Consider the following 1,092,663-nt stretch of genomic DNA (forward strand, 5'->3'; position numbering starts at 1 on the left):
CCATGCCACATGTGGAATTTTTCGCTTCCTTTTGCTGAGCTGCATGAGGTTCCTAACAGCTCATTTCTCCAGCCTCCCTCTGATGAGCAGCTCTGCCCTCCAGTGCATCATCCACCACCCAGCCCCAGTTTAGCATCAGCCGCAAGCTTCCTGACAGTGCATTCCATCCATGCACTCCATCCCACTGTTCAAGTCATTAGAGAGTATTTGCCCCAGCACTGGCCCCTGGGGGTGGCACTGGCAATCAGCTGCCACTTGGACTTTGCACTATTTTTGATCAGAACCTTTTGAGCCTCACATTGCAGCTAATATTACATCCAAATTGAAGTTCCAACTGTCCAAGCCATATCCCACCAGTTTCGCCACAGAAGCCAAGTGATTTACAAAAGCCAAAGTCAGTAACATTCACTTTTCTCCCCTTGTGCACAAAGCCAGGCATCTTGGCAGAGAAGACGATCAGGCTGGTCAGGCATGATTTGCCCTTGGTAACTCCATGCTAGCTGCTAACAACCTTTGAAAGGGAGAACTCAGATGCTTTCAGTCCTTTAGAAAAAGTTGACGCCTACTCCTTTCCCAAAGAAGATCTTTTGAAAGCTAACAATTCGCCACTTTGTCAGATTACTTGACACAGATGACCAGAAAGGATGAAACAGAAATAGAACCATGTATCATAGGTTTATTAGGGAAGAAAGTTATACTTCAAGACCATATATTTGGCACTGTACAGAAGCAAAAGTATGTGAGAACAATTAAAATGTTAAAACCCAAATCACCATGAAAAATTAAAATGCTCTTTAAATCACTTTAGTTCCTTTTTTGTCCCCATACAATTTACAGTAACTACAGGAAGCAACCGAAAAGGTATTAGACCTACACTACGTGTAAGCTGGGATGAGAGTGAGAGATGGAGCAGAGACTGTATCCATCGCTCAGGTATACTGCTACTCTCCCAGGCTGTCAGAATGGGGGAGTCTTAATGGGGGAATCTTAAGCAAAAGCTGTTAAGATGTTACCATGAAAAAGTAAGACCATGAGTTACGGAGTAAACTGTTAAATGCTAGATCTTTCAGAAGGACTACTAAAATTCTATGTTATTGCAAGCTTCCAAATGCCTGCTTAAAAATTATCATTATACCTTTCATCCATGTCAGCTTTTGCTTTCTGTTCTGGATCAGATTTCTGTAGTATTTTAAAGGAAGTATATCCCAATTTGTCCCCAGGACGGATCTAAGTCAAATGAGTTTCCTCCTAGCTGACTCTTGTATAGGTAGCTTCGGCTTTTTGGTAGGCAAATAAGTTAAAAGCAGTTTCTAATTTGCAAGTTACTTATCCCATGCCTCCGCACAGTGAAGGAAAGATACCGACAAGGAATAAATAACATACCAAATAAGATGAAAACTTTCAAATAGTAAAGGATAGAAAGTTTAAGTGATGCTGATAAACTGCTGAATACGTGTTTCTGCTGGGCTATACAGTGCCACTCTAACATGGACAGAAGAGTAGATTCCCATTGAACATCTAGTCCAAAGGCTGCCAAGGAAGCAGGATGCAGGTCTTTGATCAATAATTAAAATGTTAGGTCAACAGTACTCACAAGAAGAATACAGCTCTTTCCTTGGTTATTGTATTGTGCAGAGCAATTTCCCGAAGAATTAACAGCACCTTTTACATAAAAATTCCAAACATATTTATCTAGTGAACAAGAAAAAATCTCAGCATCTCTAAGCAGTACTTCTGAGATGTACAGTACTGTATTTATATAGATATACATATACCTCATAGTGAATTTACACTGGGACCTGGTGATTAGTCTAGCAGTGGGTGAACCCACAGGATAACTCTTCAGGAGAATACATTGCCTTCGGTGGGTGGCCAGTTACATGGCACAATTGCATAGGGGAGCCCTGGCAGGCAGCAAAGGACAGTGTAATATCCCATTAAGCAAGCACAGCATGCTTAGGTCATTCCTGCAAGATATAAGAAACTTCCAGATTTTCAAGGATAATACAGTTCTAGTTTTCACAAGTCTCACACATTGCAACCACCTGTCTGTGCCATAAAGACCCAGAGGAGGAAGGCAGGACACCAAACTTGTGTCCCTGCTTCCAAGCAGAAATTAAGCAGCACCACAGATTTAGGCTGGTAAAGGGGTGACCGTGTTTGGCTTCAAGAGGGTATCTTGAGTAGCTGGTCTTCATCATTTGCACCATTTCTCTTGGCGTTTTTTCTTTTCTGAATCAGTTGCTCACAGTTCTCTGGTAGAAATCATTGGAAAAGCATGGTCTGCCTAAGATAGGGAAGCAGACTGCTACCATTTCCCTGGGATGGGCACGCCACACTCATACCAGCCCACATAGTAGTAAGGTGTTGTGTGCCCAATGCGTCCAAATGATACGGGCTCCTGGCGGTACTGGCGGTAATATCCTGTGGTGGGGAAAAATGACCATTTGCATTACAAAACAAAGACACAGTAATTTAACAAAAGTAACAAACACAGAAAGAGTCAATCCCACAGCTCCCACAGCCCAGATGAAAACTTAGAAGCTGTCTGGTATGGAGTTCTGTCAAAAGGGTATTTGCTAGCCCTTGGTATTTGGCCTAGATCTTTCTTGAATGGTTTAACTCTGGTCCTTTCTATTTCTTGTATTATTTTGATTGTTTTTACTGTTCAAAATCTCTTGAACTATTGTGCAATGCTGTGGTCTGCCAAAGAGTTTCTGCATTTCACTCCAAAAGGTGAGTATATTTCAGTTGTGTTTATGAAGTTTGTAAGTCATTTTAAGTATATGAAGGACTAAGGGTCAAAAATACCATTAAATCGTATTATCTCATAGGGTTCAAGAGACTCTCAACAAACATCAGCTTTTCACAAAGCACAAAGGTGTCATTTCATGCAGTAAATATGGAGTTAAGCCCTTTCTCCCCCTTTCTCTTCATTAGCAGGAAGAATGTGAATGCTTAAAGCATTAGGAGAGGTGCAGCATTCTTTTCCGCATAGCTCGTGCACTGGAACATCTGAAACACTCATGTCTTGTGCCAACAGTATAATTTCTGTGTGCTCTCTATCTCTGTCTCCCAAACCTAGTAATACACATCTGGATTTATCATCCCTCTTTTGAACTGAGAAATGAAATGCAATACTTCCCAGTGATATAAAAATATCAGTGACTATTTCAGTTTCTTCCTGGTAACGCCACCATGAAAAGGCTATCAACAAAGAATTTACCATGGAAACCATTAAAGCCAACTGAATAAGTTAAATCAACAGATTTATTGAAAAGATTGACTGACTTTCAGGACTGGGTTTATTTTGTGAAGCAAGCTATCACCCTCTTGGCTGGGTGACCTAAACAGCTTACTCAGAGAAACTCCTTCAAGGTGAGAATTTTCACTTGCAAGGAGACACCTACCAGGTGAATACAAAAGTACTGCAGCCCAACCTTAAGTCAGTAGACATACTCCTATGTATTTTGCATTGAATTAACTGGTCAGAAAGCATTTGCAAAAGCCATATTAGTGAAGATGTATCTGGCACTTTGTGGCATGTGGAAGAGTTTTTGCAATGAGGCTTGCGTTGTAATTAGGGAAAGGATTCTCAGATCTATACAATTCTTTTCTTCCTAGTTCTGCATTTTGTTCCTGTAAATTATTTGCATTGTATGTCCTTCTCTTTCTGTCTCCCCCTCTCAACACTCACAAGTTGTTCCTTCTGAGACTCTCATAACCTGTTCTGCTGGGCCTGAGTACAACATTACCTCGCCATCTACTGTATCAGCTGGACTTGCTCAAAGAGCTGCCAGTAGCAATGGACAAAGAGTCCCTATGTGCTCTGCTCCCTACCCTTTAATCCTATGATGGGATGACAGGCCCCTGGCCAGCATCCCACTCCCCCATTGCCATACCTCGGATAGTGGGCAGGGCTTCAACATATGACTGAGGTCCTGTTCTTCCATCCAGGTGTGAATCCACAAACTGACAGTGGTCCTCGCCTCTTCCCCAGCTATCCCCAATGCTGTAGAAAGTGTCTGAAGGGTGACAGATAAATTATTTGACATAGCATTACTTTTGTTTGGGATGTTCCTTTCCACCAGGAAATTAGATATGGGAGAAAACAGAAGTACTACAGTGACAAACACAGTATTACAAATGAACAAGCAGCAGCTGGAAATAGGAAGAATACTACTTACACAGTATGGAAGTAGAAATTAGGGAAAAGAGAAATGAGTACAGCTCAGTAAGAAATAGTCTCCACATTGCAAATTCATGCACACTGCACCACAGGTGATGGAAGGAATTTGAAATGTATCAGTCATTTCAATACATCATGAGAAAATCAAAACCCCTCTATATATCAATACCGTTAGTTTGAGGGCAGTCTCAAATGGAAACTAAAAACTGTGGAGCTCTTTCTCTAACAGACAGGATGGGTCCTGACACCCGGTTTGTTTTACTGCGTATTCAAAAACTGTCTTTAAACTATACCAATGCACTGCAATGAGAGTATTAGTAATTAGCATAATCTGAAAAGCCATTGAGATATTCCCCCTACCCCAGATCAACAATATGAAAGTCTCCTTCATTGTCTCTCAGCACCTACACCTGTACAAGAGCTACTGCTAACTCTTGAAAGTACTGCTCACCCAGCCACTCAGTCTTTCCTTCACTGTTCTCCAGTCTGCTCTGGGATCCTTAGGGTTTATTGTTCTGTCTGCATTCAGCTGCGACTCACCCACCTGTGGAGCAAGAGTGGGACTTCCCAGGGAGATGTGTGGGGAGCAGCACTTTGTTTTCACAGTACAAAGAACACTGCTTTCTCAGGATACAAACACACGCAGGCTTCTCAAGGAAAACTTCTGAGGTCTGCTTGAAAGGTAATGCTCAGGGCATGAGGACAACACAAAAGCAGGGCAGCTCAGCTATCCCATCAGACCTTTTCAAGGGAAGGACTACCAGATAGCCATCACATAATTCTTTCACAGATGAGGTGAAGAAAGCAAGAAGATGGAAATGACAAGTAATCATATATCACAAAATACATCTTTGTGCCTACCTTTCAGGTCATCACTGAGGTAAATCTTGTACCTTAAGGAGTTGCAAAGAACCACCCCGACAAACTTGCGGTACCAGGTTCGTTTCACATACTGCTTGCCACTGCAGTCTGAATAAGTGGGGTCGTATTTAAAAGTGAATGGGATCCAGATAGGCTCACCACCTTGGAGAAAAAGAATAAAAATTCAACATTAAGGACAGACTTTAGAATTTTGGTTTGAGTCTTGCTGAGATTAACATCTGATAATATGTTTTATAAGACATGCTGCAGCAGATTAATGCACGGCTCTTCTATATCCAGAAATACTACTTTGAGAATAAGAACCATTAAGAAAAAAAATAAAAAGCAAGGGACTGAATTAAATCCCTTGTAGGCAGAAGACAATAATAAAACCATTAAAAAAAAATATGATTTATGTAGTAAGCCACGGTTTTAAGAAAACAGTCTCACTGGTTTTACTAAAACATCTTCTCTACCTAGTGATACTCAGTTTCTTAAGGAGGCTGATCCTAGGTCTGACAGTGACACTAAGTAAAGTCACTTGCGTTATAACACTAAGTACAAAACTTAACCCTTTTGCTAAAGAACAGATGTTATGAATTCTGTAGTGACTAACAGCCTGTGATGTGAAGTTCCTTTTTGCCATTTGGTTAAAAAGATCAAATCAGAAATGTACTTTTCTGTTTTGTTTTCCCACATTACATCAAAACAGATGAGTTTCCAATAACAGAGAAGTGAGAACTTTCCTAGGGAACTCTATCTAGAGCACTGCTGCAGAGGAGACTGCTTAATTGTATTGCAAAAGACAATATATTCCTATTGGCTTACCTAAATGTTTGCTTTATACTAACCAAGACAATGTAATTTCTTTTGAAATTGCTGTTGTAGTAATGTATATAGAATTACACAAACAGGTTCCAATGTGATAATTGGTATTTTTCTCTCCAGCCGCAGCACGAAGCCCTGTTTTTACTGTGCTATTTTGAGGTGGTTTACAAATGAGATTGAAAGTTTATTCTATTAGTCATTTCTTCCTCCCTCTCACTAGGCACATGGACTGAATCCTGCAAGAAACTGAATGTGAGAAGCTATCGATCAGCAGTCCTTGAAACTCAGCACCAGGGAATCAGCTCTTCCGATTAGGGTCTGAACTGGCTTATTGCAAATTTGGAAATGCAAGGCAAGTTCAGCAGGTTCGTGGCATATCATTCATGTCAGTAACACATCCTTGAATTTCTTAGTATTTATAAGGGCATGATGATCAGTACAGACGAGCATAACAGTTCAATAGGAAAAGCTGATCCCACTGTCCAAGCTATGCTCAAGCAACTGAGGGACACAGATACAAAAGCAATATAGTTTAGTGCTTATAACTAAGCAATTAAAGCTGTTGTACCAGGCAAAAGATGGGCCATAACCAAGTGCTTATTCTAACATATCTTTAAGAGATTTCTTTTCAAAGACCAGAATAAGGGGTTTGAAAATGGAAAATGTTTTTTGAATTAGCACAATGAATTACTATCCGTCCCTGCTTAAAACTGTAACTCAAGCTGTGGGTTAATGCGATTCTAACACCTGCATTGTAACTGATTTGCACAGGTTTTACACACTTCATGAAGAACCAGCAGGAGGAGACTTACCAGGTGGTCTGACGATGAGGAGGGGATTGTCTAGAACAATGAAACAAATAAAAAAAAAAAATCAGTATTTTGCTCCAAATGTTATTTTATAATGAAACATTCAGTGTCACTCAAGAGAACAGAGTAAGTTGCAGAGTAACTGCTTTTAGCTACATGATGCGTATGCGACTTGCATGTCTCTGCAACGTGCAAAGCTAAAGAGTGTTTGTTATTCCACCGTTCTTCTCAGTTGATGAAACTTGCCACAGGATAGTCTATTTATTCTAATATGGTAAAAACTCTACTGAGATTAATACAAACGTTTAAAGCCACCTTTGAAACACGTTTCCTCTTCTCAGAAGGTCCTCAGAGCAGGAGGACAGTTTCACCGTACACTTCTGAATAGTCTAAGTTATACCTGCAGGCCTACCTTCCAAAGGGAAACAGAACCTACCTCTTGTATGGAAATCTTGGTCTCAGACCATCATATTTAGCACAGTTATTTAGGGCTATTCATAAATATATGGAATTTATCATTTGAACTCTTTTTGTCATAGTGGCAGGATTTTTGCAGGGGCCCCCTGAACAGTGCAAGGAACACTGTCCACTACTTCAGGAGTTTCTGCGTGCTTGATATAAACCCTTTTTTAAATGAAGAAGGGTGGAATAGGTGTGGAGTAAGGACAACAAAACAGCATGATCTAATGCATTAGCTTGTCATTATTCATTACACTGCAGTTTCTGTCATGACTTTAGCCCTTATTGTACACAAAATACCTGAACAAAAAGCATGGTGCTTGTCTACTGATGGGGAAGAAAAATTCCAGGAAGTTTTTAGTTTGTTGAAAGAGAACAACAGTTTTCTGTTCTCTTCAGTATCTTACTCAACACAGGGATAAGATTGAGCATTTTTAAACACCTGCTTGATCCTATGATGGCATTCTTTATTGAATATACCCATCACCTCAAACCTTTTGGTTGCACCAGAAGAGCACTCAGAACTAGCAATTTCTATCTCTTCTGACCAAGTCCATCACTGTAACTGTATTATCTGGCTTTAAATTTAACAAATGCTTTGTACTTGTGCCAGCTGGAAAGCCACCTTTGGCCACACGACAAAAGAAAGGTCAGTGCTGCAAATAAAACTTTAAATTTGGTGGATTTAACCTATTAAATAAAGCTAAAAAGCTAGCTGATTATGGATGGGAAATCTAGGTATTCAGGCCTATATACTGGCACACAGCTAATCGGCAAAACTCGCTGCAAGGTATAGCACAGAATCATTAACGTTGAAATAGACCTTTAGATCAAGTCCAAGTGTTAACCTAGCACTGTCAAGTCCATCACTAAACCATGTCCCTAAGTATCACATACGCAGGTGACTCCACCACTTCCCTGAGCTGCCTGTTCCAATGCTTGACAACCCTTTTGGTGAAGAAATTGTTCATAATATGCAATCTAAACCTCCCCTTCTGCAACATGAGGCCATTTCTTCTCATCCTATCACTTGTTACTTGGAAGAAGAGAGCAATCCCAACTTCACTACAACCGCTTTCAGATAGCTGTAGAGTCCCCCCTGAGCCTCCTTTTCTGCAGGCTGAACAACCCCAGTTCCCTCAGCCATTCCTCACAGGTCTTGTTCTCCAGACCCTTCACCACCTTCATTGCTCTTCTTTGGATATGCTCCAGCACCTCAATGTCCCTCTTGCAGTGAGGAGCCCAGAACTGAACACAGTATTTCAGATTCAGCCTCACCAGTGCTGAGTACAGGAGAGCAATCACTTCCCTAGTCCTGCTGGCCACGCAATTTCTGATACAAGCCAGGATGGTTCTTGGCCACCTGGGCACTCTGCTGGATTGTATTGGTCCAATGTTAAATGTTATGCTCGGATTTATACCTGAGCTTCTTACTCCTTAAAAAAATCTAAGTATGTTATGGAGGACCATTTACTTATCCGCATTTTTGTTTCTGTGAAGGCTTACTTCCATGGGTCTTAATGGAGCTTCTGAAGCAAGCACTACAGGGTAGAGTCAAATGGGAAAAGGCACAGACTGCAAAAGACCCATGTCATCAAAAGGACAAAATTTGAAAGAGACAACAGACCTTTCACTCAAATAAAGACTGAAAAATTTGCCCTTTATTATTCAGTGGAGTCATTGGCCTCTGGCTTAATGGAAGGAGAAGAAATGGGTAAAAATAGTTCATTTAACATACTATTTTTAGAAAGGGGTGTTGCTCTTGAATGGACTATTAGCCCTGTGAAAGAGCAGTATGCCTTGTCCAAAAAAAGAACAGAGAACTTTGCCCATCTGATGGAACAACTGTTTCCTATATTTCATCCAGAGACAACTGCTTCCAACTGTTCAGCTGTTCACAATTAGGAAGCTAATATACTAAATGTTTGGTCAATCTATCAAAGACATTAAACTTCCCATTGCTTTTGTATTGTAGAACATTAGTAGTCTTTTGTATTTTAAATTCAACTTCCTGTTTCCCTGAAGCTCGCTTTAATGTCATAACTTCATAGTGGCATTTGGAGTGCGCATTATTTCCCTAGCTTCACTGAAAACAAATAATTTACCTTTTAAAAAATAAATCTCAAAGCAGTGAGTTCAGAATCATCACCATTGTTACTGTGCTGGTTTCAGCCACTGCTCTGCCACAGCTGTTAACAGGAATTCAGTTTTGAGATGAAAATAAAAAGCAAAGCATACCAGATTCTGTGATAAATGAGACCGAAGAGCTAACAGGTCCATAACCAAAGGGATTCTTTGCTTGGACTTTAAAATAATACCTGAAACAAAAAGAGAGGGAAAATAAGCTTAAAACATCAATTTGACTGCAATGGCTAAACTATAAATAATACTAAAACAGGATGAGAATTAAACCAGCAGAATTCTCCTGAGTTCAGGTGCTCTTTGCATTAAATGAAGCTGGATACTGAGCCAGGGTACAAGCTGGCTGCTAAAGACAAATTCCTCCTTTTTTGCAGTTGCTCTCATGCGTGTTTTTGGATCATTTATTTATATCATCCCCCTTCCCAAAACCACACACAGTTACATCCACTTTATACTTAGCAACAGACTAAAATTAAAGATAGCAGGGCAATTGAATTCTTGGTCTCAGGAAGAGTTTTAAACCAGATTAACTCCTATGAAAGCAGTGGTGTAAACTGCAGACTAAGACTGGGTGAGGTTTACATGAGATCAGAAGCTCAGCTTTTGACCTTTCTGTAAAAACTCCAGCAGCATTAAGATCACAGTACTTGAGTAATATGAGAAAGCTTCACATATTGCCTTATTGATTCCCCCAAAGTATTTAAATCATATGCTTAACTTGAAGCACATGACTCACCACTAGAACTCCATTCTTTGCCCAATAGAAGCAAAATTATCCTTGCCCTTAGAGATGAATATGTGTAAGCACATTTTTAGTTCATTTCCAAATACAATGATTATTACTTGATGCCTACCCTGACATTTTTTCCCCCAGATTAATGTTTTCTTCTTTTATCTTTGTATCCAGTCCAGCAGAAACCAATTAGAATGGAAGACTACTGTAAAAATTTCCAGCACAGCATTTTTAAAGTGTCCTAGTCTAGGTTTTCCTTTCTTGTTTACTCAATTTCACTCTTGTAAAGAAATTAATAAAAAAAACCCAAAACATTACTGTGCCTCTGTAATATGCACATAGGATTTGTATCCAGAAGCATCTCCAAAAGGTCCACACATGACCTGAGAAACAGGGCAAGTGCTTATTCACAGGAAGGTTCACCACCAAGCACAATCCATCTCCCGCAGCCATGGTCCACCCAAGTAGCAGGCCTGATCCTTCTCAGCTGGTGAAAGTGAGCCTGCCCCATTGAAAACATGAGGCTACTCTTGGTGGTAGAGCTCTCTCCATCCTGCACAGAAACCTCCCAGTGACATTCTTCTTGCATGGCCCGTGTTGGGCTGACAGTGTGGTTCATAGCAAAGGCGATCTGATGTCCCTGGAAGCTATTGCCATCTGATGCAGTTTATTCACCAAGCGTGGTCAACCATCTACATTAAAAGCTTCATTCCCTGTTCTTCCCTTCTGTCCACAAGAGATGACAGCATCCCTTGCAACATAAGAGTGTAACATGGTTTAATACCATGCTCTACGGCATACCAGGCAGTGGGGAAATTCAACACAGTCCTGTCCGAAGAACTTTGATGTGTTTAGTGTGCCATTCGATTTTTACCATGTGTGCTTTGCTATACCATCAGATGTATCTGTTCCTCAAAGACAGCCACACAGCAGGGCCTGGAAGTGGCTCCTGAAAGCATCCTCTCTGGCCTAAGCACCAGCTAAGCACATACAAAACTATTCCAAATTATAAACCAGAGGGGACCCAGTTGAACCAGCCCTTTGGCAAAGGTATCATTTTCCATTAAAAAGGAATGCCATTTTACGTGCAAAGTGAACTGCTTCACCTCAGAATCAAACTGCTCTCTATGAAAAGGCTGAAAAGATGTGCAAACAACATCCACTTCTTCAGCAGAAAGGTGACAGTTCTGTGAACACCATGTTTTGCTGTGAAGCAAGTCAGTCACTTCCAGGGTTTGTACCAGGGCATCTTTTTGTTCACTCCATAAAAATTACAGGTGGGTCTTCTAGGCGAGGTCAGTGTGGAAGCTACAGGAATGGAATATTCTGGATTTCATCTGTGGCACGAGCTTTAACTTTTATCTGGGCCAGACCCTCTGTGGGACATGTTCCCACCCCTGCACAGGGGATGTGCTCCCTGTCCCTGATGCGTCCCACAGCTGATACCAGAAACCAGCTCCACTCCTGCTTTCTGCAGCCAGTTCTGCCTCTAATTAATGACTATACGATGTTCACAAACAACTCACAGCTTTCCTTAAAAGACACATATACTGTAGCCAAAAGAAACCACATTAAATAGTGAAATTTAGCAAGGCTGTGCATTTTCCTCATGCCTAGCACAATCCTCTTGCTGGCAGAGATGCTTGCCTGTGGTTTTAACTATTGACCTTGATTTCTTAACTGCAGCTTCCGAGTGTTTAGCATGGCTGGAGAAAGAGGAGAGGGGAGTCAAAAAGCCTCCTGTGTGCTGCTGTACTTTTGGCCACCCAAGCAGAGCATGGCAGCCTGAGCACTGCTTTAGTGTCCTGAGCTGCCAATGCTGTCATGGGCCAGCTGCACCCGTCCACACCTCCTTCACCCACTCATACCTTCTCCACCTGGATTGGGGCATGGGCTGGTGGCACAAGCCTGACCACAGGGATGGGACACAGGGCAGCGATTCCTTACACTGGTTCCCAAAATGGCTGCCAAACTATGACAACTTACCCCAGTGCTTGGTGTAACTACTTCAGAAGAAGAGAAGTAAATGTTTTCCAGCCCTCATCTTTTCTGTAATGCGTCAATGCATGAAACATCTGTATGGATACCTGACTTCTACTACTTCCAAAGAGTTATAATTGGCTACCACCTTTATAATACAGTGGCACCTTCTGAGCAACCCTTTCAATGCACTTAATGTGTGTGTATTAATGCTAGCTTCAAAACATTCCCATGAGATACATAAGCACAATGATCCACATCTGAAATAGGAGAGAACAGCCCAAGAACCTCATGCACCTATTTAAGCGGGGAATAACACACAGTTTTGTATCTAACACATAGTACAGGAACCGATTACCTATGGGATCACCAAAACTGTGTAGTCAGGTGCCCTGCTACATACATAGAAGCCTGTCACATGATAGTTCAAGTTGCCTGTCTGACTGTTTGGAAAAAGCAGCAATGAAATTATGAGCACATTTTTCTTCGTTAAATTGGAAAATTGGTTCCCAAGCCTTTATGTACACAAGAAGACTCTAGTCGTGCCAGGAAGAGAGCCAGGTCTCATGCCTTGCTGACCTGTGACTTAAACATAGACAATGCTATGATTGCTGTACTAAGAATGTCAATAAAATAATGCAGTCAGGATATATTTCTTTCTCAGACATGACAAATAAAAAAGAAATTGCCAAAGCCTTTCTAGGTCCAGGCATCTGACATTGTCATTAGTCAGAATCCTTCAGCTGATGAATTCGCCAGGAAGTCTCAGATCAGTATAACTCAACTGTTCTTCATCACGTAAATGTATGAAACAAAATGTTTAATATATCAGTTGATTGCACTTTGATTTCACTTTACTTAGCAGGATTTCAATGGATTGTTACCAATAGGCACAGAAGAGTCACAACTGTAACAAGAAAAGAACCTTTTCCTTCTAAGAATAAACCCCCTTTGAGATTTTATTTATGACTTCTACTGACATGTCAAGAAAAGACAGAGTAAACTGCTAATGGGGCAACGAATATGTAATGTTTTCATTCATTTAGACTATATGACTAATTGTATCACCGTACCTGTCACTTGGAGCAAAATGATTTTATGATTTAATTCAAGGTGTCTCCATTCTGCTGGAATTGAATAGCTGCCGCTTGCAGCCACAAAGTGAGATAATCACTCAGCAGGCTAATTAGGGAAGCAGCTGGTTTTCAGAAAATTAGTTACCTGTAAAATCCCTTTTTCCATCCTCCCCGAAGGCATGCCTGCACCGATCCCCAGCCCCATGCCCTGCCCAATGGCAGGCTGAGATGGTGGGATGCCAACCAGGCATGGGATGCACAGCAGCACAGTCCACTGTGGCAGGAGCCATAGCAAAGCAACCACATGCCAGCCACAAGGATGGTGGGATGGCTGCTGTGGGACCTCCATCAGCACTGGGCAAGAGCCAAAGTGCATGCACAGAGGGGAAAAGCAGAGCACGTGGCTGCTCCTCACAGAGGGGAACCAGAATGCTTGACCTGGTGTCTGGGAGGGAGAGACACGCACTGTCTGTGAAGGGGAGGGGATGAGCTGATGTGACAGCACCCACAGACCCACTGCCTGGCGGGATTGGTGGCTTAGAAGGAAAAGAGGCTGGGAGAGGGTCAGGAAAGAAAGGCAGATTTCCTTCCACGAGCACATGGAGAGGGCAGCAGGGGCTGTATCCCTTCTTCTACAACTGCACTATCCCTCCAGAAGAAAACATGTAAATCAGATGCCTGCAGGATGACAGGCTAGTGCAAAGTGCCTCCATCCATCAGAAATGGCCTAGCACTACATCCGTCATCAATATTCACAAAAAACATTGTAATAAGACACTAGAGCAGAGCTGGAACAGGAGCTTCCTTCACAGCTGGTGTGATGCAGGTCTACTGCTTGTGTAGGACAAGGGTTTCATTGATATCTCACCTCTTCTGAGCTGCTCTGGTGAGACACAGCAGCCAGCTGGGGCTCGTGCTGCTTGTTGCACATGCTGCAGCTTTGCTTTAATGGAGATACAGAAAGGAAACAGAAATTTTTGGTGTATCTGGCCGCCAGAGCCATAAGATCCAGGCTCTGTTTGCAGTTGTGAGCCCCGAGTAAATGTTCAAGAGCTTCCTATGAAATGCTCTGTAAAACACTGGAATCGGTAGCAGCAGACACTGTGGGATCAAACTGTACCTGGAGGGAAGAAAACCCAAATGGACAGGGAAGAAGATTTGATGACACATGGAGATACGGTAGTAAAGCAATTGCTAGGGGAAATCCCATGGGCAAGGCTGCTTGAAGGAAAAGGGGCCCAAGATAGTTGGTTAACATTCAAGGACTGCTTTTTCCGTGCTCAAGATCGGAGCATCCCGACACGTAGGAAGTCAAGGAAGAGGGCCAAGAGACCTGTGTGGCTAAATAGGGAATTGCTGGGTATGCTCAAGTGGAAGAGGAGAGTTTACAGGTCATGGAAGGAGGGGCTGGCCACCTGGGAGGAATATAAGGCTGCTGCTAGGGGATGTAGGAAGGCAGCTAGGAGGACTAAGGCTTCCTTAGAATTAAACCTGGCAAGAAGGGTCAAGGACAGCAAAAAGAGCTTTTTCAAGTACATGGCAGACAAAACTAACACCAGAGGCAATGTAGGCCCACTGATGAACGGGATGGGTGCCCTGGTGACAGAAGATGCAGAGATGGCAGAGCTACTGAATGCCTTCTTTGTCTCTGTCTACCCTGCTGCAGGCAGTCCTGAAGAGCCCTATACCCCTGAGACCTTAGATGAAGTCAGGTCAACGGAGCGACTTGCCTTAGTCGATGAGGAATGGGTTAGAGATCAGTTGAGCAATCTGGACGTCCATAAATCCATGGGTCCAGATGGGATGCACCCGCGGGTGCTGAGGGAACTGGCGGAAGTCATTGCTAGACCACTCTCCATCATCTTTACCAAGTCCTGGGAAACGGGAGAGGTGCCTGAGGACTGGAGGAAGGCAAATGTCACTCCGGTCTTCAAAAAGGGCAAGAAGGAGGACCCGGGTAACTATAGACCGGTCAGCCTCACCTCCATCCCTGGGAAAGTGATGGAACACCTTGTCCTTGGTGCCATCTTAAAGCATATCAAGGATAAGAGGGTTATGAGGGGCAGTCAACATGGCTTCACCAAGGGGAAATCATGTTTGACCAATCTCTTAGCCTTTTATGAGGAAATAACACGGTGGATGGATGATGGCAGAGCGGTGGATGTGGTCTACCTTGACTTCAGCAAAGCCTTTGACACAGTCTCCCACAGCATCCTCACGGCTAAATTGAGGAAGTGTGGACTGGATGATCAGGTAGTGAGGTGGACTGCGAACTGGCTGAAGGAGAGAAGCCAGAGAGTTGTAGTCTATGGGGCTGAGTCTAGTTGGAGGCCTGTAACTAGTGGAGTGCCTCAAGGGTCAGTACTGGGACCGGTATTATTTAATATATTCATCAATGATTTAGATGAGGGAATTGAGTGTACTATCAGCAAGTTTGCTGATGACACTAAGCTGGGAGGAGTGGCTGACACGCCAGAAGGCTGTGCTGCCATCCAGCGAGACCTGGACAGGCTGGAGAGTTGGGCAGGGAATAACGGGATGAAATATAACAAGGGAAAGTGTAGAGTGCTGCATCTGGGCAGGAACAACCCCAGGTTCCAGTATAGGTTGGGGAACGACCTGCTAGAGAGCAGTGTAGGGGAGAGGGACCTGGGGGTCCTAGTGGACGACAGGATGACCATGAGCCAACACTGTGCCCTTGTGGCTAAGAAGGCCAATGGCATCCTGGGATGTATTAGAAGGGCGGTGGTTAGTAGGTCGAGAGAGGTCCTCCTTCCCCTCTACTCTGCCCTGGTGAGACCCCATCTGGAATATTGTGTCCAGTTCTGGGCCCCTCAGTTCAAGAAGGACAGGGAGCTGCTGGAGAGAGTCCAGCACAGGGCAACCAAGATGATTAAGGGAGTGGAGCATCTCCCTTATGAGGAAAGACTGAGGGAGCTGGGTCTTTATAGTTTAGAGAAGAGGAGACTGAGGGGTGACCTTATTAGTGTCTATAAATATATAAAGGGGGAGTGTCACGAGGATGGAGCCAGGCTCTACTCAGTGGCAAACAATGACAGGACAAGGGGTAATGGGTGCAAACTGGAACACAAGAGGTTCCACTTAAACTTGAGAAGAAACTTCTTCTCAGTGAGGGTGACAGAACACTGGAACAGGCTGCCCAGGGAGGTTGTGGAGTCTCCTTCCCTGGAGACATTCAAAGCCCGCCTGGACACATTCCTGTGTAACGTTATCTAGGTGTTCCTGCTCCGGCAGGGGCATTGGACTAGATGATCTTTTGAGGTCCCTTCCAATCTCCAGCATACTGTGATACTGTGAAAGGGCAGTAGTTTAAATCACAAGACTATCTAGCCACTCCCATCAGGCACTGACTTTGGTTTCCTGCAAAGAGGCAGCAAAAAGCCTAACTATGCTCAAGAAGGGACTGAAATATTTATGACAAGGATTATAGTGTTTGTGACTACAGGAGACTGGATTTAGTGGTTGAGCGGATGCTGCCCAGCCCTTTGCATCAGTCTTCTGGACAGCTGAGAATTAATGTTAGGGAACAGGCTTTGTCAAGACTGCTGGTATTAAGATTTAGTAAGTTTTAAAGTAATGTCAGTGTTTACATTCACATGTCAGAGGGAAACAGCTCCTGTGCCCACTGAAGCTGACCAGAGTTTTGCTAATGGAAAAACTTCCACTTCTCAAATGGAGGTTAGATCAAGCCTCAGAAGACAGCTTACGACAAGGGTTAAACATAGACTTTCTTTGTAAAACCTAAACCAGGTTTACATTGTGTAAAACCAGGCAAATATTTTCCAGGGTATTTTGTCAGCTTCAAATCTTCTCTGGGACTGACTTCTGCCAAGATGTCAACCTGTTACTGATATGCTGCCCACACAGCTAGGTTGCACCACTGGGTACCACTCATGGTACACCCAGCAGTCCATAGCATCTGCATACAGCAAATCCAACTTAATTGGAGATTTCTCATAAAATTTATTAACAATGCAAACACAATTTTTAGACTAACTTCAAATTTCACACCATATTTTCTTAGTTAGCAGGGGGTCTTTTCCCAGTGGTTTCGGAGTTATTTTTAAGACAAAAAATATGCAATCAATTCAGTCTGTTGATTTGGAGACTGTAAATGAGGTTGGCTGATACACACAACTTTTCTGTTGCAAAGAATTCTCCTTCTTCACCACAGACCCCACATGAAGCCTTTACTGCCTCCACAGAGTGTACAAGAGGCCAATGGATCATACCACTCTTCAGTAAGATGCTGGGAAAATAATATGCTTCAAACAAACAGCACTTGCTTGAACCTCCCTACTTTGCTTTGAAACAGAGCCTTAATATTAACATAAGTTACCAGCTTCATGAAGATACATGAATCTATAACCTTGCTGTTTGAACTCCACTCAAAACCAGCCAAACTGTGACCTTCTGAAGCCTAGCATTAACATACATCTCAGTGGATATATCACAGGTTGGCAGCTCAATTGCCACAAATTCCCATGAACTGAGCATGGCTAGGACAGCGGCTGCAGGGTTCCTGGGGGTTTTCACTGCAACAGCTCTTTCTGGTGACTTGGAGCCCTTGAGATGTTGGACATGAGAAGCCAAGAGCTATCAATGGCCTTCAAAACTGCCCTTGGGGCAGCAGGAGAAGGAGACTTGATTGAAAGCCAGTGAAGGGGTGAGGTGCTGCAGTGAAGGTAGAAATGGCACAGAAGCAAGATAGAGAGTACCACAGCTGGGGGAAGCTGGGGCATACAGGCAATGACTCCTTGGCCTGTGTCGGAGACAGGGTGAGAGTGGAGGGCTGAAAACTAAACTGGGATGTACAGGAGTCTGGGATGTATTTCAGGCTCATAATTAGAGAGAAAAGTATGAGAGACACCAAGCATCTGTCAAAAGATGACATTTTAATGTAGTCCCTTTGTGGCCATTTACTTCCCACCCAGTCGTCATGAATTACTTCAGTATCATGTCAAGCATGCATTCTTGTTCTGCCATTTCAGTGAGACTTTTTACAAGATAAAAACCTAAAGCTCCTGCCCAACTGACTTCGGAGCAACTGCCATGGCCTCGTTCCATATCACCAAACCTTCTCTTCCAGAACAACTCATGTGAACAGACAGCAGAGAAAGGCACCTCTCCCCACCAGCCCTTAGGTATCAAATCTTGGCCACATCAGTGGGTGGGAATGGCCACATCACATCTTGCCAGAGTTATACTTTAGTATTCTCTCCCCAGCAAAATCAGATCAGTTATGAGTAACAGTAGAAAATGCATTCTTAATCAGATTTTCTCTGTTACTGATATGCGGTTTTATATGCACATATGCATGTACACACAGTCATCTGCTCCAGGCTTACTATGGTAAAGATATCATGTTAAGTAGCTGTGCAGTTTGTAAAATGATTTGCTGTCAAACAGAATGAGTAAAATGAGATATAAACATTTATACTAAGGCCAAGAAAAACAATTGACAGTACTCAGAATTTGTTTTACTTCTCTAACACAACTGAAAAAGAGTGGATCAAATCCTTACCGTGTGTTGGGCTTCAGGTTCTCAATTGGCAAATGAGTAGACCCTGCAGTCCTGGTTGACCACTTATTCTTTAAAAAGTCATCATAAGATGCACTGTAAACCAGATAACCTGTAAATGGGAAAGACAAATAGTTGTGAGGATTCTAAACAGATTTTAAATAAATTATATCCTTAGATGCCATGGTAGATTTTATGGGTTACAAGGAGAAGCATCTTTGACTATGAAAGTGATTTAATGCCTAGCTCTTCTGGAAAATCCCAGGTTACAAGAATTTCTTGTAGTTAGCTAATAATGATGGAGCATTACATCAGAGAATGGTACATCAGAGCTGCATATTCTGACTTAAAACACAGTGAAGACAAAAAGATGTCAGAAGCAACACATTCACCACTTTAAGTGATACATTGTCTGTGCATAAACTAATATAGTTAGAAACACTAAGGGGATTTTGAGGGAAAAAACCACCATGTTATACAGACTGCACTTAGTAAGGTACTGGATCAACAGCCTTGAAGAAGGAAAAGCTGCGGGGCAGACACCACGTAGCCTGTTCAAGTGCCACTTTCTCCTTTCCCGATCATTCAGAAGTTCCCACCCCTTGGCCATGGCTGTCAGCTGCAGAGCTTGGAGAGGCTCCTTAAAAGCTGGATATTAGCCCCAAAGCAGTGCCTTTTCCAGTGCTTACTTCAGACCTTTTGGGTCTGCTGACAAACAGGGGTTGATTAATTTCTGAAGTATTTTGGTTATTTACTCTAGTGTTTTTCCAGCAATGTTTGAGATTAATTCTTGAAGTCGGCTGGGCTTCGTTCTGGCTCTCAAAAGGTCTAAAGACATTAAAGGACATTTAATTGAATACATTTGTTTAACACATTTCCCATCCCTGAATCTTGCTTGTCAGAGTACTTGAGCAAAATTTCTGTAAAGGAATTAAAAAGTAAAGCATAGCCTGGGCCTCAGACACCACTGGAGATAATTGACTCTGATACACTCTTTCCCTACAAAATAAGCATGCTAGAAGACCACCAAGCAAGCCAGAAGCCCCTCTACAGGCAGACCGTTCCTGCAGCCACACTTATAGCCAGGCAGGATCCAGACCAGCTCCAGCCACGCAGTTACCTTTGCTTGGAGTGGAGTGAAGCCAAATGTGAAGGATGCTCCAAAGGCAGGCTTGGGAGCTACCTGAAGTGGAGCTGAGGGCACTGCCTAGGGGCAGAAGTGCTCAGGTGAGCAAAGCGCTATCACAGATACCATCCAGGCAAGAAGCAGTGACTTCAGAACCACTGGCACAAAATCAGTGCCAAAATCAAAGACTGAGGGATGACAAGAGTGACCTTTCTCACTTCTCAGAAAGTAGCTCATCTCCCTCAGAAAGCTGTAGAACAGCAAGAACTTCATGAGCCGTTGGCTCAGTTCAAGGTAAAAATGGTCATTTAAGAAAACCTTCCCCACTACCCCATCAGGAGAGTAACCCTCAGGAGAGTACCTGTTACCATGTCTCCTTGAGCAGGTTTGGCCCAGTCCACAATGACAAAGGAATGACAGCCTTCAACTGCCACAACAGTGATGTTGTGAGGGGCTTTCAGGGGACGCAGATCTTTCTCTCTGAGGTCATTAGGGATGATTTCATCGAGGCTCTCCACTTGGAAGTGCTCCAAGGCTTCTGTCAAGGAGCAGGGAGCTGCTGGGTCTTTATTGAGATAGGTCACATAAGGAGCTGGAAGACACATGAAAGGGTGGGTTTAGTTGGCAGCTTGTAGGTACCACAGGCTGGCAACTTCCTGAAAAGAAGAGAGTTAAGTTTTGTGGTGCATTTTAAAATTTCTCACCTTCCAGATGTTCACTACTGCCAATAAAGTACGGCTAGTGTTCAGTTTGATTGATGAGCAAGGGGAATGTTAATATTCAGGTCTACCTCAGACTCACAACCATACCCAATTAGGCAAAGACAGAAGGATCATCTTTGCTGTGAGAGGCAGAAGAGAGCGGTCTGACTGCAGGACCCTCCTCATGCTACTGCCAGCTGATCTGGAAGCAGGGGTGAAAATGTCACCCAAACTCTGCCTTTCCACTTGTGGGAACAGATCCCTGCCAGGACTTAAGATCACCCGAGACTTTACGTGTCTGAGTGGTTGGTTTTTACATAAACATCCTGAAGCTGGAGTGAAGCAGCAGAGGGAACAAGAAGATTAATTCCAAGGTAAAGTCCAACCAGGTCAAACAAAGGGATTATTGCTGGGTACTAAGGGACCAGGAGTCATGAATTCTTACCTTCAGGCATGTGATGCCTACCTGTACCTTCTATTTTTAAAAATAGAAGCTTTATGCTGACTGGAATTGCACTTCAGTTCAGGAAAAGATTAAACCATCTTTTTTAAGTCACTTAAAAGTCACTGTAACATTCAAAGTAAAGACTATAAAACTTGCTTTGGAAATGTTTATTCAGTGGCAATAATACAATTCATTGAAACGGTAATATTATTTCCCTAGTGCCTTGAAATGTTCATAAACCAACATTTCTTGGTTTATCTTATTGCATTTCATGCCCTAAAGGGATTTTTTCCAGATCTTGCAATGAAGTTAATTTTAGCCTCTCCAGCTAAATGAATCAAGAAGCACTGTCAGCAAGAGAGCCGAATAGAAACATCATGAAATTGTTTGGACAGGGAAAACTGAAGATGCACTGGAAAAAATCTCAGCATATATAAAAACAAACCTTTTACTCCAGTAGTAGAGCTCCACTTTAAGCCACACGAAGCTTGGGGATATTGGAAAGGAAGGCAAGACATCAGTCAAAGCTGACTCTCCATGCCCTGAACTCCCTGCTAAAATGCCAGGTGAACCAGCAGCTGACCTGACCTTAGCTCAGATGCCAGAGGTTTGTAAAGGGCTGCAGGGGGGTCACCAGTTTGGGATGGAGGCTGGAATACAGTGCCCTACCACCTCCAAATCCCTCTGGTCTGGCTCTCAGATGCTCCCCTGAAAAAGAAGCAGAAGAGCTCTGAAGTCAGAGCTGGAATACACTTAACAGCTCACAGAGATAGCAGCCAGCATCACGGCTCCTATCAATGTATTGAGGGTTCCTTCACCAAGTTCCTTCTATACAGCAAAGATACGAACAGCAAAGTCAAATTTATCTCTATTTGTTTTACTTTTTGGGAAGTTTATAACCAAAATACCATTCATTCTTTGACTTTGAAGCACACCTCTGACATACACGCTTATGCAAGGCTGGTGAGATCACTGGGGTTGCATGGGTCAGTGAAAAGAACTTGGCTCCCCAGAGAAAGACACACCTACATGGAGACTTTCATTGATTGAACGACTGGTGTGAACCTAAAATAATGCAGCTGAGCTGAACTGAGCACCAGAGTCAACACTTGCTCTCTTATTGAACACAATGCAGAATACAAAGCAGAACAGTTATGCTGAAAGAATACAAAGAGGCTTGCACTGTTTCAACAAAAGTAGTGTGGGTCCACACTTAGACAAGCAAGCATCAAAGCTAGGAACAAAGTACTACTGTTTGAGCTTCCTAGTTGGCAGTCCTTACATGGACCACACACTAGTCTGTTGGATGCATCTGTGCAACAGCCTCAGCTTAAGGGCTGACCTTGCTAGAAAAAGAATTCTTTGCAGCACAAGCAGTAAGTGATGTAAACCACAGGACAACCTTACCAGTGAACCGTTTCTTCCCAGCGATATCATATGCTGACACAGGGCTGGTGCCAACAACACTCGTCTCTGGATAGACAACTTCCAGTTCTGTTGTTGTAGAAGCAGTGGTGGTGGTGGCAGTGGTGGTGGTTGGTGGCAAAGTACTCTCAAAAAACTCGTAGTCTTCAGAGGAAACACGAGATGAAAATGTTAGCTTGCTTCATGTTATTATGGCTTAACCACGAGAAGGGAAACATTCCTGTCACCCGCCACAGTCCCAGAGCAGTGCCACACACCCTGCCCTAGCTGCCATATGCTTCTTATGGGCCTCTAAGGCAGGGTTGCTTGCGCCTCAGACTTGCAAGTGTTTCTACCAAACTGATGACAGTGAGCCTTTGCCCTGGGATACCAGTGCTGTTGCTGACTTAGACCTCACTCACACAAGTAAAAAGGATAACAATAAATGAATGCATTCATATGCTTCATATGCTATTTCCCCCCACAATCTTCAAGAAAAGACAACACAGTGATTGAATCCCTCGCCACAGCCCTCAGATGCAGATGGAATGAGATAAGGGAGTGAAAAAATAGCTTTTTGAGAAATATCTGTTATTATTCTAAAATGCTAGAGCTGGTTCAAAAGGACTTTCATGTCCAGAAACAGTTGCCTTTGGACCCTTGCTCTTCACATGTGATGTAGGGCTCTGGAAAAGTTTCCCAGCTCACCACTGCCTGCTTAAGCTCCCATTCACCAACCCGCCCCCTCAAATCTAATTCCAAAAAAAGGAATTCGGGGAAAAAGCCCACCCCAAACATGCCACTTGCAACAGACTTTTACAGTTAAGTAGTACCATCATCATATATCACATATGCCTCTGGAGTTGCTGTCACTTCTGAATCCAGTCCTGAGAAGGTATCTATGGGAAGAGAAAGAAATAAAATTCCATGAGGATTCAATGGTCTCGTCCCCAGCCTCCTAGTAAAATACTTCTGGAATGAAGTTTAAAATAAAAATTTTTAGGCAGTTGATTTGTAAAGAAACAAGACAGCTGCCTAGTTTCCAGATAACACAGTGACAGCCCGCTCTGTGTATTGAGAGTAATAGCTGAGCAGCTAACTGCAGCAGCTGGGAGTTTTGCTGAGGGAAAACAGGTTCAGGGTTTGATTTTAAATTGCTACTTAAAATCAAAAGTAATGCACCCTCCAGGAGCAATGCCCTGGGCCCCAGATGCTCTGGAGCAAAGACAGGCTGCCAGCAACTGTGTATAATGCTCAGGTCAGGGTTTGACAATGTTTTATAGTCTCTGGAGCAGCAAATGTGAGAAACTTACATGCAAATAAACCAACCAATAAATTAAACTGAAAACTTGCATTTAAATACTTTTTTGGGGGAATAAAAATCAAACAACCGCTGAGCCATGACATTTAGAGACTGGCTAGCAAGTAATGCAGCCCAAACGGAATGGATTTGTAGAACGAAGTAACTGATGCTGGACTTTCCACAGTTGTATTTTGGACTAGCTTTAGTCTGATCCTGTGGGACTGAATGCCCATTACAGGTGGGGGCACAGATGTGTCATTCTGAAGTACTGTTTCTGCTTTAGTTTCTTCCAACAGGAATTCAGGTTGTGCACATCGAGATTGCTCTACGATGCATATGAAAGCATAGCAAGAGGAGGTTAATGTGAGGTGCACACCCCAAACATTCTCCCAATCCACCCCACAAAACAATGCAAATGCACCCACAGACTTCCCAGTTGCCTATCCCTACATCTTATCTCAATACCTCTGCAGGTCATGTATCCATCATCAGATACATGAACCATCATGCACCTGATCCTGTGAATCCTGGAGGCCTCACTGCATGCTCTGAGAAATTCATTTCTCTGCATGTTATGCAGGGGAGCCAAAGAGTACACAAACCTCAGATTCGCTATGAAATGCATGGCTAAGATTGCATATTAGCCATGAAATGCAAACAAAGCAAAAGCATTGTCATGGAGCCCACTGCAGGTACCATGAGAAGTCTTCAATGAAATGCTGGGACTAGGGAATGGCCAAAGTATGAACAAAGACAAAAGAAAGACAGCTTTGACCTCAGGATACTACACAGGAACTGGTAATGTTATTTTTACTAAGCCAGTACTACAAACAATGTAAAATTTCAATTGCCAGTGTCAGTCAAATAGTTCACAAATACAATTTCAACAATACATCTTCATTTTTCAGGTTGTTTTTTTTATTTAGAACCAACAGTTATTGTACAAAACTAATTTTTTGTTACTACAGTAAGTTTCTTTTAAATACACAGTAGCGATTTCAATGACAAAATAAGCTTTGAGAATACAGAAAAAGTTTAATTCTTGTCAAAATTTCATATAGAAAATCTGACATTTTGTCATGTTAGACTTCTGCAGCCACTTTTCAGAAGAAGATCCACTTGGAAGCCACTTGACTTCTCTGAGGGTAGTCAGTGTAGTCAGCAGTGAGCAAAGTAGATCCTTTGCTGAATTCTGCAGATCTTCTCATCACAGTTGGCCATCATTAACCAATGTCTATAATGTATGCACTTACCTTTGACTATATCCAAGTAAACAAGAAGTTTAGATGTGCAGAAGTGTGAAGTTCTTCATGGGCAGATTTCAACTCATTCACACCTATTAGCTGGTCAGCCTTTGTTGATGATCCAGCAAAACTAAATACTATTTTCTGGTTTTGTAGGTGTTCAGTCTCTTCTACTTTACTGTCTGTGCTTCTTTGGCATGAGCTGTGGCACGGCAATGATAAGGGTACTTCTCAAAAGACTCTTTCTCACATTATAATCTTCTGTACACACACACACCTTTTGCTGCAACTCTTCAGTGAACCTGCTTGTACCAGATGAGGCTAGGTCTTGCTATGACCACTTGCCACAAGCTTTTGGCATCTGTAAGTACAATGGACTGTGTAACCATCACTTGATTTTATTACACATCACGTGGTTGTCTCCACTTTTCATTCCTTGTGAGTTCATGTAAAAATTCAGCTGATTTCACTGACAAATCAAACTTGTGTGGCCAGTCTCCTTCCTGAAAGTTAAAGATTGCAGAATCTGCTGAAATGTTGACAATAAATTCTGCTGGGTCAAGCAAAAATCCTGCCAGAGAGTAAGCAAATTTGCCAAAGCTTTAGAATGTTTGGCGATGAATTTTGGCACTTGTGGCCTCTGGATGTTTGTGAGTAAAGCACTTACAAAAGACTATCAAGCTTTGGCAGAAAAAGGATTTCATCAAATGATCTGGAGTATTTTCCAGACTCAGATTAAAGGCAAAGACAACATAAAAATACGATTTGGAAATGGTCAAGGGAAAACTGCATGATATATTTTGATAGTTCACGTAGTAGTTGTTTATCCCTCTTGAAATAGTGCACTTGATAAACAAAACTAGCCATCATTGAAGAAATACCACAAAGATGCTTTCTTTTCAAGCGAGCTCCTCTGTGAAAGGTTGGTTTTGCTGCATTTGTCAAATGTTTTTTTCATCAGGATGAAAAAAAAGGAGAAAATCATCAGAGAAACTTTTGTAATTGCCACGTAGGGACTAACACGGTTTGAGCTGTATAGCAGGTAATCCAGCCCTATCTTGTCCTTCCAGTCTTCCGCTGTGATGTGCTTGCAGATTAACTGTCAAAATGGCAGCAGAGGTTTTAGGAGTGTCTTAAAGGCCATTCTCACTGAACATGCAGCCTGTGTAAAAAAACAGTTCTCATTCAAGCCCATCTGGTAGAAGGGAAAAAAAAAAAACAACAAGCAGAATATTTTGAAATGTTCACAAAATCACATGAAAAGTCCCCACCCCACAACTCTGCTAAAAATAATACTGCACAGCTTTTTGTTCCTCATCTTCTGGAGTGTATAATCAGATTAATGCCAGCCATATTACATGAACTCTTACTGTTCTTACAATATGTATTCTCAGAAGAGTTCCTTCAGCTATCAAATAGCACAGGACAAAGAGAGGAAACATTGTGGGGTTTAAGCAATATTTAAGGTAAGCAAAAGGAGCTAGTGGGAGTGGGAAGGACTCTAAATCTAATAAAAAACATGGTCCCTTTTAGGCAACTTTGAAAATACCAGGGTGACTCTGTATGATAATATTTGTAAAGCTTTTGTAAATACAATTAAGAACAACGAAAGCTCCAAAGGCAAACACAAAAATCTTGAAAGAAATATTTAACAATGATGGCAATTTTTACATATATACATATGTTTCTTTGTGTGTCTACACATCCATGCACATGCACATACACAAACGCACTCCCATAAATGCACACTGTCAAACATCGTTAGATAAGTGACTAATTGTTAGATAAATATGAACACTACAAAACATTGTGATTCCATTTTGCAAGGCACTAACATCCCTGAGTCATTACTTACCTAGGGTAGCTGGTAAGGGAATTTTCAGTCTTCTGTTTCTGAGATCCCTTTCAAAGAAACCATCTTCAGACTCAGTGTGAGTTGCTGAAGCCACATTTTTCCATATCTCTGCACTCTTCAAAGTGATAGGTCAGCTCCCTAAGCCATGGTTACACAACCTGCTTGTAAATCTACTTTAGCATCAGCGATACAGGTGTACGGGGAAAGGTAAAGGGATTTCATGAACCATTAAAACTGGCTACTGCAGTTGGCAGATTTCTGACTACCAAGCTGTTGTTTAAGTTACTACCATGCTGCTGCTGCCCATTTGTAGACTGAGTTGGGTATTACCTACAAATGGAAAGGATAAGAACAACTATGGTGCTGCCTGATCTGGATTTGCAAAATAAGCAGCTAACTGATTTGCAGTGCAACATTCAGGTTATGAAAAGGTAAAACGTGATGGAGCAGGCTCAATGCCCAAAGACCAGTGCATTTGTATTTGCTTACTTTGGATTTCAGTTTGGCACCACATCCTAAGCTTGTCTAGCTGCAACAGAGAAATAATGACATGCACCCACACTGTTCTGTATTTTCAGATGAGAAAGAGAGTACAACTCTCTGCCTTATCTATGTATAGCCAGGGTTGTCCTTCCCCAGCTTCATCCATGATGAGCTACATTCCTGCTAGACAATCTGCATCTGCAAGGGCTGGCACGAGAACAAGAATCTCAGTTTGCAAAAGCTGGTTTCACCATGGCTCAAGCGAGAGACCCTTCAGAATTTATTGTGAGAAATGAACACAAAATAGAGAAACCATATAGTGTCTTCAGGTCCTTCCCCGGCCTGAAATGGAGTGAAGACGCCCTTACATGTGAGTGCTTTGACCACAAGACTACTGCCTATAGTTCTGCTCATGTGCATGAATGTATGTGACAAGACTGGATCCAACCCAAGACCCAAGTCTTGCTGAAATCGAAGTATTTCCACAGAAAACTTCAGCTTTGGGGAAAGTTAACATTTCCCAGTGAAAAACCATTTGATGCCCAAACCCCTCATCAGCTGCTCTAATCTCAGCTCCTACCTTATCACAAGGTCCGAAGTCTTCAGAGGCAGATACTTTCCTGCTTTACATTTGTGTAACTGTACTGTACAAACAACACAACCAAAGAAGTTCAAACAGCACAAAGGAACATTACCTTCTGCATTGCAGTCTGGCAGGCCATCAAACCCCAACAGCAAGTTGCCCTCATCATCATACTGTCCATAGGTGCCTGGAGGACATGTTGGGAGTGGTTTCTCAGTGGGTGGTTCAGTGGTGGTTGGTTCGGGAGTTGTGGTGGTAGTTGTAGCAACAGTTGTTGTAGTGGTTGTAGTAGTTGTTGTGGTAGTTGTTGGGGGTGTTGTTGTAGTAGTAGTGGAGGGAGTGGTTGTTTTCTTAATCATTTCAAGACCAATCAAAGGTTTCCCTCCAAGGCTTATTATTGGTTTATCTTGTGCACTCGCTACAGGTTTACTAAATCTGCTGTGTCCAAACAAAGGTAACCCATCTGGACTCACCACTGGGGCACCCTTTTCATCTAGGAGAGAAGAACAAAACCAAAAATCTCACCATTAACCCATTTCAGGATTATAGCATGGCATTTATCAACAGCAGATACCACAAGAGCACTGAGAGTGTGATTTACAGGCTCTTGTAACTTAGTTGACAAAGAAGGTTGTTATCTGGGACAGAGCCATGGCTGAGGAAGTTGGAACGTCAGATAAACCACAGTGGTATTTACTTTAATTAGCTCTTTGAGAAACACTTCTTGGGAAAACTGCAGGGAGGTTTCACTTCAGTATCACATGCAGACAGTGCCTGCATTTAATCTCAGTCTTGTAACTGTTGATGAAAGGTATGATGAATCCATATCCTGCTCCCTGGTGTCAAACATGTGCAAGGGAAAACTGGGATGAGCTGATGAGATGCTGTCACTCCAGGTAAACTTCTGTGTCGGATTCTGTGTACTACAAATATTCAGGGCAACCAGTTTAATAGCAGGCACTGAATTTGCATTCAAGAGATCAATGCAGGTGTACTGATATGCAAACAGCAGTGTTTTTCACAGATCACACACAGGGTTTTTTTACTATTTGTGGTCAGTTTCAGAAGAAAAAATGAAATCATCACATACTGCTACAGTGCTACCTGTGGGGAATTATTTCTATACATACAAAGCATCAATACTTATTCTGTCTCAGTTCTGCAGTCCTTTCTAATGCTGATGAAAGTGAGGATGATTTGGGTGATTCTTAGTGAGGTACTAAGTCTGGAGTCCCACAGGATGCTCCAAAGCCTCCCCAGGTCCTACAATGTGCTGACTGCCTGATGGAAATCTGAGCTACAAGCAACTCCAAATGGCTTGCATGGATCCTGGGGAGGCTTGAAGCATTCAACAGCTCAAAGACTTGTACTATGTATAAAAAAGTGTAGATTTTTTTTGCTGTAAGAAGGAAGCTGTCACTTACCAACAATTGTACGTCCATCTCCTCCTAATTTCACTCGGAGAGGGTTGCCTTGGGAATCCTGGAGGTATTTTCCTTCAACATTTAACACAAGCCCTCGGTCAAGATCTACAATCTAAAAGCAACAGATGGACTCAAGTTTAGCTAACACAAGAGGAGGTGAAATGAGCTTTCAAAGCAACAGAAATCCTGGGGAAATTCAGGTGCTAAGTGCAATGATCAGGAATAGCTGCAACACTTTTAAAAGTGAGTCATTAATTGTATAGTAATCACTGAAAAAACACTGCTGAAGAAAGCAGATCCCCAGGAGCTGGGCTCCAGAGTTGCACAACCATGATTATACTGCCTACTGTAGCTCTCACGTGCAAAGGAGCAACTCCCTTGATTTTCTTGGGCTGTGCAACTCCCAAGGTAGATTACTTCAACACTGATTTGAGTATGACCCTGAGTCCTTTTGAAGATGGAATTTTAAGGAATTCCATTTTAAAAGAAAAAGAAAAATTAAACTAGTTAATTTAGATTGAAATGGCACTGAGAACAAAGTAGCTAAGATTTTAATTGGGATAGGAGACTGAGGAAAAGTTTCTGTCTCATGAAACAAATCTGTCTGAGAGTTTGGATTGAATTCAAGAGGTAACTGCAGTTAAAACCCAGAGCTCATTTCTATTTCAGCACAAAATAGCTGAACTGTATGCTGGTTTTACCTGAGGCAACAGACTCTGAGCCACAGAACACACAAATGAAAACGGTGTTAAGTGCTGGGAGGAAACTGGGAAGAGGACGTGAGCAGCAGTTCCAGGCTGGCAAGACAGACTTACATTTGGTGCTGGGGAAATGACTGTAGCAGACGGACAGCACATCATGAGATCAGTCTCTGAAGCTGTCCAGGCCCTAGATGTTGACACAGATCTTGCTTTACAAAGTGTTTGTCCTGCTTGCAGCAATGCCTTTGTCTCATGGGGCAGAGAGAGAAGCCACACGGCCTCCCAAGGACCTTTCTAACCCACTTTCTGGAATCTACTGAAAGGGCTTTGGGCTTGCTTTTCAAAATGCCTCCTTGGAATGTGACATATCTGATGCACCTTTTTATGTTCCTCTAATGCAAACAGTAAGTTTGAAGTGGCCATAAAATGACTGTTGTTATGTGTGAGTAGCTCTACTGACACCAGTTCCTTCCCCCAGCTGGCTGGTCATAAAGTCCCTAGAAAGGATTTTAAATGACAAGGTCTAGGCATGTAGGCACCTAGTGGGGCTTTCCTAGGTGCGTTCTGAAAATACCACTGGGAACATGTCTGTACAAATGGCAAAATGCGTAAAGATACGTACATATGTGCATTTTAAAGCACTGTGATACTTATGGAGTAACTTTGTATTTTGGTACTCTTGCTCACAAGCTTCTCCCTGGAGTGTGAGTCTGGGAAAAGCAGTGCTGAATACGTCTTTCCCAGCAGCTCTTCCAGGCAGTCCCCATTCACACCGTATGGCAGACAAGCTCAGAGACACTGGAGAGTACAAGTCCAACTGACTGAGGGAAAAATGTTTCACTGAATTTATGGGAGTAATGCTATAGTTGAAAATTCAAGCCACTGGGTTTTAAATCACACATGTAAAATATTCAAAAAATGGAAATGGAGAATTTGTCATTAGATTTCAATTGAACAGTAGAAACTAGATCACTAAGAATAACCTCACTTTACAGCTTCACTGACTGAGGGCATTCACTGTTCTCTCTTTTCTTAGTAAAAATGGAGTACAATAAAAGGCCAAAGCATCTTGAATTTGGAGAGAAGGTCACCCTACCCACTTTGTTCCTTGAGGGCCATTGATTACTCTCTGTCCACTTGGTTTTCCGTTATTACCAGGTACTATTTTTACATTTCCATTTTTTGTTGTAAGATTAGGTCTGCCATTGTAACCTGAAATAGAAAAGAAAACACCCTATTGTGAAGGAATCTGTGCAACCTACAAACCACATTTTAAAATGCAAAGAAATGCATTTTCTGACTGATCAGGACATATACGAGAGCAGAAAGAGCCATCACCACACTTGGCAAAACTGGTGTTTCCTTTCTGCTTTGAGCAACTGCTGTGACCCTGTTAGATCCCATCTTAAAGATTTGCAAGCTGATGGACCTCAACACAACATTGAATCTGACTAAAGTATAGCAAATGCAATAGTCCAGCTGCATGATTCTCACTCTGTAACAGTGAGGACACATTGAAAAAAACACAAATATCTACACATAGCATAGAAGGTATTTACTACAGCTTACTCAACACTAAGATGGATGTCCATGCATTGCAGGAAGAGAGAATATTTCTGCCTAGCAATATGACTGAGACTGTCTGTGATTCTCCACAGGTGACAGGGGGAACACTTGATGTGTAATGGACTCTCCATTCCACTACCCAGGTCAGAAGATATTCTGACAGAAAGTAAACCTCTAACATTTGGTGCAAACCCCAGACATAAAAGTCCTGACTGTCACACAAGCTGGCTTCAACAGGAACGTGCAACCCTGAGCTGTCACTTAGAAAAAAATAGTAGAGTGGCTTAAAACTTGATTATGGAAAACAGAATATCAGGACATCATAAGGAAACCCCTTACTGCCTACGTATGGGCAAGGTAGCACTATATAACCTACAAAAGCCTTTTAGTAATCCATACGATGAAAAGCAATATACCTGAGAGGATGTCATATTCTGAGTACAAATGTGCTTTCAGGCAGCATTCAGTGAAGTCATTGCTCAATAAGGAACAGAAGCCTCTTTCCAATTTAGTACCTAACTCTGTGGATCATGGGATCCTGTGCAGATCAGAACACAGGACCAAAGGTCGGGGGGAACTACATTACACCAATTAGGCAATGTCCTCAAGAACTGGGCTCCCTGAGAACCACCAAAATAAAAAGTAATACATTACACTAAATAATTGAACCTGCATTTTAACAGAGGACTTCTTATCTAACTGCTGATCTTCGGTGAAACACCATTCAATGATACCACTACAACAAAGACATGATACCTTGTCTATAAGGAGGTCTAACAAATTGCCGTTGGGAAGGATTCCATAGCCTGGAGTTCAGTAGTCGCTGGCGAGGGGACAAAGTGGAAGAAACTGTGGGAGAAACATTGTGTGTGGCAGTAGATGCAGAAGAACTTGGCCAGACAAAGCTTGGTTTAGATGGGGTATGCTTGTTAGAGGACTGAGCAATCCGTGATGCGATGGCAGAGCTTCCTGGTGATTCAGGAAAAGACATTTTTAATGTTGGAGTTTTTTCCTTCTCTTCCTCTTCAGAGCTTACTTTGTGAGGCAGAAGAGTGTCCATAGCTTTCCTCTGATTGCTGGTAGTGTCTTCATACATGTTTTTGTTACCTCTAGAAATAGAAGGGGACAATCTTGCTGCCAAAGATGTGGGTTTCTCTTCCACCTCTTTCTGATCATATTCATTGTAATAATCATCCTCTTCATTAGAAACTGACTGATGAGATTTAGATGAAGAGGAGGAAGGAGCTTTTCGAGGAAGTTCAGCTTTGGACATTTTTGAGGGCAACAAGCCATACTTTTTCTCTGTTTGGGACACTGTTCTTGTAGCAACCCTTGAGCGAGTAGGTAATGAAGGATGAGCTTGTTTCGAAGATGTGGATGACAATCTTGGGTTATACTGTTTGTCTTTTGCTGTATCACTGGCAGAACTGGAGTGTGGCTGAGTGAGTTTTGGTTTATAGGAAGGTACCTGAGAACCTGGCTGCTGTTGCTTTGACAGAGATGAACTTGAGCTTCCCTGAGAGAAAGACGCAGGTAATCTTCTAGAAGAGGACACCTCTTTAGGAAACACAGAGCGGCTGCTTGCTCTGTCACTGACTTCTGTTACATCCTCATCATCATCTTCCTGCAATTCTTCATTACTCTGGGATGAGGCATGAGATGGGAGGCGCCGGCCCCTTGAATGCAGTAAGGAAGGACTGGTTTGTGCCCTCTGTGGAGGCTCTGAGTGGGAGGTCTTCTCCAATGGAAGATGAGAGGAGAACGCCTTTTTAGGCAAAGATATACTTGGTTTTGATTGAGCAAGCATTTCTTTTACTTCTCGACTGTCCTCTTCAGGCTTATGCTTAGAAAAAGAAGACTGCAAAGGAGAATGCTTTTCTGGAGCAGCTGCTCGACTTTGTTGTTCTTCTGAGTCAGAGTGGGGTGACTTTTCACCATGTGTCTCTCTGAGGTGAGAACCAGAATCGACTTGAGGATTTCTTCTCTTGGAATAGATTCCTGAAGAAGACTGCCTGGAGGAGGGTAGAGAACGAGATAAGGGGCTTGCTTCTTGTGAGTTCTCCCTATAATTCTTATCTTTTCCATTGGATTTGGCACTAGTAGAGGAGCGAGACTGAGGTGAATTTTGACCAGAAACAGCAGACTTCAGCTGGACTGCTGCTGCAGCTAATTTAGAATCCTTCCACGTGTGAGAACTGTAACCTGAGGGAAGCCTTGTTTGCTGTGATCTAGAACTGGGCTGTACTGCTCTGTCCGCTGTTTCTTCACTGTCAAACTCATTATGGCTATCACGACCATGGGAATCTGCTGATTTGGAAGACGGCTGAAGTGAATGACCTAGAGAGCCAGCCCTGCTGGGATGGCTTGGGACAACCTCATGAGAGATAGCAGATTGCTGATTTGATGGCAAAGCCATGCGACTAGGCTCTGAAATTTTAGAAGACACTTTCGCCAGCATGGGGTCTGGCTTTCCTTCCACATTATCTGCAAGATCATTATTTTTGGCTGGCAGAAGTTGGGAAGAGGTTTCAGAAGGCACATTGGTATTGCTTTGCCTCAGTTTCTTTGTTTCATTATCTGTGTATTTAGGAACAGATGAGGCAGAAGATTGTGCTATTGATGGTAACAGTGCTGGTGACTCATGTTTGTCTGTACTTGTCTGCCGTGACACCTCTGATGTGTGGGTTTGAACAGAGGTCCTCCCTGAGGCAAGGACAGGGTGGACTGGCCGACCAGGGGATAAGGGTCTAACATTTCTCCTCTGATCCTGGGCTTTTGGTGGTGTCGTCGAAGCTTCTTGGGAGGAATCTCGACCATCTGTCACCTCAGTTGACTGGAGATCAGGTTCCAGCTCTTCTGTCTTTCTGGAAGGTAACTGAGATTTACTCAGGACCCCTCGAGTCAAGATTTTATTCTTATATTCAGAAAGAAGACTCTTCTTATCACTAACATTAGGTGAACGAACAGAAGATTGCTTAGAGGAAAGCGATGGCTGGACTTTTGAAGAAACAGACAAAGTCTGAGAAGGAGATGAGCCAGCATTCCTCGTTTTTTTAGCCTCTGAATTGTTTGGAATATTTGTTTGTTGCTTAGCAACAGAATCTTCATGAGCAGCTGGGGAAAATAAAAGGAGTATTTATTCACAATAGAAGCAGCACAAAAAAACTGATCAAGAGAGAAACCAGGTAGCAAGAACAACTTAAGAGAACATGAGACAGCAGCTATTTCTGCATTAACCAGTCTGTGAAGTCTGGCTGAGAAAGTTTTGGTTTGTAGGAAGGTATCTATGTGGAATTATTGCAGCTTGAGTAAAAATATAGCAAATAAAATCAAGTGTCTAAAAACAGGGACTGCAAACAGCAGTGGAACTAAATCTTCAGCAGAGCTTAGTCATGTTGGTGGCAGGGTGCCGCATTACCCCATCTGAAGCTGAGGACCACATTTTTTGTTAACTCAGCAAATCTTCTGTCCCAAAAAAGCATCTTTTTGGCAAGAAGCAAAGACAAGGAGTGGTATCTAAGTAAGCCGCTAAGAGTGACTTTCAGGAGTGGGAGTTGTCAGGAATAGTACAAAGACCCAAAGCATTGTATTCATTGACCTTTGGATAACAAGAGCGCACAGAGTTTTCAAGCAGGAACTAGCGCATGGCATGCATTTATTTAAGACGTTAAAATGGTATAAAATGTCCTTTTACATGCTGCAGAGTGACAAATGTTTACCTAGAAGCACCTATTTGGACAATATAGTGATGAAAAGAGCTAACAGAAACAGTATTAAGGAAGTAGAATCATGTAGGTTAGATGAAGTGCAGAAGAAGCTAAGTCAGCAATAATTAACACAACTGGGACCAAGGCAAGAATGAGTGGACTACACAGTTGGTCCATGGCTTGGTGCTCACCTGCTGGGATGGCGACACTGAAGGCTTTAGACTGAGGACCTGGTCCCCTCCTATTTGCTGCACGGATTTTGAATATATAGCGTTCCCCGGCCTGCAGACCATCTATTATGGCTGATGTTGTAGCTCCAGAGTAGGTGATGGACTTTGCTCCAAATGGCTTGAGAGCCGGGGCGTATGAAAGAATGTATTCTGAAATGATTTGGCAGACGGTTGGAAGTAGGAAACTGAAAACAGTCCTGTTTCCAGCGGACAGACTGTATGGGTAGGATGAATTAGAACGTGCATTACTAAAATTAATACACTAGCAATGCACGTTGAGTCAACAGCTGGAGTACAAAGACATGAGAGAGAGAGACACATATATATGGAGGTAAGTTAAACTTTTGTTCAGCTTAACAGACAAAACCAAATCACATCAATGACCTAATGACCTAGAAGGAATACGTTAGCTATACCTTTGTAAAAATACGTAAGAAACAATGCCCATCACAGTGAAGTGTCACCAAGAGGAATCAGACAGCAGCTGTACACTCTTCTAGAGAAGGTAGGGGGACATAAGGAAGTTACAGCACCAACTGCTGTGTGTTTTGGTGAGCTGCATCAGGAGGCTTTTTTTGTTTCTGGACATCAACCAATAAATGGAAAAAATGAGCCATCTGGAAAAAAAAGTAACTGCCCTAAATCAGAAACACCAGAAGGAACCTACAAAGAAAAAATGCACTGGAGGAAGAAGACATGTATGAAGATTGCCAGGAAAATATGCACTGTGGAAATCTAGTCTAAAAGACTGCAAATGTTAGGTAGTGTGGATTGCTGCAATCAGAATACCCTGAAGAACCATGAGCAGATTTTGGACTTTCCAATAGGAATTTTGTACTTACTGACTAGCTACCAAAATATCTGCAATCAACAACACATGATCCAGAAAATATTATTTCAAAACATGACTTGCTCACAATGGTGGACAACACACAATTTGCGTTGCTCACTGTAGCTATGAACACGGGAAATAAGAACGCTAAAAATTTTCTGTCCCACCGAAATTATTTGGAAGAAGAAATATATGGTGTATTTATATAATTATCATTCAAGACATCAGTATTAAAATCAGGTGACATTATTCATTACTATTAATTACTTTCTTATTCTACATTTACAACACACCTTGACACAGCTATAATTGCATTGTACTTTAAGACCCTGGTCATGCAAAAACAGCTCTGCCAGTCCATTGTGGTGAAACTCCACCAGCTCCAAAGGCCATGTACTCATTCCTCCGCAGTTCTAGAGCTGGAGAGGCATCCCCATGAAAACACAAAAAATTTACTTTAAGTTTGGAAACAATATTACTGCAGTCAAATATAAGTGTTTCCAGCTGAGCCATTGCTTAGAGCAGTTTTACCTGTAATCCACAGGCCAGCAGGCAAAATTCATGCCTGTATGATGGATGTTCTTATTCAGAAAAGATACTTTTACTAGTAAATAACTGCACTGCATATTGCCATATGGTACCAATAGCACTCCTGTCCAACAAAATCTAAATCTGACACATTGTGCTTCACTATAGCCTGGACCAAACACCACTGCAGAGACAGCAAAGCAAGCTTTTGCTGCCACTGAAGAAACTCACCCTGCTCTCAATTTTCAGTTCTGTGCTATCTGTGCCCTGTATTAACTTTCTGTATTGAGAGAAATTTCACCCCTATCGAAATAACTGCAGGCATGAAGAGGAGTCTTCCAATTACACCCTCAAGAAGAGCAGGTAAGATCTCAACCATGTGCAGGCTTCCTTTTCTTTTCTATCCTCCGTAAGAGGCACGGGTATAGGATAAAAATAGGGGTTTGGAAAAAAATTCCAAAGGCTGCCAGTTTTCTCTTTCTATGCAAAGAAACAAAGTAACATCTGAAGAGTCACAGATGGGAAAACTCTAGAACATAAAAAAAACCTTTAAAACCAGGGAACTTACTTTTTTCTGAAAATAAGCCCATATTCATTGTATTCAGAAATACATCATGCATAGGTTATCAAAATCCAGGAAAAAAAGTCCTCAACATTTTATACGCAAACACATTTAATGCTTAGTTGGAAAAAAAAAATCAATGTATTTGAATGCTTTTGATCATTTTATTTTGTTTTAAGATACACAGGAGTTGCTTTAATTGCAGAGGCACTTTTGTAACTTCAGGTAACTCCCAAATGGCTACTGGAGGATATATTCTCCCAGTAATATGTGGTACAAATATATAAAAGGACAGGGTTAAAAAACAAAAGGACCAAAAGACAAAAATTCCTGATTACTGTGCACCACCAAAACAATGAAATCACTGAGTTAGCACACTATGAAGTGCTAATTCAGTGATTTCATTTAGCCAGTATAAATATCACTTTCGTCATTTATTTAGTTTAAAAACAAGACTTCTCCTGTAAGACTTTGTACTCAAGAAAAGCAATGATATACTAGACATGTAAATGTGTTTAGCCCTTGAATATCAGGTATCTTTCAAATGATTGCTTTGGATGAACCATCTGAGGATCAGCAGACAAAAAATGGACAAAGGGCCACAGACTGCTCAAAATTAGGAGCAGATCTGAAATTTCAGATAATGTCCTTGCATGACCCTACTTTAAAAAATAATAACGCTTGGACAGAATTGCAGCTCCACTGAAGCAATTGGCAAAACTCCTACTGACTTCAAAGAGGAAGGAATTCCACCGCTGCCCTGAAGAACACATAAAGTAGGTCTAGTATGCAGGCACGGTGCACTTCCCCCCAGGCCAAAGATTTTTTAAATCCTGGGATGCTATAGTGCTGATAAGGTACCTCCAGAATCTTGCGTAACTTGAGAACACAATCCCATCAACCACTGGAGAATGGGAGCAGCTGAAAAATCAGCCTGGTCATTTTCAGGGGGAAAAAGAAAAAAAAACACCCAGAAGTTTTGTTTTGTTTTGTTTTTAAATTCTATGCAAGGAAACAACCACTGGCAAATTAGCTTTATGACCGTGTACAATAATGCTACAGTATGCAAGGCCTATATGCGGCATCTGTTGAAATCACTATTTGCACTTACTTCTTAAGCTGAAGTTTTCCTTCCATGACAAACTAGAAATAAAACACAACATAAACCCACTCACTTTCTTAGCAACTACCCAGCTTTTCCTTCTTCACCTAACTGTTACAAATCCTTTGGGAAACCTCCTTCTTGAGCTCCATTTTGACCTGCTTATTAATGGAAGAAGAGGTAAACATGCACACGTGACACCCCAGAAAGATCTGTGACGCCCCAGACACAGGGTGATGATGGCTTCCCAGTAACGGTCTGTAGATGTTGGGCTGGAAACAAGGAAATCTCGGTTGACTATAAGCCACTGAGTAGTGAAAAACTCCTGGCACAGTCAGTGGTTCCATCTCACTGCGAAGTGGCAGTCTGGCTTTGAGAAGACCAGCTCCTTGAGGGGGTTAAAAAATGACAGCGATGACTTACCTTTGACTTTTCCTTCACTCTCTGGGAGAGCATCCCAGGATGCTGCTACAGATGTTGGTTTCCCCTTTAGTGGCCAAACATCTAAATTTTCAGGTGCACTGGAAGGAGCTGTGAAACAGCCGTATGCAGAAGAGGCAAGTAAGAAAAGTTGACCCACACAGGACACACCTTTTCTCATAGCAGAAATTCCTATACAGCCATTTCAGAGATAAACGTGAAAAGCACACATGGCCCAGGTCCACACATGCCTCTATTACACCTCTCTACCAGGCTCCTGTAGTGAAATTGTATTCCATGCTTTTAGTTACAGGCTGTCTCCACAAGACTGCTACCGTAGCTTATCTGGAATGATGTTGTAAGTAGGTTGCCGTGGACCACGTCCCTGTACCAAAAGGGCCCCACAGCTTCTTCATGGTAGAGGCAGGATTTAAATCTTCTGCCCACAGACAGGAACAGCAACAGGGCTGCTCCTCCCCAGAGGAAAGGGCACACACAGCTGCAGGGGTCCAAGGTGCTGACCCTTCCACCAGAAATACCCAAACCATCTACCTCTGTTCTCGCTGTGCCACTGTGCTCTCCAGGGCACTGCTGCAGGGATGCGGGCAGCAGCAAGGCTTTTCCCATGTTCTCTGCTACCCCAGACAACCACTGATTCTGCCTTTCCCTCAAGGCAGCCCTATTTCACTGCTCAAACCCTAAAACTTGTGTTACCTCAAGGACATTCTGAACACACACCTGCCTCTGGGGTCCGTTGGTAAACAGATACGCTCCATTTGCCTTCCTTTTCTCCCTCTAAGATTTGGACTGCAAACTCGTACATGGTGTCTGGCAGCAGATGCTCCACCAGCGCCCGACGGTTGGACACCTGCTTGTAATCCCACCTTGCTGATTCCCCCTTTTCCCGATAGCGAACGTTGTATTGCCTGGCATCAGAAACACAAGAAAATAAAAATTCACACACTGAAACCTAGTGTTAGCAGAACCTGAGAGGGATGGGGCTGCTTTACCCTTAGCTAGCCTGCTAGGGCTTACTGGGGAGCTACCAAACTGCAAACAACAAAGTACCGCTTCCACCAAGAGCCAGCGTCTTTTAAACAAACATTTTTGTGCCTTCCTGTACTGGGGTCTGATTGCTTTCATCCCAAGGGACAAACTGCTCTTTCCAGCCTCTTACTCATAGAGGGGGGAAGCTGCAGGGCTTTCCAAGCCAAGCCAGGCATTGTCTGGGAGGCAAGGAGGGTACATCACCTCACATCCACCCTCATCAGGTTTCTAACAGCTTCTCTGAAGCACCCCCTACCAGACACTGTCATAGGTACAGATATGCAAATTCCTATGTCCTGAGCTAAATCATTCCCACAACCAACTGCAATTAAATAAATGCAATAGCAATCAGTAGTGTGTTCACCTTCAGCGGTTCACCTTTAGTATGCATTCAGAAAAGAAAACATGGGACTAACTACCTATTTGCTGCAACCTTCTGTTTTTCATACAGTGGGTCTGTCCAAGCAACGAGCACAGACTGAGAGGACATAACTCGAACAGTTATGTCTTGTGCCACCTCCACCTCTTCCTCCTCTGAAATGGCAAAACAAAATAGCACATCAATAAGAACTTTGGAGTTCTCATAAAAACAGTAACAGTCTTTAAATGGCATGACAATACGCACCCAGCACAGATGAATAACAAATACAGATGCAGTGGAAAATCAAGTACATTGATTACCAATGGTACCCCATGCTGTCATCGTTTCATCTGTTTGCTTACAAGACCAGAGTGCTAATATACTCTACAGTCCTTCAACATTCTATCAGTCCCCAGACTGTTACTTATAGCAAGTGTTATAGCATACTGACATTACTCATCTCTGGCATGCTCACTGCTAATGCTGCCTGGAGAGTAGAATTTTTGCCTTATGAAAATGTTAGAGATTTAAGAAATTGGTTTCATTTTGAAGGTCAATAAAACCAGGGACTGTGAAAAATACAAGGGAAAATTCTTGCATTTTTTACATTTTTGAGTGCTTCGAACAGGTTGCTCAGATTCAACAGCTTTGTATTTTTTTATGGTAGATAAGGCAAAAATTAAAAAAGAAAAAAAAAAAGCAGCTCCCTGGAGTGGGCTGTTCTGACACATCAGTCTCTTTCTCAAATAGTCACAAAATTTTAAAATTCAGTGAAACTGCTTTGGGGGTTTGTTTGAGGATTTTAATTTTGCTGAGGCTCCTTTTTCTATCTGTCCATCACTTTGTCTAGCCTACTCCACCTAATGCCCTATGAAAGGTTTATTACTCTTCCTATTAGCAACTATCCCAAGAATCCCAGAGGCACGGAATGCACAAGGCACAGCTTTCCAGCCAAATTTTTATAGAAGATGGAAAAATATTGATGTCTCAGGAAAGGACAGGAGCTGGTAAGCTCTGGAGTATGATTTCATTCTCTAGGGAGCTCACTCATGTATGACTGAAGTTCAGGGAAAGACTGCCCTTCTCTTAAGAGAGTGGCATGGTATCCCAGCATTGCCCACACAGAAGGCAGGCAGTAGGGAAGCAAATTTCACTTCTTCCAATCAGGTTTTTAATGCAGAGGGTTCTCAGATAAGTCCAGATTTTCCAAGACAAACAGCTACAACACAAAAGTGGCTGGAAAGCGGCTTAGGGACCTATTCACAAAGGTTTTGAGCCTTCTCATGCAGTTATTGCAGTGCATAACATTTGCCAATAGCTAGATAGGACCAGCTAAAACAAACAAACAAACAAACAAACAAAACCCCAACAACAGAAACCCCAACCAACTATGTTGCAGAATTGTATCATTTTATTAACCCTGCTTGAACTGGAGAAACAGTTGAAGACATCCAACAAGCTTTTTCACGCACAGAGAACTTAGCAGCTCCAGCACCGATAGACTTGCAGTCCAAAAATTAAAAGGCTACCTCATTGTGATCAAATGTCTCCATGAACTGGCAGCAGATGTGAAAGAATCATACCTGTGACTTTTCTTTTAGTTAAAGATGACCTATAGACAGGTTGGCTCCGTCCTTGGGAGCTCCTTGATGGCAGCGAAACCACATGAACTGACTCAGAGGCTGTACATGCAGGGAGAAAACAGAGGTATTCCTGTAAGTCTTTTCAGGCAGAACTCTGTTTTATTCTTTTCTGAGATACAATAGGAGAAGCTTACTCAAAAGTTAATTTATTTAGAGCCACATTTACGTCAGAGGGTTCAATATGCGTGCAATAAGAACAGTAAAGTTGGTATTTTAGAAGCAGGAAAGCAAATTATTAACATGAAAAGACCAATACAAAAGTCCTGTATTCTAGGACTGAGTTTTTCTCCTGATAATTTGATTATTTAAACATCATTTCTCCTCCCTCTTCAAAAAAGTATAGCATAAACATAATGAAAACAAGAAATAGATGCTCCAAACCACGTTACAAACCATTTCTCATCAAGATTAACTTTGTTACTGAGCTCCCATCAAGCCCACAACAAGGTTTTTATTGACTTCTGTACTGCCTGAGCAGGCTCTCAGCCTGCAGAGCAGTGGTACGTGCTGGGCATCAAACAGGAGAGCATCTTCCATTGGTATGTGTCTCAACCCTGGCACCTTGGCACAGACGCCAGAGTGCCCCCTCCACAAGTGGTGCACAGAAAGATGTAAAGGTGAATACTAGAGAAGAGATGAGAAGTGAAAAGGGAGAACAGATAGAGGTTACTGAGGAATTCTCTCTCTTTGGAAAAATGGAGATAAAGACATACATTTAATACAAAACCCACAAAGCAGAAGAGGAAATAGACATTCACAGTGCAAAGCCAGGAATTCTGGCAGCCACGTATGATTTTGGATCCATCCCTCATTTTGTAACCCAAGACCAGATTAGCTGCAGGAGAGGCTTCCAGCCTAGAGGAGAGATGTTGAAAGAAAGAAGCAAACACACGCAAACAGCACAGGATCAAAGCAAGACTCGTGAACGCAGACCTAGCGCCTGCTGGGGCAAGAGATGCTCAGGCAGCAGGACAGAGACAGGTCAGTCACAACACAGGCAAGGGACACATACAACACAAAAGAAAATGCTCAGCCTCTGTAGAAACAGAACAGTTGCAAACCCCATTGATACTGTTAAATGGGAAATCCTTTAAACTGAGGGCAGATGATCTAGGGCATGATCACTGCACAGCAGGGCAAGGAGAACAGAAGAGGTCAGCCTGACTGTCTGAGGAGCCCTTAGTGACCAGGACCTCATGAAGCATCTGGAAAGAACATGGACAAACAAGTGTAACACTCTAGTACTGAGCCCATGAAACAGTTTTAATGGTAAGTGTGGGTAAATTTAATAAGTGTTATTTTTTTTTCTCCACTGGCCTGAAATAACATACGGACACAGAGCATAAGCGGAAGACAAGAAACAATGGATTTCAGAGTAGTCCCACCACATGCAAGGAGAATATGAGCTATAGCTCTTTTCCCCAGCCCTTCCCTCTGCTGTTAATGGGAGTAACTTGCTCTTTAACACAGCATCAAGTTCTGCATCACTTTCTACACTGCTCATTGCATTTTTCTGTTAGGAACATGTTAAAAGAATGCAATTAATAGTGAGCGTTTTCATTTATAGGAGGAAGTTGTCTGATGGCTACAACAACACGTGCTCTGTGATCACCTAGCAGCCACAGGGGCTAACGGAAGTGTGCTAGCTCAGCTAGATATGCTACCAGGGAAATCAGTCACCTAGTTTTCGTGCTTCCTGGTTTTGTCGCTCTTGCAACAGTGGAGCATAGCTCATCCTTCGGCTGCTCTCTCCATACCCACGGAGGTAACCTTGGGATCTGCTGCGTGGACTCCTCAAGCCTGCTCCACCATAAGGTGGCTTCCACCGAAAAGGTAACTTGCCATCTGGAGACTGGGCACGCATTCTCAGAGGTCTGTTTGGCATGTCCTTCTCTTCAAAAAATAAGCAAACACACACAAACAAAATCTGTCACTGTTATTATGGAGCACATGACATGTATGGCAGCTAACATATGTCTGTTGCAAGTGCAACTATTAAATTACATCAGAACAAAAGGCGTAATTTTATAGATTTTTAGTTTTGCTATAAAACCCAGCTGGAATAACAACAAGTTTTCCAAGTGGGATGTGCAATACTAATTGCATCTTTTCCCAGGCTCTTCAGACAGACTGGTGCAAGACACTGAAAGTGAAAACATACCGTAATACAAGGACTCCTGCCAGAAAATGGGGATGTCTTGTAGCTTTCCTGTTTAACCTTCCCCTTACCCTAGTTCAGGACATCAGCACATTATTTTTTTTTTTTGTCAAGCACTAAAGTTCAGCATAAAATGAAGCACAGGACCTTTTAAACATTTAGAAAACAATCCACATTAAAAGCAGGTTCTCTTCTCCTAAACCCATCACTAATGGCTTTCTGATAGCCTCTTATTTAACAGCCTGCTCTGCACATGCTTCAACTCTTGACTTCCCAAACTCCCATTATATGATACCCTGAGCATCCAGTACTGTAACAGGTACCTTATGCAAATTGTTTATTTTTATATCTGCTGGCAAGTTGGCAGCATCCTTTTACAAAGTGATTCTGATGTAAGGATTACTCGAGCAACCAGTTTGGCTGCTCTGAATAGCATCTTCAGTTTTTGTTATTCTCCACTGCATATGACCTGCACCATTCTACAGCACAGGCTGCAAGCAGAACAGGCTGGCACCAGCAGCCAGGACTGAGATCTCCCACACTTGTAGGGAGGTTTTGCCTCATCATCTACATTTCACACTCGAAGCAGGTGTCTCTCAGCCTTTTGTAGCAATGCCATTCCATCAAGCTCAAGGTTGTGTGAGCTGCCAGCTCAGAGGTTGCACTGTTTTCAAATGCTCTCGCTGGCTAAACCAGTCACTGCAATCACATCAATGTCAAAAGAACAAGAGACTGGAAAGCAATAGCTGCCAGAGACCTGGACAGACATTGAAAGACAATGCACCGAAGTATTCCCAAGCAATAGGTGAGAACCTCTTTCCAGCACCAGTTCAAGAGCTCATATTTATTCATGACAGTACTTAAACATGTTGTTTTAAGTATGTATTGATGTCTGCATGTCCCTATCCACACCAAAAGCAAGTCCTTTTCCAATATTAAAATTAAAATTAAAATTGCCTCACTTAAATATCCATTAAGTATACAAGGACACCAATCTCAGCAACCGTGGTGCAGAGGCCTGTAAATAAAACCTCATCCTCCCAGAGGGAGAAAAGATGCGTTCAGATTATATCTGGGAATTTGCACTCCTTGTGATGCAGGAAGTGGTAATAGATTTACCAATAGAAGGACCAAGGGCAAACAGAAACCCCAATATCTCTACCTGGTTATGCCATGGTATATATACCATGGTGTAACACATCCTCATGTCACAGGATGGATACATTGCACTGCTGCCCATACCCAGCATCAATACCACAGCTCCATCCTGACCAGCTGAATCCAACCCAGATAAATGGGCATCCAGAAATGGCCAAGGACAGCAGTCACCTCATCTAAAGAGATACCTTCGGTTAAAATCAAATCCTTTTCTATGTTCCAAAGAATGAGAAAGAGTCACTCCCTTGTGCTCTCTTCAGTGCAGAAATCCAACATTACCTACAGCTGCAGGAATTTGTTTATAGTATCTTGGCCCCCAAAATGCAGGGCTCATTAAAGCCTCAGTATTGACTTTTTCCAGTTGAAACATCCACTACTATTGCCAAAGTTTCTGTGCGTGTCAGGACTGTGGGATAACATTTTACAAATGAGGTAAGTCCAGATCATGAGGTCGAAGCTGATGGTAAAACATCCTCTAAACAACCACATAAAGAGGCAGCCTGTACTTTTCAAATCACACAGATTCTTCAGAGAGCTTCATCAATTATCTAGCAAAGGAAAGCATGAAATAGCTCCACAAGAAAAGGCAAGTACTGACCCTAGTAACCAATCTATAACTGAGGGTAAAAATATCTCGAGCAACTCAAAACTATTAAAATAGAAGAGAAAAAATAAGTAGTTGAAATATGAGGTCAATTTAGCACCACAAATCTAGGTATAAAATGCTTGGTTTTGCCTTTCCTAGTCAGCAAAAACTTTTCTACATTTTCCTTCTATATGCCATTGCTTCAGGACTGGAAAACTGGACCTATAAAATGGGTTCTGCTGTGGAGAGGACACGTTTCGGACAGTCAGTAGACAACATCCATACAGTCTATAAACATCCACCAACCCCTCTTTTCACTTCAGCTAGAAGCTTGGGAGGCTAAGCACAGTGACCCAACCACAGGCACAGTAACAGCTTGAAGAGAGAAGTTGTAGCTGCTTAGAGAAAACAAAATCACCACAAAGTGATCAACTGCCTTCATTAGAAAAGGCCAAAAGTGCCAGCTGGCAAATGAAATCATGTCATGAGCAACTTGACCAAAAATCATCACAGTCTACACTGCAATAGGAAACTGGTGGGATTCGTTACTTATTTTGTTGCTTGGGTTTGTTTTAGGGGAGGGGTGTCTGTGTTTTGTTTTTTATTATTACTTTTAATTTAAAAAATGAAGTTCTAAGTGTCGAATGAGACTGACTGGCTCTGTACCCTGGGTTTTAGACTACTGCTGCTTTACCAGACTAAACAGATTAAATAAAATGCAAAGATTGAATAAAGCGTGCCAAACTGCTCAGTTCATTCACCCTCCACAAAGAGTAGATCCCCTTCTTAGGAAGTCCTTAACTGCTCCCTGAGCACAATCAATTGTCCTCTGAGATAATAACCTCACACCACTGCCAACCTGCAATACAGTTTCAGAGCTGAGCCATTCAGTTTGCAAACACCCTGCAGCGTCCCTCCCAAAACCCACCACCATGACTAGAAAAGCATCTCAGCCAGAGGTGGCTCTTAGATCTCTGAGCTATTTCTTTGAGATATAACACTTGTTTATACCATGCACTCTCATACGTGTCCAAGCCCTATCACCATGAGGATCTCAGCTGTTCTTGTAGCAAAAAATGACAGTGAATAAGTAGACAAACAAAAAAAAAAAGCACTGTATTTTGATTCTTCAGCTGGCAACTCTAAAATTCATTCAATCTGTGAGGTAAGACCCTTTGTAAAACATCCACACTCCTAAAACCTACTGCGTCAGCCTCTCCTAAATGCAACTGCTTGAGTGGTGACACTTAAGTTCATAGCACATGTGGCAAACACATTTAAGGGCACCTTTACAACTGCCCTCTTGGTAGGCAACTTGTGAAACCAAGATAGGCATCTGCCCAAGGGTGCAGAAAGACTGAGGAACGCCAGCCCGGCCAGAGGCACCAGAGAAGTGGGGGGAGAAAACCCACACTCAGATTCGTGTACTGGCTGTATCACAGCCAGCCCTTCATCAGGAAAAAGAGTTTATTGTGCTCAAAAATGCTTTACAACATGATCACCCATCCCTTCTTCATGCCTGCAATGGGTGTTGTTTTCTACATACTGCCCTACCAACTTCCAGCAGGTAAATCACTTTGTGTGTTGGCTTTAAGGGCTGGGACAATTCTGATACGCCACTTTGGTTTTTTCACCTGATTTGAAATAGATTTCAAAACAGAGTGTACTTGAAAAAGGAGAAAGCAGAGCTTTGCTAGTAAAGCCACACGTCTAAAGCTCTACAGTCCTTTGTGCAACTCAAGGCTTTCAATCTGGTTGTTATTTATGAACAGGAAAAGAAAAATGGCATTTTACCATAACTGAGAGGCACAAGGGACAGAGAACATCTCACCTTTCTCATCCAGCAACCCACACAGGAGCTGCTGCTTTGGTCCTTGCCTTCACATACTGTCCCTGCTACCTATCTCCATTCAGCTATCCCAAAGCCACATCAGCAAAAAAAGTAACAAAGAGAACAGACAAAATACCACAGGAAGATACTTGTTTTCCACCCAAAAATTAACACTCCATGTCACTTTGGCAAAGTATTACTGGTATTTTTTTCCTTTAAGTTGGCGGTTTGATCCAAGTTCCGCTGAGAAAGTGAGAGCAATTCCACCAGCTTCAATGAGGGCTGGATCAGGGCCATCCCCAGAAGAGTTCACTCTACAAAGATATTTCCTGCAGTTGGCAAGCCAGCTCAGACATCAGACACAGTGCTGATGTGGCCTTCTGAACCAAGATGTGCTGATTGCTCTAACTCCAGAAGGCTCAGTGAGTTACTTCAGACCAGCCATGACACAGAGCATAGCACTAGGTCTAGTGAGGATCTTTGTAGCGTTGGCAGCAGTTAACGTGTAAAAGCATGAGCATACGATCGGAGCAAGTAGGACTGAAATGGGAGAACAAATCCAGACTCAGGCTTACTGGGCTGGTAGGTTCCCTAGCACTTTAAAAAGCTCCATCAACCTTGTCCCTGTGTGGGTTGATCAACTTTTTTAATGCCACTCAGTGTCAGATGTCCTCCTGGGAATAAGCCAATCAGTTTAAGCAGTGGAGACAACTGACACATAAATCCTTTGTTTCTCTCAGAAAAAAAGATAAAGAATAATCGCTCAGCACATTTCCACAGACTTCTGCTTGGCGCAGAAAGTGGGGACTGGAACACTTTAGTTCCTGCAAAGCACAATGGAAAGTGTCCCATAATTCACCCAGCTCTGGCCAGGAGTTTTGGGCAGAGGACCAGTATCCAACTGTAATGTCTGATTTAAGCAAAGCAATTCATTATACATCTGTAGAAGAGTTACCTGGCATCCAGAGGACATTCTTTAAATTGACAGCATCGACAGAACCTTCCAGTGCTCTCTTTGAAGAGCCTTCTGAATGCTAAGCACAGTAGGACTAGGGCATTTTCCAAACTCAACAACATATTTCTACATGATTAATATATATATTATGACTTGAGAACAACCAACAGTGAAGTACTGAAGGCTTCACATTCTCCCACTGACATCCACACACAGGTTTCCTTCTACATCAGAACCCTTTAAAGGGAGTCCACTGAGCCTCCTCAATCACACCAGCTTCCTCTGGACACTTCTCATTCAGGTTTCTCCAGTGATCAAAGCACCGTGGTGATAAAAACCCCCAGCAACCCCAAAGCAGCTGCGAGAGCACACTGCAGCTGTGGCCCTAGTCTGCAACTGTTCATACGGGGTGCTGTCCATCCACTGACTTGGAGGAAAGGTGGTACTGAAAAGGCATCACCTTTGGGGGCTTCTTGGAAAGAGCAGAGCAGGCAAAACCAGCTGGCAAAGGTGCAGGGCTGCCCTGTTCATGGCCAGGCTCTCCGCAGGGCTGAGCTGGGAGATTAGGAAGCACTTCTGCTATAGGAGGGCAGAGGGCAAAGGGGCCACAACCAGTTTATGTCAAAATGCTTTCCACTGCACATCTCCTTTTCACACCTCAATGCTCATTACCTCCATTCATACCATGTATGGTAGGGTAATCAAATTCCAATTCGAAACTAGTCTGTGTCCTCCTCTGCAAGTTTCACATCTCCACTGTCAAACACATGCCCTAAAACAAGAGGTTTTCCTAACGGCTCAACATTGGAGGATAAGGCAGAAGACCTGCAACGGGTACGGCTCTGTGGGATGCCAAGCATCTGTAGAGGCAACAGCTTCATCCCACCTTTCCTGACACATCCAACATGAAAGATTGCCACAAAGCTAATAGACCTACAATTTTGGCTGCCCCAGCCTGCTGTTTGTCCCCAAAACAAAGGCTGTCAGGGGTGTGGGGCTACTGGAAGTGTCCCTTGGAACCCAAGCAGGATTTTGGCTGCACAACCTGTAATAAGCGGCAACACCCTCATTCTCCTCTAACAACTTGGCAGTTTTGCCTGCGACAACAGCAGAAGGAGGCAAAGATAACACAAAGCTTGCACTAAGATGGATATTATTCCTCTTGTAAAATATACTGACTCCCACATGAAGAGCTACCACTTCTGAGCCATAATCTCTACACGTGTTTCTACGAGAAAGAATTGACCCCAGTACAAATGCACATGGTAAAGTCCACCATGGCAGTAGGAAAGAATTACATCACCTGTCAGCACTGCTTTTTATCTGAAAATTTCTGATGGTTTCATGGAAACATGACTCAGACTGACTTAATCTCAGTGGTTTTCTCATACTCTGTGAAGTTGCCACCAAGGGAAATCTTTCTTTAGAGATTTCCACATGAAGGAACATATGCAGAGCTTTCTACAGGTTGAAGCTGGTACTTCTCCACCTGCAGCTGATGCCCACACAGATATGGCTATCCAAGAAGGGTGACCCAGCTGTGCAGGATCACAAGCCCACGGAAGCCCTTCTCTCCAGCACAGACACCAGCATGGAGCTTGCACAATGACACTCTGCCCAGCCTGGACATGGGACTGCATTGCAGCCTACCCACATTTATTCTTTTCACCCATAAAGATGGCTTGCAGGTGAGCCAGCCTATTCCCCTCTAGGTGGGCCTCAAAAGATGCCCACAGGAGAGATAGTAAAAAAAGGAGTTATGTTTCTAGGCTGTCATGCATCCCCTATACCGCTGCTCCCTCACTCATAACCCAGCAGCCTGAACTAGCTTTGAAGTGGGTTGGCAGGGAAAACAAGTCAGAGGCAGAGCATGTGTTCCTGTGAGCCAACCTATGTCCTGCTTCCTGCAGGTATGGCCACAGATCTACAGGAAGGAAAACACACCTACTAAAACTGTACTGCTCATTAGGGAGCTAACTAAACCGTGGCAGCGTCTGTATGCTGCACACCTGGATTACTTCTTATGAACCTAAATTTTCACTCCATTGCTCTGCTTTCATGTTAGTGCAATCTCACTGAAATCAGTGGCACATTACAGAGACAGTCAAGTGAAGAATGAGGCCCTGCTTATTCAAAGGCTGAAGAAAACATTGGGCATAATTATCCTGATGGGAGATATGGACTAGGCTTATGGAAAGTCACAGCAGGCAGCACAGTTCTCTTTCTGCACCAGCTTTTACTCCAACCATATCAAGCAGTGGTTACTCACATCCATAAAGCATAAAGCTTTATATGCTTAGTTCATATTGTTTACTTTTTATCTGAATTGTATTTTTAATGAAATACTCCTATTCAAATATCTGATTTCTGTCCAAACCTCACTGAGCTCTGGGCTGCTGGGATGTTTTATGGCAGATCCTCAAAGCTAACCTCCTCTGTATTAGTTAGGGGTGTCAGGCTGTGGAGGGGAACCAAAAGTTCTCAGCCACTTTCACCCTCACGCCCCTACTCCACAGAGCCTCTGATAATCCTATTCACCTTGGGCACGTTAACACCCACCAAACGGAGTACATCAGTCATTTGTGGAAACAGTGATGAGTGTTAGCCAAGCCACAACTAGCCAGAAACTCATTCCTTCAACTGTTCTTTAGACACCTGAGATTTTGAAAATCCCAGAAAACTGTGATTTTTACACACATACACTAAAACAGGGTCAGTGAGACATTTCTGAAGCAAGGATTAGCTCTGGATCCACAGTGTGGGAAATCTGGATGCTGTGGCTCTGCTACTGGCTCATTCCTTTATGCATCCTTGAGAAGGATTCACCAAATCATCCTTCTTAAGGGCTCTGGATTACTTGTATGGGGTGAGGGTGGTTTACACCTCTCTCCAAAACCACCTCAATATATCTAAACTGGCTCCCTTGCCCTGTACAGTAACACAGATTTTTTAATCTATCAGAGATTCACATGTTTACGTAAAGTCTTTCCATTCCATCCCTAGTTGAAGTGCACGTTCAACTTTCCACTAGAAACTGCCAAAAATGCCTCAGACTCACAAAGTCAGAGAGTAGGAATTCAAGTTTCATCATGTGTGAAGGAAAGAAAAAAGTTTAAACTCTCAATTTTTATTTCACTTTGCAAACCTTTCATAAATCAGAAACATTTGAGAGTTTCTCAAGGTACAGTTTTGCTAGGAACAAAACACTCTTTTGGTCTTTGCTCTTTCATTAGCAGCTCTCAGAGATTAAGTTTCTTCACAGGAACTGGAAAAAGTACATCCTAAAACAACAGTCTTTGCTTCTTCCTCTTCATGCAAAATGCAAATAAAACCCTACCTATAAAACTGTTCACAATTCATGTCTTGAAATAACACCAGCCTTGATCCTTCTAAATAATTTTATGCCACATTATTTATGGTAAAGGATCTTTCAAAAAGTACACAGAATCACAAAATCATAGAATAGTTTGGGTTGGAAAGGACCATGAGATCATCTAGCTCCAACCATTCTGTACCCTAAAAAAAAGGGAAGCTGGTCCATACACTCCCAAGTCTCCCAAAGTGCAAAGCTCACAGATACTAGACAAAACACATGCCAAGGAAATGGTCACAGTAATAGTAATCACTATTCTTAGGAGCTCTGTACTAGTTTGGGCTCAGGTAAGAAGTGAATAGGCACAGATCTCCATTACTGACAGATCACTTTCTTATTTCACATTCAAAAAGCAAACCTCTGCAGTCATATTCAAAACAATGTCTTCAAGGAAAGCCCTGGGCTGTATTACACACTACATTAGTCCTATGATAGCTGAGCAAACATGACTGAGGCAAATGGCAGCAGCCACTTGCAGTCACATCAGTTTGCACATTGTGATCTGTCAAGTGCTAGCTGAGATGGTCAGCAAAATTTTTACCTAACTAATACCCCTGAAAAGCAGCTCAATATATTGAAAGGATGCACTCACAGCTGTACAAGTTTGTAAAAGCGAATCCATGTCATCTTCCTTGCTTTAGCCCAGGGATATCTAGGACTAGAAATACAAGTATCTACAAAACAACTGATGGCTTTGCCTCCAATGTTGAGGTAAAAAACTTGCAGCTTCTCCCCACACAGCACAGAGCATCCCTGACCAGTGGGATATATGGCAAGAGGAATCTCTGGGGAAGAAAATCAACACTTCAACTCAAAAAAGTCTCTGCAAAAATCAGGAGATCAAGTCTCCGGAAGAACCATGTTAGACTTCCAGAGCCCTTAATATGCCATAACTAGCAGTCTGCCAGAGCCATACATTACCAATGTGGATGGACTTCTACTTTGTGTTATTCACATATTGTTGTTTGAACACCCAAAGTGGGAGATTGGAAGAAGTGGTGGAGTGGAAGATTGTACTGACATGGTACACTGTCTGACTGCTGCTAGGTGACTCTCTGACAAGGAATGAAGTTTTCAAATACCAAAACACCCATATGGCACTGCCCACTTTGTGAGCTCTGAACCAATTTTGCAAAGTCCCTATATGAGCTCCTGCTGAAAACCAACCCTTATTCTATGACTTCTACAATCACAGAGCTTCCACTGCATGGCGTGCAAGGAGATGCTTCTTAACAGAGTTATGTGCAGCCTGGATCTGAATGTTCTGCGTGGCCAACACTGAGTAACCAGCCCTGCAGTGACAGCAGAAGCAAAACCCCAGCTCAGATCCATCAAACCAAGGCTAGGAAGGCAAAGAAATTTGCACTGCTTTACAAGTAGCTTAAGCAACTCACTAACGTCTTCTGGGGTGACCATCTGCTACCATTCAGTAGCACAAACATTTTGTTAAAGCAGCAAAGCTTCCTGAAACACAGTGATTTCCTTCCATACAAAGGGGCCCCAAATTACTGAAAAGCTGCTACAGAAGTTTAAAAGTTTTAGTATTTGCCTTGTCGGTTTCTACAGGGACTGCTTGTAACTGTAACAAAAGTGGGTTTTTTAAAATATATATATATTTATACACTACAAACAGCTTCAAATATATATTCGTAAGAGGCCCTTCTTGCTGAAAAAGCCAAATGGCTCCTTTTTCATTGCCAACAATCTTGCAAGCCCTATAGCTAACTTTATGGAGGCTCTTATGTTTGGATACATAGGGTCTGCTTCTGCCACCCTTACTGCAACTATTAGCTGCTTGTTCTGCAAGGCTCTGGTCTTAAGAAAAAACTTGCTTCTCCCCAAAGAAAGCAATAGGTAGAATGCTAGGAACACATTCTACCTAATTAACCTCCTCTATCTCCAGGCACACCACCTTCTTTCAGGAACATCCATACTGACTCATCAGCTACTCTGATGCATAACCCCACCAAGACCCTGAGGTCCATCAGTTATCTCATCTGTCCCTTCATCTCTCCACTGGGCTGCCATCCTTCCTCTCAATCTGCTGGTGCTAGGAAAAAAAAAAACAAAACACATTTATCTTGTATTTCCCTCTTCTTCCCTTCAGCTAACACATACATGGGTGGCTCCTCCCCTCCATTCCCAATGGGGAGTGTGGAAACCATCCTCTCCTAGACATGCTCCCACTGCACCACTGTGCAGGCACAGCCATGCCCACACCAGCCTTCTTGTAACAGTTCCAAGAACACATGGGACAGCTCACTTGTCACCACCACAGGGAAAGACTTGAGCCAATACAAAGCCATTTCTCTTTTAACTAAAATGGCAGTCTGAAATCTATTTCCACCCCTCCAAGGTATCAGTCATTCCCATTCCCATGTCACACCATCAGCTGCAGGTTTCCAGCCTGACCTGCACAGTGTGGTACCAAACATGACCAGAACCCCACAGTGTCTCATACCACGCATCATCTCTCCCCGATGGTAACGTAAACAGCTGGTTTTGTAGAGGAAAGTGAGCGTGTTTGCAGAGGTGTCTGGCCCTCAGCAATCAGCACTTCCAGCGGCATGGCACATCCTGCTCCAGGCCTCAGCTGCTGGAAGGGCATCTGAGGATCCCCTATGGTCTGAGACATCTGGTGGCAATAAACAGGTATTACCTGGCACTCAGAAGCCCTGACCCTGACTGGGAACGGCTTTCATGAAGACAGACGCTGGGCCCACTGAGGAGTCAGTGCCCTTAAACATGCACTCACGCTCTCAGAGAACCAGCTTGACTTACAGTCGCCATTTAGAATGAAGAACAGGAACTCAGCCCCCTAGCAGAGCAATCATCACATTGCATACACACCCAACAAGAATTTGGCTTGCTAGTATTGCTGTTTACGGTTTAGACTTCCTAGGTTTTCAGTACCTTTGCTGTGCCATCACAGAAGAGCTCATTTTTCTGTTGGCTTTGCTTCTTTAGGAATATAGCCATTTCTTCTGTGCCTGCTAGCATCATACACTCCAAGGGACAAATGCCATTCAGAGCCTTCTTGGTGGGAAAATTTTCAGGTCTTTAATGCCACGCATTCCAAGTGCAGCTCTAACTTGGAATAAATGATACCCTACATTTTCAGGCTCTCCAAGCCTGGGCTCACAGTCTCTTTCACCAGAGAAACATGACCTGATCACCAAGCTGAACTGACCCTCAAGCACTTCTCTGTGGTGCAGCTGGATTAACATCTCCAGATTGGACAGGCAGACACCAAGCTACATCAGTCTGCAGATTTGATCCAGCAAAATAACATGCACGTACTTTCTTCAGCTGTGTCCACTGATTTCACACAGCAGGTAAGTATGTGTGTAAGCCTATCACAAATCACAGCCCAACACATAGTAGACAAGAGGGAGTCTACAGCAAGACAATATCAGAACCTGTGTCCTGAGTTGTAGAGGGGATCTTACGGAGACGCACCCCTCTCCACCCCAGGGACAGTCAGCTCATTGCCTGGAAGGGATGCTACGTGGGATGACAGTACCTCTCACTGAGGTTTGATAAAACCCTGTGGAAACACTACTGAGCATCTCACAGAAGTTTTCAGTCATTACTTCTGGTTTGGAAAGTTTTGAGCAGAAGGGAACAGAGGCTGAGGCTGGGCAGCTCTCTGGAACCACAGCATGGAAAAAGCATTCAGAGAGTTTTTCAAACAGGGCCAGTGGAGCCCAGGAAAGGAGAGACGTCACTTTGAAAGTCTGACTGAGACCTATGAATGAAACCAGGTCCTGTGATACCCACGTCACCCCCGCAGTAACAAGTCCTCAGACACTTACCAAATATGTATATTAAAAATACATGCAACCTGAAAGCAGGCTTAAGTCTCAGTCCAGCCAGATGGACCCTTTCCATCACAGCCATTCGCTCTTAAATTGTTTATAATACATTTACTTTGGGAGACCAGAAACATCAAACCATCAGCATGCCTAGGAGGGAAGCCAACATGAAGCCCAGCTGACAGTAAGGCTGCAAACACATAACCCAGAGCACCCGCTCCTGCAAAGCGGAGCAAGCTTTCTGCCATGTGACTGGATCACCATCAGCTTCACAAGGCTACAGCCTCTCCGTGCATGAGCTGCAGGGACATCTGCAAAGCATCTGACACTAAAGAACACACAGTTATGTTACCAAACCAGGCATGGCTTCAAAAGCTGACAAAAGGGAAAGACATTCAGACTATGCAAAAGTGCAGCACAATTGCTCATGGAGGGCCAGATTCTGATGCTGATAGGTATTTCAGCAGGACTGCCACATGAAGCAAGACTCTACCCAGCTAGAATAACAGCATCTAAATCCAGCTCTCCATCTATCTGCCCACAGCCTGCGGAGCTGGCCAGCGACCTTAGCAGCACAGGTAAAACTAAACACTAGCTTCCCAAGGCTGAGAACACGAGGCCTGGTTACTTCCCAGGCTGCCAGAGGGGTGACAGGGGTAGGCACAGGGTTCTGCTCCCATGCTTCCCTCCTTTGGCAGCAGGAGCATGCAGGAGCTCTGAGAGGGCTGACCAGGAAGGTAGCGGGGCTTGGTCTGGGCACTGGGCATCACAAGCTGCCAGCCACAGCAGCATGATTCACCAGTCACATCTGCCACTTTCTATTGTGGGAGTTTTAGGCCAAACTCAGTAGTTGTTCCCTGTTACCAGCTAAACCCTTTCCCACTCCCTACATCCTTCCAACAATGATACTCTGAAAGGAGGGATAAAGCACTTCATTACAGAACACCAAAACAAATTACGTTAACTATTCAATTTCTCTTATTTCAGTTGTATTTTTAGAGACAGGGAAAAGATAACATTCTGCCTCCAGCAGTTCTACACTTTTCCCCAAAAAACAGTTTCAGCCAATATATTGCAGCCAACTACACAGTAAACATGATGACAAATAATCACTTGAAAAGTTGCCTCTTATTTTACAGCAGATGTATACATTAAGAATAACAGAGTCCTCCAGTGGAAAAATAATCAGTTTAACACCAGAAGAATACAAACAGAAAGGTTCACTGGAACTGGGACCATTGCAAGATGACCAAGAGGACTTGATGACTGTGTAATAGCAAAATAGCTGTACTGGAACAATGAAATATGAACACAGTTCGCAGTCCTCAAAGGGTAATTTGCTCTATTTCATGAAGAGCTGATTTGATGATCAAGTTACCCACTGAAGAGGGGTGATTTAAAACACACCCTTCTCCAGACCACTTTTTAATAATGTACATAGTGAAATTTGGATGTACCTTCCAGGTCTTCTTCCAGGGCAAGGAGAAGCACGGACTGCCTTCCTTACTACAGGATTTCAGTATTTCATCTGATGTAACTAACAATTTCTCTTTGTTTAGGAAAAGCTCTCTGTTTAGAGCACACAATTGCTACATGACTTGGTTCTTTTTTCCACCCTTCCTTGCTTCTCTACCCCTTGGGGCTACCTGCTTTAAATACAGATCAACTCTGACAAATGCAAGCACCTACACTGCAATGGAGCCACATATGCAGATGGATTTCAGAGACACTGAAGTGTGGTTAGCTCTTACCATAGCATGGGAGTCTGACACAGCCAGGGTATGCATCTCAAAATGCTCCTGCACCCCATGGCACATATGTAATTTATGAAGAGCTAACAGCGGGTCAGAGGTCAGCACAGGTCTTGCAAGTGACCAGAGGCACAAGAGCTGTGAGCACAACCTCCCATCTCCCCAGGCAAGCCAAGACTGAGCAATGAAGGAGTCATCATGTAAACACTGTTTGATGTTGCTCATGTTAACTCTGCTACCAGTATAGTACTTAAGCACTCAACCATGTGGTCTGCTATAGAAAAAGCTCCTTTTCATTACAAGCTTAAAGAGGAACCAGGGAAACCTGACACTTTTCAGGTGCCTGTAGATCCCCAAAGGAAATTAATACAACTATGGAGGTGCTGCAGGCAAATGCTGCTGATGCCTGCAATTAAGAATGAATGTGAGATCTGGGATCAGAGCATAAGAAGTCCATCTGGCCAGGTACAGTCAGTACAAAATCCCCTTGCTCATCTAAGTGCTTCTTTGGTAAGAGGCAATGGAGATGCAGACTAAACCATGCTTTCTCTCCAAATCCCTAGACATCCAGGGTGTGGAGGAAAGCTCAGAAACGTGTGTCACGAGACTCAGAGCACAGACAGCAAAGCAAAAGATCTCAGCAGTTCTTGTTTTGTAAATCTTGTGCTTTTTAAGCCACTGTCTTGATCTTGGAAGTGCTTATTTTGGCACTGCAGTTTGTGAACATTCAACACTACGTTTTGTAGCCAAGAGTGCAGCAGAATAAGCGGCAGCATAGCAAACACATATAAGAAAATGTAAACATGATTTCAAAGGCTTTAAAATGGGTCATGCAGAGCAGAGGATCTTCTAGACAACTTTGCTCTTCTTCGAGAGACCCATCACTCTTCTATTGCCCTGAAAATGTAAGCCACACCACTCCTCAGCTGCTATGGTGTCAGTGCAAACACAGCCAAAACGCAAGTTCACAGCCAGAGGGAAAGGATCTTTCCAGGTTCAAGATCTGCTGCTGCCCTCTGGATTTCACTGCCTCACCACCCAGCGGTTCATCTCCCTGTGCCCGAGGGATCAGTGCACTGCAAGAAGGGCTGCCAGTGCCCTCTCAGGGCTGCACAAGAACACAGTACACCTCAGCCTGGGGGACAAAAATGGTAGCAGGGAGCTTCCAGGCAGAAAGGCACATCAATGCCTATGCCACTCCCTCTGGAGAAGTGAGCACATCATCTGCATAGTGCGTTATCAGCCTGGGGGAGGCTCAGCTAAACATCTGCCCTCCCTCTTCCTCCCAGCAGAAATCACACACACAAGTGGGTAATGTTCCCATGATACATGCATGCACCTAGATATGGGTGATTCGCTTGGGTAGATGAGCGGAGAGTTAAGGAATACTGATTTATGAAGATAGGTAACTCAAGCTAAACAAGATAAGCAGATCCTGACATTGCAAAACTAGAAACAAATGAAAAAAAAAAACTCAACCCAAAACCACAGGTGCTGGTTTAGCTGCAGGTTTTTGAGTATTTGGGATCACGTTAAGGCCACTAAACATGGGCTCACCCTAAAGGTCTTTGGTCAGAAAAAGGTCCAAGTCCTGGTTGTACCTCAGCTGGCAGCAGTGTAAATTTAAGAGAGCCAATGGCTGATGCCAGCAGATTCCAGTGCCATCTTAGGCACAAACCTGAGCTCTTCCCCAGTGATGGAGAGAGACGGGTGACACAGCTGCCAGCTGGAGAAACCGTGGGTCCTAGACGTGCACCAGAAACTAAACCTGGTGAAAACACTTCTTTGCTGTATTGATCTGGAGACAATAGGCCACCTGCAGACAGACACACACAACTTGGAGCAGACATGAAGTCTGACCCCAGCCATCCTTGAGACTCAGAAGCCACATTTACCATTTTAGTGTCCTGCATTGAGAAACAGCAATGTCACTTCAGCACTGAATGTGTCTGAGGAGGAAGCTGTATTTTTGGGGCACTGGATCAATACACACAAGATCCCATTCCCTCTGCAAGCAGAGAGAAAGAATGTGTTTGTTTTGCTGCATGATTTACTCACCCTCATACCCTCCCATCTTCCTTCTGTATAGATCAGCTTCTGAAAGCATCTCCTTAACCACTTGTCCAGCTAGCCTCAGTCCATGTGCTGTCTGAAGAGCTGGAATTACAGACTTGGACTGCACAAGGTCTTTCATACCTCTGACACACCCAAAGGCTGGTACAGAGCTACAGTTAATACCATTACAGCATTGTCCTAAATAACTGAGAAGATACATTCCTTAGAGCTAAATGAAGTGGAAAATTCCCTTGGAGACCCTTCTGCTTTCTCTGTTTATGTCACACAGTCTAGGCAAGGAGCGAAAATGAGAGTTGGTCAGAAAGGCTCTTGCTATGGGCACAGCCTCATCTTAACGTTCCTCTAAAACTTCTCCCACTGGCCACAGGTGGTGCTCGAACATTGTTTGTCTAAAAGCAGCCAAGGAGGATTCCTACAGGGCTGCTTTCTGTCCTCAGTATCCATCCTCCCATGCACAGGATCTGGCAGCAAGCAACAAAATCTCTCTTGGCAATACACAAATGGGATCTGCCCCTTAAGCTGGCTCTGGCACAACGCCCCTCCCTGACACTTCCTTGGCCCAAGAGACTGCCCACACAATCCCGGGCACAGGCTCCACTCTGACTTTCCCTTTTGATAAGCAGAAGCACTGTCAATGACAGCACCAGCCCAATGCCAGACCCTCCCCTCATTGGGGGGAAATCTTTTCTTTTCACGGAAAAAAAGTGAAGGGTTCTTTCACTTCCTTTGTCAGAGCCCTTCCGCTGAGCCAAGGCAGTCTCCCTGTCTCCCAGACGTAGCACTTGGGCAAAGGCTCCAAAGTGCAGAGTGGGTTTGGAACAGGTCACCTAGACAGAGCGTGTGCTGGAAAGGCGAGGAAAGGAGGACAGGAAGGGACCATTTCAAACAGAGCTAGAAGATGAGAAAGCAAAGGCACTCAGCAAAAGCTTTTACCCCCTGAGAAAGGACTTCAGCACCCGCCAGCCCTCCTGCCTGAGACTGCACTTGTTCAGAGCCCAGCCTGGGTTAATGGCTTATAAAGTACTCTCTAGACTGGAGAAAGAAAGTGATGATGGCTCAGCATGGCCAGCACACCCCCAGGGACAAGAAGCACACGTGCAGCCCACCCCTATCCCTGCACAGCCGCTCTGGGGTTAACCACGCAGTGCTCCCACTGCAGCAGGTTTTGGTGTGCTCCAGAGGTTTGTAGCTGGGAAGCACGCAGAGCTCTCGTGCAGCGCTATGCCAAGACATTTGGGTTTGTTCAGAAATTGGCTTGGGTTTACAGCACACTGGAGCAGGACGGCAAGCTAAAAAAGACTGTACGGATGTTACATCCAAAATTTTCAGTGAAGTTTCAGACACCCCTACAATCACTTTAGACATTGCACAGCCAGAGGAGCAAGAGCCTGCCTGCACTCAACAGCTAACACTTTTCCTCAGAGGCTATGACATTTCCCATGGATGTTACCCATGCTGACAGCACACAAGCTCCCCTGCTCCTTTCCCTTCTTTTCCTCTCACTTGCCAGCAGGCAGCCCCATAGACAGCACATCCCATTCCTCCTCCATTTCCCATCACCACAGAGCAGCACTACTACAAATCCACTTCCAGAAGACCACCAGGTTTAACCTGTACGGGCACAGCACGTCACAGAAAAAGACAGCGGTGGGTACATGGGCACATGCCAGCAAAGCTGCTCTGCACTCAGCCTCTGTAAACACACTGCTGCTACTCCACGACAGAGTCACAGCAGAGAGGGCAGGGTGCACACCGTCTTCAAACCAGACTCAAAGATCTTTCTGCTCTGTTTAGCTGCACTCTAGAACTCCCCAGGAGCTACAGGTGACATTAGGTCCCAGGCTCTCCTGCCTAAGCCCAGGGCTGCCAGGAGGTGAGATACTACCAGGCTTGGCTGGCTCCTCTGCAGACTGCAGCTCCGTGCTGGAGATGGGACAGCCAGAGCCCCGGAGCAGGTGTACCCACCTGTCCGGCCACTGTAACCCCAGTAGTTAAAATCAGGGGCTGAAACGCGTCCGTATGTCCCGCTATACCCTGCCTCTAGCTGCCTCTGGGTCTAAAACCTTGTGGGCACAAGCTGAGGCAGCTTCGTGGCTCAGCGTTGCCTGCAGTTCGAACAGTGCCGCGAGGGCTGCCGTTAGAGCGCACGCGGGAAAGGACGGTAAGATCTGCCACCTCCAGAGCAGGTTAAACAGGAGGCTGAGAGTCCCCGGGATCCTGACGGCAGCGCTGCCTCGCCCAGGCTGCTCCAGAGTCCGATCCACAGGGCTCCGGCGGCGGCAATGGAGAGAAGTGGGCTGTTCGGCGCTGGGGCTGCCCTCGCCAGCGGGGCTGTTCGGCAGAGCCCAGGCGCTCCGAAGGGACCCGCACCCGGTGCCAGCGGGAATAAGGCATCCGGGGACTAAAGGCAAGAGGACGGCAGCTTTCCGTTGCCCTCAGCTCAGGTCTGGCCGGGAGCGTCCCTGCAGGCTGCAGCCCCGCTCCCCGGAGCTGCCCCAAGAGCAGGCGAGCAGCAGCGGGCTGGCCGGAGGGTCCCGGTCTCCGAGAGCCGCGGGGAGTCCTCGGGGTTTGCCCAGCTTTGCAGACCCCCACTGTCACAGCTCGGGTCTCCCCCCCCGGCTACGGGAGGGCAGCGCTGCCGGCACCGACGGAGGGACGGCACAGCCGCGGGGCAGCGGCAGGTGCTTTGCCCGCCTCGAGCAGGGGTCTCTCCGCCCCGCGATGCCGCCGCGGCGCCTGTCCCCAGGCCAGGCGAGGGCAGCGAGCGGGGCTGCCCCGAAGCACCCGTTCACCCTTCGCTGCGGCGCTCCGACGAGCCCCAGCCGCGCTGCACCTCTCCCCGCGGCGGCCGGCGGCGACACGCGTGGGGCGGCCGAAGCTCACCCCCGGTGCCTACCTGGGGCGGCGGCTGGCAGGAGCGCGGCCAGCAGCAGCAGCAGGGCGGCCCAGGGCCGCGGCGCGGCTCGGAGTGCGGCGGGCTCCGCCATGGGGCCGGGGACGCGGGCGGCGGGAGCGGCGGGGCGCGGAGCTGCCGCCCGCCCGGCGTCCGTCTCCGCGGGGCTGCCCCGCTGCTTCCTGCGCGCCCCGCCGTCTCCTCCTCCCGGGCTGCCAGGACACTGCCGGGGGGCGGCCCCGCGGAGGCAAGCGCCGGCCCTCCGCCCCCCGCGGCCCCGCCGACCCGGCCCCGTTTGTCGGCCCCAGCAGCATCCTTTGCCGCTCACCTGGCTCCGTCAGAAAACTTGTCCACGGGTTGATCCCGAGCCCTGAGCCTGCCCCCCGGCAACCAGCGGAGACTCAGCTCGTCCACTCGTGTTACCCACGCACCATGCTACACTTTGTCTCTTTCCCGGTGTCACTGTGGCTTCGCAGCTGGCGTTCAGGCCTGGCTGAGCACAGCATATGAACGACTGGACAGAGCTTTCTACACAGGGTTGTCATTCCTTCATACCTTTTGTTCTTGCTGAACTTTCACCCCACTTCTGAACAGAGCTTTTGCTTCAGTTGTCTTGCACTGGGGAGATGCACTGTCAGATCTACATGGTGCTTCTAAGTCAGGCATTACAGTTCTTGCCTGCCATGGAGGTAGAGGTAAGATACAAGAGTTTCTTGGAACAGGAGCATGCTTGATTAGGGTTCCTGGGGTTAGGAACCTTAAGCCATGGAACAGGCTTTCCAGGGAAGTGATGGAATGACTGTCCCTGGAAGTGTTCAAAAACACTAGAGGAAGTCTTTAGTGACATGCTTTAGTGTGGTCTTGGCAGTCCTGGGGTAATAGTTGGACTTGATGATCTTAAAGGTCTTTTCCAACCTTGCTGATTCTATGATTCTGCAGGCACTGGGAACACTACATTTTCTGAAAATAAAACAAACCAAAACAAACAAAACCCCCAAACAAACAGACCAAGCAAGTAAAAGCATGATTCAAAGGTAAATAACAAGGCCAGGCTTTGCTCAGGATTGTGGCAGGTGCCAGCTCCAAACCAGCTTCTGCCCAGACACCCATCCTAGCATGCTGCTGCACAGCGCCATTGCTGAGTACATGGTGGACCAGCACAGAGTTGGCACTGAAATCTCAGGCTACACCTCTGCCGTCAAACATACCTGCTCCCATTCAAGCAGCCATTTGCAAGGCGGGCACTGTAGACCAGAACTGAGGTAGGGAGACAAATTATGTGGTAGCATAGGCACGCCATGATAGCAAAGGGAGCTGGTCCCAGCCTGTAGCTGTGGGGGTCTCCAGAAGACTGTTTATCATCAATCCTGGAATATTTCCTTCTAGAACCTGGGAGAGGCTCTTAAAAACAAAGCAGCATACCAAAGAGAGGGAATCTCTAAAGACAAGGCCTGCAGACAGCTTGAAATCAGGCACACATGTAATAACACACATTCAATATATTGCTGCCTCTTAGTTCCTCATTGAATCAAGCAACATCGGTAACTTCCTTCTCTTCACTTTTCACTATTCCCATCACTGTTCTGAATGCTGCCTCTGTTGCTTGAACATTATTGCTTTGCTATCCCCTTTTGACTTCAGTTCTCTCCTTCTTGAGGGGCCTCGTCCAGAATGTGGCTGCAGTGCAATAGCAGCAGTCACGCACAGAGGTATCAAATTTAGCCTTCTACATTAAATGACACCTGTGCCCTGAGTGCACCTTTGAAATGCCTTTTCTGGTTTATGAATCAAGGGCTCACTTGAACACTGATGAGTTAATGACATACACAGTTCTCATGTGGGGCATCAGCTGTTCTGAAAAATTCATTGCAGCAGGTCCTCAGCTGGCACAATCTAGCAGAGCTCCTTGCCTCATCTTTTCATCTTCCTTTGAGCTCTGCTAATTGCATCGGCTAATGAAACAGCTTTTTTTTTCCCAGTAAACAAACTTACTCATTCTTTATATTTGTTGCTAATGCAAAAGAAAGACAGCTTCAGTCTCTGGGGTAGAAATGGTAATCCCACCGGTTTGTATGGGCAGGTTTACAAATAGAAGAGACAGACACACAGAGACGTGCAAGAGAAGAATTTTAGTGAGCCAAATTGACCAGATATTTATAGGGAACCTCAGGGGTTATGTACAGAGAGCTTCTGTCCTCTGCAATCTGGAGTACTGGTGACAGCTCACTCAGACATAAGCAAACAGGATTCAGCCGCAGCATCAGTACAGGTATGGATGTGGCAGCATGTGCTGCAGGCATGGTTCAGCACCATGTGGTAAAGCCACACCTGCTGTGCTGTGTCTAAGCAAGTTAGCTTCCACACAAGCTGCAATTGCTGTTTTGGATACAAGTGAAAACACAGCAGCCTTTCACTATGCTCCATTGACATTTGCTTTGTTTATGCATGAGAAAGTAGGAATGCTGCGTTAAACGCTGCTAAAGGAGTTTCTGGCCACTTACTCTAATGGAGATCATCGCTCAGCACAACTTTGTTCTAATGATTTGAGACCCAACATTTTGCATTTGTTTAACATTAAACCTGCATAAAGTTCAAGGATCACTTAGATGTGTAAGCCTGAGTAGGTATTTTACTTCAAGATTAACTGAAATAGTTTAAAGCATGCTAATCATATAATGTTTTTGAGTTGAAGAGTACAGTTCTGTTGAAGGCCACTAACAGAGAGAAAAGAGGCTAAAAGAGAGCCAGGAAATACCTTCCAACCATGTAAAACTACTGCAAGCACCTGGTAACTACCTCTTTTCCTTGCAGGTTGTCCTGTTTTAGCATGGGCATATGCACAGGTTGGTAGAAGCACAGACAGCTGTGTCACATAAAACAAATGATTGGTTTATACTGTAGAATAAATGCTTATTTATTCTACAGTGTAGAATATACTTATTACTGGCAAACCACCAGTAGCCGATAATTTATTATTTGCTGAAATTGGCTTCTTCTTCTGCAATCACTTGCTTGCAAACAGTTTCTTTAATGTATCTGTTAATTACTTCCATTTATGTGCTTTGGTAACTCCAACTGAAATTAAAAGAAAGATTTCCATTGTTTTAATAATAAAAATGGTTCAGGCCCATGTTCTTGAAGGTATTTGGGGTATTTTCTCAATGCAGCTTCTAGGTACAGGGTCAAAAATAAAACTGTCAGAAGAAACTGAAAAGTTTAAGTTAAATGAAATTACCAGACAAATGTCAACGCAGTCTGAATTCTTGTGTGCCCATCTGGTAGACTCATTCAAAGAAAAGCTAAACAAGAGGAGATTATGTCATTAAAGAATGCCTGCACACAAACAAGGAGCAACTAAGTTTTTTTCAGGCAGCTGTAGAGCTGGCATGCCTTGCTTGAGTCATTTATGTCTGAATCCATATCTTTTCCATGCCATTCTCCTATAGAAATGCCAATGTTTTCACTTCAGTTGGACTCGATGGTCTTTTCCAAACTAAATGATTCTATGACTTTTAGGGGCAAAATGCCCAGCACTAATTCTGTTGGGCCCCATTTTAGCAGCTCTTCCTTCCCACAGAGGTGGTTTGGTTTCCAGCCCTGTGTTCCCAAATGCCACTTTCTCTTCCAAGCAGACACCGTTCTGCCTGCATGTGCCATGCAAACACACCTTGGTCCAGACAGCAAGCCCCATGAAAATGGCTGTTGAGACAGCTGCTCACGGAACCCAGCCAGCAGGGCTTTGGTGAAGGCTGAGCCGAGCACAGAAAGCAGAGCAGCACAAGCAGAGCAATTGGGAAGCACTGTGGCTTCATTCAGGCCAATGGCTTTATGGCAAGAGTGTTCTCGGAGCTGGGGATTTGTGGGGCTGCAGCCTTAGGAAGGCAGAGCACCCAGCCTGCTGCCCTCAGAAGTTAGTTGTATTGGTGTACTTATTCTAAGATTCTTTGATTTGGTCATTTTTCTTGCTTTTTCTATCAGCCTGCCTCAGGAGGAGTGTGTCATTTATTGCTATGATGGTAGCACCCACCTCCAAATCCTGATGCTCCATCTTCTGTTTCCAGTGCTCTGTGTATATAGATACCAGTTATGTGACACAATGAGAGTCTGTGTAGTGAGCTGACCTTGGCTGGATGCTAGGTGCCCACCAAAGCTGCTCTATCACTGCCTCCTCAGCTGGACAGGGGAGAGAAAATGGAACAAAAAGATCATGGGTCGAGATAAGGACAGGGAGAGATCATTCACCAGTTACCATCATGGGCAAAACAGACTTGACTTGGGGAAATCAGTTTAATATATTACCAATCAAATCAGAGTAAGACGATGAGAAGTGAAAACAAACCTTACAAACACCTTCTCCCCACCCCTCCCTTCTTCCTGGGCTCAACTTCACTCCCGATTTTCTTTACCTCCTCCCCCAAAACAGCACAGGGTGATGACGAATGGGATTAAGGACAATTCGTCACATGCTGTTTGCCACTCCTTCCTCCTCAGTAGGAGGCCTCCTCGCACTCTTTCCCTGCTCCAGCGTGGGGTCCTTCCAATGGACCACAGTCCTCCACAGACTTCTCCAATGCGAGTCCTTTTGACCGGTGCTGTCCTTCAGTAACAGACTGCTCCAGCATGGGTCCCTTCCAGGGGGTGCAGTCCTTCAGTAACAGGTTGCTCCAGTGTGGGTCTCCTAAGGGTCACAAGCACTGCCACAAACCTGCTCCGGCTCTCCCCATTGAGCCACAGGTCCTGCCAGGAGCCTGCTCCAGAGTGGGCATCCCCCTGCTTCAGTGTGAGGGTTCTCCATGGGCCACAGGTGGACATCTGCTCTATCATGATCTGCACCACAGGCTGTATGTAGGGCAACCTCTGCTGCAGCACCTGACACACCTCCACCCCTCCTCCTGCACTGTCCCTGGTGCCTGCAGAGCTGTTTCTCTCACATATTCTCACCCCTCTCTCTGGATGCTGTTCTGTGATGTGTCTTTCCCCTGCCTTCTTAAATACATTATCCCAGAGCCCAGTTTGATCTTGCCCAGTGGCAGGTCCAAGACAGCAGTGGGAAAAGCCTCCGGTGGAGACAGAGGTTTGGGCTGTGCACAAAAGCCTGACCTTTGCCACTTTGTCAGAATAAATGGATTTTCATCACAGCTCCAAGGGGTAGAGGGCATCTGAGTTGCATGGATGGGCCCTGCAGCACAGGCTGGCTAAGCAGTGGAGAATTTAGGACTTCTAGACCTCTATTTTCACTCTACTTGCATTAACTCCTGCAGTAGGAGATAGCCCCCCTGCCAGAAATTAGGAGTTTTGAGGATGCAGGCTGGGCTACCCTTACTCGCTTTTTCTCCTTGCCTGGTGACAGCATGGCCAACAGCTCAGAGCTGCCATTGCAGGGAAGCTCCCATACTGCTGGCCCAGGGATGGTGGCTGAGATGGGGATGGGAATGGAGATGGGAATGGGGATGGGAACAGGGATGGGGACAGGGAGCTCTGGTTCTGCAAGGTAAGGGCTCTCACCAGGCTTGGCACTTGCAGGGGTTGTGAGAGGATCAGGAATGATTTCTGAAGATGAGAGCCTCAGAGAACTCATCTCCCAACTCTAACAAATATCTTCTGGACCCATATAGACTCCACTGAGTTAGAGATCTGTCCAAGCTCATTTCCCTAACGCTCCTTCTGGTCCCCCACCAGGGAGCAAGAGACAGCTTATTCCCAACAGGCACTTCCAAGAACTTCATGCTCCTGGAAGCTCAGGAGTGAGAAAGGAACTCTATTTTTTTTACACCAGTAGAGCATATTCCTTCACTGAGGTCCTTCTGTTAAAGAGCAGGCTATTGTTATGTCTCTGTTTGGCAAGGAAAAAAGCAAGATTGATCAATGGCTTGGGGTTGCTTTTTCCTTAATGACTGCAACTGCTTCCTCTCACAATGTTTTTTTTTTGGGATATTGTTTACTCCAGCTTCAGCCCTACTAAGGACACTTGGAATTCAAATAAACTGGATTGCATTGCATTTTCTGGCAGACATCCAGTGCAATGAATTTCAAACTAGTGTTTGATTTTGTCAGCAACCAAGCAGAGAGGCATCTCACTAGTCAAGACTAATTCTTCCAGTTGCTACACAGCACGACCCCATGAATTTGCTGCCAGTCATATCACTGAGGTCATGTTATCCTACAGTAACAGTACCCCAAAAACATGGTAAAGTGCAGATGGTGATCTGCAGAGTTGGGAGACTTTGAACCTGTGGTATTAAATGCCTGGAATTAACTGTGGGTGTATCTGCTGGCATTTGGAAGAAAGACAAAAGATTTTCAACCTTTAGGGTGATTCACAAAGATTTCAAATATTTGCAGTTGTTTGTGGTTGCAGATCTTAAACAGATAACTGAAAAAGTGTTGACCAGACATGACTTTTCGTTTATTAGATAGACAAGAAGAACAAATGAACTTCTCTGAGGTCAAGAGATCTTCCCAGAACTGTGATTCCCACTCCCCCTCCCTCTCCTCCCCAAAAGTGATGTTATATATATTTTCAAGTCAAGGTTTCCCAAAGAGCTTTCCAAAATGCTACATGATGAGCATAAAGACAAAGTATAACTCAGACCTATTAAACATTCTGACCCATGCACAGCACAGGCTATGTAAAGCTAGAGTTAAAGGGGGATCCTGGCCAAGGCCTCCTCCCTCTATCTTATTTCGCATACAGGAATTAACCAGAGCCCCCCTGGCTCCTCACATGCTCCAAGCAAGCCTCCTGCAGCACTGAGACATTTGTTCTTCCCCTTCCTCTTCAGAAAGAGCCTCCTGCCAAGCAGCCCGATTGCCTAAATCTTCATGTCAGCCTGGCGACTGGAAACAATACTGCTGTTGCACAAGCTGACCCCCAAAACATTGGAGAGTTGTGCCTGATTTCCTCGTGAATGGTCTTCCTGTCACCAGGGCTGTGAGGAAGGCCAGATTCCCACCCCAAGCCCTGGCTGCCACCCTACAAGAGCCAGGTATTTCTGCTACAGTGCTCGGCTGCAGGCACTGCTGTATTTGCCAGCCAGGAGGAGGTTTCCCTGAATGTGCAGCTACATCTCCATTGGACCCATCTCCATTGGGCTCAGTAGGGTGGCCCCAAAGTGGCACAGCATTGCCCGCCTTATCTCACAGGGGGCAGCTCGGAGGGCAGCATGCTCCCCAGGCACAGCTGGGGCTGCCGATGGGGCTGGAAGAGACAATCATAGAATCTTAGGATGGTTAAGGTGGGAAAGGACCTTAAGATCAAGTTCCAACCCCCTGCCATGAGCAGAGACACCTCACACTAGACCAGGTTGCTCTTGGACAAGATGCTACTGACACTCTCTAGCTCTGCCTGCAACCCAGGAACAAGGAGGATGCTTCACTGGACATTAGATCACTTCACTGTGAGGGATACAGCACTGCTGCCTCAGGACAAAGATTTTTCCAATGTATAATGGCTCTGCATACTTGAAGAACCAGTCTGGAAACACAGCAGATGGCAACCCTGGCAAAGCTCTTCTCTGGTGTTTGTGCCATTCAGGGTGGTTTACCTTTATTTATCTTTCAGTTTTGCATTGATGAAGTTCTTCCTCTGTTGCAGGGACAAGGTACCTTCCTTTGAGACACCTGTTCTGTGATTGTGGATAATGGACTGTGAGGATCCAGGTGCCAAAGGGAGATGGGAGCTCAGCCTGGCAGAGGAAGAACTAGCGATGGTTTGAGCATGATGTGGCTGCAGGAGGCACCTCTGAGTCTCATGGACCTGCATTTGCCTCTCATTCTGTTAGGAACTGAAAGCAGCCTGGAGTCCAAGTAGCATTTTCTAAAGGTCATCTCCAGCTGCAACCTCCTCCCTGTCCTCTCCAGCACTGTTGCTTTGTCTTCCTTCAGTTTTCCTTTGCCTACTCATATCTCCTCCCTTTTTATCTTTCATCCCTCATCCTCAGATAGCATCTTATCATTTCTTGCTCCTATGGTTCTCTTACTCCTTCCTTTTCTCTCTCACACCTTCCTTAGCAACTAGGCCCAGCCCTCTGTTCCAGGGAGAGGATGTGGAGGGAAGCTACTGGGCTTTTCCTCTCATTATTACTAATTCTAGCACTTCCCTGCTCTTACTTGCCCTTTTCCCATCATCACCACTTTGTCCAACTCTTCTTCCTGCCCCATGCTGATATTGCTGTCCCATGGTAACTCTGGGATAACCTGCCCTGGACTTTAACTTTCCCTGACATCATTACCTCCCAATCACACCCCCACCAACTCACCTCCGCAGTGGCGTCCATTTGATTACCTGGCATCTTTCCTCTTTTCCCTTGATTTGTCCTGCAGTTGTGGTCTATGTTTCATACTCACTGAAATGGATCTCACCTTTGATATGAACTGCTCCTTTGTTGGTCTGCTTGACTGTGATGTTGACAGCTGCTTTAGCACTGCTCTGTGTCTGCCAAGTCAATACCAGCTTCCTCTGTCTCCCTTTTTCCTGGATAACATCTTTCACTTGCTCCTTCCACTGGATATGACTGCTTCTGTGTCTCAGTTTTCTTGATCTTCCTCAGCCTCTCTAAAATCTTGTCATTTCTTGCATCATTTCACAGCAGTCATCCTTTACGGTTTTGCCTGCTCTTGCACTCAGTCCCTTCAAAGCATTACTCTGATTTTCTTAACTCCCTATTTTTGCCCTCTTGCTTCCTAGGACCTACTGGCTCCACCTCACCAAAGGCTTCTCTTCTCGCCTTTCAGACCTTCCCTAGGTGAAGCTTCTATCATTCTTCAGCATTTGACAGTGCCTTATTTTCTCCCCTACAGACTTTCTGCATGTGAGAAATTGCTGTAAAGGGCTGTTATCTGCTCAAGCCTCATCTTTTTAACAAGGCACTCTGCTCTCTTGTTTCTGACCCTGTGTAATCAGAATGTCTCCTGCTCCTTCTATCCTTCCTTCCTCTAGCCCCAGCTTGGAAAAGGGAGTTGTATCATACTGGGACAGTAAGAAAAACTCACTGGAATTTATTAAAATTGTGAAGTGAAGGTGGCTTAATATCATCAACTGAGTCATTTTTACTTTGAATGAGAACACCCAACTAGGTAGATGAAGATGAGGTTTAATTAATTCCCTTCACGTTTATACATCTATGTAATCTAGGTTGCTTCCACCTTTGAAAAGCCCTCACAGAATCACAGAATGATAAAATGTTTTGGGTTGGAAAGGACCTTAAGATCATCTAGTTCCAACCCCTGCCATGGGCAGGGACATCTCACACTAGACCTGTGACAGACAGGGCTCTGTCCAACCTGGCCTTCCCCACATCTCAGTCATTTCTCAGCAGTCTCCAATGCAACAGATTCCAGCTGTTGTATGTCTTCCCTTTTCCTGCTTGTAGGTACTTCTTGGCAGGGTTCATCTCTTTTCTCCTGCTGTATAACACCCAGAATAACAAGACCTCAAACCTCCACTGGGCTCTGGCAGCACCAGAATTGACAGCCTCAGAGTCACGGTTGTGTGGTTGGCACTGCCACATCCAAACTGTACTGCGAGGGGAACTGGCATCAGTTTTCTGGCAGGAGAAATGGCTGCCTGAAGGGAAACTGCTGCTGAAAGTAGGATGCAGAACTCAGTATTTCCTCATACTTGGGATACTTGGCACAGTGGTTATGAAAATAAAGGACAACCAACTCTTTTCTAGAGAAGTGGGTACAAAGATAATTTTGATGCAAATTCTTTTCAGAAACTGATTTTCCCCATGGGAATGCTGGCATTTAAAAGCATTTTAAGAGCTAAGAAAAATGCTTAATTTTCTCTCTGCTGCCAGACAGGAACACTGTATTTCAGCTTTGTCTCAAGAACTTCCTGAGCAAATGGGTTTGCCATGTTAACCTCACTCTTAGTTGTGGTTAACTTCTGCTAAGTGCCAATATTGCTATGAGTCTATTGATTGCTTTTCAGGATGCAGAAGAGAGGAATATTTTGAATGCACAGTGGGACTTATCTTCACTGTTAATAAACCACACATTTACTGAAATAGAGATAAGACTATTGTTTTGAAATAAAATAGGCAGAAAACGATTTCTCATTTCTTTTTCAGGACACTGAATTCTGATTCAATAGGTAAAATTTTTGGCTACCCATTTTGGGTTTTGCTATACTGAGCAAATGGGTTTGTACCAGTCATCAAAAGCTGGATCTTCACTAACCAATAGCGCCCGCATCTAGATGGCTAACCAAAGGAATCTGTTACATTCAACACCAAAGTGACTTCCAATGGGTCCACTACTGCTAAACATTTTCCAAAGTGTCTCTAAATTGAGGTGGTGGGACAAAAGAGGACAAACAGACAAACAGGAGCTAGGAAAACTGCCCACTAGAACTGACCCAAGTCTCTAAAAGGGCAGTCTAACATAAAGGCATCATCTTCTCTAGTTCCATGAATCCCTCAGCTAGTCAGAGGAGTACTGTAGGAATCACTATACATATTCTTATCCTCTTCCCTAGATGTCAGCTTTGGACATTGCCAAAGCAGGACACAGATCTAGGTGAAACTTTGGTGTGACCCATAAAAGACATTTCTGTGATGCAAAGTTACCACCACAGGGCAGCTGCTCTGGTCACCCAGTTTCAGTAGAAGGTTCACACATGGGGAAGGTGTCAACACCTCATTTCCTCTGCAACCCCCAGGAACAGGATCTACATTAATTTGCTCCAAAGATATCTGAACCCAAACTTCTATCCTGTAAAAGAGGACCATGAGCAAGGGGTGTTCTGAGTCAAACACTCCCTGCATCGTGAAGGAAGGCAATTTATCTTTCCTCCCAAACTACAGTTAAGGAAAGCTGAGGGAGATGCTGGTTTTAGTCAAGTACTGTTCAGTAAGAAGTCTTAGTCCTGAGCACATCCATAAGGCAGCTAGACACAGCTAGCCAGCTTAGGTATCTACCTAAACACTGGAGTGGACTTAAGCAACACTGTGTATCTAAGCAGAAAGCCATGAGAAAGCTTCCTTTTGTGCAGCCCATTGCTGTGCAGCATTTTAGTAACACTGCAGACAACATCATCCATTCCTGTTGCTCTGTGATGGCCTCACAGAGAATTGATTCAGGATCAATATCTGAGACACTTGTCCTGAGGTACTGTGGAATTTGTGTCAATGCTACCCAAAAGGCTTCCTTCTACTGCAGCATAATGATTGTGGGTGACAATTTAACACCTCATAAAATGGTTAGGGTTGGAAAGGACATTAAGATCATCAAGTTCCACTCCCCCTGCACTCTCCACTACAAGGCAGCAGTGGTTTGGGTGCCAGAGAAAGCCTTTCTAAGAGCTTGCATGACCCCAAGATTACCAAGAGGTGCACAGAACCCAGCATTATGATCCAGCATGCAGGAATCAGGCTGAACATCTGCTAGTGCGCAGGTACGCTAAGACTGTGCTCCGTGCCTGCTGGGACTGGGGCAGAAACATGAGAAAAATGCTCCCCTCTATCCTATTCCTTAGCTTCCCAGTAATCCTGAAGAAAGCAACATCTCCAGGGACACAATTATTCTTGCTCTTGATACAAGGGTTGTCTCAGGTGATGATATTTTGGCTTAATTAGATTGTGCAGGGCCCAGACAAGCTGGGACCATTAAGACTCCAGAGATTGAGGTTTTATGGCCTGGGGAGCTGTCATGCTGATCCAGACGGATTTCCTCTGCAAAACACGGCGGGGGGGGGGGAAGACATTTCATTCAAGCCCTGAAATCCAAAGGATTTAGTGAAAATTCTGCCAATTCTAGCTCACCCACAAGACATTAAGCTCCACCTTCTGGTGAATGGCTAAACTGCAGGAAGAGATAACGCTCTCGGTTAAAAAACGGTGAAAAGTATTCAAGACAACAGAATTCGAGTAGAAAAGTACCTTAACTACACTTCAAATATCTCATGAAAATGCACTGATCAAAGTGTCAACAGGACACTTTTAAAAGGCATCGTAGTGTTTTATATCAAGTGGTTTTATCATCATAGACTCAGAAAATCAGTTGGGTCGGAAGGGACCTTAAAACTCATCTAGTTCCAACCCCTCTGCTATGGGCAAGGACACCTTCCACCAGACCAGAATGCTTCAAGCCCCGACCAACCTGGCCTTGAACACTGCCAAGGATGTGGCAGCCACAGCTTCTCATGTCAATCTGTTCCAGTGTCTCACCACTCTCATAGTGAAGAATTTTTTCCTAATGTCTAATTTAAATCTACCTTCTGTCAGCTTAAAATCACCCCACTTGTCCTACCACCACATGCCCATCTAAAAAGTCCCACTTCAGATTTCTTGTAGGTCCCTTTAGGCACTGGAAAGCTGCTGCAAGGTCTCCCTGGAGCCTTCTCCAACCTGAGAACTCCCAACTCTCTCAGCCTGCTTTCATAGGAGAGGTGCTCCAGCACTCTTGTCATCTCTGTGCTGGGGGCTCCACAGCTGGACAGACACAGTACTCCAGTGGAGTCTCATCAGAGCAGAGTGAGAGAATCACCTCTGTCGACCTGCTGGACACACTTCTTTTGATGCAGCCCAGCATACAGTTGGCTCTCTGGGATGCAGTCACACATTGCTAGCTCCTGTTGAGCTTCTCATCAACCAGCACCTCCAAGTCTTTCCTCTTAGAGCTATTGATGTTGGATTCCATTTTATTCTCTTGATATAAACTGTAATAACATTCTCCTCTTGGTATAAACCGTGTAAAATTAACTTTATGTTTCAACCATCCCTAATCAGAACTATTTGGAATACCCTTCTGCAACAAAACCTTTCACTGTTTTGTTTTTTCATCTCATTAAAGAGAACAAAAGCACACATTGAAATGCTAAAGTTTCTCTGAGGACAGGGGATGCTCGCCAGGGAACACCCCAGAGACTTGAAGTTTTGTGTTGCTTATGGCCAACCACTTCCCTTTTCTGCACACTGCAGCAAGTGCAGAGACCATCAAATGTGGGGGTCCCCCGCTTGCCGGCAATGTCTGTGTCACCAACTTCCTCCCTTAGGTGCTGCTCTGCAAAGACATAGTGCTCCCTCTCCTCATCCTCAGCATAAATGAAAACCCATGCTGAAGTAAAAGAATTCCTTTCAGCTGATCAGCTTCAGTCATTTCCTCATCAACACCTTTTGACTCCCAGAAATACGCGATCTTTCCCATGCTGCATCCCACCTACCAGCAGTACATGGGGAAGGAGGTGACTCTCTAAAACTGTGCCTCCCTCGCTGGAGAAGCTGGAAGATGTGGGCAAATGAGTCAGGGTGCTGCAAGGAGCTGAAGGATGCTCCTGTGGTCCAGGAAAAGACACAGCCCCATGGGACTGGTTTACATCCAAGCAGATGCTGCATAGAATCATGGAATCAGTTAGGCTGGAAAAGACCTTTAAGATCATTAAGTTCAACCCTTCCCCCAGGAAATGCATCTGCAGCATGATGCTACAGATACCAAGCCTCATATGGAGTATAAATTGTGCTCCTGGGGGCCTGACTACAGGATTTGGGATGCTCTCCAGGGGCACCACAAGGACAAAAAGCAATCACAGCTATACACTGTTCATCCAGCCAAGTCCCCCAGAAGCAGCCAGCCCTCTGCATCCTAGCATGGTCACCTACAGCTGGCAAAGCGCCTGGCCTTCCTCCCCTCAAAGCCACGTTCCCCACCAGAGAGGCAGCTGCCAGCTACCTGCTGCAGCAGGAGAGGTATGTTCCGGTGGGATACAATGCATCAGCAGGTGACTACCGACTGCAGTGTATTGTGCCAGTAGCCAACCTTGCCATGATGGCATGTGGGTTTAACACCACCTGGAATGGGAAAGACTCCAGCACCATGGAAAAGCTGCTTGGAGTTACTGTTCCCCATCTGGACTGCTTTTATAAACCCCACGTATGGCATTTTGCTGTTTACTCTAGCCACAGTGAGTGTGGGGGAGAATTCAGTCTGGAAGTACTCCAGTCCAGATTTGTATCTCAAAATGTGTATATATAGAACTAATTTGGAGCCGCAGTCTTCCCCAGATTATTCCACTGGACAGCTGACACAAGCCAGTTGCTCACTGACAACCTAAACCAGAGCAATTATTCATAAGCTCATGGGCTTTACCAAAGTAAGATTACTCTTCTCCTCAAGCATCACTGGAGAAGGAAACTGAGGTATCAGCACCAGGAAGAATTGTTGCATGGCTGGTAAGTTAAGCAATAGCAAAATACTGCTGTTGCTGTGGGTGGTATGTCACAGAGTGACTGCTTAGAGTGGAAAGCAGAGACAGAACACTGAGTGAGGAGGCAGATACAGTGGTCTACACTGAGACTACACCAAGGCCAACATTCAAGCTCAGTGCTGACCCCTCACTCTGAGCTCTGCAGTGTCCAGTGATGCAAGGGAAGTGCCTCCGAGCAAAGAGGCAGAAGACCTTGATTTTGACACTAAAGCAGGGACTTGCAACAGGTACTAGCTACAGAGCAGCAGATGCATCCCCACAGTTAATTTACCGCAAGTAACTTGCTCTCAAGTCCTTGTCTTCAGTTTATTTATTGCAGGAAAAGAGCATCTGCAGAGAGTGATAGTCAGGAACAGGCATTTTACATTTATTTTCTTTGTGTAGAAAAGGCCTGAAGTTGTCTGCTCAGCTTTGCCAAGAAAAATGCTCTGTTCCTGGCTCATGACGTTAGCTTTTCTGGTAGCGTCCTTTGGAGGAGTGGTGGGAAGAAGATAAGCTTTCTGCAAAAGGATTACAGCTAACTGCCATAAGGGCAGCAAAAGGACTGAAATCTCTTTCTCTAAGAATTCTTAAACACTGTAATCCCTCAACCCTACAGCCCTTCACCTCCTAATTTCCTAGTAAACATACATCATGTCCAAACATCATGCCTTAACACAGTCCTCATACATTGCTGACTCCAGTTCAATTTCCTTCTGTTGGTGCTGGCAGTGTCACTGGTGAGGTGCATGCGTTCAGGGAGCGATGCTTCAATTTGTTTTCAGAGTTTTAAGTTTGGCTTTTCTTTGTCTCATCTGCACCATGCTTCATATTCTGAAGGAAACAGCAGCTCAGAGTGATACCTTTGGCACGATGAGGCCTATGTTCTGGAGTTATCAATCACAAGATCTTAGCTCCAGCTAAGATGGCAAAAGCTAGATAAAACCCAGGTCTGCATGACTAACAGACTGAATTTCCATGTGCCCTGTTTGGGTTGGTAAATCCTAGCCTGCAAGTGAGCAAAGCCTTGTAGGGCCAGCCTGTGGCCCTGTACTGCCCCTAGTCTTGACCTTCCACTAAGACAGTCATCCTATGCAGCTGCTGAGTTCCCACAGGCCTAGTTGCTTTCTTGATGAGCATATGCATCATCTCTTTCCCTTAAAGCCTCATCATAAACAAACAGGCAAAATACTGGGAATAAAATCACAAAACAGAGCATTGGGAAAGATGTCTGCCAAAGCGCTCACTCCAGCTTCCCAGGGTCATCCCAGGACAGCTGCAGTTAGCTCTGCAGTGCAACAAGTTAAAATTGCTCACAGATTTGTCTTGTAAATAGCTGCTTCAGAATCAGTATCTTAGAAGGAAAACATTTTAACAAGCAATGAAAAAGCAGCATATAGCTCCTTAAACAACATTTGGATGAAGGCCTGTTGCAGCTCCCTGGCAAAGTCCCAAAGCTCTGGTGTGGGTGCAAGCCATTTTCCCAGCCTCTGTCTGGATGGGTCTGTACACTCTCAGGGCAGCCCATGGAGCACCTGCTCAATCAAGTCTGACCCAGTGATATCTTGCAAAGTTCAGCCGCATGCTTTGAAAGGTGCCTCAAAGGTGCAGTTGAGTAGCTGTAGGTGAGTCTTGTTACAAGCATCTCTTAAACCAATATGAACAGTGGTCTAATAATGCCAAAGACACCCTTGGCCTTTTAATATATGAAGTACTGAATCCGCACACAATGTCACTCAAGATGTCCAAGTGGGAAGTGATTTATAACAGTAGTACCCCATCAGCAGTAATCACAAAACACAAGCATTTATTATTCTCTATTCATCAGCATCGTATATTTGTTTTTTTCAATATTTATACCAAACAGGACATACAATACAAATGCTCCAGAGTTCAGACAGTCCTGCATCAGCCTGGTTATTCTCAGTCTGCCCACAGCAGTTCACTATGCAGTTGTGCCAGTGCCATGTGTGGTCAAGCTAAAAATGTGATGAGAGAAATCAGATATAAAATGTAACCTCAGGGCTTGGTAGGATGGTTACAAACTCTAACTTTGCAAGTTTAATCTTAACAATCTTTCAGCAATGTGATTTATTACACTGCAGCCCCACAAGCACCATTATCAGCGTTACCCAAGAGGCATCAGACTATGAAGAACTTCTAAGCCAGCTGTGCCAGAGAAGAAAACATGGGTTTAATTATGCCCTGCATGAACCTAACTAAATGCTGTTGTAACTGACCTGTTCAAAAATTCTGATTCCACCTCAAAATGCACTTTTTTTTCCAACTGTGCTAGGGCTCCCATACTGCTCTATTCACCCACGGTGCATAAAAGCTATAATGCATGTCTTGAACCTTACATCGGAAAAAGTAAGTATTTCTGACTATTGGCAAGTTTTAGCAACTTTTAGAAGTATCCGCCTATTTTTTTTTCAGAGCAAAGTTGTACAACTGAATGCAATTCTATCAATGATCTGTGTCTCCAGCTGAACAGCAGCTGCATTTGCTGCCCTCTGGTGTAGCACAAGAAGAAAAAATATACTTAGAATGAAAAGTAACTAGAACATAGACAGCAAGCTGCGGAGATTTCTTAATATATAAAGCAAACCTCACACTTATGCTACCTGTTGTAAAAAGAGAACCACATTAAGAAGAGAATGGTAGCAAACATAATTAAAAATAGAGGTGGCAGTGCACTTCTCCAGTAATATTTTCTGGCTTAAGCACAGCCCACTTATAAGTAAAATAAACCATCTTAGCATGAAGCTTTGCATGTTGTTTTTTTTTCTGAAAGAGTCAAGCTTGGTTCTCCCTCTCTTCAATCATGTATAATTAAGGCACCAGAAGCAAATCTTTTTCCTTCCACCTGCCATCCACTTACTTCTCATTGCATTCATAAATCCCAGACAACCTAGCATTGGTTCAGTATCCTATTTTTAGCTAACAGTCATTAAATACTATATATAATATCCATTAGAATTTAATTAAAAATGCATGTATGTTCTACTCTCCAGAGAATTTACAAAGACATGTTAACTACCAGAACACAAGCAGGTGAAATTCATTCCCTCTTACCAAAGTCAATGCACATCACATTGTAAATAGCTTGTATTTCTCATACTTCACACTATGTGAAATTAAGCTACAGAAACTCAGGAAAATGAGCCAGAGATCACAGTGGGATAGTCCAATTAAAGCCATACTGCTTGGATGTGAAAGAACATCATGCAGATATACAGCAAATTTTTAAACAAGCAGTACCCTTCATCTTTTAATTGGGATGGAGGTAAAAAACAGATGTATTCCAGTAGCACAGGCAACCCTATTCTTACGATGCTTTACTCTTGCCCAATACCCAGAAGAGCTCACTGCCTTCGTTGGTTTTAAACATGCTTTGGGATTTAGGAAAAATACCATAGCCCAGAAACACACTCTTCAGTGTCTCCCATTTGTCTTCAAGTTTATCTTGAACTCTCAGGAATTCTAACTTTGCTTTGGTTTTCTACATTTCTTAAGGAAGTGTTTGCAATGTCTCGTAAATATTACTTAGTACAGGCACTCCTAAAAACCTTTTTCAACCACACTAAAACAGAGGCATATGCTTAACTGGGATCCAAGTGAGTACACGTGACAGAACCAGCAAGTTTGCTCAGCATGTAACTGACCCATCTCTGAATGCTGTTTGCACTATATAACAGCCTGCAAGGGGACATTGATCTTTCCTTTTGTGTCATACATTTGTTGCTCACATTTTAAAATGTATTGAGAACACACATTGATAGAGCTAACCGTAGCAGTTTAGTCTCAAAGAAATCTTGCTTGAAATGTTTTGAAGTTCTAACTTACACAGGAGTAGATTAAGTGGCAGTTTCTCCATGTTAAGAGATTCAAGACTCGCCTTCACAGAACTTTGCAAACTCAGTTTCCACCCTGTTACAGAAGCATCTGTACCCTCGCCCCAGCTCTTCCAGTTCCCGAATTCCTGCGCTGAGGCTCAAGCTCCTTTGTCACCAGTGAACCAACCCTGACATTGCTGTCCATTCCACACACCAACTGCCTGTTGGCTGCCAGCAGACCAGACACCTTACAGAGCTGCTTTTGGGCAAGGAAATAGAGTAACTGATGTTTCTGGTCTTTTTCGATGACAGAATAGCTATGGTATGTGTAAGGCAAGAGAACCTGGACCAGCAGCTTACTCCGTGGGATGCCCCCATGACACCCTTTTTCACTGAGCATGTTGCTTTTTCCTATCAGAGAAAAGGCAAGTTTCTAAGATTTGATCCTGGAGCAGACTTCTACTAACAGTAATAGGAAACTTGTTTGATTTACATACAAATTTACTCATTTTTTGCAAGGCTGCATTGCACACCTACTAGTAAGTGCCTGAACTCAAGTTAGTGAAAAACTTTCAGCCACATTCCTGAGTATGTGAGGAACAGATAACCTTCAAATCACCTGTGACAGCTTGCATGAGAAGTGAAAACCAAACAAGTCACCCTCATTTACTGAAAATTGCAGTAGTTCCCGATAAAACTTGCAGGTAACATTTATTTAGGACCACTTCACCACCACCTCCCCCCATCTTAATATGTGCAACAAAACTGGAAAAATGCCATCTCTGAATTCTTCAGAATATAAATGTACTGACTTTAACGTGGCACCAGGCGCTTGTGCACTTTTTATTACTTTATCATATTATTACGAGTACCTTAGTAAGACTCAGGTGTTTTGAGATGAGGAAAAAAAAAAAACCACTAAAAAAAAAATCATTGGTAAGCTTGCATTCAGTCTTAATAGGATCAGAAAACACTGAACACTCCTCTCAATGTTAGAAAAAGAATCCACACCAAAACCACAGCCACTCCAAGCTACAATGATCCATGTCTGAAATCAGAGCGCCTAGTTTCTCCAAGCAACAGATCTCTTACTTTTTACTCTTCCCAATCATTAGAACTGAGATTTTGAAGTGAACAAAAGGCCTATTTTAAGTGACAAAAGTCAACATAGTTCAGTTTGTAGTCTAAGATTCCTTCACCTTAAAGCATTTTACTTTGAAGTAGCAGTGCACAACCATTTTACTGTTAAGTAGCAGTGAGTAATGTTTGTTCCTGTTCCATATTAATAGTGCCTAGCCCCACATTAATACACTTGTTTAGAGTAATGAAAAAAAAACAAACCCACTACATGATTACAAAACACTAGTAAAAAAAAAGTAGCTAAGTTGGATCAGAGAGAATCAAAGTTTGGAAAACACAAGTACAGGAAAGAGGAAGATGAGGCAAGAAAAACGTATTTAAATAAAAGCAATTTTGGGGTTTTGAAGCACTAGAGTGACTTGTGCTGTACCACAAATCACCACACACAACAAACACTAACAACACAAACTCTTCCCTCGTCAGCAGGGATCCTCAAAACACAGCTCCGGCAACCAAGCACCAGCCATGCCCGCTGGGAAAATGCTACCCGTTATCTGAGCTTCGCACCTCGGATAGTTGTATAAACGCTTAATGACGCTTAACCAGCACTCCTTTCAGAACAAGTACCTCTTATTAGCAGATTATCAAACAAAACATTAGAAATGCCCAGTAAGATTTATTATTTTCCATTCTTAAAAGATCCGAACAATAGTACATGTAAGAGCTGAAACTGTCCAGAAGCCGGCGTTTTGCGAGGCCTCTCCCGTCAGAGTCCTCTGAGACCACACCAACTGGAGCAGAGGGACCACGAGGCCTGAGGGCCACAGTCGCCAGAGCTCCCTCTGCTCCCTGGTGCGGCTCCTTGGTCCTTCCCGCGCGCGTAACGGCAGCCTCGCGTTGCAGGGCTCGGTCTCAGAGGCGGGCAGGCGAGCTCAGCGGAGCCCCGATGCCGCCGCTCGCTCCGGCCCACCCGCCCCTAAGGCACAGCGCCCAGGGGCTGGAGCCGGGAGGCGGCCGGGGGCGGGCTAAGACTCGTCGGGTTTGTCGGCGGGCGGCCCGCAGGGCTGCAGCATCTTCTCCATGAGGTTGAAGCGGACGCGCGCCTTGCTCTCGTTCTCGGCGATGGCGAAGTAGTTGAGCAGGTCGAAGTGTCCCATGTAGGAGCAGTACGAGTCCCTGTGCTGGTTTACCAGCCACTCCCACTTGGTGGTGTCGGCGTGGCCTGTCCCGATGTACTTGGACTGCAGGTGCTCCAGCTGGCTGTGGATAGTGTACCGGTCCGTCATGGCGGCGGCCACACAGGCGCTGAAGAGAGGCGCGGCGCGAAATGGCGAGCGGAAGTGGCGCCCAGGGACCTTTTCCGGCCGGCGAGCAGCAGCTGTTTTCCGGACATGGCGCCCCGCAGAGCATGACGGGAGTTGTAGTCTTCCCGCCACTCTCCCGTCCCGGGGAGGACCCTGGCGCGTTTTAAAGCTTATGCAATAAAATCATTTACTGTTAGTTTCATTATATGACTAGACTAACTCAGTAGTAAGACGAATGACAGTTGTAATCCCAGGTCAGCATCTGTGACACATAGTTATTTTAAAGCATGTACTTGACGATTAGCGTCTAGTTCAGGATCTTGTATTCTCAGGACAGGTACAAGGCTCAGTTAAGCATCAGGCTCAAACCTCAAGTTAAAGCCTCAGGTTAATTTGTAAAGCGAAGATATCACAAACTCACAGAATGGTTGGGGTTGGAAGAGACCTCTGGAGATCATCTAGGCCAACTCCCCTGCCAAATCAGGGCAATATGGATTTGGTATGGTAGGTACTGCTTAATTCCTCTGAGAATCAAAGGGGCGTGCGCTGTCAAATCTGGCTACAGAACACCTAGGTAACGGGTCATGGGGAGCAACATCAGAGAGTCTCCAGAAAACAGGAAAGCAAAACCCCAAGGCTCACACTTCAGGGCACAGCTCACCCCAGCTCCTGACACCGCCTCTGCACACACTGCATCTCAGTTTGACTCATAAACAAAGGGAAGCAGAAAGTCTGGCCCTAAAGAAAGAAAAACCAGGAAAACAGCCAGGAGTGCCAAGAGCTCCCAACACTCATCTTTGTCACTCCTTTGCTTGGTTGGAGGGCAATGCAGCACTTTCTATGGTAGCTCTTGTACAAAAAGAGCATGTAGAGAAAGGCCAAAGAGGTGCTCAGCATTTTGTAGTTTGGTAAGGTTACTTCTGTTGAATGTAGCTGAGGAAAGTACTGTAGTTCCCATCCCTGTTCCTTTGTGGTGCAGAGCTCTTAGTTACTTTCCCCCAGGCAGGCTTTGCAACTGAGCAGGGTCAAGGGATTTAAGCCACAACTAAGTATTTCTGTTAAAAAAGATTTTTTTGGTCAAGGCAGTTAGTATTTTACGTGAATGTTAAACACATAAGCAGATATGAACCCCACAGAAATTATAAATTGCATTGCCTATCTTCTTTGGTGAAAGTGGAGCTTGAAATAAACTTTTTCATCCATCAAATAAATAGTTTTTCTTCTCCAGCTCTATTCCAGAGCTTACATAATGTTAAGTTTAAAATGCATGAAATGATTCATGCTTGCATATAGTAATGTTTTTAATCACTTCTTTTAAAATAGGAAAGAAATGTTGCAGAAATTTTCCAACAGGACACTGAGCTGTTTCTTCCTGTCCTTGTAAACACCCTGTAGTCAAAAGAAACCCACATGAATTTTCTGTGAAAACCCAGATGATTCTAAGCCCCTTGTTTAAAAGTGTCTTATAAAACGAAGGCCACAGAAAACAAAGTCAAAACAATGTCCTGAATTGTCCTCACCCATTACTGCAAAGAATTAGATGAAGACTATGATTTATTATTATTGTTATTATTATGTTTAAGAGGATCTGTTGAGTCATTGCTATCAAGGCTTACTCAGCAGGAAGCAGTTTACACAGCTGGATACAGCAATTGCATTCTGTGGTTGCTTCCAGAGAGACCAAGAGAGAAAAAACAAACAAACAAACAAATGCACGCAACTCCTCAGGAGTTCCTATATATGCTGGTGTATAGAAAGACAAAAAGAAAAAAGGCATAATCTGAACATGGGAAGGGTTTAATTTGTTTTTTAAATGATGGTTTGAAGGATGATGACTTTTGACAGATGTTCAGAGGGTACCAGACAAACTGACCAAAAATAGGAAGAAAAAACAAGTAGTAAAATTACCAGCCAACAGGCAACTAACAAATACTTGCAAGTAATTACCTAACTTCAAGTTTCACTTGAAAAATACAATAGTTTCAGCTACTAGCTCTGAAGAATTATATTCAATTATGTTCACTTTATCTTCATTTCTCCTTTCACACAAAAGCAAATTTATTTTTGGTCTTTGTTTTGCTTGTTAGATAGTGCAAAATGGATGCCTGCACTTGGGCACTTGCATTTCAAGTTCAGGATTATTAAGTGACTGGGGAGAGGCAGAGTGTAAGTAAGTATGCATTATGCACAGATGTTGGCATATATATAGAGAATTATCAGTTAGTCGTAATATGCTTGTGCAGTTAGGATTCCTGAATAATTTAGCATTTAAGGATATTTCAAAACCTTTGTACTGAGTACCATTAAATATAATTATCAGAATACTTTATATTTGTCTCTGAAGTAATGTTGATAATTACTGTCTGGAACAACCGACGCTTACTTATGGAAATCACATAAATTCATTGATTTAAGTGCTGAATTAATACATTTGAAGAGTAAAGCCGCACGTACCACTTCAAGCCAAGTTTTAAATAGTCCAGACTCCGGGAGCGTGTCCTGAATCGCAGTGGCCACTGGATGTCAGTGTTGGACCTGCGTAAAATCTTCCCTAAAACGGGAGCAGTAGGCTTCCGTAAAACGGGAGTAGTTGATGGCTTCCCCAAAGTGTAGAGAAAGAGGGTAGAGGCGGCCGCTGGACCAACAAAGGCAGAGTTACAGTGGCTGCCCACGGCAAGATATAACAGAGTTTGTAAATTTCCTGCTGACCCTCCGGGTGAAAGAGTGAAGACATAAATACCCCACAGTCAAGGGGATGCAAAGATTTTAATAGATAAATCCAACACACACCCAAAGAGATGATAGCAGAGTTTTTTTGTTGTTTGGGTTTGGTTTTCAGGGGTTCTTTTAGAAATTCCTCTATTCTTCACTATACTGATTTTTCCCACCAATACAATAGCAGAGCGCAAATAAAACCCTTGCGAAAAACTTGTTTCGTAAGCAGGTCTTTCTCCACCTGGTTTTACATAAGCTACTCTAGTTCATTTTCCTTGCAGTCAGAACTGTGATTCTGCTCCAGTATAAGAACGTGCCTTTGCATTGCAACCACCTGCAGCCTTTGGGGCTGCTTCTGAGATAGAGCAAAAACATTCCCAGCAAGCATGGTTTTAAACTCTCTTCCACTACTAGAAACTAGGTTTTGCTGTTGCTTTGTTTTTATAATGTGTAAATACTCAAACATCTGAAAGCATCTTTTAGGGTTGTGTGGCTAATTCTTTGCCAAAGCTATCAGATAAGAACATGGAATAAAAAAAAAGGAAAAGAAACAATACTGTCTATCATACCATTGAAAGTATACACTTCAAGCTGTTTTCATTACTGTTCCTATCAGCAAAGGGAATCATATTATTTTATGTAAGACTGCAACTAGATATATTCACTGCTGAAAAATTATCTTGGGCTGAGGTTCAAGGCAGGAATCAATTTAGTATGGGACAGTGCCACGCTTAGGCTTAGGTGTGTTATGGTGTGTCACAACTTAGGACAGGGGGCTGTTGCAATAAGTGATTTGCAGCTCATGGGAAATAAAATGTTTATTTTTAATGTCAGTTTCAGTGGTTTTAGGATATTTTTGTTTCGGTTTTATTGCATGGTATGACACCAGGGTTATACACTAAGCTTTATTGAAACTCCCTAAAGTACTTCTAAAATAACATATCCTGTAGTACACCATTGTTGCATGATGGCAGAGTGAAAACATAAAGGTCCTGATAAGGTTAACTGACCGTGTGTTAGACCCTTCTCTATGAAACTGATTAGATCTGTGACCTAATGGTCCCCTGCCTAGGAATGCCTCTTGTAGCCCAAAGCTTCAGTCTAGTAGATTCACACTCCATCACTTGCTTGTGAATATTACCATGACACACTACTTCTTCTGTATACATTTGAGTAACAGTTATGTACCTTAGGTGTGCACCACAATTTAATCAGCTTAATTTACACGTCATTGACAATCTCCTAGTGTGGTGTAAGAGCACCTTAAAAGTAGAGCCACAGTAGGGGTCACTAGCACAGTGCATACAGATAAGATTCCAAATAATGTGATGATCTGAGAAATGTGGTGCAGAGGGAGAAAATGGAGCACCTTTACCAAGAGCACAGTGGAGGTCCGGGAAAGGCAGGTCTCACTTGCTGTTTAGAGGGCTATTCCTAAGCCATCACTTCAAAAATAAAAACCCCTCCACTAATGGGATTAGTTACTGTTTCAGGCTAAAAATGGAGCTAATAATAGTCTGCCAAGTGAATTAAAATTGCTTGTGTCTACACACATATTTTTGCAATGGGGAGAGTTTGTTCTTTTTATGTATTTTGAAATAAAATGAAGTCATAATAGTAAACACCACAAAACTAGGAAAGACTACAGGACTATCCAAGACGCAGCTGTATTCTACCCACACTTTTCTTTGGGTGTCTTTCCTTTATTCACCCCAGATAAACTGTCACAGATAATAGAGCTATTAATTGTGTTCAACAAGGTATACAAAAGTAGCAGTGAAGAACGATACATCTTTGAGTAGGCCTCAGAGAAGATATCAGAAACGTACATGAGCTTAAATAGAAGAAATTGATTTCACCACTGAGTAGCTCAGTATATCGTATCACTTGTCTTCTTTCTGTGTGCAGGAAAGGGTAAGAACAGAGGAGGTGACTTTCCTTTTTTTTTAAGTGTGACTCTTGTAGCTCCTTAATGCAGCTGTTTCTTTTTTTATCTGCCACATAAATATCATGTTTTAAAAATACTGATTTCTTCAGAACAGTACTCAGAAATGTTCTGTACAAGGAAGCCTATTTGCAACCAGCCTTTCCCCTACAGCTTTCTCCCTACACACAAGTGCACGAGTATTCATCATTTCATCTCCTGCTCTGCAGTAAGCGTGGAGGACATCATCCTTGTCTCAACAAAAATCTATTGTCTGTATTCTGCACAAGGGCAAAGTTCATCTGTTAATGCAAAAGTGAAAAATAAAAGCAGGAGAAGCATGAAGCCACTGGTATCAGGGGATCATCAACCCGTCTATTTGGTGCATGTTGTACTAATTCATGTTATGAAATTTCAGGCTGTGGGTTGCTCATGGGGCAGAGGAGAGAAGGGGAAGCAACAGATATTTAGGAAATTAGCATAACTGCAAAAAAGAAGAATAAAACTGTTCCTTCCATGCATCTCTAGGAAAAGGAAGACCAATAGCTGTCAGTTAACTGCTTCTTTCTCAACTTGCATTACAAACTTCCTCATTTGAAATAAGAAATGTACATAAGCCTTTTGCATTTACTGTAAAAGCAAAGCTTTCAATAATAGGGCTATGCAATGTATCTCACTTTCACCTTTATCAAAGTATTGTTGTTTATTACACTTGAGGCAGAGAGAACATAATTTTTCACAACACCAAGCACCATAGAGGATTTCGTATGTTCAAGGCACAGCTGTTGATAACTTATGATATATCTCTTCTTGATTGACAGTTTCATTCTTGGGAATATCTTGTTTGTTAAAAGCTGAAAAATGTTTAATTTAGCAGATCCTCAAAATAAAAAGTAAACCCAGAGTGTGGAGACTTGGCAAGGAATAAGTCACTGGAAGCAAGGTATTTATAGTCAGGATTGGGCAATGTTAGTAATATATGGTGATAGCCACCCCATCTATGCATTTTGGCATGGGATTTGAGAGCTTGAAAAATAATTGTTGATTTTGGAAAGCAAACATATGCAAGGAGTACAGCAGAAACATGTTATCTGGTTAGGTTGTAATATTTTTTCCCACCTCCTCAGCAACCTTCAAAGATTGAGAGGCATTGAACTGGACAAAATCCAAAAAACAGTTGGACAAAGTCAAGGCCGAGCACTCAGAAATCACCCAAAACTGGAAGCTTTTAAAATGGTGATTTTTTTTCCCTTTTTTTTTTTCCCTTTTGAGATTCTGTATTTCAGTTAGTTCATATTTGCTTTTCTCCATAAATGATTGAAAGTACTTTATGATGTTTGAAGGTACTTAGTTTTAGAAAACTAAAGCTGAAATGTTCACATGCTCAAATGGTTGCAGGGACAGAGGCTTTAAGAAAAGCATCAGTCATTGTGAAAACTGCTGGCACTGGGGTTGTGATCTAGAGCCCCAACAGGATGTGTGTAAATCATGTAGAAGATGGTTATGGATCTCTCAGAATAGCTGTTGTAAAGAACAGGCAATTCAGTATTCACATACAGCTGTGTACTGAAACCCATTTTTGACGTTTTGGAAAAGCCAAATAAAAACATTTGCAAACCATAACTCTCTGTTCCATTTTCCATATCTTTTTCAGCCTCGTATAACTTAACGATGAGCTCTTCTTGGTTAAGGCATTCTCTTACAGTTCTTGCACTGCAGTTCACACAGTGGGGCCTCATTCATGGCCTCACGGTAGGATTATTATAATATCAACTAAGGTGGGTGTTGGTGAGATTCACCCCTGGGCATGAGTGTAAAGATTTTGTATATGTATGTAAATATGAATGTAAATATGTAAATATGAAGGCAAAGGTTTTGAATATATATATATATATATATATATCCAGGACTAATGGTTGTATTTCTTACAGGTAGAGAGAGGGAAGTGCAATCTGCCCAGTGGGTTCTTCACTTTTATTGTGAATGCAGCCTAGACATTCTGTCAGTAGGTGTTAAGGGTTAGGTATTTCAAGTGCCAAGACTATTTGCAACAGTCATTCATACTTGGCACTTCAAGAGAATCAAGCCTGAAGGGTAAGGAAAGATTACAGTTGGTTCAAGATGTGCCAGCAAAATATGTCTGTTTCCAGAACAGGCTGGGGCAGAGATTCCCATGCCAATATGTGCATGAGTCTGTGACTGCTTGTAACTGGCATGGCACCTCCAACCTTGTCACATTCTAATAATGTGTAAGAAATTATTTGCAAGAGTAAAAAAAAAAAAAAAAAAAAAAATCAGAGACAATTAAAGAAATTAATTATGAACAACAACTGCAATTACAGCAAGTTGCTGGACGATTTTTATGAGCAAGGGATGAAGACACAACAGTAGTAACAGAAAATGCTATGGGAAAGAAAATAATCTCTTTTAGTTAAAGAACCATGAACACCAATCACTGTAATCCCATGACACCTCTTCTCTCCCCCATTTAATTAGTTCCTTTTGTAGTGATGACCTGAAGATTATTTTTCTTTAAAATGCATTTACTCTGTCTCATAGAGGTAGCTGCACACAGAATAAAGGCTACACAGTCTTTTCCATACCATGGCTGCCTGCTGAATTTATCACTGTGAAAAGGGCTGCTCTGACTGGCTCAGCGGCAGAACTGATTTGTCTTGTCAGAGAACAGACTTGTATAGATCCTGAGTCACAAACTTGCTTGCATAATTGGAAGGGTAAAACAAGCTTGTCAAGTGACTCAGTTTGCAATTTGATACTCATCTCATTCCCAAATGCATATGCACCTGTATTTTGGGATAGCAGGGATAGTTAATTACAGTTTGAATCATTTCAGTGGTACCTATGGAATGTCCCCTTCTGAAGCACTCTGGTGTTCAGTTCTGGCCGAGTGTTTCTTCCTTCACACAGTAGAAAAATAAATAAATAAAATTTGTGCTCTCCTTCAGTAGTAAAACCAGTCATCATTACTATCCTAAGAGACCCTCACATGGAGCTTAAGTCAAAAAAAACAGCACCTGTGCTTTTAGAATCAGAGAATCATAGAATCGTTGGGGTCAGAAAGGACCTTAAGATCATCTAGTTCCAACCCCTCCTCCCATGGGCAGGGACACCTTTTTTAAGACATTATTATTACCCTATTTAAAGAACTTCACAATAAACTAATTTCAATGGTAGGTTAGGGTCAGGAAAGAAGGTGGATCTTTTGTGTACGTGTAGAATTCCAGAACAGTGGCATAGAAATCATAATAGAACATTTTCATGCAGATGTAGGTGTGTTGGTTTGACTGATGTTTGTGGTAGGAAAAAAAAAATTGGCCTTTTAACTAGGAAGAGCTGATGCTCAAGAGGAAGTAGAAAAAACTTTGCATTGAGAGAGAGTAATTTGTCTGGTGCTTTATCAGCCAAAGAAACAGAAGAATGTAACTGTGATTTAAGAAAAAGGTGGCCATAAATCTAGAGGAAAAAAGTGTTAACGGCAGTCGTCTACTTTATGGATGTCACTGTTTCCTTTATAAACCATATTAGGAAGTGCAATAGTCTTTCTTCTGAGAACTGTATACCATCTTACAAGCACTAAGTCTTGATGGCCATACTAAGAAAGGAAAATACCAGCCTCATCCAACAGACGGGTACATTGGCACAGGCAGCAGTGAAATCCCCTGCCAGAACACTATTCTGAGCTGGTGGCAGAGCAGGCTCCTTTCTGGGGCTGCACTGTTCCTATTGCCCAGCTGGGCCTCCCCAGAGATTTTCCACTGACTTGGCTCAGCACATCATCTCTAGGTGAGACTTGTTTATGATCAGAATGGTTTGCTTTGGGTAAATTAGCCCTTTGGAAAATTTTGTTGTCAGCTAAGTTTCTGTTTCCTTCTACGTCACTGAGCAGAGTCTGAGCTGAGCCCACACTCATGCTGACACATTTCTTGCCCTTCTCACACAGTGCACAGTGGAGCTCCTCTGAGACCTGCATTTTTATTTGTATGCAGAAATAGTCATGTGTTTATCTCCAATGAGTTCTACCACTTTTATAGCAAATCTGGAAATTTTCACTTTTTTACCCAAATCAAAGTGAAACTGTTTGCCCAGGATGATCCAGAGCGGTGGGGTGGGGGACACATCTAAATACACTTTTCAACTGCTTCTACCAATATGCTCCATACAAACAACAGCTTGTACATTGGCTCTGACAGTATCTTTTCAGCTTGATTGGATGCTTGAATGCAACCTCCATCGCAGAAATCCCACAGCTATTGGTTATTAGGCAGCTGTCTCAAGACAAAGGTCACTTTCAACCTCTTTTTTACACTTTTCTTATGAAGGTTGTCAATGGTTTGTGGTAGAAACAAAATTTGGTCATAGACAGACCTTTGGTAGTCAGGTTTTTTCTAAGAAAGGCACTTTAATGAAGGTATGCTGATGCAAAGTATGTCTTACAGATGTGTGGTACTACTGGGTTTGGATTGCTACACTAGTATCTGGGTGTAAACCTTTACTTCTCCCAGGTTTGGGGCATCAGAGTTGGGATTCTGGGATCGGCTCATTGGGGAGCTTGGATAATCACAAGTCTGGTTGTGATTTGCAGTTGTATATGTATCTGAATTCCGGGCACTAGTGTGTGCTTGTCTCTAGGATCTGGGAAGCATTTCATCAAAAACACATGTTGTAACTGCCAAAGCCAGCAGCCAGAGCATTTGTATAATTAATCTCATTTTGCTTTCTCGTTCTTGCTTTAAGGGCATTGGCTAAAGGGCACACAGACACGTTCTGTTCACTCAGCTGGACACATGATCATTATGTTTTGACTCTCCTCTGTACCAGTACCGAAAGAGCCCACTGCCTGTCCTCCATCTCACGCTTCCTGCATTTTTAAATACTGGCCTGTCTCACTTGATGCCATGGTCAAACTTCTATTGACTTCACTCAATTTGGCAATTAAATTTAACTGGCATAGGAATTCTTATTAAGTAGCACACAATATTTTCTGTGCCAACTATATAGCATTCACACCTAAGAAATTATTTAAGGAAATGAAGTAGAAAGATGGCTGTCTAGAGGCATAAGCCTTAAGAGAAACAAAATATCTGTGAGAAAAAGGCAGAGACATGAAAAGGCATGCAATCCTTTCAGGAAAGGAGAGGACTAGCATTCAGGGGATTTGCATGCAACTTCTAGTTAGATCACGGCTTCCTGTACACCTGTAGGCATTTTGACCCTTGCTGTGATTTCTTTCCCATCTATAATACATGGATAACAATACATATAGCAGTATTTTTAAAGTAATTGCTCACAAATTGGTTTAGAGAGCCTGAAGTGGAACACAGTTTATAAATGCAATGCAATATTATCACTGTTGTCACATAAATTAAAAACCTAGCTTAGTCCATCAGCTTAATTTGTCACCAAAGCCATGAGTATGACAGGGTTTCTAACATTACTCGGATAATCATCTTGCAAGTGAAATGCTGCCGTTCAACAACTGCATGTCTATCTCCTTTCATCTCCAGGGAATAAAACTGAAAATTTCCATGTAGAAAGATTTGAAGGTTTGAAGGCTGATGGACATATTGTTGGGTGTGTAAGGGAATTTGGAGAGTGCTTGTTTGCATCTAATCAATCTGTCTTATGACTTGTAATATACTGCAAACATGTGTTAAACTGTCTGATAAAATTCTTTGACCAGCCTGGATCAGTTTGGCAATATACACTGTCAGGCCACAACCTGGTGCCAGGAGAGTGTGTTTTGTCTTGCACTGACAGCCAGAGAAGGTAATTTGCTCTACCCAGACACCTGAACAAAGAAAGCTACAAGAAAGTCAAACTGCAGATATGTATCATTAGAAACAACAAACTTTTGGAAGATAAATTCATTAGCTTGGTAGCCAAGATTAAAATGAAATGTAGGTGTGTTGCAGTAAGAATGTTGACTAATGAAGAGCTGGCTTTTCCGTAGCAGCTAACAAATCTATCTTAGACTCTGTTCATGCAGTAATGGGCACTAGATGGTGAGTCTGGCGGCTCTTGCACTGAGGTGGGATGTGGGATTTAGGGGCTGTCTATTTAGAGGTACTTTTTAACACCAAGATCTGGCCTCTCCACCTGTTGATTTTGGATTACATCAGAATCATAGATTGGAAGAGGCTGAAGGGAGTTGTTTTGTCTAACCTTTTGCTCAAAGCAGACTTCTGACCAGCTATGTCTGGGCTTTGTCCAGCCAGGTCTTGAGAATCTCCAAGAATAGAATAGACATTCCACAACTCCTTCCGGCAGTCTTCTGTTCCAATGCTTCATTGCCCTCATAGCGGTGAATTTTCCTTTATTTCCTACTGAGACCTCAATTTATGAGCACCATTTCTCATTCTCCTGCCATACACTTGGGTTGTATCACTCATCTCCTGCAGTCTGTTGTTAAGTCCCCTAAATCTTTTCTTCTCTGGGATAAACAAGCCCAGTTCCTTCAGCCTCTCCTCACAGGTCCTCACACACACTCCAACCCTCTGACCATCTTGGAGACTCTGTGCTTGACTACTCAAGTTCATCTACATCCTCCTTACACTGGGAATCCCCAAACTGTCAACTTTTTTTACAAAAGGAAAGGAAAAGGAGCACGAACTCTTCCTATACCTATAACTTACTTTCTGGGTCATGTAGCTCTACAGCAATAAGGAACGTTATTTATCTGCTTGCTCTTTCCCATGAGTGAAGAAGTGTAAGGCAGCAGAAAGAACATTAATAAGGTTTCCAAACCTCACATCCATTCATTCTCCCAACCCAAAGTAGTCCCACAAATTGGCTGTGATTTTGAATTGCAAGAATAATTATGATCTTCTGTGTGACCAATAAGGTGCTAAATCCTATGTGAAGAATCCAGTCAAAGGGAGACAGAGGAATACAGCCATATAGGTAATGGAATAACCTTAAGAAAAATGTATATTCCAAGGTGGCTGGAGATGGAGATGGTGGGAAACTGTTGTCTATAGGGTTTAAAGGATGGGACTGCACAGCATCAACTGAGCAGGTGACCTGACTGCCTTGAGGAATGAGGGGTGAGAAAGTCTCAGTAAAGAAGGGTTATCTTACATGTAATTAATTTAACTGTCACTGAAGCTGCAGATATGTCAAGATTTCAAACATCACTTGGAAAATTTTCTTGCCATGTCATATAATAGAAATACATTTCATCACAAATTGATGTGTCAATCTCGTGTCATCTTCAGGTAGTGAGCATATGAAATTTGATATGCAGGTATTTGGTGTTATTTGGAATGGAAATGAGGTATATATTCACTTCTCTAGATGCATCCTAAGTACTGATTATTGATGGACTTCAGACAAACTTACTGTTGAATATTTCAGGTGATTAATTTTATCTGTTGTTGAATTATTTTGTTAAGTTATACTTGATTTTAAACTCACACTAAGTTGGTATTTGCAGTGATTGTATATGCCGTAGAATTAATATTAAATGTGAAGAGTATTTTAAATGATTATTTATGTAAAGTCTTCTCTTGCATAATTCTATGCTAATTGGGTTTTCTTTTATTTATCATGTTGTAAAAATTTGTTCTGCAAGACGGAAACTGTATTTAATATCCTTCTTACCAATACAATTTAATATCCTTCTTACCAATGTGTAACACTGCCATTATCAGCTACCAGGTTTGCAGTAAAACCAACGGTTCAAAGCCATGTAGCTTAAGAGTGTGTAACACTGTTTTCTGCTCTTGTTTCCCATCCATGTATAATTTCTCTCAGGAGTCTTATCTGCTGATGTTGGCCAATAAGCATGGCTTATTTTGTTAGGCATGGTACAAATATGTATTTGATGATGTATCTTCCCAGAAACAGTTGTCTTTCAGTAAAAAGAGGTGTGAATTCACTTCTCAGGATTAAAAGCACAGCAACCTGATTTTCCTTTCAGTATTCTCAAAATATATTGATAATAGATTTTCCACAATCTCTCAAAATCTCACTCTGATATAGTAACTGCTTATTAGCTTAATAAGAAATACAAACTTCCAACATTTGACTTGCATTTCAGAGAACTGACTTACTCCATTTGAAGCTGTAGCCTTACACTTTAGTGCATTTTAACATTTTGTATTTTTATAAATATTGAAGTACATCTTAACATGTTTTAATACTAGTTGATTTTTAGAAGGCTTGGGAAGTCATCTAATCCATTATCCCCCTCAATTTAAAATCAGATGTACCTGAATTATTCCTAACAGATGCTTATCCATCTTAATATAGAGGCACAGCCAGAACAGGTTGCACTGCTGAAGCTAAAAGTACAAGGGAGAAATAAGAACTGAGTATGTATGCATATTGCAGTCTTTCTTATCTGCCATAGTAACACACAACCTGCACAAAGATGCTGCTTGTAAAGTACATGTGTGTTTATAAATATGTGTGTGTATATATAGCTCTATATAAAAATAAATAAGCCCCACATTTTTTAGACCAAATAATTCTCTAGTTTGATACACTGGCATAAGGGCTGTGTGCTCTGCTTTTGGTTTATCTATTGGAACTTCCCCATCAGTTTGCTCACTTGGCTATGAACTGAGTTAATGAAAAGGCCAGCATCTGATGCTTTCAAAGATCCAGAAGTTAAGGGATCTGTGTAACAGTGCCCATGTCCAGTTCCATCCTGATGAATGCACAGTCAATAAACTGGAAGTTAACAGTAGCTTCACATGAAAGTACGACTGTGCACCTCACCCAGGACTCAGCAGATTTGGTCAGGTTTGATCTTGGTCTAACCAACCACCAAAGCAGCTGCATCCCTCAAAAGCTGGTAGCTGTATGAAAATGGTGAAGTTATTAAGTTGCCCTTCTCCCTTACTCACTTGCATCTATAGATGCTTCATGTAACAGAGATACTCCCTGGCTGTGGTAGATGAGAGGAGACCCGTGGGCCCTTATGGCATTACTGTGTGGCAATTCAGTGCCCCCAGTACTTTCTACTTTTGCACTTCTTAACTATGAGTTTTGAAGCTGCCTGCCAGAATCCTGGGATACTTGGCATAGTCAACAGCAGGTTTTAAAGATAAAATATAAGCCTTCACTTTTCTCATATAAGTTTTGAAAGTTGTTTGACAAATACTCCTCTACTTTGACATATACCATTAATTTTTAGCTTTATTTCTAGCTAAAGTACTGCCCTTTAAAATGCAAACATTAATAATGACTTTGTTTCATTACATGGAAATCTGCCATGCTGTTAATGTGTCACTTGCCTATATACCATCTGCCTTGCCATTCACAGAGGACTTGAGGCAGCAATTGGTCATGCTGTGAAATGTATTGCTCCCTGGCTGTGTATTCCCAGCTTAATGACCCCAAATGATTCTTCCTTCACCTTCCTAACCAAAAAGCTCCTCTTTTTCTTCTTAGGTCTGTAACACATCACTCCCATGCTACCCTTGGGTAAGCCTACTACAAAGGATTTAGATCTAGCCACAAAGCCACCTGAAATGTTTCCACTTGTGCAGCATGCTTTCAGAGGAAGGTAGTCCCTGTGGTACAGAAAGATGCTGTGCAGCTTGTGCAGGATCCCCGCTCCTTTCTGGATGAATACTGTTATGCTGTTGAAAAGCACTGGCAGCATGAATAAGGTGATCCATCAACATGGCTGTGTAAAATTTATGTTCATGTGGTTCTAACATGGAGTTGTTCCATTTCATCAAAGCTCGGTGGGTTTTAGAAAGCAACACCTTTTCTCTGAATGGCTAATAATTTGAAAAGGATGCTCCAAAAAGATACGGAAATTTTCTCATTTTCCAGTAACTCTTTTTGTGAAGATCTGTTTATTCTTTACCATACCATTCTAAGCCTTCTAAGGCTTTCAATTGCCTGGATGTACTTACCCCCCAGGTAAGGTACTTCTTCCTTCACACCTGATGTACAGCCTGCCCATTTTCTGCTCAGAGAGTAGCAATTAGGCAAAAACAGGGCATGCAGTTTTTGGCAATATGTACCTGTTCCTAGAATCTGCTGTTACTAGGACTATACCCAAATCTGAGCACCTGCTATGTGTCTTCCTCGCCTGACTTTTTGATCCCTCTTGACTGTCATAAAGATGTCCTTGTCTCTGCTCTGCTGGGTTACAAAGTGCTCCCTATAGTGTAAAGGCTAACTGCTCTTAATTGATGGGCATGCAAATGTACAAAGAACTGCCTCACTCCTGTCTGGTAACAGGAGTTAGAATATACATCCTTACTAAGTATAGAAGTCGGTAATACTTTTCATTAGGCCAGCTGATGTGACAGGATCCTTGTCACGTTATGCATATGGGCTGTACTTTTGCATTCCCAAGCTGTGATAGCAGCAGAGAAATCCAGTGGCTCACTTGATAATCAACCAAGCCCTCATCTCCCAGTATTGTTCCACTGGCTCCAGCTAACTATGCTTGTTTACATCCATGGGAAGCCATGTGAAAATATTTTCAATTTGTTCATTTATCAGTTACTAGCTTAATAAAACATGCTGGCACCTGCTGCCATCCCCTGAGTCAACAGAAGTCCCAGGGCTATTTCCTGTACATCCAATCTGACATCTATTATGACTGTAACTAGATTTGCAGCTCTTTAAGAACTCATGAATGGGTAATGAACCTTCAAAGCTGCGTATGGATGCCAAGTTGTGGTTCACAAGGAATTCAGGGGCATTACACCCAGGGCTGGCTTCACATGCCTTTCAGGCATAATTGGAGAAGAATGTTAAATCCTTTCCCAAATAAGCAAGCTAAAGGACCCTAGCATGGCCATCCTCCAACTCCACAGCAATTACACCTGTACAGCTTTCAGCACTCCATCCTTTTCCAACAGCCTTCTTCCTTCCTAATGAGGAGGAGAACAGGAAAGCAAGAAGAGAAACATCTGTAAGGCTCAATATGTAGAGCTCTATGTTATCCCTTGTAAATCCACATAAGGATTCAGCAGGCTTCAGCAAAGAATTAAGGTAGATTTAGCTAGCTGTGGAGACACTTGGCTTCTGAATCCTTTTCAGCAGTCTGTTCCTCATGCAGCCAAGGAGGATCTTTTTATATCAGCAACATTTAGTGACGAAGCTGTTCTGTAATGTCAGTAGCTTTTGTCAAAGGCTAAGAGGAAATATGAAAACTCAGAGCAGGAGTGTTTGATAGACCTTATTCAAGGTAGAAGTACTGCATCTGGAGAATCAGTTTCCCTGGTAAATGAATATAGTGAAAGAATTTCCTAGCATCAGTCTCTCAGTGTGTCTCTCCACTCAACTTGGAAATCGGTAAATCATGTAATATCAGGGGCACGTGCTGACCCATGAGGTTAAAGAGAAAAAGTTATTTGTCCAGGACCAGGAAATGGTAATTTAACTGAATCAACAGGAGCTAGATTACATCAGACCTGATTCTAGCTTGAAAGAGGCTCGTTTGTACTGCATATCCAGAAAAGCATACGTGGATTTTCTGTGTCTGAGAAGTGTCTCTGTGACACAGAACTGAACTGGTAGCAATTTGCTCTATTCTTAGCTGAAAGTTTCACAGGTGTCAGTTATTACAGACTGACAAAACTATAATTCCATACTTGAAATTAGTACAGGTGTTATGGATGCAAACTGTTCTGTACAGATGGGTAAAATCAAGACAAACATAGGGGTATTTCTATGTAGTAGATTAGAATGTGGGATTAAAAGTGTAAGTGCACTGGCGAAACTGCTCTTCCCCAGAACTCCCAGATGCCCTGAGATGTTGGTAAGTGGTAGCAAAGAGAAATCTGCCTCTATGTAATTTCTAATTTCTTGGTTGTTGGAAGAACCTCAGTCAGGCTATTCTGTATGTCTCGAGCTTGTCAGAGGACATAAGTGACTCAGACCTTGTTAGAGGCAATTTATTTGTCACCTGGTTGGAATTAAGGCACAAACGAGGCCAGATGTTGAAATACTTTAATAAACTCAAGTGTTTATTCCTGGAGAAAATGAAGGAAAGAAGGAGAGAAAGAATGATAAAAGGAGTTGCAAGCAGATAGTCACCACCCATGGATCCAGCGACGTCCCATTGATCCTCTTCATCCATGGTACTGCCAGTGGTGGGAGCTCAGCTCTGACCTCTCTGCCCTGTCCTTTTATGCTCATGTTCTTTGGGGCATTATTGATAATTCACATACAAACCGTAGAGAGACGGTACTCTAATGATGATCGGTGTAGTTTAGTGAACATATGCACAGTTCCAAAGAAGGAGTCCCACGAGGGTCCTCCTTCTGGTCATTATCGCTCATGCACCTTTTGCACATACTCAGGCAGCTCAAGTTATGTAAGTCTGCTAAGTGTGTTTCACAGTCCTGTGGAAGCTTATCAGCCTCGAACAGGGAGGTCAGAATGGTCCTGCCTTCATGATATCGAAAGCTAACATCCTTGTTCTTTGCTCCGCTCACAGTTATTCTTGCAAAGCTTTCATGGTCAAACGCAAGCGGTGTTTGAGACAAGCTCAATTTCTTGTTCTGACTCTCACATCGTGATTATCCTGGTAAGCAACGTGGTTAGAAGCACCATTGCAGAGGGATGAGGGCTTTCCCTGGCATGAGCAGTGCCCCTGCTCTGTGGGTTTGCCTTGAAATACTACACATCCTCAAAGTATTTTAACATATTCAAGACTCCAAATTGTTTATATATTATTTTTCACTACACATTTATGAGTACTGAAAGTAATTATGCCTTTCCTTTTCCTAGAGATGAGGAAACTGGAAGTAAAATGTGGCTTATCGACAGCCATCACATCTAGGTCTGGATTAGAAGTCTTTAAGGTAAAAAAAAACCTCCGCTCTTCAGACAAGAAAGAAACTAAATGGGAGGTTTCCTGTCTCCAGATGTGTTGTCCATTATGTTACCCAAACTCCTTTAAAAAAAATTATTGGCATCTGTGATCCCTACACTAATGGATTCTGCCATTATCTATGTGAAGGGAGTATTTCCCTTCACTGGTAAATGACAATTTTCATTAAATGTCTCATTTATAATGAGAGATAGTACAAAGTGAAACAAAAAAATGACTTTGTTGCTGTTGTAGCTTTGTATGTAATGCTTCTCAGGAGTCAGGGGAGGATGAAACGACAAGGCTGAAAAATCTAAATCTCTTTTATGGGCAAATCACTTTTCTCTGTCTAAACATTTTCATTATCAATCTACACTGTTCATGTTATTTCAGAAGTGACTGAAATGAGCAGACTAATCCAAAACAAATGTCTTTTGTATGTATGGTGACACGAAAATCTTTTCATAGGACTAAAGTGGCTGTTTCTCATAACATTATGCAAATGGACACCCTTTGTAGGATCTGGTAACATAATATTCTCAAGCACTTCAGGGGTCTTGTTTGGCAAGTGTGAATTTTTTTAGCTACCCATTCATACAGCTTGATTAGCTGCCTGTCCCTGAAAGTTTTCAACCTTCTTTATCTAATCTAAGGTGACAATATTTATAGAAATATTGTAAAGTCTTCTCACTGTTTCATCTCTTAGGAGGTTTATAACTTAACAATATTGCTACCTTGCCTACTACTCAGCTGCTAAAGCTGAGAGTACTGGGCTTGTTCCAGGGACACCTTATTGTGGCCTTTCAGATCTTAAAAGAGGCCTATAAGAAAGATGGGGAGAGACTTTTTAGCAGGGCCTGTTGCAATACAACAAGGGGTGATGGTTTTAAACTAGAAGAGGGGAGATTCAGGCTGGACATAAGGAAGAAACTTTTTACAATGGGGGTGGTAAAATACTGGCACAGGTTACTCAGAGAGGTGGTGGATGCACCATCCCTGGAGACATTCAAGGCCAGGCTGGATGTGGTTCTGGGCAACCTGATCTAGTTGAAGATGTCCAGGCCCCTTGCAGGGGCGTTGGAGTAGATGAGCTTTGAAGGTCCCTTCCAACCCAAACTGCTCTATGATTCTATGAAACTGTACCTAAGGTCTCTCCTGAAGCGGAGAAGACTTGCTGCTCATCAATTTGGTCTTCTGTACCCTCCTCACAGATTATAGGGACAATACCAGATGTTCCTAGACAAGCACTTTGCTCTTTACTGGATCATCAGACATATTAATCGATGCACCCATAGTTCTGCCTGTGCTGCAACAACAGCAGGTTAATTTGTGGTTATTGTTCCATGCCATACAAAGCAGCCTACACCTTTGATTACCTGCGAAGTGACATTAACATGCAGCTTTATTTTCAGCTCCACTTGCATTACCACCACCAAAGGACCATTTTCTTTCTGTGCTTCACTGGCAAAGAGGAGGCCACCTGCAGATGCCACAGCTGGTCTCTCAAAGCAGCAGCTTGGAAGTGAAGACAAAACCCACTCATCATTCAATGTTTTCAGGTAGTTTTAAATTCAGCACCAGCATCAACGTGTAAGAGAAAAATCCCAGCAAAGACTCCACATGGAAGAACCCTGCAGTACAGTCTAGTATTTTTCAAGGAGAAAGAGCCACTCTCTAGGAATATTTGTAACTGATTGTTAACACAAGTGTTTACTTATTGCTTAAGTTTTTATTTTGTTTTGTTTGTGACGGGTGTTTTTTTTCCAGCAATGGTCAAAGCTGTCACCCAAATATGGGCTAAATTTGACCCCTACCCTGAAGTACTGTGCAAAGAGCACACCTTCTCTAGCCCACAGTGAACCGCAGCTATTTGTTTCAACTACGTTCCAAGAACGTCCTTTAACGTGCTATTTCACCACGCACGTCTGAAGCCAGCAGGACTGAACAGACGTTGCTTCATCAAACAGCGGGGGGGGGGGGGAGACCGGCCCGGCCCGGGGACCAGGACGACGGGAGGACGGGACGGGACAGGATATGCCCCTGCCCCGCTGAGGGCGGCGGCTGGCCCTTGTCCTCTCCTCTTGCACTCCCCCTCGGGTTTAGCTCCTTGCCCGCCCCGTGCCTCACTGCATCCCCAAACCGCCCCCTCACCCCCTGTCAGCCAGGCGGGGCAAGACAAAGCAGGGGAGTCCATGGGGACGGCGGCAAAGATACGGGGCAACCACGTCGCACTCACGCTTCCCAGCACAGACGGGGCGGACTTTCCCCCCCCACGCCCCGCTAGGAAGAGGTGTGAGCGGAGCGCCGCCCGACGAGAAGTGGGAGGAAGAGGAGGAGGAAGGGGCCACAGTACTGTGGCCTCCTCGACGGCAGGGGCGGGGCGCCCCTATGCAAATGACTCCTCCTCTCGCAGCCAATAGGAGGGCGAGCCGAGCGGTGGGGGCGGGATTTTGCCCGGGGACTAGCGCTTCCCTCGACGGCACGGGCGCTGCGCTGCAGCGAGTCTCAGGAGTAGAGCGGGGAGCCGGGACGGGGCGGGCAGGCTGTGCCGTACTGCACTGCCCGGGGTGAGTACCCGCGGGGCCGGGGAGGGCGAGACGGCGCTTTCCTCAGGGTCGTGCTGGGCTCCCCCAGCCCGGGCACGCCGGTGTTGTCTCCCGAGACGGGAGCCCTGCTGTGCTCCCGAGGGCCGCTCAACATAAGCTGGAGCTCGCGGGCGCCGACCCGCCCTCAGCTGCAGCGGGACGGAGGGAGGGCAGCTCTGGGCCGGGCTCTGGCAGCGGTGGGCAGCACATCCGTTCCCCTGCTGTCGGGGCGAGTCCCGGTGCGCGGCCAGTGCTCGGCAGCAGGTCCAGCGCAGCCGGGGAGGCGGGAGGAACCGCGGGGCTTTCGGAGAGCCTTGCACCTCGATTTTGAGTAAAAGAAACTGCCCCCTATGAGTCGAGAGATGACGTCTGAAGCCCGGCGGCAGGGGATGGGGCTCGGGCTTTTGGGTCCAGGGGAACCTTGTCTGCCGTCGGATAGCTCTGGTCCCTCAAAAGAGGCGAAAGGGGTGGCTGGAGTTTTGCAGGATGGGGGAAGACCAGAGGCACCTTCAAATATGAGTCTCCTCATCTAGTCCCAGTAGGTATCTGCATTTCTATCTGCCTCGTTTGTCTGGCTTAGCGAGTATTAACATTTCATTAATAGCACTCATATATGGTTATGAATAGCTCCAGAGCAGATTTTGAAGAAATTCGGGTTTATAAGCAAAATATAATAGCTTTTACCCCTTCTTGGGCATCATCATGGCCAGATCTGCGAGTGGGTGCAAAAGTAGCACTTCTTTGATTGCTTCCTATCAACTGATATTCATTTCCTTTCCTGCCAAGAAGAATTCGTACTTGTGTATGTCTGAGATAACTGTATGTAACTGTGTGATACCAGGAAAGGAAATGACTAGAAGAGTAACACTGGCCTAAAACGGACATTCACACTTCTTGTTCCTGTTCTTTAGATGGTATTTTAGGAACCATTTTTTTAAGCTGTCAGGTGTCAAAATGGCAATATATGACTTTGTAAGAGGAGAATGCAATTTGAAGGATGCTGCTTTCCTACCAGTGGTGTTACTTGCTATTTAAATGATTTTTTTTTATATATTGAAGTGGTGAGACTACAAGATGACCATAGCTTTTTGTTTTATTATTCAAAGGTTTAACAGACAAACAGACTAAAGATCATCCTTAAGAAAGGATGGTGTAGGTGCCCAACACATCTGATTGCCTTTTTCTCATCTTGTTTTTTTCATTGGCTGCCTCGTATGACCACTGCTCTGAAACTGCAATTGCACAGTAGGTCACATGGCAAATATATCTGGTGTTTTGGCTGAGACTAAAACTGCAAGTGAACCTTGTTCTCGTAAGAGATCTTCATGCAGCATGGTGCATAAAATCTCTTGAGAGATTAAAATAGGGATAATGTGATAACTATCATCTGGGCACTGCAGATAAACATGATGCTGTGGAACACACAACTGCATATTATATCACAGTCACGGAGATTTTGGGTGCTGTGGGTTAGGCTTCATGCTGATGCCTTCCATTATAACAGTAACCAAGGTCTGCTCCAAAAGGAAAAATGGTAGCTGTCGTGATGCAGACAATATTCATAGAGAGGGAAGAGAATCTGCTGGGTGAAAAGAGTCATCCACATTGCTCCCCAGCATAGGCAGTAGGCCTGTGCTCGCCTGTAATCACACGTACACTGTGCTGGACACAGTGAGACTGGGAGCAGATAGCTCAACATAGATCTTGTGTGCAACAAATGGATTACTTCATGTTTCTAGTGCCAACACAGAGAACAAACTGATCGTTTCTCTTTCTATAAAAGATAAATCTTTTATACGTTGGAGTGCTGTATCTCTCTCCCTGGTCTTCTGCATGAAATGAACATAATTCCTTCAACTTCCCTTCCTCCAGGGTTGTATTTTCTAAACCATTTGGAGACAATCCTCAGTATGCTCCACTTTCCCAGTGTGATAATGGGTATAGGATGCAGTATTCCAACTGAGGCCTTACCTATGCCAAGCACAGTAAAACCAGTCCTTCCCATGTCATCTCTCATGTAAGACCTGTTTCATTTTTTACAGTGGCATTATATTGTGAACTTGGTTTTTGGCTTGCAGTCAGCTATAACCCCACCAATGCTTTCCTGCTACCAGGAACTAGGTGTTCCCTACTACATAAATCTATGTGAATAATTTCTTCTAAATGAACTGTACCAGGCTCATCTCTATTGAATTTCCTTTTATTTTTTTTGTTGGTATTTTTCTTACTTGCCAATATAATTTATCCTCCCCTCTGACAGCAAATGCTTGCTTCTGCTCCCTTCCAGTCCAGTGTCACCTGGAGACTGTAAAGGCTTATGTTTGGTTCCACTCTCCAAGTTGCTAATGGAAATATGGATAACCTCTGAGTATGACAGAAACCCATCACAATGCTGTCATATGCAAAAGCAGTTCTGACAGTGAGAAGACAACTGCTGTATCAAGCATGAAGGTGCTGGAACAGATACATTTGCCATTATCTTTTACTTGTCCCCCCGATTTGCTTTGACTCTTTGGTCATCCCTGTAGTGCAGGGATGACAGTGCCTGGTTAGAAATTACTGAGGCAGTGTTAATTTGAGCAAATAAGCTCATCTCAGCACCAAATGCGGGGTTACCACTTGTTTGCAGTTTTGCAGAGAAGCCATTTCTGGTTGCACTTGCATTTTGGGCTGCCCCCAAAACTTGCTCTCCATATGGGCCATCTCCAGTGAGAAGCATCATACCCAAAGAGCAGCAGCACTGCTCCTGCCTAGGGCTGTCTCTTGGGAACCCCTTCTTGGGGAGTGGGGGAACTCTGTGTGAGGGGAGCAATGAGGTTCTGCAGTTTCTGCATCTGTTTTGATAGCTTCTGCTGACTGTGTTTGAGCATCTTAGTATATCTCATCTGGCCTGTCACACAAAGTGTTCAGCGCTTCTCATCTAGAGCGTATTTCTGTAGTTTATCAAGAGGGAAAGATGTCACATCTCTTAACTTCAGAAGGCTTATAAGAAAGCTTATCATGTGTGCAGCTTTTGCTTTATCTGCTATGACAGTTAACACGTTAATTGCAAAGATTATTCCTGGAAAACATTTACAGAAGCCCAGACAGTGCTGAACTCTGCAGCTTTTCCTGCTACACCTTCCTTCTGTGCCATATATGTGTTAGTGTCAAATCACTTATTTTTGAAAGCAAGAATAAATCTTGCTTGACCTTTGTTTATGCCCCGTCAGGAACACATTCTGAGTACCACTGGCTGGTGTGTCCCTAATCTAGATATTGTCTCAAATTGTCTGGTACCTTGAACAGGCCTGTAAACACCCATGAGCTGCAAAATATGTCAAGTAATTGCCATAAAGCCTGCCAGCGCCTGACATGTCTTGGGGCTGAGCTGTGGGTATGTATGTGTGGCTGTGGGGTTATTTCCTGACTGAAACTATTTTGGCCCAGTTACAGTTGTGTAGATTTTGCAGTAGGATCCAGAACTGAGCCTCATGTGTACTGGCCCACATGAACAAATACCAAAGAAACATCCTGTATTTAACATTAAAGGGATTTTTTTAAAGAGCATTTAATCTGAGATGTTAACACTGCATTACAAGCTTTAAATATCTGTGTATTTTAAAAAGTAATGCTGTTGTGCTGATTTAGAAATGTCTGTAGAACGTGTTGCTTCTGACTGATGATCACATGCAGCCTTATATTTCTACCTGGATGCCAGCATAATGTCTTAATCACTTATAAATACCACTGCGTGGTAGCAGTAGTAGTTACATAAATGTGGTATGTACGTAACTATTTTGCTGAGCCAATGTATTTCAGGGAAGCTGGGGTAATTAATTAGATAATGTATGTACTCACAGCACTGTAGTGACAGCACTGCCTGTGAGTGCATCGTGTGATTTTCTTGCACAGTGACTTGTAATGATCCCAAGCTGTAGTAATTGCCAAGAAATACATGTACGGCTGTCTCACTGTTTATGTGAGTGGCATGGCTCTCTCTTAACCATTTGCCAAGCCATGGAGATACAGTTTTTGCTCCCCTAGCCTCCAGGTCATTTTTACCTGAAGACCTTAGTGCTCCCTATGGCAGGAAGGATGGTCATGCTGTACTCAGCCTAAATCACATTGCATGTACTGGAAAACACTGAATGAAGAGTGATGCGGGACTGGTTTTCTCCCCTCTGAGTAAAATACAATCCTGTGCATGTTTGGATACTTTTTTGTAATGGTGTTCTGGTTTTTGGCAAGCTGTGCACATTAAAACTGATTGGAGTCAGCTCACAGGTCTCAAGGATTCCAGGGATTTGGCAGGTTTTCAATGTCTGCAGTTGCTAACTGTATATTATATATATAACATAACAGAATATATAACTATATATTCTGATTTTAGCATCCTTATGAAAAGGAAGTGGCTAAATTTGGGATGTGCATTAGGCTTTCCTGTCCTTAACTTCCATTTGTACACAGAAGTATGATGACTGCTGGAGAGAGTTCCCAGTTTTGGGAAGTGTTCAAAAAACGCAAGTGTTTTCAGTTGGCCATCTACTGAAGGTGGAGAAAGTTTTTTGTCTGTTGCCCTAGTACAGCCTAGTTTTGATACTGATGTCTGCAAAACCTGATGACCAGCCTATGGCAAGCACCAAGATGGTTAACCGCATTGAATGCATCTGGGAGTACAAGATGCACCCCAGATCCTTGAATTTGTAGTTATGCTATCATACAAAAATTGAGAGTTACTTTATGCGGAAGAGACTGAGTACTGGTAAAGAAACTGAGTGAAGTCAAAGAAGAACCTTCAAAGCTATCAATATTCAAGCAATTATTACATCATTACTTTAAGTTAGAGGCAACAAACTATCTGAATGCTATTTTTTTCCCTCTAGGCCTTTCCTAGCCTTTAAAGTAGGAAGGGAACCACTGGAGATGTGGAGATTCTGGCAACTGCAGAAATAGCCTGCAAAGAATAAATAACTTGTTCCGGAACAAACAGAGAAGTGGACACTTCATGTAAGGTTTTGGAAAAAGAAACCTGCCATAAGACATTTGCAACTGCATACATTTCTCACTAGGGTGACTGAAAGTATAGAGGAGGTATCCTGCTGTATGCAGTCTTTGACAACAACATGAAGTGGATAGTGTCTATTAGTCTTCAAATACAGCTTCTTGCTGTATTTCTGTAGCTTTGTAACTGGTGCCTTGTGTTAACTGATGTATTTTCAGTCCTGAATATATTTTCTCTATTTTTAAACATTGCCCAATCCAAGAAACTGCAGAGAAGGTAAGTTCCTTTCAGTGCAGCTACAGAAAGATTTTGAAATGCTGATCTCTGTCATAGTTCTTAATACTGGAGTTTATATACAGATATGATCTTAAAACAGCTCCAGAAGGGAATCTATCCTAATAATTAGATTATGATTTTGGGTGTTTCCTTAAGCTCCTATAGATGAAAAGAAAGAAAAAAGAAATTTGAGAAATTCAAGCCTGCTGTTCCACCAGTGATGGGCAAGATTGGGAAATCAGGGAATTTAGTCTGAAAAGATGACTAGAATTCTGCTGTGAGCCAATTAGAAGCTCATGTGGAAAGAGGAAAACCTATTGTAAACAACAGTCTGTTTTCCAAGTTAATTAATATTATTAAATCTATTACTGGACAACAGATAGCAGGCAAAATTATTAAATCTGGTCTAAGACCACTGTTTCCAAAACAGAAAGATACTAGAAAATTATGATTAAATCTGAGATTCCAACTCCTAAATGAACGGTTTCAGCTGCATTTAACACTTCTTTTATCTATATATGACTTGAATTTTTGCTGCCACAGCAGCACACTATTTCTTTGTAACAGAGTGTGTTCGACTTAGCTAGTCCATCTAAGTGGATTTCCATCAATACTGCATCTTCTACAGACAGTATGGGAAGTTACTGGAATGTGCTGATGCACACTTGGCAATGAAGTAATTCTGCTTAGGAGCTGGTTATTTCCCAGTTGTTCACCACTTGTTTCTTGGGTCACATCTATTGTGTGTTATCCAACCAAGAGCACATGTCATTCAGAGATAGGCTGAGCCATGTGGGTTTGTAGTGGAGCACAAAAGGACTTCTTCCTTCTGAGTGAGAGAATTGCTGAGATGATATATTATTTTTAACTGGCTTCTTTTGAAGTATCTGTTGTTCCTCAGATAGGCCACTTCAACTGAAGTGAAAGCTTCATCTTGTAAAGCCCTACTCAAAGATCAGAATGATTACTGACTAGACTTCTGTTAATCCACAAGCTGGTGTTAACTAGCAGCTGCCTTTTATGAGTGCAGTAAATAGAAAAGACATAAACTGTCTTCCTTCCCAGTGATGAAATTTGGATGATATACTGAAACTGCAGCTTTATTTCACTGTTTGTCCCCAAACTGAGGTGTGGATAAGATATACAAATGTCAAAGCTCAAATAAAGGTGTGCAACTCTTTTGTTTCTACAGAAATAACTTTTCATCTTTATGTTATTTCTATGTTGATAACATTAGCACAGCAGTGCAAGTATGCTCTGCAGGACTCCTATTGGTATGTGTGTTGGGCTAACAGAAAGGGGTTTTATGTGTATGCACAGGTACAGATTTTCAGAGCCAGATTTTCCTTTCCCATCTGAAATCCCATATCACAGAGAGTTGTATGGGCTGCAGTCTTACTGCAACAGGACAGCTCACTTCTTTCTCATGCATCGTGGGAGAGCTAGTCATTATGGTAATTAATATCAAGAAGTAGCATGCCAACATGAAGAGTACTGAACACATCCTCAGCTGACTGTATATACTTGGTGCGTGTCTGGTTTTAAAGTTGTAACCTCTACAGTCATTACCTAGCCTATATTTCCTGTGTGTGAGTGTGTATGGTTGGGTGTACACACCATGATGGACTGCAGAAGGAACCTGTTTTTTACAGGGATAGATTTAGCTAGCTCAAAAATACAAACATGGAAGGATATGTTCCAGTTTGAATATGCACAGTATTTTAGAAGAAAATCAAACTAGCAGCTAATCTATTAAAACACACACTCTGAGAATTAAGGTATTTATACTTTTGGGGCTGTTATTCCAGAATACAGAGCAGTTGGTGTTTTGATATTCTAATGTGTTAGCTGTATCTTAAATAAACCTGTGTTAAAGAAATAAGTGCTAAATATTTAGCACTCATGGTCAAATTCACCAACTTTTGATGTAAAGCTGAGTACAAGAACAATCTGAACTTGACTTTTGGATGTTGTACAATCCATCCCCCCTCAAAACACACACAGGTAGTTCAGGTTGGTGAGGGTCATGTCCAGTACAGTTTTGAGTATCTTCAAGGATGCAGATTCCAAAACTTCTCCTGGCACCTTTTCTAGTGTTTCTGAAAGTTTGGGATTTGGGTTGTTTTTTTTTTTTCCCTTTTTTCCCCTACTATGTAGCTGGCTTTTCCCGTGTTTTCACTTGGGTCTGTTGCCTCTTGTGCTGTCGCTGTACATCTCCATGAAGGGTCTTCCCTTGCATTGCACAATTGGTGCAACAAGATCTCCCTTAAGCTTCCTGTTTTCCAGGCTGAACGTTCCCAGCTGTCTCAGCCTCTCCTCGTACACCAAGTGCTTCAGCACCTCTGACCACCTTGGTGTCCTCCCCTGGGCTCACCCCAATGTGTCCATGTCTCTTGTGCTGGGGAGCCCCGGCACCCACACAGCACTCCAGATGTGTACTCTCAGGTGTCAGATGGAAGGGGTCACTTCCCTCCACCACTGTTGCTGCTCCAGCCCAGGATGCAGTTGGCCTCCATTGCCACAAGGGCGCATTGCTTACTCGATGTCCACCGGCACACCAACGTCCTTCTCTGCAGAGCTGCTTTCTAGCCTGGGAGCCCAACTTATACTGCTGTGCCAGGCCCTATATGAAAAGAGAGACTATTGCTCGTTTTAAAGAATTAGTGCTGAGATTATCCTTAACAACTACTAATGCACTATATATTAATACACTGCTGTTTTAATGGCAAGCAATGCTATCAACATGTAAGCAGATGTAAACTTCCCTGAGTAACAACAGGATCTGATAAAGGAGGTCAACCTTTCTAAATGCTGATCCGTTGAGCTGAAATTTTTCAGGTATTTGTTCCCCCCTCCTTTCTCATGCTTGTTTGTGCATTTTTTTCATCTCTTTAGTGTCAGTTTTGTCCCTGACACTATCAAAGGAATGCTTGGAAGTTACTGTCCTCTCTTGGGAAGCTCTGGTTCCCCTATGTTTGAAATGGGAATTTGAAGTGGGGAAAGACCTGTGGTGGCATTGCATTTGAGCCTACTGTTTTTCTTCTATAAAACTCCTAAAATTTTGCCAAATTATGAATTTCTCAAAGCAGGAGTTTGCAAGTGTCCCAAATAAATCTACTTGTTCCTTGAGCTAAAGGTGCTCAAGAAAGTTGAAATCTAAACATTTTCATGAACCTCACAGATTTTTTGGGGTAAATATTGCAAATGCTTACCCACAGAGTAATTGAGCATACTATGGCACAAAGCTGAATAGCTGTTGAATTGTGTCCTCTGCAATCTGTGGCGTTTGTGGCCTAATATGATGCTGAAGTACATGCAGAAAGTCTTTTTTTTTTTTTTGTCCTTCATCCTGTCCAGTAAATGTATGAAGATAAAGAAAAGCATCTTGAAAATGGGAAGGTGAAGTGGGAAGCTGGCTAGGTGGTGAACTTCAGAAACACAGAGAAAACAACAGGACTTGGGGAGAATAAAAGATGTCCAAAAGTCCCTGATTTTGCAGGACTCTGAAGTCAGGCTTGAAGAGGTGGCATCCTTTGGTTAGGAGCCATTACCCTGATGGGTACAGGTCCTCAGTGCAGAGTTAAAAACTCCTAATGTTGACTACCTTGAATGTAAGCTTTGGTATGTAGTTTCAAATAACGTAGTTTTTAGAGCTAAGCACGTAGAAACTGGGAAACTCCAGGTTAAAGATTCTCAGTGCAGCTATAATTTGATTCTTCTATTCACATTTAGAATTGGATTCTACTGGATCTGCTGGTCACGGAAGTTCTGGGTGATGCTGTACATATCATTGGAGACAAGCTTCTCACACGTGGCCTTGATCCATGTGCTCATTCACTGATGTCCAGCTTGTTACTTTACCATCTTACTCGGTCCCCAAGGCTTGCAGCAGTGACCAAAGTCAGAAGCAGCTGACTTCTGAACATACCAGGTATGAAAACCTGTGCTTCAGGTGTCTCAAGTGGGCATCATAACTCATCAAAAGTGATAATGTTGTCCTTAATCACTGTGGGCTGAAACCTGTGTCTGTGGATGGGGCTCTTAGGTCTGCCTCCCCCAGAAGACTGCTATGAGCTTATGGAGCTTTCCAGAGATTTCACAGGAGAAATCCCTGAGGAAATTTACAGTAGCAACATAGTAAGTGAGATTATCCCTTTATGTTGTGCAAGTTTTATTCAGCACACACAGACTGTAGGCAGAGACTTGATGGAAGTGAAAGGACATAGGACAGTGTTTAACTGCATGATCTTCCTGTGTGTAGGCAACACCATGATCTGAGGCCACACTTGGCAGCTCCTTACTTTTCTTTTAATGCTTGACTTTTTAACCTTTCATGTTGTATTAAAAAAAAGCATTATTTGTATCGAGATGCTACAGAATTAGTATACAGATGCACTACAGCATTAGTATCTTCTTGTTGTGAATTACCATGTATTTCCTTCTCCATTTCTTCCTATTTTTTTTAAATCCATCACCCTTGTATAGTTGTGGGTGAGAAAGGCAAGTTGCAATTTATACTTTTCAGGGTAGAGAGAAGGAAGGGTAGACCTATTCCTACAAAACCATGACTTTATTACATAGCAGCTTTTAGTGTGTTTTTCTGTTTGTGTTTTTCAAGCACAAAGAATAACATGTAATTATTGTTGAGCCAGCTGTCGGTCTGCTCTCTGTGGAAGGAAAGCTGATGAAATACAGTTTTTCTCAGGTTCGGGGAACGGCAAGCACAAAGGCAACATAGTCCTGCACACACATGAGTTAGTTTACACCGAATGGCACCTTGCTGCTGTGGACTGCCATTTTAAAGTCATAAAAAACATCGTGTGCTGTTAAACGTAGATGCTAAACACAAAAAGAATAAATTGCTGAACACAGCACATGACAGTTCAAGGATGAGGCTAGAAGTAGGATTGTCAGCTTTAGGGAAGCCAGTAAGAGTCATGAATGCAGTCAGATGAGCATTGTGAGTTGAATCTATGTGGCTTATATTTTAAATTCAATTACATTACATGGGCAGATTCCTGAATGAAGGCTGTTCTGTCAGGATATTAATGGACTTTATTGATTTACATTGCTTGTAAAAGAAATGGTTTAAGTTGAAATTCACTTGTTTGCTTCATTGTAAATGTGATCCTAATCTGGATGCTTCGCAAGACCAGCATATACACCACAATGAACTACATGAGCCCAGGGGGCTGTACCTGTGATGGAATCTTTCCAATATCCTCCCTAATGTCTTTAACACGTTGAACAGTCCCATGAAACTGATTATAAACTTGCAGTTTTAATTCACATTAGATCTAGGCCTATTCTCCTGAGCATGTAGATATGTGACTTTTCTTAACCTGGGAATAACTGCTGATTCGATGAAGGGATGTGTTGTTCATGGTGGTAGCATGTTTGTAAATGCTGTGAAGACACTTTAATTCCTGGGAAAACAAAAATGAATCCTGCAGACACAGAGATCTAGAGGTGTCCTGTTTGGTGCCGATTCTTAACATGGTTCTCTTTCTTACTAATTTAAATGAGTCATGGGAGATACAGATTTTGTGAAGGGAAGTTTACAGCTTAAACATACTTAAATGAGACTTATGCTTTGTTACCATGTAACTGATCTGTGCAGATTACTCATTCTGTGTTTTTTTTAATGAAATTTGTAGTTAAGTACATGTGAAGCAAACACATAGAAAACAGATCCTGATCTGGAACAATGGTGTTACTTTATTCCTCCAGTAGGATGTTTCCATCATACAAAAAATAAGGTTTGGGTGGATGGTTTTGCTTACAAAATGCTGCTAGCACTGTGTTGTTTTGTCTGACACTTGGTATGCCATGGTCAGTGGTTGCATCTGGAGGCCCTATATGTGTCTTTGCTTTATTTATTTATTTATTTATTTATTTATTTATTTATCCTACCTTGATACTTTCCACACCATTTCTCAAAACTTTTTTTCCTCAAATGCCATTTCTGGCTCTGAGAGGCTTCCCAGTCTTTCCTCAGGAAAAGCAAGCTTAGAATGACAGAGGACCTGTGACATTTGGGGCAGTTGATATAATGAAGGGTCAGGATCTAGACAAGAGTTCTCTAATGAACAGTGGTGGGAAGCATTCAGCTAATAATACATCTTCACATATTGATAGCTGCAGGCTTTCTATCATTTGTTCAAGAGTTTGTTTTTTTCTCCAAGTGAAAGACTAGCATTTGTGGTGGGGGAGAACTGTCTAATCGAACTTTTGGATTTGTCTTCAGGATTTTTTGTCTTATCTCTTGAACTTTTTTGGATTCTAAGTGTTGTAGTTCCTAGAAGAGGGTTCTAGCACCAGTGTTTTGTATCTGAGATCCATCAGTGTAAAACATACACTGAACAAATTAAAAATAGATATTTTGGGTTACCTTTGATGTAATTATGTTATCTGTGATCCTTACTGGTCCCTTCCAGCTCAAAGTATTCTATGATGTAGTTATTAGTTATGAACTTCTAATACTTGTAAATCAGTATTTTATTTACTTTAAACTTCTTTCCTTCTCTTCCTCTACTTACAGGCAGGATGAAGGACCGGCTAAACGAGCTGCATGAATTAGCCAGGTTACACAACCAACAGTTTACTGAAAGTGAGGATGATGAAAATTCACCCCACGATGTTCTGCTTTATGAGACTGATTATGCCTTGGAAATTCTCCATAACGACATACAGAACATCCGGACAGAAAATGACTATCTAAAAGAGGATGTGAAGCGGCTCAGAAAGCAAAACAACCGCTTTCTTACTTCCATGCGCCGTCTTAGTAGCATCAAACGAGATACTAATTGTATTGCCAGAGACATTAAGGCCCGTGGAGAAAGCATCCACAGGAAACTTCACATAATGAGAGATTTCTGTGAAGATGCAGTAACAAAATATGGGGCTATGTCTGTTATTGCCAGGGTAGCAAAGAACCACTACGTTGATCTCATGCACTCATTTCAGGGAGCCATGTTTGAATACAATGCAGCAGAGATGAACCAACGAGAGAACTGCAAGATTCGAATTCAGCGGCAGCTAGAGATAATGGGCAAAGATGTTTCTGGCAACCAGATTGAGGAGATGATTGAGCAAGGCAAGTGGGATGTTTTCTCTGAGAATCTCTTGTCAGAAGTTAAGGGGGCTCGCTCTGCCTTGAATGAGATTGAGACACGTCATAAGGAGCTTGTGAAGTTAGAAGGTCGCATCAAGGAAGTTCATGAGCTCTTTCTGCAGGTGGCCTTACTAGTGGAGGAACAGGCAGACACCTTTGACGTCATTGAGATAAATATGCAAAATGTTGAGGACTATGTAGGAGAAGCTAAAGAGCAAGTGAAAAAAGCTTTGGAATACAGAAGAAAACACCCCCTCAGAACAATCCTCTGCTGCTGCTTATCCTGCTGCAGAAGATGATTGTCCCACTGAAGCTATCACAGACTGACCTGAATATCTTCAAAATCAGGCATTCATTTCAGTGACTTTTTTCTAATGACAACCCCTGTTGAATTTGTTCATCGTCTTTTAACTAAATGTGCTGAAGGCTGTTCTATTTGAGGCCTCCTAGAAATGTTGATAAAACAATTTTTAATCTGTTTTTAATTGAAATGTACTCTGTTGCTGTAATTAGAGGTACAAGAAGATCTCTGCAGTGATACTTGCTTCAGATAGGCAGCAAAGAGGAATGAATGACGGGCTAATAACTCAGTCTAGGGAAGATGAGAAATTTCAAGAAGTAACTTTATTGTCTAAGTGACTCTGCAGGTGGTGCAGCCTTACCGCCTGGTGCAGCCTTACCGCCTGGGGAGACACAATACATGACAGAATCAGGTTTCAATTTTAACTAGTTTGGACCCTACTCAATGCAAATACTTGAAGAGATTTTCACTCTGGTGAAAGCCTGGTAGCAGGAGCAGGACACAGAACTAGTTTCTATTTCAACTTGACTTCCACCTGAATCTCAACAGAAGTAACTGCACCTTAAATGACAGTATGCACATTTTGCTGTTTGTGTGCAAGTGATTGCTTTTCTCAATTTTGAGTATCCACAACTTTGTCAAGGTGGCTAGAAGCACTGCAACATCAAGGCACCTCACCGACTTTTAACTTGAGCCACTGTCTGCACTCTCAATTTCAAAACTGCCATGCTTTTATGCTTCTAATACATTCTTCTGCCAATAAACACTTCAGCCAGAAGGGAGGCATGCAGTGGCCTTCTGCAGCAGCACACACAAGAAGAAAACTGTTGGGGAATCGAGAAGGCATTTTAGGGTTTCCTGTGCTGGCACATACACACAATTTTAGTGAAAGGATTATCCTGTCAATAGGCTTCTATTTTTTTAGTAAGAATTAAAATGGATTTTTTATGTCTATTTTTAATAATATGAAGGATTAAATTTATCAAAATGCAGTTTTACTGTACAAAACTATGGTTTTTCTCCCACTGTTAGGAAATCTCCACCTGGGAAGAAAGTAGACATATTTCTTCTGAACACCCGAAGAAGACAGAAAATAACATTTTAATGTCATTTCAGTGCTCTTTTCAAACTTGAAAGTAATCTTTCCTTTTGTGTAAAGGGAGTCTGGCCAAACTAGATTTAGAATATGAGGAGGTAACAGAAAAATTGCAGCTCCGGAAACCACTGAAAGTCGTCCGTGAAACATGCATTCATGAAGTCTGGTGAGTGATTATAGCTCCTACTTCTGGAGGTTTTCCAAGTATTATATTTCTAGGTGGCTTCCTGATACACTGTGATCTACTGCTGTCCTCTGAATTAATGCAGGACATTTTTTTTTCAGAAGTTACTGATTTTTTTTTAAACTGCTGATCCTATTTGTACCTATTTTAATAAATATATTTAAACATTTCAAATATTTTGTATTTGGGAGTTTTCCTCAGGAGATGTGCATAGCTATCTCTCTGCACCAATCACAATGAAACTTTTTTTCTTCTGATCTTTTGAACACTAATTTTATATGTGCAAAAACACCCAAGAGTTTTGTACTGTTTATATTGATATAACAGCAAAATAAATTCAACTTCCATGCTTTTGTATCCTAGTGGGAAATGTTTCTTAGCCAGATGGGCTTTTTTACACAAATAAAAGAGCTCTTCTCAGGCACTGAAAGTCTCTTTTGCTGAAGAACCTGTTTGTGATAACATGGAAGAGTTAGGAATGCCAATCTTCTAAACTAGAAAATATTTTGATAATTAGTGATGTCTTGATTATATCAGTATTATGCTTGCCTGAGGACCTCTCCAACAACCCCATGTTCAAACCTGAAGTGGGAGAAAGGAGGGTGTTGAGCTGGCACCATTACCAGTAGCTTTGGTGCTACTCAAGAAGACAAAGTCATTTACGCCATAGGTATTGCCATTCAATGGAAGTCAATGGAACAGTGCATCTGTAGAGAAACACCCTAAACCTCTGAGGGTCAGCGTGTGGGCATGAATCAATGAGGAATGAAATATATATTTCATTTTGTCTGCATAATCTAGCACTCAGCAATGCTTTTGATAGAAATGTGTACATATATTTTTTTGTTGGTTTCTTTTTTACACATATGTATGTCTACACATGGAATAAAAGATTTCATAAGAAAATCTGAAAGTGCAGAGCGTTTTACATTGAATAAGCATCTCTGAGCAGCTTCTTGCATTGTGGAAGTTTAGTTTCAAAGCTGCTAGACTGATCTCTGAGTTGATGAAAGGAGATTAAACAGTGCCTAAAAAAGCCCTCCTCGTATTTGTTGCCACAGTAAATCAAATGTGTTCCATATTGAGATAGACTTACTATAATTTTTCCTATAAAACCCATGAAAAAAATAGTTTCATTTGTTCTAAAATGATTCTCTACTGCAAGAAAAAATAAAATCTATTCTGGCAGTTCTGAGAGATCTTGATGATTTCATTAGTAGATATGCAATGCTTATACTTGAATCTTTAGTCTGATTTGAGGCGCAGGGAAATAAAGCAAAAGCATGAGGAAAATGTAATTGCAGACCTTCTCTCCAGCCTGTTGCTGCAAGGAAGAAACTGAGAATTATTGAAATACCAGCTTGAGACCCTTTAACTATTTTTAAGTCACACTGTGAATAGAGGCACTTAAAAAATTATTTCCAGTAACTGAAGGAATGGTTCTCTTCCTTGCAAACATGTGTTCATTGCTTAATACTATGTGGGGTTTTCTATCCCTCAGTTGTGTAAGAAATGAAATGTTGCCAGCCCATGAACTTGCCTAGTCACAGTTAAACAGGCTGTTGAAAAAAGCTGATCACACTATAGTTGCAAAGACTCATGCCACACAGGATGAGTGGAAGAAGATGATAAAAGTAGCTTGATGATATTTTAGCATACTAATAACAGAAACTGCAGAATGAACATCTTCATGCTTTCTGAGGAAAGCTGCCTTTTCGCTCTGAAAGTCAGAACAACTCCTGTGGAGATATATGTGGCATATTCCATGGTTTGTTTTTTAATTTTCCCTCATGTGGCTGACCCTATAGTTGGGTTTGAGGGGAAAACAGTTAAAATGTAAGGGTTCAGCTTTTAGGGTTGTTGTTAGTTTGGTTTTGTTTCCTACTGAAAGCAGTAGAAACTTCACAAACCTCCCTCACACCTTTCAAATTTCAGCCCTTCCTGAAGAGAAGGAAGGAGAGAAAGGAGAATTGGCAACCAGGCACACCTGGCTCCTTCTAAAAATATAAGAGAATTGCATAAGTATAAAAGAGGAAAAAAAAAAACCAACCTATTACAAAATATAATGTTTGATATATAATGGTGAACTTCCTGGATATGTGTATGAGTCTCCATTTCATCTTTTGTTTTGGCTTATTTGTTTTTTATTTTTGTTTGGTTTGGTTTGAGCTTTTTGTTGTTATTGAGTGTTTTGAATGGATTTAATTTTAGAGAAATGGCAGTGAAACAATTGCTACTTCAAAGCAAGGGACTCAGACTATGGACACATTCGCACACTGTAGCAGGCATCTCTCTGCATGTGTTTTGGGAGAAACTTCTTGAAGTAAAGCTATAGCTCTGTGATTAAGACATCTTCGTTCTGGAGGCTGAACTGAGTAGCTAAACTAAGCCTTTCTAATCTAACCCACATTAAGGATGTTTTGAATGCACAGCCCAAGTTGTATTTTGTAATTTCTTGAAAACAAAGCAGGTTCTCTAGATTTTTAAACCATGGGAGATATCTGGAATTTATCTGAAAAGGAGAGCTACATGTGGTTGTTTCCATCTCTAGGGAAGTATCACAGATACGATGAAGGCAGGAAACGGTGTCCTTTAACAGATACTGCATGTGGTGATTAATCTATTTCCGACACAATGTGATTTGCACATGGAGCCATGGTATTTGTTTCTCTAATATGTAAGAAGGTGATAGCAGGTCTATCTTCCATGTTTTTAGCATAGTGTCTTCATAATAGCTGAGCTGAAGCCAGTAACAGCTGGTGGAAGACTGCTCCACTGTTACACCTTAGCTTACAGCGCATACATTGTTAGGGCATAAAGTCTTGACAGGAAAAAGTAACATTTTCGTATGTTTCTGAGAAATAAAGAAGAATAGAGAATGAGATAACTGATGATATTTCTCTACTCAGTGCTCTGCTGCAAGGCACAACCCTACTGAACGGGGAGCAGTGCTAGTCATGCTATGATGCCCATTCTAAGCACATGATACAGCGGGGTAAGTTCCAAAAAGCTGTTCTTTCATTCATGGGCTCCAGCGAGTGAATAAAATTAAAGGAAAAGAAGGTGTGAGTTTCACATTTTTTCTTCATCTATGCAAAATGTTAACAATTCACTTTTATTGTATGTGAGAAGTATTTTCCTTCACTGGCATGCCTTGTGTACTGGGGGTCTCTGAGCAGTAATAGGCTGAAGAGGTTAGACACCACCTGCACCCGCAAATTCGCAACACAGATGGCTTACAAAGGGCCAACTACAACCAGGGTGTCCAACAGCAGAGCAGTGTTATGTGCTCCTGTTCTTACCAGGAAGCAGCTGCCCTCTGCGTGCCCCCTCCAGTTTGCCAGAGGCTGCCAGTCTAGCCTCCCCAGCCTGCGTTGTACTGGGTTTCTCATCCCTTGGGGGCAGGTTCAAAGGTGGCAAAGTTTAGCGGGATGCAGGATGACCATTTTCTCCTCTGGAAATTGGTCAGCAAAGATGGCAAGAGTGGGAGCCTGTGTGGTGACAAGGCCAGTGATGGTCCACTTTCTCATTTCCCATTCCCATTCCCCTCTTAACAGGGAGGAAGGGCAAGCTCTCAGTGCAGGCACTAAACCTGGGTATTGCAATAGGTGCTTTCACAGATGATGCATCTAGTGGTGATTGGCAAAAAAAAAATCTTTCCTCAGCAATATCTTTCCCTAATGACGCATACTTGATAGCTTCAGACCCTGTTGTTTCTGGTTTTCTTCTATGAGCAAGGGAAGAGCTACTGCAGGAAACAGCTGGGCATAAATAAGCTAAACGCCAATAACACCGCGTTTCCAGAGAGTACCTCTCAGTTGGTATTTCACCCGGCAGCATCGCCCGAGGGAAGGGGAAGCCGGCAGAAAAGTGCTGAGTTGTTTCACTTTTTGCTGCTTTGAGCTTTATAGGTGCGAATTCCCCCCAGCCCTCTCATTCCCCCGACCAACAGCGCCGGCACCGCGGCCCTCCCCGGCTCTCCCACCCTTCTCGTTTCAGCGCGCCCATGGGCCCGCACGGAGCGGCCCTGGGCCGGCACCCCCTATCCTCCGTCCGCACCCCAACGCCCCCCGCGCTCTCTTCTCAGTGCCGGGCCGCGCCAGCCCCGCGCACCTCCCCCGCCACCCCCCAACTCTTCCGCTCTGGCCCTCGGTCTCTCACGGGCCCCACGGCAGAGCAAGGCTCCCGGCCCTGCCCGCCCGCCCGCTGCCGGGAGGGGCTGCTCGCGCCCGTAGCCCTAAGCGCTCTGCGCCCTGCCGCGCAGGAAATCAAGGCGAGAGGACGCCGGTGGAGGGTCGCAGGGAGCAGCGGGTCGGGCGGGGACGGGAGGAAGCGCCACCTTGGATGTAGGAGCGGCTGGGAGCGGCTTCTGTATCTGCACCAGGATGGCCGAGTGGTTAAGGCGTTGGACTTAAGATCCAATGGACGTATGTCCGCGTGGGTTCGAACCCCACTCCTGGTAAAAGTCAAGTTTTTTTTTTTCCCGGAGCCCTCCTGCTTTGCCGAGAAGGACGCGGTGCTCAGGCTGAGGTGCGGCCGCCGGCAGCTGCCGACCGCGGCGGGAGGCAGAGGGGGAGCGGCGCTGAAGCGGGCGGCGGCCGGCACTCGGCCTGCGGAGCAGCCGCGCCGCTGGGCCGGCGAGGGTGGTGTGAGCCGGCTACGGCTGAAGCGGGCCTGCCTGCCCCGCTCGGCCGGCTGTGCTGGGCCTCTGGGCTTCGCGTTGAACACCGCAACCTTAGCTTAAAGTTGGTCGGTTTCACAACTTAATCTTGAGGCGTTTATATACTATATGTATCTATTATCTATATACGTGTGTATGTATATATATACGTTTTTTCGTGTCTCTGGCAGGCAGCTCGGGCCTGGCCCTCGGTGGCACCGTGGGTGTCACAGCCACGCTGTCACTGGCGGCGAGATAGGACTGAGGGTGGGGGGTGACGGGCCCAGGCCGCTGGGTCCCTACCGCGCAGTGGAGGCTCCCGTGCCGAAGGAACACGTCGGAGGCCGGTTCCCGGCGGCGGTGGGTGCCGCAGCTCCCCGCGGCGGGGCAGGGCGCTGCGCTTCGGTTTCCGTTTTGTGTAGTTCTCGGCAGCTCCCCACACGAGTGCCTCACAGCGGAGCTGCACCGACCGGCTCTCCGGGGGCCTGTGGCACGCTCGGTGGATGATGGCCCCCTGCCTTCGCCCACCCCAGGTGATCACTTGGTTGCTCTAAAGCGCAGTTTATATATTTTTGTTTAGCTTACTTCCGCACCCCCCCCCCCCCCCCCCCCCCCAATTCCAAGCACTTTGAATGTTTAGAAGGCTGTATGATAACCTGACATAGTGCTTTTGTAACAAGAAGTGAGGGTAAGTACGGCATGCCCCAAGGTATGGGATGAGGGTGTGAAGGATGTCTGCAGGTGTCGAACCTGCTGAGATATCCTCAGCCAACCCCAGCGTGTGGAGGGAATACAAACCCTGCTTCTGGGGTAAGGGTCCCTTAGTGCTGCCTCTGCACTATACTTTGCCAGGGGTTCAACTGGAAATTAAGCAGAGAGTGAGCAGGATTTCCAGACTTTGGTCCTAGGTTTGTTTTATTTAGGAGGATAGATGTAGCAGCTGCAGTAGGTGTTGCAATGTGTAATTTTCTATAGCATGCTTTTGTGGTTGGTTTGCATTTTTTGGCAGGGTATTATCCTTGTGTTCTAGTATATTGAAAATGCAGGAAGCACAAATCAAGTGCAAGCTGACACATTTTAAAATATTAGTGTTTGCCAGAGCATCATGGTCAAGTCCTAATACGGGTAAATAACAGTTATTCTTAGCCACCCAAAAGTTCCCCAAAATGAGCTGTATAATCATAAACTTTCAGTTCAAATGTATCATGTGATGATACAGGCTAATTAAAAGATAAACTCTCAAGAAAAAGATAACTTGGGGGCCTTCAATGCAATAGGAAATAGAAGGTGAAATGTTTTAGATGGGATATTTTATTTCATTTGGCATCACAAATGGGGAAATATAAATGCAGAAATACGATAATCAAGAGGGAGTTGTGGAGAGGAGTGTGGTCTGGTGGTGAATTTCTAGGTACATACGTTGTCTTTTTTGACTGTTCACACAGTTAAATTGTAAATGCAAAACTTAGTGAGCTTTCCAGAACTGTTCATTAAAAAACAGTATTGGCAAGTTCAAATGTTGTATTAAGTAAATATTTGTTCCTCTTCTTCATTAAGGTACAAATTAGTAAAAATGAGTGCATATTTGAAGGTATGTTTTACTTGTAATATTGTAATGGAAAGATGCTGCTCTTCAGAAACCCACATCTTTGAATACAAATTGTGTAGTCCTGCTTATGTGCTTATTTATGAGCATGTGTACATACAGTAAATGCTCATGTAGATTTTGTGGATGCAGTGCTGATCTTGATGAAAAGTTGGCCCCAGCTATGTCAGTTACAGAATGAATTAGTGGCTATTCAGCATTATATGAAAGAAAAAAGAAAACTAAAAATGACTGCAGTTTTTACAAGAGCATTAATCACTGACCAGACTGAAAAAAAAGGCAGTTTTTATGCTAAAGCAATATACAAAACTGGAGTTCTTGGTTAGAAATGCTTCTCTTACAGACAGAGGCCTTTCCTGACGAGATTTGTTTTGCAGAGAACTTCCCTCAGTCCTTTGGTGAAACTGTTCCCTGCTTTCTATAATGGCTTGGTAGAGCACATGCAGCTCTGGAATGGAACAGAAGGCTTTTGAAACTTTCCTGCTCTCAACAAATTTCCATAAAATCTACTGGCAACATGTCTCAACCCCTTCCTACACTTCTCCATAAAGGATAAGCTGCTGGGGTTCTTGGTTTCTATTTTAGGTGAAGTGGCAGGGTGGTGTAATGTGTTTCAGCCCCGGAGCTGACTGTGATTTTGATTTAAGATTTTTATTTTATCAAGCATGTATTTTTCTTTGTTTTTAATAGCTTCCTTGTTAAACCCTCATGAATTATTGGTGGTTGGCTTTGCAATTTGACATTCTTACATGGCACTTGTTACACTCTGGCCTTTAGTTCAAACAATATTGCTTTCCAGTGGACTCCGTTCTTGTTTTTCTACGAAGGTCATTATCTGTTGGATCTTTGCCTCAGTTGTTGAAGAAACTGGAAAAAGTATAGTGACTAGTGCTAGAAACTGTAATAAATAAAGGAGCTTCATAGGCACACAGTTGAATGCTACCCTGATGAATCAGGGGTGTTTCTTCTGCTACTGCAGATTTCCTGTCTCATGAGCAGCCAGTCAGTTCAAATAGATGATTCATAAGCAGTCAGTCATTTTTGTGTTCCTTATTTTGTGGTATCCATCTTGAGAACCTCAGTTTGATTTGAAGAAATACAGAGCTTTTGCAAATGTAGGTGAAATCTATGTACCACTCTTATTTTAAGCATTCTCTGAAAAAAAAAAATTGTATGTTTCTGAGCCGTCAGTGTCATTTGAGATACTTGTAATTAATATTTTCATACCTCAATTTCCAATTGTGTAAAATAGAGGTTAATAGAAATATAACATTGGCAAAGGGGACTGTTTGAGTGAATTCTTTCTTGTTTGTGAGGAATTCGGATAGGTACATACATACTCTGGTCATGTTAGACAAGCCCATGAGTAGAATATCAATGAATTTGGATTATAATGTGTAATAAATAAGCTACAGATGCAGGCTATGAACTGTGAAGGCAGTATCGAACAACCTGGTAGTCAGCAAGCACCATAGGATGTGTGCTGGACATGGTGGGAGTCTTACAGGAAGACAGCAAGCCTTAGTTTAAAGGGGATCTAATCAGTAAGAAGGCAACCTGTTCTTGAAATATTATTTAGGTGATGGTTTAGTATAGTTTAATACTTTTAAAAAACTTTCAGCAGCTTTTTTTTTTTTTTTTTCAGTTACATCTTAGTATGTGATGGAAGCATGTATTACTAGTATGCTTCCATCTATATACTACTATATAATTTGTTACTTCAGTTAAACCATCTTTACATCAATCTCAGTGACCAGTATCTCATATTGAGGGAAAAAGTGTAAAAAGGCTATGAAGTTCTTGTCTGTTATATAATACTGTATGCAGGGTGATCAGTAATCTCTCTGATTCTTACTGCAGACTAGTTTAAAGTCTGTAAAGTAAGACTTGTCTCTGATGTCAGTGGGAACGACTGCATGTAAAGTATTTGGTAATTCTTGAATTCTTCTCATTTTGGGCCTATGTGGCAAAAAAAAAAAGGGGTAGACAATATTTTCTGGATTCTTGTTATTGTCATGATGCTTGATCAAAGATTACCACTAAATAGTATAGACAGTTGTGTCACTGTTTGTACATGTGTCTTTATACAGATTCATTTTCAACAGCTGCTGGTCTGCTGACTGCACCTGATGTTACTTGCAAGTTCTTACAGTCATTTCTCAACAGACTTGATAGCCACAGCAACCAAGTGTCATTAGCAGTGTTAGCTAATTCTTCCTCTTTCTCCAGGGCATTCATTACAACACACATTCCCAAACAGATCCTTGCAACATTTTATTGCTTAATTCTTTTTCTTGGTTTTGATACAGAAAAATAAGAGATTTTCTGCTAGATTAGGTCAATCCAAGCAGCAAGCTCTGGGGAACTGTACTGTGGTAGTAGCTTGACCACCCTGACCATGGCGTTGATAGAACAGAATGAGGCTCTGCATATCACTTAACTGCAGCACAAAGCCCTGCAATTTACTTAAGGTGATGATGGAGGTAGGTTTACTCTTATGATAGACAGATGAGCCCTGCAAGTCTTGCCATGGTCACTTAAAGCATCATCACACCCAGCATTACCCTGAGGGTTGCTCTGTCAGAATTAGGGTGGTCTAACATAGCCATCAGAAGAGACCATGTGCCCATCCTTCAGCTGCCACAGTTAGTGTTTCACATTCAGCTCAAAGCCACCTTCAGCAGCAGAGAAAAGGGCAGTAGCTCTCCACTGGAGTAAAGGGCTGTGGGTGTGAGTTGCTTTTTTGCCAGTTCCCTCTCATCAGGAGTAATATGTGCAGGTGGTAACACTTTAAATCAGCACAGCATTACTACTGAAGGATGTTTCTGAAAGCGTTAAAAGACTGGTCTGTGCACTAGATCACCTCCAGTTTCGGGATATTTTCGCTTCTGATGGCTTTGCTCTGGTGGCAGTGGCCTCTGGAACAAGGACAGAGCAGGCAAGTCATAATTTACAGTACAGCAGCAAGGTCCATCAGAGTGCTCTCTAAAATGCCTTAAAATGAAGCAAGCATAATGCAGAACGTTGCAGCCAAGATCTCTGGGATCTTAGGGCCTGGGCTTGAAGCATACTAACATGCATTTTGGGGGGATTTTTTTGGTTGCATTGAATTTGTCTAAATTAATTGATTCTTTTTTCCTGCAAGGGAGGAGTTTTTGTCTGGAGACTGTAGAAAATGTGCACACTCTTCTGGAGATGGTCTTCCTGAATGTGCAATTACAAAAATGCCTTCCTTTACCTATTGATTTTAGGAGAAGAATGCACTTTCTGGTTTCCTTCCTTTTCCTTGATTGCTGCTTCTCCTTCACCATCTGCCCAACTGTCACCTTTCTGGATTGGAAGTGCTACAGGATCTTCCCTTCAGACCTCATCTGCTTCATTTTTAAGTATTTGCTGAAGTGGTTCAAGCAGTTCTTGGCAAGAGACTACTCCCCGACCGTGTGACTTGGTGGATTTGTGACACCTGTCTCTTGCTGTTTCATCATGTGTTGCAAACTTTGTCATATGAGAGTGGAATTGCTGGTAGGAAGTACGGGCTTCATTAATGAGTTCTGTTTCACAGCTAATCCATGTTTACTGATTGACGTGCATATGTATTTTAGTTTCACTTGTCCCATCTTATATCTCTGTTGCTATTTTGTGTCACACTCCTACCTTTTGCATTTTATGTACAGATCCAGTTGGACTAGGAGTTAGCTGTTGCTGAAAGAGGCAAACTGTCTTTCCCCTGCCCCAGCTGTATAGCACATTCTTACCACTTCCCTCTTGTATCACTCAGTTGTTTATTATCAAGTAATAAGTAACAAACAAACTAATTGATTTAATGTTATTGGATCTAAAATTAATCTCTGAATATTAATTATAAGAATCCATTATAATTCTCATTATAAGAACTTTTCTGTGAAGAAATGTGGAATTTGAGAAATTCTCTTCTGTGTTTTGGGCTTTCTAGCAGACAGAATACAGATTCACTAACTGGTTTTACACATCCTGGAGTGGCAGAGCCTGGAAGATACCCCTGGAGATCATCTAGTCCACCTTCCAGCTCAGAGAAGGGTCAGTTTGAGCAGTTGGGTTTTGAGTATCTCCCATGGATGAAGACTTCACAACCCCTCTGGGTAAGCTGTGCCAGTGTTTGACCACCCTCACAGTAAATATAGTTTCTCCTAATGTCTTAAAAAGAAGTGGTTTATTTCGCTTAAGGCATTTTTGTATGTTTAAGCTTAGCTCAGACTTACAGATCTGTCTGCCTGTAGATGGTAAATGATTGTATGTTTTCTCTGTGCTTAGGTTTTTTGTTCCTAAACATCCCAAGATAAAATGAAGGAACTACAAATGCCACAACACATATGAGGACACCTTCTGGATAAATGGGTTTGCTACTGTGTGCATTTCACTGAGAGCTCTATTGAGAGAACAAAACCCCTGCAAAGATCTAAGCAAGTGTTTCATTTTAGATAGTGAAAGCAATTCTCCAAAGTTTTGTTGTCCAGATAAAGACCAAGGAAGTGCAATATTTCAGTCATAAATATGTAAGGTTAGTTTCCTGTAAGAAATTAGTACCTGTGTCTTAGCTTATCAAAAGCCAGAATCCTGTTACGGCATTACTTATTGGAAGACCATTCCGTATCATAGAATCATAGAATGGTTTGTTTTGGAAAGGACCTTAAGATCATCTAGTTCCGACCCCCCACCCTGTGCAGAGACACCACAATTAAATTTCATGATCTACATATGAGACTGCTGTAATTTGATCTGAATTTTCCTTTAAAATGGTCTGGGAGCTATAGTGTTAAGAAATGACATCTGTCTTGTTGAGTTGAGGGAAGGTAATGCAACCAATAGCACTCAACTTTATCCCGTGCTGTTGTCTGGCAACCTGATAACTACAGATAAAAATTCTTATTCCTGTATTTACATAGGCATTTGTAGTCTCCTTCCTGAACAATCTTTGCTTACTGGCTGTGGCTAATTATTCCTTGTCCTAGATCCAGAGGCCACCTCTGAATGAGGAACTGGAAAGAGTCAAAACAGTTCAGAAATCCCATTTATGTAATGCTTTTCAAATCCTTGTTATGATATTCAGAAAATAAATAATTGATTTATTTAATTACTATGGCTTCTTCTCTTATCATAATGCTTTGGATTATTTTTTATCGCTTGCAGGATGATTTGCTGTGAGAATAGCTGATTTCTTGGCTAAATGTAATTTTAATTTGTATGTAGCTAGCTTAGTGGTTTTCACAATCTGTATTTTGATAGCACTGTGACAGTGCAGGTTATATTTATGCCAGTTAACAAATCATATAGTTTTCTGTGACTGAAAACAGACTGAGACATGCCCAACCTGTTGTACTGCATTCATTCAGGTGACCTGCCCTAAAAATTATTTGACACATCAGTAAAGAAGGAATACTGAAAGCAACTGGATCCAGTTTTTGTGAAGTCTCTGCCTGCCTAGCCCCTCTGAACGAAATATTTTTCTACAAAAAAGAACTATCAGGTAGGATAAGAATTGTGTGGTATGAACGCATGAATCAAATGTCTGTACAAGGAGAAAGCAGTTGATGGCTCCCAATAGTGGATACACAGGAACATCATGGATGAGATAAGGTTTCTGCTCAGTAGGAAATTGTTAGGGTGAGAGCTCAGCCATCAACACAAGAAAGAGGACTTATATGACAGAGAAGGTAGGGTTACTGTTATCTAGCTGAAATACTAACAAACTTGAGAGTGTTATGAAATAGAAGCTGAGATGGGATTGGGCATCTCAGAATTGTCATTAAAATGCTCTAAACCCAGAAGATGTTGTGGTTGGAGATTCTTTGCCCTGTTTCTCTTGCTTTTTGTAGTAAGCTGTCTCAAAGAAGGGTTTCATTAGAGTTTCAGCATGCTGCTGGCTTAGGTTGGGCCCTGCAGAGATTGTATTAGGAGATCTTAAGGTGCCTCAACCCCAGACAGGGGCCTTTATGGGTCCTTTAGAACCAGAGTTAGAGACAATGCCTCATATTCATCTGGAAGTCCTTAACAGACTTGTTTTCATAGGCAGGAATGTGCTTAGATCGTAATGTTAACTATGTCAGAACGTGGTTTTATTTTTTTTAACAAAAATTACTATACCAGGGTAATCTTAACCGTCAAACTGGGATGTGTATACTTTGCATTGTGCATTGTTTCCTTTTATGTACTGTTTGTCATTAACAGTCTTGGCATGACTGCTTCACAGGTAGTAAATATATTCTGGCATTATTAAAGCAGTTCCACTTCCTTTGCAGGCAAAGCCTCAGAGATGGTATCTCTGGAGAGGGACATTGGAACTGACGAAAAGTTGCCAACTGCTATTTAACTGTTAACCAGCATGCCAGGTACCATCTTTCTGAGTCACCATCCCTGACCACCTCTGCATTAAGATTTACACTGGCCTGCTCTGGTCCATAGGTCATTATTTTGGCAACTGTAAAAATTGAGTTATAAAAAATTACTGTGTTTTTTTTTCTCTTTTTTTAGTTCATTATATATGTTCAGCTAAAAATAAAAGGAATTGGAGAAAGCAGTTTAAAGACTTGTGTTTCTTCTATGTGAAAATCCATGTAACAATATAAATAATTCTTGACAAGGTAGCTAGCTGATTTCCCTTAGCAAGATATCCATATGGGATGCACTTCTGAGGATATACCAAATTAGCTCTGCTGCTGCAGCCAGTGTTCATGGATATAAATTCATGGATGCTGAACTTGTTGCTGCCACTATGTAAGCAGATTGTTTATCACAGAAGTTTTGGACAGGCACAGAAGCTTCTATAATTAAAGTTGTAGCATCTGCACAATAGTTATACACTTTAAATTGCTGTTCCTCAGCATCACCTCCCTCTATTGATCTTCAAACCCACAGAAAGTGAAATTTAAAATACAAGCAGTTCAGGAAAAAAAATCCATTAAGGCTTGTAAAGAGTACAGGATACTGCATGGTTTCCAGTGTAAGGGCAGGGCTACAATATTTTTTCCTATCTCACAGGAACATTCTAAGAGGCATCTTAATACTGTGTGATAGAAAGGGACATAAATCTTTATGGAAAAAATGAAATTATGCATTAGCAGTTAGCCTCTGCAGCAGAAAAGACATAGGTTGTAAAGTCTTTGAAAAGCCCTTCTCCCATGCCAGCAAGTCATTTAAATCATATTATAGTCTTCGGGGAATATTAGAGCTGCAAAAACTAGCCTGGCCATAACTAAAGGGATAAATTAAACACAGCTATTGACTGTTCAGAAAATAAAGGCCCAGTTTGCATTAACAAGGTTGAACTGGATGATTTTATTTCTTTTGGAAAAGCACTTGGATCCTTTTTTTTCTGTGTTTTACAGAAAAAAAAAAGAAGGATGTAATGTTTCAGGTGGCTGCTGCATTCTATGTTTGAGCCTTTACTTGAAGAAAAAAAGATTCAGGGATAACATTCTAGTACAAAGATTGGGGGTATACCTTGTTTATTTCCAGGACCAATATTATTAAATGGATTTGAAAGAGAACCATCCAAAGATTATTTTTACCAGTAACAGAAAAGCTTTCTTGAATGGAGTGCTTCACACTGAGCATAATCATACTGCCTAAACAGACCCTGTTTAATGAGATGACTGACCTTAAATCTAGACATAACAGAAACTTGGATTCTTCAGTTACTTTAATTTGATGACTTATTTATGATAAACTCCTTTAGGAGTGAAATACTTGAAAATGAGCCCAGGGAAGAGATTGCTCTGTACCCAGCCTCCCAGTCAGGGCTGGCTATGACAGCACTGCATTGGTGGGGAGGAAAATTTTTTGGATGTGCAAGGACAGTGAAATGGCACTGCTGCCAGCCTGGTGCAGAGCAACTGGGACCCCTTCCTGGGGCCACAGGGCATGTGGTGGCCTCACCATACTATGGGGGTCCTTGGAGTACCTGTGCAAGCTGCTGATCCTGGACTGGGTCCTTCAGTGGCATTGCAGTACTTTCCAGTTCCTCTTCTTGTACCATGCTGTGTACACCTAGCAAGTGCAGCAGGGAGTTTGGTTCCTTGGGCACAGTGAGGGGAAAAAAAAAGGCAGTCGCTGGGGGAAAACAGGTTGGTTGTGGCAAGGTGGTGTCACGCTACACAGGGGATAGGAGCACTGGAATGCCAACTGCTCTTTGGAGGCCTCATGGAAGTCTCCTCCTGCAGCAGAGCCCAGCCTGCCCAGATACAGTGGGTGGGTGGGCAAGTGGTGCTCAGCCACTGCCCTCCTGCACAAATGGAAATCAATGCAGGCTACTCAAGGGTAGGAAAGGTCAGGCTGTGAATGGGCAAACAAATCCATGTCCTGCACCGCTTCTGAGAGTGGATCCTTCTCTTCCTCATTGCTTGCTTTGCCTTTCAAAGGATTGATGTATACTTTCTGAATCCTTGTACTAAGCACCAGATACTGTCTGTAGGTGTGGAGAAAACTTTTGAAAAGATTGAAGTGGCTTACAGTCAGCAATGCTACCTTCTCCACAGGTACAACCAATTCCTGTATAAGAAGGGTGGCAGAGCTGAGCGAAGAGTGGAGCTGAGCTGCATGATAACTTATGAGTTACATTTCTTTATGGTTCAGTTACTGAATTGTGCCCCTGTTTCTCTGTTAGGAGGCAGAAGTCTATTTCTGTGAGTGATCTGCATCAGGAAACAAGTGCTATACTGTAGATACCATTCCTAGGGAGAGCTTTCCAGACAGACTTTCTAAGGAGAGGTATGATTAAAATGCTAATGTGCTTTATATCAGTTCCTCTCCTTTTGTATGATGCTGCTCATACCAAAGTCAGTGGGAGAATTCACCCATTTAAATGGTGCTTTCACTGACATGTCTGGCATTCATTTTTGTTTTGCTGACCTGCCTTCTGTTTTTTGCCCAGAGGCCACCCAGCTGCTGGTTGGTGGACATCCTTGGGTGCAGTAAGCAGACAGCACCCGAGTCTAAAGGAGCTTCTGACAGGCCAGCAGTTTCATGGTCAGTCTGGATGGCCCCATAAAGCTGGGATCAGGTCATGAGCAGAAAGCACTGTCAAGCTTCCAGTCTTACTGAACAGTTTATGTTTTGTAGTTACTTCACGGGAGAAAGGAGCAGAGTGTGGGAAGCTGGTACCGGCAACATCACCTATGATTTAGGGTTGTCAGGGGGGTCTGAAGGCTGTATGAAGACTATTGGCACAAAGTCTGGGAATTGTTCAGAGCTTCAGGCATGTCCCGCCTTATGCAGAGCTGGAGAGCAGCCCGAGGGCTGTGACAAACCAGTCAGACTCAACTAAAAGTAGAACTATTTATGGGTGGTTGTCTGTTTTCTCTTGTGACTCGTGGATGTTGTCTTTTGCTCACCAAGGCTCTGAGCCTTATCAGTTTGCACTTAAATATAGCTTTCCCAGGTTTTAAAATCTGCTGTTTTCACAGAGGAATGTCTGTTCCTGGCATGTAGCCCTCCTTCTCTTTTATTGTACTGAAAATCATTGCACTCACTGAGTGGTAGACGACCAGCAGTCCCCTCCTCTCTGCGTTCAGGTTGAGGGCATAGCGGTTCATTTGAGCCTACCTTTTCTGATGCCTTGTGCCTTCAGTTTCTTCATCACAGCCCTTGCCATGATCCTGAAATATCTTGCCAAGTAGAGAGCAATGGAGGAGGTTTGCCTTCCCTACAGTCTGAGGCAGGTGGTACTGGGAATTACAGAAGCAAGTGCATGTAGAAAGGGTAGTGTTGTGGCATGTGACGCCTACGTGTACCCAGTTCTCATATATCTTTCTGTCACGGACAATGCCTAAGTGCATGTGCCAAAGCTGTCAAGATCAAGTGCTGTTTTTGCATGTAATCTCTAACTTAGCCAAATACTGTGCTTGCAGGGAAATTTTATCAAGAAAAACCCAAAGGACTAGACTAAATAATATCCATAAGTGACATTTTAAATAGAGATGTACAGCATTTTGTTTAACTTCATAATTAGTTACTGATATAGGTACTATAAAACACAACTTTATTGCATTTTTTTTTAATAAGAACTTAATTTTCCACATCTGAAAAAACTTCATTCTGTACGATTCCACTTTCAAAGCAAGCCTTACACTCACATAATTCTTTGAATCATTCAAAACTGCAGTGCATTTATGTATTTGTTACTGCAAGTGTTCTGTGGCTAATGACTAATGGCTAATTCAGCTGTTGTCTCCTAAGTTCTATTACTGTCACTTCAGGTCAGAGAGATCAAAGGTCTGGTATTTTAAGGAATTTGGTGCTTCTAGATAAAAACATTCTGCATTCCATGCATGTTCAATCTCTAAAGATAAGTAGGGAGGAATATGGTAAGCCCCTGCTATCTCTGTGGAAAGGATAGTCAGAATGTAATTTGTATAATTACCTTGCATGGTCGTTTGCGTTCATCAGCATACCTTTATTTTTCTTTTTAATTGTTATAAAGCCTTACGTACTTATTTTTTGTACTGAGTATATGAGCATCTGATGCCTGCTGCTGTGAAAATTTTGTCACTGGAACAACTGTTTCTTGAGCACTTGAGTTCTTCAGGCAGAGTCCTATCAATGATTATAGCTTTGGGGGCTTTAAACTGAAGTTATTTTAACATACGGTAATGTTACTTGATAGTTTCCTCTGGGAATCCCACCCACTGTGTTAGCTGCAAACAGCTATACGAAGAATGCTGTTCTCATGGCTCAAACACTTGTAATGCTGTCCCACCCAAACTAACCTCAGCCTGAGAATGACTTCTAATCCATGAACGAAATAAGCAGTGGATTTTATGTTACTGTCCCTCTGATTTAAATCTACTTCTTCCAAACAAGTTAGTATTTAACTTTCTTTATTTTACTCTTAACAAAAATATAATCATATTGTTATAAAAAAGACAGGTGTTCAGTCTGTTACTGTACAAAAGAAACACATCACTAATTGCTCTGAATTCTGTTAGTGCAATCAGATGGAACATGGAGTGTTTAAGGATACATTTTTCCTAAGTGAAGGAGAAAACTGGCTCACATTAGGTGAAACATTAATGGCAATTTCACTAAAATGAAATCGTCTTGGTGCTGCAGCTCTTTCTAGCTGCACTCTAGTTTTAAAACTAGAAACCATCCTAGCAATTCATCCTAGCATGGTAGCAGGACTGTTTGTAAAAAGCATCAATTTCATCACGCATGTGCATGGATCGCAAAATTCCAGAAGTGTCCCAAGTTAACCCATCATGATAATGAAAGATTTTTAATTTTATGAGAATCTCTGGGTAATTTCCTCTGTAATGCTTCTCCCCTCATTTCCATACTGCTGCTGCTAGCGTTCTGTACCAGATGCTGTTCTGTGTGCATGAAAGCAACGGCCTCCTGATTGTTTTGTGACTGAAAACTTGTCTACCTTTCCTAAGTATACAGTTAGTCCAATAAAACCTATTTCACATTTCTTCAAATCTCACTCCTTTTCTATCACTAGGCCATCCCTCTGACATTACTATTACAGACACCTTTACATGCTCTGTGCCCCAGATGCTCCGTTTTTTACTTTTCTTGAATACAATGCTGTCCTTATGTGTGCCAGGTGTGGTTAATGAGGGTGTGTGACATGGATTCAGTGCTGTCTTATTCATTTGATATCTCTACCTCCTGGGGAATCTGTCAGCATTTATATTCCTGTGGAGAATCTGTAAAAGTGGGGTCAGATAATACTACTGTGGTGTGATGGTTTTGTTGTCTATACATACATAATCAGAGAGAGAGAGAGAAGGCCTGTTCCAGTTCAAAGAAATAATAGGTATCTGCCTTCTCTGTAGAATTAGAGAGAAACCTGTGCATGATAGGTAAGAAAAAGATGAGCTTGCTATCAGCTGCTAATATTGCCATTCCTCTCCCCTCACATACAGCAGCAACCAGATGGATGGAGGCAGTGGCCCTTCCCCTGTTTTCAAGGGAACTTTGCTCTGTCCTGGCAGTCTAGGTGTTTGACAGTTTTAGGTTGGTTCTGAAGCTGCAGGTGGGATTCTGCTGTTTAAATGTAGCCCTTTGGTGCCACCTGAGATGCCTTGGGTGCCTATAGGTGTCTCATCAGCCCCATATGTCACCACTTCTTGTGTGACTAAATAGGACAGGATACCAATGTGTATATTATTAAATCCTTTTCCTGTGTCTCAAAACAATGTGCAAAGAGAAGAGCAGTTTGAGGTCACCACCACTGGTTTTGTTGCCTGGATCCATTCAGCCATCTGCTTTTGGCTCTTCTTCTCATCATACTTGTGCTGTGGTACAGGTTTATGCTTGAATAGATATACTGGTGGCCAAAAGGGGCAATGCTTTGTCTGTTTTTGCCCTGGCATCCCACTGCTGCCCTTAGTGCTGAAGCAGTCTGCTTTGGAGTCAGCTCAACAGTGGTGCTGGAGCAACAGACCCAGTAGGAACACCGAAGAGAGCAAGGGATGTGTCTGGTCAGCTGGCAGCTACCCTGTGGCTCAGCCCTGTCACAGAACTGCCTGGTTGGGCACCCACTTGGCCCTGCAAGTTGTCTTGTCTTTGGCTGTACACATCCAAAGTAACACAGCTGTTCCAGAACAAAGTGGATCACAACTGCCACAAAAGTCAAATATTGTCTGAAGATAAATCATGCACAAAGGAGCTGGGGCTAAGAAGTTAAATTCCAGGAAAGATTAAATGAATCAGAAAGCAGGCCCTTTGGAGGATGCATTGCGACACACGTTCTTTGACAGAATTCTTGCCCTAGAGCCCCCTGGCAATCTGCAGACCTTCCCAGACTAAACCTAAGAGTTCCTGTATATAAACACGGGACAGGCTCTGAAGGAAATCTGGACCTCTGTGAAAAGCCTCTTTGTGCCAGTCTGCAAGGGCTAGACAATTCTTAGGCAGCAGAACTGTGGACAGGCACAACTCCTCCAGTGGTCTGGCTCTGATAGGACAGCAAGTGGCTGTCTCTGCTGGTGGTTCTGAGACCCCCACCCTGCAGCGGAGGGAGACTCACAGTTACTCGAGCGTCTGGCAAACATAAAGCCTTACGTAGCGCTTAGGGCTCACTCTCCCTGACCTCTTTCTGCCTCTCCTGGTGCAGGAAGGTGGATGGTTTCCAGCTGAAACAGTGAATGGAAAATTCCTGCTAAGGAAGAAAAAAGTAGAGGCTTGATTTTGGTAAAGACTGTAGTGATAGGCTGGGGCCAAAACTAGTATGGCCAGGGCATGGACTGGTGCTGTCCCACTGTACCTGGTGCATGTGAGGGATGCAGAGATGCTTCTGCTGCTGTCAGGCTGTGGGGGTGTGGAGCGAATCAAGGATCCTCACTGCTTTCTGTGGTTGTTGCCTTCTTACTGCACCAAGTGACGCTCAGGAAAAAGCAGAGCTCAGCACTGAAACCAAGCTGGGCACAGTTTGTGTTTGGAGAGGAGGTCCTTTAAGGAGAATGCAGAGAGCATCTGAATTACTTCACCACCCACAGAAATACTCTACAAATAAAGTTGTGTCATGCGGGAATGGTGTAATCTTGAATGTCTATCGGGGAAAGCACCCAAAAATTAGTGTTACATTAATTATTAATGACAGCTTTGGCTGAATTTGAAAGCATATCCTAAAGGTGAAAAGCAATCTTAGATTAGCAGTGTTTCTGGATCAGCCTTAGGACTTGTAGGCTTCTTCAGGCATTGTTGAGAAGGTTTTGTTTTCCTTTATATGTGGGTAACGCTTCTTTCCTGTTGCTAGTGTTACTCTGCCTCTGTTTATTGGTTGCTATTCCTAAAAACAAATACAGGCTTCGAAAGCCCTTTGGAAGATTTGTGGCATTTGACAATGTGACAAATGAGGCCAACAGATATTAGAAAGAGCTATTAAAGTGGTTTATTTCTGGTGTCCAAAGAAGCATCTACCCTCTTGTTCTAAGGCTTGGGACGTTCTGCCTGTTGTGTTTCTCCCTCTTGCCACAGACTTCATCTTCTGCAGGTACTAGTGGAAGGTTTCATAACATACTGTTTGTTTCAGTCCCTTGCTCTGAGATCTTGGTACAGCTTTGCACTTTGCATCTTTATAAATAAATCAGTTTTCACAAATGAATCAGCTATTGTTTGAGAGTATTTTAATGGCATCTAAGTTAAAAATCATGATCTTTAAATGTTTTGCTTGGGGTTTTTTGACCTGCTGTAGTTACAATTCATGTCCAAGGAGGTATAAAGACGAAATAGAACAAAAAGCCTCGCTGAGCTGCAGTTGTAACATGTATCCTCATTATTATTATTCATGACTCTTGATGTAACCACAGGATGGAGGAGTCACGTTCTTTGGCAGCTGAGGTCTCAGCACTGCTGAAGCACAAGACTGAAATGGCCCAAAGCTTTTACATGACAAGAAGTAACAAGTGGAGGTATGTAACGGAGCACAGGGAAGCAGCAAAACATTAGGATGTGAAGAGATGTGTATGTGCCCAGATCTTGCTGGTCATCTTAAAGCTATTCCCTGCAGATTTTTCACAACACTCCTGGAGGCAGAGTCATTTGCAGCACAACAACCTCTATATTTATCAGTGTGGTGGGCTGTGGACATCTCATAAGATACATCTCAGAGCCTCAGAGCCTGTAATGCTCTTGCCTATGATATTTTAATAGTTCTCTCTGTTTTGTTAAGAATGTACAATTGAGGCTTTTCTGGTCCTTTTTGGCAAAGAAGACCCCCTGGGCTCAATCCCATGCTGGGAGACATCCAAGGTTTTTCTTTACTCTCTTTTTTGGAGTGAGACCTCCAGGAGCAGTCATGCACCTCATTCCACACTTAAAATAGCAAACCCCTTTCTGTGGAAAAGTAAACTCTCCCAGTTCCTGAGGAAAATAATGCTACTGAGTAGTACCTTGTGGGCTTCAGTACCATGCATATGACAGGGAGTACATGCTTCAAAATACAAAAGTAAGAATTTAAGGATTGCATAAGAAAAAGCTAACAAACAAGACAGATTAAACACAAGTAAAAGCATTTCCCCCTGACCAGTTCCACCAGCTTGGCTGAAGTCAGGTTGAGTGGTAGGGTTGTCTATAGCAGGAGGGCAGAAGCCTTTACCCAGAGGTAAAGGATGTAAATGAGGTAAAAGGGTGCCTGGGATAGTGGGGTCCCTGGCTCGAATGTGTTTATTGAATACCACCCAGACAGTCCATGTAACATGTGCCAGGAAGTTTAAAACACACAAACACTTGAAACAAGCGCAGTGATAAAGGGAGGAGGGTGGAGAGTGAGCCTGCAGGGGTCTTTGCTGGGAACTGTGCTCTTGTGTTTGGTAACTTCCAAAGACATTTGCATCCCTAGCATGTCATTTATTTGCTGAAATCCATCCTCTACTGCACTCCCCTTCTTCACCTCCCTTGTCAGGACTGTTTCTAGTCTGATGCTGACAGAATGTTGCTAGCTGGTGATTGCTGCTTCAGGGCAAGGACATGATTTTATATTTCATAGTGAATGTTTTGCAGGATGTGCTAAAATTAAGTTTTGTTCCCAGCTAGCTTTCCAAATCATACAGTTTGGTTTGCTGTTGTCTTTTTATTCATGTTCACAGCATCATATTTCAGACTAGATTTAAACTCTGAGTTTGCCAGAGCTTGGATACATTTGTGTTTTAAATATACATTGGTCCCTTTAACAGTATTTACAGCATTTTTCAGATCATATTCACAGAGTTCTAAAACATACCTTCTGTCTTGGGCCAGGCACAAGCTGTACAATTGAGGGACTTTACTGCTCTGCATTTACATACTGTCGAGCCCAATGGCATTTGATCCTGACTGAGTGAGCCCTTTGGTACGTCTGTGCTATAAATAATACTGTCATCCTGTACCTGGTAAAGGTTTTCAAGATAAGCCTGTAAGTGCTTGAAGCAGAAGTGCTGGGATATTATGTTACACTTATGTTATAATGGCATAATATAGCTGATACTCTTAAGAAGATCCTTGTTCTCACATGGTTGGAAATTTCTCTGGAAATGCTAGCAAGGCTTTATTTTCTGAAACGCAAAGTCCATGTACGAGTTCTTTCCCAGCAAGGACAAACTCCAGCACTGCTCTCTTTTCAAATGCTTGGCCTCTGCGGGTCACCTCTGCTAGATACATCAGTGATTTACTAAGGGTTTTCGTTGCTCCCTCATTTTCTTCTGACAGTAACTCCAAAAAAAGGATTTTTTTTTAGAGTAGGAAAATTGTTTCAATCATCTTTTCATTCAGTTTTGTGGTCTCTTTCTTCATTTCGTGATTAAGGACTTGGCAGGGATGGACTTCTTTTTTGGTTTGGAAGATAGCTTTGGAACATCCCAAAATAAATGATGTCCAAAAGTTTCCTCTTTGTCTGCTGTGATTTCAAAGCAATTTTCATGGCTCAGTTCAGGACTGCCTAATAGAAGAAAATGGAGCAATAATTACTGCCTGCAGAGCTTCTCGCACAGCAGTTATTTAACTAGCTGCAAAATAATATGAGGAACTGGCGAATGTCTCTTAGAAAATTTCTCGTTCCCTGAAGAACTGTGTACTTTGAACCAAACTCTTTTCCTTACCTGGGCAGGTAATTCCTGTGGCAGTCAGGAGTCAGCCTGCTCCAGCATGCCTGGTGTGGGAGATGAGCAAGAACTGCAAAGGATGACCTTTGCAGTCCTGCCTATCATAGGTGTCAAGCTGATCTGTGTCAACACTGCCCAGTGTGCTGGGTGTTGTGTCTCCCCGTTGCTTCTGGAGATCTTGTCCATGTGCTCTTTTCAAACACTCCCAGTGACTAAAGCAAAGTATCAGAGTACTCATCCCACTGGGAAACCCACAGTGCCCACTAGGTTCAGGCCTCAGTCTTGGCCCTGACTGCACAAAGCAGACAGAGGGCTGCACACACAGGATAAATGTCTCAAGAGGCACCCCAGCACATCGCCTCCCCGCCAGTAGCACAGGGAGTAGGGTGGCTAGGCAAAGCAGCTGATCTCTGCCCCTGGGGCAGCCCCACTACTGCCTGCTCAAGGAGGAGCTCAGGAAGGGAATGAGGGGCTTCAGTCAAGATGATTTAAACCATTAGCTGACATAGCTTTAACTGTACCTTGTGATAACTGACTTCATCAGGCTGAATTTTCATAAAATGAGTGTGAAAATGTGGAGTGGCACAGAGTGAGATGCCCTAGGTGGCACAAATGGGCCACAGATGCCACAGCTTGCAGAGCATCTCCTTCAGCCACAGAAAACCAAACACTGCAAAATTAACTCATAACTAAAGTTTTTGGTGGGTATAAAACTTGGTAATTGATTCTGTATTCTAATAAGAGCTATTCATTTGCTCAGAATTAAAAATGTAGATACACATAAAGTTCATATCTAATGTTATCACTGTGACTTTTGTGTTAGTTAAAAGCCAATATCCTTGTCTTTTCTAGGAAATAAAACCCCACTTAGTAGTAATTAAAAGTTATTTAGGATTTCAGCACATAAAAAACTCCACATTTTGCAAAACAAGTGGCTAATGGTAATCTTGTAAGCCCAGCGTTGCTTTCAAGAGGGTCTAAGGTCATGCTCATGATGACAGGTATGGCAAAACCTGGTCAAGGCTTCTCCTGGCCATAGGCTGTCCATCTGTGATTGGAAGCTGAATATGTGAGGGTTTGCTCAGGGCAGAGAGTGTGCTGCTTCTGGATTGCAACTGTCTTGCAGCTGGAGAGATCAATGCCAAAGCATTTCAAGCCTGGCCTGTCTCAGCCTTGGTAACCACCCATGTCCACATGTGATCTGGGAAGGCAAAAAAACCCAGAAGCTGCCAAGTCTAGCCTATGGGGGAGTTTAATCAGAAGGAAAGTGTTTACTGGGTAGGAAAATGGGACACGTCATCCATAGCACAGGTTTCTGCTGGTGCTTTTGGTGTCCCAGGTGGTGCCATTATCATGTAAAGATGTTAATGAACGGTGTTTCCCAGCAGAGAGGGATTTTATTAACAATTGTGCAATCTTGTATGTAAAACCTTGAATTCTACTTCCGATTAGGGAATTTCTTAAGGGGTCAAGTACAAAGCATCCACATTGATCATTTAACAAGAAACGACAAAGAAACAGTGACGTGTACCTAATTGTTTGATCTAAAGTGAGGCAAATAAATGTCAAATACAATGATGGTTTATGAAAAATTGTGGTTTGTTTTTTTGTTTTTTTTTTTTTGTTTTGTTTTGTTTTGTTTTTTGTTTTTTTTTTTTTTTAATTTCTCATTTGGTTTGTATTCATTCCATATTGGGAGCATTCACAGAGTACTAAGGAGATACTTTTAATTGTAGTAAGACAAAGCTGCATCTCCCACTGCCTACCCTCAAAATGAAGACTTACAAAGAAACACCTTTTCAACTGGGAACTATTTTTATAGAGTAGTGAGTGCTCTCATTTTTCAAGTGTTTCCAAATTGTCTTTGTCTAACTACTGTATAATTTCACCCAATAAATAATGCCCATATGATGGAAGATGTTATTTTTTTCCCCTAATGTATAGAGTAAACCAAGTTACTAGACCCAAGCAAGTTACCCAACTTTATATGTTGTGTTAATACAGGAATCCTGCTCCCTATTCTAACCACTAACTGATAAACTTGCTGATAAAGTATACTTATTCTATAATTGTACAAGCATTAGGTATTTATGTGTCTAGCTACAAACCTATGCTGATGTATAACATATCAGCTTTTCAAATGAGAATGGAACAGCACTGAAAAAATATCCAGGAGTGAAAGAAAGAAACAGAAAGACTGAAATAAACAGAAACAGAAAACAAGTCGTACTGGGAGTGACTTTGACTAGCAACTTACGCCTGCCCTTGCAGAGGATTGCCTCGCAGTGTTGGCCAGAAGTCCATGTCTTCAGAGGTATTTCTGTTGTTGATGGTTTTCTTTTTTCCAGTCTTCTTTGCTGCAGTTAAGAGAGTTATGTTGAGAGGGTAAATTGATTAGTATAATTGCTCATTAATGCACTCTTATTTAATGTACTTTTAGAGGTTATATTCTTCAGAATGATGCTAAATTATGGTGGCTTCAATTAATGTAACTGCAGCCAAAGGGATGTCAGCATTTCTATTAATACAGTTCAATTTTCTGGGGTTTTATAATGAAGCTATAAAAAACCACTGAAACTTAAGATACACAGTTTTCATGTATTTTATGCACACAATATTCCCTTGATTTTGATCTAATCAATAGGTATATCGAATCTAATGAGACAAAAATAGAGTGGAAGAAATCTACTGAAGATACAGATGTCCCTGTGTGTGGCAGAGCAGTTGGAACTAGATGATCTTAAGGTCTTTTACAACTCTTAACTATGACTCTGTGATCCTATCCCAATTTGTAGAAATGGAGGTACACTAAGGGGAATACACTGCTTTCTCTTTAGGTTAAACAGAAAGAGAAGGACAGAGAATGATAACACAGGGGCAGTCAAGTGGACCTGTGGCAGTGCAGGAGATGGGCATTTTGCTTGGAGAGTATCTTGCACCCCAGGTCGCGTGTTTATCATGATTGCTCCAGTCTGCCCCTCTTGTTTCCTGCACCTGGTGGCCCTTAATTCTGTGTGGCAAAACAGCCTTGGATTTCTTAAGATGTGTTACAGTCCCTGCTACAACAGGGCTTTAATTCTTGGGGGAGCTTGGAAGGAGCATGCACACAAAGGCAGCTGAGCTTGGAATAAAAATAAGCAATCTAACATTAAAATCACATCCCAACCTAAGTAGCTTGAGGGTAGAAAATGCTATGTGTCTGTGTGTGTCCCCCCACCCCGCCCTTTAAAAATTGTGCTAGGTCTGATTTTAAATACTTTTGTATAATGTAATTAGTTAACAACAAAGATAACTCCAAAGCACTTAGATTTCAGAAAAAGAAAGGAAAATGAACAAGCTAAATATGTCTGCCTAGTGAACTGAAGTCTTTCAAAGGTACTGCCAAAGAAGTTGTAGATAAACCCGACCCAAGTTTTTAGAGAAATGTAGTCATTTTCCTCACAAGAGGAACATACAGAGAGAAAATACTTATTTAATATGTCTTTTCATATATTTTCTCCTCAGATTAGAGATAACGAAAATAGTAAAGGGCTTGCAGGGACTGGTTAGTACAGTACATCAGCACCAAAGCACCAAGGAGCTGCTACTTGAATTCAGATGCAATGTCTGCAGGAAAAACCTCACGTGTCTGCTGAGTAACAGCCTGCCCAACCTGTTAACTGTGAGTAACAACACGATGGGCTACGCGGAAAAGGGCAATAAAGATACTCTACTTATAAAGTATCCATTTGGTATTTCATGTCATCTTGAATATGGAATGGTTTCTGAAATTATGACAAAACACTGATGAATGGTCACATGCATTATTATAGCAGCCAATCTCCAGGTAATGAGATACATGAAACTCCTAGTTATATCGTAATCCTACCAACTATGAATGCATTCTAAAACCAGAAATGCTAAGAACAAAGAAAAGACAAGGAGACAAGGTAAGGTGAGCTCACAGCCTCACAACAGCATTGCTTTCATGTACTAAGGAATAAAGTATTTATCTACTAAGGTCAAAGCTCGAGGGCTCTACATCTACTCAGTCCCTTTCTTCACTGCTTCTTTTTCTGTATTCCCCTTGTCCTTCCTTTCTTAATGTTACCTAAGGGGTTCATGGACTTCTCCTTTCCTTTCCTAATTTATTCTGCATTACACAAAGGTAAAGTGTGCACCACATTCCACATGACATTAATGGTCTGCAGCAATCAAGATATTCGTAGATGAATGTAGGTTTTAGAAGTACAACCAGGTGGGGACTTTGTTGTTTGACTTTAAAATTGCGTTAGTCATTATTTTCTCATTCTGTCAACCACTGGGGTACAAAATTAGAGAGACCTAAAGCATACACGTGCACAGAATATTGAAGAGTAGGATGGGTTTTTCCCCTGATGGACTTGTGCCTAAAGACTCAGATATAAAAATTACAGCTCTTACATTGAGAAGCCTAGAGTCTAAATAACTAGCTTGGAAAACTCAGGCTTTGATCAGTAGCTGAGAGAGGATGGCTCTGTAGAGGGGCATGTTTGAAACATACCAGGAAAAGAATTCTTCTGCTTCCCTGAGGTAGTATGCAGTCTTGTTATTCTATCAACCTTCTGCTGGCGCTCCACAGTTCAAAGAAGATAATGATGCTACTTCTGTCTAAAACAGGGGAAAAAAAAAAGAAAAAAGAGGAAAAAAGGAGAAAAAAAAAAGAGAAAAAAGGAAATGCTATCAGGTTAAACTGAAATGTGTTTCTTTTTGAGAAATAATTCGTAGGTGCTTTCAGAGCAAGATTATAAAATCAAGACCTTGGGATTACACAGGAAGATTTGAAACGGGATATATCAGCTCTCTGCTCCTGCTTATCAGCTTGGCTGCAGCTTTTAGCGATCAAAGTTATTGCTACCCAATAGCGGTCTTGTGTAACCTCTGTAATGACTAATCCTCTCAGTACAGCTTACAGAAGAAAGGGCTTTCTTTTCCACTTAGCATTTCCTTGCATCAGGCAAGGCAGTGTGGTGATTTGGGATCCCTGGCCCCCCCCATTGCTGCGAGATACCCAACAGTGAGAAATGATTTTTGTCTGAACTGACTCCTGAGCAGCATGGGGTTACATGGGTCAGCACATCTCTTGCCCTGTGTCATGGAAGACCTGTATGAAAAGCAGCTAGGTTACATCTGGAACCTGGGCTTCCTGCATTAGGATGTTTTTTTGCTGACTGGACATTGGAAATCCAGCATGCAGAGGGGACACGTGGGCAGAGAAGCATGTTCATCCAAAGAGCAGCAAGGCAGAAGGTGATGAACAAGCAGTGCTCCTCTAACCACAAACGCTGTTTCATAGTACAGGTGTCATCATAATGTAAACAAGAGGCATAAACACAGACTGTATCTTTCCAACACTACCAGCCTACCACTCAGCACTGCCTTATGCTAATGGGTATTGATACTGGTGGTTTCATAGAATGGTTTGGATTGGAAGGAACCTTCAAAGGCCATCTAGTCCACCCCCTCTGCAATGAGCAGGGACATCTGCAACTAAATCAGGTTGCTCCAAGCCCCAGCCCCATCCAACCTGACCTTGAGCTTTCCAGGGATGGGACATCTCTCTGGGCAACTTGTGCCAGTGTTTCAGCACTATCGTGGCAAAAAATGTCTTTCTTGTACCTAGCCTGAATCTACCCTCCTTTAGCGTAAAACCATGAGCCCTTGTCCTATCCCTACACGCCCTATTCAGAACTCTGTCTCCATTTTTCTTGTAAGCCCCCTTTAGGTACCAGAAGGCTGCTATAAGGTTTCCTGGAGCTTTCTTCTTCAGGCTGAACAAGCCCAACTCTCTCAGCCTGTCCTCATGGCAGAGGTTTGATGGTGTTTGTCATCCATGATCTGTGATTCCCAACAGATTCGTATCTTCAGCCACCACAATACTTCGCTTGATTTATTATTATCTCTTTACAAGTAAGAACCATTAAAACATCATGCAGGGGTTTGAATTAAGCAGATCAAGGATGAATTAACTAATTTGCACTGGATCACCCAGGAATCCTATTGAATGATCAGAACTTGGTACTTTCATCTTCAGGGCTTCTCTGAGGTGCAAAAATGTACTGCACTCTCTGTGAGGCCTTCCATCCCGGGGTGCAGAACCTGTTACACAAGTACTGCACAGATTAAAGTTGAGGAAAAAATGTTAAATGCAGTTAGAATAATAACAATTTACAGATAGCTTGTGTTTGTTTTTTGTTTTTTCCTGAGAAATCTTTTTTTCCTTGGGGGAAATAGTGAAGTATGGGTAAATAGAAAAGTTAGCTTGGTCTAAAATACACACAATTGTTGTTATTGCTGTTTGTAGTATCTTGTAAACTCACGAGCTGTATACTAGTAAGAAAAAGTACTTCTGAAAACAAATCTTCCTCCTTTTGTTGCTGCCAGATTCTGTTTTTCTGGAGATACAAAATAAGTATGTTGCCAAGCCTGGGCTCCCTTCTTTCTACTAGCTAATAAATTCTGAACCTTCTTTTCTGCAGGCTGCTGGCCAGTATCTGGTTTTGTTATTAAGGCAGTGAGGCACTCAATGCTGGCAGTGCACCTAACTTTGGAAGCATTTTGGGCCAGACTGCTGAGGCCTGGCAGGTAACACTGAGGAATTAACTGGGCTGCAGTGTCTGATAGCCCAGAAACTTCGAACTGATACCACCACGATGAATACAGGCCACGTGCTCAGCAGCCTTAGAGTGCAGGTGAGTACAGACTACTTGCCTGGACAAACAGGAGTATGTTCATTCCCAGATTGCAAATGCAGCAATAAATTAATTAGTGTGAGCTAAATATTTTACTAACATGTGTGCCTGTTCATACACAGAGACTAACGAGACACCCAGCACAGCACACTTTTACTGACCTGTGCTGTTCTACCCTTTCCCACATGGAAGTTGCATCAATGACCCCCTGGGGTGGGGCTAGGATACCGGGCCAAAGTAGGAGAGTTTTAGGAGAGCTATTTCCTGCTGTTAATCATAGAATAGTTTGGGTTGGAAGGGACCTTAAAGACCATCCAGTTCCAACCAGCCTGCCATGGCAGGGACAGCTTCCACTAGACCAGGTTGCCATCCAACCTGGCCTTGAACACTTTCAGCGATGGCTCATTCACAGCTTCTCTCTCCAGCCTGTGCCAGTGCCTCACCGCTATGAATGTCCTGAGCGCCCCCCACACCTTGCCACGCTCTCCCTTGCTGTGCCACTTCGGCCTTAATGGGAAGCGACGGGGAGACCGCGCCCTTACCCACTGCGCGCTTCGTTTCGAATCGCTGCGCGACCGCGCTTATGTGCGGGAGGAAAAGGAAGGAGAGGAGACTCGGGAGCGCACAGGTGAGGGCGGGAGGGCCCGAGGGGCGGAGCACAGCGGGTCGGAGCACAGGGGAGCGGAGCACAAGTGAGCGGAGCTCAGCCACACTCACGGCACCGGGCGGCCCCACCGCCCTCCCAGACGCGGCCCCGCCTTGCTCCGCCCCGTCCCGCCCGTTCCCGTCCGGAGCCTCCCCCCCCTCGGCGAAGGGGCCGCGCGGAGCTGGCCCGGCTGACAAAGGGGGTGCCTGGGCCGAGGGCGGGGCCGGGCCGGGCTGGGAGGGGCGGGGAACGGGCAGGAGGAGGAGGAGGAGGAGGGAGAGGACGGGCAGCGGCTCGCACGGAAAGTTGTGGGTCCGCCAGCGCAGCACGGCGGGAGCTGCTGGGGACGGGCCGTGGGGAAGCGGGGCCGCCGCCTCCCGCCGCCGTGTCCGAGGGGTGAGTGGCGGCGGTGCTGCGTTGCTGCCGGCTGTGCCCCGCGCCCCTGGGAGCGGGGAGGGGCGTGGGGGGGAAAGTTTGTTCCCCAACTCCGGGGCGGTAAAGGGGGGCTGGGGCGCAACGCCCGCGCTGGGCGCACCTGCGGGAGGGGCGGGGGTGCCGGGGCGGGACCGGGCGCTGCGGGGAGCTGGGGTGAGGGGCGGCCCCGCCGCGGGACGTGCACCCCACGGGTTCGGAGGTGCCGGCACGCCTGGGTCAAAATCCCCGCCGGGGGAGCGGGGACCGCTGCTCTGCCGGGGGCCGGGGAGCTGCGGGGCCCTGAGAGGGGCCCGTCCCTCGGGCTCGCCTCCCCCCGCCCCGCACGGGGCTTCGTGGCTTCTCCCGAACGTGTCTCTGGCGCCCCAGGCCGGCCGGAGGGGCACGGTGGCCCCTTGTCCCCCAGCAGTAGCGGGGATCCCCGGCTTTGCCACCCCGCTCAAGTGTGGATGTCGCGCTTGGTGCCAGCTGGGTGGTGAGGGTGTCACCTCCCGGGCTGTGTCCTGCTCCTCTGGGTTGTGCGGGTGGGGACGGGGTGCCACATCACCCAGGGGTGGCCGAGGCTTCACCTTTATGGCTAGGGAACAAAGTGGCCGCAGCACCTCTCTGTGCCTTCTTACTCTTGAAGTCCCACACGGCATCCCCTCGGCAGGGGCATGCACAGGAAGCAGCCGCTTGGCCACTAGGCAGTTGTCCAGCTGGTCCGTGGCTGTGCTTTCCACGTGGGGTCATACCTGGTGTAGCCCATGGAGTTACGGTGTCTCTCTGCTCCCTGTCCTGCGCTGTAGGTGCTGAGCTGAGGCCCTCCATGGGAACCCTCTCCCGACGGACTTAGGCTGTGTCTGTGGCATACCCCAGCCCACAAGCATGGCCCGTGTCTCCGACCAGGAGGAAGGACCTAATGGGGGACATAATGAGTTCAGCGATATCATTAAGTCACGATCAGGTAAGCTGTGGAGAAAAACGTTGTTTCCCCCTTTTCTCCTCTATGCATAGCTTCTTCCGTCAGCTTGCATTTTTAAACACCATGCTTCTCCAACTGTTTTTCTGTCTGTATATTGGTAGTAGAGCGAGTGACTGAGGCTGTTTGTGCAGCTGTCCTACAATTAAGTAATAGTAATTGTAGATCTCTCTTTTCTTTTTTGGACAGTGTTAGTCAAGTCTGTTTATTTGGGATCCACCTCCTGCATTATAATTACCTCACTTTTGTAAATAACCACGCGCTTAAAGTGCTCTTATGCAACCTAAAGTTGGCAGCTTTTGTGTTTATTCTGAAGCGCTGAAAATGGCAACTGTGGCTGCAATACTGTACCTCCTAAAAGTGCATATTGCGGTAGTACTCGTACTCGTGCAGTAAATTAACGTGCTTCCTCCTTAATATAAAACAGTTGTCTAAAGCTACTCACTCAGGCATTTCCTCTAGCAAAATGTTCATGTAACGGAGCTGAAGGTTATTGGAAAAACATGGGGGGTGTTTTTGGTTGTAAGTTTGAGTGTTCAGAGGCTCAGACGGATGCTGAAGAGGTACCTCTCGGGTGTAAAGGTACCCTCGTTTTAGCATTTCGGAGGGCAGAAGTGAGTTGTTTAAACCCTGGTTGAAATTTGTGCTGCATTGAGAAACTGGATGCTTGCTTCTTTAGCCTCAAAGGCTCTTTTTTTTTCTGTCTTCAATGCAAAGTGCTCCTGCTGTCAGAAGGTTTTCCTTCAATACTGGAAGCCTGTGGTTTTTTTGAATGTTCCATACATTAAGAACTGTAGCTTTTCAGTTGGTGGTGATCTGATATGTCATATTAAGTGGGATGTGGGTTTGAATCTGGATCCCACTGGTGTATGAGTAGTTTGTTTCTTAGACCTCCTCTTTTTGAGGCAGTCTTCTCAACTTCTGGAAGTGCAGTTTATGAAACAGAAATTCTTGTGGTTTTCCATCTTGAATTCTGTAGTGCTGGTTGACATTTTCTGCTGTTATTTTGAAACCTTTGGACATAACTTTACTTAATTGTAAGTGTATAGTCAGCACCTCTGAGGGCTTCAAGTTTTGGGGTGGCTTCCAGACAGTTTGTATGCATATACGTACCCAAGTCCTACAGTTTTATAGGATGTCTGAGAACACATGGCTGTATTTGAGGTTTTCCTTGGATGAACAAATTGTACAGTAAGTTCTGTTGTTTTGGTTAGGGCAGACAATTGTAAATCTTCTGTTACAACCCCTTTAACTTTCTTCTTCTCTGTTAATGAGAAAATGATGTATGTTCTAATACTCCCAAGGCTAAAAGACTTGCACATTGAATTAAAAATGTCGTGTGAAGATTGATCTTAAATAATTCATCTCTTCTAAATAATACTCTGGTTTGGATCTGGATGTTCCATTTTCTATGAGCAAACCTGTGGGAGGGATTTCCTAATGAAAGGGCTCAAGTTTCCTGAAGTATAGATGGCAGCAAATTAAAGGGTAGTTTGGAAAAATATTACAAGCTAGTCTTCCATTTTTCCTAGATACCTGGAAAAAAGAATGATGATTTTGATAGAAAAGAAAACTGAGTTTAGTGTGGGTTTTTTTTTTTTCTTGGGAAGACTTTTCCAGCATGGGATGTTCTTACAGTGTGCCTGGAGTACAGTAGAAGTGTGATGACCTTATAACAGACTCATACTTGGGGTAGCTAGGGGTCTGTTTGGGTTTTGAGGCTCCAGATAGCAGAACCAGGCTAGGTTTAGGATCTCCACTTCCTTTCTTTTGTCATTGAAAATTTGCTATTGTTCTGTTTCTCACCACTCTATGCATTTAGCACCTGCGATTTGGGAATTCTCTAACACTTTGATTAAAGAGAGCATGCAAATGTGCATTTAATATTCTCATTCTTAACTAAGATACAAACCCCGCTTCTAGTGATTTAATATGTCATAATATTACTGCGTGTCATAATGATTTTCAGTGTGTATTATTCCTTAGCATTTTTAAATAAGTACACTGAAATAGAGTTGACTCTATTGTTGTAAATGAAAAAAGAGAGAGACGTATAGTGTCCTCTGTAAAGATCACTTTCCCTCTCGCCTCTCTGTGCTCTCCTGGGCAATTGTCTGTGTCCTTTTCAACATGTTCTTCATCTTTTTGGAACAGATCACAGAGCTGTCAGGATATTGTGGCTATTTAAAAACATTCATCTTCTGAAAGTGATGGCTAAGAAACACGACTGAATCTTGTATTTTGTTTTAACTTGGAAGGAAATTCTCTTTTGGAGGTCAGGCCTTAAGGAAGAGCGCGCTAGGAAAAATGTATCCAAATATTTGGATACAAATGTAAACTTTAGTCACTAGAAGCCTGTGAAACTGAGTATGTTATCTTTTTTGTGGTTATTGCTGCTTTAGTTATCTTGCTTTGGAAAATTGGAAAGCACCTAAAAAGCCATAAAAGTGACACTGTTAATACAGTGATTAGTTATTGAAAACTTGAGCTTTGATCTAAAGTTACTCTTACAAGACTGGAATAAAACATATGAAGTTTCGCGTCTGCTCAGGGTAGTGTGGTGCCCATCTATGCCTGGTTTTATGAGCAGAACAAGCTATGTAACTTACTCGTAATGACCTGTAATTGGGAAGCTACCCGCACACCATGTGAAGGATGTAGGAGAGCTGCCAAAAATCATATATTTTTCATAGAGCAATCAAAATCAGTTAACAGTGCCTTGGGTTTCTATTTGTTGCTTGTACGGTAAAACCCCACCAAACCCCAAATGTGTGTGTGTGTCACAGGATTTCACAGATGGGGGGGAAGTAATTTTGCAAGTTTTCAATTCATCCTTTGGGGAGTTCAGACTGAGAGGATGAAAGGTAAAACACTTTGAACAGAGATCCCTGTGTATTATTGATTATGTTGGAAATACCTTTACCTTGAGCAGTCAGCAAGAAAACTTTCTGTGAATGTGCCATATGTTGTAGCTGTTCTAAGTGATAAATGCTTGATTTTTCCAAAGCTAGAGAGTCGTGTGTGTGTGTCCAGTAATATCAGGTTTGTGACTTGTGGTACTGAAAAAAGAAAGACTTATTTCTGTTTTCCAATTAGCATTTCCTATTTTCCTACTTTGGATGTGGCTCTTCTTTGATTAGACAGTTTGCTAGCACTGATCTACACATAGCTACAAGTTATTTTTGAAGATGCATATTCTGCACTTAGAATAGAATATGATGGTGACCCAAGCTGCCTTTAAAATAACTTTTGGCCTTGGTAATTATAAGGGAGACTGCCTTATGTTCACAGAAGAGCTAAGTGCCTCCCTTCTTCCTGCAGCAGTGGTGGATGCTGATGGCTCCGAGTGTGTGATGTTTAAGGGGTAGGATTACTTGTTCCTGACCAGTTATGTTGGGATTATATATTTATAATTAGCATTTATTTAGCATTATTAGCCTATGTGTCTGTATGATTACTTGCTATGGAAAAGTGGTTTTCACTTTTTTACTTCCCTAAGTATGAAGTAATGTATATGGAGCTGATTTATATCTTTGAAAAGCATCTTGTGCAGATAGGTGAGTTTTTCTTGTTGCAATAGCTTTCAGGAAGGAATGCAGTAGGATGATTGCCTTACAGTGGTGAAAACAGTGCTGTCATCACTGGGCTTGAAGAACAGATGAGTCTTTGCTATGATTAATTATGGAAAAAAAGACAAACTCACTTAAAATCTGTCATGTTAGCTTGGAATGGTAATATATAATTAAACAGTAAGATGTGACAGGAAAAACATTTCTGGAAGATTACTCTACGCCTCTGGTGCATTTTAAGATATGAGTTCCTGTCTAAATTGAGGGGAACTTAATTCTGCTCATCTACCTTTCATTTTTAATTACATTAACTATATTTGACTGAAAGACTGCTTTGAAAAATTGCAACTTATTTTTGGAGTTCTTGGGCAAGGTTCGTTCTTAGAACCTCTACTGTTGTCTCTCTCTCTCTCTCTGTTTGTCCCTATGAAGCACTGCTTGCTTAGCTAGCAGCCCACTTGCTTCAGGATCTCCCTGCCACGCAGTGCCCCACGTGCCTCTGAAACCAGTTCCTATGGTTGTGCTTCTTGCTGATGGGTCCCTACAGGCTGAACGTGCTGTTTCTCATTTGTCCCTTTGGCTCCACCAGTGTGAAATGATGGCTGGAAGTCCTTATAGTTGCAGGCAGATCCTTAGGATTCCATCAAGCAGGTGCAGAGTTGGCATAGCCAGTTTTGCATTGCGTGAACTCTTCAGGTATTTATGTGCAGGCAAGGTATGAAAAACAAGTGACAAATTTGCTGCTCCTTATTTCTAGCCACTAAAATGTCAGTTTTTCAAAACTGAGCCTTTAGGTTGCTGTAGTCTGGCTTCTTTCCATCATTTGTATCGCCTCCTTTTCTTGGGCTGTCTGCTAGGGACAGAACGGATGCTGCAATGAAGACAGTTCTAGGGTATTGCCTAGCATTTATGAAATGGCAGATATATAAGTACCAGGCTGGTTTCTTCTAGCCTCTTGATTGGTAGGTGAAGAAATAACATATGCTGCTCCGTGTGTTTGAAGCACGACTTTGCCTGGGAATAGAAATTCATGCTCCTCAGGGAGGAAAAGAAGGGGGGGGGGGGGGGAAGCCAAACCATAAAAGCAGCCCATTGAATTGCGTGTGCTCTGCCAGGAAATGAGGGTATAACCCTGGGCAAGAGCTGCTGTGTGAGGCACTGCATGTAGCGTCTTAAGTATTTCTAAAGAGGTCTGAAAGCGGGGCTGGGGAGAGGCAGCTGCTGGTGGTGTGGGACTCTCCATGGATGAGGATCCCATGGAGAAGAGGTGCCTAGGTGAGGGGCAGATCAGTAGCAATGGGAAGTTTCTGGCTTCACCTCCCCCAGCGTTCTTTAAAGCTCGTCTCCTTCTCTCAGCCCTTAGGTCTGGGGGAAGAAGGCAGACTCTCATACATTATAGTGAAAATATTTGCACATGCAAAGAAATTCTCCAATTTCACAGCATTGGGCAGCTTAGCAGAGAATTAGCTATGCTGTTGTAACACCTCTCAGTAACTGCTCCTAATCTTGCTCCATGTCTTGACTATTCCTCCTAGCAGCATCACTTGTCCATGGTGTGTGCTCTTGTGAGCAGGGAAGAGTAGTGCAGTGTTGTTATTAAAATCTTTCAAATGTGAGTGAAGTGGGGCGATGTGCTGGGTGTGGAAGGGCAAGGGGGAAGAGCACGTGGGCTTGTGATGAACTTGTGTTGCTTCAGGCCAGTATAGCTGCTCCACTGCCAGGTAGCTGCAATGGACTGCTGTGCTTAGAGCCTGCATGATCTGCTTTCCCTATGTTGTACAGTATCCCTCCTTCAAAGGAAAATGCGCAATTAGAAGAGTGCAGCTGTTCCCACCCATCCTGGGAGCTGAGATGCTCCTAGCGTGAAGCTGGAGTGAGCCGAGTTTATTTGGATGCCTTAATAACAGTCTGAAGAATGAATAACAGGGTTTAAACATTGTGAGGTGGGAGGGAGGAGTTGCATTGTCTGACTTTTTATTGTGCTGGTGAAAGAATAAGTTTTAGGGCTTCATACTTTGTCAGAAGTCTGTTTCATGTCTTCCTCCCCCCTGCCCCCCCCCCAGTGTGTTTCTGAAATGGAATGGGGAAGCAAGCTGGGCTGTAATTTCAGAAAGTGGCAGTATATCCTCAGAAGAAAGCTGGGAGTTTTAAAGGTAGCAACAAAAATAACAGGCTAAGAAAATAGAAGAGCCCTCTGGCATCTGTAGGTTTCATAGAAGACAGTGATACAGCTCCTGCAAGCCGTAGTTTTGGGAATGAGACAAGAAACTACTGACTTGAAAATACACACAGCTGCAAAGTCAGGGAAACATCTGCCATCTAGGAGGAGTCATCGGAAACTGCCATTTATTTATTTATTAGGATATTATGTCTTTGACCCTCTTATTTGAAAGGACATCCATACCACCTGATACTGCCTGTGGAGAGAGTAAAAAGAAACTTAACTTTGATTATGATGCAAGTTGGGCTTAGCCCTAAGTGGAGCAGACAATCCAAAACAAACCTGAACCAAAATACAAACACTTGTAGTTAAAAGTTTTGTAGTTGCTTATCTGTGGGTCCAGTGGGCTGGGGCTGGTACAGAGTCACTGGCTATGACTCCAGGTGCACATCCAAGCAGCCAGGAGGCTCTGACATGACTGTGAATGGTGCCTATGCAGGCTGGGCTGAGCACTGGTTGTCAGTGGGGAGGCTGCTGGAACGTGGTTGGCTGTAACAGGGAGGATGTGGGTAGTCACAATTCCTTCTGCCTGTGTGTGTTATGGGCTGCATCTTTCCTCTGACTCTCTGGCTAGCTCTGGAGGTAAGCCTCAGCAATTGACAACAAGCCTCGGTTATCAATGGGGACCCATCTACAACCATGGCAGTGACCTTCTTCTAAAGGTTTCTTATATGCAGAAACATGTTCACTCTAATAATTTGCATTTTTAGATGTTCATTCATCTGCTGAGTACACAGGACAGATGCATTAAACATGTTGAGATGCTGGAGGGGAATAACTTGAGCATTGCCTAGCTTCATTGGGAGCTCTCTTGTAATGAGGCAGTTCCTGTGCTAGAGAAGCATTCCCTAGCCTTTTTCAGATGTGGGTTCTCCTGATGGGTGAAGAGCAGCATGTTTCAGTCAAAGACCAACTTCTGTCTCAGAAACACTGCTTACATGCTGGTAGGAAAAGATATACAGATAAGATACGTATCCTGAAGGTTATTTTGCTAATCAATATAGGGAATATGCAACAATACTTTTAAGCATAAATTATTGGTAATGAAGGTCTTTTCAACACCTTTTCCCCTCACCTTGTGGAAACCCAGGAGGACCCACCATCCAAAACCTCCTTGGAGACATTGCAGAGGAATTAGAAAACATAGAAGGACACTCGCTGGTTTACGTATTTAGCTGTGGAGAAACATGCACTTAAGCTGTGAAAGACCATGCTTTGATGGATCTATGTAACTCATTCCACAAATAACTTCAGTTAGTTCCTTTGTACTCCGCTTTTACTGCCTAGCATCAAATGTGGTTTTTTCTCCCCTCTTAATTTAGGTCATGGCAGAGGACCAAAGGTGGAATATGCTCCTAAAATGTTATGTTACAAATTATTGATTATAGAAGAGTGGTGTGGTGGAGATGTTCTGAAATGTTTTTCTAGGTTTTATTGTTGTTGTTAATTTACCACGCTGTCCTGGATGAGCAAAGAAGAGTAGTCTGTGCCTAAATAACAAATGGAGATTTATTTGAACATTATATGGGAGCTTGCTGGGAATAGTGAAGCCTTTTGGTTTCTATGCTCTTTTAATAGCTGTATTATAAAACGCGATTGTATTAAGAGAAGAGAATAAATAAAGTAGTATTTCAATGCCAACAGACCTTTCTAGGTTTTCACTTCTGTTAGAACTTAATAGTGCTGACCAGCTACAGTCAGCATAAATCATTCCCAGAGAGAGTTCATTGCTTTCTTTCTGGTTTCTACAGATACATCTTGTTCTTGGATGAAGCTTATCCTGGAAATTCATGGGAACACATTGCGTTAACGCTTGCCTCTTTCTTGAGAAAAGACTTTGTGGAAGTTGAAAGTCTGGTGGTGTCCTTCTTGTTATAGTTTTGCTCTCTCTGGGATAGTGGTGCATAATCTCCGAATGCTTTTTCTCTATGCTCAGGAATTTTTCTCTTGGACTTTGCTGTAGTGCCCAATTTAGAGCTTGCTGGTGTGGTTTACTGAGCTTTTTCTTTCTTTTGTTTTTTTTAATTAAATCAATTTTAATCTAGTTTAATACACTTCATTTAGAATACAGTTTATTAAATTTAATCTGAGAGTTATTAATGGTCACAGTAGATGTGAAGTATTCACTCTGGTATTTCTGCTAAAAACGTGTTTAAACACTTTATCATCTGTGCAGAGGAATGGTCTGGTGGAGTGTCAGACTCATCAGTGCTTGGGTACTCAGGGGCGGGGATGCTGTTTCTCCCTCTTGTACTGAGGATGGGAGCAAGTGCTGCAGGCTCCTGCATGTCCCTAGCAGGCTGTGGACCACAAACCCAGTGGCATCCTTGGGACTCTGTGCTACTGCCTCTTATTGTTTCCTAGGTGCTCCAGGAGAACACAAAAGGCTTGTTTCTCCCCCACCCCCAACTTCAGCATTATTCATTATTGTTTGAATTCAGGACAAAAGGGCACTTAAAAAAGTCACCCAACCCACTGTTCTTGTTTCGCTGGACATTTGAGAATTTATTAAAGCCTTGAAACATACTTTTGGAAGATTATGTTGCTATCTTGATAGCATAAGTAAAACATTGACCATTGTATTAATTTGGAAGTGACTATGTGCACAACTAGCATGTCAGAAGACAGAAGAAGGGGGAAGGAAGAGTTCAAATAGGAATGTGCCTATTGTCACAAATGTCATACCACCTTGTGTATTTTTGAAGGCTATTGAAACCCGATTCAAGTTCATTATTTGCCCTCTGAATGCTAACAGATTCCTTCTTGTTTACAGGAAAAGCAGCATTAAAGGAAAGGAGATTGAAAACTGTCTCTATTACCCTTAACTTTAGTGAGGTGCTTTACAAAGTCTGCAGATGCTGGGCTCTTCATCTGATGTTCTGCACTGCTGCTTCACCAGATTCCTCTTTCCCTCTTTCTTTTGCACCTGCTGAAGAGCAATAAATGAAAAAGATTGAGTGGAGTTGCAGTTTTAGCAAATACACCCCAGCTCTTGCCAAAAGCTTCTTGCTTCCATCTAGCAAGATGCCTGGGTGCATCATACCATTGCTGAAAAAACTTTTTATTTCTATTTATGGGTATAGGGAAATAGATGGCATCAGTCTGAGGCATGTTTCCATGTAGGTGCTTTTCTTTTCCCTTTCTGATCCAAAGAAAACTAGGATCAGTTGAGACTTAGAGAGCTGTTGAGACACAGGGGTGGAGTGGCTGCCACATCAGCCACAGTGGTGTCTGCTACTTCTGAGTCCTCCAGCAGAGCCTCTCTGTGAATGACACCTCTTCAGAGTTCATAAAAATGCCTTTTTATGCCAAAAGGATTAACGCACTGTCTGCATCTTTCTTACGCATCCATGTGTGCATGGCAGGAGCGAGCACGAGAACCTGCTAGGAGGTCTCAGGAATGACTTCGGGGGTCTTTATGTAGACCCGCCTCCAGAGAAGCAAGGCATAAACCTAAGAAAACCCCCTAATTTTAGATTCATTTATTTGCTTTTTTTTATGAAGCAGCTCTTTAGAAAGGTTTACATCTAGGCTATAATGAAGTAAGTGGTTCCTAAAACTTTACGAAACTTGAGGTTAATTAATTCCATGTAATTTGTATTTTGTTGTTCATGTTTGTTTCAAGAGAGGAAATAATTTCTGTACTAGGTCATGAAGGCTGTTCGCCTTTCCAGATCTTTCCAATCTAAGAATTTCCCGACTTCTCTGAGGCCTTCTCCTCTACCTGCAATCTGCTGGAGCAGGTTTTCCATCACTGTATGGTAATAACCTCCTCTTCTCAGCAGGCAGTGTTAAATATTTCACCATTCAGGAAGGATAGTAGCCGTTTTGCTTACATAGTGACTAATGGTATTGGGTGTGTTCCTTCCCATGAAGAAAATGCAGAGAGAAAAAAGCAATCTCCCCTCTTCCCCCCAAAAAAAAACCCCAACCAAACCAAACAATATAAAAACAACAAACCAAACCCCTCCAAACAAACAAGCAGTCTTCCTAATTGAAAATCCTCAGAGCCTCTCTGGTTTAAAAGATCAGTTAATCTTGAGCAGGGCACACATGTGATTCAGTGTGATAAAGCTCTTTGTGTGTCATAGGGTACCGTATCTATAAAGAAAGGAAGTTGCATTCATTCAAACAGTTTTGCTTCCTTACATAAGAGAATGCAATGGGAGGAAAGAATAGTAGCTGGTCTCATGAAATGGGTTGCTTTTGGGGGGTGATTACCCCTTGATGGCTAGTTTGGGAGTCTTATTCCCTTTTGGAGAAATAGTAAAGTTAAAGTCAGGTGTACAGTAGGGAAGGTGAGATCCTATGGTCTGGCCTGACTGAGGCATCAAGTGGGCAGAGTCTCGGTGGTAACAAGTACCTTTGTGTGTCAGGCACTATAATGAAGCAGCCCCCAGAACAGAAGGACCAAATCGGAAGAGCATGTACTGGAAAGAAGAAAAATCTCTACTCATCCATCTCCTGCTAGCACTAATGCTGGTCTGCTGTCAGTTGTGAGATTGGGATATTTATAGCTCTCAATTTGAGCCTCATGTTATAAACGTACAATATGATAGCCTGCTCTCTGCCTGAGTGTATAAACTTGCCTTGATGCATGCACCTGGTTGGGCTGGCAGAAATTGGGATTGCAAGAAGATGCTTTGGAGTAACTGGAGTTAAAATGTGGGATCTTGACTGAGATGAGATATAGTCTGTTTTACACAGGAAAGGTGTTGTGGTACACACAAACCAGAGATTCCTGTAAAACATGATGACAATATAGAATGGCCGCCCACTAATTTACAGCCAGGGCGACTTTGCGATTGTGTATGGCATTGATTTTATTATCATTTGTCTTGTTTCCGGGGATGACTTGTGACTGAATAAATAATATTTAAAAATAGACGTCCTGTTCAATTCCAAATATGATGATAATGCTTTCTGAACATGTTATGCAGTTAAAAATAATCAACCAAAATAAACTAAAAAGCCCCAAACCTTGCTTTCTGAAGAAACATACTTCCACTCTTCCCAGCAGTTGCTCTTTTTATCTTTCTTTGTGTGTGTATGTATGCACACACTCTTACTCAGCTGAAGTTCTTACTTGATCTTCTTCAGCTTCATGGTTTTTCTTCCAGTTGGAGGAAAACTGCAGTGACTCCCTCAGTGTGCACCCCACAGCGTACTGGGGGAAGAGCAGAAGAGCTAGAGAGGCTTTTTTCCTTCCTTGTGTCATCACAGTATGAGGGAAGGATAGAAAGACAAATGTGACAGTGCTGGGACATGTCCTAGCCTGCGGTAGGGCTGTGTGCTGACACCGGGATACCCCTATGCTCCTGTTTTTCAGGCAGCATCTCTCCTATGGTGTGAACAGAGGGCAGTTTGAGACAGTCTAAAGATCTAGTGAAACAGGTGGAAAATATCTTAATGCTTTTTTTCCTGTTGAACTCTGTCACCTCCCTGACCTAGCAGGCATTTGCAGGGAGGGAAAAAACCATTCCTTGAGGATTTAGCTGCTGGTCTAGATCATCTTCACAGAGGATAACTCCAGTGAAGACAAGGTTGTTTGTGGATACTTACGGGAATATTTGTACAGAGAAGACAGTGAAAGGTAAGCTGAAGGTAGTAACTACTGATGAGAAACTCTGGGGCTTGATGTACCAAAGCAGTTGGAAGAGAGCTTAGCTGTCTACGAAGGGACTAGACACTGTAAGGCATCTTTCTCAAAAGCTTAATTGAACAGCTACAGTTTGTTGCTGAAGTCACTGAGCACTTTGCCCAGTGGGTGCTGGTGCAGAAGGTCTGTAAGGTCTTGCAGTACCTAAGGGGTGCCTACAAGAAACCTGGAGAGGGACATTTTACAAGGGCATTTAGTGACAGGGCAAGGAGCAATAGCTTTAATCTGAAAGAGGGTAGATTTAGATTAGATATTAGGAAAAAACTCCCCACTACTAGAGTGATGAGACATTAGAGCAGGATGCCAAGCGACGCTGTGGCTGCCCCATCCCTGGCAGTGCTCAAGGCCAGGCTGGATGGAGCTTTGAGCAACCTGGTCTAGTGGAAGGTGTCCCTGCCCATGGCAGGGGTTTGGAAATGGGTGATCTTTAAGGTCCCTTCCAACCCAAACCATTCTATGAAACGCTGCATGGCTGGAGGGAGCTGTGAGGGCTCTCTGCCAGCTGAAGCCTGTGCAGCACTTTGCTTCCGTGCTGTGCCTGGGGCCTCAGCTGTCCAGCACAGTGAGAAGTGTTCAATGGTCACTCTTTCCAAAACACAGTCATGGCGAAGGGGGTGAAGTTCGGGGTGGTGCCCATCTTTCCTGTAATTGTGCCTTAATTAGAGCCTTCGTGCCTTGTTGCTCTTGAAATGCCAGTTCAAATTTTCAAAGGTTTCAAACCACTGACCATTACCCCAAGCACCAGGCCACAGTGAAAGGTGAGATGTGGCCCATTCCTGACATATTGCACCAAGAGAACATGTGCCAGGAAGAGTGTGAGGGACCAGAGAGAACTGAAGGCGTATCTTAGTAAGTCAGACAAACCTCAACGTGTTCTGAGGCAGAGCATTTGTTCCGTATTTCTGCACTAGAGATGTACTGCTTGATGGCCATGTCTGAGGATGAAGGCCAAAAAACAAAGTTCAGCTTGTCCATCTGCTGCAGCTGACACTGGGGCATCAGTACCAAATCTTGGTGCTGAAAGATGCTGGTCAAAGCCAGAGAGCAGGCTTGTAGTGAGCCTTGATGTTTTTTTCCAGGAGAAAGACATTGAAGGTCATTAATCAAGAGCTAGTGAAAAGGACTATTGCTCTCCTTTTCCTCCCAAAAATAGAATGACCAAACCGAACCCTTCTGTTGCTGGTATGGGCAGCCATCCAGCCACCACCCCTGTTTGTGGTTCCAAGAATGTAGAGTTACCATGATAAACAGCTTTTGTATTGCAAGAGGGACTGGCCTGTGCACTGAGACATTTCTGATAAATGTTTCCCACTGCAGGAGAAAGAGGGATTTAATTGCTGTAGTCATTTACCTGAGATAAGATAATGATCCTGAAATTTATGTTGGTGTCAGAGTCCAAATAAATGAGATGCTTAAAAAGAAGGGGAGCTTAGGGCTGTGTATAGAGGGGAATTATGTCACCACATAGATAATAATGGATCCTTGAGTCCATGTTTGCATGGAGGAAATAAGGGGATATGTTTGGAGAGCTGTTTCCTCCATTTGTCTGGTACTATCAGTGTGTGCTGGTGGTGCTTTGGCATCTGGCACTGAGGTGGCAAGTGCGCTTGTAGGCTCATTACAGGATTATCCTGGTCAAACGCCTCCTCATTTTCTGATCTCTGCTTTACATTCATTCACATGGTATAGTCAATCATGTGAAATGAATGATGCAGCATGTGGCGGTTGGCGTGGTTAATGTCTGTTTCTTGGTGACTTCCTGGGTGAGGTTGCTGTTATTTGGGGCTCTTAAATTCCCGCATGAATCACATGCAGTGTGCTCCTAAATTTCCACATGAATCGTGTGCGATGGGCCTTATGTCAGTAAGTTCAGCTGAGGAAGGTACCTACCCTGCAGAGGAATGTGTGGTACTTCTGCTCCAGGGCACTTTCACATTGCAGTAGCTCCTGCTTCTTGCAGCTACCTTAATGTTGCTTTTGAAACTGTCTCTCACTGGTTCATTTGATGCTACGCCTAAATTAGGGGTTACTGGGTTAGGTCAGGGATCACTCTAGCATTTAATGCCCATTTCTAAGGCAGAAATTTCTTCAACAGGAACAGGAGAAGAGGAATTAGTGCATATAACCTGGTGGATTCTACAGTTTGTGGCTTTATAAATAGAGAACATAATCTAATGCTAATGTATTTGTGGTGTTCTGGGCAAAATACTGCATGTGAGGTAGTGGTTTCTTTGTCCGTTGCCTGGGTAGACTGCCTTTAGCACTGAGAGAATTGGCGTGAAAGCAGTGAATTGACTCGGAAACCCTGACCTGCTGTTGCTTTTACTCTCCGTTTCTTTCCAGTATGATGTTGAAGAGGTCTTGTGCTGTTGTATTCATCCATATATGATTTAGTGGCCCTAGTTTAAGTGATTTAAGTTTAGTTTTGGGTTAAGTCTGTGGCTGACAGTGAAATCCTTTCTAAACTAGTCCAAATCTGTCAACAGCTTTTGGAGAAAATAGGATCCACCATGAACCTTGTTGCTGGCGCTGGCTAAGAAGAAGTAATTCATGTTGGAAATCATACTTGTGTGAAGATTTTGGGTTTAGTTTGATTTGGGAAGAAAAAAATAAAAGCTTGGAATTTGCTGCCAATTGTTGCCTTGGAAGTCCTGATGTGTCCTTTCCTCCACAGCATGGCCCTGTTTCTGTTGGGTGGGAGAGCTGGGGTGAAGTAGGAACCATTAGCCAGGTAGTGAAAATGGACTATGTCTATATAATGTTTAGATAACTTGACTGAGAGAAATGAAGACTGCTTAGAAAGGCTTCAGTTATTTTATTTTTTTTTTTATTTTTTATTTTTCATGCTAGTTCTTGCCAACTTTTGTAATAAACTCTTGTTTTGGCCCTGCAGCCTCTGGCTTTAACTTACACTTGTGTCCCCATATAATAAAAATACATGAAAATCTAATGTTCAGTTGCTGCCTAGGAGAAGGAAGGGGTTAAAGAACACAAGTTCTTCTGATATACTTCGCTGTTGAAAGATGTTAAAGTAACATAGTGTTCACCTGAAATAGAAGTTTGTTGCCTAGAACTAGTGCAGCCTGATTCTGACAGTATTCTACACAATTCATGCGGGTATGGGAAGGAGGAGAGAAATTGTGAAACGAATTGTAGCTCTTTTTCTCTTACAGTTTGAAAAGTCTGTCTTCTGATGGATTTGGGTCCTTATATGCACTAAACTGACATGCTTTTTCCCTTTATACCAAAATGCACACAATTGTTTTCTTCCTCCTAGAGATTTGAGGACAGAAGGGAGAAAAAGGGGTTTTGTTCCTTACAAGATATTATGTCTGCCTGGCATTCTCATTTGCAATAAGGCTCCTTTCATACTATTCCAGCACTTGAAAAGGACCTTAACTTGCTATCCTGTTAAGAACCTCTTGTGCTGCCAGAAAAATGTAAAGAGGCTGTAGACATTTGGTGCTCAACTCTCATTTGCAGTACAATGAAGAAAAGGAAATAATACATTCTTGGCTCTCCCAAATTTAGCAGAGCCGAAAGGTTATCAGCTGACACAGTAGATGAATTGTAATTATGATAACTAATGTTACTGGAAGTCTTTAAAAAGCAATTGAATTAATTATGTTTGATCTTGGTGAGAATCTGTGGTTGTTGGGGTGGATTCTGATCTGGATCTGCTCTCTGCAATGCCATGTGGTGTAAGTGGGGGAAAAAAAATAATGTGTGCCAATTGTGTGGGACTTGTCATTTTATCTGCTTTGTGTCTGTATTGTGGAGTACTTAATAGAGGTTATTATTTTTTTCCCCTTTCTTTTTATTCCTCTCTGTTTTGGATGAGTAAATTGAACTCTGCTACAGTTTGGAATCTGCAAGTGATTACAAAAGCTTTGTTTGAAAGTCTGGCAAATTGCAAAATCTAGTTTCAGTGTGAATTGGCATATAACATAGTTTGCCCTTTCTGCGTACGGTGGTTATAGTTAAGAGTTATAAAACCTATTTCACAGACTTTTATTTCTACATATGAGTATTCAGTTAATGCACAATACAGGAATGAGGTAAAAATTTCTGGTGAAATTACTGTTTTTAAACTAAGGCATCCTTTGACTATCTTCATCAACGGGGACAAGTGAAAGTTTTTATTGTATACAGATTCCCTTCCTTAACAATCTTTAGATGTGTTTTTTTTTCTAGCCCCTTCTACAGGACCTGGGATGATGAGAGTAGAGCTGAGGAGTGGTGGGTCAGACAGGTCATGTCTTCCAGAGTCATTTGTCTTATTACAAATGATTATCTGCCGTTTGTTTAAATATTGGTAGCATAGACATATAACCTGCTGTTCTACCATTCCAGTGCAAAAATAGTGCAACCAGGTTTAATTATACCTCAGTACTAAAGGGTGGTGTATTAATAAAAGGTGAGTGGATTTTTCTTAGCAAAAAACTTATCAAGAGCTAATCCAATGATTATAATTTGTCTTTTTCATGATAAGCGGAACTAGTTAAACAAGTCCTCTCAGCTTTCTTAAAGTCCTGTTTCAAATTTCCTTCTGTAGAATAAACAACTAAATTGAATATAAATAACCACATATTTAATTTTGGAAAAGGTTATTTTTTAAAAAGTTTCTTTTTCAAGTAAGAAAAAATATATATATCTGCAAGAGACTGCTTTTAAAATGGCATTCTCAAGGAAAATATATTTAACTTAAAACTGTTGAAACAGTGGTGCAGAAATATCTCCTTGTCCTTTGGTTCTTTGGTTTTTAATCTCTAAAATAAGATGATTTGCCTCTTGACAAAAATTCTGAACAAAACAGCATCAGATCTTACATATTTTTACTTCATGCTTACCCCTGTGCTCCAGACTCTGTGTTTAGTGTAAAGCAAGCCTTTCCGTTCCCAAACTTATTTTAGCTTTGAGCTGATGTGTGTATAGTGCTTGACCTGGAAGATGTGGATGGCTATCTTTAGTCTTGTTTAGCTTCCCTGCTTACCTGGGAGATCACCTCATAAGCTTTTGTGATGGTCTTTTGGTGTTTTGTTAGTATTTGACGGATTCTTGAAGTACAGGTGGTTGCCTTTCCATCTGTCTCTGTTCACATAGAAACTCATTGTGACTTGATTTTTTCAGGTCTGTCTTCAGATTGATGGGTAAAAAATGTGGAACCAGGAGGCCAGTGGAGCTTTATGCTCCATCTACAGAGAAAATTTTACTCCAGGCAGCTAAATAACATGGCATAAAAGTGTCCTCAGGAGACCAACATCATGTTCTTGTCTTGGGATTTTTTTTCTTGTTTTAGTGGAACTTTGTTAAATTCTTGGGAAAATTTGTAGAACCTGACCTCTCATTTCCAGAGGGCAGAGCATTAGTGCGGTGAGCTAAGCATAGATGTGGCTGTGTAGCTGCAAAAGAGTGTTCCCTTGTTACTCAGGAATATCTTTGAATATTTATATGGTGAATTAGCACCATAGTGTAGACAAAGTGTGGCAGAAAACCTTTTGGGATCTTGCAAGCTGCTCCATGCAAAGTTAGCGGTTTCTTTCCAAAAGCACATTTTAAAACGAAAAAAGGCACATATATAATGTGCTGAATAAGGATGTTGAGAGTTGAACCAGGCAATGTGTGATTCTGCAGAGGCATCTTGTGTATGGATTGTCGTTTATTCAATCAGACCTTTATTTTAAAAACTGCTTATACAAGGGAAAAGCTTTGTACCTACTCCAATAGATGTTTGTATTTCACTGAAATTGAACTAGTTGTGTTTTGTAGACCTCATCAAGGGTTTTTCATAAATTGCAAGTTGACCTCAGCTTTGATAAATCTCTTAGTCTGTGCTGAGTTATTGTCATTAATACGCTGTAGAAAGAAAGGTTCTTGCTTTTCATTTGAGTCAAATTCTTCATTTTGTGGAGATTTGAAGACTGCTCACTTTCTTTCCTTATTTTTTCTAAGCTGGCTTTCCTCTTAGAATGGCTTTTTTTCTCCTGTAGCAACCTGACTGGGTTGAGAGGGGGCCTGCATTGGGGATGAGAAATAATTTCGTTTGAATAACAAAGTTTGACAAATCTGAAGGAGCGATGGAGATTGTAAAAGTCAGAATAACAGTGCTGGCTGTTATAAATTACTTGATTTACAGTGGCCATGGTGTTGCCAGGTAGAATTCTTCAATTAGGTAAGGGCAGAGTAATTCCAGTTTAACACCCACCTCTGCTCCTCCATGTGTGGATCACACCTGACCCACAGCTCCAGTTCAACCACCGCAGGATGCATGGCAGGGCACTCATGGGCACAGCAATGGAAGGGCTCAGTGAAATGGAACCACTCAGTGAAATGGAAGCTGAGCTACTTAAGGTTGAGGGAGAAATTATTGGTGTGCATCTTTTCAGGTGGGAAGGTAGGGCTAAGCTTAACCATCTGTAGGCAATTGAAATTCATACAGAATATCAGGATATTATACCCTCCACCAGTCATTTCTTCATTAACCAGAGCTGTGCAAATATAACACAGTCTGTTAAAATTTAATCCCAAGAAATGACTTGTAAGTTTTCCAGCCCACAAGGATCTGTATTGATGCATAAAAATGGGGAGTAGGTGGAAATGCTTGAAATGCCTTAGAAGCTTCTTTCAACTTAATATAAAAGCACAATAGCTGGGGAAAAAGAAAAAGGCAGTTTCTTCGCATAACATACGAGGAGTTTAGTAAGCAGTTGTGTCCAGCAGGTATTGGGTGATGGATTTGCTGACAGAAGCTGTGTCTTGTGTGTTTAAAATACCTGCTAATGAATTTATTATTTAAGAATCATGTTGATTTGTTTGGTATTAAAATCTAATCCAGGTACTGAATTTTAGTATGGCTCTTCCTTCTCTTTACCCCCTTGAGTGTGGTGTTCTTCCATCTGCCTATCCCTGCCCTCCTTGTTATTTCTTTTAGCTATTTCTGCTGAGAGATGATAAGAATAAAGAAGCAGCTGTAACTTTCCATGTGTTTAGTTTTCCTGATCTTGGTTCCCGATTGGTGGAATTTCTTGAACCACTGAATCGCTTTAAAAACCTCCTTATTTCAGTTGGGTGCAATCTGTCAGTAGGGCTGACTGCTTCCAGTGGTTCATCTCTCCTATTACCAGTCTTAGTGCTGTGTCTTGGGTTTCCTTAGTGAATGACTCTCTATGTTTCAAAGGTTTAATGTTTTTCTTGACTATGTTTTTCAACCTATGCAGCCTAACATCAGAGCTGCCTTACCAAATGGATCCTTTTGCCCTCTTAAGGGAAGATGTTGCTTAGGATGCGCATACAGCTGATACTTGAAGTGCTGAAGACCTCTTTATGCTATAATTATAATTTTGTGTCACCGTATCACAGTGGTAGCCATAGATTTTTAAGGAATTGTTTTCTCTGCAGATGAGGCCTGTTTATACTGCAGCATAGTGGGTTTTTTTTCCTTCTTAATCAGGAGGGAAAACTGTAAAATCGGTGTTTTCTTTGCCTCTCGTCTGCACTACTGATTGTCACAGACCTTGGGCTTGACACAGATGCATGTAACATTCAGGTTATCCATAACTCTGATTAGTGCCTTTGTTGGGAAATATCAAGAACATCCAGGAAGATGAGCCTTGATCTTTAGTGCTACAGCTTAGTTGTCTTCAAGAAAACAAACAAATCATAAGACACACAAAAAGCTTACCCTCACTTCCTGCTCCTTTCTGTTTTTTTTTTCAGTGCAGATGTGGACTAATGCTTTCAAAATTGAAAGATGGTAGAGTTTTCAAAGATTAGTATGTTCCTGTAAGTTGGTTTTTGTTTTTTTGCTGTTGTTAAAACTAGTAACTGGGTAAGTAGGTGTCACCTGTGACTAACTTCGGGAGAATGGCAACACAGTTTTTGTTCAGTGGCAGAAATGTCTCAAGTAAAATGCTGAGAACTTACACATGTTAGTCTGGGATAAGCAAGGGGATGGGTTTATAACCCGCTGAAGTTATTGTAAGGGTTGGGTACTGGAGATGAAAGAGCTCCAGGGAAGGAAAGCTTGTTCCTGAAAAAGAACCCAAACCAAACCAAGCTTAATGAGTTTCAGCCCCCAGGGAATGACATATTTTAAAAAATGCTCCTGTTCTTACCCCTCCCCCCACGTAAAATGAATGGTAAAGTAAATAGAAATGTAATTACACACCTGTAACTTGGATATTTCTTCCTGATGTACAGAAGCACAGCCACTAAATAAGGTGGTAGATTTTAACTGATGGGAGAAGATGCTTTTTTTTGTCATCATTGTTGTGTATGCTTAAATATAAGAGGGACAGGCATATGTATATGTAGATGTATATGCCTGTGCACACATTTATGTACATAGACCTGTTTATATTTTCCCTTCTGGGACTTCCATTTGGAAATGGTGAAATTCCTGAGAAATTATGCAGCCCTTTCAAGTTGAGAATAATTATACAGCGGTGTGCAGATCTAAGATTCTTAACGTCTGTCTTTAACAAGGCATTTCCAGTTGGTTGCTTGGGAGGATGGTAAATCCTCAGTTCATACTAAAGAATGTGTCTGTGCTGCTTCAGCCATGTGGTGGGGTGGAAGTTCTTGCATCCTGTCCTGGCCCACCCCCATGTATTCACCTCCCCAGCTTTACCTTCAGACTTGAATGGTACTTCTCTAGGTTGTGATGGGAATATTTTCCCCAGAATGAAAGAATGCCATGTGGAGAATATGTATTCTTGCTCATTCACTTGTTTTTAAAAAGCAATGCCATAACTTAGCTGAAGGTAAATCATAGAATCATAGAGTAGTTAGGGTTGGAAAGGACCTTAAGATCATCTAATTCCAACCCCCCTGCCATGGGCAGGGACACCTCACACTAAACTATGTCACCCAAAGCTCTGTCCAACCTGGCCTTGAACACCGCCAGGGATGGAGCATTCACAACTTCCTTATTATTGTTAATTTCCTTATTCACAAATAATCTGAGTTAGTCAGAAAAAGGCTCATAAGAGGGGAGAGAGATTCAGAACAGAACTGTCAAACAGAGGACACATTTTTGTTGCTTTGTGTGCTCAGAGACTTCATGTAGTAGGTACAGACAAGAAAGAGTGCATCTCAGGCAAACAGCTGAGGGAATGCTGATATCCAGCCTCTGTGAGATAGTATTTATTGCTGCTTCTTTCCTGCTTCCCCTACACTCCCAACCCACCCCCTTTCCTGGCCAGCTCTGACAACTCAAATGAAAAACAATCTCAAAACAATTCTCATTACTATTTATGGATATTGAGTTCCGCTACTCTGCATGGTTGGTAAGGTTAATTCTCAAGGTTTTCTCATGGGTACCTTGATTATCTGACATCTGCCAGTTTCTTTTGTATATATGCATTGTCTGGACATTGGCATCTGCACACTGAAGAGGCAGGTGTATTCACTGCTTCCTTCTGACTCTGCTGGAGAAAAGCTGGTAATCGTTTTTCTACTTGATCCAAGATACACTACATCTCTTCTGGTGGTCAGGGTCTGAATATGGAAATTTCTAGCTGCATTTTCCTGTGCTTCTGTATGTTCCTGTCTCCTTCCTTGTGTTACTCTTGTATGCGAGTGTGAAAGTTGTGTTTGAGCTGCTCGATTGAATGAACAGAAATAGTGGTGATTTCATGAACTTGGTGGAAAATCTTAGTTTCACTCTCAGCAAGAGGTCCCCACCCAGCCGGAGAGGCTTGCACAGTTCTGTGCTAGTGGCTGCACTGGGCTTGCTCCTGTGAGCTTGGCTTTGTTCAAGTCAAAATTTAACTCGGCCTGTAAGCATTATGTATATGGTTTCCTTATGGTTTCTGTTTGTACTGAGTTGTAAGTTCACCACCATGTGCCCAGCTTTTTAGACAAGAGATAATTTCTTTATGATTCTTTTTTTTCTTCCATTTCCTGCATGCATTGTTCATAAATCCTAGTCAAAGTTCTGGCAACGACTTGTTAATGCAAACATGAGACACACACAGTTCTAATTTGCCTGGCTTCCACTTTCATAATGCATTTCATATATAAACACAAGGGATGTATATGTCCAGTGATCCATCCCTGCCCCTCCTTTGTCTATCATTTGCTGCTGTTGGCACAGTTCCAGGGCCAGAAAGCGAAGAGAGATGGATACAGAGAGCTGAACTCTGCAGTGCTTAGCTGGATGGTACTTGGGTATTATAGTGATGCTGTCAAGAAGACCTTTTGATGAAGGGGATCTTGGCAGTGCATGTTTTCTAACCTGGGTTATGTTAAAACCTGGCTTATTCCAAAATAATTTTGGAGAACTTCAGGCTGACAGTGCTGAAACATTTCTGGTGCATTTCTTTGAAGCTGTTGTGGATGTGATCGCTATTTTGTACTTGCAATGTTTACTGGGCCTTTCTAACATTATCCTGATGTGTGTGGTAGGTTTTTTTCCCTTCTTTTTCTAGGATGATACAGTGCTGCTAAGAGTGGAATTTAGTATCTGCTCAATTTTTTACAGATTGTGAAGAAAGCCTGTCACAGCTGGCTGTGATTATAGACTACTGCCAGCATGCTGGAATGGGAACTTCTAGGGTAGAGCAAGTTGAAGCAAATGAAATGGAAACTTCCTTATTTTTATAGTGGCATTAGCCATGGAGCTTAATTATAAAGTTTGACCTTTTTACCTTCAGAAAAAAGCCTGAAGCTGTGAAACATCTGGTTCCCGCAGGAGCCTGTGTAATTTCTGTAGTCAGTGGGCTGGATTGGAAGTGCTCGCCTTCTTCCCCATTGCCACCTCCCAGGTCCTGCATGGTTTTGGGATTGCTGCTTGAACCTTCTGCTCCCCAGCAGCAGAAGAACCTGACCATGCCTTGTATCCTCCCAGTTCATAACAAATCTTTGGCTCTTCTGTAACACGATGTGGGGTTTAGGGGAGGGGAAGACATACACATAAGCTCTGTGATCTGCTTGCTGTGTCTAATCCATCCTTGGGCTTTGATGGATGGGTGGGTCAAAGGATTGGTCATGGTGGATGCTGTGGCTCAGAAGCGAGACAGGAAGCATTCCCTGTCATCGCTGCATGGCTTCCCAGCAGACTTCCTGGTTGGAGCAGTGGCTTTAGTTTGGAAATAGGCTGTTGTTGAGACTGGTTTTCTGAAGGAGTGGAACGAATGTCAAACCAGCTACACCATTAGAGTGCCCTCAGTGGCTTTGGTTGGAACTAGCTGTTGAGAGCATGGGGAATTGAATGAATGGTCATGAAAGTAACTGAAAGGAGCTCCTGCTTTTCCTGTAGTAGTCATGAAGTTCTTGCTGTCTACAGCTGGGCACATATCCCTGTCCTCTTCCATCTCTACAAAATTCTGAAATCCAGAGTTTGAAATGTGCTGGAGCAATTCCACCCAATCTCAGGGGAGGCAGGGAGAGCTGGGGCAGGCCCTGGACAATTCTGTAGGCTTGTTTTGCCAGCCAGAAACCTCGTGTTGCGGGTGACTATGAGTCATGGTCTAGCTGGCTGCTAGAAATGCATTGCAGCGACATGTAGAAGTTAGATTTGCTGTGGCAATGTTGTTGCCCCTCATATTTGTCTGTACCTGCTTTTGTGTGCTGGTGGGAGGAGTTCAGTGGTCTCACCTGGTGCTGCTTGTAAGAGACAAAATGGGGCATGCAGTGGTTATTTTCAGTATTGGTAGGGATTTATAGTCACTTCACTAGGGCTGTACTGGGATGCATTGTACTGGCCTGCCTGATTGAGTTTAACCTCCCTGGTGGAGGTTCAAACAACTGATTAACAGCTGTATAGCTCATGGGTAGAACAAGGCAAGGAAGATGAGGCTAATTATGGTGGAATAGGAGGTACAAGATCACAAGTGTGGCAGCACCTGGCGATTGTGTGGGAGTGAGAAGACGGAATGAACTGTCTTGTGATTTGCTTTGAGAGCTGATTATTTTTTTTTTCTTAACAATATTGAGGTTTTTGTTGTTTGCAGGAGGAGTAATTGAGTATATGGAGGCAAGTGGGGAGACAAAACAGGTGGTGGAAAACAGCAGGGCTGGGGGCAGTTCATTGTATCTAAAGAATTTAGGGTCAAAATAGACTTCTAAAAACTGCTAGGTAAAATAGCTTCTTGACTCTTTGTGGTTATTTGGCTGCGTTTACACTAGAGCTACTTTTCAATGATCCAGGGCCTCACATACACTCAGTAGCACAAGTTTTACCAAAGGCAGATAATTGTAGGTTTTTATGTTATTAAGCACTATTGCAAACAGTTTAATTGCATCTGTATGAAGTTCTGTTTTTGAACCTTGCCACCCTTCTTCTAAACTGCCCCACTTATCTTGCAGTCTAACTTCTAAAGGTCTTTATCATGGGGATCCCCTTTATTTAGTTTTTTTCTTCTAACATGTTTATGATAATATGGGATGGGGGTTTGACTTTTTGGGTGTGGGTGACCTGAAGTACTTGTGTGATTAGAAAGTGATTTTTTTTTTTTTTTTTTTTTTTTTTGAGACAAACTTTGTTGTAGGGAGTGCAGTGTGTCAGAGCTCAAAGTTATTTTAAAAACAAACAAACAAAAGCATCTACAAGCAGATTAAAGAAAACAAACCAAAAGGATTAATTCTATGATCATGGTACCAAGTAAAAAGAATAAAATAGCAGCAATGAAGTTTTTTAATGCTTCATCCATAGAACTGTCTTAAACTAGCACAGTTACAGTGAGTGAATTATGCATAAATAATGGAAAAGTTTATATGACAGTATAGCTGTCTCTGGATATGAAATTAATGAAGATAGCCTGATGTCTGGTTGAATACAGGTATTATAGAGAACTGCCGAAATGTTGTGCAAGCTGAAGGCAGAGTAACAAAGAGCCTGAAGGGCTGCACACACGTGTGTGTTTTGAGTGAATTACAATTGCCATGCAACAATTAGCATGTTTTGTTGTTGTTCTCCTCCTCCTGTATTTGTATTGGATTTCTACCAACCTATATTTCTAAACAAGCTTAATGCAACTTGCCTCAGCATTAGCTTTGTGAAGTTAAAGGGGCTTTGCCTGTGTGTGCTGACAGGCCTTCAGAGAGAAACAAGGTGCTGCTTTTCAGCAAGCACCCTGTTGCAGCTCAGGAACAAGAAGTTAAGCTAGTAAGAAAATCATCCTATGAGAAAACCCACTCAGGGCTTGATAGCAATAGCAAGAGCCAGTAGGGTGGTAGAAAGGACAAGGCAAAGTAAGGAACAAACCGGCAAACACGGAGTGCCATTCAGAGCATCACGTGCTAGGAAGATTGGGAGGTTATAAAAGCCCATCTGCTGAATGGCACGAGGGTCCTGAACACACAGATGATGTGTGGTGTTTCAGAATCTCAGTATCCGGCGTAAAAACTTTTCTTCAAAGTTACTTATTACATACTCATGTACTCCTAATCATGAGTGTACTCACTATGTACATACATTTAGAATACATGAAAGCAGTTGAACAGTGGAGGGATAAGACACTGAAACTCAAAGGGAACAAAGCAAATTCTTGAAGGCTTCAGCTTCAAAATGTTTTTGTAAAAGTAATGAAATTTTATCGAGCCTGTTGTCAGGTTGTTGCAGTAAATGTCAGGTGAGGGAGGGATGAATAGTAGAAAAGCTGCTGTTCAGACTGTGGATGAGACACTGCAGCTGCTCACACTTCAGGTTTAAGGTGTGATGCTTCAGTAAGGTGACCAATAACATCGTGTGTGCATCTGTTTTTAAACCTCAAATTGCTTAAAATAAGCTAGTAAATGTGTGTATTGTTGACATCAAATCTTTATGTGTGGATGCTGTGCTGCATGTGTTGCATCACAGTAATCGTGAAGTGGGAATTGTGTTTCAGGGCTTCATTTTTCTGGCTTGGGAATGTGTGTGGTGCCAGTCAGTCTTGCACAGAAGGAAAGACTTCTTGGAACTTACTGTACCTGTGGCTTTAAGCTTTAAGTTCAACTAACACTTGGTTACATTGCTGACAAAAGCCATCCTGGTGGTGGTAGCAGTAGCAGAGTTCCACATTTTACCATAGTATTTTGAGAAGTACAGATAGAGTTTTTGGGATGGATATTACGAGATTGCAGGTTAACTTCTGCACAGTGCATGCTGGCTTTGCTTAGAAGGTTTCTGGGAATTTTATTATGATATCTTAGTGGGTGGTGGCATTTGAAGAGTAAAAGAATGCAATCCTTCTGTCCAGTGGAGCTTTGGTAATTACTCCTCCGCACACTTCGACAGCTGAGCCCAGTGTTTTCCATTTGACCTGGCAGAAGCCTGCAAAGTGTATGCACAGAAAGCTTGCTAAAAACTTCTTGAAAACAAGTGAGGGTGTAAACATACAACCTTTTGCTGACTTGCAAAACTGAATCAGTTATTGCTCTTCAGCTGCTTGCTACTGCCTAGTCCTATTTACACCATGTCTCCACTGATGGTGCACACTGGTGGTTTGTGCGTGGAGCTGAGAGGGATGTCTGATAACCAACCTACTACTTAATCTCTTCTGCTGATGTGTGCACTGGGCTGGTCCCCAGCCTCTGCTTGTGATGGTGTGCTTTATTTGGGAGAGCATGTGCACCTCTCTTTTCAGTGTGCTGGTTCTCTGCTTATGAGTCTGTGTGTAGGGTTACTTTTAGAGAGGCTTGTTGCTTTTTTCTGTTTGTGTGTTCGGTTGTGTGGGTCTTTTCTGCCTCTGTGTAATGGTTCAGTTGGGCTGTGTGCTTTGTTTCTTCTACACTCTTCTCCTTCCCTAGTCTCTTGATAAACAGAAATGCTGTGCTAAACAGAAGAACCCTCCCTCTGAGGGCTTTAACTCTGCTTCTGTGGCCCTGATGCTGTTTGTTGGTTTGTTCTTTGTTCTTACCTGATTCCCCTTGCTAGTTGGCAGTACAGCATGGTGGCTCTGTGTTGCCATAGCTGCTGCGTGATGGCCTCTGTAAACTGACCTCAGGCTAGTTTAATAATCAGTTAATTTGCAGGTTCCAGTGGATTCAATATTTAACAAAGGACATGGTTTTACCTCACTCTTTTTCTTGCCGTGCTAATTGGTGAGGGAAGGGAGAAAGAAGGCCAATAATTTTTAACAGTAGTTTTAATGAGGCACTTCTAGTATCTGACAACTGAGATGCAATGATTTTATATATATATATATACAGTCTTTGTAGAGTATTATGCCAACCAAAGCATCTGATGTTGGATTATCTGTTGAAATACACTCTCTGCTCTTGTTGTAGTCTTGGCAACCTTAAACAAACACGCAATGATTTGCAGTTTGTAGCTGTTAAAAGGAAATCTGTGGCTGAAGGTTGTGAATTGGTGTGTAAGCTTTTAGCAGTGAGTGCAATTTAACTGTTGGGACAAATTAACAAGAGGTATAGTAAATCTGCTGTTAGCTGGAGGCTTTAAAGAGGATTGAGGTGGAGCATGTGTTTTTTTGTGTGGGTTTTTGGGTGTTTTTTTCCTGTTTGGTAAAGGGATCTTCCATGAAAATAAATCCTCATACCGTGGCAGCAGAATAGATAATTGCAAGATAGGTTTTCTGTAGCTTGAAAAATCGTGAAGTGTCGCTCTGGCATTGTGCAGAAGGAACAGTGTGGCACCCACCATCATCAGCCAGACAGTGCGTGGTCCCCAGGGGCCATGATGCAGCTCTGGACCATTGGCTGGGTGCTTGCACACAACTCTGTGCTGTGTCACTGTGCTGGGTCCCCTACACTCAGTTCAGGCTTCCCGTGCTGAGTGAGCAGGCAGGTTTTGGTATGCATTTTTATTTCCTTCTTTTCTTTTGACTCTAACTGCAGTGCTATTTCAAAAAGAGGGATGCTTGCCTTGGGTCCTTGGCAGGAGACAAATCTATCCTCTGAGGAGTGGAGAGTTTACCTGGAAATGTAATTGTGTTGGAAGTGTAACTGTCCTCTCTCTGCAATTGCTCTGTTTATTATTAGACTAACTCCAGTCAACACAAGTGAGTTGAAGTTCTCATGTGTTTGTCAAAGTGTGCTAATGGACAAGAAGCTATTTGCAGGAAGGCTGTCCTGAGCTGCCTATGGTCAGCTATATAACTATAGGGAGCATCTATTCTTCCCCCTCACCCCTTTCCTCCCTTAGTTTTAGGGTGCCTCTGACAGTTTCTTGCTGACTTTAAGCTTTCCGGACTAGGAAAGGACACTCTGTATAGCTTAGGGACCTCTCTACAATACTGTTGCTATTTGAGGATGGAATGGAGACATTTGGTGCTCCTAATCCAGGCTTTCTGAAGGCGTCTTTTCCAGGTGTACAAAGCTCCCCATCCCCAGCATGGGGACTGTAGGAACAGTTCCTGCAGAAGACAGAGCAGCTCTGCACAATGCTGTCCCTCTCTTTTGCCTTTTGTGGCTTTTTGGTTTTGGAAAAGGATGAATAAAATACATTGCTGCAAATGGGAAGAGAAGCAGACTGTCTGGGTGGGAGACGTTTAATGCTAATTTTTGAAATTACTGGTAATAAATATGTGTACTTGTAACAGTTTGGTGGCAGTACGCAAATAAATAGTTTGCTCTAAATGGTACAGGGGAAGAGTTAATGTCTTAGTGGGTGCTATCTGATCACCCATGCATCATCTCAGGGCATTAAAAAAGAAAAGCAAACTCCTAGATGTTTGAAGCTGCAGTTGGTGGAGGCACTCTGCTGACCACTGATGCCTCAGTCATTGGTCTGACTGTGCCACTGTAGAAATACACTGTAATAAATTTATCTGTGGTTATCTCCCCTCCTTCTCCTCAGCGGTTTAGGTTTCAGGATGAAGGCTGGGTTTGCAGCCTTAGCTGTTAGAGGCACCCTCAGCAAAGGCCTGAAGGCTTTGCCAAGCACAGGGCTGTGTGCTTGCTGCAGAGTTGCTCTTCAGGCTTCCTCATGTGCTGTCCTTCCCCTCTGTCCAGCCCTGCTGGGTCAGGAGGATTCGCTGCTCCTGTCAGCTTAGTAAGGACTGTTGGTGTTCAGAGTGTGTATATAGCATGTGTGTATGTATATATATATATGTATATTTGTATAGGGAGGGGACAGGAACGTTGCATACAAAGCTGGTAGTCCCTCCTACATATTCTGGTACCTGAAGCTGGAAGGTGATTAGTACTTTGCTGCTGTAGCTAGTGAACAGGAAGAGGCTCCTTCCACAGAGGAGCTGTCTCCTGTGGGGCTTTAGGTGTTTGGTATATGGACTTACAGGCTTTGGAGTACTCTGAGTTGCTCTTCTCCTGCTGACAGGATTGTTCTTACCTTTATCAGTGTGTACCCTGGCCAGGGTTTGTTAGCAGAAGTAGGTTTAACTAGCACAAGCCAGAAAGGATACCTATGGAAGCGTGCTCAAAATGCAGTCAACCTACATGACTGCAGTTAAGAATGAAATCTTGTAGGTTTCCCATTTTTCCTGCCTACATCTTCTAGTATGAAAAGAAGGCATCAGAAGATGCCTTCTAAGGAAAAATCCCTATGCAGTTTAGAAGGAAGCTTTGAGAGGTTTCTGTTCTTGGAGGCACAAATATACATTTGCGAAATGTGTGACAGGAAAAGGTACAAATAAATTGTTTTATTCATATGCTTGCCTGTGCCATTTGTTCCCGAGTTTTGGATTGCATCCTGGCACATGGAAGGCATGGGAGCAAGATGTGTTTTGGAGGTGGTGCCTTTCCCTGCAGCAGTTTCTGATGCTGCAGAATGTGCTGAGGGCAGAGTCTGTCCTGAGAGGAGTTGTTCACGAGTAGCTCTCACAGCCATTTGGCTGCTGGGCTAAGCCCAGGCCATTGCAGCAGGGCAATGCCTACTGCCAGGGCAAGTGGTATGGACAACCAGGATGGCTGATTGGAGAGGTGGGGGCACAGAAATGATGGTCGCTTTCTTGTTCTGGGATTGCACATTGCCACTTGGGCTTCAGCACAGGGCTGTCGCTGAAACGCATGTTATTTCCCAGCATACAAGTACACAAATGCTGAGCTGTGCATCTGCCATGATTGGGATTTGTTTTATAAACGTGCCCATGAATGGGCAAGAACCTTGTTTCAGAAGGTGTGCTCAGTATCTTAAACAAGAAGCAAAATGCAGAAGGCTCCTGCGGACCTGCTGCCACTTCCGTGGGCTGCTGGAAAGAGGTGGCTCAAGATGCTTTGTGAAAGAGGGGGGGTGCTGGCTGTGTGTCATGGTTGGGTTTCACAGATTTAACTATAATGTAAGCAATGCTTTTGGAAGAATGTGCTCCACAGGTTTTCTCAGTATTTAGATTTAAAGTATTCCCTTCAGTATCTATGTACCCCCTTCCCCAAGACAGAAGAGGAACTTCAAAAAAGGCTAACTAAAATCGTGGAGATTCTTGAAAGCTGACACAGTTTGTCATTGCAATTGCTGGTGTTATTTCTTTTGCAGGATGAGTCTCTTTTGCAGGATGAGTCAGTGGGTTATTTGCAGCAGCCACAGACATGCTGTTTTACGAGAACTGTGTGTGTGAAGTGCAGTGTGGCTGACAAGCTGCATGCTGGAAGAGTTTGGTGTTGGAGCTGCCTGTGTGAGCACTGAGAGAGTATCTGTAAGTTATCTGTACTGCCATGATCCAGCAGCTGCTGTACTCAGTTATGTTCCTTTTCCACAGTAGCAAGGTCAGTTACTGTACTGCTAATTCCCTTTTCAGGAGAAAGCATTATTGCTGACAGGAACCTGCTGTGTGAAAGGAGGTTTCAATAGAAGTGCTAAAAACTTTGTTATCCATCTGAAGTTGCTGTGGCTGTGAGTTTCCTGGAAGTGGGGGATAAACAGATGACTAGTTTCCATCAAAATGCATCAGGCACTTGAAACATTACTTTATGTTTGAGTTCCTGTCCTTGCCTTTTCAGCATCCTTTTCCTTAGCATTATTCTCTAAGCTCTCTTGTTTGCTTGCTTAAGCAAGCATTGTGTGATCTGCTAATTCAAAACCTGTTAGGCCAGCAAAAAAAAAAAAAAAAAGAAAAAAAATCTTGTCATGTTGTTTCGGTGAAATAAAACATCCTGAACAAAATTATGGGGTGTTAATGTCCCACAGCATGAGAAGTGCTTAACTAGAAGCTCATTATAGCAGTGTTACAAAGTGTAGGGCTAGAGAGGTAGTGCAGGAACCCTACAGAAGAGTGTGCTCCTCTAGGAAGAAGGCAGCTTTTGGCTTATGCCTGATGGAGGAGAATGGTGAAGGAAGAACTCTTGTGTGTCCTTATTCTGCTCCCATGAGAAATCTTCTAAGATGGGGTTTTTCCTCCTCCATGAAACAAGCTTTTCTCTGCAGGCTTGTCTGGAAGAGTGGAAGCTCAGAGCAGGGTTAACCAGGGCTTGCTTGGAACAAAGCTAGAAGGAGAGAGGCTGTGAAAAAGGAGCCAGTTTCCTCTTCTCAGAGTCAAGGCATTCAAGGCTCTTGGAAGGCTCCCAGAAGGTAAAGAAGAAATGGAAGCCAATTTCATTCTGGACTGCCTTGCATACAGGGAATTTTTATAATTAAAGGATGTTGCCCTCTGCTCCCATTGTTGTTTGCCTCTGTGAACTTTTAATTTACTTTGAACCCAGTACTGACTTCATATGTGCTGGGGCTGTGATAGAGAAGTGATCTTCAGTAATTATGAGCTCACCTTCAAATGAAAGGATATAGTTCTCTGTTTTTTTTTTTTTTTTTAATTGTTGTTGTTGTTTACTCCTCCCTCTTTTTTCCTTCCCTTTTCCCCTGCCCAACTCTACACTTACTAACTTTCCCACTCCTTGCTGCATGGACTGAGCTGTTGATGGGCAGTTTTTCACGTGTGAAGTATGGCGTTCAGACCTTCTCTTCTACAAGTATTGCGTTGCCATCTAAGCTCCAGTCCTGAAAACTGTGAAAGTAAGCTTGTCATTTGTTGAGCTTAGCCTTGCTCTCCTCAATGCTTTGTAATACACAGACAAGCATAACTCCATGTGATTTCTACTTACTAGACTTCTACTTAGGCTTCACTCTACTTCTGTCTTCCCACTGTAGTTTCAGCTGGTCTGTTTGGCTGGTCTTTTTTATCTTACATGATGATAAGAAGACTAGGCAGTCAGCCAGCTGCTGTTGAACTATAATAGAGCCAGTGGTATGTGCAAAATTTGATTACTGCTGTCAACACCAGAATGAATAAAAGAGAGCACGTACTCCAGCCGGAGAGCTGCTAAATAAATGACCTATTGAATTTGGTAGTAGTAGGGAGAAGACCATGTTCTGCTAATGAATGAAGTGGTTTATGGGTATAGGGTTATAGGGTGTGCTAGTGAGTTTGTTTAAAAAAAAAAAAAAATAAATCCCAAAACAACAAACCAAAAACCAACAAAATATCAAAAAAAAAAAAATCTTTTGCCTTCTTGGAAGATCACTTTCCCCAAAAGCTTCCATTTCTGTCTTATCAGCTCTTGTGGTTAATGCATGGATTTCACAGCCAGTACTTCAGATTTTGGCAGAGGCCATAGCTTCACTTTTAAAAATTCAGCTTAAAAAATATTCCTGCCATCCTAAAGCTAACTTTTTTCTGATAGCATTAGTTTCATGTCTGAACCTAAGAGTTTTATCTCTATTTAGGCAAGAGATGCATTATGCTTAAATTAAAAACAAATAAATCCCCCCTTTATTAGGTTAATATTCTCATTGTATATTTTTATGTTGGGTTTTCAAAGTAAAACTTGGTGTTAGGTAGAAAAGGTTTCTGTAATGTATGGGATAAAGTTGGTGGTGGCAGGAAGATCTTGGGAGCTGAGCTTCTCTGGAAGCTCTCTGGTGTTTCCAGCTCTCTGAGTGGTTTCCCTCAGCCCCTCCAATATCTTCATGTTGAAGTTCAAGAGACTGATGGAGGCTCAGAGATCAGTCTTTCTCTGACTTCTCTCACTGACTGCACACACTTTCTTCGTTTAAGGCCAGGCTGGACGGGGCTTTGAGCAACCTGGTCTAGTGGAAGGTGTCCCTTCCCATGGTAGGAGGGTTGGAACTGTATGAGCTTTAAGTTCCTTTCCAACCCAAACCATTCTATGACTGAGGAGTGGGAAACCCAGAAACGTTGCAACAAACTAGCTAAATCCTGGAACTTGTACGTATCCTTCAGTCTTGGCAAGTGTCTGATGGAGAGCATCTTAATTCGTTTGTGTATGGCCTTGGAGTGGCAGAGACCAAAGTGAGATGAGGTTTGAGACCAAAGCGAGATGAAGTTTTAGACCAACAGGAGGGTGCTTTTATGGAATGCAGGCAAGTCTTATCAAGACCTGAAAAGAGGGAGTTTAGGTGTTGGGTAAGACTTCTGAGGTATGTGCATGGCTGCCCTCTAATTGTCTTTGTATGCTTGGTAGAGTTGAAGCATCTCTTTGTTTTGTGCTCTTAAAGTGCTTGGCACAGTAAGGTTTATATTTGTATTTGCTATGGCAAAATGCATCCTTGTAGCTTGTATCTAAAAATAAGAATCCTAGCTTTAAAACTTTATTACCTTTCTATGTTGATCTTTTTTTGTGTGGTCTACAGAAATATTTAGATACAAATGTCTTTTAGCCTACTGAATGTATGGTTGTCTTTATTCACAGAAACAAACCTCCTTTTGTGCATGTCTTTCAAGCTTTAACTTTGAGGAATTCTTAAAACTGCAAAAAAGCCCCACCATCCACAACCCACAAAACAAAGCAGGACCAACTCCTGTTCTCAGTAAAATATAAAGAAAAATCTTCTATTGATTTCCATACCACCCTCTCCCCCTCTGCTCCCCTCAGTGTCTGTCTGGTATGTGACACAGTAAACTGTCCCAATTGAATATTCATGAAGAATTGAGAGCTGTATTTTGAACAGTTGTCTGATAGCATAATACAACGAGACAGACAAATAGCATCTGCTTTTGACTAGTTCTCCTGTGTACAGCTCCTCTCTGGTCATAGTGCCTGTGCTTCTGTGTTACAGTTAATCTCCTCTTGCATTCCTTTTTTCTGACTATTGGAATTCTATGCAGTTCAATATCCTAAAGCATGTAATATGGAATCACATCTTTCATAACTACAGAATTCAGAATCCTCTCAGTTTGATTATAAAGTTAGCAATAGGATGTCGAAGGTCCATGGATTGGTTTCGCCTTCTGTATTGGTGGTAAACATAGTGTAAAGGCCCACTTGTAAAATAACTCTATCATAGCTTTGGATTATTAATCTTCTGCTTTACTGGGTCACGGTCTGTCTTGTTTGGAATTGCTGGACAATGGAAATGGCATGCCTAATTGGAGTTTGTAATTTTTGATGTGGAGGTCGATTTGTAGAATTTCCTTTTTATCCTGAAATCGTGTGGTAAAGTTTTCTTGCGCTGTTCTGAAAGGCCATTAAAAGATATTAGATGCTCACCTTGCAGAATTGTTCTGTTTTCACTTTCTGTCGAATGTGTGGAAAAAGTGTTATGGTAACACTGCAAGCTTTTTGCAAAGTAAATGCTAAAACCATCTAGGATTTTTGAAAATAGTATTGTATTTGAACAGAAGAGGAAAGTTTCCACCTTCTTTCCTATTTTCGGTGTGTAGAATTTAATTTGTCAGTGCTTTCAAAGCGGGGGGGATCTTCCGTTTTCGCAAGGAGTAGCACAGCAGCATATTCATCTGCTCTTAAAGAGAAAAAACCTCCAACCCTCAGTTAGCTTGAAGTCTCTTACCTGTTTATGTGCAGCCTTTTAAAAAGTGTGTGTTTCCTGAATGGTTTTGTTAGTCACTGTGTGGCTGAATGTGTCGAACCCTCTGAGGAAAACCAGTGCTTTCCTCCCCCTGCTGAATCCCGGCATGCAGTTCTTGCACTGGTACTAGCGTGTACTTCCTCTGCATCTTCGCTTTCCTGTTTTTCAAAGAGTGAGCTTGATCATGAGTGTTCAAACAGCCAAGAAAGTTGTGTGGAAAAAGTACAAGGTTGCTGCGCCTCAGGATCCCAACAGACAGACCTGTTGCCCTCCTCTGGGTGAGTACATGCTTACCTATGACTTCAAGGCTGTGGTGGATGAAAGGGTCAGCATGTGGGTCTCTGTTTATCTTTACACCTGATGCAAGCTGCTGCTCTTTAACTTTGTTCAAGTTTGCTGGCTAACAGGGGCACGTTGTGGAAGGCATGGCAGGACAGAGTGCAGGGAAAGGCTGTTTTTTGTGGTGCTGCCCATTGCAAGTGCTGTACGAGCCCTGGCTGTGGCACACCTGCAGCCAAAAGATCCTCCTGGTAAAGCTTGTGTCGTGGACTTCCCTTTGACCTGTAACATGCTAACTTTTTCAAGGCGTAAGTTTTATTGCTGTTCTGTCTGATTGAAAGTCTTAATGTCCACAATTTTCTTAAACCGTGCGTTAAGTTACAGTGATTTCAGTATTTAGTTGTGTCTCAATTCTATACAGTTCTGCTTATTGTGTCTTTTGGGACTTCTGAATGTGCAGCTCCTTCACCCCTCAGACTTCTTGTATTTTTCACACTTTGGTGATACCTCCATGGAGCAACATTTCCTGTGATATGTATGTTTTGGAGGAGAAGAAATTAGCAGTGTTTCTCCTTCCTTTTCATTCTGGCATCCTTTCCTACCCATCCCAATTGAAATTTCATGGATTGCCTATTCTGCTGTTTTGTGACCAGGGCCAAATAATATAGATTTGCATGGAAAAGGCAATTTGAGGATTCCTAGTACCTGTGAACATACTGTTTAGACACAGTAATTGGCAGATGGAGGCTGATTATTTTGTGAGTTGGTATCAGAAATTCAGAGATGGAGAACCTGCTGATCAATGGAGAATTTGATCCATTTGACCTGACTTTGGATGTGGAGATTTTTTGGTACAAATCTGGAGTCTGAACATGGGATTTTAGAGAAAGAAACAAAAATCTTAAGATGTAGCGGTGCAATGGCTAACTTTAGAATAAAACGATGGGCTGGGACTCTGAGCTCATGTATGTTTCCTTCTAGAACAATGAGTTGGATTTGGATATACGCCAGTCTAGTTGAAAGCAGAAACTTTCCCTTTATGTTCCAGTCCAAACTCTGTTAAAACTGACAAAATTGTCAAGAAAGCTCAGCTATGTGAGTGGAGTTGGGTTTGACTGACTCTGGAGAGGTCACTAAATCACAGGTTGCAGGCATTTGGTGTTCATCAAAATCTGCCTGTATTCGACCTGCTAATGAGGTACAGCTGCAGTTGATCCCTCCTGGAAAATTAGGAGGAAATCAGTTTGTTTTTTACCCTGGGCCATTGTTCAGGACAAATGTTTTTTCTGGCTCTGTGTATATTGTTGTGGGCTTTTAGGACAATTTCCCAGAATTTTTTTCCCTTTCTTCTTTCATCACTGTATTTTTAGAAAAGCATAATCTCTGGGCGAGTATTATAACCAGTCATGTAATCAACTGCTGTTGCAAAGGTTCTGAAACGTTCATCTATGGGATAATGGTGTGTGTATTGAGTTTTCCTGTCTGTCTTTCAGGTGTTTTTAATGTGTAAGTGCCAGTGTGTGTACACACGTAGTAGTTGGTGAAGTTTGTGTTTTTATGGATGGTTTCTGTGACTGGGGCTAGGCTAAGGCGTAAATCTAATTGAGTAGAAGCTGCTCAGGTGATTTACATGATTGAGCAGGGTGCGCTTCATGGTAGGTACTTAAGGGCTGTTTAACTCCCTATGAACTGAGAGCTCTCTGTTTTTGAAGGCATGCATATCATGGCTGGTATACTGGAATTACAGTTTATCAAGCAGCAGGATTTCCCCAGGAAATTCCTTGCATTATAATTGTAATCTTAACTCTTTTGTAGAGTATAAGACTTGTTTTGCTTTTCAGGAGTGTGATGGTCTCTGATTCGTTGCCATCTGCTCACTTTTTTGTTTTTAATACAACGTGTTTGGAAGCTGTGAGGGGCTTGTGGCTCTGGACACTTGTTAGAAGGTCTTGTGTTGGAAATTCAGATAGGAGAGCCAAAAATCAGGAAAAAAGTAGAAGGTAAGAGTAATGGAAGAGAAAACAAGACAAAGAAAAACCGAAGGTAAAATAAATTAAATCTGGGGAAGCGGGGAAGCCTTTCTATGAGAGGAAAGACTTTACAGTGATGTAATACTTAGAAATATTCAAGCAGGAAAAAATGTGTGGAAAAGTTGGGAGGGTGTGTGTGTCTGTAATGATTTCTTCTTCACGTCCTTTGCTTTCAGGCAAATCTGGAATGTAAATAACTGGGAGATTTTTGAGAAGTTTAGGAAGCACCTTGTGAGCAGCGCTCTGGCTACAAGGTTTAGGAGTGGTTATTGACCTGTAAATGCTGCAGAGTCAGCAGAGATGTGTCTTTGGTTTTACTGAGTGGCTCCTTGTGAGAATTGGTGGGGGCTGGAGGAAGGGAGGCTGAAGCTCATATCTGATAAAGTGTGTGAGTGTAAATGCATCGGTTTAGGTGAAACAAAAATGGATAAGACTCTTCTGTCTTCTGAAGTCTAAACATGAGCATGTTTAGTCAGAGATTGGTTTATGGCCTAGAAGATACTAAATAATAATTTAGCTTGTCTAGTGGGATGTCCTTCTTTATAAAAATCTAATCTTTCCTAATAACCTGTTAAGGTCTCAAGGTGGTGCTGGGTGCTGGGAGTGTGGTGGCACTGCTATGAAGGCATAGTGCCTAAGTGAACTAGAGTTTGCTCTTTATCAGGGAGGGGGAGAAAAGGGATCTTGTACTTTTTTCACCTATTTAAACACAATGGGTTCTCTTTTTCATAGTTGTTCCGTAATTGATATTCTTCCAGGAAAATTTCTGAAACTCTCCCATGAAAACGGTTGAGCTTTTTTTTTTTTTTTTGTATTTATACATATTCTACTGATGTAACAGTATTTGATGTGATTTTTATTTATTTTTTTCCCTGCTTCTATTGCCTCATTACCCAGATGGATGTCACCCTGTCATTTGAGGGGAGGCTACTTACCCTATATTAAGCAGGCAGAAAAATTCTTCTGAAAGGGTTTTTCTTGTAGTACTGTTTCTAAAAAAATGTCAACTTGAAGTCAATAAAGCACTTTGTGGTAATTAAGCAATCTATGTTAGCATCTTAGTAACATGCCACTAGGTATTATTTTGTTCTGCTTTCATACAGTTGTTAGCTGAAGCAAAAGAGATAATAATCATTATAGTGTGTGAGCTAATTGTGCAGCCCCCACCCAGTGATTAAAATAAGTGTTGTTTTTTTTTTTTATAGCACTAGGATATAATGGTAATGACATGATGGAGGCATTTTGCAAACTGATAGTTGAAGAGCACGTATTTCAAAGCTCCTTGTTTAACTTCTGTTACTATTTGAGGCTCCCTTCTTGTCTCCCTTTTGGAAATCCCAGGAGCACCAGCCTGCAACTGAAAAGCTTCCTTTCAGGTGGGAAGGAATCTGTTCATGTTTCCACAAGATACATGCACTGATAGCAGCTTGAAATTATTTAATCATGAGACAACAAGCTGTTACAATAGTAAAAAATAATATTTAATGTATTGTTCATGTAACTGTAAGCTCTGCGTTGGTTAGTTTGCTTAGCAGAGATGTGCTGGACCTGAAATCTGTTTGGTTTGAAACAGCGCTGGCTTTTAAACATGTGAAAATGGTGTATTTCCTTTTTGGCAGCAGGTGATGAAGCATGTGTTCTGGAATACAGCATAGTGGATGAAATGCATAAGAACAAATTATGAAGTAATTGCATGGTATTACATAGTTGTCTTTTGTGTCTTCACATGAATTGACTTTCAGGTTCTGAAGGACTTCTTTTAAGCTCTTCATATGTATATTGAACTATTAAATAGACATGCATACTGAGAAAGTGGAAAATATTTCTCTGCGCCTTTTGTAAACTGTCAGGGAGTTTTTTGCTATGGATGCAGACTGTGCCCCTCTACGTTGTGTTGGATGGAGTGGTGCCCATGGCTCAATTCAGCCGTATGGACAAACCATGTTCCCTCTGGCTGGTGAATAATCTGCTGCTAGTTCACTTTTATGTTTTCACTGAAATGTTCTGACCCTTAACTGGAGGGCTCCATATGCTTCCTGCCTTCGTCCCTGATGAATAGGGCAGGAATTGGCAGCAGTATGGCCTGTTATGTGACCTAATTTGTGTGGCGTCTGGGTGGAGTGGGCTCTAATCTTCACTAAGCGGATGGCTGAGAAAGTGAATTGCAGTAATTCCCCAGCTGATCCTCCAGCTGGTAAAAAGCGTGCTTGTGCTGGAGGGGAAGGACATGCCTTGTACTCTTGACACTTGTTACGTGCCGTGATGAATTTCTACGTAAGCGTTCAGAAAAGCAGCAAACAGTTCAAGGGTTCTCACAAAAATTCGGAAATGTGGTGGCTGACTTCATGACAGTGGACAGCTTTCCCCTGATGTCTGCCTGGTTCAAACCTGGCACACAGCACTGTGCTCTGACAGCTTTCTGTAATATTTCACAGATAAAAGAGCATTTAGTATCGCTTGTGCAGATGGAAGCAGGACGGTTGTACCTGTCTTGCTAAATTTCAGTACAAAGTGGATTTTGTACTACAATTGTGAAAGATCTCCTCTTATAGAAGCAAAATATTGTTCAGGCTTGCTTAACTGTTCTGGCTCTGATTAATTTGAAATTAGGGCCTGAGATATACTAACTTGTAGTATGTAGATATGATGCTCAGTTGTATGCCTGGGATATAAGGAGGGCATCCCAGATACTGGAACTGCAGCCGTGTCAAAGATCATGTATTTCCCACTGTTCTGGTAAACTGGCTAAAAGGAATGCATCAAGTTTTTTTAGCAATAAGGCTAACTTCTTAAAGAAATAGCCTGTAATGACCAGGCAGGTCCTGTCTCTGCTTGTCCCCTCTTGTGCTGATAACTGGTTCTAGCCCAGTGCTTTTGCGTGGTTGCCCCTCAGCTGCCCTCTGACACCAAGGCTTCAGGACTGCCTGCCTTGGGTTGAAAGAGAGCATCCTGCTGGGCTTCCTGAGCTGGTGGAGTGGAGCCTTTAATATCACTTTTTCTCTCAGCTATACTTTCCTACTGCTAGAACTGTATAGCTCAGTCATTTTAAGCTTCACATTATTTTAAAAGGTTCTTAGTGGTTTAATACCTTGTAATGCGAAATATTTTTAAAGCAATTCATAAAACACTCTGCACAGACCACTGAAATTAACTTCTACTCCCAGCTGAACTATAACAAAATCAATATTTAGTTGGCTTGTTTGACCTAAGTCTTTTTATATACAAGAAAAACATTTATTTCCACTGCTGCTTTTAAGGTAGCAAAGAGATAGTAAAGTCGATACTTTCTGAAAGTAGAAAAATAGTTCTGCTCTAAAACTACTTTCTCTCTCATATGTACAGTTAACTGTCAGATTTGTTAGGCACACCCCTTTGTAAAAAGTTATTTGCTGTTTCTCCACTTCCTGTGCATAAAACTAACATTATGAGCTCTTTAGTTGCTTAAATAAATATAAAATTTGATGTGAATATTTGAAAATTAACCTGTATAAATAGCATCTATTTTCTTTTACCTGATTTTCCTAGAGTGTAGGTCTTGCATTATACTTTTTGACTGAATAATTTGTTAATAATGCTTGTTGCAGTTTTCAATGAATAAATTTTAAGCTTCAGCTTGCTGATGTCAGTTTGAGATTGAAGGTTATACACTGAGATTCTTAGCACTGTGTACAAGAAAGGCACAAAGTGCTGTCTCACCATCATTCCTGTATCTCATGCCATGAAATCTCATGTGAGCATGGCTTATCTAATCTATAAGCAGTAGCTTAAAAGAAAGGTTCAGAGTGGGTTACACAGATAACTTCCTTGTGGGGACATGCCTCAACCTTTTATTTATGATCTTTGCATGTAGATTCTGTCACAGTGATCAAGCTTATTTCTTAATTTAAGAAAAATGAGAGAAACTGTCATCGATGAACTTCAGTATCAAATGATGACTTAATGCTAGTGTACTTTGCCATAGTAAGCAAGCAGTAAATGTGCTGGGCAGTTAAATGGAAGGAAGTATTTTACCCTTTTTGTTTTTGAGCTCTGGACAGAATTGATTATTCAAAAGTTAATGTTAGCATCAAGAGTTGCAAGGATTAAACTGATTACAGTATACCTCTTGTACTTTTAGTTAATTCTGGTGTAGTTTCATTCCTGTCTTTAATACAGTCAAGTGGTGTATTCTTGAAAAGAATCAAACAGCCTATGATTCCCTCTTCAGTGCACAGAGCCAGCCTTCCATTGGAGATTCTTTCAGTTTTGGGTAATTTATCTATTGGTAATTGAGGAAAAAAGTACTTGTTTTAACCATTTAATTGATTTTTGCAATTGAAAGAGAAACCAAGATATTGCTGACAATGCAAGATACATAATCCTTCCAAGAGATACGTTTTGGCACCAGATTAATATCAAAACCCAGTGCTATTTACATTCACTGTTAGACTCAAATGATTGAGTGATAGGGTGCAATACTATATTACACTTTTCTTCTATGTAGAGCATTTATTTTATTGTTCTTTTTTTTAATGTATTTCATGGTTTCTTTGGATTTTTTGTGTGTGTTTTTTTTGTTTGTTTTGTGTTTTTTTTTTTAAATAGCAATAAAGATAGCTTCAAGGGTTTGTCCTCAGGAGCTGAGCTGGAATTATTTTGTGGCCAGGTATATTAATTTACTATCTTGTCTGACATTCTTCCCTGAGCTAAGGGGAAAGATTTTTCTGTGTAAATTGCAGCAAGTTGTGCCTTATCATATTTGGTATTGTCTTTATTGATTCTGCAAAACATGTTTGCCTTTCAACCCCTGAGATGGGTTGACTTCGGTTTCTGCCAGATGCCCACTCAGTTCCTCCCTCACCCCTACCTCAGTTGGATGGGGTGAGGAAATAAGATGGTAAAGCTCATGGGTCGAGATGATGACAAGGGTATTGCCTGCCAGTTTCAGTCATGGGCAAAGCAGACTTGTTGGGGAGAAAATTAATTTAGTTTATTGACAATTAAAATAGAATAAGATGGTGAGAAACCAAGGCAGAAACTACAGTGCCTTCTTCCCTACATCTTCCTGTTTTCCCAGGCTCAACTTCACTCCTTCATTCCCAAATCCTTGCCCTCCTCCCCCCATGGGAATGAAGAAGTCTGCTTATTTAAATTATATCTTCAAATAGATTTTTAAAAATTATTATTATCTGTGAGAAAAGCTGGCTTTTCTTGGCAGACATGTGCAGTCAGTGCTCAGCAAGAGCATGAGCTTAAAAACCTGTGGTCTAAAAGTTTCCAGATAGTAAAAATGGACTCTTGGTCTGAAACAAACTTAAGTATATCTGAAAATAGGTCAAAATATGATTTAGCAAATATGTTAAAACTTGTTGGGAGCAAGGTTTGGCTGATAGTGTTTTCTTGTACCTTCCTTTATGACGCCTGACTTTACAACCAACATAAACGAAACCCGCTGAGGCAAGTAGACTTGCATTAAATATTTGCAGCATCTTGAAACAGACTTGATCAGTTGCTAAACAAGTGCAGTATTCTGCTGTGCTGTGTATAAATGCTACTCTTGTTTTTAATGGTATCAGCTGAAGTAGTTTGCAGGAGCAGAAAGACTAGCTCACAGGCAGCTAAGCAGAAGTAGTGGATGTTTTCTAGACCCTTTTGATCAAGGCCTGCTATGGTGTTTCTTATTCCTGTGTGCTGCCCCATCTTGTGCCTTCTCTACAGCAGTCACGAAACTGCATGCCTTGAAACTGTCACTTCCCAGTGACAAATTGAAGGTTCTAATAGTGTTGTGCTAGTGAATATCCTTAAACATTATACACAGCAGAGTCATCTCAGGTAAATAATTAGCTATTGTTTTTGACAGTGTTAAGGTGGTCTTTATCTGTAAGATAGGAGACTGTTTCCCTAGCCTAAAAATATTCACTCTAGCCATTTGGGGAAAAAAGCCTAAACAAACCCACCAAAACCAAACAACAGAGCCAAACATACCTGAGCGTATAAACAAAATTATCAGTGTCTGGAGGAATTAAGAAAAGTAAGTATTTTTCATCAAGTTCAGTAGTTGAGCAGGGAGTCCTGCCACAGCTCCCAGTTCAATTCAACATCAGGTGTGGCTATGATTAGATCTATAACCACCTTACTTTTCATATAGTCCATGGGAGCAGAGCAAAACTGATGCTAGTGTTGGCAGAAGTTCCTGTAAAATGGCTCAGACAGCCTGCAAAGCAGTAAGTATTGTGGGAAACACTTTACTGACTCTTCAGGACTTTTGAGGCAACTACAGCATCCGATTGGCTTGTCTTCCTATTGACTGCTTTGCAGTGGAAGAGTGCACTCTCATGTCTTAATAAGCCATGGAAGGTTTTTTTCCTTGCTTCTCTGTCTTTGTATATTCATTTTCCTGTTGTGTTCTCATGCCAGCATAACTGATTTATTGAGCCCTTGCCTTTTCAACAAACAAACCAAATGTGCAGTTGAGGAAGAGTTAAAACAAAGTTCTGAAATGATAACTTAGGTTGTCCAAGAAGTATTTTTTTATCTGGGGAAGCTCCCTGGTATAGCTAAGTGATGTGGTGTGTGTTTTTAACTTTGAACAAGTATGATCTGACTAATAGTGTAGCGGTTTCGTGAGTGACCTTCATTTGCCTACCTTTCTGTTATGCTTAAACATTTCTTTGAAGTTCATTGATAAATATCTTCCATTTATCAGGCTCTTGTTTCATCCACTCTTTCCTGATGTCACTATAGTATGACGCTTCTGTATTTTTTGTCCTAAATCTAATATTTTTGTGTCTTCACTGCTATCTGCTTTCTGTCATCATCTTTCTCCCTCCCCTTTCTGCTGTCCTGTGGTTTGGAAATTGACATGATCCAGGTGATGAATGTGTGTCATAAGGTTGGAGGTGTTACAATATATACAAACATCCATGTTTCACCCTTGCTTAATCTTTTGCAGTTCTTCCTCTCCCAAGAATGAGTGTCCTCACATACTGCCTTCTTGTATGGCTTTTCCCATTCTGCTAAAGGTAGAGAATAAAGGTAGAAATTCATTCTTTCCTGGAACGTCTCCAATTTATTTTTTTTCCACAATGTTCATATTTGGGGGTAACAGGTAATAAAGCTTGGCAGCTGGAGTTCTGGGTCATCTTCTGATGCTCCCTTACTGAGCCCAAATTCTGCATGTGAAAGGTGAGAAGGCTGGTAGTCACCCTTTGTTGCTATTCCTTTTTGCAGCCATGCAAAGACTTAACAAATAATAGTGAAGCATTGTGACATGAATAGAAACAGTGGAACAATGTGACTTTGATTATAGACAAGACTAAAGCTTCTGAGCTTTTATTTGTTTAGGTTTTGGGAAGTTGTTGGGTTTTTTGATTGTATACTTATCTCTGCAGGACTGGAGATATGTCTCTTGTATGTAGAAGGTTGTAATTAAATACACAAAATTCAAACTAGCATACTAGGTTGCTAAATCAGCTCTTAGTCATGCTAATTCTTTTGACAGCAAAAATCTTCATGTATATCTTGTTTTTCTAGCCTCCTTAGAAGTCCTCTCTCTGACATTCTGGTGATTCTTCCTTTACACTCTTCACTCAGTTTTCACTTGTCATCTATAAAATTTCAGTTTTGTTTCTGAATAGACAGAAGTCTGTGAAAGTCTTGTGAAGCCAGTCATGACAGTTCATAGCTGGACTAAAAAAGTGCTGTTGGATAAAGCCAGAAAACTGCACTCTGGTCCATCCTGCCTTTTTAGCACTTCCAGAGCCTTTGTTAGCTGGGCTGTGAAACTTTGAGGATGTTAGCAATATTTAATAGAATAACTGCATAAAAAAGGGAAGACTGTAGCTTCTGGCTGCTTGAGTTACCCTTCAAATGTGAATTTTCATTTCCAAGCCTATTGGACACTGGTAATGTTTCTTGTGCTGTTTGAGCAAGTAGCAGGTAGATAAGTGACTGACATTCCACATGCATTTGGTTCTGCTACACCAGCTTGCAGATGTGCATGCAATTGCAGGAATTCTTTCTTTACCACTTTGATGTGGTAGGCTTCATGAATACTTGGGTTTTGCAAACAATCGTACTTCTTCCACAAGTTGGTCATATGAGTCAACAGTGGACAATCTGAAATATGAACAGTGCATTGCAGCTTGCTCAGTGGTGTGCATGAATTCATATGCCCTTCCATACACCCTTACTACTGCTTCACATCTCCTTGCTCTTTTGCAGCTTAACAGGTTTTATTTCCTTTTTTAAACTGTTGCTTTGCTTGTGTGTTCTGGTTAACAAAATATCCTAACTTTTAAAGAGTAGCCTTAAAGTAGCAGTAGTGTGGACAGTCAGAAGTGGAAGGTGACATCAAATTAAATAGGAATAGATATTAAGATCTAGTCCATATGATAGTAATTAAACTTACATCATTGTGTTGTGGATGAAAATGTTTGTGATGTTTCTTAAAAAAAGTGTTTTTGTGATTTACTTTAGGGATTGTTGTCCAAAGAAACAGGTGTAGAAAAAATCTTGGAATAGCTGTTTAATATTAATCTGTTTAAGGTTTTCAACTTTATTCGTATTACAATGGTTTAAGAGGATATGTTAAAGCAGGCAGCTTAAACAACCTATGTAGGTGGGAAATGGAATCTGACTAAATTGCAGGCATGAGAACATTAACTGTCAAAAGTATTTGACGGTTACAAAGCAGCTAGACACTAGCTGACTCTTTGAACATCTTGTCATACCCTTCTCTCTTCTTCTCTTTGAAGGCAAAAGTACTAACTATCCCCAGCCAGTTGAATTGCCTGATCTTTGCCCAATGTATACATCTGTGTATTGCTGCAAATTCGCTGATGTGAACTTGAGTTAGGAGTAAGAAAAAAATGCCTGCCAATGAACTAAAGAAGTCACAGAGTATTGCACATTCATTGTGCTGCCCTCCTGAGTGTAGATGGGGGGAGAAGCCTTGATGAGAAGCTAATTCAGGGCTCATATATACTTAGTCAAGGTTCTTGGACCTCTTGCCATAGTAAGACCAAGCATATTTTCTTGCTGTCAGTTTTGCCTTGTGATGCAGATAAGACGGGCAGAAGTAATTAAGTTACTTGCGATAGTTAAGAATGCAGAATGTTGAAAGGAAACTTTTTTTTCCTGCATTTGTAGAAAAGGATCTAAAATTGAGTTAAAAGTACTTTCTAGATGTATTCCCCACTTTCTCCCCCGCACCTAGTTTGTAATATACAAAACTAAAGCTTCAAAGGCCAGTCATGTGAAGACTATAATGTCTTTAGTAGATTACCTGTGAATTCTATTTCGTAGTTATTTCACCCTGTTCATACCACTTATGCTTTCTGTGATCGTAATGTTGTTTTAATGTTGCAGAAATAATAACCTTCCTTTTATTGCTTCCGTTAAGGTGTTATTTCTATTTGCATAACCTGAAGAGTGTTAAATGCATTGTTGGGTTTTGTGTTTGGTCTTTTTTTTTTCTCTTTACTGCTGAGCTTTGTAGTTTGCCATAAGTGCATCATTTTATTGAGACTGAAATTTGAAATTCTTGTAAATGTGTATGAAGTTAATTTGTTGTAGTAGCTTTCATTTGGAGAGGTGCAAATGCATGGTAAATAGAAAGCAAGTTTCTCTTAACTCCATTAGGGAACCACATAAAAGAGTTTTGCTTTTCTCTGATAAAGAGCCAGTCTCTTTGCATGCTTCTGGGATTGCATCCCTGCTTTATCCCTATGTCATTTCTTATTTGACCCTTCACCTCTTAGCAATTACACATTATTCCAGACCCCTCACAACCTGCTCAAATGTGTTGGAGCAATTGGGCTTTGATTCACCAGAGCTTGGCTGGTTAACTTGGGAGTATTTACATGGACAGGTCTAAAGAAACAAGTGTGTGGTTGATTCTTGAGAGAACTGGGAATGTACAGCTAAAGTGCTAACAGCCAGCCTCAGACTGGGATGTTGTACTGAACCCTGCCTTTGTATTTGAGCAGCTCTTGTTCTATCTGTGCTCATATATAATGTACTTTTTCTTGGGGGGAGATTGGGAAACACTTGTTCAGTGCTAGTTGTTTATAGTAAGAAACATTATTTGATGCTACTTGCAAATCATTTTTCTTTCGGGGTGGGGTGAAGGTGGGGGTGTGAAACCCTTGGAAAGAAATCCCACTTGCATTTTGTAACCCAGCAATGGTGATCTTGTCCTGGCTTTTTCTGGGGTGGGGGTAAAGTGCTGATCTTACTTTTAATCCAATATGACACTGGAAATGCATAAATATTTTTATTGATCAAAGGATCTAAGACCGTATCCTCTCAGTTTCAAGACAAACCTTTGAATTGAGTAAATGATAATTTTACATTACATCAAAAGTTTGTGTCTGCTGCAGAGATTGTACTTTGTATTTTGCTTTTGCTCTGCTTTATAGCCTCCCTTTTTACTAGTAGAAAGAGTTGATCTCTAAGTTGATGTACTTATGCTTTCTTCCTCCAAATAAGTGAATTAAGCCAATAAAATCCCTTCTTTGGCACAGCTTTGGCTATGCCTGGGAGGTTTTGTTAGTGATGCTCATGTTCCTTTTTCATATACCAAGCCAATGTAGTTGTGTCAGCAAAACTCAATAATGTATGTCTGTGTTTAGATGCTGACTTATGCCCCTTGGTGGTAAAAGCCTTTTCTTCAGACTTAACCCCAGTGATTTTTTTCCTCTGTTGCTAGCTCATTTTCATTTTAGAGGTCATCCAAAGACAAAACAGCCTTACATATGGGGGAAATTCCTAAGCATTTGAATTTAAAAAATTGCTGTCTAGTTAAGTGAAAGTTGCAACACAGGTCTGGTTTTAAAAGGTCTGGAACACTGGTACCAGTCTAGTCTGTTAGTAATAATCTGTGTTGGCTGTTTCCACATTAAATATCTGATGAACTTGTTTATGCCACTTGCATCTCTTCAACCTGGGTGCCTTGAGTCACTGTTCCTGTTCAATTTAGCAGTGTTTGCTCAGGGGAGTGGATTTCTGTATGGAGGGCTGTGCTGGGTTTAGCCTGGCATGGTACAGCTAGATACCATGTGTTTATACTTATTCCATAAGCACATCTTCAGTGGTGCTTCCTCTAATATACCTTATTTTACAGCGGTTTGCAGTTCAGGGGTTTCTTCAGCCAAAAATTGTATCCATCTTTTTATGGACTCTTAATTCTGTAAGCTTATCTCTGCTTTTTTAGCCTGTTTATACTAGTGCTTTCTTTTGTCTTGCTTTCACTGTGGCTATCATCATTAATTTAGCTGCTCATGCTAGTAATATTCAGGCTGCAAACTCCGCCCTCACTGAGGCATAGACGCCACCTGCTCTGCTGCAGGGACATTAACCTTCTGCAGAGGGCAAAACAGAAAGTCCAGGACTTGAAGCTCTTGAGCTGCTTCAGCTGGGCAGCAGCTCACTGGGCAAGGGCTGTGAATCCTGAGCTTGTGTGGTGCCTGACTCCTTAGCACCGGGAAGGCATGCAAGAACCCATTCCAAAAATGCACTCAGGACAGGATTACACCTGTGAATACAACTGATCTACTGTAGTTGTTGCTGGAGGCAGCAGTAATAATCTAACTTGTCATTAGGTGATCTTTCTTTTTGCATAGCCAGTTTCTAGGAAGGTAAAGGTGGTGTGCCTGTTCTGAATTTTACATGCCCCCACAAAACCATTTGATGCATTAAAGTGACGGTAATCAAACCCCACATTTGCACAGGGTCCATCACAGTCCTCCTTAAAGTTGGCCACTAAATAATAAAAGCACAAGAATTGAGATATGCGCATGTAATTCTTTTGCCTAAACAACGGGCTGCTGAAATCCCTTGGCTCAAGTTCTGCTGAAGGCCTGTCAGACTCTGAACTTTGGTTGCTCTCCTTTTGACTGCCCTGTTGCTGTATCTTCTCCAGTTTTGGTCACACTGTTTAAAGTGCCATGTCCCGAAGGAACTTTCTCTACCGAAGTGGGAAGTCTTCTTTGGGCTCACACTGATGGTGAGCAGTGACTTGCTTGATTGCATAAATACATATTTTAATGCATTCTAGATATTTGTTCTGCAATTGCCAAACAGAATTAGTGTACTTCTGTACAGTTAACAGCAGTTAATCAGGGAGGGGGGTCAATTTTGGGCCTAATTAATTACTAAGCCAGGGAAAGAAACCTGAGTTTAATTAGGATATAGGATTAGCAGTGCCTTGACCTACTGCTGTTCTGATTAAATGGCAAAAGAAAAGCCTTATGTTTGCCAGGACCCTCAAGGAGGGGCTATTCATAATACTTTACTCCAATTTCTCTTTTATTCTTTCCTCATTAAGGAGTCTTGCTAAATACATGAATTTGTTAATATACTCTTATGCATGTTTCTTATTGTCTCTAGAGAAAGAATAGTAGTTTCCTCAGAGTGCTCAAATCTTTGCTTAGCATCATGTCATTCTGCACAAAGGTTCTCCCTTCACCAGTGGTGCCATATTTCTTTTCTTTGGCCAGCAAACAAAAGTGACTTGGAAATGAAATATTCAGTATATCTCAGGAAATGGACTTGCCTTTTGCTAAATTTTCCTCACTAGGGTTTGGTGACAGTACAAAACTCTTAACATTCTTTGGGTAAGTTGTATGAAGCCAAGAGCAGGTGAACACAGAGTGATTGTTTCTGTAGTGAACTTGCCAGAGTATTTTAGGCATAAAAATGAGAGTACTGCGTGAAGCTAAGAGCAGGTTAGCTTACAGTGATAATTTCTTGATAGTGAACTTGCTGGAGTATTTTAGGGATAGAAATGAGGGTATTTGCTTTGCGCTATCAGATATTTTGGATTTAAATTCTTCAGTCATCCTGTTCGTTCTTTTTGCTTGCTTCTCCTTTATGTTTAGAGCACCACTAGACCACACGAATTTTAGGTACTTCCTTTAAACCTTCTGCATTTCAGGTTTCATCTTAGTAATTACAAAGGTTAATAGGCTGAGGTAAATAATTTACAGGCATCAGTGTGACTGATCCTGGAGAAAGGAATGGTATAGCTGTATAGCTACCGAAGCTCAGGCTTGGCCTGCCTGGAAACAAAATAAACAATTTATGATTTTTTTTAAACTTTATTTGCCTGTTTGATTTCTGTAAAGACTGGGCTCAACTTTGTTTCTAATCGGTATGCAACAGTTTGAGTTAGGGAATGCTTTGTATTTTGGGTTGCCCTTCCCCCCCTCCCCCCGCCCCCCCAATATGAGCAGGGCCCTGGGCTGGACAAATGGGCTCTATAGGTGCTTTCTGACCTTTGCCATGCTGTACTTTCTGTGAAAACATTTTAATGCAAACTTTTACTAAACTTTCTGGGAGCAGTGCAAGGAGCGGCGGATTCATATGGGTGGTGAAGGTTGCTTAAGACTTATGAAATGGCTTGAGGCTAAAGGACTTTTCTTGGTAGTGCAGTGATTATAAGTTACAAAGTTGCAACAAACATCTAAACTTTGCACATTCATGTGTTTGCGTTTTTTTTTCCGGGAGGGTCTGAAAGTGTTGTTACAAGTGACAGAGGGCATTATGACTGTTTAAAATCACTACTGTTCTCTTTTCCTAATTTCTGAGTTAATTGGCACTGGAAGGTGTATATTATCTTTTTATTACTTCCATGGATGAAATGCAATTACCTGTCTGCTGTATGTTTAGGTCTTAATACTGTATTTCTAAATACCATCAGAGATTTGAGGCAGTCAAACCCAGAAAACTAATACCTTGACTTTGCATAACTCAGCTGCCAAAGTTGCTATGTTATGAATGTCTTCTATACTGGACTGCTAGGAAAGACTTAAATTCCATGGGGTTATAAATTGCATTTGTTTTTAAATAACTCTAGTCTGCATACTGCTGTCACTGAAATAGCACCTATATGGTGTGTATAGGGAGGTACACAGTTAATGTGCTTGCAGAAGCATTTGAATGTAACTATGTAATCTTTTAAATATATTACCAGTGGACACTTTTTTTGGAAATCTGTTGATTAATCTGTTCTCATGAGGGAAGTAGGATAGTCTGATTATAGTTGTCTCTCAGTCTCCAGTACCCTCCTCCTCCGCCCTCCAAACTGGTCCAATTTGGATTAACTAGTGGGATATTTAATCAAATTTTCATGTCATACAGCTAATTAAATAACTGCAGGTTGTGTGAAAATCAGTGGCTGGAAGAAGGAGAGGTCCTGAATGCAGTGTCTCCACTAAAGGAGAAATGAGAATACAAAAAATGTAAAGATGTCTTCCTGCTGCCTGATAGATGTCCAGTCAGCATCTGCAAGTGGGGTACGACTACCTATGGCCTGTACCTTGTGTGCTGGAATGGAATGGGAGCTTGCAGTGAGAGGCCAAAGAAGTCATGGGGTACTGGTGGGGTGTATACTAATATGGGAAGCCAAGTATTATTAGTCTACTTATTACTAAACTGGAGCATGTAGTAATGTGTAGGAGCCAGGTATTATTAGTTTACATCTCAGGAACTGGTTTCTATTTGTGAAAAACTGCTCACCTGCAGAGGTTTTGAGCAGGAATGACAATGGGCTGTGGTGGAAGGTGATTTGAGCTGAGGTGGGAGAGAAGGATGGAGAAGCCTGGGAAACAAATGGGCCTCTCTAAAGGGGTGGATCAGGAAGAGTTTTAATATTTGGGAGTAAAAAGACAAAGAATAGGGGATGAGGATGATTTGGGGTTGCAGCCTTTGGGTTTTTGGAAAAGTAAGATAAGAAAGCCTCTGGCTGAACAGAGATGGGATAAAGATTCTGGAATATGAGGGGACAGAAGTTAATTGTTGTGAATAAGAACTTTGCAGAGCGCTACTGTCTTTACCTTCCTGTCACAGAGAACAAAATAACTTTACATCTTTTGTACTGTGAACATTGTTTCCTGAAGATGTTGAAACAAGGTTGTTTGTGATGTCTGCCTGACTTGAAACTCTGCCATAACTGAGATAACTTGCACTTGCATATATATAGAGGTTGTGGTTTGGCTTTCTTCTCTGTCCAAGTGATATTGCTTATTTGGGCCTGAGCATGGTCTCTGACATCTGTTGTGTCTCTCCTTCCTTCTGGTATGCAGATGGGCTTTTTGTGAGGACAACTCCTGTGTTATGCAGGAGATTATGCTAGATGATCACAATGATCCCTCTGACCTTGTATCCCATGGATCAGCTCCACAAATGCAAGTGAGCCTAATAATAGTTCCAATTTGGACAAAGTAAAAAGAGCAGATGGCTGACAGCAACTTGTAGAAAGCAATTCTGTTTTCTTTGTAACCATTTAAAAATTCAAAGACAAACTCTGTTCATTAAAAAAAAAAAGCTGTAGTAAGTCTAGTTTGTGATTCTTACCTTTTACTTGTGTCTGTAAAGGTACTCGAAATGTCTTCCCTTGTGTGCTCAGAAACATCTTAATCACCAGATTTTTGGCAGGTGTTATCTGCTTTTCTCTTCACTTTACATGTATCAGTCTTGTTGGTTGGAACCTCAGGGAGATGGCAAGGGCATCTTCTTCCTCTCCCTGTGGGTGAAATTTGCTCTTTGATATTTATGGAGGACATATTATCTAATCCACTCTCTCTCATCATAGAGGTATTTCTGATCTCTGGTCATCGGCTTGCAAAGCTGCTGAAGAGGACTAAAGTTGCTCGGGGAGGGGAATACCAATCCATCCCACTCCTACCAGTTTGGTGCCAGAGCCAGCAAGAGATGCCCAGAGCCTGGAGAGGGATCACAGCTCAGCAGGAGAGCACCTGAAGAGCAGCACAAAGGAATTCCTGCCTCTCTGGCCAGTCAGTTGGGTTCACTGGGGGCCCAACTGAAATGCCCCTGTGCAAACGCATGTAGTATGGGGAATAAACAAGAGGAGGCAGAGACATGCATACACCTGCAGGGTTATGATCTTATTGGAATCATGAGAAATGATGGGATGGCTCTTATGACTGGAGTGTTGTAATGGAGGGATACAGGCTTTTGAGGAAGGACAGATGGGTAAGACGAAGAGGGGGTGTCACCCTCTATGTCAGTGACCAGCTGGAGTGCATGGAGCTCTGCCTGGGGATGGATGACAAGCTGACCAAGAGTTTATGGGTCAGGATTAAAGGGAAGGCAGGGACAGGTGATGTTACAGAGGGAGCCTGCTATATGCTGCCTGACCAGGAGGACTGAGGGGATGAGGTCTTTTATAGGAGCAGCCTCACATTCTCAAGCTCTGGTCCTCATTCTGTGATTCTGTATCTTAAAGTTTTAGGGTTTTTCCTGCAGTGCACTTGTTGATAGCTGTAACCCTTTGCTCTAAAGGTTTTGGCAGAATTTTCTTGCAGCCTTAGACCTTGATGTGTGATTACTGGCAGGTTGCAAAAATACGTACACAAATATATTTGTATGACACACTATGGCTTCCCAGGGCTGTCTTGCAGTGGGAGCTGATGCTGCTTGGTTTGACCAAATATTAAATAGCCATTGCAGGCTGTTGGAGTGAAATGTGATTTTGCCAGGCTGTGGAGACCCCTTGGAACAGCCCTGTATGGGTGTTGGGACACTGCCTCCAATTCCTGGTTTTGTATTGCTGTCCTGTGAAAACAGCAGGGTTGCTGGCTGACCAGTGTGGCTTGTCAGGCCTGTTGCATGGTGCTGCACCATTATTTCTGTCTCCCCACAGCTTGCTATTCTCTCTAGCTTCCTTTTAAGCATCATTCCAATGTGCTGAGACTGGCAGTGTGGCATGTTAGATTGCTTTTGCTGGGAGGTATGGAAACAGCTATGTTAATATTGCTTCAGCTGCGAGGTTGCCATCTTCCAAGTTATCAGTTGCCGGGTGATTTGTTTTGTTTTTTTTTGTTGTGAAATAAATGCAATTGAGCTTAGGCTCACAGCACCGTTCAGTGAGAACCAGGGGTGTTCCTCATTACTCACCTGTGGTGTCTTGTTTTTGATGGTGTCTGCTGTTGGGAAACACCAGGGAGTTGAGGTGCAGGGATTGTTTTTTTTTTTGTTGTTGTTTTGGTTTTCTTGCAGTGCTGTATTTCATAGTCTAGTCTATATAAAGAATTTACAATGTGGGCAACTGCATTTTGTGTGGCAGTTGCTGTAGGCAGGCGTCATTACTTTTTGTTAGAAACACTGTTAATATAACTGTGGTTCTGCACAGCTGCTGAGGTTTGGAGAGGGAGAAGGAATGAAGGAAAAGTTTGTGCTCACCACTGATTATGAAATTGAAACTGCAGTGTAAAGGTGAAAGCTTACAAGAGAATTACTTGTTGCTGAAGCCATTTGTTCTGCCATGGCATTGCAAGAGAAGAGGAGACCTGCAGAGCAATCTTAACTTTTACTTTGTGTTTCTTTAAAAAAAAAAGCCCGAACAGTCTCCTCCCTAAAAAAAGCACAACCCGAAACTTCAGGGATGCTGGTAAAGATTGCTCTGTATTAAGGAAGTCAGGGTCCTGTAGTTCTGATGAGCATGAGAGCATCTTCTATGAGCATGGTGGTCATGAACTCCAATGCTTTGTGACTTTCTTAGCTTTTTGCTTCTTGCTAGTGTGGGTAAAATCTATGCTGGTTTCCACCTTCAAATTTTAGATGCTTTATTTTGTGTCTCTCTGTGAATTAATCCGAGTGAATTTGACAGAAAGATACTTGCTTTCTAAATGCTTTTTCTATCCAGAAAATCCTACACCCAAGACTACAAAACTTTCCCCTCTCTTTTTTTAATGTTGTCAGGCTTTCAGACGTGCTAGTCCTGGGCGGGGCAATATCTACAAGAAGATACTCCTGCTTGCCTAAAGGCTTAGGCAAAGGGTCGATTCTAACTTTGTTACATTCCAGGTGTCTTAATTGAAACCCACAGGCTAATTCCTTCTTTTATTTCTGAATTCTTTTGCTGAGAACTTAAGTAATGAGGCAGGGAAGGCAAATCTAAGTCTTAAAATGTGAGATGACCTTTGGTAACTTGTGCTGGAATGGTTGGGAAATTTCTGTACTTTGTTTGCGAATCTACTCTGTATGCTTCTCCAGGGCATCTTCATTACAGTGCTGCTCTGCCAGTTGCTTTGGGTGTGATAACTTCTGTCTTTCAAAAACTAAATAATACAGTTCTGTCATGGAAGCATGTAATGTGTTTTGAGGAAGTAAGAAAGCTGACTCTCAGTATGAAGCAGAGGTTGAGTAAAGGACAAACTGCAGTCCAGTGAGGCTTTTGTTTTTACCCCTCTTTTTAGATCTTTTAGATGCCTTTTTGCCCCTAAGAGTGATATTCACAAGGTAATAGGTTGGACTTGAACTGAGGTTTCAAGGTGTCCCAATAAAATTAAGGGGCAGTATTGAGGGTGGAAGAGGTACATAGGCTATAAATACGACTGTTGGGAGTGACTGAATGCCAGGACACAAGCTGAGCATCTGATCACAAGAGCTGGTAGTTTTGAGGATACTCCAGTTGCATGGACGTACATCATGTTGTATAACAGAGACAGGCTTCAGTAAACAAGCATCCGGGATAGGAAACTTTTCTTCCCTCTGTTGTCATCACAAGAGTTTAAGTTTGCATGTGTGTGTGTTTAGGTTTCTTTTTATTTCCTCTTAAAGGAACAAACTGTTCTGACATTTACAAGTCCATTAAGTGACTGGAGGGCAGGCAGAGCCATGCTGACAAGAGGAAACAGTCAGTAGGTGATGAAGTGGAATCTAGCCCTGAGTCAGTCCTTGGCTTGTATTGTTAGGCTGCGGCACTGTGAAAGGAAACACAAAGGGTTTAGCAACTTGGTGAATTTGTTTCTCACTGGGCTGTGACTTGCTGACATTTTTAATGTCTTGTGTGAGAATTTGACTGGCTGGAGTACCGTGTGCGTTGCTGAATGGTAATATTGTTTTTTTGGCCAAATGTGGCTAATTTTATTATCCAAATTATAATGTCAGCCCCTGGAGTTAGCTTTACAGACTCAGAAAGCTAAAGAAAATTAATCTGAGGGATGAAATTACTTGTCACTGTTTTGCTAACAAAGCACCAGCGCTTCAGTTACAAATTTCTTACCAGCGATTTATAGCAGAAAGCTTGACACAACCCTAGCTCTTTAGTGGCCAGTTAAAAAATACTAGTTTTGGAGGCTTTTATAAAGCAAACATGAACGCAGAGCCTGACTGGGCAAGTGTCATCTATGGGTTTTATAACTGAGCAGGATGTTTTTGGAAGTTTGGAGTTGTGGGAGTTCAGATTCCTGGCTTATCTGAAGTAGAAAGGATGCTCCGATACTGAAGAGATAGTAGGGGGTATATACATGTTACTATTCTTTCTTTCACAGTTAAAAACTAGGCTGTTCATGTTTATTGAAGTCATGTGTGTTTTGGTTTCTTAGTTGGTTGATTTTTGTGGGTTTCTTTTTTTGTTTGTTTGGGGTTTTTTCTTTGTTTTTTTTTTTTTCCCTTCTCCCTAGGAAACCCTCTTTTTGCAAAGAGGGAAAAGAGGCTGTAGTTTTAGTAAATGTAACATATGCTACTGCAGCACACATCAGAGGACTACTTACACAAACTGGACCTGGGGTGTTGGGGGAGCAGCTGTAGGAGCAAGGTCCCCTGGTGGTGTCCTGGCAGGCTGAAGCTGGTGTAGTGCTGAGAAGAGCTGTCACCTCCTGCTGTGTGCGTGCCTATGAAGAGGTTGAGCGCCCCAAGAGTGGGGTGTCTAGAACTCCTAGTACATAAAAGTTTTAAATACATTCCCTTTTCATAACTGTTGTTATCCTTTTACAAAGTCAGTACAGTTATTTTTGCTCTTTTTTTGTGCTTTGCCTTTATCATCTTAAGGAGTAAGCACATTAAAATAACACAAGACCTCAGACTTTGGGGCTATTGATTCTACCAGAAGCCTAAGGAAGGAAAAGGTAGAATGAGCCTTAGGAAAGCATCCTGGTATGCAGTTATGTACCAGTATGGGAGCGCTGGCAGAAAAGGGATAGAGGTTAGGGAATGGTATTTAGAGAGAGAGAGAGAAGGATGTTTTAAATTTCAGTACATTCAATACAAAGAGTATTTGCAATTAATGTAAGACATTATTGAGAGCTGGGCAGAGTACGGGATTGACTTTTGTACAAAGCTAGCTTCTTTTGTCCAGCAGTGGCAGTTAATCATCAGTCTGTTTAGTCTGTTCCTGGCTCCTAAAAAAAACAAAACAAAACCCATCATAAAAAACCCACAAACAGAAACAGGAGGTGAACAAGGTGTAAATATAATCAGTGTATTTGGAATTCGTATCTTGACTGCGTCAGTCTCCTGTGAGAATGGGTACTTGGTACCTGTTACCTGCTGGTACATTCTATCTGTCTTTGGAAAGGCACTCTTATTTCACTGAGGGAGTTGAGCAGGGTTAATGAGATCTTTTAGGTAACTGTATTCTCCAAGAACAGCACCTTGAATGTTAATGAGATGTTTTAAGCATGGCTTGCTGTGCATGCACTGTAGGTATCTTGGAGCTCTTTCAGAAAATTCTTTTTCTCCGTTGGGCTATCTTTGACTTCTGGGTGAGCTGGAAGTGCAACTGAGGAGTACGCTATTTTGGATCAGATCTAGATGGTGAACAGGAGAGGTACAGAAGAGTGAAACGATGACTGCTGGCTGCCACATTGCAGCAAATGTTCACTCTTCGGCATGCCCTAAACAAATTTTTCAGCCATAGCTTAAAAGGAGCCCAGAACCGAGGTTTCACTTTAAATTGATATGAACATTTTCATAGAGCTTATTCTTGCAACTGTTGTGATGTCTCATTTACCAGTGTGACTTCTTTTGTCTGGACTGAGCCATTGCTGCTATCCCTTTTTCATGTCCGTTGGGTAAAAAAAACTAGTCATTTGTTCCACTGCCCTAGTAGCCTGAATATAACAGATTTATAGCTAGATGTATTGGACATGAATTGTGTCAGTTTCAGATGCATGTTGGGCCAGAAACAGGAAATTTTGAGCTCATCTGCCTAAAGAATCTTTTGGTAGTATTCTGTGACTTTATTTATTTATTTATTTTTAAAATAAACGGGTTTTTAGGTACCCGATGGGAAGCCTGTGAATTTAACGCATAGGTGTCCTGCCCAGAATGTGCTGTAAGGCTGATTCTAATGCAAAGGTGTTGCTGTGGTCGCTAGCAAAGTTGAAACATTTGGTGACTCTGCAAGTACCGAAGTCTTGCAGAGGTTTGAGCGGCTTGACAGATTAGGCAAAGACTTCTCCCACTCAGTCAGGATAGTGTTTAATAAGACCTATTTTGAGCAATCTAGGATTAAGAAGAATGCATTTTCACTCATTGTTTTCTTCTTATTTTCTCTCTTCAGATGAACACAATGATGTACAGAAAAAGACCTTTACAAAATGGATAAATGCTCGGTTTTCCAAGGTAATGTTGGGTTGAAAGTATGGCTTTATTTTGATGGTTTAGAACGACATTAGTTAAATGTACTTTTACTCCTGTAGGATACTCCTAATAAAATATGTGATAAAACCAGATAAAATACTGTAATGTTTTTCCCTCTCTGTTTCCCTGTGCACATAAACGTTTGATACTATGTGTCTCATTTAAGAAAAAGTGAAAGATTCTATTTATTCATATATTAAAATAGTTATTTGCATAATGGTGTCTGTTCGTGTTTGGTCCTCTTTATATATTTTATTTCTACATGCAGTTTTCTGAGGGATATTACAGGAAATTTTGAACCTCTGTTGCTGTATTTACTCTGTGCTGCTGAGTCAGCTTTACTCATTCAAAATACTCTGCAAACCTCCAGTTGAAGCCACCTGGTTTTGCTACTTGAGTCTTGGCTGTGAAATTTTGTATAATTACTTTCCCATTTTGAATTTTCCTTGGTGCTCATGCTTTAAAACGTTTCCTGTTTTAATTCTCTTTACTGACTGGAAGCTTATTGAGGATCTTGTTTTGGAATAAGAAAGGAAGCGGTGGTTGCTTTGGGATGCTGTTTAAAGCCTGGGTTTTATGCTGTTCTGCTGATAGTGAAAAATGACACTTAGCCCAGGAGCATGATGGTTGTTTGAGGTTTCCTTACTTTATAGTTTGAATGCGTGAAGGAACCTGGGCTATTACCAAAGTAAACTCGTAATTGTTTTCTAGCCAGCATGGTGCTGCAAGTGGATAGCTATAGTTTGCACCCCGTTAATGAAACGAGGCATGTATGTGACATCCTGAAAGTAGGTGTAAGTATAGAAGCAAAAGAATGTGTATGTGTAGTGTTTGGTTTGTTTATCTTCTTAAGTGCAGCAATGACAGTGCTATAGCAATGAAAGGCTGCCTCTGGAGCGCTGCTCTTCTGAAGTTCTTGGTCAGCAATGTAAGAAATTTTTGCCTTCTTTCCCTTCCTGTGCAACAGGACACCGGGCAATGCAAGGCTTGTGGCCTTTGTTGATTCACTTTGGCTTAGGTTTGTCTTGATTGAAAGCTGATATCCTGCACTCTTCATCCCATGCGTTCTTGGCTAGTTTGCTCTTCAGGGAGGAGTGTGTATGGATAACTGGCTGCTCTACACTTTGCTTTTGGCAAGAGGAAAGACAGTCCTGCGGGAGGAGGGTTAGACAGGGTGGGATCTTGAAAGCGGTTGAAATGTGGTGAGAAAAGAAGGACTGTTTGTAGAGACCCTGGTGTAAAGATGGCATAAACATGGAAATGACAGTGATACTGCTGATGTGCTGTGTGACTTGTTTGTATGTGTTATGGACATCATGTTGAAATAGGTAAAACTGCTTTCAGTCTTTACGCTTGTACACTCATATTTTATAAAGTGGCATTTCCTTTTATACCATGTATTCGAACAAATCTTGCTTAGCTCCTGGATTTCCCTGCCATAGGGTATGGTCAGATACTCATTTGGTTTGAAGTAACTCTGTAACTTCATGGCCCATTAAACCACCTAAAGTTATGAAAGCCATGCTAATGATTAAAGAGACTTGTATAAAAGGACATACTCTGGACTACTGCACATCCAATTCAAACTTGAGCATTGCTACTTTGCTATGACAAGACTGTGATTTATGAAGACTGGCATGTTCAGATTGCAAGGAAATTGCTGGTGTTAAATAGAAATCACCTCATGTAAGAAAGTCTGTTTTCAGCTGTGCCATGAAAATATAGAGAGACTGATTTCAGTCTTATTGAAGTTTTTGCATTTATCAGGTCATTTGGGTTGTTTAAAATTCCTGTTCTATAAACTAGATTGATTCAGCTGTTTAGTGGGATAGAGAGATTTTTAGAAGCTGGGTAAGTGTAATCTGACTTACCACTTTCTTTTCTGCAGTGCAACTGAGGAATTTTGTATGGAATTGCAATGTTCACTGAAAAAACTTTGCTTGTCCTTCCACAATAATTATATTGTCATTGCCCTTCATTTAAACACACAAAAAAATAAGCAGCAAAGCCTCTATAAGGTAGCTTGGCATACAAAAATCCAAAAATTGTAATTGCATAATGTACTGAAATTTGCTGAACTTGTTTTAAATCAATTAAATAGGGCTTTAAAAGGATCTAAAGGAGAGCAATGTCTTTTCTCATCAGAGAATAGGAAGATGAGTGAAACACAGTACATATTTCAAGTATGCTGTGAGGTATCTCCTTCGGGCACTATTATCTCTATTCAGTATACTATTCAGAGAGATGTTTTTGTTTTAGTTCACAGTACAGTAACTTGTGTTTGTGTTCTTCATTTGAACTATGCTAGAACAAAACACATCTTATTTACATGTATTTTTTTAAATGAAGACCTGAACACATTTGAAGTGGATTGAGTGTTAAGGTCAATAAATGTACTCAGCCAAGCATCAGTGCTTGCTGTACAAATCTTTCACTTAGTAGAGCCATATGCAATACAATTCTACAAGCCTATGATGGTTGTGTAGTAAGGATATTTTGTTAAAATTAAAGAAAATGAAAACAATTAGATAAATAGTCTGTTGTACCAAGCTTTAAGCAACAGGGAAGTTTGCGTTCAAATCAGTATTAATTCAGAGAATCACAGCGTATCTTTATATTAAACCATGTGATGTTTTTCCTTACTGTGTTTTCTGTTGCTCTGACCAGTCTGATTGTGAGATTCAGCTGTTTTCCTGTTGTACAGCTACGAATTAAGGCATCTAGTTGTACGGATGTATGCTCTTCAAAATCTACAGAATTGTGTTTTCCATCCTTTTTTCTATCCCTTTCTCCCTTTTTCTATCCCTTTCTGCCTTTCTGTTTTCGTTCACTTATGCTTGGCAGTTCATAAGTATTAATTGATCTATTTTAGAACACCTTTCTGCAATGTAAGAGTACTCTTTTCACAGTGTACAGCTGTTGCAAATAAAGGTAAATAACACAAGTAGCTACTAATTTTAAGCGCCCAATCTGAGATTTAGGTTAGATTATCCAGAGGATTTGATATTTCTGTAATATCCTCATATAAACTAGAGCTCTTGTGATTCTTATGACAGAGCTCAGAGGGTTCATCTCTTCCGCAGACTCAAGCAAACCATCTAAACCATCTAGTTGGTTTTCAGATGGAGCTTGATCAATGTAGAGAAGGGACTTCAAGGAGATGCCCGAGTCAGCAAGGCCTGGTCTTAATGATATAAGAATGTCTCTTAATCTGGCACACAGTGATTACCTGTAAAATTGAGCTTTAAATGGTTCTGATTAGTTACAGGGGAACTCTTGGCTAAAGATAAAATTTGAATTCAGGTCCGCAGTATAACTTACTGCTCCATTAACCATATGTTATTTGCTACACATAAGTAAAAGGGGGGGGAACAAAGATTATGCAATTGACCCTAGTTTTGATGTTTCTAAATGTCTAAATAGTTTTAATCTGTACCTATTTTCATGGCATGTCAGCAGGCCTGGGAATTTTAGATCCATCATACAGACCTTTGGACGCTTCCATGGATAATTATGTAGCACAGTAGCTGGATATTTTCACTCGCAACTCTAGAAGGCTTCTACACTTGATAGGCATGTTGAGGGAGTCAGGAGAGTTGTGTCCCACTTTATACTCTGCAAGTACAGTATTTTCTGCCCTGTTTACTTTCTTTGCTCCTACTTTCTAACCCACTTCTCCTCCTTGCCCCCCTTACTATTACACCCTGTCATGGCAGAAAGCTTGCCTGCCCAGCAAATCCCAGCAAATCTGGAGTTTTGCTCAGCCTGCCTATCTCATTCCCACTTCTGTCTTTGCCACTTAGTTGCTTACCCAGCAAGACACAGTTTTTCTTGTTAAAGTATTAGACCTGCTCTGTCTGTCCTTCCTTTTCCCCTTATCCCACTCTAAATTTCCTCACCTTTCCAGCTCTTACAGCATTTGATGCTTGTGTGGTCAGATTTGATGCTTGTGTGGTCATGGTCAGTCCTATTTTTACATCTCTTTGTCTAATCAGTCCTAGCTTTGACCTCTCTTCACCTTCTTGCAGGAGTAAGTCTTTGCTGCCTTTCATGTTCCCATTTTCCAAGGTGGTACTTTTCCAAGCTTGCTTTCAGATTGGTTACTCTCTTCCGCTATTCCTGAACTTGGCAGGTAGGACCCAGAGTCAGGTCTAATGACTGACTAATAAGAAAGATGATACCCTAACTTTTAATTTAGACTCATGGAATCAGATCTGTCAGAGTCTGTCAGAGCTTAGGGCTGTCACTCTAGAGGAAGTTCACAGATCCAGTATGGGCAAATTGAAGCTCTTCCCTTTCCCCAGAGAATCGTGTCTTCATTATGATATGGAAGATTTTCCACAGGGATGACAGAAATCTTTTGTTGCTGTGAAGGTTGTGCTCTGTAGAAAGAATATAAAAGCCTGGAGATGTTTGCAGTATTCAGTGAAAATGACACTGGATTTCACCGCCCCTCCTAGTCATAAGTCTTGGGTATGGATGGATATTGAACAGAGCCAGCTGGGACATTGTTCCAAGGTGTCAGAAACTGCGTTCAGAGTCCTTTGATGCCTGAGAGCTCTGCTTCCCTTCCTTTTTTTGTCATGTACTGCCACCTCTTTGCAATCCAAGCTCTGAATTTCATTTCTTTTATCTGCATTTACAGCATTCTTGTTGCATGTATTTCTGTGATACTGATCTTCTAGGTCCTGTGCTTGTGCCCTGATGTCTGCATTGATCAGAAGCTGCAGCAGTGGCAGGACTTTGAGATACGACCTGCCAACATGGGTGAGGCCAGATCTCTCATTTTTACAGTGTCTTGAGCTCTCTCCTGCTCTACCATGTTCCAAAATGCATTTCAGTTAAAGAGCAAAGAGGCTGAGGTGCAGCTTGGGAGCAGACTGCATCCTGCAGGGCTGAGCTCCAGGTTAGCCTGCAAGAAGGCAAATGCTCAATGCTGGAGCTGCTGTGTGTTTCCTCTCCTGGGTCTCTTGGGCCCCCTCCCCTGGAAGGACACCACATAAAGATGAGAAAAGACAGGCAGTAGGCAAACTAGTGAGCTGTACTTGGATTACGATGTGGTGGCTTTTTATGCATTTTAAAATTGAAACAGCCTTTCTCTCATTATAGAAGGCATTAATTAATTTGCTAACTGCAAAGTCTTATCTAACTTTCTGAGTGGTGTGCTATAGAGATCTTTTCCAGCATTTTTCTTCGTTAATTTTCTCCTTTCCTCTAAGGGTTGTTTTACCATAACAGTAAGTGTCAGACCCAAAACTTCTGAAGGCAATTTGTTGCTCCAATGCTGTCTCTTAGCAAACATGATAAATCTTTTTAAAGACAAAAGCATACCCATTCAAGATAAGTAATTTCACATGACCTGAGATACCTGAGGCCGAAGACATTTCAGAAGGGATTTTTCTGGGGAAGGAGAATTATGGAGTTCAATGTGTTAGTCATGGAAGAAGAGAGATCAAAAAGATTGAGTAGGCAATTTTCTCTGTTGAAGAAGACACCTAAGATGGTCTGTAGTCCTTTTTCTAGTTCATTTTTTTTTTTTTTTTGGTGCAAGCAAGGAAATACTTGACTGCTGGTAAAATATTTTCCAGTCTAATTACTCCTGCTGTTTTCCACTGCTGAATTAAACTTTTAAAACATAACTTCACTCAGAGATAGTCAGAGCTTATAAAAAATTTGGCCTTAACCTGAGAAGCAACCTGGGTGAACAAGAATTAGTGTTTGTATGAACCGGCCTTGAAAAAGTCAGTTTTTGGTTGTCTTTTTATTTTTTTTAACTGGATTACTCAGTCCCCTCTTCTGAGAAGAGGTCAAATAGCGTGTGAATTAACCAAGATGCAGGAAAATAAATCTTTTCTTCTCTAATAGGTTATGAGAGATAGTAAGGATGACTAATTTCTAGCATAAAAGCAATAGCAGTTCACAGTCTCTCCCAGATTTAGCAACAACATAGGAATTGCCAGTTTCCTGCCCTCCTTTCAGCTGTTCTAAGAACAAGGTGTGGGCAGCATCTCCCTTGCTGGACTTCAAAGCTTGCTATGGTATTATAGGCTGTAATTATTGCTGATTTTGGTTAATGCTCTCAGCACTGGAACAGAGCTTGACTCTGGTTCACTGTCTCAGTTATCATCCCAGTTGTTGGAGTATTTGTGTTTGTGACCTCTCCAGGCACTAGAGCTGACCCTTGTAGAGGCACTGAAGCAAACCTGTCCCTTTACTTGTTAATCACTAAGGAGAACAATACTCAACCTGGTCAGCAGGATTATTGTTTTTTTTAAGGAACCAAGTTACAATCTGTTTAGCTGTCTTAAAAAATAAAAAAAAAAGGGGGGGGGGGGGGCAGTGGGGTGTGTGAAGGAAGGAGAAAAGACCTTCCAGTTTTAGAGAGAAATCGCTAATAGTGATAAGAAGTATGGTCCCAACTTCCTCTGATGGTAATGATATATAATGAGGTTTAATTGCAAGCTGAGGTTAGTACCGTTACATTAAACATAATAATATAAACTTAATGTAAATACATTAATTGATACACTGGGGAGAATAAAAAGGACCCACAAAGTTACTGATGCCTTGTGTTTGTTTTGTTGCCTTGCTACGTCTGATACTTGCTTTTATCTGTTTTCCCTCCTCCCCATCATGTTGTCAGTCAAGTATTTTAGGTATTTTGTGGATTGAGCTATCTTTAGCTTTTCAGCTTTGCTGCTTCTTAACCTCACGTCTGTCATCTAGTAGAATCAAACTTCCCAGCATATCTCTGTGATGAGTCTGCCTGCCTCTCCCCCCTCCCCACCCCAGTCTGGAGTTTTAAATAACTATTTACTTGTTGTAATTATTTTTAAGCAGTAGTAGTGATATATCGTCTATAAGGTGTTTGCCTCTTGTGATTGTAACATCCTATTTTTTACTTGGTATTTGAATTCCTAGTCTAGGTACTAATGTCATGTATAGATGCCGCAACTATGTGGGTATATTCAGCATAGAGTAGAGCATACTCAACTAAAATACCATATGTCACAGTATAGCTAGTATTTACGTGCACTGTACTGTAACTGCTGCATGTAAGTGGAAGCAGAATGGAAAAAAAGCATCACATTTGAATAAAAATACTTATGTAAACAATGACTATGGTCTTAGATTAGAAATTGGCAGGATTATTTGTTGACATAGTTGTTTGCTTTTTGCAATGACCTTGTTGCTTTTGGAATTGTTTCCTATATTGAGTTTCCATATACTGGCCTCATGATGTAGCAGCACTTGACATGCTTCTTAGTCTGTATTGGTCATAATAAAATGTAGTTCTTGCTCCTTGTGTTGTTTGTAATCGAGTTTAAAAGTAGGTTGTTACCTACTGGGAACAGTTTAAAAGTAGGTTGTTACCTACTGTTCCCTGGGAATGAATTTGAACACTACAAATGGTTCATGTTCTAGTTTAGGCACTCAACCTGTTCAGTACTTACCGTTTCTCAAGAAGAAGGGGAGAGAGGTCTTTGCAGCTCTATTACTATTTTGAACTATTTATTGAGCATCTTATTGGACATTAAAAATAGCAATATGTAGGTTAAAAATAATTAAAAAAAGACAACTCTGACTTTCATATAAGATCGGAACAATCTGGTAGAAAATCAAAATGTACTGCTTCTCATATCATTTTGGGGTGTTTTCGTGTTTCTGATGTGGCAGATGATCTAAATGGCAACTAGGGCTTTTCCCAGTACTGCTCTAAGCAGCCACAATTCTTCTGCATTCCCCTGGTGGCTGGTGAAGGTCATATGTATGCTTTTACAATACGTGTTACTTCCCTGGTGATAGCCAGCATGCATTACTGTGAAACTGAGAGGACCTTTCATCCTGTTTTTAATGTCGTCACTAGGAGGTCTGAATCAGTATCACTGAGAAGGATGTGAAATAGAGGTGGATTATCTCATACTCTCAGATATCTTTGGCATTCATTTGTTGGAAAAGAGTCTAATAATGTATCTTCAATAACTATAGATTTACAGAACAGGTAACTATGATGACATAAGACAAAACTGCGTGTTTCTAGTTCAACAACAAGATAGACATTAAAACTTCGGTAATGGTTAACTTTGCATATAATTTCATGTTCAAAACCAATATATAAAGAACATAAATGGCTGTAATAAAGTAATAAATAATAGCTTGTGGTTTAAAAAAAAGGAAGCTCTGTGTAACTGAAAATTTGAGACTCCTGTTAATTCTCTGCAACTCGGTCTAATTAGATACAGTTCCCCATTAGCAATAAAAGAGAATTAAGAATGTTCTATTATAAAATATATTTAGGAAGATTGTTGCTTTGCAGCTATATGCGGTTAAAGTAGAGCAAACTGTAAATGTCAATGTCTGGTCTTTCTACTGTCAGTAGCATTGGATGACTCTTAAAAAATCTGAAAAATCTGGTCCGGATTTTGTTTATATCCTCCTCCATTTCCTGGGAATGCTTCCTGGCAGAGAGAAGGAATGATTTCTGCACAGTCATATTGGCTGGCCTTGATGACCCTTCTTTGCAAGTAATCCTAGATGCACACAAGGAAGTGTGAGTCACCCTCTTAAACCTGATCCAGGTAGAGGGGTTGAAAGATGGCAAACAGGCTGCTGCAAAGAGGAGATCACTGCATGTGGGCTGTCCTTCCAAAAGGTGATGGTGTCTCACTGGAATATGCAGAGCCAATGCCCGTAATGACTAGTCTTGCCACATACAAGACCTTGTGGTCACTGCTCAAAGATCATTCAGACACCATTGCTGCTTGCTGCTGCCCCATGAGAGATGAATCAACAGAAAAAGTGTTTTCTGCTGTGGATAACTAGCTAAAGTTCTTCTTTGTCTCTGCCCTCCACTACTCATGTTAGCACAAAGGCTGGCACCAAAGTGTTTGTTGGAATAAATGTAACGTGGTGGATTGGACCTGGTTCTGATCCTTGAGCATGAACCCTGTGGTAGATGATAAATATGTCACCACACAAAATATATAGGCATACAAGCAGGCCTAGACCCAACTACTGTCTCCAGCTTCTCTTTCTCTTGCTCTGCTTTCTTTTTCTTATTCTCTTTCTCTTTCCCTTATGCCAGCCCCTGTTGAAGTGAATAGTCTCCTTTACTGCTGTCAGTGCCTGTTTACAGCACTGGGAAACCCACATGGCCTCTTTCTAAGCCTGTTGCTGTTTTATCTGTCTTATCAACCCCCTGTCTCTACTACGGCAACGTGTGCAGCTCTGCTGGCAAAGCCTCTCTGGCAGGCTGTGAGGGGAAAGGTTTCAGCCAGTGTTGGGCTTTTTTTTCTGTCACAGCAAACATAAGCAAAGCTGAGGAAAAACTACCTTCTGTTAACTGATAAAAGTGAGGGGGATGTGGATGTTTTACACCCTGAACTGGCACAGTTCTCCTGTTATGCAGTGTCCTTTATCCTATTATTGTAGTATAAACTGGACCCTATTTTGTCTTTGAGGAAGGACCCATTATATGCCTCCTGTTTGTACAGTACTTAGCACAACTTTGGCTGCTCCTTAAGCACTTAGCAAAGCAACCGTGACTAGCCATTTGCCCTTGCTGAAGGGCTCAGTATGCTTTGTCACTCAATCTTCTGAGGCAGATACTTAGATTTCTTGAGCCATTATGCTCAGTGATGGACTGATGCTCCTTATGGGATGCTGGTGGGGGGCTGAACTGCTTTGTACTTGTGTAGTCTTTAAGTATGCGGAAAGTGAGTAAAATACTGTTAGTTCTGAAAAGGCGAAATTTAGCTTGGCTTAACATACTGTATACCAGGCTGGACTTCACAGAGAGGGGGAGAGAAAAGCATACTTTTTATATACTGCAGATACATGCATATATTTGTATGTGTGTGTATCTGTGGGTACAGACTTTTTTTCAGGTCAGATTGCTTTCTGGACCTTAGGAGTGAGCAGTATGGGTGTGGGCAGGGGTGGCAGGGGAACCAATCTACAGAGCCCCATGCCTTAACCTGTAGGGTGGGAGAGGACTTATGTCCTGCCCCAGAGCCCTAGCCTGTGCTGCAGCATGCCAGCCTGCCCCAGCACAGAGTTGGTCCCAGGGCCTCCTACTCCACCCCAGTGCAGCTCAGTGATGTGCTGCCTCCAGAGGTGCCCTGTGATGAAAGCTGGGGCAGTGGACTCACTGGAGCATGGTTTGGATTAGGCTTCCTGACTTAGAAGCACAGGTCCAGCTCTGTTGGCCACGTGTTGTGTTCCCAGATTGCCTCTGCCACAGCAACCTTCCTGATAGCCTCAGTGGTGGGTCCTACATGCAAAGAGGTGGGGCTTCACATCTGTTTTTTCACAAAGAGATGGAGGTGATGCCAGCAGCCTGGCCTGCCTCTGGGCTGGCAGTGTCTGGTGCAGGAGGGCATGTGTAGCTCTCCTGCCAGCATGGCCAAAGAGCTTTTCCTTGTCTTCTCTTGGGAAAAGGATGTATGGGACCATCCCTTGGGCTGCCATTTTAAAAAATTATTTTCCAACTCCTTTCTAAGCTGTTTAAACTCTAAGAGTCACGTAGCTGCCAGAGGCTGGGATACATAGCTGTTCTGCCTGGAAAATGAAAGTAGAAGACTTCCACAAGCCCAGCAGGTTGCTAACTGCATCCCAGGAAAGCCTCGTGGCATCCAGCCGCACTGGCGGCTAGAGGAGAGAGCAGTTACGTTCCTGATTGGAGACTGTGTGGCTCAGATAGCAGATCATGTGTAGAAATGAATGTCCAGGTGTGAGGAAAATGTATGGGTGGGAGGAAGCAGTGTGAGCAGAGGAGGGTGCAGCACGTGCCCAGCTTCCTCTCCCATTGCATCAACACCACTGAGGGCTGGCTCTGTGCCCTGATGGGACAGCTGGGGCTGCCTGGGTGGCCGCTGCCACCCACTGCCTCCATGTCCCCAGGTGAGCGTGGGAAGCTGGCGGCACAGGTTTCCAGCCTTCCTGACAGATTATGCTGCAGTGGAGGTGGTGAAGGGCTTGGAAGGGTGGGTGCTGCAGCCCTTTCGTAGCCTGCTTCAGACACCCTGTAAAAGTGCTTCCCATGAACTGAATTCCTTTCCATACAGAGCATTTTGCTAGACTTCACTAAATACAGAGGCTTTGTATATTGCTGTGTCTCTGTTTTGAGGACAACAGATACTTTAATAAACCAGGAAGGAGTATCTTAGATTGCAGAAATAATTTAATAGTCATTAGCTGACTGTTTAAACTGACAGCAAGATGTGGTGCTCTGATCTGTGAAGTGGAAAAACCATTCTCCTGAGAAAGCAAATCTGAATTATTTCTACTGTCACAGCAGGGTGCATTGCAGTGGGCTGAGACGTACAATGACCTGTTGGAGTGGGTGAAAGCAGGAAGTCATTTGGTTTGTTTTCGTGTGTATGAAGTGAAGGGGTGGGAAACGAAGAAGGGCTGTATACTCAACACTCTTGTTGCACTGTATTAAATGAGGCATCTTTCTGCTTTGTCAGCAGATCCAAGTTTAAAAATAAAAAACATCTGGACCTAAGGCAATAAATTTATTGAGGATATGTATCTATAACATTCTCAGTTTTGGTGTTATTGGTTATACATGTGCGTTGTTTTAATTCTATAATTCTATAATTATAAAGGCTTTACTGCTCTTCTCTGGACACATGAACAATTTCCTCATGCCCATGCCAACTAACTTCTAGTATCTTCCATGTGGTGATGCAAATCAAACTTGAATCAAATATTGCTATCATCTGGAGTAGTTGCACTATGGCTGATCTCCTCCTGTTATACACCATAAACTGTACATAAGGCTACCTTGCATCTACTCTTAGGTATTCCAGTTCTCCTGCTCAAGCGTGATTTAAAGGTTTGGTTATGTTGCTGTGCAGTAAAGCATCTGATTCATCTGTGAAAAGCGCATGCACTAGGAGGAAAGCCTTGTCCCTTGCTTTTCTAGAAAGGGTATAGCTGAGCTTAGGAAGTGGCAATATGTAATGGCAGAATGTTGTCAAACATTGATATTTAATGAATGCTCCTATTTGGTATTGGTCTGACAGCTACATAGCTTTATGCAGCCCTTACCTAAGTATGTGTCAACATATGTATATACACATTTTTAAGCATGACTTGTAAAAGTAATTGGAAAATAAATTTGTTAGAAAAATTATTTTCAAAACTAATGTAATATCAGACACTGGGTCTAGCATCTGTGTATTTTAAGTGACCTTAGTTATACAATTATTCTTAATGCTGTTTAGTTGGTTGCTACTATGAGTTACATTTAGGCATGTTTCTGTGCAGGACATTATGGCTCTATAGCTATTTAGCTCTGGTTTCTTGTGATTAGTTTTAGTAGTTTCAAATCCATTTGAAGTGTGCATTTAAGAAAAACTTACGAATTTTGGGAAAAAAAACAGACTTGTCAAAAAATGGTGCTCAGTGGGCAATTCAGCGCTCTTTCTGATTTGTTAGCCAGCACTTGGCAATTACTATCAGCTGTCAGGGCAGGCGGAGATGAGTGAAGGTAGGAGAGTATGTCAGCTAAATCATGTCATGTGAGATGGGCTTTTGACAGCCTTCTTTCTGAAGAGCAATGTTATAAAGCCAAGGTGGTAAAAAAAGGCAGTATTGAAGTTTTAGGTGCTACTTAGAAAATATTTTTCTTCTCAAATTGGCACTTCAAAAGGACACTGAAAGCAGTAACTTAATTGATCTGGCAGCCAGCAGATGAATATTACAAAGCATATGCACTTACTTAGCTGCTGGCTGCCTGTGTATTCTCCCTCTGCACTATATAACACTTTTCCTTGTTAACTTTGTTATGGTCCGAGAAGACAAATAGACTAAAAGGGAGGATGGAAAAGGTTAATATGATTCTGCTGTCATCTACCACCATTCTTGTACAAGGATTCTCTACCCTGTAAGAAAATTAATGTTAGAAATATGACTTAGAGTAGCTCTGAGTTTCACATCTTTCTTCTTTGTCCAAGGTAGAGAAAATGATTAATTTGTTTCAATGTATATTACGCCTTTTGATCTACTCTTCTGTGAGAAGAAGTAGCAGCTCCCTACACAGAGGTCAATACCAAGTCCTTTTTAGTTTTGTGGGTTTGTGTGGGTTTTTTTTTTTTTTTGTTTTTATCTGAGAGAATTTGTCCAAGTAGTTTCTTCCTTTAGGTGCAGCAAGACTAATTCATTCTTTCTAAGTGACTCCTCAAACTTGCTGAGTTTTTGCTTTGCCATCTTCGCAAAGCAAATGTTAATGCTTCGACCCTAACTTGAGCCAGGATGTGCTGATTTGATTTTGCAGTACCAGGATTCTGATGCACAGAACCGTAGAGATGGGGAGGTAAAAAAAAGACTGAAGAAGGGAAGGGTGCATTTCTGATCAGTATCACAGTCCCCTAGCTTTCATTTACTGCATTCAGTGCCAAATAAGAGTGATTTGATAGACAAAAAGTACCTTTTTCAGGGAGATTCTGCTTAAACACTGGTTTATTACTGCTTTTGTTTCTTCTGCAGAGTGGGAAGCCCCCAGTTAAGGACATGTTCACAGATCTGAAAGATGGAAGGAAGCTTTTGGACCTTTTGGAGGGTCTGACGGGGAAACCTCTGGTAAGAGAAATACGTATAAGTTATATTTCCATTTACTGGAAGAAAAACCCAAACCAAACAACAAAAAACTCCAATGAATAAACAAAACACATACCACAAACTGTGGCATGTAATTTCTTAAATTTATTTATTTAAGAACCTATTTTTCTTGTAGTGTGTACTTGCTCTCTACAGTTCTAGTGAAATTCCCATGAACTCCACTCATGGGATATAGGGTCAGGCTGAAGTTAGCTGTATAACCCTCTCTTGAGGGATAAAGTACTGTTTAGCAATAGATGCAAAACCAGTGATGTTATTCACATAGTATATATTTTTAATAGAGATCTTTTAAAAGTCTGCTTCTAAATGATCTGGCAGAGTAGCATTTATCTGGATATGTGTGGACTTTTTCTCATGAGCTCATGAAAGATCCCTCAAAGAAAAAAGAAAGTAAAAAAGACAGCAGCTAACAGGCGATGCAAAGATTTGTGTCCCTGTTGAAAAATCCTTTGTGATCTACAGGTAACAAAGGGCTGAAAACTACTCAAATCTTGCTTGGGGAAATGTGTGTGTGAAAACTCTTCCCTTGCTCACATTGATGCCTCTTCAGATATGAGGCATGGTGAAACCTGTGCAATCACTTGGGTTAAACTCTTGATTTCATTATTAGAATAAATCTCAAATTCATTTATTTACCTTTCGGAGGACCTTCAGCCATTTAAAATTTAACCTTGCAAGCTTACTTTGTTTTTTCAAACAGGTGCATTTCACTAGTACTAATGATTTGTGGTCTGATTTGAAGCATACTGAAGGCAACAGGATTTTTTTGGTTTCTCATTTTGATGATTACCATGGTCCAAGTTCAGCTCTGTGCTCTTGCATGGTCATTTTCTGCCACAGGAGTTAAATTGAGGTGATTAAAAGCAAATGGAGTGGCAGGTATTGTCAGGAGTTGCAGTGTGGTTTGTTTTTTTTTTTCCTGGTAATAAAAGGAAGGGAAAGTCAGGAAGCGTAACTCCTTCTCAGTATGCAAAGATTTAGCTGGCTTTTGGTGCCAGAAAAACAAATTGCTGCTTGTTCCCTCTTGGGAGCCAAAAAATTTCAACTACTCTGGCAAGCGTTCAAACCCCGCAGATTTTCCCCAGGAACTCCCACTTTGCTGTTGTGTTGCCAGTTGATAATTCTGCAGATGCTGGGAATAAAAATTCTGGATGGACTTATTGAAAATGAATATAAACACATTTTGAATCCAAGGCTTGTCCTGTGCCTTGAATTTATGAATAGTGTTCTGACCGTTTTTAATTTCTATACTTTTGTGGATGATCTTGTTAGGATTTTTGTTCCTACCTAAAGAAAATACAAATAAAACTCTTGAGGAAAATCAAGACAAATTTCCTGTTTGGTCTGTCGTTTTCTTTGGCCTGTCAAGTTAATTCAGATATTAACAGATTGTAATTTTTATTTTCAGCCTAAAGAACGAGGTTCCACACGAGTACATGCCTTAAATAACGTCAACCGAGTACTGCAAGTCTTGCATCAGAACAATGTGAGCATTTTTTCCCACAACTTTATTGTTAGACCCTTTAATTTATTCCTGCGTGTAAAATTCAGAATTAAGAGAATAAAGATTTTTGGTAGCTAAAATGAGAATTCAGTGAGGTGGGTAAACTGGTTTTGGTTTTCTTCATTCGATGTAGAATTTGGATGTCTGACAGTTTTGTGAAATCTTGAAATGCTAACTTACTAATGGTATTAACTAAACTGTATTTTGTTGAGATATGACTGGAAGCTCTGCTAGGCATGAACCTAGCAGGACAAAAAACTGATTTCAAGTGATGATGTATAACTTGTGCAAAAGCGTGTGAGGGTCTGACAGGTTCTGTGTCCTGCACTCAGAATCCAGGAGGATCTTTCCATTGAAATCTGCCAGCTTTGTGTCAAATCCGTGTTTCTAATTTGGAGTTTTGGAACCTGATCAGAAGAACAAACAAGCAAGCAAACCGCAATCCTTGAAAAACAAAAAGTGTTCTACTTCTTGCAGATGTTTTTGCTGCCTGGAAGCCAGTAGTGCTGTAGTAAAGTGATTCTGTTTTTCCCCTGAAAAACAGCTCCTGATAAGCGTGTTCTCTCTAGGTAGAATTTTTATTTGCAAATGTCAGGGCACTAAAGTAACTTAGTAAGAACATTCTGTCAGTAAAATACATCAAATGCAAAAAGGGATTGACATGTGTGTGTAAATTTCTGATTGAAGAGTGATATGAGCACGCTGTATAATACTGCAATTTCCCCTCCTTGTTGGTGGACTAGTGTGATAATTCTAGAAAGCAGCAAAAGTTAGTGGTGGGTTGTTTGGTTTTTTTCTTCTTTGAGGCACTGTAAATGTTGACTAACTTTTTTCTAAGGATAAATAATGAGTCTTTCCAGCTTGCAATTGACTGATTTTATGAAAATAATAAATGAAATAAAATCAAGTTACAGTTATTAATTAGTTTATCCTTAAGCTGGCAGGATCTGGGTTTCTAGATGTAAACAGATGGTGTTAGCTGAAGGTTGCTAAGGTCACGTATGTGATTTATACCTCCTGCTTAACTTCATTAGAAAGTGTGTGTGTGTTAATATGAAGGGAAAAGGCATCCGCTGAAAAGTAGTTATATTCTGTTGCCTGAGCGTTTGTGGGCTATACAATATTAATAATTTGTGAAACAATTTATTAAAAGTATTTAAATATGTATCACAAGGATCAGACAAGCCTAGGGTGTAGATGTTCAAGTGATTCTGTGAACCTCATCCATCAGATGAGCAGAATGGTTCTAAGTAATTTGGCATTTTGCTACCCATTCTTAGGAGTGTTTTTCTTCTATTACAGATGAAAAAAGCTTTTGTGATGGAATTATTTGATTTTTGTGCCCTTGACCTTTAATTGTGGTCTTGCTTTCTGCTCCTTGTGTTCTAGAGTGCTTTCCAGTGTGTTTAATGATCTGCAATGGTGATTCTTTTGTCCTGTTTTTGCCAGTTTACCTTACAGTTTTCTTAGAATACGTGTCCAGTACTTGCAAAGAGTATTGCTGTAAGATTGGGAGGGGACAATCCACAAATCCACAAGCTTCAGTAGTATGTCAAAGTATAATTTGTGGTTCTATGTTAATTTTGCAACACAGTTTTAATTTGATTCTCCTAACCAAGAGACCTATAAGGAGCTGAAATAGTCAAGATGGTATCTGAGAAGGAATTGAGGTTACAAGCACATTTTGCAGAACTTAAGCTGCTTGTTTGTGTGTGATAAGAGGAAAAAACATGCATGGAATACCGTTATACCTGTATGTGTCAGCAATATCCTCTAGAGCAAAATGAAATTTTATTCTTGTGTATTCCATCATTGTAGGCTACATTCACTGAAAGCCAGAATGTGGGCTCTCTCTGTGACTGGTCCTGTGACTGTCTCTATTGTTTAATTGCTTGCCACCTCCTTGGTGCAGGTTTTGTCCCTATGACTAGTTCTCATCCCAAGTGATGTACAGATACAGTTCTTGGTGTAAGCTGAGAGGTGTTCCTGGTAGGCACTGTGGATAACAGTTTTGAAACGGATGAGAAAGGAAGAAAAAAGCTTTCCTATCAAAGTGAAATGCATGTGTTCTTTGCCTCTGGGACTGGAGATGCTCCTGGCTCCAGTCTGTTTACAAGAACGAAGCCTGACCATCTGCCTTGTGTGGGAGTGTGTCACAGCATCTGCTATACATGTAGATACCTCCCTGGGTGTATATACGTCTTCTGTTGTAGGCAGCTGTCCCTAGCTGGGTTTGCAGGGGCATGGAGGTAACTAGTGCAGTGTGCTGCTGTTGACTCTTCCAAAAGGTGCTTTAGAGTTAGTGCTGTTTTTTCTGTGTTGGCTGAATGGAAACCTGATGCCCCAATTCAGTTTAGACTCTAAAGTAGCACTAAGTGAATAGTGTGGTAGTGTTTCTAAGCTTTGCTTCTGGGAGCCGAGTACCCGATGCAGGAGCAGGTAGCCTCTTCTCTCACTTACTAAAGTAATTTCCTTGTATCTCTGTGTTTATATGTTTTTAATGATCAATTAGATCATCACCAAGTCTGTGTGGGTTCCTATGCCAATAGGAAGCTTGAAAATTTATTTTTTCCCTTGAGCTTTTGATCTCCTTGCATAAACTTGTCCCATTTGGATGCTGGTTCATGCAAAGGAAAAGCCCATTCTTAACTGCAGAGTTTTCATGGTTCTATAATATCTCTGAGTGTGTCTAGGAGCAGGACTGCTTAACTGTTTTTGGTTTTGGTTTTGTTTTTTCTTTAACATCAGATCCTTTGTGTTTGCATTTCTGCTGATCGTTTTTGAATGCTGGTATGCATCTGTATATTAGAAGAGAGGATAAAACTCTTCCAATGAAGTATCTTCTTTGGTGTTATCTTGTCATGTTGTTTAAGTGGTTCTTATGACAAATTCAAATAGATAGTACTTTTGTCCTTTTCAGTTCCCTCTTTCAAACTACTTCTTATTTAAGAGCACTTGATAATGCGTGGCAGGACAGCCAGGAATATCGGATGGGGTTGTGACTTGAATCTGTGATAACAGTGTTTAATATAGAGTTGATCTGACCTCTCCAGGTGGAGTTGGTGAATATAGGAGGAACTGACATCGTTGATGGAAATCACAAGCTGACACTGGGGCTGCTCTGGAGCATTATCTTGCACTGGCAGGTGAGAGGCTGCTGGGAGATCTCTTCCTTTCCAGGAATCATGCACTTTGATCTGCTGGGATTCTAACGAACCTTCCTAGGGTTCTGATGGCAGAAAATACTGCTTCTATTTTAGGCTGGTAAATAAAGGCAGGCCAGTGTTTGGTTTCTGATCTCTGTCTATTGGCTGCCTCTTGTGATACGTATTCTCGTGTGTGCTCAGTTGTACTCAGCCTCTCAATTTAGTTCCTGCTGGTGTTTAATTACAGAGAGGGTTTTCAGGCTGAAGCATTGTATTTATATTCCTTCCTCAAGGCTTTTATGTGCTTCTGTTAACCAGTGTTTTATTATCTAGGTAGCTGTGTTGGACTTGCATCTTACATGCTGCTTTATAGGTTTGTTATTCAGTCTTAGAGGTTGAATTTTGATCATGGTTTATCCAGGTACCTGGGATGATCATTGAATTGACTTGAAGGGGATTTGGCAGATGCTTATGAATAGTACCCAAACAGCAAAGTACTTTTGTTAGCTGAGCAGATAGTCTCATCTTACAGAAAACCTCTGCAAATTGTATTTTTGGGGGTTGCTTGCTGATGGAACTGCAGCACGAGACTGAGAAATACTATACGTCAAGCTTAGTGTAGGCAGCACAGGGGAGGATTATAACCTAAGAGTAATGTGTCATTATTGCATGAAGCATTGCTGGTTCTTGTAATCGGTAGAGGGCACAGATGGTGTGGAGACTCCTATTCCTAGATTTCATGTGAGGAGTTAGATTCATAGCTTTTCATAGGAACGATGGTTTCATGATTTGTGAATAGCTTGGTTAAAAGGTTTTGTAAGCAGGGAAGTGGAGAACATGGCTGTAAGGTGTAGTTGCTGCTTTCTTGCAGGTGAAGGATGTCATGAAGAACATCATGTCAGATTTGCAGCAGACCAACAGCGAGAAGATCCTGCTGAGCTGGGTTCGGCAGTCCACGAGACCTTACAGTCAGGTCAATGTTCTGAACTTCACAACAAGCTGGGCAGATGGACTTGCCTTTAATGCTGTCATCCACAGACACAAGTAAGTAGCAAACATTTTATCTTAGACCTAGAAAAGTAAGCAGCTTTTTCCCCATGTCTTCATGCTTGAGCATTCGACAGCTTCTATTTCAGTGTTTGCTTCACTGATTCATTGTTTGTTTTGTTTTTTGTTTTTTGTTTTTTTGTGGTAATAATAACAGTAGACAGATATTACCAGAGCCTTGCAAAGACTGGAGGCAAGGCAGCAGTATAACTCTCTCAGTTCCTCTACATGCATGCACATTTGCTAATTGAGGTGGATTTACATCCCACTTCGTATGCATTACACAGTGAATGTGCTGAACGGGCCTCTGCAGGGGGGGTTGACCACCTTCTTCCCCTGTACTTCCTTCCTCCTGCTCTCTCTCCTCTGCAAAAGGGAACATTTCTTCAGGCAGAGTTTGCCATATCATTTTAGTAGGAAGATACAGAAGCTTCAAAAGGAAGGAATAAGTCATCCTCTGTAGCTTTTCTTAGTTTTTGAATATACCTGGCTTGAAAGACAATATATGCAGATCTTTCAGGAGAACTGTTGAGCAAAAGAATCAAGAGGTAGTACAATACTTTGGGTAGCTGTAGAGTATTCATTAGTTTGTTCATTACACTTTATAAGGAATATTGTTAAAGCTTCTATGCATAGATCTTTTGTGTTCTTTCTGATTTTTGGAGAACTCTTCAGTAGTTTAAAGAAATCATCCTTACAGATCCCTATGAAACTTTCATGCCATATTCTTGCTTTCTTTTTTCAAAGCTTTTCTTTGAGATCTACCTCTGAGCAATCCATTCTCACCCAGCTTACCTGAGATGAACTCAGCTTATTGCTTTGCATGGGATGACTGTTCTAAATCATAAATAACCATTTTAACATGGTAATGGTATGGTAATTTCTAGAATTTATCCAGACCTCCTGGCCACCAGGTATCTGGCATGGCAGATGCTTAATACCCAGAATTTTTATACCCAGCAGATACAAAGTGTTGGCAAAAGCATGTGCTGGTTTTGAGCCTAATGTTCTCTGCTCTCAAGTGACCATCTGGCCTGCGCTGGCTGAAACAATAGTTTCTGTCACAGGCTCGCAGGCTTCAGGATGTGTTTGCCTTGACATACCTGTGTCCCTTGCAGACCAGTGCTGGCTTATGTTTAGTTTTCATGGAAGCATAGGTTGTGCCTGCACCATGCTGAGGCCTCCTTGAAAGTTTGGAAGGACTGCTCTGCAAAGGCAGAGCAATACTAGCAGAAACTCAGTGGAGTTTCAGAAGTATTAACAAGTTCCTTCTCTGGATGATGTGGGCTCTACTGATGGCTTTCATACCTGCATAATTGCTTGTGGATGCATAGCTCTGCTGCTGAACATGTGAAGCTTTGTGATGGAGACAGTGCCAGCTTTAGCAGAAGCAGAGAGAGGTAGCAAAATTGCTTTCAAGTTGTTTGTTATCCTTAATGTGTTGTGACTATATTCTTGGGCTTTGTGGGATCTGAAGTCTGTGAGCTCTGCCCCTTTTTCAGAGCACTGTTAAGTAGCAAAAGCCTCTGCTGAAAACTGTAGCTTGAGTAACTGTGCTTTCCTCTGGCTTCCCAAAATTTTTTGGTTACCTGGCTCTGCTGATCTCTGAGCCTTTTATTCCCTCTTCCTGGAGGCCTGGCAGCTGCATATCAGAATTCAGCTTTTCTGTCCCAGGGCACCAGCCCTTTAGCCAGGAAGGCACCAGTTCCCCTGCAGTTCTGAGAAATCTTGAGCTGGGTTTAAATTTAGGTCAGCTTTGACAGAGAAGCTTTAAACGGCACTTGCAAAGAGCAAGGGGATTGGGGCAGGCTGCAGAAGGACAACAAAGCTGTTTAGCTTGCCCAGACAGTAGTGTTTCCCTGCCTAAGGGCATTTTCAGTATTGCTTCTTTTTTAATTTAGCTTAATGTGACACTTTATATAGGAGAATTTTTGTGGATCCCATTAAGAGGTTTAGTAGTTTGCTTTCTTCCTTATGTATCTGTCAACAATTGTTAGCCGTGTTACCTCTTGGCGATAATATCTAGTAACTTAGAAACACTTGCTGTACTTCATAAAATTATATGAGGTAACAGGGCATTTAACATTTTACTGTGCTGGTAATATTAGCTTAGGTCCTCTTTGAATTGAATGCTGCTCTATGATATGATTTTCTTGCTCATAGGTAAATAACTTGATTGTATTTCATTAAAATTTGTGTTTCTATGTCAATGTGCAGGTAGCACATGTACAATACACTTACTACAATGTGCTTCTCTTTTCCATGTTCACCCTACCTTCTGCTGGCTTTTTGCTTCTCAGACCTTGCCAGCTTATGGCTTTGCTGTTTCACAAAGCATAGTGATTTGACAGATGTTAAAGCGATACTCTCAGGTCAACTTACAACTGAATTAAGTATTAAAAGAATTAAAGGCAAGCCTATCTCTTCCTCCCCAAGTTCTGCAAAATACAGAATTGATAGCACTGTTTTAATGAGAAGCCACTATTACAGAGGAAAGGAAATATTTTAATTGCATCTGTGCTGCTGTAGTACTGGGCTGATTGTGCCCTTTTGGTGTAGGTACCATTAGGAGGGAGCTCTGTTTGGTGGCCCTGTTTCCTGCTTCATGCTCTGCTCTTTGCCCCTGAGACCTGCCAGAACAATTGGGCACATAGCTGGACTGGAGATTCGGTTTGGGTAATGCTGCTGTGAGATGAAGGCTGCTGGCATTATAAATCGATCAGCTCCTCAGCCTGGTTTGCATTATGACTCTCATAAGCACTTGTAATGGGGTGTTTTTTAATGAGGGGAAAAAGGCCATGGGAAGGGTGAGTGAGCATGAGTGGAGACTGCTGCTGCTCCTAGCTGTGATGGTCTGGGGTGGTCACTGAGCTACATCACAAGTTTGGAATGAGACTCTCCAGGAGCAGTGACTCTTGATTATCCAGCAGAGCCTGATGCAGAAAGCATATACTAACAGTAATGCTGGGAAAGAAACAGTTGAAAAAAAAATGGTTCTGGAATAAATCTTAAGCAGAGTTTGGTAATTTTCTAGTTAGTAATATTTAATGTCCTGTTGCAGTTGATGAGTGTATTTATAGAATACATGGAATGAAAGGTTGATGTTGTGGTGGACATGCAGTCAGTTAATTGATTTCTGCTTAACAGTTTGTCACCAATAAAAAGAAAGCACATATTTGTGTTTATGCATTTGTGTGTGTGCACTTCTGTTTATTTTTTTATATGTATGTTTATCATTAAATTACTTGGTCAGCTACCTTCATATCCATAACTTCATATTCTGCATGGTATGGAATTTTTTTCTTCAGATAGAATTTACTATTTTCTTTCCTGCTTGCTTTTTTCTTTTAGACCTGAGCTTTTCAGCTGGGATAAAGTTACAAAGATGTCCCCAGTTGAGAGACTGGAACATGCTTTCAGCATAGCCAAGAACCACTTAGGAATTGAGAAACTATTGGATCCTGAAGGTGGGATATGGTTATTTTACTTAACTAGAAGGTTTTTCTTTCCCTTGAAAGAAATTTCTTGTATTGACATTTACTATGAATACAAATTCTAACAGTTTTGTGCAGTGATATTTTCTTTCAAGTCCTTAAACTGCGGTTTAAAAGAGTGTAATTTGTAGGGTAAGGGTATGTCTGTGTGTGTATGCTTCAGCCTCTTGAATGTGGGGGTTCAGATTGACTTACCATTCAGAGACAGTATACAGAAGGTGAAGGTGGTGCCCTGGCTTTGTTTTATTTTAAATAAGAGTTCTATTGTGCAAGGGTCTCTGCTTCTTGAGAGGAAGTAGAACATTAGAATGGAATATCTTAAGAGCTCATGATCTTTTGTTCTTTATATATACATGAATAGCAGTAGCTGCTAGAGCTATAAGTACTTAGAGGATAGGAATGCTTATCAGGAAACTTTTATGGCTCCTCTTTAAACTCTTTCATACCGACTTCATCATGTCAAACATGGCCTTTAAGTTAAAGCTGACTAAAGGCTACTTAAGACAAGAGCCTGTGATTTACACTACATGTAAAATCTTGCTATTCTAAGTAACAGTTTAGAAAAGTAGCATTTTCATTTATCTCTCCCCAATTGTATCTTTTTGATGCAGATGTTGCTGTACAACTTCCAGACAAAAAGTCTATTATTATGTACTTAACCTCTTTGTTTGAGGTCCTTCCTAAGCAAGTCACTATGGAAGACATCCGGGAGGTGGAGACTCTTCCAAGGAGATATAAGCAGGAATGTGAGGATGGAGAGTTCAACATGCAACGGGTGTGTTTGTCATCAAAGTTTGTCTGACTTTTCCTGAGTTGTAATTTTAGCTGCTGTTCAGGCTTTGTCTGGAGAAGGCAGGATCACAGTTGAGAAAATATGAAAAATCATAGCATCTTTGTGATTTAACTTCAGTTGTTCTTCCTTTTTCTTCTTTTCTGAATCATTTACAAAATCCTGTGTGTTGAGGTATGAAGTTGTGTTTTTGTTATGCTTTTTCATCTGCTTCTCTTTCTTATTTCTCTTAGCAAGGTGGGGAAGGTGGCCCAAGTAACTGATTTTGCCACAGGACTTGTGGTGGTAGTGGTAGTTATGGGTTTTTGGGTGTGGGATCCATTCATTAGTGGTGACTGTGGCCCTTCTCATTAAAATGTATCCATTTAACATTATGTGAAGGATTAAAAGGGATCTTATGTTCTGTTTTTAGTATGATTTGGGAAGGCATCTTCTATGCACTTCTGAGACATCACTCTTCTGTTGCTGTCTAGGCTGTAGCACTTGAAGAGGAGCAGGGCAGTTCTAGAGCAGAGACTCCCAGCACAGTGACAGAGGTGGATATGGACCTGGATAGTTACCAAGTTGCTCTGGAAGAAGTTCTTACATGGTTACTGTCAGCTGAGGATGCATTTCGGGAACAGGAGGAAATATCTGGTGATGTTGAGGAAGTCAAAGAGCAATTTTCCACTCATGAAGTAAGCTTCTCATGAAAATTCATTGGGTTTTGGATGTGTGCTGTTTCTTCCATCTTTTTCTAAATTAAATGCACCTCTAACTGAATGTGGTGTGGGTTTTCTTGTTCAGGTGTGTTTTGGTGTTGTTTTTCATTGTGGGTTTCTTCTTTTTTTTGGGAGGGGGAGGCTTGAGGATTTTGTTGTTTACAAATAATAGCTTCTTGAAAGTGTAGTAGAAGATTTATTTCCTAAAAAGGTTTTAAGATAACTTACAGTGAAACATGCTTTAAAACTTCAGTGTATTTATCAGCTTTCAGTGGCTGGCTCACTGGTGTCTATAATAGAGAGACAGTCTGATCCAGTCTGATTCATGCTTCCCTGCTGCCAACTACTAAAAAGCCTGGTCAGCCTTATGTTAAATGAGGGCAGTGTTGAAAATGATAATCACATCAATTTAATTCAGTGGTCTCCCTGTCCATTTAGGATAGTTTATTTCAGAAATATACGCTGTTGCTTCCAAATTATTCTGGTTTCCAAATTATTTTGTTTTGATTTTGTTCCAAGTCTGAACAAATGTTCTAATGGTGCTAAAAGTTTGAAGTGTCATGTTAGATGCTTTAGTTTTATCCTGTGTCAGCTTACTGTGTACAGTTGAATTTAACATCTGAATGCTAATCAATATAAGGATTTTAATTTTTATGGTTTTTTTTTGTTGTTTTTTTTTTTGCCTTGTGCTACAGTTTTAAATAAATGATCCAAAGGAAGAGGTGTTCTGGGTTTATAGTAAATATGTGAATCTTTAATGTTGTTAACTCATAGGGATAGCTATGCTTTCCTATGATATATTTCAGGTCTTGTTTTATGTTCTGTTGGCCATATGTAAGTTTGTTTTATTTTCTTGGTGCATTTCTTCAGAGGCTCTCTTCTTACAAATGGCTTTTTCTCCAAGGTAGTCAGCTTTTTTGCTTCAATTATCTCTATTTTAGTGACTCCAGAACTTTTGTAGCTCATTGAGAATCTTCTGTCATAGAGAGGAAGAGGTCTGCCATGCTTATGTATTTGATGATGCCAGCTCATTCTGTAGCACTATTTCAAATGTGACAATTTATTAGGACATTTAGAAATTCATAAACTCCCTTAGAAGCTCATACATCTTGGTGACATGTCTGGTCGTACCATTTCCAGGGTTTTATGATGGAACTTACTGCACACCAGAGCAGCGTGGGCAATGTTCTGCAGGCTGGAAACCAACTGGTGGCCCAGGGAAATCTGTCGCCCGAAGAGGAGTTTGAGATCCAGGAGCAAATGCTGCTGCTGAACTCCCGCTGGGAGGAGCTCAGGGTGGAGAGCATGGACAGGCAATCCCGGTGAGTCATGCCCGTAACCTTACCTGGAGCTGCAGGACCAGCCTCTGGTTTGTGACATGAAATCCACATTTTTCATTCTTCCCAAGGTGAAATAAAAGAAATTATTTTAACTGGGTTTTTATACTTATATAAAAGTATTTTGTGACTGTTATGTAAATATGCCAGACTATATGTCTGGTATCTATATATAGTAGTTACGTAAACATGTGTTTAATATTGTTTCAGTAGTTTAAGTTCCTCAGTAAAGCATAGAGGAGACATGGATAGCTATGTGTGTTTTACACAATCAAAAAGCACTTAGAAGAATTTTTACAGCCTGTGGTTTATGAAGCGATGAGCTGCATGTCAAGGAAGAAACTGCATTTTGTTGCAACCCTCAGCACAGGCTCTTCTGTTGCAATGAGGAATCCCTGATATAAATGGCATAGTTCACTAGCTTTTTGTTGAGAAAGGATACTTAGCTGTGTTCCTTAGCTTAATGGGGAGCATTTTATTGGATGATAGCTAACTGGTTTATGAATGGCCTTGTGCCTTTCCTATAGGAGCTAGAACTTGGTCTTTTCCCTTGGGAAAACTATTTCTGAAGTAACTCTGCCTATGCTTCCCCCTGCAGCCTGCATGACATGCTGATGGAACTCCAGAAGCAGCAGTTGCAGCAGTTGTCTGACTGGCTGACAGTGACAGAAGAACGCATTCAGAAGATGGAAACTCAGCTCTTAACAGAAGATTTGGAATCACTTCAGAAACAGCTGGAAGAACATAAAGTAAACCTTTTTGCCTGTTAAGTAATACATAGGGGAGAAGTATTTGAAAGATGTACAGTGGTGGGTTCCTTAGCTGATAAACTTGATTGTGTCAGTAGTGATATCTGGCTGTGAGGCTGCATTTGATGTTTGGAGAAGGATGATGATGGAGTAGAAAGTAATTGGAAGTTTCTGGAAGTGCTTTCTTAATACTTGAGCACAGATGACTATAGCAAAAACTGTTATCTTCCTACTTCTTGTAGGAAGCAAAATCCATAAAGCAAACCGTTGCTCTCACTTTGAGCAGGAAGCGAGGCCTCTCCAGGTAAATTGTTGGCATGAGGGACAGTATAAAATATACTGTGGACAAACTTGCCTTTAATGACCAGCAAGCATTGCTAAAGCATGCTGAAGACTTGCACATTAAAATAATACAGGAGTTAAAACTATCAGGAAGGACCTCCCAGGTCTGATTCCAGTCCCTGCTTTTACAGGGATTGCATCCTCAGGTGATCCATAGACTGCTCTCTGATGTGGCACAAAGTTTTTGAAGTGGTTTGTCTCTTAATTGAGTTTCCAAATGGGTGTTCAGCCTTTCTGGCCTGCAGTGGTGTGTTTTGTTTTTTTTTTTTTTTTTTTTTTTTTTTTTAAGGAGAAAGATGGCCTTTTGAGACTTGTCATGGTTGAAGCTTTGGTTTTTGTAATCACTGCTGAGGTTTGACCTTCTTCCCAGCATGGGACATATCTCACAGGGCACTAACTGTGGAGTATTTTTAGTCTGTATAATTTCCTGTGCTGCATTTGCATTCTTTCCTCTGTCTTCAAAGTCTGGGGAGTTTGAGGTGTGTTGTTCATGGAATAACTTAGGATATTCTGGGATGAAAAGTGATATTTACAGTACTGTAAAAGTATATTGATCTTGCAGAGATATTTCGGATGTTGGCTTTAACCATGGAATCTGTTCTTCTAGAAGTTGTATGAATACTTAAATCTACAAGTGATTTAAAACTCATTAGAACTGCATGCTTTCTGCAGTTCTCAGTCATTCTTTTTGAACATCATGATCGATTACAGCACTGTTGGTACTTTGAGAATTAGATTGTCAACTATTAAAAGACAAATGTTCTTAGTGATTTTTCCTTGTTTGACATGCCTTATGGTATTTGCTTATTAAGAATAATAGAATAATTATTCTATATAATTATTATGTTTTTTTACATTAGAATAATGTTTCTTTTTATAGAAACACTTAAGCTCTCTTACCTATAATAATAGATGTATAGAAAGTCAATGCAGTTGTCATATGATTCTTCTAGTCAAGTATGGTGCATGCAGCTTAAAGCACTCCTTTGTGTTTTCCGGCATTTTAACAGGATTGTTTTGAGTGCGCTTCTAGCAGTCTTTTGCTTACATTTATTTAAACTGTGAAGTGATTCCCAGTGGTAAAATCTGCTTAACTGTTGAATCTCAAGTACTTTGCTACAGCAGTTGCTTTAGTCACTGTGGCCAAAACAGCAGACTGGCAAATGTAATCAAAGTTGGTAATCTCTGATTTGTTCTTCTAGAGCCTGCAGAGTGACCTAGAGACAGAACAGGTGAAGGTAAACTCCCTAACGCACATGGTTGTCATTGTCGATGAAAGCAGTGGAGAAAGTGCAACAGCTGTTCTGGAGGAACAATTGCAGGTAAAATGTTGGAGCTCTCTTTTTTAAAATCTACTAGCAGGCACTTAAAACTTTTGCATGTGACTGTATTCAAAGGTTTTCTATTCAAAGGCTGTTTATTCTAGAAAAGTAATTTAATATTTTTTAAAGTGATCTTAACCTAAATAATTTTTAAATTTGCTTATGGTAGAACTCGCAGAAGTGCTGTGGTGACTTTCAGCTTAATTACTGATGAGTCACACTGTTTGTGTTCCCACTGACCTGGGTGGTTGTATAGTGGATCCTTTCAGCAGTTTCATAAAAATGGGAAAATGCACAGTACAACTCTTTAATTTTCAGGAGGAAGTTAAAATCTGTTGGGGAAATATATTTAAAGGCATGAGCACAATTTAGCTAGGGAGTGCCATTTGAAGTATTTTTCTGTTTTGGTCAGAAGTTAGACTGTAACCTGAAGTATAGGGAGTGTGAAACAGTATTTGTTGAAACAAAATTCATGCTACTTTGCTGGCTCCTTTTGAAGTCAATCATATAGCTCACTGACTTCAGCAAGAGCAGAGAGAAGACCAAAGTTGAATGCCCTTGGAAGTTTTAATGTCCGGCTTTGTGCAATACAACGATGGTGATTACTGGCAAGGAGGTGGTTATAATGTAGAAAGAGGTTATTGTGAAGTAGAAATTATGCTTTTGAATATCTTGGGTTTGGGTTTTCTTGTGAGACTTATGAGTGTTTGAGTTTCTTGCTTTTGTAGAGGCTTGGTGAACGGTGGACAGCAGTATGTCGTTGGACTGAAGAACGACGGGTCAAGTTGCAAGAAATTCAGCTTTTGTGGCAGGAGCTGCTGGAAGAGCAGGTTAGGAGCATTTTAGTTACCCAGAGCGACTCATCGATTTGTGGAGGGCAAAACCAACCAACCAAAAAAAAACAGAAGCCCCTTTAGTAGGCTTTAACAGCTCTCAGAACAAACCCTTGAAAAATTAGGTTTTTGTGTCAGTGTTTGGGCTCCCAGTGTTTCTTGAGGAGTAGAGTAGCTGTGCAGTGCAAGAGGAGTATTTTCTGAAGTTTAAGTTTGAAAGTTCAGAGCTCCTTATAAAATAATTGCCAAGGAAGCTTGCAAGATGGACAAGAAGTGGGATTATCCATGACAGCGAAAAGACAGTGAATCACTAAGTGTTTGGTGGTTTGGTAATTACAGAAATTTTCCTAATTAAGGTATATATGCTTCCAGTGTGGATACATGTACACAATTGTGCAATCAATTAATAAATAGATGCTGTTTTCCAATTCAGTAACATAAAACACTTGGTCAATATAGTGAAACATGGAGCTCATCTACTCTTGCTGAGTTTAGACAAACAGTTGAATTCTGAAGAAGGCAGCATTGTGAGTTTTCTGCCTTGGTATCACACATTTTACATGTATATATTAAATATATACTGCTCAAACACTAACTGTTGGCATAAAAAAATACGGTAACGAAACTGCATGCATTAGGTTTGCATGCCTAGTATGAGAGCTTGTTTTGTGTCTCAGCTTAAAATATTTGATGGCTTCTCCTTTGAAGGTTTTACTTAAATAGTTTTATTTTCTTAAATGATGGGATTTATCACTGTAAGCTGTTTAAACTCTTCAGTATACACAGATCGTTTAGAAATTTGAAAGAAGTAGAACAATGCTGATACAGCTGTTGCTGTCAGTTGCAGCCTGGTTTCCTTGACAAGGTTGTTTTGTCTGCATTTTTGGGGTTGCATGTTTCTGCCTGACCCCTTCCATATCTATTTGCAGTATATTGATAAGCTGAATTTGCAGCTGATGTGACCTTGTTTTTGATATGGATCTGAGATTCAGATTCTTGTTTTTATAATGCCAAGTAATTATTTATATGTATTTCTTTAAAATACTGTATTGGCATATGTGTACATACATACAGAAAATTGTGTGCTAACATTTTCTGGCAACTGTCGGGCAAGATAAGTCTCTGAGTTGAGAAATAAGTATTCCTGAAAAATCTTTGCTCCATATGTCAAGATACAGACAGTTCCTCTCAGTTTGTGCTCTCAGTTTGTGCTCTCAGTTTTGATGACCCTATGTGAACACGCTTCTGTCCACTCTGAATATTACACTGCAGTAAAGAGTCTCATCTGCTGTTGGAGCTGCTTTGTGTTCATCTTTTTTTAATTTGGATGTAATTACTATAGAAGTGAAAAAAAATTAATCTGTGTTTAATGTAGAATCTCAGATAACAAGTAATGAGGAAATAGTTTATTTTAGGTGGCTTAGATCAGCCTATGTTTGCATTTGTTCTTCAGCTATGAACAGTGCATTTATTGCTAACAGGTATGAATTACAGTTCTTTGTCCTTGAGAATTATCAAATGAGCTACAAAAATTGCAATTTGAAGCTAATGTAAACCTTTAATACAAACACTTTAACACAAAAGTAGCTAAAACATTTAGGTACTATCATTTTCCATTTTGTCCAACCAGATGGAGAGATGAGCAGCAGTGACGCATAGGCCTTTTTGTGGCTGCCTAGAAAATTTTTGGAAACCACATTGCCAAGTCAACACAATTCTCACTGCTCGGGAAACAAATTCCTCAGTCAGTACCAGATATTTCTTAGCACTGTGATAATTATGTTTTAGTTTTCTAGGGAGAGTTATCTTTGACTGCTGATTTAGCAGAAATGAATTGAATACATTGAAGGGTTTTAAGCTCCTCTTATGCATAAATATGTTGGCTGGAATACCAGCGTGATTTTTGCGGGGAGTATGTGATGTTACAGTTTTGTTTCTCACAGCCTTAGGGCATTTCCACCACCATTATATTTGCTGTCTGTACATTTTGCATATTGGTTTACATTGGCAGTGTAAACTGCCTTAACCCTTTGGCCCAAAAGTTGCTGTAGTCAGTTCTGGGATGATGCCAAAAATGCACAGCTAGACTGAGAAGCCTAGTGGGTGTTGTAGTATGTTGATCAGAGAACAAATAGGTCTGCCTTCCTGTATCATTTTATTTTCTTAAAGGCAGAGGCATACTAGTGTGCCAGTGGCTGTGCAACTGAGTGGGATAGAGGGCTGAATGTTCTACTCTGTGGAGGTGGCTGTGAAGCAGCAGCAGTATGTTGCAACATAATGTAAAATGCATAAAATCCCTCTTGATACCTGATGCCAGTTATTGCTGGAGTTCCCATAGTAGTGCTGTGTGACTGAAGAGAAGTGAGACCCAGGACGGCTTTCCGAGAAAAAAAGTGGAAAAACTTCAAGACCCCTGAGTTTGTGCCAGGCAGAGCAAACCACTCCAGCTAAAGGATAGTATTTGCTGAAGTTATTTTGCAATTGGATGTAGGTACAGTAAGCTACAGTCATTACATCAGTAAACAGTACAAATTTAGACTAATTAATATCTGAGTCTTTGACTGATGGCCCAGACTAAGAGCTCTGAGTTATCAGTGGTGTAGCTTCTGTGAGAAAATGTTTGTAATCACAGAGGAAGAAGGGTGAAGAACAGAAGAAATTGTATATACTATTTTGATATATTTAACTGTAATATAAGTCCTACATCAGCTTTATGTTGGATATGTGGTTACTATAAATAACTTTGCGTGCGTGTGTGTACTCTGATATATTGAGAAATGGTTTTGTTGAAATACTTTTGCTGGAAAGTATTATTTAGTACTCTGATCTGATATTTCCCCCCCTCTACTCCCTTTAGTGTACTATTTTTGTGAATGCCAAGTGAAATGTAAAGACTGCAGAACTGTGCTTTGCATGCAGAGATCTTAAAGAAGGAGTTATCAATAATGGTTTGACAAACTTGGTGTTTTCTTGTGCCATTTTTCTTATGATCTGCAGTGCTTACTGAAAGCTTGGTTAACTGAGAAAGAAGAGGCTTTGAGTAAGGTCCAGACAAGCAACTTTAAAGATCAAACAGACCTGAGTGTGAATGTTCGAAAACTAGCGGTGAGTATCGCTGTCCTGCTTTATCCTGTCAGATCTCATAGACTAAATGAATGGCAAATTACCGGTTTGACCCCAGCAGGAGCTGTGAATGCATAACACTTTGGAAGTCAGGCCAGTGTTCTCTCCTTGCCAGATTCTTTCACTTTAATTTAAAAAAAAATAATGTGTACAGCTTACTCCATGGTTATTCCATGTTGCTGTGCCAAAGTTTGGAACAGCTATCTGCGATTTTTGACAGGGTTTTTTTGGGGCTTTGTTTGTTTGTTGTTTGTGTTTGGTTTTGTTGTTTTTTTTGGTTTTGTTTTGATTTTTTTTTTTTTTTAATAGTGTTCCTTGTAACACAGGTAATAATTTGTGACTTAAGAGCTGTAGCTGCTGATTGCTACAGGAGCTGTTTCAGCAATGTGCTCTTTTTGAGAGTGTCTGTTACTGTTTTGTTACACAAGGGAACTGTTTTGAAACCTATGATGAATCTGACTAGGGTAGTATATTCCCCTGCCCCCACCATGGAATTAAAAGCTAAGAGGCAGCATAATACTTGATGTCATCTTTTAATGTTTTCTTTTAATTTCAGATTTTGAAAGAGGATATGGGTATGAAACGGCAAACACTAGACCAGCTGAATGAACTAGGTCAGGATGTGGCCCAAATCCTTGGGAATGGCCAAGCATCAAGTAAAATTGACCAGGATCAAGAAGAACTAACTCAGAGGTGGGACAGTTTGGTTCAGAAGCTAGAGGATTACTCTAACCAGGTACCTGACAAGGCTTTATTACTTTTTAGTTTAGATACCTGTGTGTATGCAAATCTCATTGATACTGTCAGAAAAGTTATCCAGGCAAGTTCTTTGCACCAGGCTAGAGAAGTAGGTGACTGCTCTTCCACATGGGGCTGACTTTATTTGCTGATAAAGCTCTCTGCGTTTTTTGGTCTTCGAAACCCCAAGTTGTTAACCTGACTAGTACTATTACTCCTTTCTCACACAGATTAAGCTTCATTTTTCTGATGAATAAAGCAGGCTTGCCATGTATTATCAATCAATACAAATGCCTTTAAACATTGTAAGAGTGCTGGGACTGGATTAAATCTGATACTAAAAGAAAGCAAAGACAAAACCCAAACCCCAGAATAGATAAATAAATGGGAGTCATACAAGCATTTATGCTCTGTGAGTATGATTTCTCATCTGTTGAAAATAGAGTAGTTGTTTGTTTGATGTGTAATGATGATAGCCAAGCTGGATTGTTAAATGTTTATTTTAGTATTTTGAGTGCTTGGTAATGTTTTTGTTTAGGCAGAACTCCCATTGGCTTCTGTGAGAATTTTAACAGTTTTATGACTCATATGTCCCCTTTTTTTTTGATATTAAAATGTTAATGTGGTGAAGACTGTGGAACTGATTCATGATCCACTTAGGGTAGAGTGAATGGCTGAGAAGAGATCCATTTCAGCCACATGGCTTTAATTTGTTCTTGTGTTTGAGTCAAAACACTGGAGAGTGCCAAATCCTGTCTTCATCCTTTCACTCCCCCTAAATATCAAACACATACTTAGAATTTACAGGTTGGTTGCCCTGGGACTTACTTTATAACCCATTAAAGAGGTTTTCTATTGACCTGAGTGACTTTTTAGGTTAAATCCACTGTGTATCAGCTCTTTCTGGGATTTAGGCTTGGTTTCATGGGGTAAGAGTATAAAATACAGAATTGTATATATATAGTATAAAATATATGTATTATGTATGTATATGAGTTAAAAATATAGACTAGATCTCAAAGGATCTCGGTTCTGTGAACCAAGCAATTATGAAAGAAAACAGATATAATGCTTATTTTGTTGATGTTAGTTCACTTGGACTAGCATGAAATTCTAGTGAGCTGAGAACTTTGATGCTTGGCTCCCATCCATAAGAGGTGTGAATAATGAACTTTTTCTCTGAAATGTGTCTATGATGAAGGTACCTCATGACAGCTAGGTGTGGTCATTTGTAGGAGTGAATGAATGGGCTTTTATGATTGAGGAATAAAAGGAACTAAGCAGTTTGTGTTTAAAAATGGCGTTGAATTCTTTTGCTGAATTATTTTGTATAGGTAACTCAAGCTGTAGGAAGCATAGGGATGTCACAAGTTTCACAGAAGACTGCAGTGGAAACACCATTGAAGGAACAGGTAGTGGTTAAACAGTCCAGACAGGAGTTGCCCCCACCACCACCCCCAAAGAAAAGGCAAATCCCAGGGGACAGCGAAGCAAAGAAAAAGTAAGTATATGTCACTGACATTTTCCCTTGCTCACTAGATACCACATGGACTCACAACTTTTGTTCTTAGCTTTTTACACAAGTAAGGAATACTTAAGTTGCCATTGTGAGTTTGGGCTTGGGGAACAGGAAGGGAATGTTACATACAGTCTTGTTTTTAGAGCAGCAGAAAGCCTGCAGCTTACATTAATTTCAAAGGGAAATGGGTGTTCTGTTTCTCAAAAAATACAAGTCTTCAATCCTTTGTACTTCAGCTCCTTTGCTGAAAGACAGAATTAATTATATTTACTTTCTTTTGGAAAAAAGTCTTCTCATCTTTAGTTAAAAAGTGTTGTGAAAGTGCCAAGTATTTTGATTGATCTACTATTTCTTTCGATTCTCCATGAAATATATGGAGAAATAGGAGAAACGGCACAAAAAAAAAAAGCTTAGAAACCTATTCCATCTCCTTCATATTTAGTACCAACATTAATATTACAGTGGTGTTTCCTTTCGCAAGTATACCTAGAGTGGCTGACTGACTTGCATGTATAGAATCAAAGAATGGTATGGGTTGGAAGGGACCTTAAAGATTATTTAGCTCCCTGCCACAGACAGGGTCACCTTCCACTAGACCAATTGGTGGGGGGTGGTGTGTGCACATGGGTGTCCCAGGGCAGTAAAGCAGTTCAGCAACACATCTATCCATTCTCCCTGCGTGTCTTGCGAGTTGTAGAAATTATTTTAGACTTGGAAAGCAAAAGTGATTTGATCTGTTATCAGAGTTTTCCTACAGTTCATACTGCATTAAGGACGGGGTCAGTTAAAATAGGCTAAATTTGCTGATACTTTTGCCTGATCCCAGTTGCTTATGCTAAAACCAGCAAATGTCCAGGAATTAGAATTTTACAGGTTTTCCCATGAAAGCTTGGAGTTACCCTCAGCTGCTTCTGCATTTGTTGTTGGGTTGTTACTCAGTGTTAGGATTTACACTGATTAAGTAGTATGATTGTATTGTGGCCTGACGTGTGGTCTGTATAGAATATCTGACCTTCTCTAAAGTTATGTACAATATTGGTTAATTTGGGAGTTGGGGCTTTTCAGTTGTGGTTTTTTTTTTTTTTTTTTTGGTTTGCTTGTCTGTTTTTATTTTTTGATGGTGGCAAGTTGTAGCTTAGTGGTTTTAGGTGTATGTTAATATAGACACAGTCACCGTAGCCCAAAATACTAAGCTATAAGCTAATCTTTTAGTCACCTAAGCATTCCAAAAGGTTTATCTACTGTCACTGCCATGAATGCATAAGATGCTAGCTTTTTCTTCAAACTAAAGTGTTGCAGACTTTTACAAGATCTTGAATGGTTGTCTTGTCCCTGAGGTTTAGTTTATTACTTTAAAAATGCTCAGTATTGAGAGATCTCTTTTGTGACTTATGAAAGAAACAGTAACAGTTTGCATGAAGATATGTATAAAAAAGTTAAGAAATAAATTGCGCCATGCATTCTCAATTTGTTCCTAAAGGTTAATACTATGGACTTAATTATTACTATGGCAGGTTTTGGAAAGTGTGTCTCTGTCCTACTGCCTGGAGTAGCAGCAATATGAGAAACGTAAATCTTGTGTGCAGCCATACTGTTTTGGAATTGAGTAACATGCTGAACTTCCACACTGTCTGAAAAATCATAAGTCCTACTGAATAGGGAAAAATGACCAAAAAAAAAAAATTGTCTGACCTTTTAAACCAGGTTTGATGCTGAAAGTGCTGAGCTCTTGAACTGGATTTCAAAATCAAAATCTGCCATTCAGGACACAGACATCAAAGAGTACAAGAAGATGAGAGAAACTTCAAACATGAAAGAAAAGCTGAAGGTAAAACGGGGAGATACTGTTCCAGTGAATAGTATATTTTGTCTCTAAGCTGGCTGTCAGCTGGAGGTGTGGGCTGATCCACATGCTTTGTGGGGATTAAGTCCGTTAGTTAAATAGAACTGGGCATATACAGAAATCTGAGTAGCTGGACACAAATTTTTTTGCTGGTGTTGAGTCCACAGGGAATTTAAAAACATCTTACAGAATTCTCCTTTGGAGTTCTAATAAATGTCTGTTTTCAGGATTAGTATCTTCTTTTTCACTAAGCAGCAATGTTTTGGTTTCATGTATCACAGTTGGAGATGGGCTTGATTGACACCATTTCTGTAATTTTGGCAGAGATGGGCCAGTAGGTTGCTCAGAGATCCCTTGAATCATGCTGTGACACTGTACACACTGTGCAGGTCCAAAGGGGTGCATTGTTATAATATTTGGTCATGTTGTTTGCCTGATTAAGTTTTGAGAAAACCTGAGAGTTACGACTCATGTATGATATTACTGACCTGCAAGACAGAAGATACAATTTTACAGTATTCCATGAGATCCATGAAACAGTTATTTCATCTTTTATTCCTTCTTTCTCAGGAATATATTCTTGCCTTTTTTTTTGTTCCATGAGTATGTTTTGCCAATGAGGGCTGAGCAGGCTTTGCTAAATAAAGCCTTAGTGGAGCTTTAGCTGGACCTGAAACTGTTCTTGAAATCAAAGACAATACACAAAAATATCTATAAGGAGACTCCTTCTCAGTGGTGTAGTACAAAATGGTGCCAGTAGGAATGTTTGAAATGGCAGTGCTGGTGGAAATACAAACCCAAACAACCCTTCCAATAGTCTGTTTATAGATCTTTCTGAATGTTTGTAGCCCTTTAAAATAGGCTCCAAAATGAGCACCAGGTTCCCATGAACAGCACTGCTTTTAAATGGTTGGGTTCTAAGTGGGTAGGACAATGTTTGTTCTTCCCAGCTATGCAAATAAATGTATGCTGCTTCTGAATTTGCCATAATAAGTCTAAAGCAGCATAACAACCTGGGACATCAGTTTTGAAAACATTTTAGTTTGGAGATACTTTTGTAATCACAGAGGATATTGAAGTTGTGGCCTTGTGGACAAGGAACTTGTGTTTCCGCTGTGGGTGTATTATACCCATTGGCTCACACGGGAACATTCACCAATACTTATGACTTAAGGGAGGAACTTCTTCCTCTAAAAATCTTGGTAATCGCATAGAATTTCCCTCACCATTTCCTTATGAAGGAGAGTGAAGCACTATGAGTGGATTACTAGTGTGCTATATAGTTCTTGTTATTTGGTCTTGCAGAGAACAGGTGGTTGTTCCTTTCTCCTGGAAATCTCAGCAGAGGCAGCAGAAGTGAAGGGTCTATTTAAAAAGGTCTTTTTTCCACTGGTTCACATTAAATAATTGCAATTTTTGGTCACAAGTGACTTGTTTCAGCCGGTGTTCCAGTTCTGATTTCACACAGCAGGATTGTCCACCATTTTATTCCTGCTGGTGCTGTACTAGTTTCTTGCTTTCCTGGTACTTGAGAGAGCTAACTCTTTTTACATTTATTTTCTGAGCAAACAGAGCTGAGATGCATCTTAGAAGGTGTGTATCTGAGAAAACTGGAATGCATTTTGGGTAGTAGTGGGAAAACATGTTACTGGGGTGGGTTGATATGTGTCAAAAAAAAATACCATTTCGATACTCTTTCGGGGTTCATTTTGTAGGTGATTGAAAAAGAAAGAGTTGAAAAAAGCCAGAAGTTAGATGAACTGAACCGAAACGGACATATTCTTTTGGATCAAATGGGAAGGGGTAAGCAACTTGAAGGTTTTTCTGTTTTGTGATTTTAATCAGATGGGTTTCTGGGAAATAATACTGAAATATGCTATCTCCAGTTAAGCATCGCAAAACATTCCTTTCCTCTCCCTTCATTTTCTCTCCTTCAGAGACGCTGGTTATTGTTACTGTTGCTAGTTATTGATGTGTGTTTTGTTTTTACTTAGGCTTATAGAAAAACAATTTTCTTTGTTTAATGTGTGTGTGTTCATTGCAGTCTTTTAAGGGATATTTCTATTGAAATAGAAATAATTTCTTAAAATGGCAGTAACATGGTTTTTAGGGGGAGGAGCTGGTTTAATTGTAATTGTGTGGAGATTTTAGGTGTAAAATTTTAAAATATAACTGCCCTGAAGTGGAAATTTTGAACCCAAATTTAGCTTTAGTGTATATCTTTTTATTTGTAGCTTGCTTTATTTTTGTAACAACTGTCAGTATGTTTTGATGATAATAGTCACAATTTATGGCTCAAAGGCAAGAGAGAAGCCTTTGAGCCATAAGAAAATGGTTGATTGCCAATTAAAACACTTATCCCTGGAAACATATGATTAACATCAGTGAAAGTTGAATATTTAGATCTTGCCAAAATCTCGCTTCATAATGTGACAAAACTTCATCAGTGAAATGCGACTTTCTCCATAAAAGAGCTGTTCATATCATCCAGAGACAGTGTTTTAGATCTGCTATGTACTTGGCTTCTGGTGAAATTACTACGACTTGGTAGCATTCAGACAAGTGAGAAGTTGGTATCACTGCCCTGCATATTGACCAGCATGCCTTTTGGAAAACACTGATTTCCACTGGATTTCCCAATTGTCATGTTTTTTTCCAGCCAGTCCTTTTGCCTGGATGCCCTGATCTGCTAAGCATCTCCAATCCTCCTCTCCTTGCCTAATGCAGCTGAAGCTTTTTACAGTGTGTGCTGTTGCCTTGAAGCTGGTGGCTGGAAGCCACTGAGTTAACGTGGAGATTGGGTTATAAAAATTAGTAGCTGTTCCTTGTCTTCAACCCTGGACAGAAGTCTTCCCTCCCCTGTCTCTCTTTTATAAACCTGTTCAGCTGTAATAGGTCATGTCTATGAAACCAGTATCTGTCGATCATAATGAGAAATACATAGTTCAAAAACTGCTTTGTATCAGCGAAAATATAACATACAGAAATTGCTTCCTAATTATCTACCATTGTAAAGGTTGGGATCTATAAAAAATAACCTGCAGCCCCTGGCTTTGTTCAGGTCAGCTAGTATGTTTTGTCCAGCTCAGAATGACAGCCCTTTTCTCCAAATCCAGGCCAAACTATGCCTGTGTGGAATAATGCACAGCGCTGGCAACCATGTCTGTCTTGGAGCGTGTACAAGGCCATGCCATAGTGGCAGTGGCCTATCGTTGCATGCATGCTCCTCATATGCAGCTGGTTGCAGCTGCTGTGCTTCTGTATTATAGTTGTGCCAAGTGTATGGCTAGTGTTAAGCACAGTGAGGATCTATGGAACAGAGCCTTCAAGCGCCCTTGTTCCAGCTTTTGCTGGCTGGCTGCCTTGACCAGAGCATTGGGCTCCACTTATGCTAAAGGAGTGCAGCAAAAATCCCTCCATGTGACTCTCCAATCTAAATGACAGAACTCTTAAGTTCAAATGACCTAAATATGCCTTATATAAAGTAGGTAGTACCTTGAAAGAGAATCTGCATGAGAAACTTGCAATGGCAGGAATGTACATAGCAATGAAATTTCTTCATGTGTAACAGAATTGTCAGTTACTTCTGGCACTTGAGGAAATAAACGGAGGAGGAATGGCTGGGAGGTCTGTTTAATTCTGCCACTGCATCCTCAAGTAATGCATTGATTTGTCAAAAAGATGGTGTAGCAAGTGCTCCATGTACTCACTGTGAGTGAGAAATAACCTCTTGTTTTCTTGTGTTGCTTTTTTGCTGTTCATATTAGTCACGTCTGCATTTCTTCCTCTGACTCCCAGGCTGACAGGATTTCCATCTACCTTTTCAATGAATTTATTGCTCCCTTCCATCTTACTGCTTCCCTTTTTCTTTGTGGAGTCTAGAATCATTTCAACAAAAAATTAATTCACTGGAAGCTTCCTTAAAGCTTATTTTACATAATTCTACATTATCAGCATTTAGACAAAAATCATGATGGTCATTGTTATAAATTCAAAAGTTATCAAAGGGAAAGAATGGAAGTGGAATATTGTGCTCTATTTTCCTATTAATGTGGAAATAGAAAGTGAAAACACTGTTAATAATAAATACAGTTTTATGGATAGTGTACTTGGAATCAAAGCATTTTGCATGTTAATATAAGTGTGAACCTGTATTTGAAGAGAGGAAAGGTTAAACGCCTGTTAATCAAAATGCGTTGCAGTTAATATAACAATAACTTGTATAATCTTTTTAGAAGGTCTTTCTACAGTGGATATAAAAACTGTGATGGAGAAAACATTGTCAGGCTGGAAAGCTGTGGTTCAACATTTGGAAGAAGTGGATAGAAAGATAAAGTACCAGGAAGATATAAATGCGTACTTTAAGGAAATGAGTGATCTTGAAAAAACTGTAATTGAGAAGGATGGCTTGCTTAAAAGTTATGCTTCTCCTGCGTCCCAGCCCTCAGCAGTCCTGAAAGACTTATGTCAGGTAAGTCTGGCAAAACTTGTTTGTTTTGGTTAGAAGCTGTTAGGAGCACAGAATGCCCCAGAGGACCTTAGCCTAGTCAGTAAGGTAACTAAAAATATGAGACCTCTAGGGCACCAGATTTGAGTGGAAGAGATTTTGGACCCTGTGTCACAGGAGTACTTTAATGTTCTTGCCCTAGTAGTGTGGAGGAGCTGTGCTGCAGTAGCTTAATAAAATCTTTGTGTTATCAAGGGAAGTGAGATATGATTTTGTTTTTAATCTTTCACAGCGAGACTTGACTCATCTTGCAAGCCTGGGTCCACGGTTGGAACACCTGAAAGCCACCTGCAAGACACTCACCTCTCAGCCCATGCCTCCAAAGTTCATTCAGGAGAGCTTGAATAGCTTTCTTGAACACTTCAAGTTGACTCGTCAGAAACTAGAGGAACGTCACCAGCAGCTGAAGAAAGGTAAAACGAATATATATATGTGTGTGTGTGTGTGCGTGTGCGTGTGTATACATACATATGTATATTTTGAGCTGATGGAAGCTCACTGAATTCTAGTAGTTTTACTACTGATTCTGGGAGGCTTTGTGTTAGGCTGACAAAATCTTTTTGCTCCCTAGAAGGATATTTGTGTGACCTCCTCTGTGCATGCTACAAAATGTACTGTTCCATGGTATTAGAAGTGATTATGCAAGGATGCAACATTCCTGAATCTACATTTAAGGAACTGACAAAACATATTTAATGTGGATAATTTATTCTGAAAAGCTGTATATCTCTGGCACTTACAGAAATAAATAATAATACTAGAAATAAAAAAATGGAAGATTAGAAAACCTTGTAAAATTGAAGTGCGCATGTGAAATTTATTCTTTTTCATAGATGCTTTGAGCACATTAGTCATACATAATTCCTTTTGGAAATTTCATCTTTGAAGTGATTTGGAATCTGGCTTGCTTTTCAGGCACTTTTTGCTTGGTTTTTTATTGTGTTAAAAATTTCATTATGAGCATTCAAACCAGTCATGCTGGCTTCTAAAGGATTTTAAATGTAGTGCACAAAATATGTAGCTCTCTTAATATTTTATAGCTGAATAGCAAGACCACAGATCTATAAGGATATTTTTTCCTTAGTTCTCATTTTGTTTCTGAGGAATTGAAGGAAGTGTTTTGCTAACAGCCCCAAATGGAAGAGCATTAATACTTTATTCTGTGTTTAATAAAAATAGGCTCAATTACTAAGTTGTTAGGCCATCTATATAATGTGTTGCATCAGGCCTGCATACTTTGATTATATCCATACAGAAAATTGTATGAATAAGGTATCTGTCTGCCATGCTGAAATTATAGGGTATGCTTTCATGCTTACTGTGAGGAATGATTATTTTATGACTGTCCTGAGTTCACATACTTTTGAATAATTTTATTGCTATTGTCTGTTCTGGTAATGATTGCATGATGTGACAAAATACTCATTTTTTTCATGCCATACATCACTTGAGGCATTACTAGCATGTTTGAACTAGTCATAAAAACACCTTGCATAGTGTTATATGTCAAATTTGTATTTGCGTGGGTTTTTTGAATGATCATTTCTCTGCAGATTGGGTATTGATAAAGAACAGAGGGAAATTTCATTTCAGGGTCTAAGCTGTTTATTTACAACACAGCTTGAATTAAAAGAGCTTCCAGAGCCACATAATTGGGAGAAACAATTGGTGGTGTCACTTGAGCATTTGTGAACCTGGCAGGCTTTGACTGACAGAAGTCTGTTCCTTTTCATGGCTCTTCTATGAGCCTCTGAAAATGCCCTCATGGAGTGCCCATCTCTACCGGCAGCTTTATGGGAATTGTGACTTTTTTTTGGTAAATGGGATGCTTTTTAAACTATTTTCTTCCCCTTTGGGGTTTGCTGTAGGTTAGTGACAGTGCACCTATTTGCTTTCTTTTTTTTTCCCCTTTAATCATGGCTTTTTAAGAAGAGAAGGCTAGATAACTCTGATTCTCTTTAGAAATGCTGACTTATTCCTTAGTTATACATGGTATGACAGTCCTGACAGTAAGCTGTTGAAAAGCTACCTGGTGAGTCACAACAAAGCTTAGACTAATTTTTACTTGCGGCAGTAATGAAATTGCTTAGGAATCCAAGACAGGATAATGTGCATAGCACAGTATGGGTCTTACAGCCCAAATCCTGTTTGCTAAAGTCTTCGTTCTGAAATGCCAGTGAGGTGCTGCCTCCTGCCTGGGATTCCACAGAGGGGTGGCTCAAGCAAATCTGAGATGAGAGTCAAAGATTGCAAGTAGAATATATGCCATTCAAAGTTGAATTCTCTTTTCAGTCTTTCCAAATAATGTATTTGTTCTGGCAACAGGCTGAAAGCTGCTATTTTAATGGTTTTGTGCACATGTGTATATATAAAAAAGCCCAAATAAACACAACCCCAATCCCTACTGCCACAATAATACATATTTTATGTGTTTATATATGTATATATAAATACTAGCTTTTACACTTACTGTATGTAGTGTATATTTTTAACTTCATAAGTAATATATGGCTATTATATAAGCTATACTTTATATTCAATAGATATAGTAGATATCTGTATGTGATTGCATATAAATGGTAGATAAGTCTAAAACCTCTTTAAAATGAGAAATACTAAATTGTGGGTATTTAGGCATGCAAAAGTCTGAATACTGTTGATTCCACCTACTCCAAGAGATTTAGGTGCTCAGGTGTTAGATAAAACCTAAAGATGGGATTGAGTTTGGATCTTTTTTTGGGGGGGTGTGGGGGCTGTCATTGGAAGTTTATTATTCTATTGTTTCTATTACATACATTTAATATTCTTTAAAGTAGAAACATTGCCACAGCAGAAGAGTTTTAGCCCTTGGAAGGTCTCATCAGGATTCAGTCAATGCTTCACATGATTCCTTTTCTCTAAATTATTCTGATAACTTTGATTATGTCCACATCTCTTGTAATTTGGGTCTCATGTCTATTTCCCAACCTTGTATTTTGTTCTGTTACTCTTTTTAATGACACCAGAGACAGAAAGTCAGCCGAGCCAGGACTACGTGGACTCTCTGCAGCGGCTGAAGGACACACTGAGAGAGCTGGAGTGCCAGCAGCAGTCCATCACCAGTGGGCTGAGCGAACCCAGTAAGGTTGAGAAGGCCCTGCAGCAGGCAAAGGTAACTCTTACCTTTGCACTGAAGTGAGGAAGTTGCTTATTTTAGCTACTGTCATCCTCCTTTCTCCTGCCTTGTTTTCCGTGCTGCAATAACTAAAATGTTACTTAGGGGGAGGTTCATTAGCGAATGCTGTGTGGAAGTGGGATCTCTGGGGTTGCTTGCTGAAAGCTGGCGTACAACGGGCTGCTGGGGGACATGTCCAGATTCTCCAAGCCTGCAGACATCACAGCTTCCCTTGCTGCCTGTGTTAGGAGATGAAACCAAGAGAAATGGGTTGACTCAGCTGGGGGAAGAGGGGACTGAGGGATCTTCTCTGGAGTGTTGCATCACCATGGACCATCTTGGTAGTCTTCCCAGTCTCTCTCCAGCGTGCTTAAGTCTCCCTTGTGCTGAGCTGCCCCAGAATGGATGTCAGGACACTGGGCGAATCCTCTTAGGAGCTTGGTTGGATCAGGGTGGTGACCCGATCCAAGGTTTGCTCCTTTGACACTGAGTGTGGTTGTGAGGAAAGCTGGGAGCTGGCTGCCCTCTTCTTTGGGAGCTGCCTTTCAGCTCTCTCTGCTTGAGCTGCATCGCAGCCACCTGGTTAACAAATCATCTGTTTCATCCTCCTTGGCTGTTATGGAAGAGTAATTGTATTTCTCTGATCTCTAGCTTGCCTTTCAAAGGGAAACAGTACTTTCAAGCCATACGGGTAATTGATGCACAAATACTGTCCAGCAGGGAAAGTATTTTGTTTCTGGATATAAGCCTATAAAGTAGGGGGAAAACATATGGGTAACAGTTGCTTTGTAAAATATCATTTACAAAGTGATATGATAAAGTGAAGGCTGGAGTGCGGGAAGAGAATCCTATGGCAGTGGTATTTTTGTTTTTTCCCTTTAAAAAACAAAAACGAGACAAATATTTTTGCATGTGGAATCATGCTTAATTCAGAGACACGTGTTTTTCTCTATGTGGCATAAGGCAGTTGCAGGTGACTCTGAAGCAGCTCTTGAACTCCAGTTGCTGGGTAATAAGCAGCCATGCCTGTCTTCATATGCTTCTCCATTCAGTAGAGTGATCAAATACGTATTTTTAAAAGCCCAGTAAACAGTGGAGTTAATACTTTGGGTTTTTTGAAGCAGCAGATTTAAAAAAAAACAAAACACAAAAACAAAACAAAACAAAAACCCACATTTCTGAATTCTTTTTCTCTTTTAACATTGCTTCTGTATTGTTTAAAGTTGGCAGAGATTTTTCTGGTCCATATGCTGGTTGAATTGCAATGGTGTTTAGTCTTTGGAGGCTTGTTGTTTCCTGCTTCTGCCCAAATCCCCTCTCCTCTGTTTCTTTAGAGACTAATTGACCTGAAAGTACATGCTATGCCAGTGTGGAAGCTTTAAAGAGTGTGATGGGAAATGGGAGCAAACCATGAAGGATGACCTGCTTGTGGACCTAGGATTGCCCAGCTTGTTCTGCACTGTTGCAGGCACTGCTTGGTCATAAACTTGGTCATAAACCCAAGCCAGGGATTGACTCTGTGGCCCAGTGCACAGAAAACACTTGCTTTGTGGCTATACGTCCCTCAGTCTCATTGATACCTCACTATCTTTTTAGAGGAAATGATACATCTTATCCTGTTTATTTCCTGTAAATACAAAAGAAAATTGAGAATACAAACCTATCAAAAGATGACTCTTCCTCGGTATAATACAGTAAAATATATGTGCATGTCCTACATGTGCACATTAAATATATGTACCAGCAAAGTTAAATTAATGAAATTAGTAATGGTTTCATGTGTTCATTCAAAGTATCTCTCTTTAAATTTAAAGCAGGACTTAAATGACCAGTTTAATGAAGTGGCAGCATATTTCATGTCTTGGCTTATACCTTCAGCTGCTATTTTTTCCTTAATATTAAGAAATTAGGTATTTCTACTCAAGTGACTCTTCATACCAGCAATACCCTAGTGAATATATTCCAATTGTATTCTCCCTGTATTCCAGTTGGAAGAGTAACTTTCAAAACTCATGTATCCGGAGCTTTTAATGCAACTAGATGTTACAATAATTTTACTTTACAAAATTCAAAGGACACGCTAAATCTGCTTGTGCGAGTGTTAATGTTTGTTTTCTTTTGTTATAAATATATATATATATATCTGTGGAGGGAATAAAAAAAAATCCAACCCAAACCAACCTGATCACCTGAGGTCCTGTTGTGTCTACACTGCAGTTTCTTTAATTGACCGAAGTGTAGTGTAGCCATTGCTTTGTTAACTTGAGTGCTATTACCCCACAGCCCAGGAAAGGTGCCTGGGTGTGTTTAGCTATTTGTTCAGGCTTTAGAGACCATTCTGTAATCTGTGCTACTGCACCATTAGAGCAGCTGAAGGTTTTGCTGCTTAAAAACTTTTTTGGACATCTCTGCTGCAATAACTGCAGTAACTGGAATATCACTTTTCACTGAATCTGTTCTCTGCACAGCAAAGCCTTTGATATACTTGCACTTGTATGTGTGCGCCTCTTGTATGACTAATACTGGAATCAGACATACTGTTTTTTTTATTTTTTGTTATAGGTGTTTTGTGAGACACTGGAAGCTCAGAAGCCCAGGATAGATAAACTTGCTGAAGAAACAAAGGCTTTGGAGAAACATGCTTCTTTGGAGATAAAAAAGGTCTACACGCAGGAATTCAAGTATGTGCAGGGACACTGGGACAAGTTAAAGCTCAAGATTTCCAAAGATGTTAAACTGCTGGAGGAAATTACATCCAAGTTGAGAATATTTGAGGTAAAATTAAAGGATTTACTTCTTTTGTTAGATAATTCAGTTGGTTTATAGCTTTTTGTGTTCCTGCAGGAGTCCCTATGATACTGATTGAGAAGCGAGATGTTCGTGGGCCACTATAGTGGCAGAGGCCAAAAGCCTGTATAGTGTATTTGTAGCAGGGTAGCAGAGGTCTTTTAACATGCCTAAGATATTAGTTTATGTTCTAATAGAATTACTTTTCACTTACAACTAGGATTACTTGTCTTTCAATATCAGAAGCAAAGGTTACACTGAAGTCAAGGATAAGTGAGCTGTGCTGTTGAAAGTTTGATCCTACCAGTAGCTGTGTGCTGTCTAATGTGGTTGGTGTCAGACGCCCAGGGCCTTTGACGTCTAAACTTGAAATTCTGTACCTGCTACAAAAAACCTGCTCCTTCAAGTGGGATTTCTGTCAACAGTAATAAAAAAATAGTACAGCCTGTTCAAGAAGGAACTAAAGAAAATGCTTATATAGTATAGTGAGCTTTCCAGTTCCAGCAGGCGGCCTCTGAAGTGTCACGAAGGAAGGTTAAAGAATTAAGATTAATCAACACTCTTACATGTTTTTAGATACATAGACACACGCGCGTGAAATCCTGTGTAACAAAAAATCCCAGCGTTTTAAAAATGAAGGGATTAAAAGCAAGGGTATTTAGATGTTTAATGCATTGATAAAGAGGGGAGAGAAAAGTTCTTAAGTAACTTAACTGACATTGACTCAGTACTTCCTGGTTAGATGGTTTCTTTGTTTCCTATTTTCATCTTCTTCTTGTATTTTAAGCTTCAAAAAGCAAGAAGGTGCTTTTAGAGATTCTCCATCTCTTGGGGTGAAGACACGCATGCATTAGCTTACAGAAATCTGTATTTTTCACATGAATTAAGCATCCTAATGTGTGGAATTATTTACATTCTTTTCCATTTAACAGAGTATATATCACACAATGTGTAAAAAAAAAAAAAAACAAAAAAACAACAAACAAAAAACCCCAAAACAACAGAAACAAAACCCCAAAAAGGCAATTTGCTGCATGCACCTGGTTTAGAACATTGGTGCCATGCTGACATACTACCACTTTTTCCCAAAGGTTTATGTCAGTCTTGCTCTTCCTTCTGAAGCAAAAAGCTGTTTCTATCGGATATTGGATTCAAACTTGAAACTAAGTGTTGTTTTTTTTGTTTGTTTTTAATTTATCTTAAGCCAGACAGAATTTTTAATGACTAGGCAAGAATAGATAAATGTCTTTAAGCTGAAATTTACATTAGGAAGGCCAGGTAATTGACATGCCTGATTTTGTAGTGAAAACTGGACAAGCCATTGCTGATGATAGTTCAGAAGCAGTAAAGGCCTTGTCTTGTCTTTTAAATACAAAACAAAACCCAACCAACCATAACAAGCACCCCCCCCAATCAAACAAAACCCAAAGCAAAACAAACAAGCCCCTCCCTGCCCCCTCTCCCCCCCCCCCCCCCCAACTAACCAAACCTTACATCTGGAAGAAGTCATCCTAAGGTAACAGATTGTAAGGTAATTTGTTTACTAAAGTAAACAAATGATGGTGAAAAGCAGGGTGCGCACCCAAGTTTTACTTTGGGGAAAAAAGGCTGGGAGGAAAAACTTGCTCCTGCTCAAGAAATGTTTTTCATTAATTATTTGTTTCAGGATTTGAGCTGCTCCTAGCAGTGTCTGTGTGAGATGTGTGTATGAATCGCATAGGTATGGTAGTCCAGTCTAGGCTGGTGAACTTGTAAATGGAAGCTGCAAGCCAAGCTATGAAGAGGGGGAAGAATTTTATGTAGGTTTTAAGAGGAAAAAGTGTGTGTTTCTTTAGTTAGGCTGTCTTATGTGAAGCATAATATGTGAAGCTGTCCACGCTCCTCCTTAAAAAAACATGTTCAGTAATATGTGTACTTGTGCACCTGCATTTGAAAGAGTCTCTGCTTTTAGTTTGGTTTCTTCAAACTTACCCTTCCATAGCTACTTGCAGCAGCCTGTGGGATGATGTGGAACTTTGGAGGAGCCGATGCTGCTGTTCAGCAGGAGCTGACTGCCCAAAGTGAGCTGGCTTGTATAGGACCCTAGAAGAAGTTAGCTTCTAAGGCTTAGTTAAGCCCCTGGTGATGAGTTTCCGGAAACCACTTCCTCATTAATTTTCTTCCTGACTTGACCTAAATATACAATAACCCACTGTGTCTCATTCTCTTCCCTTCCCTCTCTTTTTGGTTGCACTTAGTTATTTAGCATGACAGAATAAATATTCTGCATGTAAGCCTGCCTCAGAGTCCTTTGTGCAACAACTTTTGATCAATCTTGTTGTTCCAATGATTACAGCTTTTCAGTTGGCTTGGTTGTCTGTAGCTATATTGAGGAAGACCTAGTTATATCATTGGTTTCAGCAGCACTTTTTTCTCCCTTTATTTCTTGTAAGTGCAGAATTCTTTCTGCACTTGAATCAAGTTCAGTTGAGTGGTCTGTACATGCACCTACTTTCCTAAATCACATCTTTAACTGAGTGAAGAATGGCTCCTGAAAACAGGAGTTCTCTGTCATGTTTAGCTTGAGAGTGGTGTATGCAGTGTGCAGTATTAGCATGGTAGGTTTTTATTTAGTAATCAATTATACAGTTTTTCCAGCCAAAGGTGAAGTGCCCTGTTCTCTACAGCTGTCCAAAGCGATGTTGTATATGAAGCACTCACTGATGAGAGATGGGGATTTTTATGCCCGTGTGAAAAGCTGTTTGAGAGCAGAGCATTGAAGCCTCATTCTATTGTATAGATCTGAGGATGGAATGTTGTCCTGAGATGTTAAAAACTTTCCTGTTACCTTAAAAAACAAGTAGAGAAGCTGAAAAAGAAATTAAAGCAGAAGAAACAATAGAAGTAATTATTAAATAATTGAAAATGGAATAAATATGTAGTGGTGCTATCTGTAGAAATACGGGGGTATTTTCTTATGAACTGAATTTTTAAGTGCACAGTTCCTGTATTTTCTAAATGTTTCATAAAGCTGTCAGTGATGGGCAGTCATGTATTTATGTTCCCTGATTTTTCCTTTTGAAGGAGTGGTGCTAATCTATACAGAGATTTTTTGCAGTCTAGCACTGTATGACTAAAAAGGAGAATGTAGAACAAGTTGAATAAAAGTGTTGTGGACAGTCCGGGGCAGATCAGGATGGAACTTGCACTGCAAGAAACACTGATGCAGGAGACTGTGTATATGGTCCTGGTGCAGACACTGAATAGGTCAGTATTGGAGATGTAATACCATAGACACAAGATTAGTTTGGAGAATGTCTGGGCAGTATCTCCTTGATTATGAGAGGAGGTGAATCATTTGGGTATTAAAGGGTGGAAAAAAATTAAAAGTACGGGAGAAAAGGGAAAAAAAAAAAATAATTGGATGGCAACCCTTGGAAAATGTAGTCATGTGCAACCACACACAAGTGTTGGTTTACTTTTAATGTTTCCTTTTTTCCTAATTCACCTTTAAAAGCTGGCATTTCCCAAAATAGCATTCCCTGCATTTAGGTTTTTGAAAAGAAAGTGAGTGTAAGTATTCTAATTTTAACGGTGAGCAGACAGGTGAACAGTGCTTAAAATGTCCTCGTTAGCCTGATGAGCAAGCCTCTGGCAGATCTGCCTGTGGGTCCTGCAGCTCAGGTGGCCCTTCTGTAATTTGTGATGTGACAGAGGCTCCCCCAAGCTGACAACACATGCATTAGTGACACGATCTGTGTTTTACTGTGAGACTGTCTGTAATACTCGTGTGATGGGGAAAATAGACAAGGCTTATTTTATCAGTTTTGTGTCTAATATTTTCTACAAGAAAATTTCTGTATTTCTTATTCTGTGTTATTATGCCTCTAATACTGTGTGGCTTGCTATGTCTTTGATTATGTATTACCTTCAGTTCCTTTAAATCTATTGCATAGCTGTACATCATGTGGTTTTTCTAGGTGTGAACAAGTTAAATTTCAACACGTTTGATTTTTGTTCTCGCCTAGAATAAATTACAGAAACTGATACATTTTTTTTAGTTCATGTCTAAAATTTGTGAGCTCTTGTACACCAACAACCTACACTGGGTATTTGACCATTGGGAATTATTTACCTGTGCAGTGGAGGAGCCTTTTACTTCACTCAACTTTTATGGTCTTGGCTTGTGGTTCAGCAAGTCGTTTGAATGTGTGCCTAACTTTGTGAGTAATCCCATTCAGTTCACTCCAGCTACTTAGGTAAGTAGCTTACTGTAAGCAAGCTAAATTAGTTATATACTAAAATGCCCTTTCAAATGGCAACCTCTATAAATATGTATTATTTTACATTAAGCCATGGTTCACTGTTAAGCCTCCTGGGGTCTGTTTTTTTGGAAAACTATTTTCAGGCTAATCAGCTGCAGGAAATTCCCCCAGATGGAAAAGGAATGAAGAAAATGTCATGACTTTGACCTCTCATGGTAACATTGGGCTAAAAATAAACATGATCTTAGTCTAATGGGGTTTCATTAGTGCAGAAATTTTATTGAAAAGCGGTGTGTAGTGTATTGATCTTGAAAGAACTGTTATTGCAAGGTTTTTAAGGAAACTGTGTGCTTTAATCCTCGGTGACATGCAGAGTAGAAGGTTAAGCTGATGAACTTTAACTCAGCTTTTCAATAACACTGTTCTGTGATGACAGTTGTGTCAGAATAAAAAGGTGCTATCTCTTAAACCTAACCAAACAGTCCAAAAATGTTGATTAAAAAAACCTTCTAGCTATGTTATTAGAAAATGACAGTCACATAACTCAGTTGAACCAGGACAAAGAAAAACTTTCTCCCTGCTCAAAGTTTGTGCTTGTTTTGTTTGTAAGGGTGGTTGACGACATCCATAATTCTGTGGGAAGGAGATGTTGACCCTCCTGTCTCCCTCCCCACCCACCTCATTGCAGGATAAAAGGCGATTGTCAGTTCTTAGGTCAGATAACTTTGAAATTGTGTATGTGCTTCCTTTTTTCCCCTGTGCATTGCCCTGGTGAGTACTGGAGCTAGTACTGGCCTCAAACAGCTAGATTTTTATTTTTTTTTTAAATGGTTAGTGTAATCATCTGTAGTATTTTATGCCTGTGTTTCTCTGTAAGGGAATGGCTTTCCCAGCATAGCTTCAACCTGTCAAGTATGTTCAGCACTACCCCCTCCTCTTCTCCCCACATGTATGTGTATATATATATATATATACATAGGGCCCTGTCTTTTGCTTGGAGTGCAGTGTCTCTCCTGGGCAAGTGTGGTGGAAGCAGTCATAGATGGTTTCTGTTGTTAGAAAAAATGCTATTCCCAGCCTTCAGCCAGGTCCTTCATGTGAAGAGTAACTTCTTGGAGCCATGCTTACTTTCTTGCTTGATTCTGTGTTTCTCTGTTGTAGATAGCCTGCAGCAGTGCTGTGTCAATTAAACAGTGCTGTGGCATGGATATGAGAATATCACAATTGTGAATTTAATGTTCATATAAATTTGAGAACAGAAACTGGGAAGAAAAAAACAAAACCAAAAATTAAACCAAAGGTGGTCTGATTCAAAACCAAGGCAATGCTAGAAGCTTGTAAAATAATCTTTTGACATGGCTAGAAGTTGAAATGCAACAGCCATACATTCCTCATCATGGTATTGTATCAACTCTTCATTACTATTTTTGATTCAGGCTGATTCAAAAATCATTCAGAAGTGGATGGATGGTGTGAAAGACTTTTTAATGACAGAAAAGGCTGTACAAGGAAATACTGAAGGACTCCAAAGGCAACTTGACCAGTGCACGGTGAGTTTTGCTCTCTTAAGAAATCTTTTGAAATAAATAATGACTTTCTTCTTTATTATTTTGCTTGCTTTGTCCATGGCATATTCCACAAAGCCTCCCAGAAAAATTGTCTTATCTTTCCTCAGGGTACATTTTAATTGGTTCTTTGTGCGTAGCCATAACACTTTTTAGTTTTCAAAGGTCTTTACCATGTTTACAAATACTCATCTACAAGTTGACATTATTTCCCTAGAAAATATTTATATATTTTTCGCAATTTTACAATAAGAGAATTGAATCTGTGAGTGCTAAGTGCTTTCTGCATTAAACTCCCAAAGGCAGTAAAAATAAGCAAATAACTGTGATGAAGCTCCTAGGGTTTAGGGATTGTGTGTGCCTTATAAGTAAGGTTCCTTCCTAGCTAGTGGCGCATGATGATCACAAATATGCAGAATTTCATCTTATAATAAGTAATTACGGTGCACCTTCAAATGTTTCTTTCTGGGAGAAGAATGCAAGTGAAGTATGTCCAAAACATGAGGGTATTTAGTGCACGTAATCTTCAAACTTGCATTGTTCTGGTGTTGACACTTGGCATGTGAGAATGTTTGTGCTGTGTATATATTTTGTTTTTTAGTTATGTAGTTCTGATGTTTTGGGCCACTCAAAGATTGTTTTAAACAATCTGGTTTTGAACACAGCATTAGTCTGTTTTTATACTAAGGTTTCTCTGGAATAATTAAGAATTGCAGAACTATTGATACTGTATAAATGTATGTGATTTCTTCCTAAGAAGGACATTTATTTTCTCTGTGTGCTCAGATGTTTGTCAATGAAATGGATACGATTGAACCATCTCTGAAAGAGATGAAAGAAGTAGAGTCTGCTTTAAGAGCCCATCCTATTGCAAGTGTAAATACTTGGGTAAAGTCTAGGCTAGTGGACTGCCAGACTCAATGGGAGAAACTGAGCAAACAGGTGAGTTCTCCATATAATGCTAGTGCTCTTGCTTGTTACTGATATTGGTAGGATGGTGAGGAGGTGAAGCGATGAAACAGTGGGATGAGTACATTTTGGTGGAAAGAAAGAGGGGCCTGAAGGGTGTGTTAGTGATCTGTGTAAAGATCTACCTAACTGTGTGATACTTAGAGGGAAGGAAAACTTCTGATCCCGACTTTTTCCAGGGATTTTTACCAGCTTACATGCAATGAGGAAAAGGAAGTAATTTTCCTCCTTCCGTCAGCCCTAGATTTTGTTGGTATGCTAAAAAAGGGAGCATGAGTTTGTGTATGTAATAGTAAAAGACTTTATTAATTAAAAATCCCTGAAAAGGTTTTGGTAGTTAAATCTTTTAACAAAGACTCGTGTTTTTTCAGCTATACAAGGATATTTAAGTAACAGAGCTGCTGTTTCTTTCTGCACCTTGGATTCTAGATCGTTAGTCAGAAAAATTGCCTGTCTGAAAGTCAGGAAAAAGCTGTAAATCTGAAGAAGGATTTGGCAGAGATGCAAGAATGGATGACCCAAGCTGAAGAAGAATATTTGGAGAAAGATTTTGAATACAAGTCTCCTGAAGAGCTAGAGAATGCTGTGGAGGAAATGAAGGTCAGGAATAACAGGCCATTGTAGAGACCTGATTAAAGAGAAGCAAAACTTTAATGGCTCTGGGGGTTGACCTCTGTGGAATTATTATCCATGTGGAAAGGTGCTCAGGCCATGACAGGAGTAGTGGTATTTTTCAGCTTTGTGGAATTTCAAACTGTAAAAGCAGATGTTCTATTTGGCTGTGAGGGGTAGGGGTTTCATAATGAATAGCAGCTGGCCCAGCTGTTGAGCCAGGCTTACTATGTTTAGCACATGAAACAGTAGGAATATGGAAACTTATTGCCAGAGATGGAATTTGAAAAAGAAAGAAAAAGTGGTATTATATTATACCTGTATAAATTAGTGCTTGTGAAAACATTCTTCTGCTTCTAGCTGTTGTTGGGCTTCAGTTTCTTGTGCCCTAGATACAGCAACTCCACATTTAGAAAAGCAGTTTAGAAAAGTTCTTTTGTAACATCATCTTTTACTCCTCATCTGTTGCAAACAGTGATGCTTGTCTCTGCTTCTCTAATTTTGGGACTGGTGGCCAAAGAAACTGTTTCATTGTAAATTGTCAGTTGAACAAGTGAGGGTCGGAACAGCAGGTGACAAGGTGCATGGGAAGCTGCAGATCCAACCTTGCATGCGGGCAGACCAGGGCATGGGTTGCTTGTGATTGCCCCAGGAGATGTCAGTCCTGGTCAGTCACTTCCTGATTCCCTAAGCAGCCTTTTTTCCAACCAGATTTGCTTATCCCACTTGCCCTTCGTCATCATGCTTGTAGTAAGCATGGGTAAAGCTCTTCCTAAATCTTTTCTCGCGAAGCCAAGCCATCAATCCAGATAGTTTTCGTGGATGTATGTATAAAGTAAACAAAAATGCTCTCTGCTTCTAAATCTGAGAGTTCAGGCATATCTTCACAAATGTTTTAACTTGTATGCCCATTATTTAAATGAGTATCCACTACGCTATTACTTGGTGGAGCATAAAATGAAGATTTTTGTTTTTTTTTTCTCCCTTACAAGTACTTTGGCAAATCTGTTTGAAGTTTTGAATTGTTCTTTTTTGAGGAGGCTTTCTGGAGCAGTCTTTAACAAGTGTTTTAATATATCTATGTCCTTTGAAGCCATTTGAGAGCACATAGTCTGACGGCCTGCTGGACACAAGCCAAGAAAAGAGAGAGCCCTCTTTCTGCTAGCAGATCTGAGAGACTTTGAGCATATTTACCTGTGTCAAATCCAGATTATATTCTATACTTTTAAATTTGGCAGATATGTCAGCGGGCCAGTAAACTGTACTGTAACACTTGCATATCCTCTTTCATTTGCAGTAAGGATATTATGCTGGGAGTAGTCTCAGGAGTGGGAAATAACATTCTTTGTATATTTGACCGGGAGCATTTTTGCATAAGGCTTTGAAAAACTTCTGGCCTTGCCTAATTCTGCTTTCATTTGAACAGAGTGGAACTCATGCTGACATCTGAAAGAGTAGACTTAAAATGAGGCTAGATGTTTTTTGATAATCCTGTCATAAAATAATATGTTCCTCAGATTTTTTCATTCTTTGCCTTCCCATTAACTGGCTTTTTTTTTTTTTCTTTCCCCGATTGCCTTACATTTAGAAGACATCTTGAACAACATGTGCAGCAATGATGCTGTCATGTACTAAATTCTACCATAAAGTGTCTGATATATCAGACCTACTTCAGCTGCATGAAACTGTCCTTGAAACCTGAAAAGAAAGAGATATGGGACAGTCTCTTTCTCTGGAGACTTTTAGTTGTCTTGACAGAGACAGGCTTGGACTTTTCTCTGATCTGTCTTCCAGCTATCCTGCTTCAGGAATTCTGGTTAGGGCAAAATTCAACAACTGATAATGAGATTTCTCCAGGCCTGTGTGTTGGGAGTTATATTGTGCTTATCCTTTATATTTGTTACCAAGCAACTGTCAGTGCATTTGGGGTGAAGGAATTCTTCTAGCTGTCCTTTTTGCATGTTCCTCTAGCTCATCCAACAGCTATGGGAAAGGTCCCAACTTTGTAGTTGCATGTGTCCTAGTAATTACATGATCTTTCCTGGATAACTCTAGGAGGTAATTACTGAGCTCTGAGATTCATGACTACCTTTTTGTCTCCGATATGCTTGTTCTTAGCAAACCAATTTTTTTCCTTGTTTTTTTTTTTTTTTTAACCCTTGGGTTTTTTTCTTTTTCATATCTGTATGCTAGTGTATAAATAGCACTGAACTTCATCTTTTTTGAGTCATGGATATTTAATGAAAAAAAAATAAGTAGTAAATGTGACTATGTTTAATGCAATAGGATTTTTCAATGCTTGCTAACATAAGCTAAATTCCATGCAAGTTTGTGGCATATGTTGTTGTGCTGAGACTCAAGAATACTTTGGCATCAACACTTCCAAGGCTAAACTGCTGGTCTTTGATTTGAGTAGTGAATAACTGACCATATGGCACTTGAGTGCTAATTGTGTAATACATTTCTTTGGGCAGAGGGCGAAGGAGGATGTGCTGCAGAAGGAGGTGCGGGTGAAGATTCTCAAAGACAACATCAAGATGCTGGCTGCCAAAGTGCCGTCTAGTGGTCAGGACCTGGCAACTGAGCTGAATGTTGTGCTGGAGAACTACCAGTTACTGTGCAACCGGATCCGGGGAAAATGCCACACGTTGGAGGTAAGAATGGTAGCTCTCAACTTAGTAAAGTGGAAGCAGGTGGCACAAGAAGAATGAAGAAGGACACTGAAAACGTTGAATTTTATCATTGAATCCAGTGGCTTCAGCATAAACACATTTTGCTATGGCTCCTTTCCAAGATTACTTTCCCTTGAGGTGACGTCCAGAGGAATCCATGAGATATCATCTAGCTTTGCTTTTATAATCTATACTGTAGTCAACACATGCAAACAAGTAACCTTATCCCTCAGCTCTGTTATCAATCTGTGTGTCTTCCAAAATGACGAAAACAAACTTATAAAAAAACTTCTGAGGTTAAAACTTGAAATATAATAAGAGCATGTTGATTATAGATTGGGGTAGGTTGTGTATGTCCTGTCTTTCAAGAGGAGTGGATGCATTTTTTTACATTCTTAAATCATTATGAAAATCTGATTGTTAGTAATAAATTCAGTGTGAATTTGGAGACTTCTGTGTGTATTTTTCTTGTTTCTTTTTATTTTGCTGTTATAGTTGAAGGTTTTTCTGTCGAGAGCTTAGTGACCCATGGCATGTTTTTGAACATTTTCTCTTTGCCTATTTCACGCAAATGTCTCAGAAACGTAATTTCTTTAAGTTATTCATAGGGTGCATGAGCTATCCTGGCATTCTAAACTAATCTGTGTGTTTTTTCTGTTGCTGCTAGGAGGTGTGGTCCTGTTGGATTGAGCTGCTGCAGTACCTTGATTTAGAAACAGTTTGGCTAAACAATCTGGAAGAAAGGGTGCAAATGACAGAAAGTCTGCCTGATAAGTTGGATGCTGTCAATGATGCTCTTGAGGTATTGTAGTCATTCCGTTGGATCAGTGACTGTTCAGATAGCTTTGGTTAAAAAAAACCTCAGAAATTCTATATTTCAATGGAATACTGAAATATGTGGAAAGTGGTGAAATCACCATCCATGGAAGTGTTCAGAGGCTGTGTAGACGAAGCCCTCGGTGGCATAGTTTAGAGGTGGACTTGGTAGTCCTGAGGTAATGGTTGGACTTGATGATCTTGAAGGTCTTTTCCAACCTAGTTGATCCTGTATGTTGAATATTCTGATTCTTCAGGTTAAATGAACATATTACTCTGAATCTGGAATGTGTATTTGTAAGATCCTCTATCAAAAGCTGAGTTTTGCTGTTCTTGATTCTGCCGTAGTTAGTACCATGATAAAACTGTATGCTCTTTCCTGTCCTGTGTAAATTGATTAATTCGTTCCAGCACTGTAGTATAAAATGATGTGAATAGGCGAGAAGTGCTGTGAAGTTTAATTATCTAAAGGAAAATGTCCACTGTAGTTGCCTTGTGCCATCAGGGATTAAACCGTAACTAATTCATGCTTTTAGAGAACTCTCAAGACATTTGAAGTGTAAAACTTCAATGTATGCAGCCAGATTTCCTCCTCTGAAAATGCAGTAATACTCAGTGTCTTGACCTTTAAAATTTTTTCTGCTAATTAGTCTCTGGAATCGGTCCTGCGTCATCCAGCTGATAATCGAACCCAGATTCGGGAGCTTGGGCAGACACTGATTGATGGAGGGATTCTTGATGATATCATCAGTGAAAAATTGGAGGCTTTCAATGCCCGCTATGAGGAATTGAGTCACTTGGTAAGAATCTGGGGGCAGGGTTTGAAGTAGTCTGGGTTTTTCAGCTCAGTGGTCTGAAATGATTCCTATCAGTTATCTGAATTCATAGACTCAGGACTGCAATACCAGAAAAGAGGAAAAACCTTCAGTGTTGTCAGCTGTTTCCAATTGGAAGTAATGCCCTAATAGCAAGATGCTTTCTCCACCCTCCCTCTCCCTAACTTGAGTCAGGTTTTGTTTTGCATACTTTCACACCCTTGCACTGTGAGGAACCCCTGGTATTTCTCAAAGTAATTTTGACAAAAAGGAAATTCCAGTCTCAAGGGGGACAGCTCAGAAACTGAGGTTAATATTCCCTTCCTACTGCCATAAATACTGATGAGCTGCTCACTAACTGTAAAAATAAGAAACATAAGTGATATTTTCACCCTTTAAAATAGCTAGGAAGTTGTCATGGTTTAAACCCAGTCGGGCAACTTGTTCACTCACTCCCAGTGAGTGGTGCCGGGCTGACAACAATCAAGGCACCCCCCTCTCCCTCCCCGGGGCTCTCCCCTTCCCTGCTCCCGGAGGAACGGGGAGGAGGATCGAAAGAGTGCAACTCCTACGGGTTGAGACAAGAACAGTCCAGCAACCAATGTACAACACAAATCACCACTGCTACTATCAACTACAACAGTGATAAGGGAAAATAACAAGGGAAGAGAATACAATACCACCGGCCAAGAAATGAGTCCCACCCAGAAGCCCGACCAAGCACCGACCCATACCACCTCCAACCCTGCAGTCTCCCAGCCCTTCCGGCTAACTCCCAGTTACATCCTGGGCATGACGTGCTGTGGCATGGAATACCTCTTTGGTCAGTTTGGGTCAGGTGTCCTGTCTCTGCTTCCTCCTGGCTTCCCCTCCTCCCTGGCAGAGCATGAGGCTCACAAAGTCCTTGGCCAAACCAAAACATCATTGTTATCAGCTCTGTTCCCAGGCCGAAAGTCAAAACACAGCACTGCACCAGCTACCAAGAAGGAGAAACATGACGGCTACTGATGAACCCAGGACAGAAGTAGTTGCACTGAAATAAGGAACAGAAGGAAAACATTCTTTTCATTGCCTGTCCATTGTGTTATCCCCTTTTTGTACTTACCTATCCTGTATACCTAGCAGCGGAACTCTGCTATGCCACTGTTTTTCAGTCACTAGTATGAATCACTGCAGGCTTCAAAAATTGTTGCCTTATAAGGCTTGCTTTTGCTTTTTTTTTTTCTTTTTAGGCAGTCCTCCTGCCATAGGATTTTTTGGGTTTCCCCTCCCTTGGCTAGCTAAGGTTTAATATAATTCCTGTTGAATTACTGCTCCATTTTGTCCTGCCTTTCTGTCTCACGCAGGCGGTGAGCCGGCAGATCGCCTTGGAACAGCAGCTTCAGACCATGAGGGAAACAGACCACATATTGCAGGTCCTGCAGGAAAACTTAGCAGAGCTGGATAGTCAACTTACATCTTACCTGACTGACAGGGTAGATGCTTTTCAGATGCCCCAGGAGGCCCAGGTATTGCAGCATAGCTTTTCACTACAAAAAATTCTGGAATATCTCATAACAGTGCTCAGCCTAGACGTGGTAGTTCATAAAGACTTCATTTTAGTCCAGTGCTGATGCACTAGGTGATATCTTTTGTAATCTGGATTGGTTTCCTGTTTTAAGAAGGTTGTATTGAATAACATTGAAGTCTTAACAGCTTTCAGTTTAGCAAGCTGTCACCAAACCCAGAGTATTTAAAATCTGGTAGTGTTTAAATTTTACAGAGTGGATTTACTTCTGGTGGATGATAGGTGGTAAGCAAGTTCCTCTTCCCTTCCCTGCAAGCAACTTGTAACATTTTTTTTCCTGTTTCTATGATATGGCAGAAAATTCAAGCTGAGATTGCAGCTCATGAATCCACCTTAGAAGAGCTCAAGAAAAGTGCTCGCACTTTCCCTCCTGCTTCTCCTGAATGCAGGTCTCCCCGTGGTGGAACTCAGCTGGATGCTCTGCAGGTAAAAATGAGAGTCGCACTAAGAATTCAAATGTGAAAAGCTTCTGCTTTTCAATTATACACTGCTGTTGTCAGCCTATAAATTGCTCGGTGCAGTCAAGCGAACCTCAGAAATAAATAGTATATGCTTTTACGTGTTTTCATTAGGAAACAAGCAGTACTGGATGAATTGAGTAAGGAAGTTTAAGTTTCATAAGTATCATGGGATAAAAGCTGCAAGTCAGAAAGTTTATCTATTTTAGTAGAATGGATATTTTGAAAGTGTATGATGCAGAATCATAGCTCTCTTGTAGCTCAGGTGGAGAGTAGGAATAGGTGATAAAATTTGGCTTGGCAAATAGTGTTGCCATGTATACTTAGTTCTGGTGGCATGAGAGGTGAGTTAGAATCTGGGGGGGGAGATGCTTAAAATGTTATTTTTTGAAGTGCAATGTTAATTTAAGACATTCTGTTAACATAATATTCATTAAAACAGAGAAAACTCCGAGAAGTATCTACAAAGTATCAGCTTTTCCAGAAACCAGCCAATTTTGAGCAGCGCATGTTGGATTGCAAGCGGGTGTTGGATGGTGTAAAAGCAGAACTTCATGTCTTGGATGTGAAAGATACTGACCCAGATGTAATCCAGGCACATCTGGACAGGTGCATGGTAAGTATGCAGTGCTTGAGAGTGTTTCTTTCTTGTGTGAATCTTCTTGCCTAAACTCTTTCCTGAGGAAATTTTGCTCAGAGCCCTGATAGAACTGTTACAACTCTTTGCAAAACACCAACAAAACAATTGGTTAACTAAAACCCTCTAATTCTCCTGTGTGAGAAGGTGGACATAGGAGAAGTGGATTGTAGATCACAGATATAGTGGAACAGCTGAGGTTTTAGAAACTTCCTTCCCTGGTTCATTCTTATGTTATGGAGAAGTATCACTCCAGGGGCAAGTCAGCTTGGGTTTCAGTATCCAAACAAAACAAGTACTATGCATAATATCAAGGAGCGATCACAATGTTAGCCTTGCTACATGTGGTGATGTTACGGAATGCTAAATTATTGGAATAATTCTTTTTCTTGGTTGGTGAAAATTAAAATCAGAATAAAATGCAGAACATCGGGAGTTTGAAATCTGAGCAGACGTTGCTCTTAATCCATAGCTTGGAGTTTAAATGCAGTCAGGGTCAGGTCCCCAAATGAAGCAAAGTCTGATAATCTGCACTACAAATTGATCACTAACATACATATTTGTGTTTTTAGAAACTCTATAAGACCCTCAGTGAGGTGAAGTTGGAGGTTGAAACTGTCATCAAGACAGGAAGGCAAATTGTACAGAAACAACAGACAGATAATCCCAAAGGGATGGATGAACAGCTGACAGCATTGAAATTTCTTTATAATGACTTGGGGGCACAGGTAAGAAAAACATATGTATGTATGAACATTTGTCTGCATATAAATTCCCTTCTTTATTGTTTTAATCTCAGATGCTGTTATAAATTTGATTATGAAGCTGATTCTGTATAGGCTAGTGGCTATAATCAAGAGCAATCAGTTGGGAGATTAAAGATTACATTTAACAGTCCTTTAGTTGTGCAAGGCCCCTCTCCTCCCAGGGTGTTCCTGAAAGGAAGGTAGCCTCAAAGAAAGAAAGGGTCACAGAGGTTTCATCATTCGAGCAAAACTGGTCTGATAGTCATTGAAGTCTTTGAGCATTGTTGCACCTTCTCTGTGAAATAGCTTGCAAGATAATTTGCTATCAGATTGTCATATGAGAAGTTTGAGTTGATGTAAATGGTCAGCGTGAATTGTTTTAGGACAAGTCATGATGGTTTGTAATTGTAATCCATCTAAAGGGTTGCCCGGAGGGGTCGTGGAGTTTACTTCTCAGCAAATACTCAATATCCACCTGGACAGGATACTGTACAACCTGCTCTAGGTGAATCTGCTTTGGCCAGGGGGCTTGGTTTAGATAACCTCAAGAGGTTGCTTCCAACCCCAACCATTCTGTGATTCTGGTTGCCCTTGGTATGAAAACAGAAAATGCAGGCAAATGTGTATTTCCCATGAACTGCATTAAATATGATTTGAACAATTTTCTTAGTAATGTATAGTTATTTATCAAAGCATTTAAAAATGTTTAAACCCTTAGGGAATGGGGGGAAATGGGGGAGGAAATATGATTCTTTTTGTACCTAAATTAAGACAGAAGTCCAAGCAGACTTGTGCCTCTTCAGTGCTCTGTGAATGAAGCTGTGGATAAGTGGCCAGATCACATTGTTGGAGTATCTTGAAATGGGCCCTAGGAAATTTTATTGTTGTAAAGTGGAGGATGCTCACAAAGGTGTGGATTCTAGTGGAACCTGTACATCTATAACGCAGAAAGCATGTAGACAAGAAATTGGGAAATGATAGAAGGGCAGAGTTATTTGCAAACTGATGTTATGATTTAGTTTGTGAGCTGAGACAGAGGGCATTTTTTTGAAATGTCAGTTGATTCTGACTGCTATGGTTGGATTTATTCTCAGGTCAGTGTTAGTTTTCCCAGACTAATTGTGTAGCCAGTATGAAATCGAATTGATTATACTGCAGGAAACATCAAATTTTATATTCACTTTACTGAGATGCTTTCATGGGCAGACTAGATTTTCAGTGACATTTTCTTTGCAGCTTTCTCCTAGCAGGTCTATCAAAATAATAAAAGGAGCTGAATTTTACCTGTGTGACTGACTGGATTCTATTTCCCCTAGAGTTTCAGTTAAACGATCATAATAAACAAAGTTTAAACATCAATTTGGTTATTACTAACTATAAATAAGTTGGTATGCAGGTTTCTTTGTTTCCTTTAAGTGTATCTTAATTTAAAATTATTCTAGTTTTATATATTCTGCTTTATTCTGCTCTGTATGGTAAGATGTAGATATCTATAAATGATTCTGCTTTTCAGTGTGCTTCCCTAATGCAAAATAGTGTTACGATACAATGATTTTATATATTTGGGAGGATATTTCAGTTAGCTGGCACTTTTGGTTTTATTATCTTCTAAAATCTAGTTTTGTTTTCTTTTTTTCTCTCTCCTTTTTTTTTTTTTCCTAGGTGACAGAAGGAAAACAAGACCTTGAAAGAGCATCCCAGCTGGCACGCAAAATGAAGAAAGAGGCTGCCTCTTTGTCAGAGTGGCTAGCGACCACTGAGGCTGAGCTGGTGCAGAAGTCCACTTCAGAGAGCTTACTTTCTGATCTGGACTCAGAAATTGCCTGGGCCAAAGTAAGCAAGCACAGTCTAAATGTGTATAGAATAGATTTTTAACATTATGTCAATACTATGTAGAACAGTACGTGGTATTTAACATAGGCTGTTAATTTAAATCCCTGTAACTTGTTTCTAAACCTCTTATATCATGAAATTTTAGAAGATCTGGTAGATGATTTTTCAGTACCATATTGAGGCTAATCTGTTTCATTCTGACATCTTGCCTCAAACTGTCTGTGAAATATTAAAGATACTACTACATATTTGGCATGTATTTACATATATGTGGTGTATCACAACACAGACTCAAGTTGATGAGGAGACTCAAATCCAACTTTATTACAATCAACCCCTTTTTATTCCCTTGTTCGGTACTTTCCCAGCCTGCACAAACATGCCACGCTGACCCATGTAAAACTCCCCAGGTAAATAGTCCAGTCACAGTGCTGAGTACGCGTTGTCTACACACAACAGTTTCACACCCCCGCTCCCTCCATCTCAGACCCTCTCACAACCCCCACATTGTCTGGCTCCAACCGAGTCTCTCGCCACAACAATGTCCTGGCCCATCCTTCCAAGGCTTGTTTTTCGACCTTCCCTGTCCTTCAACGTTCCAACTTATCGCACCAGAGCATCAAGGCCTCAGAGCACATTCCCAAACTGTTTTTCATGCAAATCTTTATCGCCTTCACTCCCCACACATATATATTTGGTAGGTATTTAAGCAACTTACTATATCTCCAGCACAGTTCGTAAGTATAATAGCTATAAGCAAATATAATTTTGGGCAGGGTCAAATATTTTACGAGTAGAGGAAACTAATCAGTGGCAATTTAAATGAAAAATTGAGTGTGTAACTTTTCATTGAAACAGCTTTGTCGTCATAATTGTGACTTTGCCAAACAAAAAGCTCCTGTAATTCCTTATTTTCTTTCATCTATATATTGGAACTATTGATGGAAGCAGGTGAATATGTTATAATTATTCTGAAGCAAAGTATTTATTTTCTCACACTATATAAACTTGTGTATGTAGTAGGTTGAGATAGCAACACATCTCAGTTGATGTGGTTCGGTAATACTGGTCTTTACAGTCATTCTTTTCTATCACTTTTTACTTTTGGAGTAGGTCTGTGTACAATCTTGAAAGCTTACCAAATTACAAAATGATCTAATTATAACTTGTTCTCATCATTTCACTTGGGATTAACAATTATTTTCATTGTACTCCTGCTGTGGCAGTATTCCTGAGATTTCTTTCCAAACAAGTGTGTAAATACTTACTGAAATACACTTACTGTACATTTGGGGCAGTGGAAATAGTTCATGAGCTCTTATGCTGTGACACCAGAAACCCTTTATGTTGCATGTGAGGTTGTTCTTCCTGTCTTAAGGTTTTCTAGGGGCAATTTTAAGATGTAGTAACTTGGGTATTTGTTTTTGTTTTGAAGATAAGAAGTTACAATAATATAATAAATTATTTACTTCACAGCTAATAGGATGCTCAAGGAGCTCCAGATGCCAGTTGTGATTAACTACATTCTTCCCCACACTTTACAGTCTTTGATGCTTTCTAAATAGCCAGATATTATCAATAATAATATTATTGATCTTTTATGGCAGGAGGTTTCCACATTGAATTTTCCACATTGAAATCACATACTGATATTCAATAGATGACACAGTTGATTTGTATGTCTGTACACATTTTTTCAAAGAAGATTTTTAAATTTTTTTTAGATTAAAACTATTTAGAAGCAGAGATGATTTTGAAAAATTATTAGAGCTAAAGTTACCTATATTTACATGTCTTCATGTAGGTATGTAACAGTAGGGCTTCTGTAATACGTAGCAAGTGAATGGAACATCTGCACTAATGAGGGGTAGTGGTGGTTCACAAGAACATTCAGCCTTGGCCTACCACTTTTCTCATTATTGACAACTGTAAAAGTACTTGAATAGAAAAAGACAGCGATAAAACTGAAGTGTCTCTTGAAAATTGCATTCTCTGGTGCTTGACGGTGCAAAAAAGAACCTTTAAAAATTGGATCAGTGATATGATGCATTAGCTTTACCTACATACTGAAAAGGAACTGAAAAGATATTGTAAAGTAATGAAACAGAAAGATCTCAAGCTAAGTTATTCAGAACACTTGCATGCGTTGTGCATGATCACTCAAAAAGAGATCAGTAAATACATAGAGTGAGTATAAACGGAAGGTGATACTACTTGGTTTGATTTTTTTTTTTTTTTTTTTTCCTCAGGTGGAGAACACCTATGATAGTAATTGTTTCCTATGGAAGTAAAAAATCTGTCTCCCTTGCTCTTGTGATTTGCAGTAGTATGCAGTGTTAATGGCTCCTCTTGTTTCAGAATGTGCTGAGGGAGCTGGAGAGGAGGAAAGCTGATTTGAAGAGCATCACAGAAAGCTGCACTGCACTCCAGGCTCTGGTGGAAGGGAGTGAGACTTCTCTGGAGGAGAAGCTGTGTGTCCTTAATGCGGGCTGGAGCAGAGTTCGAACCTGGACTGAGGACTGGTGTGACACCTTGTTGGTATGTTGCAAGTGGGAGAGAGATCCAGGGTGGCCCTCCGTGCATACCCTTGGAGCAATTGCAGTTCTTACTTGTCTCACTTAGCTGTGATGTGAAACTTCCATGGTCCCCCACGGACATAAAAGAATGTAGAATGAGTATCTGGTTACTCTGTAGATGGGAGATATGAGTTGAGGTTATAGACAATGAGGAAGGTGGGAAACTGTTTTGCAAGTGTTAGATGTGCCTATAGGCATTGGTGCCATATGCTTGGTAGTAGTAGGTATTGTTGAGATGAAAATGCAGAATCTGGATGTCAGAGTGGTGAAACTAAGTAAATATTCCGGGCAGACAGTTGGTTTGACCTGCTGGGAATAACCCGTTTAGTTGTAGAGAGTAAAACTAGCTTTAACTTTTTTATTTTTCTTTTGCCTTTTTCCTGGCTTCAGTGCTAGGATTCTTTTTCTGGGTTCTTACTCTCCCTTCACTTTGTGATGTAATTCCTCTTTTCTATAGAATTACTAAGCCTATGGCTAGTAAACACTTTTCACACATCTGTTTTTATTTTTCTTTCCTTTCTTCCTGCCTTTTATGTGCCGTACATTAATTTTTTAATCTTTTGTCCTTACTTATAAATTTAGCTTCTTGTACCTCTTTCCTGCTAATGTTTCATCACGTTCTCTTTTGCTACACGAATAATGCTAGCCTTTTGTGTCCACTTGTCATTTAGCTCTTAATACAATTCTTGCTACCCTAATGCATAGAGGTAACTTTTGAAATTATCCTGAAAGGTGGCCTCTATCATCACATACAGACTCAGCAGGTTGTGGGGCATACAAGCATTCATGAAACTGCTAGTGGGTTTATTCATGAACTTGTAGTAGCTGATTCTGCCAGATTAAAATGGTGGGGAAAAAAGCCACCAGCTTGTAAAGTGTCATTTGTTTCGTAACAGTTTAATTAGAGCCCAGCTTCTTTTTATGTAAGTTTCTATAAGCTCATGAATTTGTTAATGTAACTAGAAAACAAAAGGAACTAGCCCCAGAGGACTGGTTTCTGTGAGACTGCTCTTTATTCAGCCTGAAAGAAACCTCTGTGCTCCCTCCAGCATGAACAGAGTGTTTTTGTGCCCATAGATTTCCTTGAGACCCAGGTGATGGCTGTTTAATGGACAATTGGTAACTCACTAGTGGTGCTCAGCAAAGCACTTGGGACCCTCTGTCAGCCTATTGCTCTTTCAGACAGCCCATAACAGCAAGTGTTTAAAAGTATGCCAATCAGAGTTGAAGCTAACGGCATCTGTTTGGCTGAGTAAATGGAAGACTAAGTGTATTGTACAGTCTAAAGCTGCAAGTTTTGCAAATGGACATGAAATAGTCTACAGCTGGTGCTAGTACCACGCTGATGTTTTCAGATAGATAACGTATTTCTGTTTCACTCAGATAGTTATGACAGTCCACATTCAGAAGCCCCTGAAATGGGCTGAAATAGTGGAAACTTTGGTGTTATACCTAGATGACGAGCTCTCTGCATCCTATCCAGTCCTGCTGCAGGTCTGTTTCATAATGCAGTCATGTCCACATTAATAGTCAGGTCGTTTACCCTTATTTGTAAATGCTCTAAGGATGATCCACAACTAAAAACATTCTGACTTATGCTCATGTCTGGTGAGGAATGTCCTTGTGCTGACTTTTTAGGTTAAATTGTTCTTTCCCTAGGTGAAAATTTAAGTTTCTTGTTGTTGTTATAGAGAGCAATTATAGGGCTGCGTTCTCTTTCCTCCTCTCCTCTAGTTTTGTTACTCTAAGAGATCAAAGCTTAGCAGCCCTTTCTGGGATAAGAATCTCTGCTTAAGCAGGATGGTACTTCTCTGAATCTGACAGTGTTGTTTTGTCACTAAGAATAATGTGTTATTTCTGTCTCTGGCACCTAATGTTATAATTTCTGACTGCATATGAAAGCAGACCTAATTAACTTGTCTACAGTGTGGTGATTTTTCTTAAGAGGAAGAAATATTTTAATGTAATCAGTAACATATCAAAACTAGACTGTTATAACTTGTTGGATTTGGTGTAACCTCTTTTCAATTAAAAAAATAAATGCAACAGCAACTGCGTGTAACACACAGTGTCATATCTACTAGTGATAGCTGAAAAAATGGTGGGTGTTTTGCTCGGCTGAGATGTGGTCTGGCTGTAATGTTGTAGTATGTTGTCTGTCTTTAGTTGGACAAACCACCTCAGCTATGTCCGTTTGCCTTTTTGTGAGTTGGGAACAATATCATCAAAGGATCTAGAAAGAAAATTGAATTCTTGTAGATACTTATTGAAGGTGAAAGGTACAGTCTAATTTCTGGTGTTCCTTTCCAAGGTGTATGCATAACTCTTTATTCCATTGATCTCCTTTTTACTTATAGTGGTGGTTTTGGCAGGGTGTGTTGTTGGGACTTTTTGTGGATATGTCAATTTTTATTTTTATTTTTAGAGTTTCTCGCACTGATGTATTTTTAAAATCTTTTTTCCAGAATCATCAGAGCCAGCTGGAAATATTTGATGAAAATGTTGCCCACATAAGTACCTGGTTGTATCAGGCTGAAGCCTTGCTAGATGAAATTGAGAAAAAGTCAGCAAGCAAAAAGGAGGAAACTGTGAAGGTAGGAAATGCTGCTGTCAAGTAACCACTTCTGGGTTCTAAGTGACATCAAGTCAGGTTTGTTGCCACATTTTATATATATATTTTTTCCTTTCCTAGGGTAATCATTTGCATTTTCTTTCAATTCTTAGCGCTTAACATCTGAATTGGATGATGTTAGCCTTCGAGTGGATAATGTGCGTGATCAGGCTATCATCCTGATGAACGGTAGGGGCGTGTCATGCCGTGAACTGGTTGAACCCAAACTGGCAGAACTGAACCGGAACTTTGAGAAGGTCTCTCAGCACATCAAAAGTGCCAAGGTGAGGATGAGCAAGCCCCAAATCATGCTGGCATGTGTGCGTGTGTGTGTGTCTATGCCAAAATGATGGCAAATAGCTTTAGGGGTTAGATCTTTGTGTTAGAACAGCACTTCACTGCTTTTAATTCTCTTCTAAGTGTAGATATTTATATGCAAAAATTGACAGACTGATTTTAGACCGACTGCTATTTTTTTTTTTTTTTTTTTTAATCTGAGTAGTGGGATAACTTGAGTTGCAAGGGAAAATGTACTAATAACTGTGTTATAAAGATTCAGGAAAATATATATATTGCAGTACATATCTATATGAACTACAAAACAACACCATAAACTAATGTGATTGGAGGTTTTTTGCCTGCTTTCAGACCAAAATGCTGAGATTGAAGTTTGAAGGTAGAAGCTTAGTAATACCTGTCAACGCTGTGTCCAAACTCTCTCAGTGTTAGATCAAAAACTTGCAGGTTTTTTTTTAATGCTGATATCTGATGGTCCTACAAACTGTTATGCCTGTTCATGAAGAATTGGTTCAAATCATTAAACTGTGTGACAGCTCAGACAAAATTTCCAGCTTGAACAAAGTTTTATTTTCCTTTGCAGATGCTTGTTGGACAAGAACGACATCCTGTCACGTCAGAACCCCGCGAGGTCAGAGCAGCTTTTCCAGACCTAGAAAAATTTGAGGGTGACATCCAGAACATGTTAAAAGTTGTGGACAAGCATCTGGAGTTGAGTGGGGAAGATGAAAAGGTTTGTGAGCTAACTCCCTTTCTATTTTGTCCATGTGTTACATTCCTCAAGACTGAGGGGGAACTCTAAGAAAATCTTTATAAGACAGGAGTAGAAAAAAGAAAAGAATTACTAGGTTGTTGGAAACACTGCACAATCCTCCCATAGTTTTTCCATAGCTGCTGCCTCTTGGTTGGTGCACTGAGAGTAACTTCAGTCTGCATTTTCATTATTTTTTTTTTTTATAATTCAGGTGGTAAACTTGGATTATCATTTATCTTCTCTCTTCTACTCAAAGTTGGTTTTTTTTATAAGGAATCCTTCCAGTAAAAATAATAGTCTGCAAACTTTTTTTTCTTCCTTATTTCTTAATGTCTGACTGTCTGAACTTATGTTGATTACTTAATGCTGCTAAGACTCTTACTATGTATTTGGCCTCTATTTTGGGCCTCTATTGTGCTAAATAGATTTTTTTTTTTCCCCTTTAAATTTATACTGGAATGTCATTAATCACTGTTCATAGGACAGGTCAGCGGATGCTTGTGAGATGAGGTACAAGAACGTTGTAGTGTGTCTTATAGGAAGTCCAAATAAAAGCTTGGAACAAAATTGGACTTTTTTTTTGACTTTTTCTAGATTCTTATCTAGTCTCTGCTATTCACCAGTGTAAAATTGTTTTACATTTGTTCCTATCTGGTTGCCTATGGCTCATATCATGATATCCTTGTTGCCTACAAAATTGGGTGAAGTCCTGCCAGGACACTCTAGCTGCCTTCCTTTTAAGCACATGAAATACTATGAGCTGAAAAGCTCAATGTAAGTCTATGGAAAATGGCATGTGTACTACAGAAAGCAATTTTTAAAAGGTCTGTATGGAAGGACCTATTTTTATGGAACATATGCTTCGCTTTGTGTTGTTTTTATATTATGTTTTTCCCTTTCTTGCTTTTCTGCTCTGAGCTTGTTTGTTATTGTCAAGGAACATTTAGAAAAATGGAGCTGAAGTCACAGTACCCTGTTGCTGTGGCTGCCTACTGCTGGCTCATTGACTGAGCTTCAGGCAGGGCATCTCTTTATGAAGTTTATGGATTGACCAGGTTGGATTTTAGGATTCGGTAGTTGTGGTGGAGAATCTCTGCCTGAATTTGGCTCATGTTTGGATAATAAACAGTAGTTTGGTACCATTGCTGTTAATATCTGAGCAGGTAATAAATTCATTTTGGAAACCATAGCTGAGCTTTCTGTAGATAATGTAGAATTGTATCCTTTAGTTGGATCAAGAAAGAGCTCAGGTTGAAGAAGTTTTACAGAGAGGAGGGCAGTTGTTACAGCAGCCTATGGAGGACCATAAGAGAGAGAAGATCCGCATACAGCTGTTGCTTCTGCAGAAAAAGTACAAGAGTTTGCAGGTATGATTATGATAGTAATTATAACTAAAGCTGTTTTATGCATTTTGTCCCTTTGTCATCGCACTTGCAATCTGGTGATGGCTTTTTTAGTGTATAAGATTCTCTGGGAAAGAGCTAAATGTGCGTACACATAGTGTGACTCTCTGAATCTTTGCAATTCCAGAGTATGAATTTTGTCATTCCGAAGTTTTATGGGAGTGGTTTTGATTTTTAAAGTCCTTTTCACAGCTTCTCAGAGGGCCACTCTATATGTATTTACCTAGATGGGTACAGACATTTGGACATTTGCTTTACTTGCTGTGTAAAGAGTGACTACATAGACATGTACACAAATATATTTATTGAGTTCTCAGCTGAAGAGGTTTCTGTGATGAATGAGTCTGCTTCTGAACTCCTCTTACTTCCTATAGGAGAGGGTATTACCAGCAATTGTGGACTCTAGAATGTTGTGGTGCTTTCATACACATGCCATATCAAAAATGTTTCTGTGTAGAACAGTGGGGATCTGTATTCTTATACTGCTCTTAGCTCACCTGTTTGAATCATGGTCAGGTGAGGTGTAGCTCTGAAGGCAGGGTAGGACCCTCAGGCTGCCTTTGATTACATGTCTGTGCAGATAAATAGGGTATAGCTATTAAAAAAAAAAAGCTGCTATTGCATATTTTGTGATTTGCTTCTTCAGATGGATTCCTCAAGTGTTTTTGTTTGTTTTTTTTTTTGAATAAATAAGATCTATTCTGTTCACTACTTCCTTCTTGCACTATATTTTCCTAATGCACTGGACTGCAGGAGTGCAGACCATTTCAACGGAGGCAGGTGGTGGAACTCTCTCCAGTGTTTTCCCAGTATAAGAAAGAGCATGACAGTCTAATGAAGTGGCTGGATGAGGCTGAGTACCGTCTGCCTGGGCTGCAAGGTGCAGAAGATGAACAAAAACTACAGGTAAATGAAACTTTTTTAGGAGCAAATAGTGAAAGCTGTGTATGAGCTGTAGAGATCCATACATTAGGGTTTTACGGCTGTTTGATATGTACTTGGAGACAAGTGTTTTCAAACTGTCAGCATTCATTTTTCAGTAGGAAATTATCTGTGTATACTAGTTTGGGATTTCTCCATAGTCATTATAGGTCCAGAATGTCCCAACCATCGGGCCCAAGTTTTAGAGTGTAATCTGGGCAGTGTGGTTGACTCAGGACACTTTCTCTTGTTAGTGTTGCTCATGGGGATTATGCTTAGCTCTTTCTGATACCCTGGCTCAAACAGGGTATCAAATGGAATCACCAACCTGATTCAGTGTCTGGTTGGTGCAGGTATGAAAAAAGCCTTGTTTGAAGCTCAAACTCAGTGCCTCTGCGTCCTGTGGCCTGGATTTTTTAACTTCTCTGATGCTGCCTTTCATGGCCTTGGGTGCTTAGAGAGTGATAACTACCCTCATGATTGATACTACTGTATACAATGAAGATTAATAAAAATGACGAAGGTTGAAGTATTTCTAATAATGTGTGTGTGCAGTTCTTGACAGTTTTACAACTGATTTAATAGGATGTCAGGGTCTGATAAATTTTACTGCCTAGAAAGCTGTATATCTTTATGTCTTAATTGTTGAGACTGCAGATACTTTCAGTGTTTCTTGTGGGGTTTCTTGTTGGTGTTTTTTGTTTTGGTTTTGGTTTGGTTTCTCTTTGGTGGTATGGTGGTTGGTTGTAAGGCTTTTTGGTGGTGTTTATTATTTTGTTGTTTGGGGGGGTTATTTGGTTTTTTTGTAGTTTTTTTTCCTCCTTCCTTCAAAACACTTTGGCTGCATGATAATTACATTAATATTTTAGGCAGTAACAGTGAGGAACCTTGTGAAGCAGTAAGTAATTTCTTGGACAAGCTTGGGGGCTAGGCAATCTGTCAAGTACTTCTCAGCTTCTGGGTATGAAGCTTCATAATTAAAACTAATCAATCTCTTTGACTGCTCTGTAACTTTTTAACCCCACACCAATTAACTTGGAGGCAGGGGTAAAGTGCTCTAGTTCCCTGTAAGACTCACACCACAAAATCATAATGTGGTGCTCTTCATTAATAGCTGTAGTGCTATGTGGCTTCAGGTGCCTATGACAGCTGTAAAGCTACAGCTTTCCTTGGTCATGCAGTATTAGCTATGAGAGCAAACCTTTTCAATCTGCTTCTTTAAAGAGAGGCTTTTTCAAATATAAGTCTCCCATGCAGAGCTGGGCAGCAAAGATAGACCCAACATATGTTTAGCTGTCCGACATATGACTGCTCTGTTGGGTCTCCAGCAGTTGCTCCTGGTGTATTGTGGAACTTGCACATGAGCTTCTTGGGACCTGACTGATGCCAGGGAATTTGTTTGAATGAAATGGGGATCCATACCCATTTAAAGTAAACCAACATGATTTACTGTTTCTGTTTGACCATCAGCTGCTTTGAATGAATCAACTATTGTATTGAAAAGAGTGCACCTGAATGGTTTCTTTGCTGATGGGAGCAGCAAAGTTGTCCCACACACGGATCTTCCTTGTTGCTATTGGTCTCACTGCATTTTGACTGGTCTTCTCTAACGAAGATCCTTTGCCTCCTATAAATCCTTTTCTTTAGGCATATACTGCAGCTAATCCCTGGCACTGCTGGTTCCATTCCTGGATTACTGCGTTTTTGCTATCTGGGTGCTGAATGCAGAATATCATGTAAATATAGATTGCCATGGCAATTGCAATAAACTATTGGTGGAGGAACGTTACCTTTGCTCAGAATTAGTTAGGCTGTGTAAAAATACCCTTACAGTTCCAGATGTGGTTTATAAGTATGGCTGAGTGAGCTAGAATTTCAGAAGGGACCACAGCAATTTTCATTACTGCTGTGAAGCTTGGAAACTGCTGCTTTTGCTTCATGTGCCTGTACCTCCAGCTTTCTGCTATTTGAGTGGTAAGCTGGCCTGTCTCAAGTGGCCTTATTTTACTTCAATGGCTTGTTCTTTCACCTGGTTTACTAATTGATCTTGAAGACCAAAAATGGGACCATACCATTTCTAAAGGAGAAATAAATGGAGAAATATTTCCAAATACCATTGTTGTGTTAGATGAACACAGTTGCTCCAGAAATTTCTTGGAGCCACCAGACTTGAATTATCCTCAGCATCAAGGGGATCCCTAATGCTAAAATTCTGCAACAGAAACTTCCCCTCCCCAATTTTTATCACCTATGTGCACTCCCGCAGTTTGATGTACTGAAGGTGCAGTGAGCAGAGGAGGAAAAGCCAGTGTTTGAAATGAACAAACAGGAAAGGGGGGGGTGTGGGGTGTGGAATATATCAGCTGCCAAGCTGGGGAGTAGACCTCAGCTATGGTTTTAAGTAATATGTTGTTTATGTTTTTGTAAACAAGTGTGGAGGAGAGGATGGTGCTTGAAGGTCATATATATCTATATATTGATTCGCTGGAAGTAGCTGGATTGTACATATTCCTCATTCTGTATGCTTCTAGGGATTATGGAGTTAAGTGTCTCTGACATATTTGTAACCCTTCTGCATAGCAGGTACTTCTTGAATAAACTTTGTTTTGCCACAAATCCTAAATTAGAAAAGCCTGCAGTGGAAGTTTGAATCTCCTTAAGTTGTCTTCTTCTCTAACCTCGCTTTAGTATTGATTTAAGTTGCTCTATTCTGATTTGGCTCTGAATGAGGGAATGGAAAAATTAAACGTTAAATTGCAGAGGTAATTAGTTGACTACAGTTCCTGAGAGATTTTCCCAGGTTTTAGAAAATTGTTTTGAAGCAATAATAACTTTGCAGATGGCGAGTTTGCTGTTGCAGGCACAGTGCAATTTTTCCTATAAACTGAAACACAGACACCATCTTGAAGGCTTTTAAAGTATAATTCCTGTAATAAAGAAAACATGTTTGCTTGCCTACCGGGAAAGGTTCTGGATTACTTAAATATGAACTGTAGGTTACATTGCCCACAAATATGTTGCTTACTGACTGCATTAATTAACCCAGAAGAAGAAATAAAATTGATACGAGACATTTAGCTTTGGAAAACATTTTTCTAGAAAGCTGGCTGTGCAGTATTTTGAGTGTGAGAGAGAAGTGGCAGGGAATGGTTGAAAGGTGAGAATTTGTAATCAAAAGGGTGATGGCTTCACTTTGCAGACGAAGATTTGGGAAGGGCTTTACCCACACTTAGTACAAGCGTGCTTGATGACTAAAAAGGGCAATGTGGGATAGGCAAATCTGGCTGCAAAAAAGCACAGTGAAAGGTCTCCTTGGGTGGTATTCCAGTGCACCTTGTCACCTGCCGTTTCGTCCCTCGCCTGTCGCTACCGGGCTTTGCAAGTGTGGGTAAACCCTTCGGGCCCACGCAGTGGGTTTTTTAGGTGAGGCGCAGGGTGCGTGTAACTGGCCCTACCCTTTACACCTGAGGTTTATCTGCCAGGGCCTAGCGAGCTTGGACGGTGACAGCAAAGTCCTCAGGTCGTAGGTTTGATTAGAGTATCCTTCTCTTAGATGGATGGCCTTACAGGGCTATACGAGCTCCATCTGCCCGGGTTTGAAGTTAGAGTTGTCCTTCTCCTAGGATGGTTGCTTGAAGGCTAGTGAGCCCATCCTGCCCATGGACACACTTTGTCTGACCCTTCAGTTGAGACCTGTCTGGCAGGGGAGACCCTACCGGAGGCATATGCCACCACCAGCATAGCTCCCAGCCTCACAAGGGCCCGTAAGGTCTTTCCCCATGACAAGGGGGTGTCCGTGAAAGAGAATCAAAAGGATATTTATTTGCAAAGATAACTAATGTGTGGTGATCTGAGATTAGACTGGATAAACACTTTTGGTTAACATGTTTATGTAGTTAAACATGCAAGGTAAATTATTTAATTTTATGTCAATTTCTCAGGCAATGTTTTCCAAAATCCATTTGGAAGTAAGTCAGAGCATCTCCTTGAGTTGAATTTTTGGTAGATTTTGTGTAAAAGAGGAAAGGGGAAGAAAATCTGAAACCGAATTCTGAATTGCAGGTTAAACTGGATGCTAAGTATAGGAGGAAACAAATTTTTATTTGATCACTGAATTACAATTATTTTTAGGAGCTCTTGTCAAGCGGCCTTGTTTATAGAATGTACACTTGTAACTGAGTAGTCCTCTTTTTCTCCCAGTCCTTCATTTTTCCTAGTATTTAAAGAGAGATCAAATTTAATCAATGTTTTCTGTCACCACTGAAACTAAAGTAGAAAAGGGCAATTGAGTCATCCAGTCAGATCTCCTCCTAAATAACCTTTGATTAGCTTTTTATTTGTGAGTACTTAAGAAAAGAGTTGGCTTGCCTCGTGTTTCTTTGATTGCCAAATCCCCCAACAAATGAAACCCTAGAAACCAGGTGCTGTGAGATTGAGGTGTTTGATTTGTGTGAGATAGTTTTGTCAAACTTCTGCTACTCCGTTTTCTTAGTAATTATGCTTCATTTTAGAAGCTGCCAGTCTGTAATGCAAGGTAGAGAACACCTGAACAATTAAAACTTGGCTGTAATAAAGCACTAATGTGTTTGTAACACATATGTTCACCTTTAAGAAAGAGGGTTGTAAAAGGAGGAAACATTATCTCAGTGATTGGAGGCAGCTGGAAGAGATTAGTGGTGGGGTGTGCTCTGCAGGAACATAACCAGGAATTCACTGATTTGCAGAAGAGCAGCAATGTGGCCAGGGATGTTGCTATTGGGGAACCAGAATGTTTTTGTGTATGTCAGCATTGGCAAGAAGTGGAGAACAAGTTTGCTGCATGCCAACAGATGCTGTTTTCAGTCTTGTGCAAGTTTTTTCTAATAAGAGATAAAGCAGTGTGTGTGAAGTCAAAAGATAATAAAATGCAGTGACCTATTTGTTTGGGTGAAATCTACACTCTGGACTGTTACCTGTGTGAGAATGAGACTTGTGAGATGATGGAGAGTTGGAGGAAACACCTTGTGAAGATGTGGGCTGCTGTGCTGTAGCAGGCACCCTGGTGTTTGTTCAAACCCTGGCTTGTTCGACGTTTCTGGGGAAAAGATACTTTGAGTTGCACAAGCTTTGTCTGATTCTTTTGGAGCTGGGACCTCTCCTTCCGCAGGAAATTTTACCACTGTCTAAGGCCTGGGTTTTGCTCCAAATTTCAGTGATGGAAGCTAACAAAATATATGCAGAGCCTCAAGAAAATGTGTTCGAGAAGCAACAGGGACCAAGATGCTGGATTTGTAGCTAAAGCATATGGAATAGTTTATGGTTTTTACTGTGGTCTGTGCATGCTGTACTGTTACTGAATCAAAAGCAAGGCTGAGTATTTTATGATGCTAGTCTGTAATACTTGTTTTCAGTAAACTAACACTTATGTGCCTGTACATCATATTGCTTTGGTACGCAGTAGTGACTGAAAGCATGCTATGTCTGGTGGTAAAGGTCTTGTGGAAGTACAACTGTGTCCCCAGTTTCAATGCAGGGCTGACTATCTACTTTAAAAAACCCAAAGCATAAACCCCCAAAACCAAACAAAAAGGAAATAAAATTCTTGAGAGCATTCAGTGCATGAGAAAAAATCCTGAATGCTTAAAAAGTGAACATACCTTCAGTACTGCAGTCTTTTTCCTTCTGCATATGCATATGCTGCATATGATAGATTCCAGTTAATTTGAGTGACATATTTGAAATGATCAGAAACACGTGGAGGAGGAGGATACAGACAGGTGTTTTGCAAACAACTTGGTTAGTGGGGCTTGATATTTTACTGATTGTCAGCTGTGCTAGTAATTTCCATGTGTGCACCCATCCCAGACTAATTGCAAAGTAAAATTCACTGGCTGAAATAGCTGTGAGCATAAATTTATACTCTTAAGTGTATTCTCAGCTGTTAGCAACTCACACAGTTGAGTGCCTCTGTTACTGTCTTGCTTGACACAAATTCATTGAGTACAGGATGGTGGCTTAGAAGTTGCTTGGATTTTTCAGTATTTGCAGGTAGGTTTATTATTCCATTGCTGATTTTAAAGAACTGGGCTGTTTTCAGAGGCGGTAACAGAATTCTGTTGGACAAGAAAACTTTACAGCAGAAAGTTATTTTCAGTCTTTGGGCTATCCGCTTCACCTGCCTCTGCTACCTTTGCCAGGCATGGCAGAGTATAGCTTCTTGCAGCTGGCTTCCTAATGCTTCAGATCCAGGCCGTCATTTATGATCCAAGAAAAAGCTCAATTAAATTACTGTTCTTGCTTTCTTATCTGCTAACACGGCACTTGGCTACATAGCTTGGACTTACAGCCAGAGCAGGTAACAGTTGCCAAGTTCTTGAGGAGTTTGTGTCTGTTATTGCTGCAAAAAGCATATTGTGGTACTGGTGGAACACTAATTTGTTTAAAAACTGATTGGGAAATGTGGTTGGAGGTAGTTACTGAAAAGAATGAAGAGAGGGGGAAAAGTGTGTTTCAGTAAATTGGTAAATTCTGGGAGTCCTTGATGATAAAGGAAGTAGACAGTAGGTTGTAATTACAACTAGATACAGGCTTGATTAAGAAGTGTAATTTCTGGAAACAGCAAGGATCAAGGTGAGAGAAACAGCAGTGCCCTTACCACTCCCCAGAGTCTTAATAAAGAATAATACAGAATCATTGTGAAGCATGGTATCTACTGCTTTCTAACTTTTTAAAATAAATATAGAAACAGTTCTCTGCAGACTTGCAGCTTTCTGAATTTATGTAATTTGCTAGAAATGCCTGTTTTGTCTTTAAATGTAAAAAGTGCTTACTCTGAATGTAGTCTACTGATTTAGGATTTTTTCACAAAACTGCTTGTTCTTAGAAATGTAAAATGAACTTTTGTGTTTTTAGGTAATTCCTCTCCAGCAGAGATCAAAAGGCCCCTTTGCTACAGGGGTTAGGAGCTTGCCTTTTTCGGCTGAATACTTGGTTGAAATCAACAAAGTCTTGCTGGCCATGGCTGATAGTGAACTACTGCTGAATGCACCAGAGCTAAATACTGGCATCTATGAGGACTTTTCAACTCAGGAAGATGCACTGAAGGTACTCCATTCCTTATGCATTATGTTCAGAGGGGGAGAAGGCAGTAGTAGAAGAAAGACCACCTTAGTGACTGTGTTAGCTGTATTTGTGGTTTTGCTCAGTATATGCTGGATCAATACACACTGGAAATTAAATAACAAAGAGTTTTGTGGCTAATTTTTCCTTTTATGCGGAATCTGGATACAAAGCAGAATGGTGTAGGAGCTGGGGGGGTGGGGTGGGAAGGGTTGGGAGAGGAGGTTTTAACTTCTTTTGTTGGAGAAAATGTGGTTTTCATCATGCAGTCTACATGTAGATGAATGTAGAGAAACATTTAAGCTAATCTCCTTATGTTCCTGCTTGGTCTCCTTAATATAGCTGCTGTTCTCTGTGTCATATGAAAACAGTTGCTCACATGGGAAGAGTGAGAAAAGGAGGTTCTTGACTTTTGTATGAGGCCACAGGATAATGGTACCAGTTGTCATTACCAAAGCATAAATTTGTGCTCAGTTTTTAGCTCCCACTTCTCATTGTCACCCAGTGGATTTATCTGTGTGATTAATGATGAGGAAGTAGTTAAGGATTTGCCCTTTTTCAAAAAGGAATGAAGGAATTGTGTTTGAAAATACTGAATCCTGCTATCAAAAGTGAGTTAAGTATGTAGAAGCCTATGTTGTGATTAATTTTGATCACACAAAAGAGCATGATACGGAGATTCCTACAGAAAACACCCACTGGAATTGGGAATTGCGCATGGTATGGTGCAGTTTATATGTATCAGCATGGGTTAGGAAACAAAGTGGAGTCCAGACCTGCGGCAGTCCAGCTTTGCCTCTGAGCAGAAGCTACATAAGCAGTTTCTGCAGCTGATATACAGGTCCTTTAAAAGCTTTTAAGAATTTCAGTCCACTTTTCCAACCTGCTTTTCTTTATGCTGAGTATATGCTTTTTCATTCTTTCATTTCTTTTTTTTTTATTTGGTGCTAGTTTCTAGTCTGATCTTGAAATTTTTGTATGTTCTAAGCGTGTTTTCAGAAGAAGCCAATGGCAGAGCATTGTATTTTTAGAAGTGTTACTGTTTTAAATTCAAAATGATAAGTAAATTCCACTGTTTACATGGACTCTGTCCTCCAAATACCAAGGCACTCTTACAACAGCATCTGGTTGAAAGGTGTTTTCACATCATAGTTCAATGATGTTTGAGGTAGATTGATTTAACTTTGTCATTTAAATCTAAAACTTTCATGTAGCTAATGCTTTTGCAGTTCCGTGCATGTGGGAGATTATATGAAGTGTAATAATAGTCGGGTTTTGTCTCATTTTTTTACATGAGTAAAAAATATGTACAGTGTCTTCATGACCCAGGGGAAGATTTGTTTGATAATGAAGACACTGCAGTTTTGAGAAGTATGGTCTGCTCCTTTGCCTCAGGAACAGATTTGGTATATAAAATACTTCATACTCATCATAAAAGACCTGAGAAGGACGTATTCTTAAAGGTGTGATGGACTATTCAGTTCAGTTGCCAAAACTGATTTAATCTGTAAACTGCTGGTGGTCATGATCTTATTGTAGATGCTGATTTTTGGAACCGTATTTTGGAAGTATTACTTTAAGTTTTTTGTCTCCTGCTGGTATTGACTCTCCTGATGGCTTGTGATTACTGTGCTTGCAGAACGTAAAAGATATTTTGGATAAGCTTGGGGATCAAATTGCAGTCATACATGAGAAGCAGCCTGATGTTATATTAGAAGCATCTGGACCTGAGGCGATACAAATAGGAGATGCGCTAACCCAGCTGAATGCAGAATGGGACAGAATTAATAGAATGTATAATGATCGTAAGTGGTAAGTCAAAGATGCTTGGTTCCTGTGACCATGTGGTAAATATTTTATTACTTGAATATATTTTTACATTTTAAATTTTTACACTTTACAGCTATTTACATTTTACAAATATAATCTAATGATGAAGATAGAACTTGAGAGTAATCAGCTTTAATATGTTAGTGTGACACAATAATTGACAGAATTAGTGAATGTTGAAACGGTTAACGTGCAAATTGTAGTTTGAGTATTTTTGTGCTTTATAAAATAGAATATTTTGTTGATAAGACATAAAATTTATTTTGTAAAGGTATTGCAAAGCAAAGTTCTAGATGAAAAACGTTAAGACATCTTTTACCAAAGAATTAAAGAATGCTTTTGAAGGAAGGAAAGAATTTAAAAGGATGGGGAATTTTAAAGTACAGCATGTATGATAGTTGCCTATAATCTTTGTTGTAAGTAATTGAAGATGAGCGATGACCAGATTAGAACACTGTGGTTGAGAGAACAAGACAATATTGAAGTCAATGCTTAAGAAAAGTTTATTTCCTATTTCCTTTCCACAAATATCAAACAGCTGTAATTTCATTTGTGCCAGAAAGGGGAGAGGGGAAAAGTTAAACTAGGCTTTGATTTCTCCCCACCCCTTACAGAAGATATTCTAAACTGAAAATGCCTTCTTATTTGAAACAACTTTAAATGTTTAAAACGAAACTCAATACCACTTAGTCAGAGTTGGAACAAAGCGTGACAGAAAGGCATTTTAAGTTGGAATTCTAAAAATATGAAAGTGTGTGTTCAGAAAGCTACCACTAACCTGAAGGTACTGCTGCTATGCAAAAAAAAAACCAAAACTTTTAATGACTGAAAATGATTTTATGAAACTTAAAATTAAATTCAAAGGCTCATACTGTAGTTAATTCACTTCTATAGTATTTGCTTTTTAATAGTGATACAAGGTAATAGTTAATGAATAAATTCTGTAGAGCATGAAGTAATGTCTAGCCATGTGCACTTGCTTTGTAGCACTGGAAGTCTGATGTCAAACATCAGTAGTGTATTTTGAAGAGACCGTTTTTAGGGAGAGTGTGTATTACACAAGCTGATGTTTTCAACTCAGAGCACTAGTGTACGTATAGGAATATAAAAGTCAGTTGGTGGTAGTGTGTAAGCAGAGACTTCTAGAAATTTTGGGCCGCTGTATCAGTGTCGCATCAAGGTTTAAATTCAGCAGGCAGTGTTGTTTCACTTTCTGTTTTATTTTTTTAAATTTGAAAACCAACAGTGGTGCCAGGTAGGTAGCACTTCCTGTGCTCTTGCTGGCTGCCTGTGGTCACCTTCTGTTTTGGACACAGTTGCTGCAGAATCTGATGCCCATCTGTATTTATACGCCTGCAGCTATTTTGTATGATGCATGCTAAGCTTTAAATATGCCTTTTTTCCCTCCTGTAACTTAATTGAAAAGCTTTAACTAATATTCTCCTTTTGTAAGTATGAGTTTAATTTCATTTACAACTTAAATTTGATTTCATTAAGTAGCCAGGGTTAACCAGAAGCTTCCCATTGGAAAAGAGAAGTGTATCAAAGAGTAAGTTCAATGTTTATGATTAGTTGGCAAAATGCAAGAGATTACCTCTTCAGTTGGTTCACTGAATATAAATTAATTTTCAACTTCATAAAGCCTGTAAAGCAGTGCATCATAATGAGAATAATATTGGGTGTGATTTTCCTACAAAAGGGAATATTAGACTAGCAATTTCAGCTAAATAGTATGTAGCTTCCTAAATATATAAAGTGCTGCAATTTTAACTTTAATAGAAGGCTGTACTTTGATTAATGAAGACACCATTAGTATCAATATTTTGACATTAGTATTTTTATACCCTTTCTGTTACTAAGAAGAATTTTTAACCAAGTTTTTTCTTGCTCTTCCTGGTGTTGCAGTAAGTATAAACAAGAAGGCTAGAAGACTCTATCTTCTTAATCTTTGGCTGTTTTTTCTGTTTCTGGAGTGGGCAGAGATTTTGACAGAATTAGGAAAAACGTCTTAAGTCTGTGGCATAAAAAGGATTTAGTTTTCAGAGGTAGTAATGATTTTGTGATTGGGTGCCAGCTAAATAGCTAAACCTTTAGTAAAAGCTCTGATGTAGCTAAGCGCATATTGAATTAAAATCTATTTAGCTAAACTTTTAATTGTTCAACTAAATGCAGTTTACTTCAGTTTAACTTGATCATATGTGTAAAGTGAAATGCATGGGTGTGTATGTGTATGTATGGGCTTAATACTCTGTTGAGATGTTTGTAACAATGCTGCTCCTGCCATGGCCTTTGCCCCAGTGCTGAATGTTAAATGACACAGTGTCAGAATAGCATAAAGTAGCTTGTTTTCTCTTCATTGATTGCTAACTATGTGCTAGCATTATAAAGCAAATAGGGCTGGTTTGTTTGGTAACATAGTAGAACTCTCATTTTAGTTAAAAGCAGCCTTCTGACTAAAAATTCAGGGTGTTCCATGCTAGAAGTTGTTGCCCTTCATGTTAAACTACACATTAATTTGGGGTCATAAAGATGATCATAATAATGAAATGCCTGGTAAATTATTGTGTGATTAAATTGTGTAAGACCTACTTATGTGGGCCCACTGGTAATACAGTCAGTTCAATATAATCAAAATCACCTTCACTTATTACATTCCAGGCACCAGTACCCCATGGTTTATGAATAATAATTAAAAAAAACCCCATAGCAGTTAATTGTATTTCATGTTCCACACTGATATCTGAGCCATTTTATGGTAAAGCAAAAAAAAAAAAAAGGGTTCTACAGGGCAATTTGGTTCAGCTAATCAATCTTTTTATTTTAAGTGACAGAAACAAAAGTTTGCTTAGGACTGCCATTTTTTCCTTCAGCTGGAAGTTAAAGGCAATCTGTGCTGTGGGCTGCCATTATGTCAGGAAGCCTTCGATACTGGCAGTTAGTTAACCAGCCTCTCTGCTTCACGAGGCAGGCTTCTACTCACCAGAGTAGGAGTTGTAGCCTTTTCACCAAAATGGTTTGGGTAATCTTTGAATACTTTGTTTTAAACAGTCGTTTTGATAGAGCAACAGAGGCATGGAGGCAGTTTCACTGTGATCTCAATGACCTCTCCCACTGGATAACAGAAGCTGAAGTGTTACTAGCTGATGCCCGAGGTCCGGATGGCAGCCTAGAGCTGCAGAGAGCTGGGCTGCACCAACAGGTATGTGTGATTTGTTCAGAAAATGAGTAAGCTGGAAAAAGTCTGGATTTTTGTCTAAAATTCTAGTTTTCTATATAGGTTTGAAATGAGGCTGTGCATTTGCACTTTGAAAAGTGGTAGCTCTTGAAATTTCTTTTTGAATTTCTGTTTAAAATGGTTCTTGGGGAAGAGCTCAACTCCTGCTTATGGGGTTTTATGATGATTCTTAGTATGGATGGTTTTGAGATAATTTGATATTTCAAACGTTGGCATAATTTTGGATGTTTCATAAGTTTTGTGTCAGCTTTAAAAATATATTAAACAGTTAAATATATTATTTTGCTTATTTTCTACTCATAATTTAAAAATTGGAAACCAGCAATGGTCAATTATAACTTAGCAAGTTATTTGCTTAAACTGACTTTGCAAGATCCTGACTTGCTTAAGCAATTTGGAAAGAGAAGATTACTAAAAGCAGAATTTTCTGTTTAGCTAGACTACTTTACTTCCTTCTAAATAATAATGAGAAAACATTACTTTAAGGATCATATTTTTTTTCCCTTTGAGAAATAAATGGCTATCCAAGAGTTAGGCGTGTGCTGCAAAAGAAATGTAATGTTCTATCTAACATAAGGTTTGTATCTTCTTGTTGCTTGGAGGTCTGGGGTTTTTTTAGGCCATTTCCCTTATTGCTGATCTAGTTGCAAAGAAGTTTTTACTAACAATATAAGGTTTTTGTAGTGGTTGTGGATATTTGAAGGTTTTATTCTGACATCTTCTGACTTGCTTCTAGTTTTGTGGATTTTCTGTGATGTGTGGGACTGTGGCAGCATAGCCATAGTTATCCTAGCAGAAATACTGGTAAGGTGTAGATAGTCAGGGGCATAGGTTATGAGAAGAACTTTAAAAAGAGTCATACCATCCATTTGCACTACCAGAAAGTGTTGTGCTTTAAGGGGAAAGGAATCAAACATGAGTGTGGATTCTAGCACTGATGATTTGAATGAATTCTTATGATCCCAAGTAGCATCCAGCAGCCTATTCTGTGTCATTATCTTTCTGTGGCACATTAGAAAATTGAACTAGATTCAACAACAGAATCTTAATAACTTAAATCAACAGCATCCAATTTTAAGTAAGATGTCTTTAAGTGCCTGTTTTAGTAAAATAATACGCACCCAGGATTCATCCTGCGTATTATGAGCCACAGATCAAAGTCACTTTAGGTCAGGAAAAAAAATTCTATGTGGCTTTTATGTTTCTGATAGGAACTTGAAGACGGAGTCAGCAGCCATCAGACCAGTGTTTCAGCATTGAACAGAACTGGGGAAGGGATCATACAGAAACTGTCTGCTACAGATGGGACCTTCCTACAGGAGAAGCTGGCAGGACTGAATAGACGCTGGAAAGCAATCACCATGGAGGTCATGGATAGACAACAGAGGTAAGAAATTAATTGGAAATTTGGATGTCTGACCAGATCCAATGAGGAGAATCTCATTTAGAAGACTGTGGGAGACAGAGTGCATTTATTGTGTGCCATCATTAATCTGAATTGAGAGCTATGTTTTGAACTGTCTTCTAGACCTGATTTCTCATAAATGCACCTGCAGCTGACTGCTTAGTGAGACTGTTTTTAATGCAACCCACCAAATGACAACCACAAAACTTGTTTTCCTACAATTTTTCTTTGTTTTTAAAATCATTTTATTGCTAAACCAGATTTTTAAAGGAAGAAATGCTCAGCTTTCTCTGGCTGAAGCTGAACTGTAAGTATATTACCTTGATGTCTGTTTTTGCATTGTCAGAGGTACACAAATTGAAACACTTGTGCTGTTCTTGGATTTCCACAATACTAAAAATTAAGACCTTTGTGTCTGTGTTTGCAATGATTTAATCCATCTGATTTTCTAAACAACATGAAAATACATTTTGATGTAGCCTTAAATTTAGTTCAGAAGATCAAAGAACAAGGTTCTCTGAGATAAACTTTCAATATATCCAATTTTTAGCATATCTGGGAGTATAAGATCCCCCTCTCTGTTCTTACCACTAAAAAATATAATAAGGATAAATCTCTGGAACTAATAGGGGCTTTTGGAGACTTATTTATATAATTATACATTTTTAACATCTCCTGATACATTTAGAAGTGCAATAAGATTTTTCTTAATTGCTTAGTTTGAGAAGTTCCATTAAAGATTTGTGTGGTTTTATGGAATTTTTTCCTTTGAGGGTTTGGGGGTGTTTCTAATACTTTCACTAACAGTGGTCTTATAGTGGTGCTCTGGGTTAAACCATGAAAAGTGGCTTACAGTGATTAGGCCTGAAGGTGGCGTCATTACTCTCACATTTAATGTTTTCTGCAGTCTTTTAAAAGTCTATTTTGTGATTTTTTTTTTTTTTTTTTTTTGGACCTTAAATTTGTCTATTTTTAAGGTTGTAGTATTAATTTGCAAGTGTGTTGCATTTTAATGATGACTATAGAATCCTTTTGTCTACCAAAATGAATTCTTTAAAAGGCTCCAATCACTGAAAACACAACTGCTGCATCAGAAGTAATGTAGGACTGGTGTGCTGTATTCACTGCAGAAACACATGTGGGCTTTTTGCTCTCCTTTTTAAGGCTAAAAGGAGAGAATCAGCAGCTGACAGAGTACAGAAAGAAGCTTGATGAGCTGCGTTGCTGGTTGGAAAATGTAGAAAATGTGCTGGACACAAGATCTATGTTCGACCATGAAGAAAACTTGCAAGAATTACAGGCAAGACTGATTAGTGTGTGTATGTGTATACACGTGTATGTGTATACACATGTATGTCTTGTGCAAAGCATCAGAATGTGGTTATTGGGAGGGGAATTTTCACATCATAAATTGCCAAAAAAATATAAATATTATGGTTGTAGAAGACAGTTTTGTGAGAGAACTCACACAGGCAAGTGGCATTTCAAAATGAAGTTGGGTTGAGTTGATAAGTATGTTATCTAGGCAGAAGCTGGTAGCTATTAATCAGAAAGTGAAAAATACATGTACTACTAATAAAATTTAGTAAGATGAATCGCACTGAAGATTATGTCCCCAGGTCAACTTTATAGTTGTCAAGACTTTAGCCAAAAGCTGATGTGCTTACTTAGCATTTTAAGCTTCATTGTCCCATTTACTGGGCTACTTTAATCCTTTGTTACATGTCTAAGATTTTGTTTAACCTGCTTTATAAACATAGGGGGTATGGTCATTTCAGGGGAGTTGGGTGCATATATACATGTGTATTTTCCCATTTAATTTTGTGTCTAGCTTTGACAACAAAATATCTTTGGCTTGTAGAATGTGTGAAAGACAATGTTTCTGGAATCCTAAAAAAAATGGAAGGAATAATCAATCCATTTTTTTTGTAAATTGAGTAAGTAAATTAAAACCAAAGAACCAAAAAACAAGCAAAAAAAACCCAAACCAACAAATCAGCTGGAAAGGCTTGAACATCCAACAGCTCTGGAATCTTCCAACTTCAACAGCTTTATAGAGTTGTTGAAGTTGTGTGTACCTAAACAAATTGGTGTCAGTTGAGCATTTACTGCCTGTGATAAAAGTTTAATTTTTCTTGTCATATGCCTTAATATAGATGTCTGAAGTGAAAGGTAAAACTGGAGTAAAGGGGGGAGAAGCAGAATTTGCTAGAGAAACACTGGCAGGGAATTAGGTACCCTTTTGGCCCTGCAAAAGCATGAACATCTGTGCAATTTTGGCTATGTACATTAAGGAAAAGTAAGTTTGAAATAGAACAGGTACTGAGTGAGATTGCTGGGATGTTCAGAAGGGTGAAGAATTCATCTGCAAAGAAACTCAGCTTACTTTTTTTCTAGTCGAAGAACAGTGAGAAGGGGTATGATGATGTGAATAAGAAAGTGTAGGGAAGGTGTGCTATTATTAAAGGGTGGTGTTAGGGAAGTAGGAATACAGATGTTAACTGATCAGTTAGCAATAAATAGTCTGGGAATGAGAAGGAGATTTCTAAGTAGTTTCTGGAGCAGTCTCCTATTAAAAAGGATGTAACATGTTGGTTGGATGGGGCTTTGAGCAACCTGGTATAGTGGAAGGTGTCCATGTCCATGGCAGGGGATTGGAACCTAGGTGATCCTTAAGGTCCTTTCCAACTCAAGCCATTCAGTGATTCTTCGTTTTGAAAAGTCCTTTTAAAGGTAGACCTTTGAAAATTTAGTAAAGGCACTATTTGGTAAAGTGCTTATTGTAGCAAGCTCCTTTGTTCATTGATCTGTTTTCCAGGCTTCTGTTCCTGTCACTTTCCTATGCACACCTCCACAGTACTTGTGTAACAGATATTAGTGAAAACAGTGGGGTGGATAAACATGATGTATAGGTGCTATTGTAAATATTTTAATTCTAGGGGTTTAAAAACAAAATCTGTGATTCCTACTCCACAGTGCATGTGGTCTGTGGGCAAATAATACTGCAGTTGATTTAAAGTCAGTGAGAATGCAAGCATAAGCTTTTATTTTTCTTATGCAGGGCCTTACCTGCACTTTCATGTTCAAAGAGAAAGAAGGCAGTGGGACATTGATCAAAATGAAGTTGTAAAATTATGTTTAGTTCTTAAATACCTTTAGAGTATATTTCCTTAAGAAGAATCTTGTAGTGATCTACCATGTATTTGTATAATGCATGTCAGAAGTAGGCCCTTAGTCATTAATTTCTTTTAAAAACGAATGAAGGCAGCAGTTATGATGGACAATGTGTTGCCTTTTTTGGATGTGTATGGTACGTCCAGAATTGATCAAACAGAAGCATCTTGTGAGATAAGAATCAGTGTGCATGATGTGAAGCTATATAGGTACCTTGGCTATTTGCAGTTTCGTGGATTTTTCCAGTTAGCAATAAATGTTGATGTTTGAAGAAATGTTTTAGTAATTTCTAGATAGAGCACAGAAACTGAAATAGAAGCTTTTCTGGTACGTATTTCCAGGGAGATTTCTAAATGTTTGGAGGTAAAGTAAAACTCCTCCCTACTTAAGCATATACACATTTTGCTTCAGTCTAAAACTCTTCTACCCTTTTCAGGTCTTAAGTGAAGAAATGGAAGTACAGGGAGAGAAACTGGAATGGCTGAATAGAACTGAACCTGAAGTACTTTTGGATAAAGAGGTTGATCTTCAGGAAAAAGACAAACTTTCCAATTGCCTGCAGTCCCTCAATGTGAGGTGGAATAAGGTGTGCATTTCTTCAACACTGAGTATCTGAAGTTAAAAATACCATAGTGTACTTGGAATGGTTGTTATCCTTTACATGTATCTGTGGCATGTATATAAAATGTCTTGGAAGCCGTGAAGGCACAGTCAGGAAAGGTACCCCAATCTATGTCTACGTGAAACACTGGTGGACATTTTTCCATCAGAATGAGTAAGTTTAACTACGTTAGGGTCTTTTGTTTGTTTTTGTTTGTATTGGTTTTCTTTTAAACAGCTGGTTCAAAAATATTTCAGGTGAAGCAAACAGTAATGTCTTCATTTGAAACTGAGAATCGCAGTAAATCTGAGCTGTATAGGAAAGCTGTGTGGTTCGGTTGATACGCTGGAGGGAAGGAATGCCATCCAGAGGGACCTTGACACGCTTGTGAGGTGGGCTGATGCCAACCTTATGAAGTTTAACCATAACAAGTGCAAGGTCCTGCACCTGGGTTGGAGCAATCCCAGGCACAGCTACAGGTTGGGCAGAGAAGAGATTCAGAGCAGCCCTGTGGAGAAGGACTTGGGGGTGTTGGTCGATGAGAAAATGAACATGAGCCAGCAGTGTGCACTCGCAGCCCAGAAAGCCAACCGTATCCTGGGCTGCATCAAAAGGAGCGTGACCAGCAGGTCGAAGGAGGTGATCCTGCCGCTCTACTCTGTTCTCGTGAGACCTCACCTGGAGTATTGTGTGCGGTTCTGGTGTCCTCAACATAAAAAGGACATGGAACTGTTGGAACAAGTCCAGAGAAGAGCCACGAGGATGATCAGGGGCCTGGAGCACCTCCCGTATGAAGACAGGCTGAGGAAGTTGGGGCTGTTGAGCCTGGAGAAGAGAAGGCTGCGTGGAGGCCTCATAGCAGCCTTCCAGTATCTGAAGGGGCCCTATAGGGATGCTGGGGAGGGACTCTTCATTAGAGACTGTAGTGACAGGACAAGGGGTAACGAGTTAAAACTTAAACAGGGGAAGTTTAGGTTGGATATAAGGAAGAAGTTCTTTCCTGTTAGGGTGGTGAGGCACTGGAATGGGTTGCCCAGGGAGGTTGTGAATGCTCCATCCCTGGTGGTGTTCAAGACCAGGTTGGACGAGGCCTTGGGTGACATGGTTTAGTGTGAGGTGTCCCTGCCCATGGCAGCAAGGTTGGAACTGGATGATCTTAAGGTCCTTTCCAACCCTAACTATTCTATGATTCTATGATTTGCAGCAGTTAAGAGGAAAACAAATGGAGATGTGTTAAATCTTGGATAAAAAAATCTTATCAATTGTGTCTAGGATTCTTCTTCAGTATAACTGCTGTAAAATAGAAGCTTTAGTATTCAATCTCATTGGCAAGTGTACGAAAACTCCTCACTGTTTGGAGTTAAACCAGATGCTTTTTATCCAGTAGAGCCTGGAGATTTAAGTGAAAACTGAACAGCATTATTGGGATTGTATTATGGATCAGAGTGGTAGCAATTTGTTGGGGAAAGGATTTTTTGTTTGCTCAGGGAAAAAAAAAGATCTGTTTTAACTTACTCAGCCATGAAAATAGGGATTCCCCCCCTTTGTTTATCACATTTCCATCAATGCCTTTTAAAACCTTTTAAAAAGCAAATTAGGAAAATTTGTCTTTATTACAAGAGTTTAGTATATTTTCTTTTAAAATTAATTATGTGTTTATCTACTTTCCTGTCACTGATCACAAATCATGCTTTGTGTCATGTCTCCTTCAAAATGTACTCAAATAATGAGACACAGCTTTGAAGCTTAGGCAGTAAAAAACATGTAAACCTGTCTACAACTGTTCATTTATTTCTCTCCATGATTTAGGTAAGATACTGGAATGTACTAAAATAACAGTTTTGAGTACCTCTTGGCATCTTTATTGTTTTTAAATGATACCTTAAAAGAAGTCTTTGATATATATCTTGGCATTGTAGCTAGCATGGTGTAGAATATTTTGTCTTCTAGAAAGTGATGGCATTTTGCTTTTACTATAGCTTGTCTTACTGTTTTTTATTCCTCTCTGCTTGACTGCAGGTGTTCAGAGAAGTGCCTGCCAGAGTGAGAGAATTGGAGGCATTTGTTGGGCAGTCTTGTCTTGTTACACAGACAAAGCCTTCTGGTGAGTGACCAGTTCTGTTGTGTTTAAATGCACTGAGTTTAATCCCATTTGCGGTCAAAAGTAATCCAAAAAGGAAAACCTTCCTCATGAACTTAGACAAGCAGAAATAGGAAATGGTGTCCATCGCTGTACTTGGGCTACCTTCACATTACTGTGGGAGAAAGAAGGAAACATTTGGTTAGGGAAAAAGTTGCCCTACAGGTCAGGACTGGGAGAGTCCTTTGGGATTCTGTAAGAGTCTTGAAATGGGGGGATTTTTTATAAAGCTCAGGCCTCCTCCTCTGGAACCCAGTGTACCAGCAGCAGATTAAAACCCAAAATAGCTATGTTTGTGACAGCCTGCAGATTTGTGCCTTGTCATGCCGTTCAGTAATTAAGATCCACGAGAAGCTTTCCCTAACAAATTATTTGTAAAGTATCTCCAACATGCAGATTCTCTGCAGTCCTATAAATAAAGGCCATTCTGCATCTTTCAGCTCAGCAGGGACTCAGATTGGTCTTTCTCATCTGCTGGATACTTATCTTCCAGATTCTTGTAGGGGAAGCTGTCTAAATATGACACATTCTTGTATCAGACACTGACACTGGCTGTCTTTTCAAGTTGTTGGAGGTGGATCAGCAGAGTGTGAACAAAATGCCCAAGTCTCTTTTTTAGAAAACTAGATAAAAAAAGGCAGCCTTTGCCTGAAAGGTTTTGCATCTTGAACTTCAGTATATTAACTTTTTTTTTTTTCAATTCAGCAGCGGTAAACTATTTAAAGGCGGAAAGCCAAATTTTGTTGAAGCGTTTCAAAACCTTGATTCAGCTTGTTTTCCTTTCAAACAGGGTGTTTAAGTAAAGCTTCTGTATTCATTGGTTGAGACAAGTATCTGATATTCATGCTTCATCTTGATTTAACTTAGTATTTTCTCAGAACTGGAACACAACCAACCACAGCTTCTGAAGTGAATCCTACTGTTCAGCTGATTCTTCAGTTTTTTGCAGTGTCAGGTTAAAAAAAGGATGGGGCTGAAGTAGCAGGCATCTGTCCCTTCTTAGGACAGTTGAGTATTGCCAAGTCCATGAAGGATTCTATTGCAGTAGCTTGACTTGTGCTATTCTGAGCTTACTTGTGACTTCTGAGCCAAGAGTGGGGGAAAACCTTTCTGCTGTTTAATACAAAAGTGAGTGAGACAATTATAGACATTTATCTTAAATTAAAGGATTGGAATTTTATGCCTGATAAGGGTCAGTTCCCTTTTGTGTTAAAGAATGTTTAGCTTCACTCCATTAGATTTAATATCATTTTGCCTTTGCAAGCTTTCTTATTTGTTTTTTAGTTAGCCTGAATCATTTGGGTCTATTGGCATACAATGAAATAATTCATAGCCTTAAAAAAAAAAAACCCACAAAAGGAATTCCTGGTTACCTTCTGGTGTTTAAAATGCCTCTAATACAAATGTTGCTGAGCTTTCTCTGTAGATGCTTTTGTATATTTAAAGGAATCACAAAAAAACCTGTAATGCCCACAGTTGCACACGTGGCCATGACTTTTTTTTTCAACAAAAACCCCAAACTCTGTTCCAGATATCCAAAAGGTGGTGCTAGTATCTTCTTCATTGGAAATTCCTGTTCAGGCTCAGCAGGCTTTGGAACTTTCTGCACCTGCTGATCTGGATAAAACTACAACTGAACTGGCTGACTGGTTGGTATTGATTGACCAGATGCTCAAGTCAAATATAGTCACCGTGGGAAATACTGAAGAGATCAATCGGACTATTGCACGAATGAAAGTATGTGTTTTTGTGAAGGCTAGTGGATTGGAAAATTGGCTCATACTTTACTAGCTTGTACATTCAGTAAACAGCTTGCATGCGTTTAAAGGAAAAAGAAACTGCAGTAAATGTGTAACTTGAAAATTACACTTTAAATGCCCCTCTTCTCTCTACTATTTCCTGTTAATTCCTGTGTTCCTGTGTGAGTTAAGAATTGCCCTTTTTTTTTGTTTTGCACATAGAAACCTCCTGAAAATGACATCTTTTGTGGAATGTATACATAGCTCATGCTGAATCCTTTGGGCAACTTCATATTTGCTTGGAGGGTGACCTTTATGATCTGCTCTTTAGTGGTTTCTGATTAGTTTTGTTGTAGTGGTGTTAGACTGAACTGATTTCCAGGGACATACTAAAATGATTAACAGTTGTACCGTGAATGCTTATGATGTAAATATTTATTTCTGTTGATAGCTCATACTATGCTGAGCCATGGGCAGTATTTGAGATATATGCTGTAGGTTCATTTTATTTGACTTGATATCAATTAACGTGTGACTCTAGAGTAAAAGCTGCAGGCTAAACAAATGCTAAACTGTTTCTGTAGGTGTCTAACATAATCTGGAATTTGAAAGAATAATTTGATGTACAGTAGCTTTGGAAACACTTTCGTCTAACTGCATTGTATTTGTAATGTGGTCTTCTGGTACACTGCTGTAGTGAAATAACTATGTTTTTTATATAATATATAGTCTGAGTGTTCCTTTCTGTTTTTTTCCTCCTCCATCTCTCTCTCCCTTTACACCTTGCCCTCCCCCCAGTATATAAATGATCAGAGCTTGATAAGAGAAAAACAAGTTATAGGAGAGTTAAAAATAGATATTGGAAAATATTGTGCAATGACTGTGGTAACTGTGTGGTTTGTACAGGTTAACCTTCACCTCTGGATTTTCAGTAACTATAATTCAGAATAGTTTTGCTTTTTAAAGCAGTGGTATAATAACTTGACAGTTTAAGGGTTAAAATAATGATGGCAACAGCCATCTACTTGTAGTCACACATACGTGTTTTGTTTTATCTACAAATAATACAGATGATGTTAACTAAATTCTGCTTTCTGTACTTAAATCGTATCCTAATTCTCAACAGATAACAAAGGCAGATTTGGACCAGCGGCACCCTCAGCTGGATTCTGTTTTCACACTGGCTCAGAATTTGAAAAATAAAACATCCAGTTCAGACATTAGGACAGTGATCACAGAAAAATGTAAGTTTCTCTATTCAGTGTTTGCAAATACAACGTTTCCATGGCAATAAAATAATCTTCATATCTTCTTGTTAAACTCTTGATTTTGAGCCTAGCTGAAGTTGCCTTCCTTGAACAAACTGGAAACTTACGAGATAAATAGCTTTTACTCTGACGGTCTAATGAGCCACTTGTTTTCTTGACTGGCCTTTTTTTTCCGAGTACAAAGGTAAATATTTTTGCTGGGATTTCAAAATATCTTACGAAGAATTTGAGTTATTTGACAGACACAGACCCAGGAATAAGGATTTCTTTTATTTATTAATAAAAGGAACTAATTGTGCATCTTTATTTTTGTTGAGCTATGAGGCACTGGACAGTTAGTGAAAAGTACGACTATCAATTTAAGACTATAACTGTGCATGTACTTTCAAAATTGTTCACTGATAGAGCTTTTAAGTCACTGATCTGTATCTGAAAATTGAGCTTCCAGTTTAAAGGTCCGCAGCCCCTTTGAATTTTACTTTTTTTTTACTGGTACTTATGGAAACAAAACATACAACTGTAATGACTGGCAAATAAAGGAAAATTTGTTATTTGGACTCTTAAGCTTTGCTGGTTGCTACAGTTAGAAAATACATGCAGTAGAAAATACAGTATCACAGAATCACAGAATAGTTGGGTTGGAAGAGACCTTCAGCAGTCATATAGTCAACCATTCTGCAGTGAGCAGGGGCATCTTCAACTGTATGACATTGCCCAGAACCACATCCAGCCTGACTGTGAATGTCTCCAGGGATGTGGCATCTATCACCTCTCTGGGCAGCCTGTTCCAGTGTTTTACTACCTTAAGTGTAAAAAATTGCTTCTCTATATGCCAGTATTTCTCTGTGCCAATTACTGCATGGACAATGTGAATTAAAAACATAGTCTCATCAGGGATTCTTTCCAGTCTTTCTGCCTATCATACCAGACTGGTGCCTGTGCTAGTTTTGGCTGGGATAGAGTTAATTTTCTTACTAGTAACTGGTCCAGTGCTGGGTTTTGACCCTGACAACTTTCAGTAGGAGCCTACCTGTTGAACCCACTGAATGCTGACTATACCAAGAGTTTCACTGTTTTTCCATCCTGTTTTGGTGGGGACTAAAGAGAGGGGAAATCTGTCAACAGAGCAGAGAGTAAAGTTAACCTGGCCATTATTTGGGAAAAATGTATCAAGGAATATTCTTTCTGTAATAATACTATAAAAACATCAAATATCCATTTCAACCAAGTTGCTGTTATAGGCAGCTGTTTCTCAGGGATATTTTTTCTTCGCAGCTTTGTGGGGAGAGTCTACACACTGAAGAGCTTTTTCTCTGCTCATTAGCCAGCACACAGGGTTATAGTCTTTTTTTACTCCTGCTGGTTTTGCTTTTGCTATTTTGGGGAAACCACTGATCTCTCCCAACAGCTGCTGGTTTCCTTTGAACATACTTTTTTTTTTATGCAATACAGTAACAACCTTCAACTTTATTTTATTTATTATATTTTTTATGAAAACCAGATTATTATTTGTTGTTGGGTTACTGAAGCTTTTTTCTAAGTTTTCATTCAGGATGACCCATGTCACACCTGAAAATGAATCCAGAAGTTGCCTAAGGGTTGAAATTGAGGAATTTGTATTGCACAGATTACTGAATTTGTTCTCCAATAATAGTTATTCTGACAACTGGGCTTTACTGCCGCAGTCTTTGAGAGCCTTGTGAAACTAAGCAGGATATTTTAAAATGTGTTAAAGTTAAGAGATCTTTCCAAGCAGGTCAAGCATAATGGCTTCATATAATTATAAAAGGTTAAAATCATGGAAGATTGAAGTGACTTGAGTATCAAGTGTATTAGTTTTCTAATAAAATTGTGTACTCACTTGTAAGATAAATATATTGGATGTAGTGTTTTTTTTGCTTGGTTTTTTACATTCACTTTTTTACTTTTTAGCTCTTGTCATATAATGTGTTTCTAATAACTGTCATGACAGGTAATAGGGAAACCTGTTTCCACCTCTGTAGACCTTCAAGTAATATACTTTTTTCCTAGGTCTGTAAATATTAAGAAAAAGGTATGATGCTACTCACTTCTCTCTGAAGGCAGACTTACTGCTTTCCCTGATACACTGTTTTTGTCCTAGGCTCTTGTAAGGTTTTTTCACCCTTTGTTTATTGACTGATAAACAGGCTTTAACCTTTATCTATTGTAACTACTGAGAGAGGAATGGGATACTTGAAGGAAATGGGGTTATCAATAACTTCTCTCTTCCGTTGTGTAATAGAAACCTGTGGTGGAATGGAAGTGCTGAAGTAGGTTACTAGGAGTCTTTCTATTTTGGCTAAAATAGTAGTATGGGTGTCACTAGACTGCCTTCAACACACAGTGGTCTGGAAAACTTAGTTCACTTTGTAAAAGCTATCCAGATCTAGACAGTATTTATTTCTTTGTATTGGTTTAAGTTGCATATGCATAAAGATGACTTGCTGGTATGGCCGTCACCCTAAAATTGTGCTCCTTGAAGCCCTGCTGCTGGCGTATCTCTGTAGTGCAGCCATGGCAGATTTGCCTCTCACATATGTGTGCATCAAAAGTAAAATAACACCTTTTAACTATTCCAGAAAGAACTACTTGTTACCTGTATGCTGACCTGCTTAAGTAGCCAAGCACCCAATTTGCTTGGGTGAAATATGTAAACTTCATGGGAAACTAAAATACTGAATATGCAAACTACTGTGTGTGATAATGAATTACATTATTGGCTCCTATCCTGAGAATTAAGTGGTAGTTATGGCTACTTGTTTGTTTGCCTTAGTTTTTTCATATTCTCTATTGTCCTCCACAGTGGAGAAGGTGAAGAACCAGTGGGACAATACCCAGCATGGCGTGGAGGTGCGACAGCAACAGCTCAAGTACATGCTGACAGACAGCATGCAGTGGGATGAGCAGAGGCAAGAAATGGAGTACCTCATGGAACAGTGTGAGATCCGTCTGCGTATGCTCATGCAGGCCCCAAAGGAGATGCTTGCCAAACAGATTTCAGACAACAAAGTAAGATCATCTACACTTCTCTTTTTCCCTCATACTAGACTCCTTGGTCTGTGTAATTCTACTGATTTGGCAATTTTGTCTCTTTTGGAGATGATATATTCTAAATTGTCTCTTATTTTAACATGTCATACTTCCTTAGAATAGCCTTCTGGGAGGGAAGCAAGTGTCATGTGCATGTGTGCCTTTTTGTAAGTGTAGCTGAAATAAGTGTAGTGTAGCATCAAATACGTGATACTATACAAAAGCTTGAACCTCAGAACAATAAAAGTTTAATCATCCAGTTCCAGAATGTAATATGTATTGCTTCATAAAAACCTATTAACAATAGCTTAGTAAATCCTGGAATGAATGGGCCAAGGCATTTAAAATTATTCTGAATTTCACTTCTGATGGATGCCAGGTCTATTCAACACTTATTTTTTTTACTCAATCCCATGCAATCTTTGATGCTTTTCATATCACAGTAAACCTGCTGTGATAAATCAATAAGTCTGATGTTCTTTGTCCTGGTGGCTGCCAGAAAAAGGGCAGGCTGTAGGTGGCACAGGATGAGAACTAAAGAGACAAATCAGTAAGTTAGGACTCTTACAACTGCAGTATTAGAACCAGGCTATAATGGTTTTAAAAAGTGTTTGTGTATACACGCACACACACACATATGTATATTAATGAAGAGATAACACGGGGGGCAGCTGGGTATGGAAAGAAGCAGAGAGTAACAACAGTAAAGTTGAGTGTTTTTTATTGTGTTTCTTTGCGTGTGTAGAAGTCTGAAAATGGACTATTAGGTCTGCCTTGCTTTCTTAAGTGAAAACAGGCCTATGCCTGAACATGGAGTAAGGAGATCAGAAGATACAACTGGACATACATATACACAAATACATTTTTGCATTTAGAAATAATCTTGTGTTCCTAATTCTGTAAAGTCAAAGCACATTATGAATATCCTGCCACAGTAAGCAAACACATCTAATATATTTTCTTCATTTGAAAACAAAGAACCCCACAAAACAATGACATTAAAATCTCATGCTGTGCACTTCATTTATGCCAGTCTTAGCTGCCGCTTTTATAATTATTATCATAATTTAAACTTATGCATGCTACTAAAAATATGGAAGTGTTTTTATTTTTGTTGCCAGTGAAACACAGAAGAGGACTCTCCTAGCCTTTGGCAGTTCTGGCAAACGTATTTTTTCCTCACCTATTTGTGTTTTGATTGGTTTATTGTCAGGATGCTTAGTATCTGTAGATTTTTTTTTTTTAAGATTTTTCTTGTAAATGAGAATATGCACGTTTTCTTGTTTAAAAAAAGAAAATGCAAACAAAACCAGAGGCAAAAAGAAGGGCTTTATAATATGATAAAATGCATGAAAAATAATAGTCTGATTTTTATTTTATTCTGTCTCATTCTGGAACTGCTTTTTAGCTTTTAGTACAGGATTTGCATAGAGGTGACATCACAGTAGCTGCATTCAATGATCTTTCAAATAAACTTCTCCGAGAATATCGTGATGATGACACAAGGAGGGTGAAGGAAACCACTGACCAAATGAACACTTGTTGGGTCAATCTGAACCAAAGGTAATTACAAGATTTCACTCTATATGTAAGCTGTTCCCATCTTAAACTTGTATCCTATTATAAATACGCGTGTGTATTGCAGTCTCTGTCTGCTTTACTGCTGCATTTAGAGCTATTGTGGATAATTAGTCAATTACAGTGAAGCTGTTTTGCGTTTTGATGATTGAAATTTCCACGGTTCACCATGAAAGGCTTCTGGTATGACTTTGCTTTCATGTGGTGTGTTTTTTTTTTTTTTTTTTTCTTAAGGGAAAAAAAGGAAGTACTTCTCATGTTTGGTCTTGGGTTTGCTCATGGCTATTATTCTCTAGTGTCTTCGAAGAGTTTCTCTCCTGTTTCTTGATGTTGGTATGCTTTATGTATTTTAGTTTGTTGCTGTGCTTTCTTTTCAATAAGGCTGTAAGTATTCAGCTTGGTCTTCCAACACATTAGTTCATTGTGGCCTTTCACCTGATGGGAACACTTCCTTGAATGGGCCTGCACTTCGGGTTCCCGAGTATGATCGTCCTAGCTCTCCCATCTAGAAAATAGTTGAGCTATAGGAACTGAGACTAGTTGAAACTTAATGCTTTCTGTTCATCCTCTTAGGACATACTTGCAAATATGTCTTGATTAAAACATGGTATTTCCTTACGCATATCAATTTTTTTCTCTGCAAGGTAACCTAATCTCTTCAGAAATTTTTTTATCATATTTGACAGACAATTAACATTTAGAATAGTGTCTGACTCAGTGCCTGCAGCTTAAAAGACGATATGCTTTGTCGTTAGAGGGACAGAAAAGAAAATTGATCCTGTGCGTATGGGAGTGGGGGAGATGCACACATACACAGACTTTGGCTGTCATATATGTGCAAGTGAAAACTGTTTCTGTAATGAGATGGCAGTTAAGGGAATAAAAATCCTAGGTAATAAAGCCTCCAAAGTTGATGTTGTATCCAGGTGAATGAGAGGAGGAGAACTGCCTAGAATCACAGAATCACAGAATGGTTAGGGTTGGAAGGGACCTTAAAAGTTCATATAGTTCTAACCCCCCTCCAGTGGGCAGGAACACCTTCCACTAGATCAGGTTGCTCCAAGCCACATCCACCCTAGCCTTGAACACTTCCAGGGGTGGGGCAGCCACAACTTCTCTGGGCAATCTTCAATGTTTCACCACCTTCATGAGAAAGAATTTTTTTTCTTATATCTAATCTAAATTTACCCTCTGCCATCTTAAAGCCATTCACCCTTGTCCTATCAATACATGCCCTTGTAAAAAGTCTCTGGATTTCTTGTGGGCCCCATTTAGGTACTAAGAGGCTTCTGTAAGGTCTTCCTGGAGTCTTGTCTTCTCCAGGCTTAAGCCTGGAGGTGATTCTCCCCCTCTACTCTGCTTTTGTGAGACCACGCCTGGAGTACTTTGTCCAGCTCTGGGACCCCCAACACAAGAGGGACGTGGGCCTGTTGGAGTGAGTCCATAGAATTCTATGATTCCATGACCTGTAAAGTTGAACCAGCTTATTTTAAAACTATTGCATTAATAGACTGAAGTTCCCCAGCCTGACACTGTGTTAAGTTGGATACTTTGCTTGGTGGCTGTTTATGCTCTGTTTTAATGTTTCACGGTGAAACTGTAGTAATTCTGTGTGTTTTTTCTGCCTCAGTAATGGATTATAGTTGCTGTTTGTACTGTCACAGACGTTATTTTCTGACTTTCTTTTGATCACTTGTATGCATTTCAGATTTTTAGTTTAAAATGCAAAATTAGTCGTGTGGAACAGAAACCTGAAATGGAGCCACTAAAACATAAAGAGTAGAGTTGGAATGTTCTTTTTCTTGGACATGTCTTTGCTAAGAGCATCTGCTTAGATGTTCTCCACTATCACTGTGCTAAGTGTAATTAGCTGCATTTGTCAAAGATTTTTCAGGTTCTCTTTACATTAAATTTTTACATCATGGAATTACCCTCTATTTTTTTAAGCTGTTCTAATTTTATTAGAAATCTTTGAAAACTTGAGCCATCTTCATAAGCGTGCGGTAGTTGTTTAGCACAGAATTCTCCATCATTTTCTGTTTTAGATTTGTAGCCTTCACTGGAAGGAAAAGAAAGTATTTGAGTCTGCTTTGTAAAAGTTTACCTCGCTACTGCTATACTTAGCACCCATATAGTCTTAGAACATTACTTGTACGTCTGTTTATTTATGCTGCTGGACTGTGTGTTTAGTGAAAGGAATGTTTTTTCAGCTTTAAGTCAAATACTGTGATACAGTAGGAATGTAATAGGATTTCATTCTTTAATTTAAACCAAGCAGAAAGTCTGAGAAAAGTTTAGGCTGAAGACGACATTCTTCAATGAATGTTATTAGCTACAAAGTACAAGTTGTCTCAATCCCTATCTAAAGTACATCAGTAGTTAAACTTGAATATCTGGGTCACTTCCAGTGTTTCATCCTTTGGGGCTTTTCTTTTTCTATGACGGTTGCTTTTATTACCAGTCTGTTCTTCCTGTTGTCATTCCTATTCTTCCACCTTTGGCCTTAACCCCCTACTAGGGAAGAAAATCCCTGCAGAGGGAGAAGGGTTTGAAGTTATTGCTCATAACTGCTCTTACTTTACTTTTTTTTCCTGCAGTTCCTTGATGTGCTCTGATTTTTGAGCTGGTGCTTGTTATCTTTTCTGGACAGTATCTATCAACGCATTTGTAATCCCTAGCATGCTATTTATTACTTTTTTCTCAGGAGTGGATGAAGCATTCCAGAGCTTCAAGTGAGAAGCAAGAATGAAGGCTTCTTGCCCCGCTAGTCATTTACCAGCAGCTAAAACTTGGGCAAGCATGAAGTCAGGAATGATTCATGCAGTCTTATTTTGGATAAAAAAAATATTAACAAGTGACATAATACCTAAGCCCCTAAAGCAGGGGTTGCAACACTGTCTTTTTGCAAGTAGTCTCTAGAAAATTCAGTCGGTTATGCTAATACTTAGGAATGTAAGCATGGCAGAATTGGGGGAAAATAGCTTTTCCATATATCTGTCTTTTCTGATGTTCTAGTAAACCAGAATACCTGCTTTGAAGCATCATCCTTTATGGTACTGAACACCTGTAGCTTCTTTTCTAAAAAGAATATTTTAACTACTTTTGAAATGTGTGATTCTAAACACAGTGATTCCCTAATACTGTTGAGTAGTACTGTTGGCTCAGCCTGGCTAGGAGGAAAGTAGGAGGCAAAGGATGCACGAGCTTGATGGGCCTCTCTAGAGTAACATGTTCAATTTATGGGAAAATATCAAATGCTGAATATTTTGGCCTTGCCGTACTTGAAATTAAATGTTTACCTTGAATTCTTACAATATTATTAGTGCTTGATATTAAATTAAATTAGCTACTTATTTTGCAGCAGGATTCTAGATAGTAGCCTGTTAGGGATTCCTGTACAGTGAGCTGGTGTGGGACAGTTTGTTCCTTCTGATTTTGGGAAAAGGGATACTGCAGAATAACAGCCTCAAATGGATGAAATTTAGCTTGTCATGCTTTAATTAACATTGTTAATCAGAGCTTTTAAAACTGCTGACTAAAACGATTTCCCATCTGAGTTTCATTTCAATGACAAGGAAAGTCCTGTTACGCAGTAGAATGTGATCTGGTTGTTTTTCTAGGAACTCTTTTGAAGTTGCTTACCAGCAATATAATCCAAAGGCTTTAAATGCGTTCTTTACATCCTAAAAAATCCTCTTACGAGCAACAACTTTTGTGTTTGTACCAACCAGATATCTTTTGGATTGATTGAAAATGGGAACTATATTCTGCCAGTCTTTTTTTTTTTTTTTTGATTTAAGTATGCTGAGCATTTCTTGACTGTTACGAAGGCAGTGTATTATTCTGCTTGTTTGAGTGATAGTGTCAGAAGTCTTGCCCTTTAGCAGAGAGAAAGAGGTATTTGACTTTTCATCCTTCATCACTTTAACTCCTACAGATTTAGTGCAGTGTTTCTGCTCATTGTAGAAAAGGAAGCAAATATCCTCCAGACCCCCAGTGTTTTTACTCTGTATGTTTTTTGTTGATGAGGAAGTGCAAGCTTTTCACACATGGGAAGAACACTTCCACCATTTGGTTTAATGCAAGTTCATGATGGTAACACTTATAAAGGAGAAGCTAGATTTTTAATTAATAACTTAGTTTCTTCCACATCCCTTTTAAAAAAAGGGCCGTGATATACGTAACCAGTTCAGAACATTTGCCTGTAGCTATAATAACCAGAGAAAAAGTGATATAAATAATGAGGAAGCAAGTTGTGATAGATGTATAGTTTCTTAATAGAGGTAACTTTCAAATTTAGTTTTAGTAGTTCCATTGTGTTGTATGTAATGGAATATTCTGACACTTTCCATGTTTTCAGAGCTGTTGATAGGCAGAATTTCTTGGAGACTGAGCTGAAGACAATACAGGCCTCACACAAGGATCTGGAGAGCTTTCTCAAGTGGCTTCAAGAGGCAGAGACAACAGTTAATGTTCTGGCAGATGCATCCCAGCGTGAGAACATTGCTCAGGACAGTGCCTGTATAAGGGAACTCAGAAAGCAGATGCAGGTAAGAAGCTAAATAATACTGTTGTTATTCATGCTTTATTTCAATGGCAAATGTGATAAAGGAATGCTGTCTACTGGAGTGTGGAAACCTGCAGTGTATTGGAAGGTGTTAAAAAAAGCAGTATTTTAGAAGTCAGATTTGTGAAGAAAGCAGATTTTTCTTCCTGAGTTTTGAAATATGTATTTCATGGGTGTCTCTGGCAGTGAGGGCTCTTCAGTGTTCTTGGAGGATGACTCTATTCAGGAAGTGTATAGCTGATTCAATCAAGTCGTGTCGTATAATTGTCCAACCAAACAATTTAATCTACTTCCCTCCAAGTAAAGCTCTTCTGGGTTAAGCTGACTCCTGTCCCTGCCTGCTGCCTTTCTCCTGTTTTTCCAGCAATCCATGACATTGTCATGCTTGGATCATCTCTTCTCCCTCTCCTGCTGCCGAGCAGCTATCCAGTTGGCCTTCCTTCCTATACAGGCCGGGAAACCTAAGAAATAACTGAGAGACTAGCTTGTCACTATTTATAGTGTTATTTAATATATGGACACCCCAGCTTATTTAAAATACAGATGGGAGATCCTTTTTCCTCGTCTTAAGAAACACAGACTAGCTAAGTACTACATCATCTGGCTCTTCCTGTGTTTGCGTATCCCACACATCTCCTTTGTGGAGGTAGGAGGGAGGTTTCAGTCTGCATCAAGGATATATTATATTGGGAAAAGAGGAGGAAAGGGTGTGTGACCTGTCAGACATTTCTTAATGTTGTTGGGTCTGTAGCAGCAAAGGTTGAGCATCACTGGCTAAAAGGATTTTTTGTTTCTATAATATATGAATTTCCTTTGTCCTTTTTGCCTGATGTGAATGCTGTTCATGTCATCTTTCTCCTGCATGGTTTATTTTTTTTTTCCCCTTCAATTAGATTGCCTCATTTAGCACAGTTATTTTGATGTGCATAGAACTGGGCAGTCAGATAATTTATTAAATCCTGCATTCTGTGTTTGGAATAATGTTGTCTGTGGTCTAAGTTCATAGGGTTTGAACAGTTTATAATACAAAAAAGTGCTGCTTTCAGTAGTGCTGCTAATCTTAACATATCCACATTGAATTTAAATTAAACAAAGTTTAAAGTGTCTGATAACAAGCTGCTTAATATGTAATCATAAGAAAGAGAACAATATATTCTGGAAACTTCTATCTGTTGGGGATGACACGTCACTAATATTTATAGGATCCTGGTCAGTCAGGTAACTCATCTGTAGACATGTGGCTCTGCGAATTGCTGAGATTAGTCTGTAATGGCAACACCTATAAGTTAATATACTTTTTATTGGCAAGAAAAGCCAAACCACTACTGTGGTGGAGATAGAGGAGCTAAAACAGGGCCACAGGAAGCTAACAACATGTGCTGTGTTTAAACAGACATTTCTTCATTACCTTGCATTCTGTCTAGTCAGTCACACTAAGGTAAAGCTGTTTTCACAATTTGCTTGTTGGCTCTGTGTAGCTGTGAAGTACCTTGGTCATGCAACATTGTTTGTCCTCCTTCATTGTGCTTTTATCTGATTAAAATTGCTAGAGTTGTGCTGTGTGAGGTGAGAACTTACGGGAAAGACTGCCTGCTGTGTGGAGAAGGTCTATAACCAGCTCTTGAACATGCCCATTGCTTATAACTATTCAGAGGGCAGATGTAGATGCTTGGGCATAGCCTCCCCTTGTTCAGCATCCCATTACCTGATATCATCCATCTTTTTTTCCTGTGACTGTGTGTTTCTACATACTGTGCACATGAACCATAATCGCTTACCCATGACTTTATATAATATTGTGAGCTTTTTTCAACAACCAAAGAAAGCTCAGTAGAGCATGTCAAAAGCTGGCATAGCATAATGGCGTCCAAAATGAACTTTGTCCCATACAATTTTTCAATCTTTAAATATTTAAATATAACTAAAGATGTTCATATTGTGACACTGGCAAACACTCCAAACACTGGCAAACACTCAACATTTCTGTTTTCAAGTATTTGTTGAAATTAATTTCTGAAAACAAAGTGAATATCTAACATCTTGTGGTACCTTAAAAAAATCAGGCGCACTCCCTTGTAAGTTGTTAAGCTTAATATCTGATTAAACAAAGATTCTTCCCCTGTTCTCCCCCTGTTGAGTGGTATAAAGTAAGTGTTGGGGTTTTTTGTGCTTTGTTGGATATGTGAAGTGTTTTTTTTCCTAAATGGTTTTAAAAAGTTTCTAAGGCTTATGACTTTCTTTTGTTCTGTGTGAAGATGCCTGTGCATTGAGTAAAAATTTGCTATGAGTTTAAAGTGTGATAAATTGTAGGTGAAATGTGCTGAACGTAGATGAAACATGATAATTTTTTTGTTGTTGTTATATGTCATCCATTTTCAAAATAGAATTATCAGTTAAGCTGGCATCTTTGTGTGTGCATAGGAGGACTGTCCTCTGTTACGTTTTGGGGCTAACTTGTTTGGCTGAAGCTCAAGCCATTCTACGGTAGAACCAGTGATCTGGGCTTTGTCAAAGCCTTGTTTTGTCTTCTATTGTGACATCTGAGGATATCATCAGTACTAGGCAAATAATACAAAGCTTGAGTTGTGCTAACCTTTTCTTTTTTGAAAAGGAGGAAAATTCACAATTATATCATCAGGCTTTTTAATTCATTCTCTCAGTATCTAAATTTTGCAGAAGACTTTCCTTTTAGGTCAGTGCCAAAACCCTCCAGTCTGGAAGATGTTTAGCAGCCACCTGAAAGAGGTTAAAACCTAATGTGAAACAAAATGCAGAAAATGAGCAAGGAAATAGTAAGAAGTAGTGCTGGGCTGTTGTGTGTGAAGTCCTGTGACTACAGATATAAAGGTGTTCAAAATAATTTGAAAGTTTTGTTTTGTTGTGAATTAAAATCAACGTGACTAGTGGTGGGTTGTTAGTTTACCTCACTGCTTGAGTCAAACGTGTATCAGATGGGAACGGAAAAATCAGAATGGAAAGAAGGTGGCTGATATGTACTGTGGCTTGTCTTACACAGAAGGGCTTTGAGCTCTTGTAAAGTCTTTTCTGAATGGCTCAATGTTTTTGGACTTTCCTCAAAAGATGTTTGGTAACAGCATGCCAGGTAGTGATGGTAGGCTTGAGCTGGTAGGTTAAAGAAACAGTTGTAGTCTGATAGAAGAGTAGACATAAACGAGGAAAATTGGAATTATTTGAATGAGTGGTAGAGATGCGAAAAGAATGTGAGTCTGGTAAGATGGACAATACATGTGGTAAAATTTCTATATACGGAGTTCAGTGAAGGCTCTGTTTCCTCAAAATAATGTTGTTGATGCTGGACAGGTAAAGAACAAAACAGTGTGGGTGAGAGGGGTTTACCTGAGAACTGGTAGAAACATTGATTCAGTTCCAAAAATAAGGATGAAAAGGTTGTGTTAGCTGAAGTGGGTGGGAAGAGTTTTTAAATGTCCTGTATGAAGAATCTGTACCTGGCATTCATACCCTCAGATCGAACCAGTGTATAAAGCACTGACATCTCAGCTATGCATTATCTAGGATCATAAGAACTTGTGATGCTACCTGTAGTTGGTGCCTCCATACTGTGCTGATTTTGATGTGCTTGAAGCAAGTATGTACCTGTTCATGTGGCAATATACATGTTAAATAAAGATTACTTGTGATGGTGTCTACCACCTACTGTGTTGACAGTAGTCTCCCTGAACCTTTGCTACAGCTACCCCTCCGATATAGTTTGAATGTACATTCAAGATAGCACCTTTGGAAGAAACAAGACCTAGCTGTCTCTGGTTACACTGCAGTATTGCCACACCTAGGGGTATGTTGGCTGCATTGCATCAGGAGTGCCTCACTGGTAGCACAACACTGGCATGCTCTTCAATGTCCTACTGCCATCCTTGGATAGCTTAAATAAATATGCTTTGTCATGGGGAAAACACCAAAATGAAGTTAGCTCTTTGGATTCAAGGGTGGCTAGAAAAAGGGGTGATGATGCAATTATGCTTTTAATTTATCAAAACCCTGTTCTTTCTTGTCCTAATAAGTAATTCAGGAAAAGATTTTAATTGAAAACGGCTCCCATAAAGCATTCCTACTTTCTGACACAAGTGAGAATCCTTTGAGATGCCTTTGGCTAAATTAGCTTCAGGAGAGTTTTCATAACAGAGAGGTTTACCTCCTGCAGTTTTTTTCTTTTGTATTGGGTAATCTAGTTTTGAGAAGTGCCGGTGTGATTTATTAGCCTTTAACGTATGGCTGATATAATTAGGGCAGGTATCCCTCTGCTCCTCTCTCAAGATTTATAACATAGTCTGTTATTCACTCACTCTACAGCTCTGCCAGAGCTGCGTTCAGTCTGAGAACGAGAGCATCCTTTCCCAGAGCTTAGCCTGCTGATAGAAAGCAGCTACTAGGGGAGAGCAACTGTTGTGATACACTGGAGCCGTCTTCCTGAAGGAATTCCTTTTTTTTGTTCCTTCAGCTTTCAAGCTTAAATTAATAACCTTTTCTGGCTGTTTAGTGTATTCCTGAATGGTGGCAGAGGCTCAGCTGCTCAGCAACTTTGTTTACCCTCTGCATAAGCAGAGCTGAGCAGTGCTGGTTGCAATAATCTGTGAAGGCTGTTTATTTTTTTTATTATTTTTTTTTGCATTTGTTTTGTGGGGTTATTTTGGGAGAGAAACTTGTGCTGTATCAACCTCTTTTGCCTTTGAAACGTATAAAGCCTGTGGCTTGCAAAAGCAGTCCTGGAAGAGAGCATGCTCAGAAAGCTGGCAAATCATTGTCCAGTGACCGGGAGGAAATGATAGTTGCTCTTCATTTATAATGCAAATTCTGAGGTGTCTTCAGAAGTGTGGCAAACTTAAAATGATGGCTGTGGTGAGAACATCTCTGCAGAAAGTTGTGGTGTTGTTGCATCGTTTACAGAGGATGGCAGTTTCTTCTCCCCGTTACCAGAAGCTTTGTAAGGTAAGAAATGTAAGCCCTAAATCTTGAGTGTCTAATGCTAACTCTGTTGTCTTTCTGAGATAAAAAGAAAAGAAAGCAAGAATGGGAGGAGAGTCAAAAGTATTTAGGCTATGTAGTGTGTTTTTAAAGCCTTCCATACCCTCGTGTATGTTCTGTTAAAGAATGTATATATAAAAAACCCCTGTGCTTGTCAGTGATATTAAAAAACAAACCCACCAAAAAGTGATCTCTTGGCTCTCGTTTAAGTGTGTGTAAGGAAACTGTTCATGACCAGTGATCTTTTGTAAAAGTAGTACCACATTTCCTTTTGTAAAGGAGTTGGTTAATTCTTGGTAAATGCAGTCCTTTAACTCCTGCGTACCCATTATGTAAATAATTGCCTTCTTCCATGCCCAGTGTTTTTGCTTTTGAGCTTGATGAAACTTTTAATTAGGAATGAGTTCAGCACACTAACATGCAGCCATGGAATTTTGTCTTTGCCTGCCTATAATTATAGAGTCCTTTCAGAGTTAAAAAATAAGGAGAACTTGCATGAAAAGCATGTTGACATAGGCTACCACTCATATTGGCATTTTTACTGTTACCTGTTTTGGTGGCTGATAATTTCTGCTTCCACTGAGACTGTTTACTTCTGGTTTTGCACAGGTTTAATAGTTCCAAACTTTAATTCTATGGTAAGGATCTAAGCTACTTAGTAAAAAAATTTTTTTAAGTAGGTTGATTACTCACCATAAAAGAAAAAAAAAAAAAAAAATTCCAACTGGTCCGTAAAGCCCTGTGCCTGTGTGGAATGGTCAGACTGTGGTGTGTCACTGGACTTTGATATAAGGATCCTGCTTTGTAACTCTGGAAAAATTTAAAATTGGCGAGGTCTTTGGCTGTATACTGACATAACCTGATAGAAATTCTCTTTGGCTGCCTTTGAACGTGGTTTTGTTTTGTTTTTTCTTGCTGCTTGTTATATGTTAAAACTGTCTGTGTTTTTTGGTGAAACTATGCGTGAATTTTGCATGTGAGGTGTATGAATACCAAAGTGTATGACCACGTTCTTGTTCCAACAATAAAGCAAAGCTGTTGTACCTCATCGTACTTGCTTCAGTCTGAAATGTGTGTTTTCTATTATGAAAACCACAGAAATGACATTAAGTAAAGGAAATCCTACCTCTGTATTGGAGTTTGGGAGTAAGAAAAGGGCATAATGCAGTATCTGGTTCACAACAGTAAAGCTTATAGAAGTTCTGTCATATGGGGAAAATCACATTGTTTTCAAATGGATGTTTCAGTGTGCCTTTTGTTTACAAAGCTGTACTAAGAGGTGCATCTTCATTATGAAAAGTGAAAGATAGTTTATGTACAGACAAGCTATTTTAACAAGCATGCCTCAGTTATTCTTGTCTTTATCAATTCTGTCACTAAGCAGCCCTGTTTGCTGTTGTGAATAAGACAAGTCTTTTTTTCATTAGACATGTTTTGTAACTGTCTTCATGAGCACTAGGAAATTAAGTGCTTTAAAGCCTATTTAATCACGTTTTTGTGTATAATCTTGTTTGTAACTGTCAAACAAGAACTATTTAGTGACTCTTGCACTAATAGTTTGCTAATTAGACTAAGAATCTAGTCAATAGTTGGATATTTGTTTTGTTAAGTTTAAATCTACACAAGGGGTAGTAAAAAAGTCTTCTCAAAGGCTGTTACAAAATGTGTTTTCTGATTGGGAACCCATGCAGTGATAGCCTCAGGAATTTTTGTGTAGCTTAAAATTAGCTGTTGTATGTTTATCTTCGTTAAAAAGTCAAGCAGCTTAGTCTTTTCAGATGCCTGTGCTTAGTTTACTGAAAGTAGAATTGTTGGACTGCCTGTAGAGTTAAATCAGACACTGATCAAAAAGGAATGGTTTACAATCCCAGTGACTTCCAGCAGGTGTCAATGTAAGGCAGTGATATATGGGAGTCTGGTGATGGAAATGTTAGTACTTGAGGAAGTGATATGGAAATTCACTTCAGTCAGGAAAGATTCTTGTACTACTCTGTGTATTTCTGTCTTTGGAATTTAACAAGTTTGTGCATGTCTTGTGAACTCTGCCGATACACTAATATAGTTCAGTTCTGCTGAAAAGAAATATTTACTATGGAGTATATGAATTATTGCATTGTGTACAGGGTGGCTGTTTCATAAACTACCATCTAAATGTTTCATGTGAAGTGTCTTCTGGAGCTTAACAGGGTGTCAATGAAATAAACATTAAAAAAGTGCCAATGAAATATTTAAGACAAATTCTTGAAGTTAGTGTTTGTATAAAACTGCACTGTTTATAGAAGAATGAACAAGGCTTTATTATTGAACTGTACTGTAGAAAGTGAGTTCCTTTTATTAGCAGCTCTGTGTAATAGTAAGGCTCATCGTTTGTATTCTGCATTTTGCGAATTTCTTAAAAGAAGAAATAAAAATAAACACTTTGACATATTACAACATTGATGAAAACCAGGAAATCCAAGGTTTAGGATATTTCTTCTTTACTTCTTTTTCTTTTACTAATTTCTTTGTACCAAGGTGAGTCTTGCCACCTGTAACTTTTTACTCGTATTGATGGTTGATTCTCTTACACTGAAATTAGTAGCATACAAGGGTGAGATGCACACACTTAGCACTGTGTTGTCAGGACAATACGTAGTAAGTTTTGCCTTGTTGTGAGCAGGTTTATCTTGTAACCCTTACATAACATTTTGACACTCAAAGTGAATAACCAGAAAAAAGGTTTTGAAGGGGCTGTCATCTGCTCTGTGTTCTTGCTAAAATGGGATTGTTCCCTAAAGAGTGTCTTATATAAGGTATACCCAAGGATTCAGATAAAATTGTAAATTATCGGGAACAGTAGAAATCATGGTAAAGCTACACATTGATAGATCTATTCTGAGAGACCAGAAAGGCATCATTACTTATAAAAATAAGTATTATTATAAGTATTATTACTTATAAAAATAAGTAATGCAGTATTGCAGTGTGTGTTTGCAGCCTAGAAAGCCAAACACATGCTGGGCTGTATCAAAAGGGGCATGACCAGCAGGTTGAGGGAGGTGATTCTCCCCCTCTTCTCTGCTCTTGTGAGAGCCTGCTTACAGTACTGCTTTCAGCTCTTGGGCCCCCAACACAAGAGGGACGTGGACCTGTTGGAGTGAGTCCAGAGGAGGCCATGAAGATTGTCACGGGGCTGGAGCACCTCTCCAATGAAGACAGGCTGAGAGAGTTGGGTTTGTTCAGTCTGGAGAAGAGAAGGCTCTGGGGAGACCTTGTAGCAGTCTTCCAGCACCTTAAGGGAGACTGCAAGAAATCTGGAGAAAGACTTTTTACATGGGCTTGTATTGATAGGACAAGAGGGAATGGCTTTAAGGTGACAGTAGATTTAGGTTAGATATTAGGAAAAAGTCTTTCTTATGAAGCTGGTGAGATATTGAAACAGGTTGCTCAGAGAAATTGTGGCTGTCCTATCCTTGGAAAACTTAAAGGCCAAGTTGGATGGGCCTTTGAACAGTGTAGTCTAGTGGCAGGTGCCCCCACCCACGGGATGGGGGTTGCAACTAGATGCTCATTAAGGTTCATTCCAAACCAAGCCGTTCTGTGATTCTATGAAAATGAAGTAGAAAATTGTGAAGTTTTCTCTAACTTCCCCACCAGAAGTCTCTGCCAGACAGGTGAATTATTACCTTGAAGTATGTATCCTGCTTGTAGAACTTGCAGTGGTATTTTTGAATTGCTAACGTTAAGGGACTGAAGCATCATCCACTGGAGAACAGATTGACAATCACAGCTAGTAGCTGAGAGGGTGTATTCTCATTTCCCCTGTGATGACTTCTTGAGAATAACCCTCTTTAAATAATTCATAAGCCCCCTTTATATAAAATGTTTGAAACCTCAAATCTAATCCAACATGAGTCTTCACACTTGAAGCAATACATGGTAACTTAGGTGAGTTTCTGACTTCCTCAGCTGTGAAGGGAAGTGTGTCAGGAACATGTATCTTGTGGTTCTTGTTTATGAATATGTGGCTTAAAATGCAATTCTCTCATCATCTGATGTTTAATTTTTTTATGGCTAATGTTAAGTTTAGAAAACCACAGGAAGTTAAAAGCACAGGAATGCAGAGGTCAGCCAAAATCCTGTTTTGCTGTTATACTGTGATTGTGTTCCAGAGGACATTTACATTATGTTGAATTTTGAGAGTAACAGCAAAGGCTCTATTCCTATGAGATTTTGAAAAATATATGACATCATGGGTTGGGTCAAAAAAAGCATGAAAGGCTGTGCTGAGAAATGGGTTTCTCAATCCTGGTTCTAGTGAATACAGCAAAGAGCTTTTAAGTGTACGTGACTTCAGGTTGATTTAGAAAATAGATCATCGGCACTTGATCACATTCAGGTATGAAATAAAAGTAACTGAGTGTAGATGAAGAGAAGGCGTTACAGCAGCAGTGTAGTACATATGTACTGGACAGTAAAAGGGAGAACAAATGTTAATTTTGGAAGCTTGTCCTGAAGAAGGCTTCTGTATTAAGCTAGTTGTTGGCTGGAAAATGATGCAGCGCCTCTGTCGCCAAAAGTATTGCTAAATTATGCAGACAGTTTCTTTTTTTAGATGAGAAAGTCAAGTCCAGACTCCTCAATATTGTTCTAGTCATATAAGGGACATTCTAATCAGATCTAGATCTACCATAAAGCCTTATAGAAGGGAGAAGGCCAGAATTAAAGTGTACCTTGGATGTAATGAGTGATACCTACTGAAATACAATGAGACTAAAAGTGCACTGGTAAAGAAAAAAAGAGAAGGCTATTTTGAAACAGGAGATTTAGTAAATAACATCTAATGATCAGCGTCTTGTGACTTAAGGATTTACCTTTTTATCAAACAACTGAGAAGTGTAAATGGTAACCACCCCAACTCCTAACACCCACGCCTTGTTTATGTTGAAGATGACTGTAAAAAAAATGGCATCTGTTCTTATTTTATGACATAGTGTACATATAGAGGTGGAATGAAACATGTCTTGGATGTATGGTAAATAGAACAGCCTTAATGCATATCTAATGAAGACTTAGAGCTTAAAGTGCAATGCAATCACATGATGGTGACAAGAAAACCTTATCATTCAGAGAAACGTGAATTGGCTAAGAATGCACGTAAGTCAGTGAACACTTGAATGAGATGGACAGAATTTCTTTTGGAATATGCATTAAAAATTGTGAAGCTGAAATCTGGTGAGAGAACACTTGAAATGATAGGCATCTGGGAGTCTTGGGAGGTGGAAATTGATTTGTTACTGGCATTTATTATAGAATAATCACTGAATGGAAAAAGCTTTTAATGGCTTTAAAAGAGAGGTCGGTGAAGGCACAAAATAAATATCCAGTAAGTCAAAATACATGAAAACTAGAATATGGACAGCAAATGAAAATCAAGTTGAAAATGCAATAGACATAATGGAATATAATTTCCCATTGGTACCAAATTGCACCTTTGTATGCAATTTTATTAGTGACAGATGAGGACAATTGGGGGCTTTGGTGTATAGGCAAGATGTCAGTTGTTAAGTGCTAGCCATCAATGGGATATTGGAGGGATATTTTCATGTTTTGATAGACTAGAGAGAGATGATATTCTGAGAACCCTCATCTTCTTCCTGAGGAAAGGATAAGCTGTTTCATGAAGACAAGTGATTTCCACAGATGCAGAACCTGATTGTGATTTAAGGTGGAGCTGAGAAGAATGGGCTGAATTTCAAGGAGAAACTTGTAGATAGAGTATTGGGAAGACCTTCTGACAGCAAGATTTAGGAGATTACTAGGTCTTCCCTTGCCTCTCCCTCCCCAGAACCCATGTGTCCTCAGTCGTTAAAAAAAAATGTTTTGGTAAGTCCCCAGGCAACAGTTTAGTTTAGTAAGCTCTTCCCAAGCATAAAGGAACAAAGAGGTGATTTTAAAGAGCCAGCATGGATTGTAAGTAATGTACCCAATCTGATTACTTTCTGTGAGAAAGTTGTTGATGTTTCTTTGGGTGAAGGGAAAGCAGTAGCATTCCCTGTTTTTGATTTAGAAAGACATTTGACAGTCTCTGATAGTCAAATTGGGGATATACAGACAGGACAGATGAGCCAAAAGGTGGGAAGAAAAAAACTGGTTGGACCGTTCCTCAAGGCTTGGGGCTGAGACTGGTACTATTCAGTATTGTTGTGAATCCAAACAGTTGGACAGAATGCATCTTCATCAGGTTTGTAAATGATTATCAGACTTTGGAGGAACAGACAATATGTTTCCATTCACTGGGGTCTCATGTGGGAGGAATAGGCTGACAGGAACCCCATAAAGTTTCTGAAAAACCTAACCAACCAAACAGAAAAAACCAACCAAACCCCCTCTCCCTCAAAAAAATATCCTTGAAGTAAATTCTTGTACCTGTGAGGGAATAACCCAATGTATTGGTACTGGCTGTGCTAGGAGGATTGAAGCCATCAGATAGGGAGAAGTGATTATTCCTGTCTACTTAGCACTTGTGATGGTTGGTTTCAGGCTTCCCAGTTTGAGAGATACTGTGGGACTGGGGAGGGTTCAGTGCTCAGGGGCTGGATTGATGTAGGAGTGATGTAGGAGTAGAGGTGGAGGGAGCTGTCTTCATTTAATTTGGGGTGGAGAAGGCTCCAGAGGTTTCCAAATGCTGTCACTGTCTATGTGGGGGGTTGTTAGAACAGAATATGGCGATGCAGCCAGGCTTTTCTCAGAGGTGTCCTATGAAAGGAAAGAGGCAGCAGGAACAAACTGCAGCAGGGGAATTGAGTGTGAGGGCAACAATTCTGCACAGCATGCGTAGCTGAGCACTGGGAGTGGGTTGCCTAAAGAGGCTGTTGCCTGAAGAGGCTGTTGTATTTCCATCTCCAGATGGAAACTGTAGTGGGTAAGGTCTTTAGCAGCCAGACTTAGCTTTGAAACTGGCTTCTGAAATTGGCAGCAGATTTGACCTCCAGAGGTCTTCCAACTTGCGATTTTTCTATGATTCTCTGTGCTAGTGCCCCATTAGCTTATGAGTGGAGACTAAAATAGTCAAAACTATAGTGCAGCAGTTTTCAGCTGTGACTGTGTTGCCCACTTTTTATCAAAAGGAACTTAATGTTTTTACCCCACGTGGAAAATTGTTACTACTCTGCTGATTTTTGATCTAAATCTGGGCCTGCTATGTGTCTGCTGTGTAGCCGTAGCAAGTGTTCATTTCTGAATCCTTTTGCTGTGTTAAGTTCAATGGTAACAATGTGGTACAGTCAGGCATTTGTGTATATCTGGATTCTGTGGCTGTGATGAGAAGGCATTTAAATACAGCGTAAAACTTCCTATCATCTAACCTGCCCTCCCCTCCCCCACTTTTACATTTTCAGGAGATGTTTTCAGAACTCAAAAAGAACAGCATACCATTAGCCCCTTTCAGAGAAAGGTTGTGCACATCTTGAGAGATTAGACTGATGTAAATGTAACTGTTTTGCCATTTGTCTAGTTATGATCAGACCAAATGAAAATGTGTAATAAATGGGTATTTTATTGTAAATCTTTTTTTTTTTTTTTTAACAGAAAACTGTACTCCCTAGTGGTCTGTGTGTCTGTCAGACTTCTCTAGAAATAAAGTTGTTTCTCTAAGGTGAGAGAGGAAGGAGAAACAAAATGGGGGAGCGCATAAAGCTTTATAAATTGGGTATTTTTAACTGCTGCACCAGTCGTTCCTGTTTGCAAGCAGAATACAGCTCAACAGGGGAGAAGATGAGTTCTAGGATATAATTTTTTTTAATAGCGTTTCAGTAATATTTTGGAAGAGAGAAAAGGAGGAGAGAGGGGAAATGAGTGAAATATTTCAGACCATGCATATAATGGCAAGTCTGATTTTTGAGCTGAAAATATTTTACTATTGCAGCATGACTGAAAATGAGTATAAAATATGGGGTAGTTCTTTTAAAGCGTGATGTAGGTTTAATGGGAAAATTGACTTCCATGAACTTCATGTGTTTACAGGAGCTGGATCAATATTTGATATGAGACCATCTTACCGTAGTATTTTACCACAGTGCTTTTTGATTGCTGCCATTTTTCAGGGAGCAATTTTTTTTCTTCTTTCCCTTAGGGCTCAATTATTCTGCCTGAATTCCTGAAATCCTGAAGCAGTAGGTGCCAAAAAGAGCATAGTGCTTCACCAGTTCCCATCTAGAGAACTGAGCATCTGTCTTCTGCTTCATGCAGATCATTTGAATTGATTGCCAAGAAACACACACTTGCTATGTAGGTGAGAAAATCATGCTGTTTGAAGCTGTCCTGTTGCTGCTAGTCATTAGGGACTCTGAAAGAGTTCTACTCTCCCTTTTGCCTTCCCCTCTGTTTTTAATCAAGACAAACTGCTCATGTTCCAAAGTTATCCTACAAGCTTCCTATTTCATATGTCCTACTTGCAGACCTGAGTGGTGCTCTAGCTGCCCTGAGATGTTTTCATGCCGGAAACTCTTGATGAACTTTGCGACAGAGCATTTCATTTCAACGCAGGAGTAACTTACGTGGTCCTGTATAGCTGGGTAGTTGAATGTGGGTGGAAGATACCAGTAGCATTCCTGGTAATTTATGTCCTCTGTTGCACTACAGAAAGTAGTATTCCAGAGTCATAGTAGAGGTGTATTTACTGCTGATCTCTGGTATATGGTAAATATGGTAGGTGCTGCAAGTGAAGTAAGAAATCAAAATGCTGCTGATGCTGTAGGTACTCTTCAGTGGCTGATGAGCCCTGTATCTATGGGCCCTGTGTTGTGCTAACAGGGGAAGTGCTGGCTTCTCTGCACTGGTATTTCAAATTACTGACCTGAAGAGAGCATCCTTTCTGGGGAGAGGGAAGAGACTTTGGTTTACAATGGTCGCTCGTTTCTTGGCATTTCTGCTGATACTGCTGACCAGTTAGTGCTAATTGTGCTGGGTTTTGGGATGTGGTCCTAGAACAGTCATCTGAGGTTGCTGCTTTCTGTCACCTGCTGTCTCTGGATTCAGTTCGACTTGTGCTTTTTTCTTTCCTTCTTTTTCTTTTAAGGAAGAATGCATTATTAGCCCTGAATTTCTTTTGAATGTTCCATATAAAATACTGTAGCTCTCTTGGTTAATATTCTTGCTTATTGTTTGCTACAAAGAGAAGTACTCGTTTGCTAGAGCTTCCAGCACTGCAGACCAGTTGGAACAAATGCCTTCCTCCTCTCTGTTACTGAAAGCACATTTTAAACTTTGAAGTTTAAATGAAAGTTACCCACTTCTTGTTTGGGTTTCTCTGAGTTTAGGATGGAGGCATGAGAAAAGTTATAGATTACACAAAATCAAATCATCGTTGCCCCATGCCCTCCCATTTTTTTATTAGCAAGCACAACTTTTCTGTTTTGGAAGAGGGGAAAAATGGGGCCAGAAAGAAAAAGGCCTCTTGGTGGAATTTCACTTCTTTGTTACGTATTTGTATCAGGAGTCAACAGCTGTCCCTCAACTGTTTTCACTGAAATAGTGAAATATCTATTTGCAGGACATTACCTTTCATTTCATATAGCGCAGTAGTGCAGTGATAAATTAGCACTCTGCAAAGCAAAACCTGAATACACGTTTTGCAAGTGTTTCTGATGGTTGAGTGACTGAAAAGAGGGGCTAAGAGGAGGCATGTTCTTAGCAAAGAGCATTAAAAATGGCTTTGAATTATGATGTGAACAATTTTTTTAATTGGAAAAAACACAACAAATCAACTAATGGATTTTGTGATTGTGGAGAAATCTTCAGAAGTTGTCTTCAGTTTCTGAGGACTAGCAGGCTTTATCCTGTGTTCTTCTACACCTTAACAGGTGTAGAAAAACATCCTATTTAAACTAGTATTCAATAATGCACTTAAGTGGAAAAATCTAAAATACAGTCTAGCTGTCTATACTTCAGGAGTGCTTTTCATTTTCTAAAGCAGTCCCATAAATTGACGGGACCAAAGTTATTTTCAGCTATGGGTTAGGGTCGATTCAATAAAGGAAAAGGGTCAGAATAGCACTGCTAAAACTTGGAGCATGGTTTCATTTCTACATTCCTGGTAAGTGACTGCAGCAGGAGGGTATGTAGCCTGCTTGTTTAATACAACAGCTGTTTGAGCTTGTCTATGGCTGCTAACCTGTTCTGTGGCATGAAAGAAAACATCCATTTGGGAATGGGAGTAGTTGTTGCTACATGTGCTGATCCACAATAGTAGTTGTCAGTAATGCGTTTCAGTGGAATGATCTTGTAGTGTGGCTGAAGAACAAGTAATTTTCTCTGTGCATTTATAAAGAACCTCTCGTTTTAGGTTGACAGGCTTTCTGTTCATACTAGAAGAAATGTGCAAGAACAGTTGCATGGAGATTCTATACAAAGAGTAAATAACGGAAAAAGTGAAAACGAAATCATAGAATGGTTTGGATTGAATGGGACCTTAAAGATAATCTAGTTCCAACCCCCCTGCCGTGGGCAGAGACACCTTCCACTAGACCAGGTTGCTCAAAGCCCCATCCACTTAGGTTAATATGTGGTTGGTATCATAAAAGGCAGTTGAATTTAGGAATAAGCCGAGGTTATGCTACAGTCTTAACACAACTGTATGAAACACTAGGTTAAATATGTTAATCTTGAATAGTCAAGATTACTAATCAGAATTTGCAGAGGCAGTGAGGAAATACAGGCTTTAACATTATTGATGTCCAGTTCATTCTTGAGAAGGTGTATGTTCCCTGGAGGCTCAAGTTGGTTGTGCTGACGATTAATGAATATTATTCTAGAAAAAGAGAGGAACTATAGGCTGAGCAAAAATATTAACAGCTGCAAATCAAAAGAAATGAAGCCCTCTAACTGTTAATTTTCCATATTTAATAAACTTGGCTGTCAGCATGTTCACTGTAAGACTGGTGTGCCAGGTAAGAGCTGCTAGAAACTATGCCAGCCTATGTGCAAACAACCTACAGATGTTCTTTGAAGTGGCAGTTAAGGGCCAGTTTGAAAATAAAAGTGCTTAAATGTTACACAATATATAAGCTGCTAAAGGAGGAGAAACACAATCACAAAGAAGCTGGAAACAAACAAGCCACAGCCCAAAATAAAGCTACTGAAAAAGCAGGATTTCTACACAAATGATACATGCATCATGATATATGTATCACATATATGATCAAACTTTTTTTGAAACAAGGACAAAGGAAGACTACATATGTATAGAATACATCTCTCTTTTCTTGTATGAATTCAAGGGACAGGAAACTTAATTGGTAGTTGTTATATTGTGAATGGCAGATCTAGAATAGAATACAAGAGATTTTTAATCAGAAACTGGGATGGTATAAGAAGGCTCTAGATGATGTTTTTCAGGCTTCAGTCCAATTGCACAGGACATGTGAAAGGTGACTGTGATTTAAATCATCTTAGAAAGCCCACAGCATAAAACTAAGTATAGTCACTTGCCTTGCTTAGCATTGCTTAATTTGATTATAAAGTATGTTTAGATTTTATGACTGTTTTGGTACTGCCCCAGTGGCTTTGCAAGAGATAAGTCTTTGGCAATGACATTTGTGTAGTGACTTGGGGAAAAATAAAATGAAATTAAAGACACTTTAGAAAGAAAAACAGCTGGCTTAGTTTATAACGATAGCATGAATTTCATGGTCTTATTGTTTCACCTAATGGTGATTTCCTGGGATGGTTTTTGAAGTTAGAGACAACACACTGTTAGACTGAGTACTGGGAGTTGGTAATTTCTGTACTTGGAGTATTGAGGCGTTAGTCCATAAGGCAGCCTGGAATTTTCACAGACAAGGTGGCCAGAGTAAGTGAACCTATTGGAAAGAAAAAAACCCATATGAAAAAGCATGACTACGCACCAAGCTATAGAAAACACTCATCTGCCCAGTTGATGTAGCATTGCCTGTTTTGTTCCTGTGATACAACGTTTTAGCAGATGTTTTAAGGTGAAAAACGATAGTTTGCTCCTGAACAAAACTGTAGAGAATACAGTTGCTCTCTGCTGTAGAAATACATTAGTGTCACTGCAAGAGAAGAGTGAGAGATTGGGCTGGATGAAGCAACTGCTCTGGAGAATTTCTCAGTTCAGAGAACAAATGAGCTTTGATCCCTAATCAAACTTGACATTTGTGTTGATTTTTTTTTTTTTTTTTTTTTTAACCTTCCTCCCCCTTCCACAGGCGGCTAAAAGTTCCAGCAACAGAAAATGGGAGCTGCTTGTTTCTGATACAGCCCCTTTTCAGACTTTTTTCAGTTTCTGTGAGTTGACTCTTTCAAGCAGCAAGGCTGTCAGGTTTTGCACAAAGTACTAAGAGATAAAAGATGGTACACCTCCTTTTTGTTAGCTTTAATGCTATAAATCTATGCAGATACATAGGCCAGCACTGCCTGTGGCTTTTTATGTAAAAGAAAGCACTCTTTAATTTCTGTCAGTGGAAGAAAGCAGAACAAAAGGAAGCAAATAAAGTGCCGTTCCATTTGTTATTCTCTGGCTAATTTTATTCTTTATAATTTGATCACAGCCCTAGGAATTATGAATGCTGATTTCCCTTGTTACTGTAACTGCTTCCTGGCAACATCCTTTGTGTGACCATTTGAAATTAATTTTCATACGTGCTCCAAGGGAAAGTGGTGACTCCCTCTTCCCTTTTCTCACCTTTTCCTTCCCCTGTCACCTTTGTAATTGTTTGCCTGCTAAATGTGCCAGTTCCAGGTCTGCCAGCCCTTGCTTTTAGGCCTTGCGGTACTGGCTATTTTATTTATTTCTCAGTGTAGAAAGGAAGGAGGGTGACAAATCAAGCTCAGTGGCTGAAATGAAAGTCTTTCAGTGACCATCCATGGCATGATATTGGTGGCATATGAGAAAAAAACAAAAAGCGGAAGTGATGCTGGAGTGCTTCCAGGATGATCCTATTTTGGGGAGGAGCGTTGTTAACCTGTATGCAGCTCTCTTGCTCACTGCTGTTGAAATGATGAACAGTCTTCACATGGCAGCAGAGAGATGAGGTACTGGTAGATATAATTCCAGTGTACCTATCCATGCTTAAACTGGGATTTTTTTCCTGCAGGTTTATCCATGAGCTTTTTCCTAAGAGAGAATTAAAAAGATATTTTCCTGCTGCCTTCTGCAAGTGAAAATGTTGAACATGTATTCAAGGGCAAGCTGATTTTTCAAGTAAAAAACCTTAAATGTGTAATTCAAGGGCAAGCCAGTGTTCACACCTGTTGCTACAAAGCTCAAGTGCAGTTTTCACAGTGCCTGTCTGCCTTCTGGTGTGCTTGTCTGAACCAACATCTACTGGCTGCTTTAGTCTCTCGGGCCTCTAGCCAGAGAAAAGCTCAATGCATTCAATTAAAAATATGCCACACAACATGAGTAAGAGAAGTGATGCTACATGAGATGAAATCGCATCAGTCGAAATGAAATGCTGGACTCTTAAGCTGCATGTGATAACTGGTTGTAAGTGGGTTTTATATCAAATTTCTTCACGTAATTCAGAGGTTGGGCTTGTGGAGCTGGAATTATTTGCTATAAAGACAAAGCCCAAAATAAAAAATTGTTGTGGTAGTAGTCAGGCAGGTAGTCTGATATCTTTCTATAAAGACATCACTGTACCTAAATTAATGCTTCTGCCCTGATGAGTGGAGAAAGGAAAAAGTGAAGAACATTAGTAATTTCACATAACTTAGTGAAAATATTTGGTATCTTAAACTGGTATATTTAGTGTCAATGGTTATTGTTCCCTTCTCTCTCCCCCTGTTCGTTCCCCTTTTTCCATAGTCTTTGTTGTTCCCCAGATTTCCTTCTGGTTAGTCACCAGAGTTATTAATCTTCTTTCACGTGAAGAAAGTTACTTTGGAGTTTAAGATCAGCTTTCGAATGTTATCTGGCTAAGATTGTGTGATGCATTGGGAAGTTCTGTTCTGTAAGCTGTCACTGGCCCTCCTAAATGACAGGAATAGGCTTCATACTCTGAGGAAGAGTTTTCTAAATGTTCACTTACCGTCACTATTTGTGGTTGTTTCATCTATTAATTTCCCTCATTTAAAAGACCAAGTTGTCAGTGAATAAACCCTTAGAAATTCTTCTTCAGACTGATAAAATGCTTTTTGTCCCTTCTTCTAGCTCTGCACCATTCTTCATCCCCCATCTGAAAAAGAAACCAAAAATTCCATTCCCAACAGGAGCCAGTGATGCCTGTGTAGTAATACCAATGACTCCAATATCTGGGTCACTTGCCAGATCTTTGCTCCAGCTTTTTCTCTGCTGTATGGAAACCAAATGCTTCAAATCTGTCCTAGATTTTAAAGAAAACCTGTTGTGCCTACTAAGATGGATGTCTTAGTGGTAGTCTTATATGGCTATCAACTGTTACTATTTTCACTGTAATACCGTGGCTTGCAACCATTGAATGTCTACAAAAGGGTCACGTGACACTTAACAGTGAATGCATTGAAATGCCATCTACCAACTTCTCTGCAGCAGGCAGTGCTTGGGGTCCACTTTTTGATGGAGGAGGAAGCCCTCTTCTTCATCAGCACTTTGCCAGCTGATGCAGTGTGGGTGGAGATGTAACTGTAAACAAAGTAGAATGAAACATTCCATCACTCTATTTTGGAGAAACCTAATGATTTTTCTAATGAAGAAAGTACCATGGCATCAAAGTAGTTGTATCCTATATTTTCTCCACTGTTACATTTGCTTCTGTCATCTGGTTTCACTGACAATTATTTTGAAACTCTGAAGAGTGAATATCACAAAAGATTTTCATGTGGCACCACTGGTACACAAGGTTTTTTAGGGCTAGACTGTATATGAAGTATTAAATTCCACCATGCCTGTGTAATCGCAATGAAGCTGTGCATAGAAAGCAAAGCTGTTTCCTTATCCAGTCTTGTCTTCCATGATATTTTTATAGGTTTGTGAACGATGAAAGCTACATATTTCAGTCTGAGTGATAAAATGGATTTGATTTAAAATGAGAGACACAGTGCTGTGGAGGTATATGATATGACTGCACCCAAAAGGACCTTCAAAATTACAAATAGATTTTAGCAAGAAACCTTCCTGAGAACATCTGCTCCTGATGATAGGCAAATATGTGCTAAATTTCTACCGGAGTTCAGAAAAATATAGTAATATTATAAGTATAATATGTTGTGTACTTGTCATTCTGCGCAGCATTTCCATTTGACTTTTTAATGTGTCAAAGATATTTTTTGTTAAGATAGAACCCCCAATTTTCTGGCTTGCATATGGGAAGATAAATGAGCTATTTGGATATATATAGGTCATGTGATGTTATTAATAGCATTGGAGATGCACAAATTTAGGTTTCAAGTGAGTGACTCTAGAGGATATTTCCTCTGTATTTGGGGAACTCAGTTACACCTATGAGTTCACTAAAGAAAGATCAAGTAGACATTTGAGATGATGCTGTATCTTGATGTTTATCATACATAAAGAAATAATGTGAGTGGTTAGAGTGCAGATTTGAGAGCTCAAAGACACTATCGTGTCACCTAATCTTAGCCCAATGCTGAGATCGTCTATAGCTAGTCACTTCTAAGGTTATTTATTTGTCCCATCTGTTTTTAAAAACAGCTTTTACAGATTCTTTTACGACAAATTAATTCAGCTTTTTAAAGTATTTACTATTAAAGCATTTTGTTGTTGATATTTAATTCTGATGTGTAAGTGAAATTTTCTTCTTTGTAGTTGAGAGAAGTGTATTTTGGGTCCTTCTTCAAATCACCGCATACCTAAATTTAGAGTTGGAGAGTGCATTCCCATGTTAGTTGCTGCATCAGATATTGGAAGAGCATTGCAATTTCTCCTTTCTCATTGCTTTTTAGACAAATTATCATTTAGTCTGCTCTTCCCAGGGTGATTTGCTGTTCATTTAATTTTTTTCATGAAACTTCACACCAGTTTGTCCACTTGGAGCTTCACAGAATGAAAGGTGGTGGTGTTCTTCCACGTGCTTCTGATTAGCCTTGTTGGCTCACATTCAGTATGGGACCCAGTGGTGCAGCATCTAAATCTATCTTTGCAATGCCACCTTCCTGGTCATTACTTTTCAAATTGCATTTGTTGTCTTGGCTGGTGTTACTCAGTTATGGCACAGGCACGTTTGTCTTGGAGGTGTGCTTGCTTTCTTTTTTTTTTTCCTAGAATAATTTTCAAAATTGCCATATTTTTTTTTTCTAATGCTTAGCTTTTTCCCAGCATCTTTGTAGCTGCTCCCATCTAGTTATCTTTGTAAAGAGCATAAAAAAAAAAGTTGACTTTTTATTATTCTGTTGTTAATGAAAATATTCAGAAGTACTGGAGTCAAGACAAGTCCCTGTGCAATCTCTCTTTATATGAAACTTGATAATTAAATGTTTGCTACTAAATATCATTGCATCTAAATGCTACTAAATATGCTTGCATCTGGGACTGTCTTGTAAGGCTTTTGACCATTAGTGAAGTCAAGATAAATGACACTTACTACCACTCCCATATTCCAAGGCTTGTCATCCTGGCACTGAAGGAAATTAAGTTAGTCTCACAGTTTGATTCAGATCGATTGATGACAAATCATGTAGGCTGTTGGTAATTTTCTTGTTATGTTTAAGGTGTTTATGATGTGCTTACTACTTTTTTTCACAGGAATTGAATTAAAGATTATGGACAGCAAATTCCTCATCTGTTCCTTTGGCCCATAATTGAAAAAGAATTGTATTTTCAATTTTCTGCCATCTTCTTTCTATGCTCACAGATAAGTGCTAATAGCTCTTAGATGTTTACAGCCTATTATTTAAGTATCCTTTGGCAAATTTCAAAAGATCCACCCAAGTTGAAAAAGTCAAACCAACCTAATTACCGTTTGCCCTCTTCTTGCCAGTTGAAGGTCAGGTTTGTGCTACTTCATCTCTGTGGTTGACTAATTACCTGAACCACAATATTCCTTACTTGTGAGATTGGAAACAAAGGAATGTATTGACCAATCCTTCCTTCTCAGCACAATTTTTTAATAGCTTCCCTTTCCAGTCTTGTTACTGGTTTGAATGCAAAATTACTGTTTTCAAAAAGTAACTTCATAGCTAAAAACAGGAGTTAAAAATATTATTTACTGTTTTTGTCTCTCTGTAGAGGAAATTAACCATTTCCTTAGTGGGATGTTTCATTTAAAAAATGACCTGTTAGAGAGCAGTGTAGGGGAGAGGGACCTGGGGGTCCTAGTGGACGACTGGATGACCATGAGCCAACACTGTGCCCTTGTGGCCAAGAAGGCCAATGGCATCCTGGGGTGTATTAGAAGGGCGGTGGTTAGTAGGTCGAGAGAGGTCCTCCTTCCCCTCTACTCTGCCCTGGTGAGACCCCATCTGGAATATTGTGTCCAGTTCTGGGCCCCTCAGTTCAAGAAGGACAGGGAGCTGCTGGAGAGAGTCCAACACAGGGCAACAAAGATGATTAAGGGAGTGGAGCATCTCCCTTATGAGGAAAGACTGAGGGAGCTGGGTCTCTATAGTTTGGAGAAGAGGAGACTGAGGGGTGACCTTATAAGTGTCTATAAATATATAAAGGGGGAGTGTCACGAGGATGGAGCCAGGCTCTATTCAGTGGCAAACAATGATAGGACAGGGGGTAATGGGTACAAACTGGAACACAAGAGGTTCCACTTAAACTTGAGAAGAAACTTCTTCTCAGTGAGGGTGACGGAACACTGGAACAGGCTGCCCAGGGAGGTTGTGGAGTCTCCTTCCCTGGAGACATTCAAAACCCGCCTGGACACATTCCTGTGTAACATTATCTAGGTGTTCCTGCTCCGGCAGGGGGATTGGACTAGATGATCTTTCGAGGTCCCTTCCAATCTCTAGCATACTGTGATACTGTGTGCGTGTGTAACAGGTTTTGGTGACAAAAGCTCACCTTTGTGTTGCGAAGAAGATGCGTGTGCAGGTGGTGAAACAAACTTTGGCAGGACAGTATAGAACCAAGTCTAGAAATAACTTCTGACTACTTCTTCCTGATCTTGTAAAGTACTGTTGATTTAGAACTTGAATTTAGTTTTTTAAATGCATTACTCTTTTGTATGTACACTGTACCTAGAAGATGTGGGTGCTCTAGAACTGTCCTTGTCACCTTCCCCACACTGCTCTGATGTGTTGGGGTTTTTGCACATTTCTTTCTTTGGTTTTGTGGGTTTTTTTCTGAGACTGTAAAAAGTGAATGTTGTATTTTGCTGCTTGGTGCAATGCTTTTTCTTACAATCGAGACATTACGTCTACTAGGAAAAGACCTTGCTTGGTTTGTCATATTCAGATGGAGACCTCAGTACCATCAGTGAAGTTGTTCTGGTATGCTTTTCTATCACAGAGAGATGGTGGCTCAGCTGTATGACTGGGCTTAGCAAGTTTCTACTAATTCGGCCTACTGAATAGTAAGGATCTGCAGTACTTGCTGTATGACTGTAGTCTATTAGAAGTTTTATATTTAGAGGTCAGAAAACATCTGAGTAGCATTTTACTTCTAGGAAGGAACAGACATCTGGTTCTTTTTAAAGCATTTTTGTCTGCTTTTCTAGTTTTCTGTAAAAGGAAGAAGAATGGGAAATGAACTAGCATGGGGATAAAACTTGGAAGCAGTATTGTCCTCTCTTTGGGTAACTTAAATTATAACAATAAAGAGTGTTGCTTGGTTTAAATTTATATGTGTCATATATCTTCATTTTCTTTAGTGTATTTCTAACTCTGTAAACCTCCCAAATAACTTAATTTGATTTTGTTGCTAGGCAGTATGTGTCCCTGCTGCCCTATTCTAGCATACTCAGACTTTCCTTTATGCAGTGTATGCAATGCAATTAGTGTGTATTCTAGACACCTTTATCCATTTTTGAAGTATCCTCTTTAAAAAGAATGTTTATGATGTTGGAAAGCAGAGAACTATTTGGAAAAAAGTTCACCCCTATATCTTAGGTCAAGGATTTGGCAATGTCTTCATACTTAAAGGTAACTGTGGAAATGAATGATGTCTGGTAGCAATAACAGCTACCTATTGTTCTTCCAAGAAAGGTTGGTGATATAAGGGTGTGTGTAGATGTTTCTGAAATTGCAGTGTAATGTCCAGATGGCACGGAAATGTAGGCAGGGATAATGCCTCGATTCCATCCCCAATGGGAAAGATGGCATTTTCCGAACATTTTCAGCTAATTGGAAACAGAGCTCGTCATGGAACATATGTGTTCACAGTGAATGGCATGTGGAAAATCAGCATAAAGAAGAAAAAAAAAACCCAACAAAAACTCTGTTCTGATCACTTTAGGCATGGAAAATTTCAAGGAATTAAAAAGGATTGTGAAATTGTACATTTTACTTTTAAACACTGTGAAAGGCTTAGTAGTAAGTAGCAAATTGTTTAAGCAGATGAGAAATGTTTGAAGGCAGTGTATCTTCTTTTAGGTCTTTTTAAAGAAATTTAAAACAAAAAGTCCCATGGTATTTTCACAAACCAGGTTTTTCTGGAATACAAAATACAAATCTGAGAGGCACAACTATTTAAAAAATTATGAAAAAATAAACGCCCCCCCCCAAAAAAAAAAAAAACAACTTAGGCAAATGCTGCTTCAATACAGAAACCTGATAGTAATGAAAAAAAAAAAATAAGACCGGTTTAATGATCTCTTAAATCAGAAGTACGCTTTCAGATGTGCAGAGAACACCCTCTTCTTCTGGAGTAGGTAACCTACCTTTGATTTGTAACTTGTGAAGTATAATGGAAAATTTGTTTAAATTTAGTCCAGCATTGAAGCTAAGGGGGGATTACAGGAAAATATATTTATCAGAAATCAGAAACAGCAAAAAAGGAACAAAATATTTATTAACTTGTCTGTGCAAATGCACTATAAAAATGCCTTACTGTTATTGTTGGGTGCTTCCTGCTTTCATCTGTTTTCAGCTTCACAAGCTGGAGGACAATTTTTGGTGCATCTCAGAGGAGGGTAGTCTTTGGTTTTGTTTTCAACAAGTATCAGTTTTATAAAAAAACTATTAATAACTTCAAAAAGCTTATTCTGCTAAAATATGTTTGTTGCTAGTTACTGCTGCCTCTCATGCAGACACATATTGACAGTCTCTCTTACTCTCCCAGTTGTCTGTAGCCATGTTTTACTTTCTGCTTGGGCTGTGGCCTGCCTTGAGGTCCTCCTGGGTGTCAGGTTAACACAATTATTAGTCATCACAAGCTGATCATACCTTGTTGAAGTCTTGGGCATAAACCATCGAGTGATGCCAACAGCAAAAGCCTCTCAAAGCCTTTCCGTTGGCATTACTTACCAATGCCTGTCTGTGGTCTCCCTGTTGTTTTTGTTTTTTGTTACAGGGGGTGGATACTTAGTGTTTGGCTAGGTTTAAGTCAGTGTTTTTGTGCTTTTTATTTTCTGTGCTTTCCCTCTCACATCCTCGTGTCCATTTATAGCACATCTGTGTGTTTCTGTGTTCTCAATGGGTGAGGACATTTACCAGCTTTGAGACAAACACAATTTTCCAGCTTGAAGTGGTCATCATTTTCAGCCTTACTATTTTGCCTTGCTGAAACTGTCATCTTCTGTTGGTTTAAAATTGTGGTCTGTGATCTCATGATTAAAAAGCTCAGCATGTAGCACAAGCCAGTATGAAAAGCTTAAGAACTATTTAGCTCTCTTCTCAACTTAAGTTCCTTGGTTTATGCGCTCAGAGTTGATTTATTGTTTTGTTGGTTTTAAATAACAATATAATCAGTAATTATGCCTGAACTTGTTGAAAATAATGAAGATAATGAAGTCTTAAGCATGTGTAGTTTAATCTATGATTTAAACTATGATATAGTTTAAACTCTATGATAAATGCATGGGGTGTTTACCATACAGATAAATGTCAGTTATTTATGTTTGAGGTGTCACTGGAGGTCACTATTTAGCATCTGTTTAATAAAATTTACCTTTTTTTATAATCATTCTGTCTCCTTTGGGATAGGTATTTATATTTATCTGAGCAGCAGCCAGGGATCAGGTTAGGAAAGCTAAAGCCCTGATAGAATTAAATTTGTTCAGCAATGTCAGGGGCAACAAGGAAAGCTTCTACGTGTATGTTGTTGGTAGAAGGAAGACCAGAGAAAATGTGGGCCCTCTCTGGAAATAAATGTGAGACCTGGTTACCCCCGATATGGAGAAGGCTGAGGTACTGATTTTTTTAGCCTCAGTCTTCACTCGCAAGTGCTCCAGCTGCACTGCCCAAGCCACTGAAGCTGAAGACAGGGACTGCCTGTGAGGTTTGTGAGTCACCGGAACAGGTTGCCCAGAAAAGTTGTGGCTGCCCGATGCCTGGAAATGTTCAAGGCCAAGTTGGACGGGGCTTTGAGCAACCTGGTCTAGTGGGAGGTATCCCTGCCTGTGGCAGAGGGGTTGGAACTAGGTGAGCTTTAAAGGTCCCTTCTGACCCAAACCATGCCGTAATTGATTCTATGATTTTTATAGCTTCAATAAAGAATAAATTATTTAAATTAGTCAAAAGGTAGGGTTGAGTTATGTAAATATAAAGCTTTTCTAAAACAAATAAGTCGCTTAGAATCATTAATTTAAACTACCTTTGTCTACTTTTCCTCTCCTTCTGTAAATTTTATTTGTAATAAAGCAGGGCAGTTTGCTAAGATGGAATAGGCTAGCAATTGCCAAATGTCTGCCTGCACGTTATGGTTCTCCTTCCTACTGTACCATGAACCATTATGACTTAATATCCAAGTAGAGCTGTGATACTGCTCTTACCAAAACCATCTCCCAAAGTTATTGATATTTTTTCTTTTTAAAACTTTTCATATTTTAAATAAGAAAATAACTTTTCTCATTTAGAGCTATAGCTTTACAATTACTAAGTACACAGGATCTTGAAGGATATGAATTTCAAGTATGTGCACTTTCACAGTCTCAATTTTCTATCCCACTGCTCCTGGTTTATGTAGGTAGGTTTCTCCTTAAGACCTTTCTGGTAGGTATTCAGCAGCATCAGGCTTGTCAAAATGGGTAAAATCACTACTTGGGCTATTGTATAAGTTTCATATATTGTAGGTCACTTGCAAGAGAGCAGGAGTTAGGTGACCTACTAGTCCCAGTATAGCTGAGAGTAGAGTAACTTAAAAGACCTTAAGTCCAGGGTTTTCTAGGAATTTCGTCCCAGTTATAAAAGAGTAATAGTGACAGTTGTGTTGGATGAAAATAGATCTTCAACTGAAAGACTTTAGATAGAAATTATTTTCCCTAAAATTTCTGTAAAATTAAAGTTTAGACCCCCCTTTTCTTTTTTTTTTCTTTTTTTTTTATTAATGTGTAGGCACACAGCATGTGTCTTAATATACAAAGCTCAGTTTAGTAAAATACAGTAGTGAAGGACAAAGATGATGCAATGCCTAATTCTATTATAAAGGCTCTCTATTCTGCATTGTTCAGGGTGTAACTGTATGCAATGATTAAACAATTCTGAAATGTTATTAAACTCTGGTTTTGGTATTTAAATGCTCATAATTTTTTTCTGTATTCATGGCATGTATTCCTGGCAAAAGCCTCAGAAATCTTAACTAAAAAGGGGAAAAAAAAAAAAAAAGAGGAGAAAAAGGAAATATGGTATAAATACCAGTTTGTCTTGATCAGTGTTGTCTTTCGTCTCATGGCCTGCCTGCTTCTTCAGGGCATTCGAATGCAGGAAAATCTGTGGGTGAGGGACTGAAATGAGAAAGATGAGATGTGAAAGTGTATTCCACAGGAAGCTTGGGTGTGGACAGAGGCAAGTAAGCAGAAGGAGATAGACATTTATTAATGATGACTGGCTTAAAGCCTGGAAGTTGATTTGATTCAGAATCTCTTTAGATCATTTTAGGATCAGAACAGTCAAAGGGCTTTTGAAGGAAGTATTTCCTTCCTTGTTCATGGGCATTAAATGTGCAATGATTTTGTCTTGTATTTTAATTTAGTCCTAGATTAACTGTGTTATGCACTGAAGGGAGGAAATTTTTATTCTTCTCTCTGCTTGTTCTATATATCCTAATAATGTAGCATTTTTAATGTGTTTCTGTAGACCCAAGGTTGTGGTTCTGCCACTGTGTGACGAAGAAGAATGGGAGGAAATGTTTCCATTTGATAAGTAATGAAGAGACTAGCTCTTTCTCACCTCTGTGTTCTTTTATTTAGTTTGTAAAAGCAGAATGTGAAATTTGCAGCTATCATCTCTGTCTGGGAGAGACTGGGAAATAATTCTGTTCTTGCTTGTTATTGAATGATTTTAGTTTTTAATGAGTTATCCACAATAGTATCTTGTTATGTCTTTAATGACTACTGCTTACTTATGTTTGTCATAAGCTCTGAACCCCATCAGAATCTAAAATAAGCCATTATGAGACTCGAGGGAAAAAACTGTTGTAGGTGTTGTGACTGCCTGTCAAGCAGGGAAGTTAAGTAGTGTCAGCAGGTCCTGATCCCCAGAGCTGCTTGGAGCCACTCCTGCAGTGAGAAGGGAGTCAGGCACTTGTATCTATGATGTGCCTAGGCTTTGGGAAGACAGAGACATGGTAGCCTCTGTCATCCGTTGTATTCAAATGATATTTCTTATGATAAAAGCTAATTTGTTAATATAGCAACTTTTAAAAGCACGTTAATTTGCATGAAGGAAGGGGTTTCCTTGTGAAACACAGACCCCTCTACAGGAAATGAAGATGACTGTAAGACTTTAAATACATGATTTGTAGTATGCATATGTATTTGTTTAGGTAAATTCTTAGCCTTTATCGAAAGTGTGCTAGTGTCATTATGTGAGTGAGGAGACAGTTTCTGTCTAAATGTCTTTATTAAGTTAATGATATATTTGGAAATAGGAATAATTGATCTTTTTTCCTTGCCCTTCTGTTAAAATAAAATTTATAAACCATCCCAATATTAATTTGAATTAAAATATTTTCTCTCAGGGAGTGAATTGATTAAATGTCCTCTGTGTCAGTATGGTTAACTGAACACATTGAGAATCTGCCAGCTTCTAATTGAAACTTTACTGCTCCTTTGTTTTATCATAAGTTCAACCACTAAATAAATAATAAGATGTGATTTCTTTGCCTGTTTTTTAGGATGAGCAGCATGCAAGTTTTAAATATTAAGTTTAAAATTAGATTTGCATCAGGAAATAATATTCATATTTTTAATATGGAGCTGTTGTTCAGGAAATATTTTTGTTGCAGTGACCCAAGTAGAACAGTAGCTTGTCTGATTTGTCATCACTGTATTTTTCCAGACAGAAATGTCAGGTCATGATGATTACCTTCAGTTTGATTGAAAATTTGTAGTCTGCTGTCAGATAAGCAGTTGATCTTTGATACTTTTTTGCATAGTATTGTTGGAACTTGAAAACAACATGCAAACTTCAGGGCTGCCTGTTCTAAAACGGGTAAGCACAGAGTAATGAAAGGTGAGAGCGATATCTAGATGACACAATATGTATGCCACACTAGATTCAGCACTTGCATCTGTGAGGCAGTGTAGATAGTGGTGGTGTGGAACGTGTAATATCAGTTCACGTGTCCTGGTCTAGTCCAAGAATACCTTTAGGTCTTTCCATGTTTACAATTTTGTCTATTACTTGTCAGTGTTTAAAAGATAGAATAAAATGAAAATAAAAAAATACTGGCTCTCTCAGTGAGTTTGGTTTTGTTAGAGCCTCCATGCAGCTTTAGTGGTTTCTCTGTTTCTATAAGTTTTCAGTAGCAGAGATGTCTTAAAAATCCCGTTTGCTTTAGTGCAGTGGTATTATATTTTTAACAGGGATGTGTTGCCAAATCCATTTCTCCTATTCTCTACTGCCCAGTTGTTAAATAGCATCCATTGATCTGGGCTTGGATATCAGCTATTGTAACTGACAAATTGCTTCTACTAAGAGTTGTTGAAGGTAAAGGGCTTTTAGCATTCAGGTGGATTTTTCTGCATCTTTTATTAATGTATTAGAAGAACTTTTTCCTGAATTGTGTGGTTTTCCTCGTGACTAGTGTTAGCACCTCAATTTATTGAGTCCTTTTGTCATTATGTTTCTTTCTTGATTCTTTACTTGTCTGGGCCACTCCACAATGACTGCTGCTACTTAAGCTTGCTTTGGGGGATGAGACTGGTACAAGAGTCCTGTCTCTTTCATACCATCCCAGTGACCTAGATCGTGAAGTTATTGTGGGCACTCTCTTTCTTGCAATTTTGCCTTTCTTGTGGACTCAGTGCTGCCTGTCTGAGTTTCTTGCTGTGTCATTAAAGGTCAGCTGTATTCAAGGATTTTCAGCAGCCTCTTTATCTTCAGAACAGTTTAAATCACAATACTTAGAGTTTCTGCAGTAAATTCAAGTGCTACAGACATACTGTATGATGTTCTTCAGAGAGTTCTGATCTCTTCAGGTAGTAGAGATACGGAAGAAGCCACGACTCTCATCCACAAAATATGAACAGGCTTAAAAAAATAAAATGGCTGTTCTAAGTAATTATGTTTACCTAGATATAAAGCAGCTTTTAATTTAGAAGTGTTTGCGTGCATGTATTTATTTTAAGTGTAGGGGAATATTGACTTTGTATACAAGGCAGTCATTCTCACCTATGTCAGTCGCTTGTCTTGACAGCAACCTCTCTTTTTAATTTAACAAGACCTCGAGGGTTTGCTGTGTCTTAGGTAGCTGTTTGTCCTGATGTGTGCTCTGCAAAGGAGCTGTGCCTGGCCGGTAGCTGGTAATGCTCAAGAAGCCTCTAGTTAGCAGTGTGCTGCCTGGCAGTCAGTGAGTTCAAATGGATTCTTTCATTAAGTTTTGATGTTCCTGGGGGCACATTTTGTGCCACCACAGACCTATCTGTGGTATGACCTGAATCGGGATGTCTTCTGCACTGGTATTCCAGAGGTTGAGAGGTCAGTAACGGTGAGCTTCTTAATGACTGTTATCGATACAGTGTTTTTTTTCATCACAGTTATGTATTATTACAGAGTGCAATGTGCTTATTTTCTGGTAAATCTGTTCTTTTCAATCTTGGTGATGAGTTGAATTAGATATACAATTTGAATACAGTTCTGTATGTACAGTTTTATAAGATAGGGTGGTAAAATTAGGGTATTTGTTGGAACAAAGATAAGCAACAAGGGCAGAGGGAAGGATAGCTCAAGCACACCTGAAAACTGGAAAATTTTGTACTTGAGCTGTCCAGTTGCTTATTAAAATCTTTTTCTGCCTACTTAGTCTTTGATAGTTTGTCACTGCATAGCTTGGAAGTGTTCTGTACAAAAAGTGATAGAGCTTGAAGAAAAGGTGACTGGAGAAGGCTGTCTGAAGACTGCCCTTGAAGTCACCACTGTAGGAGGTAGAACAAACTGGCAGCAGCAGCTAAGCATGAGTTTGTGGGCTATCTGCTGCTTGTGGATTTCACTGATGACTACATTTTATTGAGATTTAGCAGAATCCCTTTCATTTGCTTTGGTTCCTTCCACACTCGACACCAGTGTGGGCTGAAACTTGCTCTCCTTTTTAAATCTGAACAAGACCTGAGTTAAAATAGAGAGGTTTGTCTTTTTTTTTTTTTTCAGAGTTTCAGTAAGGCTTTTGAAACACACAAAAATCTGCTGAGAAAGTTTATGATGTTGTATTTACAGACACTTGTGAATAATATGTGCATGGGGATGTGTTAATGTTGGGCAGCTGTACCAGAAGATCCTTGTGTATTTTGGCTTATACCACCATGCATCTGTGTAAAGTAGTACAGAGAGTTCATGGCTGCTGAAGGTCTAATGCTTAATCTGTTGAAAAAGCTAATCTCTCACAAAATTGAGTTTTAAAAATGCTCAATCTGTAACTGCTATAGTTTGGTACTTATTCTTTTCTGTGATCTGTGGGATAAGAATAAAACAATAGAAACCAATCTAGAAATACAGCAGGCATCCTAGGTACTGTTTTCCACCAAATCAACAGACCGTGATGTTTAGAACAAATTAATCTACTTTAATCCAGTGGCAGTTTTCTGTTGGCAGTAGATTAATGGTTTTAATTATCATTATGTAGCATTTATAGTGCATGATAAACATGGCACTTCACAGAAGTAGAAATTAAAACCTGAAGAATTTGCAGTTTTAAAGCAAATGATAAATGTAGTGAAAAGTGATGAGAGAGAATGGGTTTTTAACAAGCAGTGTATGATTCTTCACTAGGTTGCAAGTTCATTTTTTGCATTTTTTTATTTATTTTCTTAGACAACAAAAATAGGTGATGCTAGTAGTAGAAAGCCCATTTTAAGTAGGAAAGTTTAGTGCATTGGGAGAGAAACCTTATCCAGCTATCCATGCAGCAGGTAGGTGTAATGCATAAAGTGGAGATTGAAGAAAGTCTCCAAACAGTATGTGAAAGTGCTTTGAAAACAAAGTTCAGACAATTGATGGTCATGTTACTTTGAGCACAAAAAGAAAACTTTTCTTCCAGGATTAAACTGAGTTGAAATAGTATGTCCAGAAAGGAAGAGGTATTGCAGCTAAGACAAGAAAAGCATGATATAGGATTGTTTTCTAGCAGCTGATGAGGAATATATACTTCATAATATATGAGGAATGTTTGCTTCATGGATAGCCTCGACTGATAGAACAATACTGATTTAAAATGATATAGGCACAGATATAGGTACAGATAACTGAAAGGATGATGAGATCATTGTTTATGGAGTTGCTGGGTGGAAATAAGGTGATTGGTCTGCATAGTGTTATTGAAACAGCTTTTAGCCACAACTTTGACCTCTGTGGTAACTAAAACAATACAAAAGAAGTAATCATTTAAACTATACCACTTGTTAAGAGAATTAACATGGCTCATCAAATACTGTTCCTTATAGAATAATGGTTTTCAAGCCTTTTGTGCTTGAGAACAGAAATTCACCTGGTAGTAGTACCTGACTTTCTTAGTCCCCTTGTAAGTATCCTACATCTTGTCACCTCTTGTGGCACTGCTACTTTTCACTCATTTTTATGTGAAGAATAATTTCTCAGTAAATTACGGGCTATTATCTGTTGGCCAAATAGTTCCAAGTGCTGCATGAACAAAGGAATTATGCTCTGCTATGAATTCAATTTATTTCTGTCAAAGCCTCTAGAAGTAATTACTTCCAGCCCTGGTCAGCTAAATATCTAATTCAGAACTATTCTGGAAGTAAACAACTTGTTAAAATCTTAAAATTAAGGATAGTGTAATTGCCATAGAAGTAAAAATTGCTATAGAAGTAAACCCTTTGCCTTTAAACTATACCCATGAAGTGAATCAGTTAATGCCTTCATCTTTTTTGGTTGTTGTTGCTTCAACTCTTTCAATATTATCTCTGTTTTTGTTTCCCCTTTTTTCTTGTAATAAAGCACCATCTGTTCTGTTGGCAAAAAAAAAAAGAAAAAGAAAAAATAGAGGAGGATTGTATATTAACATCAATGAAGACATTTGGGATGTGGGCAGTTAAAAAGATAGCAAGAACTATTGTTAACGCAATTTTGTTCATTATTAACTCAGTACTTTTTCCCCATATAAAATGACTGGCATTCAAATGGCTAATTTTACAACTGGTGCAAAACCCACAGGAAAATTAATCTGTTGTATATAATTGCTGCATATGCAAAGAATAACTGTTCGGATGCATGTGGGCTTTTTCTGTAGGTGATTGTACATTAAAATTCAGCAACGTTAGTTTAATGAGTTTCATCTTCTGTACAAAGGACTTCATGGTCTACCTGCTCTATCATATGAGCAGCAGAATCCTTGAAAAGTTCCACTAAGGAAGGGAATGATACTGAAAACTGTGGAAGTTGGCTGAGGCAGAGGGCTGGAGCTGGTAGCCACTGGTCAGTGCCAGTGGGATGTGGTGGCCATCTGTATCAGCAATTCTGTTCAGATCAGAAATGGTTTCTTGAAAAATATCTGTCAAAGCAGGCTTATTCCTGTTTTTTGGTTAATATCCAAAAAGCATATTCACTGTACTCCAGTGGATTTGGAGTGCAGAAATGGGATACTGTTCTGAATGATGTGTGGATACAGACAGGCCTATATATTCAGAGAGGTAGGAGACAGCAGCCTTTCCCTTGTTGAAGTAGACAAATAGGGTAGATAATCCTTTAATGATTCTATGCAATGGAAGAATGTCGCTTTCCATAGTAGTACAGTGGCACAGATCTGTTTCCTGAGTTTTGAATGTGGGGTGTACTTCTTGATCACTTGGGGGAACTTCAGAAATGCAGATCATCTGAGAGCATGTGTCTATATACATATATATATATACACACACATATGTAATATACATATATATACACACACATATATATATACACAAATACTGATGCTCCCTGACCTGCCTTCTCTCCCTGTCTCGTGCCCCTTTATTCAAGCTTTGTGTTGGTCAAACAATATCATGGATAAGTTTTGTAGGGTAAGTCTGAGCATAAGCTTTGCTGCTTTTCATTTTGTGGTTGAAAGGAAGAAACTATAGATGTCAGAGGATTGACTCAATCTTTTTCTTACTGATTGTGAACTTTTTATTGCACAAAAATACAAGGAAAACTTTTAATATTGTTAAATATTTAAGTTGGAGTATGCTACAGTTAAGGTCACTTATGTAACCTTAATTTGTCTCTGTTGTGTGCATGCATTATGATTTAGTCCTTAATTAAATGTTTCTGCTGTCTTTCCACTCTTTCCTCTTGCTTCATTTAGCATGCAAAAGCCAGTACTTGCTTAATGAACACCTGCTCAGTGTTTTCTCTTCCTTGTTGTTCAACATGTGCCCCCATTCCTTTTTAGATCATGCTATTTGAACTGTTTCATGAGCAGTATTTGTTAGACAAGTTTTTTTACAATGCTACAGAACTTTCTGTGTGGCGCTATAGTATTCAAGTGTTTCATATATGCTAATGATTTTGGCTACTAGGCTGAGTAGTGTGGCTTTACCTCAATTTTGCATCTGGAAACAGAGAAGTAAAGTAGACAATAACAGAGAAGTAAAGCTATCCAATAGCTTCTGGATAGTTGTGTTCAGGATAGGTTTTCTTACTTATTTTTAAGTGCTTGCACTAAGTATTTTGCTTGTTCACAAAAAAACTTTCATTGACTTCATATGCAACTGCAAACTCTTAACAGTCTGCAGGCTGCTGCCTAGGGTCTGAAGTCTGGCATCCAAACATGAGGAACACAGTTTTGCTTCTTTTGCTTGGGGGGGGGGGGAGTAGGTGCAGGGAGGGATGGAAGAGAGAGGAAGGTGAAAAAATGATTTTGACAAATGTTCTACAGGATTTTCGTCACAGAGGTGAAACAAGGTGTAGATAAGGGATCTTAATAAGGGTCTAGCCCAGTAGTATTAGACTAACCCTCCTTTCTTGTGCTTACAAGAAAGTGACTGAAAGATGGGTGCCAGTACTGGTCTTTTGTTGTAGACTTTGCACAGCATTTCTTGTTTTCCTTTCTACAAATGTTGATCTTTTCAACCATAATCCTCCCAATCCCATTTTCTTCCTACTTCTGTCTTTTCTCCATGCTGGTTGGTTCCTATCCCAATCATCTTCCTTTGCATGTCCAAGACTTGCCACTGTGGATTCCTAATTAAATCTATTTCTCTTTCAGTCGTGCTTTTTTCCTCCCTCAGTTTCTCCTTACTTCTGGGTTTAAGGTCCTGTTTTCTCTTCAGGTTCCTTATTAGTTTTCCATTCTCCCAACCTGCTCTTTCTGGTTTTAATGTTGCAGTTGCTTCCACAAGTCCAGCCTTTCTTCTGAATGCTGCACCTCCCAACAGTTTGTTGCTCCCTTCTTTGCCAGCCACCAGTGTTCATTTTGACACTCTGGACTCTCACTGCAACTCTGTGTGGAAAGCTTATGACCAGACTTGAAATACATACAGAATGGAAATAAATCTGGGAGAATTTAGGCTGCCAAAGCTTTAGTTTCTCCTGGCCAGGGATCAAATTTATTAATTTATTTATATATACATTTATTTAAATCCTCAGTGGAATAGTCAAATTTTGGCTTATATTGTGATGGTGATTTAGTGGTGTCAGAATGGATAGAGGAGGCAACCCTTGCCTCTGAAGCATGCTGCTATAATTTCGGTACTGTTTTTAAAACAGGGCGAAAAGACTTTTCGTTCCTTTATTAGAAAGGAAAAAACAACTATAAAAGGGGGTAAATTTAGATTGATTAAAAGTTTGGTAAAATGATGAGCAAAAGCTAAGGGTTTATAGTAACTGCAGGACCACCACTCTTACATTAAAGTCTTGTTGGATAGCTCTTCAAATAGCATAACTGGATGCAAATCCAGAATCAGCTGTGCTTTGTCAGGCTTCTGGACCTGGGGGCTTTGTTCCAAAATTTATATGAGAAGAAAATATGTAATTTAAAGAAGAGAGAAGATATAGTTATTTCTGTTGTACATTATTTTTTTGCCCACTGCCATTTAAACCTGAAAAGCAGTTTCTCTGATCTGATTTGTTTTGAATGTGCGTACTTTGTCGTGAATATCAGAGCTGTTACAGCTCTATAAAATACTTTTGTTCTTTAAGATAAACTTTTCCAATGGTAGAATGTAATTTGGTGAACCATATTACTTCCCTGCTGTTTATTATTGCTTTCTACTACAACAGTTCATTTGGTCTGAACGTTAATGGACATTAGCTTTTATTTGCATGTAGCTGTGTGGTAAATGACTAAATTAAGCATTGGAAAGATGATCTATAGCATAAAGACAGTTATATATCAAATACTCCCCTATGAAAGCATTTTTCTGTGTTGCAGATTGTACCGTGCTATTTCTGCACATTTTTTAAATGCTTTTTAAATAGGCATTTTCTAGAAGGCGGATAAGAGAGTTCAAAGATGACGACATACTATAACGCTTCTGTTAAAATAACAAATACATTTATCACTATATAATGTGAAACGCTTGAGGGAACTGTCTGATTACCAATGTGGAATCTCAGTTTAAATAAAGCTTAAAGAAAATGATAGTTAAATTTTGTCCATCACAATTAGTCCCTTTTGTATGAGTAATATACTGATGCTCTTGTTACTATAGTTCTTTAATATTAATCTTGATTATTGAGTTTTACTTCTTATTTCTGTTGAAGTGTGAAGCCTTTCCATAGTCATATGCTTCTGATGCAAACAATTCTTGTCCTGGTCTTGCTAGATAAAACTGGCAGCAATTGTTCTTGGCATCTTTTTATAAAAGTAATTTCTGCACACCTGATAACATTTCTGCTGAATAATTACCCTACTCTGTAAAGAAAGTGTTCTCAATCTGTCCTTTGAAAGGAATGCCAGAGCAACCTGGGGAGGGGTTAATTTGTTTTTTGGTATCTCAAACCTGCTGTTTTCATTGTAAAGTGCACCTGAACCAAAGATCCTGTGATCTGGTTCTGCATAGCTCAAAACTGGAGATCAAAGAAAAAGTTTGCAAGAAGAAATGTGTTTACACTCTGACATTATAAAGCATCTTATTGTTTTATTACTTTGCTGTAAGGTTTTTGTTAAGTTTTATAAGGAAAAAAAATGGTGGAGGCTTTTTTTAACTCGAATAGTCATACAGACATTATTGGCCTTCTGTCAGCATAGCTGCTCTTCTTTCATCCACCTAAGTGCCATTTGCATAGTAATAATTCACTCTAGTGACCATTCGTACCCAGAAAAGGATAGTGACCAGTTGTAACCACTTCAACAAAGAAATGCAAGAGCAGACTAGGTGGGTTTGCCCCACTAGACTCTAGGTTTGTTTTTTTTTTTCTCCTGTAGCTGCTTATTTACCCCTCTTAGCATGTAGGAGACCCAGGCATAGACTTTTGAGGGAAATGGATACTGTGCTTGTGCACTTTTGAAGTAATAACAGACTTGGGGAAGTTGTTGGTTTTTTTTTTATCGTTAAGTAAATTGGGCAAAAATTAAGACCTCCAAACAAAACAACACAAAACCAAAAAGCCAATCTACTTTTAGTGTTTGAATTTTATTTTGGAGCAAGTAAATGCTATGTGTAGAGAATGACAGGTGTGCATGACCATGCATAGGTCATGTCACTGATGATAGTTAAAAGTTGCGATGCTTGTGATGCTTTACATTTGTGAAGTAGTTATACCCACAGACATTGTATGGTTAATGTGAACCAAAGAATAAGGCCATATATATATATATGTGAAAAACCTATGCATCTGTTTTAAAATTTTTTTTTTTTTTTTTTTGCTACACATGAGTATATGGGTGAGGTAGGTAAAACTTTGCATACATGCAACACTGCATTTGTTTCTCCATATGACTGAAGTGTGAGTGAAAATAAGTGTAAGTCATTAATGGGAATCAGTACCAGAGGTATGATCCTGGAACAGACTTGGGTACTTCTGACTGAGGACATCTGGGCAAGACTGCTAGTTCGGAAGGATTCAAGAATGCAGCTTGTTCTGCAGGCTTGGGAGCAGATTGCTATCTATGACACAGCTGTTTTACTGCTGCTGGTAGAGCTGTTCCAGAGCAAACAAGTTTAGATGGACAAGCAGAAGGGGATGGGTATATCTGCTATGTTGCAAATGCTTCTTCATTTGAAATTAATTCAGTCTGAGTTTTATTTTGTAGGTGCAGTGGTGGCCCATGGACTGGTTTTGTTTAATTTCAAGTGGTTCTTCTCTCCCCCAGAAAAGAATACCAAATTCTCCCCCAGAATTTGATATTGGCAAATAGAAATAATCCATTAAAAACTCTTCTTCATTCTGAGCAACCTTGAGGGGCAGTATCAAACTGCAATCTGAATAGAAGCAGTTTTATGAAGTAGGTACTACACGTTTTAATGGGTAGTAACCAGACTACTATAATGAGGTATTCTCATGCAAATTTTATAGCGCATTACTGAACTGGTGTTGGTGATGTACAGCATTTGTACATTAAATGGTCTGCATATCCAGCTATGGTGAAGTGGCAAATGTTATGATAGTTTTTAAGAAAACTCTTCCAGTGTTCTGGAAGTTAAACCAGAAAATCTGATTTTCATACCAACAATAGTGCTGAAACCCACAGAATGGGACAGAATTAATAGGTATTAAATAGCTATTATATATTAAAGAGTTGTAAGCTTTTGAAGAGATGCCATAAGACAAAAATCTATCATATAAAGAGTCAGAAGGCCACTGTACAGAGCAATTCAGTCAACATAGTATGATTATGTTACCAAAAACTGTTGATGGGTCCCTATATTAAAAAAATAACAAACCAAAACACAGGAGGGGAAGCCTCTGTGGTTGATGTTTTTATATTTGAAAAAAAAATACCCAAACCCAACAAGCAACCCCCTCGAGCTGTTATAGAGCATGAATGAATATTTTTTTGGATTGTATTTCTCAATAAGTGCTTATGCTTCAATCTATTAGTAAATGATTTGTGAAAAGAGAATGAATAGTGGGATGTTGAAGTCTACTGCAGGCACATATGTATTAAAGATACCAAAAATTAAACGGGCTGTGAAGAGCTGTAATGCTTTCTAAGGTGATTAAAATGGCATATGAAAGACTGTCAGAAGAAAGGTTTCTAATTATGTGTGAACAGTAATTGGTTCTTAATTGGTTATACTTGAAAAATAAGACCATCAGGGTAATTGTGAGTTTGAGTTTAGTGTTGATTTAGATACCGAGTTGTCTAAACAAAAACAACAAAAAAAGTGAACAGAATTTCAGGAATTAAAAGTAATTAATAGTTTCCAATAAAAGAAGAAAGAATAAAATGGAAAGCTCTATTTATGGTACTGTGTGCCCTTGGTAAATGTTATTACTGGATACTCTGTGATTCTTCTTTTTACCTTACACTCAGAAGCATAGCGTTCAACTACAAAAGATACTGAGAAAGGCAAGCAGAGCAATCAGATGTCCTGGATGGCATTTGGATGAGATGAAAGTAAATAAATTAAGATTCTCAATATGGGAAACCATGTGCCCTTCCTCATCTCATTGAAGTCTATAAACTCTTTGAATAGCAGGGAGAAGATGAAGAGGGAATGATTTGTTCCTGATGTCTCCTAAGGTTGGAATGAGGAGGTATCTAATGAGGCAGCAAGTTATTAAATAAAAGGAAGTACCTTGTCATATGGCATATAATTAAATTAGAACTCATTTCTGCAAGATGACAGAATGGCCAAATGTAAAAATGAACTTAGTGTTTGGACAAAATCATGGCAAAAGAAGCAGTCCATCAGGGTTATTAAACATAATGTTTGGGTAGTGTCTAATCCATAAAGCCTCCTGGCTCAGAATAGTTTGAGACAGAAAGACTGTATCAAAGGAAGGAATCCTGCTGTTGTATACTGTCCTGCACTCTTTAGCTTAACCTTTTATAGCTGCTCTGGAGTTACATTCCTAGCTGTGTGTCCTGTTTTTGGTCTTGAACCAGAAGGCAGAAGCATCCATTCATCCACCCTGCGTTTATTTAGAAGCGAGTGTAAAAAGCACATTCTTTCCCTGTAGAGAGACTGAACACCTATTTTTATGAGTATTTGTTCAACCTTTTCCGGTTTCCAATTGTTTAATTACTTTTAATTGATAGTATAGCACTCTTGTCAGAATGTCCTATTTCGATCCTCTCAAAATGCAAACTATGTTTTCTGCTCAAAACTACTTTCTGCTTTGAAATAATAATTGGTCAAATGGAAGTATTTTAAATTTCAGGGGGGTTTGCTATGTTTTAGGCTAGGAAACTATTTTTGTCCTCTGAAGTTAAAAAGGTCTTGACTGACATCTGTGAACTAACCACCTGAAAACCAGTTTGTAAGACAGAAGGGGGAGGAGAAAAAGGATTTGCATGGATCTAGAAATGTGTTTACAGGATAGATAAAATAAATACTTGCACAGGCACACACAAGTAAATAATGAATTATTGGCTTGCTAGAGCTGCCCCATTTGTTGCTCCTTACACACGGACTTACACTTTTAAATAAAGTTAAACAGAAGAGCTAGCAAAACTTGTTTGAACTTGGCCAGTTGTTGGGGGGTGTTGTTTGTATCTTTTTCTATCCCCTTCAGACAAGCAAAGAAATTCCTAAGCCCTCAATTGCTAAGTGGAAATCAGCCAAGTGTCTCTAGATCTCAGAGGCCTATTTGGCACAGGGGGGAGGGAGAACATGTGGATACGTGCATGCACAGATATTTTCAGTTAATCCCTTTGTAATTGGGTTACTGCTGAGCTCCGTACTGGTGGCACCACCATGAGTTTCAAGTCATTTGCACTTTTCCTATGGGAGCATGTTATCAGGGTCATAATCTCTTTTTTTTTTTTTTTTTTTAAAGTGCAAAGGAAGAAAAATTATAAAGGGAGCAAAGTGCATCCTATGAGCCCTTGAAACAGTAGGGTATTAAGCTTTTATGTTTGACTCATGGGTTTTAAATCTTTAGTAGTACTTGACATTTGCAACCCGATAAAATAACCTCTTTCCTTGAATTGCTGGAAATCAAAACTGAAATTGTGGTTGATAAAAGTGATATTAAGTTCTGAAAATGCCAGTGCTCTCTTAAGCATAATTTAGCCTTCTATGGATTGTATTCCCTATCTTCCATGTTTTCAGTGAGATATCCACTGACTCCTTTGAGAAGGGCAAAGCAATGATTACTGGTTTTGGAATTTTCTATCTTTTCTATTGTTTTCTTTGTCTCAGTAGTTCAGACTAAGGAACTCATTTTTAATGAACAAAAATTCTTCTGATAATCCTCCCATTACAGTTCAGTGCACAGAGAACACAGATTTTTTAACTCCTCATCATTCTAAATGACAGCAGTTTAGTATCTAGCTAAGTTACTACATAGGAAAGGAATAATACAAATTAAGTAGATAATCTAAATAGTAATTTTACCCTGGTAAATGCTAGCATGTAAATGAAAACAGTCTTTTTTTTTGTTGTTGTTGTTTTTGCTTTATGATGAAACACAGCAACGGTTTTGTCTCCTCAACTGTAGATTGAAGTCAGAGATTCTGCATCATAAAAGAAGTCTTATATTTTCTTTAAATACAAATATTTTGTTGAGACCTGTGAATATGAGCTACTAAGAAAGTAAAAAGTATACTGACATGTCCTGTGGAGTAGGGGATTTTTTCTGGCTTGCTCAAGTGGGTTCTTGATGAAATAGTATCACTTTTTTTTTACACAGTTTGCCGAGTTGTTTGTTCCTACCACTCCCATCAGAAGATTATGCTAGAATCTCTTTCCTCTGATGGTTAGAAACTTGAATGATCTATAAACCATGGTCTCTCCTTTGTAGTTATTGGGAAAGAGAGCAAGCACCAGAAGAGATTAGATCTTACTCAGTACTTAGGAGCCCAACTTAATTGTTCTGGGATGCCCTTTGAGTGATTGTTTAAGTTTCCACTGGCTAAATAAATAGGCTGTTGGTTTAGCTTGGTGGGGTTTTTTTTGGAAGGCAGTGGGGAGAATTACCAGAACAGAGTATTCAAACTTGTCTCTTTTCTTCCTTAAAGAGACATGGATTTTATAAGCTCCAAATATGTCTATTACAGAATTATGAGAAATGTGGTAAACAGAGTTTTTCTGGAGTACATACTGCCCTAGTCTAACTTCATACCAACTTCCACAGATGCCTCTACTGCAGCAGTTGCTTAATACTTGTGGAACACATAGTCCAGGAAAGATACCATTGGAGTCTTTAAGCACCTACAGCTCCAACATGCTGTTCATTTGCTGTGTTTAGCAAGAAGAATATTAATGTTTCAAGTGCAGGTACAGTGATAATAGTGCTTCTGTTTGGCAGAGAAATGAAGATTTGTCCTTCAAACTGTGCAAGGGAGTCACATTAGGCGCAACAAAAAAGGAGTTGAATGCTTAATTACTGCTGTAAGAAATTGCATATCTTGCACTAAAGACTCCCAAATTATTAAATCACTTTAGCTGACATTAATCATCTCTGCTAGACTGTGACAATCATTATAAATAGGCTCTTGGTCCCTCTAGGGGTTTTCTCTAATTTCACTGCTGACTATGTACAGGACCAGTGAGGAAAAGGCTATCAGCTTCAAGGCGAATAACAAAATCTTACGCATTGGCTTGAGTACTTTGCAGGTATTATACAGTTGGAGGGAATGTGTTTGAATTTTTGTCTCTCAATTTTTATTTTGCACAGTATTTTTAAATGTTTTTAGTTTCAAATCCTGACAGAAGGAAACTTGAGTATTCACAAGAAATTGAGTCACTCCAATGTCTCTTCATGTTGGTAACACTTTCATGTGATTTCAGTAAAGTCACCTCTGTTGAGATTGTTTAGGTGTCTTTAAAATGTGGGGTTTATAGAAAGTTTCCTCTAATGTAAGGCTGTTGTGAAAGTATATATATATATATATATAATATATATAATATATATATATATATATATATATAAGGATGCTCCAGCTGGGTGGCTTTGTTTAAAGAAAGCCTTGTGAGATCATTAGTTTCTCTTCCTATTTTCAGCTTTACTGCCTTCTATGTAACAGCCCACCATCTATCAAACCTGTTGCCCTATTTATGGAGACTTATTCTATAGAAGTACTTTGGCCACTGTCTTCTGGTTTACTTCCTTAGTATTGATTGGGTTCCTCCCTATTTAGATAGATCTTTGAAATATTTGATGTAGACTGAATTTCATTTATTACTAATAATGATTTTGCAAAATATTGGTCTGGATGATTGATCAGCTTTTTCTTCTAGTATGAAACCATAGACTGGGGAAAACCAGTTATTGACTGCAAAGGAGGGGGGGATGCCTGTCTTTGTCATAAATTACTGAAATAGCAAGCTAATGGTGAAAAATGAATACACAGTTGTTCTTTAAACAGGTATACTTTTACCAGTTAAAGAGGTTTTTGTCAGAATTACCATTTTTCTCTAGCAAACTATGGCCAAGCTTCCTAAGATTGCGGAAAGTGGACTTTGACTCAAAAGACTACTTCACTAAGGAGTGAATAACTACAAGTGCAGGTAATGCAGGTGAAGTTCTGTTAACTGTAGTTCTTTCCTGCAGTAGTTGCCCATTCAGCTGTCATCTGCAGAAGACAATGCTTGCATTTTTTGAAGCCATGACAGCTATTTGGATGTATTTCCACCAAAGAATTTCTTGGAGAATGAGCCCTCTCATCAGGGCTCTAATCAGGGAGTAGTTGGGCTCACTAGTAATGAGATGCCTGCTGGGGAGTAGGCTCCCTTTATATGTCCCTCGTAGGCCACATTACTTGGTCTCCTGTTGCATCTGAGAGGTTGGGGATTGAGGCCGAATGCTGTTAGTCACTGATATTCCACATCCAACCCTGCAAGGGCTGGAGAGAAAAGCAGCAGGCGTGGCATGTTTGCTCACAGAAAGATGCTTTGCTCTTTTGTTCTATGCTGAGCCTCTCCTGAGACATGGGCTGCTTTCTCAGAGTGATGTCCTCTTTTGGAGCCAGTGGTTTATGAATACAAGCCTGTGGCAGCAGGAACTAACCTGATCAGCAAGCCTTGATGAAAGAGAAGTGCTCACTGAGTAAAACCTTTTGAATAACCTGTAATACCCCAGTTTTTTACTTTTTCATAAAAATCACATTAATTTCCCAAGTAAAGCAAAGAAACCATTAGCTGCCTGTGAGCTGGTGTTGGTAAAAGAAGCATTTTAAGGAAATACTCACTCCTTAGTTACTTTGAATCATCTAAACTGAAATAATACTGAATAGGAAGTGCCAAGGATTTTAAAACATCAGCAATGGATTGGGATTTTTATTAAAATCTAAATCTTTTGCCAAATTGAATTTACTTTTATGTGATGATAAAGGCCAAATGAATCGCTGAGGGTTGCACTGTGCATAGTGGTTTCATTACAGAAACTCATGTAAATGTCTCAGTCTGTGGACAGTTTTTAATGCTGCTATAATCTAGAGGTCTGCCTCGTGTAATGAAACAGATGACTAATGGATGGAGTATTAATCAAAACTCTCCAAGGGCTAGTTTGGATCTTAGTCTTGTTTGTTTTGATTTTCATTAGGAAGCTGATTGTATGCATGTGTGTCAGCATTGTGAAACAATGTTGTAGATTTCATGTGGGGAAAACAGCAAATATATGTTTTCAGATGCAAGGACAAGAATTTCCCATGTTGTAGAATATCTTACATCTTCTGAAAACTGATTTTTGGGGGCAACATTGATCAGCCTAATTAAAGGAAATGAAACTCCTGACATGACAGTAGTGAGTTCATGTCTTTTTAACTAAGCTAGTTTTGATATTTGGTTTACAATTTTTCTTTGATGCCTGATGGAAATGAGAAAAAAATTACCGTGTCTGCTGGCTTACTGGACAATCTATTTATTAGTTCATTAGAGCAGGCTTACCATACTTTTTTTCTTGGAAACTCTTACTGCTCATATTTTCTTAATTAAAATGTCTTCATTTCTTTATCTGAAATGCAAACCTAATAACTGGCAAAGAACATTAAATTATTTAATTTTGCCCTCTGAAGTGTATATGCCTTTATATATTAACAGAAAGAAAATAAGCGATTGGTTGGAATGTCTTGTAATTAATTTAATCGATATTTTAATATCTGTAATATTCTTGCATTTACTGTAGTTTGTAGTGAGTAGAAATTATTGCGGGACTGCCTGAAAGGGTCAAGTAAACACAGATGGAAAGTAGGTGAAGCAAGCTGCCTTCTCTTTTACTTGTTTCCTGTCAGTGAACTGGCTGTGGCCTTGACTTAACAATGGTGGAAGCTGACAGTCTCCTTCATTGCCATTTTGAAAGGAGGGGATGGACTCACATTTTTTAGGAAGAAACTTTGAGCAGCCATCTTATCTTCCACATGCCCATACTTTTTGAGAGAATCAAACACTTGCTTGAATAGCAGTGAAATGCCAGAAATTATCTGTGAAAGGAAGGGAACCAAGAGACATAGTACATTGCTTAGCTAATTTATGTTGCCTTCAGTTGATTCCTCTTCTAGTCTTTGTGTATTCTTTATTTTATAATTTATTCAGGAACTCATTTATGGTACTATATTTGTGGTGCTGCATGTAAATTGCTTACTATATTTATACCTCAAAAGATTTTGATACGCTGAAGGCTTCCAGTTCTTAGGCTGATACAGAATCAGATCACAGTCATATTTTGGTTGTTTCTCAAAGAACCCATAAAGCTTTAATTTATATTATTTTTTTCTCAAACAGTATGAATTTCTTAGTTATATGCACGATATAGATATGTTAATTGCTGTTACTTTTCATTTCTACTAGCATTGTCTTACCAGCTAATTTTGAAAGGAACATAATGTAGAATTGTTGCTATTTATGTTCACTGGAACTATTAAGTGTCAAAATCCTAAGTCTACATACTGTAATGTTCTGCAGAAATGAGAAATTCCACTTAATTTAGAGTTGGTGAATTATTTTCTCCAAAATTAAACTGTAATTATGTTTTTGTATAGTGAACTGGTTTTCAGTTCATTGGTAATGCTAGATTGTCAAAAATACCAGTTGTTTGCAAAATGAATGGTAGAAGCGGGGAGGCAACTAATTTACAGTCAAGTAAGCTGTTACTCTGTATTTCTGCAAAGATGATTCTATATAGCTTGAAATTTTACATGTTGATACACAACCCACTGATTTCATAAAATGAACTATTTCTCTTCATGTCTTCATCATCAAAAGAATGAGACTCTTAGTGCAGATTTGCCAAGATTTTGGTAATGTTCTTTTTAATTGCATTATAGGATGCTGTTTTGCAAAAGATCATATCTTTCAAATGGCATTTTCCACAGCATTTCATTTGTTAATTGCTTCCATGGGCACCCTCATAATCTTTAAAGCAGTAAACATTTCTACAATAGTTCATATGAATGTTGAGGATGGCAGCAAATGTCAGCAAAACACTGCCCCCTTAATTTTTTTTATTGAAGTTATTTTCAATGTGTGGTATATTTACTGAGCATTGGTAAAAATCTTTGCATAAAATGCAGAATACAAAGTTACGTGGGAAAATTTCTCTCACTTTGAATCATTATAAACTGCAAGTTCGATGTGGAGCATAGGAAAAAAATCTGGACTGCTCAACGGTCTGAGCAGCGTAACCTAGCTTTGCAATTGGCCCTGCCTTGAGCCGCTGACCTGCAGGGCTCCCTTCCATCCTGGGTGGTTCTGCCATTCTATGAAAGCTGAAGTTATGTTTGCTTTTCCCAAGCACTGCAATTGCTGTCCTTATTGTAACTCTACTAATGAAATCACTGGATAAGACTGTATAAAACTCTATCAGCCTGATTAGTAAGTGAATTGTAATAGTCACCCAGCTGGGTTTTAGCATTGGTTGTAACTGCATTCTTCAGGAGAAATTTATGTGGAAGTTAGAAGTACCTTTTGTATTTTCTGGTTTAAATGAAACTTTAAGGGGAATGACCAACTCTATGTTTCTGGAAGAAAGCGACCTCCTCAGCTAACTTAAACTGGTACAGAAATGGTGAGGTAAGCTAGCTGAGGATGTGTTTCATGTCTTAAACAGAACTGGATTTGTTTTTACAGCAGGAAAGAGGAGGATTCTCCCTCTCAAAGGGCCAGTCTGGTGTTCTGGACCCAGTCCCACTCCAATCACAGCGCTGTTGCTGCTTGTAGCCAGGGTGTAGCTGAGCCCAGAAAGTGCTCTGTAAGCCGTACCTTATCTTCCTTCAGTGGGGAGTGCTGTCATTAGTGAAAGACCTGCTGCAGAGTGCAAAGCTGGCTGTCTTGTTTGACATAACTGTGGACCTTACTGCTGTGAGCTGTGGTTGTTTCCAGCCCAGGGTGATGGACAAATTGTGTTCATTCATACTAGAAAGGTCAGCTTTTGTGCTTTTGCCATTCCACCCACCATGCCTCACTCCTGTATCTTTGGATACTTGGTAGGTGGAGGTATCTTTGTTTGACATTTCAGAAATATTGATTGTTAATGCAAGTTCATTCATGAGGAATGAAAGCCCAAGCTTATCCTACTCTGTTCTTATGACTTACATCTGTGTACGATAGACTGCTCTAGATGTCTGCCCTCTGTCTCCTTCCACCTCCTTTGAAATATGATTTTCTGAAGTGCTGGTTGAAAAGATGCTTGTAGACAGATGTTAAGAGCAAGGAAAGGTTGGATCGCTTATTGAAAGCTGTTCTGAAATCCAGTCTCTCTTGTAGAATATTTTTCTGTCCAAAGGAGCATCAATTTTCTAGATCAATGCTGCCCAATGAGACCAAGAGGAAGCAGCATGAATTTTATGTCCTCCTGAGGGAGACAAGAGACATGTGAAACTATGTTTTCCTCCCTAACAGGATGGTTTGCTCCTTGTGAACCAATAACCCATCATGCTTCTGTAAAAAACCCTGTATGGTCTTTAGATATTTTTGTTTCTTGTGCAGTATATAATACAGAAACAAGCCTCACTTGAGAAGGATGGAATAAGTCTCTGTAGTACTGGAATTAGATGTAGGACTGTCCAGTGGGTTAAAACAACCTTTTCTCTAGGTGGCAACCAGCTCTTGGAAGATTTTGAAAGCTCTCAGGAAAACCTTGAATAAAAATATATAACTTATCCTAAAGTTTATACAATTTCTGTTTTAATAATTCACTATAATTCATATTATTTTCTGGAGTAAAGACTTAGGAAGTGCTTAATTAGATAGGTGTTGTTCATAGTTCAGGAAAAAGGAGCAGAATATTACCCGATGAGATGTATGTAAGGTGTTCTCTCTTGCAGGAGATGCATAGGTTCTCTTTAAGAATAAGAATAAAAGTGTAAAATATAATATTGTAATTATTGAAATTGTAGCTTCTGTTTATTCTATTTAAGGTCTTGCCACATCTCCGATGTAGTGAATGTGTTGTTTCTGCCTGTGCCCTGCTTGCGTGCAAAACTACCAGAAAAAAAACATCTTTCTGGCACTGATGGCATTAACGAAAGAGGAAACTAGGCGTACTGCCTGAGCCTCTAGTGTTGAACAAATGGGCCTAGAAGATGGAAAAACTTTCCCTCTGAGCTCTTGTACAGAGTTTTAGAACTCTGCTGGATTGCTGGACCCTACAATAGGGTGCATGAGTATGTGCAAGATGTTTACTGAGGGAAACAAACTGAGGAGGAGAGAGCCAGAACTAAACATTGAGAAGGAAGAAACCAACCAAGCAGTGGACAATACCGTGCTAAATAGCATTAATACTTTCCCATGAAATAGACAACCATTGAATAAGTACTGCCTTTATCAGGAAATATCAGATATACTATGTATTGATGACAGTGTTTCAAATTGCAAGCCTTGTATTGCATTTTGGGAATTCTATATATTAAGAATATTTCATAATCAAAACAGATGGCTGTAATAATATACTGGTGTTAACCAGGACACAGCCCCTCATTGGAATATAAGGTGATCTAAAATAGTAGGAATAATTTGTATTTAAAAAGAAAGTGGGAGGAGGAGCAGCAAAAATATGAATCTTATGCTTAATACCTAAAGCATTTCTTTTATAAATGGGAAAAAAAAAAATAGTCCTAATACTGTGTTCATTTAGCTGCACATTCACATCTGTGGAAGGTGAATTTTGGGGGTGGCACATTGTAAGTAGCTTATGAGCTTCACAAGATATGACCACATTTCAAACAATGCTTATTCTGTGGCATAATCTTCTAAAGCACAAAATATTTTTTTAGTCTATTTTCAGACTGTATGTTCTAAAAGATGTATTTTCTTTTTAATGTTATTCATAAACTCATACATGGAATTTCCACAGAGACGAGGAACAATTTTTTTCTATTCACTATTTTCAGATTTAAATTAAATGCATTAGGAACATTCAAAATATTCTTGGTTTTTTTCCTTCTCATCTGCACTGCTGACGTTGTTTTGTAAGTTCATGATCTTGCTCTTGTCTTTGCTGATCCCTGGTAGAACTGTCCGGGGCTGCCTTTGCAGATGCTCATTGCCTCCACTTTACATCTTGCATTAGCAGTAATGTTTTTTCTCTCTTTGTTGACAAAATAATTATAACTCCAAATGCATTCTCCTCAATTAGTGATATATAGAAATGCAAAATACTCAGTCTTAACAGTTTAGTTGAGCTTTGATGTAGGCAACATTTTTGCTATAGACATAACTCCATAGGGCCATCCAACTCCTCACAACTGTTAACTTTCCTGCTCTGCCAGCCTGTACTGAAGGCAGGTGGGCAGGAAAGGGTGTCTGGGGGAGGGGGGGTGTGAGGGATGCTCCTGGGCTGGCAGTGCCCAGTACCCTGGGATGAAAGTACCCAAGTGCTGGTGGGGCAAGGAAGGGGCCAAAAGAATATTGTTCTGGTTATATTAATTTAATCAAGATAAATAAAGAAGGAGGCTCTTTATTTATTTATTTTTTTAAGTTGCTGTAATTAACATACCTCCTCCCCCCAAAGACCCATAGCTGGCTTTGTGTGATTGTGCTTATTTCAGCAAGCAGTTAACGTGTGCAGGGTATAGAAATTACCTGATACCTGATTATGTCTTGTGGCAGTGAACTGCGTTTGTAGGTCTATTATAAATTCATGCATTTCTTACAAATGCTGATGTATGACCAGTTGATTTGGCAGCGGCTTATGGCATTGGTAAATCCACTGCTTCTAACCAGGCAATATAGCAAAATTTTCCAGTAATAACTGTAATAGAAACCGTACTAGAGCAAGAACGTATTTTTTCTTAGTGTTTTCAGTAATTTCTATAATTCATTTTTATAACCTCCCAATACACAATTACTTGGTTTATAACAGTTTACAGTGTAGGCCTGGTTTTTCTTTTTTTTCTTTAATCTTACCCAAGTAGAAAATAATAAAAACGAAACCTCCTCCACTGCTTATTGCCTTTTCTCTTTTGGATTTCTTCCTCTTTTCCCTTTGCTTTGACCACAAATCAGTATGCTAGCTGTTTCTACTGCTTCAATTGTTTTGATCATCTTTTGTATTATTTCCATTTTGCTCATCTCTGTCTTTTAATGATTACATTGTGCTGCAGGTACTTCAGAAAATAGCTTAACATGAGCTTAATAGTTCAGTATGTGACCAAGAAACTTTTCGCTATGTTTCTGTTACATGCAGAAGGTCATTGAGATTATCAGATGCCCTCTGTGGCCCTGTTTTGATGTCAGTAGTTTGGCTGTAGCATGTAGCTCACTAAATAATGAACCTAATTTTTCTAAACCAAAAACGTATGGATGACTGTTGAATTGGTTTTGAGTAATACATTACCATAAATAGACTTCTAAAAAATGTGCTTGTATATGTACAGAAAGGAATGCTTAAACAAGGTGATTAACACTGAAGAATCTCAACTGACACTATCGTTATCTCATTTAAAACTTGCATTCTAGGTTTGGTGTTTTTTAGTTTGAAAGAGCTTTACAAAATTAATCTCATCACAAGAATCTCCTTTGAATTGCTTTGAATTCAATTTATTTATGCCCTCGTCATGAGCATCAGTCATGTTAGGAGGCTCATCTGTAAAAGCAGACAACTATATTTTCTGTATTCCTTATTTAACTGGAGAACTTTGAAGCTGTTACTGTTGTTTTTCTCTGCAATCAGTTTCAAAGGAAAATCTTTTCTGAAGGGGATTTGCATCACAACATCATGCATCCTCTTCAGGACTGATGAGAGAACTCCCAGGGGTTCTCCCACTATTGTGAATGAATGTAGTACTGTAATAGCTTGCAGAATCTGGAGACAGATGGTGGGTTTTTTCTCTCTTCTGTGGAAAATATAGATCTAGGATTTATATTAAAAAAATAAATTGTTGGTAAGTAACTGGCTTGTGTTTGCCTGAAGGAGACCTTTAATTGGCCAGCTGAGAACTGTTAGGTAGAAATGTTTTCCTTGAATTAACTTACATTATCATCATTGGTATGTTCCCAAACCATAATCCCATGAGCGAGAAACAGATTCCTATGCCTAAGTCTTCTATATGTCTTAAATCTACCATAATCAAAAGAGTGAAAAAAATATTATTGCATTGTGATTGGAGGGGTAACCTGCCTTTCTAAAACTCCTTTGAAAAGTTGGCTACTTGATTACATGAGTAATTCCTTCTGCTTGATTCAGTGCTGCAGGATTTCTTTCCTTGATTTCCAGCTGGGGTCACTGGTTGATGGCTGGCTGATATCTTGAGCTTGTGACATTTTTTACTTTTCCTTCCATTGTAATTCTTCTTTAAATATCAGATTACACTTCTCTTTGTGGATAAATGGGACAATATTCTCCAGAGATAAATAATTCTCCTTGCTTTTAGTGATACTGGGCTCTTGGCTTGGATTCAGTTACATCTTTTCTAACTATTAATTGATCTCACTCCATCCCCATTGTGTCTTGCTTCCAGCAGCTCTAAGTGGTGAAGCTTTTAGCTGCTCTTTTAGCCCGCTCTTGCCAGATAGCATTGAAAGGAATCACCGTAGGTGTGTTCGATTGAGTCTTTCCAGTTTTGATCCAAACATGACTTACATCATTAGCTTCTAATGAGGCATTTGTATTCCAGCCTGTGGTCAGTAATGTTCCCCAAATTCTGCGGTGTCTCCTCCATGGTCATCAATCACTGTGGTTAAACAAGGAAAAGGACAGCCAAGAAAACTCTGCTCAGTGGATATTGCACAAAACTATCTTGGGGCAACTGAGACTTTAAAAAAATAAAGGCTTAACCAGAGGCTGGAAAGAGAGGCAGATGCTTCTCATTTTATTAGTAATTCAGAGCTTAAGTGAACTAATTTGTATGTGCCACTTAGTCATCTGTGTATCCTTCTGTCAATATCCTTTCAGTTGTCAGGAGATCATGCTTCTTGAACTTTCACTTGCTTAATCCTCAAATTTATCTCGGATTTGATGTGCTGCATGGCCTACAGTATCCTTGCCATGCTAAGACCAAAAATTTTGCCACAGGTGGAAGAAATTTGAAAATATTTTGAGACTTGTAAATGTTAAATAGCATGTTTGCCCTTGCCTCAAATATTTCCTATTTTTTTGCAGTTGTAATTTATTATGTTTTGGAGATTAATATTTTACAATTTTCACTTCCAAAAGTAAGACTGGTAAGTGAAAGACTGCATAAAATACTATGTCACCTTTCAAAAACAGAAAATGAAGCCACTTCTGAGATGTAAATTTGTAATATCAAGGGTCTGCATACAGAGCAGATCTCAAATGGAGCTCTTTACTTAAGTTTCTTTATCTTCTTCTCTTCAAAATACACTTTTTCTTGTTGTTTTTTCAGAGTTTTGAAAGCCCATGTGTTCAGCTCAGACTTCAAGTTGGGAAGTAAATATTTGAAAAGCAGGTCAAATACAGCATCTGGCAGGCTTCTTTTGTTCTGTTCCACATAATTTAAATAGACTAATACAGTTACTTAAATACAGTAAACAACTGTAATTTGAAAGATTTTTTTATTTTAATTAGGCTTAATGTTTCTCATGCTCTTCCAGTTATTCCTCACTGTAGAGAATTTCTACAGAGATTTCCAGTAAGATCTTCCCTCTTCCAGTATGTCTGGCAGCTTCTCTGTTCTCAGAGGGGGAGGCTAGCTGGATGCTGCTCAAAGTGATCACTACAAGAAAAGCTTTTTTTTCATCTCTCATAGGATTAACTCATCATCTGTGCTTTCTGATAGTATGCGTCAGCCTTCGTTCCTCCTCTCTGTTGTTAGACACAATGGGAATTGGTGGCTGCTTTAGCCGGGACATTTCTGTCTGATTAACTGAATATAATTGCATTGGGTATGTTTTGGCAATTTAAGTGTTGAAAGTCTTGAAGATCTCAGAAATGAGAAAATTTAAAATACGTTGTAAAGTATGGTTAAAACTTGATCCCAACCAGGTCTATTTGATCTAAATGCAGAGATGTGGGCACCTAAGAGAGTCTACTGCCATTAATAAAGAAGTATTGTTGGTGATGTAATATGTTTTCTATGTGTGCAGTGCTTATTTTGGTCTGTTTTTATCATTCTTAGTATATACTTTAAATTACATGGATTTTCAAGTAGATTTTTCTCTATAATTTTACCTGGGGAAAGATCAAACGGGGGGCTTCTGTAATAAAACAGCCTAAAGCTACAATCTACAGTGTTCCAGTATTTAGCATGTTACTGCCATCAGCCGAGGAGGTGCAGATACCCCTATGTGATTTACTAAAATTCTGTGTGTTACTGAAAATGGTCTCATTAACTGGTGCTATGGGAGGAGAGCTATGAGCACAGTGAAGCCGGCTGCAAGAAATTTAGAAAGCACAATTTGTACTCTTTCATTTCTTCCAGATGTTAAATAAAAGGTGTAAAGAAGAGGAGACTCCTTTGACTCCTTTCCTAGTTTAAACATATGAATCCCGACCCTTACTCATTTGAACTGTGATTTCAAGAGCAGCTCTGGAAGTTCCTGCTTCTGTATTGGTATAAGACCGTAACTCAAGTCAGTAATAATTATCTAAACAAGGACCATATGATGAAAATGGCATCAAGGCAGCGTAGCTTACGGGAAAAAAAAAAAGTTTGGCATCGTTAACTCAAATACAGTTTTTATGTTTTATATTGCAAAATTGTGCAGCCTTTTTAGATTAAGAATATCTATACTTTATGTGAATTTCTATATTTGACAGGGTTTATGAGGTTTATATGGGTTTTAAATTAAAATATCAAGCAAATTACAGCAAGAAAGACCTGTGTATTCAAAATACAGCTTTGCTGCAAGTGTAATTAATGTTCAATAGGACCAACATAGATCTATTATGACTATACTAAAATGTGCAAAAATGCAATAATGATTAAAATTTCTAAATAGTGGCAAATAATCTGAAGACATTCAGAGAGAGATACTTTAAAGTTCCTACAAGAAGTGTACATTTCAGTTATGGCTTATATCAGCTACTTATGCTACTCTGAGTCAGTATATGTGACTTTCCATTGATTGCTAGTGTGCGTTAAAGGATATTTTATTTCTTTTCACAGAAGTAGAGTACAGTTGTGGTACAGTTGATTGCAGACAGTTTCTGCATCATATATTCAATTATTCCATTTCAAATGCTAAAGAGGAAATTTTTCCAAAATGAGCAAAAGTTCTTGATCAGGACACAATAGTTTTAAAGGTTAGAAGTTCAGTTCTTAACTCCTGAAGCAAAATGTTTTTATCATTTTTCCCATCATCTGTCTGGAAAATTGCACTGTTTCCACTTGTAATTTTTAAGTAAGTTTAATTGAACAATGTGTAATAGGTTAATAATTTTAAAAATAGTTAAATTAAGCTTATTCTGGTTAGGCTGTTAATTATCAGCAGGATTAATTTCAGCTAAAATAAGGTACCTTTAAGCAGAGACATGAATTAAAAAAATGCAAACAGTAACAGCAAAGACTTAGGGGAGTGATTGAAAGGATTTTGCATAAACAAGGTGATAATTTTTTGGGGATTTAGCATCTAAACTGGATAAAGGACTTTGACAGAGTTATTCATTTAATCCTATTCAGAATCTATAGGTTGTTACAATGGATTGCAAATGTGAGTTTCTTATTTAAAAATAGCAATAATTACTTGATACCTTGCATATTCAAGAATATTGAATGGAAATGGATCCTCACAACTTGTGTTAGTCACATGTCAAATAATATTGTGGTTGGTTTCTGCCTTTGGTTCAGTACAGATATTTGCTAGGTTCATGTACTGTTTAATAAGAATTAGCTTTTTAATTTGAAACACTGAAAGTCAGTCAAGTTAGCCTACAGCCATGATGCCCAGAAGAGGCTTTCTAGTCACTTGTGTTACGGAGAATAGCATAGATGCTATGGATGCAAAGATTTTGTTTAGAGGTTAAAGGTTTGCCAGCTGAGCTTTATTGCTTTAATATCTAACTGTTGGTGGACCTGATCTGCTTTTCCAGTCCTTTTGTTGTGTACTCACCTTTGGTACCTTAAAAACACAGCTGTATTTTTCAGGGGATTCAATGTACCTACTTTTTAGTCATGAATTTACCTTATCTCAGTTCCTGTAATGCAGTGATAAATGAGAAGATTCTTGTTGCAGTTGTCCCGCAGCTTTTTCCACAGAGGATGCCTATTTTTATCAAAGCTGCCATACGGTGTACTGTGTTTTAAGTGAATCTGTTAAAGATGAAGAAGAGTTTAGGCTGATTTTTGCTGTTACTCAGCATGTTCATACCTTGATCTGCATGGGCTTTCATTTAGAAAGCAGCACCAATTTAGCATTTTCTGTTCACTTTTTAAGGATTTCTTTTGTGTGTGTGTGTGTGTCTTTGTTGTTCCCATGGATTTTTGCAGGTGGATATTTTGAGAGCCATTAACAAAATCCAAATAAAAAATAAAAAATCTAATTGGTGACCAGATGCTTATCTAGCCATCCAGAACATCAGCAGATGGTGACATGGGAAATATAGTGTTCATTGATTGAGGTTTATGTAGCAAGGGTGTGATGTTTGGATGTTTCATTTTCATTGTGGCAGGACAGCTGCGTATCAACATAACCACCTTTTCCATCCTAAAAAAAAAAAAAAGCAAGCAACAATCAAAAGGGCTGTGTGTGTTCAGTGAGTATTGACTTTAGCAAATTAACAGGAAAATGTCGTGCAATACTTGCAGAAGTATCAAAATGTAAATTAAATACAAGAGAATATTGCAGAAAAAAAAAATAATGTCAACAAACATTCCTGTTTTCCAAGGGTCAGGGTACTACAGGTATTTGCATTTCCTTGTTGTTGGTTTGTTGTTTTGTTGTTCAGGTTGTTTGTTTTTTTTCTGGAATTTCATTGCTGAAAGGTATAAATCTTATTAAATGACATTCCGGTTTGGTGGGTTTGCTGCTCTCTTTCTTTGGAGTCCTTTCTTTTTGATATTAGAAAAATCTTTTGGATGAATTTTACTTTCTTTTATAAGTCTACCATAACAGCAACCTCTTCAGACATACTGAAAATGTAGCAAATAAGCCCAAATTGGGTACCCGAGCCTTCCTGAACATCTTATTTCTTCATCTCCTTATTTAATAAAGGCAGCAATAGTAGTAATTCTTCCATTCATGAATGTCAAAGTACTTTGCATGTGGTAATGAATTGTAGTAGCCAAGTTGTCCTTGTTTGATATAGCTGAGTCTTGAGGATATGGTGTTGACCTGAGGTAACACGAGATCTCCCAGCAAAATGGTTTCAGGCACTGAAGAAGAAGCAGGTATCATTCTTACTTCTGTCTCCTCTCTCTTGTCTTTCTTTTCTGCATACCTTCACCTAGTGCCTTGTTTAAGTCTTTTCCAAATTGGTGTGGCTGTGTCTTGTTCGGATTTTTTGAAGAGCTGGTGATGTAAATTGTCAGATGAGCTTGTCTGGTGGACTTTTATCCTGGTATCCTCATGCTTACTGACCTTTAGGCTTCATTTTTAGTTATACACTAAAATGTTTCATAATTGCATGTTTTTCAGACATTATTGCTTTCTAGCACCAAAGCCGGTATAAACACTGTTTTTCTTTTCCTACTTGAGCATATCTGAGATCAGTACAATTTTTCTCTGCTTTTTTTTCTTTAATAGATATTGAGAGGCAACAGCTAAAATGGGTATAAAATCTTCTGAAATCACACAAAAAAAAGAAAATTAAGTGTGCTTCATAAAATATTCACGGTCCCCTTCCCACCCCTCTTTCATTCCTTGTAGCAGTTTCACCAACACTTATCTTAAATAAAACCAAATCCAAACTGATTTTAGACATGTGAGTAACTTGACTTGCCATACTCTTCAGTAGCAAAATTGTATACTTATTGAGGAGAAAAAAGTTTTTAAATTTCATTAAGATCACAAAAGCAGTTACCTAAAAAAAGGTTAAAAAAAAAACGGGTGTAGTGATTTTTATTCAGTGAATGTAGCACCTTTATGGGAGATTTTATATTTGCTAAGAATACTCTTCCTTAGATTCAGCTGTAGGAAATGCAGGTGTTAATTTTCAACTCTTTTTGCAGCAACTGTTTTCAGATCTATTTTATATAAGTTTAAAGACTAGTTTATCATTGTACAGAACTTGAGATACTGGTTTTGGTTGAAGAAGAGTTTGCTGGAAGTCTGAGGCGCTTGGAATAACAAAGGTAATTGCTGTAATCCCTGTATTTGGGTATGCTTTCCTGATGCTTGTTTGCATTGATAGGGTAACAGCCACATTTTGTGCAGGGCTGCTTTCTCAACTTCCAGAAGCTGGAAGAATTTCATAGCCAGGCAAGAGATTATCTGCATGTTCTGAAGCCAAAATAATTTGAGTGGTGGTGTGAGATTCTCTGACCAGACAAGATGTATTTAGTTGCTACAACCCTCAGGCATGGATGTTAGCTCAAGTTGAGTAACAAGTACTTTTGGTCTTGGCTGGTGCCTGTGGCATATCACTTAGGAGAAGGGTGTTTGCTGCCTTAGTCAATAAAGAAGACTACTGTTGGGCTACTGTAATATAAATGGAGTACTGGCAGTGCAAGCTGAAATAGAGATGACTGGTGGAAAGTCTTGTGCGTACGGGAAAAGAGGTTAAAGAAAACTCAGGCTAGTGTTACTAACAAAGGCTGCAAGATCACAGGCTAAACTCTCATTAGGGCTCAAGGAAGCCATGTGGAAGTTTAACTCGAGAGAAATTTGTCGGGAGCCACGCATCACTGGGTCCACTGCTCGCAGATCACCTTTGCTTCAAATGAGCTCATCTGCAGTTTAAATAAAACTTCATAAATTCCCTTTTTAGCAGAATTAAGAGCCCATTGACCCTGTCAGAGCATAAAATTTCAAACTTCCTTCTTAGACCACCAAACATTTTTTTCCTTTTCACTGAAAGATGACTGTGCGCTTTCAGGTGACATTGTAGAATAGAGCTTAATCAAGGAGAAGAACTGTCCGAGCTCAGCGTTCCTTTCTCCTTTCCCCTATGCTCAAGGTGATTTTAAATGCCTTTTGAGTACACTGTGTAATGGACAAGGCAGCAATTATTCCATGTCAAATTTATGGTTACTTGATTATTTACACCAGCTGAAAGAGGCCAAAAATCAATGGGAGCTCTTTTGTGCTAACACTGGAACTCCATTTTATCCTGTCAGAGACTTAATTTGCCTCAGCAACCGCTATTGTCAAAGTAGGGCAGAGCCACTTTCCCTGAATACCTTAGACCAAAATTGCTAAGGTTGGTCTCCTCTCTGCTGTCCTAGACAAACAGAAAACAGCCATATAGAGAAAATGAAATTTATAAATTTACTACTCATGAATGATGTCTGTTATTTGCTGGTTCTCTGTAAGATAGTTCCATCACCACCCTTGTGTATGGGTTTTAAAGTTGATTTCAGCAGGATCCTGTTGTAAGCTCAGAAATTCTTCATTCAGTTTTAAATTAACATATTCCTTAACCTGTGATGGCTGGAGCTACCCCAAGGTGCTCACTCCCCAGGAGAGCTATGAGAGTACTGGAGGAAAATGCACAACCAGTCATAGAGGAGAGATTTCTTTAGAAAGTGTTAGCTTGCAGTAATAACAGTGAAGGCTTCTTTGTTTTTAGAAGTGTCTGACACAATGGAAAGAAGCATTTGTCATTTACAGTGATTTTTTGGACCTATAGAATATCATTCTTTGGGCTTCATTTCCTTCCAGGCAGGCTTTCAATTGTGTTTGCTTTAGTTATATAAACACTAGGCTTTGCTGAGATGCGTATTGCATTTAAGATCCACAGTCTCAAGGGGAGTTGCAGATGGTCCAAGCTTGGTTTTTAACTAAACTGCTCCTTTACAAGTCTGTTTGCTCTTGCACGCCCTCTTTTTATGTATGCGTGAGAAGCACAGAGGGAAGAGAAACCACATATGCACAAAAAATATGTGGGTATTGTTTGTTCCTTGGTATTTATTGAGGAGTGTCAGAAAGCGGTCTGGAGTGCGTCTGGAATGACAACAGGTAGCACCTTTGGGAAATGCAAGCAACCTGAAGAACCTTATTCAAGGCTGGTATGTCTAAGTATCTTTTGCCTGCATTTTGAGGAAACAATAGCTAAGCATGAAAGGTTGTATTTTTTATCTTGCATTAGTAAGCATACAGTCAATTTTGGGGTTTTGCTGTTTTTCTTAACAGTACAGAACTGATGGACGGGGTAGAGCAGTTGACGTCATCTACCTGGACTTATGTAAAGCGTTTGACACTGTCCCACATGACATCCTTGTCTCTAAATTGGAGAGACATCAGTTTGATAGGTGGACCACTCGGTAGATAAAGAACTGGCTGGATGGCCGCACACAAAGAGTTGTGGTCAATGGCTCAGTGTCCAGCTGGAGACCAGTAACGAATGGTGTCCCTCAGGGATCAGTGTTGGGACTGGTCTTGTTCCACGTCTTTATCGCTGATATGGACAGTGGGATTGAGTGCGCCCTCAGCAAGTTTGCCGATGACACCAAGCTGTGTGGTTCGGTTGATATGCTGGAGGGAAGGAATGCCATCCAGAGGGACCTTGACACGCTTGTGAGGTGGGCTGATGCCAATGCTTATGAAGTTTAACCATGACAAGTGCAAGGTCCTACACCTGAGTCAGAACAATCCCAGGCACAGCTACAGGTTGGGCAGAGAAGAGATTCAGAGCAGCCCTGCAGAGAAGGACTTGGGGGTGCTGGTTGATGAGAAAATGAACATGAGCCAGCAGTGTGCACTCGCAGCCCAGAAAGCCAACCGTATCCTGGGCTGCATCAAAAGGAGCGTGACCAGCAGGTCGAAGGAGGTGATCCTGCCCCTCTACTCTGCTCTTATGAGACCTCACCTGGAGTATTGTGTGCAGTTCTGGTGTCCTCAACATAAAAAGGACATGGAACTGTTGGAACAAGTCCAGAGAAGAGCCACGAGGTTGATCAGGGGACTGGAGCACGTCTCGTATGAAGACAGGCTGAGAATGTTGGGGCTGTTGAGCCTGGAGAAGAGAAGGCTGCGTGGAGACCTCCTAGCAGCCTTCCAGTATCTGAAGGGGGCCTATAGGGATGCTGGGGAGGGACTCTTCATTAGAGACTGTAGTGACAGGACAAGGGGTAACGAGTTAAAACTTAAACAGGGGAAGTTTTGGTTGGATATAAGGAAGAAGTTCTTTCCTGTTAGGGTGGTGAGGCACTGGAATGGGTTGCCAAAAGAAGTTGTGAATGCTCCATCCCTGGCAGTGTTCAAGGCCAGGCTGGACAGAGCCTTGGGTGGCATGGTTTAGTGTGAGGTGTCCCTGCCCATGGCAGGGGGGTTGGAACTGGATGATCTTAAGGTCCTTTCCAACCCTAACTATTCTATGATTCTATGATAATACAGCTTAATATGTTGGACAGTCACTTCCATTAACAATATATTTTTATAGGTGATTGAAGGACAAACAAAATGCAATGAAGGGCTTTAGACAGAAATGCAGCTTGCGCATTTGTCTCATTCTTTCTGCCCTGAAATTTTTATAGCTTGACTTTACTAAATATAACAAAGACACAGAACTTTTCTTCAGCTGAATAGGCTTTGAGTTCTCTTCATTTTCTCCTGACTGGTGTTTCTTCATTTTGTGTCTTTTACAGTGAGTTACCTTTTGCCATAGTGAACCTTTTTCATGTTATCACTGAATAGCTGATTAGGCACAAACTTCTCAAGTGGAAACTCTAGTGCCAGAAGAGACCTGGACAATTAATTCAGTTCTTACCCTTCATCCAACTGTATGTCATAAGTGGGGGAAATGGGCAAGGGACCTCTGCCCTTCACAGCTGTTGGGATTAGCATATTTGAAATGTGTGTGCTTACCATGGGTGCTACATGCCATGCCTCACTGGTGCACTCATTCTTGCTCTTCTTTGTTGGTCTTCTGTAGAAAGTGCATTTCAATACTTACTTATTCCACACAGAGATGAAGGTGCAGTGGTTCTTCCACCACCACAACTTAACAGATCTTTTTCTGTTTTGTTCTTTCTGTGTGTGCTTTCTCTCCCCTTCCTTTCCTCACTGGCGCTTTAAACATGCATAAAGGGCAACAGGATTTGATCCTACATGGTTCAAACACTAGCCCTCGTGTATAATGGGCTTGTATATTTCTTCTTAAGCAGCATGACTGCCAAGTCTGTTTTGCCTTACTCATACCAAAATTTTTCAGTGCCAGCCAATTTCTCATGAAGACCCCAAAACCAAAACTACCTTCAGGAGTTTACTACCTGATCAAAAGCCAAAGTGGGTTGAATTGCAAATGGTATAAGGTGACCCAGTGTTCTTGTGTTCTTGTGAAGCTGACTCTAACCTTCATTCTGCCCTTTTACGTGCAAATTTTCAGCTTCCTTCCTCCAGCAGAAACTCAGAGGCATCTGAAAAGTGGGTGGAGTCCTTGACATTAAATGAGAGTCGAATGAGAATAAAAGCATACAATAATGCAGTAGAAATGGTCCTTCTGACCAATGTTAAACAATGAAAGCTCTGCCTGAATAAATTCGGAAACCCTATTTATTTCTTGTAAAGTAACTAGCAGTAAAATGGGGCTAGAAAAGCTTTAGGCATATTGTATTTAAATAAGCTTCTTGTTCAAGCCAGAGCTAAAGGTGCACTTACGGATAATGCTGCTTACATTTTATTTCAAGAGTAAATATTATATTATCATAATTTCAATTGTAAATGCTCTTTACTTCTGTCAACAGGCCACTGATAATATCTCTATGTGAGCCTCTTAGTTGGTAAAATGGCACAGCATGCAGAAAGATAATAAACCTTATGTGAGGAAATTTGATTCAGTGCTTAATAACTTTAGTCAGATGGGATGTTTCAAAAGAAAAGTGTGCTTGCACCAGTAGCCCTAAGAAACACAGCAGCAAGTTCTGAGTACCTCTGCATGAGCATGCTAAAATCCCTCAGCAGCCTTCCTTCCTTCTTGCATGAGTGTCTGTTCTCCTGAGCACCTTATTTTCTGGATTTGGCTTACCTCAGACTAAGGAGTGACAATGCAGCATTTGTTACATGCATTGATGTGTTGCACAGAGCTGGTGTGCGGCTGGCAGAAACCGCAGACACAGTCCATTTTGGCCTTTGCACTTTGCTTTGGTTTTGAGCATATACAAGAAGATGATTAAGGCTTTCCCATTCTCTGTGTTCCTTCTGTCTTCTGAATTAAACAGACTGGCAGCAGTTTTGAAGCTTTCTGAGGGTGTATCCTTTAAAACATTGATTACTACCAACAGCTTGATTTGGAGAACTGTCGTGGCTTAAAACCAGTCAGAGGGCTCGTTCGCTCACTCCCCCCCCCCTTCTTCTTTCCCTCTCCCTACGCCCGGAGGGATGGAGAGGAGAATCAAAAAGAATGCAACTCCCACAGGTTGACATAAGAACAGTTTAGTAACTAAGGTATAACACAGATCACTACTGCTACCACCAATGATAATAATGATAAAGGAAATAACAAGGGAAGAGAATACATCACCTCACTACCAGCCAACCAATAACTCACCCCCCAGCCTGACCAACCACCAACCGATACCTCCTCCAACCCTGCAGTCTCCCAGCCCTTCCGGCTAACTCCCAGTTACATCCTGGGCATGACGTGCTGTGGTATGGAATACCTCTTTGGTCAGTTTGGGTCAGGTGTCCTGTCTCTGCTTCCTCCTGGCTTCCCCTCCTCCCTGGCAGAGCATGAGGCTCACAAAGTCCTTGGCCAAACCAAAACATCATTGTTATGAGCTCTGTTCCCAGGCCGAAAGTCAAAACACTGCACTGCACCTGCTACTAAGAAGGAGAAAAATGACTGCTACTGCTGAACCCAGTACAAGAATATACTGAGAATATTCATTCTCGTTCTCAGTCATCCCAGAACAGGTTTGAGATTCCTGGAACAGAGCTAGTCATCATATCGTATCATAGAATACCAGGCTGGAAGGGGGGGACCTCAAGTGATCACCTGGTCCAACATTTCTTGGCAAAAGCACAGTCTAGACTGGGCCACATGGCCCAGCACCCTATTCAGCTAATCCTAGATGTGTCCAATGTTGCGGATTCCACCTCTTCCATGGGGAGGTTATTCCAGTGGCTGATTGTTCTCACTGTGGATTTTTTTTTTCCTCTAGTCTCTAATGGGATTCTCCCCAGGTGTAACTTGTACCCATTACCCCTTGTCTTTTCCATGGGACCCCTTGTAAAAAGGGAGTCTCCACTGTCTTTGTAGCCACCTTTTAAATACTGGAATATGATGATAAGGATTGCCCCGAGCCTTTTCTTTCTTAGGCTGCACAAATGAAGCTCTCTCAACCTTTCATCATATGCCAGGCTTCCCAATCCTTTCATCCTCTTTGTGGCCCTTCTCTGGACCCCTTCCAGCCTGTCCACATCTCTTTTGTATAGCAGGGACCAAAACTGAACACAGTTTTCCAGATGTGGCTTTCCAAGCACTAAGTGGGATAATGATGTTTTTACCTCTGCTGGTGATGCCCTTTGTTGATGCAACCTGGCATCCTGTTGGGTTTCTTTGCCACAGCAGCACAGTGTTCACTCTTATTGAGCTATTTGTAGAGTGGGAGGGCTGACTTCAGAAGTGACACAGATGCTAAAGGTGAATTCTACAGATGCCATAGACTTAATCTTTGACATCCATCTGCTTTTCTGGATTTTGTACTGAAAATGCAGAAAATGAGTCTGGTAAACTGACTGTGGTTATTGGAATAAGTTATCAAATAGAAAGCATGGTTACATACCAGGCATTAAAGCAGACTGGGCTTTTTTTGTCATGTTCATCTAACTGTGCTGAGCTCAGATTTATCTCATGAGAATAAGGGTGGAGTTTGTTCAAGCACCTTCCTGTCTCTCCTTCATATTCCACTGAAAAAAAATTAGGCAGCATACTGAAAGGAAAAAACAAATGAATAGAGGAAAAAAGCAACCAAAAAATCTTTTCTTATAATTTTACACTTAAATAAGCAAAAACAAATTTGCTACTAGAGCTCATATGTAGCAGCTTTAGAAGAAACTTGATAGGAACTGTATGGTGTGGTTTTGGAAGGTGCATCTAAACAGGTGCTTTTTGCTGAGACTTTACATTCATTTCTCACTCTGGTAAATGCTGGGAATTATTTTCGGAGGTTGGCTTATTGAACAATAAAAAAAAATAAAACAAAAAGAACAAAACAAAATGAACAAAACCAAGAGAAAATGAAAAAGGGTGGGAGTGGAGATTAAAACAACCTGTCTAAAGCAAAAATGATGGGTCAATCAGAGAATGCTTCTTGCTGTGGGAGATACTAGAAGAATAAGCAGCATGACAAAAATGTTGCTTTCAACTGTCCTGTTACTTAAGAGCATATGGTAGTCCCTTGGAAGCCCTTAGATAATGGTTATTGTAAGTTTTAATGTGGGGATAGGATATAAAATCCAGAGTAGAGTGGTGCTGTATGTTCTCTCTGATACTGTCTGAAAAGTGAAGTCTTTTATTTAATGTTCTTAAGTTTTAAGGCCTTTGGATGTGGCTTGTCTCTGCTAACTATAGGGCTTTATAACTGCCTTGGGACTGTATTTTCAATCAGAAACAGGCATTTTTAAAAGTGACCTGGGCAATTTGGACTTTAGCTTTATTCTTTAACCTGAAGTGTTGCATTACATTGTTTCATTTTTCCCTTACTGATTAAAGCAGGATTAATTAATTTCTGCTTATATGTGCATATAAAGTTCTAAATAGCAGAACTGTCACTCCTGCACGTGGAGATCTCTCTCATGTTCCCTCTGTGCTTTTGAGTTCTAAGCAACGAGCATCAGAATGACGTTTCCCATTTTCATGTCAGCTGCAAAATAGAATGTTTTCATCTCTTAACAGCATTAAGCATTTACGGTCCTTGATCAGAACTTACATTTTAGGGCTTTTTACATTAGCTGCAACACTTAGTAGTACTTACGTAACTTGACCTTAAAAAGTTTAAAAAAGAAAAAAAGAGAATTGTTCTTTTTATGTGTTCAGTAGAGAGAGAGGTAAAAATATTAGGTATGATATAAACCAGAGAAGGTAAATAAAAAAGAAAATCCAATTATTTTAAAAGTTCAGAAACAAAACCCAAGGAACCCTTAAAGCCTCTAACTTTCCTTCCACTTCTGATGCACAAAATAGTTGCTTTCGCTTGGTAGCTCTTGAAACACAAAAATTTAGTCACGTTTATTTGCATGTTAGTTACATTTTAAAAAATCTAAAAGTATGGCTTGCATTATCTGACAGCTTTAAAAGCTGTTTGTGCTGCCAAACTGATAGAATGCATTCACTTAATCATCAGTGGTTGTCACAAGTCAGCTCCTATAATGCATATTTGTGACTGCTTGAAAGCTAATAAACCTCTCCATTTCATGAATATTCTATACTAACACAGATTATTATTGGATTGTTTTCTGTTCCCTTACCTTTCTACCCTGCTTTTGGGATTCTGATGCTGAGGAAGATGAAGAGTAAAAAAGTGAAGAGAGAACAAATGAATCACAAAACGTCTTGCAGTTAAAATGTATAAATGTATTGAGTGTTATGAGCATGTTTAGACAATAAGATCACCATCACTTTCATGAGGTGATATGTATGAGCTTTTGTGACCAAAGATCCAAGTGTAAATTTCCTAGAAATAGCAAGATGGGAATTTCATGCACAGTTTCTTCAATTCTTGACAGTGAATTTGAAGTACTATAGTGATTTTGTGCATCGTGTCTCTCAAGGCAAATGTTGCTGCTGTGTGGACTGTATTTACAGTGTCAAATCTAACTTCAGCAGTGGTTTAGAAGGAGGACATGAGGCAGTTTTGTTGTTGCAAAAGAACTTTTTGCAGAACAAATCAAACAGTGTTCCCAAGGAGATGAAAATCTGTTTTCTGATTAATCACAGGTCTGCTGTGATTTCATTTTCTGGCCCCTGATGATTCTGGAGTTTTATGTCCTAATCACTTGGTGGCAACTTCATTAATGGAATTTAGCCTAACTATTTTATTTATCAGTGAAGCATTTACTAAATTTGGTAATAACCAGATGAGTTGCTTCCTGTTTACAGGGCTTAATCTTGAGAGAGGATTCTGAGGTAAATATGGTTGAGAGCATTCACCTAGCTGTATAATGGACACAAAGTAGATAAAAAAAGTAAACAGAGGCATAGATACAAGCTCAGAAACTAAATGAAACACAGTCAAGTTAGTTGGCTGAAAATGCTTGAAATATCAATTCTTTCGCCTTAGTTTTGTAACTGTATTTTTCTGTAATCCCTGATAGCTATGCAAACTTATTACTGTGTCCAAATTCTTTAAAGGATAGAGATGATGGGTGTCACCTGCCAGAGCAGTCACTGGGAGCTTACTCCAGGGAAAAGATTTGCCCAATATGCTAAATAGGATGAAGTTCAAAAAGGAGAAAAATAGCAGGTATTAGCATACTGGGCTCAATTATGCCTCTCCTGTAGCAGAACTGTTGTAGGTAGAGGGAAGTACTGTGCTGCGAGCGTGCGTGCCTGGAGGCAAATTTGAGCTTGGAAATCGTAACGCCTGCCAGGTACTGGGGGCCAGGCAGCTGAGCAGAGGAAAGGATTTGCTGTAACTTTTAAAAGACATGTTAAATCTCCTTCACTTGTCATATTCATGGGAGGAAGGTGGCTTCTTACCTTTTCATTCCCTATTTAGAAGTGCTTGCTTTGAACAGATGAAGACTCTCAACAACACCTACGGCACTATGCATGACCTGCTTGCAGGAGTTGTGGAAATTCAGTTCTCTGCACTCTTGTCCTTCTCCAGTCTTTGTGGTACCTTCTCTTCCATTCCTACATGCTTTACACAGCTAACTTGAAGCACCTCACATCAGAAGAGTCACAACTACACTTTAGATGGTTACTTCCTGAGACTTACAGTCATTTCTGTTCTCCCTTAAGGTGTACCTGGCAGCTTCAGCACTGCCATTACACACTGTAATTTATTCATTTAAATTACATAACCAATGAGTTGGATGACAGGATCATTGCACACTTAGGGAAAAGAATTAATACTCTTTCTGAGCTACAAAATTTAAACACTAGTCTTATGCCCAGTTTTTAGGATTTTATCCCATTGTTTGAAAAAGAATTTAGATTACGACAAGGTTGCCCTATGGTATTAGTCATTAAGGCTTTTAAAGTAATCCCTCCATGACATATTACTTTACTTTCTCCACTCATAGAAAAAAGTTCAGTTTGGTTGATGAGGCATTGTAGGTTGCTGCTTCCATGCAGCATCCACAGCATGAAAAAATTTAAATTAAATGTTAATGGAACGTCCCTGTAGTCCAGTGTCATTGATCTTTTTTAAGTGAACTTTGGAAACAAACAAACCCTCAATATTCTTGGTAAATTAGTATGGTATACATTGGTAGTTCTTGACAGATTAGGAGATTGAGCCCCTGTAGTTTGGTGGAATTATTTAGTAAATTTCCATTTGTTATATTCACAAGAGTCATTTTCTTATGGCTGTTCCACTGTGGCATGTTAAAAGTTGATATAAAAGCACAATTCTTTATAAAAGTCATGACGATTCTGACTGCATAGATGAAAAGTTATTTCAGGTAACACCGATTACACATTTTATACATCTTTTTAAATACAGATGATCATCTTGCTAATAGTTATGCTAGAAATTCAAAATGCATTTTTTTTTTATATCTCAAATATCTGAACAATATTCAAATATAGAATTTCAAGTTCATATCTGAAAACCTTACAGCTGAATCAAAATTTTATGACTCAGATTAGAGTTCGCATTGGATGGGGAGAGTCCAGTTCCTTGTGGAGTGAAGAAAAAAAAACCAAACCTCAACAACAAACCTAAAAACCCCAAACCAACTAGATATACGTAATGCTTCTCATTCCTGAAAGATAAGGTCACTTAGTTAACTGAAAAGATGAGGCAAGATAGAGCATAAAATAATACAAAGGCAGACTGAGACAAAAGGTTGTGCTTGAGTACTTGGAGTGTGGCAAAATAGTAAATTATGCAGTATAACTGTAATGGCACTGTGTCCTTGATAGGTGCTTGAATCTAATGCCATTGCTTAGAGGTAAAGTAGGAAGAGACTGTGATATGTTATTTGAATGAGATTTTTAATCCGCAGGTATTGAGTTAGTGCTATGGAATTTGAGATGCTCTGTGAATTATTTATGATAAACTCTGCAATTAAAATGATTTTCATGGTCTTTCCACTATTCAGGTTGAGTTTTTGTCTAAAAACTAGTAAATCAGTTTTTCATCGGTCGGTCAGGGTTTTTTTACACACCTTGCGAGAAATGTATCCTTTACCAAGTAATAAATATATACATAAACCCATCTTGTAGCAAATAACTTTAAAGATGTGTATTTAATTGACCCATGTATTGTGCATGGATTTAATGAGGCTTTTCTTGGACTAAGCTGTCAGGGAACTAGAAAACTGTTCTCATCACTGTCAAGAAAATCTTAAGGAAAACTCCATTTTCAGGCTGGGATGAAATATTCAAATTTCCGTGTTTTTAACTTGGAAAACTGCATGCTTACTCTGGGTGTGGGTTAACACACTATAATCTTTTCCTCAGGTGTGCTGCCTTGGCAGTCTGTCATGTTATATCTCCACTAAGACAGTCACCCTCTTTTCAGTTTCATCTTATTTAATAAAAGCACTAATAAGTACATCTAAGACAACTTGTTTGTTTAGTTTCTGTGCGAAGAGAGCAGAGTTAAAGATGCTATTTAAGACAAAAAGACCATGAAGTGCCTTGTGGCTTGCTGATTTCCAGTGTGATTATCTTCTACATGAAGAGTGAAAACCAGGAGGAAAGGCACCTGACAGTCTTGGAAGGTGGCTTCCCCAGCAAACTCTTTATAGACTGTTGATCAATAGGAACATTTTATTTAGCCACCAGTAATAACTAGGAAGTAACACCTGATGATGGAATACATGCTGGGCATGAAAGAGTTCATCCGTACTCCCTTCTGCCTCCATCATTCTGTCAGTTAAGGTCCGGATTAAAACTGTCATGTTCTGCTCAGTCCCACAAGTGTAATTTAAGTGTCAGTCTCTCATACAGTAAATTTCTTAATAGCTCCATGCCTGAAATGGGTGCAGTGATGGTGTTTCCCTGCATGCTTCCCTTTGACATCTAAGCTCTTCTAGATATACACCAACTATGAGGTGGTACTTTCAGTTTTTTGTGTTCTGAGTACATTTTAAATGTTCAGGTTTTAAGCTGGGTGTTTCTGGGAAGTTCAAAGAAATTAAACCACAACTTACATTGAGGTCAAAAACATTAAAAAATCATGGTTGATTCATAAAGCTGAAAGCCGTGTGTTGTGCAAAGAAGTTAAAAGCGAGATGGAGGACGGAAACCACCACAAACCACCCAGACCTTTACTGATCTTTCATGACAATGAAGCATTGCCTGTCACCAGGACTACATTATCTCATCTAGAGATCTAATAAATTTTGTTCTTGAGATTGAAAGTCTTGTCTCGTATCCCATTTTGTGAGGAAGGCTATAATCTCTCTGTGCTTACGCAATGCAGAACTCTGTTGCTGAATTGGCAGGCCACTGAATGTGATTGGTGAATCCATGCAAAAATACCTCCCCAAGGCAAACTGATACCCTCTAGTCTTAAAGACACACATGGAGAAAAAGTCAAACTGGTGCAGTGCTTTGATTTTAAGGTCTTGGAACTCTGCAAACCCTTTCATTTAATTCATAATCTGCATTGCAATCACCACTGTAATAGATACCTAATCAGTAATTTGGGCAATCATATTTACATGACTTTTCTATTATCTTGCTGCTTGTTTCTCTTTATTGAGCAAGCTTGATTTGTCCATCTGTTTTGATGAATTCTTGATCCTTGGGATACTCTGTTGCTTGATTGATTTGGCTTCTGGCAGAGGTTATCAGCAAGCCTATGCTGGAAGTCTTCTGCTTAGGGAAATTTAAGTGTTGGTTCAGTTGATAATGAGCCTCAGTATAGGACTGACCTCTCTGGAGCAATGTATTAACTCGGTATTTTAAATGCTGACCTGCTGTAGAAGGGAGAGGGCAGCTCTCCCTCCTGGTCTTGACACCAGCTATTTTGCAGGGCAGGAGAGAATACCATGGTGCTTATGAACAAGCAAGTTTTTGTATTCTTGCCTGAAGATGCATGTCTTGAGTGAAACCAGGATGTATTGATTTGCTGTAACCACCTATTGACCTCTGCGTCCTTTACATCTGAGTTGTACAAGGAAACACTATTCTTTTTATCTTTTTGTTGTTGTTACTGGTTGTTGTGAGTCACATAAGATATCTGTGTATAAACAACCTGGTTCATTCACTCTTAAGGTTGTTGCTGCTGTTTATTTTACCACTTTTCATCTAGACACCCCCACCCCCAACTTATTTTCTCTTTCTTTAATTTGTTTCTAAAGCCAAATTGTGCTTAGTATGACAGTTTTCTTGCATTTTTTTTGCACATCATCTCAAGCATGAAGCAAATTCTTTATGGCATCTTTGTACGCACTTAGTCTTGCTTTGAAGATCAAAGTCTGAAAGCCATTTATCATTTCTGAAATTGAACTTTAGAGGTGTGTATAAGATCATCTCCAAGTTGATCAGATATTTTTCTTTCCATAGGCAATGGGATAACTTTTTTTTGCTCTTTTTCCCTGGTTTTGGTTTCATTGATTCTTCTAGTTCACTTGTTTCCAGTAGCCTAACATTCAGTTACTTCTGAATTTATACTTGATAAAAAATACGGAGAGATATTGATTCTTTATAATACTAAGTTCTTAGATGTAGAATTTTGCTCTTAGTTTTATAATTCCTGTATTGTTTTGCGAATTGATGAGGCTCTTATTCCTGGATTGGCAGGGTGTGCAGTTTGGACCCCACACCTAAAACTAGTTGCTAGCAGATGTGATCACACTTGTGTGTCACAGGTTGCTGTGCTGGCCTTACTTTTTCCACCATTGATAAAAGTGTTCTTCTGTTCAAGTGGTCTTGTATTTTGCAGGCTGCTGTTAGTAACTTTGACAATGACTATGAAGTGCTGCTTGCTGGTTGTATTATTTTTATCCAGTTTCATGTTATTATTTAAGATGTTAGAAAATGCACCAAACCGCTCTAGTACCAAACTGTGACGAGAAGTTCCATTGCGCACAGACCTTCTGCAGCAGTACCTTGAATGTATTGGCAGTACATTGTTCTTCAGTGTCTTAAATTCCCATTTGTGGATCTTAGTATCTATAAGAGGATTTTGGAAAGAGGCTTTGTTAACAGCACTGTTGCTGTTCTGTTCCTTTTCAGGTGTAGATCGTGTGTTTGCATCAGGGCTCACATATTTGCATGAGGACTTAGGCTCTCAGAATGTGAATTTCTTTGGACTCTAGCATTCAAATATTTCATCTGTGTGTGAACTCTAGTTTTCACTATAACATTTTCATTGCCAACAATCGGTGTAGAGTCATCTTAATGGAAAATTATGATAAAGTTGATCAGGAAAACTTTAGTAGTAATAAGTAATGTAATGCTGTCATAAAATGTACATTGTATTTCTGGAGCTTATGATCCAACATTGTCATGTCTACAGAACGGTTGCCTTTGCAAAAACTATATTCAATATGTGTCAGTGTAGAGCTTATTTCAGTTACTTTATGTTTCATCTACAAATTCAGAATTTCTCAAATACTGAGGTGTGCTTTCACATGAAAGAGAGACTGAGAAAGTTGTTATTCAGTACAGTTTTCAAAGCTGTTTTACTGGAAGCATTGATCCAACATTGTGTATATACATTTGATTTCTTTTTATAGAATACTTCAAAATTGTATCAATCTACATCAGAGGGCATTTGCATCTAATAGTATTGAAAGACCTAGAATATGTGATTTTTGATGACAAAAGAAAATTGGGAAGCACTCTATCTAAGCATGAAGCCTGAGAATAAAAGCAAAATAAATGTTGTTCTGGAGTTACAAAGCCTCATTATAATCCAGCCTGATGCCCATTTTCATTTCATTTGCACTAGCACCTCTGATATGGATTTAAATGCCATTTTCTTGCTGTTTTGCAAGATTTTTTTTCCTGCAAGAGCAGCAGAAAGAAGCCTTAGTGTGTATGGGAATCAGGATCCAAACATTGTGTCTGTCTTGGAGGAGATTCTCAAATAGAGATTGTGGTTAAATCTCTTGCAGAATGATTTTACTTTTTCACTGCAGTGTGTTGTGCTTTTGTTTTCTTCTGCAAGTTGTTAATTAAAAAAAAAACAAACAGGTTTTGAATGCAGTTATAGATACTTTCTCATTAAAAATTGGGCTTTTTGTTCTGTAAGAAGTGGAATAATTTCAGTCAGACAGTTTGTGTTGACCTGTCAGTTGTGCACTAAAGCTGGTGAAGTTCTGCTACCTTTGTTTGGAAAGCTTTTCTCTGTTTTTTTTTCAAGCACTTCTGCAGTTTGTGTAATATGTCCATATAAAACATTCAAAGTACAAACAAAATAAGCAAAAATCCTGCTAATGCTAATATTTCTTTATTTTCTATTTTTTTTTCCCCTCCAGAGGTTAATTTAAAAATCCCAGCCCATGGTGGCTATATCAGCATAACCCACCAGCTGAGAATACTTTTAAAGACAATTTTGCCATTGGTGACTTTATTGATACTTCATATGACAGCTGGGTGAAAATAAACAGAAAGTAAAAGCAACATATGATACCCAACATGGTCATAGGAGAGCTGGCTGTAATGGGTTTTGCAAGTGACGGGTTGTTGGTTTGGTTTTAATTATGCATTTTCTGGCTTGCTGGCAACTCTTGCTGAAGCTGGTTTTGGCGGTTGAGTAGTGTGTGGTTGTAAGGAAAGCATTAGTAGCAGCTTAAATAGGCTTTCACATGCACACAGGGTTTCCAGTGGGAATGGTTTGCAATGGAGTGATTTCCTAGTAGCCACCCTTGGGGTGTCAGGTTTCCTACGGGCGAGCAAAGGCTCATGTGAAAACAATCAGCCTGCGCCAAGTCTGCCCTCGTGAGCAGCAGTGGGTGCATGTCGCCTTTGTGGAGCACCGGTTGCTTTTACAGCTCCAAAACCTGTTCAGTGACTAAACGGCTGCCTTCCCTTTCCGGGGGAAGGAAGAGGGGTGAATGTGGGTTCTTGGTCCGGGGTTTCTGCAGCCTTAGGGGTGATGGTGGTGGTTTTCCAGCAGGGAGGCCTCCAGGAAGGGGGAGTGTGCTTGGCTTCAGAGCAGCACCAGGGCTGCTGGAAGGGAGGATGCTGATTACAATAATAAACAAATGCTGGGGATAGATTACTGCACGGCTGTCAGAGCAGACAGCGCCAAAGGAGATCCCCAGCAAATGCTTTAGAGGTTGCAGCAGGACCCTTTGCTGGAGATTTTTTTGTGTCCTCCCTAAAGGAAGGAAGTGACTTTAGATTTTGTTTAATAGGCCTTGGCTGTTCTGTGGTGCAGCATCCTGTGGGTGAAGTGAAGCAGGCTGGAGATGGCTTGGTTACTGTCATAGCAACACCAGCCCAGCTGCAAGGGAGGCAGGGAAGGGAGAGGTGGGCTCCTGTCTGATCACACTGATGCGTTTCCTAGGCTGAAGTGTGCCTCATCCCATTTTGACTTCTCTGAAAAGCTGGCTTTTGGTGCTTTCTATAAACAGAAGTTTTGTTGGGGATTTTTCTTTTTTTCTTTTTTTTTTTTTTTTTTACTTTTTTATTATTATTTTTTATTTTTTAACTTGGAATGGAGCAACATGGAAGGACTTGCTCTTCCTCCCCACCATCTGCATCCATCATATACTGGCGGATTACAGCTTCTCTTGCTTGGGGTCGTTGAGATCAAACTTTGAGCCTAGGGCCTGCAAGAAACCATTGCCAAGGTGAGCTGGAGGCAGTCCTGGATGGGTGCGGAGACAACGAGGTCCCCGCAGTGCCATGGGGCCAGGTTAACTGCAAGGAGCATCACCCAGCATCAGCAGCTCTAGCCCAGGCACCCAGCCCATGGGAAGGAGTGGGGACAGTGAGGATGTGACAATGGTGCTGCGTGAACTGCCCCCAGGGAAACACAGCCCAGGAGAGGGGCACGTGCAAGAGCTCTTGAAGGGTTTTGTGACAGTATAGGTGGGAAAAAAAGAGGAACCTTTGGAAAGCTATAGACCTGTCTTGGAGTTGGAGTACGTACCAGGAAAATGTAGGCTTCGAGGGACGCTTAATGATGATTGGCCTGAACTTCAGCTTACGTGAGTTGCTGACAAAATTGGAAAAGGTATGATAAGCACAGTTTCATATACTCATGCCTTTGAAACTGGTTACGCTTTTGAAAACTGCAAAATAAAAAGGGTAGGTTGACGTTGAGATTTCTGTGTTGCTGTTAAGGTCCTCATGTGACCCCTGTTTGACTGTCTCTCAAATATGGAAGTCTAATGTTGCTTCTCTTCCCCATTTCAGGCCCTACAAGGTTACTTTTAGAGCATGTGCTCTGATTGTGGTCATGTTCTCTTTTATTTTTTACAGGAAATGAAAGGAAAGTTTGGACTTTGCCAAGTTAAGGGTGTTAGGGGACTTCCAGGATGTCTGTGACCTTACTTCACTGTTGACAGAAAGGAAGTGCTCCGCAGTTTTGTGTTAGATTCAGTTGAATGTCAGCTAAAATGTGAGAACTTCTTATGGCTTTTATAAGTAGAATTACTTCCAATGAACGCCCCACTTTTCCCAAAGTTTCATCTGTTGTTCTTCAAGCTAGTTACGCTTTCTCTTACCAGGACATTTGGTAGCAGTAATGTTGAGAGGCAGGAGGCTTGGCTTTGCAATGATTGCACTAATTAGTGAGACATAAGAATATTCAAAACCAGAACGTTTTCATCTGCTTGTCAGAAGTTCCAGTGAAACCTGGATCTGTATGTTTGTAACCAGCCTTAGCTTGGCTTTGCATACTGTTTTTTCTTTTTTTCTTTAACATTTCTCCATATAAGCTTCCTGTGCCCTGCAAGACCAGTCTGTGACAAAATATATAGTTGTTTATTTACACATTAATATAAAAAACATAAATACTCTGCTCACAAAGCAAGAGAGCAGATTGTAAAGCCTGATTCTATGCTATTCTTTCCTAAAGCTCTAAACTTAAGTATGTTCTTTTTTTTAAAAACATACAAATAAGCACTGGTGTCCAGAACAGTAATGTAATGGGTATTTACTGTCTCAGAAAATAAAATTAAGCTACTTTTTTTTTTTTTTGGATTTGTATAATTTTGGTTAATTTCAGAATCATCATTCTGGGTTGTCAGAAGACTGCTGTAAGCTGGTTTGGATTTGTTGGGGTTTTTTTTGAATTCTTGTATTTATACTTACCTATGATAGCAAACTGGAGTTAATGAGACAGATACTGTTCAGTATCCCACTAGCATGACTCTTCCAAAAGTAGCAGCAAAAGCAGTTACGACACGATTTCTTCACTGTGTCAATTACTTGCTCCTCTCTTGCTCCCAGTCTGACTGCTGGGCTTCACTGTTTGCTTGTAATTGCTGCTGGTGGCCTGTAAAGATTAGGACACATGCTGGACACTTTGAAATGCTTCATGACATGGTTAAGACAGAAGTTTTGAAACCAGTGTTTCTAATGTCTTTTGAACCATTCAGGCTTTGGCATTTGCAAATTCCAGCACTCCCCCTGTGATTTCGAATATTCCAGTGTCTTATTTTGTCTCAAAGGAATTGATCTTAGCAATTCTCACCAAACCAAAACTGACAGGTCTCTGAGCTCTGCTGTGTAGCTTGACGTTTACTGTGTCATTTTGTTACCTACTGTGCTGAAATTTGTAACGTGAAGTGGGTGCTTTGGTGCTGGAGAAGAAAGCTAACGTTTTAGTTGGTGAACTCTGACCAGAGATTCTAATCTGTGCTTATTTAGCAAGGTTGGGTTTTGTTTGGTTTTGGGGTTTGTTGTTTTGGTTCTGGTTTTGGTTTTTTCTTTGTAGGGTATGAGGGTGGTCGAGCAGGTTCCCCTCCTCCTCCCCTGCTTCCTCCCTCTTACTATTCCCTACACTCCCATCCTGTTCCTCCTTGAGGAGTTTGCTGCCAGGAGAAACAGTGTTGTGACTGATGCTGGCTTCCAAGCTACTTTCAACTTTCTGGATTTGTTAATATATGTTCTAAGGAGAGAATTACAAGTGCTGTTGCTGTGGTCGTAATGCAGAAGCCAGATGGCATTTGCAGAAACTTGCACGGCACTCCCTTCCTATGCAAGAGCAGAATTGCATTACACTGGTGTGGGCAGGGCCACTTTGGCTTTGTTCAGTTGCATTTCTGTGACTGCTGGAGTTAGTATTGACAGATTTATGATGCTCATCAGATGTTGAGTCAATGCTGTTCGATGGAGCCACAGGGGTTGTTGAAAGCAGGCTAGCATTCTCAGCCTTTCTAAGTGCGCCATCATTCTTGTGTTGAAAGGAATCCTTACCCACACACCATTTGTTGGCTGTTAAGGTGCTACCCATGAGGTTTAAGTGCACATCAAGACAGCTTTTTGGAAACTTGAAGTGTCAATGCAAAGCTTTTGGTAGTACAAGCATTTGAAAATTAGATTTGAGAAATACCCCAAAGTGCTTGTTCCCAAAAAAAAAGGTGGGTTTTTTTTTCTTCCTAGAATAAGAGAGCTTAAGTAAGTAATTAAATTTCTAATATATATAAAGCCAATTGCTGTTTTGAATTGCTTTGATCTTATGCTATAGTCTCAGTGGCTATAGTGATACCCAGTATGGTCTGTATATAATGCTTTAGAGAGGTTTTAAGTCTATCTTTATACACTCTCTGGACACTGATGGATTTATGATAATGGCAATTCTGCCCAAGGGTTTTGCATGAATGTGAATTCATTATAAACTGATTGCTTAACTGCAATTGCCACTGCAAGCCTCTGAAAGAGCATATTGGGATGAGCCTTTCTGAAGTTGTGACTGTCCTCTGACACTAGAAGAGAGACTGTCTGGATGAGATGGGTACCTGGATTCTTCAGAGACTTTTTTAAACTGTCTCTTTTTGCAACAAGATCCCTCTCTCCCAGCTACCCTCGTCGTTTGTAAAGAAGGGAGCAATAAAAGTCCCATTTCCCTTTCACAATGGCCACTTTCATATGCCTGTATCATGCCTTAATTTTTATTCCCTCCTTAAGAGTCATCAAAAAGTAAAAAGCTCAGAGTGAAGTGGGGACTAAAGGGAACATCTGACACAGCAGTGTTCCCAATGGCAGTTGGCAGCAAAAGGTAAAATGTATCTGGTTCAGTATAGACTAAACAATATGCTATTTAAAAAAAAAAAAATCCATTCCCTTGCTGCTTGCTGTGAAACCTCAAAGAATGATGTTCTGGCTGATGTCGATGGCAAACAGTTATGTTCTTTGGTTGGCACTGAGCTTTTCTGTTCCAGCTGTTTCAGCTGGAAGAGTTTTCTGCAGTTCCTTTGATGAGCAGTCATCACCTTTATTCCTGACCTCTAAAAGAGATGAGTGCAGCATTTCTGTAACTATGTCTTTGCTGGCTTGACCATTGTCAGTGAAGGCAGTGAGCAGTCATTTTTTGTGGGACTTGCAATTCCCTGCACCAAGTCTGCTGTCCAGTCAAAGGCATGATTTGTGTTGGGTGAAGTAATACAAAACTTTCTTGGCAAAATAGCCTGTGGGTAACCTTTCCTGGGGGAAATGCAGGTTTTCAAGCAATTTTTCATTCATGAGTAGTCAACCTCAACCCTACTCTTAATTCCTTTTAAGCTCCTCATGTGGCTCAAAAGCCACAGAAGTTTGCGTATTCTGTGGCTTGTACCTTGGGATTAAAATTACACAGCAGTCTGTGTGCCAACAAAAAACACTTCCAGTCCTGTAGCACAGCATCAGCACTGGACCTGTGGGTCCATTTCTTGCAAGCCATGTGTTGTTTGTGTGCCATAACTTGCCATCCCTGCTTTGTGGTTAAATGTTTATTTAAAAAAAACCTGTGAAATTCTGCTTCCTAAAACATATAAATAGTTAAAAATTGGGGTAGAATACTGAATTTGCCTGTATGTAGTGAGTAAAAAATACATTGGAGTAAAACATTGGTAAGTCCTGAATGTAACTGTTTTACAAACCCCATGAAGTTATATTTGGTATAGCATGCTGTTGACCTTTTTCATAAGAAACTAAGTTGAGTTTTGTGTCATACCATATATAGTAAAAACTTGATTGAGGGATCCTGACAATAGAATCTATAGTTACAGGAACATCTGCTTATTTACTTTACAGAATAAAATAACATCGCTGTTTTAGAGCTTTGTATCATAAAGCTCAGGTACTCGAGGGTTCTTAATGGTGAGAATGGAATGCAGTAACATTCTGCATGCTATAAAATGCATCATTTCTTCTACTTTAATTTTGGCGTGGAGATGGGGATTTTCATCCACCAGTTTTTACCTTCAGTGGAAGGATTCAGACCCTTTGAAGGGCCCTGTTTTGATGGCAGTGTATCAATATAAACAAATATAAATATATTTGTTTATATATATAACGAATATAAACAAATAAAATCTGAAAACAATTGCGTGGAAGTAAATATGCTAACAACTTAGGAGGTTGCAAAGTGAATTAGAGGCCCTCTGGAGCCTTCATTTGGAAAAAAAGGCACTAGAATGCCTGTAGTCATGGGAATGCTGTTGGTTTGGGGTTTTGTGGGGGTTTTTGTTTTATATGTTTGGGAAGGTGTGCTTTATTTATGTGGTTTTCTTTTGTTTTGGTTCTTGGGTTTTGGTTTTTTAATTTATTTTAAAAGGGGTTTCTTTTTGCCTTTATAAAGGATTAATAGTTTTCAAATGACAATTATTTTTGCCTTTGTAACTGTTCAAATATCCTGGCAGTCTGTAAGAAGGAAAAATAAACAAAAGAAGTTTGATGGCTTTTTGACCTTGGAATTGGAATCAGAATGCTTGGTTCTGTTCAAATCTTTGTCATATATTTTCTTTTACCCTGGGCAAGTCACTGTAGTTTGCCTTTGGGCTTATCCAGTAGCAACTCCGACTGCAGTCTGCTCCATCTTAGAGTCCTTTTCAGAATTGCTATCTATAGCGTTACTTAGTGTCACATACCATATTTATACATTCTTTAAAGACAATTGTCATTGTATGGTAATTTAATATTTTATTAAATTGGAATTAAAGCAAGATATAGGCTTCTTATTATAGAGACAAGCCTTAAAATCAGTCTGGCTTGGGTGAAGTAGATACGTACATGTCAGTCTAGTTATTTCTTCTCCCTTCTGTCTTTCAAAACTTTGAAACTTGCACATCAATTTATATGTAGGATGATTATTTTCCTCAAAGAAGTGCTTTCTTCTAATTTAGGATCGTAAGCCTGCAAGCACTTGGGCATGTAAACAAATCTGTTGACCTAATTCCAATATATTTTCAGTCCAGTTTAAAAGATATCTGCACATAAATATTTGCAAAACTAGCAAAATATGGCATCTATATAGTAATACCTCCAAAAATTAAGTTGATAAAGCTATGTAACTATAGTTCAAGAATTATGAATTTCTTCTGGTGAGAAGTCCTTCTCTGTTTCCCATGTATTTCCTTAGGTTTCTTTATAGTTTGGATCACACACACGCAGACACACACACACCTTTTTCCTTTGCTTTGTTTCCCATGCACAAGGAGAGCACTCTGGCCCAGTTCCCCTTTGCACTGGACTAAGAACGAGTGCATTTCATGGTGGTATCCACCCCTCTTAATGTGGTAAAAGCAACAGACTTCCCCCCTCCCCTGTCTTGTCCTGCATCCTTCTATGTGCTGCCCCTTTGATTCTGGATGTAGAAGTTTCATCTGATTATAAGGAAGTTTTATAATTGCTTTTTAAGTATTGAAAAATTAAAATTTGATTAACTCTAATGAGAGTTGATTCTAGTTGAGACCTGAGCAGGGACAGTCAACTTCTTTCATTCCTTTTCGCATCATAGAGGATAGTGGAGAAGAATACAGAGAATCAAAGACTGAGGAAAAGGCAGGAAACAAAAATAATAGATGATGGTGAACATGGATTTGGATGTGTACAGGATGGATAAAGTTCTTCTTCCCACTTTGAAAAAAGAAATTTTAAGGGAGGTTAACCACAACATATTTACAAATCTCCGAAGAATGGAAAGATTACGATAACACAGCAAGTAAAGGAGATGACTACCAGTTGCTACTTATTACAGCAGTCTTAGGACAAGATGGGAGCCCATCATCCTTGTTAGCCTTTCAACAAAGGACTATACCCCAAAAAAAATCTTTGAGATCTTTTATATCGCTGTTAGGAAATAACTAACTTAATGTGTCCATCTGTTGCCATTAACTGTCTTTCACATCCTGCATTCCTTCTGTACTTCTTTCATGTGCACATTGAGGTGGGACATGTTATTTGGATTTCTTTCCCTCTTTCTTTTGAGGACTGCGATGCACTTGCATTCATTAGCTTTAATATCAGTCTTGTTGGTTTATCCATCAGCTGACAGTGCTGTTTTTTTTTTTCCCTGGAAAATGGAAATCAGAAAAGAGAAGTTAATTAGCAAAGTTAATTCTTTGAACTGAGCTGTCACAACGTGGCCATCACAGATGGGACTCAAGAATGTGAACAGCAGATTTACTTTGCCTTAATCAATGTAACATGATGAGTGGCAAATGCAAGAATCAAACCAATTTGGAACGAAACATTTTTAAGTGCACATGCTTAAGTGTCCTCTCAAATGTAATCACAGGAAGTTTTGTGAAGGCTCTCAATAGCTTTAGAATGAATACTGTGAGTGTAGAATAGAAGATTAGAGATCAGTTTGTTTTTAACTAAGTTTTCTTTTGAAGCTTTTAAGAGGCTTAGAAATGTAATTGATATGACCAGGCTTTTGTAGCACAGATCAGTTTATGATTAAAATTGTAACTGCTATATGTGGTTGTATTTCCTGCTGTGTGGTTTGAGCTGGTTTTCACTGGGTCTGCTTGTGTGTTGGAGACGTAGGAGCTCCAAAAGTCTTCAGATAAGCATCTGATTTCTTGAACTGATGAAGATGCTGTCTTATTTGGGTTTGTTGATCATCAGACACTTACATTTCAATTTTTCATTTTAAACACTACTGTATCTGTTTCCAGAATTACTATTTTTATCAGGATGGTTTAAAGACAGTAGAAGTGTCTTTTTACCTCTTTTAAAGTAGTAGAACTCACGACAAAGAGTAGGTAGTTGTCCAAAGTCACCTAGTGGCTCAGCTGGAAAGCCAGAGCTTCACTGATGCTGCCTTCCCTCTCCCCACTCCCTCTTCCCTCTTCTGTCTCTCACTCACTCACTTTTCCAGCTGTATCATCACCTTTTTTTTTTCTTTCTTCCCTAACTAAAGAAAGCTTTCATGTTGTCTCAAATTCACAGCTACTTTCCCACTGTTTCCAGCTATTGTTTGTAGAATGTGAAACAGCCATTCTGAGATGCATGACTATGCACCTTGAGTATGGGAAGGTACAAGAGCCCTCTCCTTTCCTGCTCCTAGGAACAGATGGAGATTCCTGAGGAGTTGTCTGGAAGAATAAAAACCTTTCAGGGATTTCAGTTATAAAATTTCTTTTGCAAAATAAGTTTATTTACATCTGCATCAAGTTCCTGTCACAGTCTTCTTCGATTAATCCTATTAAGACAGGCACTACACCTCCTGACTCTCCACACATTTATATTGCTCTATTAGAGTATACATAGATGTATGGCTGCTAGAAAGCATTGGCGGTGATGCAGGAAGTTTTGTTTGCTCTTAAAGGTAATAATGTACTTGCTTAGATGAAGACACCATCTATAATGTGTCTCTTGAGGCACATGTTAGATCAGGAAATATGTTTAATTTCTAAGGAGAGATCAGTCAGCTGAATTGAAATCACAAGCACTTCTTTTTCTTTTCAGTATTTCATATGAAATTCAGATTATAATACATCCTGCTGGTTTATGTCTCTCAATGTATTACAGGCCATGGTGTGTACAGTATTTTAACTGCAAAAATGGGCTTGTGGCAGCTGTAATCATTTAGCTGCAGTTTAATGAAAGCTTTTTTAGTTAAAAGCTTTCATTGCATATGACCTTAAGCACTTCACAGAGTTTGAATTCCACTAGTCTGTGTAAAGTTTCTGGAATGTTTAATTTCAAACAGGAAAGAAACAACATAGCTAAGGCTGAATCTTTGCAGTTTCTGAGCAGGAAACCATCTCTAGTGCATTTGCAAATGCTGCACTGCGTGAAATGCGTGGGAGAACAGTAGACAAATAGTTACCTTCTGTGCTACAAATACTCGCAGAGAACTCAGTGTTTATAGTTCTAAGTTTCAGTTAAGGATTTCAAACTCTTTTTCTCATGCTAAGAAAGCTAGACCTTTTATAATGATGTTAATAGGGTTGCAGGTTTTTCCCTCTGCACCTCAGTCACCCAAGAAAGTCAGCCTATGTGCTCTGTACTAATGCTTAGGTCTGCTAATAAGAATAAGCTCTTCCCTCCTTTATTTAGAGAACTAAGGTGTTTGGACTTTTTTCTTTGGTATTTCAGGACATACAAGCTGAGATTGATGCCCACAATGACATCTTTAAAAGCATTGATGGAAACAGGCAGAAGATGGTGAAAGCCTTGGGAAACTCCGAAGAAGCTGCCCTGCTCCAGCACCGTCTTGATGACATGAACCAGCGCTGGAATGACCTGAAGGCAAAGTCAGCTAACATCAGGTAAGTAATGAAAATATCAAGACATGAATGGTGCACAGTTGCTGTCTTCTAAAAGGCTTGAGAAATATGACCATGGCATTGAAGTAAAATTTCTGTCTTCTTCTATAAAGGACCCCTGAGCACAGATATAAAAGGTTGGTGCACTTGCTCACCATGAAGGCTTAATTACTACTCTTCTCTCCAGAGATGTGCAGTTATAACTTACCAACCTGTACTAATTTTTCCAGAAAGTACGTTGAATCTTTCCTTATTGTAAGCAGCTAGCAGTATTGATGTAGTAGTTCTGTGAATCTACAATTACTGTGAGGAGAAATCAGGGATTTATTGTTGGTTTTGTTTCTACCACGGAAGTGAATAATTTGAGAGGACTTGCATCTTAAGTGTCTTGATCCATATTGATAGTAATTTTATTCTATTTTTTATTGCTGCTATTCAATTATGACGTGTTTTAAAATGCATATTTGTCAAGGAATTAATTTTATAATTTTTTGACTCTATTAGTGCCAAGCACACTGACTGTCCAAGTGCAGTCATTGTTAAAGTCTCTGCAATGTCATTTTGGAAGTAGATATTACCATATTCATTAATGTGAAAAAAATTCTACATTAAAATTAATTACATAGAAAAGAATTTCTGGAGCTTTGTTCTGCTGGCTTGTTGATTAAATGAAACCGTTCTTTTAATAGGACAGAACAGTGTTAAACATTCATATGAATCTTCCAAAGGGCAGAAAAATAAGTTGAGCTTGGAATGCAGGCACAAGAGTTTGAAAAAGTGAGAAAAGAGAAAAAATGTGACGCTTACTGTCTTCACTTATCCCATCACCAACCTGTGAAACAATGAAGTGAAACAGGTAAATCAGCTCCACAAGAGCCCACAGGCAAAGCTGGAATCTGAGGAACCAATGCGTGCAGAGACTGGCTGCACCACACAAGTAGTTAAACACAAGCAGTGTCAAACTTGGGCTGTTATGAACTCTACTCACAAAAAAATCATTGTGGAAGAAAGATGAAAACATGCTTATAAGATACTAGTTTAGCACATGTGGAGTTCTAGCAAAAACAGTTCAGTTGCTTGGCCTTTCCTGTGGCTGGTAATAATTTGGGAGAAATTGATGGCCAAAAAAAAAAGGCTTTTGAGCCATTTGTCCTGGCTAGCTGTGAGCTCAGAGGCAGTAATACAGACACAATGATTGTGCAGTGAGTACTCAGAAAAGTGGGAGTACTTGGTCTTCTGAGTACAGAGCCATCTTTTCCCTTCTGAATGGACATGACACATGCATCCTATTGGGCAGCATTAATGTTTGCAATGTTTGTGTTATTCTGCTGGTACCTGCAATGCTGCATAGCTACAAGTAGAAGATAGGCAAGGAAGAGAATACTGGAGCAAATATAAGACAAATAAATAAACCTTTCAAATCTCAGTTACCACTTAGAAGAGCATGGCATTTCTGAGTTCATATATTTTAGCCTCTACTTTGATTGGAGTTCACTTTTCTAACTCATTCAAGAATGCTGAGAGCCTTCACAGGGAAGTAACAAAGCACAGAACTGATAGGAAGTCAGTGTGTTGATCTAGCTGCTTGCCTTCAATTTTTGCATTCTTGGTGTACCTTTTTTCCAAAGATGAATTGGAAGGCAGAACTGTATCAATGAGTCTTGTGAGAACAGTATATAACTATGTTAGGTGCTAGGGATGGTGATTGAAAAACTTCGATTGTTTTGTTATGGGTTTTAGTCTGGGATAGTGCTTCTAAATGAAGGTTTCTCTAAGTTTTTTAAAACACTTTGTTATGTGTACATTCTCATTATGCTGATTTTTAATTGCTGAAAGTACTGCTCTCCTGTAGAGGTAGTAGTTCTTCTTCATCACTTCAGTCCTCCGAGTTGATGGTGCTAAAGTCATTGTATTGTCTTTACTTCCTTTCTACTGTAAATAAAGGGAGTTACAAACTGGAAAAGCAGCACTCTTGTGACATACTTTTAAATTCATGGAAACTACTTAAACCTGTAGTTGTAGAGACTGTAACACCACCTGAGAGCACTCCTTGAAATTACTTGTAGACTTATTCATGCAGCTTCGTTTTTCTGTCTTTATTGTCTTACTCCCAGGAAGAAAGCAAAGCTGCAAGAACCAAATGTTTAGGAGAGATTCTTTTCTCCTGGGGCAAGAGCTGTGAGGGTGTTAGTGTCTGGGGGAGGGTAGAGATAAAAGTATGGGAGAAACAGAGGATGATATATTTAGACCACCCACAAGTCTTTTTCATTCCATGTGTTCCCTTTTTGCTTAGCAGGAAAAATGTTACCTCCATAGAAGAAGCAAAAGCTGAGGAGGTCTCCAGCTGTGAAGAGAGCCTCTCAGGGTCAACAGAAGGGAAATTATGTCAGAGCTGCTGTTCTTCTGGGTGATTTTATTCAGCCTGGTTGGAGGGGGGTGCTCTCAGTCTGATCAGCTGGATTGGGAGCATCTGTGTTTTTCAGGCTCATGAAGGATTCCCTTAGGAGTTCTTTTGGATACCAGGTCATTGATGCTGTGTAATGGTGTTGCTCCAACCAGTGTCAAAGCCAGACAATCTTCTATAACTGACCTAAGATTCCTAAGCCACCACCTGACCTGGTGAATCCCTGGAGATTGCCAGTTCTTTTTCACGTGAGCATAAACACCTGATGCTTTGTTTTCAGGTTGTGTACCAATTCCAAAACAAAACCCAGAAATCCTGTCTTTGAAAGTACAGAAGCCCAAGAAACAGTTCACAACTTCAAAATGTTTTATTGGCTCTCTTTAGTAATGTCTATATGACAAATGCAAACTTGATACTAAAACTTCACACTGAAATACGACTGGGAGCATATCCTGGTTCCCTTGCAGCATTTGCTTTGAATGAGGTTTACTGAATGCATCTGTGTCCACTCCCCAGGAGAATTGAATGCTTGTGTCTACTCTTCAGCTGCTGCTGCTGCTGCATCTCACTCTTACTTTCAGTATTGCTTTTGATAAGATTAGAAGGGTAGCATTCAGGAAAAATCCAGGCTGATGTGATATGTTTTTCCTTCAACATCTTTCTGACCTTTCAAGAAAGGATAGTTCACTTTGTCTTCAGAGAATTTTCAAGTCCCTGTTAGTGTAGTCCATTTCCTGTCCACTCCTTACTGCTCTACCCCCACAAGTTTGGCTTGCACTGGACTTTGAAACCATGTGCTAGTAGTATTTTGCTACTGTCATTAATCTGATATGTACATGGGTACTCGTTAGTGGTAGATTACAGCATTTAATCTAGTATCATATGCTGCATCATTCACATAAATATCAAATGAGTGGTTTTTCGCTATTAAAATTATTGGACTGTATGTTTAATTAACAGTGAGACACTGTTAGATTGTCCTTTAACTAGTTGCAGGAGTTCCTTCTCCCTTAAAAAACTCCATTTTGTATACAAGAATTCTGCTAAATAATTAGAGCAGAAACTTGAAGCCTTAGAGCATGACAGTTTTTAGAGGTGAGATCTGTTGATACTTGCTAGATAAGGTAATAAATTGCGATTAACAGAGATTTCACTATCGAATGTACAGAAAGCTGTAGATCTGAATACTTCAGTTGTGGTTGCTTCTAGAAATTCATAAAGATGGCTTATTTTTAACAATCTGTGAGTCTAACAGCAAAACTGTAAATTCAAATACGGCCTTCCTTGGCTTGAATGAGAAAAGAAATGATTCTCTTCTGCCTCGTTAATAGGAGTAGAACTCTGTTTTCACTTCCAGAAAGGAGAGCTGTTTCTGAGTACCTAGCACCTGAGCATAACATATACGCAATGCTTTGGAGCTTGGTATTTCTGAAGGCATTTTTGACGGAATGTCAAGCTAGTTGTGAAAAGGAGAAGGTAAACATTGCACATGGACCACCCTGTGCTTTGGGAGCATGTCTCTGTGTGTGGCTGGGGGCTTCAGAGGCCAGCTATAGTGAATGCACCAGCTGTGCCCTCTCTTGCTGTGGAGTTAATACAGTCTATATGGGAAGTTGTTGATTGCCTTGAAAGTAGTTCTGGTTGGTGAGTATTAAAGAACTGAGGCCAGGAGAGCTGGGACAGTGCATGTCACTCAGGAGCTGCTGGTCTGCAAACCAAGGCCTGCCAGACACTCTTCCTCAGTATGCATATAACCGCAAATGCAATAGCTCACTTGTAATTCACTGCAGGGCAGGATGCTGGCTTGGATTCAGTGTTGAGAGAAAAGGTATCAGTGAAAGCAATAAGGGATGATAGAAACAGTGATGCATGAAACTGTAGGCAGTAAAACATTGCTTCTAGCAAGTACTTCATTTTTCTTTTTTTTCATGTCAAGTAGTTACCTGACTGCTTTCCTGAATGAAGTAGAATAGGTTCCTCTTCCTAATGGTAGTTAGTTTATCCTTTCCATAAATGTGATCCTATTTTTCTTTATATCTCCTCCCCCATGCCCCTTACTGACTGCTTTATTGGTTTGTCTGTCCTACTATCACTGGGAGATCCCAGCGTATCCAAACCTAAGCTTGCTTTGAAATTAACCTCTCAGCACATGGCCCCTTCAATCCAGCTGTTGTCATAGCAGTCCCAAACATACACTTTGAATGCCCCAATAATACAAGAGAAGCCAGATGATGTGAGTTACAGTGAATCAGAAGGATAAAAAAACATGCGAAAAGTAGGAAAGGGAAAAGGTAGGAAACAATAAAAAGTTCAGTTCACTCATCTGTCAGAAGCAGGGCAGGAAGGTAAAGAGCTGGTGTCCTACTACACTGAAAAGGATTTAGCTGTACTCCATCATACGTGTGGAGAAAGAAGTTGTTGTTTACTGGTATAAACTAAGAACATGCCACTCTCAGAGGATTCCATAATATAGAATGACTGCAGTAAAAGAGAGGTAGTCAGTCCCTGTCAAAGATTTCCCTGCAGCAGTGTTGGCACTGCAGGGAGAAGCAATTAAGTCAAGGTATATTTTTAAATTATGGAAGAAGGTGGTGTGGAATCCAGAGTTTTTGCCAGTTAAACAGAAAGGCAGATTCACTGTCTTAATTCTCTAGTAATTCGCTATCAACTAAAGATGATGTATTAAATAATTTCTGTCACTGATACGTTCAGCAACAGTTTACTGTTCATCACTGCTGGGAGAACTTACTGCTTTTGCTGCTGGAGAGTCAAGGTCCTGGCACAAAAGAGTTCAGTTTTGTGGTGCTTTAGCTCACAAAATGATGCTTGTACTTTGTGCACTGCAGTGGTGGAGTCACAACAAACCACGGCATTTCTTTATGTTGCCTAAATGTGTAATTTTCAAGGTTTTAGATAAGATATAGCATAAGGTATATATTTGTCTGTGTTCCCCCATTTTTCCTCTGCTTATTTGATTTGCTGTGCAAAATATTATGAAGTAGAGGGTTTTTTAAAGTGCAAAGTTGCTTTGCAGTTAAACACTCAAAACATTCATGTCTTAATAATGGAGTAATTTTACTTATTTATTGTATTGCTGTGCTGGTTTTGCCATTCAGAGCTTTAAAGATTCTCTTATGTTGTTTCACAGGGCTCACTTGGAGGCCAGTGCAGAAAAATGGAACAGATTGCTGACATCCCTGGAAGAGTTGATCAAATGGCTGAATGCAAAGGATGAAGAACTGAAAAAGCAAATGCCCATTGGAGGGGATGTTCCAACCTTACAGCAACAGTATGACCACTGCAAGGTAAGTTGCTTAAGTTTCATAAATAGGCTACTGTGAATAATAGAATGAAGCAAATTTGAGAACAGAAGAAATGATAAACACTTCCTAGTTACTAATTTCTAGAAAAAAACTCTAGGTCTCCACCCCTTTACTTCCCCACCTTGCCCACTAAAACACAACTGAGATATTCTATAAAATTTCATCTGTGAGTTTTCTGATACATATGTTCAGTCCAAATACACCATTTTCATTTTTTCTTTTTTTTTTTGATTCCTGATGTTTTGGGGTATTGTTAGTGAAGTTAAGGAAGGTTTATAAAAGTAAAAACTGAACAAGAACTGTGAAAGCAATGTTGGATGTAAGGTCAGTAAAATTATGGGCTTTCTACATGTTAATGTGTTGACCAATTGACCAGTAATAGTAACTCTCCCATACTCATGCAGATTTATACTGCGAAGATGGCTCAAAACTAGTTTTGAGAGCTAAAACTGACCTGTGCCTTGTATTGTTGTATCTATAACACACTGTTCCAGCTCTCTGATTTTGCTAGTTCTGTTCCAGTTTTGTGCATATGTGCATAGAAGGTATGAATGCCTAAGTATTTTTTGACAATGACAAAATCTGTGGCATCAACAACATATCTTCACTCATGTAGAATGTAGAGTCTCACCAACTATGATCAGTAATCATAAAAAAGTTAATCATAAAAGTTAGGACATATTTACCATTGGATAAATATGTTCTAGTATGGCTGGTTCCATCTTATCATTGTATTTTTTCTTCTGTACGGTGTGAACAAGGAAAGAGAACAAATGCAGCTTTTATATAGCTAATTTCATTACATCCCTTTCACCAACACAACAGTGATGTCTTTTCTGCTGTGGTGTTTAGTGAGGGCAAAAGCTGAGTTTAGGAAAACACTTAAGGGTACTGAAATACTCACTTAGAATACTGCGAGGAACTACAGGAAATGTAGCCTGACATGAACAACACTTTCGAGACTTAACTCCAAAACACAAGAGGTAAAGGAATTCCTTATACATTCCTCCTTAATTTAGTCTTTTAAAATAAAGTTATTAGCATAAACTAGGATCTTTGTTTCTTGAGAGTTCATCTCTTCCTGTTAAATCATCCACTTAAATCATCATGCTCTGTTTTCAGGCACATCTGCTGTGAATGTGTCGTAATGCTCAAATGATGGATTGTTAGTGCCAAAGAGCAATAAAAAGCTGAAACAGATCCAGATATGTTTTGAAGGAGGTCAGTGGGAAGTGATAGATCTCTACATGTCATTTTCTAAGGGCTTGCCTGTGTTTCATGCTAGATTACAGTATGTGCGTGATAATAACAAATAATAATGACAATGCCTCACATTTGACGATCTCAAAAAGATTTATAAAAATGCAGGTTTGTAACTTATTACAAAGTATAAAATTTTAGAAGCAATAATGCTGAATGGCTGATTTGTGAACTGCAGCAGAGTTGAAGGCACTTCTGGGTTGTTTAGTCCTTGCCCTTATATTTAAAGAATAACGCTATTTTAGACTCTACTAAGTGCATTCAGGAGCTTTTAGATAGTCGTCTTCTGTTTTCCAGAAAAGCAATATTCTTGCAGTGTCACTGTGAGTATTGGATATATTTGTCTGAGCCCAGTATTTAATAGTAGCTAAATCAATGGTCTGCAACAGGACAAAGTTAAAGCAATCCTGTGCATCACTTTGGGTATTTTGTGCACCTATGCAAGCAAGAGCACAATATTCAATTGTGGGTATTTCTTAGATGATGACTAGTTTATTTTCTAGCAGTTATTTTGGTCCGAACCAAAAGTAAGACAAATGGTAAGACTTTCCCATATACCACGTGATGATACTGTGTCATAACAAATGTGAATTATTAGCATGTTGCATTTCACATTGTGTTAAAGTGTTGAGTATTAGTCATCGCCAGAGGAGGAGAGCTGGACCACAGCTGTCTGTTGCTTTGATTCTCCACGGCAGCACTTCATTGCTGTTTTGATACGCGGATTGACTCCACAACTCATTAGAGTTGTAAAGTAGATATGCTTTATTCAGCGCTGAGGCGCATGGGGGTTTCTCCTCCAAAAGCATGCGCACCCTCCTTTGCCACTCAATTCATTTATATTACATATAATGATTACCTAAACATGAGATTGCTTCACGCCTAACACATAATGCAAAACCTATTCCCGTCTAGTATTATAATTAGCTTTCTGGCATTTGTCCCATTGGTGTGCCTGCACAGTGCCTCCTGATGGTGGTCGTTAGGGGGTCGGGAGGATGAAGGCCTGTAGTTCCTCTTCCTCACCATGAGTAAGCTCTTGCTTTCACGCAGACTCAATAGGGTTTCGGCTCCTGTCCAAACCTCAGGTTCAGTACAAGCTGGTTTTATGTATCTTAAAGCAGAAACTTGTCAAGTTTGTAAATTTTGTTACTCTGGCTATCTTTTGTTCCTTTTCTTTCTAAAGATACTATTTGAACAAGAATGTCTTAAATATTAAGCTATGAATCTTATCTACTACAATTCTGCCTAGCAGCTGTAACTCCTACAATTCTGCTTCACCATTCTAGCAGCTTTGACTCCTATGGTTCTGCTTCACCAAGCACAGCGACTGCTTAAGCAAGCAGGCACAATATTAACCCTTTATTTCCTGGTATCAGTTTCACTGCAGAGAAGCTGTGGATTCCCCATCCATGTGTTTAAGGCCAGGTTGGACAGCGCTTTGAACAACCTGGGCTAGTGGAAGGTGTCCCTGCCCATGGCAGAGGGGGTGGAACTGAATGTTCTTTAAGGTCCTTTCCAACCCAAACTGTTCTGTGATTCTTAGCAGGAGCTATTTATTCCTTGCTGAAGCTGCAGTTTACTAATAAACTGCATCAACCAAAAAGTTGTGTTTTATCAGGTAGAAAGTGAAAACTGGAGGGGGGGGGGGGGAATCCGTAAACAAAACCCCAAACCCATTGGAAGTTCTTCCTTCTTCTGCTTCCTCAGCATAGTGAAGTGATTGGTCAGTGTGGTTAGGATGTTGGATAAAGATGTGCCCTTGGTTGAGGAACACAAGTTTTATGTCTGTGATTTATTTATTTTTTTTAATTATTTTCAAAACCTTATGCCAAGTCTGCCTTTTCAGTAGATTCTTTATAAAATAAGTTTGTGATTCCACACTGTCAGTCACTCTCTGCCTTGTGGGGTATCATTGGCTAGTGTCACTTGCTTTGCATTTAATGTGCTCTTTTAAAATATCCTGTGTTAAGCTGAAAATTGTCAGTGCAGATCCAAGGTACAACGGTATCAGAGAAATACTGCAGAGAGATGACTTGATTTCTTACTCTCAGGGATGCTCCCTTTCTTTTACCTCTCATCACTGGCTGTCCTGGTACTTCTTTAAGTGTTCCTTTGGCCATGCTTCCTCAAATGTTAAACCTTCTAAGCATTTAAACTTATTTGTAAGATTTCCTTTTAATCAAGTGCTTTTCTTATGATCCCACATTGAACTTCTGCACCACCACATCAGCAGGCCTGCCTGAGCAAGGGCTCTGCTTCTCCAGGGTGCTTCTGTTCTCCTCTTTCCTTGAGTTTCACCACCAGGTGTTGCTTTGAATTTGTCCTCATGCAAATTGAGCAGTTCAGTGCCTCACTTCAACTTGTCTTCTCTGTGATCCTTTTGCTCTTATTTCAATTCAGTACCTCACTTCATCTCATCTGCTCTGTGATCCTTTTCCTCTTATTTCCAGCTTGCTTACCCGATCTTGTCTTTGCTGGTACTTCAAAATGTAAAGTGGTGAAATAGCAGCTCAGCTCTGTGAGATGTGCGCTCATGATAGTCTTATCTCCTGCCCTTTATTTTTCTGAGTCCCCAATCCTTCTTGCGTTAGCATTGGTTTTGCCTCTAACAATTCAACAATAATTCTTCTTATTAACCTACGTTTTCCCCACCTTTGGATACATGAAATAACTTGTTTATGTCAGCTTAATGATGCTAATCCTGTTGGTCTTCTCCTCTGTTAGTATCTCACCTGCTCAGTGCAGGCTTCAGCTGTGTTAGATAAGTACAGTATTATGTGACAATTTGGGTTAGCTCACATCGTTTATGTGCCACTGAGGTCTGTTTGGGCAGGAGGAAGTAAATGGTTTGCAGTTTGATTTTTAAACTTGTTTTAGCTTTAAGTACCAATCATTCTCTTACACTTTAAAAGCAAACATTACCCACAGCAGTGTTAGTCACCTGAATCATGGCTACAGATTTAACTTACGTTTCCCACATTAACAGAAATCTTTATGAATGTAGTAAATACTTCTAAATTTTGGACTGATTTTTGTGTTCTTCAGCCAAACTTCCATCAAGTGGTAGCAGTTCATAGTCTTATCACATCCTAATTGCTATGCACAGTCAAGAAATGAGCACATCCTCTCTGGTTGTTGAGTTGTACTCTGTGTCTTGTGGGGGAAGGGCAAGAGGAAGCTTAAGTAAGGAAGCATGATTTTCCTATTTTAATTATTCTCAAAATTTCTTTGCCTTTGAGAATGGGTTGTGGTGGCAGCTCAAGAACACTGAAAAGTTCATAAATGCTTCAGGATGCTGAGAGGAAGTTTAAAAGTACCCGAGTTAAAAAAACATTGGTATGAAATGTACCTATCACTTAAGGCTATGTTCACAATCCTGAAGTGTAGAAAACTTGTCTGCAAAGGTACTGACACGGGGAATACCTTACAGAGAAAAAATATGAAGGCAGCTGCATTTGCAGTTTTTCCGTAATCACAATTTCTCATCTTTGCCTCTTCTTACCAACTCAGGTTTTTCCTTTCATTCTGTTCTTTCCCAGTCTTCGTTATAAGTACTCATTTAGGATTTTAAAGTCTGTGATGCAAAATTTTATCAGCTGCATTAACCATGAAAAAGACCCCAAACAAACAAAAAACCAAACCCAAATGAAAAAAGAACTCCACCTCCCAAAAAAACAAACCCCTGAGAAAAACCCAGACCACTCATGAAAACCAACAGCAAAAACACATAGAAGACAACCTTTATGCAGATATTTTATTCTGCCAAAAAGGAAAAGCTATAAAAGTAACATGAAAAATCAGGGGGTTGGTTTTGTGTGTATAGAAATACCTAGAGTCACGCCTCTGCGCAAGAGGAGGAAATTCAAATGCTGACACATTGTTCTCCAGAGATGCACTGAGAGCTTTGTATCTCACTTCTGCTGGAAGAGTTCCTAACTGTAGCTTTTAGAAAGTGTGCTTTTACTAAAATACAAAGACTGCCTAAATTATATAAATCACTGTGGTTTAGCTTTCAGGGAGAGAACAGGACGTTTCAAATTAATCAGAAATGGGTACCTACTCACATAAATCCTGTTGGCATTTGTCTGCATAAATGAACAAATGTCTAGCTAATGCTAAATAATGCATGTATCTTGGATCACAGAGATGCTTAACTTAGCTTCTTTTGAGTTCGGAATGAATTGGCCAAGGACCTGTGAATTTTAGTGTTTTTTATATCTATGTGATTTTATATCTATAGTGATTTTATATCTATGGATAGTTCATTAATATTTGCAGATACTGTTCAGACTTCCAGGGGATGCTGTCTATGTATTTTGTATTTTAGGCTTGGTTTGTTAAAGTAATCAAATGCTGAAAGTCTCAAGTATTTATTTGTTTTACTTAGCTATTGTCACTTTATCAAAAGTGTTAGCATAGCCAACTGGAAATTGCTTTCTGCTTGTTGTTATCCCTTCAGGGTGCCTGCGATTCCATTGTTTTCTTTTCCAGCAGGAAAAGCCTGTGAGGAAAAAACATTTTTCTAGCCTTAACTTTCTCTGTACACTTTTGGTGTGCCTGCCTGACTTCAGGCAATGGGTTTATTCTTAAATTAATTCCTACTTAATTATTCTAGATTTGTTTTTCTTGGGTATTTTCTATATTCAAATCTGCTTCCATGTTAGGATTTATTAACTATTAGAATCACAATATGATTATTATAGTATCAGTGCTGCCCTAGTCTGTGTTCTTAATTACAGTCTAGAAAGGGCTTTATTAATTTCATCATCTCATAATTAATTTCTCATCGCATAAGACATGAAGCATGTGTAGAGATGGTCAACTGTTGCTGAAACATTAATTTTGACTGAGATGCGAACTGTGAGGGGGTGAGAACAGAAAATTAAAGAGTCTGCAGTTGGAAGCGGAGGAATAATATAGCCTTTTGCTTAGAGGAAGAGCTGCAACTTGATCTGATAGACAAGGGTGTTTGAAGCAGGAGCTTGAACGATCTGTACCACACTGCTGTGAAGTGCCTCTTCAAAGTAAGGATGTTTTCAAAGTCTGTATGCTCTGTCACGAGGGCGAATAGTCTCCCCACTAGTAAATCAGCATTACTGAACAGTTTGAGAGCTCCTTAAGTAAACTTGTAGTGGATAGGACTTTTTAAGCACTCCTGAAGTTTTAAGGGCTCTCCATATTTGAGAATCCTGAATGTTGATTATTGGTGAAAAAGAGAGATTGCACTGTACAAAAAAAAATTGTACTGTACAAGGACAGTACAATTCATTAAGCTTTAGCAGAGACTCTTTGAAGTGTATTTAGGAGAAAGACGTGGAAATCGTGGGTGGGAATATATTGTTACAGGAAAGGAGGAGTGCAGTTAATGCCTAAAGTTAAATGAGACTTCTCAAGGGGACCTGTCTGAGTTAAAGCGCTTGCTTGAGGATTTACTTAAACTGATTTGTGTTACGTCAATGATTCAGGTGTGTACGACGCTGCTCTCCTGGGCTATTTCTCCAAAAGAAAGATGTGTAAGCAAAAGCATGGTGCAAAGAATGAAGTGTTAAATTAGGATGTCAGTGCAGTGCATTTTTTGCTTTGACAAAAAATGTTGCTTTTGACTGTATTGCAGCTTATTCCCAGAAGAGTAGTTGTCTTATGGTAAGTCAGGAAAGTTGCAATAGATCAGTACTTAAAATAATAAATAATCTGAATAATGAAAGAACTCTGTCACTAAGCAGAATAAAGCAGGTTGTTTTACTGTTGAAAAAACAATTGATAAGCAGTTTTTAAGTACTGTATATATCTATTTCTGTGGATTGTCTTTTTAATACTGTAATTTTTATATAGGTATTTATCAGTATGTACATCGTATTTTGTCCATTTTTGAGGATCCAGTGTCTCGTTTGTTTTAGTCAAAGAGTCCTATATAAACTTTTAATACCTCACAGGATCTTTTTCAAACCTCTGAATAAAGCCTGTGTTTTTCTCAAAGGATAATCGTTATCCTCAAATATTTAAGAGAACGTTCTGACATTGCTGTGGAGGGAAATGTGTGTGACAGAAGTCAGGGTAATGCTGCAGAAACAGCACAGCTAACAGCATTTCTCTCTGTTCCTTAAAAATCTGCGATGAGTCTAGTGCCTTTTTCTCTGATATTGCTTGGCTCACAACCCAAAAGACCACTCAGCTTCCATCATTATTAGTGGTAGCCCACCTACTGCTAATGAAATCTCAGAATACCTTGAGGCACCAGGGTATACCAGACCATCTGTTTCTACTCGTCTGTCTCGAGCTGGATGACCATAACTGACTGTGGCCTGACCTTCAAGGGTGAGCCATGTGGATAGCCAGTGAAGGAGCTGGAGCATAAGCATATTGGTAGCCCATTTTTAATCTCTACCCATCAGACAGCTACTATATTCCCTTAACTATCTCTGCTGTTCATCTCTCTGTGTTCTTCTGACTCCCCTGTATCCTTATGAAGGTATAGTGACTAGAATCTGCAGTAGCAATAGTATGGATATATAGGATGAAGTTCCATCCATGTTTTATACTGTAGTAAAACAATAGCGTTGTGTCTTATACTTTCTGATGATGCTCAACATTTTATTGGCTTTTTTTGTTGTTGTTTTGTTCCGGCTGCATATTGAGCAAATTATTTCAGAGACCTGACAGTAAAACTCCCAAGGCTTTGTAACTGCCCAGGAAAGTGTTGAGGGTTTTCAGTCTTGTGTATGCTTTTTCAAGATCAGACGGTTTCAGTTGTACTAAAAAATGCTGGGTACCACCTGAAACCTAAGGACATCAACAGATATGCTCCCACACAGGGTCACAGAAATGGGTTGGTACAAGGAAATGAGATAGGGGATTTCTCTGAATGCAAATATTTTTTTGTTGAGGTATGTTTTTCCAAAGGCAGAGAGCTGGGAAGAAAAACCCAGTGGTGCAGCAGCAGTGAATCTGTTTTTCCAAACTGCAGAGGACCACCAGAGAGCCACGAGAATACAGTGGCTGTTGCCTTTCCCCCCTGCCCCCCCCCTTTTTTTTTTCTGTTTTCCCCCAGAAGCTTTTATAGCCTGTCTAAGGTAATGCTGTGAACTATTTGCCCTGCTCATACCTTTCTCATTCTGACACTAGCTGGAGATGCTTTCTGTATAATCACAGAATATTCTTGGGTGTCTGTGATTTCACTGTCATTTGTTTCAATAAATTGGACCAGTAAGAAGAAACATACTTCTATTTAGCAAAACTGCTTACTTGCCATTCAGGACATGGAATGGAGCTTGCAGGGAATACTTTGAATCTTTTAAAAAGCTCTTTACATAACTGACACATTTCCATATGTATTTTGTGCAAGTGTTAGAGGGTTTTATCCTCTTTCACTTTGTGTTCTCGAAGGGCAGAGTCCTCTCTGCATCGTTTTGAAGAAAATTAAATGGGAGCGTTATTTTATGATGTTCTTAAATATACAGTAAGAGAGAGGATGCTGCCACTTTAAAATCCTTCTAAAACTTTGTCAGCACTTGCAGATTGGACTGGTGAAGAGTTCATTTTCTGTTAAGGATATCTTCATCTAGATCCTGCTTCTTGCTGCTGCAAGCAGACTCTTTAGGGGAGGAGAATATTTATTCCAGTTAACCCCTCAACTATTGGATCCTCAATCCCTTGTTATTACAGCCAATAATCCACCCTAGGAACATTAGCAATAAATTGGAAGAATTGTGTTACCATGGCAGCTGCTCACTCCTGTTTTCATGCAGATTCTTCAGATTAAAGGCTAGGCTTTGACATGTATGTACAAACTAGGGGAGCGAATGGGATTGTGCTTCTTCTTGTAAGTTTTCCCATTTTTGTTCTGTTGCTTTCTTAGAATCAGAAGACATGAGAGTGGGGTTTTGTTTAATGGGCAAGGTAACCTTGCAGAGGTTGTTTTGGGTGTTTACTCTGAACCTCAGCTGTTAGGTGTTCCTTGCAAGTTTCCATACATCTCCATCTTCTCACCTGGGTTTCAGTGAGTTTTCCTCATCTGCAGTGGTTAGTCTGAGGGGCTGGAAAACTGCTGTGGAAATGTTACTAGAATTAGTTTTGTTTTCTGAAGTTCTGGTCTTCCACCTTTAGCAGCCAAATGATGTCAAAACCTAAAATGGTGCTTAAAAATTTGGAGCTTTCTTTTTAGGAAAACTGTTAGAGGTTATGTTTGTGTTAACACATGCTTCCTGCAAAGTAAGTGCAGTGCTGTGCTCCAGTAAGGCTTCATACTGGGTTTAGGGTTCCCACTCCTACACTTTGAAATTCTAGAGTGCCTTATGCACTTAGATATATCAAACCAGTTAGTTGTTCATGGGAAAAGACAACCAGGTTTTTAATTTCAGGCTGATTTGGAACTTGAATCTTCATTTTGTCAGGCCAGTAAAGATGACTCCTTTTCTCGTGTCACTTAAAGTATCATCAGTGATTTTCCGTATCAGAAGACTCAGAGTGCTCAATAATAAGGTACAGGCACAGTTCGTCTCTATAGTGCTGTACCTGATCAGCCTGCAGTATCTGAAGTTGTTCTTCACAGAGCTACTGAGATCACTTTGTTTTAATCAACGGTTTACTGATTCCTGTTGAGTACGATGTAATTAGATAGAAAGTATTTGCTTGTGCAAGGTGAATGTTTCTTGGGTTTGTTTGTTGAGTTGTTTGTTTGTTTTGTGTCTTGGTTTTGAAGCGTTTTTTTTTAGTGCAGTGTTGTGCTCGCCATCACCCATTTATTACTAACATGTTATTTTAAATGCATGACTGCTCATCTTATAACTTTCTCCCTTGGAATGTGTGAGGGCATTTAAAAGCATCCTGTACAAAACCAGAGTTTGCTTGAAGGTCCTTTCTATCGTGTTGTTTAACGATGACGTAACATTATGTCAGGGCTGGTAGTGAAGCAACTGTTTTCTGAAGTAATTACAACTGCTGTATATTAGCTGGCTGTGAAGTCTTATAACACACTCTGCCAGATAGAGAATACGTGTGCAGTAATTTCTGTGACATGAGCAGCCTCTTCTGGTTCTGCAGTGAATGAGGATCAGCCTTAACTGTTTTGTGATTGTCAGAGACAAGGTACTGTCGTTGACATGTGATTGTGCTAATGATAGACGGTTGTTGTTTGGGTACCCCTATACCCTGTTTCTCTGCAGGACACATTTCAGGGACATATAGGAAGCTGCATAGTTCTGTTGAACTCCTAACCTAACTCCAACAGCTTCATGGGGGCTGTTGCTTAAATGTACAGGCATGGCCTGCACCAAGAAAGAACAATTTAAAGATCTTCTCAAAGAAACTTAATAGCTGCTGATGCTAGTAATTTATTTTTCACCATAATTTTAATCTTTTAGAGCTTTCTTGTTGAATGTATAAATGAAGAGAAAAAAATATGCATGCCAATGTTTGATGGTATAACAGAATAAACCAGTATTTTCCAGTTAGTTTCATATCACTGTTGTTGCCAATTTTGTTTTTGCAAACAGGTATTTATAAGCTTTAGAAAGAGTAGTAAACTAAACCCGTAAATCATTAAGTATATATTCTGATACATTTATTTCACTTTCGTTTGAGTTTGGAGAGAGTTTTCTACGTTCCTTCTATATTACTGTGTATTTTCTAGTCATAAAGTCTTACTATAAGTAATACAATAGATTAAAAGAAAACCCAGAAAACTTCCTCTCCCTTGAAGCTGCTGCTTTGCAACTTTCATGCTTGAAGAATTTCTAAAATGTAAAGTAATATCTCTTGATTAACGAAAGGGCTATGCTTATGATTGTATAAACAGTCATTAAAAAATGCATACTGTTGTATGATTCACTTGGGTGTAAATTAAAATTTTCAGTACCAACAGAGACTTCAGTGATTGAATCAAATCATAACTTTTAACAGTATATTTTTTTATTAAGTCAGTGAAACAGGCCAGCAGGAATTTAGAATTAGCAGTAATAGAAGAGAGAATAGTAAATGAGATTTTTAAAGAAACAACTGAAACAAATGCATTTCCTTTTTTTTAAATTTAAATACTGCTTCAGGTCATGTACTAAAAATCACCATCCTTCTTGTTTTATAGTCTGTATTTATTCAGTGAATATTTATGTGAATATATTTTTATCATAAAATAAATGCGGGGGGTGGTAGGGTGTGTTTTTTACATAATTATTGATGATATCTGACAGTTGTGCCCTGTGCTTTCTCTACGCATGATTTTCTATCTAGATTTCTGAAGCAGAGAGACACTGTGCAAAATGCTTTGCGCTTACATCAGTGATGTGGTTAGTGTGTGCCATCATGCTGGGTGTGGACACTTTCAGGAGCCTTAGTGCCTGATACGGGAACAAGTCCCAAGCCTCTAACTAAAAAGTAGACTCCGATTAACCCTTTTCTTTTTTTTTCCCCATCTGCTGCAGTAGTGACTCAAAACCTCTAAACTGGGAGTAAAAACTATTACCGAACAGTTGTAACCTATGTATGTACCTGAGACATAGTATTTTCCACGGTTATTGCAATTTTTCTAGAGCTAGGTGATTTAGTAAACCTGGCAGCTTTTGGTATAAAATGAATAAAAATGAATGAAAAATGAATAAAAATGAGAACTTGGAATGATATGTATTTATTTTAGTTGCGAAGAGTTAGAAAGATTCTAGGCTTGATTCATTAAGACAGGCAGTAGTTGGCTTTTTTATATAGACCACTGCTGATCAGTTGATTTATTTTCCACAGCGCTTTTAACATATGTAGAAATCTACATATTTTTCTAAGTAAATACAGAGAGAAGGGAGATGTATATTCATCATAAGGATTGGAGAGTTCTGTTTCAGTGTTTCAAAATCTCAGTCTGTTATGCTTTTGATAGAGTATTTAGCGCCGAACTACTCATGATTTCAAGGTTGAGGAAAAAAGAAAAGTAGCTGTTACTTATCTAAAGTGCCGGGAGCTAATCTACTCCTGTGAAGCTGACAAAAAATACTATTTTAATTTTGTTTGTTTCATTTACATTATAAAGCCTGGTAATACTCTTCTGGACTCCTGGAAGAGAACAAAAGCTGAAGAAGGCTACTCTGTGGGCTACATAGGTTGCTAGAGGGAAAAGTGCAAAAACATGCAGGATTTGTTGGGGTGTTTTTTGTTTTTGTTTGCAATGTGCTTGGATTTGGTTTGTTTTCCAGTCTTATTTGAGTGGCATAAAATGGAATGTGTTGAAACTGTGCTTCTTGTTTGCAAATGTAAATCTGTATTTACAAATTATAAGAAAGGCTGGAATTAATAAAAAGTGAGGGAAGAGAGGGAAAATAAAAAAGCTAAGGATAATTGCATATCGTGATAAAATTGCCCATAAGGGCATCTGCTCTTGGAGTAATGGATATGTTCACAATACCCTTGCTAAGTGAGCTTAAGCTGGTGTCTGGGTCCAGGTTGGTTTAGTTGAGCAGTGTGCTTTTTCTTCTACTGGAATTCTAGATGGGAAGATACATAATCAAGATATTTGTGTATTTTGGCATGTGTTCCCGTAGCTTAATTTCTGGTGTCTTTCAGAGGTATGACAGCTGCCTGTTAGTTAGCACAGCTTAACCTATTACTTTTGTGGTGACAAGATGATCAGTGCTGGAAAACGCAAATACAAGCTGGCCATAAAGGTTCTTGTAGAGTTGAGCATACCAGTTTTCCATGCCAATGCGCTACACTGGGAAACTGAACTAAAAGATGAACTACTATTTGCAATAATAAATACCCAAGCCGAACGCACACTGCTTACTGAGGAAAAGTCCTCAACTCTGCCACATCTTTTCTTCTGTGAGCATTGGTAGAGGTGCCCAGTGATGTGTTGTGATGGTACTAGCCTTTCTTGGAGAAAGCACTCTGCTGAAAAGTTCCTTGAAAACTACCTCTAATAATCAATACTTAATTTTGTATTGTCATTCTGCAAAGATCAGTTCATTTGGCAGTGGTACTTGATGTCTGCATGCAGGCAGTATCAGAATGTACTATGTAGCATCTTTTCTAACATCAGCGATGTTCAAGCAATCATCACTTTTCCCTGTCATGTTGTATTTATGATGCTCAGAGGTGGTCCAGAGCTCAGATGCAGCAGACAAGGCTGAGCAGGGAGGAGGTGATGTTTACAGGCAGGGAGAAATTTACCAGAGTCTGAAGCTACAAGGCAGTCATGCTTGGTTGAAATTACTCATTTTCAATAGGTCAGCCTCATTTGGGATGATTTTCTGATGATCTTGTACTCTTCTGTATGAGCATGCTGATAATGCCTTCTGACATTTCTGGCTGCTAAGAGATTCTTATTTAGTGAGCGTGGTTGCTTAGCTGCAGTTACTGAAACCCTTTTTTCACCAGTGTCTTCCTGCTTATGCTTTGTATGGTGGTGGTGCAGCAGCACTGGAAGAAGAGAAAGTTATTTATCTTAATACTGATCCAAAGTTCTGGAGTAAACTTACTTGAAGTAGTGGCTGGTAGTAAACACAATATGTAAGTCAAACAAACAAAATCCCACTGTGTGTAAAAACAAAGATACTTTTCTCACTGCAGAGAAAACAAAAGAACAAACACAAGGCAGATGTGAATCACATTTCTTAATGCTATCCTGGAAAACATTTGGGCACTAAGATGATGTGTGTGGTCTAAGAAACGGTATAGATTCAGCAACTAAACTCACCCCATTTTGATTATGCTTGTAGATGAATATGAAGAGATTTCTAAGAAAGCAATGACTTATTTCCTGAGTTACAAGCACTGAAGCTAGAACGCTCCATGACTAAATACAATATAAATGCACTAAAGTGAAATTCCTTTACTGTTTTTAAAATCTGTATTTATGGTGTACACTTTTGATTGAAGGTTTCTAGGATAAGACACCAGAGTGTATGTGTCTTGCTGTACTGCATTTGCACATTTTCACTTTTGTTTTTTTAATGACTTTGGGTTGATATTTACATTTCTGGGAAATACTGTTATATGTATGTCAGAATATTCTTTGTTATTCCTACTAGCACCTAGCTCTTGGTTTTAAGACAATCCCTGTTTTGGTTCTCAGTGGTGTTGTTCAGACCTTCAGTGTTTTACTTATTTTCTATTTCTCACCATACTTTTACTAGATAACCTTGCTGTGGCAGTTTCTAAGTATTGAGGACTAAATATTAAAATTTGATTGTATGCATTTTTTTTCTTCTGAGAAATTGTTTATGGCTTCAAATTCTTAACTATTAAGGAAAAGAAATTGCTTAGTAGATGCTGGGTATATTACATGTAAAGTACTTGAATTCTTTGCCTGAAGAGCTTTAGAAAAAGTTTTTCATGCTGGAGAAACAAAGTAGAGTAAAGGAATTAAGTGAGTGAAAAGTAAGTTTGTCTTGTGATCTGGCTGATGTGTTCGCCTTCTGTGGGATGTATCTGTGGAACTGAGCTAACTTTTACTATGCTTCATGGAAGAATGCTTTTACATACTAGTCTCAGATAATGACATTTGCAGTAGAGTCCAGCGGGGCACTAAAAAAAGAAGAAAAAGAAAACCCCTACACATAACAAAACCAAAAATAAACAAACCAACCAAACAAAAATCCCACAAAAACAAAAAGCAAAATGAAGCACCCCTCCACCCAATTAACAATTTATCACTCTTACAGAATTACTTAAAACCATTGCCACTCAAAAAACCAAAACCAACCCCAAAACCCCAAACAGATAACAAAACAAACAAAATCCCCTGATTAGATCAAAATCAAATAGCAGACTCAGTTGGATAGCAGGAGGGCACAACCCTGCAAATGGATGACAATTCTTGAGCATGTTTTACATAGTGTTTTTAAAATACATGTATACTGAATGCCTTGCAATGTTTTAATCCTCATTTCTTTTTGGTAGAGTTGTAGGGTTGATTGAAAGCAGTCTTTTTTTTTTTTACTTATCTGCTTAGGTTTATTTACAGGTCCACCTGTGTTTTCTGTTCTGTTTTGGTTTGGTTTTTGGATCTCTTTGAGGGTATTTGGAGTTTTGTTTGTTGTTTTGGGTCAGGTTGTTTTAATTTTTTTTTATGAGATGCTGTTAGATCACTTATTTGAAAATGTAAAGACCTAGCAATGCTGTTGTGTTGGACAAGGTTTAATTAGTGGAGACAGAAGTGGAACTAAGAAAAAATAGACTGCCACATGTTGTAACATACAATACGTCACAACATGTTAGATGTTTCCTGCTTGACAAGGAAGCTAAAACTCCCAGCTGAAGTTCTGTTTGTTGTTTATTTTCAGTGTGATTCATGATAAAGTCAACTGCTACTTAAACAAATGCACACCACCACAAAGTGTTGTGATACCTGCTGCATTGCTGCTGTGCCATAGCGTATGTGAGATGTTACAGTTGGGTCTTGTTTTTTAATTTGCCCTTTTACTTTTCCTTCCCCCTGATGCCATTGCCTTGTACAGTCATGAGGCAGGTGTCAAGTTCAGCTTTTTCGTGTTCCTGTAACTTGTGATGGCAGCTAGAACCATCTGAAGGAGGTGATGAACCAGGGGTAGACAGTCTTGTTGCCCTTAAGGTATTCCTTCCTCCAAATACACTTGGAGAATTGTCTGGAGTAGAATATTTCCCGTCTCAAACACTGCTTCTTTTTTTGCAATGGTTTTACAATATCTTCTCCCTTCTGAGCAGCTGTTGGAAATACTAGCACACGATCCAGAGAGAGAAAATGTTGAAGAAGTGACCAAAAGCAGAGATCCAGTATAATCTGTTATAGTTACCAGTTATATGATATCAGCTTTATTTACAAAGACTGTCAGTTTAGAGAGTTTTGAAAACAAGAAGCCATAGCAGAAAAATGTAGAGCAAAAAGAGACGAGGTGGGGAGAAGTAGACATTGGTGATAGAAAATAACCAAGACATGGTGCGAATTCGACAGGGGGGAAGAATTCTGGGTTGAGGTCTGATAATTTTGAGCCCTTTTTCCCCCTACTTTGAGCATCATTTGGTTGACACAACTTCTGTGGCTGGTCCTGGTGACACAGGACCTTTGTTCTGAGCCTGTGTCGCTCTCCTCTGCTGCGTAAGGAGAATCCGTGAGTAGAGGACAGATTGCTGACTGTTCAGTGATTATTCAGATGTCTTTCTAGGCCATTTGCTTCTGAAGAAAAAACAAACTAAGAGTTGTAATTAGCTTTGACAGGATTCTGAAATGATTTTCAGCCCCCTCTCATGTCTGTGTACATGGATACATACACAACTGAGCTCAAAAACCAGAAGAGGAACACTGGAGGTAGTCTCAAATTGCAACTGGTCTCTAGCATTTTGCTGCTTTAGTATTCAGCCAGTCTCTGGTGCCTATGCTTCCTCCTGCGGGGGAGGAATATTCCTGCTCTTACACAACTATCAGACAGATGATACTCGTCTTTTTGCAGGGATCTCACTTTTCTGATTATTTATAATTCATAGGTGATGCCATGTAGTACAACCCATTTTGTTCAATGATAGCAATTTGTCAGTGAGGACCCTGAAGTACCCTTCACTAAGGAGGCTGACATTACAGGAATCCTCTCGCATATGAAAGATGTGGGCATGCTCACAAATGTCCATATTCATATACTGAACAAATATTCATAGTGCTACATACTGTAAAGTTGCTCTTGAGTGTCTTGAGTTTGAACTGCAATTACTGAAAATCTTTCTCAAGACCTCTGTAGTGATGTGGTAGGTACCAGTTTATAGTAAAGTAGCTTGTGAGACCAGACACTAGACTTGTCCCATTGATGGTTGTTGGAAGAAATGCAGAGGAAATTTTAATCACCCAAAATAAGCAAAAGGTGACCAGAGTTTAACTGCTCTTAATAACAATATAGTACCCAACTTGTTAATGATATTATCTCAGTTTGAAGCAAGAATCTTATGGCCTGTTAATGCTAATAGTTCATCAGTGCTTAGTAATAATAAAGGCTAAACAAATCCAAGTATGTCTGTTGCGGGCAAGCAAAGAAAGATGTGTTTTCTCTCTCTTATGCTAAACAGGGAGATGGTTACTATTGCATAGTGCAGGCAAATAGTGCAAGACACTGTGGATATATGTGGTTACTAATGCTTATAGAATATTTGAGTGCTCTTGCTAAATTACGTAATTATCCATTTAATATGCAGCAGCTGTTTTGTGTGTCTTTTGTCAGGCTGGAGGCATTGCATGTTAGGATGCACAGAAAAAATACTAGGGTTTTTTTGTTCTTTAACCCTCCCCCACCTTTTCTTGTGAGCATTTTCTGATATGAAAAGCAGAAGTTAGACTGGTAGCTACCCATAAAGAAGAGATGTGAATTTGACACTGACAGTGTTTGCAGTATAACCTCATTTGCTGAGGTTTATGTAACTGAGTAGTAAAACTTGACCAAAACTATACTGTTATATGCTATGTTCTGCACAGTTTCACAGTTTGAGGCTAATTAGAGTTAGCACTGAGGACACAAATTTCTTTTGCTTCTTCAAAGAAGGTAAAACTCTGATGAAGATTGTGGAAGAAATGTAACTTCTGTTCTGTAGACAGCTCTACAAAACACTTTCATATGAAACAGGAGGATGCATATTTTAATGATATATTACTTTGTCCTAAAGGTTGATTTTTAGAGACTATAATCTCTTTAAATGCCTTTGCAATAGACTCATTGCAGTACTTTATTTGGCATTGTGCAATAATGTTTTCCCATGGGGTTGTTTGTGGTTTTTTTTGCCAGACAGTTTGAATTGGCCTTGCATCTTTGATGATTTCTTAATGTCACTCTCCTTTGTATGGGCACCAGCTCTTGTACGTCTTGGTATAAAGGTACTGGTTTGTCCTTAGGTTTCATATAAGCTGTTGTCCTGTTTTTGACAAGAGACAGCAGCAGAAGTTGGGAGTACAGGCAAAAGAAAATGGCACAAGTAGAGAGGGTTACTTCTCTTCCCACCTTCTGTCAATCAGAGGTGTACATGAATGCCCACTATGCTTGTGTTGGATTGCAGGATCCTTAGAGATGCTGCCTTCAAGAATTTGAAGCTGGGTCTTCCCCAGGAAAGGTTCTGGAGTTGCAGAGATAGTGAATTTTATTCTTATTCCTTGTACTTACAGAACGGAGAATTGTCCTAAAAATTACTGACTGTTCATTTTCATGCTGATTCCACAGATACTATGAACTTGCTTTTATTTCCTCCTGTATAGTAAGATGCCTTCAGTTTGTATATGCTGCCAATATTAAACAAATTCTTTGTACCAATAGGAATGATATTTGGTTTTCACATGTTCCACATAGAATGGCAGAAGGTCTCTCATTATTCCTTTTGGCATATATATCTAAAGCATTGTGGTTGGTGAACCTTGGTTTTCCCTTAAGACAACATTTTAATTAAAAAAAAAAAAAATTGGTGCAGTTCACAGACACTACAAGGTTGTTTTTATAACTGAAAGAAAAACCTGAAAGTAATGAAAGACAACAAATTTTTCTGCTTTGAAGATGGAGTAATGAGGAAACTGTTGGGATGTCCTGCATATACCGTATTCCATTTGGTTGACTTTGGTTTATGTTTTGGAGTTGGGCTTTTTTAAGTATAGTCCAGAGTTTATAGATCATACGCTAATGTTAGAAGTCTGGTAGTTATTAGAAAGTTGAGCTTTTTAAAGCCATTGCATCTCATCAAGCGATTTTTAAATTGCTTTTGCCATCTAGTCACTTGTAATGAAGAGGCCTTATTATAGTCTCTATGTCCTGCTCAAGTGATTGAGACAGAAGAAGTGGTATAAATTGATTTTGCTCTAGATCTGGTTCTGTCCTTTCAAGTAACTGTAAAAATATATTAATTACAAAATAATTGTAAAGTGTTCACTACAGTGCAACCTGTCATCTTTCTAGTCTGCTGATATTAGTCAATGACAAAGGAATACCTGAAAGGAACGACTTTATTGGTTACACTGTTCATTTTTAAGTTTTTTTTTATTGTTATGGGAGTACATCTCATCAGTAGGATTTCTAAAACCAGTAATAAAATGAAGAAGATTGGAAGTTTCAAATTTCTGTCCAGTTCTACTTATCTATGGGTTGGTGCTTAGGTGTGCCTTTCCTGGAGAAGCACATCAGTACTGCATAACCTGATCTTTCATAAGTGATGTAGAGAACTTGCTGGCTGTCTGGCCTCAAATGTTTTTGCAGAGTGGTAACTCAAGGACTCAATGAAACCAGGTTTCATTGAGCATATTACTGTTCTGTGATGCATTGGGGCACAGTGACCTATTTTACAGATGTATGTATGTGTGTGTCTTACAAAAAAAAGCCCAAACCCTGTGGACTGCATAAACAATATGTAGATGACATTTTCTACTCCAGTTTGTTTTGAGCCTTGGGCTAGTGTTCAAGGATATTTCACTTTTGGACTGCTGTTATTTAGATCTGATCTAAAATGGAGTGTTTGATCATCTGTAACTGATAAACACAAGCATGTGTGTTAACATTGCAACTTGCTGGTTGATACCTTTAATATGAACTGTGTAATCATAGAATAGTTTCGGTTTGAAGGAACCTTCAAGATCATCTAGTTCTGACTTTCCTGCCACAGGCAGGTTCACTTTTCACTAGACCAGGTTGCGAAAAGCCCCGTCCAGCCTGGCCTTGAACATTTCCTGGGATGATGGAGCCACAGCTTCTCTGGGAAACCTGTTCCAGTGCCTCACCACCCTCAGAATAAAGTTTTTTTTCCTAATATCTAATCTAAATCTACCCTCTGTCAGCTTAAAGCCATTCCTCCTTGTCCTATCCTTACATGCCATTGCAAAAAGTCTCTCTCCAGCTTTCTTGCAGGCCCCCTTTAGGTGCTGGAAGGCTGCTATAAGGTCTTCCCAGAGCCTTCTCTTCTCCAGGCTGAGCAAGCCCAACTCTCACATAGTAATCTTCCTCTTCCAGAAAAATCCAAAGTAGAAGATGCATGTTCATTTCTCTTTCTGCCCTGCAAACCTAGTTATGACTTTCCTCAGAGTAGGATTTTTTTAAAAACAAAAAGTCTTATCTTTCAAAGTTGTTGATACAGGATGGCTGTTGTGTTTCCTTAGTAAAGGTTGGTGGGATTAATTTTCCGTCACCAAAAGCACATTGTAGTCCTTTGATGTAAAACTGAATGTGTATTTACAGGCAGTTTGGCACCTGCAAATTGTTTCCATTGCTAACAGGTTGATTACTGCTGTTGTGTAATAGTTTTTTTTCTATTATTTTTTATTCATTTGTGTGGTCTTATCCAAGCCATCAACTCTAATGATTATCGTGGCTTTTGTTAGCTGTTTTATTACAATGGATTTAGACCAAAATATGCTCAGTTAAGTTAGAAGCAGTCTGGATGAGCAAAAGAAGCATTGTATTCTAACAGATTTTGTTCTTTTTTTATATGATACTTCCCCCCCCCCCCCCCCCCCCCCCCAGTAAAAACCTAGAACACATAAACCAAAACAACCTACAGATTGGTGGCTCTTTAACAGTCCCGGTAAATACTGTCACTGATGAGAGAGAAAGTTTAGCCATAAACATAGAGCTCAGTCTTAATACAGCATAATGCAAAGCAAGAATTTAACATTGAAGAATGCTTTTCTTGAAGAAGGAAAAAAGGCCCAACAAAGCCAGTTCAGTGGACACCTGCTACATGTTTAATAAACCCATCACAACAGGGTTCCACTAACCTTTTTTGAGAAACCCAGAACGCTATAATTCTGCAGATTTCAGAAGTTCATTCGGTGGGGAATTTGTGTTAACACAGAGAGATCTCTGTCTTTTCAGATAACTTTTGTGTAACGAGCAGTAATAATATAGTCTTAGAAAATCTGTTTTGGAGTTAATGTCTTTGGCAACTGCTCAGGAATGCACTGTACGGGTTTGTTTTTTTTATGGTATGGGCTTGGTTGTGTTTTTTTCAATGTAGTTAGTTCCAAATCATATTAAATAAAAAAATAAAATAATAATAAAAAAATGCTATGAGCATTCCATGCTTTCCGGTGCCTAAGGCAACGCTCTGTTGAGCCTTCCAAACTTCTCAGGAAAGCCAAAGCTTGTTTGTCATTGACCTAGAAACACAAATACCAAAGTTGCATTCTGGTGGGCTAGGAAATATGAAATCCAATTACGTAAGATTGTTGAAAGACATTAATGAATTTCATTATGCCTGATTGTTTTGTAACCTTTGCTCAATTAAGTGGTATCTCCCTTCTTCTCTAGTTGGATTTAGATCCTGTAGTATCTCTAGGGAATGCAAGACTTAGAACAGTTCTTCCTTCAGAAAGTTTTTGGCAAATCATTAACTGTGTGAAAAACAATTTTCATTTTATGCTTTAGGAAAAACTGTAGCCTTGTACTCTTTAATTCAAGAATAACTTTCAATATCTTTTCTTATGAAATCTGTATGAAAATTAGGTTTACCTCTACAAGTACAATGTGGTATTCGATTCTTTTCTGGTGCACAAAGGAGTCCTTTCAAAGTCTGTGAAAGGTTATGGGGAGTGGAAACTTTCCAAACAGACTTCAAAATGTCTGTTTCTGGTTTTAAAATGTTGTTAGAAGAAAATGACCTTGCTGTTTTTGAGCTACTTTAACAAGTTCAGAAGGAAGTCAGTTAACCTTTCTTAAGGCGTCACTATATAAATTCGTAGACACAGTTTGAGATTGTCAGTTTATTAGCTTTTAAGGTGCTAGTAACAGTTCATATTTCATGTCGGTAAGTCTCATCAGTAGGTGCTAAACCATACTTTCCATCCTCTTTCTCTTTGGCTATACTACTGTGAAACACTTTGAGAATTAGATATAGATGCTTATTTCATGTAATTCATACCTGTTAATGCATATACAGAGGTGGGTGATAATTTGGTGAATACCCATGAGCACATGCACTCATCCATAGACCAGAGTGGGAAGGAACATTATCAAGGGACAAAGAGTCTCAGTGAAGAAATACCCCTATTTCTGGCCTGAGGCATCTCTTCTGATAAATCAAAGGGAAAGTCTTAAGAAGGCTAACATTTATTTGCCTCTGGTAAAAAATTCTCGATATACATAGTCTAATTCTCTCTTTTGCCCACATCTATGCTCTTATATTCCTTTCAGTTTAGTTTCCCTGTGCATGTAGGCAAAAAAGGAATTTACCTTGGAGGTGACTTCCAGGTCTACTCTCACGTTGAACCATCGTAGTTGCCGTCCTATTTGGACTGTCTGTATTGCCACTACAGCAACAGTGGTAAATGGTAAATTGAGAGACAACTTAGAAAAATGCAGCCTTTGCCACCCAGTTGTCTTCGGTCCTTTTTGAGAAGTCTTTTGCAAGTGATGTGGAATAAGCCTCCAAAACTTAAGCTTCTGTTGAGGTTCTTCTATTTGAACAAAAAAATAATCCTCCAGCTTTCAGGTCTGTATCTGTATGAACCTCACTTACGTGGACGCAGGGGCATATCTGAGCTCTCTCCATCCTTGGTGGAAAAGCATGGGAACTTCTAGGTGTCCATTTGAGGATGGTTAAGACCACTGGTTGCCAAAAGAAGTTGTGGCTACCCCATCCTAGGAAGTGTTCAAGCCAAGGTTGGATGGGGTTTTGAGCAACCTGATCTAGTGGAAGGTGTCCTTGCCCATGGCAAGGGGGATGGAACTAGATGATCCTTAAGGTCCCTTCCAACCCAAACCATTCTGTAGTTCTATGATGATTCTATGATATACTCAATATATATTTATTATGGATGCAAACAGCTTCCTCTTTTTTTCCACTCTGACTTTTGGCTTCCTTTCCTTATTCTGGTGTTGGTCACTGTTTGTCACCGATTACCAGAACATGTAGGATTGGGTCCCATGTGCTGCATGCATTTCTGTATCCCCAAGTATTAATGATTATATTAGGCACCATTTTTCTCCATTATTTCTCTTGCCACACAGATTAAGTATGAAGCAATAAAAGGTAAATGTGTAGTGAGGAAGCAGGACTGCTTGCACCAGGCCCAAACGGCACAGGGGCCTCAAGCGTCCACTGTAGCTCATGGGGGAGAAAAGGAGGCCGTTAACCCAGGAAGCTGGGAACTAGTAACAAAAGAAAACAACAAAAAAAGGGGGAAGAGGACAATTAAAAGCAAGGGGCTTCCTCCTAAATCTGTTGTCCTCACGCAGAACCACTTTGCAGTTCTGCAGGGGGCTAATGAGGAAACACACTCGCACCAGAAACAGCCGGCTGATGCACTGCTAAAGAAGATCTCTGCTGGTGCTGCCAAGAAAAAGTGGTGTGTCATAGTAGTAGGGGACTCTACTTTGAAAGGAACAGAGGCACCCATCTGTCGGCCTGACCCAGTCTCAAGGGAGGTGTGTTGCCTGCCAGGGGCATGGATCAGGGATGTTGCAGAGAGGCTGCCTGGTCTAGTAAGTTCCACTGACTATTACCCACTTTTAGTGACCCATTTGGATGCTAGTGATATAGATAGCAGTAGCCCGGAGAACATAAAGAAGAACTACAGACCCCTGGGAGAAGTGGTTAGGGGCTCCGGATCTCAGATAGTCTTTTCATCAATTCTCCAGGATAAAGGGGAGGACCTTAAAAAAGCTAGGAGGATTTGCCAGGTTAATAAATGGTTAAAAGGGTGGTGGCATAGTCAGGGGTTTGGGTATCTAGAACATTGGACTCAATTTAGTAGGCCAGGTCTACTGGGGGCTGGTGGAGCTGGTCGAAGGAAGAGTGGTTGTGGTAGGAGGCTTGCCAGGCTGGTCAAGAAAGCTTTAAACTAGATGTGTTGGGGAAGGGGGGCATCATTCCATCCCAACACACCCAGTCAGTTGCCAGCACCTATAATAAATGCCTGGAGCAATGTAGAGATATTTCAGCAGCTCCAGCCAATGAGCCGGCTTCATTTGGAGCTTGGCTCAGATGCCTCTATACAAACGCCCGTAGCATGGGGAACAAACAAGAGGAATTAGAGATGTGTGCACGTCTGCGGGGGTATGATATAATAGGTATCACAGAAACATGGTGGGATGGCTCCTATGACTGGAGTGCTGGAATGGAAGGTTACAGGCTTTTTAGAAAAGACAGGCCAGGCAGATGGGGAGGGGAAGTTGCCCTTTATGTGAGGGATAGGCTGGAGACTATGGAATTCTGTCTGGGGACAGGTGAGCAGTTAACGGAGAGTTTGTGAGTCAGGGTCAAAGGGATAACAGTGATGGGAGACATTACTTTGGTGATCTGTTACAGACCACCTGATCAAGAGGACTCTGTGGGTGAAGCTCTCTATAGACAGATAGGAACAGCCTCACGCTCACAGGCCCTTGTTGTCATGGGGGACTTCAACCACCCTGATGTCTGTTGGAGGGATGGTGCGGCCCAGCACAAGCAATCCAGGAGGTTCCTCGATTGTGTGGAAGACAACTTCCTTCTGCAAGTAATAGAGGAGCCGACAAGGAGAGGTGCCGTGCTTGACCTCGTGCTCACCAACAGGGAAGGCCTCGTTGGAAATATGACGCTCCAGGGCAGCCTTGGATGCAGCCATCATGAGATGGTCGAGTTCGAGATCCTCAGGACAGTAAGAAGAGCGTGCAGCAAGCTCACCGCCCTGGACTTCAGGAGAGCAGACTTTGACCTCTTCAGGAACCTGCTTAGTAAGGTTCCATGGGATGTAGCCCTAGAGGGCAGGGGGGCCCAAGACTGTTGGTTGATATTCAAGGATCACCTGCTGCAAGCTCAGGAGTTTGCATCCCAACTGGAAGGAAGTGCAGCAGGAGGGCCAGGAGACCTTCTTGGACGAATAAGGAGCTGCTGAGGAAAATTCAAAGGAAAAAGAGGCTTATAAAAGGTGGAAGCAAGGACAGGTGGCCTGGGCAGAATACAGGGACGTTGTCTGGGAAGCTAGGGACCAGGTTAGCAAAGCTAAGGCCCAGTTAGAATTAAACTTGGCTAGGGATGTTAAGGATAACAGGAGGGAATTCTATAGGTATGCAGTGAATAAAAGACAGACTAGGGACATTGTAGGCCCCCTCCAGAAGCTATCAGGAGAACTGGCTACCCTGGATTTGGAGAAGGCTGAGGTTCTGAATGACTTCTTTGCCTTACTCTTCACTGGCAAATGCTCTGACCACACCACCCAAGTCTTGGAAGGCAGACACAGGGACTGTGAGAATGAAGACCTTGGGCCTACTGTAGGAGAGGAGCTGGCTGGGGACCATCTTAAGAACTTGAACATGCACAAGTCCACAGGACCTGATGAAATCCATCCTTGGGTCCTGAAGGAGCTGGGAAATGAAGCTGCTCAGCCACTATTCATCATATTTGAGAAATCATGGCAGTCAGGTGAACTTCCCAGTGACTATAACCCCCATTTTCAAGAAGGGGAAAATGGATGACCCGGGGAATTACAGACCAGTCAGTCTCACCTCTGTGCCTGGCAAAATCTTGGAGCAGATTCTCCTGGAAGGCATGCTAAGGCACATGAAAAACAACAAGGTGCTTGGTGACAGCCAGCATGGCTTCACTAAGGGCAAATCCTGTCTGACCAATTTGGTGGCCTTCTATGATGGGGCTACGGAACTTATGGAGCAGTTGATGTCATCTACCTGGACTTGTGCAAAGCATTTGACACTGTCCCACACGACATCCTTGTCTCTAAATTGGAGAGACATCAATTTGATGGATGGACCACTCGGTGGATAAAGAACTGGCTGGATGGCCGCGTGCAAAGTGTTGTGATCAATGGCTCAGTGTCCGGCTGGAGACCAGTAACCAGTGGTGTCCCTCAAGGATCAGTGTTGAGACCGCTCTTGTTCAGTATCTTCGTCACTGACATGGACAGTGGGATGGAGTGCGCCCTCAGCAAGTTTGCTGATGACACCAAGCTGTGTGGTTCGGTTGATCCGCTGGAGGGAAGGAATGGCATCCAGAGCTACCTTGACACACTTGTGAGGTAGGCTGATGCCAACCTCATGAGGTTTAACCATGACAAGTGCAAGGTCCTACACCTGGGTCGGAGCAATCCCAGGCACAGCTACAGGTTGGGCAGAGAAGAGATTCAGAGCAGCCCTGTGGAGAAGGACTTGGGTGTGCTGGTCGATGAGAAACTCAACATGAGCCAGCTTCAGTGTGCACTCGCAGCCCAGAAAGCCAACCGTATCCTGGGCTGCATCAAAAGGAGCATGACCAACAGTCTGAACGAGGTGATCCTGCCCCTCTATTCTGCTCTCGTGAGACCTCACTTGGAGCATTGTGTGCAGTTCTGGTGTCCTCAACATAAAAAGGACATGGAACTGTTGGAACAAGTCCAGAGGAGGGCCACCAGGATGATCAGGGGCCTGGAGCTCCTCCCGTATGAAGACAGGCTGAGAATGTTGGGGCTGTTGGGGCTGTTGAGCCTGGAGAAGAGAAGGCTGCGTGGAGACCTCATAGCAGCCTTCCAGTATTTGAAGGGGGCCTACAGGGATGCTGGGGAGGGACTCTTCATTAGGGACTGTAGTGACAGGACAAGGGGTGATGGGTTAAAACTTAAACAGGGGAAGTTTAGGTTGGATATAAGGAGGAAATCCTTTCCTGTTAGGGTGGTGAGTCACTGGAATAGGTTGCCAAAAGAAGTTGTGAATGCTCCATCCTGGCAGTGTTCAAGGCCAGGTTGGACAGAGCCTTGGGTGACATGGTTTAGTGTGAGGTGTCCCTGCCCACGGCAAGGGGGTTGGAACTAGATGATCTTAAGGTCCCTTCCAACCCTAACTATTCTATGATTCTATGATCTCAAATTAAATATTTCTCTTTATTTGAAAATATTCTGTATCAGCTGGGATAGATACATTATAAAGCTGACTTTCATACAGAGTCCAGAGACCAGAATACTTACTTTTGAAATTTTATGTGTACATGTTATATTAAATAGTGTTTGTCATGAAGGAGCAGCTTTTAAACATGTTATACTTATTTTCTTTCTAGTTGATTCTTTAATGATGCAGGCAGCCGGTAGAGACTTTGTCACAACCTTGATCTCTAACCTTTATGAAAAACTCCCTCTTTCCTTTCTTCAAGTATTCTCAATCATCCAACTTATTCTCCCCATTCTATTATATGCAGCAGATGATTTTAAAAATTTCATTTGAGTGTATAAAAGTAACAGTTTTCCAAGCACCAGGTGCAGAATAAAAATGGCTATATAATTAAATGCTACAGGAGCTGCAGGTTGGCACATAAAGCTACTATGTGATAAACTGATAAGAGTTACAGTAATGTGCATCTTTACTTCCTTGAAAGACTGCATAATAAGAACTGATTTAAATATGTTCTGATTTTAAGAAATATCCCATGTGTCTTCTTTGAAATTAGCTTTGCCTTCATCTGTTGGAACTATTAAGCTGATCTGCTACTTGAATTATTCTATGCAAGCCTGTACAATTCAAAAGAGGAAAAAAAGGCTGTAGATCAACATTGCATAATTTTGGAAGCCCACTTACTATGCCTGAAAGTAATTTTAAGATGCAATTGAAGGAAACAGGTGCTTACAGGATACACTAAACAGTGTAAATAATTCATGAATACCAAAAGTTTCTCTAGCTTTCTAATTCTTTGGGAGTGAAAAAGGCTTTAGCTACAAAGCATTTCCAACACATTTTGGAAGGCCTTGGTTTAGGCAAATCCCTTGTCTATAAATTTAGATGCTAAGTTAAAAAATGTTAGCTTGTGAGAAGTTAGTTTTTATATTAAAAATCATAAGCATCTCCACTGACTAGAGGGCAAATGGTTTAGGTTAACTTTGTATAACAGAATAAATGGTATATAATTTCTGAAGTTATAATGGGAAAAATATATGTTTCACAGTTACTAAAAGAGGAACAAATAGACATGGAGTGTAAATAATTGCCTAATGGTTGTAAATCAGGGAGCTAACACTTTTTTGTTCTCTCCCTTGTGAGAAGGATTGTGTTAGTGGGGCCCTGGGTTACTCTGCCATAGTCAATTAACTTGAAGGATGTCCCTCATAACTGCAAAATGAATTCTGTGATGCTGTTCATAGTTGTTGCTTTGTGTGATGATGAATAAAACACTTCAAGTGTGTAGTTTTGTGAGCTTGTGTCCACCTACCAGTGGAAGAATTCTTTCAAGTCTCAGAGGAGGATTTTTTTAATTATTCTTGGCTAGTGTTATTTAAGGTCAGCTCTGAAAACTGTTTGTGTTGACACTGCATCAGCTCAACAGATTTTAGGTTTCCAGGTTTTTCCCTTCTTTTATAAGAATCAAGAATGTCTAAAATTAGTGTTGGCTTCTCCAGGAATCTAAAAATTTATGTCCTGGCTTATTTGCAGATGTACAGAACTGCTGGATGCGTAGATGTTGCATATGGTCGTCTGTCACTTACTGGATTACTGACGGAAGTGAAACTTGTATTTTAAACCATTACCTAATTTAGAATTGTAGTATAAATATGGTGGTATGAATTACTGCCAAGGTTACATACAACCCATTTTTGTATAACCAATATAGCTTTAAAATATCATTGTACTTTGATAAATATGAAGTAACATCATGTGGGAAAAAATAATTATGTATCTCTGTGCTCAGTGTTCACGTTTTCATTTCTCATCTGCATGCCCAGCAGGGCTCAAATAAATGCTAGCATTCATGAGTTTACCTTATTAATAGGCAGTTTCAGTGACATGTTTTGAGATGCCCCTCAAGTCTTTTGCCGTACCATCACTTATTATTTATTTAATCTATGCCAAAACTCTAGTATTAGCATTCTCCTAATTTTTTTCCCTGAAAAGTATAGCTAGCTACAGGGAAAGAGTTCTACAAATGTTTTAATGATTTTCATCCTTAATGACAAAAAAAGGTGTGCACCCATTCTGAGTATCATTGGGGAGGTATCTGGCAAAACTAAATAAAACACAAAAATGCGTGATTGCATTTTTTATTATATACAAGTCTGTGATGTGATAATCAAATTCAGTATTGCAGCTTTTATGTTCTTTGCTGGGTTTTTATGACTTTTAGTCTGTAGTGTTCTTGTAGATGTGATTTTTTGCCAATGAAATCTTTCTTCAGTTCACTCAATACATGATATTTGAGCTCAAGGTTAGATTTATAAGTAGGTTTCTTTTTTGCTCTGTTTCAGAGAGATTTGTCTGGAAGGACAGGAGTGTATTATTGATATATTTGGTTATTCTTACAGCATGAACTCTCATAGCTACTTTTGTTTACTGGCAGAAAGAGGCAGAAAAATATATTGAATTTTTCTAAGAAATAAAGAATAAAGTTATGCAAGTCTTAGTGGATGTTCCAGAAATTATTTTTGCCTCTGTGGCATAAGAAAAAATATATATAAAGCTTAATGTAGAAAGTCTATGGTATGCTCAAAATACTCTTATTTACTACTAAATCATTTCAGTATTATGATTTCATGTGCAAGACTTCTTTTGTTCTGAAAGGCTTCTTTTGTCAGGATACATTAATAAAGAATGCCATGGATGACTTAGAGTTGATGAGGGGCCAAAGTCTTAAAATCTTTGTTTGTCAGCCTCAATTTGATCAACTTCAGTGGCAGGGATATCGAGAATTAAATACAAGGTCTCTTAGGTCAAACTTGATAGAAGTTTTATTGAGGGTGATCTGGAGAAACTGATGAACACGCTATGGGAAGGTAGACAGGAGAGAGGAAAAAAGAAGTAATTCTACAAAGATTTCCTACTTCACACTGAAGTTATAAATCCCCTCTGTTTCTGACAGCATCTTTGAAATTCAAGATTTTGCTTGTATTTTAATGATATATCCAAACAGACTTTACTAACCAAAAGTCTTTAAAATGGGTAATTTTTGAGCCTTAATTGCACAGTAGTGACAGTGGCTTCCTGTCCTCCTCCTACCCTGAGATAGATTCATGTAGAGAGAATGTTTTCATGATTTGTAAATTATGAATGATTTTGAATAGTCTTAGTCTGACATGTACTTTGTGAAATTAAAATATTGATACATACTGTACTGATTTGAAGGGATTTTTCAGGACTGTTGCTTTTACAATACTTCAGTTTCTGTAAAAAAAAAAAAAAATTGTTTTTACAAAGCAAGGCTTGGTTTTAAATTGCATTTTTTGTTTATTAAACAAAGTATATACTGAATTCTGCATAGAATAGGGCTTAGGTGATTTATTTTTATTATTGATATATAAAAGCATGTAGAGAGAACACTGTTCTGAAAAGTGGGGGTTTTTGTATATAAACAATGGTTACTGAAGATATGACTTTATAATGCAAGTTCCTAAATATAATGGAGGCTAGTGTATTTTCAGTGAGTAGTGGTTTGGGGTTTTTATTTAATTTGGAGCAGAATTAAAGTGAGAAGGAATGGAAGGATTTGGGAAGATAAGGAGAATAAAGGAATAAACCAGGGGAGAAGGTGGGGGGGATAACATCTTGCCTCCTGCTAGGCTAAAGTCAAGAGATAGGTGGGTTTTGTGTTTGTGGCAGTAAGAGACATACTGGTGAGAGAGAGAAAGTAGCATTTGTGAGACATTCGTAGTAACTTTTCCCACAGTTTTCCGTAGTGGAAATCATTCATTTTGTTGTATCATGTTGTAAACACTGACTAGCTGCTTTTCTTAAGCTGGAATGGGGCCTGAGTAGGTTGTGTTAGCAAAATAAGCCTTGATGTTGTAATGAGATCCCAAAAAAATATTATTGGAAAAATTAAGCATATAATTTTAATAATATTTAAAGTACCTTCCTTTGTGTTTCTGTTGGTAGAAGGTAATACAAAGTGAAGATGCAAAACAGCTTCTTTCTAGGTGTGACAGTTTTAAACTTAAAAATAATGAACGGAAGAAAATGGCCTGTAGGAAACATTACAGCCTACTACCTATGAATGTTTGTTTTAAAAAAGGGTGGTTACACTTAACCCTTTAAGAAAAGTCATAATTGCTGTAGGAAAAAAAAACTGAAATTAATTTCAAAATTTCAAATACCATGAAAATATCTTAAAGAATATATATATATATATATATATATATAAATTTAAGTTATTTATATATATAAAAGGCTCAATTGTTTCTGCATAATAAGGCTCAAAATATTGTTGTCTTATTTGAAGGATTTATTTTTTTTTGCAACTTATCATCATAAAAGTTCTGGTTATGTGTCTTTAAGTTTTTAAAATATTAATAAATAGAAAACACAAATAAGAGGAAGTGTTTTCAAAGGAACGTAAAGTACTTTTGCAGTTATTTTTGGCAGTTGTAAAATTATCTTCTGTAGTTTCAGTAGATGCAATTTTATGTTATTCCAGCCACCAAGAAAGAAAAAAGTGTGTTGTCATAATCTAGGATATATTAGCAGTCCTGTTCATAGCAATAAACCCTTTAATTTTACTTTTTTTTTTTTAGAAGTTAAATGTAATAGTTTCTGTTATGTGTTTTTGAAACCTACCATCACCGTCTTTCTTATGATGGGTTCTTCAGGTCAATTCTGTAGAAATTACCCTTCTAGCCTTAATTAATTTGTTGCCATTTCTGTATTGTAAAATTTACATTTCATCTTGCATTCTAAATAACAGGTTGGTTATTACTCACTCACTGGACAGGTCTGGTCAGAGAGGTGAAAACAGAGAAAATGGTATAGTATCTGTTGTTTATAAGATCAAGTTACAAATGGCATACTTCTTTTCTTTCCCAAAAGGCACTGAGACGTGAACTGAAGGATAAAGAGCAAACCATTATCAATGCTGTGGACCAGGCACGAGTTTTCCTTGCTGATCAACCAATTGAGGGGCCTGAGGAACCAAGAAGGAGCTTGCATTCCAAAACGGGTCAGAAAATACTTACTTTTGGAAATGGTCAAAATGAGAGAAAAAAGGAATTACATGTTTCTAGTACATATCTGATATCCTGATTATTTCGTTAGACTTCAGAATGTTCCAAATCACATCTTGATTGCTTGTATTTCAATGATTTAGCCTCAGAACATATACTCTTTTACATGTACTCACATTTTAATGGAAGAAATAGAAAAATCTGAATTTCCTTTTCCAATTTTTGATTCAAAACACTAAAGTCATTAGTTCTGTCTTTTCCTTTTTCTTAACAGGATAACATATGCAGCTTGAGTGTAATCAGAATAGTAGTTGAAGGATGCACATACAAATACATAATTTTCCCCCACCCCATAACCAAAAAATAGAAAAATATACCAAATATCTGCGTAATTAACCCCTAGAATTATGTTTCTGATATTAGCTACAACATTATAAAATCTTACTTTCAATTACATAAGAATTGTTCTTGGTAAAGGTAGTAATCTATTTTTACAAAAATATCAGTTGCTGTAAGATGTGAATAATTTACTGTTCTCTATAATCTGCAGAATTACAGTATAGCTGCTTGTATCAGGAGTTAGGGCTTTTTTTTTCCCCATACATCTTTCTATACATCTCCATAGCAAACTTTTAAAGTTTCTTCAATGGAAACTACTGATCTTTCCTGCATCTGTACTTTCTATTACTTCCGTGCAAATGTGGTTTCATATTCCCTAATTCAGCTTTGTAGATAAAGTTTGAATAGCTGCTGATTAAAGCAAATGAATCATTTTCCCCTGTGATTAGTTCTTGTACCTTAGCTGCTATAACGTATCTTACTACTTCCTTTTTGAACTCCTGACTCCTGAAAAAATGATTTGTCTTTACTGTCAGACTTATTTGGTACATTGCATGTCTAATGTTTTGGTCTAAATCATAAGCAACCCTGCAGTTGAAAAATAAGCAATGCTTGGTTTATATTTTCTCATTTTTTCACACAAAAGTTTGAAGTCACAGATTCTCCTCTCAGAAGCCATAGAACAACCCAACACAAATTATGCCAATCCATAAAATGTTACCAGTGTAAAATCTTAATTTTATAGCTGGGGTTGATATAAGTGATTGAGTCAGTGCTGACTGAAAGAGCAAAAGCAAACTTCAGAAAATGAGCTGCGTCATAAATTCTTGTTTTGCAATCTATTGTAGTATTGTTATTATTAGTTATACAGATGGCAGTGATAACAAAACAGCAGGGAATTTGATGACCATGCTAAAGCGCATAACAATAATTGCCAGGCAGATGGTCTGTAAGTGATGTATGAGTATCTCTTGTCTAGTCATCATATTTGAAAAACGATCAAATATGTGCAGGCTGGGAAGTTTCATAGATATGTATTGAACTTATTTTCCTCTTCCTTGTTCACACTCGGTAGCTCTCCATAGACTCTTGTTTTGAGCACGTGGTGTGTGGGTTAGTATAGGCTACCAGCCAAACTCCCACCCATCCATCCCCTCGCTTCCTCAGTGGGGCAGAGGCAGAAGACAGGAAGAAAAGGACTGAGAAAGCCTCTGGGTCAAGATGGGAACAAATGTAGATCTATTACAAACTGCTGTTGTGGACCAAACAGATTTAGCTTGGGGAAAATAAACTATTTATTGACATTTAAAATAAATATTTAATTATAGGTTCAATGGTGAGAATCAAAAAGAAAACAGAAAAAACATAACTTTCCTCTCCTCTTTCCTAGGCTCAACTTGACTCCTTTATTCCTGTCTCCTTTTCTCCTTCCCTCCTTGTTATGAAGGCAGGTCTTGCTCAACCTTTTCAACAGGGCAGCAAGTGGTGTGGGAAGGCAGCCTAGCAGTTTCTCTCTGCTGCTGTCTTCTCACCTCTCTGGGCTCTCCCTGAGAAGTATCTGCCATGGAGCTGCTGCTCCTTCTCCTTGGACTTTGGTGTTCCCTCTGCTCTTTCTCCTTTTTGTTCCCTCCTCTTCTCTCTCTGGTGTTTTCTGCTGTATCCTAAATACTTTCCCTGAGGTGCCACCAGTGTGGCTGAGGGCCTCAGCTGTGCCTTGTCAGCTGGAGGTGGCCATCCCCAGCACCCCCATTACTGACAGCCCCAGCTGCTCCTCAGAGAGACCCTGCGCACAGCGCATACCAGTACAAAGCACTGTACGGTCATGATCTGAACATGGGTTTGTCTGCTTCTAACATACAAGTAACAAAACCTTTTTCTTTTAAGTCATAATCACATTAATTGGCAAATCACTGTTTCTTGAGGTTAGTTCTTACCCTGTGTAATGGCAGGGGTGTTTAGAGGAGAGGGTTTTCTAACCTGAAGAGGGTAAAGTTCTAAATGTTTTTTTTCTGTTTTCTTCAACCTATCTCTCGCCATCCACTAATTTATTTATTTTTAATTTACACCCCTTGCACTGTTGCAGGGACAAGGAACGACAGAGATTTAGGAGAAGACTGATTAGAATCAGTTTTGAACTTGACTCATCAAGACATATTCTAAGGACCTGTGCATACATACATTCATTGTTCCTTCCACAGAGAATATTAGTTATAGGATGCCTCATGGTAACCCATTATTGTCTATAATGTTCCTGCTAATTTCAAATATATCACAAGAATGTAAAATCAGGTTATGAACAAGCCTCTTGTTTTTTCTTCCCATCTTGGCTTTATGCCTTCTGTGTTGTCCTCCTACTGTACCCTGTAGTAACTGGCACAGTCAAACACAGTTCTTTAGCTTTCAGGAAATGTCCTTCTAAGTTAAGCTTATCTCCTGTCTGTCTTTTCTTCTGATTTTGTTTTGCCATGTTTCCATAGGAATAAAAGTGAAAAAGTGAGCTTCACACTCTTCTTGCCTGTGAGCTGCTTCAGTAGCTGATTGGAGCTGATTGATAAACCAGCAGGCCAGCTGCTGAATTTTATAGATGTTCAGAATAAGGAGATTGGAAATGCTTGCATTTTTAGCTTTCTTGTCACATGTCCATGATATAGGACAAAACTTAGATCTAAAAATTTAAATTAAAATTCTCTACGGAATAGTTATATTGGCTTCTTAGATCCTTATACTGTTGGTAAGGTTACAGGCCATGGGAAACAAAGGAAAGGAGAAATAATATTTTCTATCTCCAAGGTCCTACAGACTGATGATACAGCTTTGCTGAAATTCTGTCCTCAAAATTCTTAAAATTCCACTGCTGCAGTGAGGAAGTGGAGATAATTACTTTTAGAAGATAACTTAAACTAACATCCTGCATATTACCATAGGTCACCACACTGATTCTCACTGTAATAGTGACTGTTTCCAGTAGTCTACAGTATTGTCAAAGCCCTTCAGTAGCTTCTAGTTTTCTTACAGCAATCAGTTTCCTAGCTTTGAAACCTGCTGTTTGGTGGCAAAGGTTGTTGTCATAAACACATAATTTAAAATTAAGCATTTGCCATCTGTTATCTCCTCTTAATTGAAAGCGTGGGAAGCCCCATAAATAACATCTGAGTTATAGGAGAAATATATATTAGTAGATATCAGTGAATTACATGCATATACTTATTGTAAGCTTGTAGACAACATATTCACCTCTTTCAGACATAAATGAAAGTTGAACTTACTCGTTTCCCACCACTGAGCAAGTTCAGGTAAACCCCTCCATAATTTTTCCTCTTAGCAAGGAATATCCAACTGGAAATAGGCCATTTACTCTTTTCTAATATATATAGCAGTCAATAATTTTATTTTCAAACACTTGTCTCTGTCCATAAGCTATTGTGTAAAACTAGCTATTACACACACCTGGAATAGCTTTTTATTCTCTACTGCACAGCTGAGCTGAATTTTTAACAGCTGAGTATTGGAAACAGGATGGCCTGAGGCCATAGTGGTCAATTTTATTATTGTTTTGGTTTTGTTTGATTTCTTTTTTTTTTTTTAACTATGAGGACTTGAGGATATAAGTAGAGTTATATTAATTCCTGAACTGTATGCTCTGTTATGGTCCAGTTTTAGCTGAAATACTAGGATGCTTCCCAGGTAGAAGCCTTGTTCAGTTATGCTACTAGCAATGCGGATGACTGGTGGATGTCAAAAGTTAGGATGTTGCCTGAAAGAAAATTCCTTTCTTATACTCTAGAGCAAACATAGTTCTAAAACACTGTAAATGAGCCTCAAGAAAGCAAATCGGAAATTGCAGAATATTAAACAAAAAGTGTATAGAAGAGGAAACATGCTGAGGAAACTTGCTTAGGAAGTTAAAAAAAAATCAGAACATGGATGTTTCAAAGACCTGTTTTGTTGTTATAGGTTGCTATCAAGTCAAGGAGCCCTACCTCTTATACTGCCTGGCTATTTTCTGGTTTTATATTATTTTGGAATAAAATAGATGCCTTTGTTTTGTTCTGAAATGCTGTTAGGGGATGTATATCTGTCTCCAACAGCCTTGCTGAAGAGCTACCTGCCATATGTGCTGTGCCAGGAAAAAGTCTTTATTGATCTTTGGAAGAAATAAAAGGCTTGTCACAATCTGCAGTCACAGTGCTTTGGAAACATAGGATTAATTCCTTACTTGGCTAGAGTAACTGGGATACAGTGGGGATAGCCTTCTTTCCACTAGTATTCTCTCTTTAACAGAAATTGGAAGAAGACATAGTAGCTTGGTAATGCTATAACAGTACTGTTATATTTGTTTTTTTCTGGTTTTGTGGCAAGAGCAGAGTAAAACTGAGTTTAATGTTTCTGGAGTAATGTTGGTTGGGCTTCCACTATGCAAAAGTATTGTGAATTCATGTTGGATCACACCATTTATTACAAAATGGTGGGTTGATTTTAGTGAGAAATGTGTTTTGTGTTATATTGTTATAAATGTGTTATGTGTTTTGATTATATTGTCTAATTCCATTGACTATGTTGGATAAATGCACAGTTCTCAGGATTGCTGTAATTTTGGGGGGTTTTCTGGAGATAGATGCTATGGGACAACTTAATTATCTCTTTTAACTTGAAGCTATTTTCTCTTTGTTTCGGCCTTCTATGTCTTCCTCACCAGCATCCACTGGGAAATCAACAACCATTATTGAAGGATGTGTATGTTTGCTAGCATTTTTCTCATTTGTCTTTATCTGGAGGCCATACTCTGGGCCCTTTCCAGAAATATTCATCATACATGAGGTTAACAGCTTTCATTTTCTATGCTTTCACGATTCTGTCTTCTGAAGACTAAAGGTAATTTGTCTTTTATCCTGCAGCAACTTTCCTCATTCACTATTTATTTAATTATGTTTCTCTAGTTTGAAGAAGAATGTTCAGGTTTCATAGAAGAAAACGTGACTGGATAAAGGTGAAAATGACTGCGCTTTCTCTTTGTTTTAACTACATATGCAATAGATATTTGAATAGGAGAAAAAGGTGACATACTTTGTTATGCTTACATGGTTGGGTTCTTAGAATCTGACTAATTTCTACATTTCCACAAAAAAAGGTTGCTGCTAGTTCTTTAAGCTTCCTATTCCCATCTCATCACAACTAAGTTTTCTGTCCAGATTGTTAGAAATCCAGAGAATGCTTTTGCTGGAGTGATGATAAAGACTTCATTCAATGATAGTACTGCTTTTGGTTCTTCTGCTTAGGAGTTTGACAGGGTGCCATTGTGTCTGTTCAAATGCTCTGAAAGTTTTCATAATGGTTATAGTGTTGTGTCACCCATTGTTTTTTGCTGCAAAGCTTGACTGAACCACAGAAGATACAATGTTTGACATAATGGGAGAGGAAGTGGGCATGAAATCAGGTCCAGTTCTAGTATGTTTTATTGAGAATATAGCAGAAATGAAAGGAAATTAATGCAATTTTGTCAAGATGGAGAGAGATCACTAGTTGAAGTCCACATAATGAAGATCAAGCACAGTTGCTTAGAATCAAATCTGCTAGAGCCAGGAATAGTTTGAGATCTAAAATAATTTCTTAATGCAAGGAGAATTTTCTTTACTGATAACTTTCCTGGGTAAGTATTCTCCAAATATGTAAGCTTGTGCTGAAACTATATGCTGTGAAGTTCAGACTTGAAAGTTTCCCATCCGTGGCACTCTGTCTCTGATAGGGACACAGAAGAGCTTTTGGTGTTTTCATTATTTGTTTGTGAAAAAAGAAAAAAGCTTATTAAAATCAAGTTTTGCCCGTGACAGAGGCAGACTATGTTTTTCTGTTCTTTCTCCCTGACTGCAAGGTCAGATAATATCTTTCCTCTCTGGTAAATAGATGGTCCAATGAATACAGGCTTTTCTTACTTTCTGAGCAGCTGCTGAAGGGGAGATAATGTAATAAGTACCATTAAAAAAATAAAAAGAAAAAAGAAAAAGAAAAAAGAAAGAGGGCGGCATAAGAAAAGCTGATCTTTGGGAAGACTTTATATTAAGTGGGGACAAAAAAGCAACAACCACTGTGCAGCCTTTTTTCACACTGCCACTGTGTGTAATGACAGACTGGTGAAACAAGTTCCAAACTTATAGAAGAAAATTCTCACTGTGATTTTTGGAGGCTTACAATTCTGTGCTATAAAGCCAGTGTCTTGGAGAATGTGTTATCTGCTTGGAAAAAAAAGTAATGTGCTGCTTATTAATAAGTTGAGTTGTCGTGATGGAAAACATGAAGGTTATACAAGATGTATTTCCTTCTGAAATTAATAGATGCTGAATGGTATTAGAGCTCATAAAAGTGTGTGCTTAGCTCTTTTTCCCTAGTAAATGTCTTTTTAGGGCATGTTTACAAGCACTTACAAGGCTTTTATAAAATAAAACAGTCTCACAGTGAATTAATATTTTTCAAATAAAATATGTGCCACGTACCCTTTACAATGACACTGATTTGACAAATAGCTTGGGTTCCAGTTCTGTTGGGACACTTTTATCACCCCTGTCAATCTGGAATCTTTTCCTTTCCCGGAATATGTGGCCAGTTTGTCAGGAGTAAAGCTGACTTGTTTTAACTGTCCAGGCAAGTAAAGTCAGGCTGTTGTTCCCCTCTTCTATTTCCATTTATTACTACAGCCACATTTTTTCTTAGTGCTTCCACTGGGGCAAGCAGCACTCATTGAATCTCTTGTGTCAGTACCTTTATAGATAACCAAAAAGTTTTGCAAGATTTTCAGCTCTTACTGAAGCTTTCAGTATGTTGCTTTTCAAGTGACAAGGACGATCAAGCAACTGATCATTTTAAATAACCTGCTAATAGTCTAGTTTAGAACTGTTAAGCCCTTGTGGCTCTGGTAACAAATGATGTAAGCACATGATGTTGGATAAAAATGGTAGGTTGAAGCTTTGCATATATGTAACTTCTCCTTCAGTTTCTGGGTATAATGTCTCCTGTATTCACATGATTGAGATGCCAACAAAGGAAGCTTTCTCCCCGGGTCCGCAATTTTCTTTTGCCTTTCAATGAAGCTCAGTATTCTATTTCCTTTTGTAAAGGATTCCAGTGCTAGGTACTTCATTCATCCTCATTTAAAGTCCTGTAGTTTTTACACCTGAGGCCTGGTTGTCCTCAACCTATAGCTATATCATAGGATACCTCAACCTCAGTCTCCACCATTTGCTGCAGCTTGCCTTCATGCTGCGATTTAGTGATGTCTGGATTGCTCATGGTCCCTTTGAAGGGACTGTAGTAGATTCTCATTCATTCATTAGTGGTATATTATCAACAGTGTGTAATTCCAAAATTACTTCCAGTAGCAATTTCTTTGATGTCATTACATAAGCAATTTGTAGCTGTTGTTTTTTGTTTAAAACAACAGTTTTTATCTGAAAGGGGCTTTTGTTTAGAACTTAAGCATTATTTCTTTTCCTTTTTCTAAAATCTGTTGCAAAGCTTGGGCTAAAGATCATACCAGAACTGTGTTGTCCTATGATATAGTTTATTCTACTGTGAATTGCTGGAATTCCAGAGACAAAGTATAATTTATCACAGCATATCTTTGGTTTTCATCCCTATTTTGGTCTGTCAGTATTGCAAATTGTGGGTTACTGCCATGTCTCTATATCCCAGAGCTACATATATAATTTATGTCCCTTCACATGTAGTTAAGCATTGCAGGTTAGTTGTGAGGAGGCTGTTTTTTTTGTTTGGATATTTTTTTCCTCTCAGTGGCATCTGACTGTGTTGCTGAATACTCTTTTAGTATTTGTAGTCTAGCATGTATCAAGACTAATACAGGCCAACTTTTTTAAAAAAATACATAGATCTGGTGGGCAGAAACTGGTTTTGATCTGAACAACTCCCTGTTACTTTTACATCTGGATAAAATGTGCCTGCCCTTCTCAGCAGCAAATTGAGCATATTCTAATGGATTTTTTTGTGGTGTTTTTTTTTTGTATTTTTTTTTTTTTTAAGTCTTGCAGGGACTGGAGATTTAAATATAAGCAATTAACTGAAATAATCAGCATCATCTCCTGTGACTATGTCCTGAGGCTGTGTGTATGCCCACTTTGTCTTTGTTAATGGGATTTCCGTGGTTGCTGGGTTGCGTGGGATTTAGACACATAAGCCTGAAGTTTGTGAGAAAGGGTGCACTGTAAGCTTGGCTCTTTTTCACTCAAAAGGTTCACTAAACATTTTTACATTTGCTAAATCTATTTAAACCAGCCTTTTAGGACTTTGGTTTTAACATGAAAAAGTGGATGTAGAGCTGCAGAACCACTTACCACATAGTACTCAGTACACATAGGTTTTTGCTAGTGCAAGACATCCTGATGATAGGGTGAAAGGTGGTGGTAAGTGATCCAGAGCAAAGCACTTTTCTTCTTCTTTCTACATGAAATGGTGCCCAGATTCTCTATTGCAGTTTCCAGTAGGGAAGAGCGATCTTCCATTTCCTGCCCCTGTGCCTTCAGAAGTGACAAATCAGCAGTAAGCTGCCTTTGCTTTGTGGATATCATAATACATGGAAGGAGGAATAGTTTCCTGATTTCTGATCAAGCTTTATTTTGTCATTAGGAGTGATTAAAGTTTATTTCTGTTATGGCAAGGTACACTGTCTTCTACCTTGTACCTGCTGAAATAAATTATCAGTTAACACTGGACTTACTGTCTTGAGTATGTACCTCAGGAGCACTGTCTGAACACTGAATAGGCACAAATAGAGCAGAAATAAAGAGTGTAACTTTTCTTTCGCTCTACAGAGTTGACCCCTGAGGAGAAAGCTATGAGGATTGCCAAAGCTATGCGTAAGCAGTCATCGGAGGTAAAAGAGAAATGGGAGAACCTAAATGCCAGTGCCAGTATCTGGCAGAAACAAGTGGACAAAGCATTAGAAAAACTGAAAGACCTGCAGTGTGCCATGGATGACCTCGATGCTGACTTGAAGGAAGCTGAAAATGTGAGGAATGGCTGGAAACCTGTGGGAGACTTGCTCATAGATTCGTTACCAGATCACATTGAGAAAACTACAGTAAGTATGGAATTCCTGGAAAATATTTAGCCTGTGTGAGTCAGACCCCTACATTCAACTACCCCTAGTTATGTTACCTATATACACATTGTACACTTAAATTCTCATGTGCAGGTTATAGTGCTTAAGTTATTGCATAAGCACATGTGATCAGCAAGCTATAGAAGTGTACAGAATACAACATTCATCAAATGAAAAAGACTGTGTTCTAGGATTTAAATATTTTCTTTCTAGAAATACTATCTAATCCATAGTTAGGCTATGGGTGTGTTTGGATCTTTGCCCAAGCACTGGGTTATGATTTAGCTGAATCAGTTATCATTCTGACAGTTGACAGTAGGCTCCCCTGCTTTTTGTAGTGGTGAGCTGTCAGATCTGTTTGACCGTCATGTATAGCTTTCTTAGAAAACATTGGGAGCTTTTTCAGTCATCCAGAAGTATGCACATGGTTTTAATTTCTGTTCCTTATCTTTCACAGACTTCACACGTCTATTGTCTGTTTTAGCTTGTATGAGTGAAAATTTATATCTGCCTTTACTTGAATCTGGCTTCTCTTCAGGATTATTTCAAAGTGAAGAACACACATTACCATATTCTTGCAGGCATACCAGGTCTTGCAGTCAGGGTTTCAGGCCACCCATGCAGGGCTCAGCACCCCAAGGCATGGCTGCTCATGGTGGGTAGTAGTTGTCCCCTGCTTAGATGCATGGGTTGGGTAAGGACCCAGTAATGGAGAGTTCTCCGAAGGAGGAATACCTTCTGATAGCTAACATTGTCCAGGAGGGCTGACTGGAAACAGTCATAGTGCTTGGGGGAGTGCCTGAATATCAGGGATTCCATTAGAACATGTGGGTATGCATATATAAGTAGAGGAAATTGCTGTTTCAGGCAAATTTCCACCAATCTTCTGTTTCACAAATGCAACTTTTCACTTTTTAATCTCAAGAATGAATATAGCAAAACATTAGAGGACCCTGGGGTCATGTACTTGACTGTCTATGTCTTCAGCATGGGACACTGGAGTTAAAAGGATGAAGATCTGTGGGCTGCAGCCATTTTTCTGAGAATACTCTTTCTATGTATACACAGCCTGTGGACTTGTGAAATTAGCACACGTCTGTGTTATTTCATGTATATCAATATAAGCATCCTCATTCTCCAAATTTTGTTCTTACATTCAGGTTTAATGGGACCAAAATCTTTAAAACAGTCAGAGCTGACTTATATCCAGACTGCTGTTGATCTGAGAAGCGATACATCTGCTCCCCCTCTTTTATTTTAGTATAGATACTAAAGCAAGCAATAAGATGTTGGTGCTGAATTGTTCTTTGTTCTCATGTTAAGAAGTGGTTTGTCATATCTTGATGGTTTATTCTATAAAGAAGAGTAAAGTCTTTTAGATTTCATTGCTGCTCAAAAAACTGTAACATCTGCTGAAGTAGTAGGGCCCTGCTGGCTGTCCAGAAGCCAGATACTTCTGGAACAGAAGCTTCTACTTGCCAGTAGGTTCCTGGGCAGAGATTTTGAAGAGAGGTAAATAATTGAATTGTCCAAAGAAAATATTTTTCTAGTTGTTTTTGGCTTGTTTCATGATGTTTAATCAAGCCATTTATACGATTGAACAATTAACAGCTCACAGCAAGCAAGATGTTTGATGCATCTTCAACTGTAACTAAAATTTGCATCAATTTTATCTTAATACTATATTTAGTTCCATTAAATTCAATAAACCTTTTTCTTCTTTTTAATCATTGTAATAGTTTTACTGTACAGTTGTAACCAGGTAAAACATTGTACTCCTTTTCATTAGAAGATACATTCCGTCATGCTTTGCTAATTCAATAATAGCTTTTAAATTGATTTTTTGTCAGCTGCTTAATCCTGGAAAGCTAGTTACTGAATGTATTTTTTTCTTAAGAGCACTTTACACATTGTAGACTGCTAAAGCTCCTGAAAAAGCATTGTGTATTTCTTTTTGGAAAGAAAAGCTCTAAAACTGTATGGCATCACTAAAAACTTAGTTAAATTGTTTTGGGGCACAATTTGGATATGGGCATTTGAGTAAATGTCATACTCTTTTCTCTAAGGATGTATATGAAGGAGTGAAGGAGTTAATAAGAATACTGAAGTGACTGATCTTTCTTTGCCAGAGAACTGAGTTACATACAGTTGTTTAGCATAAGCTGCCATGTTGGGCAGGTCGGCACCCTGTTGAGTTTACCATGGCTTTTGTGCTGCTCAGGTGTCTGTTGTAAATAAATGAATGCTTCTTACCCTTTTAGGCTTTTAGAGAAGAAATTGCTCCCATCAACTTGAAAGTTAAGACAGTGAATGATTTGTCTAGTCAGCTGTCTCCACTTGACCTTTATCCATCGTTAAAGATGTCTCGTCAACTGGATGATCTTAATATGCGGTGGAAACTTTTACAGGTATTCTTCCTAATGTGTACAGTAGGTGTGGGGGAAGGGATGCTTCTCTTAAAAAAGATGCATTATTACCATTTGTCCTTTATTTCTATCTTTAAGGTGTTATTCTAGTAGTACCAAAGCAACACAGGGAGCTGTCTTTCGTTCTGTAGCTTGAAAAAAACTTTTCCTTTCTCAGCAGTTTACTCACTGTCCCACTAGTTTACTCAGGAGACCACATTAATCTCTGGAGACTAGGGGGAACTATTGCTGCATGGTATTTTGTATATCTTATAGCAGTATTTTTACTGCATAAATCATTGTCACTGAGAAATCATAGAATCATAGAATAGTTAGGGTTGGAAAGGACCTTAAGATCATCAAGTTCCAACCCCCCTGCCATGGGCAGGGACACGTCACACTAAACCATATCACCCAAGGCCTCATCCAGCCTGGTCTTGAACACTGCCAGGGATGGAGCATTCACAACCTCCCTGGGCAACCCATTCCAGTGCCTCACCACCCTCACAGGAAAGAATTTCCTCCTCACATCCAATCTAAACTTCCCCTGTTTAAGTTTTAACCCATTACCCCTTGTCCTATCACTGCAGTCCCTAATGAAGAGTCCCTCCCCAGCATCGCTATAGGCCCCCTTCAGATACTGGAAGGCTTCTATGAGGTCTCCACGCAGCCTTCTCTTCTCCAGGATGTTGTGTTTCCAGTGTGCGTGAAAGCTGTTTTATTTTGGTTTTAAGTTTCAGCAGGGAATGTCACTTAAAGTGACTTAAGTATTGGTAAAGCTGTAACAGGATGTAAACAATAGTACATTTAGCATTATAAAACAGAAGAGGATATGCTGTATGAAAGATTCATATTGCTTAGTTATGATTGTTGTGCTTAAATGGTTTGAGAAAGGTAAATCAGTATGCCTGATTACAGTTCAATCTCATGCACAGTTTCAGTGAATGATTTAATGGAGTTTCTTGCATCACTTAAAAATTCATTTATCAATTTTTGCACTTTGTTACTCTCTTTTTGGTAGGAAATACTTACAGTGAGTCAGTTGCTATTTATTTCTTTACCTGGCTTCTAAGTGATATTAAGTGTCTGAAAGAATTAGGGTAAGGATGGAGGATCTGTCACCTCTCTAGCTGAGGGAAGTGGGACAGAAATTTCAAAACCTGGGCATCAGTTTCTGAGCTGAATGAGTTGCTCCTGAGGGGCAAAATTGTTGTGTCAGATCAGACCTTCCCTTCCCTAATATGGTAATGGCTTTCTTTTTCTTCCGTTTTTTTTTACTTTTTTTTTTTTGTGTGTGTGTGTGTCCTCTCAAACTGAGTTAACGAAGCAGCCTAACTGCTGCTGGGTTTGCTAGTGCAGTTTCAATTAATAAACCAGGGGGGAACCATGTCAGCCAGTGAAGCAGTATCTTTCAAAATGGTTTCATGCTGGAAAGGCAGCTGTGAGATCAGTACAATCAAAGTAAGACCTGCTGACTATGGAAATTTGGAAAACAGAAGGCTTGGGAGGAGGTCAGAAACTTCAGCAGTCAGCTATAGTCATCGTGAACTTACTATTATTCATTATTGATCTGCAGTACTCTCACAGAACACTGCACAAATATGAACATGACAGTCATCAAGCCAATGAAAGAAAAAAAGTAGCCTTGAATAGATGGATGTCAAATAAGTGCTATGATGCACAGACTACCTAAATTTATATAAGTAAAAATTAATGTAAATAAGTGTTTTTATTATCATGGTTCTAGTGTTGCAAAGTAAATGCAGTGTGTGTTTGTGTTTATGTGTAGGTGTCTGTAGAGGATCGCCTTAAACAGTTACAGGAGGCACACCGAGATTTTGGGCCTGCATCACAGCACTTTCTTTCCAGTAAGTTCTTTGACTTAAGAGATGCATGTGAGATAGGATGGCTTTCTCAGACACCAACTGCTCTTTACTCCAGATTTCCCTATGGCTTGAGAAACAGGAAGTTCCTCTACCATGTTATCGTTTACTTCCCTGTTTTTCTAGGGGAGTTCATCTTCATAACCCCTCTGACATTCTCACTGGTGTGCTTCTCATTGTAATATCTTGCTGAGTTATTGTTGCACCTGTGGTTACTTTGTTCTTTGTCTTCTGTTTGCTGCAAGGTCTGACATTTAGCTGTTCCAGAATCTTTATGTGTTCATAACCACATCTTGTCAGCCCCTGCAACCTCTTTTCTTCAGTTTGCTTTTACTTCATGGAATTAGAGGCTTCATGACATACATTCCTGGAACCTCAAATAAAGCAGTTCAGAAAGCATGCCTGCATCAATTCCTCAAGCCCTGTCCTTTCATCATTTTTTAGTGAAAATTGTAAGCCTGCAATCTTCCATATACTAAGAAGGCAAAACCAGATGCTTTTGCTCCCTCATTCTCATTTGATTTGTTATAGATAAGATAGGTTGTGATATCAAGATCTGTGTTGGCTTTCTGATGTTCTAGCCTACCTGCCAGCTTCAGAGCTCATGGTACAAAAAATTTGCCCAGTGATGCCTCTGGTTTTAACTGGGGGCTTCAATAATAAAGATAAATTTATTGCAGGAATTGGGAAGTGAGCATAAAAGTGAGCAGATCTGTCCCAGAGAATCTCAAGTGCTGTATGTCACTGTATAGCTAAACAGCTAATGTAATTTAAAAAAATAAATAAATCTCAATTTATTCTGGAATTGCATGATAACCATGTTGTCTTCTTGAATTGACTAGATTTTCAGTAAACGAGATGGTAAACAGTAAACAACATGCAGTGTATTTAAACTATTAGAGCTCTTAACGCTAAATAATGATTCTCGGAGCCACTTTGTCTTCTTTTTTTTAATTGATAGGCCAAACAACTTTAAAAGTGTGTGGTATTTTTGGTTTTGTTTTTTTTTTTTAATTTCATTAGAAGTATTGCATAGTGTTGCCACCATGGTTTTGTAGCCCGTCCAGTCTTGAGCTTGTACCCTCAACAGTACACCTACATAATAATTTGTAAAAAGGATATAGATAGAGTGGTACCTTTGGCACTCTTGGAAAATGCCAAATTAATTGTTTAGGAGAGTAGTCAGTCTAGTCTGTGTATTAAAACAGACTAGGAAGTAACATAGGGAAAACACAGTTTCCCGTATTCTAGGTGGTTTGAGAAATTCTTGACTTCACTCCTGTGTCACTGTCTGTTCACTTCACCTGAACCAATGCAAATATTCAGGTGACTGGCCTCGGGGAAAGGCAACGAAAGAGTCTACATGAAAAACAAGGACGATTTCCAGGCAAGGTTGGCTGGTACTATTTGCCTTGACCTGGATCATTTCCTTGATTTAGCTTACAGCATGCCACAACAAATAATTGTATTCAAAAGACTGAGTAGTGAACTGGCTTTGTTGTTTGATAAGACATTCATAGAATTGCTTCCAAAGAGACTATACAGGGGCTTATCAGCATGCCTCAGCCTTGCTTAGGGCATCTTTTCCAGGCTTAAGGGGACATTTGGTTTATGTTACATACAAAAGTCAAGAATGGAAAGTTGAACAGAACAGGATGCTTGTTGGTAGGTACCGCAAAGAGCTATAGCCAAGTAAGTACTACACTGCTCAAAACCCAAATAATATGCAGTTACCCATTTAAATTTTTTGCTAAAAACAAATGACCTTTTCCCCCACACAACCTACAGCAAAAACTTCTTCAAAAAACCAAACGTGTTTTAAGAGCTTGAACTATACAGAGTTACAGAACTTAATACCTACAACTTTATGGAAAGTCTGTTAAGTGAAAGTCAGGCACAGTAGCTTCAAAGGAAAGTAATAAAAAAATCATTAAATCTGTAAAAATGAAGGTTTTATCCTGACAGGTTGAAATAGTGTGTGTTCTAAATGAAATTTTTCAAACCTTTTTAGCAGCCATAAATGACTTCTGTGAGGAACAAGTAAAGCAGTATTCTGAGTAAAATAATCTCAAACTCGTAAACCTGTGATTATGATATGTATGTTTTGTACAAATCTGTATCACCAAAGCTGCACTGACAGCAGCTATTTTAAATTTACCTCACCTACCTGTTACTCTTGCTCTAAATCCTAACAAGAGACTGTAGCTTGCCATCATTCCGTTTTCAGATGAATAGGCGCTAGTTGTCATTTAATCTGTGAACTTTTTCTACCTGTTTATCAGATTCATTATAAAGGACCTTATAATTTCTCCAGGTTCAGCCTTTCATGGGAAAGGCAATCTAAATGAGATCATCTAGCACCCTGATTCCAATCCCATTTATCTGAGCAGTGACTAATAACTGGTTTATTACTGCTTTTGGAGTTTTTTGAACACCAATTACGTGGATTCATCCAGACCATTGCTAAGCTTCAGAATATTTTTTAAGATTAGCAAACAATATGATACTGGCTTTTCCTAAAGTGCCCTGCGGTAGGATGCTGAGGTAAAATAGTAGGCCACTACAGTCTGTGATCCCTTTCTTATCTAAGCTATTTTTTCCCTTCCATCAGTTGTAGGCAAAATGCAATTGCTCTTTTTTTCAGTGCTTTTGAAATGAAAAGTGAGTTCCTTGCAAGTAAGTTAGTGATCAGTAAATTTTATGTATCCCTAATACAGGTAAAGATGAAGAATCCTTATTATCCGTGACTCTTTGCAAAGAGGTTGTTTTGCTGTCTCTTGCTTTTAGACACAATAGCTTGGGTTTTGTTTGTTTGTTGGTGGGGTTTTTTTTTTGTAATTCATTGTGTTTTTTCTAAAACCCATGATCCACTCATCTCTGTGGTGTTTTATGTATTTTTAAAAGATCCATGGTATGCTAACTCCACATGTTCTCTAATAAATAGGCCAGGTCTTCAAGGGGCCTGCTCAAAGCATCTGAGTGGTGTTCAGCCTTACTAATATCTGCAGGCCTGCTAGTGAATGCCAGAATCAGTAACTACTCTGTTCAGTTTTCATCAAGAAACTAATTTTAAATAAGAACGGGAATATCATTTTGTAGAGCTTCATGCATCAGAGAACTTGCAATGTTTTTAGAAAGGTTATTCCCAAATAGGCAGGGTATGACTTGGCCTGTAATAACTAACAGTTTAATTTATTATGTTGTTTCGCCCATATCTGTGTCAGTGTAAAATACTTATAGTTTGTTGTAGCATGTAAATTGTATGTAAGCAAATTATGGCCAAATTTTTCTTCTTAGTTAGCCGACTTATTAGTATAGTAGTACCAGTGCCACCATAGCTGCCAAATTGCAACACTGAAGAAACTTTACCAGGTAACTATCTACCTCTTTATTGCAAATAGTTTTTTCTTCTTTAAGTAGCAATATGGAATTTTCTCTGTTTTTCCTTGTAAATAATGTAGCTTGATTGGTTCCTGTAGTTTCCCAGTTATTCTTCCCAGTTAATCTGTATTTCAGCACATGAATGTTTCTTAAATTATAAGCCATGAAATTTTGTGTGGCCAAGGAAGAGGTGACAGCCATTAAACCCCTAAAGGGACAGCCAGCCGGGAGCAGGGTGAGACCTGCCTCTCTGCAGCAGTACCAGCCTATGGGGCATACAGAGCTTAGAAACCTTCACTGAAGCCTTGAGAGAGGTCTTAGGGAAGAGGAGAGAGTTATTTTCAAATGGATATTTTTTTTTTTTATTTTTCCTAAAGAGGGATGAACTCTAAATTGAGCCATGCTTGCAGAAAATTACATTAATTGAGAGTTTAATTACTTGAGATCCAGTGTAGGGCAAAGCTGTGTCTCACTTTATCAGCTCTTTAAGAAGCAGTGTTTAAGGAGTAGGCTTTTTGTCTTGGAAGTGTTGGCATGTGTGTATGCTTTAAATTCATCTCATTGTGATGATCAGTTATTCCTATCCATTCTTTCAATCTCTGCTTCTCCACTGAACCTAGTGAAGTGAGTTTCTTTTTAATAAAACCTTAATTTACCAGGCAGTAATCTGATAATTTCTGGTAGGACACATATGTGCCTTTGGTTCTTCAGTAAATAGCTACTTTTAAGTTATGCACCAGCGGTCCTGTCAGCCTGAACACTTTTCCCTTCTTCTCTCCTGGGATCTTTAAATAAGCAGAGTCATAGTGTCATGTATGACTTCATGCCTTTTGCAACTCAGTGTGCAGAAGGCTTCTTAATGTTATGGATGGTATTTGTGTATCAGACTAGCATAAATTCTGCAGATTACTACTGTTCAGCAAGGAGTCCAAGGATGGATTTTAATGCCTTTTTTTTTGGTGATACAGTGTTAATATTAATTTGAGTTGCAAATAGGAGCTAAGGTTGGTAACTAATGAAAATAAGGTTGATATTTCTCCTTCTTGTTCTGTTGCAGAGCATTAATTATAGTAGTGGAAGCATTTCTTTTCAAACTTTAAACTGATAATAACTGTATTGTGGTAGGAAAACCAGTGTCTCCATTTTCATCAGATGTATAGCTTGCTTGCTCAGAATATATTATCCTTCTTTGAAGTAGAATCACCACATTGGTTTTCCAGCTTGGCCTCAAATAGGCGTCTAGAATAATCTTGACAGATTGACATTGTTTTCTCCAGCTGATTTTCTAATTACTGAAAGTTGTCTGGGAAATTTTAGTTATTCCCATTTAAGTGTTTTAGTTGTAAAATAAAAACATAAAGATAAGTTTTTTTTATCTTTTTTTTTTTAAAAGGTGCCTTCTAATAATCACCTTCTCTTTGTTTCTTCAGCCTCAGTACAGTTTCCATGGCAGAGATCTGTTTCACATAACAAAGTGCCCTATTATATCAAGTAAGTTTGCCTTGATTCTTTTTTCCTTAAGCATAACAGAGGGTCTTATTACCACATCCTGGCAGAAAAACATCGGTACTGAGTAATAGCTACAAATGTTATCAAGAGTTTCTCTACATAATATTATGCTGCATATAACATACATTTGTTGTGTTTATTGCTTTGCAAATTGTGTAAGTTAGAAATATGTAAGTAGAAATCAATGATAAACCTTAACATAAAAGCCCACTAGGGTAGGAAACAGCAGAGATGCTACAGTGTTATACGGTATTGGTATTCAAGCTAGGCTTGTGCTTATGTGTGTGGCTCATCCAGAGTATAATAAACTGTAGAGTAAAGGCAAAAAAGCTGAATACATAATGTATTTAAAAATGCAACATTTATAACCTATAGCAGAACAGTGGTGACTAATATCTGTAGAGGCCATTCATCATTCTGTACAAAATTCCTTCAGAAATAAGATGCATTGATTGTCCTGTTATTTTACTTACCTTAGGGAAGTTTTTATAATGCTTAATATTAAGATAAATTTAACATTAATGTAAATATGGACAAAAATTGTACGAATACCTAGGTTATAATGCACAATGGTTGAGATATTCATTTTGAAAATGATAGGGAATGCTTAGTTGTGGAAGAGCGGAGATTTTGATGTGTTCTACTCTGAGCAGTCCTTGACTTGGGTATTCTGATTCCTTCAATATTTATTCATATACTGTTTGCCGCTACTTCAAAGGTCAAAGATTGCAGCTTTGAGAGAAGGATAGCTTTTTGCCGGAGAGGTAAATGAAATTTCAAGAAGGTACAGTGTATAGTAAGCCAGACCCAGAGTAGTTTATTTTAGGCTGAAGAAAATCTGTGTTAAAATATTTTTGGTTTGAATTTGTAAAAAAAGTAGGGTTTTTAAGTCAATAGGATGATTATGAGTTGGACCTGCAGCTATTTCATTCTTAAAGAACATTACTGAGGGCTTTTTGCTACTGCATATTGCTCCGTCATAAATCCAAGTGCCACATTTTGTGCTTCAAACAATTTATGAGTGCTTGTGATTTTTGAAGAGCAGGTAACAGCAAATCTATGTTGGTCAAATCTGTTGTTATCATTCCTGAGGTGTGGTGGTTGATTTTAAACTGTGATATGGAGATTATTTTTTTTTAAAGGGTCTGAGTAGTAACTAGAAAAAAAGAAAAACCTACTGTGAATATCCTTGGATTCTGTATAAAGGGATTTGTGCCTTTGCTGAGAAGTTTTGCAAGAAGCAACAGACAGCTGTGACACCCAGGAGGAGAGATTCCTCCCTTAGTCCCACATGGCAGAGGAGAGGGCAGAGATTGGATGTGGAGGCATGCTGACTGCCCAGACTCAGGCAGCAGCGCAGTGAAAATGATCACCCCTGTGATCAATAAAAATGATCACAGCAGTAATTCAAAGCAAGCACTGAAGTTTCAAAACTACAGAGAGCAAGAGGAAAACTATCCTGAAAAAGTTTGGGTTGTTTTGTTTGTTTTGTTGTTTTTTTGCTAGATTTTTGTTTGGTTGGTTGGTTTTGTGGTTTTTTTTTGGGGGGGGGGGTGTTTGGGGGGGGCTGTTTCAGGGTATTTTTTTGTGGGTATGTGCTTAGTGTGTTTTGAAGGGTGGCAACTCATGTTCCTGCTTTATTTCATCAGAGCCGGTAGCTGAATTTGGGGGTGTTCATCAGGTGTGACTTGGACTGTGGGGGGATCTTTGGAGCTCCGTGTCACATTCATAGTTAGAGGATAGAGATAGGGTGGATAGTCCTGCCACCACAACAGATGAAACAAGCTAAGGTTAAGGCCTCTGACCTGTGCTGAGCAAAGATTTTTAACTACCATATTTCATGTATTCCTTACTCCAACTCAGCCAGATTTCAGTTTTTTGAGAAATCTTTTTTTTATTATGATTAGTTCAGAAGAAAGTAGGTCTTTCCTGAGTGTGTGGTAGGTGCAATCCTGCATGCACACAACTTGATGTCAAAGTATCCGCTAATACAGTGGACTTGCTCTGATAGTAATGTGTTGGCTATCCTGGAGCTAGATTGGGGAATGAAGCCAGTCAGGGCTGAGAAACAAACCCTAACATCTCTCAGAAATTGTTAGAATGGTCTTGCACAGGAAGTTTGATAAAGGGACACAAGAGCAGCACAAGTCCTGTGAGAGTTGAGGTCCTTATAAAAACAGAAACCACTGGTTTATTTTGAGGAAGTGAAAAGAATTAACTACTGCATCTCAAAGCAGACTTTTCCAGTAATCTTTCCCTATTTTCAACATGATACATGGTGCTGATGCAATGTGTTGATTCTTGTGTCTTGAAAGAGAAGAATGATGTTACATGTAGCCAGTAGGATTTATTAATTTTAAGAAGCGTGAGGAGGAATACTGAATTTCAGTAACTTCACAGTCTGACAAGCAGGATGACCTTGGCAGTTTTATTCTCATTGCTTACTGATCTAACTTCGATGTTGGCAGCAGCAGCTAAATAAAACACAGAGCTGTGAAAAATAAAATGGAAAAGAACTGATTCTGAACTTCATTTGCTTTGGTATGATCAGGCTGGAGAGTACTCTTAGCTTTAAATATTCTTTTATTCCATTCCCAAATTTCAGATATAGTTTAAAGAAAAGAGAATAACAGTGCAACACAAAAAACTTAATTGAGTGTAGTGATTACATGAGCTTTTGTAATGCAATTCAAGAGAACAGTCATCAGGATTTAATGGTTTATTGATTTCTTAATATAGAAGTAAATTCTGGGATAGAGGAAAAAATAATTTTCTTTTTTGTTTAATTTTACTAACATCTTTGAATGAGATGCCTTTATAAAACGAGTGAAAGTTATGATGAGTCTCAGTAACTGTAATTCAAGAGTAATTATGTTTACTGTCTTTACAGCAAGACTTGTATGTGCAGGGAGAAGTTTGAAGGTACCAGTTGTTCATTTTATGGGAAAGGAGAGAAAAAAAGGCAGAACAAGGAGAGTAAAAGTATCATTCAGTGATTGGCGGCTGAAAAATGAGAGTTTTTTAAAATTAATTTTGAGAAGGAAATAAATGCTTATTGAATCAGGCTACTTTAATTCTGAATGAGAGCATACACTATTCTTAGACAACTATAAATTCCTACCCTTACTTCATTCTGATTGCTTTTTGTGAGTGTCCTTGAAGAAGAAATGTAAAATATTCAGAAAGTTACATAGCTGCAGATGATGATGTAGTTCTACCTCTGCTGAGTATTTAAAACAATAAATAAAATACTGCAGTCTTTACAGTTTTATTGCACACATAAAATGGAGTTTAAAAAAAAAAATTAGGGAACTGCAACTAGAAAGCAGGAGGGATTACTTTAGGAAGCAATGAATCTGTAAGGAGAATGTCAAAAAGATGCAAGATGGCTGCATTTTCAGATGAGCAACATTTGTCCTGTTTGTTTCCTGATGCCAGAGGTAACTTGCAGTGACACGCCTAGAGAGGAGTGTCTCAGAGAAAGAGGTCTTTGGCATGCCAGAACAACATGGTGGCTTTGTAGTCAGTTTGTTCTCCCCCCCCCGTTTAGTAGTGGTTGGCATGTCTGCCCTTTCTGGGGTTGTATTTAATCAGGTAACAGAAGTATGCGAAAGATTAACAAGCCAGTGTACAAACTGCTCTGCCCTGGAAGTTCAGACAGAGGCAGTCTGGGTTTGGGATATTTTGGAAAGAGTTGCTATTCTGCTTGGCTGGAAGAAGGATTTATAGCTCATTGAGACCAGGTTTGTCAAGGTGTGTGTGCCTGGGCTATGGCAGATCCTTGGTTGAACTGAACCTACACGCATGATTTAACCTGTCTCTTTTCACTTCTTGAATTGTCTTACTGCATAAACCAGATTTTCCAAACGGCTTTGCCTCCCTTGATGTGATTTTATTGAGCCGTTTTTGCTTCCTGTTTGGTTTTTGTTTGTTTTTTTTTTCTTATGACAATTGATAGGAGTTTTTGTATTTCTGTAGTCTCAGTCTTCTCTCTCACAGTACAATTCACTCAATGGCTACCTGAATCTCTAAGATCTCAATGTTGTTAAAAAGCAAAAAAAAAGCTTATTCTTCCATATTTTATAAAAGAGGATGGGACTGCTGAGTAGTATGGAGGGGAATACAGCACAGCAGGTGCAGTATTTGGTAATGCACTTTTATTAACAAAAGTGTGAAGTTTGGGTACAAGGTTTGGCAAACTTGCCTTTGAATACACATTTCATAGGTTGGCTTGCAAAGGTTTGAGATTTAATAAGAGTTGTCTGCTGCTCATTTATAGCTATTTAAATCACACAAGTAAGTCATGCTTGGGTTCTATAACAGAATTAAAAAAATAAAGCCTATATTACATAGCACTTCAATAAAAATATTCTGAAGAGAAATAGAATAATAAAGGAGACACTAGGTATGATCATTAAACATCTTTGAGGAAAACACAATGAACTGCAAACAATGTGCAGAAAATATAATTATCCTGGCATTTCTCACTGTTCTTTTAACTGTAATTTAAGTGTTCTTCAGCTGTGTAGCTTTCAGTGCTATAAATTATTACATATTTGTACTGTGCAGAAGAAACAAAAGGGTAATACAGAAAGGGTCACAGTGAGTTTAATCTCATGCAGGCATTATATAGGGAGAGCAATTTCTTCATCAAATTGATCAGTATCAAACTCCATAGTTACCCTGGTTACTTTTCTGCAGAGACTGGCATCACTGACATCTTAAAACTCCTATTTTATCCCCCTCCTATATCAGTATTTCCCTTAGAAGAGGAAAAGAAAAATAATTTGCAGAAAAAGGTGATAGAGGTTTCAGGTTTTGAGAGTTTCTTCAATTACTAGTTCCTATGCGGGTCTTTGTTTCCTATTAAAGAAATGCAATAGTACATTTTCTCTGGAGAGATTTCAAAATATCTGCATATAAATTGTTCCACCAACCTCTCCTATAGATTAGCCTTGTAATGCATTATGCCAACTCTTTTTCATTAAACAGTATTTTCTAATGGGCTTAAAAACAAAAGAAAAAATATATATCTAGATAAAGCACCATGCACATTTGTAAAGTGAAGATGTTATGCCATTTGAAATTTGGCAGGGGCAGCAAAGTCAGAGTTCTGAGTACTGTTGATTCATTACTGATCAGTAAAGGTCTTGATTTCAGGTAACATTTTGTGCAAATTGATTACAGGAACAGAAAGCAGCTTAACATGATGATGCCAGAGTATTGCTTCAGTGTCTGATCTTGTGGTGTTTGCCAGTGATTATCAATACAGCATTAGGCTTTGCCTGTGCTGGGAAATGATAAAACCCCCACCAATCTGTCTCTAGTATTCTTTCATGTAGACAAAAAGCTACAAAAGAAGGAATTGAATTTTATTCCCCCCCACCATAACTCCATGGGCAGCTTGCCAACACCAGGAGACACACTACTTCATTTCAACCGGACTGTTCTCTTGCTTCTAGAGATCAGAAGTGACAAGCTAGCTGTTTCTCAGCTCTGTATTTACAACCGGGAAGTGTTTTTAACATGGATTATCTTTGCCAATTATAATTAGAAAGCTGCCAGCAAACATAATGGATAAAACAGATTGCAAGGGTAAATGTTTGTCATTTAAGCTTTAGAGCACTTCATTAATATGTAGCTTTTGAAATTTGGTGTATTTTATGGTTATAATGTGTATTTTTAGTTACTGAGATGTACACAAATGCAGTTAGACTTTAAATTACACAGTTTCATCTTGTAATCTATTCATGGATGCATATTTTGCTATGTGGCTTATACTGCCATCAGTAAGTTTTGCGGAAGAGAGCTGGGACACTCTGAATAGCTCCCAACTTTTTATACTAGCCACTAAAAAACACTGAATGAATTCTCTTGTAGCTCAGTCAGTGAAACACTTTTAATTCTCCATTGACTGAACCAAGAGGGAAGATGTTATGTTTGCACCACTTGTGTTACTGCTCTGTAGACCTTCTCACTTCTGGCATAGCAGAAATCCCTTGTGCCACTCACTGGCCAGAATGAAATCATGTAACCTGGGCTCCTGTGGACTTTGAAAAGTTCTTTTTATCCAGTCCCATTTGCATGCAAGATGAATAATGAGCCCAACTGGTGTTTACTTTCACTCAGGGTAAATACCATTTCACTCTACAGGTAGTTCTTCTTGAAGTTAGTAGAGTATTTGCCAGAGAAGATGCTCCTTGGTGTGAGTGTAACTGTGACCTGGGACAGAACTACCCCAGTGATTGTAACAGAGAGGGAAGACTCAGTAGATTTGTCTGCTCCTGGCTAAATGCTTGTTTTGAGTCTTTCCTGAAGTTCAGTGAGATGACTAAAAATTATAAACTTATGTTTTTTCACCAGTTACCATGTCATCTTTTGTCTTTAGCATCATTCCAAATTTAGATTTCTGCTATTCCACTAGATTCTGCAGCTTTAGTTTTCTATCACTGGGAGTTACAGGTTGTGTTCTATAGAAAATGGGATTTCTTATCTTTCTTGGCAAATAACAGGGCTGAATTTTCTTAAGTTCCCTGTTGTGTCTCTGTGGTAAAAACAATCCATCCAATTCTACCTAATTACTTTCTGGGACTTATGGAAAATTATGGCCTCCTGAGGAATCAAGTTGGAGTTCTTTTCATGATGTGGTAAAATTATTTTGTTTGTAAATCTTCAGGAAATGACTGGAGCATTTCTGGGAATGGGTTGTGCACTAGTTGCTTACCATGGTTTAGCAACTCTGTTAACTTATCAGTTTCTGGTCCTTTGCTCTAACAATGACATCTTTCACACGTGCATGTAAAATACGTACAAAGTGTGTAATCTTCTTTGTCATTTTCCTTGGTTTTGTAGGTCTGATGTTATTTGTGTTTACTGAGCAAAGTATCAGAGGCTTCTCTGATGCATGAGCACATCCAAGTCTGCTTTTACACTCTAGGCAATCACTGACAGGCCATTGTAGCTACTGTGATGCATGTATTTCTGAGTAAGTTGTTATGTCATGAGCTTGCATAAAAGGAGCTGAGAGATTGCGGTCAGGAAGTTTTCTCCCAGTTCCATCAAGTCTGTCTCATCTGCTACAGACCACCCAGTACTGTAAAGTTTCTGAGCACATTTCTCAGTGCATCACCTGCTTGCATTAGTCTTGCATCTAACACAAAAGATACGGTAGCTACAGCGGAGAAAGGTAGATTTTATTTCAAAGAGCTGCTTTACAAACCAAATCACCAGAAAGCACTTTGTCTTGCATGCCTCCTGTTTGGACTGCCTAATAAAATGAGTTCTTTCTCTGACAGTTTTATTTGTAGCATAGGAAGGTTATCTGCGCACCCATTTTTTTCTTCCTGTGAAAATCAGTTTGTATCCACATAAAAGTCCCTGCATATTACAAAACTGTTATCAAACAAAACTTTGCATTAGGAAATGTCGCTGTTGAGACTGATTCCTCCCCTCTTCCCCAGTTTTCTACAGCTCTCTTTAAATTTTGTGTCACGTGTTTTTTTTTCTTCAGCTCTGTCCAGAGTAGTCTAGCTTGGGTGAATTTTGTCTTAAGTGAAGCCTATCCATGGAATATATTCAGTGGTGGTAGTAGCATTGCCCACAGCAATGGAGTTGCTGTCTCCTTTGACTTGAACAGGCTGTTGAGCTGGTGATTCAGTCACCCTGAGCCCATTCCTCTTCTCTGCTGGATCACTATACAGGGTTGCTTAGCTGTTATGGATGGTTCCTTGCTAGGTGTAGTCATTTAGCAGCTGTCAGGTAGTACTGACTTCTAGGTAATTACGGACAACCTTGGATGAATTCCACCGAATGATGTTCATTGGGCCTCCATTCTCACATAATTCATGTGGCATGCAAAAGAACTGAGTTACAAGTTTTCAAAACCCATTAGTCTATATGCAGTCTGACACAAATGTATTTCTCTTTCAAACAAACATAACAATATTTTCTGGTCATTATGAGGTATAAATTTCATGTTTTGTGTTTTTTCTGTAAAGAGAAAATTTAGCTCTTCATGTATTTACTACTTTAAATGGAGAAACATTATGATAATGTAGGATACAGACATTTTGGCTATCTCCACTTTTTCCTGTTTCATTTTAATCATGCACAAAATATAAATGACATCATTTTTGCACAGCATGTGGTCACAATTGAACTGGTTTTTAGTCTTTCGAATAAAGCTGCTACTGAAACTGGGCACTTAAAGCAGACAGTTTCAATAATGAAATTGTTGTTTCTTGAAAACCTGATTTGAGGAAATTAAGTTTGATTGGTAATGCCACCTCTTATTCATTACATATGGGTTTATAAATTACTTAGAATCTGGAATCTAAATTGTAATTAAATCTGCCCACATCCTAATTAAGGATTACAGACGCATACTGGAGTATGTCAGTATATTTCTGCGAGGGCATGGAGAGGGGAAAGCTAGAAATTATCTAGGTATTTAAACTTTTTTTTTTTTAATAAGAAAAGATTTCTGTACCTATCAAAACTTACAATTTATTGCAAGAAAAAATCATTTCCAATCAACTTCTACTATCACTCCGTTGTTGTTTGTGTAGAGAGGCATTTGCTGCTAACAAAACCGCACAAGTAGGAAATAGATTTCTTCATGGAAACATATTTTTTAATGTCAAAAAATAGTTAACTGAGGAATAAAGGCTGTGATTCAGCAAAGTCCTTACCATCATGGCTTATTTTGACATGATAGTTTCTAAGGCAGTGAACAGGATTTGACTCAGCTAAATTGCATATTGTTCACATGCAGTGTTTGCATTAATATTTCAGCATTTAAATGAGTTAAATGTATTTTTACATACACCTATATTTAAAGTTTCTGTCACAGTACTGCCACCTACCTTCACATAGAAGTTTGAAGGTGTTTTAGTTCAGTCTTTTCTTAGAAAATTCTATATTTTTCACTTATGATGTTCATAGTAAAATCACTGGTCTTGGTCTTTTTTTTTTTGGTTGGTTGGTTGGTTGGTTTGGGGTTTTGGGAGTATGGGTCTGTTGGGGGGTGCAGGGTTTTTGGTCAGGGAAGTTGAGATGAAGCAATTTCCTTAAAACAGGCTTTATTAAACTGATTGCATATTGGATCCATTTCAGTGGGCAATTGCAATGGGTTTTGTCAATAGAAATAAATTACAAATTGTCACCATGATAATGGCAGCATGCTTAACATGATGTTGCAGATATTTGGCAGCTTCAGGACTATTTTTGAGATCATTTAATAAATTGATCAGTACAACCCATTGTATTTTCTGTTCCTGTTTACTGAGGCTGTATTTGTTGGCTTTTCTAATATACTGTAGGTTTTTCATGGCAGATGTTTGAGAATGCTGGACAGTCAGTTGCCCTTACCTTGGCACGGCACCAAACCTAGATACATCCTTTTTTGTTATTGGCTTCATGATGATTGATTGGTGTGCCCCTTCCAGGAAAGTAATTGTCAAGCTTCTTGTTTTTCAAATTACTTTTCTGGACAAGGATAAACATAGTGCTGTTACAAAAGTGTCTTTCTAGAAACTGCAGAAACACTGCTTTAGATACTGATATGCTGAACTCTGGTATGCTTTAGCTTCGGAGTTCAGCATATCAGAGCCTTAGCCACCTCATTTAGAATTTGAAACATGAATGCAATTCATGTGATACTATCAAACTGAAACCAAATTAAACTTTAAGTTCAGGAAAAATGTGTTCTCTCTTCTCCCTACTTTCAGTTGTTTTAGAGAATAATCACAAAGAGGGGGAAAAAAAAAGATTTATACCTAAACTAAAAAAAGGTTATACCCAAAAGTTTATACCTATTTATACCTAAACTAAAAAATAAATACATATTTTGTCTATGAACTTCCATGAAAATCAGCTCACAAAGTTGTGATGGTGCCAGACATACAAATGAGACCCATTTCAGAGAGTTAAGCCTAATGTTGGGGAAAAGCTGACTGTGGAGACCAGACTTAAAGCTGGAAAGGTCACTCTAGTGCATGGAGTGTAAAATGAAGATCATATCCCCTGTTCAGAGACCTGTTGTATACACTTTCCACTAGTGAATATCAAAGAGTAATGTAAAGAAGGGCTCTCAGCACTTTGCTTGGAGCCTGCCTTCCCTTTGTAGTACATGTCCTGTCTCTGGCCCTTTTTTTTTTTTTTATGTACTACCTGGCATAAAAGGGTTCTTTCTTCACTGAGTTTTCGATTTAAAAAAAAATTAATTGGTGATGGTAAATTACGGTGCACTCACTGAGGTACAGCCATTTATATATTCCAACTGAAAATACAGTCCACTACATTTAACAGCAAAGTGCCATTAAAAGTTATTATTTGCAACCTATATGTGGAAAAACCTGCATACCTGTGTGTGTGGTGGGGAAATATGTGCATATTAACAATTTATAAATGGAAACAAAGGTGAAATACATGGTGTTCTCTGCTTACTACTGTTAGATTTGCTAACCTAGCATCATATATTTTTCATTATCAATTTTTAAAGGGAATGCTATTATCTTTTTATCATAACTTCCCTAATTAATTCTTTATAATTCAAATGTAAATACTTTGTGAGGCAAGATTGTGCAATCTTTTCAGCAATTAATATTGATAAATACAAGAAAATTGTGGCTTGTAGAAAGGGAGATTTCAGTAGACCTGACATAAGTTTTGACCCCTATGGCTGCATGCTTGAAACTGTGGTGAATTGAAACAGCACTGCTAAACAATGGGTTAAGTACTGCTGCCTATTCACTGTCTATTCTGTGAGTACTAGTGTAGAACACACCCCCTAAATGAAAATACCTATTCACTGGGGGTGTGAATGGTGATCAGGGTTTCCATTGAACTCAATCTTAAAGGTCCTTTCCAACATAAATGGCTCTATGATGTGTTACAGGTAAAGCTTAAAATCATTGTATGTGTTCTGATATATGTTCAGGTATGCAAAGAAATAAAACCTCAGTGCTTTTTATTTTTACCATGGTTTTACAAATACTTTCATTGTACTAAAGCACCAGGAAATTCTGCATTCTTACCATATTAGTGTGCCTCTTTGCTGCAAAGTCCGAGTTCAACTGATAAAGTCATACGTAGAATCAAAAGTAAATATTGTTAAATATGGGTGGGCTGTTGTCTGTCTAACTTTGTGGTTGAAAAATCAAGGAGCTAAGTGACTTGGATCATGCATTTTAATTAAAGAGCTGAGGGATTTCTTGCCACTTAAACAGGAAATCTGAATATCTTTGGGGTTTTGTTCTTTGGAAGTGTGTATGTGTGTTACCTGAAATTTTGATTACCTCATTCCTTTGTAGTCATGAGACACAGACAACCTGTTGGGATCATCCGAAAATGACTGATCTCTTCCAGTCCTTAGGTGAGTGAATTTCTCAAAATAAACCATTATGTGATGTTCACTCCATGAGTAGAAGCTGCTTTGATTGCTGACCATGTCCCAGTTGTGTGTTACAGAGCATTGCCTACCTTACAATGAGACACATTTTGCATGAAAACTCCTTCCTTGATCGTGCTATGTGTATTGCCTTTCAGTACTTTTAATTCTGAACAATATGCTCTGACTCTGTTGTTTAATGCAGTTATCTTGTTTATCTCTTTAAATCCACTAGGGATTATCCAATGATGCAGAGTGTCTGTGTGTTTAAAGCAGGCTGCCTTCTGCAGTGAACTGATTTTTGTAATAAAGCAGAACATCTATGCTTTCAGGAAAAGCTAGAACATATGATGGTACAACTAGTTCAATGTGCCCTGCTAACATCTACATTTATTGTGAAATATCCCTTTCTAAGGAACAAAAGGGTAAAATACTGTGAAGTGCAGAGAAATATTACAATACTCATCTGTTTTTAAAATAGAGCTTATGGTTATCTTAGTCCCTTTCAAAGCAGTGTTTACAAAGGCATGGCACAGAAATTGTGACTTAAATAAACATTTTTTGTCTCTGTTACTTTGACCTTAGCTGCCTTCTGTTTCTTACATATTATCTGATGGAGCTGTAAAATATTTGAGAAATGTACTGTATTTGAGCACTTGTCTGGAAAGTACTTAACACTGCTTAATATGTATTAAAACTTTATTGTATATGTACTACATGCACCAAGGTAATGTTAGGATTTCTGGTGTGCCCATCTCTGAAGGCTCTGGTCTCTCAGGGTCACGAGGCTTTTGCTGAAGTTGGAATGGACTGAGGCCTCGACTTCTCACTTTGTTTTACTTTTTCTATTAAGTCATTGCAGAGAAGAGAAGGGATATCACATTTCTTCCACAATGTGAAATTTGCATGTAAAGGAAGCCTCCAGGCTACTTTTAGGGCTGCTCATATTTCTGTTCTCCTGTTTCAGCTGACTTGAACAACGTACGCTTCTCTGCCTACCGTACAGCCATCAAAATCCGACGACTGCAGAAAGCACTGTGCTGTGAGTTTGGCCTTTGAGGCACATTATTTCTCTACAGTACTTGGGAAAGGGAGGGTAAACTTAAATCTAACAACATTCATGTTTAACAAGTGGCCAGATACATCCTTGACAAATTGTCAACCAAGAAAATTGCAGGAAGACTTGCCTATATATGTGTCATTATAACAGGAGCTTGTTGTCATCTGGCACAGTTTTAAGACCACCTTCAGAAATGCAATCAGTGCTGTTCCTTTTGTCATTGTTTGCATAGCTGATTATTTCTTGCCAGGGAACAGGTCAAATTCCCTTTGACTGTGATGATTCTCAACCTCATTCTGTCCCATGAATGACTTCTGAGGTAGCCAAAACACGGCATGTGCTAGCACCTCGTCCCTGAGGAAGGGGAGAATGGTTAAGCCCTGTTAAGAATTCTAGTTTTGGCTGTTACTTGGTGGTTTTGTTTTAAGATAGGAAAAGAGTCATTTTCTGTGCCCCTGTCATTCATTCTCTGGTCTGAATTACTAATCTACTACTGTAGTCTTCTGTTGTATTTCCTGTAATTTTAACTGTGGATGTTTTTTAAAGGTGTTTGGATGCAGAATGCTTCAGAAAGGCTTATGTGCTAAGGCAAAGAAAATGCCAAAACAAATCACTAGAAAATGAGGTCATTGTAAACTGTAAAATGTGACAAATTGCTGTCACAGCCTCAAGCGTGTGTATAACTGCAGAGGCCTTTTTGCTGAGAACTCTAAGGGCACAGCTGAAGCAGGATGCACGGTCCCACTTGCACATGATGGATTTCGACTTTGCAGTGAGGACTGGTGACACAATATTAGTGCTATACAAGCAGGTTCAGGGTTATATAATTTGAGAACTATACTTTGGAAAACTTTGCTGATGCCAGCTCTCCTTCCTAAGTCTTTGGTCTTGTTAAGTGTCAAAACCCCATGGTTCTGGGGAATTTACTCCCTCCCACCCTCCCTTAGAAGTGGGAAAGTAGTCAAGTTCTGTCTTGTTCTGTTTTTTCAAGGTAGATTCCTGCAGAGACTAATATGTGCATATGTACCTAAGTGTATTTATTTTTCAGGAAGCTGAGAAAGATTGCAGGCTGAAAAGAACAAATTCTTAGCTTCTCTCTTTCAGGTTATGTGGGACAGACATACACAGAGCACTTTCCCACTGTGCCAGAAGAAAAATGAAGCCAGAGAGAGTATCCTGTGTTGCAGTTGTACTGGGCAGCTATGTAACACCAGACGCTGACTGTTGTATTTTATTCTCATGCAGCATAGTTTAGCTTGTTTTCAAGAAATTGTATTGCCCCAGGTACTGAAGTATAGTACTAGAAGACAGAAAGGGAGCAAAATTTCCATGTGTATTCAGAATTCTGTCACTGAGCTCTGCTGGGTGATTTAAAATATATGAATGCTAATAGGATTATCAGCAAGGTTAAGGAATGACGATTAGTCACACACCAGACTAAAAGTGAGAGCTGTGTAAACTTTGCTTAGCCATGCAGTCTTTTAAAGGAGCTGCTATCATTCACAAGGTCTTGCTGATACAAAAGCTCCATAGCAATGCCTGACTATTTTCTGTAGAACTTCAATAACTTCAAAACAGCTGCATGTAACTATTTGCTCCTGAGTCAGTCACTCACATCTGTTTGAACCCTGCTGAATGACGTGGTTTCTGTTTACAGTTTTTCTTTAGAAAAGTCTCCTCGCTGCAGAAATGACCCTTCTGTGCATTTGGTGGTTAACAGCAGGACTGGGTGTTCAGCACATTCAAACAGATGCAAAATGGTACTGCAAAAGTGCACTAAAAGCTGTGTATAGTAGGCTTCATGCCAGCAAAAGCATGCAAGTCTCAGGTTATCTTTTCTCCATTTGCATAAACACAGTTTATTTAAAAACTTACAGAAATAATAGATTCACAAAAAAATATGTCATCTTGTGATATATAGGGTTGGTGGTTTTGTTTTGGTTTTAAATATGCCTGAGAGCCTTTTCTAGTGTATTATGTATTTTCCAGCCACTGCAGAAGGTAATGCTGCAGTGTACTGCCAAATACTTTGGCTACCTCAGGTCAAACTAATGGCAAGGTGTTTGCAGCAATTAGCATTATGCCTGTTTGGTAAATGTATATGACCGGCATTTGTTTGCAAGTACAAGAGATAGGCTTAAGGGAGGGAAGAAAAAAAAAGATAAACCAAATGTAAAACCCCTGCAAGTCTGATGCTGATGCTGTAAAGTTAGAGTAGCATGTACTGATGTCAGTGACGGAGAGGAAAGGCAAGGGCTGTAGGTTAGCATCTCTTATTTTAAAATGATATGAGGAAGGGTAGGCTGGGTAAAAGGGATTAGGAATCATAGAATCAGCTAAGTTAGAAAAAACCTTTTAAGATGATCAAGTCCAGCCATTACCCCAAGACTGCCAAGTTCACCACTAAACCATATAGAAGGGCCTCATCTACACAGTTTTTGAACACTTCCAGGGATGGTGACTCCACCACTTCCCTGGGCAGCCTGTTCCAATACCTGAGCACCCTTTTGGTGGAGACGTTTTTCCTAACATCCAATCTAAATCTCCCCTGTCGCAGCTTGAGAATGTTACCTCTTGTCCTATCATTTGTTATTTGGGAGAAGAGACCAGCCACCTCCTCTCGCCTTCCTCCCTTTAGGTAGTTATAGAGAGTGCTAAGGTCCTCTCTGAACCTTCTTTTGGCACATAATGTTATCTTTTGGTAGATGATCACTGAGTTCTTGAAAGATACGCTCATAGTGGTTAGTGTTGTCCTCCTCCTACTTTTTCTGATGAACTTCTTTTCCAGCCCAAGTTAGACTTACCTGATTTGCACAGGCTGCCTTTTTGGAGTCCTTATTTAACATCATTGGTGGAGAGCAATTTACAACACATCTGAGACTGTCATGTTTCATTTCCTTTGAGAGGTGACATTTATAGTAAATGTGTTGCTGACACTCCAGAAACAGCTCTGTATGAGCTTGGAATATACTTCAACTTCCTGTTGTATACACTGTAGCAAGGATGCAGCTTTGTTTTTTTCTTTCCCTAAAGTCCCCTCTCCTATTAAAAAAATCTCACAGAGATTTATACCACCCTTTGACTTACACTATTCTTTCTTTAACATCAAAATAAGTTTCCTCTTTTCTACTTTGTTTTGTAGAAGGAATTAGAAGAGCTCGTTGATAGCTTTTTATTTTCACTATGCAAAGCCCAGATTTTCACAATCATATTTGTGTGGTTTGGGAAGCAAAACCCTTTTCACCTGTAGGATACCCATAGCATGACCAACTGCTTATAGGAAGAATCCTGTAATAAAGGAGATCAAAATATTTTTCATGAAAGCATAGAATTAATGTTCTAGAAAACTACAACAAACAATTTCCCTGGGTCCTTCTGCTGGCTTTCCTTTAGGCCTTAGTTTAGCAACCACTGTTCAGTTAATCAGGCCTCAGAATATTCTGTCTGCACTTAAGAGAACATTTTTACTGAAGAGTGCTCTTTTTTGATTCAATCAAAAGCGATAGTCACTTAATGGGACTCGGCTTTGTGGTAAATGTGAAGAATCCTCTAAGCCCTGAAGTTAGGATCCTCTAATTGGAGATTAGTTCAGTGGCTTTTTAAATATTCTTCAGTCTGTGCAGTGTCATTATGGTGTTCTTGTTGATCCTGTTTTTTTAAATAGGTAGTACCAAAATGCTGTTGACATATCACAGAGAAGGGGTTTTCACTATTATGTTACTTAATGAAAGCTATATCTTAGCTAATTGTCTGCAGCATTGCTACAACATGCACATGAACAAGTATTGTGAAAGTTATGCTCAAGCATCTCTTATGCATCTTCTTTCTTTCTTTCTTTCTTTCTTTTTTTTTAATCCTCTTTTGTTAGTGGACCTATTGGACCTGAACACAACAAGTGACATTTTCAAACAGCACAAGTTGAGTCAAAATGACCAACTGATTGGTGTCCAGGATGTGATCAGCTGTCTCACAACCATCTACAGTGGACTTGAAGAGAAACACAGAGATATGGTGAATGTTCCTCTCTGTGTAGACATGTGTCTTAACTGGCTACTCAATGTATATGATAGGTAAGTAAGAAGTCTTTATGCACAGTGTGTATCCCAGGAATTTAATATAGTATTAACAAAGTATAATTGTGATTTTTGCATATGTGACATGACATATCAATAATGCTAGACTTATGGGACTGTTGTGTATTTTTCTGAGTTACTTTCTTGAGGAAGTGTCCATGATAATAGAAAAATGATACAGCCTTGAGAAGTTCTTTAATAAAAAATTACATCTTTTGATATTTTTGTCTTAGTAGTGAAAGTGCAGTTGCTTATAATGAGATGTTTCTTATGCTGTCCTGCTCAAATCTTTGAAGTATCATTACACTGCTTTTATACTACTACTATCCTCAGAGGATACAATAAAGTCCCCTCCAACAGCCCCTCATGATTTTGGCCAGTTCTTTCTGAGTCTCCAGACACTTCTTTCTTCTGCTGAATGTTAGACTCTCATCTCTCTGCACTATGTCAGCCTGCATGACCTAAAGTTAGTATGCTTTTATTTAGTTGTGATTTTGAGTCATGAGTCTGTTCCTCATTTTTCTTAGTGGTCTTCAGTGTTGTCCTTGCCCTTCCGTAGTAAAAACTGGGAAAAGACTTGGTTTCTATCAGCTTCTCCATTTCATATGATCTATTAAGTTACATTGCTTGAGCAGCAGCATTTCAGGACCCTTCTGCAGCAGATTGAAGACACAATAATGCAATACACAGGGTGGTTGCTTTAGTTTTGTCTAATTGGATAGATGCTTTAGTTTGGAGTTATACGCAGAATTACAAATCCAGATTTCTAAGCTGCATAAGGTTGTTTACCAAATTTCTTTTATTTCTCTCCATTTGAAGATGGAAAGGGCAAAATTATTTCTTGATTAATGATAGAAATTCTTATAACTGGCTTTGCAAGACAGCTGTTACTTGTTGGTGTACACAGTATCTTCACTATGTTCACTCACTTAACCAGTGCCAGATTCTAACAGTTCACAGCTTTTTGCATTCTCCCCCTTCACTTGCCCAGAGGACTACATTCCAGTACTCCTATACCTTATGGATATTTTATTTTATTGTTATTTTAAATATTGTGGTAGGGGAGAGTGAAGGGGGGAAGAAAGTACATACAAGAAGTTAATCACTGATGTGCTGACTGTGTATTATGCGTTGGCATTCAAGTATTGCTCTTTAATACCATGACATTTTTGTTAGTTGGACTCATCATTACTGCTGAAAAAAATTGACAGCCCATCATACAATGGCTGGGACTTCTTCCTGCAACTATTTTCATTTTGCAGAGCTGCCAATCAAGCAGTAGATCAAGTGGGTTGCTTGGCTTATGTTATTGTTTATTTTGAGTAAGAGGCTTAATAATGTCAGAGGGTTTTTTTGGTTTTTGGTTTTTTTTTGTAGTTACTGGTTTTGTTGTTGGGTTTTTGGGTTTGGGTGCTTTTATTTGGGTTTTTTTTTTGGTTGTGTTGGGGGGGGGTTTGCTTGTTTTGGTGGGGCTTTTGGTTCTGGGTTGTTTTGGGTTTTTTCTCGAGATGTTTACAAATCCATTATATTTTCTTCAGCTTACCTTTGTTTACTAACTTCAGGTAGAACTCAGTTGTTTAATCTGTTTATATTTATAATGCCCATAGTAAGCAACAAACCTTTCTTTCAATAATGTTTCCTGTTGCTCACAGTTCCCTTGATTATTGTGCTGAAAGCTTTAGTACAGATAATTCTTCAAGCTGATGAAAGACTTGAATATTTGGTCAAACTTCAAAAAATAGAAGATGAAGGTTTTCCGAGATAAAATTGTCTTTTTCAGTGTGTTTCCTTGCTCCCCTTTCAAATCTATTCCAGGAGAAAAAATAATGCTGAAAGAATAGGCACCAACTTTAAGCTGGCTTTTGTTTTGCCTTTTTTTTTCTAAATTGGCCTTTAGGAAAGAGCTAATTTGTATCTTGGCATTTCCGTTGTTTATTGCATTGGTGTCATACGTATACAATGTTTCAAATCATTAAACTGTCTACAAAAAGCATGTTGGTCGCATGCTATTAACCTGAAATTTAATTACCGATTAATCACAGATTGATGGCAAACTAAGTAGTTCTTCTGACTTACCTACAGATGTCTTTGGCCCTTTAAAAGAACCAGTTTATTTTTAGAAAAAGTCTGTTGTGTTCTGGTATTTTCTGACACATCGGGAATGATTCATTTGTCAAGCTGTGTAGAGGAGAGAAACATTACATTTATTCAGTGACTTTCACTTCTTCAAGGACTCAAAGGTTGTTCCAGGCAGCAATACCTGCCCTATAAACATTTTCAAAACTTAAAGTTCCTTGATTTGGTTAGAGATTTATTAAAAATAAATGCATTGCATTTTACAAAGAGAGCTGTGAAAGAAATTGCTCTATGAAATCATTTGGCCAGGCCTGTGTTTAAATCATCCAGCAGCAATAGCCAGTGGTTATTGTTCTGGACTATATGCTGTCAAATTTGCTACAATCTCCAAACATCATTTATATGATATGAACTGATAGCTTTCAATATTAATGGAATATCTTAACACCCTTGAAATAATTTGTTTCAGATATTTTAGTCTATCATACAGAATATAGATTACATGTGCTAATTGTCGATGATGACTCTATTTTAATCAGAATTACTCATGAAGAAACTTTCACATGCACTGTTCTTAACGTCTTGCGATGTTTGTCTGAATTCTTGTATTTCAACTTTTAAATTTTCTCATTTTTTTTTAAGTTAGGATACTTCTGATAATGCCTTATTTTAAACTGAATTTCTTTGGTACATTAGTCTAGGAAGGGTAGTTATGTTATGGCACTTATGCTAACATTTTCCATATGATCAAAGCTGTCTTTCATGATCATTCTCTATGGCCCAGTCTTTGCCTGAAGAATTACAACTTTGTTATTTCTTGTAGCACTGGAACACCTGGCACATTCTAGCACCCTGCTGAGTTAATATCCCAGGCCTTACCAGTGTGTTAATTTCAGCAAAATCAGAACTTCTGAGGAGGATGAGAGACCTGCTCAGTCAGCCTTAACTTTATGCCTTGGTTTTGATGGTAGCTGATGGAAGTTTTCTGTGTCCACTCAAATTACATTCCGTGTGTTGATGATAGGTGTCTTGACTCATAGAGGACTCTGCAGGAGCAGCTTAGCAGGCTGTGATAGTAGTAAGAAGCACTCTAGAAAGGACACGGCTGTAGAAAAGGAAAATTAGCTCCTTTGTCTGACTTCTCTGTGGTTGATCGTGTGGAGGCAGAGATCTAACAAACTGCCTTCTGTTGCTGGGTTGTGTAGATAATCGATAGATGCAGTCTGTGTTAGTCCTTAGTTGCAATGTCAATGTTGACTAGCCTTGAGAGCTCTTCTCAAGGGCTCATCTTTTTCCTCCTCCAGTTTTCGTTGCTAGTGCCTGATGCTTTTATGCTATTGCCCCACATCCCTGGGGAACAAAGGGTTCCTCTGAGTTTGATACTGCTTACCTTGTTTTCTGTTGATTTGTCAGTCATTCTTATTGTGTGTTCCTGTTTGCAGTCTCTTATACTTAATCTTGTCCTCTGTCTGGCAGCTTTTTCTTATCTGGTTAACTCCTGTGTGCAGCTGTGCCCATTACTGTATGCCCCTTTGGCATTCACATTGTTCACATACTTAGGTAAAATGCTTATATATTATATCTGGTTATGCCATTGTGACATTACAGAATACTTACATAACATTGTTGCTAAACAATAGTTTTGTATGTTTATATGCAACACTTTAATATTAATTATACCCTGATTAGTACATTTATAATTTGCAAGTGTCACAAGCCTCTGTTTTGACTATAGTGTAGACCATGTTTGCCTGTCAAGTAAGTTTTGGGTACTAAATCTGTTAGGATGTAAGAAAAAGGAATGAAGCTTGCATATGATGCTTGCATGATTTTGGAAAGCTTTTGGAAAGTTTGCTAAGGTAAGTTTCCTGAAAGACATACCTGCTGATAATTTAAACCCAGCCTAATGTCTGTCTTTGAATTTCTGAGGTGGTTTAGGATTTAGCACACTGTTCTGCAGTTGAGATGTTCCTGTAGCCAAGTAGTACTAAACTGTATTATATGAATCCCAAATGCTCCACACACCTGATGTAGAAAAGTTGGTATTGTAGTTGTTTCACTTGTTTGGAGTTCAGTTGTTATAGGATTAGTAAGGGAACTGATGGGGCATAGCTTGTGTCAGTTGTCACTGTTAACTATCATGTCTTCCTCTCCTCTTCTGCATCCTGTAGTTCCAGTATCTCCTGTAGTAAGATGTAGGTTAACAGTGGTCTTCCTTTCTTTTCTGATACTAGAGCCATTTCGAGCTTACCTTTTTTCCCCTCTTATTTACTTGTTGCTGTATAGTAGTGACAGTCATCAGTTTTTGTATAAAGTTGCTTTTTTTATTCTCTGCAGCTGTGTTGGATCTCTGAAACAGCTGAATGATTGCTCTCTGCTTGGATGGAGAGTTCAAGCTATGCACCAAAGTTGTATGTGCCCTCAACCCAGCCTCTACTCATGTAGCGTGGTACCCTCTTATGCCCTTGACCTTGATCTAGTTAGCTGATTCCCCACTACATTATTCCTCTGTATATTTTCAGTGCACTCTCCTACCATGCCTGGAAATGATGCATACCTTTTAACACTTATTTTGTCAGGTTTAGAAGTTAAATTACTTCTGGGTTCTGTGCTACCTCTTGACTGGCAGTGGGTGAAGGCATATAAGCCAGGGCCTCCCTGAAGCATATGCAAAGACAACAGAATCACCTAAAAAAGCGTGGATTTGTTTATTACCTCCTTCCCATCACCTCTCTTTGCTTTCTCCTTCCCTACTAGAACAATAAAATTACAGTTCATTTGAGGAAGGAGAAGAATGTCAGCATCGCACTGTATGGTTAATGAATCCTTAGACTTTGTATTGCCTGTGGAAAGAGGGCTCACATATATCCAGAGGGACAAATGGACTTTAGTAAACAAGAAAAGCACCTGTGACAAGCATCCATAATGGTTTTACCATATTTCATTTGGAGATAGATCAGAGGTCAATAATGTGCCATTTTGATGCTGCCTTTCACTATTGTATCAATGGAGAATGAACAGCTTTTAATAAAGGTATAATGGTTCACACTTCCCTTTATCAGGATCAGAGCAAAACATATCTGAGCTGCTTCAGGTGGTCTTATCAATTGACCTTTTAATGGCAAGCATGCTTGTATTGCTGTAGTGAATCTAAGTGGTGTGCTGGCACTTGATTCTAAATACTTGACTCATAATTTTTTTATTAATTGAAGAATTAAAAATTTTCCTGAACTTTCCAGCTATAAGGCTTTGATTTTTAAATGTTATCACACACAGCATAATTAGATGGTTGTGCTGCAGTCAGAGACACCCTGACAGACTAGAGAAAGAGCTCAACAGGAATCTCATGAAGTTCAATGGAGAGAAATACTAAGTCCTCTCCCTAAGGAGTAATTACCCCATACACCAGTGCAGGCTGGGGGATGACTGGCTGGAAAGCAGCTTTGCAGTAAAGTTGAACATGAGCCAGTAACATGTGCTTGTGGCAAAGTAGGCCAACAGTGTCCTCAGCTGCATTAGGAAAAGCCTTCCCAGCAGTTCAAGAGAGGCAGGTGATCCTCCCCCTCTACTCAGGACTGGTTAGACACATCTGGAGTGCTGGGTTCAGTTCTAGGCTCTCCAGCACAAAAGAGACATGGACAAACTGGAATGAGTCCAGTGAAGTACCACAAAGATGATTAAGGACTTGAAGTATTTTATGTATCAGGAGAGGCTGAGAACTGGGACTTTTCAACAAGGAGAAATAGGTGTTTCAGGGGGATCTCCTCAATGTGAATAAATACCTGATTGGAACAGTAAAGAAGGTGGAGCCAGGCTGTTCTCAGTGCTGCCCAGTGACAGGACAAGAGACAATGGACACAGACAAAAAATTCTTCTTAAACATATAAGAAAAAGTTGGGGTTTTTTTTATGTGAGAGTGATCAAAGTGTTCCACAGTTTGCCTGGAGAAGCTGTGCAGTCTCCATCCTTGAAGATATTCAAAACACATTTGAATATGATTGGGAAATAGCTCCTTTATCTGACTGAGCAGAGGCATTGATCTAGATGATCTCTGGAAGTCCTTCCCAACCTCAGTGGTTTTGTGGCTAAGATGGACAAATTTAAACCATTGAATTGGAAGTGTCAGTGCTACAGTTACAGGCTGTTGGGGAAGGAAATCTTGGTTTTGGTGTGCCATTTTTTACTGTGTATATAATTCTAGTGCTAATAATTATCTGTTTCCAAGAAAAAAGCTAGTGGGAAATATGTTGCTCTTTAGAAGAATGAAATATTGCAGGCTTTGTAATTCTTTTTATAATTTATTGAGAAAATTGATTTTGTGCAAAGGAAGTTTATGGCAGTCCCCATAGGAATCTGCTGAAATCCGGAGAAGTTTGAAGCTTCCATATATGTGCCCTGACCTGCACAGGGCACATATGTGGCCTGTTAGCTGCAAATTTTTTCTGAGCTTATGCTTTTAACAAACAAATGCTGTAGTCAGTCATGAGTTAAATCAAAGCTGAATTCAGCTTTGTTTTTCCATTGAATACAAAGTTAAAACACAGACAACCTTACACAGAACTTCATCAAGGCTGCAGAATGAGCCATTTACATGTTAAGGTGTGCCAGAATGATGTAGCATCAATGACTGAAAAAGGTAATTCAAAGCCAGGATTGAATGTGTGAAATAGGTGGCACTTTCATAACATTCTGGAAAATTGGGTCCACATTTTCAAGCTAGGCAGTAAAAGTAATGTGCATTTTTTATTAATTTGGCAATAATTTCTCTGTACCTCTCTTCCAGCTTGTGGAATGGAAAAGATAATGCTGTTTGTTCTCACTAGATTAAGTGATGATTGTGAAGAAAAATGCATTAATATCTGTAAGGTGCTTAGCTAATTTACTGGGAGCCCAGGAGTAAATGAATAATTTGTATTCAGCCCAACATTTGTGAAATAAATCAGACAGCAGACCATATGTTGAATAGATAGGACAGAAAGAGATATCTAATAACCACTCCAGAAGTAAAGGATATATCACTTTTGCATGACAGAAAAGAACAAAGTAATGTTTGTGGCGATACTTACTGGTGAAACATCCAAATAACTTTTAAATGCAGGGTCTGTGTGTAATATATACAGTTTAACTACTATTCTTATGATTTATTTTTTTTGGCCATGTCTCATCTAAAGACAAATTGCATCATGGTTTATGGTCTTTGAAAAAAGAAATTATCAGATCTCTTAAGAATGTGTTTCTGCACTCATATTTTGAACTTTAAAATTGTCCTTTTCCATGTGCCCTGGGTTTGTTGCTTCAATACTTTTTTGAACAGTGTTTGTATTGCAGGTTTAAAATCACTTATTTTTGTTACCACTTACTTGTTCCCAAGTAGCTTAAGGCTTGATGTGTAGTGGTTTGGTTTGGGTTTTCTGTTTGGGTTTTTTTTTGACATGTTGGACAAGATGAACCTGCAGTAACATTGTTTAAAAAGAGCAACAGCTCCACATTAATTACTGCATGTGGTTGGCTGTTTATGTCTTGGTATACATGTATAGTAAAGCGTTTTAAACATAAAAGGAAAAAATAAAGTGAAAACAATGAATTACTGTGATATGAATACATGGTTTTATTTTGCAGTCATGTTTCACACTGTGTAATAGGCTTTCCTGCTGTGTGCTTGTGTATATTTTCTCTGTATTCCACATTATTAAATCATATTGAGAGCTTTAGAGAGCTAAATGTCTGCCCTTTTGGAGTAGTACATACAGTTTTGATGTGTAAACCACTTAGAAGGCAAGCTGAGCTTTTTTAAGGGAAAAATTCTTAATGTGATTTGTAGTGTTAATTTGTTTTGAGATTTGAAGTGCATTTGAAATAGAACTCACCAATGCGTTTGCATTTTTTAATAACTTGAGTTGGAATGAAATAAAATTAAATTGTATTAAATTCTTATCTTTATTATTTCAGTGGCCGAACTGGAAAAATTCGAGTGCAGTCCCTGAAAATTGGCTTGATGTCTCTTTCTAAGGGCCTTCTGGAAGAGAAATACAGATGTAAGGAAGAATGTATTTTATAAAATGCTTACTTTATATAATTAAGTCATGCACTATGACAAAACACATTATAGCAAAATTCGTAGTAAAAAATTTCTCATGCCTGTAGCAAGGCAGTTTTCTTGTAAGTAAAATAGAGTTGTTGTTTTCATTATCATCAGTGAGAGAGAAAGTAGGATTTATATCCTGATTGGAAAGTATTGATGTCAATTATGCATTGTTTAATGCATGTTATTGCTCTCCCCAAAAGCAAGGAGAATGTAACCACGTGGAAGCTAGAGAAGTATTCTCTTTGACTGATTCTGTTGTCTTTTGTGCATATGTATGTTTTGTTGAGGGAAAAATCAAGCAAGTCAATGTTGATTGGAACAGGTGAACATGTCAGATAAGGCAAGGAAATACATCAAAATTCAGCAGTCATATTTTGTGATCTATGGGAATGATGATCTGAACTCTGAAAATAGTTTTCCCAGTATGCATGCTTTCTGCCAGAATTGCACCATGAAAGTTTGTATTATGTTGATTTAAGTAATTTTGGAAGCTTGAGAAATTCTGAGTAATATAAAAATATTTCAAAAAATAATTGCAGGAGCTGAAGAACATTCACATTGTGGCAAACACCGCTGGCAAAAACAGAACAAGAGATTAAACACTATGTAAAAGCATCCTAGATGGACAGTTACATATTATCCACATAATCTTAAAATTGCTATTCTTTGAAGTAGTTACTTGACACATTGCGTAAACACATATAAATTATATAGAGACTGTGTTTGCCCTGTACCATTGGAGCTCTGCAACAATTTCATCTTTCCTTAAAAGCATTTGTAGGTAATCTTGTAATCTTAGCTATGTACATTGAGCAGAAGTACAGGTATCATGCATAAAATCATGTTTTGGCCATCTGATTGGCATACTGAGCCTTTGGGGTTTTTGGTTTCTTTACATCATTTGATGTATCTGTGAATAAATCCATAATTAAAGGAGCTTGGCAGAAATACCTTTGTTTAGTAATGATAATTCAGGGGGTAATCTGCCTTTTGGTGTGAATTAAAAGGTTTTCATAAAATACAGAAATGAGGTTGTGGATTACAGAATGATAATGTGCAAAAAGATGGCTCAAAAAAATAAAACTGTGAATAAACTCAGTAAATTGCTATCAGTAATGAATTAATATACTTGCAGTCACTGAATATAGATACTGAAGCAGAACAAGGAGATCATGAGGTCAGATTCATTATGTTGTTGCTTTGTGTCTAGTCGTAAAATAAAAATGGTGGTTGCAGTTTTGTATAATCTGTGTTAACGCACAGTGGTCTTTTTCCTGAAGATTGCTGTAACAAGTCCTAAAAAATTGTACAGAAAAAGTCTCAGTCTTTTTTTACCAACTGATCATAACTTCAACCTGAAATATATCTGAAATTGAAAGGGTTCCTCGGCTTCTGAAAGCAGAGGATTAATAGTCAGATAAAGCATCCTTTATTTGTTATAACTTTTGACGAGTGGGCCAGGCTATGATCAGAAAGAAATTTTGCCAAAGGAGAAAGGAAGTAATGGTGTCATGTACTGGCTGGTGGCTTTGCAGTTAGCATTTCAGGGTCCTCTGGCACAGGATGTGTCACAGACTGATCTTTGGTGTGAGCTATGTTGCTTGTTTTGATTTTGTCACACCCTACTACTGATATACTGTTGAGAGAAACTTTCTCATATCATAGAATCAGCCAGGTTGGAAAAGACCTTTAAGATCAAGCCCATCCATTTTAGATCTAAAAGAGAAAACTCTTAACAGAAATGATAAGTGTTTTCAAAAAAAATAAGTCACTTGGAAGGAAGAACAATATCCCCAGATATGGGTGCTTAATACAAATTTTAGTCACTCAATTTTAGTGGTCTCAAATGTTCTGGGAAGGTAAAAGTTAATCATATCAGCAAGTGTTTCCATCAATAAAAAATGTGTGTGTGTGATTAGTCACAGCAGGTTTTATGCCTAATCATGCAAACAGTAGACAAATGATGTCTCAGAGTGTGAATTTCCTACGGGACAGCAGGAATTCTATTCTTCCCTCCCTTTTCTTCAGCTTTAGAGGCGGAGAGATCTCAGTGTGTAATAACTGGGAACAAGTTTGTGTGCATTTCACTCTTACCTGGACTCCTTTCAAATCCAGAAAGCCCAGACTGGCAGCAGAAACAGAAAACACACCTGGAGTTTTATTTAATGTATTTAATGTATAGATTTGTAAATTTTTGGGTCATATAATTTACTGCATTAAAAATGGATTTGGGGTGAAAGAGGGCTACTTCAAGTAGCCAAATCTCAGCTGTAAAGCAGTTCAGTTTCCAAGTGATGTAAAACATCCTTGGAATGTAATTTTTTTACTGTTATGTTTATGTTCCTAATTTTCAAACCACTTGGAACTAACACTGTGATAGTGGGAAAAAAAAAAAAAAAAAAGGAAAGAATGTGGATCCTTTTTTTTAACAATTCAACATAAAATGTGTGTGTGGACATTTCACTACTATCTTATTGCTATTTTTGAAGGAATCTAACAAACTTTTCAGCATTTTCAAGTATCCCCTTCTATACCAACCAGTCAGTACGTTTTTTAAAGCTTTTGCAATTGAAATCCCATTGGCTGTCATCCTCGAAATACAAGTGTGAAGCTGAATTTGATTTAAGATTAACTGATTATTTTTACTTTTTTCTTGCTTCTGTTTTTTTCCTATGGCTCAAAGCTGGATAATCTTTTCTTTTACTTCCCCAGTCATTCTTTTTGCCCTTTTGGTAGAGTCCCATATACAGTTTAACATTTATATTAACATATTTTATGTATAAGCTCATATATGTATGTACATATTAAACTCCATTTAAGAGTTTGTGACTTCTGATGTTGCTGGTGGGTGATGTATGAGGTCCCTTTTCCCACTGGCATGAGAATGTTTGGGTGCTCCCTGTCAGAGGTAAAATGAACTCTTCCTATATGTTTGCCACTTGAGAGCTGCTCTCACCATGCCTCCTTGGCCAAGGAATATCTTGTGGGGTAATTTAAGGAGGTAGGACAGAAGGCAAAAATATTTCAGCTTTCCATACCTTTAGCCTAGGAGCTTCTGCTCCTGTGTGTCACATCAAAGGCATTGAGTGTTACTGGAAAAGAGGATAGCATCCATGAACTCCTTTGCATTTGGACACTCACTAGTTATGGCACAGCTGCCAGTGTTAAATTTTGTTTGTTTTTTAAGTGGAGTGTTTTGGTGGAGTTTGAGCTCTTCAAAGGTATTTGATTTCCTACTTGGATCAGCCCTAGCTAATCACTTTCCCTATTTCCTCTCCTGCCACGTAATTTTTTCCTCCTTTTACTACTTCTCCAATCAACCCAAGTCTTAGGGCTTAGGAAATGATTTCATCTTCCTCGCAGCTAAAGCAGTTAATGAATTGTTTTTCTGTTAGCGCCTGTTTCTGCTGGAGACTGATGCAAACACAAAAAATGAAACGGGCTTTTATTTATTTTTTTTTTTCTATCAGGTTTTTCAAACTAACACTTAGAAACATGAAAACTATCCCAGCTGCAGCTAAAGAAGCTAGTCAGGACCTGGGTTTGCCAGATGAGCCTGCAACTATGCAGTACTTGTTCTGTCACTGTTGTTTTCTGTGGGGCTTTTTTCCTCACCACTGGGCGCTCAGATGCTGTAGCATTGTTTGACTAGTCAAGAAAAGGGCAAGAAAAATACAAGAACCTCTAAAACCTAATTCAGTCATCTGGATTTCTCTTTTGTGAAAATCCTGTCTTCTGCCTCAGACTCCTTTGTCAAGGTAAAAAGTATGACCAGACTTCCTGAAGCACGCTGGCAAAGCTTGACTATTGCTCCAAATGAAAGGCCAACCAATTTACACAGTATAATATGAGAGTTTCTCTTGAGTGTTTCTGAACAAAGCTTTGTTTTGCAATCAGAAGTGCAGTCAGACTGAATTTTCAACTTTCATTTATTTCTAATCTAGTAATGGTTATTATGGCAGGAAACAGTAGGGAAAAAGTAGGGGAATAGTATAATTTTCTTTTTTTTTCTTTTAAAATTACTTAGAGCTTTAATCCAAGCCAGCCAATGAATGCCATGTATACATGGAAATTAAATCGAGCTGGTGCCTCTTGTCGGTGTTGCAGATCTCTTCAAGGAGGTGGCAGGCCCCACAGAAATGTGTGACCAGAGGCAGCTAGGCCTGCTGCTTCACGATGCTATCCAGATCCCACGGCAGCTTGGGGAAGTGGCAGCCTTTGGTGGCAGCAACATTGAACCCAGCGTACGCAGCTGCTTCCAACAGGTAAGGTAACAAAGACCTTCATGTAAAAAAAAAACCCTCTCCCTGAAGTCTTAAGATTCATTTTCACATGCTGTTAAAATAAGAGATTAATTTAAAAATGTCCACTCAGATTTGAACAGGAATAAATATGCTCCTGTAACTAAGTGTAGGAAGTTATTGTGAAAATGCCGCTGTTAAAAGATGGTTTATGATTTAGGAGAGGATCAAACAAATTACATTTAGCAAAAACATATATAAATCCTTGTGGTTTGACAATATTGGCTGCTCTAAAAGCTGTTAAATTTTGTAGCAGCCAATTATCCTGCTTTGCATCGTTCAAAGCAACCTGATACTGTGAGAGCAACGTGCTTTTCCCTGCTGGAACAAGACATGATCTCAGCAGAACAAGAGGATGATGTTGATAGTAATTTTTGTCCTTGTGCATCAGAAAATTATTTAGCATTATTTTACTGACAAAAGAGCTTGTGGTTGCATGAAACTTCATGCATAGTCTTTTATATATTGTGAGCCTTTATGCAGCAAATCAGAACATGGAATAAAGCTTAGAGCCTGTTGTTCTGCTCCACACTACATGCAGGGGGTTAATTAGGCTGCAAGGAGTGTTTCTGTCTGTTTAAAGAAGATGAGAATTAAAAAGGGGATGTAATGAAACACAACCCAACTCAGACTTTGTCAGGGATACCTAAGGCTCCAGCTGTTTCATAGAGATAACTATACTGATTGTGTTATTTCTGTGAAAGTGGCCGATTTTGAGTATTGTCAGAAATTATGTATAAACTAAAAATTCACTATGGCATATATAAAACTACTGATTTTAATATTTCTGATTTTATTGAATCAAGCACTAAATGTTATAGTGAACTTTTAGAGCATTTTTCTTTTGGCATTCCTTCATAGACATTTTTACATTTTCAGTGCATTGAAAAAATCAGTTGTAGTAACTTTATTTTTTTTTCAGAAGTATTAGATTTACTTCTGGACTCTGAGATGACTAGAATTGGAAGAGCATTTGTCCAGATAATGAGTAATTTGGTAGATATTTGTGGAAGTTGGTTTCACCCATTAACCATGTAAAACTTCCCCTGAGGTTTTAACATTTCTGCTTCAGAGAATAAGGGATGGTTCTTGATGTATCTATCACTGGCCTCAAGTGGCTCAAGTCATAGTGAAATAAATTATTCATTTGCTAGTGGCAGGCTTTTTCTGTCACAGAGGAATGATCTTTATATCTCTCAAGGATCTGCCCCATCTCCCATGCTGTTCAATTATGGGTGAGGGGCACTGGAAAGGTAGTGTTTAATTACTTTAAGTGATATTATGATTATACTGATGATAAGGTTGCATCCCTCATGTCACATGAATAGCTCAAGTTCAGTCCCCGGTCATTAGAAGAGCATAGAGAAAGGCTGGAGCTGCATGACAGTTATCTCAGACTAGTGAAAATGGGTATTTTGCTGGTCGGGAAATCAGTGGGGGATTTGTGTTGGGTTGGGTTGTTTTCATGCCACTCCCTCTTACCAGCAAAATTTACTTGATCTAAGAACAGGTTAAAAAGCTTGATGTTGCTTCTTGTCACATGTTAACATTTGAGAATAACTTTCATTTTGTGTTCTAATACTTCCAGTGAGTTCAGAAAGATGATGTCTGTTCTTACTGCTGACATTATATCACAAATGCATTTGTGAATATAACACCTTTACACGTAGCCTCCTCTAGTGGTTGCAACTTACAGAGAATATGGAAGCATGTTTGCTTCTTAAAACAATCATGCTAATACTTTAACTGTGCCATATTCTTGCAGTGATTTCCTATAAGTGGCAGATTTCTTTCTCATTATTTATTTAGGTACCTGTTCATTTTGGGGGGGGGGTTTAATGTGCTGTCTTGAAAGAATACTGTGGGGTCAAACCACAATAAAAAAAACCTGAATGAGTCTCATGGCAATTAATAGACTTTACTGGCTTTTAGCAGTCTGGCATAGATTCTAACTCAAAAGACAACCTGTCTGAGCTGCAGAAAATCTTTCCCTTTCATACTCCCTTACTTCTTTCTCAATTCCTTTCCTTCAAAGATGGCTTTACTATGGACTTCATTACTCCTTTATTATGTGCTCCATCTTTGTTACCATCTGCTTACTCTGTCACAGCCATATCTGTTTAGTGCTCTATGCTCTTACTAACTTGTTTTCTTTATCTGAATTTTGATTGAGGCTTTTTTCTTGTATACTGGAGCTGTTTTTACATTAAGGTAGCATGGAAATGATTGACACAGGTGGTTTGATTTTGTTTGGGTTTTGTTCTTTTTTTTGGTTGAGTTTGAAGTGAAATCTGCTTGTATGTGTTCTTTGGTTTTGTTGTTGTTTTGCTTTCCTTAATTTGAATGTGGGGTTGTTGGTTTTGGTTTGTTTTTTTTCTCTCCACAGAACCACAATAAGCCAGAAATAACTGTAAAGCAATTTATAGATTGGATGCGTTTAGAGCCACAGTCTATGGTATGGCTACCAGTTCTACACCGTGTGGCAGCTGCAGAAACAGCAAAACACCAGGCCAAATGTAACATCTGTAAAGAGTGTCCAATTGTTGGCTTTAGGTAAGAGGAGAGGAATTGGGTGCAGAACTTCTCAGAAAATATCCACACTTTTAAGTCTTCAAACAATTACAATTCTTTCTGTTTGTTTTTCCACAATTTTCCTGCTTTAAGATGGGATCTGCCACCCATGGCGAGGCCACAGTTTGACATGATATATTCTGGCTCCTGCAGTACCACTGTTAGACACCCAATGGTCCTTTTACTGACCAGTATGCAGGGCAGGCTGTCATCAGGTGTTCTGGCATTAGTGGAACCAATAGATAGCAAATGAAGTATAAATGAACCCCATGTGTTCCATTAGTGCACAAGAATAAAAGGAGCTGATCAGTAAGAAAAGATGTGTCCTGTCTGCCTGCTCTTTTGCGTAAGGCTTGGGAAAATAACTCATACCAGGCAATATTAAACACCCTTTAACACCAGTCTTTCCTTGCTTAGCACAAACATTGATATGTTACTGTGATGAGACTTGCACAGTTCCTGTCTAAACAGTATCTAAAACATAATCAAACTTCCATCTGTTCAAAGGGAGCTGTGCATTCTAAAAAATAAACAACTGAAACTAGGGATATTCTCCATGTTCCTCTCCTAAACAGTATAATTTAAATATGAATTATCATCATCGGGCATGAGATAGTTGGTACCCTTAGTACTGTAACAACTAAAATGCATTTGTGGATTGATTACTCCAGTGTATAAATTAATTTTTTTTTTAAACGTCACTGGCTTTTTCCTCTGCTGTGGTCATGCATTTGAGTGCATTATTTAGGAATGATATAAAGCAGGCTTTCTTGTAAGTGATTGTAAAACCTTTAGATATCTAGGCAGATGAGGTAAGTTTTATTCCTCATGCTTTCTGTTTCTCCTTTTTCTGATGTTTTAACTGATAACAATATGAATTCTAAGGTCAGGTTCATGTCATCTAGCTTTAGGCATGCAGACATTAGTCTGATTGAGCTAGCAACCCTATTCTTTTTCTATAAATATAGATATGTCAGTACTTCCAAAATAATGTTCCAACTTTGTCACCTGTCTTAAGAGGAGATGAAATGCTAAATGCTCCTATTTTGCTTAATGCTTGAGGGAGCATAGGGTGACAAAGATCCAGCTCAGATATCTTTTAGATGCCTAAGTTGAATCTTGTATGTTCTGAAATATTCTGTGTGAAGAATGAGGACAAAGAGATAGACAAGAAGAGAATGAAAGTCAAAGGAATGGCTAATTTTAAACAATTTCTCCAACGTATTTAGAGATCTGCAACACCAGAAGCATCTAGCATCTTAGCAGAAGGTAGATGTGGCCATTTAATAGACAGGCTCTGAGTAAAGATTATAAACAGTTGCATCAGCATCCTTAAAAGTAAATCTTTACATTTATAGACACACATTCTCTTGCAAAACAAAACATAAAACTCATCTGGGGAAAAATGTGGATTGGTACTGAAACCCTGCTCTCAAGAAGCAATTTAATTTAAATTTTAACTTTTAGTAGCTATTCAGTTTGGTTTAGTTAGCTCATTTTAGTTTCATACAAATGATATAACCTCATCCACAGAACATCCATAACATAAAAAACAGTGGGTGGAATCTGGAATGGAATTGTTGCTTTAGTCAGCTTTTGTTTTTAAAAAAATCATGTTCCTGGTGGCTGTATTTAACACAGAGGAATACTGGATAAGTTTGTAACCTTGTTCATACATACGCATGCTCCTAAAAAAAACAAAGGAAATAAATGTAATTTTTAAAACTTATTTTTATGTTATTTTTATAATTCATGAATTCTCAAAGAGTTTTATTTTCTGAAATTTGTTTCAAATTTCTGAGCATCAAAATGATGTACAAACATTTAAGCTTACTGGTAAATGTAAAAACATATAAATCAGTCTGGTTTATGTATGTTGGTTTTTTTTTGATATACCATCTGAATACAAAAGAGAGGAAAAGAAAAACTAAGGCAATATAGTTTTGAGTGAGTCTGAACCTTAAAATTATAACTTCTCATGCTCCATCTATGAATCTGATGCCTGTAAGATTTTCTGCTGTAAAGCAATTTGGGCAATAGATGATTGACATTGGCTCTCTGTATGGCTATAGGAGGCAGGAATTTCTTTTAAATACCCAAAGAGGTGACCTGTTTAGTGTAGGAAGTTTGTGTGAATTGGATTAAGAGGGCTACAGGTTTCCTGTGTTCCACGCAGCTGCTGCAGTGGCACCACTGCCCCTGGGCCTGCAGCTGTGGTGAGTGTTGCCTGTGCCATGTCCTGGTCACACACACACACACACACACTTGAAGGTGCTTCCTAAACTAATCCCAACAAATTCACTGTGTCCTTGTGTCGCTGCTGCTGAAAAGCAGATGATACCTTTTCAGAGAACAATTTGCCTTCTTGAGGCTTAGTAACAAGTAAATATTAGAACTAAACTTAGGCAGCTCTAATCGCTTTGTTTAATGTCCCCATAGGTACCGGAGCTTAAAACATTTCAACTATGATGTCTGTCAGAGTTGTTTCTTTTCTGGCCGTACAGCAAAAGGACATAAATTGCATTACCCAATGGTGGAGTACTGTATACCAGTGAGTACAAATTTATTGACTGTTCCTAAGGGGTTGGTTTTGCATTATTTGAAGTCTCAATGCTGGTGTTTTTTTTCAGTCTTCTGTCACCTAGATGGTCTGCCAGGTTTTCTTTTTTTGTATGTTTAGTAGAGCCTGTCTTTCTGCCTTTCTCTTTGGAAGTTGTCAGGGACTTTGCTAGTGCTGCTGATTTTATGTGGGTGGTGTGTGGATTATGGGGGAATGGGTAGAAGTATCCACCTCTGAGAGAATTTGAAGTTTACATTTGTTTTGTAAAAGCAAAGCTGAATTATTAAATATAATTGAAGTACTTGTATACTTGTACATGCAAACACACTCTATCGGTGCGAACATGTCAGAGGAAAGGGACTCACTTTACTATTGCTATATCATAGTAAAGAATATTTAATATTCTACTAATGCACTTTAGTATTTTTTAAGGTGCGTGATCTTTGCTTTCAAGTTCAGCATTTGTTTGCCTCGTGGTTAGAAATATGTCATGTTTCATTCTGCTGAGTAATTACTGTTTAGTGGGATATCTAAAAATTGGTGTGTAGCTGGGGGAAAAAAAGGAAACAGAATTGACAGTTTCTAATCAAAAATGGTGTGGGAGGTTTGCTAACAAGAATCAATTTTACAACACAATATTTTCCTAATGAAATTTCAGACACGATTTGATACTGATCGCTTACTTGCCTCCTTAGCCAATGTAACCCAAACAATATGAGCATGTCCAAGACATATTTTTCTTAGATTCATTTTTTTTTTTCTCCCTGTAAAGTTCTCTCAAACCTCATCTTTAGTTTATGTCATGGTCATGGAGCAGAAATGATATTTTTTACTGCCTATAAGACACAGAAAATTCAGAAATGAAGGTGTAAGGTGTGTCAAGATAGATAACGCTGCCAGTCCACAGGATAAGATACCCTTCCTGTTGCATTAGTCAAATACAAAGATTCATCTGGTATGGAGTATGGTACTGTCCCTAGAAAAGGATAGCTTATTTCTGGTAACTCTAGGTTTTGTCTAGAAGTAGAAGATTTGATATCTGAGAGAAATTTTCAGTCCTTGTTAAACATGTTCACATCATGTAGCTGTGAGCCATTTCATTTACAATATTGTCATTCATACAGAAAAATATGTTCTGGAAATGGTTGGAATCCCCTCTGTCCCTGGGACTAGGAACAGCTTGTATTATAATGAAGATTTCCGTTACTGCTGCAAAAAGAATATAGTTTTAAAGCAATATTAAGTGCAAAATAAGGAGACATAAGGCAAAAGTCCCTTCTTTCCATGAAATATGGGAGGGATGAGGTGAATCCACTATGGAATATTAAAGGGAATAAGATAACATTCTTGATTAAAGTGAGTGAAGGCAAATATATAGGACGTAAAGGAAGGAAATTGAGGCTGTTTAAAGTAGAGCAGAATAAGAGATGGCATATAATTTAGGTGACACATAAAATTAGAGGTCCAGCACTGACCCCTATTAATTGGGAAGCTTAAGATGGGACTTTATGGGAATTTTTCTAGGGTCCTGCTGGAAATATGCTCTGCTAGCTCCTTATATGCCTGTTAAACTTCCATAATCAATACCTACATGCAGTCCATTTTAACAAATCTCATCTGAATTAGGTTTGGAATAAAGAATTTATTTCACAGAAAGAATCCATTGTTTTTTGTTATCACTATTTGTAATAATGTTCTACATTTGGTGTACTTATTTGTTGCTAAACCTCTCCACATACTGAACTCATTTAATGCAAGATTATGTTTAAGAATTTCAGTGAGTTACTAGAATAGCTTATGTTTAAATGGAGTAATGTTCCAAAAATAGCAAGAGAGCTGCATCTTTGGAGAAAAACCAAAATAAAATAAAAAGAAAGTACCAAAAGCCGATGAATTGTTCCTTAGAATCCATTATATTACAGTACAGACAGCCTGAATAGGAAGAATGCTCTCTTTTCAGCCAAATTAAAGGCTGTTGGTGTTAAAAATGTTACTTTTGTGGTTGATGTTGCAAAGCAGAGTACAAATACATGTACTTGTTTTTGTGGTTGATGTTGCAAAGCAGAGTACAAATACATGTACTTGTCAAACTGCATTGATAAAATCTGGTTTCTCTTTCTTATTGTTAAGATATATTAATGCATTAATAACAAGAATACTAGCAATAATTAGGGAAAGAAAAAGCATCCCTGGTTAATAAAGCTGTCATTTAGAACTGAAGCTTAGTCACAGATGGAGGGAAGTCATTTTAATTGTCTTCAGGTAAGCATTTCAGTCTTAGTGTATAAGGGAATTTCTCAGAAGGTCAGTTACATCTACTTAAATTTGAAAATTTATTTGGAGAAGCTCTAAGGAATCTGTTTTTAAAATTAAATTTGCAAGGGGACAATTCTGCATTTAAATGAGTTTAATGATAATTGCATCAGGTGAGAATTGCTTCATAATTTCAGAATAGGACTGTTTGCACCAGATATATGTGTAGTTATTGCATCCTAATCTGTAATGCCATTTAGTATTCATCCTAGCTTGCAGTTTAGTTTTCTTGATGCTGGTAATGCAGAAATTCAGTTATATATTTATTTTCTTTATCCCCATTCAGGATTTAGAGATGGGTGAGGTAATGAACTGAAAACATTACTCTCTCTAAGTAGTAGAAATGCAAAGTCATTGTAGTTATTTGTAGGGTTGGTTTTTTTTTCACCTTTAAATATGCTTTCTCTGAAAAGAAGGAGAAAAAGGATTTCTAATACATATTTTTCAAAAGATGTGTGTAAAATTTTTGTAAGATTTTCCTAGCATCTAATTCAGGAATACTGTGACGTAAGTACCTTTATGATTTATTTTTAGCTTTTTTGGAATGAAAATTCTCTCAGTTCTCTCAGTAGTCGTACTTGTGTTATATCAATGTGACTTTCTGTACCAATGGTCCTTTGAATTTCAGATGGAAATAGTTACTGCACCAGGTTTTTTCTCCAAACTGTTTCCACTTCACAACTCCTATATTCTACAGTAAAACTATAAATGTAGCTTTTCTGAGGTAATGTACAAATATCAAATCAGCAGTTCTGAAAATTTTATCATGGCGAGTATTCTTATTTCCTGACCTCAGTATAAGTATAATAAATTTTTGTAGTTATGTACCACTACACTCACCTGGCACAGCTCCTTATTTTGGGAGCTGTACTTTTGTAGCCTTTCTATACAAAATGATGGCAGCAAAAGTTAGCCCCTTCATCTTCCAGATGACCGGAATTTTATTTCCCTGAAAGAGCTCAGAATGTGAGAGGCAAAACATCAGAAATTATTGCTTGAATGATAGCTCACCCTAGACTGAAAATTTCTTTTCAGGCACAATAAAGCTTATCTGCAATAGTGCCTGTTAAGACTTCTCTTCTAGGTAAGTCATCTGAAAATTTAATTGCTACTGACATCCAGAGAAGACGAATACATTCCTGAACATTAAGTGGCCTCAGTATTTTATAGGAAACAAACTGACATAAGTAAGTCAGTAGTTTCATCTTGACGTGCTTATCAATGCATGTCGACCAAGCATGTCGCTTCACTGTTATCAAAATGAGATTGTTCTGTGGGGAAGATGAAAGAAAGTAGCAGAGATGGCTGAATCCCACTATTTTGCATGAGGAACATTGCTTCTAGCTGTGGAGTTCATAGATTACCCTTTTCCTTGAGAATAGCTGTGTTGTCAGAGTAGTCTTTGATATATAGCAGCTGGGCAACGTGCTTTCCTCCAAGTCTCATTCTTATGGTTGCTTGGATAGCTGGCTTATATGATCAGCTACCCTTTTGCAACTTTTTGTTAAATTCTGAGATAAATTAGTTACTCTTGGAATTACAGCTTGCTTTCATTGGAGAAAACTTAAAAATGGACACACAGTTTATAATCAATCTCTCCTCTTGGTGAGGAATTGCTGTGAAATGCCCCTATTTAAAAGTGGTCACAGAAGGATAATCTTCACAATGTTGTACAGGGCAAACATCACTGATGTGGCAGTGACAGCCATAAATACAGTTGTTACATCTTTTATAACCTAATTTTTGTGATATCCTCTCTCATGCATCTAATTGAGGGATGTTAGATGCTTTGTTGAATGGGAATGAATGTATGCCCTTAAACATGTATTGAAGTTATTGGTGAATTGCATTTTTAAGCATCAATTAAAAACAAAAAATAAGAGGAATGACATATATGTCTTTTTACATCTTACACTGGGGAGTTTGCCAATCTCCATGTGGTACCTAGCTGACAGCTGCTTTAAGAGGCAGCTATCATAGCTGTGCATACTGTAGCTCTTACCCAACATGCATCTAAGAATTTTGTTTTCCATCAAGAACAGTCAGTCTTATGGTTCAAATTATACCAAACGTTACAGATAAATAAAATGTCAGGAAATAAAAATATGGAGATATAAAAAAAGGTGCTGGTTTGTTTTTTAAACTGCAAACATTAAGATTTACCAATGAATTTGAAGAGTATCAAATTCAGATATCTATTATTAGAGCTTCTATTGAAGAATAAACTAAAGCCCTTTTAAATGGAATCTATGTAATTTCTAATTCTATACTCATGTATATTAGAACTGCTCTTTGTTTTTATGTTAGATGTGGCATAAGAAATGTAATTAGGAGAATGATGACTTAAATGGAAGAGTAGTCTCAAGTAGGTGCGGTGAAACAAATGGGAAATTGGTCTGTCATTATCACTTCTTATTTTTTATTTGAAAAAAGATTATAGTGAGAAATAAATACAAGTCAAGGTATGATAAATATTGTATATTCTTTATTCACATATGGTTTTATATTTATGTTTATTATAATTTTTATATTAAATATGAGTTAAATTAGAACTCTAGCTGGTTTATTACATTCTTGGTGGTGCTTTTTTCTAGCAAAGATTTGTTCTAAAATATTAAAAATGTATGCTGGTTTTTTTTAACTTACATATAATAACCATGCCTCAGCGTTTTGTTTTTCCCACTGCTTTCCATGTAAATCCCAGTTTCTTAAATTTGTAATGGTTTAGAAGGAATTTTATCTGGTTTTAAGTTGTGACTTACATCTCCATGTATGCCTGGCTGGTATAATGAAGAGTGCTAATGCCGATTTGTCAGTTGTTACAGATTTTTGCCTAAGACTTTCCACTACAGATGTTATTTTAGTTACTTATGTGTGCCAGCCATGGATCTTAGTTATTCCTTCCTGAACTTTGTCTTGCTCTAAGAGCTGACATTTTAAATCAAGTTTGAAAGCATGGTCTTTGGCTGAAATTTTCAGTGAAGGAGATGATATTTTCTCTTTGCTTTTCAAGTAATCATGTAGCATGGTGGTATTTGTGCTGTCGATTTGTGTGGAAATAGTAAAGATGTCATGGTATAAGGAAGTGTACAAGCTGCCTGTTGGTTTTAATTTAGTAGATGGTGCCTACACAATAGTGCCTGAATATTCATTTTTGAAAGTAAAATGTTGTAGTGCATCTCTCTTGGCATAATTTTGGATTTGATTATGTGGTGTGGTTATATGCAAAAAAAAATAGACTAAATACTTGCAGAAGCTGCATCTTAGTTGCATGTGAATTAAAATAGTTCCTCCAAATCTGCTGAAATATCACTGGTTAGTATTTATTGTTGTAAGCAAGTGCAAATTCATATTAGTTTTTCCAAAGAACTGGGTCAGGCTGTCGTACCAAATAACGAATACACCAGAGAAGAAGTTTGGCAGCTCGCTAGACATGTATTTCTATAACGCGTAGGTACTAAAACTTTCATTCCTTGGCCTTGGGACAGAGTTCCATCTGCTGAAGTTACTGTTGCGTGAGAACAAGCAGCCCTTTGGGCTGCCTCGTGTTCCTTGTTTGGATGATTCAGTGACTGGAGCAGATGCTTTCTGAGAATGATTTTGTGAGCCTTCCCTGAGTTCACCTGTATTAAAATTTGGGGGTTCAAATGCATCATAGTCCCAAATTTTCTTAGTGTGCTTTTACTTGTTAAAGCCTCATATAGGAAGTTCTTACCAACATCGGTTTGATTATCTGCTGTTTTTATTGCTCATCTGATCTGCATAACATAGTTTGTAACTGCATACATTATACATACATTAAAATATGTAGGTGGCATTTTTAAGTTTTGCCAATGAGAATATAATCAGAGAATAGTTTGTCTGCCCTGCTTCTAGACCTCTTAGTAGTATGTCATAGAAAAAAAATTACAAAAATGAGGTCTTTCACGCTGTTTTCCCTATGGATATCCATCCACTTTAGCATCCTTTTTGTTAACAGGCTTCTCCCAAAGCAGAGGGTAAAGAGAGACAATCTGTAGTTTGTTATGGGGTTTGGGCTGGAAATCTATAGAAGCCATTGCATATCTTCAGCCAAAGCAGGAGGTGAATAGCCACTTTACTGCAGTTGCAAGAAGAAACATTTAAGAGTAGCTGCTACATGTGATGGGGACCATTCTGTTTAAATACTCAGTACAGTCTGCAAGCGCATAAACTTTAAAGGCATGCTATATTCCTTCCTGCAGATCTCTTTATTGCCTTTTTCACCTTGTATTTTATGCCCGCATGTTTTGCTTGTATCCCTGCTTTTGTAGCAGAAGTTAACTGAATAGTATTACCAAAGCAATGCTGCCATTATTGTTGTGATTTTTTCAGTTAAATTAATTTTTAAAGCAGTTGCATTGATTTTAATTCTGTTCTAAAGAACAGAAGTTCATGGGTAGAGGGAAGGGATGGAGCTAAGTGCTCAGTTTTGCAAGCGGCTGTATCGTTGTGGATCTGTGAAAGAAGCTGTTGGGGTTTTGGTGTTTTGTTGGGGTTTTTTGGGCTTTTTTTTTTTGTTGTTGTTGTTGTTTGGTTGGTTTGGTTTGCTTTTTTGTTTTTTGTTTGGGGTTTCTTAGGGTGGTTGGTTTTGTTTTTTTAAACCAAGCCATTACTGTTAGCTGGGGTTTTTTTCAACAGAGCCATTAACAAGTTTTTCTGTGCGTGGGGTGAGTCACAAGCTTCATGTATATGAGTAATTTGTCAAGATTTCTTTCAGTGGTATAAGTGTACCACTGAAACTGGCTTTCAATGGCTAAGTGTATCCCCTTGTATCTGGCACTGACTTGTCTTTTTTCTGAAATATGATTTTTTCTGAAATACGATTTGTGTTGTGTAAGACTGGTTATAAATATTTAGCTTAAGACTTGAACCCGTTTCATTTTTTTCTCTTAATTTATTATCTAAGTAATTGGCAATTACAATGCATTTATTGGAATTTGAAGCCTCACTGTTTTCTGGTAGAAGAGGACTTGTAAATGCATTATTATTACTATTGTACCATATTTCAGGACACTACATGGCAGGGGGGTTGGAAGTAGTTGATCTTTAAGGTCCTTTTCAACCCAAACCATTCTGTGATTCTATGAATTTTAACATCATTAACATTTTGAAGTTTTTTATTGTATCCTTTTTCAGGACAGTAGCTCATTAGTATATCAATGCTATTTAGCAACGTTAATTTTAATTTCTTTTACCTTTTTAAGACAACATCCGGGGAAGATGTACGGGACTTCACAAAGGTGCTGAAGAATAAGTTCCGGTCAAAGAAGTATTTTGCAAAGCATCCCCGACTTGGCTACCTACCTGTGCAAACAGTATTGGAGGGTGACAACCTGGAAACGTAAGCTTGATTATAGAGTAATTGCTTCTGGGGTCACTGGCTTACTTCATTAAAAACAAAAAAATGAAACCCAAGAAATAATCAAGAGCAGTTGTAGAGCCTTGTGCTGTATTATTTTCTGCTAATTGCTTTGCATTATTTGCAGATCTTCCCTGTTTTTTAAAAAGTAAAATGTTTTATACTTTATTTTTTGTAATCATTTTATCATAAAGCCATGGACTTCGGCAGGTAGACTGGGCTGAATGGCTGGTTTACAGAGAATTTTTTGTGGAATCTGGGCTTTTGGAACTTCACTGCTTATTTGGTTATGTCAAAGTCCCTGGAGTTAGAAATCTCTGAGCTGATTAGGTTCTTACAGGCTTCAGAGGTATAAGTGGACTAATAAAAAGGAGCACTCTCAGCATCTCCACAGTATTATTTATGGTGCTGGCAGAATTACTCCACTTGATTAACTCATTTGGTAGTTGTCAGCAAAGGACACTCTTAAAAGAGCAAAATTAAGATGTGTTGACACGGTGCTAGAAGTAGTTTCATGGATTTGACTCTCCTTGACATCCTGGAGTCTGCAGTACTCTCATGTTCCCTGAATATACCACTGCTTAGCTAGCAACAGTCAATGTGAAGCTTCAAGATATATGCTCTGCTTGCATGCAAAAGCTCAGTGCCATTGTACACACTTTGTTCTCATGACTGGAGGACTGTGCATTTTATTTACAATTAGCAAACAAAACCTGTGCATTAGCAGTTTCAGAAACAGGAGGAAGTAATCTGAAAGCTGGCATTACTGGTGGCCTGGCTTCTAAGGGAGCAGCGCACATTCAAATGTTAAAATGTTACTCAGCAGGGCAGTCTTCGGCTGCCACCAACACAGGAAAGCAAAGCTGCTTTGTTGTGATGAAAGCTTGCAAATGACTCCAGAAATTGGAATGTCAAAAATGTAATCACAGGTCAGGATAAAACTCTTTTGGTCCAGTCATGTGGGAAATATACAGATAAATTGCCAGCATCATGCTGAGGAAACTGCTGATATTGGTTCTCTCCCCTGCGGGTGGCAAAACTCAGTAATACATTCCTTTAAATAAAAAATAAAGGAAATTAAAAAAATCCTAAATAGTCAAGTGTCAGAATGTAATATAATATGCATTTACCTCTGATTTTTTTTATGCAGAAGGAAAATAAGCACTGATAGCTTTGACTTACGGTGGGGGTTTTGTTGTTGTTCCTCACACACACACACAATGTTTTTATTTTTAAATATATTTTCTGATTAGTTTAAAATGAAAGCTCTGGTACTTGAGCAGAATTGAACTCATTATGTCTTAGGAACCAATAACACAAAATATTATTTTTATTTAACAAAACGAAGTATGCAAGTCAGTCTCCTGTCTCTCCATGATACATGACAGTATCTGTTGCTGTCTCTTTTGGAGGTCTGTTGTCATTGACAATCTAGGTCGTTTTCTGCTTAAAATATTTTATGTTTCTCCAGCTTTCTCTTGCTTAAATGGCACTAAAGTTTTGTTTCATAGTTGCTTTCTTTTTTTTTCTTTTCTTTTTTTGATCTTCCTTACAGTCCTATCACTCTCATCAGTATGTGGCCAGAGCAATATGAGTGAGTATGCAGAGCCTCTTTCTCTGAAAGCTTAATATACTGGTTGTTTTCTTTTAGCTGAGTTGCAACTAATCTGATGTGCATGAGCTATAGGGCATGGCTGACCCAAAACAATAACCCCCTCATCAGTATTGTGAATTAATTTATTTGTCATCAGTCTAACTTACTTTAAATATAATGTTGTTTATATCATGAATTGCTTCAGACATGTTCTTTTTATTTTTTTTTTTAACTAGTCCTTCTCAGTCTCCACAGCTGTTTCATGATGACACACACTCCAGGATAGAGCAGTATGCTACTAGGTAAGAGATGCAGTGTCTCACCAATAAATTGCATTTTGTGATTGATTCCTGCAGATTTTAATATACCCTACTAGTTGGACATTATTTATTAAAAGGATACAATTCTCTGTAATCAGAAGTAAAATGTTTTTGTATCATTAATTTCTGAATGAAGTCATAATAAATGTAAAATAGTTGCATTAAATCTGTTGTCTGTTATCCAGAATTGAAAATGTTGCAGAATTACGTAGGTGACTTGTAGGCATGTTACTCTGAACTAGATGTGTTTGAGATGCTTCAAAGCAGAGATGATCTAAATGGCCCTAGTCACTTAGAAGCTTGTCCTTACCTTCAGGGGAGGTGTTGGAGCACAACATCCCACCCCAGCCAAGGTAGGACCAGGTGATCAATGCAACTTCATCCTGTGTGTTGCTTTCATTTATCATCTTCCTTCAAACCTGAAGAATATTAACAAATGTACAGATGTGCACGTTTTCTCCATGCTAAAAGATGACACCAAAATTCCCAATTCTTTAGGGCCTTGCACACTGCTTTCAAAAAGAAGTTTAAAGATGCCTGTAACAATGCATAAGACACTTGCAAAAATACATGTGCATTTAAGATATCTTTATAGTAAAGGAAATAGCTCTGTTTGGTGCAGTTTAATATATGTGCACATCATTGAGTGTTACTAGATTTTTATGTATGTATCTTACTGTACGTAAGTACAGTAATCTCTCTTTCCTAGAGACCTGAAAAGACAGAAAAATTCTGCTGTGATTTTAAAGAGCTGTATGGCTTTATATATACAGTGTAATAATCTAGTCCTTTTAGATTAATTTCTTACAGAACAAGGAAGCATAGGCAATGACTCTCTGTAATTACACTGTTTTTTGTGTTGGTTTCCAGGACTTGTCTGTCCACAGTGTGATGTTATTTGCCAAGCATAATTTCAGATGTTGCATGTGCTATATTTAAAAAGTATTCATCCTTTTTTGTTAGTCCAGCTTTATAAAATTCAAAAAGAAAACCATCTGTGAAAACATCTCTTTAATTTTACCGTAACGGTTGTGGTGATGCTAATCATAATTATACTACAGCTAGAAAATATACTTGTTCTTTGTTGTTTGGCAAGTAGAATTAGTTAATCATAGTACAAGTTTCTCATAAAAGTCCTATGGATTATAGGTTTTTGTCACAAAATCTAGGAGTTTATTCTTATTCATATGTACCAAGACTGCCGTATCTGAGCTGTTTCTAAGCAGAACTGGTCTTCGCGCTGCCTCTGTTCAAACTGTGCAGCATGTTTGTTCCCTGAAAGTCACAGTCTTTCTCTTCCTTTCAGGCTTGCACAGATGGAAAGGACCAATGGCTCCTTCCTCATGGACAGTAGCTCCACCACAGGAAGCGTGTAAGTAACTCATTAAGGCTGCCAGGAGCTTTCATTATAGATGCATGGTACAAACTTCCTAAATTGTAACACAGCACCTCCTTAGTCCCAGTGACAATAGCTAATAAGTATGACCACAAGGATGCCTGCATAAATTTCATTATTCCAAGCACCAATTGTAGAAATAGGTGGTGTTCACTTGATGTTGTAAGGGAATTCTACATTTGTCAACCATTCTGCTTCAAAAGTGTGGCTATTACATGTGACAGGAAAAAAGTCACAGCTCTGTAAGTTCTAGTTGGTATTCCTTTTCTGCTTTTATTACAGCATAAAGAAAAAAATTCCTTTGTCAAAGTGGACAGTGGAGTGGGTCAAAAGGTTCTGCCCACTCCCATGACAATTTTCGCATTGAAAAATAAATCATCTACAATTTGAAGCTTCTGCAGAGCCTGAACAGTGCTGCTGTTACTTGTTTCTATTTCATTTTGCTGGCTGCTGATCATCTCTTTATACATGGGGATATAAACACAGTCCTACAATAATTTTATCAAGGCTATTTTTTTTTTTTATTACATGTCACTTTTATTCTAAAAACTTTCATTAAAATACATTGATGAATCTGGGAAGCACAGAATCCTTTGAATTACTGATGAATTAAATATGGGATTTTTTCCAGGGTAAAAATAAATGAATGTTTTAACTTCACTGTGTCATTGGTTTTATTAATAAAATCAGCGTAGTAGGACTCTGTTTCTTTTAATTTATTAGTGAATGTCATCATCCTTTTATAGAGGAAGCAGGAATTGTTCAGTTTTAGTTAGAAAATGCTTGTGTTCTCAATAATGTTTTCATTTACTTTTTAAAATCGAATAATGAAATTATTCTACCTATGAATGTACTAACAATTTGTGATTTAAAGTACTTTGCTTCTGAGAAGCACATGTGACCACCTTTAAATGTTTCTTCTTTCCTGCTTACTTAACTCTATTTACATAACTAATTAAGCTTTTTCCATGTGTAACTGGTTTTATGTGTTTCTGTCGTTGGTGCGCTCATCAGTGAAAGAAATGCAGCCAAAATATTCCCTTTTGAGTTCCCTTCCAAAAAATACCCGCTTGGGTTATGGGATGGTTTCATCCCATACTGTCATTTGGCAGAAAAGCTGAAAACTTCAAGGCAGCTAAGTGCCCATATGCTTGATTGAGCTGTTTATTTTGCAATTAATGAGTCTACTCATACACAAAGACCAAACAACCATCCATCCCAAAGGTAGAAGGGGGGTCTATATGCTTAATTTTTACAGGCAAATTAGCTTTTGATTTTAATGCAATTTCCCTGATCACCTCTAAAAAATGACCTTTTATTTAAGAAAAACAACAAACATGGAGAACTTGTATGCCAACATGCAAGAGGGTCCTCTGAATTTGGGTCTGTCCTCTTGTCAAAATGGGACTGTCACACGAAGTATGCAGACATTTAGAGGCCTAGGAGGACAAGAAAGTAACTGTACCCAATGACATCTTCCATTTTATTTCCAGATAATACTGCATTCTTTTACTAAGGTAAATACTGAAGTACTTCACAAATTCTTCCCTGGGAAGCCTGTGCCAGTGCTTGACAACCATTTTGGTGAAGAAATTTTTTCCAGGGGTCTACAGAGCTATGAAGTTTGGATCCCAGTTTGGATTATATGCCACCTACAGCTGAAACATTGGGAATTTAGGATTATAATTCAGCTCTAATCTTATTATTTAAATACATTTGAGCATGGTGTAATCATTCTATATAAACTGAATTTGAAGGAGGAATCTGAAATATGGATGCACATCTATTCAGCTCAGATTGAACTCAGAATTGGAGTTGTTCTGTAATCTTATTTTTATTGGTCCTCAAGATACCTTGAGTTTACTGTGAACCCAGAACAGAGGCATAGTTGCACAAATTGTTGCTTTGGTCTTGTTGGGTTCACAAGTTTGTCAACAGTATTTTTAACACTCTATACTCCAAAGAGTACATGTAAGAAGTCTTCTACATATGAACGACAATAAGAGAACTTCTGCTGGGAGTAAAATGTCATGAGGTTGAGGTTTTTTGCAAGAATATTTTGCAATGTGTCATTTGATTAAGAAAACATTCTTCAAGAAAATTTATTGGCTTTCAACTACCCTGTTGTCTTAAATGTCATTATGACTACTTCTGTCTCCCTAATTAAGCTTTTCTACCCCTAGCCTCCCCTAAAGGTATATGAATTCCGTTAAAAAACATATTTTCCTCAATTGGAAAAATAGCGAAGAAAAGTCATAGTCCAGCTTCTTCACAAACATTCTAATACTCTCATATGTGAGTTTTCTGGTTTAAATGCATTCAATGAAAATCTTTTTCCTTCATGTTGTCTTCTCCATACATTATGGAGTTCTAAATGTTTAGGCTAGATTGTTGTGATGAATTTTCCTTGGCTTTATTTCATGCAAAAACATTTGTTTCTTTAAAGCAGGCTGGCGTCCTCACAAGTGAAGATGAGCAGAAGTTAAAAATGAATTCTTTGAAGCAACGAATAGTGTTGCTGACAGAAAGCTCTGTCTCACAATTTCATTGAATCACAGAACTGTTTGGGTTGGAAGGGACATGAAAGATCATCTAGTTCCAGTCTCTTCCAGTATACTAGGTTGCTCAAAGCCCCATCCAGTTAGTTAGGAAAATAGGACAAGAATGTAGCTCTCCTATTCCTGTAATGTATGAAGTATCCCATCCAGCCCATACTGAAGTTAATTGCCCTCGCAGTAGTATAAATGCTTTCTTTATACCTCTGAATGTTTAAATAGCTGTTTTCTGATTAATGCCTTTACCACCAGTTATCTTCATGTCTACAACACTGTTGATGCCACTTTACACCCAACTAAAGGTAGAGCTAGAGCATACTTGAAATTTTCTTAGGGAGCTGTGCACTCAGCTGCAGGAGTAGAAACAAGCAGTGAAGGCCAGTGGTACTTTTAACTGGCATTGCCACATAGTGTGTCGTAAGTCAAATTGGAGCCCCAGTATGTAGTGTGTGAATTCTTCAGCATGATATAAGTGGTTAAAAGGCATCTTGTCACAATGGGAAATCAGTTCCACTTGATAAAATTAGGAAGGCAAGTAAGTTAAAGACAAAGCATTTTGGAGTACCTTCTGAGCCTTGTTCTCATAGCATGAGTACTATTTACACTTTTTACATAGCATTAATGCTATTTACATAGAATTAGTACTATTTACAGGCAAGGTATGCTTTATTTTGACTAGAAAACATGGAGCCACAGGAAAAAGGAAAATTATCAGTAATGGGGGTTCATAAATATCCCCATTTTACCATCTGAAATCTCATTTTGCAGTTTTCCTACTTTTTTGATCATTAGCAATCATAAAAATAATACACTGATAAAAATTGACTGTTGGGAAATCTGAAATTTTTCGTTCTACAGCATAGTCTTGATGCAAGGGAAATTATTTGTGTTGCAAGTAGAATTTTGCCTCTTGCTTCCTCCATGCATAATGCATGTTTTGGAACAAAACTCTTGAAAATATATATCCACAAAGAGAATAGGATATTACAAAGGCCATTTTCTCTGGATTTCCTAATTGGGCTGCTCTTTTCCTTTGAGGTGTATTACTTGTACGTCTGACCTGAGACATCATTTTCACTGCTTTCTACTGTGGTGAAATGCTGAAAAGGAACTGCAGTCTTTGCTATTGAATGATTTTATGTACTTCTAGTTTTTTTCTCAAAGAATGCAGGGTCTTCAGGATAATAACAACCATGAAAGGATGAGGAATTTGATTTGAAATTGTGCTTTTACTTTGGTTGCTGATTGCCATCTCTAACCAGTTCTGCTGAAGGGAGTCACGGATTCTCAAACTAAAAGTGTGTGCATGGCATAAAGCATGTCTCACTCCCTTATGTTGTAGGTCATTTTGAGGCCTTGGGATTCCCTTGTTACTAATGAATCTGTTAATTCAGTCATGAGTTTTGTTACTGCACGTTCAAAGTTCTGTTTTTTTGAACTAGTGATTTTGGAAGATAGACCAGAGATGGAACACATGGTTAACAATACACTTTTCCTTCAGAAGACTTAAGTTTTCAGGCATTTCTTTCAGCCCGTGAAAAAAAATCTGCTTTCAGCTTCCAGGTTTGATGCCTAAAAAAAGACTGGTCAATATTCAGTCTGTAACTTAAACTACTTGATCCCATGAACCTTCTTGACAACATCAACAGCCTTGCACAAAAGAAGGCTGTATGTGTAGTTACACTGTACCACAGAATTATTAAAACTGTGGTTTGAACCGAGGATGATAAAGCTGTATTCTCTTTGCAGTCTGCTTTAACACTTATTTCTGTGCACTTCTTGTTAGTAGCCCTACTGTGTACCACAGATTTTGAAGCCTCAAAAGGGGGTTAGTTACATCACTTTGGCAAAACATTAGTAAGGGGTGGTTTTTTTTTTTTTATCAAGATGGTTAAAGGGTGGAGAAGTACCATGAGGCTTTCATGATCACATTAGGACCTGATCCAAACTCCATTAACTGCACTAGCCTTTGTTTTAGTTTTAACTGGACTAATGAAAAATAACAGAGAGTGATGATGAGTTTCCCTGAGATCACTCAAGAAGTGGAGAAGAGCAAGCAATTAGAAGCTTTTTTCTGTAGGTTAGGTAAAAAAATCGAGCACTGTTCTCTTTCTTTTTCAGCTAACACTGTGAGATATTCCCTATATTTTTGAGGGACTTAAATGAAGATACAACCTTAATCACATTTTGATTATGTAGCTGTACTTAATGAAAAATTCATTACCCTTATTCATTTGAATAGGAAGATCCATATTGTCATTTCTTCTTATGAGTGTGTACTGACTACAGCCAAGACAGATAAGAAATAAGTGTACATTATTTCCTTTAAACTTTTGACTCATTTTTAAAAGCAGAATTCACTAATTAGCTTCCTTTTTCAATTTTACATGGAAACTTTTTTCAACCTAGTAGTTAATTACAGAAGACAGGATGAAAGAAAGTGATATGCAACCAGGGCTGTTCATACCTCTTTTTAACCTTTATATCATAAATTAACTAATGTGGAATAGAATGCCATGAACTCCTAAAGTGTATATAAATTTCACAGGCCATAATTTTTCTTTTGTTTGTTTGGTTTTGGTTTTCTAGGTATAATGTTACTTGATGCACATTTGTTTGATTGTAATAGCTTAGATTTTCAAATCTCGATGACAAGTCGGAAAATGGAAGACCACATCGTAGCTTTGGGTAGATAGTGAAAAGTTATCCTTGGGAAGAAATAGTTTAGTGTTGTTCTACCATACGATGACTTCATAAGGTATGCAGTCTCTCTTTTGTAGTCAAGCAGAGATTTAAGGGGTGTTTTCTTTTAGCATTCATACTGCTGCAGCAGTTTATCTCTTAAAAACACAAATAGTTGACATTGTTTAGACCCAGCCGGTAATTCAGCACTATGCAGCCATTTGCTCACCCTTCCCCTTCCCCATTCCAGGAGGGATGGGGAGGAGAATCAAAAGAATGTAAATCCCACAGGTTGGGATAAGAACAGTCCAATAACTGAAGTATAATACAAAGCTACTGATACTAAGAATAGTAATAAGGGAAATGACAAGGGGGAAAGAAAAAAAAAATAAACACAAGTGATGCACAATACAATTGCTCATGACCTGCTGACCGATAACCAGCCTGACCCAAGCAGCAATCGGTCCCTTTCAAGTAACTGCCCCCAGTTTATATACTGGGCATGACGTGCTGTGGTATGGAATACCTCTTTGGCTAGTTTGGGTCAGGTGTCCTGTCTCTGCTCCCTCCTGGCTTCCCGTGCCCCTCCTCACTGGCAGAGCATGAGACTGAAAAGTCCTTGATCAGGATAAGCAGTACTTAGCAACAACTAAAACATCGGTGTGTTATCAACATTGTTCTCGGACTACAGCCAAAAACATAGCACTGCACCAGCTAATAGGAAGGAGAAAAAATAACTGTTACAGCTGAAACCAGGACAATAGTATATATTTTTTATGCTCTTGATTTATCCTTCTTGAGCAAGTGAACTCTTTTTAGAACATGGTATTCTTCACTTCATATCCATCTGACTTTACTTAAGGACAGAATCTGGCAACTGGGAAAGAAAGGCAGACCTGTACAAAAGCAAACTCATTTGGGCATTATAGCATAATTGAAAGTGTCAGGACTTCTGTATCTCCTTACCAGAAGGTAATTTCTATGTGAGTCGGGAGGAGGACAGTGTTATAGTTTATTTCTATCCCTGCATCATTAAGGAGGAGGATAAACTACTCTTGAAGGGTTTCAGGGTATCACATATGTACATCAAAATGGGGAAAACCCCCTGGAAATATAATGCTAATTCAAAACCTATAGCATTATTTTTGCAGTATTGTCAGTCCTTTTGTGCAGTGCACAGTGTTAGCTAGATACTGGGTGAGTCATTATTTTATGACTTCTTGGAGAATTCCATGGGGAAATTTTTCTCTCTAATTTTATTAGGTAAATTGAATGCACCAAAATAATCTCCTAAAGACTTAAAAATGTCACCTATTTATGGTAAAAAAATTACAAACAAACAACAAACAAACAAAAAAAACCCTACCAGATAGCTTCTTTGGGTTTATCTATTTTTAAGGCATTTCAAATCAGTCATCTTTGGTTTATACTATCTCTGATTCTTGCTTTCACTATTTCTTTTCAAACCATTTGTTCTTTATGCATACATTAAAACAAACTGGTCTTTTACACTGCTGCAGATCAATCTTTTTCCTTTGTATTGTCTTAGATGTTAGTTGGGTTTTTCCCCAGTATATTTTTTAGGCTTATTTCCTGCTCTCTTTGTCCTTTTTTACAAGCAAACAAGCAGAACCCCTCAGCTTGACAAAGATGTTTGCTCACATAACAAATTGGTTTACTGCTCTGTCTTTATCTGTGTTGTTTTGTTGCTCTAGAGAGGATGAGCATGCCCTTATCCAGCAGTATTGTCAGACGCTGGGAGGAGAGTCGCCTGTGAGTCAGCCACAGAGTCCTGCTCAGATACTCAAGTCAGTGGAAAAGGAAGAGCGAGGAGAGCTAGAGCGCATCATTGCTGACCTTGAGGAAGAGCAAAGGTCTCATAATCATCCTACCTGATGTCTGAATTGTCACCTCCTTGTCTGAGCCATGCATGTACTGTGTATAGTTGTTGGAGATGAGAAGAGATGGACCTAGGAGTCATGATTTTAGCCAAATATATAAAATCAATCGAGGCATATGTCGTGCAGAGCCTAATTGTTACGCAGAAGAGGGTGGGTCTGTAATAAAATACCTTATTTACATCCCTATTTTCTTGGTTTATAATTTGGCGGTTTTACCCCCTAAACTACAAGTCAAGACATTGTTTTTGTGTGAGCTACTTGTGTTCTTAGATGGAGGTGATGATAATATCATTTGACCTAAGGAAGTTTTAGGAAGTTTTTTTTAATTTTAATTTGCTCAAGTGAGCATTCTCCTCTTTTCAATATATCAGGAGTCTACAGATAGAATATGAGCAACTAAAGGAGCAACATCTTCGTAGAGGAATAAACCCTCTTGCTTCACCTCCCGACTCCATTGTGTCACCTCATCATGCTGAAGATGCTGAGCTCATTGCTGAAGCTAAACTCCTAAGGCAACATAAAGGTCGCCTGGAAGCAAGGATGCAAATACTGGAAGATCACAATAAACAGTTGGAGTCTCAGCTTCACCGGCTACGGCAGCTACTTGAGCAGGTAGATGGACACTGGTGTTTTTCCCCTTTGCTGTTTCTGCACTATGGATTTCTTGGTGGAAACAAAACACTGGAATTTTACTGCAGATATTTTCACTACACTAGCTTGGTCTCTTGCAGTCAGTCATTTCTAGCATGAAGAGATATTTTTCCTATTCTCTAGTAGAAGCCATGGTGAAAGTCAAATAACACAAGAAGATTACAAGTGCTGGAGTGATTGTGGTAACTTACGAAACATTGAGCATAGCTCAGAATCACAGACCAGCCCAGGCTGGAAGGAACCTCAAAAGATCATCTGATCCAGCCTTATTTGGGAAAGGGAGCCTAAGTGAGGTTACCTAGCACTCTGTCCAATTGCATCTGGTAAAGCTCCAGTGAGCAGGACTCTACTATGTCATAGAATCATTGAATAGTTTGTGTTCAAAGGGACCTTCAGAGGTCATCTAGTCTACTGCTCCCTGCAATGAGCAGGGACATCTTCAACTAGATCAAGCTGCTCAGAACCACATCCAGCCTGGCCTTGAATGTCTCCAGAGATGGTGCATCTAAAAGGTCTGTGGGGAGGTTGTTCCAGTGGATATTGTTCTTACTATAACAATTATCCAAAATAATACTCTGCTTTAGAAAGGGAAAATATAACCACTGGAAGGGCTTTGTCTAGGCCAGGAAATGGAGAGGTTTTTAAAAGCTAACCTTCCTAGAGCACTCCTTTCTGAAATTATCTTGACTTTCCCTGTAACCATTGCTATGGTACCCTCAGTGTGATTTTATTATTACTATTGTTATTAACATCCCTATGAGAACACAGTTGTATCTTGGGTATGTTGCAGTAGGTTTTAATGAATTAAAAAGCAAGGGAAAGAAAATATATATACCTTATTCCAAGTAGTGGTGCCAGTTGCACCCTGTATATGAGTTCAGCTTTCCATCTTTCCTTAAATAATTTATCTGCTGTCATGATTAGTCACTGAAACCTTTCTTAGCATGCCAAAGACAGATGGCCAAAAATGCATCCAAAATGCAAAAGACCAATTTGTTTACATTAAAAATCCAGCTCCTCTTCAGTAGCATATTAAGAGCAATAAGCTACAGCAAAATGATCTGTGCACAAGATCTGCAGAAGACAAGAACCTTTTAGCAAATGTCAGTAACTAGAGATTTTAGGGATTTTTGTTGGGGGCAGAAATGTTGGTTGGTTTTGAAGCCAGAATAGGAACATCTAGATTATAAAAATAACAGCAGCAGCATCTACAAGGTGTTGCTAGCGATGTTAGTTTGTGGATCATGTGTGGAAGTTCAAATGATGAAGAGAAATTCATATGAATGTTTTGTCCTAACTAATCATTACATTTGGTTCAGAGTACAGGAAGTCAAATGATTTCTGCATTTCATGAGTCAGGCAGGCGGCTGTATGTTGTAGAGGATTTAACTAAGCCAAGAAGCAGACTACATAAACCAGGTATCAAAATGGCATAAGCTCTTGCTGTGTAGATCATACTGTCATTACAGTGATAAAGATTTTTGTTTGTTTCTTTGTTTTATGGGTTGACTGTCATTTTCCTAGGCAGTTTTGGCTTAATTGCATTAAGATGCATTTGTTCCAGTGGCTTCTCTACCCCTCTAGCAGATTTTTTTGTTATTGTTACTGTTGTTCCAGCATCTTTAATCAGTATTTGAGTAGTTTAAATATTTCACAGGTAAGATAAAAACTGATGTAACTGTTAACAATAATTCATGAAGTATCTTGAGAACTGTGACCAATTCTAAGTGTTTTAGAGAAGGGGTTAAAATCTGATTAAGAAACAGCTGTAGAATAGAAAAACAGAAGTTCTGCCATATCCCCAGTTGCTTTCAGCTTAGCACAAACATGTTCACACTTTAAAACTCTTTTTTTTTTTTTTTTTTTAATGTAGCTGTGGTTAGTGTTTTAATTTTGTAATCTTCTCAGTATCCTTGTAACACTCTTAGGACCTTTAGGGTAGTGTGTTGAAGTGGACAGGCAGAACGTCAGTAGTTTCTTCTTACCAGTTTTGCCTTTGGATTTTTCTGGACATTCTGCAGCTTTTGGTTTCTGATAGGGAAATGTAAATCAGAGTTGACTATTTTTGGTATTTCTGATCATTTACACCTTATTTATTGTATGCTATTGTTTATTTGCTTCCTGTCCAAAATCTCCTGCCCCTGTGGGAGTCATGCCATGCTTCTGATTGTTCCAAGTGCCATTTCCTAAGCTGTTCCTGTTTTTCTGTCTTTTAATGAGGTGGCTGGTACAAAGTCAAGTACATGAAAAGGTCTGCATTACCGCTTTTGTAATATATCTGTGAGTTTTCAATATGCCTTTTTGTATGCTTTTATTTAGCTATTCCCCTCAACAGGATTCAGAATTTCTAAGTAATTCAAATTTTTAGTATATGTTCTTTACAACTCCTTTATTTTGACATTAATACAATTTTGAAGCGGCACTGACTCCCATTACTGCCCCCTGAACTTTCTGAAAAAAATGACCATTTTTCAGCAGTTTGGTTTTCTGTCACCTCGACCATTACTGCCTATGGAAGTCTTTAATTCTTTCACTGCTTGGGGAAGGACTTTATCAGATGCCAGCTGAGGATCTAAGATATTTGCTTATTTTTCTTTTATTTGCTGTCCCAATTGTATTTTTTTTTTTTTTTGTTGATATAAGGAATACCTTTTCTCATGAATGAAATGGATAATTTACATTTAAGGTTCCTGTAAGTCCCAATGTCAAAACCTATAACAACTCTGTAATTCCTGTATTAATAATTACTAGTATTTAAGGACACAACTGTCTTACTGCTGCTTCTTTGCTATGACTGGCATTTCATGGCATCTCTGTGTCTCTCCTGTTAACAGTAAGTCTCTCCGTTTCTCCACTTAGCCTCCCAACTGGTTTTTGGGGTTAATAACTTGTCATTGAATCTAAAATACTGAGACTTTTTTCTGTAAAAGATGTGGAGTCTATCTGCACTCAGATACTTGGGTAGAAAATTAATGAAACTTAGAAACTTTTCTGCAGTCACTGTTTAATCTAGATGAGAGCATTCTATGACATTCTTTAGAGAGCACCTTTAGCAGAAATATGCATGCATCCTCACTGCACACTTCCCTACTTCAGGTCACAATTCTGAGGTTACCATACTATTTTTATTTCAGCGAGCCCAAAGGATTGGTAGCTGTCACACAATGTTGTCATTTTTGTCTACCTGATTGATTATAGCACCAAAGAGGAAGGTGAAAAAGAGCTGGCATGTGATAGCTTTGATGACAACATGTTAATGATACAGAGGAAAAAAAAAAAAGAGAATCCATTTTCAATTTTTATTCTTTCACCCTTTTAGATACTGCATGTACAAAGTAGAAGTAAGACCTATTATGAAGAGCATTTAAAGTCTGTTTGGATTTTTCTCTGCTGGTCTGAGCTACTGAATAGAGATTTCATATTGGATTTGATAATGAAGTTAATGGGAGCTAAAATCATCTGTCAGTGGCTACATGATCAAATTAAAGACAGAGTAAATAGGGACTGCAACTCTCTCTCCAACTGAAAACGGAGCAACTTTATAAGAGTAGAGGAGACTGTTTTGTAGCAGAGAGGATAAGTATGGAACAAGAAACTTGTGTAACGGATATAATAAGAGAATTTGGCAATTTTGAGGTTTTCTGTGATTTGGGAAGGGGGTGAGGGAAGGAGCACATCCATTTTTGGTTTGGTTTGATTTTTACCAAAAGCAACAGAAGTCAAGGGAAGAATGGGTATGTCTTATCTATTCATTAAGCCAGAAAACACTTCGGGCTTTTCTTTGAGAAAGACACCAGTAGGAGGCACGGTGAAATAAAGCATTGTAAGTCTAAACTGGTTAGAATAAATATCTCCTTTAAAAAGCTTTAAAAAAACTGCTGTAATGCAGAAAAAAATACCTCAATTTCAGAAGAACTTGCATATCACTTCATATTTTGGTTTTGCATAAAAGTTCAAAAACTCACAGAAACCAGACTTCTCCCTCATCCTTATAGAAGCATGCCCAGTATTCCTGCTTTTATTTATTCAGGAAGCAGCACCAGGCCTATAGTAAAATCTAGGGTGATTTTCTTATTATTTCTGGCTCATGGGTTATCTGATGGGTTGTCCTAATAAGAATAAATGAACTTCATGATGCCCGTAGGGACTTGATAATGAAAGTGTTCCGATTTTGAAGGGTTATTCAACTAGGGTCAAGTAGAACATGATTTTCTACGTTTTTTCCCTTGGGTTCTCTCCTAGTAAAACTGTTAAAGCATGTAAATACATGCAGCTATATCCTCAACAGTTTTACATTTAATGTTTTTCGGTATCTGATTATTATATTGAGGCATTTCTGCCACTAGCAGAACCCTTCCCTTTCTGCTCCAAACCCCACTCTTCATCTGCTTAACTGTATTTTTCTGTTTTTTGGAAGAAGCGGGTTTTGGTTTGCTTTCACTTTTCCTGTTACTGCAGTCACTGGAACTATGTCATGTAATATCAGTATATTAAAATTAAGTCATCAGACATTGTCCTCTTATTAGAAGGTGGTAAGGGGTTTGGGTTTGAGTGGGGTTTTTTTTGTTCGTTTGTGGTGTCTGGGATTTTTTTAATCAGACTGGAATATTTCATTCTGCCTGCTGCAGCAATATATGGTACATCGATATAAAATATTCCAAGTATGTTTTTTTGCTCTCAGTTTATCCGCTGTTAAGAGTCCTTGTGCTCTGCAAGGCTTTTTTGTCATTTACAATAGTACTCCTGAGTGGTACTAAATAACCTTCACTACTAACTCATCATTTAAGTTTGTAGCCATCTCCTTTCTATCCTGATTAATCTTGACTTTATAGTTCTTCACTATACTTGATCTAGCCTATGTGTTGCTGTGCTACGGTTTTGTATCAAGTCCAGCAATGGTCTTCCTTCCTCAGTCACCTGTGCACCATTTGTCCACAGTTACTGCTTGAAGAGGGACAGAGATCCAGTCCAGGTGCAAGTTTGCATTTTGGATTATTCAGATTCTCTCTATCCGTTTGTTGGGTGGGCAAGCAGCCACTCTGCTGCTGGAGTTAGCCTTGTTCTGTAATGAAGTAACTTAACTGTTAACCCTTGGAGAGTTTGCTTCATCTCTTTACCATTGTAGCTTTAACCTCTTCTTGAACAGAGATTCCTGGCAATACAGAATTCCCTGGGGTTAGTTACCCCAGGCTTGGCCTATTTAAAATCACCACACTTCTTTTACCTAGACTCTGCAGCAGGTTGAATTCTGATACTGAAGAGCAAATTGCTTAACTACTTGATAGGCATTCACTGTTCATAGGAGTGTCTTGACGGTAAAATCCTTGACTGGATTGAAAACATTTCCATTTTTATTTGTCTTCTGTGTGCAGAACAATATTCCTTGATTTATTCTTTTAGTCAAAACTGAAAGTTGGTGTTGTCATGCTCAAAGAGAGATGAGATTTGGAGGAGAAAAAAAAAATTGCTGAGGGCTCAAGGGAACATTTTCTTTTGTTTCTCACCACTGTGTATGGAAGAAAAAACATCTTCCATTGTTCAACAAGCTTCAGGTTTGTTGAAGGTTATTTTTTTTTTAAACTGGAAGTTGTCTCAAAAAATCAAATGTTGCACTTAAGGCTGTGAGCTGCAGAGGAGGAAACTTGTACTGCCATTCTGTATATTACCTCTTTCCATCGCGTCTCATAGCTGTTCTAGGTACTCATTCAGTCTGAGCTTCATAAAGATCTTAAAAGTCATGATTTTTTTTAATTATTATTATTTCTGTATCTGCTTTTTGACAAATTTACCTAATCTGCTCTTTAAGCTGCATGGAAATAATTTGATGATATGCAATTTAAAGGGAATGATAGGAGCAAGCATTTCAGCTGAGATTCTATAACTACCTCAGATGTAAATACTATTTCACATGTTTCTGTTGGTTCAGAACAGTCACTTCTGGAGTTCAAATACTGTATTACTACTCTCTTTCTCAAAGGATTCTTCACAAGAAAAAAGGAAAAGAGGAAAACAAATGCCTGAATAAGATCCCTTCGAATATTTATGAGTTGTTATTAGTGAAGAAGTGTCTTTCTTATTTTGTGTCCATATATGTATACTTACATGTAATCACAAGCATATACTTGGCTACAACTAAATGTAATATAGAAATTAGGTATTTGACTATTCAGGTGAATTTAAGAGTCCAAAAAGGCTTGCCTACAACACGCTTTTCAAAGTATTCCTGGAGATTACTTATTACACATTTTTCTTGCAAATTTGGTATCCACCATGCTTTTGAGAAACAGTGTCAGCAGGAGTTGATAGCTAGCTACCACTTTTTAGATTTAACAAAGTTCTCTTGAATCTTTTGTCTTCACTTAGCCTGATTGTGAAGCAGTTTTGTGGAACTGTTCACGATCGAACAGTTGCTTCTATGCATGATCAGTCATCCTAGCGAAGCTTCTTAGGGACCTTAGCTGAATGTCCTCTGTGTATGTGTATATGTACATATATATCCACATATATATATACACACACAACCCAAATAATACTATTGCATAGTCTTTCTGTGTAGCTGGACTGAGTACCTCAGCAGACTGCTTGTGTTGTACATAACATCATATTTCTATGGTGCATGCTTGCCACAGGCCGTTGCTTTTAGCAAGACCGTCAAGTGGAGTCTCATAAGAATTACACTTAAGTCTGAATTTTCTTTTAACAGGTTGTCAGGTTAGTTTTTCCCCCTTTAAGGGTTGTATAGACCTAAGCCAACTTTCACTAGTTTGAAGAACAAACAAGAAAAAATGAAAGGAGTGGGATGACTCATAGAAGACTGCAATTAAATCCTCTAGGTACAATTTATCTAAATTTGGATATTACTGTCTTTAATGTAGCCTGAGACTGATTCCCGGGTTAATGGCGCTTCCCCCTGTGCTTCGCCCCAGCACTCTGCCCTTGGCTACTCACTAGAGCAAGAGACAAGCTCACAGTTTCATCAGACAGGTGAGTGTTTTAATCAGCTCATGGGCTTCGTGGGTCTGTAAATGACTCCTGAATAGGTTTGCTGGCGTCTTTCTGAGAAGATTTGTAAGTAAAAAGGAACTGATCTTTATCATGATACTGTGAACAAGGCGAACTACAGTTGGAGCTGTTGCTTCCCCACACTTGTAAACAGCTGTGGTATCACAAGAATCCACATGACTGAAATATGTATTTATGTCAATAGACTCCTTGATCCCATACAGTTTGAGCAAGTGAATTTACTGGGCAAATCCATCCCTGCTGAAGGAGGAACCAGATTTCACTGGACTGAAACAGCCAACAGCTGTTTGTCCTACAGTGCATGCATGCATGCACCCAAGAAATCTGTCAGATACAGGAACAGCCAAAACATGTAATTAAAGCTTCCTGATGGCTGTTTTAAAAATTCCTATGTATCCTCAGCTTATCCTGCTATTTTGATGATCCTACCCCTCAAAGACTTCACATCTTTAGGAATTATGGAGTTAAGTGTACAGCCTCTGCACTTGAGGGGATTTCTTTCTTGAAAGATTATTTTAAATTCTCCAATATCAGAACTCATCAGTTCCACTGGGAATTAGAAAAATAACTAGAGAGCATTGAATGCTCAAAATGGGGGGGGGGGGGGGATTAAAAGATTTTTCTCAAATGACTTTAAATACAATTTCATCCTGTTTTGGTTTCAAGCCTTTGTATTATAGATTTAAAATCATTTTAATTATGTGAAATCCAGGAAATTATTCTCTTGCATACAGAAAATTGTCATTCAACATTGACATGTGTTTTTAATTTATCAGAAAAAACATGGAACTTCTTCAAGTGTGATTTAATGCTACGGTAATTTTATGAGAAATGCTGTCAAATGACACTGCCAGGAACAGAGCCAGCTCTATTCCCTAGCCATTCCCTTAGATAATTTTAAGCAGCATTTAAAAAAGTAAAAAGGGCAAGGAAGATTTTAACACTAATGAAATTGCATCAGCAATTTCATATAAAAGAGAAATGGTTTGGTTTGGGTTCCCCCCCCCCCCCCCCCCCAAAATAATGGTGTATATTAGCCTGAAAGTTACACAACAAATCATTGAAAAATGGAAAAGAATTTTAATTGAGCAGCTACTGAATATAATGCCCTTGTCTTGTAAACCTTTTATTTATTTTAATTTTTAATTCTTCTATACTGCTGCTTCTTGGCAATTTCTTCTAGTTAAATTTTGGGTGCAAGAGTTAAGCTGTAATAAAAGAGAAATGAGTTCTGGTGCAAATCAATAAAGTAACTTTCACCTCCTCTCCCAAGGCTGGCAATTATCAATGACAGTTCCTGCACATTAAGTTACAAAGGCTTCAGATAGTGGTTTCCCTTGAAATATAAAGGAGCATTTAACTGGAAAGTTGGATGAGAATGTGTTTCAGAAAGTTTTTGTCTTTTTTTTTAACTTTTCCTCTTTCTTCTCCTCTCCTTACTAAAATCATTGGTGTCTTTTGTTGTTATCTGCAGATGACTTGTTAGTTCCACCTCATGATACCAACACAGATCTAACAGATGTTATGGAGCAAATCAACAGCACATTTCCAGCTTGCTGCTGTAAGTGTAACAAAGTATGTCTTGTCTTGAATTGTATAGTATTGAATTTGAGGCAGTCTTTTGAAGAAAAAAGTCCTTCTTGTCATATTGAGTAGGAAAAAAATCTCTCTGGTGAGATTACTTCTCAGGATACTCAAGCTAAATAATTCACTTTTTTAAAGCTGCTCAATAGAGACTATTTATTTGTGAAGGTAAACAAACAAATGTTCTCAACATTTTAAGTAGAAGTAATTCACTATAAGAAAAGCTCCATATGGAATTTTCAGCTGTGCCCACATAAAGGAAAAAAGACTCTGAATTCCATTGGCTGCTGATACAAACTGTATGTGGAACCTAAATGAATGTAGATTCAGGATTTCTCTAATTAAACTTAACAGGAGGGACCATAGCCCAATCCTGGCTGTCTGAACTAATTACTGAAGTAGTTGTTAAACTAAGTGACCAGAGGAAACTGCTGTTAACACAGCACATAACACCTTTCTCTACTTAAATGCACTGAAAGTTGATATTTAGTGTCTATTAACGAGAGATCAAAAGGAAAACCAATTAGCATGTCAGCTGACATACATTTCCACTATTCCTATTCCTTCCAGAGTGTCACTGCACTTACAAGAGTGAGGCCTTACCTCTCTGATTCCAGCAGTATTTCATACAGATTGTTTGGTTTGGCAGGGAAAGTGAAGTGCCTACTTTCTTATTCATGTGTGGGGTTGTTGTGTTTTTTTTTCTAATACATACATGCATGTATATCTTCACTTTCAGCTCTTTTGCCTTAGAAAAACAGTAGTGAAAACTTACAGCTACCTGGTCTTTTGGCCCAAATCAATTTAGGGCAAATTGCCCTGTGTCAAGGCAAGTTTGATAATGATAGCTGTTCTCTGCAACCAGGAAACATAGAGGCAAAAAGAAAACCAAACCACCTAATAGCCATTCAACAGTACCCCAAATAATACTCGCAGGAGGAGACTGCGAGTGTGGCTCCACATCCTTTCATATTGTGAAGTGAATCTGAGCATTTAAGATTAAAAGAAGTCACAGTTCCAAATTTCAAGTATTTTTCCCTTTGTCATTGGCATACTGCTGCAGAAGTCAAACCAAACCAGTGTGCCCCAATTTGTGGGTACTACTTAGTTTGGTCTTCAGTCATTCTGTAACATATCTTATTTGGGAGATTTACTAGGATTATATCTTTTTAATCATGTAAGATTCATGTACTGTTTTAGAAGCCTGGAATTAGGATTAGTCTAGCCTTCCTAACAGAGTACATTAAACTATATGACTTTTGCTAGGGAAGACCATGACAGACCATCTAGTCCATCATCTTTTCGTGTAGACATTTGAGAGGGATCAGTCTTTCTGGACAAACATTTGACCTCTTATGTAAAGCTTCAATGATGCAGACTCCAAGGACTCCCTAGGCAATCTTTTTTAAGAGCATCACTGTATTCCTAACCTTAAAAAATAATATCCTTACCCTTTTTTAATTATATCCAACTTAAATTTCTTTAGAATAGCCTTCATGTTCAACATGTGGTATCCATTATTAATTTAATTTTTATTAAGCTATTTTTCACAAACCTTATCACTACATGTCTCTCCTAGATTGGCGCAGCTTTCATTAAGGAGTTACAAGCATCTGAAGTCTTGCATAGATTATTTTTATCACATCTTGACTGTGTAATAGAGCTAGTCCTCTTATTTGCTATATTTGTTTTTATGGGTTTCAGGTTATAATTTATCCTGAAATCAGTATTTCTGCTTACTACCAAATACTGTATGAGTAGTTGCTTCATAAGGGGTAAGGCCAGCGCTGCTTTTAATTGTAGTTTTGGGTTTGTTCTGGTTTTTATTCTCCAGATCCTTTGATTATGGATATAATGCCTCCTTTCATTTCTTATTTATGAGGTTGGTCCTCAGAACTATGCAGCTGTGCAACACTGTGCAGCAGTCTTGCCTGTGCATCTGACTGTGTTCCAGAATAGAGCCTTCTGAACAGATGATATGATAATATACCACTCATAGGTCTATATGGTTCCAAGTGGTGAAAAAGGAACAATTCATATCATCTATACATTCATAATGCTGCAAATTTGTTAAAAGTAAATTTGTGAAAAAAGTTACGTGTAGACTATTACAATACACTTCTAGTTAAGTATTTAATTTTTTGTATATGAGTCTATTTGTTCTTCTATAGTACATAGTCTTCTGATACTGGCTTTGTTTTTAAACTGACAAGATGCATAATAATGTAAACCTCTATTTATTTTTTTTCTATTTTCAGCAAGTTTCACTGGCAGACCACAGGTATGAGACCTCTTTACGTACTTACACAGTCATTGGAAGCAAAGTAAAGCAAGTGGAAAAGTTCCATTAAAGCAAAGTGGCTGGGGTTTTTTTCCATGTATTTTCCCCTAGAAGTCTTTGTGGAAGCTAGACCAATATACCAGGAAGGCTAAATTCTGGAATTTCCCAATTAACAGAAAGTTCATGCTAGCTCAGGCATTACCATTACTATGGCATACAGTTCTGGGATGCTGACCAGATGGAATCAACTTGATTCCATCAAGACCAATTACTTTCAAGCCAGAATCAGCTTGCAAGATCAAAGCTGGTTCTTGCAGATCCATGTCCTTGTGCTGTAGTGCCCATAGCTCCAGTTTTGGGAGCTATGGGCACCAACACATGAGGATCAAGAGTCACACAGCATCTCTAGGCATTACATGAAGTTGCCTTCTCCCAGTAGGAAACCACTTTGCAAATCTGAAGCAGAAATGTGGCTACTTTCACAAAAATGTGGAAAACAGTCTAGTATTTAGACACTTGTTCTTGAAAATCCTACTGATACGAATTATCAGTTAAATCAGATATAGGAAAAACACTGACTACAGGTTTAGGCTGATACTGAAGCCCACATATGACAAGTAAGGAATGACAGAATCTTGTGTCATTGCATAGTTCTTAGGAAGTTTCATTGTTAATTTTAAAGATTATCATAAATTGCAGTGTGAGACTTCAGAAAAAGTAAGTGGTGGGGAGTCAATTTAGTCTCCCAAATTGCTTCACCTTGTCCGTTAGTCCACAGTTTTCAAGGTCAAAAAACTGATATCTAAAAATCCAAAAATATTGCTTTTTAAATACTTTCTTGGATTGCAGTATCTGGGATAGTAGGATTGTCCTCCCAAACAGGAATTTCTAAGGAGAATGGGATGAATCACACCCTGCGCTCATGTCCGGGGTTCAGCAGTAGCAGTCATTTTTCTCCTCCTTGGTAGCTGGTGTAGTGCAGTGTTTTGACTTTCAGCTCGGGAACAGAGCTGATAACAAGGATGTTTTGGTTTGGCCAAGGACTTTGTGAGCCTCATGCTCTGCCAGGGAGGAGGGGGAGCCAGGAGGAAGCAGAGACAGGACACCTGACCCAAACTGACCAAAGAGGTATTCCATACCACAGCACGTCATGTCCAGGATGTAACTGGGAGTTAGCCGGAAGGGCTGGGAGACTTTCAGAGCTTGGTCGGGCTGGGGGGGCCATATCGGTCGGCTGGTGGTGAGATGATGTATTCTCTTCCCTTGTTATTTCCTTTATCATTATTATCATTGGTGGTAGCAGTAGTGATTATACCTTAGTTACTAAACTGTTCTTATCTCAACCCGTGGGAGTTACATTCTTTTCGATTCTCCTCTCCGCCCCTCCGGGAGCAGGGGGAGGGCAAGAAAGGGGGGGAAGTGAGCGAACGAAATTACCTGACTGGGTTTAAACCACGACAGCTCAGTTAACTCAGACTCTGTGTTTCAATCTGGATAAGTTATGAGAGTGAACTAACCTGTCATTTTTCAGAAAACCTTTCTCTAAGCAGGCACAGAGAGCGCTTTCTGTGTTATCAGTGAATAATTCTAACCTTCCTGAAAAGCATTTATTTTATTTTTTTATCCAAGATTATTCCCAAATGGTCTTACTGCAAATCTGCCCTTCCAGAACTATTAGAGAAGGTACATTTGTCTATTCAGGAACAGAATCCTGAAGCAGGAGACTGGAAATAAACTTCACATTTGAAGGGGCTGAGTCCAAATCCAGACTCGATATACTCTCCATTTTTACCACTTAGGTTTTAGATAGGATAGTTGCCTAAACTTTTTATTCTACTGGTGCAGGGCATGGGGAGTCTGTAAGTCTTATTTACTGCTCAGTAGACTGACATCCTCTGGGCCTTACTCAACAAGAATTTTAAACCCTGCAGTACAGTAAAATTAGGTTTCCCTTAACTACATGCCTCAGTGATTTCCTGTGTCCTGGGCCAGTACATCTTCACTTTTTAAATATGGGGTATTTACAAAAAGACATCAGTGTCCTTAACTGAACTGAGTACAGAGTAGTTGCAGCTTTCTGTTTGCGTTAATGTGGTACTGACATGGTTATTTCTCATTATGACAGGCAATGTGAAGTATTCATTTGGACATTGACCAGTGCTTCCTGATGTGCAGTAAAGCCCTTTTCTACAAACCATCAATTGCAAGTTCCACTTCATCAGAAGACTGCATGGGACCCCGGAACATGCTGTTTGCTCTGACTGTGTGTTCTACTTGAGATAGTAAAACACTGAATACCCAAAGACAAGGATGTTGTTTTTATAGTATCAGAAGTTTGGTTTTTTTCTTCCCTTTCTATGCAACTGTAAATTAATGAGCAGTGGAGTATTTGTCACTGATTTGTATAAATATACAGCCAGGGGAAAAGGGGCAGGGGCTTTATATATGTTCTTTTTGATAATCGTAAAGAGAACTGCGTAAGGAGTTTGGAGCAAAATGTTACATTTATACATTCCTTTCAGATCTTTGCTTTTACATTGTAAAAATACCCTTAGTTGTATTCTCACACATTTAATACTCTGTACTGATTATTTATATGCTAACCATCTGACCACACAGATTTCAGAATACCCTTCAATTGTTTTCAGGATGAAGTTCCCATAATCTGCATTATTGCTACTAGTTAACAAAAATTGCTGTTGGGCACAAGCTGCAGTATTTTAACTCCGTTAACCAAGGTAAACTCTCATTTCAAGTCATCATCCTCATGCACCACCAAAATGGTATTTTTAACTTTTAGTTTTTTCCAGCCAATACACTCCATTTGGAGGATTATTTTTTTAAGCCTTACTTTACTTTGAATCAGGAGATAGCTAAAAAGAGGACTTAGATGATAGCTTAAGTTGTTTGTACTAAGGTCTAAATTAGTAGTAATCTTTCCCAACTTTATTCAGAGACAAAGCTTTGCTGTTCCCTTCTGTGCCAAACTTGCTTCAAGTTTTGGAATTTACAGTCTGTGAAGTAAAGCTCATTTCTGTAAGATCCCCTTCTTGTGTCCGCCTCTTGGAGATGAAGAGACAATTAGAAAGCCCTTTCCAATACTATTAGTGATGGAGCATTTTCTTAATAACTGCAGTGCTCTTAAATATTACCGTTTGGCATTATAATCTTGCAACTAACTTTATCTTTGAAATAATTTTATTTATGTACTTTTAGTAGGGATAATTACAGGAAAATTATGTCACTGATCAGCTGATCTCTAGTTTTAAAATGATTAATAAGAGATTTTAATGCCTTCACAGAGTTTACGATGCTGCATGGACACTTGCTTTCATTTCAGAACATACCTTTAATTGGTAAAACTGCATGCAATATATTTCATGTATAGTGGAGAGAAACAAAACAGTGTTGTTCTTAGTTATTACTGAAGAAAAAAGAATAAATCTCAAGATGGTATTGGAATTCTCTACTGCTACCGAAAAATGTTTGAAACTATTAAGACAGCACATCAGGAATTTCTAGTGCTTTTGTGAAGTGGTGCCAACTAGACTGTCATGCACCCTCAGTATTTGCTCTTGGAGTGCTGCTGCTCAGGGACTAATTTGGGCACAGCATTGACTCCAGTGCCAGTTCTTTCTGAACCCTTTGGCAAATTGTTTAACCACTCTGCCTCTGTTTTCCCATCTGTAAAATGGGGATGATAGTACTTACCTCTCAAAGGTGTTGTAGGGCTTGCTTAGTTAGTGTCTGAAAAGCTCTATATAAATGCTAAGTATTACTTCTGAGTGAGTGCAGCAAAATTGTCAAGGTGGGAATAGAAGATGCTGGCTCCTACAAATGCTTCACCTATTTAAAAAAAAACCCAACAACAAAAAAACAAAACAAAACAAAGTAGTATAGTTATTTGAGAAGAAAACCCCCCCACATTTTACAGAAGAGGAAAGCCGTGACCACCTTTCTACCTCAGACCTATCTTCCTGAGTAGTATTGGAAATAGCTTTATATTCTGCTCTCTGCAAAGTACTTTGCTTTTCTCAAGCTACATCATTCTCTAGGCAAAGAATCCCTGAAAATACTCCCCTACACAAGTAAAAAAGGTCTCAATAGTGAATTTGGTCACTTTTATTTTTGTTCTGAATATGAGATTGTGTATAAAGTTGTTTTTCTGCCTGTGTTTGTATGCATCCTTTGTCCTCTGCTGCCAAGTAAATGCTGCTTCAAACACTACATTGTAACATTCTTCCTCTGAGACAATAATAAATAAAAGGAATATATTGCAGTAACATGAGAAACAGCATGAAGTTCATTCAATGTCTGTGGTCTTCAAGGATGGCACTTCTCCTTGCTAAATACTGAAAACTTCATTCTCGAAGGTAATTTTTAACAGTATTGTAATAGGGGTTGGAACTAGGTGATCTTAAGGTCCTTTCTAACCCTAACCATTCTTTGATTCTGTGATTACTATGTGCTAGCATTTTTGGAGCATGGTTTGCATTTATGTAAATGAGATTAATCAGTGTTTTCTCCCCACAAATCTGTGCATACTTTATCCAGTTTTTCCTCTTTAATGATTTAGCCTGGAATGCTTCTCTGTTGCATGACAGATATAAAATTTGATAACCGAGAAGCAGACTGCTTGTATTTTTAAAACATTATACATACATACTAGGTAACAGCAATAATGCATGAAGCTCTGACAAATATTAGAACTGTAAATTAGTCTTCAAGTTTTGATGACATTCAGTCAGTCAGTATGCTCAGCTGAAGCACAGCATTAGGTATTCAGTCAGGAAATCTGAACTTAACAGCCCTACCATGTACTGATTTTAGATACTTGCATTGAACTAAACTAATGCAAATTGCTTTAATGAGAGTGTGTTAGAACTACTGTCTCCACAATCCTAACGATTCTGGTGCCTCATTGTATTAGTTTATTCATTAAAATATTACTATTTTCAAACTCTAACAAATTGCAAAATATAAGTGTCAAAGTAATGACATTTTCCCTCAATTTATGAAAAGATGCTTAATAAGTTCAAGGGAAGAACTGGATTTTTTACATGGCATTTAAGTGATTCAGCAGTTAAGAAGGGATTTTATTATAGAAGCATCTATCTATTGAGTCAATTCTGTATTTTGAATGACAAATGTGTCAAAGAGAAGACAGCTAAATTAAAGAATTTATTAAAAAAAAATCTGTCATTTAAAAAAAGTAAACATTTTAATTATATGTTGTTTGTTAGAGTTGAAGGCAGCAGAAGAAAGGTATGGATCTTTGTGAACAGTTTACTGAAGTGCTCAAATCTGCAATATATACCCTTTGTATCCTGATCTCTGAGGTAACAGGTGCCAGAGTTCTGTAATGCTGTCACCTGTGAGGAAGGGACTCAGCTTAAAATCACACTTTAGTACTGTGCCATGAAGGTCCTGGCTCCCATTAGGGGAATAGAGATGCACTGCATTCCCACCAGCTTGCCCTGGCGCTTTTCTCAAGGGGGCTGGGAAGGGCAGCAGGAGGGCATTGCAGCCTCTGGTCCTGAACAAGCAATGGAATGGTATGCACTCCCTCACTTCTCTGCATGGCCTTCTGCTTTGAGCACTGACTAGCTTCATGCTGTTGTTTTATCAAGCAAAATAAAGCCAACATGATACTTTTCAGGAGAAGAATTAGGTTCTTGCTCCAAGCAGCTTTTAGTCCTAAATGCACACCTATCCATCTAACTGGGAGAGACACCCTCCTATGCAGCCCAGAATGGATGGGGAGGTTGATAGCATATTTGTTTACATTTTTATTACAAAACACCCTTGAGCTGAAACATTACTATCAGATCAGTTCATTTTCTCAGAGAAGATGCAAGATTGATGCATATAATTAAAATCAGAGTGCAGAAGTTTCTCTACTATCAGGGCTTCATCTTTAGAGGAATTTCCACTATGAAACGGTTCTTCTTGGGTGGTCATTCTTTTTTGGACCAAGACAAGGCTCTGCAGCTGTTCAAATGTCAATAAATTAGACAGGTAGATAGTTAAATTATGAGACAACCGGCCCCACTTGGTCAAGAGATACTGGACTCAGGCAAGAACTGTGGGCATGCACAGGGACATTCCTATCAATCACCTGGGTGTCCTGGATCAGGAGTTCTCTCCTCTATTCTGTTATTTCTACAGTTGAAAAATGAGAAGGAGAAAAAAGCTGAATTCAGCTAGTACAATTAATATTGCATTAACATAATGGCCAAGCTATGGATTTATGCAAATGACCAAAATACTCTTTTAAACATTAACAGTACAAATTGCCTTTTGGAGAGAGTTTGCTTATTACATCTAGTTTTTGTTCTCTGCTTTAGTACAGAGTTGCCCTAAGAAAACCCTTCCTAAAGGTAAACATTTGCAGCACTGCAAAATTGAGTAATAGATCGTGCCCTAGTCACACAAAAATGAAGATGTCGTGCCATATGGCTGAGAATTCTGTTCCCACAACAGCAGCAACAAAATCAGTCTTTACAAATCCAGGCAAGGTGTAAATTAATAACAGTGGGGTATGAAAAAAATAATAAACTTAGTAGGAAAGAAAAAAGTCATTTGAGCAGAAAGAGAACTGGTCCTTCTTACAAGCAAAAAAGCTCCCAGTAATTGTCAGCTACAAGCAATGTTCCTGTGCCCATCAAAGGTGAAATCTTCCTTGGCTCCTGCACCTTTGGGATCCTGTCTTTCGTCTTTAGTGCCTCTTAAATTTTCCATGCTGTGCCAGCAAAAACTACACTCTTTGCAACTTATATCTATGCATTAGAAATAACAGCTGCATGCAAGCACAGCAGCTGCCTTCAGATGAGGAAGGTGGTGTTCTCATCAACTGCTTTTTCAAGTACCTCTGCCTGAGACACCCAGGGAGGAGCTGCCAGAAGCGACACCACAACATAGACACAATCTGTCTTATCTCATTGTCATCCCTGAAACACAGTATTTATGGCTGAACTATTCCTGCTCCTGTTAGTCACACTCTTTATACATACAAATAGGCACTGAAAGCATTTAGGATTTTTCTGGCCTCTAATAACTAGTATTTACCTTGGAGAAATTATACTTCAGAAATACTTATTTCTCAGCTATAAAAGAAAAGCCTAGGATAACTAGCTCAAAGATGTATGTCCATGGCTTATAAATCTTATTCTAAGGTAACTAGCTCAAAGATAGATGTCCATGGCTTACAAATCTTATTTCTGGGGATAGAACCCTATGTTGGTATTAAACAAAGCAATGGAGAACGTACAAATGTTTACACTTTGGTATCATTTAGAAAGAGTGACCTGATTTAAAAAACAAAAAAACACCAAAAAAAGCCCCACCAAAAGATCCCCAACAGAACCAAAAAACGGAAAAACCAGCAGCGTTGCAGCAACACTTCATCTACACATGATGGAATTCTTTTTGCCCTCACAGTAACTGACACCTCTTTGAATATGATTTAAAGTCATTGGAAAATGAGCAGGTAAAGGATGGTCCCTTACCAACAATTTGTGTATCTTATAAGCTAGATTTAATGGAATTTGGAAAAAGGCCATATAAATGGAAAGACTGATCATTCACCAAAATTTTATATGGAAATAGGCTACCATTTGACCAAATACAGTAAGCTTTCTGAATCCCAGCCCAGATGAAGTGGAAGTCCAATGGACAGCTCATATGACTACAGTCCAAAACATTTGGTGTGTAACCCCATCCCTACAAAACCAGGAACCCTTTCTTATCGCACACCAGGCTTTGGCTTTCCTAACACTATCCCTGCAGAACTGGGCACTATCCTTATATTCCTCCCAGGCCCTGAACAGTCCAAATTCTGTTCTAAAGCCCCTGCTTTTTGCCTTGCTCCTTTCCTCTTCTGATCCTAAGCTCTATAATCTTATGGTCGCTGCAGCTATGGCAGCCCCCAGCCTTCACGCCCCTTACTAATTTCCTTCTTTATGAGTAGGAGGTCCAGCAGGGTCTCTCCTCTCACCAGCTCCTTAGTCATCTATGTCAGGAAATCATTATCAGTGCACATAAAGAAACTTTCCCTCAACAGCTAGCATAACTCTGAGCCAATGCACTATCTTGCATGACACCCTGAAAAGAAATCTTTTGCCAAGAGATGTACAACACATGAGCAGAGAAGCTCCTTTTAAGCACAGATGCTTTGATGGATTTTGTTCAATACCTCTGAAAGTATTTTGTTGGGCAATTGGGAGGAGTCTAATGAATGGCTGCAACACAGACAGGCACACAGGAAGAAAAACTGTCCAGCTGTATTTGTGTCTCTCCAGTCCCAGCAGCCCCTCTGGAATGGAAAGCATAGCTCTGACCTAGTTGCCTTCAGCAGGCTGTAATTACAGTGCCTATCAATTTTCTATAAAATACAGATGTGAAAAAATGGAAAACCTGAGTGGTTGAAGCATGAGCAGAATAGCAGTTTCTGTAGATGATGCTTGCAGGCTGAAAAGTAAATGTAGTTGAAATTGCATTAAAAAAATAAAATAAGGTAAAAGTTAAAGCAACATTTAACTTTATTATGAGATGAGCCAGCCTTTGTACATAAGATATACCATGGCATATCCATCTGCCTTTTGTTCTCCCCGAAATGTCTGCTCATCTGCTGAGGAAGGAAAATTAACAACAGCCTTAGTGAAAGAGAATTATTCTTGGTTTTGAACTCTCGTTTGGTTTCTTACAGTGCAGCTTGTGCTACGCAGTTGGTGGCGAGGGGCTGAGTCAGGTGTCCAAACTGGACACAGCACCCCAGCCCCAGTCTCCCCAGATAAAAGGGACTAGTCACTCCCTTCAATCAGTGGCATACAGTTCTACTAGGACATCCCCCTTTGCTGCCAGAGCACACTGCCTCAGGACAACGTATAAGGCTCCACAGAAAAAGCAGTAGGCAATACATGAGAGAACTGACTTCAAGGTTAACCCACTTAGTATAGACGTTGGTGGTGTTTGGCAAAGAAATCCTTCTGATAACTGTTTACATTCTTGTTATTGCAGACACTTTGGTTCTCTTTTCCTACAAATCACAGTACTTTTAACATTATTTAGAAAAGGTGATTAGGAGATACTACATCCTAAAATGCCACTCTCATCTCTCCTAGATTTGCTTTTGCAAGCACGGACTCAAATAGGTGGTTTTAGTTGGTTTCTTCCATTCACATGGAAGTGATCACCAGCATTTGAACATGAAAAAAAAAACCAAACCACACCTAGCTTTTTAATTGAAAAATCTGTAAGCTTGCCAATGTTGTTGTTCACTTTATTATTTATTATATCTCCCACATCCTAGAAATCATTATAAAGTGGACAAAACTGGTACACTTTCCATTTCTTTGTCCAAATCAATACTCCTGTTGCAGATTAAGTTTTACTGAATCTTTCTGTATTTTGTGTTTGATTATGAAACAGTTATCTATAGGAACATCTTGATTTAAGAAGCTAGCCTTTTTCTTAGCACTGGTTGCTGTGCTACTTGAAGTCCCTCTTCTCTGAGACATAGCCTTAGTTAGTACTGTTTAGAGCATTAGCAAAGCATCTAAGGTCTATTGTATATAGGATGAGTTATTTGACAACCTGGCAAGGCAGAAATCTAGCTGGACAACTTGGCAACAAAACTTACTTGTAAAGTGACCTAAAGTAAATTATCTTTGTTCTAATACTAAAAAACACACCCACAGATTGAGAAAACCCTTGCCCAGATGAAGACCCTTCCCCCATGCAAGTGTAGTAACAGAAAAGAATGACACTGCAGTTATCATAATTGTATGTAAATCACTAACCAATCATTGTAACTGGGAGTGTCCTATCTTGTCATTTTTGTGTATAAATGTAACTATGAAATCAGAATTGGGTATGCTTGATTTATGGGAATCCCACCTAGCATCCAGCTCTGCAATAAAGAAGTGCCTGCTTCTAAATGATACTTTGGTGTTAAGGAGCTTTATTCTGACTTTCAGTGACACTCCCATCAAAAGCTTCTTGAAAAGTTTGACTTAGAATAACAACCAAGTAGTACATTGACATTATTCACAACGAAGTTACATTTCTTTAAGGCTGATTACATACACTCTCAAATCAGATCTCTTCATGACATTGCTGGGTTAGGGCTCTTTGTGGATCAATAGAAACCAAACCAGGAAGGCATAATCCCACCTCTCAAAGATGTTTGAAAAATACATTATCATGCATACTGCAGCTTAAGCCTGTCAACTTTGTCTGCAGTCGCTGCATTTACTTGCTATGATGCTTTAACCCATTTGCAGAGGAAAGACAAGTCATAAATTAAGATTATAGCACATCTGTTTCTGCAGAGATTGGATAAAATATGGCAGTTTATTTAAAGCAGTAAACAGCTTAAATGGTGAGAACGATTTTTTCCTTAATATATTTTGCCTGAACAGCCGATATACACAGATGTGTAAGAAAATAAGGGCTTTTTTTTCCTAGTTTGTAATAGTAGTAGTTATGCCCCTCTCAAACAATATGTATCTAGAAAAGAATTAGATTAAATGGTGTGATTAAACCAAGATATTCCACACCCATCTACTCTTACCTGCTAGACTGGCAGAAGTGACAAGGCCACATCAGAAATACTAATACTAAGAAGCAGCATATCTAAAACTTCAGTCCTGTGGACTACTTTTCCAGTAAGTAGTGGCTCAAGAAACAATACGGATAATGATATGGCATTATTTCAGTTTTTATATGTCTGTATATATATATATATATATATACATACACACACACACACACACTGGAGACAACTATGTATAACAGGACTGGGTTATGCCAATGATATCTTAGCAAAAGTTTATCTACAATAAAATTTAAAATAAATACATAATTAAATAATAGGTCACAGCCGGCTCCTATGTGGCCTTGGCACCCCCATGGAGCTCACTCGCCATCATGGCCAGTCTCTGCTCACTGGAGAGGCGCTACCAGCCCCTTGAGGCTCCCACCCTGTCACAGACTGTGTCCTCCCCACCAAGGGGCAAGGCCGGGAAAGCGGACTTCCCAGTTTGGGCTCCCCCAGCCTCAATAGAGGCTCACTTAAAGTTCTTGTTCACCAACACTTAAAAAGGAAAGCTGTGTTTATCTGTGGGTATTAGCAGCATAAAGTAGGTAATTAAGTAATAATCACCTTAGAAATGTGCCCTTATCTTAGAGCAGGAGAAAGAACAGAGACTGAGGTTTGGGGAATTTTCTCCTTTAGCTCCAGGGAACCAAGCACTAAATAAACGTTCGTATCAAAGTCAGTAAATAATTTGGCCAATTACCTGTTCCCACATCCCTGCTAAAGTTTCTTGACTGAAGACTGCAAACATTTATGTTTAGCCTTCAGCTAAGTATTTAAAGTGCCATATAGGAACTTAACTGTGCATTAAAAATTTATCTGTGAGTTACTGCTTAGTGTCAATACAATCTGTATTCATGTGTGAGCAGGGACATGCAAGGAACACTATTTTTCTGTCATCACAAAACACCTTCTACACATATAAGCACAGGATCTGTCAGGGATTGAATTTCCTTTTTGGCTCCCAAAATCTCTTGATTTGACAAGGTTAGGTAGGCAAATTTGAAGTACATTAGTACAGCAAACCTGATATACTACTCTGTTTGGAATTAGAGCAAGGAGTTTCAACATGCAGTAAAGAAGTTGCTTTTGCTAAAAGTTTCTTTACTGCTGTCTTCCTCCTCTCCCAAGAAGCCCTAGAAGTGTTTTGGGAATAGGCAGGCGTTACTCTCCACCTCCTCAATCCAAAAATGTAGGAACTGCTGTCAGTCCTAGCACACACCTGTAATGACTCCATCCTTCCCCCGGTATTCCACCCATACTGTATTATACTTATCTTTGATAAAAGTCAAGGAATGGATCGGCAAACCCACTCTCTGGCTATGAAATCTTCATCAGGCTTAAGCATATATGCAACTAATGTAACTACAAAGGTCTCAGTGAAAGCCAAATTTTAAGCAAACTAGGTTGCCAGTGGGTAATTAAGGACATTCTGGGCCAGAATTTTTGCCTTTGTTGTTGGCAGCACACAAGAAAATAACATGGTCTCTAAATGGAATCTGATTAAAATAAAAACAAAAGTAAATCAAGCACTTCTATATGGCATCATAGGGTCAGCCTTTTCAGAGATGCTGTTTTTACAAAGACTGAAAAGCAGAGCCATGCTCTGGCTGTGGGTTCTAGCTATTCAGTTGCAGGAGTTAAGAACTTACGTGTGGTTGCCTAGGACTTCATCCGACAACATTAACATGTTCATAATAGGGGAAAACCAAAACAAAATGAATTCAAAAAACAGCCTAAACACCGTAATATTAATCCTGTTTCTGGTGAGCATTACCACCACCCCCCCTACCCCCCCCAGCTTTTCAGCTTTACCTTATCCTGCTTTTAGTGGAAACACTGTATATGGTGTCTGTTCATACATGTTCATGATTCCCTTCTGTTCATTGGCAGCGCATTCATACTTGTAACTCTTGGTGTTCTCCTCAAAATTAGTGGTACTTAAAAGCTTTTTTTCTTACAGTATTAATCTCAGAGGCTTTATATTTCAAGTTTTCCTCTTATGCTGCAAATATTGAAGGATGGATGCATGGCAGCAGTTATGAACTCCATCTATCTGCGAGATGTTTTTAGTCTTATCACAACGACATACTGCAGTCCAGAGTTAGCAATCTATATCAAAGCATTTACAGGACATTTCATGGGTAAACAATCACACTGCAAGCAATGAGTTGAGGTTTAACCAGGTAATTTGATGAAACTAATGACAAAAGTTTAAGACAGACTTGATTTAATGTGACTAGTTTTCTATTAGCTACACATCCCATTTTAACAAACTCCCTTATCCCATTAAATATTTATGTAGATAAATACAGCTACATTTAGATGACCAATCTTCATCAGAAACATGAACTTCCAGGATGCTCACCTAGCAGAAAGACCTGCTGGGAAGAAAGAAATCAGTTTGTTTCATTTAGAAAAACAAGACCTAAGGGAGTCCATGCATCTGGTGTGTAGACTGAAAAGTCCACAAAGAAATTAATCCCATTTCACCAAAGAGTCCACTACTATGCAAAACCCAGTCACTTCTTGTCTGCATTTATTTAATGCTTACACATGTTAGAAGATCTCTTCACTAATCTGTTTCATTTCAAGTTAATTACTCTCTAGTTTCCATCTCATGCATAGTCTACATCAGATGCTTGGGTTGCCATCCATTATGCTAGCTTTTATAATTGTGAACTACCAAGGAACAAAAAGATAATTATTGGACTGGAGCATCTCTTCTATGAGGAAAGGCTGAGTTCCAAGATCATTCAGCCTGGAGAAGAGGAGCTCAGTGTATATAAATACCTAAAGGGAGGGTGCCAGCTCTTTTCAGTGGTGCTCAGTGACAGCACAAGAGGCAACTGGCACAGACTGAAGCACAGGAGGCTCCCTATGAACATCAGGAAATGTTTTTATTTACTGTGAGGGTGGCCAAGCACTGTAACGGGCTGTCCAGAGAGGTTGTGGATTCTCCATCCTTAAAGATACTTAAAAGGCATCTGGGCACCCTCAAAGGCAGCTGGTTCTGGGTGTCCCTGCTTGAGCAGTGGGGGTTGAACAAGTTGACCTCCAGAGGTCCAACCTCCAACCACTCTGTCTTTGGAAGGATCTTACGATTAAAAAGCTTCCTATTTAGACTATCAGAAGTCTTTATGCTACAGTTAAAAATCTAATGAAGCACAAAATCACACTGTTCAATGAAATGCTTCCTGGAAACAACCAAAAGCAACCCTTTCTCCAGTTATTTGAATCATTGCATCAGCTTTCTAATGACTATCCTTCATTTTACCCATAATGCAGGAAACGCAGCATGTTTTCAGCCCTTGTCTTCCTTGCTCTTTACTCATGGAAGTTCTCTGCCTTCCTCTTCACCAGAGGGGAGGATTCTAAACATCAATACCTGGTGGAAGGGATGGTATAACCTAAGCGTGCTGGTTGCCCAAGTTACAAAATCGCTGGTATAGCTTTCATTCATCCAGTCATATTTGGTATGGAGTGCTTAACTCAGATTTATTTTTACCGTCCTGCTTGAGAGTTGCACCTCTAACCAACCAGAGGCATGCTGTGTCATGCACCTGTAATTTCACCAGTAATGGCAATGAGACAAAATATTCCAGCCACATCCCCTTCAACTGTTGTAGGTGCACTAAAGGCACAGCTGTATGTGAGCCCAGTCACTCCTCTGGAAATTATTCAGGAGTATGGAAGAGAGATGGCAACATAAAAAAGCTAAAATCCTTTCAGATTTTGATAAGAAAAGATATCTTTACAATCAGGATAATAAAATTACAAAACCAAAATAGACACTCCTACTACAAACTATACATTATCAATTTTGGGTCACAGTATTAAATTGATTGACATAAGATGTGCTAATATAGAGTAAAAGAAAGATTATTTTTCCATCTAGCACCTGCCTGAGGCAGTTGAGCTTCCAGAAAGCTAAATTATTATCAGGTGGACATCCCTAGGAGAGAGGAGATAAGGAAAAGCTAGGGGTTAGACAACTGATAAAGCCTTCAGCTGCTCTCAGGTCCAAAGCAGTATCAGGCAAAGGCCTGGGCAAGCCAACTGCATTGTACCATGCCCAGCTGCACAAAATTTACCAATTTGAGGGTATCTTTTTCACCTGGACCCGACAGCATCATACAACTTTTAGACTGAAAAATGTCCTTTGCAATTGACACCCTGGGTCTTACCAGAACTTAAATCCCTGTCTCCAACTTATGATCAAGACACAACATGAAATACCTCCATTGCAACAGTAAGGGGAAAATAACAGCAAGATCAACACAGAGCTGATATTTTCCAAAGGTAAATTATTCCATTTTAAGTCACAAGCACTCCTACAGTTCCTCCTACTCTCCTCTGTAGTTGCCCAACAGCAAGCCAAGCCTTGGAAGCCCACTCAGTAAAAAAATTGCTGAGAAAAGGTTCCTCAGATTGCACTTCTGCTTTGCTGTTGGGAAACTCAATACCAGTTTAGCGTCATACATTGCCAGATCTGCCAGTAGTGAGCTGCAGCTCTTGTTTAAATAAGAGAAAGATACTAAAGGTGTGAAGGAGTCAACAAAAGAGATAATTCCCCATTCACATCAGCACAAACAGAGCTTTCACTGAAGTATCTGTACTGCAAATACTCACATTTAAAACAGAAAAGAGCCAAACCCTAGAACTGTTTGGCTGTCAGGGGGAGGTTTAAAGAGGGATTAAACCCAATCTACAGTGTAAGATTCAGAGGCAGTCTTTTGTCTTTGACACTATCAAAAGTTCACAGCTATGAGTGCTCCCAGGTGACTTCAGTTTCAATAACATCAGACTCAGAGAAAGGAACCTGTTCTAACCAGCTCCTTACTTCAAACCAGAGGGTTGGATTTTTTTATTTTTTTTTAGAAAAATACAATACTCCTAAAGCACATGATTTGTTATTAAATCCCAGTCCATACCTATAAATCCAGCATGATTTCATCTTAGTACAGTCTATTTTATCTCTATTACTGTTAAAGCCTGAAAGGAATCAGCTTTTGCCCTGCAGCAGTAGATATTCTCTGGAAGCCCCAACTGTGTATCATCTACTTTTGTAACTTCATCCTATAAAAAACCAGGCAAGTACCAAATGCAGAGCCCTCTTTCATATTAGTAAACCTTACAAATCATTACTGCTGGCATCTGAAGCTACAAAGTACCAAACCCACAGTGACAAGCGACAAGAATTTACTGCAGCTACAACCAGTTATTTTCAGTTTAAACTCTACTGTGCCAGATAAGGGACATATCAGCAGATACCGCTTCCTCGTCTCTCTCCTGAAGATAAAGAGGAGAATTGCTGCCACACAGAAACAACCAATCTTCCAGTCCTGTGCACTCTCTTTCCAGACTGGCCTGTTTCCCCTCTGCCTTCCCCAGTCCCTGAGGCCCAAAGACCATCACCCTTCCCACCTCACAGGAAGACACTAGCCCATTTTACCATCAGCCCCATTCCTGCAGAGAGACTTGCACACAAACCTCAGAGTCATGAGGAAAGGGCAAATTGCTGCCTCATCAGACACTGATGGGGGCTGGCTGAGCCCTGGATGCTGAGAGTGCCCTGAGGTGAGGGCAGCTCTTCACAGGGCTTGTATGAACTAGGACAGCTTGCAGGACTGATCGTGTCACTACCAAACTTCTGTTTCTTGTGTGTTTCTGGCACAACATCCCTGTTTTCTGGGAGAAGTGAGAAGCTGGTGGCCAGACTGCGCAGCAAAGCTGGATCCCTGCAGTGACTGAAGCAGATTGGAGATGTATGATGCAGCCCTGTTTTGATGCCTGGGAAAACTTACCTCAGTTCAAAACTTACATTGGAGCATGCCTCAGAGAAAGCAAGCCTTCTGCTTTTCTCAGCAAACATCGGATGATTTTTCCACCATGCTGGCACTGCAATCTCCCTGGGCTGTGTCGAGGGCTCCCAGTCAGTGATGTCAGGTGGTCAGGCACAGTTCTGTGCTGTGTTTGATTATCTTGTATTTTACCTGTGATCTTTATTTCCCCAGGGATTGCTTAAATATCTTTCTGATGATGAGGGTGAAAGACAGCACTGAAGAGATTGTCCCTCATGGATTATAAATTTAATTTAGGAAGTCTAAATTCCACTGATCTAAATTGATTGAGTGCAGTCTAATCAAGTCAAAATTATTACCTTGGAGAAATGAATGATACATGTGTAACGTAAAAATACCATTTCACTTTTCAGTTGAAGTCTATAAATGCAAATTGTATATTTATGTTTCCGAAAAGATGAATAAAAATTAGGGATAATCTGAAACAGGTTCCAAGAAAATGTCGCACCTATCACCACGTAAATTATATATGACATACCTTGCAGGAAAATATTTGCACTATGGTATTTTTGCATCCACTTTTAAGAACTGTTTCATGTTTTTTTTCACTGCTCTTCAAGCAACAGCATCAGGCCAGCAAGGCCTCAAATGTGTCAAAAATGCTTCAAAAGTGTCCTAAGCATGGAAAAAACTGGTTTAATGAGTTGTTGTATATCTGGAATGAAGTGCTGGTTTCGTATTTTTAACAGTCCTGAGATGAGTTTGTTTGCTGCAATCTGGTTTAGGTTATGCAGAAGCTCAGGAGCCAGGAGTATGTACAATGAATCAGTTAAGGTCCACCAGACTCCATTGATCTGAATGATCACCAGACAGCTGAAGCTACAGCATGCTATTCAAGTCGCTCTAGAGCTGGAAGTATGTACTAGAGCTTAGAAAAAGCAACCTTTCTTTTTCCAAGGCAGTAGATAAATACTGGCACTGGAGATACCTTGCTATCTATAACCAGGTTTTTCATGCTAGACTAGCTGCTTTGTAGTATTAATGGATGGGAACATGCTTTGTATAATATTTGCTTCTGCAAAAGCAATAAAGCAAAGCTGAGAAAGGAGTACCACTCTGTAAGTAAAGGCTTTGAATTTTCTAGTAGTTCTTTTCTCCTTAAAATAAACCAACAATTCAAAATATATGGCTGGGATTATTTTTCTGCGTTAATGATAAGCTTTTGGAGGATAGGTATAGGTAAGGTTAGGTCAGCACCCTTGTTTTTAAAATCTGTTATTTAAGGATTTCTAACATAGGTGTAATAGACATTTGTGCTATATATGGAACTGTTGGAACAAGTCCAGAGGAAGGGCACAGGGGGGACTGGATCAGGGGACTGGAGCACCTCCTGTACAAAGAGAGTCTGAGAAAGTTGGGGCTGTTTAGACTGGAGAAGAGAAGGTTATGTGGAGGTCTCATAGCAGCCTTCCAGTATCTGAAGGAGGCCTATAAGGATGCTGAGGAGGGACTAGGGACTATTCATTAGGGGCTGTAGTGACAGGACAAGGGGTAACGAGTTAAACAGGGGAAGTTTAGATTGGATATAAGGCAGAAATTCTTTCCCGTTAGGGTGGTGAGGAGCGGGAATGGGTTGCCCAGGGAGGTTGTGAATGCTCCATCCCTGGCAGTGTTCAAGCCAGGTTGGATGAAGCCTTGGGTGGCATGCTTTAGTGTGAGGTGTCCCTGCCCATGGCAGGGGGGTTGGAACTAGATGATCTTGAGGTCCTTTCCAACCCTTTCATTCTATGATTCTATGATATTGTACTAGATACTGTGCTGAAATTTGGGTAGAACTGAGTTGGGAGATAATTTTTGAAGAGTTAAAAGAGAACAAATAAAAAGAACGACTTCGCTTTCAAGTTGTATTTGGTAGTAATCATTATCTTCTGCTCTCTTGGTTATTCAGTGTGTATGAGCAATATGTTCTTAGCTGTGTTTCATCTTAAACTCTTGAATCTGGGAACTTGTTGATACCTAAATTGTTCTGGTTATAAATTCTACATTTAGCAACTGGGTGGGACAAAGAATGTAAAAAATTTAAGTTTTGTAGCTAAAGTGAAAAATTCATGAGTGGTGGGTGTGGGTAGGTAATCTGCACAAAAGCAAAGAGCAAGGACACCACCTGTATGCTTGAAAGGAACTTATTTCTTCCTTGCTCAGAGCAAGGCTGTGTTTGGAGCTTCAGCATTCAGCACATCCATGGGGGCACACAGCCACAGTTCATATCACAAGGTCCATGTCCCCCACTCTGTACCCAGCTGACCATAACAGAGTCAGTCTAAGGAAAGCAGAGAGCCAGAGTTGAGACACAGGAACCTGGCATGGGAAATAAGCTTGGGCACATGCACTGACATCTCAGGAGTCAAAAGCAAATCCCAAAGAACCAAAGTGCGATAGAGGCTGCAGAAGGGACGACCTCAGAGACCTGCTGCCGTCAGATCTGCAGTGGAAATGTTACCAGAAACACCAGTACCCCACCATTAGGAGAGCAACAGTCTATTAGTTAGGTAGTCACATTATGATTAGATGATCTCAGAGGCCCCAGCAGCACTGCTCCTTGCTTTCACAGTGCCTGCTGTGCCCAGACAAGCATATTGCTTCTCTGTGAGACTCTGAGAGTGAAGTGGGAGGAAGGTCACCTCTTGTATTCCCTTAACTCAGCAGTGCAAAAATGCCAGAGAGCGGTGATTGGTAACACTGCCAGCAGAAGTTTCAATACTTTTCACACTGCATTTTTAATTTGGGGTTGGGTTTGGGTTTTTTTTTTCACTATTCTGAGTATAGCAAGAATCCCATGTGATATTTAAAAAATATTTTGAAGCTTGCAAGCCTTGCGCACCCCCCTTCAGCATTGCTGTGCCTTGCTAAGAGATATCAGAAAAATGACACACGTTCAAATTAAAGTAACAGGTAAAGTAATAGCTGCATGTTTCCTGGAATCCTCAAGTGCTTCTGTTGTACTGCTAATATTGCTTCCACCAGGAAGCCATATGTGATACTTTCTGATGCAAACCAAGCATTAGCTAGTCGTCCCTGGATTTTCATATGGTTTCATGATATGCATACATGCACATGTAAAAAAAATGGTTTGGAGCAGTTCTTGTTTTGACTGTCCTGTTAGTGCTAGCTCTACTTAGTAATACCAATAGAAGTCCAAGGGCCACTGATAATGCTTAAAATAAGAGTCCTGCTTGCTCAGCTACCGTCAGAGCTAAGCAAATATTCTGCTTGGAGAAGCTATGTCTCCATTTGGATCCCTGCTACCAAGATGTATAATACATACCCTGCTTACTCAAGATGCTTGCTGACCTGTTAATAAGCTATTGTAAATAGGATAAAAGTTTCGGTGTTTCTGCATTGAAACAACCAACACAGTAGTAGCATTTGGAATCAATGTTTGTCTGCAACGGCTACAGTTAGAAGCCTCATGTTACTCCTGGTTTTTTGCTTTATGGATACCACAGCTGGGTAGTAGAGAGTTTTCAGCTCTCCTTTTGGAAAACAATTTGCCATTCCTTAGGTGCACTTTGTTATGAAGCAGTACAAACATTTATGAGGTATCAGTAGTATCACTGCTGATCCTAACAGGATTGTTAGAGAGCTGCTGTGCATGCCAGTCACTTCCCTCTTCTAGATATTTTTATGCTGATGAGAGAGCGAAATGTAGTATAGATAAATGATGTCTCTCTTTGGCTGGCCCAACCAGTAACACTGTCTATACAGAAAGATTTGTGAGAAAATACCTTTAAATTCAGATATAGTTGAAGGTTATCTATCTTGATTGTCAGTTACTTAATTTATGGTTCTGCAGGAGTCACTGCTATGTTTAAGGGCAATAGCCATAGGAAGTGCGATGAATGAACAGAATGTGAGCTACAAAAATTAGTAATCTGCCCAAGCTGCTATTGTTGCTGTGTCAGGTGAACTGAAGTAGTGAAGAGTCTGAAGATCCTCACGTTTGATGCAAATTAACACTTGGGTATGGCAAGGCTCCAATTTCTAAGTTTTCTAAGACGGAGACTGCAAATTAGATTTACAGGCTAATATAACTATAAATGTCTCTTCTTCAAATAGTGCTCACTTAGAGATTATTTTGACTGAACATGATAGCTACAGATGACTTGTATAATTATTGTAAAAAATAAAAAAACCCACCTTAATTGTTCTCAAGAAGTCAAACTTGTGAAAAATATCCAACATAAGCTTCTTTTCAGACAAGTTTGTTACAATTAACATTATGTATTTAGAAAATACCTCCTCAAATTAGAATTGATTTAGCCTCTCAGTTCATCTGTAAAACTTTTTTCATGATAGCTTCTCTTCATATTTTAATTGATTGGTAATTGACTGCAAGCTGTAACTGAGATAACTGTGCAAAGTGATGAAATCAGGAGAATTAAAATTGTAGAGCAAACGTACTAAGTTTACTCAGTTTTGTATCTTGCTTTCTTGCTTTTTAGATTGACTCTGTCCTCTTCTCATGGAGTGTTTTAGGAGCAGACCTTTACAATGCAGAGGTGTGGGCTATGCTGAACTGTGTCCCCAGGAACGTTCCATAAGCCCTACTAGATGGATACAAGAAGCGTGGCTGAGTGACAGCTCACCCATCTGTGGTGCCACAGTTTATGCACAGCCTGTGGAGAGTCAGGGAGAGACATGTCTGCACCTTGTGCTGCTGGTGGCAGGAAGGCTGGAGCCCAGCGGGGCAGTGCGGCTTCCTGTGCCATGTCCGCTTTCTGTGGGACAGAACTGCTGAGGCAGTTGGCACTTTTCTCTTGTTCATGCAGGGGATTTGGGTTCTTTTGATTGCTTGGGTTTGTATTTATTTTGAGAAATGAATCATATTTAGGGAAGCTTTGATATGCCAGTTACTTTTCCTCTCCTGAACATGGAAAGGGAGCATCTCTCTAAGATATGACAAAAATACTTACTTGACAAAAAATAGGTTAAGTCAGAGATTTGGAATAGGCAGTTTACTGGGTAGCATAGTACTGTGTTCTGCAGTACCTTAATGAGAAACTCAAAGAAAGGCAGATAGGGTCGGTTTTCTCCTGTAATTTTTCTGTCTGTACAGCTTTGTATTAATTCTTGTAACAGTACCTCACTTTACTGGTTATTTCTGTACTTTCAGGATAATTGCACTTCTGACCGCAGTATAATCTTCCTTCATCAAACAGGTATGTCACATATGAAACTTAGTTGTTTTTAACTTTTATTCATTTGACATTACACGGGTCAGAGGTGTCTAGGAAGCAGGTCCTACCATTTCCTGTGTATGGGAACACTGTTGCTACCATGGCACCAGGGAAGAAGTTCAAGTTCAGGGTCTTGCACTGGCTCCATAGTCTTATAAAACCAGTCCCAGTTGCAAATCCCCTTCCCACATTTCTTATCTTTGTAAATGTGATTTAGGAAACAATGAGATTTAAGCTGTATTACTTCTCCAAAAGCAGAGAGTAAATAAGGGAGATTCCTTTCTACAAATGTGATCCATCATGAACTTGGGTTTGGATGTTCTAGCTTTTGCAGCTGCACGGAGCAGGCGATGGTGATGATTAAACACATAAATATCTTGCAGCAGGTTATGTTCTTTAGAACCTACATACCAAAACTTAGTCAGCTCTCTGTGTGCAATGCATGGGAAAAGGATGGAGTTCTGGCTCAGTGGGAGCTGGTTGCTTCTATTTGAAAGGCCCTGGTGGAGGAGAACTTCAGGGCCAGGCTGGCAGCTGGTGAGTGTTCTTGGTAAACCCCAGTGCTTGCCCCATGTGTAGAGCCCCAGTATGCCTCAGTATTTGTATGTCAATAGCAGTGAGACAAGGAGGGGGACTCAGGAGTCTTGTACACAGTACTCTGTGACTTACTGACCTATGTCTACGAGAAAAAAAATGCCCATCTATTCTGGGACTTTTTCAAAACTGAAATATAAAATTCTTTTGCTTTCCAACAGCACATTTAATGCAGTGAGGGAAGGAACTTCCTTTTATGTATTGAGGGTGTTAATGTAGGCAGCCATTTGAATGAGAAATAAACATCTTTTAATGCCAGCTGTGAGAAGTGCCAATCTCCACTGAGATGGGGGAACTCATGATTCTGTCAATCCTGTTTTGCAATGCAGACAGCTTCTTCCCACAACACTATCTCACTCACTGCCAGCACACAGGACATCTGAAATATTGCAGTCAAGTCCCACGAGTCAAAATATATCATTAATAATACAGAGCGTTCTTAGACGAGACCTAATCCACTGCAATGAAGGGAGGGAGTAAGATGTAGGAATGTAGATCTAAGGTGAACGAATATCCTTGGATCTTTACAACAACGATACTGTGATGTGTGTGTGTGTGTGTGTGTGTGTGTGTGTGTGTGTGTGTGTGTGTGTTAAAACTTGTGGTAATCGAAATAGGCACTACAAATATTTACAGTGCATTATTCATAATTGCATATCACTGCAGGCAGGCATCTTTTCGCATTGCTCTGTTAATGGACCTGATTTCCAGAAGGCTGCAATTTTGAATTGCTCTGAATTACCTGAAGTGATAGCTCTTTCCTTAGCTTATGAATTCATTCTCATCACCAACTCAGTTTAGGACCTCTAACTTATGATACACCTTGTTCTGCAATTCATTCTCCACTGTGATCATCTGTAAGCATACTTTGTAAGTGACTTGGAACCAGTATAATTTAGGGATGAATTTGGACCTCTTTAACATCTGTGGTAAAATAATAATTTTATTTTATTAAGTGGAGTGAGTTTTTTTTATTTGTATAACAGGTCTAGTCTTCAATGAGTACACTAAAATGTATTCCTGCATCCAGTACTATTACAACAGCTGATATCTCTACTGTAATTACCCAGAAAAACAAAGTTTTTGATCACCATCACCTGACTATCATTAGTGGCTCTGCCACATGCAGAGACTCACCAGAGATTTATCTTGATGTTTTCCAAATTGACTTCAATTTTCATATCCATAAATAACTGCAAGCAGAGACTTAATATGAAGGAGTTAGAGCACATTTTATTTGGTTCAATCTCTATTTGCTAGGCTTACAACTAAGATTTTATTGTTGGGAATATACATATGAGTTGTATAAAATGTGTTCAGCTAACAGTTGTTTGTTCCAGAAAGTTGGTGAAAAATTGGCACACTGCTTAAAAAAATTCCCCAAACCCTAGACCTGATTTTATTTCTTTTCTTACTCTGAAGATCTTTCTAAGCACTGGCAATAACTGCCATAGAATTAGAGGTTGCAGTAAAATAATTTTGTAGCTATCAAGTTTGCTTTATCTGCTCCATCTGTTCAGAAGGAGTTTTATTTGCCTTTCAAAATGTTTTATAACTTTTGGATTTAATTTTTTCTTGTACTATTTTGTATAGGAATTTCTAAACAATGCTAAACCACACTGAAATGCTTTCACAGCTGTATATCACGAGGCATATGTGGTGTGGCGCAACTTTTTTGAAGTGGCTCTTTGGGATGGACTGCCAGAAGGGAAAGTTGAACCCATGTTTATCAGAAGAGGTGATTAATCACTGAAATAAGCAACAACAGCAGATTCTCTGTTTTCTTAAGTCCTCAAATGAAAATTCATGATATACATGGAATTGGACTAGATGGTCTAATGGCCCTTCCTAATATTAATCTGAATAGCAGCCTCTGTGTGATGCCTCAGTCCTGTTTATCCTCTGTGGTACCCTTAAAGCAAAGTGCTTTTCGATCTCCAGTTGACTTTTGTTTCACTGAGAAGTTTTAGCAGCCAGCAAACCATGACTTACATGCTGAGAAAGCTACCGAAACAATCCAAGTGCAGACACATGAATTCTGTGTAACACTTGACTTTAAATTAAACACACAGCAGTGCTTGGAAAGCATAAGATTAAATCAGGCTCAGAGTGCACATAGAGAAATTTTAGGTGAGTTTAAAAAGTCATTTGAAGTAATGCTGTTAGAGATTGACCTAAATTGCCTCTAACAATTTACTGTTAATCTACTCTGTCCAGAAACAATTTCTGCAGCAAAAGGTTATGAAATGAAGAAGCTTTTTTGTTTTGTTTCTTTCCTGAAGGAAGCTTTTCTTCAGGACAGATGGAGACTTTTCTAGACCCCTCCACTTCTCAACATCTTTAATAATTCTGGAGTTTGCTTTTTGCTAATGGGACCTCTGGTGAGGCTGGTGTGATAGCAGTATGGAGCTGATGACTGTTAACCAGGAGATCATTAACACAGGGATTTGTGGTATCTCTAGTCGTTTAGCAGACTCCCTGCTGATTCTGGGCAAGTATCACCTCTCAGCTTCCTTCTTTGAAGGCTAGGGAAAATTCCTACACAGCTCTAACTGAACTTTCATTTTGCTCTGGTGTCTGGGGTGTTAGTATTTGATCATGGATTTGCTACCAATAAAGGCAGAGGAAAGTTGTTGATGCAGAAGTTGACAGCTGTTTACAGCAAATCCTAATGGGCTGTCCTAGATTAGAAGAAAGACTTGACACATTGATATTTAAATCTTTTCTCATGAATGTTTTATCACTAGCAGTAATAAGTCTTTGTACGTCAATAATTTTCTACTTGATCCCTCTGATTTTCTTCCAAATTAGCTCATATTCTCGCTTGCACTATCACCTAAATGCCAGATGCAGAAATCCACTAAGGCATATCTGTGCTGTCACACTACCAGCGTTTAAGGCACCCAGGTTTTGAAGCAAAACTCATGAATACATGGTAGGAGAATTGGCTCCACCAGAAATGGTAGGCATGCAGGGGAGTACTATGTGACAGCTGGTGGGGTGAGTATAGCGGATGCCCAAGCAAACCTACAGAGCAGACGTAGAAGAGGCACATGTGGCTGAAGCCTCACTGAGCTGCTTGACTCACAGACGAGTACTGACATGAGCCTGAGATCAGGAGCTCATATCTGTTTCATCTCAGAACCTGACATCCTCATCTTGGTTGTGGTCAATCACCTCATCCATTTTCTTGTGTTGCTGAGCTATGTGTTGGGATACAGTGATGGCCATCTGCTTCCGAAGGACGGGTGGGAGGAGCTGAGGTAACTCATAGCACTGGGCCAGGCAGTGGAGTGCCATTGCTATCCTCACACAGAGATGAATCAAGCCCATGTCCTGACACTCACCTGGAGGCACTCTCTGTACCATGCCTCATTGAGAGCTGACAGTTTATAGTGGAGGGCACTGGAAAGACAAAAGAGACTGTGCTTCTGCCACAGTGAAACTCCTGGTTGTCCACCATGCTCAAGGAAGTCACTGACAAAATGCAGTGTTTAGGGGAACTAGAGCACTACCTGCCTTAGGAGCACTTCTGAGGGTTTTTTTTTCTGGTTTTAAAATTGTGCTTCTTTGCCCCTAGCAGCACCACTTCCGTAGCAGAGGAGAGGAGCCTTTCTCCATGCAGTTACTGTGCTATTTTCCATGCCAGTGCATGCAGTTTAAGGTACCAGACTGAAGAAACTGAAGAACTGCGGCTGGGTCCCTCACCAAATGCAAAAGGCACAGTGTGTTGGAGAAGACCAAAGATTAAAGCACCTAAAGTTAGATTTTCTTTTTTTTCCTGGTGATTTCACTTCAGATTTTGCAGTTTAGCTCTTGAGTCTCTAGTTTAGGTGATCATCACATCTTTCATTTGCTAGGATACCTTTCGAATCCTCAAAACTAAGGATAGAAAGCCTTAGACCTCAAATGACAGAATTCAACTCTTACATTTTTTGCTATAAAAAAACATATTTTCAATTATTTTTAGACACTTCATATGGCCTGGTAGAGGATGGTAGGTGGAAGAAGTGGTTTCTGAATATTTAAAGTTCACTTAATTACTTGTGTGCACATAGTTGTGGATGTGGACGTTCAGCTGGTAAAACAAGAGGCGATAAATGAGGAAGTTTTTAGCGTGAAGACTGAAACTCATCATGGGACTTAGTATGTGAACTGAAGCAGCAGCAAATAGGTCAGCATACTTTCAGCAGTTTGGGCTTTGTGAGTCAACTTTAAAAGAAACTTTTCAAGCAAGTGGGTATTTGTAGCATATGGAACTTTAACTGTAAGCTCCTGGTGTCCCTGAGCATGTTAATTATTTATTTTTTTCAGTATCACAGTTTCTTCATCTCACACCCAGGTTCTCAAAACGAATCTTATTTTTCAGATAGCATCCGCTCTCAGGTAACTAAGCTGTCCTGTAGCTACAGGTCACCTTGTGGATTTGCTAGGGATGAATCAATTAATTGTATCTTTGAGGGGCGAAACTGGCATGGAAATGAGGTAAAAGTAGACAGCTGTATCACACTAGAGAAACTTGTTCTCTCTCCTCCTCTTCTCCTCTGGCAAAGCATGTATCAAACTGCCCACACATAAGCATACCTCTATGCCTTAGGCTGATATATAAATGAAAAATATGATAATAAAGTAGTAGGTTTCAGTAACTTCAATCTACTACAAAGGCTGAGAATGAAATCCATGAATTAGCCCCTTCATGCAGCCCTGCTCACATTGCCTCAGTTTGTGCATCATTGACCATGGCCAATTGTGGGACATGCAGCCTTGATGTTCTGCCCTGACTGGCCAGGCTACAGCTCACCTCTTTGGAGTGAGAGACCCCCTGTAGATCAGGCTTGCAAGACCTGAGCAGGAGTTTTCTTGCTGTTCTCTGCCTCCTGGCTGGTACAGCTACAGGTAAGAAAACACCCTTTATGCATGCAGGGCACCCAGCAACCAACCCAGCCTGCAGGAAGAAGCTGTTATTCAGAGTTATGAAAAAACAGAGGGAAAATCAGGAAGCATCTGGGGAGTCTGAAGGGAATTGGTGGCAGTTTTCTACCATAAAGACAGTGTGTGAGGATGGGAGAAATATAGTGTGAAGAAGTGGGTGAGTGAAGACTCAGGGATTGCCACTGCTACTTGCGTTCCACAAACCCTCTGTAAAAAGCAGTGTGTAATCATGTTCTTTTTGTTTATTATACAAAGGCTGCTAGAAAGCCCTAATTAGGATATTTTTCAATTCCTGGGGGCCTGATCATCATAACTGAGCTACAAGACTCTATGAAACTCAAACCCATTATTTACTGTACAAATAGATGTAAATACAGGTATGCATATTTTCTCACCAGTAGTCCTTGGTGCAATAATGACTCTGACCAGCTGTGTTACACAGCATTTCTTTAATATAACCTAATTTAATTAAAGTAATCTTGTATAATTACAGACACAAGTAAGAAGCATACACTTGTGATTTCACCTTCCCTTCTGGGTCCTACCGTTACATGAACTCTTCCCAGAGTCTCTTTTAATTCAAAATGACCTACTTATCCATAGACAGCTCTGGCTGAAATGACTTGGATAAAATGAAAGTGGATTATATTACTGACCTAAACCAATTTTTTATGAAGTTTGATGAACTTTAAAAAAGGAAATTTTATATGATTCTGTACATTAGGTCTTCTAGGAAATACTTAAATGTTAATGTATTACATTTTTGTTCTATTCTAGATAGAGATGGGATAAGAATACACAAAGAATCTTGATCATAAATCTGTCCATGTAATTTTTCCAGGCAAAAGTCATCAGGGATAATATTTGGACATACTATCTCCAAAGAAATATGGAAATAATTTATAGCTACTTTGAATCAAAAAATGGGATTGTTTGATTTCTGCAAGACTAATTCCAAGGGTTAGGACTGTATTTCCATACCTTTTATTCCTAAGTAATGTTTTTCCAATGGAAAACATTTTGTTAACATTTTCTGGTTAATGATCTATTGTGGGTGAAGCAATAGTCTCCATTTTAAAAAAAGAAGTTTATTTATGCGTCCCATTTCAGCTTTTTGTGACAAATACGTGTGATGCCTCAGGCTACCACTGTTTGTGTGACAAGATGCCTATGTTGCTGCACATGATTTCACTTTGGTGTTTCACAGAGCCCAGAGGCAGCATTGTTCATGGAAAAGAATAGTAAATAGAAAGGACCACTGAAAATAGTTTATCTGTTCTAATCTATTGGTGTGAAAGCATATGCAGCCTGGGCCTGATGCGACTTAGACAAGCCTTACTAACAGTGAGAGATGTGAAGTCACCCAGTAACGTGGATTTTTTTATGGTGCCCAGGACCACTTCCCTAGGCTCTTAAAAGGGAGGGAGATAGGAGGGAAGACATGAAATGTCAGAAGAGAGAGTATACAGTCAGTTGCTCTCGTGAACAAATATTGCTACAACAGTGTACTCTCCATCAGGAGCACAGTTTCCCATAATTTTGGCAAATGTGGATCTTGAACAGTAGCTAAATAAAGCTCAGGAACGACCTTTGTTTTAGTAAACGAGACCTTGTAATTTCCTTCAAGGTCAGGATCCATTGGCATGGTCATGTCGGTGGATGCAGTTTGTGCTCAGTCCACAGCTGGGGGTCTTTCCATTGCCTGTAGTAAGAATGGTTTAAGGCTTTAGTTCTGAAATCAGTTTGTCCAAATATGTAAAAATATTCTCCTATATGAAATATTCACCATTTCACCATAAAGACTGTGATTCTGCATGCTCTTCTGTTATTACAAAACACTTTTGTGGTACTGAGGAACCAATATTTACTAGGATGTGGAAAAAGCAGCTATGTAGATTTTTGTCTTTTTCAAGTTGAAAACTTGTTAATATACGTTACTGAACACGTACAATGAAATAATGAGCAACTCACTTGCAGAATGCCACAGTTCTCAGCTAGTTAATTTTAAAATTTTAATTAGATTTTCTCTGGCATTTTAATTGCTGAAGCCAAGGGCTTTCCATATTCCAAGAGAAAGATGCAATAAAAATCACGCTATTTACGCAACTTAGCTTCAGATTCTAAAAAGCACTGGAAGAACTTCTCCACTAGATTAGTTGATTTTGTTCGATATACAGGGTTCAGTCCCTCTACTCCATGTCTAGTATGGTAATGATTCCCTGCATTAACTGGGAATTAATACTGCCTCAAGGAATTCAGAGCAAGCATTGGACAGACCCATCCAAAGGATGAAATAATGATACTGTGAATTTTTTTTTTATGAATAAAAATCCCTTTGGTGCTGTTAGAAAGTTTTCTTTTGCAATAGCTGGAGTATCCTTATCTGTGAAAATCTCTAGATGGTTTAAAATATGTTTTTTCTACTGCAGTTCCCAGCACTTCTTTCTTGGTATACTGCCTGACCGTGTTTCATGGAAACTGGGAGTCCTTTGACATTAGAACCATATTAAAAACTGGGGTAATGACTCTTCCATCTGATCCAATCAGAGGCATAAAATATAATGGCTTATTTTGAAAAAGCAACAGTACCTGCCTTATAGCTCCCACAGAACTCTTTTAAAAATAAACCTTCCTCACTGTTGAGCTCAGAGAAGCCATTAACATCTTTCCAAAACTACACTTTAAAGATTACAAAAACCTTTGCAAAGCCTTCTATTCTCTCTCTCCCTTGCACATCCATTGGGATCTTAGCACAGCGTCCTCTTGGTGGGGCTCTGCCAGAGAGAATGGTAAATGCTGTCTCCCTTCACAGAAACCCAGGGTGCTCAAGCAGATCCTCCATGGCCGAGCAGTTCTGTGCTGCTTGCTATTTCATTCCAGGTCCTGTGCTTCATGCACGTTTGTCCATGCCCAGGTTCCACCCTAGTGCAAAGGAAGTACTTCTTCATCTGGGGAAATCTGGGTGAGGACCAGCACATAAGGCATGCTGAGGTCCACGCTGAATACAATGTATGGATGCAACTTTTGCCAGGTCTGACTGAGCCCTGCTGTTCCTAGTCCACCAAAGATGTCCAAGTAGTTCTCCTGTATCCCACAAACCTCTCCAGCTGCCAGTGTGCTTCACCCTTGGCCTAACACCATAGAAAACTGGTCATGTTGGACTTTGAAGAATGCGGTCTCTAGCAGGATGCTGTGAGGAGGTGCGATGTGTGCAGAGAGAGTTGATGGCACTGATTGGTATGCACAAGGCCAGTGCATTCTCCGCAGACTATGTTACATTGTCACTTTTTCAACCAAGTCCAGAAAGGATCAGCTACACAAGCGCAACCCTCTGTCCATGACTCAGGAATCCACCTTTAACAAATGTCTTGAGACGGGAAACCATGCTGGTCACAGCAAAGACAGAGGGGATAATGGAGATGCAGAATGTGTTAAGGGCTCCTCAGCTGGCTAATACAGTAAGCAGCCCTTAGCAGTGAGGAAACGTGGCACCCCAACGTGGAGAGAGATGTCAAAAACACCGCATGCTTTCCTGCCCTACCCCGCTGTCAGGAACTGAGAATTACGGGCTTTACACAGATTGCTGTCCCTTTCCTAGCTGCCTAAGACATTGCACTGAGGAGCAATGTCTTACTGACGTTTTCACAAAACAGTAAATTGGAGCCCAGCTAGGTTTTCTGAGAGTCTATCAAACATACTGTCCTCCACCAGGTAGTGTGTTCACACCTCCTAGTACACCAAACGTGCACATAACCTTAACCTCTCCACATGCTATCTCCTTGAATCAGTTGTCACTATCAACACTCACACAATGCAGCGGTGTTTACCAGGGACATGAACTTACCTGCATTCTGCCCTGCCTGACTTCTTGATCTTGCCGTGAGGCAAGTCTAGCTCTGCAGCAAGCACGGCTAGTACTCCGGCACTGGCATCAGAGCCTACATTGCACTGCTGACGCTCAAGTCAGCAGGACATTCTCCACCAATTTGCTGCTATTTCACAGAGATCCAGTAGAGAAACAGGGTCAGTCTGGAGCTGGCAGAGGAGGCAGGGGAGTTCTTCCACCCTCCTCTGCTTGCCTGTGATTGCTGGAACCCCAGCTCTTGCCATGCTGCTGTCAGACCTCGGCACAAAGCCAGGAGGTTATGTGTCAACCAAAAGATTGCTGGGAAATTGCTACGAGGTACAGGCCACTGGCCCCCTGGCTGCTGTGCAGGGGGGGGGGCAGAGCTGGGGAAGACCCCAAAGGAGGCTAGGCAGGGCCCATGGGGCTTCAGAGCCCTGACAAGCAGAATGAAATAAACTTATGGATAGGAAAAGACAAGCAAAATAATATAAATCATGCATCCTGATGACCTATTACACAATAGTATGCAGGATTATGCCTTTTTGTAGAAATGCTTTAAATCCTGTCTGGTTTGTCTTTTGCATATGAAATGTTGTAGGGTTCAGCTGTGATTCCATCTCCTGCCTTCTTCTTCACTTAAGAAGAAGAAAAAAGAATAATTCTTTTTCTGTATTCACGTTAACTCAGAGGAGATCGTAGTCTGTGTTAAAGTTCCCTCCTGAGTGTTTTCTATAATTATATATATCTATCTCCTTGCCTCTTTCCTCCCGTGCTTTTACCTGGTGTGAAATTTTTCTTTACCTTTCAAAACTATGCAATTTTGGATATTTTTCTTAAATTACAAAGCTTAAAATTGCCCAGAGACATCATCAGTCTAAGCCATGGTTATGCAATTGTTGCTAAGGATAATGAACTTGCTACTGCTCAGGATGGTCTTGAAATTTCTGTATTATCCAGGGTTTCTATATTACCTAGGATTTGCAAAAATCAAGATACACATCTCATGAGAATTTTTCTCACTGTGTTTTATAGCAGTTCTCCTATTTCCATGTGATATGAGGACAAGCTTGTCTGTTCTGGCTATATCAATTTTGTTTTCCAAACTCTTCCCAGAATTATGTATTTCTCAGATACATATCCCTGGATTCATTAGAGCTAGCATATTACTCCCAATCATTGAAGCAAAGATTGGCTTTCATATAGATTTATTTATGAACACCAGACTTCACCCCTATATTTACATTTGTGAACTAGAAGTGTTGGTTTCTGAAACAAATACAAGGACTAGAGAAATAAGAATCTAATATTGTGTATCTATTCATGAAAATGGTTCTGTTTTCAAGTGAAGATATGCTCTGCTGTGTTAATGGAGGTTGCATGAGCAGAAATTTAAACATAGAGCTCTTTCCTAAAACCTGGTAAATATTACCAAGAAGTGAATACGTAGTCAAGGTTGCTTAATGATTTCTTCCATGATGCATAAAATGTAGTCCACTCATAGAATCACAGAATCATAGAACAGTTAGGGTTGGAAAGGACCTTAAGATCACCTAGTTCCAACCCCCTTGCTCGTATTGCTGTGTACTAGGAAAACTTGAAAATCTGTTGAGGCTTTAACATCTATTCTACCTTGCCAGATTTCATAGATTTTCAGCGAAGACAAGTTACATGGCAGCTTAAAGCAGGCCATTTGGTAGACTTGTTTTCTAAGTATAGATGTTACCAGCTCAAAAGATATTTGTAGAGGGCATTTGCTTTGAAAGGGCTTATCTAGGCTATAAGTATATAAAATAATTCCAATAACTTCATTTTTAAAGCTACAAAGTACAGATGTTTCCCATGATTTAGAAACCCTTTTCTATCAGTCAGTGCTATCTTGCAAATTGTATGTATTTTCTAGGCCAAAGCAAATGACAAATAAATATTTATTTGTATTTTCAGCCTAGGAATACGGCCTATTTTGGAGGGTATATTCTGAGTAAGCAAAAGATATATTTTAAGATCCTTTACTAACCTTATCCAGAATTTAATATAGTATTTTGAAAAGACCTGTGTTATTATCAAGAGTCTCCAATGTGTCTTTTTGGTTAATTCTGGAAGAATGTCTTAAGAATACATACCAAACGTTAACTGAACTGTGTAGCATGGCTTTATATTACAAAATAAAAGAAACAGTTACACCATCAACTTCTTACTTTGTCATCTGTATCATATGCATTCTGTACTGCTCATTTAAAAATAAGAAATAACAGATGCAGATGAATCTTTGGTTTTGAACCTGACACCAGTTTGGTTTTCTGGCTTTTGAAGACATTTTTGTCGATTTTATCAAGAAGTGATTATCAGAGCCCTGAGCTCCTACTCACATGGAAAACTTGCTTTTCACTAACAATTATTTCTCTTTACTAAGACCACTAGGGACTCACTGTGAATAAATTTGGATCTGAGGCTACCAAAAAAAGGTGTCCATTCTCTTTTGTATTCAGTACTACGGTTCAACCATGCAAAAATTGTTGACGCGGGAGTCACGGACAACGCAGAGACGATCAATGTGATCAAGCGATTGCCAAATTTATTACAAAGCCTTAACTCCTTATATACTATTTCTTACATGCACTTACAGTGATTTGGCATATTATGATTGGATACATGTCTTGAAGACCCTTAGTGACTAACATATAATTGGTTAAGCACAGGTGTGAGAACCTGACCTCAAAAGCTTGCCAACAGTCCACAGTTCTCATTAACTCAGTGAATTCCAGCTGCTTCTTATCTTGCTTGCTTAAGCTTCCTTGCTGTATCTTTCAGGATTATTCAGAGTTTATGTACCAATTATGCATTCTCCCGTGAGAACACTGTCTCCACAAAAAATCTGCAAGGACATTGATAGCTTATGGCAGTGGTTAGTTCTCACTGCCATTCAGCTTTAACCTTGGGCAGACCTTGGAGTTATACTTTGGCAGGCTTAAGCCTGAATTCCAAGGCTTAAAAAAGAAAACCTGAGCTCTTAGAACTAGTGTCCTTCATCCTGATGTCTTCAGACAACTGAATTGCTCTTAAAGCCACCAAGGAAGAGGTTTTACCTGTAAGAGTAACAGCATTTTCTCATCAATCAACCCGTGAGAAACTCTGATGAGCTTGCTCTGGTGACTGATCTAAGGATAGCCCTGTAACTCAGCAGAAACTTGTCACTGCACAAGTCTCTTGACACTTGCTCTTGTATTTTACACCTGTACATTCCTCCAAACAAAGAGGAGGAGGAAATGCAGGTGGAATCACAAAGTATTTCATTGTCAAAGCTATCTTTCTTCTATGCTACTGTGGAAAGGGGAAAATGCATTTAACTTACTGTTTGGCTTGTTTATATATTAGCTGGGAACAGAAAGAATTCAAGAATGTAGGTTTTACAACAAGAAAATAATTCTAGTTAATGCTTTGAGACACTCAGTAACATGATATAAAGAGGACAAAGAATATCTCAGATAGTTTGGGAGTCCTGGTATGTTTCAACTCTAGGAACATATGCAAAATGTCAAAGAAAAAGAACATGTTTTGATTAAAAGGAAAGATACTAGGTTAAAGAGTGCTACCAGATGACCACCCCCTTTGGGAAAAATCTTACCTAGTTTATTTACGTTCAGAAATAAAATTGTATATAAATTCCTAGGGCATCTATAGATAGAAACCCTTGAAGAGTACTTGTCTTGAAGTAGTTGAACATTGCTAACAATATATAATCTTATTTTATATAAAAAATGTCTTCTATATAAGGTAAATTAAGTTGTGCTTTGTTTCAGAGCAGTAATATAATGTTAAATTCCCTAATTTCAGTTCAGTTTGTAGAGCAATTTTGAGGCATATGAAATAGAGCCATTTTAGAGGAAACTAACTGGAAGCTTCACTCCAGATATACGCCAAATGCACTCCAGCCTCAAAGGTGACAGAGTGGTCCAAAAAAGTCTTTGGTCCTTTGCTCAGCTCAATATAACAAAAATAAAAGATCCAAACTGTCTATAGGGTTGATGTAGAAGAATCTGCACTTTCTTATGTGTTAGTACCAATCAGTATTATTTCAATCTACTGATTCACTCTTCCAAAACCAAATTAACTGCTAATGAAATCATTGAATATTTGCATCTATTCCTAATCCATTGTATTCTTATACTCCATAAAATAAATCCATGTGCTGCTTATTTGGTGTCAACTGACTTTTGACTGTAAAAAGGCCCAACTTGGTCTTGCTTCTTACCTTCACAGCTTTCTAATCACATATGCATTAGCAAGTCTAAAACCCACTGGGTGTATAAATACTGCCTGCATTTCTTACTATCATTTTCCTAAGAACTTTTTGTATTATTTTATAAAATTACTCAGTGTTCTTAATGGTATTTTAACCATTTCTTAATACCATTGCAGTTTAAATGTCTTAATAATAATTCAGTAATTTATTTTATACCACTTCTTTATATTAGCTCTAATGTTACACAATATCATAGGCCAAGTTTAACAGGTCTAGAATTGAGAACTTAGATTCCTAAAGATGTCTATAAAACAGTCAATGATTACCAGACAAGAAAGCCTTTACTTTACGCACGTCTAGAGATGCTGTCTCTTATAATCTAATGCTTTAAACAGAGCTTGCTCTCAGATCTGACATTCTCCAAGACTTGCTTGCTTCTGTCCTTGACTGATATATTAGCTTGGAACAAGACATTAGGCTGCCATAATTCTCATGTTTCAAACTCAGGTTAACTGCTTCTGTGTTTTAACACAGGCCATAGGCAACCTGGGTTGTTTCTCAGATAGCTGGGTCATTAATTCTTTAAAATGTGATGTACATTTCATTTTTTGTATTAGCCTTAGTTGCTGTTTCCATCCTGCCTTCTCTTCGTTGCTGAGTCTTTTACCTGCTAATCTTCAAATTGTTGCTCAGGACTCATTTATTTCAGAAAGTGTTCCTCTGAAAAACGGTTCAAGAAATGCATGCAACAGAGAAATCTTTAGTGATATATAAGTGCGCTGCCCATTCTCCGCCTGATCAGTTTCTGTACCTACAATGTGGTCCACTGTCTTTTATTTCTGTTTATATTCAATTCAGGGACTTTTTTTTTTTCCCCTCCATATATTATTTATACACCCCAATCAATTTGAAAGCGTAGTTGTACTTCCATACACATATAAAAAATCATAATGGAAACACTTTATATGTCTTTTGTTTCTTTAGATTCAAATTACGATGTTGATGCCACAGTGCTTTGTTTCAACTAAATTTTTGTTTAGTTCCTAAAGCAATAAGAATGTTTTCTGGTCAAATAAATAAGTGACTGAACAGTGAAGAAATAAAAAAAAAATCTGTTTATTCACTTTACTTGCAGTATTTTTTCTGAACTTTTCTCATTATGAAATACCATCTTTTAAATTAGGTTAGTTTTCATCACTTCCCAGTTTGCTACATCTCTAGGCTAATATACTGCATGTCACAACTAGAAGCAGCAGATCATTGCAGAATAAAGTTTGTAGACTTTCCAATCTTTTATTTTCTCTGATGGATATAGAATTCTCTTATCCTCATTACCCGGATTAATATTGTAAGACATTTTTAATATGATCACCCTAAATAAATTGAAAAACCTGATTTCTGATTTTAAATTAATTGAACAGAGCAGATGATCCAGAAAGATTTGCTATCTGTACATTAATTTAATCTCTTTGTTTCTTCAAGTCCGATTTTGCAAACTAATGATTAATCTGCATGTCACTCATAGTCCTGTATGTATTTAGTGCCTGTTGAAAGCCAGTCTGGAAGCTCTGGAGAGAGAAATAATTATCATGAAAAGCATACTGAATGTTTTGGAGACTGTTAACCAGCCCCACAACAAAACCAACAGAAAAATGACTTAATTATTTTGGAGACTCACAGACTAGGCTAGTTAAGTCTGTTACATTTCTGCTGAGAATAGCTCTCAGTTACAAGGGCAGATTCTTGTTAATGCTGGGCAAGCATAAGAATTTTCATATGGCTAACTACTTTTCACAGAATACAAAACGTAATAGGCGTGTGTGCTCAGTGTCAATATATATGCTGGATCCATAAGCTTTGTCTGGGACAAAAGGTGACTACCTCAGCCTAGTTGGGTTTGTATTATCTTTGTCATTCAAGCAAAATTAATCTGGCTTCTTTGAGTTTACTCATCTAAAATGTGGCACTCAGAAATGCAGGGCATACTGAATTTCTAAATCGGTTCCTGATTAGTAAATTGGATGATCCTTGCAAATATGACCCTGTTTAGATCCTGCTTAGACAGGAAAATTAATTCAATTAATAGAATCCATTATGAAAACAATTTAGCTGAATTCCAAATGCTGACATCTTGCTGTTCTAGATGATTGACTAAGCTCCATTAATGCAGGTTTCTTACCTCACTTGTATTAATGTTGAGTAAGTTCCTTCAGTGGAGTTCCTCAGATGTAAAATCAAGTAACAACATGTCAGACCAAGACATGTTGCATAGTAATTCATCAGGAATTCCTGGTGTCTGTTGTCAAGCGTACAGTGCAAGCAATTTCCAAAACTTGATTTGCTAAACTGAAGTTAAAAATGTTTTCTTGCATTCTGTTTGTGCTTTATGGAAAGCATAATACTCTTTCTCTAGCTCCCACAGTAAGAGGACAGCATTACACTAGCAAAAACTGGGAGAACTGCAATATTCATTAAGATTCACAATGTATTTTTTGGAAGTGTAGCGTGAGTGGGTTTATTAAGGTTATTCCAAGAAAACGCATGCTTACTTCAGCAAAAATCAAGAGCAATAGTTATTGTGCTTGGTTAATTTAAAGAAAAGTTTGTAAAAATAAAGATTTGCCAGCAATTTGTTACCATTTTTGTGCTTGTACTTTATTTGTCTTGACAGAATATAACCAACAGATGTAAAATATACAACGATTGTGGAGAAAGTGCTACAGAACTTGGTTTTTGTTATGCTTTTTATAACCCAAATTATCTAATGGACAAATTTATCCACAAATATTTCACATGACATTTCGGGTATTGATCTATTGTTTAAACACAAATTCTTTAATACTTAACTCACCTTGACTCCTGTAACAAACTTAGGGCACAATAACTATGCATATCTTCTGAGAAAAATTTGTAACTTATATAAATCACTGCAATAGAGTCAAGAAGTCATGATAACCTAAATATCAGAGTTGTTTTTCTCTCAAGCAAGGATTCCCATTGCAGATATATTGCAAGTATTCCCGTTGCAGATATATTTATGAAAGGGCAGTTATATGCCTTCTCAAGTAGGTGTTCTTTTGCCTTACAAATTCTTGTAATAAGCTGCTAAATCTTCTGGTTTTTTTTTTCTTTTCCTAATTGATATTGACTTAATTTATTATTTTATGTAATACGAAAAAAGAGGGAAAAAAGCAGCACACAGATGGCTGAGCACACCTTTTCTCAGCGTGCATAGTAGCATACCTTGAGATACTTCTCAGTTCAAGCTTCAGACCATACTGTATGAGATAGTGATCTGAACTTGTGCAGCTGATCACCAGAAAGCTCCTTACTGACATTGCTGTTACCACACAGTGCTGGAAACATCTGTCTTCTGAATTACAGACTGGTATTATAACATACTCCCAGCAACTAACTGATGTAAAGTACCTCCATGCAGTGTTTCCATTCATTTAATATTTACTTGCTGCAGTGACACTTAGGAATTAAGATGAACTTTTGATTTAAACACTAGGGAGAAGGTGCATGACAGCAGCCATGAATTCTTCAGGAAATATACTGCTGGTATATAGAAGCATTAACAAGTTCTTTTTAAGATTAAAGAAGGGAAAGTCTTTTAAGTTATCCCTGGGTTGATAAGCTCCAACTCTATCTCCTCTCTTAGTGACACATTAGCAGAGGAGCTCTCATGGTTCCCTGGCCTCTTCTGTTTTAGAGATGTGACGGTTTTTTCTCCTTCATTTTGAAAATTTGCTTTCCAGTGAAGAAGAGCTGTGAGTGGCATGATCCAATCACAAGGCAGGCAAGTAGGGCCTGAAGGTTGCCCCTCTCAGTAACATTCTACAAACTTGCAAGCATCCACTTTTTCAGTGCTTCAGATCACCGGAGTGTCATTACCTACAAACACTATCTACAAAATGGGAAAATACAACACATTCTCCTCTGTACTTTTGCAAACAAATGACTTGAGTCTTGGGAGGAGTTAATGTCTGATCTTCTCCTGTGTGCAGTTTTCTTTTTCAGTCTTCAGATGGTCTCAATTCTCTTGCATTTTAGTCCTCAAAAATACATGATCTAAAAATAAAGCCAAACGAATAAGAGGTTTTAAAGCTCCACATATTAAGCATTTATGCATAACTAGTATCTGCTAATTAGGGACAGATTAATTCGGGTTTCTTGGAACTAAGTAGAAAGGCACTATCTGCAAAAATACAAGTAAGTGTCCTATTCCAATTTTTCTGAAGATTGTGGTGTTCTAATTTCAGCAAATCCAGTGAGGAGCCAGTGTCAGATTCCCACACTAAAAAAAAAAATCCCATTTTCATGTGATATGCAGCTCTGGAGCTTTTGGGACTCATTTCAATTTTGAATTAAAGATAAAGTATGCATTTGGCAAATGTTCCCTGATGCATTAAGCATAAAAAATGGAAGTATAGTAAACTTGAGGTCTCCTTAAATGCTTCCTGTAGAAATATATTCACTTCTGTGCATGAATACATATGAGTGTCTGTTTGGATATTACTGACAACATGGTGAGAGCAACTAAAGAGAAAATTGAACACAATGACTGATCAGTTCAAAGAGAGTATTTTCTGATGTCTTCATTTTTCATTAAATGGATAAACTTGAGACAGTCTTGCAAATGGGAGCTATATATTTCAGAGAAAATAGTGCAGCCAGTGCTGTGGAAGCAGTTCCCAGCAGCTTGTTCAGAATCATCTTCTGCTTTCTGCAAGGCCACCTCAGAATGGAACCAGTGTAAAAACAGCAAACAAAAGCCAATAGCCATGCATAATAATGACAGGAAACACTTTATTGAATAATTAGAAGATTAAAGCAAACTCATGGTGGTAACTTTCTACTTAAAATGCTGAAAAGCAACTCAAGACTTTATTCAAGGTTTAGGATCTTAACATAAGATTAATTTTAACCCTCAGACCACCACCTTCTTCTAGAGATTGGAGCCCTGTTAACCAGACCTGCAAGGAGTAAATTCCTTTCAGCATGAGGCTGAAGCAGGGTCAGGTCTTTAAAAAACGACAAAGACTGCTTTCTGCCTGGAGCTACTTTTTGGACCAACGGTTAGAGACAGCATGTTTTATTCAGATGTGTAACTCTTTGAATTTGTATGCCTGAAAAAACAGCATCAAAGGCACAATCCAATGCAATATTATTGATGCAAAACCCCAGCTGGAAGAAGCTGCTGGACTGCTATGAAACACATTCTGGTATTCATAAGTTTTGAATCCCTCTGCTTAGTTTTCTTCACTGCCTGTGTTTCTTAATTGTCAATATAGTCTACAAACACCCTGGGCTGGTCAGAGTGGTCTCAGTGTCTGCAGAGTGTTAGAAAGGTACAGCTTAGAGATGGTTATTTTTAAAACACAAAAGACATAAAAAAAAAAGATAACTTGAGAAATTGCTACAAAATGTAGTTAAAGCTTTATAAAGAGAGAAGTACATTCCACTGACCAGAGACTAAGCTTTACCAGCATAAATGCTGAAGCATTTGAAAACACTTCTGAAAGTGGAAGACCTGTGTTAACTTTGGGTGCTACTAATATTCATGTTGCAACGGAAATGTAGGTACGTACTGGAGCATATGCTGATGTGAATTCCTGCTCACATAGTTGAAACATTGATGGTGTTCTGTAGAAACAATAGTAAAAAAGCAGACTAAACAGCTTATTTAATGTAAGTAATGTCTGTGAGTTCATATACTCTTGTATAGAGTCTGTTAACATCTAAGCTGCTTTTAACACAAAGAATCACTAAAGAAAAGCAAATGGGAATGAAAGTTTCTAACACTATTCCCATAGAAAGACTTTGTGGGACACTGAGGGAGTAACTTCAGGTATTAAAGGTATAGGCTAAGTAGATTAAGTATTTAGTGCAAAATACTCTGATAACATATGCCTTTGATCTGCAGCAGTACCAAATGTGGCAGCTCCAACCAGAGCAGACACAGTGGAAAGCTTCGGATTCTCACATGAGAGATTAGAAACTGATTTATCAGTTATTTTTGATCAAAGAACTTAAGCAGCTGCTTAACTATACCTTGAATTACTCTAGTGAATTGAAGTCCTAAGTTCTGAGGACTGAAATAAACCTGGAGTTCATAGGGAATTCATAGGGAATGATGGGGTGCATGTGCAAACAATCTGTTCCCAAAGCCTGTTGGCACTGACCACATTTTTGCTTGGAACTGGCATCAAGAATTGTCAACTGTTCTGGGAGGTTGCCTAAGGAGGAGGAATTTAGGCATTTAAGTTTGGAAACTTTGGTTGAAGCTGCTGAAAAAAAATCTCATTGATTACAGTGATTTTTTTTTTCAGGCTTTTAGGAGCTACAGAGCTTTATACCTCTGCACAGGCCTGTTTGCAATCCATTTAAAGAATGGCTTTTTAATGGACTACAATGTCAGTGTTGCCTTTTCTTCATGGTGATTTTGCTCACCCATTCCACAACATAAATATCACATCTGTGTGTGAAAGTAGTTGCTAATAAACTGGTGCAATTCACAAAGCTAAGACTTTCCTAAAGTCTGTCTTTCTTTCACTCAATTTTTCACAGTCTCACCCTTTACTTCTTCATGCTGCCTTGTTAATGTGGCCTTTGTTGCTCAGTAAACTTGAAGACAAAAAGAGAAATAGCATCAAAAGCATCTATAATGCTGTGCATGTTAATAATGAGCTTTTTCAGGCACTTCAGGCACAGCAGTTTGATAGTCTTAATTGTTAATGGCTTAAAGGCAAATAAATCAGCTTACTGTCGAAAAAAAACCAAAACCAAAACCAAACCAAAAGCTACAGAAACATTCATTTTCCAGCTAAGTATACTTATGTTGTTTTACGTTAATCCTCTTGCCAAAGGCAGTATGCTTAAACATCAACAGGTATATGAAACACAGAGATTGTATTGCAGTCTGAGTAATCTGACATTGCAATATTTTCGCAATAGAATATTCAATTGCTCTTTACTTATGTTTGTTGACTTATGTTCTGATGTTTAATGTTGTTTGTACAGTCATATTCACTTTGCGAATTGCAGGGGTGGATAATGCTCAGGGATGCAGCTGTTGTCTATCATGACAGCATTTTTGCTCTAGTGTGAAAAATGACCATGGAAAATAGACAATGGATTGCAACTGGAGAAATATTCCTTAGTAGAACTGGACTTCTGTCTTTTTTTTTTTTTTTAATTTTTATTTTGATGGTGCTTTGAATTCACCTAAATTCAGGGAAATGCACATCTGACCTTATCTGCAGATTAGAGGTTTGAGACGTACAACAAAGTTAATGTAGCTAGTACATTCTACACCATAACAAGTGACTTATGCCTCTAGACATTATTCTTTTCTTGTCTTTGATTTCTTATCCTCTAACCATTTTATGCTGAGAGATACTGTATTATTGCCGTAAAATTTCCTATAATTGTATTACGCTGCAGAGGAAAAAAAATCAGTTAGTCACTCAACAATGACAGACATCTTTGCTGGAGAAAGAACATTTCTTTTCATATTTCTGCCATATTTTTATTATGGAGTTATTTGTATGCACAGACAGATAAAGCAGAGTTTATGAATGCAAATGCCATTTCCTCCTTTTGGTGAGGTAGACTTATAATTATCTGATATATATATGTTTATATTAGACCCATGAGTGCTATTAAGGTATATTTCCTGCATCATACAGTAGAAGCATGAACAAAGTGCTGTGAGTCATATTTGCAGTCCTGGATTCTTGATTTAGCCCTTGGTCAGCTGGAAGCACCCTGTGGTTGCTTTACATTACAGTTGATGCCAACTTCTTGCATTGGGCACTTAAGAGTGAATGTCCTACACACTCAATTTCACCTTCCTTTGGGTAATCCTGCTGCCTCAGGACCATGTGAACTATCAGCTTTTCCTGATAGTGAAGAGCTGTTACTGACTTTGTACACCTCTTACAAAATAGCCTTAATCATTTTTTTTAAAGTACTGCTAGCAGTTTCTGTTAGTGACACATAAAAGATCTTTTGACCACTACTTCACACATCTTCTACTAGCAACTTTCTTTAGAGCATACATTCTTTTTAAACTGAACTTCATTTACTTCTGTGGGTATTATACAGGATAATAGGAAATGACACTGGACATACTATTTTACAGATAATTTGAGGGAAATCATATTGAATTCTAGCAGTTATTTACAGACAGCCATGTAACACCAAATTTGGAAAGATGACTACTTCCGTATAGATTTATTTTTAGGGTGGCACTTTCAAGCATCATCACCCATTTCCTAGGAACAAACTCTTAATGCTGCCTCACAAGGTAATGATGTTTCTCTTCAGCTTTTCTTAGCAGTTTGTTTTCTTCTTATAAGTCAATTATTTAATGAGGAAGAGCATCAAGTCAGCAGGAAAAAGTTTAGATGAACCTGCTAAAATAAAAAATATGATTGGTGCTTTTTTATTGTTGTCATTGACTTAAGTTCCTTGGCCACCCCTAAGTGTTTGCTTTTCCCTCTCTCTACTTGCAAGCTTTCTACTGTGCAAGTGTAAAGTCCCACAGTAAGGCTGTTAAGAAAAAGCTGCATTGTAACATTACAGCCACTTGCTATGAGAATCAATATATTATATTTTACTTTGGATGAAGAAGGCTTGCAAGGCACCACTTTTGTCTGCTTGCCACCTGCAGTGCATTGGTTCCCAGGATCTATACATTGCTATGGGGTTGATAGCTGCTGAAGAAGGCACTGCCTGTGAGCAGTCTGCAGAGTGCACATTGGTCTCCACTCAAGTGGGAACTCAAGTGGGGTTTTGTGTCATTAGATTCTCCTTTGGGCTATAAAAACTCGAAATATGGCCAATAGTGAAACAGGGAACTCCTGTGTGTGGAACAATGCAGGATGAGAGTCTTTAGGAAGCCTCAACTTGCAGAATTGGATATCGAGAGCTATCTATTCAAGTACGAGTGATCACAAGTGATCTCAGAGCTGACCTTGAAAAACCTGTCAAGCAAGTGCTTATAAATGATAATATCAAACCTTAGGTGCACTATTTTTCCTTCTTAGAATAAGCCATGGCAATACCATATAATTATTTTCCCTAGAGAGTCCTGCTAATGTTATAATTGTTTTCTCCACTTGGGGTGCTTCTGAGTTGGCAGGGACCATGAAGATAATCTTCTGGGTTTTCATAGAATCATAGAACAGTTTGAGTTGGAAAGGACTTTAAAATTATCTAGTTCCAATCCCCTGCCATGGGCCAGGGACTCCTCACACTAAACCATGTCGCCCAAGGCCCTGTCCAACCTGGCCTTGAACACTGCTAGGGATGTGTCACAACTTCCTTGGGCAGCCTGTTCCAGTGCCTCACAGACCTCATGGTAAAGAACTTCTTCCTTATATACAGCCTGAACTTCCCCTGTTTTAGTTTAAACCCATTACCCCTTGTCCTACCACTACAGTCCTTGATGAAGATTCCCTCTCCAGTTTTGGACCCATTCATGTTGATTCCCACCAAATCCAAGCCTGCCATTTGAAAAATGGTGTCTGACCAATACAATGTTTACTTGATATTTTGTTTCTTACTCAGAGCTTGAATCCAACACAAATATTGACGCTCTGTGGGAGGGATTTCAGGTATCAGCTTTCATAACTGATGTTTTTTGGGGCCGTTAGTACTTATTTTCAGCTAGTTTTAAAAAGTATTATTTTCATAATAATATTAAGTGGCAGGTTTGTTCTTTAATTATTCCTTTTTTCTGCACTCCCCAGTTTTTTATGGTTACTGACAAGCGTATTGGGAAAAAAAAATGGTGTTTGCTTTAAGAAGCAGACATTCACCTAAGAAAATTAACTCAAAACCAGGAACTTTTAGAGCTCTTAATAGAAATTTTACTTTAAAATCTTCACATTCATTTTTAAGTCAGTCTTTTTAAACAAAATCCTTGGAACTTGAATGACCTTGCAGAACCTGAAACATTTTGATGGTAAAACTGTAAAGGTATTTTATTCAGAATAACTTGTTCTTGAAGTGAAGGTGAAAATTTCTCTCTTAACAGTACTATAGTCATCTTGCATAGGAAAATGCAAGCTTATGAAGACACAAACCAAGACAACATCTAGGAACTGAATTAGGCAAAATGCAAGAAGGTATGTCTTCCATTTAAGAGACATTTCTGAAAGAAGTTTTTACAGAGATTCCTTTTTCTTACTTTCTGAGGTGTGATGAAAGAACTCATTTTTTTATGATTGCCTTTCAGAAGGATAATTGTGAAGCTGCCATATCTCATGGCGTTAGAGATTTACTAGATTCTCATTCTCCATTGTCTTTCATATTTTTAAAGACATCCACACCTATAAATGGTACCAGGTTAGGAGGATTGCCTCTTTTATTTCTTGTGCATAAGGGTAAGCAGCTTCAGTGGGTGGAGATCTAAACCATATTAAAGCAAAAGCAGAAACATCACTTTGGCGAATAATGGTATACCTGATACTAAACTTGGAACAATTGTGTGATATTTAGTTCGAGTTAGCTCAGGATTTGACAGTCGTGGTTGGACACTTCCTGATTGCCTAAGCAGCCTTTTTTTCCAACCAGATTTGCATATCACACATGCCCTTGGTCAACGTGCTTGTAGAAAGGGTGGTTAAAGCCCTTCCCAAATCTTCACTTGCGAAGCCAAGCCATCAAATATATGGTTGTTACTATTATGTGAATATGAGAATATTATCCTTTCCCCTAATAAGACTTAATAATTGCTTTGTCATTCATATGATTCATACTAATATGAATAGTATGATAGCTGGAAATCACATAGGTGTGATATGTTACCTGAATTGAGAAAGATGATACCATGACTTGATTGATTATTGACACTACAGAACCAGAAATAAAGCTAAAGTATGATTTTCATAAAAAGAGGATGTGTTGCCTAGTGAGATTTTCTGACAATGATCTAACAAAAGTTAAAATTGATGATGCACCAGTAGGCAAAGTCAAGGGGGGGGGGGGGGATGACTTTTTTTGTGTGTCTGAACCAGTACTTCTTAAACTGTGACCTATTGCCTGTAACTGAGGGTGTCATAGCTCTTCAGCAGATGGGTCAAAATTATTCCAAGCAAAATAAGGAGCTACATTATACACAGTCTCCTGCTTTCTAAAACAATGGGAGGGGAGCAAGAGCAAACGGTTGTGAAAAGTTCACCAAATTCTTACAAGATTGTAACTGAAAACTGTTACAGTTCCCCCCCAGGACAATCTTTGGTATATCCTGAGAAGTTTTGGGAGTTCCTGGATAACTTATTAAAATGCAGGGGAGCCAGGCATTAAAAAGGCTGAAAAGGGCAGACTTAGAAAGTGATTTATGCTTTCATAGAATCATAGAAAAAGTAACTCCTCTTGCAGTTCTCTGCTAGAGAAACAGAGTGAGTGTAATTAGAGAGAATTACCATCCTAGTTTTTGTTATTTGTTCTGTTTGTTGTTGTTGTTGTTGCCCGTTGACCTTTCCTGATCTAGTTGTGTTGTAAAACTACTTCTGCACCCAGTCAAGATTCTGAATCTAGACCCCATGTCAGTAGTTTGCTTTCTGAGTCATCGAATTTCTTGAGGTAAACAGCACCCTTTTGTGACAGAGCACTGAATATAAATCACAGGAAACAACTCTTAGTAATATGGTTTACTGAGACCTTTGTTCCTTCACACCTCTCATTTAGTCACTTAAAGATGACATGATGTGGCACTTCATAACCTTTGTGCATTTATAGCTTTCCTCTTTCCCTTTGTGTCCCTGTGTATTAATTAAATGTGCATTACTAGAGACATTGGTTTACATGTTGCCATTGCAACCTACTCACTTGAATCAGCTCCAACCAGTAAAAAATAAGAAGCCGAAAACCTTTGTTTGAAGTCAAACTTGATTACTGCTTTTTATTGTCTATGAAACTAAAACTGAGCAGAAAAATTCCAAAGGGAAAATCAGAAAAAATGACACACTATAGATAGAGAATCAAGTCTCTGTTAGGGTAGGTAAAATCTGTTATCTTCTTCTGCATTCTAAGTGCTTAAAACCTTGTCCATCTTCCCAAATTGTTCCATCTGTTTTCAAAAAAGATAGTTCCCACTACTCCTTGTAAGCCTGACTTGCTTTATATATCAGACGAGTACTGTTATAATTACAAAATTCAAAGAATGATTTGGCATCATTCGCTAAAATGATCATTTACTTTTACTTGGGATATTCTGGAGGAGAAAGTAAAAATATTTTGCAGCAAAGCTGAAGGTTGCTACAAATATTTCCACTTTTTTCTAGTTTCAACTGGCAAATTACCTTTGTGAGAAATAGTTTCTTTTGTTTTGCTTGTTTCTTTTCAAAGATTTTTCGTGCACTTCTCATCTAATAGGTAGGATATACTGCTGGATTTGCTGCAATGAAACCAAAGACTTTTACGGGCTTTTTCATTGAAGAAAGGAAATAATCTGTTGGAAAAGAGACATCCTCTGGTTAAATACCTAAACATAATAAACAAAACCTTTTTAAGGTCCTCTAGTGGCTCCAGAAGCACAGAAGAGGTAATCATGAAACATTTGCTGTTTTGGGTTTTTTTGTTTGGAAAAAAAATCTCTCCAAAAAAAAAAAGTACTTATGTGCATTTGATTATCGGTAGAAGCCCATACATAAAATGACATGCTTGAAAATTGCAAGACTAGTCTTGATGACCAGATTACAATAAATTATTTAAATTCTAAAAAATAGCACAATGATAAAGAAAACAATTTTCATGTACTTTGTATATGAAAAAATATAGATTATGATGCTATGATAAATCATCCCAAGTTTTTATAAATAACAGTATCTTAAATGATGCATGCATCATCAACAGCAAATTAAATTATATTATCTTCTGACAACTGGGGGTGGAGGAATTCCATTTTTTCTGTTTGCAAATGGTTCATGCAACATTTTGCATTCTGCAAATGTTTTTATTTTTAGGTATCCATTGGGTAGTATGGGTAGGTTATTTTAGGTTGTTTAACTATTTAGTCGGCATTACTTATGATATGCACCTGGTTGTGAAAATAATGTTATGTATTTTCTCTCCCATAATTTGATTGCTGAAATGACAAGAATTTTATGTTTTCCTTTGTTGAAATTGGTTTGGATTTTTGAAAAATTTTAGTTCATTTTTTGAAAAAAAAATCATAGTCAGCCTGAAAGTGTATTAGTGAGAACCTAAGTCAGATTGCAGTGCAGAAATCTAGTGGAGGTTCTACTAAATGTAAATATGTTCAGTTAAGGAATAAAGAACAGATCTCTGATTGCCTTTGCTCTGTTGGAGTTCTGTATTATGTTATCAAGTTGCAATGTGACAACTAGCTGGGAAGAATTAGTAAAAAAATAGAAGAATTATGTAAATATATAGTAAACTGATTTAAAATGAGGTGCTCTTTTCACATGTTCACCTAGATAGCTAGAATATAAGGCAAATATTTCTGTGTCCATTTACTTAAGGATGCCAAATGAAATGTTCCATGTTACTGAATAACCTGCATTTTTTCCTTTAATCAGTCAAGTCAGTTTTAGGGGAAGAAATAGTTACAAGCTTAACCAGAAAACAGGCCAACTCTTCCTTTCCTTTGATTCTTTAAACTTTAGGAAGTGTTGTGTTTGCCTAAAACTTGACCATAATGCAACTTCTTAAATTAATGCTTAACTAATTGCTGCACCACTCATGGTATGTGAAGTGGTATGCTGACATCTATTATCATAAAAGTAATAGTGGAAACCACTGAAACACTGCCTTCATCTTGTCACAAACAGTTGATCATTACTAAGACCACATGTTAATTAACCACAGCCTTTATCTGAAATGTAAAAAGTTAAGTAACTGTAACCTTTTGTTAGTAAAGCCATATATGAACACCCAAATGTAAAAATAACTAAGGGAAGGCATTTGAAGTACATGCCATTAATTCCATTGGGACTTGTCACTCTTCATGTGAGGAAATACAGAGAAATTTTAGATATATTATGTGAATTATACTCATTTCAGGTTTGTTCCTTAATGTATTTGGTTCTATTGGTGGATTTCGGAAGATATGGCTGTACTTTACTTTTCATTTTTTCGGTTGGTTTGTACAAAAAGAACTTTTCTCAAATAACTTTGTTACTAGATGTATTTTCCCATCCCTGCATATGTGATGTGGAGGGAGAATAATTCAATGTTTTTGAAATGCAGCTGATATAAAAGTAATTTCATCCTGAGAGAATTACGAGAATTTTGAAGATAGTGAAAATGCTGAAGAAGGAAAGAAGGGTTTATAGGAAGAAGCTAAATAATTGCTAGCAATATTTTGTTTGCCGATGGTGGGGGAGAGACTAGCTGAGCAACTGACTTAGATCACTGTTATACTGTGATTATCTTATGTACTAGACATGCTTGTTATACCTTCATGTGGTATGCATTATGGTGCTCCATTTGTTAAATCCTTGATTGTGTGCTCCTGGAACTACTAGTCCAACATAAAACAGAACTGAGCAACAACATGTAAGTTCCAAAACATCCTAAATTGCAGTTTGAAGTGGATTGAGTAGAACAGCTTTGGCGACAGTAAGGGCAGAAGAGTCGTGTAGAGGGTTATGGTACTGTTCTCAGACAAAAGTCAGTGATGCTAAAGAACAGCAATGATGTGATAAGACATCAACCAAGCAGAAATCACATGCATAAGTTAAAGCATAGGACTGGTTTCTAATGTTTTGTCCGGTATGTACTGTTGTGGTATTCTAAGAGCAAATAAATAAGAACAGCTTCTAAAATATTTATGTAAAGAATGATAAAGGGCAAACAGGAAGGCTTACATTCTTATTGATCTATATTGCTCTAATCATGCATTTGATGTTATTTTACTTTCTTTACTTATGATATTCACACCAGCTTTAACATTCTTCTGCATTTCTTACTTCCTTTTTTAATTGTTTATTATCCATGACTGATAAACTGTCCCTCTTCTTCACCTCTGTTTCTATGGTTTTATGTTTCTTTGACTCTGCTGTTTTCTAGCTCTTTGTTTTCTAGCCTTTTTTGCTGAGGCTCTGTAGCTCTGTATCTTAAACAGCAGTGTATGACCCTACTGTGCTTCAAGTATGGGCTTAGTTCACTTCTGTTAATGAGATCAAGTACAAAAAAAATGTGCCTGTCTCTCCGGTCAATAAAATTGCAAATTATTGGGAGTGTTGAAAAAGACTAAACTTGTAGTAGGCCATGTATTGCTGAAGACTTAGGTTTGCATCCTGCTTAGTAAAATTCAAATTTCCAAACCCCTCATTTAACATGTCTGTGTTCTAAATGAAGCTCAAAAATTCACTTCTTCATCTGTCACTGATAATTAATGACAACTCTTTAGGAATTAATCAGTTGCCTCTCACCTCTCCTAGGTATACCCCACATAGCTTGAAAAGTGTAGCATAAACATCGGAGCTAGAATTAGTGACAGACAAGATGTCTGCACAGTGAGCATTGATGCAGAATCATTCATATTGCTCAAAACTTGTTTGTCTCCTAGCTATTCAAGCAACAAATTTTAGCCAGGAAAGGTGAGAACTCCACAAAGCAAAACCCCTGTAATATATTTGAAAGCCTGACATTTCAGCTGGACATTATTCAGCACTGAGACAGCAGGTCACATAGATCTTCCCTGTAAAAAGCTTCAGTGGCAGGCAGTGGATAAGAATTAATAGCTCTCAGGGTACTTTATTGAAGCCTCTGCTAACAACCGTCTTAGGAAAGAGGCTGATATATCTTAGCTCTGCCTTGTGAACAGGTAGTTGTTCTGAGCACATGCTCACAATGTGCACTAGAATGGATTACCAGCTCCCAGAAACTGCCCTCAGGCATTTGTGTTATCATTTATTGCTGGTTATAAGAGATTTTTGTGCATGTCATGGTTGATGTTAGCACTGAGAGAGTCAGCATCATTGCCTAAGGTATGTTTAGTCTCGTCCTCTGTGACCTTCACACTGTGAGCTCCATCCCCACTAATGTCAGCCTTTTTCAGGGGATTTATAATGTTCCTATTTGTCACTGAACATTTCCAGTCACTTAAGGGAAAGAGGTCAAAGAACAGAGTGAGTGAGGCTGTTACTTGGACACAAATGGCTGTTACTTGGACACAAATGGCTGTTGCTTGGACACTGACAGCTCTTCTAAGGACAGATTTTTTTTACTGCAGGAGAGTATAAACCCTGTGATTTTCACCTTTTCTGTTATTCAGGAAAAAAAAAGAAAAGCCCAACACTACTTCAGTTAAAGCTAGTCTGGGAGTCGTTCAAAGGCTAAGTTTGAGAGAACCCAGGCAGACAGTACCAGCATTTCTTTATATCTCCAGTATGGATATGTCAGCAGTGAAAAAGGACCACTTTTGAGGTTAACTGAAAAATAGTCCTGAAAGCGCCATCCAAGGTTCCTAACCATTTCCAGTTGCTGAGCTTTAATTGTGAAGAAACAGATGTTTCTCTGTAAAAGAAGAAAATAAAAAAAAACCTACTTCAGAAACTTTAACTTTGCATGGAAAATGTTATCAATATTGTAGCCAATTTCGGTTTAAAGCATAAGTTTTATTAAACTGAGTAAGCGATAGCAGATAAAACAGCGCTGGGTGCGCCGGGAAGTCCTCCGCCCCGCCCAAGACGCGCACGCGCGGTCCCTGAGAGGCGGTCCTTTATCTTTTTCGGTTCAAGGCCCCAGCCAATCCTGTCGCCCCTCCTCACTCGGACGTTGACATGGCTCTTCCCCATTGGTTCCCTTTGTTGCAGGGGGGTCTCATTACTGAGAAGTTTCGGGAAGTTTCGAGAAGCTGCCAGAGGCTTCGAGAAGCGTCCACTGCCACCCTCCAGCCTCCTCACCATCGCAGCTCCCTCCCTTCAAGCGTTGCAACAAGGCACCACTTCGAGCCACCCAGCCCCCTTTTCTCTCTCACAATCCTGTGCAACAATACAACTGACCTCCCCCCATTACTTACAGAGTACACAGTTACAGAGTCAAAAGGAGTATTGTTTCACATAAGGACAGCCACAGAGAGCCTCCCTTCCCCCAAACTTCTTGATGAACAAACCCCACACATTACAGAAAATACCAAGGAAATAAATTGTAAACCAAAGGACATAGTTTGGCACTAGTTGGAGACCTATTTAAAAGTGGTGGTACTGTAGTGGTGAAGGCCTTTCAGATCCTTTTGTTAGAAAGTTCCAGCACTAAGAATATACCCTTAAATAAATGCACACCGTAATTGTACTTGACAGCATTTACAGAGATGTGGATAAATATCCCATCTCACAATTAGGAAAAGGAAGATCTCCAGAGCAGTTTGGCAGTAGCTGCTTTGCTGCTACCTCAAAGTGATTTGGCAATGATACAGAGGGTTGACCATTGTACAAGGGGGTTGTACAGGGGGGTTGTACAAGGGGGTTAGAGGAATTTGTTTAAACAAAAGGACTATCTGTTGTAAATGCCTGCTAAGCAGAACAGAGACCTCCGGTCCTGTTAATAAGCAGACGCCTGAATCTACTGATAAAGGGGAGAAGCAGAGGATTCACGGCTGGGACACTGACCAAACTCTAAGGCCACACGTAAAGACTAAAAAAGGTGAAAAGTGCAAGAAGAGGAAGACTCATTTACTTCATCTTGAGACCCCTGCCCATGACCAGAGGGGGCACTGCGCAGGCGCAGAGGACCTTCTGGCTCATTATAATACGAAGCGGGGATAGGACATGAATATGTATAGGCGTATTGTGCAACCTTATGAATATGTATAACTTTAGAGGATAAATGTAGAGGGAAACAACACTGAGGTACGCATGACTTTGAGGAATTATCCCCGTGCGTCTCAGCGCTGAATGAAAAGCATACCTACTTTACAACTTTAACGAGTTGTGGAGTCAATCCGCGCATCAGCAATACCTCACAAAACAAACAGTGAATTTAGTATTTACATTTCATCCTTTCCTTCAGCACAGCCATTTCTGACATTTTTCAAGATACTATCATATTTTACTACCTCTTTTTTCTGAGGTTTTGTCTTTCCCATCATCTTTGTCTACTGCTAACTGACTGAACTGAATGATGGGCAACTTGAAGTAGAAAAATGTTAAGAAATCAGCAAGACTGATTCTTTCCTCATTGCCATGTTTTCCTGCTTTATTGTATGTTCTCGTGGTTATGGAGATCCTTCACTTAGGTATTTTATCTTCATCTTGAGCTTGAAGTAGCAAAAAATAGACATTTCCTTTTTTCTCATTCACAGGATTCTTGCTTAATTTTAGCTTTATCACTGAGCAAGTCAGGTATTTGTGGTGCTTGTGTTTTTAAAGTCCCTTAAATGATGCTCTTGTGCTTCTTGGTGTCTTTACATTCCTGACAGCAATTTTGCCTGCTGAAGGGCCTTTTAGGAAGCAATAATGATATTTCATATGTAGAGGTAGCAAGAAGCCACATACACAGATGCGTGTCAAGCAGCTGTGCAAATCTAAAAAGGGACAGCAAAACATAAACTTTTTGAGCCCTATTGATTTTCATTCTCTATTCACTGTTATTACTGTACTGTATTTCACTGTATTACTTCACTTCCTCTTGATGCTCCAAATGATTTAGTAGCTTTGTCTGTGATCTTCACTGGAATTTGATCTTTCATCTTACACCTTTTAGGCAATAGCTCATCAGCATGAAGGGTCAGGCAAGGTGAAAAGGATGCTTTTAATTAATTTATTTATTTATTTATTTTAAAGCACAAAGTTCCAAAGTATTTCTTACACCTTGGTATAGTGCTGAAGTAATTTGCTATAAATTGTATGTCCATAATGGCTGGAGATATTTGGTGCCATCCTGGACTGAGATCAAGTGACATTTTTTATGGCAGACTGCTCTGGTACCATTAACAAAGGAAATGCCTCATTACTGATTTAACTGTTCACTACTTGAACAGAAAGGGTCAATATGCTGTTCTGCAAGCCTGCAGAATAATTATGCAATTCTAAACTGCTTTTTACAGTTTCAGTATACAGCTGGAAGAGAGGAAGGCGACAGGAATCCAAGCTCACTCTTTCTTTCTCATTTTCTGCTGGAGTAAATGTCTTGAGAAAATATTCTGCATGCACATGACTGGCATAAATCTGAAAGAATTTTGCTAAAGAGACTGGATTATACAGTAAAGTAGCTGTTTCAGAAACCTCTCAGCTTTTATACTTAACATTGTAGGATAGTGCAGTATATAGCATAGTCACCTGTAATATATCCTATATAGTATAGAAGGATATAATGCAATATGGTACTTGTTAGCCTAGGATGTTACATACTTTATAATAGGAAATAGAAAAAAGCCCATATATGAGAGTAATTTATGTGCATCACATAACAATATAATGGCACAGTATTCATGCAGTATTGTCTGTGTTACTTCATGTAAATAAACATACATATTACCTTAGTTACTTCCACACCACAGACAACTTCAGCAACAAGCATTTTTTTAAGATCTAAATCCTTTGTGAGGATTTTAAAAATCAGTCTTTAGGAAGACACACTCTTTAGTTTGTCTTTATCTTCAAAACACATTGATCATCTGAGAGTTTCTATTCCAAGCAAGCAATCCAAGCAGGCAATGGTGTTAAACAGAAGCTTTCCTTCATGCTAACATTTAATTTCCTTCTCCTTAGCAAACCTCAGGCAAGGCAGTAGCTGGTCTCTCTTGTCACAGTACTCTTTGCCATGATGAAGTATAGTCATTCATATGAAACAATATAGTAATCAATCAGAAGTAAATTACACCCTTCAAAATTACCATCCCAAATCACAATACCTAAAACAATGTGATAATTGCTGTCATAGGAACATGGGAAAAAATAGAAAGCTAGTCATTAAACAAATAGGAGAATCATTAATAACAAGTGCCATGTGAAATAACAATTTTTTACTAATCACAATCCTAGAGCTGCAGTGCAAACTGCAGATTCTCTTTCATAAAGCAAGCTGGCTTCATACAGATAGAAAAAAAAACAAAAACATGCCAAAATATTTTGTCCATTAACAGGTTTCGCACTGTGTTTTGTACACTACACGTTTCCCATCACACTACACGCCCCAGTTAACAAACAAAGTTTGAATTTCTCCTTTGGCTTCTGGCCACAAGTAAACTATGGAACTCAAGTTACTGGGCTTTACAATACCCATCCTCTTACATCTCTGTTTGCTTATGGCTAGTTTTGTACTTGACCTCTTACCACCTCTTGTGACCTCCTTATTGCTTGTGTCACTTCTTGCTTTGTTTTACCCTGTAGAGTAAGTGCCTTCAAAGCTGATTCCCTTACCCTCGATGGAAATTTCTCCTTTTTTTGCAATAATGTAAACCCACATGTTCTTTTCCAAAGGCAGTAATCACCACATTATCTCTCTGTAGAAATCTTCTTTTTGTGCCCTGAGTTTTTCACTAAGTTGTTTGGGCTGGAGTATACATCTAAGCTTATATATATTTCCCTTGTGTAAATATTCCAGAAAGGACCAAAGAGCACCCATGAGAAAGTAAAACTGCAAGAATGTGTGGGACCTTGGTAGATGATGGCATATTTTCTTCTCTGAATGCTTGTCACTGTAATTAGTTGTTTCACTTAGCTTTTCATACGAACTTTTTTATTTTTAAATGGTATTTTTTCAATTTTATAATACAAATATTTTTGCAGCTTGATCATAGAGTCATAGAATGGTTTGGGTTATTATCTTAAAATGTGTAAAGAAGCAAAATGAACTATCTGCACTTTAATTTTCACCTGGGAGCAAACAGGAAAGCGGCGATCAATTTTACTCCCCTATTTGCCTCTCTACATCTCTTTGCATATTTCTGATAAGATTTGCTTCCTTGAAAAACAATATACTCGCAAACCAAGCAAAGATTTTCCTCCTTGCCTCTGCTCCAACACATACAAATCTTTCTTGCTGTGTTAGTGCTGCCCAGGCAGAAAACCCACTCAACAGCAGTAGGTCTGCTGGGCAAGTATGGTGTATCTCACTTAGCTACCTGTCCAGTTGGGCTGTTCAGTTAGTCTTTGGGAGTCTGTGGTGCCTCTCCTGGGAAGACCAGTGCCTCCTTCAGATTCCTGACCTGCTCTTGCTTGTACCTTTATCGAGAGGAAGATGGAGGCAGCCTTGCCTTTTTTTGATGCTTTTTCTCAGCTTTCCCAAGCAGGTGATGATCGCTAGCAAAACCTGTCTCAAGGAGGGCTGAGGCAGTTCAGTTCTCAAAAATTCTTTGGATACAAATACCCTTAGCTTGCTGGGAACTCATCCAGGTGAGCAGGGGTGGGCAGGTGAATGACTATGAGAAGGTTTATGACTTGCATGAATATTTCTGTTATTTTTACAAGTTAATTTATGACACTGTGCAGAATAAAACTACGACTGCGGTACCTACTTTTGAAAAGAAAATGCTTTCTTCCCAGTCTGCCTGAATTGCCTTTGCCAGGACAAATGGATATTTGTTCAAGTGCGCCAAAAAGTAACAACTCCTGTTGTTTTCCATTTATCTCTATCAAAGCAAACAAATAAAAAGGCAAGTAAAAACAGCACACAAAATGTTTATTAACCTGTTATACAAATGACCCACGCAAGTTATATACATCCGACTAATCTTTCACGCACTATAAACAAGCCTTCATGTGCTTCCACTTATTTCTATTTCTTCTTTTTTAATGGTGATTTCCGAAGTTAAAAACAAGCCTCAGAGCTACCTCTAATCTTTACAGCAATGGCTTTTAAAATATTCAAACTGAGTAATTTATTTTTAATGATCTGTAGCTCTGAAAAGTTCAGGCAATGTGCTTTATACTCTGTAGAAAAATTCTCCTTGGTCCTCAGGGCAAATTTGTATTTTTTCAGGCCAAGTCAATTTTGACAACCAAAATGTTTATTAAAAAGAGAGAGAGACAGAGCAAGGAACCTAGTGTTAAGAGCAGTGACTGAATAGGTCCCTGGTGGCATTTTAAACCAGAATACTATTGAGGCTGATTTTTAGTTGCTTTGAAACCCTTCTGATCATCTGTACCTGGAAAAGGTAGGTCAAAATTATTCTTAAACAAGAAATACCTTCATCATTTACACAAACTAGATCTTAGCGCACTGTGTTCACATATAAATGGTGTTTGAGAATTAGACCTCTAACACAGAGACCACTGACAAGTGCATGCTCAACAAGATGTAAGTAGCATCACCCAGAAAGGCATTTATTGATTATTGAGCTCACCGTATTGAAGCCAGTGGAGGCCTGTTTAGATTGTCCCCAAAATTTGCCCCAAACTCCCCTTCAGTTTTCCAGTTTATGTTGCTTCTATGTCATTTACTTTACCCACTGAGATAAATCATTCAGACTTAATACCTCTACCTACTTTCAGTTAAGTACAAGCACTGCCTTATACGCTTGTGGTTTCTTTACATGTGTTTCTGTGCTTGAACATCGTCCTGCTCTCCCTTAGGTGCTTGGTTACAGTTTTTGACCTCATCACGGTTACGGGAGCAGGGGCACTCTCTGGCTGCAGACTTGTACGCAGCACTGCTCTGTTCCTGTCTTCACAAAAAGTTTATCCTTGCAGATGTTAAAAATGTCCTTCATTACCTGCAGCGTAGTTTTATTAAGACTTTTACAATATTCTCAACATTAATTAGATAATCTGAGCTGAATGTGCGATGACAAGTCACATTTAATTTGGTACATCACTGATTCTATATCCTTCTTTTTCCTGCTGTCAGAGTTTGATATTAAAGCATCAAGCATGATCTTGCTCACTGCTGACTGAAACCTCAGAAGGGATTGCTAAACTCTCTGTCCTGTAGCAGATAAATTTAATTCCATGCAGTCATTTGTGGTGAGCTTTCCCTCTTTCTTTAGTCTAGAAGAGATTTTCAAAACAAAGAACCCGTGTTTCTGATCTTTTTGGAAAATAAGAGCTATTTTTTTTCATTTCAGGCTGAGAAGTGCCTTACTACTTGTGGCACAAGTAAAACTGGACTCAGGAAACTGTGTTCCTCTTTTTCCTTTACAGTAGGTTTCTATATCAGAGAAATGGCCAAGATGACTAAGCCTAGGTACCCAGATGACAGGATAGTATTATATGGGCAAATACAGCTTCTGACCATTCCAAAAAATCCAGACTTGTAGTGCAAGATTTCTGAAGGGTATATGCAGATTCTTCAAAACATAAAATTCTGGAAGCCTTCTCAGAAACGAGGCAAAAAATAAAGGGTTTTTTCTTCATTCTATCCCTCTCCTGCATCAGTTTCACTGTCTCTAGCAGTTTGGGTATGTACATCCTGTACACTATGAATAGAAATGCTGTGTTGTGAGATTGCATTTTGTTAAGTTGTAAGAAGTGAATCATGCCAATTTTTTATACAGAAAATAAAACAGGGCTTGGGACATTTAGATAAATTCAAATAGAATAAAGGAGTTACAGTATCTCACCACCTGTTTGGCTTTTCAAATTTTTTTCATTTCACGATTCACAGAGATAGTAATGGATACCATTCATCAACTGAATAAAGAATTAAGCCCCAGCAGCACAAAACATATATGCATAAATATTATGAAAAATAAGCTGATTATTTTAATGTTGAGATCACAGTAATAATAGATGTGAAAAACAAGTGGGAAGTGACTCAGGAAATCTCTATGCAAATTTTTTTGGGGATGACGTTAATATTTTCACTAAATGGATGGAAGAAAACTGCAGCAAGAATTCCAAACATAATTAAAATTGTCCAATAGTTTCAAGACAAAACATTTTTCTTCAGGAGGAAAAAGCTTTCTGTGAAAATATCTTTAATGAGAAGAGTGCTACTTTAAAAACTTAAATTTCTAAACACCAAATTTCTTTTTAATATTTTTTTCTCTGTTGAAGACAAGATTTTGCTTCCAGTACAACATCATGCATACAAAAAAAACCCCACTTAAAATTACTTTCAGTTTGTTATAGTTTATGACTCTTCTGAATTTTTTTTTTTACTAGAGCAGGTATATGATTGCCTTCCCCTCCCTTGCCACTTCTCTCCAAAGTGTCTAAACCATAATTTTAAATGTACTTGTTTACAGAGGCATACATTTTTTATCATAATAACAGTTTGCAGTTGTCAATGGCTGCTTTCTGGTGACAATTGCAAAATGCCGTAGAACACCTAATGTTCTTAAATTAACTAGTTAGAGATTTTAAGCTCACAAAAATCATTTATTTCTTGGCTGAAGTACATGGAGAATTTTTTTATTATTAGAATGAAAAACATGCAACTGTACTCTCTTGGATGTGAAAGAAGGTATTTATTTCCTCAGAGCAGAGGGAAACAACGAACATATCTGTATTTGTGTCATGTACACCTAAGGGGAATAAGGAAAATGAATAGTCCATCAGAACTGTCAAAACATGAATGACAATAGTTAAAATCAAGCACCAGCAACAGATGAATTTTACTAACAGTAAGACATAGACTGGGATAGTAAAAAGCATAATTATACACCGAGAGAGCTAGCAGAAATGGGCAGACATCCCTCTCCATTGTAAGAGACATGCTGACTCTTTCCTCCTTACAGCGTGTGTCTGTGTGTCCACTAATGGCATTCTTGGCTTTGGTTTCTGTCATTTTGCCCAGCAACAACATCAAACTTACTGGACTGTAATTTGGGGACACCTACAGGGCCCCTTTTTAAAGATTGGTGTCAGATTTGTCACGCTCCATTCTTCCAGCACCAAGGCTAGCTGAAGTGATACATCATACACAACAATTAGTTTAGCAACCATATATTCTAATTTCTTCAAACTTTCAGTAAAAGTCAGAAGTTAGCACAGATACAAACAATTTTCCCTGTATTGCTGTCACTTTATTTTTACTTTAATTTGTCTACAGGCTGGTTGTCTATCACCCCATCATCTTTTTGGTAGACCTCTGGCCACTGCCTTTAGTTTTCTTTTTTTCAACTTCGATAAGATTTTCTTCAGAATATTTCAGTCAGCTGAATCACAGGATGTATGAGTTACTTTCAGTTTTCCCTGTTTAGACATTGGGTTTTGTCTCTGATGTAGGAGAACAGGAGAAAAGAATCCTTTCTGTAGTGGTCTTTTTGACAGTTGGAATATGTTTCCTGTGGGTATTTTACCCATTTAACTACTCCTTTTTAATATCATCTTAACCAGCTTCCTCAGCTTTACCTACCTCCAGTTTCTGAAGTTAAGCACTTCCATGTTGGATATTTTTGGTGTAGGTGCTCTTGTTAGGACACTGAGCATGGATGGCCTATGGTCACTTTTGTGTCACTGCTAAAACGGGTTTTGGAAAGGATTGATCTACAACAGCAAGTCAGTACTTTTTGCAAAAAATTGTGATTCAGTTGGACTAACAAGGGCAGAGGACTAACAGCAGAATGATCTTCTCTGTGATAAAGGGGGCAATCAGAGCCTACAGTTATGTAAATATACTTTCAGATTGCTTTAATAGCGGAGGGAAAACATACTGCATGGCAGTAGCATAAATGGGATACTTGCTGATCATGTGCAGTGTTCCACAGTTGTATATGAAAAATGTGCTTTTTTTTGCAGATAGTTATCTGTTGCAGCATGCAGATGCTGTACATAGACATAAACTGCAGTTCCATTTTATGTCAGTATTTTAATGTTTAACCAAACATGGCAACAGAGTACATACTTTCTCATAATAATTAATAACTAATTACACAAATTTTAAAGATTATCATCCTGAACCCGGCATTGTTTTAAATGGGGTAATTGCTCCAAGAAATTACAAAATTTACCTCAAAATATTTACACAGTCAAAGAGGAGTCAAGTGGCAAAATATTATCAATGGATAAAAAATCATGATAATGAAAGTAACAGGAGCTTTAGGTGGCTGTTTCGGATGTCTACATGGCAGACACCTAAGATTGTGTGACATGAGGGCTTACTATAGCCAACCTGATCCAGCTGGCATCAAACAATGGTCCTGAGCAGTTATGAACACTTGTGTGCATGCCATTTTCAGGAAGTTAATGGTAAAGAAATTTTATGGGTTTAAACTTCACTTACAGCTGAAATTATTCCTCTCTGGGATTAAATCTGAGGACATACTAACACTCCATGTGATAGCAGTCTGTATATGAGTTTTTGAGTTATGTTAGAACAAATATAAAATTCCATTAATTTCAAAATTTGACATAAAGAGGTTTAATTTGACTGAGAAAAGACATAGAGAAAAGTATCTCTTCATGGAAGCTTTTGTTCCATAAAAATTACTTCAGATTGTATTTCCTAGGAGACAGTATGAAATTCACCTTATAAATTTATATATATAAATCAGTTATAAACATAAGTAATCCCTCATAGGAAAAACACAATGAGGAGGCATCCAGCCCTCTAAAGGGAATGAAGGCTTTGAGAACCCAGGCTAGACCTCTTCAGGCTCTTGCTCATATATTTTTTCATTACCATTTTTTTGAGATTTCACCCATTTTCTTTTTTTTTTTTTTTTTTTGCTGGACATTGGAAAGCAAAAATACAAGTGTTGTTCATGTGCCTCATGATATTTCTGTGGAAAGCTATACCATATTCCTGCTTCAGTTCTCTGACATATTTTCACCTGAACTGATGAGCTGGGCCTCTCTGCTCACCAGCTAAGAGTATATGTGTAAGACTATATGAAGATGAGTGAACCACCTCTCATTTATCTGTGTAAACAATAACATACTTGTGTTGCCACCAATTTGGTCTGGCTGAACAAATCAAGCAAGTACTTAAAAGCATTTGAAAAAGTAATCAATTTTTGTTCCTTCTAGTTATATTCTTTCTGCAAAGTTCTCTGGTTCTACTGACATGGGACAAAAATGAGTGAACATCAGGAGGGCTATTTTGATGTAAGAAGAACATGACAGAAATTATTAGGAAAAGTATTTTCATCAGTCTTCTAGGCCAGTTTTTCAGACCTAGAAGATTTAGAAAAGGGATACATTCAAACCTTGTAAGCTAAACCATTTTTTTAATTGAGATTTCCTAAGATGGTAGTATGACAATATTTCACATATACTGTGCTTAATTAAGAGTGATATTAACAACCACTTTTACTAAAATTGTTATAAAATGTGATTAAATAATCTTGAAGTCAGGTACTTACATTAGTTAAAATATGCAGAATACAAAGAATGGCAAATGTTATTTGCTAGACAGTATTAAAAGTATAGCTAAGTTTGTAAAAATGATCTCTGAGGGCTTGAGATGTATCTAACCTATTTATAACCCTTTCTTCTCCTTTTTAAAAGCAAATATTTACTGGAAAAATAGCATAATGTAATTCAGCCTGCTGTGGAGAGGTCACTTTCAGGGACTTTTGTCCCTGTTGGCAAGTGACTCAGATGATAAATTGCCAGTACAAATCATCAGACTGATGCCTGGCAAGAACTGGATCTGGCCTTGTTCAGTACTTTTCAATTAAAAGAATTATTATTATTTCTAATGGAAGAGTGTTGAAGAAGGAAGTAGGCAGAGGGCATGAGGAAAAGGGGAAAGTGCTCTAAAAGGCTCTTTTTCATCTCAGCCAAAACCAAGAGTCCTAACACTAATGAGGCTGGGAAAGGAAAGAAGAGAATGACCCTGCTCATTCATCAGCCTGATCCCTTTAACACAGGCTTCCAGGTAGCTTTCATACAGCATTTCCCAGATCTTTCTGCAATTGTTGTAACAATGGTAAGGATAGATTACACTGCCTCCTATTAGAGAATGGTGAGGGGCACAGCCTGAGATAACTTGAAAAAGGAATATTTTTAGTTCAAATAACTGAAGTTAATTCAAGCTAGTAAGTGTACGAACTTCTTGGGAAAGAGCCAAGTGTTTCCATCCAGCAAGATGGCATCCATACCAACAGAAATTGGAAACCCTCCAGAGCTACAGGGAAATCCCATGGTCTGTTAAAACAGAAATATTTTGTAAACATCTCTGCTTTGAGGAACTCTCGTGGTGCCACAGCCAAAGGTCTCTGCCAGCTTTTCTTGAAGGCTGGTTTGCTGGGTGGGCCTCCAAAGTCTATAGCCAGGCAGAAGCCGAAGGGGCCAGAACTCCATGCAGGAAAAATGAAAAAAAATAAAGAAAAATATAGGACACAACACAGACAATGGCGCTCCCTGTAGTGCTGTAAAACTTCACAGTCAGGTTGCACTTTTGAGAATATCATTTGCTTTTAAACGGAGAAAAATATGTGATTCCCCAAATCAGTATTCATTTAGACAGATTATAGCCCTTTCCTAGTAAATAGCAAGCAAGCTAAAAAGCTGCAGCTGGGAAAAAGAATTGCAAGAAAGGTCCTGACCCTTTGTCCTAATAACTAAAGAATATCCTAAACAGTTCACCAGTAAAAGGCAATGGTATTACCTAGGTTTTGTGAAAGTGAAGAAAGAATTAAACATCTAGGTGAAATAAGGAATCCAGGCAGCTCTCTTGAGGCAAGCAAAACAATAAATATTCAGGAAGGTTAAAGTTCCAGTGAAGTTCATATTTAATTTCACTGCTTCCTTGTTTATGGAGGCTATCTTACCTTCTGGAGTACATAACCCATTGACATACCAGGCCAAACCATTAACATGTGAAACTACAACAGCCTTCAGTCCCTCTCCATATAAAAATGAAACTAAAAAATGCAATTCTTTGGTAGTGATTCAGTCAGTTTCTCCAGGCACTGGGTGATTAAAAAAGCAGTGCTGGGTGGGATGGTTGTTTGGTTTTGCTGGTTTTTATCTTTGTTCAATTGGTGCTGTTGTGCACAGAGGTGAATGGAAAGAGCTATGATGAATGTTATCTGGTTGAGGGAATAAGCTAATTATGCTTTTGCTTTTTCTTACAGGGCTGAGGCAACTGATTTTCTCATGCCTTCATTCTTAGATGGTGTGGTTAGATTCAAATTTAGTTAGTATCATTAGTGTTACTTTTATTAACTTAGTTCAATGTATTAATTTATTCTATTAATTCAAGCTTATGCACAGGAAAATAGTATTTCTCTCTCACTTTGGTAACTATATTTCTTGATTTAATTTTTTTTTCTGGAAGATATCAGGACATCTTCTCGTTCAATTTCTAACTTCTTTTGTTCTGTCCATTTTTCAATATGACCTTCGAGCTCCATCAGTGTTTAAAAGGAGTGAGAAGACTGCCTCAAACGTGTCCATTAAGAAAGTCTTTCAGCTTTAATATGATTTATTTAAAATATATAATTAATCCTTATAGAGAACTTTCAGCCCTGATTTGTCACTGTTCTTTTTAAAATACCGTGAAGATTTATCTTACATCTTTTCAAAGTCAGAACTTACAAGATGTATGAAAGGTATTATTACATTTTGAAGTAAAAGATCCTATCCCCACTAAACTGGTATTTCATCCTACAATGAACTTAAGCTTTTGTCAAAAGCAGAATGTGAGATATTTGTAAATCGGAAGGATAAAACTAGTCTAAATGCTAAGGGGTAGCTGGGGAGAAGTAGGTAGGAGGGTGTCCTGGGTTCAGCAGTAGCAGTCGTTTTTCTCCTTCTCGGTAGCTGGTGCAGTGCTGTGTTTTGACTTTCAGCCTGGGAACAGAGCTGATAACAAGGATGTTTTGGTTTGGCCAAAGACTTTGTGAGCCTCATGCTCTGCCAGGGAGGAGGGGAAGCTGGGAGGAAGCAGAGACAGGACACCTGACCCAAACTGACCAAAGAAGTATTCCATACCACAGCACGTCATGCCCAGGATGTAACTGGGAGTTAGCCGGAAGGGCTGGGAGACTGCAGGGTTGGAGGAGGTATGGGTCGGTGCTTGGTTGGGCTGGGGGGGGTGAGTTATCGGTTGGCTGGTGCTGAGGTGTTGTATTCTCTTCCCTTGTTATTTCCTTTATCATTATTATCATTGGTGGTAGCAGTAGTGATTTGTGTTATACCTTAGTTACTAAACTGTTCTTATCTCAACCCATGGGAGTTGCATTCTTTTTGACTCTCCTCTCCGTCCCTCCGGGAGTAGGGGGAGGGCAAGAAGGGGGGAAAGTGAGTGAACGAGTTGTCTGGTTTGGTTTAAACCACGACAGAGGGGGAGACTGAAAGAAGAAATATCAGCTTCTTCAGGACAGATTGCTACTGCTAGCAAAGAGAATATGTATGGTAACAGAAAACATCTGAAAGTCCTTTAGGACATACCAGAGGACAGAGTGCTCTTACCAGGCCTGAGAAGTGTCTGGCTTGACCATGAACACTGCAACATGACCAAGTGCTCGCTGATGCTGAGTACAGATTCACAGCTACAGTCCTCTTTCAGGATCTTCAAAACTACAAAGTATTCACGTTCCCTCTTAAAGACTCTTGGTGGCAAATAATGTTATAACACTGCCTGGCAACTTCTATCACATTTCATTATTTAATATCCAAGTGAGGATCAGCAACTGAGACCACACACTAACATGAAGAAATGTTAAGTGCTCTGCAAAAACTAAGACCAAGCTTGCAAATTTAAAGGACACTTTCAATATTTTGGGGAGCTTAAAAGCCATCTGTCTGCATTTCAGTTCTCTTGCTATGGAATGGTGTGATTCATATTGCCTAGTTTCACAAGAAAAACTCATCCGTATTTACCAAGTACCTCAGATATTTTTATGACACCACTACCCTGTTACCATTAGCAAATACAGGTGGAAACCCCCCATGATTAAGTTTGCCAGCTCCTCTAATGTAGGTGCATGCAGAGAAAGATAACTTCTACGTTCTTCTAAGGTATGCTGTTAGCTCAAGAGACACAGGTCTGTGAGGCAGATCCAATGTGTCCAACCTTTCTGATGACACATGCAGGTGTCACTATGATGCCATGTGGTAACAGTTCTGCCTTTTTTCTCAGAGCTTTTTAATCTGGAAAATTATGCACAAGAAATGTATTGTTAAGGGAATTTCAGCACTCCAAAAAGGCATGTTTGCAAGCTAGGAATAACTGGAACTAAAGTTTCTAATATAATTAGAGAAAATAATTTGAAGCTCTGATTTAAATGGATTAATATTAAATATACTGAGAGTTAATTTCTTTATGGCTCCTTTACTTACCTGTAAAATTGATATGTTGCCTACTCTCACAAACACAATATTTATTGATGAACATTTGAAACAGCCTATCTAAACTGCAAGAGGCATCATAAAGAGATTAATAATTTTTCTAATCATTCTAGACTTAACTGATGTGTGGAGAATAAGACCAGAGTCCATACCACAAATAGCAATGTTATGTACTGATTGGATAACTCCTTGCTCACTGAATGAGACAAGAAACAATAAAATATGATAATTTAATTAAAGCTACATCACAGTGCAAATGCACAAGGGATGGAAAGTTCTTCACAGTCTAGCTTAACTTCTAAAGCTTCTTGTGTTTGATTTTGCAAGCTGAATATTCTTCTGTCTTAATGGGGATTTTTACTGTGCCTTTTTTTGTTCATGTCATTGCTATTTATTGTGCTTATCAGATTGCCCTGAATAGCAGTCCCTGTGGCTTGCAGCTCCAGGACTTTCGCAGCTAAAATGGTGAGTCCCAAGAAAGAACAGGTATGACACTGCCCACAGCATCCCAGCTCTTCACGGTGTCATGGGTTCAGCAGTAGCAGTCATTTTTCCCCTTCTTGGTAGCTGGTGCAGTGCAATGTTTTGACTTTCAGCTCGGGAACAGAGCTGATAACAAGCGATGTTTTGGTCTGGCCAAGGACTTTGTGAGCCTCATGCTCTGCCAGGGAGGAGGGGAAGCCAGGAGGAAGCAGAGACAGGACACCTGACCCAAACTGACCAAAGAGGTATTCCATACCACAGCACGTCATGCCCAGGAGTAACTGGGAGTTAGCCGGGGGGGCTGGGAGACTGCAGGGTTGGAGGAGGATCGGTCAGAGCTTGGTCGGGCTGGGGGGGGCGAGTTATCGGTCGGCTGGTGGTGAGATGATGTATTCTCTTCCCTTGTTATTTCCTTTATCATTATTATCATTGGTGGTAGCAGTAGTGATTTGTGTTATACCTTAGTTACTAAACTGTTCTTATCTCAACCTGTGGGAGTTGCATTCTTTTCGATTTTCCTCTCCGTCCCTCCGAGAGCAGGGGGAGGGCAAGAAAAGGGGGGGAAGTGAGCGAACGAATTACCTGACTGGGTTTAAACCACGACACACGGGCAGGAGCAAAGTAGTAAAGATTCCTGTAGATGATTCAAGAGAGTGAAATACAAGTTAGTCAGAGTAACTGTACTGAAAGAAAAAGCGCTGAAGCAACAGAATCAGGGCACTTTCAGTTGTGTGAGTCTGTCTTACTTGACAGTAGCTTTCTTTTTTAAAGAGGCTAAAAACACTAGCCAGTGATTATGCTCTCCAGTTCTATTTAGTCTTGACTATACTGGTGAATTGATGGGCATGATTACTCACAGTAAAAAAGCAAGCCACAGGAAATTACCTTCAAGGTCACAATAAATCCTGTGAAAATGAAAATCACTGCTTGTGATTGAATGGGATTTATCCACAGTAATTAATTCTTTTAAACACCTAAAGGTAGGAAAAAGACTGTTACTTTGAAACAGAAACTGAAACTTTTAAAATCCCAAAAAGTCTTGTAAAACCGTTATAGGAATTGAGGTAAGGTTACCTGTACTGATACTACAGGAAGATGATGTTCCCAAATATAAGGTATTTGAGGGGACAGAGAGCAAAGTACAAGAATGTCTAAATATGTGCATCTTAGAAAGCTTAGATCCCTGTGAGTAACACACTGCTCTCTACCTTGGCAACCCACCAAAAACAGAATTCAGTTGCAAGTTTTGATACTCCTTCCCCTCAGTGGGGCATGCTCCAGCAACCCATGGAATCAGACTAGACTACAAGAAAAGAAATGTAGCTTAGCATGACTGCAGAGGCTCCCCTAAGCTCCTAGCTACCACAGGGACTCAAGCTGAGCTCAAAAGAGACGGTTGTCGTTGAGAAACTTATTCATTTTAGCAATTGTGTCTAACTCAATACATATTGATTTCACCTCTTGTTTTCTGGTGAGTCTACCCACAGGTGCCTGTGTGTTTCTTGTCAGGGAGCTGAGGGACTGTTGTAGCAGGAAAGGATGTCTCATTTGGCCAGCTCTTGGTTATTGGAAACTGCCTTATCCCAAGGTGACAAGTTTTTTTCTTCATTCTGATTGTATTTGAAATTTAATCCCAGTTCATATTCTGCTTGTGGTTTATCACGTCAGAGCTGAGCGAGACTGAACAGCAATCCAAATTATTTTTTGTGCAATAATCATTCATAGACACAAACCTTCATTAAATTCCCCAAGCATAACAATTCTGACAGCAGTCCTATCAGACTTACACTGTTTCCTAGGTCTGGTAGGCAACTGATTATGTTATTTCTAACCTCTTTCTTTTTAGCCATTCCTGCTGGCAGGAATCATGTCTGTCTTACACTCATATCTCACTTTGTCATGCTGTTTATCCATATCAGTGTCCTGCAAAATTGAAGGTAGCTGAGATGTTTTTACAATATTTTATCTTTAGATTTTGGAAAACTCTACCTCAGCTGTAGCTGAAATTAATCCTCACAGGCCAGTCAAACTTCCTTGCTTTTGATTGATATGATGTGGGGAAAAAAAGTGTAATCATGAATATCAGTAGGTTGTGTGTTTTCTGGAATGTCTTCTTCCTTATACTTATTCTGCAGGAAGATCCAAGTACTGGCAAGTAACCCCTACAACAAGATTCCCCTCTAATGGAAAACTTTTGTATTTTTCATAATGTTTTTCTGGAAATATGATTGGTTTTCAGGTTTGGGTTGTTTTTTTTTTGTTGTTTGGGGTTTTTTGTTGGGTTTTTTGTTTTTTTTTTTAAAGTTTAAAATCTAATACACTTATAAAATGTTTGCATTATTATCCACCTAATCCAAGCTAAAGATACTCAAATATTAAACTTTCATGGAAAAGACATTATTGGTCTAACATCCTGATTTTTAAAACATTCCTTACAGTGGCAATTAGAACAGTGGATTTCAGTATTCTCAGTAATTAATCTTTAGTCTAAACTCCTTCTCTTGGAAGTCAATTGAATGTCTTGTCTCATCTCCCAAATGAGCAGAATTGTGTGAGAATATCCTAACATCTAACCCAGGATGCAAACTGCCGAGCATGCCAGGAGATGATGCACATGATACTGATGTATATGCAGTATGGACGACAGACACGGTTCACCTAGGAGCAGCCTTATTTTTCATGATGTTTTGAAACTGCATGGCTATACTTAAAAGTATTATGGGCATTCGCTTTCGTATAATGATGGTTAACAGACAAGGCATGCTCCACTATGCATAGATAAATTTAAGTTCTTAGGGCTAGTCATTATTTGCTCCGTTTAGTATACAACTCTTTTATTACAATTACTTCTTAATTTCAAATTAGGCCACAGCTATGACCCATGGGAAAACAACCCAATTTTTTCCTGTGTCTCATGTCATTGTATGAGAAGGAACAATGTGAAGCTATTTTTACAGAATGTTGCAAGGCATTGGAAGCCTTTCCACCCAGCAGGATATTCCTCTGCTCCTCTGCTCTACTCTTAAACCAACGAGCCACAAAATGGTGATCCCTGAGAAGTTTGAATTCAACAGTGTTTAAATATGAGAGCCTGCAGTCTGTCCATTAGAGATTTCAGAACTGGTTTTGAGTCTGTGTAGAAATTCATTCCACAATCTGTGGATGGGACGTTACAGGTTTTAGACATGCAATATCTTATTAAACTAGATTACTCTTTAGATCAGAAAGACCTCATTCTTATCTGCCTTTTTCCCTGCTTATTATCATTTCCCTGCTTATTATTCTTGCCTAATCTAAAGATATTTGTTCTCTTCAAATCCTGTCTCATCACTTTAAAAAGAGGCAGTACAAAATCATCATGTATTTGGAATAGTGCTTCTCATCTGCTTTTTGTCTGAAATCCAGTAGTGGTAAAATTTCTTTAGAGCCCTGAAGAGTGAAACAGAGTTCTTAGCAGAGTGAGTAGCTTATACTCCTATGTATCTCTCCTGGCTAACATATATCAGTGTGGAACAGAGGAGTTTGCTTATTTGGGCAGAATGAGAAGCCAGTTCTGAGGTCAGTTCCAAGAAGAGCCATTTTTGTTGATGTGAACACCCGGGCACTAGGAGCTGAATAGGAGAAATAGTTCAGTTCTTACCAGTTCTGTGGCAGCATTTTCCTCTTGCTTGGATAGCCCTGGTCCTTTGATTGAACTTTTCATGCTCAGGCTTCATTTATAGTTTCTGTCAAAATGTGGTTGCATGTAGTCACAACGGACATCAACTTTTCGTATAAATTATGCACATTTGATTGCCTCCCTGAGCTTTATTATAAGACTAACAAAATCACTCTAAACCCCCTTACAAATGCTATTTTCAGTGACTTGTACTTGGTTTTGCATAATCTTTAGGCACAGGTTTGCCCTTTAAAAGGCTTCTGCATATAAAAATTAAGGCCACTGAAAGAGCTTTCAATCAGAGGATATCTAGTTAGAAGGAATCCTATAAACTTGAGTAGTAATGAGTAAGCCAGACAACTAAGAGATTGCAGCTGTAATAGAGTGGGGTGGGGGAAAAAAAACAAACCCAAAACAAAACCAAGAAAAAGTCAATCTATAAATTCTAGGGGAAGATAATGCCCTTGATTTAAAGGTATTCCAACATTAATCACAAGAGGCATGATTGTCATTGGTAATGCAATATAAAACTTCTTTTCATATCCTTTCACTCACTGTGGAAGTGTGGCATGAAGCAGTCACTTTGGTTCCTTCATCAGAATTTTCAAGTGCCTGATTAAACTGAGGAGATATGGGACACTATCTTTTTTATCTACATTTGGTAGTCCTGGTGGTGCTGTGAGGGTCTGTAAGATGTCTTAGCAATTTCTTTCCAATTCTGTCTGCAAAAATTGTACTCTGCATTTCCAGCAAAGTAGTATGTATAATTTCAAGGATGGTGTGAATGTATTATCTACAGATTGCTTCCTGCATGCAGTAGGGAAAATTCATCATTCAAATACATAAGCAACAATTTTCAAACAGAGAAGGGTAAAGCAAGAAAATGTGAGAAGAAATAAATATTTTTCCTACTTACATACACAATGCAATGATTTTGCCACAAAAAAAAACACTTTCTTTGACACCAAATTTTGCCTTTCTGCCTTCATTATAGTATGAAAATGATTAAAAGCAAGATGAAATAGTTCAAAAAAGGTATATCCGGGAAAGAAATAATTCCCTGTCTCAAATATATTAAACAACATCTGAGAGACTGAACTAATTTTTGTATATGTACACGGACACAACCATGGTATATGGGAAATGTAAGCATATATTTTTCTTTATAGGAGACACTTTGGCACGAGTCATTAGGAGGAGTGATATTCTTATGCTACATCCACCTCCTGAGCCCATACTTAAGGAGGGATTTTGAAAAATCTGAGTTAGGAAATATGAAATAAAAATGAATGATAAGGACATGAAGTTAACTTAAACTAGAGCACTGGCTGAAAACGGCAAGCCTACTCTTTCCAGACCTGCAGTCTCTGTTGTGTCCCCCCTTGGTTATTCTCTTTCTTTTAGACCAGGGTGTTTTCAAACTGATTCACCACCTAGCTGTGCAAATACCCTGTAGATGAGAAGAGAAGGCAGCTGAGGGGAAGGGGGTGGCCTGAACAGTCAGTCTGGTTGCTTGTGCTGGCTTTGCACTCTCTAGGGGCTAAGGCAGGAGAGGGAAAGGGCTGGATATTTGAATTTGCTTAGATTATCAATAACGTGAAGTAATCTGATTAAGTATCACCAAGTGCCAAATGAGTATCAAAAGGTTATTCAGTGTCTTATGAAGAAACAGCATAGCTAAGAGCTGGTCCTTGGCTGCTGTTCAGAAATAAAGACAGGAAAAAATAATTTAATGGTGAAGATGCTTCAGAGTTATGAGAAAAAAACAATCAAGAAACTGCTGGATGGTCTCTTTTATGTTTTCAAATCAACAGTAATTGCTTTTCTGGTATACATATAATACACACTTAAAGACACAAAGTGCCAGGTTCAGTGAAGGGAGAAATGGGTGAAATGTAGTGGCCTGAGATATGTAAGAGGCAATATTAGATGATCTATGTAAGAGGCAATATTAGATGATCTAAGAACCCCTTCTGGCCTTAAGCTCAATGAAAAGTTATGCAGTTGTGTTTAAAAATATATTCAGAGTTGCAAAAATCTTTTACTTTCTTAGTTTATCAAGGCCTGAGCATTGGTGAAAAAATAAATTTATTCTTACTTAATTTTTTTTCCAAGCTTTTTCTGAGCAAAGCCAAAATGAATAGAATGTGAGTAGAGCTGCTGTAAAGATACTGTAGGTACTAGAGTAACTGTGGATGACGTGTTTCAGACTCTCATGAAGTGTGATTTTTTAGTGCTCAATGCTCTGGTGATAATTCCCTGGTCTTTTCTTCCTTGAATTCACCCTAATATTTAATATTTATTCAGTTATATCTTGGGCAGGTGAGTAGCAGCAGACTACATGAGCCCAGCCCTAAACTAGAAAGCATCTATTTGTGTAAAGGAGCAAATGCCTCCCCCAAAATGTCTTCACCCACTTGATTTTTGTTAATCGGTGTCGATATTGGTAATTTTGTGGGAAAAAATACATTATGACTTGTGTACTACTATTTCCTATAGCACAGCAAATTGTGGGTTGTACTCAGTGTCTGATGTTACAATCATTAAAACCATAGCCGGAAGGTCATTACAATTAGTTGAGGATTTAAGCTACTGCTTTTGCAGCACCATCTAATGCAGCAGGGATTGATTTACAGCTGTCAATATAATTCCATTAGATTTAAGGAATGCTGTAGAGAGAGCATATGTGTCTTGTAAAAGAAGCTCATAGAGCTCCCATGGGTCCCAAGAGCCTAGACTGAAAACCGCCAGTCTATGTGATAATGCAGCCAAGTCAATAAAACCATATTTGTTACAGTTTTCCTCTCTAAGATATTGGGTACCTAGGTATTTTATTATTTGGCATGTAGAAAGTCTTACTAATAAAAAGATTCTTTTAAAATCATTCAGAGTTTTATCTTCTCCTTAATAAAAATAAAGCACTAACAACTTGCCAGTGGCATGATAGAAATTTTATTAACTACCGCAGTAGCAGGAAAAATAATTGCACCAGATTTAAAGTGTGAGTATGTTACATGAATGTTATAGGCATTTTACAAAATAAACTGAACAAGTTTGAAAGGGCAGATTTTATAATCAGCTTTAAAAATCCCCCTGTACTTTTAGTGAAGGTCTGCTCTCTGAGCCTACAATAAGCTGGGGGAGAGCACTAAAGAGTGTATCAGTCAGCCCCTACTACTGACATCCATCCAAAAATATGTCTGTAGCTGCATCTGCCATTTGTCTGCAAACTGAATTTGAAGGTCTTTCTCTCCAACCTTATATCCTTCTTTTTATTTAAGTGGCTAGAGAGTTTTGCAAAAAGGAGCTGGGAACACACATTTTTCAAAATGGGCATACCTGTCTTTTCTGTTATTGAACATTCGTTCCTCAAATCTAAAAGGTTGCCCCTTTTATCACTCAAGTTTAATGGATTTTTGAGACCGGCTTAGGTGGCGTCAACATGTAACATAAATGAGAATCATTTGCCTACCTTTAGGATGCAAGGATTAATTTAGTGTAATTTCGAGGTCTAGTTGATCTCTAGTCAATGAAGACAGAGAAACAACTCCAAGAGTCCACACACAAACAATACGCAAGTAAATACTTGGAGATGCTTTTTAATTCACTCTTGTTTATGAAGACAGCCAGGCAACCTCGCCCAAATTTTATGTCTGAAATCACCCAAGGTGAACACCACTTAAAGAACCTCTTTGACACAGGAGACAGGAAATAGCACAAGGTACCCATCAGGACTCTGGGTTGCCCCCCAGATGATGCGTTGTAATAACCTCTTGGCTTTTTCACTGTCATCTGAAGTCCTAGCTCACAGAAAAGAAGGTGAATATAAACGCCCACTAAGACTACAGCGATGCGGCATTACTCATTCATTCATATACACTCTCTACCAGTTATGGGCTTGTAATGCTCACTGTGGTTGTACTTGATTTTCCAGGAAGAAGAAATATCTTTGCTATCTACATTCCATCCTCAATACTAGGCTGTTGTTAATGAAAACACTTTTGTTAATAGAAAATAAGACTAGATGAAATAAAATTATTTTTTAACTGAAACTGTATGTTAGAATTTCACAACTGTTTTTAATTTTTTAGTAATCGATTTTACCAATCATTATAATAAGGAGTGCAAGTATTTAAGCAGTCAGAAGCTGGCAGAGCACAGAGATGAGCCAAGTGGAGGGTCATACTACTGTGCATCAGAGGGTTTGCCCACAAACAGAGAATTGCTGCTGGGTAAATAAAGCTTTATTAACCCTTGCAGGAGTAGTACAAAATAAGCAAAGTCTTGGTTCAAAATAAATATGACCTCTAACTGCTTTCTGTGGGTTCTACTACTTCTTGTGCTCACTGCTGTGTTCATTCAAGGCAAAATGTGGTCTTTCTGATTTTTCTTTTTCTCAATTTTCAGCTGATAAGAATCCCTCTTTTTCTCTTTCGCTATGCTAGATAAACGTTTGGCAAGAAAAGTCCTGGAGTTTGGCATATGTAGTTAATGACATAAGAATATCCTAGCCTGAGAGGACTGGAACACAGCCAGTACAGAGTCTCTGGTACCTGTTCATTCAGAGAAGCCAAACTGTGTCTGTACTCCACTGCTATAGCAATGAAGGGAACCAAGAAGGACTGCTTAATGATACACAGCCAGTATGTGGACAGACAGATGTGCCCTTCAATTAGTGGTAGAAATACTTTAAATCAAAAGGTTTTAGTTCCCCTTCACTGATTTTGTAATCTCTCTGTGAAATCACTGGTCCCCCTAATTGGCTGATGAAATTATTAGTTGATTCTGACGTTCATTTGGACTTCTAATTAGAAACTTTGATCAGATGTCATGTTAAAACAGGTTTCTGTCTGAGAATTTTCAGGAGTCATTTTTTCCTGTGTGAACTTTTGGAGTGTTGTCTTCTCTGTTCTGGATGGATTCTCTAACTTTTTTTTTTACCTTTCTTATGAGCAATGAACTGTTGAAAGTTCGGATTTTCTTGAATACTGTTAAATATTATTTTATTTTTATTTGTGCTTAAAATATTCTAAATCAACACTTAAAACATATTCATCTTGTCCCAAAATAGGCAGAACAGCATTTTAAATTAACATTTAAATAACTTTCAAAAAGCTGAGATTAATCTGCTATAAAACTATAATTTCCATATTGAAAATAGCTTTAAAAACTATTCTTAAATTTTCCTCCTACTAACAATAATTTAAAAATAAATATGGCAATACAAAAGTTAATAACATCTTTCAGAAATATTCCTCAGAAAAACCCCACCTCCTGATGCAAAACTCTTTAAAGAAAGGTCATCTCCATTGGTATCTGGGAAATTTGTAATATATCTAGTATACTTTTGCACACAAGCACTGAAATTTACTTCACAAAACACGATTTATTGATGTAAATGAGCTGCATTTATTTTAGTTATGCATAAATGTATATGCTTCTGCCTGTGGGACAGTAGAAAAATGTCACCAGAAAAGTCATTTTTAGGTAGTTTATGTGAAGTTGCACGCACATGAATGGAAAGTGAAGTGTCTCTGAAATAATTCTTTTGCAAGCAATCTACTTCCCAACTGGGACCCAGGGAGAGCAATGCATTTTGATGTTTTACTGCTCATGGGAAAGTTGTTTCTCAGAAGGACTCTGAAGGCAATTCTGGTTCTCATGAACCATAGAGAGTGGTAATTTAATTGTATCACTAAAAATATAGGAGTCTAGGCTATTCAGAGCTTTGTAAACTTTGCATCTGGCTGAAGTTATACTCCTAAACTAATTTTATCACACAATATAACACTAGTTTTTTTTTAATAATGCAGCAGTGAAGAAAATTACTTCAGGTAGCCTGCCTAACACATTTGGTTAATGATCGTAACAGCAGGAAAAGATGCCTAATCTATATATTTCAGCACATTTTGCCAAGATATGTGGAGTAGGTAAATATACCTTGAGCAGTATGGACAATATTAGAAAAGGAAGCATATATGTGTAATTTTCTATATTTTACTGTTTGGGGTAGCTAAGAAAAATGTGATAATACAGGATGATCCTCTCATGGATACACAGTCTTTCGATAGCTACTGTTGTGATACCATTTCTTTGCAAAGCCATTTCACACATGGGAAAATCTCTCATGGAGATTGTTTTTGTCCCCTAGGAGACAGAACTCTATGATAGTGGGGTAGAAATAAAATCCTATATTTTTCACGGGCTTCTGCTCCTGCCTGATGTGTGTGTATGTGAGAAGGATAGAGAGAAAGAAATACTACTCGAAACAAAGCTTGAAGCTACCGTGGAAAGACTGAAAGATACTTTATGGTACTATTTTATTTGATTCCCTACCCTCTCTTTCTAGTTCTTTTTCACTCAGCTCTCCTCCACTTCTGCCCTGATCTGTCTTTTGTATTGTTTTTTTAGGGCATTGTTTGTATCTTGACTGTGGGCTTATGACCCATAAGTGGTATGAGCCATTGTCTGCTTTGTTTGCTTAGATTTTGTCTTTGTCTGCTCATGAAAGAGAGCCAGATCTCACTATTGTGGTGGTTTCCTCTGCACGGTGCTGCGGAATGGCTTGTCTGCTCTTTCTGAAGCTCTGGGATGAAGCACTATGAGACAGGAAGTTCTGAGCAGAATCTGAATCCGTAGCTGATCTATTCTTAGTTTTCAGCCCTGGTTATTTTGATACCTGGTACCAACAGAGCTGCTGAGCTGGGGCTTTGGGAGAGGGAAATATTTTGTTTGTTTGTTGTAATATTACTCTAGCCTGTCACCCAAGGTATTTTTCCAACTATTACTAATTTTTCCCCCAGATATCCAGGAGGTACTTGAAAAACTTCACACTGTAGACCTAGGCAATGTGCTCGAAAAAAGCTCAAGTTGTTTCTGCCTGTGTAAGAGCTTTGTAGATGGAATGCTTCTGCCGTTCTCTCAGGTTATACTTAATATGTGATTTCATCTTTTGCGTTTGTACATTTATATATCTTCACTAACTCTTTTTCTTTTCCTCCTCTGGCTCAGTCATGCAGTTCTCTGATCTGTAAGACTGATACCTAGATTCCTCCTACAATTTGTGTTCTTACTTCAGGTATCTGCAATCTCTAAATGACCTTTCTTCATTAGAGGGTGCTGCGTGTCCATACCTCTCTCTTTCACTTGAGCAGGTACGGTAAGCACACTTGATCTTTTTTCATTAATGTCTCTCTCTCAAGGAAGACTGTGAAGCAGTTCATCTTTCTTTATCAGTCCCTCTTCTCAGTTTCTAGCACCTGAATACTTCACTGGACTGCATTTTTTTCTTTTTAATTCATTCTGGGTACAGGTGTCATCTCCTGGGCACAGCTGGATTGAGTAACAACAACTGGAGATGTGACAGTTTCAAGCTGCTCAACCTAACCTTTTCTGAGGGTTTTTTCTCTCTTCCTGACTTGGAGTCACATTGTTGCAGCATGATAGATTTGGTAGTATCAACAGAGTTTTGGGTTGGGATTTTATTTTTTTTTAATAAATAAGTGTAGATAGGGACTGAGGAGAGAAAGCGGGAAAAGGAATAAAGCATATGGTTGACAAAACAGACTTTCCTAGCTTTTCAGATTGCTCTTTAATAGGCTGATCATAATTATTTGGTTTTTTTATGTCAGTATGTATCTGGACATTACCTGTGATTCATGGTCTTAACAAAGAGCGACAAGATAGTGCAGATGGATACTGTTTTCAATCCTTTCCTGTCATCTTTAGGCTCAGGAGTACAGCAGTTACCACAGATATGAAACTATCTATCTGACAAACCCAAAAGCATTAAAATTAAACTGGGCAATGGGTTAGGCCCATGAACAGGCTTTGGTATAAGATAACTTGTGTCATCTCTCACAGAAGGGATTGCAGGAGTTTCTCTCACACTGGACAAAGAGTTATAACTGAGGATTTCAGAAAGGTAAATATTTTTAAGCAATTTAAAATTTCAAGCAGAAAAGTAGGATTCCTAAGCCCATAATATTTTTTTGCCTGTTAATTTATAAACACAATCATAAGAGTTTACATTCTGAAATATTTTGTCTGCTTTACCGTATGTTGCTGGCTTACTTCCCTGTCCCTCAACAGAAATCACATTATGTAATTAAACAGAAAAAGCCTTCCCAAGAGGCTCTATGATGTGTCCTGGTACGCTTTAAGTTCTGAGCTACTTTTGAATGAGCAAAGATAGCTTTTCCATTTTCTCACTTCGGATGGGCAAAACCAAAAAGCTCCCCTTGTTTCTAGGTCTAAAACCACACAGGAAATACTACCTAAATGCTTGTTTGGTTTACAAAGGGTCTTGTTAATCTATGAAAATCATAGAATCATAGAATGGTTTGGGTTGAAAGGGACCTTAAAGATCATTTAATTCCACCCCCCTTTTCTCAAGGGCCTTCCACTAGACCAGGGTGCTCAAAACCCTGTCCAACCTAGCCTTGAGCATTGCCAGGGACGGGGTAACCACAGCTTCTCTAGGCAAGGTAGTCTACTACTTATTTTTTTGATGGCATTATAGGTGATATAAAAATAAATGCAACTTTTGGAAAAAAAGAAAAAAAGGAGAAAATATTCCAGTTAGAATTCCAAGCTTTCCCACATCTAGTAATTTAAAATATTCTAAGATCTGCTGTTTTATGGTATGGTAATAGAAGTTCAGCCTGAAAGCAGTTAGTGGAAATTCATGAAAAATTGCTATAGAATTATTGATGAAAACTTTTTTTGCAGTATTAGTCATATTCTGATTACATACAAGTGAAAAATACTGGAGTCCTGGAGCTGGGAGTGCAGCAGCAGCATTTTTTTACTAATGGTCCTTTCTAAAATAGAAAAAGTTGTCACTGTTTCACTGTTCTTTTCATTAGTCATCGCTACTTAGATAATATGTTTTTCCCATGTGCCCTTCTGATAATCTTTCTGGCAAGAAAGCAAGCTAATTATGGTGTCAAATCTGCAGCAGAGAAGAATTCTCTTTTTCTCTAAAAGGGTTTCTTTTCCCCACTATAGTTAGTAGACAGACAATAGATATTTAAATGAGACAAAAGACTTTTTTTTTGGTCATTAATCATAATTTCTCATGCATTCTAATAATTAGCTGTTTGGATTATGCTATCTTAATGTATTTAAATGAGGATTAAAATCATTACATTCTGCAAAACAAACAAAAACTGAAATGAACTAATAAAGTCACTGTTATAATAATCACTAGTTTTATATGTGTGTGTAATAAATTATAATAGATAAGGAAACAATACACCAGAAAATCAGATTAGGGTGACTACCAGAAAATAATGGATTAATCACTAGGCATTATAGGAGAAGTTGCTATTGCAGCTTCCTGTTATCATTCTTTGCATGGAGCAGTTTTTATAAATAAAAATCAGTGGGTTTTCTTCTCAGTCCAGTGAGACATTTAATTCATGTTAAAATACCTTTATTTTTTTTCAGTTTGTTTGTAATTTTGCTCTTTTACTCTGTATTTCTTGCAAACAGACATCCTTTTGCTCCTCCATGCCATCTTTTATTCCATGTAGAAGGTTGAACATCTTATGGACTTACAGTTAAGCAACTATATATATTTTGTCTGATATATATTTCTTTCTAAATATGTGTTTCCAGATAATACAGAATATTTAAAAAATCCCAGAGCTGGCATAAGTAGCACACAATTGATGTGAGGTTTTTGATAAGAGGTTTCTTTCTCAGCCTGAATAATCTAGTTTCCTAGGTCACTAACTTCTGATCCAGAAGTGCATGCAGGGACAGTATAATGATTACAAGAAAGGTTGGTTTCTGAAGTTGATATTTTACTCATACTAATTGGATGGGGATGTGGGTTTCTGGGTATTTGATGTTGTTTTTTGTTTAGTTTGGGTTTGGTTTTTTTTCTTTCAATAGCACTCTATAATTAAAATGTCCAGAGAATTTCCCCCTCCTCCACCCCAACACTGGATAGCTAGACTGGAGATGACATGGAATACATGTGTTTTACAGTGTATCTATTTTTCTCTTACTATGTTCCCTTTTTATTTATAGGATTATCAGAAAGTGTGTCTAGTTCTGCACAACTATTTCTAGTTTTTTCGCTTCTGGAGAAGAGCTAGTTCCTGATCTGAGTGTTTGCCTCTGAGGTGTTCATCAGTGGATGCTGCAAGATGACTGAAGTCATTCTAGAATTTGGAGCCCAGCAGCTGAGAAACAGATGAGCATAAATCACATGGTCACATATTGTATCAGCTTCTTTTCATTTACTGGGAATACCACTTTCATCCCCAATAAACAAGAGATTAATAAATGCAAAAAGAAGCACTCCACTGTTTTTCACATTTTTAGTATGAACTTGCCTAACCCATGTTTTGGTGTTTTGCTTGCTGTCGATATCTACCACATAAATTCACTGAGCTGCAGGTCTGTGGATATTAGAAGACTATCTACAGCCCATACCAATTTGATTAAGGAACTGAAATAACCCACTGTGTTCAGTGTACAAAGCTCATATTTCACACATTAAATATTCGAAGTGCTGCTAGCCTGAAATGTTCAAAACCTGGGATCTCAAAATATGTGAAGTTACTTCTAAATTGTCCAGTGTTCAGCTTTCTTTGCAGCCGAGAGGATGCTATCCTTAACCTCATGTTTTTAGTCACTTACCCAGATGTTATTTGATAATCATACAGGCACCTGCCCCTTTGTGATGATCTAGTGCTTGCAGGTCAGACACTTAGATTTCTACAGAAGAGTGCGGTACACAATAGCACTGTGTTGGGTGCTTCTCAGCAGAAACCTAGCTAGTGATATATTAAACATCTTACTGGTAAGAAAGGTTACATGCCAATGTATGTTTGAACTCCTCTTTCTGGCATTTAAGGACCTAAAAGAAGATGAAAGTCTGGTGCCATGCACCTCGTCATCATTGAAAAGACCACAACATTTTTATAGGGGGAAAGTATGTGGCAAGCTTTTTCTCAGCCCTGAAGGGGGCTACATAATTTTTATACTGAAGTTTGAGGCTTTAAGCATTCTAAATCAGAAGGAAAGCTTCCTTTGGCCATTGCAATGAAGTAATACATTAAGACATACAGGAAAATTATACAAAACTGCACAAAATATAAAAAAAAATGAAATACCAAGATAATGGCTGGGTCAATTATTCAGGATTTGGAAATTGGTATGATTCTGTATGAGCCCAAAGAGAAATGTTATTATACCTGCTGGAGTTCTGTCACATAAAGAAGAAGAAAGATCTTCCATGAAGGAGGCAACACATCCAGATACATCACAATGTCACTTTGTCTCACACTGTGCTGCCATAGCATGGTGTTAGAGTACATATGGTGTACAGTAACGGTACACTAAATGATACTGACATAACAGGCCAGACAGTACAGACGTACTTGTCTTTATCCCCATGTCTTTCACAGCATTCCAGGAATACCAATGTGCATGTTTCCATATAAGAATACGTCACTGATTCAATTAGAGTGATAAGTAGTGTGTCTGCATTAGGGCAGAGAAAGTACATAGCAACATTTCAAACAAAGTGCCCTTGAAGACTTTCATCACTCATAACCTACAGTTCCCATTGCCCTGCAAAAGGAGCTGTCTTTGTGTATGTCATTATTTGGGTAGGAAGGCCATGTTTTTTGTTAGTATGCTACTCAGGGCTCTCTTCAAGCAGTAAAACATTTTGATAATACAGAAGCTATTAGAATTTTTTTTCTTTTAGCTGATCACAATGAACAGGAGCAGCTTTCTCTGCCCCTGGGTTAGTAAGAGAGATAGAGAGATTAGCAAGAGTGGCTGACTGCAAAGTTAGTTTTAGGGATGAGCAATCAGGGCAATTGCTTGAGATCACAGGGCCTAGTGGGGATCCCTGCAATCATTATGTGGCTGTGCAAGTCACAGTAGAGTTGTACAGAAAAGGGGAAACTGGCTTGGCTGAATTTGACCTTATTCTACTAGAGGTTTAATGTTCCCCAGAAAGTTATTCACCTAATACCCATCACCCCCACATTCCCATTAATATCTTGGTGGGATGGTACTTCACGATTAAGAACCTGCTGTTGGCTGTTTGCTGTCAGTGGGGTCATCTCCACTTGTACAGAAAAGGAGCTTTAAATATTGTCTTGCTCAGAATGGTTCCATGAGATCCATTTTGCACAGCTGCAAGGAACAACAAAAGGTGGATGTCAAAGGAAAAAGAGTATGATTATGCTGCCGGGCTGTGTAAGCTCTCAACTACAGACTGGCAGCAAAATAAAGAAAAAGCTAATATAAATGCAGGGAATGTGTTATTCAGTACTTGATCATCAGCTGTAACAGAAGAGAAATTATGCTGCTTTCCAGGGCTCGGGCCCATCTTTTATGGTGATTGTATTAAAAGTCTGAGCATAAACACAAGCAGGCAGGCTCAGTAATTGGAAAAGACAGACCTACAATAGCTTCTCATATCACATCACACTTGCTTATAAAAGCAAAATATGGGCTCAGATCCACCTTGTAAACCTGCAGCATTCATGAAGGCAATGCAGCTGTGATTTTACCATAAAAATAGACCCTCTGTGTCATTAATACTCCTCCAGAATTCACAGTCCGTGCCATTCTTGGACTGTCCTCATCTGTGATATAAATGCTTTAGGTAAAGGCAGAATTTCTTTTTTCAGTCCCTCTAGACTGAACATTAAAGAAATCAAGAACAGTGAGATAATCCCATTATGATCAGATAAACAGAAAGCTTTATTCTTTTGAAGATCTTCTGATTAGCCTCTGAGTACAGACCACCAGTTTAAAGAGTCGCCCTCTTGGTAATTTATTGTTGGCTTTTATTGTAGCTAAGGAGTAGGTCATAGTCCAAATAATTGCAACTGCAACATGCAGAACTGCACTCACAAAGATGTGTTTGTTGCTGGCTCCAGGGCATATAGAGAATTTTTTTAAATTATTAACTTTATATAATAATCCCCTTTATCTCTAGACCTATAGCATTTATATTCAGCCCTCTACTGTCAACAATACAGTATATTCTCTGTTCTAAAGGCCTGGAGACTTGAAAGCATTTGTTACCTGATGTTGACATTTATGTAGTTTATAACAAAAAGTCAAATAAATGTGCGATTGCCTATTGTAGTTGCTCAACTATGCAGCAAATGAAATGATGTAACCATACTCTTTCTTTGACCCAGCTGAAAGGAATAACCTATAAAGCTGGATTTCATACTTACTTAAAATTCTTACACTGTACACAGAAAGTCTAAATCCACAATCTTGCCAATTCTTTGTTTTGGTAAATTCTGGGATGGGCAGCTTTTCACTAGAGAATTCTATTGCTGCTAACACTAATCAATGAAAATCTGGGCATTGACAGCCAGACACCCAGTGGGAACAAATCAGGGTCCCAGACAATAACAGGTGGTGGAAGATCAGAAGTACCATTTGTAATAGTAATGTCAAGTCAATGAAATGTGGACATTTTAACCTATAATTCTAAAGTTTTTCTTTGGGTTCACAGTCTATTATGTTTTCACCAGCATTTGCTTTTCCTCTGTCTCTATATTCCCTATTATCTGTTCCCTATGACAGGTGAGTTTTGACTAATGATGTATTGTTTGTATTGTTCTCCAGGGAAAGCTTTCTCAGCAACACTGCATTAATCAGGCCCTTAGCTGGTTGAATTTTGTCTCTGGCACTGAGGAGCTAGATCTTTTCATTCCCTTAAACAGCCTCAGTCATTTGGCTCAGCAAAGACCCTTTTGAGGCTTGCTTTCCATTCCTGCCTCTTTCAATCTGCCAGTAATCACCATGGAAACTTGATGGCACTGGGTTTCTCCAGTACAATTTTATTCGGCTAAGTGTGAGGAAATACCATGTGGCGCTTTTGACAGTGCCAGACCTGCTACCTTTAAATCTTTAGTGAATCAGCAGACTAATGTAGTGAAGCAAAGCAATTTGAGAGCAATGGGACCTATCTACAGTACAAAATGTCATCTTCTGGCAGGTGGGAATTTAACTTAATGGGGATGAACGGTTGTTGCTGTATTTCCTTTGTTGGTGTTTTTAAACAAGGGAAAAAAAGGTTTTAATGAAAGTTCTAATTCTCATTGATTAGTGCAGTGCTGAGAAATAAGTCTCAAACTTTCTTGCAGTGCGAGTCACTTTGTTGGAGAAATTGCTTTGCTGACCTTCATCTTTTCTCATTCGCAATATATGGGCTGCTTTTTAAGCTGTTCACATATGTGATGTCACCTCATTCTACCCTTTGGGACATCCCAAGGCAAAGTAGTAGCTGCCTACCTGGAAAAATAACAAATACAGGTATATATTTTGCATGTCTTTTATTAATATATAACATCCAAACTCAAGGTAAGTTAATATTGTCTGAAGAATAGTTTCTTCCTTGTCCTCTAGGAAACCATTTTTGAAATTACTGTCGTAAACAGAACTACTGTAGAAATGTCACTGCAGCAAAGGCCATGTCTCTAGACCATCCTCACAGTACTGCCTTAGTCTTTCTTTGTATAGGTAAATGCCCACCAGGGCTGGAAGAGTGACCTTGCTCAATTCCACAGGAACAATAAAGGTACCTGACAGGAAGGGTATGCTCATGCTGTAGTTTCCTAAACAGCCTCTCTCCTTCGCTTGTTGTGCTTTTGTTGTTGTGTTTCTTGTTCAACTTAATTTGATTAATCTTCTATCCTGGCTTCATATCCTTCAAATGGTGACTTCTTCACCTTATTTGCTTTCCTTTATGCACTCTTATATTTCTAACTGGTTACTTCTCTGCCTTACAAAGGCCTTTATAAAGTGGTATCATTTAACTCTATTTTACAATTCCTTCCTGTATTAGGTTATTTTTAGCCTTTCTGCAAGTCTCTGTAATACTTTTGGCTTTATATTTCTATTGTTTAAATCATAATACAAAATATGCGAATCTTTGCAAACCTTTAAATTTACTGTAGTACTACTTTTTGTTGATGTTTCATTACACTGCTAACACTGTTGGAAACAGGAGTGTTGTTGACACTTCCAAAGGCCATACTTTAAAGAGCATGAACTGTTTTTTCTCACAAATAAATCCAATTATATTAAATATTTCAGGAATTTTCGCTTTGCTTTCCAGTATTACTTAATCATCTCTATTTATAACAAGACACAGGTTGTTCATGACAATGCTCATAACACTATTTCAAACTAGAAAAAACAGCCCAATCTTTACAACCTTTTATTTCCAGCGCATTTAGTGTCACCTTTTACCAGGCTTCATTACCCTCATTCCTACCATGCAAGGACAGAAAGCAGAGTAAACCTTCAGAAATTAAATCTGTGCCCTTTTTCATCAATAGAAGTTTTTCTGTGACCTCTGTAAATCCAGTTTTCTACACCAGTGTATGATACGTTAGCAAGGCCTACTGTTCAGAGAACATTGAGCCTAAACTCTGCATTGCCTGATATAGTCGGGTATGTCATGTATACAGTGAAACAGAGGCAAAATAATAAAGCTTCAGGGTTTGCCTCTCTCAGTAAGAGACAGCAGAAAACCAGACCCATGTATTGTTATTCCCAAATCACCTTTATCTTGATTTTTACAAGGCCCAGTTCTAGATGAAAACATATAAAAATTTCTGTGTGACTTTGACCTAAAACCTACGCCAGTCAAGTATAATTTATGCAAAAGTTAAATGATGGTGGCTGTGATCAGTCAGTTAATGATCTCAGTGTTTTTACTTTTGGTGAAGCTTACAAGAATTACGGAATTGAAATATACGTATAGTAAAGCTCTATGCAGCATGAAATGCTTTGGTTGCTTGGCCTTTAGCAAATCTTTGGTGAGTCTTGCACTGCCTTAATCCTAATGAACAGGTTTTGTGACATTATAGAGTTATGTATTTCACATAGTGACATGTCCAAAATGAATAATATGGAATAATGCTGTCCACATATCCTTGTCACTAAATAATTTATAATGTACAGGCATTTCTGTATCATTAATATGTTATGTGTACCTAGACAGCCAGACACATATTGTAGTCCACAACTTTCAAACCTGTACAGGTATTTTACAGGATGCTGAACAGCCGCAAACAAATAAGCTTATATTATTGTCTTCCCAGTTTCTTTGGATTATGTCCTTTCTTTCAAAAGTTATGCAGGCTTTTCTGAATATAATGTTCATTGAAAATTGCCCTCTTGCATAATCTTTTTGAGCATCCAAGGAGTCACTCTGACAGTACTGGTAGAAATTTAGCAGGACTTCATTTCTACTACAGCATTTTGAGCTGAGTGGATGGATTATTTCATAGAATCACAGAATCATAGAACAGTTATGGTTGGAAAGGACCTTAAGATCATCTAGTTCCAACCCCTCTGCCATGGACAGTGACAGCTCACACTAAACCATGTCACCCAAGGCTTTGTCCAGCCTGGCCTTGAATACCTCCAGTGGTGAAGCATTCACAACTTCCTTGGGCGACCCATTCCAGTGCCTCACCACCCTTACAGTAAACAACTTCCTCCTCATATCCAATCTAAACTTCCCCTGTTTAAGTTTGAACCCATTACCTCTTGTCCTGCCACTACACTCTGTAATGAAGAGTCCCTTCCCAACATCCTTATAGGCCCCCTTCAGATACTGGAAGGCTGCTATGAGGTCTCCATGCAGCCTTCAGTTTTCAAAGACTTGCAGCAACAATATATGAATAAATTACTTACTTAGTTGATGGATTTGCTTTTATCAGCTCAATCAGTTAACAGTGACTCAGTATGGTTTTGACATTGACAGCAGAAATACGAAGTGGCCAAATTCTATGGCAGCTAATTTGATACTGCTTACAGCATCTTTCCATAAGGACTATTTATGTGAAGATGTTATGGTTTTCCAGCAGAACATTTATGAGAAATGCTAGAGGACACAGGAAAATCTATTCTAAAAAAAATAAAAGTTTCAGATTATGCATTTTCATGGCAATCTTCAGTAGAGGTTTAGATAAAGAACACACAGATTGCCTCTCCTCTTTTACTATTTTAAAAGAAGGTACATTATGGATTACGCAAACATGCATTTTTTTTTGAACCAGATATAAAATTAGGATTTCGATTTAATGTGGGAACAGAGAGCAATTTACTTAACTAGAGGTACTATGATGCAAACACACAGTTGAAAGGTCTTTTGCCTTAAGTAGCTGGTAGGAGCTGAATTTCAAAATATATATAGGTACCTAAAATATTACTTAAATAGTCACGAAAGATTTTCAAAGTATTTATGTACCTAAATCACATTGTATCCAACAAAGATTAGATGCCGAGGCATCTTTGAATATCCTTGCAAGATACCTAAATATCTAGCCACCTTTACATTTCCTTCCTAATATCCTAACTATATTTTGGAGAACTTCTACTGCACATTCATCAAACACAATCTGTGTTCTAGCACAGACATTCTGATCAAAGGGAGTAGATAGCTAACTGTTCAGAGCCTTCCTACTCTGAAACCCCATCTGTGGTTTGAAAACCTCAGAGAGCCAGTGCTATAGTGTAAGAAAACAAGGGTTCAGATTCACCAGGAACTTTTCCTGAAGCAAGAAAGTGTCTTTTTGTTTCCTTTCTATCCTAGCAAGGTGAGCAGCCACATTAGAGTTCTGCAAGTTTGCCTCTATGCTTTCCCTAACCCCATTTTGCCATAGCATCATACAGTTGAGTAGGATGGGCATTCTTTATGCTTAGAGTAAAAAAGAGTTTGGGTTTGGCTTTGGTTTTTTAGGTTGTTTTTTTTTTTTTTTCCAAGTAGACAGCCTTGGATATAGTCTCTAAGAATAGGATTAAAATTATCTGAATGCAGAACAAATTTATCTCACAGATTTCACTAAGCAACAGTCTTCATCCTTTTTGTACTCCTTTGACACTGAATGTTTTATCTTCCCTTTTTACATGATCTAGCCTGTTTTACATGAGCTTCTTTCAGAGGAGAGCACCTACCATGGTGAATCATGGACAGGGAAAAGACTGTGGATGTAGCTGTTCCTGACCCATCGATGCTTTCTCATTAATACCCAACTGGCAATACAAGGGTCTTCAAATGGTGACTCTGTTGAGGAGACAGATGGGTGGTGAATAACCTTGCAAGCTGAAAAGCCAGCAATTTCTCAATAGCTATCTATAGTTATAATGGGTACAGAAAGGGCAAAGGAGGTATTAATAGCCATTTAACAGTTTTCAGCTACAGTCCTTGGAGCTCAGTTGTCAGAAACCTCTGCAATTTACCATTAATCACTGTGTGATGCTTCCTGACAAAGATTAATAATCCTATATGAGCATACAGGATGGCAAAGACTATAGGAATAAGGAGACATTTTAAACCCATGTCTTCTCTGCCTTACATCTGAAGTAATTATTTATAGCTGTAAATAATTACTAAATTAGCAGTCAGTAAATATTTAATCAAGGGACAATGCAAGGACCCAGGCTTTCTTCCATTTATTTGGTTCTCTGAAAGCAATTCATGGGCAATGCTTATAAAAGACAGACATGCAAAGCTGCAGAAATCTTTTAAAATTCTCTTTCATCCTGCTTATGCAAGCAAAGGAGAGGCAAGACCCTGAAAACGTCAGTTTTCCAGGTAGCAAAGTGCTTCTTCTTTAGTCAGGAACTTGAAAGAGATTCTTGTTGAAATCGAAAGCTTCTTTCATTTTCACTTTCTCATCCTGACAGCTGAAATGAACAACGTCCATCTTCTTGGGTTAGTATCTTTTCCCTCTCCACTTTGCAGTGACGTGTTTTAGATTAGCCACTCTGATAACAGAAGTCCTGCTTTGCTCCAATGAACAGCTGATTTCCTGGCTTCATCTATCAACAATAAGTGGCTCAATTCCTAACTCATCCTTAGTGTTTTTATTAACACACTCTCTTAACAAATGTTGCCTGCCCCTCTCTGGTTTTGTTTTCATCCTTAGGTATTTTCTTTTACTTTATTTCACACCTGGTACTGAATGGCACTGGTTAACAGCTTAGCTTCTTTACTCTATAGTTCCTGTAGGTGGGACATCTGAAATACTGAAGGAATATATTAATCTTTCTTTTAAGGAGATAAAACCTGTGCCATCATGCTATCCATCTACATAACTTCTCTACCCAAACCCTTATAAATCCATTGGACAGTTGTATTCAAATCTGCGTTCCAGCTGTCTCAAAAGTAACTCTTACAAATATCATGTGCCCAGAGAAAGACAGAGAGAGAAGGATCTCAGTGTGCCTTCACAGTTAGGAGGTACCAGTGAAACCAAAGAGATGATGCAGCTGTAAGAAACCAGGCTTCACTGCTTCAGGTGCTGAGAGGACAATGTTTTAAATGTGTTGAGCTACTCTAAGTGATGTGGCAAGGTGGCTATGAATATTCTGTTTCCTTAACTCTTCTGTACGATGCAGAATCCATGTCAGTGTTTTACTAATGGGGCAAAAGGACTCAGAAAGGGGTGTGACACCTGTAACCAGCACCAACCCAAGTACTGCAAAGCTGAGTGGCACAGGCTCAGTCAGGAAGGAAGGTGAGGGAGTCTGGATGTCTGTACCTGCCAGGTCAGGGCATCACATGAAGAATCGTGAATCAGACAACAGTAAGACTTTCAGAATTTCTTTAAAGATTGGCCGTAGTATTTCTTTTACATAGTGACAGTAAAAAAAGCAAGATTTGGAAGGTTTAATTTAACTGAAAATGAGCCTGCAGGAAAGTAATAAAGAGAAGGAAGACAGACTGATGAGACTGCATCATTAGTAAGGCTGTTGCAGAGATGGAAAGCCCTTTGAGAGCTTTGTTCTGGATAATCATTGTTTTGTCTTTTTTTTGTTTTTCTTTTTTACTGGAGCTGGATGGGGATTTAAAGATTAGAGTGAAACTGCTGTTGCTTTTTCTTCTGAAGCAAAGCTTTGGTATAAAGACATTGGCTTTCTTCCTTTTGGAACAAAGAATGGATTGGGATTCCTCTTTGAACTGGCCTGCCTGGTTGCTCTCAGCCCCCTTGGAGGGGAATATCTGAAGCTATAGCTGATCTGCAACCCCCACTGAACACAGTGAGGGAAAAAGAAATAACCTTTTAAGGACTAGGTCAGTGAACCAAAGCTAATGTTTGATACAGGATCTCCTCTGCTAGAGATTGTACAAGCTAGAAGGAAGACAGAAATCTTGCTATCTTCTACTTTACAGAAAGGCAGCACAAGGAAGTGTGAATAGCAATAAAGCTTACGGATAAGGTGAAAAGAAGACAAGAACAATTTTATTAAGATTATTCTAACTCATCAAGTGGCCATGTGCAGAACTGAGAAATTTCAAATGAAATTATAATTTCTGGGGAGTCCCACCTTAAAGCAGTCATATGATTGTCCTGCTTGGGGGTTTGTTTGCATTTATGTTTCAGGTGTAAGGCCAATGACTAACTGGGGTATTGATTTATTGTCCTGCAAGTCAAGTTTTGTCACACGAGTAACACTCATGTGCAAGGAGTGAGTGAGATGCTTCCTACCTATAGTAAACGAAAAACCTAACATCCTTAAAAAGAAATATAATAACCAAGGTCCATATCTCATTTTACGTGCAAGCTTTTCTGTGGGTAAACTCCACTCTGCTCTGGAGTCTGTGAATGGTATGTACCCACTAGTGCAGCATCCTCCCTTTAATTCTTCTTGGTAGTATCAACTATGACTACTGATGCTGCCCAGTCTCAGTGGCCACCTCCTTCACATTGCCTGTTATTTAAAGTGCAAACAATGTCAGGAATGGTTCACGATCCTTTCTATTTGCTTTCATGGGCATCTCCAAAGAGCGGTTTTCTACTGAAATGACAGCTTCAGAATTTCTTGAAATATGCTGTTGTGCCCTTTGTGGCCTAAAAGATGTTGGTTTCTAATCTCTTCCATTTTTTAGGAAGATTCAGTTATTAGTTTCCCAAACAAATTATCTATCTGTTGAGGGTGGGCAATCCAAATGAGCTAAGATTTCTTAGCACTGATTCAGAAACTGGTATTTTCTGTCATATTTATTCCCCTGTAGTTCTCAATCACTCACTTTTGGGTCTTGGTTAAGTCATTCTGAGGGGGACAGTGAAGGAAGTCATGGAACAAATATTTTATCACAAGACCTTGCCAGCCAGACCAGTGTAGCTGAAGGTTTAGACATATAAGATAGTTAAAACTCTGTGAAATTAGGGCAGGTTGCAACTGAAAGTCACTGTTCATTTGTGGTATACAGCATGAAAATGTGAATACCAAGGAGTTGTGTTACTGAAGGAGGAAAGTTTAAAGCTGGCAGTGCTTTAGTACCCCTCTCTGAAATGAAGAAAACTCTCTTATCTGCATGTCTAATTCATTACTATTGGTAAATGCCTGAAAAAGAATATTAGAACTTTTACTGTGTTTACCATGACAGTCACTTTCTTACTAGTCATTCAAATGGCTCACACTCTACAGCAATTTCTCATGGACATGCATCAATGAATTGCATATATTTACATTCTGTATCCTGCTCTATATAAACTATGAAAGCAGATATGCTGTGGCAGCAGTGTTCTGATAAAGTATGCATGTTGCTTGAGTTGGTCCTGGAAATTCTTGATATGATTTATATTTCTCAAATTCTGTATGCCTAGGTTCCCAATGGCAACATATATACAGCATGCAAATTTCAACACCTATGCTCAATAAACAGGTTTATTAAAAATTACTTATCTCTGTTTAAATAGAATAGACATATGAATTTGCATGTTTTGATGTCTGAGCCTTGCTCATTCTATGAGTGGAATTTGTGAATTTAGTGTTCTTTGGCAGTCAAGGGTAAAATGCTTGTTGTCCCTTTGCTCTTTTTTACTAGTATAAATCACTGTTTCCGCATATAATGCTGGGTATATTTCTCAGAGGAAAAGATTGTAACCAGCTTTTTTTGCTGTTATCTTCTGCCTCTACTGATAAGGTTTCCCCTATCAGGATGGTTTGTCAGCAAATTAACAAAATAATTAGAGCTGAATATATAAAATTCTGATTTTTCTTAAGATTTATAGATTGCCTTGTTTATAAGGAGGAAAAATACAGCAAAAATAACTAACACTCTCATCACATGTGGAGATTCGCAGGTAGGGTTACAATTTTATATTTGACTTAAGAACAACAACGAGACACCCCTCCTTTTACAAAGCCTATCAAAAGTGTTAATCAGTATAGCCTTCTTGTGAGCTCCTTTTTTTTCTGAGAAAAATAGCCTTGTGATCTTTTGATTTGTGACATCTGGACTAATCTATGTGATTATGCATGCCAAAGTCGCTATACATCGCCTGTACAGATCACTAGTGCACACAACAGTTAAGCTTGCACATAACCTTTTAGATGTCCAGGTAATCTTATCCTAAGGAGTTTTGCATGTTTTGCTACAGATAACTTAGCTTTTTGAATTACATTTGGCTTATTTTTGCCATAAAAATTTGGGGAACTACTTTGAAAAGTAAAACAGCAACCTCAGCAGAGAACATGGTAAATGACATTCATTTAAAGATGTTTTGATGACACAGTTTACTATTCAGATGGAAAAAATAGAAATTGAGATAGTTGTTGAGTTGGAGTGAATGGGAAGACTTTACATTCATGAGGAGAGATGGCCTTATTCAGTCATTAAGGAGCACCAGGCTGTGCTTTGCAACTAACCCATGTTGTTGGATATTTATTGCCAAAAGTTCAGCTGATAATGAAGTTCCTTGGGCTTCCAATTAATCTCACATGTATTGATAGTTATGTTACTGATCACTTTGTGCTGAAAGAACAGCCCCAAATCAGGGTAGCAATTAAAAAAGAAGGAAGAGTTCTAAGTGTACCACTTAGTCTTCAAAGAAAAAACAGGTCACTGACTAATTCATATTTGGTGTATGTATTTGCATATCTGTGAAAATAGATACAGCACAGAAAAAAGCAGCACACTTGTCAGTTTTCCTGAATATCACACATACATCAGCCATGTCTCAAATCAGTCATTTCAATCAGTTTGAAAACCACCCTAAACAAAACATCTCTGAGAGAGCTGTAGAGATGCAAACTGAATTATATGATGATAAAATAATAATTATAAAGTAAAATTAAAATAATTCTTAATTTACTATATTAATGAAGAACACTGAAAGGAAAAGGTAAGTTCAGTGTTTTAATTACATTCTAATTTACATTTCCTGCTTTTAGGAAGAAGGTACAATATTTGATGCTTACTTATCAAAGGGATGTCTTTATTACAGAGACACAAAGTCTTACTCCAGTTTTGGGATTTGAACTTTAGATTTGAATTTATACATAGGGATCACATTGGAGAGTCCTATAGGAGAACAGGCTTCATAGAACTAGGAGTTAATGAAATTCCTTGCTGCTTATATTCAGTCCTAAATCTATCTGCAGAATTTGTTTGGTTCCTTCTGTTTGCACTCTGATACTCAGCAATGGCTTGACCATGATTAGTGTTGCATTTCTTGTATTATTGAAAACAGTAGTAAAATATTCATTAAAGGAATTAAAAAAAAAAAAGTTTTTCTATCTTAGTATTCAGTTATTGTTTTTTTTTCTTTAAAATAATCTTTCTGAATACATCTAGGATGTTAATTTTGGTTACCTGCATGAATTTCATTATTAGGTGTCAATATACATTACTAAATACTGTGGGAAATCAGTATGCTGTTACACCAAAGTACTTTAAATTTTACAATCCTGTAGTCGATTTCCCACTGACTCCAGCAGAAACTTTTTATCTTCAGCAAGTGCTAGAGATCACAAATGTCATTTGCAGTTCCTTTTTTTTTCTAGCTTTATAAGTGAGTTCCAGTTCATAGGGGAGCTTTAGAAGACATTTAAATGTTGTAGTTTACACTGTAAAATTTGCAAGGGCTACAGTGACTTCACTGATTAAAAAAGTGTGGGGGGCAGAAGGTTGAATTTCTAGTTTACGTCATGAATAAAGCACTAGGAGTATATTCTTACTATCATAATTCAATACTCTGAAGAGTAGTGGCAATTGCTTTTGAATCAAGTAATTTGAAAGACATTAAATGAAGATAAACTCATACACAAGTGCGTAAGATAAGAGGGCCATTACTGTATCAGACCAACCAAGACTTACTTTGGGAGGTATTTACAGGGGAGAGAAAGCTAACCCCTGCACAAATTGAACACCAGTTCCTGGGACTTACACAATTTCCCCAAATATTGAGCAAATACAGCTGGTAAATGCTGTCTCCCTCTGTCAGGGAATGCAAAGACAAAATATCACTTTGGCTACTCCAGATTTTCTACCATTTCTCCCTAATCCTTACACATAAAACGGCTTTACTTTCCCTATGCTTAAGCACACAAGGCAACAAGCTACAGCAAATACAGCTTTGCTAACTAAACCAGGAAGACAAAGTGGAACCTAGATTCTTCCAACTTCTCAAGTTAGCTGTAAAACAGAGGAAAACCCTTAGATAAAACACTTTGTGCTGTTCCAAATTATTTCCACACTGGTATAAGCTATAGAAGCAAAAAAAACCCAAACCTGACAATGATTTTCCTATTCTTAATTATTAACGTTATACACTCAAGGCTTTATATCAGTGTCTTTAGTATTTTGGTGATCCATGAGGTCAAATGGCTCTTCAATTGGTACTTTCAGCCGCTTCTAAATTCTGGGTTGCAAAGAAGTATCTCGAAGCCCATACATGGCAGCTGGGAATACCTCTGGTTTGTTTCTGCATTTCTTACAAAGGAGGAGGAGGAGAAAAACTAGGATCAGTGGTCTGCCAGCAGCCATCCAAAAGGGAATGTTGAGGATAAAAGGATAAGGAGTGTTGTCTACCACATCATGCCTTAAGGCACAAGAAGAAAAGGAGCAACATGCAAAAGGAATTGTTCAGGGAGACAAAGAAAGGAAAGCACGAGTTAGAAGGCAGAAGTAAAAGGGACAGGAAAGACAAACAGATTGGTAGAGAAAATGGGAAGGGAAGGGAAGGGATGGGGAAGGGAAGGACGCAGCTGTTTTGTAAAAAATAAACAGTCTTAAGGACAGCTGCAGAGGAAAACTTTTTTATTTTTTATTTTTTTTTCCTCCAAGTTATTGCTGGAGTTATTGTCATTGAACAAAAACCCCTATGACAATCCTAGGTAAACATGTGCAATGTGCTATGTAAAGTGCTTTGAACCTTTTATGCCTAGAATTCAGATGTTCAGATGGGGTATATTGGATATAATGCCTTTATTCAACAGCTAACATATCTTGTGAATATGGTATAATTTCAGTTTCTTGCTGTTAGCTCACAGTACTCCCTCTAAAAACTTGGCTTGAACACATTCTGCTATCACATCTTTTTGTGTTGCTACATCAGCACAGGCTTTGAATAGTTCTCTGCTTGGCATTCTCAGAAGTTTTCTCTTAATACATTTTATCGAGTACCTCTCCATCAAAATCAGACATAATTAGTTACTGGCATCGTTAGATTGGGTATAAAAATAAATCTGCCATTTTAAGCAATAGTTTGAATATATAATCTCCATATAGAATGCTCACTACAAAAAAAAAAAAAACAACATTCAGTGGAAGGTCTCTGCACATATGGTCCAAGCCGTAATTTAGGGCAAGTGACTTGTCCTTAGTAGGACCTACCAAGGGCAGCTTTTAAACAAAGGCAAAAAATCCCATTAATTCAGCAAATCTGTTTCTAACATTAAAGGCTGAGCCCTGAAGCAAGGGCAGGAATACAGTGTTAGCAAGTGTGGAGTAAAGTCTTCTCTCTCCATTCTAACTCTTTCTTCAGGTCTTTCCCCTGGTAATGTCTAGTCTGATGCAAATTGAGAAGTCTGTAAATGCTGAACTGCAAAGTTAGGAAAATCCACGAGGAACATAGGGATGATAAAGCAAACAGGATATTTTATTTTGTTGTTTAGTCATATAAGGAAAAAAATGTATAGCTTATAAATAGAATGTGAACAGTATCTGCTAAAATAAAGAACTTTAAGGCAAAATTCTGTTTCCATCTGCAACAATGTCTCTGTGAAAAATATTCTTCAGTATTTTAAATCTAACCGTCAAAGCCTTGCAATGTGTACCTATTCCAAACTGAAACAAGAATGGAGCTTCAGAATTTGAGTGGAATTTGTGGGTTGTTTGGAATGTGACTAAATGTTCAGAAGTTATTTACATTATTTATTTGGTGGAAAATGAGAGTAGCAAATTGAGAAGTAGCTCCTAAATTCAAATTTCACCTCTGTTAACTCCCACTCTTATCCTGTGTGATTCTCTTGCTTTTCACAAATACCAGTTCCCCTATAAAAAGGAAGAAATAAATGCTACATCACAAATGATAATCATTTGTATACCCATTATAGAAGTGTCATGACATGGAATTAATTTTCAATAAAGTTTGATTATTTTTTAAAAAAAACTTATTATTTCCTGCACCTTGCATACCAGATGTTGCCAAATAAGATGTCACCAAGTAAAACAGTAATCGGTATTTCTGCAAGAAAGACTTCTCAGTTTGTCTGTGCAAGAAATAAAAGCAATGTAGGTATCTTACATTCAACAAATAATTTATATGATTTTTCTCCTGAAAATGTTCCCTATTTTTTAATTTCTCAACATTTATGACATTATTTCATGTAGTTCATTTGTATTCTTAATTATAACTTATTCAAATATTAAAGGCCAAATTTCTGCATAGTTTAGGGCTAATATTCAATTAGCATACAGTAATTAATAGCAGCCTCTGTTACCTTGCTCTGGCATCAATGTTTTTACTTAGCTCATTTTATGTGAGATTTTCTAGCTAAGAATATGTGTGCACATTATTAATATGTGCAGATAGTATCTTTTGTACTGTAGCAATACATGCCAGGAAGTGCCTGTCAAAGAGAGCCAAAAGCTGCTTTTGGATACAAATCAGTATTTAAATATACAGCATATTAATAGCTACATCTGACAACAGTTCTTTTGGAATTAGTGTCACTGTCAGCTGGGTGAGAATGAAATATGAGTGAAGAGAGCAGTTCTGCTTCATCCAAACTTCAAACTGATAGTGTTCCAGCTGGATGAGAGGTATCATCAAAGTCAAACTTCATCCCTTTTTGGGAAGGCACCTTCCTTTGGACCTGACAGCTGACAATACCTCTGATGAAAGCCTAAACTATGCTGAGAGATGTCTGCACTTCACAAATGTGTTAGACTGCACAGATGGTTCAACTACCTGGAATAGCTTCAATTACAAAGAGATAGGGGAAGGACACAGAGCAGGCACAGTACGTCACGTTTTCCGTCTAGCTCAAGCGCAGAGTGTTGTGCTACAATGTCACAGGCAAAAGTGTGAGACCTTCATGTATGCTGCCTCTGGAAAGAAACATTAGTCCCACTGTGTGAGCAAGGTTTTCATTTCACAATGAAGTAACTCTTTACATGACCCACTGGTTGACTGAAATCAAAGTGGTTTTGAGGTGTGTTCAGATTCTACATTTTCATCCAGTGCCCAGGGATATTTGGTTACCTGTTAATTGTATTTCCTTGTTTACATTTTTTCCAATATAGAATGAAATGGAAAGACTGTGATTATGTGATTTCATGTATGGCTGGGTCATTTTCACAGAGTTCACTGAGGACTACCTGCTTTGTGATCATTAAAAAGACTGTTATAGTTTAAGTCCAGCTGACAACCCAGAACCATGCAGATGCTCACTCACTCCCCGCTGCTCTTGGTATTCAAGAGACTGTGCAGTACTTTCCTAAAGGAAATGGTGGACAATGGAGCAGCTTGGAAAAAGCTAAACTGATTAAAAACCCTGGAGACAAAAAAAAGACTCCAAAGAGGGTGTTCTGTAAGACCAACTTGAGGAATGCTTCTCTAAAGGTGTAAATGTAACAAGTTGTGAGGAGCCACCTGCTTCCTACACTTGCCAGTCTGTTGAGAGAAGAAGGTACCACCACAGCTTACCTGCTGAACTCTTCATCTCACCACAAAGGCTAGCTTGGGTTTTTTTTTTGTGAGTGGATCTTCTGCCTAGATTTTGTTCTTTTAAAAGAGTAATTGAGACTCAGGTCATATGTCACTTTTGCGCTGCGCTCTAAAATGCTAAAAGAGAGATACTTCTGTTTATTCATAAAAGGAGTAGTTGTATATATGGTCCACTATGGCAAATCTTTCAGAAAATGGTCTCATAAACAAACCTTGTGTTTCTTCTAGGTTTTGTGTGCAATAACACTGCCCGCAGTCTGACACTGGCAGAATGGTTGTTGTTCTTAAACTGTCTTATACTGACATTCATTTCAAGTGCTGAAGCATTATCTGTGAGACCGTACTTAGAGCATGATGTGTTTAGGAAAAGTTGTCAGGATCTTGTTCTGTTATAAGAGCTGTTATAAAGCAGACTTTTTCAGGCGACTTTTCTCCTATTAATATACTTAATCTGTCAGACCCATGGACTCTTGCCTATCCTATTTCTGAAAGTAGTACCTTGCTTGCTGAGTCAGGGAACGGAAAGAGGAGCTTTGCCTCCTGAGAAAATTAGCAGGCTCTGGCATAATCAACCAGCCATGGCAAAAGCTTCTTCCTTTTATTTTAAAGCTATGACATATTTTAAAGCAAACTTTGTGCATGTGTGTACCTATGGTCCTATGTTCCCTGTGCTTGTGCAGAATATTTGGTTGTGCATATAGGTAGTGCACCAATGACCAAATGATAGATGTATTCTAGGTGAAAATGTGTATGCTTGTAGATGTGCAAAGAAAATTGTTAAAACTGGATTTTTGTTCACTAGATGTCTAGAGAGTGATGTGGTGAGTAAAGTAAGTTCAGAAACGCAGGAACTAACTTGAATCACACAGCTGTATTTTGCAGACAGATAATACTAACTTCTTTTTATTTCCCATTTTCAGATTCCTGTTACCAGACAGACTGAAAAACGTCATGTCAAAACATGGTGTGAAAGGGCTGTTCTTGTGGTATTTCTAATCAGAAAGGCACAATACCAGAAATCTAAAAGTAAAGCTTATGTTAATGATATTGCCAGCTCTTATTTCAAAGATAGAGATGTTTGGATAAATTTCAAATAAATGTTTGTGGGTTTCAATTTTGTTTGAGTTATTAAGTCTAACAAGGTTCATGGATTGCTTTATATTCATTATCGTATTGTGTATATATATACATGTGTAGTATAGCCTTATCAGATATGAGGCATAATTGATATGAGGCCAGTACAGTTTATAGCAGCAAAGCTATTAGCTCCTAAATGGAAATTAATGGTATGATAACTTCCAAAATGGTTTGAATTTCATCTTCATCTTTTGTTTTCTTCTCTTTATTTGCAAATTAAGATAGAAAAAAAAAAGAAAGAGAGAAGAATGCAGATACCTAAATGATTAAGCTACATAGAAGAAGTTGCAGGCATGTGATAAAAGGAGGTAATCTGACATGTAGTCTTTTATACATGTAATTTTGTGTTGCAGATTTTTACTGTTCTAACAGATCCATGTCCTGGGTTCCGCAGTAGCAGTCATGTTTTTCCTTTGTGTTAACTGGTACAGTGCTGTGTTTTGACTTCCAGTTTGAGAACAGTGTTGGTGAAGCCGATGTTCTCGGTTGTTGCTAAGTGATGTTTACCCTGACCAAGGACTCTGTGAGGCTCATGCTCTGCCAGGGAGGAGGGGAGGCTGTGAGGAAGCAGAGACGGGGCGCCTGACCCGGGCTAGCCGGGGAGGTATTCCATACCACAGCACGTCATGCCCGGGGTGAGGGGTAACTGGGAGTGACCCGGAAGGACAGGGGTTTTCCGGGTGGAGCTCGTTTCTCTTGGCCGGTGGTATCGTATTCTCTTCCCTTGTTATTTTCCCTTATCATTGTTGTAGCTGATAGTAGCGGTGGTGATTTGTTGCTGGACTGTTTTTGTCTCAACCCGTAGGAGTTGCACTCTCTCGATCCTCCTCCCCGTTCCTCCGGGAGCGGGGAAGGGGAGAGCCCCGGTGCGGGGAGGCAGGGGGGGAGACGGACACGGACCTCGATTGTTGTCAGCTCGGCACCACTCACTGGGAGTGAGTGAACAAGCTACCTGACTGGGTTTAAACCACGACAGTTCTTTTTGGCGCCCAACGTGGGGCACGAAGGGTTGAGATAAGAACAGATCTGACTGGATTGATAGTCACTCGTCACAATGCTGATTTATTGGCTCTCAAGGTTGTTCCTCTTGATCTCACAGTTTCAGTATATGATATCTTACGTCCATCCGGTACTTGCTGTATTAGTGTTTTTCAAGTATGGGGCTTGGGCTAAGGTTTTTATCCCATTGTACTTTATGGTAATGACTTGTAATACAATAGAATCATTGATCATGAAATTGATCTGGCTTATGTTCCCAGTGTGGTCACCACCTTTATACTTTGGGAGGTATATGATGGAGGTGCTTAGCAATTACACATCTTTTTTCTCCTTCTCAGGTGCTCAACCTGGGAAGGAGACATCCTTTTACCCTCCTAGTCGTCCCCCCAGACCATTTACATTTGAGAGTTTTGAATTTTTTGAATGGCCTTTTAATGCTGTTGAGACTTGTTTGCTGATGGTGATGGGAATCACCATGCTAACACGCATACAGAGTGTGTTTTACCCACTACTGATTTCAAGAGTTAAGCAGATTCAGGTTTGGGTCTTGTCTGGGGTCAAACGACGATGTAGGAGGACCGAGAGATTTTCCCTGAGGCTGGACAGCCATGAGTGGCAGGGTGTGTGGGATAGTATGGGCAAGTATCTAGGTCAGTGGGCCCCTCCAGTACTTTGGAATTTCACTACTGAACAACTGCAAAATCCAGAAGAATTAGTAAAACACTTAAATGAGGTGTGTGGTCATTCTGGCCATACCAGAGATGGACAAATCATGGCAACGTGCTGGGGCTTGGCCTATGCTTACAGGGCCTTGTTCAACACTATCCAGCACCTTCAAAAGGAAAAGAATGTCGGCGGATCTGAGGGCAAAGCAACAGTCGCTACTCAAACTTTGGCTGCAATGAACAGCACAGCTGTCCCAGTGGCAAGTACAGCAGCTGCTCAAACTTCAACTGCAACAGACAGCGCGGTTACCCCAGCTCCAAGCACAGTAGCTACACCACCCCCAGTAACAAGTACAGTTGCTACTCAAACCACAGTGATAATCACTGCAGCCAAACCAGAGGACCAATTCGTACCAATATCAGTTGCCCCTGTACGCAAGAGAACAAGCAAAAAGGAGGCAAAAAGGGTGAAGCGAGATGAAGAACCAATGAATTCACCACCCGGTCCAGAATCTGATCAGGAGTCATCATCACATGACGAAGAAGAAGAAGAAGAGGTAACTTCTCGACCTCGGACCTCAACCGAGCTGCGGAATATGCGAAAAGATTTTACCCGTCAACCAGGGGAGCACATCATCACCTGGTTACTCCGATGCTGGGACAATGGGGCTGATGGTCACGAACTAGAAGGTACAGAAGCCAAGCAGCTGGGATCACTTGCTAGAGAAGGGGGAATTGACAAAGCAATTGCAAGAGAGAAAAAGTCCCTCAGCCTTTGGAGGAGGCTCTTGGCAGCTGTGAAAGAAAGGTTTCCGTACAAGGACGATGTTACGAGTCGTTCGGCCAAGTGGAATACTATAGACAAAGGCATCCAGTCTCTGAGGGAATCGGCCATCGTAGAGATGATCTATCACATCAAGCCGAATAACGGGGATACACCTATAGATCCAGATGAAGTTGAATGTACACGACCCATGTGGCGAAAACTTACACGGAATGCACCGTCATCATATGCCCATTCATTGGCAACAGTAACCTGGAATGACATAGTACCACTAACAGTGGATGAAATGGTTCATAAACTCCGAGAGTTCGAAGACAATCTCACCCCTTCCATCATCTCAGCTGTGAAAAAACTGTCCCAGGACATCGAACAATTGAAGGACAATCTATCTGATTTATCCGGCTCCTCACGTGTACCAACACACGTCTCAGCTATTAACAAAAGGCGTCCTATTGTTCAAGAGAGGAGATACAGGAGGTATACGCCACGGGGTACCCTATGGTTTTACCTGCTGGATCACGGAGAAGACATGACAAAGTGGGATGGAAAACCTACTTCAGCTTTGGAGGAACGGGTGAGTGAACTGAAGAGGGGAGCAAGGGCCAAGACTGATCGTCCCATGAGAGCTACGGCTTCAGTCTCTGGTGATCAGTTTCCCAGATGGAGTGGAAGAGCTGATTTTACTCCAGCTCCTGTGATAAAGAAGAATAATCCCTTTCAACACGACTTAAGTGTCCAATGCTGTGACGACTGTTAGAGGGGCCCTGCCTCCAGCCAGGTGGAGGTAGGGGACAATCGGATTTACTGGACTGTGTGGATCAGATGGCCTGGCACATCAGTCCCACAGAAGTATAAGGCTCTAGTAGATACCGGTGCACAGTGTACCCTGATGCCATCAAGCTGTCAAGGGGTGGAACCCATCTATATTTCTGGAGTAACAGGAGGATCCCAAGAGTTGACTGTGCTGGAGGCTGAAATCAGCCTGACTGGGAGGGAATGGCAAAAGCACCCTATTGTGACTGGTCCAGAGGCTCCATGCATTCTCGGCATAGACTACCTCAAGAGAGGGTACTTCAAAGACCCAAAAGGGTACCGGTGGGCTTTTGGTATTGCTGCTTTGGAGACTGAGGAAATTGAGCAGCTGTCCACCTTGCCTGGTCTCTCAGAAGATCCCTCTGCTGTGGGGTTGCTGAAAGTTGAAGAACAACAAGTGCCAATTGCGACCACAACAGTGCACCGGCGGCAATATCGCACCAACCGAGACTCCCTGATTCCCATCCATCAGCTGATCCGTAGACTGGAGAGTCAGGGGGTGATCAGCAGGACCCGCTCACCCTTCAATAGCCCCATATGGCCAGTGCGAAAGTCTAATGGAGAATGGAGACTAACAGTAGACTATCGTGGCCTGAATGAAGTCACACCACCATTGAGTGCTGCCGTACCGGACATGCTAGAACTTCAGTATGAACTAGAGTCAAAGGCAGCCAAGTGGTATGCCACGATTGATATTGCCAATGCATTTTTCTCAATCCCTTTGGCAGCAGAGTGCAGGCCACAGTTTGCTTTTACTTGGAGGGGTGTCCAGTTCACTTGGAACCGACTGCCCCAGGGGTGGAAACACAGCCCTACCATTTGCCATGGACTGATCCAGAATGCACTGGAACAGGGGCAAGCTCCAGAACACCTGCAATACATTGATGACATTATTGTGTGGGGCGATACAGCGGAAGAAGTCTTTGAGAAAGGGAGGAAAATAATCCAAATCCTGCTGAAAGCCGGTTTTGCCATAAAACGGAGTAAGGTCAAGGGACCTGCACAGGAGATTCAATTTTTGGGAATAAAATGGCAAGATGGACGTAGACAGATCCCCACAGATGTGATCAACAAGATAACAGCAATGTCTCCGCCAACTAATAAGAAAGAAACGCAAGCTTTCTTGGGTGCAGTGGGGTTCTGGAGAATGCACATCCCAAATTACAGTTCGATTGTAAGCCCTCTCTATCATGTGACCCGGAAGAAGAATGATTTTAAATGGGGCCCTGAGCAGCAACAAGCCTTTGAGCAAATTAAACGCGAGATAGTTCATGCAGTAGCCCTTGGACCAGTCCGGACCGGACCAGATGTAAAAAATGTACTGTACACTGCAGCTGGGGAGAACGGTCCTACCTGGAGCCTCTGGCAGAAAGCTCCAGGGGAGACTCGAGGTCGACCCCTCGGCTTTTGGAGTCGGGGATATAAAGGATCTGAGGCCAGCTATACCCCAACTGAGAAAGAAATACTGGCAGCCTATGAAGGGGTTCGAGCTGCTTCGGAAGTGATTGGCACTGAAGCACAGCTCCTTCTGGCACCCCGGCTGCCCGTGCTGGGCTGGATGTTCAAAGGCAGGGTCTCCTCTACACATCATGCAACCGATGCTACATGGAGTAAATGGGCTGCACTAATTACACAACGAACTCGAATAGGAAATCCCAGTCGTCCAGGCATTCTAGAAGTCATCATGGACTGGCCAGAGGGCAAAGATTTCGGAATGTCACCAGAGGAGGAGGTGATGCGCGCTGAAGAGGCCCCACCATATAATAAACTGTCAGAAAGTGAAAAGCAGTATGCCTTGTTTACTGATGGCTCTTGCCGTATTGTGGGAAAACATCGGAGATGGAAGGCAGCTGTATGGAGTCCTGGACGACAAGTTGCAGAAACTGCTGAAAGAGAGGGTGAATCGAGTCAGTTTGCCGAGGTGAAAGCCATCCAGCTGGCCCTGGACATTGCTGAACGAGAAAAGTGGCCAGTACTTTATCTCTATACTGACTCATGGATGGTGGCAAATGCCCTGTGGGGGTGGTTGAAGCAGTGGAAGCAGAGCAACTGGCAACGCAGAGGTAAACCCATCTGGGCTGCTGCACTGTGGAAAGATATTGCTGCCAGGGTGCAGAACCTGGTGGTGAAGGTACGTCATGTAGATGCCCATGTACCCAAGAGTCGGGCCACTGAGGAACACCAGAACAACCAACAAGTGGATAAAGCGGCTAAGATTGAAGTGGCTCAGATGGACTTAGATTGGCAACGTAAAGGTGAATTATTTTTGGCCCGGTGGGCCCATGACACTTCAGGCCATCAGGGCAGAGATGCAACATATAGATGGGCCCGTGACCGAGGGGTGGACTTAACAATGGACACTATTGCCCAGGTTATTCATGAGTGTGAAACATGTGCTGCAATTAAACAAGCCAAGCGGTTAAAGCCTCTTTGGTATGGAGGACGATGGTTGAAGTATAAATATGGGGAGGCCTGGCAGATTGACTATATCACACTGCCACCAACCCGCCAAGGCAAGCGCCATGTGCTTACCATGGTGGAAGCAACCACCGGGTGGCTGGAAACATACGCCGTGCCCCATGCCACTGCCCGGAACACCATCCTGGGCCTTGAGAAACAAATTTTGTGGCGACACGGCACCCCAGAGAGAATTGAGTCAGACAATGGGACTCATTTCCGGAATAACCTTATAGATATTTGGGCCAAAGAGCATGGCATTGAGTGGGTATATCACATCCCCTACCATGCACCAGCCTCTGGGAAAATCGAACGGTACAATGGGCTGTTAAAAACTACACTGAGAGCGATGGGTGGGGGAACTTTCAAGCATTGGGATACACACTTACCAAAGGCCACCTGGTTGGTCAACACCAGAGGATCTGCCAACAGGGCTGGCCCAGCCCAGTCAGAACTGTTACATATTGTAGAGGGGGACAAAGTTCCCGTGGTGCATATGAAGAATTTGCTGGGAAAGACAGTCTGGGTAATTCCTGCTTCAGGTAAAGGCAAACCCACTCGTGGGATTGCTTTTGCTCAGGGACCTGGATATACTTGGTGGGTAATGCGGGAAGATGGGGAAGTCCGATGTATACCTCAAGGGGATTTGATTTTAGGGGAAAACAGCCAGTGAACTCAATTGTATGCTGTTGCCTGCTGTGTAATGCTTTTATAGCCCATCAACTAGATGTCTCCAGGTCACCAGCGACTGGCCCTGACTTCCCTCCAGCCATCATCCCAACAGAGAATGAACTTTGAACATCATGGACCGAATGGACTCGGCAGCATTATAGGGATTGGTCCATGCACTAAGAAAATGATTTTTCCTCTTGGTCTGTATGTATATGGATGTATATATGTGGGAGAGCGATGGTGTATTGAAAAATGTGGGATCTGAGCACGACGTGAATGGTATGGAATAAGGGGTGGATAATGTCCTGGGTTCCGCAGTAGCAGTCATGTTTTTCCTTTGTGTTAACTGGTACAGTGCTGTGTTTTGACTTCCAGTTTGAGAACAGTGTTGGTGAAGCCGATGTTCTCGGTTGTTGCTAAGTGATGTTTACCCTGACCAAGGACTCTGTGAGGCTCATGCTCTGCCAGGGAGGAGGGGAGGCTGTGAGGAAGCAGAGACGGGGCGCCTGACCCGGGCTAGCCGGGGAGGTATTCCATACCACAGCACGTCATGCCCGGGGTGAGGGGTAACTGGGAGTGACCCGGAAGGACAGGGGTTTTTCCGGGTGGAGCTCGTTTCTCTTGGCCGGTGGTATCGTATTCTCTTCCCTTGTTATTTTCCCTTATCATTGTTGTAGCTGATAGTAGCGGTGGTGATTTGTTGCTGGACTGTTTTTGTCTCAACCCGTAGGAGTTGCACTCTCTCGATCCTCCTCCCCGTTCCTCCGGGAGCGGGGAAGGGGAGAGCCCCGGTGCGGGGAGGCGGGGGGGGAGACGGACACGGACCTCGATTGTTGTCAGCTCGGCACCACTCACTGGGAGTGAGTGAACAAGCTACCTGACTGGGTTTAAACCACGACAATCCACAACTGTTTTCAAAATAAGGTGTGAATCTTGGAAACTGCTGACTTGACTAATGTTTTTTTTCCAGTCCACTTAGATCTCTCTTTTAATTATCTGCACACAGTTTAGAAATTACTTCAAAGCTTTTCTAGATCTCATAATTCACATTTTCTATTGCTATTGAACATTTATGCAGCTAATTCTTGACTCTGAGGCTCTTTGGTTTCTTTTGACCTAGCTCTTTTTCCTCTGCTATTTCATGCACTTACAGGCTGTGATGCTCAAGGGCATAGCAAGGGGCTCTGAGTCTGTGACAGAGCCTAGAAGTGCCTCCTTGTGTAGAGTCTCACACCAGAGTCCTGTGCACTCATCCGTCTATACCATCACAGCTTTCTGAAAAGTTAGTTTCCTAGGAGCTTTCTCCTAAGTTTTAAAGAAACGAGACCCTGCTGAATATTGTGTTACTGTTTGGAATCTATTAGAAAGATATATATATAAAAATAAATCTAGAAAGATCTATTATTTATAGGCTTGGGGTATTTTTATAAAAACTTCAAAGATGTGCCCAAGATAATTATTTTTAAATGCAGTCAATAAAAACAGACCAGAACCAACAACCATCCCTGAAAATATGGCTAATTAAATAGATGACACTATACAGATGAAGAATGTGCTAAACACACTGAATAGCCAGCCCCTTTCAAGTCATGGATCTAACACTAAAAGCTTCATAAAATATTTATATATATACATATTTATATATGTACATATACATAAAAAGACAACAATGAAGATATTGACCATTAGCATGTAACCACAAGTCAGTTAGAAGAGACTATCTGCTAGTGCTCTGTTTTATAGCTTTGATTGGTTTTTGCTATCCTGTGATCCTTTGTCAACCTGACACTTTGTGAAACAATCCTTTGCACTAATTCTAAATTGATGTAAGATGTTATTAGCTCAGAACAGTGACATTTTTCTTGCATGGAAATGAGTACATGAGGACAGGAGCAAGGGCAGAGCTGTCCTGGGAAAGCCACTTAGAAGTGTTCTAGCATTATTTCTGCCCGTTTCCTCTTTAAGCAGTCATCATGGAATCAGCTGGATGGTGTTTGGGAAGAGAACTTAAATCTTTTATTTCACCTGGAATTTCTGAAGAAATATTAAATCTCATTTCAGAAGAGTTTAACATATTTAGGTTGCTTTTTGAATTTGCAAGGCTGTTTCTACTTGGAATTTAGCATCTCTTCCAAGCTAACATGTTGTTCAGTTTTCTGGCTGTGATGCTGTAAAAACATGCTTCCTCTTTTTCTAACTCTCTACAGAAATTTAACTCCGTAATACTAGCTGGGGATTTTATTTATTTCACCATGTCAAGAAACTTCTCCTTTTTCATCTATTAGACTATTCATTTTTAAGATGATTATTTTCCATTTGAATGATCTTGAAGCTCATCCATTTGGGAAAGGCCAGCACAAAACTGCAAGTTTAACTTAAACTTATTTTGAGAAAGTACATGGTACATTGACTTTGCACTGGCCTTTGGAAAATGGGTAAATTTTGCCTTCTGCTTCAACTACTGATTTATAAAACACATTTTCAAATGTTGTAAGGCAATCAAGCCTAAAAATGGATGTCTTATATTTTCTTTAAAACCCAGGTAGATCACTGAAGAATTACTAAATGATTCACCAGTGGGTTGTATTTTCTTTACATGGCAGTGAACAGGCATGTTTCAGCAATCACATACAGCTGCAGCCATCCCTACTCATAGGCACACACTTGGTGCTGAGGAGTTTGGAATGAACAGTTTCTACATCCTTTCCTTCCTCCTCCTGTCACTGTACTGCAGGATAGGGAGGACAGCTTTGCTCCCTTGGAGAACCTGAGGTGGAGATCAAGGTCAGCTTCTTCTCTCCTGGTTTCACCTTGTTCTGGATTGTCCTTTTTAAGGACATAGTCATGGATCCTTCTAATTTTCATTGATTACATTGAAGCAATGGAGCTCTAGAATAACTCTTTGACTTCCTAAGGTTGCTCTGGACTTAACAAACTGCATAACTGCTGTATCAGATTTGACATTAAAGTGAGAAATTACCTGCAACCTACTAACTATAGCTCACAAGGACCGCATTAAAAGTCATCTCCCTCTAGCTATGAAGATGGTCTCATCTTGAATATAGGGGAGGAAAAAAAGGAATAAACACTAAAAGGTTTGAAAAAGAAACATTCAGTGTGTTTAATCCTCTCAGAGCTCAGTCTGTAACACAGTGCACAGGGTCTTCTGTTCACAAATCCTGTTAGCAAACAGCAGGATTTACGTATGTAGTTCCCCAAGGCACTACTTTCGAAATTGTTCTCCTTATGAATTCACCCCAGAAAAATCAGTTTACAATTCATAAAACTTACTCTTGGAATAAAATCTTATGGGAACATCAGTAGTGCTTTACCACTTTAAGGTGTTTTTCAAATAGCTGTCTCAGAAGTGAGTTCTCCGGCTGCCAAGACTGTCACATCCTTTTTCTGAGTAAGCACTTTCCATTTCATTTCTCTGTGTTCACATGCTGGTTTGTGAAGCTAGTGTGTCCTGCTTCAGTCCCTTGAATAAAAGATTTTTTTGTTTGTTTACACAAATATTTGGTTTTTTCAAACTGTAAATCCAGTTCTCGGTTGTGTTTATGAGAACTGGTCAAAACCAAGCTTTACCAAACAAGTAAATCAATGAGCATAACAAGAATATTTTGGAAAACAGTGCTTATCTTCACTCATTAAGGGGAAAAAAGAAATTACTTTATGACATCACAAAGCTAAATTGCATTTTTAATTGCCAATAAATAAATGTTGATTTGGCATTTCTGATTTCTTCAGTAAGAGCCATTCCCTTTAAAAATTAAAATAATTTCAACAATGTAAACTATCTTTGCTTCTTTAAAATTTGTTTATAGACTGTTCTGCAGTAATTCTACAAGTCAGTGTTTTCCTGTCAACTTAAAATATGCAAACAACTTTGTTTCCTGACAAAGCCACCTTTTCATTTTATTTACTCATCTTCTTTACACACATCGCTGTTTAATTCATTCCAGCTCAACTCATTCTGAAGAAAGCACTGATGCCAAAAAATTGCATTAAAAAGTGCTGCCTCTTATAGGACATGAGTTTACACTAAGCCAAGAAGGCAGTATCTCTGAAGCTATAACTAGCACAGGAATAGTGGAATTATTTCCCCATACCATACTAATATTGTCCACTGTTGTCAACATTCTCCAACAGTTACTAATTATCAGAGAATACTTAAGTGGTGAAAGATGTGAAGGGCTGTTGTGTTAGCAGACCGGATATTTTAGCCTCAGGTCAGCTACTTATCTACTCTGCTACCTTTACTTTTGACTTAAAATTTGTCATGCTAACGCACCATTACTGACATCAGAAGTAGCAATATAACAGGAATAATTCATTCACATTATCCAGAACTTTCTGCCCCTAAACCAGGGGAATAGGTGACTACTCGAGCATTGAGTGTCCTGTGCTGAAACTGCTCACGGCCAGCTTCCTCCTCGTTGCAAGGACCTACTGTAATCTTGTCTACAAATCCAGACACCAAGCAAGAAAACTGAGTAACTTTGGTTACAGTGGTGACTTGATGTAGCTTTTGATGAATGGGAACAGATAAGGGATTGCACACAGGGCTTTAAGCCATGACTATGACTCAAACTTTGCAATGGACACCCACTTTTGTACTTGAATAGTCACAGAGTAAGGGGCATTTTAAGCAAATTAATGTTATACGCATTATAGTGTGTTTTTGGTGAAACAAACCCAAGGCATTTTTAGAAAAACAAGCTGAAGTAGCAAACTGAAGAGGAACCAACCCATAAATATAAATGTAATGCCAGAGGATCTCTACTCTTCCATATTTTTTTTGTTTGTTTTTTTGTGGTTTTTTTTTTATTCTTCTGCAAGCAACACTTCATGTGATCCACCACAGCACATCATAAATTTTCTTCAAGCTAATAATTAACTTACTTCTGGCTAATACAACTTGCAGAATGACAGCATGGAACTTCTAACGGTACCTTAGGAAGAAATAGTAATGACATGATGCTTCAGGCTGGGGATAAAGTTTATGAGCTTGTCTATCCCTTCAAATTAAATATATTAAAGCTTGCTTGTAGGGGAATAGATATGAATATTTAAACAAGTAAATGCATTACTGAATCTATTTAGAGACTTATTAAGAAAACCAGGACATATATCAGCTGTTCTACCACTGATCACAATCTCTGAGCTCACAGCTACCTGAGTCTGATTGATCATGAGCCCTTAAAAAAAACCACTATTTTAAGGCAGATGCAGAATATTTTTTTAATTATCAATAAAATATTTATCAGTTTTTGTTGGCTGGATTTACAGAGGCTTTTGTGGGGTAAGGAGAATTCCAATTAAGGCTGCATTGAAGGTGGCAGAATTTGAAAATCAGATTACTTGATTCATGTTGCAGCTGATGGTCTTGGATGACAAAAAAAGTTATTTTAAGATATTGAAATTTCCACTGTTCATTTTTTTCATGGAACAGGAAAAACTCACTCATGGGTGGCAGTTTCTCACAGAAAGTGTACATAATAACACTCCAAAGGAAGAACTTTAGAGTTACCATTTCCCTTCCAAGCACTGAAGCAACATTAGTCACCTTTCCACCTTGTTCGCATGGCTTCATATAAATCTGATTCCTTTTCTGTCTTCTTCTTCAGATCTCTTTCCTTCAAAAATCAGAAGTGTAGAGAAAGTCTGGTATGCCAAAAAAAACCAAACCACAACAAAAAAACAAAACATAAACTTTTTTAAAATATCCTCATATCTGCAGCCCTTCGCATTATCCTCCCATTCCCAGGCAATTAATTTCCAGCGTTGATTTTATTTTCCCTTCAGAAATGTATCGTGAACACAGATAATTTCTTTGAGTCTTCCTTTAAGTTCTCAAGAACAAATACCATCACGTTGTCCTATTTGAGGATGCTTGAGGATCCATTGAGGATTTGAGTTGGTTAATGGTCCCTTGAGAGGACTCTTGAACGACAGTCCATGCCTTCCATTTCCATCTCTAGCATCCTAGGTCTGGACCTTTATCTGTCCTCTAGAGAGACAGGAGAAGTATCTGTGCACTGAGCTGGGTGCACTGAAGCAGTATCCAGACTGCAAGTTTTTATTAACAGTGAGAAGACTGGAAACAAACCCCTGGACTCCTAGTGTAACTTTCCTTGCTAGTTGCTTGACCTGTTACCTTGGTGTGAATCTATGCCGCAGTATATCTGGAAACCTTTGTTTAAGAAAGAACATGGGTTGCACCTTAAAAAAAAGAACCTGTAGGTTTGTGACTCCCATTCAGTAGGCTCCTTAATGATTTGGTCTTAGTCTATGAGTTCATATAGTCCGTGACTTTGGGCTCCATTGGTCATAACAGTCTTTCAGACCAGGAAAGTTGGTGTGTGGTATTGATTATTACATGCTGAAGCCAGTTCTGATTCTATCACTTCTGTGCCTGTCCAGTTTCATCGAAGTTCATTCTTCATTGATCTGAATGATTTTTACTTTAATATCATTGATATGGTGATCAAAAGGGAGTTGGGTTCAGATCCCTAAATCCTGAAAATTTTACAACTTCATTATTAAAAGTATGCAGTCCTTTCTGTTATCTCTTTTTTGCTGGGCACACTGAAAAGACCTGGCTCTTTGAAAACCAGGTTCCTTATTATTGTCTCCATCTAAGCACTCTAAACACTATGTTGGAAAATTCAGGCTATGAATTCTCCATTGAAAAAGCTGTTGTAAAGAATGAAACCCTGTTTAGGGAAAATATTTTATACTTTTGCTCAGTATGTGTTGCTGTAATATAGTACCACCAAATTGCTTGGACCAGTTAGTAGCTGGCAGTGCAAAGCATATGTGTAATGTTTTCCAATGACTGGTCCTTGGCGAGCAGCAGGACAGTGGAGATATTGTTTGAGCCCAAGCATCTCCTGGCAAAATCGTAATATTTTTTATTAAAATTCTTTTTTTTACCTCCCTGCTTTGCAAAGATAATATCTTTCTTTTGCTGCAGCAAAGATAAGACTTAAAACTATATATCGAAGTAAGCCATCAAACAAAAGATAGGTCTTTTCTATCCTGGAAAAACCATGTCCTTGTCTTGCACTGGGGTGCTGGGTATTTGTAAAGTGTTACATATGAATGTTTCAGAGAAAGATGGGGTTGTAATGGGGTTGATGAACAGTGGGATGTAGGTGCACCTGAAGAAACGGAGCCAGATAATACAGAGATAAAGATGACGGAAGGAAAAGAAAGGAAGACAAAAGCTGGAATGAGCAAAAGATTAAACCAGTAGCAGATGACTGAGAAAAACAAAAGTATTTAAAACAGAATACAGTTCAACCTCTTAAATGTAAATTAAGAAATTCTGAACTGAAATGAAAAAATACAATGAGATCAAAAGAGCTGATAAGAAAATAATCCAGAAATGAAAAAAAAAGGGACTAGAAAAGTTGGAAATAAAAAAAAGAAAGAAAAAATATAGTTGAATGAAATACACATCATATTTCTTTATTTTACATTACTCTGCTATTGCTGCTAGAGAAGAAGGAAAGACAGCTATTTTATACAAGGATATCATGGCAATATGGTAGTCATCTCTTGACTGCTAAATGTGTTGAAATCTGTAGATTTGTGGAACTCTTTTGCTTGTTTTCTTTCATTGTGCTGCATGCTTAATATCATACCATTTCCCATCACATTGTGAACCAAGGGCCAAAAGGGGGGGGGGTGGGGGGTGTGTGTGTTTGTCTTTTTTTCTCTAATGAGCCATGGGCCCACTACAGCAGGTCTGACCCACCCATGTAATATTTCTAGTAGGAGAACATTACCCTCACTAAGATGAGTCACTCTGCTGTTTGCATTATTTCTTTCTTTTTTTTATATATTTATGCTGAATCTACACCCAAAGGAAAAGCTTACACTTCACTACCAATTACAATCTTGGAAAGACAGTAGAAATGATAAATTGCTGGTATTGAAGACACTCACGGGATTAACTGATACAATAAAATTAAAACTGGGGAAAAAAAACAAAAACAGAACAGATGTGGGGTGGGTGTTTTTTGTTTGTTTGTTTTGTGGTTTTTTGGTTGCTGTTTTGTGTTTTTTTTCCTCTAAGTGAGCATGTTGAAAAGAAACTGCAATGAAAACCAATGGAATCTAGCTCTACATCTGTGCCATTTAGAAACCTCAGCTGGCTACAGAATTTACATCCCTATTAAAATGTCAGTACTATGTAAGTAAAGGTACACAAAACCAAATTTACTATCACGCCTAATTCTCACAAGATTTTTTTACAGGCTTTGGTAAAGAGGAGAATTCTAAATATAATATATTCAGTAGCTGCTGTTTCATATGTGAAGATAATAAGACAAGGAATTTCAGGTTGCAGTTATTAAAAGTAATGACTAGAAGTAACAATAGTAAGAATGATGGCTTACTCCTAATAATTAGTGATATTACTGAAATAGTTTTGTGAGCTGATCTTCTTATTCTGTTCAGAGTATCCATTATTTACCAAAGTATTTATGTGGCTATCTTTTACGTAATGGTCAACCTCTGCAAACCTTGTATCTTCCTCACAAACTTAACCTCAGTCTTCTCTGACTTCAGCTCAGCAAATTGCTTCTCATCAGTTCAGTATTTTTTCCCAGAGCTTGCAGGGCAGTTGGCAGGTAGTGCTTTTAGTGGCTTTTGCATTTTACTCACAGCTGGGTGTTTTCTTCATGCTATCAGTACCACAGCAGATGCTTCCTCATCAGCTGGTTCAGTCCTTTCCGATGGGGATTTACCAGTGCAGTATGAAGGAACAGTGGAGCACTGAGAGACCCTACAGATGGGAGGCCTGATGGTGAAGGAGCAATAAACCCCAGTGTTTTACCTGGAAAACTAAGAAATGGACCTAACTGATGCTTAGCCATGCTTGTTCAGCTTGTGAACAGCTCAAAGAAGCTGCATAATTTTTGTGACAGGGGAAAAAAGGTACATTAGTCTATTTAGGTCAACAAGAGTTTTAAAAATACTGTGCTGTTTCAAAGGTGAAAAAAATGGGCATTTTAAGCCTAATGTAACAAGAATTCCTTCACATTAGGTATTTGTTCTCATTTTATACTGAGATTTATGATCTTAGACTTATGCTGTCATTGTATATAAAAAAGTAACTTACTGTTTTACTGGTTTCCAAATCGTAATGGTTATAATTATTCTTTATCTCTTTAAGGCTGGTTCTATTATCCCTGCAGACATTTGTCTTCCTTTTTTTCCCTGTCTTTTGTTTTGAAGTTACTTTTTATTCTTTCCTTTCTGAGAATGCAAGAAATCCTATATTCAGACAGCAGAAACTTAACTTCAAGTCAAGATGACATATAGAAATATAAAATGTGAGAAATGGACAGAACAATGGTAAACTGCCCTATAAATCTGTATAGAATATCTGTCATGGACCTGGAAAACCGCTGAAGTGTAAGAGATATATCTTGGCTTGTAACTTGATTAAAACAGTGATGGCAAAAATCTGTTCGCATAGCTGAACAATAAATTGCTTGATGTTGGTGGTGTGTGTTCATTGCACATTCAACCCCTCCACTGACATCGCTGCAAGTCCCTCACTATGAGGACTGCACATTAGATTTGTGGGCTGTGATGTCTTTGCTGTGAAGAAGAAGATGCCATATTCACCTGCACAATAATGATGACTTCTTTGGAAGCATGCACACACAAAACCAAGCCGCCCCTCTTCCTGAAGGGTAGCACTTTTGTCAACTTCTGTTTCCTCTGGTTCTTGGATCTTTCTTTCAATGCACTGGATATGCTGAAAGTATGCCTAATGAGCAGTGTGCTGCATTTAATTCCTGCTAATGCGTTACTGCCTGGAAGAGTAGAGACATTCTCTGACATCCATGATACTGTCACAGTGTACCATCCTTTTGGTTTAACTTTGAAAAATTTGCTTATATCCCTGTGCCTTCATTTCCCTTTCTGCAACATGAGTACAATAATACAGGCCATTTTTCAGATCAATGCCTGAAAAGTTTTATAAAAGAGCTTCTTTCTTTCCACAGTAAGAATCCCTTGCTGTAAAGGATAAACACCCTAAGTGCTTTAACATCCCCTGACTCTGACTGTCTTGAAGTTAGATGTGCCATTCAGTGAGAAGGGTTCAATTCTTTTAATTATTAACTGGAAACATTTGGGAAATAATTGCTGACTCTTGGCTTTAGTTTCCTTCTTTTACAGCCTAATGCTTCAATCTTAATCATGAAAAAGTCCTCCCTCAAACTTATCTGAACCAAAGTATCTAGTCTCAACCCCTTTGAAACAGTTGATTTGGCTTGGCACTCTGCTACTGTAGTTGTCTTAGCAGACAATAATTGCAAGCAAATCCTTTCTGGGACCATCTTACTTCCCCAAGTGAGGAAAACAGCCAAATCTGTATTACTGAAAGCAGAATGATACCCTTTAGAGATCACCAAACAATATCATCTTTCTGATGTTTAGCTCTTCTCTTTTTTGCGTAGGAAAGTAATAAAACTAGCAAAAGCATTCAAAGCCAGGAAAGGATTTTTCATGAGGGATTGCAGAGGTTTTTTGCTCCTCACATCTCTTGTTTTTGCATACTAATCTCCATGACAAACTGCTTGATTCTGCTCCCATTGATATCAGTGTCAAAACTCACAATTTTTTGCTGGAACATCATCAAACCCTATTTTTCTGATGGTTTGAAAGAAAATTCATATTTTCTCATTAGTTTCATGTCTAATTTCTTAGCCTCTGTCTAGAGGCATGGAGACTTCATGGGAGCTTAATTTATAAGATCCTGTTATTGTTGTGGCAACAACTTACAATGTCAAAGTTCCAAGGACTGTATTGTTAAAACTCACAAACAGCTCTCAGGATAGAAAAATACTGCTACTAAATGTTACTGAAGGCATATGACAGACCAGGAGGAATGGCATGAAGAAAGAACATATCTGAAACTCTGCCTTTACATGGTGTTGTGGAATGCCTCTTTGGCTAGTTTAGGTCAGATGTCCTGTCTCTGCTTCCTCCCGGCTTCCCCTCCTCCCTGGCAAAGCATGAGACTCACAGAGTCCTTGGTCAGACCAAACATTTGAGCAGCAACTAAAATCATCAGTGTTATCAGCGCTGTTCTCAGGCTGAAAGTCAAAAACACAGCACTGCACCAGCTACTAAGAAGGAGAAAAAACGACTGCTATTGCTGAACCCAGGACAGATGGATTTTCTATTCATTCCCTATCTGTTTGAGCAGCCTTTGGTCTGCAGAAATCATTAAATCATTGTGCTATGCCTAATAGTTCCTTTGGGAAAGTGTGCCAGAATATGGCGCAATTCAAATCTTTTTTTTTACTTAAATGTCAAATTACACCTCCTATTGTCACATTTTTATTCTTTTTTTGTCATTCATCATGGTTCTGCCAGGGAATCTACCTTCAACCTTAAGTACCATAAGGAACAGCTGTAATTGCTCCATAACAAAGCCACTAGCCCTTAATTCATATTTGCAAGGCAGTCAGTGTGCAGACAGATCCTGTACTCATCACTGTGCTGACCATACTTCAAGAATACCCACATAGCTAAAGAGAGTGACATAAATTCGCATATGCACTAGATGTAGATGTGTGAGTTACAGCAGCTTCATGTTTCTTCTGCAGAAATAGTTACACAGAAACATAGAAACAACACCTTTAATTTTGAAATCAGACTTCCAAACTAAATCCTTATTATGTTATGAGCCTTACTGGCTGTCCTGGGTTCAGCAGTAGCAGTCATTTTTCTCCTTCTTGGTAGCAGGTGCAGTGCTGTGTTTTGACTTTCAGCCTGGGAACAGAGCTGATAACAATGATGTTTTGGTTTGGCCAAGGGCTTTGTGAGCCTCATGCTCTGCCAGGGAGGAGGGGAAGCCAGGAGGAAGCAAAGACAGGACACTTGACCCAAGCTAGCCAAAGAGGTATTCCATACCACAGCACGTCATGCCCAGGATGTAACTGGGAGTGAGCCGGAAGGGCTGGTAGACTGTGGGGTTGGAGGAGGTATGGGTTGGTGCTTGGTCGGGCTGGGGGGGGGAGTTATCGGTTGGCTGGTGGTGAGGTGTTGTATTCTCTTCCCTTGTTATTTCCTTTATCATCATTATTATTGGTGGTAGCAGCAGTGATTTGTGTTATACCTTAGTTACTAAACTGTTCTTATCTCAACCTGTCGGAGTTGCTTTCTTTTGATTCTCCTCTCTGTTCCCCCGGGAGTAGGGGGAGGGCAAGAAGGGGGGGAGAGTGAGTGAATGAGTTGCCTGACTGGGTTTAAACTACCACACTGGCCTAACATGTGTAAATTCTATGTTCAATTTTTCCTATACAGAAAAATTCTTGTAAGGAGGTTAATGTAAGGAGAAGAGTTTTTTTCTTGCTAACACGCACTGGGAAAACTGACAATACGTGCCTTTATTTTACAGAAGAGCAATAAAAGCTGAACAGTGATCAGTCATTCTCTAAGCAGCACTTGAAGAAGAATGATTGCTAACTCCATATTTCAATGTTTTTATAGAATAAAAGTTGAAAAATTGATTGATCTACTCAGATTAATATGTTATACTCTATGTTAATTTAATTTAGAAATAGATTAAAAATACAGATAATCTTTACAAAGGTGTTCATGCAGAAAGTCAATGAGAAACATCTACACCAGAAAAAATTTTCTATGTAGATAACCCAATTGATACAGACAAGTGACCACAGAGTACCTGAATGGCTGCAGGAAGTTACCTCTGCAGTCACAAGCATGAACCCCTCTTTATCCTGAGCCTGCTGCAAGATGAAAAGCGTTATCTTAGCTCACGGTAAAGTTGGTGTAAGGTCATGCATTTTAACTGCAGTCAGGGGAGCAGGGAGATTGTGGGAGGCACACGGTGTCTGGTAATGTGATTAGACTGAAGATCAGCTCAGCCCTAGTAACAATTGCTAGAGATTGTCTGGCCATCACCCTGGCAGTGCTATTACATTTTCTGCATTTGCCTTCATTTTTCCTCTGATGTGAACGAGTCATAAAGGACTAACAGCTTTGAAGATGGCCTCTGAAATGAAGTAAATAATTTAAACTGGTTTCCTCTGTTTTTTTTCTGTAAAAAAGAAGTCTTTCTGGGGATTTTTTAAATTACCCCTTTCCTCCAATTATCTAGGACTCAGAGTTTACATAGCTGGTGCCTTAGATGAAGCTATCAGAAAAAACATGCTCCTAGCTATATGGGCAGAAATTTCCTACTGCTTTTTTTACTGACATGCGAAGACGACTTAAAGCATTTATTTAATGTTTCCGCCATGATGCAGAAAAAAAAGAAAAAAAAAAACCCAAACAACCAAAACCTCACTTTTTTTTTTTTTTTTTTTAGTTTCAAGATTAACTTTTTCACAACAGATTAAAAGAAATTCTCTCAGCTTTATAGTCTGATGAGAACTGTAGCAGACAGGCTGAAGCACTTAGCAAAACAAACAAAAACATAAAAGACTCTTATTTAGGAAGACATTTCAATTAATAGGAACAATTGCTAGCAGCTATTCTTTTATTTGCCTGGAGATGGTTTTCACCCTATCTGTCTGCAAAACTATTCTAATTCATGAATCTATCTTGTCTAAATGTTCTGAATTATGTGCCAAGGAGACTTGAGTTTCGTCGGCCCTAGTCTTGCTTCAGGGTTGACCATGCAAGAATTAGAATGTGATTCTGTAAAGAAAGAGGCTCATGTAAAATCAAAGGAGTCAAGGGAAAGAAGAAATGCATTGCCTTACTGAGGGGGTATTGACAAGGGTTAGATTTGAGTCTAAGGATGCCAGTTTCCTAAGGGTCTCAGTATATTCAGTACATAGAAATCGGCTACAATGGTAGATGATTTGAAGCAGTTAAATTATTCTTTTACATCTGCCCTCTTAAAGCATTTCCATCTATTGCGTTCATCCCACACTGCCTCATTGTGGCTTCCTTATTCCATGCCTGGGAATGACCTGCGATGCTTTTCAAGCCACAATGCTTCTACACAAAGAGGGCACAACCCTAACTATGCAGAGTTCAGTTGATGAAGAGAAATGGAATAGGTGGAGACACGTGAAGAAAAGTCCTTAGAGTAATTTTTGTACTGGCTAAGAAGCTGGGAGGGAAGGAAAAGGTGGGATTCTCTGTTGGCAGATCTTAATAGGCAAGGAATTGAAGAAAGACTTGGGGTCTGTTTACACTCTGCAGTCCAGTAATGTTGAAAGACATCCAAGTTAGTGATGGAGCTAAAAGCAGAGGAGTCAAAGAAGAGTGATGCTGTGCCCAGGCTGAATTCAACTGTTAAGAAAATAACTAGCCCCAGTGGACTGTGGGACTAATGCAGCTATGCTTCTGCCAGGCCAGAGCTGGTATGTCTGTGCAGCACTTCACTGAACATACTGTTATTAAACTCTAGGGGATCCTTAAATGTGGAGTTTGCTCAATGAACTGGAATAATTAGCAGAGCAGATAACAAGAAAATTAATCTCTTTTGCTCTACAAAACAGAATGTCTGGCTGATGCTGCAGTTAAGTCCACCTTAAACCTTTTCATATGTGCCCTACACTAGCCAGCCACCCAGCAGATCCCATTCCTCAGAGTGCTGTGTCTCCATACTGGTCCTTCTTCTGATGTGGCTCCCAAATTCATATTTTCTTCCTGCAAACTGACTAAATCCTTTGGGATCACTGTTACGGGTAGCCACCTAGTATCATTTAGGTGAGGTGAGCTGGAAATGGATGTTTTAAACCAGCCTAGTGCTTATGCTGCGAAGGAATTTTGTGAATAGCAGGATCAGCAAATGAAAGCCTTGAAACAGTAGGATGATGTTAAAAGACTACAGAACACTGAGTTATTCTGCTCATATTTTAGCTTGCTTTAAAGTTCACTGATATAATTATAGGCAAAGAGAAGATAAAGCATTTGTATTAGGATGTTAGGAGACATTGTTTGAAAAAAAAAAAAAAGGTAATCCTGCAATGAAGATTTACCTTAGAATTTGGGACAGACTCTGTGTGAATGCAGTTTGAATTTGCATTAGGGTTTATCTCTCCCTGCAGAACATGTCACCCTGGTAATTATTCTTTCCTCCAAAGCCCTATTAAATTAAAGAGTTTATGTGAATTGTCTACTATGTAATATAAAAAGTGCTTGAAATTGAAGAAAATTAGTTTCCAAATAGGAAAACTGAAAACTAACTGGATTATCAAAAGAGATGCTTTTTAATTAAAAGTACATTGCTTTCTGAAAAGATGAGTTCCTACACCTGTCACTGACATAAGAAACACAAAGAGTAATTATTGCTGAAAGAGTTGGAGTGTTGGCAATATAGTTTCCCACTCAAAAGGGAAGGGTCAAAGGGCTGCTTGACTTAGCAGGGAGGAAGGAAAAAGCTTTTACAAACTCCTTGGTATTTGTAACTCCTTCCTTTTGCTTTATTTTTCACTACAAGATTTCAGAAAGCAAGAAACACGTTCAGCTGTAACTCAGTACTGTGATTAACTTCTTTTTTTTTATGTGGATTGGCTAAGGAACCGTGGACATTTCGTGACCAACCCAGACATCTTAGCCTTAGGAGATGGCGGCTATGAAGAATATAGTTGAACAATGGACGCGTGAGCCATTCCAGCTGTGTGGTCTTAGCCAAACGCTGAGTTAAGTTGTAAGGCCTGAACTAAAGTTACCCAGGCTGCAAGGACTAGCCATAAGCTACTAAAGGACAGCTATGTGCAGTAGAACAAGGAACTTGGCGTTTGCTCAAGGTTAACAAGATGTAGAAGCGGGATGGGAAAACTGTAAGATGTGTGCAAAAAGTAACAAAGCTTTCAGCTAACCTATTATCTACTTTGAAAATGTGTGGACAGCACTTTTGAGCCAATCAGAATCTATATTGGTTACATCAGCTAGTCCTATAAACTATAAAAGCTGTTGATGTGTGGGAATAAATTTGGCAATCGCTTGATCACATTGATCATCTCTGCGTTGTCCGTGACTCCCGCATCAACATTTTTACAGTTTCCTGTCTTATAAAGAGATCATCTCTGGAGTGAACCATGTATTTGAGAAATGTGTTCTTGTTTTGGAGGACTCCCATGTCCAAGCATCTGAGGTATGTGTGATATTATCTCTCTGTGAGGACACAGTGGAAATGCGACAATCAGGGTTCAATGAACTGACACTTCTGTAAATTCAGTTGACAGGATCAACGTAGCACTTGATAGAAAAAAATTATGGAGGCACACTGGTCACACTGGTCATATAACTGTGGCATAAGTCAGTTTTGTGCATCTGCCACCTGTGCATCCCAGTTGTGAAATGGTTGAGTTCTAGCTTTAGAGGAGTTGCACTGCATTTTCCATAACACATTCCAGTTTCCTTATAATCCTAACCTGGTTTAGACTGTAGTGCTAACTGCAAGCTGAAAAGCAATTGTGCCATTCTGCCCACAGGGAAGGCTGAGACACTCTGATGCAAAAAAGTGCTCCCAAATTTTTAAACCACTTTGACTCAGGAGTCAAGTCCTCTGCCAATGTAAAGAAGGATTGCTGCACTTCTCTATCTGCAGCTATTGTTCTCCAAGCAAGCTTTGCTTTTTATGATAGCAATGGGAAGCTTTTGTTTTTTGAAAATAGGCTGATATTCTGTGTGAACTCTGAATTGTATTTCTAATGCACAGCATTGCTCACTTCCCAAATCACCTCTAGAGAATATAATTGGAGTCCTTTTTGCTGAAGCATTTGACTTGGCTATATTTTTTCTTGCTGTTCAGCTCAGTGATGTCACTGACCGTTCCACTTCTTCCTTTTTCTGGGTGAGCATCCCTATTGGGAAAGCAACCTGTACAGAATGTAGGAAGACAAGAACACTCAGAATTGAAATGAAGCCTTCATTTGATAATGTACACATCAAGTTAACATTAAAAGTATGTTCACATTTTATGAGATAGGTTTTACACGAGCAGAATGAATCAGATTTTTCAGAAGTAAGAAACATCTGGTGCTAGATGAAAGTGTTGAGGTTTTAAATTGTGCTAAACCGTGATGTCTGAATGCAATAAATAGTAGTTATCAGAAATGACCTGGAACCCGCTTAACTGTAAATTGGGATCCCAGTTCCTCATCCTAGTTATTTCTTCATCAGAATTATTCCTTAACTTTTATTAATTATATTCCATTATTCTCTAGAAAAATGTACTTCTTCCTCTGGTCCCCAAATACGGTCTATAACTCAACATATATATCAAATTCGTATCAATGTGTAGCAGACACTTCAACAGCAACAGGTTAGGTGTAATACCTGGATTACACAGATTAAGGATTATCTTCAATGGGGAATAAAAAATAATTAAAGTGGTATAAAAGAGAGAAGCACATACATGCTTGGCATACACTCAAGTGACATTCTTGTGTATTTTTAATTTGTAGAAAAATTGCAATAAAACTAGAAGCTCTGTTTCAGAAACTTAATAAGCCTCAGAATGTATCCCTTGCCCTGAATGCTGCTAAAGGGTAGGAAAACAATGAATTTTTCCATTCTGGTTTGCCTGCAATGACAAGAAACTGATAGAAACAGAAGTCATTTTATTTATAAATAATTGAGAGATCATTTCTTCAAGATTACTGTCTTGTCTCAACAACTACCTATACAGGTGAGACTATTAAAAAGGAAGTGGGATTTCAGTTTATGGGTTTTATTGTTGAAACAAGATTTGAAGTAGTATCTCATTTGAAGAAAAATGTAGCAACCTTACAAACAAAGCTGATCTGATGCCATTCTCATCTCTGGAAAACCATAGGTGTTATGTTCCTTATTTACCTGCTGCTAAATATTAGACTGAGATTATTGCAGGAAAAAAACACATGTGAATTGAGGTCAGAAATCTGTTGGAAAGGAGGTTTCCTTAGTTCTGCTGCTCATGAAAGAAATTGCAAGTTTATTTATTTGCTTTCCTCTGTAGTATCCAACTTTAATCTTAAAGTAGTCTTTCTCCAACATTGATATAAGTGCCAAGGCACCATTCCGAACTCTCATGGTTTCTTCATCTGTCCTACCTGGTGAATTAAATCAAGTTAGTAATCCTAGTATAGTCATAGCAATAAAAAATTAACCTCATTGGTAAGATTCAAGATTTAGAGTGCATTTAGATTCTTGTTCCTTCAGAGAATAAAGATTCAGCAGTGGAATATATGATTCATGTTCTTGACAGTGAACAAAACAGTTTCATCAGCATGCTGGAAGGTCAACTTGATGGTATGACCAGAAATCTTCATATACAGCTGGAACTAGCTTGGAACCAATAAGGAACTGTTTTTCACTTTGCTTTCCTGTAACAGGGAGCTGAGAATAAATATCAAAACAAAATCTTCCATATGGTCTCAGCAATGTCACATGTGTTACTGGTAGGAGAAATAAGAAAAACACTCTTTTGCTTCCTGCATATATTGCTTTGATACAGGACTGTAGATTCTCCAGGGTTTGCAGTACAGTTTCTTTCATTGATTGGAAGAAGTCAAAGAATTCAGAAGGTAGGTAGAGGAATGGGAAAAGTGATGCATTTTCTAAAATAAGATTCCTTGCCATGAATTCATTACTATATAAGAGATCCCTGCTGTTTCAAGAGTTGTTCTCCTTCAGGTTAGATGCGAAAATGAGAAGCTGCAGGTCAGCCCTTAAGATTAACTATTCTATTATGGTTGTGTTGTTATTATTTTAAACTATTAATGCTTCTAGCTCCTATCCTTTGATAACATTATTCAAAATTCCATAATGTGCAGACAAAATATTTAGCTCATCTTGATTACAGCAGCATTAGTTATTATCCATAATTTTTCAGGAATGATCAGTCAACATCCTTTTAATCACCTCTGTTCTCTGTTTATTCCTTCAACATAAGAAATTTTAACTATGCTTAATAGCATAGTTAAATAATAAGCAGAATTGTTTTAATAAGCAGAAGTGCTTATTCCTCTTGGTGATTATTCCTTTTTCAGTTTGGCACATATGGTATTTCACTTTTTTGATTAGCTTTGTTTACACTCCTGGGTTTCCTCCCTTTTTTGTATTATAAACAAGCTCTTCCCATTGGATTTGACTAAAACTTCTGGCTTCAGCAGAGAGGCACTTCCTGTCTCAAATGTACCTCAGGAAACACGTGGTGTGGATTTCCACTGTCTGCAGCTTACTACTTATCCTCTTCAGTGTAATGGCAGTAGACTATTTTGTAGCCAATGGTATTTTAGTCAAATTTTAATTTTACTTAACTGTTACAGAAGGTTTTGAGAATGATCTTCATGCAGGCATATTACTAAGAGGCAGGAAAATCAACCTCAAAGCTTCGGCTGCTTCTGTATCTTGATGTGGATCTGGTGCCTCACGCCTCTACATAAAAAAGCCATTATTCACTGGAGTTATTAAAAAATGCTTTTTTTCCAGAAGCACTTACAGCGTGTGTTCCATTGACCTTTAGTGTGCCACAAGCAAGACTAGCTCTCACTGTGCTGGCCTTCTGGCAAGTTTCCGGATCCCACAGTAAATTGGCAGGTACAATGGTCAGTTAGTACTTAGTGCCTAATTCACTTTAGAAATGCTGTCTTTGTGGTTCTGCCAGCTGGGTACAGCTTATTCAGAAGTTAGGTCAGCCTCAGTCTCTTATTCCTGAAACTCATAGCTTTAAAAATAATATTCTTTCACTTTAGAAACCCATTAATATTAAGTATTTTTGAGCACTAGGCTCTTCTTGGCATGGTATTAGATGGAGGTGGTGAAAGTATGCAGACTTCTTTGAGACAGCGCACTGTAGCTCAGTGAGAAACCATACGCTTGAGATAAGAATTTCTGGTTGAAATCCTGTGATCTGTATAGTGTGGGATGTCAGACTAGTTATTTACCAACATTGTTTAAAATTTTGGCTGTATGAACAGTGTAATATTTACTGACCCAAATTTCATCAGTAACAGTGATCTCAGTATACCTGGAGAAGGAGAGGCTGTGTTATTTTGTTGTAGTTGTTAAATTTACATGAAGCTTATGTAAAAGGAATAAAACATTCAATATATTGAAAATTATTCCAATTTTGATCCAGTTTTCAGGCAAGTGTTTGTGCTGTGTAAACAAAAGCTAATATTCACAGTGGAAGAAAGGACAAAAAATTGCATAGGAACAGTGTTTGCTATATGAATTTTAATGCTACTGTGATATAAAGCACCTCTTCACTTTATTCTTCTGTCTTGCGCTAGAGATGTCATGCACTATAAATCAGACTTACTGGCTCATAAATTAGCAGGTTTCCAAGCCTATACTGACAGGACAATTAAATGGCCCAGAGAAAACTGTTTGCAGCCCTACACCAGCAGAGAAGGAGAGGAACACAATTTATGATTCCTGGGAAGAACGTCTGGTTGACTCAAAGCACCTTCTATCAATACTAATAATTTATCTGTGTCCAGTGATGGTGACTATCACTGTTTGCTTTTAGAGATATGAATCTTGTTTAAGATACCCTGGATATGTGAAGTTAGTCACGTGGTAAGCTGAGAAAGAAACTGCTCTTTCTGAAGTGAGCCAGTGCTCGTGTTAGATTTCAGCTTAGTTACGTATGCCATATTTGTACTTTTTGGCTTTCCAATGATTATTAATAAGCAGAGTCACTGATGCAGGCTGTTTCCTTTACGCCTAATTTTCGCTTCCACCAAGCATCTTTTTCCAGGACTTTTCTTTTACTATTACTGCCCACATTTTGAAGAGTATTACAGTGACAAAAGCAGTCAAAGCCATGGGGAGAATTAAGAAGGTTACTTAAATAATGTTTGACTTACTGGGTTTCAGTAAAGATTCTGCTGAAATTCGTCTATGAATAAATACAGTACTAGCAAACGTGAGAGGCTTTAAAATGGATGTTATAAAGGATTTTCATGTAGCAATCCGATTGCTAACCTACCCACCCCATTTCTGTGGCACCCAAAATATGAATGGAGCCTTAACCATGCGTAGGAGACCTATGTTTATAAATGCCAAATAATGAGAACATTATGATTAAAGTGTAAATATTATAAAACAGCAACATAAAAGGATAGAAAGGGCAAAACGAGAGCCACACCACTACCTTATTGCTGACAGCTGCACTAAGCATCCATGCAATTGCTTGTAGGTGGATGCCTTTATTGAAATCTCTCTGTTTATATATTAATTATTTCTATAGAAAACACAGAATTATAACAGTGGATCTCTTAGTTACTGGATGAAAAGCAGGAGAAACACTGTGGCTGTGTTTATCAAACAGAATTTAAGTCAAATCATATGCAAGTGATCACCAATACAATAATGTTTCAAATGCCCAAGGTGCAGTTTTTTCAGAATCCCTACATAGCTATTCCCACTGAAAGTCAAAGATGTTCCGATTAATAGTTTCACATAACTGTTAACTATTTCAGTAGTTAAAATTTTGAGGCTCCTATTCAGAGCAAAGCTCCTGGTAATTGAATACTCACTGAAGTACATTGTCACCTATCACCTATGCTTGCCCTATGCTGTTTGGGTCTCCGCTGCCCCTGCTCTGGCCTGGAGCCAGTCACCTCTGGCTCAGGGCATACACTCTCTCTTCCCCCAGCGGGTCCCTGGCAAGAACATATTTGCCACCCAGTGCCACGGAGAGATGAGGGGAAAGGTCTGCTCAGGACAGAATGTCATTTTTGCCAGCCCTTCCCATCTCAGCAGAGTCCTGCCAGCTAAACTGCTGAAAATGGTCCGCTATCAGTGGAGTGATCCTAAAAGTAATTCCTGTCTGATTGAAATCACAGAGATGGGGATTTGAGTCCAATATCTGTTGTATTTTGTGAGAAGGAAAGGAAGATCTATGTCCCCAGCAACTTGAGCTGTGTCTGGAAAAGACATTGAAAAAAATGATAGATCTGTCACTTCATAAGTCAGACAAAGGATGAGGTATAATAAATACCTGTGCTCATCCTCCTTCACTGAAGCTGTTTTTCATTTTGATTAGTGATTTTAAAAGCTCATTTCTTACTTTTCTGTTTTACTTCTAGGAAGGTTTTTCCATTATACAGTCTCCATATACACATGAAAACAAAGATCACAATAAACCAATATATGCACTGAGACTAGAACTTTCTTTCTTCTCAAATTAAATAATAGTGGTGATATAAACAGGTGAAAGTATTTTACCAAGGTATTAACAGCCTCAGGATCCGTATTAATGACAGGCTTATTCAAGTATGAAATGCCTACTGGCTTTTCTCCAAGGTATTTAAACTAATCAGATGCTAAGAATAAGGGAATAGTTTTCCTTTCACTCTCACTTCAAGACTTTCAAATTTTCATTGACTTTGATGATACCTGCTTTACACCAGGACAAGTGAGAGAAGCATCAAGCCAAAGTCCACATGTAGCAGCAGGTCTGAAGGTTGAGCTGAAAATAGTATTATTGACTAACCCAATTTTAGAATGAAAGATAAGTCAACCTATAATACTGACAAAAAAAAAAATTGCATCCCAAGTATATGTGGTTTCACTTTATTTTCAGCACCCATGTAAAGTTATTTCCTTCAAACTGACATTTGGCAATTCTGCATGAATTAAACCAGGCAAAAAAGCAAACCAAAAAAACCACCACCAAGTCATAAAATTTATATGTCTTTTCTTTTTTTCTGAGCTTGCTAACACTGACTCATGTATTGCTCCAAAAGCTGATTGGTTTTGTGAGTTGTTTTAGCTCAGGGAGGGGAAATCTACCCAAGGACACATTTTATATTGTAGGCAAATTCAAAGACATAAGATGCCCACAGTTTTGAAAAGGAATGTGCTGCTCAAAAGGTGAAACAAAGAAGAAAAGGTAACTTGCTTGAGCAATGAAATTAAAAAAGAACAACTTGCCAGTTCTCTAAATCTAATCCAGAATTTTCAATGGAATAAAAATTTGTTTTGATATATACAGTTGCACTTATGGACATGGTCAAGTGCTGGACTTGATTGTCCAGCAGGTTAAAGGTAGGGACTTAAAGGTAGGACTCTAAATATAGGTTAAAAGTTGGACTCTAATCTTAAAGGTCTTTTCCAACCTAAATGATTTTATTATTCTGTGGATGATTGTGTCTCTGGACTTGCCAGAGATTGTTGTACTGAGACAAATAAACTGAGGACTTCTGGGCACACAATAAATGACCATGGAAAAATAAGAATGAAATTAGTATTGAAATTAAGTTGGTCATCTAGTTTAGCCCATTGCTCAAAATGCAGCAAAGTTCAAACTAAGACTAGGTTTTCTTTCACTGTTTCAAACAATCTGGCTCAGCATTTTGTGACAGGCTTTGTAATGTAGTTGCTGTTTGCCATTTTTCTCAAGTCATTCTGTAACACCCTAGCTTTATCTGTGTGGGAAAGGCATTGACCTGAAAGCAGTCTTAAACATGGAACATAGTGGTGTCCCTCTGTGCCTGAAGAAGAAAGGTGATTAGAGATGTCTTTTGACAGATCACAGATGTGAAACACTGCAGAAGGATTCTGGGTTTTGTGAAACTCAGGACTGAGCTGGGAACTGGTATTCTGTCACATCCCAACCAAGATAATACTCTGAGGATTAACAGTGCCCTCAGAAGCACCACACTGCAATTGCTGCCAAAATCTGTGAGACAAGTACAACATTACAAAAGAAGAAAGGGTTTTAACTGCTTTGACCTGCAAGAACTAAAAATGCACTGAAAGACTAAAAAGGATAAACAAGGAAGGGAGAAACTCAAAATGGTATTGCTGAACACTTGAACAGACTTGACAATAATGGGAAAACATTGGAAATTATTACTGCAAGTATACCAAACCTTTTAAGCTTTCACGTTCCCATTCCCTTGACATTTTCAATGACATTTCCTTGGCTAAAGCCTCAACTGTATTGTAAATACTCTGCAGTCACAGGTCATTTGAGCAATTCCAGTTTGGGCAGTGTTTGTGATTACTTTTAGAAGAGTGTATGGAATGAAATAATTTAAAATTGACTACATGAAGCATACTTTTGATAATCACATGTTCTCTGTACTCATGCTTGAATTTATCTTCCCAATTACAAACATTTCCAGATTGCTTCTGACTTGTCTATTAAAATATACTTGGTGCTAATCAAAACTGTGCATAACCTACTAATCATGCTGTCAGCTGCTACTAGCTCTGTGGGTATGGCAAGATTCAGGAGAAAAACCACTTGAATTATATGGTTATCTAACCTGGTATTTGCTGATGGGCTTATCATGTACGTTCCAAAAGGGCAGGGAAAAGGAATAAACTTAGGAGGCTTGGACAAATGTTACCAGGTGCTCTAAAACTGTGGTCAGCTTTCTGAATACTTGCACATGAGAAAGGGTAGGCAAATGCCCTCTCAAGACATGTTCCAGTGTGCTTTTCTAAGTAGGACCTAGGCGATTAATTTCAATTTACGCACAGTGAACAACTGAATGTAAATCAGAAAGCAGCAAATGCAGAACCATTTTGCAGTGTAATAAACCAAAAAATCCACAATTTTTGTTTCACTTGAAAACATTTCCTACCATTCTGAACTTGCTGTTTTGTCTTACTGAATTATTTCATTATTATTGATTTCCATGCCAGCAGCACTCACATGCTTAGAGAATTCTCAAGCAGTGTTTTACACATTCATGCACGCTCTCCAACACATAATCTTTCCTGAAATGTGCCAGTGGCAGTCAACAGGGCAAGAAATATTACTACTTTTATCTCTCATATTGGAAACCAAGACCTGGAGATATCAGGGCTCTTATTAGGAGTTCTGCAACTCATTATGCACAGGTAAATTGTTACAAGCATGCAGAAGTCTGTTTTCAGGGGGATTTGCACGAACATAGCACGGACTGCATGGAACAGGCTGCACGGCCAGATCCCAGTTCATCATTTAATGTCACTCAGAGACGGAGTTACGTGCACAAAGCATGTGTCCAGCAACACTAACTTATTAAAGTTACTGAGAAAGAAACAAGAGGTATTTTCAATGCTGGTTTATTTGTTTGCTTGTTTTTCATTCAGCAGCACATGGCTCACTAGTTATAATACTAAGCTTCTGGAATAATTGCATAGTGCCTGTTAAATACATGACAAACTGGGAAAGTGATACTTCCAAAAAGCAGTTATCAATTAGTAGGGAAACAGCAGGGTGAGGGCGTGTACTAATTTCTCAATAAATCCTGATGGCCAGGCACAGCTTATGTTGGAATCAAAGATCAAATACTTTATTCTTATATTAAACACCAACCACAGTGGAATCTCAGAACAGAAGATTTTATTCTTTAGATCTGTATTTGTAAAGGCTCCTAAACTGTTTTACAATTGCTGCTGAACATCAGTGCACTCAGATTGTTTTGCTGCTGCTCACAGAGTGAATGGGAAACACCTAGAGGTAAGAACCTGCTTCAAACCAATTTACTGTCTTATTAATGGGTAAGAAGGTAGAATGCTAGCAATGGTTAAAAGTCATAACTCTAGTTACTAGCTATAGCCACGTGAAATTAGTCTTTCTATTCTTGCCCCATCGTCAATGAAGAGGGAGACCTTTAGAATATCAGCTACCTTCTTTTGTTGCAGTGGAGTGATGCACTTCACTTGTAAGAGAGAAGTAGCAGTATGTTTATTGATATAAAACCATGACTTAGCAAAGTTTGATAGTAAATGTGACAGTGGTTTAACAAGGCTCAGTGGCAAGGTGCACTTGATTAGTTACTGCATAGAGGACAGGGTCAGACAAAACTGTTAGGGAGACCCTCCCATTGAGTCATGATGTTGCTGATTTGGGGCTTTCTAAACAAAGAATCATAGTCTAGATTTTTAAATGAGATGCTTATTCTATGCAGGGTGCTCAGTGGAAGTCTCCACAAATCAAGCACACTGATGACTCTAAGCTATTTATACATTTTGACAAAGAAATCAGTATCGATTGGTTGAGAATTATGCAAATTGTTCATTAACTAGTATGCCACCCCTTACTGGTTAGAGGTCCCTCTCATTTCTCATGCAAATCAGGCATGCAGGCTCAATCTTTCTCTTCCCTTGAGTCAGTGGGCTGTAAGTCATGATGCTCCTTCCAGAATTACCTTTTGTCTAATTACTGCCCATTTTCTTCTGGGTAGTCATCCAAGGGCTGGGGCCTGATGTTCCTTATTATCAGTCCTGACTCATTACTCAGAGAAGCTGGGTGTATGTTCTTTGCCTAGAGAAGTCTTTGAATGTTATGTCAGATATCTAGCAGAGCTATGATTGGATTAGCATTGTTTTGGGAGATGTTACAAGCACCAGTAAGGTTCAGAAAGGACCCCCTTGTGTTCTAAACTTCTTTTCAGAGGCAAGTTTAGGTGCAGCTGGATCCAAATTTAATCCTAAACTTGGTCAACGGTGTATGTCTACAGGATTATATGTGTACAATCAATAGTTTATCTCAGTTAGCTAAGATTTCAACATTTAGCATGTTATTAATCACAGATACTAATAGGAAACAAATCCATCAGATTTTTTTTTCACAGAAAAAGCTGAAAATTCAAGTCATTTTCCTGAACAAAAATCGGAGAAGACACCAAAAAAAAAAAAAAAGCAGAAGAGAGATACATAAAATCTTAATGTAGATGATGATGAGTAGAGGTAGAAAATATGCATATTCAGTTTCCAGGAGTGCCAGTGCCATACCCACAGCTGATCATGTTAAGACAGATACACTAAAAATGCTCTATGTGGTGCATATCGAATGCATGCTAATAATGCCGGTAGAAGAAATGCAGAGTCCATACAGCTCTGAAGCTCACTAGAAGTATGATACTTTACAAACCAATAAAAGTCATATTCTCTCTCTCCAGAATATGGATATATACCTCCGCAGGATGCATCTGTCTGTCTTAAATTAAGCCAAATCATGACACATGTGGGATTGTGAAGAAGTACTGGAATACACTATTATGAAAGGTACAGTTACACACGTATTAAGGATTAACTTTAATTCTACTATCTTTTACATATTAAATGTAAATATATGCAAACACAGAGGTATAAGTGACGTTTACCATTCTATAAAGCTGTTCTACAAATGGCTTTGTAGAATTACAGGATAGATTTTGAATGATACAAGAAGAGCCAAATAAGTGATGCATGTAGTGGCTTAAAATGAACTGAAAAAAACTGAGATATCTCCAAGTGATTGAGAAGCTAAAGATGTCATCTTCTGAGACACAGGATTTCACTGGAGGTATAAGACAGAATCAAATAAGAGAAGTCTTCATTTGTACTAAAGGAAATCTCATTAGGCTGTAATATAGTACAGGAAAAAAAGAAGAATAAAAATGGCAAATTAAGAGATTTACTTTAAAGCAGGGGGAATGGGCTAGTAAAAAACAAAAGAATCAAAGGAAAGAAAGGAGAATTTGGACAACATCATGCCTTTAAAACATGAGGAGGAAATATGTTTTTGAGGCACTGGAGCTGAAGGGTGAGAATGGAGATTCAACCTCAGAGCTTGGAAAGCAAGGACACTTTGGGGTTATTTTTTTTCCAGGCAGACAGCAACATTCAGTAGGTGAATTTGGGTTCTTCTGGATCCGTGTGCAACAGCAACTGGAAAGGCTGGCTGCAGGCAGCTGCAGTACCTGTGTTCACAGGAAAAGGCAGAGAGCATTGCAAAACTGCATGTGTATATTCCATGCATCATATCAGGGGAATCAGCATGCTTCATTTCAGAAGGTGATCTCAGTGGTGCTCTGTGAGCAAGAGACATTTCTTCCCCTCCCAGAGTTTTTGCATTCACTGCCTTCCTCTGGAAGCCCCCTTCATCCTCCCAAACTCATGTCATCAAAGCAGTTTTCAATACCGACCTCCCTTTCTCCCATCATACTCAGTGAAGACTCTTCTGTCCATTAGTAGCTGGGTTTAGCCCAGTTTTTTGTCTGCTTTTTACCTAGGGTTCCTGTGCCTTGTGATTTTCCCTGCTCCTGGCAGAATGCTTTTGCTGTCTCAAGGGTTTCATCTGCACTAAACCATTTCTCTGCTGCTTCACACTGTCTGCTGCTCTGTCCCTAGCTATTCTGCCTTTTAAGCTATTATTGGTCTGTCTGCTCCCGATTTGGATCAATACTCAAGTCCTTGAGCCTTTCACTCACACCGTATTTCTCTCTTTGAACCTCAGTCCTTTGTACCCTGTCTGATCCTGCCACTCTTCCAGCAGTGTTTGGAAATAATAAGTCCCTAACAGGGTTAACTGATTGCTTTTGTACAGATGGCTTGATCACACAAATTGCAAAACATAAAAGAGACAGTGCTTTTACCAGTGCTAGTAGGCAAACCCAAAGGCTGCACAAAGTCCCCCAAATCTTTAAGAAACTTTGTGACTTTCTAAAGAATCCAGTACCTCAGTTTCATTGGTATCTTCCCTGTGTAAGGTCCTCTTTCTGTGCTTACATTTTATTATAATATTACTGGTTGCAAAAAAGAATTGTTTTCTTGATAAGGGGGAGAAGATAGGAAAGCAGCTAGGCTGCTAACGTGGGATACGGGTAACTCTGTTCAAGTCTTTTCGAGGTAAAATTGTCCTCATGTTATTTTGTGTAGATAATGGTTTCTCTGTCCTTCCATGCAGTATGAAGGGATGGTCTTCTTTCCTCACCAAAGTTTTGTAAGGATGAATACACTGAAGGTTTTGAAGGACTCTGTCACTACATCAGTGTGGCACTATAAGTGCCTAAGAAACAAAGGCAATTTATTACTCTTATGCCAAATGCCTAACAGCTTTCTAGTAGCATTAAACATCCATGATTTCATCAGCTTTGTTTAACATATATTCTCTTTTCTTTCACACAATAATGGTATTTACATATTCCCCATGCACAATTAAAGAAATATGTTACAATATCTGATGAAATGGAAAAGGCCCAGGTTCCTGCCTCCCAAGATAGGTCATTAGGGTGACATAGATTTAATTTGGCTTTAAATAGGGCTGTGGATTCTATAGGAAAGAAGAACATTTTGTAAATATCATTCATATTCTTAATGAATATACATATCATAATTTTGAGTCTTCTGATTTTCTTTCCTTTCAAAAATGTAAAAAGTGTGAAATCCAGGAAAACATCTTGGGCAACACTCCAAGTCATTGCATGCTTTCTATGAACATTCATTTTTTTAAAAAGCTATTGGGACTTCATACAGGTAAAGGGGCTTCAGGGCACAGCTGATCACATCAGTGACCAACTGTGACCAACTGAGGCCACATGTTGGTGTCAACTTCTTTTGAATGTTCCTAAGAGGCTACTGGCCTTAGTCCAATACCTTAATTAAGAGACCTCTCATTTGGCTTCACAATATTATGAGGGATTAGTTATTCATACAGAGGTGCAGACCAAGTTAAGAACAAGCTGGGTTCTCTACGCTTCATTTCTGAAGGTCTAAAACCCAACAGAAATACTGTTTAAAGCCTTGCTTTAACCTGCAGAACTATGTATATTTTCCCCTTAAGGAAGAAATTAAAAGGCTTCAGCATTTTCCCAAATTAAGCTAATGAAAACTTTGATCATGATTTAATTCACTGTGGGAGACCACTATAATTTGATAGAGATTGATTGTTCAATCTCTGTCAGGCACTCATTTGATCTACAAAAGTTGTTAGATATTGCAAGTGGTCAGAACCACTAAAAATATGTTTTGCATATGATATCAAAAAAAAAAAGAACAAACCAACCCAGTGCACACCATCAAATGAAAAACCCTCTCATATCAGCTTTTCTCAGTGTAGGGGTGTTGATAAGTGCAGCTGAATTCCTTTAAAAAACTAAGAAAAATTAGAGAGGATAAAGTCTATATCTTCCCAGAAATGGTAGTTTGTGTTTGTGCCGTTTTTCCCTAATGGTCACACGGAAGGCTGGTAATAAACTACAGTTTCTTCATACAACTGTTCCACTTTCATCACACACACAGAGCTTTTTTTTTTTTTTTTCCAGAAGGACAGATGAAATAAAAAAGAATTGACTGGTCTTGGTAAAAATCGATCAATATAGCATGCTACAAGGACTTTGAAGTGCAATCAGCACAGAAAATATGTCTTACTTTGAATCTGCCAGCCTTGAGAATATCTCTTTAATTTTAAGCCACAGACATTTTAACACAATGGATAAAACCAGACATCTAAGTAACCTGAAAACTTAGCCTGGTAGAGAGCAACTCTAGGCCATTTATAATCACAAAAAAAGTAAAGCCAGCAATGACTTCCCCAAAGACTTTGTAGATACTGAAGTCTTGTACAATTTTGTGCATTTTGATCATCATGTTTCATAGTGTAAGTCATCTGTCAGCTTTTTAGGAAGCCCTCCCTACAGCCTGCTATCTGTCCCATGGCAGCAGAAGAGGCTGTGATGACGACAATGGGGAGATGCACCATTGGTCAGAGCTGCCCATGGGAAATGTTCTGGAACATCCACAGCATCCAAAGCTGGAACTTTTTGATTGGAGAGGTCATCCCTGGAGGTACAATTTACTATTTATAAATCTGTCAAAATCTCTTAATAAGAAGGTTTGAGTACATCATTTGGAAAGACTTTTATAAAGAAAGATGAGTCTTTATAACGGCTTAGCTCAAAGATGTCCAGTTCACACAGTGCTTTTGGTATCTGCAGTTTCACAATATAAATGCCATTGAAAATGAGGCAGGGACATTTTTCTGCCTTTCTCCCTTCCCTTTTATTTGACAAATAAGTCTAGGGACAGGAAGTTTATGCTGCAGGCTTTATGCTCTTTAAGTTCTGCTCAGTTCATGGTGATAGCTGCTACATTTGAACAACTGCCTGCTGATCTCCCATTTGCCCTTTGCTGCCTTTGATGGGTCTCAGTCTCCCAGCCATGGCAGCAGCTAGAAGGGGCCAGGATAAACACACAGAATGGGTTTGGCAAAACTTCTGGGGTAAACAGAAAATCTCCCTGGCTCCCACTGCTCAAACAACCTGTGCAGCTATTCCCACTCTCTCAGGCATCCTCCTTTACTCCCTGCTGCCTGTCAGCTATGCACACAAACCATAACATTCCTGCATACCTTGCTGTTATCACAAACCTATCAAGTTCAGACACCTCCCATGAACACCCTTCCTACACCTCCCAAACCAGACACTCTATCCCAGCAGCCCTAGGCACCCTCTCTGATGTACTCATAACTGGCAAAGTTAGTGTTTATCTGTGTCTTTCCCTAATGCTGTTTGTGGAAGGGTAGCTTAACCATAAGATGAAATTAATTGGCATGTAAAATTATTTGAAAAATGCAGATTAGTCCATTAAATCATTTAAAATGTCATGCACAGTGCAGCACAAAATTTGGCAGGGACAAGGGATGATTATCACAGGTAGGCAGGCCAACAGATGGCTTAGGAACACTGGCTCTAAGAAAAGGATGTTGTTCTTATCTCCTGGACTGTCTCTTTCCATGTTAATAAACAACTACTAGTTCAGAAATGGAAATGCCTATCAGTTCTTTTTGCTTCACTGCAGAGCGCATTAACAACACTGGCATTTGCATAACCACAACACTACCACATGCTTATCTCTGCAGGGTCATTTTAAACTTCAACGTCACTAAAGCCGGTAAAGGGAGGCTGACAAAGTGAGAGGTATTTTTAGTTGGAGAATAATGATGCCCATTTAGTTTCCACATATAAGCTCCTATGGAGTGTTTTCATAAATGTTAGGTTTAGCTAGGTGTCATGGTGAAAACTTTCTGTATAGGTGCAATTGCATAGTAGTTCAGGTGGACTGTGAGATGTGCCAGTATTTCACCACGCTTTTTGTTCATACTCTGCTATTCCTTGGTGATCTGATGCATCAAGAAACATTTTATTTGCATTGAATTTTGCAGTTCCTAAGGGGATGGACAGTGCCTGTGTAGGAATGTGCACAGTGCCTTGTTAGAGAGCTGTGCTATTCCTACAGTTCAGGAAAAGAAACCATGAGCTATAACCAGATGGGCTCAACGTCAGAAAAGAAATTGGGGCATCAAGCAGGTGGCAGATGGAAACTGTCTGTAAGAAAGTCCAGATGGTCAGAGCTGCAAAAACACTGTGCTGGAAAAGCTGGGCCTCCATTCCAGGACCCCTGGCATCTGTATTTCTTCCTATAGTCTGTCTGAATTCAGTCTGTGTTCAGGCTGATCGTCAAAGAATCATGAAGATCTTCAAAGGAGAATCATGGTTCCTCATGACTGCTTGAGGTGGTGACCTCAAAAATGGGAAAAAGTGAGAAAGCCTTCTCAGGAGGACAAGTAGGAAGGAAAGTTGCAGCGGTGTTTGCCATCACAACACACATCATGGTAGGAGTGCAGACAGGTGTCAGCCTCAGATTTGAAGGTGGATCAGACCACAGTCAGAGCAGACACTACATACAGAAACTTGCTGTAGACGTGCCTCATGCTGACAGATACTGTGGTTGCCCCTGAAGGAAAAACAGTGTTGCTTGGAGGCAGGAGGATAAGGTGGAGAGAGTCCAAAATGAGGGTTTTGTCTGAAAGAGGCAGTGTTTGCATTTCCTCTGATTAACAGAGCATGCATCTCACAAGCCGGTGTGACCATTACCACAACACTTGAGTTGACCTTCCCTGGAGTAGGTGCAATATGTGAAGTATCTTCAGCCATCCATACCCTCTAATATCTGTGGAGATACTCAAAACCTGAGTGGACATGGTCCTAGGAAACTTTCTGTCAGGGACCCTACTTGAGCTGGGAAATTGGACCAGGTGATACCTGGAGGGCCTTTCCAACCGCTACCTCTCTAATTCTTAGTTTTGAAGCAGAAATAAGGTACAGTGACAAAACACCATCTGCAACTGTTAAAAGGTTTGGAAAGTGCTTTGGAAAACAGAGTATTTCAAAGTGCCAGATGGTTAGCATGATGTTCTCACAGACTAGATTTATGGCATCATATATTTGAAATCAGACTTCTTTATGCCTGCCTAACTGAAAGTACCAGTTCTGACATCAAGTGCTCTACAAAAAGACAAATTACTTTTTATGCCACAGAGCACAAAGTCTTCAAGTTCATTTCTAAAACTGGAATCTTGGATCGAAGTGAATATAAACCTCATTATCTCATTTCTTTCTCAACCTGAACAGAACAATATTGTCTAACATGCTATCACTTGGAAAATTTGAGAAGTCAGGATTGCACTAAGTATCTCTTTAAACAAAAGTTGTCAAAAAAGTAGTGGACTATGGAGCTAATAGAAGAAATGTCCATATAAAATTAATGTTCAATAGTATTTATGCTTAGGATTTATTCTTTCATCATATAATGTGCCATTAATATTTCTCTTTCTCCTAACTTGTTGCGTGATATTTATCATGTAATGACTTCACTGAGGTGAAAGCAACCTCAGAGACCCTGTACATCTTTCAAGTCAGTTTGTGCATTGTTGTACTATTATTTTTTACTGGTCTAATTTAGAATTTTATCTAGCTTTATAGGCTTTCTGTAACTGCACCTAGTTTTAATTATCAGTACAAACAAAAGGTGATGTCAGAGTTCTGGGATTTATTTTTTTTCATTAATCCATTCATAACAAGTATGTAAGTGACACTACAGGAGGAAATGTCAATCTGATTGCTAACAGTTTCTAAGTTTTTTGCATGAAGTTAACCTTAGAAATCTTTGCACAACATATCAGCATGCTATAAACTATTTAATATTCTCTAGCTCTTTTTTAAAGTCTTCCTACAGACCCATCAGAGGACTGTTTTTCAGATTATCAGAATTTTCTCTCTCTGTGACAATTTCCATTCAAACCTCAAAAAAGTATAGATGAGAAGTAAATACAAATGAAAAAGACAAGAATCTGAGGTAGAGATCAAATCTCACAGCGTAACAGGTTTCTTTCTCACATGTGACAATTATCATGACTGCTTAACCCTGGGACACAATAAAGGCTTTTAAAGTATTTTTAAATTATTGATTGAAAGGCAGCAAGGAGAAATGAATGGTTGAATACAACTCCATACTGCAAAAGTAACAGTAATTTAAACTGCAATCCACAAATGAATGTTTAAAGAAGGTATTTTACTGAGCAAGGGCTTGCAAACCAAGAAGGCAACCCCCAACCTGCAAGTCATTGATTTTTATGTCACTTTAAACACTATTTGTACCCATTGCACAGAATGACATACATGATCACTGCTGTCAGGCAGTAATGAAGTTTCTGTTCAACACACTCCTTGACATGAGAAAGTCAATGGAACAGCATTTGTCACAGGAAAATGAGATGCTACTAAATCCTTTGAGGCAGCATTTGACTGCTTCCTTACCCAAAGAAAGTGAACAAAGGAACCTGGTCTAATGAAATTGGACAAGGGCTGGTGCTGGTAAGGACTAACGTATACACAGTTTTTAGAAACAGCACTTTCTACTCTGGGTATGACTGAAGTTAGTATTACTTTGGGATTAAGCTTGGCAAATGAAGATTTTTTGGTGGTCTGTTTATTTCTGAATTCTGAAACGCTTTTGATGACAATAAGAAGGCTTGTGCATATCTAGGATATTCAAATATATTCTCTTTCAAAAAGTGTTTTCCCTCATTACTCGATTCTCTGTTGTCCTTTTAAACAGTAGTGTTTGTGACCACTAAACAATATGTGCTGTTAATTCTTATTGTAGGATTGACGCTAACATATAATTAACACTAGGACTGTAACCTCAGACTTTATGTTCTCTTTTATCATCAATATCGATGCACTATCTATAACTGAGCTTAGGTCTATGAGTTACAGTTAAGAAATCCAAAGTCTAAACAATTCCTGGATTGTTCCCAGCCTACAGAGTAAGGAGGAGCACTTATTCCAATAAAGACTTTTATTGTATTTTCATTTTAGTGATCCTCTAGCTATGATAGGGTAAGGATTGTGATTGGAAGTATATTGGAAAAATCTAAATACACAAAAGGCTGTTTTATTTCATGATTTTTTGGAGTTTCCAGAGACACATAGAAAAATTCTCAGAGTTATTGCTACTGTCTCCTAGTAGAAGATTTTCACTCAAGGATACAACTTAGAGTTAGGATTGTTGTTACATTTAAGCAATTTAAAAATCTCATAAAGATCAAAAACTCAGGAAAAGATCAAATTGAGTTTGGGCATTATATTCTGGTTTACAATAGCCTTTGACGTGCTGAGAGTAGTAACATTAGTAAAAGGATGCAATTAAGGTCAGGGATTGTAAAACAGAAAACATCAACCACCCAATAAACTGAATGGCTCTGCACATTCTGAAAAGATAGAAAGAAAATACGTATAAGAGTAAAGCCAAGCCCTTAATCATACTCATTTACATGGAGTGACTGTAGTTTAACATAGAGTCAGGGTTCAGGCTTTGGATCATGTAACAAAAAACTGTACTTGTTGCTTGGTTAGTTAATGCCTTTGGCATTGGAAAGAAAGCTCATAAATGCCAGTAATTTTTTTATATTACCATATTATTTGATTTCTTGGGCATCTTGGCTAACTACTAAATAAAAGATGACAACAGAATGAACTCAGGCATTGGTCCCTGAATCATATCTATGGCTTATCAGCAGCTTTTTAACTCTTTCCTGGCCTGCTCCAAATAGCACTCTTCAAGAGAAATTTCATGTGTGATTTTAGAGATAGATTACTTGACATGCAGATCCCCAAAGGACCCTCTCCCTTCAAAACCATCTCAGCCTTTTCACCCACTCCTGCTTGCACTCTTGAGCCCACAACACATCTTGCATTGCTGATATAAAAGCGCCAGCTCTAAACATTTCCATTGCTAGCCTAAAGAGTAACAGTCCTTAAACAGAAGGCACGTAGCTACATGTACCTAATACTGATAAAATTTTGTTACTAAAATTAGGTCTGCTGCTTAAATCTCAACTGAGTCATTGGGAGCTTTGAACATTTTTAAGGAAGAATCTCATGGGGAAGACCCTGAAAAGTCTGTCAGATTAATATGATAGCAAAAGCTGTGTGAAAATATGATAACTCAAAGTAATTCAGTGGAAAGCATGCCCTTAGAACAAGGATGTGACTGCTTAAATTATTCTCTTGGTTTAAATGCCTACAGCACCTCAGAAATGCCCCAAAACTCAATTTCAACAAAATCCTTCCTTGCCCCAATAAGTTTATTTTGAGATGTCCTGAGGCAGCAAAGAAAGCTCTGCACTGAACGAAGATAAGGGGAAAAAGAATAAAACCTGGACTCATACCTCCAGTGCTTAATACAGATAGAAGACCTCGAGATTACCTAGAAAAAGGCTAACCCAAAATGTGACCTTCTTAAATGCCTTAAATACTTTCATCTGGGAAAAAAAAATATCCTGCATTTGCAATACTAAATTCATTAAAAAAAAAAAAACACCAGAAATTTAGGTGGATGCCTGAGGTATTTTTTAGTGTGTGTTCCCTTTTCCATTTTTCATAGGTGAATAGAGTATTGAAATCACAGTGGTACAGCTGCAGCAAAGCTACTCCAGTAGCACTAGCTAAAAAAACACCACCATTTATAGATGCATTGTACCTGTTATTGAAATCCCCCACATTTAAAGCAAAACTTAAGTATGTCAGAGTAACTGCTCCATGAAATCTGTCCTCAAATTCTGTCTCATCAGACTACAAATTGCCTTTATTTTGCTATACATGGAAATTCAGCAGAATTACAGTATCACAGTATCACAGTATGCTAGAGATTGGAAGGGACCTCGAAAGATCATCTAGTCCAATCCCCCTGCCGGAGCAGGAACACCTAGATAATATTACACAGGAATGTGTCCAGGCGGGTTTTGAATGTCTCCAGGGAAGGAGACTCCACAACCTCCCTGGGCAGCCTGTTCCAGTGTTCCGTCACCCTCACTGAGAAGAAGTTCCTTCTCAAGTTTAAGTGGAACCTCTTGTGTTCCAGTTTGCACCCATTACCCCTTGTCCTATCATTGTTTTCCACTGAGTAGAGCCTGGCTCCATCCCCGTGACACTCCCCCTTTATATATTTATAGACACGTATAAGGTCACCCCTCAGTCTCCTCTTCTCTAAACTATAGAGACCCAGCTCCCTCAGTCTTTCCTCAGAAGGGAGATGCTCCACTCCCTTAATCATCTTTGTTGCCCTGGGCTGGACTCTCTCCAGCAGCTCCCTGTCCTTCTTGAACTGAGGGGCCCAGAACTGGACACAATATTCCAGATGGGGTCTCACCAGGGCAGAGTAGAGGGGAAGGAGGACCTCTCTCGACCTACTAACCACCCCCCTTCTAATACACCCCAGGATGCCATTGGTCTTCTTAGCCACAAGGGCACAGTGTTGGCTCATGGTCATCCTGTCGTCCACTAGGACCCCCAGGTCCCTCTCCCCTACACTGCTCTCTAGCAGGTCGTTCCCCAACCTATACTGGAACCTGGGGTTGTTCCTGCCCAGATGCAAGACTCTACACTTTCCCTTGTTATATTTCATCAAGTTATTCCCTGCCCAACTCTCCAGCCTGTCCAGGTCTCGCTGGATGGCAGCACAGCCTTCTGGCGTGTCAGCCACTCCTCCCAGCTTAGTGTCATCAGCAAACTTGCTGATAGTACACTCAATTCCCTCATCTAAATCGTTGATGAATATATTAAATAATACCGGTCCCAGTACTGACCCTTGAGGCACTCCACTAGTTACAGGCCTCCAACTAGACTCAGCCCCATAGACTACAACTCTCTGGCTTCTCTCCTTCAGCCAGTTCGCAGTCCACCTCACTACCTGATCATCCAGTCCACACTTCCTCAATTTAGCTGTGAGGATGCTGTGGGAGACTGTGTCAAATGCTTTGCTGAAGTCAAGGTAGACCACATCCACTGCTCTGCCATCATCCATCCACCGTGTTATCTCCTCATAAAAGGCTAAGAGATTGGTCAAACATGATTTCCCCCTGGTGAAGCCATGTTGACTGCCCCTCATAACCCTCTTATCCTTGATATGCCTTAAGATGGCACCAAGGACAAGATGTTCCATCACTTTCCCAGGGATGGAGGTGAGGCTGACCGGTCTATAGTTACCCGGGTCCTCCTTCTTGCCCTTTTTGAAGACTGGAGTGACATTTGCCTTCCTCCAGTCCTCAGGCACCTCTCCTGTTTCCCAAGACTTGGTAAAGATGATGGCGAGTGGTCTAGCAATGACTTCCGCCAGTTCCCTCAGCACCCGTGGGTGCATCCCATCTGGACCCATGGATTTATGGATGTCCAGATTGCTCAACTGATCTCTAACCCATTCCTCATCGACTAAGGCAAGTCGCTCCGTCGACCTGACTTCATCTAAGGTCTCTGGGGTACAGGGCTCTTCAGGACTGCCTGCAGCAGAGTAGACAGAGACAAAGAAGGCATTCAGTAACTCTGCCATCTCTGTATCTTCTGTCACCAGGGCACCCATCCCGTTCATCAGTGGGCCTACATTGCCTCTGGTGTTAGTTTTGTCTGCCATGTACTTGAAAAAGCTCTTTTTGCTGTCCTTGACCCTTCTTGCCAGGTTTAATTCTAAGGATGCCTTAGTCCTCCTAGCTGCCTTCCTACATCCCCTAGCAGCAGCCTTATATTCCTCCCAAGTGGCCAGCCCCTCCTTCCATGACCTGTAAACTCTCCTCTTCCACTTGAGCATACCCAGCAATTCCCTATTTAGTCGCGCAGGTCTCTTGGCCCTCTTCCTTGACTTCCTACGTGTCGGGATGCTTCGATCTTGAGCACGGAAAAAGCAGTCCTTGAATATCAACCAACTATCTTGGGCCCCTTTTCCTTCAAGCAGCCTTGCCCATGGGATTTCCCCTAGCAATTGCTTGAAAAGGCCAAAGTTTGCCCTGCTAAAGTCCAGGGTTGCGATTCTACTTGGTATTCTACTAGTCCTACCACACAAGATCCTGAACTTCACCATCTCGTGGTCGCTGCAACCAAGGCAGCCCTCAACCCTTACTGCTTCGACCAGACCGTCCTTGTTAGTGAGGATGAGATCCAGCAGCGCTCCTCTCCTGGTCGGCGCATCCACCATTTGCAGGAGGAAGTTATCATCCACACACTGGAGGAATTAGTCTGTATGCTTGAAGAAAAAAGATTCAGAAATATTTGCCAGTCACCCATTTCAGCACTCCACTATCCTTTTTTATGTTGAAAACTTTATTTCTGAGCCACAAGTACAAGCTGTATATCCAGAACCATATATCAAGACAACGTACAGTGAGAGAAACCTCTAATTTTGCTATGCTGCCAAGCAGCATCTCTAACACAGTTTGGTGATAGCAGTAGTAGTTGCTCAGGAGGCTGATAAGGGGAATGTATTTTTCAGCCTTTTGGAAGGTAGTCTTGAGATGCTACATTTGCATAGTGATAGAAATTCTTTAATCATCGGATGACTGTAGGCTGTTGGTACCATATGTGACAAAGGTTGGTTTTAATAAGTTGCTGCTGCACTGAGTCCTCCACTATGGTTGCAGCAGAAATACTGACGGCCAAAGGATCATTGAGGATAAAATATCCATGTGCCTAGAATCCACACTGTAGATCTTCAGTATCAAAGCTGAGTTTTGATGGAGCAAAATAAAGGTTCTTCCATCATCAGGTTCTGCAGGACAGGGGCTCGCCAACTGAGCAGAGTATTATGATGGCATAAGGCATTAATTTTAGCTTTTTATGCATGGATTTCACAATACATTTTCAGGCATCCATGTTCACAAATATGAATAGTTACCCTAGTTCTGTGAATATGCTACCAGAGCTGTACCCTTTAAGCCTTCATTGCCCATATATATGGCTAGAAGGCTGCCTAGCTTTGTAGGTAAGCAGGACAGAAAAAAATCTGTGCATACATAGTCCATACTGAATAAGCACACTTTTGTGATTTAATAACAGGCTGAGCAGTCAGTTTTGTACTCATCTGAAACCTTCAGAAATGCTGAGCAAGATGTCTAGCTCTCTAGACTATTTTATGCTTTATGAAAACAGAAAAACACCCACCTGCTTGCAGCTGTCTGCATGTCAGTGTGGTAAGTTCACTTCTGTTGAGAATCAATAAAGTCTTCAGGCACCTAGCTCAGGACTTTTGAGATATACACTGAGAAGATTAAATAAGCAAAGCATATTTTTACTCCTTTTCTTCTAAACCGAGGAAATATTTTAAACTTTAATTACTGCAGCTTCACTACCACCCACATATGGGAGCTGTAGTCATCCAACAGAGGATTCTCTGGAGAACCATTTCCAATGCCTTTCTGGGCAACTCCCATTTCACTGTGTATTGCAGAGGAGGTATGTATTTGTGAGGTTTCCCCTCCATCTCTCTCTACTGTGCCGTTTACCTGGGGCAATAGCTGCCTGGCACAGGGAAGAACTCTGAGAAGTTTTACAGCAGTTCTGAAACTGCTGGTAAGTACTGTAAGGTCTCAGTGTTAACACATTTTCATATGCAGACCCAACAGAGTCTACTACACATATCCATATTTACCTACTTATCTACTTAGGGGTTTCTTTTCCTCAACTCTGCTTGCCCCTCCTTTTCCTCTTACGTTCTCTCCTGTTGCCTTTCTCTCCTTTTCTGTCTCATCTTCCCATCCTGTGAAGCACTTCCTTCTGCTCCGCTCACCACACTCTTCATCGTGAGTGACTGACTTCTGAAGTCATTGTTGCAAGCAACCCTAATTCATTCTGTGTTGACTGCACTGAGAATTAAGTCAGTTGTAAAACTCTGTGCATAATTTCCATCTTTGCTGTAATTAAATGTAATCTTAATGTAAATGTTATTCCCACTGTGTTACTTATTCATTTTCCTTCCATCTTAAACTATTATTTTAAGAGGCAGAATACATATAACTTCAATATAATTTATTCAAAAGCTAGCTGACCTATTCACTCATGAAACCCCTCAGTTTTCAGGCAAATTCATTATTTACAATGAAGCTGTCTCGCAAATATTTTTCTTAATAATGCTAGGTAGCCCTCTCAAAGCTATTTCAATTCTGTCTCTATTCTCACCCTTTTTAGTTCAACTTTCCACTTTACTTAGAAACTATTTTGTTTTGTTACTGTTACTTCCTAGTATGAAACAAAATAGTCACAGAAGAGACGCTGACCTTTTAAATATCAATCCTTGAACTACTTTTCTATAAACTAACCGTATTTTATCAAGATTTGGCCAATGCATTTGTTTCCCACTTTTCTTTTGATCATGTGGGAAGGGCAGAGAACAAATCCTGTGTTTCCTTCTTCATGTGAAACAACATAGCCATTAGGTTAGTGAGAAATCCTATCCTACAGGCTTCTTGCAGCTCCTGGCCCCGAAGTTCCAACATAGCCGCAAAAGTGATCCATCTTCAACCAGTTCAGCTAGCCTTGTTTTGACGAAAGCAGAGGTGGCCATGAGAATACCCAGGCAAACACAGGAAATGAAGTTCAGACTCTTGTTTCCCACAGAAATTAGTCCTGCTACATGCCAGTGGGTGATTTAAAGTGCCTGTTTCTTTTCTTTCCAACTGTGTTTTGTAAGACAGCCTTTGCTGCTTCTGGTTCCAGAGGGATTACAGTCCTATCAGTATGTTTCACATTCTGTGAAGGTACTTTGTGAGAACATTTTTCTCAGGAGGCTGAAAATGTCTTTTTATTTTTTCACTCCAGTCAGATGTAATTGGAACCTTATGGGATTGAAAGAGCTCATAATCAACATTGGTCTACAAGAGACTTAAAAACACATCATGATTAAGCTGAGTTTCAGGAATAATCTAGGATGTTTCAAAAATTATCCTTCAATGTTTACTTGCATACAGCAAAGATAAAAACAAGCCAACAGCAAATTTAAACCTCAGCTCTTCCCTAGTTATCAATCTGCCTTACCATTGTAGGGTACCTGTTTACCGGGAACAGCCTTCTTTTCTTGTTCAAGCTTTCTTCTCCTCACTACAACAGAACATTGAATATTATTCTGCAATGCCACGAGCGTTTACAGATATTTTTACAGTAGTTAAAACAAAGAAAAGAAAATCCTTCTGTGACCTGTACCTTAAATCAAGGAGAAGGCCCAGAAGTTTCCAACGTCTTCCTTTATTGGGGAAGAACAGTATTTTACTATATGGGACAATGAGGAATGATGCAAATAATCATATCTGTTTCAAATCAAAATGAAAATATTTCCACAATAACAGAGTAGGGAATAATTTGTAATTACAATAGTCATAAATATTATACACAAGTTTCCAGCAGTGCTGGAAAAACCAGCAGTGGATAAACCCAGTAGGCTGGGAATTTACTAGCACTATGGGAGACATGCGTTAAAACTTTCATGTACTGTTATGATATGCCATAATTACTTAGAGAAGAACACTATTTCTTTACAGACAATTACTCCCACTTCAAGTAGTCTTAGGCTATTGAAACTAGCAAGGAGAACTCTGTAGGTGCTGGGTGTAACCTGGTGCTGCACAGGTTTCATCACTAGCCCTGAGGAGCTCCATAACACAAATGACCTTATGGCCTTGTGTACTCACTACCCAAAGGAAACTGATGGTAGGGGCTTTGGTGAGCATCACTCACATGCACCAGTTTACAGCACGTGTTGGTGGTGTGCAAACGCCTGAACAGTCAGCTTTTTAAAATATTTGTGACAACAACGTTGAATTATCTGTATGTATTTTGTCCACTAATTGTCTCTAGAAGCTGTTTTCCATCCATGTGCCATTAATAAGCTATGTCTGGAAGTAAATTATTGGGTTTCATGCCATATAGTCATTCTAAGACATGCTCTGTTGACATACTGATGTTATTAATTTAGGCCTTAAGCTTAATTACATTACAGCCATGGGACAGTGGCTGAAGTAACTAGACACAGCTGTGGTCAAAATCTTGACTCAGCAATGTGAGGTTAATTAGGTAGGACTATAAAATTAATGAGTCTGATAAAGAAGTATTGTAATTTAAATGCATATTTTTTCTTTTAAGTGGCAGTTCAATGACTTTGGAAAGGAAAAGGCTCAAGAGAGCTACCCATTATACCAGCTGAATATCAGACAACCTAGATCCTGCCTCAAACTTGTTTGACCACAGAAGTCAAACACAAGCACGTAGTGTCAAATTTAACAATCAGTGAAACTGTTCCTGCAGAGCAGTGGGAATGCAGTGCCAAATACATGCTTGCTCTCACCCTCAGAAGACCAACATCTCCTACCACCAGCATGGGCTAGGACAGCTGCTACGTACAAGAGCACTTTCCAGACCAGTTTCTGTGAGACTTACTACAACATATGCAAAGAAAACAGTTAGATATATGTATGGTTACAGTACAGAGAGCTATTGCCTTACGAGTCTTGATTTTCCTGTGCTTATAAAGTATCTGGAAATACTCAGAGAAAAATTGTAAGAAGCAGTGCAAGATAATCCTTGTAAGCATTGACAGGCAGAAGAGGGGTAGCATTGCCATGATTTCTGCAGAACCCAATAGTGTCAGCTCATGTCAGAATATTCTGCTTACTCCCACTTAGTTCTTTGTTGTATTATAACATAACACATAATATTTCAGCTGTTTTCCCTCGGTGTACACCTAGACACATTTCAGAAAATTTAAATTCAATGCTTAGTTTCCTACCTCTTAAAGGAAAAATTGCTCTCTCTTTCAACACGTTTGCCAAACTTACCTCAGAAATTTGTCTAAGAAAGTCATCAAAGGGTAGAGCGGTGTCAGATTTGTCCATGCAGAAGGCACTGGATTCAAGGACACTTGTCTCCAATAAAATTATAATAAGAGTATGAAATAAATCACCTAATGGAACACCTGTTTTATACTGAGCTACAGGAGGCTAATTAGGGTGTTGGTAGCTAGAGATTATTTGGAACTTTATTTGTGCTAGTATTACCTACAGGAGAAAAACATCAGAAAAGGGAATAATTGAAACTTCTAACTCTTGTTGCAGTCATTCAGTAGTCTGCTGCCTACTTACCTGCAATGAGAAGTGTAATCCCTGGAAGACAGTATCTGATCACAGTTCACATGAATTACTGTATATTCACTGCATCTAGAATGAGAAGCAGAAGTAATATGATTACCCCAAAATATCCTGAAAGTGTAAAAGGATAATCACTAAGAGTAGTTTAAGTCTACTTCCCATGTGTTTTCACTTGCCATCCAAGATGATGCCGAGGCACTTTTTTCCGAGAAAAAAACATGGTTTCCCTGGAAGATCTATTTGAATTGGGCACCATTAGGGACCACTTCTTCCTCTACAGCTGACCAAAACCTGTCATTTCTCTGGACACACAGAGCATGAGCATACCCCCTCTCAAAGGATAGGAGCGTACACACAGAAGTTCATGAAAACATGCTATAACCTGAAAACTAGTATATTTTAGAGACTACTACAGAACATATGTGATAGACAAATGCATCCAAAATTGTCAAGTTTAACAAAAAGCAAACTAAAAAAACAGCAGGAAACAAACTGTGAAGGAAAGAGAGGCCCACCTTAACTTCTCTTTCTGAATCACAAACAGCTGAAGTTGTTTGTGATTGCAGAGAAGAGAACATATTTGTTTCTTTTCCTGCTACAATTAAAATTACCAAGTTGTAGATAAGGCAAAAGTACTACTACCCAAATGGAAACCAATACATTCTATCTTAATAGTCAGTCAGCCTGTGTGCTTAATATTTTTCCATAACAAGTACTGGTACTGACAATGGAAGAATATCATTGTAGGGGACCTAAAATTACTGTTTTTTCAACAGTTAGATGAATGCATTCTAGTCCAAAGAGAAAACTTCACTCTTCAGGATTAATCAATGATATCAGAGTAAAAACATGGTCTTTGGTAAAGAAAATAATACATAAATAAAAAAGCTTACACAGGCTGCTCACAGAAGAAGAATTAAGAGTCAGATGAAGAAAAAAATCACCATTAGTTTCTCCTTTAATCTGGCTGCAGAATTCTGACACAAAGTTCCTGAGAACTGACAAAAATATAGATCACAAAGGTAATGAAAATACCTTCCTTTCTTGTAACCTAAGCTCATTGAATCAGCTGAACAAAAGCCAACAAATAAACAAACCAACCCAAAAAACAACAAAAAAAAAATCAAAACAAAACAAAACAAAAAAAAACCACAAAAAGGAAATTACCACAAGCAAGCAAACAAAAAAAAAAAACAACCAAAAAAAAACCAAAAAAAAACCAAAAATACACTTAAATTAAGATCAATTCAGCCAGAAAGCAACAATTCTTTTTTTTTTGTTAGCAAAACACTTACGTATGGTACAGCTGAAATGACACACTCCCCTGGAAAATTTCAGGGTTGTAGTAAGTACATTTTCTGCCCCCAAAAACCCAAGGAAGTAGCAATGCTTGGGCTCTGGTCATAAAGCATATCAGATACCATTGTAACAATTTTATAGTACAGATGATTGAGTTACAGCCTCTAGGAATCTTCCTTTTTCAATTACTGGTATAGATATAACAAAAATGTCCAATGGTTGTTCACATATAAGCTCAGCGTTCTGGAAAGGCAGTCTACACTTACTACAAAGCTGACTTGCTGTGCTAGTATACTACAGTGGACTAATTCATATGGGTTAAGCACACCTCTGTTTCTCTTAGTAAACAGTCTCAGTGAACCACTAATTCCATATAATCCTTCTCATGACAAAAAAAAACATTAACTTGCTCAAAATTAAACTCCTTCTCTTTCAGAGACACAGACATATTTTTAAAATTCATGGGGATTTTTTCCTCAATTCCCTTTTAAATAATGAATGAGACTTGCTCTAGGGATTTTTCTGGAGTAACAGATACTGACATTCTAATACCCTGAACTTGTAAAATATAATACTCTAAGATTCAGCTGAGTCTTCACTGAGTTTCACCCCCTTCCTTTGAGATGGACACTGCTTGAATCACTTGACTTGTTCTTCCTGTTATACAGTGTTCATACTTTTCTAACACTTTATTCCTTTTAGAAATTGACTTCTTAATGTGTGTTTATATTAAAGACTCCTATCATGTCACTATAAAAGAACTATTTTTTGCCCCTCTCCAAAACTGGATTTCTCCAACTTATTGAAAATTTCTGGTGTTAATTTAATTAATATTGTTTCGGTGGAGACTAGACTTAGACATGTTAGATGTTATTTTATGGTAAGGCAATGTATACATTGGCAACATATACGCCGATGTTATACAATTGCAGTTTGGATGAAGTTTTATCTAGGTTTATGTTTTCCTCCATTGTATTTCGCAAAACTATTATCTAAGCTTTAAAATAAAAAAACATACATCTGTAAAAGAGAAAAAAAATAAAGTAATGATACCCTTTTAGAATACCTTTATTTTCTTCTTCTCCTCTGTATGTGTTGGTTTTAGTGTCAGGTTTCTTTTTTGTGCCTATCACACAAGAAGGAACAGCTCTGGGAACAGAGAAGTAATTCTGCAGTGCCTGAATGTGAAAACTTCCCTCCACATCTCATCTGACCTCTAGAAATAGCAGGCTATTTCTGTCAAAGATTACAGTTCAATTCAGCCTTTCTTAATCTTAGTGCACAGCAACCAGAGCACTGCAGGTCAAAGGGAAACTCCAGACATCCCATCATGTCTCCTAAATGGAAAAGATCAGACTGACTTGTGCAGTGGGACCCAAAAAAAAGGTGTGAAGGACAGAGAGAAAAAACAACAAAAGCTGGTGCCATTGCCCCACCCCTTTAAAGCTTCTCAAGATGTTCTGAAGAGGCAGCTAAGGGCTAGCTGGCAACCCAGCTGCTCCGTATTAAGTGGAGAATGAGAAAACAGAAGAGATACCAGATACATAAACAGTGCGTTTATATTTCTTGAGATGTAAACATCTTTATAAAGCTTGTTGTCCAAAAGTTGAAAACCTAGCAAAGGACAGTAATGAACATCTTCAACACCAAACCACTAAATTAAATATGACGTTAATGGGATCCATTTAAGGCATTTCAGCTCTGCTTTGATGGCCATTTTAATTACATTGCCACTGTGCTGAACTGCAAAGCTGCTGACAGCATCAGAAAACCAGGGGCTGCAATACAGAACCTCAGAAGATGTTGCTAGATCCCAGTTTACATGTATAATTAATGAGATATGTCTCTCTCTGGGCACCTCTTACAGGAGTGTAATTTGATTCAGGTGTCAGGCAAACACATGGGTACTCACTGGCAGTTCTGGCCTATAATCTGAGTACAAGGGCCTTTTCCTCTGATGGGCTCCAGCACTACGATGCTACGACTGATGTGACAGTCTCTCTATGATTACGGCCAATAGGTAACTGGCCTGTCGATTTAAAAGTCAGATGTTTGTTGCTGGATGTGTGGTGGGTAAGAAGGTTAGATCAATTTTAATGGCAAGAAGGGGAAGGGTTACAAATACCTCTCAAAAGCAATTAAAATTCCATCAGAGCTAAAGCCTTCCACAAGAAATAGTATCCCACGCAGTTTGTTTGATCTCATATGCAGGACGTCATTCCTTCTCTAGCTTTCTAGGAAACTACAGAAGTTAAATTCTAGCTTCCTTTAAACATGAAAGGAAAAAAGGAAGGAGAGTAAAACTTCTATGACTTCATTACATGGATTCTTTAATGGTTTCTAAATGACAGGGAAAGCAAAATGTAAATAGCTTAATACCTCAAAAGGGAAGCAGCACAATAACTTCATCATTTCAAGTATACGTCTAGTCACTAACCCTTAAGAAATATATGCACATATTGCAATTTACCATATAATATTTTACTGTCAAAAAAGTTTTGAAGTCAGTCTGGCTTTAAACAGAATTTGCTCCCCCTTCCTCTGTTACCCAGAAAGTTATGGTATTGGCAGTTCATAGGTGATAATTTTATGGTAAAGAAATAAGCATGGTTTAAGGAACAGCATCTTCCTCCACAGACACACAGAAAAGCAAAGATCAGCTGAGTGGTAAATGAGAAAGAGACTGAAAATAAAAATAATAATTTCAGAGAGTCACTTATACCCCTAGTGCTGTGCCTTGTACTGTCATTCAGAATCAGGAAAGGCTCAGTAGGAATTATGTACAAAGACTTTTGGAGACTAATGCTGGCCATGCAATGGAAATGTTCAAATAATATCTTGAATACTATTTAATTGGAAAGAATGATGGAAATACACACGGTCCTTAAATTCGAGCGAGATTCAAGTCCATTTCAAACGCAGTATAAACAGCAGCAACTTCAAACTTCCCTTCATTATTGTCTTATGGAAGATACTGGGCAAAACATCCAAAATAAGTAGCAACATAGAGAAGTTAGTCTGGAAAATGCCATTAAACTTGTCTCATAAACCAGAAACAAACAAAAGGGTCAGCAAACTGAAAAGCTGGAAATGAGAGACAATACAAAGAAGTTACCGACTCACTTTTAAATACAATGCTTAATTAAACTGTGCAACTCCTTGTCATAAGATAGAATCATAGAATAGTTAGAGTTGGAAAGGACCTTAAAATCATCTAGTTCAAGCCCCCCTGCCATGGGCAGGGGCACCTCACACTAAACCATATCACCCAAGGCTTCATCCAACCTGGTCTTGAACACCTCCAGGGATGAAGCATTCACAACCTCCCTGGGCAACCCATTCCAGTGCCCCACCACCCTTACAGTAAATAACTTCTTCCTTATATCCAACCTAACATCCCCTGTTTAAGTTTTAACCCGTTACCCCTTGTCCTATCACTACAGTCCCTAATGAAGAGTATCTCCCCCAACATCCCTATAGGCCCCCTTCAGATACTGGAAGGCTGCTATAAGGTCTCCACGCAGCCTTCTCTTCTCCAGGCTCAACAGCCCCAACTTTCTCAGCCTATCTTCATACGGGAGGTGCTCCAGTCCCCTGATCATCCTCGTGGCCCTTCTCTGGACTTGTTCCAACAGTTCCATGCCCTTTTTATGTTCAGGACACCAGAACTGCACACAATGCTCCAGGTGAGGTCTCACAAGAGCAGAGTAGAGGGGCAGGATCACCTCCTTCGACCTGCTGGTCACGCTCCTTTTGATGCAGCCCAGGATACGGTTGGCTTTCTGGGCTGCAAGCGCACGGAAAACCAACCATATACAAACAGCTATTCAGGATTTTGATGAAAGAATAAGGCTTTTGTCATTAACTAAGTCCCTTAAATCTCATGACATAAATCAGAGTATCATCCACATATAAGGAAAGAGTAAAAAGCAGAGTAGAGTGCCCAATATGTATGACTGAATGAGATCTGTGCAATTTACTGGCCTGAGTAGCTCATTATTGTTCCTTGCCCTTCAGTAAGGCCCACAGCCTGTAGCAGTCTCTTCTACAAACCTGCATTCAGTGGTGTTTTTATGTTGTTTAGTATTTAAATTCAGGCCTGGAGTGCATTTGTGAAACAAATGTCCCTATCATCTTCAGAACACCACCACACACCTACTTCTGTGACTAGTGACACAAAAACCCTATTTTCATGGGGTGCACTTGGCAACACTTTGCTGTGGCCACGAACTTTTCATCTCAGCTCCCCCTATCATATGAACAGACTTCAGATAACAGGAAAAGACATGATGACAGAGGCTCTTCAGAGCAGATGGCGATGGGGGCCAGTGAGAATAACTGCTTAGCATGCTACAGGCAGCAGGTTAAATGCATCCATATCGGGTTAAGAAAGGTAGCAATCTGTTGGATATATACTGGGACAGGAGCTCCAGCTTTTGCATATCTCACATCAAAGATCTTGTTTATAAAAGACAACACTGTCATCTCGCTAGCAACTTACCAAATACCACAAATCTGGTTATTTAGTCTATTGGCCCCTCTCAGCTACTCTTTTGTCTTCTCTTTCACTATTCATTACCTTTCTTCTTGTTCATTTGCATGTGCTTCTGCCAGAAGCCTCCCTGATTTCTGATTTTCTTGCCTCTTTTCCATTCACTGTGCTTCTGCAGAAGATGCAGAGATAAAGGAAAAGTGTGGTGTACACAGGTCACTACAACGTGAGCCTCAGAAAGAAAGGGAAGCAGTTGTTCACTTCAAGAAGGGAGCAGTAGTTATTGAGCTGTGATGAAAACTGAAGTAAGAGCTTGAATTGCCTTGTAATATTTAAGATTAAAGAATTTATGCACATCAATTGATATTTTCCTTAGATAAACCCCTAGATCCTTCACTTATATGGTTTTGCCTTACCTCTTCATCTTTCCAAATCCCTCCCATTTGAGTTCTCCTGTCTTCAGGTCTGTTGGATAAATAAAGCATCTAAATGAAGTGCATTATAAACCCAACCAAATATCACCTGAGTTACTGAAAGGAGTAAGATGTATACAAGCATCAGACTAGCAGCTCAAATTACCATTCAGTTAAAAGCTGTGTACATTATACCATTAATGTAATTTATTTGAACACTTAGATCCACATTTTTACCCACACCTCAGCCTGGAAGAGGGTTTGCTAAAAGAGATGAACTAGCATGGAAGCATATCACATAAATCCTTACATTATGGCAGTAAAATATTTTAGATTTGAAATAAACTGTCACCATCATTTAAAAAAAGGCAGAGCAAAATGCAGGTATCAGGCTGCCATACTTCAGATTTCTTCAGTACATAGCTTGGCTATTTAAACTAAAACTTTGCTATTACTTATTTTGCTGTCTTTGATTTAAATGACAGCCTTTGTGTGTCAAAGGTAACTTAGATCAGTGTTTTGGGAGAAGATTTTTGCTCTCCCTGCACCTCTTTTTTCCAAGAATGGTTTATTTCTGAATGCTGTCTTAGCTGGAGAAGCTGTGTAACTTGAATTAACTCTATCAGCAACTGAAGGGACAGGTGGCAATAAGGCAAGTGATGAGGCAAAGTGCACCTGACCAATGTTGAAGAAGGTCAGACAGTGTTAACCCCATTAAGCAAAATGACTGACATGCTGGGGAGCTGGAAAAGGAGTGTTAATCCCAAAGAAAAGAGTTTACCAACCCTATATGAGCACATTGTTAGAAAAGAGGGATAAGTGCACTTTTTGTGTCTGGAGGAGAATGGAGGCTGACAGCGTGAGTAACTGGAAGACTTTTAATGGCCTGCAGATACAAAGCAAGAATTTCAGAGGAAGCAGACTGTAAAACAGCACAGGTATGATCTGGGAGGCCCCACAAAAAGCTCAGCAATCAATCATCCCTGTCAGTGCCACTCATGTTTGTAGGCAGACTGGTAAAGAGAGCTGAAAATCCACCTATTTCAGAAGGTGACCTCCACCTCTCTGCTATCTTTCTTGGCAAATGCAAACGTGCTCTATACTCCAATAATGTTTCCTGAAGAAATACAACAGTAGGTGGCAGTAGTTCGTGGGGTTTAACACTGAGTTTAATCGGGTCAGTTTTGGAGCATTTGCAATAAATGTGGAAAAGTATCTACATTTGCCATCTAGCATAGGAACTAATCATGTAACTACAAATTTGTGCAAAAAGATCAATACCTGTTGATCAATATATACATATTCTATATACTTCAAGGTATGTATGTTGTAGTAAGCTGTTTTGTCACACTGACATAATTAAAGGAAGCTATGAAAGCCCTGAGCTATGAAATGTCTATTTTCTATAAATGCTGCAAGCCTTCTATAAAGGCTGCAAGCCTTTTTTCAAGAAAATCATAGACTTTCCAGTCAATTCTGGTGAATTATGAGTATTCCACATCTGGAAAATGCCCTTCAAGCTAAAATGTTATCCAGCAATTTTATCAAATCTGAATCTGTTTTCTTCTGGACAGTGTGTTCATATTGATAAATTTAATACCCAAGGTTGAAAGAAACAGAGAAATATAAACACAGATGTAAATAACTGTTTGTGTGGCCCCAGATACACATATTTTTTCAAGTAACAACACTGTCACATGAAGGTTAATAATAAACAAATGTATCTTTTTAATGTATGCTCAACACCAGTTCCAATGAAAGGTCATCTTTAGAAAGCTTAAAAAAAAAAAAAAAATCCATTAAGTTGGATAGCTTTCTCCTGCTTTTTTATCTCTTCTTTATGCCTTGCACTCCAGTAGGCTTCTCCTCATACTGAGGGCATCCTAGTTTGGAGTTTCTTTTCCCTCAGTTTGCTGTCTTGTACAAAACCAGTAAGAGATATGACAAATCAATATGTTGGGTTGATGGCAAGTCAGCAAACAACCAGTAAATCCCAGCTTTAGCAAGTGGGCAGCCCAGTGGAGCCCCAAGGGCTCCCGAAGCCCGCTTTCTTCACTGTTTGCATTTGCTTACAAAAGCACATGAACTGGAAAAACTGGACAGTGATTGTCATTACTCATGTAGTTAGTAGACAGAAGACAGTAAATTAAACAAAATGTGTAGCATATGATCCCTATTTCCTGCCTCAGGATAATGCTTATATTACAGAAGGTGTTTGTTGATAGGGTATATGTACACTGGGAGAAACTGTTCATTTTAGTAACATGTTTCGTTTGAGCATCTCAGAGAAGTTTACAGATATTGACTAAGTTTCATAATGCCCCTAAAGAATTTCTGATTTCTGTTCTTATATAGCGGATGAGTAGCCTGAAGGGCAGAGAGAAGTTTTGCCCAAGGTTATAAAATGAGACATTGACAGGATTAGAAATAGGTCCTAGGAATCATGGTATGAGTGTTGCTTAAATACAGTCTCTCAAGAGCAAAAGTGAATATACTGCAATCATGGTTTATATTTCCCAAAGCTTTCCTATATGAAATATGCTATAAGAACCAACAGAATGCAGAAGAAAATGTGCAGTATAATGCAGAGGCATTTTATGAGATTGTGAGAGGGTTTTCAGCCCAATTGGTTTTATTCTTTTAAATAAGAGCGAAAGATCAGAAAGAAAAAAGAAAAAAAGAATGAAAAACAATCAAACAGTTCCGTTCCAGCTAATAAATGACAATGAGAACTGGGAAAGGACATGTCACTTTCATCTGCCACAATTTTTCTTTTATTTGCCAAACATCATACCCAGGGAAAAGTGCATGATATGAGGATATCTATCTTCCTGATCATGATAGAATTACCTTAGGCAATTTCCAGCTAAACTGCTAGAGCTGGTTGAAATGTTTGAAATTGAAAATGTTTGCAGAATATTTTTATACCTGAATAGAGAATTAAAGTGGATGTACTGATTTTTCCTTATCCCTTATACCCTTTCCTCCTCCTGTCTCCGTTTTCTGCTTGCTAGCTGGATGAGAGAATACAAAAGGGATGAAGAAGGCCAGGAAAAAGAAAAAGAAGATGATTTGGATAAAAAAGAAGGGCACAGGACTTTGAACATTTTAACAAGCAGTCAGAAAAAAATAACTCCAGAAATGATATATTCCAGAAATGGATGTCTTAAAGTCATGTTTTCCAATTGCATTCATACCTAAACCTGGCAAAAAGTGTCAAGAATTACTTATTTATTGTGTCACTTGTGATAAAGCTGTGAGAACCACCAAGAGGACTAGAGATTGGAGCATGATGGAGAGTGGGGCAGCTGGGTTTGCTTAGCTTGGAAAAGAGAAGGTTAGGTGAGATCTAATTGCTATCTTCAGCTCCCTTAACAGGAGGATATGAACAATCAGGCTCTCCCAGGAAGTGAACACTGAAAAGACAAGAGGTGACAGTCACAAGTTGCAGGGAAATTTCAATTGGATGCAAGGGAAAAATTCACAGAGATGATGGTTCAATGTGTGAACAGATTGGCCAGAGTCTGAGTATCTCCATCCTTGGAGGTTTTCAAAGCTCCACTGGGAATGGCTCTGTGCAACCTGCTCTGACATTACATTTAACCCTACTCTGAGCAGGGGCTAGACAAGGTGACCTCCAAAGCATTTCTTCAGTGTAGATTCTGATATAATTATTCTGTAGGAATGTATCTGAGCATTATTCTGAACCTAAAAATAAGTAAAGGTAAATGCTCTTTTAAAATTCCCTATGTTTTCTGGTTATACTATGAATATAATTTCTGGCAAATATTACAGTAGTAAGAAACATTATTTTGTAAAGTCTTAGAAGGAGCAATGAAGGTTTTATAGCTTCTGCATAAATGCTAAGCCCCAGTGTTACTCACATGGCTTTCAAAACAGAGATTCGCAAAGCAAAAACATTGCCACTTTGACTACCATCACCTTTTATTTCTAATCAACATAAGAAGCTTATCAAAAGTAATCAGTAAAACAGGTAATAAATCTCCATGCAAAGTACAATGCAAACGGGTTAATTAGAAAAGGAAAAGGTGAACTTGCAAAGCTGTTCTTATGTAAATCCACTTTCCTGACTCTGTAAATGAGGGCTTCAGAAGCATCACCTGCAGTTTTGGTTATCAGCTAAACTGTATGCTGCTTTCAAATTACTGCAGAATCTGTAGTCAGAAAGGTTTGGACGCAGTGCTCAGCAAGGTTTTCTGAAGAGAGAACACTCTGGAACTGTGCAGGGTGGGAAGAAAATTGGAATTTGGATAACTGAGCAACCATCTGTCCCAGGCTGTTAAAAAACACACCCTAAGGGAATCCACCACAGCTTTTATCTGGATGTTACGCCATGTACTCATAGGGAAGAATTTATTCTATTCAAGGATCTTTATTGCCATTGCTAGTATCATTCTTCTAGCCAGGAGGTGGCAGGAGTAACACAGGGTAATTGGGATTAGTAGGAGACAGGGAGTAATTGGAATATGAAGGAACTCAGGAAAATATGACATGAGCTGCAGGTGGGTAATGAGAATGAGATAAGCCAAAATCTATGGCGGGGAACTCTGGCAGAATTACTACTTTATATTATTCCTAATATTAAAAAACTTCCAAAAGATAACTAGTATAGTACAAACTATCCTTCACTCATGTGACATGCTTCTACATTCTAAATGCATGAGAAAATAAGCCTTGGTAAGTAATTTTCTAACTCTTAACTGGAGAATTCAGACACTCCTTTCCTTCATTATACATTAAGTCCCTCTGTTGCACTAGCTAGGACATAAACAGAAATGTCAATCCTAGCTCAGTGATTTACGTAAAATGAAATATAGGGTGGAATTGGTTGGGACAGTTATCAGAAGAAACCCCAGAGACCTGTTCAGTCCCACAATAAAATTGGGTAGCCCTGAGTGTATACATAACCTTAAGTGACCTAGAGCCTGTGATGCTTCTCACTGACATTATCCTACATTGGACACTGGTTAATGGATTGGGAGCTCAAGTAGTGTTAACCTCTATCTTTCCAATTGCAGGGAATGATAAGGGAAGAAACATGAAGAGCCAGCTCAGAACCTGGTGTCACTAACAGAATTTGGGGGTTTTGATCATGTGACAATTTACACGACAGCAGGCCTGCTAGCAACAGACAGGGTGTACCTATCTCAAAGGGAAAAAAGGAACTTTGCATAGGAGTTAGCAAAGCTTGTTGAAAGAGCTTTAAACTAGATTTAAAGGAGGACGGGGTAAAACCAGGCTAGCCAGAGACAAACCTGGGGGCAGCATGGTAATATTAGAGGGATAGTCCAGTATTAGGGTTAGTTCTGTTTAATATCTTCATCAGTGTTCTGTATGAGGAGACTGGGTGTACCCTCAGTAAGTTCGCAGATCACAACACCAAGTCAGCTGGAAGTGTTGATCTCCTGTAAGACAAGAAGGCTCTGCAGAGGGATCTGGACAGGCTGGATGGATGGGCTGTGGCCAATGGTATGAGGTTCAACAAGGCAAAATGCCAGGTTCTGCACCTGGGTCACAACAACCCCATGCAGTGCTACAGGCTTGGAAAGCTGCTGAGTGGAAAAGGACCTGGGGGTGCTGATTGACAGAGCTGAACATGAGCCATCTTATGCCCAGGTGGCCAAAAAGGCCAACAGCCTCCTGGCTTGTATCAGAAATAGCACAGCCAACAGGGCCAGGACAGTGATCATCCCCTGTACTCAGCACTGATGGTGAGGCTGCACCTTGAATACTGTGTTCAGTTCTGGGCCCTTCACTGCAAGAAAGACATTGAGGTGCTGGACTGTATCCAGAGGAGGGCCATGAAGCTGATGAAGGGTCTCTTCTTATGAGAGGGCTCCTCTTATGAGGAATGGCTGAGGGAACTGGGGTTGTTTGGTCTGGAGACGAGAAGGCTCAGAGGGGTCCTTATCACTCTCTATAGCTACCTGAAAGGAGATTGTAGTGAGGTGGAGGTCAGTCTCTTCTCTCAAGTAACAAGTGTCAGGACAAGAGAAAATGGCCTCAAGTGTGCCAGGGGAGGTTTAGGTTGGATATTAGGGAAAATGTCTTCACTGAAAGGGTTATCAAGGAGTGGAAAAGGCTGCCCAGGGAAGTCATTGAGTCACCATCCCTAGAGGCATTTAGAAGATGCACAAATGTGGCACGTGGACACATGGTTTAGCTGTGCATTTGGCAGTGCTAGGTTAATGTTTGACTTGATGATCTTAAAGGTCTTTTCCAACCTAAACGATTCTATGAATTCATGATTCAAATCCATAAATGCAGATTAGCGATGTGAATTCATCGGTAACATTACTGCTGATTTATTGCTTCTTTATGAAAAGAAGGTCTGTAGCTAGATTTAGATGGCTTCTAGGAGCTCCTCCTTGTGCCCTCTGCATAAAGCAAGCAGGGTGAGAATTCATGGCATCTGTATCACCAAGTGAGAAAATACATAGGATTTTGCTTGGCTGATACATGTCACTTCTTAATCACCTACACAAAACCAGTTGTCTCCATTTCCACAGGAGACAAATAGGACTTTGCACTTGTCTTAAGCATCCTCAATCACAGCTCTGTTCAATTCAGTGCTTTACACTTTGCAGCCTTCACTTTTCACACCCCAGACTGTAAAGTGTTTCCTTCCTAAGGAGAAGCCAATGTTGACTCAGTAAGGGTGGACATAAAGAAAGATTTTGCAGAAAGTTTACAGCTTGCACTTTAGATAAGTTTTCTCACATAATTGAGACTGCCTTTTCTGTACTAAACACCTGCTCAATTTCCCATTATTCTGATTTTAAGTGATTTCAAAGCAAAAGTATCTTGGTAAGCCTGTGTACTCAATACACATTGCTACTACCTATGTTTAAAAAATTACAGCTGTCATTGGAAGTCCACCTCTCAATCAATGTTTGTCACTATAATGTGACAGAACAACTCTGCAGGCATTTATCATTCTAATTATTGATCAGCAGTACATTAATCTCTGTTCAGTCCTTTTGTACAAGGAAAAATAAGCATTATACAGTGTGCTTTCCCTTGGGAGATTTAATATTATTGTTGATGGCACATTATTAAAATATGTTAATGGATTTTTCTTTTTCATATAAGTCATGATTTTGAATACAGATTCCTCATTTATATAATACAAATATATATTATATATGTCTAAAATATTGAATATATAGTTTTTATATATAAATATATAATACATATATAATACGTATGTACATATATATTTATACAAAAATATACAAGTATTAATATATATGATATACATATGTGAAATACATATATAATACAGAAAACCTCATACAACAATGAGGTTCTCTGAAATTTCATGGAGTATCAGACAGTAAGTCTGCCAGTGAAGGCAAATCTCTCCTTGCAGGCAAACCTACATGAGATCTTTGCTGGGACTCCATTCCCCTCAAGCCCTCAGTCTCTGCAGGATAAAGACCTTCCAGATTAGTCTGTGCTTCTTTCTAGGTTGGGTGTGCTTAGGGAAGTAATACAGTGACTGTAATAGTCATAACAGAAATCTGCATTTGATTCTGCAGAGAGCATCCAGGAATGCCAAGGCAGTAAGAGTTTTGTTTCCTTAAGTCATCCCCTCCTCTAAGGGCCTTTCTATGGGATTTGCAGCACTTTCTTGGACTTTCATTTTAACAGCTATAAGTAAAATCTATTATGAAGGAAGCTCTGTTTTTTTTTTTTTTTTTTAATTGAGTAGTTCATATTTTAAATAGGTTCACCTTTTCATTAAGACTTTTTGATCTTTATGATGGAGGAGCTGGAGGAACTCTTGGGTTATTCCAGGGGGACTGAATCTGTTTGCTTGATTTGCTGTTTGGAGAGGAATCTTATATTCCAGTTTTAATATTCCAGGAAAGGTTTTGACTGTCTATCAAGGTATTCTCATCAGTCAAAAGGTTTCCTTTTCTCCTCCCTTTGAATTAACATCATAACTAATGACAGGTAGTGGCAAAGCTTTGAAGACAGAAGTCACTTCAATCCTTTATAGTTAGCAATACCTCTCTCTTGCCATGCTCATTCAGGCAGTTCAAAGAAACAGCACAAAAAAATGTTGACATCTAGGGTGTGTGATTCATTCTGCACTGTTCAGCTGTCAGGTTCAGATGTTTGCAGCTGTGACTTTCAAGACGCAAATTTGCTGCAAAGTCTTTACCAACGGAGCCAGAGAGGTGGAATGGCTGGGCAGGGAACACGGAGCAGAGGATCTGGAGAGGCAGGGGAAACCTAGCAAGAGACTGGTGGCTTTTAAATACCACAGCTGGTTGGGGGAAATAGCAGATAACAAATCACTTTCAGATAATTCAACTGTTCTCTCCAACCAGCTATTGCTGTAATTTTTTCATAGTTTGAAAGGGTTGAAAAATGTTCTTAAAACTTTGTATCTGCTAATGAACAATATAATGTACTTGTCTGAAGTTTGAAGAGTTGTGCCAGATAATCTCAATAGGATATGTTTATTAGGTTGTAATAAATATGAGCTATTGATACGAAGTATAACCAAACCAGAAAAAGCTGCATAAATTATACAAAAAGAAAGGAACCTCATCTAAGAAATTTGAAGAAATAGTTTAAATGACTTGATAAGAGAATGAAGACGTAGGTTATACCTGCATCCTCCTTTTCAAGGTCCCTGGTAGACAGAGGGCACTGGGCAAACCTTTGTGACTTGTTGTAGAAATAACCTGTCACGACACTCCCTGGAGCCCACCTTGCTATAAGAAGCTGTCAGCAAAGAGCAGTGACTGAGTAGGCAAGGCTGATTGATGCTTTGGCTGAGCAAAAGTGCTCTGGCACTAGCTTCCTCATAGTGCCAGTATTTCGCAATACCTTGGTCAACTTCTCCAAGAAGAGTTCTTATGTTTCTTGAATATGTAGCTGTTAACCTATAACAAAATGTATGCGTACACAAGCAAAATAAATTATTTCATCTTTCTTTTTCCCCTCATTTGTTTCTCCTTACTCTCTTACCAAAAATTTCCATTAAGCAAGTATTCATCATGTGGCAAGTGTTGGAAATCCCAAACACCGACACAACAGCAACCAGGTGAAATTAGATCAGGGCAGGCAAAAGAAATTATGAAAGTTTCAGACACTGAATGTTTATGGGGAAGCTGCAGAGACCTCAATACATTCAATCTGAAGAAAAGATGAAAGAGAAAACACAGAGTTTACAAACAAGTAAAAGACTGTTGGGAAAGGAAATCTATTAATCTGTCAAACCTGAAGCTGCAACTTACATCACTACAAAGAGAATGGATGTTAATATTTCCTCAGAAGAAAAAAATATTCAGGGAAATCATATTCAAAGCAAATCACTTGTGAGGAGCTGCTTCATGAACTTCTTTTAAAGTAGAAATAGGTTAAAATCTTCAGCGGACAGATGGAATATTTGTATCTCAGACTGGTGAGTACTGGTGACAACAGCAGGAGAGCATTAGCCTTTTCTGCAGTGGGAGCTGATGTCAATTTTTTAGAATAATTTTGAGCATTTCCGTGTAAAACATTTCCTTGATATTGATGGGACCCAGGACATTGCCAACACACCCTTGACTATGCTGCTCTTTTCCTGTGTGACACAGAAGCTTCTTATGGCTGAACTGAGGTTTATAGTGGAGTGCAAAAAGTACTGTCTGGCTCGGTTTCTGAGATGGGTATGGACTTAATACTCTGTAGACTTGTCTGGACCAAGCAGCTACCTGGTCCATGGTTGTTTGTAGTTGTGATGGACAGAAGTGGATAATTCTTGCTGTCTGAAATCTGCAGGAGAGAATCATGCATTGGTTTGTGAATGGAGCTTTCACCATTCTCTCCAAAGCTCCTAAATATAACACTGCTGTATATATCAACATACTATTGACTTTTAAAGACTTTTTAAATCTGGTCTCTCACCAGAGAGGAAATAAAGACAAAGAACTAATGCAATACATAACTCTAAAAGCTGTTGCAATGTTTTTTGATGAAGGCTGGAATTGAGATCTGTTGCACTCCCATGGATTAGCTCACAGGCCCACTGGGAAGTACAGAACTGGGAGCTGCGATTTGTGGCATATCTATGCTTGTCGCCCTCACAAGCAGTAGTAGGCTTTATTTCCAACTATGATACACTGTTTCAAACATATTCTCTCCCTTTTAATTTCACAACCCCTGCATGGTAGTTTTCCTCATAAAACTTTCTCCACTGGATTAACTCATCCTCTTTCTTCCCTCGCAGCATTCATTGTAGCAGGTTATTAAAATATGTAGTCTGCTGAAAAATTGGGTGTACAGCCAGAGCTGATCTGTGCTGCTCCTTTTAGTGCAACAATTCTTCAGTCCTGTTGACAGCATTTTATAGAAGACACAGTTGTGTCTTGGTTTGTTGTTTCCTTTTATCTAAAATAAGGGAGTGCAAGCTGAAATTATGCAATTGGTGTCCCTTCAAGAGAAGAAACTGCAAATAAGAGAGATGTTGTTGGGTGCGCAAATTCAAGAAATCGAACAAATTCACGATGAGCGCAAGAGGTTTGGGTCTCTAAGCAGAGCAAGCAGCTGCACAACTAGTCCTGGCTGAGGCTATACTGGAAAATTAGTGAGGCAAGACACTGACAACGCATATCCCATGCCACAGTACCAAAACTTGGCCTTGGGAATCTAAACACTGCCTCCCCCTTCTCCGACACGTGTACTTGTACAAACAGTTTATCCATGAAGATTACATACCTAAATGAGCCACTAAACTCTGGCATGGAACTCTGGGGTGAGTTTGGGATGAGTGAGTGAACCTGGGATGCACCCGTCTGGCCAGATATCTAGAAGGGGTGGGAAGAGGTGAGATATAACTACCCTGGTCTGACTGGTGAGGGGAAGAGAGAGAAGGGGAACTGTACAGCTGCATGGACAAGCATGCCCGTATAGTGTCTTTGGGATGCCATCCACAGCAACAAGCAGCCCAGGAAGGGAGGTGACTGCAGCCTTCTAAGCCCCACCTATACATATGGTGATAGATGGTTTCATGGTTTCGTTTCAAAAGCATTGGCTGAGTGGCAGGTGCACCAGCACCAGCAGCAGCCTCAGGACCTCGGCACAGATGTGGCAGGCAGGGGGCCATGTCTGTGGCCCACAGTCCTGGTTTTTGATGGCAGAGCTCTGCTCGATTGTATCCTGCATTGTTTTACCCCTAATGGGTTCTCACACGCAGAGAATGTGATAAAGGACAGAGATTTCCACCAGCACCAGGACCCTCTTGCTTATGGTATGCCAGCTTGAAGGTCTCAAATGAGCTGCCCTCTAAAGTAATATGTTTTGAAAAAGAGTCTTGAATATCTTCCACTTGGGATGATTTCCATTCTGGTTACACCTACAGTTATTTAGTGTGCAAAGATGCATGCCAGGGTGTGAGAAGACCCCAAGTGCAGGAGTTAGGGGGAGCAGAGAAGGGTTGGGGCAAGGAGGGCTGAAGCCAAGCGTAGAGAATTGGAAGGATGCACCATGCTGAGGACCTTGGCAAGAGCATAGATGAGGGATCACAGAGCTTGGTGTGGCAGGTCGTGGCATGAAAGGGAAAGGTGAGAGAGCAGGGGTATGAGGCTGGGAGCCATCTGTGCTCAGGGGTACCTGAAACATGGGGTTGGTGTTGTCCAGTCCTGGGTTCACCCAGGGTCCTGACTCTCCTGGCAATGCAGCCAGCAGCCTTGGGCAAGCTGCCTTCCTTTCTAGCACCACTGCTGGAAAGGAAAGGGGGAAAAGGCTTGAGGTACCAGCAGAAGGGCAAGAACCTTCATCTGAAATTTATTGTGCTGTCTTCAGAAAGCCGCTCCATTCCTTGGTTTGCTGATTTGCAGACCTGCAGTGATGCTGCTTACCTTCCTCACTGGAGCGCTGCAAAGCTCAATTCATTAGTATTTGTAGCCTATTTTAAAACCCTTAACTGAAATGTGCTAAAGAAGTGAAACACATTAGGTACAAAGCATGTGGATATTATTGATGTTCGTACAAAATATGCTTCAATAAAAACTTAATAACTTACCAAGAGGAAATAAACCCTTGTGTTACCTCAAATGCACTACACATGGCTAATTTACAATTCCTGGCATGTTTCTACAGAGGAGAGACAATCAGCACACATTATTTCAGAAAAGGGTTTTACAGATAAGCAAAATGAATATAATTAATAGTATTCTTAGCCAGCATAAATCAGCATCACTCCTGTAATTGCCCGGTCACTTTACACTACCTGCGTAGCTGGGCCAGTTTTGCTTGGTGTGACCAAAATTACCAAAATGAATAATTTTGCTAGAAACATTTGGCAGTGGGGCTTACAGAGGGAACTGCTGATGGACTGTGTTTCCCCAGATAAATTTTAATACTCAATTTCAGTCAGACAGATTATACCACCTTTGTAATCTTTTTCTGAATTAAAAGAAATTCTTTGAGAGAGCCCTTGGGAATTGAGGGCACAGTGGTATTGTGATCGTTTGGAAAACTGCCATAATTACTTTTTCTATAAAAAGAATATCCATATCACACATTGTGAAGGACAGAATTTTTAAAGAGATGACAAAACCCGATCTGAGTGGATTAAAGTTGAAGGGCAGATATTTGATGGAATATATAAAGTGGGTTTACTTTTGTTGCACTGCAATATACATTGTAGGCAGCCCATGTTTGTGCAGTGAGTTGAAAACTCTGGGTCCTGCTTGTAGAGGTAGTTCTCTGGTGTCTTTCTGCCTCTTAAGAGGCAGAAATGATGAAAATACTTTTTAGCATGCTGTTGCATGGTTAGAAGTCATAAATAATTGCAAGCATATTTTGTGAAGGATGTTCAACTAATCATCAGGAAGACATCCTGAAAGATTTTTTGCCAGTTTGAGCTTAAAAAAAAAAAAAAAAACGAAAAAAAGAAAAAAAGGGAATTGTACCAATTGCTGCTAAAGGTTTTATCTCTTCTGAGGAAATGCGGAAAATTAAAATTGTTATTTTCTAGGTTGTGGGTTTTTTCCCTATATTTTATGTTGTGGTCTTTATTTTACTTTATATTGTTTTAATTATCTGTAAACTACAATTGAAATAGTTAAGCAAAAACAGTTCAGAAAATTGTTCATCTCTCTGACAGAGACCCTCATACAGATTCGTAACTTTCTGTGCTCTATGCAACCCTCATGACCTGGCTGAAAGCTAAGCACATAGGTGTGCAAAGCTCAAGGGCTACCACCCTCCTTGACTTTCACTCACCACAGCAAGAATTCCTTCCTGTAACTATATAGGTCCTCTTTTGGGTAGCTGTTTTTCTATGTACACCCCCACCCCCAATTTCTCGTATCACATGAACTTGTTTCAGCTTCCTTGGTTTTTGGAGCTTGTTCAATAAGCACATCCTGGCATCTCCCATCCCAGCATCCTGCTCACCTCCCACTCTCAGCAGCTCATTCTCATCCCCAGACTACCCACTCCTTGCAGCAATTTGCACTCACACTGTGAATCAGAAAAAGAATGTGGCTGAGAGCAATTAATTTCTCAGGTTATTTTTCAGCCAGTTCAGTCCCGTAGCTAGTTCATTGAATGTTGGCACAAATGATTTGCCAACCCCAAAGGAAAGGTGACTGGGAAGGGACCCAGTGGCACAACCTCTGCATCAGCAGTACTGAGTATTCCACCTTAAGGTCACTTTCTGAAACCAGGGTACAAGTGTGATACCAGTATCATGCTATTTTTGTCCTGTCAGAGTGCCAGGTTTTTAAGAAGGAAGATGAGGTCTTATCCAAATGTGCATTGCTTGTACTCCTGTGATGCTGAATAGCTTGTCCTTGGTACATGCAATGGGCTGCAGGGAAAAGGGACCATCAACATACCCCCATGGTGGGGCTGTCCTACCCATTCCCAGCTTTCTATCAGATTATCAAACTGATATGCCAGCTGATATGACAGAGACTTCATTTTTAGTTAAATCACTAAACTGTGTATACTGTGTGCTTTAATTGAGTAAAGCTCAGAAATGGAAGGTCTGGGTTCCACTACTCAAGTGTCAAGACAAAAAAGTCCATGGAGATAACTTTGTCATGAACTCAGTGTTTAAGCTGAACTGCATCAGTGCTACGAGCCAAGAATATCCAAATGCTGCATACTCCTCCCCAATTTTTTTCTGATATCAGCTGAGCATTTCATGTTATTTTCAAAAAAACATATTTTTATCACCATAACTGATAAAATGCAGGAAAGCACAACAGAATCGTAAAATATCATCCTCTGAATGTCATGGTGCAAAAGGCAAATGAGCAGGATTCTATTTAAACTATGAAGTAATGTGCACACCTACAGTACAAATGTTCTTCATCAAGCATCATATCATCATAAAGTTGATGGCAGGCGGAATACATTGTATAACCTCTTGCAAGAAGTGAGATACAAATCCCAACACAAGGAAACAAAAGGATAAGAATTCTTTATTTTCATTGAAGGATAATTTTCTGCACTTTCCCAAATGGAAGAGGGGAGAGGAAGGTTCATTCAAAGGATAGAGAAACTTTGTAGAAAGTCAGCATAAACACCACCAAATTAAACAAGCAATTTAACTCAGTGTCCTAATGAATGAATAAATACAAATGCCAGCAGCAGATGCTGAAAAGCAGTAGCAAAGAGTTATGTGTCAAGTTGTGTCCATTACAAAATAATCAAGGAAAAATAATGAGGATATCTTTACTTTTCACATTGCTTTAATTTTATTCATTTTATTCATTCATAAAGTCATTTGTGTCAATTCATAGACAAGAAAGACCATGGATAATGTGACTGGTGACATTATTCAGCATCTTCCACGTAAAGGGGAGTTTTATTACTATTCTTCTTATTATGACTATTATTTACTATTGCTATAAACATTTACTATTGGCCACAGATGTGCCAGAAGAACAAGGGCAGCAATGGTGTGTGTGCATGTGTATCAATCATCCTAAAAATTAAATCGTTCTACATTTTAATCTTACTTGAGTCATTTAGTAAAACCAATAACTTCATGCATAGTAACTAAGCATGTAAAAAAGATATAAAAAAAGAATAATACTAAAAAAATAAACAAAAAAACAATTTTAAATGTGGTTATATATATTATAACATGGTTATAAGAGTGATCCAAGAGTGAGTAAATCAAAACAAAATCATGCAAGTTCATTGCAGTATGATGTTCCTCATGCCATTGGTCAGTAAGCTCAATATCTTGTTTAATGAACTTAGTCACAGCTACACTGGAGCCTTTTCCAAAGCAATTCTAAGTCCTTCTCAAAAAGTAACTGTGTCATGTATTTGCAGACTAAAATTCACCTGAGAACCTACCTTGAGAGGACACAGAATTGATTGCATCATCCATGTTTCATCCAGCTGTTTATCAACGCAGAGGGAGCAGGAAGGAGAAACTATGGTTTGCACCTGAAGGGACACTTCTTGTTAATTCCTGCTGATTTCATTCTGGTGGGGAGGAACATAAGCACCTTTCAGACAGTGTCCTAAACAGCGACACAAAAATGACAGTAAATATACTGGGCTACAGTCATTTTTTTCTCAATATCTAACATTTTTTCTCTATAAACCCCTCTCAAAATGGGCTTGCAGGTAGATGCCCAGGCATCTGCCAGGCACTCACTACAGGGGCCTCTGCTTCCCACTGTATCTCAGCAGAGACAGCATGTTGCTTTGTGGTGGAGATGACTTTTTCGGCAGTCTTGGCTCTAATCTGGGTTTAAGAAAGATCCTCTGCAGTCCACAAGACACCCCATCACTGGCTGGAAAAGGAGGTGTCCCAGAGGGAGGAGGCATTGCTGGCTAAATGTTCCCATTGCTACCTAAGCTACACGACAGGGATGGAAACAAGCCATCAGCTATGCTTCCCACAGGAGCTGTTCCCATGTAGGGACACGTTTTCAGCCACACCATGAGATGCACCCTCCAGGGGATACCTCTTCCATGTGCCCTGGTCCAGGCTTACACAGAAGTTTTGGTAGAAGCCACCGGTATCCTGATACACCTGATTCAGAGCTGCTGATATGCTGGGGACAGCTTTGGACAAGCTTGTTTACAAAATTGGATCTGAACACCCAAAGTCTAGTGGCAACGCATTTCAGGCTCCCCTGCTTGATATGCTATTCTAAGCCCAGATTTTCTGACTCCTAGTTCAGCCATCCTTTCTAATAAATTTTAAAACAACATTTTTATTGTTGTTATTTAGAAGGTTTCATTTGATCCTCACAATTCTCCCATAAGCTTTCACATCACTCAATATTAGAACTCTTTTTGGCAGGGAAATTGCAGTTGATGCCTTGTTTTGTTTTTCTTTTTGTAGAAACGAGCTCTGTTCTCTTTTATATCTATAAGGACATTCCACATATCAGTGGTGATACAGGCCTGAAGTCATGATCCAGCATAGGAAAATGGCTCTGTCCCTTCATAAAAGATGAGGCTTCGAGTTAAGGAACACCACCAAATCAAAGGTGCACCTTCTTTTGTGTGATTTTGCTGCAAAGAAATAATTTTTTCCCATTAAGAAAACAAATGATGAATGGTCAGGTTATTTTTATTCTAAATTCTATTTTATATGAGGTAGTCATCAGCAAATTGGGGATGCAAGAGCTTCAGTGTTTAAAGACAGAAGGAATCATTAGATCATCTAGTCAGGCTTCTGAAATATCATATGCCATTAAGTTTTATGCTAGTGCCTTATATTAAATCCAAAGGCTCTAGAAAAACTGAAGAATTTCAGGTGCTTACATCTTTTGAGGAGATTAAACTGTGTGGATAGTTTGAAAACATTGGGGAAGGGGGTGGTATTTATTTAAAACACGAGAAAAAAAGAGCACAGTGAAGTGCAACTATTAAAAGTAGAAGCTGGACTTTTATGCTATTTAACAAAACTCTGTCAAGGAAACAGGGACCACAGGAGACACAGTTATTGAAGGAAAAGCTCTTGACTGTCCTGGCAAAATGTATGTGAGGACATTTACAGGGACAGGAGAACACACACACCAAAAAATAAAATCAGTAGAACAGATAGAAATCAGTGTGACATTTCTATTAAAAAATTGATATTAATTTAAACCCTATTGCAGATGGTTTGGATAGGCTCCTTGTAGCACACAACAGGACAGACTGTAAATCCATTTAAGCCCATGGGAAATCAGTACTGCCTATGACATCCACTGAATTTCCACTGAACAGTGAAACAGACCCTCTTGACAGTACTTCCTCTGCAAGACTTGCTGTTTCTTGTGCACAGCCCCTGCTGGTGAGAAGACAATATCTATAATCTTCATTTTTTAAAATACTGGTGATCTCTTCATTTATGAACGCATGTCACATCCAACATCAAACATGACGAGTAAATCTGGACTTGAACAATACATGTGGCTAAGCATAGGTTCTGTAATGGGCTTGCAAAAATATGGGAGAGCTCTTCAGGGGAGGTGGTTCAGGGATAGCCTGATGTCTGAGTCTTGACCACATTGTGTTGTTCCCTTCTCCCTGGAACCCATAGTGAAGCATAGGGGTATTCCATTACTATTCTATTCCATTCAATTTATATCCATTCCATCCCATTCAATACAATCGCATGACAGATAAGACATCAGAAAGGCAAATGCTAGTCAGATGGATATGTGCAGACCTTCATTACAATAATCTCATAGTTAGGTAGCTGCATTCAAGAGAATTGCTCAAGGGAAGAACTGTGAAGAGCTACTTTGTCATCTCACTTCATCAAGGCCCATTTTCTTTGATTACAGCTGAAAGGACAGAGGAGCAAAGTTTATACATGACATATTGAACACCCTGAGTCTTTACTCAGGAGGAAAGTGGCTTTAACATCTTTTATCAATGACTCTGCAGAGATAAGACTTTGATTTGAACCTTTGGCCCATTGTCAGCATTGTGCATGTTAGAGAAAATTGCTCTGAGCAGCTGCACTGGTGCGCTGTAGTATCATGTGAATTCAGTCTCCAAGCTCCCTGAGCAATACAGTGCACCAAAACAAGGATGTGACTGGTATTTACTTCAGCCTGCAAATGAATAAAAGCAAAATGTCATCCAGTGCTTCAAAATGAAAACAAATAATTCCTTTGGGCCGACTGATCTAATTTTATCAGCACTGACTCAAGTGGCGGGCCAGGGTGAAAGTCTTCCGAAATTTCTGTGTTGGAGCAGAAGAGATTTGCCAGTCAACACAGAAATAAACTCTACCCAGCATTTATCTTCTCTAACAGATTATTAGACAGTGGAATCCATAGGTGAAATTTCATGGCTTATGGTATCCAGAAGGTCAGACTAAATGATAACAATGGTCTGTTCTGAAGCAAAAAAATAGCCATGGCTGTTAACAGAGATAGCATGCTATTTTAAAATTGATTGAAAAATGGTGAATTGAGCGAAGGAAGGAATATTGTAGTAAGAGTGGAACAGATAATTTAATCTTTGTTAGAATTTCTCTAGTCTTGCCAGATTTTGTCTCTGCTTTGCAAGAGAAGAAAACATCACAATCCTTTCCATTCTTCCACAAAAGTTCTGTTTCAACACAAAGCAAAAAAAGAGTGATCTCAGCTCTGCATAGCTGGAGCCAAGGGCTGGGGCTGCAGGTTGAAACTCATAAACCAGTAAAACATTTCAGTTGTAACATATACCAAAAAAATGGCAGAATTGAATAGGTATTTGCATTGCACAATCTCTTAAAATCTTGTTCTACTTTTTTCCAGAGCTTTGTTTAAATATGCATTTGATAAATTTTCATGAATCTTATTCATAATTTTTCTGCACTCAATGCAATCAAATATTCTGTTTCATTTATTATTTGATATTGTTTAGAAATATCTGCAATGGGTCATTTTTGGTATTTATGTGCATATATAATTCATTGCAGGCCACACTCAGTAATATATATGAATTCTGAGGATTATTTCCCTTTCCCATATGGGATCAGGGAGTGACTAAAGTCTTCATACCCTGCTAATGTGAAATAGAGTAAACACTTGCCTCTGTTGCACAGGCAGTGAAGAATCCCAATAGAGGAGTGCAGGGCCATTTCAGAGCTGTTCTTCCATATCCTCCCCCTGCCCACCAATGGTCCCATGCTGCAGATCTTGCTTTTCATGAAACTCTCTATCCAGACACCCTCAAACACAAGTGGGGAACCTCTTAGCCTGGAGCATTGGCTTAACAACAGAGCTGGTGTAAATTCTAGTTAGAGTTTCCATGTTGTTAGCAAGCTACCTAAAACTTGACAAACAGCCTTTTTTCTTGCTATATGAGCATAGCTTGGACTCACAAACTACCTCCTATTCCACAGATGAGGAGTGAAAAAATGGTTATTAAAATAACAAGTATAAAACAACAGTGTATTTTCACTCTGCGTAAAGTGAAACATTAAGAACATAAGACCAACTCTTTTCATTCCAGGCAACTGCACTAGAGAGTTCCAGTTTACAATGGCCCACAGCATCCCTGTCCCACATTTATCACCCTAGGCACCACGAAAAACCTAACCAAATGCTGGATTCCCCTAAGAACTGATCAGAAGCTACTAGAAGAGTGGGTCATAGGAAATCAAAACACCTTCCCCACTTTCATCTGCAAAAACAACCTATGCATCAAAGCACTCCTTCTCACCCCCTCCAGGTGACCAGCAGAAGCCTTGAAGCAGTAGAAAAGCAATGGCAGTTTTAACAGGACAGACACTCCCAGAGCAGGGTTTGATCCATCTAGATACTGAGAAGCTCAAAGCCAGTTCTGTGAGCGCAGCTCAGAAATCCTTGTGGTGAACTTAATGAAAGGGTTTTCTTGATGAAAATTGGCAGCTGGTGACAAGTTCAGTGATTTTGAAGGGACGTGTTGTGAAGGAGTATGCAAACAGTATTAGCAGGGGCTTATTCAGATTTTATGTTTTTCTCTGCCTGCACGGCAATCCTGACTAGGTAAAGATAATAATAGCTGTCTTTGAAGGTACACATCTCAGCTAGGAGATTTACATATTTGCAACTGCACAGACTAATTCCTTTTAAGAGGGTTAACTGTCAGTGGTTCAAAACCCGGAATAGATAGATATCTATTCACTCTCATGCCACTAAAATCCTTGTGAAAAATTGGTGACAGTTTCTTTTTTTTTTTAAAGGCAGTAAGATACAGCACTGATATCACAACCTTAGGCTCCCATTCATTTCAAAGCATCCGTCAGCTTCATAAACTCTAATAGAGACAAAAATATTTTAACACAATTCATTTCAGCTGAAGTGGAAAAGCAGCTAAAAAAGTGACAAATATTACACTCCCATAATTGGAAATTGAGCCATTTGTACAAACTGTGATGCTCTTGTTTCTCTCCTTGGCAATCAGAAGACAAAACACCAGCTATTTTCTCTAAAAAAGGAGTAACAGGCTAGATGTTAATTCTTGAACCCTGTGGCTCACCAGGGACTTCTGTACTGCAGATGACTCACACACAGACAACTTTTATCAGTGTAGACTCTAAGTTGTCTCTTAGCAGCATGTTGAACAAAATCACACCCTTACTCTTTTTTCCCTAAAGTTATTATGCATTTGCAGGGTCCTTGGAATAGCCTGGCTGCGCTCCAATGCTCTGGAGCTTCAAAACCCAGGCAGAGCTCCCAGACCGTTTCACTTCTATTGAACACAAAGCAAATGGGCTTGTTGCTCTTCTCTTCTAGTGCAAAATGAACAAGAAAGATCAGGTAGATTTGATTACACTGTGCCATGTTTGCCTGACGACCAGAATTCTCTCTGGTTTCCCAGTTCTGCATCTGGAGAAATAAAAAAAAAGTATACACCATTGCATTTAAAAACAAAGTAACGTGCTGTTTTGTTTATTCTTTTTTCTTTTTCTTTTTTCCTGTTAGTCATTTTACACTAATGATGTGTTTTCTAAAGGATATTACGGCAAGATGTGTGCTCTTGGGAAGAAGAAATCTCTATACAAAACATGCAACCACAGAATCTGTATGCTAAGCTGTAAGCAAGTTGGTTTACTGTTTTTTAGTTCTAGCTCTGCCTCTCACAAAAATCTTTATTTGCAGACAGCTTAGAAACAATTAGATCTGAGCATCAAAAAACAGAGTGAGATGAAACCCCATTAAAGCTGGTCACAAGTTGGGCCACAACCTCACCAGTTACATTTCAGAAGACTAAAATTTGTGCTAACAAGTTTCAGTTAGCACAAGTAAGGATGTTGTAAGAGTAAAATCAGTATCACATATGGGATTACTGCTATCACAGGCCCAGGGACCTCATCAGTATTCATGTGCAGCTGAAGTCAGATAGAGTTCTTGGCCTGTTTGAAGGACTCTTTAAAGTTTGGTTCATTTGGATGCTTCCAGTGGCAAGGTTTGCTCTCTCCTGTGGCACCAAAGTCTGCTCCTCAAAAGCAGGGAAGAATGTATGGGTCCAACCTTTTGAGTTTTTAACATTCTAAAGCTAAGGTTATAGCAGCAAGTACAGTGGGACCACAGTGGTGAAATATTTGACTTGGGGGCTTGCATTCCTATAATTATGTCCTCCTTCAGAGAAATTTGCTTGATTTCTAATATAAGACATGCACCATACAAATAAAAACATTGGTTCTGACTTTAGGGAGCAGCATTTCCAATCTTGTTTCTTTAGAAGCACCTCCAGTGCATGTGAAAGGTAGTGATTAACAGTCAGGTTTATGACAGACAGTGACATTACTATTGCCTGCCTGTGTCTCCCCAAAACCTGCAAATGGATTTGGGCTGAGGTCTGTTATTCCCATCCAGAGCACTCCGTATTTCTCTGAGTAAAGAGTGACAAGTTTCACACTGGTTTACCAGGTCTGCAAAGGAAACTAGGAAAACAGGTCCAATGCACCCTCTGTTAAATCTTCAAGCAAAACTGATTCTCTCAGTAGGAGGATAACAAAGCTCCAGATCACAGCATCAGAACAGCCTTTTGCAGAGCTTTTCCCTACTCCTTCTACCCTTTTAGGAAATAAAAAACCATCTGTATCAGCTTGGAAAATGGATGGACACTCATCAAGGGGAGGTCTGCTTTGAATGAAGTACAGGAAATAGAGTTATCTCAGGACTCATCTCAGTGACTTTAGATGACTACTTTTCTGGAGGTCAGTTGCTTGCCCTTGGCTCTGTTTTCACTCAGTGAGACTATCAGATGAGTTGCACTCCATTAAGAATGTCTATTTCTGTGGCTAGAATCAATTTGGTTCATCCTAAGATTGTTAAGAGCGGTGGGAGGGCCGGGTCTTAAACAGTGTTTGTCTCTGCATCAGCTACTCAGTGAGTACAGACAACTAGCCTATTTTATATGCTGTGTTTTGAACAGCTAAAATAAAATTAAGTGAATTCCACCAAATATTGTTCCTGTTTCATACTAACTGCTGCTGCCCTTGCCCAAGCACCAGCCTGGGACCTCACAGATTGTTGAGGTGATTAAAAATGTGTGTTCTGCTGGTTTTCTGTTAGGGTTATGCCTCCAGACCATTTGGTAGCTGTAAAAATCCTGCTTAGTTTCAAGCCTGTGCCCAGATTGGACTGATTTTGGTCATTTTAAAACATTTTCAGAACTTCCAAAAAAAACCTCCAATTACTGTGCTGCTGAGAAAGACTGAAAATCCAAAGTCCAGTGTTAGTGTCTTTTGCAGCTATGTAAGCCAGTGGACTGACACTGAGATCAGTTGAGGTTAGCAACCTAATTTTATCACAGCTTCAACCCTGTTTGCCACTCTTTCTCATAACGACCTCAGTATTTTTCCTTCGCCTGGTTATTTAGTATATCTTATATACTAGAAAGAGAGGGTATTCTGTACTGCCCATAAAAACCTGTTATGCCCTTCTGGTATATTTTACATGTGAACAATCCTGGGCACAGAAAAACTTTAGTTAGCTGCTTCTTCTCAGTTTAAACATCATGTCTCCAATTATCACAATGAGCAATCAAGCACTGATAGAAACTTTTCATTTTAATTACATTCAATAACTCCTCTAATTTCTGTGGTATTAATTTACTTGCAGGCATTATTGGAAACCACATTATTGGATTTAGTGTTGTGACAGAAGTATGACACGAATAAGCTCCACAGAACAGCAAGACAGCAGAAAACTAAAGAAAGACCTTTGTTCCTCTTTTCTGAGAAGTACAAGCCTTAGGCAATTTTGTGGTTGCCTCCTTCATCAATTTCACCTAACACCTTTGAACATGAAGCCTACATTCAGTTTGTGCTCATGAACAACAAGCATTACAACTTTCAGACTATAAGTGCCCTGGTCAAGGCAAAAAAAACCTAATGACCATTTCTACCATGTAAAAATATGCTTGCAGGGGAAGCACAGACAGACTCTCCTCACAAAGAAAACTTTACAAAGACAGAAATGAGCAAATAGTGTAGCAGGGACTTTTCAGGTAAAACTGAAAGGTGTTCATGTGGCCAGATTATTAAAATTGACATGTCATCAGTGAGACATGCCCTTCATCCAGATCCCCAAGTCAGGAAAACTCCTAAACTCACACCTGAGGTTCCGTATGTCCCTAAGAGCTGTGGATGACCGTGAGACTTGCTTTAGGTGCTTTTCTGACTAGGAATAGGCTTTCTTCCAGCCATGACATCAGAAAGTTTTTAAGATTTCCAGTGAGAATTGCTGAGAAATCACATGATAGATGAGGTCCTGTTTGCTAAGGCAGTTGCCATCTTTGGAAAAAGGTCTCGGAAGAACTCCGCTGTTGTGACAACAGCTGCCTGAACATTTACAGCAACGCGTGTGGTTGTATAGCGGGCAACAAGGAACAGTTGTGTGTTGAAATGGGCATCACATAAAAACAGTACAAGATTTGTGGTCCAGGGTGAAGTACGTGATACTGCATAAACAAATCCTGTGGGTAAGTTTATCCAAAAATTTCCTGATGTTTTGAATAAGGCTGTTCTTGTGCCAAAGGACCCCAACGGTGTTGCCAAACTAGCAATGCTAGTGATCTTTAGGTCGCAAGTGGGTTTAAGGATGTAAAGGAGAAATAAACAAAGACAAATTCTTGGGAGCAAAAGGAAATTTCAAAACAGCAACCATAATGTTTCCAAAACAGCTGTATTTTGACACCATTCTTCATGCCTGACTGCTTATTGTTAGTGACAGTGGACTCCCTATGTGACAGAGGCATGAACTGTTTAGGGCCAGAGCCTGCTACAGGGGAAAATAATTTTAGGGGTGTGTGAACGTCAGAATCCATTCCCTGAGCAAATGACCTTGTGTTAAAAGGCACAAATTGCCTTCTCTGAATACTCAATTGCATTTTGTCCTTCCTGAGAAAGTACTGTTCTCTTAAGTACGGTTTTTGAGGGGAATTAAAACAATCTATGTGAAGTAATCAAGGCCATGAAGAAGCTGCTGACCTTGGGAAAGGAAATGCCAGAGACAGGAAAACCTCAGGTTCACATCTACTTGGAGAGTCAGATAACAGCAGCTGAGTCATCAGTTGCAAGAACAAGTTTATCAATACTAAGATGTTTCACCAATTTATCTTCTCTGTGCTTTACTTAAGATCAGACAGCCTACAGAAACTTGGCAGAGACTAACAGGAAGAAAACAGACTATGTCACCGATAATCTCATTTACACACAGAGAACCTGAAGGGATCAGCCTCCCTCTTTCTACTCAAACTGAATAAACCATAAACAATGTCACCCACATTGGCTTTTAAACTGTTTTCAACCATTTGCCTTAAGCAGTAGTCACTTGATACTGAGCGACTACTAATTGTGAAAGCAGACATCAAGATCCCCAGTGCCTCACTTATTAAATGGATAACATTGATACTAGTGATGGAGAAGATCTCAGGGATGACACAGATCATTCATCTTCTCTGTGAAGATTGCCTCTGCATCCTAACCTTCTCTATGTTGGGGGAGTGCAAGCAGTAGCACACCTGGAGCTGTACTTGAAGACGAAAAAGCAGTATGAAATGATGACATGCTTTGGAATATTTGTGTGAAACACACTGTAGAAGTACAAGCAGTTACTTTTACTGTATATTTTGGCTTTTGATTCTAACACACACATGGGGTGTGTTCTCTGTTACATGCCGGCTTGCTTTTTTAAATGCAGGTATAGGACCTCCAGGTCCAGGCACATTTTCCTTCTTGTGTGAATAGTGGATCAGTGTTTAGTTTTGCACTTGACAGTTGTTTAACTCCTATGTCTTCCTCACTCATCAGAGTACCTGTGCTAATTAGGTATCACATGGCGAGCTGGTTATAAAACACTCATTGTCTCCTTCATGAATGTAACACTGTATGTGCTCCCATGGTGTATTCAGGGGCTTTGGTATTTCTGCACCTGTACATTAATGACACATTTTAAGTGACTTTTTCCTTCTGTTTTCTTCCATTAGTCATTTTACAATGCTTTGAAAAGAAAGGCTTTCAATGCACTCCCACGGGCACAGGGGGTGACAGGCACTAAATAATGGCATTGACAGCATTCAAACAGGTGTCACGCAGCAGTAACTGGAAACCCAAATGTCCATGGTGCGTCCCTTATCACAAGGTGTCACAATGGCTCTCCCCTGCTAAGCAGCTTCATTTAGTATGTCTCCTGCACATACTTATTTTTCTACATGGACTCATTATTTGAGATAATACTTGTTCCTTCTGTTGCAATAAAACTATGAGTCAAGACTTATTTGGGGATGTGAAACTGCCCCCCACAGAAATCAGAAGAAAGTTTCAAAATGAGCAGGCATGGGAACAGCACAATGGATCCGTAGACAGCTAACTCACAGGGACATTCTCCCAGAGTTTCTTATGTTGATGCAAAGTTTCCTTGCAAGATTTTTCTCCAATGAACATAAATGCTCATGTGGAAAAGACTGGATGAGGCATTAGTTTGAACACAAGTCCACACCACAACTGTCGCTCCTCTCGTTAGAGGTACTGTACTGCTTCTGTGACTGCAATAGGAAAGGGGAAGAACTATGAGAGTGTAGGTTCAGGCAAAGTTGATATCATATATATGAGTATTAAATTTACAGTGTTTATGCTGAAGCCAGGACACCAACAAAGTTAGGTACCAACTATGAAAACAATAAGTGGCACATTAAACCATCTTATAACCTAATGAAACGCTATCAGTTTGTGGTGAATCTGTGGACTGATATTTTTTTTGTTATAAGCCAACTGGAAAATGCTGATGAGAGAAGAGTCCTTTCTCTGTTGTTGCAATTATTTATAGTGTGTGTTTTAATTATTTTTTCCCTCCATTACTCCTGCCTTTTATTGCAGAACTGACTCATTTTCTCATTTAACAAAATCCAGCCTTCAAGCATCTCACTGGCCTCTAGAAAAGAATTAACCCATTTGAAGTCAGCACTAAGGGCTTCAAGCAGGTGTCCAGAAGCAGGTGTGAACAGCTCTCAGTAATTACTTTCAGATCTCAATTTGTCCTTCCATCTCTATTTGAAATCTAACCTTAAAAGAAGCAAATAGCAAGTACCCCATGTCATCTTCAAAGCATGTCAAACTCAAAGCAAGAACGGTTACCACACAGTAGCTCCTCCAACTTTTCCTGTCACTGCAAGACCTTGCAGATGATTCTGAGATGTAAGAAATTAGGAGCAGTGAAGGTTTTACCTGAGGTGTCAGAGTGCTCTTGAGAGAGGCTATGACAATGCAGGTCCATTTCAGAACTACAGCTGAGGAGTTTGTGTTTGGCCAGAATTTATGGACAAGGCAGCCAGCATTACCTGGCCACAGTGATATCCAGTGGAAAAAGACTTTAACACAAGCCATAATGAACCCATATTTCCTTTCTTTCTCTAATGGGAATATATTTCAAGTTACTGTAGTTTAACAGTAATAGGGTTACTTGACAGTTACTTCACAATAGACTCTAGTCTCAGACACATTTTCTTCCTTTGGCAAATACATTCTCAGAGCAAAAATTACAAGGCAAAAAAAAGAAATTACAGCTCTGAGCAATGTGATTACAGCAAAGATAAGCAGGAATTAGACCATACAAAGAATGTAATTTTAAGCTTTTACGATCACAGACTAGATGTTGTGAAATGCCTATGACAGATTATATTAACCACATCTTGGCTGCACACAAAGAACAGTGCTTTCTCATCCTCCTGGCCACAGTAGGGTTCTAATCTTTTTCCCACATTAAGATGGCATTTTTGAGGACACCTTGGCAACTGTAAAATGGTGTCTTGGTCTTGGATTTGAGTATTTGATACTTTTTTTAATTATATTTTTATTGAAGAAAATATCAAAAAAATCCCTTAGGCCTCAAAGTTAGAATGTTATTGAATTTCTACCATCCTGATCTGAAGTTTTTCAGCTTATTTGGCTTCTCCTACCTTAAAATGCATGAAGACTGTTTAAAAATCTAGCTTTTGCATAGGAAAATGAAACTGCCATCATAAGCCTAAAAATACTTGACCAGGCTTTCTAACTTCAGGGATTCTAATTTGTCACCTTAAAAAAAAAATCACAGAAACTCAGAATATTATACTAAAAGTGTTTCTCAAAATTCTTGAAGTTTCTTTGCATCTGTGTACAATCCCAAAAAGTATTCAACCAGAATTGTCATAAATCCAGATGCATTATAACCTTTCAAGTCATCTTTCTGTGACCTTTTTTTATAGTTAGGCTTTCTAAACACTGATTCAATCAATTAACTGAAAAGTATTTGCTGAACAAATCAATCATTTGCTGTTCTGTTTTAGCTTAAGTTGCTTACGCCTTCTCCAGTTCCAGAATCAAACACCCATGGGGAAGTTAAATGAAGCAAGGCACAAGCAATATATCTGATAGCATCATAGCAGCATAGAATGGTTTGGGTTAGAAGGGGCCTTGAAAATCATCTGGTTCCAACTCCTGTGAGACACATGCCCATGGCGAACCCCTGCCACTGATGAACAAGGTCAGGGTTCAGCCCAGGCTCTGCCTGGACTCATCCTCCCAGATGACCCTCTCTAAAGCTTTAATGTCTCTTTCTGACAGTAAGCAGCTTTATTTTTTACATGTAGGAAAAACGAGTGAGACAAGCAAAAGAAACCCTTGAAGCACAGTGGATAGCCAGACAGTTTTCAAAGTATGGCATACTCTGCTATGAAGCACAGAGATAGGTCTGTCAGGATTTGTCCATGTAAAAGGTCATTAACCAGCCCAGCCTGCATGTTGAAGCCTATGGCTGATAGCAGCACTGCCAGGCTTACAAAGTGAATTACGATGGTAGCTACAATAATAAACAGTGTGCATTTTCAGTGTCTAAGCACAGCACAACTGAGAGCATGTGTTTCTGTAATTGTAATGTGTTGCAAAAATTCACCGGCAGAAACCTATTGCAACTAGTGCAGCAAGGCAAAAAGGAGGGATGGTGCACCTAGGCCAGTGAGTCCTAATACAGACACATGAGCGTGAACAAGGACTGCTAGACCATGGTACTGCTGATGGGACCCCCTCCTCCTGGAGGGGGTGTTTGTTGTCTTTTTTTTTTTAACAGTTGGACACTTCATAGAATCATAGAATAGTTAGGGTTGGAAAGGACCTTAAGATCATCCAGTTCCAACTCCCCTGCCATGGGCAGGGACACCTTACACTAAACCATCTCACCCAAGGCTTTGTCCAGCCAGGTCTTGAATGCTGCCAGGCATGGAGCATTCACAACCTCCCTGGGCAACCTATTCCAGTCCCTCACCACCCTAACAGGAAAGAATTTCCTCCTTATATCCAATCTAAACTTCCCCTGTTTAAGTTTTAACCCATTACCCCTTGTCCTATCACTACAGTCCCTAATGAAGAGTCCCTCTCCAGCATCCCTGTAGGCCCCCTTCAGATACTGGAAGGCTGCTAGGAGGTCTCCACGCAGCCTTCTCTTCTCCAGGCTCAACAGCCCCAACTTTCTCAGCCTGTCTTCATACGGGAGGTGCTCCAGTCCCCTGATCATCCTCGTGGCCCTTCTCTGGACTTGTTCCAACAGTTCCATGTCCTTTTTATGTTGAGGACACCAGAACTGCACACAATACTCCAGGTGAGGTCTCACTAGAGCAGAGCAGAGGGGCAAATATCTTCCCAAAGAAAACCTTCTGCAGGTCTTTGAGAAAGCAATGTTTTAGTAATAGGAGCAGTCAAGTTGTACAATGTTTGGTGCTACAGAATTACATGTAGGTAAGGTCACTGGAAGTGGAACAGGAAGTGGTGCTTCAGCAGTCAAGGCCAGGTGCTTGGTGGGTTTAGGTTAAACTTTAATATAAGAGAAGAGGTTGCACTTTCAAATTGGTCTGCCTGGCTGTGACAGAGAGCTCTCATTCCATTCCAGAAAGAAATACTACAGGTACTTGTAGCGTTATAGGAAGACTGAATTTCCAAAATACTGGCTGAAGAACAAAAGCTATATATACCAGTAATGACAAGGTATTCACGGATATATTAACCAGCACATTTCTTCATCACAGTTACAGGCAGTCAATGAGGTGTTACACTGAGGGTTTTCAGCAAATGAAAAGGGCATTAAGAGAGAGATGGTTAATGGAACAGAATAATAGAAAGTAACTGCAGAATGATCACAAATTGATTCAACTTACATTTAAAATCAAAGAATAAATAGGAGTAGGTCTTTAGATAAGGATTTGGATTTCAGAAAAGCAAATTTAAACAAGCTAAGAAAGCTGATTAATGAAATCAGTTGGACTGAGGTGATACAGCAGCTTGACTGTGGAAGGAGAAAGGAATTTTCAACTGTTTGAAGAGCTAAAAGTAACAGCAGTATTTACCCTCAGCCAGAAGGAAAACTTATAGACATGGATTCAACACTTATGTAAATAATATCCTCTTTTAAAAGGATATTAAAAAACATATTACATACTTGAAAAAGGATATAAGCAAAAGATATAAAAAAATCTTGCAAGAACTAGAAAGTTAAAAGGACAGATGAGTAAGTAAAAAGCTAGATTTCACAGGTTAAGACATACAAGGTTAAAAAACCGGAACTGCCAATTGTTCTCAGCTAGATCCTGCAAGGATACAAAACCAAACAAGAAAATGCCCTTTGGAAATATACAGCAAAAGGAAACAAGGGAAAAAGTTTGCTTGCTAGTTCTGATGATTGGGTAGCCTGTAGATTACAGATCTTCTAGGTGTGATCCCAAAACTAAAGGAACAGTATACCCAGATTTTCAATAAGCATGAATGCACTGACAGTGAAGGCAATATATAGAATGGGAATGAGGATATGGAAATTAAAGCTAGTCCCTGAAGAAAAGAACAAAACTAAAGAAGGGTTCCAAATGAGTATGGGAAGGGAGTGGGAGTAATCTTCAGGCCAGAAATAAGGTTTGTCACATGATGTAGGTGCATTTGTGAGCTATTTTTAGGAAATCTCCCAAATCAAATGTGGTACTTTCTAAATGGATACTACTTATAAGGAGAAAGGAAGAGGGGCAGAGGATCGGAAAACTTCTCCAAATATGATCCAAACAAATATCATTATTTGACTATGGTAGTATGGCTTTACCTACTAAACTACCTCCTAAATACAAGTGTCTCCCACTGGTTTTCTTGCCACTCCTGGCTGTGCTGAATTCCAGCTAGTTCTGTGAAAAGCCCAGGAACAAGGAAAGCCCAGGAAGAAAAAGCATGTAACCATGTCATGTATGTACTTTCTGGTTGTATTTATACAGGACTTTTCACTGAAGTATTTTTCTGTTGCTTTTTATGTCACAGCTTCCTGAAAATATTACTGCTTTCAGAAAATAGAAGTGCCTGAACAAGAGTTACTCATTTGTCAAACCTGGCAAGAGACTTTCTGGCAATATGCCTGGATGGATGCCTGAGCATACTGCTTTGACCTTAGCTGATCCTGTTTTGAGCATAAGGGTTGGACTAGAGCCCTCCTGATGCCTCTTCCAATCTGAATTACCTGATGGCCCTGTGAGGCTAAGATACCTCAATACTGCCCAGTAGCATGAGCAGAAAGGCTGAGTTTTCACAGGAGGAGGGTGCCCTCTGCCCAAGCACACAAAGTGAGCCCTCTCTCAGGCACTCCTGTGGAATTTCTGTCCCACCTTTCCAGGGAAGGATGCCTACCAGCTTTTTAAGGGACTATTTCACAGCCCTGGGAGACCCAACTATAATGCTATCTGAAGGCTTTTAAGTTACACAGCGTGAGCAGCAAGAACCATGACATCAAGCAAAGCTGACCTCTGTCAGATGCCTGCTCTCTGAGTACAGCACAGTATCCAGCCTTCAGGCTATTCTAACTACCATGTAGTACCCTGGCTGGACAAAAAGTAGAGACGTGAAAGTAACTTGCACTCATTCTTCTCACTGCAGACATGTGCTTCCACCCATGGATGAGGGGATGAGGAACAGCACACTGCCTGTCTCCTTCCTGAAACCGCCCTTCTGTCCCTGCTTTAGCAAGCAAGACAATCAAATAGATAAATCAAACTCCAGACTACAGCCCTACTGGCCTCCAGGGATAATATACTACAACAGAATAAATCTGAAAGGACTGTTGCCAAAGTGTGGTTCCCTGCCCACTGCTTCTCCATGTTTGACGAGAGTGACCCACTGAGACGGTGAAAAGGGAAAACACCACTTGGGTCTGTGCAGCTCCCCTCCAGTGAGCGACCCTATGACTGAAGCATCCCCTAACAATCCACTGGTGTACACTGCCTAGACAGATGCTCAAAGAAGGCTGAAGAAATACTGCAATACACTCAAAAGGTTAACCCCCTCCCAACATATTCTGAAAGTGACAGTAAATTCTGCATACTGCCTGAGACAGCTTCAGTGCATATATTCAACAAGAGCTTTCTTGGCTGCATTTGCAAGAGTTGGTTGGTCTCCAAGACTTATTAAGTCCCAAGGCTGTGTTCAAAGAGTCAGGAACAAAACAAAGACCAAGACCTTTCTGATAAAGAAAAAGAAGGCCCTGACTGAGTGTGTGTTATGGGATCTGACCCCTGCCACAGCAAGTGTTTATTTCTCTCTTGAGGGTGGGCTAGAGCATGGGTAAGATTTGTTTTCCTGGAAAGGGTAATAGGCCTCTTAACTGAACAGGAAAAAAAGATTTAAAGCTATTTTTCCAATGAGATGCGGGTTACAGAGAAAAACTCCCTTACCAAAATTCTGATTTTGATTTACTATTTTTATTATTGGACAAAAATAGTAAATTCTATTATTCTCCTACCACTTGTCTGCATGGCTTCAGCATTAATTTCTATATCTTTTTCAGCTATTCAGTGCTTCATGAGTGCCGCTGTTAAGTACTTGATGACCCTACGGTCTCTGGATATACTGCCCAAACTATATATCCAATGGCCCACTGTTATAGCACAGCCAGAATTGCTCATTGCTCCAAAATGGTTCAGTTCATTTCAGGAACACCTTTATGACAAACATTTCTATTTCACCTATTAATAATGAAATAGCTCGAAGGTAAAAACCAAAACTCAAAATACTGGAAATTCCCTCGAGGTAAAAATTTCGTTTTCCCATAATCTCTACTTTTAATTGGATAAACAGAAAATGAAAATGAAAACACCTCTGCAAAGGCTTCTCACTTTGGCACAAAGGCAGTCTCATTATACCACAGAGCCACGGGGCTCACTAAAGTGGCTGAAAACATAGGTCAGACTGGATTAGCTGAAGTGGAGCCCAGCCAGAACACAAATGTTAAAACTAAGGTTGTAGGAAATGTCACTGGATCTTTAATTATTAAAGGTAGGCAGCATCTTGATCCCTTGTTGTTGAGAAAAGCAGATTATACATATGCATGCGGAGATGGGGGTTATACCTTTGTGCAAAGTCCAGTGGTACTCACAATAAATTTTAAAACATGGTAAGCTACTCATAATCATTCCCCTCCTAGAACCGCTGATTGTGTCAAGTTACCAGATTCAGAACAGACAGTTTTCAATTATATTCTAAATTCAATCCTTATTTCTTTTTAAAATTTACCAGCTTATTATAACATAAAAATACTCCCTTTAGGATTTGAGGGGTTTTTTTTCAGAATTAGAAACTGTCCTGGTTTAAACCCTAGCCAGACAGCTTGTTCAGTCACTCCCAGTGAGTGGTGCCAGGCTGGAAGCAATCAAGGCTCCCACCCCCTGGGGGCTCTCCCCTTCCCCACTCCTGGAGGGATGGGGAGGAGGATCGAAAGGGTGCAACTCCCACGGGTTGAGACAAGAACAGTCCAGCAACCAATGTACAACACAAATCACCACCGCTACCACCAACGACAACAATGATAAGAGAAAATAACAAGGGAAGAGAATACAATACCACTCGCTGGGAAACGAGTCTGACCCAGAAGACCCCGTGTCCTTCTGGGTAACTCCCAGTTATCCTCCCCAGGCATGACGTGCTGTGGTATGGAATACCTCTTTGGCTAGCTTGGGTCAGGTGTCCTGTCTCTGCTTCCTCCCAGCTTCCCCTCCTCCCTGGCAGAGCATGAGGCTCACAAAGTCCTTGGTCAGGGTAAACATCACTTAGCAACAACTGAAAACATTGGTGTTATCAGCACTGTTCCCAGGCTAAAAGTCAAAACACAGCACTGCACCAGCTACCAAGAAGGAGAAAAATTGACTGCTACTGCTAAACCCAGGACAGAAACACAAAAAATTATTTCATACTGCAGGAAGGCAAGCTTTCTGAGATGAGACTTGTTTACATAAACAGATTATTCAAATACAGTGGCAGTCTCTTTCAAATAACTGGAAGGTTACATTCAGGAAACAAAGTCCTAAGATTGCTAAACCTCCTCGGAGAAAAGAGTTATCACCACCTTCCTGAAACCCACTGCTCCTCCTCAACCTTTTCAAGAGTGTGCAGCTGAGGGGTGGAGGAAGGTGTGAGTGAAGAAGCAGGCATCTTGGACCATGTCCCCCAGGACATGGCATAGCATGGGATCATATGGGTTAGTAGAGGTACACAACATACAGGTGGGAGGAAAGTGGAATACAGTTAACTAAGACCTGCACTCTGCAATCAGTTGCTCTTTCCAAGTGATTTCCATTGCTGTTAAATGAGGGCAGGAGACATCGTGTCTATATGGGTATCTGTTAGCCTCATCTCCTCGGTGTGGAGACGACGCACAGAACACAGGGAAACTCAGTGCACTACTGGAGAAGCTTATGTGCTCCGAGGAGGTAGTTCAGACTTATATTCACAAGACCCTATTTGCATTTTCGTGTTCTTTGAAATCTTCTTTTAGGAAATCAATTTACCGTTGTCAGATGAGATATGTTGAGGTAAGCAGACTGCCATGGTCCTTCAAAAGAAGAAATTCACCTAGAGGGAGCTTTTGGCCCATTCTCATCTTTGCTGAACCATTTCACACTAGCACAGCCATTGGCTGTTTCTGGCCTTTTTTTTGTTGTCTTGCCTTGTTTGGTTGTCAGCTAGGAAATGGTAGAGAGTTAAACATCTGAAGCATTTTCTAGCGTGAAAGGACTCGGCAACAGTGGGAACATGTAATTGAAAGGGTGTCTCATTTCTGGTTTGCTTGTTTCTGAATTGCTTGTGATCACTTCTTAAAACAAACAAATTTATAACAAGACAAAACTGAAAATCTACCTCTGAGTGTCCTTGCTGATGGGAACTGGAGGATTCAAAGAAATTATCTGGACATTAAGCTTTTCCCTTTAATATTTCATCATATATTGCATATAATAAAGCAATGGTACCTTCTCCCCCTTCTTCCGTGGGAGCCACCAGTCCAAAACATTTCACTGAATCTAGAAAATGAGATAGCATGAATGAACCCTGTAACCAGGAAAAAGCTCAGATATTCAGGTAGAGGGTTCAGCAGTTTCACAGTTCCTCCTAGGAGCATCTCTGCTTTCCAACTTCAAACCTCCAAACTTTGAAACCTTCAAAACTGAACTGGTATTTCAGAGTAGAACAAAGAGTACATATTGGCCATGGGAGGAAAGCAAACTAGGTACAATGGTCAATATCTGCTACCTGGGGTCTACTTTATGGCTTTTCCATCAGACGGGTCAAATTGCTAGAACTAATAAACAGGTTTCTAACTTTTGGCTATATCTCTTCATTACTGCCTCTTAGGTTGGTATCATGCTGCTGCTGTACTGTTAGCTGGAATGGCAGAAACCTGTCCACCTCAGTCCATCTCAAGTAGTAGCAGAATCATTAGGTGAGTTACAAGTTTTACTTGCCGTCACACTGGAGACACAATGTTGGGATATAAGAAACTAAATGACTGGATATGGCATTCCATTTTACTCTGCGAATGTGAAGACTGGGTGGAACATTAAGGTAGGGTTGTTATAGCAACATGATAGTTATCTCAAAACAACTCTGATTTTTGCAGAGATTGCCTCAACAAGGCAAGTTTTGAGGGGTGAGGTAGCGTCTTTCAGTAAAATAACTTATGCAATGGGAAAGAGAAATCAAACAAGCTTTTGGACAAATCAGCCGTTCTTGAAGAACTGTTTATGTTCTTGAAAGTCTGCCTGCTTTATGCAGTTATTTCAGTTGCCCTCAAAAGAATTTGTTATCAAACTCTTCTCACCTGTATCTTCAGACTGACCTGGATACAATACTCCTTTGACAGACAGACTGCCACACTGAGATACACAACTGCTTTCAGAGGTACTGTGTAGTGGGAGACTACAGTGGGAGACCAGTTAGCTATGAAAAAGAGCAGCTGAACAGAACTGATAGAAAATAGTGTCTGTCTCACATTCATAGAGTCCAGCTCAATAGAAATACAATAACATTTTCACACTAGTTTCCATGACTAAATACATTCAGACAAAAAAAGAAAAAACAAAACCCAAACCAATCAACCAACCAAAACCCAAGCAAACAAACAAAAACCACAGCACCAAAACTACCCCAAAACCTGAAAATGACCAGCAAGCAAATTTATTTTTCCCTTTAGTTACTGTATTTATGAAGTGGTGCCAAAAAATCTTGTGGCAGGAGCTTTGTGTGGCCAGAAACTATGTGGACTGAAGGAAGGTATGAAAAAGAAGGTAAGATAGACAATGCAGGGAAGGAAAAGAAGCAATGTATCAAGGACCAAGGGTAAGATCACAAAACACAAAAAAGCTTAGAAAAAATTTAATGTCCAGCTGGTACAGTGTGAGGAAGTCAAGTCACTGCTGGACACAGGTAGAAAGTCAAGAATGTGAAACACAAAGAATGCCTGTTCCATGTGTAGTTCTGCCCCTCTGCAGGGCTGAGTGATATCACTGCTTTGATGATATCCAGCAGACCCGTTACGTACAAAAGCTGAATTTGCTCTGCACCATACTTGTGTATCCCTGTTCCCCACTGAGAAACCCTGAGTTCTTCAAGACCATATTTAAGTTTATAGCCCTTGTAGAACCTGGTTTAATTTATTTTTCACAGAGCTCTGAAGGAAATAGTAATTTTCTTGTTTTCACATTCCTACAACTTATGTATTTGTCATCCCCAATGCCAACAAAGAGCTCTTCTACTTTGTTGAGCAAGTACATCAGTGAACCCCGAGACCAGTTAAACTCTGAGAGAATACTGACCAGAGTCCAGAAACATCCAGTGCACAGGAAGAAAATCTCAGCAGCAGAACCTGGCCAGCAGGAAATTCCCCAGCTGGGCACAAACAATGAGATTCAGTTTTTGCACTGCAGACCTCTACAATGCACACATGCACTCACAAAGTGAGCCTCTAAGTGTCCACAGGCAGCATTATCCACATTTACAGTATCACAGTACCACAGTATGCTAGAGATTGGAAGGGACCTCGAAAGATCATCTAGTCCAATCCCCCTGCCGGAGCAGGAACACCTAGCAGGTCGTTCCCCAACCTATACTGGAACCTGGGGTTGTTCCTGCCCAGATGCAGGACTCTACACTTTCCCTTGTTATGTTTCATCCAGTTATTCCCTGCTCAACTCTCCAGCCTGTCCAGGTCTTGCTGGAAGGCAGCACAGCCTTCTGGCGTGTCAGCCACTCCTCCCAGAGGCAGAGGCATCCAGTAAAGCCTGAGGTAAGTGGTGACTTTGATTAAGAAGTAATTTAGCTTAGATTACAAAACTGCGGATATGAGAAACCTCTCAAAAAATCTCTGCATGGGGAAAAAAGTACAGGAGATGCTTTGTGAGGAACAAGAGTCTGAAGTTATCATTGTGGAGCTGGGGTTAACCTGGAAAGGCTATGTGACACTAGTGCTGAACTTGTATGGGACACCACAAGTAGGATTAAACAGACTTTGAGTTTTCAAATCTCTTCAGCATGTCAGCTCTCCTTACTCCACATTAGCAGAACAGATGTCTTGAGCTACATACCAGTCAGGCTGGGCATCTTTCAGTCTCTGCTATGAACAAAGGGATAATGGGCCTATTTTCTCTCAGCGCTTGTTCTGTTGTTTGAAAACTACAACATTTAAGGCAATGGCATGAAGTCTTATTTAGCAGCAAAACGGAAAAGGTACAAATTTCTCTCCATTGTGTCCTGAAAAGCTATTTTTAGTTTAAACAGAGGGGACAGTGCTTCAAGGGATGAAAGGTCAGTGAATCACTCGTGCTCTTCCCTGCTCTGCCAATGGTTTTCTGTGTGACATCAAAAGATGGTCCAAAGTTTTTTCCATCCTGCTGACCTGGGATACCCTGGAGCAGGTTGATCTGATTTTTTTCGTGGTCATCTTGTTTTTACCACCAAAATGTGACCCCTACTTTATATGTATGCACTGTTTATGCATGGGCTTCTTCAGCAGCCTTATTGGTATTCACTGTTGCTTTCTTTTATTCCACACTGGACTTGTGAAATTCAGAACATGAAGCATTTCTATAGGGTAACAGGACTTTAATAAATTATGGACTTCATAAAAGACATGCTTAACCATGCTGTCCAAAATATTTCTTTCATGTTTAAGTTGCATTTTTTTAAAAGACTTTGAAGTGATTTTGTATGAATCAGTCAGGGTGTTTCAGAATTATGAGAATAGCACATTTAAATAGTAAATAGTTGTGCCAGTTTATCTAGTAGGTACATTTGCAAATGAAGCTATTTTCCTCGTGGAATAAGAAGATTACCAATAATTTTTAGTATGAATTTCCTTTATCATTCTTCTTTTACTTCTAGACCTTGCTGTTGCTATCATCACCTTCCAAATACAGATAGATGCAGCAGTTAGCGTTACTGACTATATATTATACCTGGAAATAAGCAATTAACCAAGGCTGGTTTTGTTAATCAGAGATTTAAAAATTATGCGTTTTAAAGTGTGATGTTAGCCATCTAAGTGACCTTAGAAAAGCAAGATAGCAGTCCAATTCTGCGTTCCTGTAAATGGAATGCCATGAAATTCAAAGCTTATGTGAGAGCATCTAATATTACAAGGATGCCAAGTTCATCCACATCTCCCCTAAAGCAGTTTCCACCTAAAAAGCTGGCCTAGCATCCCCTTTTCTGAGAGTGGAAGTATAGCCAGATGATTTATTCCTGAAGCGAAAAATATTTCCATAGCTTTCCATATCAGGAGATATGACTATCTTGCTGCCAGCTCTGTGGGCAGTTTAATAACCCTGGTAATGATGTATTACTGCATGCCAGAGGCTGTTGTTGACTTTGGATGGCTCATCTTGGTCTGCAAAGGGAGCTCTCTTGCTTGGCATCCAGAAGAAAGATGATGACACAGTCTCCCACAGCATCCTCACGGCTAAATTGAGGCAGTGTGGACTGGATGATCAGGTAGTGAGGTGGACTGCGAACTGGCTGAAGGAGAGAAGCCAGAGAGTTGTAGTCTATGGGGCGGAGTCTAGTTGGAGGCCTGTAACTAGTGGAGTGCCTCAAGGGTCAGTACTGGGACCGGTATTATTCAATATATTCATCAACGATTTAGACGAGGGAATTGAGTGTACTATCAGCAAGTTTGCTGATGACACTAAGCTGGGAGGAGTGGCTGACACGCCAGAAGGCTGCGCTGCCATCCAGCGAGACCTGGACAGGCTGGAGAGTTGGGCAGGGAATAACTTGATGAAATATAACAAGGGGAAGTGTAGAGTCCTGCATCTGGGCAGGAACAACCCCAGGTTCCATTATAGGTTGGGGAACGACCTGTTAGAGAGCAGTGTAGGGGAGAGGGACCTGGGGGTCCTAGTGGACGACAGGATGACCATGAGCCAACACTGTGCCCTTGTGGCTAAGAAGGTCAATGGCATCCTGGTGTGTATTAGAAGGGGGGTGGTTAGTAGGTCGAGAGAGGTCCTCCTTCCCCTCTACTCTGCCCTGGTGAGACCCCATCTGGAATATTGTGTCCAGTTCTGGGCCCCTCAGTTCAAGAAGGACAGGGAGCTGCTGGAGAGAGTCCAGCGCAGGGCAACTAAGATGATTAAGGGAGTGGAGCATCTCCCTTATGAGGAAAGACTGAGGGAGCTGGGTCTCTATAGTTTGGAGAAGAGGAGACTGAGGGGTGACCTTATTAGTGTCTATAAATATATAAAGGGGGAGTGTCACGAGGATGGAGCCAGGCTCTACTCAGTGGCAAACAATGACAGGACAAGGGGTAATGGGTGCAAACTGGAACACAAGAGGTTCCACTTAAACTTGAGAAGAAACTTCTTCTCAGTGAGGGTGACGGAACACTGGAACAGGCTGCCCAGGGAGGTTGTGGAGTCTCCTTCCCTGGAGACATTCAAAACCCGCCTGGACACATTCCTGTGTAACATTATCTAGGTGTTCCTGCTCCGGCAGGGGGATTGGACTAGATGATCTTTCGAGGTCCCTTCCAATCTCTAGCATACTGTGATACTGTGATACTGTGATGAACTCAGGGAGAGGGTACCAAGGCTTTGGTCTGGCTATCCCAAGGCATCCCAAGGTAAAGGTATGTTAGGGGCCTGGAAATACCCAGGGATTCAGACTTAGGACCTGAGTAGTTTAATGATAAACTACTAAACACTACAAAGCTCTATAGCAACCCCGATTTATCTTAAGGTAGCCTCCCCTTCAGATAACAATAATTCAGATAACCTTTCTTCTCCTGCCCCTCTTCTCATTTCTTCTTGCCAATCACTTTCTTGGAAGCAGTACAGTCTTTTCCCTTATTTGAATGTTGAACTGTTTACCTACCTGCATCTGCTTTTTAAAAAGGAGAATCACTGTATTTGAACTGAGTGTAAATTCCTGGGCTTTGATTACATACAGCACTCTGGATTTTACATAGGCAGTAAAAATTAAAACAATAGGTCTTTGGAGTTGCAGGCATGGAAAGAAAAGGTTAAGATCCCTACCTGATCAGAGCTCTTAAAATGCAGCCAAAGAAAGTGTCTTATTGGGCTACCTGACTGACCTGAAAAACCACAACGCATTTTCACCTAGCACTGAGATATCTGAGAGACTGGCATGTTAGAAGGAGACAGTTTCCCATTCCTGCCTGAAAACATCAGAATAGATGGATATTCACTATAGAAGTTTGTATTGATCACCGTGGTCATTAATCATACTTGTTCATGAGTAATGTGTGTTCTGAATCATGAGACAGATATTTCCTATTAAATTGTAACTCAGTCATGCAAGTCTGGGGGGAAGCAAAACCCCCCTCATTGATTAAGGACATCGTGGCATACAGTTCTGCCATTATCTTGGCAGTGCCTTTTCACACCTCTCATCAGAAGTAGACGATATAATATAGGAATCAAATAGCTCTGGTAAATATTTAAAACTTTGGCTACAAACTAAGGGATATGGAGACTAAACTTTTGCTTTATTATTTTTAATGTAGCTATAAAAATAGTCCAACCAGTTTAGGTTGGACTAAAATGTAGTCATTGACCCTACCTCCAAACACGCCATAAAATGCAGAGTCCACTTAGTGCGCTGTCCGAACTCCAGCAGTGAAAGGTAAAAAATGTTTAGGGGAAATTTATTAAAAATAGTTAAATAAGGCATGAACCTTGCCCCTGTAGGTCTTCCAAGTTTTAATGCAGACTTTGCCTCCAGTCCTTCATGTAGGATACAGCCCCCTCACGTGAGACACCAAAGTTTTGCTGCTCTTAATGTGTCACATCCAAACAGTAGCACAACCCAGATTTGGAAGGCTCCTCTTTGCAACTCAGTGCTACTCATCATTCCCTTATTGTTTGCTCAGCTCAGCATACACAAACTACAAATAAATAATGAGACAAGAAGATGAATTCTGGAACCAAGAAATGCCTTATTTTTCAGAACTTGTGGATTTAATCCAACAGCAAGCTCTGAATCTTGATCACTGTGTTTTCTTGAAACAGTAAAGAACAGTTCTTCACTCCCTGCTTAGAATTATTGTCTGCAAATATGAGCCTGTGTGCAGGTCTTGTCGTCTGATTCATTTGTTTTAGAAGTCAGTATAATATGAATTGACTGCTATAAAATGCATATTTGCTTCACAGCCAAGCTGCAATATGAAATATATTTCCAACTTCTTTATTTGGTGGGTTTGTTTTTTTTTTCTGTTTATTAATGTATGAGGCCCAATACTAGTACTCTTACTGAAGTCAGTAGGATTTCCTTGGCTAAGGAGAGCTTTAATTTACATGAGATTATCAAACTGCAGCCTTTGTGGACAGCCTACATTTAGGAGGGAGGCTTTTGCAGCAGCCAGAGATTGAAGCAAGATGTGAAAGATGCTAGGAGACGATGATTCTGCTTAGCAGCAGAGCAACAGGAGGGGCAGAAAGCAAGGGGTGCTGAAGACTAGTATCCAGGTGTCTCCTGAGTGCCCCTCATCACTCAGACGTTACATGATTGCTAGCTGTTCTGGTCACTTTGACTTTAACTACATTTTGCTTCAGCACCCCAGTTGTAAATCGAGGGCGACAACAGCAGTCAATTTTACCCAGTTGTTATGACAATAAATATACGATGTATTCATATACTGAGGTGAGCAATACAAGAAGTCCATGAGGAAAATGATATTTCTGCATTTAGTCCAGCACTTACCCAGGTTGCAGGAAACAACAGAAGGAAAATATTGACTAAGAGATTTACTTTGGGAAACAGAGTTGGAGATTTCAAAAGTAAATCAGTCATAGCAGAAACAGACAAGATGGCAGCTTTACAAACACGCATTGCCTCATGGTGCCTTAATTATGGTGACATTGGTTTTTAATTTCATGTCATGTTTCATCTCTATATCTGTGGCTTCACAGAGATTTAGGAGTGTATTGTGTATATTTCAGGAAAACTGACCTTCAAAAGAGTCATCACACTACAGTTTTTGGCACATGTTCTAAAGTATCAGCCCAGGGCTATTGAGAGCTTAAGAACAAATTGTTGCTCTTTGCAGGGACTGGTGCCCAGGGCAGCAGAACAGCCCAGCTAATCATCAGGGCCAAGTGCACATTTAAATCATGCAGAAATTAGGATAGATGAGGGCAATAGGAACCTTCTAATGGCAAGATTGCTTTAGCAAGGAGAACTGATGCTGCTGACACTTGCTGGTTCTTGGGCTAGCAATGAGCTCTTGATGTGGTGGTGAACTAGCAAATGGTGAGAGGCAAACGGACTGCCAGTTTGTGGAAAGCAGAGCCATCATAGTTGTTGAGTGTAGTAATGCCAAAGAGATATTTGTTTCAAAACCTTTAACATGCACAAAAGCAGGAGGGAAAAAACAAAACCAAACCACCAAATCACCTACTGCTCAGTCCCTCTGAAATTAAAAGCCATCAGCAAGCTAACGATTTTTAAATCTATTGCACCAATGCCTTATTACCACATGTCTCAGAGCTACTGATATGAGTAACACCTCTAACTTCAAATATCAAACTACTTTCCTATTGGTTTCTGGGTGATGTCAATACCCACCATGGAGAAAGTGCCAGGTAACATAGATTAGCAAAGGTGTTGCTAAACCTCTAAGATCCTGAGGCTGAGACTTAGAGAAGAAAGAGAATGAGCACACATGAAAGTGAGAACACATAAAAAAGAGAAGTCTGCAGCTTTCATTTTTAGAGGTTACAAGTCTCATTTCTGGCCACAGCATTTATGTGTTCTTTCCTGGCACACCCAGGGGTAGCTCTGAGACACACAAAACACTCCTTATTGTAGGAGATGCCTTGCACACCACTGAAATTTGAAGAGCTCTGAATCTTTAAAAGCTATTTATGCAGAGTTTGTTCTTATGAGGAAAAGAATCCATCTCAGAAATCATCAGCAATCAGGAAGGATCTGTTTTTAAGACACGGAGGTCACCAAGGTCAGACTGACAGGCCTGTAGTTCCTCAGATTTTCCTTGTGGCCCTTCTGATGGGAGATGAGAGTAATTTGCTAAACTGCAGTCAATTGGAACCTCCTCAGCTAGCCAGGGCTGCTGGTAAATGACTGCAAGTGGCTTCAGTGGGCACTTTTGCCAGCTCCCTCAGAACACTTGGGTGGATCCCATCTGGCCCCATGAGAAATATTGCATCAAGTAAGGAATTACATCATCCGTTAGCAATATGTAAAAAATTGTAAGTAAATATATATAAAATATGGGTTCATATATTTACACGCATTTATATTTGACAAGGAAATTGTCATATATTTGGCACGGAAATTAAGATACTTTTTCTCCAACAAAAGAACCAAGCTCAAAACCTGCAGGAAGTTGATTTTGTGCAGAGCTTACATACTGTTAAATGCAATGTGAGAGTAGAAGAAGAGTAAAATTTCACAGGAGGGGTTCTAGCCAGGACCTTTATTATTTGTTTGCACTATAAATCCCCACATAAGTCTCTGAAGTTGGGGCATGCAAATGCTATAAACATTTTCTAGTTTTAAATGCCTTGCTGAATAAAAATATGAAAAGCAACAGACAATCAAGCTCAACCTGCAAATGTGTCCCGTAAAATTGTTGATAAAAGCCATTTCCTGACAAAGCAGAATTTAAATGTTTCTCCCTGGTTTAGGCAATACAGGGAGAATTCAACAGCAAATCTAAACTCCAGGGATTCACTTGGGGTCCTGATTTATTGCAACTGCAGGAAGAGAAAATCTTTGAATTGCAAATTGTGTTTTGGGAACTTTCAAGCATTGGGATACACACTTACCAAAGGCCACCTGGTTGGTCAACACCAGAGGATCTGCCAACAGGGCAGGCCCAGCCCAGTCAGAACTTTTACATATTGTAGAGGAGGACAAAGTGGTGCACTTTAAGAATTTGCTGGGGAAGACAGTCTGGGTTATTCCTGCTTCAGGTAAAGGCAAACCCACTCGTGGGATTGCTTTTGCTCAGGGACCTGGATATACTTGGTGGGTAATGCGGGAAGATGGGGCAGTCCGATGTATACCTCAAGGGGATTTGATTTTAGGGGAAAACAGCCAGTGAACTCAATTGTATGCTGTTGCTTGCTGTGTAATACTTTTATAGCCCATCAACTAGATGTCTTCAGGTCACCAGCGAGTAGCCCTAACTTCCCTCCAACCATCATCCCAACAGAGAACGAACTTTGACAGAACCAGACAAGTTCTGCGGCAAAGGAACAACCAGCATCAGCAGGCAACGATCCAACACTGCACACAGCCTCTCCTGCCCTGAAAGACTGTTACAAGGGATGGATCCTGACATCATGGACCGAATGGACTCGGCAGCATTATAGGGATTGGTCCGTGCTCTTTCTCTCTGCCTGTGTGTGTATGTGGATGTATATATTTGTAAGAGCGACAGTATATTGAAAGTGTGGGATCTGAGCATGACGTGAATGGTATGGAATATACTGTCCTGGGTTTCGCAGTAGCAGCCAATTTTTCTCCCTCTTAGTAGCTGGTGCAGTGCTGTGTTTTGACTTTCAGCCTGGGAACAGTGCTGATAACACCGATGTTTTTAGTTGTTGCTCAGTAATGTTTACTCTGACCAAGGACTTTGTGAGGCTCATGCTCTGCCAGAGGGGAGGGGAGGCCAGGAGGAAGCAGAGACAGGACACCTGACCCAAGCTAGCCAAAGAGGTATTCCATACCACAGCACATCATGCCTGGGGAGGTAACTGGAAATTACCTGGAAGGGCACTCTCTCTCTTCTGGGTCGGGCTCATTTGGGTGGGTGGTATCGTATTCTCTTCCCTTGTTATTTCCCTTATCATTCCCCTGCTATGACAGGGGTCACAGTTATCACCTTGTAGGGCAAGTACTGAGAGCCAGGGAGTTCAGACAATTAGTTTTCCTTCTCAGAGGTGCTCGCATCATCCCTTAGTGCACCCACAAAGTTAACTGACTGCAAGGATGCCCAACCTATTAAAACTCAAGTAGGTTTTAAAATCTCAGGTTCACTGTCATCCCCGCTCTTACATTTTATTTCTACCCCATTTTATTTTTCTCTATTTCTCTTTTGTTTTTCTTTTTCCAGTGTCAAACTTAACAAAGAAAGGTCAGTTACCCATCATACCTGATCAACGCAAGCGCTCACTGCGAGAGACTTTGCTGCAGCCTGACAGAGAAGGTGTAGTGAATGAAAAGCCTACTTTTTGAAAAAAGTTTCACTGAATTCAACATAAACAGAATAATTTAATTTTCCAAACAATTTTACTTTTTTAGTTTGTCTATTTAATGTTCAACAGCATTTTAAAAGGACTTTAACAGCAGAGGTGGGTGAGAGCTGGTTGGCATCCCTGCAGCAGAAATCCCAGCTAATGGAGTGTGATCTGAAACCACTTAATTTGTGTTCTATCTTTCTTTTTTTTATCTTTCCTTATTTTCTGGTGTAAAGAACATCATCTAATCTTTTTCCACTTCTTCTGAGATGTTTCTTTCTAAGTGTTTCCATCCACTCCAGCATTATGTACATACCTATGGCGATTTGTAATACCGTTTTACACTGTAGTTTCAGTTCAATGAAATGCTTAAGTGTTTAACTGCTTTCCCATACAGCAATACCTTAATATGCTAATAGTCAAGCACTTGTGTTAGAACTTCTTTTAGTGAACACTATAAATCAAACCAACCAACCCAGAAAAGTAATTTTTGCATATTTAGGCAATAAAGCACTTTTCATCATGCTATTAAATTACAGCTAAAAGCATTAATAAAGAATCATAATCAAATTACATTTTCTACAGTATTTCACTACACTGCTTCAACTTGACAAAAACATTTAATGTCATGAAAGATATTTTTGTATAACAGGAAAGTTATTTAATGTTAGCTTATTTTAGAAATAACGTACATTCATTCAAACAGAAACTGCATGATAGGTCTATATAAAGAGATTATTTTTCTTCCTCCCAGATTCTCCTTCTGCAAATAAATCTCTGTGCCAAGTACAGCTCAGACAAGTAGCCCTGATTTCAACTCATCTACTCACATGAGTAAAAATTACTTTCTTACATAGCAGCTACTGCACTGGGTCTTCAGGTATCAGGCTGTGAGAACTACACAGAAAATGGAAAAATTTACTGCTTTGCTTACACCACTGAGAATTTCATATATCTAATATATATTCCATATATATAATTTGAAAAATTATACATATATAAAGCTGCATATATAATTTGGAAGTTTGTAAACCAGTTTCATACATGTGTGGAAATACCTTACATACTGGATATGATATTATCAAGATATACAGATACTCCTCTCATACCAGGACTGATGGAGCTTCCAAAACCATCTGTCAGGAAACTCTGTGGCAGCTTCTTTTTAGTCAAGAAGACTTTGTTTAGTCCTGTTTAGGGATGAGGTAGAAATAACAATGACCACTTTCCTGACAGGCAATAGCTTCTTGTTAGCACAGCTGTCAGAAGATGTAGTTCAGCACATATAGTAATTTCAGGCATGAATATTATTTCCTCAATTGCCTGTAACAAGTCTGGTTTGTTTTAGTTTATTCTACCAGTCAGTGTGTTAGAAATACAGATTACATTTTTTCTGACAAAGTCTCACCTCTGTCATGCTGACACTTTTTTGAACACTCTTTTCAGGTTACTGCAGATCCCCTGAATTTTCTAGAAACTCTGAAGGTGATTACCTAAAAAGCCATTTCATAAAATCAAGTTTCGTATTTCTCTTCATTTCCATACACTATTTTGTTGTGTTTAGCTGTGTGAGTACAGGACCTACACCAGTAAAATATTACTATGCAAATAGTGACTGAAAAACATCTGGGCAACCTATCATTTTATTGAAGTCCTGAAACTAAACCTTCTACACAACAAAATGGTCTGGATTTCAAGAGAATAAATTAATGCATAATAAGATAAAGTTTTAGAAGCAGAGAAAAATAATTTTTTTCCTTTTTATTTTTTTTTCTGAAACTCAGCTGAAAAATAATATAATATCTGAACTGAAACCCTGTATATTTTCTTTCAGCATCGAACAAATGGTTTACAGCTATATGATATGGTAACATTTTCCCTTTTGCTTGAAAGAGATTAGCATGCAGCTTACAATAAGCAAGAAGGGTCAAAGTACATTTATTTTTTTTTTAGAAGTATCTCCTTTTCCACTGTAATATATGGAATAGCCTGACTTCTGAGAGGCCACCACATTGTTCGTCTCTGTCAATCATTCAATGGGAAACTGTTTCCCTGCAGGAATTTTATAATGATAAATTTCAACTCTGAAATTTCAAAATGCCCTAAAGTTTCAATTAAAATTTAGAAGACTGACAGTACCATCATTTTAGCTTGGAATGGCAAAAATCAGAAACTGTTTCTGAAGGGCATGATGTTTCTTCTATTCCAAAAGTCCAGTTATTCTCATTTTTATGGGGAGGACTTCAATTAAAACTCTGTCTTCTTTCCTAAAAAAAACCAAAACAAACCAGAAAACATTTAAGAGCACAGAGAAAATGCAGCTCTGACCCCTCTTGCTCAGTGATGAGATATACGGATTGTATTTTTCTAACATTCTCAATATGAATTAGCTGAAGCCAGTTAAAGATGGCGATCAGAGAAATACTGCTATCCACTTGGTTTTGGAAGAATTTAGGATGTGGAAATTAGAATTTAGCAGAAATTTAGAACAGCAACAAAAAAGGAAACCAGATACATTCCACAGTTCCATATCTCAAACCCACAAAGAAAGGCACCCGCAGGGATATCACCCTGGTTTTATTTTGTGGCCCTGAGCAGATCAATTGTTCTCTGTCTCTAGCACATTTCCTCCCTTTCTAAGTTGTCCCTTCTTTAGTCAATATCTCTTACCATGTGCCCATCAAATTGCATCTTCCACTTTCTTTGGCAACTTCTTTCACAGAACAAAAATAGCCCATAATTAAATACTAAACCAAACAGTGTTTCAAGCATGTTAGGCCACACAGGACATGAAATGACTCTTCTCTTATTGGAGGGATATGAAAGAAGTCAATAGTAAAATAGGTACCATGGATGAAGACACAGACTTGCAGTGCTCCCCTTATCCTGCTCTTGCTGTTCATCAGCACCCTGCCCATTTCTCTGCAGCCCTCGTGAGGGACATAAACCTAAAGGCTCTCTTGAGAGGTCCTACTAGCTCTGCTTCAAAAGCACTGCAGACGAGTTGGGCATTTTGGGTTCTTGCTTAATTTAGGAAACAAGTTTGATTTTTTTCTTACACTGACTTTTATTTGAAGGGTACAAAAGGGCATGCTCTCATTCATTCCTTTTTCCAAGCAGAGCAGCTGAATTCACTCGCAGTCCACTCGAAGCAAAAAGTCGGGTTCTTTTCATAGTTCATCTTGTTTTAAAGCCAATTGTTTGCTTCTGCCAACTCATAATTGCACAGAAAGGTTGATGTCTGTTAGTGTGAAAGGAAGTTTTCTATCATTATGTCTAATGGCTGCTCTGCTCTGTTGGTGATTATTCATTTACCTCTGATGTTTGTGGCTCTTGTTAAAAGGCTTGCAGCAGTTCAGTGTTATTTCCTACATATTTTTCACAGAATCATTTGTTTTCTGGTCCAGGGAAATGTCAACATCTTAATGCAATTTATTCCTCTGATTAATGAGAGAAGTAAGACCACCCATTTTTCTAGTTTATACTAATTTTATTCAATAACATACAGTTGTAGGTATTCAAGACTATCTCAATTGAGAACAAACCTTGAAATTTTAATCCCTGTATAAAAAAGAAAGTATTTTTACCTGATGAGTCTCACTCTTCCTACCACCAGCTGCAGGAAACAGAGATATTAAGGAAAAGAATTTTGCAATAATAGAGTGTGGCAAAGTGGTATTTTGTCTTTGTGTTTGCTGGGACCCATAAAAAGGCAGCTGGCATTTGTTTGCCATGAACAATAGTTCTGTCATTGGGGAATATAAATTATGACACCCTCTTTTTGAATCCCAAGACTGTGCCCAAAACACCATCATCTGCTTCAGAGACTAAAATTCACATTCCCTATGTTGAAAATAATCCATTTTGAAAGTACATTTAGTCAAATAGTCTTTTTCTATAAAGGCTGTAGAATTAAATGATTACTTGCTTATTGTGAAAAAGACCAAAATAAGGACATCAGTGAAGAGACATTTATAGAGGACACACTTGATCCAATCAGTAATGGTGAGTGAGACTGCATTTTAACCTGCATTCTGACACCCTAAATACTCGGTTGACAGTCCACAGCCATAAGACGTACCCATCCTCCCAGGGGACAGTTTTGGGTTTAGCAGACAGTTTTACACTTAAAAGGAAGTTAAGTTCTTTAAGCCTTAAGGATAAAGTTTTCTGCTTGAATTTTTAGCAGGAAGAACTTAACTGTCTCTTACTGAAAAAGTAATGATTCAATCCATCTTAATCAGAGTGCGTATCCTTCAGAGACTGAAGTTCTTGTGAAATCTCACCTGCAGCCCACTTCTAATGTCAGTTTGACAAAGTTCACTTGTTTAGTACCATCAAAAATGCAGACTCACTTTGTCATCATCTCTGTTATGCTTTCTCTGAAGGGCACAAAGTTACCAGTCCAGATCTCTTGTCTGGTTTAAATAGGTATCAAATGTATAACTCCTCATGGCAGTTATACTCATTATTTACTACTTCCTCTCTTGTATGGTCTGATATAGTACTCAGTCACTGTTGATCAGTGTATTTATACAGTCCTGCTATGTAATTTACATGGAGCTTGGCATCTTTGGCTCTGCTTTTACATGAGAGCAGAAAAGCCTGTCCAAGTTCAAATCCTACTGCAAATTTTTTTAAAAGACAGTTGTTGAAAGATAACTCAATTTTCAATGTTATTTTGTTCTGGCTAAGCAACTTCAGTTTTCTCCTCAAAGGAGTTATCTGATAATTAGTTCAGCTGTCCATTCTTATTACATGAAAAGTAATTAATCCTCCAAAAGCATTTCTTCACAACATTGAAGGATTTTATCAGATCCTCTCCATTATTATAGGGTGTTTTACTGGGAGTTTGGTGACTGGCACAAGACACCAGCATACCATGGACATGGTCACTATCAACTTATGATTTCAAATTGCTGCAACAGAGGCTTAGAGCTTGGCAGCTCAAAACCTGCTCTGAAAAACAGCCAGTTTGGTACAGCAAACGAAACGCCAGGAGCTGCAGTAGGGGAGAGTTAATAGATTTGCTTCTGGATGAAGAATATTATCATCCTGTAAAATGTGCTTCAGGACTGATTGTGTGGGTATGAACAAGAAGCTCAAAAAAAAAAATTTTGCCATGCATGTGAATAATCTGTCATTTACCTTCCCCCAGTTTTGCTGCTGTTAGTTGGCCTCATACAGGTTTTACTGGCATGCAAGGTAATGTTCTGATAAGTCTGAGTAAAATTTTTTAAAAGGCTGGATAATTTCATGCAATCATTAACCACCTCTTGCTGCTTGGCATGCTGAAATAATAAGGGTAATTGAATATCACACTTCTGGGTGTAAGCTAATTGCCTGAAGGGCTCTGGAAGATTTCTTCCCTCTACACCACATCGCATAATTGGATAGGTAATAGGCATTATGGGAGCCTTCCACCTTCCTCAAGAACGTCAGTGCAGAATGCAAAATGTCAAGTTAGATGAACAAATGAGTTAATCCAGTATGGCGAGCCCTCTGCTCCTATAGTGCTGTGGTGAGCAACCAGTTGGATTCCAGGATACGCATCTGCCATTGTGTCATGAGGTCCTGTGCAATTTTTAACCTGAAATACCAGCAAAAGTCCCAAACTTCTCAAAATGCTCATTTCTATAGCAACCTCCATATAAAGTATTGTTCAGTTGTGAATTAATATGCATTTATGCTTAAATGAGAACTAGGAGTGACTATTCCTGGTTTTACAAGCGCACCATTCCCTGAACCCCTTTAATCTTTGTGTGCTGCTGAATGTCAGGTAATGGAGAGGCACAGTGTGAGCTCAATTAGTTTAAACTCTTATCAGTGTAATTGGGCAGGATGAGCTGTATTAGCTTGCCAAATAGGACTCAACACTTTGAAGTTATTTACTCAATTTTATATTCTTCCAAATGCAATTAATTGCCTAACCATTAGCAACTAATATTAATTAATTAATGGGGTTCAAAACATAATTGTAGGTGATAGACATCGCCAAATGAGTCCTTAGAGATGCCTGGAAGGTAGGGAAAGGGACTGGTACTATGAATACCAAATCTCCTCAGCAGACTGATTCGCCTAAAAACCATGTCCAGGAACAATTAGAAAAATGGGCAGTGCTAAAGATGACTCTAGAGCACACACTGTCACACACATGGCCTCAGCATGGATGTGCAGGGTGTTATTAAGTTAGAATAGCCTTGGTGAAAAAAAGACTCTCAAGAAGCTACCTACAATGACCTTACTACTTTAATCTGACTTCTACAAATAGCACTTCACTGACTTCAACAAATTTCTGTCCTTCAAACCTTTTTTTTACTAGCTAAACATTCTTCTCTACAATTTCAGCTAATTGGGCTGAAATCTTTCCATGTAACAAGCCATTTACTCTGGGGATCGTTTGCCAAGAAGCTCGGCCCATGCTTGTGAGCACACCACTGCTCCATTTTCTTCGCTTCACTACTGAAATAGGCTCTACTTGAGAAAAGCAAGCACATTGAAGGTATGTTCTGGGCTGCTCTGCTTGCTGCCCTGTTTTCTTGCAGACAGCAATGCAGAAGCTACACAAAATTACATCACTCACTATCCACTTGCTGAATTAAAGTCACAGAATACTGTTGCTATTATGCCATTAGAAGTTCCGTCATTTACAGTAGGTGCAAACTACAACTACTTTGAATGCCTGTCGTTACCTCCAGTCCTGAACCACCTTACTAGCTAGAACAAGCTGTTATGATCCTGACCAATTTTCTTACATGTGCCCATCGTGCATTAGCAAGATACTGCTGTAATGGTCAAAATACTCAGGAGCAAGCATTCATTTGATATTCCTGACTTGGGCTACCTGGGAACACTGCATTTTGCTGGGATGAGTATGTGAGCTGGGCTCCATCAGTACCCGCTGATTTTCTGCAAGGACATGAGCACCTCTGAGACTCAGAAACCATACCCTGCCTAAGCAAATTTAGAGGCAACTAGAAATTAGTTGCCTCTAAAATTTTGAAAAACACTAGCTGTAAGTTGTGATAGGTAGACCGTATACCTTCCACATGATACCTGTAACACAAAAAAGCTTAAAATAGGTAAGGGATGAGATAAAGTGAGATCTAGTTTTGGAAAATTATATTAGTTGAGTATTCATTTTTAGCTACACTTTTAACTGAAGGTTAACTGCTGGATTCTGCTTTGCTGCTGTCCTTCCCTGTGAGACAGTGTTGTTATACACAATTAAACACATTTCCAATTTGTGCTTCTGAGACTGTGGCAGCTTTACTTCAATAGAGGGTGGACAGACCAGATGGATAGAAGGTGAATTGCTGTCAGTCCTTTGGGATTGAAGATTCCACAGAAATGCAAACAGAAACTACCCTTTATAAGGGAAAATAACGTCCTGACAGTCTGATGAAAGACTAACTCAGAAACCCCTCATCCTCCCAAAAATTAAGATCTGGGAAGACTGATATGGGAGCACTGTCAAGTACTTCATCTTTTCTATCTTTTTTTAGCTTGCCTCTCTTTTTTTTTTTTTTTCTCCCTTTTTAATGAGAAACTGCACCAATCTAATCTGAATGAGGAAAGTCACCTTTCCTGGTGCTCCGTTTCATTTTCCTCAAGCAATAGAAATGATAATGAAAACTCCATTTTAAAACATGAAAAGAGGAACACTCTCGTGAAGGCAGGAGAAAAATCTTCAACAGCCCTACAGCTGAAACTCTTTAAAACTGTCACATCCTGAAAAAATGAAGCCCTACGACACAGGCTGTTCAAACCCATATGTGGGTGCTGCATATTTTTTTTCTCAAAGACCAATAAAAAACTACAGTGACTTAAAAATTCAATAAATGTACAGCAAGGGAACACTTGAGAAGGGAAGGAGAGAGAGGAGATAGAGATGAAGTCAACTCAATTTGGAAGATGCTTTAAGAAAAGAATACAAAGACTGTTACAACAGTTCTGGGACTCCCAGTTCTGCACATTAGTCAGTAATAAAAGAAGGTGTTGATGTGTAGATCAACATTCAAACCCATAATGCGTTTGGCAAAGTGTTGCTATTAGCTTTATCCTTTATTTTTCACTTTTTACACTGTATCTATTTCACATGGATGTGTTCCTATTTCTTATAGGCCTGATGTTGCCCATCCAAAGCAGTACAAAGTCCAGTGAGAGCAATGAAAGTTTTAACCAAAACTACAAAGCAGGGTATCATTATGTTTCTATGTGTTAATCTTTACGATCCTGAGCAAAGCAACTACCTGTGGAAGGGCATTAATCCCAGCAGTAAGCAACTCTTCAACTCGCCAGTTCTAGAGAAGCCAGAAGCAATGAACTGCTTCCTGTCAGGTTTATAGATCTGTCCTTTGCGTACATATTACAGAGAAGATTCCCAGTCTGCCAGCTTGACATTCTCATGTGAATTGACTACGAAACGATACAGATAAAGGGCAGTATGCCCAGAAATGACCAGTTCAAGTGCAGAGAATATTGACTGAAACAGAATACTTCAGATTATGAGAGGCTTGCTCAGATTTTTTCACAAGCACCTGACACATACTCAGTGTTTGTATTCCCAACATCCCCACCAGCTTTACAGACATGCCATTCATTCCCAGCAGCAAGAGGAGTTCATTGCACTGGCTGCTCAGTAGACAGCTGAAAAAATTGCCCTCGCTTAAAATCAGAGAAAGAAATCTGGAATTCTACAGGTACTGTTTTTACCCAGCTTTGGAAATGTAAAAGGAAAAAAGGAAATTAATCCTGCATTGCTGAGGTCGATGACCTGAAATCTCCAGGCTAAAAGGATGAACAAGGATGGAGGAAACCTGCTCTCACACCCCGTGGTGCCCCAGGGACACGTAGCCCTGGCGCAGTCTGCTCTATCAAGTGAGATCAAGAAAAAGGCACTTTTAGGTTGGTCTTGCAGGAACTTGTTCTTTCCACAGTGAAGTGTTTTCCCTGAAAAATGTTACTGGAGCTCCCCGGGCTCTCTTGTCAAGGTCTCCCCATTCGGGAGCTGGCCAGAGTGAGCCTATGGTATTTAAAAATCATTTGGAGGTCTGAGATGAGGGGCCAGTGTTTGCTGTGAGGCTGCCCTCAGATCAGTTCCTCTGGTGCACCGGTGCTTCTCACCAGGAGGGAACTGCCCATCTGTGCATGACATAGCTCTCCCAGATTGCAATGAACTCCCACAGCAACCAAATAAACCGTCTCTCACCTTGACATCCACTCTCAGGTCATGATTTTGAATGGCCTCTTTTTCATATAAATACATTTCCTGAGGGACTTCAGCCTAGTTCAGAATTCCCCCACCACGGCACAAGCTGTTTGAGGATGGCTGATGAAGAGTGTGGGAATGGCTGCAAAGGCACATGCCCTTTCTCTTTCCTTTTCTTCTTTCCCTTGTGGCTGCCATTTTTAGAAAACCACAGGTGAACTGATGTTTTTGATGACTGCTCTGCAACTAAAGACACAGTTTTCTCAAATGATTTGTTCATTTGGGGAGAAGAACAAAAAAAAAAAATAGGAAAATCAAAATCTTTATGTTATGAACCTATAATCTTTCTGCATTTTCATAGAATCATAGAATTCTAGAATCATAGAATAGCTAGGGTTGGAAAGGACCTTCAGATCATCTAGTTCCAACCCCCCTGCCATGGGCAGGGACACCTCATGCTAAACCATGTCACCCAAGGCTTTGTCCAACCTGGCCTTGAACACCACCAGGGACAGAGCATTCACAACCTCCCTGGGCAACCCATTCCAGTGCCTCACCACCCTAACAGGAAAGAATTTCCTCCTTATATCCAATCTAAACTTCCCCTGTTTAAGTTTTAACCCATTACCCCTTGTCCTGTCACTACAGTCTCTAATGAAGAGTCCCTCTCCAGCATCCTTGCAGGCCCCCTTGCTGGCAGTATGTGAGTATCTTATGTGGGCTAAGAAGGAGAAGAAAGGAAACATTTCCCACTTGGTGAGATGGCACCCAACCTTCCCTCTTCTCCTTTTTTGGTTGTTTGTTTGTTGGTTTGTTTTTTTTTTCCTTTTCTCACTAATGTTTGAAATCTATTGAATAAAACAGGGATTCACCAAACACACTTTTTTTTTTCTCTCATGACAGAAGACAGCCTCAAAACAAGCTAGGATCCAAAAACTCCCTTAGGTTCTGGGGCGCCAGCAGTGCCAGCACAGAGCACTTCTACACCTTGTATACATCAGCCACAAGGGACAGGATTTACAACACTGCAGACACTTCAGAGACTTTAGGCTTCAGAGCAAAAATATCACTTACTGGCTGTGGGTATCTCAAATGATGTGAGCATATGCTACCACTTCTCCTGTTTCTTTTGAAATACCAGAAATTACTGTGATAGCTTTGGCATAATAGTCTACTCATAAGAATGCTTCCTTTGGAAATGAGCATAAAATCTGAACACTTGCTTTATCAATAAGCTCTAGGCTAGACTGCTGTATGGTGGGATCAAGTCACCCACTCCCCACCAGCCCCAGCATCATGCCTGAGTTGCATCAGTGTGCAGAACAGATTTGAGATTCCATTGGGCCAGAAAGAGATGTTGATGACAACAGAGATGTTGATGGTGAGATCTGGAGGCCAAGGGACTTATGGCTGACAAGGAACTTTGTGATGTCCTTCCTGCTCTCCAGGATGTTTCTGGTTTGTTAAAGCTCTTTAACATAAATTTCCTTCACATACAATACAGCTCAGCATCTAGGGCCACATCCTGGGAGACATGTTCTTGAAGCATTTTGGCAAAAGAGTGAATTAAGCCTATTTTAAGCCCTGGTTAATCACAATGAACACTTCAGCCATCACACCACTCCCCACCACGCTGAAAGACAAGTGTTCCAGGCAGGCAGAGGTGCTTATCTGAAGTTCTCCTGAGCTAGGGGGAGGAATCAGATTTCCCTGTGCCCTCTGATTTTCTATCAGGTATCTCCAGGTGGACTCAGCCAGCATGTAGGTGGCACATGGGGGCTGGGACACCCAGCAATATAGCCTCATCTAAAACTTACATGGTTTTATTCAGCTTTTAGCTGGCAATGCAAAAAAAAAAAAAGCTTATTAAGAAACTTCTGTCTGCCTGCTCTGTGGCCGGGGTCACATAACTTCTACAGGTCACCTACACGTAAATAAAGCTCTGGGGAAAGCGATGGAGACTGGAATAAGGCATTCAGGAGGCATTAATCAGAAACATGCTTGGGCACATACGTCAGGACTCTTATTCTTTTCAATTAACCTCCATAGGGCTTTTATCTATGCATATATGCATCAAGATTTTTATAAATAAAACAATTCTCCAGAATTACAGTAGTGCAAGCATCAGAGAAACTACAAAGCAATGCTAATGTAATGATTGCTTTCACTTTGTTGGTTAATCGCTCAGAAGCACCATTTGGTGCCTGCAGAATTTCGGCATCTTCAGACCTCTGCGTGACATCCAGATGAGTGCAGGTGCCCACTTCCTTCTTCATGCTGGTGGCCTCTGACCAGGGGCAGTGAACAAAGGGAAATCAAAGGTAAGCAAGAGTTAAAAGAATGAAAACTATGTGGGAATGGCATGCACACTTTATTTAATACTGTAATAAAGCAGAAGGTTTTTGAGTCAGCAGATAACAAACAGGGATAGAAGGAAAAATTTTGTCTCAAGGAACTCAGAGGTTTAGAAGTGAACTTTTAAAAGTCAACACCGAAACAAAGGCTCAGAGCAAGGTGTTCCACTTTAAAACAAACCAAAATGAGTTTAGCTACATAGCAACTGTGTTTGAGCCTTCACACTCAGCACAGCACTTGCAAATGAGCTTGGGTTTAGGTTTGGGCTGAGGTTTTGTTTTTTTCCAATTGGACTTCATCAAGTGCTTAATAATCTGTTCTGCGTGTGCTTAACAGAGCACATGCTTCTCTGATGGAGAAGGTGGAGAAGAGATTAATTACACGTTGACTCTTCCACTACAAAAACCAGGGGATGTTAGATGCACTGCAGAACAACCAAAATAACACACTAGGGCATGTAGCAGACCATCCAAGTCAGGATGCTGGGCTGGGTGAACCCTCAGTGCTCATGCAGGCTGCTCTGTAAGTGAACCACCCTGTGCAGCTATAGCCTGTGAGAGGAGAACATAATTAGGCTTGCTTTAAAAACACAGAAAACAAGATTAAGTCTCAGACTATGTTTCCAGGATACCCATGGACACAGCTCGTGGTTTGGTGCTGAACAAACAAGGTAGGCCTAGGGTTCAGCCCAGAAGTCAGAAAAGAAATCCCATTCCTACAGACCCCTGGAAGACACCAAGTATAAATCCAAGCAATCTCAAGCTGTTGGTAATCAGTGCTCACCAACTGTCCTTGTTTAGCCATCCACTGCCCTGCGGAAGCTCCACCATGAAACAGAGGTCTTTGGATTTCTGGCACTTTCCCTCCAGTACAGATAATTGAGATATAGAGCAAACTCAACACGGCCCACTTACTGTGTGCAGCACTTTGGAATGCCTCTCAGAAGCCACTAGGTTATAAAATGCCAACACACCTCTAGTAAAGAGGACTGCTTGTCTTAGCATTTGTGTTAATTGTTAAACCAGCATCAATATTTTATGAACAAACAGCAGAATAACCTTGAGCTTGATTCTGTCAGGGTCAGGTACCCACTTATGCCCCTACTTGCCTGCAGCTGGGGAATCTGCTCCTGTGCAGCCAAGGGACTCTGCTGGTGGCAGAACTGCTGTTAACACCAGCTGAAGGAATTGTATTGCCAGCCATACTGATTACTAATTGTAATCAGTGAACATCTTCAACACATCTGTGCCAGAACATAGGCATTGAAAGAACTAGATATAGAAAAATATAAAAATAAGCAGAGATCCATTCACAGGAAACTGCTGTAGCTCTGGTACCTAGTATGCCGCTCCAAAAGGCTCCTAGGCGCATATCAGAATTTGGTAGAATTTGTGTGCTGAAGAGACCAAAAGACCATTCACAACCACTGCAAGTTGCCAACTGCTCTTCAGGACCAGGTCTCTTCACTGAAGTAGAAGGAAACATAAGGGTTTCCTGAGTAGCAACCAGTGTGGGAAGAAACAGCACATTAGTTCAGATTACGTCTAGAAGGACTGATGGAAAAATAATGCTCAGCTGTAGTTTTCAGATTCTTCAGTGGGGAAATTTCTATCTATCTACTATGATTTCTGTACATCTCTTGGAGGCAATCCAGAGCCACACAGAATCATTATGTGGTTTTGTGCTTCAGGTTTAAAGAACTATGAAGGAACAGGTGTACAGAAGGGGCTGTAGCATTGAAGTGGGTACAGTCTTGATCTGGTATTTGTCAAGTCTGGAATGAGCAGTTACCAGGATAGGGTAAGGAAGCCCACAGAGAATAAAAGTCCCAGAAGTCAAAGAATTTTCCACAAAATATATGTAGCATTTGAGTCTGGTTCAAATAAGAGGAGAAGCAGAGGCAGAAAGCAAGTAGAAAAGTACAAGATTAAATACGTACAGACTAGATAAATCACACTAACGCGTAACACAACATAAATACTGCTGAAAATTGCAGGCTCTCCCCAAGGCACTGCAGAGCTCATTTCTGTTTCCAGCCATTTTGTATCTGACACATAGACATTCATTCTTTTAATATGCAGTCTTGATAACTCTGATCTTTGGTAGGCTTCCTCTTCATTTTATTTCTTTTCTAGGCAGGTGTGTGGCACATGAACACAGATGCTCAAACAACTCCACTGGTGTGCACGTGAGATACTGTATTTTTAATGTAATTCCAACATCTATTATCACCCACTCCCTTGAAAAATGTAGTGATTTCACTTTACCACCTTTCACAGCTTGTTTAAGTCACAGTCATGTAACAAGCAAGTGCCCTTATCCTTTTCTAATGGCCCAGAACTCTGTGGCATTTCCTGGGGACATTTTGGTTGCAGCAATGCACCAATTTAGAACTTGCCTCATCAAAAATCAAGGTGCAGAATGCAGCAAACCACTCAGGCACCAAGGGCAAAGTTTTCAACTTGATATCCCCAGGACTGTTCTTGACCTTAAATTTCCACAAGCAGTTAAGTGTTTTGTTAGATCAGTTTCTATCTAAGGAGGTGTCCCCTGAGCACAGCCTTTCAGAGAACAGGAAGAGAAGCAGCAGATCTGCCCAAACCCACTGCTAAAAAGAGGGAGAAAATGAACACTGATGTGTGTAAGCATGTCTTCTTTAAAAACTTTTTCCAAATCATTTTCTCTCCTGCCTTGTCAAATGAAAAGCAGATGATAATAGGATAAACATTCTGGTAACTTCTGCATTTCTCACCAATGTGTTTTTTTACAGGTGTGGGGGTTTTAACACAAATTTTAACATACTGAGCCCTGGATCTCCTCAGCAGCACAGACCCATAGCGGTTTCAGTAACAGTTTCAAACTAGCCATTTTTTATGTTTTTGGTGCTACCCAAGCATACATTTTAGTCTGGAATATAAAACAGTAGTTAAGTAAAAAGAAGGTAACTGCACATTCTAAGCTCAGTAATGCCAAATAAACCAGGATGATCATCATTAGAACCACAGAAATTACCCTCTCTCTATATAATTTATATCAACTTCTGATATGATTCTTTTTGGTGTTTTCCTCTTTAAATCATGGTGCCACTGAAAGACACCTTGAAATCACTGCTATTCAGGAAATCAAAGTAAAACCATGTTTACAGCTAAAATTAAGTTATTGATTTCAATTCCATAAGCAGAAATACACAAACGGCAGAGCTCAGCATTTTTGAAAGTGTACTCAAGTCATGTTCCCAGCAATCAAGAGAGACCTAATCAAATTTTTTCCTCTCAAAAATAATGATCTTGGCAGATTTTTAAAAATAGCTTGCCAGGCTTTGCTGTTCCTGTGGATATCATGTGCTTATGGTGATCCGAGGGTGCTGAGATGCATTTGTGTCTCACTGCTGCATTTCCCCAGCCCCTGTGCTTGTGTCTGCTAACTGCTGAATGAGGTATTTCCAAGTGCACTGAAATAAAAGCAGTGATGTGACTGCAGCAGTCACACTGGTGCCTCCAGGGAGCAAGCCCTGCTCACAGCTCACCTCTGAGCCTTTGCCCCACTTCCTGGCTATTATTTCCCAGATGCTCTTGGATCACAGAGCTCTGCCTGGACTGCCTCTCCTCCCTGTTCTCAGGCAGCATCACCAGCCCTCACTTTCTCCTTGGCTTTCCATGTGACATGAGACCACTGGAAGGAAGGCCACTTGGCCACTTGCTCTGCCTCATCTCAGCAGACTACTCCTTTTTGCAGTTCACTTGTTTTCCTACTCCTGCTTCTAAATCATTCTCTGGTGGTCCAGTACACCTAGTTATTGCTAGATGAAATGCTTTTATGAAATGCTTTTATTATTAAACACTTTTTAGTCCTTTGCCTGAAAATTACTGCCCAATAATGCAATTTTTTAACCATTTAGGAAGAGTAGAAGATGTAAAAAATTCAGAACAGCATTTTCTATTTTAGTTGCCCATAGCTGGGCATCTAAATTAAGTTATATTATTAAAAAAAAAAATCATTAAAAAAAACTCAAACCACACCACAAATGAGATTTTCAGTGGTGCTGAGAACACCTTATCATGATTGCTCTCTTTATTCTCTGCAGAGATCACTTGGATGGAAAGTGGCATATAAGGCACCAAGAAAAATACGGTAAGTCTGACTGAAGATGACAGCATCTGTTCATGCAACCTTATTCCAGTTGAGTAAGATATTTCAGTTGGGAAGAAGGCTGGATCAGAGTCCTGGTTCTTATTGTTAAGATGCTGTGTTGCCTGTGAGTGCCATCAAATTGTAATACTCACACACGTGCCAGGGAAGTATGTCGGGGCCATGGGCAAGGAGCTCCCAGTGAAATTTCAGCCAGTCATTTAGACTATGTTAACACGGAGTTGCAAAGTACTTGAAATGGCATCTCACCAAGTGCTCACACATGCCCACACAGCCTCTGTGGGTGGAGGCTCTGGAACACATCTCTATGTGAGGGATTCGACTGCCACACCACAGTGCACCATCAACCATTTTTATGCTCATGAAGCTTCAGCAGCTTGAGTATACCCCATGAGTTAGTTACCCAAGAGAGGGTAGCCAACTGGTCTATGTTCTTCAGAGCTTACCCTTCCACATTTCTTTCTTTATATAGCTAAATGTTGAAACTAAACAGTTTGGTGGTACCCTTTTAAATGGTTAATGAACTTTAAATAACAGCTATACTTTAACACATTGACTATGTTTTCAAGTGAATTGTGGTATTTGCTATCCCACCACAAAATATTTTTCCCTTTGACATTAGCTAGCTTTATACATTTTTTTTCTTTCTAAAATGCAATCTTTATATACATTCCTTAACCTCTGTGTTTATGTATCTTATTGAATTTCTGAAAATTGGATTCATTTTCATCATCTGATTTGTTGCAGTGACTTTGGGCTGGCTGCCCAGCTTTAACAAAGGCTGCTACCCTTGGATGATGGCCTGACTGTTAATTATTTCCCTGCTGAAACTGTATTACCACAAAATAAATTTTCTTATAATGACATTAAGTAAAGACCATAGAAACATGCCCAGCATTAGAAATCTTTTCTTGGCTGCTGTTTTATGCTTTTTCCTCACATCATCTAAATCAAGAATGAGATATCATTTGATGTTTTACCAGCTCATGAATAAAGAGGCCTTCTGTTTTTCTTGATGCAAATGTAACATCAGCATTGAAGTAATTATCAAATCACAGGCATTATCCTGCAATCTTTATAAATTCAATCTCCCAGATAAGACAACCTGTTTAAGCACAAAAAGGTTGAATTATACAGGGCTATGGTTCACAATGTCACCATCCTTGATTAACAGAGTGTAACAGATCTTGTTTCTTTATCCCCAGACAAGCCTTGCTATATAAAAAGTTTTAATAAAATACTTATTACTCAACTTTACAAATGTGACAATTGTTATCCACAAAAACATTTGTCAACCAGTCAAGACTGCAATGAAGGAACTTGAGGTGAAAGGGCAGTCCAAGAGGAGAATATGTCTAATTAAGAATAAACACCCTATAGGTTCACGGTTAGCAAAATTGAAGAGCTAACAACATGTATTTTGGGTTGCTTATACCACAATCATGCAATTATGCTAATATATGATAATGTCATTACACTTGAAAAAAATTGCTTTCCTCTGTTAATTTAGGAAGGTAAATAATGAAGTCATATTGCTTGGTCTTGCTGGTGGTGGTGTCATTGTGTTGCTGAGCAACAGAAAAAGGATTAATTCTGTTATATTTTCACCATTCCGAAGTCTGCTCCCTCAGAGCAGCCCCTTTCCCTTTAAGCTATATTCATGAGGAAAACAAACCACATTTTTTTCCAGCAGAGTATTTTTAAAGAAATACTGCAGAGCTGTTGATTTACCACTGAGAATGTTAGAGTTGGAGAGAGTCATCTATATTCTGTCCTTTGCTACATTAATCCAATTCCATTTTAGCTAAGGGCAGCCTGATGTTCATTATCCCTCAATGAGGTAGCGCTTGCTTGCCAAATATATGCTTTTGCGATAGTTATTATGCATCTAAATATTTCTTCATATGTTTCCTGTTGCACAGTCCCAGTGTATTTTTTTAAGATTTTTTTTTTTTTAACTTTTTCATTGGTTTGAAACCTCTCATGGCAATTTAAGGCTGAAGAATAAAAGAAGCAACAGGATAATACAGTTTTGGCAAGAGTTTTTGGCTACTTCAGATAATTATTTTTTTTTCTCAATTACAGACCAGTGAAGTCAGAGGGTTTTATAAATCAGAACTCAAAAAGAACATCATAGTAGGTAATAGAGTAATTCTGGCTTTTTGCATTCTTGTTTTAAATTGGGATTTTATTACCTGCTCCTGCACCAACCTCTCTCCTTTACCTTTGCCCAAAAAGGCTTGGCTGCCAGTCTCAAAATTTAATTCCACTCCAGATCAGAGACACTGTTTTGCACATGTTTTTATGCAGCACACACAACTCTGGTGTCAGACTTTCCAACTGCTCTGGAGTACAGCCTGGTACAAAACCTGCAATTCAGCCACATCCAGAGTTTCACTGTGCTTGGTGTGGTACAGAGAAAGAAGACCATAGACTCACAGCCTAAGCAGCTAGAGCAGATGAGTGCCAAAGGGACCAAAGCTGGAAGTGTGAAGTAAGTAAGGAGTAAAGGAGAAAGGAAGTTATTCAACTGTCATGACAGCCAGCCCAGTCAAAGGGAAAAATATTCACAAAACAGCACCACTCAAAACCCAACTCATCCCTCAAAGTCTGTGTTTGTTACAAAATCACTTGTAAGAGCTAGTATTGCTTAGCTCCCTGGGAAAGAATATATACTATTGTCTGGCCTAATAATGATATTGAGATACTCTAAGTACCCAGACTCATAAATGTTCCCAGCTTGTGCAGCAAATGCTACTTTCTTCTTTAATTTCAGAGAGATAAAAACCTGTCTGTAACAGGACAGAGAATACAGATGCACATACCAGCAGAAAACCATTTTTCCCAAGTGATGCTTTTCAGTGATGAGTTATCAAAATATTTCTACCTGGTTCCCATTATCATCTGTGTATTAGTTTGGCTTCTTGGGCCCACTTTAAGAAAACCTTTACTGTTTATCTGTTTCTAATTCTTTCTGTAAAGAGTTATTCTTCTCTAAATTTTGTAGCACTTTATGACTAAAGTAGCAAGGAAATATACAAGTATATAAACAACAGACTGTTTTCACCCTTTCATCCAAATCGCATCAAGAGACTAGTCTATGGGAAGAGCTAACAATCCAATCAGCATAAGAACATATTACAAATTGGAATTTTAATAGATAATCTCTAGATGCAGATTTATCATGTAATTATACAGTGGGAGAAATTGAATATTTTTATATGATTGCTTTTTCTGTTGCCATAGCCTCTTGAAATGATCTCTTTAGCATTTATATTCCTACTTGTATTCAACAGACAAGGCTTTGGATGAATGTTAGTCAACAGGGTCACCTCCAATGAGGAAGGCAGGAAGGTGGCCATCATGAAAATAAGTATGCTACAAATAGGCACAAAGGGGCTTCAAACCATGGTATCTCTTTGCATTCCTTGTTAACATGGTGTTGGCAAGTTGTTTTCATGCAGTTCACTAGCTAATGCAATCTGTATATGATATAGCCCCCAGCAGTTCAGCAATCAAGCAAAGTGAAATGACAATAAACAATGAATCAATAACACCCCACTGAAATGACAATAAATAACGAATTAACAACCTCTTGCTAGGGCTTCCTTGAATCTGTGGTTTCCATATTGTTTGAATTCCTGCTCTATAAATCACGCACCAATCTGCTTCCACTCCCAATAAAATCAGAATTAGGCAATAACTGAAACAGCACAGTTATACCTAGTCATATATTTACTTGTTTGTGCTAGGTTTTGAACTGTTCAGTCCCAACGGGCCTAAAAGAGAAATATAATTAGGTGTGAAACAAGAACCAAACCCACAAGTACTTGTCCCAGCATACATTACAAGCTGCATCTGAAGGAAAGGACTGTCTGTTGATGATGCTTGGAAACACATTTTAAGCTTAGGGTTTCAAATCCATATCAACAGAAATATAAACTTAAGCAAATTCTACTCTGTACTTCTCATGATATCCTCCTCCTCTCAGCACTTGATTTTGAGAAGCATGTGGTAGCAAAAGGTCACCATTTTTACCTTAAACTCAGTCAAAACAAGGTAACTCCTGCACAGTCATCTGTAGCTCTGCACATTCACACAAGAGCCCAACAGTCAGACAGCAGCACTGACACATTCTCTCTGCTCTCTGTATCAGGCTAGGAGAAGAAATCTCTTTCTTTTGCCTTTGTAGGTGCCACATCATCCACACATCTTTGCTGTGCTGTTTTCTGAGAGTCCCTCCACAACAGCCCATCAAAACTGGCACACCATAGCAGACAAGAAATGAGCTGTTAGCATTAAAGTGGCTGGTCCTACCTCTATACAGAAATATAGTCACAACCCTCTTTGCTACTCATGAAATTGGGAGACAAAGAGCTATGAAAAAATGGGCTCCTGAAATTGTCATAATGTATTTATTTAACAGAATGACTTTCATCCATTTTCTAAACAGGAAGTATCATTTCAAAAAAATCAGAAACAAAGTCATGATCAAAACCACACACATAGAATAACTTAAATAAATATTTTCTTTTTGAAGGTGATTGAAGTATAGGATAAATAAAATGTAGTATATTATTCTGGACATTCTCCATAAACAGTTCATATCTAATAGTTTCTCCATTAAGTATCCAGATAATCAATATATATCAGCTCAACTACTCTGGCACTGACTGGATCTTTAGAGGAATAAGTTGGGTGGAAAAAATGAGATTTCACTGAAGAATAAACCTATAGAAATTAGGTTTCTTAATGTTTCTACATTGCTAACCCTCTGTTCCCTAGGAAATGCTTTCTCTCCCTTCTCTTTGGACTTAACCTACAGCAAATTGGGTTTATCTGAGTAGGGATGGAAGGCACTGGTGCCACTGCTTAGTTTAACTAAGGGACTAAGCAGCACTGGAAAACATCAGGGATCTTCCAAAAGCTAACATTAGCCTACTGAGGCTAAGCTCCTAAGAAAACATCCTCAGTTGCTCTTTGCTCCTATAGGGAAAGGTATTCATTTAGTCACCCCACAGATAGTTTCAACTGTCTAAATCTGCATCTGAGAACATCTATACACTGCTTGCACAAGGAGAGACTTTTGCTATAGTGCATAAATTAATCTAGGCTAACAACACAGAGGCTATGGTGTCAATCATGTGCCAAAGCTTGTCACATAGTTCCTATAGTTCCTGTTTTAGCCCAGTGGTTACTGCTGAGATTGACTTAGCACATAGGAAACCCACTGTACAGCACTGCAAGGACCAGAGCAGCAAAATGTATCTTTAACATAGATATCTCAACAGCCTAGGATAATGTAATAAGTAGCAGTCTTTGCCTGCACCAGAGTGGACTGCAATAAACGGAGCTGATTCCTGTCTTCATGTCACATCCCAGCATAACCCCAATGGCATAAAAGAATATATCTATAACTCATAGTATTTAACATTATCTAGATAGGCAGGGAGCAAATTTTAATTCACTGCATTTGACATTAGCTTTTGGTTAAGAAACTGAGTTGAAAAATGAGTTTCCTTCTGGTCTATTTCATTAATACTACTTGTCTACAAAATCAACAGAAAACACTTCAATAGTTTACACTCCACCTAAAACAACTGAGCAGCTTTGACAATGATCAGATCCATCCTAATCTGAACCTTCATCTAGTCAAACTTTGTTTTTCTGAGAATGCCTTCTCTTTCTTGTCACTGAAATATTGCCAAGCCTAGCTATTTCATCTCACATCGTTTAGTGGATACCCTAAAACCTCAGCTCCTGTAGGCAAGCAGTTAAAGAAAATCTTAGTTTCCCTTTGCAGAGTTTCTAAGTCTCACACTTGCAGCAAAAGGCTTGAAAACATGAATTATATCAGCCTGAAGAAAGCAAATAAAAAACCCTCAAAGGCACTTATTTAACAAAATTCTCATGACTTTTATGACAAGTTTATAATTTGAAGAGGCAGGTATCTGACTCATGATTTCTAAGTCCTTGGGGTTCAAATGTAAGGATTCCTCCTCACCTTCCTTTTCCACTTCTGCTTTTCTACTCTTGTATTTTGCATGAGGAATGAAGATGCCCAAATTTCTGGTAGAAATCATCTTCAGCACTATTAAGAGCTTCCTCATCTATGTAGACAGCAGGTCTCCGGGAAGCCAAGAAGTACTGAACTTTTCGCAGGCTCCATCCCATCACGTACTTCAGCCAGCCACTGACAGCAGCTGTAGACCTGCCAACACCAGCATTGCAATGAACATAGACAGTGTGTCCATTCTCCAGTAGCCCGTGCAAGAGGCAGACAGCTTGTGGCAACATCAGTATTCTTCCTAAGGTTAAAAACAAGACATGTTGATTTGCATTTGAGGAAGTTAGGCTCACGGTTGAGATTATGCCTGAACAGCCTGATGAAGTGTGAATTGTAATGGCAAACCTGACATACTTAGGGGTTTGGGTTTGTTTTTTTTTCAAATGACCTTCTACCCTTAGTTTTTTCTTGCAACATAGACCACAAAAGATCTATAAAATGCCCCAAGTCTTCTCTAAATGCACATTCTGATTAACACTGGGAGGGTGGCATATTTGTTTTCACAGGAACTGAGACAAGGTAGCAAACTACACCAAACAGTGCATCTTACCTAGTGTTAAAGTTAGCAAGTCAAAGATGAAATGTTTGTTTTTTTTTTAATACCAGAGGTTTGTGAAGCTACCTATGTACTATTGCTTTTCAATACGTTGTAATAAAGGCCTTTATGTCAATAATAAGGGAGGGAGAGCAAAGAGTATTTTCCTATCAACCTAATACTGATACAATTAAATTGTGTGCTAAGCATATGGTTAAACACAACAGAATAGTTTTTCTCACTCTCAAAGGGATGAATATACCATATTTTCTGACGCCTTTTCTCCCTGTTACCCTGGGAACTGAAACATCAGAGCCTAACTTTTCCTCATGGCACAGATTAGCACTGACATTAAGCCCTTTCAAATGCCTGTTTTAAGGGCTCCTCTCTCCCCTGATGTCCTATTACTGATATGACAGCTCTATTTGTGGCAGCAGTATTTCACTCTGCTGAAAGCACTCTCTTCTGCTGGTAGGTCACTCATTTGACAACATGCACACTTTCTAACCTGCTGGTTGGAAACAAGATTTTGAACTGATCATTCCAATGGAGGAATTAAAAATAGTAATTTATGTTACAACATCAGGTGCTATGTTCTAAATTAATTACAAATAATTATATGAATGACTGTATGGAATCAGAAAAACTACTCTGGGGGAAAAGGGAATAGCAGAGACAAACACACAGCACTGTCTCTTCATTTTTAACTAGCAAGGATGGCAAGCTGTCCTGCTGTGCAAGCTTGCAGTCTTTCACATACAGAGCATACTTTCATTACACAGAATGAATTCAAGCTCAAACCAAAACCAGTCGAACAGTTATCGATGTCAGATGGCTTTAAACTCAAATACATATGCACTATCAGACACAGAGTACTTTAAATGGCCTCTCTGCCTAGAAGAAAATATAAATGATTTGTTAGAGACAATACATATTCTCCTATGTCACCTTCAGTGCTCATATCGGGGGTTGGCATCCACACATAGGCAAGACCTTCCTCTTTGTACAGTTTCATGAGGATTTCAGGGCTCATGGGTTCCGGGTAGCGGTTGCAGCCCCAGGAATTCTGAACAATGTCCCATTCGGTCTGGAAGTTCATCACAGCTGTAACACCCAGCTCATGCTTCAACTTGATGGTCACATGCTCCAGCTGCCGAGGGCAACTTCCCAGCCAGATGTTTGGCAGAATTCTAGCATTGAGAAAAAGTTGCAGTGGAATTGATTAAAATACCTGAACAAAGAAACTGCCAAGCATCACTCCGGCTCCAAATCTGCTTAGCATCATCACGTGAAAACTGCTAAGTGCAGCCTTTTCATGTCATGCAGTAAGCAGCTTCTTATTTCATTACAGTTGAGTTGGTAATGTTTGATGCTGGGGATCAAGTTCACAACCTACCACAAAGAGCCAGAGAGTCTGAGAAAAAATTCAGAACGTAATTAGTGCACAGGTCTCCAAGGCATCTGTCATTAAGCTTGCCACAGAAGCTTACTAACCTCACAGACTAGAATAAGAAAACTCTGAAAATTCAAGCAATTTGTGCCAAAAAAATAGACCTAAAAGATTCACATGATCCAGACCTGAATTATGTTATTAAACCAAACATACAGATCTAGTCTAGCTTTGTAGCTACCAAAACAGTGAGTAAAGCAGACAGAAAAAAAAAAAACAAAACAAACTGCCCCCCCCCCAAAAAACACCACAACACCAAAAAAAAAAACCAAACCAAACCAAAAAACCCACAACCTAAACTACCCTTCTGTGAGGAAACTCAAAAATGAGTAAGTAATTTTCTTTCTCTGGTCTTGTGAAGTCTAGCGGGAACAAAATGCAAAATGAGAATACATGCCTAGCTTTCCTCAAGGTCTGAAGAGCCAGAAATTCTGCAAAGGTCAAGAGGTATGTGTAGGATGGATTAACATCCATATTTCTGGTACTTATCTACATCAAACTTCAAGACTTCTATCATTTCCCATTGTTAATTATCATAAAACTATTGTATGTCTCAACTGGTTTTGACATAAATATAAACTGAATATTAAGAGGCCTGTTTTCAAACTAGGTTTTTCAATCCGCATCTTCACTAACCTCTCTGGTCACTGGGAATGCTTGAGCTAGTTATGCTAGATTTTGGGCATTTTTGAGATGCACCCTTCCTCTACCAGTATGTGGGGTTGTGCCTTGAATACGGCATATGCCATGGGGCTGGTATATAGCAAGTGGGCAGTGAAGCCCAGACTGAGGGCTGACGTGCTAAAAACCTGCCTTTTGACTTGTAAACTGAGAAAACCAACAACAATTTATTGTTACCATGGAATAAATATGGAACGCTTCTTTCTTAAAGGTGAACATACGTGTTACAAACACATTAGGGCTTTATTACAGCCAAGTTTTAATTGTCCAGCTGTTCTCTACCTCACATTGCAGACTGGCAGCTTCTAAAAAAAACAGAGTAGCAGAAGTTTGACAAAACTATCTCACACAAATCAAACACCTCAATCTCACAGCACCTGGTTTCTAGGATTTCATTTGTTGAGGGGTTTGGCAATCAAAGAAACACGAGGCAAGCCAACTCTTTTCTTAAGTACTCACAAATAAAAAGTTAATCCATGGTTATTTAGGAGGAGATCTGACTGGATGACTCAATTGCCCTTTTCTACTTTAGTTTCAGTGGTGACAGAAAACATTGATTAAATTTGATCTCTCTTTAAATACTAGGAAAAATGAAGGACTGGGAATAAAAAAGAGGACTACTCAGTTACAAGTGTACATTCTATAAACAAGGCCGCTTGACAAGAGCTCCTAAAAATAATTGTAATTCAGTGGTCAAATAAAAATTTGTTTCCTCCTATACTTAGCATCCAGTTTAACCTGCAATTCAGAATTCGGTTTCAGATTTTCTTCCCCTTTCCCCTTTTACAAAAAATCTACCAAAGATTCAACTTGTATGATTATTTTCCAGCTGTCACCACACTTCAATTATTTTTAATGATGTATTTATATATTGCACTTGGTTGTTTTCCCCCAGGACCCTACACAGCCTAGACTGAACAATTCACTGTGAATGCATCTGAAACAACAAATGCATTCCATTTAATCAGTGTATATGCAAATAGTCTTCCCATCTTTAATGAGAAAATGAATCTGAGGCACTTGGAAGATTAGTATCCCAATCCTTATTTTTTAATGGCACAGGAGGAAGAGGACAATTAACAGCAAGGGGCTTCCTCCAAAATCTGACATCCCCACCCAGAACCGCTTCACAGTTCTGCAGGGGGCTAACAAGAAAACGCACACCTTGCCAAATAAACAGCCGGCTGATGCACCGGTAAAGAATATCACTACTGGCGCCTCCAGGAAAAAGTGATGGGTCACAGTAGTTGGTGACTCTAAAAGGCACAGAGGCACCCATCTGTCGGCCTGACCCAGTCTTGAGGGAGGTGTGTTGCCTGACAGGGGCTTGGATCAGGGATGTTGCTGAGAGGCTGCCCCGTCTAGTGAGTCCTGCTGACTATTACTCACTTCTCATGATCCATGTGGGTGCTAGTGATACTGACAGCACTAGCCTGGGCATCATTAAGAAGGACTACAGAGCCCTGGGAGAGGTGGTTAGGGGCTGTGGGGCTCAGACAGTTTTTTCGTCAATTCTCCAGGTCAAAGTGGAGGACCTTAAAAAGGCTGGGAGGATTTGCCAGGTTAATAAACGGTTAGAAGAGTGGTAGCATAGTCAGGGGTTTGGTTATTTAGAACATGGGACTCGATTCGGGAGGCCAGGTCTGCTGGAGGCTGGTGGAGCTGGTGCGACGAAGGGGAACAGCTGCTTTGGTAGGAGGCTTGCCAGGCTGGTCAAGAAAGCTTTAAACTAGATGTGTTGGGGGAGGGGGGCATCACTCCATCCCAACACACCCAGTCAGTTGCCAGCACCTATAATAAATGCTTGGAGCAATCCAGAGCTACTCCAGCTGCTCCAGCCAATGAGTCAGGTTCATTTGGAGCTCAGCTCAGATGCCTCTATACAAACGCCCATAGCATGGGGAACAAACAAGAGGAATTAGAGATGTGTGCACGTCTACGGGGGTATGATATAATAGGCATCACAAAAACATGGTGGGATGGCTCCTATGACTGGAGTGTTGGAATGGAAGGTTACAGGCTCTTTAGGAAGGACAGGCCTGTCAGGCCGGGAGAGGGAGTTGCCCTTTGTGTTAGGGATAGGCTGGAGACTATGGAATTCTGTCTGGTGACAGGTGAGCAGTTAACGGAAGTTTGTGGGTCAGGGTTAAAGGGAGAACAGCAATGGGAGACATTACTTTGGTGATGTCTGCCTGATCAAGAGGACTCTGTGGATGAAGCTCTCTATAGACAGATAGGAACAGCCTCACGTTCACAGGTCCTTGTTCTCATGGGGGACTTCAACCACCCTGACATCTGCTGGAAGGAGGGTACAGCCCAGCACAAACAATCCCGGAGGTTCCTTGACTGTGTAGAAGACAATTTCCTCTTGCAAATAATAGAAGAGCTGACAAGGAGAGGTGTCAACGCTTGAACTCGTGATCACCAGCCCAGCAACTTTAGCTTTAGGGATCTAATTCACGGAAGGGTAACCTGCCCCAGGGAAGAAACCACATTACTGCATCGCGCAGTCAGCTCATCCTCAATGAAGTAGATGCCTGCACTGCTGCTTAAGCACCTCCTGTGTTACTTCTGTTGATAAAGGTTTAAGACAAATGAGCAGCAAATTCAAATTTCCTTAAAATGCTGGGCTGTAAGCTTGGAAGCTCAGGTACTGTTTCCAGACCTGTTCAATCATCAGTGTACTTGGAGCAGGTGTCTTACAATCTCTCCTAAAATCAGTCAACCCTTCTGAGGAGTCGCAGCTCTTACAGAAAAGGGCAGGATTCAAGCCTTTGGGGAACATATTTCATTAGAACACCTATCAGATACAATATTTCAGACATCCTTTTATCCCTATAGTTGCCAGCTTTAATCAAGAAAAAGGACTTTATCAAACTAAGGAAAAATACTCAGGTATTATATTAGCAACAAAATGATCTAGCAACTATGCCATTTGTTTATATCAGTAATATTTCTGACCAATGTCCAGCATATTATTTTAAATAAGAAGAGATGGACTGATTCATCCTTCAGTGCCAGGTCAAGATGCAGCCTGATGTTAAACCTTCCAACTCACTTTAGCTGTCTGCACCAGTCTTCCTTGGATCTCACTAAGCATCTGATGACACCAAGATGAGTGCTAATATATACATATAACAGAGCAATTCAGCTGAAACAACAGCCATGTCCTCCCTTAATGCTTTTATTTCCTAAAGGTGTAGCATGCAACCATAGCTGCATGTAACTTGCAAGAAAACTTCTGCATCCCCAGAAGAACAACATGTATAATTCAGTCCGTTGACCCCAGCATTTTGTGATGCTCATATGCATACAGAGTGTTTTTTTCCACTATGGCGTGTTATTACCTTGACACCACTACAAGCAAACAGCCCAAGGGGAATGTAGGCCTGAAGCAAAATGCAGAGACGGTTTTTGCAGCACTGTAACTATTGGGGACTGCTTTCAGTTACAGTGCATTCCTTTTCCCCTTCCTGATGGTACTAGAATAGAAACTGTTTCAGAATGTTTTTATAAGGTGGATTATTAATGGAAAATTATGATCTGTCTTAATCAAAAGCTTGCCTTGACACTTTCCACTTTTAACCAAATTTAAACTACTTCAAAGACCGAATGTTTGATGAGAAATAAAGGGAGGCAGACGGATGGCAGAAAAAATGCTCCTACCTCTCTTTCCCTCTCTCTCATTTGACACAAAAGAGATTCCCCAAAAGGACCTAATCAAAATGAGAATACAGGAAATCCTACCAGCTGTAGCTGAGATGCTCTTTTGTCTTTTCTCTACTCTGCCTTGTTACAAGACACATCACTTTAAATGCTAATACCACTGGATTATGATGACCCAGAACTACCATCCTGCATGTGCTCCTTCTTTTGCCACTGGCATCCTTTTAACAACGTATAGCAGCTTATTCTTAGGTACATGCATGCCTTCCCTGAAGAACCAAGTTAGACATTTCACTTCTGGGCCTTTCTTTTTCTTCTGAACCTGTGACAGTAAAAATACTAAGAGCACTTGCTAGAAATCAGATGAGAATCCTGTACTTGTGTCAGAGCAACCTAGAAACATTAGATTGCTATCTAATGTCCTGAAAAGCATCTACAAACAAATAAAGATTTTCAAACAACCAAATTCTGCTCTCCAGTGGAGGATTTGGAAACTTTCAAATATTGTTTGGTATGTAGAAAGCACACTGACAACTATCCTCACCTTCAGGAATATTTTCTTAAAGTCCAACATGAACAGTGCAGTCACAGGTCACACTGACATCTTCTTGTCTCCATAATGGACAAAAAGAACAGATTATTACTTTCTGCTATGCAAAATCCTTTTACCTATCTGAAAATTACTAAAACACACCCACACAGCCTTGTATTCTTCAAATGCACACACTTGTTTGTCATTATTTAAAGCACCTGATGATTTTTGTTTGCTTTTGGACTGTCCAGCTGGTCAACATCTTTCTTAAGATGTTATGACTAGTAGTGGAAGTCTCACCATTTCTAAGAACTGAAGATTAGTTACTTCCCGTGCCTCAAAGGCTGCATCCCTCTTTACAGTTCCCCGACTGTCCTTTTACAGCATGACACTGTTGGCCTACATTCAATATGGAATTTTGTTTTCAAGATCTCTCACAAGAGATGAGCCTACTCAAGGAGAGAGTAAAATCTGCCCAAAACAGAATTATTTAAGATTTTATTAGTTACTGCTGCCAGTGGTATCAAATAAAACTAAATGAATATGCAGCAGAGGAGCAAATGAGATTCACAGTTGATGAATGCATCTGAGTAATGCATCATGCATTATTGCATACTTGAAATAAATAATCTCAGCCACTCATACACATCACTGGATTTTAAGCTAACTACGATAGGTTAGAAAGGGAAAGAGTACATGCTTGCAGTGATGCTTGGTGAAAGTGTTGCCTTATAGAGAGGTCAAAGTGGTAATATCAGCCTGTACAAAGAAGTGAACTGAAAATAACAGAAAATTTGCAGTAACCTTTCTCATTCTATGCACTCAAACTTTGAACTTTCTATTACCTCTTTTATTGCATTAAAAAAAAGATACAGAAAAATTAAAACATTCAAAATACAGCAGATACCAGCTATTTCTTGAGAAAATACTTTTATATGAGGGCAGAGTGAGATGTTAGCTTTAAGAGGGAATTAGATGACTGCTTAAAGGTAAAATATATGGGAAGGGCAGATCACCTGACTTTATCTACATTAAAGAAGTAAAGAATCTCAACTTCCATATAGTTTCACCTATAAAGCAACTACCAACAGCTGAGAAAAATGGCAGGTTGGTTTTTTTTTTCCATTTTTTAATTCTTGCCATCTTCCTCCAAGGTACTGACAACATAGACAGATATTGGAACAGAGGTTTGGGCTTGCACAAGAATTCTGGCTTCACTACATTCTCTTTAAATAAGGGACAGAGCAATCTCTCAGCAAAATGTTCCTTACCAATGAAATAATAATGTGGAACTGAGGGGCTACAACACTGACATTTCACTGTACATTGCACAGCACACCTGGTTAAATGGCTGTGGTCTTAATCCTTTCTCCTGCTGACTTACTGATGAAGTCTCCTTGCAGAAGACAAGCTGATGGAGGCTTTGTGATGAAAGGCTTAAGTAGGATTGACTGAGCACAGTCTGATGCCCTCAATTGCCCAGCACGCAGAAAAGCACTACTGGCCAGAGTAGGAAACAAAGTTTGATGATACCACGGTCTAACTCACAGGACACCAAGATCTAATAGCCCAGGCTTAATACAATCACTTTTATCAATAATGATGGAATAAATGTCCATAACTGTAGCAGAAGTCATCAGAGGAAAGTGTTGATTAATGATAAAACCATATTACACTGAAACAGCCCAGCTGCAGACCTTGTAAAAACTACTTATGTTTTCGAACAAAAAAAAACACTTTTACCTCAATGGCAATGTAGAAGGAGCACACATTGTTGCTTACAAATTTGTTCTGCTTTACCACTGAAAGAGTGCAATTTATTGTGAAGTTAAAAATTCTACCTCAGGGGTTTAAATGAGGAAAATTAAACAGATTACAATGTAGTTCCAAGGTAGGATTTTTTCTTCTTATTTGGCACTCTGATGAAAAGTAATTACGCTCTGGCAAATTTTCTTTTTAGATGTAATTTGGACTACTTATCTAGCCTCTCACATGGGAGCAGACTTGGAAACTAAAAAGAAACACCTGCTTTTATCCCTTTAGAACAACACTTTGTCATCTTAGCTATATGCAGTTTCTCAAGCCCTTGAATTCTGAGAGTTATGCTTAATAGGATCTGATTTATTTCTCATTTTCAAGTTTATGCATGAATGTGGTATCAAACTACCTCATTTGGATACAAAGAGCAAATAAGCCATAAAGATTTGACCTCAAGCTGACAATGTCCTAAATAAAACCAGTTAAGAATAATATCAAACTGATAACTGAAATACAAGGTTACCCAGACATTCAGCTACAAAGCAGTGGTTCAGTGCCCTCAGGTTCTACTGTCTTAGGAGGAGATTTCCATAGCAACAGCTTGATGGCACAAAAGGGCGTTGTTGACCCCTCTTCCCCCACCGACCTGCATTTACAGCAGATGGTATAGAGCCCTCTTCAGGTTATGAGACAAGGAGGAACCATGCTAATGCCTAAGCACAGCACAGCTCTCCTACTCATTCATAACCTCCTGGTGGATTCTACTCGGGGGAGGCCTGTAGGCTATGTCTCCTTTATGGATGTCCTAGCTTTGAATGCCCCAAGGATACAGGGTAAGAAGGACACAAGCCACATAAAAGAAGTTTAGTCTAAATGGATCCCCAAAGTTTTTTGTTTATGGCCCCTTCTCCCCTTTCACAACCACCCCAAACATTCCTTTAGAGGAAGCATCACAGCTGTATTAGAAGAAACTCACAAAAACACTGTAAAAGGAGAGCTTGCAGAGACCAAGGGCATTTCTAACACCATATACCCAGCCACAGCAGGGAACGTATTTCATGAAAACACCTAGACAACTGGGAAGGAAACCAGATTCCACACTGCAAAAATGACAGTAATACTTGGACATAAAAGCAGTGTCACAATGTCCAAGAGTCACAAAATAATCCTTCTGTTGTATTCAGTACAGGTAGACCACCACCAAGGAGGATAAACACCTGGAGAGCCCAGCAGAGTTCCAGAGCAATCAGAAATCTAGAAGGCAAGTTTTCAGAGAAAAGATTTAGAGAACCAAGGGTTAAAATCATAATGAAAACACTGAGATGTTCCATCCTCAATCACCCTGTTATTCTGGGAGACAGGGTAGGAGTTTCCAAGCATTTAAGAGATGGCTATAAAGGGGCTGGATGCTAATTAATTCTCCAAGTCTGCTCTGGAAAGGACAAGAAGAAATTAAATTGTGCTAAGAAAACTTAAGACTAGGAAAGCTTTTTAATGGTAGGAATAGTGAGGTAAGTGAACGGAGAGTATCAGGGCTGTGTAGTCTCATCACTGAGATGCGATCATATTTAAGATCAGGCTGGATAAACCTGGAATGATTTAAATATAACTGAGACTAAGCTGGAGCAAGGAAATGGACTGGATGTTTCCTGAGGTCTCTCTGAGCCTATGATCTATGATACTATAATCATAAACTTTAATTTCCATCTTTGGGCTTACTATCTATATTAGTTTCTCAAGCTCCATCTTGAAATAATTTACCGTCCCTCTCTTCCCTGCCTTATTTGAAAGGTCATGACAGAATTCAGACATCATTCCTTTGATGTCAGAAACCTTGTTCTGATCTACATTACAAATTCATTCAGAAGCAATTAATAGCCATTTGATCTTAAAGCAGGGTCAATTTCAATAATTCTTCTTTGTCGTTTGCACTAATTTGTGAATGTCTTTTACAAATAGTAATATAGCCTTTCTCAGTCCTCAGGTAACTATGCTGTCTATCTATCTCAGACACCAGAAGTCAAGCAATGGTAGCCACAGAGTTCCTTACAAGCCAGTTTATTTTGCTTCAACTGTAGGGTCATAAAAGCTACATAGCCTGGTCAATTACTGCTAGATGAGATAAACCAGCCTGATACAGCTGATCTCTTCCATGCCAGGACTAGAACACATTCCAGATTTGTTCCCCCTTGGGGAATGGAAGTGCAAAAGGAATTGCAAACCAACTTTGTTCTTCAGACAAAAGATCAAATTTATCTAATTCTGTCTCTAGAATAAGCGTGTATGCTCCAATAGATTCAAAGGACTTGCTCTCATTAAGCTTGCAGTGCATTTGAATCTATATAGGGAAAAAAAAACATGCTATAAATTGTTCTCCCCTCTCATTCACCTCCTTACATTAAAAAGCTTAAAGCCAATTTTTTATAATCTATTTTATCTCTATTCTAGATATAATCTAAAATAACATGGTCTCAAGAGGATTTTAAGTATATGGCCAAAACTAAACTGTGGAAGATAAAATTTTAACCTCCCTGTATTCCAGGTGAAACATCTTACATCAGACTTCACTACATATTTCTACTGCAGAGATAAGAAACTAATTATTCACAAGCATACTAGTGCTTTGTAGGATATGGTGTCCAGATCTAGCCTTACAGGACTTAGTCAGACTTTATTTCCAAACATACACTTGAGGTTTCTACTGATCCCTAAGGAAAAGACTGAATACAGTAGAAAGCAGGATTTGCCTTTGTAGGGAATTACTCTTCTCGTACTTTCATTTGTATAAACATTATCTGAAGAAAATAATGTGCCAATCACAAAAATTCAGCCTGAGAATCAAGTTCCAAGGCTTGCACTGAACAAACTGGAAAGGACTCGTCCATCGGCTTGTGAGGATTAATACTTAAATGCTCCAATTACAGAATCCTGTCTCATGCAGCCATGGTTGCCAATGGTTACTTCCTACATAGGTCTCTGTTAGGTTGCCAACATTCCCATTTGTTTTGAATTAGAATACTTGGAAACACAAGAACAACAGGCTGCTAAACTAAGCCAGACCGTAATAAGCCATGAATTTCTTGGCATTAGGAATGAGAATTTCTAACATTAATGTAGCAAGGGGAATGATGCCACTGCTGGCATCCTAAAGTTAAAGCATCTTAACAAAATTAACTTAAAACTGTTACCCATTAACTTTAAGTTAGTGCCTGAGAAGTTTCAGGAATTGCTGGTAAAAATATCTTTTGTCTTCTTTCAGAGTTTGCTTATTAGCAGCTTAGGAACCTAGGCTGTGAAAACAATAAAAGATAAGACCACTTTTCAAAATGCAGCATTTCAGATCCAATGGAAATGCATTCCAGTGCTTCAGAAACAAGCACATATTCATGAAAATAGCATAACTGCAAAGCACAGTTTATAGCAAGGTGGCCTTCTGATCCAAATGGCAGCATACGCACATATGGACAAAATGCTGCAATCCTCTCAAGAGCTGCAACAGCCAGAGGAAGCAGCACATCCACCCCTTGTGGTACCATCCAAATACAACAGCCCTGATGGGCTCTGTATCTGTGTTCAATCCAGCTAGGCTATTTATCAGAATTTCTAAGCCCATGTAAGCTCATTTACATTAATTTTAATGAGGGACAGACACATTCCAGAGTACTACAGGCTGGGAACAACATCTTAGAAATACTGAGAAAAAAGGAATCAATACACACCACAGTCAGCTACATAAATATCTAAAATAATGTGCTCCCACAATAAAGTCAAATCAAAGGGACAACAGCTGCTTGGTGCTACCATAATAAAATTGTCAGGAAACTTCATTTTAGCTAGCATAACTGGTTACTAGATTATAAACATAAAATTAATAACCCTTGTGGATGACTTACCAGCCTCAAAGGTTGAAGCTGAGACTACAACAGAGCTACTGAGAGGCCCCAGAAGGACTTGTGTAAGACTTCTTAACACAAAACTGCAAAGTATAGTAGGATCTTTTGAAGAAGTCTTGGATGTTTAAGGGGAAAAAAAAAACAAAACAAAAAAAAAAGTTTGACATAAATCCCATGAATGAATAATGCTGTGGGTTTTATTGGAGGCCAAAGATTGACAAAAAGTACCAAGGGTTGTCTATATTTTTAAACAGCCATTTCTTAAGATTTCTTTCTTTTCCTAGCAATATCGTCCCACCTGATTGGGAATTGAAATTGCAGGCATCTGAACGAAGGTATTAAAGTGATCTACTGCCACTAAAGTTTATGTAAATGTGTTTACATTCTTGGCTGAAGCTTGCCTTTGTAAATTTGTAAATTGTTACTCAGACTGGATAGCCTTATTACCTAGAACTCAAATATATTTGAGAAGCTTTCTCCTGCTTCCATCTCACTAGATCAAAGCAACTTATTATTACAGGTTGCTGAGCAATTCAATCTTCTGTATTGAGAGCAGTAGCTAACACTGGGTTTATGAATGGCTTGCACACAGCCAACCCTTCAACCTGGCAGCTGGACTGCAGAAAGAAGGAATGCTAGAGAAATTAGGGAAACTGTATATCCTCCTTATCAGATCTTCATCCTGAGACAGTGGAGGCACTGGATGTAAGTGTCTGGAGGGTTTTGAAAAGGCAGTCCTGGAGAAGCTAGATAAACTAAACTAAAATCTCTAGAAGCCCACCAATACCCACATGCATATACTAGCTCCTAGCATCCAGACCCAGAACTGAAAGTCACAGCCATGGAGAATCTTGCTGCTAGTCCACAGCTGATGAATGGACTTTCCGCATGAATGCTACCATCCTGTTCCTGCTGCTTATCACTCACTTGAAGCTACAGGTAGGTAGGGAGAAGAGAAGGGGAAGGGAGAAGAGGAGGGAGGAAGGAAGCTTCTCCTTCATTACTGATTCTGCATTTTCTTGTCTATGTATTGAAACTGAATTTCATATTTCCTATTTTTCTATGTATTGAAACTGAATTTCATATTTCCTATTTTTCCTCTTCTTGCATGCTTAAAATCATCATTCTATTATTAGGTGTTTCACTTCAAAGAAAAAAGACATTCCATTTAAAATTACAAAACATGATCTATTAAACCAATAAAGGAAAATTTATATTTCTTATAACTGGGTAATGTCTATGACATTTGACTCAATTTTTATCATAGTTCACAAGAGGGCATACATTAAACTTCTGAACAATAGCAGGAATTATGTACCTGACTCCCTGAAATTAAATTTCCCAAAGTACAAGCAGTAAAGGAGGGGAAAAGAGATTTTCAGTTCAGCCTCTTAATATGTTCCCTGGGAAGACACAGTTCATTTCTTTGTGTTTTTGTTTTTTCCTGCAGAGAGAGAAATATATATGGGAAAATACAGCAGCAATTTGATAATCTCTATTTGCTCTTGGGAAATAAAATACTTATATCTCTTAGACAAACTTCAAAGAAACTAGAGCTACATTCATGTTTCCTTTCTAATAAATAATTTTTTATCCTTTAAATAGGATTCTGCATATTTTTATACAGAGGAGCTTTTTTAAAATGATCTTGTGAATATCTAAAGCATTTAAGCATAATAACTTGCATTTATATCTCTTAGCATTTATAAAAATTAGTGAAAATAGAGGTAGAATTCATAACTTAATAGCTTCAGCTTGCTACTGGTTTAACTGAGGTATCTTTTACACCTTCCCATTTCATTTGAGCTCAAAAACTACGCAGTTATTTATTTCTGATTTTTCTGAGTTGCAGGTCACCTCTTTCAGAAATAGCAAATACACTGAGCAAGCAGATACCAACCAGCTCGTGGTAATAAACTACCTGATGGTAATAAACTATCAGCTTTTGGGAACTGCAAACTCTTGTTTTGAGGATTTTTCTCCTGCAAAAGTCAGCTGCAGGCTTGCTGGGCTAACCAACAACCTAAAAACCATGGGAAGGGTAGACAGAGTGGGTCCACACTGGAAACACAAGTCCCTTGTTCAAAAGTTTCACCAGTTGTAAATTATGGAGTTCTTCTAGTAAGTTCTTCTGGTAACAACCAAATACCTGTATTCGCCCCCTCCTGGTAACCTGAATAGCAATATGGTTGAGTACACAATCTCTGTTTTCGAGAAAGAGATTCTGCTATCTTTAGATAAACTATATTAAGAAATGCCAGTGATTACAGAGCACCTAACGAATGAAAAAGCTAAGAGGAGGTAAGTATCTGCACCATAACTGAACATCATCTTTAGTGAAAGAGTAATGCTGCCCCTTCCCCACCGTCCCAGCTGTGAGCTAAATTGCCCAGGATTTCACAATCTCAGTCAATTTCATTCACAGTCAGGAACACCGGCAAATTGCTTTCCAGTGGAGACAGAACTTTACTTCCTCGCTGACAGCCTGAATGTTAAACAGTGAAGAGGCAGGAAAAAAGGCTGAAGACCTCCAGAAGAAATACAGACAAGGGCAGGGATGCACAACAAAACAGAAAGAGAAATTAGAAGCAACAACATTTTTTGCTCCCTAGAAGTGATACCCCACACAAAATTCATATTTACTAGACTATCAACATTTGTCTGTTATATCCCACAGAGAAAAACAGAACAAATAAGTGTGTTTACTCCTCAAGGTTTTTCCATAGAGTATTTCCAATCTTCATTCTAGCTTTTGCTCCCTGTGTCAACAGAACTGTAAGGTTTTTTTAGGAAGTAAGGAAATTTCATGCTGCGATACACCTATGAAAAGATCCGCTTTAAAGAGCAACCGTGTTTGCAAGTACTACCTATTATAGCCAGCTGATGGAAGACATTCATCTTCCCATCAGCAGCTAGTCTCTGCTTGCTGCTTTTTTATTAATACTCATTCCTAAATTATTATCCCTCTAAATTAAATAAATAACTCTTAATCAAATGCCCATTCCATATGTCACATATGAATGGCAGAATGTTAAAGAAAAATTCAGGAAAAAATTCAGATAAAACTCACAAGACTACCCAGACAGCATGTTAAGCTCCCCTTTAGCTTGTTGTGTCCTGTTGCCCACTCACTGTTTAGAAATTACTTGATTGAATTACTAGCTCTTTTGAGTTGAGCCCTCATTTCAGGTTTTCTTCTAAAGCACCTGGCAACCCACAAGCTCCTCACATGTGAATAAAAGCCAGTTGCTTCCATGAAGCAGCCAGTATTTCCAGCTTTCCCTCTGCCACCTCACAATGCTCAGTCCAACTCAGCTACCCACATTTTACCAGGTTTTCAAAAATTTTTTATATTTCCCAAATTCCCTGACCTGACTAGAAGCACATTGAGCCATGCTCAGTGTACTTCATATGTATAATTTATTTGGGTTCCAGAGGAATGACATGTCTAATAACTGCTGCCTCAGAGAGCTTTATGCCAATGTGGTGTTCCAAGAAGCAAGACTGCAGCTGTGGTCCCATTCCTCCTCCTGCTGCCACATACACTGTGACTGTCCAGCAGTGGCACTGCACACACCCCTTAAAGCCCAGCCCTGTGACTGACAAAACGACATTAACTTGTGAGACAGAAGTACATGAGGAGCTTTGTTGCTGCAAAAACTCTTCCCTCATGGGCATTACTGTTTAGGATTTATAGCAATACTCTCAGGAAATTACCGCACACTCATACCACTTCAGAGTTTAGGGATGCCAACTAACTCTTCCTTGGCTGAGCCACAGGGCAGCTTGAAGGTCCTTGACATTCCTTCTGAGTATGACTCAGAATTGATTAAGAAAGAAAAAATCTTCTTCAGATCTGTAATATCCAGAAGCTTTCCTTTATCTCTCTTTGCAAGGATAAGGAAAGGAAAGAATTTCACAACTCTGCTCTCCCTCATGAGAAGTGTAACAGTTAAGAAGGCAAACAACATAATGAAGGTGCTGTGGAAGCCACTTCTTTCTACTACACGGGAGGGCTAGGCATTCCTTTGGTGGATTTAGTAATTTCTTAACTGTGAAAATATTCTGTCCTTCATTACAAACACATTAGTTCTCATCAAAAGTGAAATCCACTGTGCTCTTACTGTGCAATCACGTATTATTCTAATTACTCTAATAATCTAATGCAATATAAAATACCCTATTAAAACATTTATAAAATGTTCTGTTACTTAGATTATATATATGAACTGTTCAAAGTTATTAATTCATCAATAATGACAGTATACATTGTAGCTTTATAGAAAGAAAACACCCAGAAAAGCTGATGAATGTTAATGATGCCTGCCATGTAAAAAAATCAGACATAAAAACATTAATAGCTCACAAGTTTGCTATTTTTCAGTCCCATTTGCAGCCAAAATCATTCCCTCCCACAATTTTATCACTGTTTCATAGATAATTTACCATTCATCAGCCATTACTTCAACAGTGTCATTCCAAAGTGTAGATGATATTTTGTGTCCCTCAGCCAATACAATACACAAAAAACCTGGCAGCATGCTGGCTAGCAGCCATTCATGAGATTTAAGAGACCAGTCACTGTAGGTAGAAGTAATACTCGGAGTTCAAACATTGAAGACAGTCATGCAAAAATCTTTAATCTAAAAGCTCTGATTCTTTTTCTTTTGGCAAAATTTACATCACTTTTTCTAATGCCAGATTTTGCTTATTACTATGGCACTCACAAGAAATGCAATTAGAAATGAGTAACTGACATTCAGGAGTTCCCGTTTCAAGTTCCTTTCAAGTGCTAGGTTGTAGGTCACAGTGAAGGAATGGGAGATGTGCTGAGAACAGCAATTTGCTAACACTTGGAAAACCAAAATTACTGAAAAGTGGGCTCCCATGATCCAGTTCACACACAGCATTACGCAGGCACCATAGTTTGCGACTGTACTGATGTACAGTCTAAAACTCTATTTCTGCTCACAGTTCACAGGACTGAGATTCGTATCTAACTCTTTGATAGCCTGGCTTAGGTTATCCCAGCCAGGTGCCATCCCGTTCATGCAATGTAACAACCCTTAGAAAGCAGAACCAGTTTTCAAGTTTTTAGCCACTGTCAGGGAGGGCACACAGCAGGGAGTTCATGAAAGAAGAAACTTTTTGTTTGGATGGTCAATAAATGTGGAAGAAAAAGGCATTTGTTACCCAATACAGAGATACACCCAAATTAAATAAACAAATAAGGACTTTAAAACCAGATGAAATGCTGAGCTTATAATTTGTCTTATCTCCTCCTATTTCCTCATGCTCTCTTAATTTTCTAGAACTTAAATAATAAAATTGCTTAAAAGTCACTTCTTACACTGTTAGAAAATCCATTTTCTTCACAGCAAAGACTAGTAAGAGCAGTTCACAGCTCCAGTTGAGGGAGATACAGGAAAAAACTGAAGATATACAAGTGACAAAAAATAGAATTAATCTTTGAACCATTCTATAAAAGATAAATCCCATTGTTAAATAAACAATGGCTCTAATTTAGTCAAGTTTAAGACTATAGCTCAGTATAAAAAAAATAATATTCAAATCAGTGGCCAATGTCCTCATTTATGAGATAAACATATCACAAAATGTGCCTTAAAATATTTTCATCATTTAAAGTATAAAATGGCCAGATAACTTCAGTTAGAACCCCAAGTACTCAAATGAAAAGGCAAACTCCTATTGATGTTACGTATTTTTAATCAGGATTATTTTACTGGAATACAATTGAAGACTTTTGTTCAGGAGCTCATTATTTCTTCTTTTTACTCTAATACCACAAGTATCTTTTAGGCACAGGGGACAGCTAGCTCTCAGCTTTTAATGTTAATTATGGTTAGACATCATCACCTTTTCACTTACTTCATAATGTAGGCATAAAATATCAGTTCAGCTTTCTACTACAGTAGCATAGTTCACTGCACTCTGGGTTCTTTTTGTGACAGATTCCCCTTTAAAGCTTTTTTTTTATAGTTCAGTAATAAAAAAAAATACTTCATAATTACACTTTGATGGGTATTTTATTTTGTGAATGAATTAAAACTTGTAAGTCAGAAGAGAAGTTAAAGACTAAAAATAAAAATACTTTTTCCAGTGACACAATTCAAAGGTAATTCTGAATTTAAACTGCATCAAGATGGACATTATTCATTAATACAGCTGAGAAATGAGATACAAGATCAAGATGAAGACACCAAGCCCTGGTAATCTACAAATGTGTGTCTTCAGCACAGCAATGCTCAATGCATTGCCTAAAAGTGGCTTCCCACTCACAACTGAGACATCCTATAGCATCTGGAACAGATTTGTTTTGGGGGATGGGGTTTACAGATACGGCCAACAAGCTATAAGAAACTATGTTCCTGTAGCACAGTAGCTGGAGGCCAGACAGGAAACTCTAGAGCATCTCAGATGACACTAGACAGCAACATTCAAGCAACCAGACAGGATGTTTAATGTCTCATTACAAACCAATTGAGATCTCATCAGCAGCATCAGTGGAGCTCGCCAGCAACTCAATTCTTCATTTCACTCTAAAGTAGACATCTAGCTATCAGTGAGCTGAATTGCTGTATATGGACATATGAATCTAGTGATGTTAATCTCAAGCTGAGTCCTACCACAGATGCCTTTAAGTATATCTTTATGTTCATCAATACCAGCAGTGTTCTAACATTCAAATAGCAATAACTGTGCCTCATATGACCCAAATAAGTTAATAGAAGTTACATTATTTCCCTTCTTCAGTGATTCTCATACAAAAACATACTCAACCAGCTGGGTTTTTTCCACCCCAATGAAAGATGTATGTCAATAAAGTAATTCACATAATTATTACTACAGGCAAAAGGAAACTCAAGAGTTTATCAGCAGAATGCTGGTTTAGTGCCTCCAGAAGGTAAACAAGAAACATCTCAACTTTGCCCTGGATCACTCCTCATTCACTCACCTATCTACATTAACATATTAATATAAATCAAAAGGACACCTTTTATGTGACTTTCCTGGTCATCCCCACTTAACATTTAACTTAGGTCATAACCTGCATTACTATGGCAGTGTGGAATAAAACCATCTTACCCCTAAGCTACAAAGCATTTGCAAAGACTACGTCATAAACTAAGTTTGATTTGTAAGCATCAAGAAACAAATAAACAAAAATAGTATTTCCAAGCACAAAGGTTTATTTTCCTTTATCTTTTGCTTTATTTTTTGTCTTAATGGAAAGGGACATAAACACTGATGAGAGCAACACGTTCATCCACTTCATGATTCCTTGGATTATATCCAGTTACAGGAACATTCCACTCATTCCATAAACACGAAATATTAATATTTAATACCGTTAATGACTTAAAGTGCAAAAAAGCTACTATAAAAAGTGTACCTCATAAAACTGTTGTCAGGACCCATGGCTACTCTCATACAGAGACTCCTCTGTTACATACTTTTACATTTAAAGCTGATTGTGTATTTTCCTCTGAAATGTTTAGCAGCTCTAATAATATTTCAGTTACAGATAGCTGTCACTGTTGTCTAACGAACAGACTGGGGAATTTACAGAATCTAGCTTAGCTGCATTTTACACACAAAAGATGTAAAAAATGTTTTTCTTCTTCAGATTTAGGAGACATGACCCACAAAAAGCATACACAATGAATGACAGTTATGAAGACAGTATATTTGAAACATGTATTATTAAAAATTAGACACCACAGATGGCATCACAGTGTATGTCCTAAAATGAAGAGGTGGTGGTCGTACAGCATATATGAATAAGTAGGCAAAAACTGTGCAAACTCACTAGTTAACAGGGGTGGACTTAGAAACCTAAAATTAGTCTGAAAATAGAAAACTGTAATAAGATGTCTTTTCCTCTCAGTGCTATTCATTCTCACAACACCTAATTCTGCCATCAAGCATCATTGTCTCCAAATATTATTTTGAGGTTTTGTATTTTCAGCTGTCACTCCCTCTCTTGCTCTCATGCAATACCTTTCTTCTGAGAACTGCAGAGTTTCTTTATATAAATAATAAGGCATATAACAGCTAGGAAGTTCCACCTTTCACAGATGGAACTGAAACAGAGCTAACATGCGTCAGAGTTACAAATTTTCTGAAGTTATCTTCTCCCAGAGAAGATTACAGTAAGTCTAATTTAATTTGGAAAATTACTGTGACCTAAGTGAACTCTCCTGTAATTTGGAGGCATCTTATTGCAGTAATATCTAACACAAAAGAGAAAGGGGCTGTTATTTTTTTTCTGAATTAGATTTCAGTGATATGTGTCATTATATGTCTGAAACAAGAGAACCTGGGAGGTTATCAGTCATGACTGTAGCTGCAGGCAAGCTCCATATCACATGTTAAAATAAACATTCATTCAAATCCTGCTATGCTTAAAAAAAGCACCATACACTCTCCAACCCAAACGACCAATGCAAAGCGAGTTCTCTAAATAGAAGTTTAAACACAAATTCACTGAATTTACTCACTGAATTCAATGAGTGAATACACCTATACTGAGCAAGAAAAATCTAATCCCTCAGAGCATTCCCATCATCCCCAGCATGATTCAAAATGACTTTTGGCAACAGCAGGGAGCAGGCTCTCCTCATCCTGCTGCAGCCCATTTCAAGTTGAAGCAGCAAGGTGGCTCTGTTTCTACAAAGCAACTGTTCCTAATTGTGAGCAGAGAGCCAACAAGTAAAATAAGTCCAAGGGCTCGTGTAGGCCATTTTCAGAGAGATAGAACTTTCCTCTCCAGCTAATTCGCACACGGCAATCCTATTAAGAGGAGCAACATAGGGAAGGGGCTCACTGCAAAAGTTTCTGTTGATAAATCATTTCTTTCCAGCTACCACCGTTCTGTAAAGATCCTACAGCCCGTGATAGGACTTGGAATTTGTGCCCATAAAGCTCCCCATGGTACTGCTGCCTCCATTACTGCATGGGAAAAAGTCACCTTAGCTGGATAACTATGATCTGATCATACTTTTAACCATAGAAGCAGAGGGACTGGCTCCTTGCTTCTGTTTGGGTTTTTTTTGGTAGGGCTTTTTGTTTGGGGTTTATTATTTTATTGCTGGTGATATTAATCTGCTTATTTTTCTTCTGAATCAATAAATCTATTACAAAATAAAGGCACTGTCATCATCTCACTGCAGCTGTTCTACCAAAAAAAAACCCAAAATCTTAATTAACCAGTAAATTTTTGGCCTGTTTATAACCAGCAGAAAGGCAAATCTGCCCCAAACTGTTAAAAAGTCATTTAAGGCTGCATATCTTCAAAGTATTAAAAATAATTATGCAGCAGGACTGTTATGGGATATGTTCACTTAATATAGCTCAAAGAACTGAGATAAGAATTACTGAAGATGTACAAAAAAGGTTGCCTTGCAATGAAGGTATGTGTGTGTGAGAGGGGAATGGAGGAGGGGATCCTCACCTGGAAAAGACCACACAACTCAGAAAATTTTCTTCAGATATTCTTTTGCAGAATCTGCAGCTTTTTACCTAATCTTGGAAACATATAGTCGTGCAGATAAGGCAGTATTAAATGGATCACTGCTGCCTCTGGAAAGAAAGATAAGCCAGCCTCTGGTGTTTTGATACTCCTTTTCTGACAGCTGTTCTTCTTTCTCTCAAACTTCCTCTGCCAAGCAAAGATTATTTGGGATTGACAAATCCGTGCTTGGGAATAAACAAGATCTTTTCTCTGATAAGGTGTTGGAAATGGATGCTTAAGATATAGATAACAGTATAGTCTGTCAGGTGTATTACATAGCTTGAAGGGGTCTCAGGGAAAAGGTACCAAGCCACATGAATACCTACATATGCCTAACAGTGTTCATGAATCCATACTATTCCAAAAGATAATAACAGCAGGAAATCTTTCCCTTATACACTGCAACTCTGACAGGCAACAGACAATTCTGCTTCCTACCCTGTGGGAGGGTACAGACCAAAGAGTAGAAAGAGAAGATGAGACAGTGAGGTTGGTGTAGCTGCAATGGCAATCTGGAGGCACTCACACAACACAATGCTAAGACCTAATGAAAGTAAGAGGTGGCTTGATTTCTTTAAAAAATGCCTTTGGGATCACTAACTGCTCTGTAACCACCACCAGCTGCACATGGTGTATCAGGGCTGTCAGCATTCACGAAACCATTATCAATCAACAAACTTGCTGCCACATCCATGACTGGAGATGTGGAAAAAGTTACAAATAGTCCCAACTTCTTCAGTGCCTCTTTGTTAAACACCAGCACTAAGTCTGCTGCTCTAAATACAGCATGTGCTTTATCTGCAGCCGTAAAGGGCAGGTGCCCTCTTCTCTTTAAACTTTACTGTCTCCTAATTCAGGCCAGGATGTTCCACTGGTGCTGCAGTGGACTCAAGTGAACAGCATGGAAGTACAAACATTTTAAGACTTGTTTACGTTTCAGTATTTTTTTAAATGCATGCACAGAATTAGGAATCATCTATAAGAGCAGTCACTGCTGCACATGAGCGATAATGTAAATGCTCTGAAGTTCTGGTGCAGAAATGTATTTTTTTTGTTTCCTAGGAGACGATCTTCAGCAAAATAACCCCAAACCAAACACACTACATACATGCATATTTACGTGTGTATGGACAAGCATTTGAAAATGACACGTTTTCAGAAATTTATCCATAAATTATAACTACTCATTTTCAGATATGATGTAATTTAACACATCTGTACAGGCTGCAGGCACCCTTGAACTCAGAATCTCTCTTTCTTATTGCCAAAAGATATATTTAATTGCAAAGAGGTGCTGAATCTTTGTTAAACTTTTGTGTTACATATATACTGCCATTCACTACTCCAAATTCACTTTATTGGTATTCTGTCTGAATGCTCGACACCAGCCAAGCCCAGCACTTTTTTTTTACCTGGAGTAATGAATAGCTTGATGTCCTGCAATATTAAAATAGAAGTCAGTTGTATGTTTCATCTCATCAGTATGTCCAGAGACTTCAATCCAGTGTGCTATCGGAAGGCAGTAAACTCCATCTACTATGTTGCTCTGGTTGTAAACACAACATCGATCATGATGGGGCCCATCACCTAAAACAGAAGAAAGGACAATTGCAGGCTGTGCATTTTCTGAAAGATTTGCAGGAGATGTGAACTGAGAAGTGGTGTTTGCTGCCTGTTCAAAGTGTATTTCTCATAACACATTATTAACATCTGAAACAGTGGAAACAGAAGCACTACCACAAAGCAAGTGTTCAGCGGTTTTCAAATTATTTCTAAAATCCCAAACATTAAAGCTGTATAAAATTCTCAAATAATCAACTGTGGCACTTAAAATGCCAATAATAATTAATTTCATTTAAGTTCCTCATTTGATGTCTGATAATACGTGAACTCGGTGTTTAATGCTTCTGCTGTCTGACCTCCATGGGGGGGGGTCCAGCTTGCTGTGGCACAGTCTAGCTCTGACACAGTACAGCAGTGTCACCTTGCCTCAGGCTTATTCCCAAGGAAATTGCCAAGCTACAAGAAAGACATCAGAGAAAGCAGGGAGTTTTTCTGTTCAAGATCAGAAAGGTAAAACCACAAACAAAGGCAGAACTGGTGACACTGGATTTGTTACCAGCTTAAGGCTTCAGGTTGAAAAACACCTCTCTGGAAAGGGATCAAATCTCAAAGAAAAGCAAGAAGGTGGCAGACAGCAACCCAGAAGTGATGAAGATCTGTTTCAGGGAACAGAGGAGACTGGTCCTCCTCCACCTCATCCATGGCTGCCTGGCAGCAAAGAATCTCGGGTGTCTTGTCTTGCACAGGACGTACACTGATGCCTAGTCTAGCAGTTCATTAAATCCTACCATCTGTTTGCTAACCAATAAACAGTTGCTTTGTACTCTTCGGATGCACATGTCCCACTTGGAGAGTTTGTTCATATACAGTAAAAGTTGCCCAAAGTGACCCAGAGAGAGATGGTCACATGTGCGAGTGATCACAATTACCTAAAAGAGTCTTGTCTAAAGAGTATTTTCTTAGTTTTCCACAACCTAATATCCATTACCCCTTCTTCTATTCTTACAGCAGTAGTGTGAGCTTTAGTACAGAAAACCAATTTCTAAAAACCATGACAGAATAAGCATCTTCAATTGAACTGGGCTATGTCAATAAAAAGGTTATCTAGCCTCCAAAAATTCAGCACATATATATTCTCCCCCTTCCCCCATTTTTACATGCTTATTGTAATACTAATTGCCATGTAGGATTTATTGTGCAGATTAGAAGTGACCTGGTCTATGGCTTTCTTTTAATGTAAGATTTACACTTATACATTATTAATGATGTCAGAACATTTCTGAGTAAAATTAAGCCCAAAGGAATAGCTTCAATTTCACACTGCAAGTGAATACATGACCAACTTCCAAGCACCACATTTAGGGAAATTTGCTAGAGCAAGTGTGTTTTGTGAGACGTATTAATGCAATGATTAGAGAATAAGCCTAATACTAAATACCGAAGCTCAACCTCCTTATTTCCAAACGATATGCAGAGTATTTTATCATAATTGTGAAATATTAGTTACCGAAAAGAAAAAAAAAATTTATCAGAAAACTATTTTCTTTGTATTGCTGAACCACTAGGCATCATATGCAATAGTAGGACACAGCTTTTCATAAATACGGTGAGCAAGATAAGTATATACCTCCTGAAGCTACAAATATCACCACTATATTTTTATCTCACATTTCTAATTGTTTGCACATTCTTAGCACTTCTAAATAGTATTTAAAGACAGCAGTTTACATTGATAAATACAACAGTGTAACAAAACCTATGGATGTTTATGACATTTGTCATAAATAATATTCGTCATATTCAAAATCTTAACAACCACAAATAAAACATCTTGCCTTCCCCATTTTACTCTCTCACAACTGTCTGTAGCAGCGCACATCACCATAGCCCTGCCTTGCCATCACACGGCTGTGTCTGACTCCGACCCTCACCTGCTGATGGGCAGATATCCCATCCCAGCCACAGCCCCATCCCCAGGCTCCAGGGAGGCGCCTGATGCCTGGGAGTGCCAGCCCCGTGGGGTGTCCTGCAGCCCCCATGTAGCTGCCAGCCCTCACTGCCCACTGGCAGTTTTGAACCATGTTCTTGGGATCTCTGCCTCTTTTGCTACTCCCAGCCCTATTTTATCTTGTATATGGGTGCCCTCGTACCCACTCTGGCTCCCGCAAGGACTGCTCCTTCCGTTGTTCACAGCTCTTCCTCCTCTCTCACAAGGGTTCCTATATAAATGTCGGCAATCACAACCTATGACCTCCTCCTCCTGCTTAATTCCTTCATTTCTCAAGGTACTAGTCAGTCCTACAAGACAACAAAGCCTCACTCTTTGTCTTCATGATCTCAATTGAACCAGTACATACTTCCTACTTTCCCATTTACAACTGCTGCTGCTTGAGGTGCTTGTACTTCTGTCATTTGGCAGTTTTACTCTCTGTCCTCCTTCTCCAGCTTTAATTCTTGGCTTTTAATTTTTTTTTTCCCCTTCCTTCTCTATCATCTGCCTTCTTAAATGGCAGAAAACTCCTGGCTTTGTAACCTATTCACCTTCACCACCATTCATTCCTTACCCAGCCTACACCACCACATAAAAGCAGGGCCAAGAGTAAATTACCAAGAGATATTTGTTTGACTTGTTCCCTCAAACAGGTTTTGTCAAATCTCATTCTGAAAAGCTTCCTTCTCTAATTGTCATTTATCATCGTTGATTACTCTGTAGCACTCAACCTCACCTTCCCACTGTGGCCTAAATTCAAATGGGAATCTCAAAAAGTTAGTTTCTGTTTTGCCTGTGATACTCAGGTAAACATTAACTACTTGCATTCCTAACATTTTTAATGAGAATTGCATAGCTTTTTATTACTCCTTATGTTATATACGATCTATGAATTAACAACCTTCTTACTGAAATAAACGTCTGTGCAACAGAATGTATATAAATATACATTCAATATACATATATATGTTGTGTATATATATTGTGTATATACATTTAATTGTTGAATATATATTTAATACAACCTTATAATTTCAGACAGGAAGGCGAGAGTGCTACCATCTGAAAGAAATACTAATTTAGAGAACAGTATGATCACACTGAACTGTGTTCAGGAAGCCGAATTCTCTATTCCCCTTGCAAGAGTTATGAAAGAAGGCAATTACCACAGATGATCAAGATTTCACTACCCAGGTATCATCCAAATGATACATAGGTGCTTCTCAACACAGCTTGTTTCACAAGACACATTTAACAAATAAGTTTCAAAACAAGGAGGAAATTGTTATATCAGTTCATATCAGGCTTCTGCTAGCACAGTTTGTCACAGGAAAACCATAATATTTTGGACTCCATAACACAATGCAAGAAAACAGTTTCATAAGTAGAGCCAGGTGACAAGTTTGGAGGAGTAATGTAGAACTTATCAATAATTTTGAGCTGCTACAAAGGAGCTAAAGATTGCATTCTTTTATCTTCCAGAACCATTTAATATAAAAGTCAGCCAACGAAACCAGCTTTCATTCAAGGTAACTGATCATAAACCATGTTTCAAATAGAAAACCATCAGCATCACTTACACGTTCTGTTATATATCTGCAGAATGTATACAGCTAGGAAAATGGGCACAGCCTGGCTGATGAGCAGAAATCTTCCCCTACCTTTTTCAAACGTTACTCTTGAGTTTCCTCTGTCTGAAGCAAGGCACATCAACCTCATGGTATGATGTACATCCAGGCAAGACATGCTTTAATCTCATCTTAGCCCCTTTAGCTCTGCTGATGGAGTAGACTCCTTACATCTCATCTGAAGTAAAGTTATGTGACTCTGCCAGACTTGGCTCAGAACAGCCAGCCCAAGACTTCTCACAAGCCCTGGAAGAGCTCCTGCCAAAAGCAAAATAGCTTTCAGAGGCAAGACAAAAATCTGGCACACAAAGTGAAACATTTACTCTCTCCTCCATCACCACAATAGGCCAAGCAAAAATCTTGCTGGATTTGGATCCCTGGAGCATGGGGACTTTCCCATGCCCAGGACAGCAAGCTTGAGGCAGTGACCAGCAGCACCACATCCAAAGACCACCACTTCGTTGCTCTCTCTCTAGTCCAGGGCTGTTGATGTGGTTGGTTCTTTTGGGAGGAAACGAGTGTGTGATGAAGGCAGTGGGACCAAGCTCAGCAGAATCTGACTCTTCTCAGTGCATCATAAATGTGTTGCTGCCCTTTCTTATTTCTTACCTTCCGCTTAGGCACCAGAGATAAAAGATAGCAGCCAGTGCAGACAGAAGTGACATGTGACTTCCTGTATGCAGAGTCCGGACATGCCTGCTCACACCTGAAGCCACTCATATCCACACCAATTCCCAACTCCACCTAATGTTTACATTTGTCCTACTCCAAAAATTCCCCTTATCTGCTTTATCTGGAAGGGCCCTGCACCTATGGATTTTCTAAGTGACTTTGCTAAGAAGTCAGACACAGAAGCCCTTCCTCACAGAAACCATGTTCATCTTTATTGCTCGCTTCTTAAATGTACAAGGTGTTTCCTAAAGTATGCTACCAAAACTGGAGGCCTAGCAGTGACGTTCAGTTTCTGCACCTGAAGCTTGGAAAGGGTCCCACCTACAAGCTGGGAAGGCTATCCTGACTGTGTCAGGAAACCACATTTGCCATGTGCCTCCACACCACTGTTTGGCATAGCGCAAACAGAGAAGGTGCAGGGTATAATTTGCTGCAATCCAACGTGCTTCCAGGACCACAAATGCACGTCACATCTTTAACCAACAACAAAGCATGCACCACTTGCAGTCCCAGGCACATTACACTCATGGAGAGATTGAATGGCTGGAGAAATTCGCATCCCTTTTACAAGTTGGGTGCTTTAGATTTCATTAGGAGGGCAACAGCTTGAAACAGAGAGTGCTGACTGTGAGGATGTACTGCAGAATCCCTGAGGGAGCTGCAAGGCAAATTCTCACCAAAACGAATCCTTTGATGCATGAATTGTTAATGTAAATATATCTGTCCCGTTACACTGAATAGTGACCCCAACCTTACCCAAACCTTTTACAAAGATTTCAAGATACTTTGAATAAACCCCCCACGATTCTACCAGTCTCCAGAGCAGGAAGTCATCACAACTCCCATTTAAACACTTTGCTCAGGCACAGCATCTGTGCACCTCCTCACCTGCATTTTGTGAGACAGCAAGATCTCCTGTCTGAGAAATCACATGCTGCTCACAGCACACACCGTAAGACCACTGGGTAGGCATCCAGGCACTTCTAATATGAAATAAACAAACTATTTGCATTATTAGTTTTGTTTTTTTTCAGTAGTCAAGAAAACATTGTGCAACCTCAAAGATTTGGAGGAATTTCAACAGCATTTCAACTTTCCTGTTTCCTAGTAAAGTAAAGAAAATCAAATCTGTTTTCCACCCACCTGTTCACCTTTGCAGAAATGAAAACAAGCACAAATGCCCTTTGAGAAAGGACAATACACAACAGGAAATACAAGTTTTTATAGCTCAAGACACTTCTCAATCAGTATTTTTAACTCTTCTTGGTTTTATTCGTATCATTCCAAGTAGCAAAACATTGGTTTAATTATTTTGGGGAAGCAAATGCACAATCATTTAAAAACATGTAAAATTCAAAGATAAAAAAGGGTACATTAAATATCTGAACAGTACTAATTCTCTTGCTGATTGATCATATCGACTTTCCTAATTAAAGAACAGAAGGAATTCATAAGAGTTTGTCAGAAGATACAGGTCCTAGTTTAGTCAATAGGGTATCACCTTTTTCCTTCAATAAGGTCCAGAATGATTTTATTTAAATTCTGTCTTTGTGACTCTCCACAGCAAAAATCCTTATCTAAAAGAGAAATATAAAAGTAAGTTTCTAGGCATTAAAATAGAAAGTTTCTCATTTCTTTTGCAACCCACTTGTTGCTGGAGTTCAAAGTAACCAAGCAGCCCCACTTACAGCTCAAGCTTCACAGAAGGGTCTTTCAAAACCTGCATGACTGCACTTACGGCTCCTGCTTTAATGCATATGAATAATGATCAAAGTGGCATAAGAAGGAAGCTGGCTGTACAAACAACCAAAAAAAGATTAAACTCAAAGATCTCCACATAACTGATACATGGCACTGGCAAAAGACAGGGACGAGAACAAAACAAAAGAAAAACATGAAGATACAGTAAGAAAGAAAAAGATGTCCAAAGACCAAGGACTAGAAGAAGATAAGCAGGGACCAAAAGAGGCTCTTCTGAAATTTGATCTAATCACACAGTAACAGAATGCAAAGAAAAACCTTCAGTTAATATTTTATTACAGCTCTACTGCAGGGATGAAAAAGTATAATCCAGCATTCTGCCAACAGCACAGACTCATCTTGACAGAGAAGCCAACTCCACACAGATTGCACAGAAGAGTCACAGTGGTGAAATTACCAGCTCAATCTTAAAAGATAATGAGCAAAATCTGGGTCAATGAAATTTCTCAGCACCACTGAGTGTGGTGAACAAAAAAAACCATGAATGAATGAAAAAATAACTAAGATTGCCTCTTTCACTGTGTCCTTCGCAGAGAGTGCACTAGTGCACTGCTCAGTCACAGCTTGCTCAGCCACTGGCTTGTTGCATACCTTGCTGGAAGTTTTAATATTTGTCTGTTTTCTACTGTGTGAGGGAAGGTATGTAGAAACTCCAGGGCACAGCAACGGTCACAAAGGTGATGTGTATCTTATCCCAGCCTTAGGCAGACCCTAAACCACAGGTGTACAACTTCCAAACCTCCAAACCCCAGCAAGGCCAGCATGTTTCACAGTTCACTGCTACCTTTGAAAAACCACGGGGCTACTTAAATAACCTTGTATATGCACATCAGCTTCAATGACAACTAAGAAACCCAAGCACCACGTACCCAGGCAATTTTCAGATCACCTATTTACATATCAGTAAGAGGAAAGATTTACTTGTCATTCATTTTGCAGCAGGCTTTATATGAGAAGTAAAATTTTTAAATATGCCTAAATATTATACATCATTTCATTTGCAATATTAAACAAGATTCTTTAACGAGGTAAACGAGCAGCTTGAGTTCATGCTTAAAAATTCCCCTGGAGGTGTTTAGTAACATCATAAGCACTATCAACACTCTGGGGACAAAGGAATGGGGAGGGCTTGAGGAACAGATTTAAAAAAAAAAAAAAAAAAAGTAATAGAACAACAGGAACTAAAGGAAACACAGGGAAAAAAATCTCAGAAATTAAGGATTTAAAAGATTAAGTATTTGCTAGCTTACGTATCTTTCATACCAACATTACAGTGAAGAATAGCCTCAAGTCCTGTTTTGGACACAACTCAGTTACCTGAACGTGCTACTGCATGGCATCTTATCAAACATTAATTGAGCTTCCTTCACAATACTCAAAATATTCAAATTTACTTAACCTTTACACCAGCTTCTGTCACTGAAGTCTCCCTGCTGCCTAACTGTCTTTATGAAATTCAGTCTCTGAGGTCTTGAAATAGGATCAGTCTCAATCCCACAAAGGCCAAATTGCTGCTGATTGTAAAAAAAAAAAAAAAAAAAAAAAAAAAATGAAGTAGGGGAGGCTGGATTCCCCTCACTGGAACTGAGTGAGGCCAGGCATTTTAGCAGCATGAGTCTGCCACAGGATCTTAGGCTGGAGTCCCACCTTCCCAAAGTCTCAGCAAAGCCCCTGAATAATTGCCCTTTGTTTTCACACCTCTGACAAATAGCGCCAAATAACACATCTGAATTCTGTATGTCATGTACTAACCCTTACTTGTATGCTTAATAAACGCATACTTACTTTGCTTTTTAATGCTACTTTTCCTGCTGTCAATAAACCATCTTCCCATTACATTCTGAAACAGTAAGTGAAATTACTGTATTACTTACATACCTAATATTGTTATAAGACAAAATTGTTAATTTGCAGCACCTAGTTCACTAACTCCTCTTTCATGACTGGTTTGATTTTCAGAAACGTTTCTTGCATTTGCCAGCCCAAAAGAGATCTCCAAAAACCAGAAGACTAGTTGCATCATATACTACATGTTTATTTTCTACCACACTTAAAGCAGACATTTGGTAGGGCTGATATATATAACCAAGGAAACAAGTTTTTTTGTTTGTACAAAAATCCAGGCTGCATTCAAGATTTTTAGTCTATTAGTCTTACTCCTAAGAGAATTCTTTTATGGATTTTCAAAAGTATGCCAGAATTATAACTAAATTGCTTACAAGAAAGCTCTCCTCAGTCCTTAATGCTGTTAATCAAGGCCTTTTTTCCATTTTTTTTTTTCTTCTTTTAAATCAGGGATGAGAAAATAAGAATTTCTCTCTCTAGGTCTGCTTAGACACAGGTGTTTCTGAGTGGGAGCTGCTACTGTACTAACACTTTTTAAGCAAATGCCCAACCTAATTATGTAGATTAAGGCAGAGAAAAGCAATTAAAAGGGAATTCAGCTCATGTAAAAATGTAAAAAAAAACCAACAAACAAACAAACCAACAAAAGAAAGAGATTCTTCTCAGAGAGATGGTGGAAAATAACAGTAAAGGAAATAGATGATAGAAGAATGTCTGATAGCAACAAAATGTTTACTGTAATACAGTCTTCCTAACTGCTTTGAAACAGTCTATGGCATTGTACTGTCTAGTATTGTTACTTTCTACCATACCAGAAAAGACCACTGAACTACAGGCAGGAAACAAGCTACATCAAAATAGTAACCATCGCAAAAGTCTTAACCAATGTACTATCCCAGTTACTTTACTTATCACTTCTTAGTGCTTCTTGTCCTTGAAAATAAATTCTCAACCCATACTGCATGCTGCTGTCATTTGGAAGTGAGGGCAGGGAGTGAAGTGGGGGATGGGAACAATGGTAAATAAATTAAGTCTTTGAATAAATAATACATATATTTTAACTTTACCGCTATAACCACAAGTGCTCTAATTAGGCTCTCACAGCAGTCAGAGCAGGCCCCCTATTATCTTTGTGGGTAGGAAACAACACACACCTACCAAATCCAGAGGAATGCATGGGTGTATCCTATTTTTATTCTTCTAATTTTGCAGTTTCAGAAGTAACTCTCTTACTTTGTTGATCTTCAGTAGTCTGCTCAGTATAGACTGGTTAATGCTGACACACAGAAACGAAGTAATGAAAAACTTGCTACCAATTAATTATACTATAATCCACGATAAGTACATGTCTTGAGGGGCTTGAAGGACAAAACACCAGGACCTATTGCACTTTGTAAACAGAAGTTTCCTCACTCACAAAGTGTTAAACATCTAGTACTGTCCACAAAGTAACAGCCTTACAGACAAGATGCATATTATGCATAGTTATTCAGCTATCAACACCCAGTTGAGCTTTATGTTCCTTCCTAGTCACTACTTACTTCAGAACAAGACTAGGCTGGGGAAAGCAATTTTTGATTATTTTCAAAAGCAGAGCAGATTACACTAGATACTGATGAAATGCCCAAGTAGCTGCAAAATCCTACGCACTCACTGGCTAAAGGCAGGTAAAACGGCGACACCCAGTGGGAACAACACTACATAAAATACCTGCATTAACAGAGGTATGAAGAAATGTTATCTGCTTCAGGTTCTTTTCTCCATTTTTTTTTTGTTTTTAATAAGAGAACTGCTACCTAATTTGAGTATCTGTACATTAGCTTTGAGAAAGAAAGAAAAAGAGATGTATCTCAGTTACAGAAAAATAATGTTGCATCCAACTGTACTTCTCCAGAACAGCCTTAAAGGGTTTTTACTTTCTGCTAATGGCTTAGCCACAGATAATTTTTTATTCTGCTACAATCTCACCATTCTATTAACTTCCCATACAGCTTTCAAAGAATTATACACATTTAGTTTCATATTGAGGCTAAGAAACAATATTGATCTCAGTTTCAACGCACTGCCACTTCAAAAATGAAATATTTTACTATCACAGATGTTTTCACCCAGCCAGTGCTCAACCCTTGAAAGCCATGCTCAAATTTTACTTCTGATATTTTCACTAATTGCAGTATCATTAAAAGCGCTGTTACTCCATAAATGTACAAGTCTTTTGAACTACCATCGTAAGTGTTTGTTGTCCAACAGACGGCTTAAAATGTAACTAATGAGCTCAGAGGAGCATGAACTGTAAATGTTGGAAAGCCAAGATACCTAGCTGTATCCTAGGTTACAGCTGCATAACCTAGCTGTTTCTAAACTGAACTGTGTTGTACTGTTTGTTTTGGGCCCCCAAGAACCCAGCAGCAGGTAAGTGTAAACAAAACACCTTCTTTTTTCTCCTTCCCCCACCCAAAACTAGAGATGGGTTTTTTGGAATGCATAAGGCTCTGCTCACCTGTACAAACTACTACAAGGTAGGTTGACCATGTTTTTCATCTTTATACAGCATCTGTCTAGCTTCAAGCAAGCACCAACTTCATCAAACTAGGTTATGCAAAACTGGATCAGTATTTTAGAATATCAGCTTGTATTTTATATATAATTTTACCCCTTCACAAAACATGAGGAGTCAACAGACTGTACTCCAGCATCTGAAAATACAGTTTGTGGCATACCCTTAGCAACTCTTCTGTTCTTTTATGGAACATGTATCTTGTGTAGTACCTGCAGTTTATTTAGACTGGACTAAAGGGGATTAAAGGCACTGACAAGCATTCAAACAAACTCACAAAAACAAATTTAAACATAAATTTCATCTTGTGTTTATTTTGTTTTGACAGTAAGAACAATATACCTTTACTTTCCATGCTGGAAGGGAGAAATAAACCCAGTTCTGAAGAATCTAGATCAAAAAAGTACACAGAAAAATACATGGGATGTAGTTGGAGGGGGAAAAAAAAAAAAAACAAAAACAAATGAAACAACACACACTAAAAAAAGGGTATATACATTCATTTATTTTTTCTAATGGGCAAACCTATTCCCAGATTCTGAAATTCAACATAACCTGTTTTTCCATAGATACGTAGCAGTTGAAAACCCTCCTGGGTAACAGGCCTTTCAACTTGACTCACAGAAGATAAGCAAAGTACCAAACCTGAAGAAACATTACTTAGCCCAGAATCCATACACAAATTGTGTGATTTGAGCCAGAAGAGCCCAATGGCTGTGACAGGCTCTGGACAAAGACTGGCACTGTCACCTGGGGCAGCAAAGTACGCAACTCTTCAGAAGGACAAGAGTTTTCTCTCCCGCCTCCTCCTCCTAGAGAGCTAGTTCCCTCCAGACACAAGCAACAAAGCCCTCCCACAGGCCAAGCCTCACCTGAAGGTTCCTACCAAACCACCTGACAGAACCCAAAAGCCACAGAACACTGACCCATGATTTTGATTCTTCTAGACCACAGAAACAAATACCTTCACTTCATCTTTCAGTTTCCCCACTGCACTTGAATGGCTGTAAGGACAAACTAAATTCATACGCAAAACACATGATGCAACACGTACTGTAGTATTATAAAAATCATATGCGTTAGTAGTGGAATTCTCACACCAGGCATACTAATAAAAAACTTGCGGAGTAATTTTCTTAAACATGGCACATTATTTCACATCCCATATAAGTAAACATCTGACATCCATAACTGGCCAGGAGTTTCTCTGGTTACAGATGAGTGCCTCAACTCCTAAACTCAGAGCAAGTATTGTTCTGCACTTTCCTCTACCCCTCACAACCATGTCTTCAAAACTGCAGATGTTCCATAACTGCTATATGTCTCCCAAAGCACATCTTAATTCTAAACACACAGGATACTAAAAAGTCAAAGCACAGCATTTGTGTATCATCAAAATGTTTTCTTATTTTAGAAAGGGCAACTGCCTTTGCAAACTGTGAGTTTTACAAGAAAGAACAGATGACAGCCAAAACTTTTACTGATCTACAGTTGAAAAAATAATTAAAAAAAATTATTAAAATAACATAAAAAAGGACTGCAAGATATTGTTTAATTATTTCACAGAAAAACCTTCTTATGCTCCCTTCATATAATACATGATGAACAAATTTCACTGTTTACATAAATTTAGTTCTTTCCTGTAAATAAGAACTTAGAAAACAATAGTTGACATGAATGACTAATTAAAAACCACCTCTGCATTTGAATGATACAGCCATTTGTGTTCCATCATTGTAGCTAAGTAAGCTCAAACTGTCAAGCATTCACCATGGCAAGAACAAAATTCCACACAGGTTAATCCTAAAGCTGCAGCAGTAGGACTACTGCCAAAACAGAATATGCTTATTATTCAGACTGCATTCACAAAATGCAGTCCCAGATATGGACAATACCTTGAGGTATCATTGCTTCCAAACTATACAGTAACCATCACCTTACAATTGCAGATTCCCTACAGACTGGAACACTCTATTATTAATTCTATATTCTCTGTGGTGAGGACCTCTTTTATATACCAGTATCATTGGCATGTTATGTACGACAGCACCTTCAAAACAGACCCAATTCTGTTTCCTTGGAAAGATGTAAAGATTTCTATTCCATAAATGCACTTTTCCTGCACTTCTGCAAAAGAAAAACATGGTTAAAGCAGTCAGAATACGCTATTTATTTTAGCTGCTAAATAAAACAGTTACTAATGCATGGTGTAAACAGTACTTCATGATGTAAACCTCTGTGAATGCACGATTAACACAACCTTTTATTAGTATAGACAAGAAAAAACAAATGGAACAGTTAAGACGACATGCATGTTTTAGTCTGTGTAACAGAATGGCACTTTAAAAGTGTGATATATATTCCTAAAAAACAGCTGAAGAGCAACTGCTCTACAATTTTTTATTCTGGTATATGGATTATAAGACTATTTTGTAAGTTAAAAAAAAACAGAAATTACCTAGTCATCTGCCTTCCTTTCACTGAGTTAGATTCATTCCTCAGTGACAAGAGGTATATTTAGCGCTTTATTTGCCTCAGAATTCAATTATATGCATGTTTTCTTTTATTTATCATAATAAATAAAATACACCATAAATAAATAAATAAATACACCAGAACAGCACATGGAAACTGACTAAAGCTAGTCAGTATTTGACAACACAGAACAGGAGAAAATCTCCGTGGAAGTACTACTGAAACAGGCTGGAACTTCACCTTTTTTTATTTTTTTTTTTATTAATGCCAATAGCAAAATTAACCAGCCTGAAAATGCCATCAGCACATTTCAGCTTACTGAAATAAAGTTACACCTTGATGCATAAAGTAGGCACTTCCAACACCTTTACTTGTGGGGAAAGAAAGAGGAAAAAGAACCAAAACTTCACCATGACAACGGGTGCCTAAAGTAACGAAAAGATAATGAAACCATTTCCAAGACCTTTAACTAACCTAGAACAGCAGCTGCCTTCCGCATTCACTCTCCCGCATTACATCGTTAAAAACGGTTTTATTAGCGACATGTCATGTCACGATAGGCTAGGAGGTTCTACCTGCAAGCACGCTTCAGGCCATCCGCCTCCGCCGACAGCCGGAGGCGCAGAGTACGGCCTGCTTGCCCGGGACACCGCTCCCGGGCCCTGGGCGATGCTCCGGGGCGCCGGACACGAGGCGGGGCACCTGGAGCCTACCGCCCAGACCCGCAGGGCAGCCCCTCCGGGCCCACCGCCGCCCGACGACGTGAGGGTAACGACCGCGCACCACCGCCTCAGCCCGCCGGCCCAAACCCCTCCCCTGGGCGGGACAAAGGCGGTGGCACCGCCCAGCCACCGGGACCCGCAAGCACTTCGTCGCGTCCGGAGCGCCCGTCTTTACCTTCCCAGATGAGGTCTCCGCCCTGCCGCCGCAGGAACTTGTACCAGAACGGGTCAGAAGCGTCCTGGTCGGGCAGCAGCACCTCTGCCAGCCACAGCGCGGGCTCCTGGCCGGCCAGCGGAGCCGTCGGCCGCGCCGGCTTCATGGGCACGGCGCGCTGCGGATCCCAGTGTCCCAGCTCCGGCCTGGAGCCGGCCACCAGGAGCACGCCTCCGCCCTCCGTCATCCGCGCCGGCAGCACCACACCAAAACGAAAGAGCATGGCGGGCAGCGGCCTCCGTCTGACCGGAGCCTCTTCCGTTGGGGCGCGCCGTCGCTAGGGGGTCGTGTCGGGCCCGCACTTCCGGCCGGAGCCGGGGCGCCGGTTGAGGGGGGGCGGAGGCTCGTGTCGTGTCGTGTTGTCCTTCAGGGATTTTCCTGTGTGCCCGCACGTAGCAGAGGGGACTTCCCTCCCAGAACACTTTTGGGAGTTAAACCGATGCCTACCCCGGATAGGGTCCTAAAGTTGGGGCTGGAGTGGGGGATTACCTTTGCGAGTACACACTGGGATTCCAGGTTGCAAGTGGCTGCACGTTGTGTATACGGGCGTTCGCATGTGTTAACCGCTTCGTTAAATGAAGCTACTGCAGTTACCCTGGGGAGCCCAGACTTAATTTAGCACAGCAAATGTCATTAAATAACCACCATATGTGCAGCGGTACAAACAAGGTTTAGCCTCAACGCTGAGGTATGCAGGATGTTTGTATCTTCTCGGCAGGCGGGGAAGCCAGTTGTGGTGAGATCGGAAACGTGAAATGTTGGGGAGGTTAGAAAGCTTTTTGAAAAACTCTTTAGCTCCCAAGTACTCCGTTTTGCCCTTCTGTCTGTAATTTGGTAGCTGCTACTTGTAGCAATATTAAGGGCTTGCAAAGAATGACTGAGGAAGAGGATGCAATCCAGCTATTGATAGGTCCATTGTTGTGTGAATACACCCATTTCACGGACGTCTTAAGGACAGAAACAGAGGAGTGGTAACTTCAGGTCAAGTTGTGTGAACAGGATGAAGGCCTTTCAATGAGTCAAAAGAAATCCTGCCTCAAATGAGGGCTGCTTGTTTCCTGCGTTCAGGGGTGATGACACACTGAAGTGCATGTACAGCCAAATTTATTTCTAAGAGTGCTTTAGCTCATTTTCAGTGATCCTCATTGAACTTGTGTGAGCAATACACCACTACTTGTTCAGACATCACCAAAGCTAAGGGAATTCTGGCTGTGCTCCATGCATTCCTGCTAGTACCAGCCCTCACTGTAGCACTGCTGTCTTTGTGGAACAGAACATTACATTTTTGTCTTCCCTTTTCCATAACCTGACAGTTGAGTTACAGATAACCTGTTTAGAATTGTCTTTCTACCCCTTTACCGTACACCTTAGTTTTAGTGTTACGGGCAATACAGAATGTAACTATGAACTATGGGGTTTTATCCCACAGTTAAAGCTTGCCAGTAGCAATAAAAGCACCCCAGCATATTGTGTCTAGATAAAACTATATGCTTCTGTTCATTCCAGTCACAGTCCCAGCTAAGAAGCTTTAGGATCCAATAATACATCTGATTGATAGCTTAGTTCCTAGCTGTTGGTAAGCCTCAATGTAAAATAAACCTAGCAACATATGTACCTTTAGACAAACGTTAACTTCTTTGTGCCCTTAAGTACCAAGTCCTCATCTTAGACCTGTAAGCTATGTGGAATAATATAAAAAATTGTTCTTTAGACTCTGATGTTCCAAATACTAGCTTTATAAATAATTCAGTCAATTTCTTTTCCAGGTTCTGCCTTAATCCATTTTGTGCCTGTCAATATTGGGTGCTCGGTTACAGTTAAAGATGACAGAAACTGACAAGCTTGACTTCCTGCTCTTTCCTCAAAATCCCTGGTTCAGATTAGGGTTAGCATCGGGAGATCAAACAAGAAAGGCTGAAAAATTGGATTTAATTCTGGATCCTGCAAAACTGGGATAAAAACTAGAACTAGAGATTAGTTTAGGACTCAGAATTCCCACGGCTGGGGGTAATGGGAATAGAAGAGCAATTTTTATTGATCAAATAATGGACCATGAGCTGTAGACAGGATAAAATGGATTAGCATTACATCTGAGACTGGTGAACTGGGATTGCCATAAGGTCTGGGCTAGTTTCCTCTGCCAAAATGACTCCTTATCCTAGTACTGCTCTTCCCCTGCAGTCCTCAACAAAATTCTAAAACTGTCGTGGTTTAAACCCAGTCAGGCAGCTCGTTCACTCACTCCTCCCCCCCTTCTTTCCCTCCCCCTACTCCCGGAGGAACAGAGAGGAGAATCAAAAGAATGCAACTCCCACGGGTTGAGATAAGAACAGTTTAGTAACTAAGGTATAACACAAATCACTACTGCTACCACCAATGATAATGACAGAGGAAATAACAAGGGAAGAGAATACAACACCTCATCACCAGCCAACCAATAACTCACCCCCCCCAGCCCGACCAAGCACCGACCAATACCTCCTCCAACCCTGCAGTCTCCCAGCCCTTCCGGCTCACTCCCAGTTACATCCTGGGCATGACGTGCTGTGGTATGGAATACCTCTTTGGCTAGCTTGGGTCAGGTGTCCTGTCTTTGCTTCCTCCCGGCTTCCCCTCCTCCCTGGCAGAGCATGAGGCTCACAAAGTCCTTGGCCAAACCAAAACATCATTGTTACCAGCTCTGTTCCCAGGCCAAAAGTCAAAACACAGCACCGCACCAGCTACCAAGGAGAAAAATGACTGCTACTGCTGAACCCGGGACAAAAACCTAAAAGCCTTCCCTAGAATCCAGTCATCTTTTACAGCCACAAAATTAAATACAACCATTTCCTTTTCTAAGTTTTTTCCTCTAAGTCCTGCTTACAACTTGGCAAGCCTTACAGGTCCCATCAAAAAGATCTAGCATAAAGGGGCCCAAACCCCAGTAGTCAAGCTGCTTTTTAACTGTTCAAGAAACTACTGTTAACAGTTCAAACTACTGTTAACTGTTCATTCCTGTGGGAAGAAACAAGTTACCATCTTGGTGGTAGGACTGAACTGTAATAACAAACATTGTGCCTTTGTATGCTTGACAGCTGTTTAGGGGCTAGCGGTGTACTTAACCTACAGCATCTTTGGAGTGGAAGCCTCAATTCACCGTAAATCTAAGTAAATGACTCACTGATGCTTATTAGCGCCAGATACATTTTAAAGCCTTCAATTTATTGGTCCTGGTACCTTACTGGCTATTTGTCAATGCTATGTTTCTAACTGACTATATAGGAGGAATTGTATGAAAAAAGATTATTTTTTCCATAGCATTAGCATCTCTGCGAGAATCAGTTGCTTTGTGGGATTTCTCCCGATTTGTACTGAGAGGTTTAGCCTTATGTAATTTCCAGATAATTAGCCTTTAAGTCTGGTTTATTATCCAAATTGTGTGCAGGCAGTGGAGATTTCACAGGAGTAATCACTGAGGCTGCGTACCAACTTAACATCTACAGTTACATCTTCACTTTCTGCTTAATTGCTGTAGATAACAGGGTTCTAAAGAAAACTTTGAATGTACAAAAATGGGAGCTGTGATTATATATGTGTACACATAAAACATGCTTAAAGGCATTTTCTAATACTGTGCACTACTGTAGAATCACAAATCTAACTTTCTGCCTAGGGCCCTACTGAAATGCTAATGGTGAGATCTGCATTCATACAAATCTCATTGCTGTGGATGATTGACCAGTCAGGAAAGATATGGTTATGGCTTTCATATGCTACAGAAGCCCCTGTAATACTGTCTCTTCCTGCCGTAAAATTGCTCTGGTATTTCTGTAAACTCAAGAGTCTTGAATTATTTGTTACATTCAGGAAACTTAGACAAAATATTGCTGGCTGAAATGGTAACAAAAATCCTAATTAAGAAGTTAAACAGTATGCAGGAGTCCGTAATTCAGCTTTCCAAGTGGAAAGTCACATTTTTCTTTATAATTTTGTTATTTAGAAAGTGCCTACTACGTACAGCAATAGCACACATAACAGCATGGATACAACTAAAATGACCAATGAACTTAATACTTCCATGCTGGGGTAGCCTATGTCTGTGGAGTACATGTTCTTTACTGATGACAAACCTTCTTACACCATGGGCCAGTTTGCTGCTTGGCACAGCTTTATCTGTTGTTGCTGTACAGTGATTTCAAATGATAATATTTCCAAGTAGGGAAATGTGTAGTGAAGACAGAGTTTGAAAAACAAAACCAAAACACAGACACTTGAAAGGATCGGGTTGGAGAAGGGAGGGAGGGAAGGTAGGGGAGTGCCCCTGATTGCCAGTTGTGGGTGATGTTTAGATTAGCTCTGCTCCTTCCTAGACTAGCCTTTCTTCCCTTTTTAGGTCATTTTCTTTCTTGTAAAGATACAGAGAAAGCGTTACTGCAATTTCCAAATTTTTGTGCTAATTATAGAAGAGAGAAAGGCGGCATACTGTACAGACTTGCTTTTAAAAAGGAAAAACATTTGTATCATGTGGTAAGCTGATTTAGGTGTATTAGTGATTTGGGCAAAATGTTCATTGCTGAAAAATTTACACAGCCTGTGTTTCTTCAGAGGCTGAACTAAATAAAAAAAACAGCTAGTCTAATGCAAATAATTTAGGACCACTGTTTTAAGTGAAAGTTATTATGATGATTAATAAATCTAAACTAATCAGTGATGTGTGGATCCAAACCTAATTCAAGTCTAACTGTCCTTGTGATAATTCAGAGAGGAGTATGAACTAATACTTTCACTGTTTGTTCTAATTGGACAGTACAGCAGCTAAGAGAAAGCTGAGATTTTATAGCCTGAAGACTAAGCAATTTAACAACCTGTTACCAGATAAGCACTGCTGTTCTTACTTTTTAGATTTCGGTGCTGTGTCAGAGCAGTGATAACTGCATGAACTGTTTTAGCTGCTTAGTGCCTGTAGCAGCCTTTTATGCAGACAAAGCTACAGAAGTTCTGACATGACTGACCATTTTAGGAATTGTGTTGGAAAATTATATTGTAACAACAGGTGGGACACTACAGGAGATTATTTTCACTTTTGCACAGGGTTCTGTATAGCCTGTTGCCTTAAAAATAAAAGAAGTTTGTTATTTTTAGAAGTAACTAGGCAGCATAAGCATGCAATAACATTACAGTAAACATTATGAGAACACATACAGGAATAACTGTTCTGGTAGGTTTCTTTTTCTCAAAACCTAATAAAAATATAAAGCTATTTCTCATCCTCCCCAGCCTGATGTTTTTGGGAGCTGGAGAAAGTCCCAACATACTGAAGCAGAGGGCCCTTTCAGTATGCTGTATCAGCCCCATCAATGCCCAGGTATCAACACCACACACAAGCCCAGCACACAGCTCCTTCCCTGCTTCAAAGTGACCTACACAGTTCTTAGATGGGTGCTCCAGGCCAGTCTCACATATCTGTGGAGTGCCTTCATGAGGGTAATATGTCCCCAGGCAAACTACAGTTCTGGCAATGTGGCTTTTCTGCCTGGCTCACAGGGACAGATTTACTCAAGAGGGCTTGCATAAACTCCTATAGAAGGATTCCGTGACTGCAGAGTGCCTTGTACTGTGCTGCTTGTGTGAAAAACAGTAACAGTAAATTGTTACAATGCCAACTCATTATAAGGCACATTGTTTGAAAACAGCTTTTTACCACCAATGACATACTAAGTTTCCTATTAAAATACCTGCTGGGGAGTGGAGGGGCAGAGGGAAGAAGTGTTTCAGCCCTTTCAAAACAAGACCTAGTGTAAAACCAAACACTTGGCTGTGTGGAATACTAAAAACTTACTCCATTAGTTTGTAGGATGCAGTCTGAGCCAAAATTGATGTGCAACGTGACAGATGAAGTTTTAAGTAGAAGAATGTACCTTTTTTGTGGAGACTTCCACTTTCAAAAAAAGATGCACTCAGACCCAAGCAACTGTGCCTCCAGTCTAGTGCACCATCTAATTGAGCACAGTTTCAGTGTTCTTTGGACCCCCCCAAATTCTTGGTTGATACGAAGTTCTAGTATGCTATACTCCCGTCACCACTTTAAGAAAAATATATTTAGTTTTTCATTATATAGACTTTTTCTTGCGTTTTATGTATGACCAACAATATTTAAGAAATAGTTTATTTCCGTGTATGAATATTTTGCTGTATCACTGTATCAGTCCAGTGCATTGCTGCTGCCCCCTCATCTTCTTGGTTTCATGTCTTTACCACTTTTTCAACTGTACCTTTCTTCTTTCAAGAGCTTTAGCAAGCTTCACTGAATTCACTTACCTGACACATATAATCCTTGCTGAGGAACAAACACTTATTTTCACCCAGCCACAAAGAAACCCCTGAAAACAGGGATTGCAGCCTAGAGCAAGCGTGTAAGCAGCCTGCAGCTTAGCAACCTTCCACAGGTCATGGCAACCGCTTGCAGCCAAGAGCCAAGATGTGTATGACATACTTTAGAGACTAGATCATAGACAGGGGACTCCGACTACTTAATTTGGTGTGTGTATGTTGCTGAGATCCATAGTGATCTGTTTCCACTGGAGCTCGAGTTCTCACACAGAGATGCCTTCCCATTAGCACAGCCCATCCCTCAAGGCAATGCCAACATGGAAGCCACAGCTGGCCCCAGAGTCACCAGCTGACCACTCTGCAGTTCTTTCTTCACCTGTTTTGAAGGAATAACAGAGTTTGGAGATCAGCCTAAAAATAGACCAGTCATGTTAACAAACAATATTACAATAGCCTTTGAAGTACAGTGGCACACACTGTAGAGTCAGAGTTATGCTTGTACTACACATGCATACTGCATTGTCCTGAACAGCTGTGAGCACTTCCATTTTCAAATGACATGATCTTTCTCAGTACTTTTCACTCCTTACTGCATGAAAATATACAAGCTGTTTGAAACTTCTTGTGTTTTTTCCCCCCAAAGTGCTTTCAACTTTACTGAAAGTTAGCACCTAGATCTAAACTGTCCTACTTATATATCTTCTTGGTTTACTTGTAGACATTAAGTCATCTGCACGCTTACACAGACACTGTTTTCTCAAGCTAAGATCATTATGGAAGGTTTACTGCTATATAAAACGTTGTCAACAGCCTTTCCTATTCTGAGATAAACCTAAATAGAAAAGTTTTTAGATTCATATATAAATAATAGGCACTAATGTGGCCAAAATTTTAATAGTTCTTGAGTGTGCCACTCATGACCTAAAATTCCAGGCAACTGGAATTATTTTCATAAATTATCAAAATTGGTATTTACTTGACAACAAATTCATGGTCTGGGCATCTTGCAGAATAAATCCTGATCTGATCTCTCACTTCTCAGCTTCCCACCCATAAAACAGAAAAATGGAGTGTTTAAAGATATATATGAATTGTTGGAACTAGTTTGCATGGAATTTGTTCAATGCAAATTTCAAGCCCTCTCTGACTTCCTGCCAGCCAGCCAACTATTCTTTGCAGCATGTAGCGGCTCTTTAATAAACACATGTAGCAGAATAGCATGTTCCAAATGCTCAAGAACTTAATCTTGTTTAATAAAGTTCTTTACACTGCATAAATTTATGAGTATTTTTAATTTATCACTGATTACAGCTATCCCAGTGGTTAAAATATTTTTAAGGTGGAAAAAAGAAAGGGAATAGAGCTATTAGATTGGAATGATGACCAGCCTGAATTGACAGGGGCAGCACAGTGAAGCGCTTCATAAGGGGCAGTTACTGGATTTCCTTTGTAAGTATCCACATTTCTAATGACTTAAACTGAAAGCAACAATTAAGTTCTCTATTTTCAGTTCTACTGTAGGTATGAATATGCAAATAAAGTAACTTCTTTTTACCTCTGTGATCACTGATACTGTAAATATTCACTAGCCTGACTGCATTAAGTGGCACACAAAATAAACTGTCCTTCAGCATTTCAAAAAGCTACCAGAGTGATAATCAATTGCTTCCACAATGGGAGCTTTTCAGAGTATCAGCCCAGACCTAGTGAATACTATTGCACAGTTCCTCCCCACCAGGAACAGTGCATTAAGTGAGCTACTGACCATGCCTTTCAAGTATAACAGACCAGTTAATTTACCTTTGTTTTCTGAATTACCTCTTTTTCAACTACACACCCATTTCTTCCAAGCTACATAAACTCTATCGACATGTAATAATAAACAAGCGAAAATAATTCACAGGGCTTTCTTCAACTGTATTTTGAAGTGATTATGCACACAAGAGACACGTTCACTATATGCATGTTCCCTTACCAACTACAGATACTAGTTTGTCTGTTCTACCATTCTACTGTGGGACAGAAGTAAACAGTCTGGCAAAGTTATCAACCTTGATCCCTCTAAAAAACCCCAAGCCTGCTGCCACATGCGACCTGTACAATCATCCATGGTACAGCACACTCAAGCCAAGCCTTGCAGGCAAGATAGCCATTGCTGACCTATCTATGTTCATACACAATCACCATCTGAAAGAGAACAGCTTCAGTGTTATTTTATTCTATAAAGATCATATGCCAAACAAGCATAAGAGTTACATCCTTTTAGACTTCATACTGCAAAAGCTGCACCCACCTGCCAAAGTAACTGAGCCAAGGTGTCACATTCTGTTGGAACAACTAAATTAGATTTATCTTCCAATGCTTTTTCTTTAAATAATTTTAAGAAGACAGCACAAACCAGTATTTATATCATTCTGGTCTCCCTCTCTTTGTGGGGAAAGTTAAACCAATCTCTCTTACCAAATGAGGATCTCCAACATTTTTGAACACTAAACTTCAGAAGGTAGGTGTTTCTTTCATCTTTAAAAAGCATAAAATTGAAACCACTGACTGTCAGTGCCTTCAATTACCAGAAAAAGGATTCAAAGTGACTCTACCTCTTGCAAAATCATTCAAATTTGGAAGCCTAAAGCTAAAACTTTAATTATTAGAGATAACAGATAAACCCTCTACTGATTTTATTAGCGTATACAGTATTAAGTCCCTCTGGAAATACACCTTTCATTTTCTAGCCTTTTAAGCTACCTATTTGGGTATTGGTGCAAGTTTTAACTTAAGGCTTTATGAAAATAAAACTAATTGCCCTTTATAAAGCTATTAAATAATGGTCTTTTACATAGGTAATTTAGGCTAATAAGACTGCAAAGTAGGACTCTCACTGTGAACAGCCAATGGCATATTATTTTAGAATGTTGCAAGGAATAGAAATTAAGAAAAAAGGAATACTGCAAAACTGTTCACTGCCCAGACTACGTATACTTCAAGAGAGGCTATCATTCCTCTGCTGCTCTCAGCCATGTGCTTTGTAAAGCTCTCTGAATTCCACTGAAGTTCACATACAATCAGTTTGAATTTTAAAGGTCTAATTAAACTTCAGCTGCTGATCTGGATATTATACCTTCTCTTTTTTCTCTTTTAACATTGCAATTCTTCTCTGCCTTTCACAAATGCTTGCAAATACAATTTTTTCTGTAGGAACATGTAATCAACCACAGATCTATAAAAAAGGTAAAGCTGCTGAACTGTTACTTGGCAGCTGACTAGAGTGATGGATGAATTGCACGTTATCACCTAGAAGGACTGATTTCAGACTTGGAGAACTAGTACTCTGTTCAAGAACCGAGACATATTTTTACAAGACTGAGACATTTTAAGGAGCAACCAGCATGACCTGGATTAGAACAATCTGAAAATCACATGAAAGTCAACTGAATCTAGTCATTTCCCCTCAAATACCTCTTATGTGTAAATTTAGTAATTGTTACCCACATGCCAGAACATGAGTATGTACAACACTTACTTCCCTGTAGCTAGCAAACTTCAGACAGTTCTCCTGAGACCAAAAATACTCAAAAAAAGCTGTAAAAGTTGTGTGTAGGTAACAAATCCAGCTGTCAGTTTTCACTGCAGTGCTCCTAAGTCATATAAACAAGTTGCTGGTAGTCTTTCCTAAGCAAACAAGTTCTAGTAAGGTTTCTGTCTATACCGCTAGAAAATGAGTGGGTTTGTATTGCCTTTATTACACTGTATTTATTAATACTTGTTTTGCTGTTGCACACCTTTGTTCAAACCCTATTACCTGCATAAATTCAAGGAAGTAGAAAGAAACATTAGATATATTGATCAAACTATGCTAGGAATTAACACTGCATGAATTTCACAGAATTACTGTAGTCAGATCTTTAGCATCTCACTTCATTTCAATGGGATTACATCTACATGGTCCATAGGGAGCAATAAATACATAGGTTTTTTTTCCTCATCCAGATTGCATTATGGATGAGTCTGTCAGAACATTCACTTGAAGACTAATAGGAACTTTAACGGTTGCTAATAGCTGTATCAAAGTGGTTTTGGGAAAAAAAAAAAAAAAACCAAAACGAAACAAAAAAAAAAAACCAAAACCAACATTAGTTCTATTATTAATCCCATTTACAGTGAGGTAAAAAAAAACAAAAACAAGACTAGCATTTAATGCCGCAGAGGGAAGCAAGTGGCAGCGAACCTGCTGAGAGTGCATTTGGCAATGATGGGATCACTGACAGTACAGGCCAGATTTTGGCTCCTAGGGTATCATGCGGCAATTCCCCAGTCAAATTACTTGAGTAGCATGTCATTAGCCAAGTTGTGGTGACTAGCCAGACAAATTCTCTCAATCTGCTCCAGGTATAATAATCTGCAAGGTATAACACATCTGCTAACACTACCATGGAGTCTCAGCTGATTAATGGCTAACTCATTATTAATGCAATAGCTTGCAACTATGTAGTCAGATGCCTCTAGAAGTTAACTCCCTTATCAAGCATGAGTCTCCAGATAATGATGTGCAGTTGCTAATGTTCTCCCTGCTTTCTTCAGTCTCTCCTCAATTTAGTTTCAGCTTGAGCACAACTCTAAACTTTTACCTCCATGGATACAAGTTGTTGCTTTAATCTGATATACTGCATCAAACTTTGAGGAAAAACATTCTCATACGATCTTCATGCAACAATCAAGGACTTAGCTCAAGATCCAAAGTAGCACAGCATGCTTCAGTTGACCACTTGTAAACTCTTCCTTGAGCTCTGTCAGGTCACCACAACTGCCAGGGAATATTCACACATTGTGTGCTGTTCTCAGGAACTAATTAACACTAAAGTTTTTCATCTAACTTCTGTCTTAGTAAGATTAGCGCAAAGTTCAAACAGAATGCTCCAAACACAAGCTGTAACCTAACTCTCTGACTACTCTAGCTACTTTAGTAGTGCTTCTCAAGCCCACTGTTGCTGAGAATGTACCTGCGGTTAGAGCAAAATTAAAGACCACTTAAAATTTATCTTGACTAATTGTCAAAGCATAAATTATGGAATAATCTCTGCCAAATTTGAAGATTTCTGACTGTTACTTCACCTGTGGATGTCCTGTCCACCCTCATTTAACACATCTGTGTATGGTAACTATTTCAGACAGGTTTCTCTGTGTTACTCTGGGACAGCAGTGGAATAATTTAACATCATTAATTCTATGGTGAGAGAAAGGTGAAAGCAAGAAAGAACTCAGAAGCAGCTCTCAGTGATTATGATATGAGAAACAGCAAATTACTATTGAATGTTCCTTTTCTGCATGATTTGGAGACTGGGTCTTCTACACATGAAATGCCCTGACCATTCAGCTGTTACTTTGAACATCTGTATCTTGCTTGCTTGCTTTCTAGGATTCATAAACCCTACCAAAATGTTTGTGTTTCATTCCAAAGCATAAGAAAAATACAGATGAAAACCTTTTATTTCCCTGCAAAACAGAATTACAGCTTTCCAGTTGCATGATGTTGCTCAATGACATTAAACCACACAACCCACTTTACTCTGTCATTAACACTGCAACCCTGATGACAAATCCAATTAAGGCTTCAACACATACTCTGGATCAAAACCCCAAGTCAAAACTGTTCAACCACTTAAGTAAGAGGAATCAAGAAATTTAGCTATTAGAAGCAATTTTTTTTGCTATTATTGCTAATTCATAATGTGAGTGCATGCATTCAATAATTTAAAACCAAGTAGTTTTTAGTCTGAGCTAGGACCTTCATAACATGGTCAGGTTCTACTCTCTCACATAGCAGGGGTGGTGCCCACCTACCATGCAGAGTCACAGGACCTCCTTATCTCGTAGATGGCGCAAATCAACATGGTAAGCCTTGTATCTCAGCCTCCCAAGCCCTTCAGTGTTCCTTCCATCTTCCAAGCCCCACTGGAAATGGCATAAACATGCATATGGACAATACATCTCAAGGAGTCTTCCAGTGACTACAGGATAGTCCTTTTTCCATACACATATGATTTTTCCTTTTGAGTGCAGATGACCACACCTGAGAAACAAGTCACCACAGTCTCACCAGTTTGTAGGGGAGCCTCTGCTCCAGTGCCTGGAGTACCTCATCCTCCTGCTTTTTCACTGACCTTGGTGTCTGCAGAGCTGCTGCTCTCATTTTTGGCACTCTTCTCTCACAGCTGCTGCACATTGTTATTCACTCACGCTTCCTTAAATACATTTTCAGAGGCATCGCCAGCTTCATTGATGGGCTTAGCTTCAGCCAGTGGTGGGTCCATTGCAGAGTCATCTAGAACCAACTGTTCAGCATGGGGCAGCCTCTAGTCTCTTCTCACAGAGGTTCCCACTCCTAACCTCCACCTCTCTTTGGAGAGCTTCCCATTCTCAGACCACAACCAATAAACAAGGATCACATGGACTGTATCATACCTAAGCACTGAAGAGAAACTTTTCAATTTAACCAAAGTAAACCAAGCTACTAATCTCCATTTAATAATTTTGGAGGAGAACAGGCATACTTAACTCTTTGAACATGAGCTCAGCTACCATGACTCACTCTCCAGAGGAGCTGAGCTTAGGGAGAAGTACCCACAGAACAACTCATGGATTAAATTGGGAAGCAGGACTTGAGAAGTTCTACAGATAAGGCAGGTTTTTTTTTGCCTCAGCCAGAATTAGAACCATTTTTTTTTTGCTTACAATCTGCCTCTTTATCACTTTGAAAAAAAGAGACTTCCTTCAGGTATCCTAATTAGATGATCAGAAACAGATTTCGTGATCCAGAGATCTGCCCCACCTTGGATAGAAAAGATAATGGTTTCAATACTGGTTAACATTAGCTTGTGATACTCATCTGGCACACATTCCAAATTACCTGAAACGTGAACCCTCAAGTATCCTACGTGAGGAGTTAATGTTATGGCACCATTAATTCCAGAACATCCTATTTATCTGCATATAAACAAAAAGCACATGCACAGTAAGGTACCACACAAAATTGGTCTTCCTTAGAAGTAAGCCACCTTGCTTACGCAACAAGGCATCCACTCATCGCTCACTCTTGAGATATGCAATGATGTGAAACTCCAGATGCTCATGAACAACTGCCACAATTCGTAACAGTCATATTTTACCTTAACCGAGGTTCAAAACCCTATAAGCAGCACGTTATTTCCGGTCTGCTGCAAAAGCCTCTGGAATTACATGTGGAACACAACTATATAATTACAATACTAAACAGTACACAATATTCAGATTACACAACATATAACAATCAAACATTAACATTTCTGAACAAAGTCCATCACACATTCCTGCCAGGTCGTCGACTGTTCATTTGCTAACAAGTCACATAAGCAGATTAGTTTTGTTCTGCAGCCAAGCCCTTTGCTGGGATCTTCACATGAAAATACTAACACAACCCAGCTTTTGTCTTGCTAGCGGAATTCTCTCTGTTTAAATCACAATAAGCTTGAAGACAGCTTTTTTGTTTACATGCTTGAAAACATATCTTAGGGGGGAAAAGTAAATCTTAGATTGTAAAATATGCCTTTATTTCTTATGTTCCGTTCTTATAAATTCTCAGTTTGATACTACATGATGACACTGTCAAGGAAATAATTTTGTACTGTCATTGCAACTTTTCCTATTTTTCTACAGTTCATTCATAGTATGATTCTAAATAAATACCAGCACAGTTTAGGATGAAACTAAGCACCAGAACATTTAAATATCCTCAAGGCAGATATCCCATTTTCTGATTGTACAAATCTAGCCTTATGTGAATGCATACTCACAAAATTCCAGCTTCCGCTCCCCCCCCAATATTTTGCTGTTAAAGTCATACATGCTCATTCTGTATGCATTTTTCTACTCCTGAGGCTATGTTTGTATACCTACTACTGCATGTGTTGCAGAATTTGTTTTGTCAAAATGGCAGAGGCATGGAGTTTTGCTGTCACATTTCATAGTGCATCTAATGATTATTAACAACATTTTTTTGACTGCCAGGCCATTAGCAAGCTGTACTGAATGCTATCAGTCTTCTTATTTTGCTCCTTGCATTCCCTAACGCATTTTTTGCTCCCTTTTTCAGGCAAATACTGATGGAAACCACACAGATGAATCTTCCATATCCGAAGGACCTTATTTTAATATTATCCTTAGCAAATATGGCCTCTGACACCAGCAGCATGTAGAAGCTACACCAAAAACACATCTCACATTCAGTAAAGAGGACTGCATTCTACTCAGTACTTGATTCAGGAATGCAGGCAGCACTTGGAGACAGTTGACAACTAACGCACCATCAGAGATAAGCAGCAGCATGCTAACTCTTGCTATCATGAAAAGGCTGATAAATTAGTAAAACACAGTTGCAGCATGCATAAGTCAAAATTCCAGCCCTCAGAAGCATCTCTACGCTAGGACTGGATGTCTTCATTATTTTAAGCCTACCTGTCCATTCACTTTTCCTCTCCAGTTTGGATTATTGCTGCAATATTCACCACATGCCATACAGTCACACTTTGAAAACTCCATTCTTCAAAATATCTCTGCCTTACATGCCGTAACTCTTTATAAACAGTATCCAAATGCCATTTTTCCCCTCAGTGCTGTAAATAAGCACTAGATTTTGCTCATCTGAAGATGACCACAGCCACCTGAAGAGATACTGACTGAAAGAATTTAAATCGCCTTTCTGATACTACAGCAAGTACTGAATTCTCCATTGAACTTAAATCTTATTGTTGGAAAGTAAAATCAGCAGGTAAAAGTCTACGAAGCTAGCTTTAGAAGCAGTTTTCTCACAAAACCAAGCTAAAGCACACATGCAGATCCTCTAGAACACTTTAACCATCAAGAAAGTTAAACTGAAACAAAAAATATTTCCTTGCAGAGCAAAATATCTGATCCACTTACGGAGAGAGAAAAATAAAATGCTAGCACGGCCAAATAAGTAAAATAGTCACAAGTTTCTGACAGCTGAAATAAAAACATGAGTCGTACCACAACACCGAGTTTAGATTAATTTATTATCAAATTTATGTTATTATAGGTCCATTTTTATTTGTAAAGACTATTAGCATACTCATACTAGCAACTGGCAGGGCAAAAGGCCAATTTCTGGGCAGTCTATTTTAATGAGATTTTGGTTTTGCCATTCCACAGTCAGTCTGAACTACAACTATTATCTTTTGCACCATTTTAAGCAACAACTTTCTATAGAAAACTTCACTCATGAGACAATGCACTGAAAATGTTCTTTGTGTAACAGTTCTCTGTCATATTGATCTGATACTCTAATTTATTATTCAGAAAAAAAACAATTAAAACAAGCCTACAAGGCACAATGAGTCTTCAGTGTTATACTTAAATCTTTAAATGTGGAAGGGAACCTATGCTGCATAATGCACCAAAAGCAGTAGAAATGGGCATACAGTATAAAAACAAATGACCGATCTTCATACTGAAGTGAACATATATTTATCACTTCCAAATTGTGCAATGTTTAAAGTATTTGAAAATAGATTTCTTTATGTAACTTAATTTTTTGAGTACTACATGAAATCCTAGAGGCAGACACTGAGCACCATGTTTGAATGATGCCGATGATAAGTTTTACAAGAAGTACAATCATACTAAAAGAGAAACTCCAAAAGTTTTATTAGGATTTCAACAGACATTGCAAAAAAAATATTGCATAATGATTGAAAACATAGTATTTTAAACAAAGTAGCAATGCGGTATCAAGTAAAAGAAAAACTGGAACAGCTGTCTATCTATATATGCTGTAAGGAAGATGTACCAGGAAGGGGATACAACATTTTTAAAATTGAAGGGCAAATGTGAACAAGCCACATTTTCATAGAATAATATATATCACAGATGTTTTACAAACTGCATAGCAGTGTAAAATGTTTTTATCCTAACCTACATTGTATTCCTGCATTTGGAGCAGTTTACAAGGCAGAGATTTTGTTTACAACATTGGTATTTTAATAGCTCTGGATTCTCATAAAAAATAAACTCACATAAAAGCCTGTATCTACATTTGAAAACAAAAGTGCATGTATTGAGAAATAGTGTTATTTCTTAAGAAGAACACCAAGTAGTTAAAAAAATCATTTTAATAGATCAACAACTGATGATACTTTAGATGTAGATCTGCACTGTGCTACAAGCAAGATTCTACCAACACCAGTTCCTCTAACTGAACACCCTCTTACCCTAAGCGACCTCAACACACGCCTGCATACCATACTTACCAGGGTTCTGGGTAGTTACAAAAAACGCCAAGTACCAAAACCAACACACTGCTGACTAAAAAAATACCAGTAACCCAAAACAGATGTTTTAAATTAGATTTAGCCATAAACACAAGCATAAACTCCTCAACATTCAGGATCCTTCCAGTCACACAACCACTTTTAAACACCAGAGAGCAGCAGCAAGGAGCCATTAGAGCTAAAAGAACAGAACTGATGTAAGTCTCCCTCCTGCCATGTATTGAAGAATTTGTGGGTAATAAGCATTTTACTAAGACAACAAGGGTGGGGGTAGGGTGCGTGTTTAAAATCCCTACCTAAAACACAGTTGATGTAGTCAGATTTATAAATGAATCTAAATTCTCCTTTCCATATAGCTGTGGTAACAGCTAAGAATTATTGCAAATATTGCTAACTTCTGTAGAAGGTTTACTCTCCTCTCTCCAAACAAAATAAACAAAGAGAAATTGTGGAAAAAGAACATGTAGTCTGAAGGTCCAGGCTGTTTGAGCTCTTCTAATTTCAACTCATGGCACTGAAGAAATAGATTTGATTTTTTTCTGGGCACCTGCAGCACTCTGGATAGAAAAAGGCAGTGAATGTTTAGCTGGACTAGAGCCAGAATGCGAAATGCACAGATACCAAAGTTGCAAACTGTAGCCAGAGTAGCCATAAACAAGTGTCCAGTACAGAAATTATGAGTAATAAATTTAGCCATTTTTGTAAACATCTCCTCCTTACTAATCTCTTATTTTGTCCTATAATGGAAATACAATCTGTATTTCTTTGTTCCATGCTCTGGTCTGTTTCTGTTTTAGCTTTGTGGCACAGTTGCTAAGTGCAACAGGCTACAGACACCAAAATTAATACAAGTTGGAAAGTCAGTTCAGGTTATTACAGATTTGCTATATCAGGCCATTTTTCATAGCATGTCTTCTCTGTTCGCAAACACTTTGTGAGATCTTTTATTACGGAAGACTGGAAGCAAATTGGAGTTGTTTGCTTAACAGATGTGGTTGAACATATATTTCTGATATGCCTTATGAAATTAACAAATGTCTCATCTTATGAAGATGATACATTTGCTATATATGCTAGTAATTTAAAATGCTCCTCAAAAAAGCAGCATTTTTATAGACAGATTAACAGAAAAGGAGACAATATATCTCACAACACCATAGAACAAGTAAAGCTGCTTCATTAGCTGCATTATAAATTCATAACTGTTCATCACATACTTTGAGTTTCTGAATCCTCAAGCAATTTAACCCTCAGCCAACTGCAGGACAAGGAAAAACATTTTAAATTGATATCATTGTAGGTGCGAGAGTAAAACTAGTATTCCATGTTTTTAGCTCTAAAAGTTTTGCTCCCAAAAGTGAAATAACTTGTTAATAGTTCAGAGAAGAAATAATTATTGTTGACATGTCAAAAGAAAGTTGTATGAAAAATTGAGCTGCTTTAAATCCGAGTTTGCTTAGATTGCTGCTAAAAAAAAAAGCAACAACAAAAACTTCAGAAAAAAGCTCATCCTAGATCACCTGTCAACTAGGAAGAGCACTAGAACACTGATGTAATGAGAAAAGATGTGCTTAAAAGCTATGTTTGAGATCTCTATTACAAAGTTTTGAATTCTTCCTTATCTTTCAAATATTTTGATTAGAATTTGTTATAAAAAAAAAACAGACCAAATACAGAAAGTACAATTCAGTGTTTCCTATCTAAATGTGCATACCATTTGGAGGCCATTTTTGAAATGTTATCAGTCAACAGCAACATGGGCACCAGTGAACCAGAAAACATCAGGATTTTGTTCTTAAATTATATAAGTTAGATAAAACTACCCTGTCCAGCAAGTTCCGAATTTTTCAAACATTAAGGCAACTTTCATTACTTTCCAGCTAAACAGTATTATAAAAAATAAATGTCACTTCAAACCTTATATACACAGTGACAGAGTAGATTTAGCTAGAAAGTATCTTTAGTACATTAATAAAGTGTCACGTAAGATTACCGAGGTTATATCAGGTGCTTGAGTGTATGTGCAATTGGAGTGGTGGCAATATTTAAAGTACTGGTTTCAAAACAGAGCGCAGTGAACGTCCTTCTTTAGTGAGTTCTCTTGTTACACACATACATGGCAGCGGAACAGCCTCCTCTCTTCTCTCTACAGCATTATAGCTACATTTCTTCAAGTGGTCAGCCATGCTTACGATGTCAGCAAACTTCCACTCATTCACAGTACAGAAGGCTGTACTGAAGCGCCAAACCTAGAAAATAAGTTGCACTTAGGCTCACAATGTTTTAAGGTACCTGAACTCAGAGCAGGATTTAAATCCTTATGCTGTAATGCTTTCAGGCAATGCTTTACATCTACTATAACTGATACTAAAAACCAACAAGACCAAAACATACAATGTTAAATTTTGTATTATCAGCCTCTGCCTGAGTCAGATTCCAAGTCAACTCTGAACACTGGCAAAAAAGGCAGTAATTTTTGCATCTACAAAGTAGATGCAATCAGAAGTTAAATGACTAAGTATTGCATGACCAGTCACAACAATCATTCTGAAATGATCAACTTCTGCAATTCTGAAGGATTGCTGCTGATAACTCCACAGGTCAGGGGAGATTGGGATGCTGAAAACTGTACTATACAAAGGTCACCCAAAGGTTTTAAAAATTATTTACATTCTTAAGGCACTCAATATCATGGCAATGGATAGGATCTCAACAGGACAGCAAAAATTAAAATTGCTGTAAACAGCATAAGGCAAAAAAAGCCAACTTTGTAAGCAACTTTTGCACTTTCATGGAATATTGATATTAAAGAGTAATCACCTAATACTTATAAATCTTGGGGAAAAGAAGTTCATTTATTTAAATCAAGTAAAAATTAGACCAGCAGTACTTCTACTTCATCAAGTGTGGAAAAGACTGGACAAACCTGCTATCAATTTTAACTATTTGTTGTTCTGTACAACAAGCTGTTTCTTGAAGGGATATTGCATAAAAAAAAACAGGAGTAACAACAGTGATCAAGGAAAATACTAAGGCAAAAAGCAGAGACACGACCAATTTAATACTTTTCCTTTCACCTTCAGAATTAAATAACTTACCTTTTCTTTTATCTGCCAGGAACTTCTATCTGCATACTTTCTCTTCTCCCATAGTAGTATCACCATTCCACGTGCTTGAAGCAAGCTTCCACACACATCTCTCATTAAACGTGACACTCTGGAAAGCTGACATAAACTAAAACCGTCTAGAAAACTAGCGATGTGCTGCAGAACCTCAAAAGGTAGACTACTCAGATGGTCATTGTGTAGTCCAATTAAGCAGCTTTTTGCTGGTTCTACTAATACTGTGGAAATACAAGGCTGAACTCCAAATGACCGTAAGTGGCGGTCATGAATAATTTTTGCCCCTTGTGTTGAAGGGCAAAACCTTCGTTGAGAGTATGTACACCCATAATATGCCAAAGGACACCTCTGCTCCATCCAGCCATTAAGGCCAGCATGAATGTCACCATGCACATTCTTAAAATGCGATGAAAATTCATTCCTCCTAAACAACTGTCCACAAACAAATGTAAACATTGAACGCTGTTTTGTTTGGTATCTAGCCACATATTCTAATACCAAATCCAGTCCAAGGGTCTGGAATGGACTTGGATTTGAGAGCTGTGGGTTGGCATGATCACATGCAGAAGCTGAAGCTATTTCCCCCACCATTGTATTAGTGGCCAGTATAGCAGATGGGAGAGAAAATGTTTGGGTCCCGAAGTCAATGCGATACACATCAACAGCACGACTTTCTGATATCCCTCTACCGCCGGGAGAATCTCCTAGGCAAAACAACAGAGCTGCAGTGATTAGATCAATCCCTTGAAGACCCATAGGATCTTCTGTTATCTCCAAATCTGATGTATCAACAGCTTTGTCTTCTTTTAATGTAGACCAATAGTTGTTAACAATGAAGTTGTAGGATCGACGTCGTAAAAGTGAAAATGCATCTACATTTCTCAATCTTTCTTGCTCCACTTGTCTCTCTAACATTTCTTCTTCATTAGCATTACGGGGAAGTAGTACATGATTAACACTGCCATTAACTAACTGATCAGCTGATACTACTTCTTTAAGTTGTGCTGTTACAGGGAGGGAGCTGCAAGACTGCAATGCTTCATCATCATGAGAAGTAGTACATTCACCATTTGCTACACTGGATGGTTTTGAATTAGATACACCAAGATCTTCATTCTGGTCCAACACCTTTGAACATTCATTTTCTACATGAAAGCCATTACACAAAACTGAGGAGTTATTGAGGTTTAGATTTAAGTCATGTTTTTGCACTACATCATAACAAATATCACTAGAACCATTTTGCTCCATTTGTGAGTTTTGACTCAGGCTGTCAAATTTTATCCCCCCAACTGCTCCTATGTTATCTTCATCTGTATATTCATGGTCAGACTTTTTATCCTTAATAATGCCATTAGAAGCTTTCTCTTTAATCTCAGTATCTTCTTTAATTTCCTGTGGTGAACTGCAGAGGCTTGAACTTAGCATATTAATGTCCCTTGTAGCAGTGTTCAGGATATCCAGAGCAGCAGCTAAACTCCTCGTTGTTTCTACAGTAGCTTGATAAAGAGCACCATAAGACTCTTCATCTACAGGCATTAAACCATTTGAATGCACTGTATCTGGGGCACTTGATTTGACAGAGGTTTGCTCTCTGGATTCTGGTATTTGATCACCTGCTTTTGACATCATAGTTGCTACTTTAAGTGATTCTAATAACATTCGCTGGTCTTGAAGGGCTAAAGCCATATCTAGTTGCTCCACTTCATCAACATCTTTACTCAGATTTTCGTAAGATTTTCGGTCTGCGTAACTGACTGGCCATCTATTCCACTCCATGGTACAACATACCACACTTGCAGGACAAACTTCTAGATGATCAGCAATTTTATTTCGGGCTACTATGAAGGGACATCCAAAGCCACTGTTCAAACAAGGCACTCTTTCAAGTGGACATAATATGCGATGTTCCTCAGCTTTACATGAGTGAAAAACTGCTCCACAAACCAATGGGCAGCCAATCAGATCACAGGAAATGCCAGGCTCTGGTCTGGTCATACAACGACGGCTGACACAGTTCACACAGTGTAAATGTTGCTGATGTTCTTCCATGACTGTAAATCCAATTCTGAGTAAAAAAGAAAGGAGACAAAAGTATAGAATGTAACTCAATATTATTAATATTTACTTTTATTTGCAGTTTTTCATCTTCTGCATGTACAGGAAGATATATATTAACACAATGTGAGCTGATCAGTAGCCATTTTAAGAAAATGTGACATTTTATCTCAAAGAAATGGTATTTAAATGTTCACCTGAAAATTAAAGATACACATTTATCAGAGTTCAAGACACAGACATACATTTATACACCAGGTATAATACATGCAAATCAGGCAAAACTGCTGTATACTCATCCCTCTGGAATAGCTCTTTTCCCCTTCCCATTACAAATGGAAGACTCAATGAAAACAAAATATTGTTTTTCTCCTACTACTTCTATGGCCTACTACCCAAAATCATAAACCATACAGCTCTACAGAGTAAGCAGAAAATTAAAGGAAGCCAGATTCATCCTCATCTCCAGTTTTCCAAATGAAACAGAGGCAACCTATTCCCTGGTCTGCTTGCTACCATCTAAACTTCTGATACCCTCTTCATGCAGTTCTGTGGAAAGCAATCTGCAGCCCTCAGAATGTTATCTCGGTTCCCTGTTGTGTCCCATCTTCCCCCATTCCATGCTTCTGACAACAGTCCTTTACTACAGCTCTTCATTCTTCTTCATCCATAGCCTATAACTCCTCCCTTATTTTTATAGTAGCTGCTGCCCAAGGGTAGCAATTATACTATGCATTAACTAAGTCCTCTTATTTCACTGAAATCTTTTACGTAAAACTTAATGCCCAACAAGGTCTTATCTATACCTCCAGTTCAACCCAAAAAAGGTGAATTTTTTAATGCATCCTACAGCTGTACTGATAATACCAGCAGTTTGGAGTGTAAGGGTATCTCAACAACTTTACAAGGTCAAAGAGCAATAAAAATCCAAACAAAACTCACTGCATAATATTAAAACATACTGACACAAACAAAATATTCAATTCTTTGTGGTGGAAGAAAAAGAAAAAAAAAGGGGGGAAGGGGAAGAGAGTAAACTTTGCATCTTTGTACCATGCTTGGAGGAGCTCTGGAATTGTTACCAGCTGGAGTGCAGGCTCACACAAGTAACCAACCTCTCCCCTATGCTCTAACAAACTCCTTCTCAGAATTGATAGCACTAGGGAGTGCAGTTCAGAAAAAATCAGAGAATGACTTACACAAAGCCAAATCTCAAAACACTGTGTCAAAAATATATTGCTCAATTCTATCTTTTCCTCACTCCCCACCCTCCAGTGATTTCCTTGAAAAATAAATGCTTACAGAAACTAAACTGTAAAAATAAAACTGCTTAATATTATTCCTTTTGCTCAAACTGAAGAGGAAACAAAACTGCTTTTTAGACACTCTAATTTAAAGCACTTAAATAGAAATTTATGTGACACTTCACTCACTCGTACTTTTTTAATGCTTTGAAATCCATACCAACTTTAAGTAGCATCATCCCCCTCATCCATCGTAATTTGGATAACTCAAATATTTTAGCCACCTACTCTCCTGAACACTTCTAACAAAGAAGCGTATGTGATACACTTAACAGGCAAAACACAGCTGAGTTTTCCCCACCACACCTTAATATTTATATACCAAGTAAGATTTGAATAAATTATCAAGTGCATCAGTTACTGAACCCAGTGACTGACTTGCTAAACATTTTATGAAATCCTTCTGGCACACAACCTGTTTTCAGCTTGCACATTAAGTCAGATAGCAACTATTGCAAAGAGCTGAAATATTTTCAGTGAAGAATTAAAATGAGAAAATTGACTTATCTGGAGATATTTTTTTTACTTCTTCCAGCAAAGCCCTCTCAACATAATTCCTGCCAAACACAGCAGCCTGTTGCTAGACCAAAGAAAATTTCGGACTTTTACACAAATACTGAAACCAAACTTTAGCTTTCCTAGTTTTCCACAAAATGGAAACAGTCCTGACAAAGACAATTGCTAGTTCATAATGAAAGAGCCCTCACAGAGCCTAGTCAGGTATCACTAAGGCTTAATTTAATCAGTTATCCATAAATATGTTCAATGGTTTCAGGGGTTTTTTTTGGTGGTTCAGTTTTGGGTTTGGGGTTTTTCTGGGGTGTTTTGTTTGGCTGGTTGGTGGTTTTTCTTACTTACCAAAAAGCTGCGTGCCCTGCTTACTTTTAAGATGGCCAGAAGTGAACCACTTCTGGAGCAGAAGGTAGGTGTGTTAGCTCACATACTGCTATGTTATGCTAGCACTGTTCTATTGCTTCTAGGCCAAATCTGGCCTGTATGCAGACAGCTCAGAATGCAGTCAACTGAGCTCATGTTTGCCTGCACCATTTGTGTAGACATACCCTAAATTAGTCAACCATCATTAAATACTACCTTTAAATAGACTATGTGAGCTTACACAGAAGAACATTCTATTAAGACAGTAAAACATCCTCCTCCCTACCACACTATCTTGGTCTTTACAAGTCAGATTGTGAAACCCGAGTTGCATGATGATACTGTCTTTTCTCAGGCTCCTGGACTCCTTTCAGATAAAAGCTAATATTCATCAAAACTTAATGACTTCATACAAGCAAATGAAATTTGGAAGACAAAGCCTGACCAAAACATCATCTATCACTAACAGACAGTACAAGAAAGCCAGAGCAGATACTAAAATACCATGTTTTACCAATACGTAGATGCTAATTTACTTCTATTAACAGATGTCTGTAATTGTTTTTATAAAGTTATGCCTGTGTTCCATTAAGTAGCTCAAGTAACCTATTCTTTCAGTTTCCAAAAATACAAATTTTATTGGTCACTAAGAAGTTTAATATTAGTTTGCCATTTCTCTTAAAATTCAAATTCTTTGACTCCTTAACTGAATATGTAATTGAAAATCTCTTTGGACAACAGTAGATCATCAACAGGACATTCAGTAAAATTACATGTCCTGCTTACTAGCCTTAACTTCACAGCACCTGCTGCAGAACTTCAATTTACTAAAAATGTCACATTTTATTTATAGATTAATACAAAGTCCTTTTATATGTATATTAAATGTCCTCTTCTTCATTTTTAATTTTAATACCTGAGCTTCAAGCTCAACAGCTGGTTTGGGCAGTCATGAGTTCCTGGACTGTTTAAACTAGTTAAGGCTTTTGATATAGCCCCATTATCAAATTGCAAATTAAGTCCAAAGGCTAAAAAAAAAAAAAAAACAACAAAAACACACCCTATTAAACTGATGAAATAGATGGATAAGATCTCAGGAATTAGCACATTCATTAATCTACAAATGGTTACCTCATTTGTAAGCTAACTTTGTGAACCATGGAACTTAGCACCTCTTGGATTCATTGATTAAAAGCATTTTCCCTTGAAGAACCATAATCAATATAATCACTCGTACTACACCCTCTTCCCAAACATTGCCTTGTAAAAGAAAAAACTGTTGGGTAAAGGGGAGACAAAAGAAAATTCTTGCTGAACGTAACAAAGTGCTTTGATTTCCTCCAATACAGAAAATTTAAAGAACTAGCAAAGAGTGTCATTACTGACCTGAAGAAAAACCCTGTCATTAAAATATGTACCAATAATGCGTGTTTATACCCCATTGTGTTCCTTGCCACAAATTGGTGAGAAGATAGTGTCAGATCAATGACTATAGCAAGAATGAACAGCTGTCCTTTTCTGATTGTGTAGTGTCAGCAACTAGCTTCAGTTCATATGAGATGCTTAAGTACATGCACTTGACTGTTACTAGCAGAGAGACCTAAAAATACATCCTGTTCCAGTGAGGCGACCACTGCTCCCAGAATTTGTGCAATCACTTGATGTTATTGTACATACTATACAGTCAGCTGACCAAAACAGCCAAAACATGCTTTGAAAATCTATCATAATTAAAAGGATTAAAATTCCAGCTGCTACAGCCACATGATTTTCAGTTGCTGTTGTAACACAAACATTAAAATAGCATAAGAAGGGTTTCAGTCACTACACAATATTTTAGAGCAGTGAGAGCTCTCGCTTTCTTCTATGCCACAAAGTATAAGGAGCTGCACTTAGTGTTATCAAACCCAAAGTCTGCTTACTTACTCTGCCCTATATGAATTCTCTGGTCCCAATAAGATATGCAATCACAGCAACTATTACTGCTCCTGGAACCCTCTATTACTCAGCTACCTGTTACTCATCAAACCTATGAAGCTCAAGTACCTTTGAGACTCTTCCTTCTCTCAAATTTGACTAAACAGGGCAACAGGTTCTTAAATTACATGTTCAAAGAAGTAGAAGAGACAGACACAAGCAGTACTACAGGTTTAAGCTCCCAAGAGCATCCAAATCCACCCACAAGCTGCCAAATATATGCAAAGCATTCTAAAAAAAAAAAATCCCTTTTGTTTTGGAGATTGTAGAAGAGTGCCAGATTTCTAAATCTTCTATTTTTACCCAAGTCTGGCTAAAAGAGTGGCTAACAAGTCTGGTAAGATGCAGAAACTTTCAGAGAGCAAATGGCCAAGTGAGAAAGCCATTTAAGTGATAGGTGGTTAAAAAAAAAAAAAAAAAAGAAAGGGGGTGTGGAAAAATAAGACAAGAGGTAAAGAGCAGTATAAATAAAAAAAATATTAAGCAGTATAAATAAAAAAATAATTTAAAAAAAAGTGCTTTAGAATACTCTGCCAAAATAGAATTGGCAGCACTAGTGATAATTATTGAACAAGCTATTTGATTTTTCTATATCCAAGCATGCATGCTTTTCTTGTCTTGTCATCCTTGTCCTGCAGAAAAAGTGTGACCATTTTTGTACCTAAAAAACAATACCTCAGTCTATTACTACAGTAGCACGGCTACATTAACTTTCTATTATTCAGGTTATGCTCCCTTTTTGGGTCCCTTTTTGGCACCAATATCCCTATGCTGGTGTTTGGGTTGACTGGTTTGAGGTGGTTTTGACTTCATTAGTTTCAAAATAACCAGTGAAAAAAACAAACTGGAGGTTCAGACACCACTTCAGCTAGCAAGTGTAACCACTACTAGCCATCCCTGCTTGACGATGCTCTAACTCTATTCCTCAAGACTCCACAAAATCTGAGGTTAAACAGCCCCATACTGAGGCTTCTCCAAAGCCAGTGAAGCTTTTTTATCCTCATATTAGGGAGCTTGGTACCTCAAATCCTGCTTAAATGTCTTTCCATAGCACTGGGAAGGCCAGAAACAGGGACATAAAGTGAAGTTAACCTAATGCTACACTAATACCAATGACTCTTTAAAATGGTGAATTCATAAGAACAGACAACATTACAAACTGCTAGTCATTAATGTGAAACAACATGAGTAAGAGGTCACTAAAAGTATATGCTTCAGTTGCACAGCTAATAGAGTAGTGCATGTGACCATATTTTAGTATTTTATATACTAGGCAATTGCTCTTTTTTTCTCCTCCGATTTGAAAAAAGTTTCTGACAGAAACTTTATGAAGCTTTATATTTTTAACGCTAATTTGCGTCACATAGTGGAATTCCTTCCAACACACACAAAATCTCAAACATATAGGATACAAATTACAGCCCCATAGTCCCAGGTTCATCAGGACAACCCTGAATTCTGTTACAACAAAGCAGATCAATGAAGTTAAAACTACATCCAGAATTTTTGGATACATGAGTTTTTACTGCGTTGTCAAACATAAATTCATCCACAACAAAGAGTGCCTCTGCCGTCCCAGTAACGACTGCACGTATTTGACATGCTAAAATGAGTATTTTTTTGTTAATCACATAACACAAGAAGGAGCTTCAATTACTAAAGCCCAAACTACCATACAAGTAGTATGCTACTACTACCATTATCATCATAAGTCTACAGCAATTTATACATATTACATGAGAGCAGCAGAAAAAGGTCAGGTCCAAAACATGGCTTCTCACTGCAAAAACTTCAGAGAGATACATACTTCTAGAAAGACTGTAGTTTTAACTGTGATCTAGCATTGAAAGAGTATATACTAGCTCCTTTATGAAGCGTAAATTATCCATCTACCTCAAAACCAAACCGACTTCTAATTACAGCAAAAATAGTGAGCATTAGAATTATAAGGAAGCAAAACTTTTTATGTCAATCTTATAAAGGAAAGGTTTTCCATGTCTACTCCTGCCCCAAGCACCTTATTACAGAAGCTGAAAGAAAACAAAAAAAACACCCAAAACCAAACAAAAAAAAAACCAAACAAACAAAAAAAAGAACTTCAGAAGGGGAAATAACCCAGAGCAATACACTGCTTTGACTCAAGTAGACACTCCATCAATGCTCCATGTATCTTTGTTCCATTTTAGAACAGAAGCTGTGATGGAATGACAGAAAGCTTTCTTCTCTTACTAAACTTTCTGAGTGTTAAAAATCAAAACCAAACCTACTAGGCTTTTCCCTAGAGTACTTTTGTGACAGATCTGCCATGCATTCTTGTCTCCTTGACACATTCCCCAAAGAAAACCGAAGGCTTCAGTGTGCCTTTGGTCACACTGACTGACACAGGACAACCACACTGGAACAGCTTCACATACTGCATGGCTCAGGCACAAAAGCACTCTACCTGTTGAGATGGTGACAAGGCAGAATCAGCTACAGAGCCAGTAGATTTCATGTGTAAAGCACTTCTGAACTTGACCTCAGTCCGACTCCTCAACTGCTGCAGGCTCTGCAAGAAAGGAGATCAGAAGTAAGGTTTCGTTTCAGGTTTACAGATTGCTTTCCCTATGGCCCAATCCTCTGAAAAGGTCATGTCCTTAAACTATCTGGAGCTACGAATGTTGAAATATTTTGTGGGTTTTATGGAAAAATAAACAAGTTTTAAACATCCTTTGCAAGCGAGACCCTAAATTCTGTCATTTTAGCTTATAGTTGTTAGTCACACTCAATGATTACCTATATATATTCAAGGCTACACAATAGATTATTAAAAGTTACTATTCTGACCTACTTCCCTTCATTCTTTGGTTTGGCCTACCAGGAACCACTTAAGAAAACACAAACCAAACCCAAACTTGAATTAAAGATTGCAACAGCTGGAGAAAAAAACAAAAACCAAAAACAAACACAAAAAAAAAATCCAAAAAACAAACAACAAACAATTTAAGTCTAGTTAACATTTGTTCAGCTTCAGTCTTCAGACAGAAGAACTTAATAAGTACTTGCTTAACAGTAAAAAGCTCTTTACTATAACAGGCTGCTTCTTCTATGTGTTCGTGCCCATGGATTATCACCAAAACTTAACAGAGATGAAACCAAGGTGATATACCCAAAGAACAATGCTATCCTTATTTCCAGATATTGTCTCACAAATCCTTCAGAAAGACAGAAAAGAAAATAAGTCACTTCTCAGAAACAGAAACAGAATTACTGGAAAAAAATAATGCATTCTGTAATACAAAAGGTAATTTTAGTCACCCAAAAGAAACCCAAAATAAATCCTTCTTCTTACATAATATTTTAATTCATACATGTTGCCACAGAATTCCTGACCTCTGTATATTTACAGAGAACAGGCCAAAAATCTTGTTAATACACTGCTTCAGGTCTTACTGCACAAGTTTAACCAGTTCCCACAGCAAAATTAGAAAACTTTAAAGTAAATGGAACACAAGCCCAACTTCTCTCCAAGATCCCAGACTGAAATGTAGATCTCGTGTACCCTGTACATATAAGGCTATATTTTCTATTAAAAATACACCCTTGATGGCCTGACCACTGTACAGCAAGAGCAGATAGTAGGCAAAATATTTAAGACACCCCACACACACATATACTGCACCAGATAATACTGAAGTAGAAAAGATGGAGTTTGTCCTAAAATATTTTGACAAGTTATAAGTGGAGCAGAAAGAATAGGAGAACAAGAACAGAGACAGTATTAACAACTTTAACCTATTCTATTTGCAGGCATTTCACTTTCTTCTCAAATATAAGATGTTTTTGCAGTACCTGTTTGGCTTTTTCCCCTTCCAAGCTGCTTGGCTTTAAAACCAAACAAAATAGAAAAAAAAAAAAAAAAAATCCTGTTAAAAAAGCAAACCTATTTTCTAAACAAAAACCTCACTTATCTCAAACATGATGATAGAAAGCTGGGAATACATCTCAATGAACATGTTATACCAGCTCTTTCAGTATGTTTTTAACTTGAATGAAGAACTAGAAAAAAAAATTTCTGCACTGCAAGTTTGTGTAGGATTTTAAGATGCACAATGAGTCATCAATTTCTGATCTCTAGTATCACTTAAGACTGCTTTTCCAAATGTCAACAGGCTTGATGCTATTACTTTTTCCCCCCGAAGACTCCAGCTAAACATTCCCATCCAAACACATTCCATAGTCAACGACAATAGTGACTCAGCTAAAAAAAGGTTTTGAAAGAGCAATTACAGCTACATCAATAAAGCACACTCCTAAAAAGATCCTGCTTGCAAAGAATCTGTCACTCCAACAGATTTCTGTCACATAGGACTTTTGTAAAACTACAGCTTCTAAACAGACATACAAAGCTTAAACTTCAACAAACTAAACACCAGCCACCTCTCAGCACCTATGTAACCAAGTCTGAACCAGTTATCACTATTCAACGACCTTCCTGAACCACCTATCTAAGCCAACTAGAACTTTACCTCACTGCACCTCTTGTTCTCATGCCCAAAGTTTAAACTTACCAGGGTTTCATCATGATTGCACATTAGAAGCTTAGATCAATCTTTGGCATTTGGTAAACAGCACAGTCTACCAAGATGCTCTACAGACTCTTCTACACAGATGTTCTACTACTTTCATGGTATTGTAGATTCAAGCAGCATTAGCAGATTGCAACATCTTTAAAACAAGACATTAAGCATCACCTCAGAAATGACTAAAACCAGCAGCTTGCAAAATCAGTCAGAACCTAGAGCTCCCCTGCAATTTTAATTCTCTTGGCCTCTTTTAGATCAGTCTGTATTACAAGATTTTTCAGTCTTTTTCCTTTATTCAATATTGAGACTAGATGGTGCCGAGATACAGAGAAAACCTATGTAGGTTTTCTCTGTAACTGTCAATAATGTAATGACTTGTTTATTTATGCTTGCTTTAGGAATGCTTACTCCTTATCCAATATAACCATCTTACCAACAAATACTTCAGTTAGCTTTATTCTTATCGTGCATAAGGGAACAGAAAGAGAATTGTCACCATTACAATAATCACTAGATAAATTATTCCCTCCTCCCATATCTATACCATCAGATCTCAGTGCCAGAGGCAAACAGCATTTGCCTCATTTGAGACAGATGTCACCAAAGAAATAGGGTCTATCAGTATGAAGGAAATTCTGTTATTTTTAGTTCAAGTGGACTGAATACAAAGCATAGGTTTGTCACAAAGCTGAAATCCACAACAGTTATGGGAGTGCACTTGGAGACTTAATAGGTGCATGCCTGCCTCCTTCACAAAGGTACTATAAGATACTCTTTAGAACTTAGGTCAAAAAACAATTGTCCAAAATTGTAGAGAAATCTTATCCAGAAAGTTTCCAACCAGATATTGCTAGTTTAACTAAGCACTTATTTTGTCCATTAGACTTCTAACATCAAAGTAGGAGGCAAGGGAAATATAATCTAAATTTGAGAAGTTAACTGAGTAAAAGGAGACTTTCGTGAAAAAGAAACAATATTTAAGCAGCAAAGTAAAATCCTGCTTTTGGATAGCCTACATCTGCTATACTGGGATTCTCCTGTTCTCTAATACCTTCTAACTTTGGAAAAGAATAAGACAAAGAGCACATAAAAGGTCTGAGCCTGCAACACAATCCAAATTCGCACTTTCAATTTGTTTCTTCTATGGAAGAAATGTGACCACTAAGGAGAAATTATCCACAAATATTTACACATATGTGGACTGGAAGACAGATTGAAGGTCCCAGCACATTTTTCAGTCTTCCAGGTATGTGACTTCCTTACCAACAAAATTCTTTTAATAATATTTTTGTACTTTAGCAAGAGGGCTGGAGAGAGAAATATCATAAATAAGCATAACAACCTTATCAGCAGGGATGCATGAACCTTAACCCTCCCACAACACAAGTTAAAGTGTATGGCATTAACAGCAGAAGGCAGTGGCTGCAAAATGATGCTGTTCCTACAGCAGCACAGGCCCAGTTTTGGATTAGTAGGTAACACACACTTATTTTGGCATTTTAACAACATAAGCAGCCAAAGGGAAAAAAGGATTATGAAAAGCTCCTCAGCCAAATCCGAGCAGAACTTTACAGAACAAAAGCAAGCCGTCTCTCCAGCCCACGGGTTTTCTCCCTGGAGAATTCGGAAGACCTGCTGGGAACAACAGTGGCGCTAGAACTTTTAGAAGTGAGGCCACACGACTGTTTAAACGTGCGTGCTGTTCAAAAAGCTGCTGTCATCTCCCTACACGCTTTTGTCTACCGACCCGTGGGATTACCGGACTACAGCTAGGCAACCTTCTTTTACCTTCATAAGGGAAAGAAAAAAAGGTTGCAAGGCACATCACTAACACCCATTAAAAACAGCACTCTCAGAAGACAAACCACCACCTCTTATGCGGTCTGACACAGCTACTCGAAATACAGGAACGACTACAGAAGGATTTCAGCAATATCTTTGGCTTATTTGCCCTCTTCCCCTTTCCTTCCATGAAGAACGAGACGCTGGACTGCAGTCTCTACACTACCAGGCAGACCTCGGCCCGACCCCTTCCAGCGTGCTACCGCGACACGCCGGGTAGCGCTGGCCGCACCGCGGGCTAAGAGGCAGCGACAGGCTCGCTCCGCCGCCGTCGTCCGGTCCCGGCGGCAGCGAGGCGCGGAGGGAATAAGCCCAGGGGCGGGGAAGAAGCCGGCCACCCTACATGGCACTTTACCACCGGCACACACCCAGCACCTAGGGCCGGGCAGGGCGAATGAGACGTGGGCGCAGCAGCCACATACCAAGCCCCCCATGGCCTTCTCCACCTCCCGGCAGGGACCTGTCAGGCCGGCGGGGGCCCTGACCGAGCCGGCGCTGGGCCCCGCTCGCCCCGCCAGGCCGCCATTTGTTTACCACCCGGCTGCCAAGCAGCCGGCGCCGGCCAGGAGCGGTACACAGCCCCGCCGGGGGGGCGCAGGCCCCGGCTCGCCCCGCGAGTCCCGGACAGCTGCGGCTCACCCGTCCCCGTCGCTGGGCAGACAGCAGGGCGCGGAAGGTCTGCAGAAGATTGGGCTGCGACTCACTCTTCCCCCTCCCGGCTCTCCGCCGCCGCACTCCTCTCGCCTCTCCCGACCCGGCCCTTGCCTCACCACCCAACGGCCGCGCCCCCAACGGCAGCGCGCGCGGGGCGGGGCAACCGGCTGAGGAAGCGCGCGGGACGCCCGCGCGGCCTTTCTTCCCTGGCGGGAGGGGCGGGGACGGGACGGAGTACCCGGATGTCGCGTGCCTGCCTGCTCTCCTCTTCTTCAAGTTCTCGCCTGTGCGCATGCGCGCTGGTGTCAGTGATCGGGGTGGGTTCGTGCGCGTCGTTTGGCTGCCGTTGGTGCGGGACGGGGGTGGTCGCAGGGAGGGCTGGGTCCCGGTGTGACCTGCCCAGGCGGTGCCATGTTAGCAGGGTTACCTGCTGTCTGCCGGGAGGGGGCTGCCTTGTGTGCGGGCAGCACCCTCGGCTCACCTAGGGCCCCATGGAGACTGCGGTGTTACTGTCAGTGTTTGCGAAACACTTCCCTTTATGCGTGTGGGTTATGGTGACCCTGCAGGCTTCTATGTAAATGAGCAAAATGTTGTTTTTTCAAAAAAAAAAAACTTGAACTTGCTCCCAAAGGTCAGAGGTGCAGGGTGTTGAGCCTGCCTTTGCAGGTTCCAATTTTCAGAGTGTGGAAGCCAGCTGGTTAGAAGGCTGTAGCTTGGCAGGGGTTACGCAGGGTGTTCCAGCTGTGAGGGTCTGTATTCCTGATAGGCATGACATGTTTTGCGGGGTACAGTGTGTTTTGTCATCATGCAAGTAAAGCAGAAGATACTAGTGTAAACTTCTCACCCTTTCTCTTCCCCCTGAAGTTAGAGACTGTGAAGATGAATTTGTTAATTCACAATAAATAGTATTCTTTAACTTCCTGTTGAAAATCTTGCTTGTCCGCACCAAGTTTCCAGAGACATTTCCTTGCCATCTGTGTAGATTCCTGTTTGAGAGAGATAATCTAGTTCCAACCCCCCTGCTATGGGCAGGGACACTTTCCACTAGACCAGGTTGCTCAAAGCTCCATCCAGCCTGGCCTTGAACAAAATAATCCCTAAATCTCTTAAGCCTTAACCCAGGTTTGGTGAGGAGCAAGTAAAATGTGCCTGTTGGAAGTTTGGATATTTAGCATCTTAGGAGAGTTACCTTTTCTTACTCTAAAAGTAAGAGCACATAAAAGGAAGCTGTAAGACATTATTTCCATGTTAGGTATGGAAAACAAAGCATAAGATTACCTTAATATGAGGCATCATTGCCAGCTCTTCCTATAATAAGCACTCCCAGGTTTGCCCCACCCTTATTCTACAGCCTTGATCTTCCATGATCCTGAGGACAGGCCCTTTTTTTTTTTTCCTTCATAGGTTTGATTACAGGATCAGGACATAATCATCTAGCCAAGTGAGCTCCAGAAGATGGTAGGGATTGGCTCTGTGACTCAGAGAAGCCAAGCAAAATAATTCCATCTGGTCAGTAGGCAATTACATAAATTGTTGGGCAGAATCCATGTAGAGAGTTGCTGGCTTTCGCAACTGCCTTTTATTGGAAATACCTTCTGTGGGACAGGTGAAATTTGCTGTGCTGCTTATTCTCACCACAGTGGAGTATACTCTCCAGCTGAGAGCAACCTGCTGTAAAGTATTAATTACAAAGGGTGTTGCAATGCTTTCATCTCTGACTCTGTGCAGGAACTGGGCCTCTATGACAGAAGTGGGGCTTTTTATTTTAATTGCTTCTTTTGACAGAGGAAAATTAGTTCCTGTGGCTTGGATTTCTTTTCTCTTAATTTAGCTGAGACTCCTCGGGTCACTCAGTCACTTAAGGAAGAATCTGCTGTTTCTCTAATGCTTTAATGCATACACTTGCTCATAGTCCCAAATTCCCCCTTCTACCTACCTGACAACCACTGTCATTCTGATGAACTGCTATTTAAGGTAATCAGGCAAGCCATAATCGTACAATTTGGCTTAGTACCGTTGATGTGCAAGCCAGAAGGTCTTTGAGGATTCAGTGGGTGAACAACTGGAGAGCCTATTTTCTACTGGCTTAAATCCAAAATGAATGAAACTTCATTCTGATTACTCATAAATGGAAAATAAATGTCTGTGTCTGGTCCAGTATTGTTTTGTACATGACACTATCACTGAACTCAACAGAAGAGTGAAGTGTAAATTGATTCTTGGCAATGTAATTCAGGTCTTTCCTCTCACCTGAAGCAAAGCCTGTATCAAATGCCAAGGCATTTGCTAAGGTGTGCAGACAAACTCCTGTAAGCTGGTACCTGTATGTGAAATAAACCACATTTGTTCGTAAGGTTGTAGAAGGTGCAATCTGTTTGCTATCACTTTCTAATAAATGTGAATTATTTAAGCACTTTCTAGTTTAAAATCCTCACAGTCGCAGTTCTTCACTGACAGGCATTTGTGTCTAGAAATTCATTCTGCATGGAGATATAGAGGAAAAAAATTGCAAATGTTTCCGAAATGCATTTGCAAGTAGATTTACTAATGTGTGTTTGTATTTAGCAGTGTGTAAAAATAAACAGCTGAGATCTGCCCACAAAGCCACATATGCAATTTGCATGGCACAGCTTTGAGAGCAGGTTGTTTTCACACAACAGAGACCTCAAGAGAAGTTTTTTTGCACTTCCTGGGTTTGTGTTTTCAACCAAGGGCCATTAAGAAATCTGATACTGAGTTTAATGCCTTTATGTTTATACCTTTCCAAGAAAAGCCTCTCTTCTCTAACAAGATACCTCTCCTGTCATTAAAAAGCCCATAAACAGCATAAAGTCTTGAAGTAGCATAGTAATCAGATTCTCTTTTGCAAAGTTTTTTATAGTAGTAACATTTGATCTTTTAGAACATCTGGAACACGGATTATAAAAGAAGCTGCTGAAGAAGCTCGTGAATTTTGGGGGTTGGCGGTGGTTTGTCATACTCCATCTTTCTTTAACATGAGAAGGTTTTTTTGGCAGGAAAATCAGCCTCAGCAGCAGGTCAGATGTCTCAATGTCAACATAATTGCCCACCTACCTAGTTATCAACATGAAGGCTGTGCTGGGAGGGTGCCACACACATTTTATGGAAATTCTTGGTGCTCTGACCCAGGTACTGGGCTATAAATACCTTCAAGTTAATACATGTTTAATCCTGACAAATTGGACTCCCTTGGTTTGGTATAGACTTATGAACTAGCAAGACTGAAAGGATCAATGCTTTCTCTGAGTAGAGAAAAATAATGTGCTATTGCATGGCAACTTGTCTGCAAGTCTCGTGAGAGGATGCATGAATGAATACATCAATATGTCATTACAATCTTTGAAATGTAATGCCGTTAATGGTTTAAATCAATGTCCTAGGATTTAAGCAGTCATTCAGCACTGACTTCACACAAAAACACTGTTTTCTTAAGACAAAAGTGAAAACTGCCAGGTGGTGGTTATGTTTGGAGCAGTTTTTCACAGGTGAAAAACCCACACCACAATATACCTGTAATAACTTACAGTGATATATTTCAGCTATTCTTAGTGAACCTCATTGATTGAAAGGAAACAAAATATTGAAACATTAGTTCTGTGGCATTCTCAACTATCTCAAAATGAAAACCGTAAACCTAATGGTTAAGTAGAGGTGGCGTCTTCTGATTTCTTGTGATAATCTAAACCAAAGACCGTGAGAAATTACAGAGAAATCTGCAGATGATGAGGCTATTTCTGAGTTGTGAAACTATGTCATAGCCAGCTGCACTGGTGTAGAAGTTTTGCTCCTCTTAGCTGAAATAAAAATTCTCTGAAGAGTCCCATTATGATTAAAACTGCTACCAGTTTTACTGCCCCAGGGACTAAGCTGTCAACTGGCAGAAGTCTGGTTTTATCTGGAAAGAAAACAATAGGCAGTGTTTGTTTAGAGAGGAGCCTCTTCCAATGAGATCTAAATGATAGTAAATTATCTTAGTATAGATCAGTTTTCTCCAATTCAAATGGATTTATAAAAAGACCATTTCTGAAGCAAAATGACAGTACAGAAACAATGCATACCACTTTATTTAACTTGGAGAAGGGTTACTGCACCTGAAACTCTGAGGAAACAGTTAATAATATAGGACAGAGTGTGAGTTGGTTCAAAAATTTTTTGTGTGTCACCACATTCTCTTTACTTTTCAATTTACTTTCGGTTGTCATTCAGGCAGGAGGAAAGAGTGGGATTGTTAAAAGGACAGTGGTGTTCTTGTAAACAAAAGATGCCCAGAATGCTTTTGTGCCATACACACATTCAGGATACAGTCACCTGGGATATGGCACTGCCTCTTCAGGTTGGGGTTGCCTCCAGTCCAAAGTCTCCAGTCTGAAGGGAAGACTTTCCACCATGTGGTGTTGTACCTTTCATTATGGATGGTAGCTAGGCTGGACACCACTTTAGGACTGAATTTGTCCTTAAGCTGCATAGGTTTTGTAACAGCATAATCAGAGGGAATGTGGTAGAGCTGTGTCTAAGTAGTGGAAAGAAGGAAGAGTTGGGCCCTCTGAGGCCACATTTGCAAGGAGCTGTGTCAGTTGTTGACATGAGAGCACCAATAAGCCTTCCCTGAGCTCATGTAAAGTTTGGCTTGGAAGCAGCAGTGCTTGGGAGGATCCTTGCATCTCCTGGGATTAATAGCACAAAATTGGGTTTTAGTGGAGATGAAGTTCTACATTAAACAAATAAAAATAACAAAGATGTAACTCCTTTATTGGATTTCTAACACTTTGGCACTAACAAGTTCCTTGTATAGCTACACTTAAGCAATTTTTATCTATTAATATTTGTATTTATTCCATATGTTTGGGTACATTCTTATTAGACAGCCTTGCTGTAGCACGTGACCTTTCTGTTTTCAGTGATTCCAAACTACATCATTTGTTTTAGAAATAAAGATGCTATTAAAGAGCTACAGTATTTTGAAAGTAAAATATCAGCTAGCAGGTGATTGATTCAGAAGACTTAGCAAAATTCAGTCAGCCACTGGTGCTTTTCATTTCTTTTAATTTTTCCCTTACAAAAATGAATTGGTGGTGTGATAAATGCCACTTCAGTGTTTTATCTGAGGGGGGAAAGGAGCTGAAGGTCAAGTGATACTACTACAGATGATTGAATTTAGGAGTGCCATGGAGGGCATCAAGGTGAAGCAAGGATCAAAATATCATTTGCACACAACTGACTGCTATGGAACCCCATAGCTTATTTCTAGCTTTGGCAGCATCATGATAGGGTAGAAGGAGAGTTGTGACTAACTGGAATGCAACTACAGTTGGTTGGTCCCCCAGTAAGCTGTCAACTCTATGTGCCTCAAAACTCCTAAGTTTAGTCATTATCACAGCTTACTGACAGGAAGGCATAATTGCTCCCAGTCATTAGGATGGATGAGGAAGCAGGGTATTTATCAGTCATACAGGAACATCTGGTTGGGTTCTGCACATACATGCTAATCCAAAAGAGTACTCTGGCAAGCAAATCAAGCTCATCATGATGTGTGTGCATGAGTACATTTAAGTTGTTTGGGTTACAGTAGACTTCAGTTTTAATCTCCTCAAACAGGGATAAGAATAAAATTTTAAAGCAGTGTCACATTTTTTACTTTAAAAACATGCTGGTGATTTGCACCAGGCTACAAAAAACTTTTTTGCTTTTAATGAACCGCTTTATGAATCACTGTCTTGGAGATGCTTCCCTGTTGTCCCTTAGCTTTCAGTTAATGGGACCGAAGAGACCATATGAGCAGGGAATGGAGACAAGTCTCTATATCTGCCATAGTAAGTACAATTCTGGTAAAAGAAATGGCAAATTATCAGGCCTGTATGTACTTCTCTGAAAAAAAAAATAAAAAAAAAATCAATTCATGCATAGAGCTGCTTGCTTAAAAACAAAAGCTTCCTGGAGGAAGGAACAGCTCTACCAACTCTGTGGGGCCCCACACATGAGCTTTCTTCTTTTAAGGGACAGCTCTGACACTTATATATGCAAACCAATACATCTTGTACCCCAGAGACACAAGACATAGCTTGTCCTGCAGCCAAAGCAGGAGCATCTGCTACCAGAGAACTTGTAGTGGAACATTTAACTTTTTTGTAGACAGGCTCGTTCAAAGTCATTTGAGGTCAATAGTGGCCTGAACCTGCAGGCAGAGACCTGGAGCTATAGGCACCCTGGGTCAGCTTGCACAAGCACAACTATACCAGAATTCGTTGTCTACTGCTACAAATCCATGTAATTCTAGCAAAAAGTGTTTTAAGCAGTTTTTCATTCAGAAAGAGGTGCTAGCGGTTTGTCTAAGAATTAATTTCTAATCACGTGCTTTTAGTCATACAAGGGATACACTCAGCAACAGAACAATGAAAGTAAGTTAATGGGGTTTAACCTTTAGCATTTTATTCTTACACCATGAGGTCTGTATTGATTCTCCCAACCATACTTACGTTTCAGAGCTGTTACCAGCAGTGCTGCTCATATCCAAAATGGGAAAAGTTACTTGTACATATTGGTGTGAAATGCTAGGATGATAAAAGACATACTGGAAGGTACTTTAAGAATTGAGCTCAGGCTTGAAACATACCTTTTGCTTTGTGAGCCTGAAAGTTTCTGTTTCTTGGTCCCTATCTTTTCTTGGTCCCTAGTATTTGTAGATATGACAAAAGGAAATACCCATATTTGCTTATTTAGGCTTATATTTCTGTCTGCTTTATATATTTTATATAATATCTTTTCATACAAAATTTCTATATATTATATAGAATTACATAGAATTTCTATATGCTATGTAGAATGATAATTCTTTGTCAGAGCTTTTTCTCGGAGCAAATTTCCACATCAGAAATTCTGAGTTATGGATTATGTTTTGGTGACTGGCAGCTGTAAGACAACTACTGTGGCTATTTCAAAGAATGGCTAGTACACTGTTGGTTCTTCAGGACAAAAATGACAGATGTAACATAAGCAGATAAATCAGAGGCAGTTTTGGCATAGCAGGGAAAGACACAGAGCTGTCAATGTAATCCTGAAGAGAACAATTCTACTTGGGAGAGGGTGTTACCAGGAGAGCAATATTACAATGAATTTAGAAGTTTATGTTTAAAGTGAAGTACAGTGACAGTGTATTTTTAAGCTATTTGTACAATCAGCCTTTAATGGTAATTTTCCTAGTTTCCACTCTTTCCAAGCAGGCTGATTTCACCAAGATTCTCTGCAAAGAGAAGACAGGACATTCCTTCAATTAAATGCTTCTCCCTCCAATTAGAGATCAAACCTGTCATCCTGCACACTCATTTTTCCAAGGACAAAGCCTTCCGTCCCTCCAAGCCTATATATATATATAGTGAACAAGTTCTTGCAGATGATGCTGGAAAACTCTAGTGAGCAGCAGTAGTGAATCTCTCAGCATCTTGGTTGGAATGGGGAAGGGCATTCTGAAAGTGCTCAGTCATTTGGGGGAAGATCTTGATATGCATGGCATTGTCTTGGTCCAGTTCTCCAAAAAGAGTGAATTTCAAAAAAAAAAAAAGACTGAGAATAAAAGAAAAACTTTCACCATCTATAATAAAACAGATTAGATTCAGAAATCCTACCCCTTTCACACCCTTACAACATACCCAGAACTGAACATCCAGGTCAGCTGCAGAGACAAAAATAAAACCTTGCTTCACTGATCAGGCTCTCAGCCCATAATTCCCTCCAGTCACAGCTGTGCAGAAAAGTTACTAGGGCTGTAGCTATCTCTTCTTCTTCATAAAAACATGTGCTGGAAGTTTGGGAATGCCCCGGTTAAAGATACTGTGCAATACCAAAGAAAGAGGTCTGAAGAATGAGTCAACAGGCAGGACTTCATTTGTAGCCATAAGATTCTCTTACAGCAGGCCCATTGCTTGCCTGGACGTGGAGGGCTGAATCCTCTTAAATTCAAGGACGTTAGGCTTTGTAAGTGCTAACAACAGGGTAAGGCTGAGGAAGGCCTCTGCCAAAATGTTAGTCTAAGAACTCAATATCACTGTTCCAAAATGTAAAAAATCTGTGTAGCAAAAATTTACTTTACTCCACAAGGAGAAAATGGAATCAACTACAGCAAATAGATGCTGACATTATTAGGCTGCACATTTTGAAGATCTAAGGTTGGCCATGATTTTTTTCAGGCTTTCTTATCCTCCCCCATCATTTTATTCATATGAATGAGTAAACACAACACATTTAGTGATAATACACACAAAAGGAGATTCAAATTCTTTTAAGACAACCACTTCTGGACAACCCTTTATCATATTAAGACCAACTCTCCATATGTGTCCTGAGGTGGCTTTTTTTCTCACATTAGCAATGGTTAGTATGGAATGTGCCCTCCTTATGGTTCCATAATTTTCTCCTTTTCCCCAGTTCTAGATGACGCTAAGTTAGGTCCTGTTAGGAAAAACAAATCTGGTGCAATGGTAAATGCTTTATTTATACCCTTCAAAAGTATTTTGTTAATATGATGACATTGGGTTACCAAGGTTTTGAATCACAAGATAAACTAAGCAGTGATTTAATAGGATCACATATTGCTAAAATTTTGGGGGTTTTGTCTTTTTAATGGAAGTCGGTGGTATTGTGTGGAACAACTTACAGAAGTCTGAAGCAATAATTGACATTTATATCCAGAAGCAGAAGCAAACCTTAGTATTGTTTTTGTCACACTTTGTTGAGTGCATTTGCAAATCTTGTGACTTTTAGACCTAGCATCTGGTTTTGAGTCCATTTCCAAAATGTCATATTGCCTTCTGCTTTGATTTCTTCCCTTGTTTAATGTCAGTGTGGTGGCATTTGAGAATGGAATGTCTTTAAAGAAACAAACTAGTTCATAAAACCTTGTTGTCATAAGGTAGCTGTCATTAATATCTTCTACCACCTGAAAACTATCAAGTAGATAATTGTATTTTGTGTCATGGTATCTCATAAACATTGAGAATATGATACAATATTTTCTCTTCTGATCTACAAAATATTTCCCCTCTGGGCTTTGAATAACAAATCTTCTTGCTAATATCATAATGATATAGTATTCCACAGCATGAAAGAATCTGTCCTGGATGGAATATTACAGTGTTCCTATTAGAAAACTCCTCTCCTATTTCAAGAGCCCATGATTCATTAGCTGAATGCTTGTAAATGTCACCTAGTTATAACTTCTCTAGGAACAAGTAACATTGTGTGCTTTCTGGTACCGCATTACATTGTCTTACCAGAGAGAGACAAAGTCTTTGTGATTTGTTTTCCTTTGGGACTACAAATGTGTATTTTATCCTGTAAGCTACCATCAGTACAGATCTTTTTTTTTCTACATACAACACTGGATAGGCTGCGCTAGAAATAATATAAAGAATCAGTCCAAATAATGCAGGCAAAACACAAATTGCTTTTGATGGGACTTTTGCCTCTTTAATCATGGTTAAATAGTTTGCTATCTAGCTGTGAGTGTAAGGCTGAAATAACAACTTTGCTGATTGCTCATTGGTTTTGTTTCTGCTGAGGATAGAAAAAGTGAAGGACTACAAAGAAAACGATTTCTCCCATTCTTATGTCTGCTCTTTCTTCTGTGAACATTAGAATAAAATGAAAAAACAAAAGTAGAAAATTCCTGAGGCAGGGTTAGAAAATCTTGTTCTAAGAACTTAGTGGCTTCTAAATATACACAAGCTCAGCCTCAAACAGAGGAAGATGTACCTTTGTAAGTCTGGCCTTTCAGGTGGAACATCCAAAAGGAATCAAGTACTAGTGTCTGCCTGTAGAAAGAATAGCCTAAGGTAAATTAAGTCATGGGGTGTCAGGATTTGAGGTGAGGGAATAGCTAGATAAAAGATGGCTAGGGAAGGTGGCCTCTGTAGTACAACATCCTTCTAATTGCACTGGTCATTGGCTGTTATAAAATGACTTGTCTCAGGTGTTTTACAGTATTTCTTGCATCTTCTCTTGCCTGTTGTTCGCATGGTGCTCAAAGATCCCTCCCAGACATTCAGCCCTTACTTGGGGCCAGGTGGCTGAGGGGCCTGCAGCAGGGGCTGGAGCTGGTTATCTCCCTGGGGTCATTCCTGAGGCTGCACTGCTGATACTGATATGTTTTAACACTAGGAGTGAGCAAAGACCTCAGAAGTGGTTTAACACTTGTTTAAAAAAGTGTTCAAGTGAAATGCTGAGTTAATTTTGTCTACAATCACTTTTTGTATGTGACTTGCTGCAAATATTTGACTGTACAAATATAAGGCACGTTTGACATCATTGCATGTCAATAGAGAAGAATCCAATATTGTAAGCTCTCAGCATCAATGGAAAAAAAGGGGGAGTTGTTATTGTTGAGACAATTTGATGGATGCAAAAGAAAGAGTATTTTATGGGAAAATATTGGCAAAATATTTTTTACATATTACTACTTGGCATATTATCAGAAGGTGGACTACTGACAACTCTGACTCATAATGGGAGATATAAACCCCCTCTGGCCTCATTGCAGAGTTCATGATATGCTCCGTATTTCCCCAAAACTGCAGCTTAGCCAGAAAATCTTACCTATAGAGGACAAGTGAATTACAAAGTAATCACACTGTAACTGCAGGAAACATGGTGCCATCCTGCGTCAAAATGGTTTAGATTTGAGTTTTCATGGGTTAGCATTTTTCATGAAATACGGAAAAATTAGTATACTTGGAGAGGGGCAGGGAAGAGTGACTGTTGCCTATTCTAAATAAATATGCCTCAGAGAACAAGTTTTTCACTATCTCAGATGTTCGGGTTCTCTTTTTATTTTTGAAGCCTTTACATGTTAGCTTTTCTGCACACTGTAAAATTTAAAATTGTCCCTTAAAGCTGTGATGATTTTATTGAAATTGAAGAATAAAATTGCAAGATAGGCCACCCTAAAATTACTGGCATGTATGTTTCCAGATTCATTCCAGAAAGTATTTGAGTGCTCCCACCAAAAATTACATGAAGGGTTACATGCCTGCAGCTGCAAGCCTTAAGGGAAAGAGCATACATTGTAAGAAAACCTGCTGGTGGCCACAGCTTCTGCTAACTTGCCTGTCTGGCTCATCAGTCAGTAACCTGCTTCTACACAGCAGTCTAAATTCAGTGTACCTTCTGCTATGTAAAATACTCGTTTCTCTTTGTAACCTCAGAGACCTCAACTGAGCTGGTAGAGATGAGGAATTGAAGAGGAAGATGTTATGAACAGCTGGGAGATAGTAATTCAGCAATATCTTAACCTGGATCAAGAACAGCTGATAGTTTGTCAGAGAGCAGCCCACGTCCCTCTCACTGCAGTCTGCAGCACCAGCTATTGCTCATCCCTGGCTTGTCATTCCATTCATTACCGGCAGATAAACACATTAGCTTGGCATTTCTGCTCCAATTATCATCAGTGAAAAGGTAATATATTTAAATTATTATCAATCTTCATTTTACTAATTCATGGAGATGAACTGCAAGCTCCTTGCAGATGTATGTGCTCTGTGCAGGTTTAACGGAGGTATCACGATGCAAATCTACATTTCTTAACGTGTTTAAAGTTTCTTTCCCACCTGCATTAGCTAGTGACTATTTTAATGCATTCTTAAATTCTGGAATAAAATTACATGGGAATGTATAACAATATGAAAATACGTATGTCTGCATGGTCAAACATTAGTTCAGCTAATGATCTTACAATGAATTTGGTCAATACATAGAATTTCTCCTCTATGGAACACTTCTACTTTGACTTTTCATTTTGTCATGAATTGGAAGGAAAAGTTAAATTTTCAAAGTTTCCCATGAAGTAAGAACTCAAAAAAACTGCAACCTTATTCATAACCTATGTCCAAATGAAGCACACAATTCTCATTCCTCTCTCTGGCTGCAGTTGCTGGTTTGATCCCCCACTTCTTAACTATGTTATCCCAGAGGTGCTACCACCATCGCCAATGGCTCGACCTTGGCCAGCAGCAGGTCTGTCTTGGAGCCAGCTGGCGTTGGCTATGTCAGACATAGGGGAAGCTTCTGGAAGATTCTCCCAGAAACCACCCCTGTGGCTCCCACACTACAAAACTTTGCCACAGAAACCCAATACAATCACATAACATACTAAATTGATTTTAACAAAAAAGTTGTCCTCCAGAGTTAAAAAAGGTGTAGTAGTCCATATATCCTCAGACTTCAGGTCTTTGTAGTAGCACCGTTGAGATGGAGAAATTCTCATTTTCTACATTCAGCGTAATTATTCTGTGAATGATTCAGATCAGTCACATAGTTAGAGTGAGACAGTCCATGAACTGAAAAGTCTTTCATTGCATACTTTACATCTGTCCATATTTTGGTGCTTTAATTTTTAATTTTTAGTTTCTCCCTTGTGTCTTTGAAGAGCCTTTTATTTTAAGAAACAAAATTACAGCTTTTAAAATCACACGAACCAGTGTATTTTCCAAACTATAGTGGTGCCAGCCACACTGTGCTTCTAATACCACTATTTGCTAGACGGTACATGAAACTGAGTTTGCTCCAGAGCCCAGTTCAGCAAAGACAGAAACTAAAACTCAAATCCTACTCCAGTCACCAGGACACATGCACATCAACTGCAGCGTGAGTTCAGTGCTCTGCTGAGTCAGGATCTGTGGTGGGAAAGGCTACGCTGAACTTTTCACAGAAACATGGAAGTTGGCCCAGACCTGCTCTCACTGTCACATCAAACATGGTACAGCCAGCATATCCTGCTGTCCCCATGTAACTGCTCTGTGCAGGTGCTGTAAGGTGCTTGGGTTTGGAGCTTCCAAAGCCCTTGGTCCATGCAAGCACGTGTCCTCTCAGCAGTGAAGGTTCAAGGGTAGGTCTGGCAGAGCCGACTGCCCCCAGTGTGTTTTGCATGGGCTGTACAACAGTTTTGTTCCTGATCAATGGCCATTTGTCCAACACATGACCTAAAAATTCCCTGCTCAAACCACAGGGCACTAGATCACCACAAAAAGGAGAAGTGGACTGTCCTAGGAGTCTGAGTCACTGTTCATGTCTGAAATGCCTAGCACTGGCCAGCTAGTGTCTGTGGCCCAGCAGCAGCCGGCATGTGTGTGCATTTCAATAGAAGCCATGCTGAGGGTGTGAGGGAGGCTTTTCGCTGTGGGGCTTGTCTGTCCTTCCCTAGGGACATTGTCTGACCAGCTGCTTGTAGGTGCTTGTCACAATCCTTGCAGCAAACTAAGGCAAAGCTCAAGAGCCTTCTGACTGCAAGACTTTGATCTACAGGACCCCAGTAAATGTGTTCCAAATCTGTAGGGCTGCATGGCCTGGAGAGAGGCCATAACTGAAGCTAAGACACTAAGCATCATACGTACATAAATCAAACATGAGATCTTACAGTTTGAAGCAGACCAAAGCAGATTCTGCTAGCCTCATTCTTTATTACAGGGGTCATGTGCAAAGGCACTCATTTTAGGTGAGGAACATCCCTAGAATTAATCTTGCTGGTTCTTTTAGTGGATCTTTAAACAGAACAGTTTATTAGCTCAGCCTAGGAGGAAAAATAAAATATCTGATGTCAATAACAATTCTGTTCTCTCCATCAGGCTGTTGTGCCATGTAGCTAATAGGGTGTTGATAAGCAAACATAATATTCATAAAATTTCTTGCAACTGTATTGGAGAATTTACAAAGACAGTATGTACATCATTGGAAGTCTGAAAGTTAGTAAAGAAATATTAGGAGGCAAAGAGATTTGTCAGCAGTGGCTGTTTGTTCAGACCTTCGTAATGGGAACATTTCTATCACTGTGCACTACACAGCTCCATTAAAAGCAATCATCATTAATAACAATGACATATATTTTGTTAGCACAGAAATGGAAAGAGAGAGCTCTCCTCCCTGAGCCAAGCACTGCAGCAGCTGCAGGCGCCTGCTCTGCTCATCAGGGCTCCCAGCCTTAGGGCACAGCATAGACATGGCTCTGCAAGCACAGCCTGGGTTTGGAGTGGGGTAGTTTGAGGGGGGTCTTAGGCACAGGCTCCAGGCTTGCTCTGGCTCTCACGCTAGTACACCTGAAGGGGCACTTCAGTATATTGCAGTGAGGCACTCAAAGACACAGGAGCCACAGGGAGTTAGTGTAGAGCACCAGACTGTAAGCCTGTCAGTACCTGGTGGCTTTTGGGCCTGCTGCCCACCCTCAGGCATCTTTGAGAGAGGTGTAGTTCGCAGGACAGTGAGGCTCCACACATGGCATGTGTAGGACAACACCCAGATGGAGAAGGAAAACCTTGTCAGTGCTGAGAGCGAGAAGGGCCATTTCTCTCCCTTCTATTTTCCCCCTTGGAAGTGGGCTGCTGACAGCCCCATTGGTACATTAGCCCACTGAAGATGCATCTTGCCAGCCTCATGCTGCCTCCCGTGTGGCAGTGGATCATGGTGGTGTGGGTGGTGAATGTGTGGAGGGGCTGGTGAAGTACCAAAAGGGATATGAGAGATTGCTGGGGTTATCACTGTGCAAATGTCTAGGGAAGGAATACTCCAGGCTTGTCCTGATGAGGTCCTGGGTAAGCACCAGCTTTCAACAGAAGCTGGGACCAGCTGGTCTCCAGGGTCCTTTCCAGCCCAAGGGCTCTGAGGAGGATTCGCTGAATGCTTAACAGAAGGTAGATGCTCCAGGAAACCTGAAAGGAAACAAAACTTTGTGCTTGACAGAGCCTAGTGCTATGGCAGCAGACTGGCAGCAGGTGACATGCAAACCCATAAGGAGCCAGGCTTTGTTAGTTCTCAAAGCGGATCACCTCAAGAGGAGAAAATGAACATTCATTGAAGTAATTTCAAACTAACAATTGGTGCCAGACATGATTAAACTCACACTATGTAAGGTAGTGGAGCCAAAAGTACACATCACTTCTTGCTGATAGTGTTCAAAACCTAAAACTCAGTCTCACATGCCTCTTCCTTCCACATGCAGAATGCACTGACTTCTAGGAATGTGTTCTTCCTCTTCTTTTCCTCAACACACATCTCTTTATCCTGATTTTTTTTTTTTCCACAATTCATTAATTCACATTACAAATTATAATCATGGCTATTAATCCAAGGAATGTAAGTGGAGAAAGCTGCTGTGCCTTGTTTGTTTTATTTTTGTTTTTTTACACCTTTGGTAAATCTTCTCAATTTGGCCTTTTTTTATACCTGTGAGATTCTTTCTTGAATGTATATGATGAAATTGCACATGTAACAAGTTTCTGTTCTTTTCTATACAAATATCTATTCCCATGGACTTCGAGCAACATCAGCTTTTTGCTTAGTGTCTGTCAGTCTTTTAAAGAAAATTTATAGTTTTGTAGAACAGGCATACTTGCTTTCACTGCATAATGCTTCTAATATCTTACTAATGATATTAGTTATTAAAACAGTGCATTAAGTTTACACTAACTCTTTATGGTCATAAAATTTTCTGGGCACTTCTGCAGTCCTCACAGATGTTCAAGTGAATAATAAGGGATTAGTAGCAGCAGCAGCAATAGAAGCCAGAGAAAATACAGAAACCTGTACTTCATCATCAAATACATATGCTATTCTGTAGTTTAAGCCACCTCAGCTGCAGCACCAGAAGACATAAACATGGCATGTAGGGGGAGGCCATTGCACATACTACTACTCTACTTCTGCAGTTTGTCAAATTGGTTTTAATGCTGAGCACGTAAACATTTCCTTTTTCTGTACTATGGCTTTCAGGGTAATTCAGGTGTAAATCAGAGATCTGGAATGAAATGATCATTTTTAGCAGCTTGTTAATGTGTTAGCATTAGCTCATTTTATAGCTAGATGGTCATTGCTTTATATACATGTATTCCAGGGTCTGAAATAGAACATTTGATTCCTAAAGAATAAAATAAATAAAGAGCTATTCATTCTAGCTGTGTACTACAGCAGAAAGAACATGGATTCAAAATCTTGAAATGGGGGCTTGGGTCTTTTCTTAGCATCAAACTTTCACCCATGACATGGAGAACTCTGGCTTGCAGAAGCACAGGATGCACACTTGATGGATAGGACCTGCATTGATGGAGAGCACTAAGTAGCAGGAGATTTATATCCCCATTTACCCAGAATTTCTTTGGTAGCTTAGAAGAGCTCCTGTTTAGGCTCTGTACACAGCTCTGGAGTAATGCAGGCAGAAGCACTGGGATTTTTTCTTGCGGAGTTTCACTGTTGAATTGTGAGGAGCAAATCTCTTGTGTTTAATCATCTTCCTGGATCCTCCGAGCTGGAAGGCAGCCATAATAAAATCCTCTGAGCTTGATTTAGAGAGCTCCAGTATAAACATTGCTCCTTTTTCACTGTTTGGTTTATGCTGCAAAGCTGTTTTCTTACTGTGCTGGTTTTGGCTGGGATAGAGTTAATTTTCTTCATAGTAGCCAGTATGGGGCTGTGCTTTGGATTTGTTCTGAAAACAATGTTGATGCTTTTACCTATCAAACTGTCTTTATCTCAACTCATGAGTTTTCTCACTTTTACACTTCTGATCCTCTCCCCAGTCTCACCAGTGGGGAGCAAGTGAGCGGCAGCTTAGGGCAGAGTTGCTGGCTGGGGCCAAACCATGACACTTAAATAACAGATGACATTTCCAGTAACTTCAGTGTTGTCAGCATATTTGGACAAATAAAGACTTTTTTATGAATCAGTTTCTAAACTTAAGAAAGAAAATGACCAAAAAAAAATTGTCTGGATAGAAATTAATTGGATTTTTATCTCTTATAAAACAAGTAGACAAACAAATAGGAATATTTTGAATCAATTTGAATGTTCAATTTTTCCCTCAGGTTAATTGCAAAATGAGAAATGTGATTTTAAAGCCAACTAACGTATTTATTTCTGATTACATTGAAATAGTTTTTTTTTTTACTTTTCCAACAAGAAACAAGTCATTAAAATGTCAAAGCAAAATATTTCCATATTTTCACAATTTTGTTCCCCTTAGTTTTGGTTGGAGCACATTGCAAAACTCAACCTGAAGTTGTGTATTTCTGCTCCCCTTCTTACCACACAAAATTTCATTTTTCAGTAGGATTCCCAGCTGCTGCTGGAGGGGACAGTGACAAAGGCCTGCTGGTTTCTCCTCAGCCCTTCAGAAACCAATACTGAATGACAAGAGTAACCTCTTATCATCAATTCTGGAAGGAGCCATCAGGGAAGGTCTTCCTTATCTGACTTCTCTGGGCCTCTGCTGATTTATGTCAGATGGGAAACAGGTCTTGCTGCATCATGACAAGCCCTTGTGATGATCAGACCACATTAAACTGCAGAGGTTTGCAGATGAGCTCAGGAAAGTGATGGGATGGATGCTGGTTTGCTATTTTTGTTCTGATGTTTTGCCATGTTGATAGCCTGGAGTCTCTTTGCATTAACATCACCGATTTCTATTTTAATTACTATTTAACAGGGGATGAGGAGGGATAAGAAATAATTAAAGATAAATGGTTTATAATTGGGGTTCTTTCCTTTGACATGCAGGTGTTGAGTGAGACATCTGAATTCAGATTAAAGCCTAGAGGGCCCACTGTACTGTGGGGGCACTTCCCCTGTGACATCCATGGTCTAGCATGATCTGTCAGTCCAGATTCAGTAAGTTTTACATTATTAAAGTGAGCCTGACTGCAGGAATATATAGTTTTCACTGAGATTAAATTAAATGAAACTGATTACAAGGATAAAACTCCACAGCTGAAGTAATAAAAATAACCCATTTGTTTAATTTGGATGAGAATTTACTAGAAAAGGTACTTGGAATCTCCACCTCAGTCAGATCCTTGGTACAGAGCAGGCTTTCACTGATTTCTTTATAAACATAAAAATTAAGCATTTGAGTTTATACAGCCTAGTCCAGGTTGATTCTTCATCATATTAAATCCTAATTCAGATGTAACAAAATCCTGTCTACTTAAAGATCAGTAAAGGATTGCTGCATTGAAATTTATGTGGAAACACAACTATTCTGAGGCTCAAACACAAAAAGTACAATGAAATATTTAGAGTTAATGAAAAAAAAACCTGAATGCCCGTTTTTCATAATTTCCTAATATTTTGGTTTTTTATATTTGTCCTGAATAGGGAATAGCATCTTCTCTATAAAAGTGGAAGATTTATGAAAATGCTAATTAAAGAAAAAAAAAACTAAAAAAAAAAATATATTTTGACATTTAAGAATTATTTTATTTTTATTCCCAGTTTAACATGGAATTGTGCTCCAGGAAGAACCTCAGGAATGTTCTTCTTTAGAGTCTTAATGCTTCCACTCTATTCTGTAAGCCATGTTTTCTTCCCTGTGGTATACTTCCTGCCACTCACTGCAGCTTTCCCATAAATCCTTTACGGTGAAGTAAAGGACATTTAGCAGTAAAAAGGCATTTAGCACTCTCAAAGGAAAATGGCTTGAGAAAAAACTTTTACAGAAACTGGATATGGTGTTTAAAGTGTATTTTTCCTAGAAATCCCAGGTCATCTATAGAAACAGGAATAGAGTAACAACTCTGCTCTCAACTTACAAGTTACTCTTTACAAACCCCTAATGTGTGATGCTATATATAGTAGGGAACAAGTCCAGGTCATATACAGGTTTTATTTTTAGGAAAAGACTTGTTTCCTTTGGATCATGTTTGGTTCAATCTCTGACCCAAAGTCCAAAGTCAGGACTTTCATGAAGCGTTTTGTATCAGTGAAAGGTATTTAAGATCTGTATGTGCATGGCTGACAGCACTAGTGTAACATGTACCCTTTGAAGGGAGCAGTCAGCATTTCATAGGGATGTTTCCTTGGGTCTGTTTTGCCAAACTCGTGGCAGTTTTTGTCTTTCATGGAAACAAATGCAATGGGGATGGACATCTCAGGGAACAAAGCTCAGTTTGGAAGCTTTCATCTCTGGTTGCTTGAGTAGGTAATTCAGACCATCTTAATGAAATCTTATCATGCTTTAACTTAATTGAGCAGTTCACTAACTCGGAGATCACTGGAACAATATGTCAGATAAACCAGTAATTACTGCCTCACACCTTGTCACACCCAGCTGGTTAATGGTCACTGAAATTAGGGACCAACCTAGTGCCTGTTCCACTGCTATCAACAGAAGTACAATAAACCTTTTCTACATGATGGCAAACAACTTCCATCACTGAAACAACTCTGTTACTGTATCTTTCTCCTTTAACATAGGCCAAATTTTAAGTTGTGAAATACTTGATGGCAGGTGTTGCAGCTTCAAATACTTTCTTTGGAAAATAATTTAAGCAACTTTTATGGCCTGATGTCTTCTTTTTCAGTAGCCAAGCCACCCACTGGCAAGTTCCTTAATGAATGTGTCCTGAGTTCAGCAGTAGCAGTCATTTTTCTCCTTCTTAGTAGCTGGTGCAGTGCTGTGTTTTTGACTTTCAGCCTGGGAACAGCGCTGATAACAATGATGTTTTTAGTTACTGCTCAAATGTTTAGGCTGGCCATAGGACTTTCTGAGTCTCATGCTCTGCCAGGGAGGAGGGGAAGCCAGGAGGAAGCAGAGACAGGACATCTGACTGGACACTGAGCTAGCCCGGCAGCGGTATCTTGCCACGGTGCAGCAGCCCAGATGGGTTTACCTCTGCAATGCCAGTCGGTAGAGCATGGGACTCTTAATCCCAGGGTCTTGGGTTCGTGCCCCATGTTTGGCACCAAAACAGAACTGTCGTGGTTTAAACTCAGCCATGCAGTTCGTTCACTCACTTTCCCCCCCTTCTTGCCCTCCCCCTGCTCCTGGAGGGATGGGGAGGAGAATCAAAAGAATGCAACTCCCACGGGTTGAGATAAGAACAGTTTAGTAACTAAGGTATAACACAGATCACTACTGCTACCACCAATGATAATAATGACAGAGGAAATAACAAGGGAAGAGAATGCAGCACCTCACCACCCGCCAACCGATAACTCCCCCCCCCCCAGCCCAACTGAGCACTGATGATACCTCCTCCAACCCCTCAGTCCCCCAGCCCTTTCAGGTAACTCCCAGTTACATCCTGGGCATGACGTGCTGTGGTATGGAATACCTCTTTGGTCAGTTTGGGTCAGATGTCCTGTCTCTGCTTTCTCCCAGCTTCCCCTCCTCCCTGGCAGAGCATGAGGCTCACAAAGTCCTTGGTCAGCCTGAATATTTGAGCAGTAACTAAAAACATCGGTGTTATCAGTGCTGTTCGAAAAGTCAAAACCACAGCGCTGCACCAGCTACTAAGAAGGAGAAAAATGACTGCTACTGATGAACCCAGGACAGAATGACATTACATTAAATAGTATCAGTGCAAACCTCTCCAATGCCAATTCCTTCTTGAGGAGTCTGAGTGAAGACTGAACAAGAAGCCAGGCCTTTACTCCAGTATTAGTAAAGCCGCAGGTTCCTCTCTTTGAGCTTACCAGTGGGCCTCACACCCACAGCACAGAGTTAAGGTTGAGACCAGCAGCTGACCAAGGAACAGCTCAGCTACCCTGTGGTCCTGCAATTCTAATGAGGGAACAAGTGCATCAACCCAAGAAACAGTTAAAGGATAAAAACCAAAAAAGAAAACTGTTAAATGTAACTCAAGGTGTTTATTTTCAGTTTTATCAGTGCTGCTAAATATAGATTCTGGGGATCTGGAAGTTGGCTTGTGGAGATACAGAATGTCTTGTGTGCAAGAGCTGGAGCACCTCTCCCCTCACATTTGTGCCTAGCACAGGGACACAGTGTCCCCAGAAAGGAGACAGGAATGGAAAGGAACATCCTTTGTTTTTCCCTTCAGATGCAGAACACTTTTGCTCAGCTCTTAGCAAACAGTGCAAGGAACAAATCCTTATGTGGAGTTCACGCTAGGGAAAGTGTAGTTTGTTTTTCAGGTTCTTCCTTGTAATGACCGTCTTGGTGCTGAAGGTAGTGTGCACCATTTGGCTATTTCAGTGCAAAGTCTGACTTGGGTATGTGCATACATACCAAAAGACCCCGGAAGCTTGTAAATACTGACATCTTTGGATGGGATAGGGAAGAGTGCAATGTTTAGCACAGACTGAGGTACTGAAGTGGCATTCCTACTCCTCAATATGAAATCCTAATTTTGATGAACCACCTAAAAATGCTGCTGGAACCAGAAGGCTATGGAGGTGCCTACTCTGACAGCACATGGTGCCTTGGAACCACCTCTCTGAAATACCCTCTTCCCATGCACAGGTCACCCTGTTTCACAAATGAACTGGCAGCAAGGAGCTCAATGCTGAGTACCAGGGGGAGTGATCTGAAAAACACCTCCTGAAGCACTGGAGTATTGGCATACAGACATTTTCAGAGAAGACTGGAGTACTCTTCTCCTGTGGGCAATGCAGGAAAAGCAGCCCCTAAGCTGAAAAACGATACAGTATAGGAAGGTCCTGCTGTGTCTTTCTCCTCCTTTAGTGTATATATGAAGTCTCTCTGAAGGAAATGTTGAATATTGGATTAGTAATAGACAGATTGATAACATTCAGCTTCACATCATTGCTGTTAACGGTACATCCAGTTGGTGATGTAGAAGAGGTGATCTCCAGCCATGGGAGATTTTTACCCGAATGCGACTTGTTAGCTGGGGCTCAGCTCCCAAGCAAGTGAAGCCATGCCTGCAGGGTTGCTGGAAACAGCACCAGCAAGTCCTACTGTCCTTTCACTGCTGGGTAAACCAGGGACAGAGCTCCAGCAACATCTCAGGTTCAAGGCTAATGATAAGATCCCAAGAAGGCAATCATGAGGAAGCATTTTAATTACACCAGCCAGGGTGAGGAAAACCTTTTGTTTTCTATACGACCTTTGAAATTGTTCATAAAACCTCTGGTATTTTGCAAAATGAAGGGCAGATCATTCTTGTGCTTTCAGGGTTTGCAAAGGGAGAGCCCCAGCACTCTGTTTACCACTGAGTCACCGGCTTAGCATCCACTTGACCAATCCATGTGAGCTGCTGCCAGTTAATTCCACCTCAGCAGCAGCAGTTCCCTCTCGCTGCCAGCTAACCTCTGGCACAGAGACCTGCGAACACTTTTGCCACATTGCAGACGGCAAGTTCCTGCTGGTTTATAACAAGTTCTTACTGTAACTGAAGTAACTCATGAAGGTTTTTATGTGCTAATATCTTCCAAGTTGTCATGGTGGCTGTTGATTTTAAATTTACATGCTGGAGTGGATTGTGAGTGGCCAGAGGTAGAAAAATAGGCTAAATCAGTTTCTGCTTTGGATGGACAATTTGCATTTAAAAAGGAGTCTAACTGAGGAGCAGAAGTGTAACCATACAGTGCATCTAGTTCAGAAAGTCTCCAAAATTTAGACTCAGGTACAAGGGAGGGGTATCTAAAAGAAACCTCTCCCTTGCTAAATAATCATCATCACCAGCCTTAATTTCTCGCTTATTGTGAGCTTGGAACAGAGGCTGAGGGCTTAATTATCAAACGATGCATGTCCTGGCTCACGGTAGACTTGAGGCTGGAACTCCCAAGGGATGCGAGACAGCTGCTCAGCACCCATTACAGTTTCACTGACACTAAAGGGAATTAGTGCAATTAGCAATTGCTAGTCACAGGAGATTCTCAAGCTGACAGTTTTATGCAGGAATCTGGGGAAGCTAATTTTAATCTTCCTGAATGCAGGTTTTCCTGCAGAAGAGAATACTGGGAGCAGATGCTGCACTAGAGCGCTCGGATATTTTTCTTGAAGAAACCTTATGCTTCCTAACCTGAAAGAGTTAGCAGGGGTCTGTTTTGTCTCTCATTTCTGTAAACATCCTAACATTAACAGCAACATCCCAAAGTTAAGTATTACTGTACCAAATCCAGATGTCCCAACTCATGAAAAACTTTATGAAGTCAACAGGAATTCTTCTGTGGATAAGGCAAGCTGTAGCTTTCTCTAGATGGATGTAACCAGAGCCAAAGTTTACTCTCAGTTGTACTGGCACGAGCACAGAAAAACTCCATTAAAGCTCCAGATTTACAGTGGACTGACTGACAGCAAAACGTGTCCCCGGATACTGAAACTTACCCAAAGGAACTGACTTGTTTAAACATCTCAGGAACGGCCAGTGGCTCACCTTAACTTTTGACCTTTCTGTCCAGCTGCAACTTCTGTTTAGCTTCTAGCTGTCAGATGTCCAGATTTTCTCTTTTTCCTTGCCATATGAGCACCTGACAACTTTTATTCTATTAACACACCATCTTCCTTATTCAGGATACCATGGATAGCTAAGCAAAGGGAGGGAGATAAGCAGTAATTTCTATGTGTGTGTATGTTAGGAAGAAAAAGGTGTCCCCCCCCAAGCATTATGCATGCATTCCTACATCTCTCATTGCAGTTCTACTTCACACCCCCTTGTTCTCCACCTTCCTAAATGAAGATGACAGCTCCTAGTCATCACCAGTGTGCACCCACGTTTCCTCAAGCCAGTAGGCTATGGAATTGGAACAGGGAGTAGGAATCCTGGCAGTAGGTTGTGGAATTGGAACAGGGAACATCCCTGCAGAGCAGGCAGGAGGGATCCACTGCCCAGGTTCTTCCCCAGCCTTCAGTCATATGCTTACAGGTAACGCATCCCCACCTGCCCCAAGTCTAGCCAGCATAGGGTCCCAAAGCCAGAGGGGTCTTCTGACTCATTCACCGCAAAACCTCACTATGAAACAGGTATTTTCAGGGAGACTCCACTGAAATCCTACCTTTCATTTCTCACCATTGTCCTGGGTTCAGCAGTAGCAGTCATGTTTCTCCTTCTTGGTAGCTGGTGCAGTGCTGTGTTTTGACTTCCAGCCTGTGATCAGTGCTGGTGATACCGATGTTTTCGGTTGTTGCTAAGTGATGTTTACCCTGACCGAGGACTTTGTGAGGCTCATGCTCTGCCAGGGAGGAGGGGAAGCCATGAGGAAGCAGAGACGGGGCGCCTGACCCAGGCTAGCCAGGGAGGTATTCCATACCACAGCACGTCATGGCCGGGGGGGGGGGTAACTGGGAGTTACCCGGAAGGACACGGGCTTCCGGGTGGGACTTGTTTCTTGGCCGGTGGTATTGTATTCTCTTCCCTTGCTATTTTCTCTTATCATTGTTGTCGGTGGTGGTAGCGGTGGTGATTTGTGTTGTACATTGGTTGCTGGACTGTTCTTGTCTCAACCCGTGGGAGTTGCACTCTTTCGATCCTCCTCCCCATCCCTCTGGGAGCGGAGAAGGGGAGAGCCCCGGGGTAGGGGGCGGCCTCGATTGCTCTCAGCCCGGCACCACTCACTGGGAGTGAGTGAACAAGCTGTCTGGCTGGGTTTAAACCACGACAGTTCTTTTGGCACCCAGCGTGGGGCCCAAGGGGTTGAGATAACGACAGATCTGACCGAATTAATGGTCATTTGTCACAATGCTGATTTACTGGCTCTCAAGGCTGTTCCTCTTGATCTCACAGTTTCAGTATATCGTATCTTACTTCCATCCGGTATTTGCTGTATTAGTGTTTTTCAAGTGTGGGGCTTGGGCTAAGGTTTTTGTCTCATTGTACTTTATGGTAATGACTTGTAATACAATAGAATCATTGATCATGAAACTGATCTGGCTTATGTTCCCAGTGTGGTCACCACCTTTATACTTTGGGAGGTATATGATGGAGGTGCTTAGCAATTACACATCTTTTTTCTCCTTCTCAGGTTCTCAACCTGTGAAGGAGACATCCTTTTACCCTCCCAGTCCTCCCCCAAGACCATTTACTTTTGAGAGTTTCGAAGTTTTTGAATGGCCTTTTAATGCTGTTGAGACTTGTTTGCTGATGGTGATGGGAATCACCATGCTAACACGCATACAGAGTGTGTTTTGCCCATGACTGATTTCAAGAGTTAAGCAGAGTCAGGTTTGGGTCTTGTCTGGGGTCAAACGATGATGTGGGAGGACCAAGAGATTTTCCCTGAGGCTGGACAATCATGAGTGGCAGGGTGTGTGGGATAGTATGGGCAAGTATCTAGGTCAGTGGGCCCCTCTAGTACTTTGGAATTTCACTACCGAACAACTGCAAAATCCAGAAGAATTAGTAAAACACTTAAATGAGGTGTGTGGTCATTCTGGCCATACCAGAGATGGACAAATCATGGCAACGTGCTGGGGCTTGGCCTATGCTTACAGGGCCTTGTTCAACACTATCCAGCACCTTCAAAAGGAAAAGAATGTCGGTGGATCTGAGGGCAAAGCAACAGTCAGCACAGCTACTCCAGCTCCAGGCACAGCAGCTTCACCACCCCCAGCGACAAGTACAGTCGCTACTCAAACTTTGGCCTCAATGAACAGAGCAGCTACCCCAGTGGCAAGTACAGCAGCTGCTCAAACTTCAACTGCAACAGACAGCACAGTTACCCCAGCTCCAAGCACAGCAGCTGCACCACCCCCAGCAACAAGTACAGTCGCTACTCAAACCACAGTGATAATCACTGCAGCCAAACCAGAGGACCACTTCGTACCAATATCGGTTGCCCCTGTACGCAAGAGAAAAAGCAAAAAAGAGGCAAGAAGGGTGAAGCAAGATGAAGAACCAATGAATTCACCACCCAGTCTAGCATCTGATCAGGAGTCATCATCACATGACGAAGAAGAAGAAGAAGAGGTAACTTCTCGACCTCGGACCTCAACCGAGCTGAGGAATATGCGAAAAGATTTTACCCGTCAACCAGGGGAGCACATCATCACCTGGTTACTCCGATGCTGGGACAATGGGGCTGATGGTCACGAACTAGAAGGTACAGAAGCCAAGCAGCTGGGATCACTTGCTAGAGAAGGGGGAATTGACAAAGCAATTGCAAGAGAGAAAAAGTCCCTCAGCCTTTGGTGGCGGCTCTTGGCAGCTGTGAGAGAAAGGTTTCCATACAAGGACGATGTTACGAGTCGTTCGGCCAAGTGGACTACTATAGACAAAGGCATCCAGTCTCTGAGGGAATCGGCCATCGTAGAGATGCTCTATCACATCAAGCCGAATAACGGGGATACACCTATAGATCCAGATGAAGTTGAATGTACATGACCCATGTGGCGAAAACTTACACGGAATGCACCGTCATCATATGCCCATTCATTGGCAACAGTAACCTGGAATGACATAGTACCACTAACAGTGGATGAAATGGTTCATAAACTCGAAGAGTTCAAAGACAATCTCACTCCTTCCATCATCTCAGCTGTGGAAAAACTGTCCCAGGACCTCAAACAATTGAGGGACGATCTATCTGATTTATCCAGCTCCTCACGTGTACCAACACACGTCTCAGCTATTAACAAAAGGCGTCCTATTGTTCAAGAGAGGAGATACAGGAGGTATATGCCACGGGGTACCCTATGGTTTTACCTGCGGGATCACGGAGAAGACATGACAAAGTGGGATGGAAAACCTACTTCAGCTTTGGAGGAACGGGTGAGTGAACTGAAGAGAGGAGCAAGGGCCAAGACTGGTCGTCCCATGAGAGCTACGGCTTCAGTCTCTGGTGAGCAGTTTCCCAGATGGAATGGAAGAGCTGATTTTACTCCAGCTCCTGTGATAACGAAGAATAATCCCTTTCACCACAACTTAAATGTCCAGCGCTGTGATGACCATTAGAGGGGCCCTGCCTCCAGCCAGGTGGAGGTAGGGGACAATCGGATTTACTGGACTGTGTGGATCAGATGGCCTGGCACATCAGTCCCACAGAAGTATAAGGCTCTAGTAGATACCGGTGCACAGTGTACCCTGATGCCATCAAGCTGTCAAGGGGTGGAACCCATCTATATTTCTGGAGTAACAGGAGGATCCCAAGAGTTGACTGTGCTGGAGGGTGAAATCAGCCTGACTGGGAGGGAATGGCAAAAGCACCCTATTGTGACTGGTCCAGAGGCTCCATGCATCCTCGGCATAGACTACCTCAAGGGAGGGTACTTCAAAGACCCAAAAGGGTACCGGTGGGCTTTTGGTATTGCTGCTTTGGAGACTGAGGAAATTGAGCAGCTGTCCACCTTGCCTGGTCTCTCAGAAGATCCCTCTGCTGTGGGGTTGCTGAAAGTCAAAGAACAACAAGTGCCAATTGCGACCACAACAGTGCACCGGCGGCAATATCACACCAACCGAGACTCCCTGATTCCCATCCATCAGCTGATCCGTAGACTGGAGAGTCAGGGGGTGATCAGCAGGACCCGCTCGCCCTTTAATAGCCCCATATGGCCAGTGCGAAAGTCTAATGGAGAATGGAGACTAACAGTAGACTATCGTGGCCTGAATGAAGTCACACCACCATTGAGTGCTGCCGTACCAAATATGCTAGAACTTCAGTATGAACTAGAGTCAAAGGCAGCCAATTGGTATGCCACGATTGATATTGCCAATGCATTTTTCTCAATTCCTTTGGCAGCAGAGTGCAGGCCACAGTTTGCTTTTACTTGGAGGGTCCGGGAGCGGAGAAGGGGAGACCCCGGGTGGGGGGGGGGGGGGTGTGTCCTCGATTGCTCTCAGCCCAGCACCACTCACTGGCAGTGAGTGAACAAGCTGTCTGGCTAGGGTTTAAACCACGACAACCATGTACATTACATTATTTAAAACCAAAGAGATATCTCTCTGGCAAGGCAGAAAACAATTAATACAAAAGAAGATACACACCCCCCAGTTCCTTTGTGCAAGTGCTGGTACAGGTGAAGCTGTAAGATAGTGTCATCAAAACACATCTTATAGAAGGTCTGTATGTCACTCGCACCAGCCATTTCCCTTTTGATTCAATGGGACCCCAGCATGGATTTTCTGTAAGATCATCCTTTAATAACTGGACCCCAAAGAGCCTTAGTGCCTTCCTCTAACATACTTAGCACTTTATTACTTGTTTATTCCAGAGTATAACACTTGATCAATGCCCACAGCATTTTTGATCTGTGTGCTGCCCTTCAATAGAAAAACTTCATCTCCAGCATAAATATTTCAGCAATCAGGTCGTAAAAAGCTCTGGTGCTTTAATAAATGTGTGTTTTCCAAGGTCACACTTTCTTCCACATTATTGCTAGAACTGGCACCTGTCGAGGAAGACTGACCTGCTGCACAGTGCAGGATGGCTGTTGGAAGCTGTCAGCTGAGGTGTTGGGGACATGGAAGACCATATTGCTCTGCCTGCACATGACACTTAGGAACAGGGAGCATTACAAGCACAACCCAGAGAGTCACAAGAGCCTTTGTGGAGTTGCATCAATGTACAATACCACAGTAAGAGCAGGAACAGGATCCTGTTGTGTGCCAGCAGGCACCATGCACAACAGCTTGTGCTGAATGGCTCCAACGCTTACCGTGCCAACAGCTCTGTGTGACACAGGCAGCCGGGTGCCAGCGTGCTGGAGCTAGCTGCCTGCAGGCTCAGGTGGCTTGCCCATGAGGCCAGGTCTCTCATCTCCAATCTGCTGGCATCTAGCTTTGGGCAAGCACCTCCACTGCCCTCACGGCCTTTGCAATTTCTGTGTGTTTCGGTTGCAGGTTCTCTCTCCCCCTGTGTAACTGGTCCACAGACCATTTAACTTGATAGAAAATCTCCCATTTGGGGTTTGGACTTTGGGTTATACCCCAAGCATTTGTATAGTGTCCAGAACAATAAAGACCTACTGGAGTGCTGACTTTAAGTTCAGGTACCTTATTTTCAATATAATTTCTCAGGTTTTGTCAGGAAGTTTGTTTTTTTGAAACACATCGTCTATGTTCATAATTTTTTCGGTTCTATCTAGGTATAACTAACTGAACACAATCTTAATTTTTTATTCATTTCTGACAGTGTTAAAAGGAATTAGTAACACATGAACTTCAATACAGCATTGGGCCAAAGAGGTCTCCTAATTATACCACACATTTAAAAATAGTTCTATGTATATTGGGATTGACCAGAACTGATTTACAGTTCTAGGAAGGAAAACATGATACAACTGATCCCAGACATGACTGTATTGAGGAGATGTCACAGGCACGGTCTCTATGGAGCAGAAGACTGCAGTGAAGAATTGCTGCGGAGAAGCGTTAGCTGTTCCCAGAAGGCAGCAGTTTTGGAGCTGGGTAAAACCAACCATACTGAAAAGAATAATTATGACTCCTGGGCTTCTAGACATATTGTAAGTGTAATTTTGAATAACAATAACTCACATGTGCAGAGCATTCCTACTAATTGGTACTATTTAACAGGTAACATCTATCAGACAATTCAGTTACACCCTAACGAACAGGAACATAAATTTTTAAGCACTGTCTCTTAGAGGAGGCACCAGCTTCTTTTCCACAAACCAGAAAGACTGAAAGAAAAGGATATTTAATGACTATTATAACAATCAGTATTATTTCAGTAGCAGGATAATAAAAGACAAAATATTGTGTTCACAGAGACTTTGAAATAGCTGTAAACCTTCACAGTGTGATTAGTGCCATCCATGGTAACTTTCAAATAAAAATACAGCTTTTCTACTTTCTAGATAAATTATCTCATTGAAATTACAATGTCTATATAATGTAAGGAAACAGAGCAGGTAAACATAATATTCTTTCTTGGCTTATTATCCATGAATTTCAGTTTTGGAACACAACTGAAAACTGCTCTTTTCCATCGGTTGCTTTCTAAGAGTCATTAACTTGCCACTGCCAAAGCTGATTGGTTTCACTATTCTGCTACTAGAACAATTCAATTATTCTGTTTCCACACTGAAATCTAGAATTAAAGAACATCAAATTGCTTGCAAATTCCTGACAAAGTATTTTTTAATGTGTAATTATATAAAAGAAAAAATTTTCTATCAAAACCCAATTTATAGACTTTATAGTAACATAAATAATAAACAAATATTTTAAAAATTAAAAATTTAAACATAATTCGAAGATCTTTCTCAGGAACAATTTTGAGGTGCTCCAGCCCTCTGATCATTTTCATGGCCCTCCTTTGGACTCACTCAAACAAATCCATGTCTTTCTTTTGTTGTGGGCCCCAGAGCTGAGTGCAGTACTGCAGGTGGGGGTCTCATGAGAGTGGAGTAGAGGGGGAGTATCACCTCCCTCAACCTGCTGGTCACGCTCCTTTTGATGCAGAAAATTAGTATAATTATTTGCCATTTTGTGAGCAAATGTCCTTTCTTGAGCAGGAAATGGCTTTTATATTAAGAAACAGATCAGAAACTCTGCAACCAAGATTTGCCATTCACAGGACTTGGGAAACCCCTTTTCCCAAAGCCTCCTTTGGGAAGATCAGCCCAAAATCCTCAGCCTCTCCTCAAAGGACATTCCTTCCACCAGCTTTGTTGCCCTCCTCTGGATGCATTCAAGGACCTTCACATCTTTCTTAAATTGTGAGGCCCAGAACTGCACACAGTTCTTGAGGGGAGGCTGCAGCAGCACTGAATGCCGCTGGATAATCCCTTCTTTTGACCGTCTGGTTCTGTTGTATTTGATGCACTCCAGGATGCCATTTGCCCTCCTGGCTGCCAGAGTACACTGCTGACTCACATTGTACCTGCTGTCAACTAGCACCCTGGTACTTGAAAGCTACAACTAACTGTCCCCTTTACATGGTGTACGACTGTAGATTATGTAGAGTATCTACTTGGAACTTCAGTACTACAGTGAGTCAATAATTACCTGTTCTTCCTTCCTTCCCTGAAGAAGAGAAGACAAAGGCTGTTTGCACTAGAACTCGTGATAGTAGTTCAGGTGCACTTTATGAATCCAAAATCTATCAACTTTACAATTAAAAACCTTTAAGCCCCACTGACTGCTCAGTAGATTACCAGGCCCCTTTTTTTTATGTCAGCTATACAATATAAAACCAGAAACATACAAGTTAACAGACTGAAATTAAACATCTGCTTCTACAGTGGTGAAGAATAATGGTAAATTAAGACATTATGGGTACAAAAGAAGAGTTTATACCAGACTAAAATTCTTTATCTCCAACACTTTTTCTGTGACAGTTTTACTGTAGCCATCTCATGGATTATGACTCTTCCTCTACTTCTACTAATCAAACACAAATGCTCTTTGTAACATTCTGAGTGAGCTGGGGAGAATGGGATGAGATGACAGAGAGACAGGGAGACACAAAGACACAGAGGGAGAAACAGGGATGTCTTGGACCTCCTTTTTTCCTCCATTATAAAATTCCTTTAACCTACATTTATAGTATATAGTCTTGTAAAGACCTTGTTTCAGGCAACCAAAAAAAGGAAGAAAAGCACAGGTACAGCGGCTTTGCAAATAGCCTTTCAGTCTACAGAAAAGATTATCGCACAGATTTTAAGCAGTAAGTCTTTAGATTAAGCTTCAGAAATGGGCTCTATTTATATCCAGGGAAAAAAGAAAAACCCAACCACACAACCAGATTTTCTTTTAGAGACTCATCTAATTACTTGCCTTGAGGGAGCAATAAATTTCAAGATTGATTCTTCTTGCACTGGTCACTGCAAGACTGATCAATACAGACTTTTTCCCTGCCAGTTTAACTGAGGCCCATTTGCTAATTACAATATTCTGGGACTCTTGGAAAACATAATGTAGTCATAGGGATTGTAGAATGGAATGGAAGAGGACAGTACTCTGTGTGAGCAAAGACTGTATAGTACAGAGTTGTTAACTGGACCTGAGCCACTAAGCCAGACAGAATCTTATAGGAGAAAATATGTCTGTGTGGTTTTAACCAGAAACAACTACGCATCTTTTCTTCTGTAGGATCCCACTTGCGTTTTTATTGAAGCACAGTTGCTTTTGAAGCAGAGGGTACTCTGCTGGCAGACAACTGGAATACATCTGCAGAAAAGTGGTTTGGAAGACCTCATAAAGAGCATCAACTCTTATGTCCATTACTCAACATGTGAAGTTAATATGTATGAGAGGCTGAGGTAAATATTCTTTTGTAGTATCTTACCTGCATGAACACTGTAGTGTTTTCCAGACTTTAGTATGCTAAACAGTTACCCAAAAGGTTAAGATTAAAACCTTTTCCTGGCATAGACTGGTGTACAGCAAGGAGGACCTTAACTTACAAACTCATATAAAGATTCACAGTGAAATTCACAGAGCTTAATTTAACACCTTCAGGGAATCCACTCCTCAGTTTCTAACACCTTCATGTTGTTAACACCTAAATAAGATGACAATTCAGTTCTACGAGGCACTAAACTTCTATATGCAGGAAGAAAAACCTGTCCTGAAATCCTCTCCAACTCCAGCCAAAAAACTCCCAACATTGTTTGTCATGGAACCAAAGGAGATGAAAGGTCAGCACTGAGGTCTTTGGAATCACTTGGAGCCTCATTTTTAAAGGGATTGCCTGGATAAACAATACTGTCAACTCAGATCGTGTTTACATGTTTTAGCAGGAGAACACATAAGAATCTGGTACATGACTATGGGTACTTTCACACGAACATTATGTAAACACTGCAGTCACTATTTACAGATTTTTGTGTGGAAAATGCCATTTCTATGAGTATATTGGAACTACTACAATAGGGCAAAGTTTTTTCTCAGCCAAGATATTGTTGTTTCAAAGATTATTCTCCTGCTAGAGAGCCAAATCACGGCAGCACCATGAAAACAGGCTTACTGTGCTTTGGTAAGAGAAAAGCACTGCAGATGTACACGCTGCACCCTTAGCAGGAAAAAAAAGGTTCATCTCACGTGGTGTCTTTTCTGAAAGAAAACCTTTGTCAAAGAAAATATGTTGCAAAGAATGGGAATAAGTGGTAAATTACAGTTTGGTTCCTTTTACAAAATAATTCTTTAGTCTCTGTACTTAGTATTATTTGAAACTTGAAGAATCCATTTTACTGCTGACACAGGCTATATACTCCCATGGTTCAACCTTCCAATTTCAAGAGGTGCTTTAACACAACTAGTGTACACGTTTAATGTTACGCTTTCAGAGATTTAGGTCCTGGTGCTCCAGGACAGTCAGGACGGTGCCTAGAACCAGCTCTTGGGCATCTCATGGTGTTACATGAGTGTAAAAAAATAAGTCAGGACTAAAGACTTATGCCCTGCTTGACAAGAAGCTATGCTTTTGACTAGGAATCAAAAAGCCACGTTTTTGTAAATAAACAATGAAGCCATCGTCCTTATATAAATAAACCAAAAATGCGGAGAGCTTGGGAAAGCTTTCATGCCAGTTATTTTTCCCTAAGCCTCTCACATTCACTGACAACTGTTATTCCCACATCTAGTTATTTAAAAAGGAGCTATGAATGCAAAAACTGTGTGCTTCCACAGTTTTTAAAATAGATATATAATTTCTCAGATGAACAGCAGCTCCTTGTTCAATAACATTATGTCGTTCAATATTAAAATTCTATGAGGAAACTGGAATGTTGCTGCCCTCAGAGTTCCTGGAGTGTCTGTACAGCATGATCTGCACTACACTGTGGAATGATTTAGGCTGGAAGGGATCCACGGAGGTCATCTGGTCCAACACATCACTGATAGCAGGGCCAACTTCGAAGCTGGATCAGGTTGCTCAGAGTCAGCCGAGTTCTCAATATGTTTGAGGATGAAGATGCCACAGTGTCTGTTGCAAATCATTTGAGAAATCTCATTTGAAAAAAGTCTGCTGTCTATTCTATTTCCCTTGCTCCAAACTGTAATCAGCAAAACATCACTAGTCTCAAAATGTTTTAAGACTAGAACATATTGCAAATACGGGAAAATAAAGATACGTTGTCTGTAAATTTATTTAAATAGTCTTTAGAGCAAACGATCTAATTAGTCCAGAAGTACAACAGCCTATAAAAGCCAAAACCCCACTTCTTGATGTAATATTATCCGTATAGATTCTATTCACATTTATTGTCAGCAGCAGAAAACTTGTCTGCCATATGGACAGGCTTAATACCCAAGTGGTGCAACTCAAATGTAATATGACTGAAAACAGATCTCAAGAAGCCCAATAACTGTACAGCACATCTATTTAGCAGGCATGATTAGAGTAAAAAAAAAAAAAATCTAAGATGAGGTATCTTAAAGGATTCATTTTAATTTCAACCTCAAGTAGGATTTCTAAAATACACAGAAATCATTGTTTGCTGAAACAGTAAACAGTGTAATTGGAGGCAAGTAGCCCATTGCTTATGCATATACATTTGCCCAGTCTCTAATCACAAAATTGTGTTTAACATCAACTACATAACTGAGCTTGCTTCTGTAATACCTTCAGAAATGATGTTATGTATATGTGTATCAATAACCTATGCCAAAAGGCTTAACATTTATCTTGCCTACTTTCAGCAGTCTAAAAGTTAGCCTAGATGTGTTTTCTAAACTGCCTACTGTCAACAGAGATGGGGTAGAATGGTCTTGCATATCTAAGGATGAAGTTTCACAAAAGTTTTATCTCTCTCCCTTGACTAGCTAACTTAGACTAGGTAACTAGTAATGAGACTGCCTGCCTTAATTTCATCTATTTGGGATATTTAGTTTTCTGCATCTTTAAGGGGGAGAACTAGCCAAAATTAGGGTGAGAAAATGTACCCAAGCACCAAATGGTTCCAAAGTGGTCAGCAGCTAAACAAATTATTTTTAAAAAGAATTCTGTAACAAATGCATTTGATTTCTCTTAACAAAGCACTAACTTAGCCATGGCTTCAAGAATAAGTGAAAAAACGCATAGTAAGTTCAACTATTTAACTGATTACCAGACCAACACACATACAAAAAGCATAATTTAATTATCATCATTTTGTAGTGAGTAAGCATTAACAATGAAATTTTTAACTATCACAAATGTTTATGAACATCTAGAAGACTAATACAAATATCCAAATTATTAGTAAAGATCAGTCATTTAAAGTGTTACAATAAGTCTTCAGTAACTCTGCATTAAATGGTAACAAGCCCTTTCTAGAAGAATATTAATTTACAGTCAGTCTTTCTAACAATTCTTTGTACAGTAAGAAAAAAATTAGATTTGTGTTTTTCGGCTTCCCTTTCCCACCCAACCATCCACACACAGTTCTGCTCTCAGACTGAGCTACTAGCCAATCAAAGCTGATGGCAAAAATCCTCTCAAACAAGCGCCCAAGATCTCAGTTTTAGCATCCAGCTCAATCGCTCTTTGGGAATAAAATCCATGTTTTCTGTATAATGTGCAAAGTGCAAGTTTTCTCCAGTGCTGTCAGAAGTGTGTGCAGCTAAGAACTTCACCACAGAATAGTAACAATTTGCCACAGTAACAACTGAGACTTTTCAATTTCCAATAGCTCTGTTAGGGACAAATGCTAGATGATGAGCATGGGAATGACAGATCAAGTGGATTATATAACCAGTCCTTATTAAGTCAGGTACTTCCTGATCTCATTAGGCCAAGCCAATGTTTTTACTCAAGTTCTTCAGTTTCCTCTGTAAAAAGGTCAGCCAAATCTGCCACTGTCAGAACTGAGGCTTCTGACTGTTTCATGGAGGAGCTCGTGTGGCTGTGGGAAAAAAATTGAATACAGACATTAGAGAAGGAATCTACTTAAGTAACAAGCTGTTTACGCTGAAGACAGACCACATGGTTTAGAGCCCCATAACTGTTCAACCTCGAAGCTCAGCAGGAAAACACACTTTCTATCAGGGAAAGCACATACACTGATCAGCTACTTCTCCTGCATGTTTTACGTAGGATACAAAGTCCATCTACTGTCCCTGGCAGTGGTCAACACCAAACACTGCAGAAGCAGCAAAACGTGGAATAATCTGCTTTGTGCTCTTAGCATTGAAGGGATTGGCTTCAGCTTCCAAGCATAAGGTTTGATCCTACTTTCAAAACACTAGCCATTATTGGATCACTCAACCATTGCATTTTTACTTTATCTGAAAAGCAGGGCTACTTTGCAGATACGGAAACTGATTAAATCATACTTTCAAAGCTAAAGCTGAAATCTTTCATAACTACAGCTAAAGATATGTGTAAGTTTTTAGTCTCATAACTTGTAACAGCCAAAACCGTGAAAAAATTACTAATTTTCTCAAAGTAAGGCCTCTTTCTAGACTTGTACAAGAGGTACAAACCTCTTGTACTTTCTGCATCAAGAATGTAAATACCACTTTTGTCCCACTCTCTGTCCATCATTGCTTAGAGTTTTCAAAAGATAACCAGTGAAAACCACGTTCTGTGCCTGCACACCAGGCTGACTCAGGTGCTAGCATCTGGACAACACTTGTACTCACTGCAAATCAACCAGTGTGACACACCACTGACAGACCAGGTTTGTAGAATTTAAAAATAATGAAAGAAAGGATTTGTGTCCTATATTAAAGCTTGTAACTTATGCTGTTACTCCAGTTGCAGGCTTAATGTTACTCGGTTAACTGCAGTGCTTTTATACTAATGGAGGTAGATAAACCGCAAAGATAAATCATAACATGCAATTTATTAATTAATTTGGCTTTTACAAAATAAAATATACAAAATGAAACCAAAATACTCTCCAGACAATTGAAATACCTTAAGCTTCAAGTTACTGGAACCAGGTTAGAAGATCAACCTTTCCAGTTATAAAACTGTTCAAAACATGGAAGGAGAAGTTTATATGCAAGATATGCATACCTGCCATAAAAGTGTGGCTGAAAACCATCTTTTCATTTTCAGTGCAATAATGATGTTTTAAAAAAAAAAAAAAAAAAAAAAAAATCAACACATACCTTCTATCTACAGTTTTCAGCATTGTCTGCATTCTCTCTTCTATTGTTGCTTTTATCAGGAACCGATGAACAATGGTAGATCTGAATGTGTTTAAAAAGAGAAAACAAGACCAGAAGTGAGCAGAAGTTATGCTGTTACTGTCAAAGTTTAAGACCACATTTTTGTCTCACAGCAACTACTGTAAGAGTGCTGAAAAAATGTCCCTGCATTTTAAGAAAGAAATTTTACAAGGTAATTAACAACTTCTACTGATATTTAAGGGTGCCTACTGACTCCCAGAGCACACACTTCCACAAGGCTGGATTGCACACTAAATGAATATAAGCTGTATTAACTAAAACGCAAAACCAGATGCTGGGCAAAGTTCTGCTTTCTGTGTCCCCACTATAAACAAACAGTCCTCAAGAGCTTAGCCTGTCTTTTAAAGAAATTACTTAGGCCCACTGGATGCAAACAATGTTTATGCTGCATTGTCACAAGTCAGTCCAAGAGACAGAGCTCAGTGTAATGGGTAATTAAAGCTCATTCCATAAAAAAAAAAAAAAAAGAGGTTTAACAATACTGTTCTTGAAAATGGCAAAATACTGTACTATTTTGTTTTAAAGTCAGTAATTGTAGTCAGTCAACATGAAATTGTAAACATGGTAAAACATAAAGCCCAGAATGTCAATAAATAAAAGCAAAAATAAGAACTCCATTATGAAATAAAATTTCAAAAAGAAAGCTGTAATAACAAAAGAAGTGTTAGGGACAAGGAAGTGAAATGGAAAAGAGTCAGCTCCAAAGATAAAAATGAAAAATCACTCCAGGCTCCCCAATATAAACATCTTTCAAGATATGAACTCTTGAAAGAGTTTGGATGGTTTTCAGATCTTAAATTGAAACTTTGGCAGGTTACATTACACAGAGGCATGCTGGGGTAATACTTTGTGACTCATAGCAAAGCTGTGCTCAAGAAAAGAGAAGTAAAGAAGAACTCAAGTGAACTGGTAATAGTTGCACCAGTGAAACTAAACAGAGTATATTCCCTCATGCTCACTGTACTTGGAAATAGCCCTTTGTCAAATAAGCCTAGCTGAAGTCTTACTCTTAGAGAACTACAGCACATATTCTTACTGGGTTTATTGCAAGGCTTTTGCCAGACCTTTATGTGCCAGCATCATGTAAAATTATAATGTAGGCTGTTGCAATCAATCTTTCCTATGCCCTCAAAGTTACCAACACCCAAATATCCACCTGTTCATAAACATTCTTTTACACACATGCTCATTCATGCCTTCTTGCTTTGCCTCCATTTCCAGAACACAAACCCCACTATTATTCTGGAATAAGAATATTCTAGAATTAATTCCAGTTGTTTTTCTTCTTCATGTACAGGTTTTTTTTTTTCATTATTTTTTCAAGTGATATGAAACCCAAGAAAAAAAACTTATATACCTTATCTGTTCAGGACAAACTTTCCAAAGCCTTTGTTAAGTGTTCAGAACAACCTATGTAAGATATGTAACTCATTAATGTTTTCAAGGAGATCTAGATGGAGTGAGGGCGTAACTGTGATTTAAAAACTAATCAGTTCTAGAGAGTGTGTGCTATAACTTTCTTTTCGTAAAAAACACAACAGCCATGCAAACAAAAAAAAACACCAAAAAACACAACCTCCCCAAAAATTTACACAGTTCCTAATCTGAAGATGGGAATGACCAGTTAGAAGGAGCCTCTCAAGGAAATGAGGAAGGGCCACGCCTGAACTTAGCCACATATGACATAAATAGGGAGTTACTCAGACCTGCAAAGCTATGGCATTTCTGGACATGCTTACAAGAAGAACTTCAAAGTTGAAAACTAAGGTATCAACAGCATACATAAAATAGGGCACAGCTGAACAAGGGTCTTCAGGATTTTGAACTCAAGAGCCCACACTGTTCCTAAATGTCTGAATGCAGTTTGCTTCTGCATGTCACACCCAATGGTACAAAAGAACTCCCCAAAAGACATACTGCATATTTTCAGCAAATATTTTAATCTTTCTCTCTCTTACACAATTCTCTTTAAGAAAAGGAATCCTATGAATACCCCAATTTCCACAATTGAGAAGTTCAGTGAACTAGATTTTTCTGATCCTGATATGCAGCTCTATTCTGGACCATATCTAAACCACTCAACACAATTTTAACTCTTACTTTGTTTGGCCAATACGATGTACTCTGCCAATAGCCTGTAGCTCATGTGCAGGATTCAGAATGGGTTCCACAAGCAGAACATGAGTTGCTTCAATGATGTTGAGTCCATTGGAACCAGTGTGAAGAGGCAGCAGCAAAATATTGATGTTTGGATCGTATTTAAATGCAGAGAGATTTTCCTAAAAGGCAAACATTGCAGCAGCATGACACAAGCTCCTCAATAAAGACTGGGGGGACATCTCTATTTTCAAGAGATGCTATCAGCTACTATAGGCCCCAGAGTGACAATTTTGCAGCCTGACTGATCCAAGACCTGTCACCCCAGAACAGATATCTGACAGCTATCAGGAAGGCAAGAACTTCTTGCAGCACTGATCAGGGTGTCTCATCCTTAACATCCATGCCAATGCTTCTTTCTCAAAAGTGAATGCACTGTTTATCTCCAAAGGCTTGTGATTGTGATTTTTAGAATTAATGAGTTAGAGATCGAAGCTTCTGCCAAACAAATCCGCTGCTTTTTCAATTTCTCAAATGAGGCAATAAAAGTAAAAGGATCAAATTGACTTTCATGAACTGTAATCTTCCCCACTGAGACTAATTTTCAGAAAAATATCCTTTATGTACCTGAAATTTACTAATTCCATTGATCTGAGAAAAAATCATGTTGTTGTCATACAAAGCTTTTGAAATTATGTCCAACACATCTTGCCACTGTAAAAACACAAAACACAAAAAAAACACAGTAAAAGGAACTCAACATTACAAACAACAATGACGTCTAAGAGATGCTAATTAACTTCACGAAGAAAGAGATAAAAAGGCCTTATCAAAATACTAGAATTTGCAATTAATAAAAAAAGGGACAGGTAGAGGGGGAGAAAAAGATTTGTGTGCCAGAAACTGAATCTTTCGTAAAACTAAATTAGAAATGTAATTAAAAAGATCAGTTTGAATATAAATCAGTAGCCATCACAAAAGCAGTTCTACAATGTATCAAAAATACCTGAACATTACATTTTAAAATACATAGAATTTCTAATGCTCCCTTACAAATCAAAGTGTTTGCCCTTTAAAGAAACAAGCTTTTACATCTGTTGACTACCATCATTGTTCATGTCCCAGCCACATGAATTGCCCTACAAATTCTCAAAACAAACAAGTGCCTGTACAGAGTGATTCAACATTTTGGTAGCTAAACTAATTCCTGAAAACACTATGACTGCTTTAAACTCACAGACACACACAGACAAGACAGAAAATGGTGATTAATACCGTTGAGAAAACTAAGGATTTAGCTCCTGGATCTTTAAATTGAATTCTTTTCAGTGTTCGGACCACAGCTTCCACTTTGGTGGAGTGACTTCCCTTTGAAAAGTTAAAGAAGAACATCAGTAAAGTAGGATATTAAACAACTCCTTCCACATTTATTACTTTAATAAATACTGTTATATTAGGACTTATATATATCTTACACAACTTTAAAATTAGCAAACTGGAGGAAGGGCAGGTTAAGTAGCACTGAATTGCTTTTATACCTTCCTTGTAACACAGTACTGTATGATTAGTGGTGTCTTACAGTGTGCACAGTACAGGGAAGAATGAAGCATCACACAGATACACCTGTCTAGTTCTGCATGAGGCAGAATGGATAGCCCAAGCAGTGCAGTTGAACCAAACACAACTGCAGTTGCCAGGTAGGCCTGCTGCACAATCTTTAAAGATTAACTTAGTGGCACAATCTTTAAAGAACCTACCATATGCATATTTATATTTCCATCCCTTCACACCTCTTGAAAGCTGGCAATGCAAAAACCCGACTGCTATTTCTGTTGCTTTTGCTTCGCATTTTGGCAACACCAAACTTATGCTCAGTACTATGAAGCTTGTTAATTATATTTAAAATGAAAAGAAATTGGTAAATACGATTAAATTAATTCTTGAAGGAGTGTGTGCTGCAATGAAAACATCTTCAGATTCTGCATTCAGAAGTATTTCAGTGTTTAATGAACCCAATATTACATTCTACTTCTTGTCCACTTTGATTTCTGTACTTCTCCCTTTACCCTTACATTGGCAAGAGGATTCTGAGAAACAGGTCTTTAGCACCTCCCTCTCTTTCCTTCAGTGCACACTTCGTATTACAGCAATTTTACTTGAGGTGTTTTGGGTTTTGTTTTGGTTTGGTGTTTTGTTTTGTTTTGTTTTTTTTTCCCAAGCCCTTATTTAATTCCTTACTAGTTCTTACATGCATAATAATTCCAAGCTGTGCTAGATTTAGCTGAACAGATAATTGTTTTATTTCTGTCTGCACCTGTCCTCTGACCATTGAATTAACTATGTTGGCTTGCCACAATGACAGATCAAATTTAGTGAAGTTATGCTGCTTGCAGAATTGGCGGGGAAGGATGTCAGCAGTCCAAGCACAAGCTGGGGAACAATGCTGGACTGCCTGGTCATTCATATGTTATGCAGCTAAATGAATGCTCCAGAAATGCATGTAAAAGACTTTCTGCAGCCTGTTTTACCAAAGGTTGCAATAAACTGTACCATGTTATTTCCCAGGGTTTCCACAGTGGTTCCAACTCTGTCATAGACATAGAAACAAAACCAGCTTTTTTCATTTTATCTCTGTTCCACCTAGAAGTTAACACTGTTTCAGAAAGTCAGACAATTAAAAATGCTTATGTCAGTAGGTGTTATAATCTGCAAGGATGAAAAACACATCTGCACCCCTATGGCAGCTGCCTGCCAATCATAACCATTTACACATTGAAGACTAACTTTTGGTATTTCCTATGCATTTCAGGGTCATTTATGTGCTTTTCTGATACCATTCATCTCTAATTCAGTGATGACAATTCTGGCTAATCTGCTCTAATTGTCGCACAATCATAGAATGGCTGGGTTGGAAGGAACCTTAAGGATCACCTAGTTCAAACCCTCCTGCCGTGGTCAGGACACCTTCCTTTTAGACCAGGCTGCTCAAAGCCCCATCCAGCTCTGTCTTTTCCTCAGAGACTCTTCTGGACCTTACCATAGGTCTTATTTTGCCCTGCTACAAGAGGTACTACAATTAGTTGTTGATTTTTCCATCCTTCAGACTTCCTATGACTCAGGTGTTACAAATGTGACTTTGAAGAAAAGAACAGCACTAAGATCAAAGTGGTTGCAGTCAGGCTGCTCTTTTTTTTTAAATAAGGTAACTAAGTGCGCAAAGTTCTCCATACCTTTGGTTCACAGCACACAAAAAAAATTCAATTTTATTCTCAATATTTAGGGAAAGATGAAACTTATAGAAGCACTTTTGCTATTATAAGGTCTTGGTTTTCAGTCTGTCTTAAAAAACAGTGTTACCCCATACACCTTGAATTTGTCATTTTGTTGAATATCCAGATATTTATAAACAGATTGGCTAGTCCTAGTTCATTCTGGAGCAGCACACATTTGAATCAGAATTACCCTCTAACAAACAATTTCTGTCCCAGATGACAGCCTGGCAATACCCATGGTAACACTGACCAGGCACTGGAAGCTTTTACAGAACCAAAACATGCAGGGATGCCAGTAATCTCTCTCTCAGTATGAAATGCTCCCATTTACAGAAGTCCTTCTGTATGCAAGGACTAACTTAACATGGCTAGTGCTGGTACAATAAAGAACAAGATGTATATGACCAAATAGAAGAAAAAAGAGAGGTACAATACTGAAAGAGAACAGAGGGACTGAGAAAGTTAAGATAAAAATACAAACACTGATTAAGTCACACAGTTTTCATGCTGCAAGATACTAATCTTAACCTCAGTATTCTATAGAAACCGTAAGAAGTTAGTTACTCTTTGTGAACTGTCCTTAAATGAATATGAGGCAGAAACTTTTAACAGTGCTTAATGTACATACAGAGAGGTTACAGTATGAATTTTTAATTTTTCATGAAATAAGAATCTGACATGCTCAAGATGACACAGGAATTCATGCAGAGTTCAGATTTTTGCTTTGCCCTAAGCTTTTGATTCAGAAATACATCAATAAAACACTACAACTCTTTATGCAGGACAGTAGGTGCCATGTTCCTTCTGTGTTTTATTCATGAATTTATTTTGTAATGTAATTTATGAAACATATTTGAAATGTCGTTAGAAACAGGGTGATATCTCTAAACCCTGAGAAAATAATCTGTTAAAAACACCTACGAAGCAAGGTCCCAGTAACTAGCACTTCAAAAACACAGCCTATTTACTCCCCCTGGTGCCAGATGCTGTCAACTACTTCAAATCTAACCATTTGAGTTAAAAAGCATCTACTCGTAAAATGGATTTCAGTTTTCAGAGAGGCTGACATAACTAGTGTGAACAGCTATGTGGTAGCATTGACCTCAGTACAGTTCTGTGATTCTGGGACATGCATTCTCTTCCTCCATTTCACCTTCAACCCAATGAAAACCCTGTGTTACCAAGAAAAGAAGATGAAACAGGACAATTAGGACTGATTCTGTATACATTTGTGTCTATAGGTTCATTACCTTTGTCATTAGGAAGGCACAACAGTTACAAATAAAGTTTCTCCCAAAGACCTGAACTTTAAAATATCTTTTATAGCACGGGGAAAGTCAAGCCACGGTATTTTGCAGAGTAGGCGACATATTTCATGTGTATGGCTATTTCAATAATACTCACAGAAAATTAATTACCTCTGAAACTCAGACTCTCTGTCAAGGCCTTTGCAATGATCTAATTGGTTTCTAAATTAAGGGAAAAATTTAAGATTGTTCAGTGAAAAGACCTGATCTCATCAGAAAGCCAGGGTGAAAGGAATAAACACAGAAAATCACTGTGGAAAATACAGCTACCAGTCCTCAACAGAGCTGTACATTGTCAGTAGAAAGCATTGAGAAAGAAATTGCCCAGGCAGGAACCTGTTTAAGACCAAAAGTCACTCTTTAGTCAACAACCATTTAGTCAATAGGTATCTGTATCCAGTAAATGAGGCTTTAATCAAATACTAACAGGTTTAAAATGCAGATAAGCAAGATGCACTACCAAAAAAACCCACCCTCATCACCTGCCAATAAACAGGATGTACTTCTACCCAGTGTCAAATGCTTAAAGAAAAAATTCATAATTAAAGCTCAGCAAAAGCTGTGTTGTCCCCCCCTCCCTCAACACAAAGACAGCATTACTTTAACAGGTGTGTAATTTTGTAATCCGTCCTTTTCTCAGGCACATTTAAAGAGCAGATATTAAAAGTTACCCTCTTTCACACCGTTTCCTTTCATATTTTGTTCCCAAAGATATTGAAAGTTATGAAAAAGGCAAGTTAAAAAAAAACCCTAAGCCTAAAACCAACCAAGCAAAAAAACTTGCTTAACAGGATAATGTGTATCCTTCCTTGGGGATGGATGCAAAAACACTGATTACACTATAAGAAAGGCCTATATACACTACGCATACATCTTTCAAAACAAAAAGAACTGTAAAGTGAACCTATTTTTTAAACTATACAGTGGATTTGTCTGCCTAAATGCAGTGTGCAACATGGATCACAAATACACACTGCTGAAAGCTTGGGCCACAAAGCTCAAACTAAAAAGTACCTTTACAGGAATATCATCTTCCTGATTTGCCGTTTCTGCAGTGAAGACATAGGATATTTCTTTATGAGATGTGGTCTGCCTGCAAATGGCACACTTAATTGAGCTCCGACGGGTGCCCACGCTGTATTGTTCTATGATGATAGCTGTACACTCATTACAAAAACAATGTCCACATGTCAGCACTGCCCACTGTGCAGGGAATGAAACAACACACAGTATCAGTTTTGGATCAATGAAAAAGAAAGCCAGTATACTAACATGTGATAAATCACATTTTCATCGAAACATTACTTTCACAAAACTCGACAGATAAAAATGGAAAGATTTTAGGATTTTTAGCACTCAAGCTGCTAAAAAGCCTGGATTTCAAAGTTTTCCAGCACAGAAAGATTCATGATCCATAGAAGTTCTGTGCATTTATTATTAATTTCTCGCATTTGCCCAGTTTTAAACTTGAGGAAAGTAATGACTCTTAATGTATAGATTAAGTACACATATTGAGTATTTACACAATTTTTAAAAGAATTACACAAATGTTTGTACTGGCCTTCTGCAAGAGTCTACACATTTATTCTAGATCAGCCTTTATTAAGAGTCCTCAAGAAAGTTCCTTTTTACCTATTGTTAAATTCTAGAATACATCTTTGGATTTAAGAAAAAATAAGATTTTCAACAGAGAGACTTAATGTTTTTTTTGACAAAATGCATTACAAACAAAAGATTGCATTGCAGAATCTGTTCTTCATTTGCAGGCCCAGAATATCTACATGTCAGCTGAGACCTTCCAACTGACTCAGACCTAGCTAAAGACGTTCTGAAAACAAAAGGCACTGACTAAAGTTTTTACCTGTTTTCCCAGTTGACGTGCACAGATTGGGCATGGTTCAGGGTTAACTCCTCCGGTAGTTTTATCCTGAGACTGTACATGGAAAATAAACTTTACATTTTGATATGTCAATAACTACAATTATTCTATATTTAAAATAGGCTTCTGAAAAATAAATACTGAAGTTCTTATGAGCAAATTAAAAAACATCATTAATTAACAAATAAAGTCTATCCTGAGGAGTTAAAAAAATATGTAATTAATGGTAAGTAAAAAAAAGCACTCCTCATACTGCAGTCCTTCAGATCATATCTGCATCTCTATAGAAGCTTTGAAAAATCCTGGTAATATACAACTTCAAACAAGAAACTCATCATTGCTGTAAAAACACTTAAGTATAATTAATCACGTTTACCTATGCCTAGCTAAGCATAACTGTACTTAAAACACTGTAATTAAAATAATGTGTCATACATACGGTTTTTGTGGTTTTGGTTGTTTTTTTTTTTACACTTACTTAACCTACAGACCTGCTTGTTCTTCTGTTTAAAGTAAGCTCTTTTTAAAATAGCAAGGGTACGCTGAGAGGTACATCATTTTATAAGGCTTCTACTAAGCATGGCCCAGTTAGTTTTAAACTAGTCTAAAACTAGTTCATAGTTTTATAACTATGTAATTAAGCAAATAGCCAAAATAAATAGTATAATAAATAACCTTGTAGCTACGCAGTAATGCAAAGAACAACACACTGAATTTCAACATGCAGTGAATCTTTACAGAAAAGATATTTTAAAATGTAAGCTTTAAATAAATAAAAAACCCCAACAAAACAACAATAAAAAAAACCAAACAATAAGTGTAGGTTTCTTGTACTAGGTAAATAAGAGTACATCGCATTGGTAAAGACCAAAGAACCGTAAACCTTACTTTCTCCAGATTAGTGAGATACAGAAGTTGTCCTAATTTCTTTTGAAGCTGTGATTTGGCAACTGCTTTGTCATTCAGAAGTTTCACTCGATTTTGCTCTACCTATGAAAAAGAGTATAAAACATGCATTAAAAGAAGAAAATATTAAGAAAAAAAAGTTTGACAATAAGGCTTAAATTATTTTTTGGCAAAATTCAATTGAATATTTTACTGGGGACAGACAGAAGAAGAGCTCATGCTGTAAATTTAAGATATGCTTCTCCCCAACCAAAATTATCTATTCCTTTCCTGTACCCAGTACAAACACAGCACTACGAAATGGGCTGAGACACAGGATGTACACAGACTTGTTCTTCATTGTTTTATTTGCATTATTAGTTCTTCCCAGAGACAAAACCAATTTAAAGTAACTTATTATTATGAAAGTTCCTTTCAAATTATGATTCTATGAAATTTCATTCAATTTATCATCTATCTTCTTACAGATAAACAGAATCTAGACTCTACTGCTGGTTCCAAAAACAATGTTTAAGAAATTATTCATTACTTTCTTCATACTTCTTAGAAGCTTTCACTTTTCATTTAACCTATAAAAACATAGAAACATCAAGCTGACTTCTTTTTAGATTAATTACAGTTGGCAGGGGTATAGCTATTAATATTGCAGAAGAGGCAAGTGCCTGAAGGATGAAGGCCAAAGTAGTAATAGGTGTTTCTTTTATTGTTGTAAATACATAAATCTTAGACTTTGTTAAACATTTGTTAAGAAAATTGATCGATTTTAAAAATTGCTTTAATACACAAATTAAACACCTATTTCCCTACAGAAATAAAGAAAAGAAGCTCTTCTATCTAACATTGAATCTCACTGAAAAAAGAAACCCACAAAATGTTTCTATCGAAAACATTTCTATTGGTGGAAAAAAAACAAAAATATTAGGAGGTTAAATCAACCCAGCATTTTCTCTATGTTCATGAACAGAAAATGTCTCAGAAGTGACTCAGAAATTCCAAAATACTTAAAAAAAAAAAAAATAAAAATCTGTCTTTTAGGCTTCCACTCTATTTTTTTTCCTTATGGAAAGTAGTAATACAGGTAAGAAAACAGGTCAACTTAATTTTCCACCAGCTTGGAAAACTGGCCAATTGTAAAGAAAAGTCCCTCAGCAATTCCCCTGCTGCTGGAAGGACAACAGTCTTACTTGTCACTCTTACAGTCAAAAGGCTGAGAAAGTTGCATCAAAGTAAGAGTTACAAGCTCAAAAATGCTCATATACTGAATGCAGAAATAGATAGGAACGCTCTACTCCACCAGTGGCTTTCTGAAATAAAACAAAGGCATATTGCAGACCTTACACATAGATCTAGATATAGATTTTATCTTTGTAGGATGTAGGTTCTTTCAGAAAAAAAGATTTCTTCCTGTCAAGTACTTTACCTCATGTGGTTCTATGATGTGGAGAACTGGTGGATTTGGTTTTGGCTCATCAGGATGACGCACCCTCAGCCGTTCTGTAGCCATTGCCAGTTCATCAATAGCAGAGACATGATCCCTAAGTACCATCCAATATTCATGAAGTAACTGTAAGAAAAGTCCAAACAAACAAGTAGCAGAACTGAGTTGAGCTCCCTTGTATGACTGCCACACAACATACATTGTGAAAATCTTTCTGGAATAAGGGATAATATTTCTTTACAGTAATTCATCCACAACAACAAATTAAGAAGGAAAACAGTGTAAGAGACCATATTGCCCGCTTTCTTTTCCAGCCTCTCTTTATGAATAACTATAAATAGCTATCTCTCATTTCTTCTACAACTATTACAGTAACTAATCCAACTAAAAGTTCAGAAAGAAAACGCCTTGCAAGACAAACACTGAATAACATAAGGAAAAAGACTAAGTACAAAGACTGTTTCCTAAGTATGTTTTAAAGAAATGCTAACAGTTTGAGTGGTCTTGTTAAAGGCACGGACAAGCACTAGGTGAGATAATACCAGATTCAATTCTACCAACACAATGCAAATTCTGTTTCTCTACAAAAGAAATGGCAATAACTGTCAGTATACACATAAGCCCACATTATTTTAAAATTGACAAATTATTGACAATAATTTTAGATTGACTGTAAAATATTTCTTTCCAAGCTTTCCACTATTTACATATTATTTAAAAAAAAACAAAAACAAAAAAACAAAAACAAAAAAAAACCCTCCTCAGTGATCTTACTGGAATTCTAAGACCTTTTGCAAATTGCAAAACTTACTAGTTTACTAGTTGTTGATTTCTGATTTTTCAGTTGTAGAGATATTTCGAAACAATCAGTTGCTGAGAGGTGTGCTGGTTGATTGTTTGGGTTTTTCTTTTAGCTCAGGAAAGACTACCAAAGCATTTGTTTTGAGCTAAGCCTAGATTACAAACATAAAATTAGTGTGTATTAAACCTGGCATACAGGGTAAGGACAGAAAATAAGCTGAAAGGAGCTTACTCCCCCAAGACTAAAGAAACTAAAGGAGAAAGTAAGCAAAAAATACTTTTGCTAAAAAAACCCAAAGAGAAAACAACCCAACACCCAAACAAAAACTAACAACAAAATCCCCAGCTTGTTTTAGATTTAAGGGTTATTTTACAGAGTGTCATCCCTGTAGATGTGAGAGTAGTATGGCCAATTGATTTAACATTTCTAAGTCACAACAGATGGAATTATTTTGGCACTATTTTCATTGTCATTGGCATATTAGTCCCAAATTTGTTTCCTAAAGTAAAAGGCCATGAAGAGACCATGCTCCCTTCTTGCAGCAGAAAATCCCCAACACATAGCAATGCCTCGGTAACTAGTTACTTTACAGTCTCCTCCTTTTGTGAGCTACTACAAGCCAAGGACATAAAATGATGAAGCATGAGAACAGCTAGGGTCAGTATTCTTCAGTGCACATTTTGGTACCATACGCAAGTGCCCTGACTTTGTGAGAGCAGCGCAACTTTATTAGGTGTCTAACGACTTTATCAAATACCTAAATGGTGACTGATATGTTACTTTGTTTAAAAACATTTTGCACTGTGTTACTCTGTAACGTAGTAACTTTTTTTAAGGCTGCTCCAGATTCCCCCTCCTAAGTAGTGCTACCAACATGAGGAAAGCAGGTGACCAGAAACAAGTTTTCTGGGGAAAAACAAAACAAAACAACACAACAAAACAAACCCAAACCAACCCACATAAACCCAACCCCCCTGACTAAATTCCCTTTAGGTAATCCAAGATACATAAAGGAAATCACTTGCTACAGTATCTTCTCTTCTCCTATCTTCTATAATAACAATGTAATAAATGTTTAGATTCTTGGATAGCATACTTCTGCAAGAAGTATCTTTGCTTTTTTAAAAGCTCTTAGAAAAAGCAAGTGACAATTTCCTAGAATCATAAACCAAAACAGAGCACGTGAGTCAAATAAACCTGGCACTAGCACACCAAGTGTTTTCTACTGAAGCTGAAGTCTGTTAATTAAAAATGAGAAGAAGCATTCAAGAGGAAACACTTTCAATTGCACCCTAGGTTTTAAGACAGGATGAGAGCCCTTGTGTGCAACAGCAATTCCCCCTTCTCCATCACTTGCATGTACTCACTGCAAGGAAACACAGATACACAACAATGCATAAAAGAAAGTGACAGTATACTTTTGTAGCACTCTGACCAAACAACAGGAGACTATTTCAGGTTACACTGTGTAGTAAACAAGATCCAGGAAATAAAGCAACAGTGAAAGGACACCTGTAGCTAGCACAAGACTGAAGGTAAACTGAATTACAGAACTGACCAATTTGCCGAGTCTTGCTCTATTCTGATTTAACTAAACAAACCCATTTAATTGTATCTGTATGCTGTCTTACTAGATGCAATTACAATGCTTACTAATTTGCTTAGGAACCAGCACAGCTTTTACAAACTCTGCAATCATACTAAACCATTTTAAATCAAACCCTGTAAAATAAACACTATGAAAAAGTTCTGTGTAGGCAAACCCTAATTTCAGGAATATAACATAGGTTTGTTCATATTCAGCTGCAATTTGCTTACATTACATTAAAGAGACCCCCCAGCTGTTTCATCACCGTCTCATTTATTGTACCTTATATTCCTTTTTCCATGCTTCAAAGAGTTCCAGAAATACGCTGCCTTCTTCAGTTAGCTTAGCATCCATTCGGTGAGCTTTGGCAAAGGAGAGAATAGCTTTCAAGGCACGTTCAGTTTCACTGGTTGCCCACAGTCCTCTGCTTGTGGTGGGTAAACGGTCATCGACAAGCCCTTCTTCATCCTCTATCATCTCCTCAAATATTGCCATTTGGCCTTTGACACTTAAAAAACAAAACCAAAACGATACTTATCACTGATTTTCTACTTGCATATTTATTTCTACTTATTCATCATATATTTCAGCCTTCTAGTATTTGATTAAAGGATAAAGCAAATCAAACAAACACTAACCGCTGTTTTACTCGATACCTCAAAAGCTTCCTTTGAATACAGTGATTTAAGTACCAGCAATGACATCACTGTATAGGCCACTGTCAGCTCAAAATCATCAATACCTTTGGTAAAGGCTTACACACCTTAATTATCTTTTAGTAGCTATCAATGATTAATGTCAACATTTATTTAAAAATGCAATTCTTACTTCTTTAATCAGCAAGAGTTGTAGTTAAACACCAATGCAAAATTTGCTGAACACTTGCACTATTTAAGAACACTACAGCTTCCCAGTTCCCTCCATGACAAATAATGCTGATTCAGAAACATACTAACATTTCCTAACGCTTCCAACAATCAGTAGGCAACAGAGCTCCTGCTGGTAAAAACTTTTCAAAATGTTTTCTCAGTGACCTCAAGATTTTTTAATCCAATTCTGATACCATGAGGGATATGAGAGATAAAAGTCACAGAGAAAACATACTGAGAGCTGTTATCTATGCGTACCCATACTGTCCACTAAGCATGTGCAGGTGCAACCTTTCTGCTCACAGCTGACTTCCTATTTGAAATCCCCTGCATTGTAGCTTTAGTTTTTGTTATTTTATGAACTATACAAAGTTAAAAAAATATAATAATCTATGAACAAGTATGGCATTATACCACTTGCAACTGGACTGCAAATAAGTATTTACACAAATGGGAATACAAGCACACCTGTACAGAAACTTTCTGAACACTTCGATACTTCATTGAAAATGTATGGTCATAGAGCAACTTGAGTAAAAGTGGCACATACTGGTTCCTTGTACACAACTTTTTAAAATTAAATTTACATAGAAAATTAAACCTGATGAATAACATTGTTATCAGGGCCATCGGCAAGAAGTTGCTGTAATTTTTTCATATTTTATCTCGGAAAACTTAAAAGTAGAAAACAGAAAACAATCCAACTTCCATTTCTTTTTACAGTGAGAAGTTTATAAAGCCATGAACTTACGTCTGAGAAAAAAGCTTTGACTCATATTCTGTGAACAACTCATCAGCCTTACAGAAGACACAGCTGTAATACAGAAGATTGAAAACACTCAGATTGAAGCACTCAATAATTTAATCAGAAACTAAAGTAATTCCTTTAATTCCTTATTCCAAAATATAAAACCACACAAGGTCCTTAAAAAAAAAAAAAAAAAAAAAGAACAATGTAACACTCTTATGTACACCAATATACTAACTGACAGGAAAAGATATTCTAAGAATAAACCCAAAGTAAGGTCATGACTCTTAACAAATGGATCTGCGATATCTGTATGCATACAAACCCTGAGTACGGAATAAAGACTTTAATCTCTTATTTCAAAAAGAAAGGAGAATTTAATAATACACTTCTAAAGTATATTTTCTATTTTCAAGACATACTTGTTAAGTGGAAGTCTAACAGGTCGCAAATGGCAGATAGTGGCAGCCTCAATAACCTGCTTAGAGGGAGGGCCTTCTAAGTTTTTCACTGCTTCTCTTACAATCTTCTGGAACTTCTTCACTTCGTCCAGATGGTTTGTGAGCAGGTATTGAAGGCCTCTGCAGTCACGGAATCTGATTTAAAGAAACAAGGAACTAATTGTACACTGAGTCACTGAATCCAAACTTCATTCAGTATTTTGAAGTAGAACAGAAATAGTTAATAGCAATCTAGGACAACATATAAATTTCGTATCATAAGCAGACGCTTATTACTACTAGTACTGTTAGAATCATTTATTTGAATCCCCTTAGATGGTGCCTGGTATTTGCAGAATAGAAAGACTCCTTCCAAGATTTGAGATACAACTGAGTATTAGCAGTCAACAGAAGCCTGCAACACTCTGGTCCACAACATAAATCCACTAAAGGTAAACAACTGCGCATACTCATACCCTTATTTGCATCTGTTGGGTACCAAACTCAATTTTAATGCATCTATGCGATTCGTGGCAGACACATGCACTGCTCACAAAAAATATACTGCATTTTGCAAGTTAGCTTTCAAAGTTAAAATTATTCAATGCACATAACAGTGAACCATTTTGCTAAAACTTTACTGACTGTCATGACTGCAGTAAGAACCTGAGCACCAGTTAAGCACTCCCCATACTGTATTGTTCCTGTGGGCAGAGGTACCCTGCTGAGAGTGCACCATTCATATAAGATCATTCATGCATTCATGTACAAGAAAGTAAATTACAAGAATGTGGTTCTACTCAGCATGGAAGCTTTAGTCCAAAACACCCCTTTTGTGAAGTGTGGAAAGAAAAGCACAGGTTTAACACTACTAAAGTCTGGCATTTAATATGACCTGTTTAAGCAACATGTATTTTAAAATAAAACAGACAAGTTTGCCTAACCAGGTAGCCTGAAAATACATGTAAATTTTATTCACAAGTGTGTTATTAATACTATCATTTGCCAAACATTCCAGATTTATAAATATCTCCCACACCATACTCTTGATTAACCATCTCTAGCACTCAACTGCGGATTAGAACTTGTTGCTTTCACCATTGACCAGTAGTACTTCCTAAGACACTGGTTTTTAACTTTTTAATTGCATATGCCAGAACAAATTAAATGGGAAGTAGGTTTTATCCTTATTTTATAAAAGAAACAGTTGAGTCACAGACAGCTTTGAGAAGATCCCCCTGAACCGCTGAATGGTCCCAGCTCTCTCAGCCTCTCTTGGCATGAGAGATGCTTCAGTCCTTTCATCATCATCTTGGCCCTTTGTTGGGCTCTCTCCAGTATGTCCTTGTTTCTCTTGTACTGGAGAGCCCAGAACTGGGCAGAGTACTCCAGGTGTGGACTCAAAGCACTGAGCAGACAGAAAGGATTACTTCCCTCAACCTGCTAGCAATATTTTTACCTAATGTAGTCCAGGATACCACAAACCTTCTTTGCCACAAGGACAAAGAGATGGCTCTTGGTCAACTTGGCATTCTCCAGAACCCCAAGCAAAGCTACTTGCCAGCTGGATGGCCCCCAATATTGATTTTAACAGACAGAATTTCCTTATTCCTTCTCAGCATAATTTGGGATCGTGATAACAGAGTAGTCTCAGTGGAGTATATGTCTTTATGTATTTAATTAAAATCTGTGCATATTTTAAGTATCTAAATTTCTGCACACATCAATATTTTATATATACATTAGATATTCATACATATGCATGTGCATTTAAATAAATTTATATATATATAACTAAAACATGATTTAGAAAGATTTTATTTAAAAGCATAAGGATTGTTCATGTATCTGAGAAAACTGCCTGAAGTTAAACTGTGAGAGCACTCTTCTGCTATGTCCCCCTTTTCTGTGATGAACTTACAGAGCTAGAGCACAGAAGATACGAGACGAGGGTGGGAGAAAAGGGTTTATTCAGCCTTAAAATCAGATTGCTCAGGGGAGATCTTATTGCTTTTTACATCTATATAACTGGAAAGTACAGAGAAGACCGAGCCAAACTTTTCCCAAAGGCATGTGATGGAAGGACAACTTGCAGTGAAATGCAACATAGGAAATATTAACTAAATAGAAGGATTTTTAATTTTTTTTCCACCAAAGAGGTCAAATAGTGGAACAGGTTTCACCTAGAGGCTATGAAATGTAATCTCCCTCCTTGGAGATACCCTAAACTTAACAGGACAAATTCCTGTGCAACCTGATTGGGCTTAATTTCTGGGCATGGGCCTGGATCTATAAGCTGGAGAATGGTCCAAGTGACCTCCGGATGTACCTTCCAATTCATTATTCTGTAATAGCACACAAAAGTGGTACTGTTGTCTCTTAACAAAACCAAGCCAAAATTCTTTGATCAGAAAAACAATTATGCTATTTTATGGTGCTACATAAGGGTTTTCTGATATTGTCTGTCTACTTTCCATTTAAGCAAGGCAGTTTCTTTTAGAGGTTACACAATTTTAACACAATCAACTTTGAATCTTTCTTGCTCAGCAGATGCATGAATACAGAAGACTAAAACTACATTAGGTAATACGAAAGAACATTTAAAAGAATACTTATCTAAGAGAAAACTAATTCTCCTGCTTTCCTTTCCAAGTCATCAATCTAGCTATGTTTTGGGGGGGACTGTTTTTGAAACTTAATTGCAGCCCAGATGCTCTAAAGCAAAAATGCGTGCTATTTAAATGTAACTGTCAGCATAAACTGGTAAGAGGACTTGAGCAGACTTAACTGTATTCATTAGCCTATTTTAGCTATTCTCTTACTTCTCTGCCATGGAGAGTTTATTAATCTGCTGTTTGTAGTTGCATGTTATTTCATTTTGCACACGTTGAACAAGCTCCTCATCGATGGCATACTGTATTGCTGTGTGGATGACATCCAACCACCAAGGAGAACCTGAATGTATCTGTATGCAAAAGAACAGATTTATCCATAAATATTCAACAACTCATTTCAGGAGAGGCTCATACTGCTCTTCAGGTCACACTCAAACAAAACCCAGTCAATTTCATGGAAAGTGGAAGATGAGAGTGTGCTTAAAAAAAATATTTATTCTCCTGTTTAAGTGAATACATGATTAAGAAATATTCTACATTTTCTACTGCTGCACCTTCAAATTGATTTAGTAGAGTCAGATTCACCAAGACCATCTACACAGAATAGCCACATAGAGATACTGCAATCAAAAACTTTCATCTTTCCATCTCTCTCTCTCAAGAAGAGACAAAAGGCTCTTTTAATCAGGGAAAGCAAGCCTTCTGTGAGATTAATAAAACAACACTGAAGTGACCTTACAATTTTCAAAGGTGAAAGAAAATGCAGAAGTGTACTTCCTCATGTGCCATCTGCCCCCATTTCTTTATTATTTTTTTACTATTAGACAAGTGAGAAGCAGCATTTCCACTCAGGTGCTCAACAATTCATTCAGAAATTGCACCTTTCCTTGAAACCTGAATTGTCACATTGCCTAAACACAATTAAGGCTTAGCACAACAACTACATGCAAGTCAAAGGACAGTTGCTTTGAAAGCAACTGAAATACTAACTGATACACCACAGAAATTATTCAAGCCAAAATCTGCAAGTCATTTACCTAAATTACAGGTGAAGCACAGTTAATGTAAAAATCAAGCATGGTCTTTAACTTTACTAGAATTATCCCATGATGTACTTCTGTTTTTAACTATCTGTTCATCAAGTACTATGTGCATCTTTACGCAGGGAACACAGAACATGGTTTAGGGGTTGGGTGTGTGCATGCAAGCACACTGACGAAGTTGTGTTCTAAACAGGCCTTCAAAGAACTGTTAGAGATAAAAAACAGCTGGTGTTCTGGATGAACAGATGAAAATAATAGATATATAAAAAATAAATCTCAGAATTCAGAGTCTAAATACATAAGAGGTACCTGCCTTTCTCTGGAGCTCCCGAATGGTCTGAAAAACTGGCTGTAAGGCCTGATGGGCTTCTGCAACTTCTGCATTGGATTTACTCATATAATGCTGTCGAAGTTGTTCTGCCTGTATGGAAATGAGAGCTTAGATTATGCACAAATCATATTTATGAGGAATAACTGAAAATGCAAAAACTCCACCGCTACCATAATGTTTTAAAATGGTTAGCTACCTACATGCTACCTCCTTTTTATAGTATCAGGAGAAGGTGATGTTAAAAAAATGCTAGTTATTTGACAATGGAAAACTGGGCAGTATTTGTATAAAGGCAAATTAAAAAAAAATGCTGCCTATGCATAGAATTTGTATTAAAATGATAAAATATCACAGGATATCCAAATAATAAGACAGATACTGATCATCACCATATAACCGGAGAGGCTGAAAGAACTGAGCTTGTCCAGCTTGGAGGAGAGAGGCTTAAGAGGGTACATAATAGCACCCTTCCAGCAGCCAGAAGGAAATCACCAAGAATCAGGAGCCAGGCACCACTTTACTGAAGTACACAGCGAACGAACGATGGATTATGGCTGTAAGTTGGAATGGGAGGTTCTATGTGAATTTTATTTCAACTATGAGGATTATGTTTTAACCTCCCAGTCAGACAAAGCTCTGAACTACCTGGTCAGAAATCAGTGCTGCCCTCTGTGAAGGGGAGGCTCAGCTAGGGACTTGCCAAGATACCTTTTACCAAAATGATGCCATAACAACCTGGGGTCTACATGTCCATTACAAGTAACCACTGGAGAACAGTGAACCCAGCTATTTTACCAGGTATTTCCCTAGTCAAGATTAAGAATATAGTTAGCAGGCTTATGCACACAGGAAGTAACACACAGTGACTTGTTCACATGGCCAAAGACTGTCAACCGTTCTAGATGTTTAGGCAGTACAAGAGTGGAGGGTAAACCAGTTGCTGTAGACCATGTGAGTACAGTATACGTAGTACAGCAAGAGGCTGGACAGATGCTACTGGCAAACTTTAGATTATAAAGAACACTGCAAAACAGGATCTTCTCAAGAAGGTTTCAAAGAAGATATTATCAGTAACAAACACAGGACCAAAAAAAGGTAGAAAAACAGCTTCAAGACATGACTGAGAAGGTGCAATAGGCAGTAGTAGCTTACGTTTACTAGGAGGTGGGGAAGCATTTTGGAATGGAAGGCACCTATGCAAGAAAAATAAACACCTAGAGAAGACTGACTATGCGCAGTTAAAATGAGGAAATAAACGGGAGAAAATAAAGGACTCCTAAGAATTCAGGATGATGTACTGTTTATCATTAACATTTATGTAAGTTATTTCCACAAGAACATTGTAGGGTGGGGAAATCACTTTTCAGAGATAAATTTTATTAAAACTTCTATAAAACACTCAAAACATAACAAGAGATCACCAACATTTGGTAATGAGAGAACAGCAGCATTTCACTGTACATTTCAGCTCTCATCTTCAACACTAAACAACTCTTGATTTTACTAACCTGAAAGGAAATGTACGTAGTTAACCTGAAAGCTGTTTTAATTTTTTTTTTTAGTTAGATAAAATATTGAAGGATAACAAAAAATATTAAAAGGTGCTCTTCAAAATGTATCTATATAAAAACAAGTATCGTTTACCTCTTCTGCAAGCCGGCTATCGCGCAAAGTCGGAGGAATTCCTGGGTGCTTTGCCAACAATTCCATCAAATTGTGTGTAGAATGAAGTCTCTAAATACATACAAAGTTAACAGAAATCATGAAAATATACATTGCAACATCTTCAACAGGAAAAGCTTAAACAGCAGTGAAAGCATATAGCAAAAAATTAGTATTAATTTAAAATCAGTTGGGTTTTTTCCCCTCTGTAAGCTAAATCCAGATTAACAAAAAATAAACATTTTTTTTTCCTCATTTTACTGAGGCAGAAAATGAAACATTAAAAAGGCCTTATTCAACACCTCAAAAGTAAATCAGGATGCAAGTTTTACATAAATCATCACATTATCTTTAAGGTCCCTTCCAACCCTAACCACTCTATGATTCTATGCTTCTGTCCATTCCATACTCATCCTCCTAATTAAAACACCCTTTTGCTGTTATGGAAAACAAATTACTTGTCTCAGAGTATGTTATAAGGAGACCATTCATTTAGCCTATCTAAAGCAAAACAAAGTATAAGGAAGAAAACAGCTTCCAAGGGTTCAATTTCCATATTCTTCACTTACCTGAAATAAAAGATGACTGAATAAAACATGACCTTTATTTCTTTTTTGGGGAAAATAAACTCAACTGTTAATCTAAGCTAATTTTATTCCTTTTCCCTGTGTTCCCCCTATGTATCCCAAACCATACCCCTAATATTATGCTGCCTGAATATCTCCCACAAAATCAGTACTAACAACCACCACTACCATAAACCTTCTCACTTTCTGGATTCAATTCACCTTTGTCCTGTCACTATCTCAGCCACTAAAGAGCACTGGCCAGCAGCGAATTGCCATTGTCTTAAAGAGCTAAGCCTACACAACTGGGAAGTACTCATCAGAAGCTAAGCTTTATTACACAAACATATTGTACATTTTGAGGTGGAAAAAAGTTTTACTGGATTGCATAAGCCAGTAAAGCAGCTTAATTAACAATCCTGTTATAAGCAGTTTAACAGGTTTATGCTGATATGACTACGCTAAGTGAAAATGCCTTTGGGAAGTCACAAAGGAGCAGGAAGGAACAAAGAAGCACAATGGAGCCACCAGATGACCACATGAAAGATAACTGAACAATAACTTGCTTAGTGAAGCAATCGAAGTCACTTATTTATCTATCATTAACATTTTAAGTATCTTGTTATGCTTCAGAGAATTTTTGTCAATTTAGAACTGGTATTTCTTGAAGAAATATAAAGATGTTACTTAGAGAACCATTGTTTTGTACCAGGTAAATATATTTTTAATATATTATTAAAAATGCATTAATATTATTACCTGAAAATTCATTTTGATTCTTTCTCATGTTTTAATTCCCTGTCAGAAGACATCTTCTGCAGTATAACAATTGTATTATTCTCTATCGTTTGGCAAATTTATCATTCTCAATGCAAGCCCAGCATCCGGTGTTTGCTGGATGTAAAACAATACCATTAATGTGAGCAGTCACAGCCACATACAGAAGTCTATGAATTCAGCTTGTTGAGTTTATTGCAGAACAGCAGGTGGAGATCATACACTGCTTTTGGAATATCATGAACACCCACAAGCAGAAGTTCTTAGAATTCCAGTAGATTAAAACAATAATAATAATTAAAAAAGAAAACACGGAGGTCACTAAACAGATTCTGATCTAAAGACTGTGATAACGACAGCAGGCTGAAGGAGTCATTCAGCACACTACTAGGAGGAAGAAAAGACTGACCTGTTAAACTAAATCTGAAGTATTCCAGTTCTTAGCTACTAGCTGTTTTATTTTTACATTTGAATGCTCACTCACTTGCAAGGAATCTGTCTTGAGCTTTTCTTTGTGCTCTTCAGATGATCGTAACACTTCTCTATACAGCTCTGCAGCCAATGCATATTCTCCTGAATTAAAAGAGGAACAGAAAACATACCCATATTGTGTTGGGTTTAAATATACAAGCAGCCACGACTGGCCATCACTTGTAACATACTAAGACGCTTTCAGAGAGGCTATATAATATCTGCTTGTCTTTAAGCAAATCTTCCCTTTTCATTCTGCTCCTCCCCCGCCCTCCTCCAAAACCTGGTAAAAGACAGAGTATTATATTTTACAATGACTAAAGCAGTTTCCAAATTAGGTAACTTTTGTGACTGCAAGATCTTGATCTTAAAATATGTAATCACAGTTGCATAAGTCAAAGAAACCTCACATGTTGAGCTAAAAAAAAAATAATAAAATAATCTAAAACTCACTGCAGTGATGCATTACTGAATTCAGGCTGCAAATACATAATTCACTCTTTCAGTGAAAACAATGAAAGTTTTGTCACACTTCAGAAAGGCAAAAATGATTAAACACATGCAGGGAGCGTAACTACTGATGTAAGCTGCTAACACCACAATCACTTCTCAGAAAATAGATTATATAACAAAAAGCAGCAATAAAAAATTTAAGTTTTGGATGGATATGGAAAAGCAGTAAAAAAATAAATTCTTTTTATTTTCTTTGCTCAACTGACAGAAATGTACTTAGCCAGTAATAGGCTCAGAAGACCATAGGGAAGTACAGGGACATGAAATGCATGAAGGCAGATAACAAAGAACATCCTACATATCTATTTTCAACAAGATTTCTTATATTGAAACTGTTGCTAGTTTTAAGGTTGTAGTCCTGCAAAATATTGTTGTCATTACTAGTAACAGGCCAAAAGCTATACTGAATTTGAAAGAGTTCAAGCTGAGCTGTGTCAGACCTCATCTGAGTTTCTTTTGATCTGCCCGGACCTTTTCCTTGGCTTAGCTGTGACAGCAATTCCTCTAATTCACTAGGTGTCTAATTCACTGGTCTAATTTTTTTTTTATTTTTATTTTAACAATTGTCTTTGTGTAGTACAACCACAGTTTTATATAGAAAGCAGTAACAAGCAGTTATTTCATGTAGAATGAGATATTTACAACTTAACCAATGATGTAGCGTAGAGAAATACACGCCTAGTAACAATAGCAGAGACCTTGAAAAGTAAAGACATAGGATGAAGTGCAGAGTACAGCCATGGAATGCTAAGAGATGGTACACAGGCTCGGCAGTGAATATGGAAGCCATGGCTATAAACAACTCACCCACAGTCAAAGAAATGCAGACCTAGAGCTGGACAAAACTGGTTTTAGGGGCAACAAAGAGAACAAAGAAATAGTATGTAACATTCATAAAAGGCATCATGTACACTAAATTTGATGTTAAAGTGAAGCTGCAGTCCAATGAAGACAGAGAAAGGTGTAAAAAGTGTTCTAGCAAACATAAAAAGGACCCAAATCGGATCCTTGAGTAAGAAAAAAAAAAATCAACATAAAAAGTCTTACTCCTCCTGAAAATTCCAGGTGGTGACAACTAGCCATAGCACTGCCACCACCAGTATGAAACCATTGACCTCAGGACTCTGAAGGGCAGTAGAAAGGTAAGCATAAAAGCAGGACAAGCAGTAGAAACACCTGTGATTATTATTCTCTTTTCTGTAACAATTAGATCTGGATAATAGCAATTACACTTGTAAGATTTCAATCACAGTAACAATAAATTAATGGCTTCTGTTATAGACAAAAGTGCATTTCCTCCTTGCTGATAAAGGTGACCGAGTGTAACAGCAGTGCTGGGGGTAAGGGAAAGGAAAGTTACAAACCAGAACTCTGCCTCAGTCCTGCTTTTGTTCCTCACCAGATGCAAATTTCATCAATATGCTTTTCAAAAAAAAAGCCAAACATTTTTTTGTACTAGTGTATTTTAGAAGTATTTAATCTGTGCAGAGATTTTTTTTAAGGACTGAATTCTAGCTGAAAAACTTGATCTCCATCCTGCAATAATAACAAACATAACATTTTAAACCTACTAACTACAGACTAGAAAATCTAAATGTAGTATTTCTGTAAGACAAGTAATGGAAGAGGCAGTCTGCTTGTTCTCCTCTTTGAAAGAAGACCTGAACATGAGCTGGAAAAATTCAAGCAGCTTGTCAACTTTAGAAGACTTATTACTTGGCAAAGAGGCATTTTTTTCACATTCACAGCTAAGTAATTTTAATTTATTATTCCTTTGTTTAGTGGGACATTCAAGATGCCTGTAATTATTTTTATTTCCTATTCAAAGCTTTTTTCCCCTCCCAGTTCAGTCAAAATCTACATGGACAGAGCCATATAGCAGGCAGCAGCAAGAAGATTCCACAATCAGTGTAGCAGTTTGCATGGCAGAGGGCACAAAGGACACCCAGAAAGCATTACTGATAAAACAAAACCAGGTTAAATATAATTACACAAGTATAACTTCTTCTATCCTCCCAGTACACATAGATGGTAGAATTAAGAAAGAATATAAACCAAGAAAGCCAGAAATACTCTGAGACATCAAGAAAATGCACAAAACAACACCTTTACTCCCTCTAGAATGAGTATCTTGTTCTGAACACTGTTCCAAGCCTCTCTAGTTTCCCAAGATTTCACTATGGCTTTTCCCTTGAATTCAGAAAAGCCATTGCTTTTACATGCTGGCATCTAAACTATAATCAGCAAACTAAAAGAAGTAAAGTATATGCTACAGCCATCCACTCTTACCTTTAATGATATGGATACCAGCTAAGCCATTCAGAGCACACACCAACTGTCGGTGAGCTTCCTCACACTCTGTTCGACATTTTTTCTGCAGAGATGTTAACAGTTCCTCCATGGTCATGGTGCTGAAATGGAGACCAAACGGCTCAAATGTGAAATAAAACCACAATCCTAGAAAAGTAAAACTGTCATGTTGTGAAGCACGAAACTCTTACACACATCCACCATACTGTGCAAATGTTCATTCAAGATGTATTTACTTATTAAAAAACCCTAGTTGTCAGCTTTTCTTCCACCTAGAGCTTTAACCTAACTTGAGCATGAAAAAGAGGTTGACATCTCCTAAAAATAGAAAGAAATAAAAAGCAAGAGGAAAATTAACTAAAATAATTCTTCACAGGGCAAAATATTTTGCTCTGTTACAGCGGCAAACTGGAAACCAAGCAAAAATAACCTCATTTTGCTACAAGCCATTAAAATTAAAACAGCTATGAGAGACTACATTTCTTCCCCCTGCAACCAATCTAAACATGCAAAACTCATGAGCTGTCAAGGGAAACAGGAAAATGTTTGAAATGAGAATAGTGAAGATTAGTAATTATAAACTTCCTTTTCTACATTTGTTTGTAATGTTTGTAATTCATGAGAGGAATTCAGTCAGAAAAGAATTAGCTTAACATAAAAATACAGGAAATGGAGAGATAAGAGGGAGAAGCAAGAACAGAGATGAGAAAGAAGAAAGGAAGAGGCCTACTCACTTGGAGTATTGTGTACAGTTCTGGTGTCCTCAACATAAAAAGGACATGGAACTGTTGGAACAAGTCCAGAGAAGGGCCACGAGGATGATCAGGGGACTGGAGCACCTCCTGTATGAAGACAGACTGAGGAAGTTGGGGCTGTTCAGCCTGGAGAAGAGAAGGCTGCGTGGAGACCTCATAGCAGTCTTACAGTATCTGAAGGGGGGGCTATAGGGATGCTGGGGAGGGACTCTTCATTAGGGACTGTAGTGACAGGACTAGGGGTAACGGGTTCAAACTTAAACAGGGGAAGTTTAGATTAGATATAAGGAAGAAGTTCTTTCCTGTTAGGGTGGTGAGGCACTGGAATAGGTTGCCCAGGGAGGTTGTGAATGCTCCATCACTGGCGGTGTTCAAGGCCGGGTTAGACAGAGCCTTGGGTGACATGGTTTAGTGTGAGGTGTCCCTGATCATGGCAGGGGTGTTGGAACTAGATGATCTTAAGGTCCTTTCCAGGCCCAACTATTCTATGATTCTATGAAGGACAGCTTGGAGTAAGGCAAAAGGACAAACAATCCGGGCAGAAAGAAGACTGATGTGAACAGACAGGAGAGTAAACAGCAATAACAGTCTACAACAGCTGACCTGAAGCTGTTGCTGTGACCAGTTGCCGCTGTGAGATCAGACACTAATCCTCTCCCCAAAACTCTGCTCCTCAGCCTCATTCACCTTCAGGAGAAGAATTTATTATTTGGCATTTAATGCTGCGGAGTACACAAGAGGTGACATAACCTCTGTGCACCTGGGCTCAAGCTGTGTGGGAAAAGTATCCTTGACGAGGCTTTTATTTTACCCTCCTTGCAACCCTGTTCCATTTGCAGAAACTGTTCTTTGAGTTTACACTACAGTGTTAAACTAGAGCAGGCTTTAAATCAATATAATCACTATTTATAATTAGCTGGGTTGTGCAGGTGTTGGCAAATACACATAGCACACACTGCTCATACTCTGATACTTCTACCATTAATACTTATCTTTCATTTTCAAAACCATCAGCAGTTTCAAGAGAAACTATAAAAATCAAAAGGATGCATATATAAAGTATGTAATTTGATACATAGCCTGAGACTGCCAATTAAGACAAATAGAAGGGTTTTTTACTCTAACTAGGGAAGCCTAGAAACCTCCTTTTTGAGGCCTATGGTTTTGCTGAGTATATGTTCTCATTAACTGCTTTCATGATAGAGGTGAAAAAATACACCACCCAAATCAAAACCAGTCATCTAACAGAGAATATACACAAAACTCAGCTTTCTTGTTTCAGGCCAGCTTGTCTTATCCATGTGCTCCAGCATCAACTTCATTATTTTCTTAAATTTTTCTTATTCAAAGTTCCTTGCTTCATTATTCTCCTACTCCAAACCAAAGGCAGGAGCCAAATCTCTCTGCTCTGGGAATGTTCACTGCTGAAGTCAAGTTTGGTTCACAAAAAAGGTATCTAAGTAGCACTGGGAAATGACTTTGCTTTGTACATACAATTTAAAGAAAGAATTCATTTTCATTGCTAGTTTTTTCCACCACAGTTACTATGCAGCTGTCTCTCCACAACCATTGCACCAAAATCAACACGGTTCTAAGCTGTCCCCGGCATACTCAACTCAGTTTACACATTTTGTTTTTACTCCACTGGCTGATTTTAATGCAAGTAATCTTTTATAGGCTGGTGGGAATATTGATTTCCCCATGTTTGAGTCCTTGCTTCCACACTAGCAGACTGCTAGACAGGAAACACTACAACAAATTGGCCCCTGCTGAAAAAGGGCAAAGTTTATTGCAGGTTCTTAAGCATTATTAATTAGTGCCCTGTATGAGAAAAGGGAAAGAGTAGGACACAAAACTTCATAAAAAGAGAGAGACTGAATAGGATGGATGTACAAGACCAGGAAACACCATAAATAACATCAGCAGCCTCAGAAGTTTAAGCTCTTCCCCACATGCAGCTTAAAAAAGAAACATGAGAGAGCCTGGAATGGAAACAGCCTGTTCTTTCACAACCCCCCCTAAGTGAATGGAAAAGTAGTAGCTACATTTTGCTACTAGGCTGCTAGTAACATACTTCTGGTCTAACCCACCCTGAGACCAACTGGTTTTTGCAGGGCACTTCTGAGGAAAATGATCTTAAAAGCCTGCACAAAAAGGAGAAATGGCAAAATCCCCTACATTTGAACAGCTTTCAAGTTTGGATCTACATTTACAAATTCTGCAGCCTCACATTAACATTTTCTTTGAATTAAAGAAATTATTCCATTCTGTTCATTCACTTTGCTGTTTTTTTCTTATTTATGAGCATGAGTTTCATAAGAAACAAAAGAAAATCAGTGGGCTTATTTAAAACTGAAAAAGAATCTGGTTTGTTTTGCACTTAATCTGTCACCTGCAACATCCATAAGCATCATAAGATTAATGCGTAACTGCACAAACAATTGCCTCTCAGTACCATGTTCTTTATCACAAGAATTTTACTAACTACCCTCTGCATCCTATTAAGCTTCTGAGGTCACATACCTTGGTATGCCATGGCTGCACATTAAAAAAAGCTTAAAATTAGGCTTGTTTGAGAACTGTACAAGATCTTGCACAGCTGGGCACAATCAGGGTTTTCCTTTGTGTAAAGAAAGCCATTTAAGAAGTGACAGAAATTCACCTTTTCTGTAATGGCAAGAACTCTCCCCGAACAGCTTGTGGATGACAGCAGGCCTGCCTCAGCCGCAGCAAAGGGTACAGAATAGAAGTCACAGTCCTTCTATCCAGGCTACTAAGCTTAAGAGTCCAGTCTGAAATCTTCCTGAGTTTTGCCAATGCATCCTGGCAGCACACCTCATGCTGGCGATGATAGAAGTGTCTCTCCACAGGAGAAAAGTGAAGCCAATGCACGTTTTCTGTCTGAGGGGGAATTTGAATCTGCCATTCAAAAAGAAAATAAATAATTTGCAAATAAAGCTATTACAAATGTTGTTCAGGAATTGTAAAACCAAAAAGTCTAATTTACTTGGTCAATCACATCCTTCTTTGCTGATCTCCACATTATCTTGGCAATTAGACTGTAGAGAGGCTGGGGATTTTTCCTACAATAAGGTCGATACAAAAGTCGGTCCCACCAATGTTTGACCCAGTAAGGATCAATTCCAAGAAAAAGCACTAATCCATACAGATCTGTCAAGAAAATAAAGCAGTTTAGTACAATATCTGTGTTTTAATACTTAACAATATGCTTCCAAGAAAAATTTTATACAAAGGTTATTAGGCAAAAAGCAACAACATTCTGGCTGATAGCCTTTCCATGTGTTTTCCCTCACCAAAACAGCTAATTTAAGGCAGAAGACTGGAGGGGGAAAGGTAGTGGTTCCCTCCTTTAGCTAGCTGTTAGATTTTCTTAGAACTTGCTGGAATGTAACTATTTGTGAGACACTTCCCTAACTTCAAGTTTAGCAAAACAGAGCAATGAATTTAAACGTATTCAGAGCAGAGGTGAGATGCAGAAATGACATGACTGCATATGGTTAACCAAGTTTGCCAGGTTTTTCTAAAACAATATTGTTCGGAATCATTACTCCACAGCCTGCTGTGCACCGCCTGCTGCCCACCATCCTAAAAGGGGCTGCAATTCAGAAGACTCACTTTTCTATTAAGGCATGAGAAATTAGCAAACCAAACTTTTATTGTTTTCTTACTTGATGAGAGAATACAGCTTGCTCATTCTGCCCAATTCAGAAACTCACCAATTTTGGGGATGAAATATAAGGACATACTGACTTTAAGCTTTTATCTAAATCTTACTGGAAAGATACTGAAGCACACATTTAAATGCTGCACGTGGACAATGCAGAAATAGAAATATATAATGGTATCTTGTGGATAGTTCTTTAAGATTTTATGGCTACATTCCCATTCTGTTAGCTTTATCGTAATTCTGGTAATCAGCTGAAAGCCATAAGACATTAACCAAATACATCCTAGACAAAGGGAAAAAAAGCCCTGGGAATCATTTCTATGAAGGATGCAATTGTTTACCCAGAGGTCTTATCCCACTTTATTACAGCAGCAGCAGCACAAATTCAAATCAGTCAGCAGTTTTCATCCCCATGTATAGCCTGAGCGCCTGGCCAACACATTATGGACAATATGATATTTTGGTTATGTACTTAACACTATCACACATAAGGACTTGAAAAAGTTAATTATGACAGTCAAATCAATCCCTTCTACGGTTTTTGCTTTATTAACTATGTATTCTCACTTCTCACTACTGTTATGTGCATTTATAAATTTAAACCACAATTCCACATTGAATTAATCTACAATATTGGCTTTTATTATAGTCTGGTATCTGAATATTAGTTCACAAACGTACACAAATAAATACACTGATTTATCTGCTTTCAAACTCATTGCCTCAATGTGTACCACATATTCCTAAAGGCGTCAAAGAACATAGGAAGATAAAGAACTTAGTTCCATTTCTTTTTTCTGTCTCTGTCTGAAGCCTGTCTACAGAAACTGAGTACCTCACAAAAAAGACAAGATAAATGACAGCTGCTAACATACAGCCCCCTACTCCCCACATCTCAATTCATTAATTCCTTACATAAGGACTTAAGACAGCTCCATAAAGCTGTAGAATGATTTTTAGAATTTATATTCATGGCAGTTGAAGCCCACAGTAGTTCATACAGGGCTATGCAAAAAGCAAATACAGCCTGCTTGCTGTATCTGACAGAAGAGTTCTATAACCACAGAAAACTATCTTTAGCTGCAAGAAAGGGTTAATATTTACCCACTCTGCTAAGTGAACAGACTCAAGAACAGACTTGAGTCAGCTGTTAAGACATACAGGTTCTTTGCTCCCCAAAGTATTTGTCTAACTCAGGGAGATAAAAAGATTTCAGGTCTGCTATTTTTATATTGATGCATTTATTGATGGCATTATCACATGCTTAAGGTGTATGGCTTACCAAGTCAAGAGTACCTAATGAATTCAGAGCAAGACTAGCTGACATTTTAACTGCTTCAAACCACTAATTATCAGCACAAGGAAAACCCACAGATGACACTGCTACATACAATCTCACCTTCTAATCCTCGCTGCACAGGAGTGCCACTGACACACCAGCGATTGATCCCACTTAAACGGAGTGCCATTTCAGCAGCCTAGCAGAAGAAGATAGAAGCAATGGTGGGGAAGCGAAAACAGCAGAATAGAGTCTGAAAACACAACAACCTTATTTTCAAGAAGTCTGAATATCTTTTCAGTGCCTAAGAGTAGCAGACCTATAAGCAGCATTGGTATAATATATTATAAAAATGTGTATGATGTTATTGATCTTTTTGAAGGTAACTGAAAGCAGAAAAAAGCCATATCCATTTCCAAGTAATCAAGTGCAAGTACGGATTCACAGAAGGCAAACAGTTAGCAAACAAAACTGTATATTAAAAAAATGATAGAATTAAAGCCCATAATCCATTATGTAAGTAATATTTTTGTCATAAGGCAAAAGGGCAAAGGGCAAAAAAAATGGATGAATACCAATTAAAATAATCTCCCTCTGCAGACTGCAGCCTTAGAGTTTGCAGACAGACTGCTGATTATTTTAGCTTCTATACCCAAAGGACATATCTATGCCTCTGAACCACGTCAGCGAACAGGCTAGTGTCTTGTTTGGAACTATCAAACACCAGATACATGATGACCTAGTTCTTTAAACTGTCGGTATAGATTAGGTATTTTTTGAGCCGGACATACTTCACAGTCTGCCAGAATTCCAAAAGGAGGAGAACCATTTAATAGTAAGTATCTCCAACAAAAATGTCACTTCTAAAGAACAAGCTACAAGGACAAATTATCTGAGTGTACTGAACATTGAAAGGGGAAGCAGGAAGTCTATTTTATTATTTACAATAAGCTTGTCAAAACCTTTTTGAGTTAAGTGCGTAACTGGGAATGTCATACCTTTGCAGTGGTGCATTCAACCATCTGTGCTTCATCAAGGCAGATCCTCCACCACTCCACTGCTACCAAGGGGCTTGGAATGGCCATATACCGCTTCTGGTTCCTGAAACGGCGCCCATCTTCACTGTTGCTGTGGGGTATATCCACATAGTTCAGCTCAGTGCGAAGGACATCATATGTGGTGATAACCACCTCCTGCTCGGCCAGCATGTGTGGCTGCAAAAAGCCATGCTTCTTCACACCTTGATATACCTACATAGATTTGTATTCAACAGCACATAGCAAAAAATGAAGGTAAGAGACACCACAATAAAAATGCTAAAATACCAGTTTAGTTTAATATCTGCATGCTTTTAGCTGTGTTGCTCATGTAATATGAATCCCTTTGTAAAACCTGTATTCATACAGCAGCATGGTGGGAAATCCATGTAAGTAACAGACAATAAATACAATGCAGACATTGATGCAAAATTTTTAAGTATGATTATTTATACTTACACAAAATGTGGGGTTTTTATTCTCCTGTCAAGGAGAGGACTTCAGTATTTTCTACAAGTTATTTGTTCCAACAATTGTTTTCAAGATTAAGTATTCTGTTACATTGTATGGAGCAGCAGTATTTAAGTCAGTGTTACACGTCTGGCCCTCTCCTTTACTGTAGACATATTGCCTTTCTCCCCATTGCTCCCAAAATTTCATGGATGATTAGGCAAAGAGAGATGTATGCAGTGAAATATTTAAAAACCAGAAGCGATACTCTGGGTAATGTTTAAACTCCAAAAATGATTTCTACAGAGACTCATAAGATAGAAAGAATAACCTAGTAAGAAACAATCCCAGTGCACCAACAGAACATCATTATAAGCCTGACATTTTTCTAATATCAGAAGTATTTCTCTTATCTCACTTGTCATTTTAAGCATGATCCTTTCAGAACCATACAGCAGTTTAAATAGGAAAAAAGATAAATTGAACATTTTACTATAAGATTCCTCATGATAGCATTATATATTATATATATAAGTATATTGAGTCCCAATATGTTAAATACAAAAATATGTTCAGATTTCAAACACTGGGTGGTATAATACACATAAAATTCATACTAACTTTTTTCTCTGGCTCCCAATTTATTTCAGGAATCTACTCAAAAATTACAGGCACCCATTGCTTACTTCAAGAATTTTATCATCAGCTACTTCTTGCCACTCATCTATTCATCACAATATTCAGTTTCCCAATCTTTTTTGGGAAAGAATCTTTATTCTAGTCTCATTTTCTCATTCTGTGAGTTCATGATTTATTATATGAGTGGATCATCCTGGTTAGTGTTTATCTGTAACTACCTACAAACACTTTTACCATTTAAGAAAAATCACACCATCTTTCAGTACCTCTGAGCATCACAAATTTTAATGTTCTCTTAATTCACACAACTAATAGTCAAATATACCAAAAATCAAGCTGACCTTAGGAAACCTCAATTGATTTTGCCCCTCTTTATTCTTTGATGACAAGCGCATGATTTCACTGTTAATTTCACTATTAACTCTGTGTTCCAGTAATACTTTTCCCTCTACATTTGTTCATATGGCTACAGTGTTTCTGTCAAATGTTTCTTTCAGCCCCAGGACATGACAACAGAGCATGTGTGCAACCAGGTAAATGCACAGGAATGAAAGAAAGGGATGGGGGGGAAATAGAAAAAAAAAGAAAAAAGAAAAGCATGCTCAATGAAGCATCTGTTAAGAATCAAAAAATAGCTGCTGAAGTCTAATGATCTCTTCCAAGTGTTTATGAACAGATTTTCTGTAGGTTTATAACTTGGCCAGGCTTTGTTTTCAGAGCCACAGGAAAAGACAACCTGCCACAAAGCAGGACCTATCAATAAATTTTAATTTCTTGTTCTATTATATAAAACCATTAGAATTTCCCATAGGTTGTAAGCAGTTGGAAGAATAAAAAGCACCCTTCATATGCAATGCAAAGCCTGTTAAATTGGGAAGCTGGTTCTTTGAAATGTCTGCACTATGCAAGTCTGGATGACTTAGAGTTGGCAGTTAAAAGAAAACTAAAACAGTGCCTTTAGAACGGAAGGTGTCACACAGCTTAAAGTACTGACATTCACTATTGAAGCTATTTTACTGTTACCATGTAAATCTATTTCTGACAGTTTTCATCAAATCTGGTATAAAACCTGGACTGGGTCCTATGAAAACTGTGCAAATTTTACACATTTGTTAACTGCTGCACTAAAGCTAATTAGACTGCTCACACAAATGGCTTACTGGAAACCAGAATTCATCTGTACATTGGGCATGTAGGCAGAATAGCTGAAGGTATCAGATACATCCCTGAATACAAAGCTTCCTCTCTTTATCAATCTGCTACTACTGTTATTCAAAATATACGGGATCTACAGTTCTCAAAGCACTTTATCATTACACAAAATTCTTGCCTACTAAAAATATGAAGGACAAAACTTGACTACATCATCATTAAAAGACAATGGCTACCCTTGAATACTGTAACTATATTAAAAAAAAAAAAACAACCAAACCTATATAGCCATAGTTACTATACATATAATTGGATTTATTGTAATGATAGAGCTATTAGAAATTAACTAAAAGGACAATACATGGTCTCCAGAAGAGCATCATCTTAATAAATAAGGCAGATGTGAGAGACAATGTCCAAGCTGAAATGGTGTTATTTTCAGTAAACACCAAGTCCCAAGACTTGTTTTATAATGCCTGAGAAATAGAAACTCAAAAGTACACTAGTTACCTACTGAAACATTTGTATTCATCTGGAATGAAATGAGAACCAACTGTCAGAGAGCTGCCTGGGTGTAAATGTACACCGAGATGACACTTACAAAGTACCTAATAGATAGGCCTAAATTCCTTGGTAATCTTTCAGAGAAAAAAAACACAGAAATAGCCTTCCCTCTCAGAAATCACCTGTTGTTATAACTGCTCAAAATTTGCTTCCACTTGATAAGGATCCACTGTACCATCTCCCAGTAACCAACTAATAAGGAAAAAATGAAGAACTAAATGATGTCTTTCTGGGACACCAATGCACTGTGTGATGCCAAAGCACAGATCTAATATGGAGAAATGTAGAATTCTGACACCAAGGACAAGGAAACCTCTGAGCTTTATGTGATATAGAATGTCAGAGAGACAGCCCCAAGCCTTGATAAAATAACTCACTAGAATATGAAGCTATATAATCTTACCAGAACTTGAAGAGAAGATGATCTTACATGCCTGTTGATTTCATCTACCCACTGGTGACAAATAGAACTTGGAGAAATTATCAGAGTTGCTCCTGTGGAAACTGGTTTCATTGCCACAAGGCAATGAGGACAGTAGAAGGGCTTGATCTTCAGGTTTTCCTCTTTGTAGTTTACACATTCCGCATGCTGCCATAAGTAACACTTCAAGCACTGCACACGAGCTTTATAGTCAGCCAATCCAAGCTCACCACAGATACATTCAAAACGATATTCAGAGGTATTAAATGGAAATACAGAACTGTTAAGTTGCACACTATTGCCAGCAAGTTCTTGGGAATGTGAGGACTGATCCTTTGGGATTTCCTGCTGGACGTCAGCTGTAGTTTTAGAAACATCACCATTGGGATGACCGCTCACATCACTGGAGACAAGGAGATTACCATGCAAATCAGCAGACTTTGGAACCACAGCTTCCTGCTGAACATCATTCTCTTTAACAGAGTTCTCATCATCTGCTTCAGATTTCCAGTTACATTTGCTAGTTGTACAATAATCATGTTCTTCCATGGTGATATCCACCCGCAAAGGAGTTTTAAGGGCATTTTCAGAAATGACATCACTATTTCTTGACTCCTTGGTTTGAGTTTTAGCATCAATCAACTGCTTCTTCTGAATGCTTTCTGAAGTCCTTGCTATCTACAACACAAAATTAACCAAGAATGTCAGACTTTCTCCTTACCTTTGTTTGGTTTGGAACGTATAAACACCAGATGTAGTTAATATTTTAGCCCCAAATTTGATCTACTTATGATTTTTGCTTCTTTGTTCAGGAATGTCAAAGCAAATGCTGCAGTCTTCTTCATTTTTATCAATAAGCCAGTATCACTGAACTAATGCATGCAGACAATGTGACTGAGGTTAGCATGCAACTGATAGAAAAAAGATCTGCCTTTGCAACATTCTTTGAAGCAACTACAGCAGCATGTTTTACCTGCTCTTTGGTTCTTTCTCGCCTCTTCTGTTCCTTGTAATTCTTTCCCAGCTTGAAAGACCCAGCCAGACCATGTCCTTTGACTTGCACCACTACTTGCTCTGCGATCAGTTTTTCTAGAGTTCTTTTGAGAAGCCTTCTATTTCTCTGTATGTCATATCTATATATAGCACTGATGTACTTAAAGATTGCAATAATGGATGCTCCTTTCTTCACATTCATTTCCTTTACAGCTGCTAATATCATCACTCGTAAGCCTATATGCAGAAGCAAAATAACTTACTGCTCAGATAAAATGAAAGTTACTTTGGAAAACGCATATTAATAAAACTCTAAACACTGCTTTGCATTTTTTAGATGAGCACAAAGACAGGCAGCAGTCCTGACAACTTGAGGAAAGCTACTTAAGGTAGCCCAACAAACTGGTATTTTTCAATGATTCTAAGATAACATTTAATAGCAACAGAAATAAGTCACTCAATTTCCTTACTGAAGCTCGTAAAAAGAGTGTATTTCAGTTAAATGCATAAACTCTTTTACAATGACTTTTAGTTACATTGAGCTCTGTAGCACAGAGTTCTGAGTTGGTAATTTTACTTTTACAAGTGTGGATCACTTGTTTGTAGCATGCAATCCTACATCACAGTGCTCAGCAAATGAATAATTTCAGTTTGCAGAACTGAAGATTAGTCTTGAACTCATATAGTCAGCGGCCAATATAAGACTTGTGCCAAAAGCAAAATGTATTAAAAAAGTCATGAGGAATACTTACTGGGATATTGTATTTTCTCCTTCAATTTAAGCTCCATTTCCTTTGGCTTTTTCTTTTTATTTCCTTCTAAAGGTTGAGGTGGAACAAAATAGTTCACAAGCTTACCCTAATACAGACAATATTAAATAGTTATTAGCTGATGTCTCCCCACAGGCATTCTGAACTCCATTAATCTTTTCACATCTGAAAATAAGCACAACCTGCTACAGATGTGTGCTCAGAGAGCTAATTTTTAGTGTACAGAGTGATAACCCATTTGGTTCAGTTTCTTGGCAAATGGTGCTCAGCACCCTACACTGAGAATAGAAAGAGAAGCCCTGCAAGCTGCTTGCTCCTCCACAACTTCAGAATTAAGCTGCAGAAATCCATAGCTGTAAGTGATCAAGGTTACTGATGGGAGGAAAAAAACGTGTATTTAATATATAACTGGAAACACAAAAGGAAGTAAGCAATACTGATTGAAAAGCCCTAGTAGCTGTAGAACAAGTTTCCCTTTTTAGGGATTACCCCAAAATTTATTATTAGTGATTCAGCAATAGCAATTTAATTCAAGGAGATGCATACTCAAGAACTGGGATATAAAAAAAGAATCCCAAAGCTGGAACAAATACAGTGCCAATATTTCTATGATTAATTGCTTTATAGCTGTATTTATTGACACTTCACCTGCCCTGTTCAAGTGGTTCCTTTGCAGAGTTCTTAAACAGTAACCACAATAAAACTCCAGATGCTGTTTGAGCCCTACAATTAGTTGAAATATTTGGAGTTAGTTGAAATAGTGGCTCACACAAGCCAGGAGTCTCACAGAAAGTCTGCTGGAATAGGAATAAAGCTGATTTTCCCCTCTCCCCCTGGAAAATCAGACAAAGATACTCTATATTTAAAGGCAAGAAAAACACAGATGACAAGGGGCCTTCCAGATGAGAAGAACAGTGCCTTTTAACGACAGCCAATGTCATATAATTCTGTTCAAGATCCTAAAACACTAGCTAAGATGCTTGTCCCAACTACTCATACCATGAAACCGTTTGATAACTCCAGCTCTCCAAAAACTATGGTCTCTAGCTGTTGTTGCTAGTTGATGTCCAGGTGCTTTAATGCTAATACTCCCTTCTTCGCGCTCCTCAGTGCTGACCCTCTGATACATTTAAGTCTAGATTTGTTCTGAGAATTAGGTCTTTTTAACTGATAAAATTACAAACAGGAGGGAAATCATTACAAACAGTACAGTGAAAATGGCTGCTATCAATTCAAAAGGATTTGATTCAAAACTCTTACACACAGAAGCAGCAAGAGTTTACTTTAGGATAAAGGTTCTCTCCGTTCAGAGATATTTTTTTGTTTTCGTGAATGTGCTAAGTTTTCACAGGATGCATGATAAGGAAAGTAAGAAAATGAAAAACTGTTGCTATATAAACCCATTTATTGTATGAAATAGAGGGGAACAGAAATCTTTATTCACCGAGTTTAAATTCTCCCTGTTTTAGCATAGACCATATGTCTAATGGTACTCATCAATACAATGAGGTGAAGGGGAGAATGATTTCCAACATACTAGGCTAATTTACATATTTGTACACTCCTGGAGCATGTGTAAACTACAAACAGCCTACTAACAGTGCAGTTGCCTGCTAACACCCTTGAACAATGGCAAACTATAGATGACTTCTCATGCAAACCATTCTACTATTTATGCCACCAAGTATCACATCCTAAAAAACAAAAACTTTCACTATAATTTAATCTATCTCTAAGTCTGTACTTCTACAGAACAGAAATCAGTAAGCTCAAGAGAAGTGCATTTCCATTGGTTCTGAAAAGTATTTTCTTCGTACTAAATCATATCCTGGTTTTCTTACCTCAGGTAATGTCAGATCATCTTGTTTAATGTCTGGTCTGGTATGAGTCAGAATAAGAGCCAACACTTCTACTGTTTTTCCAAGACCCATCTCATCTGCCAAAATGCCTCCAGGCCACTGGGGTCCAGCAATTGGGTATTCTCGGATAATACTAAAATTCAAGCACATTCCCAAATGAGTCAGTAACTACAGAATGGTGTGACACAGAAGTATGTGTTCAGGGACTCACACACAGCATGGCGTCAGCAAGGCAAAGTTTGGAAGGTGAGGCATTAACTTTTATTAGCTAAGTTAAGATTGGTTGGGTTGAGGGGGGAAGGTTGTTTAGGGTTTGGGGTTGTTCCCCCCCCCAGTTTAAAATATCACTGTTCCAATTCTTCAGTTGCTAACTGAAAAACAACAGTCACAATTTATCTTATATCCTCCATGTAAAATCTGCCAATAAGGTTTTCACAAATAATTACCTTGAGGTGTTCTAAAAAAGAGTTAACTATAAAAACATACCAGCCAGTAAATGGATTATAGTAGATTTTTTCTCCATCCAGAGTGATGACCTCCCGCCACAAGAAGTGCAGTGCATTTTCTAAGGAGAAAGAGCTCATATTACTGTTACGAGGTTTCTCTATAGCACACTGCTTAGTATTGCTCAGCCTTATTGTGATATTTCAAGACAAAAAGCTGATGTCTAACTTCAAAGAGCTTAATGACCAACAAGATACATCAACTGCTGTTAAGCAAAGTTTAGTTTATCATTTAGTGTACAACCCAATCAACAGCTTTTATAAAATTAGTAATGGAATCCTTAACAAAGCTTCTAATTAAACAGCAAGAAAACATTACTGCCGACAATACAATGCCACTTGCCTTAACCATGAAAGTTTTCCAGACCCATATACTTGCCACTGCTTGGAGTGCTGCTGAGGTTCTCTCGCTGAAGCATCCAGTTCACAGCCTCACTTTGGTACGGCCTCAGAATAGGAATTAATGCAGGATGCTGCACATCCTCTCTCAGTAATTGCATATCCTGCTGATGGGTGTGCCTTACAAAGTCATAAAGCTCTTCAATATTTTGTCGCTCTAGTTCCACATCAGATTCTTCCTCATCTTCCTCCAGCTCATCTGCATATAGCAAATAATTCAAGACAAGCATCAACAGTCAACTTTGGTCAACATTTCAGAAATTTTGCTGCAACATAGTTAGTTAACACATGAAAGTGTGCAAAGCGAAACATAATTTAAACATTTGTCATGAATGCACCTGGACCAGCTAGCAGCATAAGGAAAAAATGAGCAGCACTACTTTCCTGACAGTTAAGATTAACATGCTATGGTGATCACAGAGGTATACACAATCAGCAAAGCTCCTCCTCTAGAATTTAGGGGTAGAATGGCCAGACCTTATTTATTTGATAAACACCTTCCACTGAAAGTTTCCAACTGATACAGAATTATAAATAACTCACGTTTCAGATTTAAATGTTAACATGGGTCAACAGACTCATAGAAAGGGGGAAAATGTAGTGGGTTGTCAAAGACTTGTACATTTTTCATCAAATAAAATGTTTCTTGATACATGTATATATAAATTTATGTAAAATATATATAAAATAACATGCTAAAACCAAAACAAAACAGGAAATTCTCTTCGGTGAGCTTTCATGTTAATTTTAATTTACCCATCTGGATAAGAAAATTGCAACAGTGGGACAACACAAAATTCTCACCAGTTGCATCATTGCAAAACTTCAGACAAGACATACTTTTGAAATTAAAATCTCACCTCAAGAGAAGCATGTACCCTCTAGGACAGATGGCCTACCTTTCTTTTCTACCTTCTAGGAAAGAAGGCCTTGTACTTTTTTTTTTTTTTAATATAATTTCGATATATGGGCATACACAGAACTTAGGCACTGTAGAACAAAAATTAATGAAAAATTTGAGTGTCAACACTTTAAGAAACTGACCTAAGATAAGGGAACAAAAGATTTAGAGGACATATTTTAACAGTGTTTCAGGTCTCAAATTAAAAACATCAGTACCAATAAAAAAGCTGTACAGTTCTACAGTTCAAAGAAAGATACTGACCCTTGCTGGCATTGGAGGTAAAGCCACCTTGCAGAATTTTTCTCAGAAAAAATTCAGAAGTAAAGGCCAGCATTTTCAGCAAAATGTGATCTCAAAGTATATTTCAAAGTATAATATACTGATTAAAAGAGAAAACAGCTAGTGGCAGGCACAATTAAATCAAATTATAATTATGATATCTAATGCTAACAAAGAAGAGATGCACCTGATACAAACACCAGAGAGCTTAATCTTAAAGACCCTTTAAAAAACAGGGCTGCTATGAGTACTCCTCATGGAAAGCAAGAGTTTCTTTCATTCAAATGAATGGCAGAGAATGATTTCCAAAACAGCAGGAGCTGATACGTATATGTATGGCACCCATCAGTGCCCTCCCTAATCCTTTAAAGTCAACAGAACAATTCCAGTGCTTCACAAGGGCAAAGAATTCTGAAAGACATGAAGTTTCCATAAACTCATGAAGACTTGTAATGTAAAGAAAGGAACCAGAGTGCACATGTGGGCATGTGCACAATGTTCCAGCCAAACAAAAAGCACCAAGTACAGCATGCAGCTTTATAGGCTACAGAAACCAGTCCAAGGTTTCACAATCCTCACATCATGGAAAGGACAGAGTAATTGCAGAGTATAACTTTGATTAGTGAAGTCAATCTATAATGACACCTATCATCATACTTGCTAAAATAACAGCTTTAAAATCCCAAATTTCAGAGCATAATAAATTGACATCTATATAAGCTAAGTTTATCCAGACTTTTACAGGGAAGCAAAGACTACAAAATACTTCAATGGAAAGTCTTTTTCCATACAATTAAATGCGCTTTGTCCATACCTTTCTTGTTCTGCTCATTCTACCACAGATTTTATTTTCCAATTAAACGGTTCTATGTACCATAGGGATTTTCTTAAAGGGTTGCTAAGGAAGTTTAGTGCTCTCTCTGTTATGTACTATACAATGAATATTTAATTATTCTTTCAACTAGTTAAAAATGTAATTCAATTACTTAGCTTTCATCTTAGTATTTTTTACCTTTGAGAAACAGATGGTATTGTACTATCTAAAAATTCAGTTTCTCTGATATGTTTCATGATCAAGTACTCTAATTCCTTCAATGCACTGAACTAAAGTTCTGCTATTGCATCTGCAATAGGTCTTTCTGTTTTATCTGTAGGGCAGTTTCCAGATTGCTGTATAAGAATACCTACATCACGGGAAACATATTTTCCCTCTTTATTCTAGATATATGGAAAACTTGTTGCTTCACATTTGGTAATGACCATGCCATACAAAGACAAAAACAACCCCAAACCCAAACAACCTCTTATTTGTACAAAGAATTTATCCTTCTTAAGAAAACTGATGGAAAATTGTATATTGTATATCCTATTGCCATGTACTATATGTCATATTATAATTCCATGACACTATAGGAAAACAAGCTCTGAAACATTTACCATTCACCACAACAAATAGCAACTAAAACAATATTTGAGCCTTTTTTTTTATTTTTTTTTATTCTAAAGACAGTGGTTTTTTTCATATTGAGAAAACAGCTACCTGGATCTATAGGTGATCTATGCTTGAAGCAACAAGAAACAACAAACATGTAATACTATGCAGCAGATACAGGATAGAAGCCACTATAAAACCAGCTACTTGCTAAAACAAACAAAATCTCTGTAAAGAAATTTTTTAAAAAAGCAGTTAACTCTACAATAAATGCAGAAACTTGATGAGTTTTGTACATGGTGAGTAAGACAACTGGGGAAGGCACCCACTGGACCTATCATTTTTGAGCAGAGAAAGACTTGTGGGGGATGTGATGGTTGGAGGCTGCCGTGGGCATAACAATCACAAAATGAAAAGAGTTTTTTATTCTCAGAGAATTAAAGAGGCGGAGTCATCAGGAACTCCTGCCCTGGACTTCCAGAGAGTAGACTTTGGCCTGCTCAGGAGCCTGGTAAACAAGTTCCATGGGAGGCAGTCCTGAAGGGGAAATGAGTCCAGGATGGCAGAACCTTCTCTTGGTATATCTCAAGTCTTTTCTGACAGTTGCATGCTTGTTTCTTTGCAGCGGGGAAGGATGTACAGATTTTACTCTGTTATCTTTTCCTTTTAGCTTCTCTTTAGGAAGCTGCCTATTTTTTTTTATATACAATTCTGCCTTTTGAAATTAAATACAACTGTACAGGGGGTGCTACCCTTCTGTTGCTTCTGCAAAACCACCAAAACTCAGTATATAACAGTCAATGTTACTGAGTCAGTCTTCAACTAACATTCTGAATACATCCTACACTTGGGAACAAGACCAAGGCTTTGGGTTTCCAGTTTCCTAAGCCATCACAACATAAAGTGGTCACTGATCACACTAAAAATCCGTATCACTACTGCGTATAAAGTAGCAGACATACCTTCAATTCCAAAATAATGATAAGGCCCATATTTGTAATTTGTAAATTTGGTGTGTTCTTAAAACTACCACAAAAATGCATTTTGTAGTAGTTTACATGATAACTGCTTTATAATATAAACTGAACAAAAATTCTGCTGCCTCAGTTGTGTGTTAGGCACCAAACTAGGAACAAAAGCTTTCCAACTTTAATTCCTGGGATTTTTTAAAGAATTCCTGTGTAACTTTGACAAACTACTGTCGATCAAACAACCCATATAAATCAGTGAAAACTGCACTTACTCAGAAAAAGTAATCAAATTAATTAGCATATGATCAATGGTCAGATAATAATATGGAGAGAATTACCTAATAATATTATGTTGAAAAAAAAAATTGTTCTAGATGGCAGGAATAACTTAATATTTTCCCTTACATTTAAACTACTACAAAAAAAAAAAAAGACACAAAAATTATTCGTCGAGATTCAGCTGAATCACATTACCTGGAATTAAAAAGCTGTAGAACTTCTCCATGAGTTTCTGAATCAGCTGATTAGCTTTTTTGGGTCTTCCACCTCCATCACTGAGGAATTCTGGTTTACTTAGCCCAGCTTCCAGAAGGTAAATTCCAACCTGTGAAATGGTTATACAATTAATCATTTCATTAACTGCCAGAATGACAAGATTATTATAAACATAAGAGTATGACAACAACAATGATGCTTTGAAAATCAGCAGACGTAGACAGATATAATAAATCTACTAAAATCACCTTACAGATGATACTGTGCATTGTAGCTAAAAGCTTCTGTGATTCTCTTGGGTACTGCATTATGACCAGCACAACAGTAAAAGGAAGTATTTTGGAAAAACAATGAAAACATTTCCAAAAGCATGTAGAAATTGTGTATTTTCAGCACATTATAAAAATACATGGTAGCTGCCAGAATCCATTGTTCATAGGCTCTTATTTTAGATTTCAAGAAAAGAAAACCCAAACTTTAAAAATGCAAAACAAATATATGAATTTATACCTTTAAAGCTTGAGCCTCTCCAGGTCTTTGATAAAGTCCAATTATCTTTTTCTTTTGCAACCATCTCAAACCTTCCAATATTTCACCGCCTAAAGTTGGTTCCACTAAAATACGTTGTTCGTAAGCACCCAGGTATTCTTTTGTTTCATTACTGTACTCTTCTCCACTTCTTTCATGAACACAGACCTGCAGCTGATCATCAGAGTCTCCTCTCATCAAAGTAAAGGTCCTTTCACTGAATTCATCAGTTAGAATTTGCTCAGAAGAAAGATGAAGAGCAAATTCTCCCAGCAAAGCTTTCCAGGACCCATCCACACGGTACGGCAAAACTATAATATTTAGCTGTACTGACACAGGAGTCAAGATGGAGTAAGAGTCGTCTTCACCGCTAACTGTTAAAAAATTAACGGATTTTGTGCCACTGCCTTCTTTTTGAACAAGGTCTTCATCAGTGCTATCATCATTTATAACAACAAAGGATGCAGAAGAAGTGCTTGGACCTGGAACATGGTCCTCATTAGTCATTTCATCATCTAATGTTATCATCTCATTTCTCCGGTCTTCATGCATATTCCAGCAAAGCTTTTTCTTCTTCTCCTCATCTATTTTTGACGGAGGTGCACATTTTCGACGACTACTCATTTTGTCGCTTTCTCAACAGAATTCCCAGCCTCTGCGAGATTAAATAAATTAGTCAGCACTAAGTGTTACAAAATCAAATACCCAAATGGAAATTTCAGTGTAGTAGCCACTAAATTTGCAAGAGGTTTGGACAGAGATATATGCACTAAGAAATCTAACTGTTCTAAAGAGACTTAGTTTCACAAAACCTCCCCTGTCCCTGTGTCATCACACAAAGCTGGACATAAAACATATGCCTTGTACTATGTCTCACCATTTTGCCAAACAGCTACAAAGACCAATAAGAATGCTAAATTTCATAGCTGTTGCTTGGAATCTTGGGTGACAAATATAAAACAAGCATTGGAATCCCCCAAAGGCTGGGATGGGAGAAGATGGCAAAAGAAACTCCACAAACAAAAGTGCAGGAGTTTCAGGAGATATGGGGATGGGTATGGAGAAAATACATATACAAAGTTCTTCCTTTCAAAGCCTACACTGAGATGAAACTTTAAGCCAACTTTACACAGGGCTAGTCTGAAGCTGACACGGCATAAAGCATGGTTTAGAGCCAAAACTATCAAGTTCCATCCTTAGAAGGACAGAAATGATTCCTACTAGTACGGAAAACTTTATTTTCTCAGGAAACTGTGTATCCTGGGACTTAGATATAAAAACGGCTTGTAGAGGAGTCCTTACCTATTCTAGTGGGCATCAGTCAGCAAACTACTACTGATTTTGACTAACTGCAAAGCTAAGGCAAGATATATGTACAACTCCTTCACTGAACCTCGGCAGTGAACAGATTTTGTTCATAAAATACTAGAAAATAAAGTACACGTGCTAAACATTACACAGGAAGAAGCAAATTATGGAATACTAGACCCATCTGAAAAACTAAATAGTCAAAACTATAGACTCATACTCAAATACTCAAACAGTAACTTTTTTTTAAATATTTTTATAAGGAGCCTGAACACAGCAATGCATGACATCATATTACAGCACTGTCTTTGCCAGCAAAGACAGGAAAATATTTAGATATCCATGTCCATTCAGCATCCACACACAACTTTTAAAGAAATGTAGGAAAGCAAGAGGCAAATATTCTAAGCTACTAAATCCAGCATCCCACAGCCTAGTATTAAAAGTGTTTATGCTGGAACAGGGCAGAATTCATGAAACTCTGAATAATTTTTAAAGGGCCTTACAAAAAAACAACCAACCAAAAAAACCCTAATTTTTATAGTTTGTGAAAGTCAAAAGAAATACTCAGGATATACAAATCTTGCTGTGCTTGACTTTCAAACACAACAGAATCAAGGAAAAGAAACATTTGAGGTTTTCAAAATACTATTCATCCACGCAGAGTACTGCTGATAGTAAACGAGGCAAACCCCAACACTGAGCATGCATGTTATAACATAGCCCTCAAACCAAAGACAGGATGATTCCTCCATCACCAGGCCTGCATGTGCACACCAATTTCAGCACCGGGCGGTGGGGTGTAAACTCGGAAGAACTGCTGCTCTGTTTGGGTAGCTCGGTTTTAAACTCTTACGGCCAGGAAACAACCATGTCTACGACGCGAAAACACAAACCTGCAAGGAGAAGCACTTGAAGTCACCAGTGGCGACCCGGAGGTAACGCAGCACCGAAGCCAGCACTGCCAGGTGCCTGGGGGACGGGCAAGGCAGGGGGCCCCGGCGACACTTCCGGTGCCACCGTTCACCACTCGCCCCGCTCCATGGCCGGGAGGTGGTCAGGTATCCCCTAATGAGTAAAGTTACTCACAACTGGGGCAGGCTGGCCCGCGGTACCCACAGGCGCTCACACAGGCCGGGGTCGCACAGCCCCGCCGCGGCCGTACCGCCACCCCGCCGCCAGCCGCGCTACCACCAGCAGGCCACTATCTGCGCAGGGCGAGCTGGCCGGCCTCCCCCATCCCGAGCCTAGGGTGGTCCCCGCTGCGGCCCCTGGCGCCGCACCAGTGAGGGGAGCTGAGCCGACCGCCACCAACGTACCGAAAGGGTAACGCGGCTGCGGCTGCGGGTCCTTCCCACCCGGGACAGTTCCCCCACAAGGGGCTGACAAGCTGCGGTGGGGGGGAAGAAGAGAAAAGGGGGCTCCCGACCCCTCCACCGCTGGCGAAGTCGGACTGAGCTCCGGGGCGGGGGAACGGGAACTGGGGTGCGCGCGCACCCGGCCCGGCCCGGCCCGGCCCAGCCGTCGGCCAATAGGACCGGAGGAAGATGACAGCACTGCCCGCCCCACGCACGGCGCAGGACACAACGGGAAGGCGACCGGCGGCGCAGGCGCGGGAGGGTGGCCCCGGTGAGGGGCGGGGATAGTGCTGCTTGGTCCGCAGCGGGGCGCGCCGTGGGGAGGGAGGGCGGGCCAACACCGAGGCGATAGCGGCATTAGGTGGTGTGCGCAGGTGCAGGAGTACGAGGCTGACAGGCGTTAGCGTGCGGTGTTTGTGTCCGCCTGTCCTAGGCAAAACTTCCTGGCATAATGAGGCAGGCGAAATGGGAATGATCAAGGATAGGCTCGTGAGGAACGAGGCTGGAGGGTATTAGGCAGGTTAAAACCCCACATTGTGTCTGTGAGGTGTTTCAGGTCTCTGCAGTGGGGATTGGTATAAGGGGTGATGGAGAAAGTCCACCTGGGGAGAAATAGATGAAAACGTTTTGTCTCAGTGACGCCAAGCGCAAGTACACTCACCAGCACTGCTTGCATTATTACCTTAAAAAGTCTGTTGGGCTTAGAAACTGTGGTGAAGCAGAGGAAATACCATCTTGTATCAGTAGCACACAGGAAGAGGTGACAGAAATGATTTCTCAAAGTAGTGGTGATGGTGGAACCCTTGCTGCAGTCCAAGAGGTGAAATGCTTGAGGCACACAGAAGTCTGTTAAATCATGTCACAAGAGTGATTTGAAGAGCAGATTTCTGGGCAGTTAGCACGCAAAGAAGGCCAAATTAGTTTAATGAATTTTTAAAAACAGATCAGTAAAAACTGTGCAAGCATTTATCTTCTTGTGAAATACACAAATCCACCCTTGGAAACTTGAAGCAGTTGTAAAGATACAAGTGGGGAAGACATTTACAGTAAGAAGGTGTTGGTTTTTTTCTCACAGCAATCCTTTCAACCATTTGTTACCATTAGCCTTTACAAATGAATTCATTCTTTGTCTGTGTCTGATTTTTCCACTATTTTCAACCCTTTTAGAAGGGAAAAGTACCCATTCAAAACTGTGGTGTGCAGTGGCAAAAGGAGCCATCAGACTGTTGGCCCATATGCCATGGTGATTTGGCTGTTTTAATTTATGAAGTTCCATTTGCTACATGAGCATTTGGCATTCCTATATGGAAATTCACTTAAAATCATTGCTCAGTCCTATGTTACACCAGTAGATTACAAGCACAGCAGAGACACTCTTCAAAGGAAGACAGTCTAGTTTAGGTTGGTAACTGGAATACTAGCAACTGAGGGGATGAAGAGTGAGCCACTGGTCATGGCTGTGGGGAACTGGAGACTGGCCCTGCTGCAGCATCGCTGGGGCAAGGGTTGATGGCCCCAAGGTCTGATACGCGGTCCATAGGAGTCCCAAAGGACCGGTCAGCAACAGTGAGGGCTGGTGGTGCCCCAAGGTTGCCAATGCTGGTGAATATTTGCTGGTGCTGCAGTCACAGCTTTACTGCGAGCAAGTTTTCTGGCAGCTTTATGAAGAAACTGGTGGAGAAGTGGCAAAAGAGCTAGTTTTACTCAAAGTAGGAAGAAGGTCCTGTGAGTTCAAAAAGCTTAAGGTCACACCTGGATCACCTTGGGGTAGCTCACCATATGTCCCCGTGCTATGATCCCACCCCAAGTAATCCATGCCTCTGGGTGTGCTGTGTCTTGGCCCACTGGCTCTGCATGATACAGCCTGTTCTGCCAACAGAGTTGGGAGGCTTTTTGTCTTCCTTCTGATGGGAGGGTCTTGTTAAAAGATCATCCTTTTTATATTTTTAATGGAGTTGTTTTGTTTCTGGATGTGCCTTTTGGGATTTAGCTGTTGACTCAGTGAGTAACATAGTGAGCAGCTGATGTGCTTGTCTAGGAATTTGTGAAGCTACCATTTTTCACTCCCACCTCCTGGCATGCAGCCATATGCCTGGGTAGGCAACTCCTTTTAAAGAGGTGACATCCAGGTTCATGTTGCAATATATGAACATCAGATTTTCTCATCCTGAACTGTCTCTTTTGATGACGGGAGTCAGGGCAGCCAGAGGACAACAACTTCCATCATGGTGAGCAGATCATAAAAATGGTATGTTGTCAGTCAGTCCTATGAGGATTCCCCCCACGTAGGACCTAAAATGTGGGACCTCTCATGCAAATGTCCTTCACCTGCTGTTGACAACCTGATGCTGTGAGAAAATCCCACTACTGACTGCTGCTTATCCTCCTCCACTTGAAGTCTGTGCTTTATCAACAGTGAAATGGGAAAGAAAAGGGAAGTCTGCCAGATGAAACAACCCCCCCTTGCCTGCAGTCTCTAACCAAGGGTGCAGCACCTGTGAGTCTGCAACACCCATTCGAAGGCACCACTGGGTTCCATGATCTGGACCTTACTTGAGGGTAAATTTAGATTAGATATTAGGAAAAAATTCTTCCCTGTGGGGGTGGTGAGGCACTGGCACAGGTTGCCCAGAGAAGTTGTGGCTGCTCTATCCCTCGAAATGTTCAGGGCTAGGTTGGATAGGATTTTGTGCATCCTGGTCTAATGGAAGGTGTCCCTACTCATGGCAGGGGATTGGAACTAGATAATCTTTAAAGTCTCTTCCAACCCAAATCATTCTATTATTCTAATTTCACCTGGTCGACAGTGGATTGCTTGCCTTTTTGGGGGAGGTTTGAATCGCTCTCAAGACTGGTGTTAGGCTTTCCCAAGAATACTAGCACCAGTGGCAGTGAGTTGGATGACTGTCTGGTTATTGCAGCAGGAGACTCAAGAGTTAGATCAGGCCTGTGCCTTTATAAAGGATATGGAGGGGTCATCACAGACATGACTGAGAGAGAAACGCAGAAGGCTTCTGGATTCTTGTAAAGTCAGTCCTGCTTAAACATACATGGGGACAGCTCCTTCCAAAAGGCCTTGGATACAATATAAGCTGTGCCACTTGCACAGGAACTAGCCAATATCCACTGGCATGCCCAATAGAGGGAACACAAGTGTAGCCTGGAAGCCTTCCAATAAGGATCCATAATTGTCAATCTGATCCTAAGATTAGTAATAGGGAACAGCTTTATTAATGTCCTGGGATCTACAACCAGCAATAAAGCTAGCAAGGAACATTGTGCTGTCCTACTTCATTATAAATCTGTAAATCCTGTTTAAATGTGATGCATCTACCCTGACAGCAACTTAGAGTTTTTCAGTGCAGAATTGTGACCCCCTACAAGGCTCTTTGTGAGAGTGAATATTCTGAATTTCTGAAGGAGCACTAAACTTTTAGCACAGGCTCCATTGACTCTGCTTCCAGTAGCTGACAAATCATCCAGAAAAATTTTCCCAATCTTTCAAACTGAAAAACACATTACAGAAGTAATGTTCTAACAGTAACCATCTTATCTACCCCTTATCTAGCTAGCTTCCCCAGGAACTGGTGACCATCAAGGCATTTCCCCTTTCCTCCTAAAAGCCCAAAGAGCATTTCTTTGACTCAGACTTCTCCAGTACCAATACACTACAGCACAAAAAAGAACAGTGACTGAACCAGGACATTTCATCGCATATTCTCTTGCAGGAAAAGAATGAAAGAAAAATATGTGACAGATGGTAGTCAAATCACCATCATGAGAAACCTCTCCAACAGCATAGACTTCAAGAATCCATATAGAAATAGCAGACAACAATCCATGCTTCAGTGAGCTCTGTTCATGGGCCATTCACAGGGCTGTGAATCTCTTAAAAAGTTCTTGTCCTTTAGTTAACTTTTGTATTTCTGTATTGTGCATGTCTTCTATTTAATGATTTTCTCTCCAGGGTTGGGATTTGTGCTTTCTTTGATAGTGGTCATGGTTTTTAAAGATTTTTAATGTAAAGCGTGTGTGAAAGTGACCTCTATTTTCTCATTAGGATGTCATAAAACTTAGTAAGAAAGAAAGGAACCTTTCTACTTTCAGAACAGGGGAAGACACAATGGCATCAAGAGGGTGACTGTTCTGCATAATGATTTCTGTCTGAGCCTGTCTTTTTCTCTTATGCCCATTCTATAGGAAATACCTTCCTTAGTTCTCAGGATAAACAAGCTGTATTTTGAAACAAGGGTTGAGAGCAGGTGAAAAAATGCCCATTTCTATTCAGCAGCTAATGACTAAGGATCCTAGTGATTAGTACTTAGTAATTTCTTTCCTTTTCTAAAGAACTTAAATGTATGAAAGAAGGTAATTTCCATTTAATTTAATGAATTGGAAAGGAACAATATAAAGAGAAGAGAATATGACAAAATGGGACTGGGTTTTTTCGACCACACTTACGAATGTAGCCTCCCTTTGCTATGGATAAAATTTGCCCTTTGCTCTCAGTAGCTACTTCTAAATCCTAGAAAGAGTAAGCAAACAAAAGCAGGTGACATCTACTTTACAAAGAGATTTTTGTTTTGAGGGACAGCAGACAAGATAAAACTGTATGTTAGTTGATGTGATGTTTTGGAGTCCTTTTCACTTATATTTTGTTTGCAAAGGCAAGCAGAAGTTTTCTAAAGAAGATCAAAATTGCATTTATCTCCAAATTGGTTCTGGTGGTGGGAAATGTGCATGGTTGCAGCAAAAGAATAAAGTTGTGGGCAGATAGACTATATTCCCTGTACTGCAACGATTGTACGTTATACAGAAGTGCTAACTGAGCATCTCTGTGTCTCAGCAAATGAGGTAGAAAGCCACTCACTCTGTTAATTGATTAGTTAACAAGTAGGAAAAATCTTTTAAGTTCTATAGACAGAAATCACCATATGATAGAAATGAAAAGATGAACCCCAGTGGAGGCATAATATGGCTCCAGTCTATTCCAGATTAATAAATCTGTGGTCAGTATTCTGTGCCCTAGTAGGAAATTATGTTCATAGGTGCAGCTGTACGCAACTTCCTTAGTCTTTGTGGTTTAAAATAATTTATCTATCATAGTGGGACTTTTAAAGTGTTATCATATAATTGCTGCCATCCACAGTGCATAATACTGCTTCAAGCAAAAGAGTAGATTTACATGTATTTTTCGGAGAGTTATAAAGAGCAGAGTATTTTTGTGTGCCAAAAGCAATCATGTGAGCCAGTAGGCTAACTCCCCAGCATGCAGGGAACAATACCAAGGGGCCACAGGTTGACAAGCCTATCTTCTTTCGCTTATTCAGGGCTTCAGTTCTTTTTCTTCAAAATAATGAAGTTCAGTGTATGACTTGTGCCCTTCTGCCTCTTAAACACAGCATCTCCTGGAGGAATCTATCTGCACCCCATGGAATTACGCTGTTCAGGCCATCTGTCTCAGCTCACGTGTATGCACAGTTCTTGTATACCCTTGTCCATCTGCTGCTCAGCTGAATGCGTGCTGGTTTTGTGAAAACCAGGTGATACACCTGACCTTAGGACTGACAATAGCAGCTGATCAGTCACTGGTGGGAGTTAAGCCCATCTCGCTTTTCCAAGAGAAAAGGACACTTAAAAAGTCTGTCTAAATATGGAGCAGAAAAAAAAAAAATAACCATGTCATTGCATCTAGGACATCGTCTAGAGTTACTATGTAGGATTTGGAATCCAGTTCTTGGAGTTATTTAAATATATACCTAAATAAGGTGGTTTCATTGCTTTGATGAGCCTTTTTTTACATGACAAAAATGCGTAAAGTGGAGAAAAAGCAAACCCTCTAATAAAACCGGAATTAAATTTAATTATCAAATCAGCAAAAGCATTTGGAAATTTAGGCTCAAAATATAGATGTTTATAACGTAATACATGGCACAGTGGTTTGGAGGACAGCTGAAGGACACTCACAATAGACATTTCAGACATTACCCGTTAGAGATGCTTTTCATGGTGGTAAAAAATCTTTATTTTCTCACTCTGGCAAGAGAAGATTTGAATTTACAGCTGACTCTCTAATATAAGAATTAAGCCAATTCAAACATCTTCATGCAAAATTCTTATCTGTGGTCTGCACTCAATAAGAGGGCAATTCAAACTGAAATAGAAACAAAAACGTGCAGTCTTCTGGGACGATGTTCTTTGGCAACTTTCCGCGTAAAAAAGTGAGAATCAGTCTTTGTATCTTCTGTTAAAGAAATTATACACTTCATCAGGGATTTTATTTCCTTGGTTTATAAAATTAGAAGTACTGAGAGATCTTCAGTACTCAAGCCACAAACCAGTGTATTTATTTAACACTGGCAAAAATCTGCCTCCACAGATGTTTTCTTCAGGTTTAACAAGCTTTGATGTTAAAATTAGTGCATAAAGATTGGTGGAGCTTCATGGCAGAAGATTAATAATCATTCTCTTTAAAGGAGTATTTTATTGAATTATATGTCCAAAATTCATCTTTGAGCCCACTTGGATTATTACACTGGCTCAGAAAAAGCACCCGGTTGTGCACGGGGGTAGGATTTGTACACCATACTGCCCAGCATTTGTGCTGATACTGACCTGCATGAGCAGGCAGTGCTGAAGCACAGACTGCACAGGGCATGAAACAGCCAAGGAGGTACCGCAAAGCTGTCAGCGAACTGCCCAGTGCTTCAAGGTGGTTACTCCTTACCTGGACGTTGTTAATGCCAGACAGCATTTCTGGTAGAAGACATAGGAATATATCTATCTGCAGTAATATGAGGTCGTTAGATACTATGCGGCGCTACCCCACAAGGGAATTGTAGCAAGGCAGTTCTCAGCTGGGCAGCAGAACTGGCTGCTTTGTGCTGCAGTGGGACCTGGTCCCTTATAACATTTCTCTGAAAGGTACAGCAAATCTGGAACATGAGAGGCCTGAGTGTGGTGATACAAGGCTGGTACTGCTCTTCAGGGAGAATTGTTATGAGGCCAGGGGCCTTTAGACCCCCTTCCATGTGGGGCACTGTGGATCCCTGGAGTAAATCCCTAGTAGAGATGCACCCTGAATTATCCCTGAGCTGACCTTTTAATTTGGCCTGAGGCATTACCTCACTAAGGCAGCAACCTTAACTAATAAGAAAGAGTATTTTCTCTGGATATAAATTGTCATTGTACTTCCAGTAATGCATACACCTATACATATTAATCAAACTATGTTTTTGCATGTCTTTTGCCTAAGACTTAAAAATGAGCAATGACAAGTTAGTTTGGGCCCCCAAATGTTTGTTTAGTTTTGTTTTTCTCCATGGTACCACAGGGAGCCCAACCTAGTGGGAACTAATGGAACAGCCTGTGTAAATAAGCAACTCTAGTTCCTGGTTTATAATCAACATGGATGGTGCAAGCAGTGTAAGTACTTTATTTTGGTACTTTTATACCTTTTTCGATTACAGAAATCTGTAATTTAATAGTTTAATGTCAAATATCTGTATATTCTTTTTTATTTTTTACTCTCTACTTCACCTTTCCCCATGCAAACTCAGCTGCATGGATTGTGTTTTAGCTTTAAAACAATAATTATTTCATGTCTACTGTACTCTCATTAAGGTAGATGCATAATCTGTTATGTAGCACTACAGTTATTAAGTTTGTACACAAATATCAATAATAAACCCTGCTTCAGCCTGATCTCCTTTCTGCTTTCAGTGCTCTAAGGGTTTTGTTTTGTTTAGTTTGGGTTTTTTTCACTTGTTTTGTTCTAAGGCATTTTCCTACATGATTACTCATCTGTGTACCACAGGACTATGCATGCTTCTTAGCTGGGGTTGACAGCATTCACGTTCTGTGACTGAGGAAATGAGTCAGCAGAAATAACTGTGCATCACTGAACACAGTCTCAGAAAAAAAACCCACCTCATTACACAATAAAACAATGGAATATTGCATCTCATGACCCTGCTTGAGCAAAAATACACCTTTTTAATTGAGGAGGTAATTGGAAGGTGCAAAGAGATGAGAGAACAGGCTTTTACTTGAAAAGTTATTGTGAGAGAAAATAACGGGGTCAGAGCAAAATGTCTTTTTTTTTTTCTCAACAAAGTATTATTTTATAAAAAAAGTATATTTTCATTAGCTTCAGTTTGTTTCTCTAGGCAATAAGAACAGAATACAAAAACATTACAAAAAAAATGTTCTCCTAGGATGCTTATGGACCTGTAGAAGTTCCTAATAGATACAGTAGTCCTGGATCTGCAGCACAGATGGAAAGTGATAAATGATTAAGATGTCATAGGCTATAAATAACAACACTACAATGTTTTGTGTAGAGATATCAGCAAAACAAGGCATGCTTATCTTCTGGCTTGATAAGCATCTTGTTTATGTCTTATCAGAAATTGCAACAGCTCTAGCTCCTGCCCAGAGCATAAGTGGATGTATTTCTGTCAGGGCCCCAGGGACACCACCAGTCCTGCCTGTCCCTGCCTGGCCACCCCTGAGGCTCTACCTCCTACTGCCCCGCTCCCAGCTGGGGTGGTGGGATGGGCTCTGGTTGCCAGGCCCTGCCCCAACCGACCCCCCATTTGGGATTCACTGCTGCCACTGGCCCCAGGTAGCCCTCCAGTGTCTGTTCTACAAGGAGAGAAATGCAGATGCTTCTACCACAGGCCATGGATGTTTTTTCCTATCTCCTGTACTTGGAAACAGCATTTTTTCAGGAAGCCTTCCAGAAAAGATTAACCTGGTGGGAAATACCTATGATATCCAGTTTTAACCCAACTGACAAGAAGTGTGGCAGTGCTGTGTTCAGCTGGTGGTGAGGTCCCACAGAGAGAGAAGGGTCAGGTGAGCTTTCCGCACTCACTGCTGCTTCTGAGGCAGGTCCATCTCCTGGAGCTGGTCAGTATGTCGCTAATGAGTGTGGTGTCAGGAGACCTCAAGGCAGACATTGCTGGTAACACAAGAAAGGCTAAGTTATTTTCAGAGAACCATCCACTTAATGTTATTTATAAGTTACCCACTGAAAGTGATATAACCCTGAATGCCAAGTTTTGCTTTGCTTTGCTGCCCTGGTAACTCCAGAAGAATTATTTGCAGCTTCCAGTAATGTTTCAGATTTTTATTCCTTGTTCTTAAGCCAAATAAACACCATAATTTGAGAAGGGTTAAAATAAAGGTAGCATACACACCATTCAAACCCTCACAGTCTTTTTGTCCCAGCTTCTTACGACCTGAGAGCTTTCTGAGGAGGGTTCTGCCCAGGCAGTTACATTTTCTGGTTCTGCCTGATTTGGCACAGCCAAAATTGCTCAGGGTAGGGCCTGGTTAGCCCAAAGAGAGTTTGGTGTGGTTTGACTTTTTGGAGCAATATGTGCTTTCCACATCTGCTTCTGCACAAGAAGAGTGGTTCCCTGAGGAGCCAAGCTGATTCTTCCTTCTTTATGCCTTGCATTTCCAAGGGATTTTGGTGAAGTTAGTGTTGTCCGGAGCAGCATAACTTCAATTTGAGCAATCATTAAGGTATGTGTAATGTAACATAAAGTACAATCTGCTCTAAAGTGGCCTTTATTGTTTATTCTTAAATGCAGACACTTCCCTATCTCATAGGCCTACAGTATTATATGCTAAACAAATGGCAGTCTCCTGAATAGCCATCTTCTGATACACAATTACCATAATTACTGTAGGTGTTACACGCTTCTGTCCCCAGAGTAAGAACTGCATCTAATCAAAATTATGCCATAAACTATATAAAGATGTGATACTCTCTAACAGCACAGAATGCAGATTGCCTTCAAAGAAAAGGTTTCTGAATACATTATGTACACTATAAGATTAAAAATAGCATCAAACTGAATAACATCTTCCTCTCACCCACATTTCAAATGTGCAACCAAGACAGTTAAAATGGGCAAAGGGATGGAACAGTTTAATCTCAGCATTCTAAAAAGTACAGTTTACAACTGTGAAATGTTAAGGGTCTCTTTTCTAACACCCCTTAGAACTCTTCCATGCTCTTACATATGCCCTGCAACCTCAAGGAATCAATGTGAGCTCTGGTCTTGCAGTATTATCAATCAGGTCTTCCTTGCAACAGCAGGTAGCCTAGGATGTCTCTCTCTTCATCTGTGGGGGTTTGAACTATAAAGTGTATACATGCGTGGAAAACATAGCAGTTATTCATGGAAAACATGTATGTGGTACTCCCTTTGTAGAATAGTAGTTCCTCTGAATGTTTACTGGGCAGACCATTTATTTATTTATTTATTTATTTGTTCATGAGGCCTTTACTATATTAGAAATTAATAAACAAAAAAAAACTAGACAACAAGCTGAATTCAGTCTTCTCACCACATATCCCTGAATTCCTCTGCTTACCCTCCTCCTCTGTTTCTAAAAAGAAAACTGAGGGCACAAACTTAAAAGCTGTGCTAAATTAGAGTGGAGTTGAGCATATGTCCAAATACTCTTTGGAATTAGGTTCTACAAGTGTGTCATCAGTCTATTTACATGTAGCCACAAAAATGAAAGCAAATGGGGAAGACTTAATGCAGATTTAGGCTGAACATTCAGATTTTAGGATGATTTAGAAAACAGGTTGAAAATATGATATAGATTATTTGAGTGGCACATACTGTATTGCCTGGTAAAGGAGAGTAAGAAGAAAGAAAGAGGTGCAGATTTACTGCCTCTGTTGACAGTGGCTGGAATTTAGAGAAAAATAAAAGCCAGCTAAGACATAAGATGTTCAATTTGACTGAGAGATCTAATAATAGATTTGAAAAAGCCAGTTTCCTGAAATTTGAACATGAGGCAAAGAAAATAAACTAAGTGCAGGTACTATTTAGAAATAAGAAACACAATAGGAATTAAGATGTTTATATGCAGCACTAGCAAGTGTCTGTTGAATTTAAATGAAGACATGGAAAACAATAGCTGCCTATTACTATAGTGACAGCAGCTGTCAAATTAGTTGAGCTGGTTTGTAATTTATTGGGGACTTATGCTTTGTAGCTAAAGAAAAAAGTGCAATGATGATGAAAAAGTCTTAGAAGCTCTTGCCAAGAAAAAGGAAAACAAAAACACAACAAGCATATGCTATAAAATCAAGCACATGATACAGTCATCAAGAAACTGTACTCAGAAATAAAAATAAAAGGCTATGCCATGAAATTAGTATGTGCTTACACAACATAATTTGAAAACCATGAGGACACTTTGTTTTAGACTTGTCATTGTGAATATGCAGATATTCTCTAAACAGTACAATTAACTGCCATTTAGAAATTTTCCTTTAAGTGAGTTCTTTCAATTTAGTGCAGTGTTGGTCACCTGTGTGCTTTATATTCAGTATAATAGCGCAGCACTTCAGCCAAGTATTCTTCCATCCCTTCATCTATTTGTTACTAATCAAGTTGCAGGAATCACCTCGTGAGTTACAATCCATCACCTATACACATGATTCACATATATGAGGGGATTAGTGGTTCCATGAGGAGCCAGTTCTGTGGCTGGCTCAGGGCTGTGCTAGCTGGGCACCTGGTTGCCGCTACTGGTTATTTCACCTGCATGTCCTCCAGTGTGGGTACTTAGGTAGGTCTACTTCTAGTCAACCACTGACCTTCAAAAACTTTAACAAATGTATTTAATTTGAGACTTTCTCAGATTTCTTGCTTTTTTTCACTAGTTGGGCACTGGTGTTCCTTTCATTGTTTCTGGTTTTGTCGGGGGCGGGGATGGGGTGGGTGGGCTGTGGAGGCAGTAGGCTCAGTAAACACACTAGCTTTATTTCCTTAGACAACAGAGATAAAAGTGTTCTTTAATTAAGACTGTGTGAGATTCTTCTCTTTGGGTTTTGTCCTGCTTCTGGCCTTCCTTTTGGATAATTTTCAGTTCAACACCATGGCTACAGACAGTAATTAATATTTTTAAAAGAAACTAATGGGTTTAGGTGCATCCTTTCTCTTAATATCCAATTCAAAGCATATGACAGGGTCTGGCGTTTCAGAACATTGTTACTCCAATGTTTATAGAAAATCGGGATCTGTTAGTGTCTTATAATTAAGCTTTGCTCAGCAAGAGACAAAAAATGTATAAGAACATATGAGGAAGATATGCAGGAGTGCAAGCATCCAAGTGTGATATTTGAAGCTCTGTGGTCTAATGCATGAACCAAACATGAGCAGTTAATGATAAGTGGACTGGAGATAAAAATGAAGTACTGCCTAGTTAGATAACGGGTGGCAAAAGAAAAAGAGCTGGTGGAAATATAAGATAGAAAGCATTTAAACATACTGACTGAGGACTGGCATTCACAGGCAATGAATTCAACCTGCTGGATCAGCTGGACCTCAGCCATTTCATCACCAGTGGTGGTGTTATAATTGGTGTTTGTTTTCCTGCGTCAATAAAGGTGCTTTTTTTGTGTGTGTGTGTTTTACTCAGTGTCAAGTCAAGTAGAATTGCATAGGTGGACAAGAGTAAGAAAGCCTGATTCTGGAGGAACTGGGATTTGAAACACCCAAAGGACCAGCCAGGTACAGCTAGTGGCTGAGGAGCTAGACACCCCAGGTGAGAATGAAGGTCTTGGAACCCCTGAAATGGCAGTGGGCCAGTGAGAGAGTGCAGCCACCTCACCAGAAGGAGATCAGAGAGAAAAAGCAATTAATGTATCACCAAAACCACAGCAGGATATGAGGAGGGAAGTGAGAAGAAAGAGGTATAACAATGATTCTAATAGATCCTGAAGTAATGAAATGCTTCATAAATACTTTGCCTAGACAGAAAGTCAAAATGACAAAGTCTGCCTGTAAATTCTATTATCAAGGCAATTCCTCATGATGACTATAAATAAAAGAAGTACAACTAGAACAATAGACCTGAAGCTCCCCTAGGTGACACCTCTGAGTTCATTTACACACAGCTGTAGTGAGAGCAAAGTGAATAAAAGCCAACAAGTTTGATGGCAGTGATTTTATAGGCATCCTTTCCATCCATCCTGGACAAATGTAAATGCATAAAGAAGGTACAGGGTAGAAAATTAGACCATTTCAGTTAAAGGTCACCACAAAATCCTAGAAATCTGTAAGGTATTCCATTCTCCCATTCTTTATTTGCTATTGCAGACTTTAAAAATAGGTATTTATGGAAGCTGATAAAGCATCTTGTGTACAGTATTACATAAACAGCAATAGACTGTAAATGGGAAAAGTAATGTTCTGGAGCATTCAGCATAAGTTACACTTTTGATACACTAATTTTATCATCGGAAAGATTCTTAAAAATGTGTCAGATATTTGTTACACAAGGTTTTATTGTTAAACTGGTACTTGCAAAGCCTGTTTTGATTCTTTAGTAATGCTTAAAATATTCCCATTTTAAAAAGACTGCTAGCCTTTTCCAACCCTGACATTTGCGATTTTCAAAGTGACTTTTTACTTTTCTCATTTTATAGCAGGCAGTAAATACAGAGGTGTTTTCTTCAGTGCTACCTGTAGTCATTGGGGAAATTTCAGAAATTACTGGGTACTTGCAGGTTTCCCTCTGAGCTGAGCAGAGATGTGCAGTGTTGTTTCATAGTGCAGTCTGGGAATAAACTTTCCATCTTCCTAATTTACTTGTCCCTTTTGAAACTAAAATTTGCAGTGTAAGGGCTTACTGACCCACAGCTCCAGCCTGAAAGCTAAGATGGTGGGAGGGAGCAAGAGCATCTTTCCCTCATCTACACAGCAAGGACTTTCTCTCCATATGTAGGTGTTAGCAGTTTTCTGTGATACCAGACTGGATTCCTGCAGATGGCTTTACACAGAGCTGTCCTTGAAAATCAATAGAAAATTCTGGCTAGCCATATTTCCCACAAACAGAGTGGGAAACAAATCTTTCTTCATACAGTAGACTAATAGTTAAATTTGTTGTCCTGTTTGTTAGTTGCAACCTAATGAAGTAGACCTATCCAGTTAATCCACATGAAAGCGCATATATCCAAGATATAGTCTCTCTTCACACTTACCTAAGTCCCTGTCTGGCAAGTTCAGCCAGAGTGATTCAGACCAACATTCCCAAATTAAATTAGAAGTCTATGGATTTAAAATGGATAGTCTGAAGCTCAGGAACTGTGGGCCTTTGACTTTGAAATGCACTTTTATCTTTGTCCTGATGTAGCATAAGCTTGTTGATATGCAAGTCCCAGCACAGATTTATCTATTTACTCAGGTTGTTTCTTAAGGGCTGATTTCAGGGAAATCAGAGGATTTCATAGCAAGAGAGTTTTATCGATATTAATTGAGCTGGATAGAATTGGTGTGTGTAAGGACATGTAGATATTTTGTAGCATTTTGTCCTAGAGGGCACCCTAAGTGCATTTTTTGCAGTTAAGAAATAAGTAATGGTTATTTATCCAGGACCACATAGTCATGTTGTTTATCAAAGGAGATATTCAGTTGACTTTTTGTTCACTCTTTGGGAGCATCTCCATAGCCATCAGAGCTCCAAAATTCATTACTGATTTCACAAGAGCGGGTACCCAGGAACTCTCCACTCTGAGGTATGTGCCCTTTCTTTAATGAGGGGAAAACAGCTGCTTTTGGCTACCGTGTCATTACATGGACAGCATGGGTCTATGGCAAAGAAATCATTTGTGAGATGAGCTCCCCTGAGGAGAGGCTAGACACTTTCTCTTCTGGAGCACGCTTTTCTAGTCTCTCTCCTTAACAATTGGCACAAAAAACACTTCATCTGAGAGTTTTATAAAAGCAATCAGTTACTTACTTAAAAATGTAGAAAGAATTACTCTTAGCTTATTAACAGCTCTGCTAGCCAGAGATGAAAAGTGCTGAATGTCTGAATAAATTGAGTCTATTCATCGCTTCATGGAGTCTATAATCCTTAGAGTGTAAAAAATTTACAAGACAGCCCCTGAATGCTGAATTTTTCATTGATTTGGATCCCACACTTATTTGAGAGACATTTGAAATCATAACCAGGCAGACACTTCTCTCCTGACTAAATGTCTGAAGAGAAATTCTGGTTATTTTAAAAGAATGTAAAATCTCATAAGCCTGTAAAATATGCTCAAGATAACTGTGACCTGAGAAAAGGAATGAGAGGAAGTTTCATGACTAGTAATGGAAGCTTTCAAATTTCTAGGGCTCCTTGGGGTCAAGGGGTATCTATGCTGGTCAGAAAGGAGCAGGGGAGAGTAACCCCATATGATCATAGGCTTGTGTAGAAGGTATGCTAGTTTCTAACTATCATAGAATCCTAAATTTCATGAGTTAATCCTATTTAATTTTGATGGATCTACTAGTGCAAGGAATAGCTGATCAATCGGACCTTTATGAAGTGCCATATGTACTGACATCGATCCATTAATGTTCATTTCCTAGCAGTTGCAGTAAGTGCAAGTAATCAAAAATGTTAAAATGCAGTTGCTTTGTTTCTTAATAGATAGTGACTTAAGAGCTTAAATACAAGAAAGAGGGTGAAAATGATGTTGTAGATGACACGTTTTAAATTAAAACCTATGAGAAAAGTTTGCTTTGCTAAGAGAAAAGGAGAAAGTGTATTGAATATATTAGGAAGATTAAAATCCCTGTTTTGACTGAACAAGCCTGCTAGATGATGAGATAACTCCAAATCCTTGTTGTGAGCAAACAATTCAGTGTCTACTACAGAGGGCTACCTATGCATGTTTGGCATGCACACTGTTTATATATAGTAGGTGGCTTCTGTAAATCTTCAAAGGAAAGCATCTGTGTGAGCAGAATAGAAAGGACTATAGGCAATTTATCAAATAGCTGGTATATATTTTAGCTGACTTCAGACAGGAACACATGAGCTTTCTGCTTGTTTCCAAGGCAGAATAAAATTGTATAATTTTAGTGGCATTGATCCTTGCAGAATAGCTTTAAATCTCCCCAATAATTTAGCTGGAGAGTCTTCACAACTAGACAGTAATTTGACTTTTCTCTCTTGATAGGAAAAAGAGGAGAGAGGAGCCGTGTTTGAAAAAACAAAACTGGGGTCTTAGCAGGCCAGATTTCTAAGCTTCAGTCTTTGCTACCCCAAACAAGCCTCCTTTCAAACCATTTGCTACAATACATTGGCCTTTCTCATTACAGCTGACCAGAACTTTTCCAGTAGAAAATTTTCTGTTGAAAGAGGTCATTTTGATGAAATAGAAATATTTAATGGGAATATGTCTGTTGTGGAGAAAAAAAAAAAACCCAACCATGAGTTCTAAAGAAATACTGGAACAGAACTTCCATTTTAAGCTGATTGATTTAATCTGAAGTAAAAATAATGATACACTGTCCTACACTGTATAAAATGTTTAAAAGGAAAACAGAATAAAACACTTTTGATGCCATCAAAATATTTCAATCAACTGCCAAGTGATTTTTAGGTTGTGTTACATGGGAGACTGAAAATTGTTCACTTTTCCTCCTTTTCAGGAAGGAAAAATATTCAACATCAGGTAAGTAAACATTGTGTACAAGCCAGCACCAACTCCTGTGCTGTTCTTGACCTGATCCTCGTCTTGTCTTATGGCAATTCATATCTCTACAAAAAAATGCAGTCCTGTGTAGTGCCCCAAGGATGGGGCTACCAGCTGATAAAAGAACCATATGTTTAGAAACTTGGGAAGACAGCAGGGCTGAGTGCATGAGCTGTTCCTGAGGGCAGAAGTATTGGATCTGTGGGTTGGGGCAGGATTGGGATATATAGGAGAGAAGCCAGAGCCATGCCGTTGCCTTCTTCCCCATGATCTGGGGAATATCAAAGGCCCTGCAGTCCCAGTGCCCTCTTTTCCTAACCTCTCCTAAAGCCTTGTGACATCCCAGGTGTCTTCTCATGAGCGCCAGACCTCTACTGGTTCCTACCTACTTGTACCTGGTGCTGCAGGGATTGGAGAGGCAGCAGTTAAGGCCATGGCTGGGCATCAGGATCTGGTGACCCACTCTTCAGTCTCACCAAAGCTTAGAATGTCACAGGAGGCAGAGCAGCTCTGTGTGACAGACATGCATGAGCATCAGCAGAAAGACGTGCTGTCTTAGTAAGTGCCAGGTTGGAGGGGATGAAGGCTACAGGGTGTTAAATGTTGGGAAAGACCAATGAGAGCATTTGGAAATGCATCCCCTGTGAGAGCCAGTGGAGAAAACCTTTCACTTAACCACTGGAATCATTTGCTGACATGCTGCAGGTTCATTGTGTCAAGGGCAGAGACGAGGGTTTAATTATTAAAGTGTGGATGATGGGAATTTATTCCCCCTTTACGTGCACATCTGGAAGCCCCTCCAGGCCCAGTCCTGGCTGAGCTGCCCTAGGCTGGCTTTGCAGTGTCTTGGGTGAGCCTCATACCCAAAGGCAGAGGACAGGCAGCCCCTCTGCCCCTTGCTCCCTCATTGGGAAACATGACCTGCAGGGAAAGTGGGCATCAGCAAATCTGGCCAGGGTCTTCCTTAATGAACGTGCCTCATGAATAAATGCACAGCACAGGCAAATAGCTAGCTGCGTGACAGTAAAACAAGCTCAAATATTGACAGAGGGAGAAGACACCCCTGAGGCAGTGTTCACTGCAAACTCTTCTCTGAATGAGCAATAGTTAAATGTTTGTCCTTGCCTCTTCTTTCAAAAGTAGGGCAAATATCTATAGAGTTCCCAGTGGGGAGGTAATCTAACTTTAACTTTTCTACAGTCAAGTAAAACACCCGAGACCTGTGTTAGGGATGCAAGCAGGTCGTCTGAATTATGATATTCAATCTGGTATTATTTTAATCTGACATGCCTCTCACGTGCTTCATTTAGATTCATCTTGACCTGAAAACTGTAATTTCAATGCCTTTATCCTTACAGGTGATTTATCTTGTTGCAGTATTTTCTTCTCCTTCAGTATAAATATTTATTTTAGTAGCGAAACCCTACCCGTGTAGCAGACCGGCACATTTCATTGTCTCGGATCTCCCGAGCACGGTTCTGGGTCCCCTTCGAGCAGCAGCAATCTCTTGCTTTTGCTCTCCCTCTTGCTAATTGTGGCGAGAAGATACCGAATTAAGACCCGCGGGAGGTGAGAGGAAACACCTCTCCTGCAGCCGCAGACTGCTCCGGATGAGGCTTTCTTACTCGTTTACAAGACAATAGCCGAAGAAATTAAAGAGAGGGGGGGAAAATGACTGATCCTACCGTATGAGATAATGGATGAGCCCGGGATGACCTGTTTTTTTCCTTGCGGTGGAGCGGTGCTGAAGACAGAGGGCACCAGCGCCCAGCCCACAGCCTTCGCCCCGCCGCCAGCGCGCCAGCTCGGGGCGGCCGGAGAGCCGCCGGTGCCGGCTGCTCCGGGCGGGCACGGAGCCACCGCCTTGCCCGGCCAGGTACGGCCCCGGGGGGACCTTCCAAGTAGGCCGCGGGGCTCAGCGGTGGGGTTGCCTCTGGGGCGGGCGAGCAGGCAGAAGGCGCTCGGGAGAGGGGCTTCGGAGCTGCCCGGGGAGCAGACTTCAGGCAGCTGTGCCTGCGGGCGTGTGTGCACACGCAGCCAGGACGGCGGCTCTCTTCGGAGCATCGCCTTCCCCGTGACCGTCTCCAGCCCTCCGCGTCGCTCGCCGGGCAGCACTCCCGCGGCCCCGGCTCCAGCCCGCCTGCCCGCCACAGGGTCGGGGGAGCGGCGGCCAGCCCGGGATGGTGCTTGCCGCGGACGCGGTCGGTGTCTCCGGGTGCGTGTGTGTGTGTGCATGCGGTGGGACCGCGGCCGCAGCGCCGGGAGAAGGGCAGAAGTTTGGGGGAAGCGCCCAGTGGTGCTGGCGGGCTGCCGAGCCGGCGGTGGCGGGGCCGGTGCAGGGACACGGGGGCACCGAGACAGAGGAGTGCCGGGACAGCGGGACAGGGGCTGGAGGGGCAAGAGGCAGCACGGGAAAAGCCGGCGGGGCTGGGGCGGGCTGCCGGGCGCTGTCCCGGGTGCTGACAGCGCCGTGGTGCAACAGGGACTCGGCGCGGCCACGCTACCAGCTCCCCGGGCGGCGGCAGCGGCGGTGGTAGCGGCAGCGGCTCCCGCGCCGCCCACCCTGTTTCCACCGCGGCGTTTCAAGCCTGCAAACCCAGCCACCGGGGTGACCGCCGGTGACCGCTCGGAGCCTGCCTGCGAAAGGCAGGCGTGCCGGTAAGGCACATCAGGACTCTGCCCACCGTTGCCTTAGTAACTAGTATGTATTTAAACCCGCTTGTATGTGTGTGTGCCTGGCAGAATTACAGTTTTGCCCCCTACACGCGGAAAAGTTAATCTGAACTGTAAAGTAATTCCTTTCTTCCTCCCCGCGCTGACCTTTAAATGACATTTCCCGTCGCCGGCGGGGCAGATTGCTCGCTCTGTCTTTTCACCCCTTTCATTGCCGAGCAAGGAAATCCCTGAGGTGCGGAAGATGACTTCAGGTAGTCAGAACGTGAGAAGTACTTGTCACCCCATTTCCCGGGCAGGGGCCGCCGGGGCCGGGTTAGGACGTTTGTCCGATGAGCGAACTCCCTTGGGAAACTTTCACACCTTCCCGGGCGGGAGGGAATGTGTGTATGCCGGCGGAAAGGTGCGGGGAACACCCGCCTCGGCTTGAAAGGCGTGGTCAGATAAGGTTAACATATACGACTATGTCAAGGCAAATAAAGACATATGTTAAAAACTTCATTTCGAGAGGTTTACCCCTCAAATTGCCCTCGGTGTTTGCGAAAGCAGTCATACCCAAGCTCTATGGGGTTGCTTTATCGAGCTCTGTTTTTACATGGCTTTCCCGATCAGCCTGCTTTAAACCCCCGTTTCTATGCCAGCAGGTTAAAAGTCAGTAGGATGGCGGCTGCCTTGGCACCTTCGAGAGCGATGCTGTAGGACTTCGCTGTGATGTTATTTGGAGCAACTCGGGCGCTGGTGGGGGGAAGCGCATGCCATTTCCTACATGTCCTTAAAGCATGTGCAGGCAAGAGGAGCCCGTGAAATTCATAACCTGGGTTTGGATGACATCGTGCAACACCATGATTGGCGTGCTGCTGGTCTTTTTCCCTGCTCTGTTCCTGGAGATGGACGTGCTGCCCAGGAGCGTCGAGCGGAAAGTGCTTCTCTCTGCAGCCTCCTCGCAGCGGTCAGTAGCTCGGATGGACGGGGATGTCATCATCGGGGCCCTCTTCTCTGTCCATCACCAGCCGCCGGCTGAGAAAGTGCCCGAGAGGAAGTGCGGGGAAATCCGGGAGCAGTACGGCATCCAGAGAGTAGAAGCCATGTTTCACACTTTGGATAAAATTAACGCTGACCCCGTCCTGCTGCCTAACATTACCCTGGGCAGCGAGATCCGAGACTCCTGCTGGCACTCCTCGGTGGCCCTGGAGCAGAGCATAGAGTTTATACGGGACTCCCTCATCTCCATCAGAGACGATCGGGACGGAGGCACCCGCTGCGTTTCCGACTCGCAGCCCCAGCCCCAGGGCAGAGTGAAAAAGCCCATCGCGGGGGTCATCGGCCCCGGCTCTAGCTCGGTCGCTATCCAAGTCCAAAACCTGCTCCAGCTCTTCGACATCCCCCAGATCGCTTACTCTGCCACCAGCATCGACCTGAGCGACAAAACGCTGTATAAATACTTCCTCAGGGTGGTCCCGTCCGACACGCTGCAAGCCAGGGCCATGCTCGACATCGTCAAGCGTTACAACTGGACCTACGTCTCCGCCGTCCATACGGAAGGTAGGTACGGGGTAGCCCGCACCTTCCTCCGGGAGCCCTCTTCCGGCCGGCCCTGGGGCGCTACGTCCTCCGCGGGGGCTCGAGGGTCACCGCCGGGAGACCTGGGAGAGCCCGGGTGCTGCCACTTAAGGGGAAAGGGGAGGAGTGCTGAGCGGACGGGGCGGACGGATTGACATAGTTTTCTCCGTAGCGAAGGCGTCCCCAGGCTCCGGGCACCGCGGCTGCAGGCAGCGATGGTGGTGGGTCAACAGCGCAGGAAAGCCTGCAAGAACTCGGGTGTCTGCGGGCGTCTTGCCCCCCTTTCTCATTCAGATACGGAGCGGTTTGTGCATGTCTCAATAAAAGCTAAGGGATGGCAGCTGGCAGCTGATCGGCTGAGCCGCGGCCGCCCCGGGAAGTTGGGCAAAGCGGAGTTAGGGCTCGGAAGGGACTCCGGATTAGCTGCGGACTGGGCGGCGTGTGAACAGGCTTTCTGGGACTGCGAGCACAGGAAAAGAAACCGGAGAATCCCCCTGCAGTCCAGGTAGCCCCAAAGCCAGGTCCCGCGGGGAGGAAAAGGCAGTGTCCAGTTTGGCAGCGGGTCCGGCCAAGCAGGCTCTTATGCAGCTTCAACAATAGTGAAAAACAGTGCTCTGTAAGTTCTGTTAGTAGTCAACAGGTTTTATCGATTTTAAATATCGAAAGACAAATATCACTAGTAAGGGTATTTTTAAAAAAGGGAATGCTGGTTTATAACCAGGCTAGGTGGACCAGCAAAAATGACAGACAGAAATAATTGTATTTGGTAGGAAGCAAAGTCTTGCGGTGTGTTATTGTGACATTCGTATGGTCCAGTTACGGTCCTCAAAATGGGAATTTTAAGCACAAAATTGCAAACTGACCGCATTATTGCTATAGTTTTGCAGCTGTTCTGTTCATCTGACTGTGTCTTTTACAAGGATTTGATTTATGATTCCCTCTGGTTCCTGAGCTGACTCCACACCTTTCATTCTCACAGAAATGACTAAGTAAAAAGAGTGAAGAACATACATATTGATGAATAAATAAACGAATCTCCAGGAAGAGATGCATACGCAATATTTAAAGATGAATTGGGTTAAACTGGACCCCTAAACCAGAAGTGCTGCAATGTGGGGTGGGGACGAGGGGAGAGTAAGAGCAGGAAGGAATGAGCTGACATTTGCAGTTCATTTATGCCCTATTCAGATGAGAAAACAAACTGCTAACAAGATTTGAACACGAGCTATTAAGATTCTCTATTGCTGGCAGATAGATTTAGATTTTGTGGAAGGCCAGGGTGAAAAATAAACATGAAAGGAGCTAATTCCTTGATGCAAATCACCATCTCTCCCTTTGAGGCACTTCGGGGAGCTCTGCTATCTCTCAGTGCCTGAGGAGCTGCCTCCAGGGACCTGCACCCTCCGTCTCTACCTCTGTCGATGTAAATTAGTAGGACTTACCTCTTTTGGAAGAGACAACAGTTTATGAAGGTTATTTATTCATTCATTTTAAAAAGATCATCATAATTTGTAATTCCAGTCGTCGAATATGAGAAATTTTGATTAAATATCCATTTTTATGAGTACGTTACTGGCTGATGAAAAGTGCTTGTTGCAAGATATTTTTATAGACTTCGAGGTAATACTTTTGAAAAGAGTGCATCAATTCTATCCTACAAGGCAACAGTCTCCTTTTAGGAAACAGCACAAGGATTTTGCAGATGGCGCACTCGAGATTCATATTTGCTTTTCAAAATTATTATAAATCCATATCTGCCATGCCTTTATTGTTGGATTCAAGCTACAGATTCCACTGGAAGTGTGTATGAAGCTTCAACTTCTGTGTTTCTTTCCAGAAAGACAAGTTATTAACCCCATTCCTATTGCTATTGGGTGTATTCAAAAGACTTTTCATTATTATTTTTTCTTTTTCTGTTAGTATTCATGAAAAGTGTTAAATTTCTGTTTTTTTTTCAAATCCCATGCATTCACTGTGAGAGATCTGCTTGCTGGTTTCCTAAAGGTGAGATCGTTTTTCAGAGACAACACAAAACCACTCTGAATAATAAGTTGTCATGAGCAGGAGCTGCTCCATCCATGCTATGTTTGGAAATATGGGGATAAAGTGTAGTTAGAAACGTTCCTCCTCCACACTTACTCATCGGCCTCTACTCTGTCTTTATGGTGGGCTGCAAAATGCTCTGGAAGGAATTCTAGGGTTGGAAAATCACTCCAGCAAGGACTGCGAGAAAGGGGAGTGTTTCTAGGAAATGCACAGCTTGACATTCAGAGGAAGTTAATTGTCTCACTTTCTGAGTACCCCAGATCCAGCCTGGCCACCTCTTGAGAACAGAAAAGGTGTTTAGGTCCTCCCCAACCTTTCGTTCTCATGGGCGTGGACAATTCTCAGCTCCCGCAGTCACCCAGCCACAAGGGGATGCAACGAGACCACTGGGCTGACTGACCTGCTGTGCAGCAGGTGTGCTCCTCAGGTGCAGCAAGTGTGCTCCTCGGTCTACACTGACCCAAGGCAGAGGCACAGAAAGAGCCTAGCAGTGATGAGCCCTTTGTCAGACAGTCTGAACCATCCAGGTCCTCTGTTTACCCTTCCTCATCTCCTATACTCTAACTGGAATTATTTGAATGCCCTGAACAATACCAGTCTTATATACTTAATTATACCTTTAATGAAAATCAGAAATAAATACCACAGAATCCAGTGCCCATGTTTCTTACCGTGAGGCTTACACATGCTGTAAGAATGAAGATAATAGTCACTCATGTAGCATGGTGTCTTTAAGTAGTCCCCAATATCCTACTTTGCATTTGATATGGAAGTTTATTCTTCATGGGTTAGTATTGGTGCTAATTAGTGCTGACGACACTTGACTATATACTATCTCATATATACAATCTACACACTAGTACATGAAGTTGCATGTAGGTATGCCATAACTGCACATTTGCACAGTTGTTTATTAAGAGGTATAAACATTACACTTGAGTAGAAACTTCTCAGCTAGTAAGATCTGTTTCCAAAGGCCCACATAGCACATTTCTCCTTTTAGGTTAAAATTGACACATAAAACCCCTCATTAAAGAAAATGAAAGGCGGGTTACTATGTTTGGTTATTTCATTCTGTATCTCAATTAGGCATAGCTGCACATCACAAGAGTGCATTTTTCTTCCAGAGTGGGCAGCAGTCATTAAATGATGTGAGAAATCTGTGCATGGGACTGTATAGTAGCTGCAAGGCATTTCCAGGGCTATTGTTTTTTTTTAAGGATTCTTTGAAGGTAGTTCAGAGTTGGAGTTCATGGTGTGTGTACATCTCAGCTCTTAGGATGGGAAGTCATTCTTACCTGGAAACCCACATAAGCAGATGCCTAACTCTGAGCCAAGGCTTCCTATGGAAATCACAGGCATCAAAAGCTCATGTGTTAAGTTGGGCAGAATCCTGAGTGTGAGAAGGGCAGAAGGAGTTACACTCACTAAGGTTTACTTTCCAAGTGAAATAGTCTGGTCTTCAGTGATTACCTCAGAGTCAAGTATTATTCTCAATTTACCAGCTAGACACTGGTTATTTGGTGAAACTGTGAAGAATTACAGGGAACACTTTATTCCTTGCCTGGAGGAGAGCCCCTGGGCTGCCTCAGGACAAGGCAAGAGGTGGCAGACATTACCTCTGCTGTTTTGATGCTGAAGGCACAGAAGGTGATCAGGTCATCTCCAGAAAATGCAGAGTGGTTGTAGGATTGCTGTAGGTTACACCAACTTCCAAAACTCACAAAACACTGACACCCTGGCTAGTAATCAGCACCGAGTCTGCAAGTCCCTCTTTTAGCTGTTCCTCTTATACATGAAGCTTGAGGGATGATGGTGTAAGAAGCCTTTTTATCACTTCATCTCCCAAATATATAAGTTCTGAATAAGAAAATATAAATACTTAATGCTTGTGCCTGGCTTTTAATTAAAATTGTTGCATATGTGTTAACCTTATGAAATGTATGTGAGATTTTTTTGATTCTGTGAAAAAATCTGAATGTGCAGAATAGATCCACTTGAGTACTGTTTGCAATTTATGGACCATTCTTATGTGTTAGTGTACACATACCCCTTTATGAACAGATTTCCATTCCAACAGATTAACATGTGGATTTTGTAGAAGCAACTTTGGAAATGGAATGATTAAGTTAATTGCACCAAATTTTGATTCTTTATGGATTAATTTTAAGGAGCACTAAGATGTTTCTGTTCTTGATCAATTTTGTCAGATTTGTATTGCCAGGCTGTTTCTTATTCTTGAGTACAAGGCTTAAAATTAACTATGATGAAGCAGATGGCACAGCTGTAAAGACTTCCAGATCAAAGTAGATAGTAGGTAGATTATCTTCACAATGATTTTTGGTAATGTGCTGTACACTCTCCACTCTAGTAACATACAGAAAACTCATAAACATGGTTATATATGTTGGAAGGAGGATGGAAGTGAGTGAATCTTGCACTTTATTGCAGATTTCACAGGAAATAAATTCTTTCAGTAGAACTCACTAAAATAGCTTTATAGAAGATAATACTTCTGTTCAAAGATAAATGGGGCAATATCCATCAAATAGCTCAAAGGAATAATTTTCATGCAATTGTGTTTAATTTCTCACGAGGTGTTCCTACAGCTGTTTCTAACAATGTTATATTATTAATTCCACAGTGTCATTTGATGATTGATATTTTCTGATAATATTATGGTCAGGCAATAGGGAACAGCAAGACCAGCTCATGTGTTTGACATTTCAGTGGTTACAAATATTTCTGTAGGTACCAACAGTTACAGAAATTCTCTTAAAGGTTAACCTCATGAAGTGTTGTGAACTGTGCCTGAAATGTATGTTCACAAATGCAAATTCCAATCAATTTTTTCCTCTATTTAACTAGCTTCACTAACGGTCCTTTTTCCATCCTTTGTGGTAGGGAAAAAAGGGAGAGACATATGTCCCATGGATGACAGAAATTAATTTGAAAACAGGTAGGGACTAGACCACTCCCTTCATTGGATGCATTAATTCCATTTATTAGAAAGTGCTGGGAGAATCATTTATATCGATTGATGTTGACAAAATTACTGTGGGTGACAAACACCAGAGAGGTCAGGAGAAATTCCTCAAAATATATTGCTTTGCAGTACTCCTAACTTAAAAATTAATATAGCTTTTCAACTGCACAACTGGCAGCTGCATGAGTTAAATCAGCTCAAAGGACTCATCGAACTTCTGTGCCTGCCTTCTCAGCAATATTGCTAGAGTTCGTATTTATCAGTCAGCACCATAAGTTCATTTCTGTTTTACTTCTATTTTTTTATTGCGTTATGCCCTTGTGTTCAGAGTTTTGTGTCCCACAATCCTTGTGAACTCTTGCAGGATTCTTGTCTCACCGAAGGCTGAATTTAAAAATGTCAAATGGTCTTGGCTTTCTGGAAAAGCTTTGTGAAAATGCCTCTAAAATATTCCTTTGAGCATATGGTTCATAATATGAAGGTACTTGTCCTTAGGTTTTGCAGACAGAAACCAAAAGCTATGTGAAGTGAAATCATACAACTAGAAGTAGTGTCACCCATTGAGAAACATCCTTCAGGGGTCTGGTGCATCAGTGAGCTGGTAACTGTAGTGGGAAACCAAAAGCATTGCACCTGCCCCATGAAATGCAGAAAAATACCAAAGTCATTGCTAACTGGTGCTCACTGACCTATGTGAAACGAAGTGAGGTTTCAGTATATTTGGTGGATGGCAGGTGTTCACAGCATAAGCTACCATCCCAGATGGCAGTAATTAACACCTGTGCTGGCAGTCTGAATGGGAGAACCAGAAACTGACTGGACATGAACTACAATAGAGTTTCACATAAAGAAACCATCCCTTCACCTATAGGTATCTAACGAATGCTTAAGGGATGTCACCAGAGGTGGGTAGAGAGAGGTGTACAGCAAATGAATGTCATCCAGCGGGTAACCAGCTAGGTTTTGCTGGCTGTTTTTTCAGACTGGAGCTTTTCCTAAGCATTATTATTATTATTATTATTATTGCTATTGTTATTATTATTATTCAGACTGGAGCTTTTCCCAAGCATCATTACTATTATTTTTATTATTATTATTTTCTTCTTCATCTTCTTTCTTTTTATTGTTATTATCATTACTACTACTACTACTATTAATGTACAGCTTAAAGAACAATTTCTAGACGTGGTTTGCTTATCAATGCAGCATAAAGTTGGCTGTTGAGAGGTGGCAGGAGTCTTGTGATCTTTGAAGCAATCATAGCTGTTGCTGCTTCTTGTTCAAAATTAAAGGAATATTAAAACTGCTGTACTAGTCCTCCAACAGTGGGTTGAATATTAAAAGAAGCAAGAGCAGGGCATGTACAGAGCATACCTTCACCACTCCAGTACTTCAGTAAATGGGGGTACCAGCTACCAATGAAACTTTCCTTTATGAATTTGTCTAACCCCTTTTTGTGCCTATTTATACTTCAGTCTCTATAGTATCATAACAATGAAGTGCAGCAGGAGGGCCAGGAGACCTCCTTGGATGGATAAGGAGCTGCTGAGGAAACTTTGAGGGAAAAAAGAGGCTTATGAAAGGTGGAAGCAAGGACAGGCGGCCTGGGAAGAATACAGGGACGTTGTCTGGGAAACTAGGGACCAGGTTAGCAAAGCTAAGGCCCAGTTAGAATTAAACTAGGCTAGGGATTTGAAAGATAACAGGAAGGGATTCTATAGGTATATTGCAAATAAAGACAGACTAGGGACATTGTAAGCCCTCTCTGGAAGCTATCAGGAGAACTGGCTACCCTGGATTTGGAGAAGGCTGAGGTTCCTAATGACTCCTTTGCCTCACTCTTCAGTGGCAAATGCTCTGACCACACCACCCAAGTCTTGGAAGGCAGATACAGGGACTGTGAGAATGAAGACCTTGGGCCCACTGTAAGAGAGGATCTGGTTCAAGACCATCTTAAGAACCTGAACATGCGCAAGTCCATGGGTCCTGATGAAATCCATCCTTGGGTCCTGAAGGAGCTGGTAAATGAGGTTGCTCAGACACTGCCCATCATATTTGAGAAATCATGGCAGTCAGGTGAAGTTCCCGAGGACTGGAAAAAGGGAAATATAACCCCCATTTTCAAGAAGGGGAAAATGGATGACCTGGGGAATTACAGACCAGTCAGTCTCACCTCTGTGCCTGGCAAAATCTTGGAGCAGATTCTCCTGGAAGGCATGCTAAGGCACATGAAAATCAACAAGGTGCTTGGTGACAGCCAGCATGGCTTCACTAAGGGGAAATCCTGCCTGACCAATTTGGTGGCCTTCTATGATGGGGCTACAGAACTGATGGACAGGGGTAGAGCAGTTGATGTCATCTACCTGGACTTGTCCAAAGAGTTTGACATGGTCCCGCATGACATCCTTGTCTCTAAATTGGAGAGACATCAATTTGAGAGGTGGACCACTCGGTGGATAAAGAACTCGCTGGATGACCGCATGCAAAGTGTTGTGGTCAATGGCTCAATGTCCAGCTGCAGACCAGAGTCCAGAGGAGGGTCATGAGGATGACCAGGGGGCTGGAGCACCTCCCATATGAAGAGAGGCTGAGAAAGTTGGGGCTGTTCAGCCTGGAGAAGAGAAAGATGCTTGGAGACCTCCTAGCAGCCTTCCAGTATCTGAAGGGGGCCTATAGGGATGCTGGGGAGGGACTCTTCATTAGGGACTGTAGTGATAGGACAAGGGGTAATGGGTTAAAACTTAAACAGGGGAAGTTTAGATTGGATATAAGGAAGAAGTTCTTTACTATAAGGGTGGTGAGGCACTGGAATGGGTTGCCTTGGAAGCTGTGAATGCTCTATCCCTGTTGGTGTTCAAGGCCGGGTTAGACAGAGCCCTGGGTGAGATGGTTTAGTGTGAGATGTCCCTTCCCATGGCAGGGGGCTTGGAACTGGATGATTTTAAGGTTGTTTCCAACCTAACTATTCTATGAGTCTATGAATTCTATAACTCAATTGTATGTTGTGTGAACAAGTGTTTCCTATTATTTGCTTAAAGCTATTCCTTGATGACTGCATTACCTTCATACATTCATACAAAGTTTCTCATTGTTTGTTAGTCCTGATTATTAATTGCTTCTAAGTCCAATATGAAATGTGGAGAAACAGAGCTATATCTGGTATTCAGAGAGGGGGTACGCCATGGTTAAACTCACTTGTGAAGTGACGATTTCAGTATTGCTCTCAGACCTTTCCCAACAAATGTCCAGTAGTCTTTTAGCTTTTAGCTGCCACCATGAACTGAGTGGATGCCATCAGAAAATACCTTAAAATTACAACGAAACCTTTCTCTTAAATGGTAAAACTTACTTCAGAGGCTGTTACACATGGGGTTTTCCTCATGTGCGTTGAAAGTAGTGTATTATTCCTGTACTTTTTCTGCAGGATATTTAGTTCCTGCACTTTGTTTCCCATTTGTTAGTGAATTATTAATCCATGATCTTCTGTTTTATACCATATTACCTGTATTTCTGTCATAGCCTTTAATAAGAAACCTCATCAAAAGCTTTCTTAAATTCCAAGTACTCCATGGTGATTGTGTAATTCTTATGGTTCCCTGCTTCAACAAAGATGTCTAATAAACTTCTGAGGTATGTATTTTCTGTGCAAAAGCTATGTTCATTCTTCCCTAATATGGCATGTTTATTTATTTGTGCATTAATACTGGTTTTGTTAAGGTTCCTACCAATTGCTTTGTGCAGAAATATCTGAAGTTTGAAAAAATCCCATGTCTTTTGTTCACTGGATTACCCTCTATGCCTCTGTACTGTCTCTTATGTTCTGCTAAAAAATGAAAACTAGTATATGAAAATATAAAATTACCCAACTTTACTGCTTCTGTCTGTTTTGGTGCTAAGGCCAGTTTAACTGGTAGTAACATACCACAGCAGAAATTTAGCTGGTATTGGGCAATTTGTTAAAGTCTATCTTACAAATTTGTTCTAAAATACATTCTATTGACACCTGGGACTACAGTTCAGTCTTATCCTACATAAGGAATGACCTTTGTATGAGAACCATTCTATCCACTTTCACAGCCAGTGCAGACTGAGAGAATTAATTTGACTTTTCTGTTATAGTTTTGTCTTCCCTATGTGATTTTTTTTTATGTAACTGGTTATCACTGAATATCAGGCAAGTTTCCCTTTTCTGGAATATTTGAAGACTGGTGGGCTATTAGATTTTATGCCTTTATGTCTCAAAATTGTTCTATCTTGTTTTATTGTGGTTTTATATTTCATTTATCAAGGTATACTCTGTTCTCTTTTCCTCATGAGGATACAATTTAGACTTTTTAAAGTATTTGCTTTATTTTTTATTTTATTTGTTTCATTTTAATAGCTTTAGGAAAATTACTTTTCTGCTTTATCATGCTGGCTTTTCTCATCCTTTTGGAGCTTTGGCTTTCAGCCTCTCATATATTTCTGAGTAGTGTTCATGTAATTTGTTAGCATTTCACTTTTTTGGCTGTTCCTTTTAATGTCCTTGAACTTAGCTTTCTCATAGTTATATAATTTATTTTGTTTTAAATTAAATATTAGTGTACTGCTTTTTCTTTTCTTTTTTTCTTAATAAATTTAACATGCAGCTTCTTTTTTTTTCTGTCCATATATGACTAAAGTTCAGGTACAATTACAGACTATTTTTTGCTTAGTTAGGTCTTGTAGCATACAAATCTAGATTAATAGTTGTAGATCAAGATTAGATCAGTAGTTGCTACTTTTGTGAGTTCAATGAGCAGATGAGTAACACACATGGAAAAGTAATCGGTACACAGTATGTGGGATCTGTCTTCATTTTCCATTATCTAACTTACAGTCTGGCAGTACTACACACAGAGCCAGGGTGTGTTAATAGTGTTTTGTGGCACAAGGGGTGCTTTTTAATGAAAAGCACAGTGCATCACAAGCTGTCCTTTCCTCTTGTGACATGCCACTGACTAGATGGTTTGTATCAACCAGCGTGACAGATATTTTTCTGAAAAGTTATATTGTTTGTTGCAAAATGCCATGGTTTGTTGCAAAATACCATTTCCATTTGTATTCGCTCTTGAATATTTATAAACAAATGAATTTGTTAAAGTATATTTGAATTATATTAACAGAGAACAATGACTTGTAAATCCCTTTGAAATTTGATAGAACTGTGGTAAGGATAGGCATTTGACAGTTCTGGTAGACAAAGAAAAGAGTGTCATGTCCCACACTGGTGCAGAGAGCAAGTGTAGCTGTAAGCATCTTGATCCAATGCTCACTGAAGTTAGTTGGCAGTCCTCCGTTGAGTCCAGTGGATCCTGGATGGGGATCAGCATGGTCGTCAGATGTTATCTTTTCAGGTTATGGGACTGGCATTCCTCAGAAAGCATGAAAAATCCACAGGGCTTGTGAATCCCACAGCTAGAAGAATCTCATAGTCAATTGAAAGTAGTGTAAAACAGTGTGAAGGCAAACTGTGTTTGTTGGATTTGCATAGATATTAGAGGGTATTCATACACATAATTTTTTCCTTCCAACTAGAAGAAGGCTGAATCTAGTTCACTTCTTCCCATGCAAATTCCCCAGTGAATTTAACTCTTGCTTCTCTCTGGAAATAATTTGAGGAGCAAACTTCTTAAATTCAGTCACAATTTGCATTTTTTTGACCAGCAACTTTCATCCTTATTCATCTGTGGATGCAGATGGATTTATACAAGCTTGTAATTTCCCAAACATTTCAAACAAAACTCATCCTGGCAAAGAACAATAAGAACCAGGCATGAATATCACTGAAGTGACAGCTATTTAAAATCTGAATAAGTGTTCATAAATACTTTCTTAAAATGTCTGGCCAGGCTCCATTGAACACTGAATGTCTCCTTCTCTGTGGAGTCAACTATAAAAGATAAATTTGTAATTAATTGTCAGGAAGTGAGAAAACCTTTCATGCTTATTTATATAAGCCTTTCTAACCCACATGGTGCTGTGGAGAGGCTTTAGCAAATGGAAATTTGGCATCTAGATCATCATGCTGGGTATTGAAAGATGGTGATCCTCCTAGTGAGAATGTATTTCTCTGAATGAAAGCTCTGCATGTGTAAATCTCAGTCTTTTGCCTTTGCAGCAAATATGCGGATGTGTGTATTGACAGTACTATAAAGGAATGTTATTTTATTAGCATTGCTAAAACTGGTAGGATGATTTGAGAGACTGGAAAGTTAAAATTCACTCCTACTGAACTGTTCAGAATGGATTCAAGAAGTGGGCTGACAGCATTCTCTCAGAGGATATCCTTATTTGCCAGGACATATTTCCTTGGAAGGATAAACTCATATTTAGGATCAGATTAAAAACTCTACAGCTATATGAAGCAAAATTCTGAGCTGGGGCAGTTGCTTTGCTGGAACAAAAGTTGAAAGGGGGGAATGAACTAGGCAGCAGCCCTAGCAACCTGGGTATCACTTAGTCCTTTCTTGTTCCTTTCCCCAGGGCATAACATTTGTCGTCCTCAGGGATCACTGCCTTCCTGGTAAATAGGCTTAGCCTTCCTCTAATACCTGCCTGATTCAAGCCACTGTCAAGTTTGACCAGGACTCTGACACTGGACAGATCAGGCTGTGCATCCTAAGTGACACAATGCCAGTCACTCAGAGCCTGAATTTCTCCTTCTTCCCACAAACTGCCACCGGTAGGTGAAATCATGAGAATGACAGGAAGATATTCCAGGAGCTCCTTCTGGATTTGTCACTGACCTTAGAAAGAGATGGCCAATATTCTGTCAAGCACATGCCCCTACCAATACCTATAATGGTGTCCCCCATTATTGGCACCCTACAAAAGGGAAGGATAAAGATGTAGTAAAGGTCCAAGCCTGCAGCATGAGGACAATAAAGTGCAAACCCAATGTTATGAAGTTGAGTGAAGCAATGAATATTGATTTCAGTGTATTATGGAACAATTAAAAATGGACAGCGTTGAGGTACGCCAAAAATCCAAAGGCAAAAGACAAATGAGCTATGCCAGGCAGCTCTGGCTGCCAAGACAGCAATCCTCAGAAGAGTAATAATGTGATGCTTCAGGATTCAGCTGAAAAAAAAAGGAAATTAAATTAAAACCAATCAGTGTGACTCTATGGAAAATGGGTCTTCCCAAAGAAACCTGATTTTATTCCTTGATAAAAGTGCAAACTTGGTAGCTGCAGATAACAGTGTGGATGAAATATCTTGGATTTCTGTGAGGCACTGAATTACTATTACAGCATATTTTTATCAAAAAAGCACTGTGCAATGTCAGAAAAACAGATGTCTCATAAATTAAAACTCATCACACTGACCTCAGCAAATAGAAAGTGACCATCAAATGAGATTATGTCTACTGCATTGCACAGAGCTTGACAAGTGGTCTAATGCCACACTGTCTTAATCAATGATATAAAAAGCATAACTGCTGACAAGATATGCATATTTATGAAATGGCAATTAATGAAAAGGGAAGATTCCAATCTCTTAGGAAGCTAGGCCCAATCTAAGAAAATGTATGTTAATACATTTAGCTGTTAACCATAAATACAAGAACAAAGCACATGTTCAAACTTATATAGGAGAATTTTGTCCCTAAAAGAAGTCCTAAGTATACTATATGGCTATAGAGAAGCTGCATCAAAGACAGCCCCAACCCAAAATACAAAAACCTAATGTTATCCTTGAGAGAGTGGGAATTTTACTTCAGTAAATTATTAGCATTAATTTTGCTATTCTTTCTTCAGTTGTTGTTAAGATTAAAAAAACAAAAGTTTAAATATTGAAAAGAGGGATGAAGCTCTAAATTATTTGAGGGCTGAAAAAAATGCCTTATAGCAGGAATCTAAACCATCTTAGTTTATCTGGTTTGTCAAAGAGATACAGCTTGATTTATCAAAAAATGTTTCATTTCCTCCAAGTAAACAAAAGCAGTAGGAACTGCAGGGCTCTGTATCCTAATGGTTAAATGCATAGCAAGCACCAATTGCTGGTAAGCCAATTAGAAAAAAAAGACAAGTATTTTTACTTGTGATAGTGATTAACCACTGGGACAAATGAGCTTTCAGACTTTTGATGTTGCCTAATCAAAATTGGCTGCAGATGTTCCAGAAAAGTTTCACTTAACATGCAAGCCACTGGACACAGCACAGTGGGGTCTGGACTGAATGTATGGACTGGCATAAACAGGCGGTCAGATAGGAAGGGCTGACAGTTCTTCCTGACATTAAGTCTTATTGATTTATGGATAGTTTTGATTATGTAAGGAGGCAGGACAAAAAGTTTGATTTAAAGAGTAGCTTAATGTTCATGTGTTAACTCATCTGCTCAGCTGCTTCAGAAAATTCAAAGTATCCTATGTTGTTGATACTGATTGTAGAGGAAGAGAAACTCAGTGCAAAATAATTCCCTCAGTCACATTCAGTCCACTGTTGCAGTTTACATGTATAATTTTAAGTCAGTATTTGTTCCCTTACCAGCAATTGGTGCTTGTTATGCATTTTACCATTATGTTACAGAGCCCTTTAATTCCTATTTTGGTTTGCTTGGGGGAAATTTTCAGTTTCATGCGGGTTTTATACTACACTTATTTGCTTACTTGTGACATAAATGTCAGCCCCTGTGACTGAAGAAAAGAGCAAGTTTTCCAGAAGGATGCAGTGACATTTTTCTATAGTCTCATTAATTAGAATGCTACTTTGTACATAAAATGATATAGTTCATCTGACAGTCCATGCAAAATAAATAATAAAAATGCCACTATAGAGAAAAAAAGAAGTTGGTAGCTTGGGTAATCAACATTTTTGCTCAGCAGTTTTTCTAGAGGGGAATTAAGTGGTGAATTTTGTGAATATTTGTTTTGATTTTAACAGAGGAATATGGGCATCAATATTTTCTGGTTGATTGAGAAACAATCAGTATGTTATAGATGCTCTCCCTTCATTCAATGAACTTCTTAACATCCTTTTACGAGAAACTTAAGAGTATTGCCATGTTTGAAAACTTGTTGACCTTGTCACACCTACTTGTGCCTTTTCTATGGAGCCCAAATACATGGTGAATAACACATTCCACTTTTATCACAGCTGTAGTGTTGCCTGCAAAGTATGAAGCAGAAATGTGCTGGTACCACAAATATCTGAAGTCACATCACTGCTTTTTATAGTTCATATCCTGAGAACATACATATAATAAAATACTCTTTAAAATTCTGGAAATACATCTGTATTTACATTCAGAACCATGATGTGGCTTTAATGAAGTCAATGGGATTGAAATTTAACCACACATCTGACCCTATGGAAAGATCCGTTAAGGTGTATAATACTCTTGCTTGATCCCAAGAGGCTTGTGGACGCTAGTTGCTTGATCCCAAGAGGCATGTGGACGCTAGTAAAAGTAAATAACTTTAAGCACTTGAATTGTAGAGAGCAAGAATTAATTGCACACTTACAGGACACGGTTTCTGGAGACTGCACAGATCACAGCACTGCCCAGTGCTTTACAAGATTAAGGACAATGTGCTTATCTGATCTTAAAAAAAAAGCATTCTACCAATAAAACTAACATTTGTAAATCTTGCAAAGGTCTGTGTAGTGCAAAAGGGTAGGGGGAAACCAAACAGCCTTAGAACTGTGCATATCAGAGGAATATGAAAACTAATGGGTGGGTTAACTAAAGAAAGGCTGCAGCACAATGGAGAAAAAGGGCAGGATTTTGGAGGTGCTCCGTTGAAGAGACAAGTAAAAGTTAATTGCCCCTTTGTGTCCTAATTTAAAGTGGAGCTCTGAAATAACTGATTAGACTGGCTATCTTCTATAATTTAGTGAATAGATCAAGGTAAGTATTGTATATTCATTGTATTTGCTGAAAATACATTGTATTTGCCCATATAAGAATTAGGATGTACTTTTAGGTATTTCATTTGTTTTGCTTTTATTATTCATTTGCTACAAACTGGATTACACTAGGGTAAATGTCACCTGGATTATTTTCCTCTCTCTTTTTCAATGAACAATTTTAGAGTGCCAATTTGTATGTGCTTAAATTCACAAGCTCAGACGATTCTTTTATCATAATCCACGCAGGAAAATAATACACAAAACAGAAAAAGAAAGGAGCTACTTCTGTGTCTCCATCACACAAAGACTTCTCATGTAGAAGGCTGCTGGCTTTTTGGTGCTGCCAACCTCCTTATACTGGTACAATCTTTAACTTCCAAGGAAGCTATCTTAAATGGTCTAACCTCTAACAAATACTAGCTTAAATTTCAGAATGCGCTATATTTTGAGAAACAGAAATTTAAAGAAACCCTACTAATTACAGCTCATATTCAGAATAACTGATACGTATGCTTCATTGCTCTGCAGGCAGGTTTCATTGTGCAGCCAGGAGAACACAGAAGGTGACAGGGAGTTTCCATGAAACAGCACTGGGCTGCCTTGATTTGGGGTGAAATTTGTTGAAATGAAAAGATTCTTGTGGAGTAATTTGGGTTTTGCTGATCAGCACCTTCCAAAGGGAGAAACATCTTACAGGAACCTTCTAACTGCTCTGCTTTTAACTCTGGGTCTTTGTAGTCATCACAATCAGATCACAATTAGCCTTTTATTATTGTAAGTTATTTTAATCTAAAAATAGAGTTCACTTTCAACTCATTCCATTGATGTCAATGGAAGATTTGCTGCTTATTTTTGTAGGAAGAAGTTTTGGGTATAATTATTACGCAATTTCAATGCAAATGTACATGCATAGGAGGAAAATGTGCTTATATATGAAGAAAGAGGCTTATAAAACAGGGGAGCTGAGGGAAAGCCTGTACATCCTCCTAATAGAAAAAATATTTCTTCAGTTTGCCTTATTTTTTATGTAGAAAGGTTTCAGAAGTACATTCGGAAAATGTAAATCTTTATAAAGAATTGCTTCATGGTAATGTGCATTTGAATTTCAGTCTCAGAGAAACTTGGCTTTATTTTTGTGATGACAAAGGGCATTGCTATGTAGAATAAAGGAAAAAGGATGTTCTCCATACATTTTAATGAACAAGACGGTGGTGATGATGCACACCTTCAAGCACAGATGTTTTACCCTTAATTTCTGCAACTTTGACTTTATTCGGAGAATTTAAGTTCTGCATAAATCAAGGAGTTGTGTTTCACTGCTTAATTAGGAATAGACCTAGTAGACAAAAGGGATCTAAATATGTTTCAAAGTTACATGCAGAAGACAAACAAAAATAATGGGGATGTTTTACTTTAATCCTGCCTTACATCGAAATTGTGATTGGCTACAACTCAGCTGTAAAGATAAATAATTCCTTTATTTAGTATGGAAAAAAAGTGCTTTGGACAACTGAAAATAAATTATTTCAACATTAAAAAAATATTTTATTGTGGGGCACTCTTAGTAAGATCTAAGGAGGGAAACACAATGGTGGTTCCTATTTTACGTCTTATCTCACTGATCACACTGACTGGAAGAGATTCCGGATTGACTTTTCCTCTGAGAAGATGGGAATAACATTTTGTGAAGTATTGGTCTGAAATATTACAGTTGTATTTTGCAAGGACTTTTTATGTGTTCATTGTTCCAGGTGGTGGGTTGGCCCTGCCCAGAACAACCATTCACACAGCTACTCTCTCACTCCTCCCCATTCTGTACCAATGGGACAAGAAGAGAAAATAGGAAGAGCAAGAGCAAGAAAACTTTTGTGTTGAGATAAAGATAGCTTAATAGATCAGGGAGAGAGGGGAAACCAAGTAAAACAGCAGAAACTTTTCACCGCATCTGATAGGCAGACCTATTCCCAGTCAGTCTCCAAACAATGGTCCCCTTGGAAGCCTAGACTCCAGTTCTACCTCAGTTTTTATTCCTGGGGCTTTATCATATAGTATGAAGTAAACCCCTGGCCAGTTTGGGTCAGCTGTCCTGGTTGCATCCCTATCCGGTTTCCTGCCTATCCGCAGCCTAATGACTATGAAGAAAGGAAGGGATAGAGTGGGAAAAAGAGAAAGCTTTGATGCTGTGTGAACACTGTACAGCAATAGCCAAAGCACTGGTGTCTTATCAGCGCTGTTTTAGCTACAAATCCAAAGCATAGCCCCATTCAGGCTGTTGTGAATAAAGTTAACTCTGTTGCAGCTGGATCCAGTAGAGCCCAGCTCAAGAAACTCTATATTTCAGTGATTAAGTCACTCTCCTGTGTAAAAGTTGTAATTTCTTATCCTATTACTTGAAACTGGACCTGCATTGCCCACTTCTCTGATGAGTGCTCTAAATGCTGAACTGCTTGACTTGAACTTTTGTGTCTGCAGAAGCCTTGTTGAGTTTGTAATGTCAACATATTGGAGCTTTCACAACCAACACAGCAGAGAAAATAGCATTAACATTTCAAACTGTAGCTAGCTAGTCAAGTATTTAGAAGTTTAATACTATTTAACCTAGATTTACAGTCCAGCACACTCTAATGGACAGTTCCCAGACTGGATGGCTCATGCTCATGCAGTCTGGGTATCTGTGTGACCAACCATGCCGACAAGTTATATAGACATGTTACAAATAAATGTTGCAGACATTTGCTACACTTAAGTTTAAAAGTTTCTGTATTTCCCAAGTGTTCTAGAAGCTGTGATTTTACAAGGACTCCAACTGCTTTGAAATAGGAAGCATATATTAGGAATACAGAATACAAGCAGCTTTGGTGCCATTTGAGCAGAAGTTTCCCAAGATACAGTCCAACTCAAAATCATGATTCTTCAAGCATCTTCTTTACGGACTCTCCGCACTGTAATTGCATGTGTACACTTAACGGCATTTTAAAATCCAGCCTGGTAAGTTCCTCAATACCAATAGTTCTCTTGGAATGCTACTCTAGAATTTCATTCATTCTACAATTAAAAGCTGCTTAATGCTTTGCTTTTGGTTGTTGCTTTGGAGATTTGTTTTTTTGTTTTGTTTTTTTTTTTTTTTTTACCCAAGAAGGAGATTTGGGAGACTTAAGCTCACTTTAAGTTATATCTTCCTGTCTTTCATGGTCTTGATGGCTATTCTTTGAAACTTCACTGGTTTTTCAATATCTTGTAGAACTGGATATTACTGCAGAAGCAGTCATAATCTGAGAAATAGAGTTAAGGTAGTATGATCTTCTGTACTACAGTATCACACTTATTTACATAGCTAAGAAACAATTCATTACTTTTTTTTTTAGCCACAGCATAACCTTCAGTACTTATCTATTATAATCCCCAAGCCAGTAATTGCATCCCATGATTGAGTCCAGGGGATGCAATCCCATGGACTGTATCCCAAGGTCCTGTATGTGTAACATTTTTAGTTCCTCAGAGTTTAAATTTACATGTATATTTAACTGTGTATTTCTTTGTCTATGCCCAGTTTACTGAATCACCTAGATCATGCTGCATTAGCAGCTTGTTTCCCAGTGTTTCTGTCATTTGCAAATGTTATTGGTAATGCTTTTGTATTTTTTTTTCAGGTCACTGATTAATACTAACTAGTAAAATCTAAGAACAGATCCTTATGGGACACAATAAAGAGACATCCGTTCAATGAGTATTCCTGCACTGCAAATACATATTGGAACCTACCAACCAGATTTTAACTTATTTCTTGTACGCAGTACTGATTCTTATCATTCTAAGTTTATAGCCAAAATGTAATGCAAAATGAAGGTAGATGTCCTGTGGAAATGTCTGTATTGCATTGACATTATTATTTTTAATAACCAAGCATGTTTACTGAGAAAAGACATTTTGGATAACTGAATTTAAAAGATCTAGTTTCCACATACGCATAACAAATGTCACCTGTTATATTGCCTCACTCCCTAATTTTTTTCCTTCTCCATGTCAGCTCTTGAGTTATTTTGTCCAAAATGGATTTCAGGCTGACAGATCTGCAACTACTCAGGTTAACTCATGTATCCTTCTGGAGTGTTACACCACACTGCCTTTGTTGCTGTCCTCTGGCACTTTACAACTTCCGACAGCTATTAAGAATAATTTCCAGTAGTTCAGAGAGCTCATCAGCAGCTTCTGTCCGAAGTTATCTGAACACATTCATTTTAAAATGCCTGCCTTTTGGAGCTTCCTCTTGGTTTCTTTTTGAGTTGGAAGGGAAATCATCATTCATCATCACCATCAACACCATCATCATCTTCTGGTATGTATACATTGTCTGTCTCTTTCTCAAAATACAGAAGATAAAAACTTATTAAATGCTTCTCCCTCTTCTGCAGAATCCCTTCTGGCACTGACCCATCATCATTATCTTTTATTAGTATTCCTTCCTTCCTTCCTTCCTCCCTCCCTCCCTCCCTTCCTTCCTTCCTTCCTTCCTTCCCTCCCAGCTTCTCATGTTTCTCTGTTACCTTTTGGAATCTCATACCACTGACTGTAGCCAAATGGTGTTAATTTCTTTTTTTCCAAGACATTAAGGCTAGTTCAGATCTAAGCAAAGAATGTGGCTGACAGAACTTACTGGGAAATGCAGAGGAAGGCACAGCTCTGCTACCCAGTTTGTCTGTGCGTAGACTGGTGGGCTGGTTGGTGTCATTAAGGGCAACAGATGACTGATGAGAGAGTAGCTGCTGCTTCTGCTCTGGGAGTGACAGCTCCCAGTGGTCAGGGCTCCCCACTTCCATCTCAGGAACTGCCAGAAGCTACCATCCTGCTGCTCTGGAGCTTTCACCCAGTCCTACATCCCAGGGCCCCTCCTCCCTTCTGCTCATGCTTTTGACAGACTTTGAGTCCGCTCCAGTGACAGAGCTCCTGTGTAGCAGATGGCTCTTGCTGTGTGTGTTCAGAAGATGGCAAATCTCTGATGGTGTTGTTCAGAAAGTTTGCCCAGTCAACATTTGGGCCACTTGAGTCATTGTTGTGCCTTTAGCTGTGCCTGCAGTTGCTTTCTGCATTGAAGAAAGCCATATTATGTTTCTCAAGGATAGTAAATATTGCAGACATCTCAGGGGAAGTGTCTATTCCCAGCATAGCCTTATGACAGATCTCAACTCTATGAGAAAAGAAAGAAAACCAGTCATTTATGATTCAGTATTTTTTTTTCACAGCACCCCATAGGTAAGAGACAAAATAGTTCACCCTCCTATTGTTGTATATACATACATGAGCATACGGAAGTTCTATGGATATTTTTCATTGACATGTTGTTTTGTGTTCATTAATCTCTGCTAATACAGATATCCGCTCAAAATAAAACATTATTTAGCAGGAGAGAACAAAACAACTAATCCACTGAAATTAAGTTGTCAAGACAAAAGTAGCTTGAAGAGATCTCAAGAAATGTTAAGAAAAACACAAAGCTTTCTGCCTCTGACTTTCTTTAGATTTGTTAGATTGGAGTGCAGGCACCGTGTCAGGAGAGTGGCAGTGCTAACAAGAGGGTGAAGGGAAATTGAAATGCCATTCATTAAAAGTGAAGTACTAAATTTTCCACTAATTCATTTTGACAGATGATATTCTGACAGAGTTGACAACTATAACAAAAAATGAATAAAGTGGATACAATTCAGGAAGTGATGTTTCTTCCCCCCCCCCCCCCCCGATGTCAGTGTAATAGATAATTCATATTTGTTTTTTATTTTTTCTTAAATCTGTTTATTTCTGATCATAAATACTTTCTGTTGTAAGCAGATATCTACTTACAAAAATAGCAAAACCCTTAACTTCTTAGATTGTAAGCAAAATGAAGGAATTAATCTGATTAACACTGCCAAGGAAAACTGTAGTGTCTAACTTCTTTTCCCAGGCAATGTGTGATCTTTTAAAACATCACTTTGTTAGCAGCCTTTGCTGTCTCAGTTGGATTTTTTTCCATTGCAAATGCAAGCATTATTTTATATTAAGTGTTGATGAGATTTAGCAGAAGATGGAGTGCCTTGGAGGAAACTCCTGCATGTTACTGTCTTGTAAAATCCTAGTTACATCTGTCTTTGGGATGTAGGCTTGAAAGCAAGGCTGGCAGACATGTTCTAACAAGATTTTGCAGAGGTACTTCAGCAATGTATTTCAGACATAATTATTAGTCATTATGTTTGTCTGCTGGTTATTAAACTCTAATCTGGGTCTGAGAAGTGCCAAGGGAAACTCACCACAGCACAATTTAGGTCCCAGTGAAGGTCCTGCTATTCCTGACCTTTTCTTTAGATGTTTACTATGAGGGTCGTGGAGCACTGGAATAAGTTGATCAGAGAAGCTGTGGTTGCCCCATCCCTGGCAGTGCTCAAGGCCAGGCTGGATGGGGCTTTGAGTAACCTGGTCTAGTGGAAGGTGTCCCTGTTCATGGCAGGGGGGTTGGAACTAGATGATCTTTAAGGTCTCTTCCAGTGCAAACCATCCTATGATTCTATGATCTGTTACGCTACATTATGATGCTCCTCTATGCTTCTGTAACACACACTGAATGAAAGTGATTCCAAGGAAAACATCAGCCACAACTGCTTTTAACAAGCAATAAAAGGCAAAAAGCTGCAAAACCACTGTACTAGTTAAAAGGCCAATGCATTGTTCTATGAAGAGAGGTGATTCTCCCTAGACAGGTGCATTAGTATTATGTCACCAAACTTGGTTCCAGTGACACTGAGATCCTAGCTACTCAGCTGTCTTTCTGAGTGTGTTATTTGCCCACAAATGAGGATGAGAGGACAAAAAGAATCATCAGATACTGTTCCTTTGGCTGCAGACTGCTATGTAATAAATTATTTTAGAAGGTTCCCATATATTAATTTAGTAAATAAACAGTTCCTCTGTTTTATCTTCTTTAATAATTGCAGTAAGGTTTCATATGATGTTTTAAGAATCCTGTCTTTAAATAAGAAGTTGCATTTACCTCCAGCAGAATCTAGCGATTTACATTTTTTATTAGGTCCCATTTTTTTGCTTTCTAATCTTTTCATTTTGTTTTTAGCATGTCATGTTGGTTTGATATGCCCTCTTTGTAAGCTAAGGAATATGCAATAAGACAGTTTGGAAATATTGCCATTCTAAATTGTAAGAATTCTCAGAGGCATTGTATAAACCCACAACCTTAAGTTTTTCAGCAACCATTAGCCTGAGTCTCTGCTTTTTTTTTTTTTTTAAATAAAATCAATAGATATTCAGCCCAGTTAATTTCAGGCTTTTCTTTTTTTTTTTTTCTTTTTAATTGGACACCATTTCAAAGTTTGGTTTTAAATTAATAAGAACTTGGAAATTCTCAAAAAACACTGATTTAAGATTAGGGCAGGCAAACTACTCAGCTAAAAATGGAAATCTTTATGCAAAAATACCATACAAATAGTCATCAGCCAAAATACAGCCTTTTCAGGGGTCAGAAAAAAGAATACAATTATATACCTTTCACTTCAACTGACCTTTAGCAGACTTCAAAAGCTTCTTGCAGGGCCATTTGTCTTTTTTGATTGCTTGGTAATCTTGCCTTGGCTGTTTCACTCACTAACAAGATGTACTTGATGGTCCTCCAGAGTTCAGTAACGATTTCTGTTTTTTTTTCTTAGATTTTCCCACTCTGTACACTGAGGGTTTTTTAAATTAGTTTACCTTAGAAGAGAGAATCAGTTTATCTCCTAGGTTCCCAAAAGCCTATGAACATACCTGATCAACTGTGCATTTTTGCTTTTAAGCATGGTTCTTCTGAAGTGCTGTAACTATCCTGGCAACACAGTCCCTTTGCCTCTCTATAGGTATCAAGCACCCAAAGAATATAGATAGGAATGTTGGAACCAAGAAAGGCAAAAGTTAGATGATATTTTGCTGATATTTATTAAAATCTACAAACTTGCACATCTTTCATGCCTTGTCATTTCTCTGCATCAAGTTGCAAAAGCATTTTTAAAAAAATACAAAATATTAGCCCAAAGTGCCTGGTTTTGCAATTGTGTATGTGTCCTGTGTTCAGCAGTAGCAGTCATTTTTCTCCTTCTTAGTAGCTGGTGCAGTGCTGTTCTTTTGACTTTCAGCCTGGAACAGTGCTGATAACACCAATGTTTCTAGTTGCTGCTCAGTAACGTTTACTCTGACCAAGAACTGTCTGAGCCTCATGCTCTGCCAGGGAGGAGGGGAAGCCGGGAGGAAGTAGAGACAGGACACCTGACCTAAACTAGCCAAAAAGTTATTTCATAGCACAGCACGTCATGCTCAGTATAGAAACTGGGGGCAGTTACCTGGAAGGGCTAGATCACTGCCAGGGTCAGGCTGGGTATCGGTCGGTGTGTGGTGAGCGGTTGTATTCTGTTCCCTTGTTATTTCCCTTACCATTATTATTGGTGGTAGCAGCAGTGGTTTGTGTTATACCTTAGTTACTGGACTGCTCTTATCTCAACCCGTGGGAGTTACATGCTTTTGATTCTCCTCCCCATCCCTCCAGGAGTGGGAGGAGGAAGTGGGGGGAGTGAGTGAGTGGCTTCATTGTTCTGGGTTGCCGGCTAGGCTTAAACCACAATGGTATGTCTGTAACTCTTGATTCAATCAGTGAAGTCTGCATCTTCAAAACAGAGTAGATTTTGCCCCTCACTGTGTCGTTTAGCGAGCTTTACAACAGCATAAAAATAGTCAAGTTATCAAAGGTGAAAACTGAGGTCCCCCTAACGTGTCTCCTTGTCTCCTTCTCATAGTGTGTTAATATGCTTAACCATATGCTTTTCTGATATATTAAAACCTGGACAGATGTATAAGATTGCAGTTCCTTTGAAAATAACATAGCAATGTGGGATATGTTTTTAAGGATAAAACTAATCTTAGACACAAAATCTCATACACATAAAATACAAAACCTAATTGCTGTTAAGAAGGAGGCAGGCCCATAGAAAAGTCTAACAAATGTAGTATATGTTCATGCAAATTCTTTCTATGATTTTGAGGTTCTTTGTTGCTAAAGATTTTGCAGGAATGATCTTGCTCACAGTCATGCCAGTAATTCCTGTCATCAGGCTGACATTTCAAAAGCAGCCTTCTGCACTTGTATTCTCCCTCTGAAATACATCAAAGTCACTACCCTTTGCCTTATGTGGGGCTGCAGTGATGGTGGAAGAGAGGCCATCACATTAACAGAATAAAGTCAGGGCAAGACAGCCCTTGGCGAGCACCTTTTACTCTCTGTTCATATGGGAAGGTAACAGCTTGGAACGAGTTGCTTTGCCCATGGAAGTTGCTCATATTGCTTACATGAGGGACCTTCTTACCCCCTTACTCCTCTGGGTAAGCATCCTGGAGGGATTTGAGCTGAATCCATAAAAGCAATATGCTGAAATTTGTGACAACAGTTTGTGTATCATTTTATTTATCAGTAGTAGTCTTTTCTCACTCCCTTCCCCATTGATATTTTGTCTGTGCAAGCAGGAAGTCTTGAGCTGATGGCACCAAAGGAAATGAGCAGTGGCTAATTTCAATATTACCTTCTGAGGCTCCAAATATTTTCAAAGGAGATACAGAAAAAATTGCATTCAGACCATATTTTAAATAACAAAACTGTTTGCTGTTTATTGAACACATAGATGGTGAAAAACACAGCAGTGTTTTAGAAACAGAGAAATCCTGCTGATAATGAAACAGCTAAATGCTTTCTTCACTGTCTAATTCCCCTAGCATGTAAGTGGGATTTGCCCAGTCCCTGAGAGCTCTGCTCTCATGCACAGCTGCAGATGCATTTTTCCTGGCTCCCACAGCTGTGAGATCAGAGCCAGGCATGTCAATGCCACCCTTCGGCTGCTTTTGGGGCTGAAAGCCTCCCTTCTGTGCTGACAGCAAAGTGCCAAAGCCGAGGCGGGTAGGCCACCCAAGTGTTCCACACAGCCTGCCATCTCACAGCTTGCTTTGACAGCAGTTAATTACACTGTTCCTGGGGAGCTTGTACACAGCAAACTGTATAAGCATAGCTGTCTTGTCCTTAATAGCTGCTGTATTTGGATGTGCTCAATATAAGGAGGTGGGAGAAAGCAGGGCTGTGCTCATCTTCCCTGGTGCTTGCAGGAGGCTGTGGGTATTTCATTACCCTTTGACAGAAGCCAGTTCCCCCAGTACATCTTTCCAGGAGTGTTTATTTGAGGACTGAGCAGCTGAAGCCAAGTTGGGATGACAAGCTTGGGTTCAGATTGTTTCGAGCTGGGAACAGGGGACTGCTGGGACCTTCTGGATGTCTGTACAACTTGTGAGCACCCAGATGTCATTTCTCAGTAAGCCACAGGGCTGTGGGCGTGGAGAAAGCAAATTGCAATGTATAAGAAAAACACCAATCTTTTATTCTTTCTCTATGAATTATTCTGTTTCTTAACCCAACAAAGGGTCCTTCTCTTCACCCTCCAACAAACTGTTTTACAGGTTTGGATATGCTCAATATAGCAGCATTGCATAGATCTCCCCAGGGATGCACGATGCATGAAGAACCGCATCAGGAGTGCTGCAAGGGTCTCTCCTTCATAAGGCCTCCCCCATTCAGTCCAGAGGGTGCAGGATGTGATTTGCGAGCTCTCCTGGGTGCAGGTGTGGGTGTGGGAGGACTTTTTTTTTTAGTTTTCCTTGGGTGTTGTTCTTTGGGTGCAGCCTGGCAAAGCTCTACAGATGCAAACTGCCACAGTTCTTGGTCAGCGTGCAACACAGTGGTGGATGGAGGAGGTCATCCCTGGCTCGTGAGGTCAAATAACAGCTGCTAACTGTTTTGTGAGATAGTTTTGTGACAGTTGTGACAGTTTTGTTCTTTGCAGGCTTGGCTAACTCTATAACCCTTATGCTCAGTCCAAGTTTGTGCTTCTGCAGCTTATATGGCAATTCAGGGAAGATGAATTCTTAAGCGCTTTACAATATCTTATGTTTCCAGGCTTATCACTGTGTCCTACTTGCATTTAGCCTTTTTTTTTTTTTCTGTCTCACAGGTCTGCCCTTCTGACGTTCACTCTTTTATATTACCTCTGTGGGAGCTATGCAAAGTAAATTAATAGTTTGTTCTTTGCTTGTGGTGATCCAGCTTTTACATTAATTGCCTATATTAGCTCAACCTGGATTCTCAGGTTTAAGTTACCTTTTCATCTGCAGAAATGTAGCCTGTGGGGAAATGTATTTCAAATGTTTCACTAACCTGCATCAGGTACGCCTTTTAACATTGTGTAATTCAAACTTTTATATTATGTTAATACTTGAGGTTATGAGCTCAATTGGAAATGCCAGCATGAATATCTCACCTCAACTTTTTTGGTGAGAGGACTATTCAAAATTAGGATCTTTTTGTTTGTTTTCTTTTGAATTTATTTCTATGAGTCTCAAATCCTACAAAAAACTTGTGCTATGTATTTAACTTTTCTGCTGTAAGTCTTTTAAAGCATCACTGTGCGTAGTCAAGTCACCATCTATGACAGTGTTTGCAGAACCGGGACTTCAGTTTAGGGGTGATTGGAAATATTTTGACTGAATGCTGCTTGGAGGGGGGCTGTTACTGAAAAAGATTTATAAAACTAAATTCAATATTTTTTAAAATATTGATTCTGTAAAAATGAAACATTTCTATTTAGATAAGCTTTACTTTTGCTTATGCGTTCCAGCTCTCTTTTCCCAGGCCTTGTTCTTAAGTTGTTTAAAGTGTGGGTTTGCTTCTTATCTATAGATTTCAGATTCAGCATCTAAACATTTGTTGCTTTTTTTCTTCTTGTATAAATCCAAGAGGCAGTATTGTTTCATATGGTATTCTGCGTTTTTTCCAGCTGTGATGATATAATCGATTGCAAATGATTGGTCATAATAGTAAAAATCAAAAGTAGACTGAGAGTGAGGGTAGACAGTTCAGATAATACTAAGAAATTATATTTATTCTCATCAAAATGTAGGCAAACAAGCCACTGTCTTTCTTAAACAGATTTAAATTGAAAGACAATTCTTTCTAAAATCACACATTTTACTTCTGAATAGTAAGATTATGATACCCAGGGATATTGATAAAGCATACGTCAAGAAGTCTATTTTCTCATTTACAAAAACCCCCATAAGTTTATTCTATTTAGATGGACAGTTTCTCTGGTGATGGACAAGTTAGGATTAGGTGTAGTGTTTTAGACAGAAGACTAAGATTTATTACTTAGATATTATTCCAAACCTGATATAATTCACATCTAGAGCTATGGCTCAATAAACAGAAAGTATTGGTGTCTAAAAATCATATACAAGCCAAAATTGCCTTAAGGACCATGAAGATTTAGCTCTGGTGTTATAGTTCAGGTCAGTAGTTTTTTTGATATTTATTTCAGTGATGTGTATTAACAGAGAGTGAGGAATAAAATGTAATAGTTTATTTAGCCCTTTTAAAAGTTAGTCACTGATATCAAGTGCTTCCGTGGGAATAGGTCTGAACACTAATTTCTCTTTAATGAGAAAATGAGTAGAAAATGCACTTTAAAAAGCAATCTAATTTCTAATATACTTTACAGATACTTCCTAAAGCTGTTAATAATGTAGGTTATTGGGAAGTATTCATAGTCTTGCTGACTCTGTATGGAGTATTGCATGATACTTTGTCCTGTAAATCCCAGTTTGTGAAAACTTGGTTTGTAAGTATCTTGGTTCACAAAAATGAAATAGCCATTTTTAACTCTCAAAATCATAGGGAAAGGTCAGAAATTGATCAGGCTGTGCCCTTAGGTTCAGAAACCAGACAACCAGTAGAAATACGTTTTTAAGTTTCCATCCATTCCATTGTGTTCAAACCTTCATTCATAGTACAGTAACTGTGTACAAGATTTCTGATTGCTCAAGGTTGGCTCAAGATGTTTTAAATCTTGTTCTTGTAATGTGAGCTAACCTAGTTGCATAATTGCCAAAGCATGAGCAGAAGTGAGCATGTATTCATTCCTTCTTTCTGAAATGCCTGGTCATATTAAAAAAAAGGAGACTATTATTCTCCTACTTTGATGTCCCTTCTGGGTATTCTATTTATAACTGTTTTTGTAAATGATTTTACCAACTGTAATATTTACAGCATGTTTAAAATTACCCAGAGATTACACCTAGGAATGTTGAAACTTTATTCTATGTTTACTTTTCCCCGCCTCATCAAGAAACATAAAAAAAACCTGTGACACTTTATTCAACCAATGCCACCCAAGACAACTAGCCAACAGCTAATGTTAGACATCACTAGATTATTTTTAATACATTCTGAAGGAAAACAGAAGCTCCTTACTGATAAGTCATGAACAGAAAGGCAGTTCAGCATGTAAATTTGTTACAAGTACTGTAGATAAGGCAGGGATGGAGCTGAAGTAGTTCCATTAGATATAAAAGTCTAAACCTTGCTGTTTAGACACATAATAAATAAGCACTGGGTGTAGTCTTTGAATACGTTTAGGAAAAGAACATTGGCATAAAAACCACATTTTGACATTTCATTAGCAAAGTGTCATTTAGCACTAATTCTCTCATTACTTCAGGACTGACTTCACCTGTGCTTGTAGTTCTGAGAAGAATATCAATTACTGATTCAAGATGATGCACCTGCTTCAATCAGGATGAAGGCTTAAGTATAACCATTTTATTCAGGAGCACAATTTTACTTTTGTTTGTCTCTTCTTTACTGAGGTAATACATCGCTATGGTAAGTTGTTAGCAACATTTGCGTACTTTGTAATTATTGACAAAAAGTAAGCTAGTGTTTAATAAAATAATGTAGATTTTCTTATTTGAAATATAGTTTAATTTCTCTGGAAAGTTGGATTATGGTAGGAATAGTGTATTGTTTACTGACTATAACAATCACCTAAATTCACCCTTTAATTTTCCGTTTTTGTTTTTCCCTTGTACCCAGTTTTACTCAATTCAGAAAATAAAAGACTAACCTGGTCTCAACAGCATGCTTTCTGCATTTCTAGAAGTTCTGAAGAAAATAGGCTGTAAGCACAGATGGTAGAGGTCTGTGATGTGTACTAGGGATGACAATTCATTTAATACAACCCTTTGGTGCTCATAAGGCTAGAGGTTCAGTTGCTTGAAAATCTCTGGAGAACACAGAAAATTTAGCTTTAAAAGAAAAACTTAAAAGGTGGCAGTGTTTACAGTGCTATTTTACTTTCTAATAGTGAGTTACACTCTTCATAATTAAAGGGCAGTGGGGCCTCCAGTCAATGCAAAGTCTTTCCAGCAAGGGAAAATATAAGGGAAATGCTTGCACAGAGCCATGAACTTGCCTGGGAGACATGCAGGTGGTGGTGAGGCAGTCTGTGATGACCTACAGGTAATTAAAAACAGCAGGCTAAAAGCAGCTTTAGAACTGAGTTACTCGGTGGCTGGGCCTGTTCTAAGTGGTTGGGAGCAGGGGACAATCTAGGTGGCCTCCAGGAGAGGACTACCTGTTGTGGGTACCTTTGATGTTCTGTATTAGACTGTCCTTAGGGATCAATGGTGGTAAGATTTGTTTCTCTCTTTTTTACAGCGACTGTACTTAGGGAAATTGAAATAGCTACTTCAGCATTCTCTGTAAAGGAATGTTTTCTTTTGGTCATTTATCTGCAGACTCCCTACATTAAAGTAAGAGGTAGAATTTTCCTTTTAAGATCTGCAGTTAGACTGGGAAAACTGAAGTTTTTCTTTTTGTACTTTTTCTTCTGTTTTGTCCTGACTGATAACAGAAATAGAACCCATGTCTGTGTAGAGTTCTTATTGTGCAGTGGTCAGGCCTTTAGAGTTTGTGAAGGCTCTTGTAGTCTAACTTGTCTGATTTGAAGTTGTGCCTTAAAAACACCAGAAGTGGTATATACTGAGTGAAATAAATAAAATTATGCTGAGAAAGCTACCTGAGCTTTGAAAAGAAAGTGTGTAGTAAAGGGTTTTAGGTGACAAAGTCAACATTAAGTGAAGAGGGTTCCTTGAAAAAGGAAACAAACCCTCTTTGAAATAACTGGTAAAATGTTCCTGATATCAGTATAACTTCAGCCTGGAGCAAGATATTTTAGCGAAATATGGAAGTGTTTGATCTTTTCCTTTTTACTCACTGATAGAAAAGTCTGGTGGAGGAGGAATGGTGGCAGTTCAATGGTCCTGGAAGCTGTGTGCCAGCAGAACTGCTTTCTATGAGTATAGTGTTTATGCTTGGGATATATCGAAGTAACACACATGGGCAGATCAATTTCTACAACTTGTAATTTTTTTGTCAGGCTGCTGCATTCAGGGAATAAACATGGGCTTTGGCTTTCATTTTTAGCTCTCCCAGTCAAATGTGTGGACCAATGCATGTAAATTGTGAAATTACTAAAATTGAGACAGTGACTGCTTGTTATCTGAGACACATTAGCTGATTATGTATGTGCTACCAAACTACTACTAGCATATGAGTTTAAATCTGATGGGTGAACTTCTTAAGTTTAGTTTGCAATGGGCTAAGATTATGCATGTGACTAGTATGTTTTATCTATTAAAACATACATTAAAATGAGGTAATAATTTCTTATTAACTGTCCCTATGCGAAGATGCCCTTGTGGCATAGGGAAAAGTAGGATATTATAGGAAAGAAAACTGCCATTCTTTCTTGCCATTTTTCTTTCTTTTTTAATTTTTTTTTCTGCTCTATGGTCCAAAACCATTCAGTCTTCCCAGACTTTTATTTGATAACTGTACAGTTACTGTCATATTTAACATTATTGCTATTTTTTACAAATTAGTTATTGAAATATGCCAGGAAGTAACTTAATAGTTGGATCATGTCCTTGATCTGCCCTTCCCAAATAATATGCCTTTGCACTAAAGAAGCTTTTGAGTAATTACTCCTTGTTGTTATGTCATGTGGTCCTCCTGTTCGCCTCTTATTTTCTTTACACCAAAAAGCATTTAAGTAGCTGAGGAAGAGATGTGAATCAATAGAAAACACTGAAACAAATTTCATACCTCCAGCAACATATCTATAAGCCTGGGAGAGGTGAATAAACAGATTGTAATGTTGAGAGAAGAAAGAAGAGAACACTGAATAGTTTCTCACTTGTTATTTGTGAAAAGGGGGACCTTACTGCAGTACAACTTGCCTCTGTAGTACGCTGCAGTGAAGACAGATTTTGTGGTTGTCTTACTGGTGCAATTCTTTTGCTGTATGTTTGCAGTGTATATATTTTTTTGTGTTCACCTTTCATTTAGGTTGTGGTTAGTGCTGCTGTTTAGAGGAATAAATGCAGCAAATAAGCCCCTAATGGCAAAGAATAGGTAACTTGGCCTGAAGATTTTGTTTATGGAAGAAGTTGGGTGAATTATCTCTTGCTCCCTGTCTTTTGATATTTAAGAACATTCTTCCAGGCACAACCCTCTGCTGTGGGTTGTTGTTGGCTTTGTGTGTGTGTCTGTCAATGGGTTTATCAAGAACTAGTTGATATTTTCTGCTGACACTGAAAGCAGAGTGAGAAAGACCACTCTGTCTTTCTTACTTATAATTTTCTTTCTTTTCAAGGTGTTTTTTTTTTTAACAGGTGCTAGCCTATATTTTAAGGGAATGTTCTCTGCAGCACAGATTTGAACGATTCATAGTTCCTTATGCTGCTCCACTCATCCATCTTTGAATGAAATCAGACACTGATTTATGTGTGGCATGCTGTTTTGGTTATAACAGTAGCTTCTGTCATGTGATTTGAGAAGACCCACACTCTGCGCATCCATTAAGATGACAATCTCCAGGATTCTCATAAATACCTCATTGCTGAGGTTACTTTTCTGCTTCATTTCATAACAGAAAAATAAATGGTTCTCATGATGAAAAGACTGGGGGCAAATCTGTAAAACAGCAATAATGCTAAGTAAAGTATAAACCTTCTAGATAGAGCTCATGGGTTCTGCTTGCCATGCTGCTCAAGAGTTAATGCAAACAGATAGTGTTACTGCCTGTGTAGATGTGGCATAAATGTAATGCGTACTGTCTCACAGGAGCAATTTATGAAGCTAAAGTTTGGGTAATTTCTTCTTTTGTCTGTCCTCTGTTGATCAAGATAACATATTTGATTTTTACTACAGCGCCCTGATGTTTTGGTTAAGATATTCCCACTCATTGCATTCTATGCATTAAATAATTTCTGCAATATGTAGCTCTCACCAGCATCTTTAGATATGTGAATCTCTCTCAGGACTTTCACAGTGGTGAAGTAGAGCTCTCTTTGGCACAGAGAGCAGTGTCATAAAAATCCTCTTAGTAAACTTATAGCCATGACAATGGTTAGAATTTACCTTAATACTGCTGTACAGACTCTGCTTGAAGTATGTAAGGAAAACGTTTGGTTCTCTGAATATGGTGCAAGTTGAACAGAGCTAATAAAAAAAAAAAATCATTACAAATTAGCACAGTATTCTGGGGCTCAAAGTATTTTAATAGTCGTAACAAAAATCAGTTATTAGTAGCCTCACAATAACGAATAATCCTGCTTTTCACAGCTGATCCTTGTAACAAAAAATGGTTGCAGCTGAGATTGGATCTTTTCTTCAATGGTTATTTCAAAGGAAAAGTGGTCCTCAGCCCATAGCCCTGTTGTAGCTCTTCACTGACTACCACCTTGTGTAGGTTTCTTTCATTACACACTTCCCCTCTCAGCTATTGCATGCATAAGGATTGAAATGGGTGTACCCAGCAAGCTGGTACAGATGGATATGTTCTTGGCTGTTGCACAGAATTAATTAGTGTTTCCTATTCTATATATGCTGTTACATTGTACATGCCCCGGTAGCTGCATGTGTCGAACAATGTATCTGTCATATGTTTGTTTTCTGCCTTAGCCCTTCCCCTGGAGGGAGGGAGTTGTGCAGTGTGCTGTCCCACTTTGCGAGTGTGGCAAATAAATGGACTTCGAGAGGACCTCCTGGCTTGTCAAGTCTTGTCTCTCTCTGTCAGATGACTATGTTACATAATGCCCCTGTGAGCTGAGCAAGCTCCAGCCAGACATCAGATCTCTTTTTTTCTGTGCTGCTATTGGAAAGCTGTTCTACTACTTTCATAAAAGGGTTAGAAAGCTTTCATTTTCAGCTTCACATTGTTTCTGCCAATTGTTTCTGCCTTGTTTTTTTTTTTTTTATCTCATGTTGATCTTGATCTTAGCTTTTTTCCTTCTAGGCTCTTTATCACACAGAATCTATGGGCAACAATTTTATTTTCTCATCATATATTTTATGTTGTACTGTTAGTATAGGTGTGACTATGTTTGAGATAACTTCTTCCATCAAAATTAAAGCTGAGAAAAATCATTCCAGGTGAATTTAATTTTTTATTTCTTGAACTCATGAGCTTGACTTACAGTGGAGTTAGTGCTGTACTGATATATGAGAAAATCCCATCCTACCTTAGTATTTTGGTAGGAGCCTTACTACGTTTTTTTTTTCTAATACGTATTCCCTAAGCATCTAACAAGATGCTGTTTAGTTCTCCCGGCTCATGTTAGGTAAGACTTTAAGAATAATATTACTGGTTTCAGATAAGTCTGTCTTGAACAAAATTCCATGTAAAATTGTGAAATATATCCTAATTTCCTTCCAAAGTGTAAGATGCTTGGTAAGGGCAAGTCAGCAAATGAGGCTGTCTTGCCTAAATTTGGGACCTAAGGCAAGTCATAAAAGCAGTACGGCTCAAACTGTCCAGCTTCAGGTCCTGGGGTAAATCGCTTGGTGACTGCAGGTTATGGCCTATAAATATGTGGAAATGTCTCCATCTGCGTCCTTCTCAGCATATGAGAAGCCCTACACGAGGCCACATAATTTACCCAAGTACAGGGTCATGAATGGGACTGCAGCTCTGAGCCCACAGTGGGGGCTGGTGGATGATGTGTTCACACTAGGCACAGCTCTTCCTCTCTTTTCCCCTCCATGAAGCCATGCAGGTCTATGGCATTGCTCCCAGTCTTTGCATTATGTCTGACTCAGACAAAAAAGCAGACTGACCTGCTTGCTGTATCTGGTGTTGAGTCACAGACTGAAAAGAGACTGTTTTGCTATGCTGTAAGTTTGTGAGAATCTAGGGCAGTTCAGTGCAAAAGGCTGAGGAACTTGAGTTTTGTGTTTGACATTATATGTGGCAGGTTTGGCTACATTCTAGTATGACTATGGCTGTCATAGTTTGATCTGTGGCGGACAACGCACATACCTGGAAAACTGCACTTATTCCTACTGGATTTACACCGAATGCCCGAGTTGTCTGTTGCTGAATTTTCTCTCTGGTGGCTGAAGCTTTTGAGGAATTGGATTTTTTTTTTTTTTTTTGAGAAATTTAGAGTGTTTCAGAAGTCTTCCTTTTTGCAATCTGCTATTTCAAGATGTCTCTGCAGAGGGGGAAGACGGACCTCTTCAGTAACCCCTTGCTTGCAAAGGTTTGAGTCTGAAAGTGATCAGCATATCTGATGTTATTCCCCCAATAAATTAGGCAAACATTACAGGTGTGGATAGCATAAAATTAATGCTTCTCTTTTTGAACCATTTCTTGTTGCTTTTAATAGATGCTTACTTGTAATCAATCTGCTCCTCTTGCCTGATTGATATTCATCATCAATCCTGTGCTCATGGCAGGCATAAAATATTAAAAAGAACCCTGGAGACTTTACCTGTCTCCGTAGCTGAAGTCAGTTTGAGATTTTTGTAAAGCTGTTGATTTAGCTTCCTGAATATAAGCAGAGAAGAATTTGAGAATCAGCTTTGGTGTTGTTTGAGACATGAAGTTCAAATATTTATTTGGAAGAGGTATTTCTGAAGTTCTTGCAGATAGAGTCTTTTATTCCAAGAGAACCATGAAGCCTGAATTCTTAACTGTCATGAATGCTGGTCAGTCAAATTAGTGTAAGTAGCTTTCAAAATGGTACCAGATCAGTGTATGTTAAATTTACATCTGTTTTTGCTTCATTTTTATGAGCAGAGGCTGCATGTGGTACAGGACAGCTTGGAATGAAAGCCTCTTCTTCTCTTTACTGTAACTGCTTTCCTGTACTAGCTCAACTATGATTTTGGCATAGGAATGTTAGTAAGACTTAATTCTCACTGTCTGAGCTGTCCTTGTCCCCTTTTCTACCTATCCATCCCTTGCTTGCTTTTAATACTCATTGGTAAATCAATGTAACTTGCAGTCTCCAGGTCTACTGAGACCTCCTGGTACATGGGTATCTTGTTGCTCCACTGAACTCAGTATGTTCATTTTGGTGGGTCTCCTTTGCTCTTCCTTCTGTGAATGCCCCCCTTAACTGGATAAATGCATGATATAATACAAGTTTGTTTATTTTTTTAAACAGGAAATTATGGGGAAAGTGGAATGGAAGCCTTCAAAGAGCTGGCTGCCCAAGAGGGTCTCTGCATTGCTCACTCTGACAAGATCTACAGCAATGCTGGGGAAAAGAGCTTTGATCGCCTGCTCCGCAAACTGCGTGAAAGGTTACCCAAGGCTAGAGTGGTGGTTTGCTTCTGCGAGGGAATGACAGTGAGGGGGATCCTCATTGCCATGAGGCGCCTTGGAGTGCTTGGGGAGTTCCTGCTGATTGGAAGGTAAGGCTCTGAGTATGACTTCTCTGCCTGTCCTCTTCCTCTTGTCTTGCAGGTAGTCCTTTAATTTCAGAACCATGCCACTCAAGCTGCCTGTAATTTCCATGTTCACTTGCCTAACGTATGAAAAGAAGTGGAAAGGTGGTACAGCAGATCTTGAGAAAGAGATGTGAAGATGTGTGCCAACTTAATCAGTGGTGGTGACTTTTGCTGAAGTAAATGTTAATTCCTAACACTTTAATATGAATGTATGGCATTAGGGTTTTTTTGGCACAATCTAGGGAAATGTTTCATACGCAGATTTTTAGAACCAAAGTAGGGATTGAAGAATTCTGGTTTCAGAATGTGATCTGGAAGTGTGATGTGTGAGACAATTTCATGTGTTTCACTAATAGTGACTCCTGGTTATTTGAAACCCCAAATTATTGAATGGTTTGGTTTACTTGAACTTGTGATTGCAACTTGGCATTTTCATTTGTACAATTTGTTCAGATCTTTGCTGTTGAAAGCCAAAGCACTGATGTTACGCAGACTTGTTTGTTTTTTAAAACATCAGGCTTGCTGATGGCCAAGTCAGTATGTTTGTGTGTTTTTTTTATTACCAGGGTAACAGTGCAGATGTGTATTTAACAGGCAAAGGCTGTCTTTATGAGAATGGCTGCTTTTTAGTTCTGGAGTTTATTTTTGTAGATATTCACTGAAATATGGTCATTTTAATTCTATCGCATACAGTATATCCACATTTCCATTTTTGTGATGGTTCATATTTTGTGGCTTTTTTGACTTTCACCTTAATTTTTGCAATGTCTTTGTCTGTATTTTTGATGAATGTTGTTCAAATGACATTTTGTCTTCTCTGCTAGATTGATATATATATTTTTTTAATCCTTCTATTTACTCTTTCTTAGTTATTTCTTAAACACCATTCCTTCAAAGCCACTGACTGTTGTCTCCATGCCTACTTAGCTTCTGCTGCCTTTTAATTCTGTTGCCATTCTAATCTATCGGACTTCTTTTTGTCCTTTTTTTTTTTCCTAAAGTCTTTGTGTCTGACATTGTCATCACTTGGATGCTCTCCTTTTGCTCTGTGCTATAATATTGGTCTTTCCCTGATTGTATTGCTCCTCAAACTCCACAATTATGTTTTTTAGCAGTTGAATATCTAATCTGGCCTAAGTAATTATTTGAAAGCAATCAATGGCTCTCCTTTCATCGTTTTTGTTCCAGTTTTGGATTGCAATCTATTTGGAACAGAAGCTATATCTCTAGAAGGCTGTGCAGATAAGATGTAGCACATATGGAAAACCATCAGCCTTAAAATAAAAACAGTAAGGCAGTATTGAGACTAGTATTATGTTCTAGACTTGTGCATGTGCATCTGCATCATTCAATACACATAGTTTGAAATGAATAATGGAATGTTTCAGGACTGACATGTACTAAGCATGATTTTTCAGTGAACAGAAGAAATGAGCTATAACAAAATTGGTCTGGGTAAAAGCATCCATGGTCTTTTTGTAAATGCCTTGTAGCTTTCACCAATGATGTGCCGCCTTCTTGTATTATCGCTCTGTAGTGGTGTTTATTGTTCACCTGACTTTTTGGTGCTCCCTCTTGTCGCTGTCCATACATAGAGCCAAAGGAAAGCCATCTCTTACATTAAGCACAAAACCTAGGTACATTGGTGGTACAAAACTTAGTTTCCTATTAGGCCATTTACTTGATCTCATACTCCATGGTATGTGGAACATTTCAGCTTGAAAGTTTGAATACAACCCTTTATCAAGCATTATGCTACTCTATTTAGTTCAGTTGTTTGATAAGCCTCTCAGAATCTGTCCAACAGCATTGCTCTGAACTTTTTATCAGAAATTATCACCTATTAGATGCTAATAATGGGATTTCTGTAGAAATCACAGTGCATTTTTGAGATAGGTTTTCACACACCTTTGTTTTGTGCTGGCAATTGACTATGGAAGACTCCTTTTAGGGCTGGGTGGGATATTCTGATTGTAAAACAGGCTGTCTATTGCTTTGTATTGTGTGGACTGTGCCCGGCAGCTGGTTGAAATAGAAAGTATTGTAGGGCTTTCATATGTTTTCTATATGCTTGCAGAACTAGAAGAAAAGACATTTTCTTTGAATTACCCTATTTTTTTAAAAGTGGCAAATCTAGCCAACTTATTCATAAGTAAGTTGCAGTGAAACTGTGGTGCTATGAATTTGGTCATTGGTATACAACAGGAATCAAGGCATGCATTAACACTGCTCTGACATGCTGTTTAGTCTTTTCTTATACAAGTACCTAGCTAAGCAAAAAACCAAAGCCTTTTAAAATCCTTCTTTTAATGGAGGGAAGTGGGAGTGAATGTGAAATCAAGATTTTTTTTTTTGTAATAATGAGCTAAACAAAACCTTTAATTTACTGACAGGTTTGTTATCAGCCACACTGTATCAATGCCATACTCTGCTGTGACTCGCTGTGAAGAGGAAGCCTTTACAAAGGGACACCTGGCTGAATAGCTCTTTTCCTACTCTATCTTCAATATTGCTATTGATCAAAGCAGACAGGAAAAGTTTAGCTTAACTAAATTCAAGGTATCGGAAAGAGAGCTGAGAAATTTGAGTTCCATTTAACCTGGGAATGATGCACTGGGAATTACAGGGGATTACATTGAGCCAGAACTGGGTCATCAGACACTGGAGACTTTCTGGGGTTGTCTGACTCTTTTCAGGCATAGAGTTAGGACCCTATTTGTGCTGCAAGTATTCCCAAATTTGTATTGGAGGTCTAACTAGAAATTCAGTTTCCTTGCTACTGAAAGTTGGAGTCTATTATATTAGTGAAAAGAAAAGGGATTTCTGAACCTGGAGGAAAGCTGGGATTAAGACAGGACAGGTTCCAATCCCATCTAAGGGAGAATGGCAGACATTTAGAAATCCATAGTTTCCAATTGTAGTAGTGAATTCATTGAGAAAACTTATTAATCTACGAAAGGATGATAAAGCTTTAAAAACTGGCTGATAATCAAAGGGAAAGAACGCAAGAATTAACCATGGCTTTGTATTAAAACAGTGATTGGAACAGTATTGGAGTAACCAAAGACAAAAAATTATGCTAATAAACTGTACTCTTAAGGGAAATGAAGGGATAGCTCTTTTAGCAGAAATTAGTTTTGATGTGAAAAGATTAGGAAGAAAGATGCTCAACATCATGTGTCTAATCATGTTTATGCAGGCCACTGGGTTTTATATTACTTAATAAGCATCAATTAAGTTTTGTCAGAATCTTGCAAGATGGATGAATCTTGTCTCTATCCCTGGGGATGATACGTCAGGACAAGGCATGTAACTGACTTTCCCGCATATCTGTGGGTAAAAGAAATCAAATGAAATAAGCAAATTAAACCCCCAGTTTAGTCTGAGATCATTGGAGAGGAGACACGTAAGATGGCTGGAAATAAAAATGGTCTTCTGTAATTTGACAGTTTCTCAAACTCTTACATACAGTGGTTTGTATGAGAAACTTTAGAAAGAAAAGGTATATTGGTGCATGTGCTGTTTTTCAATAAAACACTAGGTAATGGAGTATGTGTTTTACTTACTAAAGAGTATTTATAGTTTTACTTCCATGGGCTTTCCAATATTTAATGGTCTCCATTAACATTGTTCTAGGGGCTGTTGTAGAACTGTGAATTTTAAGTGTTGGTAGGGTCACCTCTCCTGAAAGTTTGGACTCTTGGCAGTGAAGATACAATTGGGTTCTTTGCTGTGAACCCAGTGCAAAGGGTCAGTTTTTTTCCCTATACCTAATAAAATCCTTTTCGCATTGGGTGTCAGAGCTTTCAGGATGCATAGCGTAATGGAATTTTTCCTAACTGCCTTCCCTTCACAAGTCAATATTAATAACGGTGGTTTTGGCATTTACCTTCACCTTTTCTAAAATATTGACAAGGCATTGTCAGTGTAAGGTGTTCAGTCTTGTCTGACATTGTTGGAGGTGTGGAACCTGATTTCACTCAGGTGTAAGATTAAACAGCTTGTTGGCGAGTTGAGAGAGAAACATGCCCTGATGTGGTCAATCCCTGGGTGGCAGGGTGTGAGGGAGGATTTGGGCAGGTTCCAAGGGCAGTTATCACCTCCTAAAACCTGTGATTCTCTGCCCCGAACAGGCATGTAGTACCATTAAGTTTGTGCACTACTTGACAGAAAAGTTGCCTACCTGAATAAGACCCACCAGTTACTAGCACTGTGACTACTGGGCACTTGTTCAGTTTTTTTAATGCAGAGGAAGGAGGGCCTCTACACCTGAGGCCAGGGACCCAAATCATTATCTACAGTAATGACTCTAGTAATCAAAAAAAACCAACGTGGAAGCAGAAATTGACAGGTCCATGGCTTCGATTAGTGAGGGAGGATAAAGAGTCTGATCAGGAAGCTGTTCCTTCAGCAAGGAAACAGAAGGGGGTGACAGAAGTCACTCTAGGCAGAAATCATCAGGTCCTTGAGTGAACTTTGAGATATCTGGAAAGATTATATCTGCCAGCCAGGTGAATGGATAGCTGCCTGGTTCATCAGATTCTGGGGTGCTGAGGCTGACAAGTCAGGAACTGGAAGGTAAGAAAGCCCAGAAACTGTGACACCTAGTGGGGACCAGGGAACAGACAAAGAAATTGGAAGAAGTGCAACAACCCAAAACCTCTGTAGGTGGCTTCTGTTGAGTGTGAGGGCAAGCTGTCTCCTCAGGGATAATCTTATAAATTTCTGAGAGAAGTAGACCACTGTGGAGAAAGATGTCAGTTTAATTTGTCTTTGTTTCTCACTATCTAAATCTATTTTAATTGGTAATAAATTGAATTAGTTTGCCCCAAGTTGAGCCTCTTCTGGCTGTGATGGTAACCGTTAAGCAGTCTGTCCTGGGTTCAGCAGTAGCAGTCATTTTTCTCCTTCTTGGTAGCTGGTGTAGCGCAGTGTTTTGACTTTCAGCTCGGGAACAGAGCTGATAACAAGGATGTTTTGGTTTGGCCAAGGACTTTGTGAGCCTCATGCTCTGCCAGGGAGGAGGGGAAGCCGGGAGGAAGCAAAGACAGGACACCTGACCCAAACTGACCAAAGAGGTATTCCATACCACAGCACGTCATGCCCAGGATGTGACTGGGAGTTAGCCGGAAGGGCTGGGAGACTGCGGGGTTGGAGGAGGTATCGGTCGGAGCTGGGTCGGGCTGGGGGGGGGCGAGTTATCAGTCGGCTGGTGGTGAGATGATGTATTCTCTTCCCTTGTTATTTCCTTTATCATTATTATCATTGGTGGTAGCAGTAGTGATTTGTGTTATACCTTAGTTACTAAACTGTTCTTATCTCAACCCGTGGGAGTTGCATTCTTTTCGATTCTCCTCTCCGTCCCTCCGAGAGCAGGGGGAGGGCAAGAAAAGGGGGGGAAGTGAGCGAACGAATTACCTGACTGGGTTTAAACCACGACACAGTCTTATAAAATAAGTTCTTGATTTTGACCGATGTGATTTTTTTCCTTCTATTTTCAACTTCTGTCCTGTTGAGCAGGGGTAAAGGGCAAGTGGCTGGGTGGGCATTTGGCTGGTCCCAGTGGCTCATGCATTACCTACAAACTGACTGAGAGTATTCTGCTGCTAGATTGGGATGTTCTTCATAAAGAAGGTGAACATCAAAGGATGCTATGGTTCTAAGTAAGACAAATGAAAGAAAGATGCTGTACTCTCTCCAGTGCACAGTGTCTTCATTCACCACAGAGGCTGCTGCCTGTTTATGAAAAATCAGTGAGAAATGTCCACATTCTCCCAAAGGAGATAAAGTGCTTTGCAGGACCAAACTCAACTTCCAAACAATATGATTAGCTATTTTTAAGTACATAAGAAATTACAGAAGAATCAGCAAAAGCCAGCAGTATATTGTCAATGGGGGAAAACCCCACGCCTTCTGCTTGCCTAGACTACCTAGGGTAGGTTTGGGTCTTGAAAACCTGGCAAAAATAGTAGATATTGCACAGCATTGCTCATTGTAGTGGTTTATGCCAACTTGCTATGAGTGGAAATGTGGTGTTAAGAAAACTGGTAGTAATCTAGCACTGCCAAATGGATATGAGTGATAGAATAAAAACCACCAGCATGCTATGTGGTGATTTATTTATTTTTTTGGGGGGAGGGTAGTTTGAGTGATAAAACTTAGAGTGGTTTGAAAGCCTAAAATAAAGGTGGCAACACAAGTGACATGCTGACAAATAGAAATAGTAATTTAGGCAGAAAAGGTTTGTTTTTTCATGCTGTTTACAGCAGGAAGAAGATTATTTTATTTGTCTAGTATCTCTGTGGCCAAAGATGCTCAGAATGACTGTTACTAATAAGTCTGTTGCTATTGATGATCCAAATTGGTGAAAGACTCTGTGTTTCAATACTTGTTTAGATATAATCAGAGGTTTAGCTGGCTTTGGATTCAAATTGCTGTATTAAAATTCAGGTAGATTCCATGAAATGCTGCAGTAATTCATGATCAATTCTCATATTCTTTCAAAGTCTAACTGAAATTGCCAGTTAATCAAAATGTTGTCAATGAAGATAGTCCCACCTGGCAACATCAGCTCATTTCCTCAAAATTATCAAGGCTGGTAATAGGATCCATTGCTAATTTTAAAGTCTGGAACCTCAGCACATGTCAGTCTCTACAAATTTGTATTCCTTATTCATGGTTCAACTTGCAGTTACAGTCTAGCACCTGCTACGTATAGTGAGAATTTATAATCACATGGAAGAAAATAGCATTATAGAATCACAGAATAGTTAGGGTTGGAAAGGACCTTAAGATCATCCAGTTCCAAACCTCCTGCCAGGGGCAAGGACACCTCACACCAAACCATCTCACCCAAGGCTCTGTCCAACCTGGTCTTGAACATTGAAAGTGATGGAGCATTCACAGCTTCTTTGGGCAACCCATTCCAGTGCCTCACAGTAAGGAATTTCTTCATTATATCCAATCTAAACTTCCCCTGCTTCAGTTTTAACCCGTTACCCCTTGTCCTATCACTACAGTCCCTAATGAAGATTCCATCCCCAGCATCCTTATAAGCCTCCTTCAGATACTGGAAGGCTGCTAGGAGGTCTCCACTCATCCTCTTCTCCAGGCTGAACAGCCCCAACTTTATTAGCCTGTCTTCATACAGGAGATGCTCCATTCCCCTGATCATCCTCGTGGCCCTCCTCTGGAATTCTTCCAACAGTTCCTGTTGGCATGGTTAAACTTCATGAGCTTGGCATCAGCCCACCTCACAAGTGTGTCAAGGTCCCTCTCGATGGCATTCCTTCCCTCTAGCATCTTAGCGTGGATTCTGCGGGGAGAGTTATCTAAACTAGTAACGTCCAACAGAATGCAAGGAAGAAAAAACCTTGACAGAAATAATTTACCTTTAAATTTTCTTCAAAGTCTTCCAACACTGAAAAAGTGCAATACTTAAATGTGTGCTTGTTTTCTATAAATTAATATGGATGTCAATCATTATTACATAGCCCTGTGTTGATGATGAATTATTTACTAGGTGGTATAATCAAGAGGACTCTGCGGATGAAGCACTCTATAGACAGATAGGAAAAGCCTCACGCTCACAGGCCCTTGTTCTCATGGGGGACTTCAACCACCCTGATATCTGTTGGAGGGACAGTACAACTCGGCACAAGCAATCCAGGAGGTTCCTCGATTGTGTGGAAGACAACTTCCTCCTGCAAGTAATAGAGGAGCCGACAAGGAGAGGTGCCGTGCTTGAACCTCGTGCTCACCAACAGGGAAGGGCTGGTTGGAAATGTGACACTCCAGGGCAGCCTTGGTAGCAGCGATCATGGGGTGGTCAAGTTCGAAATGCTCAGGACAGTAAGAAGAGCGTGCAGCAAGCTCACCGCCCTGAACTTCAAGAGAGCAGACTTTGGCCTCTTCAGGAACCTGCTTAGTAAGGTTCCATGGGATATAGCCCTAGAATGCAGGGGGGGCCAAGACTGTTGGTTGACATTCAAGGATCACCTGCTCCAAGCTCAGGAGTGTTGCATCCCAACTGGAAGGAAGTGCAGCAGGAGGGCCAGGAGACCTCCTTGGATGGATAAGGAGCTGCTGAGGAAACTTCAAGGGAAAAAAGAGGCTTATGAAAGGTGGAAGCAGGGACAGAAGGCCTGGGCAGAATACAGGGACGTTGTCTGGGAAGTTAGGGACCAGGTTAGCAAAGCTAAGGCCCAGTTAGAATTAAACTTAGCTAGGGATGTGAAAGATAACAGGAAGGGATTCTATAGGTATATTGCAAATAAAGACAGACTAGGGACATTGTAGGCCCCCTCCGGAAGCTATCAGGAGAACTGTCTGCCTGGATTTGGAGAAGGCTGAGGTTCCTAATGACTTCTTTGCCTCACTCTTCACTGGCAAAGGCTCTGACCACACCACCCAAGTCTTGGAAGGCAGACACAGGGACTGTAGGAAAGGATCTGGTTGGGGACCATCTTAAGAACCTGAACATGCGCAAGTCCATGGGACCTGATGAAATCCATCCACGGGTCCTGAAGGAGCTGGGAAATGAGGTTGCTCAGACACTGTCCATCATATTTGAAAAAACACAGCAGTCAGGTGAAGTTCCCGAGGACTGGAAAAAGGGAAATATAACCCCCATTTTCAAGAAGGGGAAAATGGATGACCCGGGGAACTGCAGACCAGTCAGTCTCACCTCTGTGCCTGGCAAAATCCTGGAGCAGATTCTCCTGGAAGGCATGCTAAGGCACATGAAATCAACAAGGTGTTTGGTGACAGCCAGCATGGCTTCACTAAGGGCAAATCCTGCCTGACCAATTTGGTGGCCTTCTGTGATGGGGCTACGGAACGGGGTAGAGCAGCTGAAGTCATCTACCTGGACTTGTCCAAAGAGTTTGACATGGTCCCGCATGACATCCTTGTCTCTAAATTGGAGAGACATCAATCTGATAGATGGACCACTCGGTGGATAAAGAACTGGCTGGATGGCTGCACACAGAGAGTTGCGGTCAATGGCTCAATATCCGGCTGGAGGCCAGTAACAAGCAGAGTCCCTCAGGGATCGGTGTTTAGAATAGTTCAACATCTTTGTTGGTGACATGGACAGTGGGATTGAGTGCGCCCTCAGCAAGTTTGCCGATGACACCAAGCTGTGTGGTTCGGTTGATACACTGGAGGGAAGGAATGCCATCCAGAGGGACCTTGACACACCTGTGAGGTGGGCTGATGCCAACCTTATGAAGTTTAACCGTGACAAGTGCAAGGTCCTACACCTGGGTCAGAGCAATCCCAGGCACAGCTACAGGTTGGGCAGAGAAGAGTGAGAGCAGCTCTGAGGAGAAGGACTTGGGGGTGTTGGTTGATCGATGAGAAAATGAACATGAGCCGGCTGCCGTGTGTGCTTGCAGCCCAGAAAGCCAACCGTATCCTGGGCTGCATCAAAAGGAGCATGACCAGCAGGTTGAAGGAGGTGATCCTGCCCCTCTACTCTGCTCTCGTGAGACCTCACCTGGAGTATTGTGTGCAGTTCTGGTGTCCTCAACATAAAAAGGACATCGAACTTTTGGAACAAGTCCAGAGTAGTGCCACAAGGATGATCAGGGGACTGGAGCACCTCCTGTATGAAGATAGGCTAAGAAAGTTGGGGCTGTTCAGCCTGGAGAAGAGAAGGCTGCATTGAGACTTCATAGCAGCCTTCTAGTATTTGAAGGGGGCTTATAAGGATGTGGGGGATGGAATCTTCATTAGGGACATAGTGATAGGACAAGGGGTAACGGGTTCAAATTTAAACAGGGGAAGTTTAGATTGGATATAATGAAGAAATTTCTTACTCTGAAGCACTGGAATGGGTTGCCCAAAGCAGCTGTGAATTCTCCATCCCTGTCAGGTTCAAGACGGGGCTGGACAGAGCCTTGGGTGAGATGGTTTATTGTGAGGTGTCCCTGCCCCTGGCAGGGGGTTTGGAACTGGATGATCTTGAGGTCCCTTCCACCCCTAAGTGTTCTATGATTCTGTGTTTTTTCAGATCTTCATAGGAACCATTAGCTGGATGGCTGCTGCTCACCTGGAAGAATATGCTGTGAATTTTATGTGAATTAATTATATTGAATAATGCTACTCAAGGGTCTTCACATAATTCACTTAGGGCCATGCTTTTCCAGGTGTGTCTATGTGAGACTGGCATTCTTTATAAATGATTAGGAAACAAAACAGTTTCTTATTTTAACTGTGCTAGTAGAAATATAACCTAATAATTGTCAATGTTGGAATTTCTGCAGTTTATTTCTTGTGCTTTTCGTGCTCAAATAGAAATGTAACTTAATCCAGTTCTAGTAAATACATGAGCAAAACCCTCCCTCAAAATAGAAAGCTCCTTTTTTTAAAAAAAAGTCAATTTTTTAATTCTTACCAGCAATATAATCACCTTTTTTTTTTTTCAATAAAAACAAATTAAAAATGAACTTTTCCTGGAATGTTTTACTCATTATTATTAAGAATAATTATTTTTGTTTCATGCCGTATCTTGGTATAAAAATAACTTTTCCTCCTCCTATATAGAAATGGGTATTATCACTGTTAGTAACAGTTACAGTCCTTGAATTGCTAGAAAACACTTCTATTAAGGCTAAGTTATTGACTGAAGGTAATCAGAATTGCCTTAACTGTGTTCATTCAAACAACGTGTTTTGACAGGCAAGAGGATAGAATCATAGGTTAGGGTTGGAAAGGACTTTAAGATCATCTAGTTCCAACCCCCCTGCCATGGGTAGGGATATCTTACACTAAGCCATGTCACCTAAAGCTCTGTATAACCTGGCCTTGAACACCACCAGGGATGGAACATCAAGGAAAATGTTGCAATTTGAACACCTTTCTATGGAATCTTGGAGCACGGTCACTGAAAAGCTTTGGAGATCCTGTGAATAATCAGTTGGCTGTATTTTCATTGCAGCAATTTACTGCTTGTTTAAGCCTTTGGCTCACTGACCAGAGAAAGTAAAATAAAGAGGAGTGTACTATGCTGTGGCGAAAGGTCCTATATTTCCATGTACTACCTGATTTTCATTCATTGCCCACTTTTGTTTCATAAATGCCCTCAACCTAATGGCCCTGCTGGAGAATCTCTGGTACCTTTCCAAGGCTGGAAAATGCACCCAGCGTTTGCAGTCTGACGAGCTGAATTCATCTGAACAGAGGCTAGCCCTGAAGCATCTGTATGAACACACAGTGTGAAGTTTTAGGTCATGCAAAGGTTGTGATCTGACAAACACATAATTTTTCGAAAGCTGAATTTAAATTGGAATCAAGGCAACAAGCCTATGGCAGTAGATCCTCAGACTAACGTTTTTTTTTTTGCTGAATTTTTCAGCCAAAACAAATCTTTTCCATTTCTGAGGCACAACAGCACTTTAGGACCTGACGTGATGTCAGGAACTTGTTTCACAAAATCAAAGCTAACTCTTTCATGTTACTGTTGCCTATTCAGGTTCACCATTCTGGTTTGATACAGGAAAGAAAGACTGGCTAACTCTTGCCCACTTTTCAATTCAGTCAGTATCCTCATTTTAGTTCAGAGGGAGAATCAAAAAAAGAATTTTACTTTGAAGCCTTGCAAATTTACTGCTGCCTGATAACTGACCTGGCACTTATTTTAACTGACTTTAAACTCTATACATTATTCACTATGAGCTATTTGTGGGAAAGCTTTGGTACCTAGGGCTCATAACTGTTATTTTCCATGCCAGTGATTTGGATGTTTTTATTCATTCTGTGGGGAGTAAGTTTAAGTTTTTTTTCTCCTGGCCCTCTTTTCCTCAAAGACTGGAGGGATGCAACACAAGTCAGAGTTAGGAAGAAAAATATACTACTGTTGTTTAGTTTAGTAGAAATGGAATGTGTTATTTTTCTGCTTGACAGTATAAACTGAGTTCCATGGTTTCAATCCAAAGAGGGCATTGCTAAGAAGAGGCTCAGTATCAGCACTTGCATGTTAACATGAGGATTAGGAAAGCTGCATGATAGGTCAGATTTAAGCACTTCTGTATTCAGAAATGACAACTTGAATGTGTCTCTGGTTATGGTTTCTGTTGATTTCTCACAGCAGGTCAAAAATCACTGTAAGCAGCTATTTCTAATAGGAAATCTCTATATTTTCTCTACTCTTCCCCTGCTATATTTCTGAATATGCCTTTATATGCCTCTTTATTGTTATACATTATTTGCATTCTTTAGTTATTCCTTTCATGTTGGGTTTAGCTCCTTGCATCTTCATCCATGCTTCTTTCTTGGTCTCCCTGTCCATAGACTTTCTTACCAATTAGCTTACTGGATTCTTCAGCGCCTGCTTACCATTATGGGTTTTTATTTTTTTTGTAATAAAAGGTCCGCACTGTCAGCATAATTTCCTTTCTGTGCTGTGAGCAGGAGTTGTAGTATTTTCTTAATCAAAAATGGAGATAAGCAAAGCGTTCTTGAAAATCCTTCTCGTATGATGGAGATATTTGAGGAACAGATTAATTTCACAACTCTTCTGCCTTATTTGTATATTATGTTAGGCAGATTGCTTTTTTTGGAAGTTTCACCTAAAGCCATAGTTAAATAAACCTAACAATTTAGGAATTATGTGTCCTTTTCTTGTTTGTGGATGTGTAATAACAGCCAAAAAAAGAGGACCCCATCCCCCCACTCAAAACTAGCTCTACAAAACTAGTTATAAAAGACTGTCTCTTTCATTATTTTCAGCTGTTCTTGATGGGCCTTTGCATTACTATTGCCATTAAAAAACACAGTATGAAGTATTTGTTATTGTATTAACCACTGTTGCCTTCACAGACTCGAAATACTGTGAAGATAATTGACTTGAATCTGGTCTCATCATAAAAGTTTTAAAACTGAATTCTGGGGATAGGCAATGGTATAAAGAGAAACTAGGCAGCTGTTCTGACTTTGAAGGCTGACAGTTGATAATTTTCAGAGTTACAAACTAAGTAAATGTGAAGATTCACTAAGAGGTAACATAACGTAAGCAAGCAAACCAGATGCTGAACTCTATTGAAGAGTCTACTTCTAAGGCCAGTGCCCAGACTGATTTTACAGAGAAACACCTAGAGAACAAAATTAGATGTGTTAATCTTCATGCATTTCAAATGAATTTGTCTCAGCAGTGTGATTGCAATGTATGTTAAATGAACCCAGAATGGGAATGGAGAGTTTAAAGTCTTCACAAGAAGCTTTCCACCTTCTCCAGTAAGCGTAAGAATAGAAGTAGAGGATAATAGAGTGCAATAATGTCTGTTAAGAGAGCTGTTGTCGAAATACGACTGATTTCTTTTTTTCTGTTTGCCGTTATATTTGTGGGAAAACTTCTTAGATGGAAAGATTTTAAGTAATTGTACAAACTGCTATTCCAGGAGGATTCCAACCATTCTAGAGGGACTAATCTGGAATTGAGAATTAAGGCAGGAAGAATTAAGAAGTGGGAAATGTTAAGGGCTAAGAAAGGAGAAGTGCTAAAATGTAAGAAAAAGATACATTGTAGGAAGAAGGCAAACAGAATAGGGAAGTAGGAGAGAATTAATTTTAAGAGTTTGTACATAAGAAAGAGATGGTGAGTGATAGTTTTGGTTTCAGGCTGTGATTATTTTTTCTGATCCACATTGAGGTGTGTTAAGAAACAAGCAGAGTCTCTGTAAATTGCACAAATGGAATGAAAGGAGAATCATTACTCCAAGCTGGAGAAAGCGGTGGACTACTAGTCCATCAGGATTCAATACACGAATGCTTCTGTTGATACTAAAGCCCTCCAGTAAAACAAGAAGAGTTGAATTCTGTTTTCATGGTGCTGTGAATCATGAATAACCCTCTGGACAACAGTGTTATTAGAGGGAGTGTGAAATGAGAATAACTTTCTTATATAAAGTAGTTAACTGTTAAAACAGAAAACTGTCTGTGTGTTCTAGGATTGTGTTTGTCAGTGATGAGCATCCAGTGCTTATGATTCAAATGAAGATCTTTTACTCACAAATTATTTTTTTTTTGCTTCTGTATGAAGAAGCATATCTACTGGGAGTATCTGCTGACTAGCAGATTTGTTTCAGGCTAGGTGATTGACGCTCCTTGTAATTTTCATTCTTGGCACAGAAATTACAGATGTTGTGCTTGTTTATCAATGTCTGATTCTTGTTTGAACCTTCCTAAGCTATTTACTTCCACAAAAACTCAGCAGTATCTGTGAGTTCCATACATTAGTCTGAATATAAGAGGATGTCTTCTGTGTACTTTACATTTGCTGGCTTTTAATTTAATCAAGCCTTCCTAATGGAAAAGGGAAGAGGGGTTTACCTGGAATAATTTTCATCATTTATGTTAGACATAACATCATGTTTGACCTCATGTCTTTTTCTGAGTATGCAGACTTTGAAGGTTCTGCAGACTACAAATGTTTTGGGAACAGAAAATCTTTCAGGTCTATGCATACACAGGGTGGAGACCTTGGCTTATAGCTGGGTTTGCTGGTCACTACTGCAACTGATGCAAATGGTAATAATATTTTTAAATTGAACAAAAAATTACTTAGGAAAGAATGTACAGGCAAGATGAAACACCAAGAAGGGGAGGTTTTCTTCTTGTTTTAAAAAGAGACTTGCTGAGGTGTTAGGATAAACTGTATGTATGTATGTATGAAGGCCCCTTTTGAAATTCATGGGGGTCATGACCTCACTGCTTAAATGGAGGTGTTCAGGCTCAGCATGAGCAGCTGTGCCACTTGTCCTGATGACCATGTAAAGAGGTTGGCTGGGAGCCTGAAAGAGAAAATGTCTGTATCAAAGTGCTGTTATTCTTTCAGACTGTATGGGTACACTGAGTAAAGCTTGTTTCTCTGACAGAAAGACAAGACCAGATTCTGGAAAGTGATGGAGAACTACCTCAAGTTGTGCTCCTCCTGTTCCTGTCTCAGGCCAATGAAAGTTGAAGTACAGAATCTATCCCTTCATCCTTTAAAAACATAAGTTTACCTTAAGCCTTACCTTAAGAGGACTTGGATTAAAAAAAACTATTTTTGTGAGCCATGTGTAATACTCAGCGTCCCATGTAGCCTATGACTTTCAGATGACAGTTCCAACTGCAGACCTAGACTTTACAGTCTAAAAGTTGCTATTTCATTGCCAGGTATTTTACCCAAAACATGTTTTGTATCCCTAGGCATGCTGACCTTCGTGTACCTGCCCCTTACTTATCCAGATTCTTCACGTATCTGCTCCTGGCAGCCTCTAAAATAAAGTTGGTGCATTGTTCCTGCCTGAGTCTGTAGCATAGAGAAAGCTGAACTAGTGGAGACATTGTAAGAATAAATTGAATTTAACATAAAAATAAGACATCGACTGTTACATTGATTGCATTATTCCATATTATAGATAATATAAAGCTCTTTGATCGATTTAAATGAAACTGCCACAAAGTTTCAGACTGAGAAGTAGAAGTAGCTTTGCTGTGTAACTAAAATCCCCCCACAAGGTAGGTAGTAATTTATATCCCTCTTGAAGCAGGCAGGGTCTTTGAAAAGTGTGCTTCTCCAGTTGTTTTTTTCCCCCCAGCTCTTTTTTTTTTTTTTCCCAACGAGCTCTAGGAATGATGCATTTTGTCACATTTTTGAAAGTTTAGTGGCTGAATTAAACACTTTGGAGGTAATGTTCATACTGAGCCAAAACAACTTTTAATTATTTTAATAGTTTGTTTTCTCAGCAGGAAGAAAAAATTTATTCTTTGCCAACCTGAAACATTTTTGTTAAATCCAGAGCAATGTTGTGTCAATTTCAAAACAAATATGCTATTTCAAAATAGAATGTCAGAATGTTCCTATTTTTAAAATATTGAAACTATTTCTTCTAGAGAATGTCAAAACAAATTGTCATAATATTTAACCCTCCATGCTTTCCAAATTGGTGAATAATTTTGATCTCCCCACAAATGTAATTTCCAGCAATGTATTATTCATCAATTTCTTTGTAGTTTTAGTAATGCCTTTGAAATCCCTGCTGACTCTACAAATCAAAATCTCCCACCTTTTTCAGTAGTCTGGGACTTCATCCTTTTCTCATGTATAATGATAGTAATACAAACCTTTTTCTTTTTCTCTGAACTCCACAAACATTATATAATAATTATATAGGCTCAAGCCCTTAGGAGCATGGAGCGCTGTAATGCACTTTCTCAGCTGCATGGTATACCCTGAACACATGAAATCCATTACCTGTTTGCATTGGCTCCCCATAGAATAGTGACTTGGCTTTAAAAACCTTACTCAAGCTTTTCCTTTATCCTTAAGGAACTTCATCTTTGGCAAAGTTATTTGCAAGACATCTGGGGTCTTTGGGGTCAGGGCTTTGCCTAGGTCAAAATGGCCAAAGGGAGTTTTCTGTAAGAGGGTGAAGCAGTTCTGTGCAAAATGTCAGTTCTGTCTGACACTGGTCTTAGAATGTAGAGTATAAGGTATGACTGAAGCAGTAGTTTCTCTCATCAATATTCATAAAAATATATGCATGAGGAGAACACAGAATGTATGCTTCCTAAACAAAAAACTTCCTGCCAGGCAGCTGCAAACCTGCATTACAACAGAAAAGCATATACAATCCTCTATCAGCTAGTGGGAGAGAGAACCAGAGAGGAACAGAGAACCAGCCTGTGCTCAGGGTCACAGTCCTCCTGCTAAAGGTAAGGCTCTTTCCACAGTACCTGAGCAAGGAGAGGAGTTGCCTCTGAACTCCCTGCATATGGCTGAATTGCCCTTTAAAGGCACCTGACTGTCTCTCCATCCCTTTGTCTCCCTGCTCAACTGGCTACGGGTGTAACACATATCCAAACTCATGCAATAGAAAGTCAGGCCTCTAATTCCAGCATTAGGCACGGAGGTTTGCAAATGTTTATAAAGAAAGAAACAGGTTTTCTGTGAAACACTTCTGCCTTTGAGGGCAGAAAAGGCTCCTGTGCTGACAGCACTGGTTCTGTTGCTGAGGAAGGAAGGAATTTTGTCAATGAAGTGGCAGCAACCTCATTTCTCTTCTACCCTGGTAACAGAGGGGTCCCTGGTAGAGTAGATGAGAGCTGGAGGTCACCTTTTGGTGCAGTATTGTTTATACTGGATCATGACTGTCTTCTGGGAAATGTGGTGGTTCCTCCTACATTGACTTCCTACTTCTGCCCTTGTACTTCTTATCAGGGTTGTATGGTCCGGGCCAGGGACAATATTCTTGTCTGCATAGATTTGTATAAAAAAGGCAGCAAAGAGTAAGAAGTCATGTTAGGAGTTCACCTACTAACATGTTGATCCTTCACAAAGCAAGTTTAATGTTAGGAAAGCTGCTCTTGTGTAATTTACATACCTCCTTTGTTAGAAGTACCACACAAGCTCTTTACTGGTACATAAACAGAAGGTACATTTGTGATATTGAGACATTTTTGTTCTGGATAACTTCAGATTTAGTTGTGAGATGGGAAGATTTTGTTTCCAAAGACTGAAGATTTTCTAGGTGATGTAATTGTAATAGTACTTGATAATCCCTGACAAAAGCTGAAGATGTGACTCATATGGAAAGCAAAGCCTGAAACAGTCTCCACAGAGTTTCTTTCTGAAACCTCACTTCACCCCACTGTTGGGGAGGGGACTACTGGCCCAAGGGTGGCAATTCAGGAAGCTATGGTTCATAGCTGGGGCCAACAGTGTTGGAGGCTTTTCTGTCCTCACAGAAGCTCAAGAAGGGGATCTCTTGAGAGCTCAGTGTATTTCTGGGACCTTGGACAACTGCTTTGATACCCCCTGGATTCCTTTCTGGTTTGCAGCTTCTGTTGGGTGCACAGACCAGCCGCTTTATGTTAAAAGCTTGAGAGCTCCTGAAGCTTGCAAGTGTGTAGAGACAGAACCTGTTGCTCATGTGTTATATTAAACTTTCCTTTGATTCAACTTTTTTTTTACTTGAAAACTGTTAGGCATTTTATACTGGCTTCTAAAATTTAGCATTTGAAGCTTCTCAGAGGGAATGAATGTCAGAAGTAATCTTGGGATATTTTAGAGAGACAACAGTGCCCAGATTTATTATGAGGTTTTTATCCATATTGAAGTGAAGGACTAGTTTTATATTTGTGGTAACAGAAAAGTAATCTGGCTTCAGATTGACAATCAGCTGTGGATGAATACACATGGCAAATTATTAAGCAGAACAGTGTCCTAACTTTTTGATTTAAAATGGCTAATTTTCTGAATCTATTGTTTGTATTAGAAAATTTGATTATGTACTTTTCATTTACACCAGCACACAGACTATGCATACTTGATGCAATTAATATAGTTAGATGAAAGATGGATATATTTTGATACGAAAGCAGATGTGAATCGGTGATTTTCTGTCATAAAAGTATGTAATTAAGTAATCTTCTGCTCTGGCCGACAGGAGAAACAGAGCCTTGGCTTCGACAAACATGTAAATAGCAGCCCTGTATTTTGAGGAACAAAGGGTGATATTTACAGCAAAGACAGCATATTATCAGTGTCATCATCTCTGTAGCGTGGAGCAGCTGTTTTTGAAGGGTCGCCCAATGTTACAATTTCACCAATCAAAATTTGCAAAACACTGAACCATATGCTCTTGATTTATTTATTTATTTTTATAAAATGATTCTCTTGGTGTACAGTTGCACATTTTGGGCTGCCATTGGCATAAAATGTGCTGATGCCTTTTTAAATATCAGTGACTTAGGCAGTGTTGGCTAGGTACAATCTGCTCAGTTCCCACATGCCACAGGCAAGGTCTCCTTGTCCCTTTGTTGGGATTCTCTTCAGGGCACAATGCCCTTTGTACTGCTAGAGCCAAAAGATACATTTGTTAGGCACATATGGCTGACTCACAAATACTTCTGAATAATTCTCTTCTACCTTGAGAAACAAGCTGCCGCTTTTCCTTCCTTGTCTTTCCATTTAACCAGTGTCATGCTGGTTGGGATTTCAGCTGTGCAGGAGAGATTTCAAAACTGCTCAACACCCTTAGGGGTAGGTTTTTCTCTATGTGCTTAACACAGGGCTTCTGATCGACAATCAGCAACAACTTCCTTTCTTCCATCTTCCTTCTTTGTTTGTCTCTCATAAGATACCTTCCATCTATGCTGTAATTCAGTGCAAACAAGAAAATCTTGCTCAGCACTTTCTTGAATGCTAGCTGAAACTCTCAATAGTTACATCAAAATGAAAAACTCTGTTCATCACTACATCATGACTTTTATATTTGATGCAAGATTCTTACCAGCTGACAATTTCACATGGCTATGAGTTTAGCATTTGTTTTTTCAAGTGTTATGAAGTTAGTCGAACTGAAAATAGTCAAACAGCACTTCCCCATTGTGTATGTGCTAATTTATAAGGTGAATTAACACTAATTTTCAACTTTTTTTTTTTTTCCGTGTGCCAAGAAGAGTAGCAGAGAGAAACTCAGAGAGCATGTACTAATTAACATGTTCTAAGAATGGAGTAAGCCTGTCAAAGTCTCAAGGGCAGAGGTTTAGATAACTATCAGTTTCTTCTGCAGCTGTGATTATTCCACATCAGTTGTTCCCTAACCTTCCCTTTTTACCAGACCATCATGTAGAAGCAAGACCTTGTTCAGCCTGGAGAAGAGAAGGCTTGGCAAGACTTTGTAAGAGTCTTCCAATACCTAGAGGAGGCCTGCAAGAAATCTGCAGAGGGACTTCTTTTTTAGTGACAGGACAAGGAGGAATGGCTTCAAGCTGACACAGGGGAGATTTAGATGGGATATAAGGAAAACATTCTTCACTATAAAGGTGGTGAGGTGCTGGAACAGGTTGCCCAGAGAAGCTGTGGCTGCCCCATCCCTGGCAGTGTTCAAGGCCAGACTGGACAGGGCCTTGAGTAACCTGGTCTAGTGAACGTTCTTTCTGCCTGTGGCAGAGGAGTTGGAACTAAATGAGTTTTATGGTCCTTTCCAACCCAAACAATTCTATGACATGATGCAATGACTGCTGAACCCAGAGAAGGTATTTGGTGCGTCAGTGTATGTGATGAGCAGAGGTATTGCAGAAGCAGAGTTGGTAGGTGTTGGCAAGGTACCTTGATGTGCTAACCACGATCCAGGAACAGCTGCTGGTGCTGATCAAGCCTGGCTAAATGTGTATTTGCTTTGCATAAAAGAATCTTTATGCCTTGCAGTCAGACAAATGTTTCGTTTATGGCACTGTAGACTGCTTAGATATGTAAAGGACAGCACATGCAATCAAATGACTTTTTTAACCTTTTAATACATCAGAATTAAACATACTTTAGAGATTGGGTTCTTATGGGTATGTTCACACTCTGCAGGTTTTACTTGCTTAAAAGGCTAGAAGACTGTGGCAAACAAGGTTTCTACAATTTCAGATAAGACCTAGTCCAGAGACAAACTGAATGCTGAATTCTGTGTTTGTGATTAGCTGCTACTGCATTAATACAGAATGGTTTTTTGAATTGCTGCTTGACGTTTCTAGCACAGCTGACTTTCAGGAGATTTAGGGTGATTAAGATGGGACATCAAGAACCACAGAGTAATGGTTACTAAGAGAATAGAAACAAGTGCTTATTCTCATCAGCACAAAAATCTGTTTTTTGTTTTTTTTTTTTTTTCCAGGACCTTTTGAAGCAATAACCTTCAATGACTGTTGCTGGATCAGGCTATGGGCTACAGTACACTGGCTTATTTTTCCTCCAAGGTTTTAGGATTGTATTGCTACTTTTCCTTGTCTAATTTTTCTGAGTGCAGGCTGGGGACCTGTTTTCAGCTCTAGAGAAGGGAGATGGCCATCTTTAGCTAAAGCTTGGTAGGAAGGAAATACTTGTTTGTCATTATTTCTACTTTTTGTTCCTGAGCAAACCACTCCTGCAAATGCCTGGTCTTTTTGCAGTCTGTGAAATGGGCATAGCAGTACTTTCTTGTCTTTGTTTGCAAGGACAGTCTGCAGGACTGTTGTGAGAATTAATGTGTTAATGCTTTGCTGTTTTTATAGATTAGAAGATCTGTGTATTCAGGTGTTATCTAGGAATACTGATTGTGTCTGTATATTTCCCTCTTGAAGTGAAAACATGCTGAAAGTCAAATGATACTTTGTTATATAAGGAAGATCACGGGATAAATGTGTCCTATCTAAGTGGAATACATTAATCTGGTTTTAAATAATTTTTGGAAAAAAATGAAGTTACTTTTCACATAGCATACTAGAGGGAAAATGGCAGAAATCTACATTCTTTATGGACTGAACAGATACAATGCAACGCCAACAATATAATGCTCCCAATGAAAGAGGACAACAGATTTTGGCCTACTCAGTAGTGATAACAAATTATATGTTAACTACGTTAGAGTTCCAATGGCACTGCTTTTGTTTCACAAGGAACTGGGTTCACATCGATAAATATTCAATAAAAGACGCACATTAGATGGTGATCTGATCGGTAGGTTTCTACATTTAGTAGTAAGGCTTGACCTGAATACTGATAGAAGTCTTCACATCTCATCAACAGTTCTATAAACTATCCAGTTCTCATGGATATTTTTTTTTTTTTTTGTATTAAAGAAATTATATGAAACTACTCGGATTACTTTGTCTCCTCCATCAGTGTTTAACAGTTTCCCAGTCATCGTATGTTTCTTTTTAATTAAACAATCCTCTTTGCCCTCAAAGGAAAAAGTTGAGAAGGAAGACAAAATATAGGTACACAACCTGGTTCTGAATTGAAGTATCTGGTATTGGCAAGAAATGTACCATCAGTCAGTAATGAAAAATACTACATAAAATAATTCTGTAAAAGGCTACAATTCTGGATAATGTTGGGAGGTGCAAATGGAAAAATAGATATCTAGCATCCATTTTTCCTTAAAAATGAAAAAGAATAATAATAATTAAAGCAGCAGTTGACTGTCTCTTGGGGAAAGCTTAAGAATCAGGAACATTTAATTAGCAAGAATGATTGCATTTATAAGCTTGCTGAAGTTCTTATTTCACAGTCTTACTGGAATGCCATTAAGCTTCACACACAGCTCTCCTTACAAAGAAGAAGAAAAAAAGAAAAACAAACAAACTTCTAAGTACATTTTTTAATAATGTAATATAGCTGTTACATTCCGGACATTCATGCTTTCTAGTGGCAAATCTAGATCTGGAAGAGATAAGCATTTGAATAATTAGCTATTAAAATTTTAGTTCTAAAAATGAATATGAAAGGGAAATGTATTCAGCTGAAATTCACTCTTTCTTATCCTAGCCTCTACAGGAAAAAACCCACTCTATATGATCAGGCCATCTGCTTGCCTATCAGGCAGTCTAGAATAAGTATTGAGCCTCTTGGCCAATTTCGAAGAGATTTTGGCAGACAAGTAAAGTTCTCAGGATTAGATTTCCTACCAGTATTACCACAATCAGTATCTGTGCAGAAGGGATTCCCTAAAGCAGTGTCCTTAGCTCTGTGAGAGCTAAAGTTACCTCTTCTGCCGCTTGCTTGCCAAGCATGACCTTATCCCTGGCCAGGCAGTCAACATGGATGGGGCCCCAGGTAATTCTATTGAGCTTGGGATCAAAGAAAGAACAGAGCTAGAGGAGGGTCTGTGGTTATTCACTGAGGGGCTATGTAGAAATGCAGAAATCAACTAGGTAGGAAATCAGTGCTTTGTTAGTTGTGGTGCTTCTGAAATTAATTTGTTACTGAAGTAAGTTAGTGTAAATTACCTAGTATTGAATACCCATTAGGAAAAGGTTTCCTTATTGCATGATCTAAAAAGTGTAGTGAATTCCAGTGTAATAAGAATGTAAGAAAAGATAAAAGTTATATTGTTCTTTAATGTAGAAAATTAGGATTACAAATGGAGTTCACCATTCCTTCAGCTTTCCAGCACTGTATTTGCACTTAAAAAGAAGTAGATACTGATCTTGGTTGGAAATGCTTTTAAAATGGTGGAGATGTCTTTCTTTTTACAGTTAGTAAAGACCTTAGCAAGGCCTGTTAAATTTGAAGGAGATTCATTGCTGGACATGCAGACTGACACAAAGTGAAGTCAAATACAGTAATAGCCTTGGCCAAAATGAGGTGACGGACGATTTGGTTCAAAATAGAAAACGTGATGTGGCCACAATAAAGGAGATTCACTGACTGCTCAGAAATTATATCTACCCACTATGGCATAATGAGGTTAAAACATAAATAATCAAAGAAGCAAGAGGTCTTGTACTCCCCCCGCACTCCACCCCACCCCTGCTATACTGAGCCTATACAGGAATTGGAATTAAATTCCTTTGAGCTAATGAGTTCTGAAAGTGATGAAATTCCTGTTCTTGATTTGTTTGTTTTTGCTGAAGATGTGTTGCCTTTTCATACCTCGTTATCTTGCCAAGTACCACAAACTACATCTTTTGCCAGTTTTCTTGGAGTGTTTCCATTACTAGTGTAGACTACAACGCAAATTCACATTGACTGCTTGATCTAATGTGCTTTAGTAACACAGCAGTGAAGACGTCCTTATATTGAACAAAAATGAGCTGGATAGTGAATGCTGATGTGTGATTGACATGATGTTATCTTTCATAGCACTGATAATGCTTTCAATAAGAGTAACTCGATAAGCATACGTTAACAGCAACACCAGGGTGTTTAGTTGCTTCTGTAAAGAGGGTAGATGACAGTTTTGAGATGCCTTTTACCAGCATATAAGAACACGACATATACACCTTGCTCTCTCCCAGTAGAACTCAGATGCTGGATTTTGTATTTTATGCTTACAGTAGCCTTTTGGATTGAGAAGAAAAGGTAGTTACCCAGATGACATCAGCCTTTGGACTATCCCTAAAAATGGCACAGTGTAGTTTCAGCCAAGCAGAGTGCTGGATGCCCTCTGCTCAAGACTGCTGATGCGTGTTGTTGGCTAAGATCGTAATGGGAAGTGCAGCAAAGAGATGTACCTTTTTGTATGGTGAAAATGAGCATGACTTCCTAAGCATTCGTTAGTGTGTGCTCTTGGTACAGATATAAGCAATAAAATGCTCAGTGTTTCTCGATGCGAGAAGACTAAATGATACCTTGATGACATTTTTGACATCTTATAGTTCAGCATGTTCAAGACATGAATGAGCTAGATAGATGAATGGAATCTGAAGGAGGTGACTCCCTCGTGTGTCATATACCTCTGAGAACATCTAGAGAAGCCTTTTGCTTTATCATATCAAAAGGATTTTGTATGTCAGGCTATAACTGATGCTAACTTGAGGTGAGGGCTGGTTTTCATAAATACTATTCTGTTTGATACTTAAAATTATATATAGTCACCTAAAAGGTATCTGTGTTAGAACTGGTAAATTTGTTACTTCAATGTCAGAATTCCCTGGAGTGACAGTTTAGAAACTGGGCCAAATAGAGAAGGAACAACTATATACAAATTCTGTTCACAAACATGAGCAACTTAAATTATGTGGGACTGGCCAGAAAACTATGTTTCTTACTGCTTTTGGGGGAGTAGTAATAATTTACAATAATTTCTTAGAAGAATCTTATTGGATCTGTTTGGTTTGGAGTATGTGCCTTTAAAACTAATCAAATAACAGAGACTTAAAATTGTATTTTTGAATGTGAATACATGCACATGTGTGAATGCACATGATTGTGTGAATACACAATATATCCCACACTATCACTTCTATCTTTATGCTATGAATATCTTTTGTTGCCATACCAACCATTTGTTTGAAAGTTCAAATATGCTAGACATGACTGTCTTGGATATGAAGGACTTTTTGTTTCAGTATTTTTGGCTTCCTATTCAGTTTTCATAAGACTACCTTTTGCAAAACCCTGTATTATAAAGGACAATACTACAGTGTGAAGATAAACATGTTCTTTCGCACAGTATGAATAGAATAAGGAAAAATTTGATATAATGATTTGGAGTCTCTGGCAGTGTACACTCTCCCTCTTTTTTATGTTTGGTTTTGTTTGTTGCTTTTTTTTCAAACCAGGCTTCCCCTGCATTTAAGGAGAAAACTTTTATGTAACTTAGAATAAGTTATTCTTACCTGACAACCTATGGGTTTCCATTCTATAGAGACTGCATCTTCCCTAAAGCTTTCCTGCAGTTGTGCAGCCTGTAATGGAAAAGATGCTTCTTTGCTTAGCAACCTGGTGGATATATAAATCACAGGTTCCCTTTTTGGTTCCCATGGCACCTATGCAACATTCATAAATATTTTAATCACAGACTTAGCATACTATGAGCTTCTTTTAAAATTTTATATGTACACAATAAAAATAGAGACGGACACTGATGGAAAGTGATGCAAAAAGCTGGAAGTACTATTCATATATGGTAGAAGTCAAATGATGGTGTTAAACAACATAGAACCATCAAGATAATAAAAGCCATGAGAGAAAAATTGTAGATCTTACCTGTCACACTGTAGAATGAGAAATTTTAGATCACTGGCATCTTGCAGCGAAATTAATTAGTGTGGGTTTGTGGTAATTATATAGGACCAAATAGAAGATTAGAAGAGCAAGCACACTTAATTGCAAGCATGTATTTCTGTCAGCCTTATCTCACATACGGTTTTCAAGGTAGATTCCAGATCTACATTCTACCAGAAATCTGTTGCTGATTTTTTTTCTATCCTAGAAATCAACAGCTAGGTTTATATTTGTCCTTTCAGATGACTTATGTATCCCTGTAGTCCAGTAAATTTGGTGGTGTTATTGCTTGTAACCCTCCACCAAGATTTTGCCCTTAAGAAGGTGAACAAAACATCAAGCTTAGGCATGAAAGTTTGGATATATATAAACTGTGGATAATTATATATATATATACGTAAGACATTATACTACATTTTATACTATATTATGTATTTAATAAAATATTAGTGTTATTTTGACTAGATTAAAAATAATGGATCAACCGGTTATAATTAATTAAACTGACAATAAATTTTGGGGTTTGCATATAAGGTGTATTCCTCTTGCCCATAGCAAAGTTTTTAGTTTTAACAATGGAACTTAGCAACACTGTAATTTGAAAACAACAAATGGGCAACACACATCTACAGTCAGCATGGTATAACTGGTGGCACCCTCTGCAGCTGAACCCTCTTTTAAAAGGAAAAGCTAAATGCTATGATTAAGGTCACAGCTCAAAGATTCATTGCATTAAGATGGGATCTAGGAGACTTCAGTTGAGCTTTCTATGGACACAAGCGATCTTATGTGTAGTTCACTGGTGGTTCACTCAAAAACCCTTTGTTATAAATAAATTACCTGCGCAACCTGCATAAATAAAATATTTTAGTATTAAATAAATAATGTAAACAAATAAAAAAAGGAAATACTGGGCTTTGGATGGTTTTAATTAAACTGGAGAGGAAACATGTTTTGCAAAGGGATTTTGAAGGGAGAATAAATTATTTCTCACCTGGTTCTGCCAAGCCATTCTGTGCTATTCATTTTGGGATGTTGCATTGCTTAAATGCCATAGTAAAAGCATGGATACACAGGGATGGTGTCACTGCAATCACATATGAGTTGACATTTTCTCTAAATATTTCTTTGGTAGGCATTTAGAATTTCTAAAATTGAAGACATTTCTCACCTTTGGTGTGTAACCAAAATGGCTTATATTATTAATTTTCATCATAGGAAAGTCTGATTGAATATTAGCAAATAGGCTTTACTTGTATTAATGTGTGTTCTGTGTTCAGCAGTAGCAGTCATTTTTCTCCTTCTTAGTAGCTGGTGCAGTGCTGTATTTTTGTACTTTCAGCCTAGGAACAGTGCTGATAATGCCGATGTTTTTATTTCCTGCTTAGTAATGCTTAGTCTGACCAAGGACTTTTTTGAGTCTCATGCTCTGCCAGGGAGGAGGGGAAGCCAGGAGAAAGCAGAGACAGGACACCTGACCCAAACTGACCAAAGGGGTATTCCATACCACAGCATGTCATGCCCAGTATATAAACTGGGGGCAGTTACCAGAAAGGGCTAGATCACTGCTGGGTATCGGTCGGCAGGTGGTGAGGTGTTGTATTCTGTTCCCTTGTTATTTCCCTTATCACTGTTGTTATTGGTGGTAGCAGTAGTGGTTTGTATTATACCTTAGTTACTGGACTGCTCTTATCTCAACCTGTGTGAGTTACATTTTTTGGACTCTACTACCCATCCCTTCGGGAGTGGGGGGAGGAAGGGGCAGGGAGTGAGTGAACAGCTATGTGGTTTCTGAGTGTCAGGCTGGGCTTAAACCACGACAATGTGAAACAAAGAAAATCGCATTGCATGGTCTTATCTTTTACCCATTTAGCTGAACACTTCATTATTGAAGTTGGCATGATGACTGCCGTAGAAACATTCATGTAATTATTCACCAGTGCAAGAGTAGCACATTATAACCGATAGAATACAGGTTATCTTTCTTTGCAATTATTTGAATAAAATCTCAAATATAATCTGCTTAAACAAGGCAAATAATTACCTGATTCATTTTGCAGAATGGCTTAAAGCTTGGTAGTCCTTAATAAACCATTAAGGACTACTACGCATGCATGCAAATTATACTGTAATGCATTTTTTTTCCATTTGAAAATACTAATAACCTGCTTTCTAGTAGTTCAGTGATTAAAGGAATGCAAAGCTGGTTGTTCAGCCTTAAGCTGAAGTGTTTAAACTTGGCAATACAAAAAGAAATGTAGCCTTTCCTTTTGACATTTCTGAGCTAAATAATGATAGCGCAGATGTGCTAGGTTGGTTGTTTATAATTACTGAATGTTACCTGTGGGTTTAGGATCCATTTCTGGAACAGACAAAAGCCAGTGTCTTCACTAGAAATGTATTTCTTTCTCAGAAAAGAAATATGCACTTGGCAAACCTATTTAACACTCAGTCTAGGTTGGAGTATTGTTATGGCATGAAAACTTGAAATGTATAATGCTTGATTTTCTAATGTTGTTTGTTTTTAAACTGAACTGAGTTGTGGAGGTAAATTAAAATACTTGAGGTAGAGCTAAGCTGGTCAGAGCTGTTAGTGGCAAGTGTAAGGACACGAAGGCTCTCCAGTTGATCATTCATTGCATGACAAAATTTGCTTTAGAGAGCACAGCTGAGCTAGGCACTTTGCCCAGTAAAGCCAGCCCTGACATTAAGTTCACTCCTTTGTAAGAGGGAATGTTAAGACCATTCTTTAACATAGTTTTGTGTATGAGCACTCATCTGAAGTTTTATTTGCTCAAACTCAAGTTTTGCTTTTCAGATGAAAATATAGTGCATTGCTGTGTAAGAGAGTAATAGTACCCAAGCATAGCCTCTGTGTTTGCTCCTACTGCCTTTACAACTGTCCCTTTTACTATGTTATTTTCATATGGAATGATTAAACCCAATGCTTCAGGTATGTGGCTGAGATGTATCTACAGGTGAAGATATCTAAACTGAAGTGTTTCAGTGGGGAAGTATGCATGCGCTTGATAACATTTGAATGTAAATGCGATAGAGAGGTATAAAACCCATGACTTGGACTTTCTTATTTAAGCCAGTGTGAGGATCACCTGGTTACTATCACGATCTGTTTACATGGGTTGAACTGCAGGAAAAAAAAATAGTGATTTTATCAAATCCACTCACAGGATATAGATAAGTGACTCTTCAATACTTCTGTTCTCCAGAAGGCAAAAGGTATTAGGACTTCACACTCTGTCTGACAAGCCATTTATAAAAACTAGAAACAAGCAGATCTCTAAAGCTTTTCAGTTGCCTGGCCTGTGAAAAATCAAGTTGTGTTTCTATAGCAACTACAATGGGCCAGTAATGAAGTCATCACTCAACAACTAGCTAAAATATGTATCACCTTATCACTAATACTAGGTGCAAATAAACATTGAATCATCTAATTGCTAGTATGAATAATGTTTCCACCTTCTTTAACAATTTACTACAAAGAAGAGAAGGACTCATACCTGACTGGTCAAAATAGTAACCACAAGCAATAATTTGAAAAAGGGGGGAAAGTTTTTGTTGCCAAACTCTGTTCTTTTCAAACATGTAAAATGTAGATAATTACTGAAAATATTTTTTTGTGTTTGCAGTCAACTTGAAAAAATTTCTGTGGTGCTAGGTGTAAATTCTGGAACACATTTGTATTTCTTTTGCTGCAAATAATTACTCAAACTGAGTCATTGGCTCACCAGCAGCTGGCTGGCTCTGTAGAGTGGAGATCCTAGAATGATGTGCAAACCCAGCACTGGATACAACAATTGCTGCTTGATATTCATCTCTGCTGGCTATCCTTGAAAGTATGGGCTTAGTTTACCTCCAAATTTTGGAAGAAGCTGTTTTCTTACAGGAGGTGGAACCATCATTTTCCTTTAATTATTCTCTAGAAATCAATGGACAAGTGAAAAGACCAGTCAAAGTTTAGGAGAATTTATCATGTCTTATTAATTTATTATCAATATGATTCAATATTTTTCTGCTGAGTTTGTAGAGAAGAGCTGCATAACACTTCTGGCAGGAATATTTTCCTTTCCCCCAAAATTATGGGTTTCAGTGTTAGTTGTATCTTGCTGTCTGGTATGATTTACACTGAGCTGGATAGCTTCAGGCCCCTGTTTCTAAGCTGACACTAAAAAGTTTCAGTCCTTCTGATAGGAGTTGTTCACTACTGTATTCCTATACTTGTCCTGTGCCTGAAAAATTACTATCTTTTCCTCAGCTATTTTCATACGTCTATTAAGAAAAATCTGGGTGTTTGTGATCAGTCTGCTCGCATCTTTCAGGTCTGCCCTTTGTTTGTGTATTCATTTCTAAAGAAATATATTTGCTAATTAATCAGTAGTACTCTAAGCCTGTTTGGTGACTGTATTTAGAGATATGTGGCTCCTATTTGGACATGCTTTCTGTCTCTATCATTCAAAGAACTCTGTGCTTTTTTCCATGATGGGGAAGGAGAAATGTGAGCTCCTCACTTGTCTTTTTTTTTGCATTTCTGTTGATTCTTCCAGAGCAGAAGCTTTGGACAAGCTGTGATTCAAGGTGGCACATAGGTTTTCTTCTGACTACTGCAATGTGCCTGCCCTGTATTCCTTCTCGTTTCCATTTTTGGCCTTAACTTCCTGATCTTACTTTTTCTTTATTCCTGCTCTCAATCTCTGCTTTGCAGTTACCTGATGTCCACAGCTCTTTGTTTAGGTTCTAGTCCTAGGTGGGAGTCAGCAGTTTTCTCCAGTTTGGCTTTTCAGTATCATTCTAGGCCTGCCTCGGCTGCCAAGTTGCCGTAGCTAGTCCTGCCTTGATTTTTTTTCTCTTAATGTTGAATGCAGGAACTACTGCCCTCTGTACCCTAACACTGATTCAGAACCCTTTTTTTTTTTTTTCTTTTGTTTTATTTTTTTAATGGCTCAGCATTCCCATTATTGCATTAGTCTGGGGAAAAAAAATACAAGCAGAAATGGGAAAGTGCAAATATAATGTCATGATCTTTGACGTAAAAGGCTTAATAAAAAAGAAAAAAAGGTGTCATAATATAGAAGGTATCCAGAAGAATGGAGATGACACAAAAAGAAGATGTTATATCTGTAAAATTACAGTTTGCTTATCAAAGTCATAGCATAGAGAAAGAGCTGTCTCTTTTCTCCTGCATCCTGATAATGCTGTGATTAGTTCTGCAAAGTTCTCAAGCTGTAGATGGGCTTTTGGGAACACACAAGTAGTGAAGATAGCATACTTGCAGAAAGATAGGTAGAATGAGCGTGGGGAGAAAAGTAGTGAATAGGCTGTGGGAAAGCAGGCTACCAAGTCTGTTGGAGAGGAAGAAGCTTGCTAATATGACAAGGAACACTGGAAAAAAGTTGGCTGCAGTTCAGAGGACCTGGTAGAGGAACTGGGTCTAACATGATTAACTGATTAAGGTCATATGTTCTAACTGATTAAGTCAACCAACTAGTAAGGTTGTTGTACAGTTTTAATTGAGCAAAGCAAAGGAAAAGTTAAGCAGAAGTTGGATCAGGACTTGAGCTCTGTGAGCAGATGTGAAGGGATGTTGAGGGGAGAGTTGAAAATAAACACAGATCAAGGACTGATGCACAAAAGAAGTGTTGAAGTAGTAGACACCTTGTGTCTTAAATCTAAATGGTAACCTTGCTTTAGCCTTTCAAAGTCATAAAAAATGCTGCTTACAGCATGTCCCTGACCAAACCTTTGAAAGGGAATGTCATTAGTGTTTAATCCATTACAGTACATCTTGTGTCTTGTATCTTCTTTTACATCGTTTTTATTTGAAACTTGGTGTTCTCCCTAGATGAAATCCATTATACTTGCTCTTACCTTAAGCTGAAAACGGGTAAAAGACATATTATTCCTAGTACTGATAGGTGAATTTGGTCATCATAATTGCTTCAGCAAGTTAAACACACATTTCTGTGGCTAAGCATCCGAGGCCAGCTGCTAGTAGTGAACTTCAGGATGAAGCCTATCATGTCTTCAGTATTAGCCAAAGCATAAATTGCTTGTATTGGTTTTACACTTTCAGCTAAAGCTATTGTCTATCATTTAGCAGATGATTTATCCATCAAGGCAGCTGTTGGCACAGGGACTGCCTCCCTCCACTCCTTAGTACTCAAGAGTAAATTTCATCACACCTTGTAGTGGGTTTATTTTAGAGTTCCAGAAGCTAGTCCTTCCTTGACATCAACTCTTCTTGTTTCCATTTGTCAAAATTGTAGTTAGCATTGATTAATCCTTTACTGAAGTCAGATGTCAGAAAGATGACTTTTATTTTTTTCCTCCTTTTTGCTGTTTAAATAATGGTCTTAATCTTCATGCAAATGGTCCTGTATAATCTTGTTCTTTTATTTTTGTTTTTTCTTTAAATTTGAGTTTTATCCCTTCATACCTGAACTGCTTTTTATATTTCTATATTTGCCATTGATCTACAACTTCTCAATATTTCTTGTTATTGAAGAGTTGTATGCTTTTTACCATTTTCCACAGCACCAGAAGTTCGTGCATTTGACACTTTCTCAGTAAATGGCACCTTTCACACTCTTTTATACATTACATTATCTTACAAATACATCTGTTCCCTGAGTTGATTGAGGCTCATTCAATGAGGGCAGCAGGTCTCATTCAATCCTTTGTCTTCTGATAATGCTCTGTATCAATTCATGAATGCTTGGGTACAAATCTGTATCTCTGCAATCTCAAGCAATTCTTTAGTTTTAGCAGGAAACATCTTCAAAATGTCATTTACTGAGTGACTTCATCCACCTTCCAAAGGAAAGAATGCTATCAGCATCTGTGCCTCCACTCTCCATAGGTGTTCTGGCTGTCACCTTTGGATCAGATGGTTTCTAGTTGGTAGGTTGTATGTCTATTGTCCCAGTTCCTTTTATGCCCAAGCAAAACATTGGACAAGTCCTCCTCTCGCTACTTCTTGAGTTTTACATACCATTTACACAAATAGGAATTATCTCTTGCTATGAGATTTGCAGCTTGTTCCTGTGTATCTTACAGGTTTGAGATTCAGCCATACATCTTGACTGTAACTCATTAAAAAAAAGTTAAAAAATAGATATTTTTATTAGTAGTCTATCCATTATTTTTGTTTTACCACATAATACTGCCTGTATGTATAGGTGTGTGTGTTTACTGGAGACACAGAGTGAGAAATATGCTGCAGCATCTATTCCATTTTCTCAAACCTGTTTCCATTAGAAATGCGAGATGGGACAAAACTGATTAGAATTTACCTGTCATAACAGTTTAAATGATAATTTCCCTTTACAATATAAAAACAAAACAAAAAATCCCTAATTTGAACAGACCATTATACTATTTTTAAATAGTTTTCAGTAAATATCCAAACTTGTTAGTGCAGAAGCCTTAGTAAGCGTGTTATGTTCCTGTATGTCTATGAGATCTATTCTAATCTAACCTAATTTGATAGTTACATGAGCCTCAACACAGTGTCACTCAGTGCCTGTTCTGTATTCTCATGTAAATGCACCTGTCAACAGGAGAAATCCTTGAGAAGAGAAGCCGAAGCAAGATGCTTTGGCATAGCTCATCCTGAAAAGGAAAAAATGCAGTTAAGAAAAGCTAATACAGTCCTTTTGCTATATCACCTAACAGCATGCTCAGCAATTAGCTTTACAATGGTGGTCTGAAAGAGAAGAAATTCTGGTTTTCTGAGCACTTCATCAAGCCTTTATTCCAGGTAAGAGTAGAAAATTAGTAATAACTGTTTCCTGTGAAAGATGCTTCAGGCTGATCAAAGTCCTGTGCTTTGCCAAATATTTAATTTTGATTTTAATTTCTTTAAAAAGTCTTTCCTAATCCAGGTGCTTTCACTTAATCAAAATATTGTCCTCTTTACTGTGGGAAGGTTGGAGATGGTTTATGTAGCTTGTTTCATGCTAGAAAACTGGTGAAAGTTTTTGACCTGGAAAGGGGGACTGCTGAGAAGAACAGACATCCACAAATGAGACAGCAATGAGTGAAACATTCCTTTCAGGGATGTTACCCAGCCTGGTTCAGTGGTTAGAAGTCCCTTCCAGTTTGGAAGCAGTGCTGCCACAATAGCATCCTTCCATGGTCTGATGACACACTAACTTGGGAGGCTGGAAACAGCCTCTTTTGGCTTACATTTTGAAGACAAACACAAGGGGGGTGTCTCCATTTCGTAGTGTTTGATCAGCTCAGGCTTCAATCAGCTTGCTTTCTTCCTTTATCCCTCAAATCAAATGATTCTGATATCAACAGAAAATGATTGTCAGTATTTGAAATTGTACTACTTCAGATCATAATGCATGCATTATATTGACTCAAGCATCTTTTTTTGGAGCATTTATTTTTCAATTATCAGCAGATAACACTAGTTACCACCTTTTACTTAAGCTGAAATTCAAATCTATGTTCAGTGTAGGCTGTTACTGGAAAGATAACAAATGCAACTGCCAGCTTACAATAAAGGATGGTACTTCACTGAAAAATTCCTGATTTAAAGTCTGAATGTTATCCCAATGTAAACCCAGTATCAAAACACAAGTTCTTTACTTAAGCTTCAGAGGGAATTGCTGAATTAATGCAGAATACGTTTACTAGTAGGTGTGCCTCTGATTGCAGGAAGGTTAAGTTAGCTGCAGGTAATTAATAATTTTATAAAAACGTTAATGTTTTGGAGCTGGCATAGTGCATATTCAGCTCATTTGAGAGGCCACTGCAGTTTTCAAGCAGACATAGAATCATAGAATGGTTTGGGTTGGAAAGGACCCTAAAGATCACCTGGTTCCAACCCCCCTGCCATGGGCAGGGGTACCTCATACTAGACCAGGTTGCTCAAAGCCTAATCCAACACATAAAGCACTGTGCAATGAGAATGGGAAAAAAAAAAGTTTACACCTGTGTTAAGGAAGTGCCTACCATTTTTTTGTATTTTTGTTGTTATTGAATTGGTTCTGAGACAAAAAAAAACCTTAAGTCGAGACACATTTTCCATCTCCTAAAAATATTCCTGAAATCTCATGGTAAAGGGATTGCCTGCTTCAGTTAACATGAAATGGGAAAGTTCAGTTCTGAATAGTTTGAATTAAGAACTTCCTGGCTTGTTTCATTCTTCATTAAAAAGAAAAACCCAAACCAAAAACAAAACAAACAAACAAAAATAGCCAACACCAACCAAACAACCAAACCAAACCAAAACAACAAGCCCTATGTAAACTGCATAAACAATGCAGAAACAGCAAGTGAAAACTAAAAGTCTTTTCTCCCCTCACCTTGTAGCCTAATTGCAGGCTACAGAAATGGACTGCATTGCGTGCTCTTGTTCTTAGCTCCTTTTCCACACTTCAGTCTACCTGCAGCAACTGAAATTGAGAATGCCTATTGGCTTCACCCATGGCTTAATACATGCTTGCCAAAGTATATGGGTGTCGTGGTTTAAACTCAGCCAGACGGCTTGTTCACTCACTTCCCCCCCTTCTTGCCCTCCCCCTACTCACGGAGGGACAGAGAGGAGAATGAAAAGAATGCAACTCCCACGGGTTGAGATAAGAACAGTTTAGTAACTAAGGTATAACACAAATCACTGCTGCTACCACCAATGATAATAATGATAAAGGAAATAACAAGGGAAGAGAATACAACACCACAGCACCAGCCGACTGCTAACTCGCTCCCCCGCCAGCCTGACCAAGCTCTGACCCATGCCTCCTCCAACCCTGCAGTCTCCCAGCCCTTCCGGCTAACTCCCAGTTACCTCCTGGGCATGACGTGCTGTGGTATGGAATACCTCTTTGGTCAGTTTGGGTCAGGTGTCCTGTCTCTGCTTCCTCTCGGCTTCCCCTCCTCCCTGGCAGAGCATGAGGCTCACAAAGTCCTTGGCCAAACCAAAACATCATTGTTATCAGCTCTGTTCCGGAGCCAAAAGTCAAAACACTGCACTGCACCTGCTACCAAGGAGGAGAAAAATGACTGCTACTGCTGAACCCAGGACAAATCTCATAGAACATGAACCCAGGTTTTTGTCACTGCCTGATTGAGCAGCTTTATCATCAGCTTAGGTGTGCAAAGTTGGATGATGCCCCTGCTTAATCATATTCTGCCATCCAAGTGCCTCCTGCTTTCCTGGAGAGGCCTTAAATAGGTGCCGTTTGAGAAGACCAGTTTGTTCATATCCAGTTCATTCTACTTGCTCAGAACTCGCCAAGGAGCCTTCAGCTACCCAACAGAGATGTCTACATCTCTCTTCACTACATATAGTAACTAACTTTAGAACTCAAAATTACTCTGATGTTTTCTTTCCTTTCTTCTTTTTCCTCTTCAGCACAGAATTTGAATGACCACTATCAGTGCTCTGAATCTGGCCCTAGAAAGCATATGTGTACTATAAAGTGCTGATTAGTCCAAAAGATGCATGTTTACTCTAATTCCAGCTCTGGGAAAAATCTCTTAACTTGTTCAAGCAGATTCTGGGAATAATTGCAATCTGAAATATTAATTGCTTTCTGAAAAAGTAACTACAGCACATGCTACACTTCTTAATGTTACAGTTTTCATGAGGAGGAAAAAAAAGCCTGGGGACTAAGGTGCCTGATACCTGATTGACACTAAGGCCACACTGATGAAACACTGCTGGCTTTATCGGAGTCAGTTATGACTTGCACAGAAGGAGCAGCAGTTCATTACTTCTCACCACAGTCCCTTGTGCACCTCCCTTGCATATTGCTTTAGATTAAGACAAAATTGAATTGAGAGGTTCTTGCAACTTTACCGCTGCTGTGTTCAGAGGCATGGCAGCCAGCCAGCTACTCAGTTGCCCATCTGATGCATGTGCGCCACTACATTTTCCTAATGTCTAGTACACTCATTAAGTTCTTGTAAAACACCCCAACAAATTAAAAGTTGGCTGCACTGATTACAAATTCTGCACTAATGGTGGCTGTAATAAGCTTTTCTAGTGATACTACTGCTCCTGTTGGCAGGGTGATGACAAAATTGCATTGGATCACAGCTCTATAACTCTACACATTTACCTTTGCTGTTATCCTTGTAGTCACATGGAACATATTTATGTAGAGAGTTATAGAAAATAATTTCTGAAGGACAAGCCAAAAAAAAGAAAAAGAAAAGAAAAATCCTTCTCATCTGGAATAAAATTACATGTTTCTTCTTAGCAGTCCTGTTGGGCATTCTTTCTGTATTTCATACAAAATGTGAAGACAAATCTCCAGGGCCATTCATTTAAGAGCTCTTTTAAATGCATATCAGCAAACATTTCTCCTTATATTGTTGGAACCAGATCAAGAAAGACATTTCACATAATATATTTTCTGAGGTGAGTGCATCTTGATTCCTCTCAGCAAATTTTAACCTCAAATATAATCTCAAATTGTGATCCAGAAATATAATATATGGGTATCAGGAACTGCAAAATGTTTAAAGCATTATAGTTAGAATTGAATTCTTACACAGAAAATTAAAAAGATAAATCCACATGCATTCAAAGTGACCTGTGCTGCAGTGGCTCAGCTTTGGGTGTGAAAGAGATTCAGGACCGTCACTTGAATAGAGATTTTCTCTGCTGCAACACTATTGGTATACTTGGTGTAAAATACTCAGGCCTAATTGATGAGTCTTGGCCTCTGTATTGAGTTATACCTGCTTCTTTTTTTCTTTTTTTTCTTACTAGGTAGCAGATATTAAAATTCACTGTGCTCAAAGCTTTCCAGGTAGATTAAATGAAAACTGCTAACTCTAGTCATACAGTGCTTTCAAGTGACTTAATCTTTCAGAAGTCTAGCTGAGCTAGTCGTGCTTTGACTTGGGAACTTTTACTGTCTGCAGGGCAGACAGAAATCTGATTGCTATTAACCTCTAGTCATCTGTCAGAAGAATATTACACTGTTGCATATTCCGGCATCTTGCTAGAATATTTAAGAGCTGTAGCCTGCGATTTTAAACTTTGATTGTGTTTACTCAAACATACACATTTATTTTTATCAGAAATTCTCCTTCTTTCTATTTGTTCTGCAGATACTCAGCTGACTCTTACTTGTTCAGAATAGACGTAATCAATATACATGTATATGCTTGAGGACGTACGTGTACCTTAAGAGCTTTCATTTTAAAAGTTAGCCTCTGTAGCCAGAATTGGATGTCTGCCCTGCATAAGTTTTCCTCCAAGGGAAGGAGATCATGCCAAGTTGCAACCCAAACAAATTTTCACATATGTACTTGAATCACCTTACGGTCCCTTCAGTTTGCCTGTTTCTGCAAGCAATCTCTTTGCAGAGTGAAGTAATAGCTGTGTTAGTACTGTTATGATGCTGCAACATAATGCTCATTGTCTGAGCAAAGCCATACCATGCAGAATTCAGATAAGGCAGTTTAAAGATGTCATTTATTTGCTAAAGAGGAAAAGGGAGGCAGGTGGAAATAGTGGAACCTATGGACATGTGATATCTTTGTCTTGAGCAGTCATTGGTATTTTGTTTCAGGTGACATTTTGTTGGGCATAATCCAAGCATAAGGGAGTGGACAAAGGTTCAGGTTTCAGAAGTTCTCCAGCAGCAACGCAGCAATGGTGAAAGTACGATGCAATAGCAGGGTCTTTTCAAACCAAGTAGTGTGCCATAATGCTTTTGCCACCAAGAAAGAAGTTCAATATCCACAAACCAAACAGTCATTTGGGTTCCTACTAAATGGTTGAGAAGGTGCAGTTGCAAAAGTAGCACTAACAACAGTGACACCAGTGAGTTAAAATCCATTTTGCAGCTGTTCAAATATTGATCATATTAGGCCTGGTACAAACCATTAATGCTAGAGGTGTACCACTACCAGCCTCCTCTAGGGTTCAGTAGTTTATGAGCAGTGAATAAATAATGCACAGTAAAGATCAGTTTCAGTTAACCCCAAATTAATTTTGGTTTAAGTTTGGTGAGCTAAATTTGATTGACACTTTCAGGTTGAATGAAGTGCTTGGAAAGTTAGATACCATTCACAAAGCTGGGATGAACTGCTAACACTGCTTATAATCCAGTCATTAGGTCAGTCATCTAGGGTTAACCAGGCTGCTTCTGCATATGTTATAGTTGGAGGAAGGATGTGAACTGAGGATCTCCACTCCTCTACTGAGGCATTCTGCTTTTGTTGGGGATGATGTTTGCAGTATAAAAATTTGGATGTTTGCCCTACAAGCAATGGAATGGCCCAGCCTCTCATCCTCTCCTGCTGAGATTGTTTCACTTGTATAAAGACCTAAAAGAATAATAAGTAGAAGGGAGCCTGATGTCCAGCAATGATTACCAGGCTTTAGAGCAAATCTCATTTACTCATTGAGCATTTACTTCTAAAGTTCAGCTGAACATTATAAACACTGTAAGTTAAAAAGAAAAATTCAAAACAACTAGCATGATAATGAAAGTTCTTTCTGTAAAAGGCAACATCCTAAATGCCAGTTCAGATCCCTACTCTGAATTGGGAAGGTTGGTGTTCTGAATATGTCTTTTTATGGCTAGCTTCCTAATCATATGTAGGCATCTTTGTAATCTTACCTAAGTCCTCTTCTGCATCCAACATTTTTCTTTTAGTAAGAAGATCCAGAAGCAAGTCAAGTTTTACTAAAAAATAAAACAAAACAAATCTGAAGTTTTATGATATTTCTGGAAAGATTTCTTCTTTGGCTTTAGAATTTTTCTTCTCGGTGTTGAGTACAATTAGGACATATGCTTGTCAGTTATTGCTCACTCAAGTAAGAAGCTATGTAACCTCCAAGGAATTAACATTTATAGAAAGGCCAAAGATGACTAAAAATGAATAGAAATGAAAGATCATTTTAATAGAAGTACTTTACAGTGTGCTTGCATTTTAGTATCTTTCCTCTATTTCTAGAATGCCAGATATGCCAAACTCCATGTACAATCTTCTGTGTTTTCTTAATGAGAAGCCACAAATCAGTTATCCATATACTATACTTTAATCAACCCAGGAACTGCTACTGCTGTTGTCAGGCTGTGGCTTGAGGCAGACAGCATAGGCAGATACAGGGATTTGATGCACAACTGGTCACTTCTGCTTCCTTAAATGCTATTTGTCTCTGCTGTGGTAGGATTAGGGCCATCTCCACAGCGATGCTTGGAGGCGAGAAGGAGAAAAGATGCTTTGTACTCTGCTTACACTTGGGATATTTTTATTGTGTAGAAGCAGATGTGTAAAGAAGGGGTGGGTACAAAGGATGTGTGAGAATGTGTGCAAGCTTTCTAGATAGGTGGTGTCTTCCTCAGGGAGCCCAGTGTCTCTTGTAATGATGCTGTAGAGAGCCTAGTGCTGGGCCTGCAGGTGTCCCATGGGAGCTGGAGGGGCACTAGAGATCATGATGGCTTAATTTTACCCTGTGGCTGCACTGTGAGCAAACTGGGCTGGACAGTGGAACAGTGCTGAGCGCACCACCCCTTCACAGTCTTTTCCAAGTTGGGCATTAAAAGCTGGGTGGGGGTACATGGGGGAAATTGCAGCTTTTCCCAAAGCAGCTGCTGGCAAGCACTTTTAGAGAAGGGAAATTGTGAGCTGGTTTGAGCTTGGTCTCTAACAGCTAGGGGTTTTCTCCTGTGGGATGCATTGTCTTCCGTGTAATTTATTTTTCTGGGTTGGTATGACATGTCAGTTACACTTGATTAAGTTTATAGTAGAAAACAATTTCTTTGCTGCAGGTTCTCTGTCAGAAATCATACAGTGGTAACCAGGAAGACCTTGCACATCACCACTGTGTGTGTATAATGGAGCCATTTACACTAATAGCTGGGGAAGTAATTACCTTTTTATTTTTTCCTTAGTTCTTTTTTTTTCTTTTTTTTTTTTGTGTTTTTGTTTTAAAATGCAAAAAATAACAGCTTGTCCCTTTGCGAGCAAATAACACTCTGAAAGCAGTTGCCAAGCAGCCTACATTTACAGTTTTGGTGAGCTGCTGCATTTGCACTAAGCTCTGAACAGTGCTGAACCCTCCCCTTCCAGCCCCTAAAATAAAATAAATAAAGTTGAACTAACAGATATACAGAAGACCAGCCATTCTAGTACTCAACGCATTTTTGGTGCCACAGAGTGTTTCTTTCACAGGGATATTTGGAGTAGAACAACTTGTCAATGTTCTGTAACAGCATATTCAGGTCAATGAAAGAGGATTATTTTTTCTTCCTAAATTCACTTGTTTATCACAAGTTTGAGAGTGGAAGCAACAAAACTGCTGATTTTTTCCAAACAAATGCATAGAAGATGAAAACTGTGTACCAGTTCCCAAGAAATGCTGTGAATCATGACTCCTTCTGGGAGTTGTAAGTGCTTGTAGACTCCGAGCAGCCCTCAGTGTTTGCGTTTGTATTTCTGGGTCACACATTTTTCCCCAACATCCAACCTAAGCATCTTGCATGTTGGGAGCCACCTATGGTAGGGTATGCTTCTCCCACTGTTTCACGTGGGTTTTTTTGCATGTGAAATATTTTAGCAGAGTTCTAAATGGAAATATGAGTAGATGAGACGTGAATAATGTGAGAAAAGTGTCTGACTACAGCATTGCCAGTAAAACAGTGCACTCCAGCACAGAAGTTGTCAAGGTAGATGTGCACATACACATAAAATTACCTTACCTGGTCTTGTAATTATGGTGATTCAACTCTGTGCATCACAGAGACATCAGAATAGGAGCAACAAATGTCAGTATGTGTGTCTTTGCTTTTCTGAGGGGCAGAGCAGAAGCAGTAAGGACCAAAGATAGCTGTTAAGGTCTATCCTAGGCCTTGTCCCTACTACAGAGCCAGAAACAAGCAGGACATTCACCTGAGTCCTGGAGCCTGAAGATGCTCTAGGGTCTTGGAGCTCAGGTGGAGCTTCAAGTGTCCCAGATTTATGCTCTGATCTACCATTTCTCTGCTTTTCCATGCGGAGTGGAACACAGCCCATAGAGTCTTCTTTGAACCCTCTCTGTGAATTGTGACATTTTGTATAACTGTCATGTGCCTTTAGGATTTTGTCATTGAATGTAATTTTCCTTCTTCATTTTAGCTTTTAAACTGCTGTGAGAGTGCTTCTGTTTGACTAAAGCAGTCTTGGAGCATCTTGGAAGTACATTTCGGTTGGGATGGAGTTCAGTACAATTCCTGGCAAGTTCCTAATCTTTCTGGGCTGACTTAGCAGTGAGCTTTTCAAAGTTGATGGCTTTCCATGCCTTGAGTCTTCAGACTACCAGAAAAAAAAGACATTCATATATAAAAGATTGTAGTGGACTTCAAGGGTCTTGTTTCCTTTGGCTGCTGAGTGCTCTCTATTGATGTCAGCAGTATTCTTGGTTGAACATATCCTTTCTTAATTTCATTCTAATAGAAGTCTACTCTGCTCTCTTTTCTGTAAGAGGGAGGCATGCAGAACTGCACATATTTAATTCTTTGTTGGATTGCTTTTGTCACATGGCTCAGCATTGAAGCTGCGAGGCTTGTGGTCTCTTATTTGGCATATTTTAAGACTAACAATACCTTAGGCCAGAAGGACCTTGGTCAACCTTATATAGCACAACTCAGTGGTGAAAAGTACAATTGTGTGATTAGTTTGTTAAAAACTACTGAATGGCACCTTTAACAGCTATGCAGTCTTGCTAATGCAAAGGTTTGGAACTATGGACAGAATTTTTTCTGTCAATTGTTTAGTTTCTTCCTATGTGTTCAGCACTTAAAAAAAAAGGTCTTCTGGGAAGTTAAGTCACATAGTAATGGCAAATAAATTAATTAGTTTTTTAAAAATGTATTTTTTCTGTGTCTACAGCACTGTGTTCTATAATGATGCATTCACAAAAAGCTCAAAGTAAATGTAGTGTTTTGTTGACTTTTAGGCTTTCAGTGTTGCCAGTTTTATGTTAAAAATAATCTATTGAAATGGAGCTTTGTCTGTCTTTTTGAGGGTTAAATAAAATATTATTATCTAATTTTTCAACCACTGACACTGATTTTATCTCAATTTGGTTTCCTACAATTCTGGTAAGGCTGCTATAAGCACTGAAGTATTCCTGTTGCCCTCAGTGGTGCAACTTTAAAGAGCATAGCCTGAATTTTGAACTGCTTTGCTTTTGCTATCAACATTACTTAAGGTAAGCTGAGGTTTTCTCCTCTGCTGTGAGTATAATATTGGCTAGAAAATCTGGTCTCTTAATGACTTTTCAGCTGTACCTGCAGACTGCAAAGCTGATAATTAACTTTGTTCAAGCTTGCAGGGGTAAGAGGTTAATCATAGGGGCTGTGTTCTTCACAGCCTGAATACTGTTGCTTGTTTTGTAAACATTGAAGCCTGCTGTCCTAATGTGTAAATGCAATGTACTAGCCTTAAAAAAACATAAATATGTTTTTGTCATCATTGCAACAGTATTTTGTGCATTTTCCGCACAAAGTTACCTGTCTGTTCAGTGGAAGGGGAAACAATTATTGTAGATTATCACATAGCAACATATAATGAGATGCTGGTGGGGTTTCCTTCTGGCTGCTGGAAAGTGCGTTTTGTACAGACCCCTTATGTCTCACTTAGATGTGACTGTCATACTAGTTTGTTACACCACAAGCAGGAGACGAAGATGAAAACCTTCAATCTGCTTTAAGTAGTTATGGTCCTTGGCTGTTTAAAAATTTCTTTTTTCTGTCTATTTCAATTATTCAAAATACTATGTCAGGGTGCTGTAGCAGTATCAGGGAACTTGTAGTTCTGTGTTACTACTACAACTACATCTGCAACCGACATAGCATCAAAACACAACCAAAATGTTAACAATTCTAAATGATGTGTTATAGGACTAAAAAGAGACATTGAAATGCTGACACAGATTTTAGGAGTCAGACAACTTTTCAGTATAATGTGTTTAGTGTGAAAAGAGATGAAACTGGCCTTTGGTTTGTGCTGTGCCTGATAGAACTGATTTTTATACAGACTTCATTTATCTGATTGCAAAAAAGAGAGTAACTGCTTTTGACACTTATTCTGAACAAAGACAGTTGTTTTACTTTGCACTGCAGTTATATGCGATTTATGAAAGAATCATATTAAACTCTGACTCCTTCATTTTTAATAGTTTGTAGATTATTTGTTTTTAGAAGTTCTTGTACTTTTTACCTGGCTTTCCAAAGGTCTTTCTATTTTGCAAACTGGTGCAGCATCCTCATCCTCTGGCTGCAAACTAATTCCATTAAAATATATATAAACCACGAAATAAATTTTGAGGTATTTTATGTATCTTCCACTTTCCTTACCAGTGGAAATAATGATGTCTTCTTTCAAACTCTAGATTTGAAGACACATATCTTACTTTAAAGACATTTGGTATGTAACATTTTTTCTAGCAACTTTTTTAAGCAACCAGAATGGGAGAGTCGACCTTTTTGTTTTTTTGTTTTGTTTTGGTTTGTTTTTTTTTGTTTGTTTTGTTTTGCTTTATTTATTTTATTTTATTTTAGTTCAGTATTTATCTAGTCATAGGAAATATTTTCAAATTAACAGTCCCAACTGTACTCTATTTCCAACCTCAGGTATTCTGTTGTTCTCAGAACATTTGCTCTACTTTAAAACCAGAATAAGTTACTATTGAATTAGCTTAAAAAAGCCTCATTTAAATTTATTAATTTTCTAAATTATTTCCATGTGCATTTTTCTGAATCAAGTTTGAGAGCTGGTATTTCTTTTAAAGTGGGCAGTGCAAATAGGTGGGTCATCTTTTCACTTGTTTCTAGCAAATTTGTCCAACACAGAAAAGCAATAGCAAACTGTCATACTGAAATCCTGTGAAAATCAGAAATGCTGTATTATGTTTATGTTTCCAACAAACTTTTTGGAAGGTGAAAATATATATATATTAGGTCAATATAATCTGTCAATTTTTTAACCAGTTCTCTTAACTTAGTAGTAATACGAGTTACAATAAATATTCCATACTCTTAGCTACAGAAGAAAAATGAGAATGTGCTGGCATATACAGCCAATGTCCTAACTGAAATACCTACCCACAGTCAGTAGAACATTTGTCATATTGATTCTGGAGGGGCTTGAGTACATGCCTAAAGTTGAGTGCTCTGATGAGTAAGTATAGATTTAAGTGTGCTCTTAAATATTCTGCTGAGCACAGACCTGAACTTGTAATGTAATGGTGATCTATTGAATAGGTCTGTAGGAAAACCACTGAAATCAGCGAGTCTCTGCAGGGCCATAAAAGTTCCGATGTGAAGGGTTTTTTCAGGGTTAGACCAATATCAGAAGTAACATCTTTGAAATTCCCCAATTAAATGCAAAGATGTCTTGATATTCATAGTTTTTACCTTTATGATATTTTTACCTTCACTTCCAACTTTTTCTGATGTTGATTTCTTTTTACTTAATCCCATGTGTTTTACCAGCAGCCATGTAATCTGAATGTCACTTTCTATTTACTATAGTTCTAGGTTGCTTCTGGTTTCACAGGCTGATATTGCTCAGATCAATAGATAAAGTCATAAAAATTGAATTTCTCAAACTCTAGATATGGAACTTTGAATCCAGTCCCATATCTTCATATTCTTTAGCATTTGCTCTGTTTAGATGGTACTGTCCAGTTGAGATTTCCTCAGATATGCGCTGCTGCTTGTTAATTTTAAAAATTTGTGATTTATATAAATTAGGGAGAAACATCTGTCTAAAAGAGATGTCTGATTTTCTCTCCATGAGAAAAGTCTAGAAAATGGCTATTTAAGCCACATATTTCATAGATTCCAGCATTTCTATGTTTAATGTGTTACAAAAGCTAATAGAAAGGCTGAGTTCTTTGTGGGGCAGGCAGACTGGGCATAGTTATTCTCCTTCTATTGCAGAACTTGACCATGAGCCAACACTGTGCCCTTGTGGCCAAGAAGGCCAATGGCATCCTGGGGTGTATTAGAAGGGGGGTGGTTAGTAGGTGGAGAGAGGTCCTCCTTCCCCTCTACTCTGCCCTGGTGAGACCCCATCTGGAATATTGTGTCCAGTTCTGGGCCCCTCAGTTCAAGAAGGACAGGGAGCTGCTGAAGAGAGTCCAGAGCAGGGCAACGAAGATGATTAAAGGAGTGGAGCATCTCCCTTCTGAGGAAAGACTGAGGGAGCTGGGTCTCTATAGTTTGGAGAAGAGGAGACTGAGGGGTGACCTTATAAGTGTCTATAAATATATAAAGGGGGAGTGTCACGAGGATGGAGCCAGGCTCTACTCAGTGGCAAACAATGATAGGACAAGGGGTAATGGGTACAAACTGGAACACAAGAGGTTCCACTTAAACTTGAGAAGAAACTTCTTCTCAGTGAGGGTGACGGAACACTGGAACAGGCTGCCCAGGGAGGTTGTGGAGTCTCCTTCCCTGGAGACATTCAAAACCCGCCTGGACACATTCCTGTGTAACATTATCTAGGTGTTCCTGCTCCGGCAGGGGGATTGGACTAGATGATCTTTCGAGGTCCCTTCCAATCTCTAGCATACTGTGTGTGTGACTGTGTGTGAACTTCACCCATAAGCGTTGTTTATTTTTTTTGTATATAGCACTTTCAAACCTTGTGCAAAGTGTATTCTGTAGGTGCTCTTGAGCTTCATTATTACTCATTAGTATATATTCATCATGCATTATGGTGTTTGCCAACATAAACGAGAGTATTCCAAGGCAGAAGCAATGTCCTTACAACTGTAGGACCATCTCGGTCTTCAGTATGTCCAAATCCAACCAGAAGCAGATGCTGTGGGCTTCTCTCTCATACACAAAAAGCAATTTCTAGTTTTATATGTAGCAAAAGTTTGCAAGGGTAAATCCTCCTTGGAAATTACTCTGTAATGGTTCCTGGGACTTCATTTTCAGTTTATTCTTTCCCCAGATAAAGAAAGGAATAACTAGCAATAAATCTCTCTCTGTATTGGTATTATCCAGAAATCATTTTCATCAGCTAGAGAATTCTGTACACATCCTGTTTGATAAATTGATTCTGGCTCACAAAGACCACTGCAGAGAGCATAAATGCTACATGTTTTAGTCATTTGATTGCTGAGTGGCAACGGCAGTTCACAGAGGAAGGAATTCATATAAGGGGGATAGTCCTGAAAGCTAATTCTGTAGGATGGCTGTTGCATTGGATGATCTCTGATTTTACCCATTGTAATCTAGCATTGCAAGAGCTCGTGCTGTTCCAATAACCTTGAAATCCAGATCCTTTGCCAGATACCTGTACTGCCCAGTCGATCAATAGTCACCATGACATTTGCAAAGCAGTGTCCAAGGTATTATTTTAGTGGCAGCACAATAGCTTAATTTCTCATTACTTTCCACGTGTTATTCTGAAAATCCATCCTACAGACTGAATGATAAACATAGGAGGAACCCTGTTTGCTAGGCAATAGGCTATTTAAATTACTGGATTTTGTTACTGTTGTAAGCTGGAGTGGGTTTGTGGCCATTATCATAAGGAGAAGAAAAGGTCAGTGTGCAAAAAAAAAATCTTAAGGTCTGTTCTGAGAGGTACATAAGCATTTCGACCTGATAATCAGATCCTTCCCTAACTTTTATCTTCAAATAAAGCTTCAAATGTTTCTTAATAATAATAAAAAAACAAATGCATATTGTCACTGTTGGATGTACTAAATACACTGTCAGGTAGTGTCAATATTTTTACTTATGAAAAAGTTAGAGATTGTGAAGCTGATTACCATGTCTGGAAACTGACATAGTCACCATTTAGCATGCAGAAAGTGCTTTGGGTTTTCAACTTTAGTTGATAACACACAAAGAAAGGCAATAAGTTTTGTGGGTTTTTAACAATTTCATTTACACATCTCACCTGAGAATCAGTTTCTTTATCGTAGCCATAAGCAGTATGTCGAAGGTGTTTATTTATCAGCTGTAATTTCCTGTTAGATCCCTTCCTTAAATATCCTTGTATTGATGAAAGCAGCTGGAATTTGATTTTCTTCTCACAATATTACTATGAGTCAAGACTAGCAGCTTTAAATTTGTGCTGAGGAGGTGGAAGTACATAGCAACAAAGTCATGCAAGCAGCCCGTAGCAGTCAGTACAGAGAAAGAGAAAAATATTTCTGGACATTGTTACTTAGTAATTGTTTGGTATTGAGTATGCAAAATTCTCATGCGCATTTATCAGCCTAAGCATAATACCTATTTTGTAGTCATTTACTAAAGCAAGCATTTCACTCATTCATAAAAAAGATAAAATTAACTCATTAAGAGCAAATAAAGCAGCGGAAAATGGTGGTAAGGCATCAGAAGCTGCAGTATAGAAAAAATCTGAAAGCAAACTTCCTAATCTCAGGGGCTGTTCCAATGCATACCTCCTATTAAAAAGAAGAATCTGCTCATTACCATCAGTGGTAGTCAGATTTGATCTGAATGTGCTGGGTCCCTATTGCATTATCAACTCTAATTTGGTAAAAAAGAATCTAACCTACATAAAGGATTGGAATAGTGTTTCTTTTTTTCTCCCTTACTACACTTTGAAGAATATTTTTCTAATGAAAATCAGAATTCAACAATGAAAAGGAAATCAAAAGAAGAAAACAAATAAAACCCAACACCATTTTTTTCCTAATTGCTACAGCCTAAGCAATACTTTCTTTCCTCTGTTTTTCTCATATGGATAATTAGAACCAATATTTTCCTAAACTGAGTAGATTTTTAGGAAAAAAATAAATTATGCTTCCTTGGGAATTTTGTTTTCTAACTCAGAACATGAAACTAAGTGTTCCAAGCTTAAGGCCTGGCCTGCTTTTTACTTTTACATAGCATAGTTTTCCCATTTAATTTCACTTTTATTTTCCAAGTTTACTCTTTCTTGTCTTCATGGCAGTCAGTCCACAGTGTAGTGCTGAGAGTTTTGCAGTAATCTCATGGAATGAACAAAGAGATAGAAAAGATGACTTGAGTATGATAAATGCTCTTAGATAACATGGAACAATAAACATTCACCTCATAATGGCATAGAGGATTTTATTTCAGTGACGTGAAGCATAGAAGGTATTACCAGCCAGTGAGAGAATATGCAATTAGGTAGGACCTGTGTTCTTATAGGGAACATATGGCTGTAGGCAGTGTATTCAGGGTTAGAAGCCTTAGGAGGCAATATATGACAATGTTACGTATGTGCACTTGCTCATTAATACTTATTTATTAATACATAAGAATACTTGCTTAATAATGCTAGTATGGCACAACCTGTCTGTCCAGTGAAGAATAAAATCAAAGCAAAACCAAGTCCAACAGCTGCTCCTTGCTCACCAGCAGGCAAATGCTGTCCATCAAAGTAGGGATTAACTGCCACCTACATCTTCCCCCAAGCATATCAGTATCTGTCAGCACCTCTGGATGTATTTCATTCATGCAAAAATTTAAGCAAAGAACAGAGGTTATTATTTTATCCTGATAGACCTTTTCATAGTACATGGGCTTTCCATTTTCATTTTCTGAGCTGTCAAAACTCAGGTTGTTCACCCAGTGGTTATATATACAGATCAAATGGATTCCCCATGGAATATGGGACAAAATCTACGTATTCAATACCATATACTTATTTATGCTGGCCTGCATAAGTAAGCCTGATTTCTTGTTATGAGGATCCTTACCAGTGTAAAAATAATGAAATCCTGAAAAGGATCTGGAACGTGACTGGCAAAAATAGAAAGATGCATGAATCATCAAAGCTGTGTTCAAATCCTTAATTTATTTCTTGCCTGATATGGTTTCTCAAGAGGAGATATCATACATTTTATTCTATTCTATTAAAAGGGGTTGCTGGGAAATACTTTCTTAAAAGAGCAGAAATAATTGGAAGAAGAGGACATCCATGATATGCGCATGCACACGCACACAGATGTACACGCAGAGAACCACTTCAAGAGTTTATTCCTAAAGTTATGAAGTAAATCACTTGGAAGTTAAGAATGCAGTGAAGCACTATTTAATTACTTAACCACAAGGTTCTTTCTCCGTAAAATACAACCTTATTCAGTACATGCTGTGAACCTTCTCTGGGTATGAGCAGGGCTGTGTCAGAAGGCAAATGCCGCTAGGAATAACTCTGCCTCAGGGAATCCTGAAATATCACAGACATAGTAAACAAAGCAGAGGACAATAGGAGAAGAAGGGCGAGCCTGTTATTTAAGGCAGTTCAATGCCACCATTTATGATAAGGTTTTTTAAAAATCCGTCTCTGCCACAACGTTGCACTTCCATCGCATTTCTGTGATGCTGGGCAAATAATTTAGTATTAGATTTCAGGAGGTGGACAGGTTTTGAAGCCTTGGAGTGTTATTTGCACAAGTGCTGAATGCATTCAGTTGTAATAAAAATCAATGGACAACACATACAGAACAGATTCAAAAAAATAAACCTAGGTAGTCTGAAAGATTTTGTCCCAGTTGTCTCTATTGGGCATCTAAATTATTCTGTACTTACTGTCTTACCCTCTGATGTCTTGGTTCAGCTTCTGTTAAGAAGAAAAATAACTCACCCCCCCTGAATCTTGCAAGGGTGTTATGAAGGTAAACTCATTGCGCTTCATATTATGTAACTATGCAAATGACAAAGATACGTGAGTAGCGTTGGAAGGTGGTTTTCTTCATTTTTAATACTGAAGCTGGCGTTTTGGGGGAACAAAAATGCATAGAAATTTGTGAAGGTTTGAAATGCGCCATTAGATAACGTTTGAGGATATGAAAGCAAATATTTCTGATTTTTTTTTAACTGAAATGTGTTATCTATGAAATACTGAACTACTTTAATTCAAGATTCTTCTAAATGAAACTTCTATCTTTAGTATCTGAGAGGAATTTTCGTTTAAAAATTTGTCTGACTTAAAAGGAAGAAAAAGATTAATAAAAATGTTAACCTTAAACTGAAACAAAACAATTTGATTTGAACAGCAATTTTAAGTTGACCTCACATACGAATTTCTGTCCTTTTAGTACCCTGCAAAATATGAGAACTGGGAGGAGGGGGGTCTTTTTAAGGTTTAGAGGTGACTGAATAGTTAATTTTGTTGCCTAAGCCTAACCATTGCAAAAGTGACTATTCTGTCTTCAGAGTGTGATTTGAGTCGTGCATCCTGAAAGGGGCAGGGATGTGTTCAGGAACTTGTAATCTAATTAATGACTTGATTTTGCTGTTGGTTTAGGATTTTTTCTTCCTTGGAGACGGGGGTGTAATTCTTAGATGTTTGTGCCAGCAAACCCTAGAAGCAGGGAAACCATCTTAGGTGAATAACACTGATTGTTAGGATTAAGGAATCTTTTAAGCTGCCAAAGAGGTCTCCTTTTGATCTCCTGACTAACCCTAATTCCAGCACTTGGCCTCAGCCTGGTCTGATGACAGAGCTGACTGTTTTGAGCAGGGGTTTGGACAAGATCACTCTGAGGCCCTTGCCTACTTGAAAGACTCCATAAGCATCAACTACAGGCAGATTTTCAGACAACTGTCTAGTAAAAATTTTGTACGCCCTCACAAATTTCAAGATAGAGCTGGCAGAGATCATCAAAGAATTTCTGCAAAGGGGAGCCTATCTTCTGCAACTGTTATACTAGAAATTACAGAACTGATCTGGAGGACATTTAAAAACAAATGAAAAATGAGCTGGAGGTAAACAGCAGGCAAAGAGAATTTCCATTCACACAGGTATTTTTCCAAGTTACAAATTCTTGTAAACAAAATCTTATCCTAGGAAGTTACAGGCAATTTTAGTGATAAACAGAGATGTCAGCCCAAGTTTTAGTAAGTGTTTGGGATGTACTAGCTGAGTAAAAGGATTTGCTGGAAGCTGTTACCAGTGGGATTAGAAAGTAGCAGATATTTCAAGCAATCTGTATTCTTCAGTGATGGCCAATTTAGTAGGGGTTTCTCACGTTAAGTCTGGGTGGTTTGGTTGGTTTATTATTTGTTAATTTTTGTTCAGTTTCTGTATCTGGACAGTTTGCCAGATTTTTCATTTCAGGCTGCTCACAATGAGACCTTGTTGACTGGGAAGATTACTGGCATCTGTTTCAGAGAGAAAATGAACTTGGCCTTTAGGAGAGAAGTGTCAGGAATGAGAGCCTGAATAAAAAGCGAAGGGTTAAGTCAGACTTGGTTCCTAATCCTAATACTGATGCACATGTGATCTGGTGAAACTGTTTGGAGGCACAGACAGAAAGCCCTTTGAAGTGTGTAATCACAAGAACTTCACTGTGATTTCAGCTTGATAAATTCAGCAGAAGTCATTATACTTTATATTCTGCTAGTTAGATGTGATTGTACATAGTGTATCTATACACACACCACATTGCATGAAATCCCTAGGCACACATACCCAGGCAAGCATACTAAACAGGGAAGACTCTTTTCATGAACCCTTCTTAAAATGACCGTCAAAGACAAAAAGGAGCATCAAAAGATGGGTTGTTTTGGGGGTTTTTTGTTTTTTTTTTTTTTTCTGTAAATTGAAAATATATTGCTATGTTTTTCTTTGGATTCTGCTTTATTTCAGTACTTAATGTGATGGAAAATCACTTATTTTCCACTACTTGTACGTGGCATTTTTTTGATATGGGTGTAGATCATTATTTTTATAATCAAGTGTTATTACAGTTTATTTGCATCCTTTGTGTTTCATGGGCTTGAAATAGGTTGGATGCATCTCAGGTTCTGAGATCCCTGCTTTACTTTGCACCTTGTCTGGAAGGTTGTGTTTTGGTTCTTTGCTTCTGTATGATGCTATCAGATTCAGCTATACAGCATTGAAAATAACAATAATGTCAATAACGTCACAATTTCTGTAGTGTTGTCACATCAAGATTTTATTATGATGCATTTGGATGGTGAGCTTTCATTGTTAAGCTATGGACGTCCTGAATTTTTATAACGTTAAAACAGAAATAACATTACTCACATCTAAATATATGTGAGGCTTTTGCTCTACCGTTTCCTTCTATGCGTGATTTCCTCTTCATATGTTACTATATTTTGCTAACTTCGGATCTACCAGTTCTGGTTTACTACGCTCTGTGATAAGAACAGCTGCAAATGAGATCCTTGGTGGTTAAAAATGTCACTCTGAGTCAACTAACACCTCTGGGTTTTTTAAAGGTCAAATCCAGGTGATTTTGTCTTTATGGGGTCTTTATGATCATGTTATTTACAAAACCCTGATTAGACCAAGTGACAGTATCTGAAAATCTTGACTGTCTTAACACATTAGCACCATTTTAAAAAATCTTTACCTTGGCTTTATATGAAACCTCATATTGACCTTAAAAGCTTATTAATACTAGAAACAGGCCTTTAATAGTTGTGCCTCATAGCTGACTGTCACCTCAGACCTGTGGATGCTTCCTTTATGTTAGGCTTTTTTGGTGTGGTTTTTTCTGTGGGTTTTTGTTTGGTTGGTTTTTTTCCTTGAAATAACTTCTTTTTCTCTAAGCCAGCAACTGCAAGATATATTTGCTATTGATTTTTGGGTAGCAGTTGGTAAAATAGTTCATCTTAAATATCTGTTACATATTTTTGTCCTTTTCAAGTTGGGAATGTAAATTTAATTGATGCATTACTTGCATGTCTGCAATTCTGTTTGTAATCTGGAAATGCCTGAGAAGAGCACTTATTTTGCTGTACTTGCAATCAAACTTGCAGGAATAGGTTCTTGAAAGTTCAGTTTCCTCTGATAAGACTTTGAGACCTAGATGACAGGTTCTAAATTATTTTCTATATTATATTCCACATTATGGAAGACTTTAATCCAAATAAATACTTGTATAACTGAACCTTCAAATTCAGCTGTTTTTATTTTTCACAGTAGTTGTTTTTTTTTTATCATCTAGGTACCAGAAATTTTAGTGAACTGGTACATATATCAGCTATGCTCTGCTTGGTCCTTGGGGTTGTCAGACTAGGCTTTTTTCTTGACTATGGATTAGTGCAGTCTTGAAACTCACAGTGATTCCCTTTGTCACTCAGTGAAGTGGTTACTACAACTTTTCAGAAAAGGGTCTGGTGTGAGAGTGTATCCTGGAATAAATGAAGGGAGGGGGAGTGGAAACAACACAAAAGCTGTCTCTAGCACGATCTCACACATTTGCTTTCTGGGAATTTAGTTCCATTTAATAAAGAAGAATAAATGAATAATCATATGGTGCCCCAGCATCTTGGAAAAAAAATTGTGTGGGTGCTCTATCGGTTTTAAATTCATTTAGCTCAGCATATATAAATGGTAACATGCACACATTCAGTACTTACTCCAGACTGTTTTAATGTTTGTCAGGAAGCCTTTCTTCCTGAGCTTGCTTTCTATTCAATTTCACATTTCAGATTGAGTACATACATATGCGGTACTGCATAACCTAATGTAACGGTTCCTAGGTCTAGGCAGGGCACAGTAGACCATTACACATAGTAATTTTCTCTCCTCTCAGAGGATGTGCTTAATCTTCCTCCCCTTAGAATTTCTGCTGAGAAGACATAACTGTGGTTTAAATTCCTTAATTCCAGATTTAGTCATCAGTTGGTTATAATCTGTGGTCTTCAGGCTAAAAATCTGAGGCTCTGCTTCCTTAACACAATAATTAGGAATTTAGTCAGTCTTTCCAAACTCTTGCCAGCCTCCAGGAAGCTGTTTTGGGTTTATGATAGGAACATAGACACCTCTGAGACAGTGGATCAGGCAAGATATTTCAGGTACAAACTCCACAGGCTTTGGAAGTTTCATCTGAAATGGGGCTGAGTATTAAGCTGACTGGGTCAGCTCACTCTAGAGGGGAATAAAAAGCTAGAAGAAAAAATATGCATATCTGTGATCTTACAATTACTGTATGTCTTGAACTACAGTTATGGAATGACTCTAAGTATGTATTTATGAAATGAAAAAAATTGGTTTTAATACACTACCAGGCTTTTCATTTTATTTTTAATACCTGTTCTCTTTTACATATTGGCTACAACCCTTATAAAGATTTGTCCTGGGTCCAGCAGTAGCAGTCATTTTTTCTCCTTCTTAGTAGCTGGTGCAGCACTGTGTTTTGTGTTTTTTACTTTCATCCTGGTAACAGTGCTGATAACACCGATGTTTTTAGTTACTGCTCAGTAATGTTTGGTCTGGCCAAGGACTTTCTGAGCCTCATGCTCTGCCAGGGAGGGGGGGCAGCTGGGAGGAAGCAGAGACAGGACACCTGACCCAAGCTAGCCAAAGAGGTATTCCATACCACAGAGCATCATGCCCAGGATGTAACTGAGAGTTACCCGGAAGGATGTTACCTGGAAGGGCTAGGACTGCGGGGTTGGTGAGGTATCGGGTCGATGCTCGGTCGGGTGGGGCGGGGCGAGTTATCAGTTGGCTGGTGGTGAGGTGTTGTATTCTCTTCCCTTGTTACTTCCTTTAACATTGTTATTATTGATGGTAGCAGTAGTGATTTGTGTTATACCTTAGTTACTAAACTGTTCTTATCTCAACCCGTGGGAGTTGCATTCTTTTCGATTCTCCTCTCCATCCGTCCGGGAGTAGGGGGAGGGCAAGAAGGGGGGGAATGAGTGAACGAGCTGCATGGCTGGGTTTAAACCATGGCAAGATTTAAGAATCTTTTTAAGTGGGCCAAACTGTCTTTGAATTCCATGTCATAAGGGAACAAAAATGCTGGCAGAGAGTTACTATCTCTTCATTTGCTATGTTTATGTCATCTACTTTTAAAAGTAGCATCACACTATAGGTGTTCTACCTGTTGCTGCTGTCCTTTCACATCTAAAGCTTATTAAATGGATTAGAACTTATTCTATGACTTTCCTCAGTCATGTATTTTAAGATCCTTAGTCCAGTACATACTCACTTATAGCTACATGCTGTCTTTCTAATCTTCAGATTTCTATGCTAAGATTTTGTAATTCATCCTACAGGTCACATTGAGAAAAGTGGGACTCTTATTCCTGTAAGGTTATTCTGCTATTTTCAACCTTCATGAAGTGGTATTTTTATCACTGATCTCTTATGAAGACTGGATGTTTTTTTGACATTTAATCACCCTGATGCTGCCCAATACAGCTTTCCACTCTTTTTGTACATGTGCCTGGTATTTTTCATAATGCCACAAGTAACACTGGCCTGTATTCTTCCCTTGTGTTTTTTAAGATTACATATACTTCCATATTCTCGAGTCTTGCTGATTTTGTCATCTCAGTTTTTCTCTTTTCAATTTCAGGAACACAGACCACTCTGCATGCATGGTAAGAATTTAGTGTATATTTTGAGTTGACAAGGATGAGAACTGAGCAGGATATTCAAATCTGCAGCTTCAGTTGTGGCATGTTGTATATTGGAGATACACTGCCACAAGTAATGTCCAGTAGTTCCTCTTTCAATCTTCCACCCAAGAGCAAATCTATTTAAACAGAGGGGAGGCATGGCAGTATGTGTACTGGCACTCATTGGACTTTTCCTGCCAAGTTCGAGGCACGTGCTGAGTGAGCTAACAGGAGTGCAGCAGAGCTGGGGTGAGCAGTGAGTTCTCTGTGTAGCTGGGGAGCACAGGGCCTCTTCTGAAAGAAATTGCTACAGTAAATATGTAACCAGTTTTCTTTTTTGATAGATACAGATGCATAGAAATACAGACTCAAACATATAAAAATATGCAGAGATAACAATAAAACAATTGCTGATTCCTCTCAAAACCAAGGAGGTATTTACAAAGTTATTTAACTTAAAGCATACAATGCTCCTACAATTACTGTATGTTCAGGATTCCCATCCCCTCAAGTACTAAGTAATATATGTATGCCTGAAGATTAATCAAATATGTATTAGAGGCACTAATTCTGAGTTCCATTATTTCAAATTAAATACTGAAATTCCAAAGGGAAGTTTGGTTTGGTTGTTTTGTTTTTTTTATCTCATAGGAACTTGCAGTATAAATTACAAGAGCAATTATTTCAGAATATATATAAGAAATGCATATCAATAAAGTGCTGTGCATAATGAAGAGTATGTGTTGTTCAGCCTGGCTATTTGAGCATTCTTGTTTTCTGCCAAGTGGAAGGATATGACAGTAAGCCAAGCAAGAACAATGTGTGAAGAAAGGAGATTACAGCACATATAGAAGGAGAGAGCTGGTGTGTTAAGAAAAATCAGAAAGGCTTATACAATTACAAGGAGAAAAAAATAAATAGCAAGAAGGAAGTAAACTCATGAATAGTAAACTCTCTCATAGAGAATAACGAGTGTAAAACGACTAAAGTAGCTGCTGTTTAAATCTGTCTCAAGAGAAATGAAGATGAGGCGCACAGACATCTAGAAAGTATTGAAGGACATTGCAAATATAGCTGCTGATATAGGAGAAAGAAATCAAATGCAGAAAAGAACAAATAGACAAATAATGTCAAGATGTAACATGCTAGGCAGCAAGAAGAAAGGTTCAAATTTGTTTTGCATGTAAATAAATTACAATATAAAATATACTGAGGGAGATCATTAAGGGGAGTATAAGCTTCTGACAAGTCCACGTAAAGAGGGGGAAATGAGAATAATTCTGGCTGTATTTCTATGTAAATGTGAGGTTTGAAATTAATAGCAATTTTTCAGCATAAACTTTCCATCACGCAGTAGTGAGTCCCAGTATTTTGAAGAGTAAAACCAATCACTAATACTATTTCCACCTTGTTTTATTGTTCTCCATAATTATAAGATGTTGGAGCTCAGATGCACTTTTGGTTCCAAAGTCCTTTTTTTTTAAAAAAAAAACCAAAAAAAAAATTTATTTCTTTTTCTTTTCAACTTGGGAAAATAAATAAGGTTACTCTTTACCACAGACCTTCTTGCAACGCTGGAAACTGCTGTCTTTCTGTAATGCTGGGACAGTAGTACCTGTTTCGGACGCCCCAAAGAAATTGCCACTAAAGGGCTGAATTATTGAGGTTTTAGTAACACATGCTAAGTAGAACCTGGTGTCCTGTCTTTCTGGGCTGCAAAACTGTGGTGAGTCTGTACCACCAGTCTAAGAACTCAAGTCACTTTGTACTATGAAGATGCAAAGCTAAGGTGGATTTTGAATGACTTCATGTTGTTAGTGAAGTACAGAGCAGTAAGTATATGTTGCATGAACATTTTCTGTTATTTCTGAATCAGTTTTCTGGGAAATGAAACTGTGGAAACACTGTTTCTCCTATCCATAGTGCTGTGCCTGCACTTAGCTTATGAAGTATGCTTCTCTGTCCTTGGAAGGAGGAGCAGAGTGGCCTCTTTTGGCGGGATTTATGAGTTATTTTATATTTCTATTCATCTCTGGTTTCTGAAGGCATTCATCAGTATAAGAACCTTCATTTTCATTTAATAAAAAGAATTGTGTAACTCTTATGGCTCCAAAGAGAGCTTCAAAGAATGTCATATGTAAGCCATGAAGACTCTAAAAAGTTTCTGAAAATCTCGTATAGTGTATATCTCTTGATTTGTAAACATGTCTTGCAATTTCATAGTCTGCTCACCAAATATTTGGGTTATTGGTAATGCAAATATCACAGGGAAAATCTGCTTGAATAAGATGTGAATAATAATAATATTATTATTACTTCTGCGGATGAAGTATTATGTCATTTTGTACTATGCATTAGCTTAGACACTGAAGAAGTTAGCGTTGTACACTAGGTAGCTTTCCTCACCTCAGTTTTCAAGGCAGTAAAAATGAGTATTTTTTTCTGATTTTTCTTCTGCTTTTAATAAATGAGGAAATAGAAAGTTCTTTGCAAAGTAGCTAATAACCAGAGTAGACTAATATTGGTGGGTTTATGTTGATGACCTGGTGAGTGGTAAAGGTGGTGTCAGAAATGAAAGAGGAGCAGCAGTATCAGTTTCCATTTTTGTTGAATGGGCTCAGTGGCTTCAAATGAGCTTACATTTCAATACAACAAAAAAAAAAAACAAACCCTAGGCTGGGTTAATTAGTCTCTGGGATTTCATCTTCAAAAAAACAAAAAAGAGCAAAATGGATCTGTCCCTACTGAGCTTCATTACTTTTATTTTTATTTTCTTTTAAGAGAAGAAAGTTTTCTACAGAGAAGGCTGTCAAATTAACACTGGTTTGTTCTTCTCTAAGGACTTTGTCAGTAACCCATTCTAAAAGGTTAACTTATTAAACCAATACCCATCAGATGCTTCTCTTTCAAGCCTTTCTTGAAAAATAATCCTTGCTATTTCTAGCCATTGATTAGACAGGCACATAACAAGGGCATGCCTCTCCCCTCTTTGGATATTAGAAAAGATAGTCCTAAGCTGGAATTCATTGGTGCCTGTGTATTTTGAGTCCTGAGGTAGGGATTTCCCCACCAAGGTAATAAAAACTAAACTAGCCAGTATTCATTGTCTGCTAATTGTGTTACCCTTTTTTCCCCCCAGAGTCCTTTCTTACTTTCCTGCTTTTTTGGTTGACAGAATTACATGGCACATGTATATAATATATACACATGACTATAATATGACAGAAGGCTGCCTTTTTTGGGAGTGATATTTTAGTTCCATCATCATAACATAGTCACCATTTCCCTTCTATTCCCTGTGCAAAAATATAGATTCCAAGTCATAACTGCTTTCCAGGTGGAAGTTTAATGATATTCTAGTGTTTTTATTTAATACAGTTCAGGCATCTCCTTGACCAATATTGGATCAAGTTCTAATTTTGTTAAACAGATGTATTTCATGGAATCATAGAATGGTTTGGGTTGCAAAGGATCTTAAAAATCATCTAGTCCCAAACCGTCTGCCATGGGCAGGGACACCTTCCACTAGACCAGGTTGCTCAAAGCCCCATCCAACCTGGCCTTGAACTCTGCCAGGGATGGAGTGTCCACAGTTTCTCTGGGCAACATCTGCCAGTGTCTCACCACCCTCATAGTGAAGAACTTTTTCCCAATATATAAGCTAAATCTACCCGCTTTGAGCTTAAAACTATTAGCCCATGTCCTATCACTACATGCTCCTGTAAAAAGTCCCTCTCCAGATCTCTTGTAGGTCCCCTTTAGGTACTGGAAGGCTGCTCTAAGGTCGTCCTGGAGCCTTCTCTTCTCCAGGTTTAACAAGCCCAAATCTTTCAAGTATTTACTTTTAGAAAATATTGTTCAGAACACAATCACGAATTTATATTGTATTTGATTTCACGTGTCTTGTAGCGCAGATAAACTTGATGCTAATACAGCAGAGGAAATAAATAACATTGCTGTAGTAATCTTATTCTTTGTACTGGGTCAGTCTTCCAGGGTGTCCTGGGTTCAGCAGTAGCAGTCATGTTTCTCCTTCGTGGTAGCTGGTGCAGTGCTGTGTTTTGACTTCCAGCCTGGGAACAGTGCTGGTGATACCGATGTTTTTGGTTGTTGCTAAGTGATGTTTACCCTGGCCAAGGACTTTGTGAGGCTCATGCTCTGCCAGGGAGGAGGGCAAGCTGTGAGGAAGCAGAGATGGGGCGCCTGACCCAGGCTAGCCAAAGAAGTATTCCATACCACAGCATGTCATGCCCGGGGTGGGGGGGGGGGAGTTACCGGAAAGGACACAGGCTTCCGGGTGGGACTCGTTTCTTGGCCGGTGGTACTGTATTCTCTTCCCTTGTTATTTTCTCTTATCATTGTTGTCGATGGTGGTAGCGGTGGTGGTTGCTGGACTGTTCTTGTCTCAACCCATGGGAGTTGCATTCTTTTGATCCTTTAAACCACGAGAGTTCTTACCTGCCCTGACTGGGAGGGTAAAAGGATGTCTCCTTCACAGGTTGAGCACCTGAGAAGGAGAAAAAAGATGTGTAATTGCTAAGCACCTCCATCATATACCTCCCAAAGTATAAAGGTGGTGACCACACTGGGAACATAAGCCAGATCAGTTTCATGATCAATGATTCTATTGTATTACAAGTCATTACCATAAAGTACAATGAGACAAAAACCTTAGCCCAAGCCCCACACTTGAAAAACACTAATACAGCAAATACCGGATGGAAGTAAGATACGATATACTGAAACTGTGAGATCAAGAGGAACAGCCTTGAGAGCCAGTAAATCAGCATTGTGACAAATGACCATTAATTCGGTCAGATCTGTTGTTATCTCAACCGCTTGGGCCCCTCGTTGGGCGCCAAAAGAACTGTCGTGGTTTAAACCCAGCCAGACAGCTTGTTCACTCACTCCCAATGAGTGGTGCCGGGCTGAGAGCAGTAGAGCCCCCCGTTCCCCCCTGGGGCTCTCCCCTTCCCCGTTCCTCCGGGAGCGGGGAGGAGGATCGAAAGAGTGCAACTCCTACGGGTTGAGACAAGAACAGTCCAGCAACCAATGTACAACACAAATCACCACCGCTGCCACCATCAACAACAACGATAAGAGAAAATAACAAGGGAAGAGACTACGATACCACCGGCCAAGAAACGAGTCCCACCCGGAAGCCCGTGTCCTTCCGGGTAACTCCCAGTTACATCCTGGGCATGACATGCTGTGGTATGGAATACCTCCCTGGCTAGCCTGGGTCAGGCACCCCGTCTCTGCTTCCTCACGGCTCCCCCTCCTCCCTGGCAGAGCATGAGCCTCACAAAGTCTTTGCTCAGGGTAAACATCACTTAGCAACAACCAAAACCATCAGTATCACCAGCACTGTTCCCAGGCTGGAAGTCAAAACACAGCACTGCACCAGCTACCACGAAGGAGAAACATGACTGCTACTGCTGAACCCAGGACACAGGGACAGTTCTGTTCTTCCTCTACCCAAATGATGTAGTTCCCATTAGTACAATGCTAGCCTTTCACAGCTTATTCTTTTTAACATATGATGGCATCTGTCTTTCTTGTGTTTCGCTAGGGATTAAAATCTATGCAGTCACTGGCTGTGTATATGGAGATACTGTCTCATAAAAAAAAATAGTAGCTGATAAAAATGTCTTTTTCTTCATGCAAGGAGTTTTTTGTTTCTCTGTCATTTAAATCATGGCAATGTTTAGAGTCTTTCATTAAATGAAGTCCCATTAGCTAGACAGTATGAAAGAGTGGAAGTCATGCAGTGTAGAATGGAAGAGTAACTGGGAAGATAACAGACAAGCAGACGGGAAAGAGAAAAGGGCAGAATGACAAGGGCTTACTTGGCTGTAGTGGGAGTCACTGTACAGGACACAGTAAGTGACCCTCTATCACAGCATGGGAGAGTTAGAGGGCTAGTGTCACAGAATGAAAACTGGCAAACAGAGTTCATTCCTGTTCATGCATATTCCCCTTTGGCTTACGTCTGTGGTTACTGCATAGATTTCACATCTGCTCAGCTCTCCTGCCTCCTCCCTCCCCCCCAATAACAACTGCGGAGTGAAGTTCACAGCACAAATTTTCAAAATACGTGACTGTTTCTAATTAATTAGTAAACAGAGTCTGATGTTAAATACAGGTTAATTTGGTGAAGAGCTGTTACTCTTTTACTCTATTTGAAGTAAAAACACAATGATGCGTTTCATAAAGGTATTGTAAATAACAGATGGGTTTCTTGCTGTTCTTTCCATCAGCACTGTTTCCTATATGTAGTTAAATTGGGCACTGGGTTATGTATTTTTCCTTTCTGAAACTGGAAATAGGATTAATCTGCATAGGATAGATTGTGAACTACTTATATTTCAAATAGCACTGACTGTCCTATAATAATTTATGACTTTCCCTCCCTCCTCCCCCTTCTCCATTAGTTAGAATGTCACTTGGAAAATTATGGTATCACCAATATATTTATATATCTGTATTTAAATATTAATGTACTCTTCTTGCTTAAAAACCTCTCAAAATATCTTCACATTCACATTCTTTCCCAACAGTTGCGTGCTTTCCCTGCCATGGACCTTCTGGGATGGTGATGACCAATGATGAAAGTGACCTTGATATCCTCATATTCTTTTCTTTCTCTAAGTGACCAATATTTACTAATGCTGAGCAATCTCATCTATCCTGTTGTGTCCCTCATATAAGTAAGTGCTACCAGATCACAATTAGAGGATTCAGAATCAATCTCATGGTATTCAGTAAGGATAAGTCATTTGCTCCATGTAGAATAGCTGATTCCTCAAGGCTCAGGCTACTGTAAGACTGTCTTCTATGTCTACTCCTTTTATTTGGGTACATTAAGCCTACACCTGCTTCAGTTCTCAGTGGGGTGAGGAGTAAAGAGATTTAATGCCCCAGGAGTCAGAGAGGAAGGTAGAGGACTAAGCACAGGTGGCCATCAGTAGAAGGTAAAAGGCACCCTAGAAAAACAATTTTCCATTCTAAGACAGTAGGAAGAAGCTGAAAGCACTGTGCCTGTTTGGCTTTTAATCACATCCCAGGTTTCTCTGGAAGTAGTAGCAACTGTGCAGTCTTCCTTCACTTACAGGTCACAGGTTATAATATGCAAAATCTATAGAGCTCTTTATCTGGCTGTGTTCTCCATCATTTTTCTTCCTTCCTCTTTTCTACTGTTTTTGTGACTAACAGTCCTTGGTCACAAACTATTCAAAGATTCAGACTGCTGTCTTACATTTGTCACACAACAGTATTTTTATTGATAATAAATTCATACAATTCATCCATAGAATAAAAGGAAATAACAGCACTGGGGTGTCGTGGTTTAAGCCCAGCCAGTAACTAGGAACCACACAGCTATTTGCTTGCTCCCCTCTTCCCCCTAACTCCCAGAAGGATGGGGAGGAGAACTGAAAGAATGAAAATACCGCAGGTTGAGATAAGAACAGTCCAAGAACTAAAGTATAATACAAAACTACTGCTACTACTAATGATAAGGGAAATAACAAGGGGAGAGAATATAAAACTAAAAAGGGAAGGGTAAAAAAAAACAAAATGATGAACACAAGGGATACACAATACAATTGCTCACCACCTGCTGACCAATACTCAGCCAGACTTGAGCAGCGATCTGGGCCATTCCCCACAGTTTATATACTGGGCATGACGTGCTGTGGTATGGAATACCCCTTTGGCTAGTTTGGGTCAGGTGTCCTTTCTCTGCTTCCTCCCGCCTTCTTGTGCCCCTCCTCACTGACACAGCATGAGAGACTGGAAGGTCCTTAATCGGAGTAAGCATTACTTAGCAACAACTAAAACATTGGTGTGTTATGAGCATTGTCTCAGACTAAAGTTGAAAACACAGCACTGCACTAGCTAGTAAGAAGGAGAAAAAGAACTGTTACAGATGAACCCAGGACAAGGGACTTGTCAATTTCTTCATGGCTTTGAAATTTCCTTTTCTTTTTGATTATCAGGAAATGGCAATTGGACCAGTTTGTTGTCTGAAGGGTCATTCTCTCTTCTATATTCATATGTATTACAAGTTTGTGTTGACTATGGTAATTGTATTTGTGAAACAGAAACATTAAGAAAACACTGCTTCCGGTCTCTATTAAAGAGATCATAAAAATCACTCAAAAAAGCTGAACACAGAAGGGTTGCTTCTGCTGTGACGTAAGTCAGCTCTTCAAGCTGAATGATGTTGAACTAAGTTTGGTTTAGACAGGCAGATGATTGTACTTAGTTGTTTTTTTTTATACCTGTGTAGCTGCATGGATAAACTTTTATGACTTCAAGACAGCATTAAGTACAGAAGTGTAAATCAATAATACCTTTATGTATATTTTAAATTGTCTATATTTGTTTCTGTAGGTCAAGTATAATATTATTGCCTGAAGAAAGTGGATTATTAAAATATTCAAGGCATGACACCTATTTTAATGTTCAGTAACTGTCAAAAGATTGCTTAATTTTCAGGTGATTCCATTATTCAGTTTATTCATTGGTTTCTTGGTTTCCGAATGGTTCATTAACTATTCATTACAGACACAATGCAATGCTGTGTTAGTAGATTACTGAAGTCTAATGATTTTACTTTACTTACTCTATGAAAGCCTTAAAGTATTACTTGATTCTCTCACTGGAGAAGTTTAGGTGCTTGGGCGACTCACTAGCATAGTATGAATTGGATATTTTCTATATCAATACATAATTAAAAATGTAAAAAAAAAAAAGAATAATATTTGAGTGAAAATTATCTTATTAATAAAAATTCATAGCAATCTGAATGTTCAATTAACACAGAAAATGAAAAAGCAAGAACAGCAGATATGGCCAAATTTAAAATCGCTTTGGTAGAAACGGAAACAGCTGTTTATGGAAATATTCTTCTACTACATATTAACTTTGATTAATAGCTTCACAGGATTTGTGATTTTATCATGAACTTAATCATGTTTCACCTTTTGTTATCCATTTTATTCGCTCTGATGTTTTGAAGCCCAGGTTAGTATGCTTTGGTATGGAATGGATAGCTCTTACCTATGGCTACCAGTTCCTCTGCAAACATGGTTTCATGGAAGGGTTATCAAAACAAAAATAAGCATTTCCTACATAAATATGTGTGTAAAAGTTCAGTTTTCAATCATGAGTGTGGAAGTAGAATTCCAGAGACCTTGTACAGGTGTGGAAATAGGATATATACAAACCAGTAATATCAACCTGGTGCAAGATTTAGGACGTCCTCATTAGATCTGCATATTTGAAGTATGATTTCCCTTGAGAAAAGGCCCATAAATCCTGTGTGTATTTCTCTTAAGCGTTGTCATAGGAAAGGGTTGCAGTAAGGAATGGCTTGAGGGAATTGCAGAAGAATAGAAGCCACTGAAGGAAAATTGTGGACTATTCTATGAAAGACAGCATCTTTGAGAAATCTAAAGTCTTGAATCCAGGTATTTTTGAGCTCAGCACACTGATGAGATGGAAATGTGATTCCAAGGCATTTCTCTCTTTTCCTGTTCCTTAGCACTGCAACAAACAAAGCAAGGAGAGGAGAAAGGAAATGTGCTGTCTCTTTTTCTGCTTGTGGTTAAGGAAGACATATGTGAATTAATGTTTCAGGAAGTGCAACAAATTCAAATCCAAGCATCCAGCAAGATCTGCTAGAGAGGCATGGAGCAGAGAGGGCCATGTGTTTACCTGTTCTCTTTCCTACATGTATACCTGTACCTTTCCACCTGTTTCCAGCCTGTTTCCTCTCTACGTGGTATCTTTCCAGTCCTTTGGATACAACCCCAGGACTTGAGTAGTTTGCTGTTGGCTGGGTGTCGTGGTTTAAACCCAGTCAGGTAGCTTGTTCACTCACTCCCAGTGAGTGGTGCCGAGCTGACAACAATCGAGGTCCGTGTCCGTCTCCTACCCCCCGCCTCCCCGCACCGGGGCTCTCCCCTTCCCCGCTCCCGGAGGAACGGGGAGGAGGATCGAGAGAGTGCAACTCCTACGGGTTGAGACAAAAACAGTCCAGCAACAAATCACCACCGCTACTATCAGCTACAACAATGATAAGGGAAAATAACAAGGGAAGAGAATACGATACCACCGGCCAAGAGAAACGAGCTCCACCCGGCAGCCCCTGTCCTTCCGGGTAACTCCCAGTTACCCCTCACCCCGGGCATGACGTGCTGTGGTATGGAATACCTCCCCGGCTAGCCCGGGTCAGGCGCCCCGTCTCTGCTTCCTCACAGCCTCCCCTCCTCCCTGGCAGAGCATGAGCCTCACAGAGCCCTTGGTCAGGGTAAACATCACTTAGCAACAACCGAGAGCATCGGCTTCACCAACACTGTTCTCAAACTGGAAGTCAAAACACAGCACTGTACCAGTTAACACAAAGGAAAAACATGACTGCTACTGCGGAACCCAGGACACTGGGGTAGGGGTAGGAAGCACTTTGTTCCCCTTTATGCCTTTGTATGGTTCCACAGAGAAGAGCTCAGTGAGACTTTCATGCAAAATAGAAGTCTTAACAAGAATATTACTTTCTAACTATCCTCTCTGAAAAGGGACTGCAGTTGAGTTCTCCATGGCAGGAACTGCTTCTTACTATCCGTGTTCATTCTTCAGTAGAGTCTTCTTGCACCTAATTTGTAGCACAGAAGCAGCAAGGGATAAAATAAGTCCCTAGGAATTCATACAGAGAAGCAAAGATAAACCTTTTTATTTTCAGATATGGGTGTGTTAATAAGATGTAAAAAAACTTGGATTTGGCTGCACATATTGGAGCCTAGGAGCACCTTAAATGAAGCACAATGATAAGATTAAGGCTTTCTGTTTGTTAGTGTTTGTTTAAAATCAGATACTCTCCTTGTCCCTACACATGTGCTTCCATTTGGAAAAGATACTGAGCTTTCATGATGTCTCGCGTTGTGAATTTCAAATATGCAGAGCAAGGATTCAATCCACTTGTTATTCTTGGGTGAAAGCATGTGTACAACTTTTGAAAAATCAGCTATTGCCTTAGAGAATATATGTATGGTTGCTGATTTTCCAAGATATGCACCATAGTGCACCCTTGAGAATGGTAAAACCTTTCCTGCATAAAAGTGGCAACTACACTGACAAAAAGCTGCACATGCCAAACGTGTCAAGAATCTTCACAGTAAAGACTCCCCAAGATAACGCCTGCATGATAGGCAGTTAAATTGCATTATGTAAATTGCATGCAAATATATGCACTGCATATGATAATTAAAACCTTTCTAAATACATATTTGCAAAATACAATCCATCATGGTCCATGAGGTTATAATCTACATTTTTTAAATGAATGGTGCAAAAAGTCTGAAAATTCACACAAAAGTGAATGATAATCATTTGAAACATAATGACCTACCATTTGTCAACTTAGGTTCTTCACAGAGTGTCACTCATTCAAAAAAATCCACTGATTCACTAAACAGAATTTGGAAGCCCTCAGCAGCAATTTGTGCTTGTGTAAAATGTAAGAACTAATGTGATACTGTGACTGTGTTCTTTCAGTAGTCATGGATGGGAAGCAAAAAATTGCATATGCACAGTTATGAAAGAGAACCTGTCAAGAACAGAAAATTTACAAAGGAATATGACAACGTGCTTGTAGAAAGTAGCCTTGGGAATTATTCTAAACTTGATCTTCCAATTTATCTCAGAAAATAGCACCACCTGTAGGACATTAGAGTTGGAAACTGTATGGGTCCATGTAGCTGCCTCAAAGGGAGCTGGGTTGGCTGATAAATCATTCTGTCTCTTCCTGAATCACACTGGTGCTCTCTAGTGATGTCCAGCCCAAGCCCTGACCAGGGCTGACATGCTTTTCAATCTAGTCAATGGCAGGATTACAACCCACAGTGGCATAGTAGCACTGTGTGATTTGTAAGTCTAAAATCAGTAACTGCACAGTCTGGCACCAAATGCTTCTCTTGTTCCTTCTCTTGTGTGTGTGGGAGATTGTTAAGGCAGCAATCTTCTCTCTCTCTTTTACTTTCCATTGCCCCCCTAGAAGGAGCTTCAGTGGTTTTCTCCTCCTGTTTCCAGTGTGCAGAGCTGATATTTCCATGCTGCTCTCAGCTGATTTGTTGGGACTGACCTATGAAAGCAAACAACTAGGACAAATCTAGAGGCTGGAATTCAAGGCACATTTGAGGCAGGCTCAGTCTTCTGGGGAAATGGAACAGGTAAAAGTCCCGCAGTACCTTGTGATGCCTACTGCAAAAGACAGGCAGCTCGAGAAGCTGATGACTCCTGCCTACTTCCATCCATGTCTGCAGGAGCAAAACTACTGGGCCCTCAATTTTTCTTTCAGCCGGGGAAATCTAGCGAATTTGATTCTTCTGACTTTAAGGAGGTTGGTCAGTGCTCAGCAAGTCTCAGGTTATAGCATGACAGTGTAGATCTTTTCAGCCTGGTCTTGCTAGCAGTGAGATACAGGCTTATCTGTAGCCATGGGACTTATCTCAAGGTTGCCAAGACTTGTCATACACGTAGAAGTAAAGCTGTGCTTTTTAGAAATTCATGGTTTGGCAAAGCTCTCCTGCCCTTCAATGCAAACATGTAGTACTGGTGAATTAGCTGAGTAAGTGTGAAAATGGCTTTTTGTTTCTCGTGTTTGAAATAATGCTCAATAACAGTAATGATTGGCACCTTGCAGCTGACGATAGTGACTGCTGTGATTGACTGATAATGCACAGGTCTAAACATGAAAGTCACTTTGCCATGTGCTGACTTGTGGATACCGGACAGTTTCAATCTTCTTTACGTGGCATCTCCTGCTTGAGGCATGTATTATACAGGCACTGAATGTCTGGTAGAGCTCCTTGTTGCCAGAGAATAAGTCCGTCCTCCTTCACAACAAGCTAACCATGTTTTTTTTTCCAGTATGTCAGGCTGATGAAATAATTGTTTTAAAAGTATACTCCCAGAAGAGAGCAGCTGAGCAGTCAGCTACAGTACTGTTGTGAATTACTCCAGGCCTGGTTCTGCCACATGTGCTCGTATCAAGTATCAACACTGATTTTTTTTGTGCAGCTGCCTATGAAATTATCACTGTCACAGTGATACTTTCTGAGTTGGCCCTGTGGTGAGCTCTGAGTTACTGTCCATTCTGCCAGAAGAGCAGGCAGGAGGCCATCACAGTAGTACAACTCCTGCTTGCAGGCAGGAGAGTCCCTGCTGGATATTCCAGTGGGGTGCTGTCAGAAAAGACTTATATAAAAAGAGAAAACAATTGAAGGCTTCCAGGTCCGACCAGCTCTGGAAATCCACAGCACTGGCATCTATCAGAACCAAATAATAAATATTTAAACCCCACTTATCACTATTTAGGGTTTTGTAACATTTTGAAATGCCTCTAAATAAGCAGTGTCTGAGCTAAATAAGCAGTGGCTGAGGACCATACAGCAAGATGGTTTTGCACAAAGTACTTTCCAACTAGAATGTCCAACCCTTTATTTATATAATCCAGCATATAATAATTGCCATTAAAAATAGAAGTATTGACATATATAACAAAATGGCATAGCACATTATTGAATTTTGAATTCTTTGAGTGTTGCTGTCCTCATATTTAAGTCTAACAGAAATTTAGCATAACAGCAGGCCAGCTGGCAGCCTTGAGAGCAATGGTAAAGCAGCATTCAGAAATGTGCTCTACGGGGATGTGTATCAACATGACAAGGAAGGTATATTAACATGGGCTTTAGTTTTGTGGAAAGAAAAGAAAGGCAAGAATACAGACTGTGATCCTTTTGTGTGACAATTATGGTCAACAGGTGCCCTGTTACCCTACTTGAGTGAGATATCTGCAGGGAACTCCTGAGAAGATTGAAAGTGCAGAAGAAGTGTTTCCATTTACATAGGTATGGCTATATGTAACATTGTTTTTGAAGTGGAAAAAATACCTACTAGCCCAGGAACAGAACCTGTCCAAAAAAAGAAAAAAAAGATGGAAATTATTTTAATATGATCGATCTATTTGGTTTTACAATGACAAGAGTATCTACCATAGGCAGAAGATTATTGTGTAGAATATATATATATTATTGCATAGAATTGATAGAATTTATAAGGAGCTTTTTGATTTTAATTTCTTTTCTATATTTCATGACTTTGCCAATACAGCAGAAAAGGAAAGTCTTATCATTAATGCAGACTTCTTAAGAAAACATTACCTCAGCTAATGCAAAGTGATGCGACAATGCTGCCAATGATGCAGCCCTCCACACAGAGGAGTGTGTGGTCAGATCAAACCTTACAAGGTGCAAGGACCAAATTACCAGTGTCCGTGACTGACAAACATGTTTCATTTATTTTACTTGCGAAAGGATGCCACCTCCCACAGTAATCATGGGCAGGTAGTCCCTATGAACAATACCATGTGTACTTTTTAGTGTTTGTTTACCTATTTGGAAAAAGCATCTGGAATGTTAATTCTCTGGGTGCTGTTCTGGGAAACAGAGCAGAGCTGCTGTTGCGTAGTTTAAGACCTAAGCAGATGAAAATAGAAAGCCTGATTGCTGGTTGTCTCATCAGCCCTTGTGAAAAGCAGCTGACAGTGTTCATGTTTGGAAAAGAGGAAATTGGAGACCCTTTACATTTCTCCTGGTGTTTCGAATCACAAGAACATATGTGACTGCATGTCAGGAAACATAGGGAGGCTACGGTACTTAAGCCACAATTCAGAGATGTGCATTGTCACACTTTAACAGAATAGTGAACTGGTTAAGAAAAAAAAGCTGCTTTTTTTTTTTTCTTCCAACTTTACCTGTGATAATGGACGATAGGACTTCAGAAGCTCGATGGGGTAGCTCTGGGCTTTCTCTTTTTCTGCCTGATTTTTGTTCATGATTGAAAGTTGAAATTTGGATTTGGCATCATGAATGTCAGCCACCAGACTGGGACTTGTACTGAGAGTAGCTTGCAGAATATCACTGACCATTTTGATTGTGACAAACACCACAGAAACATAACAAAAGCAGTTCTTTCTCTCCTAAGCGTGAGCAGAGTGGTTGCTGGTTTGACACCCACGTGCTTTTCCCTCCCTCACTGTTGCTGTCTTCACACTTTAAGCCCCCTCACAGAGCTTCAGATCAACTGTTGCACAAGATACCTGTCACGTTTCAAGACCAGGCTGTCACACAAAACCTACAGCAGACACTCATCAGGGAGGGCAGATTTGGTGATAATTTTTGGCCACTTCCTGAAATCTGCAAGAAAGGCACTCAGAAAGGCAGTTTTGCAACAAATGCTATGTGTGGTGCTATTGCAAATCAGCAGGATAAAAGAAGGAAAGTAGGTAGAAAGTACTCAGTTCTGAGAACAAAAGAATATTATGTGCCGCCTTTTTAAAATGAGATTCCATTTTTTCCATTTAAGAAGCTATTGGTCTTGTGATTCTGTCACTGACATGCACGCTGTCATCTGGACTTCAGTCTCGTGCTGTTGCCCTGCATTAAAAATGTGATTTTTTTTTTAACATTGTCTTCTGAAACAATATCCAGTTATCCATATGGCACTAAGGATGCACAGCTCCCAGACAACCCTTCTTCTTATATAAACAGTAAAAAAGAACATAGAGGTTATAACAAGAATCTAATAATCTCTAATAATCCTCCCATGGCTCCTGGTAGGGGTGCACGGCCCTCTTAGGGCAGCTTTCAGCACAGCCTGCCTGCAGCTGCCAGGATGGCAGGGCTCCCCTAAGAGACCAGAGGACTCTTTTTCGCAAAGCAGAGCAAAGCTCCCATATAAACTTCAACACATATGAACTTCTCTGATTCCAGTGCCTTTTCTTCACATTTCTCTGTATGCAAAATGGATTTCATGTATCAGCCATATTTAACAATTTGAAGAAGTTGAAGAGAGAACAAAAAGCATTTGGTGCCAGAAAGGGACAAAGAAACATTAGGTGATAATCTGTCTTCCAATTTAGGGGAACTTTTCTATCAGCTGCTCTCAGAGAACTTGAAATATACTTTCTCTTGCCTTTGCAGAGCTGCTGTGCTTTGCCTTCCAAGTGAATGTGGCAATTTTCCAAGCCAAGCTTACAGAGGATAGGAAATAATTCACTCAAATATTTGGCTGGTAGGAATTTAAGCAGTAAAGAAACTAGCTTCTTTCTAGAAAGTCTTGCAAAAAGTGGCCTGATTTACTTATTTTTTTTGACTCACTAATATTTCTGCTTGAGTATACAGTTTGCGAGCCGTAAACATTGTGACAAATAATGAAGTAATCATGCAATTAAGACTCAATTACTTGTGCTGTTAAAGTGACCTCTTGCTCAGTTTTTCCCACATAAGAAGAAATAAATATGATGTCTTTTTCTCTTGTGTTAGTTTATGGCTTGAATTATGTGAAAACCAAAAATGTCATTCTCGTGGTTTTACTTTTGTAGGGCTGCCTAGACCGTGGTCTATCATGAGGCAGTCAGGGTTCACAGAACATTTTACTAGCTGCTCCTAGCATGTGGACAACTGATGAGTGGGGGGATGCAGAGAGGATGAGCTGTGGCTTTTTTCTGTCTCCAAAACTCAAGTCTATTGGGGCAGGGAGCATGGATGGACAAGTTTTGGCTTTTGAATTCTGCAGTTCAAGTGCAGCTGTTGTGCTGAGGCTACGTGGTTTATCATTTGGGCTATACAGGTACAAAAGCAGGAGCTGAGCAGGCCTGCATTGATGGCTGTGGGAAGAAGTGACCCAGCAGATAACTGCCTTGTGGAGTGAGTCACTTTGGAATACCACATCATGCCCACCCCTGTTCCGCAATGGGACTCCAGCCATCACTGCCTCCCTCCTTTTGACCTGCTCTCTGTGCCAAGCCCTGCTCTCTGCTCTCATACCACATGTGAGATGCAACATGCATACATGTGTATCTCATCCTGCTTGGCTGTATGAAGATACTGGTCAGTGATTTGTAAGCCCTGGTCCGTTCTACTGCAAGGCCTTGGCAAAGGTGAAAACAAAGAAGAAATCCTGGCTCAAAGGTGCCATGTAATGCCATCCTGAAGTATAGCTTTGTTAGTCCCTGGGCCCAGGTCGAAAGGGATCTGTTGATCACTAGATAGGCTGCTGATGTCTCATGTCTTAAATAACTTCCTTTAATAGAGGCCTGGGTTGTGAGTCTCATATGGAAAACATTCAGTACATAGGATTTCCATGGATACCTGCTGTTTTCTCCTTGGTGCCTACGGCTCAGATGCAACAGTTTATATAACTGTCAGCTAAATCAGCCAACTGTTCATTCTGGTGGCTAGGGACCAAAGACTCACATGTGCCCAGCACATAGTCACTTTACACCTATTTGACTAGGACTTGCTACTTACAAGACAGCTTGCTACTTCAATCTTGTCTGTTTTCCATGTGGAGTCCCAGGCACCTGCTGAGTGTCTCATAAATGCCCTCAGCTGCTATGTCCTCCACCCCACGACTCTTCTGTGTAAGAGGCTTTTTTCAGTCTGTCTGAAATTCAGGATGCAAGCCTCTTTTGGGTGAATCAGAGATTTCTGTCTTAGTGCTCTGTCACATTTTTCTCCTTGAGCTCTTTGCCACTACAACTGCTTTATCTGTCTGCTTTTCACTGCAGCAGTACCACTGATTTGATTCTGAGTGGATGGAGCTGGATCTGAAGTGCCAGAATAATCTATTTCTCCCATGACATGTCTAGCATGTTAAAATTAAGCAATAGCCAACTTATATTTGCACTTAAATTAGACTGTAATAGCAGTGTTCTTAGGGGACCCTAATAAGAACTGAAGAATGACACTAAATCAATGGACTTCGTGTTATAAATACTAAACTAAAATTCAGATGCTAAGCCCAATGGACTTTGTTTGAACTTGTTAAAATAGGATTTCTACAAAATAATGTTGTCATGAAAGAGTTTTACCTTCAGGTTTTTAAAAGTATCTCTTACTGAGTAAAAAGAAGTAAAATAGAAAAGCATTATTTGTTAAAAAAATATAAAGAAAAAAAAGATGCGTGTGTTAGCACACATCCCATGCAGCGTGTGAATAACTTGGTTTTCTTTTCAGTTTAGTCAACTTTATTGAATATTCCATTCTCTCCCAATACAGTGTATTTCTGACTTTATGTTTGGTCTGAATTACTCTTCTAGCTTTGTGATCCACACGTGCTGATATCTCTTCTGCAAAACATTGAGGATCCTGGCTCATTCCATGATTTCCTTTCCATCAATATTAACACTTTCCATTTCCACCCCTTACAAGACAGCCTAAATAAGGCAGAATCCTTTCAGTCACAAAGACAACAGAAGCTATGCCCAAAACCCTTTTCCAGAGAGAAAAGGGTAAGTCCTCATCACTCCAGATGAGTTAATGAGGACTCTGTATGAAATCAGTCAGACTGGTCGTTACAGGTCTCCATCACTGCGCTTTCTTCTTTCCCTCTCTGCCTGACTTTTAGATATACCTTTAGATTTCCCCTAAATCACTTGCTTCTGAGGATGTTGGCCTGCCTTTGGCTGGTTGCATTATTAAAAGAAGCTCCTTGTCTTTGTGTAATAAGTGGGTTTTTTGCCTCTTTTCAGTGACGGTTGGGCAGACAGAGATGAAGTCATTGAAGGTTACGAACCTGAAGCAAATGGAGGCATCACTATCAAACTGCAGTCTCCAGAGGTCTTGTCATTTGACGACTACTACCTGAAGCTGCGCCTGGACACCAACACCCGCAACCCCTGGTTTCCTGAGTTCTGGCAGCACAGATTTCAGTGCCGCATCCCAGGGCACCCACTAGAGAACCCCAACTTCCAGAAGAACTGCACTGGTAACCTGTCAACTATTTCCTCTTTGAATCTGTTTTGGCAAAAAGTTGTTGTTCTTTTTTTTTGTTTTGCTTTGGGGTTTTTTTTGGTTGGTTGGCTGGTTTTGGGTTGGTTTTTTGTTTTTGTTTTTGTTGTGTTTTTTTTTGATGTATAAATCACCAGTGAAAAGTGCCAACCCCAAATTGTACAGATATAAATCCCAGCTCTGGCATGAGTATGTCCGGCTCTGGTTTCACAGCCTCTTCTCAATTTAGTTCTGCTGTGTGACAGAGTGACTTGTTCCCTTTTCATGTTTTAGGCCTATGCTGAGGCTGACAAGAGTATCCAGTTTTGTAATATGGCTTTTAAAAAATAAGTAACCATTAAATTTTGACAAAAGTAGGAACAAATTTAAAGTATTTTTTCTGAAGTCAGCTTTTCTGAATAGCTGAATAATAAGCTTATAGTATGTTTCCACTATATAGCATTCATCTAAAACCCACACTGTCTTACAGATAGAAGTAGATCTCACCTTATAGCAAAAGAAGTGTAACTGTGCATAGACAAGTTTTCTTCCATTGTAGAATCTGAGAAAGTAAACCAAAATATTTCAGTAATTTATTAGTAAATTGAGATTTTTGTAAAATACTTGCTGAGTATTTTTTTTTCAAATATTTTGTCTGTAGTTTACAAATGTTTCTAGTCAAAAAGGTACACTCTAATAGTAAGGAAGTTATTGTATTAGAAAGAAAACTAACAAAGCCTGGCTTCCCTTGGCTTTCTGTCCTATTCTTTACATCTCCACCTCTTCTATCTAATAGCAATAATCTCAGTTGGTTTTCATGTGCTCCTGAGCTGAATTTTCATAGTGTTCCTAGTTCTTCCTTTCTCCATTAGTAACACTTAACAATAGCTTCCACACTACCTTTTGTTTTTCCCCAGTTGTCACTGACTCAAAACTTTTTTGACGTGCTGATGGGCAGACAGGCTGGCCCATGTGGGTGCTGGGTGGCTAGCAGCAAGACAGATGGGCTAAATCAATGTTGAATTTATACTGATATTTTTTACTCAAAGGAGTCATTAGCTTTGGACTCTACCAAAATGTTGATTTATGGTATATAGATTTAATTGGCTTTGAGACTGCTTCAGCTCAGACAAAGGAGTTAATATAAGCAAACAAGGGCAAAGATTACTAAGGAGGGGTTGAATGATTGGTGCACAGTGCAAATGCATAGCCTGCCTTCTTAAGAAAAGAAACTTTAAATTACATTGCTTTGTTCATTCCATTCACATAAATTTCATGCTGATACTCTCTAAAACGGTCTCCTTCAGAGGAATCTCTGCAGCTGTTGTAAACACTGCTAGTTTGTTACACAGCCTCTGTTCAGTTATGAAACTAAAAACTTTAGTCTGAACCAGCATAGTCATTCTTCATCTGCTGCATCAAAGGCAAATACCAGCTGGAAAGTTCAAAATGATTGAGATGGGGCACTTCTGCACTGAATGTGCAGATGAGTTTTCAGATAGTGGTTGCTGTAGATTCTAAAATTGTACTTGAGCCAAAAAAGCAGTTAAATAAATTCATGGAAGAAAATTAATGAGGACCAATTTATGGAGAAAAGCAAGCAAGCATACCTACTAAACCAAAACCACCCCAGACTGGCTTGGGACATCCCAGGGTTGAAGCCACTGGACACTGGAAAGGACGCTGCAGAGGTACTATTACATTCTTGCCATGATGTTCTGTGCTTCTCAAAGTTTCAGGTATTAGAGACATGAACCACTACATTCTGATAATACTAGTGGAATACAAGCCCATTTGTCTACATTGGTAGATTCTGACAGTAAATAGTCACAATTCAGTCACCCAGACTTCTTCCTCTAAAAAGCTTTAAGTTTTTGTATGAAGCCTCAAAATGTGCAATACTTCTTAGGCTTTGCTGAGAAACAATCAGCTCTTAAATTTGGTAGTGAATAACCCTCAGGCTTATCACACACAGTGAAGAAGTTCATAAACATCTCAAAACACTTATCACACACAGTGAAGAAGTTCATAAACATCTCAAAACACCAAACAGAAGCACCAGGAAGTATCCATTCCCAGTAGTGGTGTACCCACAGAATCAAGAGACCTACATGTCTCCAGCAAGTATGGGGGCAAGAAAATATTGTATTATTTTTTTTTTAACTGCACAAATCTGACTGGCGACTGTCTGGCATCACCAGAATTTTCTGCACGTGTTTTTATCTGACCTTTCTGCAAGGTTAAGAATGTAATTTCAAATGCTAGCAGCTTCAAAGCTTGCTGGTGGAGCCTTTCTCTCCAAGAAGTTATAGTAGACAGTGCTAAGAAACCACTGCCTTTACCTCTCACAGGTTTGGAAGCAGACCTTTTGGCAAACTCTCTGCAAAAAGGAGTCTGAATTACTCTTCCCTCTTTCGCAAAGTATCTCCACGCACAAACTTGAAGGAAAGGATCCATGCTGCTCAATAAATAATAAGCACTAATATTTGAAATCCATTAAAAGTGCCAGTAGACAAAGTTCTGACTTCTTTGCAGTACTGCAGATTTAAGTATTTCTCCTACTACTGCATCACCCCAGCAAAATTATCTGTATTCAATACTGGTATCAAGCACCTTTACTCCATTATATCTAAGAGCTTTCACTCTTACCTCACAGTATTCCATCAATATTCCTGTAACAAGGTACGTAAGGTCCTGCATTATGGAAAAAGCTGAATCCTCTGTGGTCCCAGGAATCCTTGCACGTTATTAGCATGGGCAATCACCATCTCTGGAGCCTGATCTGTTCTGTATTCCAGAAGTGCACTGGTAGTCCTTACTGAGAACAGAGCAGACCCATAATTTTCAAAGTCAGCAAACTGCTCAACTTCATCTTCCATGTCTGGAGAGTCAGCATCTCAGGAAACTAACGAAAAGGAAAAGCAAGGACAAAAATAGTTGTGATATTTAAGGGAGCATCGTGTGTTTGTATTTACCCAGCAGTAGGTTGCCTAGGAGCACCCAGAAACAAAAGAAAAGGAAATGTTGTTCTCCAACTACCTTAATTTTAAAAGACTCAGAATATCCATTTTGAAAAGGAGATTAATGGCAAAGTCTGTATTTGAGAATCTTCAATTGCTGTCTGCCCAGTATAATTTGCTCGTATACAACATAATCACTTTACTGAGTGATTTATTCAGAATTGCCACTGAAATGTAAAGTTCAATTTTTAGCATTCATGGATAGGCAAGGATTTCTTCTCAAGCAATTATAGCTGCTGCATTTGCAATTTCTCACACCTTGTTGCTGTTGAGTCAGCACTAGCTTGGGATTGCAGACTGTCTATGAAGCAAGGGAAAGCCCATTCCTAGAAATCTCCCTTCTCCAATGACAAAAACTACTGCTTGAATTTCCTTATTCAGTTCCTGAGAAGACTGATGTCCTTCAGGAATGCTCATGTTCCGCTGAGATCGGAATATACATGTATATTTTGCGGGAGGGAAAGTTTCTCTCTGAATTAAGTACTACTGGAAGGATGCAAGTCCAAGGGCATTCTACTCTGTGAAGTCTGTGGGTTGCCTAACAATTTTCCATGTTTTCAGAATAGCTTATCTGGATGACCTGTGTCTATGTGGTAGTAGCACAAATTCTTGGGAAAAGAAGATAGTCATCAAGAGTAGCAGTGACTGCTCTTTTGGATTATCCCTGCTTGCAAAAATTGAAGAACTTACCTTTCACACTTGGGTGGTGGCCAAATGAGTTGGGAGCTGTTTTTGACTAATTCCTTGCTAATGTTGTGGCCAAAAGCCTTTCATTTAGAAACTTTCTTGTATGTAGATGGATTGGATCTGGCTGGGATGGAGTTAACTTTCTCTGTAGCAGCTCTCATAGTGCTGTGCTTTGCATTTACAGCCAGAAAGGTGTTGATAACACACCAGTGTTTTGGCCACTGCTGATCAGTGCTTGTAGACGATGGAGGCTCCCTCCACTTCTTATTCCCCTTCTTCCCTGTGAAAGGACAGTAAGCTGGGAGTGGGCAAGAGGCTGCGAGGGGTCATAGCTAGCACAGCTCACCCAAACTGACCAGAGTTCCCATACCATATAATGTCATGCTGTGCCAGGAAAGCTAAGAGAAAGGACGGGGTCAGAAGGGAGCATTCATTATTAGGGCATTTGTCTTCCAAAGAAACTACTACATATTGATGCCCAACTTCCCAGGAAGTATCTGGACACCACCGGCTGATGGAGGTAGAGAATATTTTTGCTCTTCTTTGTTTCCATGCATGGCCTTTGCTTTTCTTTATTAAATCCCCCTTTATCTCGACCCACAAGGTTTTAATTTTATTTTCTCTCCCTTGTCCTTCTGAGGATGGGGAGTGAGAGAGTAGTTTGGTGGCCACCTGCCAGCCAGCCAAGGTCAACACAGCACAGTAGAACAGAGATACTTGTCATGAACATTCACCTGTAGTTTCCTTGATAGGATAGCAGGCCCAAACCACTTCCAGTACAGTTCATGAACTGTCCATGCCACTATGGTACTTTCAGTGTTTTCCACATAGAAGCTACATTCTTTAGAAAACAAAGCATATCCTGCAACTCTGCGTGGACCCCTGACTCATTGTGGTTTCACAGCATTCTTCATACCCTTCAAATGAAAAGTCAGGACAGATCAGACTGTTTTAGCACAAACAGAAAAAAAAAAATTAAAAAATCTGTTTCTGAATTGGAGATACTAAGAAGCTACCTAAATCAGGGTGGATCTCACATTAAGTTCCCTTAGCACACAGCCCAAGCAGTAGTCACAGCTTGTTTCTGTTCATCAGACAATTCAGGCTTTTCTGCATTTCGGAAATTGTATGGAGGTTGTACCCTGACAGCAAATGGTAGACTGGTGATAGACGGCATGTCAGGCATACACAGTTCAGGTATCCTTCCAGCAGTTCTGTAGGATGTTTTCTCTTTCCTGATCTGACAGAAATAGCCTGAATGGAAATGGTTTTCTCTCCACAAAACTACAGTGACAAATATTTCTCCACTGGACTTGCTGAGCCCACACAGGCCAGAATTAAATGCCAGTCTCACTCTCACAGAAATGGTATAGAATTCAGAGTAGTGTAAACACTTGTACAGAGGTCTGACTACTGTTTTACAGAATGCTTTATTCACCTCGTGGCAGATAATACAATGGTTGTAGTTTACATAAATGACTTTTGATGAGTGCTTCTCTGCACCATAAGAGACAGTTACGGAATTGGTTGTGGAACTGATGCAAACATCAGATTATGCTCACAGCAGTTCATTTGCTGGGACAACAAAATACATTGGCAGGCAATCAACACAGACATTTTTCAGCAGAGCAAAGTGAAGCAAACTGGGCAATTCATGATTCAAGCATTGATTCAATTGATCTTTGAGGAGGATTATTTATCAGTGAATGTATTTGTGGTGGACAAGAACAAGAAATGTAGTTGTTTGGGTTTTTTCCAAAGTAGATCCAAGCTCCCTGTAGGTTGCTTACTCATGCCTTGGTCATGCCATAACGATTGGTTTATCTGCTAATTCCTGTTTTGATTGAAAAGAACTACAAATGATCAGTCTGAGTTCAGCCAGAGTCCCAGAATCAGTCAGTCAGAAGGGAGCTCAGAGAGACTGCAGTCCAACCGCCTGCTCAGAGCAGGGTAAGCTGTGAGTTTGGACCAGATTGCTCAGGGATTTATTTACTGGGGCCTTGAAAACCTCCAAGGAAGAAGGTGGTACGTCTTCTCTGGGCAGCCTGTTCCACTGCTTGAATGTGAAAAGGTTTTGTCTCATATCCAGTTTGAACCTCTCTTTTTTCAAGTTATGCCTGTCATCTCTTGTACTCCCACCATGCTTCACCAAGAAGAACCTCTCTCTTCTCAATAACCACTCCGCAGGTATGAGGGGCTGTTGTAAGGTTCCCTTGCAGCCATCTCTTCTCCAGGCTGAATAAGCCCCAGTCCTTCGGCCTGTCCTCAAAGAGTAAGGAGTACAGCTCTGCGTCATTTTGATGGGCCTCTGCTGAATATGCTTTAGGTTGTGTCTTTCTGTATTGGGGTTCACAGTTTGTGAACCCAGTGAAATAGTCTAGATGCAGCCTGGTGTGTGCAAAGCAAATGGTGGCGATAGTAGGGAGGCAATTACATGCCCCAGTCACTGGCTGTGCTGCTATCAATACAACCCAGGATGCTGCTTATCTTCATTCCTGCCAAGGATCTGTATGGCCACCATATTCTTGTATCAAATTTGGTTCTAAGAAGTTGTATCTTTTCCCATCTTCTTTCTGCATCAGCAAACTTGCTTAGACCTAAGTTTTCATTGCACCCTGGATCTCCAGCATATATCTTCACAGCTTTTCAAGTCATAGGTACAGCATAGTAAGGGTAGCAGAAAAGAGCTTGTGAGGAAGACTAAGCATTCCAGAAAAGGCGTTTATGCTTTGGTATGAATAATGCAGTGTCATACTTCTTGAGACAAAAATTGCAGGGAATATAGATTGTATTGTCACTGTGAAGACCTTGAATTATTCACTTTGCTTGGTATAGTCATAATTTGAAAGAGATGAGAATGGTGCAGCAGAGTTTTAGGTATCAGAGACTCATACAGCAGCACATACAAAGAGCAGAGCAGTGTTACAAGAGCGCCAGTTCAAGTACAGGAGTAGTACAGTTATGCTGGTGGGACATTATACCCAAGCTACTAAATCAAATCATTTCAGCAAATGTTTCTGGAGCCAGCTTGACCCGTTTGCTTCTAGTTACTCTTTCTCTGAAAAGCATCCTTAAGTGTTTGTCACCATTGCCATCCACTCATAAAAAAGTAACAGGTTTTATCTCATCCAGACTTAGACAGAGTCCTTACAGTTTTGGTGAGGTTGGGTTTTTTTTCTGGCATAGGATAATAATATCTTTTTAGAAGATATACAGAGTGTCTACTCATGCCTCTCATGATGTTTGTTTTCCTGTATTTGTGAAGTTCTCCTTGACTGTACTTATTAGGAAGACAGAAGACTGATGACTGGCCTGTTCCCACGCTTAGACAGTTTCGTACTTGGATAATACATCTTTCAGACCACGTCCAGTCCATCAGCAACGCACTTCAGAGTTTTGCTTACTCAAGGATTATTTTTTTTTTCTCAAGACCTCTCTTAGTTTCTATGGGTTTGTATCAGATAACATGGGTCCTTCTTTTTCTCATCAGTGGACAAAGCAGTCCAGGACATGTCCTTGGTTTTTTTCCTACACTTTGTTGAAAGGGAGAATGCATTTCTAGTGAGAGTTGATCTGAGTGGTTATCAGTGTTTCAGGTTATGTGCAAGGTGGACAAATTACATCCAGCAGACATTATCAGGGCTCATTCTGCAGTATCAGAAGTGCTCATAGGTGCTTTTCTAAGAACATTACTTTAATCTCAACATCTGCAAGGCTCCCCTTGGACCACCTGTTCCATGAGACTGCGTCAGTAAACTCACCTACGGTAGGAGCTATTTTTGCTACAACAGGTCAAAATAAGACAGTAGCCTGAGGTCACACTGTGTCAGATCAGTCTCTGTTGGTAAATCACTTGTGCAGAATATAGGGAGACATATTCCTAAGATTTTGAAGAAGGAAGCGAACTATTGACATGCCATAACTTCTTCAAGATGTCATGGCATGTCAATAGCTTCTACCTTACGTATCCTGCAACTTACCCTCCGTAACTCCCGCACTGAATTATATACTTTGTATATATACTTAGTTCCCTGCAGCAGAGGAGCTGAGTCCTGTGTCACTGTCTTTGCTCTCAGTATGAGGCAGGAGACCCTAGGAGCCACCCCACAGTAGTGATCAAAAAATTATCTCAATTTCATGGGCACTTAGAATGAAGCCTATTGGAGACAACTTGTCTGAAAGAACTCTAGTTGTTACACTTTTTAGTCGAGGCTTTTTTACAGCAGATAAGACAGGAGAGCTGTAGTCTCATTTTATTTCCCAGACAAGGTGACAGCTTTTAAGGCTTAAAGAAGAGGAAGATTAATAATGTGTTTATCTGTGATAGATCATATGAATTATTCAGAGAAGATGGCCAGGTTTTTGTTCATTTGCTTCTAAGTTCTTATTTCTGTGTTTGGAAGACAGCAGCTACACTTATCTAAAATTTTATGGTCCCAGAGATACTTCTAAACCAAGCTGTCTATCAGAATACAATAACAATAAATATTTTTCTCCTTTTAGGATCCATGTAAAAATGAGATCATCATGAAATGAAGGAAAGAAGCGATATACATACACATCTTTGTAAATAGCATAGAAGACAGTTTGCAGAACACATACGTGTTACAGCAGGATACGACAAAAGCTTTCTGAATGTAGTATTTACACCTACATTTTCCATTGTGTCTTTTAACAATCAAAGTTTCCACTTCTGGGATTAAGTAATTTCTTAGGTAGGCTTGTAACATTCAGTCTTCTCCATTACATTAGTAAACTGCTGGTGCTGCAAAAGAACAGGACACATGAATCATGCTCCCTTTTGCCTCCCTGGAGCTCCTATCTCCTGTGCCTGGAGAGCAACCGGGCACTCCTGACTGCTCAGACAGCCACAGGTGCTTTGAACTTGTATCAATAGCATGATGAGGATGAAAGCACACAAATTAATTAACTTATTCCTAGAAATCAACTGCTTGTGCAGGTCACGCATCAGAACACTTAGCCTATACATAAGCATTTAACCAGGTCAGTAAGTAAACCAGATGAAATAACAGGTAACTGACCTGAAAACAAGGCCAACTGCCTTCTGTCAGCACTTTCTGGTCTTTTGTTAGATCCTATCTTCACTTTCCTTATTTACCTGTAGGTGGAAATTTTAAAACTCAGTTTCCAATTTTACGGTAGCATTACCCCATAAATACAAGTACAGAGGAGACACAGTAGAAGCTAACATGTAGGCACAAACCCACAAGATGATTCTTTCACTCACACAGGTCTAGCTGCAGACTAGAGATACCCTTTGCGTGCAAGGATATGTTCTGAAAAATAAAGGTCTTAAAATAAATGTGGGGGTTCTTAATAGGTCTTGGGCAAGTAGTAGTGTAGAACAATAAATGGTGAGAATGAGTAGGTAAACTTGAACCATACAAACCGCAAACTGTCCTACTCAGAATAAGCTGTATTGGTACACACAGGGAGAATAACCTGGTGGAAGATGTGTGCTCCAAAGAGCAGCACCACCAGAATAAACTTTTGTTTTCCCACTCATACTGGGAGGTCTGGGGGAGCACAGGAGTCTGCTAGTGTGGAGGGAACTAGTTAAAAATAGTGAAAGCAGCTACTACAGGTAGGCTGTGTTGCTGACTGAGCCAGAGAGGGCCACTGCAGCACAGCAAGGTGTGAGACAAGTCAATTTCCAAAGATTTCCTTCAGCTCAGATTTTTGAGATTCATATAATAGAAAGGAGCTTTGGAGGAACCTGTAAGTTTGAACCTTTAATTTAGCTCTGCATTTGGGCTCAGCTATATAACAATGGAAAATCAGGGCTGTTCTCATCAAAGCACTCTACACATCATGCTATGCAGTGTACTGTCTACTTTCTGAAAAGACCAGTTCACTCTGCCTGTTTTTCCAGGTTTATTTTGTCTAAAAATTCGCATGACAGGGTCCCATTTTCTTGTGAGATCTCAAGTGCCCTCAAGTACTTGAATAATTTGGGTTTGGCTGTGCTAATAGCCCTTTTTTCCTGCATTGTCACATTTAGCTATACCCAGGAAAAAAGGAGCTATACTAAAATGAATACCTTGAAAATTATTTCAGATTCAAAAGCATACTGCTTCTGTTTTTTTTTCTATTGAATTTAATGTATGAATAAGGATTAGGGCCATTTATTTTATCTTCTGATTTGCTTAGCTCTAGTTCGCTGCTAATCAGAGATGCATTGTCCTAGTGCATTCGTCATTCAGAAGCTTCTAATCTTAGCATAGCTTTAAAATGAATCTTTTCTATGACAATGTACTTGAACACAGCTCTAGGCGTATGTCCAGTTAAGGAGAACATAAAGTAGATTGTGATCTGTATATTTGCAATTAATGTATTGCATATCGCAATGGTTACAAGCAAATATTTGTATCCTCCTAACAATAATTTCAAAACTACGTTGAATTTAACCAAAATCTGTGAGTGTTCTCAGCTAAATTATAACATGGTTCAAGCAGGCACTACTTAGGGTGACAGAAGCCACTTTACCAGAGCACCTTCAGCAGCTGCTTTAGACTGTGGGAAGCAAGGGGAGTCCCTGAGAGCAATTACATGGCTGCAGGGCTGCTGTGTAGTCTGGATGTGCAGCAATTACTCACATTGCACTTGTGAAATCCACGCTATCAGCATGCAGACATGTGGTTCCAGGAAACTAGCCTTCAGACTGAAGGTTTCTGATGTGAGGATATGGTCTATTCAAACAAAACAAACCAAACTATACTAAAAAAACCCACAATGCAAAAACAACAGTGAACTTGGCAAAGGATTAATTTGGAGGGAGATATACTTCTGCAGAGGTGAGACACATTGGTTTTCATACTGATTTATGCTTGGGCGGCTAATGTTGGTATTTTTAATGCCACTTTAACATTGAAAACAGAGGTGTGGAAGAAATGGTTTGTTCTTTTAGAATAATAATAAAAGAAAAAGAAAATAGTACTGGCTGGTGGGTGGTACATTGTCATGCAAGAATTCTGAAACCCATCTTAAATCAGTAGTGTTTTGAAGTGTGATAAATATTAGATATCTTTCCTGACTGTTCCTCAGACTTGTATAGAACCACTGGAATCTGAAATAGGAAAAGACCAGTTAGGCCAGCTAGCTTGTGCCAGCTAGCCGTGGACTGGTATCCTACCATGAGGGGAGCACTCGGTCTGTTGTTAACATGAAGTCCTGACTCATATCTTCGAAGCTCTCAGGATCTCATGTCCATATCAGAAAAGACTGTATGTGATTTCTTCCATTTGCTGTCTTTATGGTAGATAGGAACACAGATCTCCAGAGAGCATGATTTAATGAATACGTGTATGTCGTGGTTTAAACCCAGTCAGGTAACTTGTTCACTCACTCCCAGTGAGTGGTGCCGAGCTGACAACAATCGAGGTCTGTGTCCCCCCCCCACCGGGGTTCTCCCCTTCCCCACTCCCGGAGGAACAGGGAGGAGGATCGAAAGGGTGCAACTCCCACGGGTTGAGACAAGAACAGTCCAGCAACCAATGTACAACACAAATCACCACCGCTACTATCAACTACAACAATGATAAGGGAAAATAACAAGGGAAGAGAATACGATACCACCGGCCAAGAAAACGAGTTCCACCCAGAAGCCCGTGTCCTTCCGGGTAACTCCCAGTTACCCCTCACCCCGGGCATGACGTGCTGTGGTATGGAATACCTCCCTGGCTAGCCTGGGTCAGGTGCCCCGTCTCTGCTTCCTCCCAGCTTCCCCTCCTCCCTGGCAGAGCATGAGCCTCACAAAGTCCTTGGTCAGGGTAAACATCACTTAGCAACAACTGAAAACATCGGTATCACCAGCACTGATCACAGGCTGGAAGTCAAAACACAGCACTGCACCAGCTACCACAAAGGAAAAAAAACATGACTGCTACTGCTGAACCCAGGACAGTGTAATTATTATTTTCATCATATTTTTTCACTCTGATCTAAAGACCCTAATAGTTTTGGGGGCTGTCCTGGTGCTGAATTTCTAACATATATCGAGACTAGATTTCTACTAATTTCTTTGCCCCATTCAGAGATAATGATATAGTTAACATGAAGGTTGGGGTTTTCTTTTCAACTCTGAACCAGCATTTTCTGATGAAGATATCCAAAATTAGGCTGCTGAAGTGCATGCTCTGAGACCTAGATAAATTGGCCTGATTTTTAAGGGTACTGTTCTCATATAATTCCCATAGAAGTCAACAGCAGCTAGTTCAGGTATTAATCAAGTCAGTTAATTAGGTGCCTGAATATGTATTCAGGTTCCTAATTTAAGTATCTAAGGTGGTTAATGTTCTGAAAGCTGCAGCACAATTACTGAGTTCTGTCTCTTTCAGATAAAGTCTTGGGCTTCATATGAAAAGCACGATGCTTGGAATTTAATCAGTCCTATTTCCCGTGCTTTTCATTTTTGCGTTGTGTGTTATAACAGGATCTCTGTAAGGGTATCTGACTCAACTTTTTGTTTGTTTGCTTGCGGTTTTCTTTAGGAGTGAAAGCATGATTAAAGCTAGCCAAATAACATTAAAATCTGCAAATATTTCTTTACATTCTAAAGAAATTAGATTGCAAGGATGTTCATTCCTGTCTCATGTAAGAGTAGCAAAACTCATTATCCGCTAGACTTGTTCCAAATAATAGATCTGTTAAGAATAGGAGTTCTAAATATGTCTTTAATGGAGTGTGCAAATAAGGTAGCAAGGTTGTGTAGCTACTTGACAGAGAGGGGAAGCGTGAAGGTTGGGCTTTCTTTCTCTTTAATTGTTTCTCCGCAGGAGTTAAAGTCATGTAGAAAATGGTCTCTGTGGAATTCTGTCCTGAGAGAGACTGGGTCTCCAGGATGGCACTGGAGGAAGTCTGTAAAGAAAGTGAGAGAAGCAGGCATATCCAAGGTCTCTGTGATAATAAGGTATTATAAGGTGCCTGAGGCTTTGGGAGCATGGGCACTTATGGGACCCTACAGAGTCTGAGAAAGAGGTTCAGAGAAGGTTTGTTGTTGGACTGAGGGTGACAGAAGAAGCTATAGAATACACAGTAAGTGTAACAAATTTAATTCCCTGTTGTTATATTCCCAGGAAAGGGGACAGAAGAAAAGAAGAGAAAATATTTTCAAAATAGAATCAAAGTCAAAGAATAAATTGGAACTGGGGGATCTTGATGCCAGATGAGAGTATGACCTCTGCCCAGGATCAGGCAGGGCAAAAGCCTTCTTTTCCATTCCCCTGGATTGTGAATTTTCTGTTAGAATAACAGAAATATGTCCTTTCAATGCAAAAGTTGATCTTGACCATTAAATGCTTTTGTCAGCAGTAAACTTTAGTCAGCTAATGAAACGATAGATTTCAAATACTGTATTGGGATTTGAAATCAGTGTCTGCTGATTACATGTGCAAGCCATTCAATCGAGGAACAAAAAAAAAAAAATCAGCTGGCATATTTTATTCTTGTTTATAAGATGAAATATTCATTTCTAATTAAAATAGGAGCAGAGAAATAATGTCTTGCTGCAGAAGTTAAATAATAATTTCAAATAAATAATAGAACATGTTGTGGTCATTTTGCAGGCGGTTTGTACACAGTCCAGCTTTTAAGGAAAACAAATTAGTCATAATAATTATTTGTCAAGCTCTCATAATAATTACCTTCTGTCTCTAAGAAAGTCACTGGAATCACTTCAGATTATCCTTTATGTTCCCTTTTTCTACAATGAACACGTCATTGAATGTTATGTCCTATCTGAATTAGATTTTTTAAAAGCGTAAACTGCTTCCAACACGGTGGGTCCCCCAAGTCCAGAATCACATACAGAATTTTATTGATTTCTAGTTTCAAGCCTTGAATATTGCCTATGAAGGTACTAAGAAGCTACTGTCATTTCATGTCAGATTCCTGGTCAGTTCTTCCAGTAGGTGATCACAGTATTTTATTTGGGGATGAATTTCCAGAAGCTAGAAGGGCCAAATATTGATCATATTAAGCTATGATCATAAAATAGCTCAAATATCTTTACAACATACTTACTTCACTATGGAAATAATTCCAAACATCGTCATTTGAATGTGCATAATAATGAATGTTCATAATTTTATATGCATTACGGCAGTTGTAACTACAGTCCCAGTTTAGCACAGGTATTCAGCCATAAAAGGGATGCCACAAATACATGAAAAGTCATGTTTCTTTTCAGACCATTTGAACTGATACTGAACTGTGTTTTCCTGGGAGTCCAAGGTACAGAAATTGATTTGTCTCAAACAGGGACAGTTATATTTCTCTATTGTTTTCCAGTCTATTAATTCCAAAGAACAGAAATTAAGATAATAGCCAAAATGAAGTAATCAATAACCTTAAAACTTAACCTTCTTGGCAATTTTTGGTTCTGTTGCTTCACTGTTGGACATTCTATGAATTGTATTTCTCAAGCTGATCTCATTGCCACAACACATACAAGTATCACAGATATAGATCTTTTTGATTTGAAGAGGACTGGTTTTTTTTTTACACTGCATTGAGACATACTTTATATATCTTTCAGTTTCTATTTTATTAAACACAGTATTCACTGCAGAGCTATTTCATCATGATTATTCCACTAAAAACTAGCAACAAAGAGAAGCAATGTTAAAATTTCCTGCCAAGCTTTTCACTGCTTATAGCAGTGGGTATGTACAGAAAAGGTTTCAAATACCAGCTTGCAGCTTGTTTAGAGGAGAAAGACTCTCAGCAAATCATCCTCATAGGACCATAAACCCTTGGCTTTTTCTTAAGTAAAATTCCTTATGAAGAGTTTTAGCCCAGTGGGAAGAAACACAGAGACTTCAGGCTGTAGTGTCATCCTGTTAAGAAGCTCTGTTATGCTGGTAAGCTTCTGTCAAGCCATCTGCTCTAAGTGGATCTCTCCAGACCTGCATGTAACAGCATGTGCTTATATATATTAATTTGTAGAGGAAGTTCTCTGCTTATCCAGTTTCCTACTCTTTTTTCCTGTTGCTATAAAAACTTTTTGTGGGCACATATTCTTGCAACTTTTTGACTCTGACTGGTTTCTTTCATCTCTCGCAGATAATAATTATAAATGCAAGGGGGCATTCTGTGTAGATTGCAAACCTTCATTGATACAGAACTATGTGTTGCTAAGGGTAGCCCAGTGAAGGAAGTTAGACAGCCCTCTCCTGGGGCAGCGGACAACTATGTTGTTATCATGGCCCTTAGGTGCTGCATTGTATTTCCCTTTGAGTCCTTTCTTTAACTGCTAGCCAACATAAGAGACAGAGCAGACAATGCAGATTTATGGAAAAGGGGAGAATGAATTTTTTCTCCACCATAAGCCTGTTTTGCTCTCACCTGCCTCCCCTTCCAGTGACTCAGTGCTTGCAAAGCCACACTGCCAGCTGATGCAAAGGCCTCCAGCTTTGCTCTAGCCTCTTTCAAAGGTAGAGAGAGGCTGCAGCACTGCACATCAGCTAGGAGTCCTTGTGAATATGTAATATCTCACCCAGACGTGCTCTGACAGCTCACCCCAGCACTGCCACCTACAGAGATATGGCAGACCGAGTCTTTGCATTCCCTTGATGCTGCAGCCAGCTTTTGGGAAACGACAGTTTTATCTCCTGCTTAGCTCCTTTGGTTCACTAGAAAGGAGATATAAAACGAAAGCTGTTTCTGCTCCCTTGGGCACAGGCACATTCAAACACAGCTTTGTCATCTCCCACAGTGTGAGCATGAGTTATGTGCATTGCCACTTGGTGTTTACATGTTAAATCTGCTTTTCTTGGAGTTCTATAGTTGTGTGAGTCTGAATGTCCATGGAGAGAAGCAGAAAGGGTAGGGAGGGGAAGTGAGCTTCAGACTCTTGTGTCTGCTAAGCAAAGAGAGGAAAATACAGGAGCAGTCAGAGATCAGTTTCCTTTTGTTTTGCTCTCAATGGGCTGGAGCTGAATGTTCAGACTTGGCATGGAGCTGCTCAGGCCCCTTTCTCCTGCCCAGTGCCTAGTGACTGAGAGTCCCCCTGCATCTGATTAATGAGTGAGTCAGCAGCTTGTACAGTCATTTCTTCTCATAATATTTCTGCTTTGCTGTGGCACTGTTGTATTTGTGTATGCCAGCCTCATTCTGGAGTCTTTGACACTAAGCTCTTAAAACCCTAATGTGCTTACATAACATGATATGGAGAACCAAGAAAGTAAATTTAATTAAAATCTTTCCCCGCTTCTTCCGACACACCAGGAGAGGCAAAAGGAAGACACTTCTTTTCAAACACTGAAGAGTAATATAGCATCCTCACCAAAGCAGACAAGTAAACTGAAGATACTGTTCGTGTATAGTATGTCTAAAAAGGGGAGTAATCTTCTAAAGTTTAGGCGTTAGACTTCTGAAATGCCTTGACAGCTGAATTAATGCTTTGGTTTCCCTTCGCCATTGAGTTGACACCTGTGAAATATGTTGGTAAAAGTAAGTAAAACCCCCCAAAACCCTTATAAGTCTAATATCAACTTTATTTCAGGAGGTTCATTAGTTATTTGACTAACATTGCTAGTGAAAATAAATAAGCCACTGCATATAAATATTGCTGCAATCAGCATCCTGTTAATGCCATAGAGAATTCTAGGGCAAATATTTGAGGAGCTTCTGCTGAATACTCATATTTTAATGGCTTTCACTTCTCTCTGTAGTTTAATACAAGAATAGAAGTACACAAACCAGTTAAAAGGCAACATTCTCCAGATGCAATAAAGCAGTAGTATCTGAAAGACCCATGTATTTCCCCATAATCAGAAAGAAAATAGCAGTGTATCTCAACAGGCAACTGTAACTGTATCCTAGCTTTTCAGGGAAAAATAAATGTAATTGCATGAATTGAATCTCTTTTCTTGGGGAAACAAAAATGATTTGAAGAATGGAAGCAAAACCTTTCTGGTTGTTGTGGTTAATGACATCCTGAAAATGAAGTCTGTAATGCTGTGAACTCCATTTATTGCTTCATGAGTACTGTAAGATGCTAAATGCTTATCAGCATGTTCTGAATCTGGTGAAGAGCCTGCATATTTTAAGATATTCCTTCCTTTTAGGTGTCCCAGTGAAAGCTCTGCTTCCTCTCTTCTTGCCAAAGGGCAGAGCAACTTGCAAGTCTACAGAAAGTGCTATTTCCTATACGGTGACATGATGTTCAAGAGGCAGTTAAGGAAAGATGCCTTTCCTTAAATGACACATCCTTCTTCACACTTACCTGAGAAGTAGTAGAGCTTCATCCAGTTAAATAGTTCACATACAATGGGAACTGAGTTACCTGTTTTATCTTATGTCTTTTTTGATAGTTCTTCTACATCCTCCCTGTATGTCTTATCTCTCCTCTCTTCGACTGTATTCAGCTACCTCTTGAACTTGCCTCCCTGTTGCAAAGATCAGACACCGAAGTAGGAAGTGAAGAGGTAACCATTCCCCACATGGTCCTCTTTTGTTGAAATACAATGTAATAACTGGTTTCCTGGGAGCAGAAGACATACAAGAAACAATAATTTACCACAATGGGATTATTTGTTGAATGTTGAATGAAGCATTTATTGTGGTCTGTGACAAATTTTTCAGCCTATCATTCTGTCTCATGAGAATTAAAAATAATTTTTTAATTGAGATTGAAACAAAGCCTCTTTTTCTCTGACCCTCCTTTGGCTTGGTAAAGCACACATACACACAAGTCATTTTCCCACAAATGGTCTGTGGTCACATTAGCTTGCACATAGAGACAGCAAGGTCACTGAGACAGTCCACAACAAGTGAAGCCTGCAGCCCTGCTTGTTCTGGTGACCAGGTAGCATTTTCTTGTCTTTCCCTCATAGGCAGTCAGCTACATCTGGAATTGCCTGGAAAATAGCCACTTACTTCTGAAAACAGAACTTCAGAAATTCTTGTAGCTCTACCGTTGATTGTGGGATGAAAAAGATGGGTGTTTGGATGTTTCCATACAGAAAACTTTCACTCATCTGACTTGCTGCCTGTGACTTCCCTTTGGACAGGTTGGATGGGGCTTTCAAGAACCTGGTCTAGTGGAAGGTGTCCCTCTGGCAGGGGGGCTGGAACCAGGTGATCTTTAAGATCCTTTCAAATGCAACACATTCTATGATTCTATGATTCTATGGTAATGAGTGCAGCAGCGTAGACAAGTCCTCTTTATACCATCAGGATGTGAGGATTTGATTCAGCTATACAATATTAATGAACAGAACACACTTGTTATTAAGAAGGTGATGTGAATTGAAGAAGGCAGTGCACAGGTTGTGAACACATTGTTATACTAATTACTTTATAATCTGTTATTCATTTTGCAGTGCCTTAAAGTGAAAATTGTTAAATAATTTTATTATCTTTGTTAGATAATGTAGGAGAAGTTATAAATGGAATGTAAGAGGGAGTGAACTGGCAATATTTGTAAAATATTTGAACCAATAATGGCAAAAGAGTTCAAACAAATGAAACCTCTTCAAAAATTATTTCATAGAATATTAGTTTGGCATGGTTATTCAGAGGATTAGCCATTACTGACAGTGTGCCAAAAGACAAGCCACCAAGGAAGACCAGCCTGGTTGAGCAGAGAGCTTTGGCTGAAACTCAGGAAAAAAAAGAAAATGTATGACCTTTTGAGGAAGGGGGAGGCAATCAGGAGGACTACAAAGATGTTGCGAAGTTATGCAGGGAGAAAATTACAAGAGCTAAACCCGACTAGAAATTGACCTGGCTACTGCAGTGTATACAATTTCTAAGATTTTCAGACCTTTGTAAGTACCACCAGAAAAGATGATAGCTCTCATAATACTTGCTAACTGGATGTGAGCTTGAATATTCAACAGATAACAGTTAGTAATAAACCACAAATCTGCCTATTCCAGATGAAACATTATAATTTATCACAATTTTATTAAACACATTTTGCCTTTTATTCTAATCAGGAGTCGTCTGTGAACAGACTGTGTTCTTCATCAAATGTGTGTTTGTTCAGAATTTACCAACTGGCTAGGTTTTGATCAGAGCCCCCAATCGAAATGTTTTTTACATTTCTTTCCATCCCAAATGCCTTCCTACCCTAGTAATTCTGAGAACTGCAAATGAATAATCTTTTGTGCTTAATTTCTTACTGAATATTAGCATAGACTTCTCCTATCCTAATACATGCAAGTTAAATACTTTCTAGCCATAATTCTCATAGTATAATTTTTCTTCAGTTTGTCGAGTAGGATTTGCACAAATACACACTATGCTCTTGAGGACACTGTTAGTTCTGCAGTGACTCCACAACAAAGGCACTAGACTAAATTCATGGTTGCTTTACATTCAGGTCCTTCAAAGGACCTAGCTGAAGCTGATATTAGATGTGAGGCACAATATGGTAAAACGAAAGACTCACAGTGAGTTTCACAAAATTTTGGTCCCCCTTCCTTCCCCCTCTGCTTAAGTATTACTCTTAGCAGCGTTGGGAACATTTGTCAGTTGTGTGCAGCCACGGCATGGTATTTGGGTTTGAGGGGTTTTGTTTGGTTTAGTTTGGTTTGTTTTAGTAGTGTATGTGTGTATATACCCCCTCCTTTTTCAGCTTTAAGATTGACTGACAGAAACAAAGACTAAAACCAAAACTAAGATAAGAAAAAAGACTATTGAGTAACTGTTAAATTGAAATTATTAGAGGAAGATTTTTATTGCATCCAATACAAAAATAAGTACGAAATTTAGGGCACCTGAACTCTTCAAGGTCATTCAAAAAAGTGTCGGCCTAATTTGAGTGACTTCAATTAACCCAGTACTCACATGGCTCCAAATTTTCCTTCTCTTAGTGGAAGTGAAGGTCCCTTAAAAAAAAACCAACCAAAACCTAACAAAATACTTTTCTATTTTTAATGTTAATAAACCCTAGTGTTCAAATTAGTCTTTGTAGATCAATGGTCATTTTTCTGAAGGATGAAAGAGGAAGGAAAAATAAAAGATTCACAGTCCAGAGTTCTGCTTTGCCATTTGTTATATTTCAAAGACCTACAGAGGATAAGCATAACTTTACACAGAAGCCTGACAGCAAACATAATATAGTTCTTGCAGCTCTTGAAGTGTTGTCCTGTGAAAACTTAATTGAACATTGATTGCCTCTGTTTTGTCTCTGAATGAACACAATTACATGATTTCATTTGTTTTAAAATATACACACATTTCTTACTGATTGTCCTAAGTAAATTTTTACAAGCTAAATACAGAAGTATATAAACAATTTCTGTAATTATTGCTAATAATATAATTGCTAATGATGAAAATGAGATAAAAGCGATTTTGACTGCAGGAAGTTAAGTTTAGATAAAGCATGACTTCTCAGACTGGATTTACTGGAAAATATCTTATTTACATACAGAGATGTTTATTACCATATACTTCACATGTTGTTTTCCACCACAGTACAACTATTTACAGGTGACCTTAGGCAGTCACCTCCACAGTGGGACTATATGCATGGAGCCTTAATGTAAACTACATGTTCACTCCTAATTAGTCAAAAGCAAATTCTCCCATCATCAATTTTTTTTTTTTTGGAGGTATGCCTGTTGTATTGAAATGTGAGAAACCGAATGCATGCTTTACTGAGTTAATACATGCTTGAGGGAAATGGCCTCTTTTAAAATGCTGGCAAGCTCTATTACATGTAGTTTTCTACCTCAAGCAGCCACATGAATGCTTGCCTCAGGAAACACATGTGGAAGCTATCATCATCTTGTGTAAGTGTCACATTCCCCTTTTTTTTTTATTAACTAAGAAAGCAAGGAAGTATCTGAGATAAACTCTCAGGTAGAAAACAGTTAACAGTGAGTACTGTGCATTATCACTCATGTGATCTCTTCTGCAACTTGTTGCCTAGATGCTTCACAAGAGAGGACAGTCGTACTAAGAACAGGGGCTTTCCATCTGTCTTTCACATAGGAATGGGTCACATATTCATTTTCTATCTGCAGCAAAGCATAACCAGTGATAAATTCACAGTGTATCCATCCTAAGGGGTCTAACCAACAATAAAACACACCTAGAGACAGTATATTCAGATAGCACATTAACCTATTCAGGCAACAAGCATCTAGACTATGCCATATATACTATATGCAGTGCCTAAGAGAAGATAAATGCACTGGCATACTCTCTGCTTCCTATTGTATAGATATTCTGTCATCTTACATATCAGGTTTCTATTCTTGCTGTGTTTCTGAACATGGATCTTAGTATTGGTTTCACACAATTTGAATGGGAGCGATGAATCTTTTCATGCAAAGAAGGAGGCAGGTGCCTCTAGGGAACATCTCTCCAGCCACTCCTTGCTTGGTGGTGCTGGTGGTGAATGTATGGCAGAGAGAGGAGCACATGAGCCCATTCTGTCAGATTATGCTGTTTTCAGAAGGATTTTTTAATTCAGCATTACAGCTGTTTGCAGTGCTCAGCTTATTTGGAAAATAGTCACTGAAGAAAGATTTTCTTGCACACTTGCAATCACTGTCCTGTGTGAGAGACACCCAGAGAAAGCAAGCTAGAAATCCCTGCCTTTGGGATCTTTGCTGTCATAATGAATTCCCAGCTGATACAGCGCAAACAAGTCAAGAAGACTTACCAAATCAGAGCCTTTTCCAAGGATAAATGGAAGGAGGGACTTCATGATTTGATTTGAAGGACGTATTGGATCTATATTAGGGGAAGGAACTATTATTTTAACTTGAAAGTTTCAGTGAACTTGAAGATTTTCCCCTTTTCTTCATATTAAAATGACAACTATCTTCTCCAACCTGAATTTGAAAAGTGTCAGTTAACACCTAGTCTCTCACACATCCTACTTTCCTAGTGTAGACAAGGTGTTACTTAGACAAAGAGACTGGATTGCAAATGCCTGTTAAACACTGAGTAACGTGGGAGGTCTACAGATAAAAGCATCTTGCATTTTGGAGCATATTGTGATAGAATGACTCAGGGGGAGGGAAACATGTTCTTACTTCCAGCTCCCTCAGGACCCCTGCAGCACAGGTCTGCTGTGACTTGGGGCTAGCACTGACAGCGTTCAGCAGCTCTCGTCAGAAACGTGGGAAGGGCCCAGGACCCAGTGGGGTCTGATGTGAAATGCAGTCACAAATGGCACCCTTGGGCAGTGCCTGCACATCAGCCCGTCAGAGCTAAAACCTATGTCTGGGGAAAACCTTTACTGTCACATCGTTTCTGATCAACAGACAGAGACTTCAGTGTCTGCTCATGCTGCAGTTACATAAAAAGTATTTCAGCCTTACAAACTTCATTTTACTTTCTGTAGCAATCCCAAATTAGCATATCTACTACTACTTCTAGCTAAAATGACTATTTCTGATAACCGAAGAAGTGATACTGATTTAGGTTGTTTGCTTATTAACACTGAAAGGGATGTGGCTCTTTTGGCCCTCTAAAGCATGAGATTTGAAAAAAATGAAAGTCTTCATATGTGACAAAAAGTCAAATTTATAAGCAAATTGTTTTTAAAAGTTGTTCTAGCTGAAATTCTGATTCTGGCCTGTTTAAACCTTCTTAGCAGAAAGAGCACTGTGGAATGACAAGGAAAAAATCAAAAAGAACAAATTAAAGCTGACGATTTGCTTAAACTGGTGCTTTTTCATGGGGCATTTCTCTTTCGATGAATTAAAGATTTCTGGGTGAAAAAGAGTTTTTTTTTCATTTATTTAATTAAAATCTTTGGCTGGCACATTGTTTATGCTTCTAAAGCTTTATAAGAGAAATAAGAAAAACTCTTTATTTCATTGCTTTTTTTATTTTCATGTTATTTTATCTCTGCTTATAGCAACACTTTTTTCTTACTATTTTAGGCAATGAGAGCCTAGAAGAAAACTATGTGCAGGACAGTAAAATGGGATTTGTCATCAATGCTATATATGCTATGGCTCACGGGCTACAAAATATGCATCATTCCCTTTGCCCTGGACATGTTGGGCTCTGTGATGCTATGAAGCCAATTGATGGCAGCAAGCTCTTGGAGTTCCTCCTCAAATCCTCATTCATCGGTGTTTCTGGAGAAGAAGTCTGGTTTGATGAAAAGGGAGATGCCCCTGGAAGGTAAAGAAATGTTTCATCTCAACTAGTTAAACCAGATGTTGGGAAGGGAGAAGGTTGCTGGGTTTGGTGAAAGAGATTTCTGAAGTGGTTCTGCTTGGTGAACTCCTGTGTGCTCTCCTTGTTTCAGTGCAAATAAGATTGGCTGTCCCAGAGTTTAAAGATAGGTCTGAGCAGAGCAGGAAAATAGTTGTGTTTTGGTTTTTTATTTGGCAGAATGTGTTGTGGTTCACTCATTTGAGGTCTGCCAAATTCCAGCTGTAGTAGCTGCTACTGTCTACCCTTCCCTTGCAGACACACTGTGTACACGAACGATGGGTGAGGCAGCAGCCCTGGGGACTTGGATGTCACCTTTGTTTCTTTCACAGGAGCCGACAGAAATCTTTTCCTCTTCATTTAGTTCTGTGGGCTATTTTAAGTGCGACACTTCCCAGATTGATTTTTTTTCTTTTTTTCTTTTTCTTTTTTTTTTTTTTAATTTATAAATAAATCAATTTAGCTGCTGAGGTACACAATCCATTATTAACTGAAACCTACTCAGGGGTTACTTCATTGGAGTTAGTTTTCCTAATCAGTTATTAAAGTGTTATTAAAGACTCTCTCACTCCATCTTTGGGCTTACTGCATAAATGCATCTGAGCACCAGCACTGCACAAAGAGAGACCTCTGGAACAAACAAAAGTTTGCAGTCCAGCCTATGCCTTCAAAGAGTATTCATAAGACACAGCAGCCTCCAAAACAACTCTTTATTTGCAGAACTGATCATTTTTGCCGTTTGCTATTTGCATTGTTTTTTATATTTAAACAGTACATACATTTAAATAGGTTGTTACGTTTAAATAGTAATAAAAAGCTTGTCAGTTTGATCTCCTTGTTGAGTATTGTATACTTCAGACTTTTTTAGTCAAAGATGTAGATGAGATAGGTCAGACTTTGAAAGTAGAAGCAAGCAGTTCCCTTACACTCAAGCACATACTTATTGACACAACTGCTTAAATCAAGTCTGCACATAGAATTTAAATAATACAGAGAAGTAACTGCTTAGTGTAGCTTTGAGTTTATTATACACTATTTATCTCCGTAAAAGCATTACTCCAGCCTTGCATATGCTGCATTGTCTGCCTGTTAGTTATTTGGTTTCATGTTCTGGTGTAACTTTCCAATTTTAGCCCAAATCTTATTTACTGTCTTCTCACCTGGGCAGTTCTCATCAGTACCAAGCATAGAATTAAAATGAACAGTTCTTGAGTTCAAAATATTGGGGAGTTTCCTTCAGGATATTTCTTTGAGTAGGTCAGAATTTCAGAATTTATTCCATCCATCATTTTGGCCTGTAGCAAGGTTCATTTCTCTTTTTCCCTGGCCTATTTAGAACTTGATGGGTTATTTTAGGTAGGGTGGGTTTTTTTGTTGTTCGTCTTTTATATTTTCACAGCTGGAGTTAGCAAGTTTGGACAAGAAAGTTCAATTAACCTTTTTGTTATTTAGGCTGTAATCCTCAGGTCAGTCTGTGGCATTTCTGTTGTGGGCAATATCATAGCATAGAATGGCAATGTGTATACAAAATGTAATCTGTACAGTCTGTCAGTTCCTTGTATGCCAGCAGTAGTTTCTGCCCATGCAGATTTTATTTAGCTCCAGATTAACTCTAGTGGTCCCACAGCTCCACATGGAAGAGCTCTTTGTGGATGAGTGAACTGACTGTAGCACTGTTTCAATACCCAGAAGAATTTTTGTACTTCTGCAAAATGGAAAGATAAATGCCATGTACAACACATAAATACAGCATAGAGCTGAAATATACTTTTTTTTTTTAGTCCGTGCAGGAATGTCACAGAAATGTGCAAAAAGTTTTTTGGTATAATTTTACCATATAATGTGAACAAATCATCTTCACAAGATGGAGTAAATCCATCCTCCTTCTTAGAAGGCAGCAAACTTCCTCATACCGTATTTTCAAAATCCATGAGGTTCTTTGAGCAATTGACACTCACAAGCTCCCAGTTACAGTCATGGGGAGAGCAGACAGAGATACCTGTAGTTATGTTTGCCTGACACTCAATTTCCTGTTTTGAACCCCTTATAGCTTCTTCATTGTATAATTTAAGTGTCATTTTTTCTGTTTCAGGCTCAGTTTATGGTTTACAGCTTTCATCAAGATGAGATTAGAAAACATGAAGCACATTTTCAAAGGCTTATTTCTTCTGTGCAGAATCTTTTATTTGAAGAGGTTTTATGCAGAAATGTGAAGCAGACCTTTATCAGAAGGGCACAAATTCAGTCACTTAACTGACTGCACTGCCTTCAGGAAAAATGACATGAATGCAACACTGGAAAATCAACAGTATGGGCTCACTATACTGTCATTAAGAACATAGTGGTAAAATTGCTGACATTTTAACTTTCATTGAGTACCTCCCATTTGTTTTTTCAATACTAATCATATCACTCAGATTCCCACAAATGGCTTGAGAAGGTGTGAGAGATACAGTAGTCAACACCACATCCTTCTTTTGTCCTACAGAAGGGGCAAGGGACAGATACATTTTGAGCTCTTGTCTGTTCTAGGATGACTGCCTACTTTCAGCTTATGGCAGGTATGAAGAAACCTCTCTAGGACAAACAATTTGCCTAGGTCTCTGACCATAAAACATTATCCAACAATGGGGAGGAGAACTTTCAATCCCTACAATGGACCTCTGACACGTGGAGAAAAGCTGAGGTTCACAAGCTAACAGAAATGTTGGTGTTTGTTTTACCACAACTAGACTTGGACGTAGACCCATTTAAGCCTAGTTCAAAATTTAAAATAGCTGTTCTGACTTCAGATGTGGGAACTCTATCAACTCCTGTGCTTTGATTACATTATCTAATGAATAATACAAAGACTTCAAACTTGTAGGTGGAGGATCTTCTTTTTCAAATATACTTGGTAGTTTTGAAGTTTGTTTTCATGGGTGGTTGTTTTGGCCAGTTACAGCCCGGCATTGCTCATCATTGCTGGTTTCCATTCTGGCTTCCAGGATAGCAAACCTCAATGGCAGTTTAGTATTATGGCTATGGAAAAAGGTAACTTCAGCTAGCTCAGACTAACCGGAGTAGGATTGTGCCTGTGACCAGCTGGCTAATATTCTGGCTCACCTCACAAGTGACTCGTTCATTTGACACCACCTACTCGGTCCCATCATTTCCCAGTATGGCAGAGAGCTTGTTCTTATATCAAACAAAGGGCTCATTGTCAAATGAAGCTTCGTAATTATTGTCAAACACACTACTTCTAGGATAATAACTGTTAGCTCGGGCTAATTAGCCCTAAACTATTAAATCTGTACATATGTGAGCAAGGGGATGGGAGGAAGTATTCCAGCACTGAACTTGCCCTTACTCAAAGCAGAAATTTTTCATTAAGGAAAAGAAGGAAAGGATAAAGAACTTAAACGTGTCTCTCTACGCCAAGTGTGTGTTAGACCACATTTTCTCCACTTAAAGTTGCATATCAAAGTTGCAAACATTGTGCTACAACTTGTCATATGCAAGACTGTGTAAGAGCTTTTAGTCTGCATACTTCATTCTTTGACAGATAACTGATAGAAAAGGGAACAGTATTATAAGAAAACATAAGAATGGCTTTCAACCTAAAACCATATCCCTGAAATAGCCAATCTTGATTGATATTGCATTAATGCCACTCTGTGTCTTGTGATATATTTTTGCAAAAATGAAAACAATCTGTGCAGGCTTGAAAATTCCATGAAGGGAATGTGAGGGTTTTTGTAATCTTTTACTTCCCTTCCTGAATTAATTTGCCAACCCAGAGTAACTGATTTTGTATCAGTCTAATACAAGGTCACACTGAAAACCAAGTAGGTTCTTCTTTCTAGGAAGAGGCATGTACGTTCCTGCTCAGTTTTACTCCTATCTATTGAGTTCATTCCTAAAGCACATACAGATTAGCAACATTCATAACAAACAAAAGATTTTTTCCCCAGAGACTCGGACAATCCAGTAGAGAAAAACAGGGCAGTAAATCTCAGGCTTGAGAAACAGAAGATGCTTTAAGATTTTTGGTTCCAGCACTGATTTTTGGTTCCAGCACTGATTTTTGGTTCTCAGCCCTGCTTCTCTTATCCTTTTTTAAATGAAGCTCTTCCCCTTCTCAAGAGGTCAGGCTGTAGGTCCAGTCTCTTTTGTGGTTCTTTGGGTACTCTCCAATACTCTTTCTCCCATTCTTGCTTATTTTCTATTAAAAAATCACCACAGTTAATCACTGCTTTGCACAAGTCACGTTCTGTGGGTTAGAGAATGAGCAATGAGCAGTAAGGTCACATCAGGTCCAACACATGGAAAGGAATGATGGCGGCAGGGAAGCTGACTGTTATTGTGTGTTTTATCCTTCCTCATTAACCTTTGGAAGTCCTTTCCTACTTGCCTAGGGTGAAGAAGTAAACTTTATGCCTTAGTTGCCAACTTTTCCTGACATTATCACTGGGCTGGGTAATATAAGTAGTTGAACTAGTGCTTACAGTTAACTTATGACATACCAGTTTATTTAGTTAGAGTATTTCTACTGATTAGAGGTTCCAGCAGAGGCTATGCTGCAACCAACCTGTATGTAGGCACCAAGTGAATGCTAAAGACATCTTGAAAAATGGCTGAAAAACACACCAGACAGCACCTACATGTGCATCTTTAGCATCGTTTTCTTTGATGTGCAATTCCTTCTGGATGCACTTTTTGGCACAGTTTTACATAAGCAGGACAGGCAATTGGTAATTGCGTGGCAATCGGAGCTGTAATTTCCTGTGATTCTGCTGCAAATTCTACAGTATTTGGTGTTTCTGTGAAACTCTACTCCCTCGTATTAAGGGATGACATGAATATTTAAGGAGGCAGAAGGAGAATGGCAAGGTAGTTTTTTATCCTTAGTGCTGCAGGACAGTGACTCATTTTATTTTTTCCCTTGCAGGTATGACATCATGAACTTGCAATACATAGAGCCCAACCGCTATGACTATGTCCTCATTGGGACCTGGCACGAGGGTGTGCTCAACATTGACGACTACAGGATTCAGATGAATAAGAGTGGAATGGTCCGATCGGTGTGCAGTGAGCCTTGCTTGAAGGGCCAGATTAAGGTGTGATGCAGACGCTTATTTTCTGCTATAAAAGTGTGAATGGCCATGTTTTTTTTTCCTTAAACCCAAGCAAGATTTTTTCAAGCAAAGGGATACGACTTCCTTTCCTTTAGGAAATTCAAAAGCATAGAAAGACCCCTAGTTTAACATCATACTCTCACAATCCCATATACAGGCCCATGTTTTCTGAAATTGCCCCTTGTAATGATGCAGAATCTTGTAGTGTGACAGGAATTGAAATTCACAAGATTTTCACTTAGTCATTGCCGACAACAGTCAGTGGCTGTGATTCACTTGGGGGCTGATCCTGAAAATAACGTGACCCATGGGAATCCAGTATTTTGTTCCAGCAATAACACCTACAAGAAAAGGCGGGGGTGGGGGGGGAGGCCTATTTGTATCCCATGTTCACAACAGGAGGTATGGGAACACAAATGAAATCACTCTGTGTTTATCAAAAAGTAGCACTTGTATCAGGCAACAAATAATTTTCCACCTGCAGTGTCTAGATGACATAAAGACATGTTGCACCACTGTCAAAATGGTACAGATGCAGTAAGTTAAAAATGGCAAAAAGCCATTTGGGAAAATCACCTTAGAGCAGACCTTCCTATCTAAATTCATTCAATAAGCACATTTGCAGCATTTTAATTTTATATTGCTACTCTAATTCAATAAGTGATTGATGATTTGGCAAAGGCATAGTGACATACTCAACAAATATCAGTATTTACTACCCTCCAAAACATCTTTTCTGTGTTTTTGTGATTGTGCAGTTTGTGTATGTGTGTATATGTAAACACCATGCATCCAAAATGCCAGTTTCGGCTTCCATTGAAGTCTATTGGACTCTCTCCACAGACTGCAGGAGGAAATGTTAACAAAAAAAGCGCACAAAGCCAGCACTCAATAAAACAAACATTTTGTATCTCACTACTACACTTAGCTCTGCATATAGATGCTATATGAAGATGCTACAGAAATGGCTAGATTCCTCCTTTCTGGCAAACTGAGCCAGTCTTTGTTGCTCTAAGAGCTCAAGATATCCTTAATTTTTCTTTCAGCCTCAGCATAATGAAACTAGGAGTCAAGACAAGGAAGCCACCTTTTCAACATTGCACTCACCAGCTTTCACAGCAGAGAAAAATACAGCTTTCAGGAACATTTGTCTCCAAAAGAGCTGTTCCAAGCATTTTGTTGGTCACCACATACTTGTTTTATTTTCTAGTAGGACCAGTTAGGTCCTTTTAGCATATTTTAATTTGACTTTATTTGAATTTCTATTTACAATAGTGTAATGAGTCCCACAGAGAATTCCATATAAATTGGAATTTATGTGTGTGTGCATATGCTTGTGTATATACATATATATGCATGAATCACTCTTTGTTCTAACCTTTGACTTTGTTTACTGCTTTTTACTATGCAATATATATTAAGTGTGGGCTGACCTACTTGTTCTGACCTGAACAATCTCTCAGATTAAGCCTCTTCTCAAGTTTGATTGAAAATATAACACTCACCATGCCTCTTTACCAAAGAGAAAATGGTTTTGTACTTTCAACTCAGTGCTGTGCCCCCAAAACAAAATAGAGAGAGTCCCAAGAGAGTCCCTAGAGATTATTCTTGAACTCCTAAGCACAAATTTTAATATGCAGGAGTAGATACAGAATCAAGCTTCGTGTTTTCTTGTTGTTTGAAATGTGCTGTACACAGGAATCCTGTCATATTTCAAACAGTGCAGGTCACATCTGTTTGCTGGGGTGGGAGGAGGCTTCTCTGTTGTCTTACAGATGATTGTAGGAGGATGGATTTTTCCATTACAGGTGATCAGGAAAGGAGAAGTGAGCTGCTGCTGGATTTGCACTGCTTGCAAGGAGAATGAATTTGTTCAGGATGAATTCACATGTAAAGCCTGTGAGCTTGGCTGGTGGCCGAATGCTGACCTGGCAGGTAGGGATGTGCACTCCCATTTTGTAGGGCACAAGGAGAACTGTGTGGGGTGGAGAGTAAGGTAGCAGCATACAGAGATATTAAAGGCACATGCTTGAACACACACCCCAATGCCGACTAGCATGTATGTGCTATATCTTTTTGCTTAGTTCAACCATAGAGACAATAGAGATGATAAAATTTCTACTAATAAGAAATGATATTGTCTGTCTGTTCTTCCTCTTCATTTAGCATAAGCATTGATAAAGCTGTTAAGAGTACTAATGAATTCAGCAGCATTTGGTGCAATTTTATCAGTGATTATCACAAGAGCTCAGTATATCCTTGTAAGATTGTCTTGATACTCTTTCTGATTTTCCTACCATGCAATTAGTAATACTTTCTCTGGGATTTCAGGCCATTTAGTAACTGACTACCAGACTTGGTATAAAGGTCACTCTCACTGCATTCACTAGCAATACTGTCAACAAAATCCTAAGAAAGGCTGCTAGAAGAAGGGGAAAAGGCTAGAATTGGTTTCTCCTGTATATATGCTTTGGATGAATTTTATGCCATAGCATCTTCCTGTTATTTTGTATCAAGGTCAACCTCCGCACCTACACTGGGCTTTGCAGTAACCATTAGCCTGAGAAAATAGAATTAATGCACGGAAAAGCACCACTTTGACCTCGGGGTTTGCTTTTTTATTGTAAAAGACCTCTGGCACCTCTGCCCCATATTGCATCTGCAAATCTGGCTGACAGTATTCAGCAGAGCATCATTCTAGTTGGAGAAACAGTCTGACCACCTGTCTGAAGACCGAATTGCAACTTACCACGTCTTTGTCCTTTCACATGACTGCCTGGCAACTAGATGTTGCTGCACCATTTAACACATAAAGGAAGCACTCAAATCTTGATTAAATAGTTCCAAGAGATATTGTTAAGCTAGTCACTGAAGCCAAGTGAGCTTTTAGAGGATTTATTTTGAGGGGGAAAACTGGACATTTCTCCAGGTAAAAATAGAGTATTAATCACAATAAACTGGGAAACTTGATCCATTGTCTATTTTGGGTTTGTATGGAAAACAAGGTATGGTCATGTCCCAAATGTGTGTTTATCTGTCTGTATCCCATGCTTCTCACCACAACCTGGCCCCCTCCTTTTCTTCACGGTGTGAAACTGAACCTACTTCAAACAGATTTGTCAAGATACAGTGATCATTCAATCCCTTCAAGTTTTGTGTAAGTGGGTTGTAGGAAGAGGAGCTCTTGAAAAATACCTTCTGTAAGGGCCCCAGTTGTGGAAAAATTTCTTGTCTTAATAGACACTAGAAAATCCCTGGCACCCTTCATAAATGTCCTTACAACTGGGAAAGCTTATATTCAATTCCCACCTCCTAGCACATCAGTGTCTGCTAATTTTAAAGCAGATATCCCTAGACCACCGGATTCTGTTAGTCTTAGAGGTTCATGAAATTGTTTGTATTCACTATTCAGGGAAGAAAACTGGTACCTCTTCTTAATCAATAAAGCAGAACAAGAGCATAGTGAGAGATCAATGCGCACTTGAGCAAATATTGTTCACTGCTACGAGCTGCCCAAAATAGCTCAAAAGGGGGCATGTCAAAATGACAGGTACTGCTGAAAAGAGTTGAGGAAAGCATCAGTGCAAGAAAAAAATCTCAGGGGCATGTTGCAATCTATTAAGTTTTAATGAAATCAGTAGATGACCTGCTGATTTGTGTTTCTTCTCAGCAGGGAGGCTGGACTACTGCTGTTCTAAAATCACAGTAGCATCAGCCAAATGACAGCATAGCCATCAACTGATTTCCTAGAGAACATCAAAATGGTAGTCTGCTCCTGCACAGCTTCTTCATTCTGTCTTATTGAGGAAAAACTTCTTTTTTTTTAACCCCTGCAATTCATTTACCTGCAATGCAGTACAAAGTACAAATTTGTGAAAAGAACATGATGCCATCCTAACCTTTAGAAAAGGGAGACTGAGCTAGATAAACTCCAGCTCTTGAACTTTGTGGGAGTCACCATCAGTACCGTTTAATTTGAAATTCTCTTTTCTTGCCAGGATTTCTCCCATCAAATGTGTTTTTTATAGCTTGCTTTTGTGTGTTGTTTTCATATCCTGCTAGTCACCATAGCATCTAGACACAGACGTTAACATCTCACATTTCAGATTGTTTTTCCCTTTGCCTTAAATCTTAAATGCTAAACATGTATGCAGTTTTATGCAGTCTCAATTTCCATCACAGATGGAGGCTTTAAAATCCTCAGTCCCTTTAAGACATGTAAAGCACATACTAACCCATTTCCCAAGACACGTTTGTCAAGGTGCTCATTCTCTCCATTTGAAATCAATCTCTGTTGCTCAGCATTCCTGACATTTAAATTTTATTTTTAAATGTACAGGTTTTTTTTTAGATTGCTTCCCCTAAATATTTGTTCAGTGACTTGGAGTCAGCAGGCACAAAGGATTTCTCACCACAGATGATAAAATCCTGACCTGACAAATAGTCGCTAAAACCAGTACCTTAAAGCCTTGTGCCAAGAAGAAGAGCTATCTGTTATAGTATCAGAATCTAATGTAAGAAGAATGAATGTCAAGCTAGTAAACCCAGTTTACATAAATCATCTTAAATAAGCAATAAAACAATATAAGACAGGGAGTTTTATGGAGTTATGATAAAATTAATCATAAAGGTTTGGGGTCATCAGTTACCTGGGATGTATTAATGACCTCAGAAAACATCCCGGATTGTCTTATTGGCCTTGCATTATGAATGCGATTTAAAAAAATAATTTAAAAAATGATTAGCTTTCTGCTCTAGGAAATGATTTATGGTTAAAGTGCAGGGAAAATGGTAGGTGAAAGCTGCAAAACAGCTTTTTACTGGAAACTTTTAACTGTGAAGCTTTTGCAGCTAGTTCTCTGCTTTTTCAGGTTTGAGTTAGTTGTTGTGCGGCTTGGGAGAGAGAATTTTTGTGGGTTTTGTTGACTGTTGTTTTTTAAAAACCTGTAAGAACACCATTTCCTGGATATCCTCCCCCAGTTTCAGCAAGGTTCCCCAGCCCACTTTCTCCTAGCTGGGAAATGACCCACCTTCACAGGGGCTGACAACCAACAACTGTTTGCTGATAATAAGCGGTAGGCAGCTTTTTGCAGAGTTTGTAGCATATCTGGCTCATGGGGCTTGCTGGCGCACAAGAATGACACTGATTTCATGAAACAGATTACTGAGACCTTACACAGGATAAGTTTAAAGCAATCAATAGGCTTAATTACCATGCTGAATCAGGGTTAAGGCTCTGAAAACATCATTTAAAATGGAATAATATGAGTGTGGCTTGATGCTGCTAAGCTTAAAGCCCACATTTAAACTTAACCCTCCCAGCAATCACAAACTCATTTCTTGTTTAAGAGCTTTGCATGTATTAATCAAAGAACAGAAGTTTCTGATTCTTAGTCTTTTATTAAATCAAAGAAGAAGCCAACTTCTACCCAGGGCTGCTCTGGCCAATGACCAGAGCTTACCCCCTTCTAATAAAATGCTTTTCCTTCATACTTCACCATAAAAACAGTGGTTGGAAGAACAAGTGTTCTCACCTATCTGAGTCTTGTACAAACCACTTTGATCAAAATAGAATTGATTTTCTTTATAAAATAAAACCTCTAGTTACACATACTATCATTTCTAATTTTTCTTTTTTTTGATGTTTCAGGTAACTGTAACATCGTTACTTGTAGCTAAATCAGCCCAGTCCTCTTAGAGACAAAGGGTACAGAATTAAAAGACATTTTTTCAGCTCTTATGGCATTGGCAGACCTTACATGTTCAAGCAGAATCTTTCCTTGTCATGACTTTGCCTCAGGCTGGTTTTCTTATTTGTTTTATTTTTTTTTTTAATTTAAACACGAAACATTTTTTTCTTCTATTTCTCAAAATGAGGTTACAGTAAAACTTTTCAACTCTGATCCATGCCTCTGCTTACTTCTCTATCATTTGGAAGGAAGGACTTTTTGGTTGAGATATCGGATGGTAATTTCATGTCACCCTGTGGAAGACTCATATACACTGAGCAAAAGTGTGGCCTTGGAAGCTCTTAGTTCACAGAGGCTGGTTACTGAAGGTACACTCCATACTGATGAGGAAGAGGCTGAGTGTGACTTTTGCTTATCACAATATCAGGTCCCTTGCTAAGAATCTGCAGCAAAATGGAGGGGAAAAGAATGCCTCCCTTACAAGCTCACTGACATAACTGCTTTTTCCCTGCTCTTCTCAGCCATGTCCAAAAACCCAGACAGGAAGAAGTGATGGGCAACTGGTCCCGGACATGCAAAGCTGGACTGGCAGTATCAGTAACGGAGATATGGGTGGAGAGGTGACTGGCTAGGAAGAAACTGCACTGAAAGGGGACCTGGAATGAGGATGGTGAGGGACTAGGGGGAAAGACTTGAGAGGTGGAGGAAAGGCATAATAGGTGAGCTGGATCCAAGAGAAACTGGAATAGGACCGAAAGAGAAAGTAGTAAAGGCCATCTGGATACTTATCTTGGGATACAGAAACATGTTAAAAGCATTTTGGCACTATTAAGTTAAGAACAGAAATGAATGAATGCCAGAACTGAGGTTTTCAGTTTCACAACCATAATATCAACACAGAGGAATTTATTTTCTCTGTAATGCTTATTGGTGATATTACATCTTCAGCACATTGAGGAAAGTAGCCAGAGACTTCTTCTGTGTGAGAGAGAGCAGTTAAGTACCATATTAGCGGATACATATGTTCGCACATCTGCACTAGTCATAAAAGAGAGCCTTTCCAGTATTTTTGAAGGCATGCGTATCTCTAATTAATTCTATTGTTTATAAAATCACCTTCACAAAAATGTAGTGGGTCAAGTTACAGTAATTTTGATAAAGATTAAAATAAGTTAGTCTGAGGAGGTCAAAAAACTACCCATTCTGATTTGTAACAATCCTTTCTCTCTCAAATGAAGGGACGGTGCTGAGTTTGTCTGGGCTGTATTCCCAGCTCCGCCTTTGATGTGCTGGGCTTGTCAGCAGCTTTCTCCAGAAAAATTATAAAAAAAATGTTCCCAATCTGATTTCCCTTTGTAGGACAATAAGCAAACATTTGGGACACCCAAAACTGTTGGCTGTTTTTTTAACATATTTTATCCAAACTTCTCCATGCTGGAGTTCACTCCATTGTAAAATGATTTCAATAACCCATGGCACATAGGCATAAACTATTGGGAGCCAGGAAAAAAAAGTTAGTTCTTCAAGCAGCTACCTTTCTAACACTCTGTTTCTTTTCTGTACACTGCAGGCTGTGAACCCATCCCCGTAAAGTACCTCCAGTGGAGCAATATAGAGTCAATTGTGGCTGTGGTCTTTTCCTGCCTGGGGATCCTGGTCACCATGTTTGTCACCCTTATCTTTGTGCTCTACAGGGACACCCCTGTTGTCAAATCCTCCAGCCGGGAGCTTTGCTACATTATCCTTGCTGGCATTTTTTTGGGTTATGTCTGCCCTTTCACCCTTATAGCTAAACCCACCACAACATCCTGCTACCTCCAGCGCCTTCTGGTGGGTCTCTCCTCTGCCATGTGCTATTCTGCACTTGTGACCAAAACCAACCGCATTGCACGCATCCTGGCAGGCAGCAAAAAGAAGATCTGTACTCGCAAGCCACGTTTCATGAGTGCATGGGCCCAAGTGGTCATTGCCTCCATTCTGATCAGTGTACAGCTGACACTGGTGATCACGCTGATCATCCTGGAGCCCCCAATGCCCATCCTCTCCTACCCCAGCATTAAGGAAGTTTACCTTATCTGCAACACCAGCAACCTGGGTGTCGTGGCTCCTGTGGGCTACAATGGACTCCTCATCATGAGTTGCACGTACTATGCCTTCAAGACTCGCAATGTGCCTGCCAATTTCAATGAGGCAAAGTACATTGCATTCACCATGTACACCACTTGTATCATCTGGCTGGCCTTTGTGCCTATCTATTTTGGGAGCAACTACAAGATCATCACCACATGTTTTGCAGTGAGCCTGAGCGTGACAGTGGCACTGGGGTGCATGTTCACTCCTAAGATGTACATCATCATAGCCAAGCCTGAGAGGAATGTCCGCAGTGCCTTCACCACCTCAGATGTGGTGCGTATGCATGTCGGGGATGGCAAGGCACCTTGCAAGTCCAACACTTTCCTCAACATATTCCGGAGAAAGAAGCCAGGGGCTGGAAACCCAAAGTAAGTGATTGACTTAGGTACACATCTATCTGTATATGTCACTCTCTTTGCCATCCTCTCTTGGTTTACCATAGTCTACTGAATAGTAAGGTATGTAACAGTTTTTCATCTCACATGTAGCAGAAAAGGTGAAAATGATCCTTTAGATTTAAGCCTTAGTTTGATATTGACAAGTTGCTTCTTATTTTCTCTTCTGCTCTAAAGGCAGATCTGCACCCAACTCCCTCTGCTCCTGGGGCAGGTCAGGCAGAGTAGCAAGCTTCATTTGCAGCTTCTCCCATCTCTCTGTGCATATGATGGGGATCTCATGCCCCTAAGTGCAGTTGCTCTGCCTTATGTTCAAACTGAGGTGCTATTGCAGCCTTTTGGAAAAACAGACCAGAAATCTGTCTGAGTGGTTGTAAATAACATGTCCTTGTCTAAGGCCACTGGGGTGTGTGCAAAACCTGGGGATTGAATGTCAATTTTTAAAGTAGTGTTTTGCGATAGTCCTCATGATTGTGATCCAAAAGCACCCTTCATACTATCCGCTATGCTCTATTTAATATTCAGAATTGCAGCAGTAATCATCATTAGTGTAAACTTGTCCATATTCTCAAATGCAGTGTTGTTGTGAAAGTTGCAGAAGTCAACTGATGGTGAAAATGAACTTGCGCCCACATTTACTGAACCTGTTATTTTCCTTGCTAATAATTAAGAGCAGCCCAGCTGCAGCAGAGGGAGAGAGAATTGCTACTTCAAACAGCATCTCTCCATAAGCAGCTGTCTGAACATTTGCATTCTTTATTATCTTATTGCTTTTTAATCTTTAAAACACCATGGGGGGGGGTTAGATGTGAGCTTAGATTATTTTTGTTTTATTTTAGTATTATATTGTGTTAAAAAGGTATCAAAATAACAAAAAAGAAAAAACAGTGAAGTCCACATTTCTGTGGTTCTTGATATAATTAGAATTCAGTTAATCTCCAGCTCTTTGGGATCTGTAGCTTTCTATGAGTCACCTAAGTTAGTTTTGATTCAGTTTGCTTAAGAACTGGGTTTGTGTGCCCTGAAGATGGAAGGGATGAGGATGAAGGTGATACCATAGAAAACCCAAGCGGTGATCAATTTAACCTTTATGCTGCTTCACTGTTTTTTATTTTGTTGCCAGGCAGGGGTGTGGAAGAGAAGTGAATGGAGATATAAATAACCCAAATATACAGCTCAGTGTGCCACAGAAGTTATGATAAGACTGCCAGCTCCTGAGCTAGACAGAGAGGGAGCTGCCAGTGGCAGGCACCCCTGGAAGCCCCCCATGCAGGGAGACAGCCAAAAATCTATGCAGCTCAAGACCTTGTATTCCATGCAAACAGAAAGGCGGAGCCTGATCTACCTTCCTCTGACTATGGAAGTTGAATGGGCTCTTAGATGGCTGTAAGAAACTAGTGTGGTGCCTGAAGTGTAGTCTCTGACTAATGCTGATGGTATCTTTAAGATGGTGTCTGACAAAAAAAAGGGACTATTTATTTTTTATTTTATTTTTATTTTAGATCATAAGAACCTCAGTAACTAGTTCTTTGCTATGCATAGTGTTCTTCTGCTTTCACCAGAAAATATGGTACTCCCAATGTTCCAAATGCAATTTATAGTTCATGAGAAAATATTTCCTCCTGTTAAAAAACTGAGCATCCCTCTCAGCACTCTTGTCTTAAAAAACCAACAAGGCATACTTGAGCTTTTTAGCCATTTGTTGCATAATTTTAGTAAGAATTTCTTGATCTCTCTGTTGAGCCTGTGTGAGTGGTATGAAGCAAAAAGCCCTACATAGTTTTAAACTGCTCTTCTAAACTAAAAGCTTACCACCTAGTTAATATGCTTTTTTTTTGTCTGAGGTCAAGCCTCTAGATCTTTTGCACAGCAAAATCCCAGCCTCTGACCTAAACTTCTTATGCAGTTACTACTATATTCTTCACCTAAACCAGCACAGATACAGAGGCATGCTAGGCTTACTAATAGAGGACAGCATATCTCTCTGTACATGGGCATGGGGAACTGAAAGCAGTGTAGTATAAAAACATGCAGCTTTGGAAATGAAGTCACAAGAGAGCACAAAGTAATTCCAGGGCTTTGGAGGCTATTTTAATTCCTAGCAGAGTCTATTGCAAAGCTTGTGAAAACATTGTACTGACATCGATAACGAGCTGTGATTCTCTGACAAAACCAGGAAGGAAAAAGTGGAATTTGCTAGAGCCTTTGAAGCACCTGGATAACTCAAATGTGTAGTCAGGTCCTTCCTGAAACAGGACTTGAAACTACTGGAACATGCTAAAGGCACACAGGAATAGCCTCCAAGCTGATTTTTAACTTCTTTTTTTTAAAAAAAAAAAAAAAATTCCTATCAAAATCTGGGATTTATTTGCCAGTTTTTCAGCAATTCAGATCCCTGGGTATGTTTCTTTGCTTCTTGATTCTGTAATTGTCTCTTCTTATGGCAGCATTTTTCTGTCTGTGAGTGGCCAGCAGTGTTTTACTCAAAGGATTTCCAGCTGTCTTGCAACAACTTTCCACCCAGTTTCTTGTTATCTCTCCTCTCTCTTACTAGCTTACTTTTCTTTTCCTACTTTTCAATCTTCATCTCTTTTTCTGTCTGTGTCAAAGCTCCCCTCTGCCAATTCCAGTGAATTCCAGTTCCTAAACAGAAAAGTGGCATACATCTAAATTAAATTGGTGTGCAGATATAAATTGAGTTAGTTTTAAAAAATGGAAGCTACTTTACATTTACAAGGGCAAGTCAAACTCATATAAGCCTTGATAAAGTGCTCACATGCAGTGTTGTGCTGTTAGTTTAACTAGTGTAGCTTGGGGACTAGAGCAAGCCAAGCTACTCTTCTTTTCTCCTTCCTGAAATAGAGTAAAAAAATTAACCAGGGAGGACTATGAATAAGGGATCTATTAGTGAATTCAAAATCTTCAGCTACATCTGGTGCTGATACAGAAAGTCCTCTTGAAAAATGTCTGTCCCAGCTGCATTTTCAACAGTTTCAATGAAAATAAATTGTTTAGTAATGCTGGTCTTCACTTAAATAAAAAAGAATTTATTGATTTTTTGAACTCTGAAGATGTTATGTACAATCACGAGGGTTTGAACTGTATCTTGGTTGAATTAAACTCTGAGAAATTACAGCCAGCACTGTTTTAAATAGAGATGGTTGGGAACTTTCCAGTAGAATGTTTTCCACCAAGAAATTCTGACCTCTCAAAATGTTTCAGAGAATTTGGCTCAGGTGGTAGGGATCCTTTCTGGGCCAGGGTGACTTTCTTTTTTTCCCATGGAGGGATGCAGGCATTGGGAAAGTTTGAGGGAACTTTGCTCCAACAGCCATTAGGTAAGGAACTCAGGTTAAGAGCATCTCCTTCACTTCCCAGGTGAACGCTCTGTAACTGAACTACTCACTGTTCCAGAGCAGGTCTTATCCTATCTCTCTTTTTCTTGACCAGCAATGTGTCCTCGAACAGATTAAAAAATTCTGATGCAAACCCTAGAGAAATACTTTGTATTATTCCATGAGAGAGCTTGAATCTGGGTCTGAGAGATCCCTTGCGACTATCTGCAGTACTGAGCTACTGTCAGTCTCTCCCTCTTGTCAAATTAATATTTAAATATGTATAAAAAATGGAACAGCTCCATCAGGAGAGATGGAGAGAGTGATATCTGCCTTTATTAAGGCTTTGTGGGGACATTATTGTTACAGTTTGCTGCTTGATGACATTATGAGATCCTGGCTGTTAAAGAATGATGAAATAGCAGCGTTTTTTTGAGAGCCTGTTTAATATTTTTTTGTTATTAAATAAATAAAGCTGTGAGATTTTAACTTTTGGATATGGATTCTGCTGTGATCATTAGTCTTTTTCTTGACCACAAATATTATTTTGGTCTATGAGGGTCTGCCTGTACAGAGCCTGTACAACCACTTCCCTAAGGAAGCAGACCACTTTTCTGTACCACATACGTGTCGTTGACAGAGTGACGAACTTCACTCGTAAGACAGAAATACCAATATGCTTATTGATATAAAACAGCAATTTAGAAAATACGATAGTAAATGTGACAGTGGTTTAACAAGACTCAATGGCAAGGTACACTTGATTAGTTACTGCAAAGAGGACAGGATAAGACAAAACTGTCAGGGAGACCCTCCCATTGAGTCATGAAATTCAGAAACTGCATTCTCAGCTCCTTCTCAGAGGGGAGTTTAAGTGCAGCTGTATGCAGACTTAGCTTAACAGTTTATGTGTAAAGGATAGTACGTGTATACAATCAAAGCTTTATATCACTTACCTAAGATTTCAGAATTTCAGTGCACTTATCCCCGGTTGACTTACCAAGTACCTGATGCTATAAGGACTCTCTCAACCTCAAGAAGTAACCTTGAGAAGTGTTCCTGCTAAAGGAGAGATCCTGGCATGCAGCCTGCTGCTGTGAAGGAGAGCTCAGCAGGCCCTGGTTCTCTGGTATTTATGAAATAAGATAATTGACTCATAATCATATTTTCATACTGACTGCAGATGTTAGTTTCTTAACTTGACTTGAGTCAGACCTTGACCCGTACTGTGGTTAGGTGGGTAGATGCTCAAATTAGCCCTTGGCTATTGGTTTTTGTCTCCCCAAATTCACTTTGAGTTAGATGCAGCATCACAACTAGATTCATCCATTAAAACCACCACTGGTGGTTATCACTTGATCAGGGTTATACGAAATAAAGGAGAAGGGGAGAAATGGTTGCACGCTATAACAGTGCAGTAAAACTAACCAATGACATTGAAGATGCTGATCTTGAGGAGGTTTCCGGAAACACCTCCAGCCACTGCTTCAAATGGACTGCACTCAATGTGCAGGAGGCTGAAGCCAGGTCTATAGCCTGCAGTCTGCTGTGTTGCTTTTTATAGTCCAGGCACACCTCAAATAGAGTTTGAGCCACACATCAAGGCTCAACTCTTTTCCTATGCTTCTTGTGGGCTGCATTGGCATGAGAAGGATCAGTGTTGAGGGGGGACCAGAGGGAAAAAGTTCACTGTGCATTTTTTGGTAATTAGCTCCAGGTTTGGTAGTGATAGTTAGCTGCTGCTTTAGTCTTCACATACAAGTGATTTTAAATTTAGGGTTCAGACCCCATGTCTGGACACCATTTTAGTGCATTTTGAGTCAGAATAAGTAAGGATTTACTTGTCAACATGAGTTGTGTAGCAAAACTTAGGTTGATAAGAAGGCCAAATAGCAAGAAGCACTAACTGGCCAGGACTCCGCATTAATATGTAAAACACCTGCTTCCCCCCTTGTAATTTTACTATATTTGTATTCAGTTATTTTTCCTCCAGCTGCCTGCCCTCAGAATGAATGACTGTTTTTAAATATTTCTAAATATGTGCTTTTAATTTACACTTATATCATGTTTTGACAGTTCATGCCTCTAGCCTGCTCTCACAGGCACCCACTCTAAGTATTGACCCTGCTGTCACCTGGGCCAAGAATCTCTCAAAATGTCTTTAATAAAAAGCATCAGGCAACCCAAAATAGAACCATAGAATCATAGAATAGTTAGAGTTGGAAAGGACCTTAAGATCATCTAGTTCCAAACCCCCTGCCATGGGCAGGGACACCTTCCACTAAACCACCCAAGGCTCTGTTCAACCCGGACTTGAACACCACCAGGGGTGGAGCATTCACAACTTCCCTGACCAATCCATTCTAGTGCCTCACCACCCTAACAGGAAAGAAATTCTTCCTTATATATAACTTGAAGTTCCTCTGTTGAAGTTTGAACCCATTACCCCTTGTCCTATCACTACAGTCCCTAATGAAGAGTCCCTCCCCAGCATCCCTATAGGCCCCCTTCAGATACTGGAAGGCTGCTATGAGGTCTCCACGAAGCCTTCTCTTCTCCAGGCTCAACAAACCCAACTTTCTCAGCCTGTCTTCATAGGGGAGGTGCTCCAGTCCCCTGATTATCCTTGTGGCCCTACTCTGGACTTGCTCCAACAGTTCCATGTCCTTTTTATGTTGAGGACACCAGAACTGCACACAATACTCCAGGTGAGGTCTCACAAGAGCAGAGTAGAGGGGCAGGATCACCTCCTTCAACCTGCTGGTCATGCTCCTTTTGATGCAGCCCAGGATACGGTTGGCTTTCTGGGCTGTGAGTGCACACTGCAGCCGGCTCATGTTCATTTTCTCATCAACCAACACCCCCAAGTCCTTCTCCGCAGGGCTGCTCTGAATCTCTTCTCTGCCCAACCTGTAGCTGTGCCTGGGGATTGCTTTGACCCAGGTGTAGGACCTTGCCCTTGGCATGGTTAAACTTCATAAGGTTGGCATCAGCCCACCTCACAAGCGTGTCAAGGTCCCTCTGGATGGCATTCCTTCCCTCCAGCATATCAACTGAACCACACAGCTTGGTGTCATCGACAAACTTGCTGAGGGCGCACTCAATCCCACTGTCCATGTCACCAACAAAGATGTTGAACAAGACCAGTCCCAACACCGATCCCTGAGGGACACCACTCATTACTGGTCTCCAGCCAGACATTGAGCCATTGACCACAACTCTTTGTGTGCGGCCATCCAGGCAGTTCTTTATCCACCGAATGGTCCATCCATCAAATTGATGTCTCTCCAATTTAGAGACAAGGATGCCATGTGGGACAGTGTTGAACGCTTTGCACAACTGTCAACTGCTCTATCCCTGTCCATCACTTCCGTAGCCCCATCACAGAAGGCCACCAAATTGGTCAGGCAGGATTTGCCCTTAGTGAAGCCATGCTGGCTGTCACCAAGCACCTTGTTGTTTTTCATGTGCCTTAGCATGCCTTCCAGGAGAATCTGCTCCAAGATTTTGCCAGGCACAGAGGTGAGACTGACTGGTCTGTAATTCCCTGGGTCCTCCCTTTTCCCCTTCTTGAAATGGGGGTTATATTTCCCTTTTTTCAGTCGTCGGGAACTTCACCTGACTGCCGTGATTTTTCAAATATGATGGACAGTGGCTTAGCAACTTCATTTGCCAGTTCCTTCAGGACGTGTAAATGGATTTCATCAGGTCCCATGGACTTGTGCAACATCCCCTAGTACCTTTTCCCTGCTTCCTCTACAGCACCCTGTTTCTGTTCTTCATTCTCTCACCCTCTGTACTAGGTCCCTATATAGTAGTTTTTTAACATGTAGAAACACGTATCTTTTGCTTACCAGGGCTTAGGGAACCATCTGCTTTTTTGTCTTGTCGGTTGTAAAATTATCTCCAGGTATTATTAAATTACTCTTTCTCTTTAAACTGACTTGCTGAGTTGCCATTTCATCTTGAGCAAGCTGTGCTGACATGCTGTTTTTTTCTGGGACTCATTAAACTTGGCGACTTGCAGTCCACAAAGGCTTTTGAGCTCCTCAGCTCCTTCATTTTCAAAGCCTCCCACAGACATGCAGTGAGGGGAATCTTAGCATAAGTAGGTCCAGAAGGCAGGACATTTTGTTTCACTGTTTTCTTGTGGTGGTGGGAGGAGGCAAACGCACAGTGCAGCATGGCAAGATCTGGAGCTTCCAGAAACGGAGAGTAAATGTTCAGCATGTTCAGCTGCAGTCATATAAACAGACCTTTTACAGCTTCTCACTTGATCTGACCTGAGTGCCTTGTCATAGGAAGAGATGCTAAGAGTATTCTGCCTTTTTGCTCTCAAGTTATTACTCCATGTAGTCAATAGGCTATCTTTAAGCAGAGGAATATGCAGACAAGGGAAGAGCAGAGAGAAATGAGAAAAGAAGACAAAAAACAATTTTAATATAAGTAAAACAGTGGTTTTTGCCCTGAGCTCTGCACATTAAAGTGTGTGAAATCGAACAAAAACAATCCCAACCTGGCACAGCTGCATAAGAAACATTTCACTCTGCCTGGCCAAAATGCATCAAGAGATCTGAAACAAGAAGATTTAATGGAAAGTGCAAGGAGGATTAATAATAGCTGGTCATCATTGTACCTTCTTGTATAAAAGTGAATATATTGCTAAAATCCTGAATTTCAGGACACAAGCTTTATCTGAGAAGTCTACAATATATTTAACTATCTTTTTTCATCCTAAATTGTGTCACCTAGCCTGCAGCATATAAGAATTATCTTTAAATGCTTGTACAGATTACTGTCTAGTGTAGTTTTATCTTCTTACAGCATTGCCAAAACAGTATAGAGAAAATTGCTGAATCTAAAAAGAAATGGTAGACTAGCTTGTTTTGCAAATTAGAAGACTGACGCAGTAAGTGAGCTTCTCATGTCTCGTGGTAGTATTGCATACACAATAAGACAGCCCTTTATTTTTACCATTACAGACCTTGTGAAATACCAAATTCCAAGACACTTTCAAGAAGGCCCTTAAATCTGCTGGGCCTGCTCAGCCATCCTACTGAGATTTTCCCCAGAGTGCAAAGGCATATTATGGAAGAGAGTTTTGAAAGAACAGAAATGTTTTAAGCTCCTGAGATTGAGAAATAATGCAACGATTAAAAAGAAAAATAAGATGGAGAGAAAAATTACAAAGGACAGGTTGTTTATTTAAATAATTTGTCATTGGATATGTGATCTCTCTATTAACCTAGCAATGAAATGTTGATGTCCAGGCTCTGGTTTTGGTGCTGACTCTGTAGAGCAGCGACACTACAGGGTGCAAGGTGCAGTGCTGGTGCATGGCTTTGCAGCTGCCAGCTCCCCAGCAGGGCAAAGGGCTCCACAATCACAGAGCACTTGGATTGCCCTTGCGTCCCACCCATGGCATATCATGGAGTCTGCTACCTTCACAGTGCAGATGAAGATGTAGCAGTGTTGGTGTGGCTCCCTGGTGTCACTGCTGTCACAGGGAAGGTGGGTCACACCCTGCTCTGGCCCGATTCATCTCCCCATTGCAGCCCTCCCTGATGTTTGCCTAGCTTTGTTGTACAGTGTAGAACACTGTTTTCTGAGGTTGCAGTGCATTTTTGGGAAAGCATCTTGTATGCTCACAAGGACAGTTGAAGGTTTTAACGCCAAACATCTCTCGCAGCAGTTGGTATATTTGCTGGCTCTGCTGGGCTATTTAATAGGCTTAAGCCATTAATGATTTTGTGAACACATAGCACTGTGACAGGTAATAGCTCTTACCCAGTTCTCTCATGTATGTGATGTGAATTTCAAATAAGAAAATTCAGCACTCAGTCAAGCTGTTCAGTCCTTGTCAGTATATTGATTTAAGTGAATATTTAAAAGTCCCAGAAGACAGCTATATTTTTCCAAAAGGACGCTTACACTGATGTTGAAGAATTGGAAAGAAATACAAAATAAGGGAGTGTGAAACTTAATAATACTATAGCAATCTCTTCTGGGTTGTTCGTTAAATTTGAACTACATAATTCCATCTAATGTTGTCCTCTGTAGCCTTAAATTTGCATTTGCTGTAATAGATACGATGTAGTTCTGTCCCATGCACCAAAAAAAAAAGCACAGAATAAGTGATAAATAACTCTATGTCACTTCCACTCTCGCATTCTTTCTAGTTGTTTAAATGAATACTAAAAATCATATTTATTTAGAAACCATGCATGGCAAATGTGTACACCAAATTGCGTATCTTGGTATATATATGCAAGATAACCAGTCTGGAGGTAGAAAATTTACCTTCATTTACCTTCTAAAATGAGAAATAAGGGGCAAGATTGCATAAGGCCCTGTAATTTTTCCTTGCAAATTATCCCAGTTTAAGGGAGTCCCAGCACATGCATAACCAATCCCATGTCATTCCTAAGACAAGCTAAGGAGAACGAGTGGGGACAGATATGACTGGGACGGTTGTCATCAAGTACAAGCCAAGAGGTCTGGCAGTTTAGGCTTATCCATCTGGGTTTCCTTCTGTGACCAAACAGAGGCTGCTTAAGACTATATTTAAGAGAAAGAAATTAGAACAACAATGAGGTTCTGCAGTGGCCCCCCAGTAAGAACAATGGGAATAACCCCCCTGCACCCCCAGACAAAACCCAGGTTATACTGATACAGATTACAGGGCATAGTACTTTAACCCTAGGCACCCATCCAGGCTCCTGCTTCTTTGTCACCAGTCTGAGCCACGTTTTACTTGGATGGTCCCTTTAGATGAAAGGGCTGTTGTGTAACATTCATGTAATTTCCTCCCTTTCTCAGAAGTCCTCAATTTTGCCACCCTCCTTTCATGGATATTCACAGCCCTGTTTTCCATGGGGATTTTGACAGGACATAAACCCAAGGAATGGTCTCTTGAGTGCAGCCTGGTTCTTACCGAACGACTCCTGAAGAACTGTGTTTTACAGCTTCTTCTCTTGTTTTGCTCTTCTCAAGATGCTGAATCACAAAATGTTGTTTTACTTTGGAGCACTGCTGTAGCACCAGGCAGCCTTGTATAATGAGTCTCAATACTTAAACACAATGACACATAGATACACAATCCCATCAGAGGGGAGCTTTACAGTTTTGTACCACAATCTGTGCTTCCTGACTGCAGGGAAAAAAAGGCAGATCTACAGAAATCCTGGGGAAGGCTTGTATCTTCCTTGGCATAAAACACAGGAATAAGGACACCACTTGTAATTTAATTTCTTGCTTGACTGGATCACTTACTACATTTCCTTGTATTTTTGTATTTGTATATATTATTTATGTCATTTTTATTCTGAAACATAGTTATAATAATTTAGTTAGAGTGAAAGAAAAATACACCAACTCAACAGTGAATGATACAAACAGTTGCATTCACGTGTAGGTATAAGCAAGAGATGTTTATCTTCTTAGTGCCAAATTTCACATTGTTTTTGTTAGAATTCTCTCTGTGATAAAAATAAGGAAGAAATCTCCTTTTAAGAGTGTCAGGTAAATGAATAGGTGTTGAAGATTGCATCCAGATAAGCATCTAAAAACCTGTATATTTCCCTGATTACACATAGAAGTCAGACTCCAATTCTCATAAGCATATACTTAAAAAAATACCACTAATCCATGGTTGGGGGTGTGTGTCAAAAATATAATTTTTAAATGCAGCTATTTATTTAATTCAGCATTTTCAAATGGGAATAGAACAAATAACTGAAATGCAATTCTCCTAGAGACTACTTAAAGCTTTCTTTAAGTCAAGAATTCATTTTATCATCTTCGTGTCCTCAAAGGTGTGGTGTTTCAGCCCTGTGCCTCAGTTATTCACATCCTCTCAGCAGAAGCAAAGAGAGCTGTGGCATTTCACAAACACACAGTAATTCACGTACAAATACTTGATAGAACAAACACACAGGATATTTTGCAAGTGTTTACTGTGCAGGGATCTCTGAGCCATGTTGTGATTTCATACATCTTTGAGCTAATTTGGAGGTGAACAAAAATTTGGGCACTGACAGATATCAGGTGGTACTCTGGTATTTTCTACATAATGATAAAGCTAGAAAACAGCACAAGCACTATACACATCTATATACAGTTAATACAGAGGTTTGTTTTTTTCCTTAAATTAAGATGCAGTCTGAAAAGTACTCTTGATTCATCTCAGCAATTCAGTGCAGTTACTAATGTGAAATGCAGAACTACTGCTAATTTATTTAATCCTTTTTCATGCTTAGGGACACACAGTCACATAAGAACCCAAGAAGAGGACAGCACTCTTGGGTGTCACCTCTTGCACTGATGTGAAAGGCATCGCCCATTCTGACTTATTCACTGAGTTTATCCCTACCAGTGATGAGCACTCCCCTTTGCTCAGAAAAGTCCCACAAAACAAAACACTGCAAGACAAACTGCAGATGCTGCAAGCACAATGCAGCCTATTTCATAGGCAAATCACACCCGCACAGAGAGATAACGGTCCATCTCTGTGAAGGGACTGTAGGCAGGTATGGTTTTCCATTCTGTTAGAAATTAAATTGTCTGAGCAGGGTTTTGCCGTGATAAAACAGTGTTAGTTTCAGTCCAGTATTGTAGTGGAGCAACTTTCTTTTCTTTATTTTTCTCTGTAGTGATTTAAGAGTTTGTTAAGAGAAGAGAAAGAAATTTCAAAATCTCCATCATTGCTTCCTGCTTGACTTAATCTTTTTTTTTTTTTTTTTGGCTAGTATGGTTTAATGCTTTTTTCTCCTGTTTTCCTGTTTTCCATCTGCCCCAGGCATACTGAAAACCATTCATATGCAGGGCAGAGATCTGACCACATTCTTCTCTGGTCTCCCAGTTCTTAGCTCTCTGCTCCAATGACCCTGAATGGATTTGCCAATCAGCATTGCCAGATGTTTGTTTGGGGTTTCCAGATCCATATCTGGAAGTCTGCAAAACAGACTACAACAGATTTTCTGTCCACACAGAAGCCATCATCTGTCACATTGTCGCTAAATAATCATGGCCAACCACAGAAATTATGTTCTCTGCTATGCCAAAGGACTCTAAGAAATCACTTTAAGTGTGGGTTGAAAAGGAAAGTATATTGTATCAATAGAACATCTGCCTCCGCATTAAAGTTGTTAAAGACTATTTAATTTCGAAATAACAAGTCAGCTAATTCTTCAGAGCATATATGAGCTCTGGCATTCAGCCTCCTACACCTGACAAGCAAAAGTTAGAAGGCATTATCACTGTAAACAGCAAAATGTGCAGGCTAGAAGTAATCACACAATTTGTCACTTTAAAGCCCACTTGAAAAGCTCCAGGTTTCTTATTACTACATTATAAACAGTTTACCATTTCTAGCTCACTGCTTCAGTTATCTCACTTAAGCTGTTTTCCCTTCTCTGCCCTGTGGTTCTTCTTTTGTGGAGTGCAGGATGTGTTCTTCCACCCTATAAAATTAACCTTACAAGAGAGAAAAAAGTGAATTGTTGTCTGCTTGATTGTCCTTGAGCCAGATCTCAAGGTCACATAAACACTAATGTCAGCACCAGAGAAGGTGTCCCTGCTGCCCCTGGTTTGAGGAACAGGGGTGAAAGTTGTCCGTTTCAGCAGCAAATCATTAGATTAGCTCATCTGTATTGCAGTGACACAGCTGGAGATGCCAAAACTGATCTTTAACAAAAAAAGTGCCCCCGATATGATTCTAGCAGGTTCTCACTCATAGATGGTTGCTGGCATCTGCAGTTTCAGTCTGATCAGTCCCAGAGAATCACAGGCTCAGTTTAAATCCCCATCTGCAAGCCACCTTCTACCTAGTATATCCTCCTTCTCTTTACCCAGCACTATTCATCTTTCCTTAGTGTGTTAAGGCCAGGAATGTCTGCTTCTGTAGCTTTCTTACTTAAAGCTCTTGTTAGTCTTTCTCTCTGCTTCCATGGAAAATGTTCTATTATGTTCTCTTCTGGCCATTTGTTTTCCTGAGACAAGCCAGGTCATTTCTGATAGTTCAGTTCAGCCTTTTTTGGCTGGCTTGCAAGCCTTTCATTCCCAGATCAAGGCTTGTCTGGAAGTTGGTACTTACTCCATAGTATTCATATTTTTGCATCCTAAAGCCCCCCAAAACAACCAACTAACCAGACAGCCAGCAGCAAAATACCCAAGAAGGAACCAACCAAAGAAGGAAAGGCAAATCCCAGAGTCTGTGTGAGCAGCCATGGAGGGATTGTCTACTTTGAGCAGACAGATGGACTGACAAAGGGCTATGCTTGAAAGCATAGCCACAGCAGCTCAGACAACAGCAGAAAGTGTGCAGTGAGCAGATTAGGCACACGGGTGGTGTTAATGCTGCTGAGCTGAGCCGTGGGCTGCAAGGGCTGGGCCAGCTGGCATTAACCCACGGTGCCGTGAGCACCCAGGGGCAGCCCACAAGTAGCTCAGATGTGCACAGTGTGGGCTCATGGGACTGTAGTGGGAGCTGACATGTTTGGGCAGTGGGAGCTTGCTTGTCTGGGCAGTTCAAGGGCATGTGGTGACAGGACAAGGGGGAATGGCTTTAAACCAGAGGAGAGATTTAGACTAGACATTAGGGAAAAATTCTTCATTGTGAGGGTGGTGAGGCCCTGGCACAGGTTGCCCAGAGAAGCTGTGGCTGCCCCATTCCTGGCAGTGTTAAAGGCCAGGTTGGATGGGGCTTTGAGCAACCTGGTCTAGTAGAAGGTATCCCTGCCCATACAGGGGGTTGGAACTAGGTGGAATTTTAAGGCTCCTTCCAAAGCAAACCATTATATGATTCTCTGATACAGACTCCCACGGGTTACAAAGTGTGGCCCTGAGCATCTTTGTTGTCCGCAGTCAGTGAGTCATCCTTCTTCCTTTACTGTCTCATATCCTCTGAAACATAAAGCTATATGCATTTCTTCATCCTTAGGGTTATATACGTTATCTCAAAAAATCTCTCCTGCCACCATCTTAGGCAGCCAAGAGATTTACCTGCGGCTACTTTGGCCTATCATACCCTGTAAATTCACAAAAGCTCTAAGCTACCCTAAGCAAGAATTGACACACAAAGCTTTCCTTTACCCCATGCTGTCAGTTCACTTAGGCAGAGACAAGAGCCTAGACATCCATCCTGCGAACTGGAGCAGGGAACTGATAGTATTTTTTTATTCCCCTTCTTTCTCTGGTCTGGCTGTGGCCCAGATTAGCCACCCCTGACATTCCCTGTCAGCTGACTGATCAATTAGACCAAGGTTTGTGCTGGCACGGAGGGGCAGGGGGAGCAGCAGGAGTGGGCAGCTGGGGAGGTGGGAGTGCTCCTCTGGGTGCACAACTGGCTCCTGATAGCCTGTGGTGACCTGAAATGTGGCCTTAGCTGCACTGTCCCGACCATGCAGCTCTAAGCTGGGTCTCTCTGGGCATCCTACTGGGACTATGTTCTTCTTGGTGACCATGACCCTTCAGCAGATGCTCACAACTCGACACAGAGCATGTGCTGTGAAATCCCTCCTGCTCCTCAGTCCTCCACTGATGATAATTACCTGTATGTCTCGCTCCGCCTGGCAAGCATGAATGACCCTATATACTCCTACTTCCAGTACTCTTTGCTCCACAGCTCTTAACAATTTCTTTGTCTCCAAATATGGCCACTGCACCATTGATTAGCATAATTAACTTAAACTCAGAGCAATTATTTCCAACTATCACTTAGTCTGGAATTCAGGACCTGTGTTTTAAAAATAATTTTTTTGCCAAAAAACTGTGCATCTTCCCAAATTCATCTACTGGCTTAGTGAAATATATATTGCAGAAATCTTTTGTCACATAGGTCCTGGCTCACACAAAAGGTATTGAAAATTCAGCTCCTCTTCCTACAGGAAGAGGACATGGCTTTGCTTCTTTTTATGTAGATATCTTTTGACCCAGCCATGACAACCATACATAAAACCTGACCTTTCAAGGACACAAGCATCAGAAGATGAACATGCTTCTGCCTAGGAAGGTGCTGGATCTAAAGGAGTAAGAGGATTTGGGTTGATTTGAGTTGAGCACTTCAGAATGGTGCATCAGAACCAGTTGACCTGGTTCCACATACAAAGTGTGCTTACCTCCCCAGTCACCTTTCAGACCGCCAGAGGGTTGAAGAGGTGAAAACCAGGCAAGAAATTTTGCGGTGTTGCTGAGCTGTTGGTTGGGAGTGCAGGGGGCGGTCAGTGTGAATGCTGGAGCAGGAGCTACTCTAGGATGTGATGGCAGTTTGCCACAGAGTACATGGCACAAGGATCCTCCTTTCCTGTGTTAGAGCTAGGGGTTATATGTAAGTTCTTAAAAACTAGGGGATGATTCAGGGCTATCCCTCTAAGTTTCAGCATTACAACATCATCACTTCTCTTGAATTTTCTCCTCACCTTGCTTTCTTCTAAATGTTATTGATGGTCAGTTGTTTCAGATTGGATTGTATAAAATATGGGCCTGTGCTCTTCTATATGTTTTTGACTGTGTGGAATGTGAAAGCTTTTCTTACAGCTTGGACAGTGTCTGGTTTAGAAGATCTTTGACTATGGCTTCAAATGATAGTAACACATTGTCATGTGCTTCAGTCATCTTAGACACCAGACAGATTCATTCAATTTGTGTCAGTCTGGGGAGTCTGGTTGAACAGGGAGGGTAATTTCAGGGCAGAAGGTGAACGTTTCTAGTTTCACAGTTGTTCAGATATAAATCACTACAGATACCAATTTACACTTCCCTACAATCCTGACACAGCTGTTCGCCTCGTGGGATGATTCATTTACACTTAAGAGAAAAAATAGTGGCAAGAGTGACTATTCCCTCAGATCCTTTATAATATTCACTGCAGATTTCAACAGGCCTGCTACCTACCCTGTTCTGAAGGACTGGCTAGAAACATTTTTCATCTTCAAAGAACATGAAGTAAAGCAATTAACCACTTCTTTCAGGAACTCTCTGCAGTGCCACCCTGCTTCCTCTGCCAGACTCCCTGTTACTTCACCCAGGGGTTCATTAGAAAGCAGTTCAGACACTTTCATGATGGTATGCCAACTCCTTGTTCAAATGCACAGAAGATCTATCCTGCCTCTGGGCTTAAGATACAAATAACCACTCAGCAGGAATTGCCCTTGAGAAGACTGCCCCAAAAATGACCCCTTAATGCTTGTATTGTAAAGATGAGCAGGCTACGTGATTTTTTTGGTAACCAGAGAAATATATGTGAAGTGCCATCACTGCCTGCAAAGCTGGGAGGAAAAAGCATCCTAATTGTCACAAAATAGAAGAAAAAAAAAAAAGAGAGGTACAGAGATCTGGGCACTAATTCTGAATTAAAGGCTCTGCAGTATTAGCACAGACTACTAGTAAGACAAAGCAAGTCTACGGGGATACTTCAAATGGAATGCTTCAAAAACATTTCTTATTATTGTCATTATTTATGCAATTGACAATGATTTGACAATTGCAAAATAATTCACTGCATAATCAGCACATGCACTACATTTCCCATAACACTATAAATAACACTGTTCTACTGAAGCATGAACCTTGAGGTTTAGAGCTGATTTCTGTAGTGTATATGCTGTATATCACCACATGGGGATTGCTCTTGACCTTGACCAAAAGTCAGACCGCTGCTTTGATGGAACTTGGCAGGGTTTTAACAACAGCCTCCCACAGAATGCAAAACAGCGAGGCATTTGGGGGATGCATACTCTATTATGTGTAATATCTCTGTTTGATTTTGGCTGAGGAGCAAAACTGCAGCCCACAGTAAGAAAAGAGTTTACTGTATTTTGAACACGTTAGCAAGCATTTTGGACTGCCTGAGGAAGCAGGCTTTTTCTTTCACATAGGAAGATTTCATAACAAGACCTACAGACGCTCAAAGCTTGGAGAGCAAAATGCTCTGAACTCACTCCAGGAGTGTATCTGAGTAAGAAATAAAACAAGGAGGGGAGCAAGGGATGCAACTAAGTAAGCCAGAAGAGACAGCAAACCGGGGTAGCTGGTGGATAATAGTTGGCAAAGCTGGTTGACTCAGAAAAATCCAGGTCCCAAGCAGTGCTCCAAAACAAAAGCCTTCCACATTTTCCAGGGTCCCTGAGCAACGCTCTTCATGGCTGTGTGCCTTCTGTCGTGCATACAGCACTCTGTGTGTGTGAAATACATTTCGAACTGGATTTTTTTCTCTCTGATAATCAACTGCATGTTGCTACTTGTTTTGTAAAATTAGCTCCCGCGGACTGAATAAGCTACTAATTTCTGACTTTTAAAAAAAGCAAGAACATGAAGTAGAAAGCTCTTATTCTGTCAACAGATGAAGAAAATGGGAGGCCTATAGAAGTGTTGGATATTCTGTATAATCAAAAGCTTAATAATCTCTGTAACTTTAATAGGGTGTGTATGGTAGCTAAATTCCTAATTATGATTGCCTCTAAATTGTCAAACCTCAGAGATCTCATTACACCTGTTAAAGAAGTCTAGAAACTTCAAAGTGAGTAGATTTACAAAATTGCTCAGCAGTGTCTTATTTGTGTTTTATTCATAATAGTTCAGAAGTCATCTCAAGGCATCTACCTCTCCAAAATGGGTATGCATGTATTCTGTGTACATCATGCTGTGCTCCCGTGCTTTAGTGTGTGGTGAGAAGAATGGCTTGTTTGGCTCATAAGCAGCTGTACTGAGTGTGTAGTACCTGCACATACCATCCATGGATCTGTTGTTTTGAGATAAACAAAAGTCTGGCAAGCATGCACTATGATTGTTTAATGGGGAGAAATGCTGAATTTTGATTTGCATTTTATTTGCAATATAATGACAATTTTGTTTTGCAGAAATTCATTGATACATTCCATGTGCAAAATTACCTGAGATTCTTGTCAAAATGCGCGCGTGTGTGTTTATATTTTTATCGATTTTGAGGAAGGCAAATGAGAGTTTGCATCCCCTTGACAGGGTAAGGAAAAGGAGAAAAATAAAGTGCAATTTGTCTTACATTAATGGCCAAAACCACAATCTGCAATCTCTTTTTGAATTACTCCTGCAGATAGAGCATCAAGGAGACTATTCATTCTGCATCTACCTCAATAAAGCCAATGTTTCCTTGAAAAAAAAAGAAGCACATATAGTGAAATTACATATAATGAAAGATTGTGACTATTCAGCTGCAGCTCAAAACTAAAAGAAAGAAAATATTCAGGAAAGCAGGAAGCACAAACTTCACTAACAAAACCTTTTGGCAATACTACTGTAAATAGAATGGCAGATGTGCCTTTTTCATCATTTCACCCTCCATTGGGAATACCAGGAAGAAGTCCCTTTGACAGCTAGATGCACATCTGCCCTTGCAATCTGGTATGTAAAGTGCATCAGGGCTCAGCAAGGAAGCAGGAACGAATACCATGAACCTATTTTAAAGAGTAATATAATCAAGAAGAAATCTATGGGGAAGTTGAGGTAGCAAGAGGAGAAAAGATGGGAAAGCCCACAATGGCCCTTAGGGGTAGGTCAGGGACAGGCACCCTATTGAGTGGTATAGCCACCATGTGTGCACATGTGTATAACCACTCACTGGGTGTCTTTTTCTTTTCAATCTTCAGGAAGAGGCAGCCAGAGTTCTCGCCCACCAACCAGTGTCCGTCGGCACATGTGCAGCTTTGAAAAATCCCACACTGCAGTGAATGTGTAAGAGAAGCTGCATGACAAAGAGTGGTTTTACCCCTTGCTTTCTCTTTCTCATTGGTTTATCATGTCTAATGATGGGACAAATGTGTTGCATGCCATTAAAAATGGGAAATTTGCTTATGTCCCCTGTTTTGCACAATGCCTTAATCTGATTGTCCAGATGTGATGAAGAGGACACTGAATATTTTTTTTTCAGCCTTTTTTTTTTAAGACTTCAATTTTATTTGTAAATTCCTACATCTTTGCAAATGCATCCTTTTTTTTTTTTTTTGTACTGATTTTATCTTATTTTTCCATTTAGCCGTTTTTTTTTCTTTTTCACAGTTTTTCATGGAGATGACATTATCCTGCATGCCTTAAACAATCTAGTGGCTGTCTCACTGCAAGACACCTTTGCTGTGCACAGCTCTTGCTAACTGGGCTTGTTAGTGGATTGCTGCTGCAGAGCCAGCAGAGGGAACACAGAAAACCCTGGTTTGGTGGGATTTGCAGAATAGGGAAATTGCAAACAGGCACATTTAAATGAAACCAGTAGAATGTGGCCTAGGAACAGTCTCCCTAAAGTATCTTTAAGCAGTAGCAGAGAATTTTTCCTGATATAATTACTGAAAGATGTTCAGATTCTGGATATTCCTTGTTCAGTGAACAACAGCAAAATTCAGTTTTTCAGAAACAAGAAGTGCAAATACTGCCCTCCCTGAGCACAAACCCTGTGGAGAAAACATACTAGCTGTTGCAGAAACAGAAAGGCCTTGCTTCATTTCTTCCAGGAGGGATTTATGCTTGTTTCTGTCTGATAAACTGCAGATGTGAAACAGTCCTGCTCCCTGCCCCAGGGAATGTTGTGCAGTGATGAGGAGGAAGGCTGCCTGGGATCCACTGACACAGCATTTTGAGCAGCAAGGTTTCTCTACAGCCAGAGATGCTGTGTAGCGACAAAGCATTCTAGCTCTGTATATGTCTCTGACAGCCTATGCTATTTGCGGACAGGTAGCAATGATCCTAATTCAATCAAATATGCCACTCTGATTAACAGATCAGAAGAAATGCGCACAATGCATCATGTATTTGTAGAGGTAGCGTTTTTTACATGGCCTGTGCAGCAACCATTTGCCACCGTGAAAGGCAGATTTTACAAAGGCAGTGTAAAGAGCAGTATAAAAATTTTGTCATCAGCCTCCAGCCTGACAACAATATTGCCCTTCTTTTCTGATCTGGAACAAGTGCTGCAGATTCCTAGGGCATAGATAGCCAGTTGACTTTCTGGAAAGACCAATGATCAAAGGGGAGTCCAACACAGGTTGTACCTCTAGGAGGCAAAGGTGAATGCAGCAGCTTATATTCAGAAAGCATGGGCACAAACTGTAAAACTCCTAAGCAGTGGCAAGGCTGAACTTACTGCTTTTTTGCATGACAACGCTTGGGATTTTTTTTTTCAGTTTGGGAAAAAAATCCTCATCCACATGAGCTCCTGAGAAACACCTCTGGTGGGATCCAACCAGTCAATGGGGTTTCAAATGCTTGTGGCAGCTGCAGATAAGAAAAGCAGCAGAGGTTTTCAGAGCTGCTGAGCATGGAGCTTGCTTGCATCACTGCCCCACAAGCTTCCCTCTCCCTCCAGCCCGGTCTGATGCTTTCAGAGGCCTGGCAGCACTGCACTGTGGCCAAGGGAAGGGGACATCCTGCATCAGTGTCTGCCTGAGCTCCCTGTGGCAGCCCAGCCCAGGCTGAGCAGTAGGCATGTGTCTGTCATATCACCAGCTGCCCATCACCACTGCCTGGCCTCATGTCTGAGTGTCAGTCTCCAGAACTGCAGAACTGCAGCAGTTTGTGAGCCTGATTTTTTCCTGAGGAAAATCCAGCTGTTGTCTCCATTCTCTGTATGATCCTGGAGATGTTCAGAAATGCAGAATCATGAAAATATAGAATCATAAATATTTATTATCATATTAAAAAACTCAGAAACATCAGCTTTGCGTTCCAGGGCTCTTTTCTTCTGAAGCTGCACATTTGTTACCATGGAAACTTTGAGATACACCCAGAAAAACCACAGGCTTTACTAGCTGCTTTATCTTCTGCAGCATATTAGGGAGAGCTGTACATTACAAACAAGAACCTCATGACTAAGCTTCCTGTGGCAACTGGGTTAAGCTTGCATCCAAAATGCTGGCATGTTAAGGCATTTCTGATGGCTCTTCAAGCACTGTTTAAATTGTTGGGAGTTTGTTTCATTCCCAAGTATATGAGAGAATCTGACAAGTTAGAGTGGGAGAAAGATCGCATTGACCGCTGCCTCTGCAAGGGCTGCACACTTTTTTGGCATCAAATATGTAGAGCAACAGGCTTTTACCAGTTCATTAATAATTTATTGCTGCTCTGATACTGCTCTGACTAGGAAATATTCTGGATTTTCAGTATAACTTGTCCTTTTGTAATTTCATCTAGGGCTCTCACTTGTGCATCTATATGCTATGTAAAATACCTTCCAGACTCGGTGCTAGCGCCTTGCAGATGTTTGAAATCAAACAATATAATCAGCTATGTTAGCTTTCTCTCACACACTCTCTTCTGTCTTGGATGTTGGTTTTGGTTTTTGTTGCCATTCTGTACACAGCTTCCAGTTTCTCAGTATCTTTCTGGTAAAAAAGTGGTGCCCCAAATCATTTTCCATCACAACCACAGAGGATTACAGAAAGCAAGGAAAAACCTTCAACCATCTTGATTACTATTAAACTGTAATCATAGGAAAGACCTCCTAATCTCTGTATAATTGTGTGGTGCTTTTGAGCAGAGAACACAGAATTCATGGGCTATATTTATGGTTTTATTTTATTCAAAGCACATTAATTAGCTTTTCTTATTCAACAGCACCTCTAGATCTTTTTCCATGGCATTTCTTTTGCTACAATGTGTTTTGAAGGTTGTTGATCTTCACAGCCTTCCAGTCCTACAGACTATTTTGTCTTAGTTTCACCCACCTACACTTTCACTAAATTAATTTCATTCTATCATTTTCTTCCTGTGTTCATAAGCTTTCCAGGTCCCTTTGCTCAAAATACTGTAATTTTCAGTTTTCACATTCTATTAGCTGTGCTCCTTTTTGATCCCATCTGAATAAACGCTTTAGTTCAAGTACTGTCATTGACTGCACTGTCATATATATTGATTCAAATGTGCAGCATGAGACACATCTTCAGATAACACATATGTGCTTCTCCATTGAAATCAGAGCATCTATGATGATTTGCACCATGCTTTTTCTGTGCACTAACTTTAAAATCCTTTAAAAAAAATCACAAAGGTGATCCAGTAGGATGTATTCATTCTGAATAATCAGTGGGGTTTACCTAATAACAAACAGATTCAAAAATTATTCACTAGTAAGAGCATTTTCTAATTTCACTTTGATTTGCAGGTTTCTGATCTTCATTACTTGAACACTGAAAGAATTTGCTTGCTATTTGTGACTGTTTATTATCCTGAACTTAGTATTATCTATTGGAATAAGTTGTTTTCTCTAAGCAACACAATAGTAGCTATTTGATTTTTTTTTTTTTTCAAAATACTTAAAGACCAGAGTGGTGAATCAAAGATTTTTTGCTAGTAATTGGATGGATGACTGAAATGTGCCATAGCTCCTATATTTCACATGATACTTAAATTTTATAGTAGCAATTATAATGCTTTTGTAATGCTGCCCTTTATACACGTTGTCAGTATAATATTCTTTGTTGAGCTAGGCAAGTACATGTGGTACATGCTAAAGTTGTAGGACTTCAAATATGTTGAGGCATTACATTTAATGCCCACGTGGCCTTACTGAAATGGAGACAATAATAGAAGAGACCTTACGGATACCAGCAAAGCACCTGCAACACACTGCAGTGCGGGTTCTAGTATTAAATTTAGTTTGTTAGCTTGGGTCCTAGGAACAGTGAGGCTGCAGCAGGACAGAGCTTTTCCCAGGCTCATTACTGCTTTTTATGTGGCTGCAGGGTTGGAGAAAATTTGTGGATGGCTACCTGCACTACTGTGGGCAAGGCAGAAATTCCTCTGCTGGATTCCCTAAGATGGCATCCATCAGCAACTGCTGTTTGGGCTGGGATAGGTTTTGACCAATGCACAGGTGCTTTGGATGCTTTTGTTTGCTTCCTTTGCTTTAACCTCAATAAGAGACATACCACTGTTTAATCATTTCATGTGGTATCAATTAGAGATTGTTATGCATAAAATGTTCAAGACAAAAAAGACAGGTTCAGGCACACAGGACTGAGAGTTCATCTAATTCTCCATGACCAGACATGTCCTATAGCTGTGCAGGGGTATTTTGGACCACAGTCTCGGACCTGGGTACCTCAGTTCTTTTAAAGACTTTCTGCAAGTAACTACTCAGGACTGAAGCTGTTTTTCAGCTTCCTTAGTGTCTATAATCATAAGCTGAAAGTATTTGAAAATGACTGCCCCAGAGTCATGCAGAGGGTATGTTGTAAAAATCGATGCATGTATTAAAAACAACACTTTGAATTAGAAAAATAGCAACAGATCCCGTCATGGAACTAATAAAAATTCACACAAGAAATATACTTATGCCTATTTCCCCAAAATATGGAAACCCTAGACAAAACTGTGGTGAAAATTGAGAAACAGCATTTAAATTTGAGGAATGTCATTGCCTACAGAGAAAAAGTAAACCTATCTTATGCAGGAAATCCAAGAACCTGTCTGAACATTTAGACTAGATGCGAAGATTTGAATAAATAGTACTTGAAGTGCTACACTGGGTATACACAGCTACAAACCTTAAGATCCCTTGAGGCTCCAAGGAGTTCACTTCTAGGCAGCAAGTGTGAAGTCTATGGGAAATTGCATAAAGAAGAGAGAAAGCTAGGAAAGGCAAATAAATACTTGATGAACATGAAATATTCCCACCTGGTCGCGTGCAATTGAACATCACGTTTTCAACACCTCAGCTGTGATCAGGTTTGGTGCCCTCTCCTGCCTTTGTGTAAAAAAATCAGCCCTTCTTCCATTATATCAGGCAGATTATTTGGATCTTCACCTTCTCCCATGGATGCTTCCTTCAAAAAAAGAAGATGACGATCACTTAGCAAATGGTGACCATGCATCCCACATGCAGTCAGGTTTGTCGTCATCACTTGCACAAGTGAGCTGACTCCTGTCTCACTGAGACCCACTTCAGGTTTGAGCTTTTCCAGGCCCATCTTCACTTTTTGTCTAAATGTCAGCTAACACCGTTCAAGATGGCTGGTGTTTGTTCCAGCTTAAGAGGCCTTTTTCTTGCATGTTAATTCTGCCCAAATGTGTAAATGTCATTGTCGCCACATACCAGCTGCCCAGCAAGACAGGACACAGGTATTTCTAAGATGGACTTGTCACTCTGTCTCAAACATGATATATTTACAGGCTAATGGTGCATGGACACAGCATGTTGAGGGAAAGAGCTGGAATGAGACTAAGGAGAACAGTAACAGAGATTTCCCAGTGAAAATTGCCAGACTGACCTTATAGAGAGCCACTGTAGCTCAAAAGCTGTTTGTCACAAAGCCATCAGAGTCATGAGGAGTAAGGTCTGGCAAGCAGAACCAAGGTGCTTTGGCAGCACCAGCCTTCCCCAGTAACAGAGAAATCCTGATTAAGTGGTTTGTTCATGTTTGGGTATTGCAGTCCCAGCACAGTTTAAGTATGGTCATTGACTTGGGCTTGCTTAAGTACATAATGGAGATCGCTACGGAATAAAGAAGTCAGAAGAGCAGAATTTCAGAGTGAAGTGGAGGAAAATTAACTGAATAGGAGGAAGAGCTGAAGACAGAGGTAGTAGTTCCTTAAAATATCAGTGCTTGCCTTTGATGTAAAATACAAAATCTTGGGAACAAAATGAGATAGGGACTAAACAGATGGTGTGAAGAGAGATTCAAAAGTGAGATGATGCACTGGAGCTAGATGTAAAGAAATAAATGATGCAGAAGTGGACTTAGCATAAGAGACAGCAGATAATCATTATGGTTCGGTTTGCTTTTTTGTTTTATTTTTTTTTTGTTTGTTTTGTTTTTTTTTATATTTTTCTAGAAAAGCCCTTTGCAGTATTTGTAAGCTCTAGCATCAACAACATACGAGACCATTTGACTTATTTTCCTCTCTACAAAAAAAGACTTGTTTTGAAGTTAAAGCAGACAAATGTGTTCTTGTGTGAAGAGTTTGTAGATGCTATGTTAAAATATTACTGTAAAAATCTTTCACGCCCAACAGTTACATTCATTTGCTTATCTCTATAGCACTTCAAAAAATGTCATACCACATCTCATTTTGATCAAAACAGAAATGCTTTTAAACCTTCATTCTTATATTTTCATTGATCAGTATAATATAGAGGTTTCATTCTTCAACTGGGAACTTGATGTTTTTCCTTGTAGATTAGAGATCTAAATCCAAATTGCTCCAGGTCCTACTGATTACATGCTTTGGGGGGTTATGAATATTTTAGATGGGCCCTTTCTTGTGAGCCAGTTCCCACAGAAGTGGTGAGTCACAGGTCCAGTGTTTAGAGCCTGGAGTTGGAGATGAACTTCACAGCTTGGATCCATCTCAGATTCTTTTTTTCTCCAGGAATATTTACTGCGCAGCTAGAAAGTGCAACATTGTCACATACATTTCTTTCCCACTTTGCCAGATTACATTATCTGTGTTGTATCAGTGTCTTCCAGCTCTGAAGGAGTCTTTAGATATTTTTATTTTTTCTTTTACAAAATTCAACTGGGAATTATTTACTCCCTGAAAAAGAGAAGTGCAGGAGACTGAGCAAGGAAAAACAGAATACTTAGAACAATACTGCAGGCTGTATGCAAGGGGAGCAGTCACCCTTGATGCGTGCAGTAGCAGGAGGCAACACAGCTGTGCCAGCCTCCCACCCAGATTGCCTCCCACCTGCACTGAAATTACAGGGTCTGAAATTTAATCCTTTGTTTACTTCTGCCTATTGAGGGATGAAACCCTGAGATAAGGCTGCTGCGCATAAATCATCTCAGAACTTCTCTCCCTCCCTGGTTTCCACCCGGGTATATTTATGTGTATTATAATTTGTGAATGTTTTCTACTGCTCGACCTGCAATTAAACAATTGTTTGGTCTTCTTAAGTACCGCTCAGCTTCCTGTCCCACCAAGCTGCTAATGAGGTATCACTCTGCTTCAAGTGCTGCTCCCTGCAAAGGTACAGGGAAATGCAAAAGTACTACAGCTCCTCAGGGACAGACCTGGCCCTCAGGTCCTCACGCAGCCAAACAGCCCAGCGTTTTGATGGGATCCAGCCCGCACGCAGAGTCAGAGTTCGACTCACCAAGATTGTGTCGTTGCTTGTTCCTCCACCCACACAGACCAACTGTTCTCAGTCCCAGCATTTTATACTGGTTTGTAAATATTAGTTGCTCAGGAAGCAGTGTGTTTGCCTCCTACCTGATGGAGGCCCTTGGCGTCCTTCATTTCTGCAATAGCTAATCTCTTCTGAAGTACAAAGCGGGGACAGGGAATAAAAGGGAAAAGAGGGGTTAGCAGCAATTCCTCTCCCTACCCAGAATTCCAAAGGCTATGGCTGTGTGTTGTTTTTCTTCTAACAGTATGGAAATGTTTCTTATAAGCTGTAAATGAGGCTTTGTCCTGGGTTCTTAATGAACCCAGCGCTTTCTTAATGAAAGCACTTCCTGTGACTTTTTCCCCATTTTTTTCTCCCCCCTGCAAAGTAGGGTTAGCAAACCTAGATACAGCCGGCCCTCCTAGAGTCCTTTCCACAGGCTAGGCTTCCCAGGCTGGCTATAGGGTGGGTAACCAGAATGGAGTAATTGCCTTTGGATGTAAATCACAGTAATTGCTGCTGTTAAAAGGCAGTATTGTTTCTGGGAGGAGATAAAGAACTGGGGGGGGGAGGATTATTAATGAAGCAAAGCAATCAGTATTTTTGTAAGCTTGTTTGTTATACTGCCCATGTCTGCGTAATGTAAATGAAAATAAACCCATCTTTATTTTATTCATAGTTCTAATGGAAAGTCTGTGTCATGGTCTGAACCAGGTGGAAGACAAGCTCTCCAAGGAGAACACACTTGGCACAGACTCTCAGTGCATGTGAAGAACCAGGAAACAGGGTGCAATCAGACAGCGGTAATCAAACCCCTCACTAAAAGCTACCATGGCCAGAGCAAGAGCCTGACTTTTACTGACATCAGCAGTAAGACTCTGTACAATGTGGAGGAAGAAGACAGAGAGCCCGTTCGCCTCAACCAGCCCAGCAGCCCCTCCATGGTGGTGCACAGGCGGGTGGCGACGACCCCTCCACTGCAGGACACGGCAGAGGAGACCCACCTCTTCCTGCCCGAGCAGTCCCCCAAGACCCTGCCTCTGCAGCCACGGTCTCTCATGGACCAGCTGCAAGGAGTGGTCAACAAGATTGCCACCGGCATTCCCGACTTCAATGCTGTCCTCCCCACGACTGGCTCTGGGAACGGTGTGCGGCCCCCATACCAGCCCCCTCCACCGCAGCAGCCATCCCTGTCCCCTTTCCCAGCGGCTGCCTTCAGCGAGGAGGCCCTGTCTCCCCCGGCCGAGGAAGCGGAGAGCGAGAAGCTGAAGCTCATTCAGGAATATGTCTACGAGAAGAACCCAGAGAAGGAAGACAAGGAGCTTGTGACCAGCAAACTGACTCTGGAAGACTCTCCAGCACTGACACCCCCATCCCCGTTCCGGGATTCGGTGGTTTCAGGCAGCTCCGTGCCCAGCTCCCCGGTCTCGGAGTCGGTGCTCTGCACACCCCCAGATGTGACCTATGCCTCTGTCATCCTGCGGGATTATAAACAAAGCTCGTCCACCCTGTAGACACTGCAAGAGACAAGACGAGAAGGACTTTGGCAGCTGCCCATTGGGAGGTCCTGGGGAGACAAGTCTCCAAGGGCTGGAGGGAGAATGCGCAAAGTCACATATGACAGGGCAAAAACTTCATCCTGCACTTAAATAATTAAAAGGACACAAAAAGAAAAAATTCTGTTCTGAGGGCTCAACATTCTCTAGCTGTTAAAACTGAAAATATTGTACTTTGAGAAAAAGATAGGAAACAATAACAAAGCACAAACCCAAGAGACAACTTCTATAGCAAAAAATGAATAAACACACAGGAAAAAAAATCACACTTAGACACACCTTCTCTTGGCAATGCTTGAAAAGAACTCTGGGAAGTGTGACCTGGAGAGGTCATTAGCACATTTCATGACTGCTGCCCATCTGCTACAGAAGCAACACACCCAGGATCTGGAAGGGCAGAGTGTGGTGAGGGGGAGCAAAGCTACTTGTATATGAGACATACAGGCATAAATATTTTTTTCGTGGTGTCTGTAGGTAGTATAACTGCATGATGTGTTTGGGAGAGAGGACCTGAGACAATGTGAAAGCACATGGCTCTTACTGACTTTTGTCTGAAGAATTTGTTCTTCATACTAAGCTGCTTTTTGGGGGATCTGGGCTTTTAAAACTATGATTGTGAACAGAGTGATAACTATGATCAAGTTAAGACTCAAGAGGTTTCTGAAGAAAGACTTTGCTGTAATATGATAAGGACTTAGAAAAACTGCCCTTTTGTATAAGATTGCAAACCATGTGGCTAAACTGTTACACAAGATTTCCTGTAGCAGAACATTATTTATTGACTAACTTTTCATAATGCAACATATTTGCCCTGTGATTACATCTTTCCTTTGTGTTACTTTGGAATCAAATACATTTGAAATAGCTGTATATTTAGAGCAACAACTATTAGTCTGAAAGAAAGGCAATTCCATACCAGGGTTAGTCAGTCTTGAAGCAACAGAGTGAGAGTATGTTTGTGTTTCTGTATGCGTGTGTATGGTATGTGTGAAGTGTAATGTCCAGTAACTACTACTGGAAGATTGTCTTATATACTATGAATATTTTTATGTTTAAATCATGTTTTATATCACATTGTTACAAATATTCAATAGAACTTTGGAGGTTTGTATGCTGTGCTAACATTTTTTTTTCATATATGAGCTGAAACAGTTGCTACCCTTAAAATAGGGTGCTTTGTTTTGCAGGTATTTTATGAAGTAGAAATATGGTATTAATAACCAGTGCATTGAGAACTTGTTATTTTACATGTTTGCAGCAAGTGTGGTTAATGAAAAAAAAAAAAGAGAAAACACAAAAAGGAAAAAAAATCTCATTTAGAAATCTTGCACATGCCAGTATAAAGGTGAGACAGGAAGAGTAATTCAACTATTCTGTTGCTTCAGATAATTTAGAATAAAATTATGTCCAGACAGGAAATTTTATCAGTGCTTAATGTGTGCATAAATTCCAAGGTTTTTTTTAAAGACAGTTCTTTTAATCTCTTTATGATGTTTAGTTGCATGTTCTTTCCATATGCTTTCACATCTTCTATTTAATACACAATATTGTATCTTAAAGGTCACTTCTAAGCAGCTGTATTTCTGTCATTCATTCCTCCTCCTCATGTGTTTCCTAGAGATGGGCCTAATCCAAAGCTCCCTAGTAGCCAGCATGTTCAAAGTCCAGGCCTAATTGCTATGGCTTGAACTTAATTATACTTATCATTACCCGATTTATAAATGTATATATTATACATATGCAGGACAGGATTTTAGCTGCTATGAACTTTGATTGTGCTGTTCAATTTAGATGAGGATATGTCCCACAGTTCTACACTTTATTTCCGAAGATATTTTTAAGGAATCTCTTCATGTTAACCTAATTGCAAAACCTGATTTTAACCATGCTTCTTGTGAGTGTTCTATCAGGGTTTTTCTGAATTCAGCCTATTTCCACTAATTTTCTTTCTTTCCACATGAATTTTAAGAAATCCTGTTGCCAGTCGTCAGTTCCTCCCAAGATCCAAATCTCTTTTTTTTACTTTTAATTATACAGTAGTGGTATTCAAAGGCCTGGCTGGTGCTCAAAACCAGATAGAATCTTTTTTCCTCATCCTGTTTTTGTGATGTTTGCTCCTTTCAATATTACTAGTGGCCAATTGCTATCATTGTGGAAAGCATGTGGAAAGCATGAAATTATTTTGCCCAAAGATATGGTCTTTGTCAGTAGATTGATGTCTTTATAATGAACTGAAGACAATCGAGAGTTAGTTGCTTGATTTTTGTCTGTTGAGCCTTTTAGGGGGATAATTTTATCGTTGTTTCTGCTTAAGAATTTAAAAATGCTGATTACTCATTAAAGCAATGAGAAAAATCTTATTTTCTTTGCTGATCACCACACTGGCACTGGTTCTACCTTCTTATAATCTTTGTATAAGATTTGTTGTGCTGATTCCAAAACTATACATTGTTAGTAAGCACAGAACTGGTACAGGAAGCTGGTCTTTGAAGAAATTAGGTAGATAAGAAAAAGAAACATAATAGATTTGTATACATGGGGAGACAGCAATGTGGCAAGGTACTATACTGTTTTCATATGCGTCTGTTTTGAACATATTAAGCACTGATTTTATTACTGCAATGTAATTATATCATGAGTAGTTTACTTGAAATTCAGTATATTAGCTTTTAGTTTGTAAGTGTTAAAACTGGAAACATACACATACGTATATATATCTAAAGAGCAAAAACTCACCTGCTGTATGTAGTTGTATGAGCTATGAAGCTTCCTGTAAAAGTTCTTTCTTTTGGTCTGTCAGATGCTTGATGAAAACTGCCTTTTTGTCAAAACGATCTTGAAAATGCTGTAAAATAAATATTTTCTATTTATTATTTAAAAATAGAATGCCAAGATTGATAAATTTTTTCTTCCCAAGTAGAAAAATAGTCATGTCTAACAATTAATTGCTCTAGGGCTTTTCAGCATCATGTATGAGAGATGTTGGGATGCTCAAATTGAGGTAGGTATTGATTAGATTGTGGCATATGGGTGAGATGGTGGAGGGTTGGAGGATTTTTATTTAGAAAACAAATCCCAGCTTTTTGGCTTCCTAATAAAAATCAGGAGCACTGTAGGTATGCATTCAGGCAGACATGTTGTAGAAGAGAATTTGATGGGAAATGACAAGAAATTTTGCTTCTCAAGGACATGGTTAACACCAGCCCTTCACTGGAAATACTTCATATGTTTGTGAGATGTCAGCTTCTTCCATCATGGAAACTCAAATATGCTTTTTGGCAGCTATGAGTAATAGGCATTTATCCATCCCAGGCATCTTTGCCTCCTTCCTTTACTGCCTCTGTATAGAGCAAAGTACTGGGATTCTTGCCTCCATTTCTGCAACTCACAAACATTGTGGCTTTTTGGCAACTCCTGACCTGCTGTGTGCTTCAGCTTGGGGCTAGTAAGATGAGAGTATAAATGCTTTTTCTGGAGCACTGCTGAGATTTTCAGACCCAAGTGGCACTAAAGATAGAAAATCTAGCTCTTTTTCTCTTTATACTTGTGAATAGGCTTGCTTATAGGGGCTCCTTGGTTTGAGTATGGCCTTGCAAAAGCCAACGTCTGAGGAGCCAGTCCGCCTACAAGTACTGCACTGGTGGAGTACAGACAATGACCTTACGTTCAGCAGTAAGTACCAATGATTCAAAAGTTTGGTCTCTTTGCTTGTAGAGGTGTTTTTGGTTCTGTTTTGGGGTGGGTTTTTTTTGGTTGGTTGGTTGGTTGGGGTTTTTTGTTTGTTATTTTTTGAGGAGGTTGTGGTTTTTATTTTGGTTGGTTGGTTGGTTTTGGGTTGCGTTTTTTTTTTCAATTAGAATCTAGTCCATCTATGTCTTAGTAAAGATTCAACTGATCAAGTGGACTTAATTACAAAAACTTCTTCAGGGTAACACAGCAGCTACTCACCTCAGAGCACCCAGTACAGCATTTCACAACTGCTAAAAAAGCCCAACTAAAATAGCTTTGCAGTGGGTAAATGGATGGCTGGTCCAGGACCACAGAGCAGCAAAGTAGCTTAGCATACTTGAGCTGTAGTTTACAGCATCCTGCCAAGGACAGTGTTGGCAACTCCACCAGCCTGATCCATGCATATCTGCCCAAGCTCTGCCTAGTAAGATAGATCTCTGGACCCAGGCTAGTGTGTCACGCCTACTTTGCATGGAGTAGGTGGCTACAAGAAGCAAAAGGTAATGGAAATTGGGCCCCTGCAGTTTTATTCGTCACTCTTTAGGGAAAAACGGAGAAGCAGGTTGCAAATAGCTGTTCTACACAATGTCTGAGTGGCTGCTAAAAATATTTCTTACATGGGAGTGGGAAAAGCGTGGTTTTGCAGATTGTATTGTTGTGGCCGTCTTTTTTTCCCAAATAAATGAGTCACTAGACACTTGGCAAGTACCTGTCTGCAAATCACTGGGAAGGAGAAGCAGACACTATAGTGAATATCAAGACCTGTTTTTATCTACATGAGTCTCAACAGGCATATTAGCAAAAAGGGAGGTAAGGAATGTCATCCAGCCAAGTGCGTGGTGCTACTACAGGCCCCATATCTGGGCCAGCCATTCATTTTGGTGAACCCTGAAAGCTCCCAGAGATGATAGATGAGAGGAGGAGTTACTGGTTGTCATTTCCATCTGCATCTATCCAGCTCAAAAAATCCAGCAAGGTATTCTTTGCCTTTGCTAATTCAACTTGTGTTTCTCAATAAATAACACAAAAGGGGCCTGCTCCCCACCTGAGAGAACAGGTCACTCTTTGGTACCAGGACAGCATCTGTTATCTACTTGGTTTCAAAGGTGGGTGTAAGCAGTATATCTCTACAGAAGTAAAATATCTTAGTGAGTTTTGGGTTTCCATAACCAAAAGGCCTCTAGGTAGGTGGAGAAGCAGCTGGCACAGATATGAGTGCAGACAGAAAAGAGTTTAGGAGTGGTTTGTATCTATGACATTCAATCCGCCCACTTATTTATTGCACAGCATGCAATATGTAGGTGGCATGAGATCCATTCCCCCACCTACACCACAGTATGGTGTATGGGGCTCCTACTTCCATGTGCTGCTGCTCTCAGTCTGCACCGGGAACAGGTATCTGTGAGACCTCCTTGCTGGAAAGGTGATGTACTTGCAGGACTGGATTGGGGTAGACAAGTCTGTGGTTGGCTCCTTCCAACTCCCTGTTTTCCCTTACACAGGGTGTCTCTGAAATGCACCGGGAACATATTTTCCTTGCAAGCAGCACCTAGAGATATGGGATTCGACTGCTGTAGAAGGGCTCTAAAGAAGTTAACAGTTTAACAAGAGCTGTTTCCCAGCTCCCCTCCAACTGATTGCATGAAGGCTGAGGTGAGACCAGTACCCCACTACAGCTAAGCAGACCTGTCAATCCTATGCCCCTACTTTGGAGGGTGTTGAGCCACTGCTTTCCTGAATGCCCAGCCACAAGTGCTGGCAAACGCCTGCGGTGGGCGTACACTCCCTGAGCATATGATCAGAGGAAAAATCACACCTGCACACCTGCAG

The 1,092,663-nt window shown here is 39.6% G+C and overlaps 8 protein-coding genes, 3 long non-coding RNA genes and 1 other non-coding gene across 36 annotated transcripts; 5 read left to right on the plus strand and 7 right to left on the minus strand.

Moving 5' to 3' along the window:
* Positions 1–1,608: 1,608 nt before the first annotated feature.
* On the minus strand, positions 1,609–62,686 carry FNDC1 (fibronectin type III domain containing 1). Its single transcript, XM_062641966.1, has 20 exons — positions 62,486–62,686; positions 43,567–43,779; positions 41,827–41,925; positions 40,302–40,416; positions 39,574–39,761; positions 38,839–38,946; positions 35,353–35,541; positions 32,211–34,568; positions 30,985–31,100; positions 29,188–29,299; positions 27,876–28,256; positions 23,129–23,194; positions 22,299–22,460; positions 20,107–20,337; positions 18,623–18,731; positions 9,385–9,464; positions 6,691–6,720; positions 5,051–5,212; positions 3,903–4,025; positions 1,609–2,424 (listed from the first exon to the last, which is right to left on the minus strand). The coding sequence occupies exons 1-20, from the start codon at positions 62,574–62,576 to the stop codon at positions 2,309–2,311; spliced, it is 5,049 nt and encodes a 1,682-aa protein (XP_062497950.1). The 5' UTR covers positions 62,577–62,686; the 3' UTR covers positions 1,609–2,308.
* A 19,553-nt stretch (positions 62,687–82,239) lies between these two features.
* Positions 82,240–82,935, minus strand: SF3B5 (splicing factor 3b subunit 5). Its single transcript, XM_062641888.1, has one exon. It carries the CDS (start codon positions 82,867–82,869, stop codon positions 82,609–82,611), a length of 261 nt encoding a protein of 86 aa, XP_062497872.1. The 5' UTR covers positions 82,870–82,935; the 3' UTR covers positions 82,240–82,608.
* A 27,844-nt stretch (positions 82,936–110,779) lies between these two features.
* On the plus strand, positions 110,780–115,673 carry STX11 (syntaxin 11). Of its 2 annotated transcripts, XM_062641651.1 has the most exons (3): positions 110,780–112,110; positions 112,225–112,316; positions 114,721–115,673. In XM_062641651.1, the coding sequence occupies exon 3, from the start codon at positions 114,726–114,728 to the stop codon at positions 115,590–115,592; it is 867 nt and encodes a 288-aa protein (XP_062497635.1). In that variant the 5' UTR covers positions 110,780–112,110; positions 112,225–112,316; positions 114,721–114,725; the 3' UTR covers positions 115,593–115,673. The 2 variants fall into 2 exon arrangements, with proteins under 2 accessions (XP_062497635.1, XP_062497634.1); XM_062641650.1 differs by lacking the exon at positions 112,225–112,316 and having other exon boundaries at positions 110,783–112,110.
* A 5,580-nt stretch (positions 115,674–121,253) lies between these two features.
* On the plus strand, positions 121,254–121,336 carry TRNAL-UAA (transfer RNA leucine (anticodon UAA)). Its single transcript has one exon. It is a non-coding gene; the product is annotated as a tRNA-Leu (tRNA).
* Positions 121,337–122,001: 665 nt separating this feature from the next.
* On the plus strand, positions 122,002–129,693 carry LOC134175725 (uncharacterized). Of its 6 annotated transcripts, none has more exons than XR_009969120.1 (4): positions 122,002–122,067; positions 123,484–124,255; positions 126,392–127,258; positions 127,431–129,693. It is a non-coding gene; the product is annotated as an uncharacterized LOC134175725 (long non-coding RNA). The 6 variants fall into 6 exon arrangements; XR_009969121.1 differs by lacking the exon at positions 122,002–122,067 and adding an exon at positions 122,139–122,222; XR_009969123.1 differs by lacking the exon at positions 122,002–122,067 and adding an exon at positions 122,149–122,659 and having other exon boundaries at positions 123,518–124,255.
* Positions 129,694–148,256: 18,563 nt separating this feature from the next.
* On the plus strand, positions 148,257–517,225 carry UTRN (utrophin). Of its 6 annotated transcripts, none has more exons than XM_062641830.1 (75): positions 148,257–148,430; positions 206,147–206,208; positions 219,724–219,816; positions 221,264–221,341; positions 224,413–224,505; positions 225,377–225,549; positions 228,904–229,019; positions 229,658–229,821; positions 230,310–230,513; positions 231,678–231,859; positions 232,473–232,623; positions 234,168–234,287; positions 235,016–235,117; positions 238,118–238,225; positions 238,800–238,979; positions 240,316–240,482; positions 242,205–242,328; positions 244,059–244,146; positions 246,579–246,814; positions 247,083–247,263; positions 249,856–250,001; positions 252,567–252,779; positions 258,472–258,585; positions 259,387–259,542; positions 259,999–260,169; positions 262,656–262,835; positions 263,521–263,655; positions 264,320–264,469; positions 265,831–265,992; positions 266,349–266,477; positions 266,952–267,125; positions 267,719–267,874; positions 269,555–269,725; positions 272,084–272,263; positions 274,767–274,895; positions 275,026–275,196; positions 275,793–275,942; positions 277,193–277,330; positions 278,120–278,272; positions 285,179–285,370; positions 287,025–287,197; positions 290,264–290,414; positions 291,662–291,837; positions 293,020–293,155; positions 295,466–295,615; positions 297,650–297,734; positions 299,302–299,507; positions 300,636–300,753; positions 303,602–303,807; positions 305,237–305,391; positions 309,767–309,956; positions 393,539–393,711; positions 399,261–399,417; positions 431,343–431,472; positions 440,632–440,900; positions 443,183–443,329; positions 445,116–445,194; positions 450,021–450,081; positions 461,412–461,473; positions 462,456–462,530; positions 466,417–466,618; positions 474,647–474,732; positions 478,890–479,047; positions 481,470–481,636; positions 484,094–484,205; positions 491,753–491,889; positions 493,463–493,501; positions 493,738–493,803; positions 495,128–495,193; positions 502,170–502,328; positions 502,727–502,967; positions 509,882–509,990; positions 511,504–511,590; positions 513,872–513,894; positions 516,020–517,225. In XM_062641830.1, exons 1-75 carry the CDS (start codon positions 148,352–148,354, stop codon positions 516,026–516,028), a joined length of 10,431 nt encoding a protein of 3,476 aa, XP_062497814.1. In that variant the 5' UTR covers positions 148,257–148,351; the 3' UTR covers positions 516,029–517,225. The 6 variants fall into 6 exon arrangements, with proteins under 6 accessions (XP_062497814.1, XP_062497813.1, XP_062497815.1 ...); XM_062641829.1 differs by lacking the exon at positions 148,257–148,430 and adding an exon at positions 182,678–182,826; XM_062641831.1 differs by lacking the exons at positions 148,257–148,430; positions 493,463–493,501 and adding an exon at positions 182,678–182,826.
* FBXO30 (F-box protein 30) lies at positions 476,921–807,909 on the minus strand. 3 transcript variants are annotated; one of them, XR_009969095.1, is made up of 5 exons: positions 807,796–807,909; positions 803,193–803,297; positions 794,511–796,602; positions 793,193–793,661; positions 476,921–476,932 (listed from the first exon to the last, which is right to left on the minus strand). XR_009969095.1 is itself a non-coding variant. In XM_062641856.1 (4 exons), exons 3-4 carry the CDS (start codon positions 796,584–796,586, stop codon positions 793,458–793,460), a joined length of 2,280 nt encoding a protein of 759 aa, XP_062497840.1. In that variant the 5' UTR covers positions 796,587–796,602; positions 803,193–803,297; positions 807,796–807,909; the 3' UTR covers positions 790,773–793,457. The 3 variants fall into 3 exon arrangements, 2 of the variants coding, with proteins under 2 accessions (XP_062497840.1, XP_062497841.1); XM_062641856.1 differs by lacking the exon at positions 476,921–476,932 and having other exon boundaries at positions 790,773–793,661; XM_062641857.1 differs by lacking the exons at positions 476,921–476,932; positions 803,193–803,297 and having other exon boundaries at positions 790,773–793,661.
* LOC134175589 (uncharacterized) lies at positions 645,997–682,947 on the minus strand. Its single transcript, XR_009969057.1, has 3 exons — positions 682,706–682,947; positions 681,695–681,804; positions 645,997–647,540 (listed from the first exon to the last, which is right to left on the minus strand). It is a non-coding gene; the product is annotated as an uncharacterized LOC134175589 (long non-coding RNA).
* EPM2A (EPM2A glucan phosphatase, laforin) lies at positions 735,634–775,102 on the minus strand. Its single transcript, XM_062641928.1, has 4 exons — positions 774,746–775,102; positions 760,770–760,944; positions 738,791–739,032; positions 735,634–737,548 (listed from the first exon to the last, which is right to left on the minus strand). The coding sequence occupies exons 1-4, from the start codon at positions 775,005–775,007 to the stop codon at positions 737,268–737,270; spliced, it is 960 nt and encodes a 319-aa protein (XP_062497912.1). The 5' UTR covers positions 775,008–775,102; the 3' UTR covers positions 735,634–737,267.
* Positions 766,459–768,494, minus strand: LOC134175700 (uncharacterized). The gene is made up of 2 exons (XR_009969111.1): positions 766,899–768,494; positions 766,459–766,787 (listed from the first exon to the last, which is right to left on the minus strand). It is a non-coding gene; the product is annotated as an uncharacterized LOC134175700 (long non-coding RNA).
* Positions 807,910–842,481: 34,572 nt separating the features above from the next.
* On the minus strand, positions 842,482–892,144 carry SHPRH (SNF2 histone linker PHD RING helicase). Of its 5 annotated transcripts, none has more exons than XM_062641838.1 (30): positions 891,957–892,144; positions 889,312–889,984; positions 888,781–888,910; positions 884,701–884,919; positions 884,305–884,383; positions 883,801–883,951; positions 881,942–882,047; positions 881,170–881,426; positions 880,179–880,874; positions 876,932–877,183; positions 876,054–876,132; positions 873,974–874,137; positions 873,629–873,885; positions 870,191–870,312; positions 867,402–867,490; positions 865,557–865,646; positions 863,895–864,002; positions 862,746–862,888; positions 859,906–860,079; positions 859,487–859,549; positions 858,149–858,374; positions 855,459–855,602; positions 854,021–854,122; positions 853,115–853,186; positions 852,268–852,456; positions 847,950–848,042; positions 847,302–847,388; positions 846,678–846,856; positions 844,497–844,577; positions 842,482–843,283 (listed from the first exon to the last, which is right to left on the minus strand). In XM_062641838.1, the coding sequence occupies exons 2-30, from the start codon at positions 889,951–889,953 to the stop codon at positions 843,187–843,189; spliced, it is 5,091 nt and encodes a 1,696-aa protein (XP_062497822.1). In that variant the 5' UTR covers positions 889,954–889,984; positions 891,957–892,144; the 3' UTR covers positions 842,482–843,186. The 5 variants fall into 5 exon arrangements, with proteins under 5 accessions (XP_062497822.1, XP_062497823.1, XP_062497821.1 ...); XM_062641839.1 differs by lacking the exon at positions 891,957–892,144 and adding an exon at positions 891,534–891,650 and having other exon boundaries at positions 888,781–888,912; positions 889,320–889,984; XM_062641837.1 differs by lacking the exon at positions 891,957–892,144 and adding an exon at positions 891,534–891,649.
* A 17,470-nt stretch (positions 892,145–909,614) lies between these two features.
* GRM1 (glutamate metabotropic receptor 1) lies at positions 909,615–1,087,225 on the plus strand. 8 transcript variants are annotated; one of them, XM_062641944.1, is made up of 11 exons: positions 909,615–910,381; positions 911,820–912,720; positions 948,036–948,285; positions 1,022,711–1,022,946; positions 1,045,531–1,045,777; positions 1,050,741–1,050,909; positions 1,052,736–1,052,862; positions 1,058,188–1,059,118; positions 1,077,053–1,077,091; positions 1,078,101–1,078,185; positions 1,086,263–1,086,399. In XM_062641944.1, the coding sequence occupies exons 2-10, from the start codon at positions 911,958–911,960 to the stop codon at positions 1,078,159–1,078,161; spliced, it is 2,823 nt and encodes a 940-aa protein (XP_062497928.1). In that variant the 5' UTR covers positions 909,615–910,381; positions 911,820–911,957; the 3' UTR covers positions 1,078,162–1,078,185; positions 1,086,263–1,086,399. The 8 variants fall into 8 exon arrangements, with proteins under 8 accessions (XP_062497928.1, XP_062497927.1, XP_062497926.1 ...); XM_062641943.1 differs by having other exon boundaries at positions 909,616–910,381; positions 1,086,228–1,086,366; XM_062641947.1 differs by lacking the exon at positions 1,077,053–1,077,091 and having other exon boundaries at positions 909,617–910,381.
* Positions 1,087,226–1,092,663: the final 5,438 nt, after the last annotated feature.

Source organism: Pezoporus occidentalis, unplaced genomic scaffold (assembly GCF_034315485.1).
Source record: "Pezoporus occidentalis ecotype Australia unplaced genomic scaffold, CSIRO_AGI_Poc_V1 ctg7, whole genome shotgun sequence".
In the NCBI taxonomy this organism is placed as follows: Eukaryota; Metazoa; Chordata; class Aves; order Psittaciformes; family Psittacidae; genus Pezoporus; species Pezoporus occidentalis.

What these genes read in the sequence shown, in the direction of transcription:
- FNDC1 (XM_062641966.1), bottom strand. Translation starts at nt 62,576, where the DNA reads ATGGCGGAGCCCGCCGCACTCCGAGCCGCGCCGCGGCCCTGGGCCGCC. An exon ending in GCCCTCAAGGAACAAAGTGG is followed by an intron (nt 29,300 to 30,984) that starts GTAGGGTGACCT and finishes TGTTGCTTTTAG; the next exon opens with ATTGTAGATCTTGACCGAGG. An exon ending in CCTCAGTGATGACCTGAAAG is followed by an intron (nt 4,026 to 5,050) that starts GTAGGCACAAAG and finishes GTCACCCTTCAG; the next exon opens with ACACTTTCTACAGCATTGGG.
- EPM2A (XM_062641928.1), bottom strand. Translation starts at nt 775,007, where the DNA reads ATGCTCTTTCGTTTTGGTGTGGTGCTGCCGGCGCGGATGACGGAGGGC. An exon ending in CGGAGACCTCATCTGGGAAG is followed by an intron (nt 760,945 to 774,745) that starts GTAAAGACGGGC and finishes CTTCTGTTTTAG; the next exon opens with GTGATGGGCCCCATCATGAT. An exon ending in CAAGCTATTCATTACTCCAG is followed by an intron (nt 739,033 to 760,769) that starts GTAAAAAAAAAG and finishes TCTCAATGCTAG; the next exon opens with AATTCTGCCAAACATCTGGC.
- FBXO30 (XM_062641857.1), bottom strand. Translation starts at nt 796,586, where the DNA reads ATGGAAGAACATCAGCAACATTTACACTGTGTGAACTGTGTCAGCCGT. An exon ending in CCTGGCAGATAAAAGAAAAG is followed by an intron (nt 793,662 to 794,510) that starts GTAAGTTATTTA and finishes CTTATTTTCTAG; the next exon opens with GTTTGGCGCTTCAGTACAGC.
- STX11 (XM_062641651.1), top strand. Translation starts at nt 114,726, where the DNA reads ATGAAGGACCGGCTAAACGAGCTGCATGAATTAGCCAGGTTACACAAC.
- SF3B5 (XM_062641888.1), bottom strand. Translation starts at nt 82,869, where the DNA reads ATGACGGACCGGTACACTATCCACAGCCAGCTGGAGCACCTGCAGTCC.
- UTRN (XM_062641829.1), top strand. Translation starts at nt 182,733, where the DNA reads ATGAGTGTTCAAACAGCCAAGAAAGTTGTGTGGAAAAAGTACAAGGTT. An exon ending in TCAATGTGAGGTGGAATAAG is followed by an intron (nt 295,616 to 297,649) that starts GTGTGCATTTCT and finishes GCTTGACTGCAG; the next exon opens with GTGTTCAGAGAAGTGCCTGC. An exon ending in TGGGTCAATCTGAACCAAAG is followed by an intron (nt 305,392 to 309,766) that starts GTAATTACAAGA and finishes CCATGTTTTCAG; the next exon opens with AGCTGTTGATAGGCAGAATT.
- GRM1 (XM_062641939.1), top strand. Translation starts at nt 911,958, where the DNA reads ATGTGCAGGCAAGAGGAGCCCGTGAAATTCATAACCTGGGTTTGGATG. An exon ending in CTTCCAGAAGAACTGCACTG is followed by an intron (nt 1,022,947 to 1,045,530) that starts GTAACCTGTCAA and finishes TTACTATTTTAG; the next exon opens with GCAATGAGAGCCTAGAAGAA. An exon ending in GCCGAATGCTGACCTGGCAG is followed by an intron (nt 1,052,863 to 1,058,187) that starts GTAGGGATGTGC and finishes TGTACACTGCAG; the next exon opens with GCTGTGAACCCATCCCCGTA.
- SHPRH (XM_062641838.1), bottom strand. Translation starts at nt 889,953, where the DNA reads ATGAGTAGTCGTCGAAAATGTGCACCTCCGTCAAAAATAGATGAGGAG. An exon ending in CATCTTCTCTTCAAGTTCTG is followed by an intron (nt 877,184 to 880,178) that starts GTAAGATTATAT and finishes AAATCTATGTAG; the next exon opens with GTATATCAAGGTGTGAAGAA. An exon ending in TTCGGGAGCTCCAGAGAAAG is followed by an intron (nt 862,889 to 863,894) that starts GCAGGTACCTCT and finishes TTTTGCATACAG; the next exon opens with ATACATTCAGGTTCTCCTTG.